The 1092033-nt window shown below is 38.2% G+C and overlaps 5 protein-coding genes, 1 long non-coding RNA gene and 1 pseudogene across 21 annotated transcripts; 3 read left to right on the top strand and 4 right to left on the bottom strand.

Moving 5' to 3' along the window:
• Positions 1 to 151062: 151062 nt before the first annotated feature.
• Positions 151063 to 347533, bottom strand: LMO7 (LIM domain 7). Of its 11 annotated transcripts, XM_047853442.1 has the most exons (32): positions 346666 to 346905; positions 346232 to 346302; positions 278719 to 278789; positions 265021 to 265090; positions 245731 to 245837; positions 210930 to 210960; positions 210025 to 210138; positions 205640 to 205838; positions 202011 to 202263; positions 200798 to 201076; positions 198281 to 199000; positions 197304 to 197333; positions 189830 to 189947; positions 187632 to 187774; positions 185873 to 186305; positions 184128 to 184439; positions 174975 to 175089; positions 173685 to 173846; positions 172719 to 172825; positions 171714 to 171774; positions 169744 to 169800; positions 167826 to 167851; positions 167440 to 167544; positions 166558 to 166650; positions 165815 to 166152; positions 164870 to 164935; positions 162743 to 162795; positions 159624 to 159837; positions 156390 to 156671; positions 154399 to 154507; positions 153176 to 153278; positions 151063 to 151844 (listed from the first exon to the last, which is right to left on the bottom strand). In XM_047853442.1, the coding sequence occupies exons 1-32, from the start codon at positions 346901 to 346903 to the stop codon at positions 151822 to 151824; spliced, it is 5103 nt and encodes a 1700-aa protein (XP_047709398.1). In that variant the 5' UTR covers positions 346904 to 346905; the 3' UTR covers positions 151063 to 151821. The 11 variants fall into 11 exon arrangements, with proteins under 11 accessions (XP_047709398.1, XP_047704706.1, XP_047706312.1 ...); XM_047848750.1 differs by lacking the exons at positions 198281 to 199000; positions 200798 to 201076; positions 346666 to 346905 and adding an exon at positions 347333 to 347533 and having other exon boundaries at positions 172719 to 172906; XM_047850356.1 differs by lacking the exons at positions 198281 to 199000; positions 200798 to 201076; positions 346666 to 346905 and adding an exon at positions 347069 to 347125 and having other exon boundaries at positions 172719 to 172906.
• LOC125163844 (uncharacterized) lies at positions 346851 to 372708 on the top strand. The gene is made up of 4 exons (XR_007151625.1): positions 346851 to 346917; positions 360290 to 360612; positions 366860 to 366944; positions 372630 to 372708. It is a non-coding gene; the product is annotated as an uncharacterized LOC125163844 (long non-coding RNA).
• Positions 367028 to 411331, bottom strand: UCHL3 (ubiquitin C-terminal hydrolase L3). 2 transcript variants are annotated; one of them, XM_047854581.1, is made up of 10 exons: positions 411224 to 411331; positions 411095 to 411106; positions 403440 to 403568; positions 398844 to 399000; positions 398358 to 398443; positions 396485 to 396532; positions 378202 to 378393; positions 373570 to 373645; positions 367805 to 367863; positions 367028 to 367239 (listed from the first exon to the last, which is right to left on the bottom strand). In XM_047854581.1, exons 1-10 carry the CDS (start codon positions 411263 to 411265, stop codon positions 367156 to 367158), a joined length of 885 nt encoding a protein of 294 aa, XP_047710537.1. In that variant the 5' UTR covers positions 411266 to 411331; the 3' UTR covers positions 367028 to 367155. The 2 variants fall into 2 exon arrangements, with proteins under 2 accessions (XP_047710537.1, XP_047711246.1); XM_047855290.1 differs by lacking the exon at positions 378202 to 378393 and having other exon boundaries at positions 411224 to 411280.
• An 11431-nt stretch (positions 411332 to 422762) lies between these two features.
• On the top strand, positions 422763 to 442078 carry COMMD6 (COMM domain containing 6). The gene is made up of 4 exons (XM_047873608.1): positions 422763 to 422884; positions 422974 to 422985; positions 439781 to 439933; positions 441747 to 442078. The coding sequence occupies exons 1-4, from the start codon at positions 422843 to 422845 to the stop codon at positions 441795 to 441797; spliced, it is 258 nt and encodes an 85-aa protein (XP_047729564.1). The 5' UTR covers positions 422763 to 422842; the 3' UTR covers positions 441798 to 442078.
• Positions 442079 to 453508: 11430 nt separating this feature from the next.
• On the bottom strand, positions 453509 to 455750 carry LOC125168933 (V-type proton ATPase subunit E 1-like; annotated as a pseudogene).
• Positions 455751 to 469470: 13720 nt separating this feature from the next.
• TBC1D4 (TBC1 domain family member 4) lies at positions 469471 to 658234 on the top strand. Of its 5 annotated transcripts, none has more exons than XM_047864398.1 (19): positions 469471 to 470496; positions 591534 to 592112; positions 593538 to 593627; positions 597726 to 597830; positions 603383 to 603515; positions 608938 to 609029; positions 609316 to 609426; positions 613133 to 613252; positions 619639 to 619713; positions 621034 to 621260; positions 633571 to 633737; positions 635930 to 636142; positions 638847 to 639005; positions 641728 to 641886; positions 644293 to 644537; positions 648875 to 649034; positions 651553 to 651722; positions 654114 to 654290; positions 656850 to 658234. In XM_047864398.1, the coding sequence occupies exons 1-19, from the start codon at positions 469999 to 470001 to the stop codon at positions 657081 to 657083; spliced, it is 3714 nt and encodes a 1237-aa protein (XP_047720354.1). In that variant the 5' UTR covers positions 469471 to 469998; the 3' UTR covers positions 657084 to 658234. The 5 variants fall into 5 exon arrangements, with proteins under 5 accessions (XP_047720354.1, XP_047720363.1, XP_047720381.1 ...); XM_047864407.1 differs by having other exon boundaries at positions 469472 to 470496; positions 633571 to 633728; XM_047864425.1 differs by lacking the exon at positions 469471 to 470496 and adding an exon at positions 540778 to 540866.
• A 217636-nt stretch (positions 658235 to 875870) lies between these two features.
• LOC125171361 (glutaredoxin-1-like) lies at positions 875871 to 876239 on the bottom strand. Its single transcript, XM_047868675.1, has one exon. The coding sequence runs from the start codon at positions 876237 to 876239 to the stop codon at positions 875871 to 875873; it is 369 nt and encodes a 122-aa protein (XP_047724631.1).
• Positions 876240 to 1092033: the final 215794 nt, after the last annotated feature.

Here is a 1092033-nt window from a genome sequence, read left to right as displayed (position 1 = left end):
ACTTGAACGATTCTTAATGTCCCTTTCCCTTCTGACATTCTGTGATTCCTGATTTGTTGGATTTTCAGAATATAGAAATGTGTAAGAAGTTTTTTATTCCCTAGTAAACCCTAGATAAATAATTAGTCCCTGATTCAAGGATAGCTCAAGAGCATGTGTATGCAACAATGAGGCAATTTCTCTCAAATTAAATTGTGAGCTTTTTGAGAACAAGGACCATATCTTCTATTCCTTTTCTACCTCTCACAGCATATTTCATGCAGCTGGGCTCTCGGATGATCACAATATAATTCTAATTCCCAAGTGGCCAAAGCCTGGGCATTCTACAGGTTCAGCAGAATAGGGTTAAACTTCAAAAGGTAGACCTGTGGATTTTAAAGGTTGTTTTTTCCCATGAAAAAGATAGTATACCATAGAAAGTACTATATAAAAATTCCCTTCTTTTTTGTGACTGATTCAGAAGAAATCTAGGTGAACCCATGAGTGAAGTTCTATTCAATATTTTTAAAGCCCTTTTGATCAGTAGATAAATAACCAGCTTCAGAACAAGTGATTGTTTTATTCATCTGCTTTCCTTACATTTTTCTTCTCACATCATTATTTTCCAACTTTCCATTTTATCCTATTATCTTTTTTTATAATAAAAAAATGATTATAGCTTTCCATGAACACCATTTAAAAGATAGCAATCCCACTAAGAGATGCTTTCAATGGGGAGAAAACATAAGGATTGAGCCAAATTTTGTCACTGTTTGAATGAACCCTTTTTTAAAAAGTGTCTATCATTTCTGCTTCACTTAGTTTTGATTTTCATCCACAATATGTTCCCTTAAGAATGATCACGAGAAAATTTGCACCCTGAATATTCATGATTTTTATACGACATGTAAGAATGTCTCCAGATGACTACGTGAAGCCTGTACTGGTGCTACTTGTATCTGTGGGCCATATGCACACAACTCAATGAACACAATCAGCAATGTTGGTGAGGCCCATTGAAGATTTAGATGCAGACTGTGTCAAGCTACGTGCAAGCTATCTTGACAGGATGTCAGTCAACTCAGTGTGTGTGTGTGTGTGTGTGTGTGTGTGTGTGTGTGTTTACTCAGTATATAAAATTGATTTGGTAATACACACACACACACACACACACACACACACAAGACATATATACATTCCCAAGCCAATTTGTTTCAAGGATCCACAGACTCCAATTTCTAATATGAAGATGATCATTTCAGAAACTTGATGTACATACAGAAATGACATAACCAGGGGCGCCTGGGTGGCTCAGTCGGTTAAGTGTCCGACTTCAGCTCAGGTCATGATCTCGTGGTCTGTGAGTTCGAGCCCCGCGTCGGGCTCTGGGCTGATGGCTCAGAGCCTGGAGCCTGCTTCCGATTCTGTGTCTCCCTCTCTCTCTGCCCCTCCCCCATTCATGCTGTGTCTCTGTCTCAAAAATGAATAAACGTTAAAAAAATTTAAAAAAAAAGAAATGACATAACCAAAAAGCTTTTGTTTCACTTATAAATACCTATGAAGAAAAGTTTTATTTTATTCCAGTCTCACTAGTTAGATTTATCATATGTGGTCACAGGTAACTATTTATGAACTTTTTCATTCTACTGTTGCTAAATCTAGTGTTTGCTAGAAGTTAACAATGGCATCTTCAAATATTCTTAACTTTGTGTGTGTTATTCTTTTAACGAAGACTATACATTCACTCTTAACGACTTTCAAACAAATCAAGATACTTACAAGGAACCTCATGGAGTCCATAAGAATTCTGACGAGAGTACGCCTCAAATTTCTTTTCACTTCATTGTATGCACATAACCAAAGTCAACTGGTAGTCATTTGGGGCATGGCAACAGTTTAAATTATAATGTGCCAATAGAACAGAAGGGAAATGTCAATGTTCAAAGCCACCTAATACCTCACAGCTCTATGTGGATAAGGATAAAGAAAAACAATTTCATGATATGTGTATTTTAGCAAATACTTTCTTTTTTTTTAAGTTTATTTATCTTAAAAAAGAGTGAGCAAGACAGGGGTAGAGAGAGAGACAGTGAATCCCAAGCAGGCTCTGATACAGGGCTCAAACTCACAAACTGCGAGATTGTGACCTGAGCTGAACTCAGATGCTTAACCCCCCCGAGCCACCCAGGTGCCCATAGCAAATACTTCTAAGACTGGGGTACTATCACTATGAGAAGTATACAGCCTAATAATTGTAGTTAATTTTAAACTTTTATTCTATCTCAAACAACTATTTTTTATTTGTTTGTACTTCAATGCTTCCAAAGGTCATAGAATAGCTAAAGAAGACAATCCCACTCTTCTACCTAGCTCACCCCTCACATGCCCTGCAGGTTGAATTAAGTTCCCATCTTAATTAGCCAAGGGAACAAAAAACTTCTCAGAAGTGAGTGGAGCACACAGAGCAGAAAGAACCCAGCTCAGTGGGGTCTTCCCCAGCTACTAGTTCTCCAATGGAAAGTACAGCTGCTGGAGATACCTGTATTGTACTTGTACTATAAAGTAAGGATAATATTATCTATGACAAGGAAGCATGAAAATGACCTGAGAGAACCCATAAACAAGAGAATCAGCTTTGGTTAGCACTCTCAGTCCTACAACTAATCCCACACGAATTCTGATGTATTTCCTCAAATGTTTCCACTTCCCTCAATATGCAATGACACTTGTCTGATCCAAGAATTTGCCCAATTTTACTGTGCCACAGTCTTTTCCAGTCAGAGCTTACATCATTCTGGGAGACTCTCTGCTAATTATCAAGTACGTCCATTAAAGGAAATGTTGTAACTCAGAATCAGCACAGCCACATCCTTATCTGGAGGAAGGAGAATTAGAGTCTGCAAGAGGGTCCCTTAACCACCTCTCTGCCTCTTCCTTGTCAGCCTTCAGGGAAAGCCCACATCCCAGTATGTACCTTGTATAATTCAACTGAAGGAATGTTTGTTAAGAATGTCATCTGTGCTCAGCGCTGGGGCACTGATAGTTAGAGAGAGACATGTCCCCATCCAGGAGTTTGACAATCAAATAGTAATACAATTAATTAGTTACATAGCTACAAAGAATAAGAAGTAATATGAAGGAAATGCAAAGCATGATGAGAAAATGTGTGTGTGCATGTATGTGTACACATGTCCCAAAGACCTAAAGTAGAGTGATGAAGAATCTAAGGAATTTTGGAAAGGATCAATTTGGGCTAAGTATACAAAAAAAAAAAAGAGGGATAAGAATATCCAAGGCAATGATGAGCACTGGGTGTTGTATGTAAGTGTTGAGTCACTAAATTCTACACCTGAAACTCATATTGCACTGTATGCCAGCTGGAATTTAAATAGAAACTTGAAGGAAAGAAAAAAAAAAAAAAAAGAATATCCCAGGCAAAGTCTAGGAAGGCCCTGAAACAGAAGAGCTGCTGTAAGGCAAGTTCAGCACCATGCTAGGTGATGATGGAGACGAGGCAGAGGCAGAGCAGTCAGGGTATTTCTGGCCACATTAAGGATTCTGGAATTTTTCCTGGGAGCCCTAAGAATTGACAGAAGGGTTTTAAGCAGAGAAATGACAAGATTTCATTTATGGCTGAGATAGTATGAAGTGCACTGTAGCTGCAATGTGGAGAATAGGCGGCAGAGGGCGCAAAAGCAGAAGCACAGGTATACCATTAAACCAGGCCACCGAGAGATAGTCACTGCTTGGACTCAGATGGTGACCGTGCACATGGAGGAATGGACAGATCGAGATACTTCATGAAAAGAAAATCAAGTAGTCAGGGTGATGAGAAGACAAAGAAATCAAGGCAATTTTCTAATTTCTGAGATTCCAACTGAATCTTTATAATTGTATGGTATGGATAATGTTATATACTACCTTACAGATTCATGTGTGCAGTTGACAAATACTACTGGAACTCCAGGAACAGTGATTTCGAGTGTTGGTGACCTGATTTTGAATGCTGGTCCTGCCTTTAATTAACTGTGTGACCTTGAGCAAGGTTCTTAACCTAAGTATGAAGAAACTCACACACCATCCTGAGCCACCCCTGAGGTTCCTGAGATCTAGAGACTGTGGGAAATAGGCAGAATTCATACCTCTAAGGCAAATGTGGCTCCTTTAGAGATTTGATCTTGCATCACTGGAATAGAGTGGCTTCAAATTTTATTCCTAAGAAATACCTTTTCTCTTAGTGAAAGTCACCAGATTACTGGGTATGGTGAGATGCATTTCAGAAGGGCTTCTTGGGTTAGTAAATGACAAGGACTACACAAATCAACCACTTTCCAGAGGTAGAGATTGTTATAACAGAGTCTGCAGACTTTGGTTTCTATAAAGTAACAGGTGGAGTGGAATGGAGTGGACCTCGCACGAGGATTCTAACATTGTAATGTCATCATATTCACTCTTCGCCACTGTGAATGAACACTTTAGTCTCCGAGTCAGGAATATAATATGGAGTGATGGAGACGATGGCTGATTGGAAAGAATGTGCCTGAATTAACAGGTCAGTAGATACTCATTTCCAGCTAATTGTTACCTGCGTCCTTATTTTTTTAAATAATCTAGAAATCAGGATTTTATGAGAACTCTCCTAATATTTAAATGCTGGCTCAATTTTTTTAAAAAATTTGATATGTGGGTGAAATAAAACACATCTCAGGGCCAGATGCACTCCCCTCGGCCCCCGGTTTATAATCTCTGGTTTCAACTACTTCAACTAGGCCCCTGTGGGATAGAGTAATGGAATGAATGAACAGGATGGAATGTAGACTGTGACAACAGAGCAGTGTGGGACTGACACGGAAGCCCTGCCTCACCGAGTAAGTGATTTTTAAACACTTGAGCTGGCACAGGACATGAACATAGGAAAAGGGATAGAAATACAGAGCTGAAAGAGATAGAAGTCAATCGTTCCTCTTTATAATCAAATACAAGTTTCTGAAAAGGAAGAATTTCTGCTTTTTACATATATTCTAAACTTATCTAGCCCAACTTAAGTATGTTAGATCAAAAATAAAAAATCAGTTAATTCCATTTCTTTGATCTGCAGAATGAACTCTTCATAAGAAACCAAACCAATTCTCTTACACATTTAAAAAAAAAGTTTTCTCAATAATGTTTCTTCTATTTAGTTCAAGGACTGAGCAAACCCTGCTAGACTAGAAATAACTCTGAATACTCATGTCACACTTAAATAGTTTAGATTGTAACCAGCAAGTTCTCTCTGTCCTAATTTCCTCAACTGTTAATAAAAATTCTGATCTCGGGGCGCCTGGGTGGCGCAGTCGGTTAAGCGTCCGACTTCAGCCAGGTCACGATCTCGCGGTCCGTGAGTTCGAGCCCCGCGTCGGGCTCTGGGCTAATGGCTCAGAGCCTGGAGCCTGTTTCCGGTTCTGTGTCTCCCTCTCTCTCTGCCCCTCCCCCGTTCATGCTCTGTCTCTCTCTGTCCCCAAAATAAATAAATGTTGAAAAAAAATTTTTTTAAAAATCCTGATCTTGCAAGCATGTTTCTAGGATGGAACTCATCGTATTTCTCATGAAGTCAGTGTTCAAGAACAGAAGTTACCATAAATTTCACCATATGCAATAGATAGTGCTGAAAGGTCTGAGGCCTATGTTATGGCAGAAAGATATAAAATATTCGATATATAGATGGCAATGAGATCATATTCTTGTTTCCCAACCCTGGGGGCCTCGCAGCAGAAGAAAGGAAGGAGAGACATGCAGAAAGAAGGCAAGATCCTTGAAAGAACAGGGAAAAGAATGTAAATGGGAGTGGAGAACATGAAGAGAAGGGCAAAGGAGGGGCTTCGAATGAACAGCTGTGAGGAATTTCTCACCTTGGGTACCTCCAGGTTTCAGGAGTGAGGTGTAACACCAAAACAGCTCAGATAGTGTGCATCTCACTATTCTGCTCTCCAGTGGCCCATATCATAGGCCCCTCCACCCTGTGATAGAGAGCCCCTGAGACTAGTGGCACACTTACCACCAGGTGGCGCCCACAGCTTTTCTTTCCCATCTCAATAAACTAAGGCTGTGTGGCAGAACCATTCCACCTCTAACTTAACAATTTATGGCGTTGATATCACTTTATCTAGTTGCAAAGTCATCTAAGATGGCCCACCTCAATTTTTTTGAGCTTCACCCCAAATTCTAAAATGGTCAAACCAAATTACACACCAAAGTCAGGCATTCTACCTCTGAATAATTTGATATCCTGGATTCAAATCCACTCAGCAAATGCTTTTAGAGCACCAACTATGTGCATATCTCTGGGGAAATACATCAGCAAAACAAAAGCTAAAAAATACCACCTATCCTAATGGTGCTTATATTCTAATGGGAAAACAAAGGCTTAGATAAATAGTTACAGATACAAATACATTATACACTAAGAGAAATTCACATTCATTTACATTAAATTAAAAATAGCAAATTAGGAGAGCAGGTGTAAGAACACTTCAGGGTATTTTTTAAGGAGGAGAGAGAGCCTTGATAATGGGGAGAATGTTGTTTTTCAAACAGATCCTTCCAGGGGCACCTGGGTGGCTCAGGTGGTTAAGCATCCGGCTTTAGCTAAGGTCATGATCTCACGGTTTGTGGGTTTGAGCCCCACATGTGGATCTGTGCTGACAGCTCAGAGCCTGGAGCCCGCTTTGGATTCCATGTCTCCCACTTTCTCTGCCCCTACCCTGCTCACATTCTGTCTGTCTCTCTCTCTCTCAAAAATAAACATTAAAAAAATAAAATAAATATATATAAAATATATATCCAATATATAAAAAGAAGTTTGAGATTATCTTATTTATTTTCATTTAGTGTTTATTCATTTTGGAGAAAGAGAGACAGAGCATGAATGGGGGAGGGGCAGAGAGAAAGACACAGAATCTGAAGAAGGCTCCAGCCTCTGAGCTGTTAGCACAGAGTCCAGGACTGGAACCTGTAAACCATACCGCAAGATCATGACCTAAGCTGAAGTCAATGCTTAACTGACTGAGCCACCCAGGCGCCCCTGAGATATTTTTAAATCTTACATTCTCTGCTCCCTAATTTTGCCCAAGGACTGCCCTGTTTATCTTCCACTGTGGTGATAAGTAGATGGTACTTCCTGGGATCCCTTATACAATTTATGACTAAGCACAGGTGCAGCTGAGGAAAAACGTTGCTGGTAAATCACTGTTTTCACCTCATTTTACAGTTATAATTTGCATCCAATCTGTAAGAAACCTCTTCAAAGCACTGCAAGAAACATTCACTTCTAAAAATAAAGTTGGGGCACCTGGGTGGCTCAGTCGGTTAAGCGTCCAACTTCAGCTCAGGTCATGATCTCACAGTCTGTGAGTTCAAGCCCCACGTCGGGCTCTGTGCAGACAGCTCAGAACCTGGAGTCTGTTTCGGATTCTGTGTCTCCCTCTCTCTCTGCCCCTCCCCTGCTCATGCTCTGTCTCTCTTTATCTCAAAAATAAATACAAACATTTTTTTAAAAAATTTTTTAAATAAAATAAAATAAAGTTAATTGTGTTTTTCATACTAGTATTTCAAGTTACCTGAGAATGAAATCAATTACATGGTGATTATCTATTGCTCTCAAAATCCTCATGCAAAATCTAGGAAAGAGCAGACTTTTTTAATTTCACTTTTTCTTTTAGATACTTCATGTTCCACCACAACCAATCACTTTTCAATCTATGAAACTTTCTTTCCTCAAGTCTCACATACATAATGGCTGCTTCTCCACTGAGTTATATCGACCTTGCAGAAATCTGCTGGCTAAGATTAGCAAAGGGTAAGGTTCCCAGAAGTTGATATTCTGGGTCATATAGACTTCTACCAAGGCTAGATGCTTATCTTGACTTATCCCAAATTAACTTTTGCTTTTCCAAAGTTGAATAAGAAATCATTCACAAAATTTCTCCAGAGATACTGCTGCAGGTCAGAGCAATGCTGAAGTGCCTTTCTTTATTATTTCTGTTTGATGTGCTGCAGAAAGTATAAAAGCACAGGAAACATTCCAAACTCAAAAACCATGATGCTTTGTGACTTCAGCAATAATCCTAAAATAGAGAAAAATGTCTCATTTTATGAGGCATGCCTCACTTCCTGAGAATTTTCCAGCATCTTCAATTGAAGCTAAACTATCCACTGAGAGTATAAATAAAGTGTTTAATTCTTAGTAAACAGTTTTGCTTGAAAAACTCAAGTAAAACTCAATGGCCCTTGAAAACACTTTGAGTTTCTCCTAAGGAAGGTTATGTCAAGGCTGAATGGTTTGGTTCAGTAATCTTAAATAGAAATTGATAAAACAAAATAACAACAGAAAACTGATCACTCAGGTTTAGCCTGAGTTTAACCTGACCATGGCCAGGTAGCTTGGATTATTCTCCTAAGATTATTCAGGCAGGACTGACTTCAGCAGTCTGGTCCTATTTGTGCTTAGATTCTTCCTTTAAAGTCACTGGAATGTCTCACAGTGCAGCTATAGAGTATCTTCCCTTTGAATCAAGCATCTGAGTATTTAAAGTATTTCCTTAAAGGAATCCGTCTAACTTTTCTTAAACTTAGAAAAAAATTAGCATTTTCCTGACTAAAACCTGTTTGGTGGTGTCCTCCTTCAGTAGGTGAATCAATAAAGATGAATAGTAACTCCTAAACAAGTGGATGTAAGTAGCATGAATCCCAGTAAGAGCCCTTCGGGGCATTTACAGAGCCAACGTGTCACCATGCCACAGCGTGACTACTTGAGAGTCCTCTACAGGAAAATGCCCACAATTCGTAAAACACCTTGAGGGCAGTGCACCCACAGCTAAGAACCACGGATTTTATCCAAACCTATATTACAGATAAAGACATAGAGACCAAAGAATTCAAGTGACAGTTTCCATCATTTAAAAAAGTGAGTTAAGATCAGAAGCCAAACCTCCTTGACTTCAAATTCATGCTCTTGCCTAAGTTGGGCAGGTTATTCCTATTGTTATGATATGGTATACACACACATTTTTATTATAATATATAAAGAGAATCTATCAGAGTCTCTTAAATTTCTTTAAATATTTTCTTGAATTATTTTCTAGTTCTATACTTGTTATCAGTCACCAGAATGTCTACCTCATGAGTCATGGGAGAAGACTGGACACACATCCCTATATCCAGAATCACACATGCGGTACTTGACCAACTTTGCTTCATCTACTTTAAATTCTCATGTTTATTTGGGATGATTATCTTCATCAATAAATGAAATATATGACAAACAAATCTATAAATTATAAATCAAGATACAGATATTAGGTATGTTATTTTTATATATAATGCAATATTACTATTAAGTATTACTATCATTATCTTCTATTCTTCCTAAGCCATTTCATAAAGTTCAACATTCAAGATGGCTCTCTTCTACCTTTTCCCATTATTTTTCTTTTCTGGAATCTTCTGGAAATAATTATTGATTTATTTTTACCTGAATAATTATTATAGCTTCATAATCCTGAATATTTCTTTCCTTTACCTTTTTCTTTCCTTTACCTTCTTTCCTTTCCTAGATTTGCCTCTTTCCCTAAGACCTATTAAAATGGGAGGCCTGAGTGTATTCTTTGTGTTGTTTTATAGGATTTCTAGTTGTACTGCTCCTTTTTCTATATATAAGGATTTTTAAGGGCACTTATTAGGCGTAAACTTGGGCAAATTTAGTACCTCCCCTGAAAATAGGTTTCCTCCTCTATAAAATGGAAACAAAAAGATCTAGTTAAAGTTGTTTTGAGAATTAAAAATTGTGATTTTTTTTGCCCCTGGTCTTGTTTTCTCAATATTTTTTTTGAGCTTGTAAATAAGTAAAAAATAAATTGGAAAAAAAAAACTAGGGGAAAAGACCTATTTCTAATATGCTAATACTATGCTTATGTTTGCATAAATATAACTTAGGTGCAGAAAACTAAAACACTACTAAAATATTTAGGCTTTTTTACTTCCTACCAACAAGAGGACTTCCTTTGAAGTCCTTTGATCTTATAGACAAACAGCAAAAGTAATAACTGCTCATCTAATAACTAAGAAGATAAAGGGTAAGGAAACTAAAAGTTCATAGTATAAATCTCAAGATTAAAGAGGAGGATTGCTTATTCTATGTTAATAATGTTGATGAACAATAACTTCCATTCAGAGATCACTTTGCAGCTGACATACCACCTTGGCTTACATATTTTATGAGAAGTGTCAGTAGAACCAACAGTATGTGAATGTTTAAGAATGAGGGGTAAAATTAGATGATTATATAAAGCGATCAAAGAGAAAGTTCACAAATAGCTTCAGCATACAAAGCACAAATAGAATACATAGGTGAGAGTTGGAGAGGGCACATTACAGTTACTACTTAGATGTATTTTCAATTATTAATGATAACGTTTTTATAGGACTAGATTAAGGGTGGATATTACTTTTATTATTGTGTAAAGCAGAGGTTGTCAGAGTTGTGCTAGGGCAAAGTCTGCATTTCCTGAGAATCTAGATGGTATGATCATCCAGATAAGATTCCTTCCAACTCCTGTGTTCAATGAATTAATAAGGAAAAGTGGCAAAAGAGTTTAAAAAGAAAAGGAGAAAACATATTTGACCAAGATCATTTATCAAGCAGAGTACTTCATGCTTAGGAAATAAAATTAACCAGAGCACTTTCTTCTGGGATAGAATACTTGAGGGTTTCAGATAGGGTGAATATTGTACAAAGTATACACAACTCCAAGTGCCTTCTAAACACTACTCCAAGAACTCTGTTGTTATAAAATTACTTAAGAAGATAAAGAATTAATAGTTTTTGCAATTGTTCTAGTGACTTAATTATAGCAGCAGCTATGTATCTGCCTAGCAACTAGTGTTTCTTCAAAAACAAAACCACATTTAACCATTTTCCCCCACCCTGGATATCATTCTGCTCTACCAAGCGAGTCTCTGAAATTACATTCTTTGTGCAGAAACCATGTCCTGCAAACACACAAAAGGAGCTCAGATTGTGTGCTTGGGTACGTGTAGCTGAAAATGAGGAGCAAAAATACAGAAGATTGACAGCAATTGGGTAAATATTCTTCACAGTGGAAAATTTGAGACACTTTTCCATTGACACAAAACCAGAAAATAGCAAGACTGTGAACACCCCAGGAATTTTAAAAATGCTTCATGGGTCCCTAATAATTACAAAAACAAAAGTCTTGATTTCTGAGATATGATAAAAGTTCCACAACTGATACTTGGTTCAGCTCTTGGTTCGTCCTCCACTGGCCACAACTTTTTAATGAGGTAACTAAAACTTGTGTTAAAAAAATATCAAAATTTTAAAAAAAAGAAAAAATATCAAAATTATATCAGCATTCTTTTTCTGTGTTTCTTTACTCATTTATTCATACAACTCTAGTTGAACTTTAAAATTTTTTTCTACTTCTCAGAATAGTTCTATTCCTTCAAGATTAAACTTCCCCTTTGAAATTCATTACATTCATAATCAGAACTATAATGACCGAAGATAAGCAAGTAATAGTATAAAAAGATAATTTTGTTATTTAAGAAAAAAGTGTCTTGTACTAATGAATTCCTTCATTTTTAATAATAAGCTTTGTTTTCTTTCAGAAAAGTTTTTCTAATGAGATATTTCTCTAGCTTTTTATTTAACAAACAACTACTGCAAAACTATTGTATGCCAGGCATTGTGACCTTCTGGGGACATGCAGATGAATAAAATATAGCCCATGCCCTCAGAGATGATTCTTCAATTAGGGACAGACTTGTACACAATTACTTTAATAATGCACAAGGTGCTGAGACAATCACAAAAGAGGGGAATCAAATTCCAGCCTCAATATATTAGGTGCACTTATGTACATAATTGAGGAACATTTTTAAATACCAGATATGAAGTTCTATTCATCGTATAGCATTGCTTCTACAGAAAATCAAAGTCCAAATAATTATTCCTAGTGGAATACTTTTCTAGAAATGTCATTTGCCATGAATAAAAGGCCTTTGTTACTAATAAGTACAAAGTGTTTCTGTTATAAATGACTATCCTATTTCTTATTAAAAGTAAAATGAAATATATATTCAATTATTTCAAGAAGCCCCACTAGCCTCAATGGTTTGATCAACATTCACTTAGTAATCATATAACACTGCCCATTACCCAAAATCAATGGGCATGAAGTGAGAAGTGAAAAAAAAAATTGAGTTGTTGTAGCCAGGAAAAAAAAATTAATAGTATCACAAACAAAATGTAATCTTTCTCTTGTGTCTGAACAATTCTACATCTGATTCTGATGCAGTATGATGGCCAGTGAGGTGCTAGAAATTCCTTCCCATCCACAGCAACCAAAGTTTTCCATACTGGAGGAGAGGGGTCTCCCGAAGGACTTCCTCTCCCATTCCTTCAAAAGAGAAAAGAAAAGTGAGCTGCAGTCTGAGTTCTCTCCTAGTGAGTCAATATCCTTGAGGAGGACAAATGCAGGTTGGTGGCCATTTATAATAGCAGGGGCATAAATGGATTAAACAAAAGCTTGAGTCAGGCCCACAGAAGGAATGAGTTAAAAATATTTTTTAAGTTTATTTATTTATTTTGAGACAGAGAGAGAGAGACTGCATGTGCAGGGGAGGGGCACAGAGAGAGAGAGAGAAAGAATCCTAAGCAGAAACCGCACTGTTTGCATAGAGCCAGATGCAGGGCTCAAACTTACAAACCGTGAGATCATGAGCTGAAATCAAGAGTCTGATTCTTAACTTACTGAGCCACACAGATGCCCCAAGGAATGAGTTCACAATTAAAACTAAGGTCACAGTGCAAGCCACTATGAATCACAGTTGACAGAAACAACAAGCAGATCTCCAAGGTCTGCAGAAGGGCTGTGTATGCAATATAAATAAATAAAAGGAACAGTCACAAAAGTGAGCACACAAAAGGAGACTCTCCAGAATAAAAAGCAGATTAAAAAAAAAAAAAAAAAATATATATATATATATATATATATATATATATATATATAACTTTAACAAATATGTTAAAGTTATTTTTTCATCTCTTATCTCATTGTTTAGCTCATTTCTCTTTATGGTGTGTATTTTCAGGCTTTTTTTCTTTAACCATCATTATTGGGTGCAATAAAGAGGGGTTTTGTTTTTTTTCTGGTTTTGTTTTTAAGATATAAAGAGGCAGCTACAACTTTGCAGAGTGTGGGGAATAAGCTTAGGAATCCCCCAGGCTTACACCAATGGGTTAACAAGGCATAAAGAAGTACCAAGCCATAGGATGCTCACACCCGAGTTTGGGTAAACAAGATCAGGACCCCAATGGGGAGGTGGTGCAAAGGCACCCAATACAAAGGTATATGAGGTAAGCAAGATTAGGTGTTCAAGGCAAAAACGCCCCCCAATTTAGTGCTATAGCAGAAAGCTGCTTTCACAGGAGGGAAGGATCAAGTTAGGTCAACAGGTAAATAGACTGGTTGGGCTATAGACTGCTGCACTGCAGTGTACTACAGATGAAACTGCCCTGAGCAGAGATGATTAACAAAAGAAAAGGTGCCTTGTCAACCCTGAGGTCACGTGTCCTACCTGTTGCATCCCCTAGGCTAGCTAAAATAAACAGAGGTGGTGCCTCAAGTTCCCTGTAAACAACCTTCCACTCGACTGTCCAGCACCAGGATTTTGTTTTGTATTAACCCAAACACCTAACCCCAAATATCTTCAAGACTCCCATTCCCTCACATCTCCAAGTTAATGTTCACAGATTCCTTGTCTCTTGGTGCACATCCATCACCATGTTTGTAAGCCTTCTGATCCTATGAAAAATGAGGCAAGGACCCTTATTTGGGGCTCCTGTCTTTTCCCAGACATTAGCCATCTCTTGCTTTTCATCCTACATCCCGCTGTCTTGCTGGCGAAGAGAGAACTTTATTTAGACTTAGAGTCTACAACAGCAGAGCATATTGGATACAGGAAAAAAAATCCCTGAGATTTGATGCTTAAAGATGTTGTTTTGAACAAATGCAGAAGTAAGCCCATGATTTGATAATAAGGGCCCAGAAATAAGAATCTAGCCATCCAGAACAAATAGCTGAAAGGAGGAGCAGAGAAGCATTGGGGATGCACAACTGAAAATCAGATCAAAGACAGTTTTCTCAGCTACACAGATAGTAGTCACTGACTAATTAGTGACACTGAGTTAGAAACTAAATAGAATTACACCACATACCATTTGTAGAGAGTTGTGTATGATTTTGCATTATGGAGCTTGAGCTCAGGCATGTGCAGAAATTTTTTTCTGTTGCATTATCTTCCTGAAATGCTAAGTGAGAATCCCCTTCAGATATCATTATACACTGATACATGGATCTAAAAGAACCATGAGTAACCAGCCTGTTACTTAAGACTCCAGTGAGAGGAAGAAGCCCTAACTGGCCAGCAGCCTCCAATTCCTTTTTATTTCCCATATGTAGGAGGCAGAATTCTAAGAACGATCCCAGTGATCATCATCCTTATATAATCCCTTCCTCTAGTATGTGCAGAATCTATAAATATGATGAAATATCACTCCAGTGATCATGTTTCCAAATTTCACAAAGGGGTCTTGCAGATGTAATTAAGGTTGCTTGCTAATTTGTTAACCTGAAGATAGGGGATTATCTTCATGGGCCTAATTTAACCACATGAACTCTTTAAAAGCAAAAAGATTTTTCTAGTTGGTAGTGGAGGGTGTTCCAGAGAGACTCAAAGCATGAGAAGGATTTGATAGAAGGGAGATTTTCTACTGCTGAGATAAAAGGGACCATGCACCAGGTCTTGAGCTGATACAGGCCCCCTACTGACAGGCAGTAAGAAAATGAGGACCACAGTCCCAACAACCACAAGAAACAGAAGTCAGCCAACAACCCAAAGCTTGGAAGTAGATTTTTCCCTAGGGCCCCCAGGTAAGAAACCAGCCCCATCAACGTCTTCATTTTGGCCTCGTGGGACTCTAGGTGGAGAACCTAACCAGATAGCACATCCAGACTTCTGTCCTACAAAAATGTGTGCTAGTAAATGTATTTTGTTTTAAGCTACTAAGTTTGTGTTACATAGCAATACAAATATATTTTATTTCATTTATTATCAACTTATTTCATTTATTACATAGCAATAAAAACCTAATACACTCTCTTTAAATTTAAATTTAGATTTGTTTAAATCTTTCTAAAATTCTGATTTGATTATATCATTTCCTTGCTTGGAGGCTTCACTGTTTCCCTTGTAGAAGACAGTGAACTATCCTTACCCCTATCATGACACATCAGACCTTTATAACTTGGGTTCATCTGTCTCTCCAGCTTCATCTGTACTGAACTGTTCCCAGAGTCCTAGGCTTCAGCCACAATGGACCACTTGCCTGTCTTGAAACATAATGGTATAGGTACAACAGACTGACTTTCTCAACATCTCTTCCAATCTGTGTATTGCAGAGCCTAGAACACTAAAATCTGCACTAAAAACAACAGTGGGACATGTCTTTGCATCATCTTCTCTTGTTAAGTATAGGGAGAAATTGTGACTTGCTTCTAACCAATAGAGTATGTCAAAGGTCATGGCATGTCACTCTCATGGTTACTTTATATTATGCTAAGACTGTCTTAAAAGACCCAAGACAGACTTTTTTAGTGCTTATCACAGTATATTAAACTGGAATTTTTTAAATGTCTCATTTTTCTACTCTACTATTTCAGCTTAGAAGGGAAAAATGTGTTTTATTTATCTCCATGCCTTGGACTCCAGAATATCTAATAACTCTTGTTGAATGGAATTGTACAATACTATAAATGCCAAATACCAGTTACACACGACAGTGATCAGAGAAGCATCCCATGTTATGTCAACACTGGATTAACAATGCCTGATTATCTTCCTGAAGGCCAACCCAGCCACAGGAATCATTTAATTTTGAAATCACGTGCACGCGCACGCACATGCTCACACACGCGCGCGCGCGCACACACACACACACACACACACACACACACACAAGCATTAAAAGGAAATATCTACTTTCATGCTCTGTAGAACTATCCTAGGAACCCACTCTTTTTTTAGCTCTTCAAAAATATCCCTGGGCTTGCTTAGATAGTCATTATCTCTCCAGGTCAGGCACTTCTCTCATTTCCCTTGGCTATTCCTACACTTAAGCATTTTGATAGATATTAGAATTCTTTACAAAATAAATTTAGAAACTTTAAAAAATGAAAATGATATCAGCCAATTTTGTGTTTATTTTAACCAAACCATAAGACTCAAAGAAAGACAGATGATGTTAACTTTTCAGTAATGCAAATCTAATTTGCCATCCCTTTTACAATTAAAAAACTTAAAAGTAGGCATTTTAAAACTGGGAAAAATACTTCTGAAAATGGTTCAGGCAGGTCCTGAATTAGATATAAATAAACTATTAATTACGGCTGGTCGTGACAGGAAGGATTTTAAAGAGTAGCTTTCAAGGAGTCTGGAGCCAATATTAAAGGCTTAAATAATTGTAAGTCTTATTTGACATTTTATTGCACTTATTTTTCTACCTAGGTAGATTGTAAACTACTAAGGTACAGGGCGTGTGAGATATTTATTTGCATTTACCCCCACTAACAGTTGTGTCTTGAAGAAAAGAGATTTGTTGAAAATCCTAAATTCCCAGATCCTAGCTCAACTACTATTACAGCTGTAAGAAAGCTCCTCTATGTCCCGAAAGAAAATATGGGTAAGTTAGACTTCATCAAAATAAAAAGTGTGCATCAAGGACACCATCAGGAAAGTGAAAAGACAGCCCACACATTAGAGAAAATATTTGCAAACGTGTATCTAACAAGGGACTTGCACTCAGGATACATAAAGAAATTTTACCACTCAATAATAAAAAGACACACATAACCCAATTTAAAAATGGGCAAAGGATCTGAATAGACATTCCTTCAAAGAAGATATGTAAATGCTCAATAAGCACATGAAAACATGTTACACATCCTTAGCCATCAGAAAAATGCTAAACTGGAAAACTGGCAGTTCTCAGAAATGTAAACATAGAATAAACCATATGATCTTGCAATTCCTCCTTTAGGTATATATCCACCGGAAATGAAAACACAAGTCCACATGAAAACTAGTACATAAATGTTCATAACAGCATTATTCATAACAGCTAAAAAATGTAAACAACCCAAATGTCTGGCAAGTGATGAATAAATGGAATATGGTATAATCACACAATGGAATGTTATTTGGCCAAAAAAAAGATGATGAACTAACAATGCTACAACATGGGTGAACCTTGCGATATTATGCTAAGTGAAAGAGATCAGTCTTAAAAGAAAACATATTGTGTTCCATGTATTGCATTTAATTGTCCAAAAAGAAAATTGATAGAGAAAGACAGTAGAATAATTGTTGCTCAAGTGTTGCTAGGGTTGGGGGGACAAGAGCCGTGACAACTGATCAATATGGGATTTCTTTCTAGAGTAATGAAAATAGTTTCAAATTGATTGTGGTGACAGTTGCACAATTCAGTGTTCTATATAAAAACCATTGTACACTTTAAAGAGTGAATTGTATGGTGCATAAGTTATATCTCAATGAAGCTATTTAAAAATGCATGTTAAACTTTGTACTAAAAATCAGAAATAAAGTGATATCCAAACTAGTATTGATGGGAAAAAAGAGAAAAATAAGAAAAAAAAGAAAACTACAAATCTTTCAAGAAAAAGTCAGAAGGAGTAAAAGGAGAACTACAAAAGAAGCACACTAAACAATTATAAATAATAGTTAACACAATGGGGAACCTGGGTGGCTCAGTCAGTTAAGCTACCAACTTTAACTCAGGTCATGATCTCACATTTTGTGAGTTCAAGCCCACATAGGGCTCTGTGATGACAGCTCAGAGCCTGGAGCCTGCTTCGGATTCTGTGTCTCCCTCTCTCTCTCTCTCTCTCTACCCCTCCCAGCTTGTGTGCTCTCTCTCTTACTCTCTCTCAAAAATAAACATTTAAAAAAAATCAAAGAAAATCGTTAACACAATAAACATAAAGATTACAACTAACAAGTAATTCAAATCAGTATAAAGGGATGAAACTCTCAACTTGCCAACCTAAAACATGAAATATTTAAAAATTGAAAACAAACATTTAGAAGATATATGCCAAGCCAGTACTAGTCACACAAAAGCTCGAACTGTATTAAAATCAGACCAAACAGACATCACAAAATATATATATATATTGCTAGAGATTAAAGGAGTTATTATATATTAATAAAATTTTATTCCAAAAAAATATAATCCTAAATTGTATGCATTTAAAAACCTAGCCTCTTTGAAATGTGTATTCATTTCTAGCATTCATTTCTAGGTAGAATGAATGTTACAATGTGTAAACGCAAAGAAAAGTTATCAAGTCCACAGTGAAAGAATATTTTTACATTCTTCATTCAATAATCAATGGATAAAGTAGGAAAAAATATTAAAACTAAAATTAATGAGTTTGGTTCAAGAGACATATGGAGAATCCTGCATTTAAAAACCGGAAAAATCAGAGGTGCCTGGGTTGCTCAGTTGGTTCAGCATCCGACTTCAGCTCAGGTTACGATCTCACAGCTTGTGACTTAGAACCCCATGTCAGGCTCTGTGCTGTCAGCTCGGAGCCTGGAGCCTGCTTCAGATTCTGTGCCTCCCCCTCTCTCTGCCCCACCTCACTCGCATTCTATCTCTGTCTCTCTCAAAAATAAATAAACATTAAAAAGAAAAATTTTTTTAAATAATAAAAACTGGAAAAATCACATACTTTTCATCATACAAGGGACATTAGGAAAATTCCATGTGCCATAAATCAATTCTCAGGAACATTCCAAAAAGTACTAAAGATTGTTTTCTGACCTCCATGTAGTTAATTTAGATACCAACAAGGAAAACACAAACTCACAAACTCAACACCTCCTACACTTAGAAAAGCAAAGTTTTTTTTGTTTGTTTAGTTTTTATTTACTTATTTTGAGAGAGAGAGAGAGCAAGCACGTATGAGTGGAGGAGGGGCAGAGAGAGAGGGAGACAGAATCCCAAACAGGGTCCATGTTTTAAGCACAGAGCCCAACTTGGGACTGGATCCCATGAACCATGAGATCATGACCCGAGCCAAAATCAAGAGTTCAGTTGCTCAACCAACTGAGCCACTCAGGTGGCCCTAGAGCCACACTTCTAAATACTTTATGGGTCAAAAAACAACTAAAATGGCCACTTGAAAATACTTAGAAATAAAAGGAGACAATACGGACTATAAACTTAGAGGATCTATAAACTTAGAAATTTGGAGCCTTAAATATGTAAATTGGAAAGTGTGAAATGCTAGAAATGAATAAACTAAATATCTAGCTTTAGAAAAATACAGAACAAAGACAAAATAAACCCAAATAGACTAGACAAAGTTAAGAAAAATTATAAGGGTCAAAATTAATAAAAACAGAAGAAAAAGATTTAAAGACAGTTTCAACCAGGGTGCCTGAGTTGGCTCAGTCAGCTGAGCATCCGACTTTGGTTCAGTCATGATGTCACAGTTCATGGGCGTGAGCCCCACATGGGGCTCTGTGCTGACAGCTCAGAGCCTGGAGCCTTCTTTGGACTCTGACTCTCCCTCTCTCTCTGCCCCTCTCCTGCTTGTGCTCTGTCTCTCTCTGTCTCTCAAAAATAAATAAATGTTTAAAAAAAAACTTTTTTCATAAAAAAAATAAAGGCTGGTTTAACCATCATAAAATATAAACAAAATTTTCAAATCAATAATATTAGAAATGAGAAAGTAAACAGAACTACAGATTTGTCATATTAACTATAAATATTATTAACAATGTAGGACTGTGAAAACTTAGATAAAATGGACAAATTCCCAGAAAATATTATAAAAATGTTTCTAGAAAAGTTAAACTCACCTGAAAAGTTCCATATTTATTAAAGTAATGTAATCAGCAACTGCATATCCCCCACAAATAAAATGTGGTTTTGCGGGTGAATTCTATTAAACTTCAGTGAAATAAAATCCAATTTATACAAACAATTCCAGAGAAGAGAAAAGAGGAAACATTCTCCATATCCTTCAAAGAAGCTAATAGCCTTGATTTTATATACAGGTAAGAACTGTGTAAGAAAGAAAATTTGTGGGTCAATCTAAACCATGAATATTAATAATTCTAAAACAAAATATGAACAAATCAAATGCAACTAACTCCCTCTCTCTCTCTCTCTCTCTCTCTATATATATATATATATATACACACACATATACATACACACACACACACATACAGGATAACATACCACAGCTGAGTTTATATCAAAACATGGAAGCTTGGTTTGACATTAGAAAATCTCTTAATATAATTCACCAACTTAAGAAATTAAAGGAGTACGATCTTAACTATCTCAATGAATTTTCTGAAGCAACTGCTAAAAGTGACTACATATTTGTGATTATATTTATGAAGCTTTAATAAATTAGGGCACCTGCATGACTCAGTCAGTTAAGTGGTCAACTCTTGATTTTGGCTCAGGTCATGATATCAGGGTTCATGGGTTCGGCCCCCATCAGGTTCTGCGCTCACAGCACGAAGCTGCTTTGGATCCTCTGTCTCCCTCTCTTTTTTTATCTCTATCTTTCTCTCTAAAATAAATGGTTAAAAAATTTTTTAAGCTGTAATACATTTCCAAAAGCAAGTAGCATAGCTATTCTTCATAGGTATATTTGTATATGGTAACATTATTTTTAGAAAAGAATAATCATCAATCCAAAAATAAGACTGAGGCTAGTTTAAAGAATGACAGAGATTGAGGATGAATACAGGGAACTTCAGGTATATAACTACTGTTTTCTATTTTTTAAGCTCCATGGTAGCTATAAGTGTTTGCTGCGTGATCATTCTTTATATTCTTTTATTGGTAAGAGCTATTTCACAAAGAATAACCAAACATACATACAACTTGTAAGTCAATAAAAAAGCAAAGCTTCAATAACTACTAATACATAAGATCACTTACAAAGATAGCAGAGAAAACTATAAACCAAACATTAAAGGATTTTACACTTGCTAGAATGATACCCATGACTTAGGTCTAAGTATCTCAGTCTTCCTGCTTGCTGTCTGAAAGCCCATCCATGGATGTCCCTCATCTGAGTATAGACATGATCATGACTAGAGAGAGTGCAGCTAATAATGAAACTGAAATCCAGGACAAAGATGTAGTAGAGAGACCATTCTGTTTCTCAGCTCTGCACGAGACACACAAAATGTCTAACCTTTGAATGATAAACCTAGGAATTGCTACTAATAATGGAGCACTTACTTTGTGCCAGCTATTTTGCATTTACCACTTTTTTTTTTTTTTAATTTTTTTTCAACGTTTATTTATTTTTGGGACAGAGAGAGACAGAGCATGAACGGGGGAGGGGCAGAGAGAGAGGGAGACACAGAATCGGAAACTGGCTCCAGGCTCCGAGCCATCAGCCCAGAGCCTGATGCGGGGCTCGAACTCACGGACTGCGAGATCGTGACCTGGCTAAAGTCGGACGCTTAACCGACTGCGCCACCCAGGCGACCCTACCACTTTTTTTTTGAGAGAGAGACAGAGAACACAAGCGAGGGAGTGAGGCAGAGGGAGAGAGAGAGAATCCTAAGCAGGCTCCACACTGAGTGTGGAGCCCAATGTGGGCTTAATTCCACCACCATGAGATCATGACCTTAGCTGAAATTAAGAGTTGGACACTTAACCGACTGAGGTACTCAGGCACCCATACATATATACTGATTCTAATTGTGACAGTGATCTTGGGAGGTATGTCTGTTAATTCCCTTTATATTAATGTAGAAAATAAAACTCATGTAAATCAAATAATATACCCATGTTACACAGGTAATAAATTACAGGGTCAGAATTTTAATACAGATGTAACTGAATCCAGAATCTGGGAATCCAGAACCTACTAACCCTTCTATCATTCAGCTACAAAAATTGTTCATATAGTAAACACAAAAATTCTTTTTTTTTTTTTAATTTTTTTTTCAACGTTTATTTATTTTTGGGACAGAGAGAGACAGAGCATGAACGGGGGAGGGGCAGAGAGAGAGGGAGACACAGAGTCGGAAACAGGCTCCAGGCTCTGAGCCATCAGCCCAGAGCCCGACGCGGGGCTCGAACTCACAGACCGCGAGATCGTGACCTGGCTGAAGTCGGACGCTTAACCGACTGCGCCACCCAGGTGCCCCTAGTAAACACAAAAATTCTTAACAACATTGGATAATTAACATCTGTGTAACAGACAACCAGCAATAAGTAAAAAGAGAGCTCATGTGAGTTAATGTTATTGTTTTTAGCAATCATATTGCTTGCTCTTATTTTTAACCAAGTCTAGGTTAGATTTTAAACTGGCTTTCAACAAGACTGAACTGAGTCACTAACAGATTTATTTCCTTTTCTATTCTCCCTGAAAAGTCCATATTGGACTTGATACCGTACTATTCAGATTCTAAGCATTTACAAAGTAAATTTTAAATTTCAGAGGCTTGATAGTCTTTCTCCTTAACTTCTACTAGAAAAGAATCCTCTACACTGAAGGTCAGCAATGAGAAAGCAAGAGACAATTGGCTGTCCACCCTCTGGGAGCCCCACTCTCTCCTCTTTGAATAGACTTCTATTTAGTGACAGAGCAACCATTGGTTTGTGTAGAATATCTTCAGAAATCTCCAGGGCAAACCTGAAATTCAGCAGAACTTAGCACAGCTTCCCTCTCTTCATTTTAAATACCACTGAAAGCATGATTCGCTGGACAGAACCAAGAGTCTGGGAAATAAAAATGAATTGCCTTCACTCAACAGACAATAACACTGCATGATTTAAAGGAAAATATCAGAGGTTAAATGGTGTCGATGATTTTGCTACATTTCCCAACAGTCACCTACAAAAAAAGGACTGTCAGTATTGCTAACAGCTAAAAATCCTTCCAATGGATAGGCAGCTTAAAAGGTCAGGTGTACGCAAAAGCAGTATATAATCCTTTTTGCATTATTCCAATACTTCCTCTACATAATAAATATCACTTGTTATGAAGCCTTATTGTAGTAAGGCTATACAATATCAGAAAATTAGATCTGTTTTTTAATTCATATGAAGCTAAAACAAATACATATATATAACCACTGTCAATCAGGAAAAATAAATTCTTTTCTAATGCAAACATGCTAAGTCGTACAATTTTCTTAAATCTTTAGACCATGTTGAGTTATTCAAAGATTTTAACAGTTTTCTTCCATTCAATAAATAAAAGTGAATTTGACTCTTCAAGCCATTAATGGTAATGATGGGTCTTATTAGCAATGAGCATTTTGCAGCTATTCTTAGGATAAATTTAGCTAAACTCAGCATGTCAAATTAGAGCAAGAATTTGATATGTTTTCTTCTTCTTCTCACATTATAATGACTTCTCTGCTGTTCTTTACTTTGTGAAAGCATTGATCACAGAAAATTGGAAACTATCTTGGGTGCTATCCTTCCCTTTAAAAAGAGTATCGATGTGTTCAAATGAGCACCCAGCTTTAATGCTGGAAAAATGTTAGAATTATATTTTGCATAACACAGTTCTAAATGTCAAAGGAATTCAAAAGAACAGAAGGAAATATATATGCATATACAACATTATTCTATTATTGCTCAGTAACTTAAACAGCAATTACAACAATCATAAATATCTCTTGCACCAGTATTAGCACCCATAATGAAAGTCTTACTCCACATCCTAAATACTACATGAGCTCAGGTCTTACCTGAAAACAAGATGGGGTTGGTATGCAGGTGGATTACTTCATAGGTGATGCCAGGGAGTAGGAGTGAAGGACTAGAGAAGAGGGCATGTGCATGTCCACGTAAATTTTACGTGTTAACTTAATAGAGCTATGGGATGCCCAGATATCTGGTCAACATTTTTCTGGGTGTTTTGGGGGGTGCTTTTGGAGGAGGTTAATATTTAAGTCAGTACACTAAGTAATGCAGTTTGCTCTCTCCAGTGCGAGCTCATCCAATCAGTTGAAGGCCCAAATAAAACAAAATGGTTGACCCTCCACCAGGTAAGCAAGAATTCCTCCTCCTTAACTGCCTTCAAACTGGGATATCAGCTTTTTGCTGCCTTTGCACTCAAACTGAAGCATAGACTTCTATGTCTTGAGCCTGCCAACTCATGCTAAAGGATCATGTGCACTTACTCCTTGTAATAAATGCAATTGGTTCTGTATCTCTGGAGAACTGGACTAATACAGAGAATAAAAAGAAATGGGAGTCAAGACAATGTAAAGGCATGTTATTAAGTTGTAAACCAGTGTGGATAACTGGTGCTTGATCAAATGTGAAACCTGAGGAATGCATCTCAAAATTGACCACCAGTAGTTGAGTTGGTTACTCTGGGTGTCATGTATGCTCCCATAATCATTCCATTCCCTAAGGCAGAGAACCTCCAGGACAGGAAACAAAAGACCAGCATACACACTTGAATTAGCATGCTGTCTGCATAAAGTTGATCAAATCCTGTGTAGAAATATTGACTGGAATCAGAGATAAGGCAGAAAGGACACAGGGCAGTGTGCAAGAGGAATTCGGTATAATGTATGCCTTGAACCACTCTGATCAATTTAAGCCCTTAATTTAGCTGAATTGGTCACAAAGTCTTCAAGGTTGTAGCTAGCCATAATAAATACAGAAGACTTATCACATGAGGGTTAGTGACATATAAAAGTTAATTTTCTATGCACCTACAATACTCAGCTAGAAAACAAAATTTAAAATTGATTACTCTTGCAGTAAAATCTGCAAAGTATCCAGGAACTAACAAGAATTTATAAAGTCTCTATGGAAAAAAATGCTAAAACTGTATCAATCAACACAGAAGATGATCTGAATTAATGGAAAGATACCCCATGCTCTTGAATAGGATGACTCAAATTAATCTATACTATTAAAGAAATCCTAAGCAAAATTCTAACTGATTATTTTGAGAAAATTGATAAACTTACTATAACATGTATTTGGAACAATAAAGGAACACGAATAGTCATTTTTTTTAAGAAAAAGCAATACAGTTTTGGTACAGTAACAGACGGGCAGACCAGTGGAACAAAATACAAGTTACAGACAGACAACACATGAGAAAATGATACACATGAGGCTACAAATACTAGTAGAAGAAAGAATCGTTCAATAAATGGCTTTGGGGGGCACCTGGGTGGTTCAGTCAGTTGACCATCGGACTCTTGATTTTGGTTCAGATCATGATTTCACAGACTGAGCCATGAGTCAGGCCCCAGGCTGAGCATAGAGCCTCCTTAAGATTCTCTCCCTTGGAGCTCCTGGGTGGCTCAGTCGGATGGATGTCTGACCTCAGCTCAGGTCATGATCTCACAGTTTGTGAATTTGAGCCCCACTCTGTGCTGACAGCTTGGAGCCTGGAGCCTGCTTCAGATTCTGTGTCTCCCTCTCTCTCTGCCCCTCCCCTGCTCATGCTCTCACTCTCTCTGTCTCAAAAATAAATAAATATTAAAAAAAAGAAAAGATTCTCTCCTTCCTCTCTCTCTGCCTCTCTCTCAAAAAAGAAGAAAAAAAGATGATATTGGAATAGCTGGCTCACTGGAGAAGATAAAACTGAATACCTGTTTAAAACCATATAAACATTTGAAGTTGGACCCCTGTTGAAATAAATATTGAAATGTATAACGTAAAACTAATAATGTATCTTTGCAAAATTGTCATATATGTAGCTCTCTATAGTTCCAGAACTGTAGGAGTGATTTTGTGACCTAAGAAAAAGTCCCCTTAAAATCTCAATTATATAATCAGTAAGGCAAAACTCAATGATTTGAATATATCAAAATTAAAAGTTTCTATGGGCAAAGTGAGGACATTAAACTAAATGAAATAAGCAAGTCACACACACACACACACACACACACACACAAATACTGTATGACTACACTTATATGAAGTACCAAATTCACAGAGTGGGAAAGTAGAATAATGGTTTCCAGGAACTGGGGGAGGGGAGAATTGAGAACTGTTGTTTATGGGAATAGAATTTCTACTTTTCAAGATGAAAAAGTTCAACAATGTGAATGTGCTTAACACTGCTGAACTATACACCTAAAAATGATTCAGATGGTAAACATTATATGTACTGTACCATAATTTTTTAAATCAAAGTTTCTACTCAATGAAGGAAGTTCATGAAATGGGAGAAAGCATTTGTGATATAAAAGGCTGATGAGAGATTAATATCAAAGTTGTATGAGGAGTTTCCAGCCCAACATATAAGCAGACAGCAAGTTCCCACTCCATCCTAACAAGTAGAAAGTGCAACAAACAGGAAAAGCAACAACTCTTCCTAGATCTGTAGAAGATTACAGAGCAAAGTGCTACCACCAAAATTAAAGATGTATTCACAGGGGAATACAGAGACTCACAAATTACCTGAGCAGAAATCCAGGAACAGCAACTTCCACAGGAACAGTGCAAGGTAAGGAAGCCTGAACTATAACTGATAAATTCCTGGAAGCTCGGAGTGCACAATCTGAGAGATGAAAACTCCAGGGTAACCCAATTATCAGGGATGCTGCATTTTTTGTGAGTTTTAACTCCAGCAGCTCTATCTAACAGTAAACATTGGAGAAAACTGCCCTGTGCCTCTGGTAGGTGAAGTGAAAAAGGAACCATTTTGAAATACCTTAGAACATCTGTTCTTAATAAGGTCTGCCCTCAGGAGAAACTAACCTGCTAGAGTTTCATCAGAGCCTAATAACTGACTCCAGCTGGGTATAGTTTTCCATTAGGTGAAGGGAAATACCCAACTCCAGCTCCCTCCATCATCCTTTCCCACCTAAGTGGGAGGAGGAACTGAGAATCATGTAAAAGGTCCCCATCTAGAGGTACAAGTGCACAAAAAGAGTGGCACCTCATCACAGGACTATGTTTCTCTTACTCTGACATCTTACCACCATATTACTATTTTAAAGCATCTCCTTTTGTGCAGTTTATCATGCCTGGCTATCAAGAAAAAAATTACAAAACATACTGAAAAGCAAAAGATGGTTTGAAGAGACAACACAGTCATCAAAATCAGACACAGATATGGCAAGGATGTTGGAATTACCAAAACTAAAATTTAAAACACACAGCTATGATTAATACGCTAAGTGATCTGTTGGATAAAGTAGAAGACAACATACAAGAAGAGACAGGCAATGTAAGCAGAGACATGGAAATCCCAAGAACCAAACAGAAGTGCTACAGTTCAAAAATACTGTAACAAAAGTGAAAAATACCTTTGATGGGCTTATTACTAGACTAGAAATGGCTGAGGAAAGAAACCCCAGGTCTGAGGATCTCTCACTGGAAACATTCAAAACTAAAAAGTAAAGAGAAAAAAGATGGGAAAAAAAAACACAGAACAGCATATCCAAGAATTGTGGGACAACTACAAAAGATGGAACATACATGTATTGGGAATACCCAAAGGAGAAGAAACAGACAGGAACAGAAGATACATTTGAAGCACTAATGACAGAGAATTTCCCCAAAATTAATGTCTGATACCAAATCTCAGGTCCACAGAGCTCAAGGAAGACCAAGTAAGATATCACACACGCATACACACACACACACACACACACACACACACACACACACACACAAAACTACACTTAAGCATACCATTTTTAACTTCAGAAAATCAAAGATAAAGAAAAAAATCCTGAAAAAAATCAGGGGAAAAACCCTTATCAAAAGAGGAGAAAATATAAGAATTACATCTGACTTCTCATAAATCATGTAGCAAGAAGAAAATGGATTGAAATATTTGAAGTATTAAGAGGGTAAAAACATCAATCTAGAATTCTGTACCCTGTGAAATTATCCTTCAAAAATGAAGGAGAAATAAAGACTTCCGCAGCAAACAAAAAATTAGAGTTTGTTGCCAGTAGACCTTCCTTGAAAGAAATGTTAAAAGAAGTTCTTGGAGCACGTGGGTGGCTCAGTCAGTTAAGTGTTTGAATTCAGTTCAGGTCATGATCTCATGGTTTGTGGGTTCAAGCCCTGCATTGGGCTCTGTGCTGACAGCTCAGAGCCTACTCTGGATTCTTTGTCTCCCTCTCTCTCTGCCCTGTGCACGTGCTCTCTCTCTCAAATAAATAAATAAACATTAAAAAAAGTTCTTCAGAGAGGAGGTAAACAATGTAGATCAATTTCTGTTCTTAAGAAAGGAAGAGCATTAGGGAAGGAACAGGTAAAAATAAAATTAAAACTTTTCTTTTTCTTAATTATTCTAACATAGGACAGTTTGTCCAAAATCATAGCAACAAGTTATTCAATTATGTATATATACATACTGTATATGGTTATCTCATATATATAGTTGACCCTTGAACAACACAGGTTTGAAATGTGCGGGTCCACTTATACACATATTTTTCAATAAATACAGTACAGGGGTGCTTGGGTATGTATCTCAGTAAATGAAGCATCTGACTCTTAATTTCAGCTTAGGTCATGATCTTGCAGTTCATGGGATCAAGCCCTGTGTCTGGCTCTGCACTGACAGCACTGAGTCTGCTTGGGATTCTCTTTCTCCCTCTTCCTCTGCCCCTTCTCCACTTGTGCTTTTTCTCTCTCGCTCTCTTTCAAAATAAACAAATATTTAAAGAACTAAAATAAATACAGTACAGTACTATAAAAACATTTTCTCTTCCTTATGATTTTCTTATAACATTTTTCTCTAGCTTACTTTATTGAAAGAATACAGTATATAATACACATAACATACAAAGCATTGTTAATTGACTGTTTATGTTATCAGTAAGACTTCTGTTCAACAGCAGGATATTAGTAGTTAAGTTTTTAAAGTCAAAAGTTATATGTGGATTTTCAAGTGCAAGGGTAGGTGGCACCTTTAACCATGTGTTGTGCAGGGGTCAACTCTATATATGCAGTAATCTAAGTAAAATGAATGACAGTAATGATACAAGAGACAGGAAAGAGGAATTACTATTATTCTGTTATTATAAAGTACTTGTACTACCCATGTAGCAGTACCATATTATATGAAATTAGACAAGGATTGGTTATGAATGTATATTGTAAACTCTAGGGAAACCATTAAAATAAGTAAAAAAGTAAAACTGATATGCTAAGAAAGGGGAGAAAATGAAATCATACAATATTCTCAATTAAAAGTACAAAAAGCTGAAAAAGTATAGAAGTACAAAACAGATTATTAGAGTGAATCAAAAAATAAGATGCAACCTCTTTACCCAAAAAATACAAAAACACTAATTCAAAGGGATACATGTACCCCTATGTTTATAGCAGCATTATTTACAATAGCCAAATTGTGTACACACACACACACACACACACACATTACTCAGTCATAAAAAAGAATGAAAATCTTGCGAATTGTGACAACATGGATGGAGCTAGAGAGTATAATGCTAAGTGAAATAATTCAGTCAGAGAAAGACAAATACCATAGGATTTCACTCAGATGTGGAATTTAAGAAAGAAAACAAATAAGCAAAGGCAAAAAACAAGAGAGAGAGAGAGAGAGAGAGAGAGAGAAAGAGAAACCAAGAAGCTGAGGCTTAACCATAGAGAACAAACTGATGGTTACCAGAGGGCAGGTGGGTGGCAGGATGGGTGAAATAGGTGATAGGGATTAAGCAATGCACTTGTCTTGATAAGCACTGGGTAATATGTGGAATTGTTGAATCACTATATTGTATACTTGAAAGTAATATAACACTCTATGTTAACTATACTGGAATTAAAATTTTTTAAAAGAGAAAAAACAAAAACAAGACACAACCATATGTTTTCTACAAGAAAAATTAACTTAAATATGAAGACATATATAGAATAAAAGTAAATGGATGAAAAAAAACATATGCCATACTAACACTAATTAAAAGAAAGTGGGAGTAACTATATTACTTTCAGCAAAGCCAACTTTAATGCAAGGAAATTTATCATGGATAAAGAGTAGCATTATATATGATAAAAGGGTCAATTCCCCAAGAAGATATCATGATCCTGTGTATATGCCTAGCAACAGAGCATCAAAAGCTCCAAGGAGAAATACATGAATCCACTGATAGTTGCAGAGTAAATGACCCCTTTCAGATATGGAAAGATCCAGCAGACATAAAATCATTAAGGATATATTTGAACTCAATAATACCATAAATCAATTGGATATAATGGACATCTACAGACTATGTGATACAGCAGTAGCAGGATACACATTCTTCTCAAAATATCATGGAATACTCACCAAGATAGCCCACATTCTGGGCCATAAAATACACATTAATAAAATTAATAGAAATCATACAATGTCTGCTCTCAAATGACAATGGAACTAAACTAGAAATCAGTAACAGATGATAGGTAGAAAACCCCAAAATATTTAGAGCTTAAACAACAGACATCTAAATATTACATGACTCAATGAAAAAATAAGAGAATTTTAAAATATTTTGAATTAAATGAAAATGGAAACATAATTTATCAAAATTTGTGGGATACAGTGAAATCAATACTAAGTATGAAATTTATAGCAATGAATGAATATATTTTTAAAAAGAAGAAAAGATCTAAAATGAATCATCTAAGCTTCCACCTTAGGAAACTAGAAAATAAAGAGAAAATTAAATCCAAAGGAAGCAAAGAAAAGAAATAACATTAAAACACAAATCAATGAAATTGAAAAACAAAAAATCAGTAGAGAAAAACAGCAAAATCAAAATCTGATTCTTTGATAAGATCAACCAAATCAATAAGCCTCTAGCCAGGAAAACAGAGAAAAAAAATGGAGAACACAAATTACTAATTTAAAAATTAAAGAGGGGACATTACTCCAATCCCACTGACATTAAGAGGATAATCAAGGAATACTATGAATACTCAATGCCAATAAATCTGATAACCTAGATACCATTCACCACTTCCTTGAAAGAGACAATCTGCCAAAACTCACACAAGAAGAAAGAGACAATCTCAATAGACCTATATCATTAAAGAATTTAAATCAATAAGTTTACTGTTTACTCTGCCTTGCCTTGCCTTCCTGTGAGAAACCTAATACAGTCTCTGGTCTAGACTCTCCCCTGTCACCTGTCTTTTGTCACCTGACCACTCTCTGGTGCTTCCCCTGTGGCTCTGCATAGCACACGGTGACCACTACCTCTAGAACCTGTGAGTATGGGCTTCCTCTCTTTTTCTTCCTACTGCCATATTGACTTTGCCCTATTATATTCAACATCTACATTTTTAGGACAGTCATACATGTGTTTAATTTATAAAAATTAATCAAATTGCACACTTATAATTTCTGCACTTTTTCAGTTTGCATTTTATAATTCAATGAATAGTTTTATAATTTTTAAAATCCAAACTTCTATACTAAAATTCAAGCTATTAAAACTCCATGAATAATATTTTCTATCAAAGTGTGTGGAGTTAAGACTCTGAGCATACACATCGTTCTCTACAACTACGTAGATTTATAAATCAGGAACTTCATTTCAATATTTTTAAGCCAGATCAGGACTTAAGAAACCTTGTTGTTTCTATGTTAAAACTCATGTGACTCTGTTTTCTTGGTTTGTTTATTCACAGTGACGAGTAATGGAACTGAAGGAAAGAACACCAGTTTTGAAGGCTGCCATAGATGGCTATCTTTATCTCTAAAGTAGAAATAACATATGTTATTGTTCGGGTAGAGATGATGTATAGAAAGCACATGAATACAATACCCAGCACATATTAGAGTAATAATATGCATCAAATTTCCCACTGTATGTTAGTTGTCATCACTGTGTGACATATATCTGCGTTCATCAACCCTACCTCCTCATTTGATAGCCAGTATCTCTTCCTGCATTACAATCAGAATTCTGTCACCCCCCACTAAAACACTCTTCCTACAGCGGCCTTGGCATTGATGTATTCCCTCACTTCTGATGTGCTAACATAAAATTATTTTTGCCATTTTCCTCAGGCTATGTTCTTATGGTCTATCACCTCATTAAAAAAAGAAAAAAAAAGTTCTCTCTACAGATTGCTGTTTGCCCATTCCATCTCCAAAACATTTTTTTAAAGATATTATTTCCTGTGCAGTATATTCTCTATCAGTATTCATTTACTTACACAATTTTTTCATTTAACAATTATAAACTGAGTACCTATTTTGAAACATCCATTGTGCATGCTGAGAAAAGAGTGAACAAGTTTCAGTCTCTCTGCTTTCTAGGAGTTTATTTCTTATGTGAATAACAGAAAAGTAAAAGGGCCGATTCTGACCATATGCAAAGTGCTATTAAAGGCTGAATACAAAGAGTACAGGAACTTATAAAACAACTACCAGATTCAGTCTTAGAACGTCAGCATTGATTTCCACAGAGGAGCTGAAATTTGGTGGGATGCCTGGGGACCAAGTGGAGATAAGTCAGGCACAGGAGAGCAGAGAACATAAGGCATATCAGAGGATACAGCACTGTGCTACAGACCAAAGGAGGGAGAGCAAGTGGCTTATTCAAGAAACTCTGGCAAGCTCAATGCAGCTGAAACCCACAAAGCCGAGTACTGAGAGAAGAAATCATAGTAGGACCCAGAAACCAGGTAAACAGCAGTCCATTTCTCCCAACACTTTGCCCTAAACAGTAGAGTCTATGAACCAGTCATTTCAGTTAATTTTTCAAACTGATTAATGCATCAACAAATATTTCTTTAAAAGTGATTCCATTCCCTATACTGTACTAGTCTGCAAGAATACAATGACGAACAAGCCGAAGTCCCTGCCCTGATCAAGTTTACATTCTAATGAAGGAGATAGGCAATAGGCAAGTCAATAAATTAATGCATTTATTAAAATGTTTATTATTGCCACAAAGGAATTAAACAAGGAACTATGATAAAGATGAAAAGGGGTGGGAGACTTTTTAGAAAGAGCTCAGAGAGGCTTCTAAGGAAATAACAGTTAAGCTATGTTCTGAATGATGAGACACCAGGCATGTAAACATCTAGGGAAAGAGCAACATATACAACGGAAGAGGTCATGCTGCTGAACAGCCAGTTGTGTTCCTAGAATCAGAGATTGCCAGAGTGACATGAAATGTGGGTGGCCAGAGAAGTGGAGTCAAATCATTCAGGAGCCAGTATGGAATTTATTTTAAGGCTAAAGAGAAGCAACCAAAGGGTTTCAAACAAATGGGTGGCATAATCTCATTAATATCCTTAATATAGCCTCTCCTGAGAAATTATTGAATGTTTGGTATATGGCTAGTGCTCAAAAGATATTTGTTGGATGAGTGAATGAATGAATAAATGAATGAAAGTTTGTTCCACATTCTATAAACTGAAACTTTCCATTAATGGTCACAGGTTTTTTAGGAAGCTATAAGAGGATGTTCTCCAACAAAACAAGGATGAAAACCACAAAAGAAAAATACATGAGGTCCAGGAAGTAGTGAAAGGGAATACCAGGGTTCTACTGGCCAAGAGACCCAGAGATTTGCCAACCTTCATAGAGGCAAGAGGAGAGCTGGCTCCAGAAGGAAGCCTTCCAAGAAACGAATGCAGCTAATAATTATGCTTGGCCGTATCAGGTTTGTTGAGCATTTTGAAAATATATTAATAACAGAGAACACTGAAACATGTCCAAATGAAAAATGCAAATATTTATATTAACTCTAAGAAAGAAAAAAAAAGAAAATGGAATATCACAGTGAGTCAATTAGCTCAACAGCATATTGGCTGATCTAGGCATAATTTAAACATTAGCTGCTACTAATTCAACTATATATACATATAATTATATGTATATATGTATATTATATGTATATGTACTATGTATATGTATATATGTATGTACATACGTATGTACATATGTATATGTATTATATATATAATTATATGTATATATAGTTGCTTTGGGGAAGCAGGACTAGTAGTGGAAGGAGGCGAGACAAGGGCCTGTGTCTCTCAGTACTGTATGACATTTGGAAAATCATGTTCATCTGTTGCTTTTCCAGGTCAAATCATTGGCCCTCTTGCCTTGCTTCTTTCTTTACTTACTGCTACCACACTCTAGCTCCAGGCCAATTCCCTTGACTCCTGTGTCCCAATTCTTGGGTCCTGTGTCCAGACCCAATTCTAGAAGTGATACTATAGAAAATCTGATCAAGATTTTTACCCATTTATATGACTTGTGGTCCCAAGCTATCCAAAATGGTTCTAAATTCATTTCACTTATCCACAGGTGTGTTTCATGTCTGTGGCATGCCTTAATTATTTATGTATCTTATAGACCTATGAGTATTACTCTTCATTCATTTTTCTTCCCTAAAGACTGAAAGTACCATATAAGAATATCAGAGTACAACTGGTCTGAAAGAAATGTATTTAAGAAACTTCTGAAAGTTTATGCAAATATTTAAAAAGGGAATGTGTCCACATCACTGTTCCATGTTCAGTATTTTGCCCTGTTATGCCCCCAGTAGCAATTATTCCATATATTCTCCCTATTTCCAATCTATATTAGCTATATTACAGAAAAAATGTTTATGTAAAACTTAGTCGCCTTTTAATTTGAGAATTATATAGGTAAAGTTAAGTTGGCATTAATGATTTGCAAATATAGTACAAATTCCCGCAATCACATCTAAGTATAGACCACCTCACAGGGGCCATTCATAAATTATGTGTAGTATCTAATGTTCAAACATGTAACCAATAATTTCATTTTTAAAATTAAGGTTATGGCATTTCAAATATATTTCTGGAATTCTAATTAACACAAGCTAATGAACTGAGCACTGGGGCCAAGGACACCATTAGAAGAAGCTAATGAAAGTCCAATAGAATGTAATTATCTTTCAAAACAGGAACACTTGAAGGGACCATTACTATTTTACAGCATATAACTATGTGATACAGAAATGGTTACTTCATCTACTTAGAAAGGCACTGTCAAATGAAAGCTCCCTGAGGGCAGATAGTTTTGGTATACTTGTCAGTGCTCTGTCCCCTATGCCTCAAATAGTATCTGACAATAGTAGGTACTCAAAAATTTTTTAAATTAGTGAATAAAAAGATGATATATCACATTTTATTGATTGACACTTTGTAAAACCAGTTGTACTTCTGTTCTATAGAAAAACTAAATTCAGTTATCAAAATTATAACTGGAGCTTCACCAAACACTAAAGTGTTCCGAATCATCAAAGGTAATAGGGAATTCATATTATATTACAATGTAATAATCAACTGTATTTTATTTCAACCCTTTGATCGGTGTCCAGGCCTCAAACCAGATATCAACTATTAATGATGTGGTATTTTTGTAGACATTTATTCTTCCCATTGCTTAAAAGAGGCCCACAAATATGTGTCCCTCCAGCTAGATGCAGTCTGCAGATATATTTTCTTTGGTCTTTGCAGTATTGGTGTATATAAATACTCTTTTAAACAGTTGAAATGGTTGACAAATTTCACAGATCAGATCACTTCATATACATTTTTAAATTTGCAGAATCTCTAGGGGCGCTTGGGTGCTAAGTCAGTTGAATGATCTCAGGTCATGATCTCACGATTGGTGGGTTTGAGTCACATCTTGGGCTCTGCACTCACAGTACAGAGCCTGCTTGGGATTCTCACTTTCTTCTCTCTCTCTCTCTGCCCCTCCCAGACTCATGCTTTCTCTCTCTCTCTCTCTCAAAACAAACATACAAACTTTAAAAAAACAATGAATTAATTTGTGGAATCTCTTGGAAATAAAAAGTATATCTGACAACATTGAAACTCAATTCCCATATGGAATCAACTCAGCAGGAGCAAAGTAACACTGCTGTCTTTCAAAGGAATGCATATTTCTATGTGGCCATATTCCACACCACTCTCCTTTGTCCTCCCAACCAGATGATGTTAATTACAGTGCTCAGACTGTTGATTCTTGGGAGTATAATTTTAAAGAATGTGGCAATGAGAAAGAATGAAATATGGCCCTTTGTAGCAACGTGGATGGAACTGGAGAGTGTTATGCTAAGTGAAATAAGCCATACAGAGAAAGACAGATAACCATATGTGTTCACTCTTATGTGGATCCTGAGAAACTTAACAGGAACCCATGGGGGAGGGGAAGGAAAAAAAAAGAGGTTAGAGTGGGAGAGAGCCAAAGCATAAGAGACTCTTAAAAACTGAGAACAAACTGAGAGCTGATGGGGGGTGGGAGGGAGGGGAAGGTGGGTGATGGGTATTGAGGAGGGCACCTGTTGGGATGAGCCCTGGGTGTTGTACGGAAACCAATTTGACAATAAATTTCATATATTTAATAAATAAATAAATAAATAAATAAATAAATAAATAAATAAATAAAATTCAACTTAAAAAAAAAAAAGAATGTGAAATTCCCGGGGCACCTGGGTGGCTCAGTCGAGCATCTAACTTCAGCTCAGGTCATGATCTCACAGTTTGTGAGTTCCAGCTCTGCATCGGGCTCTGTGCTGACAGCTCAGAGCATGGAGCCTGCTTCAGATTCTGTGTCTCCCTCTCTCTCTGCTCCTTCCTGGCTCACATTCTGTCTCTCTCTCAAAAATAAACATTAAAAAAATTTTTTTAAAAAGAATGTGAAATTCCTTTTGTAACTCTTCACTCTTTAATATTATCCATAGGAATTACAAGTTTGTAAGTTCTGGCCTGAAGGATAAAATACTATTGCTTTAGTATGACAGTACTAAACAGTAGACCTGTTTACTCCAATATTATTTATTTTTCTTAATAAAATTTTATACTTTATTTCAATAACTTCTGCGCATGTCTTATCAGGATTTTTTTAGTTAAGATTTTTCATTGCTATCAGCATAGAAATGTTTACCATTTTATCATGTAGCTGGATATTGCTTCTAAATAGTATAGATGTTGATATTTCTTATATTTCTCTATGTCTTTCTATTATCTCTGGCTCCTTTATTATTGGTAAGAGGTTTTAGTTCATTCTCTTGGAATTTCCAATTACATACAATCATGCCAATTGAAATAATAATTTGAACCTTCCTTTCTAAAAGCTATACCCCTTGGGGCGCCTGGGTGGCGCAGTCGGTTAAGCGTCCGACTTCAGCCAGGTCACGATCTCGCGGTCCGTGAGTTCGAGCCCCGCGTCGGGCTCTGGGCTGATGGCTCAGAGCTTGGAGCCTGTTTCCGATTCTGTGTCTCCCTCTCTCTCTGCCCCTCCCCCGTTCATGCTCTGTCTCTCTCTGTCCCAAAAATAAATAAACGTTGAAAAAAAAATTTTTTTTAATAAAAAAAAAATAAAAATAAAAATAAAATAAAATAAAAGCTATACCCCTTATTTAAATATCTTTGTTTTTAATGGATATATAGATGTGATCAATTACATTAATAGATTTCCTAACAGAAAACTGTCATTGCATTTGGGATAAACCATTTATAGTGAATGATTTTTTAATGTGTCATTAAATTCAGTAGATATTATTTATATGATATCAGTTTAATCTTTCTATTTGGCTAACTTACTCAGTGTCATACTGAACTTGGCTTATATATCACGTCCTTAGAGAAGCCTTCCATGACTATTCTATATAAGTAGATTTCTTATTATTCTACAATACTCCAACCTGTTCACCTCCTTTGAAGTTTTTCAGATAATTAGTAATTATATATCTGCTTCATTATAAGTGTTTCATTGTTTCGTTCTGAGATACACATACTCTGACATAAATACAGTATACTTATCAAAGTCAATAAATTAACATTATAATAATATTACCTAATTAATAGTCTTTATTCAAATGTTACCAATTTGGATACTAAAACCAATGGGTAAAAGTTTGACAAGAGCAGCAGGACATTATATAACTTAATGTATACTCTACAAGATACTTAAATTTACATAGAGAAAAGTGGTAACTTTACAGTGAAGAAACCTGACGGACATCACCTTAATCAAGAGACTGAAGTAACATCGTCAATAGTAGGGCAATTCAACTTCATGTGCCAGTTGATATTCTTCAGTGAGAAAGACAATGTTGTATATTTCTGTATTATCCCTAGCCCCCAGAAAGTACATAACCTAAATCCAATATTGAGGAAATATCAGACAAACCCAATTTTAGGCAAATTCCACAAAATATCTGTCCTCTGTTCAAAATGTCAAGGTCATGGGGGAAAAAAAGACTAAAGAACTATTCCAGATTGAAAAAACTAAAAAGAAAACATGATAACTAAATACAATAGATGACCTTCAATTGGATAGTTGGTTCAGAATTTTTTTGATTAACTTTATTCTTTTGCTCTTATCTGATTTCCCAGTCACTGATGGTCTGCCCAGGGAGGGGTGGGAAGTGCATAAAACAACCTAAAAGTATTTCAATTCAAAAGAAATTTCATATGTTGGCTATCTGAAAGGATCCCTCATAAATGCTTTCCTCTGAAAAATGGTGCATTAAATATGTGGAAAGAAGCTGAAATTTAGATGAGAAGGTGAATGGCAGGTGAATAAAATAATCTTGAAATAACAGTTTAAAGAGTGACAGAAGAAGATTAAAAGGTGTCACTGCATCACCTGTCAATGTCTTGTCATTTCTAGATTAGACAGTGAAAGCAATAAGAAAAAAATAAAGAGTAAATATTGCAAAATACAATAAGCAAGAAAATCTCAGCAAGTTTGTGTGGGTTCTTCCATAAGAAACAGACATTGAGGGGCACCTTGGTGGCTCAGTCAGCTGAGCATCTGACTTCAGCTCGGTCATGATGTCACAGTTTGTGGGTATAAGCCCTGTGTCAGACTTTGTGCTGACCACTCAGAGCCTGGAGCCTGCTTCGGATTCTGTGTCTCCTCTCTCTCTCTCTCTCTCTCTCTCTCTCTGCCCTCCCCCACTTGTGTTCTGTCTCTCTCTCTCTCTCTCTCTCTCTCTCTCTCTCTCAAATAGATAAACATAAAAAAAAGAAGAAGCAGACATTGATTTTCATGACAATTCTGAGCAGTCAGGAAAATGAAGGAGGCTGCTGCTGGGAATCTAACCTGGCCTTGGCTAGACAAGAAACTTGGAATCATGGCCTGTACTCTAGGTCTTATTCAGGAATATCTTATTCTGCATGCTGCTGACAGCCCTCCTATCCAAATTCACCCTCCATCCAAGTTGCTAGAAACCAGGACAGAAGCATGGAATTACGATTTAAAACTTAGTATGACACTATCAAACAAATGCCTTATTTTTCCTGAAAGACTTCCCAACCTTAAAATTTTCAACCCTGTCATTTCTAAGTCAAAAATTTGCAGGCACAGAATTTCAAATTCTGCAATGAAGAAAGGGAGCTGACATTTTCTATATATCCTGGTGTGTCTTTCTTCACATCTTCGCCAGTGAAGACACAGAAGCTCAATAATTTAAATTATGTTTAAAAACCCAATATTTATGGTATTTTTCTTACTAATGAGGAAACAATAGAACAACATTTGTTGAGGTGAATTGAACTGCACACATTTAACAAAGTTTGAAATAAAAATCTTTACAGTAGAATTTGTTTACCAGGAACTTATCAATAACATTAAAACACTGGAAGTTTCCACTTGCAGAAAGAATTAGAATTTGAAAATGAGGGTGGTGGTGGGGAGAGTATGAGGGACCAAGAAATTGGGAGCATTTGGGAGTGAGTGGAGTTGAAGGATTACAAAGAAGCCAGTGAATAAAAAATAGTTTTAAGTTATGTTGATTATAATGTGCTTTGTTCAGAGACTGAGATATAGATGTGTGTCTGTATATATACATATGTGTGTGTATACGTATATATGAATATATTTGAATATGCTTCTATTTGAATATATTTAAATATATTTAAAGACTCATGTAGATATAGATATATAATTTTAAGGTATAGTTTTAGGTATAATTTTAAGATATAAAATATTAAGATGTAAAAATTTCTAGACCACCGTCTTAATGAAGAAAATTCCACAAAAACTGAATGCTGTAAAGAAAGACAAGGTCAGTGGTTACCTATATCAAACATACCACATATCATGAAGCCAATATATTTACAGATGTGCATGCCAGTTTTCCCTGATTTTCCACCATGATCACAAGAGAAAAAAATGGACAGAAGACTGAAGGCCAATCACTACTCACTGTAAACCATTTGGAGAGTTGATGTGAACTGCACTAATCAGAACCACACTATATGCCACGGCACTGAATTGAAGTGAAGTGATTTGGATTAACATCGCTAGGAATTTAGCAATGCTTTTAAACTCTCAATTTATGAGAAAATGATGAGAGATTTTTTTAACAATGTGAAAAGGAAAATGAGATGAGCCAGGGTCACAGCCACCAGTGAGAGAGAACATACTGCTCTGGCTGGTAATTTTCACAGTGGAGTAGTGTAGATGGAAATGCAAGCAGAGTCCAGGAAAGGACAAAAGTTTTGGTGATGCTAGAACATAGTGTAGACACTAACTTTTAAATAAAGACTCTATCCCAAAATATTTATTCTATACCTCTCTCTTTCTCTTAAATTGAACTTCAGAAAAATGAAACTATATTAGATTATCAGCTCACCTATCTAACTTAACCAACAAAATGAGAGCTCAGCCAAGAGTCAATGCCTTATTCAATTTGTAACTACAGTTTCCAACACAGTGTACGTAGCAAGTATGTAGATATGAGATACATATTTACTGACGTGCCTCTTATACAATTATTATGCACAACATGCACCTTAACAGGAGAATCTAAATATCTGAAGTTTTCCAGATAGTTGGCTTCTGGTTGATTAAAATTTTAATACAGTCAAAAACGTCCCTGGAGTTTGTGTGCAAGAACCAATAAACTAATGTGGTTTCTATACTATGAAGCATAGAATTGGCAATAAATATTAAACCCTAGTCTATCCTATAAATATGCATTTATGAAATTTTTGAAAGGTAAATTATGCAAATATGTGTTTAAGGAATTTAGACATCATGGATCACTGACCTGTTGGGCCTTAACAACTTCTTCAAAACCATTAGCATCTATTATGTAAGTTCATATTTATAGAGCTAATAAAATGCACATTAATCACCCAACAGGAGGATAACTTATCTGTGCATTTATATGTCCAGATTTCTTTTGCTTTTAAGAAAAGAAAACAGAGTATTATTAATTTGAGAGCTAAAACTTCAATATAAGCAGGGAGCTTTTGTCTCTTCCATTTTTAATACCTTTAGACTTTTCAATTTGGCTGACACAATTCAGAGAAATTGATGGGTTTTCTTATAATGTAAACAACAAAAAGTCAGAATATCTAATATAACTGTACTGTTCCTGAAATATGACTTTCAATTTTTTTAATATATAGAACTGATGACTTTAAGATGAACTAGAAGTTATGCAACACAAGAGTTCATAGAAACAAATGGAAATGGAGTGAGAATGATCTTACTGTTACAAGCTAACTATAAATTCAATGTCAAATTCAATGCATTTGAATTACATTATCTCTAAATAGTCTATTATTTGCAAAAGAAATTTAGTAGTGGCATCATGTTGTTAAGAGACAGTTTTTATTCTGTTCACATTGTAATGAGCTATTTGATTATTATATATTTAAATACCAAGAAACTTTATTCTTTTTCAATTAAAAAATTCGACTGTGGGGTGCCTGGGTGACTCAGTTAAGCGTCTGACTTCAGCTCAGGTCATGACCTCGTGGTCCATGGGTTCGGGCCCCATGTTGGGTTCTGCACTGACAGCTCAGAGCTCTATATTCTGTGTCTCCCTCTCTCTTTACCCCTCCCCTACTCACGCTCTGTCTCTCTCTCTCTCAAAAATAAATAATAAAACACTAACAATTAATAAAAAATTAGACTGCATTTAAAGTTTGTAAACCATATTAGAACTATCAAAGACAGGAGAGAATTTTTTACAGTTTCTTCAATTTGCAAATTATTGAACTCTTAAATATACTAAATCACTACATTAAATGAAATGAGATACTTAACAATATTTTCTTTCAAATATTAAATTTAGCTTAGTATCCTAAAAACTCCCTCCGGGTTTCTGATTCAACTATCACACCTTCCTCCTAACATCTGTGGCACAACTCTTTTCTCCCTCTTGCTCTCAGATGAAAGTCAGTGCATCCTCCCAGGAGGAGTGTGTTCACTCCAAGGATTCACAAAGCTTAATAATTTTCTTGTAGTCTTAAGTAATCTCTAGGTCCTCTGCATATCTAGCACAGTGGCTGGTACATAATTGGAATTCAGTAAATACGTGTGAAATTAAACCAATAACGGAAAGTAATATGGCTTTAATGGCAGACAATGAGTTTTGGTAGGACAGTGAAAAAGATATTTATTTACAACTGGGGACCCCTCAATTTACAAACATGGGCAATGGCTGTTCATAGGCTAGACATGCCTGAAAAGACTAGTATACAAACCTACATAAATATTTTAGATGATTATTTATTATTAGAATCTCACTGACACTTGAGTAATTTAATATGAAATTTAAACAAGTTGTGTTGACTAAACACTTTTCTAGGGTTCTTTTGAAAGCATTTCTAGCTTCATCCTCAATATCTAGCCTTATTATTTATTTAATAGGGGCTCAAAAATTCTTGTTTAATACATAAACTCTAAGTTACTAGATGACTTTAACTTAAGATAGTCAAAACATTTTGTTTCATTCAGTCAAAACAATTGACCCAAAAGGTTGATGCAATCTATTGTAGGCTTTTTTTGGGGGGGAGAGGGGGGAGGGGGTAATAACATTTCACTTCCCAATGGAAATTCCAAATTATTAGACAAGTCAATCCAAATTATTAAATCAAAAATATGCATTTTGTTTATTATTATGTATTATATTTGAACTATATCCCAAGAAATATATTCAATACAGATATGCTATTTAGGCCTTCTAGAAAAAAAATGAATAAAATGAAAAATTAGTTATATGCAAATCTGTCAGTAATCCTAATTTGAGAGTAAACACATTGAGAGTTGGATTTGTGACACAGCTTCTAGCCATAGCACCTTGTATATGGTGTTCCTCACAAAAAGTTGTTTGGCTAAATGAGGGAAAATGGATTCTATAAAACTTTTTCTCAGGGTCTGATTAATTGCACTAATTTTTTCTCAGTTCATTTAGATTTTTATCTAGCTATCACTTAAGATAAAATTCAGCAAACCATTGTATCTCCATGTATTGAAATATCTTAACACTCTTTGGGGGAGCTTGGGTGGCTCAGTAGGTTAAGCATCTGACTTCAGCTCAGGTCATGATCTCACCACTCATGGGTTCAAGCCCCACATAGGGCTTTGTGCTGACAGCTCAGAGCCTGGAGCCTGCTTCCAATTCTGTGTCTCCCTCTCTCTCTGCCCCTCTCCCACTCACACTCTGTCTCTGCCTCTCAAAAACAAATGTTAAATAAAGTAAAAAAAAAAAAAAAAGAAATATGTAACACTCTCACACACAGCAATATGCTATTCTTGGTGTTTCATTATTGAGTAAAATGAGATGTGTCCATTTTCAAGGTAACTTAAATGGATTTGGAAATGCCCTTTAGCTTATATAAGATTTATTATAAGGTTTATTCTATATGATCTTCTAAAATGCACACCTATTGAAAGATCTACATGTTTATGTCAAAATTCTTGTGCATCATGGACTAAAAGATGAGAAAACTGTTACTATACCTATGTTCCTTATTGGTAAGCATCACAGATTTCAGAATTTGTTAATACCAAATAGCATTTAAAAACAAGAGTATATAATCTACCTATCTTTATTGTGCTTATCGGTAAGAATAAACTTTCAATACTTTACCAAAATAAGCACCTGGGAGAACTGGGCAGCAACAGGCAGAAGAATGAAACTACACAACTTTCTTACACCACACACAAAAATAAACTCAAAATGGATGAAAGACCTAAATGTGAGACAGGAAACCATCAAAACCCTAGAGGAGAAAGCAGGTAACAACCAGCTGCAGCAATTTCTTGCTCAACACATCTCGAAAGGCAAGGGAATTAAAAGCAAAAATAAACTACTGGGACTTCATCAAGATAAACACTTCTGCACTGCAAAGGAAACAATCAACAAAACTAAAAATCAACCAACAGAATGGGAAAAGATATTTGCAAATGACATATCAGATAGAGGATTAGTATCCAAAATCTATAAAGAAATTACCAAACTCAACACCCTAGAAACAAATAATCCAGTGAAGAAATGGCAGAAGACATGAATAGACACTTTTCCAAAGAAGACATCCAGATGGCCAGCAGACACATGAAAAGATGCTCAATGTCACTCCTCATCAGGGAAATACAAATCAAAACCACACTGAGATACTAGTATATCTCAGTGTCACTCATACTGGTCAGAGTGGCTAAAATGAACAACTCAGGAAACAACAGATGTTGGCAAGGATGTGGAGAAACGGGAACATTCTTGCACTGCTGGTGGGAATGCAAACTGGTGCAGCTGCTCTGGAAAGCAGTGTGGAGGTTCCTCAAAAAATTAAAAATAGAACTACCCTACGATACAGCAATAGCACTGCTAGGAATTTATTCAAAGGATACAGGAGTGCTGATGCATAGGGGCACATGTATCCCAATGTTTATAGCAGCACTTTCAACAATAGCCAAATTATGGAAAGAGCCTAAATGTCCATCAGCTGATGAATGGATAAAGAAGATGTGGTTCATATATACAATGGAATACTACTTGGCAATGAGAAAGAATGAAATCATGCCATTCGCAGCAATGTGGATGGAACTGGAAGGTATTGTGCTGAGTGAAGTAAGTCAATCACAGAAAAACAGATATCATATGTTTTCACTCATATATGGATCTTGAAAAACTTAACAGAAGACCATGGAGGAAGGGAAGGGGGAAAAATAGTTACAAACAGAAAGAGAGGGAGGCAAACGATAAAAGACTCTTAAATACAGAGAACAAACTGAGAACAAACTGAGGGTAGATGGGAGGGTGGGGAGAGGGGAAAATGGGTGATGGGGATTGAGGAGGGCACTTGTTGGGATGAGCACTGAGTGTTGTATGTAAATGATGAACCACAGAAATCTAACCCAAAAACTAAGAGCACACTTTACAACTGTATGTTAGCCAATTTGACAATAAATTGTATTAAATAAATAAATAGTATCGTCTATTAAAAAAAATCACCTGAAACATTCTGACTGTAAAAATGGGAACTGGAAAATTCCTATGTTAAAGTAGAGAAAGTTAGATCAGAATTTTATCCTCAGTGTAATATTTTCAAAACTTTTAAATTTAATAATAAAAATTTAACATTGCCGCAGTATTTTCTTATCTCCCACACCCCACTTACCCAAGGTCACAAAGCAAAAAGAGAGAAACGGAAGTGCAATTTCCTTCAGAATATCATATCATTTCCTCTCCAATCTTTTAGTACTCCTCTTTTAATGCTCAAGCTAACTTCTGAGCTCCTTTGGACCCACTCTCAAAGCCCCTCTGTCCTTGCCTGATGTACTTCAAGGTTGACCAATATTAGCCTTGAGGGTCCAGTTGAAATGGGTACAACCATAGAGAAAGTCATGGGAGCTGAAATAGGCCAGTCTCTTGCAGTTCAATCTGGTTTTATTTTTTCTAATCTACTCTTTCTATAAACAAAGGTAGAATGCAGAAAGGTATTAATCCTTTTAAGTTCAGAGGAACATTCTCTTATACGATTGATGCAAAAAAAAAAAAAAAAGGTGGGGTTATCCAACTGTGTTCAAGGCAGACTCCATAGTGCCTGAAATCTTGTAAAAAGACAAAGTCATCCAAAGATCTACTCAGAGCAAACGGTCTGAGGAGATCTAAGTGTGAAATTTTAAGTTACCAATGGAAGAATTTAAAAAGAAAAAGGCTGAAGGATTATTTTGATGATAATTGACATATAAACTGTTCAATTTCAGCACTAATTTACTTCAGCATTTTGTTTTTCACTCAAACTTGGATATTCTCCAAAACATGCTAAGACAAAACTGGTTCTAAAATAACTTTTTGCTTAGGTTTGCATCTACCCTACATAACCCTCCAAACTGATTCACAGTGGTGTCGAATTTATTCTGATCCTAAACTTGTCAGGATTCAAATGTATTAAAGTCTAAAATGATTTTGCATGATTACTGTTAAAAACAAGATTTATTGTATTGCAGCCAATGCCTAAGAATGCCTGAATCTTTCTCCACAAAATCTCTCCTCTCCCTCCTCATGGTTCCTGAGACATGTGGAAACACACACATACACACTGACCAATGTTGGGGAGGGGGAACCCACAATTTTGTCATAATCTGAGTCATAACATAATCCCCTAACACAGAATGACATGGTAAAAAAAAGCTTAGTGGCCACAGTTCTGGCCAGAGCCTAAAGCATGTCTTTTACCTTGTCCTAAATCAGAATCCAAATTACTTGGCCAGTCTCATGATAAATAAACTTAGGATGATGAGCAGCTAAGTCAGGCAGGCTTCAAAAAAGAGAGGAAATTTAAATAATTAGCCTATTGCCAAAAGTTTTGCCTGACTCAATATATACACCTCCAGCTCCCAGAAACAATCACGTTGAAGAGAAGAAGGGCATAGGGTCATGCTTCTGATCACACAGTGACCTCACCCATCAATAAACAGTCTAATCCAAGTCTTAAGTTAGAATTATTCATTCAACAGATTTTGAGCATCTACCATAGACCATGTACTGCTCTAGATGTAGATATATAAATTATCAATTGCTTCCATGGAGAAATGGAGTTAACATGGAGAACATTGAAGTGACGGCTCCTCTGCCTGCTAAGTGCAAGCTATTCTTTCAATGATGAAGAGGACTCATCTACAAATAAGACTTGGACTTATCACCAAGGAGCATACAGTCTACTTGGAAAGAAAATAAAAATACCAAATAAACAAAAGGGTGAAACTACATTATTCTCTTAGATTTAATTATCCTACTTTTAGATTATTTCTTTTTTTAATGTATATTTATTTATTTTGAAAGAGAGAGCAAGCATGAGCAGGGGAGGGACAGAGAGAAGGGGAGAGAGAGAGAGAGAGAGAGAGAGAATCCCAAGGAGGCTCCACACTATCAGCACAGAGCCCAATGTAGGGCTCAAACTCACAGAACTGTGAGATCATGACCTGAGCTGAAATTAAGAGTCAGACATTTAACAAGTTATCACCCATGCACCTGAAGGTTATTTCTCTTTTTTTGAATGTTTATTTATTTTTGAGAGCGAGAGAGAGAGAGAGAGAAATAGCACAAGTGAGGGAGGGGCAGAGAGAGAGAGGAAGACACAGAATCTGAAGTGGGCTCCAGGCTCTGAGTTGTCAGCTCAGAGCCCAATGCAGGGCTAGAACCCACAAACCATGAGATCATGACCTGAGCTGAGGTCGGACACTCAACTGACTTAGCCACCCAGGTGCCCCAAGATTATTTCTTAAAGCAATAATCAAAAATATGGAGAGAGGTGATGTCAGCATCATGGTGGTAGAAGACGTCCTTCATTTTTGTTCCTTCTTTAACATCTAAAACTCAGCATCTAGGCATGAATAAAAAGCTGTGAAAGCTGTGGGATCCAGAACACTAAGGGACCCAGGAGGAGTCCACCTGTGAATTGGGTAATAAGCAGACAGATCCCAGTATGGGCTGGAACTAGGAGCCTGTGAGCTGGCTCTGGACTGTCTCAGCTGTACTCCAGAAGCACTTGGAAACACTGACTTGGGCAGATACCCACAGACAAGAGCATTTGTGGAAGTCCAATTTTCTGGAGAAGTTTCAACACTCCATTGGAGTGGTAAGAGAAACTTTGCCTGTATCATCCCTCCCTACAAAGGTGGCACAGTTTACAGAAAGAGGCCAGGGTTCCCTCCCATGGGGAAAAAAGGGAAGGATGGTGAGTGAGCACCCAGCCATACAGGATGCTACTAAAGAAACTCATGCTGTTCTTGAAAGGCCCAGAGCATTAAAGTAAGAGCTCTATGACTGGAAGGATGGAGGAGATAGGAAAATGGGTAGATAAGATTATCAGATGACACTAACCGGACATGGGTCCTGCTGAAGTGTTCTAGACTCTGGCAGGAAACCTGCCCATGAGCTGCTAGGAAACTCTCCCCCAAGGATCTCCCCATCTGGTCGTGGAGACACCTAAGGCCCTAAGTGCCAAACCCATACCTCCTTCAACTCTGCAGCCAGGTCTTTATGTGGGCCCCTGAGGGTGTGGTGAGAGTAAGCTCAGATAGACAAGGAGTGCACACAGAAAACAAGCCAAGATCTGCAGGCAAGGGAGAAACCACAATCCTGAGCTGTAACACCACTTTTGAGAAAACAAAAGAAGTTACCAACAGCCAGCCTGGTGGCTTGTAAAACCGAAAGAAGCTCTGCAAGCTTTAAAATTCCACTGTAAGAGAGAGCAAGAATAGTGTAGCAGGTGTATCCATACAAGGTCAAAGAAAGCCCCAGCACATAAGCAGGACGGACAAAAGGGATCTTTCAGCTGAAGGCAGATAGTAAAGATCAGAGGAGGTGATTGCCACTTGATTTCACATTGCTAAATGTGAAAACAACAATGTAAAACATCAAAGAACATGAAGAATCAAGGAAACATGACATCAACAAAAGATCATAATAATCCTCCAACAACCAAACCCAAAGAAACAGACATCTGTGATTTACACGATAAAGAACTCAAAATAGCTGTTTTGTGGAAATTCGATGAGCTACAATAAAACATAGAAAGACAATTCAACAAAATCAGGAAAACAATACACAAACAAAATGAGGAATTTAGCAAAGAGATAGAAATAAAGAAAGAACCAAATAGAAATTCTGGAGCTGAAGAATCAATGAATGAAACGAAGAATGTAATAGAAAATGTCAATATCAGAATAGATTAGGCAGAAGACAGAATCAGCAAGTTAGAGAATTGGAACATTGAAATAACCCACTCAGAGGAGAACAGACAAAAAAAAGTGAAAAAGCAAAAACAAAGAAAACAAAACAAAACAAAACCCTGAATAGTCTATGGAACACCATCAAAAGAAGCAATATCAGAATCACTAGAGTTCCAGAAGGAGAAGAGAGAAAAGAAGACACAAAGCTTACTTGAAGAAATGATGGCTCAGAACTTGCCAAACCCGGGAAGAGACTTCGACATCCAAGTTTATGAAGCTACTAGAGCACCCATTATTTCAATTCAAAATGATCTTCTCTAAGACACATTAGAATGAAACTGTCAAAAATCAAAGACAAAGAGAGAATCCTAAAACCAGCAAGAGAAAAAAAAGATTGTAACCTATGAAGAAACTCCCCATAGGCGATCAGCACATTTCTCAGCAGAAACCTTACAGGTCAGGAGAGAATGGGATAATATACTCAAAGTATTGAAGGGAAAAAAAATTGCCAGCCAATATTCTACCCAGAAGTTAGGACAAACAAAAGCTGAGGGACTTCATTGGCAGTAACACTGCCTTACAAGAAATACTGAAAGGAATTCTTCAAACTGAAATGAAAAGGCACTAATTAATAACATGAAAACATACAAAATTATACAACACGCTCGTAAAAGTAAATACATAGTCAGATTCTATAATATGATGGTGTGTTAACACCTAACTATATTACAAAGGTTAAGGTATTAAATATAGCTATCACTAGTATAATTTCTTAATGAATACACAATATAAAAAGAGGTACATTGTGACATTAAATATATAAGAGGGAGGAGCAAAGAGAGTAAAGTTTTTATATGTGATCAATGTTAAATTGCTATCAGTGTAAAATGGACTGATAAGATATTTTATGTAAGCCTCATGGTAACCACAAAGCAAAAAATAAAGAGAAGGGAATCAGAGGGTATAACCACAGAAAACCACCAATTAACAAAAGTAGGCAGCAAGAGAAACAGAAAAGGACAATGGAACTACAAAACAACCAGAAGGTAGTTAATAAGATAGCATATACACCCACCCATGGGGATGCTAGTTTCCTCTTCCACATTCCATAGTCCTCAGGGTAATTCTCTCCTTTACCTACCATATTATATTGATATTGCCTAATTACTGATAAACCATAGGACTTTAAAGAACAAAGAGCAGAGTTTTTAAAAATTGTATCTTCGGGGCGCCTGGGTGGCGCAGTCGGTCAAGCGTCCGACTTCAGCCAGGTCACAATCTCGCGGTCCATGAGTTCGAGCCCTGCGTCAGGCTCTGGGCTGATGGCTCAGAGCCTGGAGCCTGTTTCCGATTCTGTGTCTCCCTCTCTCTCTGCCCCTCCCCCATTCATGCTCTGTCTCTCTCTGTCCCAAAAATAAATAAAAAACGTTGAAAAAAAAATTTTTTTTAATTGTATCTTCAATCTCCTAGCATCTATTTAAATGTATGGCATGTAAAAAGCTGTATATCTAGAGGTCTTGAACTTTGGCTTTGAAGTTTTGCAGATAAGGATTAAAATACCATCTCTATCAGTTACCTATTATATGGCCTTTAGCAATATATTTACTCTCTCTAATGCCACTATCCCCAAAAAAGCGTTGTTACCTATTTTCCTATGATCATGATGTTATTAACGAAAAGACAGGCAGAATATGAGTGAACTTCACACTATTGAACAGAGTAGCTGACATCCATCTAGTTCTAAGAAATCACTTCTTGGGCTTCTGAAAAGACATATAGTCCATGGTATAACACAGTCAATCTAAGCCATTAATGTGAGAATTAATGAGAAAAAAAAATCTTCAAAATGCCAATGGATATTGGACAGATATTGAAGATCCCAGAATAAATATGCTTCCCTGGGATACTAATTAAGGGTCTCTGGGTTGTAGTCAACAGGCAACAGACACTCTTGCTAGATTAAATACAAAAGAGAATTTATGGGAAGAGTGTTGCTATTTATCAAGATGTTACAGAAGCAGTTGAACAAAAAAGGTCAGGAAAGGAAGAAAATAAGGCAGCTCCAAGAATCTCAGCATGGGATTTCAAGGACACATTTATTGCTAGAAAACTACCACTCAAGTGACTCAGCTCTTATCAATCATAAACACTAGGTCTCACTGTTTTTGTATTTCAATTTTTTTAAAAAGAGAATGTGTAGCTCAGTTTGTATTAGTACCCTTGACCAAGGACCAGGGTCTTATATTAGAAAACCTTCCCAAAGAGAGGAGAAAGCATCATGAGCTTTTTTAAAGGGTCTTATACAATTAGGTTCTCAGCACTAAAACAAGTTTCATTTTTTACAACTAATAAAATAGGACCCCGAATAACTGCTCTATTTATTGAGTTAGAGACAACACAAAGAATTAAAAAGAGAAGAGAAATAAAAACATCTTCCTTGGTTCCAGTCAATGAGAAGACTTTTAAAGACAGAAAGAATTCTGAAATAAACATTTTTCGACTAAAGCTGAAATGAAGAAATAGCAAAATAGCCCAGTGTGGCGGATAATTTATCTCTGCTTCCTCACAAATGTGGTAGAGAGAGGCAACTGTCTACCAAAATTTTTCCTTCCCCTTCCACATTACAGAATTGTTGTGAGGAAGCCCATGCATAACCATATACTATGTTTCCCAGGGGCACTTGCAACTATCTAGAGGGGGCCCATGTCTGTAACTTTTCCCAATAGACAGTGAGTAGAATGTATGTGTTACTATCTATACAAACTTTTGAAAGTCTGTATAGCACATGAGCACATAAGCTTCTCCCTGGGCCCTTTCCTTTCTGTTGGCCGGTTCTGGGAAATGGCAGAACCAATGGAAGGAGCCAAGATTTCTGAAACTGCTTATGGAAGAAAGTCTCCCACCAGCCAGGAGCTGTTACATGAATAAGAAATAAGCTTTTGCTTGTGGTAAGCCATTAAATTTGGGCTTTTATTTATCGCAGCAGATAGAACTAATCCAGAATTTGATTGTAGAAGAATTTTAAAAATCCAGAATAAGATATTGTTGGGATAATAAATACTAGATTTAGCAAGACATTATAAGAAAGAGATAAGCTCAGGCAAAAGTTAGCTGGTTTATGAACAAGGCAGAAAAGTTTATAAGGTGTGACCTCATAACAGATGTTTGGTCAAAGACATCACAGCATATCGTCAAAAAGATTTTGACTTTTAATATTTTCAAACAATTCTAAGGGCTCCCCCTTGCAAACTTAAATAAGCAGATGTTTGCTGGAAAACATAAGCAAATACAAAGTATGATATATTCACCAACACCCGCTTCAAGTGTGCCCATGGAAGATAATGGACAAGAAGATAGTGCTGGTGGCTTTGGAAAGCAATGAACAAAAGTTTCTTCCAGAGTTAAATCAAGTTCCTAAATAAGGAAATTTCTCTTTAGACAGAATCCTGTCATCAGGATTCTATCACTGCTCCAAGCCAGTAATTATTGTGTTTATCAGTTCTTCTCTTTCTAGATGGGGTGCCTCTTCTCCATCATTGTACATTGTACATGTGTGTGCATAGAAAGGTGTCAGGAAATAAAGGAATTTGTCTTTTAGTCTGTAAGTTGTTAAACTTTCAAGAGCCATATCTAGATCTGATACAAGTGATTGACATTTTCTGGATACACTGGATTTTGAAATGTTTCAAGGAATAAAATTGGGAATTTAGGCTATCTCTATTGAGGACAGAGTAAAATGGTTCTATATACATAGAAAAATAGAGGGTAGAGGGGCACCTGGGTGGCTCAGTAAGTTTAATGTCCGACTCTTGATTTGGGCGCAGGTCATGATCCCAGGATCATGGGATAAGTCCCAAGTCAGGTTCTGTGCTGAGTACGGAGCCTGTTTAAGATTCTCTTTTTCTCTTTCTCATTCTTGTTCTCATTCTTGTTCTCTTTCTTTCTCTTTCTCTTTCTCCTCTCTCTCTCTCTCTCTCCCCCCCAAAAAAAAAAGAATAAAAAGGGTACAAATGGACATTTGGTAGCCAGACTCTAGCAGAGATGGTTATCTGGAAAACAAAATATTGTGTTTCCCCAGCAGCCAATACCTCCTGTTCCCTCCATTTTATGTGGCCATTTGGCAATTTCTTATTAATGGAATGAGAATGACTTGCAGACCAAGGTTTTGAAGAAGCAGGTATATATTCTCAAAGCTTTCTTTTGGTTTAGCCAGCTTGATTCAAAGACAAAGAGCTCCCAGGGGATAGATGAGTTATAAAATGGGAGCTGCCTGGTCCCTGGATTATCACACGGAAGAAAGATAAACAACCATCAAGAACACACACCTGAGCAATTTACATAAAAGAAAAATCAACTTCTACTGTGTTAATCACTAAAATCTAGAGAATAGAAGGTTAGTTTGTTTTATTATATAGAATTTGCTAACCATAATTTATATTTCTATATGAAAAAATATATACAGATTCACTCTGTTACCCCCAAAAAATAAATACAACTAAAATAACAGGAAAAGGAAAAGTAAACATAAACACATAGAGAACAAAATAAATGGCAGAAGTAAAGTGATATCAGTGATATTTGGAAAACCATAAAATATCTAACTTAGGAAAGCTAATGAATCATCAGGAAAATTAATGCCATAGAACATTAGATAGATTTAGGAATTGGAGACCAAAGATTGTAAATGCAGATGGATATAGAAGACTGATGACAGAAGAGTTTACCGAAATCTATAAAGAGCAGTTGGACCTCTTGAACCCCACACAGTCCACCTGCTGCTCTCTAACTTAGGCAGAAACCATGCATCAACGCTAAGGATTCAGAAGACACACACATCGAGGTATGTGAAGGGGAGATGCCATTCTTAAAACAGAATTAAACAGTGATACCCCCTCCTCCCACCTAAACTCCTTTCTCTGACTCAGTTTCTGAGGAACAAGTGGTGGCCACGTTTGCCTCCAGGTACCTGACCCCATGAGAATTAGAAGTCAAAGAGAGGGAGCTGGTCACTGGTCAAGAGAGGGTCCTCAAATGTACTAACAATTGTGGGTTCCTCAGGGGAATATTCAGGTTTGAAGCAACCACAAAACAACTCTCAATAAGTCCTATCAATAAATGAATAGCTTCCAATTGCTTTTTAAGGCCTCTATCTTAAATATGAGTTGACATCCAAGGTTTACTGGACATTTTAGTGAAGTCTCCAGTATAAATGAGAAGGACCAAGACAAACTAATAGCAATAAGGAACTCAAAAGAAAAGGAAAAGTCAAAGAAAAATCCCAGTAAAACAAAAAATTAAATTATGGTCTCCAGAAAGACAAAAAGGACAGGATAGTCCAAGAGAGAACTTTCATGGAACAAAATAGAACTCTTGGATATGAGCAATTTGATGACAAAAATAAAAAAATTTAATACCATGATTAGAAGAGTTGAGGATAACATCTCATAAAGTAAAACAAACAGAGAAGGAAAATGGGAGACAAAATATAAGAAAATTAGAAAATCAATCATCTAATTGATAGGTATTCTAGAAAGAGAGATTAGGGAGAACAGGGGATAAAAGTTGTAAAGTTCAAAATAAAATAAAAAGAATGGAAGAGAATGAACATCCAGTTCAACAGGTACAATTAAAAAAATAAATCAATAAATGTTTAAAAACACCCCACAGCACATTTTTCAGAACTCTGTAAATAAGGAGAAGATCTCAAAAACTTTCAGAGAGAAAAAAGCTCATACACAAAGACACAACGATCAGAATGGCACTTGGAGTATCAGTAGCACCACAGGCCCTAAAGGACGATAGAAGCCTTGCTTTCAAAATTCTGAGAGACCAATGCATTTCAACCCAGAACTCTGAAACCCGTCGATCAGTTAAGAGTGAGGACACAGAGTCATTTTCATATATGCAGGAACTCAATTGTCACCTCCCCTGCATTTTTTTGTTCATCAGGGCCTCCTGGAGATTATGTTCCAACAAAATGAGGGACTAGGCCAAGGAAAAGAACAACAGAAGAGAATGTGGAGTAAAGGACACAGAGAATCCAATACAAGGGAAAATTAAAGAAGAAAACTAAAATGTCAAGTAGTCCTAGAGAACAATCAATTTTGTTAGTAGTTTGCAGCAAAAATACTTGAAGCCCACCCCCCTAAAATTGGCGTTTAAGGTTGGATGACATTAAAACTGGAAACATGAAGTATTCTTTCTTAAAGAGTTGGAAAGGAATTTAGAGATCTTTTACTTTCTCATTTTATAGATGACAGAACTGAGATTCAAAATGGTTAAGTCACCTACTTTCTTGGCAGACACAGTCCGCTTCTACTCACCACAGAGTAAGTTGGATGCATATAGTTAGGAAGGAATAAGGCTGCAGTCTGGAGTGAAGGAAACTTCTTAAAGCATGCCTTACCCCCCTTTTTTTTATATGTAGTTCAGCTTGGATCGAGGCCAAAACTGATCCCCATTTTTATGAGCAAAATATACTTTGTAGTTTATTTCTGTCCATTTACTCTGGCATCAGATGATTTACTTTTAGCTAAACTACTGTATAATCACATTGCTTTTATTGTATAGCTTTGCAGCAGTAGCTATAAACTTTGGGCAAATTTTTGTTGTCCCTTCAAAAATAATAATTGGCTTCTCTCATTTTACAATGCATCCTATTTTTATCCTGATGAATTGTATCACCCATAACATATATGCAGCTTTGGAGAGAATGCAAAGATTTGTTGCAGACCAATAAACCCTTTCATTTGCCTTTTGTTTGTGATTGTTGAACACGTGCTGCATAAATCTTTCTCTTAAAGGACCATGATTTCAACTTTTTATATTTTAAAACTGATATTTTTCTCATTCTTCAGTTCTACCTGAATTACTGTCTTTGTGAATCTTCCTCCTCAAGAAAGTGCTGGTGATTTATGATAAGACGCCAGTCTGCACGCTGAGATTCTGTGTATGTGACACCTTCCTATATACCGTTGGCCAGATGGAAATTTTAATCTTTTGTTAATAAACTAATTTCATATTTCACCTGCTCAGAAAGACCTATTCAAACAACAGATAAGATGACTGAGTAGTCTGCTACTTCCTTTTGTCAAGTGCTTAAAATTTTGTGTAACTTTTGCTAGTGTTTTTTTTTTAGGTTAAGAGCACACTTAGAATGCATAAGATCATCCAACAAATTATGCCTATTTCTATTTTTTTACTTCTCTTTGTGAAATAATCACATAATTTATTAACATCCTATGGTTTTGCTCTTACTTTGAAAAGATATGTTTCCATTAGTACTTAGTCTCTTAAAAATAATTGACTTGCATTCAAAGGGAAGCATTACTTTTGGGAGAAGATGATAATTAAGACCTAAGGATAAAATATTCAGGATGAAGCAGAAGCGATCTCAACCTAAATTACCACTCACATTCTGTAGCGATTTATAGTTTTCCAGGCATTTTCAGATACATTATTTCTTTTGATCTTCACAACTGCTCCATCAAGTATAAAGAAAAGAGATTGATATCCCCATTTTGCAAACACAAATCCTGATTCAAGTTACCTACCTCATTCATAATCACACAGTGAAAAACTGACAGAGCTGGGTCTTGAAATCAAATCCCTTGATTTTGCATTCTAGTACAAGGTTGTTGCAGTAAAATAGAACTCTTAGGGTAGAAGTCTTTGAGAGCTTATGTATAAATAGCCATTAAAAATATTTGTAAACTCGGGGTGTCTGGGTGGCTCAGTTGGTTGTGTCTGACTCCTGACTTCAGCTCAGGTCATGATCTCACGGTTCATGGGATCAAGCCCTGGGTCCTGCTCTGTGCTGATAGCTCAGAGCCTAGAGCCTGGAGCCTGCCTCGAATTCTGTGTCTCCTTCTCTCTCTCTGCCCCTCCCTGCTCTCTCTCTCTCTCTCAAAAATAAACATTAAAAACCCTTTGTGAACTTAGATAACGAATTGTTTTCACCACTTGATAAAAGCAAATGCCTTCCAGAAAAAAAATGTATAAAAGGATACAGCTATTGTATATATTAAAGAGATGACACTGGGGCACCTGGATGGCTCAGTCCGTTAAGTTTCCAAGTTCGGCTCAGGTCATGATCTCGTGGTTTGTGGGTTCGAGCTTGCATTGGGCTCTGTGTTGCCAGCTCAGAGCCTGGAACCTGCTTCAGATTCTGCCTCCCTCTTTCTTTGCCCTACCCCTGCTTGCACGCTCTCTCCCTGTCTGTCAAAAATGAATAAATGTTCAAAAATTGTTTTAAAAAAGAGGACACTAAATTAAATTTTTTATATTTCCCTTTTATAAATATAAAAATATTTCAAAACAAGAGTTCCAGATCAGGATGGAAGTGCAGAAGTTCTTGAACTCACCTCCTCCCATGGGCACACCCGAGTTCACAGCGACACGTGGAATAATTTCCTCTTACAACAACCTACAGGCCTGCTGGGTGGTGACTACACATCAGAAAATGAGAAGAAAAGCACATGGATCGCTTGGGATACAATCTCACTATAAACCTTACCCCCAGTGTAGCAATCCACAACCAGAAGACTTAGCACCTGGAACTCCTCCCCAAGGAGTGAAGGGCACAACAAGAACCAAGACTTGTAGGACCTGCACCTGAGACACAAGCCTCCAAAACATCTAACTATAAAAACCAAGGAGACCCACAAGATTGTAAAGACCCAGAGGACTGCTCTTACAGGGCCCGGTACTCAGATTCACTTGACCCAGACCAAGATCCAGGGAAGCCAAAGGGGTCCAGACCTAAAGTGACGGAGACTCACCTGGTTATATTAAAGTGTCAGCCCGAGAATCAGGCATCTAATTTAACACACACATCTGAGAGCCTCCTGGAACACTCTCCAGGGATGGAGACTGGTGGGCAACATCTTCACACTCCTCCTTTTCTGTTCTTCAGAGCACCACTGTCTACAGGAAAGGAGCATTTACATGCATCTTATCCCCCAGTTTTTGTGGCTGCCACCCAAGGAACATCTCTTGACTACCTAGCTCTGGAGGCCAAGGAGCTTGAATTCCTGGTCCCATGGGGCTATAATAATTGGTATCACAGAGAAAGGAGCTCATACCCCTGTCTGGTGCCCCAATTTTTGTGACTGCTGTGAGGGAATACCTCTATGTAGCCTGACTCTGGTGGCCAGTGGGGTTTTTGCTCATGGGCCCACAGGACTGTAAGCGATGGAGAAAGAGCTCTTAAATAGCTACCACAGCCAGAGCACAGTAAGAGGCAATATACTTGGGAGCTTAGTCTTTCTGTAAAGGAGACCTACTAGTTAATCACCATGGCAGTGGCACATTTTCGAATTCAACACACATCTAGGAGCTGACTATAATCCTTAGAGAGACTTTGGAGGGAGGGCACTATCTTTTTCCTCTCCTTCTGCCACACCCCAGAACACCAGTGTCTGCGTGAGATTTACATCACGGCTGGTGCCTTGGTTTTTACATCTGATGCCCCTGTTTTGGCAGCTGCTGCCCAGGGGATGCCCCTTGATCACTTGGCTCCGGTAACTAGGCAGCCTTATATTCTTGGGTACCACAGGACTATGGCAATTAGAGAGACAGTTTTTGGCAGACTGCCCCCCTCAACCCAGGGCCCTGTGCAGACAGCAGAAGGAGACACACACTCCAGTCCTTCTGTGAAGGAGGTCTCTTTTCCAGTTCTGCTGCTTCAGCCTGAAGGCTGGCTTTAGGTTTGACACACATCTGGTACACTATAAGGCTACTCTCAAAGAACATAGGCTGTGGACACCATTTTGGCACTCTCTCTCTACCTTGCTCCAGCTTGTATCTCCCAGAAAAAAGTCTATATACTCATCTAGAGCTCCAATTTTTGTGACTACAGCCTGAGGGACAACACCAGAACCTCTAGCCAACAGGGCTAGGTGCTGAGATCCTCCTTTCTGGGACACCAACAGGGCCTGGAACACCTTCACAAACTGGGAGATTTTAAAAAATATGATAGACTACTTGGATGAGCACAATGGTTTGGGAGATGACAAAGAGCTGGGGCAGGGTTCAACAACAAGATTCACCTCCTTCAAGAACTTGGAAAAGTAGTTGTTTCATCTACTATATAGGCACCAACACAAAGATCCAAGCAAAATGAAGAAACTGAGGAATTATGTCCCAAATGAAACAATAAAACTTCAGAAAAAAAAAACTTCAATGAAAGAGAAGTAATTTAGCTGATAAAGAGTTCAATGTAATAAATCATAAAGATGCTTACTGAACTGGGGAGAAGAATGGATGAACATAGTAAGACTCTTCAGCAAACAGATGAAAAATATAATAGATTACCAAATACAAGTAACAGAGCTAAAGAATACAACACTGAACTGAAAAACACACTAGAGGGGTTCATTAGCAGAACAGTGGAAAAAGAAACAACATCTAGATCCAGGAAGCCAAGAGAGTTGCAAACAAAATGAGACCAAGAGACATTATAATTAAAATGTCAAAAGTTAAAGATGAAGAAAGAATGTTAAAAGCAGCAAGTGGAAAACAACTTGTTATGTACAGGTGAAGCCCCATAACACTATCAGCAAATTTTTTGGCAGAAACTTTGCCAGCCAGAAAGAAATGGTACAAATATATACACAAAGTGCTAAAGAAAAAAAAAATGCCAACCAAGAATACTCTATCTGGTAAAGTTGTCATTCATAATTGAAGGAGGAAAAAAAAAGAATTGAAGGAGAGATGGAAACAAGCAAAAGCTAAAGCTCATGATAACCACAATGCAAAAATTTATAGCAAATACACAAAAGATAAAGAGAAAGGAGTGTAAGTATACCACCAAAGAAAGTGATTAAAACACAAAGGAAGGAACCAAGTGAAGAAAGGAATAGAGAGGAACTATAAAAACAGCCAGTAAACAACTAACAAAATGGCAATAAGTACTGCTTGTTGATAATTACTTTAAATATAAATGAACTAAGTTATCCAATCCGGAGATATAGAGTGGCTGAATGGATTTTTTTTTAAAAAAGGAATCCATCTATATGCTGCCTATTATAGACTCACCTTAGATATAGGGACATACACAGGCTTAAAGTGAAATGACAAAAAAATATGCTAACAAATGGAAATTAGAAGAAGATTAGAATAGTTATACTTAGAAAAAATAAATCTTAAAACGTAGACTCCAATAAGAGACCAAAAAAGGTGTTACATAATGATAAAGGGATCAATCCAACAAGAGAATATAACATTTGTAAATATTTATGTGCCCATTATAGAACCACCTATATATACATAAAGCAATTGTTAACAGACCTAAAGGGAGAAACAGATAGCAATACAATATTAGGGAATTTTAATATCCCACTTACACCAATGGATTAGTCATCCAGATAGAAATTCAATTTTAAAAATAAGCCTTCCAAACAGACATATGAAAAGCTGCTCAACGTCACTCTATCAGGGAAATACAAATCAAAACCACGATGAGATACCACCTTACACCATCAGAGTGGCTAAAATTAACTACTCAGGAAGTAACAGATGTTGGCAAGGATGTGGAGAAAAGGGAACCCTCTTGCACTGTTGGTAGAAATGCAAACTTGTGCAGCCACTCTGGAAAACAGTGTGGAAGTTCCTCAAAAAATTAAAAATAAAACTACCCTACAACCCAGCAATTACACTAGTAGGAATTTATCCAAAGGATACAAAAATGTTGATTTGAAGGGGCACATGTACCCCAATGTTTATAGCAGCACCAATAACAATAGCCACATTGTGGGAAGAGCCCAAATATTCATCAACTGACAAATGGATTAAGAAGATGTGGTATGTAGATATGATGGAATATTACTTGGTGATGAAAAAGAATGAAAAGTTGCCATTTGCAACAACATGGATGGAACTGGAGGGTATTGTGCTAAGCAAAATAAGTCATTCAGAGAAAGACAGATATCACATGATTTCACTCATATGTGGAATTTGAGAAACTTAAGAGATGATTATAGGGGAAGGGAAGGAAAAATAAGATATCAGAGAGGGAGGCATACCATAAGAGATTTTTAAATACAGAGAACAAATTGAGGGTTGATGGGGGTAAGGAGCGGGGAAAATGTGTGATGGACATTAGGAGGACACTTGTTGATGAGCACTGGGTGTTATATGTAAGTGATGAATCACTGGATTCTACTCCTGAAGCCAAAACTCCACTGTATGTTAACTATTGAGAATTTTAGATATAAATATTTATACATATATATGTATACATATGCAATATATATAATAAAGATAAAATATAAAAAATAAAAATAAGCCTTCAATAACACATTAGACCAGATGGACTTATTAGATATACACAGAAAAGTCCATCTAAAAGTAGCAGAATATACATTCTTCCCGGGTGCACATGGAAAATTCCAGGAAAAATCATAGGCCACAAACAAGTCATAATAAATTTAAAAGTACTGAAATCATAACAAAGACTAGAGCAGAAATAAATAAAATAGAGACTAAAAAGACAATAAGAAGATCAATGATACTAAGAGCTGGTTCTTTGGAAAGATAAATGAAACTGACATAATTCACCAAGGAGGTGGGGGGAGATGAGAGAGGATTCAAATAAATAAAATTGGAAATGAAGAAGATGTGACAACTGATACCACAGAAATGCAAAGGATCATAAAGATTATAATGATATGCCAACAAATTGAACAACCCATTGAAATGGATAAATTCCTAGAAATAAACAACCTACCAAGACTGAGTCATGTTGAAATAGAAAACCTGAACAGAACCATACTAGTAAGGAGACTGACTAGTAAGTGTCCATCAATGGATGAATGGTTAAAGAATATGATGTATGTATGTAGAGAAGGGACTAGTACAGCCACAAAAAAGAATAAAATGTTGCCATTTGTGACAATGTGGATGGACCTCAAGGGCATAAAGCTAAGTGAAAAAAAAAAGTCAGAGAAAGACAAATTCCATATAATTCCTCTTATATGTGGAAGATTTAAAACAAAAAATAAGAAAAAAAATAAGCTCATAGATATAAGAAACAGATTTGTGATTCCCAGAGGCAGTAGGTAAGGGCAGGGGAATGGATGAAGAGGGTCAAAAGGTAAAAAATAAATAAAAAATAAACAAATAGGAGGGGTTTTGCAAGATGGCGGCTTAGGAGGACGCTGGGCTCACCGCACGTCCTGCTGATCACTTAGATTCCACCTACACCTGCCTAAAAAACCCAGAAAACCGCCAGAGGGTTAGCAGAACGGAGTCTCCGGAGCCAAACGCAGACGAGAGGCCCACAGAAGAGGGTAGGAAGGGCGGCTAGGCGGTGCGCGCTCCACGGACTGGCGGGAGGGAGCCGGGGTGGAGGGGCGGCTCGCCGGCCAAGCAGAGCCCCCGAGTCTGGCTGGCAAAAGCGGGGGGGCCTGACGGACTATGTTCCCACAACAAGCGCGACTTAGCGTCTGGGAGGTCATAAGTTAACAGCTCTGCTCGGAAAGCGGGAAGGCTGGAGGACAAAGGGAGGGAGAGCTGCTGAGCCCCCTGACAACAGAGCTCAGTTTGGTGGGGAACAAAGGCGCTCGCCAGCGCCATCTCCCCCGCCCATCCCCCAGCCAAAATCCCAAAGAGAACCAGTTCCTGTCAGGGAACTTGCTCGCTCCGCGCAAACACCCAACTCTGCGCTTCTGCGGAGCCAAACCTCCGGCAGCGGATCTGACTCCCTCCCGCTGCCACAGGGCCCCTCCTGAAGTGGATCACCTAAGGAGAAGCGATCTAAGCCTGCCCCTCCTGCCCCCGTGCACCTTGCCTACCCACCCCAGCTAATACGCCAGATCCCCAGCATCACAAGCCTGGCAGGGTGCAAGTAGCCCAGACGAGCCACACCACCCCACAGTGAATCCCGCCCCTAGGAGAGGGGAAGAGAAGGCACACACCAGTCTGACTGTGGCCCCAGCGGTGGGCTGGGGGCAGACATCAGGTCTGACTGCGGCCCCGCCCACCAACTCCAGTTATACACCACAGCACAGGGGAAGTGCCCTGCAGGTCCTCACCACGCCAGGGACTATCCAAAATGACCAAGCGGAAGAACTCCCCTCAGAAGAATCTCCAGGAATAACAACAGCTAATGAGCTGATCAAAAAGGACTTAAATAACATAACAGAAAGTGAATTTAGAATAATAGTCATAAAATTAATCGCTGGGCTTGAAAACAGTATACAGGACAGCAGAGAATCTCTTGCTACAGAGATCAAGGGACTAAGGAACAGTCACGAGGAGCTGAAAAACGCTTTAAACGAAATGCATAACAAAATGGAAACCACCACAGCTCGGCTTGAAGAGGCAGAGGAGAGACTAGGTGAACTAGAAGATAAAGTTATGGAAAAAGAGGAAGCTGAGAAAAAGAGAGATAAAAAAAATCCAGGAGTATGAGGGGAAAATTAGAGAACTAAGTGATACACTAAAAAGAAATAATATACGCATAATTGGTATCCCAGAGGAGGAAGAGAGAGGGAAAGGTGCTGAAGGGGTACTTGAAGAAATAATAGCTGAGAACTTCCCTGAACTGGGGAAGGAAAAAGGCACTGAAATCCAAGAGGCACAGAGAACTCCCTTCAGACGTAACTTGAATCGATATTCTGCACGACATTTCATAGTGAAACTGGCAAATACAAGGATAAAGAGAAAATTCTGAAAGCAGCAAGGGGTAAACGTGCCCTCACATATAAAGGGAGACCTATAAGACTCGTGACTGATCTCTCTTTTGAAACTTGGCAGGCCAGAAAGAATTGGCACGAGATTTTCAGGGTGCTAGACAGAAAAAATATGCAGCCAAGAATCCTTTATCCAGCAAGTCTGTCATTTAGAATAGAAGGAGAGATTAAGGTCTTCCCAAACAAACAAAAACTGAAGGAATTTGTCACCACTAAACCAGCCCTACAAGAGATCCTAAGGGGGACCCTGTGAGACAAAGTCCCAGAGACATCACTACAAGCATAAACATACAGACATCACAATGACTCTAAACCCGTATCTTTCTATAATAACACTGAATGTAAATGGATTAAATGCGCCAACCAGAAGACATAGGGTATCAGAATGGATAAAAAAACAAGACCCATCTATTTGCTGTCTACAAGAGACTCATTTTAGACCTGAGGACACCTTTAGATTGAGAGTGAGGGGATGGAGAACTATTTATCATGCGACTGGAAGCCAAAAGAAAGCTGGAGTAGCCATACTTATATCAGACAAACTAGACTTTAAATTAAAGGCTGTAACAAGAGATGAAGAAGGACATTATATAATAGTTACAGGGTCTATCCATCAGGAAGAGCTAACAATTATAAATGTCTATGCGCTGAATACCGGAGCCCCCAAATATATAAAACAATTACTCATAAACATAAGCAACCTTATTGAGAAGAATGTGGTAATTGCAGGGGACTTTAACACCCCACTTACAGAAATGGATAGATCATCTAGACACATGGTCAATAAAGAAACAAGGGCCCTGAATGAGACATTGGATCAGATGGACTTGATAGATATATTTAGAACTCTGCATCCCAAAGCAACAGAATATACTTTCTTCTCGAGTGCACATGGAACATTCTCCAAGATAGATCATATACTGGGTCACAAAACAGCCCTTCATAAGTTTACAAGAATTGAAATTATACCATGCATACTTTCAGACCACAATGCTATGAAGCTTGAAATCAACCACAGAAAAAAGTCTGAAAACCTCCAAAAGCATGGAGGTTAAAGAACACCCTACTAACGAATGAGTGGGTCAACCAGGCAATTAGAGAAGAAATTAAAAAATATATGGAAACAAATGAAAATGAAAATACAACAATCCAAACGCTTTGGGATGCAGCAAAGGCAGTCCTGAGAGGAAAATACATTGCAATCCAGGCCTATCTCAAGAAACAAGAAAAATCCCAAATACAAAATCTAACAGCACACCTAAAGGAACTAGAAGCAGAACAGCAAAGGCAGCCTAAACCCAGCAGAAGAAGAGAAATAATAAAGATCAGAGCAGAAATAAACAATACAGAATCTAAAAAAACTGTAGAGCAGATCAATGAAACCAAGAGTTGGTTTTTTGAAAAAATAAAATTGACAAACCTCTAGCCAGGCTTCTCAAAAAGAAAAGGAAGATGACCCAAATAGATAAAATCATGAATGAAAATGGAATTATTACAACCAATCCCTCAGAGATACAAACAATTATCAGGGAATACTATGAAAAATTATATGCCAACAAATTGGACAACCTGGAAGAAATGGACAAATTCCTGAACACCCACACTCTTCCAAAGCTCAATCAGGAGGAAATAGAAAGCTTGAACAGACCCATAACCAGCGAAGAAATTGAATCGGTTATCAAAAATCTCCCAACAAATAAGAGTCCAGGACCAGATGGCTTCCCAGGGGAGTTCTACCAGACGTTTAAAGCAGAGATAATACCTATCCTTCTCAAGCTATTCCAAGAAATAGAAAGGGAAGGAAAACTTCCAGACTCATTCTATGAAGCCAGTATTACTTTGATTCCTAAACCAGACAGAGACCCAGTAAAAAAAGAGAACTACAGGCCAATATCCCTGATGAATATGGATGCAAAAATTCTCAAGAAGATACTAGCAAATCGAATTCAACGGCATATAAAAAGAATTATTCACCATGATCAAGTGGGATTCATTCCTGGGATGCAGGGCTGGTTCAACATTCACAAATCAATCAACGTGATACATCACATTAACAAAAAAAAAGAGAAGAACCATATGATCCTGTCAATCGATGCAGAAAAGGCCTTCGACAAAATCCAGCACCCTTTCTTAATAAAAACCCTTGAGAAAGTCGGGATAGAAGGAACATACTTAAAGATCATAAAAGCCATTTATGAAAAGCCCACAGCTAACATCATCCTCAACGGGGAAAAACTGAGAGCTTTTTCCCTGAGATCAGGAACATGACAGGGATGCCCACTCTCACCGCTGCTGTTTAACATAGTGCTGGAAGTTCTAGCATCAGCAATCAGACAACAAAAGGAAATCAAAGGCATCCAAATTGGCAAAGATGAAGTCAAGCTTTCGCTTTTTGCAGATGACATGATATTATACATGGAAAATCCGATAGACTCCAGCAAAAGTCTGCTAGAACTGATACAGGAATTCAGCAAAGTTGCAGGATACAAAATCAATGTACAGAAATCAGTTGCATTCTTATACACTAACAATGAAGCAACAGAAAGACAAATAAAGAAACTGATCCCATTCACAATTGCACCAAGAAGCATAAAATACCTAGGAATAAATCTAACCAAAGATGTAAAGGATCTGTATGCTGAAAACTATAGAAAGCTTATGAAGGAAACTGAAGAAGGTTTAAAGAAATGGAAAGACATTCCCCGCTCATGGATTGGAAAAATAAATATTGTCAAAATGTCAATACTACCCAAAGCTATCTACACATTCAATGCAATCCCAATCAAAATTGCACCAGCATTCTTCTCGAAACTAGAACAAGCAATCCTAAAATTCATATGGAACCACAAAAGGCCCCGAATAGCCAAAGGAATTTTGAAGAAGACCAAAGCAGGAGGCATCACAATCCCAGACTTTAGCCTCTACTACAAAGCTGTCATCATCAAGACAGCATGGTATTGGCACAAAAACAGACACATAGACCAATGGAATAGACTAGAAACCCCAAAACTAGACCCACAAACGTATGGCCAACTCATCTTTGACAAAGCAGGAAAGAACATCCAATGGAAAAAAGACAGCCTCTTTAACAAATGGTGCTGGGAGAACTGGACAGCAACATGCAGAAGGTTGAAACTAGACCACTTTCTCACACCATTCACAAAAATAAACTCAAAATGGATAAAGGACCTAAATGTGAGACAGGAAACCATCAAAACCTTAGAGGAGAAAGCAGGAAAAGACCTCTCTGACCTCAGCCGTAGCAATCTCTTACTCGACACATCCCCAAAGGCAAGGGAATTAAAAGCAAAAGTGAATTACTGGGACCTTATGAAGATAAAAAGCTTCTGCACAGCAAAGGAAACAACCAACAAAACTAAAAGGCAACCAACGGAATGGGAAAAGATATTCGCAAATGACATATCGGATAAAGGGCTAGTATCCAAAATCTATAAAGAGCTCACCAAACTCCACACCCGAAAAACAAATAACCCAGTGAAGAAATGGGCAGCAAACATGAATAGACACTTCTCTAAAGAAGACATCCGGATGGCCAACAGACACATGAAAAGATGTTCAGCATCGCTCTTTATCAGGGAAATACAAATCAAAACCACACTCAGGTATCACCTCACGCCAGCCAGAGTGGCCAAAATGAACAAATCAGGAGACTATAGATGCTGGAGAGGATGTGGAGAAACGGGAACCCTCTTGCACTGTTGGTGGGAATGCAAATTGGTGTAGCCGCTCTGGAAAGCAGTGTGGAGGTTCCTCAGAAAATTAAAAATAGACCTACCCTATGACCCAGCAATAGCACTGCTAGGAATTTATCCAAGGGATACAGGAGTACTGATGCATAGGGCCACTTGTACCCCAATGTTCATAGCAGCACTCTCAACAATAGCCAAATTATGGAAAGAGCCTAAATGTCCATCAACTGATGAATGGATAAAGAAATTGTGGTTTATATACACAATGGAATATTATGTGGCAATGAGAAAAAATGAACTATGGCCTTTTGTAGCAACGTGGATGGAACTGGAGAGTGTGATGCTAAGTGAAATAAGCCATACAGAGAAAGACAGATACCATATGGTGTCACTCTTATGTGGATCCTGAGAAACTTAACAGGAACCCATGGGGGAGGGGAAGGAAAAAAAAAAAAAAAGAGGTTAGAATGGGAGAGAGCCAAAGCATAAGAGACTGTTAAAAACTGAGAACAAACTGAGGGTTGATGGGGGGTGGGAGGGAGGAGAGGGTGGGTGATGGGTATTGAGGAGGGCACCTTTTGGGATGAGCACTGGGTGTTGTATGGAAACCAATTTGTCAATAAATTTCATAAAAAAAATAAATAAAAAAAAAAAAAAAAACAAAAAAACAAATAACAGTCTGAACGCCAGTGTGCCAGGGACAAATAAGAAAAAGGAGAGAGTAGGAGTTCAATCTTCAGAGACTGCATCATGTAGGGTCTTATGAACTACTGTAGAGATTCTGGCTTTTACTCTCGGTAAGATGAAAGCTATTTTAGGGTTTTGAGCAGAGGAGTGATGTGATTTGATATTATTTTTAAAGTACCATTGTATAGAGAATAGACTACAGAGAGTCAGAAGCAGGGAGATGAATTTAAAAGGTACCATGGTAATTCAAGCAAGACACGATAGTGACTCGGACAGTAGCAACAGTGAAGGTGATGAGAAATTATTTTAGTAATATTTTTTTTACAAGGGAGAGGCAACAGGATTTGCTGATGGATTACAGGTAAACTGTGACAAAGCAAAATCCTAGGTTACTGGCTTCAACCATTATGAACATACAGAATGCAAACACACACGTCATAAAGACTAAAACAGCCAACTTTGGTCTTAGTTATGAATCTGCCAAATAAGAAACAAAAAGGCAAACAGAAAACAGTAAGAATATTTGAACTTAAAACGAATACCTCATTTTCTCACTGGTCTAGCATAATTAACTGATTTATTACTGGAAATTCTGATTTTGATTTATCCACTTCCATTAATATTATATAGTATTCTATTAGTGAACATATCATATCATGTTTTCACTTAATGTTATATTGTACATATTTTCCATGTTATTTTTGTACCACTGTAAATGATATTATAATAACCATTTTTATATGCAGAGCCTTTTCCTTTTATTGAAAAAATCAAGATAGGACCAGTGGTTCAAAAAGTATGAATATAAAAGGCTTACAAGTTGCCATATGGCTTTTCAAAAAATGAAAATTTTTAGAGTTATTTGTAGTGTAGAAGCCCCCTTCTTTCACCAAACTCCATGCACTCAATTGCTCAAGGCAAAAACCTCGAAGGCATTCTGACTCTCTAATCAACAAATCCTATTGGATCAACCTTCAACATGTATTCAGAATCTGACCACCTCTACTGCTAACTTCTCTTCAGCTTTCCTGCTTTCACACTAGTACCTCACAGAGTCTATTCTCATTTTGTCCACTGTCCACTATGCTGACAAAGTGTATAGGAGGTCTGAATCTGAAAGACCAATTATGAGGCCATTGTGATAATTCAGTAGGAAATAATGGTGACTATACATCAGGGTGACAGTAACAGAATTAATGGTAAGTGATCAGATTCTAAGTATACTGAATATATTTTCAAGATACAGAGACAGTAATACTCTAATGAATGGAAGTGAGGTGTAAGAGAATGGTCTTTGTTGGAGATATAAATTTGGGAGTTGTTGATATATGAGTATTTAGAACCATGAGACTAGGTAAGATCCAAGAAAATGAGTGTCAACAAAACAAAGAAACAAGAGCTAAGCTTCTGGGCACCCCATTATTAGGATGCAGGGAACAGTGAAGGAGTCAGCAAAGGAGTCTGAGGAGGAGCCACAAATAAGGTGAAAAGAAAACCAGGTGAGTCTGGCGTCCTGGAAGCCAGTGAAGAAAAGGAATGAGGGACTGACTGTTAACAAATACTGTCGATAGGCATGCCTGGGTGGTTCAGTGAGTTAAGCTTCCAACTTCGGCTTGGGTCATGATCTCACGGTTTGTGGGTTTGAGCCCCACATCAGGCTCTGTGCTGACAGCTCAAAAACTAAAGCCTACTTCATATTCTGCATCTCCCTCTCTCTCTGTCCCTCCCCCACTCTCTCTCTCCCTCTCTCAAAAATAAATAAACGTTAAAAAAATAAAATAAACAAAAAAACAAATACTGTTGATAGATCAAGTAATGTAAGACTAAGAATTGAGCAGGGGATTTGGAAAGGTGACCTTGAGACCTTGACAACAACAATTTTAGTGGTTATGGTCAAGATGAAACCCTGATGGAGATAAATGTAAGAGAGAATTAAAAGAGAATACAATCAATAAGCAGAGACATTTCTGCAGAATTTTGCTCTATGCAAAGCAAAGAATGGATTGGTGAAGGAACTAGGGTTGAAGGAGATGTTTTCACTGTTCTTTTTTAATTTTTGTTATTGTTGTTTTAATGAAAGGAACACCCACATATTAGTGAGTGTGTTCCAGAAGGGAGTAAAAGAATTGATACTGTGGGATGAAAGGAGTGATGTGTTTAAGTAAACAGTGAAAAATGGGATCCAGTGCACAAGGTAGAGAAATAAGCTTTGGACAGTAGCATTAAAGTTTATTTCTTGTTGCGGGCAAGAAAGCACAAGGTATCAGGCAGATACTGATGATGGGTAGATAGGTGTGAAACTCTGTGGAAGGTTTCTTCTTATTTTCTTTTCTTGTTGTTGTTTATTTATTTACTTTTGAGAGAAAGAGAGAGGAAGAGTGAGCAAGGCAGAGGCAGAGAGAGAGGGAGCAAGAGAATCCCAAGCAGGCTCTGCACTATCAGCGCAGAGCCTGATGTGAGGCTCAAACCTACGAAATGTGGGATCATGACCTAAGCTGAAATCAAGAGTTGGAGGCTTAACCAACTGAGGCACTCAGGCACCCCTCTTCTGATTTTCTAATTATTTCAGTAAGACAGGAAGCAAGATGGGAAAGATGAAGAGAATGTGTTGCAGGTTTCAGGCAGGACAAGGAAGTGATAAATCATCTTGTAGGGTGGGAGTATGAATGGGGATGTAAAGCCTGGCATGATTTCTTGGAGACATTCAGAGTGTATCTGAGGTTTATGGTCTTGAATTCAAAGTAAGACCAGTCCTGGAGATGTGATTTCCCTCCTGCCTCATTTAGCTGCACCAGTTGAGGTGTAAAATATGGGGAGCCAAATTTAACCAGGGTTATGATTTTACCAAACAACTACAAAATAAAGAAAGAAGAGCAAGGGAATTATGGGTGCAGTCAATGGCATGATCATAATGACTGCCTGACCATAGGATTTCACCAGGCTGAGAAGTAGGGAGAAGATATCAAGGGATAAAGGAGAAGAGAAAGGAGCTGTTATCAACGGACTGGAGGTTCTGGCAGGATCAAAGAATTACTGAAGCTGGGTTTCTAGAGAAAGTAAAATGAAAAGATAAGAGGTGGTAATGACAGAGTAGGCTGCACGAAACTGAGTTTGCGGAAGGTTATATAGTTAGCTGGCAATGACAAGATCTTCATCACATCTCACATCTGATCAACAGCCTCCCGTGCTTGCCTCTGCAAATAAAATAAAGGCTACATCCCTAATGTTAGCTTCAGACACTCTACTCCCAGCCTGCTTCTCACTGTTTATCCCTACACCCCACCTCATTACCTTTCCATCCTCATCTCTTAAAACACCCTCTAATTCATTCCACGTGAGCCATCCTGACCTCTGTGCTGCTCTTCGGAATGCATTCATGCCTTGAGGTCTGCAGGCTGATGGTCCCTCCAGATTCTCCCCTCCCGTCCTTTAAAGTCTTTACCTAATTGTCTATTTTTCAATAATACCTTCCCTGGCCATCCTAATGAAATTGATCTAACCAGACCCTAACACTTCCTACCCACCTTTCCTGCTTTCTCTGCTTCACCTCATTTACCATTTTCCAATACTATACAACATACTTATTTTGTTAATTGTCCATCTTTCTTCCACTGGAATATGAGCTTGTAAAGACAGAGATTTGTCTGTTTTAACTGCAACTGTTTTCCCAACATCTAGCATATAATAGAGACTCAATTAATATGCATTGAATGAATGGATTACTTTCATTCATTGTCATTATTTAACTTTTGCTATACTAATAGGTATAAATGTCAAGGTGTTCTTACTTTAATTTTCTGATGGAATTTTAAAGAACTGCTTGTGTATCCTTCGGATTTGAAAAATTACCACTAAATATGAAGTTGGAAAAAAATCAGTCTTGGAGGTTATAAATTGTGCAAATAACCTATAGGAAGGTACCACATTATATATAGAGATATACACACACAGACATAATATGGATTAATATCCACTATTTTGAAATCCTCTGAACAAGCTAAGTTCTGTTCAACAGGACAGCTGCACGGAGCATTTGAGTCTTTTTGATTTGTTAATACCACAACTGAAATCAAAACTTTGTGTGATGGAATGGACTTCCCCTCTTACTTTAATTTAGCATGTTGCTCTGAGACTTCACAGAAATATTGATGTTTGAGCTGATACTAGGAAAATGGTAAAGTTATACCAAAGTGTCTACTTCTAATTATGAAATAAGCAAACTTAGGTGAATTTTTTTTCTTTTAGATTACAAGTATCTCTGTTATCTTCAAACAGTTTGCACATTGCTGTGCACTAGTGATAACCTGTACCACCAAAAATCTATTTGAGTGATAAGTATCTCCCTATAGCTCATATTGAAGAAGGTCACCTTGAAAACTAAATTTAAGGAAATAAAATGTATTACCAAAATAAACCTAGATCCTAAAGACAAAAAAAAAAACCTTATATATAAGTACAGTATTCTAGTCAGTAAATGTGTTTCTCACAGAAGCATGAGTTAGCAATTCTGAAACCACCTTATATGCATACTAGGATTGAACAAATAAATAAATATATTGTCAATAATGGAAGCCAAGGTTCTTACCATTAGGAGAGGCAGTTACAAAAAAGAAAAGACCGAAGGATTTTCTTGTGTTGGATTAGAATGAGAGTAACAGTATAACCTGAATTTTAATATTTTTTCAAATAGGTACAGAAATAATTATAGATGCATATATATATATGCATGAGTGGATACGCATACATATAGTTCCTAGTTTTGTCCACTGAAAGGGCCTGGAAGCAATGACATCATAATAGCAACTAACCTGTCTGGCTCCCAAATGTTGGTTTTTAAATATCATTCTCCAGTAAAGGAAACCAGGACCCCTTACAGAAGCAGTAGATTGGAAAGGGAAAATATAAGCCTAGGTGCAAAACAGAAAATTCTGAGCAATAAAATAAATAATAATAAAACTGGATTAAAACCCATATGATAAAATAAATATCCATAAATCTATATTTATAGCTTACATTTTTAATAAATTAATAAATGGGAAAAAGATACATCTCTTCCTTGCTTCACATACAACCACTGTCACTTTCATTTCTTTCTTTCCTGAGACGGCACGCAATATCTTGAGGTACTGTCAACTCGCAGCATTTCTTAAAATTCTGCTATAGAATTCTGGAGAGGCAACAGAAAAATTTATTTTAGCTCTGCTCCCAGAATCCTGCCTTCTCTCCTTATGATGGGTATGAGCTCTGCTTCTCAAACTGTGCAAGGTCTTCCGGGGAACCACAGGCTGATTTTATCTCTTTATCTCTATCCTATTCAAGCAGCATGAGCAGAATTTAGGGAGATGATCCAGGATGTGGCAGGAATGGGACAAGTTAAAGAAAGAAGAGGAGAAACCTGAGGCTCCCACTGCTAACTGTTTGCATGTTGTCATTCTCTCTCGTGCATTGTTTTCTACCAAAGCTGGAAAAGTGCTTCAGTCTCCATTTGGTTTTCTCTTATGCTTCCCTGTATTCTAGCCATGCCCAATGGACAGTAAAAGATGCCATTTTTCCATTTTTTCACTGTTCCTATAGCAGAATCAAGGATTGCCCTTATTGGATCCCTCCTTTTGCTCCCCACCCCCTCCAGGACCAAAATCTGCCACAGTTTGAGATTCTCACAGAGGTATTCTCTACCCAGATCCCCTCTGAGGGAGCTGTCATTAGAACAGCATGTCATTAGAACAACTCAGGATGCACATAATTTACCAGAACAGACACAGAAAAGAACAGTATGGTGTCCAATCAAGTGGGTTAATGGTATAAAGACAGATGGCTGTAAACTGACTAACGAGCTTGAGCAAGTACAGAGAATATGAGCTGCAGGCCCTAAACTCCCGCAAGGCCAAGGGGCAGAAAGGCAGTCTTTTTTGCTTGTGCTGCAAAAAAATGGCAAGCTGATCACTTGGAAGCAGAAAACCATCATTCCACGTGAATATAGATTTTAGTGAGCATCTGAATAGCTGGCATTAACCCACCCCCAGAGCAATAGCCAGCAATAACAGATTGTCCCAACAGCCAGCCAAGACTTTTAGCCAAAAATGAGAATCAGAGAGGCTCATTTCTCATATTGTCTCTAATCAGGCAGCATATTAAAATACTTCAGCAAAAGTGAGAGGCTCATCTCTGAAAAAAGAATCATTGTTATTAATTTTCATTTTACACCCAATGCCCTGTCAAGTATTATAAAATTTTTCTGCCTTGGGAGGAAGTGTTTTGGAACATGTTTCTGCTTCCCAGTGCCCAGGTTTCCAGAGCATTCCCCATCCGGACACAGGATTCAAACAGCTCACACTTCAGTTCCTGATCCACTGCATTACACTTAACATTAAATTCATGATTTCCCAAGAAAAGAAGCATTGAACTTATTTCAAAACTCAAGAATATAGCATTTTTAAAGTACTGGCCATAGCTAGTGTAACACACCAAACAGCTACATTTTGCCTATTCTGCAATGCCATTATTTTCCTAAGGTAGCTCATAAAATTGCTAATCTGAACATGTAAGCTTGATCCTAAATTTTAAAGATGAAATGCTAAAATGCCATGGCGCTTCCGATTCCTGACAGCTGGTTCGTTTGCCTATTACCTAACGTCTACCCTCTGGATAGACAATGGGGTGGAGCTCTCCCTACTATCAGTCATGTCATAAGGCATCTGGTCTTCAAGAATATAAAGGGATTTGGGTCTTCATTTTATGCTTCTCTGACCATGTTGTACAGAGGTAGGCAGATGGTCTTTTACAGCAAAATGACCGTGTATCTATATGGTGTCTTCTGTTATCAGACATTTTATTCCACATTCTATGATGAAAATAATACAAACTGTTACAGATGGATGTTCTCATGCCTTAAATATGTGGTCAGATCAGAATTACATTGCTTTTTGACAAACTTCCAAATCAGAGAACAGATAACACATAGACTTCCAAATTAGTATGAAGTTAGATTATGTTTCTAAGCATGAAAATGGCATTTCTAGTCCGGTTGCATTTATGGCTTTTTCAGACAAATATACCTCCACGGCAATGCACTGTTGGGTATAAAATGACTTTTTTTTATGTGCTCCTTCAGAGCAGATGCTATGTCCTCCTCTGCATTAAGAGGCCAAGCCCTAGCATCCATAGTGCAAATGTTTGACACATTTTTTGTTCCGTTTGTGCAAAATAAGAAACCACTGCATTTACAAATATAGTTGTGTCAAAAAATATCTTCAAGAATGTTATTTCTTAGCTTCTTTTGGGAAATCTTCTTTTTTCAAAGTGCATTTTCAGGCCATCTCTTTTTTGCCAGGGGTCATTTCTTACATCCACCATTTCACGTTTGTAACAGTAGAATAATCTTGCACATCCCTAGGTACCTTCTGGCAACAGACTTCCAGTTCTTTATCACTATAATCTTCCTCCTGGGACATTAATTATCTGCAAGACATTAAAGTTCACAAATTCTATCTCTGACTCAAGATCCCATCACAATATTCTGACATACTATTTCTCATAAATTATCTAGTAAATATCGAAGTATTGTTCTCATCTTCCAAAATGGCTTCCTTCATACAATTCCTTCCTTTTCCCTACTCCTTACCCTGAAGTACTTCAACAATGATGACCGGCATTCCTCTTTTCCTCTTAGAAAATCAAATTTTAGGGGCGACTGGGTGGCTCAGTTGGTTGAGCGTCTGACTTCAGCTCAGGTCATAATCTTGCTGTTCATGAGTTCAAGCCCTGCACTGGGTTCTCTGCTGTCAGAGTGGAGCCCACTTCAGATCCTCTGTCCGTCCACCTCTCTCTCTGTCCCTCCCCTGTCATGCTCACTCTTTCCTTCTCTCAAAAAAACATTTAAAAATATTTTTAAAAAATGTATAAACAACAAGAGCAAATTTTAGGGAAGTCTCTATCTGAATAATTATTATTGCTGTTGTTGAATGCCAACTATGTGCCAGATAATAAATCATACACTTTTCATATATTATTTAATATAATACAAAGAAAGTCTTAATATTATTCCAACTTTGCTAATAAAGAAACTAAGGCTTACCAAACTGAACTGCTTTGCAAAGAAGCAGTAGCATGGCTCAGATGCGCCTAACTGCAGAGCCCCCCAACACAGCACACTACCGTTCTCTAGCCCTCCTCCTGCCAGTTTCCCTCCTGCTGCTCCTGGCACCCAGGCTATGGTGGCACCAGAAAGCCGCTGTCATGATCTTGGTGAACTCTTCAGTTCTTCCTCCTAAACCTGCCATGATTGTATCATTGTCTGACTTCTTAGTCTCTAGGGTTGAGACTCTGCAAGTTCTAGGCACTTTTTTTTTCTTTTTACCATTCTGGGCTATCTAGTACTAACAGCTTCTTTCTGAGGTGAAAGAAGAGAAATCCCCAATTTTACCTGCAGGTTGACTATAATCATGTAGAGTCCTATATGAACATTGTCTATCACTGGTAATAAAATCAGGATTTGAGAAGATTAGGTATGGGCTCAAGAAAACCAATAGGTTCTTTTACCACATCCCAGAAAGAGTATTTCCTGAATGGACCGCAGTCCCTTGACTCTGCAGATAAGCCATTCCAGTGGTGTTTGGTCACTTGCTGTGACTTCACACTCACTGAAAGACCAAAATGAATGTATAAACAGCTGTGCAATTTCTTTCCAAAAGGACTCTATAAATGTCCTAGTTCATAAAATAATTTTTACCAATATACATTTTACTCAGAAAAAATGGCATCTGTGTAGTAAGAATTACCTACTTCTCTTTGTGAAAATTCTAAATGCCATCCCCCTTCATAAACAACAGCTCATGGATATTAGAGAAACTAGTTTTTGTAGACAGATCAAAATTCACAGTTTAATTGTCTATATTCAACGTATTTTCTGGAGTTAAAGGTAAAGAGTTTTTCAGAAGGATAAATATATTTTTAATATTCTGCACTACAAAGGGCTCAAGCTTCTTTAGCCAGTGTTCAGACATATTCCGAATCACCACTTACTTGGTTTTCAAGACGTCCTGATTTTTCCAAGGATTAATTTCCCCTGGATCTGAATGTCCTCAGGGTTACTTATCTATGTAATACAAATGTCCCTCGTGCTCTGCCTACTCAGAAATCTTCATTAAAGACTCTTAGTAGTCTTAAAAGTGACATTAAGGATTCTCACCTTTTAAATAACAGAATCTCCATCCCCCCTTTTTAACATTTATTTATTTTGAGAGAAAGAGAGCATGAGCCGGGGAGGGGCAGAAAGACGGGGAAAGAGAGAATCCCAAGCAGGCTCTACACCGTCAGCACAGAGCCAGATGCAGGGCTCAATCTCAAGAACCATGAGATCATGACCTGAGCCGAAATCAAGAGTCAGTCCCTTAACCGACTGAGCTACCCAGGCGTCCCCTTCTTTTTAAGTCATACTACGAGTCCTCATGTTAGTTAGTTCTGACTGCTATTACAGAATACCACAGACTGGGTGGCTTATAAACAACCGACACTTATTTCTTACAGTTCTGGAGGCTGGAAGTCTGAGAGCAGGTACCAGCAGGGTTGGGTTCTGGTGTGACCCTCTTCTGGGTTGCAGACTGCTGATTTTTCATTATGTCCTCACAGAGCAGAGAGCAGAGAGAGGATGAAACCTCTCTTGTGACTCTTACAAGGGCACTAATCTCATTCACGAAGGCCCTACCTTCATGAACTTCTATAATCTTAATTACTTCCACAGGCCCCACTTCCTAACACCATCACACTGAGGGTAGAGTTCAACATATAAATTTGGAGGGGCACAAGCACTCACTCTATAACAGTCCCCAACAGTTGAGAAATGAAGTATCTTACATAGAATATAGTCTCTGAACTGTGGTTCTACAGTTCCTCTCTTTTGACTAAAATTATCCCTGTGTATCTGTCCCATTTTCTAACCTTTACTCTACTCAGCAATGCCTCTCTCTGTCAAAGGCTCTGCTCTTCCCTGAACCACTAATGTCCCTCGGGAAATAAATTATCTTCACTCTCCAATGCTAATACGTTGGACTTTCCACCATCTTTTGCCAAGTCTTCAGTTTTCACTTGGTGCTCAGGCATAAAGAACCACCTTTGGCAGATATTCAGCCTTGGGAAGGGAGAATCCCACTGCAGAGAAACATGGATGCCTGTCCACAGATCTTCTTTATCATACTACCATGAGGAATAGCAATCTGGTAGTGCTGCACTACAGGGTGGCCAAAGGACAGCCTTCCACTGCATTTGGAATCAAGTTTGTTCTGGCCCACCGTATTTGGATTCCTTGTACATTCATATGATTTTTCTCTCAAGATCTCAAGAACTAACTGTGTTGGCCATCCTTGCACATGGCTTTTGGTGGACCATCTCAGTCTTTTTTATATATTTCTAAACTCTAATTAAATTCAGGGCCCTAGTAAATCAAGGAATGGCTAGAGCCTTTCCTATGAGAACTTCTTGACAGTTCAAGGTCTTGTCTTCCCAGAGGAAACAGAGATGCTCTGGGGGAGTGTGATAAGAAACTTCATGTGCCTCTATGAGTATCAGCCAAAACACCCTCCTACACCTCCAGTTACTAACAGTGCTTAGGCAGAACATTTTAATTCATAAGTATTACTTTGAGACAAAATGTCGTAACTAATTAAAAATTTTTTGATTAGGATTAGGATTAGAAATATAGTTTTCTCAGGAAAAACATATATAGCAAGAAGAGTACTTAAAAGGCGAAAGATTTATGCGATCTGAAGAGAAACCAGAGTATACAAGAAGAGTACTTAAGAGAATGGAAAAATATAGTAACCCATGTTCATATACACAACTTGCCAAATGGAAAATCAAAATTACTAGTCTAACTCTATAAATTGTTGGCAAATAACTGGATTAAGAGCAGAGCCAGGAATAATCTACATATAGTTCTTTATGGCCCCTCTTCACCAAGAATAAGAGACGTTTGTGTTCTCTACTTTGGAGGATTTGATGTAATTTTCCCAGGGTATTAAAAGTATTAAAATTACTTATTCATACTTCCACTTCTGGTAATCATGGACCAACCACCATATGTTTTATATATATATATTTGAAATCATTAGAGTACTAAGTCAGTAAAGACTATCTAGCAGTAGAAATAAACCCAGGCTGGTGAGACTGGCATTTGAGACCACATTTCCAACAAAAGAGGAGCTGAGAATCAGGTTGCTAAATCCTCCTCTCAGACATACATATATATTATTTCTGGTAGGTAATATCATCCTAGATTTCAAAATTGGTTACATATTTTATATACACCATCCAGTATTCCATCAAAAATAGCATGATCCATGAGTACACACAGTACTGTGGGAAAGGCACATGGACAAGAAACAATCTGGAGTGGGAGTAAACTGCATGCCGAGAGGCATGAGTAGAGCAAGGGATTACAGCAGTGTAAGGCAGGAGACAGTGAAAAGCCAGGATGTGGAAGGCCACGTCTGTACAACAAAAAGACTGCTTTCTACAGGATGTGTAGGTGAATGCCACCTTTAGATATGTGGCCAAATTACTTCAGGCAATGAGAAACCATTAGCTTTGTGTTCCACAAAGATTTCCCAGCAATACAAATGAAGCACTGCAGGGATGTAAGGCTGGAGCTAGATGTATATCAATTAGGAGATATTAGAAGAGTTTCAGTGAGAGATCAGGAAGAACTATGGAGGGAGAGTCCAAACTGCTTTGAATCCTTTGTTGAAAGAGTGGCGCGCGCGCACACACACACACACACACACACACACAGAGTACCACTAAAATATGGGAGCACTAGGGGATTACAACATTTACAGCTCCCAGGAGGTAAGGTGACCATTCACAAAAACCACCACAGGATCTTTAGCCTCGCCTTCAATAGAAATCCACAGGTGGCCCATGAAAACCCCCCAGTTTAACACACAGCATTAACTCTGCAGAGACATCTACAACTTGCAGTTTGCAGCAGTGCTAATAATGAGCTTAGCTCAAATCCCATTTTCATGATACTAATTCTGCATATTTCCACCATTCCATATCAACAAGGTCTTCTACTTCTAGCTCCCCGCTCAGCCCACTTCTACCTTGTTATTGTTTGAAGAGGCTGTTGGCCACCAAACACAATACAGTATGTGATCTAGAATCCAAAGAGCAGAGCCAAGAGGCATCATTTGGGAGACAATCCAAATTAGTGACACCATCTGCCTCTCCTTCTAATAATGTCATACCGCCCACCCTACTTTGAAAAAAAAAATGAAAAAAATACATTTTAAGGCCATTTAAAGACACAGAGCTAATTGGTCCCATTGGATTTCCACTTCCACTTCTCCCATCCAGCAATTCCATCCCATCTACCTTTCACTGGTCCTGCCAGCCCAAGACAGAAACGCATAAACTTTGGCTAGAAATCAAAGTTGATTTCCCAAAACGCATTATCAATTTCCTTCAGCTTTGCTTGTTTCCAACTCACTTGGTCATTAATCCAACAAGATTTAAGCTCTGGGTCAACTCCTATTTCAGTTTCTTTCTCTGACTTCCCCAGTTTTGCTGTTCACGAATTCTGCCTGTGTTCACATCTTTGGGTCCTGGATTTCTAACCTCCTGCCCTACCAAACTCCTTTGGAGAAAAAAAAAATCAACATGACAGAGGCCAAGGGGAGCCTAGCCCACCCATGTTCAGTTTTGGCAGTCATGAATAATAAAGTTTAATAATTTGAGGCAAAACATAATAATTCTACAAGATACATGATTTGGGGGGAATTTTTCCCTTCCTGGGAAGGCAGAAGAATGAAATATCACGTTTGGCTGCAGGTATCAGGTTTCATGGAGTTGGTGGCATATGTCTGGAAGAATAGGAAATGTTATAGACAGAGGTTCCTGGGTGGCTCATTCAGTGAAGCATCCGACTTTGGCTCAGGTCATGATCTCGCGGTTCATGGGTTCGAGCCCCACATCAGGCTCTGTACTGACAGCTCGGAGCCTGGAGCCTGCTTCGGATTCTGTATCTTTCTCTCTCTGCCCCTCCCCTGCTCACACTCTGTCTCCCTCTCTCAAAAATAAATAAACATTAAATTTTTAAAGAAAATATAATAGACAGGTGAGAAAAGAGCTATGTGAACCAAAGCTACTGAGCAAGAGAGTGACTTGATTGAGTTCTGTGCAGCGACGTGTAGGAGGATTCAGGAAGTGACCTGGGAAAGGCAGGAGAGAAGAGCACTTGGACTAGAGTAACGGGGAAATCTGCTACAGTCGTTGGGCTACAGTTACAGACTAGGCATCAATAATTGTATTGCTGAGTGAACACTGATTTCAAAATAAAATACATTATCCTGTTTAAGAATAAGACTATTTAAAAATGTTGCAGATTACAGCCAGGTCACAAACACTATTGGGATACATATATTCAATCAACTTTTTAAAAATTTTGTTTCTAAAGGATCCCTGAAAAGAAAAAGATGGAGTGTGAGATTTGGCAGAAGTGTTTGACTGAATGTCTGAAATTTAATCAGGTGGTTGCTGAAATTGTCTGGAAAACATTCTGTTTCACAGTTTTATGTTGGCATAAAGAAAGCCTAGGGCAAAAAATAATCAGAATAATCCTCCAGGTGTGGTAAATATTATAGAAGATACTAGAAAACCTGGGTACGAGAGGCTCCACTGCCAAAGAAGACAGTATAAAAGATGATGCCAGAAAATTATTTTGAGAAATACGGCACATCAACATGTACAGATCAGTCACCGCAAGCCTGTGACTTAATATGTCCTATAAATTTGGGCACCTTGAGTTTAAATGTAAACATAAATATGCCAAATATAAAATTTTGGTATAAACATAAAAATGACTTAGCTGAGAAGAGTATGACTGGCAGGTTGCTATTTAGTAAATCATTGTATCAGCGTATCGTGTCTGGCGGCATTTATTCTAAGATCTCTCTCTCAGATAAAACTATGCAATATGATAATATCAAGGGAAGCTACCTTTTATGGAGCACTTGCCACTGGACTCCATGCATCTGGTTTTTCATACGCATTATCTCATTTGTTTCTGTCAATAAACTCATGTGGTCCCCATTTAACAATGAAAAAACTGAGGAAAAGAGATGCACAGCTATATAGAAAGCAGAGACCCACACAAGAATATTCCGGAGCCTGTGCTGCTAAGCCTTCCACTACATGGCTTACATTATGTTTATCAGTCTCCTGTGAGATTAATAACAATAGTGAGGAGAGCAAGAAACAGACAGCAGCAGACATGTATTAATCAGGATTAGATCAGAGTCATGTAAGAGAGAACCCAAAACAGTGGTGTTTTCTGAAAGACAGAAATGTTTCTCTCACATGAAAGAAATTCAGAGTTAAGCAGTCCAGACGTGGGAGAGCAGCTTCACACTGGCAGACCCCCATTCTGTTATCCTGATACTCCGCTATGCTTGGTATTGTTGCCTCATGTTTCAAAAGGGCTGCTTGCAGCCCTAGGAAACGATTATGGATCCTTACCTAACACCATGCATAAAAATTAACTCAAAATGGATTGCAGACCTAAATAAGAGCTAAAGCTATAAAAATTCTAGGAAAAATAAACATAAAAAATTTTTGTGACCTTGGTTATCCTGTCTGCAACTAGATAGGACAGCAAAAGAAAAATCCATTAAGAAAAAGAAATGGAAAAATTGACCTTCAAAATTAAAAACTTCTCTTTAAAAGAAAAACAAAGGCTGCCTCAGCTCCAGCCAGGGACCACACAGACAAAAAATAATATGACAAATGCCACACATATTGTCTCTTACGAAGCTAGAAGTTGCTGCACAGCATTACTACCTATCTCGTTTGTCAGGGTAGAGACAGAGAAACACGTTCAGCTGTAAGGAAATACTGGGAGATGTAGTATTTTGCACATCCATTAAAGGCTATTAAAACCTAGAGGTAATAGAAGAGAACACACTTGGGAAAGGCAACATGGCAAGACATAATTGGACCAGTAAGTAGATCTACAGGTAAAAGAAGGGGTGAAGCCAAAAAGGGCCCCAGTATTCAAATTCTTGCTGAGTACAGGAAGGGTGCTGAATGCCTTGATCAGAGACAGGGTAGAAAGTAGGAGGACAAACAGACTGGGAGAAGAGCATACAAAAAAGACGATGAATGACTTCAGGATTATACTGTTGCTGAATTATGAACAGAAATCAAACAAATCATTGTAACAACGGTTTTTTTCACCACCATAAATGTAGAAATATGATAGTAATTCTGAATCTCTTTAAACATGTAAATATTAAGCATGCAGATGAATTTAAGTATTTTTCCCAATGGAGCACATTTTATAAATGTAAGTATTCAAACATCAATATATATTCCCACCATTATTCTTCAGACTTCATGATCACTGCAGTAAAGTAACATTCGAGTTGTTTGGTGAATATGGAGAAAGGGGTAATGAGAGCAAGACTTGAATGATCAGTTAAGTGACATTCCATGTGTTTCGCTCCAGTTTCACCTGGATAGAGAAAACAGCCTTTTGCCGGATGTACCGGATGCTGGTGTCTTCCAACAGATGCAGGAAATATAAAGATATTAAGTCTGATCTTTTTCCACCTTCATCCAAGAAGCTTTTCCAGGGCAGGAGTCATGTCTTTCTCATCTTGTTTCCCCTCTGCTTGGCTCAGCAGCTATTACAGAACAGTTTTCTCAGTATGTGTGTGTTGACAAATACTGTTGGCATGTCCTGCTCCCTTCAGAATTGTGCTTTGTTTTAAGGGCCTGAATAGCATCACATCAGCCTCTGAATTCCTAGACTTGAAAGTAAAGAAGATGTAAAGTTCCTCAGATCTTGCCTGTTCTGACACATCCATCCTTCTGTGCCACCTTTGCATCAAAGGCTTCGGCCTGTATCAATCTCTCCATCTTCCAAATGCCTTAAGATGAATGCAACTTGGATCACACAAGGAATTCTCTCATTCAGTTGCTGCAACCCGGGGTCAGTGACATACTGGCTGAGCAATCCATTGTGAGAAGACAGGGGTTTTCCAGTACCCCAAGAACCAAATGTAGACTGAAGACTACGTGATCTCTGATGATAACATGTCTTTAGTCCCCTGCTAACAATATGGACAGCCACTCCTCTGACAGTTTTGCACTGAGTTCTCTGTTTCCCATTTGTTAGTCTTATTTCATCACTTAAACTGCAAGCTCCCTAAGGCCCAGCATAAGTCTCAATCTTTTGGCTTCCCTCATACAGCACCAAGCCTAGTGTCGTATGCAAGGAAACCTCTGTGAATACAAGAGCTATGGGAGGCAGTCACTCCAGCAGAAATTATCACCGTGGAGTTTCCTAGTAAAGGGCTAAAGATCCGGTGAGTCCCAGAGAGGAAAATGGCCAGACACCAGCCCATCTTCAATTTCTCTTCCCATGTGCATTCAATCCTGGCCAGATTCCTTACCAACAAAGTCCACAAGACAGCACAGAGAATTTAGAGGAAGAGAAAGCTATCTCCATATGATTCCTGGAGCAGTGCTGCCTAGAAGGAGCTGATGAATCACTTAGCCTTCAGAGCCCTTGTTTGTACTCTCCGGTTCCTTTTATTTAAAAAGACAAGGGCAATGCTGATCAAATGACTGAGTTGCACAGCAATGGGTTGCTAATTAAACCCACTTTAAACCTGCCCTAAACCATTAGGTAAATTGTTTCACACTCTTCACAATTACAGTGAACTACAGTCATATTTATACTCTACATTTAGACATTTAGCTTTCCCTGGCCAAAAAGGATCTGCTTTAGGAGGGCTGCCTCACTAATTAATTAATGTTTAAGTCAATAGTGCTTCCAGGCCTTATGGTATTTCAAAAAGGCACATTAGCCTCAATAGCTGGCAGGCAGCTCAAGAAAGAGAAACCTGGCAGAAGGGAAATAGACAAAACCCATGACAGGGAAGGATGGTGTGAAATACCCTGGGAGTAGCCAAAACATCTTGTGAGGTAGGTGGCATAAATATAACCTCTGCAGATACCTGTAGGTTCTCTCCTGCCTACTCTCTCCTTCACAATCCACTCCCAATACCTTTGTTCTGGATCACATCATTCTTGGTGTGAACACACGATACCCTAGGAGCCTCTAGTCTCTTTCTCCAGGTCATCCTTCATCCTGCCATCAAACTTATCGTTCCAGAACACATGTCTGATCTTACTCCATCACTCTTCAAAACCCTTGGCTAGTTCTCTATTGCTTAGTTGTGCTTAGTTGTAGGATACAGTCAAAACTCGTTAGCAAGCAGTATATTGTCCTATACAGCCAAACCTTGGTTTGTGAACATAATTTGTTCTGGAAACATGCTTGCAATCCAAAACACTTGTATATCAAAGCAGATTTCCCTGTAAGAAATAACGGAAACTCAGATGATTCATTCCACAACCCAAAAATATTCATATAAAAATGATTACAATACTGCAATATAATACCAAATAATAAAGAAAATACAAACTATAAGGGAAAATGAACTAATTAACCTGTACTTTCCTTTGAAAACCTTCGTGGGCTGGTGTGAGGGAGATTAGAGACGATTGTGTAGGAAGCCTTTCACTATCAGTAACGGAATCACTGCTATCTATTGGTTCAATGGAATCTTTTTCTTTTTGTGCAACTTTAACAAGGAACCTATCCAATGACACTTGCTTTTGCCTCCTTTTGAGGATTTTGCGAAAATGTGACATTACATTGTCATTAAACAGATACATCCCTCACACTGCTACAGCCTGATTCGGGCGGGGCTCTTCTACAAAATTTTGCACTGTTTCCCACATTTTATACATCTCCCTAACCTCACTTGAAGTGAGGGATTCCTCTGCCTTTGTCTCCTCCTCCTCTGTGGAAGAGATGCAGGCGTAAACTTCTTAAAAAATCATGCAATTTCAGCCACTCACACACCTCATTCACCCTTCTTGACAATTTCCTTCTTAACCTCCATGGTAATCAGCACCTTCCTCTTACCACCTTTCTTTTCAACCTTTTTCTACATGGGGGTCATTGTATACACTCGCACAGATGTTGACTACGGTATTAATACACTCTTTTCATATACTGTATTAAATGCAACTGGCAATAAGGCAGCAGAAGAAAGAGATATTTGCAGGCAGCCTGACCTAGAGAGAAGCCAAGCATTCCTAAGCTTACTCGTGTATGGAAGAGCAAAGTCCATAGGTGCTTTGAAGTGACAAAAATACACCAGTGCCAGTTGTGGGCACCTTCCAAAGTTTTGAAAAATCACTCGTTTTTGCCAAACACTGCAGCCTGAGACTGAGCATCCGAGTATGGGAAGCAATCACCCACAATCCCGCAGAGAGAGAGAGACACAGAGAGAGAGACAGAGAGAAGAACCATTGGCTCAACCGTAATCATGTGACATTCAGTATCATGTACTACTCACTACTCATATTGCAAGACATCACTCATTTATCAAGTTAAAATCTATTAGAAATGTTTGCTCGTCTGAGGAGCACTCGCAGAACAGGTCACTCACAATCCAAGGTTTTAAGTGTTTATTCTAACCCCCTGATTCTTTGATGTGAAAAGGGAGGAACAATAAAATCCTATTCTTTTCAGAATCAAGTCAAATATCCTCTGGGACCCCTTCCCCTATTCTACCTCCCCTAAATTAGAATTAATTGCACCTCCGTGTGGACCTCCATAGTATATTTTCTACCTACTATGTAATACTTACCTCAGTCTGACCAGTGTAGATTATTTTCTGAAAACTTTTAAGCCCTCTTTCCTGGGCTACCCAGAAAGTTTTTTTTGCATCTGGTAGCTCTAGTGTCTCATTTTACCATATGAATATTTTTATTTTTAAAAGCATGTTATAAATAGTTTTAAGTCTTCCAGACTTATTTCTAAGCATATGAAAAATATACATGTTCGAGAAAGAGAGAGAGGGAAATATGCATTTTAAAATTTGGTAATATCCTATATAATAGTTTTTGCTTTATTTATAAATAATTCTGTAAGGCAATTATTTAATTATATTATAAATTTATAAGATGCATGGTATCTATTTACAAGTAATACTCTTTCTTTTTTACTTCAGTGTACATTGAGGGTATTTGCCCATACTGGAACATACAGAGTTACCTCATTGTACTAATGGCTATGTAGTATTTCTGTTATACATGTACATATGTTGTACATATTTTTTTTAATTTTTTTTCAACGTTTATTTATTTTGGGGACAGAGAGAGACAGAGCATGAACGGGGGAGGGGCAGAGAGAGAGGGAGACACAGAATCGGAAACAGGCTCCAGGCTCCGAGCCATCAGCCCAGAGCCTGACGCGGGGCTCGAACTCACGGACCGCAAGATCATGACCTGGCTGAAGTCCGACGCTTAACCGACTGCGCCACCCAGGCGCCCCCATATTTTGTACATATTTTGTTACACATGTACATAAGTATGTGCACATATATACACCCTATATATATGGCATAATTAAACAAATCCACTACAGATAGACATTTGTACTGTTTCCATTTGTAGTGAATTATAAATAGTCCTGCAATTAATCCTTTACATACAAGCACATGTTTATGTAAGGTGGCATTGCCCAGTCAAGGAGTAAACATGTGTCAAGGAGCCTGGGTGGCTCAGTCCACTGGACATCAGATCCCGGGGTTGTTGGGTAGAGCCCTGCCTTGGGCTCCCTGCACTCAGCTTGCAGTCTGCTTAAGATTCTCTCCCTCTCTCCCTCCACCCCTTTCCCCCATATGTCCCTTTCCCCCCTCTTTCTCTCTAAAATAAAAAAAAATAAATTAAAAATTTTTAAAAAGAGGTCAGCATGTTTTAAATTTTTATATGCTTGCCAAATTTCTCACCAAACATATGGCAGCCATCTCTATTCCATTTAATAGTATGGAGAAAGCCTGATGTCTATTCATTCTTAAACTTTGACAGTATGACAGGTAAAAAAAAATCATATCTCAATGTTGTTTTAATTGCATTTTTTTAACTAAAGAAATTGACCATCTACTCATAAGTTGGATAGCCATGGCATTCTTTCTTCTTTGAATTGACCTCTGATATACTCTATTCACTTCCCTACTGAAGCTTTTTTTTTTTAATTAATCTTCAGGAGTTCTTTAAATAGTCCTTTTGTCAATAGGTTACAAAATTCTCCCAGTTGTCATCTATCATTTATTCTCTTTATATTTTTCTTACAGAAAAGTTTCCTTTTTGATGTAGTATTATTTGCTTTATTTTTCTTCATGGCTTCAGAATATTTTACCATTTTTCATAGACTTTTCCAACAAGAAAAAAAAATTAAATGGCCTCCTGAAAAAATCCACTTCTGCCCACTTATTTGAATTGCCATCTTTATCCTATACTAGATTATCGTATATCTGTTTTTGGAGTTGCACTGTTCAACAGAACTCTTTGTGCTAAAGGAAATGTTCTATGTCTGTGCTGTCTGATGCAGTAGCCACATGTGGCTATTGAACACTGGAAATGTGGTATGATTAAAAACTAAATTTTTCATCTTAATTTTTAGTTTTAATTAATTTGTACGTAAATAGCCATGTCTAGTTAACGGCTACCATATTTCATAGTGTACTAGATACCAGCACTAGACCACTTCCATCACTAGAGCTGTATTTTTGTTAGATTTATAGTAAAGCAAACAGCATCATTATTCTCCTTTTATTTTTAATTTGTTTTTTCTTTTCTGGTGCAGTTAGTCTTCCAATAAAAGTTTAAAATGAACTTGCTAAGTTAGGAAAAACGTGCAGAGAGAGTTTATCACACTGGAATTAAGTGTATAAATTAGTTTGGGAAGAATTGACACATCCATAATATTGAATCTCATCTGAGATATAGCATGTCTCTCCATTAGAAGGTTTTTACAGTTTTATGAAACCATCGGGGAGGTTTTATAGTTTCGTAAGGTAGGAAGATAGAATGCACATTCAGGAGAACATGCCTAAATCCTCTGAAACTTGGAGTCTACCCATCTTTGCCATGTAAGCATCTTTCATTTTCCTGTTAACATTTTGGAAATGAAATTCACTTCATTATAACTGTTAAGGCAGGGCCTTAAAGGGGAACTAAGTTCTGTAGGACCACACAGTGGATGATGTCAAGCAGGATACACAGTGATGATCCTAGTGGGAACTCACACTTGTGTGGCAACTATATGTGCCAGATGCTGCTTTATATGTAGTAACTCACTGAATATTCACAACCCTATTACATAGTTATTAGCCCCATTTAACAGATGAAACAATTAGGACCTGTCCTTGCCAGTGATATGCCTATTACATCTTGATGTAGCTGGGTTTCAAATCTAGGCAGCCTCCCTCTGGACTATGTTCTCACCACCAAAGTTGCCTGTCTATGGTTGCACTCTGAAGTGGGATCCTAGAGCTACTGAGGCTTGGTACCAAGGAGCAGCTTCCGCAGCAAGGGGCCTTTATCTGGTCTCAAAGTAAAGGGGGCAGATGACATCAAATTCAAAGCCTGCTGGGTTTTATTATTTATTATTATTTATAATTCCCAAGCTTTTTCTATCATGGGTTAGAATTTTTTATTATATTTTCTAATAAGTTACTTTTGGTATAAGGAAATGCTATTGGTTTTTATACGTTAATCTTACATTTACTAAGATTTACCTTTTATATTTATAAATATATTTATATATTTACTATATTTACTAAGATTTACCTTTTATATTTATAAATATATTTATAAATATGATCTTATATTTACAATATTTACCTTTTTACTTCTAATGGTTTTTATACCATCTGTAATAAAAGTTATTTTATTAACTCATAAAAATAGTTAATTCTCATGTCATTAAAAAGTTCTCTCCTTTGTTACAATACGTATAGCTTATCACTTTTTCTTTTTTTTAATTTTGTTAACATTTATTTATTTTTGAGAAACAGAGTGTGAGCGGGGAGGGGCAGAGAGAGACGGAGACACAGAATCCGAAGCAGGCTCCAGGCTCTGCCCTGTGCTCAAACTCACGAACTGTGAGATCATGACCTGAGCCAAAGTAGGTAGCTTAACTGACTGAGCCACCCAGGCACCCCAGCTTATCACTTTTTCCCCCCATTTTATGTTTACTAGAACTATCAGAAAGATACTGAATACTAGTCATCCTATTTAACAGAGTGGAAGGTAATTTTAAATTTTTCATAGAAATAATTTTGTTCCTTAAGTATGTTTGCTTTGTGAATGTACATACAGTTTCCTTCCAGGAGCCCCAGTGGACAAACTTGGCAGACCCAATACATCACCATCAGCATGCAAAGCTCCACAGATAATGGGGCTTCCAGTCCAGCTCCCACTATGCTTTTCCCCAGAGACTATGATGGAACTTTTCTGCAAGGATCATGCACAAAATAAACAGAGCTCCATCCCAGGAGCCCTTAGCCACCACACAAAATCAGGAAGGAGCATTTCTACCTCTTCCCTGGGAATTCCCAATGGCCATCAATTGTGTGCTTTCCACTGCTTGCAACAAACACACAGGGAGTACTAACGCATGACCCGTGTGTTGGTTGGCGCTGCAGAAAACGGAGCTAAGCTATGACTCTTGTCTTCAAGTGACTCACCATCTACTAATAGCCAACATAATGCCAGGTATACTAACGCTATATTGATAGTACACTATCCTATTTTACAAGCTATTCTCATTTGATTCTCAAAACAGAATGATTTATTATTAAATTTATTCTTCCATGCATTACCTTTCTGTCATTACTGTAAATGGGATTTTTATCCCAGTATAACTTCTAACTAGCTACTCATGTATATGTCTGCTATTGATTTTTGCATATTAATTTTATATCTTGCTCCTAGGCTGAATTTTTTTATTGTTTGAGTTAGCTTTACTTTGATTCTCTAGAATTTTTCAAGTATGCTATTATGTCATCTGCAAATAAAAGACATGTGGAGAAATTCAGATTCATTGCACCACAATATGTACCAGACCCAGAAGACACAAATGTGTGTGGTCTGGACAATTTTCTAGAAACAACAGAGTAGTATTCTGAATGTTATTTAAAACATACACACACACACACACACACACACACACACACACATTTCCTACAGAAAAAGTCATTCTCAAAATAAAAGGCCAATAATAGTGCTGTTAATAGAATTTTAAGGTTAAGAAAGTGATGGTTCACATACTCAATATAGCTTAACATAGAATTCTGCAATAAATTAAAGAATGTCTATTTCAGCAGTGTTCATAGCTATAAAGTGAATAAATCCATAATAAAGAAATGGAAAGAAAGCAACATATGACAATGTTCTGGCTAGTGTTCCAACTGGTGGGAAAATTACCATCACCCAAGAGATAAAATTAAAGATTGTTTGAGTAGCTTCATCAACGCATTTACCACCAAGTCCTTCACAGAAAAGTTGGCAAACTTTATCAAAAGTTGGCTTCTTTATCAAACTGCTCATCCTAATATCAGCAACCAACCAATCATCCACTGTCATAGTCTGGTATCAGTTTATAATGTAAGGATTCATTAACAGTCTAGAAGAAACACACATACATTTCAGTATATTTTCTTCAGTTTTATTTGAGATATTTTATACTTCATTGATATTTATAATTTGAAAGACTCTTGAAAAATCTCAGGATAGATCCCTTAAATGTCAGTTACCTGACATTTTTTCTGTATCTTCTATCTACCATTTCTAAGTTTCACAGAAAAATCTTATATTAGACTTTGGCGATGACCTGTTTTATCTTTACCCTCTTCATATATTTCATGTGCTTTGATTACAATCTCCTCAAGACTTTATTTTCCCAAACTGGACATATCTCCTTTGTAGACCTTCTCAAAAAAATAATAAACTGAAATTAGAAGGGGTCAGAGTTAAGTTACTTGAAAAATTGAAGGATAGTAAGTCAGAGAGAAAAACACAAAGACATAAAGAAAAGTGAGGAAGAGAATCAAAGTGGGAGAATTAGGACAGAAAGGTTTTTTCATTGAAGGAGAGGGGTTTCCCTGCTAGTTTCTTCGTCATCTGTATGACTTTCTTTACTTCCTCCTCATTTCAAGAACTATAGTGCCATTCTCACGCGTGTACTTTAGTATTTACGTTCCTAAAATGTTGACTGAGACAGAGAGAAATTACACATTACTGATGAAAACTCTGGAAGTTTAGCCTCTGGTGAGGTGTTTTGCCAACCTGCCTTACCCCCACGTGTTCTGAACATGGTCACATTATTACATCCCCAACTGGCATTTTTGCAGAAGGACATTTTTTGGCAATTTGACTGATGTATATGTTGTACTGCCATCTCTCCCACCACAATAAAGTTCATAGTACAACCCTCTCAGTTCATTACAACCTGTCACTGAAAATGGATTGCCTCATTGCTATAAAACTCATGTTCCATGCATTAGCATAAGAGTAACAGCAACAGCTGATATAAAACCATCGTGGAAAGTCAGAAACTACATGAAAGTGGGATGGATGGCTGAGGAATCAGTTAGAATAAACTAGGTAGGTTCTTAAACAAGTAATATCCTTTTAGGAAATCTGATGAGTAGTATGAGATGGTTTCAGACCTTCTGAAACAGAAATGACATTCTACTCTAGTTATGCACTCACTCCATGACCAATCTTTGCACATTATCATCACCCATTCTGATCCATTCTGAAACCAAGTGCAAATGGCCAGTCTCTTACAGCCAGGTACCATAACTTAACATCTTTCTGCTTTTTCATTTCTTATTAGGGCACCAATTCCTTCATGTCATGAAGTGTTCTAGGCTTCTAAAACTGACATTTAACTCGCTTCTAATACTATCTAGCTAAAATATAATAAAATTATTTTGCATTATTGAATTTATTTCATAATCACCTTTTGTTTATGACACGGGAAGTGATACTGATTTATATTTAAAATAATGGCAGACAATTTCTAAACAAATTTACATAAGTGAAAAAGTTATTTAAGTAACCACAAAGAAAAGTATTAAGCAAATAATACCAGGGTTTTATGTTTATACGGAAAAATTTTGAAGATCGTATTCAATAACACACATTTTGAAACACCTGTCTATTGGAAAGAGTGCCGTACTGATGTTAGTAAACCTGACATTCTGTCATTTACTATCAGAAAGATATCAGAGAAGTCATGTAATTTCCATATGCTTCAGTTGCTTCATGAAAAAAAAGAAGTTGACCTTCAATAATCTTTCACTGAATAATAATAGCCACCATTATATGACTACTTTTATGGTTCGGACTATGCTAAGTGCACTACATAGGAACTCTCACTTGATTTAATCATCACTACAATCTTGCAAAGGAGATTGTCACCTTCATTTTACAGATCAGGAAAGAGACTCAGAGAGATGAAGTAACTTTCTCAAGACTGCACAGCTTGTTACTGATAGAGTGTAGATGGACTCAGGCCCAGCTTTGTCTGACTCTCAACCTGTGTTTCCAGCTTTCTGAGGGTCGCCCACATCTCGGACCCTATTGCAACACCAATGGCAAATATCATCCTGCAAAATCTCTCCAAAGGACTCAATTCAAAGGTTCCTGGAGCTGGGTTAACAGGAAGAAAAGTTACAAAGGGCAGCATAATTCTATATTATTCCTTAAATGTAAATTTTAGGATTAAAAAAGTAACTCATCTTTATGGTATAAAATGCAGAAAGCACAGAAAAGTATAAGGAAGAAAAAAATAGCACTTCTTATTCTACCACGCATGAAATACCACTTAGCCGTATTTCCTTCCTGTCTTTGTCCCATATATGTATGTTCAACTGCCTAACTCAGTTCCTGGAGCAGTGGAACCTCATTTAAGGACGAATAAAATTTTAGCTGATTATCTTCAGTCTTCCTATTATACCCCTCTGCCCCTTTAGCTACTACAGGAATGACATGAGTACTTTTTCTTGAGCACCTATTATATCAAAGTATATTGCTAGATAATTCCATCCTCATGACCTCTTTACGAAGCAAATACTGTTTTATCATTATTGTTATTTTGTAGATGAGGAGACGGAGGCTTAAAGGGTAAAGCAATCACCTTGCCCAAGGTCACACTAGTTACAGTTACACACATGATCAATATCATGATCAAGCCTCTGCCTGGAGTCACTAGGAAGTATTGTTTGCATGGCAGTGACTCGGTTTAGAGTGAGCATTTGTAGTCCCTAGAAAGCACCGCCAACATTGCATGGACAACAGAGAAGTGTCCAAACTCAGCAATTCGGAGCCTTGACAAAAGTTCCAAACTGTTTTCCTCTAAATTTTCACTAAAAAATACTAAGGCCCTCTGATATATCAATGGTATCTTAAGGAATAACCCTAGGAAACCAAAGATTCTCATGTTAAGCAAGGAAACTAGACTGATAAATGTGACATTGAATTCGCTTTCCATAAAAAAGATTTAGAAAAAAATTACGTAACAGAAAAAAACCTAGGAAATTACACATCATAAAAGGGGTCCCCTGAAAATGTCAGAATATAGTTGCAGTTTTAATGTCAGCATCCTGATTTGCTTTTGGTTATTCTTCAGCTGTAGAATATCACTGCTGAAACAGAAAGGTGTGTCTCTCCATTAAATTGGCCCTCTGTCGAAAGACAGATACCATATGTTTTCACTCTTATGTGGATCCTGAGAAACTTAACAGAAGACCATGGGGGAGGGGAAGGAGGAAAAAAAAAAAGAGGTTAGAGTGGGAGAGAGCCAAAGCATAAGAGACTCTTAAAAACTGAGAACAAACTGAGGGTTGATGGGGGGTGGGAGGGAGGAAGGGTGGGTGATGGGTATTGAGGAGGGCACCTTTTGGAAGGAGCACTGGGTGTTGTATGGAAACCAATTTGACAATAAATTTCATATATTGAAAAAAAAAGGCTTCATAATAAAAATAAATAAATAAATAAAAATAAATTGGCCCTCTGTCTACAAGTAGACTGAATCAAAACCCAGACATAGAAAACCCCTCACAATGGAGTAATGGCTGATAAATCCTTTAGTATAAAGAGGTGCTATGACACTGCATCTGACGGCACTGAAGTTGACTGTTAAAAACAATGTATTAGATATGTTCTGTCAATCCAGCATATGTGGACAGCAGGTTGCTAAAACAACCAATAATATCAACACACATCCTAAAGGTTAAGTCATTAAAATTTTAAAGAAAAAATTATATAGGCTTTTTATATTAGGCTTTTTAACTGCATAAAGTACAAATTAGATTAATCACTTACTCCAATGTTGAATTCATTTTGGGTTTTAGTATGTGTTGAAATTGGGAGGAAAACAGATTTTTGTCAATATCCTGGGAAGTGATTTAATGCTAGCCTGATTCTATAGATGAATAAATTATTTAAGATGACTTGACTGTGGAAAATGAAAAGCCACTCTGAATATTTCATTAGATGGCACATATGAAAGTAAACATAATTCAGATACATTGATATTTGGACACAAACAATTCTCAGTGAATTGATTGTCCTTCCTCATTCAAAATAAAGGCTCTGAATATTTCTGGGGATTAAATTTACTTTAAAGCCCTTCAATGAATAATTTAAAGAAAATCTTCCAATATCCTCCAATCTAAGTATACAAAGAAGTCAATAATTCAATGGTTAGTGTACAAAGATTTTCCATCACACATCTCTTTTAAATAAGAGATTTCTATTTATTTTTTCAAACGAGTCCAAAGAAATTTGCTCAATATAAAACATTCTGATAAAGTTCCTAACCCAGCCTTCTTTCTGAAAAGAAAAAATGTTTGTCTCTAAGATTTAACTGCAAAAAAAAATGTGGTCTGTACATGTAACAATAAAGTGCAGGGGAAAAAAATTGGAGGCTGTTGTGTGTGGGTTTTTTTCCAAACTCTCCCATTATATGTCATTGTGATTCGAAGGTGGGTTTAACTTCTCAAAAGTCTGATCACTGTTAAACCAATTAGATTGTCTGTCAGGTGCTGAAACCTGTCACCTAATAGCACAGAGCCGTCATCACTCAAGGATTTCAACTACACGTCTCATCAGGGTACCTGAGCAAACGCTGACAGGGAAGAAACCCTATGAGTACATGTTTTAAAAGTCAGGTAAATTATTTAAATGCTCTGTCAGAATAGGCAGATGTGATGTGAATTGGGAATCAAGGGAATCTGGACTCCACTGAAGTTTCAATGTAAAAGAAATACATAGCAGTCCCCCGTTATCCACAGATCTGTTCCACCCCCAACCCCCACCATGGATGTCTGAAACCGCGGATAGTACTGAACCCTATATATACTATGCTTTTTTCCTATAGATATGTACATACTTACAATAAACTTAATTTATAAATTAGGCACAGTACGAGATTAATAATAACAACTAATAATAAAATAGAACAATTATAACAATGTACTATAATACTACACTTGATCTTAGCCAAGAGGCCGGGAAGCCATCACAAAAATGTACTGTAATACAAGTTACGTGAATGTAGTCTCTCTCTTTCTCTCTAAATATCTTATTGCACTATACTCACCCCTTTTCTTATGACGATGTGAGACGGTAAAATACCTATGTGATGAGATGAAGCGAAGAAAATGACGCAGGCACTGTGACGCAGCGCTAGGCTACTGTTGACCCTCTGATGATTCGTCAGGAGAATCGTCTGCGTCCTGTCGGAAGTAACGAAACTGCGGATGAGGGAGGACTACTGGATGCCTTTTCATTCAAATTACACTATTCTCCAAGTCGCCTGATTCCAGGCTGGGATTGACCTTCCTGGTGTATCATCACCTTGTAGACCATTCCTTGGTTAACATTAACAAACGTTAATTTTAACATTAACAAATGCTTGCTTTGGGGCCGATGTGCAGTAAAATAGCAAAGGTGTGTGTTTTGTCGTAGGTTCAAATCCTCTGTTGCATTACTCAACCCTCTTAAGCTTCTCTTTTAGGTCTTTGTCCACGGGTTTTTGAAATAGCAATTTTAGGGGCGCCTGGGTGGCGCTGTCGGTTAAGCGTCCGACTTCAGCCAGGTCACGATCTCGCGGTCCGGGAGTTCGAGCCCCGCGTCAGGCTCTGGGCTGATGGCTCAGAGCCTGGAGCCTGTTTCCGATTCTGTGTCTCCCTCTCTCTCTGCCCCTCCCCCGTTCATGCTCTGTCTCTCTCTGTCCCAAAAATAAGTAAACGTTGAAAAAAAAATTAAAAAAAAATAAAAATTTTAGAAATCTACTTTATAATGTGGCTATGAGGATTCTGAGATTAAATATACAATATAGATGTTAATTTTTGTTATTAATTTGCATTGGTTTATGAAAATACAACTGGATGTTAGAAATCACAATCTCTGGGTCTAATACCACTTCCATTTACTGCCTGTATGACCCTAAGCAAAACATGTCATCTCTACATGTCATCTTTAAAATGAGAGTAATAATATCTGTCCTGCTTGTATCTAAAAAATGTTGTGTGAATCAACTGAATAATATAAATGAAAGAGCTTTATGGATAATAAGATAAAACTCTAAGGCATTTTTAGTAACAAATAAGCTAAAAATAAAGTAAATCGAGTAACCAAATGAAAGAGAGAATAGTTACTGGGGCTTCTCCTTTCCAGACTTTTCTCTCAACCATGCCAAAAGGTTTTGGGTCATTTTAGAAGCTTTTCAAAACATTTCCTCAGAGCATGAAGCCAAGGAATCTTTGATTATTGCTCCTTGTTTCAGCCAAGAATAGTTTTTTAACCAAATTATAACGTGAAGGAAAGGCAGACACAGCATATTTGTGTCCTAATAGTTAGACACACATCTCCTTGAATTGCAAGCTTCAGAGAAGTTGTTTTGACCTATACTTTTCCTCAGAGACATAAACAAATAATAATCAAGTTTCTCCTGAGCTGATTCTTTACTTTACTAGTGACTAAAATCTATTTAAAGAAGGAAAGTGAGTAGTAATAATGAGAACAGAGGATGCTAGAAGAATTAGAAATGTAATGGAATATGGGGGGGGGGGGGGGGAGGGAAATAACAATGACTTTATCCTGTTAAAAAATGAAGCTAGAATGCTATATATAGAATATAATCCTCAAATGTTAAATCAGTAAAAGAAAATGATCATACTGCTTCCGTGGATGGCAGAAAAGCATAGTGATTCAAAGCACTGGTTTTGGAGTTGATCCATTTGGATCCATTTCAAGATCCACCTCTTACTAGAATGTATTCAACTTCACCAATACTCAGTCTCTTAATCTGTATATCAGGAAAAATAAATCGAGGGGCTATGAGGATTCAATCAGATATGACATGCTTACACTTAGCCCATTTCCAGGAACACATTGATGCCCAGTATATTGACATTATTACAACTAAGGTGAGGATGATGATAAATCAGGAAATGGTTTAGTCCCTGTATTGGTTTCATAGGCTGCCATAACAAATTACTACAAACCTTGTGGCTTAAAATAACAGAAATTTGTTGTCTCACAGTTCTGGAGACCAAAAGTCTGAAATCGAGGAGTTGGTATGGCCATGCTCTTTCTGAAGGCTCTAGAAGGGAGAATCTATTCCATACCTTCCTCTTAATTTTTGGAGTCGCCATCAATCCCTCCTGCTCCTTGGCTTGTAGACACATCACTCCGATCTCTGTCTCTGTTATCACAGGGCATTCCTGCTACGTGTTTTTCTCTGTGTGTCTTCTCTTCACATAAGAATACCAATCACATTGGATTAAAGGCCTATCCTTATTTAACTATGATATCATGTTAACTTAATTAAATCTGCAAATGCCATATTGCCAAGTAAGGTCACATTTATAGGTACTGAGGGTTAGGACTTTAACAAAGCTTTTTGTGGGACACAATTCATTCACAAAAATCCCTAAAGAAGACGTTAGACATGATGGACTCATACTTAGGCTTTTCCCCCAGGCACATTCTGCATAATTCTGGAAGATACTGCATTTGGTTCTGCAACATTCCTAACCATAAATAATTTAAATGTCAGAAATCATTCAGAATGAAACACAAAACAATTTAAGAAGTGGAAGAGCTGCCTAATAAGGAAATTTAACAAGAGTGAAATAAGTATGTTGGACAAGCAAAATCCACAGGGAAAGAGTGAGAAGTTCGAACCAGTCCAAAAAACAGAATGAGATATTATTCAGAAAGGATTAAGAGTAACAAACGGGGTAAAATTAAATGAAGAGATGATTTAGAATGAGAACCAGGGGATTTGTTAGGCTAACAATAGTTCTAATGAATGATGGTCAGACAGAGGAAGTAGTGAAATTATGATCTTTTTAGTCATTAAAAAAAGGGAACATGGCATAGGAATTAATTATGGCTCAACAAGCTGAAGATGTTTATCAATTCCTTGATTTTACATACACTTACATCAGTCTTCTACATCAGGTATGGGAGCCCTCATCCCATCTCAGGATGAAGAGGAGAGCAGCGGTGATATAACAAGAAGGAGGTGAAGAACACTCTCTCTTTCTGTTCCCTGTCTTCTAGACCTCATCAGAACACCAGCTCCAATTCTATCACTGATGCCTCATGCTATAAGGTCTACCTTTGCAGGTTCTTCTGAGAGTAAGTGAATTCGCCTAGATAAAATCCTTAGCACAGAGACAGGCACATGGTGGGTTCTCCATAAAGGACAACTACCTGCTTAGACTGTGATCTTCATTTTCAAAGCCTATGGTGCCTTTGTGTGTGTGTGTGTGTGTGTGTGTGTGTGACAAAGTACGCCAGCTCTTCTATGCATCAATCATGCAACATGCGTTTGTTCAGTATGTGCTATGTCACCCAACAGACCTACTATGTGCCTGGCACATAGGGATGCCTGGATGGACTGGATAAGGGATTTAAAACTAAGCATAGTGAACATTCTCCATCTCAGAAAATTTCCTACCTCTACATTGTACCTTGCAGCAATTTGAGACATTAGAGGCTAATTTTATGGCTTTTGCATATGCTATAACATAACCTTGAAGGGTTTTTTGTTTTGCTTTGGGTTTTTTTTGTTTGCTTTGTTTGTTTGTTTTGGCAAATTACTCACTTCATCTCAGTAAACAGTGTCAGGAACATTATATAATCCATTTTCCTCACTCAATAAACTCAGCAAAGTACATCTAAAGGGTCTGAACTCATTAGAGCAGGGCTAACAAAGTGTCTACCACCTAGCATATATACAGAGGCTGATTTTCTGTGGGCACTGAATATATACACGTGTATGGTGTCTAGGAAAGGACTCAGGAATTATGTTTCAGGGAGGGAACGTTCTCCCTCTGTCGGTTCAAAACCTTAGGAGCTCCCTGGGTGAAATTGGCAACTGGCCCGCAGACACAGAGCCAAGGAGAGAGAGAAGACAGAAGCCGGCCACCCCAGACTCATGGGCGGCAGTTTTAACAAGCAAGGGAACTCATGAGGCTTTCACCTTTGGTGACTACAAATGAGTAAATCCGCACACCTGCCTGCCAGACTCTTAAAAGTTTATAGAGAGGTTCTAACAGGGTTCAGCCACATATATCCTCCAGATGGTCTCAACAACACATTGCTCTCTCCTTCCTTGGCTCCTAGTGCAAGAACAGTTGGTGGAGCCACATTCCAGAGAACTAAAGTGTTTTTTTTAAAACTCCACTGATAGCTAGAATTTCAAATCAATTATTATTCAATCTTAACACTCTTTTAGTAGGAATAACAAGATTGTAAGCTAAACAGGATAATAAGAGGAAAGGCTTGGGAATGATTTAGAACTCATCAAAGTAGGTGTCTTCACCCATTGCCCTACGTTTAGAAGGACCTCCTACTTTTCTACATGAATGAAGTAGGCTCACATTTCTCACGTGCTCACAAAATCAATCTTAAGAACAGCAAAGGGGAAATGTGATACCAATTTGAATCTGAGCCAAACATTAGTGTTTTATATACTCTAGTTTTGCACAAGAGGTTCTCAGAGAAATGGAAATAGTCTAGAATAAGTTGGGCATCTCATAACAAATCTATGGTGCAAGTACGTATTACTACTTTCTCCATTTTACCAATGAAGAAACTGAGCCATGGAGAGTTTCAGCAGCTAGCCCCGGGTCACAGAACTAGTAAGTGACGTCCTCTGGATTCCAGTGAAGGAGGTCTGACCCCTCTCTGAGGTCTATCAACTCATGTGACTGAATCACATGTGCAGCTGAGCACGCCGGGAGATGTTGAGAAAAGCATTTGGGGACCAAAGTGAAGTGGCCTTGACTATAAGATACAGAGATTATAATGAGAGAATTACCGAGGTAGACATTTTGAACAGGACATACTGAGTCCCCAGTTCTCTGCATCATTAGAAAGATGAACAAGAATATGCTCCTTTGGCTGGGTCAAATGTAGCCTGTTCCTCTGAATTTCTGGAACTCTTGTCTTTCTGCATCTCCTGGCTGGGCTATAGAAGCATACACAATTACCTTCTGATGAAGGCTTCAAAATCAATTCAGCTTCTGCTTAAAATGCATAAAGCTGCAAGAGAACATCGCTCCCCCCTAACAACTAGAAAAAGTCAGATAGTCTACAAAATCATAATTTTTCTTGAGGCCATCAGGGAGTTGAGGTTACAAGGCATCAAACAAAGTACAAATGGTACCAAGCTCCTCAGAGGAGGAAGGTCATATGACTATCACCTTTGGAAAAGCCTGGGAAGAAAAGTTGACCACCATAAAAGCAGGTAAGAAAAAGAAGAAGAAGAAGAAAAAGAAAACAGCTACAATTTTAATGACTTTTCAAAGGCCAGATGTGGTCTACCAGCTACCAGCTTAGAACAAAACTTTGAAGTGGCATGGGAGGGATAGGAAATATTCCTACCCCCAGGGACCATGTAAAATCCGTTTCTCAGAGAGAGGTAGAGGCAGAGTCTCTGAGGGAGAGGGAGGTCCTTCCAGTCCCCACTAAGAGTCTTGCACTGAGTAAGCAGTAGGCATCTTTAGCTAGAGGAGAGGCAGGGCTGAGGAGGAATAAATAGCCTTGAGGGGAGGGAGGGTTACTTGGCTTCAGAGTACTGTACGAATACAAAACACAGGTCTGTTACCAGTCAGAGGTAGGGTCACCTGTTATTGAACTATAATTTAGCCTATCATAACTTAATCATCTGCCTAACCTGAATCAACATTATGGAAAAAAAGGGAACTATAGAGTCAATATTGGGAATCTGTACTAGCTCTTGAAATGTAGATAAGAGCAACTGTTTCTATGATGGATTTGGGGCTGTAACATCAGTTTCCTGACCTCATTTGTATGATCCTAAGAGTATCCTGAAATTTATACTTCCAAGAAAAATGTTCTAAATATACTGCAATCTTTCAGGAATTTTAATGGTCCATTATTCTGTATCTGTTTGTTGTTGTTGTTCACAAAATTCACCCTTCTAAAAGTTTGTTGCATAACATTAAAATATTTTTACTTAATGAAAATTGTTTCATTTGAGAATCTGGGGGAATTCTTAAACATTCCTGGAACAAATCACTCCTTTTTTTCTGGCTGTTGGCTTGCTTTGTGACTTTTTCTTAACCTATGTAGCAGTGAAATAGGGTGTGAGTAAAGCTGAAGAACTACAAGGAAGATTTTCCAAGCCCTCCCAAGCTTCCTGCCTCGAACTCACCAATGAGCACGAGCATGAGAAGCTAAAGCTAACCCAGCCCTTCTCTTTCTTGCCAACATGTCCACAATGTTTAATAACCACCACCAAACATTCTTTGCCCAGTCTTCAAGCAGTTCTTGGCAGTGGAAATTTAGCCAATTTTTGTCCCTTAAAATTTACCCATAGCAAAGTATAATTTCTTTTTTGCTAAGTGAAGGAATCTGAACTCATTTTTTGGCAAAGTATTTTAAAATGTGAATTAAAAAAAAAGACTCAGCAAACATTAATAGAATATCTTCTATATTCAGCTCAACAAGGTATTTTTGAAATGTGAAACCTTTAATAGGTTTAACAGATAATTATGTAGTAGTACAAATGTGCCAGACACTGTTCCAAGCGCTTTATATTTACTCACTTAACCCTCTAACAACTGATGGCAGGAGATAAATCATTCTTTATTTTGCAGATGAGTAAACCAAGTGTCAGAGAAGCAAAGTAATCTGTCCAAGGTCACACAGCTGGTAAGTCAGAGAATAGGATTCAAAACCAGGCCATCTGGCTGCAGACTGTGGAGACCTATGACAAAGTTTATGATTATAGGAAGAAGAGAAATGTGGAGGCTCTGTGGGGAGAAATAACCACAGTTTCATAGCCTTTACAGGAAAACCAATGAGAATTACAGTGATATTAATATATTCAAACATCAAAGCCAAAGGAGTCCCCATTAATTTCTGAAAAGCTCAACTCCAAGGACCTATGGCTTCCCTCAGACCTCAATTACCTGTGATAATTGGTTGAAGAACAGGTATGCAGAAATACAAATGGGAAACAAGTGTTTCTTGCTATCTAGATACAAATGTGCCAAATAAATCTCAGTCTATAATTTATTTCAGCTTAGAATGTATAATTTATTTCAGCTTAGAATGGAGGTGAACTAAGTTATTATTCCTAGAAATAGCCAAGTAGATAAGGCATCCACTTGCAGTGAAAATCTTTTGGTGCATCCAAGTGGCAACATTCAAACTATAGAAGAAAAGAGACTCTATTTTGGGTTTTTACTGGCCACTCCAAGCCAGCATGTCCCCCTGTGTTATGCAAGAGCATTCAGTGATGAATTACACTGTGATACTTCTAAAACTTGAGTTTCCCTATATAGTCTTGTCTCCATACATGTTGTAAATGCAGTTGTCTTCTCTTATCTATGGAAGGTATGTCTCAAGACCCTCACTGGATGCCTGAAACCACACATAGTACCAAATCCTATATATACTGGGTTATATATATATATATGTATGTATATATATATATATATATACACACATATATATATACATACCTATGACAAAATTTAATTTATAAATTAGGTTCAGTAAGACATTAACAATAATAATAATAAAATAGAACAATTATAACAACACACTGTAATAATAGTTACATGAGTGTAGTCTCTCTCTCTCTCTCTCTCTCAAAATATCTCATTGTACTGTACTTATCCTTCTTCTTGTTTTGACGTGAGATGATAAAATGTCTGTGTGATGAAATGACTTGAGGTGAATGACGTAGCCAATGTGATAGAGCATTAGGCTACTACGGATCTGGCAGTTCAGCAGAACTGGGGGATTCTGGCAGAATCCAGAACTGGCAGAAGGGGGATTATCTGCTTCTGGATTGTAAGTAACTGAAACTGCAGGAAGTGAAACCATGGATAAGGAGGGATCACTGTATCAATCCAACAAATCACAAACTGGTATGTAAATGTGAATTCATATAATAGTAAGTACATCTTGGTATGCATAATGAAAACTCACACATAGCGACACTCTCGATGTGCACAAGAAAGTCAAGATTTTTGTGAAATGTAAAAGGAATCAGTTCTAGTCTGCAAAATTATATACAGCTCTGAGTTGAAATCAACAACTATTTCATTGAATAACCTGCAGCTAATATCTGATTAATGACTCTTAATTACCAGGAAGCACTTTAAAAATATGAAGAGCCATATAAATGTTAAGGATATTATCTTCAAAAGTCTCTAGTGCTTTCCTTCAGCCAGGGCAAACAGCTCTTCATTCCCATCTGCCTGTGCATTTATTTTCACTCACCATGAACAATGCCTTCTTTCTTACAATTTTATTTTCTTATTTTTGCAACTCAGAACTAGCTCTCCAGGAGAGTGTATGGCATCTCTGCATGTTTTTTCCTGTGCATACATACCTATAATAAAGCTTAATTTTTAAGTCAGGCACAGTAAGAGATTAATAACAATAATAAAATAGGATAGTTAATAACAATATACTGTAATAAAAGTTATATAGCTGTTGCTCTCTCTCTCTCTCTCTCAAAATATCTTATTGTGTTGTATTCACCTGTCTTCTTGTGACGATATGAGATGGTAAAACGCCCACATGCTGAGCTCATGTGAGGGGAATGACACAGGCATGTAGCATGTGGCTACTCTGGACCTTCTCACGGTTCATCAAAACGAGGACCATCTGCTTCCAGACCATGGGTGACCATCAGTAACTGAGACAGCAGAAAGCAAAACCACACATAAAGGAACTATTATTGTATTCTACAGCTTGCCAAGCCATGGAATGTGCTTGAAAAAAGTCACAAAACATATAATTAATTAGAGAAAGCAACAGATCACCCACAAGTGGCATTATCCGCCAACGGGTAATCGACCACCTTAGCTTTCCTGGAGGGAGCCATATGAAATACTACACAAAAAGGAAAAGATAAAATCATAAGCAAAACAAAATTAAACTAAATGCTCTCTATATAAAATGAGATATTCTCAGTTACAAAAATATGACAGTTGTCATTCAATATAAATTACTATCCTTCATCACTCTGTCATGCACACGTTAGCTGCCCGATGTGTTCCCACCTGCTACCCATTTGCCCCAAACACAGGAAAAGCATCGTCAAGTTTTCTCAAAAGAATCCACTTTTATCCCCCCAAAAAGAGTGAGAAATGTCTATTGCAACGAAGATTATTCTGCTAGGACTTGAAGAACAGAAGCAGAGAAGAGTAACTGCCAGAGCACAGACAAAAACCAACTTAAAAATTCATGGAGCACATTTTTCTTCCCCCCAAATTTCCTAAAGCCATGCTGCTCCCGGAGCTTTCACTCCAGATCATCCCACCACCCCCATTCTTTTGTATCTACCTGTTATGCACATACATTTCCTTTCTTGTCCTATCTTGTGATTAGGGGACTCTCTTTTCCTTCCCCGGCATGCCCTTTGGGTCTTACTCTCCAACCCAAGCAACTTAATGAAGTTCTCCCCGCCACACACAACAAAATTCTCCCTCCCCTGAGAGAAGTCCTGGCGAGGAAACTTTTATCTTGTTACGCTTTCTCTTTCTCTCTCTCTTCGCTCTCTCTTTTTAAACCCAGACTATCTTGGGTATACATTGATCTGCTTTAGTGAAGCTGAAAAGAAATTGAACCACTAGAATAAATGTTTCTAAAAGAGGATGTATTTCTGCTTTGTCCATCCTTCACTCTTCTCCTGCCTTCCACTTCCCAATCAGGAAAAGTTCAGAAAACATGGAAAAACACTAGGCAACGTGGCTAAAGAGCAAAGGAAGCTGGTAACCACTTCCATTGCTGATTCTGACATCAAAAGAGTCTAACTTTAGGGAGGTGGACTTAAAAGAAGATCGTTATAATGTTGGTTTCAGGGAATCGTTCTGGAAAAGTAGGAGTCTGTGAAGCAAGTGTCAGATATTATTATCCATTTGTTACTCCAGCATTGCAGTGGGCAGCACGAATCACTTTTATTTGATAGGTCTTTAGATAGGAAATGACCCCTGAATCCTTTATTTCCACTTGTGCATCACCCCACTTAGCCTCTGTAATGTATCCTCGCTTGGCCCAAATGTGCTTAAAACTACAATCTGGTATTATAAGTACACACGCGTGTGCATGCACGCACACGCACACACACACACACACACACAGTGCCTGGAAAATCCAGTCTGTGGAACACAGTCAGGGCAGGTGCAGAGCCAGCAAGGTCTGCAGAGTTTATCTCCAGTTTCTTCCGTCTCCTCGCCTGGGGTCCTTGCATCCCTCCTGGTGATACCTCCACAGGAGGACTTCTCTCTGACTAGCTACAGCCAAGTTTCTAAATCTCTTTGTGGCTCAATTTTCCCATCCACCTAATGAATGTAGTACCATTGAACTGATAGCGTTGTACTCACCATTTGAAAAGTAACAATATATGTAAAATACTTAACACAGCCCCCAAAACATAGTGGACACTCAATAAACACCGAATATTGTTTTTGTTGTCGGTATCACTTGACTCCTCTTTGACCAAATTATAGAGTAAAAGAGGCCATGGGAGAATCCACCAGCCTCCCTCCAAAACCATATCCCCTGAGAGACAGCAAAGACCTCCCTATCCCAACCAAACTCGCTCCACTTCCTCCCAGAAATGTTAAGGTCTTTGCCAACCTCCGAAGAATTGCTACCGTACCATCAGTCTGAAAGAAGTGCAGATAAACAACATGTGAGAATCAGAACACTGCTTTTACTTCCCCCATCCATAAACTGATGGGCACCACAACAAGCCAGAAAAAAAACAGTTTCAAGATAAATTTCTGTTAAGGACACTAGCTTGCCTCGCTTGGCCCACTCAGAACCTTGCAGGCTGCCATGAGACCCAGGGGTCCGTTTATAACAAAACCAGGAGGGTTTCTTAAATTCAGCTGTTCTAAAAGTTGACTGACAATAACAGTCCACATCTCTGAGATGTATATTTTACTATTCATAATTATAAAACATGAATCTCACAGGGTATGAGGTAGATTTTGATATTAGTTAATAATTTCTCCTCACTCTAAAAGATAATATTAATTTTTTTAAATCTGGCTTTAGGCTGGATTCTCATGTGTGTCTCATATGGTTCTTGTCCTGTGCTATCCACGTTGGAAACTTTGTTTTTGAGTCCCAGGACCTTCTTACTGAATCAGTGCCTTTGTATCAGCTGCAAAGTCATGAGTTTATGAATTTATTTCTATTTGTGAATATAGTAAACTCCTGCAGAGACTTGGACATAAGCGTTGGCACATCTCTGCTGTTGAATAGTGTGTACCAAAGCCAGCTCAAGGTTCTTCTTATCAGGGGAGCAGGAATATTCTTGGAGAGGCTCTCTCCTCCTTGTGAGTAGACTAAGAACTCTGGCAGTCTGCAGGGAAGAGGTCAGTCCAACGTCCGCACTCGTATGTGGAGAGCCAGAAAATCAGTGGGCGACTGCCATTTCTTCCCCCTGACACAGAGGGAGTACCGGTCCCCTGCTGACTCAGAAATCCATGAGGTCATGTGAGTTTTTGAGAGAAAATAATCCACTGCTTTTATTTTCAGCAGAGGGCAATTCCACTGACATGTGCTTTCAACAAATATTCATTGAGCATCTCTAGGTAAGGGAGATACAATGGTGAAAAGGACAGCGTCACCCTTACCTTCCTTGCACTGACACTGATGACAAGCAGAGCATGTTTATGAGGCCCCGACACTCAGACTTCACTCACCAAAAAGCAGTGAGGCCAACACTTGTAGAAAACGTCATCTTTGATCTCATGTTCTCTCTCCTCATGTTCCTCTGGCACTTTTCTTGGATTGCTTTATTTTATTTTATTTTATTTTATTTTATTTTTAAGTTTATTTGTTTTTGAGAGAGAGAGAGAGAGAGCGTGAGCGTGGGAGGGGCAGAGAGAGAGGGAGACACTGAATCTGAAGCAGGCTCCAGGCTCTGAGCTGTCAGCACAGAAACCCAATGCGGGGCTCGAACTCACAAAGTGCAAGATCACGACCTGAGCCGAAGTCAGAAGCTCAACCAACTGAGCCACCCAGGCTTCTCAGATTTTTATTTTATATTTGGTTTTATTATTTTTATTTTATTTTATTTTATTTTATTTTATTTTATTTTATTTTAGTAAAAGCACATGAAATGTGTCCCCTTACCAAGTTTCTAAGTATACAACACACTATGGTAGACTATGGGCACAACGTTGTACAGCAGATCTCTAGAACTTTGTCATCTTGCCAGACTGAAATCTTACAGTTTAAAGCCAGTTGATTTAGCAACTCCCCAGTTTCTCCACCACCACCCCTGCCCCACCCCCAGCTCTGGAAACCACCATTTCACTTTTTGATTCTATGAACTTGACTACTACGGATACCTCATATAAGTGGAATCATGCAATACATAGCACTCTGCACAGATCCAATCTCATCTGATTGATTTTTTTATTTACTTGATTTAATTCATTTCCTTCTTTATCTCTACATTTCTTAAATCACAGCTATTTAAAAACAGGACACATCTGCTTCACCCACACTTACAATACATTCACCGTCACCTGAAAAAGAAATGTTGCCAACTGCACAGAAACATTTGGAAGGGTCCAAGCCCTGCCGGTACCCACTGGCCTCCTCTTACCAAGGTTTTCAAGGTTTTCAGTTTAACCATGACATTGTATTTTAGAGCTTTTCTAACTCAGACTCCAGAAACAACCCTGGAATATCAGTAGCATCTTCCTCGGGTGGCCTGAGGAACAGAGGTGGCAGGGTCTATCTGCAATCCCGTGACCCAGTTAGCACACAATTTCATGCCCATGTGGCTTTAAATTAGGGGTCTCATTTCATCCAAATAGCCAAGCGTCCCTGCTAAACAGCACGGTGGTGCACAGAGTACGGCAAAATGCTGCGCCTCCCTATGGGCTCTGGTGGCACAGGACAGTCTTTTAACAACTCCTCTCCCATCCACTGTCTTAAGGAAAACAGAGGAGCGGAGGCCAGTGGGGGTGGTCATGAGCCTGCATCCCCTTAGTGCCCAGAAGCGGCTGTGCTCCCGTCTGCCTGCACATTTGGGATGCCAGGTGGGGAAGGAACCCCGAATCTTTCCCTTCAGCTGGTCTGGCCTCGCACCCCTGCCGGGTTAGTCTCTGTGAGAGCCAAAGAGCAAAGAGCCTCCTCGCATAAAGCAGGCATTATGAATGCATCTGTTTCGCCAGCTCAGCAAGGCAGCGTGACTGGAGATAAATATTTTTGGCAAATAGTACAACAACTGCTGTCACCGCGTAGGGACACAGTAGTGCCTGAGCAACACAAATAAGTTACTTGGACTTTGGAAATCAAGAGTCGTAACATCAAGAGATGATGGATGGCAGCAGAGAATGAGGCGAAGGGAATGGCTCATGCTCTGCAGGTCTGGAAAAGGCTCTTTTCCTTCTGGGAAGCTTTGAAAAACTGGAGGCACAGGAAGGCCAAGGTCTTTGCTCCCTGCCCACAGCCAGATGGATGTGCCACCAGCAAGCACCTGGGCTCTGGGCTGAGGCAGAGGGAGGGGATTAAAGGGCTCTACCTCCAAAGTCAAAAAGAGGCCTTTGCATTCAAGGTGTGATGCATTTAGTAACTTCCTTTCGTCTGAACATTTGCTTTCCATTTCAAGTCAGCTCCTGTGGTCCCTGCAGAACTTTGCAATCTCTCTTTGAAAGGCAGAATTCACACAGAGAGAAGGAGGTGTCCACTCGGGCAGATCAATGGAGTTTTCACCTCAGACAGAAGTCAATTAAATAGATTGGAGGACTTTGGGACTCACAGCCTGAAAAGGTCATGGGTGTGTGTGTGTGTGTGTGTGTGTAGGTATGCGAGCATGTGAATGTGTATACACGTGTGTGAGCATGAGTTTGTGGGCATACTCCCACTCTTTTTACTGTAGTCAGGGAGCTGGTCTATTCTGCTCACTGATGAAGCACTGAAACTTTCACCTTGAGATCAACGACTGTTAACTGCACTCATTATAGACGAACCGACTGACACCCCTTGAGTTTCCAGAGAGTAACAGAAGCCCTTCAATCCGCCTGGTGCCCCACAAAATGGCTTTACAGACATGCCCCAGGATATCCCAGGCTCCTCCCTCGGAGCCTTTTTCAAGACTGACAACTTCTCTTCTTTAGGAGTAACACTGCTGTTTCCAGGGACAATCTGCTCCAAACTTTCTGCTCGTTGTTCCAGCTTCCAAAGGTGAACTACTACTTATCCAGAATGTCCACTACCCTCCTGTCTCTTCATTTTTCCTGAAATTTCAACTGCTTCTCATGGTGGTTTGAACCCCAACCATGCCCTGACCTGAAACACCGATGAGGCCAGCTCACCTCGGGATCCGTTTTATTCTTTCACACCTACTAACTGTTGTGAGACACACAACACATTTTACCTCTAATCCTGTGGATTCAACAGGCAATAGCACAAAGAGGTTAAGGACACAGGCCTTACAATCAGTCTGCCTCGGCTCATAATCCCAGTTTCTCCATTAGCTAGTTGTGTGGCTTTGAATTAGCAGCTTCACGCTCCCACACAGCAGTTTATCTGTAAAATGGGAATGATAGCAGTACCTGCCTCATCAAATAAGTGTGAGAATTCAATGAGTTAACACAAGGTAAGATGCTTTAAAAATCTTGGCACAAACGTTACTTGTTATTACCTATATGAGAGCTCTGCCAAGTGTATCTTATTCCAATATTCGAAAGGATGAAGCCAAGCTTGGAGAAGTGAGGAGGCTGCACAGAGAGTAAATGGCAAAGCTACATTTTAAATTCAAAAGAACCATTCTCCAGAACCTACGCTCTTGCCTCACTACATGCTGACCCTCCCTTCAGTGACACTCACAGCTAGGCTTTTGTTCTAAGCCTTACCAACTCCTGGGCATAATGAAAGGTAGCCCAAGTAACGGTAACAGTTGATGATGATAGTTATGATTATAAAAGCCTGGGTTTCTCTGCTCCACTACCAGCACATACCCCCGACCATAAGCCTTTTCAAAAGAGAAAAGTGATTTTTTTTCATGTCTTCTGCAGGCAGGAGGTGGAGGGGGAAAAAGAACAAAATGAGACAGGTGAGTCAGGAAGTAAAGAGACCATGACATCTGGAAGAGAAAGAAACATCTCATTGTCTTAAGAAAAAAAGTATATTTTCTTGGGGTGCCCAGAAGGCTCAGTAAGTTAAGCTTCCGACTTTGGCTCAGGTCATGACCTCACAGTTTCTGAGTTCCAGCCCCACGTCCGGCTCTGTGCTGACAGCTCAGAGCCTGGAGCCTGCTTTGGATTCTGTGTCTCCCTCTCTCTCTGCTCCTGCCCCGCTCACACTCTGTCTCTCTCTCAAAAATAAGCCTTTAAAAAAAAAAGTATACTTTCTTTATTTTCCTTTTTAAAAAAGCTTTCCCTGTGTGGCCTTTTTTTTTTTTTTTTGACATTAGTTTTGTATTTGAATTTTTCCAAAAATTTGGAAGAATTTTTTTCTAGTGATTACATTCCTATCTATGACTTTACATAATATATTTAATCCTCTGTTTCTTTTAAGGAGGAGAGGTTTTTTAGAATTATTATAGGTTAAAAATCATTCCTTTATGGTTTGTGCTGCAGGGATCCTTATTTAATAAATCCTTGCCTACTCAAAGTCACAGGGGTGTATTTTTGCAGTACCAATTAACTTTATGCTTTGACCAATGATGAAATTAGCCCATATATTTTTCCTTTCCTTTCACCTCCCTCTACTCTGCTGCCCCATTGAGCTGATGATACTATTTTAGTGTTCGCCTTTGTAACGGAAAGTATACTTGTGCCTTTATCTAGAGGATTACCAAGAACAAGCCTGCGGGAACAGCCTGTGCCCGGTACTAGCAGTAAGAATGCGCATTGTTCACTAGAAAATTTTAAAACAAAAATAAAACCAACTACAAGTCAGTCGGTCACTATTACCCACATTGCACCAGTAATACATGTCAGTGATAAAATATTCTTCCTCATAAGGAGACACCACTCCCACTGCTACATACCCTTTTCCATGTCTCTCAGTTGTTTTATCAGCTTTATAGAATATCTTTTAATGCTTCACTGTAAACGATGAGAAAAACAACAAAATGATCATAAATTATTGTCTCTTCATGCTTTTATTTTTAAGTTACTATAATCAAACAATTATTGAGTGATTTTTTATATGAAATTTATTGACAAATTGGTTTCCATACAACACCCAGTGCTCATCCCAAAAGGTGCCCTCCTCAATACCCATCACCCACCCTCCCCTCCCTCCCACCCCCCATCAACCCTCAGTTCTCAGTTTTTAACAGTCTCTTATGCTTTGGCTGTCTCCCACTCTAACCTCTTTTTTTTTTTTTCCTTCCCCTCCTCCATGGGTTTCTGTTGAGTTTCTCAGGATCCACATAAGAGTGAAACCATATGGTATCTGTCTTTCTCTGTATGGCTTATTTCACTTAGCATCACACTCTCCAGTTCCATCCACGTTGCTACAAAAGGCCATATTTCATTTTTTCTTATTGCCACGTAGTACTCCATTGTGTATATAAACCACAATTTTTTTATCCAAGGGATACAGGAGTACTGATGCATAGGGCCACTTGTACCCCAATGTTCATAGCAGCACTCTCAACAATAGCCAAATTATGGAAAGAGCCTAAATGTCCATCAACTGATGAATGGATAGAGTGATTTTTTTTTAATTTACATCCAGATTAGTTAGCATATAGTGCAACAATGATTTCAGGAGTAGATTCCTTAATGCCCCTTACCTATTTAGCCCATGCCCCCTCCCACAACCCCTCCAGTAACCCTCAGTTTGTTCTCCATGTTTATGAGTCTCTTCTGTTTTGTCCCCCTCCCTGTTTTTATATTATTTTTGCTTCCCTTCCCTTATGTTCATCTGTTCTGTATCTTAAAGTCCTCATATGAGTGAGGTCATATGATTTTTGTCTTTCTCTGACTAATTTCACTTAGCATAATACCGTCCAGTTCCATCCATGAAGTTGCAAATGGCAAGATTTTATTCTTTTTGATTGCCGAGTAATACTCCATTGTATATATACCACATCTTCCCTATCCATTCATCCATCGATGGACATTTGGGCTCTTTCCATACTTTGACTATTGGTGATAGTGCTGCTATAAACATGGGGGTGCATGTGTCCCTTCGAAACAGCACATCTGTATCCCGTGGATAAATGCCTAGTAGTGCAATTGCTGGGTGTAGGGTAGTTCTATTTTTAGATTTTGGAGGAACCTCCATACTGTTTTCCAGAATGGCTGCACCAGCTTGCATTCCCATATTCATGCCTTTCTAATATTTGTCAGGGTTTATACCATTCATGCTGTGTTCTGTGGCCATATTTGTTTTTGTGCAATGAAATAGACTCAGTGCACACCACCATTTTTCTGTATTTGCCATTTATCTCCTGATTAGCTGAGGTTTATCCTCTCATAGTTTTTTAAAGAAGGGGTCAAAAATTCCCTGCATTCTAACATATTACAAAATGTCTGTCATGCTAATACAGGCATAATATTTTGGCTGGGTATGAAATTCTTAAGTGCTGCCCAGTATTTTCTGTGAAGAAGCCTAAGTCTAGATTACTGTGTTTGGCTGGAATTTTTCTCTTTTACTTGAGGTTTGCATGTATCATTCTGGGTAAAAAGTTTCCGGGAAATAGCATGCTCTTTCAAACTGTAAATTTTTCTTTCATCCACAAAATTGCCTATTTTTCTGATTCATTATCTCCATTTTTCCTCTTTAGGACACAACTAATGCATATCATTTTTGACTATTTATTCTTTCTAACTTTTTGCTTCTATTTCAGCATGCTCATTTTTATCATGCCCCTTATTGTATTTTCATCAATGTCTGGTTTCTGTTTTGCTGCTAATAGTTTTGTTTTAGTTCTATAGCAGTTTTTCTTTCTTTTTTATTTCTATTTGGCTTTGACTTTTTCCTGAACTCTGCCAGCTTACAGTCTATCTTTGTACTCTCTAACCAGCTTCCTTGATGCCTTATATTTCTGCTTTGTCTCTTTTCTGTGTTAGAGAAATAGCCTCTTTAATTTTTTTTTTTAATGACTGGTGAGGATCTGGGTATAATATTCATCTGCAATGTATTTCTAGTGAGCATTCACTATCAGCAACTTGTTTTCCTTTTCTTCTTCCATTAATAACTGTATGTATTTATGATTTTTTTCCATCATTTGAATGAGGTAAGTTTTTCATGAACAAATTGTAATGAGGGTCGTGTGGGAAAGGAGCCAGGACGTGGTTCCTCGTGTCCCATGGGAATATCTATGAGCTTTTAGAGAATTTACTTTTCCCTAGCCGTGGAGTTCATCAGTTGTAGAGAGGTTTATAACGTAAAGACTACCAGAGTTCCACCCATGATCACAAGGACAGAAAGCTTCTTGCAAATTGTTTTACCTATGTAATTCTTCCTTCGGTCTTGTCCTTCATTTCACAGAACAATACCAAGCAGAGGGAGGACATCTGTGCCAGCCGTGAACCTTGTTCCCAATTTCCTCCAAGAGCTTTATCCTCTAGGTGAAACTCTACCTTAGAAAAGCACACAGGTTTCTGGGATCTACTCACATGGACATCTCTTTGATTCCACCCCCACCCATGGGTAGATCACCCCCACCGTTATAATACTTCACCTGCTTTGTTGTTCCAAATATATGTTATCTTTCACTTCTACTGGAGACAGATATTAGGTTTCCATTTCTCATTCCTGCCGCTTTTGGACAAGCCAAAAGGGGAAGAGGGACATCCCAATTTGGTATCATCGTCTTCAGAATGGAAATTACTAGATCTTAAGAGAGAACCAATTTTGTAACTAAAAATGACAGAGATCAATAAAAAGAAAGGAAGAAGAAGAAGAAATTTCACTTTCCAGTAGAAAATCTATTCTTCACAAAGAAACCCACAAGAGTCAGTACACACTCTCGGGTATTGGTTGGCTTTTCACTCTAGTTACTATTTTTATCAGGAAATCCATGACTAAATCATCTTGTCTGGCATAACTTGTTAACAAGGAGGTCATGTTACTTCAATCCCAGGTATTTGTCATCTCAATAGATGCTAGCAGTTGACAGAAGTTTTAACTCATAGAAGCAGAAAATAGAATAATAATTTCCAGGTGTTGAGGGGAGGGGGAAATAGGGAATTATTTATCAATGTGTATAAAGTTTCAGTTATACAAAGTGAATAAGCTCCAGATATTTCTGTATAACATGGTACCCATAGTAACAATACAGTATATGCACTGTAAAATATGAGGATCCATTTGATGTTACATATTCTTCCCATCACATTCCCCACCTCACACACACAAGAATACAACACTTTTGGAGGTGAAGGAAATTCCTGGTATCTTGGTTGTGGTGATGGTATCCCAGGTATATGCACAGGTCCAAATTTCTCAAGATGTATACATTACATGTGTGGATTTTTTGTGTATCAATTATACCTCAATAAAGCTAAGAACAACACAAAAAATAAACTAAAGTTTTCTTTTAACTGCAATGAGACTGTGACTTATCCCATGATAGTATTGACTGCATTGATTTTGTTTTATTTAAAAATAAAATTCTAACGTGAGAACAGAGAATTAATTAATAGAGGAGAAGAACTAGTTATATCCACCGACTGTCAGCCTTTTTTATTTGTGGGTGGCAGAAAGACTGGTGAGACAAGAGAATTTTCACTGCTGAAAGCATCATAGAATTAGCTGTCACACTTGACATTAATGTTAATTGTGGACAAACTGAATCTTCTGACAGATTTTCTGCAGCCAGTAATTTAGTAAAAGTGCTCTGCTTTGGAACACCAAGAATGTCAGCTAAAGGTCAGCTTCCAGGGCATTGAAATTTCTGTAACAAGATGTTAAAATTGGACTCTTTATGCCTTAGTCTAAAGCTGGAGAAAGCAAACAATAGGTACTAAGTACCCCTGCTTTACAAAGTGCAGGGCATGATCGGCTCTGCAGAACTTGCAAAGTGAATGATAAGAAATCCGTGTTGCCATGATTTTTCATCAACTCTCTTGAGGTATAAAAAAGATGAAAGTTAAAGGGATTGCAGAGAAAAATTACTCGAAAAAATTACAAGTTCTGGAGGGCTATAATATTTTCTCTGCCCTTCCTAGAGGGGAAAAAGGGCAAGTAACAGAAGCATCTAGCAAACGGCTAAGAGCATCTAACTTTGATTGCTTAGCATATGTGAGGTCCAAAGGCAGATGTCAGACCAATGCTGGAAGAAGTCTGAGGCAAAAAGCTGAAGCTTGTGACTACAGAGTAAAAGCCTACACTGGAAACAAACTACAATTCACGGTGGGATAAGGGTTTGTGAGTGTTTTCGCGGTGAGATATGGGCCACATTGGGAAGGAAACTGACCCGGAGCTGCCTTCCAGTGGAATTTGCTCAGGCGATTCCTGAAGTGTATGATAGAACCCAAAAGAGAGAGTTAGTATGGGATGAGCTGTTGGATACACAGAGGCTTAGACTCAAATTATGAGAATTACAATTAGAGAACCCAACGGGGTATTTCTGTGGAAACCACAAAAGCACCTGAAAGAAAATAATCGGCGTTAGAGACCTGCCATGAACAGAGGGCACCAGTGCCAGGATTTCACCCCTGTGCAGAGACAACTATGGTTCACTGCTACTATAGATTAGTTTTACCTGTCCTAGAATTTCCTGTAAATGGGTTCATATAGTATGTCCTGTTTCATGTCTGGCTTATTTTGCTCAGAATGATGTTTTTGAGACACATCCACGATGTCGCATGTTATCAGTAGGTTATTTTTCTTTCTTATTGCTGAGTATATGCCACTGAATAATTATAGTTCGATGTGCTTATCTAGAAGCTCTATATGTTTTCCTTTTACATTAGAGTCTATCCTCCAATTCAAACTAATGTTTTATGTATGGTATGAAGTATGAATTGAAGTTCCTTTCTTTTTCCATATAGATATCTAGTTGTTCCTGCACCATTTCTTGAAAAGACTCTCATTTGCCCATTAAATTATCCAATTACTGCTGCTACATAACAAACTGCCACAGAAATGAGTGGTTTAGAAAAGGTCTTTTAGTTTGGTCACTATTTGGTGGGTCAGGAATTTGAGAAAGGCTCTGCTGGGCAGCTCTTGGAGTTTCTCATGTGAATAAACTGAGATGCATGGGATTGCAGCAATCTGAGGGCTCAATTAGCTGGGCGTTTTATGGAGCACATTCACATGACTGGCGTGTTGGCGGTCTACTGCAAGCCCCGCTGAGAGTAGCAATTAAAATATCTACATCTGACCTCTCCAGTATGGCAATCATTGGGTAGTCAATCTTACACAATGACTGGCTTCTCCCAAAAGAAATGTCCCAAGAGAAACTGCAGAAGGTGCATAACCTTTCATGACCTACTCTCAGAAATGATACAGTGTCGCTTCCATCATATTCTTCTGGTCAAAGCAGTCACAGGCCCATCCAGATTCCACAGAACCCCACATCCTGATCAGAGAGGTATCTAAGAATTTGTCATCATCTTTAAAACCGTAACATCATATGTGTGGGGTCTATTCACACACTTTTTTTGTTTGTTTGTTTTATTGATATTCACCTATCCTTACATCAATAATAATATTTTGATTATTATAATTTAAAATAAACCTTGAAATTGAGCAGTGTAGGTTCCTTATTTTTTTAATTGTTTTGACCACTCTAAGTCCACATTTCCATACCTGCTTGGATTTTAACTGGCATCATATTGAATCCATGGAACAATTTGGGAAGAGTTGATTTCTTAATACTATTCTTTTTTTTTCTTCAATATATGAAATTTATTGTCAAATTGGTTTCCATACAACACCCAGTGCTCATCCCAAAAGGTGCCCTCCTCTTTTTTTTTTTTTTTAATTTTTTTTTCAACGTTTTATTTTATTTTTGGGACAGAGAGAGACAGAGCATGAACGGGGGAGGGGCAGAGAGAGAGGGAGACACAGAATTGGAAACAGGCTCCAGGCTCCGAGCCATCAGCCCAGAGCCTGACGCGGGGCTCGAACTCACGGACCGCGAGATCATGACCTGGTTGAAGTCGGACACTTAACCGACTGCGCCACCCAGGCGCCCCAGGTGCCCTCCTCTTAATACTATTCTTAATGCTATTGAAAGTGGTAATAGTTTCAATCCATAAGTGGCATATTTCTCCATGTATTTAGGTCTTTCTATATTCTCAGCGTTGTTTTGTCATGTTTCACGTAGAGAATTTACACATCTTTTATCAAACTTATTCCTAGGTATTTTATAATTTTTGATGCTACTGGCAGTGGAATTGACTTTTAATTTCATTTTCCAATTATTTTTTGCTATATTGCATGTGAGAACGCAATGGTTTTTATACATTGATCTTGAATTCTGAAACCTTGCTAGATAGATTTACTTGTTATACGTTAATATACTGTATACCTCCAATACAATGCTGAAAAATAGTTTTAGGATTGCTTGTTCTCAAATTTTGGGGTCAAACTTGAAATTTTTTGGTAATTATTTTTTCCTTGGATTTTGTTGGTTTGTTTGTTTTTGCTTTGATCTCACTGTTCCTTATTTCAGGGACTTCAATTATACACAAGCTACACTGACTGATGTTGCTCCCAAAATCTCTGAAGCCCTTTGTTTTTCTCAGGCTCTTCTTCTCTGATTCTATTTGGATAGTTTACTGATCTTTTCTTCTACAGTATTCAATCTTCTGCTAAACTCATCCAGGTAATTTTCCATTTCATATACATCATGTTTTTCAGTTCCATTTAGTTCTTGTTTTATAATTCTAATTTCTCTGCTGAGATTACCCAACTGTTCACCAATTATGACAATATTTTCTTTAAATAACTGAATATGTTTCCAATAGCTATTTAAGTTCTTTTCTGTTGATTCCAATGTCTCTGTAATCTCTGGGTCTGTTGCCATTGATTATTTTATCTAATGATTGTAGAGCACATTTTGCTACTTCTTTTCATAAGCCAGAGTAGCCAAGTATCTTGAGTTGTGGCCTTTCTGGAGTTTCAATTAAATGCCTGAAGTTTCAGCAAGATCTATTTTGATTGATCTGAATTTTAATGCCACCCTGAACTCTGTGATCTCCAAAATTTCAAGTCAGCTCACAGTTCCCTAAGTAGTTGTTTGCTTCCAGGCCTTGCAGAATTTCTCTCTACACATGAAGCTGAGTATTTGGCCAAAGATTCAAGGGTTGCATGTGCAGATTTATGGAGCTCTTTTTCTGCCCAGCTTTCTCCTTCCAGGTATCCGTCCCTGCAAGTTCTGACCTTAGCAGCCCCAAACTCTGCCACCTCAGTGCAGTGAGATTGTTGTGCTTTGCTTGGATTTCAGATTCCTGTGCCATGGTCTAAACGTGCCTCCAGTCAGCAATCTGGGGTAGTCACTGGCTCATGTGTTTTCCTTCTTGTAGAGATTGCAGTCTATTACTGCCTGTTGTCCGTCATCTGAAAATAGTTGCTCCATATATATTTGCCTAGCTTGATAGTTGTTTATGTTAGGAGAGGTAGTCAAGTACCAGTTATTGTCATGGCTGGAAGGTCAGTTGACACTTTATTATCTAAGATTGCATGGAGGCATCAAAAGCTGGTTAAGATTTCATCCCAGTTATAGGAATAAATATCCACAATGTTTGAAAGGACTATAATGAAAATGGTAAACTGGTTCTCCATTTGTACCCTATAGAGTTCAGTGGATTCAGTATACCAGTTACATTTCCGTATCAGAAATGTATGCATGTGTATGGAATAAGAAAGAGAGTATGTTTGGGGAGCACTAATACTTCCCCTTTAATTAGAGAGTGAGGAAATGGTGATTCATAAAATCTTGATTATAAAAGAATAAAGCTGGAGTGGGTTGGAGCAAGAGAACCTTGAGTTTGGATTCAGTCCCAACTCTATTTCTTATTAGCATTATTGAGCAAGTCATTTAACCTCTCAAAGTCAATGTCCCCTACCATTCCACCTGGATTGCAACACTGGATCCCTCCTTTTTGTCCTGAATAGCAGATTTGAAAATGTGTGCAAACTCTCTACAGATGCTAGTTCTTGTTAGTGGGGAACTTGATTTAGGAGCTATATGATGTAAAAAAAATAATAATAACATAAAAGCTGTATTCTAGAATGTGGGTACAGATTGTATTCCTAAGTCATTCTTTGCTAAGAATATTTAATACTGGCAGCCCCATTTGTTCAGTGATTGCGACATGCCTGACACTGTTTTGCAGATTAGTTTATTTACTGTCTACCACAAATTTGACTGACAGGTATTAACCTTCTGATTTTGCTAATAAGGAACCATGGCTAAGCAAAGTTAAGAAACTCCCTGAAGGTCAAGTGGCCAGTCAAGAAATCAAACTCAGATTCTTGTGCTTACAAAGCCTAGGTTTTTGCCCTTACACCGCATGGACCATGGGCAATCTTCACTTCTCCAGGCTTCAGAGCTCTCCTCCATGATTTGAATCACCAAAACATGCATAATTGCAACATGATTTTCTAATCTTATTAAGCCTCAGGCATAAAGAAGTCTAATCTAATTCTAAGTTAATGTTGAGCTATAGCAGTGTATTTGGTCTGGTTTTCATATTCAGCTTCTGATCTGCTATCAGTAAAGACTTCAATCTGAACAATGATTCTCCTCCTTATTCTAATCAATCACACAGGACTTGGTGCTCAACCTTTTTCTCCTCTATGCTGGTCAAATTCACGGTGAATTTTTAGCTGTATCATCAGTCATTGCTTGTCATGGAGGTAATGAAAATGTAACCTCGGTGGGCATTTTTGAAACAGCCTTCCTATTCTGATGCACCCCTTGTCCACAGAGATAAACTGAAAAACCTTATTGCACACTTATTTGTGCACATCTCCGCTCACACTGCAGGCATATATTATTTCACCCTACACTTATTAGTACTAATCATCATTCTATCTCTCTTTTTTTTTAACCTATACGATCCAAGGCGATAGCATTATCAGCACACAGAGTTGGCCTGAGAAATGAGAAAAGAGAAAACCTTCATCTCTATGTCTGCTTTGACAAGATTTGAAATGGGGACATGACGGAAAAACACACTTCTGCCTCCCGTGCAGAAGCAAAGAGGCCAGCCTTTGCAAGAGGTCGTTCCACAAGCAGCAGTGGACAGAGGGCATATTTGAATAAGCATGTCAAATATATCTGTCAAAGTGATATTTCCCCCACCTCCCTGACAATCACCACACTCAGTGACAGGTAGGACAGTTGGACCTACACTGTGTCTGCGTAAGGCATTGAAGGGAAGAAAGAACTGGCTAGTGAGATTGGCTGTATCACAGCTTCAGAGAGAAGGGAGCTGTTTCCAAATATTCCTGCCATATGTATGGAAATGAAAAGGCACTAACTGACTCATCAGGACAGATGTTCTTCTCCTGGCACAGCCTGGAGATCTCACAGGCACCCAAACCCCCATGTCTTTCTGGTCTTAACAATCCTTGATATTTTTTAGCATTAGGTCTCCCAGGGGAACAGGAAACTGACCAGCAGTGATGCATTAACTCGGCTGTCACCTCCAAATCATTTATTTCTCTCCCTGCATATCAGCCACAAGGGTCATTCACCAATCATCTGGCTGAAATACAGGCTTTCAAGGCATGCTGCCTCTTACAGAAATCCAGTTTGTCTCTAGCTCCAAGTTGACCTCTTTTTCAACCTCTTGAATTTAAAATTAATGCAGCATCTCTGTTTACTGCGTGATTGAAGACTCCAAACTCTAAAATGTAATCACATGCAAAATGTTAGCAGGGCAAAAGATCAAGGACATGTATAAGACAACTTGACACATGCAGAGGCCAAGTCAGAAAGGTCAAGTCGGAAAATAAATTGCAACTAGCAAGGGCATGAAAGAGCAGGTGGGCCACGCTTATAAATATATTAGCAATGTGAACAAAGTGTAGACTCCTTAATTATCATGGTGGTGTGGGAGATAGAATAAAAGATAACAAAATGGTGGAGGAATTAAATATCTCCATCATCCCAAGATATATATCCAGTGCTTGAAAACTATTATTCTGCCTTCAGGTTTGACACCCCCAAAATTCATTTGAAAGACTCCAATAATCAGAAGCCTATTCTACACTTGGAAGAAAAAGGGAAGTTGGCCTGATTGAGAAGAACTTGATCAACTGTTTACTGGATGTTTCTGGGTGTCTCAAAGTCACTGCAACTCAACCTATTCAAAACAAAATTCATCACGTTTCCATGAAAAATGATCCCTCTCCCCAAATATTTCCTGTCACTGCCAGTGACATTAATGTCATTTCCCAAATTTTGGAGCCTCGAAATAACTGAGTTACTTTGACTCATCTCCCTCCCATCCCTAAAGTTAACTGTCACCAGCTTTAGTTGTTTTATTTCCTTCAAAGCTTCTCTTGATCTATCTCTTTCTCTGTATCCACTGATTTAAAAAAAAAAATCTTTCATCTCACAATTTAACTCTCACATCCTGCGCTTGCCTCTCCAGATCCGCTCATTTTCGACACCACATTTCTTGTGGCGGTTCTTTTTCAAAACCACAAAGGTCTCTGTTTTCTGTCTCATCAGCTCTTCCGCTCCAGCATAGTCTATACAAGATATGGAAGCTTATGTCGTGTGATTTGCCACCTCAGCTCCGTCCTCTTTTCTCCAGCTAAGATCAGCCTCTCAGAACTTATAGTTCTCCCTCCCCCATCAAAGACGCACTGTTTCTTCAAGGACCCACACGGACAAACACACTTACTAGGATCTGTAATTCGACGGACACTCAGGAGCTTGTGCCTCAGCTCCTGGTTCTGGTGTCCCTGTTCTGATTATCATTAGCTACTTGGATCCCTTTGAGTTCTGGCTTGAAAAGAAAAGCAGCATCTCTTCAGTCCATATTCTATTAGACAGACCTTGGTCAAATGACCCCAAGTTAACTGCAAAGTTCATAAATGCTTTGGGGATTGCCTAAAATTTTGTCCAAGAGTATAAAAGTCTGAGCTCAGAGTGTCTTTGAATGGGCAGGGAGAAAAATGGATTTACTTCCTGCTCACGGTCTCCACATAAGGTCCAGCTCACTCAATAAATCGGTCACCAGTTCAGTTAACCTGCCCTCCCGACCTCTTCCTTTGACCCTTACTCCTGTCTTAGACCTAGGAGTATGTTGACCTTATATTCACCTGGATATTCACCTTTAGATGTTTACTATATTCATTCTATAAATATTCATTGAGTATCAACTATGTACAAAGTACCACTCTATTGAAAACAAGGAAAAAATACCTGCTTTCATGGAACAAATAAATATACAGCACAATGTTAGGTACTATAGAGACTGTGATGGGTTTGTCATGTGTCTATTTGGCTGGGCTGAACTACATTTCCACTTCTCACATCTTTCCTGTTAGACCAGAGGAGGAGTCTTGGAAGGTGTAGAGAGTTGAAGGGGACCAGCAGCCTTTCCTGTGTAGCTCACACATACTGTTGATGATCTGCTGAGTTAACTCATACCCCTGGCATGAAGCAGTAGCTGGGACTACCTTTCCTGATCCTCCCTCTGCTTCTTTGATACCTGGGCCAGGTTGAGTCCTGGGCTAGGTGTGTGTGTGGCTCCCTGATGAAAGGCTTTGGTTTCTGCAGGATACCCTTCCTTGTCAGCAAGGTCGGAGGCCAAAAATTGGACACAGGTTTCAGTCTGTCCTTGTGGGGTCCCAGGCAGCCCTTGATCTGTCCTCTCCACATCTACCTTCCCCTTTGATGTAGTATGAACATCAAACTCTGGCAACACATGTAGATATCATGTGTATTTCTCTGCTTGAACCCTGATTGATACAGATGCTATGATTGAAAAAAAAAGGTCAGTGGGGCATAGGAGATTTTTTTAATTTTATTTTTTTATTTTTTAAAACTTACATCCAAATTAGTTAGCATACAGTGCAACAATGATTTCAGGAGTAGATTCCTTAGTGCCCCTTACCCATTTAGCCCATCTCCCCCTCCCACAACCCCTCCCATAACCCTCTGTTTGTTCTCCATATTTATGAGTCTCTTCTGTTTTTGTCCCCCTCCCTGTTTTTATATTATTTTTGTTTCCCTTCCCTTATGTTCATCTGTTTTGTCTCTTAAAGTCCTCATATGAGTGAAGTCCTATGATATTTGCCTTTCTCTGACTAATTTCAGTTAGCATAATACCCTCCAGCTCCATCCACGTGGTTGCAAATGGCAAGATTTCATTCTTTTTGATTGCCGAGTAATTCTCCATTGTATATATATACCACATCTTCTTTATCCATTCATCCATCAATGGACATTTGGGCTCTTTCCATACTTTGGCTATTGTTGATAGTGCTGCTATAAACATGGGGGTGCATGTGTCCCTTCGAAACAGCACACCTGTATCCCGTGGATAAATGCCTCGTAGTGCAATTGCTGGGTTGTAGGGTAGTTCTATTTTTAGTTTTTTGAGGAACCTCCATACTGTTTTCCAGAGTGGCTGCACCAGCTTGCCTTCCTAGGAGGAGATTATTTTAAATAGGGTAGTCGGATATGTCTCTGTAAGGACGTAACATTTGAACAGAGATCTGAATGAGGGAGTAAATCAGGCCTCAGAGTATGGAGGGAAATTATTCCAAAAGAGGGAATAATCTCAGCAAATGCAAAGGCCCTGGGCCAGGAATAAGTTAGCCCGTTGGAGAAACAAGAAGCCCACGTGACTAGATCAGAGCAGGAAATTCTCTGGCTACTGGGTGAAGAATTGATTGGAGAGTGTCAAGGTGGAAACAGGGAGTCTGGGAAGGGGCTTAGACTATGTAGTATTTGTAGAAGTGATAAGTGTCCAGATTCAATACATATTTTGCAAGTAGAGCTGACAGGAATTGTTGATGAAATAGGTGTGGGTGTGAGGGAAAACAGAAATCAACAATAATTCTTGGTATTTTCCACTGAAGAACCAGATGCTAGCCCTGGGAGGATCTAAAAATAAGTTTTCATCAACCTCAAGGAAACAGTCTGTTGGGCTGTGTACCTGTCTTCTGCACCCAGAATACTGGATTAATGCTGAATACTCAGCATTTCTTCCTGTCCAAACTCTTCTCAACTCCCCATTTAAATACCTGTGTGTCTTCCATATTCACTCAACTGTGAGCTCTACAGAGGTAAGGATTATTCTTATTTATCTTTTTTTGCCCCAGTCCACTTAGTGCAGTGATTTGTGGAGAATAAGGTTTATTTACATTTTTTGTATTGATTATCTTGAAAAAGATTTGAAACATACAAACTCTTATAAGCTGCCCTAATTCCTTGACATCACATCATAGAGTGTCTTTAAGTTTTCCTTTTTTGGAAAGTCAAAATGTGCATTTGTTTGCATGGGCTGATTTTTTTTTTTTTTTTTTTTGGAAAATTTCAGGGGTAAGCCAGGAATCAAAGATTATAAAAGAGGAACCCCTTTTATTCCTGTCATTTGCTTCTTTTAACAAAGTACATTTATATATTAGGCAGGTTTTATGCAACTAATTTCTAATCAAGCCAGCCAAAGCCAATCCAATATCTTACACATGTTGGGTATTAATTAACACAGTTAATTAAAGCAATTTAAAATCTCCCTCTCCTGATTCCATTAGCACTGGATTTTTCAACTAATAAAGAACCTTTCTTAAGTATTATGAATTGTTATGGAAATCACAAATTGCAGAGGCATTTATGAAGGAGAAATAATTTATTCATTAATTACTAAAATTCACTGACCATAAATTTGTCACTGAAATAAAACTGTGGCACTTATGCCCAGATGCACTCATAAATAACTAAATAATTAAACTCACAGCCTCAGAACAAAAGCCTCACAATGGGCACAATGAAATCCAAATAAGTATCTCACAGGACAAAAATAGAACATGTAATAAAAATTATGCTAATCTGCATGTGACCCCTTCAAGAGCTTTTATGTCAGCCGTTTCCAGAAATTCCACTTTGTTTTTCACAACTTATTTCCTGTTCACTGTCCCTTAAGAGTGACACGATATTTGGAGCATCCCAAGGCAGATATTGTCCCTGTCAACACTGTACTGGTTGTGCCAGTGAGGACTGTGGTCTTTCAGCACTCAGGACACAACTCCCAACTGCTCCTTTTATCAGCATGGCCACAAGCCTCCTCCACTGGGCACGAAGGAGAAACAAAGAGGGAGAGAGGAGAACCGCCCTTTACTGAGCACCTACTATTCAGTAACTGTGCCCTTAATACCTGGCTTAAATATATTTACTTACTTGGTCCTCATAATAATTTTTCTCCATTTTCAAACAACAAAATTGATATTGAGGGTTTAACCAGTTGTTCAAGGTTGCCCAGGAAAAGACATTTTGCATCCAATTCCTTCTGACTCAGAAGCCCATATCTTGGTACTTGAATGTGGCCTAAAGATAGCACCTCAAGTGCTATCTGATTTGTATCCATCCTCTGGAACACCCTACCCAGACAGCCCTGGTGAGGTCTGAATCTCTCTGTTGGGTCCACTGTGGATAGACCAGCCTGCTGGGAAGGCAGCAGCTCCCCTTTGCATCAAGCTATTTTCCTCAGCCACTTCTCATCTTCAGAGAGCCAATCAATGTAATGAAAGCAACTCAGAGACCTCCGACATACCAGAAGCATGTTAACTGTAAGGTATTGCATACACATGCTGCATTCTTTATTGTGCGAAAATATGGGGAGAGTGGCTATCAGAAGCAGAGGAGGAGCCCTTGGATGATGACTTAGATAAAAGAGGAAATACCAAAATTGTTAGCAATTTCTGCCTCTTCCTGACCTACAAGTTTTTAATAAAAACAGCTGGGCATGGGGCCATAGAACTTCAATTTCTTATCCCTGCCCTCCCAGTTTTTAGCTAAGTTACCTTGTCCAAGACTTTCCTCTCACAGAGCTTCTGTCTCTTCATTTGCAATGAAGTCAACTTCAAATCGTTGTTAGAAGCTCAAATAAGAGTTTGTGTATCTGAAAAGGGTGTAGGTAAATACAGCCCAACTATGTATTTCATTTGAACAATAGAGCAGGTTTTTTAATGTGAATTTGAACTTAAGAGGGTAATACATTCCCAGTTGGCCACAGTCTCCACTGTTCCCTAAGGTCTTATAATAGCCCCACACAATGACACGGTCTATGTGGCCCTTAAGGCATTAAATTTGCGTCTGATATATTTATATGTCTTCTGCAAACTCTAATAAATTGTAAAAAAATGTTATAAATATAACATATTTCTTTGAGGACAAAAATCATATCTTTTTTAAAAAAAATTTTTTTTTCAATGTTTATTTATTTTTGGGACAGAGAGAGACAGAGCATGAACGGGGGAGGGGCAGAGAGAGAGGGAGACACAGAATTGGAAACAGGCTCCAGGCTCCGAGCCATCAGCCCAGAGCCCGACGCGGGGCTCGAACTCACGGACCGCGAGATCGTGACCTGGCTGAAGTCGGACGCCCAACCGACTGCGCCACCCAGGCGCCCCAATATCTTCATATCCTCATGTCACGACAGTTTACAACAGAATGCCAAACACATATTGAGCTCTAAATAGAGGTTTCTGGAAATGAAATCATATTGGTGGTATGATGATAGCTGTTGTGGTACACTTGGGGCCCCTGGGTGGCTCAGTCGGTTAAGCATCTGACTCAGACGACTCGGCTCAGGTCATGATCTCACGGTTTGTGAGATCTCTGCCCCTGCTCCTCTCATTCTCTCTCTTTCTTTCTTTCTTTCTTTCTTTCTTTCTTTCTGTCTCTCTCTCTCAAAATAAATAAATAAATTAAAAAAAAAGAAGAAGCTGTGGTACTCTGTATGGAGAATTCATCCTCACAAAGCGGACAAAACTGCAAAACTCTGATTTCCAGGGCCCAAGACACTAACCAGCCTTCTTTTTGCTTTCCAGAAAACCCTCAGATTGTTTTAAAGAAAAAATCTTAATGTTTGGCTTGGGTCAGAAACTTGTATTTGTATTCTGCAGCAATGGTTCAGGTCACGGACGTTTTACAAGGAAACCAAATAAGTAAATCAATAGTACAGAAAAGGTTTACCCCAGGGCCCATCTGCTATCCTGTGGTTCATTATAGTACTTAATATTGCCATGATTAGAGTTTCTCTCTTGTGAGTTCAAGGAATAAACAGTATTTTGAATGTATGAAAAATTATTATGTATTCATCTAAACAACTTCCAAAGAATCTTTACACCGCACTGAGCACTGGGTATTGCTTGGTGTGGGAGGCGGGGTGCATGCGGGGGGGTGGAGGGGGGGCAAGCCACTGCCAGAACGTGCAGTGTGAATAACAGACCGGGCTAGCTACAGGGCAAGGAAACAAGAAGAATAGCTATTTCAGTCCCACTATTCTCAACTTTCTTTTGCAGCTGGGTGCCTTTATTTCTATCTACCAGCAAAAGAATAAAATGTAAGTAAGAAAATTGTATGTTCTAGACCTCTTACCATTAATTTACATAAATGGAAAAAACCCACAAGTTTACATCAGTTCTGCTCCCTTATCCATAATTGGATAGTTTTCTCCAGTGGCTTAAATAATACCTTTCAGCCAGAGCTTTCAGATTGTTCCTTCTTATTAACTTCATTCCTCTTGGTCCCTTGTGAGCTGGGTTAATAACAGGAGCATTACTGTCTTTATGTTGGACCTAAAAAGGGAGACAAAATGATTAACCCCAGGTCCCAATCCAACACTAGAAACTGGGCACTCTCCCCTGGTTCTGTTTTTCTAGTCCCACATCATACTGTTGAATTGCATACTAGACTTGCTAAGGATTGCAATCAACAAGATGCACTCTACCAGATGTAAGTGGTGGTCAACACGGACACAGGTAGGAGAGAATACATTTCGGCCGAGAGACATTTGATAGTGTGTCTCAGGAAAAGGTTAATAAACCATCCACTATTCTTACTTTCACTCTGTAAAGTAGTGATGCCAGATATGTGGACCATGGATCACCTGGAAATTTGGAGATAATATAAAGAGGGTAGAAGAATCCATATTTTCAAAACATACATCCTCATATCTTGTCCATAGATTGTACAAATTTTCTTGCACATAGAGTGGCTACTATTTTTTTTCACATTTATTCATTTTTGAAAGACAGAACAGAGTGTGAGCAGGGGAGGGGTAGAGAGAGAGGGAGACAGAATCTGAAGCAGGCTCCAGGCTCTGAACTATAAGCCCAGAACCCGATGCAGGGCTCGAACTCACAAACCGCAAGATCATGACCTGAGCCGAAGTTGGACACTCAACTGGCCTAGCCACCCAGGTGCCCCTAGTGGCTACTATTTTTAATCATATATAGCTTATCTATACTGCCCGGTTTATCAAACACCAACGATTTGAAATACTATTAAATTAATTGTGGCCTTGTAAATATGCATCACCCCAATTATTATGAGATGAAACTACAAATGCTATTTCACAGAACGTATTGGGGAAAAGTGAAGTTTTAAGCAACTAAGCAGTTGGGATCCACTATCCTAAATAAGAATGCTCAAGTCTATATTAAAAATACAATGGGATACAAGGAACTCGGTCTCTTTTTGAGTAATGAATACCTTGAAGCAAAATTTCACCCTTTCTACATGTTATTATTTCCTTCTATACCTTCACATGCCCAATCTTTAAAATGTTTTGATTCCCAAGAAATATTAATTTATTATTTGGTCTTTTCATAGAAGTCATACGCTTTTTATTAGGATTTAAAATTTTTTAAACAAAAAGTCTCTTTTCCCTACTCATTATTTATTTTGGAGACACCTGATTGGGAATTGTAGCTTTGATTTTTTTTTTTTTAGTTTATTTGTATATATAGCAAATCACAGAATCTCCAACACTGGTTTTCTGCTTTCTCTGATAAACACAATGGGTATTTAATCACCATATTCATTTTTGTCAGGTTCTGGTAATTAAGAACATTCTGCATCCCTTAATTTAGAAATAGAACTATAGCCAGTGACATAGTCCTTTGTTTCAGAACTGGCCCCAAGGCAGGTAAGTATTATTGATTCTTCTGCAGAAAGAGTTCTATTTCCTAGAGTTTATTGAGGTAATCCCCAAGCAAACTTACAGGCACAACTCTGATTTCACTATAGACTTCCCACTGGCCAATCTATTGAGTTGAAAACCACAGCCCTGCAATAGAAAGCCTGAGAAAAGGGAAGTTGTCATTAAGGGCATTGTACTGATCTTGTTCTATTGTTGGGAAGTCTATGAGAGACTAAAAGTTCAGAAGAGAATAAATCATAACTCTCTTGTGGGATTAGGCCAAAGTCTACCTACAGCAGCCATGGACAGGGCAGTGATTCACAGTTGACGCTGTTGGGATGGTTTAAATGTATCATCACTTTTATTATAACCATTATCATATTGCACATAATGAAACCAAGATTTAAAATAGCACATTTTTGTTAGGTTTAATTATGAAGTCATTTCAAATGCATATATGCACGCGTGCACACACACACACACACACAAAGGATGGCATAAATCCTTCTGAATGTTCTATCCACGTATCCTTTTGCTCAGATAATTGATCTTTGTAATCAGAGAAACAATCCTGGATCTCAACCAGGAAATGAGGAAGAAGTGTCAAGAAAAAGTAAAGAACAATAGTGGAATACTTCCTCAAATATGTTATTTCTCAAACTGATGATCAAAATCTCCTGGGGAATTTTTATTTTTTGAATGCAGTTGTTCATCCCTCATGGTTAAAAAGGTTCAACAGTCCTGTGCAGCATCTAGCATTTGTATTTTTAAAAACTTTTTAAATGTTTTTATTTATTTTTGAGAGACAGACAGAGTGAGTGGGGGAGGGGCAGAGAGAGAGAGGGAGACACAGAATTCAAAGCAGGCTCCAGGCTCTGAACTCTCAGCACAGAGCTCAACGCGGGGCTGGAATTCACAAACTGTGAGATTATGACCTGAGCCGAAGTCAGATGCTTAACTGACTGAGCCACCCAGGCGCTCCTAGCGTCTGTATTTTTTTAACCCATAGGATAGCGTCAATAATTAGCCAGATTTGGGTACCACTTACCTGATGTTCTGTTCTTGGATACCACATCCAATTTCATCACCCCCTAGTATGTTCCTGAGCACCCACCAGAATTGCCCATGCAGCACTCAATCCCAGTCTTCCCTACTACCTGAAGCCCAGCTAAAAGCTAATTTCACCACCTCCTCCTTGTTCGCTAGCAGAGAAAGAGTAAAGCACAAGCTTGGACTAACCATATCCAATATTTAGTTGATCCTCTCTAGCCAAGTTGTTTATAATCTTCATCTGATGACCATTATCTGGGCCAGTCCAGTGGTTCAAAGTTTTCAATGTTAACACCAGTACTAACCAAAGAGTAAGAGACTTATGGCCATTTTGAGTGTTAGGCCTCTATTCTGCAGCAGCTACAACAGATTCAAAGAAGCAGACAGAAGGGTAAGGGGGAGCTCCAGCCTTTGCTTTTCCCCTCTTGACTGCACTCCCAATGCTAAGAGCTATCCCCACGGTGACCACACAGCAGTGACAGTATCAAGAGAAGGCTTAGGAGGATCACAAAAGCCTAGTGAATCTCAACTGGGGACCGAGTTTTACTTGGCATTGAATTGAATCATTTTAGTTCAAAGTGATATATGTTTTTTTGCTGTTGGTTTGGGTTTCGTTTTAGAGATTAGTGGCCAAAATAGTAACTTTTGTTCCGAATTAGCTGAGGTACCTATTTCTTTTAGAGATACGTATTCTACCAAGATTTCTGCTCTTCTGGAGCTACTTACCCGCTCCAGAGTCTCTGTAAGAACTCTGGTCTCAAACATTTCATGACTTTGGGTAGAACTTATTCAAAGTGTTCAGGGTTATAGGAAGACTGGAGAATAAGAAGACTTCCACCAGCTACCCCACTCCACTTTTCTCGTTCTTGCCATCGTTACTCTTGTCCTCTCTCCCACATCCCCAGCTCTGAAACCTCAAGACCAAGCAGTACCAAAGTCTGGACATAAGGTCCATAGAGCTCTGGAGTCAGACTCCCCCAATTCAAATCCCACCCTAGTCAGCACTGTACCTCTGGACAAGACTACTTACCATTACATATGTCATTTGCTCACTGGAAATTGTAATGGTATCTTCGTCACTGGGTTACTGAGAAGATGATACCAGACTATGCATTAGAATACAAAACACAGAATGGGGAACATCATAGGTGCTCATGAATGCCACCCAGGGGGCATTCTGATGATCCACTGAGCTAGTGAAATCATGCTCTGGATCTGATCCCTGCTTCATAAATAAGGATCAGTTCAGTGAGTATATATTATTATTAATACTCAATTAAATACTTGGAAAAATCAAATGCCAGTGATTTTAAGAAACTTGCAGTCCAGACAGGAACATATTACAAACATATAAAACCGGTGATCTGAGAACGAATACACAAAGTGACAGAATTAATAAAATAGAAAATAAAAATTAAGCAGACACATTCCAAGTTGAGTAGTGATATCTCAGGAAAGCATTGTAGAGGAGACATTTTGAACTTGACGTGAAAAATGAGAAGTAACAGATAAGTGTGGGGTTAAGAGAAAAGGATGTTTCAAATGCTAGATGTTGTTAGGAAACAAACATTGATTTACATTGGATGGAAATCATGCAAATTAGCAGGTCCATGCAAAACCCTAGCTAAGGTGAGATGGGGTGGGTGGGGAAGATGAAGACCAGTGAGGGCCAGAAGGAAGAATTTGTGATGAATCTTACGGGGCACTTGCAGCTTACAATGGACTCTCCTTTGTGTGCCATGAGGACATACAACAGCAGAGGATCTGGAGAAGGCGGAGGGCCTCTGAGAAGCAGCAGCCTGTATGGGAAAGTTCGGTGTGGACTTCAGACCTGTGTGGGATGAATGGAGACAGAACAGGTGAATCCAGTAATGTTCCAGAAATACTGTCATGACTTAATCTTTTACATACTAGAAATATCTATGGCTTTATGAAATTAGAACCACTCATACAAAGGGAAAAGTGTTTCTGTGACATCATCGTGCCCTTGGGTGACTGCAGTGGTGCAGCGGGCCACACACACATATACAGGAGCCTTTGAGAGGGGGGCACTAGGGGAATAAAAGCAGGGTCTGCCTGGGAGCAACTGGAAAAACATGGGATCCTAGCTTTGCCAGCTGCCAGCTGCCAGCTGCCAGCTGAGTGACATTGGACAAGTCACCTAACCTCGCTGAGCTTCAGGGTCCTTCTAGGAAAAGCGTGGACGTTGCCCACGTTAAACGGTTTGTTGTTCAGATTAAAGGGAACATGTACATCACATACAGTAAGCACTCAGTAAATGCTAGACAGTATTGTAACCTACAGCGCAAGGATCTGAACCCGAACAACATTAAGAGTGCAACCCAGAATCGGGAGTCCTCAAAGACCCGACCAGAAAGTCTACATTTTATCTCATTAAAAAATGTTCTTTGAATTTATTTATATTTGCGTTATTCGTATTAAAACTTTTCATCCGTTGCTCTTGTGTGGCAGCTACGAAGCCCCTCAGGGGTTGTGTTTGTCTGCCCCCTAGTGGTAACACAAGCCCATTTCAGACAGGTGAACTATCCTTTTGTGGATTAGAAACCAGAGGCCTGGAGAGGTAAAATGACTTCCCCAAGGTCACAGTGTTTTAAGAGGCAGAATTGGAATGCAAACCGCATCACTCCTCTTTATGTTTTGTTCTACCAACTGTAGAGAGCAGAGGGAAGTTTGAGCAGGACGTTTAATGGATACCAAGTACAGATATCCCTTTATTTCACCTCTCTTAAGCAACAAGGCCATTTTCCTTGAATAATGAAGGGGATTACGTTGCAAGGCTCTCCACCACCCGGCTAACCTCCCATGGTGCCAGGTACAAATGGTTGTGGGGAAACAAAAGGAAGGCTCTAGATGCTTGTGATCAGGGCTAGGCTCCCATGGGCAGAAAGAGCTAAGTTGAACCATATTAAGAAAATCCTAGGGCCCCTGGGTGGCTCAGTCGGTTAGGCATCTGACTTCGGCTCAGGTCATGATCTCACAGCTCGTGAGTTTGAGCCCGCATCGGGCTCTGTGCTGACAGCTCAGAGCCTGGAGCCTGCTTTTCATTCTGTGTCTCCCTCTCTCTCTGTCCCTCCCCCGCTTCTGCTCTGTCTCTCTCTGTCCCTCAAAAATGAATAAATGTAAAAGACAAATTTAAAAAAAAAAGGAAGAAAATCCTGATGTGGGGGTCACCAAGAATGTTTTCTACCAGGAAACTGGCCACGGTGGGACAGAAGGAATAAAAGTCCTCTCACCTTCACCTGAGTCATGGTGGGCTGGGTACCCTGGGCTTGAGGCCAGATGACCTGGTTGGAATCCCATTTATGTCTCTCACTTGTTCTGTGGTCTTCAACTAATCTTCAGAGACTCAATTTTGTCAACTGGAAAAGCCTAGTTTGAGAACAAATACTTGAGAAAAAAAAAGATATTTGAGTACCAAATGCCAACATTTCAAAAGTAAAAGAATTTTTTACATAACAGAGTTTTATATAAATGCAAGTTGAGACCGATTTCAGTTGCACTAAAAGGTGGGCCTAAGGTCCAGAGCATTTTAAGAAGTGTTTCGAAGTCATGATGGTTCTGTTGTGAGCAAGGATCTTAACTCTCTGAGGCTTACTAGATGCATCTGAAAATACAATGCACACTTTTCAGGTTAATAATGAGAGTTTGTGGCATGATGTTTAGATGTTCAAGAAGTGGTAGTTGAATCTAAAATGAGGACAGCCAGCCCTCAATTTTCTTCCACGTAAAACTATAAAATACACAGGGCAGGACTCAGAGAAGAAACTCAGATCATTCCGACTGACAATTTGGCTAGAAGTTCAGTTGGCATGCAGGATTATGACTCTGTGGATTTGTAGAAGGATAAATTGGGGACAGTACTACAGACGGGGCCCAAATAGGTGGGCTTCTGGACGTCCCATCTCTGATTTAAACTAAGCAGCCACATTTTACATGATTTTATTCGGAGTGAAAAGTTTCTGCCCTAAGACACCTGCTCAAAATATGATGGGAGTGGACCATGGCCCTCATGAGGCCTGGTGGCGAGCCTCATCCTGATTAGCTGGGCCTTCCAACACGTTTCAGAAGTGGCACCATGCACGCCAACAACTTGTCTCTCAGCGAGGATGGATAATAAGTAAAGGGAAGAGGCCGCGTAGGAGTCACACACGGAGACATCATTCAAGTAGCTGACATGACAAATAGCATACGTACTTTGTGCCAGGCGCTGACTCATGCCGAAGATTAATTCAGTTAATGCTCATAATAACTGCATGATTCATGATCCCCATTCTACAGAGGAGGAAACAGAATGGTGAGGCATCCAGAAAGTGAGCAGTGGAGCCCAAGGAAAAGCCACATTTTGGCACCAAAATCTGCACTTGTGGGGCACCTGGGGGACTCAGTCGGTTAAGCATCTGACTTTGGCTCAGGTCATGATCTCACGGTTCAAGCCCTATATCAGGCTCTGTGCTGACAGCAGGGCCTGCTTCAAATCTCTTTAGATCCTCTGTCTCCTTCTCTCTCTGCCCTTCCCCCTTTCACACACTCTCTTTCAGAATAAATAAATAAGCATTACAAAAAAAGACTTCACTCTTAACCTCTATGCCATATTCCTTATCCATACAAAAAGGTTGTGTGAAGAACCACGACTATGAAAAAAACAAATAAAAACCTGTCAGTTCCAGTGACATCAGCAGTGTCACACTGGTGGACAAGAGACCATCGGCCATTATAAGATGGAACTTTTAGTCAATATACACTTCTCTGAATTTCCTACCAAGAAAGCCCTAACTGTGAAAAGGTCATGGCCATGTCCCTAACACAGGCCACTTAAAGGGAAACATTCTTCTGGAAGATTATTTCGACCTAAAAATTCACATGTGATCAATATACTTTATAAGTGGGATTGACATTTTTTAAATATTTCATATGAAAATGGTAACTAACAGTGAAATGGCCTAACCCCCCCTCCCCTTCACCCACCATCATCACCACCCATCCAGTAAAATGACCCTCCCATGTTTACCCCACAGTCTCATGTCCTCTGGGGAGAAGCACAACTGTACAAGATGGGAAATCTGTCTGCCATGGCCTGTTGGGTATGTTCTGGAACTTTGTCATATCACTGTCCTTGACAAATCCCACGCTCTTGGACCTACTCTCCCTTTAATGACCTAACAATGGGGCAGGGGTATCTTCCTACCCTGGAAGAGACAGTTTAACCATGAAATTAATAAAGCATAAGATTCAGGCCCCTTACTGGTATAGTGATGTGTTGACATAGTCCTAAGATTTGGTAAAGTTTAAAAAAGAGAAATATTTTAACCACAATCAGTTAAGACCTCTGTCTCTTTCCAGTCCTATTTTCCCTCCATTAGTGTTCCTCCTCTTATCAGACAGCTGTGGAGTGGCCCTGGGCATTTTGAGGATCTAGCTAAAAAGAAGTTGATTCCAGGATTTCATTTGTGTGATATGTCCCCGTGCCTTGTTACTTCTGCATGTTGTTAGCTATCTTGGCATAGGAAGGACTTCCAGGAAATGGCTGTCCTCCTCCATGCTGACCCATTCTACAATGTCATGATGTGACAGTGAAGACAAAAGTCAAATGAGATGTGAATGTGTTCCCTCAACATCCAGCTTTAGAAATATTTGGTCAGAGATTAAAAAAACAAGGATAGAAATGAATAAAACTGAAAGCCACTTTGTGGAAAAATCTTTCAAATCTTACAGTTCATATTTGAAAGAAATTTGTGAGATTTTCCAATTTTGAGAACTTTGGAAATTCACATGGCAGAAACAAAAAAAGGTGTGAAGCTGAAAGAAATGTATAAACCATCAGTAATATTTTGCTCAATGATGCTAAAGGAAAGACTAAATTATCTATTGTCTCCATAAACATATATTACACCATCAAAGTTGAATGAAGAAGTAATCAAAGAGTGCACAGCCAAAACTGTAAGGGAAAATCATTCTACAGAGTGTCGGGCAGTTAATGGGTAAAATGCCCTAACTAGACTCTGATGCTTGAAAAAACTTGTCAGGTTTTTTCAATTTTGTAATTTCTTGGGATTTTCTTTTGTAAATATTTACTCTTGTATTTATTTTTGCATTCCCTCTTAAAGAGGGTGACTAATTTTCACAAGCTTGAGGCCCCATCAGTTTGTATCTGCCCCTCCTGCCTCAGTGCCTCACCCCCCAATTTCCTCAGACCATTTGTATGCACCTCCCTCTGAAATGTTCTTACCCTAATAAACTACACATTCACTACCTCATTTCATTCATGTCTTAGTCCCCTCAGGCTGTTGTTGTAAGAGAATACCATGTGTTGGTAGATTATATACAGCTTTATTACTCATAGTTTTGGAGGCTGGGAAGTCCTAGATCAGGGCACTGCTTCAGTGTCTGGTGAAATACCCCTTCCTAGTTATTAGATGGATGTCATTTCGCTATGCCCTGACATGGTGGAAAAGACAACTAAGACCTCAATTATAAGAACACTAATCTCATTCTTGAGGGCTCCACTCCCATGACCTAATCACCTCCCCAAAACCCCACCTCCAAATACCACCACAATGAGCATTAGGATTTAACATATGAATGGGGGGTCGTGGACCATTCAGTCTTTAGCAATTCAGGTGTCTGCTTAGACTTCACCATAGCCAAGAATCCTTCCTTGGTCACTCTGTCTAAAATGGAATCCCCTTTATTTCCCATTACTACCCATTTATACCACTTTACTTCACAACACTTACCACCTACCATATTTGTGCATCTCATACCGTGATATAAACTCTGTAAGAGAGGTGTCATCACTTGTTTCGTTCACTGCTTTATCTGCATTTTTGATATCAGTGCCTGGCTCATAGTGGGCACTCAATATTTGTGGTTTGAATGAACAAAAATATGTGTGTGTGCATGGAGAGAGAGAAAGAGATGCTGAAATCCAATGAAGGGTTGATCTGCCTAATGAGAACTCTTTGGGCTCAATTAACACTGTGAACATGCAGTTCAAAGAAGGAGCAAGAGCAGCCCTCACGTCCCTGTGGTCCTCATGCCTTTGCCCACTTGGGCCAGCTGCATATTTCATTTTAACAGGTGATAATTCCAGCAGTCTGCTTACTGTTTTCTTGAAGGAGCCCCGGGTAAACAATCTAAAATGAATAAAAATTTTATTTAAAACACTGGCAGTTTTAAAATCAAGACCCAAGTGTTCTAGCAAATAAAGACTTGCCTCCCCCACAGAGAGAGTCAGCAAGAAATGGCCGCAGCAGAATCCTCACTGCTAAGTGTACGTGGCTCATTAGCAGAAGAAGCATGGAGATTCCTGAAACATGACAGCCTCTCAAAGCTGGCGTACTGGGGGAGAGGCACGGTCTCTCCAGGCCACTGCTTACTGCACTAAAGCCTTCCCTAATCCATTCCTGCACAGTAGAAAAGCCACCTTAACTTTTCCACAATGCTACAAGCCCATAGGAGACAATGATCATTTAAATTTCCTGTTAATCCTTTAGCCGTTCTCTGGTAGGAATCAGCTCTGGGATGTGCTAAGACTACTAATATTGGACTGATCAGAGATTCAAAAGCTGACTAGAAAGTTATAAATCTGGGAGAGGCAAGAGAAGAAAAAAGAAAAAACAAACAAAAACTACTCTGGATTTCCCATCTTGTGCTAACACTGCCACCTAGTGTTATAAATACATAAAAGACATTCTTTTTATAATTGTATGTATTTATACATAAAAGTCAAAATCCTCATCAAGACCAGAATTAGGAACACAGTTGCACTGTATGCTGTCAATCTGATAAGATTATTCCAATCCTCTTTCATCTAAAAGCTGAAATAAAGGTTCTAGAAGATAGTTTCTTTATCCTTTCTTCCAAAACTCAGCTATCACCATTCTATCTGTCAGCCAATTTCTAAGAGCTTTACATGAATTAACTCAGTTCTTGGTCACAAGAAGCTCATGAGATATAGTCTATTGGTAACCCACTTATTACTTCTGTTTTACACATGAGAAAAGCAAGGCATGGAAAGGCCATCAGTCAAGTTTATACCTCTAGTAGACAGCCATACCACAGACCCTGTGACTCTCAACAGTCACTATTTTCTTAACCATTAGACCATCCTGCCCTCATACCCAGTGCTAATCACCATGAAGGCGACACAAAATAATTAGAAAACTTGCATCCAACCATCAAGGAGTTAAGGGACAAAAAAATACAGTTCTTTATGGAAAAAGCCAAACTCAGATTTGAGACCTAGTGTTTTATCCCATCACCCACTGCTTTTCCTATGGAGATGTGTATCTCGGAGAGTTCAGGTTTCTACCACCAGCTGTATCATAACCAAACAAAAGAGTGAGTCCCACTGCTCATGCTCCAATTCTCCAGCAGATGTAAATGTGTTTCAACACAATCCTCTTCACCTAGGGCAATAAAAATACATTAGAAGGGTGTAAGATGGAAAAAAACCCACATAGGAGAAGACAGACCTAAGTTCCAGTTCTGGTCTGAATCAATTCAATTTGCTTCTTTGGGTTTCAGTTGCCAGGACTGTAAACATTTTTAATCCCACCTCTGAAAATCATGTACCACTTTGGTTTAGAAAAAACATCACCCCTTTTATTAATATTTATGTATAATCACACACAAGCACTATAGTAAGTTGTATACAGTCAAATATGCTGAAAATAGAAGGTAAAAAAAGATCAACATAAAAAGCAGAATTTTAAACTATTTATTTATTGGTATAAAACTTTCCTCCTCAAAATTGTTATTTTTCTAGATGTTTTTATAAACACAATTATGAATGAAAATTCCCTAATTTTATAAAATATCTTGGTTGTTGATAAAAAATATATATATTGGAAGAAAACAAAGGATTAGAAGATTTGGGTGTGGGCTTATGTACGGACATCCTTGGTCTGCATGCTGTCACACAGAGGCAGGTGGAAAGTTTGTCCTGGCTGGTCCTAAGTCCTGACACTCATTGCTCAACGCTACCTACCGTTTAGGCAGAAGTTTGGTTAAAAATGAGCTGGTAAACTGGAATTAAAATAAAAACTTAAAAAAATGAGTTGGTAAATTTTCATCCTGCTATATTTACTCACTGAATGTTCCGTTGGTGTAAACTTAAACATATTGCTTCAAACTCTAAAATCTATCATTTGAAAATATTTTTAAACACACTAGTTTCCAATGAAAATTGTTATGCGTGAAATATTTACTTTTTTTTTGCAACAAAACCATATTAACAATGGGAACTTTTCAAACATTAATCTTCAAAATACTCTATGGCCTATGCTTTTTTCAAAAGGAGTTATTTCTTATTCATTTTTTAATTTATCACCTTTATTGTATAAGAAGATTATGGAGTTTGTTTTTGTACTTTAAATATCTACTAGAAAAACTACGGAAAGCCAAGGAAAAGGAAAAGGTCAACAAATTTGGGACACTATTTTGCAAAGGAAAAAATGCACAACATCTTCAAGTTCAACAACTGCCAAAGTAATGAAAACAAAGCCATCGAACATTGTTGCCATCAAGTATAGCAAAGAAAACAACACATGATTTTCATAGTCATTCTCTATTTCATTACAAAGTGGTATTCTAGTCTGGTAAAGATCTTGTTTATAAAGAGTAGAAAAGTGGTTCCCAGGGGCTGGGGGGAAATAGGGACACTTGATAAAAAGGTATAAACTCTGCTACAAGATGAATAAGGTGTGAGGATCTGATGTATAACATGGTGACTTTAGTTGATAACAATGGTGACTTTAGTTGATAACAATGTATTGTATACTTGAAATTTGCTGAAAGTAGAATTTAAATGTTCTCACCCAAAAAAGGGAAGAAATACAGCAGTCTCCCCCTTATCCTCAGGAAATACGTTCTAAGCCCCCTAAGTGGATGCCTGAAACCATGGATAGTATGGAACCCTACGTATACTATGTTTTTTCCTATGCACACATACGTAAGATAATGCTTAATTTATAAATTAGGCACAGTAAGAGATGAGCAGTGATTAATAATAAAATAATTATAATAATATACAGTCATAAAAATTATTTGAATGTGGTCCCTCAAAATACCTTACTGTACTCACCCTTTTACTTGTATTGATGTGAGATGACCAAATGCCTACGTAATGAGAAGAGGTGAATGACATAAACATCGTGAGGTAGTTAGGCTACTATTGATTTCCTAGTGATTTCTTAACCATACATCAGAAGGAGGATCACCTGCTTCTGGATCTTGGTTGAGTGATGGTTGGGCGGGGGGTGGTTGGAAGGGAATGTTAACTGAAACCACAGAAAGCAAAAGCCAGGGTAAGGGGGCACCGCTGTATGTGGGGTGATGGATAGGTTACTCGACTCGATCGCAGGACTCCTTTCACAATGTATATGTGTATCAAATAGCTGAGAAAAGATTTTTATAAACTTGACATTTGTGAATTTCTGGCTACAATTTAAAGCTAAAACTTGCAATAAATGAGGCAAAATAGCATAATCATGATAATATGTGAGACGCTCTGTAACTATGTCCTGGAAGCTCCTTTTTATTCCAAAATACTGTTTCATCAAGGTGTACACATGCACAGTTTTACCATAAATAACTTCTTAAATGTTTGAGAAGTAGAGTGCATGTGAGCAGGTGAGGGGGGAAGGGCAGAGACAGAGGAGGACAGAAGATCTAAAGGGGGCCCTGTGCTGACAGCAGAAAGCCCAACGCAGGGCTCAAACTCCTGAGCACTGAGATCAGATCCTGATCCAGTACCCCCACCATAAATAATTTTTAATACAGAAATCATTTACAGGACTTCCGGGTGGCTCAGTTGGTTAAGTGTCTGACTCTCGGTTTCAGCTCAGGTCATGATCTCACAGCTTCAGGGGCTCGAGCCCCTACATCGGGCGTCGGGCTCCGCACGGGCAGCGCAGAGCCTGCTTGGGATTCTCTCTCTCTCCCTCTCTGTCCCTCCCCCACTTACACTGTGTCCGCCTCTCTCAAAATAAATAAATAAATAAACTGGCTGGCACAGTCGTAGAAAGCGTAACTCTTTAAAAAATAAAAAATAATAATTTATGTTGATTTTGTCTTCCGGAATGTTTTCCCGCTGACGGCTCATAAAGAAATAGTTCTTCTTGTATTTCATCACTGAAACAGAATTTAGCAAATACCACACACTAAGATATGATGGAAATACCTGTACTAGTAGCAAACCTCCTCCAAGGAATTGTTTTCATACTTGTTTCTTCTGGACTTCAGCAATATTTTCTCCCTATAATACCAGTTGCCAAAGGAATACATGCGTGTCAGGTTCCATCCTTTGGCATTATTTCAGCTTTTTTAACCTCAGCAGGAAGAACAAGACTATTTGTCTTTCTACTATCTGCAAGAGACACTTGTAAACATTTATTGTGATATGTGGTATGTGAAAGACAGATTAAATCTTGACTTTAAACAGCACTGAAAAATTTGTAGAGGTTCTGCTTTTTTTTTTTTTTTAATGTGTATTTATTTTTGAGAGAGACAGAGAGTGCGAGCAGGGGAGGGGCAGAAAGAGAGGGAGACACAGAACTCAGAGCAGGCTCCAGGCTCTGAGCACAGAGTCCCGTGCGGGGCTCAAACTCATGAACCAGGAGATCATGACCTGAGCCCAAGTAGGAAGCCTAACCCACTGAGCCACCCAGGCGCCCCTAGAGGTTCTTCTTCATGCTCTTCACGCTTAGTCTTTTTTTAACCTTGCAACATGATGTCACAAGTAAATTGTAATACGTCACAACATGCCAAATGAGGGCACCGTTGTCAACCCCTCCACGGTATGGAATTCCCATTTAGCCTTCAGGGTACCTTGTGTCGTCTGTGCCACAAGTGACTAACACACATAAAGACAGGCATGTGTGTGTCAACTTTTGTATGAAATATGGAGAAAAGCTTAATTTTTTTTGAAACATATGTGCTCTCTCGAAAATAAATACACATTAAAAAAATTGTTTTAAATGGGGGCACCTGGGTGGTTCAGTTGGTTAAGTGTCTGACTTTGGCTCAGGTCATGATCTTGAGGTTTGTGGGTTCAAGCTCCATGTTGGGCTCTGTGCTGACAGCTCGGAGCCTGGAACCTGCTTCAGATTCTGTGTCTCCCTCTCTCTCTGCCCCTCTCCCGCTTGTGCTCTGCCTCTCTCTCTCTCCCCCTCTCTCAAAAATAAACATTAAAGTCTTTTTTAATTTTAACATAAAACATAAATAAATGTAATATATTCTTCCTACAACACAATGGATCATCTTGCTTGCACCTCATTTTGGAGAGCACTCCCACAAGAAATGCGTTGTGAACTGGAAAAGCAGGCAATGTCCAGGTCATTGGAACCACCACCATCCCAGTGAAAATTAAGTCTCCTGGAATTATAAATGCCATTTTACTGCATCTCTTAGCGATGAGCACATATTTATAAATACAATTTGAGAAAAATATTTTTAGTCAGAATCATCCTAATTTACTCCTTTTAAAGAGGCATGAGGGGAGGGTATGAATTCCTGTGCGTGGTTGGTAAATACCAAGGTGACTGTGGAATGCTAACTAAGGGCCCATCCTAATCTCTGGAACCTGTGAAATGTTACGTTCTATGAAAAAGGGGCTTTGCAGATGTGATTAAGGATCTAGGGGTGGATCCCCCTTTCCACAAGAAAGAAAGAATTCAAACTACCAGCAGGCTCTATGCTAAGCTATCCTAAGCTTTGAGGCCAGCTGGCTCCAGTGGAGAGGCAGAGCCCTGAACAGAGGACACCCCCAGTCCTGTCTGGCTCCCCACTGCTCCTGACTGCTGTCTTTTCAACCACAACATGGCTCTGGAAACCTCCTTCCCACCCAAGTTTCTTCCCATGAAGTTAGTTTCCGGCCTGTGTTCCCATTATCTCAGCCTCCTGCCCATCCTTCCCTCCATCTGGCTGGACTGATCCTGACCTCCAGGGCTAACAACTACCTTCCAGTCTGCTTGGGTTTCACACACACACACACACACACACACACACAAACAAGCACACCTCTTGATCCAGGGAGCGGCATATTTGAAGTGAAGGGATGGATGCTGGAGAGGCATCCTAGATAAGTTGTACTGCACAGACCTCCAAGCCATTGATCAGATGGGAAAGGGGACACCCCAGTGGATGCTATCATGTAGGGCTGACCAAGCCGAAAGATCAGAGAGGACAATAGGACTGCAGTGAACATCGGCACAGAAACCGGGGAGAACAAAGTGCTTCCACAGACCCTCCACAGGGCCACGACTCTGCCCGGAGGTGACCAAGGCCAAAGGCCAGGTGCCACCCAAGGGAAAATCCTGATTTGACGGGATCTAAATCTGAAAAAGTTGGAGAGAAGAAATAGACTAGAGTTTTCTGCCTTCAGATGGACCCGGGGCTGTAAGTAGATATTAATTTCAATGACAAAAGTCATTTTCATAGCTGAACTTCATAGTATGAAAATACACTTGCTATCATGCCCCTAATTAACCTGGCACATGGCAAGCAATCAATAAACATTTGTGAAGGTGAACCAGGGAGAGCCTCTTTCCTCTCTCTCTCTCTCCTATCCACTTCACCTGGCCCCCTCTTCGGCTTGGGGCTATACTCCCCAGACTACAATTTACACATATTCAGAATGAAGGCATCAAGGATGTCTGAAACCTCACTATACCTCTGAACTTGAAACTGCCACAAACTGAGCATTTTATGACTTGTGATCAGAGGGAGCTCGTTTGATCTGGAGGAAGAAATGGATTTGAGAGCACCCACAGACGTCCGCTGGCCATCTTTGAGGGCTGTTTTCCTGACACCATAGAACAGGTTGAAAAGGTGAATGAGCCTCTGACAAATGTAAGAGGAACTCTCTATTTAGCCTGAAGTGGCAACTGGCAGATCAATGCCTCACATGCAGGTCTGTGACACCGAATTCATTATGGATCTAATAAGGCATTTTAGCTTAAAAAAAAAAAATGTAGCAGCAAGTGGCACACAAAAATATGTAAGCTAAAAGTCTGAATGTAATCTAGAAAACACTGCTACATTAAATCATTTTCCTGATTTCTGCCAGGCCTCTCCTATGCTCCTATGGGACGTTAAATAAATCCTATTTTTTCTTTAATTTTAATACCAAGAAGTTTTAATAACCTTCCAAAGATTGTATTCTAAAATTGGTGTTGAAATACTATTGAAGAAGAGCTTTGAGGATCTTGATAGCGTAAGCACTAAAGATTTTCACACAGGGGTGCCTGGGTGGCTTAGTCAGTTAAGCATCTGACTTTGGCTCAGGTTACAATTTCATGGTTCATGAGTTTGAGCCCCACATCAGGCTCTGTGCTGACAACGCAGAGCCTGCTTAGGATTCTCTCTCCCCCTCTGTCTCTGCTCTTCCCCCAGGCTCTCTCTCTCAAAACTAAATAAACATTTTTTAAAAAGCTTCACAGAGAGTTGTCAAACAGATCTTTGAGAGTTATGGGGTCAACTGAATGTGTTAAACAATATCATGGGATTATAACATATAAAATCCAAAATCTTAAGAAGTTTAAAATTTAGTCATAAAGAGATGAGTAACCCTTGATATGCTTTTATGAATTTTTATATAAGAAACCTGAAAAAGTATGACTGTTTTGTACATTCATATTCACAAAGTATTCATAAACTATCATTTCCCAATTTTTCCCCTCATCACCACCATGAGTTGATCTTTACTTGCTTGAACATATTAACTATTCTAGCAACTACTCCCTCATATGGTCCTTTCCTTGTTGGATATGATAAAATATTCTCATTCCTTCTCCTGTTCTGTGTTGTTCTTTAAGAAACTCACTGGCAAAGGGGCACCTGGGTGGCTCAGTCGGTTGAGCGTCCGACTTTGGCTCAGGTCATGATCTCACTGTTCATGAGTTCGAGCCCTGCGTTAGGCTCTGTGCTGACAGCTCAGAGCCTGGAGCCTGCTTCACATTGTGTGTCCGCCCCCCCCTCTCTTTGCCCCTCCCCCACTTGCACTGTCTCTCTCAAAAACAAACATTAAAAAAAAAAACCTCACTGACAAGGTGTTGATTATGAAAGGAAGATAGAGTCTTGCACAATGCAAATACTCAATTTTCCAGAGCATTCATAAAGGCTAACAACTATGGTACACGTTGTGGTTGACTCTGCAACATTTACAGATCTGCTCTTAAAGATGCTGTTCAAATAGCAACTCTGCAGTGAAGTCACTTCTACTCCCTTCGTGTAAAGGACACACGGATTCTCACACACTCTATTTCCCTGGCCTCTTACACCATGTACTAGAATCTTGTGGGGGTGTGCCTGTCTCCTCCATACGAGAATAAGGATTGCTTTGTCTTCATCAAATATACTTCCAGCACCTATGTGTTTTATGACAAGAATCTGGAAGTTGGTTTTTCCTGTCCCATACACATGAATTTTAAACACAAATTAGGGTTTTTTTAATGCAATTTTTACTGGCATGAACTGGGACTTGCATGAGCATGCCTTTAATCCTTCTTTCAGATTGCAGGGATGGATGTTAAAGTGCTAAATAAAACAAGTTGAATCCCAACCCTGACATACCCTTTTAGACACATCCCTCAATTGTAACCAGCCGTGCTTATTATTCTGTTTCTCTTCATTGGAATCCAGATAGTTTCTAATTTGTTTGGCTAGTTCTCACCCTGTGATATAAATGAAAATTAGGTAAAATGCCAAGTTTACATTCTTGAATACAACAAACTTTCATCCTACTTTCCTTTCTGAAGTTAGCGCTGTCCTTGGACACCTTCTCTATTTACTCAGAACCCAGATGAGTCTTCCTGGTTCTGGGCTTTAGTTTTAGCTATATACTGATGGGCTCCACATTCATCTCTGAACCCTTGAACTCCAGACGTGCCTAGCCAGCTGCTTACTCGACACTGTCATTTCATGATCTATAGACTGTTCAACCTTCACCCTGTTTAAAAACCAAACCTCTGATCTCCCTGCCCCACTACCACAAATGTGCTTTACCCACAACCTGACCCCTTCCAAGAAATGAAGATTCCATTCTTCAGTTCCTCAAGACAATACTATAGACTTTGACTCTTCCCTTTCTCTCCCGCTCCATCCACTCCATCATCGAATTGTCAGCTTCACCTCCAAGACCCATGCACACGCCATATAATCTGCCTACTCCTCCTTCCCTCCCCTGCCCCTACCCTGTTGAAGAAAACATCTTCTGCTTGGACCATTTCAATAGAATCCAAACTCGTCTCCCTGCTTTTACCTTTGCCCTTCTCCAATCTCTAGTTCACACAGTGGTCTGTAGTCCTTATAAAACGTAATTCATTTCACTCCTCTGCTCAACCCTCCGACATCTCTGTCTCATTCAAAGTAAGGTCCAAAGTCCTATAACAGCCCGCTGACCTGTGCCTTCCCTCTCCACATCTCTTACCGCCCTTTCATTCTGTTCCAACCCCATGGTTGCTTCGTGAACACAGCATGTATTCTCCTACCTCAAGACTTTTGCACTTGCTCTCCTCTATGTCTGGAATGCTTTCCTCTCAAGTACCTGTAAGGTTTGCTCCCTCATTCCTTCAGGGCTTGGCTCAAAGGTCAAAGAGGCAGTGTCTGACAACCCTTACAAAACAAAACAAAACAAAGCAAAGCAAAGCAAAACAAAGCAAAACAAAACAAAACAAAACAAAACAAAAAACAAGCAAATAAACAAAATGCATGGCCAAACTCTCATTTTCACACCTGTCGATCCTCCTTATACCTTGGGTCATTTGTTTTTCGATGTCCTTATTATAAGCTACATTTTCCTGCATTTATCCGTTCTCTTCCCCCACTTGAAATCTAAGCCCAATCAGAAGCAAGACTTTGTATTGATTTGTTGCTCTATCCACAGTGCCCAAAACTACCTGGGACATAAAGTACAATTAAAAAATACTGAATGACTGAACCTTTCCTTGTTCCTAGATGAAGTAACACATACTCATGTGCTTCTACAAAGGTATCTAGAACCAGTGTCTTAGAAGAAAACCTCTGAAAACTGTCTTAACAATTTATACTAACAAAATTGATATCACTAAGCAAGATAATGTGAGAAACATGAGAAAAAATCGTAAGAACATAATGAGATGAAAAGTGAACAGATAAGGTGAAAACACAAGACTGGGGCACCTGGGTGGCTCAGTCGGTTAAGCGTCCCAACTTCGGCTCAGGTCATGATCTCACGGTCCATGAGTTCGAGCCCCGCGTTGGGCTCTGTGCTGACAGCTCAAAGCCTGGAGCCTGTTTCAGATTCTGTGTTTCCCTCTCTCTCTCACCCTCCCCTGCTCATGCTCTGTCTCTCTCTGTCTCAAAAATAAATAAACATTAAAAAAAAAAGATGAAAACACAAGAGACTTAGATGAAAAGGAGTAACAGAAAAAATGTCAGATCAGAAAACTAAAATCATGATGTAAGAACTAAACCTTGTGCTACAGGCAAGAAGCAGCAGAATTAACATGACAAATTGAAGCAGTTTATTAATTTCTGCAGCTACTACATATTGAGGGCTACTGCGTGTCAGGCAGACAACAAGGCAATAGAAACTCATTTTGGCAAGCATGCAGTGAAATGGACAAGCCCATGTGCTGCTCATGGGATCTAAGCTGGTAGCATCTTTCCAGAAACCACTTTGGCAATATATATTGTGACAGTCTTAAAATGCATATTTTAAGCATGCGCTTATATTCTGGGTCAGTAAATTCATATCTATGACAACATAAGGAGATAAAATGGGGGCACTGGGGTGGCTAAATCAGTTAAGCGTCCAACTCTTGATCTTGGCTTAGGCCATGATCTCACAGTTGGTAAGATAAGCCCCATGCTGGGCTCTGCACTGGCAACACAGAACCTGCTTGGGATTCTCTCTCTCCCTCTCTCTGCTCCTCCCTCCCTGTGCTCTTTCTCTCAAAATAAACTTTAAAAAAAGAAAAAAGAAAATGATCAAAGAGTCCATTACAGGATTTAAGCTAGAAATACATTTATATGTAAATATGTAATCATTCCATATGTTAAAATGCTTACTAGAAACAACTGAAATATGCCCATTAGAATCATCAACTAAATATTAACCATTAATAAAGATAAATAGAAACGATTTTAAGAACACAGAAAAATTCACAATCCAGTGTTAACCAAGAATGTAGGGTAAATGTATACAGAATGAATCCAAACAGAGCTCTTGTCATTGGAGTTTGGAAATTGAGAAATTTATGCTTTGAGGCATTTGATAAATTTTCATCAATAAGCACATTTTTTTTAAGATTTTATTTTTAAGTAATCTCTACACCCAACGTGGGGCTTAAACTTACAATTCTGAGATCAAGAATCATGCTCTACCAACTGAGCCAACCAGGTGCCCCAGGAAGCACATTCTTTATTTTAGATTAAATAAAATAAGTACTAAAAAATAAGAGCAAACTAAATTTTAAATTTTCTCCCACATTAGAGCTTATTTCTCACCTATTCCGAATACAGTTCTCATACCCTAGAATTATCTACTCTACTTTGTTACAAAAGATTCGTGCAAGTTGATATTTTTGCTCAAAACATGCTAGTTTTCTATTCTTACATTGCCATTCCAGATTTCTAAAACAAAGTACATGTGTTTTTTTCTACATAGATTTTTTTAATATATAAAATTTATTGTCAAGTTAGGTAACATACTATACAGTGTGCTCTTGGCTTCAGGAGTAGATTCCCGTGATACATCACTTCCATACAATACCCGGAGCTCATTCCAACAAGTGCCCTCCTCAATGCCCATCACCCATTGCCTCCCCCTCCCACCCCTGGCTTCTCCACCCTGATCAACCCTCAGTTTGTTCTCTGTATTTAGGAGTTTCTAATGGTTTGCTTCCCTCTCTGTAACTATCTTTTTTCCTTCTCTTCTCCCATGGTCTTCTGTTAGGTTTCTCAAAATCCACATATGACTGAAAACATACGAAGGTTTTTCTAAACCACTATTTTCTTTTATCATTGGGGAAGCAGAAGAATGAAGATTTTAACCAAATGATTCAACAATGTACTATCCATTTCACCTCTTACTATCGAAGTGGACTGCATTCAGAAATAACCTTCCCTCTAAAATAAAGTTCCTAGTGAAAGTTTTCCACATAAAACAACATCAAGAGTATGGTGATAATTTCATAGGTATTCACACATATTTAACTTGTCATATCGTACAGTTTAAATATATGAAGTTGATTATATGTTAGTTTGTATCTCAGTAAAGACGTTAAATAAAAAAATATCAAGAAAAGCCACATACTGAAATAGGATTAAAAGGTTTGGGAGGTAGACAAACACACACACAGAGAAGAAAAAGGAGAACCATTCCTTAATGCAACAGCAAGTTTATTTACAAATGCAATGAACAGAAAGGCTTGTTAGTTCCTGGAGAAAACTTTTGGTATACAAACCCTGATGATTTTGTATTAATGAAAAACAGCAGCTTTCTATTGAGAACTGCTTAGCGACAATTCTGAAGAAAATAGAGATCTCTTCATCAAGCAAATAAAATGTCACGTATGCTAAAAGTTTTTCTTAAAAAAAAAAAGCACAATATTACATAGATGAAAAGAAGGATACAGAAGGCAAATTTGTGGGTAGATTTTAGTGACATTTTCTATACGGTTCTGTATTAATTTAGTATACATTACAATAAACAGCAAATGCAATCATATATTTATATTAACTATTTCAAATAATGTTTCAGAACCTTTTTAAAAAAGAAACAATAAAATAACCCTCTTCAAAACACCACTAGAAAGTCAAACTAGATCATTATCAGCGCCAAAAATACTTTGAAGTTCTTATTTTTCCCTTGTGCTTTTTAAGATGCTGACTTCAAAAAGTAAATACTGCACTTTTCCCCCCATACAGAATTACCTTCTTATAAATAAACAACAACAACAAAAATACACATTCTACCAAGACTATAATGCTCTGTTGTAATCTAGAGAGGCAAAAAAAAAAAAAAAGTGTTATCCTTTTTAAAAAAGAGAACAAAAGAAATCCAACATGTATTTATAGATCTACATCAGCAGCAACCACCTCTTCTTCTATCTGCAACAGTGCTTTCGCAGGGAGGCTTACATCACATGGCGGTTGGCCGTCCAGCTGATCGGGCAAGGAGAAAAAAAGAAAAGTACTTAGGCCTGAGAAATACTTGAGTATCGCTGCCTGGGATACATAGTGGTAATCACTCAGAGAATGGCCCCGTGAGGTAGAAAGCGTGACCTTGTCACTCACTTAGGGTAAAGCTAGGCAAATCACAGCCTCGTTTCTAAAATTCTTTATTTATAAAAATAAACTGCTAATATAGAAATTACACTCAACTCTCTATTATTTGTACTGGAGGAGAGAAAAGGCATGGGCAATTTTCCCCTGAAGATTCCAAAGATCAAATATATTTGGCTTGGGAATTTGATTAAAGAGAGAAAAGCGCACACACATACACACACTCCCGCCATTACATGCCCAGCCTTGCCACTCTCCAACCTCAGTGGTCGCATCCAAAGGACGGGATGCTGGGGAGAGAAGGTTCACAACCCGCTGACAGATAAGAGAGAGTTGACTGAGCTGAAACCATTTTCAAAGCACTCTTCACATAAAGGGCCATATAAATACCTCAGAGTTCAAAAGCAAATGGTTTTGCTGATACCACTTGTAACACCCTTTCACAATAAGGAAGAAACACATGTTACCAGCATCAAGGTTCAAAATATAAACAGCAATAATAGTTGTCTTTATGTGGCTATAAACAATATACAATCTATTTGTGCTATCTTATGTTTTATTAACACACAAACAAAAACGTGCTTAGACACAAACCAGCATGTGAAGTTTTTAAAAAACTCAGTTTTTCCAAAAATGACACTGAAACACCATATAATCAGAATAAACGTTCTCCTTTTTAAAATATTGTATATACGGATATACGATTGTATAGCAACAAAGCATAAACTATTCTTTATTACTTTTTTTAAATCATAGGTTTTAAAGTTGGTCATGTTCTGAATCACAGAATCAAAGCCCACTGTTAGCTAATAGGAATCAGCTAATGATGAGGGACCAACTCTTTGCCAAAAAACAGCTTACAGTCTACCCAGAAGGATCATTTTAGCTGTCTGTTTTGGTTTGTCGATATCCTCAAGTCATTAGAAGTTTCTCCAAACACTGAGCAGACAGCACAGAATGCTGTCCTGCTTCAGCCATACGTCCCTTTCCAATTCCTCACTCTCCACCCCTGACCCAACAGAGTGTGGCTGGCATTGGAGCACTGACCCAACTCACCGCAGCCTCTTTGAGGGGGACACACTAAGATTCCTAAAGCCTGGCATCTAAGGCAGGGAGGTTGAGGGGAATGTGGATGCAGGTTCAGGGAAATGCACGGGAACCCGTGGTCTCCTTAGAAGACAAGAAATTTTCTCCCTGATTTGCTCTCTTACATTTGTATCTGAGATAGCAGTCATTGCAGTACAGTTGGTGGTTTCTGATTCTGACTTCAGCTCCTGAGGAGGAGCCTCCGAGGTCACGCTCACAGGCAATGCACTGAGGAACGAGAAAGAACCACCACAGTCAGTCAGCTCAGGAAGTCTTGGGGCACTCTTAGGTAAAAACAAGAGAAGACTGAGCAGAATGCAGCTTCTAAGCTCTTAAATACATTTCAGCAAAGTGGGGGGGGGGGGGAGAAAAGCCCAAAAGATAATTAGTAAATGAAAATCAAGCCTGCCAGATGAGACATTAAAGAATTCTTAAGTCCAATTTTAAGAGTCAAAATTATCATTCTAAATATACCAAAAGAGCAAAAATGATTTGCTGATTAGCTTGAAAGAATTCAGTCTTCGTTTCTTGTAGGGGAATGTGAGAGGATAAGGCATTGCATGAACTAGTGAGGTAAATGAGGAGTGGGTTTCTGGCACTTTCCTCTGGGGTGGGCAACATCTAGTGTCCCCACTGCACCAGCCTGGCAAGCGTTTGGACACGGCACTTTCACTTCAAGGCAACATATATCGGTTCCACATGTTCAAACACTAATTACTTGGACTCGTTCTGTTCTGCCCAGGAACCACTCAAGCCAGCAATACACAGGCTTAAACAAGCTGTGGTCTGCGAGACTCCAGGAATAAGAACCAAAGTCTCTTTCTGGCCCAATGAAAGTTCTAGAATCACATAGATGTGTCCCTAAAGATAGATATTGAAGAAAAAAAAAAGTAATTACAGGCTTCGTTCCTATGGGCAGAAACCCACCAGGTGTAAGCAGGCTTTGCAGCTATAAAAATATTTACAATGTTCTCCTTCACATACTCTCTCTAGTAAAGCTAAGCTTTCAGACACTTGGAATTGCATGTCCCCATGCTCTTAATAACACTGGTAAATTTTATTTCAGGTATGCCTATGACAGCATGTTAGATGAAGCATTTATAAGCTGTAAATTTGACTTCTAGAATCTTAACAGATTGGAGGCTGGTAGTACATAGTGTTTCTGGACTTAATTTCTGAAACTAGTTTAAGATTTGAGAACAGGCAATTTGTGATTCAAAGTGCAGCACAGACTGACGCATGTAGCACGGAGTTTTGTTAGTGACACATCCACACCCAGCGCGCAAAGAAGCCATGCGCTCTCCAAGCAAAGCTTTGCGGGCCTACAGGCTGTCTGTCTCCGTCTCACCTTAAAACAATGCAAATGATAACAAAGACCCAGGGACTCGATGATCATGGCGGCTCCTTTGCCCAGAATGTTATTACAGTAGGAGCACATGCGCTTCCCACTGACTGACCTAGACGCGGAACAAGAATGGAAGGGAGGCTTTCATCTGCTCAAATCAAGGTTACTTAAAATCACACTCTGGCATTAACATTAATAACTACTTAAGAAAGTATGTATCTGTGGGAGGAGAGTGGTCACCAGACAATCAAAGTATGCTATGTTGTACCTTGAAGGATCTCCATGGTGGTTCCGAAACCCTTGATACCTATTTGTACAAATGAACAATTTCAGTGTAATTCGTCCATTCTGTACCTCCTGACGTTACTGTCCTTAGATCACATCTCCTCTACCATCTCAACCTTGTTTTCCCAGCCTTTTTCTCACTCACTTGCTATTCTAGTTACCCAGAAGTCCCAGTGTTCCGGACGGTGCCTCTGGCTTCCAGGATGCCTCTGGGTGACAGTTGGCTGACAGCTACCATTTACATAGGTAAGGAGGGGTTCTACTCTCCCCTGGATGTATGTCTCTCCTGTCCCAGGTGGGAAGGTAAAGGTCACTTCTTACCATTGCATCCCATCGTATTAGCACAGTAGTGACACTGACAGTGTATCACTGCCCATGCTGCCTCCTTGAGAGAGACATTTCCAGGGCAAAAAAGTCAACAGCCCGTCTCCTATCTGCTCTTGTAGGGCAGAGCTCTCAGATAAGTAAGTGCACACTCTGTCCTCTGCCTTCCTCCAACTCCATAGCCTTCATCTCTCCCCACATTTACCACAAATTTGTATCCCTTCTTAATTCAAAACTCCATGATACACACTTTAGAGATCCTGGAACAAGTAACATTATTTTAGATGGCTATGTCTTCTTAACAAATCCCTCATTTGATAGCTAAAAAAAAAATTCCAATATTAATCACTGTGTTTTTACTCTTCAGTATTTCATTGCAATGGAAAGTACTATATGCCTAGAACTCCCTTCGGAGTATACACACGGCTTCTTGAAGCCCTGGGTCTGTGCAGAGGCTAACAAACCTCAAAACCCAACACAGGCTGATGTCTGAGTTTTACTCCACATCAGAAGGCAAGCTGAGTCAAGGTCTATGGTTACGACTCTAACCAGTTCCTGCATCATATAACCTACAGAACTGGGTTCTGTAGTCTGAACAAAATATTGGCAAACTACATAAGTAGCCGGCAATGGTTTGAAAATCAAAAACAAAAAAAGCAATATCTAACTACTTATCATTTTTTCTCCAGCTTGTTAAAAGTTGCACAGACAATGGAGCTGGGTTATAATGCTTTCCTTTTACACTCAGTTCCTATTGAAAAAAGAGTTTGCAGGGGCGCCTGGGTGGCGCAGTCGGTTGAGCGTCCGACTTCAGCCAGGTCACGATCTCGCGGTCCGTGAGTCGAGCCCCGCGTCAGGCTCTGGGCGGATGGCTCGGAGCCTGGAGCCTGTTTCCGATTCTGTGTCTCCCTCTCTCTCTGCCCCTCCCCCGTTCATGCTCTGTCTCTCTCTGTCCCAAAAATAAATAAACGTTGAAAAAAAAAATTTTTTTTTAAAAAATTAAAAAAGAGTTTGCATATAGTCTCAATAAAAGTCAAACATTTACAATACTGCTCTTACTCATAAATTTCAAATGCATTCACAAATCACTGTATATTTTTATGCTTCTACGTTGAGAACTACACAAGTACATGTGCACAGACCACAAGCAAACGGGACAGTGGCAATGAAGCACATGTTTCAAAGGTCTCCGATGGCTTCACAAGACATCCGTAAATGCTCTTAGGGCAGCATGGAAAGCTATTAAGAAAACCTTAATTAATTTTGGTAAAGGAACGCTGAATTTGACAGATTCCAAAAGGCTTGGTTTTGGTTTTCACCAGAAAACTTGGACAAGACTCTGGGGAAATTTTAATGAAAAAATACCCCAAGACTAGGGTTCTCACCTGTTGCGTAGCTGGGAGCCCAGCTGTGATGCTGAAGGAGAATGGCTGCATGGTGCGGGAGAAGGCGCGGTGGTGGTCTTCACAGAACCAGTGGAAGGAGGGGGAACGCTGGAGGATGGATTCCGCATGTAGGCACGGTTTGACGTGGACACCAGCTGAGGTGGTGGGCGACTGAAGTCTTGAACGGAGGAGGAAGCATGGACTCCTGAAGACTGATTGAGCCAAGGGGATGGTTTCCAGGAATTGGATCTTGGGGAATCCAGGTTATCTAGAGATTCGCCTCTGAACACAGAAAGGGTTAATTAAGGTTATATAATACATTCAACTAGAATCTATTATTACAGTCACTAAAATATCTACCTTCTGTATTTTGTAAGTAGGTATTAATCTAGCGAGTCCCGTTACATATAAAGTTGCCACTAATAACCAAAGTTTCTTTTCATCAGAATCATGATGTTTCATATTCAATTAATCTTCATTTATTTTTATTTACTTGGTGCTTAGATAAAATAAAAAACACCAAAGTGGAAAATATTAATTTTTTAAAAATAAACTACTACATTCTTCCTTTAAATATTCAGCTGAATAGACATATCTTAATTTTTAAAATTGAACCAAAAAATACCATTTTAGGCACTTATATATATCAGGTGTTAGACTAAACATAGCCAAAATTTTTATTTTTCACACACTATATACAATTTTTTTATATCTCACAGATGCTAACTTCTCCATAGGAAAAAGAGCTAGGTAGAACTGGCTTTCAACAGTGTCTGTCTGATTCCAGGGTAATCCAGACCATTCCTACTATGCAGTCCTCATTCACTCACCACCCCAAACCCTGAAGTTAGTCAACTCTTCAATGTCTATCTTGTGGAAGCATTCACCAGCCACTTCCCTTAAAGGGAATATGCACTTAATATAGAACTTAGCTCACAAACTAAATTAAATACAACTTCTGGAAAACCTCTCTTAAACAAAGTCAAGTGCTTACATAAATTCTGATCTACAAAGGTCGACTCCAAATTATAAATGGTTACTTTCTAACAGGTCAATTTTGTTACTACATTTAAAACTTGATCTTTTATCCCAAGTGTAAAATATGCATTTTTTCTTTTATAATTAGAGAAATACTACATCATCATGATGAAAAGGACCCAAGCGGTATAGAGGGGTGTCTGAGGGATGAATATAGTCCCCCCGACCACCCTCACTTACCACAATTTACCTGCCCTAATTCCCAGAGGTAACCACTGTTAACTTCTAGACTTCTTCTGTTTACAGAGTTACAAACAGATACAAATTTACGTAAGTACAGCCATATCTATACACGTATGTAATGTGTTCATGGTTTTAACTTTCTTAACCAACTGGGATTATTCCACAATGCATACTCTTCATAACTCACTTTATTCCATGGAGTATGTATTATATTAGAACCATCTTCACGCCGGTTCATGTGTAGACCGTACTTGAGAGGCCCCCCGTGACTCATGCTCTTGGCATCCAGGCCATTGCGTGGTCCCCTCCCACTGATTCTCTCCTTGGCCACGTGACATGCATGGTCCCCTCCCACTGATTCTCTGCTTGGCCACGTGACACACCTGCACATGAGGGCTTATCCTCCTGAAAGGCTTCCTCTCTGAATCCAGGTACCATGTCATGAGGCAGCTCAAGCAGCTATGGGAGAGGCCCATGCAGGAGCAGAGGCTCCTCACCAAGAGCTCCAGATGAGCTCTCAGTGCAGCAACTACATCAGAGGTCAGCAAATTACAGCCCACCATCAGGATATGCACAAATCATGAGCTAAGGATATTTTTTATTTTCAAACAGTCATAAAAAAAACAACAAAGAACATGTGACAGACACTGATGTGGCCTACAAAGTCAAAGTGACGTACTATCTCATCCTTTATCAAAAGAGAAAGTAACTTTTTTTTTTGCCAACACCAGCTCAAAAGGGCTGTCCGAGTGCCCCAACCAACATCATCCAAAGTGCTGCCCAGTCAGTTGTGATAAGAATTGTGATAAGGTAGAATATTACACAACTCTGAAAGAACGAAAGAGACATTGCTGTATCATATACCACCTCAAAATTGGGGTTCATCAATGTGCCATTAGTTGTTTAGCAAGAACTGAGTACACTCCTATTCACAGATATTCTGATTCTTTTCTTTTTACCTATTGCCAATAATACTTAAGTATATATCCTTTGGTCTCTCTTTTGCATATTTATCCCAATACATTCAGAAGATAAAGTGCCAGGAACTAGGTAGCTCACATGGGTACAGACATAAAAGCTTCTGCTGAATAAATACTGAAAAACTTTCCACTCAACTGGGAGAAATAATTCCTGTTTCCTTATACCACTGCTAAGACTAGATTGAATTAGTCAATATTTAAGCCTCTACAAATCTTCTAAGGAGATACATCATTGTTGTCTTAGGAGTAGCGTTAACCTTTTATATGTTTACTTTCTTTTTCTGTGAACTATCTGTTCATACCACCTGTCTATGTTCCTATAAAGTTGTCACGGTTTATTTATTGATTTATGAAAGTTCCTTGTATAGTGAGATAATTAGCCCTTGTAACGTGTTCCAAATTTTCCTCAGTTTGTCACCTGGCAAAACACTTAATAAAAGTAGCTTCAGTATTCATTTATCAACATCTTTCAAAATGTTCATCTTCTCATTTTCAATTAACGTATATCTATATGTTTTCCTTAAAGTTATAAAAATTAGGTTTCACACTGTGTAAACACTATTATGATTCCAAATGAACCATTAGCTCATTATAAACAAACAGGCTTAATTTTCTCAGTTCAGCAGCCAAGGAAGGACAAAGAGCAGCATAAATTTTTTAAGCGACTGAATCGTTACTTCAGAATTTCACATCCACCTTTGCAACCTGTTAGCCATGTGTTTTTGTCCAAGTGTATTCCCGGCTTGAGCCACAGTTTCTTTATATGGAAGAACAGAATCACCATCCTTGCCTCGAAACATTTTCCTCAGAGGAAGTCAGATGAGGTAGACAAAGTAACTGGCATATGTCTGGCCCTCAAATAAGCGCTCGAACATGTGCTCAGTCACATTCACTGTGCTGCCCTTTCTCCACTGAATTTTAGATAAGAAAAAATATTACGACAACTCTCCTGTCCAAAGTCACCCACCTGTCCAGAAATTAAATATCTGCCTCACAGTACAGAAGAGGAAATAACTCCTAAAAACTCTCGCACCTTCTCATAATCCCAGGCAGACAAATGGGCTCCTTGTTGACACTGGAACTGCGCTGTCGGATCCAGCTGTTGTCATTGTGAAGAGATGTTCTCTTCCTCATTTCTTGAAGGATTTGCTGTCTCTCTAACTCTGCTTCTGATGGCACCTGTTCCTTCTTGGAGCTCCTCTGTGATGAGCTAGTGCTCCCAATTCGGTCTAAATATTTACTGCTTCCTAAATTAAAAACATATCAAAAACTGCAGGATTAGCTATTATTTAAAAAAAAAAAAAAGGAGGTTGGATAGTGGATAAATTTCCAAATACAATGTAGCAAAAAATATGACATTGTGCACATATGCTAACATCAATTCTCAATAAGACTCCTGCATGGGAACACAGAAGTAAGTCCGCTATTCCTGCGAATTCCAGTTCCACACCCAGAGGCACGTCACAGGTGCACCCTGAAAGACTTAAGCAGGCTTCCCAAAAAGGAAACAACCAGCATTGATTTCAGTGCTAGTAAGCTTCAAAATGATCATCTAGAAATACTTTCTCTTCCGCTTCTCTTTCCTCATGAAATTAAATCAATCAAACACATACTCGTCGAAAGCTTGCTGTGACACGCTTTCAAAAAACATACACTCTCCCTGGGGGGAGGAAGATATATATGCCTGCATCTCCAGCTGACATGACTCAAGTCTTCCTGAGTGTAAGTTCTAGAATAAGTCATGGCCAAATTGTAGGAATAAGAGCACATTCTATCACTGAAATAGCTTTTGTGAAATTGAAAAATAGTCAAGTAACCCAAATGCTAACCAAGGAATGTTATCAGATTTGTTTGTCCTCTAAGAAACTGACAAAGCCAGAATTTGGATGCTGAATATATGAATGACAATTAAGTGAGGTTTTATCCTGAAGGCTTTGTCTCATTGGATAAGCTGATTAATTTCTGATTTGGGTAAAACATCCATAACTTTGAAGTATTTTCCCCCTTTCAACTTGGATTAGGAAATTTCATCTCAGGATTTGTTTCCTTTCACTCTCCACATTTACTGCTGTTGTCATTTTTTTCAAAATTCATGGCGCCTCTCTGCATTAGTGAGAAGTGAAAAAGGCCAAAGTTTTCTCATACATATCTACATTTACATTTGTGTATGCATACAGCTTATCAATTTGGTCAGGTTTTTTTTTTTATTTTTTATTTTTGAAAGAAAGAGAGAGAGAGAGAAAGGGAGGGGCAGAAATAGAAGGAGGCACAGATCCGAAGCAGGCTCCAGGCTCTGAGTTGTTAGCACAGAGCCTGACGTGGGGCTCGAACCCATAAACCTGTGAGACCATGACCTGAGCCAAAGTCAGACTCTTAACTGACTGAGCCACCCAGGCACCCCTGGTCAGATTTTAAATTAAACATTTTCTATTTTAGAAGTGCCTTATTGGCATAACTGAGTCTTTCAATAAAATACTTCATTTCGTTAGTTCCACTGCCTGCTACTCAGGAACTTTACAGTTAGTAAAGGGAAGAAAGCAAACATTGAAGATTGAAGTACTTAAAGTTTGATTTTAATTGTGGCTAGGGCAAATTCAGGGGGGAAAGAAACTCAGAGATCCAAACAAGTAAGACCAGAGGAACAAGATCAGAAAGCATGTGATAAACTGGGAACTGGGAAAGAAAAATTTTGGTTTAAGATAAGCGTTCCTGCCAGAAAAGACAGCATAACAGCTGGAAATTTATACTAGGACCAGATAATGGAAGGTCCTATGTGTTAAGGAGAAGGAGGTGATCATAGAACCTAACAAACTAAATTCTATAAGCTTTAACCAGAGGTTACAAACTAGACCAATTAGGGCTATAGATGTGTTGTTTGGCTCACAGAGGTTTTAAATTTTGTTTATCCTTGTCAGCACTTAAAAGATTTTTTAAAATGTGGATTTTCATTAACTTCTCTTTTTTTTAAAAAATTTTTTTTAACGTTTATTTATTTTTGAGACAGAGAGAGACAGAGCATGAACGGGGCAGGGGCAGAGAGAGAGGGAGACAAAGAACCGGAAGCAGGCTCCAGGCTCTGAGCCATCAGCCCAGAGCCCGACGCGGGGCTCCAACTCACGGACTGTGAGATCGTGACCTGAGCTGAAGTCGGATGCTTAACTGACTGAGCCACCCAGGCGCTCCAATTAACTTCTCTTTTACAACAGAAACAGTTGGCCCTCACAGGCTTGCATTCTCCCACAATGCCGCAGCAGGCTGGAGCTGGAAGCAGCTATCCATCAGTGGGCATATCCACCAAATTCATCTCAATCCTCACCTGGAACTTCGATTCATTCATATAACTGGCCAACACCCTGCTTACCCAAAGACTGATGTACAAACCCTGTTCTAAAATGATGCTTTATGCTTGGGGTTCCCCCCTGCTTAGTTATATAATTTCAGTCACATGCATTCCTTTTATTAATATTTTAGTTAATTTTTTAATGTTTATTTCTTTTTGAGAGAGAGAGAGAGAGCAAGAGCATGAAAGGGGGAGGGCAGAGAGAGGAGACAGAATCTGAAGCAAACCCTGAGCTGTCAGCACAGAGCCTGACACAGGGCTCAAACCCACAAACCATGAGATCATGACCTGAGCCGAAGTCAGATACTCAACTGACTGAGCCACCCAGGTGCCCCACATGCATTTCTAAAAGCACACTTTATACTAATAATATCAGGTTCCAGCTCATTTTTGCCAAGTTAGTGAAATGATTATCATTTCGGACTTTGGGACACTTGGCACTTAAATGTACAATTTCAAGTTTATAAACAATTTTTAAGTCCCCTGGTATTCTGCAGAAAACTTCTCTGTCCCATTTCCTTGGCTGCAAGATGAAATCTATACAAAACCATCAGCAGCACTGAAAAATGCCCATATTTCATTAGCTATTTAAAACCATTTTAATCTCCCAGTACCCCCTCCATTATAAAGTAAAGCCAGAATAACCACAAGATAGTTTTGTTTTTATACACAAATGCTAAAAATACTTGGTATTTTAATTATGTAATCTTAATGAATCTGAAATATATTGACTTTAAAAATACCGATCATAGCGCGTGATAGCATAAACAAGCAACTGTGCTGAGGAATTTGGGGGGAAAATTCACATTTACCATTTTTATTTGTAGGGTAATCATCCAGTTCAGTAGTGGATCTGGATTTATTCCTACAACACAAAACACAACATGTTACAGACGTCTCATTAGGAACATCTTTTTTACATTTGTGATGTAAGAACACCAAAAAGATCGCTTTTTAAAGCAGTTGATTTATTTCCTATGTCTGTTGAGAGCAACATTTATTTTCATACTAAGGAATTTTTCATGTTGTACAAGGTAGCAGAAAACAGCGATGTCTCTAAATGAGAAAACAGCTTGATGCTTGAAGCAGATATAAATGTGAAGATCCTCTCCAGTTTGTAGGATGATTAAGCCTATGATTTTTGACCAATCTGTGTACTTTGATTCTCTTCCAGATCTCGATCTCACAGGCTATACCAGACATCTGTCATCAGATTACCTAACATCATACTGTCCCCCACTTCCTTCATGCTGCCCAAGGGTCAAGAAGTTGACTTTTTGGGCACTAGGGTACTTACTCCGAAACAGCCACTGACCAATGCTATCTTGGCAGTGCAAAGAGGTATTCACCCGTGCTGGCATAGGGAACCTATGAAGTTACCTGACTTTGTAATGGCAACATTTAGGTTTCTGTATCAACCCATGCTGTTCTCATTCTCACTCTTTAAGCATAAGAACTCCAAATGATAGTGGTAATAACGAATAATATATGTTATCATACATACACATAACGTATGCATAGAGCATACATGTGCATATATACAACATATAATAATGTGTAGGACATAATAATGTATCACAACTGTTAGCAACTTTCATGATGGTTTCATTTGTATTAACATAGAAAATACTTTTATTACTAGGTGTCCAGCCACACCTCTTAATGCCTCTCAGCCCATGCTGCATCATAAATGCCTAGCAGTGTTTTATACTTCCAGGAGTTACTGATTTTGCCTCTGCAATCTAATTATTTTCTCAAGGTAATAAGCCACATAAATAAAGATTATTTAAATATATAAGTAAACGCATATCTTTAAAAAAGAGAGATACACATTTTAATGATCCACAATTACCCAGAAACCTTCACTATAAATAAGGTCATCCATCGCTAAAACATTTTCTAGCTTCCTGTCAGCCCATTACTACCTATATATTAATGTTGCCTATCGACTTGGAGTCCTACTCAGTCATCCTCATTGCCCATAGAGATGACTCTTTCCATATATCTAAGGCAAACTTCCTAAAGAAGAAATGTCAGCTCTGAAAACACAAATTAATGGTCATACACTGGGTATTTATAGACAGAGTTCTATCCAGAAGTCCTTAATGGTTTCAGAACTGCAAAGCATTTTAAAGTTACTTTCAAACATTAAATTTAACATTTCAGGGAATTTTAAGACATATATAACATTTACTGGAATTGACTGGTAGTTCTAATCAGCCTAAGAGAAGGCCGCAATTCTCATTTCAGATGTCCACACATGACTTCGAGTAAGCTTAGGCCATTGCTTGTAACCTCTTTAAAACAAAAATTAAGGTAGATTGCCGAAGATGAACACACTTCTACCCAGCAGCGTCCATTCCCCTGGCATTGTGGCTCCTCCTACATGGAAAGAGGTAGAGTTTTTCTCTCTTCTGTGAACTTGGGCTGGCCTGTGACTTTAGGTAATGGACTGTGGCAGAAGTGTTGGCGGGCTCGTTCAGAACCTAGACTGCAAGGAGCCTTGCATGCTTCTTTGCTTTCCCTCTCTCTGCTCAGCCACCACGTACGTAAGACTGCACTGGCTTGCTGGGTCTTGAAAGACACATGGCCTAGTTGTCCTCACCATCCCAGCTGACAGTCAGCCAACTCCCCAAAGCAGAGCTGCCTAGTAAACCAGTAGCAGATGTATGAGGAGCCCAATCAATTAGAAGAACTGCCAGTTAGAATCAGCCCCAAAATACCCACAAAACCATGTTAAATCACTAAGTTTAGGGGTAGCTGGTTACACAGCAAAAGCTAGCCCGTACAAAGATCAACCAGCAAGATCTTTGTATCCACCCCCCCCCCACACACACACAGAAAAAGTTAAAGTAGTCCTACAAAACATCTAGGCAAGCCCTCAAATATTCATTTAAACCAATTATTCCAACCATATTACAATGAGATGTCCTACATACCTGTCACTAGGAAGCAACCCTGGGGATTTTTCCTCTCTCTTTGGTAGATCATAGGAATCAATTGGCCTAAAAAGATAGAGGAGTTTACGGTAAAACTATCAGACTTCAATGCCTTTCCTGAGCTTGAGGAATTGATACCAAAACAATGTTATTCTAGCCTCTTTATGAGACGGCCTCTGGATTAAAAACGAAACACAAGTATTTCAATCAAGCACTGCAGAAAGCAGAACTACTAATAGCATATTTTGCAATTTATTCATCCCACAGATGTATACCTGCTACTGTTCTAGGGCTGGGCTAGAGAAGCAAACAAAACAAAGAAGTATTAAATGTAAATGTAAATGTAAATGTAAATGTAAATGTAAATGTAAATGTTTCAGTGGGCAGGAAGGCCACAAACACTTAACATAAAGCATGGTATGTCAGGAGAAGGGGTGGGGAAAAGACACATATTTTAGATGAGGTATTCCGGAAAGTCTGAGAAGGGGACATCTGAGCAGAGACTTAAAGAAAATGAGTAAGACAAACAAATATGTGAGGGAAGACGTCTCCAAGCACAGGGACTGAGAAATGCAGAAGTCCTGGGGCAGGATGCATCGGAGAGTTTCAAGAAAGGAAAAGGAGGCCAGTGTGTCTGGAACAGACAGAGTGAGGGGAAGAGTAGTAGGAAGCTAGGTAGACCACAGGGTCAAGACCCAGCTCGTGCAAGCCTTCTAGGTTACTACGAGAACTTGGGTGGTCTAACACAATAGAGAGCCATCTGAATAGATGTAAGCAGGGAAGTAAGGTGACAGGATCAGGTATACAATGTAAAGGGTTTCCACTGGGCTGCCTGTGTAGAGAATGGATGATAGGGATCAACATAGTGCCTCTGGAGTGGGGAACGGATACAACTAAGCCAAGCCAATTTAAAATACGACAGTGCCCTTCGGCTGTGGGACAAACCTTCTATACTGGTATATTCTGACTGAAGTTTCCCTCTCTCTCTCTGCCTGGTGCTTGCGCTCCTCGGCCTCCGCTGGATGCCTCTTCTGCTCCTGCCCTTCCTGATACTGTGGCTCCTCCGGTGTCCTCTCTTTCTCAAGAGTTAGTTGTTCCTGCAGCTTCTTTCTCTGGTCCTCGTCCGCACCCTCCTTTTGCTGCTGGCTCCTCTCCTCTTCTCCTGCTCGGGTTCCTTCCCGGTCGGAGGACTTGGACCCCTCACCCCAGGTGGCTTCCCAGCTGGCAACGGCAGGCTCCCGTGCAGTCAGAGAAATGCTGTTTGAGTTCAGGACCATCAGTTCCTAGGTGACCAGGGAGAACAAGAAACCCGTCCAAATCTGTGTCTTTCTATGATGTCATAAAGACAGATCTATAGTCAGTTTTAGAGACTTTATTGCAGTTGGCCTGGAATTCCACTTGGAATGATGGTAAAAGTTTCACTGCCAACAAAGCCACGCATGGGTGACAGAGACAGAAGAAGACAAAGATGCAGTTAGAGTTGATTAACACAATTATTTAATGATACTCTAGAGAAACTAAGAGAAAGGTTGAAACATCAAAGCAAAATTCTGACAAATCAAAGCTCACTGTATTTTCCAAAGAGCTTGTGTTAAGTGAACATGTGGCCAAAGCCAGGTGAAATATAGTATCTTCCGTTTTTCAGCTAATTTCACCAAGACAGAGAACACAGCATACTCCAACACTACCTCATTCAAGTACTTGTAATTCTCTCTCTCAGCTTCCTGCTTAGCCCTTTGCCACTCTTCCCTGAGTTTCTCCTGCTCACGTTGATATTTTTCCTATAAGAAGAGACAGCATGTTAGTTAATTAGTTAATTAACAGGTTAATGATGTTAAACAGAATCTGTTTTACTAGCATTTTTTTCTAGCTCTACCATTCATCTCAATCTTTAAAGGCACTGATATTATTTTAACCAATAGGACTTCCATCCCTAAAGTACAAAATAGCTTATTACATTGGGGTGTCTGGATGGCTCAGTTGGGTAAGCGTCTGACTCTAGATTTTGGCTCAGCTCATGATCTCATGGTTTGTGGGATCGAGCCCCACGTCAAGCTCTGCGCTGACAGCATGGATTCTACTCGGGATTCTCCCTCTGTCTCTCTCTCTCCCCTCGAAATAAATAAACTTAAACAAATAGCTTATATCAAATTAAAACACAGTCTGAGGGAAGGGTAGATACTCAGAATTGAATCTATAGCCACCCTCTACCACAGCTGTAATTGATTAGAGCCCCGTGCTAGCAAGAGGGCTGGATTTCTCTGCAACAGAATAAGCACACAGCGTAAAGGGTGTTAAGTCCTTACAACCCATACACTTCCCACATGTAAGAATTCCACAAAACTGTAGTGCCTCATTCTAAAACATACACGGGGTAAATAATTATTTAAAAAGAGGGCTGGGAAAGTTTCAAAATAGAAATGTAATTAACACAAGATGGGCTACCTATCAAAAGATTTGTTAATTATGAGGTTATTAGCTTTTAACGTTTTTTGTTTTTTTTTTTAATTTGCTTCACGATGTTGGTTGACAGGGACCAGTTCCTGGGAGCCCATATATTTCTGCTCTACCTGCAGAAGGCGGTCCTGCTCCTTCTGCCACCGCTCCTGCCGCTTCCGCTCCTCCTCTTGATCCCATGCCCAGCGACTCGGGGCACTGAGGGTTGGAACTGGAAGCTAGCCAGTCAGAAGAGAAGATGTGCAAACAAGGAAGAACATGTGACATCATTGAGTCGTCTACTGAAGCACTCTCGCTAACATGAATTATTCATACCACCCTTTGCCTAAGCAGTACCAGAGGAGGCTTGGCTTTTCATCTCAAAATAGGTCTTTCCAACTTGGAAAGACTGCTCCTTGATAAACTCTTATGCAACTGAAAATAAGCGATGCTACTCGGTGCTAATTCGGTCCCACCAAGGTCACCTTATTTATTCCAAAAACAAATGAACACTACTTACATCAGGAACCACAGAATCGGAGCTTCCTGTATTGCAGCATGTGGGAAAGGAAAAAGACAATAAGTTTTTTCATTTCTGTGAAATAATTCTTTTCAGAAAGTCTTACCAGCTGTTTGTATGCCAGTATACTAAGGGACGTCAACGATTTTTTTTTTAAACCACAGCAATATCTTAGTTTTTCTCTTTAATTTCATCTGCTTGTTTTTTACCTCCAAAAGTCAAAGTCATGTAAAAAGAGAGAGAGAGAGAGAGAAACTGTGGATGCCAAAGGTGAACCCTAGCTCCCGTTTCTAGAGCTGAACTGATGGTGTGTTCTAAAGAGGTTTCGGGGTTCTTTTATGAATAGACTTGGTAGTATCTCACAGCTCAGCCTAATAGGGGGAAAAAAAAGAATTTCAAGTGTTGCAACATCTACAAATCAAAAATTTTACTTGCCACTGTTCAATTACGATGTGACAGCTCCCAATCACATTTTCCAAGTCTCCTTGCTAATAAGCAACTTTCCTTAAATAAGACCCCACAAAAACATGTTCAAGAAATCTTTCCCTTCCCTCTCCTATTACTTGAAGCACAGATATTCAACTTCATGTGTAAGGCTATGGGCCTAGTATCACTCTTTTTTTCGTAGGAGGACTACATAAATGTGGGTCTGTATGTAGGACAAGGATTATAAACAAGTAAGCAAGTTTCATGAAATGTATTGTCATACAGTATTTATTTAATTTTCCTGAAACCTCAGCTGTCTGGTAAATTTATTCACTCGCACATTTTTTTTAAGAACGCTGCTTTGAGACTTAGGAAAAAGTTCTTCCCTAAAATAGCCTGTTGAAGAAAAGTAAGTGAACATTAGAACAGAGCAAGAAAAGCAATTGTTTCAGTTCAGCCAGTTTGGGCTAGGAGTATCACACTGTTTCAATTAAATTACCACAGAAACTCAGGAATTTAACAAAAATGTCAAAAACACGAAGGATACTGACACAAATAGACCCTGCACATGCATGGCTGATAAGCTATTCTTATTTATGGTCAAAAAGAAACCTTAATTTGCCAAAGGAAGGCTAGCAGATCTAAAAAAAAAAAAAAAAAAAAAAAAAAATCCATGAGTCCAGGAAGTATACTGTAAGACAAGTGTGTAAAGGATTTTTGATCATCTTAAAAGTAAGAAACAACAACATTTAGACACCAACAGCACACTACTCTCCGTGCCATTGCATCTCAAATGTTGGCTATTACTTTTAAGTTCTTGATAGCACAGCACAGCTGGAAATGCATTCGTGAGACAGGGCGTTAGACAGACGTGACAGGGGTAAGAAATGCCACACGCATAGCACATAAGGCAGAGCTGCTCAACTACACCAACACAGTGATTCTCAAGATGCACGTTGTTGGAAGTACAACCAAAATTTACATTTGATTTGCTTTAGAATCCACAGAGCACTCCTAGTAACACTCCAGAGCCATCACCCCAATACCAATAAACAACTCTGCTCTTTATTAAGAGCACGGTCCATAACCAAAAATTAGAGTTTTTATAAATGTTCAACAATTGTATGTTGGTGTAATCTAGTAGTATGCAATTTGTAGGAAGCAGTAAGGCGTAAGTGAAGTTCCTCGTTTCTTACTGTCACCCAGTGGAAAGAAATAAGTGTGTGTTTAACAGCATCTCAATCATTTAATTAGAAAACCAAAAAAAATTCACAGGTATACAAAGACACGCAAAGACCCATTACCACAGAGGTAGACCCATGAACTGTAAGAAAAGCCTGACGACCCTAGGAAAAGAATGGAAATGGGTTATGTTGCTTGGTCATGACAGCCAATTGAAAGGCTCAGTGCCCAGCACCACAGACGACTAGGAAAGAGTGGAGAATGGGAACAAGTCGATGAAAGTGCATGAATTGTTAGTTTGGTAGTTTACCTTGTTCAAAAAATTGTGATCGCCTTTTTAAGTTTTTCAAAGAAATAGGTTCAGATGCTAGTTGAAAAAAAAAAAAAAAAAAAAAATCAATACCATGTCATTCATTTTAATCTCTCACCACTGGAAAACATTTGACTAATGTCTGCAGCACTAGTTTCAAAATGACAAAACTGATGGCGATAGAAGATATGGATTATTTCAATGTACAGAGACACATATTTTTAGAAGTCTATACTACATTCGGATTAGTAGAGGAACTAATTATTTCATTAATAAATTCTAGCAGATAGCATCATAGTTTCACAGAAGCCCCATGCTAGATCACACAGCTTTAGAGAAATGGACATTAATATGTTTTGCTAGGTTAATCAATCCAAAGTCTAGAAGTCCAAGGAGAATTGTTTGCAACTAAGAGTTTTCACAGTATTAAGTAAAAAATGAACTGAAAAATAGTGGGGAGGAAGACAAGAAAATAAATTAATACCCAGAGAAAGACGAAATAAAAACAAATGCCCAAATTAAAATATTCTTGTATTTTGCCCTAGTAACATCCACTAACTTCAAGTAAATGGAGTTCAGTCCAGTTAAAAAAAAAAAAAGAGAGAGAGAGAGAGGATGAAAAGATACATTCTGACTTCTACAGATCTGTTGCAAGGTCATGGCAAATGATCATTACACTTCTGTTTATTCATAAAATGTAAATGAAATTATTACTTGACACTAGTCGGTGCTTACTTCTCTTAACATACCCCTCAAATGACAGGCCAGCATACAGTGCCAGTCACTAATGACAAGTTCAGTGTCTTATTATCTGTTTGCTCTGCCTGAATAACTGGTAGAATAGGACCTGGGCATCTTGGATTTAACATCATAAATCAAAAATAAGTCAGGTTAGGGGCACCTGGGTGGTTCTGTTGGTTAAGCATCCGATTCCCGATTTCGGCTGAGATCATGATCTCACGGTTTGTGGCATGGAGCCCCGTGTCCCTGCAGCGCAGAGCCTACTTGGGATTCTCTCTCCCTGTCTGCCCCTCCCACACTCGTGCTGGCTTGCACGTGTGTGCACGCACCCTCTCTATGTCTCTCAAAATAAATAAACTTAAAAAAATGTTAGGTTTGCTTACAAAACTTCTTTAAGAATGCAGTATCAGACAATTAGAACACAGTCACTTGTAACCATCAGAAATTTAACACCAAAATAAGTCATCAATAAAGGGAAATTTACAAACTTGGTTTGGCTTTGACCATTATGAACTGGCAAATGCAGGTGCAAAGCCATCAAACTGCTATGAAGACCCAGCCCGACCAGAGCTTAGCTTCATGGTAAAAGGAGTTTTATCTCCTTTGGGTCTCTCTCTCCCTGCCTATGTGAACCAGATCTTTCTTACTTATTTTGTATGCTTAAGGAATAGCACATAGCATGTGGTGACAATTACTTATGAACAGACAGAAGGAGGAAGAGAGCAGTAACTAACTCCCTAAAACAAGATCTCCCTAGATACTACGCCTGCCTTGTCATTACAAATGGGTACTTTTCACTAATAACTGTTATTGCCATTGCTCTACTAAGACTAGCTGCCTATGAACTTGTCCTTTTCACCACAATAAAGGGGAGCAGGAAACTTCATTCATCGTTTCAGATTTAACGAAGATTCCCTCTGCCAACATACCATTGCAAGAAGGCTAATGGCCTCGGGAAACCAGTCTTTCTTATTTGGCTTAGACACACAGGCACTCGAAGCTGCTGGGCATGCTGCCAAAGCGTTGTTTGCAGTTCCTGAACTATTCAAACCCTGGAACTGAATGCCTTTCCACCTGGCTGCAACTGGATCTGCGTGCTAACCTTTTAGTTTCAACTTGCATTGGGATCAGTTTTTCTTTGCCTCTATTCTGACATTAATTTTTATAATAGCAAAACTTGAATGCTAGCGCTTCTATATTATAAATATAGTTACAATGGTGATGTTTACCTTTTGATTCAAAAGTATTACTTTCATCACGAATTCCATTTATTTCCTTGGATTCAGTATTCTGGAAAGGATAAAATGCCAGTTAGCATCTATTTCCTCAACTGGACTTTGGGTTTAAATGATGCATATCCCATTGGTGAAAATATCTTAATAAGGTGAGTTTTTCAGGATATTAATGTATTTCTTACAGCCTTTTACATAAATAGAAAAAATTTTTCATTATTCTTTAATATTTGTGGAAGGATTAATGACCATCTATCGATAAGCATGAATGACTTTAAATTCAGTCATTCCTTTTCCAAGAAACATGATATGCCAAATAATTAGTTCACTTAGCTTGTATTTATGACTAAGCAACATAAGCACATAAGACTCTTCAGCATTTAAGCATTTCTTACACAATGTAGCAGGAACTCCTTATTGGCTAAAAGAGTATCTTAGATAACAACAACTATATCTAGGGAGTCGATATAAGCATTTATTTGAAATTTTAAATTTAACTGATACTTAGGAAAATGCCTAGACTGTAATTATTTTTCATCAATTAATGTCACTGAATATCTTTTAACCACACATGAAGTCTAACCATCAAATTCACCTACATAAGAAACTAAACATGCTTCATGAGGTTTTAAAATAAGTATAGTAATTGTGTACAATTTACCTGTAAAGACTAAAGAAAGCATAGACAAATTACAGTGTATAATTCTACATTATTACTACTTCATATCCACAAAGATCTGAGGAATGGGCATAATGATGAAGATTGGTAAGAAATACCCATAAAACAACAGTACAGGATCTTTTGATTTTACCATTATGTAACTATTATTCTATTAATAGTAATGCCATAGGATTTACTCTCATTCCTATAAATTATCTTATTCAACTAATGGTTTTTAAAGTAGCATCAAAATTGTTCAAATAAATCCTTTTCCCCACCCACACAGACTTCCTACAGATACTCTGCTCTACACAAATACTCCCACTTCTCAAAATACTTACAGAATGCTGGAGGCTTTCCGAGAAATCAGTCGTTACTGACAGATTTGAAGATTTGTCTGAGTTGTAAATTCCAGAAGTTGTATCAATCCACTTTGTTTCAGGTGAACCTATAATTTTGGTAGCCATACTGGTGAGATTGAGGGTTTTATGCCGTGTAAATGGCAGGGAAGGTTGGTCTCTGCCCCAGTCTGATTGGCACATGGTGATCAAGAAATGAGTACACATAAATGTTGAAGTGGAAAGAACAAAGTTACTGAATGTACATATACAAAATGAACATGTAGAAGACATACAAACAAATCAGGTAGTGTGTGAAAGAAGTCAAGAGTTCTGTGTTCTGACCAACAGATCACCTTCCAAAAACACAAGGGTTAGATGATGTTAATAATGTAAAGACTAGCAAATTTGCTGAATCTTTCTGTAAGCCAGGATAGAGTACCATATTTTGATATCATACCTTAACAGGCAGGGGGAGGCTTAATGCCCTTCTCCATCTAACCTCAACAGCTAAGAAACACAATAATAGAATATATACTGAAAGTTCCTTGAGAATGAACAACAGCAACATGACCAATGACCTACCATGTTCTCTCTCATACCAGTTAGTTATGGTGCTGTAGAGAAAGCAAAATCATAGCGTAATTCTTAATACTCAGCATTATTATATGACTCCCAAATGCAGATGCAATTACAATAGCTTCCAGTTAATATTTGCATTCAAAGTCAGTCTAGCATGTAAATCAGTCGATAAATAATGTAAATTCAGTAAATTTGCTAGTGAAAAGTCTTCAGACAGAATAGTCAAGGAAGTATCATTCAAGACTTGTGACAGCATAACCGCAAAACATCTTGAAGCCAAAAAATTTTTAAAAACGGAGGAAGACGTTATTGAAGCAAGCTGTTAGAACCACTTGCCAAAAACCAGTTCCCGATTTAGAAAGCCAGACAGTGGTAAAACCAACTTACCAGACTTTCCATAGCGCCTGATATCCATTACTAGGTTTCCAGTTTCTTGAGCATTAGCCATGGTCGCCTCCCACTCTTTTGTGTCCTTATATGAAAACTTGGTATTGTTAACAGCAATAATTTCATCATCTACCTGTAGCTGAGAAAATTCTGCTGGGCTACCTAAGTAAAGCAAAATCAATTAAGGAACCAATAATAAAAAATTCTAAGCAAACAAACAACAACAACAACAACAAAATCCATGTTCTACCAATTGCTTACTTAAAGAAAAAAAATGCCTTCTTAATGTCAACTAACCATCTCTTATATTTTTCAGTTAGGGTAGATCCATGAGGTTTTTTTTTACGTTATCAAATATTTGGGTATCCACAATATACAAAGCAGCAAAGGCATTTTTCACTCCACAGTAAGCATCATCATTAACATGCAAAGGAGAAATAAGCTCATCTATTCAATAAAATTTATTACCTTCCTAGGAACAAAGAAAAATTTTTAATTATTTTTAAATTAAAAATGTGAAATATATTGTACTTGAATTGAGCTTCCAAAACCAAATGTACCCTGGAATGGATTTTTTTTTTTAAAAGAAAAAGGAAAAGGAAAAAAGCAAGGCCACTTAAAACTGCTTACAATTGCCACTTGCCATTATCTAATTAAAGTCTTTTTTAAGAACTTTCTTAAAAAAAAAAAAAAAAACAACAGTGTTAGCATGCACTTTTATATAGCTAAAACATGTAAGTGAGGAACTCCTCTTAACAACAGTAACTTTCATTTGAATTTTAGGCCTTGTGGTGATATTTTGCTGAAGACTGCCTGGGACTGACGTGATATAACCCCAGATGGGGAAGGACTTTTGTAAAAGTCCTGAAGCATCCTGAGGACACTCCACGGACAACAGATATATTAGGATGCTCAGAAAACATCAATTTATTATACAGCACTTAAATATCCACCACAGACACAGCCAATCATGGAAAGTTCTTTTTGAATTTCCAGTGAGGTGTTGTTTGGTAGCATTTCCAAATATCAAACCTAAAATTTTGACAAACGAATTCTGTAAAGGTCACAAAACTAAGACCCCACAAAACTCAAATTAATTAGGCAAAGAGAAAAAACACTATCAGTCTCAGGGAAGTCTCGGGGAAGAGGATGCACCTCCTGGCTTTACTGCTGCACTTTTCACATGTATTTTCTCCTCCTACAGCAAACACACTAATTTCTGGAGGGGCTTGTGAACAGCATAGGATAACAAGGGGAAGAAAGTTCAGTAGAGCTAAATCAATGATTTACCTGCTTCAATTGACGCAACGAAGATCCCAGAAAACACCCATTTTACTGTAAACCCAAAGTCAAGACCGCTCCCAGGCGTCTGGTGTATGCTGATTCTCATATCACTGAACTGATCCTGAAAACAAATATGAACCAGTGGGATCAGGTGTTGCTGGCACCCGCAAGGAGGAAAGTCTATCCATGAAAGGAGGGAGGCTATATTCAAGGTACACTTGAATTATTTCATGATAGACCAGGAGCATCCATCTTTTTAACTTGGGTTTAGTAAAACCTTCATTTATATAAATATCAGTGAGTTAGCTTTTCTGATAAAATAAGGGAAAACTTCACATTAATAGATACTTTTCTTCACACCAATACTTTAAATCAGTTGGACATTAATAAATCTTGGGCATATGCTCACCATACAACTGGGTTTACTTTAAATTTTTTTTCAACGTTTTTTTATTTATTTTTGGGACAGAGAGAGACAGAGCATGAATGGGGGAGGGGCAGAGAGAAAGGGAGACACAGAATCGGAAACAGGCTCCAGGCTCCGAGCCATCAGCCCAGGGCCTGACGCGGGGCTCGAACTCACGGACCGCGAGATCGTGACCTGGCTGAAGTCGGACGCTTAACCGACTGCGCCACCCAGGCGCCCCCAACTGGGTTTACTTTATAGACCATTTGCTATTACCCAAATAGGAAAAGAGTAAGAACATAGACTGTGTGCTGTTTAAGGGTACAAACTGGCAATCAGTAAATGAGCCCTTGAGATGTAATGCACAGAACAGTGAATACAGACAACACTGTATTATGATCAAACTCGCTAAGAGACTATAACTTAATTATTTCAACCACTAAAAAGAAAATTATGTAAGGTGATCGAGGTGCTAATTATCACTACAATGGCAATCATATTACAATATATAAATGTGTCAAATTAATATACTAACTATATACCTTAAATGTATACAATGTTACAGATCATACATTTTAATCAAATGGCATTTTTGAAAATAGCAAAAAAATTGTTAACCATTTTAAAAATGCCACCGTGCTTCTAGAAAAAGTGTCTCTGACATTTAACATAGCTGCATAATTTCAAGGGGTTCATTGACACACAATCAGCTAGCTGTGGGGCGCCTGTGGGACTGACACCACCCCCTAAAGAGCGCCTGAAGCTTTGGCAAGGTGTTGTTTGCCCCACAGCCACGCGAAGATCAGTGATGAGGGCAGAGCCTCCGCACAGCTGTGGGACATGGAGCGATGGCACCTCAGAGGAACCACAGGTCAGATGCCAAGAGGGCCCCTGCTGAGACACGCTGAGCAACAAGTCACAACCTCCTTAAAGTAACAACAGCCAGTGAGCCCAAGAACGACGGCCTCCCGGACAACAGCCAGCCTCCACCACCATACCCCATGGCAGCAAGTTCTCGGGGCCACAGACTCACAGCCATTTCCAAAACAAATGTTTTAAGTTTTAAAATATACAATGTCTGTGAACATTTCAGTTATCTTTCATAATTTATGTGTTTCGTTTTGGGTCAACAGCAGATAAGAATTTTAACTTGCCATTCCCAGACTAATTTCAGTCTTTGATTCCAAATAATTAAGAACTTAGACTAAAAGAAAGTTATTCCTAAAGCCACTTAATTTTCCAGAAAAAAAAAAAAAAAACCTACACATTCTCCAGTACAACGTGGCCGTGAAAACCAAATCTAGGGCCAATTGGGCAATTCATAAAGCTTTATGCCGAAGTTTTTCCATCTCTAAAACAAGTTTAAAATCCATGTGAGTATATTCTGAGAAAAACTGATATTATATAAGAATTGAAATAGAAGGCAAGGAAGACACTGAACCAAGAACTTACTACATTCTATGGACACAGAAGTGCTTTAACATTTACTTATCGTTTGTTCAACATACACTTACTGTACATCTATTCTGTATAAAGCACAGTGCCTAGTTCTTGGGAAATAAAGATGGATGAGGCATGGTCCTGGCTCTTGAAAAATAATTATTGAGTCTTCAAGAGTTGGGTATGGAATTATTTTTTAAAAATCTGTAGCTAATGATATAGAAAAGTCTTCATCAGAAAGCTTGTAAAGCAGTTTAAATACAGGAACCCAGATGTAGGTAGTGAGAACACATTAATAATCAGCCTGATGAACACCAATCTCCAGAATAAAGCTCTGCTATGAATAGAAAAAATTACTGGTTAGTTCCAGTCCTTAACCGAAACTACCATACACTTACATTAGAGATGACTCAGTGAAAACAAGCGGTCATCACCACACTTAACCGTCCAAAAAAAAAAAAAAAAAAAAAAAATTCGACTTACAGCCATCTACAGAATCTATTGCTATAAAAGGGCACAGAGACAAATGATACATTAGATATTCAAGATACTAACTGATGTTTTTTATCTTGAAAAATAAAAGATATGATGGTATTCAAATAAATAGTCTCAAACTACATAAAAAGAATACTTTGTGGGAGACAGCAAGTGAACATTATCCTTTTCTACCAAAAATAGGATAAAAGAGAATGAGCTGAAGCTAAAGATGAAAGAGCCTCACAATTTTATTAGACAAGAAGAACGGTCTCACAAAAGGATATTCTTACCTTGGAAAGAAGCCTCTACCTGAACATATTAAATAAAAGGGCAGATAACCACCTCTCAGAAACAGTTAACAGGGAACAGCCTCACTGCGGCTGCCAGCAGCCTGACAGACTGTAAGTGTGTGGGTCCTTACGACTATATACAGGCAAAGGAGGAAAAGAACCCCGGGAGCAATTACAGGTGTTTTTCTATCAATAACCAGGCGACCTCTGGCCTGCTAGAGTCAGGGACTCTAGCAGGAACTTCTCTCTCATAATGATGTTAATTTGCAAGCTTTTTGTTTTTGCAAAACCCTATTTTCAAATGAAAATCTTATGTAGACCACTTCCCTCCCAAACCAATCCATAAAAGTAGCTATAATTTCAGTTTCAAGCTGTAATTTCAGTGGCATGGCCTGCCCATTATGGCAGTCCCATAGGCATTGCTGTGGAATCCTCGGTCCTTGAATTAGATTAGCAGGGGAACATATCTATAATTATAGTTTAGCATAAACTATTCAGTAGTGATTTCAGTTAGGACTTCTACTTCCCTATTTATCTCTGCAAGACACATGCCATGTGAATATTCCACAAACAGTCCATGCTTTTCATGCTTCAGAAGATGATGATAAGGGAATTATTACTGCTTGAACTAGATAGAACCAGAAATATAAATTCTTAGGGGAAATCTAGATTCTTGATGTCTGATAAAGAACCACGTCAAGTGGTTCCAGTTGTCTATGCAGGAAAAGATATGAGTATGGTTATGAACATATCACCATTTAAAAATAATTTCCCTCAAATTAGACACAATTCAAACAGAAATATACACTGAAAGCTGAGCTTTTTAGACAACAATATGATGATCTATCTAGAGTAGCAATGACCACATTTAATTTTAGGATATCTGATTAATTAAGAGTTTCCTCTCACCAAAGATGAGAAGTGGTAGAAAATAGGGTCAGTCTTACGTACTAACAGGTCAGAAAGCTATTCTCCCCAATTTTTCTTTTTTTTTTTTAATTTTTTTATTGTTTTTATTATTTATTTTTTTTTTTTTTTTTTAAATTTTTTTTTTTTTTAACGTTTATTTATTTTTGGGACAGAGAGAGACAGAGCATGAATGGGGGAGGGGCAGAGAGAGAGGGAGACACAGAATTGGAAACAGGCTCCAGGCTCTGAGCCATCAGCCCAGAGCCTGACGCGGGGCTCGAACTCCCGGACCGCGAGATCGTGACCTGGCTGAAGTCGGACGCTTAACCGACTGCGCCACCCAGGCGCCCCTATTATTTATTTTTTTTAATTTTTTTTTTAATGTTTATTTATTTTTGAGACAGAGAGAGAGCATGAACGGGGGAGGGTCAGAGAGAGGGAGACACAGAATCTGAAACAGCATCCAGGCTCTGGGCTGTCAGCACAGAGCCCGATGTGGGGCTCAAACTCACAGACTGCGAGATCATGACCTGAGCCAAAGTTGGCCGCTCAACCGACTGAGCCACCCAGGCACCCCTCTCCCCAATTTTTCAATTAGATAAATGTGTTGACTTAAGGGAAGCCTTACTGAAACTGACAAAATTAAAACACTCTATAGTGATAAGTAACAGAGGAAATGTATCAACTTTGATTTTTGTACACATGATTCTTTTGCATCATTTTTTCAGGGTCTGAGTAGGGTGAGAACGTAGGTGGGTGGCCCCAAATCGTGGCACCACTCTGGCACCAGAGCCACTCTCCTTTGTCAGAGGCACATCTATACCTACTGGCTCCACTTCTCCATTCCAAGAGGCAGGTGGTGTTTCCAGCTCTATGGCTTTAACTCAACTCATTTCAAGTTTATCTCTTTCCTACCGAATCTGTTTTCAATCCTCCTTCCACCAGGCACTACCACCGATTCCTGCTTTCAGAAACGGTCTTCTCTGTCATCCACTATCCCATTTCCCCCGTCTTGTCCTCCATCTGTCTGGCCGCCTCTCACTTTCACTAGTGTGCTCTTCTGCCTGCTCTCCTACGTTCACTTCTTGTTCTTCCCTAGCCAGCCTCCCATCTTTCTGACTACAAGCTTTCCTGAGTTAACCTCTTTCCCTGCTGTGTCTTCAGCTACTGCCTCAGCCCATGATATCCAAAATTAAATTCACGACCTCTTCCTGAACCTACTCTTTTCCACCTCTTGTTTCTCGACTTTGGTCAGTTACATCACGACCTGACCAGATGCCCAAGTTAGCAACACCAGGGGCTCCTCCTCCTTCCCTTCCCACCCCAGCTGCACACAACAGCCCCCACTCTCCACCACACACATGCCTTCATAAAGAGTGCTCCCAAGTCCTCAGTCCATAAATCTATTCTGAATCATCCCATTCTTTCATTGCTCTTCAGGTTACCATCTTAATTTAGAGGGGAGACCACAGCCCAAACTAATGCAGCCAGCTTATCATTGGCTATCCTGCCCCTGCCGTTCTCTCCCTCCATCTTCTACACAGCTACCAGAATTTCAGTCACAGAATATGCCAATTATTATTACTGTGTGCCATTTAAAATTGCTGGTAGCTACTTACTACCTATTGGGGAGATTTCAAACTCTACCTTTCAGAAATTCTACATTTCAGATAACCATACAGCTTCCCTCAAAAGCAATTTGAAGAATGACTTTATCTTTATGAAACAGATATTTCAGTCCCTGTTGGCTCTAAAATTCTAGAGATACAACAAAGTTAACATGAGTTAACACTTGGAGACTTAACTTCACATAAGGCAGTTCTCAAATTGGAGCTTCTCATATTTCAAAAAAAATTAGAATCAGAGAAATTACATTTGTGGCCTAAGCACTTAACCAACCCAAAGCAAGTTATGTAACTTTCAGATCTCAAGTATTTCATCAGTAAAAGTGGGGATAATATCACCTAATTTGCAGTCATTGGGAGGATTAAGTGAAACATTTAAGAGGTACCGAGGTGCATGGCTGCTGTGCCATAATTATTTTCTGTTCCCCATGGAAACAACGTTATATATGTGTATAAATGCTGGTTAAGCAGTTTCCAGATCAACTAAAGAGAATCCTATTTAATGCTCATGTACTTAGCTCTGAAGCCAATAGAACTCAGTCAGCATTCAACTAATGTAGATCCAGGCACTGTGCTAACAGTGATCAGGACAGGCTTCTTCCTGCCCTCCCAGAGAGAAGAGTCTAGCGAAGGTGACAAGTAAGCACAGTGCATGGGAGGAAGCTATGACACGGTCAGCCCTGGATACTATTCTAAAGGGGCACTATCACAGGCTTGCTGATTAAGAAGCAAACATGAAAAAAGCATCCTTCCTTCCAGGTGTATCATCTGGCTTCTGGGTACAACTTTAAAAAATCTGGGGCAATGGTTCTGAAATGTGGATCTGGGTGGAGTTTGGGAGAAGAGGTCTCTGACAAGAAAGAACAGGAAACAAACCCTATGGATGACCAATCAAGGGGAAAGTTATCAAAGTGAATCTGGGAGTCACACTCTCTCCCCTTGCTTCAGCGTCACCCTCAGGATTGCCCTGGAAGCCTGGGTCAGAAAAAGAGGCAGGAAAAGAAACAATACCATAAAAGAAGTACAGGAGAAAAGGGAGTGGAGACGAATGAAATCCCTGCTTGGCAGTGGAGATGGGAAAGAACCTATAAGGACCTAAATTACCTGCTGGACCAAGTTCATACTTCGGTTTGGTGATCAAGGCCTTGACTGCAATTCGAGTCAGTAAATACAAAAATGCCAACTATGTGTAAAGGCTGTGGAGGGTACAAAGAATACCAGTGAAGGAGAAATGGTGAACACTTAGAACAAGGACAAATTCAGCAAATGACACGTTCAAAGGTGAAAAGTTCAATTCCAACTAGGGGAAGAAGAGGTCCTGATTTACAAAGGAAGTGACCCTCCTGGGCTTTGAAAGAACAGGAGGACTTCACAAGACAAACATGGGTAAAATGAGCATTTTAGAATGTGTGAACAATAAGAACGAATATCTGTGATGTGTTTAAGAAAGCATACTAGGTATTCAAGAAAAAGCAAGTGGTGTGGTATGGCCAGGTCATCTATTTCCAATTCTTTTTTCCACAACATAGTGTGGTACGGGCGACCTTGAGTCAGATTGCCTGGTTTCAAATCCTGACTCTACCGCTCACTACCCTGTATGGCTTTGGACAAGGAACATGACCACTCCACGCCTCAAATTCCACAACAGCATAACAGGGATACAAGGATCACTGAGGACTAAGAAATAGCTTGAGAAGCCTGTCTGGCACATGGTAAGCACTCAATAAACAGCTGTTACAGCACTACAAAGGGAGTTGGGGACCAGTGTTGAGGGACCACAGCGCTCTCCTGAGGTGCTTTGAACTTCACCGAACAGACCACAGAGTGCCACTGGAGGCTTTGCAGCAGAGAAATTACCAAGGGCAGCCTGGCCTCCTGCAAGTCAATCTAACATCAGGCTTGCATAGAATGTACAAATACATGTGACTATTTACAAAATATTTGCACTGATGGCGAAAGGGCCTGAGAATCAGGGTAGTGGAAACAAAGATAGAAAAGAACATCATGGGAGATGCTGGAACAAAGAAATGAAAGGACATTACTAGTGAAAGCATGAGTAAGAAGGAGAAAGAAGCCCTGAAGAACACTTACAAAGCTACCAAAACATCTAGATGTTCACCCACATATTATCTGTGATTTTTCTATTCTCTGAACACCTAGAATTACAGAGTTTGGACAAACATTTGGAAGGGTGTTGCAAACACCTCTGACTTATTAGTCATTGGCTGTCCTATTCCCAAGGCAAGCAAGCTCCTTCTCAGTGACAAGAGCAGGTGACGGTACCCAAGATGCTTTCTTCATAGTGCAAGCAACTCAGAGACAGGTACGTCACCGTATGACATATACATGTGTTCAAGCGTTCTAACTGCTTTATTTGGGAAAGCCTAATTTTGCTTGGTAGGATACCATTTCAAGCTTGGAGACAAAGGAGCATAAATCCATTAATGATGAAACCTGGATCCATGCCATGTTAATTCAGGTTCCTCTGAACTGCAATAACCTGGAACACACCCCCACACCACACTTAGCCTCTTGTTCTTAATCCCTGGATGTAGCTAGGCAGCTGCCACCCCGAGGGAGTGACTACCCCCTCATGCACAATACATTAATGAGGCTGTTCTGTTCGGTTTGCTATTTGAAAAGGTGAAGGCAAACACGCAAGTCCCAAGTCCGTAAAACAAAAGACACCTTTTTTCTGTTTTTATTATTCACCCACCAGTACCTTATGTTCTCCGAGTGTATACCACAGGCGATTGTTCTGATCCACTCAAACTTATGATGCTAATGATATCTTTCCCATTCTTTAAAAATGAAGCAAAAAATTTACAACTCATGATTTTTGTAAGCTGAAGAAATATTTTTAGATCTATGTTTGTAAACATGCATGGGAAAAACAAAGACATATGCCTAAATGTTAACAACAACTACCTCTAAATGATGGGACAACCAGTGGCTTTCATCATGTATACTTTCCTGCATTCCCAAATTTTCTCAAGAACAAAGGACTCCAAAATCAAAAGAAGACATAAACTTGTAAAGCTTTTCTGTAGTAAATATACCAGGCCCAATTATTGCACATAGTTATTTCGTTACTATAACTTAAGCCAAGTTATATACTTGATGCTGTGCCTTGGAAAACACATCTATTCCGGTAAAGCACCAGAGAATGTCTGACAAGTCAAAGAATCACACAAGCTCCTCCATGCCAAGGGGTTCATACAGCTATCAACTGTTTAACAAAGGTGTTGTTTTGTTTTGTTTTTTTAAAGAAAAGCTTTCTGTTCTCTGGACAACCAACAACTTTTAACTTACGTGTAAAACATACTGCATTCATTACCTAGTAATTCTCTTGGTGATTTTAATTAGGAAAAACTATAAATGGCCTCCAGTCATTCTTCATCTGATGGCATATCTTGTTTGGACTCCAAATGTTACAGAACACAACTGTCCTACTGTAACTAAGCCTCAATATTCCCTTTAAGATACAAGAAACGGGACAAAATTGTAGACTTTCTAAATCAGTATTAAGTCACTAGATGGTTTATACCAGGAAAGAAATGCCAAGCCCCTAGCGACCAGCATGTAGCATGTGTACCAATTTCCCCTTGTGGTCAGTTAATTTCCCTGAGAAAGGGCTTTTATTACTCACTTACCTGTTAGGCCTGAATCTATAACCTTCCAAGTGACCCCCACAGCTGAACCAGGGACTGCTGAGTACTAGAAGTATAAGGCAGCAGTTGCTGAAATGAGGAGTAGAGAGTAAAACCAGCCAAACCCTAAAGAGACTCGTCCAGCAAGCCTCGATTCACACACATCATAAGGGTAATCTGGATCCATAAACTCAAAGGTGGAAGAGGCCTCCTTCTTCCCAAGATGTGCTAAAAATAAAATGCAATATTTTTTTCCACATTATCAGCCCAGATAATAGTGCCTAGAGGTCAGAAGCATGGTTTGCAGATTGAAATACTTATGTTTCAGAGCAGTGGGTGACAAGGAACCTCCCCAAATTCACCTGTGAGGATCTGGAGACCTCTGTCTGTGGTGAGCTTCCCCCTTCTCCAAGCTCAGACATTAAGTCAGGGCCAGATGGTGAAGACAGTGTGGCTTTAGAAGTGGCAGCCTCTTCCTGGGAAAGCGATGAGAAGGAGGGGGTAGGGGAGGGCAGCTGCATCACACCTTCTCCCACCGCTACTCCCTCTCTCTCACTGGACTTGCTGGTAGCAAGCTGGCTCGTGTCAGGTTTGTGCACAGAGGTGCTGACCAAACTGCTCTGAGTTCTCTTCACATATTCGACATCTCCGTTATACTTCCAGCCATCATCCATCTAAAAATAAAACATCATATTAAGCTTGGCCTTGTTAGATTTCTGTTTAAAAAATACATACACTAAATACTTTAAAACTATAAAAGTAACGTACCTCCCACAGCAACCAATGCTAAAAGCTTGGAGCATGTTCTTTCATGCTAACGGATAGACACATGATGTTTTGGGAGGAGGACTTGTTTTTACAAAAAACCTAATGTAATATATAAATTATATGTATATATATGTGTGTGTGTGTGTGTGTGTGTGTGTGTGTGTGTGTATATCTTCTCAAAAAATTATAGCAGTGCACTCCTAATGTAATGTACAAGAATGGCTGTGTCTCTACACCCTTGCCAACACCAGACGTTTTCAATGTTTTAAATCTTTGTCGGTCTGATGACTGAAAGCTGTACATTTCATTCTTGCTCTAATGAAGTTGAACATGCTTCAATGTGTTTTATGTCATCAGCCATCTGAATTCCTTCTTCCTTAAACTGGCTACTCATTTCCACATGAGTGCTTATCTTTTTTGTGCTTTTCTAGTGCTTATCTTTTCTTACCCATTTGTAGGAGCATGTTAAATCTTACTGATGTTAACCCTACATCTAGAATTCATCTGACTAACATTTTTCTGACTCTATAAATTGTCTTTTGATATGTTAGTAATGAGTCATATATATTTGATTTTTATGCTACCAAATATATCTCTATTTTACTTAATATAATGATTAGGAGTTCCCTGGCTAGTTTATGCAGGTTTTCCTTACCTTAAATATTTCTTTCAAGCTTTTTCTTAGCTTTTAGGATACAATATTGGCAGAAGTAGAAAGAATTTGAACACTGATCTTAAGACACAGAGTTAAAATTAATACATCCACTTTCAGGTATGCACTCCTGCTTCATTCTCAGGGCAAACAACTTCATTTTCTATATTCTTAAAAATCCCAATATAAATAGAACCATGAAATACATTTTAATAACCACTTTCAAGCATAGTAAATTCTAATAAAGTGGGTACTCAGAGGAAACTAGAAAGCTGTTCATAAGGCACCTGAAAATATTCAGGTTAAATCATATGAAATTGCTGTTTTGTAGGTCAAAAAGAACTATTAGCATCTTCACATAGTTCAACCTAATACTTTACAAAAGCTGTATTTGAGAAAACATAACACTAAAAAAATGCTCTGCCTTAGAAAGAGCTTATTCATTCTTTAAAATGTTATCAGTCTTACTTTCATTGACTTTAAAGTTTAAAATAGTTCCACAGAGTTGTTATATTTTAAGCATTGAATGTCTTTTGAATCTAAACCGGCTGGAATTGCTTTATACATAAGTTATGTACATTTCATACATCAAGTAAATGGAGCTCAAACTTCTGCATAAGTTTACCAGCACTGTGCTCCTGAGAACAGACTAAATGAACTGGGAACACATTTTTTTTTTTTTTTTACCGTGTAGGATCTCGGGAGTGATGAGATTCCCCTTGCCTGAGAGCCAAAAGGTCTAGGCGTGACCACAGATGTTAACCTGGCTGTATCAGTTTTCTGGTAACTTCTGGGGAGAGAGGCTGAAATTCGAGTCGACTCGGTTTGTGTACTCGGTGAATGCTGAGAAGACAAAGCGTCTGGGTGTTGTTCTTCCATGGGGCTCTGAGAAGAAAGCTGAATTTCAGCTGCTGCAGCATCCTCTCTTTTTGCAAAAGTTGTAGAATCTTGCTTAGGAACTTCTGCAGAATACGTTGTTTCCTTCTCTTCTACTCTTTCACTCTGGTAACTTGCTTCTGACGTGGTCAGTCTAGGGGAAAGCTTTTCTTCATGCAAGATATCATCAGAAGAATGCAACCTCCTTCTTGATACAACTGCAGATGTTTGATTTCGGGATTCCCTTAGCAGAAAGAAGCACACCGTAACCATAAAGTTATGCATTTAGCACAAGGAGGTAGAGACACACGGGTTACTTTGGCAAGAACATAAGACAAAGAATAAAAAGGCTACCGACTTCACACAATAACCAATACAATGGTAATAGAATAAATACATGTGATTTTTTTAGTGCCACACTTAAAAATTGTAAGAACTGGACTTTTTTTTTTTTAAGCAGGTTCTCAAATACTTCCAAATACTGGAGAGGGATTTTTTTTTTTTGTAAAGAGTTGTTAATAAGAAAATTAAGATATTTAATAAGAGATTCTTCATAAAGCTTTACCCACAAGTTCATAAATCTTCCCAAATTAGCACACTGTAGACATAACTAACTTACAACCAATCTGAACCTTCCAAAAATGTGGCTTCCTTTACAAGATTATGAGCTTTTTTTTTTCCCTGTACACAATTTTAAACAATTTAGTGAAAATAAAAGATTTCCACAAAGGACTCAGACTTCAGGAAGATCAAGTTAGGATATGATTTCACAAGGCTTGAGAGAACTCACATGGACAATTGTTACAGATTAAAGACACCATTCATATTTATAGAGAACTTCATGAAACATCCTCGTCACTCCTGTTTAGTAGGGAATACCTTTCAAACTGCATTGCCTTTAAGTGAAAGAAACGGTGTTTACCATTTGCTTCCAGGGCACAAAGGAGTTTTGTTTAATTTCGCCTGACAGCACATTTCCTTTTTGACATTATCCATAAAGCATATTTGCCTTCCCCATGACCTAGAAATATTCCAAGGTTTCTCACAGCAACTGCTCTACAGGAAAGTTTAAATTGGACCTTTATCCTGTCACGTTGCAGCGCCAAAAATACACCCCCTCCCATTTACGTTTATATTGTCTTCTTTTAAAATATAATTTTAATCGCACCACTAAAACGTGAAAAGGAACTTTATATTTTACACAATTTGGAAGAGTGGGACCTGGTTTTATTTGGCCACTCCATTCCTAAATTCACTTTAAAAGGAGGAAAAGTAGTTTATTTTCGGCACCAATTATAGCCAACACCATCCAATATCACATGTGAATATACAATGTAAAAATCAGGAAGTAAAGCACACTATATTAAGCGCCCATTTGTTTTGTTAATCCAAGTCACCATTTATTACAGCAATACTTTGCTTTTTCTTTACAGAGCAACATACTGAGACTTGAATGTCTATCTGTTTATGGTTTAATATTGGCATACACCTTCCATCACACTACACTTACATAAAATATGGATTTCTAACACTGGTATCTGCAACCATGAGATGCACTCAGCTTTCTTACCTGTCCTGCAGCATTTCCTTAAATGTCTTAGAGCTTCTCTCAGACTTCTCAAGTGCCTGCTTTTCAATTTCTTCCCTCTCTTCTTTTTTCTTCTGCAGATCTGAAGTGTAGCTTTTTCGACGATCTTTCCATTTTGCAAGGTCCTAACAGAAGAAAATCACATCAGCACAGGCATACCTGAATTCATACACACCCTTTCTAGCAGTGGGAGACTGCCAGAGTATCCCATTACATCGCTGAAACTATTCACTCCAACTTGATGCCAAGGTGCCCTAATTTTGCTTTTTATAGCTGGCGTTTCTGTACCAACCTTTATCTCATGTGTCTGTCTAAAAAACCTGACCTAGTAAGATAGACCCCATTACTGTTTCTCCTGCCTCCCTGACCATTTCACAAAGAACGCTAAGTGCTTGTAATTGGGTGCCAGGTCAGAAAGATCAGGAACTGTTTCAAATTTATTCTCATGTCACTCCAATAATCTGTCATGTGAAATGGCAGATTTCACGAGTACAACTGGGACAGAGCTAGAATTGCAATGGTTAAGCATGACTGCACGCTCTTTCATCTAACGTGCACCCAGCTCAATCCAGAAGACCACAAACATGCAGACGCAGAAGATGTGGGTCCCCTCAAGGAACTCTTGGTCTTGAAGGGAAAGAGACTTGTCAATAAAAGTTCAACAGTGAATGTGATGATTGGATTGCACAGGATGGTGGGGGTATGAAGGAGAGGGAGTGGTCAATTGTACCTGAGGCAGGGGAGGGCAGAGGTTGGAAAGGCTTTCCTGGGGAGGGCAGGCTTGAGTACATGATTTCAAAGCCAGTAAACTCCCCCTACTGACAGGGCAATAAGGAAGACCACACAGGAACAAGTGTATCTGTTTCCCATGTTCCCAGGAATAGAAGTCTAACCTAGCTGGCTGACCCCAGGACAATCAACTTAATTTTCCTTTTAAATTAGCCCTAGCAGCCTAAGCTGGTTGTCACACTCAGGAGTTTGAGACATTTTTCTATGTCTCCAAAATAGAGAAATGCCATGTTAAGAATTACTAGTGGCATTTCAGTCCAAACAGAAGCACAGGTCTCAGACTAAACCAAGTTTGCTTTATACCTTTAAGAGTAGACAGGGCCACTCCTGTTTAAAAACAGCCTGAAGCCAATACAAACTACTTCCAAAAAGAACAAAAGCAGTGTACATTTAGTCCTACAAGATAATCAGCATGAATTTTCATCTGACTTGACTTAATGGATAACCCCTCAATAGTTATTTTCATACCCAAACCACCACCATGTATTTTGGCAAAGTGACATTGAATTACTGTTTCCTGATAATTAAATCGAGTTCCCAACTAAAAGAGACACTGGAATTTAGTGTCAGCCAAGGCAGAGGGTTCTTCTTCATTTCATAGACTCTAATCTCTCTGAAAATGAAGATTTACTATCTCTGGCCCTCTTGTTCATTTTAACACTCTGCCCTTCCCATAAAGTTGCCCTCAAACTCTTTTGAGTTTGCTCTGTTTAAATTATCTATTGTGTATTTCTAGACACTCCTTTGGTTTGTAACAATTACCTCTTTCAAAAAAAAGGTCAAGCTTTCTTCCTGCAGGAACAAAGCTAAATATTACGTCTATATCCATATAAACATCTGGATATAGGTCAGCTCTGTGAAAACATCTGATCTTGATTCATATCAGCTACTTTTCCAACCCAAATAGTACTCCTAGTTACATTTCTTATTTCTCCCCAAATCTCTATTAACTCTCAGAGCCCCCTTCATCTCTCCCTGCTAATGCCAAGACTGTTCTGGACCCCCTACTCTTCTGCTTCCCCTAAACTTTGAGCTAAGTCTCTTCTCTTCACAAGCTTCAATAACAGTCATACTCCAAATTCAACCAACCAAAGCAAGTTAACAAGTTAACCATGCTGTAAGGAAGCAGGTTCACATTTTTTAGAACTCATAGCGAATATGAGAAAATAAACCTCCTATTGTATTTTTCACAGTGACCTTTAAAATAGGCGACAGCAATAGGTCAAAAAGGTAAAATCTTTTACAGGAAGTCGATCACATTTTCTATAGAACTGAATTCTTATCAAGGAAAATCATTTCAAGTATACTGATTTTCATTTAAGAGAAGCAAGGAAGAGTCAAATAAATGCATTCTCCCAGTCTTCCCATCTCCCAGTATAAAACGTACTCACATCTTGCCATTTCTGATCTTGTTCTTTTAATTGTGATTTTATTTTCTGCATCTCCTCGTAACGCAGCTGACGCAAGTTCTGAACATCGTCTGCGCTGACATCACTCATGGACTTGCTCCTACGACAAAAATACCCATGGTAACCAAGGTTCACATGACCGGATTAGGGTTAAAACTGGAAGGTTGGGCTTTTATTTGGAAATTCCATCTAAATTTCTGCTGTACGACCTAGACGTTTTACTGATAATATCACAGAAATAGCACTACAGAGATAAATGGGTGTTTTTCCAAAACGAGAAACAAGAGCCTAACACTCAACTCAAGTGTGAATTCTTTTACAAAATGGCTAAATGAACCCTGCATGAGTCTAAAAAATAATCCAATGTTCATATTTGGAGTTGCCCGTGCATAAAGGGATTACTTTAGAAAGAAATATTTACTACACTCATCTGTAATTTTCTGTCTTCCCCAAAGATAATCTTTTAAGGTTTGGCTGCCTTTTCTGGGCACTTATTAAATAATTTAATGATTACCTGATATTTTCTCCTCAAATTCAATACCTTGAATAAATGTGTTGCTTCTTCTCAAGGATTCTCTAAGATCCACCCTACCACTGCCCTGGACTTGTTCTCAAAGCACCACAGGTAGTTTCTAACAGCCAATTATAATAGAATGACTTCTACAGCCCTGTGTTTTATTTTGGCAGATTTCAGGTCTCCCAATATGGATTCCTGCCATGGGTATGTACTGTGAATTAGCTCTCAGTTCACTCTAGATTGGAAACAATGAACAGAGTGGGGTGTTAGACACAGACATATATGTGTGCTGTCTACACGCACACAGAATGGATGGTAAATTACACTGGAAAGTGGGGTAGTGAGAGGAGTCCAGTATGAATATTGGAGGAATCAAAGACAGAAGACAGAACTTTTGAAGGTGGGATATTCAAAATGTGCTTTCCCATGGGGCGCCTGGGTGGCGCAGTCGGTTAACTGTCCGACCTCAGCCAGGTCACGATCTCAGGGTCCTTGAGTTTGAGCCCCGCGTCAGGCTCTGGGCTGATGGCTCAGAGCCTGGAGCCTGTTTCCAATTCTGTGTCTCCCTCTCTCTCTGCCCCTCCCCCGTTCATGCTCTGTCTCTCTCTGTCCCAAAAATAAATAAACGTTGAAAAAAAAATAAAAAACAAAAAAACAAAAAAACAAAATGTGCTTTCCCACAGATCTTTCATAATGCACTTTGGATTTTATTTCATTAAAACAGACTCTACTTTTAGTTATTTAAGTAACTCCACATCCTCTTGGGCCTTTAAACTTTGCCTTCCCCAAGATTTTGTTATCACCACATTTCTTTTATAACATACTTGCCCTTAGTTAGCTCAGGAATTCAACTAGTTTCTATGCAAATGACTCCCAATCCACAGCCCAGGGCCAGATCCTCCCTTTACTCAATTCCAATTACTTGTTGAATAAGTTACCTACATGGATATCCCCTAGGCACCTCAATTGTAAAAGGACCAATTGAAATAATATCCAGGAAGGATTTTGTAAACTATAACTCACTAAACACATGGTTATTGTTGGTGTAGCCAAACTGAATCTTGTCCCCAAACCTGCTTTTCTGCTTGTGGCTGTTAATGGTGTAACCTGCTTCCAATCATCCACATTTGAAACCTAAGAACTATTTTTCACCTTTGCCTCTCCCTTCTCCCTACTTTCAATTAGTTATCAAGTCCTCTTATTCAGTGTCTTTTTCTTTCCACTTCTATTGCCAACACCCTAGATCAGAACACAGCCAGCTCTTAGCTAGACTTTTAAAGTAGCTTAAATTATCACCCGGCCTCCAGATCCAGTGAGTCTTTCTTTAACTGTTCCAACATGAAAGCCCTTCACCAGTATATATGCCTTTTTTAAATGCCACTCATTCCTCAAGATCCCCGATATACTCCATTTTGGATGGGTGTAAGCAACTTCCTATTCATTCTCCACTTGAAAGTCTAACAGACAACTCAAACTTGACTTGTAACAGGCCAAAACCATGATTATTCACCCCACAATCTACTCATCGGTAAAATTCAACTCCATCCTTCAGATTTTAGGCCAAAATTCTTTCAGTCATCCCAGATTCCTCTCTTTCTCTAATACATCATAACTGATTCCATCATTAAATCCTGTCTACTTTCTAAATATAATGAGGATACAACCACTTCTCACCACCTCCGCCATTACCACCCTGATCCAAGCCATTATATCTCCCACCTGGATTATTACAATAATCAATCTTCCTGTTTCTACACCTTCCTGCCCAAATAGCACATGCTCAATACCACAGCGAGAGGGATGTTCTCAAAATTACACTCAGATCATGACATCCATGTACACTGCACCCATCTGTTTCTTTCCACCTCACACGAGCTAAAAGCAGATTGTTCTAAGATCTAGGACATTGCCTGGATTTTGCCCACCTCTCTGTGCTCATCTCCCACTGTGTTCCCCTTCAATTCACCTTGCTCCAGCCAACTGGTTTCCTTGCTCAACCTCTTGTTTTTCTACTTGCTCTTCAACCCACCCAGAAAGCTCTTCAACCAACCATATGGCTTACCTCTAACTTCCAGTCATGTTTGAATGTTACCTCAGCATTTCCCTCCCTAACCACCCTATAAAAAAGAGCAAATGCCCCTCTCCCTTGGTCACCTTATCCCTCACCATTTCTCCTCATAGTATTTCTCCGCATAGCATTTACTGCCATTTGAAAAGTTTATTTACAAATCACCTGCCTCATCCTGTAAGATTATAAAGCAGGGATTTAGTCTGTCAGCTTCTATATCACCTATACCTAGCAGAATGCCCAGCCCATGGTAGGTGCTCATATATGTGTTATTCTACAGAATATTCTACCACTTTGGTAATGATTCCTACCTCTTCCATGCTAAAAGTGGCCTGTCCCTTCTCTCTACTCCTCTAGTGCTTTAGCTGTACCTTCCTCCTGGCATTAACACTCAGCATTATAGTGCGTATGGTGTGTGTGTGTGTGTGTGTGTGTGTGTGTGTGTGTGTATGCTTAGCTTATCTCCCTCATGAGTCCACATGTTATTTGGAGAAAAACACATTGATGTATAACAAGGCACACAGGATACACGCATTTAACATCGATGGCAAGAATGAGGAAAGTTTTATCATATTTAATCAAGCAAAAAATAAACTCGAAATGTTTCTTATGTGTATAACAAATTAAGATCCCTCCCCAAAGTTTTATAAAGAAAACATTGTAGGATCTACTAAAGAGTATTAAGGAATTACATATAGAATACATATATAATTATATATATTGCATCTTTAAAAATATACCTAACTAGGTATGACTAAATATAAACCAGATTTATGTGAATTTGAAAGTACGAATTAAGTTATAACTGCAAAGAATAAGACTTTTTGTGCTAATACTTTAAAAGACTCACTAAAAAGAGGCAAGAAAAAAATTTTCAGGACCAAGGCATGAGAGGAATCTGGATACCCAACACATAAGGTGATGTATGTTCCAGAAGAAACATGGATATGCTAATACTTTAATAATCTTCCAGTGGGAGGGAAGGCTGGATGGTCTCAGCTGGCCCAGAAATGGCCATGTACGTTCTTTGAGCTTTCATCCTCCTGCACTATAAAACCTTAACAGGTGTCTTTTCAGAAAACACATTCACCATGAGCAGATGCTACATCGTCCTCCTAGGAGCTAAGAGCACAGAGCCTGGCACCCAGGAGGCCCCCAGTATGAACCAAGTGAGCCAAACAGAGTAGAGGAGACTAATCCCTCCGTAAGGCAGAAATGGGAGTTCCCTTTGTTCCCTAGGATGTCAAGTTACCTAAATAAAGCCTGAGCACATTCCATGCAGGCTGAACCAAGCACCGGAGACTGCGGTGAGGGTTCCAGGCCTGGAAGTGGCACCAATTTTCACCCTAACCTAACATCACTTAGTTTCTCTGAGCCTCAGGTCCTCATCACTTAAGCCAGAATGGGATTATTATGAGAAAAGGGGAAGGTTATACTGATCGTATTTTAAAAGCCATCAGGTGCTACACACCAATGATCCTTATTAAGGCAAACATGGCTGCATGGGATCTCTTGAAAACTAACTCCCCAAACAGCTTCAGACTAGAGAGGTCACCCCAGGCCACACTGATAAAATCTAGAACTTTTTGAGTACAGAAGTCTTTCAGCCAGATCATGAAGAATTCTTTCCTTCCTTATCAGAGTTAACAGCATAACATTAAACTTCAGAGGGCTTACTATGTGCCAGCAACACTGGCAAGTGGTCTGCATGGATTATCTTATTAAATGATGCCCTAGTCTGGTTCTACCACTCACTAGCTGTATGTATGCCCTCAGGAAAGCTACAATAGCTGTGTCTCTTCATGTCTCTACAATGCATCCAATACCAACCTCTTTACCTCATAGAATTGAGATTAAGGACCAGAGATAGTCTAAGAAGTAATATCTAAGAAGCAAGGGATCAAAAAGGACTAACATGTAGCAAAATTTACTAAATATAAAATCACTGATTGCCTTAAACAGCAAGTAGAAATTCCACGATACTAAGTTTGGGGTCCCCGGAGTCCTGAACTTTCAAGGAAAGAGAGGAATACACTTACTTATGCACTTTTAAATATATTCCCATTAGGTGCTGTAGGAATTCTCTGAAGCATAATCAGTACTAAAACCTGGATAATAGGTTTTAGAACGGCCACAAACTAGAATGATAACATAAGAAACTTTTCATTTTTAGGTTGATAGTCTAAATCAGGGTTTCCCTATAGCAGCACTATTGATATTTTGGGCTAGAGAATTATTTACTGTAAGAGGCTGTCCTGCATCTGGCAGGACAATTTAGCAGGATCCCAGGATATAAAAGCACTAGGTGCTGGTGGCAAACCTCCATCCCCAACCCATCCGATGTAACTCATCAGAAATGTCTGCAGACACTGCTGAACGTCCCCTAGGGACAAAATCCCCAGAAACTTGCATCAACTTTATTGTCCTTTCCTTTTTGTTTTCTTAGGTGTCCTTACAGTTCTATAGAATCTTTTGGCCAAAGCCCATAGGTGAAATATGTATCTCTCAGTTGCCTTTGATTACAACTTCACCTTGAATCAGTTTTAATTTCCTGTTGATCCTGGCAGAAGATTTAACGGCTCAGTCATATCACAAATTATAGCTATATACCCTTACAATAACTTTGTCATTAACAGCTTTGACCAAGAGGCATCATAACCATGTTTTCAAATGTCATGGAACCATACAGACAAATCCATGCGACACAAAAGCACACGTGAGGAAATGACCGCCACATATAAAGCATCAGAGTAAAAATAAAGTGACAGATGTTAAGCACCAAATAAAAGCAAGCCAAAAGTGAACACTCTAAGACTTCAAAAGGGAATGGACATTTCTCTTTCACCTGGTCCTTACCAAAAGGAAAGCATTCATGCTACAGGCAGGCATTTTTCAATCACAGGATGGTGAGCAATAATGATTTTCCAGGTAAGTATTCTAAGTTCAACCACATACATGTCGTCCAAGAAATATCATGAAGAAATATCCCTAGTTTCCTGTGGATAAACATTTACAAACATGTTTATCCACAGGAAACAAGTTCTAGATTAAATGCCTATACTCAATCCATTTTTTCTTTTCATCGCAGCAAATCAGTTTAAGGAAATTATTGGTAACCGATAGAACATGGGGGAAAAAAATCCCATGTAAAAGATTTTGATTACAAGTGGCATAAAGCACGCTCTAGTTTTCTGAAGACATATTCACATTACTTTCATCAGTCTCAATTTACAGACAATCTTGCTTTATTTGTGTCAACCCTGGCGCTACAATGTAAGAAGAACGGGCTTTTAAAACAAATACTGTACCACACAAGCAACAATCTTGAAATAGTCTACAGAAGGTATTTGCTGCTGCTAGCTACCTCTAGACCAGAAAAATCCTTAGCTTTCTAAACTTGGTATTTGGGTTTCATTTCTTTTTTCTTAACCCAGTCATACAGGGTATCCCTAAGGAGGAACATGTACAGTCATTGAAATAGCTGCACATGTTTATATTCGTATCAAGTTCTTACACTCAGAAAAACAAACTGTTCAGATTATAAAGCCTTATTAGCAATGAAAATTCTGAAAGTTTTCATTCAAAATGCTTGAAGCTGCAGAGATTTTTTATCAGTTAAAACAGCTTTCCCATGGTGAACTGAGATTAGCAGATGCTTAAGCTTCATGCTGACAATTGCCTTGTTCACCCTCACCAGTGAGAAATCTTTAAGCACTTGAGGAGCTGGATAGGGAATAATGTGCCTTTGCATGGCCCATTGAAAGCATGCTGGAAGCCTGATTTTTAAAATCAGTGGCTGAGAAGTACTTGCAATTAGTTGCCCGGGGCTCAATTACACTTTTGACACCTAGAATGGTTATATTGCTCTAAACAGTAATTTTAGCAAGTTCCAAAATTCCTACATTCTAAAAATTATCCAATGCTATCAAAACTGGAGATTTTTAGAGATGACATAAATCCCAGTAGGGGAATATACTTAGTTACTAAGGCTTAGGCAGATTAAAATATTTGACATACTTAAATTTTCTTCTTGTTGGAAAAAACTATTAGCAGTTAGATTCACAAAATTACTGCAAGTCTGATGGAAAATACTGAGATGCAGCCACCTGGTTATCCTGCCCTGAGCACGAATGATTCTCCAGTGTGCAGTAAAAGTATGGCAGCATTTGCTCTTAACTCTCCATTACTCCAGAAAAGGAAAACATTTCCAGAAGAGTTTAAAAGATTTTAATTTTTGCAGATTTGGAAAGCTGATTTGGCGCTGTAACATAGCCATATTATAACTTTTTACCCTAATCAGGAATCATGAAAATACTTCCAAATTCTACTAAGGGAATATTAATGTCATTCACCACCCTGACTAATGAACCTCTCCATAAGCTAGGAGTGTATAGATAATACCACCTGTATGAATTCCAACTTCAAGGTAAATGCTAATATTCCTTTCCATCATAGATTTTTGTAAAATATCTTTATTAGGGCTTCAACATCCAGCAGTGAGAATTTTGGTCTATATGGCAATCAAATACCAAACCAAATATATCTAATCTTAGGCAAGTAATTGTGTTACCTTTAATCGACCCCTTAAATTCAAAAAAAAAAAAAAAAAACAACAACTTGGATTTTAAACTTCTAATAAACACAAAACCTACTGCAGTCATATAGCACTTCATGCACTGCACACTTGGATACAGAATTATCATCATTAAGCTGTAAAATTAAGAAAAAAATTCCCCATTTTAAAAAGTTACATGCACAGCACACAGCATCCGCATTTAGTGACATGCCAGGACAGAAGTGCGACGACATGTTATACAAAGGACAAACAATATGCAAAGATTTTTTCTTTTACGGTAAACTAAAAAACTTACCCATTCTCACCATAAATCTTTTGAAAGAGTCTAAGAAATCAGAAAACCAAAAATTAAAAGTCATTTTTCGGTTATGTTAGTTTCTAAATGTTCAATAACTTTAAGATTCTAACCTGAGATGGACAAAACTCAAAAAGTTTTATCACATTTTAATGTCTCAAATTCTAATTGATCTCATATCTCAAGGAATCAAATTAAGCAAGATAAACAGTCTCCTAATTTACCTTGAACCAACAAATCCATAACAGAAAACTTCCTGTTGCCAAGAATAAAATGTTGCATTTGGATCTTGTGATTTTAATCAGCCTTACATTTGTCCATCCCAAAGTTGAACAAGTTGAACATCAAAATGGCAAGTTGCATAACACATAAATGCAGACACATAATGGCCATAATTACATACATGTAAAATTTAGCACACAGCAAATAACATTCATGCATTTAATAAAGTCTGCACTCAATTTTAAACTAGAAATTTAAAAAGTCACATATTGACAATCCAAGAAACCTAGGTCAAAAACAAAAATTATAATCAAGTTAAATGAAATTTGCAATGCCATATTTCAAGGGACATGGTTACACAGAAATCATACATTCCAAATTATGAGAAACACAGAAAACTAAACTACAACCAGACTGTTTCAGAAATGCCTGGACGTGAGACTATAAATGTAACATTTTCATGAAACATCATGTTGTAAATAGTACCATAGTCTTCCTTAAGGCCAAAGGCAAGGCTTATGTACACACCTTTTTTAAACAGGCCTCAGCTAGCTGATTTAGAGATGTGCAAATATGGAATTGCACTTTTTCCATGAAATCACTACAGGTTCCTCAAAACAACACAACTTTTTGCAGGATGCTTCAAAATGGCTTGTGACATGCAGAGTTGGGCAACACAATGCCACTTTCTCACACAGAAAAGTTATACAAGACCATCCATTACAAGCCACATCCTTGCAGAAACACACTCTGACCTCTCGACCATGAGCCGTTTCTTGTGCCTAAGTCTGCTGGCCTCCCGGATGGCTTCCCACCTCTGCAGGTCTGCCTCACTGCAGGGGCCAGGGATGAAGCTGACGGGAGGCACGGTCGTCCCCAGCTGCCAGGACTGGATCTTGCGAGTCAACAGGTCATCTTTCTTCTGCCGGTAGGAAGGCACTAACACTCTACAGCTCTTTCTTTTTTCTTTGGATGGGCGTGTTCTTTCAAGTACACACAGAAACTTGGCTTGAATTTCTGGAGGAAGAGTCCAGGGTTCAGGGAAAGGAACTGGCTGGTATCTGTCTGGGGCCCCTGACAGAGGCACCTCTTTTTTCTGTGCTGGAAGTCGGCGAACAACCATATCATCTTTTTCTAGATCCGGAAGTACAAGTTCACCTTCTCTACACTGCAGAATTATATCTCGCTCGACAGGATCATCTTGCTCAGAAAACCTTCTAAGATCTTCGAAAGCCCGGAGAACATACGGATTTGCATGGAAAGCACCAGTCTTTCTGACAAAGAAATCATCATTCTCTAAATCAGGGTCTAGGGTTGACATCTCGAGGTCATCTCTTTTATACCCTGGTGCAGAAAAGAGATTCTTTCTGCGTGTTACGAGCCTGGGGCCGGCAGTGGGATCAATTTTGGTATTTGTTTCAGAAGACAAGATGTCATCAGAATATGTTTGGAGGGCCTGAAGTAATAAAAACTGACTGAAGCACAGAAAAGAAAAAGGAAGGGAGAATCTTATTAAGCTCAGGTAGAACAGGTAATTAGGCAGCAGACCAACTAGTCAGTTACCACGGGTGAAATATGTCATGGAGTCACAGGAGGGATTCTTGCTTGGGAGAAAGACTAGCCTTTAATGCCATCACCCGTGACTTTCTTGGATACCATTTAAATAAGCAAATGCAGCGTGCGCTTCTCAAGAAAGGTGGGTGCTTTTCAGGCCAACTGATGGGGCTAAAACGTAGACAGCACACACCTCCCCGATGAATACGTACTTGCTTTTACCCTGCCCATATTCTGCCACCCACAGTGATATAGCCCCCATCCCAGCGAAGCAGCGATCTTGCAGATTTTGAAGAGTTGGTCATTAAGCACTTTATGCAATAGGCACAGGTAGTCAGCAGAATTAAAAAAATAAAATGCTGTGAAGCATTCAAAAAGACCCCAATGGGGGCACCTCGGTGGCTCAGTCGGTTAGGTGTCCGACTATAGATTTCGGCTCAGGTCATGGTCTCATGGTTAGTGAGGTCGAGCCCAGAGTCGGGCTGCACACTGACAGCGTGGACCCTGTTTGGGATTCTCTCTCTCTTTCCCTCTCTTTCTGACTCTCCCCTGCTCGTGCATGCACAGCTCCCTCTCTTTCTCAAAATAAATAAATAAACTTTAAAAAAAAATCCTTTCTCTGCATTTTCCCACTAGACTTGTGCGCCCTGGTGTCTATCTAAAAGTTATTTTCTGGAGCGCCTGGGTGGCTCAGTCGGTTAAGCGTCTGACTTTGGCTCAGGTCATGATCTCACGGTCTGAGTTTGAGCCCCACGTCAGGCTCTGTGCTGACAGCTCAGAGCCTGGAGCCTGTTTCAGATTCTGTTTCTCCCTCTCTCTTTCTGCCCCTCTCCTGTTTGTGCTCTGTCTCTCTCTGTCTCTCAAAAATAAACATTCAAAGAAAATTTTTAAATAAAAACTTTTTTAAAAAAGGTTATTTCCTTTCTCCATATCTCCGTACATAACAAAACCACAGAATTAGGTCAACTTTCACAAAAGCTTTTTAGAAATAATTTTCCAAAAGCACAGACTATGCCACATGTACTATCTTGTACATTACTGTGAAGAATATTTAATTCCATAGACTTCCAAGCTCATATGTTCCCACAGAAAGCAATACGTTATACATTATGCTTTTATGCTAAATGTTACAAGGTTTCATGACCCAGTGCATCATGGTCAGAGATTAAAGTAGCAGCAGAAACTGGCACAGATGTCCCAGGCCCGACTCAAAGCAGGCAGGCTCATGCACACAGGTACACCTGGGCTCGTCCGCGGCACCACTGGCTCTCCTGGCTGCATGGGTGTCCCAGGAGTTCTTGGCCCCTCTGGTAGCCAGTTCCAGCAAGAGTGAACGTCTTTGGCAGTTGCTGTCTAGCCTACGCTTTGCTTTTTGGATTCTACTAAAAATGGAGGAGCTTCTGTGAGAGCCTGAATCCTCATCCTCAGAATCTGAATTCCTCCTACTGTAGAGTGATACAGAGAAAGGAGGGAGGAAAGGAGAAAGAGTTGGAGAAAACTAGAACTACTGAAAATACTGCCATGCAGAAGGCTTTTTAAGATCCAGATCCTAAGGTTTAAACTTAAACAGCATTTTTTTTTTCAGTGATAGAGGTTCTATGGGTATTAAAGGGAAAAGGAACCTTTCTCTTTCCCTCTCGTAAAAAGCACACACGGAACACACCCAGCCAGGGTGCCGAATGAACATTAGAACAACAGAAACATGCACAGAGACAAACCTGAATCCCTGAAATTCTTTATACCATGGTTTGTAAGTTTCTCTTTTTATTCTTTTCCAGTTCACATCTTCTGGGATCCAACATTTGGGAAGAAACTGATCAAAAGCATGCCCTGGGTTTGGCATGATTGGACTTAGCTTTCGTACATAAAGATCATCCTTTACAGTGTTGGGTGTACTTGTCTTTGCTTCTTTCTCTTCCAAGTAACAAGAGGAGTTTGAAGTTTCTTGTACTGTTGGCCAATTCTCCACATTGGTACCCCAAGTTCTCCTCTCATTACTGTTCAAAACATCCAACCAGTTAAGACACTGAATGAGCAGTTTGTGACACAGAACACAAAAGGCATGCTTTCTGGCTCACAAAGTTTATATCACTGAATGAGACAAATTAGTTGCCACTCTATTATGACAGCTCCTAGAACAAAGTTAAGGCATGATAACAGCATCTCATTTTAATCAGAGGATAGCATGATATGCAAGGGCCAAAGATAATTATAAGATGTGTTAAAAAGAGATAAAATTGCAAACAATCTGGGGTGTTATATATTAAAATCAACATAACAGACATTCTGATCTAGGAGAATTTTTCTGACCTCGTCAACGCGTACAGCCCAGTGGCTAATGGGTCAGCAGGAGAAAACCTTTGCGAATAAGAGCTAGGAGAGGTGGTTTTCGAGATGAAACACTCAGGCCTCTTTTTCACTTGGAATCTACGGTTGGCTAAGTCATCCAAAACTACATCAGGCAACCTTCGTTCATCCTCGGAGTCCGAACCACTTTCAGAACCGTATACCTCCTTCTGACAGGAAGCTGCATTGGAAAAATCCCACTCTGCTTTGCTAATTTGATGGGAAATTAAAGGATTCTCTGTGTGTCCACTGAGATCAATCAAACAGGGAAAAAATGGAAGAAAACAACAGCTCACAGTGAAAAGCAGAAGTCATCCAATATGCTGAAAGATGTCAATAAGCTAAAGGCATGTATCTAAAAAAAGAACCAACACACCATAGGCTGACATTCTAAAAGGGAAGAAACAACTTCAGGATATGCATGACTAAAGATAATAGTAAGAAAAAAATGCATTTTCATTAGTAAAATTTTTGGGCTATGAAATACATTTTAAGAACTATTCCTTTTCCCACATTTAAATATCCCTGCAAATTCACAAAGTGCACTGAATTTTAAAACTCCATCATCAGCTCGCATCCCAGTACCTTGGAAATGTTCCATCCGCTTCTGTATAGACCGGGCTTGCCCAACTTCTTCTGTTATCCTCGTATTTGTCCGGCTTTTTCTTCCTCAACGGCGCTGGCACATAGGATGGCTGTCTACTTTTGTTGGGTAAAAAACGATTGAATGGTAAAGCAGATTTTGGTTCAATAGCTGAAATCCTTCGATAGGACATATCGTCTTTATTATAATCCTGCATCTTGGATGGAAATTCAGAATCTGTGTCGCTTTCGCAACCTATAAAAAAAGCACGAGAATTTGCTTTACTCTCCAGATCATTTGTCTAACTGAACCCACACAGCATGCCTGCTTTGTCTTTCCCTTGGAAACCCAGGGCTCTTCTGCTAACTCTGGGGAATATTTTTAGAAATTTGTCATGAAGTTGTGATAAGATCCATTAGGAGGAACTTGCTTTGCATACTGGAGGCACATGCGCTACATTCTTTTACTGTTGAACATTCTAAACAGAAAATGTCCCCATTAACCACTGAACTTCTTTTCTTCCCAATCCTCCTTGACCCTGTGACTGTACATAAAATTTATTGATGGAATACATATGAGTAAAATATAGCAATTGAGTCAAAGACACCGAAAACTAGATCAAAGAGTCATTCAAGGAAAAGTCTGTAATTTAAAAGAAAGCACACCATTGTCTCAAATTTCTGTGAGGGCAAGAGAGATAAGGGAGGACATGGAAAAAGCAGTAGAAAGCATAGTATCAGGAAGGGGTTGGCTACATCATTGTGAGATCCCTATAGGCAAAGGTCACACATTAAACAGGAGGTTGGAACTTCAGTAATCATTTGGTCCAAAGGAATATCAAGCCTCATGTCTAAATGAACACACACAACTCAAGGATTTTTCTCAGGGTGGCCACGAAAATACTGGGAACCTTGTATTTTGATTCCAAAATCAAATCAAATCATTTAAATACAAATTCAAAAGAATACACTGTGATACACCTCAAGGTCAGATAGACACAAATGCTGATCTGTTCTCTTAAATAAATAAGTCTACTCTTGTAAAGACACAGGAAGAAAAGAGACTACAAAATACTACTACAGATCCACGCTGAGTTGTCTCCCTTTTCTACCCTTTTGTTCTTTCTGCCTCCATGTATTTGCAAAGATAGTTTGTAGAGGTTGCCCCCTTCCCGCCAGGGTTCCTTCAGAGGATAGCTGGTACCTGACAGCTGCAGCCTCTGGGCACAGTGAACTCAGGGCAGGTCAACCTGTGCTCAAGGCCATCTGGTCTCCTCCCTCCTGCCTGGCAGAAATCTACAGTAAATAACAATGAGAATGGCCTACAGGAAGTGGTTTCACACACCCTGGGAGACTGTGAGGCTGGAATAGGGTAAAGGAGAAAAGGCAAAAAGGGAGTAAGAATGAGCAGCTACACCAGGAGGGTTAATGGTCAATCATCAGGTGCTTCCATTTTTACCACTTCCTGAATATCCCATTTTGTTGCAAATAAGAAAGGTCTTAGAGGTTCTTGCCTGAATGTGTACATGTGGAATTTTAAACACACAGGGAGATTTTCTACTTTGGAAGTTTTAAAGCTAAAATCTTTTTATTTTTGAGTGCAGTGAAGTTCCCACAGAGTAAGCAAATATTCTTGATATGGAAAGGGAGTTCGTATAAAACTAAGGAATTTGACTTTTCAGTTTGTTAACTTAAAAATATTATCCTAAGGGGCGGGAGGGTGGGGATCAGTTTGGGATCTCAACCAGGCAGGCAGCAGAATTTCAACATGCTGATTGCAAAAAAGTTTGATCATCCGGGTGGCCCTCAGGCTTTTCTCTTCTTCCTCAGTTGTAAGTACCACATCTTCCCTTCCGCACTCTTCACACAAGCTCTGCAACCCCTTTCCCAAGATCAGGAAGCAGTGTGACAGTGGCCATCTGCTTTCTGTCACACATACCAGGCATCCAGTCCACCAAGTATCTGAGGAGAGGACTTTAATTCCACACTCGGGACGACTATACTGAACCGACGGAAGTCTGTATATTCCCACATGCCTTCAGTCTTTGCCCCTGTTATTCTTTGTTGGTCAGATATAAATTTAAACACTGAATGTTTTAGGTTATCCAGTCAGGACAAAGGAATATAGCTCATTAAGAACGTCAGCCTCTGCTTTTACAGTTTTAATCACTCAGATGAACTATAAACTCAGATTCATTTCCTTAACCCTGTACTAGTCATCTGGGCCATGAAAATGTCATACCTGGATAGCAGCCACCAACACATGCAACAATAATCATAAAGGGTAACTCTTTGATAGCTACTCATTTTTTTAAAATTTCAAATGCCACTACTACTCTAAAACCTAGAGATGGGGTTGCGTTTCACTTAATTTGTTGATTATTTTTCAAAACCAAATCCATTGTACATCCATTGCTTTTTTTGTAAATTTACATCAGAACAACAACAACAAAGATTGAATTGTAGTTGAGCACTGCGTGCTAAAGTATTTAGGCAAAGTCTAATGTACTCTGAAGTGCCTCAAACACCAAGATGGATAATTAATGTATATAGAGGGAGGGGAAGATATGTGGTAAAGCAAGCCCAGTAAAATGTTATGGTAAGAACTAGGGCTTGGAACATGAGTATTCACTGTAAAATTCTTTCAACTTCGTTGAGGTTTTAAATGTTTTTTGATAACAACATTAGGAAAAACAAGTAAAAACATAAAAGTAATTATCAAAATAACCAGCAAAGTAAAATCCCTAACAATTTAGCACCAACTCACAACCAGAACTCTCCATTTTTTCATGTCGATGCTAGAAGCACAGAAACTTTACTTGTGGTTTTGATCCATCCGAATTTGAATTGTTAAAGGTACACAGTCGGGAATTTCTGACCCCATCCAATAGCCATTGTTAGAAGACATGCATTTAAGTAACTGATGTGGCCATAATATTAGGATTTTGAAACTCGTAACAAAGTAACTTTCATTTTATGTTCTTTTCTCACTCTGTCCTGGATTCGCTCTGACCCTAATAAAAACAAAAGAGGTTTCCTAACACCATGCTAGTATGGCTACTTAATTTATCAAAGTTTAGCATAATAATATATCCTGGTAGATATCAATCATTTTTTTTGGACAGAATTACAGGGATATGTTTCCTCCTTTTCCTCAAGAGAAATTTTTTTATCTTTTGGAGAGAAAAGTATTCAGAAACTAGAGCAGAATTTTATAGAAGCTTTCTTTTTTATGTTTAGGTACATTGGTAAATAGGCCTCATAGCACAGATTATCAAACCTGCATCTGGACAGAAGAGAATCAGGATAGATCATCATTGATAGAACAGGTCACAGTTAATGGTCTCCTCCCCACTCTTTTCTAACCATGGAATGAAAAACAATGAAACAATGATCACTCTAGTGGTAATACAGTGAGGAAGCAATGAGAAAGGAAAAGAAAGAAAGAAAGAAAAAAAAGAAATGGAAAACGAGAAAGAAACCCCCAATATTTTAGTCTCTATGGAAATCCACATCTTTGTAAAATTTTTGCCCCAAATGTTTTTGCTCCATTTTCCTACTCTCTATTTCCAATTTTCTCTTAATAATGCAAACAAGCACAAAATACACTGACAGTCAAAGATGCAACTCACCCTCACGTCCCCCTCTCAGCGTGATATCAGAGGAGCAGCTTGTGAATGACCTAGACCCCAAAGAGTCCAAGCTTTCAAACGAATCTTCTCTCTTATGGTTGCCTGGAGGAGTAGGAAATTCTCCACGTTCAGCACACCAGATATCACCGTAACCACTGTCCCTGCCACTCCTTTTCAGGCACCTGGAGTCTTCAAGAGCCTAAAGGAAAAGGTTTTAAAGAAGAGTGAGTCAGCATAAACTTCCAAAAATGTAATCAGTCATTACTTGTTTGTATAGCTCAAGTTGTGCTGTATTTGATAGGTGTGGCAATGAGATTTCTCTGTTAAACATTAAAAAAAATCTGACAAAAATCAGAGTATAAATCTGTAAATGTTTTCCCACAGTATTTGGCACTTAGGTAACAATGAGGAGGTATTCAATAGTATTTAATAAACGACTACAGTTTATCTAAAAATAAGTGTGGGGGGGCATTTTAATAAAAGAGAAGCTAATAATAGATTCAAATGCTAAAAATCAGTGACTACAGGTATCTGGCAATAAACATGAAAGGAGTCAAAGCAAAAAGTCAACCTTAATTTCCATGTTCCAAAGGAGGTAAGTTAACAAGACTCTAGTCAGCCTACCCTCCAGGAAATATTTGCAGTGTTTAGAATAAAGTAACTTTAACTACCCTCCAGGAAATATTTGCAGTGTTTAGAATAAAGTAACTTTAACTCACAGTTTCTTAAGAAAAAACTTTAAAAACAGATAAAAGGGCAAGGACAGCAGGCATACACCAGAGTTCATTCATTTCCACTGATCACAACACCTAGATCTGAGCCAAGGAAAGTAGACTTGTCTGCAGACATTCAAAATTTACTTTCCCTCAATCTTAGAAAGTATTTATTTGTTTGGCTCACATGAGAGATAAATAGACAGATAACAAATGTGATTAGCCATAGGTTTGTAAATTATATAGAACTTATTACAAGTATCCTTTTGAGGGTACCTGGCTGGCTTAGTCGGTAGAGCATGCGACTCTTGATCTCAGGGTTATGAGTTCAAGTCCCATGTTGGGTGTAGAGATTAAAGGTAAAATCTTTTAAAATTTATATACATTATACAAATATATATAATACGTATATAAGCATTATTTTGAATAACATTCCTTTATGAAACAGCTAATAGCAAAATAAAACTGGACTTTTTTTTTTTTTTTTGAGAGACAGAAAGAGAGCACGAGCTGGGGTGAAGGGCAGAGGGACAGAAAGAGAAAAATCAAAATCTTAAGCAGTCTCACGCGGGGCTCGACCTCACGATCCTGGCATCGGGACCTGGGCCAAAATCAAGAGTCAGACGTTCAACTGACTGAGCTACCCAGGTGCCCCAAAACTGGACTTTTTAAAATTAGGATTTAAGTAAAATTATAAAGCCCTTAGCCTTGTCCTGATACATAGTAATCAAAGAACATCTAATGACTAATTTTTTCATACAATGTCATTAGTATATAAATCAGAAATGCTAGTCTCAGATGAGCAAACTACAGAGACAGTTTAAAGAACGTAGGAATTCCTAACACCCAGATGTAATATGTGAATCTTGATTACTCAGAACTCAGATAAAATGAGCCATGAAAGAAAGCTGGGAGACAACTGGGAAATTCTGAATACGGACTAGGTAATAGATAGTAGGGAACATTTAATAATTTCCTTCAACATAATAGACATTGTAGCTATATGGAAGAATATGCTTACTCTTTTTTTTTAATTTTTTTTTCAACGTTTATTTATTTTTGGGACAGAGAGAGACAGAGCATGAACGGGGGAGGGGCAGAGAGAGAGGGAGACACAGAATCGGAAACAGGCTCCAGGCTCTGAGCCATCAGCCCAGAGCCTGACGCGGGGCTCGAACTCACGGACCGCGAGATCGTGACCTGGCTGAAGTCGAACGCTTAACCGACTGAGCCACCCAGGCGCCCCTAGAATATGCTTACTCTTAAGAGATGCATGCTGAGTTTTTAGACATAAGAAATCTACAATTTACCTTGAAATGGTTAAGTAAAAACAGATGAATGGATAGACACATGGGTAAAGCCAGTATGGGAAGTTTTTAACAATTGAACCAGACAGTACATATTTGGGTATTTGTTGTAGTATTCTTTCAACTTTTATAATTATGAACATTTTCAACATATGGATAAAGTTGAAAAAAGAATGTTTACAATGCATCATTAGCAGCTGTCCCGGGCACACTTTTGGCTGAGACTCTGTCAACTCATGGTTCAACTGTTGGACAAGTGTATGAAGCACCAATAAGATCTAGTGGATTTACGTGAGCTTTCATATACTTTCGATGCCAGACACCCTGGCATTAGCATTGATATCCTATCGTAAAAATGTCAGCACCTACCTTGTACCTTATTTTCAAGGAGATGGGGAAGCTGGGCCTAGTGCTGGTACCACCCAACTAATTCTCAAAATATAAAAAGATTACAATTTTTTAAAATATATCTTTAGCTCTTTCAGGTTTCTTAGACATGCACTTGTGGAAGTATCAGAGTCCTCAACATACAGTGAGATGATTTTTGACCTCATAAAAAGTTATCTTAAAGTTATTGATGATGGGCCACCTCAGTTATAAAAGAACCTGAGTCTGGCCTTAGTGCCTGGTTTTTACGAGGACTTCCCTCTGACAAGTCATCTAAAATGAGTCATCTCCGATTATATGATGACTCAGGTGCAACAGCTCACGAATTTTTTTTTGTTTTTTAATTGACATTCTGGATTGGCCATTAAGCATTATCTACTTCAGTGGGAAACATCTGAACACAATGACTGAGTGGAACAGAACAGATGCAAAACAGAGATCATACGTATTTACACACTTCTTACTGCTATCCCCACTCCATAATAATGGAATGGCAACAACTGAGGTTTGATCAATTTTTTTTTTTTTACCTATTCTGGTTGTGACACTGGTGACAGGAAACAGCTTTTAATAAAGCATTCCCAGCACAAATGCTGTACTAGGGTTATTCAACCTGAGTCAGACTGCCATAAAAAGAACCAAAGGCTGTGAAGAGAGCACTGATGCAGGAGCCAAAGCCCCACATTATTTTTAACTGGATGTTTTCTTAGCTGACATAACTGTAAGGCAAGGCTCTGCTCATGCCCCAGGCCACCTGCACATTCATCCATCACAGCCTTATCTTCTTCAACTTCTGTGACCTGTTCATCTGTCTCCATCAGACACTCGTGCTCTAGGATGATGGGCCTTTCGTGACTGTTTTTCCAACATCTAGAACAATGCTCTATAACTTGAATTAACTGTTTCAAAGAATTTGGGTGAAGTACCATCCGCTCCCTACAATTCAAAAATAAAAATCAAGAAGGAATACTTTAATCTTCTTTGCTCTATAATCTCATATTTCTACAGTATATGTGGCCAGACTCAAGCAAAAGGATTTCAAGATCAAAGTAGATGTTAGGCAAGGTGCTCATTTTCATCCTGGCCTAAATTTCTATCTTCCAATCATGGTAACTAACATTTATTTCATCCTTACAATGTGCCAGAGACTAATGTTAAATGCCTTATTGGTACAGTACCATTTAATCACCATAAAAACCCATGGAGCAACTACTATGAATCAGATGATGATATATTATTTTAACTACCTATTTTCTTCTGAGCACTGTAAATTCCCCTGGATAAATATCCCCCTAGAGAACTTAATTTCCCCATTTGGATCCTATAAATGAAAATTTGGCAGAACTATGGTCAGTCCTGGCACTTGACCCTCCTCAAGGAATCCTTGAGCATTCAAAAGCTACAACACTGAGTTTAGGACATAAAGGACTGGAAATGTGTTTAAAACAAAAGATTCTAATTTAAGCCCCATATCATGTTTCCTGTAACAGCATTTACTGCTGTCTAGGAAACACAAGCAATATGACAGAATTATGGGGAGGATGGAGTATGGGCATAGAGATCTAATGAAACATGACAACATATTAAGATAGAGAAACTGAGTAACTTCAACACACGGTAGCTATCCTGCAGCACCTCTCTAATACAGGTTGAATTTCCTAATATAGAAAGAGTTAACTTATATCCAGTGCCTTAGAAAGGAAGCAGATATGTCGGTCATTGAATTACCTAAAATTAAGAAATAAATTCCTAGACTCCCTCACTGCTTTGCGGTGGCATACAAAGTCAGCAAATAAATAACAATGCTTTCTACCCAGCACAATCCAGAGTGGAGTAAAGATAATAGGAGCTGCCATATTTGTTAGAAGAGGGGAAGAACGAAAAAGGGAAGTGGAAGGAAAGGAATACAGGGAGTGGGGAAGGACAAAGCAGTAGTATAAGGAACAGTATTCATTGAATCCAGATGTAGTTTCCTTACCTTAGTCAGAGCTTGTCCTAAAAGATTCTCAAATGCTTTCAAATTAAGATAGGGTCCATTATAGTAGGGGTTACTTTGTGCTTTTCTTCCCAACCAGTACAATGTTATCAAAACCTTGAAAAATGCCATGAAACAACATCAGTCTAGTTAGTAACTAGTTGCAAGTTCAAATGCAGCTGAGCACTCCAGACAGAAGATAGTGTATTTATCTATGGTTGAAAAGTAGGTTTTCTTTTAAATTATGTGAAGGAGAAGGGCCATTAAAAATGTTAATTATTCTTAGATTTCTGTCTCCGAGCACATTCTCAGACCAAAAGCTCAGATGTCAATAGGCATTTGTATAATCTACTAGTTCATCTGAAGGAAAACATTTATGAAGAAAGCAAATTAAACTTCCAAAGCAATAAATTTTTCCAACAAATTTACAGCTTAAACTCTTAAAATCAGGAATTCTCAGCTTCCTTAATAAGGATCTTGAGCTCTTATATTTTTTTTAACTAAAGCTGTCACAGTTTTAGAAACTCTTCTAATATGAAGAATGTTAGAAGTGTGCACCGAGCAATTACCCGGAGTTCTTACACATTCAGTGTTTTTCCTTAAAGTCTGATCTTGTGGTTTGACTTACACCTCTAAAGATCCTGAAGTGTGTTTTTTGCCTTTCCCACCCTTACTCACATATAAGATGCCACTTCCCAGGTTTCACCTACCCTCCTACACTCTGATGTCAGAGAACATATGGCTTCACCTTATTTAAACATATTTAGAGTTCCTGACTTGTTGGCTACTGTCAGAAATTCCATTAGAAAAAGGATTCAGAGTGTATCAGATATTTTTAGATACCACTGTCTTATTACAGAACATGTAAGTAAAAAACCATTAATAATGTTCCCTTAAATATAGCTTACATTTTTCACTCTCCTATCAGTCTCTTCTTGCCTGTAAAGAAAAGAGAAAATGCCTATTAAGTAACATCTATGAGCCTTCAATTATTAAGTAGAAAAAGGTCTTTTATTCTAAAAATTCTTTTATTCTAAATGAATGAATATTAATACCACCTGGACATTCAAAAACCTTAGACCGCATATTATCCATCAGAATTTTTCAACATTCGTTGATTTCATGAAATAGAATGGTCCATTATCTATAAGCAAGTTTGTCTTTTTCTCATTTTTTTCATTATAGATTTTTTAAGTGTACTACTGGCATTTTTTGTATTTTCATTTTAAACAATGTTTAAAACCATTCAAAAAGTGGGGAGAGCAGGAAGCAGGAATCAGTGTGCTCATGCAACAAAAATTGAGAAAAAAAAAGAGGGGGAGAAAAAGCATTTTTGCAGAGTTTTCTTTTCTATCGTCCATGGGTTTTTCATCCAAGTTACTCAGAGCAAATGCTTAGAGATCAAGGTCCTACAGATGTTGAGAAGTACAATTTAAAAAATGGCCATGAATCTCTGCTTGAAGTGATTTTACTTTGTCACAAGAATCATGAGTTTTCTCCCTCACCTGTAAAAGGGCATGATATTTATGGGAGAAGTTAAAAGGAGGCAGATGTCAGCACAATGTTGAAGAAGGAACCCTTCATTAACAAAGGGTTACCCTAAACTAATGCACTTCCTGTCATTAGACACACTTATAAGCAGGATTGTTGCTAATTCAGACTGGAGAAGCCAGAACTAGGTGACCTCTAAGGTGGCTTTCTAGCCTAAAGTCTGTAAGTGATGTATATTTGCCAAATAAAATGTATATACATATATATCCTGTGTACATAGGAGATATATAAAACACATATCTAACATAGAAGACATGTATACAGAAAGGAAAAAGGGGAGAGAATGAGCACACAAATATTTAACTTAGCTTTCAAAGAATCAATGAGACAGCTATGGCCATTCCTTTCCGTAAAACAAACATGAAGTGAAATGGACCCTAGAATAACATGCACCTCCCACCCATCCCAGCACAGGACAAAAATAGAATCCACAAGTTCCCACACTATTGCAGAAATATAAACTGATCAACTACTTTTTAATTTTTAATCCATTTGGTAGTAACTATTCAAGCCAAGTCTATGCATATTCTATGGCCCAGAAATTCCACCCCTAGGTGTCTACTGGACAGAAATGCCTACATATATTCACCAAAAGTCATTTATGAGGTTTACGGAAGCACCTTTCATGACAGAATAAACTGGAAGCTGCACATATGTCTTTAACAATAGGATGGACAAATTACAGGATACCCACAATGAAATATTATATGACCACAAGAGCGGGCAATCTGCAACTGCATGCAACCACATGATTCAGTCTAGCAATGAGAAGCAAAAGCAGCCAAACACAAACAGTACAGACTATTCATAGCAAGTACAAAAACACAGATATAATGGGAGAAGTCAAGAGACCAGTTACCCTTGTGGAGAAGGATGGTGGAATGATTAGAAAAAGAAGGGGGACACTGGTATTTCCCTTTATTTTGATCTAGAAGCTGGCTACCTAAGGGTTCTCTTTCTCTGAGGTCTTTGAATTGTACACTTATAATACATATCCCTTTATATATTTCTATTATACTTCAAAAAGGTAAATGAAAAGAATAAATTGTACAGCCTAAGTGTTCAAATCATAGCTTATCTCCTAAGTAAAAGAAAATCATCTTGTAAAAATCAAAAACATTTAGTTTTAGAAGCAGTTAATGGAGGGGGATCACTAAAAGCTGATCATTAAAAAAATAGCACATAGAGTTGTAAAATATAGAGCTTCTTTTTACCATGATCAACATATACACCCCAGAAATTAAGCACAAAAGAACTATTAATATTCAACACAAAGCATAGGCTACACTGAAAACTGCCATCCAATTAAAATGGGATGCTTTGAGTGGAATATTCTCTTAAGCACATTGAGGGCAGAAGGAAGAAAGCTCTCTTGAACCCCTGACCTCCTTTCCACTTCCCCTCATGGAGGCTTCTATTCCAACACACTCCTTTGCCATTTGCTTTTTATTACAATAAAGCAAACGCTATAAATGCGAGGTATGGGTCTATTCTGTAACAAGCATAATAAGCAGTAACCTTGGCACCATAACCTTCCACGCACTTTACATTCTCTTCTATGTATGAGCATTTATAATGCATTCTTGGACACAATGATATGTAGTCCAGTCAAATTAGTATCCTATCACTGAAATGTAATGCCAGGAATTCAAGTAGTCAATGATTTACTGGAGTCAATTGAGGCCACTCTCTGACACATAGCAAACACAATCCACCGCATGGAAGTCAGTAACTAGGTGGCTTCCTTGCCTTCTGTGGCCACCGGGCACAATCCCAAAGCCTTTTAAATAGAACAGGCTCAAAGGGAAGCTCATGGTAACACAGACTTTCCGTGAGCCAGCCAAGTTACTGCCCAACACAACAGAACCAAAAATAAGGCAGCCCTATCTACAAAGTTAGCTAATTCCTCCACAAATACTTCAAGAGTTGACATGGTGTAATACCATGTGTAAGAGGATGGGCTTTGGGTCAGATCTGGATTGTACTATGTCCTTCTGAGCAATTTGACTCTCAAAGCTTCAGTTTCCTTCTTATGAAACTGGAGATAATGGTCCCCAGTTCAGTAGATGAGGAGGAAATGTACGCAGGTACTTAGCAGAATCCCTACTGTCATGGTAAGTGTTCATCAAGGAACATTATCATTAGACTATAAGCTAGAGAGGGCAGAGCCCATTTATTCACCAAGCTCCGTACAAATGCTTCCTATTGAAGCCATGCTGGACCCAGATATTTAAAATTGCAACCAGCCTGTCTGATACTCCCCACCACTCATCCCTGCTTTATTTCTGTACTTCTAACCATCTACTGCATGCATGCATTCATTACGGCTCTCCTGCACCAGATTCCAAAAGGATTTTTGTGGTTTTGTTTATTGTCATATCTCAGGTGTCTTAAGACAGGTTTACCACTTGGCAACCACATAATATTTTATTAACAATGCCTAGCACAGTGCATGGCACACAGATGCTCTCAAATATTGACTGAATGCATTTATTTAGCTTACAAAAATGTAACTTAGCAAGAGAAAGCCTAAAATGATAATAGCTCAGGAGAGTCCTAATAAATATTCATGTCGGAGAACAGTTAAATTGCATTACCTTGCTTAAAACATATCCAATTGATTCAAATTGTATTGATACCCATAATCGGGTTTCTTTTTTAAAATACTATTTCTAAAATTGCAATAAAAGGGAATTCTTTACAACTGTACATCAGTGAGTCCAAAAAGGTAGAGCTTCAAAAACAAAGACCAACTTAAGAGTGCTAAGTACAAAGATAAGGTTTTAGTCCCTGCAATGAAGAGCTTCCCATCAGAGCTCTGAAAGACAAAAGCCAAAAGAATCCAAACTTTCCTTGAAACCCAAATTCACCATCAAAGGGGTTAGAGGTGAAACATTAATAATGTCAATAAATGACTATATTGAATATGTTGCTAGTCTTCTCTGTGTGTCATACACTAATTTTTGAATATTGTGTTTAATATCCAAAAAATCACAAGTAAAACATAGATATAATCCTCCACTGTTATATGAAATAGCTCTGGTAATTTCTTTGCTACCTGACAAAGGGCCAAAAAACATGCCCATCACAGACCTCTGAACCTTCTACTAGAGGTCAGGAAGAAAAGAGGCATAAACTCTCAAGTGAGCCCATCAGTGAACACATCCTCTGTAACTACCTTATCCTAATAGCTTTTAGGTATCCTTTGAACCAGGAAGTCCTAGGTCTGATTCCTCCTTTATAAGAAATACCATCTTTAAACAAAGGGAAATAAATTCCATGCAGATGTTCTAGCTCTCTTCCAGAGATACCCATGCCAGGTTCTTCAGGAAGAGCCAGCATAGCTAAGAGGGTAGGCTCTGAGGTCACACCTCTGGGTGTGAATTCTGGCTCCACTTTTACTAGTTGTGAGAACTTGGCCATATTAATGAACTCTCATAGTCTTACCTAGGAACAACACACCAGGTCTTGCTGGGCTTAAATAAGAAATTTAAGAAGTGCTTAACGGAAGCAGATCAAGTAAAGGAGACATTTCAAAACTATCCTCTAATTATCCATCTCAACCAAATAGTGTGGGGAAGAGAAGTGGCCAGAGGACAGTCAAGTTTCCCTACACACAAAGTCCTTCCTCAGAAAAGACATTTCTGTGAAGCATAATTCAAGACACTCTCACGTTATGGAAAGTTTTGAACAGTTAATGATCTCTAGAATACAGTCAAACAAAGGGCAAAGCAAACTGGTGGGGTATTACCATCACTGGCCAAACATCCATATTTGCATCAAACCCTCATCATCCATCCTTTTTCTACTGTAAACTGCCTTGGCCAACCCTGTAAATTCTCCAAAAGCTCAAAACTGGAGGAAAAAAAACCCTGCTTACATGGCCAAAAATCTGTCTCCCTAATACCTGATAGCACAGTTTGGACACAAAGGATGACATTATAGTTTTATTATAGTTTGGTGTAGCCAGTTGTGTTCTAGGGCTTCATCAAAAGCACAGTAAAACCTTGGTTTGCAAGCATAATTTGTTCCAGAAACATGCTTGTAATCCAAAGCACTTGTATATCAAAGCAAATTTCAAGAACCATTGGCTTAGTTGTAATCATGTGACATTTGGTGTCATGTACTACTCGTGCAAGACATCCCTCGTTTATCAAGTTAAAATTTATTAGAAATGTTTGCTCATCTTGTGGAACACTCACAGAACAAGTTATTCACAATCCAATTTACTATATTTCTAAATACCTTCTATTAATCTGAAGACCTGACCTCAGGTCCACACGCATGCACCCACTACAGCCTATAGCCTCTTCTGGTAGAGTGCAGAGAGCTGGGGCCACACCTGACTCATGGATGTATCTCTGGAATCAGCCACAGGCCTGCACTCAATATGTTCATGTAGAAGTTACCTAAAGCCACTCATAGAGCCAGTCCAGAAAATGAAGGACGAAGAGAGGGAGGGAATTTTCCCCCAAATTAGGTAAAACTTCATAGTTTTAAGCATAAACCTACTTCTCTTTTTCTATTCCTCTCCTATATCTTGATACCCCTTTTCCTCAAGGAATCAACTTCCTCATTTGCAACAGTGAAAGGTTCAATCTTCTCATGCTCTGCCACAATATCATAACCCCCTAAGAAATGAATTCTCCATGCTTCAAAATCATCTTTCCTCCATAAATCTCAGCTCCCATCCTGTCAAACCTTTACCAATCGGTAAAGATCAAATACAGTTGTCTTACTCTACCATCAAGGAAACATGATTAAAAACTCGAGCTGGAACGTCTTCTAGAGTGGCATTATTTTTGCGCCAGTTACCATGGTGGAAGACTTCCCTACATCGTACTAGGAAAGATGAGAAGTGTGGTCCCACCTGCCACTCCCCAAAGCTTCTCTGGCTAACAAGGAATCTGAAATTCTATATGGGGCTCAACTATAGCTTCCTACCCACCCATGTCTGCCCTGCCACATGCACTCATTCTTCTCTTGGCCCCTAATCCTACAGCCCTAAGGTCCCCCTTTCTTGACCCTGAATAAGCTTCCACTTTTGTTCCTCAGAACAACTGCAACTCACTGGGTGATTCTGTCCCCTGGCATTCACTTCCTGAGGTAACTTCCCAGAATGAGTAAGGCGGGGATTCCTCCTAGGGGCTCAACTCTTCTAGAGTTAGTCTGCCCTGCCCTGCATGGCACCAGCTGACCTGGATATTGCCTCTTCAGAAACCAGGCTGATGTTAGAGAAACTGGGCTCACAAGATACTTGGTCCCTCTCCAAGCCACTAAGTAATCTCGGCCCTCCAGTTGTTGCTTATGAAGTCTAGCCACCTGTTCACAACTTTAAAAATATTTCAAGAAATGAGGTCCTGAGTCATGATTTCATAAGCAGTCACAAGTAGAAGTGTGTGGACAGCATCTGCTTTAAATCTGTTAGACCTGTATGGGGTAAGCAGGGAGGCACATTTGTGGTAGTAGGAGACAGTGGAGATAGTTCTGAGCAGATGTCCTTCTCATGACAAGAGTACTATCATTTTTACATGTGAAACAAGACCGTCACCTCCAAATGCGAAGAAAAAAAGGAATTATGAGCAACCCTAAAGATACCAAGTGAAATTTTCAGAAACATAGCAAGAAAATAATTTCTACCACTACTTTCTGAGGAAATGGCTTGCTTTTTTTCCAAATGCAGGAATCAAAGAAGCAACTTAGGAATAGATCAAATAATGACTCCTTTTTTTCTATAAACAGAAGCTCTATTTTTCTATTAATGGAATCTCATCCCATTGCATTATTTAATATAGAGCAAATATCACCACCTGTCTCTAATGACTGTTAGATAGGAGGAAGAGATATGTGAATAACAGTTTCAAGGTGAATTCTTAGAATACAGCACTTATTCTTTCTCTCAAAAGCAAGCTGCATTTAAAAAAATGAAATTCTTCCTTTCCTCCCACCTTCATCCCTAAAAATGAAACTGTATTCCATTGGACAATCTTTCAGTAATGTCAGAAACCCATGACTCATAGATTGTAATCCGCCACTGCTGCAAAATTCAGCTCTACCTGAGTGTGGAAGCTGTAAAAATGACACTTGAGAAAATAACATTAAACCTGGAGGTAATTAGTGAGCACAAATAGATAAACTTGATGATTTCTGAATTTACCTATGTGAGAAAAAACTCTTGGAAATTCAACAGTTTTTGCCCTAGCAACATAAAATGCTTCCTCAATCAAATCAGTACCTCTTGTTAAAAATAATTTATTAAATTTCACACCCTCCCACATACTACTAAGAATAGCCAAGTTTTACTTAAAGAGAAAGGAAGAAAACAACATGCATCCAAAGACGCTGACTGGCACACAGTTGCACTTAAAAACTGAAACAGAAGCTAAAAGATGGGTTTTCGCTCTCTCTCAACCACAGATTCTCTGTAATTCTCTTTTACTTCGTGGAGCAAGTGCTTGCTATTACATGAAACCGATTACGCACTGGAGACTCACACATATATATTCCCTATTATATTGCAACCCCAAACACCAAAACAGGCAACAGGCAATTCTCAACACAAGATTTAGTACCCATTATGTCTGCTGTGTACTAAATGGAATTATACACTCAACTGTATCAAATGTACTGGGGAGAAGCTAGAGAGGATGTCAATGACAGGCTGAGCCGTAGTTTTACTTCCACAGGTAACAATGCTAGGTAGCAGCAGCAATGGAAATAGCGGGTTTTGGTTTCAGACATGTTAAGGTTGAGACAATTAACAGACACAATAGAAATGTGAATTGGTAATTAGACACACAAGTGAGATGGTCAAGCTAGGAATCTAGGTTGGAGATATAATTTGGGGAACTGTCATCATAGAGACGAAATGTAAGGACATAATGCTAAAATAGTATCACCTAGAAAATAAGGCTAAATAGAGAAGAGATGTAGGGACTGAGCTCTGGAAAACCCAACATGTAAGGTTTAAGAGATAGAGAAGAGGGGCGCCTGGGTGGCTCAGTCGGTTGGGCGGCCGACTTCGGCTCAGGTCATGATCTCGCGGTCCGTGAGTTCGAGCCCCGCGTCGGGCTCTGTGCTGACAGCTCAGAGCCTGGAGACTGTTTCAGATTCTGTGTCTCCCTCTCTCTGACCCTCCCCTGTTCATGCTCTGTCTCTCTCTGCCTCAAAAAAAACGTTAAAAAAAATAAAAAAAAAAAAAGAGAGAAGAAACCAGCAAAGCAGACAGAGGACCACCCAGTGTGATGGGAAGAGTGGCACACCAGATGGAAGGGAAGAAAATGGAGGGGTCAACAGGGTCAAAACATGCTGTTAAGAAGAGAGCTGAAGAGTTATTATTGGATTGTTTTTTAAACTCTTATAATATCTTACACATGTACACATAATTATTAAATTACTGGCTGCTTCTCCTCCTCAAAGAAGGAAAAAGAATGAATTATCAACAAAAATCTTGTCAAAACCACTGGTGTCCTAAAGACACAATTTATGAGAATACTGAACTACATAGCTCAGGTGTCCTTCGAGATGCTGTAGCCCATTTTCCAAGTCAGTATGAAGTTCAACTATTAGCCTAAGTCTTCTAGCATCATGATATTGGAACATGCTAAGCGAGGTACTTTCAAAGTCAGTGTTTCTCAAACTATGTGCCACAGAACACGAGAAGCTAGCAAAATTTTAATGGGATTTAAGGTAGAAATTTTTTGTGAAGTGGTGTGTATTTTCTTCTTAAATATACACAATAGCAAATTAAAGTTCTGAGAAGTCCTACAATAAGAAATCCATTTTACTTAGAGTTTGAATTTTTTTTTCATATTTTTGGCACAACTGTTACTAAAATCTTTTTTTTTGTACTTTTTAAAATGTTTTATTTATTATTGTGAGACAGAGCGAGACACAGCATGAGCATGGGAGGGGCAGACAGAGGAGAAGACACAGAATTTGAAGCAGGCTCCACACTCTGAACTGTCAGCACAGAGCCCGACGCAGGGCTCAAACCCACCAACAGCGAGATCATGACCTGAGCTGAAGTCGGACGCCCAACCGACTGAGCCACCCAGGCGCCCCTACTAAACTCTTAAAAGACACTGATAGTATTGAAGTATTTTGCAATTGTGTTCTGTTTTAAGCTCACTTTATGCTTAATTATACAATGCATATTAAAATAATTGCCTTTATAAAGCACTTACTATTAACCATTATATTGACTACTGTGTATTATCTCCTTTAATCACCACAGTCATCTAATGATTACCAATTAGGTAACTCAGACTCCAAAAGCTTAAAACTTTCCCAGAGTCATAAAACTATTAAGACGTGATGTGACCCATACTTTCCATAGACTAAAATCCATACTAAGACTGTGTTTTAGCATTAGTGCAGTCGCACTTTTCACCATCATATCTATTTTTAAATAACTTCTTTTTTGATTCTGAAAAGAACCATTAACTCTCTACATTATCCTGAAATAGGTCGCTCAATATTTTCTCAAAGTGTTGGCTCAAAAACCTACCTATGGCAGTAGCCATGTCTTGTGTAAACCTGTCTCCTAGAGACAATGTCAGAAGCTCCCCATAACCATCTTTTCTGGAAAAGTTTAGACATATGTTCCACTATCTTGAACATACAACCCATTTTGGTATTCCACAGATGAAAAATTGCCAAAACGCGTTTTAGGAGACTTCTACGTAAATGAAATACATCACAATAACTCTCAGAGTGAGAGAACAACTACAAAGTGTAGATTCCCCACTTCACCACTGCTAAGCCTTTATGAGTATGGTTTCTGTAAGACAAGTACCCATCAACTATAAATTAATAAGATTACAAATTAATCACAAGATGAAATGGGAAAATTTTTTAGTTAGTTTCATAAAAGGACATTTTCTTATATATAAAAAAAAGCTATTATCTACATTTAGGTTTGTGAAAATTAAGATATATTTCAGGTGCCTAGCATGTAAAAACTTACCTACTTCCTGATACACATGAAAATTCTTTGCAACAAAGCATAAGAGGATATAAATTGTTATCAGTAAGTTATCACTCTGCTAATTCCTCAGCTATAATTAATATTAAATGTGCCGTGTGTGTGTAGAATATAAATCCCGTATTGTCAAAGTGTTACATACTAAACTGTTCATGTTACACATTCAAAAATCCCCATATTTCTCAGAAGTAAATTATTCTCTCTTGCCTCTAATACTTGTTTCAAAGTTCTAATTTCCACTATGGGAAAAATTAGTACTCCTTCCCCCCCTCAAAAAAATCCCCACCCCAATTTTATCATTTCAGTCCTAAATTTTACCATTCTAGATAAGCCTCACTTTAATATTTACTAGAGAAATTCCAAGGTAGAAAAAAAACCCTAAAGTTTTCACAATTTTATTTAATCCAAAGGTTCACAGAGGCAATATAAATTTAGCCCAGGAAGGGTTTCTCAACCTTGGCAGCATTAATATTTTGTTGGGTTTTTTTGTTTATTCATTTATTTTTGAAGGAGGGAGGGAGGGAGGAAGGGGTAGAGAGAGAAAGAGAGAGGGAGAGGGAGAGAGAAACGCATGAGCAGGGGAGGGGCAGAGAGAGAGAGGGAGATAGAGAATCCCAAGCAGCCTCCGAACCACCAGCGTAGAGCCCAATGCAGGGCTCAAACTCACGAACCATGAGATCATGATCTGAAATGAAATCAAGAGTCAAGACACTCAACTGACTGAACCACCCAGGCACCCCAGCATTAAAATTTTTGAACTGTACAGTTCCTCACTGTGGGGGAGTTATACTGTGCATCGCAGGGGGTCAACAGCATTCCTGGCCTTATCCACTGGCTACCAGAAGCACTCTGTTCACACTTGCTATGACAATCAGAAATGTCTCTAGACATTGCCAAATGCCCCGTGGAGGGCAAAATTGCCCATAGTTGAGAACCACAGTGGTAGAGGATCTAAGAATTTAACTAACTCTTCTTAACCAAATAAAGCATGCCCATCGGCTGAAAATTAGTGGAAAGGGTCATTTAATGATGGCAATCTAGAAAACGAGATCAAATCTGTGAACAAAACAAATAGCCAAGCAGTGACTACACACCTGAAGAGTTCATAGAAAACATACTATTAGGGGCGCCTGGGAGGCTCAGTCGGTTAAGCGTCTGACTTAAGCTCAGGTCACGATCTCACGGTCCGTGAGTTCGAGCCCCGCATCGGGCTCTGGGCTGATGGCTCAGAGCCTGGAGCCTGCTTCTGATTCTGTGTCTCCCTCTCTCTCTCTCTCTGCCCCTCCCCTGTTCATGCTCTGTCTCTCTCTGTCTCAAAAATAAATAAACGTTAAAAAAAAAAATTAAAAAAAAAAAAAAGAAAACATACTATTAGATGAAAGGGCAAGACTTAACTCAGTGCCTGCATCGTCACTTGACACTCAGCAAATATATACTAAATGCTTGAAGAATTACAACAACCTAGTATAAGCCAGGAGTTGTGTTCTCTTTACCTTGGAAAAATGCATTCCAGCTTGCTTATCCTTCATATTTAAAGTGGTAAGAAATAATGCATCAGATCTTCATTTTTTTCTATCACAGTCCTATTAAATTATATCTTATAAAGTCTGATCAACTTAGATGGTCCTCCAATTAAACTCTATTTAAGCCATTATCTAATAATTATATATATGTGTGTGTGTGTGTGTGTGTGTATACATCTGTATACAAAATATATCATATATTGTTATTTCATAGTGTATTATCATGGATTTTCCTAGTTCAAACACAAATATTCCATGTCTAATTCTTTTTGTTCACAATATTGATAATTTGAGTACTATCATAGCCTGAATAACAAACATTCCCTTCCCCCAAAATATTCACATCCTAATCCCTGGAATCTGCAAATGTTATCTTGCATGGCAAAAGGGATTTTGCAGGTGTTGTTGCAATTTGTATAAAGCTACCTGCCTTTTATTAGAAAACCAACATCATGCATTATTTAAAACTTTTCCATTTACATATACCACCTGTGACAGATTTTCCATTTCCTATTTAGCCTTCCATATAACACTTGAAATTTCAGAATATCACCAAAGTATCACCAATAATCCTATATAAACCACTGAGAAAGAATGGACACGCTTCAAAGGAATAACATAATTGGCTTTCAAATGCATATTAACATAACCCTGCCTTTCAATTAACTTTCAAGGTCAATATACATTCAATCTGGATATCCTTCAGACTAGCTGGCATTTATTGCAATCAACTTCAATTTTCCCATTTCATTTCTGAATACTTTTTTGAAACTTCTGAGACTAACGAAATTAATGAGCTCTTTCTTCTTCCCCTCCTTCACCATATTTAGTCCAAACCAAATTCAACTAATATTTCCCAGACAACTTTTCTCAGACTTGCCCTTTACATTCCCACTAGCATTATCCCAGCTTAGAATGCACAATTTAATAAGTTCTTGTCCAGTGCAGGTATCATCTAATCCCCAATCCTGTTCATCCTTCCATGTGTTCTGTCCTGATGAAGGGCTAAGTGTCAGAGCCTGAAAGCTAAAGCCTAATTAACCCAAACAACTTCCTCTCATTCAAACTCACCTCCCTACCAACCAAGTCCTATCAGTTCTAGCTCCTAAATATCTCTTATGTTCACCTCTTCCTTCTCAGACCAATTTCCTGTCTTCAGTCTTTCCCCATACCTCAACCTCGTCCTCCTTCACAGAGGTGACTCAAGAACCTTCCTAAACTGGAGTGCTATGTCTTCTCCCTTAAAATCCTTATATGTTATGGCTTATTTCCCTTGAGTAAAATACAAACGTGGCGTTTACATTCATGCTGTGGTCACTTTTAGTCACCTCATTTCTTGTTCTGCCCCAGCACAAACCCAACATTCTTTCCATAAAGCATCCTTAGATTACTCTCAACAGTCCTACATGGGACTCCCATCTCTACATGGGAAACAACAGGAGGTTTTCTCTTTCTAGAAGTCTCCTGACTGTTCTCCCCTTCCTTTGAGCTACTCATTCTTTCAGATTAAGCTCAGATTTCACCTGGCTCTGAAGACTTCCTATATTCTCCTAGAGGCCTCTCCCATGTAAGCCCATGTATAACCAATGTAGACTGCTTTTAGAGCATTCCATTATACTGTGATGTACCATGGATGTCTCCCGAGTCTCTTCCACTAGACTGTGAATGCCATGAATTCAGAGACAGAATGCTGTTCATCTCTGGCTCAGTATTCAAAAAAGACAAAAAAATATTAGTGGGCAGAACAGATTATTCTTCAGCTTCTTCACTCTAAAAATCTATCCAAGTATACAGAACCATTTTTGAGGGGACATTTTAACTAAATCATTTACTCCCTCTCATCTCCATTAAAATTTATGGTTCCCTAGGCCTTACTATTGAACTTATTTTTAGCTACATGCCCCATTTCCATCTTTCAGCCATTTCCTGTTGTATCCCATACTATACTCCAATTTCAGTCAAGAAAGTCCAACATAAGAGGAGCTGTTAATTCTCACTGCAGAGCCAAATATGCCATTCCTTCAGCCTAAAATGCCAGAATCTGTCACATATTTAATTCTTAAATGTCAATTTCCAGTAAAGTCCCACAAGAAAATGTCATATAACTGAAAATACCATCACTCTAGAGAGCTATTGGGTATATATGGATAGTAGTTACAGGAATATGAAGCCATACCATTATTCTTCCACATGTATATATTACTAATGTTAATACTTGTGTTCTTGTACCACCACCACCAAAGGAACTCTGAGGACTAATCTTTTTCTTGTTATAGACATTATTCATATAACAGGGGTTTTGTTAAGTCTATAAACTTAAGTAGAAAATATGCTTAGGATAACAATTTCACATACCTTCTCTTTAGAGTATTTCCCATTGGTTTATTCCCTATAATTGAAGTTCTCAAGGCATGGTCTCCAGACCAGCAGCATCCACAGTACCTCAGAAATTGTTGGAAATAAAAAAGCTCAGGCCTTACTTCATACCTCTGGAATCAGCAACTGTGGAGTTAGGGGTCTAGTAATGTGGCTTACTGAACCCTCCAAGTGATCCCAATGTGTGCTAATGATGGAGAGCCAGTGCCCTAAAAATATACAAAAGTTAAAACTACATCTTAACTGAAACTACAGCTTCAACTAGTTTAGCTACTTCTCTTGAAAAAGGAAGTTAAAATGAAACCTAATTCCTCTAGACTTACCCAACTAGAATTTAAAACAAAAAGCACAGAGAAACTCAAAATTAAGTGAAAAGCCAGAAACTCCTGCCAACAATTTTCAAGTATGGGCAGAAAAAAAACCTCACATGCTTCACTGTGCTTAGGCATGCTGAAGAGGGCACCATAAAAATGCACTTGATTTGCTGCTGTCACTGCACACTAAGCTGGCTCTCAGGAGGTCTTGGTCCAGGAATCTAAAGGACAGGGAAAGTCATTGAGTTTATTACTTAACACTCCATAAGCACCAACACTCCAAGGGATCCAGAAGAGAACATCTAAGCATAAAAATCATGCATCGAGTCCACAGAACAGAATGTTTCAAGAAGCAAGAACCACAGAAGTGATTTGCTGAAAAGTCAACCACTTCTGGCTTTAAAGGAATACTATTCAGGAGGTTCTAGTTAGTTCCTTTTTGTTGCATTCATCTTATAATTTCCTCATATCATGCATTCCTATTTTAAGTCTGCAAAGAAGAGTAAGTGGTAAGAAGCCAGCCTAGACATGTTTTCCTATTGCCTAATCTCTAATTTGTTTGCCCCAGTAAGGAAGTCTGAATTAAATAATGCTGGAATAATTCATCTGACTGTGATAAAAGATTAAATGAGCATTAGAAAATCCTACACAGAAAGTTACAATACCAAAGTAGTTTGTGTAAAAACAGTCATGAGTAGGTAGAGCTATAAGGTATTAGATTTAAAACATAAAAAGAGAACTTGTTGCAAAGAGGTACAAAACATGGATAAAGAAAAATGAATAGTGGCTGCACCAAAAAAACTAAATTTCCATTGGTAAACTCCCTGCTTTGTATTTTAAAATTTGAAATAATGTGAACATATTCTGGTCTGCTGGTTCAAGTAAGTAGTTTCCTTCAAAACTTCATTCTAGCTCTTATTCAGTTTACTAAATCTAAAATAGAGTAAATAATACATTAAAATGTAGATTAAGTACCAATATGGACAGCCAGTCATTGAAATGAATAAGATTAACACCCCATAAAATGAAATATTACCCTTGTTCAAGTCTTTTGCTTCTGTAGTAAAGCAGGGAGTGAGGCACAGCAGAAATAACTACACCCAAAGCAAGAAGAGGGAATGAAGTCAGGACACTAGTCCTGCAGGTGGCCCTGCAAACGCCAGCTGACTTCTTCTGAGCCACTTTCTTTTTTGTGAAAAAAACCATTAAATGAAGATTCTCTTTAGTACCTTCTCGCTCTGAAATTCTGATTTTTACCTCTTACAAAGGAATATTCATCAAAAGTACAGTTTCTGAAATTAACAATTCCCACTGCAAATTTAAAATTGACATGAAAGGCTGGGGCGCCTGGGTGGCGCAGTCGGTTAAGCGTCCGACTTCAGCCAGGTCATGATCTCGCGGTCCGGGAGTTCGAGCCCCGCGTCAGGCTCTGGGCTGATGGCTCGGAGCCTGGAGCCAGTTTCCGATTCTGTGTCTCCCTCTCTCTCTGCTCCTCCCCCGTTCATGCTCTGTCTCTCTCTGTCCCAAAAATAAATTAACGTTGAAAAAAAAATTTTTTTAATTGACATGAAAGGCAATATAAAGACTTACTGGTCTGGCGAGAGGGCCTTTCTGGTAAGTTCAAATCAGACAAAGAACACTTGTCAACTGTATGACATGACTAAGCATTCCAAACTAATATAAATAGATGTCCTCATATATTACTTTGATTGTAATTGTGGGATAATGTGCTCCAGATTTGAAGGCTGAGAACTCTGAATATTTACCTCCTTGAAAATCTACCTCAATTTTTAAGTCTTATGAAACTAAAAACGCTTTTAAAATCACAATCGAGGTAACTGATAATTAGCAGGTTATCAAAGTCATTCCAAAAAAGCACTCTTCAGACATAAAAAAATAAGCTTTCAAATGATGTAACCCCAAGGTTCTTCCTTTTTTTTTAGAAAGTTTATTTATGAGAGAGAGAGAGAGAAAGAACGTACATGTGAGCAGGGGAGGGGCAGAGAGAGAGGAGAGAGGGAATCCCAAGCAGGCTCAGGCTCAGTGTGTAGCTGGACTTGGAACTCAATCTCACCAATGGAGAGATCATGACCTGAGCCGAAATCAACAGTTGGACGCTTAACCCACTGAGCCACCCAGGCATCCCAAATTTCTTCTTGAAGTTTCAACAGACCATAAGAGAAACATCAAACATCAAACTGTCAAATTATTTACTTAGGAGTGGGGGAGGAGGAAGAGAATCATGACCAATATATTTGGGAGTGGAGGCTGAATATTTAAAAGTCCAAAGTGTACCTAAGATAGGTCCTTCCTGATTCCATAATTCCCATCATTTTATTAATGAATTGATTTTCAAACAAGACTTTAGACACTTAGCCAAGATGATTTGCTACTGACATCTTGGGAAAATAATGCTCTTCCTACTTCTATACTTTAATACCACCGTCACTAAAATTAGGAGGACAAAAGAATCTATTTAAAAGTAAGTAATTAAGGAAATAGTAAAAATAATCATTCCTAATAATATTCTAGATTAAAACAAAAATAAATTGTTAGTGGGCTATCCAATACTTTTAGGCATTTTACATTTAGGATGCAGATACAAACGTTTTCACTTTCACCTTTTTCTTTCGAAGAACACTGTTGAATATTATCAGTTATAATGAAGCCAGACGTTTACAACTATTGTCATGACAATCCAAATATCCAAAGAATATACAGTGATCATCAGATAGTCCTAAATCCTTCCATTCCTTAAGATTTAGATTTAATTGGCTTACAGTTCTTAGTCTACTCTAAATATCAAATAAAAAAATGTTTTTATATATAAGGTCAGAGTATTTAGAGTCCCTTCCTCTCCCATTCTAGTGTGTTGCATAGATGGAGACTGTGGGAACGTCCCCTGGGTCATACCATCTTCTCCAAGCAAAGGAAACTGCTCTAGTCCCTCTACCAGACCTCTCCTTCCTCCACACCTGCCGATGTCTCTCTCCTGGAAAGGTTTTTCCCTCTTCTTTCTCTTCCTATGGATAAATGTCTTACTTTCCTTTCTTATTCTTCCAAGGATGAAATCTAATTGCTTAGTTCATTTAAAATGCACCCTTTCAATCCTTTCTTAAGACTCGGTCAAGCTATTAACCACAAAGTTTTTTTTTTTTACCCGCATCTTTATTAAGAAACTCTAGGGAATCAGAGACTAAGGATTTAAACTGAGGTGGACATACAAAATTAAGAATACTATGAGGCTGAAAAATATTCCATCGTAGGTATACACCACATTCTCTTTATCCACTCATCCATCAGTGGACATTTAGGTTTGCATATTTTTGACTCCTGTGAATAATGCTGCAATAAACATGGGGGTAGAGTTAGCTCTTTGAGATTCTGATTTCAGTTCTTTTGGATATATACCCAGAAGTGGAAATCAGTAGACTAAGTGAAATAAACCAGCCACAAAAGCATTTACAAACACTGCATGATTCCATTTACATGAGGTATCTACCATGTAGATACTGTTCATCACAGAAACAGTATCATGGTAGTTGCCATGGACTGGGGGAAGGGGAAAATGGCCTACTGCCGCTCAGGTATGTAGTTTCAGTTGTGCAAGTTAAATAAGTTCTGGGAAATCTGGTGTACAAGATTGTGCCTAAAGTTAACACTGTATTGTGTGTGCAATTAAAAATTACTTAAGAGGGTAGTTCTCATGCTAAGTATTCAGACCACAATAAAGAATACTACCATGAGAAAATCCATAAATTAATTAATAATAAATTAATCTAAGAGTCAAAACAGAGCAGCAACTGGGTCCATCCCTCCTCTCACATTTCATGCAAGTGGTTAAGATCCATCCCTAAGAATTCTTTGTGCCTGCCAGTGTTCACACTCTTACCTACCCTATCATCATTCATCAAGTATTTTTTAATTCCACCAAGCTCTAGATATACCAGTTTAGTATTTACCATACAGGTAAAAAAACAAGAGAAAGATAAAAGTTGTCATGTAGGGAGCACCTACATGGCTCGGTCAGTTAAGTGACTGCCTCTTGATTTCGGCTCAGGTCATGATCTCATGGTTCAGGAGTTTGAGCCCTGTGTCAAGATTCATATTAACAGTGCAGAGCCTGCTTGGAATCCTCTCCCTCTCCATCTCGCTCTCTCTCTCTGCCCCTCCCCCACTCACTGGCACGTGCACTCTCTCTCTCTAAAAATAAATAAATAAACTTTTAAAAAATGTTAAAAAAAAAAAAAGGTCATCATGTAGATTGTACAAACCACAGAAGTCCAGAGATCAAAGAGCAGTATAAAATTTTACCATAAAAAAAGTATCAATAGTAATAATTAGATAGCTAACATATTTACTAAATGTCAGGCATCTAAATTCTTTACCTCTAATAACAAATTTAATCCTCACAATGGTCCCTGTGCAGCAAGTATTAGTGTTTTTCCCCATTTTACAGGTAAAGAAATTGAAGGACAAAGAGACACAGGAACTGGCCAAAGCCCACACAGGCAGTATTGGCTGAACTGAGACTAGTCACCGTCTGGCTTCTTCTCCTAGTGAGGGTCGGCTTCATGGATGAGGCCAGATGGAGCCTGGCCTCCAAGAATGGCTGTCTACAGGAGGCAAATGAGAGGAAGCTGGCTTAATTGACAAAGCTTGTATGGAAGGGGAATAAATGCAGGTATACAAGCAAAAAGTAATCAGAAGGCAAAACACCTTGAAAGTCTATGGGGTGTGCTTGGAATTGTCATGTTAGATAAGTAGCCATGGTGGGTTCATAGTGAATGCGCAGTTCAAGTTCACACAAGATGTGAGGAAAGCAATGGACAATACCAAATCTCTTTATGAAAATCCATAAGCATGATGCATATCATGAGCATCTAATCATCTGATCAGGGCCAGCAGCAGCTCACCAGGTTGGGAGTACAGGAACAGAGGAGAAAAGGACTCCTGTACACACACAAATGGGCCCCAACCTTCAGAAGTTAGTGTGCCTTTCTGATGTAAAAAAAAAAATGTATCTGAGTATAGTTGAAACATGGTATTAGTTTTAGGTGTACTCCTTTCTGGTTCTTAAAACACACTAAACCATCAATTCCATGAACTTTTCTTAAGAGATAATTTGACAAAAACTATTTACGATACTGTTAAAAATAAAACATTAGTTCCAGTGCTTTTATTGTATTAGTGCTTTCAAATCTAGTGCATGTAAAATTTTATTTCAGCATATACTAAAAACATTCTATCCAAAAGAACCTTCCAGACATGCCCTCTCCTGTTTTTTCATAGCCCTATCACCATCTCACATTATCTTATTTATTCATTATCTGCTCTCTCTATTAGAATATATGCCTAGGAATGATAGGACCTTGTCCTTTTCACCATGAAACAGAATCCCTAATACCTGGAATAGTGCTGGGCACATGGCAGGAGCTCAATAAATGTTTGTTGAACTCATCCATCCATCCATTTATACAGTGATAGAATCAAATACCCTGGTATCACACATGCCTTAAAATATTTTTGTATTTTTTGTTCTTCAACCTCGATAGATAGAAACAGAAGTAGTTTTTTGGTTATAAAAAATTGTGCCAGGCTGAATCAGATATCATTTTGTCAACTTCGTGGGTTTGTTTTCAGTGCTGTTGTTTGGGAGCAGGGTTTCCAAGGAGGGGGAACAGGAAGATAAGTATGTTTTGTTGCATGAATTTAAGTGCAATGTGCCTGAAAATACTCTGTCAGGAGTTGTATATATTCTTTTTTGAATAGTTGTATATGAGAAACATGGAGTTTGGGTTTTAAAAAAGAGGACAGAAAAGAAAAGCAAGCAAGCAACGTTTGCTCATTCTATAGCAGAATCCACAGAGTAAATGAGTGGGGTTAGGTACAGCTGACACTGGCCCATGCTGTGAATACCACACAAACAGTGAGAGTCCCAATTTAAGGACCCCAAAGCCAGGACATACAGGGATATTGGATTCTGTACTGATTTGAACACCCCACTGGGTCAAAAGGACAGGCCCACGGTGCTTCTCTTGAAGGCACCCAGTGCCAGTTTTTCCAAAGCAAAGTAATTCCTAGGACAAGAACTCAGGCCTCACGTTTCCAGAAGGTCTACAGAAAACAATGTTGAACTTTAACAAAAAGAGAAATTTTTATTTGTGTTTAAAAGAAGGAAAGACAATGGTTAAAGCTATAGTTATCAAGACCACAGGCAGTAGAGGCAGGAAGTTAGGTCAGTGGCACAGGGGACTCCAAAATAGATGCACACTTACGCAGATAATGGAGGGCGCAGAGAAGAACACGAAGAGGAGTGCTTAGCCACTACACTTCCTCTCTACCCTCACTTCCTCAAAGCGTGGCTTTTCTTCTCTACAAACGCCTGTTAGCTCTTCACTGAGGACTCTCAAATCGACACATCCAGCCAGAATTTCTGAACAAATACCGTGACGACTCCATTTCCGTGTGGATGCTCTTCTGCCATGTCCAATGCGGTGTGCTGAGGCCTGACTTGCATCTTGCTGCAGAGTCGGCTGCCTTTCCTGTTTCTGCTAATGGTTGCACAGCTCAAAAGCAGATTCTTCTAGCTCCATCATACTAATCAACCCCCCATCCTGCCTTACTTGAAACATCTTTGGCATTTCTCCTCATTTACATTTTCATGGCTTTGAGCACTTGTCGTCCTTATCAAAACAGCCACAAATGGCGACAATCTCCAAACACCTCTCCAAACCTCCAGCCTCGTGGTGCTCAGCTCATTGCGTGTCATATAGGACTTCAGGAGCCCACTGATCTCCATCTCTGCTTTGAACATCAGAACCTTCCGCTCAAAAGCTTTTGGAGATGATCTCATCACCTAGGAGGTAACACTTAAACTCCCCAGCCAGGATACTCACGGTGCCACTCAAGCTGGGCCCAACCTTTCATTCATCCTGCCTCCAATCTGCCAGCCTAGAGATGCATTCATTCCATGTGCTTCCCATTCTCCACCTCCCCAAAAACAAGGGCCTCAAAAGAAGAGATCTTGTTTTTCTTCACTCATTACTTTAAATCCCAAAGGCTCTGGAAAATGTTTGATTAGAACTTTATACCAATGTGCTAGTCTTCTTACAGTTCCCTCCTACCTCTCACTCAAATCCCACTCACCTTTTAGATCCATGCTCAAGCGTTACATCTCCCCCAGGACCTCTGTTAAACCCTCACTCTGGTGCATGACCACCAGCATCTGATGCCAAAATCCTTGTTACTCAAAGTGTGGTCCTCGTTGTCATGACCTGAGAGCTTGGTAGAGATACAAAATCTCAGCCGTGCCTGGACCTCATGAATCAGAATCTGCATTTGAGCCAGTTCCTAAGGTGTTTTACAAGCACATTGAAATTTGAGAAGCACTTGTGTAAAGCACTGTACCTCTAATAAAGTCTAGGTAATTTCTTACCCATAGCTTCTAAAAATTACAAATTCCTCCATAGCTCCAAAACTTCCTTCCTACCCAACCAACTTCACGGAGGTCATGTCTCTGACAGATATATATTAACACATTCAAAGAAATCCTTCATTCAATCTTTATATCTTTCATTAAGGCATACTTGAGAGGCAGAATTTTATAGTGGAAAGAACACTGGGTCAGGAGTTGTAATGAGGGTTCCCATTTGAACTAAGCATGTGACCTTGAGCCAGCCACTGAACTTCTCGGTTTCCATATCTGTAAAATCAGGCAACCACCCTATCTTACAAAGCAGTTATAAGATCACACAAGGCATTAACCAAAACATTCAAATGTTATTTTCTTTCTACTCTACTCCACCTCTTCTCTCACAAGCAGTACTTTTCCTCTTTACATATTTAATAGCCTTAAAAATCAAGTGTTTTCTATTATTGCATCCAACCCATCCTACCATTTATTTAAAAGGAAAATTTTTGGGACACCTGGGGGGCTCAGTTGGTTAAGCATCCGACTTGGGCTCAGGTCATGATCTCAGGGTTCATGGGTTCGAGCTGCACGTCGGCTCTGTGGACAGCTCAGAGCCTGGAGCCTGCTTCAGATTCTGTGTCTCCCTCTCTCTCTGCCCCTCCCCTGCCCATGCTCGCTTGCTCACTCTCTCTCTCTCAAAAAAAAATACACGTTGTAAAAAAATAAAAGGAAAAATTTCTTTGTATTCTTCTGTATTTATCATGAGCTACTAATAGTTTCATCTGTTTCTGGTAGTCTAAAACATTACATTCACAAAATAGGAGTTTAATAAATATTTCTTCCTACTAATGAAAGGCAATTATGCCTGATGTTTTATGTTTAACAACCAGCAAGAAGCAATTTTTAATAACTTGGTAGGAAAAGAAGTGATTACTCCATTTATCGTAAGTCTTGGTAAAGGAATTTTAAAAGTGCTTCTGTCCTTGAGTCATTTCTTGGCCTTTGCTTTTCCAAGTCACTATCTGATCCCGTACTCTTCTCTGCAATGAGAAAGGAGTTTCATCTTACGGGAATTAGACTGTGCTATTTATTGTTACACTTGATGCTCTGTGCTCACCACCTGTTTCTAACCCCCCAATGGCTACACTGGTAGCAGGACTCCGGGCAGTGCTCTGACGTAATCTTCCTTTAATCCATTACACTAGGTGACATGACTATAATTCATCTTTTTGCTTATAGATGGGGCTTTCAAACAAGACTTCAAATTATTTATCATTAGGGCTTTTTATGAGATTCAATATACAATGACCTAAACTATAATAAAAATATTTCATCATATATATATATGTATATATATATATATATATATATATATATATATTTCCATCTTACATATTTTTAATAAGCACTTATTCCCAACTAAGAATGTTTGGAGGAGGGACTCATAATTTAGCTTGGTTTTAACAAGTAAAATACAGCATCAAATATTGGTAAGAAATTATCATAAATAAATTATTTACCAGTTCTATTTTAAAAGATATTTTCCATGCCAGTGTTATAAAGGTCAAAGTGTGGTAGCATGATCTTGAGCAATTTAGATTAGTAAGGTTTTACAATCCACAGCCTTTAACAGGAATGTTGCATTATCATGGCAAATACAACTGAACTTTCATACGTATCTGTGGGTCAGTCATAAAGCTTATAAAAGCATTTATGTGCACATATCAGTAAAATCCAAAGACCCCACCGTTTTCCAACCAGCCAGTGGTAAGACCACACATGTAGCATATTTCTTCCATTCCAAGGCACACATGGGTTCACTCAACACTCCTAAGATTAGGAGGTCTTATGGATGATCTTATATTTGATGGCATATTGTATAGCACTATAGCCACTTGATGTTACATAGCTCACAAAGAAGGAAAAACAATTTCAACCATAATGAAAGGATATTTGCCATGTATCAAATGTGGCAATACCAATCATATACACAAATCTACTTTGGGTATAGCTGGCCTAGTTAAAAAAACAACTCAAAAGACAATTTCAGTCATATAGCACTAGAAATAGTAGGGTTTTTTTTTTTAATTGTTTTGACAATATAGTGGAAGGAGTCCAAGCTATGTAGGCAAAGACAGCCCCTGAATTTAACTTCTAGCTCTGTTATTTGCCCAATGTCATACAGCTAAACAAGTTACTCTTCGGACTCATTTTACTTCACCCATCGGAAGCAAAACAGAAGCAAAATGGTAACACCTAGCTGGGCTGTTACTAGGTTCGGGATAATTAATGTGCCTGAGAGCTCTGATCGGGGTTGTCTAAATCTGATTGAGTATTTGAAATACTCTGGACACTCTAGCACAGTGATTTCCTTACCTAGTTGCTATTCATCCCTCCAAACCCAGTGTTTTCCCTTATATCATGCCAATGCTCCCTGAGACACAAAAGCAAACATTAAGATTTTAGAATGCATTTCATCTTCTCCACTATCGGTCTTAAGATTGAGGTAGAAAAGGAGTAGGATTTGCTTTTCTTCTACCACCCAGGGTCCAGGATCTGTACACAATGAATATGAAACACCTAATGGATGTGGCTGACAAGCCACAAGATAGAAGGCCTGAAGGTGAGAGGACCCAATACCCACCCACCCTCATCAGCCCATCAGGACTATACAGCTTCTAGCTTCCCTAGAGCAGCCTTTGCTGGCTCCAGCCGCCCAAGGCTTATATCCATGGATGTCACAGTCTTTAATAAAGAGATTTGTTTTCACAGTCTTTAATAAAAAGATTTGTTTTCCTGCCTCTTTCTTGCAAGATGAATTCAATGGAGAATGGAAAACATGAGAAAAGATATCAGCTCTATTTCTTTTTTTAATATACTTTATTGTGAAATTGGCTTCCATACAATACCCAGTGCTCATCCTAACAAGTGCCATCCTCAATGCCCATCACCCACTTTCCCCTCTCCCCCACCCCCCCAATCAACCCTCAGTTTGTTCTCTGTATTTAAGAGTCTTATGGTTTGCCTCCCTCCCTCCATGTTTATAACTCCCCCCCTTCCCCTCCCCCATGGTCTTCTGTTAAGTTTCTCAAGATCCATATATGAGTGAAAACATATGGTATGTCTTTCTCTGACTGACTTACTTCACTTAGCATAATACCCTCCAGTTCCACCCACATTGCTGCAAATGGCCAGAGTTCATTCTTTCTCATTGCCAAGTAGTATTCCATTGTATATCAATGGAATACAGCTCTATTTCTTAATCATCTTGCTCCAGATACCCATAAGTCATTGTCGTACTATTGCTGTTTCTCCTCCAAGACAGAGACCAAGCCCCTTTGTAAAATGAATTCATCACCAAAATAAACAAAAATCTGGAGACACTCAGGATCTGGTGTCTCAGTCTTTGAAGCCTCACACAAATTTTCATATATATTCTTATTGTGAGTATGTTCTATTGCACATTTTATAGGTGAATACACACGAGTATACACAAAACAGAGCATGAAATAACTACCCAGTACACATTTTTCCTTCTTGGTATTAAGCCAAAAGTACTCTAGTAACATGTTAGCCAAATTGTTTACCCAGATACAGTGATTCTTTTGAAGATTATTTCCATACCTCAGTCAACTAAAAAGAAAAGATACAGAACAAAAGCATTTCAAAAAATCTACCAGCAATGTTACTGTAATGTAATGAAATAGCAAAATGTAATGACAGTGATACCTGATATTTATTTAGAGATTTCTCCCCCAACCTGCACAAAGCACACAGAGAAAATCCTGGTTAAATTGATATTGGTTAATGCAGTTAATTCACAGCAGGTGCTTCTCCCAGGCCAGCAAAATCCCCTACCTTCCCCCCCTTTTTAGCTTAAAAAAAGCTGGTTGAAGGGTGTCCAGGTGGTCCAGCCAGTAAGCAGCTGACTTCAGCATAGGTCATGATCTCACAGCTCGTAGGTTTGAGCCCCAAATCACAGACCTCCCACTGACAGGATAGAGCCTGCTTGGGATTCTCTCTCTCCCACTCTCTCTGCCTCTCCCCTACTCATGCTTTTTAAGAAGTAAATAATAAAAACTTAAAATAATAATAATAATAACTGGTTTACATGAAGTGTGTTCCAAGCATGTTTTTAATCTTTTTTTTTAATGGAGTTTTATTACACTGTCACTTACGCTTAATGTGGGTTACTTACATTTAGATGGCAAGTATACTTTGTTTCCTTAAAATTCAAGACTTTTCAGTAATCCTTTAGAAACATGCTTTCTTAGGTTTACTGGGATCACTGGTCAGTGGTGTCTGAAGCAATGGCACTAGGCTCTTAAGAAAAAGAGAGAACACCTCACCCTGCCTCACAGTTTAGTTGGGATACTCAGGTCAGGAAGGATCCTCAAAAAGGTAGGTCTCCATTGACCAGCAGCCAAGCCCACCTGGGACAGCTGCTCAGCATGACAAATTATACCTGGGCAGTTACCCTAGAACATCGCTACCCCATTAACCTAAACTCTGAAAAATAACCAATAAGGTCAATAAATAACTTAATACCCACTCTTTTTAACATTTTTGATAGTAAAATCAAGTTATGTTATCTTGTAAAAAATCAAGTTACATTATGTCAAAGAGCATTAACACAAAAGTATGTTTCCTAGTTTCTTGACTTTCTTCCATTGGGTACAAGCGGAAGTAAGCAGCGAGACTTTTGACCACCCACACAGTGCTTACTGCTGTCACTTTTTTAGTGTCTAGAGCAAAAACCATAAATATTTTAGATAATATAATCAAGATTTTATGCTGTTAGTATAGCAGACTTTTGATGGACAAAACAGAGGGGAGATGCCCCAAAGTGGCAGCTAAGTTTTCTGTCTGGTGGAAAACAGGACTAGCATGTTCATTTGAGTTCCCTAAAGATTATGAACACCTTTTCTTTTTTTGTTTTTTAATTTTTTTTTCAACGTTTATTTATTTTGGGGACAGAGAGAGACAGAGCATGAACGGGGGAGGGGCAGAGAGAGAGGGAGACACAGAATCGGAAACAGGCTCCAGGCTCCGAGCCATCAGCCCAGAGCCTGATGCGGGGCTCGAACTCACGGACCGCGAGATCGTGACCTGGCTGAAGTCGGACACTTAACCGACTGCGCCACCCAGGCGCCCCATGAACACCTTTTCAAAAGAAACTCACAAGCCCTGCAAAAGCCTTTTGGAGAATAGTGTCTAGCCCTGCCCATCCAAAGGATAACTTCCTCTCCTCGTGGCCAAAATGACACACTTTTCACAAAAATGAAGGAGGGGAAATGGAACGATTAAAATGAAACAATAAAGTTTTAGATTTGGATTTGTGTGATAGACCGATTCTGGTTTTTATGTACGTTTTGTTTTTAAAATGTGGCAACAAACCTTTTTTAAAAGATTCAAATCAAACTAACATTCACAATTCAGAAAATTTAATAAAAAGTTGGTTGAGGGGAGCCTGGATGCCTCAGTCGGTTGGGCATCTGACTTCAGCTCAGGTCATGATCTCATGGTCCATGAGTTCGAGCCCCGCGTCAGCTCTGTGCTGAGAGCTCAGAGCCTAGAGCCTGCTTCCGATTCTGTGTCTCCCTCTCTCTGACCATCCCCCACTCACACTCTGTCTCACTGTCTCTCTCAAAAAAAAAAAATAAATAAACATTAAAAAAAAAAATTAAAAAAAAAAAGTTGGTTGAGTTCTCATAGAAGGTAACAGAATTGTTTTGGTCCCACATATACAAGGACAAGAGCAAATAGCTATCTGTTGTTCTCTGGTTTCCAGCTTTGCTATTCTAACAAAATAAATTGTAAAAAGTTGACTAGACATAAATGTAAGAAAAACACACCTGTTTTAATATCTGCTCCCAATTGAAAGAAGGGATAAGTCTCAAAAGACCTAAATTCTCATAAGAAAATATAAAGCCTATAGCTAATTGTCACAATTGAAGGACCCAGGGGCCAGATTTGTTTCCTTCATGTTCTTCCACAGGGAACATGTATCTTCAGAGGGTCAAGAAGGGAAAGACAAATTATGAAAATGATCACATTTGTAAGTCAACACCATTTATTGAGCACTAGTATATGCCAAATACTTTATACTTTACATCCCTGATCTGTAATCATTACAACATGTGAGGTAAGGATAGCCCCCAAATGTCTTACTAAGTTCCAAGAGAGCAGCAGTAACATCCATCTTGTTCATGAAGAAGCAAAGTGATCACAGGGAGGAAACTTAACCTAAGGCCGTTCAGCTACCAAGTGACTGAATGGGATGGGATTAAACCCATGCCAGGGGACACCTAAATCCCTGCCCACATCTTTGATGCTCATCTTAGATCTGTCCATGACAACTGAGGCACAATGACTGAACTTGTTCCATCCTGGGGGAAGGTGACAGAAACGCAGCCCAAGGTGTAGTAGAAATAGTTCAAATGAAATATCAAGAAATTTTCAAGTTTCTGTATGCTCATATTCTTCAAATGGTTACATGTCATAGTCAAAGTTATCGTATCAAAGTCAAAGGTAATTTGTGACTTTTTTCTTACTGGCTTTGATGTTTAATGCTAGGCAAAGGTAAGATGTACCAATGCAGCTAGCCTGGCTTTGGAAGGAATGAGGCTTACTTAGAAACTTGCTGGCAACATTTCTTAAAGTAATTTTCAGGACTCCTTTAAGAAGTTACCTCCAATATTGGTCTTCGCTTTCAAAAATTTCTATTTGTTGCCCTTGAACTTCTACAAGCTACTTCAGCACCTATATAGCCACCATATTTTTCCACCAAAAAGATACATACATTCATTAAACATACATACATACATATATACATTAAACATACATTTAGATTTATTTCACAAGATGAAGGGATTTGTGATCATGATATGAAAACATTAAAATTTTTCTAAAACTTCTTATAGGCACAGAATATCCTTCAAATGTCCATTAAACATTAGCGGTTGTCATTTTCACGTTAGCATAAAGATTAAGACTTCCACCAACTACTTTGAAAGGCACATGGTCTAAAGTTCCCATTTTAGTGTATTATACACTGAGGTGAAGACACATTCTTCTTTTCAATTGTATCCATTTAGACTATGTTGTAATATGCCATATTATTATTCCGGAATGATAAGTGAAAGGCAATAGAAACCAAAGGATCAACGGCTGCTTTGCCTGAACTGTTTTGCAATTTTGAAAGAGGGTAATAAAAAGAAAAACTTGACAAAGAGGAAAAAATAAGTTTCCATCTTTAAAGCCATGGCTTTAAAACATCCAGGAAGTCAAAATAACTAAAATTTAATTTTCAAATAAACACTTAACACTTAAGATGTTGGGAACTAAGGAAATAAGGAATAATGTAATTGTTTCTGTCTTCAAATAGTCTCAAGTCTAGGGAAAAATTAGATGTAGATGAAAACAAAAGTGCTTTGAAAGCCCAGATGAAAAATCAGTGTCACCTCCAATTAAGTGTCTTCCTGATTAAAAAGTTGAAATGGCTTCTCATCTCTATATACTCTGAGAACCCTGTGCATTTATCTCAAAAAAATGTACTCTGTGAACTTAAGAAGACATGTCCTTAATTATAACTTGAACCCCACTAAGGGCAGGGCTCTGCACTTTTTGACTGTTAAGAGTGGCATCTGGGGGCGCCTGGGTGGCGCAGTCGGTTAAGCGTCCGACTTCAGCCAGGTCACGATCTCGCGGTCCGTGAGTTCGAGCCCCACGTCAGGCTCTGGGCTGATGGCTCGGAGCCTGGAGCCCGTTTCCAATTCTGTGTCTCCCTCTCTCTCTGCCCCTCCCCCGTTCATGCTCTGTCTCTCTCTGTCCCAAAAAAAAAAAAAAAAAAAAAAAAGAGTGGCATCTGGGAATCTGATACTTAGATGCTACAGAGAAAATGCCCAATCAATGCCTGATGTGTGACAAACAAGTGAGTGACTCCTGCCCCCAAAGTCTCCCCTTACTGAATTAAGTGCTGTTTTCTACTCTAGCTCCAGAAGTAGATGTAAAAACACACACACCCCACACATACACCCTCACACAAATGATCAGGTAAATCATACCACAAGATAGCAAAAAACTCAAAAAAAAGCAATGCTTAACACCTCGAGTTAGTGGTAAAGCTCTCATTTTCAAAAGTGACTGACAGGGCTATCCATACTATGGTGCAAGTCATGTCAAAGGTTTGGTTAATTCAACATATGCAGCCCCACAGGTAATAATTTGAAAGACAGAAGAATCTCTTCAAGAAATATCTATTTCTTTGGTTTAACCCTTTGAAGGATCTCATTATAAAACAAATGCTAGCTGGTCAAGGGAAGTAAATTCTATCACTCCTCCAGGAACTCAAGGTAGCTGCTAAGCAGATGAGCCGCCAAATGAGACTCTGAGGCAATGAGCATCAATGGGTTACTTTTGAATACAAAGACCCCGGCCAGAAAAGTCCACAGCATTCAAGCCCGACCCAGCAAGCCAAGACACAATCAGGCCCTGTGGCTCTGGGGATTTAAGGGGGTGAAGAGCTGAGGATGGAGAACTGGCTTTCAGAAACTTATTTATCTCTCCAAGAACTTACCAGCAACTAGAAACGGAGAGAAACTAATACTAGATAAAACTTCAGGTATTTTATAGCTTGTCCAGAGTCAGACCTACCTCCTATTCCACAACCTTTCTCTGCGACTAAACACGCTCTTCAATAATCTAACCTTGCAATCAAACAACATTTGAAAACTATCCGTACATTTTTGCTGCTGGCCTTAAACAGAGTCTTGGCAACCCAAAAGAATTAATGTCCCCTTTCAGGAATTACCTACCACCAGAGAATAACTGAACAGGACAGAAACGTGTGCAGTGCAAACTTCTTTTCTGTTTCATTCTCTTCTAATTGCTTGGTAGGAAGAGAACATTTTAAAATAGTAACATGAATTGACAGGTGGAAGTCACCATGATCAAGTTACTAATCCAAGTTTGGATATCATTATTAAAAAAAACAAAAACAAACAAAAAAACACAGATTGATGTTGAGAAACTCATTTGAAAGACACTAAAAAAAGGTAAAAGCAGGTTTAAGTCAGCAAATGATGAAAATTACTTCAGAGTAGGTATATTTTTACTTACATGAATTAAAATCTTAAATAAATACTCATATACACATTCATATCCCACGCCCAATTTGGCAGACTGTTTAGAGTGCCATCTGGGAACCAGATTCCAGAGAAATGACTTTACAGTATTGCCATAAAATCAAGCACCCTTTTGAAGCTGTACAGAACAGCTAAATCCTTAAATATCACTTTGAGCCTCCTTTATTTTCATGCGGGAAATATGTTAACACTAATTTTGTTTCTAACTACTGTTCCTTTGGCACCTACCATGTGTAAAAAAATTGATTTCTGCACCCTCCATTTTGATAAGACATTTTTTAAAAACTGAAACATTTGAAGTTACAATTTACACCTAAAATATTAATATCCTAAATGGGAGAGTAAGACTGAATTAGAAAATAATTTTTTTCTTTGCATGACTGAAATACTGTGTTCAAAAGCATGGCCATCCTGTAATTGTATCATGAACAGAATGCATCTAAGGAGGAAGTGCTAAAAATTGGACTGGAATGATAAGGGAGCAGAAAGAAGAAACATGCTTACAATCTGCTCACATTCTCAGCTTAAAAATTTCAATATATAATTCGTTAGAGCAATGGTTAAATATATGACTTTGTTTCTGAGTCAAACTGCTAAATGTATAAAATTAAAACCTTTAATAATTCAACTCTCCCTCTCTGCCAACTTCGATTCCTCTAAAACAGGATAACCTCCGAACCACTCTGCTGAGTTGCTTTCTACAACAAGCACTTGCCCTGTGCCGCTTAATGACCAGACCAGGAGATTTGCTACGGGGGCTCTCCAGTGTGCTGTGACGTGATGTGGTGGTCACTGTGCTTGCTTGGCTCCAGGAGTCACAGCACCTCTTCTCTGTGGGCTGTGGCTCTGAGCTCAGTATGGGCATTTAGCAAATGGTTAATAACAATGGTGTCGTTATTCACTGCTACAGAAGCCAAATTTCATGGCCTGAGTAAACATCTCAAGTAGGGTAAGTTCAACCTCAATCTACCATTCATGAAGGTGAACTCACAAATTTGCTCATTAGCCTTTCAGGGCAAAAAAAAAAAGGGGGGGGGCAAGATGGATCCTACCCATTAAAGTCAGGAATGTCAAAGTTAAAAGTATTAACTGAGGGGTGCCTGGATGGCTCAGTCGATTAAGCGTCTGACTTCGGCTCAGGCCATAATCTCATGGTTTGTGAGTTTGAGCCCCACATCAGGCTCTCTGGTATCAGGGAAAGCCCACTCGGATCTTCTGTCTCCCTCTCTCTCTGCCCCTCCCCCACTCAAAAATACATACCTCTCTCTCAAAAATAAATACATACCTAAAAAGAAATTTTAAATAGTAACTGATAACAATATATGCAGTCCCAAAATAAATGAGTGACTCAAACACACTTGGAAAAATTCAAGCTACTTCCTGCAAGAAGCAATTGTTAGAAAATTTACATAACATATTAATATGTATAATTATAGAATTATAGAGTAACCTAGTTCTGTTTGACCAGTCAAAAGTTATTATTGCAAATTAAATTGTAAATCTGGATGGAACTGCTGGAAGATAAATATTTGTACTTAGGGCCTGGATGATTGAAATATCAACGGCTCTTTAAATCGGCAGCCTCTGCTCCTGCTACTCCTTCCTACCCACACACCACTCTCCTAGGCTCCATGCACCACCCATGTTTTTTACGACTGCTGTCCTCTAACAAAAAATACCTCACATTTGCCAACATGGAGGGCATCCACTGGCCTTTCCTATTAGCTTTCCATGCGTCATGCAAACATGGATCTTAGATCGCACTTGCAGCCCATCTATCAACTGTGCAGTCTTAGCAGCTGAGCTCTGATAGAGCATTTAAAATAATTAAGTATTTTGTCCCATTTTTGCTAGTTTTAATGTATACAGAAGAGCAAAATAATAATGTACTGACACATTACTGCAGACTCAAATTATAATAAGATTTCCTTTTAAAGTGGGCAAACATACTACCACGGAGAAATGTAAGTTATTATACTAAATTATTATATTAATGAGTAGAAAGTTATATTTTAGCAGAAAGTACAGTCTGTTGGTCAGTAGCCTTCATTTCCACATGATTGTCTTGCTGGCACCATTGAAATAAGTAAGGAATTTTACGTCTAGGTCAGGGTTTCTCAACCTCAGGACTACTGATATTTCGGGTTGGAAAATTCTTTGTTATGAGGACCATCCTGTTCATGAAAGGGTTTTTTAGCAGCATTCTTGACCCACTAGATGCCAGAAGCACTCCCAGCCCAGTTATATGGACAAAACTGTCCCTAAACCTTGCCAAATATCCCTTGGAGGGACAAAACTGCCCCCAGGTGAAAACCACTGGTCTAACCAACACCAAGTCCTTCTATCTACAATAAAGAAAGGACAAGATTTGACCTACAGAAATCTCCATGTTATGTAAGAACAAAGACTAAAACCTATGAAATGCATGGATATTTACTAGCCAATAATTTGCTTTCCTATATACCTGCTTCCTTTTATAAAAATGCAATCTCGGGGCAGAAGAGCTGTGGCCAAAATTTTTAAATAAGCCACTTGCCAACTTCCTCAAGTCTCATAACCGGGAGGCTCCCATGCTTCCACTGCAGCAGACCCAGGGTCAAGCCCCGTGTTCTTTGGGCCAACAAGACAGAATTCTCAGGGGAAATGTTCCTGAGCAGAGTTGAGGCTCTCAGGCATTCTCACTAGTACTACCTGGGCACGCCTTTATGGACTTGCGGTCTCCACTGAGACAAGTTGTTCTGCATACTTCCTACTACAGCTGTAACTACGTGACCTCCCAGTTTCAGTTCGTCAGGGATTTAATTTCACTCAAGGCTGTGCCCAGGTACTGACTTTTTTCCTGAACACCGTAGACCCAACATCTCATAAAACAGGCTCCAGGCAAGTTTTGCTCAGAGCATTCTTGGAATTAGAAGCCAACAAACATGTTTTGCCTAATCGGTAGCCTACTCAAACATCTGCTACAGGGTTTCAAAATGGTATGACTGGGGTAGGGTGGGGGGGGGTGTTTTTTCCTTAAGTTGTTGCTGTTCATTAAGAATAAAACACTTTGTAAGTGAAAACTTTCTTTGCCCATCAGATAGGTGTCTGGAGAGACTGCTGATTAGTAAAAATAAATTCATCCATGCAGTAATTTTTCATGGATATCAAGCATGTCCTCGCAATACTGCAGAAGTCAACGTGCCATTTTGGTGATGAAACTTAGGAACAAACTATCTTCCAATTAATCAGAAATGCAGACAGACCCCTCCCTGCTATGCACTTATGAAGGTTGTGTAGTTTAGAAATGCTAATTCAACAGAAGTAGAAGCACGTAAGTTCAAAATGGACTGTTTCTTTAAAAATATGTATTGTGAGGCTTTGAAAAGATGAATTCTATCTGAGATTTTAGGTTTTACTGCTAAAAGACCATGTGTACTATGAAACTTACATAGAGAGTTATTTTTCTTTAGGAAAAAAATATTGGCCATTTTTAAGATTTTATCATCAATTTTAAATAACTTTTAAAGCTACCACAACAGGGAAATCAACCATATAAACTAAATCTTGGTCTAAAACGGTAGAAACTAATTTTCCCATTTCTATCACTCCTACAGCTAGAATAATATTCTCTCCTTTTGAAAAAAAAATGTTAATTAGGTTTAAGAGTCGTGATAAAGAGGTAGTCATTATCACAAAATTAAATCATTTTTCTGTCACCATTATCTGGTAACAAAAGTTTATTCCAATTCACTGAAAGCAAATTAGATTTATAGGAAAAAAAATCTCACAGGAGCTTAAAACCAGATTTCCTAAAACCATATACTCCTACATGACACCATTTTCCACAACGGAGACACCTGTGCACATTTTCACCCCTACTTTCACTTTCTCATCCACACTATTAAGATAGTGAAAAACTGTTCATTTTTAGAAATCCTCCACAACTGACAAGGTCATTAGCATTCCGCCAGGCATTGCTGCCTTCCAGATTACAAAAGAAAGTCTCTTTAACCACTGTCCCAGTCTCATTTTTGTTAGCAAGTCTTAATTCCAAATACATAAAGACCATATGAAAATAATTCTGTTTACTCTATAAATATAACCTCTAATTTTGTTTTATAAGCATAATGGCCATTCTCCCCATTAGAAACCAAACACTACCACGTTGGACAAGCATTAAAATATAAACTACCATTTCAGTTAGTGGAGAGATTTAAAATAACAACATGCCATGATCTCAATTACAGACAGCTTCGATTCACAGTGCCTCAGCTATTTTTTAAATAATCTGTTTTGGAATGAGAACAGAGGAAGACAGAGGAACAATTTTTCAGTCATCATAAAATCTCAGAAATTCTTTGCACTTGAGCCACAAGCCCTAAGCTTAAAAAACATATAACAAACCAGTGAAACTTACCTGACAGTGACTCGGTTTGATAAATCCTGTAGATCCCCAGGATGGAAAAGCTGGGCTTCTTTCAATCCAATCTGTTCACAAGCTTTCAAAAAAACGTTTATATTATCCTGTGAAAAGAAGTGGAAAGTGATTGCTTAGCCGATCTCTCTCTCAAACAAAGGGTACACGTTTTTATGATAGAACTTCTAAGCTTCAAAGTCCAATTACAGCCAGCAAAAAATGAGGCAGCAAGACTAGTGCATACATTTTTTTTTAATTACATGGGCATGTATAGCCTTTCAGTTTCCAGAGCATTCACGGTAGTGCTAGCTTATGCCTGGGCATACGCTGTTCTGTGATCTTTGTGACCGGCACGTTAAACATTACCTGTTACAGGACAAGTGCCTAGCCACTGAGCAGTAATCTACACTTTGATGTCAGCTCTGCTCTGCAAACAAACGCCCTCTTCCCAGCTTTGCACGACAAGCCTCACCTCTCCTCTTTAAAAATAACTCCAGCTACTGACAGTCACCCACCCAGAAACTGTTGGCAGGGAAGAAATAAGAGGAGGAACATTCTGTTTCTATGATTACAAATTACAGAACGACCGTGGAATACCACACCTGGAATCTGGATTTGGTTGCTGAGCTGGCTCTTGACAGACAGGGAAACCATACTACAGGACCCAGGAGAAGCCTAACGTTCATTGGCTAAATCGCATAGTTTAGGTGTGGTACATTATTCACACACGCCCTGCACCTGCTTCAGGAACTGCCGCCAAAAAAAAAAAAAAAAAAAGGAAATCTAGGTTGCCCTCCTGGCTAATTTCACAAACCAAAATCCTCCTTTCACAAACCAATGCTTTCCATTCATGTAAACTGCTGCCCAAACATGGACTACTAAGATACACATTTGGTGGGCAGAATTAGCTGGAGTTTCCCTCTTCTCCTTTATGAGGTTGAGCTTGGGAAGATCGCGTGGGGACTCTACCTTCTCTTGGTTAGGACTCTCAAGGAAGACAACAGCCTGCTAGCATGCCAACACACATTTGTCCACGTGCACATGCCAGTGCTCTCACACCACATCTGTAGTTTAAGAGGGCCTCCCTGAAACCTCACCTCCCTAACAGCTGGCTCTGAGGAACCAGAAGATAGCCTGCTGCTTGGAAAAAGACAATTACTCTTTTCCCATGCTGAGAAGCCAATCCCCACAAGAAAAGGCAGGGTGGCCTAGCAAAGTGGGAAGGAAAGATACAGAAGCAAGGAGGAAGAAGCTAATTTTAGCAGCATGGATTCCTGGAGAGTGAGGGGATTTAGGGAAAAGGTGAGCAAATGCACAGCAAGAGAAAAGCCACACCAACTACTAGGGACTAAGAGACATTCAAAACAAAATATTTGTGTGTGGGGGGAGGGGGGTTATTCTAGTGCACTATCAGTAAAAGGCAGCGTGAACTACCTGGCTGAAAGCTAAAATCCATGCTCACTTTAAGTAAGAGGTCAAAGAGCAAAAGAATTTATAAGTCCAAAGTTGAACGGCTCAATGGAAGATGATAAATCTGACTTGGTGGAAAAAAACAAAAGGGGGAAATCACATATTGGCAATATTCCGGAAGGAGCAACAGTGATCATTTTGTTAAGCTCGCATAATTAAAAAAACCCATACAATCTCATTACCCAATGATTCAAATTAACGGTTCTAAAACTGGCCTTCAGAGAAGCAGACAAGAACGAATGGTTTGGTGTTTCAGTACTCTAAATCCTACAGGAAGAAAAGTACGTTTCAAAAGAGGAAGAAAAAAACCATTAGAAGTCTTCCCGACACACACACACACACACACACACACACACACACACACACACACGAAGTCTTCCCACAAACTCAATTTGGTTGAATGTTTAAAATGTTATAAAACATTATGACACAGTTAAACAGAAAGTAAGTACAGAAAGTAAGCCGATTGCACTGACTGCCAAAATAGTCCTTCATGTGTTTTCTAAAAACATAATAGCAGTCATCCAGTTGACAAATATATATACAGATTGCTAAGAACAAAACTACATATGCCTCAAAACCCACCCAATTATTTAGAAAGAAACCACTTAAAATCAAAGTGATTATAGTTAATTAGAGATGAAGGGAAAAATAGAATATGATTAAATTCTAGTTTTAAATAAAGTCTTTACATGAAAAAGCAGAGTTTCTCTTAAATAGTTCAATGACACTCAAGTTGACTTTACAAACGAGGCTGCACATGGCCTATGCAGCAGGAACAGGTTGTATTAAGATCACAATTGTAACCTAAATCCAGCTTACTGGACTTGAGCCCACGGGTAATTTATTTTTTGCAATTTCAAAGGACCTAGGCAGAGAGTTCCCTCAGGGAAGATACAGAATTATCAAATGAAATTTTAATGTCTGTTGAACCATCGAGAAACCACACCCCACTCAACATATTAAAAGGGAAGCGTTTAGTCTTCATTAATGGAATCATTTTCCCTGGAAACTAGCAAAGATAAAGTAAAAACAAAGGACAAACGTAAAAACATCTTCTCATTGGACTGTTAGCCAGGACAGAGCCCAGTAGCTCTGCCACTAACTTTAGAAATAACGTTTCTTTTTTTTAAAATTTTTTTTCAACGTTTTTATTTATTTTTGGGACAGAGAGAGACAGAGCATGAACGGGGGAGGGGCAGAGAGAGAGGGAGACACAGAACTGGAAACAGGCTCCAGGCTCCGAGCCATCAGCCCAGAGCCTGACGCGGGGCTTGAACTCACGGACTGCGAGATCATGACCTGGCTGAAGTCGGACGCTTAACCGACTGCGCCACCCAGGAGCCCCTAGAAATAACGTTTCTAACATTATTAATGTATCAGCCTTTCTGGCCCTATTGTCCGCCTCTGTGAAATGAGCAGTTTCTGGATCCGTACCCCATTCCCAAGGGCACACACCTCTGTGCCAGCGGAGAGAAGCCCGGCCCTCCCCAGCTCAACCCTTCACACGAGTATTGCATAGCCCAACTTGCAGAAAAGACTTCATGGCAAAAGCCACCACTAAGCATCTGCAATTCCCACACGTTGAGGACAGAAAGTGGCTTCACAAAAACAAAACAAAATGAGGATCCCGGATGATCTGCAATAGCCCCTTTCAGTGTTGTTCTTCTAAGGTAGGAATAAAAGCAGACACTATAAACAGACAAGGTGGGATGGCTCAAGATTTTCACATTCTTCCCCAGAGCCTCTCCATCCCTTTGCCTTGAATCAGTTATAAGGGCAATCATAACAGGGTAAATTAGAGAGAGATTAAGGAGTCAGGAACAGTACCTGCTAACACCTGAAGCAAGATGAGGACTCCATAAAAATTTACCAATATTCCCAGGTTTATAGTAGCGCAGTGCAGTACCTCTACTGATTATCTACCGCTACATAGCTAGTTATCCCAAAACTTAGCAGCTTAAAACAATACAGACTGATACAGTTTCTGAAGGTCAGGAATTCAGGAGTGACCCAAGTTGGATTGTTCTGGCATGGAGGTCCCTGAGCAGGCTGTAGACATCAGGCCAGACTGCAGTCACCTGAAGACCTTCCTGTGGCTTGAAGGAGCCGCTTCCAAAGAGGTGCACTTGTAGGTGGCAAGTTGGGGCTGGTTGTCGGCAGGAAGCCTCAGTTCTGGATCAAATGGACATCTCCATCGGCTGCCTGACAGAGTGAATGATCCAAAGGAAAGCAAGATAGAGGCTGCAGGGTCTCGTGGCCTATCTTTTCAAGTCACACAATATTTCCTCAGTATCCTGCTGATGGACTAGGTCAGCCCCATTCAATGTAGGGAGGACTACGCAAGAACATAAATGGCAGGAGGCGGGATCACTGGGGACCAGTTACCACAGTTCACTCTTGAGCCCTAATGGTTCATGTCCTTCCCATATGCAAAATACACTAATCCCTTCCCAAAGCCCTAGAAATGTTCACCCCTATACAAGGTGAGCTCCAAGTTCATAATTTCATCTAAACCAATTCTGGCTTTACATGAGGCTCCTCAGGTGGATATCCTTAAGGACAGCCCTCGAATACAGTTCCTCTCAACACGAATACCAGTGAGCTAAAGCAACAAGTTACTTGTCCCCACATACCCAACACAGTGGTGTAGGGTAACCTCTAGGTATATTCCAGCTCAAATGTGGAGAAATGAGGGCACACAGGAGTCACTACACCTCAGGGACTCTGAAATCCTGCAAGGCATAGATTGGTAAGTCTTTCATTAGTCTTCAAGGCCAGTGAATTTGTCATGGTTTTTGCTTCCTCCTCCGGATTCTTGATTCCCCCTTAAAGTCATCATTTGCTTACTTAAAAAGTAGTTTGTGTCTGCAGGTATGTAGCTTTCTCAGTCTGCTTTCTGCCTAAAAAAGTTTGGGGGACTAATTTTGTAACCTTCTGTCCTTTTCAGTCTATGTTTACAGCTTCTAAATAGAATTCCCTCAATACCATCTTTTATGAATCCTATTGGCCCTTACTTTCATTAGATAAAAGCCGCACCCACAAATCCCTTCAAGGGGGAACAGCAGCCCTCCTCTTAGTCCACGGAGATGACAGAGGGACATCACCTTTATGCTTCTTAGAAGCCCTGTCATTTGGATGGACTTCCGAGGCACTACTTTGGATCTTTCCAAGATCTTCAAGGATTTTACACCCACACGCTCAGCTTCATCTTCAGACCTTGTCTTCCTGCTAGTGTGCACTTAATTTGATGTTGGCCTGAAAGCCATTTCTCAATGTTAGCCTCCTTTACTGACTAAAGAGGCTGACAATTTTCAAAACCAGCAATTCCTGTGCCCCTCTTGTTTATCATGTTATCTGCTGTCCCACATTTTACTTATGATCAGCAAGAGGATGCCAGGCAGCACTTCAGCACACCACCTGGAGGTCTCGGCTAGAACACCTAATTAGGTACAATGTATAGGTACAAGGGAGAGAATCATCGGGACCACGTTAGAAGATGGCTACGGTACTTGAACACAATCATATATTATACATTTCTATGGAATCTTAAGTCCTCTCTGTCTCCATTATACATCCTGAAGAGTCACAAGAAGGATAACGTGAGGCCAAAATGAATATTCTCACACTAGACGCAGAGGTAACATGGGTCTTTGGCGACATGAACTCTTTCAGAGCCTTTCACCCCACTTTCCTTCTCAAAGCACTTATCCAGTAACACAGACTCATGTCACTTCAGCAGATTACTTTGCTTTCTTATCAGGGATGGGAGTTGAGGAGAGTATCAGGGGACCAGAGTTGAATGAATATATTTTAGCAAGCTGCTATCAGTCAATATAAGGGCTCTCTCAGTACTTTTTTCTCTTCGTCCCAAGCCCCCATTCACTCCCACTCCTCTTCACTAAAAGGTGCTTTCTGGCTTGGTCAACTGAGCATCTGAGTCTTGATTTCAGCTCAGATCATGATCCCAGGGTCATGGGATCAAGGCCCAAGTCAGACTCTGTGCTGACCATGGAACCTGCTTGGGATTCTCTCTAAAAAAAAAAAAAAAAAAAAAAAAAAAAAAAGTTTAAAAGATTTAAAAAAAAAAGAAAAGAAAGAAAGAATATACCCTCAAGAATTAAAGAGTTTCCCAAACAAGTACATGTACATGCACATTAATAGCAGCACTATTCACAATAGTCAAAAGGTAGAAAGAGCTAAAATGTACATTTACAGCAATGGATAAACAAACTGTGATATATTCACACAAAGGCATATTAGTCACCCATTTAAAAAAAATGAACTGATACATTTTACAGCATGGATGGACCACCAAAACATTATGTTAAGTAAAAGCTAAACACACACATTTACATATTCCATTTATATGAAATATCCCGAATAGATAGATCCTTAAGAGAAAGAATGCAGATTGGTTGTTGACAGAGGAGTTTGGTAAGGGACAGTATGAAATAGGAAGTGACCTAATAGGTAAGAGGTTTCACTGGGGAGGGATGGAAATGTTTGGTGACTGCACAACACAGTGAATATACCATATGTCACTGAATTGTCCATCTTGAAATGGCCGTATTTGTTATGTAAATTTCACCTCCATAAATTTTTTGAAGGAGTGTCTTCTCTAACGTGCTTAAAAATATAAATGTCCTTTAAAGTGTTGATTCACTTATGTATCTCATTTACATAAATGGCATTATGGTCCACATTTTTGTCTTAGAGCTTCAACCATTTTGTTACACAAAAGTCTCAATCCTCATTAAAGTCTATACTATACCTCCCTAGGCTCTTACACTGACCAAAGTCATTTTCATTTTCACTTGGAGGAAATTAAAAAAACGTATCTTTCATACATTTCTTTGAAATATATCTTTAATGATATACTTTCAAGACTTCCAACTTCTAGAGGGAATACTTTGTATCAAGAAACCTTAATGTGACAACAAATGGAGAATGTCTATTCATAATGTCAAACCAGTTAGACCCACTTCTGCAAAAGTATAGAGGGTCAGAAGTGTCATTAATAAAAATGGATTCTTTACATAAAGACAAAGAGATTTATTACAGAAGCCCTGAATAAGATCAAGATCCTAATTCTGAAAAAGAGTAAAACAGTCTGTGCTCAGGGCTATAGCCATACAGACAACAAGGGCCATATAGTCAACACCCATAAACAAAACCTAGCTAGAATGACATGACCTGAGAGTGTTCCCTCATCAATGAGCCAAATGCTCCTCGTGTGCTCACCTGTGCCCTGTCACTCCCAGTAAGTTTCTAGGCTTACTTTGAGCAAGATTTTTTTTTTTAATTAAAAAAGAGAGCACATTATCCAATTCCTCTGAACCTGGGAACATGACGGTGTGGATCAATTTATCAGAAGGCCAAGAGACTTGGTGACCTCAACTCCTTTTCCATTTATGATATGGTACCAAAGCCCCTGTCTCCTCTTTCCCTGGCATTGACAGTGACAAAAGTTAGAAAGTATATGCCAGCCATCAAGAGGTTGTATCCACTGTTTGAGGCAGAGAAACTGAACTAAATCTCTACGTTAGAATAACAGTCCCTAGCCAGCCACGTCAGAATCTCTAGAGGGAGCACACAGTCACCACACAGGTGATGCTGATACACATGCTAGACAACAGCCGACCTAGCCTCTGGCCACTCAACACGGGGTCCACACACCAGCACCATCACTTGGGAGCCTGTGAGACATGCAGACTCTAGCTCCACCCTGGACCCACTCAATCAGAATCCACATGCTAAGAGAATCACTCAGGTGATTTGAGTCTTTGTAGACATAAGTTTTCTGGCAAGTAACAAAATAAGGAAAGTCTGAGCACAAGTCACCTAGGGACTGTGGAGCTCACCAATGCACCACCTCCAAAAGTACTCACATTCCATTCTGGTGATGTACTAATTGTGATCAATCGTAAGTATTCGAAAGCAATTCCCAAGCAGCAAAGTGACTACAATATATCCAAGTGTGCATTTTAATTATATAGTTTCCATTAAGAAAGTGGTGTGGTTGCAATTTTCGTCAGGGGCACTAGTTTTATTATTATTTTAGAGACTTCATCCTCTATTTTATGGCTTAGTGAAGAAATGTAAGCTGTGTTACTAATACCTACATGTTATGATTACAATATGTAGGTAAACCTACAGATCCAACTTCGGGACTTATTTGAGGAAAGTAAGCAGTACGTTTTCCTTCGGTTCTTATCTGTCTGCCAAGAGAAAGCCTCAGTCATGTGCTGATAGATAGCAAAGGATTGGGGGACGAGGAGAGTAATAAGGTTTTGTCACATGTGGAGTGGAGATGGGAATAAGAACCAGCTAGGAATGCTTAAAAGGAATGGCCAAGTGACACTGAGGGCCCAGGGGATTATAGATGATAAACCACCAAGCCGCTGGCGTAGTTTTCTCCAGCACTGCTTGGCAGAGGAGGAGCAAAGACCATACCGAGAGGCAGAACCAAGCACTGGCAAGCAGGGGAAGGGCAAGCAGAGGGCTGTGCTCTGGTAAAAGGGTGGTCACTGAAATGTTTCATCAACCCCGGGTGACAATGAACTCCACAGAAGCGGTGACAGGCTGTCACATTGCCCCGTGCATTAAGGTACGGTCTTCCATGGTGTTCAGATGAAATTTACATCAAAAATGAAGGAGTTCTCAAACATACTTACTCTTTTGAAAGCAAGAAAAGAAAATGCTGAAATAGAGGCTTAAGAACTTCTGAGACCAACATGGGGAACAAAAGAAAAATGTTCTGTCATCAAATTATCCATGTTCTACATTCCAAAGTAAAACAGATACGTAATTGCTTAAAGAAACACATCATAATGATGCCAAAACACATTTTGGGAAGCAGTAAAGCACGTTTAACGAAGGAAAACGACACAGTAAAACTTAAGAGCTAGCTGGGAATTCACGCTCCTTCAGTATAACTGCTCCTACCCCCCCTTCCGAGAGTCACTTTTACAGGTGATGTGTCTAGATCATCAGCCCTTGTATTTGCTTTTCCAGCCTCATGGACTCCTTGCTTTATGAGACTGATTCCCTTTTAGTCATTTCTCTGTCAAAAAAAGTCCAAAGACTCCCTCGCTGTAATTGTAAAACACCAATCCTAAATCTGACTACTTAATATGAACTAACTCCCACGAGAGCCCCTTAGCTACTTAGTTCTCCTGCCTCCTACCCTCCACACATTCCCCCAACCTCACATCTTCTCTTCAAATATCCCCAGTTTTCTCAGTGCCCCTTGGCCCTCTGTGACAGTTTTCAGTTCTCATGTCATCCCAACCAGCCCTTCGCTGAATCGCTGATTTTCTCGAGTTAACATCCACTGAACTCTTATCGTATGCCAGGCAGCATTCTGAGGCCCTTTACACAAACTATGTCAAATTCACACTAAAAAAGCTTAGGAAGTCTTATTGTACCCATTTTACACATGAGGAAACTGAGGCTAAGAAGCGTGTGACTTACCCCAGGTCATCCAGTAAGTGGTGGAGTGAGGATTCAAAGCAAACAGTTCAATTCCTGAGTCTGTGCTCTTAACCACTATATTGATTTCCCATTAATGCTATAACAAATCACCGCATCAGTGGCTGAAAACAAGACCAGTTTATTACCCTATAGCTCTGGAGGTCAGAAGTCCAAAATCAGTCTCATTGTGGTAAAAATCAAGGTGTTGGCAGGGCTGCATTTCTTTCGGAAGCTCTAGGAGAAAATCCATTTCTTTTCCTTTTCCATCTTCCAGAGGCCCTCTCCTCCACATTCGAAACCAGCAGCACCAGCCTGAGTCTCTATTGTACCACCATCTAACTAGTTCTTGCTCTCTTCTACTTAATAGGACTCTTGGGATTACCCTGGGCCCACCTAGATGATCCGGGATCCTTTCTTCATCTCAAAGTCAACTGGCTAGCAACTTCAATTCTACCCGGAACCCAATGCTTAACCTCCTCTTACAAGACATTGGCAGGTTCACTGCATTAGAGCATGAACATTATTGGGAGCCATTCTTTCTGTGACAACCATCACTGTTCCTTATAGACAATTTCCTTCTCAAAATTAAGCATATGTAACTCAAAACAGGACTCCAGGTGTGGTTAATTATCAAAGTCATCATTTGATGGGTCAGTAATAACTGTCCTCTTATAAAATGCAAATGACAGTGATTTTGAAGATTTAGTGAGGAAACAGGTGATTGATTGGCAGTTTCTAGGAATATAGTAGTAGCCAATAAATGGACCTTACTTCTCGTTACAGGCCACAGGTGCTTTGCCTTGTGGCATCTATACGATGCTGTTGGCTAACTGAGATGTACACTGGCAGCAACCAGTTCACAGGGACAAGATAATTCACAGGAAGATGACCTGTGGACTTTAATGGACCAGGAGGCTAGTGAAATTTAGCATAAACTAAGGTGGATATAAAGAATCTGAAATGCAAATCATAGGATTCTATCAAGTGAGGTTTTATGGATAAAGGCATAAAGTGCACGATTAAGTTTGCAGATAATACAAAACCACTGCTTTCTTGTGATTTTTTTTCCCCCAAAAAACCAAATCTATTCCTGATAAATATCCTTTTGGAGACTTGCAGCCATCTAGATCACGTTAAATTGCAGATTTTGATATTCAGTACATTAACTATGTCTGATTGTTCCAACATCTACAAACAAGACTAAGCATAATCCCCATGTTTTTATTCCATCCTTTTTTTAAAAAATGAAAATAGCGCAAGTACAAAGCCCTAAGGCAAACTGTAGAAACTTCTCTCCAAGTTTATATGGATTTACATTTAGCTCCTTAAAATTGAGCTTTTTTACTCAACTACTTAAGATTTCACCTACAGATATTATTATCTGGTCTACTTTTCTCCATCTTGACTACAACAAGACCACAACAGACAGGGGAGGGGTGGTAAAATGACTGAATAAACCATAAATGAATAAAATGAGCATCATGTCAGGGAAATGATCAGGCAACAAGGAATGCAGAGACTCCCATCTTTTCCACAGGACACCCCCACACAATTATTGCCACATTCCTTGTGAAGCCAGAGATGAGGATTTTAAATGAAACCTGAGGGTCTGCAAATGTTGGCTCCAATTTTAAAAACAAGCAAAAATGGTTTAAGTCAAACAAAACTCATCATGAGCCATTTCATGACCTCTTGCTGGTCTCCTGAACTCGCCATGGTACCAACCAGGTAATATTTTTCTTTAGAGCATTTGTGGTGGACTAGGCTGGCTTCTAATGTTACTTTCTTGTTAAATAATCACAAACCATCCCTTTAATCATCTTTTCCATCATGTTATCAGGGAACAATATCTAAGACTGACACTGATCACTCTGACATTTGCAAATCTGCAATCTTATGCAAACTGCCTAAGAATAATGTAATACTGTCTAACCAATTATCCGGACACTCCATGGCCAGTCAAGTTGACACACAAAACTAGTCATTACAACTATCAAAACTGTTTTTCAACTGCCCTTCCTGCTTTTCTTCTTAATTTCCTTCAGTCTACTCATCACATACCAATTTGTGATTTTCTTACTTTTACATTTTATTGAGATATAATTCACATACAAGTCATGAATTTAAAGTGTGTGATTCAATGGTTTTCGGTATGTTCACAGATACATGTACATCCTTTACCACAGGCAACCAAAGATCTCTAACAACAAATTAAATTCCTCTCAAAGGTCCCCAGTGGCTTCTCATCACGCTAGAAGTAAAACGTGATCTACCACCAAAGCTGATAGAGCCACATACATCTTTGCTGGCCTACCTCTCCACCTTACTCAGTTCCAGATCCACAGTCCTTGCTGGCCCAGCTTGATCCTGCCTTGATCCCCCCCTCGTTTCCTTCTGTCTGGAAAAGTCTCATGATCCCCATACATTACTCTCCTTCAGTTTATTCAGGTCCCCAATCAAATGTCAACTCCAGAAACAAGATGTCCGTAAGCACTTTCTCTGAAACACTTCTCATACTCAATCATTCGCTATCCATTCACTTTATTTTTCCCAGTGTAATTATTGTCAACTGACGAGGTATTACATATTCTGCATGGTAACTATTAGTACCTGATAAGTTATTACTGACCTGCTGACCATGCTCCATTAGGGAGGAACTTTCTCTGCCTTACTTGTGGCTTTGTTCCAAGTTCCAAGAATAGTGCCTGGCACATAGTAGGTGTTCAATAAATACTTTTAGGAAGGGAGGAATACTCATGGGCCTAAAACCTATCAAATAACTGATGTGTTCATACCAGTCTTAGACCTGGGTTCTATTTCTTATTAACTTCATTTGCTCTACTGTTTCCAATTTCTACATAACAAAAGGTGCTTAAAGAGAGACATTCTGAGCATTTTCATATCTGAATAAAACTGTCCTGTATGACATAATCCTACTATGAATGAATTTTTCTTTAACTTTACAAGTTAATCATGGTGTTGGCTTTAGGAATTCTAATTCATTAATGTTTTTTTAAGATGTTGCCCTCAAGGCTAAAAGTTGGCATACGTTCATCTTAGATTTAAAAACAAGTATGTTTTGGAACTCTAGGGAAATGCTCCTATCTTGTGCCAGTGCCATGACTAACAAATTATGGCCCGAAATAAAACAGGAATTTCCTGATTTACAGTGCTGTATCATTATGAGGGTATTGGAAACAACTTCAATGTTGACACTAAGTTTTTATGTTTTCATTTTTGGTGATGCTTATCTTTAACTGGGAGTTGGAGAAAAGTAAGGAGATAAGGCGATTCTTGACGAAATCACCTAAAATTTCTTTATAAATAACTCAATTATCATGGAGTTATTTATAGGCCATTTATATGGAGGTATTAAGGTGGAGGTATTAAATATCTAATATTTGTTACCTTGAAAACAGCCAATGCACAATCTCCATTCAGTCTGTTTTCTTAGACTTGATTATTGTATAATGCTAAAGTATTTCAAAATACTGATCACAGAAATTCCAGGAAAATATACATTAGAAAAGAATTTAAATTAAAATACAACCACAGAAAATGTCATTTTCAATGCATAAAGTGGCCTTATTTTTAGTAAATGGCCAGCCTTTATGCTATAATATCTTACCTAAGTGTAACAATACATTAAATAACACTGTAAGCAGTAACACTATAGTACTCTCCTATAACTTTATTAAGAAGAAAAAGCACTCCATGTTTTAGTTATTAGTGTTTGTTTTTAAAGAAAATAATCAGATTGACAAGCTAGAAAAATAAAAATAGTTTAAATTTTATTGTTCGAGGCATAATTATACAACTTGTAATAGTGGTTCACCCTCCCTTTGAAATTAAAAGATTTCTTTAGTGTAGTTTTAATCATGAAATCACAATTGAGCAATTTTAATCAAGTTTATTGATATCATTAACCTCCGCGGCCTCTATTGGTTTTATTTGTAAAAGAGCTCAGAAGCTTAGTGTCCCATAAACCTCCCTCTCCCAACCCCCTGGGTCCCCTTCCCCTTGGAAAAAGAGTGGGATACATAGAGTCACTTCCTGAGAGTGGGTTTTAAAAAGTACATGATAAAACCTGGACAAGCATATTTAAATTTTACAGCTGATTCCTCGGGTGCATTTTCTATTACTGCTGAAAGAGAACAAGTAGATGTTTCAATAGTGACCTTGGCACAGACTAGGTTGCACTACCTTGCTGATGTGCCCAAGTATAGAGGAGAGTGAAGATGAATCAGAAATAATTTTACAGACACAAGAACATTAGTCACTAACAACCTTTTGAAAAGTGGCAGTAAGAATGGAGCCATAGACTTGTGTGATTTCTTGAAGTAGCTATTATGAAGAGAAGAGAATCTGACTGACATCCAACAGCTTAAACTAGCTGGCATCTTTTCATTTCCTGCATTCTACAGCATCCCTAAATCAGGAGACAAACTTCCCAGTCTCTATGGTCACACCTTATATATTCCACTCTTGAAAATAATCTGAAAGAGTAACCCTTTAGAGGAAGGATATTCAAATTTGGCCCGTATTTTTCAAGCAAGTGTGGATATAGTGAAGATTTTTAAATTAAGCACACTGACAGACACAAACTTTCAAACAAAAAATGATTCAAACCAAATATTCTTTTTTTTTTTTTTTAAGTAGATTTCATGCCCAGTGCAGAGCCCAATGTGGGGCTTGAACTCACAACTGTGAGATCAAAACCTGAGCTGAGATCAAGAGTCAGTTGCATGCTTAGCCAACTGAGCCACCCAGGGGCCCCTCAAACCAAATTTTCTAGAATACGATTCCTTTTCTCAGAGAAACTGCAATTGAAATAGCAGGCATGAGTAGATCACTCAAATCTATACTCAGTCAACAAACCAGCCCATGCAAAGGGGTAGCGTTTATTTTCTCAACTCTTTATCTCCATGGCTCTCAGCCAGGGATGATTTTACCCCATAGGGGTCATTGGCAATGTCAGAAGACATTTTTAGTGGTCATCCTTTGGGGCTGGGGAGCATGGTGTTACCAGCATGTAGTAAGTAAAACCCAGGGAAGTTGCTAAACATTCTACAATGCACAGGAAAGACCACCCCCTAAACAAAGAATGATCTGGCCCAAAATGTCAATAGTGGTGCCAAGGTTGAGAAACCTTGCTTTAGTAAATACAACTAAATCATCAGGGGTCCAAGACAACTATAAGTCTTGGGATTAATAACTTCCTTGATGTTCTCTGCACATATTGTATTTCAGGCACACTAAGACATCAGATGGTAAACATTATTCTGGTTCAATGACTCTTTTCACCATCAGAATATCTTGCCTGTTTCTCATGGTTTTGTTTTGAGATTGAGTTTTTTAATTCCCAAATAAAGTTTTAGTTTTGAGTTTCAATGACTTGAACATACCCACATTTAACAGCAGCTAATTTTTTGGAAAATTCAGACTGGTTAGATTTTGGGGGGGCATCGCTTTGTGAAGAATATAAAAGAATAGAAAAGATAGGGAAAATCTATTTCTTGAAAAATTAGAACTTAGTATTAAGTGAGAAAAGCCATATCTCTAGATCTAGGAGAACATGGTTAACGTCTCTCCAAAAGGGAAAGAAAAAATCGTAAAATCATATGAATGTTTCAAGCAAAGCATTCAATATATTTCCAAATCAGCTAAACACCTCTCTCCATATTGTCATTGCTCAGAGGATATTCATGTGTTCCACACAGGTCCACCTACAAACAGTAAACACATCGCCTTGGCTTCAAAGCTAAATACACAGAGTAGCTCACATGAAGTGGATGGAAGTTATAGCTGAAGGAAAGAGAATAAGAATGGAATGATAGAAAACAGGGCTTGGAGCACAGAAATTATATAATTTTTACTATATTTAATTTAATACGGTGTATCTACCCCAGAGAAACCTCATTCACAGAATCCTCTTTAACCCACACACCTGAACTCAGTGAGCCAAAGGCTACCAGCACTCCAGACTACAACCCATTTTGCCAAGATGACTCCCTTCTCAAGGAACACATCCGTCAGCTGGCCAGTGACCTATGATATTTGTAGCCTGGAAAGACAAGGTAATTTGATTCATTCAGACTCTTCTCTTGGGACCCTCGACTGAGAGACACCATTTCCTATTTGCAATGGGGTAGAAAAAAGTAATCATGTGGAATGTGGCTGCCATATTTATGACTGAACACTGAATCAATGACAGAGTCCTCTGAAAAATCCTGAAAATAAAACACTTCATCTCACTTAGCTTGAAAGCATCTATGCTCTTTTTATTACTAAAAAAAGCATAACTGCATATAAAATTGGTGAATCAGATTAAGGTCTTTGGACATACCAATGTCAATTTCCTGGCTTTAATACTATATCACAATTATGCAAAATATTACCATGAGAGAAACTGGGTGAAGGTCACAGAGGACCTCTTTGTACTGTTTTTTTTTCCAACTTCCCATGAAACTATATTTATCTCAAAAAGTTTTTTAAAAAGCAAGTATCAGATAAAAAATACTACCTAGCTGTATCAGTTTCCTAGTTTCCTACCCATAAACTGGGTAGCTGAAAAAAACAAAGATTTATTGTCTCACAGTTCTGGAGGCTCAAAGTCCAAAATCAAGGTGTCCACAAAGCCATGGGCTCTATAAAACCTGTAAAGAAATTATTCCTTGCCTCTTCCTAGTTTCTTGTGGTTTGCTGGCAATCTTTAGTGTTCCTTGCCTGTAGATGCATCACTTCAGTCCTCAGTTGTCACATGGCATTCCTCCTGGGTATATCTGTACTCACATAGCCATCTTTTTATAAGGACAACAGTCATATTAGACCAGTCCCCCTCTCCCAATTATGACCCCATCTTCACCAACCTTATTCACAAATAATGTCACACCCTGAGGTACTGGGATTTAGGACTTCAATATGTTATGTTTTGGTGAGTAGGGGTAGAGGGGGAACACAATTCAACCTATAACACTCTTCCTTCAAAGACCTAATTCTGGAGCTTACTATTTTTCACGACTGAACCCTTTTTCATTTATTCATTCAAAAAAAAATTTTGCCTCCCATAAATATCAATCATTATGTTGCTGTGAACAAAAAAAAATTTTCTAGTATAAAAAGTCTGGCTCAGGCTTTTTATCTTTCTTCTATACACATCGAAAATGAAGGCTTCTAACATACGTTTTCTTGAGGAGTTCTTCGAGGTCAAACTTCATAGTCCAACTACGATTCCTCATGTGTGTTCAATAAATGTCAGGCTATTATAATTCATTGCAGCACATTTATATATCTGGTGTTTTCTTGCCCATTTACTAATTTATTTTCCAGATCCTGCTCCACCACTACAACATTAAGCTCTTTGAGGATAAAGTCCTTCTCTGTCTTTATTCTTTCAATATATCCCTACAAACCAGAAACATTCTTGACCTAGTAGGCACTCAACTATTTGTTAAAAAAATGAATGGGGCGCCTGGGTGGCACAGTCGGTTAAGCGTCCGACTTCAGCCAGGTCACGATCTCGCGGTCCGTGAGTTCGAGCCCCGCGTCAGGCTCTGGGCTGATGGCTCAGAGCCTGGAGCCTATTTCCGATGCTGTGTCTCCCTCTCTCTCTGCCCCTCCCCCATTCATGCTCTGTCTCTCTCTGTCCCAAAAATAAATAAAAACGCTGGAAAAAAAATTAAAAAAAAAAAAAATGAATGTGCGACAAAAGGACCTGTATGTCACACTATATAATCCCTTTCTACCCACATATGACAACCCTACCAGACAGATGCTGGAGCTCTAATGCACACTTCAAACTGAGGCTTCGAGAAGTTTTGACATAACCATCCTGACATACAAGTATGGAAAGAAGGAGTCCATGTGGCATGATAACAACTTCAAACCAACTGTAGTCAATTCTACAACTGTGGTGATTCTTATGCTCCTACACCGCACTAAAAATGTTCAGTGTCCTATACTTGGGAAATCATCCCATTTAATATTCTGGAAATACATCTCATTTTAGTTTCTAGAGATAAAATCCAAACTAGATACAATTTTCATGCTTGAAGTAGAAATACTTAGAGAGATTGTTGTATTTAAATATAAAAAACATTTGGCTTATATCTAATCATAGAATCAGAGGATTGAATAAAACCTCTAGTGGCCAGTAACAACAAACCACCACAATTCAAGAATTCCAAATATGCAGGGTGTTTGAAATCAAAGGCTAATTTCATTTAAAATGTGTATAATTGATCCAAGAAATGACAATTCACAATTTAAATATTAAAGTAAGAAAAACTGGAGACACTTAAAAAGATTTTCAATATAATTCAAACTTTTAATTTTCACAGAAATTATTTCATAAAAATGATTTTCATATAAGAGTTATTTTTATTAAACTGAATGTCTCTTCCTAGAAAGACTTCAAAAACCAAATTTCTTCGGGGAATCTGGGTGGCTCAGTTGGTTAAGCATCTGACTTCAGCTCAGGTTATGATCTCGAGGTTCATGGGTTTGAGACCTGCATCAGGCTCTGTGCTGACAGCTCAGAGCCTGGAGCTTGCTTCAGATTCTGTGTCTCCCTCTCTCTCCACCCCTGCCCTGCTCCTGCTCTGTCTCTCTCACTCTCTCTCTCAAAAATAAACATTTAAAAAAAATTTTTAATAAAAAAAACAAATTTCTTTAATTTTATTCCTTAAATAATACCTTCTGACTATGAATTACTGACTATAAATTACTAGAATTCATACATATATGTATATTGCTATACATTCATATACATATCTTCAATATATAGCAATATATGCATGCCTGATAAGTTTTTTACCTAACCAAATTTGAGACCAATAAAAATATCACGTCATGATAGAAATCATGTCATGATAGAAATGGAATAGAATTAACTTGGTAAGAAAGAAGTAATTCATTTTTGAGCCCAGCTGCTCTGAGAACTTTACATATATTCTATGTTTCAAAAGAAAATTATAATTGATCTTTGAAAGAAAAAAGAAAGCTCTAAAACTCTTCTTTCCTTCTCTCCTAGACAGTTATTTTCCAATAATACACAATGTGTGACTAACTTATTCCTATAAAACTGTAATGAGATTTTCATACCAGCTGCAAATCCAGAAATTTTGATGCTGTTACCCTTTAATCCTTCATGCCTCTGACATCTGCAAACACATGGTTGGCCAAACAAAAAGTTCTTGAATATAATAAGCAGCTTGACTATTGCAAAGATGATTTTATCTATCTACCTATCTATCTATCTATCTATCATCTATCTATCTATCTATCTATCTATCTAAATTCCAGGTTATTAGCTGTCTTAAACTTCAGTGTATTATAAAATTAGGTTTTTAAAAATTTTTTTAACGTTTATTTATTTTTGAGAGACAGAGCATGAGCAGGGGAGGAGCAGAGAGAGATGGAGACACAGAATCTGAAGCAGGCTCCAGGCTCTGAGCTGTCAGCATAGAGCCCGATGTGGGGTTCGAACTCACGGACTGCAAGATCATGACCTAAGCTGAAGTCAGATACTTAACTGACTGAGCCACCCAGTGCCCCATAAAATTAGTTATGTTAAACTGACTTCTATGATCAGCCTTGAATCTTAGGAGTTGCTAACATTTTGAAAATAACCCATCATGTGTACTTAATTATAAATTATTTCTTTCAAAGATACAGCCCCACCTTGTTATTGGTCTTTCAATTATTATTGACCCACCAGAGTATCTATGTAATGACAGTGTAGGGTATTTTTCACACACAGAATCTAAATTTAAAGCTAGAAGGAATCTAAAGACTTATCCCATAGTTGTTTCATGGGTAGTATTACTGAGGCAAAGAAGACAGTGACCTACCCAATATCACACAGAACACTAGTAGGAAATCTACTATATAAAGCAAAAGTGTTGGAAATACACTCCAAGATCTAAGTGTGCTAAGTGAGAGTCATCCTTAAGCAGAAGCAACAGATATGTAACAACTGGTGAACATCTACAGTTTCCCTAAACTGTGGTCAACTAGCAAACAAAGTATGCAGGGCTGAACTTCAGAAAGAACATGATCATAAACAATGCAATCTGTGGAAGAGATAAGCCAAGAAAGGGGATATATGAAGTTTGAGGGCACAAAAAGCAAAGCAAACAAAAAGTAAAAAAATAAAAGCCTCCTGGCAGAAGGGAAAGGAAAGAACTGAAGGTATAAGGGGAACGTCACTAAAAACACTTTTCTTGAGCAAAAAACTCCAAACCTAATTTCTATGATAGTTCCAGATAAGAGTACCGGTCTACACCCATCTTTTTACACTTCAAAAACAAAGAAATCTAGTTTTGAAGATAATTTTTTACTTACCAAACCTGCTATTGGTGTGGACAGTCTATTAATCTTCTTAATGACACCAGGTTTAAGTTTATTAATCAAACTGAAAATAAAGAAATAACACATGCAATTACAAGAATGCCGGTATCAGTTTAGTATTAAATCATGTATGTCACTACTCCATCCCCCACGTGTGGTTCAGAGCCAAGAGCCCAATAAAAGGCAAACAACCAAGAAAACAAGTCAAGAAACACAGTAGGAAGAACGGCACAGCAAACAATAGTAAGTATCTTCTTAGACCATACAGACACTATCTTCAAAGCCATGTCCCTAAAAATAGTTCCACATCTATTAAAGGTAACATTTGATTCTGTTCCAAGAGGCAGTGTAAGAATCTCTTTCATTATAATTTAGTTCTCTTGGACCTAAGAATAATTTTTTCTATCAATCATATTATTTTTTTCTCAAACTGATCTTTATTTTGAAAAGTAGATTCGAACCATATAATTTTGCCAGAGTTATAACATAAAATATTAGTTTTAGTGGTGTAACATAGTGATTTGACATTTATATACACTATGAAATGATCACCATTATCAGTCTAGTTACCATCTGTCCTCATACAAAATGTTTATAATATAATTGACTATATTCCCTATGCCATATTTTACACCTCCATGACTTTATTTTATAACCAGAGTTTATACCTCTTAATCCCCTGCACCTACTTCACCCATTTTCCCTATCCCTCTCCTCTGGCAACTACCAGTTTGTTCTCTGTATTTATGAATCGATTTCTGTTTGTTTGCTCTGCTTGGTTTTTTAGATTCTACATGTAAATGAAATCATGCAGCATTTGTCTTTCCGTCTGATTTATTTCACTTAAGCATAAGACCCTCTAAGTCCATCCATGTTGTCACAAATGTATTTTGCCAGATTTAAAGGGTCAGTGGAACTCATCCAAATGGCCAGCAAGTTCTTATTGTTAACTCTTTCAAATATGTGACCAACTGCTTTGTTACCATAGCAGAATGACTGGATAAATATTAAATGTGCCAGAACTCCCACAAACAAGGCAACAGTTACCTCAGAATCTAATACTGAACACATTTAAGTTGCTATGACAGAATCTGCAAAGATACGTATAAGTCGCTACATTCCAGAACAAAAAAAAAGAAGCCATCTTTAAAAACTATAACTTAAGAGTACAATTTTTGGTTCTAAATGTAGTTATCATCAATTGTATGTTATTTGTTGTTGTTGTTTTTCACCAATACAGTGTTAAGCCATGTAGAAATTTAATACTATAGTAATGCTTTTCTACTAATGCTAGCTTGGGTAATTAATCATTAGTCACTGTCAGAAAACAGCAATTTAAAACAGTGATTTTCCTATTCAATAATCTGGGTACAAAAAGCAATTCTTTATTCTGTAAACAGAGCTGCAAAAGGAAAGCAGATATAGGAGAAAGAATCAAACATTCTTAATTTACTGGTCTCCTCTTCACAATGGGCAACAGAAAAAAAAAAAATCTGACACTTGTGGAATGTCACTCCTTCAACATTCCAGAGATTTATATATACACTTGAATGTGCTAAAAATAAAGAAGACAAAAGTCTCAACTTAATAACCTTCAGAATGTTGTTCAACGGGAATCAAAATTACAAAACAATGGCTTATGAAGATTTAGTCTGGTGAGCTGTTTTCTGTTTTCCTAGTTTCTTCACACAAAGATCTTTAGACAATATACATAATAAAATCACCCCCTCAACTTCAAGCATTTTCTAGGACTGTTACTCTTTGATTCCTAATTTCTTATTTGTACAAAGAAAGCTACGTAGGAAGGAAGGCTTTCTCCCTTCATAGCTGAATTATTTTTCTTTAATCACTAGCTGAGGAGCTAGAAAAGAAGTTGAACAGGTTTATAAGAAATGACAGTTCCAAATTAATTCTTCTAGCTGTTCCCTATTAACCAGGTATTTATTAAATTCTATTACCAGTGGCATCTTGCAATGCATAGAAGAACTAATAAATGCAACATTACTTAATAGGAACATTATTCTGGCATAGTATAAATCAAGAAATTCATAGAGTTGTTGGCCATTAACTTGGCAGTGACTTTCCTACAGTAACTTGGATCTTAAAATGCAATCCTATGGTGGTGTAAAAAGTTAAAGACTAAAATGAGCTGGGTCAACTTATCAAATGTCAGGAAAGCCTAGCATCAGTTGTCTTCATTAGCAGAAGAATGTCATAAAGTCTTCCTCCACCCATTTGAGTCACTGATGACTTTGGCCAGATCACTGTATTTACCTGTTTACTTCATTTATCATTCTTATATTACAGTGTTAGTAACATCACAAGCATTTTTTAAAAACAGTTTCTGGAATGAATAATAACATGGCCTACATTCAATTTAGTCAGCAAAAGGAAGTAAGAGATGGAAGTAAAGAAACAGCACAGTTAAATGATGTCTCCCAAAAATGAGTTGACTCCTCCCTCATCAGAAGATTCCACAGCTATTACCTAGAAGCAACACACAGCACAGTGGATTAGTTTCTTTCTTGACTCCTGAGTCTCCTAGCACTTGTAGAAACATGGAAATAGCCACCAGGCAAAACCAACACTCCGCATAACATACAAACGACCTTCTAAAAGTTGAGTCACTAGGAGAAAACATTGTTTTATTTTGTCAAATGTTAAAATGGTATTTGTTCTAAGCACTAGAATATGGAGAAAATGCACATACAGTTTTGGCAAAAACTGAACATCCAATCAGATTGTGAATCATGAATAATTATTTTCATATACAATTAAAGGAAAAACTTTTAGGATATTTCTTCTAGGGAGAAACAGATTTCATTAAATCTAAACTTCTGTCAAATTAAAAAAACAATTTTTTAACGATTCATTTTTGAGAGACGGAGACAAAGCGTGAGCTGGAGTGAGACAGAGAGAAAGGGAGACACAGAATCTGAAGAAGGCTCCAGGTCTGAGGTGTCAGTGCAGAGCCTGGTGCGGGGCTCAAACCAACAAACCATGAGATCATGACCTGAGGTGACGTCAATGCTTAACCAACTGAGCCACTCAGGTGACCCTAAACTTCTGTGAAATTTAAGGATATCTAAAAAAAGAGGGGTAGAGTCTTAACATCAAATCAAATAAAAAAGCCACACTAGGGAGATACTATTCTCTTTTACAAATAGAACTTCTTTGCATAACAAAGTTTCCTCAGGGCACCTGGGTAGTTCCTTGGTTAAGCACCCAACTCTTGGGTTTGGCTCAGGTCATGAACTCAGGATTTGTGAGATCGAGCCCGCATCAGGCTCTGTGCTGACAACACGGAGCCTGCTTGGGATTCTTGCTCTCCCTCTCTCTCTGCCCTCTCTCTCTCTCTCAAAATAAATAAATAAACTTTAAAAAAAAGGTTCTTCAATTACACATGTGAAATTCAAAAAGGCAACACTCACTTCTGGTCACTGGCTGTATTTAAGAATCATATAACATGATAATCTTCCAGATGGCCTCTGTGCACAAGGAACTAAAGGCAGTCAAGGGACCATTTTAACTGCCTGCAAGCAGACCATTCCTCTAATCCTACGCAGAATTATACCTCTACCCCCCCAAGTCTTCCCTCAGGCCATGGCATAAATCTGATTATGTGCTTTTTAGCACATCAGAGGTTTGCTCTTTTGGTTAAGATTAAAACCGGGACAGAAAACACCTAGTCATTTGCTACCTCCTGTGGTAGACCACATTGGCTAAAGCCTGCAACCCCTCTCCCTCAGCTCATCCCTGTACTGTTGTCTAATTCTTTTTCTTCTCTTCTCCAAAACATCCTGCCCACTCCCTCCGAGAGAGCTGAGTTACATAACAGATTCTAGAAAGCTGTCTCTGTTCTGCAACTTTGTCACCAGTGAATGTGACCTGACTTTAAATATAACACCAGGAAAACTGTACATAAAGTTCAATGTAACATCTAGCTTGGTTATAAACAGTTTTAATGAGAGCTAGAACTTGGTGTTCTTAGTCTCCAGAAACTAGTTCTAAATGCCAAACCTTATTTTCCCCTTTACCAGAAAGCCCTTCAGTAGAGGTGGAAAATTTAGAGACATGTTTCAACTTCCTATTTCCAAAGATGTTTTTTTCTAAATGCACTAGAGACACTGACCTCAAACAGCATACCAATACATTGAGAGTGAACTTGCTAACCTATGGTCAGTCAGTCGCACATACATATTTCTATTATCTTTCTGTTGACTACATTTTCTAAATATCTACCCCCACATTAGTGAAATTTTCCTATTGATAAATTTTTAGAAGACAAAATAAAAATATTATATATTTCCTTACAAATTAAAGAACAATGACTTTTGTTTTATCTGCTATTTGGCACATCTTTATTTGCCTAGTTTGTTCTAGATGCAAACTCTGGCAACAAACATTTGAATGCTTACTAAAGACAGAGCACTGTGCTAAGGAGACAGTGAAGATATCAAGTACAAGGACATTCTCTCATTGCCAACATCTGGCACTTAGCAAGGTACCTGGTATTGTGAAGGTGCTTTAAAAATGTCTGCAAAAACCCACTAACTTTTAATACAGATATTTTTCTGTGGTTGAAAACCTCTCTGTTCTTTACAAAAATAAATTTAGAAAAAATTTACCTTTAGTTTCCCTCAAATGTGAGAAATGGTTTTTGGCTTTTCCCAAAAAGGACACCTGCCCTCTGTTAGGTTTTCTGTTGCCAGACAAATCAAACCTTGATGTTGGTTCCCAATTGTCAAATGTTGATCAAGAGAATAAACTATCAGATATATTACTTTGGACAGGTTATCCTAAGTAAATTTCTAACTAATATTTTTCATTAATTACCTCCATCTAAATTCATAAGCTATAATATCTTTAAAATAAAAACCACACTGAGAAGTTAGTGATCACATTTCCTTGGGTAAAGTAATAAGCATATGTAATTTAAAATTTTAAAGTTTAGGGGTGCCTGGGTGGCTCAGCTGGTGTTAGGCATCTGACTTCGGCTCAGGTCATGATTTCACAGTTTGTGTGTTCGAGCCCCATGCCAGGCTTTGTGATGACAGCTCAGAGCCTGCAGCCTGCTTCAAATTCTGTGTGGGATACATAGTGGGATCCCTCACCGTGGGATACACGGTCTCTCTCTCTCTCTCTCTCTCTCTCTCTCTGCCCCACCCCTGCATGCACTCTGTCTCTGTCTCCAAAAATGAATAAACGTCAAACAAAATACATTTAACTTTAAAAGCATGCAATATAAACAGTATGGTCACCTTAATATTTTCAAAGACTGGTAGTAAAATTAATCTCAGTTTAATTTCTAGAATTCCTATGGTAGTAACTTTGAATATGGCTGAGTTAGAATACAACACAAATAGTTAACAATAAATGCAAAGATGGGAAAGTGTAAGAGCAACAAATCAGTATCAATACACCTGATAATTATAATTTTATTATGATAGGACCTTCTTATTTAGCCTCATTGTTATGCGCAAAGGATCTCTGAAGTGAGTCAAGAAAAGCTTGAGTGGTTTGACAGCAGATTTCCCTTATTTTAAGCAGCCTTGACAGTTATAGCACTAACACATAGATATCGCTGGGTGATGAGACATGTCCCAGAGCAAGGGCGCTCTGAGCTCCTGTCCTGGTTCTTGCGTTTACCATTAAGTAACATCTCTAAAGTCCTCTCCACCCCTTCATGTAAATGACAGTGATTCGCTCTTCTCTTGTGGAAGGGACTTGGGTTTGCTCCAATATTCGCCATCGTGAAAATTCTTCCAATGCAGGTCTGTGTGCATACCTTCACCTGTGCTCCTTACCGTTTCTTATGTTCTGTTTCTAAAAATAAACTCATCAACGCTTTTGATACATGTCTGGAAAGGAATTTGACAATGTGAATCAATTTAATTTTGCACCAGAAGGCAGTGCTCCTGTGCTCACCTCGCGGCGGGATACAGCAGCACCTTCCTCTGCCCTGAGTTCAGCTCCCTGCTACGTGATCTTCCACAGAGCTGCATCCTTCACAACCACACTCTTAAGGCATGCACAACATTTCCCCAACTTTATCTATCACATTATAGATATTTAAGTTGTTTTTGATATTTTCCACTATGAAGAAGCTTTATATGTATTTTCCCCATCTTGCAGTCTTTTTCTTTATGATTCCCAAAAGCAAGGATTATTGAGAAAAGTCCTATAATTTGTATGGTAAGTAAATACATGTTCATATTAATTTAAAAACTAGCACATAATTACTTTGATAGATATTGCCACATTGCTTTTTAGAACTGTACCAGTTTATATTCAATTGGGCATTTTGAGTATATACCATTTCACCATAATATGCCAACATTTTGTAAGATTTCAAATTATTTACTGGCTTCAATTAGAAAATAGTATCTTGTGGGGCACCTGGGTGGCTCAGTCAGTTAAGCATCAGACTTCAGCTCAGGTCATGATCTCATGGTTTGGGAGTTCAAGCTCAGCACTGACAGTGCATGGGATTCTTTCTCTCTCCCTCTCTGCCCTTCCCCAACCTGTGCTTTCTCTCTCAAAATAAATGAATAATCTTTAAAACACACACACACACATATAGTATCTTCTTTTAGCACAATTATTTACTAATGAAGGCAGAGATTTTACTATTTATTTCCAGTAGTATTTCTTCATTTGTAAAGTATTTAGTCACATCCTTTGCTTATTTGTCTATTAAGGTTTTCAAATGTATATCTCACCAATTTATTTGATTAATGATTAAGTCATTTTGCTTCATACATTTTTCTCAGAATGTTATTTGTCAGAATAACTATTTACATATAGTTTTAAATCTATTTTTTGTTCTTATTTCCTCATTCCTTCAAAGGTTAGAATTTTAAACTGCCTCCAAAGATTTTAACTCTAAAATTTTATTTTTTCACCTTTTTACTATCTTAATCTAGGATATTCGGTGGGTTAATAAATTCATTCTTAACCAATTATTTATCCCAATACAATGAATTGAGTGGTTCATCTGTTCTCCATTGTTCATATCTCCTTTATCACAAATATCTATGGGTAAGAATGTATTTTGCACCCTGCCCCTATATTAATATATACATTTATATATATTTTTTAACGTTTATTCATTTTTGAGAGACAAAGAGAGATGGAGTGAGCAGGAGAGGGGCAGAGAGAGAGGGAGACACAGAATCTGAAGCAGGCTCCAGGCTCTGCGCTGACAGGCTGACAGCAATGAGCCTGATGTGGGGCTCGAACCCACGAACTGTGAGACCATGACCTGAGCCAAAGTTGGACACTTACCCGACTAAGCCACCCAGGCGCCCCAGTATGTACATTTATAAAGCAACCCATAATTTTTAATTACTTTGCACGTTTGTCACATGTTCCTATGTTGGGACAACCTCATTTCGCAGAAACTTTTACTTTTAGAATTTTTTCTATTCTCACCTGTTTATTCTTCCATGTGAATGTTAAAATAATATTCATTAAGAAATGCCTAACTAGGGCCGTTGGGTGGCTCAGTTGGTTGAGCATCAGACTTCAGCTCAGGTCATAATCTCACAGTTTGTAAGTTTGATCCCTGTGTAGGGCTCCCTGCTGTCAGCATAGAGCCCACTTTGGATCCTTTGTTCCCCCTCTCTCTGCCCCTCCCCTACTCACACTCTGTCTCAAAGATAAACTTTAAAAAATTAAAAAAAAAAAATCCTGGCTAGATTTAATATGAATATTGGACCAAAATTATAAATTAACTGACATCTATTACCCTATGTAGAAATATAATTATCATTTCATTTCTTAAATCTTAGAGTTTACCATTACATTTTCAACATCCAAGATGAAAGTCTCACACATTTCTGTACAGTAAACAGTGTTCTAAACTTTGTCACTATTGCTTTTGTCACCTTAGATCTCACCTAATTTTTTGACCGATGACTGTCAATATATAAAAATTCTAGAGATTCTCTCATATAAGGAAAATGTTCTACTTTTAATTAATGTGACACCATTATATATTTGTTCTTTTTACAATATCCATTATTTAATTTACTTCTCAATACACTGACTAGAATTATTGTACTTTGTATATTTAATGGCCAACACACTGTTTTCCATGTGCCTACCTAAGTACCTTTATTACAATAAAACTGACTTCAGGAATAACTTCTTACTGATCAACTTTAATAAAATTGCTTACATCTCATACATCTAAGCATACATACTACTTCCTTTTATTTTTAGTAAACCATCATTCTCATTTCTTTCCAGAGGTCTTACCACTGAAATGCCGTATGTTCTCCTCTCAGTAATTATGTTTATGGTGGAAAAATCCTGTAGATGATGCATGCTGGTTCATGAAACAGGACTGAAGCTTTCTAACTTCAAGTTTGATGCCACAATACAAAAAACCATCTACAAAATTTGCAGTGAGTCCGTATAATATGACTACTATAACAGAAGTGAATTTTTTTTTAATTTTTTTTTGAGAGAGAGACAGAGAGACAGAGAGACAGAGCGTGAGTAGGGCAGGAGCAGAGAGAGAGGGAGACACAGAATCTGAAGCAGGCTCCAGGCTCCAAGCTATCAGCACAGAACCCAAGGCAGGGCTTGAACCCACGAACCACGAGATCATGACCCGAGCCGAAGTCAGACGCTCAACCAACTGAACCACCCAGGCGCCCCAGAAGTGCATTTTTAAATTGATGTTTAATAAGCTAGCCTTCAACTTAACAAACTATTTTCTTAAAATAATGTTTTGTTATATATAGATAACGAATTACAAAAAAAATGGATTGTGAATCTTAAAAAGAGAACATACAGATTGGCAATCATTAATTACTGCCATGAAGATAAAGCAGTTTAAAATTTTTAAATTGTCTTTATGAACTTGAGTATTTGCATCTTTACCTACTGCTGGATTATCAAACAATATAGAAACTTCAAAAAAGTGAAATGAAGAAAAATCGTTTTATTACTTAAATTATAAATGGCTATAATATGTATGAGAATCAATGGATAGTGTTGGCATGCTAGAGAGCTCTATGGAAGCAAGTGTCCTCTTCAGAAAATTCAAAACCAGAAAGAACTCTAAGAAAAAGTCTTTATTATTAAAGAAGGGCCTCTGGGCTTCACATGGAACACTGCATAGAAGCCCAAAGGCCCACTGATGTCACTGTCATTCAATGTGTTAGGGTCTCCAACCCTCACAAAAGACAGTACTCTCTTGTGTGAATGAGAAGTGACAAAGTTCTTTACCTTGTCCTATGTCTTAGAACAATCAACTGAGTATCCCATAGAAAATTAATAGCATTTTTTTTTAATAAACCTTCTCCTTCTATTGAATGCATCTTTAACAAAACATCATGTTACTTTTAGGTAGACAGTGTAGTGGTCACATGACAGACATAAATAGAAACAAGATGTCTCAAACCAAACGGGTGAACATCTTGATTCACTCTTTCCAAACTGCAAGCCATGGAAAGAAGGCCTGGTAACAATGTGAGAAGAGTTTTCTCAATCATTTGAGCCAAGTTCAAGGAGATATAAACTTCTGGGGCATGCCTGATTTGAGATAGAGCAAAGACTGGCAATATTCCAGGGATGGGAAATAAAACTGACTAACCAGAGACACACCCAATAAAATTATCTTCAAATGATCTTACTTCATAAAGAGAATAAAGAATGTTTTCGTTTTAGTATTTCCAAGATTGCTATCATAAGATGAGTAACTGTGAAATTACTAACTCATATCACTAGCTATATATGCCTCTACCAAATATGTTTAGAGAAGAGAAATAATTCTGCTAGAACCACAGAGCAAGAGAGGCTATGGATATTTATGTAGGTGGGAAATCTCATATTTTTAAAAATATGCAGTAAGGTAGTCCTCATGAACACTAATAAACACTGAAGTTAGGGGACTAAGTATTCCCCTAATGAATACCATCAATAAATAACAAGGAGTTGAAGCCACTTTACAGACTCTTGTCAATCCTTTTACTAATTGGAAAAATTCCCAAATTAGATTTTGTTTCCATCTCACTGTTTAGTAAAGCCAAGAGAGATTACCTGTCTAGGGTATACAGTAAAAGAATTACTACAACAGGCTTTAACCAGGGCAGTACTCTTTAGCCCTCAGCTCAATTAGATCTCACAGTCAGTAAACACTAAATGATACTAAAATGATTAACAGGCGATACTAACTTCAATAGTCAATCAGATTTAGGGGCACATTATCCTCATTACTCAGGTGTCTATCTCGTCTGAAGCCTCAGCACAGAGTTTATGCCCAATTTAGACTATTTGAAATGTCAGAACACTGCCAGTTGGGTGGAAGCTATAAATAAGCTCACTTCCTCTAACTCTTGACTTTGATATTTCAGAATCCAGCTCAAAAAGGATAAACTGCAACTAATTAATAAAAGACTGCTGAAATTAGATGAAGTAATAACAAAACTCTAATGATAACGAACTAGGATGCCTGGAGATTTTTAATAGGCAACAAGCAGATCCTGTATTTCACATGAATCCATTTTTCTGGCAGTGAACCAAGCAGAAGTCAGCCTTCTTCTGTAAGAAAATGAATTAGAATTTTAAAATATCCTAATCATATTTCAGCTAACACTTGAAATCTCTTATGGGTAAAATATTCTCAAAGCTTACTATATTTACCATTAATTTAAGAGTCAGGACTTCTAATACTAGACTCTGAACAGCGGATTTTGCTTTCCTCATAGGCATTATAACTCAGGTGGAGGTGATCAAACAGTGATCCCTGCTTAATCATTTCACAGACCAACCAGCTAGGCTTTTCTTATTTACGGATTTATACAGAATATAGTTACCTAGGCTTTTTTCCCCCCACCAGGATTACACCTTTTAGATTAAATGCTTCATTGACCAGTGGCTGTAAACAATGTGACTCACAATTAAGAGAAAGATTTTTTTTTAACACAAACATGCAATACTTTGATGTCCCTCAATAAACTACAATTGCTGATTACCACAGCTTAATATTTACTTACGCTACTTTTGGAAAACATTCATTTGAAGAATACTGGGCACCAAACACATTGATTAGACTTCTCTGGTAATGCACAAAACCCCCAACTGGTGTTATTCCAGCTAGGAAACAATCTGAGAATGACTTTTGGAAGTTGTGAATTAAAGTGACTTTTTTAAAGCCAATAGATCTCTAAACATGCATCCAAATGTTTGCTGTGTTTAATCTAATAATACCGCTTGTGGTCCAAACAGTTTTTCATCAACTCTGCATATCCTCAGTGGTAACAATATGCTCATCCTCTCAGATTGGGTATAGTTTTTAGAAATCACCTCAAATCATTCAGGGACCAGTTGGTGCATAAACTGCATTTTAAATTAAAAACTCTAAGAGTCTCTCCAGCATGTTTAATGACCTTGTTATGCAGGCAATGCCCCAAAAGGAGGAACCCTAAAAAGGATTTAAGTAATAGCTCATCACTGGTAGTATAAACCCACAAGGTGACTTCTTTGAAAAGATCACCAGAGGGGCGCCTGGGTGGCGCAGTCGGTTAAGCGTCCGACTTCAGCCAGGTCACGATCTCGCGGTCCGTGAGTTCAAGCCCCGCGTCAGGCTCTGGGCTGATGGCTCGGAGCCTGGAGCCTGTTTCCGATTCTGTGTCTCCCTCTCTCTCTGCCCCTCCCCCGTTCATGCTCTGTCTCTCTCTGTCCCAAAAATAAATAAACGTTGAAAAAAAAAATTAAAAAAAAAAAAAAAAAAAAAAAAAAAGAAAAGATCACCAGAGCGCCTGGGTGGCTTAGTCAGTTGAGCGTCCAACTTCAGCTCAGGCCATGGTCTCATGGTTCATGAGTTCTACCCCCACACTGGGATCTGTGCTGATAGCTTGGAGCCTGGAGCCTGCTTTGAATACTGTGTCTCCCTCTCTCCCTGCCCCTCCCCTGCTCACTCCCGCTCTCTTTCTCTCTCTCTCAAAAATAAATAAACATTAAAAACAATTTTTTTTTAAGATCATTTGTTTGGGCTAAATGCTCTCACATCTCTACAAACCATTCAGTACTTCATAGGCACACTTCCTACCTAATGTTTATCCTGACTTGTGGAGCTTACAACGGACAAAGTTATTTCACTGCAAACCTCTAGATAGTCCATACTCCTAGCTTGGGTAGCTTTAAGATCACATACATCTAACCATCATTTCCCCCCTCCATTTTCTGAATGATTTAGAACACATTTAAATTTTACAGTTTTCAAATTAATATAATTTCCTAACATTGGCCAATTAGAGTGACCACATGGTTTACAAGAACTAGTTTAAACATTATTTGGCAATGGCACTTCTAAATGTGACATCAGAAGAGGACAACTAACACCCCTTAAACTTGATTTGGCCCTTCTTCATATGCCTGTTCTGCTGTATATCAGGTAGAACCACATGAAATTGACATTTCTATAAGTCACAAATGCTTGAATATCAATAACTTCAGCTGGTTCAACTTAACATTGCTCTAAGACAAAAAAAAAAAGTGTGAACATCTATCAAAAGAGCTGATGAGATATAGGCTGTTATATACATGGCCATCTTCCTAGCAAGAACTTATATTTATGCAAAGTTTGATAGTTTATAAAAACCTTAATATATATATTATGGAACTTTGCAACCCTGTGAGTTAGGCAGATCAGATATGCCGATTTCCACTTCATGGATGAGAAAATAAGGCTCAGCTGTTAAATCAATTGCTCAAATGTCCAAAAGTAATGGGGCAAGAAATCAAACCTAAGCCCTTTGACTCCTGGTATTTGCTGCAGACAACCTTCCTTTAAAAGGATAATCTAAGTCATCTAAATACAAGTACATATACTCCCAGTGTTTGCTTTGAGACAGATTCCATAAATACCGACGTGGTATCTAGATTGGAGTACTTAAGCCCTTTCAAAAACGTGGGTGCATACTCAAGTACATTCTTATAATTTATTTGCTCACTTCTGCAACATGCACCCTCACCCAAGACTTCATCTTTACATCCCACAGCTCTACCTCTCCCTTACCCCCAAAGGTCACATACCTGGCTAACTGCACTCTCATCCACAGAAGGGCAAAGCAGTATACCAAACATATGATGTACGCCTCATACCATCAATCATGCCAGAAGCCTAGTTTACTTATGATAATCAAAATCTGGGACACGATTTTCAACAATATATTAACTAAATGTGAATGGCCCATGCATAACTCAACGTGATTGCAGTAATGTAATGACTCCACTTAAAGCTTAAAAGAAAAATTTGCTGCTTAAATTTGTTCTACAAGCATCACTCTTTATTGATGAAAAAAAGAAAAAAACTGATATTAACTTCTAAGCCAGGCAATTCCATATGTTAGAATACTCAGAGTAAGGGAGAGCTGGTGCAATGTAATACAGCTTCCTCCTCAACCACCCACCCCTACTGGCCCATCAAGAAATAACAGAATCTTTCTTGTTTACTAATTTAAAATAATATATATTTCACTAATGCTATCTTTAGATGCAGAGACTGATAATCCCTTCCTGCTGTCTGGTACTGTAGGGGTATCAATTTGCAGAGATCAAATCTCACTTGTTACCAAGAAAACAGATCTGTGACTAAGGTGGCCATGATGACAACTCACAACACACACATACACACCTTTGCTTTTGAAGAATGTTTTCAGTGCTTTAAATACTTACTCACACAACAGAACACCATTCTCTAGAGAAGCTCGAAAATCCTTTGTCTCAAAATTCTTCTCTGTTACTGCCTGAAAGACAGATTTAGGTATTAATGTTCTCTCAATCGGGGTTAATACACAAGTCAAATTCAGCACAAGATTAATTAATATGCATCTAATGTTATACTTGAAAGAAGTGCATATATCACCAAAAGTCGTTCCATTTAGGAAATTACATGTAGTTTTAAGTTACAAAGAGAGAGATTAACCATTTTAGTATGAGCAAATATAAAAAGAAAAAAAAAACATAATGAGAGTTTTCTGTAATGTAACTATCTAATGGCTGATCACCAAAAGTTAGAAGCTAAATTTCCAATATGTTTTCTGTAAAAATCCTATGGGCAACCTAGTTTACCAAGAATAAATAAAAATAGATTAAGATATAAGCTTGAAATACCAACTATAGATACATATCACTAATTTCAGTCCCATCCTTAAATTCCTCAAGTTTCATGGCAAAGCAAAACAGCAGAGGGCATGACTCTCCTGAAACAGATTTACGAAATGGTCCTGACTTGCATCATGAGCTCTTTATTGAAACATCGTAGGGAGAAGGCTATTAAATCCCAACACAGAGAGACAAAAGAAAGACATGGAAGATGGTACATATTTTAAACAGACAATTCCTCCCTTAAAGCTATAACATATGAACAGGCCACCTACAGTCACCACAACCAATGTTCCTTAGCGAAACCACCTGGAAAAATGTCTACAGATCTGGTCTCTTGAGGTGGAGTAGTTGGGAGGAAAGTGGATCTTACAGAGGATATAGTAGCAGAGAAAATGGAGGCCACAGTGGGAAAAAGCTGGTCCAAGAACAACTCCCAAAACTGGCTCCCTAGCTAACGGTGCGGGAAGAGTACGCTACAATGGCAGTGATGCCAGCAGCCCTAGAGGTGCACCCGTCACCTGAAAGCAAGGGCCCTCACTCCACCTGCCACTGCAGGGGAAAACGCCATCTTGGAAATCTGACTCGGGAAGTCCCTAACCTTAAACCCTAAGTGAGCTATAAGGCTCCTGTTGTCCTTACTCACCGCTGCTAGGTTTTCAGCCCACCTAGAGCCCCTGTATGCCTTCCGCATCTTTTCCATAATGCCCAACATTGCTATAGCTAGACATATTATCCGTTAAATGCAAAACAAGTTGTTTTTAGAATAAAAGTTAGTTTCTCATAAGCTGGTTCTATAAATATGGATGGGAGCCTGGGCCAGGAGGTAATACGCTCAAACAAAAGAAGTAGATCCTTTCCTATACACAGCATTAATCTACAGAAGGCTACATTGCTGCATGAATTAAACATGTGCTGAGTGTCTCTGTTACAGACACTTACCTGGATACTGGGTCGAGATCTAAAGAAAAAAAAATGCAAGAAGCTCTTCCCTTAAAGACCTCACAGTCACATAAGTAAACACAAAGTATAAAAATGCAATAAAACATATCTAAACAGATTGATACATTCCTTTGGGGGTAAAACCTTAAGTGGCCCATGGATTATCCCAGGTACCCCATGCAGCACAAACTCTCTTGAATTTCCCCCAAATAGATCCAAAACAAACTCAAGATAAGCATTGATCCCAACAAGGAAAAACACAGTAACATCTCATTTACCTGAAAACTCCTCTCCAAAGCCAAAAAGGCATAAAAAAAGTCCCAAGAACATCCAAAACGGATGTCAAAGTCTATTCTGTCTAGTCATAGGACAGCCCCTCAGAGCCACCAATACTTGATTATCCACCACTGACATAATCTGGTGACTGAGGTTCACAAATTAACCCAGATTAGAAGCAGTAAATTACAAGAAAGAAAGGTTGTTCGTACTGACACATCGATAGCAGTGAAGACAGTCAACAGTCCTGGATGGAGCCAATCAAGAGGGCATGGCAGCAAATGATGGAATGGAAAGAGAAAGGGCTCATGTCAGACAAAAGTATGTTCATATCCCACTTTCATTACCTAAGAGCTGTGTGACCTTAAGCAAGTTAAATAACCTTTCTGAACCCGTCTACTCATCTCAAACAAGGAAAATAGCACCTACTTATTAGCTTATAATGGCCAAGAGGCTGTGCAATCAAATACTTGAGGGTAGCTAACAGCCATGAAGCTTAACCTCTTTACAGGCACTGACCTGCAAGTTAGCACTCTGACAACACACTCTGATAATTAACCCTCAAAGGAATATCTCTGCACCATACAGAAAGCTTAGTAACATTCAGAATATTAAGTAGAAATAATAAAATATACAGACATATTCAGAAAACCCAACTATCCAGAATGGTTTATTTCCCCACAAAGACTACAGAAAGGCAAAATTCATGGTATGTAGATTTCAGACCACACCCATCCATGTCAAAATATTAGTGTACTCTTGTATATATATGTGTGTATATCTATAATATTTTCAAAATCTAAATATTGATAATATAAAACCAGACTCCATTTATACTGTATTTGTAAAGAAAACAGAATATAAAAGATAAACAAAGATTTTTAAGTAAGAGTCCATAGATTAAGGACATAGGAATCTGGCATTCTCTGTACATTACTGAAGGTATTATAAAACCATACCACCATTCTAGAAGGCAACTTGGGATATGTATTTGAAGTCTTAAATATGCATACTCTGAGGCACACCAAGTGCAGATCCAGGAATTTATACTACGACAGCAGGACAAGAACACAAAGACATGACAGGATTGTTTCACAGCATTATGTGTAACAGCAACAATTATAAACATCCTAAATGCCCAATAAGAAATTTGTTAAATTAGGATATAACCACAAAACAGAAAACTACATGAAATTTAAACTCATGTCATGAAAGTAGATCACTTGTAAAGAATACTTAATGTAGGGGCACCTGGGTGGCTCAGTTGGTTAAGCTTCCAACTCTTGATTTCAGCTCAGGTCATGGTCCCAGGGTCATGGGATCAAGCCCCACATGAGGCTCTGCACTGAGCATGGAGCCTTAAGATTCATTCTCTCTCTCTGTGTCTCTCTCTGTGTGTCTCTCCTTCCTTCCCTGCCTCCAACCCCTGCCCCACTCACATGCTTTGTCTCTAAAATTAAAAAAAATTTAATTTAATTTAAAAAAGAATACTTAATGTATTAATTACAACTTGCTAGAAAATTACAGAACCATCCACATGCAACCAAAAACCTACAGCATTTTGTAAGTACTCAGCAAGAAAGTATTCCAACTGCATCACACATTAAATGTTCCTAAACTAAAAAAATTAACTTGTCGGGTGATGGGTATTGAGGAGGGCACCTTTTGTGATGAGCACTGGGTGTTGTATGGAAACCAATTTGTCAATAAATTTCATAAAAAAAAAAAAAATTAACTTGTCTTCCAATCTATATTTAGATTTTTTAAAATCTAAATTAGTGTATTTCACCATGTAATATGCCCTTTAAGATAATCCTCCACTCTTCTGGGTGTAATAGGTAACTCTGTAAGTTAAAAATGTTCCATTAATTTTTTTATTATGTTCCTGGATAAAAGAAAACTGAGTCTTAATATATAATGATTATGTGTGCGAGAGAGACAAAGAAAGCAAATACGGTACTTGAAATGAAAAATGAAAAATTATCTTTAAGTGGTTTAAGAGATTCCCTGGATATTTTCATGAACATTAGAAATTATTCATACTACATATGCTAGCTACCCCAACCTCAGTAATTCAAAACATCTGTTTATTGTAAAGTACAAATTTTTAATTAGCAAATTATATATCCATGTAAATATAAAGTCATCTAAGACCCATCGTAGGGGACTAAAACAAAAAAGTTTTTCCTAGTGTTTTAAACCACAAAAAGAAAGCGTAAATTTATAGCAGGGATGTTTGGTCTACAGGACTACCTGGGCCACATTCCTTAAGAAACATATAATACGGTATCTACCGTTCCCAGTGAGGCCAGCTCAGGAATCCCTGCCCTGCCATTTTCTACCTGTAACTCTGGACAAGCCAGATTAACTTTCTTAATGTTCTCGTCTGTGCCATGGAGACACAAAGTACCCTCCCTCATAGGGTGACTGAGAATTAAATGAGATAAAATATATGAAACACTCAACCCTTGCCTCAGGAGGAGCACTGACAAACGTTAGCTAGTGTAATTAGCCATTACCATCCATCTGTAGAATGAAGACAAGAAGTTTCATCTTATCCAACAAACAAAAGTCTGTTTTGCCAGACATGACATCCTTTAATTAAAGGAAGAGACTGATTTACTACATTATAAAAATCCACTAGACTACCTTCTGTATCCTGGATACAGAAATATTGTAAATATTGTAGAAACCTGTAAAGGAACTCAAAATACAGTGAAGGCAGCTTGTTAAAACAATTAAATTGTACTTTAAAATATAAACCCATCCTTATTTTAAGAAAGATTCAGTGCGCAGAAATTCCAGAATTTTGAAAGAACAAACTAGAAGTTCTAATCTAACAATTACTATTGTGTTCAAAAATTTTGAACCTTACTCATTAGTAAATTATTTGAGGTGTGATACATTTTACGTAATGAGGTTGTGATTCATAGGAGCTAAATAAATAAAGACTACGTGTTTCCCTCATAAGCTAACAGAAGTCAACACAAACGAGTAATAATCACTGCGTAGTTAGAGTCACACCTTGCCTTCTATAAAATCTTGGGTTTTTTCTACTTTTTTGTGCCCCTTTCCATATTTCCCTAACGCAGCTAAATAAAACCATTACCTGAACTAAACTGAGAGGTACATCAGACAAAAAGGGCTGGGGTTTAACCCTGGACCCATCTCAATGGACACACTTTTGACAAGCCACTGCTCAGTCCCCTGATTGAAACAAAAACAAAAAACACTGATACTTGCCCTATCTACTTCACAGCACACAAATGATATGTAGAAATACATGAACCCTCTAAAAAACAAACAACAACAACAACAAAAAACCCAAACTAACAAAAAGACTACACACTAGAGTCCAGGCTAGTGCCTCTTCCAGCGTGCGTCCTGTGTGCTGACTGGCCATCCTATTGGAAAGTAGCTAAGAAGAAACAGGACCAAGCAGGAAGCTCTTGGGTGAGAAGCTTCCTATGAAGTTAATTACTCTCCAGAGCATATTAAGGGTGGGGCGACAGGCCAAAAGCAGACTCCGCATAAACACCACTGCCAAACCTGTCTTACCACCCATAGCCTCCAGAGAAGCCCATGATAGGAAGTTTTCAAAGGGCATATTTTGTGAAAGAAAATATCAGCTAAGTATACAGGCAATAAGTACAAATTCACAAATTTCAAAAAAAGCCATTTCTTTTGCTATGAAATGTATTAATTTAATAAACAAATGGGAGCTACCTTCACACCCTCTATTGTCTCCTTTATGGTTTTATTTTAATACTATGGCTGGATGAGATTTCCCACAAAATGTGAGCAACACGCTTCTCTAACGCTCCATCATCTCTCCATTCCAATCCTGACCACATAATCCACATGACTTAAATCCCAAACATTCTGGGAACTTCTCAAAGACCACTTCATACCAGACTGGTTATCAGCAAAACATCCACTAATGCAAGTCAGCAGACACTCATCTCGTTTAAATTTTTCAATTCCTTTCAAGCAGCCATGTAAAAGATGTTTAGAATCCAAAAATGGCTCTCAATCATATTTTTGTGTGAATCACTGAATAAAAACATAGTGCCCATTTAAGTTGTTTTAAAAGAGGGAAAGTGATGTTCGCAACAAAAACTAGGCCATGAGCTTCCGATGGTCTCATAACTGGTTCCAAATAGAGTTACATATTAACTGGTTGATCAACTACTAGATCATATTTAAGACACATATGATTATCATCATGCCAATCATTTCAACCTAAGTAACGCAAAAAAACAAAACAAAACAGAACAAAAACAAAACCCAAGGAACATTTACCACCAGAAGTCACTGTGGAACACAGGACACACATCATGAAACAATTCACAAAAGATGGGTCTGCCCTAATTTTTCCATTCAAGGGAATGACTGAGTGTTCGCCTTCAAATGAGAGAGCCCATATCAGGCATTGTTTCCACAGCCAGAAGCCCCAGGCCAGTGCACATCAAGGACCTGTCCCGCTTTTCGGTCAATTTCTAAAGCTGTCAAAGAATTAAAAACACCTCTCTCTCCTTTCTTCCATTAAAAATCGGGTTTTTAAATTTTTTTAATGTTTATTTTTCAGAGAGAGAGAGACAGAGACAGCGTGAGCAGGAGAGGGGCAGAGAGAGAGAGTCACACACAGAATCCGAAGCAGGCTCCAGGCTCTGAGCTGTCAGCACAGAGCCTGACACGAGACTCGAACCCACGAACCACAAGATCATGACCTGAGCAGAAGTTGGACGCTTAACTGACTGAGCCACCCAGGCACCCCCTTTAAAATTCATTTTTGAAGGGGGGCACCTGGGTGGCTTAGTCGGTTAAGCATCTGACTTCAGCTCAGGTCATGAACTTATGGTTTATGAGTTTGAGCCCCGTGTCGGGCTCTGTGCTGACAGTTCAGAGCCTGGAGCCTGGTTCCAATTCTGTGTCTCCCTCTCTCTCTGCCCCTCCCCTGCCTGTGCTGTGTCTCCCTCTGTCTCAAAAATAAATAAACATAAAAAAATTTTTTTTAATTCATTTTTGAAGCAACTGCTACATGATCCCGACAACTCCACAATACAGGTCCAATTTTTATATCCCATTAGTTGTCTCTATCATGGTTTATGATACAATAACTTTGACAGATCTTACTGGTCACACATGCCAAAAACTTACAAACACAAGGACTGAGGTGCACAATCAAAGCATTAGGTAGAAACTAAACATAATTCAAATAAAACAAATGTCTACCTCCTAGCTCCTGTCCTGGAGTAAAATTATTGAAAAGGTTATTCACATTGTTAGAGAAGCCAGTTCTTCCTAAAAGGATGGGCCCTGTTCTTTTGAAACTACCCTAATACTGTGTCCCAAATAGAAAGGAACTTGGAGACAAAGAAGATGAGACTGGAACCTTAGGCTCCTTTGTATAATCAAGAGTGAGTCTTTGTCCCCAGGCCTCAGTCTTCTCTGCTGTGAATCAGGTACCCGGATTATGACAGCCAACACTTACTCTGCTTACTTCGTGCACAATCACCCTTCATTGGCGCAGTAACCCTATGTGGTAGGAGCTCTTAGTCCATTTTTACATGAGGAAACTAAGTTACAATATGGTTGCTTGGGTTGAGATCTAGGTCAGTAAGTAGCTCCCTACCTAACAGGAGTTGAGAATCAAGTCCCAATGTCTATCATTTATCACAGCATGGAGTGAACTCTACAATGTAATCAGGAACCTATGCCCTGGCCATGCCAGTCTACACTGCACAGTCTCCAGGGCAGAACTGTCTTACCCAACTTCCCATTGGTTGAAATACAGTGTACACATACTAGTCACTTATGTGAAATTTAATTATTACTCTTCATTTGAGTATTTACACTACGAACATTTTAAGCAAAATAGAACAAGACCAAAACAAAACAAAAACAAACAGATGATTACATTTCAAGTGCGTGGGGTAGGGGGTGATGGGAGGGGGGTGGGGAGTGTTTTGGAGGAAGAACCTACCTCAATTCCTGATATCACTTTATTAAAGTAGCCTTCTACTGCATAAGAGCTAACCCATTCTAGTTTTGTCAATAGTTTAAGGATAAACACAAGGATCTATGAAAACATATCACTCTAGTGATACACCTTTTCAAAAGGGAATATTCCTGTACAGGAGTGCTGACTTGAAGGGGCACATGCACCCCAATGTTTATAGCAGTGTTATCAACAATAGCCAAATTATGGGAAGAGCCCAAATGTCCATCAACTGATGAATGGATTAAGAACATGTGGTGTACGTATATAATGGAATACTACTTGGCGATGAAAAAGAATGGGATCTTGCCATTTGCCGTAACATAAATGGAAGTGGAGGATATTACGCTAAGTGAAATAAGTCAATCAGAGAGAGACAGATATCACATGATTTCACTCATATATGGAATTTGAGAAACTTATCAGATGATCATAGGGGAAGGGAAAGAAAAAAACAAGATAAAAGCAGAGAGGGAGGCAAATCATTAGAGATTCTTAAATCCAGGGAACAAACTAGAAGCTTTGATGGGGGTGGCAGAGTAGGTTGGGTGGGGAAAGTGGGCGATAGGCATGAAGGAGGGCGCTTGTTGGGATAAGCATTAGGTGTTATATGTAAGTACTGAATCATTGGATTCTACTCCTGAAGCCAAGATAACACTGTATGTTAACTAACCTGAGAATTAAAAAAAAAAAAAAAAAAATTAAAGGGAATATTCCTGGACAAAATGTTAAAAATTGAGAACTTGTCACCACTATGGATTTGCTACCCGAAATTTTATCCAGACTAAACAATATGTTTTAATTTAACTTTCCATTTAAACTATTTCTTAATTTTAACAGAGATACTAAGAAAGTACCCAGTTATTCACTCAAAAATCACGTAATGACAGTTGCTATGCACATACCTGGCATGGCGCTTGGCACTAGGAATATAAAAAGTTGAGATGAAGCAATTCTCAGAAATCCCTCTTTAAAAATCTAACCCTGTTTTGAAATGCATACCCAAACTGTTATTTTAAGCCGGGGCATCTCTCTAAAATGTGATTAACCCTCTGAATTACCGCATGTTCTTGGTTAACTTATATTGTATATTCAGCAAATAATATTGCTTTAAGCAACATAATTCTCAAGTCACTGGCCTCTCTTATGATTTGGCATCGTACTACATAATATCCTGGAGTATACTAGGACTGTTTTTGCCAATACTAATATCACTTGATAGCCAATCCAAAGCTAACTCTCAGTCTTCCAAAATAGTGGTAATCAGAATTGCACAGATCACCGAATTCTAAATGGAATCCAAAAGTCTCTGAATGGTCAAAAATCTAAACCTTTTTCCTACCCCCATGGTTCCCTTAAGCCCTGAGTCTCAGTGGTTCACATAAGTTACACCTCCCACTTCACCTTCTCTTGGGAAGGACCCACGGGTCCTCATAAAGCCAGGAAGGGAAAAGAGCAAAATGCAAAGCTCCCAGTTGCATTCCCAGATAATTAAGAGCCAACTATCATTATAAACACTCAAAATTCTCACTCAATCATCATCAGGCCAAATGTCAACTATACTCAGATTTAGAAGTGCAAAAAAAATGAGTTTAAACATAATTTCTGTTCCAGAAGTGGCCACTTCCCTATACGATTACTAACTCTTAGCATACAGTCTCAGATAATCTTGGCTTAACCAATTATTAATAAGCCAAAAATGAAAAGCAACTGGAAAGAACTAAATAAAACCAAGGGAAGAGGAAGATTTGCTTCAGGGCTGACCATTTATGTGCCAGGTTTCATCTAGATACCAAATCCAAGAGAACCTGTCAGCAGCTAGTTAAGTTCACTGAAAACATCACACACACATGTGCTCAGGTTTTACAGCTATACTTTGTTCAGTTACCAATCACAAAAACTACTTCCAAAGGGTAAAGTATAAAGTACATTTTGTCTATAGATACAGGTTCATACTCCAATTTATGCTGTTGCAGACAATAAGGAAAATATTCCAAGGAAAAAAAAAGTCTACAAAAAGCCTAGCCTAGTATATAAATTATTAGTTTTTTCCAGATCAAGGAGTTTTCAAATAACTAGCACACAAGGCACACGTAGATGTGAACATCCATTATCAGGATATTTTAAGTATAGTTCAAATGCTTAATATAATCATGGGTTGTCAAGAGTCAAGAGATGTTCTTTTTTCCAGAAATGTCTCACATACACATTAGCAAGTCTCAACAATTATCTGCTTATCTCCCAGAGAATTACTATGAGAGTCATCACTGTGGGAAACATTCATTTGGGGAAATAGTGTGTCTATATTACAGGTAAGAGTCACTACTTATTTTATATGAACTTCAAATTGATAGTTACATCCCCTGGCACCAATGATATGCTTTAGTCGCCTGTGTAAGTTTGGTATTAAGGAATGGAGCTGAGGTGAGCACTAACACAGGAGTTCCCTAAATGATTCTTGATGGATTCCTATTGCAAGCTAACACTTCAGTCCTTCTGACCCACTTGTCAATCTTCCTTCCACTCAGCAATGAATTTCTAGGAAACAAGAGACAATTATAATATATTCCTAAGCATATACCCAAGAGAAATAAAAACATGCCCACACAAAATCTTATATATGAATGTTCACAGCAGCATTACTCATATTAGCCAAAGAATAAAAAAAATCCAAATGTTCACCAATGGATGAATGAAAAAATAGAATACAGCATAACCATACAGTGGAGTATCATTCAGCCATAAAATGGAACAAAGTACTAATACATGATACAACATGGAGAAACCCTGAAAAACACAGAGCTAAAGGAAAAGAGCCAGACACAAAAAAATTACATATTGTGTGATTCCATATTATGTGAAATGTCCAGAATAGGCAAATCCAGAGAGACAGAAAGTAGACTAGCGGTTGCCAGAAGGTTAGGGGAAGAGAAGAATGGGGAGTGACCGTTAATGTGTATAAGGTTTCTTTTGAAGGATGACAATATTCTGAAATTAAACAGTGGTGATGGTTGCACAACTCTGAATACACCAAAAAACAATAACAACAACAATGAATTGTATACTTTAAAAAGTGAATTGTATATGAATTATAGCTCAATAAATACGCTCTTTAAAAAAATTGTACACCTAGAAATTTGTGCGTTTTACTGAAAGTTAATACAGATGACTTTTAAAAAGATGGTTCTAAAAGGCCTTAGACACTATCCATACCCCATACACAAAAGACAATCAATATGAGTTAAGCCAATAAAGTAATTTCTGTACTCTAAATGCCCACCTCCCTTAAAAAGTTACATGTAATTTCAAAGAAATAGGTCTAAGCTTCCAAAGTGGAGTTTCCTCTACCTGACATAGAAATGTTTGAGTATTAAATTATGATTTTTCCTTTTATATAATAGTATCTATCTTTTGGCTTTTAAATGTGTCATCTTTGCATTGTATCTAAATAATGCCACAACCCTAAGTTTTCTTAGGTGCATCTATGCCCTTTTTAGATAATTTGCTTTACTTACATGGTTTCAAAGCAGAACACACACTTAGAGTGCAACGAAGAGGGCCACAGCAAATGAGCTTATACACTTCCACATTAACTCCTGCTGTAAAGTAATTACAGTCCCAACAACAGAATGGTTAGGAAATCAGTTTTCCTCAAACAACCTGCAGGAACAAAGTTTCCCCTAGATTCTCTCCATGGCCTTAACAGATTTTAACAAAGCTTCCAGTTTATTCTTTTGACATGAGTCAAAAGTAAATATGCTGGGGCACCTCAGTTGATTAAGTGCCCAACTCTTGGTTTCTGCTCAGGTTCTGATCTCACAGCTCTGAGATCAGGCCCTGCATCGGGCTCAGTGCTGACAGCTCAGAGCCTGCTTGGGATTCTCTCTCTCCCTCTCTCTCTGCCCATCCCTGCCCCCAAAGTAAATTTTTAAAAAGTAGATATTCTGATGGCTCCATAACATACCTACTTATTAGTTTAAAAAGTCCTTGACTGGAGCGCCTGGGTGGCATAGTCAGTTAAGCGTCCAACTTTGGTTGTCATGATCTCACCGTTCATGAGTTTGAGCCCCACATCAGGCTCTGAGCTCACAGCTGGGAGCCTGGAGCTTGCTTCGGATTCTGTTTCTCCCCCTCTCTCTGCCCCTCCCCTGCTTGTGCACTCTCTCTTTCTCTCTCTCTCTCAAAAATAAATAAACCTTAAAAAAAAAAAAGAAAGTCCTTGACTAATAATTTCATTTCTCTTTATTGGAATTCTGTGTTTCAAGGCTACAAAGGTTGAAGCACTGAGAATAATTTTTAACGCTCTTCTGATATATTGAGACATAAAAAGAGTGGTATGTGTGTTCCCTTTTAGGGAAACAGAGGGAAGACTCTGCCCCAAAGAATGAATGAGATTGTTTTACTCAAAAAAATTATCGGTGATCTTGAGAACTGGACCTCAGGAAGTCAGCATGACTTCCCTCAAGCAGTATGGATGACTCCTTCTGCCCCACTGCCCCGTTTACCTCCTGACATTCACAGCACCTAATGGCAAATGTGTATTCGCATTTATGACTCACCTACTAGCCTAAGTTCCTAAATGAGATTATCACAGCCCATAAGCTGACTCCAACCTGTAGACATGTTTTGTTTGGCTCACACAACATGTTGAAGTTGGGAAACAGAAAACAAAGTTCTGGATTGCTAACTTCTCTTTAAAAAAGAAACCATCTGACCACACTGGGCATGCATTACCTCACAGCCCCAACAGGCTGCCGCTGAGTCCATGACAGGCCGGGGGGAGTACACGCTCTCCAGACAGTGACAACCCTATGCTGCCATATCAGCTGACCCTTGCCCTTTCTCGTTCATATACACAACCTGGCTGGCCCCTGCAGGCATGTCCCTTCGAAACTACGTGAGGTTTTTCATTTTATCCTCAAGGCCTAGGACAACTCCTGCCCTGTAGGAAGGACTCTTGCTTGTGGACTCAGAATTTAGCGTGTAGAAGAATCACCTATGGTGCTTGTAGAACAACCCAGGCCTTTCTCTAAGAGGTCCTGATTCAAACTGCCAGCATCGACACCCAGAAGTTCACCATTTTTAGAAGCACCTTTACTGAGTCTTGCCAAGAATGGTCTCAGATAAACATGGTTTTACTATTAAACCATGGGGTTCTTATGAGTCTTGATTTCCTTATAAGAAAAAGAATGAGGGTGCACTGGGTGGCTCAGTGGGTTAAGCATCCCATTCTTGATTTCAGCTCAGGTCATGATCTCATGGTTCATGAGTTCCAGCCCCACATCAGGCTCTATGCTGATAGCACAGAGTCGGCTTGGGATCCTTTCTCTCCCTCTCTCTCCCTCTGCCACTCCCCACTTGTGTTCTTTCTCTCTCTCAAAATAAATAAATAAATAAACTTTAAAAAAGAAAAGAATAGATAAGAGAAGAAAAAGCATTTGTAATAAATCACCACAGCGTCACCAGCTCCAAATGCTTTGGCTCTTTATTGGAAGTCTAAGGAAAACAAGTGGGAAATTAGTTCCTGTTCTCTGCTACCCCCTGCTGGCATGTTCTTGGTAGGGTAAAGGTATAAACCAGCCCTGGAAATACTGTCCTCTTTTTTTCATTGTTTTAATGGGTTTTTTTTGTTTTTTTGGTTTTTTTTGAGAGACAGAGACGGAGTGCGAGTGGGGTAGGGGCAGAGAGAGAGGGATACACAGAATCCGAAGCAGTCTCCAGGCTTTGAGCTGTCAGCACAGAGCCAACATGGGGTTCAAACCCACAAACTGCAAGTTCATGACCTGAACCAAAGTCAGCCACTTAACCGACTGGACCACCCAGGCGCCCCCAGTGTCCTCTATTTTTAATGGCTAGATCCAAGTACATAAAAAATACAACAAAATAGTTTAACACAAAACCAAGATACATTTGGTGAAAATGAAAAATAAATACCTTGTAATTTTATTTATCAATTATACCTCAATAAAGCTGATTGTTTTTTAAATGTTAATATCACAAGTTTGTCTCCTTTGTTAATTCTATAAGAGCTTCTGGATGTGTTTCTATAAAACTGACTTTGAAACGCACAAATATATGCTGAGACTTTTAGTGGAAATATTTGCACATTAAAGTATGCAGTCTGTATAACTGTAGATTTGGGGCCTACTCATGGAATAAATTTCTACCACAATAAAATGCTCCAGAATGGACTTATCTGCACTTCTGGAGAAAGCAAACCCCAGATACGGAAAATGTTCTAGGCCAAACATATGTAATTCACCTTGATTGGGTGAGATTTCCATGATTCCTCCTCTCAATGGTCAGGATGTCCACTCTCTCATCTGATATCGTACCAAGGAGCACATCGTACCAGGGAGCACAAGAATCTGGGTCCTATGAGACTTCTGGGTTTAGTTTACAGATGGATTCTGCTCTCCAAGCCTAGAACTACACTCCAGAAGGGAGATAATACAGGCTGACAGCCAATCATAACAAACTGAAGATCTCTGCCTGGGTGTTCAGGCAAAACTCAGGAGGATCCATAGCAGAGAGCAGTTGGGTGTGACAGGATGTGTGGGAGGCAGGCAAGCATGGTTAATCTGGAAGCTTTCTCATGATTACTTCACCCTCCTCGAAACTGTGAAGCTTAACCTGCCAACCACTCCCTCCTTCAAATTCTTCTTCAGCTCACCTATTCAGAGCTCTTCCTCCACCTTCTAAACTTTGTTCATTCCAATATAAACTCCAAGCAGGTCGTCCTACGTGTACAACTCAGGTCCTACCTGGGACGTCCCTCCGGCCCCACATTCATGGCTCCCAGTTGAGCATTTCCTCCTGAGCACACTTATATCACCACAGAGCCAGCATGTAAAATAGACCTCACCCTCTCACCCAACACTCAACTGCCACACCTCAATTCACTATTGAAATCACGATACCAACATTCTCCCAGATGCCCAGACTCAAAGCATCAGAATGTACCTTCCCTGTCCATCCAGGTCTGCGTACTTCTCTCCACCAAGGTCTAGCCTTCTTGTCTGGCAGATGTAACATTTCACTATCTCATACTGACTGCACTGCCTAAATTAACCTCCTTTGCATCTACTCTCCTTCAATGCCTGCCTATTGCTCCTTAAAAATCAAAATAAGCTTTTTGTCACAAAAAAATACTGCTCAAAATCTTCCAAAGGTCCATTTGGTCTATAGAATAAGGCCTTCCTATCTGCCTTCAGGCTTTCTCCCCTGGATTCTCACACAGAAATCCTTGATTCTGCCTGAACACAAAAATTCCATGTCCTCCAATATGTTCATCCCTCCATTAAAGTAAAATGTCTTCCCCAAACACTACTGCTCCACAAAGATTCCTTCTACCTCTACATCTTTGTGACACTGATTTTCTGATCCACTAACTCAGAGTTGAGCCATTCTGTCATTATGTAGTTACTTTTCTTCTGTGCTACACAGAAACTTTACTGAAGTGAGCAACTGACATCAAGATTCTACACATCTTCTCTCTCCCTTCCCACTGAACACCAGTACTTGTAAGTAATAAGAAATAATTAACTTCCTCTAAAGCCAAAGGTTAAAAGAAAAGAGAAACTGTTGCTTGAGGTATTATAGAGAACGGTTAATTCAGATTCAGAGACTAAAAGAGCACACCTCAGGGGTGCCTGGGTGGCTTAGTCGGTTAAGTGTCCGACTTCGGCTCAGGTCATGATCTTGCAGCTCTTGAGTTCAAGCCCCACATCAGGCTCTGTGCTGACAGCTCAGAGCCTGGAGCCTGCTTCATATTCTGTGTCTTCCTCTCTCTCTGCCTCTCCCCTGCTCATGCTCTCTCTCTCTCTCTCTCTCTCTCTCTCTCTCTCTCAAAATAAATAAACATTAAATTAAAAAAAAATTTTTTTAAGAGCACAGCTCAGGAAAAAGACTTTGACTTTCTGAAAAAAAAAAAAAAAAAAAAAGTCAGGTATGATGAGACGGGGCAAGACCAGGCTACTGCCTGACATCCACAGAAGGCAGCCAGGAAAAGGAGAAGCTGGGCAAGCCAGCCAGCCTCACTGACTCTCAGGCCACAACTCAGAAAGAAGAGTCCCAGATCAGACAGGTGGTACCTATGATGTGGAAAACACTCAGACTGCCTGAGAGACCTACCCAATATCTTGAGGGAAAAGGGAAAAGCCAAGAGCCAGCATCAACTATCATTTTCCTCCCCTAACAGAGGATGATAGCTAGTCTACAACCTGGAACAGGGAATGGAGTCAGAAGATGGAAAAGCTGGAGGAGAAGGCAAACAGATTCAGTGAAGGTAGTCAGGAGGACTGGCAGTGCTGTATGAAATAATTATCATCCCCCATCAAAAGCAGAGCCAGATGGCAGCCACAGACAATGGGGACACACATAGGCGATATGAAATTTTGATGAATTCCTTAATGGCCACACAATGAAAGCCTCTTTTCCACAAACAAGCTAATAATAGAACAAATGTCAGTACTACACAAAAAAAGACTTAAAATTGCCTTCATTATTTACCCAGCTGTATTTGTACATTTTTCAAAATGTGGTTGTTTAATAAGTGCTTTTGCTGATGAGAATGACCACTGTCTATGGCATGAAAACGAATGTTACTTTTTTGAACCCTAAGCTGATTCTCCAGATGACTGTATTAATAACCACAAAAGACCAGGTAATTCAGCTACCCATGCACTTGACCCAAAATGATAGCTCTGGCTATGAATGAGGAAGACTTGTACATGCCAGTTCCTAGCATCTCTACATGAGAAATTAAGCAAAGTTACAGCTACTATAAAAATGTATGCTTAACCCTCAGAATGAGCAGACCAGATTACACAAGAGTGCCCACAGTGCCTTATTAACTCTAGCTTGTCTGGGAGAAATGCTCTGATCTACTTCACATTTGGTAAAAGGCCCTCTTTAATGATCTAATCAAAGTCTGAAGTCAAAATAAGACTGAAGGTTACCAGTGTTACTTGCCTTCTTTAAGCCTTGACAAAATGCATTCAATCGCCTGGAGAGAGGTTATTCCCCAGGAAGACATTATTTGGAAAGGTACAGCCATTTGATATCTGGGATGAAGTGAAACTCCAGGTCAAAAGAGCTAAAATTGCCTGGCTAACCAGAGGGAACATGAATAGCTATATGCAAGCATGCAGGACCCTAAAGTAACTAGAGAAGAATTAGGTGATTGTAGAACTCCTGCAGGCCATAGGTAAGTAACCTTTTACATAAGAGACACTGAGTGGGCTACTGGTCCACAGTGTATCTATATGGCAGGGTTAGGGTGGAATAAAAATAGTGAGGCAGCAGCTCAAGGCCTCACTGAATAAAGAGGAACAAAAATAAGTCAGCATAGTAATGAGGAGGAGGGTACTGGATAGGTAAGCCCGTGGTATAAGGCATAGATATTTCTATGTACAGTTTTCAGTTCGCCTGGAAGGGGCCACTGCTTCCAGCCCGGGGAGTATGCAGGGTGTGGGAAAGAACAAAGTGTACTGGGGAAGGCTACAGGAGAAAAAGAGGACTAGGTCTCACATGAAAAGGAAGCAAAGAGAAGGCTCAGGAAGGGACAGAAGTTGATACCACAGAATTGTTCCAGAGGGCAGAGTGGAAAGGTCTGGGAGGAAGTATGGGCACCAGTCCAGGAGACCAAGTACTGAGCACCATGACCAAAATTCCTCCATCTTGGGCAGTAACAAAAGCTAACAGGAAGGACATGGAGGTCAGCTGGCTACAAAGATGACCTCTACATGATATTAAACATTTCCTATTACATTTAACAGTGAGTCAGGCCAAGACCGAACAAATCATGCATTTTTTCTTGTGATAAACCATTCCGCATTTTGAAACTAAACTGAACAAACATCCTCTACCCAACACACACCCTGGAGACTGATGGGATGAATAATGCTTCAAACATTGGGTCATTAGGTCATAAACAGTGAGATATTTTGGCTATTTTCACATTACCTGAAGCAAAACTAATTTTTTAAAGCTTCTTAAAAACATTCTTCTCAGTCACAGTTTGGCTTAGAAAAACCTCCTAGTTTCGCTTAAAGAGCACATGTCAAACAGACTTATCAAAACTTTTCATTTACTAAAATTAAACATCCAGTTTTAAGTGTAATTTTAAAGTAAATACTCACAAATGCAACATATAGACAATCCCTTACATATGAAGTATTATCAGAAAAAGTCATCATAGGGGCACCTAGGTGGCTCAGTCAGTTAAGCGTCGGACTTCGGCTCAGGTCATGATCTCACAGTTCGTGAGTTCAAGCCCTGTGTCATGCTCTGTTCTGACAGCTCAGAGTCTGGAGCCTGCTTCAGATTCTGTGTCTCCCTCTCTCTCTGCCCCACCCCCACTCTCACTCACTCTCTCTAAAATAAATAAACATTAAAAACAATTTTAAAAGAAATAAAATATTTTAATTATTATTCAGTCATTAGAAAATAATTGTTTAGCCATCCATTCACCAAATCACTCTGTGCATTTTCTTAGTCCTATCTTAAAGCAATATAGGAGATAAAATAATTTGCAAACCGAATTTTTTGGAAAAATACATCTTAAACTGGGGAAAGGCAAACTAGAGCCTCGTGGCCAAACTGAGACCCACCATCTGTATTTATAAAGTTTTACTGGAACACAGATTCCAATCAGTAGCAATGAGATTTCTCACTACAATGGGCAGAGGAAACTGAGTAGTCCTAACAGAAATGTATGGTCCATAAAGCCTAAAATATTTACTATTCGGCTCATTACAGAAAAAGTTTGCCAACTTTTGTTATTGACAAATGACCAAGGATTTCATTTATTCATTCAAATACATTAGTGCCAAAATGCTGGGACAGATACAAATGTACAGGAAAGACAGCATGCGCTGAGTATATTTCAAATACAGGACAAAATAAACAATAAAATACAGGCTTTGGCTCCTGGTGACAGTTCCAGAGGGCCGGCCAAGAGGCCCAGCATAGGCAGAGTGGGCCATGGAAGCCAGGCCCACACTTTCCACAGAAAGGGTAACTCAGCACCTTCCCAGGACTTTGGTGGGAAAGGGTTGCTCGATCCCAACCCAACCAAAGTGAGAAGAGTAAGGATGCTCCCCACTGTGAAAATGGACCATGTTTACAATCATTCTATTCTGGAAAACACCTACAGTTCAAGGAAGTGTCAACAGGCTAGAAATCACATCTGGGACCTGAGCATTTTGTCCTGTGCCTGGGACCAAAGTGAAAATCTGCCCCTGGAGTTATAGACTTCTAGGTGTAGTAAAGCCACCAGGCAGAGAAAGTATACCTTTCTAGAGCTGTCTTCTTCAAGATTTGAACTTTAAGAGAAGATGTGGCGTGTACTGCTTCCTCTTGGCCTAAGTGAAATGATGTTGCCTTGAACTCTAAAGATGAAGCCTGAACTCACAGGAAGAGAAAGGTTGGGTAATTAGAAAACCAAATCTCAGATTTCTTTATAGACGGAGCAAAAACCAAAACAGAAGAAAATGTAAATGCATATGAAGCATGCCCTTCTGGAATTTCCTTAAATATGTGGAATCAATTTCAAGAATTGCAAAAAAACATTCCAAGCATAAAACCCCAACCTCAAGACTCAGGGGAGGGGAGAAAATACAAGTTGAAGAATGAAGGTCAATCTTTAAGCCAGGGGAAGAAGTGTATTCAAATTTCTGGAGTCAGTGATAGGTTTGAAGAAAAAAAAAGAATTGGTAAATCAGGCCTTCAAAAGCATAGACCAGGCTGTGGACAAGTAGAACAAGGAGAAGACCTCGGAACTCAGCAACCAGCTAGTTACCAGAGAGCTTGGTGTAAAAACTGTCAGAGCAGTTGCTAGCCCCAACTGTGTAAGAGCCAAAAAGGAGGCTGAGAATTCACAGGTTGTTTAAGAAAAGAATAAATGCGTATGGAGATTTGAAGCAAAGAATAGATAGGAAACCAAAGCAAAATGGGATTTGGGACTTTTCAATCTAGCTGGGAGCTCCAAGTGCTCAATTTACTGAAAAGATCTTCTTGCTTATATTTAGTGTGTCATGAAATTCACAGAAGTAGCAAAAAGCAAGCATAAAAACTGGGAGCTAACTATGGAAACTTTTCAGTCTTTTTCTAAGGAGTTTATCCTAGTGAAATGAATGAAATAGTGCTATTATTTGTCAAGAAATATAAGCATACACTAGGATTTTTTTTTAATTTTTTTAACGTTTATTTATTTTTGAGACAGTGAGAGACAAAGCATGAACGGGGGAGGGTCAGAGAGAGGGAGACACAGAATCTGAAACAGGCTCCAGGCTCTGAGCCAACAGCACAGAGCCTGACGCGGGGCTCGAACTCACGGACCGTGAGATCATGACCTGAGCCGAAGTTGGCCGCTTAACCAACTGAGCCACCCAGGCGCCCCATGATTTTTAACACTTATATAGACCTACAGTATAAAATCCATTTCAGTTTTCATCCATTTGGCAGAGCATAGCCCATGAGCCTCCTATACTTTAATTCAGCTTAACAATGCTATCCTGGAATTTTAAGATTAGTGTTTGTTTTGATCAATCAGTCGTAAGTGCCAAGAGGGTCTCAACTGATAATGTCTTTGCAGATGACATAATTATTTTAATGTTATAAAAGTAACCATTAAATCTTTAACTGGGAGGCAGTGGGGTTAATATTTCAGTCATATGGTAAAATAAATAGGAATAGCAATTACATTTTACATTCCTTCACATATATTTCAATTAAAGAAAAATAAAATAAAACGTAAGTGCCACATAGACCTATGCACTAAAAGATGTAGAATAACTCTGCTTGGGGAGAAAGAAAAAGTTCCAGGGGGAAAAAAGGCCATTTTGTTGGAGTTAGGGAGAGAAAAGGGGGAAAGCACATAAAATCAGAACAAAGCTGTGTTCACTCCAGAGGCCATGCTCCTTTCCCACAATTCTCTGTGGTACTCTGAAACATGGAGTTCAACAAGTATTTGTTGAATGAATACTGCCCTCTGGTGGCTCAGAAGCACTATCCCCCATAAGGGCTTTCACCCAAATTACTGAAACTGTTCTGGAACTTTCCCAAGTCCTTTTCCTTCAAAACTTACCCATGCTTTATTCCAGTCACTTAAGACTGATAATAACAATGTGACCTAATATTTCTGACAAAACAGATCCTAACACAGCCAGGTATTAGCCCTCCCATAAAACCAACGGTCACTTTATATAAACATATCCTATAAAGAGTCACTAATAATAAATCCAGAATGGGAACAATACCCTTCATGCTGGCAGAACCTGTAGTATGTCCCTCATTCCCCCCACAGGATAACTAATTGCACATGTACTGCCTTCTCCTAAATGTTCTTCCAGTTCTTTCTCAGTAAGGATTTGTTTTTGATATTGTTTGCACAAATTTTGCCTAGATCCTTCTGTACACATTCTATTAGTCTGTCATATCTAAAACCCCTCACACAAAGCCAACTTCAATGTATTTTATCCCTGGGGGGGTGAGGGGAGGGTTTGATGAAGCCTCATTTTCCCTTCCTCATTTCCTCATTGACAGAACTGAGTCTCCAATTTCTTGTTATTTTTCACCCATTATTTCATACACATAATTATGGCTGATAAAGTTAACGGCCATATCATGACCCACAGAATGGAAGCCACCCCAGTGTTCTGCCCATGTCACAAATGTAAGCCTAAGAAAACCTGCACTTTCAGGAAACACTGATCGAGGAAACCTAACATACACTACTCACAATCCTCCGACTCAACTTTAGTCACCTCACTTTACCCTAGAAAATAAGACCTGCTAGCCTTACCAGGAAATCCTTGACCTCCAAGCCAATCACGCCCTGTTTCCATGTTGTTGCTTCTAATTCTCTATAAAACTCATTCTTAGTCCAAATCCCTCAGGAACGGTGCTCCCCTTCTTGTTAGGCACTGTATTCCCCCAACCCATGGATTGTTTTCCCTTGAAAAAATGATAAACTCATTACTAAATTGTATTATTTTTTGTCATTTGACATGGCTCACATATACTTCCTCTACATCTAAGCTGTAAAAAACTTCCTCTATCTTTTCTCATTCTTCAATGTTTGCATCAGTCAGCCACCAACACAGGCCTCCACAGAGCTATACATTCAAAGGTAAGCCTGAGGGGGGGTGGGGGTTAAGATGGCGGAGACGTAGGGGAACCAGGATTTCTCTTGTCCCTCAAACACAGCTGTATTGAGGACAGAACACTTGGAACACCCAGGAATTCCTTCTGGGGAGTGACAGAAAAATCTCCACACGTGGAGGGAGACAGCTTGGCGGGACAGAGGTGCATGTATGCGAACTGAGGGACATAAAACAGAGTGGGCACGGAGGGGAGGGATCCCCTTCTGTGGAGAGTCAAAGGAAGCCTGAAAGCATGGCTTTCATTTCAACGTGTTCTTCATGAGCCATTTGGCACAAACCATGAACAGCTGAGTACTGAGTTAGTTTCCATAAGATAAATCAAAGTAAATATTCCACAGGCTCTTCTGCTTCCTCTCCTTGACAGGGCCTGGAGGCCACCCAGGACAGGCAGATGAGAAGATTAAAATACACTGCCTGGCTTTCATCTTTTAATTGGTCTCTTTCTTTGGCATTCTTTTGGAAGACAATAGTGTGGGATGAGGCTTTAGTTTCCTTCCACTTTGTACAAACAGGAGTCAACTCTAGCTATACAGTGGAAAGAGGCTCAAATATGTGGTGTGGTGGCCTCGTTCCCAGTGGCCAGCAGGGTTCACAGAAACTGCAAACCCAGGTTGCATCGAGTTCACATCTGCCTTTTACAGGATGTTTACCAAGTCTATGCAAAATGAAATAAAGGCAAATTCCACGGAAAATCGAAACCAAATGATACTCAGAGGCAAAACCTTTTCCCGTTATCTAACAAATTCTGGGGAAATTACCTGTAGGATAAAGGACTGCGAAGTTATGGAAAACATGCTTACAATTTCCACTATTGCTCTTACACAATAATTTAAAAATAGCTGAAGTGGAATTTACCAGAGCTAATCCAATATAGCCCAATGTCCTTGAAGATGAAGCCTTGAAGAGGCCTCTAAGATTTCCTAATAGCTGACATCCAAAGCTCTCTGTAAACTGTAAATCACTATATGCAAGAAGAGAAAACTAAGTCTCTTCACTGAAAGAGATGAAGTAAAATGGTTACTGGAAAACAGACAGTATGTGGCAATGAGCGCAAGCTTTGGCTTAGACACATCTGTTGTCCCCTTCAGGCTCTGCCGCCCATGGCTATGTGAGAGTGTCTAATCCTCTCTTTTCCTCTCATATTGAACCACATTTTCATAAGAAGATTAGCTAATCTCATGCCCTACCCACAAGACTTTCTGCCTTCCATGGTAAAATTTTTTTTAAGGAAAAAAAAAATGGGCAAGAATTTCAAAAGTTTGGATACACGAAAAATACTCTTTTCCACTACTGCGTGCGGCCACTGGATAAATTTAAGATCTTGCTCATGGGTTTAAAAGTACTGGAGAAGAGGGGCGTCTGGGTGGCTCCGTCGGTTGAGCGTCGGACTTCGGCTCAGGTCACGATCTCACAGCTTGTGAGTTTGAGCCCCGCATCAGGCTCTGTGCTGACAGCTCAGAGCCTGGAGCCTGCTTCAGATTCTGTGCCTCCCCCTCTCTCTGCCCCACCCCACTCGCATTCTGTCTCTGTCTCTCTCAAAAATAAATAAACATTAAAAACAAAACAGACAAAAAAAGTACTGGAGAAGAATAGCTGAACAGGAATCTGTTAAGAAAAACAGACTCGTATGACTGCATTAAATGACAATTAGTGCTGGGACACAACTACTCTTTGAAAGACACTGTTAAGAGAGTTAAAAAAAAAAAACAAACTCATGCCACTGAGAAATTTTTTGCAAAACATAACTGATAAAGGACTTCTTTCTAGAATATACAAACTCTAGAAAACAATCCAATTTAACAGATGGGCAAATAATCTCAACACTTCATCAGAGAAGATGTATGGATAACAAGCAAAGACGAGCTCAATATCAGTAGATAGTAAAGAGAAAAACTAAAGTTTTGATGTTTGGTTTCTACAGCTTTCAAGCCCTCAGCCCTCCTCTTTCCCTTCACCCCACATCTGGAAAACCTGATAAGAAAACCCATACGCACGATCTGTCCACTGGGACCAATGGAATTTTCAAACCTGCTGAGAAAATACAAGCCTGGCTGAAAAAAAAGGGGGGGTTCATCCAGGCTCCATCCCTCAACTACAGTAAAAGTCCCAATCTACCAAACTCTTCTTTACCATGTTTCACTCCTGACAAAACTTAAGCTCTTCTCCTTAGTAAGTCCTCTTGCTATTCACTATATGAGTGATAAATTTGATTTCACATCCACTGATGGCTGTGTGTCATTGGTCCCGACATCCACAAATTCCTGGGGGAGAGGGGAGCTACTGCCTAGTGTCCAGCAGAAGATGCTGGGTGCTCAAGGCATTAGGAAAATGCAGATTAAAACCAGTATATGATGCATGCCTACAAACATACTACTACTATATTGTAAAATGGCTAAAATTTTAAGAACTCCCATTAACAAGCATTGACAAGTGTGTCAAAGAACTGGAACTCTCTCACACTGCTGGTGGAAGTGCAAAATGGTACAGCCAAGGTGGAAAACAGCGTTAATTTTTGATAAAGTTAAACACACTTATGGTAAGACCCATCAATCCCATCCTCAGCACTTACTCAAGTGAAATAAAAAGCCTGTCATGAATATTCAGTGACTTGATAACTGCCCCAAACTAGAAAGAACCCAAATGTCCTTCAAATGAAAATCAATAAACCATGGTATATCCACATTCCAGGGCTGCTACTCAACTATAAAAAGGACTTAAGTACTGATACAGCCAACAATACTGATAAGTCTTGAATGCATTATGCTAAGTAGAAAACAGCTGGACTCAAAAGGCTACAAATAGGATAATTCCACTTATAGGACATTACTGAAATGACAAAACCATAATAACCAGCAAGGACAGAAAACCCATCAGCAGTTGCCAGGGACAGGGGATGAGGAGCAAAGGGACTACAAATGGTACACAACAAAATTTGGTGGCGGGTGGGGGATGATATGCTAAATTGTGACTGAGGTGGCACTCATGCCACTGTGTGCATTTCTCAGAAATCAGTATATTAGAAAGGATGAATTTCAGGGTCCTGGGTGACTCCGTCGGTTAAGCGTCTGACCTCGGCTCAGGACATGATCTCACAGACCATGCATTCCAGCCCCGCATCAGGCTCTGTGCTGACAGCTCAGAGCCTGGAGCCTGCTTCGGATTCTGTGTCTTCCTCTCTTTCTGCCCCTCCCTTGCTCACACACTGTCTCTGTCTCTCCCAAAAATAAACATAAAAATTTTTTTTAATAAAAAACATTTAAAAAATAAATTAAAAACAGGATTTCATTGTCAATCATACCTCAATTTAAAAAAAGACAACAATGCAAAATCAGTTGTCAGAAATGTTGCCATTATCCAAGCTAAAACACAATGATTCTTGTACTGAGAATTAGGGATCACAGGACTGTTTACTAATATTACAGATTTCCACCTCTGCCTCCATGCCTGAGTTGGGGGGTGGGAGCTGGGAATCTGCAGCATTAACAAACATCCTAGATTACTTTGATGCAGGTGATCCAAAGACTACACTTTGAGCTTGTTCCACAGTAGTATCAAGGCAAAGGCTGATACAAATACCCTTCCATCATTTCTTCCTCTGAATAAGCCTTGTTAGTTTCCAAAGTTCAGCAACTCCAGCTGTTCTGCATGTGACCCAGGATCTTACAAAGGCAGAAACAACTGTAAATAGAGGGAACAGGGCTTTCTCACTGGAGGGTGTGGGCATAATAAACATAATCAAATACAAAATGCTGTATAGAGTCTTTCCCAAACTTTAAATTCTAAGAGAGTTATGGATTTCAGATAATGACCTGCTTAGTGTTCCTGAGTGGTTTTACCAAGCTGGAAAGACAATAAGGAAATGAAATTGACAGGTGAACATGGAACATGACCACAAAGGTTGGACCTTTGGTCCAAACATGGACCACATGACCAAAGAACATCCAAACCAACAATTTCTCTGTGTTTAAGGTAAGCTTCAAATGGAAAAGATAAGGGTCACCCGGGTGGCTCAGTCGGTTAAGCATCTGACTTCAGCTCAGGTCATGATCTTAGGGTTTGTGAGTTCCAGCCCCACGTCAGGCTCTGTGCTGACAGCTTGGAGCCTGGAGCCTGTTTCGAGGTTCTGTGTCACCCTCTCTCTCTGCCCCTCCCCTGCTCACACTGTCTCTCTCTCTCTTCTCTCTCAAAAATAAATAAACATTAAAAAAAAATTTTAATGGAGAAAATATCTCCATTTTCTAACACTCATCTACTCCATTTATAACCTAAAGTAGAATATTTTTTTTTAGAGAAATACCATGTTAAATTCCCCTGTGTAAACTCACAGGAGTACAGCTGGTCTAATAAAGTGGGAGAAGATTCTGAGCATCACTGAAAAGCTATATACTCTCTAAATCCCATCCCCACCCCATCTCCCAAAAAGTCATCATTGAGAGCTCCGCTCTGTGGAACAACATTAGACAACATCCTCAAAAAATAAGGTTCCAAGAATAAATGCATAGCCTTTTATTAGGACATAAAAGAAATCTGGCTAATTTCTACCAAAAATTTTTCAGCAAATTCAATAAGCCTGGCTGACTTAACACTTATTAAACTTAACACTTATTACTCTGTATGTTTGTCTGGTTTATTCACTATTACATCCCAAACACATAGAAAGTTCTATGACTCATAGTAGGTACTCAAATATTTTTGAATGAATATCAAAACATAAAGTGGCTTATAAACATCAATATAAAACATAACCCCCAGTATACTGAAAATACGATTATACATACTGGTATAATGACATATAATGACATAACCATTAAATGACAATGGTTAAATTTCCCAGAGGATAATTCCAATTTTAAAAAAATCTTTAAGCAAATGCATCTCTAATTAGTCAAAGGTATTAGAGTAGATTTTTGTAGAGAGGACCTTCCATGGTCTCTATCTCCCACCAGTGGCCATGCTGTCACTCTAATTGTGCATCTTTCTTGTGTGGTGTATATATTCTTAGCTATGTCTCTTCTGAATTCAGCAAAATCTTGAAAAACAAATCCAGGAAAAAAAAAATACTTGGGCTCATTCTATCCCATAAATTAGGTCTTAAAAGCTTTTTCTCAATTTTTTTAAATGTTTATTTATTTTTGAGAGAGAGAGCATGAGCAGGGGAGGAGCAGAGAGAGAGGGAGACACAGTCCGAAGGGGGCTCCAGGCTCTGCGCTGTTAGCACAGAGATTGACAGGGGGCTTGAACCCATGGACCACGAGATCATGACCTCAGCCAAAGTTGGCCGCTTAACCAACTGAGCCATCCAGGCGCCCTGGTCTTACAGTTTTTTCTAAAAAAGAAAGATAAGTTGTTCTTCTCTCAGACCTAAAAATAAAAGTTGTACTACCAGAATTTGATCCAAAAGCAAAACTTCACCACTTTTATATTAAAAGCTTCAATTACAGACCTAAAGTAGAAGTCCACACTACAATTTTAAACACTAATAGGTGAAAAGCTTTTTAAGAAAAACTTGTATGCAGCCTTCAAAGAACTACCACCTTGCTATAGAAAAGCACTACCCTTGGAGAGTAGTTTTTCTTTGAAAAACAATGGCAGGGGGTTGTCCTCAGCTTCTTTACCCAGCACCCCTCTAAGTGGCTAAAAGCTTTAATAATGCAATGCCTTCTCATCTTTGTTAGCTAGTGACACAAGGTTTGAGTTTCACATTCAATTGGTAGCTGCTGTGGAATGCATTAAATAAGGAATGTTTTATCCAGAGCAGAACAAAGCTAATCTTCAGGTGTGGATTGATACAAAGAGAAGAACATTCACAGAACTGAAAAGAGAATCAACACCTAACAAATTCTTACTCCCCCACCTGGGTGTTACATTACCTGCTACATTTCTTCCAGGCTCATTTCCCCCTCCAGTCAAAAACACTTAGAAGGTATTCATCCGAATGCAAAGAAGCCAGCTTGGAAGGCTTGGTTTCTTTGTGTGTAATTCAGATAGAAAAAGGCAAGATCTGAAAAATCTTTTTTTTTTTTTGACAACTGTAATTACATTAACAATCATAAAAATTAATGAGTAGCAACAGCCACCATTTCATCAAGTCAGTCAAATATTCAGTCTGGAGAAAGGCACATACTTAAAAATTAATATGCTGTACTTGACAACATAATTTTATTCATCCATTCCACCACTTACTGATGATCATTTACTATGCTCCAGTGGGACGCTAAAGATACTTTCAACAGGAATGTGACTACATCTAACAGTGCATATATATTAGTAACCTGATTTTGTATATGCAGTCTTTCCCAAATGCAGTCTTTACATTTCGCCAAAACTGTATGTGCAGTTTTAGGGAAATGCTGTAAATTTTCCCATGCATTTTTTCAAGTTTATTTGTATATTTTGAGAGAGAGAGAAAGAGAGCACATGTGTCACTAACCAGGGGAGGGGCAGAGAAAAAGGGAGAAAGAGAATTTCAAGCAGTCTCTGCACTGTCAGCACAGAGCCCAACGAGGGGTTTGAACTACCGAACCACGAGATCATGACCTGAGCTAAAATCAAGAGTCAGATACTTAACTGACTGAGCCACCCAGGCACCACTCCCTTGTGCCTGGGTGGCTCAATAATATTTTAATTATTACTTTGCTTCTTCTAGGAAGCACTATGTAAATGACACCCATTTGTGTCTGTGTGTGTTGTACAAGAGGAGACATTTAGGAACAGGGAAGCCAATTTATAAAATGTTCTTCAATTTTTTATGTTACAAGTATCACTTCTCATTGACCACCTTCTTCAACCAAGTTAATAACTCATTCTTTGTCTGTTTAAAGAATAGCATTCCAGCAATGACTGGCGGGGTAACATTTAGATACAGAGCTCTTTCTCAGAAAGCTCACCCACCACTTCAGAGTTTGCCCCTAACAACAAAGATGTCTTCGGATTTGTCTTGCTGGTTCAGGCTTCTAAGACCACAGAAGAGAGAATATCTTCCAAAAGAGAGTGTTTAGTTATTTTGGGGAACAACAAGAAAATGCTAGCAGTAGGATGGGGGAGGGAAAGTGTGTAGATCTGCAAAAATAAAGCCTAATTTCCTAAATAAGCTTATTTAAATATTATTTCATGAAAGTACTTATTTTACAGTCATGGACCTCGCTTATTTTGGCTTACAAAACATTTTATAACTGAAAGGAAATATAGGATACAAATACGTTTGAACATACTTCTGTTATAAAGTATACATAAAATTATAAATAACAGGGAGAGGGAGTTGAAATTAACTCAGGTACCATCTACTCACTACTATTTATTGTTGCTAGCAGATTTAATCCAGTAATATCAACAAATTGTTCCTTACATTTTCTTTACAATGAAATCTCTATTCTTTTTTTTTTTAAATGTTTATTTATTTTTGAGACAGAGAGAGACAGAGCATGAACAGGGGAGGTTCAGAGAGAGAGGGAGACAACAGAATCCGAAGCAGGCTCCAGGCTCTGAGCTGTCAGCACAGAGCCCAACGCGGGGCTTGAACCCACAGACCATAAGATCATGACCCGAGCCAAAGTCAGACGCTCAACCAACTGAGCCACCCAGGTGCCCTTAAATCTCTATTCTTTAAAGAGTACATACTACTTACTCCACTACTCTAATCAAGGTACCGCCCTTATGTTGAAACCCAGTAGGTCATTTTCTTTGAATGGGTTTTCTCTGCCTCTCAAAACCTAGGCTACAGGGTGCTTGGGTGGCTCAGCTAGTTGAACATGTGACTCCTGGTTTCACCTCAGGTCATGATCTCACAGTCATGAGATTGAGCCCCACGTCAGGCTCTGTACTGACCATGCAAAGCCTGCTTGGGATTCTCTCTCCTCCTCTCTCTCTGCCTACACCCTGTGTGTGCGTGCACACATGTGCTCTCTCTTTCTCAAAACAATAAATGAACTTTAAAAACAAAAAAAAAAAAAACCCAGGAAAAAACCCAGTGAGAATACCAACATAGTTGGTCTGAGATGCCATCATATTTCAGAGTAGTTTTGTGTATCCCCCAATTCTCAAATTGAATTTGGGGAAGGCCAACATATTAGGACTAAAAACTAAGAATTCAGTCCTTCGTTCTGTGTAGTTGTCTTTTTCCACTGTTCTTCACCCTCTGCCTTGAGTTTGCCCACGCACACATGCACAGAAGCACTCTGACCTCTACTGCCAGAGAATGGAACTTTTCCCACAAGTGTCTTTATTTCCATTACATTTTTCCGTGATGTTCACAGCATCCATAGGATTCTCTCTCAAAGTGAAATTCACAGTGAATTCCTTAATGGCCCATGAATGCTGGGCATCTGCCCTTTATGCCCTCATTCAAACAGGAAAAGAGAGAAAAGGTAAGACCAAAGGGTTATGCCATCAGTCTGTCCCTCTTTGTCAGCAAGGAGAATGGCTCTCCTGGAAGTCCCACTGCATAGTCCTCCAGGATGCACGGCCACACTAAGCACAAAGATATCCAAGAAGACAAATCTTTTCATCAGGATTTACTAACATTCTTTTTTTTTTTTTTTAATTTTTTTTTCTCAACGTTTTTATTTATTTTTGGGACAGAGAGTGACAGAGCATGAACGGGGGAGGGGCAGAGAGAGAGGGAGAGGATTTACTAACATTCTTACAAACATCAGGGTTCAGATGATGAAGAGGGAAGAATGGCGATCAAGTAGATAACTGGTAATGTCTGCCATAGGTATATCATAGTTTTTAAATGTTTATTTATTTTTGAGAAAGACAGAGAGCGTGAGCAGGGGAGGGGCAGAGAGAGGGGGACAGAGGATCCAAAGCAGGCTCCATGCTACAGCAGTGAGGCGGACAAGGGGCCCGAACTCATGAATCATGAAATCAAGACCTGAGCCAAAGTTGGATGCTCAACTGACTAAGCCACCCATGCACCCCTAGATCATGTTTTTTAAAAAGTGAATTCACCTGAGTAGCCATCTGAGGGGAAAAATAAAGTTAGATCCATAGCTCATGCCTTACATATAAGTTAATTCCAAGTAAATCAATGATTTTAAAGCATACAAGATGAGCCCACAAAATAAGCTAAATAGAACTGGGAGAATTTTTATGCTCCAGAAATGAGAAAGGTTCCTGTGATATAAAACTCAGAAACCATAAAAGAAATGACTAATGAACTCAATTACATATTAAAAAAAAAAGAGCTTTTCATAGAAAACCAAAACACAATCAAAACACAACCACCACCACCCCCCCCACCACCACCACATACACACACAAACATTTGTAGCTCACATGCTAGACAAAGAAACAAATTCCTTAATAAGTAAAGAGCTCCTAAAAAAGGAGGAAGGAGATATCAGGAGTTCATAGAAAAGACACAAATTGCCCTTAAACATATTAAGATGATCAAATTCACTTATCAGATAAATACAAAATCAAAACTACAAGATCTGATCTTCATCTTTCTAAGAATAACAACAGGTGTAACAGACCCTCTCCTACCTAGTTAGTGGGAGTGTAAACGGACCCTCTAGAAAGGAAAACCAACATTCAGCAGCTGGGAACAATCCTACAATTATGCAAAACGACCTAGGCCCAATCTTAGTCACTGAAGCATTGCTTATAATTACAAATATCAGAAGAAACTTCAGTATCTATCAAAAGAGGACAGGCTAAATAAATTCCAGTCAATGGAATACAATAATGACAAATACTAGATTTTGCAACTGTAAAGAATTTTTTTTAACCTTTTGTGCCAATGTACAAGTGTAGCCAAGCTGTGTTGTTAGGCACCAAAAACTGTTGAATGTATATGTTTCCATTTGTATACCTAAAAATTAAGTCATATATGAAATTTGCAGGCTATCTAAAGTACTTCTATTTCTCAGAAGCATTTGGTTTTCTTTTTCATTTACTATGTGTAGTTGAACTGCATGCTCCCACCAAACAGTGGCAACTCAAGGTGAGACAGAGTTTTCACAGAGGTGAGGAAGGCAGGAGGCTGGCTGTGGGACCAGAACACCAAAGCTGATTATGATATATTTCACTCCTTAGAAAGAGTGCCTAAAAAGGGTGAGGTCCAAAATGTTCTTATCACAAATGGAGGCAACTAGAGATTTATTTTTTTAATTTTTTGTGTGTGTTTATTTATTTTTGAGAAAGAGATAGAGTGCGGGTGGGGCAGGGACAGAGAGAGGGAGACACAGAATCTGAAGTAGGCTCCACTCTCTGAGCTGTCAGCACAGAGCCTGACATGGGGCTCAAACTCAGGAACCATGAGATCATGACCAGGGCTGAAGTCGGACGCTTAAACGACTGAATCACCCAGGTGCCCCTAGAGATTTATTTTTTAACAAATTTCTACTATAATTGAATGTTGGTGGAGGATTAGCTTGCATTTAAGAGAAGCAGAATGACACTTGAGAGCTTCATTTGGGCTAGAAGGATAATGGGACACCTGCGTGGCTCAGTAGTTTAAGCATTTGACTCTTGATTTTGGCTCAGGTCATAATCTCACGGTTCATGAGTGAGTCTGAGCCCCCTGTTGGGCTCCAGGCTGAGTGCGGAGCCTGCTTGGGATTCTCTCTCTCCCCTGCTCTCTGCCCTTCCCCCACTCATGCTCACTCATGCTCTCTCTCTTCAAAAATAAATTTTAAAAAAATTTTTTAAGAAAGGAAGAATGGGGTGCCTGGGTGACTCAGTTTGTTAAGCATTCAACTTTGGTTCAGGTCATAAGCTCACAGTTTGTGAGTCTGAGCCCCACATCTGGCTCTCTGCTGTCAGCACAGAGCCTGCTTTGGATCCTCTGTCCCCCTCTCTCTCTCCTCTCCCTGGCTTGCACACACTCTATCTCAAAAATAAACATTTAAAAAAATTAAGACTAAAAAATTTTAAAAAGAAGAAGAATTCATGGTGAATTGGGTGTGGGCAAGACACTGGGAAGCAGGATAGCAGAAAATGAAGTAACAGAAATGAGCCACAGTAGTTATTTTGCAGCTGTCTTTTAACTTAAGGCCATCAGGATGAGTGCAGAAAGCTATTAAATCTCAATTTCCCTACTTCAGGCTACCTTTCTGATTTCCATATTAGTTCAGCCAAGTGTTTCCCCATCTAATCGACACTTCTGTCCTATTAAGAAGTAAGCCCCCAAAAGGGGTGGGCTCTGTATATATTCCATATTTTCCCTACCACTCCTGGACAAAGTGTCAAGGTCTTTCCCTGTTCTAAGGGCCTCTAAATGGGTAAACTTTAGGAAGCCAAGCCTACAATGTACAGCAGTCTGCAATCTCTCCAGGGACCTGAGAATATCCAGGCAGAGCTGTAAGGGAAACCTTGTACCAGAGACATTCTCTACACCCTTGGCACAGACAACCCTTTCCACCAGATCGTGGCCCTATCCCATATCCTGAAACCTGTGCCAGTGAAGCACATTAAGTCTTTAAGCAGAGTATAATAAAAAGTGGTATAGGGAAAGAACACCCAAAATACAGAAAAAATAAGTCCTTGTTGTCATGGAGCTCATAACCTCTTCGGGATCCAAAGCTGTGAACGCATGCATGCCAGCCCACACAAGTGGTCTCTCGTTTTCACAACAGCACAGCTTTCACAAACTAAAGAGCTGAGTACATAAGCACCAAAGGGTTAGTATGGCAAGTGGCCTGTGACAGATGAGGCCAGCCTGGGCACTGCTACGCTTTTCTTAATCTTATTCCCCTCTATCGTGTAATCTCTCCTCACCTTATCATCCAGACTTCCTGAAAGAGAATTCTACACTCCGTATCACCACCTCTGCATCTCCGATTTACTTCGCAGTGTACTCCACTTTGTTTTCCACCTTCACTCTGAAATTGCTATAATGAAGCCACTAGTGGCTTCCACTCATTTTTCTGAACTTTGATACTGTTCATTTCAATGTTTAACTATTTGTGGGTCACAGACCTTTTTGGAAATCTGATGAATGCTATAGAATTTCTCTCCGGAAGATTCATACACACATACACTGTGCAGAGAATCCAGAAACCTCCTGAAACTTCATCGTAAACCAACTCGGTCAACAGATTCCAGGTTAAGAACCGCTGACCACTTGCTCAGTTTTTACAACTTTTCTTTACAAATTACTCCATTTACATTTTTAACCTCCTTCCTGCGGTCCTCTTCCTGCACCTACCTCTTAAACATGGTTATGAATTCAGGTTGAGCCTCTCATTCAAAACACTCCCTCTTGCTCATCTATTCTCATGACCTCAGTCATATCAGTGTGCTTAGAAGTTCTAAATCTGTATCTGCAGACCAAACGACACTTCTAAGATTCATGCCTCCATAACTACCACTTGGTGGATAACTCCACTTTGGCTAACATCATACTCAACATGGCCAAAATTAAATTCAGTGAATTAGGTTGTCTTTCTATAATCTCTCACTAAGAATGCCAACACAATATGATTCCACTTCTGGGATGGCCAAGTAGCTCCTATCAGACCAACTCTCACACATATAAAGAAATATAAATTCAAGACTAATATATATTTAAATTTTTTAATGTTTTTTTTTTTTTTGAGAGAGAGAGAGAGACACAGACAGAAAGAGAGAGTGAGTGGGGAGGGGCAGAGAGAGAGGGAGACACAGAATCTGAAGCAGGCTCCAGGCTCTGAGCTGTTAGGACAGAGCCCGACACGGCTCGAACCAACAAACCTTGAGATCATGACCTGAGCCAAAGCCAGATGCTTAACCGACTGAGCCACCCAAGCGCCCCAAGAATAATAAATATTAAACAAAAAAACAAACAAACAAAAAACAGTTCAGAATACACTGGAGAGCAGATGAAAAAGGCAATCACTGAAGGTGAGTTGACTTCAGTCAACTGAAAGAGGGAGCTGCACTAAATGAATTTTCAGTTTTTAGGATTTATAGCCCGAAGAAAGGCCCAGTACATACCATGCAAGTGCCAAAAATTCTGATACAAAACCCACAGTCACATTGGGCTTCAGAACTAGAGAACAGAGTCCAGGGCAACGGCAGTCACTGGTAAATGAAACAAAATGCCAGGCAAGAGAGGGCTAGAGAGAACAAATATCAAATCTCTACATGGCCTCTGAACCACAGATTACCAGTTGACTCCAAGCACCGCAGCTAAGGCGAGAACAAAGATTTAAGTTGCCATCACTGCGGGAAAACTGAATTTGCAGCCGAATTAGTGCCTGGTTTAACAACAACAACAACAACAACAACAAACATTTTTTGGCAAAATATAACATAATTGAGAGTACCCAAAATCTATTTATAATGTCCAGGATACAATCCAAATTACTTGACATAAAAGAACCATGAAACAGGGGGCTTATTCACAAGGGAAAAGACAGTCAAGGGAGACTCCAAGATGTTCCAGATGTTTTAATTAGCAAGCGAGTATTGTGAAGCAGCTCTCATTCCAACATTCAGGCATAGAAAGCAAAAATGCTCATAATCCTGAAAGAAAAACTCAGCAGAGAAATATAAACTGTGAAACTGAGTAACAATGATGTTAAATGAGCCAAATGAAAATTCAGGGACCGAAAATAAAGTATCTGAGATAAAGATTTCACTGGGTGGGATCTGCAGCAGAGTGGAGATGACAAAGAGAAGTCAGTGAACTCTTTGAAGATACCGAAGACATATTAGAGACACATCAATAAAAGTTACTCAATTTAGAGAACAGAAAGATGAAAGATTGCAAAGTGATTTATAGGCATCCGTGGGGTAACATTAAGATGTCTAACACAACTGGGTAACAATTGCGATTGAGTTCCCAGAAAAAGGGAGAGAGAGAATGGAGCAGAAAAATCATTTGACAAAATAATGGGAATGCCTCAAAAATTGGGAAAGGCATTTAGTAATTGCTGAAGAGTGCATCAGAAAGATGGGACCACCAGGACACCTGGGTGGCTCAGTCAGTTAAGTGTCTGACTTCGGCTCAAGTCATGATCTCAAGGTTTGTGGGTTTGAGCCCCGGGTCAGGCTCTGTGCTTATAGTTGGGAGCCCAGAACCTGCTTAGGATTTTGTTGTCTCCTTCCCTCTCTGCCCCTCCCCTGCGCTCACGCGGTCTCTCCCTCTCTCCCTCCCTCCCTCTCTCTCTCTCTCTCTCTGTCTCTCAAAAGTAAATAAACATCAAAAAAAAGATCTTTTAAAAGACCTGACCACCAAGTGACCCATGAGCTGGACCTGGGCACTCAGAGGCTCCTCAGCCCCTCCCTTGTCCTTGGAATGTGGCTGCTGCTTGCCTTTCCTGCTCCCAGAGACTGCTCCAAGGGTACGGTCTTGAGATTGTGATTTGGTGTTAAGAAAACCTGCACAGTGTACATGGCTGAACCCAGTTAGGGCCTCTGAAGAGGCCTTAACAATTTGGGAGATGGATGCATGGATCCACTCGTCTTGCTGCTGCCCTGTACAAGACTCACATATAAGCTCTCTGTGCTTATTGAGACTACCCCCTACTAACCTGGAGGTGGCCTCTTTCTTTGGCCCCTCCCTGCCCTCTGAGTATAGGGACCAATTTCAGATTACTCCAGGGAAGCTTCCAGGAGGCTTACCAACCAAAGCAATTCAAAAAGATAAGCGAACCCCAAGCAGGATAGGTACAAAGAACATGCCACATGGGCACATCAGAGCCAAACTGCTAAAACTAAATAGAACCAGAACATCTTGAAAGCAGAAAAGAAAGGAGACCTCGCATGGAGGAGTACACTGATTTCAATTACAAGTTACTTCTCATCAGGGGCAATGAAAGCCAGAAGACAGTGGGACATTAGTGCATTCATTTATTTATTCATCTTTGCAAGGTCAGAGGGGTGGGCAGACACACACACGCGTGCGCGCGCGCGCGCACACACACACACACACACACACACACACACACACACACACACATTACCTTTAAAATGCTGAACGAAAATAATGAGTCCACTCAGCTTATAATACCACTGGCTGCCAACATCCCACATCAAAAACCCGGAGTGAGCTGGACTTCTTCCTCATATTCACCTGCTCTCAGGACTACTGATTCTACCTCATTTAGCTATATCTGCACCATACCATATCTATCTTAAAAAAAAAAAAAAAAAAAAAAAAAGTGGCTTGAGCCCTCATGTCTCTCCAGAATTGCAGCAATAGTTGTTTACCTAGTCTCTCTGGCCCCTATACACTGTGTTTCACATCACAAGTCATGCTAAGAATACAGATTATATCAACCTCTTGCAAAAGTCATTCAACGACCCCCTACTACACTCAAGATAAAATCCAAAGTCTTTAGAACAACATTCTAAGAGTTCTGAGTTTCAGGATCCCTGTATACACTTAATTATTGAAGGTCCCAAAAACCTTTGTTTATGTAGGCTTATCCCTCAGTGTTTACTGTTTTACCAATTTAAAGGGAGGGGCACCTGGCTGGCTTAGTAGGTGGGAGTGTGCAACTCTTGACCTCGAGGTTGTGAGTTTGAGCCCCATGTTGGGTGTAGAGATTGTTTAAAAAATAAAATTGGGGCACACCTGGGTGGCTCAGCCAACTGAGCGTCTGACTCTTGATTTTAGCTCAGGTCATGATCTCTCAGTTTGTGGGATCGAGCCCCCAGTCCGGCTCTGCACTGACAGCAGCACAGAGCCTGCTTGGGATTCTCTCTCTCTCTCTCTCTCAAAATAAATAAACTTTAAAACAAATATATAAGTGGGGTGCCTGGGTAGCTCAGTTGGTTAAGCGTCTGACTTCAGCTCAAGTCATGATCTCACAGTCCATGAGTTTGAGCCCTGCGTCAGGGTCTGTGCTGACAGCTCAGAGCCTGGAGCCTGCTTCTGATTCTCTGTCTCCCTCTCTCTCTGCCTCTCCCCTGCTCGTGCTGTGTCTCTGTCTCTCAAAAATCAATAAATGTTTAAAAAACTAGATTTAAAAATACATATAAAATCTTTTTAAAAAGCTTTTTTTAAAAAGGAAAGAAATTTAGAGGCACCTGGGTGGCTCAGTCGGTTAAGCGTCCCACTTCGGCTCAGGTCATGATCTCACAGTCCATGAGTTCGAGTCCCGCGTCGGGCTCTGTGCTGACAGCTCAGACCCTGGAGCCTGCTTCGGATTCTGTGTCTCCCTCTCTCTACTTCTTCCCCACTCACACTCTGTCTCTCTCTGTCTCTCAAAAATAAATAAACATTTAAAAAATTTAAATTAAAAAAAAAGGAAACTTAAAGTGAGAAATTTTTCAGATATAAGAATCCATTAAGTACATATCCCATTAACCATGATAGCAATGATGTCATCATGTATCATGTAGCCTCTAAAATTCTTAGCATGTTCTCAAGAGAATCCAGAGGAAAAGGCAAATGAAATCTTAGTATAATTTTAAAAATAGTTTTGAACTTGTAGACCTTCCAAAAAGGGGCCTCAGGGGCCTACGGGGTTCTCAGAGAGCACACCTTGAGAACTGCTGCTTTACAGGACTCCCTCCGGCGCCCAGCTGCCCGTGAAAGGTTCAGCTAGCCCAAGCTTCTGGCAATTCCCTGAGCACACCACTTTCTTTGTGCTCTGCACCTCTCCTTAGAAGAAAAGTCTTTCAGTTCCAGATTTCCCAGCTAGCACCTACTCATTCCCAAGACTTTGAATATTGCTTCTTCAGAAAGCATTTCCTAAACTTTCTGATACAGTTTGATTTTCATGTCCCTTCTCTCCTCTCCCATAGCTCCCTCTGCCTCCCTGAATCATGGCATTATCAGACAACTAAACCAAGAAATATAACGGGGGTTACTCATCTCTGTAACCCAGAATTAAGGCCCAGAATTTTATGTACACATTCAACACAAATACATGATCCTTAATGGTTACAGATCTAATAAAGAAATAAAGTCCGTCATTCCCCCAAATTGTAAATACAGAAGTAACAACCTGGTCTGTTAGGCTATTAACAAGCTACTCAACTCATTTCTCAACATTAAAATTATTAGGAGGGTCTCCTTTATAAAAGAATTTCAGTTCTAAAGACTGAGCATTTTGGACCTCTTAGGATTCAAATAAAGTGAAGAAAAGGAAGAAAGTGATGAATGACAGGAATCATTTCTGATGATGAAGAAACAGCTACCAAAATACCTAGTAACCACGTTGAGTCACCAGGAACACATTCCTGGATGATATATGAGGAACTACGAAGGCCTAATTCCCACAGAGAAATAAGAGTGCTCCAATTGGCTGTTTTTCACATAAGTTACAAAATAAGTAATGAAAAATATTGAAGTGGGAAGAAAAATTGAGAAACCTGCAGCAGGCTGATAAATGTCACCACTTGTTTGTCAAGGAGGGCAGCTACAGAAAGGTAGCTCACCCAGGAATGGTGAGTAAAATATCTTACATGTGAGTCCTCTCTTAACTCCAGACCACTCACTGAATGAATAGGAAGAGAGGAGAAAAAGCAAGTCTACTTCCTTTCCATCAGCGGGGAATGCTGGCCAGTAAAGTCAGAGGGAAGCATCAACAATTTTATACTTTCTTAGGTCATCAAGAATATTAACCGTCTCACTCTAGAATTAACAGCAGAATTGTGAACACCTTAGGAGGATTTCTACTTTTTGAAGTTTCTAAATCCTGACACATAAAAGAATTAAGACATTGGGGAAATCTCATTTTGAAAAATAAAAATCACAAATTATTCACAGTAATATACATCTTCTAAATATAAACCAGTTTATTGTCAATTTTAAAAATGTATTTCACTGTAAACCATAAGCATGGCTTATATCAATAACAAAAAAATTTCCAACTTTAAAAAAATGTTTTTTAAGTTTTGACTCCAAACTAAGACAGAAACACATTAGAATATTTTTATACCAAACATTATTGGGAAAAAAATTCCAATATTTTATGATTTTTTAATCTAAACATCCTCACTTTTCATTACATAGAAAATAGAATCTTAAAATAAAATCATACATAGGGTTGAGTAACGATCAACACTTACAGAAATCCCTACCATACTGACTTCTGGTTTCTAACTTCCAACACTGAATAGCTATAGAACATATAAAATATAGGCAAAGTAGATACAAATTGCCTCTGAATCAGAACTCTCATCAAGTTATTTAATACATTCAGAATAAAATTTTATTTAATACAGTAATAAAAATATAAAATAAATAAAATAAAATGATTTATAAAAATAATGATCCAAAAGTAAATGTGATCATACTAAGTTTACAAAATATCTAAATGACTACTTCCAGAGGCACCTGGGTGGCTCAGTTAGTTAAGTGTCCGACTTCAGCTCAGGTCATGATCTCAGAGTTCATGAGTTCAAGCCCTGCATCGAGCTCTGTACTGACAGCTCAGAGCCTGGAGCCTTCTTCAGATTCTGTGTCTCCCTCTCTCTCTGCCCCTCCCCCACTCGCTCTGTCTCTGTCTCTCAAAAATGAATAAACAGTAAAAAAAAAAAATGCTTTAAAAAAAATAAATGACTACTTCCAAATATCCAAAATATATAAGGAAAAATTACTATACTATGAAAAAAGACACTATCCTTACAGATTTGTTCCTGAACTTATAACTCGATTTAAAGTTCATATTAAAAAATTTGAAAATTAGAGGTTAGAGCGGGAGAGAGCCAAAGCATAAGAGACTGTTAAAAACTGAGAACAAACTGAGGGTTGATGGGGGGTGGGAGGGAGGGGAGGGTGGGTGATGGGTATTGAGGAGGGCACCTTTTGGGATGAGCACTGGGTGTTGTATGGAAACCAATTTGACAATAAGTTTCATATATTAAAAAAAAAATTTGAAAATTTCTGAAAGCTTTAAATTTCTAAAGAAATTACTAAAAAATCTAATAGCATATTCTACCCAAGAATAAGAGCATGAAAACAAATTTAAAATTATGAAACATTTGTTATAACTCACAATAGCTATTCTATTTCCTCAAAAACAAACAATATTTTAAAATTTTCATTCTACACACATACCTGACCTTGATATTATGCTCATTTAAATGGGGGTAATGCCAGCTGTAGGGCTCCTCAGGTATGATCATATAAACAAGGCTTGCTAAGTTGGCTACAGAAAAATTTTCTTACACTAATTTTATACTATGAACGCAGAATGCATAAAAGATGGGGATTATGAGGTCAATAAGTACATAATCCACTCTAAATGCTTAACTATATTAAGGTGGAATTAAAGTCTAGAAAGCGTTTCTTTGTAATTCTATAGCAAGCAAGAAGTCCAACTTGAGAAGAGGTCACAGTCATTTATTCTCTTAGCCAACCTGAAGAGTAAAATTAAAATCAAAGCAACTTTTTTGATTAAAAAAAAATATTTAAGAATTCATTGACAGACTTCTTACATTCATCTTCTCTATCCCAAAATCCTTTTAACCAAATATAAAAATCAACAGCAACAAAAAAAATCTAAGGCACCACTGGAGAGAGAAAATATCACAGAAAACAGTACTAGAAAAGGATTCTTGGTATAGGGAAGACTATAACAGAATTTCTGTAAAGAAGCTAGTCAGGAAATAGTCAACCCTATATATTTTCAAAGGAGATAAACTTATTTTACTCTACCACTATGTCTAATTTGGAGTGCTCATTTAATACAGCATGCTGAATTCAGTAAGAATTAAAAGTTATACTTTTAAATTTCCAAAATCACTAAACAAAAATGAGACATGTAAGTTCTTTTTTCTAGTTGGAAATATTTCTCAGTGATCAACTTCAACCATGAAACAAATTTTTCCCAAAATCTTATGAGCAAAAACACATATAATCCCTCTATTGTTGCCTTACAAAGATATTTAGAAAGATCCTTTCAAGGACCAGAAGTTATCTAAATTAAAATCAACTTTGTTATTGGATTCTAAATGTATCAAATCATGCAGAGTTAGTAGAAAGAAAGAAAGAAAGAAAGAAAGAAAGAAAGAAAGAAAGAGAAAAAGAAAGAAAGCCCAAACTTTTCATTTGGCAAACATTAAGTTCTAGATGTGAACGCAAAGGGACAAAGATATTAATTTTTCCTTATTCATTATGTTACTTGACTTTGTTTGTTTGTTTATTTATTATTTGAGAGAGAGAGAATGTAAGTGGGGGAGAAGGGCAGAGGGAGAGAGAGAATCTTCAGCAGGCTCCACACTGAGCATGGACTGACATGGGGCTCAATCCCACAACCCTGGGGTCATGATCTTAGCCGAAATCAAGAGTCAAACACCACCAACTCAGCCACCTGGTCATCCCTTGACTTAGCTTATATAAAAAAAATCTCCTACGTGTAAATTTTTCTATTTTTGGAACAAGGGATACAGTAACGTTTTAGATCTTTAAACATTTGACATAAAGACCAGAATTGGCCCCAAAACTAAAATACACCACTATTCATCACTAGTACTGATGCTTCACAAGATTTTGAAACTTAAAAGGTTCTCACTTAAATATTTAGAAGTTCTATTTTGCTTCTTAAAGACAAATCAAGCAGTAATTAAATTTGTAGCACAATAAATTCTGTCACTTTTTTTTCAGCATACCTCAGGAAGAATTGCTGTTGATGCCATCAGTCTTGTTGCTGTTTTTACCTTCCAACAATATGCAGTGTCTTTATCTTGTGTTCCTCAGCATAACATTTTGTAAATGGTTCGTGTAAAGATAATTAAAGGTAAATCTAAACCCATTTGATCTTACAATTAGCGTTTGACTGACAGTTCAAAACATATTAAAGCTCCAAAATTTAAATCCCAAACTGTACTTTAAGTTAAAGAAGCATGTAATATATAAAGAAATAAAAATTATGGCTGAACTCTATTTTACAAATCTGAATTTAAAATACAGGTATCTCAGAGAAAATCCTTCGATAGCTAAGTCTCATATTTAACAATGAGAACAAACTGATGCCATTTGCTCTGATCAAGTAAACGCTACACACGGTCATGAAGGAGATCTCAAAAGCTCCTTAGTAATCATCAATATTCTTGTCCCCTCTATAATAGTCATCTCAGTTACTATCAGCATTGAAAGCAAATGGAAAACTTGGCACACTGGTCACTTTAAAGACACTACTTAACCAGAAGATGCTACAAGCACTCCTTAAAACTCTTAGCATTAATCAAAAGCAGAAAACTTCCAAAAGGAAAAAAAAAGGGGGGGTGGGGGGTAATTAAAGGGATTTAATAAGAGGTTTCCCTTCTTTATAAACAGGGTCAGGGCTTGCTTTTATTCCCCAAAACCAACTTGTTTCCAACAAGGGAAATTTCTTTCTCCTAGGCATATACCAGAAAATCAATCAATACTTAGTTAAAATTGACAATTAAAAAATTCCAGGGGCGCCTGGGTGGCTCAGTTTGTTGGGCGTCCGACTTCAGCTCAGGTCATGATTTTGCCATTTGTGGGTTCGGGCCCTGCATGGGTCTCTGTGCCGACAGCACAGAGCCTGAAGCCTGCTTTGGATTCTGTGTTTCCCTCTCTCTCTACCCCTCCCCCTCTCCCACTCACAGTCTGTCTCTCTCTCTCAAAAATAAATAAACATTAAAAAATAAAAACTTTACTTCTACTTGTAATTAAGAAATAGAATAACCTGGAGGAGGATATATTCAATCCATAAATGACATCAGGATCAAAATCGGAGACCCTCAGCTCCACCATTTGGGAGCTGTGTAGAGGTCCCTTCAGTGGGCTTCAGTTTCCTTATCTGTAAAATGGTAACTTCACCTGGCACTCGTAGTGGAGAGGGGTTCCGGAAGGATCAGATGAGAACACACAGGGCAGTAGAAGCCCAAAAGCACGAACATCAACTTGAGAGATGTGAACTTGGGACACTTAAATCAACATCTTTGCCCACCCAGTCCTCTTCCAACGGTTAATCATTATCTCCTCGCTGGCCTTCACAGGGTAATTGTGAAAATGTTCTAATACTTGAAGAATGTAAAGGTAAATAAGAAAGCAAAGAAACAGCTGAAAATTATATAGTGCTTGTTAAATGATCAGTTTCTAAAAATGCCATGAGTACCACACCAAAGAACTTTTGGAACATTAAGAAATCTAGTTTAACACATGATTAAGGGTGAGTCAAGGTCAGGCATGAGTAGCCATTCAGTTAGACTGTGTCACTTTTACAAACTGGTGGTTAGCAGAGGGGAAGGGGTGGGGGGGAATGGGTGACATGGGGGAAGGGTTGTGGGAGATACAGGCTTCCAGTAACGGAATGAATAAGTCATGCGGTGAAAGGCACAGCATAGGGAACATGGTCAAGGGCACAGTAACAGCATTGTACAGTGACAGAAGGTAGCTACTCTTGTGAGCACAGCATAATGTTTAGACTCGTTGAATCCGTATATTGGACCCTGACACTAATTTAATTTTAAAAACCAAAAAGAAAAAAGAAAAAACTATCACTTTTTACTTAACATTAAAATGGCAAGGAGAAAAGAATTTTTAAAACAAAAGAAAATTTAAAATGGCAGGAGAATAAGAATATGAAGTTATAAATTCCATATACAAAACATTTATGATTTCTAGTGGCAGGAAAGCACACCCATTTGAAGAGGGGGGGAAAAAAGACTATTCACCTATAAAAGTAACCCTATATTATTACAACAATGTTGTTGTGGGGGGATACTTAAGAATTTTCAATAAAGCACAGGATTTTATGAGATGTAAATTATACTCAACAAAATTGTTAAAATATAAATAAAAATAAAGCATAGAAAGAGACGGGAATCATGGGCTTCAAGTGTAGATGCATTCTGAATGTGAGAGTCCTGCACAGGGACATCCCGTTCCTCCTGGATTCACCACCAGGAGAGGCGGCGGCAGTGGTTGGAAGATGGGTCTAGTTACTAGGCACCCTTTGGGCACTCGATGGTGTCTTCTGATCTTTTCTGGAATCTCACCCTTTTCCTTCCTTCTGGTGTCCACACATTCTGCATTCCTCTGTTGTTCTGGTTGAAACAGCTTCTTACATGCCTCATCTCATCCTCCAAACACCATGAAACAGGTTTTACAACCATTGTACAATAAGAAAACTAAAGCACAGAGAGGTTCAGTAACTTGCTTATGGTCACATTCAATAGTTTACAAACCACTTTCATATATACACAGGAGATTTTATTCTTGACTGTCCAATGTTAAGAAGCCACCTTTTCTAAAATTAACATTTGACGATATTTGGTTAACACACCACAAGTTTTGTTTTGTTTTGTTTTGTTTTGTTTTGTTTTGTTTTTTTGGCACCTACTATGTGTACCCAGTACTATGGGAAACACAAAGATGAAAAAGCCAGGGTCTCAGCCCTTTAAGTGTTCCCACATAAGGATGGCAAACAGCGAAGCAAAACTATTTTAAAAGAAAGGGATATATACACCAGAGGTGAAAATCAAGCAGTAGAATAATACATAGAAGAATTGCTCCTAGAAAGAATAATCAAAATTTCTCAGAATAAGTGCACACTGAGGGGGCGCGTGGGTGACTTAATCGATTAAGTGTCCAACTCTTGATTAGGCTCAGGTCATGATCGCACAGTTCATGAGATGGAGCCCCTTGTCGGCCTCTGTGCTGACAATGCAGAGCCTGCTTGGGATCCTCTCTCCCTCTCTCTCTCTGCCCCTTCCCTGCCCATTATAGTAAGAGAAAAGACACTGAGAGGAGAGAAAAGGCAAGATGCAGGGAGTCTCCCAGGGCAGTGACTTAAGGCGCGGCACCCATCAGACACCCCCTGGTGGCTCACCAAAATATAAGTCCCATGAGTCTAGGGACCTTGATCTACCCGTTTGTTGCTGTGTCCTCACTGACTATACTGTCTGGAATACAGTAAGTGCTCAGTGACACTCGATTCATTGTTTTCAATGAATACACAGGCTTTTTTGTTTGTTTACGAGAACATTATAAACTATTAACTACAATTTGAAAATCTAAACAGAATGGATAGATTTCTGAAATCATATGAAGTACCAAAATAAATGCAAGAAGGAATAAATTTTTAATCAGTCCTCCCCTGAAATAAACCCATATATACTTAAATGTTTTTACACATGACAGAATAAGAGAAGAAGCAACACGATTCATTTTTATGAGGCTAATAAAATCTTAATTCCAAATCTTAAGCCGAAAAAAGAAAACTACAGGGCTAATTCCTTAGGAATATAAATGAGAAAAATCTTAGAAAAATATCAAGTAAAAAAGTTAACAAGAGTATTTTTTATAATCATCATCACAAAAAGTTTATTCCAAGAAAGCAAGGTTAGCTTAATATTAGAACATCTATCAGTATATTTCACCACATAAATGAATTGAAGGGGAAAAAAAACACATAAATTTAAAAGATGCCAAAAATGTATGTGATGAAATTCCACATATGATTATGATAAATACTCTCAAAGCCAGAAATAGAAGAGTGAGCTCAATTGATTTTTGATGCTATATGCCCCAAACTAGACTACACAGGATAGTAGAAAGGAGGAAACTTCTATACATTCCTCTAAGACAGGAACGAGTCAAACATACCACATCATGCTGCAGGTCCTGACCAATGTAAAAAGAAAAAAAAATATCCAAGATTGGAGAGAATGAGATAAAGTTGTCGTTATTTGGAGATGATCTGATTATGTGCAGAGAAAAATCAATGGGAGAGATGAGTTTCCAAATTGAAGATAAACTTCTGAGTTGTATTTGTCAACACTAACCATTAAATTAGAAGGAGTCATTGAATCAAATACCATACAGGACAGCAAGAAACTATGAAGTTCCCAGATTTAACCTGATAATAAGGACTTCATCCGTAATTTTAAAAACATATTAAAGGAATATGTTAAAAGACTTGAAAAATAAAGAAATAAGCCTGTTCACAGATGGGATAAAACTATTAAGATGCCAATTCCCCCCCAAACTCATCTAGAAACTCAGGCAATTTCAAGCATATACTGGATTCCTGGAAGAACTCTCTAAACAAATTCCAAAGTTTGTTTGAAAAAAATGCAAGTTTACAAATAAGCTAAGTCAACTTTGAAATACTGCAAAAAGAAGGGATTCATACTATCTAATATTTCACATAGCTCAAAGTCAACTAAAATAAAAAACACAGTGATACTGGTACAGCAACAGACAAACAGTAGAGAATCTCTAAATAAATAAATAAATAAATAAGTAAGTAAGTAAGTAAGTAAGTAAATAAAAATTTTTTAAAGAACATATTGCACCAAAAAATACTTGGGAGAAGAGTCTAGACTCAAGAACAGCGTTGCTCAACTTCTGCACTACTGGCATTTGGGGTCTGATAAATCTTTGATATTGAGGCCATGTGCACTGGAGGATGGTTCCCAAAATCCCTAATCTCTGCCCACTAGGAGTCAGAGGCACTCCCTACTACAGCTGTGACAACCAAAAATGTCTCCAGATATTCTGAAACATCACCTAGGGGACAAAATCACCCCCAGTGAGAACCAATACTCCAGAAAAATAAGACTATCATTTTGGTCCAAAATTCACCCAGAACAATATAATATTAAAGAGTGATGCTAAGGGGTGCCTGGGTGGATCAGTCGGTTAAGCATCCAACTTCAGCTCAGGTCATGATCTCAGAGTTTGTGAGTTCGAGCCCGTCAGGCTCTGTGCTGACAGCTCTGAACCTGGACGGAGCCTGCTTCAGATTCTGGGTCTCCCTCTCTCTCTGCTCGCTCACTTTCTTTCTCTCTCTCTTTCTCTCTCTCTCTAATAAACAAACATTAAAAAAAATCAAGAAAAAAAAAAAAAGACTGATGCTGGGTTCATGTATAGACTGTTGACTCAAGAAGGGAAGAGAAAAGGAGGATCCTGACGTCTAATCTTCACAAGGCAGGTCCTCACACTGCCAGTGTGGCCGTCCTGAACTAAGCTTTTTCACAGCCAACCCAACTGCTGTAACCTTTCCAAGAACCCATATTTTACATCCAAATAAAACTTGTTGGCTGGGGTTTCTCTCCACTGGCTCTAACTATAAATGTTCTATAGTCTACTGACCACAGGCTAAACATGGCCTCTCAGAAACCCTAACTAGGACAATCTCTCAGTATACAAAAGATGCCTACATTTATTCCAAAGTCGTAATATAAGACAAAATGTTACAGTCTAGGTTTTGAAATATAAAAACAGCTTTATGCATTAAATATGCTGAAATTAAAAAAAAATTAAATCTATCCCAAAGGTGAATAATCATTCTGAATTGCTGGAAAGATGGTCAAAAACATTATAAATGTTAATAGTGCATCTAGAGAAAGCCTAAAACATTTTTACATACACCAGGAAGTGGTAGTATATTAAATACAGCCTTCCTTTCTCTCTCAACTTTAAACCCATCTATCTCTCCTGGATTCAGCATTACAAGCAAGAAGACCCCCAGAGAGAAAACAAGAGAGCTGTCACAGGACTATCTCCTTTCAGTAGGAGAGAACTGGGGACCAGCAGTGGAAGAGCCCCAGGTAAGCCTGTGACCACAGTGGCTTCTAGGAAGAAGTGATGCACAAACAGACCTGGATCCCCAAGGGAATAACAGTAGCAGTTTCCATGGCCCCAGGATCAGAGCCAGTAGGGATGTGACCCCTCTATGCAAGGGTACAAGAGCATAAAGAAACCCAGGAGCAGAGGAGTTTCCTGTTGGTGTCTCCATATAGAACAAGAACCTGCCTGCAGACCCACTGCCTGCCACATGGACAGAAACCACTGAGCCTCCCCCGCATAAGGTGGCCCAGAAGTGGGACCTGAGCTGCAACAAGGAGACAAAGAAAAATAACCACATACCTGCAGTTTTTTGTAACTATGTGTATATTGCATGAACTTAAAAAAAAAATAGCACGTGAGCTGAAGAAGCATTGGTACTAACAAGTTTAGACGCCTCAAAAAAATATCAGCCACAGAGCAAAACTACCTAGGGACAGAAAACATGAAAAGATTTGAGGAACAGCAGTAGGAAACCTAAATGCAAACAAAAGGAGGTACAAAGACACGAGATGATAACTAAACAAATTAAGATCACTATACATTAAGTGATCCATGCAATCTCACCTAAGTTTGTACCTGAGTAACATATAAACACCTCACATTTATGGTATCAGGCTGTGAATTATCTGTTGACTAATGATGCCAGAATTACAAACCTAAATTCACAAGAATAACAGAAAACTATTTATTAGCATCTGTTATCAGAGATGTGGACTATACTCCCGGAAGTCACAAAATACCTGAGCCATTACAGACTGCTTCCAGTTGTACTGATGGCTATCCTTGTCTCACTCAGCACTTCTTCCTTCCAGAAGCTACACATCTAAGTCACTATCTAAGGCTCAGGTCTCTTTCAATAAGAATGTATAGTACATAGGGGCACCTGGGTGGCGCAGTCGGTTAAGCGTCCGACTTCAGCCAGGTCACGATCTCGCGGTCCGTGAGTTCGAGCCCCGCGTCGGGCTCTGGGCTGATGGCTCAGAGCCTGGAGCCTGTTTCCGATTCTGTGTCTCCCTCTCTCTCTGCCCCTCCCCCGTTCATGCTCTCTCTCTGTCCCAAAAATAAATAAACGTTGAAAAAAAAAAAAAATTTAAAAAAAAGAATGTATAGTACATATAAAGCACTGGATTCATTCAACCTTTTTCTTTCAGGAAATTTCTATTGAGCCATCATCCAAGCTTCAGGCACGGTCCTGGGTGGTTGGCGCCTGTTCTTAAGAAGCTTGAGGCATAATGTATACAGCATGGTGACTGCAGTTAATAACTATCGTTGGCATAATAATGTATTGGATATTTGAAAGCTTAAGAGAATATATCTTGAAAGTTCTCAACACAAAAAGAAAAGGTTTGTAATTATGTGAGGTGATGGATGTTAACTAAACACTGTGTTCATCATGTTACAATATATACACATATTATTTTATACATTTTCAACTAATAAAGTTATAGGTCAATTATATCTCAACACTGGGAAAACATAAAAGATTACAGTTTTATTAACTAAAATAAGAACCTGGGGGCGCCTGGGTGGCTCAGTGGGTTAAGCGTCAGACTTCAGCTCAGGTCATGATCTCATGGTTCGAGGGCTCAGCCCCACGTCGGGCTCTGTGCTGACAGCTCAGAGCCTGGAGCCTGCTTTGGATTCTGTGTCTCCCTCTCTCTCCAATCACTGGATTGCCATAATAAAGCAAAATGGTACATGAAAGGAACCATCGGCAAACATCTGTAGCAGGGACTTTAGTGTCAACCCAAAATTGTCAACCTGTTCTTCCTTAGTAACAGAAACCCCGTATTATTGGAGACAGTGAGATGTCCAGCTAGAAACATTTTCCAGACTCCCTTGCAGATAATGGTGACCAATGAAAAGTAACTAGAAATATTTAGCTGGGACTCCAAGAAAGTTCTCCTTTGTGCCACTAGCAGAATTTCCTTATGGGTCTTCACCTTGATCTCCTCATGGCCTGGACTAGCCACAAGCACAGATGCTTGACACTTTTTAGTCCCAGGTCATGCCAAATGCAGAGCCGCTGGTCACATCATAAACTTGTGTCCCAAATTAACTCACCCCAAAATGCAATTATACCCCAAATTATTTCAGTTCTGTGAAGGATTTTAACATCACATTGGCTATGATGAGGACAGAGAGGGTTGCTGTTAACTAGAGTGAAAAATGAAACCTGAATTTTAAATGATTTGGTAATAATCAAGGAGCCAGAAACTCATCTGGAATTTATTAAGCCAAAGTAGATTCATTTCCTTACACAAAAAGGATTACTGTAAATTGCAGTGTGACTGTCAACCACATTCTTTTACCAGATCGGAGGCCAAATTTCAAAAATATCAGCTATTTGGCAAGCTATACCTTTTAGGACTTAAATTTTCCACGTCTAAAAATGTTTGCAAATTGGCTTAAAAACAGGCAGTATAAACTTTATCCTTTGAATAAAACACCTAAAACTGTATTTCCTTTCTTCATGGAAACTATAAAAGCTTCTCTTCACCAAAATAGCTCATTAGGCTCATTTTTAGTAAGACATCATAAAATGTCCTTGGAAAGATCTCACAAGTACATCTTCCAAATGGAATACAGCAGGAAAACTAAATTAATCAGATGACTCAAAGACACACACACACACAAAACATGAAAAAGTAAACCATTAAGAATAATTGAGATAACAGAAATGTATGGAGACCTGAAAAAACAATTTATGTACAATACATATGAGAAGCAGCAGCTTAATGCATGGAATCTACATACCCTAGAGTCTAATCTTGAACTTCAAACAGACAGGAGCTAAGTGGAAGGAAGCAGGGAGTATAAGAACATATGGCAGTGTTTTCAACAGAGCAATAAATATGGAATTCTCCAACTTGAAAAGTCTCAGGCAAGTTGACTAGTCTTAGATTTATTAGTCCACTGACAGAATTAATAGCAAAGAGGTGCTAAAATGGCTCACATGCACATGTGGATCCCCAGAGAGAAGACAATGACAGAAGTACCATAAAGAAACAGAACTCTTAAGGCATTTGTTCATTCCAACCTCAAGTTCTCATAAAGCATTATCACAGCTTAAGAACAATATAAAAAGGGCTCAATAAAAACCCATATTCACAAATCAGAGGTTATGAAAAACATCAAGTTATCTAAGTGCATTTTGGGATACACACACACACACACACACACACACACACACACACACACCCTTAAAAATAAGCCATTCTAGGGGTTCCTGTGTGGCTCAGTCGGTTAAGTGTCTGACTTCCGCTCAGGTCATGATCTCACGGTTCGAGGGCTCAGCCCCACGTGGGGCTCTGTGCTGTCAGCTCAGAGCCTGAAGCCTGTTTCAGATTCTGTGTCTCCCTCTTTCTCTGCCCCCCGGCTGCTCGCACTCTGTCTCTGTCTCTCTTAAAAATAAATAAACATTAAAACATAAAAAATAATAAAAAAATAAGCCATTCTAGGAAAGGCAAAAAAAAAGTCATCAATTGGTCCTCATTTCGGATTATATACAAAGTATAATAACAATAATAATAATAATAATAATAATAATATGGGCACCTACCATGTGTTGAGTGCCTACACATATTCCACATCTTTTCTTCTAAACCCATCACCATCTTGCAATCCTCATTTTATAGTTCTGGGAATTTGGGTTTAGAGAAGCTTTATATTCTGTCCACAGTCACACATTTTACTGCAGCAGCCGCTATATGGCAGCTAAACCTAGTCAGTATTGCCCCAAACCCTGCCACTCTTGCCAGTACGCCATGCTGGACTGAAGAGAAGAAACAAAGACACAGCATTCCGAAAACGTTCATCTGCATGATAACTATTTTGTGTGTATATTTAAGAGAAATGCTTTATCTCCTGATCACCTTCTGTTTTCAGATTAACATGATTTTAATTTTCTTAGAGTCACTAAATCGAAACTATGAAGATACTTTTTTCTGAACATTTGAAACAAAATATCTTCCCCAAATTATTGTCAGCTAGAATCCCTGGGGACAGGAGAGACATTTTTCCCAGTTTATGGAAGAGGAAACTAAATTCAGAAGACTAAAGTGAATTCCTGATGATGTTCAACACACTAAGAGTACTTTATATAGCAGACCGCAATGATTCCTTCAGACCCGTTGTCCGACAACATACTTCCCCTAAATATGAAGGCTTTGTACCTCTGACAGATCCAGGGATACCAACTGCGCTTAGGGGATGGTTTTGCTAACACAAGTTAATAGCTTGTTTGACACAATGTTGGTTTCTTGGTAGCTCTTCCTACCTCTTCTCTCATGGTGCTCTTGCCCCTACACTAAGACTTTCCAGAAGGATTTTCTGAAGCTTCATGTGGTTCCCACACTAACACTGTCCAGCTGTACTCTCAACAAGTGAGAGACTAACTACTCTCTTGTCAGATGCAATGGCCTTTGTTCCCACTTTCTTTTCCCACGATCACTTCTTCTAATCCAGAGCACTGTTGATACTCCTCTTCCTTTCTTTCAGGAAAACAATGTTTCCTTAAGATTTCTGACACATTCCTGGTTTTCTGCCTAGCTTTTTGAACATGACCTCCCCTTCCGCTTCCTTTCCACTTAAGAGAAGACATATCCCAAGGCCCAGTCCTTGATCCTCTCTGTGATATGGTCTTTCCCCTCCACTGACCCATTCTGTCCCCAGAATTCCACCATCACCTGATAGAGCATTTCAAGAAAAAATTCAAAGTCTGTATCCACAAACTGGCCTTGTAATTCTCACTACCTTCAGATAAGCACCTTCCACAACCAGTGGACTACTAGTTTCATTGCCCCACCAACAGGGCAATCCAATGGACGCTGGCCAATGATGGTGGTCCTTTGGACCACCATCATCTTCCTGGTCAAGCTCAAGAAGGACTTTCTCTACTAGCTTCCAAATGCTTTTCCTATCCTCAAAATCCCTGCAGATTTGCTGTCTAACATGGTCACATTTATTCCCATGCTGTTCTTGGGCTTATCTCCTCCCTGTCAGGGCAAGCCCCAGAAAGAACCACGACAGCACGTACCCTCACCATTCCCCCCTCTCCACACACACCCTGCCTCTAAACCCATCACATTCCAACAGCAGGAAGTTGTTCACATCTTACTGTGAATTTACACATTTTATACTAAGTCTGAGAACTTTCCTAAGCTTTTTAACTTAGCTCCAATCTTGAAATTAAAAAAAAAAAAAAAAAAAAAGAGAGAGAGAGAGAGAGAGAGAGAGAGAGAGAGAGAGAGAAAGACAGAGGCACACACATGGACTATCTATGGAATAGCTAATAGCACAAAAGGGTATGTATGTGCCAAAACCGCACATACAACTATAACAGAAGGAAACAGAGGAAAGTAAATGAAGCAGTTCAGCTTGAGTTTTTCTGTTAGAAAAAAAATCTAACTTCAGATACTGGTTCTATCAGTATCAGCTGCATGGTGCTGGGAAAGAAACTTCACTTCTTTAATCTTCTCTCATCTGTTAAAAAGTTATATTTATAAATTTTTAATTTATTTTTATTTTTTTAACGTAGGCTTCATACCCAGAACGGAGCCCAATGCAGGGCTTGAACTCACAACCCTGAGATCAAAAGTCGGACAATTAACCGACTAAGCCACCCAGGTGCCCCCCCAGGAAATTATATTTATAAAAAGAACAATATCACATAATTCATATGACACCTAGGAGGAATAATGTTTTTTTTAAAAAACACATTAAGAAAAAGTCAGTTTGCATCAAAACAATTAGTTTCAGCTTCCTTTTTCCCTCATTTCTGAAAAAAAGCTCTTTAGAAAACTTCCACTCCTCAGTTTTATGTGCCATTTCAGAATGATTCCTAAAAAAAAACCAGAAAAAAACAAAAACAAAAAAAAAACCACACAAAATTACAGCATTTTGGAAGCATGAGGTAGGCCTCTGGTGTTTGCGTGGGGCAGAGAAAAACATTCCTATTCTCAAATTCTTTGAATTATTTTCATTTATTTCTAAAAGGGTAAAGTTGTGTTATGCTTCATTGTCTCAAATTAGTCTCTGGGTTCCTACTCAAGCTGGAGGATACTATTCGGTGAGTTGTGAGATCTTTTTCATGACAAATGCCCCAAAGTTGCCTGGTAAAGTACTGTCCCCAGTGCAGGATATTCAGCTAAGGCAGCTCACTTTCAAATGTTCTGTTTTATCTTATGATACTTACTTGCATTTAGGCATCTTTACCATTGGTTGAACAAGGTCAATTTCCCATGCTGCAAACCTGCTTTTTTAAAAACTTGCTTTGAACTTACTCAATATGGAACCGAAGTTTAAGAAAAGCAAACAAACAAACAAAAAACCTAACAGAACAAAACAGCTTGTTTCATTCAGTGAAGCACAGCCAGAGTCAGTCAAGTCACAGGATTAACAACATGTCAGGTAAGACATTTGTTGATTCGTCCATTTATTTATCCAACAAACATTTACTGGCATCTACCAAATACCTGGCACTATTTAAGGCTTGAAAACAAGGTACACCTCTGCACATAAGGCACTTACAGATTCTAGTGACAGTTACAGCCAATCCAAAAAAATATAGCCTATGAAAGCAAACGATAAGTGCTAAAAAATTTGAGTGTGGACTGACAAGAGATTGTTATTCTACAGAGAGGAAGGGGAGGAAAGGGAGGAGGAGGTATCATTTGAGCTGAGACCTGAATAAGTGAAAGAAATGTACTCACGCAGGAGGAACAGCAACACCAAGGCCCTAAAATAAAAACCTCTGCACATCTGAGGAATAGCAGGAGGTCAGTATGACTAGAGCATGGGAAGACACACAGTGACAGCAGATGACATGGGCAAGTGGGACTATTTTATTTAAAAAAAAGTTTTTTAAACAAAAATGCAGATTTTATTCAAAATATAATAGATAGCCATTGTGGGGGGGAGGAGAAGGAAGAGTTGGAAATGCAATCTCTGGTTTACTTTTTTTTATTGAAGTATAATTAACGTGCAGTGTTATATTAGCTTCAGGGGTACAATATAATGATTCAACAATTCTCTGCATTACTCAGTGTTCATCACAGTAAGTGTACTCTTGGTTCCCTTCACCTATTTCACCCATTTCCCCCATCCACCTCCCCCGTGGCATACCCAGTCTGTTCTCTGTATTTAACAGTCGGGTTTTGTTTTGTTTGTCTTTAAGTTTGGTCATTTTATTTCTTAAATTCTGTATGAGTGAAATCATATAGTATATGTCTTTCTCTGATTTGTTTCACTTAACATTATACCTTCTAGGTCCATTCATGTTGTTGCAAATGACAAGATTTCATTCTTTTTATGGCTGTATAATATTCCATTGTATGTATGCCATATCTTCTTTATTAATTCATCTACTGGTGGACATGTGGGTTGCTTCCACAGTTTGGCTATTGTAAATAAGGCTACAATAAACATAGGGGTGCATACATTTTTTCAAATCAGAGTTTTTGTTTTCCTTGGCTAAATACCTAGTAGTGGTATTACTGGATCATATGATAATTCTATTTTTAATTTTTTGAGGAAGCTCCATTTTGTTTTCCACAGTGGCTGCACCAATTTGCATTCCCAGAAACAGTGCATGAGGGTTCCTTTTTCTCCATATCCTCAACAACACTTATTATTTCTTGTCTTTTGAGGTCTAGCCATTTTGACTGGTATAAAGTGATATCTCAGTGCAGTTTTGATTTGCATCTCCCTGATGAATAGTGATGCTAAGCATCTTTTCATGAGTCTGTTGGCCATTTGTATGTCTTATTTCTAGCTTACACTTTTAAAGAGGAATCTGGCTATTATATTTGAAGCAGGGAGGATGGTGGCTATGGTAAGAAGTGGTCAGATTCTGGATATATTTGAAGATACAGCCAACTGAATCTCTTTATAGACGAGATGTGGAGTGTGAAAAAACAACAACAACCAAGAGTCAATAATGACTCAAAGCTGGGGACCTAAGCAAATGGGTTGAGAGTGGTGTCATGTACAAAGATGGGAAACACTGGGAGAGATGAGTAGGCAGGTGATAGGAAGGGGGAGAAACTCAGAGGTTTTTTTGGAACAAAGTGGGATGTGCCTACTTGATCTACAATTGGAAATCTTCAGTGTATGTGTGTATACATGTATGTGTGTCACACACATAGGGCAGGGAGAGAGGAAAAGGGAGACACTGTCAGTGCCAGGAATACAAAAAGGAAGTCATCAGCATATAGAAGGTATATAAAGCTATGGATTTGATAATATCTGCTAGGGAGAGATTATAGACAGAGAAGGCATGGGAAGATGAACCCAGGGATACTCTAATACTTACTGATCAAGTAATCAGGAGGATTAAGCAAAGGAAAATCAGAAACATCAAGTAAAATGGGAGAAAAATCCAGAGAAGAGTTGAAGGAAATGTTTCAAGAAGGAAGATGTGTCTGTGTCTAATGCTTTTGATAGATTGACAATACTTTCTTCGGACACTAAAGTAAGTTCCAAATTGATTGCATACCACTCAAGAAGGCAAAATGTTTGCTTATTTTCTCCTTCCTGTGGTAGAATGAAAGACTTTAAACTCTAGTAAGAAAGAATTCCAGAATCAAAGTTTATAATAAAGAAGGCAATGAGTGTCCTTCCTTGAATATTATGAAATTGTGGTATAATAAAACAAGATCTCTCCTTCCCAGGTCAGACATCTAGATCAAATTTCAACCTTGTCAAGAAGAGAAAATCTTTCATCATGGTCTTTTTTCCAGTACTTACTAGTACTGAATTTCTAGTACTACGAGAAATTTCTAGTATGCCATGGACTACTGAAATGTAGGTCAATAAGAAATTGATACTTTTGGGGGTGCCTGAGTGGCTCAGTTGGTTAAGTGTCTGACTCGATTTCAGTTCAGGTCACGATCTCATGGATCATGAGACTGAGCTCCATGTCAGGCTCTGTGCTGACAGTGAGGAGCCTGCTTAGGATTCCCTCTCTTCCTCTCTCTCTCTCTCTCTCTCTCTCTCTCTCTCTCTCTCTCTCTGTCCCTCCCCGGCTTGTATGCATTCACACACATGTTCCCTTTCTTGCTTTCTCTCTCAAAATAAATAAATATTAAAAAAAACAAAGAAATTGATACTTCTTGTAAACAGTCTTATAGAAGAACCTAATAGATATAATTTATCTCCTGTTGTAGCTCAAAGTAAATTCAATGTCATCATATAAAAATGCTTCCCTTTTACAACACTTTAAATGGTTTACTGAGCATTAATCTGGTCACTTAGATATAGCAGAACACATAAATCTAAAGTGTGCAATTGTTCAGGAATGTCTATCAGCAATTCTATAGTTTATAAAATATTTGATCACCATGTGCTTTCCAGGCACCAACATCACAAGACAGAAGCTACGTTCTAGTGTGAAGGACTTACCATAAACAGAAAATAGTTTATCTTACAGCTTCAGATAGAATGAGCACTGTCTGACCAGTGTTTCTCTGAGACAGTAGAGTGTAGTGATTAAGAGGGCAGGCTGTGGAGTCAAATTGCCTGGGTTCAAGTCCCCAACCACCACTTAGTAGTTTCAGTGTTTCCTGAGAAAATTATTTGACTTCTCAGTCCTCTTTTTTCCTCATTGGAGAGAACACGCCTGGTCCTAACAGTCCTTCATTATTAAGGTATGCAGGGACAATACACTTGCCCCATGTCTTGCACATGTAAAAGGAAGTACTAGTTGCTTTAATTGTCAGTTACTCACCTTCTCGTGTAAAACCTTCACAGCCTATTCAAGTCAGCCTATTCTGGCATAGGACAGCCCTTTGTTTATAGAAACATCTTCAAAATACTTGATACTAAGGTCTCACTGTACCCGAATAGTTATTACTAGTATTGCCCTTTGAACCCACATAGAATTTTTCTAACCTCTGTCCTTATGACAATCCCCACTGTACTTAAAGACAGACATAATGTCTGTGCACCATCACCTAATGCACGCAAGCACCAAACTGATCCTCCTCTACACAGAAATGAGAACCGGTCTTCGAGGACCCTATCAGGGAGGATATTAAAATCTTTGGAAAGACTGTTTATGGGACTGTGTCATGATTCATCTGTAGAATTTGCTAATGCCCGTCTACTTAGAGAAAAGTGGCAGATTGAGTGTATTAAATCTCTGTTCCCAAAGTCGTGCACAGATGACAACTCTTTTCCTTATTAAGAGCTTTGAGTACATCAGAAATGTTTTAAGAAAACACACACACACACCCAATAATTACCTTCCGAAACTGAAGACTAAGTAGAAGTGCACATATTTTATCACTCTCCTCAAGCTCTAATATACTCTTTGACAGTTAACAGTTTTAAGGAGATCTGCAAGCATTAAGTAAATAAGCCAATCTTTTGACAGGACACAAAACAGGCATTCCTTCAACAAGCATTTGAGAACTTTCTGCCAGGAATTATAGGCTACAGAACAACAGAAACAACTCAGTCTACAGAAGGTAATACATGAGATTGTCTTCCCACAACATCCATTTTCTCCAAACTAAAAAGGTTGGACAAAATTTATTAATGTTGCTTTGTTTTTCTTAACTAACATTCTCAAAACGAGTACTTTTAACTCAAATGCCGTTATGTTCGCCAGCAGTTTAAACGTGAAGGAGGAGCTAAAAGGAGCCAGTTGTCTCCACAGGAGTCCCTTACTAGCCAAAGCACTCTTGGCATCCAGACAGCGAGCCTGCTAGAGCCCTACACAGAACAACGAGACCCAAATGAACCAGATGAAGCAACACGCTCCCTGCCACACACTTGGGACGTTATTCCTCTCAGCCTAAGAGAGGATTTCTGTGTTTTATCAAGGGCTGAAGGAATATCGAGGTGCTCCACTCCTCAAAATGGACAAACATTCCATTCTTCATAATTTTGTTGAGAATTCAGAGCATCTATCTCCAAACAGCCCCCAAAAAACCCAAGACAACTCAGGAGGCACTTCCTTAAGGACCCCCACCATGCCCATGACCTTGGAGATGTGCTTTAGCAGGCCAGGGGCCCTCTGAGCCTTTTGTGACTGCATGCAGAGGAGCCAGAACCCTCCGTGTTCCAGGGCCATCCTTTCTCATTGGAGGAAACCCAATGTATTATCTGTTACATAAATGTTTAGCATCACCAGGGATCTGAGAAGAGGGAGAACATCATGCATGTTTCATCCATTTATTTAGAGAAAAAACACAAATGACAATTTCCAATTCTGGCCAGAATTTGGAGAGCATTAATATATTCATTTATATATACCAGAATGTATCAACCTCCACTCATGGTTGCAAACTAGCACAAAGCTTTCACAGGGTAACTTGGTGAGGTGTCAACAGCCAAGAAATCATTCATTTCCTTTGACCCAGTGAGTGCACTTCTCTAACTAGTTTGAGGACACTCCATTTTATTAAAGGTACAAGTTCTTGCATTTCCCCTCATGTTAAGACAAGGCATATTTCTAGCTTTCAGTACACAGGTACGTTGAAAAGATCCAGAATAACACTATACTGGAATCCTCCTAGTTGCCCAGGAAACGCCAAGACATGTGTGTGCTTATACCTCCTAGAGTCAGGCTATTTTAATGGCATCCCTGCCCTGGTTTCTATTGGTATGAATCAGTTCCTTCTCAAGAGGATTTTGTGAGTACACACTCATCTCTTGCCATCCTTCCTGTCATAGAATTTTTTTATTTTCAAATAAAGATAGTGTGTTCAAGTAATAGTAAAATGCTACATGAAGAAAAAAGGAACAACTTGACAATCATGATACTGCTTGGCTGTTCAAAACTACACTAAGAAATCTAAGATGTTAGAAATCAAAAAGGTGGTTGCCTGTAAGAGGGAGAGACTCAAGTGCCCTTCTGGAAGGGAACTTTGTTGAGTGACAAAAATGTTCTATAAGTTGATTAAATTTCTGGGTACACGGGTGTAAAAACATTTGACAAAATTCCCACAACTGTACATTAAAAATCGGTGCACTTCTCTGCATGTAAAGATTACCTGAGTAAAAATAAACTACTCTCAGCAACTTCTAAAAGTTGTGCTGTAGAGAACTTGAAGCTCTTACGCCAAGTTATAAAGTCACAAAGTGGGCAAATGTGTTAGCCCTGCTGCAGCTTGATGCAAATGCTGCCTCTCTGTGAGCTTACCTGACTCCCCAGGCCGACTCAGGCTGCCCCCTCAGTGCCATCACTACAAATTGTGCAAATTTCTACTACTACAGCACTTATCTGACAGTGCTGCTGGGTGTGTTTGTATGTCTGCTCCTTGTGGGGCATGCCTCCATCTGGAGGTCCAGGAAAGAGGCTCAGAAGGTGGCAGTTGAATCAATAAGCCCAGCAAGTGTCCAGTACAGAGTAAGCACGTAATAGGCAATCTCTGGATAACACATTGATTGAATGCAAGTCCCCATGAGGGACAGCATTAATCAGAAGGCAGGAAGAGAGTGCCATGACTCAGGAGCAGGGCTGGAACAGAAGAGAAAATGTGAGGTAAACAGGCAAGTACACACGGCTACTCAGATGAAGGCATATCTTGTAGCTAGCTGGTCCTGACCAAGCAACTAACTGCGCAAGCAATGAACTCAGCTTTAGACCCTGAAGCAAGTTTCTGCTGGGAGAAGAAATAAGTTCTGGTCCTTAAAACCCTACTTTTAAGTTTTGTTAAAGCTGTAGCCTTCAGATTATACTTCCATTCAACAAGCACTTACCAGGAACCATGCCAAATCCCTGAAATAAAGATATTATCCTGGGGGCGCCTGGGTGGCTCCGTCAGTAAGCAACTGACTTCGGCTTGGGTCATGATCTCGCAGTTCGTGCGTTCAAGCCCTGTGTCGTACTCTGTGTCTCCCTCTTTCTGCCCCTCCCCCAACTCGCACTCTATATCTCTCTCAAAAATAAACATAAAAAAAAAAAAAGATATTGTTCCTTCCCTCAGCTTATAATCTAATATGGAAAAAATGGATAGAATTATAGCATGAGTGCAAAAAGAGATCTACACGAGGATAGAGGGGAGGAAGGAATGGGTGCAATACAGGTGTGGTAGTTGAGAAAAGGCCCCACATAAAGGCTAGTTTTAGCCCAAGCATAGAGGACTGAAGAGGAGTAATGGGTATCAGGCACACAAAGACGAGACTAACTGGCTCCTTTTACCTTCTCCTTCCTTTTTAAACAAGGAATAAGGCATATTCCACACATGATAACCTAGAGGTGAGAAAACAGCTTCCTGTGTGTGGGCAAACTCAAGCAAAGATTAGGAACAATAATTGCTTTTTGGTAAGTATGTCACTTAACCAACACAGCCACCATGGGAGGTCAAGGAAGAAAAAAGAGACCTAGTGGGTTTAATTAAGCAGCAGAACCAGGACTTGAACCATGATTTGTTCCCAAACCAGTGAGGGTTTTTTCTTTTCTTTTCTTTTTTTTTTCCCCCAATTTCATTGAGATATAATTGACACAGAGTTCAGTATAAGTTAAAAAGTGTAACACATAATGACTTCACATACATATATTGTAAAATGCTTGCCACAGGAAGTTACAATATAGTTACAAAAATAGTTTTTTCCTTGTGATGAGAAATTTTAGGATCTATATTCTCCCAGCAATTTTCAAATATACCATACAGCAGTGTTAACCATAGTCATCAGGAATTGGATGAAGTGGTCAAAAAGTATGAATTTCCAATTATAAGACAAATAAGTACTGGGTATGTAGTGTACAAAACAGTGCTCTTATGGGGCACCTGGGTGGCTCAGTTGGTTGAGCGTCCGACTTTGGCTCAGGTCACGATCTTGCAGTTCAAGAGTTCAAGCCCTGCCTCGGGCTCAGTACTGACAGCTCAAAGCCTGGAGCCTGCTTCAGATTCTGTATCTCCCTCTCTCTCTCTGCCCTTCCCCAACATATGCGCTCGCTCTCTCTCTCTCTCTCTCTCTCTCTCTCTCTCTCTCTCAAAACTAAATAAATGCTAAAAAAAATTTTCAAAACAGTGCTCTTAATCTCTATGCCACCTGGCACCTAGGCAAACAGTTACAGAGAAAAGATTTAAAAAAATAGATAGATAGGCAGAGATGAGATTGTAAACAGCTGTAAATGTTATGGTATGCTTCACACTGCGAAGATGTGAAGGTGATAGACTTTAAAATCTTGGAGCACCTGGGTGGCCAGCCAGTTAAGCATCTGACTCTTGATTTCAGCTCAGGTCATGATCTCAAGTCAACAGGGAGCCTGCTTGGGATTCTCTCTTTCCTCTCTCTCTGCCCCTCCCCCTGCTGGTACATTCTCTTTCTCTGTCTCTGGCTCGCTCTCTCAAATATAAATAAACACTTTTTAAAAATAAAAAATCAGAAAAAAATAAGTGAAATCTATTCATGACTCCCCAGAAAAGAAGGAACTAACAAAATCAGGTTTTTATTTTGAAAAAATAATTTTGGCTACAACAGCTAGTATAAGAATTGCTTCTTAACAATTAAATTTTTTTTTTTAATTTTAAATGTTTGTTTATTTTTGAGAGAGAGAGAGAAATAGCATGAGTGGGGGAGGGGCAGAGAGAGAGACACACACAGAATCTGAAACAGACTCCAGGCTCTGAGCTGTCAGCAGAGCCAGAAGCGGGACTCAAACTCACAAACTGTGAAATCATAATCTGAGCCGAAGTCGGACACCCAACTGACTGAGCCACCCAGGTGCCCCCAGCATTTAAATTTTTAAATAAATTTTTACCATCATAGTATGTCCAGGTTTAACACTGTTCCTTGAAATTATACGAAATTACCAAAAATTCTTCTATGAATTTAGGGACATTTTCAAGTGAATGTTTACATCATTCCACATACATTTGCAAAGCAACAGTACAAATCCATGAAACCTTCATTTAGTCCACAGATAATGCTGGTGTGCACTGAGGACACATATATCCCAAGCAAACCCTTTCAAACCAGATCACAGGTTGGGAACCATTAGCAGAAAGGATGCAGTTTACAGAGAAAGAGGGAAACCACTTAGAAAGATTTGGAGGTGCATGGAGAAACAGACTAATTGGACGTAACTGAGGAAGGAGTTATATTCTGGTGCCAGGTCTGGCAATGAGCTCAACTTGGCATCCTTAGGTCCTTCTACAGGATGATGGTGATACTGAAAGAATCAAACTCCGAGATAACAGGAAGCACAGGTAAGCAAGGAGGTGGTAAATTAAGTTAGTCTGTTCTCCAGCCATGAAAATTACTACCGTATATAAACTTCAACCTAAAGAGCAACATTAACCCACAGAATGGAAACTGGCCACCAACCAATGCAATGAGTGATATATCCAGTTTTCAATCTCATTGGTATTTTGTCTGTTCACTACAAAGACTTTTTAATGTCCCAAAACAGAGAGACAGAGGCAACTATTAGGTGTAGAAAATTAGAAGGTGCTCCAGAAAAAGTTTAAAATTAGAGGGTCTGGACAGCACTTTCTACTTCATCACCTACTCCATGACCTTGCTGGAATTAAACTTCCTCTCTGCCTTTGCCTTTAAACTACTATGTTATTTGGTTTTAAACCAGTGTTTAATCATAAACCAGCTCTGCTACATTATTAATATTCCAAACAGCATTTCCAACCAGATAATAATCCAATATCATTATGTTGGATTAAAGAGTGCACATTCCTACATTTGCTTTAAATTGAAATGTTAAACTAGCCCCCCAAAAATACATACACTCTTAACCATTTAAGCACAATTTAAAATAGCCATAAAATTTTAGTTGGTAGAATAACAATCACTGGCCCTTGCCCCACCTTTTCACCTTCCCCTCTCAAAATAAAATAAATAAAACTTAACTCTGGTTGTGGGAAATAACGTATTAGCTATCACAAAAGAATGGAAATGACAAAGAACATACTAACATGGACCCTGGCTGTCACTCAAAATTTTACAAGGTTATTGAAGTTCCTCAACCTTGGGTTAGTCAAAGCTGCAGCTGAGAATAAAGGCAGCAAAGTATACCATATAATACATATATGTTTATATATATGAATAACCCACATATGCCTCAATATATGTCGAGAAAAGTACGGTAGAGAAAATGGAGCAGGAGCAAGAATATTAGCATGCAAAAGAAAGACTTACACCATAATCTTCTTCACTTTCCAAAATATGTTATAAGATACACTTTGGAATCAGTATTTTATCTTTAAATTAGGGGTTCTCAGAATTAAGAGGCGATTGTGGCAACAAAGGAGTCATCCATTCTGCTTCTTTTGGCAAGAACAATGTTTTAAAATATGTGCTTTAGTTGTAAAGGCAAAGCTAAGGAGACAAATAAATTTGGACACTAACTGGAGAAATAAAATAAACCTAACAGTAGGCACACTGCTGTCACTCTGAATGCCCAGAGCATGCCCAAAGTGTACATGAATATATAAAGCGTTCACATATCTTCAATGAGCATACTGCCTTGCTCCCAGTGGCAGGAGGGGGAAAAAAATGACTTGAATGTTAATTTCATTAACTATATTATAATGATATGGCAAAGCCTTTAGAAAAATTGTCTCTTGGGGCGCCTGGGTGGCTCAGTCGGTTGAGTGTCCAACTTCGGCTTCAGTCATCATCTCACAGCCTGTGGGTTCAAGCCCTGCATCGGGCTCTGTGCTGACAGCTCAGAGCGTGGAATCTGCCTCGGATTCTGTGTCTCCCTCTCTCTCTGCTCCTCCCCCACTTACAGTCGGTCTCTGTCTCTCAAAAGCAAATAAACATTAAAAAAAAAAAGGTAGACTGGTCCTCATTACTTTTATCAGTGGCAGATCGTTCCCTATTTCAGAGATGACAGCAGCTATGGGTTGTTTCTTTTTTATGAGCTTGTTATTTTCTAGAGTTTTGTTCATTTAGTTTTTTTTTAATACTCCGTTTTTTTTAATGGATTTCAGAAATGACTATACTTATATAGCTTATTGGGATTGTTTTGGGTCCCACCATGTATTACTTATTTTTTTCTTTTTAAAGTTTATTTATTTTTGGGACAGAGAGAGACAGACCATGAACGGGGGAGGGGCAGAGAGAGAGGGAGACACAGAATCGGAAACAGGCTCCAGGCTCTGAGCCATCAGCCCAGAGCCTGACGCGGGGCTCGAACTCGCAGACCGCGAGATCGTGACCTGGCTGAAGTCGGACGCTTAACCGACTGCGCCACCCAGGCGCCCCTGTATTACTTATTTTTGACCCTTATTTACTGATGGCAAGGTAAGCTCTGCTCTTGTACTTGAAGAGACAGGCCTTCTTTGAATGTGTTGGTAGTAGGAAGCAAAACAGTGATGGGTGGTATTGGAAATGATTTTGGAGAAAAGAAGACCAATAGGTTTGGGGCGCCTGGGTGGCTCAGTGGGTTAAACGTCCGACTTCGGCTCAGGTCATGATCTCACGGTCTATGAGTCGAGCCCCAAGTTGGGCTCTGTGCGGACAGCTCAGAGCCTGGAGCCGGCTTCCGATTCTGTGTCTCCCTCTCTCTCTGCCCCTCCCCCACTCGCGCACGCTCTCTCTCATTCACTCTCTCAAAAATAAATAAACACTAAAAAAAATGTAAAGAAAAATGGTCTCTCTGCTAAAGATGAAAAAAACGCGTTTAGAGGGGACGTTTGAGAGTGGGAAGGTGAGCACATATACCCTGCACTATGATATCTTTTACTGCAACACACTTCCCTAGAGTTTGTTAGATGCAAATTTCTCACAGAAAGCCCACACCGTCATGAGCAAGCTAAAACAAACAAGGAATTTTTTAGACTTCAAAAATCTGTATACTAAACGAGGCAAGTGTGAAATCATCCATATTCATAGATTTCCTGAAGCAAATACAGAGCACGCAGATACAAACACCGCATAGGAATCACGTATGACCAAAAGTGTCCCCATAGTTCTTCCCTTCTCTCTCCCTCCGGCCCTAACACTCAAAATCAAAAAGGCAACTTTAATTTCTTTTCTCAAATTATGAAGAACAAATCCTACTAGTGGAAAATTACCTTTGGATGCCCTGGTCTTTCAAAGTTTATGAATGAGGGAAGTCATTTCTCTTAACTGCACTGCTGGAATTTTCCCACTCTCATTTCAATTCAAAATACACTGTTTATTCTTCTCTCAACCTCTGCATACCCTCCCCTCACACCTTCCCCCCAACCTTCTAAATCACCTTCAGACTAGCTCAAAGTTTCAGTCCAAAAAAGGACATCAACAGCTGATTTCTTGACCCCCTACACACATTTCACCTTCCTTTATTTACTGTTAGAAATGGAACACTGAAAGTTTATTCTCTTCTTTCCCCCCATATATACATTTGTTTTCTTAAGGACAAATTAATTCTTCTTACACATTGTGTGCTTTGGGAATTCCTAAATATGCTCGTCCCCCCCCCCCCCCCCCCCGCTGGAATAACCTTTAAACCTAATCTGCATTTTTAAATACCTTGAGTAAGCCAGCACGTGGCATCTATAACTCCTAAATAACTGCAAGGCTGGTGTAGGCAACAATTTTCTAACAAGCGGTTGTTCCTGGCTCACATCTGTTCTGAAGACTGCCTTGGCATCATTTAAAAAGTCACCTTTTTCATCCAGCAGAATAGCGGGTGCAAGTCCTGGTGTTAACTTTTTTACAGATAAGTGCAACCTTAGGTGTTGACGAAGAAACCTCCTAGAGACCATCTCCATTTCGACGGGGGGAAAAGGGAATGGAAGATCTTGTCCCTAAGGCACAACCGGGGTCAGTGAGTGACCCCAGGAGATCTTAGTCTCATCAACGCCGACTTTGAATAAGTAAAAACCTTGACTCCAGATGCCGCGCGCGAGAAAATATCTCTCCGGATGCGACTTTAGCGTCCAACCTCCTCCACTCACCCTCCCACACCACACACACTAAATACCCTGAGCAGGTAAGTGTCGGGCATCCCCACTGTAACCACCGCAAAGAACCGCTCCGGAGGACGCGGGGCCGACTCTGCCCCTGTGCTGACGTGGTCTGGCTCACAAGGATGCGCGGTCCCCGAACCCAAGAGGGCGAACGCTCGGCTCTGCACTGAGCCCTGGCAGAGGAGCTCTGGGGAAGCCAGCGAGGCCGTCGTGGGGAGCGCAGCACTAAGCTCAGCTGGACGTTAAAAGATCAGAGAAGCAGGACTTGCAAAGTCCCCCAAACTGCAAAGCCAACCAGCTGCCACGCGCCGGCGCAGGTCCCGGGAGGAGGCTGGGGCGCAGATCGGCGGGAGCGGCCTCGAGGCCGCAAACTCGTGCGGAAAATGGTAAAGGCACTCACCTCCACCCATCTCTGGGCCTCGGCGAACGCCAGGGCGCAGTCGGCCCCGGCCTCCTCCATCCCTTCCAGGACTAGGGTAAGAGGGAGAGAGAGAGACGCGGTGAGTGCACGGAGGGGCGGGGGGGTCCCGCGCGCGTCTGGCCCCGGCGCCCGGCCTCTGCTCAAGCTGCGAGGCTCCCGGGTTCTCTTTCCCTTTGTTGCGCTCTGCAATTCGCTAAAGTTTCGAACCCACGAGAACCTGAAGACGTGGCTTCCTCTCAACTCCTGAAAACAACCCCGGGGCTCCGGGCAGCCGGACAGGGCGCGGGAGGTGGACGGGGTACTAGAGGCGGCGCGTCTCACCAGCCGGGCAACTGTTTGGACTTCAAAAGTCGCAGCGCCGCAGCCGCCGCCCTCCCCGGAATGGCCCCGCCCCAGCCCACCCCGCCGCCCACCGCGAGCCGCAGAGTCGCCGCTTCCGTCCGCCCCCCCTGCGGCTCCCCGGGGCTCCCGGCCGCAGCCGCCTTTGTGGTCAGACTGTCTGGGCCAGGGGATGCCACCGGCCGCCAGGAGGCCGTGGCCGAGACCACGCTCCCGCTCCCGCGCTGCCCGCCCAGACCGCGGCTCCGCCCCGAGGGACGGCGCCCCCACGCCCGCATCCTTCCAGCCTCTGCCCGCCTGGCCGCCTTCCATGTCCCGGGGCCCCGGTAAGAGGCGTCCCCTCGGCTTTCGGCCGCCCGGCCCGCCTGACATACCAGAAATAGCTGCACACAATTGCACCTTTCCGGGCCAAGAAACTTCCCCGGTGGAGGAGCGCGGCCCTCCGCGACGCGCAGCCGCCCAGCCCGCCGCCCTCACCTGCTGCCGGAGCCCGCCGTCCCGCTGCGCGCAGCCCCGCAGCCAGGTGCGCGGCCTTCCCCACCCCAAGTTCCCCGCCCCCTTGTGCCGCCCGGGCCCTCCTGGCGGCAGGTGGGGGTAGTGGCCCGAGCGCGTGCCGCCCATTTCCCCCCACACTAAGCCGGCCCCGCTCCTCCCCGCTTCCAGGTGGGTGAGGTGGAAGGGACCTGGATCGCGTCGCAAAGGATGCGAGCGGGTGGCCACCTGAGTTTCTCCCGCGCTCACCCCGAGCGTCGGTCGGTAGGGTGACAGGTTATTCAGTGGCCGCAGCGGTCCTGGGTAGGTCCGGGGCTGGAGGCTCGGAGGCTCAAGGCTTACGTTCTCTCTTCACACGAAAGTCAGGTCTTCGGAAAGGAATGTGTTCGTTGGTCTAGTCTCCCTGGGACCTCGCTTGAAACTCCTGAAACCCTGTTTAGGCCACATGTTGATGGCGTCACCTTTGGAGGAAGATAAAGATCGGTTCTTACTCCCGTAAAGTAAATAACCCCTTACTTTCGTTTTTCCGGTTGATTGATGTCGTTTTTCATCATAAAGAGTAAACAAGTAAGGAGCAGGGAGACTAGTGTAATGAAAAGCTAAAACCTAGCGCCTATAGTTAACAATCGTTTGCATTTTGCCTTATTTGCTTATCACCTTCATTTCCTGCTTAAAGATAGATATTATTATACTTCACCCCAAAATAGTACAATATGAATCTCTTTTTTTTTTAAAGGACATTTGTCTACAAAATCATATTACCATTTTCACCTCTAACCAAAGCTAACAATTACCCAGTGTCAATTTATACCCAATCCGGACTCAAATTCCCCCACTAATCCCAAAATGTCTTTTACAGCTGTCTTACTCAGAACAAAATCCAAACAATGACCACACGTTGCATTTGGTTACATCTTTTTTTAACCTAGAATGGCTTCCTCTTTCAATGCCCCCAACCCGCTTTTTTATTTTTTATTACTGAATTTTTTTAAGTTTTTATTTTAATCCCAGTTAGTTAACATACAATGTTATATTAGTTTCAGGTATACAGTGTAGTTTTTCAACACTTCCATGCATCACCCTGTGCTCATCAGGACAAGTGCCCTCCTTAATCCCCAGCACCTATTTAACCCATCCCCACACACCCCTCCCCTCTCATAACCATCAGTTTTCTGTATTGAAGAGTCTGTTTCTTGATTTGCCTCTCTCTCGTTCATTCTTTCCCCCTTTGCTTGTTTGTTTTGTTTCTCAAATTCCTGCTTTTTTTTTAAGAATGGCATTGTCTTGTTAGACAGACTCCTATGTACTTCTAGTCCAGGAGAAGGACAGACATTCCCCAAGCTTCATAAGAGTTATTGTTACTACAGTTACTATGTACATATACTACACTGTTTAAAGCTACTGCTCTGTAACTTGACCTAAAGCTATGGGGGTAACAGCCCAGGTTGGTAAGGAGCACATAGACACGAATATGAATGACTGAAGTTACCAAGTCACCAGACACGCTGAGCTTCAATTTCCTCATCTGAAAATTGTGCTGATAATTACTACTTCAAAGTAAATAAGGTTGTGAAAATTAAATAGGATGGTGTATGTAAAAGCCTAGGGCACTGCTTGGCATAGGAGGACACTAAATAAATAATGGTTATTTCCCATTAGTCTCTCTAACAGTAGTGTGTCAAATATGGATTTTTTCCTTATAAATGGGGATTTCATTTATTTGCTCAAGTATTCCCATTGCCAATTTGGTTTCAAATCAGCTCAGGCAGCAGCCATTTCTGTCTCTTTAATGATGCAAATTTGCAAGTCAGAAAACCCAAATCCAAATCTTTGCCTTCTATCAGGCATGAGAGTGAGTGTTCTAACCTTCTGGAAAGATTGAATCAGCCCTATAAAGAAAAGTAACCTACCTTAGGAGTTTACAATTAAATTCACAACAATAAAACATCAAAAATATTACTCATTTTCCAGGAGAATTGGAGATACTTTCATTATTTAAAAACAGTACAACTGTCATGTGTTATATGTTACCGATGAACTGTTGGTGGGAGAAAGTGGTACAATCTTTCTGGAAGGTAATTGGGCAATAAATATTAAAAAGTTTTTTAACTATCCGTGCTCTGTTGCAGCAATTTCACTTCTGGGAATTTATCCTAAGGATATGAAGGAAGATCTATGTGCAAAATGAGCATGTGTGGTGGACCCAGATACAGTAGCCAAACCTCCCTTTAGAGGAGGACTGTGGTCAGCAGCCAGCCTGCATCTGCCAGCTCCCTGAGGTCGGCCTTAGCTGCAGACCTCTTCTGAGGTCATGGTCCTCCCAGAGTGGCTCTCATCTGGTGATTGGCTGACTGTACTTAGAAAAGCTCAGTCATCTCCACCTAAATGAGTTGAGTACCTCTGATAGGTGTTTCCCATAAACATGAGGCCAGTGTCACAGTTCAGCTTCTCCCTTGCTCTTTCCTCTTCATTGCACAGGGGTCAATCGCTAATAAATACCTGCTCTTCTAATGCCATTTCTGGAGGACTAAACCTTTGATGGCAAGAAGCATTCATTAAAAATGAAAATCCCAAAACAATCTAAGCCAACAACAACAGGGACAGTGGAGTAAATCACGTTTCTTCCATACAGTGAGATATTACACAGTCATTAAAAATGTAAAAGGCAGGGGGCACCTGGGTGGCTCAGTCGGTTAAGGGTACAACTCTTGACTTCAACTCAGGTCATGATCTCACGGTTTGTGAGTTTAAGCCCCACATTGGGCTCTGCACTGACTGTGCAGAGCCTGCTTGGAATTCGCTCTCTCCCCTCTCTCTCTGCCCCAACCACAGTTTCTGTCTCTGTCTCTGTCTCTGTCTCTCTCTCAAAATAAACTTAAAAAAAAATGTAAAAGGCTTGGGCACCTGGGTAGCTCAGTAGGTTGAGTTTTGGACTCTTGGTTTTGGCTCAGGCCATGATCTCACGGCTTTGTGAGTTCGAGCCCTGCCTCTGGCTCTGTGCTGATAGCACAGAACCTGGTTGGGATTCTCTCTCTCTCTCTCTCTCTCTCTCTTCCCCTCCTCCACTCACGCTGTCTCTGTCTCTCTCAAAATAAGTAAATAAACTTTTAAAAAATGTAAAATGCAGGGCACCTGGGTGGCTCAGTCCACCAAGTGTCTGACTTCAGCTCAAGTCATGATCTCACGGTCAGTGGGTTTGAGCCCCGTGTCGGGCTCTGTGCTGACAGCTCAGAGCCTGGAGCCTGCTTCAGATTCTGTGCCTCCCTCTATCTCTGTCCATCCCTCACTCACATTGTGTCTCTCTGTGTCTCTCAAAAGTGAATAAACGTTAAAAAAAAAATTTTTTTAATGTAAAAGCCTATTCAGTGACACAGGGGGATGTTTAAAGGTATATAGTGAAGTGGGTAAAATAGCAATGTATAAAACACCCTAATTTGTGACTATATTTTTAAAATGCTTATTTTCTCACGTAGAACAAACTAGAAAAAAACTCCACTTAAATTTTAATGCCAGCTATTTTTAAATGAAGATATGGTACTTCTCTCTCTTTTACAATTTTTTTTTTAGCAAGAGACATATATGTTACTTTTATAAACGAGAAAGGAGACGTCCAAATATCTTTTTTGACTATCTCATCCCACAAACTTCAGCTTCCTCCTGCCTTCTCTGACTTGGTAAATAGTACCATGCCTAAAATTTGGGAACTGTGCTGGACTTCTTATCTCTCACCCCCATGTCTACCCCAATACCACTCCTTTCCATTTATTTCTTAAATATGTCTCCAATTGGCCCCTCTTCTCCATCCCCATTTCCAGTACCTTAGGTCTGGCCCTCATTAGCTCTCAGCTAGATTTCACAAATCATATGACCTTTCTAAAATGTAAATCTTACCACACTACCAAAACATCCCACCTCCCTTTACTCCTTCAATGACTCCCAGTTGCCTTCAAGGGCCATTTGATGATTTCTAGAACATTAAGTGGCATCCTTCAGAATTTGCGCCTGCCCACATCTCTAACCACCTGTTTGGACCCATATTTCTCCCCTTGTGGGAAATGTGCTTCTCTCTCTCCTTGCCTGGCTTTCTCCTCCTTATTCTACCAGGCTCAATTCAGGTCTCTTGCATCTCAGTTTTAAAACATCTTTGCAGATCATCCTGGGCTAGGTTAGTTATCTCTTCTTTATGTAGTCTTTGCCCCTTTCATGAAGTATTATATTTCTATTGTCTATTTTTCTCATTGAACCATGAGCAATAGGAGTGTGTGACACACATCTGGTGTTCAACAACTGTTTATTGATCGACGTCTATGTGGGTGTGGGTGTGTATATGTATATGTATATGTATAGGTATATGTATAGGTATATATATCTATATATATACATATATATATATAGATATACACACACATATACATATACCTATACATATATACACATATATATAATTAATATACTATCACTTTTTTTAATGTTTATTTCCTTTTGAGAGAGAGAGAGAGCATGAGCAGGGGAGGGGCAGAGAAAGAGGGAGACACAGAATCCAAAGCAGGCTCCAGGCTCTGAGGTGTCAGCACAGAGCCCGACATGGCACTCAAACTCACGAGCAGTGAGATCATGACCTGAGCCGAAGTTGGACACTTAACCGACTGAGCCACCCAGGCGCCCCAATATACTATCACTCTTAATGCACAGAAAAAATAGAACATTGAGAGCAGAGTAGAAAGTACTGCTGATTACTGCAGCTAATACAAGAATTTCTTTACAGCAGGGTTTCTAAACAGAATTACAATTAATGCCTTGGGCTAGATAATTCTTTACTATGGGGAATTGTCCTGTGCATTGTAGGATGTTTAGCAGTATCGCCAGTCTCTAACCACTAGGTACTAGGAGCATCCCTGAAAATTCAACAACCGAAAATGTCTCCAGGGATTGCCAGATATCCCCTCAGTTGAGAACGAGATCACCTCAGGTGAGAACCACTGCTATACAGGAGGTGACTGGCTTTGATAGCTAATGCTTTGGCACTATGAAGTGTAACTCCAGCCCAGGTTTCTTGAAACAAGTGGTAGGGGTAGAGAAGAGATAGCGTGAACCATAGGAAAAAGGCTATTCTGTGTTCTAATGGGGGAAGGGACAAGAGAGAACTGGACTGAATGGTGCCTGGGGCAAAGACTCTAAGAGGAAAGGGATCTGGTGACTGGAAAGGTCTGTGAGAAGAGACAGGCACAGTGGAAATGCTTCTAATAAAAGAACTGAATTTATACTGTGGTTGGTTATGGTTCAAAAAGTACTAGCCTTTATGAGTTCCAAGATAGCCAACATCTGGATTGTATGTATATTTCTCATGCTTATAGAATATCTTTATTAACAGGAAGATTCACCCCTACAAGGTAGATAAATATATATATAAAATATGTGGAAAAAATGTATGTATATGAATATATTTCAAAACATAATATATTTTATAAAATATTTCAATATATTTCATAAATATATAAATACATTCCATTATATAAAACATGAAAATTGTTCCTGTTTGCAGACAATATGGTCTTGCATAGAGAAAATTCCAAAGACTCCACCAAAAAACTTAAAACTAATGAATGATTTCAGTAAAATTGCCACAGAATACAAAATCAACATACAAAAATCAGTTGCATTTCTACATACTAACAACAAACTATCTGAAAAAGAAATAAAGAACAACATTTATAACATCTTCAAAAAGTAAAATAAAATACTTAAATAATAAATTTAACAAAGAAGGTGAAAGATCTGTACCCTGAAAATTACAAGACATTTATGAAGGAAATCAAAGACACAAATTAAATGGAAAGATATTTGTATTAATGGGTTGGAAGAATTAATATTGTTAAAATGTCCATAGTACCCAAAGCCGTCTATGGGTTCAGTACAATCCCTATCAAGAACATTCATTGGGGAGGATATTCTCTTTAATAAATGGTGTTAGGAAAATTGGATAGTCATGCACAAAAGAATGAAATTGGACCCCTATTTTTCACCATTTACAAAAGTTAACCTGAAATGGATTGTGATACCTGAAACTATAAAACTACCAAAGGAAAACATAGGAGAAAAACTCCTTGACATGAGGATTAGCAATGATTTTTTGGATATGACACTAAGCACAAGCAACAAAAGCAAAAATAAAGAAGTGGTTCTACATCAAATTAAATGCTCCTGCACAACAATGGAAACAATCAACAAAATGAGAAGACAACCTAAATAATGGGGAAAAAAAATTGCAACCGCCTATCCGATAAGGAGTTAATATCAGTTATATATATATATATATATATATATATATATAATCCATATAATTCAAAGGCAAAATAGAGAGAAAGAAAGAAAGAAAGAAAGAAAGAAAGAAAGAAAGAAAGAAATATGACTTGAAAATGGGTAGAGGATGGGGCACCTGGGTGGCTCAGTCGGTTAAGCATCCAACTTCTGCTCAGGTCATGATCACATGGCTTATGAATTTGAGCCCAGTATCAGATCTGTGTTGACAGCTCAGAGCCTGGAGCCTGCTTCAGATTCTCTTTGTCCCTCTCTCTCTGCCCTTCCCTGGCTCGTGCTCTGTCTCTCTGTCTCTCAAAAATAAACAAACATTTAAAAAAAATTAAAAAACAAAAAAAGAAAAGAAAATGGGCAGAGGACCTGAATAGTCATTTTTTCCAAAGAAGATATACAAATGGCCAACAGGTACAAGAAAAGATGCTCATCACTAATCATTAGAGAAATGCAAATCAAAACCACAATGACGTGTCACCCTACACCTGTCAGAATGGCTAGTATCAAAAAGACAAAAAAATAACAAGTGTTGGCAAGGATGTGGGGGAAAGGGAGCACTTGTGCACTGTGGTGGCAATGTGTATTGGTGCAGCCACTGTGAAAATCAGCATGGAGTTTCCTCAGAAAATTAAAAATAAAACTGTATGATCCAGCAGTTCTTCTGGGTATATATCCAAAGGAAACATAATCACTAAATCTGCAACCCCATGTTCATTGCAGCATTATTCACAATAGCCAAGTCATGGAAACAACCCAAGTATCCATCAATAGATGAAAACTCTAAACACATGCTTGCACACACATGCACATACAAAATGAAATATTCAGCCATAAAAAAAAAGAATAAGGAAATCCTGCCTTTTGGGACAACATGGATGGACCTTGAGGGTATTATGCTAAGGAAAATAAGTCAGACAGAGAAAGACAAATACTGTATATTCTTACCTAGATGTGGAGTCTAAAGAAACCAAACCCATAGAAATAGAGAAAAGAATGGTGGTTGCCAAGGGCTTGGGGGGGGGGGGAGGTGGGGCATAGAATGAGCAGATTTGGTCAAAAGGTGCAAACTCCCCAGGTATAAGATGAATAAATTCTAGGATGTTAAGGCACAGTATGGGGACTATAGTTAACAATACTGTATTATACACTTGAAAGTTACTAACAGTAAATCTTAAGTGTTATTAACACAATAAAAAGAAAAAAATGTTAATTTTGTGAGGTGATGGAAGTGTTAACCTTATTGTAATCATTTCACAACTATGTGTCTATCAAATCATCATGTTGTACACGCTAAACTTACGTAATGTTGTATGGCAGTTATATCTCAAAACTGGAAAAAATAAAGTTCATGTAAACAAAAAGTACACACATATATAATGATAAAGTCCCAATTATCCCACCTTTACCCACAAAAATATATCCTATAGTGTTAGTAATTAGAAGATTATGATGTCAGTACTTACAGAATGACATTCAGACAAGTAGGTTCGATTCTGTACTTGGAATTGGAAACTAAAGAAAAAAAAAGAAGAAAAACAGATAATAGTTAAGAAATAAAGACAAGGCAGGGGTGCCTGAGTGGTTCAGTGGGCTAAGCGTCCGACTTCGGCTCAGATCATGATCAAATGGCTCGTGGGTTCGAGCCCCGCATCCGGCTCTGTGTTGACAGCTCAGAGCCTGGAGCCTGCTTCAGATTCTGTCTCTCACTCTCTCTCTGCTCCTCCCCCACTCGCGCTCTGTTTCCATCTCAAAAATAAATGAACATTTTTTAGAAATTAAAAAAAAAAAAGAAAGAAATGAAGATAAGGCGGGGGTGGGCGGGGGGAAGGTGGGGGGAGGGGGTGGAGATAGAGATGTGCCAGGAGGCAGAAGGGGAAAATCAAGGTAAACCCATATTTGATCATTCCCCCTAAAATGTAGAAACTTGAGGAGGCTTTCAGCCTTAGGATGAGATGAGGGCTCTGCCCAATGGATGAAGGCAAGGGTCCTACACTAGTCTTCTGAATCTGCTGGATGGTTAACTGAGAAGAGACAGATGAGAAGTCCTTGGTCCTTATCAACGTTCCCCCTGTGTTCACAGACCTCTCATCAAGAGGTCGATGGAGATGGTAACTTTGGTCCATGCGATCAAGCCCATAACATGAAGAACAGTTGATTATTTTCTTCCTACTGTAAAGATCTTAAGGGCTTGAAGTTTGGGCGGGGGGGGGGGGGGGAGAGTTGTTGGGGGTTTTTTGTTTTTTTGTTTTAACATGTAGAACAGTTTCCTATCATTGAACTCAAATTATTTAACATAAAATCTAGGACTTCTTGTTGTTGTTAAGGTCCTGCATCCTCATTCTAGCCAGAATTGCAAAACCACACTATAATTCTCTGAGTGATAGCAGCAAGATCAAAAGAACTTACCCTAGAATTAGCTTTAAAATAAACTATTGGGGCTTCTGGGAAAGGAGAGAATGTGTGTTTACTACACTTCTCTTCTGGAAGCCCAGTAAGATGAGTAAAATAAACTGTATTTTCCTTAAAAGGATATCTTTAATAACTATCATCAGATAAAAATTGTGAAGTCCAGATTTCCTTATATTTATTTTTTTCTTTGTGTTTTTATGTTTTGGTAGAAAAGATTTTCCTGGCCTCTCATTAAGTTTACTAAAAAAAGAGGGGTGCCTGGGTAGCTCTGTTGGTTGAGCATCAGACTTTGGCTCAGGTCATGATCTCGCAGTCTGTGAGTTCGAGCCCACATAGACCTCTGTGCTGAAAGCTCAGAGCCTGGAGCCTGACTCTGATTCTGTGTCTCCCTCTCTCTGACCATCCCCTGCTCACGCTCTGTCTCCCAAAAATAAACATTGAAAAAATTAACTAAAAAAGAGCAACAGCCATACTACCTGTTCAAATTGTTCTGCTAAAAAGCCAGGGGGAAAAAATTAAGCATGGTGTTTACTATATTATTAATACTTTAGAATCGTAATAACCATTGTTTACATTTTGATATTGAACCCACAGAAGAAACAGCTCATCTGTTATAGGAAACTTAATTTTATATAATTATAGGAAAGAATTTTTTAATAACCCTTTCATTCTCCCTATTGTATGAGAACTGGCTGGGTATTGATAATATATTAGCTGCAAAAACGAAAGGATTTGGGGAGCTGAGTGGCTTAAGCGTCTGACTCTGGACTTTGGCTCAGGTCATGATCTGCCAGTTTGTGAGTTGGAGCCCTGTGTTGGGCTCTGTGCTGACAGCAAGGAGCCTGCTTGGGATTCTTTGTCTCCTTCTCTCTCTGCCCCTGCCCCCCTTGTGCGCGGTCTCTCTCTCTCTCTCTCAAAAATAAATAAACTTAAAAAAAAAAAAAAAGGAAAGGAAAGGATTCAAAAACCACAAAATAAACTGGCTTGGGAAACGAGACCCAAGTTGGGCTCCTAGGCTTACCACTAGTACTTAGGCCTCAGTCATAAGATGACAGATTTCTAACAAAGCTCATTCTTACTTTCATGCGATGTAAAGAAACTACAAACAGCAATGAAAAGAAGACTTTGACTGTTCTTCAGAGTTCCAGTATGGCCATGAAATCTGTCTGTGCTGACACAGGTCTGATGCTCCCTCAAGGATTAGAAATAGTCACAGAAGAAGCCAGTCTTGCACTCAGCTCCATCAGAAGCTTCCATAGAGTGGGGCACCTGAGTGGCTCAGTTGGTTAAGCATCCGACTCTTGCTTTCAGCTCAGGTCATGATCTCACTGTTTGTGAGTATGAGCCCCACATTGGGCTCTGCACTGACAGCTGTGGGGCCTGCTTGGGATTCTCTGTCTCTGTCTCTCTCTCAAATAAATAAATAAATAAATAAATAAATAAATAAACATTAAAAAAAGAAGAAGAAGCAGGAGGAGCAGCAGCTTCCATACGAAATGAGGTAAAGGAGTTCCCTTGAAGGTGGACCTCAGTTTAGAATGCTCCTGAGAATCAGCAATGAAAGCAGGTGGCCTCTGAGATAAATCACCCAAGTCCCCTGGAGGAATGCTCCATCCATGAGTCTGTGATAAATTTCTCTGGTTGCTGTGGACAGAAATAGACCAGTCAGGCCAAACTATTTCAATCCTATATAACTCAATTAAAAAATAAAAACAAAAACATGACATTGGGGCTTTCTCAGGACAGAGAAAGAAGACAATTATCTACTCCATTTCTGCTTACCGAGACAATAAATTAGACTTTGATATGGATCAAGGCTACACACACATGTATACACACACATGCACACTCCTCCACAGATTACACACACATATATCTTCTTCTGCTGGTTCTTTGAATAATGAGACGTAGTGATTAGGGCCATATGGCTTTGTTACTTTAGGAAGTATTATAATGGACTGTATTTTATTCTTGCAGAGATAGGCCTCCAGGCACGATCTAGATAAATAGAAGAATATGGGGAGAAAGGCCTAAAACTTTGCTGTGTATAATATAGAGGGCTGTTTGTTGTAGACAGGAAAAATTCTTTGCAAGATATATTGGCAATGTAAAATTAACCTTTTGTTTTAATCTGTACAACAAAATAAATTTACAGTACTATTTCATGCCAGAAAAATTATTTGTCAAAGAGGTGCTTTGTTCATTAAGCCCTTGTGGCCAGGGAAAAATTTATTGTATACTAAACCAAAAGAGCAGGATTTGTTTTTGACCTGTTTTTAATTGACATATCCAGCTAAAACCATGAAGAGAAGATAAACTCTTCTCCCACATAACTAGATTTTTCAGAATCAGACATTAGTAGTGTCTATGTTTATTGTCCTATCAGTTGAATAGATCTAATGTCAGGTTAGGACCGTGACCATAAATCAACATGTCACCTGCCTTAAGTATCCATTTCTAGTTTGGTTCCTTTGAAAGGAGTCTTTGGGCTTATAATTCTTAAAACTCTTAAAAGCATGGCTAGAGTGGGAGCATCAATTATGAAGGTAGCAGTTACAGACAATTACCAGATTTAGAAAAAGGAGAAAAACTTTTCAAAGCTAAGTCCAGAAGGATCTTAATAACACTGGGCCCACAAATCTAAACTAAAACTGGCTTTGAGTAGCTTGGTTGACATTTCTGCATGCCCTTAACACCTTGTATGGGATGGCACCTTACAAACTACAACATGCTTTATGCTACCTTAATATCCTCCACCACCCAGACATACTCTGCCAGTGCAAGAGATCAATAATGATTGTATAAAATTTTTAGGAGGGGGCTAAATATTTGCAGTATTCTTGCTACTGACAATGAAAGTTCAGATTGAATATGCCTGGGGATAGTCTGCAAAATGGACAACTTTATCTCAATTGTAGTATTTACTTCCTAACCTCCTTCTGACTTCCTTTTTTCCATCTGCATGTGTTCTGGAAGAAAGCCAAATGGAGACATACCTTCGAGCTTTCAAAGCAACAATATAGAAGGAGTCAAAGAACTATTACCTTCCATGATGCTGACTCTCTCCATGGGTTATAGCCAACCCACATGTAGCCGGATGTAGGCATTGACCAGTTGCCTCCAAATTTCCAGTGCTCAGAGGTCTGTCCTCAGCATAAGAAGTCCAACTGTAAAAAGTGGAAATATTGAATATCCGAATTTTCTTAACAGCTGTTGTAATAAAAATTAAAATAGGTTTTGTCACAACCATATATATATTGAACTTATCTGCCCTTGTTTTGTCATTCTAGCACCATGTTGGAATTCATCAAAATTCAAATAGCTTATAAACGAAGCATGAACAGTAATACTAACTTGAAATGTTGAATTAATTACTCAGGGTGATTTAGATTCTGTAAACATAGTTGTCAAAAAGAAAAACAGCATTCTTGGCCCTCCAGAGTAAAAGATTCAGATAAAAATGTTTTCCTAATGAGCAGTATGCTCTGGTATAGTATTATTACAGGAAAGACCAAAATTCCAATCGTCCTTGCTAAATTGCATGTTTGCTAACTTCAGCTATTTTGAGATTTTTTTAAAGTTAAACGGTTTCTGAGTTACAGAAGAAGTATGCACAGTTCCCTTGTGCCTGGAAACGAAATGTTATCTATTCATTCCATCTTATTTAAATTCTTTAGAAAATTAGGTGAGTCTGATGATTCATGAAACGAACTTTAAAATTATGTTCAGTATAGCTTGTTGCACTCTTGGGGGTGATTATGATAATAATAGCTATCATTTTTGAGCGCCGGCTTTTATGTACTAGATTTATAATTCTCACAAAAGACCCACATCAGTCATTTATCTAATGTGTTCATTTGCCCAAGACCACACAGAGACAGAAGAACCAAGAATCAAACCATGTCTAACACAAAAGTCTAAGTTGTGTTCCTGAATCAATGACATTTAGATAATTTTTTTGTAGAACCACTGTATTTTATGCCATAACCTCAGTATCATGCCATTAATCAAGCATTGTGAGAATATTGAGATTCTAACCTACCAAGGCCAGAAATTTTCTAGTGAAGCAATTCTCACAAGATATCCATTTAGTGAGAAAGAGTACCAACTGGACATTAGGGGGGGAAATTCCGTTTTAAAAAAGTTCCATCAGCCAGGATCTCCAAATTGAATAGAAGAGGTGTTTAATCCTACAGAGGTGGTTTACCTCTTCAACTGAGTTCTAGAATCTCCCTACTCAAAGTGGGTCCTCAGACCATCAGATTGGGTATAATCTGTATAATCTCAGGCCCTACACCTAATGGCTGAATTGGAATCTGCATTTTGACAAGATCTGGCACCTTGTATGTTCACTAAAGTTTGAAATGCTCTGCTAGATGATGCATTTTCTTATCTCCTACCTCCTTAGATCCCACAATCATCCCCTTTCTTACCTGTGTTTTCAATTTCTCTCTGCTGTTTTTTGTCTTGTTTACCCTCACACAGAAATACTCCTTTAAAAGTCCTCTGCTGTCTCCGTGCATCCCGTGTCATTTCTCTTTTCTCAACCAAGTGCCTTGAAGGAGCTGTCTGTACTCCCGAATCTACATCTTGCCTCTTGTTCACGTCTCAACCCGCTGCAGCATAATCACCCACCGAACATCATCTGGCCCTCTACTCTATGCCAAACACTGTACCAGACTCTGAGGATAAACTGGTTGTGCAAGAGACACAGTTCTTGTCCTCAAATGACTGTCTCTGAAATTGCTTTGACATCGATAACCAACTGACTCTCTAAATTGCCAATTCCACTTTTCCTTCATTATCAGGTAAGAGGATTCAACTGTCTTCCATAAGTCAGAGGTTGAAGAGATTTTGGAAAAATGTAAAATACTGCTACTCTTCTCCCTACCTTTTTAAGGAAAATAGTTATTTTTTAAGTTTATTTATTTTGAGAGAGAGTGTGGGAGAAGGGCAGAGAGAGAGAGAGAGAGAGAGAGAGAGAGAATCCCAAGCAGGCTGCACTCCACCAGTGTGAAGCCCGATGTGGGGCTCAAACCCATGAACCCTGACATCATGACCTGAGCTGAAGTCGAATATTTAACCGAGAGAGCCACCCAGGTACCCCCAAAATAGTTTTTTTTCATAAAATTTTTTTATGTTAACATTATGGGGTTATTTTTAATTTTAAAATGAATTAATAAATATTGTGAAAGTGTTTTAATGTCTAATATTTGTAGGTCAACAGATGTCATCGCTATAAAATCTCTCTCTGGGCTCCTCAATAATTTTTACGAATGTAATGGGGCTCCTGAGACTGAAAAGTTTGAGAACAACTAGATCCCATTTGAAAACCAGCTTAGTTGCTCAACAAATCACTGAACTCTGTAGCTATCAACTATACAAGTAATATCAGAGGGATATGAATAAATTGGCCTAAGCATGTCTACCCTATGTTTTATTAATTTAGCTAAAGATGAAACTTTCTCTAGGCATTTCATGCACAGTCAGGAAACCAACTGAACTAGTTGGAAATAGTTGGCTACTAGCCCTGAAAAACTAAGTCTTCCCTGGAATATTTTTAGCAACTGAGATACATGCTCCTGTCTCCTGAGAATGGACAACAAGGTAAAAACTAAAACAGTTTTTAAATATTCCTTCTGTCTTTATGTTGCCCACAAGCAATATTTTCTAAAGTTCTTAAAAATAAAATCAGTAAGTACAATTATGCTGTTATCTTGAATCCTTCATACGTACTAGATTATCAAGCCATACCGGACTGTGGCTATAAGAGCAATTATATTTACAACATTAAAATGAAGAAACATTTCAGGACTTGTATTTTGTTTCTAAAATAAATCAATTTTTTTAGAAGAATGCATCTTTTAAATTATACCCAGACCATGAAATATCACACTTTGGTCGTGAACAGTGAACAATGTCACATCCCCATTAACTGTGCATGCTATTATCAAATGCGTGTAGTTCTTTAGCGGTGATGAAGGGCAGGAGGAACTTCTGGTTCCAAAGACTTTGTATTCCAGGCAGAATAAAGAAAAAATAACTTCTTACTACTGTTTAGCCCTAAAGGAAAATAGAAATGTAAACTTTCGTCATGCCGTCATCTTCTACTACAGGTAGTTAAACTCTCCGTAGGCAATGCAACTTTTTCACAGACAGGTTTTAGGACACTTTTAAATATAGTCTAATTTGCAACTTTTGCATGTGTTTCAAGTCTTTCATGTTTAGGATACAAATACGGCCTCAAGCAGTTTGTTTCCATCTTGTCCTCCCAGAACATGTGCAGGACATGCTCTAAAAGGATACCCTATTGAACATAACTTATTTAAATCCCCAATAGAAAGTAAAAGTTTTCTTTCAGTTGGTTTTTATGTGGCAATTACTGTTAACTTTAAGCCAAAAGTAAAAATATGCTCATTCCGACTGTAAAAGTACATATACGTGTAGATTAATAGTGCCGCCTATAAGAGCATGGGGCCTTGCTTTCTATTCTTACCACTGCCCTTATTGTATCCTGGCGAGAATATTAGAGAGATGGTGAGGACAGTGTCAGCCTTAGAAACATCTTTGTTAAGTAGACCCAGTTATTCCACTTTTGTTAATACCTCCCAATTATGGTGCCTAGAGTATACAAAATTACATGCACAAAGATATCCTAAGTGGTATTAGTTGTAATGGCCCAAATTATAAACCACTTAAAAGTTTAAGGGAGGGGTCAGCAAACTTTTTCTGTAAATGGCCAGAAAGGAAATATTTTAGGCTTTGCAAGCCATATAGTCTCTCTTAAAACTTCTCAAATGTGGTGTCTGTAGTACAAAAATAACCATAGACAATATGTAAGTAAATGGGCCTGGCAGTGTTCCAATAAAACTTTATTTACAAATGCAGAGCCAAGTTTGCCAACCCCCGGTATAGGGAAATAGTCAATAAACAGATATAGCCATGGTATCCAATGAATGGTACATTATGTACTCATTGAAAATTAGTAATGAATAGAATGGAAAACATAAGGAAGTCTATAAATAATAAAGCAGGATGTGAAAGTGTATGAGTGGGTAGGATCATGGATGTAATAACATGCCAAGCATACAATAAAAGGGTGACATATTACTAACTGTAGTTATAATGGGGTGGCAGAGCAAATAAATGGATGACTTTGTAAAATAAATAAGTAAATAAGTAATAAATACCAACTATGTTTACATGTTGATAAAGGACACATTTTGAATGACACATTTTGACACTAAAATATGTCATTCACATTCTTTGGGATTTATTCTTGACCACATGGATTTTTATTCTAAATAATTCAGTTTATATTCATAGCTGTCTCATAGAGTAGGAAGGCTTTGTTATCTTTTTCCAAGCCATTTAAATAATTGATTTTGCAAAATAGCTTTTAGTATAGGTTATGTCCACTTAATGCCCTAAACCACGGATTCCCATCACTCCAACAGTTACACAATAAGGTAATGCTCACAATATATGGCCTTTATTGTCTACATAACTTCCCATGTATTACCTAGGTGTGGACTATGGAAATGTCATACTGGGGACTCTCACCTATCAAGTAGGTGGAAGGAACAGACAGGTTCAGAACCACTATCCTAAACAAAGAAATCAAGAGAAAGATTTAGAATAACTTTTATTCAAAAGCAAAACAAGTAAAAATATACAGGAAACTAGGCATGGGGATTTGTCTGATCAGCTAGTGCCACTAGCACTTAGACAAATGTTCTTCATGACACTGGATCTTCTACATCACAATAGTTTCTGCAGGCCATATTTTGAAATCAAAAGAAATGACGAAACTTACTTTCGGCTACCTGAAAACTCAATATATTCCACACTTGGATTTTAGTATTAATTTTGTTGACAGCACAAGGAACCTCGTTTTAAGATCTTACCAGAGAATTTTTTTAAAATTTTTTTCTAACGTTTATTTATTTTTGAGAGAGACACAGTGTGAGTGGGGGAGGAGCAGAGAGGGAGACAAAGAATCCAAAGCAGGGTCCAGGCTCTGAGCCATCAGCACAGAGCCCAATGCGGGGCTCAAACCTATGAACCCTGAGATCATGACCTGAGCCAAAGTCCGATGCTTAACCAACTGAGCCACCCAGGCGCCCCATTACCAGAGAATGTTAATAAAGACGTTAACTATTAAACTTTATATGTGCACTTTAAATTAGCTCTAAACCTTCTACAATGATTATATAGTTTTCGGAGTGGTTTTACTTTAATTTCAGCCAAGGATTTAAATAATCCACAGAGAATTTAGACCTGTTATTTGCCTATTCAAAGTATGAATGTGTGAACATGTGTGCATGTGTTTACACATATATGTGCATGAACAAACATATCTGTATATTTGTTAGTTCTCAAATAATGCATATATATAAAAATATATATATAGGTACAAATATATATAGACATATATGTAAGCTTTCTCTAAAAGAAATGAATTTCTATAAATAGAAAAAAATTTTAAGTGATGAAAATATTAATTTTAGCAGTTTTCTTTTACAAGCTCCAGTACAGGAATAAGCTTATAGATGCTACTTTGAAAGATATTATAGTACACAGACAATAGCTGAAAATTTATATTGTTTTCAAAATGAAACAAGCAAGTTATAGGTTATACATAACCCAATACCAAGCTTACCTAATAAGAACTGTATACAAATCTAAGATGGAATGAACTAAATTTAAATTAGGCGTAAACAATTTTTATACAGTATTAAAGATAGTTTTCACTTAAGACATATTAAAATGGATTCACCACAGAATACAGAAAATCCCTATTTTAGTCACAAATGAACATGGAGAATATTAGAGGTTAAATATGGATATCATAAACCATTTCAGTACTTGAAAGCAAACCATTACACCCACAGAAAGGTGATGTTTCGTCAGTTCCCGAAAGTCCAAGCAAAAACATTTAAGGTGTTAGTTCTATTCAGTTCCACTTGTATATCAGTCATTAACGACAATTTCCAGAAGTGACCCATGACTCGACCACCCTTAGTGTGTCTCTCTGGAAGTTTCTACACAAAATTAACCATCAATTTCTTCTCCAAGTGCTAAATTTTAAGAAAGTGACCCAAGTATTGTAGTTAATACAGTAGGACTGAAATTCTAGGCATAAACCTAAGAAAAGAGAAAAGAGTTTCACAAGGGACCAGCATCCTAATGTGTGTGCAAAAGAATGCCAGCCCTAAAATGTTGCTCCATAAAATGTCTATAAAATGACATCCATAATACAGATTATTTTTTAAAAAGCTCTGAGTTCTGCAGTTGCCCCCACCCATATAACTGTAATTAAAAAAAAAAAAAAACTTTAAGCCGATATTTTCAAGATACTTGACTTCAAACCCTTCTTGCATATTAAGTGTCTGAAAAATTAGTACTCCTCACAGCCATCTTTGAGAAATGATGTAAAATTTTAGTAATAAATTCTATGTTAGGAGAAATTCAGCGAAAACTATTGAAGAATACTTAAAATTCTAAGATAATATACAAGATAGACGTGAGTACAAAATGCAACTGATGTAAAAAAAAGAGACACTTGGTTGGTTGTTATTGGCAGGACAGAGGCACCATCTGCTAACACTCTCAGTTGTTTCAGATTATTTCTTCAGCCCTATTGCCATCACTTCATTCAGGCCCTCTTCACCACAAAAAGAATTTAAGATTTTTCCAAAGTGACTCTCCTCATCATAGTCTATCTTTTCTAATCCAGCGTTTCCCAAACTTAATATGCAACTGAATTACCCAGAGATCTTGTGGAAATGTAAGTTCTGATTTGGTAGGTCTAGACTGGGGTCTGAAATTCTTCTTTTTTAACAAGCTCTCAGGTAATACTGATACAACCACACTTTGGATAACATAGATCTAACCCATTCTGTAAGCCATTGCCCCATTACTCTTCCTAAAATACTGATCTCCTGTCACTGCCTCAGGAATCTAGGTGAACTCTGTGGATCGCGTGTACACATTGGCAATCAGTTATTGGTCCAGAACTTCATTCAAGACCAATGTGGTCTTTCTCCTAACTGCTATGCTCATTCCAACCCACCTCTGCATCTTTTTCCCCTGAGGTAAAATGTATATGCAGTGAAGTACAGATTTGATCATTGCATACACCTGTGTAACCAATGCCCTCCCCCCAAAGATATGGGACATTGCCATCACACCAACCCTGTGTTTTGACCCAGGTTTATAAATACCCTTCCACCTTTCCTCTGCCTTTCACCTATCCTTGAGGACTCAGCTGAAGCCCTTCCTTCTTCAAAACACACATCAAATTCACACACATACCTCTATCTAAATTACTACTTCTTTTTAAGACCGAGCCACCACCGTCACCGAACTAATTGCAGCGATCTCCTCACAAACCTCTCTATCTCCATTCTTAGCCCCCCCAATATATTATTCACAGAGGACTCAGAGTGATCTTCAAAAATTATAAATCAAATCTGGTCATTCTCCTGCTTAAAATCTTCCAAGGCTTACCGTCACATTTGCAATAAATCCAAACGCCTTTTTCTGTTGTCCTGTATCACTAAGCCCCTCCTTCTCTAACCTCAGCTCTTGCTAATTTCCCCATTACTTTCTATGCTCTGGTTATTGGCCATATGGACCTTCTTTCTGGCCCTACAACACAGTGAAATTTTCCTACTTCAGGGACTCTGCATTAATTATTCACCTTTCTCTGACTGGCTATTTTTCTGCTGTTCCGATCTCAACTTCAAAGTTACTTCCTCATGGGAGCCTTCCCTGACTACAAAATCTAAAGTACCCACTCAGTCATTTTCTCAAACAAATTCGACTTTGTGTGCATAGTACCTATCGTTGGTATATTTCTTATTGATGTGTTTGTTACTTGTCTCTTCTCACAAGAGCATAAGCCCCATGACTGTGGAACCTGTGGATGGTGTTCACTGCTGTAACTTCTGCACCTAGAACAGTGTCCAGCTCATTCTAAGTAGATGCGCAACAAATGCTCGTTAAAAAAATGTAAAAATTTATGATACAACATATATTCATACTACGCAGATGGAAATTGTGCCTGTGTCCCCGTACAAAATCTCCCGCGAAATTAAAAAGAGAATAAGAAAGCTATTGCCGGTCCGCAAACAAGGTAAGTCTTTCACAAGAAAGAAAGGTAAGAAAAGAACTGCAGCTGTAATGTGGGGCAAAAATAAAACGCAGATTAAGTCAAAGTTTAATTCACATAAAGTTTAATCAGTCAAGTTAATGAAAATATCAAAATTTCTCAGTTAGTGTATGGCAGCAGAAACTTAATTTTTGTTGCAAATAATACAGTATTTGGTGTTTCCATTACTGACAAGCTATGCTGCAGATAGAGCAATTGCATTGAACCTCAATTCATCAGGGTCACGTTCCATAAACTTCTTGCAAACTTCTATGGCATCCTATAGGGACAAAAATGGGTAATTTTTCAGTTTATAAACATGCATTTTATTACTAAATGATAAATAAGTGTTTCATATTTTCCTAATTCGTACTAATTTTATATTGCAGCCCTCTTTTTTCCCAATGCAAAATAACTTTAAGCATACCAGAAGAGTGAATGGTTGGTGGCCTAATTTGCTTAGTACAAAACTATAAGATACATATTTTGTTGAATATCAGCCACACAATTTGTTCATAAATTTAAAAATCTCTAAATGAGGATCAAGACACAAATGATGGTATCTTTGATTCAGTGAAATACGGGATAGGATGTGCACCTCTTTCAATACTGTTCTTGTCTTTTTCAAATTTGATACTTGTTCACACAAAGAGGTCTGAAAACCTCTTCATTTGCTGTAGATTTTTAACACGAATTCAGAGTTTTCTTTTTGGATTTTCTCAAAAAAGAAAGACATGGAAGCACCCAAATACAGAGAAAATGTTATACAAGTGATCTTTAGAGGTATTTTAAGGATAACAAGAACATTAATAACACTTAACGTGGCCAACAAGTTTTGTTGTTACCTCTAATAAAGTTTCATCACTAGTTTCCCCATGGTTAATTGGAAATGGTTTCCGTCCATCTGTGGAAAATGAAGAAACAGTTAAACGTTTAGCTGCTTATACAGGACAATGTACTTCTAGCTTGCATCTTCCTCCTCCCACAGGGAGGCAAAGTTAAAAGATAATGGAAATGATACATCCTATAAAAACGATTTCAAATGTGCTATCAATATTTTTCTACATTAAATGTTATTAGAACCTTGCTTCCATGTTTGAAAGTCTAAATTAGCTTCATAAACAGAAGATTTAGAAACATACACAGTTTTAATTTCCCTAAGAAAAGCAAAACTAGTAAGCCAGTTTTTAAAAAGTTAAAATCCTAGTTTCTACTCTCATAAATATGAAAAATGTATTGCTTCATTTTAAAAGCTGAATCAGAAGGCTCCTAAGTGAGACTGACATGCTTACACCAATAAAAGGGAGCCACCACAAGATTTCTTTATTACCACCAATAATTGTGTACCACCAAGGCAGGAGTACAGAGCAGCAATCTAAACAACTGAGGGTCATTTCACGGATCACCAAAATTAATTAAACACAAATATAAACATCTTGAACAAACTACTCCTTCATGAATGCTATGAAAAAAGGAAAAGGTCCAGTATTATATAAACTCATCCTAACCAAAAGTTAATTGATACTCTATCCAAATCTAAATCTCAGATGTCTTATAAGTGGTACTTCAAGTTCAATTCATAAAACACAATCCCTTTTATAATTCCTGGCTTCCAAATGTAATAAAAATGTTTGAATCCACATGCATATACAATGATAAGAGTTGGACCGATAGAAACCACTTTGGAAGAAAAATATGAGGGAAGATTAACCAAACAAACTGAAAGGCAAAATGAGACAAATACTAAGTCTGGAGAAATAAAAAGTTTTTTAAAAAGTACATTAATTATGGCTCAGCTTAGAATAATATTTCTGTGGTTACAATAATACAAACAACTACAACAGAACTAGAAGAAGAGAAAGGAAATAATCTATTTTGTGATTGGGAGGGTGGGTAAGGAACAAGGGTGACACAGGAGAAGTAAATTCTTTTCCTCATGAGGAGTGAAGAAATAATACTTTGGCCACTTCCACCTCCAGCCAGGATGGAGTAACTGGTACCAGACGAGGCCTCCCACCAGAAACAACTTAAAAAACTCGACAAAATAGCTGAAACAGTTGTTCTTAGACATTAGAAAATAGGTAGCCTGTATGAAAGCCCAAGAGTAATAGTAGCTTCCTGCCAAGTCCATAATGGGAAACCCAAGTAGAGCACAATCGCCTTAATGAGGAGACTGAGCAGAACAAGAGCAGAGTTCAGCAATTTGCACAACATCAGAGAGAAAGTAGCTCCCCACTTTGCAGAGCTGTTGCTCTTTGTCCGGGCCAGGATCAGCGTGCCAGGTGGGGCAGGGAGCAGTGTGTCTGCGTCTGAGTTTTAGGCTTGGGGTGGCCAAGAGCTCATTTATGTACAAGACGATTGGGTAAATCAAGAAATACACAAAGAGTAATGGAGAAGAACACTAGAATAAACTGTATGGTATTAGATTAGATTTAGAAGTATTAATGTAAATGAATGCTTTTAACTATATAAACAGATATAATTGTGGGTACATCTATACTCATATGTACATATACATATGTGAGTGTATTTTTATAATACACACAAATATAGCTTTGTCTGCTGAGAGGGCCTGGTAGCAATGAGCACACTTACCGCCCAGATGTTGGTTCTAAATACTATTTTCTGCTAAAAAGAACCAGGGCTCTATGAAAAAGCAACTGATGAGAGGGCTGGGGCACAGAAAATAAAAGATGAGCCTAGAACATCTTATTCTACGTGATAGGTAGAAAGTGCTTGAAGAATGACAGAAACATATCAAAAGGACAAAAGAGCCAGCTTGAAAGGGTTCCCTTCAAGGCCAAGTCTGGGAAAATCTGAGGATGAAAATAAATTATGGTAATGGACTGTAACCTCCTGAGTAAAATATGAACCCAGGAGTCCATTCTGACATTGAATGAATGAAGGAAAAAAAAAGGAACGTTTCTAATGCTGGAGGAATTTTTTTTTCAAATCACCATTTGGCAACCATCATAGTGATAATTCAGTTAAGAATCATCAATGGATGCTAAATCTGATAAAGGCTTAAAGAGAAACTGTACATTTACATAGGCTTGAAGTATCTCCTGAATATTTATTCATCACTTCCTAACTAATAAGTATAACATATTAACATATTAATGTTTAACATACTTGTTAACTTTATAGTGGAGAAACCAGGCATATACCATCTAAACCAAATGATAAAGGTTATCATCACCAATAATGGGACAAATCAACATCATGAGCCCCCTGAAATGATGCTCCACAGCACCACTTCTACGGTATATGTGCTAAAAATGTACAAATTATGAGGAAATTATCAGACAACCCAAATTGGAAAATAATATCAAAGTAACTGCCCTATATGCTTAAAAATTAATGTGAAAGACATGAGAGTTAAGAATAGATTGAGGAGCCATTCCAGATTAAAGGAGACAAATATGACAACTAAATACAACACACAACCCTGGACTGACTGGACTCTGGACCTACAGAGGATATTGTAAACATCAGAAAAATTTTACTAGGATCCGCGAATTCAATGATAATATGGATCAGTGTTAATTCCTGATTTTGATAGTTACACTGTAGTTATGTAAGGGAGCATCCATCTGTTTTGAAGAAATACATAAATATTACAGAATAATGGGGCACCATGTCTGTACCTTATTTTCAAATAGTTCAGACATACTAACTGAATCTGGGAAATCTAAGAGTTTATGGGAACTCATATAATTTCTATACATTTTTATAGAAAATTAATATGATTTCAAAATTAAAATGTTTTAAATGATCAACTAGTATTCTTGTTACTCTAGGTAGACAATAATTTTCTGGTTAACAGTTTTCAAATCTGCTGGTTCAATCAGTTCTAAATCCACTTTCAAACTTCATTGTTCTAATGTATCCATAAAGACTAATTACATCTATTTAAAAATATGTACTTCTTCCTCACCCTACATATGCAGGAATGACATGAAGCCCTATGGAAAAGGAAGATGTGATAAGAAAAATATGAATAATTCCATTCCTTTCATCAGCTAAACTTACAATTTAGTAGAGAATGATAGTATTCAAGATGACCACTATCCTTTGTTGAATAATTACCATGTAGAAATTAACTTGCACTATGTCTACACTCTGATAGTCTTATTTTTATTTAATTTTTGATTTTTTTTAATGTTTATTTATTTTTTGAGAGACAGACAGAGTGTGAACAGGGAACAGGCAGAGAGAGACAGAGAAACAGAATCTGAAGCAGGCTCCAGGCTCTGAGCTGTCAGCATAAAGCCTAACAGGGGGCTCAAGCTCCTGAACTGTGAGGTCATGACCTGAGCCAAAGTCGGACACTTAACCGACTGAGCCACCCACCCAGGAGTCCCTGATAGCCTAATTTTTAAAAATAAGATTACTTCAAAATGATTTTTTTTCCTTAAAAACCACATGCTGTTCTCTTAATCACTGTTTTCTATTCACTGACTCCATAGTCTTCTCCCTCAACATTCCTTTTACATTTATTAGGAATTCTCAACAGGGTTTTGCTGCCAGTTTCCCTTGCAGTGAATCAGCAACTGCCCATTTTCATTTGTTTTGTACTTATCCTTCTTCTCTATGACATCTAAAAGATTACTGCTATTCTTTAGAACTCTGAAATTCTTTAAACACATTTAAAGAAAGTAATCCCCAGAGGGCTCTAATTCTCTATTAGCCATGATCATTCTTCTTGCTAAAGAACACCTAACCAAACAAGACCTCAGTAGTTGTGCCTTTCTTTTCTGATGTTCTTCCTTTTCTGGTGTTCAAACCGATTTTAAAATCCTTTTGTGCTGATCTTGGCATGCTACAAAAGAAAACCATTCTTCATATGTAGCTTACCCTTTGATACACATCTTTCCTTCTGTCTTTTTTGGCCTTTGAGCTCAGAGAGCTAGCTAACCAAATAGAGTTTTTTAGTCAACTCCTTCCTATTGAGATGATCAGAGATTTCTTTTCACTAAATATTTCTTAGATGTTATTTTTCGTTCTAATGATAATTCTCTCATTAGGAAAGTCATCATCACTTTCATGGTTTTGGTTATGGCTCATAGTTATTATTTCTCTGGCCTTTCCTAAGTCTACTTTCTTGAAGTCAACAAAATGTGTCTGGTAAGTCATAGCACTCTCTTTACTTCCATTTCCACTAGCTATTCTTCATGATTTAAGCTTCAGAGTAGAAACTCAGCTTCCAGCAACCAGACATGTGATCCCCAATCACTGCTACATCTTATCTCTATGCAGACTTGGTAGACTGAGTTAGCAAAGCTTGTCTTCCACGCAGCCATGCGGGTCTGTCACATACTCCCGTGACAATGACTTCCCTTCAGCTTGATTCTAACTCAAAACACTCTACTATTGTAAACAACCCTCAGGGGTACAGGTATCTATACAATTGTGTTCTTTCCTTTCCTCACCCCTTTAATAGAGCCATTCTTTTTAATCAAGTATAGTATTCTGTTACTATTTTCCAAACATAAAATCTACCTAAATTTTATGGACCACATTTACAGTCACAGGAGTTCTTTCAGAACTCTTCCACCTTTAAATAAGTTGCAAGTTAATATGTAGATGGCAAATGAGAAGAAAGATAACTAAAAATTATGGTGTCTAGAAATTGAAAAGACTTCTCTTTTGTATTTGGTCTTTTTTTAGCCCAAGAAGGTCTCATGGCGGAGACAAGAAGGACTCACAATAAGTACTATATACCAACTATTAAAGAATCGTTAAGGGGCGCCTGGGTGGCGCAGTCGGTTAAGCGTCCGACTTCAGCCAGGTCACGATCTCGCGGTCCGTGGGTTCGAGCCCCGCGTCAGGCTCTGGGCTGATGGCTCGGAGCCTGGAGCCTGTTTCCGATTCTGTGTCTCCCTCTCTCTCTGCCCCTCCCCCGTTCATGCTCTGTCTCTCTCTGTCCCAAAAATAAATAAACGTTGGAAAAAAAAAAATTAAAAAAAAAAAAAAAGAATCGTTAAGAGGTGTGTTATGTTTGAATGGATCAATTAACACTATGAGGATCTCCTCCACCACTCCCTGAAGTAGTCCACCTACAGGTAATTTCTAGAAAATAAGTGCAGCTATAGGCCAGAATGCCAAATAATTAATCACAGTTACTTTGACATACGTCTTAAGGAATGGCTGCCAGAAAACACAAACTCCTGTAAAGTTAAAAAATCAGAGGCAACACAAAGAGATAGTACAAAAGCCTGAAACTAGTAATACCCATTACTGAATACAAAAATTAGTCATTATGAATATTACATGGTGTTTTAAAAGTTGTTTCAGGATCAAGATAGTTCATCCAGATGATGATAACTAACTTAGTAATTTAGTTAAGAATGCTGAAGTGATTTACAGGAGTTTCCTATGATTTTTACTTCTGTGTTTTGCTTGAGATGCAAAGGTGGTATGCACACTTTCTTGAATTTTAAGTTGCTTAAACGTCAAAAAAATTTTTTTTTTCTAGTAAAAAATCTTAAATGGAAAACTGTCATTATGCCAACTCAAGTAAATACAGTAAATGTCAACAATCCTGTTAATCATAAATACTTTCCCATTTATCATTTCCTTCCCCAGAATAAATTTAAATAGATCTTACCTAATTCATAGAGATGCCCATCTACATGAACTAATGCAATAAAATGAAGATCTACTTTTTCATCTATACTTGGTGCCTGAAATAGGAGGGAAAAATATATATTATACATGTTAGTAGTCAATCAAGTACATTGTAAACACATACAAATATGAAATGGCATGAGAGAACATTTATCCAACATAATTCAAGGCTTATTAATCTTTGATATGGTGGACAAAGAATGAACATGACCACATTTATGACAATGTGGAAACACTGAAAAACATCCACCAGGAAAACATCGACTAAAGCACATCTTTCTTAAATCTCAACAGATCTAAAAACCTTTAGTATTGTCCAACCCTGGAAGGCCCAGTACCTAGTACAAGCTGGGTGTCTAGTGGATGCACGATGCATACCTGCTGAATGACATGAGTGCGTGAACTGATTTGTCTAATTTTTGAAATTTGAAATAAGAATGTTTTAAAAAATTTTTTTTTTCAACGTTTATTTATTTTTGGGACAGAGAGAGACAGAGCATGAACGGGGGAGGGGCAGAGAGAGAGGGAGACACAGAATCGGAAACAGGCTCCAGGCTCCGAGCCATCAGCCCAGAGCCCGACGCGGGGCTCGAACTCACGGAGCGCGAGATCGTGACCTGGCTGAAGTCGGCCGCTTAACCGACTACGCCACCCAGGCGCCCCAGAAATAAGAATGTTTTAAAAAAAATTAATAATAGCATAAAGTTAAAAGAAACTTTTCAAGCTAAATTTTAAGACATCGAGAAAGTGAATTCTTTCCTTCATGATTTCAATTTGATAATCTCAGTTTTTGAACAATGTAATATAAATAGTCTTAGAATAAAATAACTCTCATTATTCATCACAGATCAAAAGGTTTAAAAATGAATAAATTCAGGAAAATAGCCCAAAAGAGTAAAGGGGGAAAAAAGATAAAAGCAAATTAAAATACAATTAACTATAACCTATGATTTTTCTCCGGCTTTCTTAGTAAACTATTTGAAATTAAAATTACGTCTACTTGTTTCTTATTTTGTTTGTGTGTGTGTGTGTGTGTGTGTGTGTGTGTGTGTGTGTGTGTTTTAGTTCACTGAATTCAATTTTCATTAAGCAATAGCTGCTACATTTCTTAGAAATTTAAATAAATTACCCAAGGTCAATACATGATTAACTGGCACTGTCTATGATACCGAGTAAGCTGTACAGTTTAACACTACTATGTGTTAGCTATATATCAAATCTAAATAGTCTGAAAGAAAATGCAATCACTGTTAAATGCAAGTACAAATTTTAGAGGCAAACGTTTTAAAGAGGCATAAATCAAATTACATCTCATATTAACATCCTGTAAGTAGCACAACACTATCTGAACTGCAAAATTTTTTTTCACCTTCAGGTAATTTTATAATTTTAAATAGTTTTAATAAGAAGTTTTCAGATGCAAAAATTGAAATTTACAGAATAAACATTATTTTGGATTTACTGAATGCTTCTAAAACATTTACAGATAGTGTGACTCATCTAAATTCACATTATTCTTCAGAGATTATTTCCCCCCAATTATGAATGGGAGAACCTCAATGTAACATTAATATGGCAAACTAGTTCTTCTTAATTTCAATTTAGAATGAAGAATTCCACTGTTGGTAGTAATCAGAATTATCTACTTTTACTATTGCTCCAATAGTAGATTCCTCTCAACCCCCGTCTTGCAGTGGCCTCTATGAGAATGGATTAGGAGGGAGTCCATTCCATCTCCAACCATTTGTTGGAGTTATCCTTCATCTGAGGCTAATATATGTCTCCCACTATTTTCCATTATGTTAGAAAAAGTCTAGCCCCTCTTGAACATGGTATTTCTTCGGATATTTAAAGACAGTGATATTGAGTTCCCTTATTTTCCTGGTCAGAGAATCAAAAAATATTAGTGATCACTCAATCCAATATCCTCGTTTTACTAACGACCAAAAGAAAATTCCAATTTTTCAAGGCTACACCTAAGCAATTCTACAAACTATACATTCAGTTCTATAACAACAAATACTAGAAATGATTTTTTATCCAACTAGAAAGTGGTCTTTACTCATTTTAAGACAATTCTCCCAACAGGATATCAAGTATTTTAAATGTTTAGAACTATTGTATTTTCAAAAAGTATAAATTATTTTAACCCCATCTCTTAAGAATAATACATCTTATAGCTTCTATTTTTCATAATCTGTCAGTACGTACAACCATTCTAGAGGTAAAGTAGTACAACTGGAGTTCTAGACCTGAATATGTACCCAATCCCTGTGCGCACTGGGTTTCTTATCTGTTTTAAAGTTGAAGTGAAATGCATGAAAGTACTTTGTAAATTGTTAAGTGCTATAAAAGCATTATGTAATGTTAAAAATATTAATACTCCATTATCACAAATAAAAGAAATCACTCAAGCTAGTGACTCATAATTGTGAGTCATTATACCTTTTATCCAAAAGTGTGTACTAAAAATATAAAACTCCAAAGAGGGTATGAGAAGCCTTCAAATTGTTATAAAAGGTAAGTAAAGCTCAAAATTTCTAAGCCTTCCACAAAACCTCAGTACCTACTAGGAGCCTTTCCCTTTGGTCAACTTCATTAGTCTGAAATTTGCAATTATCCCAAATGCTTAAAAACTATTCCACTAAAAACAAGAACAATAAAAGAAAAGGCAAAGTCTTCAATTTCAAAAAATGACCAAGAAGGCAGAAACCAGAAACTATAGATTGGATCATATTTTGCCTATTTTTTATATATTATTTTTTATAAAGTTCCCTAATTTATAATATAACACTTATTATTATCTCAAACAATTAAAAAGTCACATAATAAATCAATTAGAAATTAAATATTAAATATAAATTTCAAATTGTAGAAAATATAGTTTAAATTTAATTTGTAATTATCTGATACTTAATATATACCAGGCACTGGTATATGTTTATGTACTTAAAAGTACTGACCAATGAATCATCATATAAACTCTATGAGGCAGGTAATACACTCATTTGTTCTCAAGAAAACTGTTATACAGCTAGGAAGTGATGGAATCTGGTTTCAAACTCAGGCAGGGTAGTTCCACGCTATGCTATGAAAATATTTATGAAGCGATAAAGCAACAGAATTAATATGGAAAGCAAAGATCAAACTTATATAAAATCATATAAAACTGGAAACACCAACTTTATGATATGTTCATTTATATTCAGAATATTTTAAAAGTACAAAGGAATATTTAGAATCAATTGTGCCCAAGTTAGAATTTACAAAATTAGGGTTTTACTCTGGTCCTATAATTCACCTTATATCTCCTACTATGCCAAACAATGTGTGGCACAGTAGGGAAGCAAAAAATATTAAACAGGTAAATGAATAAAAATGGCAAATGCATGTTGTGATCCAATGAGGAAAATGAAATAAGAGAGACACCAGTTTGTTGCTTGATACTCAGCACAAATGAAAGGCTATTTTATGACCATACTGATATTTGGGGGATGTATATATTTTAGGAAAACTGTCAAAACTCTGCTTCACAGTTTGAGCATAGCTCTAAAAGAGTACATAAAGGGGAAGAAAGAATTTTTGACATCAACTTTCAATTTATTGAAGCATTAAATGTATGAGGAATGAGACTTCCTCTAGCTTCAAAAGTCATGATGATTTCCAGAAGCATGAAGTTTTTCATAAATGGATGGCATACACCAAATCTTTCAGAGGTAGCATTTCTAGGTAGGCTCTGCCAAATGAAACTCATTGCTATATAAGTCTAAAACAGCAGAAAGATAGAGCTGGAGTTGCCTAACCCTGCAGTTGATGTCAATTATGAGAATTATTAGAATTCCACCATCAACCTCAACATTTAAGATAATTAGCAAGATTAAAAGAAAGAATGTACTTTTTAATAGTTTTCTAATATTATCAACCTAAGAAGGAGAAATCATAAAACTTGTGGGAAGCCTACATCAATTCACAAGGAGAAAATCTTCACCTCCTACTTGGAAAAGATCTTTAGAAACTGAATAGGCAGGGAAGATTGGATCAAGATTAAACCAAGTACCTGAGACACCTCAGGGAATAAAATAGCTTAGATGAAACACCCTACACCATGGAAGGATTAGGTTAAGGATAGAGTAAGTAAAGTGACCCCAGAGCATGACAAGAGACTATAGTCATGTTCAGAAACATGAAAAAACAAAACAAAACAAAACAAAACAAAACAAAGAGACAGCAAAGAACTCAGAAGGTACATAGCATTTGTTGACCTAAGTCAACTAAATGAAATCATAAAGATGAAGGGTAAGAGAATACATATTCACTTTAACAACTGACAGGAACTTAAACATTACCATGAACGTCAATCAGTACTCATCAAAAGGCAGGCATCCTTATGTTGGCGGGATATGGAGCGGGAAGATGAATGTTCACCGAGGCACTGGTGAAAGTCAAGCTAGACTGCAAAGCATAGAGGTATGCTTGCAATCTTATTGGGGGAGAAAAAGCTAATGGTTGAGTGAACCAAGAGAAAAGCACTTTGAAGACTGAAGAAGTGTAGGGAAAAAAAATGGACTATCCTTGTCACTGGAAGAAGAGATGGAAGATTGACTACACTTACAACAGAATGGAGACCCATAGATGGTAGGCGTAAGAAGGGTCGCCAGCGACGAAGACGGAGAGATGGACTGGTAGCCTTTGCAGGGCCTACATGGTTACGTTTGACCCAGGGCAGGGATGCATGGTGACACAATGATGAGGCCTTCGTTCTGCAGTGGCTAGAATGAGGCTGTGATGAGGATGGCGAGGAGGACTACATAATTAAAAAAGAGAACATTATACTTAGACCACGTTACTGGGCGATCATTTATTTTTCAAAGCAACGTATGGTCATATTTGTATTTATATGGTCTAGTACTTTTAACCAACAATAATCCAGAAAGAATTATATATGAATATTGGTTAAAACTAGATAAAGTGGAAATATATAACCAAGTATCAGGTTATATGCCATAGCTTCTGTAAGTACCCATCTAAAATGTTTACCTATCCTCATTTGCATAACAGACTCATGGAATTCTTTAAAAGCCACTAAAATGGAATTATTACATCAAATGGTTTAAAAAACAGGCACATACACACACATACATGGAGAACACACAATATGTTACACATACAAAACAAAAAATAATGTGTAGAAGAAAACTGAATGGTGACAGAGGCACTGGTGAAAAGAATTCCTTAGCGAGAATAAGCTCTAAGGGGGGAAAAACCCCCTTCAGAATATAAAGAGGAGTGAAATTTAACCCCTCTGAAGCTGATGGCTTGCATAAACTACCCTCTTACTTAGGCTGACAAATAGAAACTATCACAGCCTACTAGCCATCTTTTAGTAATCAACAGTGTTAGTTAAAATATGTACCACTTATTTTGTCCTGGGCACTCCTTTAAGCACTTTACATATATGAATTCATTAATCTCCCAGTAACCCATGAGATAGGTACTATATTCCCATTTTACAAATGAGGAATCAGAGCACATAGAGGTTAATGAATACAACCAATATAACCAATATAAAGGCCACAGTCTAGCAAGTGGCAGGGATGGGATTCAAATACAGGAAATCTGGTTCTGGAATGCAATGTGTAGAATCACCTTGATGTATTGCCCAACTGTCCACAAGAAAGATTTTATTACTAATTTATTAGACTAGATTCTAATAACAAGAAGTATAATCCTCTTAAAATTAGATATTTTGAGAGTGGAAACTTTCAAACATAATTATACCACAAACGTTGAATCTGGTCCAACAGTTTTCCACAAAATCCACATTACAATACCTAACTTATTAATGGTAATCCAAATGATAATTTTATGATTGCTACTTCCAATAAATACAACCAGTACATGAAATAAAAAAAATTGATTTAAAGCAGTATGAAAAAACTATAATCATTTATAACCATAGTGAGAAGCAGCAATAAGAATAGTAATATGAGTCCTTGGGAAGCAAGAATTTCACTAACCATGACCTTATTCTCTTCAGGAAAATGAAATGTTTTTCCCTGAATGATTTCTAGGACTCTCTGAACCCTGAAAATTTTATGATCCTACTTAGTACTTTCAATCTATATAAACAATACACTAACCTAAAATAAAGCTATCTCTGTGATGAGGGTTTAAAAAACATGTTTGTGACCACTTCAGTGGCTCTTAGTAAGAACCAGTCAATCAGAAATACATAAATAAGGGTGCCTGGGTGGCTCAGTCAGTTGAATGTCTGACTTGGGTTCAGGTCATGATCTCACAGCTGGTGAGTTTGAGCCTTGCCTTGGGCTCTGTGCAGACAGCTCAGAGCCTGGTGCCTACTTTGGATTCTGTGTCTTCCTCTCTCTCTGTCCCTCTCCTCCTCAGGTTCACGCTGTCTCTCAAAAATAAATAAAACATTAAAAAAAAACTTAAAAAAAAAGAAATACATTAAAAAAACCTATACTTGGCTCTATACAGGAATAAACTGCTCTCACATAGTCTAATCAGAAGTTTGTCATATTCAATCCAATTACATTTCAATAGGAAAAAGAGAGGAGCGAATGGGGAAGAGAAGAAAAATGGATGAAGAGGGAAAAGAAAATGGAGTAAAAAAGGAAAGGGAAGGAAAGATGACTGAGCAGTGGAATAAAACAAAAATCTTCTAAGAATCTGAGAGGGAGTGATCACTAAGCTAGAAGCAGAACTGAAGGGTGTACATTGAAAGAATGTGTAAGGTTTGGGCAGGTGAAATGGGAAAGGGATTCCTGGCAAAGAATTCAGTATGAGAAAAAGAAGAGAAATAGGGACAAGTAGGAAATGTTCACAGCACTAGACCATGAGGTCTGAGATTTGATTTCACCCTTTCAATTGAAAAAGTTGATCCTGGGAGAAGACATGAGACTCCTGGGTCAGAGAAACAGGACTTTACTTATATCACAGCCAGGAGCACGATCATCTATATGTTTGCGTCCACTCACATCAAGGCAACACAGAGGGCCCAGAAGGATGGCTGCACACATGTGAGCTGTGTTACAGGAGAGAAACACTCAGTTTGGCGAAACATGTTTTATAGCACGCAGTAAGCAAGCATACTCTTTCCTACAGGCAGATATTACCTAATCCCTCATGTTTGCTTACTATAATTTCTGACTTGAAGTTTAATGGCCCTCTTTTTTTGCCATTTTTGAAAAAACCCTTTAAAAACTCTTAATTCACATTTATAGAGTTATAAAAGCAGAAAGTACAGGAAACACTGAAATGTATGCCTATGACATCCTACCCCCCATTTGCTTTGTCCTCTGCATTTATGCTCTCTCTATGTAATGTTCTTCCTGAACCATTTGAGGGTTTAAGGTAAGTTACATACTTGGTCCTTTACCCCTAAATACTTCAGTATTTCCTATAACCAAGAGAACTCTCTTCCATAACAGCAGTGTAGTTATCACCTTCATGATTTTATATTGTTATAATATCTTATCTAGACTGCCCATATTTTGCTAGTTGACATTTTTATATAAATAATTTTCTACATAAAAAAACATGCTCACTATGGATACAGACACTTTTATTTCTTCTTTCCTAACCCATATGCCTTTTCTTTCTTCTTGCCTTATTGCATTGGCAAGGACTTCTAATACAATAATGAATTTCATTGATTTCTGCTTTTATCATTTCTTCCTTCTGCTTGATTTCAGTTTAATTTGCTCCTTTTACCACCTTAAGGTAAAACTTTAAATCACTGACTTGAAGCCTCTTTTCTTTTCTATCATAGCATTTAATACTACAATTCTCTAGAATCCCTGCTTTTTCTTTTCTACTTTATGCATTCAATGCTATAGATTTTTCTGTAACTCCTGTTTTTCTTTTCTACTATAAGCATTTAATGTTAGCGACTTCTCTCTAATCCCTGCTTTTGAATTTGGATTTTTTAAATTTTTATTCAAAATATTTTCTAATTTCCTTTGTGACTTCCTCTTTGATCCATGAACTATTTAAAAGTATAGTGTTTCAAGTCTAAATATTTGGTAACTTTCCAGATATTTTTTCTGTTAATGATTTCTTTTTTTTTTTTTTTTAATTTTTTTTTTCAACGTTTATTTATTTTTGGGACAGAGAGAGACAGAGCATGAATGGGCGAGGGGCAGAGAGAGAGGGAGACACAGAATCGGAAACAGGCTCTAGGCTCCGAGCCATCAGCCCAGAGCCTGACGCGGGGCTCGAACTCACGGACCGCGAGATCGTGACCTGGCTGAAGTTGGACGCTTAACCGACTGCGCCACCCAGGCGCCCCTCTGTTAATGATTTCTAATTTAATTCCATTATGGCTAGTAAGCATTCATTGTATGATTTCAACGTTTTAAAAAATTGTTAATTTCCTGGTCCAGGATATGGTACGTCCTGGTGAACATCCCATGTGTACTTGAAAAGAATGTATATTCAGCTGTTTTGGGATGGAATGTTCCACAACTGTTAGTAGGGCCAAGTTGTATAACAATGCTGTTAAGGTCTTCTATATACTTACTAATTTTCTGGGTCTACTTGTTCTACTGATTACTGAGAGGAGTGTTGAAATATCCAACTGTATTTGTGGATTTGTCTATTACTCTCTTCAGTTTTGTCAGTGTTCATCTCATATGTTTAGAGGTTCTATTTTTAGCTACATACACAAACTTTAGGTATGGTGAATTGATCTCTTTATTCTTATAATGTCCTTATCACTGGTAATATTCCTGGTTCTGAAGTCTACTTCACCTAATTTCAATACAGTTATCCCAGCTTTCTTTTGTTTGATGTTTTCATTGTGTATCTTTCCCAATTATTTTAATATTTCCATGTCTTTATATTTAAAGTGACTTTCCTGTAGATACACATAATTGAGTTTTGCTTTTTTACTAATGTGATAATCTTTCTTTCAATTTGTGTGTTCACATTTAGACCATTTATATTTTATTAATTTCATGTAACTATTAACATGGTTGAATTAAAATCTATCATCTTGCCAGTTCTCTACTTTCTCCATTTGTTCTTTGTTCCTTGTCTGCCTTTTTTTGAATTATTTCTATGATTCCATTTAATATGTACTATTGTCTTATTGTTTATACTTCTAACTTTTTCAGTAATTGTGCTTGGGTTTAAAATACCTATCTTTAGTCACAGTGTACCTTCAAGTAATATTATACCACATTGTAAGTCATCTAAAAATCTTACAGCAGTATTCCAAATTCTTTCTTCCATCCTTTGTGCTAATGTCACACATTTTATTTTTATATATGCTATAAATTTACAATACATGGTTATCATTTTTTATTTTGATAGTCAGTTGTCTTCTAAAACAATTTTTAAAAAGAACAATAGGGGCGCCTGGTGGCTCAGTCAGTTGAGCATCTGACTTCAGCTCAGGTCATAATCTCACAGTTTGTGGATTCGAGTCCCGCCCGCATTGGGCTCTGTGCTGACAGCTCAGAGCCTGGATCCTGCTTCGGATTCTGTGTCTGTCTGTCTCTCTAACCCTCCCCTGCTTGCACTCTGTCTCTCTCTCTCAAAAATAAATAATAAACATTAAAAAAAAAGAACAGTATTTATATTTACTTTCACTTGTTCCATTTTCAGCACTCCACAAATCTTTGTGTAGTACCAAATCGTAGTGCAGGTAACCTGCTAATGAATTCTCTGTTTTTGTTTGTTTCAATCTCTTTATGTGTCCTTTAGTTTTAAAAGATATTTTTGTTACATTTTAATTTTTTCATCTTCAAAAATATCATTCCATGGTGTTCTGGCTTGTATAATATCTGAGAGGCTTGACTTAACTCTTATCTTTGTTCCTCTGTATCCAATGTGTCTTTTTCTTCTGGCTGCCTTGAACATTTTCTATTGAGCTTTCATTTTCTGCAGTTTGAATATTATATATCTCCGTGTCTATGTGTGTTTGGTTTTGGGAGCATAGGGGTATTTATCTTAGTGTTGAGATTCTTGAAGCTGTGCTTTGATGTCTTTAATTATTCTTTGAAAAACAGCCATTAGATCTTGAAATATTTTTACTGTCCTATGTCTCCATCTAGCCCCCACCTCTCTCTTTTCCTTCTGGGATTCTACTTTCATGTATCAGATCATTTGAGATTGCTCCACAACTCTGAGATGCCCTGGGTCCCCTAAAACCACTACCACAGTGTATTTTACTTTTGTGGTTCAGTATGAGCAATTTTTAGTGATGTGCCCTCAAATTTACTGATTCTCTCCTCAATTTTGTCAATTCTATTGGTTGGTGAGCCCATTAAGGCCATTCTTCATCTCTGGTACCATATTTTTCATTACTATCATTTCCATTTGATTCTTTCTTGTACTTTCAAACTCTCTGCTGATATTCCCTATTTGTTAGTACATGTCTACCTTTTTCACATGAGCCTTTAATATGTTAATTATAGTTATTTCAAGCTGCATCTGACAGTTCCAATATCCAAATCGTATCTGACTCTGGTTTTTGACTGCTTTGTCTTATAACAGTGTACTGTTATTTTTCTTGTTTCTTGTCTTATAATTTTTGGTTAAAAGCTATACATCTTGTGGAAGAGCAAACTGAGATAAATACTACTTATGCCTGAGAATGGGCATGTCCCTTCTGGTAGGCCTTAATGTGTGGAACTGAATCAATCTAGTCAGGAGTTGAGCTGTTTGGGTTTTATTTGGCGATGGTTAACCTTACCAACCTACCACCTTAAAATTCATCTACCATTACCCTGTGCTTAGGGTAGCAGCTGGGTTGTTCGACGCTTTCTTTTTCAATGTTCTTGTTCCACTGACAGAGGATTTTTCTCAGAGCCTGTGCTCAGAGGTTTTTCTCCTTGTTCTTGCTCACTCTCAAACTTTTGACATTTATTGGTGCATGCTGGTCTTTAATGGTGAGATGATAGAGACATTCTTTATTGTTCTGGTTTAGCCATTGGCTCTACCATTATAGGTAGGCTGTTTGTCCCTGAATATCAAGAATCAGGCTTTCCTCCTCCAGTGATTTGTCTCATAGATTTCTGCCCCTCCCCCAAGGGGTGGTTTTTATCTATTCCCTTCCCCAAAGAAAGTTTTTTTGTCCTAGCATCTTTAGGTTTTGCTCTGTAGAGAAGAATCCAGACTTGGTGCCATAACCAAAGTAGAAACTGCTCCCTTCCCCAGGTTTGCACCTTAGAGCTCTCTCTAGTCTTGTCCCTAGTCTATCTCATAAGCATCAGTGAGGCTGGTGGAGTGAATGAGAGCTTCCCTTTTGGGACTGCTTATGGTGATTTTGTAGTCTTTTAGAATCCAAAATTGCTTAAAAAATTACTTACTTCATTAAAATTATTAAAAATATCAACATGTGCCAGACTTTACCATTGACTCTACATCCCCTCTGCTGTGTAGGCAATGCAGCAGTATAGGGTGACTTCATATAGAACACTTCACATGTAATAACAAATCTATCTCTTCATTATATAATATTCAGGAAAACCTAGAACAGACTTTTCAGAACCCCAGGCATTTCAAAAGCAGCTTAAATGTTTTGCTCTTCACAAAGAACCCTTAGGAATTTAATAAATTATTGTTGCATGAAAGATTTAGGCATAAACACTCATTTTCAGAGATTTTTAAGCATTCTGATTCTAACTTAAATCCTGTCAGAGTCAAAAATAAAAGACAAAAAAATAAAAAATAATAAAATAAAATACAAACACAGAGTGGGTTTATTAGGACAGTGTTTTTTTTGGGGGGGGGGAGCTGGTTTTTTGTTTTTTAATATTTAGAAGCACAAGGACTTAGCTGACTTGCCCAAAGCATTCAACTAGTAACAGTCAAAACCAGAGGCAGAACACATGACTCCTGACTCTAATTTCAGTGTTTTCATTGCATACAGAGCCACTCACCCGTCAACTGTCAATTAATTTAGCTGATTCATAGAGGGAAATCTATTACTATCTCTATTTGTATTCCTCAAACACAATTCAAATGTTTCTGTTTTTAAACACTTATAGCTAGTTCAGAATAAACAAATAAAACAAAAATAAAATACCCAGGTCCTACAAAGCCAAATTATTTTTCCTTCACAGTTAATGTGCATGTCACTTTGTATGTGAGAATATGAGTCAACTACTCTTTAAACTGTTTAATAACAATAAAAAAAAATTAGAAATATCATGAAGGCTACAAAGAAATGATCTAAACCTTTAATTAAAAGGTAGAGGTTGTGTGCCTGTTTAAAAAGGATGTGTGTCTGTTTAAAACCTTCTTTCCATTAATGTACATGTCCCTGTGTGTATGTAAATGACAAGATTACTCTTTAAACTGTTTAACCAATGAATTAAAAATACTGTAAAGGCTAAAAAGAAATGATACACACATTTTTAAAAAGGGGGCCAAGGGTCTGCCTAAAAAATGCTTGTCTATTAAGTGTTTGGAAGGTTGTTGTAAGTGCTTAAATCTGAATTATTCTAAAATGCGAAAATAACTAAGTGATTTTGGCTTACACCCAAAACATTTTCTCATTTTAATAGGCATCCTGTTATTAAGAAAAATATCATTATAACCATGTAATTTTCTGAACATGAAGGGATCATTAGCTGGTAGATACTTAAAATAATTACTGTTTTCTGAAATATACACAATATGATAACCAAAAGACTGTGGTTAGTTTAAGGGGAAGATTTTATGTTTAATATAAGGAAAAATCTACTAAGAGCTAACTTAGATATAAGGGTAACAAAGAATAAAAGTATTCAGTACAACTAAGAATGGTCGCTTGTGATGCATTACATATTTGCATTAAATTATTAGCTGTGTTTAACTTTGCTCTTAGGATAAAAACAAAAATTTTAAGTGAAAAATCCTCCCTTTCTTCTTTTTTTGTTTTAGCAATTTTGAGTTATTTTGTTTTTCTGCCTTGATAGCATGGTCAGTACTTACTAGCTATGTGACCTTGGATGAGTTACTTCTTAGTCTTCCCATCTGTAAAATGGGGTAACATAGATCTTAAGGAATTTAGAAGATTAGAATAGGGGACACCTGTCCTTTAGTATAATGCCCACCATGTAAGATGCATTCAGTAAATGTAACCATCATTAAAGGAAGATGACAAACATGGTTTCAAAAGCAGTGAGGATTAAGATGAGTATATTTGGAAGCTAATAAGCACCTCAATTTCCATTACTTTCAACCGTAAATGACACTAAGAGTACAAAGAAAACTTCCTCAATTGACACTGTGGCACCCAAAGTGACGCCTAATGTCTCCAAGCATCCCCAGTCATCTCAGAGTGAGAGTTTTCTGGCTTGAGAACCTACGATATTTGTGCACCTCTAGTAGAAAACAATGTGCATTTTCTTTATAATATCTCCTTTCCTTCTACAGGGTAGAGTTGGGAATAAAATGCTGTAAAAAATTCAAATTCCACTTTTAAAAATAATTTTAGCTTCTTTATATGATCACTAGAAATCATGACTCCTTTTATTGACCTGTTGATAAAATATGTATTTGATCACAATTAAATTTAACAGTTATTTCCTGAATGTATATGTCCTTTCAGACCTCAGCAATATCGCTGAGTTTAAAATGGCACATGGAAAGAAAAAGTATGAGGAACTTCTCTAGGGCTGCCAAATGCTATGAAAAGAAGTTAAATTGTAAATGTGTGTGCATTCATGTATGAGTATGTATATGCACATGCATGGGAATATGTCCATATACGTAAAACTTGAAAAGTTTAAAATCACAACTATAAATTAATTCTAAATGGATTTCTGTAGATTTTTTTGGAAAGCTCAGTACAATATATCGGATTGCACTAAAGGTAAGGTCCAAATTTAAAATAGGAAAGTAAAACCATATTCATGCAAAAGATACAAACTTTCCTACAGAGTATCCATGTTTAGCTGGCAAAGAAGTCAAAGTGAAACATGGGCTACATATCAAAATACACAAAATATCACTACATATTCCATGGAAAATCTGCACAATGGCAAATGTATTCATTTTGTTCATCTAATAAATCAAGATGCCCACAGATTTCAAGCCATTCTTGAAAGACTTTTCCTCTACTAATTTAACAACTGTGTTTCCTCGCTTCAATTTACAATTCTCCATGTCAGAAATCTCTATCAATATAATGACATATCTGTACATGTTACATTAAATTCAAGCTTACCATTGTTAAGCTGGTCAAGCTAATTCCCAGATTTTTTTTTTAACAACGTGAGAACAGGTTCTCATTTATTACAAATGAAAAAATCTTAAATCCTAGCATCACCCCCTTCATTTTGGAAAGCTATGGTTTTAAACAAAACAAACAAAAACCTCACCATCTTCAAACCTAATCTTGATTCTATGTTTATTACTGAAGACATTTTTACACAGAAGGGTTACATTTAGTCAGATCTAAAAGAGTATACTCATTAATTCAGTCTAAGAATTTTCCTTCAAAATAAGTAATAGTTTAACATTGCTATTTCCAAAACCCTCAGCGTACTGAAAAATAATAAATAAGTTAAAAAGATGACGAAGAAGAAAGATAAGAGTATCTTAATCCATTTTAGGACAAAGCACTTAACCTAAGAAAGGGGGTAAAAAGTATAATCAGGATGGAGTAGTATTTACATTTCTTACCTTTCAACAACTAATTTAATCTATCTATACATTTTTTTCCAGTGATATTAGATAAAGAACTGATTACATGCTTGGAGACATGGTGTCAGTGCTTGAAAATACAGGAACAAAAAGAACCATTCCAATAACATTTTCCCAAATGTGACTAATTCTAATTTGTATTCCCTCCTTCCAACTCAGCTCCCCCATTCAACTTTACATATACTTTCAAAACATGCCTTTCTCTGGGTAATAATATTAAGAAGGAATGACAACAATAAAAAAGAAAAATAAGAGAAACAGAGGCAAAAGTATAAAGAACCAGGAGTTCCAGAGAATTTCTCAATTTTAAGAATGAAATTAAATGAAGCTGTCCAAAAAAAGATTTACCGTAAGTCTTACTGGAATGAAACAAAGAAAATGAGGCATGGAAAGTAAATGGAAAAAAAAAGTCAGAAAGTGCAATTTCAGATTTCCTAACAAAAGCGGGCTATATGGTTTAAAAAGCATACTTTGCATCAGAGTTCCATTTGTTTCCATCTGATTCTTCTAAGAATATTAGAAACTTAAACTTTATGTTGTATAAGAAGTAAGTTTCTTCCTAACAGGTTTAGCTTCTTTCAAACATGGGAAAGAAGAAAATAAATCCTTAAAGAAGAGAAATAAATGTAAGCACTTTAATTTACTCTAACATAATCAAAATCACTCAAAACTGTATTGAAGAGCAAAATGAAGCCATGCAAAGTATATTTATACACTGAATTAAAATGAGACTTGACACTGTTTTCCTCCACTGACAGTCTGCATTGATAGGACCAAGCCAACCAGATACACATACATGCATGCACACGCACACACGCATGAATACACACACACACACACACACACACACACACACACACTTTATCTTTGACTGTGTATACATATATGAACACATACTTAAAATCACAATTTATCTACTTCTTACCTAACAAACTCCCACTTAATGGACAACACTAAGCAAAACACATTATTACGTATTTCATTATAAATAAATTATAATTCAATGTCATGATTTAAATTCCTTCTATAAAGTTTTAGTAAAGAATTCTGAAGTATCTTTAGCAATCAAACATATTCCCTCTATCACACATGGTAAAATTTAAAAACAGAATTCAACACCGGTAAGGGTTACTTTTGAGATTATCTCCACTGAAGTAAGAGATCCTGAAAGACACAAACTACGTATTATTCACCTTTGTACGTACATCTCCTAGCCCAGTGCCTGGTACTACAGGTACTCAAACAGGTTACTTAGTTGATCAAATGAAAGAAAGACAATTTGGGGCGCCTGGGTGGCGCAGTCGGTTAAGCGTCCGACTTCAGCCAGGTCACGATCTCGCGGTCCGTGAGTTCGAGCCCCGTGTCAGGCTCTGGGCTGATGGCTCAGAGCCTGGAGCCTGTTTCCGATTCTGTGTCTCCCTCTCTCTCTGCCCCTCCCCCGCTCATGCTCTGTCTCTCTCCGTCCCAAAAATAAATAAATGTTGAAAAAAAAAATTAAAAAAAAAAAAAAAAGAAAGAAAGACAATTTTATTTTATATAATAAGAAACTTAGAAATATTCAGCCCTTTGATTCAGTAATTCTACATATAGGAAACTATCTTTAAAAAGAGAACGTAGGGGCGCCTGGGTGGCGCAGTCGGTTAAGCGTCCGACTTCAGCCAGGTCACGATCTCACAGTCCGTGAGTTCGAGCCCCGCGTCGGGCTCTGGGCTGATGGCTCGGAGCCTGGAGCCTGCTTCCGATTCTGTGTCTCCCTCTCTCTCTGCCCCTCGCCCGTTCATGCTCTGTCTCTCTCTGTCCCAAAAATAAATAAACGTTGAAAAAAAAAATTAAAAAAATAAATAAATAAAAATAAAAATAAAAAGAGAACGTAGAATAAATACTTGGATAAAGAAAGACATTCAGTAAAGTTACCATTTTAACTTGAAAAACTGAAAACAATACAAACATCAAAAGTTAAAAAAAAAAAACCTGGAAAGTAAATTATGGTTCATTCACATAACAGTAGACAGCCACATAGAATTTTTTATGAAGAGGTCTTGATGAAACAAGAAAATGCTCATGATAAAATGTAAAGAAAAAAATTCCCACAAAATTCTTTGATCTTAACTATTTTAAAGATAAATTTTTTAAAAAAGATTGGAAGTGAATATATGTAAGTCAAAAAGCACTTTCCACTTTGGCATGTTTATTTAAAACCATAAATAAAACAGTAGTGTCATTTCTATTACTTTTCACGGTTGTGATAAACTTGAATGGAAGGCTCTGAAAAGTACGATAAATGTATTATTTTGTAAAAAGTTAAATAAACAATAAATCATCAGGAGAGCTCTACTCCTATCTGGACTAGCTCCTAGACTAACATGGACAAAAGACAAACTTTTAAAATTGCTTTTTTTTTAAAATTTTTCAAATATTTTGGGAGAAACTGCTTTTTAGGTAAGCATCAATGAAGTAAAAGTAGAGTTTAAAGGCAAATTAAACCTTTCTGGATTTTTTTTTCTTTTCTTCACCTTGGACTTGGCAGATTGCTTCCATTACTGACTGTATCACTGACACTTGTTCACAATTTTAACAACACACAATTTAAGTTCCTCATATCCCATTGTTCTTTTATCTTAAGTGAAAAACGAAAGCAATAATTTTCAGTTTGGGTTAATGAAACTTAAGTGAAGTGGGGCTACTGTCCAAATTTCTGGATTAGCCAAAGGCTGCCTGACGATCATGGTGGGATGATGGGATGGGAAAACCACATGAGTAAACAGACAACTGGTCTACAGAAACCTATTAAGTAAGCCAGTCTTCTGAAAATACCACTGTATTTGGGTGACTCAACTTACTGATTTCTCATTCAGGCTATAAATCTCTGCATGCACTAAGGCTCTGGGCTGCTCTACTCCCATGGACATGTTCTGACAGAGTAACAAAGATGTCCCTGACAACTGCCATTGCTATGACACTGTTATTACTGGCTTCTCTTCCCCCTCTACCCACTCTGTAAACACCAACATGCCCCGGGGATTTATTGTGGCCCGCCACCACTCCCCCTCTATAGAATTCTCAAGGCTCTAACTACTATCCAAATACAAAAGATTTCAGCTATCTCCCCATAGCATGAGGCTCCATATCCAACTTCCACACAGATGACCCATGAACTAAACTAAACACACCATCCTTGGTGGCTTCCTGTTGCCTATAAAATCCAGGCCCCCTCCTTGTCTGACTTCACCTTGTTAACTTCCTCCTCTGCTTCATCCTCACCTTCTTATAGCCTCATCCTCTGCCATTCGTATTCATTTTTCTGAATGCTTATAAAATAAAATTACCACCTAAAATTTATTGAAGGTCCATTATATGCCAGGGACTTTATATGATTAGCTCATCAATCTTCACAACAATCCCATAAGGTAGATGCTGCTGTCTCCATTTTACACTGAGGAAAGTATCTTGCCTAAGCTGCTAAGTAGTGGAGTCAGCATACAAACCTACATCCTGTGCTCCTTACCTTTGTATATGTAATTTCTCATAAATTCCTACACATGCCAAGCACTGTCCTGGGGATTCAAGGTGAATGGGACAAAGCTCATGGCACTTACAGTCTAATAAATAAACAGAAGAAACAAACAAGCAAAAAACCTTATTATAAATCATTTAAAAGTGCCAGGAAGAAAATAAACAGGATTTTGTGACAGAAAATTCAGAGGTGGATGTATATGAGAGTGATAAAAGAAACACCTCTGAAAAAATGACTTTTAAGGAGTGACCCCATGGATGAGAGGTCTATGCAAACAGGAGGGGCATTTCCAGGAGAGTACTGAGTCAGGTGGTGGTATACATTGAACTGTGTTCCCCCCAAATTCTAATGTTGAAGCCCTAACCCCCAATGTGACTATATTTGGAGATAGGGTCTTCAAGGAGGTAAATAAGGTTAATAATGGTAATGCTCTACCTTGGATAGGACTGGTGTCTTTAGAAGAAGAAGAGGAGATACAAGATATTGATCGATTGATTGATCCCTCTCTCTGTGTGTGTGTGTGTATATATATATATATATCTTTCTCTCTCTCTCTCTCCCTCTCTCCACATGCACACAGAGAAAAGGCCATGTGAGGACACGGTGAGAAAGCATCCATCTACAAGCCAGGAAGAGAGGCTCACCAGAAACCAACCCTGATGGTACCATATTGACTTCTAGCCTCCAAACTGTGAGAAAATGAATTTCTGTTCTTTAAGTCATCCAGTCTGTGATATTTTGTTATGGCAGCCCAAGCAAACAAAAACAAACTGGAAAGACTTAGGTGTTTCCCAGGAACTGACAAAAACCAGTGTGCTAGAATATAGAGAGCAATGGAGGTAATAATATGTCAAAGACTCTTCAGCCCATAGATGGTAGATGAACCTGAAATAAGATGATTACAAAAACAGTACCTGGTGCAAAAGGTTTAAGCTGGTTCATACTAGATTTGAAAATATATGCTATTAAGTTTTGTTCTCTCAGTGACTGAGAGTCAATAAAATAGTGAGTATAATATAGTAATTTTTTTTTTGAGAGAGAAAGAGAGAGCGTGAACTGAGGAAGGGCAGAGAGAGTGGAAAGAGAATTCCAAGCAGGCTCCACACTCAGCACAGAGCCTGATGTGGGGCTTAATCCTATGACTGTGAGACCACGGCCTGAGCTGAAATCAAGAGTTGGACACTTAATCGACTGAGCCAACCGGGTGCCCCTGGACTATAGTAATATATATTCCACCTTGGAATGCACAAAACAGCCCATACAACAAAGAACTGAACCCTTCCCAAAATGTTAATAGTGCGGTATTGAAGGACAACGGGTAATGGGTATGTCCTGTTTACCTAGGGGACTATGGAAAAAAACATTTTTTTTTTTTTAAGTTCTTACACCACTAAGGATAGTTCTGAGGGAATTTTGGTGAAATAATAAATATGTACTGTGCTCATGTGCAAGGAATAGTGCTGGATATTTTGGAGCATGTCCAAATGAATCAGACACCAATCCTAGGTCTAAGAGCCACAGTAAGGCAGACATGACACCACATTTCGTCAAAGCTAAGGGACCAGTGGCTATAAGATATGTCACTTTAGGGGCGCCTGGGTGGCGCAGTCGGTTAAGCATCCGACTTCAGCCAGGTCACGATCTCGCGGTCCGTGAGTTCGAGCCCCGCGTCAGGCTCTGGGCTGATGGCTTGGAGCCTGGAGCCTGCTTCCGATTCTGTGTCTCCCTCTCTCTCTGCCCCTCCCCCGTTCATGCTCTGTCTCTCTCTGTCCCAAAAATTAATAAAAAACGTTGAAAAAAAAATTAAAAAAAAAAAAAAAAAGATATGTCACTTTATACACAACTAACCAGGGGATACTAAAGAGTAAATTATGACATTAACTGCAAAAATAGACCCTAATTTCAGAGCTGTTAAAAGGTGAAAATATATACATCTTAAATAAATGAAAAAGAATATGAAAATAGCTAAATGCAAATAATAGAAGTCATATAAAGAGTCCATAAAGGGAATGGATTGCTTCATGCAGAAGGTAGTATTTAAGCCAGATCTTGAAGGATGTGTAGAAGTAGGAAGAGCAGAGATGAACAGAAGGAATAATTTTAGAAAAGTAAACTGCAAGAGGTAAAGCCTAGCAACAGTTAAGTGAAGGAAAGCAAGAGAGAAATATTTAACGAGAGAACACTGTTGAAAAGTTAGAAAGACAAGAGTTAGGAAAAGCTTGACTACAGCTAGGCTAAAGAGCCTGAAATTTATTGTATATGCCTGGGAAATGGTTCTCAAACACATTTCTTTTTTTTTTTTTTTACCCTGATACACTTTAGGGCTATAATACACAAAAAAATAGGGTTCACTCTAGCAAGGATTCTCAACTATGAAAGATGCAAAATGAACAAAAGGGATTAATTCTTCTGAAAGTAAATTTAGAAAAAGCTATTCAGAAAATCCTAACTTCTACCTCTACCTTGCCTTGAAAATCACTGTTTTCTATACACTAAAACACTTCAGAAAAATCCGAGTACCCAAATTAATTCAAGTTACATTTCAGGAAAGGTAATCCAGGAGAACTGTGTAAAAATGAATGAGTATTAGAATAAAGATTAAGGATTGACAATCTACATAAGAAGCTGATCTTCCAGGAAGAAGTTAAACAAATTTCTATTAAATTAGTGACAGTGGGGAAAACGTATGATGAAACTATTACAAGAAACAGAAAAAAATAAAGGAAAGAAAAGTTTAAAATACAATATAATAAGCTCAAACAAGGACAAGTGTATTCCAAAATACTGGGGGTCATTCAGGTGACGTCTAAAATACATCCAAGATTAGAAAAAGTGGAGTCAGGTCTGGAAAGAGCTGTGAACATCATCTAAAAAGAGTTATTGAAGGGGCGCCTGGGTGGCTCAGTTGGTTAAGCCTCCAACTTCAGCTCAGGAGGGTTCAAGCCCCATCTCAGGCTCTGTGCTGACAGCTCAAAGCCCAGAGCCTGCTTCAGATTCTGTGTCTCCCTCTCTCTCTGTCCCTCTCCTGCTTGCTCTCTCTCTCTCTCTCTCAAAACTAAATAAACATTAAAAAAAATTTTTTAATAAAAGGAGTTACTGAAGCCATAATATGGATAAAGCCACCAAAAAAAGGCAAGATAAGGTAACGCAAAGACAAATTTTTGAAGTAAACATGTATTAATGTTGCTTTATTACACTTAATTTTGCTTCATTACAAATAGCTATCTTCGTATTTTATAACAATCTCATGCTGATTATCGTCATTGCTAATTCTAACACTATAAATGTACAAACAAAAAAGCAAAGCAGAGTGAAGATTAAGAACATGCTTAGGATCATACAAAGCAATAAAAAAAAGGGAGTGTTTGATTAATCCACAATCTGGTGTTATAGCCATCTGGAGATAGTGTGTGTGTGTGTGTGTGTGTGTGTGTGTATGTGTGTGTGTGTGTGTATGTGTGTATGTGTGTGTGTATGTTTGTGCAAACTTGGTCAAAAAACAATAGTCCACACCTCTGAAAGTAGAACCTGAGACCAACCAAGAAGATATAATTATAGGGGGAATTAGTGTTCAAATTCTTAGATGGCTTTATTATAAACACTCAGTTATCCAGTTCAATCTATGAAAAACTGCAGTCATACCATAGTATCAAATTGTTTTCTCCTTAAATTTTTTTGCAGATAGTGCAAATATTTAAGACCAATATTTTTTTTTTAATTTTTTTTTCAACGTTTATTTATTTTTGAGACAGAGAGAGACAGAGCATGAACGGGGGAGGGGCAGAGAGAGAGGGAGACACAGAATCGGAAGCAGGCTCCAGGCTCTGAGCCATCCATCAGCCCAGAGCCTGATGCGGGGCTCGAACTCACGGACCGCGAGATCGTGACCTGGCTGAAGTCGGAGCTTATCCGACTGCGCCACCCAGGCGCCCCAAGACCAATATTTTTAAATCAGGTATTTTTCAAATGTGTTTTCAAGTACTCTTAATGCATAAAGGTAATATGATCTTTGTACACGAAAAACTATGGTTTCAAGTCCCAGATGGATAAGGAAGAAAATCTATAATTCTCTGGTGTTAACACTCAGATGTGCTATGAATTCACCAAACAACTTCAACTGAACTCTAATTCATCTTGCTGAAACACCTTTTGACACCCCTCCCACGAGCAGAAACATGAGGCTTAGAGGGAAGGAAAAGAAAGGAAGAGGGAATGAAGACAACCAAGAGAAAGAAAAAAAGAGGCAAGAGAAGGAGAGGAGAGGTGAGCCAGGTAAGGAACTAGCTACCCGAGTGAAAATGGTAAAAAACCATCATATTGCCCTGGAACAGATTTACTGAGCAAAGAGAATGACGCAGCTTTTTGCCACAGGTTGGGCATGACAGAGTCTTGGAAATCATACAGGCTCATCTGCTCGTACTATAGCACAGGTATTTTTCTCGAAACACTTGCACAAATCAGAGGACTCTAATAGGGAACGCAAACAGCCCACAACTTGCAATCTGTCTAAATGATCAGACAGACTGAGACAGCTGATATCAAAGTGCCTACTAATAGTTTACCAATATATGTTCTTGTGCTACTTCATGACGACTTTTACATAAGCAGATTCCTTCAAAGGAAAAAAAAGTCCAAGTGGTTTTCTAAAACTACATGCCATATGAGAACACTGTGGTTAGACTTACACATGGCAAGGAAAGTTTTGAAAAATGGGAAATACCTCAGTCTGACCTTCATGGGCACTGGTCTCATGAGTGACTCGGATAGCCTGTAATGAGAACACAAGGAATTAACAGGAAAAAATGACCGTGTCCAACTTTCTAAAAGAAAACAACAATGCTAAGTTTTAACATCGAAAGCTTTGTTAAAAAACAACAAATTAGAAGAAGTTTAGGAACAGTTTAGCATTACTTATTTAAGAATGATTTCTGAGTAACCAAATGAATTGCTGTACTTTCTAACCCACAAATCCCTGAAGACTTAGGAAACTGAATATTTGATTATTTGTAATTTCCAGGTGTTAAGTGGGAGTCATTTAAATTATTTGTTAGAACTAACACTTAACACTTTATTCAACTGGGACTAGAATAAAGTAAGCATCTCACAGATAGAGACTGAAAAAGCTGATCTCATCTGTTTCTCCAGGTTACATGCTCCTCTGCGGCTCTGGCTGTAGTTATGCTTAATCATGCAGCTTCAGTCAGCAGTTTAAAAATGTGGAGCAAAAAGCATGCATTTATCAGAAGCTAGAGATTTCAGTTTTCTGAACTTAAGAAAAAAAAAATGCCCTTACAGTACCCACTATTAGCAAACATGAAGAAAATGGGCAAAAGTAGTCATTTTCGGGTGAAAAGTACAACCTTTATGAATGGCAATTTGGCAATAAGTATCAAAGCCTTAAAAACATGCAAATTGTTTGATCCAGCAATTTCTCTTCTGGGAGTTTATGTATTTACATATAACTGTACATAAGTATATATAATTAAGGACATTTTCAAAGATTTAGCTACAATAATATACCTTGTAGTATTTCTTTAAATAGTGAATAAAGAGGAAAAGTATTAAATTACCAACAATAATTTATTGGTAAAATAAAATACTGTACAATGGAAAGCTATGCAGCCATTAAATGATGATGTCAAATATATACTTACTGGTATGGTATACGTTTGTGATAAGTTAAGTGAAAAAAGCAAGTTATAAAACAATATTACAGTGTGATCAACTTTTTGTTTTAAAAACTTGTGTATATACATATATACTCCCTATAAAAATATTAATAATGGCGGCTACTTCTTATTGGTAGGATTACTGGTGACTTTTATGTTGTTTAATTTACTTTTGTGTAAAATAAAGATGTTTTATGATCTGCAGGTTTTTTAAAGAAAAAACAATTTAAGATAGTCAAAGTAGGTAAGAATGCTAAAACATGATGAAATCAATGAATCTATTGGACACAAACTCTGTATAAGGCATTTTTCTAGTCAAATAATCTGTACATTATACTCCTTCTAATTCCAAAGAACTTAACATCTACCTAGTAGTGTTAATTAAAGTTTAAAAGTCCTTCAAAAGAAAAATAAGAGTCCAAAACCAGTAAGATTTAAATGTCATTCTAAAACAATTCTATGAAATGGTACAAGTAGATTATGTCTTCACACAGGCAAAAACATTACTAAGCTGATAGAATAGCTAACATATGATCTGACATCTAGCCTTAAGCCTTTGTTTTTTCCACTGGTCTTCAGCCTTGTTCCAAATTCCCAGTGAAACACACACAGGGCATTGGCAGGCATCTATTTACTATGGGGAGGGAGTGATAAGGAACAGTCAATCATAAAATATTTTAAAAATTTGTAAATCAAACTTTTTTTCTGTCATTCAGCTCTAGATGTAGAAAAGAAGTGGCAATTCATCAACATTTATGGATATTTCAGGTAATGGTACATGAAGTACAGAAGGTCTTTTTTAACGGACACAATAAAATCTATAATTGCTCAAAACTAAAGTTTCAAGACAAACATCCCAAAAGTATCTACAATCCCACAAAACTTTGCCTGTAAATGAGATCGAGACAGAAAGAAGGTACCGACGTCATAGTTCTCTAGGTATCTGGCTCGTTCTTCAGGGCTCATTGACACAGACTCCTCTAGGAATTTTTTCAAGGTTGATCCAGATTCTGAGAATATTAAAGAAGATAAAATTGAGAAGGTTTGTTATCTCAAAGACACTGATATATGAAAATACTAGAAGCATGCTCTTTTTTTTTTTTTAGATAAAAACCCTTTCACTGCTAAGTTGGGAATATAAGAATACTGGGATAAATGATAGGCTTTAAGGTTTTTGTGAAACCTCTTTTTATCAACATTATAAAAGAATGGGAAAGATTAATATTTCTTCTAACAGTATATACATTCCCACTAGGGGAAAAAAAGAAGAAAAAGAAAGGAAAATGCTTTATTTGATACTTTAAAAGAAAGAACCACAGCACCACCTACTGCTCAATAAGTCAACTCATGACTTCTGGTGGCTGGGGTTGGGGGGAGGTGATGGACAAGCAGTAATAAAAAATTATTTACCAAAGTGCATCTTCTCTTTATTGTTGGCAATAGCATGGATGAGTCCAATTGTTCCGCAGGCATTGCTGATTGTTTGCTTCATGAAATATACTGATGACGTAACATCTTGTCCCTGAGACTTTATTTTTTCCTCCTCCTCCGTTCTGAATACTTCATACTATTAAAAAAAAAGTCAATAGTCTACTTATGAAAACAATACGTTAAAAAGTACTCAAACACAAAACCAGGAAACTTCTAAATACCCATTAATGGGCATTTGGTTAACATACTACAGCATATCTTAATGGAATCCTATAAAGCACTTAAAAAAGAATAAAATAGATTTATATATTCTGACTCAGAAATCTGTCCATGATTATAGGGTGGTTCTAGGTCAATATATATTACCATGGTTCTCATTTATGTTTTTAAAAAATATACTTTATGTATGCATTGAAAAATCTGAAAGAGTATACAAAAATGTAACAGGTTATCTCTGCGACCATAGATTACTGAAGGACTTGTACCTCATCTTTAGAATAAAACACTCTTTTCTTTACATTTCTATATTGTTAAATCATACTGTACTAACAAATTCTTAGCATATTGTATTCATAACAAACGTTCACCATTATCTCTAATAACTGATTTAAAAACAATATGGGAATAATAAATGTCAGAAGTGTGTGCTCTACACCTGACTGCCTAAGCCCACATCCTGGCTCCATTATTACTTGCTGTGTGATTATTATTATTTCACAAGTTACTTAATGACTCTGTGTCTCATTTTCCTAATTGTAAAAAAAAGGTTAAAAAATAATAAAGAGGTTAAAAAATGAGTGATGAGAAGGAGGAGGGAGAGAGTAGAAAGATGATTTTATTGTTTTGTTCTATAATGTTCAGAATCCAATAAAGTAGGAAATCTGCAAACTATAGCCTAGTGGCCAAATCTGGTCCGCTGCCTGTTCTCATAAGAAAAGTTTTATTTTTGTATTGTCTATGGCTGTTTTCACACTAAAAAGCAAAGTACAATAGTTTTACCACAGACTCTGTAGGCCTGCAAAGTTGAAAATCTTCATTATCTGGCCCTCCACAGAAAAAGATGGCTGATCCTTGCAATTAAGGAGACAAATGATGTCTACAGTAAACCCATAATTCAGAAACTGCCTCTAACAACAAATGTATATATGCCTTAAAACATCATTTTTATGGGGGCACTTGAGTGGCTCAGCCAATTAAGCATCTGACTTCAGCTCAGGTCGAGATCTCATGACTCATGAGTTTGAGCCCCGTGTCGGGCTCTGTGCTGACAGTTCCGAGCCTGGAGCCTGCTTTGGATTCTGTGTCTCCCTCTCTCTCCGCCCCTCTCCCACTTGTGCTCTGTCTCTTTCTCTCTCTCTCTCTCTCTCTCTCTCTCTCTCTCTCTCTCTCTCAAAAAAAAAAAATAATAAACATTAATAAAAATAATAATTTTTATGAATTTGCTTCAAAATCAAATTTTTAATTTACATTTTCAGAATAAATTCTGAATCATTAATTCATTCATATGACTTTAACTGATAAAAACTGTAAAAGATTCAATATAGTAAGCTTATGCTGAAATGTTTATATGGTCCTACAGCTTAGTTTACCGTTGTTTAATATCAGTGTTCTTTGCTGACAAAGCAAAATGAGATTTGGCAACTTCTCAAGATTTAATATTTAAGAAGAAAAATCCTAAAATGACACAGAGCAAGCATAGGAGAAAAAGTTATTAACAGCAGACTAAAGTGAAAACACAGGGTCAAGAGACAAAAATATCAGAGAGAAATTTATAGCCTCTTCCCTTGCAATTCATTGGTGAGTATACACTACAATGAGGCACACATTTAAATCACCATAACTGACTTTCTTTAAAGAGTAACGAAGTATCCATGACAGTTCTTTTGGTATTAGTTTGCTTTAGCCATGTGCAATTACATAATCACTTTCTAAATCAGAACACAGAAGACTGAAACACTTTGTATCTCCTAAAACATCCACTAGATACCCTTTGAGTGACTTTAATATGTCCCTTATGAACTGAAATGGAAATATGCCAAATTGTAAGAAACAACCAAACATGGAAGATGCCATTATATTCTTCGCTTTAATATTTTAGAATTGTGGGTTTTTTTCTAACAATGGGTTCAATGACCTTTTCAGTACGGGTTATCCACTAAATGAAGAGTCCTACTGATAAGGACAACATGCTTTTTTAAAAACTGATGACCCACTACATGAAGGAGACCAAATCCAATTTATTCTTTAATAAGGAAAAAAAAAAAAAGGTAGGTCATACATCTCAATGTTTTGGGAAATTTCCAACTTGGACCATAAACTCACATTTGTATAACACCAACTAAGAAAGCCTAAGCTTTAAGCTTTTTTTTTTTCTTTTCTTTTTATTATTTTTTACAGTTGGGGTCCTGGGATAGCTATTGGCCTACTTTAGTAACAACAACAACAACAAAAAATGAGAATAACATTGGACTAAGAGAGTAAACTTAAGTGTCCTAACCCCTCCTCAAATTTCAGAATAATTACAACCTCACCATTAAAAGTAGTTTGGTCTAATAATGGATAATCACTAAGAAATTAAGAACTTTGAATTCTATATTACAAACAGCAAATATGAAGAAATATCCCTTCTTTTTAAAAATTTTTTAAATTTATTTATTTGACAGAGACAGAGATAGTGCGAGAGGGGGAGGGATAGAGAGAGGAAGACAGAGAATCCCAAGCAGGCTCTGTACCACCAACGCAGAGCCTGACGTGGCATGGGGCTTGAACTCATGAAACCATGAGATCATGACATAAGCCAAAATCAAGAGTCAGACGCTTAACGGACTGAGCCGCCCAGGTGCCCCAAGAAATACCCCTTCTTTAATTAAATAATTTGTTTGGTAGAACTTTAACTAGAAAAGAGAACTATTTCAGTATTTTTTGTTTATATTAAACTGAGGCTACTTAGTTATGGCATAAAGAAAATTATCCAGAAATTTCTAGGACTGAACAAAGCCTAATTCTTAATTTCTGTGAGACTTGGCTCCATTTATTCCTGAAAAATACCATGGCCTGAGCATGTATATGAGAAAGTCACCAACACTTCTCCCACATCTTCCCAAACATTCACTTCTTCATCTTTCACAGCTACTAAGTTCATCCTATTGTTAAGTTTAAAAATAGAAATCAGAAGGATATAGTCTCAAAAGCTGTTTCACAATGAACTTAAAAATGTTGGTTTCAAAATGCATATATCTATATGACATTCTAAGAAAAGGCTGAAATATGGAGATTTGAAATTAAATATCAAACTCTAAAAATAGGTAATTATAATCCCCAACACATCCTAAACCTGCCAATTAAGCTGTTTAAACTTAATGATTTCCACATATATCAAGTTTATTCTGAAAATAATGTAACCCCTATCATTAATTATACCTTCCTCCTTAAAGACTTGTTTTTAATTATGGATTGGAAACAATTACACATATACTTAAAATGTGAATATTATTTATTTATACCTTCTCTAAGACAGATTTAAGATTATTCTAGTACTTAACATTCCTAAAGTATATACATCAAAATGTGACTAAATGTGATACCGAAACACACTGAGGCAAACTAATCATATTTTATAAAAGAAGAAAACTACCCAAGTTTAAAAGTCTAGGGGCGCCTGGGTGGCGCAGTCGGTTAAGCGTCCGACTTCAGCCAGGTCACGATCTCGCGGTCCGTGAGTTCGAGCCCCGCGTCGGGCTCTGGGCTGATGGCTCAGAGCCTGGAGCCTGTTTCCAATTCTGTGTCTCCCTCTCTCTCTCTGCCCCTTCCCCGTTCATGCTCTGTCTCGCTCTGTCCCAAAAATAAATAAAAACGTTGAAAAAAAAAAAATTTTTTAAAGTCTAATTCAGGGCTTTATTGTGAATTTATAAATCAAAATCTAAATATCAGCTCTTTAATAAAACTAAGTTTCTAAGATGTCCTTTATGTTTTTAATTTTAGAGAGAGAGAGCATGTGAGTGGGGGGAAGGGAAAGAGGGAGAGGGAGAGGGTGAGGGTGAGGGTGAGGGAGAGGGAGAGGGAGAGGGAGAGAGAGAGAGAGAGAGAGAGAGAGAATCCCAAGCAGGCTCCACACTCAGCCCGATGTAGGGCTTGATCCAAGGACCCTGGGATCATGACCTGAGCTGAAACCAAGAGCTGGACAGTCAACCGAATGAGCCACCCAGGTGCCCCTAAGATGTCTTTTAGATATCCTCATATTTTTTAAAAATTGTAAAAATGTTTATTTACTTTTGAGAGAGAGAGACAGAGCCCAAGCAGGGAAGGGGGAGAGAGATGGAGACACAGAATCCAAAGCAGGCTCCAGGCTCCGAGCTGTTAGCACAGAGCCTGACGCGGGGCCTGAACTCACAAACCATGAGATCATGACCTGAGCCAAAGTTGGACGCTCAACCGACTGAGCCACCCAGGGGCCCCTAGATTTCCTCATTTTATGCAAGAAGGGAGTCATTTATTCTTAAAGCAGACCATGTTTTTAACTCAACATTGAAAGAGAACATTACATTTACCAGAGACTTCATCTCAGTTAACAAGTACCTTTTCTGTAATAGGGAAGAGAAGTAACACTGCACACACTGGTCTTGGTACCATGCTAAGAAGTTCAGGATCCATTCCATATACATCAACAAACTGCCAGTTAGGATGTAGACCTAATTGTTTGAGAAACTGGTAAAAGTTGAAAACAAACAAACATTGCAACATTAACAGGGAAATAACATGTATTACTGCACATCTAATAAATAAAGTGAATGCAAGGTATACTTATTACTAATGTTCAGCAAGAAAAGTAAAGGTTTTCCACGAATAGGGTGAGAAGAGATAGCAATTTATTTATATCAATTAACAAACATTAAAAGTTTATATTAAGCAAAATCCTTTTCAAAATCCATTACTTTGGGATTAAACATAATAAGCCAGGACTTCACCAAACACATACAGCTTAGCTTGGTTGATATGTTAAACTCATTTTCACTACAATGACTTTTAAGAAGACATATTTTAAGTTCTCTCAAATAAACAATTATATTAGATGATCAACACAGTTTATCCTACTTACCAAAAATGACGCCTGAGGTTTAAAGATAGATATCACAAATTACATCAATGAGCAAAAAGTACATAAAGCCAAAATACATCAATAAGCAAAAAGTACATAAAGCCAAAAGAGTCCAAGTGATTATATGAATGCCAGAAAATGCTAGAAGTAAACTGGCTTCCTGACCTCTAGTACACAATGAAACCCACTCGACTTCACTGTCTCTCATACCTGGTAAAACGAGTATAACAGAAGATTAGTATTTTTTTAAACTCTTAAGATTTCACAGGAAAATAAAATGTCAGACCCTAATCTACTGCAGAGGGAAAAAGAAAAAGTAATGTGAATAATGTCAATTTCCCAATAAAGTCTTAATATATGTTTGTGTTGAATGAAGCTGATGATTTACAAAAGTACACCATCACAAAATAAGTTTTAGGTGAGAGGGGAAAAAAAGGAGGAGAGGAAAAAAAAATGTATTAAAAATGCATCATTTGGGGCGCCTGGGTGGCTCAGTCGGTTGGGCGTCCGACTTCAGCTCAGGTCACGATCTCGCGGTCCGTGAGTTCGAGCCCCGCGTCAGGCTCTGGGCTGATGGCTCAGAGCCTGGAGCCTGCTTCCGATTCTGTGTCTCCCTCTCTCTCTGCCCCTCCCCCATTCATGCTCTCTCTCTGTCTCAAAAATAAATAAAACGTTAAAAAAAAATGCATCATTTCTTACCTCAAGAATATATTATAAGTTATCTACCAGTCTAACACTATCTGAAGTTTGAAACTAAGGTGCCTTGAGTATTTCTCCTTGAAGAATGATCACATGTTCCTGGACCATCAATTGAGATCTTATAAAACCAACAGAAAGCATGTTATGTCACATGAACAGTGCCATTAATCTCACACAGTCAGGTTCTGTAAGAAAAGACTTTCCCAGTTAAAGGGCTACTTTCCATCACTCTGCTTCTCGGCCTGGCAAAGAAACTCTAACGATAATATGGTTGGTCAAAAATAAGGTCCTAGATAGGTTTAATAAGAAATATATTGAATTAAAAGACTCTTGGTAGAATGTACTCAACACCTATGAGTTTAAGTCATATGCTTTCCAAAGTCTGAGGCCACAGAAATCAATGGACTCTTCTATAGCATACCTATTCTTCATCTGATTCTACACTTTTAATAAAGGTCACTCAAGTACTCCAAACTACTTCCCTCTCTGTTCTCCACTTTCTCCAAAATCCTTAGTCTATGCCCTTCTCTATATTCAATTTGATCTAGAAACCAGAAAGAATTAAAACCGACCCACAAGTCAAGGGAAGGAACTGTGTCTTAATCATCTTTTTAATCCCATCGCCTAGCACTGTACCTGGCTAACCCAAAGACACTCAAGTTTTATTTGTTGAACTGAAGATCACATCCCTATTTTAACAGATAATCTTGCCATCTGTATGTCTATGGATGTCCATTAAGCTATATTTATCATGAATATTTAAAACATATTCATTTGGTGGCTCAGTCGGTTGAGTGTCCAACTTCTGCTCAGGTCATGATCTCATGGTTCATGAGTTCGAGCCCCGCATCAGGCTCGCTGCTGTCAGCTCGAGCAGGCTTCGGATTCTCTGTCCCCCTCTCTCTCAAAATGTAAATAAATATATTTTTAAAAATTTAAAATATATTCATTTGTATTTATGTCATGTTAAATAAGGAGGAAAGATATATTTGGCTTCTAATCGAAAACCAGGCATTCATTTAATCAACACAGAACACTGCCTGCCCAGTCTATAGCCATACCACCCTGAAGGTGCCCTGGTCTCCTCTGAGCTTGGAAGCTAGGGAGGGTTGAGCCTGGTTAGAACCTGGATAGGAGAATACTATCTGCCTAGGACTGAAAGCTCTAAAGGGAAAAGAATCATAAATCCTGATAAGAGGATTTAAATTTGTTAATTTTATACACCCCAAAAAGTCATACTGTCATAAAATTATAAAACAGCATGGTACACGTAACAGAGAAACACATCTGTGCTGCAAACTGGAAGTAACAGTGAAACATTTTAGGGACAGTCTTACTCCAGGTCAGCCAAAGCTATGAAGGATGAAAAATACTAAGATCCAAGGCAGCCACTGTAGAAAGAATGATTAGTAACTGAGGAATGAATGACTACATTAACATAAAAATGGCTACATTTTAACTGGAATCACACTTAAATTTTTACTCATACTGCTAATCTCAAAGAGATTGACATAAAAAAGCCAATCAATATCTATCAAGTACATTTGTTGCATCCTCTGATTCCGGATTGCTGTAAGATTCACACAGGAAGTCATCTATGAATGAAAAAACAAAAGCAGCTATTAATAGTAACTACCTCTGGGAAGTGGAGAAAGGGTGGGGAAGAAGGTCTTCAACTTTTACTTCTCTCTTTTTTTTTTTAATCATGAAGCTGTCCTACTTTGATAATTAAACAAACGCATCTGTGTTTAAAATTATCCTATGTAAATAGAGAATGATTGGAAGGAAATTCTCTAAAATATTGACTGCTTAAAAATACATACATACATACATACATACATACATACATACATAAAAATATTGACTGCAGTTAGCTTGGGTGATGTGAACTCAACTTCTTATTTTCCAGTTTTAAAAAATGTGTTATTTTTATAATAGTTATATGTAGTTTGTAAGTTATAAAAATCTATAGAACTGATACACATGTTTTAGTTAAATTTACAAAACTGGGAGAAAAACTCAAAGTAATGACCTTAAAACTATTCCAAAAAAATTTCTCCAGACTACCCACAGAGTATTCTGTATATGCATTTCCAAAGCCATCTCGACACAATAGAAGCATGCAGTTTGCATCAAGCAGGATAAAAGGACTTACAACCTAATACCAATCTGGCCTTTCTAAACATTGGGTAATAACAAAATTCTGACCGATTAGCCCACTAAATTTTCACAATGCCACTGTAATTTTGGCCAATCAAGAAAAATGAGTAATTTAGGATATGTGCCCTTAAAATATGAGGCAACTTTTTTTTTTTTTAATTCTATGGTCCAATGATAAATTTTTCCACCAAATAAACACCATTTAAAATTATTTGTAAATATTTTTAAAAAGTGTCATGTATCAGAAAGCATGCTAGAAGCTTTAATATACTTCACCTTTACTGCAAGGAGCAAGGTAGCTTTTATTAGATCCTTTTACCAATGAGAAAACGGAGTCTGGGAGATTATAGCATTGTTCAAATTCACATGGCCAGAACCCATGCGCAAAGCTCCAGGCTGCTCTCATCCCTATTTACTTTTCTTTCACTGAAGTATCTTCTTTTATACGGTGTTCTCTAACTTTAGCCACAATGAACAAAGAGTCTATAACCACCTCTTCCCTCCAGGTCTTTGCACACAAACTAGACTTCTCTACCTGAAAAACTGTTACCCTCTGCCCCTAACTTACAATGAATTCTCCCTCCTTTTTTAGATGACAGTCAAATAACAAAAACTCTGATTTTGTAAATTTAAGAAAACAGAAAAATAACATTCACTTTCCTTTCAAATTTGTTTTAAGCCACTTTTTCTGGTCTTTAATGGCATGCTCAGGGCAGTGACAGACTCCACCTTATTACTCATTTGTTAATGATTTAGATTGTAACAGAAATTATGCTTATTTAGTACTTGATATTACTACTAATAAATATATATAAGCAGTAATTGCTAGAAGAAGTAGAGAGTAACTAGAAGTTAAATGAGAATAATTTTTTTTTATCACCTAACTGATTTTATTCTGGGTAAGTCCTACCTATAACATGATAAAATATCCTTAGAATGGATTGACAGCACATTAATCAACAAGAAAAATCACTGCTTACCACATCTACTGAGACACATGGTTACTAGTTAATGTCTAACAGTTAATAATGATCTCTATATAATAAATATGTCAATCATTTTCCTACAAACTAGGCATCATTAGAACATAAAACTAACAGTATAATAACGTATGCAACTACCAAATTGTAACAAGTAAAATACCTAAGATTCCATTAAGTTGAAGAAATAGAGAGTGTGGGGATGGATATTGTTTGGGTTTATCTGTGGCTTGATTTAGTCTCCAAATTCTAAGTCAGTTATCAAATTTCTGTTCATTTTCTAGTCTCAGTTTTGTCACTAACATATAAAGAATTAAAACCAACCACAAAAATTTTGGTTAAAACCAATCACTTCTAAAATATTTGCTCATTCTGCCCTAAAATCACATTACTTCTTTAATAAATTTAAAACAAACTGAACCCTGCCAAAACAAGCCAGAAATAGTGTCAAATCATACACTAAATAACATCTTTTTCCCTGTTTATGCCACCTCAGACTGGCCTCCTGTCACCAACTAACCTATTATGTTTCTCCTGATGGTTTTGATCACAGTGCCCTATTAATTTTTTTCATTGCACTTAAAACAATTGCTAATTGTTTGCTTACTTGTTTATTGTCTATCTTCCCACTGAAAAGCAGAAAACCATGAATATTTTAATCACCAAAGAATAACCAGCTCCTTCTCAGATACCTGGATTAGAAAAGGTGCTCCGCAAATACCATTTAATCTATGTGAATAAGTAAATGTGCATGTGTGTTTGTTTGTGTCTCTTTAAAGTGAATGTGTTTTATAGTTAATATTAAGATTACCTAGGAACAAGGTCCATTGGCAGCTGGATCACAATATGTATGTTTCCAGTTAAATAAATTTATATCTTATTAACAAATAATATCACCAAAAATAGTTTTGTCTCTTGATATGGCTAATTACATTGATTGACTTTTGAATGGTGAACCCAGCTGTGCGATCCCTGGATAAACTGCTCTTAGTCATGAAATAGTATTCTTTTTATACATTGCTACACTCAACTTGCTAATATTTTGCTAAAGATTTTTAGATCCCATGAAGGATACTGGTCTGCAGTTACTCTTATTATGGCTTGTCTGGTAATGCTGGCCATAAAATGAATTGGTAAGTGTCCCTCCTCTTCTATGTTTATTTACAATTGGTATTATTTCTTAAAAGAGTATCTCAAGGGATGCAGAAAAGCCATTTAAGAAAATTAAACATGGATTCATGATAAAAACTCTCAGTAAACTAGGAAAAGAAAGAAACTTCTTTATCTGACAAAAAGCATTTACCGAAGCCCTACAATTAACATATTTAATGATGAAAGATCAAATGTTTTCCACCGAAGGCGGAAAACTTTGTATTAAAGGTCCCAACGAATGCAAAAAAGAAAAAGAAATAAAAAACACACAGATTGAAAAGGAAGAAGTAAAAAACAGTCTATTCACACAGAATATGATTGTCTATATACAAAAATCCCAAAACATCGACAAAAAAGCCACCAGAATAAGTGCATTTGGCAGGGTAGTAGGATACAAGCCGTCATATAAAAATCAACTATATTTCTACACATAGCAATGGACAATTAGAAATTGTAATTTTAAAACAGTGTCATTTACAATAGTAACAAATATTTAGGTATAAATCTAACAAAATACATGCAAGAACTATACGCCGAAACTACAAAACACTGTTGAGTGAAATCAAAGACCTAAGCAAATGATGAGATATACTATCTTAATGGAATACAAGACTCAATATTGTTAAGATATTAGTTTTCCCCAAACTAAATCTATATATTTAGACACATTTACCATCAAAACCATGATTTTTTTGTACAACTTGACAAGTCGATTCTAAAATTTATATGGGAAGGCAAAGTAACTAAAACAATTTCAAAAATGAACAAAGTGGGAGGATTCATACTATTTGATTTCAAGATTTACTACCAAACTACAATAATCAAAACAATGTGGTATCGGGAAAAGAACAGACACAAAGATCAACGGAAAAGAACAAAGTTCAGATATATGGTAAATTGATTTTTCACAAAGGTATAAAAATAGCTTTGGATTAGGTCTCCCCTATGGACTAAATCAGAAGGTACAAATGATTTCTTCAGCCTAAAGATTTTTCTCTCTTTACAAAGGGGTGAAACTATTTTAAGGAAAAAATGAACAGCAAATTTCAAAAGGGGGAAACAAAAGAAAATTAACATACATATAGAGAATGCCATCTAAAGCACAATATAAAAGATATATGCAGGGTTTTAAGTTTTGTACATCTCAGGATTACTAAAGAGACAAGAGTTCCAGAGTCATTTCAAAAACATAAAATAAACTGCATAAGATGAAAGATTTACTGTCAACATTAAGATAAAGCGTTTCTATCTACTTTCTGTATATAAGGAATTTTTCTACAAGCTTTGAAAACCAAAAATCAAGTATGTGATGAATCATTATTCCTTGATGATGAAAAGGAAAATTATGGGGGGGGGGGGGGGGGGCGGGAACGTACATCAGATGACAAGCTAAAAGGGCCATAAAAAGTAAATGAGCTGATGAGAATTTAAAACAGGTTAAGATAAAATACACCTGAGCAAATCAAAAGTTTATACCTGGTAGCACAATAACTTTTAATGGAGTGGCTGGGAAATGTTCTCGTTTCCCACCCCAAACTTGAACCTTCAATACCCAGACGAACTTGAAGTGTTTGTAGGTGGGCCAAGAATGGCGTGGGAACTATTATACTGAGCTTTCTATGGTATAGAAACAACTAAATTCCAGTTTTAAGGGACTGGAAGAGAAAGGGGGCGTGGCGGGGAAGACAAGTGACTTGATGGAGCAAGAGAAGATGATTGGAAGATGATTTCATAGTGCAGGCGGTGGATGAAATTACAAGGACTGGGTGGGCGAGTTTTCAAAGCTTGGAGTCAGGTAGTGTAGACAAATTAGTCACCCAGAAGGTACAGGAGTTGGGAAATTATGGAATTGGCACTAGCAGGAGGCAAAACGAAGAGGGAAGAGAAATAGGAATACAGGGTCAATGTGCCACAAGCCTCAGACCCAGACCCCAGGATGACAGGGGAATGGCCCCAGAGGAAGGGCTGACACAGCCGGGAGCATCTCCAGGAATTAGGTGGTAGGGATACGGCCGTAAAGGGGGCACACCCGTATGAAGCAGAGCAAGAGGGGCCCTCACTGAATCTAATTCCAGATTCCTAGGAAGATCAGAGGTGCAGGCAGGGAGGGCTCCGGGGTCCCCAGCGACAGACACCTCACTCACCTGGTTGGTGACCTGAAAACGGAACAGAGAACACAATTTATAGAAACAAACTGCTCTGGACTAGCCGCGGCATCCCGCTTCCCTCCGCCCATGCCCGCGGCCTCAAGCCGAGATCCAAGCAGCGCACACCTCGGGATTGGCCTCCAGCGGCAGCCAACGCTGACCCTCCATGGCCGCTCCGCCCGGCCCCTCTCCAGCTCTGACAGCAGCAGCCGCCGCCGCTTCCGCCCCCGCGCGCTCTGACCTGGGACTGTCCAACCCTCCTCCACCCCCCCCAGGGAGGGGTGCTGAAGAACGAAAAACAGCTTGACAAAACACTCTAGTGCTTTTCTCCTTCCCTGAAGAGCCATACTCAAGTCTTACATTTTAAATTAAGATACAATCGGAGAAGAGAAGAGAAGCCACCTCCGTACTGAAAAAGGAAAAAGAATCTGAATCCACAGCTAGCTCCCCTCTCACTTGGACTGTTCTCATCCAAGCCTAGCGCTCGCGTGCTACGCCTGCGCCTTGCGCGGGCCTGGGACCTCATGCTCGCCGGCGCCCTCCCGTTCCTGCAGCTTCAGCTGGAGGCGCTAGGGGGCGCGCCACTGAGTCCTATTCTAAGAGCGAACAACGGGATTGCCATGCATCAGGAGGCCTGAAGGCCAGTGAATGCCCAGTAGTCAAGTCCCAAAAGCTCCTTTGCCACGGTGCAGAGGTGATATGTTAGCCTTATCTGCTATTGCAGAGTGTGTGTGTGTGTGTGTGTGTGTGTGTGTGTGTGTCGGGGGGAGGGGGGAGGGGGGTTGCTTTCTATATACCTATTTAGTTATTTATGAAAGAAATGTCAAGCACCTATTATGAATCAGACACTGCACTCACCGTAGAGTAGAAGAGGTGGGCAGAAGAATGAAAAATCGCAACGAAGTATGATACATATATGATAGTGGTAGCGTGAGATGTAGAACTGAAGAGACGTGCAGCTAAAGAGGGGAGGTGTGTCCAGAGGTTCCCTGCAAAAGGTGTAAAGCTGGAGAGGGCCCTTGAAATGTAATATGCACTCTACCCCAGGTCAAATCTCTGGAGTTACCATTGACAATTTCGGCTCACCAAAGGGATACCCTCTTAAAACGGTTTCTGTTTAATCTGTGCCTCGTTCTCCATCTCCATGGTTATTGCCTTAATTCTCTCATTTCACTCTTGCAATTTCCTACATTATTGACAAATTAAGTTTCTGCATATCTGATTATGCTCAGAAGTGAAGTGTGCACTGTGGCTGCAGAGCCTGCAAGGTTGAAGGGCTTTGGTTGGAGGTGATGCTGGAGGGGTAAGGACGGACAGTCCCATCAAGACATCTGGGCTTCACTCTGTAAACAGCAGGGAACCACTGAAGGCTTTTAAGCAGGATTTTCATATCTCCCTTCCACCAGCCTGTAAATTCCATGAGGCTTGCAGGAGTGTCTTTTTAAATTCTTCACACTGTTTCCCCAAAGCCTACCCTAGTGCCTGATACATAATAGATGCTCGATAAATACTTGAGGAATGAAGAGAATCATCAGATATGCAGAAACTTAATTTGTCAATAATGGAGGATATTTGCAAGGGTGAAATGATGAGAGAATTAAGGCAATAAACCACAGAGATGGAGAAGGAGGCACAAATTAAATAGAAACCATTTTAATAGGATATCCCTTTGGTGAGCCTAAATTGTCAATGATAACTCCAGAGATCTGACTTGGGATAGAGTGCATTTACCACTCTGCTCCCAATAGAAGGCATTCAGGGAGAGGAGCTTTTACGAGTGAAAAAAAGGAATAATTTTATTGCGCTGAGTTTGCCTTTCTCGAAGAACTTCCAACTTTCCCACTCATATTCTGGACACCGATGTTTGACCTCCAAGGAATTTCCAAAACTTTGATTCCTCTTTCTCCTTATCCATCTGACAGATTGCTGTTAAACCCCCCTAGAGTGAGTTGGTAAGTCTGAAATGTCCAGCTCATGATAAGCAGCTATAGTTGCATCATACTTGAGTTTTATGGCCAGGCTTTCAGTGGCATGCCAGGGCTGCTTTTCAAATGGCCTGCTGTTAGTGAATGGCCTTGCTCCAGAGCCCTGAGGTTCTTCCCTGTGATTCTCCTGTTAGGGTTACCTAAGACTCCACATACACCCTTACTCACTCACCATGGACATCTCTAGTACCCCTGGATCTGCTGAGACATAGGGCCAAACAGCAAGGCAGCTGGCCTTTCCGCACGGACTTGCTGCAGAGCACTGTCTTGCTCAGGGACCCCCTCAAACCGTCAGCCGTCCATGTTACCCAATAAATGTGTTATAGCTGTAATTTCCAGGGTCACATATGCTGCTCTCGAAAAGCCAAAGAGGCCTAATTACTCTGCCTCTTTTCCATTATAGGAGTTGCAAGATGAAATAAGTTACTCTTCACCTTGAAAAGGTTGTTCCTGTATGCCCCAAACTCTTAGACTCATAACAATTCTGCACTAGGGCCCTAATTTTTGTAGGGTTTAACTTCCACTCTCTGGCATGAATGTACCTATCATCATATTAAAGGGAAGTACTTTTCAGACTTGAATGTGCATACAAAAACATCTGGAGGTCTGAAATGCAGATTTGATTCAATACATCTGAGATGGATCTCAAGATTAGGCATTATAGGCCCTATTTTTTTTAACTCTCCCTTCATCTACCTCCTTTAAAATTTTTCCACTAAAGGACAAAGTAGCGTTGATCCCCATTATTCATGGATTCTGCACTTTGAATCTGCCTACCTGCTAACATTATTTGTGTCCCCCAAATTAATACTCCCACAGTTATTTGCAGACATGTGTAGTGGCAAAAAACTTGAGTTCCCAGCTGAGAGTGAACAGGCAATATTCTGCCTTCTTGTTTCAGGTCTCATCCTAGAAACAAGTGTCCTTTTTGCAGTCTATTTAGTGCCATATTTTTTTTTGCATTTTTGCACTTTTTATTGATGATTTCAGTGTATATATGGCCCCAAGCATTGTACAGACATTCTGTCTGATGTTCCCAAACACAAGAGGGCTGTGATGTGCCTTATACCAAAAATACATGTGTTAGATTTGTTCCTTCAGGCATGAGTTATGGTGCTGTTGGCCAGGAGTTTGATGTTAATGATTCAACAATGTATATCAGGTGAGGTGTCTTTAAAAAGAAACACATACGGGGTGCCTGGGTGGCGCAGTCGGTTAAGCGTCCGACTTCAGCCAGGTCACGATCTCGCGGTCCGGGAGTTCGAGCCCCGCGTCGGGCTCTGGGCTGATGGCTCAGAGCCTGGAGCCTGTTTCCGATTCTGTGTCTCCCTCTCTCTCTGCCCCTCCCCCGTTCATGCTCTGTCTCTCTCTGTCCCAAAAATAAATAAACGTTGAAAAAATAAATAAATAAAAAGAAACACATTAAACAAGGTTATGTATCGATCTGTTGATGCAAATGTTATCAGAGGCTCACAGGAACCTAACTGATATTTCCCCTGGGAGCAGTGGTTCTGTATTTACTAAAGCAGTATTCATGGTGACTTTACAGACCATAACTACCACAAATAATGAAAATCAGGTGTGTTATTTCTCCACTCCTTGACACCTAGTTCAGCCATGTAACTTGTTTTAGTCAATAAAGTAGGGCAGAAATAATAGCATGCCTGTTCCAAGTCTAGGCCTTAATAAGCTTGTATTTCTGCGTGTTGTCTTGCATTTCTGCCACTGCCTTGAGAAGAATGTGCTTGGGCTAGCCTGCTGGTCCCAGAAACACAGCAAAAGACACTTGGAGCACAGCGGAACCACCTCAGCTGAGCCCAGCCTAGACTGGCCAACCCACCACTAACCCTTGAGAAATGTAAGCTAAATAAATATTTGCTTGTAGTAGGACATTGGGAATTTGTGTGTGTTGGGGAAGGGGTAGTTTGTGAGAACAAACTAATTAGCAGCAACTAATTACTATACCTGCCAAAACTTTAAATAATCAAATTAAAAGGAATATAGGTAATTGATACACTTGCTCAAATTCTAATAGCCAAATAAAGATGTGTAGTTTTACCTCCAGAAATTTTTAAATGTATATGCTAATACAATTTAATTTGTTAGTAAACTGTCCAACTATGTTAACTAAGTGAGATGTTATTATAGCAATGAAACAATAATATATATTCAGACTTAATTCAGGCTTTACTCTTCATAGAAACTTTGACCCTTCTCACGCATTTGTTTGATCCTCACTACAGTCTGACAAGCAGGCAGGTGAGAGAGAGAGAGATGTCACCATATTACAAACACAGTAGCTACCGCTTGGAGAGTTTAAATTGTTTCCCAAGGTTTCACAGGTGGCAGAATGGGACTTCAACCTATATTTCCTGCAGCCAGATCTAGAATTCTTTTCAAAGCCGGAAAGAGACAAGAGCAGTGAACATGCTGACAGTTAGAGAAGGGTACTCAGAAGATAGGCTGGGGATTGGAGGAGGCTACAAACTATTGTTACAACAGCAGGTGCCAGAATTCCTCTGAACTGTCCATCCAGAAAAATTCCACACCACTGATGAACCACTTAGGTTGGAGACTGAGACCCAGGGACATCCAAGTTGGCAGGAAAACAAGCAACAGCATATCGTTACTACACGTCTCTTCCTGAGAGAAGAGTGTGAGGAGGGTTGGAGAAGGAAGGGGACAATGAGAGAGAGACAGAGGATGAGAAGGAGGGGGATAAAAAGAAAAAAAAAGGAGGTAAGTGAGGAGCATGAGAGAGAAGTCTAAAAGAGAGAAAAATCCTAGAACTTAGTGCGTTGTAAAATATCTCATTTTATTTTCATTGTTCATGAATGAGTCTGGACATTTTTCAAGTTGTTTTTGGCTGAAATTTCACATCTTTTCATCCTTGATCCATCCTAAAATTCTTTCTTAAAGCCCCTGTAGAATTTATTATGTATTCCAGTGTTTCCCAACCTTTCTCCCCACGTGATACAGATCAGCAATATCAAATAATCCATGCACTTTTATTGACTTTAACACTTACAGATTGATTTCGATGGTTGTCAAAGAATATCAAGGTTTGTCACCATTTCTTACTTGACTAAACTCACTAATTCGTTTTCTCAGCCACTGATGAAAATTCAGTAACTTCTACTCAAAAATAGCAGGGTGTTTCTGACAAAGTGATGTTTGATGTCTTAACAAAAGTTGTTGTGTCTCAAAACCTGCTCTCTCATCTTTATAGGTTTCATTCTTATATTCTGAGCGATTTGGCAATTATTCCAACCTTAAACCAGAATAAGTTACCTTTTTGTTTTATCTACTCAAGGCCATCTACCTATTTTTAGGAACTGTAAATTATTGGGTTGTTTTGTAAGAAAACATGGATTTTTGGTCATTACTCCAACGAGCCATAATTGCCTTACTGATACCCATTGTTCTATTTCCATACCTAGTAACTTTTGTTAGGCCAAGTCAAAGCATAATCTTTCTAAAGACACTTTACATGGCAGTTCAATATAGTAAGTATACAGCCAACAATACCCATAACTCAGTAGAAGTGCTGATCAGCTGTGACCAAGTTCATGCATGCACTAACAAAAATAACTGGGTCACAGCTGCTGCCTGGCTACCTGTCACTATAAGAAGCCATCTGATGCAATGTGCATTGTGATTGCTGAGATGTCAAATGTGAAAAAATAGGAATCTAACAATGGATAAAATGCAGCATTTGTATAACACCTGCCAATCAAATAAGGTTGTCCTCACAGTGTTAACCAGCCCAGGGAATCTTCTAGGCTCAGGGCCACCCAGTTTTCCCTAGAAAACTATGGGGATCAATTTCTCTGTACACCTGTAACTCATTTGTGGTGTACCACTGTGACTACTCACTGTCTTATATTATCTATCTAAATAGGAATACGTCTAGCTGTCTTCCTACTGTATGGATATGGATCCTGTCATCACCTGCCTTGAACCTGCATCTCATTGCCAAACCACCATTGCAAAACATACGCTTTTTGCAGTACTTAAGAACATATCCTAACCTTACATTATTTGGCCTCATCTGCCTGTGGGACAGCTTAATAATTCTCCCCACTTGATCAGAAGTCATGACTACCATAATCTAGCCATGTTTCTATAAGCCAGGCACTTAACCTACTTCGGTCTTATTTTAAATAACAGACTCTATAAGGTCACTTTCAGCCAAAAGTTGAAACCTGTGTCTTGCAAGTTTCAGATAAATGTGCCAATTGGCCGGGTGAAATGAAAAAGGAATGTGGGGACAATGACACACTGTAACATCTAAAACGTATCTAAATGCATTCTTACTCAGTTTTTGATATAGTTTTGTTTTCCTTGTTTGGTTTTAAATACATGGGTAGACCAGGTTGGCCGAAAGCCTAAGAATTTGTGTAATCTGCTTTAAACTCTAAAACCTCTATGAATCTAGGATCAGTGATCATGGTTTATTCCCAATTCTGCATCTTTGCTTATGTTGACCATTGATGACTACTGCTATCTCCAACCTCCCACCCCCACCACAACACACACACACACACACACACACACACACACACACACACACCATCACTCATATTCTTGAATATCCTGGAGAATAAGTAAATAAGTAGAACATTCAGTTAGCACAAGGCAGCTGAGAAGGATTTCGGCACCTACTCTGGGAGTCCCTCTGGAGTTCTCTGAAATTAGATTGCGGACCGTAAATTAAAAGCGGAATTGGAAGTTTTCCCTATTAGCCAGGTGATGTTGCTTTACATTCTTGAACCTCAGTTTTTTCATCTTTAAAATGGAGATGATGCATGATATAGATAGCTTATAGGTTTCTTTTGAGGACTGAATAGCATGATGGTGATAATAGGAACCAATTATGTGCTTTACATATGTGATCCCATTTAACGTTTAATAAAAACCGTGTAAGTCAAATATGAATAGCCTCGGTTTTACAGATTAGAAAGCTGTTGTTCAGGAAGGCCACCTTCCTGAAGTCACACAGCTGAGTGTGAGAAGACAGATTTAGATTCAGATTCAGGCCTAAGTGACTCTACAGCCTCCAGCACTGTCATGGTTTCCTATTACTGCTGGAACAAATTTCCACAGACTCTGTGACTTGAAAAACAGAAATTTGTTATCTTACAGTCTGAAGGTCAGAAGTCTAAAACTGGTCTCACTGGGCTAAAGTCAAGGTGTTAGCAGGCTCGACTCCTGGATGGGAGAACTCATTTTCATTCCTTTTCCAGCTTCAAGAATCTGCCTGCCTTCCTTGGCTCTTGGCCTCCACCACTGACACTTTCTCTCTGACTCTAACTTCTTTGTCACCATCTTCTACATATAAGGGCCATTGTGATTACACTGGGCACCTCAGTAATCCGGGAACATGTCCTTATTTTAAGATTCTCTGAGGAGCGCCTAGGTGGCTCAGTTGGTTAAGCATCCAACTTTGGTTCAGGTCACAGTCTCATAGTTCAGGGGTTCAAGCCCAACATTGGGCTCTGTCTGTGCTGGCAGCACGGAGCCTGCTTGGAATTCTCCCTCTCACCTCTCTTTCTGCCCCTCTCCCACTTGTGCTTTCTCTCTCTCAAAATAAAGAAACTTAAAAAAATTCTTTTTAAAGATTCTCTGATTAGAAAACTTAATTCCATCTGTAAATTTAATGCTCCCTTGCTATGTAACACAGTATTTTGATAGATTCTGGGAATTTAGAAGTGAATATTTGTTAAAGTAATTAAACATGGAGGCCATCAGACTGGGATGGCTCTGATGCTGTGGTGGCCTACGTCAGCAAACCAAAATCTGCGCCTACAAATGCCTCAAGGTTATGGGATCAAAATACTAAGGGCAACCAAATCATAACTAGACAACTAGGCTTAAGCCACCGCCAATCAATATTTTCCTTACTTTGCTTCTACCATTTCTCTCTGAAATCTCTGTCTGAGCTCCCATCAGTGGAGTGTTCCTAACCGACTTCTGGTATGGCACTGCCCAATTGGAATCGATTTTTGCTCAAATAAACTCTTAAAATTTTTGATTGGCCTCAGTTTATCTTTTAACACATCTTTGGGGGCCCATTATTCTGCCTACCACATCCACTGACTGTGTAGAATAGTATAATACAGTATTAGTAAATGTATTTAGTGGTTATCTGTTGTTTTTGTTCCTTCAGTATCTTTTCATCCAAGTTTTGTGGCATTGTCCTCACCTGCACCTCCTAGGGTGCATCTTCTTATCCCTTTTGCTGCTAGTGACTCTGCCAATTATACAATTCTACCTCTTGTGGCCACAACAGGGGACATAGGGAAAGAATAGTATTGCATCACCCTAAACCCAGTATTGGTCCAAGGGGTAAGCAGATGACCCAAACAAGCAAATTGGTCTCCTTTCTAAGAATTGAGATGGGAGAGCAGCTTTCTCTTTCCCTTTGGATTATAAACCACAGGTTATGACCTCAGAGATGCTAGAAGTCATGTGTCCATAGGCAGATATGGAGAAGCCTAAGAGAATGAAGCCAACAGACAAATTGAAGGTCAGATTACAGTTGAGAAACAGAGTTTGGTCCCTTTGCTATTCAAGTCTCATAATTCTATGAGATTCCTGCAGTTGGCTCTACCCTTACATTTCAGAGGCCATGCCTGTGAGACGATGATTTTGCTATTTTGCTCAGGCTAGTTTGAGCTGGGCTAATACCACTTGGCACACACACACACACACACACACAAAAGCCCTAAAATAAAAGCTTAGATTGAAGTATTACTTGCTTCATGTGTGTCAATTATATTTTCTCCATTACACTGTAACCCTTGTGAGGTCAGAGTTCATGCCATAGTTTTGTGGACATCCTCCTATACATCGGTCAGTGCTCATTTTGTTTGTTTGTTTGTTTGTTTGTTTAAGAGCTCAAAAAAAGGGGGGCTTGGGTGGCTCAGTTGGTTAAGCTTCTGCTTCTGGCTCAGGTCATGATTTCATGGTACATGAGTTTGAGGCCTGTGTCGGGCTCTGTGCTAACAGGTCAGAGTATGGAGACTGCTTTGGATTTTGTGTCTCCCTCTCTCTCTGCCCCTCCCCTGCTTACACACACACACACACACACACACACACACACTCTCTCTCTCTCTCAAAAATAAGTAAAATAATTTTTAAAAAACAGTTCCAAAAAAACATTTTCTTATTTATGTCTTATTTACACATAATCACAAAAAATAAATATAAATAAAGCAGAAGTTATGCCTATACATCTTTAATTTTAGCATTTTTCTTGACTCTATTAATAAAATCTGTGTTTTTCAAGTCTGAAGCTTGCATACATTCTGATCTTTTATAAGATGGAGGTCTTAAAAATAAGCACTTGATCCTATGTGCTGATGAAGTGTCAAGAGCGCAAGAACAAGATTAACGATGGGCCAAGATTGGCCTGAACTCTACTGACATCTTACTCTCCCCAAATTTTATCAATAGATTTTTGAAAAGGGACACTTATGTCTAAAAAAACATACAAAAAAACCTTTTTTGTGTGAAAAACACAAAAATTAACTTCTTTATATCATCTTTTCACCTTTTGGAAGCATTTTTATGTAATTAAGAAGTGTTTGAGTGTGTGTATGTGTGTATGTGTGTGCATGTGTGTGTGCAGGCATGCAGCCCTCCGAGGAGCATAATCTTGACATGGATCATAATCTGATGGCAACCAAGAACTTCAGAGAAATATTCCCTTACAAACAGAATTGATGCACATACCAGTGGGATGCATCACCAGTGTCCTATCCAGGGTTTCTTTCATAGGAAAGAAACCACTGGATTAATTCAGTGCTATGTTCCCAAGCCAGTTAGGACTTTTAATCATGTCCAATAACCTTGAGTCAGTGGCTGTTTGGCACAGATTCTCAGTGTTACATGCCAGGCACAATTCTAGGGGTTTTACATGTGTTAACTAATGTAATTCTCCAACAATCCTATGACTGTTTGCAGTAGGCAGAATTTTAAAGATGCTCCTCCCCCTAAGGGTCCCCTCCCCTGGTTATTCAATCAGGCACTAATCTGGGTACTGCTCTGAAAGGATTGTGTAGGTTATTTAAGGTTGTGGACCTTGAGATGTAGAGATTATCTTGGATTATCTGAGTATGCTCAGTCTAATCATTTGAGACCTTAAAGACAGCTCTCAAGAAAGCTCAAGCTGGAGTCAGAGATTGGTGAAAGAAGACAAGAAAGGAGAGACGATGCAGAAGGGGAGGTCAGAATGATTCAAAGTGTGAGGAGGACTTGACCTGCCATTAATGGCTTTGAAGACAGAGGAAAAGGGCCACAAGCCAAAGAATGCTGATGTCCTTTAGACACTGAGAACCCCCATCCAAAAGCTAGCAAGGAAGTGGGACCTTCATTGAACTGAGTTCTGGCAACAACCAGGAACAGATTCTCCCTCAGAGGGTCCAGCGAAAAACCACTGCAGTACGATGGACCCTTCAATAGTGCAGTTCTAGATTTGAAGAGACGGAGCAGACACAATAACTAAATTCAACAAGTAGTTCTTGATTAGATTCTGGGGGTGGGTAGGGTTGGAAAGTTTTAAAGAATGTCGTTGAGACCACTGGAGAAATTTGAACTTGCCCAACGTGTTAGATCCCAGTATTTTGTCAGTGTTAACTCTGTGTAGTAGTATTGTGGTAGTATTGTGATGACTTAGGAAATGCGCCACGTGCTCAAGTATTTAGAGATGAGATGCCATCATTACCGTGTATGGAGCTAAAGGTAAAGCAAATGGTTAAAATGTTAAGTTGGTGAATCTAGATGAAGGGTATAGAGATGTTCATTGAACGGCTTTTGCAACTTTTCTCCAAAAATTTGCGTTTTTTAAAATAAAAATTTGGCGAGAGGCGCCTGGGTGGCGCAGTCGGTTAAGCGTCCGACTTCAGCCAGGTCACGATCTCACGGTCCGTGAGTTCGAGCCCCGCGTCAGGCTCTGGGCTGATGGCTCAGAGCCTGGAGCCTGTTTCCGATTCTGTGTCTCCCTCTCTCTCTGCCCCTCCCCCGTTCATGCTCTGTCTCTCTCTGTCCCAAAAATAAATAAAACGTTGAAAAAAAAAATAATTAAAAAAAAAATAAAAATTTGGCGAGAAAGAGAAGTCGCTTTAGCTACTGGGTAGAATGGATGTGAGCTGCGTAGGAGGAAAGAAGACCAGATGAGAAGGTTATTCCCGCGGTCACGTTGAGGGCTGGAGTAGGTCAGTGGCAGCGTGATAAAGAATAGCATCCCCATCCCACCGCAGCTGGGCCAGTGCAGTAAATCCGAGTGACAAAAGCTAATCATATAACTATAGTTACCATTGGGATCTCCCAGCCCAACGACTTCTGTGGGAGGAAAGGGTGTGGTGATCCAGCTGTTTTTGAACTTTGTGGAGATACATTAGTCGCGCGCCCGCCAGCTCACGCGCGCAAAAAGCGCTGTGGGCCCAGACCGGAGGAGTCCACGTCTCCAGGTCAGAAGGGGAAGGAGGCATACTGAAGTTAATCTATCCATCACTTCATAAGGTGTCTCCAAAATCTTAGGACCTTTCCCCCATAGAAATTTCCTTGCTGCTGAGTGTCTCCTTGAAACTAATATTTAATTAACACTCAGGGTGAGTTACACAAATATGTTTGTTTCAAGTCCCCCTACTTCCACTGCGTGCGCCAGTCCGCGAGGGGCGGGAGGAGGAAGCGGAAGTGCTGGCTCCCGGGGACAGACCACCTGATCGGTTGGTGGTGTGAGCCCTAGCGGTTTGGTATGGAGGACTGCGGCGAGCCGCAACTGGATGCCAAGTCCAAGGTAAGTCCTGTCCTGAGAGGAGCCGGGGCAGCGGGGCTCTGGAGCTAGAGGGATCTTTCCCTAAATTGTGTTCTCTGCTTCCATTTCAGGTCACCAACCAGGTGAGTGAATGGGCGGCCCCGCCCTCTGCCGGCGTCAGCTGGGCAAGGGGCTGGCGGTAGCACCTGGCCTTCCTCCTGCCTCCGACAGCCTGGGACCAAGCCCCCGTGATCCTTCCTCAGCTGTCCCCCTAGTCCAAGGCCTGTGTCTGCGAGTCTGTGACTTTCGTCCCGACACCTAGAATTGCTCTTTCCACTTTGCCCCGGACGCAGTAGCTGCTGCCATTGTAATTGAACCTGCACCACCCACTCCAGCCCAAAGCGGACAGAGCAATTACTGTTCGTGCTGAGAGTTTATTCAAAGCCAGGTACACAGTATTGTGGCGTGTGCTATATAAAGAGAAGAAATTGTTAAAATATACAAAGGTAGAGCTGCAAACATGTTCGAAGTCTTTAAAAAAGTTACTTTGTAGCTGGAAAGTATACCTCCTTTAGCCTTTCAATGTCTACCTTTTTTATGCCAGAAATAAGAATTTGAATTTTAAAATATTTTTATGCCTCTTTGTTCTAAGTGTTCCTGTCCTGTTCCAGGTAATAAATTATTTTTAGGCAGATACCCTAATAACACATTTCCCAGAGGAACAGTACTAAAACTAGAGCATTTTAGGTCAGGAGTTTCCCAGGCCCAAACAAAATGTAAGAAAGGGATGAGATAAGAAATAAAAGGGCAGAGGGATGTCCATTGACTGCTCTCTGTCATCTGTCTCCAAATGCTATTGCTTCCGAGGATTCCTGGGAAGTAGGGGGCACTCAGAAAGATTAATCAACCCCCTTATCTGGCTTTGCTCTGAGTTATTGGGTTAGTGTACTTTGATTTAGTCTCTTATAAATTATTGTATCCATTCACTTACACCAAATCATATGTTTAGTTGAGTAAGACGTGCTGAAACTGAATTATATTGATTATAGGGCTTTAATAAATTGAACCTCTTTGGGGGGGGGGTAGTGTTTAAAACAACACAGATTTATAATGGTTCTGGAAGGTGGAAGTCTGAAATTAGTTTTGTGGGGCTCAAGTCAAGGTGTTGGCTGGGCTGTGTTCCTTATGGGAGCGCTAGGGAAGATTTTATTTCCTTTTCCGGTTTCTAGAGGCTGTCTGCACTCCTTGGCTTGTGGCTTTTACTTCTGTCTTGAAGGCACAGCATTCCTACCTCTGCTGTCATCACCACAACTCTTTCCTGTGACTCTGAACCTTTTGCCTCCTTATGACTATGTTGGGCCCACCTGGATAATTCAGGAAACTCTCCCAATCTCAAGATCTTTAATTTCGTCCTGTCTGTAAAGTCTGTTTTGTCATATAGGATGACGTATTCACAGGTTTTGGGGATTAGAATGCAGACATTTGGTCAGGGGAGGGGGCTGTTTTCAGCCTACTCCTCATTCCTTTTGTGCAATCATTCACAGGTTATATGATCGTTTACATAGAAAAAGCCAAGATAATGCACAAACATTAGAATTAGTATGAGACTTTAGCAAGATGATTCAATTGTTTAATTCAGACAGAGCTGAAAAATATTTTTATAAGAGACATCATTTACAACATAAATTATAAAGTACTTTGCAATATATCTAACAAAAGATGTTTAAAACCTTTATGAAGAAAATGATGATGAGTGCTAGACTGTCAGCTTCTAGTCTGGCATGTATGGAGCTCGGAATATGGAAGACGTCACTTCATCCTAACCATGAGTAAGAAGCGGAACAAACCGAAGAATGAACAAGTCTTAGATCCGTCAGAGAAGTGAGGTCACAGGACAAACTGCTGCCCCCAAACGAGAGACAGTGAGGTGAATACAGAGAATTACAATTTACCGGAATGGAAATCGCTGTGGAAACCAGTGCCAGGGTGGGAACATCCAAACTATAATTGATAAGTTGCTAGAGGCTCAGTGTGGACAAGTCTGAGAATTAGAATCTCAGGGATCCAGTCATGGGTGGGGGGCACCCTCACACTTCTGTGAGTTTCACCTCCAGGAACTCCTAAATTGAACATTTTAATTCCTAGTTTATGATGTGGTTCTAAATATAATGCTCGGGCAGGGGGGTAGATTATTCAAGAATATTGAAGGAAGAAGAATCCATTACCCAGCTCTCAGTCATTTATGTTTGTAGTATATGCTTTTTAAAATGCACCAGATATAGCTAATATTTAGGCTTGAGCTATAATACCTTTTCTTGTTCTTTAAATATTTCTCACCAATGTATGAATTAGTCAGGTTAATTGGGATCACACCTCCAGTGAGAGTTCACGTACCCCCCCCCCCATACTATCTATCAGCCATCAGCATACTGTTCTCTCCATCTTTAAATATACTCTAAAGGCATCTTCCCCTGCCACCACCTGAGTCCAAGCCTTCATCCTCTTGCCTAGACTACTACAATAGGCTCCTAATTGAGTCTCCTAGCTTTCCTTCTTAAACATAATGCCCTATCCAGCAATTTGGGTGAGCCTTTTGCAATTTAAGTTAGACCAGGTCTTTACCCTGCTCAGCCTTTAAGTGATTCCTGTCACACCAGAAAAAAAGTCTTATATATTGACCATGTTCTGCGGGGCCATTCAAAAACTGATCTCTCATCTCTTGTAGCTCATGCCGCTTGAGCTACCTGGGCCCCATTGTTGTTCCCTAGTTGTGTCAGGCATGCTTCTCCCTCTGTCCAGAATGCTCTGTCTTTCAGAGGTCCATGTGCTTTTTCCTTTCCTTTATTCTGTTCCCTTTCTACTCAAAAGCCACTCCTCAGAGAAGTCTCCCCCACGCTCTACCTAAATAACCTTCCCAGTCATTCTATCCCCTTACTCTGCATTTTTTTAAACACTTTTTATATTTATTTCTTGTTGTTGTTAATATTTATTTGTTTATTGTCTGCCTTCCCCACTGGAAGGTAAGGTCCTGAGGTCAGGAACTTTGTTTTATTCTTTTTTATATCCCCACTGCTTAGAAAATCGTATTCTTCAGTAAATTCTTATTGAATGTTAGAGCATAAAGACATAGTAACTTATCCAAAGCTACATTGTTAGAAGGTAGCAGAGCTGAGATTCAAATTCAGGTCTGTCTGACTTCAGAATCTGTTTGTTAAATCTAACAAGTCATAGTGCTACATATGACCCAGCATCAGAGGTCTCAGATTATCCATTTTTACACATTTTGATAGTGTTTCAAAGTAGTTCATGATTTTCCTTTAGATGTCTAATTAGAACTCTTCCTCACAGATGAATGATTAGTCCTACTGCTGCCACATGTTATCGCTTTCTTTCTTACCAGTTGTATGGTATAAATCAATGTAAGATGTTTTATTGACACATAATATGTTGTGTTCCTTTCCCTCTTCCCATATATGAGACATAGTGACTTAAACTATTGTGCATTTTATAAAGTGGTTCATAAATGTATGACTGTTTTTGTTCTTTTGTGTATTGTGTTGGATGTATGAACTGCCCTTAAGAAGTTTACAGTCTAGTGGATGTAGAGGTGGGAGACAAATCCACAAATGACTCCTGTACGAGGTAGAATGTTCTAAATGGTCGAGTGTAAGAAATGACAGGAAAATTCATAGAAAGGTTGAGTAAACCCAGGGAAGACTTCATGGAGCAGGTAGACTTTGAGAGGAGTTTGAAGTAGATGTTTGAGAATTCTGTTGCAAGAAGGATGAGCAGTATGAGCATAAGTGTAAAGACTGAATGAGAATCTAAAGAAGGGAGGCCGTCCCTTTTGGATATGGGTGGGAAAACTGGGATTGTTTCGGGCAATGACTCAAGTGCCCGGTTGGTAACTAACTCGTGAGACAGTAGACTTTACAGGTTTTGACCTGTGTTATTAGATTTGGTTAATCTATAAACAGTATTTGGAGACTCTAATCTGGATTAGAGCCAACAAAGACTGTAGGCGAGAAACTAATTAGGAGGCCATGGTAAAATTTAAGGCAAGATTAAAAAAAAAACAAAAACAACTTTGTGTAGGTCTATAGCAGTGAGACTCGGAAGAAGGGAATAAATGTTGGCATTCTCTGAAATAAAATTTGAATACCTATCAATTCTTACATATTTTGAGTAAGAGAGAGAAAAATCAGTTTACCACCATTTCAAACCCGTGACACTATGGGAATGGCATTCATCAGTAGACATGAAATGAGGATAAAAAACACTTTTGAGGGAAGATGATGTGTACCTGGTGTTGGAGGGCATATGTACTATGAATTTATTAGTAGTGAACGTGCTTAATGGCAAAGGCTTTGTTCTTCTGTATTATTTTTATTGGAGGTATTAGCATCTCTCAGAGGTAAATAAATTTCACTAACCAAATATGAAATATCTTTTAGCTGTTTTTGTCAACATTTCTAGAAACTAATATATTTCAGATTTATATGATTATGAGAATTTTTTTTTCAAATTTTTATTTAAATTCTAGTTAGTTAACATGAAGTGCAATATTGGTTTCAGGAGAAGTCAGTGATTTATCACTAGCATACAATACCCAGTGCTCATCACAACAGGTGCCCTCCTAATACCCATCACCTATCTAGTCCATCCCACCTCCACCTGCCTCCATCAACTCTCAGTTTGTTCTCTATCTTTAAGAGTCTCTGATGGTTTGTTTCCCACTCTCTTTTCTCCCCCCTCCTATATGTTCATCTGTTTTGTTTCTTTAATTCCACATATGAGTGAAATCACATGCTATTTGTCTTTCTCTGACTTATTTCACTTAGCATAATACACTCTGTCTGCATCCACTTTGTGGCAAATGGCAAGATTTCCTCCTTTTTGATGGCTGAGTAATATTCCATTATACATATATACCACAACTTCTTTATTCATTTATTAGTCATTGGATATTTGGACTCTGCATAGTTTGGCTATTGTTGGTAGTGCTGCTGTAAACATCAGGGTGCATGTACCCCTTTGAATCTTTATTTTTGTATCCTTTGGGTAAATATCCAGTAGTGCAGCTGCTGGATTGTAGGGTAGTTCTATTTTTAACTTTTTGAGTACCCTCCATAGTGTTTTCCAGAGTGGCTGCACCAGTTTGCATTCCCATCAACAGTGCAAAAGGGTTCCCTTTTCTACACTTCCTTACCAACACCTGTTGTTTATTGTGTTGTTAATTTTAGCCATTCTGACAGGTGTGAGGTGGAATCTCCTCATGGTTTTGATTTGTTATTTCCCTGATGGTGAGTGAGCATCTTTTCATGTGTCTGTTAGCCATCTGGATGTCTTTGGAAAAATGCCTGTTCATGTCTTCTGCCCATGAGAATGAATTTTCGATGTCATTAACGAATAAATGTTAAGTTTATTGACAAAGTTATTCTCAGCTGATTATGTTTGCACTGCTTTAGTTACCATTGCTGTGTAACAAACTACCGAAAACTCAGTGACTTGAAACAACAGTTTAATGATCTTCCAAGACTCTGGGGGTTACCTGGACTTAGCTAGCTTCTACTCCCCATCATTTAGGAGTGTGATTGAGCCAGAAACGAAGGGGGCTCACATGGCTAGTGATAACTTCGGCTAAGAGCTCAGCCAGAGCTAATAATTGGAGTGACTTGATTCTTCCTACATGGCTGCTCAAATTAGGGTAGCTGGGTTCCAAGAGGGAGAGTCCCAAGAGCCAGCCTTCCATGAAGAAGGAGGCAGACACTTTCAGTTCTCCTAAGGTCTAGGCTCAAAGATTCCAGAAAGCCTCTTCTGTCATATTCTGTTGCTTAAAGCAATCACAGGGACAACTCAGATGGCTGCAGGGGGAGAATAAGCTCCACTTAATATGAGGAGTGACATGTATGTATAGGGAGGGGTGACACTAATTGTTGGAAGCCATCTTTAGAGACCAGTTACCACATGCCTGAGCAGTTCCAAACATATTAGTTCAACAAATACTTATTTGAACATTCACTTTGTACCACATACTGTTCTAGTAGATTCAGTAGTAAACTAGATGGATAATGTTCTTTCTCTTAGGAAGTTTGCATTTTGGGGGGAGACAGGTGATAAATAAGGAAACGTGATAATTTCAGATAATGATGAGTGCTACTGAGAACATTAAAAAGAGTATGGGTGAAGGTGCCTGTAAACAAGAAGAGGAAGGGGGAGCCTGGGTGGCTTAGTCGGTTAAGCGTCAGACTCTTGATTTCAGCTCATGTCATGACCTCCCAGTTTGTGAGATCCAGCCTCAGTTCAGGTTCAGGCTATGCGCTGTCACTGCAACCAAATTCCCGCTTGGGATTCTCGCTCTCCTCTCTCTGTCTCTCCCCCCACTTGTGTGTATGTCCTCTCTCTCTCTCTCTAAATAAACAAACTTAAAAAAAATCCTTTAAGAAAATGAGGAAGACTAATGACTTGGAAAATGTATACTTGGACTAGAGCAATATGAATTCTTAAGTAGAAATTTGCTAATAACTCCTGCCTTAATCACTTTACACATGTAAACACAGGGTGTGGCATAGCGCTGTCCAATAGAACTTCTATGATGGCAGAAATGTTCTGTGTTGGTTGGCACTGTCCAGTATGGGAGCAGTAGCCATATGTGGCCGTGGAGCACTTGCTATGTGGCTAGCACAACTGAGGAACTGAAAATGATTTTTATTTCATTAATTTAAATAGTCACATTTGGGTAATGCCTGCTGTATTGGACAGCTCAGGTTTAGCATTTAGAAGATGATAAATGTTCTCATGCCACCCTAGACCAATTTACTTTCTTGACCTACTACAACTTAATTTAATTCCAGATAGTAATCATGTTGCAGCTAGGCATAATGAAAACTGGAAAGAATATGGCATCAGACAAATTAGGGTTGGAATAACAGCTGTATTAGTTTGAGATCATTGGATGAGTTGTTTGACCAGTTTTCCTTCCAATACTTTTGAGAGAGATTAATGTGTGCAGAATAGTTAGCATTCCTTCCTTTGGCAAACTTTCACTTAAAAAAGGAGAGGCCATAGAAGTGTGTATTTTATGACTCTGTAAAAATTACATATGAGGACTAGAAATGGGGATACAGGAATAAGAAAATAGTGTCTAGGATGGAGTTGTACATGATTGTTTTTCTAGTATTTTATGTCGTATTTTGACAAAATAAAAATTAAATTTAAACCGAAGTGGTCTTTATCGATATTTTTTCTTTATGGACAATTTTTATATGATGTTTTGTGTAAGTAATTGCAGCTACCATATCAATTTTAAGTGTGACTGACTACAGCTAATGTCTTCGTTTATCTTTCAATATCTGTATTTGTTTTGTGATTTTTTTTTCTTTGTATTCATTTTACTTTGGGATGTTCTCATATTTTTTTCACTACTCATGTACTAGTTTGTACATTTTCATTTTTAATTCACGTTCGTAATTCTACAAGAGTTTTTGGGCTATATTACTTCATTCTTAATATTCTCCCTAATGGAAGCATGTTCTGTTCTGATTTTTCTCTTTTGTTCTTTTCTTATTAAAATCCTTGATACAGTTAATTCCTATTTAAGGCTAAACCACATTTATTAGAAGGTTTGCTTTAAAAATTTTTTTTTTGTTTACATTTATTCATTTTTTGAGAGAGAGAGAGAGAGAGAGAGAGAGAGAGACAGAGCATGAGCAGGGGAGGGGCAGGGAGAGAGGGAAACACAGAATCTAAAGCAGGCTCCAGGCTGCTGTCAGCACAGAGCCCGACACAGGGCCCAAACTCATGAATTGTGAGATCATGACCTGAGCCAAAGTTGGATGCTTAACCAACTGAGCCATCCAAGCGCCCCTATAATTTCCTTTTAATTTGCACTTAAATGTTCAGGTTACGATTTGAAAAATTCTCATCTCATAAACCTAACCCCAGCTTTTTTTTATTTAGGAATACTCATTTTGCACAGTAAGTTCTTCATATTTCCTCACCTGCCCGTTCCACCGTTGCAATGATCAGTGGATTCCAACATTGTATTCCTTAATTGCTTTTTGGTTTGAAATGGTCTAAATAATCCAGAGTTTTATTTCAGACGAAGTCAAATAGGTAATGATTTTCTGTACCATTTTCCTGTATACAGGAAAGCAACAAGGAATTGTACAGGCTGAATAAGTTTAAGAATGAGTATCACCATTGATCTAATATAAAAACTGTATGTCTAATCATGAACTCAGATTCTGTTCCTGGATTTTTAGCCACTTACTGAACATTGCTATTTAAATATCCTCTATCACCACTTGATAATACCTTTGGACTGGATATATAGAGTCCTAATTGATACATGATATCAGAATTCTCATCATCTGCACTCGGATTTTCATAGTTGTCTTGGATCTCTCCCATAATTATGAGGAAAATAATCAAGGCCTACTGATTCATTCTTTAAGGATCAGCTTAACCCTACCTTTACCACCTCAGTTCAGGCACTTAAAATAATCAGGCACCTGGATTATTGTATTCTGCTGCCACCAGATGAATGTTTTTTAATCAATACTTTCATATTATTCCCTTTACTGAAAAGTTTCAGTGAGTCCCCACTGCATACAGGAAACATTTAAATGACTTAATATGATATATTTCCCATGAGATCAAGTATACGAGAATACTTTGAAAACCTCTGAAAACTCAGGATTCGAAAAGACTTCTTTTGTCAGCTTTATATTCCATACTTCCTTATAGGAGCCTTCCCCTTTAAGGAACGTAAATGCTTTATCTCTCTCTCTCTCTTTTTTTTTTTAATTTTTTTTTTATTTTTGAGAGAAAGAGGCAGAGCATGAGAGAGGAAGGGGCAGAGAGGGAGAAATAGAACTTGAAGCAGGCTCTGGGCTCCGAGCTGTCAGCACAGAGCCTGATGTGGGGCTCGAACTCACGAACTGTGAGATCATGACCTGAGCCGGTTAGACGCTTAACCGACTGAGCCACCCAGGCGCCCCAATGCTCTATCTCTTATCCAGATACTGACTATCTCCATCTCTAGTTGGTTCAGCTAAATATTATTAAACATTTATTTTTTTGTTACATGTATATTTATGGAATATATAAAGAAAACAAATTTTCCTCTCATATTCAGTTGTATTTAATCTTCAAAACTGAGCTGAAAGCTTATGCCCTCTGTAAAGCATTCCCTTGGTCACTGTATTGTACAATAAAATTTTCCTTTCAACCAGAAATGTGAAACTCACTGATTTATATTCACTTCCCACACCTGATACCTACAAGATAGCATAGGCAAAAAAAGTGCATTATCGTGGACAGCTTAATGAATAATTTTAAAGTGAACACCTTTGTAACCACAATCAAATTCAAGAAATGGACCATTACCAGTATTCCAGAAGCCCACCACATGCCCTTCCCCAATCAAACCCCTCCCTTCCCTCCTCCCTAGAGGTAATGACGATCCTTTTGTGATAATCATGTTCTGACCTTTATGTATAGTTTTCCCACCTGTGTATGCAACCTTAATATTATACTTCCTATTTCTCAAGTTTAAGTGAATGGAATCACATAACTTTTGACTTTGTTTCTTTCAACATTTTTGGTGTTAAGTGTAGCTGAAGTTCATTGCTGTACATATTTCACTTATCCATCTTACTACTGATGAATATTTGGGTGGTTTCAGTTTAGGGCTATTAGGGATATAGTTGCTCAGAACATACATGTATTCTGTGTACATATGCACAAGTTTTTCTAGGATATATCTCTAGTAATTGAGTTGCTGGATCAGAGGTATACGTAACTTTGGTTTTACTAGATAAAACCAATACTCCAAAACATTAGCCCAATTTAGGCTTCCATCGATAGCATGTGACACATACTTCATTGCCAGTACTTGGAATTGGCAGATTAAAGATTTTGCCATTTTGGTAGGTGTGTGGTGGTATCTTATTGTGGTTCAAATTTGCATTTCTCTGTTTCCTGACGAAGGTGAGTACCTTTCCATAAGTTTATTAACCATTTGTAGTTCTTCTGTTATCTTCTCCTTTATTTTTACATAGAAAACTTTTATTTAGGGGCGCCTGGGTGGCGCAGTCGGTTAAGCGTCCGACTTCAGCCAGGTCACGATCTCGCGGTCTGTGAGTTCGAGCCCCGCGTCAGGCTCTGGGCTGATGGCTCAGAGCCTGGAGCCTGCTTCCGATTCTGTGTCTCCCTCTCTCTCTGCCCCTCCCCCGTTCATGCTCTGTCTCTCTCTGTCCCAAAAATAAATAAAAACGTTGAAAAAAAAATTAAAAAAAAAAAAGAAAACTTTTATTTAAAATGGAATTACACAATCTTTTTACCTATTAAAGATGTTAACCTTCTATAGCACTAGCCTGGCTTTATTATATTAACAGAGTAGCCCAAAGTGCATCTGAGACGGGAGAAAATTTTGGTCTCCACCAATCCCTCCTTTAAATTTAAATTTAAATTTTTAAAAGTTCAGTTTATTTAAACTAATAAAAAAGTTCACCCATTTCTCCCACTCCGCCAACCCCCTCTTGCAACCACCAGCCTGCTCTGTTTTATGTGCTTAGTTTTCTATTTTTTTTTTTAATTTTTTTTTCAACGTTTTTATTTATTTTTGGGACAGAGAAAGACAGAGCATTAACGGGGGAGGGGCAGAGAGAGAGGGAGACACAGAATTGGAAACAGGCTCCAGGCTCTGAGCCATCAGCCCAGAGCCCGACGCGGGGTTTGAACTCACGGACCGCGAGATCGTGACCTGGCTGAAGTCGGACGCTTAACCGACTGTGCCACCCAGGCGCCCCTATGTGCTTAGTTTTCTTTTGTAGATTCCACATGTAAGAGATCATACGGTATTTGTCTTTTTCTGTTCTTTTTCACTTAGCATAATGTTCTCAAGGTCTAGCTATGTTGTTGCATATTCTTTTTTATGGCTGAATAATATTCCGTTGTTTGTATATACTACATTTTCCTTATCCATTCATCCACTGATGGACACTTAGGTTGTTTCCATATCTTGGTTAGTGTAACAATGCTACAATGAACATGGGAATGCAGATATCTTTTTGAATTAGTGTTTTCATTTTCTTCAGATAACTACCCAGAAGCGGGAATGCTAGATCATTTGGCAGTTATATTTTTAATTTTTTGAGGAAGCTTCATACTGTTTTTCATAGTGGCTGCACCAATCTATATTCCTACCAACAGTGCATGAGGGCTCCCTTTTCTCTACATTCTCATAAATGCTTATTTCTTGTTTTTTTTTTTTTTTATAATAGCATTTCTGACAGGTGTGGGGTGATATTATGATTTTGACAGATATTTCCCTGATGATTAATGATGTTGAGCATCTTTTCATGTACCTATTGGAGATTTAGGTGTCTTTTTTTTGGGAGAATGTCTATTTAGTGTTCTCATTTTTTTTTTTTAAGTTTATTTAATGAGAGAGAGAGAGAGAGAGAGAGAGAGAGGAATGAGCAGGCAAGGGGCAGAGAGAGATGGAGAGAGAGAATTCTGAGCAGGCTGTACACTGACAGCAGAGCCCGACGTGGGGCTCAAATCTATAAACTGTGAGATCATGACTTGAACCAAAACCAAGAATCGGTCATTCAATTGACTGAGCCACCCAGGCACCCCCGCTTCTGCTCATTTTTAAGTCCTATTTTTGTTTGTTTGTTTGTATGGAGTTGTATGAGTTCTTTACATTTTTTGGATATTAACCCCTTGTCATTTATGATTTGCAGTTATATTCTCCCATTCAGTAGGTTGCCTTTTTGGTAAGGTTTGTTTGCTAGTTTATTTATTTATTGAGAGAGAGAGAGTGGGAGAGGGGCAGATAGAGAAATCCCAAGCAGGCTCGGCACTGTCAGTGGGGAGCCCAATGCAGGGCTTGAACCGAGGAGCCATGAGATCATAACCTGACCTGATGTCCAGCACTCAAGTGACTGAGCCAGCCAGGCACCCCACCTTTTCATTTTGCCGGTGGTTTCCTTTGCTGTGCGGAAGCTTTTTAATTTAATGTAGTCCCACTTGTATACTTTTGCTTTTGCTGCTTTTGCTTTTGGTGTCAAACTCAAAAAATCATCACCAAGACTTCTGTGTCAGGGAGCTTACTGACTACATTTTCTTCTAGGAATTTTATGGTTTCAGGTCTTACTTTCAAGTCGTTAACCATTTTGAGTAAATTTTTATGTATGGTATAAGATAGTGGTCAAGTTTCCTTCTTTTGCATGTGGCTGTTCAGTTTTCCCAGTATTATTTATTGAAGATACTGTCCTTTCACTGCTGTATATTCTTACCTCCTTTGTCATAAGCTAATTAACCTTATATGCATGGGTTTATTTCTGTGAGCTCTCGATTATGTTGAATGTGACCTGTGTGTCTTTTTTTCATGCCAATACCGTACTTTTAAAACTACTATACCTTGGGGCGCCTGGGTGGCGCAGTCGGTTAAGCGTCCGACTTCAGCCAGGTCACGATCTCGCGGTCCGGGAGTTCGAGCCCCGCGTCGGGCTCTGGGCTGATGGCTCAGAGCCTGGAGCCTGTTTCCGATTCTGTGTCTCCCTCTCTCTCTGCCCCTCCCCTGTTCAAGCTCTGTCTCTCTCTGTCCCAAAAATAAATAAACGTTGAAAAAAAAAAATAAATAAAACTACTATACCTTTGTAATACAGTTTGAAAACAGAAAGCGTGATGCCTCCAGCTTTGTTCTTTCTTTTTTTTTTTTTTTTTTAATTTTTTTTTTTCAACGTTTATTTATTTTTGGGAGAGAGAGAGACAGAGCATGAACGGGGGAGGGGCAGAGAGAGAGGGAGACACAGAATTGGAAACAGGTTCCAGGCTCTGAGCCATCAGCCCAGAGCCCAATGCGGGGCTCGAACTCACGGGCCGGACCGCGAGATCGTGACCTGGCTGAAGTCGGACGCTTAACCGACTGCGCCACCCAGGCGCCCCCAGCTTTGTTCTTTCTAAAATTGCTTTGGCTCTTTGGGGTCTTCTGTGCTTTCATACTTATTTTAGGAGTTTTTTCTATTTCTGTGAAAATTATCATTGGGATTTTGATAGGGATTGCATTGAATCTGTAGATTGCTTTGGGTAGTAAGGACAACATTAATTCTTCCAATCCATGAGCACAGGATATCTTTCCATTTATTTGTGTCTTCAATTTCTTTCATTAATGTCTTGTAGTTTTCAGTGTGTAGGTCTTTCACCTCCTTGGTTAAATTTATTCCTAGGTATTTTATTCTTTTTGATGCAATCATAAATGGTATTATTTTCTAATGAGCTATCAAAGAGAAATTGAGAAAACATTTCTCTTTCAGATAGTTCATTATTAGTGCATAAAAATGCAACAGATTTTTATGTATTCCTTTTATACCCTACAACTTTATTGAATTTACTAGTTCTACCAGTTTTTTTTTAATTTTTATTTTTTATTTATTCTTTCTTAATGAAATCCTTAAGGTTTCCTTTGTACGTCATCTGCAAATAGTGACAGTTTTACTTCTTTCCCTCCAGTTTGGATGCCTTTTACTTGTTTTTCTTGCCTAATTGCTCTGACTAGGACTTCTAATTCTATGTTGAATAAAATTGGTGAGGGTGGACATCATCATCATGTTCCTGATCTGAAAGGAAAAGCTTTTAGCTTTTCATTATTGAGTATCATGTTAGTTGTAAGCTTGTCATATATTTGTCATATATATATACATATATATACGTATATATATATACACACACACATACATACACATATATGTACATATATATGTATACATATGTGTGTGTGTGTGTGTGTGTGTATATATATACACACACACACACATACATATACATATATATAGCCTTTATTATGTTAAGGTATATTCCCTCTATAGCTGCTTTGTTGAGAGGTTGTTGTTTTTTTTTATGTATGGATATTGAAGTTTGTCAGATGCTTTTTTCTGCTTCTATTGAGATGATTATATATGATTTTTATCTTTTATCTTTTTATTTTATTTATTTATTTATTTTTTAAATGTGTATCACATTGACTGATTTATAGATGTTGAACCAACCTTACATCCCTGGAATAACTGATTTGATCATGGTATATGGTCCTATTAATATACTGTTGAATTCAGTTTGCTAATATTTTTTTGAGAATTTTGCATTTATGTGCATCAGGAATATTGGCCTGTAATTTTCTGTTCTTGTGGCTTACCTGTCTCCTTTTAGTATCAGGGTAATGTTGGCTTCATAAGTTTATTTGGAAAAGTTCTCCCTGGTTTTTTGTTTTGTTTTGCTTGTTTTGTGGCAAGTTTGAGAAGGATTCATATTAATTCTTGTTTTAATGTTTGGTAGAATTCATCAGTGAAGCCATCTGGTCTCTGACTTCTGTTCGTTGGGAAGTCTTTGATTACTGATTCACTCTCCTTGCTAGTAGGTGGTCTGTTCATATTTCCTAATTCATCATGATTCATGCTTGGTGGTTTGTATGTTGCTAGGAATTTTTCCATTTCTTCTAGGTTGTTCAATTTGTTGGTATGTAAGTGTTTACAGTGGTATCTTATGATCCTATGTATTTCTGTGGAATCACTTATAACATCTCCTCTTTCATTTTGGATTTTATTTTCCTCTTATTTCTTGGTAAGTCTAGCTAAAGCCTTAATTTTTGTTTAATCTTTAAGTTAAAATGCTCAATTTTGTCTTTTGCAGAACCAGTTTTTAGTTTTCTTCATATTTTCTATTGTCTTTTTAGTCTCTATTTCATTTATTTCTACTCTAATCTTTGTTATATCCTTTCTTCTGCTGACTGTGGGCATCTGTTCCTTTTCTGTTTTCTTGAAGTGTAAAGTTAGCTTATTTATTTGAGATTTTTCTTGTTTCTTGATGTAGGCATTTATCACCATGAACTTCTATTTTAGAACTGCTTTTGCTGCATCCCACACAATTTGGCATGCTACATTTGCATTTTGCTTTGTCTCAAGGTATTTTTTTAGATTTCTCTTTTCATTTCTTCTTTGACCCGTTGATTATTTAGTAGCATGTTGTTATGTCTCCACATATTTGTGGATATTCTAGATTTTTTCTTGTAATTGATATCTAGTTTCATACCATTGTGGTTGGAAGAGATGCCTCAGAGGATATCGATCCTAGCAAATGTTCCATGTGCACTTGAGAAGAATATGTATTCTGTTGCCTTTGGATGGAATGTTCTGTAAATAACTGTTAAGTCCATTTGGGCTAACATGTTATTTAAAGCTGATGTTTCTTTATTGATTTTCCATCTGGATGTTCTATCCATTGATATAAGAAGGGTATTAAAGTCTCCTACTATCATATTGCTGTCTGTTTCTCCTTCTAGGTCTGTTAATATTTGCGTTGTATATCTAGTATTCCTATGTTGGATGCATAAATATTTACACGTTATATCTTCTTGTTGGATTGACTGCTTTATCATTATGTAACTTCCTTTTTGTTTCTTATTACAGTCTTTGTTTTAAAGTCTATTTGGTATTAAGCATAGCTACCACAGCTTTCTTTGGTTTCTATCTGCATGGAAATTCTTTTTCCATCCTTCATTTTCACTCTGTTTGCCTTCTTACCTCTGGAGCATGTCTCGTCTAGGCGGTATACAGATAAATCTTGTTTATAAAAGATCCCAAATTTTATAAAAAGAGATTTATTAACAAGGAAAGCTTTTTGTCCTATCAGCATTAATTTGGTAGCAAAAAGTATCATTCAAGGGTTACCTGGGTGGCTTAGTTGGTTAAGCATCCAACTCTTGATTTCGGCACAGGTCATGATCTCATAGTCATGAGACTGAGCCCCGCATCAGGCTCTGTGCTGTGCGCGGAGCCTGCTGAAGAATCTCTGTTTGCCTCTTCCTTTGCCCCTCCTCCCGCCGACATGAGTGCTTGTTCATGTGCACATGCATACTTGCCTTCTCTCTCTCTCAAAAAAAGTAGTCAACAAGTATTTTTTGTGAGTGCCTGCTGTGTACCATTTACTTGTCTAAGCTTTGAAAACAAGAAACAGAATTCCTCTACTCACAGTCTGCTGTTTTAGAGTCAGTTTTAAGAGCTGCATTTATCCAATCTTGTTTTATGCCACAGCAACACTGAGCAGTCATTGATAGAAAATAGATTAAAAGTAAAGACAGTTAGTAGTCAATAAGCAGTAATCTTTGGAGTCAAACAGACTTTGGTTTCAGTTCTGATCACAGAAATGTGTGACCTTGCACACGTTATCTAAGCTCTCTGAAATTCAGTTTTGTCATCTGCAAAATAGAAATAATAGCCTATGATGTTATGATGATTCAGTGAGGCATTGAATACATGTAAACTACATAGGACCTCACCTGACAAGTGTTCATCATCCTCAGTGATGAAATCTAAAACCACCTTATCACCCAGTGTTTATGTCAGTATAAGGCTTTAGGCTGAGGATCCTCGTGAAGAAGGAAACTGGAATGATTCCCATGTGAGTCTCAGTCACATAAGGAGATGGTATTTAATTCACCTTCCACTTCAGGACTTTTGGGTTGTGGGGTGGGAGAAAGCATATGTGGAACAGGAAAGTGAGGTAAGAGAGGCCACAAGGCATTGGGAGTCCCCTTAAACGCCAGAGCAAAATGAAAGGAAACCTAGGAATACCACATCTTCCTTCTACCTCCATTTTATACCTGGTGAAGATTTGTGTGTGTGTGTGTGCGTGTGTGTGTTTACTGTTGTAATTATGACAGTATTGTTTTCCAGCTCTTTATATCCCTTATTGCCTCTCTCCATTTTCATTTGATTATTGTTCCCATAAGAGTATTAAATGAAGATATTTTCTTTTACTCTGACCAGCATTGAAACTAAAAGTTCAGTGTGAGAGCAGTAAAACTGAATAAATATCTGCATTCATGGCATTGTTATTACCAATGTATTGTTCTGTAATGTTTCATTACAGCTTGTAGATTTTCAGTGGAAACTGGGGATGGCAGTGAGCTCAGACAGTTGCAGATCTCTCAAGTATCCTTACGTTGCAGTGTTGCTGAAGGTGATGGATCATTCAGGCCAAGTGAAGAACAAGTCCTTTGAAATGACAATTCCACAGTTTCAGGTTTGTGATTTCACTCATTCAATTGTAGTTCCTGATTCTGTAATTGCTACTTAAACACACAATCTTTCTTGAGGGAAAATTTTAATTGTTTGTATTTGCAGTTGTTTTGATGTATATTTATTAGTACACACAAAAGATCTAAATTTTTTTTCTTTGGGAACTTGATAAATTTCAGTACTTTCAATATAATGCTGAATTTGTGTACCGTCACATTTGATCACTTTCACAGTGCTCCTCTGTGAATATATTTAGGACGTTTTCGTCTTCTCTGGTAGGATACTTACTTTGCATTTAACTGTTTTATTCTTATTCTTTTTAGGCTTAATTTCAAGAATGATAAGCTAAATGAATCTTAACTTTGAAATAGGCTTCATGCCTGCTTGGGATTCTCTTTCTCCCTCTCTCTCTCTGCCCCTTCCCCACTTGCACTCTCTCTCTTCCTCTCTCAAAATAAATAAATAAACCTAAAAAAAAAATAAAAAGGAAATAGTGACATCCAACTTCTTTCCATAATGAGTTTACATATAAATTAAAACGAAATATATATACTCTTAAGTAGTAAAATAGAGAATTAAGACCAAATAAGAAGGAAAATGAAAATATGTAAGTCATTAGAGAGTATCCTAATTGATGAGGTTAAGTTTCAAATTTGCCTCCTAGCTTCCTGGTGGGTAGAGGAGAAGAAAGGAAAAGAGAATTTGCTTGCTCCCTCTCTTATTGGAGATTTGGGAGATTGGAAAAAAAGATGACTTTTATAGGAGAACAACCATGCCAGCTTAATTTTTAATTTTTTTAAATGTTAATTTATTTTTGAGAGAGACAGAGACAGAACGTGAGTGGGTTAGGTGCAGAGAGAGAGGGAGACACAGAATCTGAAGCAGGCTCCAGGCTCCGAGCTGTCAGCACAGAGCCTGACACGGGGCTCGAACTCGTGAGTGGTGAGATCGTGACCTGAGCCGAAGTTGGACACTCAACTGACTGAGCCACCCAGGCGCCCCACCATCTTAATTTTTAAATGAAAGGGAAATACGCTTCTACCATTTAAACCATTGTCATTGTTGGGTTTCTCTTATTGGAACTAAACCCATATCTTAAACAAGGCAGCTCCTATCATTCTGAAATACAGTCTTTCACTAAATTTAAAGTGGTTTGAAGCCTGGAAACCAAACTATCATTTTTTTCAAAGATTCTATTTTTAAATAATTTCTACACCCAGCATGGGGCTCAGATTCATAACCCCGAGATCAGGAGTTGTATATTGTACTGACTGAGGCAGGCAGCCAGGTGTCCCCCAAACTCATTTTTGTTTTTATCTTCATTGCCTAGTACAATGTTGGGTATTTAATAACGCTTTCTGGTATAATATCAAAAGAAGTTTGTTTTGTGCTTTATTTTTATTATTTATTATTATTTTTTAGAGAGAGAGAGAACATGAGCAGTGGAGGGAGAGAGAGAGAATTGTAAACAGGCTCCATATCCAGCATGGAGCCCAATGGGGGGCTCAATCTCATGACCCTAAGATCATGAACTGAGCTGAAAATCAAGAGTCTGATGCTTACCTGACTGAGCCTTCCAGGTGCTCCTCTGAAAAGTTTAATCATGAGCTAATTATCCAACCCTACAATAGTAATTTTGCTTGCAATTTGCAAATTGCATTTGTTTGTTTTGTATAACTTTCCAATAATAATTGTGATATAGACATTAACATACAAACTTAATATGTCCTATAGCCTCTAGTGGTCAGATATAAGTAAAAGAACTACTTAACCTATCCTCTAAAAGCAAAGTTAATATTTTCCTTTTTTCTCTGCAGAATTTCTACAGACAGTTCAAGGAAATTGCTGCAGTTATTGAAACTGTGTGAAAACTGATTACTTGGTTGATAAGTTATGGCCATCATTCTAAAATCGTGGACTTCACTTTCTGTAACAAACTGTATATGGATCCAATGATATTTATTGACTGAAAATTGTACTTTTGTTTTTCTATTTTTTAATAATAAAAAATCACACAAACAGGAATTAGATAGTGGTGGTCAATGCAAAACTTTGTGAATATACTAAAAGCTACTCAATTGAACACTTTAAAGGGTGAACTCTGTTTTGTAAACTATATCTCAATAAAAAATCAGAGTTAAATGATTGATTTTGAAGGCAACACAAGTTTATGTATTAGACCAATAGTTTTATTATTTATTTATTTATTTATTAAAAAAATTTTTTTTGATATTTTTTTATTTTTGAGACAGAGAGAGACAGAACATGAATGGAGGAGGGTCAGAGAGAGGGAGACACAGAATCTGAAGCAGACACCAGGCTCCAAGCTGTCAGCACAGAGCCCGACGCGGGGCTCGAACTCATGGACTGTGAGATCATGACCTAAGCTGGAGTCGGACACTTAACTGACTGAGCCACCCAGGCACCCCTAGACCAAGAGTTTTAAATTTTATTAATAATGCTACCCATTTTATAAACAAAATCTTTTATGGAGTCCTATATATAAAATATGTATAAATTTTTTAAAAGGTAGTATTTGATTATTATAACATTTCAAATTCAGTTTTTCAGTATTCACTTATAATAACAGCAATTGGTGAGAATAGTGAGCCTGCTCCCTCTCAAGCATTTAGATCAGGTTAGGAATGACCATTGCTGCCTTAAAACAGTCGTTTGTTATTAACATTTATAGGAAGTTCAAGTACATGCTCAGAGATAGAAAAATAAGTTATTTTGAGCCCTCTATATAACTGAGTTAACCTGGTAGCACAAATTACTGTGTTAGATGATTTCTGTTGAATTTAAATTTATAAAGCAGTTGTGAAAATATTTCATAAAGCCAAAGCAATCAGCACTATATGGCATTGCTTAGGAATAAACAACTACACCACTAGAATATACTAGGTGGCCTAGAAATTGATCAAGACATTTGGGACATGGATGGTATTTCAGTTGGATGGGAAAATGTGATATACTTAATAAGTTATACTAGCTGTCACAATGTAGACAAAAGTAAATTCCAGATAGATTAAATGACTTTAAATTATAAAATTTAGAAGTTTTACAAAATATTTATGTTAACTAAGGTAAACAACTCCACAACTATAATGTACAACAGATACATTTAAAATACAAGAAGTAAAAAATTATATGTGGAAAAAAAGGTCATTGAAGACAAAAGACATGCTGGGTTGATGTAGAAGTTACTTCTTGGTCTGGAAAACAAATTACTTTAAATATTTCAAGTAGGAAGAGATTTTATGTAAGAAATGATATGCTCCCTAAACCGTCAGACTAAGGAAACAAGTCAGTAGAAGTTCCTCCTGGCTTCTAGAAATCCAGTGGTGCAGGAATTTCAGGCCAAACCGTTGCCAATAAACTGCACAATGCAGAACATTACTTGGAAGCCGGTGCATGTGCCATTTCTGCTGTCCACATGTGCAATGAAATAAAAGCTGCTTGCTTTCTTTGCCCTTCCTAATGTCACAGCAAGAATGCCTCTCATTGGTGGAAGGTAAACCAGGACCCTGTTGACATAAGAATCTAGTCAATTCAGTTTCTAGTCTGTTAGCACTTCAAGAGGGGAGATTTAGAACAGCAAGAATGGTGCTGAGCATTTTTAATCCGCTGACAGAAATAGGAGTTATTATGGTCTTTTGCAAAGTGATCACGCACAGGATGTAGCAATTGCAATTTCATAGTCCAGAAATGTCAGTCCAGAAATAAACCATTTGAAATAAAGTTACGAGTATGTAAAGGGGTATTTGGCAAAAGTGGTTGAATGCTCATCCATTTCCGCTGTTTGCCCTCACAGGCAGACTGCATTTTCCAGCCTCCCTTTGCAATTAGGTAAGGATCTCATGGTTGGGTTGTAGCCAATGGAATCTGGGCAGAAGCATCCTAAGCCACATCCAGTTTTCCTCATAAATCCTCATCTTCTGGCCAACAGACATATGAAAAATGCTCAAAATCAGTAATCATCAGGGAAATGCAAATCAAAATCACAATGAGATATCACACCTGTCAGAAAGACTAACATCAAAAAGACAATAACAAGTGATGAAGATGTGAAGAAGGAACTCCCACTCACCACTGGTAGGAATATAAACTGGGATGACCACTGTGGAAAACGGTATGGAAATTCCTCAAAAAATTTAAGATAGGAACACCATATGATGCAATAATTCTACTACTGGGTATTTACCCACAGAAAATGAAAACATTAATTTGAAAAGATATACGCACCCCTATGTTTATTGCAGCATGATTTACAATAGTCAAAATATGGAAGCAACCCAAGTGTCTGTCAGTAGACAAATGGATAAAGTGTGTGTGTGTGTGTGTGTGTGTGTGTGTGTGTGTGTGTGTGAATATTATGCAGCCATAAAATAGGAGATTGTGCCATTTGTGACAACATGGATGGTCCTAGAGGGTATTCTGCTAAGTGAAATAAGACTGAAAAAGGCAAATATATGATTTCATTCAGATGTGGAACCTAAAAAGTATAACAGATGAATAAACAGCAGAATCAGACCTGTAAATACGGGGAACTATCTGATGGCTGCTAGAGGAGAGGGAAGGTGGTGATGGGCGAAATGGGGGAAGGGGAGTGGAAGATACAGGCTTCTTGTTACAGAATGATTAAGTCACAGGAATAAAAGGCACAACATAAGGAATAGTCAATGAGATCGTATGGTGACAGATGGTAGCTACACTTGTGAAAATGGCGTAGCATACAGACTTGTCAACTCACTGTGTTCGACGCCTGAAACTAATGTAACATTGTGTCAATACACTGAAATAAAGAATTTTAGTTAAAAAAATCCTTCTCATCTTCCAAGTTCTCTCACATCCTTCCTGCTGGAAATGAAGGACTCTAAGATAGCAAAACCGTAAGATGGATCCCTGAATCACTACTGGAGGCAAATGCCTCATAATAATAGCCCACCTTGAGTTAGGCAGTGGTGGGAACCAGAAGCCAACTTTTATTGTCATAAGCTGTGAGATATTTGGGGTGAGTGAGCATAAACTTGAATAACAGAAAATACATGTATAAAGAATTTTATTGTAGTATTTCCAGTGGCAAAAATGCAAAAGAAAGGAAAAAAGTGAATACCTGTCAATAAATGAATGGTTAAATAAATTTGGCCTCTCTATGCTATATAGCATATCATACATCTACTAAGATTTGCTTTTGTGATATTATTAGTACATATTTTTATGTCATAAAAAATGAATTATTCAAATTCATATGTATTTGAATACTTGGTGGAAAATTACAAACGTACAGAAGGATGTCTACCAGCTTGTAAGCATTAGTGGAGAGGTTGTCTGGAGAGGGGGAAGAAGAGCAAGTTAAAAAATTTATTTTGTTTAAGTTTATGGTTCATGATAAATAAGTATGGTTTAAAAAAAAAACTGGAGGGGCACCTGGGTGGTTCAGTCAGTTAAGTGTCCGACTTGGGCTCAGGTCATGCTATCGCGGTTTGTGAGTTTGAGCCCCACGTGGGGCTCTGTGCTGACAGCTCAGAGCCTGGAGCCTGCTTTGGATTCTGTGTTTCCCTCTCTCTGCCCCTTCCCCACTCATGCTGTCTCTCTCAAAAATAAACATTAAAAAAAATTTTTTAAATACTTGAAAACATAAGATTTTTAAAAAAATGTTTATTTTTGAGAGAGGTGGCGGGGCAGGGCAGAGAGACAAAGAATCCCAAGCAGCCTCCATGCTGTCTGCACAGAGCCTGACGCAGGGCTTGAACTCATGCATGAACTATGAGATTATGACCTGAGCCAAAATCAAGAGTCAGACGCTTAACCGACTGTGCCACCCAGGTGCCCCAAAAATATAGGAGTTTTAAAAATATTTGTTTTAAATATGCTTTTGAAAAATTCTTATAATTCTTTTTATGGTATAATATTTTCTTATTTTAATTTAACAAATGTGTAGTGTTTAGAATGAGGACTACTTGTGAAGTGCCTCCCCAAACCAGGATAGACAAACCTGAAATACATCAAACACAGGCCTAGCCATGTTTTAGAGACGGTGAGCCCAGTTGGGGCTAACGTCGGCTGGTGCCACGCAGGAAACACCTCTTACACTTTTGTCTCCTCTTCTGATCTTCCATGTTGGTTATTTATGTCTTCTTCACACCGTCAGCATTTTCACAGGTCTCCTGTGTGAATCCACGTTGCTTCTCTGCTAGAGATGCCCAGATCCACAGCCTGCGGCTACCCACCTGGGTACTTAGGTACCCCCTGCTTGAAGAGTTAGCCAACTGGTCATTCATGCTTACCAGCAGCCCAGAGACAGTAGCACGTTAATGATTCTAGGATTTTCAGAAGCCAAAATCCCCTTTCCATCCCTTTTACTCTCCTATGGTGTACCAACATCATTGTACTCCCAGAAATCAGAGTAGAAACCACCCCCACCCCAGTCTGGGTAAATACAACGTACTTTCCTTTCCAGACTGTGCATAGGGTCTCTCCAAGGCCCACCCACCTGAGTTCAAAATCTTCCACTTCTCCCTCCCCATTTGCAATGTTTAAGGATATGCAGAAGCCCAAAGTGAGGCCCTGCTCACTGTGTAACATTGGTTATGCTATTTTCAATTTAAATTGCATGTTTAATTTTAACTTTTGAATTTAAAAGGCAAGGTTTCTTTCATAGTAGGGTTTTACACTATTTTTTAACGTTTATTTTTTAAGTGTTCATTTATTTTTTTATATATAATTTATTGTCAAATTGGTTTCCATACAACACCCAGTGCTCATCCCAACAGGTGCCCTCAATGCCCATCACTCACTTTCCCCTTTCCCCCATCCCCCATCAACCCTCAGTTTGTTCTCAGTATTTAAGAGTCCCTTATGGTTTGCCTCCTTCCCTCTCTGTAACTTTTTTTCCCCCCCTTTCACTCCCCCCTGGTCTTCTGTTAAGTTTCTCAGGATCCACATATGAGTGAAAAAATATGGTATCTTTCTCTGCCTGACATATTTCACTTAGCATTAATACTCTCCAGTTCCATCCATGTTGCTACAAATGGTCAGATTTCATTCTTTCTCATTGCCAAGTAGTATTCCATTGTATATATAAACCACATCTTTATCCGTTCATCAGTTGATGGACATTTAGGCTCTTTCCATAATTTGGCTATTGTTGAGAGTGCTGCTATCAACATTGGGGTACAAGTGCCCCTATGCATCAGCACTGCTGTAACCCTTGGGTAAATTCCTAGCGGTGCTATTGCTGGGTCATAGAGTAGATCTATTTTTAATTTTTTGAGGAACCCCCACACTGTTTTCCAGAGTGGCTGCACCAGTTTGCATTCCCACCAACAGTGCAAGAGGGTTCCCGTTTCTCCACATCCTCTCCAGCATCTATGGTCTCCTGATTTGTTCATTTTAGCCACTCTGACTGGGGTGAGGTGGTATCTCAGTGTGGTTTTGACTTGTATTTCCCTGATGAGGAGTGATGTTGAGCATCTTTTCATGTTTACACCATTTTCATCACAAATGTCTACTTTTGTTCTTTATGAGTTTATTGAGTTTACTGGGATGCCTGGGAATTAACCACTATTTGTAATAACATTTCTGTGGAAAAATGTGTTCCAAGTTTCAAACACTTGCTCTTAAATGTATGTAAACTTTTGAGAAAAAGAAAAACGTATTCTTAAGTTGGAATATGTATTAATGAACTTTTAGTTTCCAAAAGGGAATTGCCTTGAGTTCAAGCATAAACCCAAGTGTCTTCATATATTCTGCTGTTGACAAGTTAACATAAGTATCAAATTTATGAGGAAAAAAGGTAAAATAGTCATATTTATTCAAAGGAAATGAAACTTCCAACATGCTGCCTTGATTTTAAAAGTGTTTAATCACTTAGAATTTTCAGTCTTTGGTTCCCACTTTCCAGTGTTAACTGCTTGCCGTTTTTTTCCCACTAATCTTTCTTTGGATGTTTTACAGATTCAGTACTTCTTTTCTCCCTTCCTGTACAGCTTATCTGAAAAGTTCCTTCCTGCATGCCTCATCTGAAAAGTTTTGAAATGTCTGGCAGTAATATAAACAGTAAAAGAGTTAGAAAAATACTGAGGAATTTAGGTCATGTTAAAAATACGAGTCAGAAAACAGGGGCGCCTGGGTGGCTCAGTCGGTTAAGCATCTGACGCTTGGTTTCGGCTCAGGTCATGATGTCATGATTTATGGGTTCGAGTCCCACGTCAGGCTCTGTGCAGGCAGTGTAGAGTCTGCTTGGGATTCTCTCTACCTCTCTCTCTGCCCTTCCCCCACTTGCACTGTCTCTCTCTCTCTTTCTCAAAATAAATAAACTTAAAAAAAATACGAGTCAGAAAATAGTATAGCTGAGTTTAGTGCAGAGAAATATGTATAAGATACTATCTTGTACAGTGGTTTAGACTGGATTGTAATTTGACTATTAGTTTTCTAGTTTAAAAAAAAACAAAAAACCCTCAACCACTCATTAGAGTCACTATATAATAAAAGCAAAACATACAGTTTAAGGTAAGCATAATTTAGTCAAAAGAGATCTGAATTTTGCCCAGGGCTCCCACCTAATAGAGGGCACTCTAGAATGTCAGGATGTCATTTTAGATAACATCCTGACAACAGCAGAAAGAGAATTTCTTACCAATGGTTCATAACATTGGTTACACCACTGTAACCAAACTCTTAAGTTACAATTAAAATCAATTGTGTAGATTTCTTGATTTGTAGTGCTTAGGGAATCCCTACATTTTCATTAGTAATGCCTGTAGAAGTCATTTCCTATATTGAGGTATACACAACTAATCATCAAATTGAATGATTCTTGTAAAAGTAGATTAGGGGATTGTGTTGGGAGTCCTCAAGACCATTCTGAGTTTTGGTAATTCCTTAGGAGAACTCCCAGGACTCAGCGTGTAGTTATACTCATGGTTATGATTTATTATAGTGAAAGGATACAGAGCATAACCAGCAAAGAGAAAAGGGACATGGGGCTAAGTAAACCAGATGTAAACTTTCAAGATTCCTTTTCCACTGGAGTCACACAGGATGTGCTTAATTCTTCAAACAACAAGGTGGGACAAATTGTGGGAAATGTTGCCAATCAGGGAAACTCATTAGAGATTGAACACCCAGGGTTTCTATTGGGTTCTGATCATATTACTCCCTGTCTTGCACATACCTAAATTTCAATCTCTTAGAAGAAAAGCAGAAGATGATCTTGTTTGTACAAACAGTTTGGACACTGAACCACTCATACCAGTTAGTGGTAGGAAGCTTCTTGAAATCCATGTGCCCAGATGCCAACTAAGGGCCAACACTATAAGGAGGATTTTTAATTTTTTAAATGTTTTTATTCTTTATTTTTGGGAGAGAGAAACAGAGCGTGAGTGGGGAAGGGGCAAAGAGAGAGGGAGACACAGAATCTGAAGCAGGCTCCAGGCTCTGAGCTCTCAGCAGAGAGCCTGATGCAGGGCTCAAACTCAAAGATAGTGAGATCATGACCTGAGCCAAAGTCGGACGCTTAACTATGTGACCCAGGTGTCCCCAAGAAGGATTTTTAAAGTATAAGCAGTTAGGACTGCTATGTTAACTTTTTTTCCACACCCAGATAATTAAACTTATCTAAACACTCTGGAAATAACTTATTATAAAGCTCCTTATATATTTGCCTAAAGAAATAATCTACCTGCTTTAGTGCTAGTTCATTAATTTTATTAGTTCTCAAGTAATGAATGATGCTAGTGTAAATTTAGCCTATATACTCTACTATACTGATTAAGAATTCACTGATCAAGAACTTTGGAACTTAAATATTACGTTTTCGAATTTGAATAAGAAACTTCTTACGTGTGAAATAGGTTAAATGGAATTTTATAATTTCATGTGTCATTCTCAAACAAGTACGCTGATTTTACTAGGGTCTTTATTTGATAAGGGGGTATTCCAGCTGTGGATTTAACCACTATTTCATAGCACAAAGAAATACTAAATATAATGGATTGCATAGCTTGATTAACTTGACTTTGATTTATGTTCTTTTGAATTACAAGTGCCCCTAGAAGAAAGTAGCTATTCATCTTTGGCTAGTTACTATTTCAGCACATGAGGAACACTGATGAAAGAAAAGCACTTACATGTCTTATTGTATTTCACATTCCTATGCCAGGGGAAAGGGCAAAGGAATATTTAAGATGTGCCATTTAATTTTTTTTATTTTTTATTATTTTTTTTATTTTTATTTTTTTATATGAAATTTATTGACAAATTGGTTTCCATACAACACCCAGTGCTCATCCCAAAAGGTGCCCTCCTCGATACCCATCACCCACCCTCTCCTCCCTCCCACCCCCCATCAACCCTCAGTTTGTTCTCAGTTTTTAACAGTCTCTTATGCTTTGGCTCTCTCCCATTCTAACCTCTTTTTTTTTTTTTTTCCTTCCCCTCCCCCATGGGTTCCTGTTAAGTTTCTCAGGATCCACATAAGAGTGAAACCATATGGTATCTGTCTTTCTCTGTATGGCTTATTTCACTTAGCATCACACTCTCCAGTTCCATCCACGTTGCTACAAAAGGCCATATTTCATTTGTTCTCATTGCCACGTAATATTCCATTGTGTATATAAACCACAATTTCTTTATCCATTCATCAGTTGATGGACATTTAGGCTCTTTCCATAATTTGGCTATTGTTGAGAGTGCTGCTATGAACATTGGGGTACAAGTGCCCCTATGCATCAGTACTCCTGTATCCCTTGGATAAATTCCTAGCAGTGCTATTGCTGGGTCATAGGGTAGGTCTATATTTAATTTTCTGAGGAACCTCCACACTGCTTTCCAGAGCGGCTGCACCAATGTGCATTCGCACCAACAGTGCAAGAGGGTTCCCGTTTCTCCACATCCTCTCCAGCATCTATAGTCTCCTGATTTGTTCATTTTGGCCACTCTGACTGGCGTGAGGTGATACCTGAGTGTGGTTTTGATTTGTATTTCCCTGATAAGGAGCGACGCTGAACATCTTTTATGTGCCTGTTGGCCATCCGGATGTCTTCTTTAGAGAAGTGTCTATTCATCTTTTCTGCCCATTTCTTCACTGGGTTATTTGTTTTTCGGGTGTGGAGTTTGGTGAGCTCTTTATAGATTTTGGATACTAGCCCTTTGTCCGATATGTCATTTGCGAATATCTTTTCCCATTCCGTTGGTTGCCTTTTAGTTTTGTTGGTTGTTTCCTTTGCTGTCCAGAAGCTTTTTATCTTCATAAGGTCCCAGTAATTCACTTTTGTTTTTAATTCCCTTGCCTTTGGGGATGTGTCGAGTAAGAGATTGCTACGGCTGAGGCCAGAGAGGTCTTTTCCTGCTTTCTCCTCTAAGGTTTTGATGGTTTCCTGTCTCACATTTAGGTCCTTTATCCATTTTGAGTTTATTTTTGTGAATGGTGTGAGAAAGTGGTCTAGTTTCAACCTTCTGCATGTTGCTGTCCAGTTCTCCCAGCACCATTTGTTAAAGAGGCTGTCTCTTTTCCATTGGATGTTCTTTCCTGCTTTGTCAAAGATGAGTTGGCCATACGTTTGTGGGTCTAGTTCTGGAGTTTCTATTCTATTCCATTGGTCTATGTGTCTGTTTTTGTGCCATAAGATGTGCCATTTTAAAAAACTGTTACTATCAAGAAAAGAACTGCAGAAGCTTACCATCTATGTTTTCTTCTAGGGGTGTTAGGTTTATGGTTATGGGTCTTAGGTTCAAATCTTTAATCCATTATGAGTTCATTTTTGTTTATGGTCCAGCTTTATTCTTTGTTCATGTGACTGTCCAGTTTTCCCAGTACCATGTATTGAAGAGATTGTCCCTTTCCCATTTTATATTCTTGCCTCCTTTGTTAATTGACCATATGGATGTGGGTTTATTTCTGGTGTCCCTATTCTGTTCCATTGATCTACATATCTGTTTTTATGCCAATACCATGCTGTTTTGATTACTATAGCTTTGTAGTAGTTTGAAATCAAGGGGCATGATGTGCTCTTTCTCAAGATTGTTTTGACTGTTCAGGGTCTTTTGTGGTTCCATATCAAATTTTAGGATTGTTTGTTGTATTTCTGTGAAAAATGCTGTTGGAATTTCGATAAAAATTGCACCGAATCTGTAGATTGCTTTGGTCAGTATTACATTTTAACAATATTAATTATTCTAATCCCTGAGCATGGAATATCTTCCCATTTATTTATGCTTTCTTCAACTTCTTTCATTAATGTCTTACAGTTTTCAATGTATAAGTTTATCACCTCCTTGGTTAAATTTATCCCTAGGTATTTGATTCTTTTTTGAAGAAACTGCGAATGAGATTGTTTTCTTAATTTCTTTTTCTGATAGTTCATTATTAGTGCATAAAAATGCAACAGAGTTTTGTACATTACTTTTGTATCCTGCAATGTTACTGAATTCTTTTATTAGTTCAAATAGTTTTTTGATGGGGTCTTTAGGATTTTCTGTGTATAATATCATTTAATCTGCAAATAACAGTTTTATTTCTTTCCTTCCAATTTTTGATGGCTTTCATTTCGATTTCTTGCCTAATTGCTCTGGCAAGGGGTCTCATACTGCCATATTATCTTTATATTATATTAATAGATACATATTAAGTGCTCTATACAAATAATCTTTGTTTCCTCTCCCCTTCCATCCCCCCCCCCCCAGCTTTTCTTTTACTGGTAAAATTTTTGGTTTTGCTTGGATGGCTGCTTGTATACTAATACCATTATGTTGTACCCTTAGTAATTTTCTATTATCTACTATGAGAAATAATCAAAATTGGCTGACCACCTTTTCTTCCTTCCTCCTCTTACTCTCTCTCCCAGCATCTTATATGAAGTAATATCTTCTTATTTTCAGGTAATAACTATAAGGCAGTCAGCTTGCCTGTTTTACTTTTCATTTGTTCTCCCCATTTCACACCCCCTCCTCCTATGTTTGATAATTGTACTCTCCACCTCATTAGAGCATGTGACCAATAACATATTATACCCTGTCCTTTGTATCCATTATTTTGTCTCAGTTCCATAAGTCAATATATATGTAATGGTTCCGACCAGTCCTGATGTTGATGTCTGTCTAGTCATTTTGGTTGTTGGAAGCTTATTTTCCAGTAGATATCTTAGGAAGGGGCATGGAAACAATATTTCTTTAGTTCACGAATGTTCATAACAATTTGTCTATGGTCTTTATACTTGAATATAAGTTTGCATGGTACAGGACCCTTAGGTCACATTTTCTTGCCTTGAGTGTGTTAAATATGTCACTCTACTATCTTTAACCCATAAAGGGTTGAGGTAGAAAGATCTGGCAATTGATATCATTTCTCTTATAAGTGATTGCATTTTTGTTTGTGGGGTTTTTTCCTTGATATAAAAAAATATTTAAAGTTATTCTTTAAAATTCATTAGTGGGGTGTATAAGTGGTTCAGTCAGTTAAGCATCTGACTTGATTTTGGCTCAGGTAATGATCTCATGGTTCATGGGATTGAGCCCCGTGTCAGGCTCTTTGCTGACAGTGCAGAGCCTGCTTGGGATTCTCTCTCTCTACCTCTCTGTCTCTGCTCCTCCCCTGCTGGCTCTCTCTCTCTCTCTCTCTTAAAATAAATAAACATTTAAAATTCATTCATCTTACTAGAATAATTCTTGATGTCGGCCATTTTGGGGTCAGTTTTTTCAGGCACATGATTTGCTTTTCAATAGATTTTCCAGGTTTCTTTTTGTTTTTTTTTTTTTTTTTGGTCAGGAAAAGTTTCTTAGATTATTTCCACATTTGTTCTGTTCTATTGCTCTGGTTCTCTTCTTTGGGTATTTCTGGATATTCATATGTAGGAACTTTCTTTGTCTTCTTTATCTGTTACTTTCAAATCCTTTTCACCCTTTCCTTCATTTCTGTTTGATTTTTAGCATTTTTCTTCTCTTATAGTTCTATTTCTGTTAAGATACTATTTGTTGCTTTTATATGCTCTATGTTCCTTCTTGTTTATGCTTTGTTAAGAAATATTTAGTTATGTCCTGAGTTTTTTCATTTTTCTCCTCACATAAACCTGTTTCACATTTACTTATGAGGAAAACTACTAGGCCCAAGTAACAGTGAAGCTACTACTGCAATAATGAATGCTTGCCACATGCATTTTAAACCAAAAAAGCAGAGACTTAAAGGTACTTATGTCACCCACTCAGGACCTTGGGCTCTCCAAGCAATAGAAATTTACTAGAGGCCAAGCTGGAGTTTCCAGGCAAGGCTTTTATTGGGGCTTGGGCTCCCCTGTAAGGGACATAGCACAAACAAAAGGGTCCTTCATGCTGGCTCTCCAAACAAAGGCTGAGGCAAGGTTTTAAAGAGACTGACATGGGAAAGAAGTGACATCTAAGCATGTAGGTACAGCGGACAAAACATGCTTCATCATGTACCACATGTCTCATTAGCGTGTTAAATCCCCACCTCTGGGTATGATTTTTAGTATTGTAATGAGGGAACAAATAGGTGAAAGGGCAGCACTGGAGTCCACCTTCGTGCAGACTGGTTTGCTTGGGTCTTTGCCAGTCTTCCTAGTAGAATCCCTTCTTTGGGAAGCATCCTGCTTCTGCATATCTGCAAACATGCTACTCAACAGGCATAGGGTTTCAGCTGTCCAGGAACACTGGATTTTGTGGTCAGGACTGAGGGGACTCAAGTCTAGTCCCTGGTCTGTCTCACGTAAAATTCTCTGAATTAGATCTCTGCAAGTAGAAAAAGGGCAGAAAACTGGATGAAAGTCATACAACCATTGTCTGATCTCCTCTACCTCATGCTCAGAACCCCTGAAAGTTGCATTACTTCTAGAATTGGAGGCATGTTCCTGTATTTCAAGGGCATCTTTCTCCCCATGTTAATGATTAGAACAAAGGCAATAGCTATGGAAGAGGTATTCCACTAATGAATAGAGAACTATATCAGAACATCAAAAAGGAAGTGACCTAGACAATCCTGTTTTTTTCAAATATCAGATGCTTTATTATTATAGTTACATGCAGTGGAGAAAGCTCCACCTCTCAAAGGCTTAATCCAAAACCTTTCTGTTGCTATTCATGCCAAACAAGGCTCACCATATTTCTGGCATCATTCCTGAACCTAAGAGATCCAGCTGGCTTTTTAGGGTATTGGAAACCTTTATTTTGTGACCTCATCATGGATTTCAACACTGCCAGCTATTTAGTCAGACAAGTAGGCCTCTGATCAATTTAGACCTCAGCATCTTTTTCGTGGGATTTTGTCTACAGGGATAAGTTTTTGCGCTTCAGCCGCCTTTAATGGAAGGAGATCCTGATTCCTGCAGCAAACAGTCATTAGAAGCTATAGCAACTGGTATAAACCCTTGACGACCAGTGTTTCCAGCACTCAGTGCCTGGTTGTATCTTTTACCACCTTACTGAGCATCTACTTTGCTTTTCTTGGGTCAGTAAGAAGGTCACTTCTGGCTCAGAGGACTTTTAAATTTTCTTGATTCAAGTTGGACATTTAAATTTCCTTCTGCTACACAATCTGCATTTTCCCTTTCATAATATTCTGTAATGTTCAGTCTTTTTGTTTGCACAAGATTGCACCTTTCTAATGTTTTACATTGCCTTTGCCTCTTCTCCTTTCTCATTGTCTTCCTGTTCAATGAAGGCTATCATGTGCTTAATCTGCTATGACATATCTATATTGCTGAGGGCCATGGCAAAGGCCAAGCTAGCCCAGAGATGAATGGGTTCCAGTTGGTCTTTGAAGGGACAGATGAAAAGAAGATTAGCAGAAATCTGGGTTTCCCGCTTTAGAACCCCAGGTTCTTGTTTTGCAGTTTTTGAGTTTTTCTAATGCTAATTTATGTGGGTCTGTTTTTAATGGCTGCTATATTTTCTTAAAAATTTTTAGCTTATTTGGAAATATTAGATTTTACAGTTTCACAATGTGTTTGCATATCTTTCTGAAGAGTTTTCATCATTGTGTGTGTGGGTTTTAGTCTCCTTATTTCTTCTTTTCTCATAATATTTTTTTGCATGATATTTGGCCACAATTCTTTTCTACTGCTTGTTTGGAAAATTAAATCAGTTTTCCCACACTTTTATAATGGGGAACTCCAAAAAGATAGATTTTCTAGCATCCCTTATTCCAGGAATCCTGTTATTGCAAAGTAACAAGAAGAAGAAGGAAAAGGAGAAGAAAAAGGAAGATCTCTTTTAGAGATCTGCCTCTCACTGCCTTTTCTTTTTTTTTTTTTTGAGGAAAGCAATGGATCACTTAACAAAGGAGAATTACTTTATTTTATTTTAATCTTTATTTTTGACAAACAGAGAGAAACAGAGCGTGATCAGGGGAGGGGCAGAGAGAGAGAGAGAGAGAGAGGGAGGGAGACACAGAATCTGAAGCAGGCTCCAGGCTCTGAGCTATAAGCACAGAGCCCAACGTGGGGCTCGAGCTCATGGAATGGGAGATGGTGACCTGAGCCAAAGTCAGAAGCTTAACTGACTGAACATCTCCAGGTGTCCCAAGGAGAATTACTTTAACATGGAATATCATAATGGGTAGCTGAGAAGGGAGTGGAATTTTAATAAAAGGTACGTACAGAGTTTAATGATCCAATACAGATTAATAATTCTACTCTAGAGCTGTAGCCATAACCATAAAAAAATATTGCCTCATCTAAATAACCTATTCCACACATATTAGAGCAAATTGACGAGGAAAGTTAGTAACTAATCCAGAAGAAATCCCACTGCTTCCCTGGAGTGTTTTGTTTTTAACTCCTCAGCCATCAGTTTTTATTTCTTTCATCCTGTCCTTCAATCCATATGCTTAAAAATGAATTTTCTAGGCCACCTTTTTCAGTATTTTCTCTTCAGTAATCTCACTGCTAGTTAATCAGCTATTTTGGCCAAGTTTTCTATGAAGCTAAATTTTGAGAACTGATTTAAGATCCCCTAAAATTTGTAAGCAAATGCATTATACACATGTTGTTTATTGGTTAGGTAAGGACTGCAAATTAACATATAGTTTACTGAATCTTCTGTTCCATTTTCATGCTGGGTTATAATATTTATCCTTATATAGATTTGGCAGTTCCTCTGATTGTGTAACAAAACCACTCATCTTATGACTATGTTCTCTTTCAGGGGGCTGTTAGGTTTTCTGTGAATATCCTGATCGGGTTTCCTTTGACGCCATGGGCTAAGGTCATAGTGCTGTAGCTTTTGAGCAGGATCTCTTCTTAGAGAAGTCCTTTCCACCATCAGCCACAGGAAACAGTAGAGAGTTTAAGCCCTTGCGAGGCTAGAGCAGGGACTTATGGGGAGGTTTCTATGGCCCTTATAACTCTGCCCAAAGACGACTCAAGTTCTGTGGGAAGGGACTATGTGGACAATGAAGTGGGCCTACCCTACTTCTTATACGTTATGCTCAGTTTGCTCCTTTGAAGGCTGGTGGGTGCCCTGATGGTTGGGTGGGTATCTGGGTAGGCAGGTCTCAGTACCGTAATGAACTGTAAGAAATGCCCTCAAGGTGGAACGATGTAACACTTTCTGGGGGAGGGGAGGCAGAACTGTGGAAGGCCATGGACTCCCAGGAGCCATCATGTTTCAAATCTGGTGGAGCACTATCAGGAACATAAAGGAGAGAGCAATTATTAAAGTTTGTGGTCTAGAGTTTCAAGTGAGTGAGGAAAAGGTAAAGGTGCCAGATGACTGGATTCAATACCGAGGCCCAGTACCAGGAGTATATGCAGGGCAACCCTTTTCATGAGCCACTATATACTGCAGAGGCTGGCAGGTGCTTAAAGGGGCATTCCTCTGAAGCATCCCTCCAGAACATGAAAGTATTTCACAGACCTTTTTCATTATTCTCAGTGATTCCAATTACTTTTATTTCCCTCGGATGATCCCATCTTTCATTTAATAGAGAAAATAGAAGTCATCTGATGGAAATGTTTTTAGTTTATTTTCCAGAGAGAGAATGCACGAGTAGGGGAGAGGGGCCGAGGGAGAGAGAGAAAATCTTAAGCAGGTTCCACATTCAGTGTGGAGCCCAACACAGGGCTTGATGCCATGATCCTGGGATCATGATCTGAGCCAAAATCAAGAGACACTCAAGAAACTGATGGAAATTTCTCTAGTTCTTCATACCACATCTACCAAAGGACCTGCATCTCCACTTATTTCCTCTTGTTTGCTTTTCTGATGGAAGAGATATCTTACCTCTTGTCTACAGATAAGCCTTTCACCTGGTTTCTGGATTGAATGCCTCCCTGATTCTCAAGGGATTTGTCATTTATTTAATAAACACTGAGCACCCAGTCTGTAACAGACATGATGCTCCATCCATTGATCAGCTCCTCTCTCTGTTGTGGATTCAACTTCTCTCAATAGCATTTAACCATGCTCAACGTTCTCTCCCATCGAAAAACCAACTAAACCAAACCAACCGAAAAAGAAAAAAATCCCTCCTTTCACCATGCCCCCTTCTTCAGCGACTACCTTATCTTCTCTTCAAAGCCAAACATCCCTAAAACACCATCCATACTCAGTGTTTTCATGTCTGCATGTCACATTCATTCTGCGATCTACAGCATTTTAGCTTCTGCTGTTATGGCTCTAGTAAGAGGGCTTTTGCTGTGGTCATCAAAAACCAGCCTGTGGCTACACTGAATGGAACCACTTCAGTTCTCACTTGGTCTGATCTGGATGCCGCATTTAAAAATGTGAACCACTTCTTAAACAGGGCGTCCCTGATACCACATTCCCCCTATGTCTCTGGTGCATCCTTCCCAGGCTTTTTGGTCTGTATTTCCTTTAAGTGTTGATGTTCCTCAGGGTTTCCTCGGCAATCTTGCCTTCTCTTTGTCAGCACACTATGGTTGATGTCATCAGCTCCTGAGACTGTAATTATCATCCAAGTCAAGTAAGAAAGATACTTGACATTGTCTTGACATGAAGCTGCTGGAATCTCAAAGACTGTTTTGTTTAAATAATTCTATAAGGGGAAGGAAAAAATAAATCTGTTAACAAACCCTGATGAACAATCTATTTCATGCCAATTAAATACCAGTGGAGTGACAGAAGAAAGTTACTAGGTTTATAGTAGTATCTTAGTCATCACAATGCTGGGGATATTTTACAACGTAGCTGTGTGGAGTCAACTGTTACAACAATGAAGTTTCAGGCAACACTGATGTGGTGCATTAACACATTATCACAACAAAATGAAAAACAAACTTTGCAGTATTTATTGTCTTGAGTTAATGCTGCATTCCAAAGAAGATGATGATAATCCTTTTGTAATGAAAAAGTAGACTATCACACAAAAAAGGTTCTTTTTGTTGTTCTCAGCAAACTGTCCAGTGATTCATATTTAAATTTTTTTAATGTTCATCCATTTTTGAGAGAGAGAGAGAGAGAGAGAGAGAGCACAAGCGGGGAAGGGGCAGAGAGAAAGGGAGACATAGAATCTGAAGTAGGCTCCAGGCTCCAACCTGTCCGCACCTGACGTGAGGCTTGAACTCATGGACCATGAGATCATGACCTGAGCCAAAGTCTGACACCCAACCGGCTGAGCCACCCAGGTGCCTTCAGTAATTCATATTTATAAGGGACAGAACCTGTATACGTACATTGAACATAGCTGCCTTCCCTCCTGGCTACTGCTACATATCCTTAGCGGGTTGGTGATATGTGATTTATAAGTATTATTAAATCTTCACCTTTACCCTAAATCCTGTGCTTATTATTCTGCATTTGTGTATTGGATACATTGTCCTTCTCTTCCTTGCTTTATGCCCTGGAATGTTGTCCTTTATATCACCTGTGCTCCTTGGGCTTGTCCCATGGGAGGTATACCATCAGGAGATGCAAACCAGGAGGCCAGCAAGGTCAGAGTATTTCTCCTCTGCCCCTTCCCTGCTCAGTGTCATATCTCTAGCAGTAGCTGTGTGGCTCCCCAACTAAAGGCTCTTCTGGGCTATGCCTCCTGTGAGGTTCCATTGACATTTTTTAGTATTGACTTTTTGGTTCTAGGTGTAATAATGGTTTCCCATTGTTGCAAGTCTCTCCATGCCTTGATATTCTGTTTTTTCCATCATATCTGCCCACACCTTTGTTATTCCTTTCATTCACGTCTTAATTTGAACTCACTTTGGGTGATTTTTTTTTCTTTCCAAACACCTGCCTGATAGGACAGTGTTGTGTAACTAAACCAGTGCCATGCATTCTCACTTGTGTCAGCCATTTTCTGCTTCTAGTAGGATTCTCATTGAATAATGTGATATGGGGTCCCAAGATTTCACCTATACTTCAACCAAGGCTGAAAGCTTGGATTTGTACTTTTGTATTTTTATTATGTGCTAATGACTCTCAAATTTATATATGTAGCCCAGATCTGTCTCTCAGGGTTCAGAACTGTATGATTTCTCTGCTCTAATATCCTCTGATTTCTCTGCTCTAAAATCCCACAGTTACTTAAAATCCAAATGCCCAATTCCATTGCATCCCCCCAAATGCCCTTTGAACAACTTTCCTGCTGTTCCTGTCTGTGTAAAGTTAGGGGCCCAGAAACCTCTTTACAATCTGAATAGTCATGGTCTCTATGAGTCTAGGCTGGCAATACTTTTGCTAATACAATTCCCTAAAGAACTTTGGGGGCTTTCTATATATCAGATCAAATCCCACTCCATGCTTTAGAAGCCAAAGCCACAATTGTTTTCAACACAGTTTTCTCCTTTTAGACTGATTTACTGCTACTTTGGGATCAGTCTTCTGTGGGACTACATCTTTAAGCTTTCAAGAAACCGTTTTGTTTAGCTGATAAAGTACCAATTTAAATTCCCTAGAAGCCTTGGGGCGCCTGAGTGGCTCAGTTGGTTAAGTGCCCCACTTCAGCCAGGTCATGATCTCACGGTTTGTGAGTTCAAGCCCCACATGAGGCTCTGTGCTGACAGCCAGAGCCTGGAGCCTGCTTCAGATTTGGTGTCTCCCTCTCTCTCTGCCCCTCCCCGACTCAGGCTCACTCAAAAAATGAGTAAACATTAAAAAAATTTTTTTTTTAATTCCTTAGAAGCCTTTAAAAAGTGTCTTACATCCATACTTTTGATTTGACCTTTATCCTTGGGCCGTGTCTTAATTTGAGAATCTTACTTGCTTGAGAAGCTGTAAATAAGAGATAATTTATATTCCAGTATAGTATAAACTGGCTGATACTCTCAGTTTTCTGCTTAGAAATCTCTGCTCAAACCCCAAAGTCCATCAAGACACTATCTTTCAAGTTACAGCAGGGAATGCCTGCTACATAACATGAGTCACTATTTTTTAAGCTTCTATAACAGTTTTCTCACCATTTCTCCAGTCTCCAGAAATAATTATTTTGGTATTTTTCCAACCTCCACTAACAGTTTCCTTCCTATGTGCCACCTGGTCCTGGAATCAAAGTCACATATTTTAGAGTTTTGTTATGGCATCCTCCCATGGCCCCATTTCGCTCATCTGCAACCTTCACTGGACAAACACCATGGAGCTGGCAAGTATGTTTCCAATGCCTGGACCACAGTAGGTATCCAATAAATATCACCTGTAAGTAAAAAAGTAACTCTTAATAGCTAAAGAGGCTTTTAGGGCATCATTGTAAGTTTTATCAAATCTCTATTAGCATAGAAACTGTTACTCTAGTTCAGCTACTTTCTTCTTTTCTTTTTTTAATGTTTATTTATGTATTTATTTTTGAGATAAAGAGAGAGAGACAGAGAGAGAAGGAGGGGCAGAGAGAGAGGGGGAGAGAGAGAATCCAAGCAGGCTCCGTGCTGTCAGTGCAGAGCCTGATGCAGGGCTCAAACTCACAACCCATGAGATCACGACCTGCCAGCTAGTTTCTTCTTAACTTTGTCTTTATTATACTACCTATAATATAGGTCCTACATACAAAGTGTGACCCTTAAAATGATTCTTAATGCCTGTATGACTATTTTCTCACCTATAAAATGAGAATAGTAGTACTACTTATCTGGGGCTTCTACATAACATGGAAGAAGAGGAGGGTTTTAAGATCACCTCATTCCACAGATACACTTAGATAACATCCGTATCAGTGTAAATAGCCCAGAAAATGACCCAAAGACTGGCAGAATAGACTCTCCACAGCCAATCATAGAGAAGAGGCCACATCAAAAATGGCATACATCTCCTTAGTAAAAAAGGAAAAAAAAATAGTACTGCTTATCCCAGATGATTGTTGTGAAAATCCTTCATGCAGAGTAGGTAAGTATTCAACAAATGGGGACCATTATTATTATCTCATTTTCAGATCCATGCATAGTAACCTGTAAAAATGGCTGCTTCCAGAAAGAAAATGGGTTGCTGGGCAAAGGAGTGGAAGGTAAGCTTGTATTTAGCTGTATTTATATTTCTTGTAACTTTTGAATTTTCTACCATCTACATATATTGCCTATTCCAAAGAATTATAGGTTTTAAAAATACTACTTATATATTTGTTCATTTTAATCTCTATTGTATTAGAAGCTTGAATGATCCATTTTAAAATCTGCAAGGAAATGGGGACACCTGGGTGGCTCAGTCAGTTAAGCGTCTGAGTCTTGGTTTTGGCTCAGGTCATGATCTCACAGTTTGTGGGTTCGAGACCCACATCAGGCTCTGTGCTTGGGATTCTCTCTTTCCCTCTCTCTCTGCCCCTCCTCCGCTTATGCTGTTTCTATCTCTCTCAAAATAAATAAACATTAAAAAGTAAAATCTGCAAGGAAAATACGAACTAGTTCATTCATGGCAGACTTAAAATAGATTTCTTTTTAATCTTGTTAGAGCCCATTAGAAATAGTAATTAAACAAGAAGATTTTCACAGGTGGACAGTTTTTTTCAGTATTAATATGCTTTTGGTTGCAAAAAAAATTCACAAAGTCCAAGAGGAAATAGTCAATTAAATCAATGTAAATCTACATAATTCTGAAGAGCATAAATGTGAAATTTCATTCAGTGATAAAGGAGTGTCTAGTGGGGAAAATGTTTAATCTCACTATACTAATATCATCACTCAAATATATAGTACTTCAAAACCTGTGGTTGATTTCATACCCTTGATTGAGGTGAAGCTGACCTGAAAGCATGCACTAAATAAATGTTCTTTTTAAAATTTTTTTAAATGTTTATTTATTTTTGAGAGAGAGAGAGAGCGAGAGAGAAAGAGAGAGAGAGAGAGAGACAGACTATGAGTAGGGGAGGGGTAGAGAGAGAGGGTGACACAGAATGTGAAAAAGGCTTCAGGCTCTGAGTTGTCAGCACAGAGCCTGACGAGGGGCTTCAACTCACAAACTGCAAGATCATGACCTGAACCAAAATTGGACGCTCAACCGACTGAGCCACCCAGGTGCCCCAATAGATGTTCTTTTTAACTGTTTCCTTTTACCCCTCAAGCAGGTTTTATGACAACAGAATTTTTCAGACCACTTGAGGCACTTCTGAATTACACAGTAAGACAAAAATAGCTATTGTAAAATTATCCCAGCCTTATGGTAGAAGAAAAATCTGTTTCCGTTGTAAAAATTTTTAACTTCTGGAACTAACTGATTCTGTTCTTTGGTATTTGAGAGAGCTGTAAATCCATTCATCCACTAGACATTTATTGATCACCTTCTGTGTGCAAAAGGACTGTGCATTTGATTAGCCATCAGTCGCCATGCGTTCCATTCGTGTTCTACCACGTTACTCACATTACCTACTTAGCTTGTGCTTCAGTTTCCTAACTTAAAAAAAATGGCACTTTTCTATTCTTACCACTCATTTATCTGTCAAGAGTGTTAATAAGTAATGCCTGTATTTGAGGTGTGGGCTGACGTAAATGAATAATTACCTACATTTTTGTCAAGACATCTTAATGTCAAAAGGTAAGGTGTGGTTAATGTCTTTGAATATTCCATGAATGTTTGGAACAAAAAATCTGTATTCTTTCTTTTTGTTATGTTCAAAAGAGATAAATGATAAACGGGGAAAAACATACGAAATATATTTTGGACAAAATGTTATTATCCTTAATGCCCACATACAGAATAATTTTGTAATTCGACCCAGACTTAACCAAAAGTGGTGGGCGGGGTGCCAGGGTGGCTCAGTTGGTTAAGTGTTCAACTTCAGGACATGATCTCATGGTTTGCGGGTTCTTTTGTGAATTCGAGCCCCACATTGGGCTCTGTGCTGACAGTGTGGAGTCTGCTTTGGATTCTCTGTCTCTCTCCCTCTCAATAAATAAATAAATAAATAAATAAATAAAACATTAAGAAAAAAAATGCAAAGATATGAGCACCAAATACTTGAAGGAGAAATACAGATGATTTATAGACATGAAGAGATTGTTATTTGCTATTAATTTCTATTATTTTCCCATTTTTTATTTTCCTAATTTCTAAATTGATCTCTATTACTTTCTCCTTAATTATTTCTTTGGGCTTCCCCATGACAGTTTTTCTACTTTTTTAAGTTGAATTTTTAGTTAATTTACTTTCATTCATTCTTTTTTTTAAATTTTAGTTTTATTATTATTTATTTTATTTATTATTATTTATTATTTTAGTTTTATTATTACTTATTATTATTTATTTATTAATATTTATTATTTATTTATTATTATTTATTTATTATTATTATTTATTGTATTAATCAATACATTTACCTGTATTTGACAAGTTTTGGCATAAAATCATTTTATCACTTAATTCCATATAATAGAATTTTCTTTCACAATTTTCTTTTTGATCAGGATTATCCAACATTATGTTTTTACTCTTCAGACATAATGATTTTTAAAACCTATGTTTTTGTTTTTAATTTTCCTTGAATAATAGTCAGAAAACATGATCTATATGATTGCAATTCTTTGGAATTTATGGGTTTCTTGTGTGACACGGTGCACTGCCAATTTTTGTTTCTTTCACAGGTACTCTATAAAAACTTCACAGGTACTCTCATCAAACTTATAAATTTGATTATTCTTAGTTTATTTAATTTTACTGTATCTGAGAATGATTTGTTAAAGTCATCAACTAAAAGTGTTGATGTATTTATGTTTCCTGTCAGTCTTTTATTTGTTTTATGTATTTGGAATCAATTTCCTTAGTGTCTATGTGTTAAAAAATAGTATCTTCTTAGTACTTTCACTGGCAAAATTTTCTTTGTGACCCCCTTCATTAGTTTACTTTCTATTTAATTTGATATTGAAACCACTACCCTGGCTTTATTTTCACTTATCTATGCCTGATATACTTTCTTCTATTTGTTTATTGCACTGTTTCTATATGATTGTTAATTATTTTTAATGTTTATTTATTATTTATTTTGAGAGAGAGAAAGAAAAGGGGAGAGAAAACCAAGCAGACTCCCAGCAGTCAGCACAGAGCCCCGTAGAGGGGCTTGATCCTTCAGATCACAACCTGAGCCATAATCAAGAATCCCATGCCTAACCAACTGAGTCCCCCAGGTGCCCCTCTGTATGATTGCGTTTTAAGAGTGATTTTGTGGGAATGCAAGCTGGTGCGGCCACTCTGGAAAACAGTATGGAGGTTCCTCAAAAAACTAAAAATAGAACTACCCTATGACCCAGCAATTGCACTACTAGGCATTTATCCACGGGATACAGGTGTGGTGTTTCGAAGGGACACATGCACCCCCATGTTTATGGCAGCACTATCAACAACAGCCAAAGTATGGAAAGAGCCCAAATGTCCATCGATGGATGAATGGATAAAGAAGATGTGGTATATATATACAATTGAGTATTACTCGGCAATCAAAAAGAATGAAATCTTGCCATTTGCAACTACATGGATGGAACTGGAGGGTATTATGCTAAGTGAAATTAGTCAGTCAGAGAAAGAGAGAAATCATATGACTTCACTCATATGAGGACTTTAAGAGACAAAACAGATGAACATAAGGGAAGGGAAACAAAAATAGTATAAAAACAGGGAGGAGGACAAAACAGAAGAGACTCATAAATATGGAGAACAAACTGAGGGTTATGGAGGTGGTGGGAGGGGGGATGGGCTAAATGGGTAAGGGGACTAAGGAATCTACTCCTGAAATCACTGTTGCACTATATGCTACCTAATTTGGATGTAAATTAAAAAAAAAATTCAAAGAACGTTTATAAGTAAATAAACAAATAAAATAAAAAATATCCTTTAAAACAGATAAAAGTGATTTTGTAGGGGTGCCTGGGTGGCTCAGTCAGTTAAGCCTCCAACTCTTGATTTCAGCTCAGGTCATGATCTCATGGTTCCTGAATTTGAGCCCAGGTAGGGCTCTAGGCTGACAGTATGGAGCCTGCTTGGGATTCTCTCTCCCTTTCTCACCTCTCCCCTCGCTCTCTCTCTCAAAATATATAAATAAACAAACAAAAATAAGTAAAACTGATTCTGTAAACAACAGATTCCTGGATAACTTTACGTTGTTACCTTTTTGTGGGTTAGGTGAACTAATTCACATTATAGTTGCTATTTGGAGTTACTGCAGCCATACTGTTTTCAGTTTTCTACTTATCACACTTTATTTTTGTTTCATTGTTGTTTTTTTTTCTTTTTTTTCTCTTCCCTTTTCCACCAAATGGATAAATATTCTACTGGTTTGAAAGTCATACATTGTATTTTGGTTTCCTAGTAGTTACCTCTTATTTATTCCTTCTTCATCTCCATCTTCCAAGTTTGGGGAAACTTTTCTAAGTATCTAGAGCAAGGGAAACTGACTCTGAGCCCATACTCTTTTTTTTTTTTAATTTAAATTCAATTTTTTTTATTTTTTATTATTTATTTATTTATTTATTTATTTATTTATTTTATATGAAATTTATTGACAAATTGGTTTCCATACAACACCCAGTGTCTGAGCCCATACTCTAAATCTTTTGCCTTTGCCAATCTTTAGTTTTTGAAACCTGAAGGCTAAGAATGGACTCTTTTGTTATCTGTATTCTGCTGTGTCATCCTTCCACTGGAGCAGAGGAGATGCAGTGCCCTGGCTGCCCAGGCTGAGGGAAGGTCACAGGGAACAAAGGAACAATAGAGGGAAAACCCTGTTATTATCTCAGAATTTTATTCAGTCACGAATGCTTGCGCTCTATTTGCCACTCCATTCGGAGCTCCATTACAACTGTTGGGAGGCATCCTATTATTTTCTAGTACTTGATAATTAGCTGGTAGATACATTTAGTATGTTTATGAAATTAGCTAACTAAATCACTTGGTACATCACCTCTATGATATTAAAACTCTCATTTGAATCTTCGGGTTCTTAAATTCTAATTTGCTATTCATTTGTTCATTCATTCAACATTTATTAAGAACCTATTACATGTCAGCTACCTTGCTGGAGGAAAATATGGGCCAAAAAAGTAATCCCTCTCAAGATGCCCTCTTTGTGGTGGGGGACACAGACAAATCACTTGAGAATTACAAAGAATGCGTTAAGAGCTATAATAGAGGAATGCATTAAAAGAGAGCAAAGAGAGGCCTGCTAACTCTGGATTGGTGAGAAACATCTTCACAGAAGAGTGACTTTTGAGTTGCGCCTTAATGAATGGACACTCAAGTAGCGAAGGATGAGGGAAGTTCAAGCTGTGGAGCGACAGGAAGAGCAATAGGGAGAGGAAGGCACCTGTGAAGCCCCATGGAGAGTGAGCCTGGTATGTGGTTGGGGATGGAGGTGATGTCTGGTGTCTGGATGTGTGAGTAGGGGAAAAAGTAGATGTTGGGTTGGATGGAAGGTGGATGTCATAGGTGGTGATGCCTATAAGACTATTCAGGAGATATTTCTTGCAGGACAGCTCTCCTCTTTGTGCTGGCTCAGCATTCTGGGCTGCATTGATTACAAGCAGCCTCCATATGCACATGTTTCCATGATGATCCCTGGAGCTGAAAGGGGGCTGGAGTGGAGACTACTGGCAATTAAATCCTTCTGCTTAAGATGCAGCCCAAGTCATCACTGCCAAAACAAGTCTTAAGACCGTGCCCAACTTTAAGGGGCAGAGAAGAGCTGCCTTCTCTTGTATCGGCATGCAGAGAGGATCAGATATTGGTAAGCAGTAATAATACTCAATGCATACTAAGACAAGCATGACAAAAAAGTTACAAAGAAAAGGCTAAAGGCTTTCAGAGCAGGAGGCAATGATTAAAGACAATTCTTCTGTTTTTCTATCAATGAGTGCAAGTTTATTGCTTCACTTTCTTTGACCAGTAGGAAATGGTCTGCTGGGACTTCGAACTCAATCCCAGCTCCCAAGCTGTTTGACTTGGTGGAACGATGCTCTCCCCAGATCTTTGTTCTTTTTTCCCTCTCTTTTATGGATCCCACATATGTAGCCTAGGAAAATGGGATCTGAATAAGAGAGTTACTGGTAAGGTTCTAGAAGGTTTCAATCTACATTCCAAGAACTTTTCACTGCTTCTTGAGGACATGGGTCTATTTTGCACAAAGTGGTAGAGTGGTTAAATCAAATGACTAAACCTAAACAATTAATAAGGTCTCCATCTTGGAATTCGGATGTTTATTTCCAATAAAATCACCAGGATGTACCCAGAAATTGAACACAGGAAAAGTGACAATTGACCATAGCCATTTTACATAAATAGGAGAAAAAATAGTTCCAAGGCTTTACAGAAAGTGAGAATATCATTAAACTGAAAACACTGAGAAACCTTTGGGTTTGGATTTTCATTCTTCCTGTAAGTACTTTGGAGAGAGGTGGGAACTTTCAGTCTTTCCCTTTTATTTTGTTTACCTCTTATCGAATTCATTACAATTCAGTAAGAGTAAAAAGAACGAGAATCTAATTTGCTCAAATGAAAAAAATAATACTTTTCTTTCTGGTTTAAAGTTAGAATGATCAAATTATCCCTTAAATGTCTTTCGAGTTCCGTGGAACTACAGATTACTGCACATAAAAGAGTGAGAAATCTCTACACCTCTGAGCTGGGTATGTAGAATGAATACAATAGGATTCTTTTGGATATTGTTTGGAATAAGATTCAGAACTTATTACGCAGGCTTCAGAAGGAATTGAAGCCACGCAAATAAATGCTGTTCAAAAAAACAGAAATCCCAACGCCCTCTTGAGAGGGGGCCCCCTCTCCAGGGGGCAGCAGAGACGCGCGGGAGGACCGAGACGTCGGGGACCAAGGAGAGGGCGAGTCGATCCCGGCAGTGGCCGGGCCTGCAGCGGGGTCGCTGCCCCAGGGGCGGATTGGAAGAGCGGGCTGGCACAGGGGCCGGAGGAAGAGGCGGAGAGGTGACTTCACCGAAAAGCTTTTAGGGGCCAGGCTCTCTCCGCCCGCTGGACGGGAGGCGGGGTAGCAGCTCGGTTAAAGTAGCAGCCTGGAAGGAAGGAAGGAGCAAGGGAGGGACGGGAGCAGCCGGGAGGAGGAGCAGCGAGCTGGGCCGCGGCGACGGCTGGGGGAGCGGCCCAGCGTGGCCACGTTTGGGTCTGGTTATTTTCCAGTGAACAGTTCTCGCACGCCCTTCCTGAGGCACGGCTGATCGCGCCGAAGCCCGGCGGCCCCGACCTTCCAGGTGACAGCCGGTCACCCTGGTAGGAGTCAGCTCCGCCCCAAGTCACCCCGCCCGCCCAGAGCCCATTCCCCGCCCAGCCAGCCTCCCTCCGCCTGCCCGAGGCGAGCGCGGCGGCCGCAGCGGCTCTGCAGCGCTGGAGCAGGCGGCGGCCGGCGGCGGCGCGGGGCCCTCGGCGGAGGAAGGGGGAAGTTCGGCCCCTCGGCGCTAGCCCGAGGAAGGAGGATAACGATTTAACCCGCCCTCTCCTGCCAGTCCGGCCGCGGGGCGCTCCCGCCGTGCCCGCCGCCCGAGTCTCCGAGCCTCGCCCGGGGAAGTGCCGCATGGGGCAGGGCCGCTGAAGCGCGGAGTTCGGTGTCTCGCCGTGCCAAAAGCGGGCGCGGGCGCCGGTGCGGCAGTTGGCACAGTTTCGGCGGCGCCTTCGGCGCGAGAGTTGGGGGCGCGGCGCGCCTACCCGGCCGCCTCGGTGCCTTCCAGAGGCGCGAGTTATGGAGCCCCCCAGCTGCGTTCAGGATGAGCCGTTCCCGCACCCCCTGGAGCCTGAGCCGGGCGCCCCTGCGCAGCCGGGCCCCGGGAAGCCGGGCGACAAGCGGTTCCGTCTGTGGTACGTGGGGGGGTCGTGCCTGGACCACAGGACCACGCTGCCCATGCTGCCCTGGCTCATGGCCGAGATCCGGCGGCGCAGCCAGAAGCCCGACGCGGGCGGCTGCGGGGCGCCGGCCGCCCGCGAGGTGCTTCTGGTGCTCAGCGCGCCCTTCCTGCGCTGTGTCCCCGCACCCGGCGCCGGGGCCGCGGGGGGCGTCGGCCCCGCGGCCGCGCAGCCCAACCCGGCCGTGTTCATCTTCGAGCACAAGGCACAGCACGTCTCGCGCTTCATTCACAACAGCCACGATCTCACCTACTTTGCCTACCTGATCAAGGCGCAGCCAGACGACCCCGAGTCGCAGATGGCCTGCCACGTTTTCCGTGCTACAGACCCCAACCAGGCAAGACGGCGTCTGGAGGCGCGGGGGCGGGTCTGGCACACCCGGGGGGAGGAGCAGGGCTGGAGGCTTTGGGACCCCTCGGGAAGGACCTGTGGTCAGGGTTCCTGGCGCGCGCCTTCCACGTGGCACGCTCCAGCGTCCACTCCTCCTGCCCCAAGGACCAGGAGTCGGGAGCTTGGGTGCGGGCCAAGCGGGCCGGCTGGACGGCGGGAATGAAACCCTTGCAGGAGCAGGGGAGAGGGGAGGAGGCGGAGAGTGGTCCCTGGGATGGTGGAGAGTGCGCGCCACAGGAGGACGCAGCGAGCTGCGCGCGTCTGAGGAGGAGAGTGGTGTCTGGAGTGTGACTGGAGTTGGCAAACCCGGCCGTGTGTGTGTGTGTGTGTGTGTGTGTGTGTGTGTGTGTGTGTGTAAAACAAGGAAGAGTGTCGGGTTCCCAAAGGCCCTGCACTCGCTCTCGGTCTTGGTCGAGTTCTGCACCTTAACCCACTTGGACCATGGAGTCCTAGTTACCACAGCACCTGCTGGTCTGGGAGCTGGGAGGCTATTTCGGAGCGGGATTTAGGGAGAAGTTAGCGGACTCTTGTCAGATTATCAGCGAGCAGAATAGGAATCTGCGTTTAGATTCGTTGAGTGGAAAGAAAACTTTTTCCTTTTGCAATTTTTTTATGCACTTATTGGAGACAGAATCAGTATCAACTTGGGTGATTTAAACAGCAGTGTCGTAAAAGAGGTCAAAATCTGTTTTCTAAGATTTCCCCAAAGTCTACTAAATCGAGGTGCCTGTTACCAAACAGTGCATTTTTTACTTCCTTAAAAACAGGCGCGCTTTTCTATTGAATGGTGACACGAATCTAAACAAAACCTTATGACAGTGATTATGTCTTTGAAAACTGGTTTTAAAGTAAGTGTAAAGCGTTTTTACTATATGATAAACCCCAAAGTGCTATTCTAAAAATAGTTATTTGATGTTTGCAAAGTACTTTAGATTCTTTAGAAAAGTCATGTTATCTAGATCTAAATATAGTCTCAGTTGCAACACGTGGCAGTTCCTTTGGTAGCTGGGAAATTAACAACAAAGGAGAAAAACATCCTATAAATAAGGCTTTTTCCGCCCTTAATTCATTTTTTTCCACGTTTATTTATTTGAGAGAGAGAAAGTGGGCGGGAGCATGGTAGGGGAGAGGCAGAGAGAGGAGAGAAAATCCCAAGCCAACTCTACACTGTCATTGTGGAGCCTGATGCAGGGCTCCATGCAGGGCTGGATCTCACAAACCCCGGAGGTCATGACCTGAATCGAAATCCAGAGTTGGACTCCCCTTAGTTCATTATTTTAGTGACTGTAATTGAAAGACCAGTAATTTTTCACCAAAGGCCTGTAGCTGAATTGAAGAAAATGAAAGTTTATTGTCTTAGATTTAATCAGTTATTTTATAAACTAGATTAATATCCACATCCAGAGCTCCCATTATGAAGTGAGCAGTTTTAACATATATGACACTGTTAGATGTATGTTGAGATACCTTTTTACAGATAATCTAAACATCCCAACCATGATTAAAGTGAACATCACTTTGTGCTTATGTGTTCCAAGATTATTTTTAGCTTCCACCCCTGTCAAAATGGGAGTGCAGCAGTTCTTTGTGTCTGAAAGTTCTCACCATTTTTATTAAGATTTTTTTGGTTCTGTCAGTAAGGAGGAAGAAGTTGCATTTTCCAGGACTTTGAGGAATGTTTTATGATTTTTGGTACTTTATGTTGAAGTCATTTTGTTCAGATGTGATACATGATACATCATTGCTAATTTCACTGATAGTAGAAATTTATTTATGTTGGGGGGGTTGGGTCATGGCAATTTGAATTCTTCACTGTGGCTTTTGAGTCCCTCCCAGATTCATTGTTAGGGGATCAATTAAAAACATGCCCTTTTATTTACCTTAATTATGTATTTAGGTGTTTGAGGCTGAATGTGCTATTATTTTACAAATAATAACATGCTTAGGCTCATTTCTCCCTTTTGATCCTGTAGGAGCAGTGGAAACCATATGTCCTCTTGATAAAAGAAAAAAAACCAACTTTTCCTGTTTATTGCCATTTCCCAGTTAAGTCTTTGATCTAAAGATATGGATTCCAGTTTACTCTGAACATAGAGAATCCTGGCAGAGGATCCTTAATTTGAAAGGCCAGATGTTGTTCCCTTAAGGATTATCTCCAGCCGTATGTAAGTGGTTGCGAACTCAAATGCCTGGGAATGGTTGAGTGAGGACTGTGGAGGCCTAGACAGTGGCCATCATTTCTTAAGGACTTACTTACACAGCACCAGTTGCAAACTCTATTAAAAAGATGCAGGCCTGGTGTTGTCAGAGCTTCTGATTTCCTAAGAGTGGAAGTCTGGATTTTTATATATGACTTTATGTTTTAAAGGATTAGCGACTATTTTAAACATTTAAGATTTCTGTCTGGACCAAACAAAACACATCTGAGGTTTGGCCTCAGAGATTTAAGGGCTGCCACTTTCTATCTTTTTCATAAACATTTGTTGAATGGACAAGTGCAGTCATCAGACACTGTGCGCTTTTTGCCACATTTCCGTGTGAGCATCTGAATCCATTTGGTATGGCTCTCATAGTAGGGAGAGTTAGGGCCATTTGGGGGGAAGAATTTAGAGGTAAAATTCTCGGAAGTGATGATTCTACAGCTGAACTGGTTAAAGGGATGGATTCCTCACATTATTATCATCTAGTGGTATGCCTCACATAGAGTAGGCTTTGGATGGTTCTGGACACCTTTGAGATCAGAAGGAAAGAGACCTACTGTTTGTTTTGCATCTGAGTTCTACATTTGTAATAATTTTTTTATGTTTATTCATTTTTGAGAGATACAGAGAGACAGAGAATGAGTGGGGGAGGGGAAGAGAGCAAGGGAGACACAGAATCTGAAGCAGGCTCCAGGCTCTGAGCTGTTAGCACAGAGCCTAATGTGGGGCTCGAACTCACAGATGGGGAGATCATGACCTGAGCTGAAGTCGGATGCTTAACCGACTGAGCCACCCATGCACCCCTCTGAGTTCTACATTTGTAGTGGAGAATTATTTAGTTGGGCTTTAAGATCATTGTTAAAAGAGTGTCCAGTCACTGAAACAAAGTATGGAAAGTAGCCTAGAGCGGTAGGCCTGCAAACATCCATGAATAAACTTGCCTCTCATTTGTCTCTCATGCCTGTCCCTTTCCTGAAATAGGCCTGTCTGGAGGAGGCCATAAAATTCATTGTTTAATCTAGAGTGTTTTTTATTGAGAAAGGAGGTACCACTAATAATTACACAAACATAACAAGTATAAACCTGGACCGTGTAGGGAAGACCAGGATATACGGTGACCACAGCTAAATGGCGGTTTGTGTTCAAGCCCAGCCACTGAGATGGAAGATTGTGGTTTCTGTATATAAAATGATAAGGTTTTGCCGAGTATCTGCTCACATATCTTTTGGGGGATGGATCAACATGTGACTTCTGTGATGGGAGTCCTATGCCAGCAGCTTGGGTCTGTTGTGGGGAGTTGCCATAGTGATGTGCCCTCTGTCTCCACACCTTCTTGGTGGGTCGGAGTCAATTTAAGGATGTGGGGTCTGAAGGAGCACTCAGCCAGAATGGCCTAGTGAACTGTTTCTCCCAGGTGCAGAGAGAGGAGGAGGTCAGGAGCAAATGAACCAGTTCTAGATCAAATATATGCCTGTGCAGATTGGTTCCCATTTATTCAAGCCTGTGTGGTCTTGCACAGGAGGAATGTCAGCCGTATTTTGGCCAAATTTCGATATTTCAACTAGTAAAAGTACTTAACTATATGTTAGTTTAAAACTCCCATTGGAATAAATTGAGCTATAGACTTAAAACTGGTTGAAGAACTAAGAATATGTGATTCTCTAAGACCTAGGGTAGGTCCCTAATATTCTTCAAATTTTTATCTTGATCTACTTTCAGAAAGAGACTATATAGCATTATCTTAACTTTCCAATTAAAAAGCAGAAATTGTATCATGTTATATCTATTTTACCGTATAAAAAATCAACAGTTGTTAGTGTTTATATAAATATTGTCAGAGATTAAAGAGGTGAATTATCATTAGCGTGAGACTCTGCATGAAAATTATATTCCCTAAGTATAGACTGAGCAACCATTTAAAAACAAAAACCTTATTACTTTAATTTTTGTTGATTTTTTAATGTACATATTTATCGAAGCTTGAAAGAATGTAATTTCAAAGAGATTTTATAAATTGTGTTCTTAAAATTCTTAAAAATGAACTTGCCAGCAAGGTGCCTGGGTGGCTCAGTCGGTTAAGCCTCTGACTTGAGCTCAGGTCATGATCTCACAGTCTGTGAGTTTGAGCCCCACGTCAGGCTCTGTGCTGACAGCTCAGAGCCTGGAACCTGCTTCAGATTCTGTGTCTCCCTTTCCCTCTGCCTCTTCCCCGCTTGTGCTCTGTCTCTGTCTCTCTCTCTCAAGAATAAATAAACATTAAAAAAAAGAAAGAACTTGCCACCAGTTTTTTCCAGCTCTAAGTCCTTTAAATTTATACTTTTGTTGTTGTTGTTCTTAAACACTTAGCATTTTCTGAGCTTTATTCAGGTAACCGATTTTCAATTTACTTTTGTTGGTATTTTTCAAAAGGTCATTTCTCAGAAATTCTTACTCATAGTTGAGGGATGGGAATATACTAGTCAGGAAACTGGAGGAATAGAAATCTGGAAGTTTTCATATTTTTCTCCTTGCCTCCTGAGTAGACTGTGCCATTCTAGACAGGTAGCTCTCTCTCCTTTCGTGTTTGCTATAGTTTTTTTTTTTGTGTGTGTGTGTGTGCCTTCTCCTCCTCCTGATCTGAGTTGGAGGTTAATTTGCCCTGGCTCCATGGTAGAGTCTTGACTTTGATATCTGGGCGAAAGGTAAAAATGTGTGCCCAGAACCTCCCAGTTGTGAGGGAGTGTTAGTTATAATGAATATTGAGACCGTTCAGTATCAGAACTTGTTTATCATAAGCCGGAGCTCTGGTTCCCAAACGTGAGTATGCATCAGAATTACCTGGAAGGCTTGTTAAAGCACTACATTCACTTTCTTTCTTTTTTTTTCCAATTTAAATTTTTTTTAATGTTTATTTATTTTTGAGGCAGAGAGAACAGAGCATGAACGGGGGAGGGTCAGAGAGGGAGACACAGAATCTGAAGCAGGCTCCAGGCTCTGAGCTGTCAGCACGGAGCCCGAACTCGAACTCACAGAGCAGGGCTCGAACTCATGGACTGTGAGATCATGACCTGAGGCGAAGTCACATGCTTAACCAACTGAGCCACCTAGGCACCCCTGCACTCACTTTCTGATGCTAACGAGTTCCCACGTGATGCTCAGTCTACTGGCCTGGGGACCACAGTTCGAGGATCCACTGCCCTCAAAGATTTTATCCATTTGTTGGGTTATATGACCACTTCTGTTTCCTTGGTTATTTTTGCAGTTGTACTCAGACTTGAAAGTTCAAGATGAGTGTGAGGAGGGATAAAATCTGACTATAGAAGATTTTTAAGGAACTCTTCAATGTCTAGCTTAAAGCTTTGCATATCTGCCCAAGATAAACATTATTCTGCCAGGTATCCTCAGACTATCCATATGTTGAATGAAAACTTTACCTTTCAAGCCAAAGTTTTAAGTTCTGCAGATGGAATAAACAATTAAAAAAGTTTTTTTATATTTATTTATTTTTTGAGAGAGAGAGGCAGAGCACAAGTGGGGGAGGGGCAGAGAGAGAATGAGACACAGAATCCGAAGCAGGCTCGCGACTCTGAGCTGTCAGCACAGAGCCTGATGCGGGGCTCCAATCCATGAATCACGAGATCAAGACCTGAGCTGAAGTCAGACACTTAACCAACTGAGCCACCCAGGTGCTCCTGGAATAGACAGTTTTTTAGGAGTACATCCCAATGTTAAATTATGATAAGATTTTGCAAAAACTAAAGTTTTATTTGTTTGCATCCAGAGAGGTAACAGCATTCAGCATGTTTGATATATTGGCTGTTAAGAAAACCAGGCAAAAAGAAATAGAGTTGACGTTTTGGTGAATAAGATGATGGCTACGCTGAATAATTATTGCAAACAATGTTTACTCGGTTTTGGTTTTCAATCCCAGGGACTTTGTTAAAATCATCAGGGTGATTGTTTTAGAGTCCCATCTCATTTGGGCCATGTTGACATGTCTGAACCAAGTCAACATGCACTTACTTAGACGTAGCCCCCTTGTAAGATGAGGGACAGATCGATTGTAATTTAATTTAATAGTATATTAAGAATTATTGAGCAAGAAAAAGATTTTGCTGGAAATATGGTCTATACAACATTAACTCATTAGGGGGCATCAACTAAGGATGTCATTGGCTTGTTACTTTAAGGTTATAATGTGATACTACATATATCATTCCATGTCTATCTGAGTAGCTTTTCAATGCATTTCCTTAAAAGCTAATGTTTATTGAGCTCTTGCTCGGTGATGGTAGCTACCTTAGTGCTTTTCCCAGGTTATCATATTTCATATTTTTTATTTTTTTAAGTTAATTTGTTTCAACAGAGAGAGAGAGAGTGAGAGCGAGAGCGAGAGCGAGAGAGAGAGAGAGAGAGAGAGAAAACACGTGTGGAAGAGCTTTAGCAGGGGAGGGGCAGAGAAAGAGGGAGAGAGAATCCCAAGCAGCCTCTACACGGTCAGCGTGGAGCCTAATGCAGGTCTGGAACCCACGAACTGTGAGATCATGACCTGAGCTGAAATGAAGAGTCAGGTGCTTAATGGACTGAGCCACCCAGGCACCCCTCACATTTTATCTTTACAGTAACTGTGCCAAGTAGGTACCAGTATTCCTCCTGTTTTACAGATGAGAAAACTGAGGTACAGAAAGGTTACATTGTTACCCCAAGGACACAAGGTTTGTAACAGTCCAGGCAGATTCTAAAGCCTGTTTCCTTTTACTGTAGAATTCGGTTGTTGAAAAATGAGTTTTTAGTTGTTAGTATTATAAACTTTTACAGTCACTTTTTAAAAATACAGTAGTTTTATTTTATTTTGTTCTTCAGCTTTATTGAGGTATAATTAACAAATAAAAATTGTGTATATTTAAAGGGACAATGTGATGTTTTTATATCAAATGAAATGGGTTACCATAATCAAGCTGATTAGTGTATCTTTCACCTCACATGTTAATATAAATGTTACTGGCTTTATACGTGTGTTTATGGGGATTTTGAAAATTGATTTTGATTCTAGAGCTGTTTAAGAACTAGAGCTATAAGCACATGAAGTTTATATTTAGATTTTGTGAACATATTTAAATAAAGTAACAGTAAAATAATGATGTTAGCCTCTTCGTTTACCTTTGAAAGGATACTGAACAACCCTTAAGTTCAGAGAAAACTCTAGGTTTAAGCTTTTGGATGTTATTTAATGTATTCCTGATAATCCATAATCACAAGATAGAAAGGGAAAAAATATGGGATTAAAATTTTGGTAGGTTTAATTTCAGATAATCTAACACAGGTTTTGGCAGCCCTGCCAAAAGGATATGGGGGTTACTATTTTTTAAGTTACTGATCTCTTCCAAGTTTAATTTCTTGTAAGGGGTTGGGTTGGAAAGAGGATCGCCAAGTAATGGGATTTTCCCGGCTAAATATAGAAGCCTAAATTTGCTGCTTCGGTTCTTTTATTTTAGTTAACTAGTTCAATAGTTTCCACTTTGAAACTGTTGTGAATTTTTACATGCATTTCTAAAGTTCTCAAAGTTAGAACCATGGAACTTTGTACTATTAATTTTATGTAACTTTTGAGTAGTTTATTATCAATTTTAGCTTTTAAGTCAAACTGTACTTCTGGTTGAGCAAATGGGGCATTCGTTTGCCTCTCACAGTTGTATCTTCATAAACATTTTCAGTAATAGGTTATATAATTTGGAAAACTACATTTATGACCGAGACCTTTTATAAACCAATAAGCTAATTTGTTTTCAGGCCCTAAATGGCTCCCAGCTTTTTCAATTAACCTCTTGCCCTGGTTTCAGCCATTTAATTCTCAGTAGCTGGGCACCCCGAGAGATTTTCCTGAGTATACCTAAAATTAAACTGATGGCCTTCTTACTTGGTTTCTAAATATTTCTTCCTCTCAGGTCTATAGTAGCATGCTCTGTGCCTGTTGGGGTACCATGTTACTCTGTGCTGGACCTCCCCAATCCTGCTGCTCGCTCTGAACACCAGCCAGTGCCTGTTGCCCAACTCTTTAAATATTGTGCACTGGCTGCTTGATTGAATTGTTTTTCAATTGTGGAATTTAGTTTTCCCTCTTCTGAGAGATGATCTGGTGTCTGGTCCTTGCCCTTCCCTGTTGGCTTCTTCCAAGGCAGTTAACCATTATGTACTAATTTTATTTTAGTTTTCACTTGGGAGTTTGAAAAGCCTGTTGACATGAACATAGCCTAGTGGTGGTAGTGGGCATGGCCCTTCTATGTTCACCAATACTTATATTTTTTTTAAGTTTATTTATTATTTTTTTTAAGTAATCTTTAACCGACATGAAGCTCAAACTCATGACCCTAAGATCAAAAGTTGCATGCTCTACTGACTGAGTGAGATGGGCACCCCTCATCCATAATTCTTTTATCTAATTTGAGGCATGTTCAGTATGCCTCAATATAAGCATATCTCTGGTTATAATGGAAATATTAAAAGCGATATGAAAATGGATGGTGTCATATTCTATTTCTTTTCTTTTCTTTCTTTCTTTCTTTCTTTCTTTCTTTCTTTCTTTCTTTATTTCTTAATTTCTTTCTTTCTTTCAGAGAGAGGGAGAGTGCTTGAACCGTAGAGAGGGGCAGGGAGAGTGAGAGTCTTAAGCGGGCTCCACACTCAGCATGGAGCCTGACACTGGGCTGGATCCCACAACTCTGGGATCATGACCTGAGGCTAAATCATGACCTGAGCTGAAATCAAGAGTCAGATGCTCAACCGACTGAGCCATCCAGGCGCCCCGTATTCTATTTTTTGACACAGCCCTTTATATTTAACTTCCCCATTGATCCTAAACCTTTTTCAAAGGTCAGATTATTCTGTTAAAATAATAAATGGCATTTGATAAATTTTCTATTCTATGTTCATGTAAGTACAGCGTGTTAGTTATAGCAATAAAAACTAATAGCTAGTAATATGCCACTAAGGATCTTGGAGTTAATTAGCATTAAACCCTTTTTTTCCTATTGGAAGTTAGGTTGGAGATATATATTTGCAATTGTATTACTTATTTTGATAAGTGGATTGTGAGCAAGACTAAATTATATGTGCCCTAATTAATATATGAGAAAATGTAGGAGTTCTTTGGAATAAAGAATATATAAAAAGTCTTTGATTTCCCAAGTATTCTTACCTAAGCCAAACTTATATCTTTTAAAAAATTTTTTTAAAAATGTTTATTTATTTTTGAGAGACAGAGAGAGAGAGAGAGAGAGAGAGAACAGGAGAGAGGCAGAGAAAGAAAGAGACACAGAATCTGAAGTAGGCTCCAGTCTCTGGACTGTCAGCACAGAGCCCAATGTGGGGCTTGATCCCATGAACCACGAGATCGTGATGTGAGCTGAATGTGGATGCTTAACCAACTGAGCCACCCAGGTGTCCCAAGCCTACCTTACACCTTAACAGTTTGTTGTCTCTCTTTTGCTTGATCTACCACAATTATCCAGCATTTGGTTCTGTGTCAGGAATTATACTCTAAGCTTCTAGAAGCCAGGTTAATAATAATAATTGATATATATTATCAATAATAATAATAGTGCTAACCAATATATATTTATCTATTTCTTGACCATGGGGTCTCAAACCTTAGCATGTATAACCTGGAAGGTTTGTGAAAATGACAGATTGCTGGATCCCCACCCCCAGAGTTCTGAGTTGTGAGCCTTGGGTGAGGTCCAGAATTTGTGTTTTTGACAAGTTCCCAGGTGATGTTGATACTGCTGGTACAGGATTACCTTTGACAACTACTGTTCTAGACCAAGGGTTGGTAAACTTTGGCCTTAGTTTTGTAAATACAGTTTTATTTTAACACATCTCCACTCATCTGTTTACATATGGTGTGTGGCTGCTTTTGTGCTGCCATGGCAGTATTGAGTATTTTGGACAGAGACTTTATGGCCACCAAACTTAAAATCTTTATTACTTAGCCCTTTGCAAATGAAGTTTGCTGACATCTGCTCTAGGCAATCCTTCTAAACTAGTTTTTTTTTTTAAATCCCCACTTTATAGGTGAGAAAACTAAGTCTGTAATCTTCCTAAGGACACAAGCTAGCAAGTAGCAGGTCTAGGATTCCAAACTTCATGCATTTTCTAAAACCTACTTCATAAATTTTTATGGATGGCCCCCACATTTATCGATATAGCCCAGCTCTTGCTCTGAGCTCCAGCTTTTTTCAGTATCTAAGTGCTTACTTGACATCCACACTTGAATATGTAGATGCTGATGCTGGTAAACCAGGGAATCACATTTGAGTCCTTCTTTTTCACTCCCCAGTTACAGTACTGGAAGGACATCATGTTGATTCTGCCTCTAAAACTTAGTTTTAGTATGTCACCTCTCTCCATCACTACTGCCACCACACAGGTGTGACCCCCGTGATCTCTTGCTGGGACTTTTCTCCTCTCATCTGTTCTCCCTGCTCTGCTCTTTTTCTCTGGTTAGAGGCTTCTTCCATGGAGCTGCAGGAATGGTGCATGTAAAATGCAAACCTGATCAGGTTCCCTTTGCACTCAGAATAATATGCAAATTCCTCCTTAGGTTCAGTTAGTCTTTCCAGCTCAGACTGCTGCTCTCCAGCTCCTGTTCCACACTTTAGCTGTCCTTAAACAAGCTTCACTCCTGGCTCACTTTAAAAGCCTTTGCATGTGTGGTCCCTATTCTTGCTAGATTAGCTTTTTCTCGGGTCTCAGTTCTTTGCCTAAATCACGAATGTCACTAAGTCAGATTGGCCTCTAATGACCCTCTCTCTATCTAAAGTAGATAGGCATCCCAGTTTATCACTTCTGTCTCAGCCCTTTATTTGTTTTCCTTTTGGCACTAACACATCACAGGTTTTTTTAAATAGGCTCCACACCCAATGTGGGGCTTGAACTCACGACCCTGAGATCAAGAGTCACATGCTCTACCGACTGAGCTGGCCAGGCGCCCCTAAATTAATTTTAAAAAACACTTTCTGGAGGTATGTCTCCCTCTCTAGAATGTAAGCTTCATAGGGAGATAGCTCTTGTCTGCTCATGGTTGCGTGCCCGGGACCTAGTTCTATAATAGAGACTCATTTCAACAGATTGAAATTAGGAAATCAGTACCTGCCCTCAAGGAATTCAGATCTGCCACGGAGAGTCTAAAGTCTGTTTGCAAGGATGTGCGTGTGTTCCCATATATGTTGCCTTTAGTTGTTAACTTTAACAAGTATTGATTGTATTGTTTGCACAGTTTTATTTTTTGTTATGATTGTTTATAATTTTAGAGACTTCATACTGCTTATAATATTAAATGGAATTATAAAGAAGGCATTTAAAAAAAAATAAGTAAGTTGTGTAGTTTTTGAAAAAAAATTGGCGACTAATTTCAGATGGACTTTTTTCCCCCCGTATCAAAACAGGGGAAGTTTACTAAAGCTTCCGTCATGAGAACAGGTGTCTCCATGACCTTTTCTTTGAATGACATGAGTCAAACTTTTGGGAAGCTGGAAGATGATTAGCATGAGTGGTATTGTGAATACATCCTTGCAATAATCGGATTATTCTTCAGTTTTGGTTCAGTTCAGTTATTTAGGCTTCTCAGCGGAAGTATGATCTCATTTGGAAAGCTATTTGGTTATACAATACTTTGGATGGCTTCTGTAAGTTTTTACTTCCAAATCTAAAATTAACCAATTCTGAAGGCCCTGATTTTTAAGCCTTCTCCTAGAAAGGACCGGGAAGGCCTAAAAGGTGTTCAAAAAAAATTTTTTTTTTTTTTAAGTCAGAAAGGGAAATGAGGAACTGGAGAGGGGATCCACCAGGGTGAAGCCAGGGATGAGAATGAAAAAACCATGGCCAATGTCCATAGTGAATTATTGACTGATAATAAGATGTAGGATTGTATTCTGGATTTCTTTGCTTAAACAGCATGCCCTTGTGACAGAGTAATTACTTACCTTGTATTCATTTTATGTCATGTTTATAATAAGAGCAACTGATAGGTTGATTATAGTTTTCAGTGGCCACTGGGGCATGAAACAAGCCACCAGTAAGATAGTATTCATGTTCTGCAGTGTTCCCATGGGTTGGCCTTCTAGTTTAAACAACACAAGGAGGGGTGCCTGGGTGGTTCAGTCGGTTAAGCCTCCAACTTTGGCTCAGGTCATGATTTCGCAGTCTGTGAGGTCGAGCCCCGCATCAGGCTCTGTGCTGAAAGCTTGGAGCCTGGAGCCTGCTTCAGATTCTGTGCCTCCTTCTTTCTCTCTGCCCCTTCCCCCGCTTGTTCTCTCTCTCTCTCTCTCTCTCAAAAATAAATTAACATTAAAAAAATTAAAGAAAACAACAAAAGGAAAGATGGCTTTATTTTTCCAGGAAGAATTAAAAGTGCCAGTTATTTGCCTTTATAAGTATCTCCCTCTGCCTCTTCCTCAAAGCGGGTATTTTCTTCTCACTCTTTCATTATCTTTAGGCATAATCTGCCTTTCTTTTGTTTTTTGTTTTTTTTTTTTTCAACGTTTATTTATTTTTGGGACAGAGAGAGACAGAGCATGAAGGGGGGAGGGGCAGAGAGAGAGGGACACACAGAATCGGAAGCAGGCTCCAGGCTCTGAGCCATCAGCCCAGAGCCTGACGCGGGGCTCGAAATCCCGGACCGCGAGATCGTGACCTGGCCGAAGTCGGACGCTTAACCGACTGCGCCACCCAGGCGCCCCATAATCTGCCTTTCTTTGAGCTTTATTTATCTCCAGATTTTTCTTAAACTTTTGGTCCCTTGCATGGGGTAAGAGATTTCATTTTGCTCCAGTGATGAGCCAGCCTGTGTTTTTTAAATGAGCATCTCTGTTTTATCGTTGTCTTTTATTAAAAAATATCTTTGAAAACCTGCTTTCCATCAGTATGTCCATTGAAGATGTGGATGTTGCTAAGTGCACATTATCTGAAACAGTAGTCATAGCTGCTTATTAAGGCAAAAGGTAAACATGTCTGCCCACTTAGGAAGGTGGTTTTCTTTTCTTCTGGAATGGAGGATGAACTGGCAAGTCACTTCTGTAGAGGGGGAAGCTGAACTGTACATGTTGAATATGGGAACTGATATTTGTTAGTGCTGGATTTGAGTCACAATACATTACCCCATTTACCTAGGAACCAGTCAGTGTAACAGCTTTTGTATGCATCTGATTGTACCAATTAATAGTTTCTCTGGAAACCTTGTTTACTCTGATTTTCCTATGATTTCTTTTCTGAGAGCAGAATTACTTCCGGACAGTGGGAACTGACATACATATGCCCTGTAATTTTTTCTTAGCTGCTTATATTTTCCAAATGATTTGTTTTCAAATGTCATGCTGCCATCATGAAAGAGAATCACAGCAACGCTTTACATATCTTTAGATCTCCATTTATCAAGTGATGAGTTATCAAACTGATGAGTTTACTAAAAATTGTTGATGTGAAAAATATTTGTTACATTTCCTCAGTACCTGATGATGTACTGTAAAGGGCTTTGTGCATGTTTTCAGGTTTTGATTCATATCCTCAGTGAACAAAATGTTTGTCTACTGCAGGTAAGGTAAATGCAGGAAAATCCCATTGTTATATGATTCTCTGTTTTGAACATGTTCATGTGTAATCTGTCTCAAAAGAAGCGAGTGGTTCCTGCTTGAGTTTTCATTGCCAAGGAGAAAAGACCATTTATTATTGGCTGTGCAGGTGTGACCAGGTGGAAGAGAGATAAGAGGCATTCAGCTAGAGAAGCCACACTTGACACAGGAAATTGAAGGTCTGGACCCCACTCTTCTGTAATTAATCATACAATATGAACAAGCTGTTAGTCTGGGTCATGGTTTTTCTAGTTGTTCCTTTGTTCATTACCTCAGTCATTCATTCATTCACTCACTCATTCCTTCAACTGCCTATTTATTCATTTGTTCAGTTATTAGATGAATCGAATGTTCCCTGTGCACCTGGTATTGTACTGGACACCGATATGGAGTAGTTTGTAAAACAGATTCATTCCCTGCTTCATGTATCTCACAGTTTTGTGGAGGAGTGAGGCAAAAAGAACTGCACGACGTCATTTCTGAGTGCCTGGGTTCTAGAATCTCACTTCTGGGACCCAAAGCTGTACCACGGGTGGGCTCCACGGTCCAGGGCAAGTTCTTGTACCCCTCTGTACCTTGAACTCCTCATGTGTAATATGGGCCTGATAGCATTGTTGTGAAGATTAAGTGAATCCATTCAAATAAAGCATTTAGAACAGTGCCATATAATAAGTACTCTGTAAATATTGCCTGGAATTGTAATAAGGGCTATGAAGAAAAAGAATGTGGTCATATGAGAGAATAAGAGGAGAAAACTTAACTCTAGATTGGGTTGTGTAATAGATTCTCCAGCTCTCTTTACTTAATAAAATCTTGTATTTTCTTCAGTTATCTCTCCCTCTGCCAGTCAGCCCGTATGCCACAGGAAAGCTGGTCCCAGCCCCAAGGTGGGAAATGCTTCTGATTTGTCCAAGAATCCAGTCTCAAGCCAGTTGATAAGTTTGAACCTGGAGATCTAGTGGTCCCAGGGAACGTGTCAGTTTGTGACAGTGCAAGAGGAGAGAAAGTTGCCTGGGACTCCTAAGAAAGCTTTCTCCTTGGTTGTTGTGTGTAGATTTAAAGCCTGAAACTGTTACAGTTATTTCACTACCAGAGTGATAAAGAAACTGAGGAGGGCAGTCTGGAGACGCCTGGAAAACTGCATCTGAACTCTGGTATGAACAACCTGATTAGCACCTGCCTGCACACTTTATCAGTTTATGTGAGTTGAGTTGAGCTTTTTGCTTCTTACAGCCAAAAGTAAGAGATGAGTCAGAGAAGGCTTCTTGTGGACATGACTATTAAGGACGATTCCTAAGTTTGCTGATTTCCTTCCTTCCTTCCTTCTTTCCTTCCTTCCTTCCTTCCTTCCTTCCTTCCTTCCTTCCTTCCTTTCTTTTACAGATGGGTGGGTTTGATAACATTTGTAGATATGAGGAAGGCTGGTTGGAAGACTGGGGGAGAAGTAGGTTTCAGGGGTAAAAATCAGGAGTTCTCATTTGAGAATGCCGGATGTTAGCAGTGATTTACACACTTTTTCTTACTGAATATACTCAGAGAAATGACTTCCTTCCATCAGTAATTATGATTTCTAAACCATTGCCAGCCAGTTTTACCAGCAACGGGGCCATTGAAACCACAGCTTCAGCAGGGGTGCAGACGGTGCTCTGTGGGTGTTTTCCAACCCGATTGCACATCAGAGCGTCGTGCAGAGTTTAAGAGAAGTGTACATGTTTATCAGATATGTTGACTCAGAGTCTCTAGGGTGAGATGGGGGGATCTGTTGAAGAACTGGGAACCAGCCTGGCACTTACATGCAGCTAATTTGGGAAATCACTGCAATCAGGGATGCAACGCTCCTTCCTGTACCTGACTTTTAATTAGCAACTCCAGGAACCAGTGTCCGTTAACTTAAGCTCAGGACGCCGCGCGAACCATAGGAGTAGCCACAGCATGGTGTTGTTAAAATGCCCCAGCTGCCATGGGGATACCACGGCTTCTTATACTACCTCTGGTCACGTCGTTACATGTTTTCTTTCTACAGTGAGAGCCAAACGCTGCCTGTGACTGGAGGCATATTGGCAATATTGAGAGTGTCTTAACAGTTACACAATGTTTAGGTGTTTGGTGGTTATTAGAACATCTGTTACTTAAACAGCTGTTAAAATATCACTTTACATGTCAGGAGCTGGGTAAATTCCATGAGCAATCAAGTGGTAGATCAGCCTGGAATCATAGGTCATGTTCTCGAGTTACTGCATGGACATTACTACCCATGCTCTGTCAAAGCTAGGTAATAGCCGCAGATGACATCTGTTGTGAGATAGTGAGAAGAAATGGGCCAAGGACATACCGAAGCATAATTAGGAGCAGTGTTATAAGCAGTGCGGAAGTGAGATGTCTGTGTTGGGGCGAGCCAAGGAGGGAGGGGACTGGCTCCAAGGCTGAGACAGGGCCCCCAAATAATGAGATGCTCAGCAGGAAGCAATTGCTCCAATTAATATAATTAAGGCTTTATTTATGGTCATTTGGGGTTGCATTGGCAGCCAGGCAATTTGCCCTAGGTGGTAATGATGCTCTCAGCTTTGGAAAATGATGCTTTAGGCATTTTGAGGGAAACTGAGTTCTGCTTTGCCTCATGTTCCCTCCCTTCCCCAGCCCTGGACCTTCATAGGTTTATGAATGAGGGAAGGAGAACATTAAGTCCTGGAAGGAGGCAACAAATTAACTCTTTTACCTGGGGAGAGATAGGTTTCTGAGTTGACTGCCCCAGAAAGAAAGGAAGGTGTAAATATAGCATTCTTCTTTTTGCGTATTTATTTTGGAGGTATCATATTAAACTTTAGAACACTGGACATATTTGCGTTTGTTCCTTTGATTCAATTTGCTGTCCACAATTGAAGTGGCTTTTCTATTGAAAAATTTGTTCATCTGAGAAAAAAAATAAAATGGTGTCAGAGAGGATTTTTAGAAGACGATTTTTGGTTGTGTGTTAGGCAGTGGAGGAGGCCATGACTATCTTGCAGTTGTCAGAGTGTTTGAATTTCCTTCTCACCACCTTTGTTATCAGCTCCACCACGGCCATTAACAAATATTAGCTGAGGCCAATCAAGTGTAAAATTCTCAAGTTAGCAGCTGGGGAAAAAGAGGTTTAAGTGATTCCTACAAAAAGAGTTAAACAGTGGGAGTAGCAGAAGTTTGCGTTAATTATGAGGGGAAGCTGTTGAGAGAATATACATTTCTGGGGCACTTCATATTACCTGACATGAGATCTGGACTTAGTCTCCAGGAATGTGGAAGCTTCAGGGCCTGGTTCTAGAGTTTAGAGGAAAATAATAGTTAATGGTTTTTGTAGGTTTTGTTCTTTAATGAAGTGTTGCTCAATCTGTTGACTTTTTAAAATCAATACACCTACTTGTATGTAGGAGATAAAGAACTTAGTGATTAGGAGATTTTAATGGTTTTTCTGTCACTCTTAAATTCCTGTAAAGAATATGGCTTTTATGGATTTAGCCAAGTTAATAAAAAAAAAATGGTTCCATGGTGATTTCCGAGTTGCTCAGAAATATAATGCCACTTTGAAGAAACATCTTCGTAGAGCTGGCAGGTTTACAGCACCTAGTGATTTTGGAAGGTGTAGTATTAGAGACATTTACAGCTCCATTATATGTGGAAATGGGAGTTTGAGAACATATAGTAATTGAAATCCACAGATATTCCTTCAGTTGGAGTCCTTTCTGGGATATGGTGAAGAACAAATAAACGTGGTCTTTAAACCTTTTATTCTTTTTAGCCATTATTTGCATTTCTTTATGCCATTATGTATCATAGATTCTAATGGGTGTGGGGAAAAATAGTTTTAAAAAGTGGTAAAATGAGGGGTGCCTGGGTGGCTCAGTCAGTAGAGAGTCTGACTCTTGATCTCAGCTCAGGTCTTGATCTTGGGATTGTGAGTTCAAGCCCCGCATTGGGCTCCACTCTGGGCATGGAGCCTACTTAAAAAAAAAAAAAAGTGGTGAACTGGATATGAGCTCCTGATCACTTTACTGCTTACTTCCTGTGGTACAGACACACACTTGCCCCCAAATATATAGTACGGTATACAAGATGCACGCTTGTAAGCTGGTGGCTTAAGTAATCACGGTGGTATTGAAGATGATGATGAAAAATCATATTGACTATTCATGGGAACATGAATCATTGCAACTTAATATTTCATAATGCTGGTGTCCAGTCTATAAGACGATAGTCACTGAAGGCGTGAATTTGGCTCTACCCCAAACTTTGTAACATGCAGTTCTATCCCTCCTTCCTCCACACCAGCTCTGTCTTCCAGCCTTCTCTGAACTTCTCAGCATTTCTCATGCCCAGTTGGCCTTTCACATCTTTGTGTTCACACTGGTCTTTTTGTTGGGAATATCCTTTTATCCAGTATCCTGCCAGTGTGGTCTCCTAATCTTTACAAACGCCCCTTAAAAGTCACTTCCTTTCCTATAAAATCTTCTCTGTCAATCCCCATCCCCTATTTGAAAGTTGCTTCTGCTCTCCATGTTCCTTATTTATAACTTTATTACAGTGGTTCTCTAGTATGCTTATTGTTTATTTGCAAGCCTCTCTCCACTCCTACTTTGTAAGCTCATGGAAAGTAGAGACGTTGTCATTTTTATATCTTTAGCATCTATCACAATGACTAATATGTATGGGGCATTCATTATGGGCTTTGTTGAAATATTTTCAACCAAATATATGTTTATATATTTGCTGTTGCTGTTGTTACTTTTGAGTATTTTCTTCCTGAGTGGGTCTGTGCTATGTGGCCAGGCATATAAGAAGTGTGACATTTGACCTGGACCTTGAGAGGTTTATATTGCAGTTGTAAGAGAAAAGACACGCAGGGAAAATGTTAAATAATTAAAAACAGGGAATGGTTCTACCACTGTTTTAAGAAAAAGAACACAGAGAAAGGATATAGGTCGTCAATAGAGAATTGGATGAAATATGCTAGATTTATACAGAAGAGAAGAGATATAGGGAAGTGAGATAGAGTGTATGCATGTGTTTCAGAGGAGGAAAAGCAAGAAAAAAAAGAAGCAGGGCCAGACTGTAAAGACTAGATAGAATTGGAAGCACTTGCAAATACCTTACTCTAAGTTTCTCCCCCTCTTCTATAAAGTAGGAATAATGTTAGTACCTATCTCACAGGATTATGAAAAAAGAAGTGAGATAATTCAAAAAAAGCTGAATGCATGCAACAAAGGAAGCACAAGATAATAATTTGTTGCTCTTACTATTATTATTATTAAGTTGTTATCACTCCATTGTGATGGGCAGGCATAAACACACACCTTTATGAGGGAACTGGTAGAGAGTGAAACCAAACAATCAGAAATGCATTTGGAGAAGATAAAGGTAAGGAATCAGACATCAGATTAGCCAAAAGGAAACTGGGAATGAACTGGGATCAGATCAGTGTTGGGGGATGGGAAGGAAAGGCAGAAACATTTACAGTTGAGAACTGGACACAGAGAACTAGCGCAATGAAGATGGCCTTGAAGCTAAGGCAATGCTTACCCTAGGCCGGCGAAAAACTGAATGCGTGAATTTGGCTCTATCCCAAACTTTGTAACATGGCTGCAGTTCTATCCCTCCTTCCCTGCTTCCTGCTGGGCCTGGGGGGAATCACTGAGTGTGACAAACCCAGGGCCTGCTGGTGACAGCAGGTGTGCTGAATGGGTAAGCTGGTAATTAGGGGGAGGTGTGGAAAGTGAGGAATTGCAACAGGGGCAGATTGTGACAGGAGATAGGGTAGCGTGGAGGTCAGTAGGGAGATTGTTGAGGTAAAAGAATGGCAGAAAGTTCATGGGAAACAGGATCACAGTTTAAATTGACATAGTGCTTTCTCTTTGTACTTGTAGGTTTGAAAGGCAAGGTCATGCAATCCAGAGATGGTGTCAAACTCAGAGGCCCTTAGAGGAGTCCACAGCCACTGGCTTGGCCCGTCTTTCTCGAAATATTAGACAGTTCCTATGTCCAGTGTCTCCACTTCAGTAGAGACTGTATTATCTTATCTATCTTACTGTATTATTTTGTAAGCATGAGATAAAAAAAGAAAGCCTTATTTGTTATGCTTGTGAAAACACTGAGGATTTTTGTCATTAATATAGCCAAAAGATTCTTTTATTAAAAATTTTTTGAGAGAGAGAGAGACAGAGCATGAGTGGGGTAGGGGCAGAGAGAGAGAGAGACAGACAGACAATCTGAAGCAGGCTCCAGGCTCTGAGCTGTTAGCACAGAGCCTGACATGGGGTTCAAGTCCACAAGCCGTGAGATCATGACCTGATCCGAAGTCAGAGTCTTAACTGACTGAGCCACCCAGGTGTCCCAAAAGATTTTTTTTTTAAGTTTCTTTATTCTGAGAGAGAGAGAGAGAGAGAGAGAGAGAGCGAGCTCGAGGGAGCACAGGAGTGGGGGAGAGACAGAGGGAGAGAGGGAAAGAGAATCCCAAGCAGGCTCCACACCGTCACCACAGAGCCCAATGTGGGGCTTAGACTCAGGAGACGTGAGATCATGATCTGAGACGAAGTCAGACCCAACCAACTGAGCCACCCAGGCACCCCTAGTCAAAAGATTTGCTACCTGTGTTGTAGACGTTAAATATAGTTGTCTTAGAGTGCTGTTCTCAGACTAACATGTTTATAAAAATTCCCTCAGGTGCTTATTAGACAATAGATTTCTAGACCTCACCCACACTTACTGAATTTCTATGGAAGGCACCTGGCAATTCATGTTTATAAACATCCTAGGTACTTCTTATGATCAGGCAACTTGGTTAAATATTGCTTTTGTCAAATGAAAGACTTCTAAATCTTTCTATCCTTGTAGATCAAGGATTCTAGTATTTAATTTGTAAGTTATGGTCTGATTGTATTTTGATTCAGACTTTGAGATGTCATCAGCAATGTTTACAGTATTCTCCTAGTTAAACCAAGAGTTTAACCCTTGGTTCTCAAATGGTGGGGGCCATGGATTTTTATCTCCAGGGGGCATTTGGCATTATTTGGAGAGCTTTTTGGCTGCCATACTGGGACTGTGGGTATTACAAGCATCTAGGGGATAGAGATGCCAGAATGCTCAATATTCTATAGTGCATAGGACAACATCCCACAAACAGAATTATTCTGGCCCCAATTATCAATAGTGTCAAGGTTTAGAAACTCTGATTAGCCCTTAAGGTATGTCTGTCTGTATTAATTGATAAATAGCTTATTAAGTCTTAAATTGAGATATAATATCTATCCCATGTGACCACCATCCATATTAAGATGTAGAACATTTTTTTAAGTTTATTTTTTGTAGTAATCTCTACACCCAATGTGGGGCTTGAACTCACAACCCCAAAATCAAGAATCACATTCTCTTCTGACTAAGCCAGCCAGGCACCCCAAGATGTAGAACATTTCTAACACTATACAGAAGAGGGTATTTTGTACCCTCTTCCAATAGATACCCATTTCCCCTTTAGAAATCATTCTGATTTCTGTCTCCATTGAAGAGTTTTGTTTGTGCCTAAACTTTATATAAATAGAATCATACAGTATGTATTCCTGTGTCTGGCTTCTTTTGTTCAACATTATTCCTGGGAGATAGGTTCTTGTTGCATAAAGCAGAAGTTTGTCCTTTTTTATGCTGCAGTATGTATGCCACAATTTAGTTATCCATTTTACTGCTGACAGCCACGTGTTGCTTCCAGTTTGGGGCTATTGTGATTAAAGCTTCTGTGGATATGCTTGTATATGTCTTTTGGTGGATATAGGCAATCATTTCTCTCGTGTATATTTCTAGGAATGAATTGTTGGATCTTCCATAGGGTTTGTTTGGCCTTAGTAGATGCTGCCAAACAGGTTTCCAGAGAGTCAGATTCCACCAGCAGTGGGTGTCCTTTCTAGTATTTCTGCTTCCTCCCTAGTGTCTGAGATTGTCAGTTTTTACATTTTAGCCATTTTTGTGGGAGTGTAGTATTATCTCATGGAGGTTTGAATTTGCATTTCCTTTTTATTTAAAAAAATTTTAATGTTTATTCAATTTTGAGAGACAGAGAGAGACAGAGCCTGAGCAAGGGAGGGGCAGAGAGAGAGGGAGACACAGAATCTGAAGCAGCGTCCAGGCTCTGAGCTGTCAGCACTGAGCCTTACGCAGAGCTCCAACTCACAAACCGTGAGATCATGACCTGAGCCAAAGTCGAACACTTAACTGACTGAGCCACCTGAGTGCCCTTGAATTTGCATTTCTAAGATGACTAATGATGTGCACCTTTTTGTGTAACTCAACTGGCTATTTGGGTATTCTGTTTCTAAGTGCATAATATATAATCCAGTTGGTTTAAATTGGATATTCTGTGAAAAGCCTATATGAGTAGCAGGCTAATAATATATATTACATTAATATCAATAAGTATAATAATATTAACAATATAATATTGATTAATACAATATTATGTAATATTAACACATACACACAGATATATATATATTTTACTTGACTAGTTGGGATGGGTAGTTAGGGGGCTAAATTTTTGCTTAAAGCAGACTATCAAAGAGGACCCATTTTGTAAACAATTTGAGGTAGGTTCATGTCAGATGGTATGTTAGAGAGAGTGGAGTCTCTCCACTAAAATCACACTTTAAACTTTTTAAAAACTTTATTAAAAAAGGTTTTTTTTACTGTTTATTTATTTTTGAGAGAGAGGGAGACAGAGCACCAGCAGGGGAGGGCCAGAGAGAGGGAGACACAGAATCCAAAGCAGGCTCCATGCTCTGAGCTGTCATCACAGGGCCTGATGCGGGGTTCGAACTCACGAACTACGAGATCGTGACCTGAAGTTGGATGCTTAACAGATTGAGCCACCCAGGTGCCCCTAAAATCATACTCTTTAAAGGCTTCTTTAATGTGGAGTCGTATGAAAAGATACTTGCAAATTGGTCTGACTACCAAGGCATTTTCAGTTTTTTTTTTCTAACTTTCCAGTATGGCTGTTTCAAATGTACTTGATTTGACAAGCTTTTTGTTTTAGTGCCTCACCTTAGTCTTGTAAGACACATTTTGTTTTTCATTTGGAACTCATATTTTATTGGTTTACATTATATTCAGTTACATGAATATAATTACAATAGCTGTAAAGAGGACTGGGGACAAAACACAATAGACTAATAAGCATAAGATTCAAATAGGGAGACATAAGCCTTCCTGTATGGAGGGTGGGCCCCTAACTACTAGCAGCCAATGGGCTGTGGCATGTGGGACATGCATGTTTTACAGAAGCAGTGGAGAGCAAGGGTTCATTCATTAACTCAGTTAGAGGAAGGTTGATTAAGAAAGCTTCTCTAGTTCTTACTGAGCCATGTAGTTTGAAAGACAGGATGGGAAGGAGGGAAAACTAGGTTATTTTGATCTTTTTACTTAGTTACATAGAAATGGTCTCTTTTTTCTTCAATTTCTCTAAATCACACAATTAAAACTTAAATTTGGATTTTTCACCAATTCATATATTCTGGAAACAATCAGGAGTAGATAAAAGACTAGCCATATGTTGGGGCACCTGGGTGGCTCAGTTGGTTAAGGATCCAACTTCAGCTCAGGTCGTGATCTCACGGCTCATGAGTTCGAGCCCACGTCAGGCTCTTGCTGACAGCTCTGAGCCTGAAGCCTGCTTCAGATTCTGTGTCTCCCTCCCTCTTTGCCCTTCCCCTACTTGTGCTCTGTCTCTCCAAAATGAATAAATGTTAAAATAATAATATAAAAAGAATAGGCATATATTCAATTAAGGAGAACATTTATATGTTCATGTTTGCATTTTTCCTAGAGTACTTGACTTTCAAATTTGAAATAATAGTTCAGGATTAGAGAGAGGAAGCTGACAGCTATAAAAGGTTGTATTTGAGAATTTTTCCAATGGGTATATACCTTTGATCAGATCATTATAAACTCTGAGAACAGAGACTGGGGCTTACAGGCTCTTGTCAGGTCTTGCTTGTCTGTATCGGGTGTTTGCCTTGTCCTAACATGCCAAATTCCACCCCAGAAATTCTTTTCTAAAGCAGTCTGCCAGTTTGAAGTTACCTAGTGCTTAAGAAAAAATAGCGGCTCCTATATGTTTTCTGTAGAAGCTGAACATAGATTCTGTGTTTAATTTTGGAAATGATACTATCTTTTACTTAAAGTCTTTGAGTTAAATTGGAAGCAATTTTTGCATGCAGCTTTTAATGCCACATGAACAATAGTTTTATATACTTTAGGAGAAGTGAGAAAATAGAATATCTATGCTTACATTTGTATCAATCTGTTTTTTTTTTTTAAGCCTGGAAAGAGCCTATTAAATAATTAAAAGTAGATACAAGTAGATAGTTTCAGGTACATTGTGGAATGGTAGACTATACTTCTTTAAAAAATCACAATTGAGATTTATTATATGATACATTGTTAGAAATTATGGTATTTCATAAAATAGTACTTTATTAATTTTTTTTACTGTTTATTTTTGAGAGAGAGAAACACATACCAAGTGTAAGGAGGGAGGGGCAGAGAGAGACACAGAACCTGAAGCAGGCTCCAGGCTCTGAGCGGTCAGCACTGAGCCTGATGCGGGGCTTGAACTCCTGAACCGCGAGAGCATGACCTGAGCTGAAGTTGGAAGTTGAACTGACTGAGCCACCCAGACACCCCAATAGTTCTTTATTTTTATATTTGCTTTATTTGTTGCTGACAGTTTTAGGTACCAGGATCCATGTGTGATTTTTCTTGTTCAACATTATTAAATAAGAATATTTTAAAATAGAAAATATTTTTTCTCCCTGGTGGGAGCGTATGCATTACTGTACTTATAATTTTGTTTTAAAATAATTGAATAACTTGCTTTAAATATGTCTGAATGGAACCCAATTATTTGGCAATACTTGGGGAGGAAAATATGAATTGGTGAAAAATCCAAATTTAATTTTGAATTGTATAATTTAATTCTTGCACTAAAAATAAAGGCTATTATATATGAAATGTAGTGCTTGTTAGAGATCCTTAGAGAATTTGTATTTGAATAGTTAAGAAGACCTTACAATCAGCTTAACTTTTACATATGCTTCTGAATGCTTGAAGATACTTGTAAGCAAAAACGTTCTACCTAAAAATCTTATTTACACTATTTATAAAGCAGTATAATACTAGATTTACTTAATTCAGATGTTGTTTACTATGACTGATTTGTGCCAGCTACATCGGACATAAGAATAAAACTTGTGCAAGTTGGTAAGTGTTTTCATACATTTGGAAATAATGTTCTTGAAATTTTGCTTATTTTTTGGTAGAGAAGAGTGAAATTTACCATGCTAGTACTTTCATAATTGTCATTTTATGGGCTTATTACACCTGTATTTATTGAGCCCCTACTTTACATCATTGTGGTCAGAGATGCCATTCATTTCTTTTGCATTGTTTTCTTTGTTTTTCTTCATTATTACGTACTGTCAGAATTTTCATCTTTCCTCTAGAGGTATACTTCATTTAATGTAATAGCAAAATTCCTGGAAATATATGTGCATCAAATTTTACTATTGCCTATTTATTTACTTTCTAATTTCAGAAAGGAGCGCCAAGCCCTCTAAGGGTTAAGCCTTTTGATAGCATCTTTGATACTTAAAATTTTTTAGCAGACACATATGTTACAAGGTCTCTCCACCCACCCTGCCCCCAAGAAATTACAAATGGGAAGGATGATAAATTTGTAATATTGGTTGGTAAAACTGAATTAAAACTTCAACTAAAAAACAGGAGAAACAGAATTTGAAGTATGTACTAACTGTTGTAGTAAAAACTATAAAAATTAGCATGTGGTTTATAGAAAAATCATTTTTATTTCATAGTTTTCTAAGAATGTGTCAATTTTTTATGATGAAATATTAACCCGCATTTTATTGCATAGCTATTCCATAAAAGTTGTTACAAACAGCCACGAGTAATTTTCACCAGAGAAACTGGTGGAAGTTAAATTATATCTTAAAACACTTTAAATCCTCATATGTGAGTGTAATGGAGGAGGGAAGTAATTATCTGGATCACAGGAGATAAGATAACATTTTAATTGTGGTTGTCTAGTAATGGCATATAAAAAAGTCTTTTCTCTCTTTGTAAAGGGTCTGTTTCCAGCTTTCTAGGTGGCCCGTTGGTGTGCTGGGGAGATCTGAGGGGAATGGGAACCCCAAGGCAATAGTGTCTGCAGGTCTTAGATTTCTCACTCAAGGTCTGCAAGCAGAGCAGCTTGTTGTATCTGATTTATATACTGGGATTCTATGAAAGATGTCTTTTGAAAAAAATAATTCTTTTGAGTCCAAAAATCAGGCTGGTTTAGAAACTGCTGGCCTAAGAGAATATTTAGGATTTTTAACATGAAGCAAACGGTTGAAAATTTTACTAGAACATAGAGAAACAAGGGAGAAACAATACAGATGGTAGAGAACAGATTAGTTTTCTGTCCACACACCACAGTGAAAATGTGGAAAATGTAATAGGATTATTTGACTGCTAAACATATGCTACTTGCTGGGATTATACTGTACTTTTTTTATTGTTGTTGAGGAAAAATTGTAGAACATGAAATTTACTATTTTAAATAAAATGTACAGTTCAGTAGCATTTAGTGTATTCATAATGTTGTGCAACCATCACCTCTGTCCAGTTCAAAAATTTCATCACGTGTTATACTTTAAAATTGTAGTTTCTGAATGTATTTATACTGACTTCTTTCTAAAAAGAGCTTGAAAATGTCTTCTAATAAAGGCTATTAATAAAATAGAAAGGGAAGATCAGAACCAGGGAAGGGAGAAGGAAACGAATATGTAATATACAAGTGTTAATGTCATTTTTAGTTAAGCTCAGGATTGACTCTGGCTTCCCAGCAACCAGAGCATGAAAAAGTTTATCTGATAAGTAATCTAAAAGCAAAGAAGAATACCAGCTCCTCAGAGGAAACGGTTTTTCTTAAGACTCAGTTCTAAATGAAATTTCTCATTTGGGACTTGACATAACATTGAGTGACCACAGTTTTACACTGCAGGGTGTTGGAACATTTTTAATATGGCTGTTTCTGTAGTAACCTTGAATAAAAGCTCAAGGCACATTATTATTCTGTGAGGCAATGATAAGAATTTTAGATATAGCAAAACCACAAATATTTGACTCCTACTTGCTTGATCTCAAAGTAGTCCAGATAATTTTTTTTTTTTTAACTAGAAAGAGGAAGAGTGTGAGGTTGGCAGGAAGTCCTTAAGAAGACCTTTGTCAGCTGGTCCCAAGGGGATGGGAGCCAGTTGGTTAGGCCAGGAGTATATTTTGCAGCTAATAGTGAAATATAGTTTCAAGGCTAAAATCTTTTTTATGTGTTTGTGAAATGAGTTATAGGTGATACAAAGGATAAGCTTCACTATGCACAAAGATACACAACTATTGTACACGATTCCAGAAATTGCTTGGTTTAGTCAATGGATTTGGTGGGTGGCAAACTTAGAAATTGGAGGATATTCGTAGGCAAACCTTTTGTTACTTAGATTTGGTAAAGTTATCATCAATGATGAAGGTATGGAAGGATTAAAGTAGACTTCATTGGTTCTATTACTTACTCTCAAGTTGATTTTCCTAAAGTTTTTGCTAATTTATAGTGAAACTAGCAGTTTAAGAGAGTTCCAGTTTCCTTGCATAATTGTAAGCTCTAGATATAATCGTTTATGCTTGTTTTCCTAATACAATACAAAACAAAGGGATTCTTATTGTTACTTTATTTTTATAGAAGAGGGAACCAAAGGTCATGATGACATGGTGACATCAGACTATAAGCTAATGGGCGTGGTCCATATATTTTTTACTCCAAACTTTATTTCAGAGATTTTTTTCAAATAATTTTAAGACTATAAAAAGTGGAAAATAATACTATGGACGTGGTATTCCCTTCATGTAGATTCACTGGTTGTTAACATTTGGGTAATTTGTATTATCTCTTTTGTTAAAGCTGAAATATTTGAAAGTGAGTTGTAGATATGGTATTTCAGAACTGTGTCTTTTACAAATAAGGACATTTTCATTCATTCCACAACCACCCAGTCATTATCACAGGCGAGATATTTAACATTGATATAGTGAAGTTATCAGATAAAATCTACATTCAGGTTTTTCCTGTTGTCCCAGAGATGTCCTTGGTAACTGTTTTTCTTTTTTTCCCACTCTAGAATTCAGTCAAGGAACATGCCTTTTATCAGTCAAGGAACATTTGGTTGGCATGCCTTTTATCTTTCATAATACTGATAGTTCTAAAGAATACAGACCATTTTCTTATACAGTACCCCACAGTCTCGTTTTGTTTAATCATATTTCCAGTTAGATTCAAGTTAAACATCATGGCAAGAATGTTCTGTAGGTGAGATGGTGTTCTCCCATTTCATTGTAATGTACCAAGAGGCCTGTTTGTCATTTGTTCTGTTTTTGGTGACGTTGTAGGTTAAGGTGGTATTGCCAGATCTTTCCATCTGTAGATAACTTTTCACCTTTGTAATTAATAAAGAGCTTTGGGAAGATACTTTGAGAGTATGTGAATATCCTCTTCAGGGACTATTTTAATCGTTGTTTATTCCCATTACTGGTACAGGGCCTGGCATGCAGTAACTGCATAAGAAAAGTTGATTGAATAAGTGAATGAGTGATCTGGGACACAGGTTTCATTCCTTCAAGTCAGATACAATGTTAGATTTAATTTGTGTGAAAATTTATTTCCTATCTTTTATTTTTTTCCAGCTTTATTGAAGTAAAATTGATAAATAAAATTGTATATATTTGAAGTACACAATGTGATGATTTAATAAATGTATGCATGCATTGTGGAATGAATACCTCAATCAAGTTAATTGATACACTAATCACCTTACACAATTAATTTGTGTGTGTGTGATGAGAATGCTTAAGATCTACTCTTGCCAAGTTCAAGTACTTAGTACAACATTATTAACTATAGTTACCATTCTATACATTAGATCCTCAGAACTTATTAATCAACATTTTCCCATTTCCCCCACCCCCTGGCAACCACCATTCTGTGCTCTTTTTCTATGAATTCAACGTTTTTTTTCAACGTGTTTTTTTTTTTTTTTTGCGACAGAGAGAGACAGAGCATGAACGGGGGAGGGGCAGAGAGAGAGGGAGACACAGAATCAGAAACAGGCTCCAGGCTCCGAGCCATCAGCCCAGAGCCTGACGCGGAGCTCAAACTCACGGACTGTGAGATCGTGACCTGGCTGAAGTCGGACGCTTAACCGACTGCGCCACCCAGGCGCCCCTCAACGTTTTTTTTTAGATCTACATATAAGTGATGCCATAAAGTATTTGTCTTTCTCTGCCTGGCTTATTTCACTTTGCATAATGCCCCCCAGATCCACCCATGTTACGGCAAAGGACAGGATTTCTTTCTGTTTTGTGACTGCATAGCATTTCATTGTGTATGTATATGCCACATTTTCTTTATCTATCTGTTGATGAACACTTAAGTTCTTCCATATCTTGGCTACTGTGAATAATGCCGCAGTGAACACGGCAGTGCAGCTATTTCTTTGAGACCCTGAATTCATTTCCTTTGGACATATACCAAGAAATGGGATTGCTGGATCATATGGTAGCTCAATTTTTAATTTTTGAGGAACCTCCATACTGTTTTCCATAATAGCTGTACCAAGTTATATCCCTATACCTAACAGTGAAAAAGCTTTCCGTTTTCTCCATATTTTTGTCAATATTTGTTATCGCTTGTCTTTTTGATAATAGCCATTCTAACACATATGAGGTGATCTCTCACTGTGGTTTTGATTTGCATTCCCTGATGATTAGTAATATTGAATACCTTACCTGTTGACCATTTTTATGTCTTCTTTGGAAAAATGTCTGTTCATGTTCTCTGCCCATTTTTAAATAAGATGTATTTCTTCTTTTTTCTGTTAGGTTGTCTGAGTTCCTTATGTACTTTAGATATTAACCCCATGTCAAATATATAAATTTTCTCCCATCGTATAGGTTTCCTTTTTATTTTGCTGATGGTTTCCATTGCTGTGCAGAAGCTTTTTTGTTTGACATAGTCTCACTTGTTTATGTTTGCTTCTGTTGCCTATGCTTTTGGTGCTATATGCAAAAAATTGTCACGACCAATGTCAAGGAACTTTACCCCTATGTTTTATTCTAGGAATTTTATAGCTTCAGGTCTTACATTTAAGTCTTTAGTCCATTTTGAATTAATTTTTTGTGAGTGGTGTAAGATAGGAGTCCAGTTTCATTCTTTTGCAGGTGGATATTCAGTTTTCCCAACACCATTTTTTTTAATATTTATATTTTGTTTATTTCATTTTTTTCCTATTTTCTTTTTTTAAGTAGGCACCATGACCCCAAGATCAAGAGTCATGTAGTCTATTTTTTTATTTTATTTTTTTTAATTTTTCATAATTTTTTTAAATTTTAATTTTATTTTTTAAATTTATATCCAAGTTAGTTAGCATACAGTGCAACAATCACTTCAAGAGTAGATTCCTTAATGCCTCTTACCCATTTAGCCCATCCTCCCTCCCACAACCCCTCCAGTAACCCTCTGTTTGTTAAGAGTCATATAGTCTATTGACTGAGCCAGCCAGGTGCCTTTTCCCAACATCATTTATTGAAGAAACTGTCCTTTTCCCATTGTGTATTTTTTACCCTCTTGTCAAAGATTACTTGACTGTATATGTGTGAATTTACTTCTGGGCTCACTCTTCTGTTCCATTGGTCTGTGTGTCTGTTTTTATACCAGTACTGTGCTATTTACTATAGCTTTGTAAAATAGTTTTAAGTTGGAAAGTGTGATGCCTCCAGCTTTGTTTCCTCTTTCTCAGGATTGCTTTGGCTATTTGGGGCCTTCTGTCATTTCATACAAATTTTCAGATTTTTTTTTTCTATTTCCATGAAAAATGCCACTGTAAGTTTGATAGGGTTTGCATTAAATCTGTGGATTGCTTTGGGTGGCATGTACATTATAATAATATTAATTCTTCCAATCTATGATGTTGCTATATTTTCCCATTTATTTATGTCTTCAATTTATGTCATCAGTGTCTTATAGTTTTCATTGTACAAGTTTTTTTCCTCCTTCGTTAAATTTATTTTGAAGTATTTTATTTTATATTTTTTATGTTACTGTAAGTAGGATTTCTTTTGTAGTTTCTTTTTCAGATAGTTCATTGCCAGTGTATAGAAATGTAACTGATTTTGTTTCCTGTGACTTTACTGAATTCATTTATTAGTCCTCTTTCTCATCTTAAAAAATACTTTAAGCTCTATATTGAACATAATTAAAATAAGTATTTTATTTATGGCTTTGGCTGAATAGACAAAGTGCTAAAATGTAAGCCATAAGGCATTTGAAATAAGTAGGATTTCTGAAGAAGAAACAAAACATTTTGGTAATGACAAAATAAGGTAATATACACAGGCATTTTTCTCTAGTGACTCTAAAACTCTTCTCCAGGTCATGTTTAGTAAATAATAAACCTTAGCAAACTATCCCTTTAAAAGCAAACTAAGACAGTCTTTGAATGTAACTGATTATGTGAACTTTTTTGTACGAGGTTCTTCAGTTATGATTTTTTTTAAAGCTTATTTATTTATTTTGAGAGAGGGAGAGACAGAGTCCCAAGCAGGCTCTGTACTGTCAGCTTGATGTAGGGCTCGAAGTCATAAACTGAGATTGTGATCTGAGCCAAGATCAGGAGTTAGATGCTTAACTGATTGAGCCACCCATGCACCCCATGACTTCTGAAATGTGAAAATGACACTCACATAAGAGTTTGTGAAATTCCTATCTTTGATTAGGAATTATGTATATGCATTCACACACTTGAACTACATATATACTTAAAAATAATATCTGATTATTATATGTCAGTGACATTGTTATTTATAATATTAACACAATACAATATTAACACACATATTTATAACATAAGTAATTGAAGACTAAATGGGCAGTCATATAGTGGTGTCCTGTCATTTTGATGGTTCCAAGTAAACCAACTCTGATATATTATGCATTGTTTTGTTTGCATACTTAAACAATGTAAATTGAAGATTGCATTCATTAGGTGTCAGTGCAAGGAGCAGATACCACTTTGGGTGTTTTTTTTTTCAATCAGAATAATAAATAAAGGAAATGTACTATAAAAAATTACAGAACTGTGGAAAGACCTAGAAGAGTAGAAATCGGGCCAGCACAGGATGTTTGTATTTGTTATCTCACCGCCGTGACTGTGATCAAGAGTTCTGGAGGGGTGCCTGGTGGCCCAGTCGGTTACACATCCAACGTTTGTGTTGGATGTTGATTTCAGCTCAGGTCATGATCTTGCAGTTTGTGAGATCAAGCCCCATGTCGGGTTCTGTGCTAACAGTGCAGAGTCTGCTTGGGATTCTTTCCCTCTCTCTTGCCCCTTCCTCTCTCCCTGATCATTCTCTCTCTCTCTGTCTCTCTATCTGTCTCTCAATAAACAAATAAATAAGCTTAAAAAAATAGTTCTAAGAGTTCTGGAAAACTCTGGGTGGGCAAGGAAGGGGCATACGCATTTCTTTGTCCCAAGAGGTCAAGATCCCTGGTGGCAGAGCTGGTAGTATGAGAAGAAAAGGTGAGTGTTGGGGCACCTGGGTGGCTCAGTCAGTTGGGTGTCTGACTTCAGCTCAGGTCATGATCTCCCGCTCTGTGAGTTCCAGCCCCTCGATGGGCTCTGTGCTGACAGGTCAGAGCCTGGAGCCTGCTTCAGATTCTGTGTCTTCCTCTGTCTCCGGCCCTCCCCCGTTCATGCTCTGTCTCTCTCTGTCTCAAAAATAAATAAACGTTAAAAAAATAAATAAAAAAAAGGTGAGTGCCTCCCAGTCAGGGATGCAGCCCAGGATTATAGTAGGAGTGTGTGTGTGTGTGTGTGTGTGTGTGTGTGTGTGTGTGTGTGTTTAGAGGCATAAAGATTCCATGTGATAAACAATGTAGAACAATGACATAGAAACAGAATTTTAAATCTAGAAGGAATTTTTGAAATAATCCACCTCAATCCTTTCTCTTCACAAATGGAACAACAATCACTTAAGTGTGATGACTTCTCTCCAGGTTATATAATGAGGTCTGGGCCAAGAACAATTGGAGTATAGAAAAAATCTTCCAAAGCCCGACCAACTGGTTCTGATATTACAAAGGATTATTTATTTTGGTAACAATTACTATCAGTGCAATCAATGTAATGTAGTGTATTTTTGCAAAAATTGTTACAGCAGCTTCATCTGACTATAAAAATAAAAACAAGATTTTTTAAACTGTGGACCGTTCAGGGGTATATAGTTGCACAGGAATAGCCATAATGCTGCTAAATTTGGTGCCGTCTAGTGTTTGAGTTATCCTAAAATAAAGGCACAGGTTTTCAATTTATATTTCATTAATTCTAAATTACATATTTTTCCCTTTGTAATATCTCTGCAATCTGGATGTGTCTCACAATCTACGACATCTTAGATTTGATGATGACAATAATGGTATGAAGGTGAGACTACAGAAGTGGTTCTCAAACCAACTGAGTCAATTATTTGAAATAATATTTTAAAAACAGAAGTTTTTAAGCTTAAAATTTTTTTTTCAACGTTTATTTATTTTTGGGACAGAGAGAGACAGAGCATGAACGGGGGAGGGGCAGAGAGAGAGGGAGACACAGAATCGGAAACAGGCTCCAGGCTCTGAGCCATCAGCCCAGAGCCCGATGCAGGGCTCGAACTCACGGACTGCGAGATCGTGACCTGGCTGAAGTCGGACGCTTAACCGACTGCGCCACCTAGGCGCCCCAGGAGTTTTTAAGCTTTGAATGAGGCGTATCCAACTAGATTATAAATATGGTAGTAAAACGGCTGCAGTCTTTTACAACTTTCTATGTGTTCACACTTTCTGGGAAGTAGTGGTAAATTCCATTTAGGCTTAAAATTTTTTGAATCATGAGTCAGTGTGCTATTGTGTGGTGCGTGTTCATAAACTATAAGTGTATTAATTCACATTTTTTCTTTCTTTTGTACCAGTCATCGGTCACAAATGAGATGAAATGTATATTACCACTATGAAATGTTACTCTAGGTGCTGACTATGTGAGCAGCTGATTTCAGTATTCATGTTTCAAATTTTTATTTATTTATTTTGAGAGAGAGATAAAGAGCGAGGGGGGGTGGGCAGAGGGAGTGAGGCAGAATCCCAAGCAGGCTCTGCAATGTCAGTGTAGAACCCGACGCAGGGTGTGAACCCGCCAACTGTGAGATCATGACTGAAGTCTAAACCAAGAGTTGGTTGTTTCACTGACTGAGCCACCCAGGCACCCCTTTAGTATTTATGTTTACAGAGGATTTTATGAAAATTAGAAAGCAGTCCCTTAAAAATTTTTTTGTAATGTTTATTTATTTAGTTTTGAGAGTGCGAGTGGGGGAGGGATAGAGAGAGAGGAAGATAGAATTCCAAGCAGGCTAGGCACTGTCAGCAGGGAACCCTACGCGGTCTGTACCCATTAACTGTGAGATCATGGCTGGGCTGAAGCGAGACACTTAACCAACTGAGCCACCCAGGCACCCCTCTTTTTAATTTTTTTTAAGATTTTAATTTTTTTTTATTTAAGTAGTCCCTACACCCAATGTGGGGCTTGAGCTTACAACCCTGAGATCAAGAGTCACAGGGAAAGCAGTTTCTAATATTTTAGTTGAGAAAGCATTTTGCATATTTATTCTCATTGGATCCTCATAGCGGTTTCTGAGGAAAATGGAACAATAGACATTATTATGCCTTTTGGTACAAAAGAGGAAATAATGTGCTCAGGGTCCGTGGCCAGTTCATATTCACATCTTGACAAGAAGTCCCATGGGTCATATAGACAAAGAAGTGTTCTGTTCTACACATTTGCAGATATTAATTATTCAAGAACAAGTTGAGCATTTTCAAGAACAGTGCCGTGCCTTGTTCTATATGCTGTATGAAATAGATGTACAATATCCACCTGTAGATTCTTTCAAATCCTGAAAAGATTGAGAAATTGAGAAATGACAATTATCTTTGTGATTATATTCCTTGGTGTCTGCATAACATTGTTAGAAAATACTAGTTTCAGTATAGCATCAGGAAAAAGCATGGATTTTGAGGTTCACACAATCCTGCTGCCAACACTCAGCTCTTGCGCTGGTTGAGTGTCTGTGACCTTGGGTTGTTTGGAGATAGAGATGATTGTATCTATTCAGAGAGATTTTATGAGGGTACAATGAGATCAAGCCTAGAAAATTGCCTGGCTCATAGTAAGTAATCACTAAATTGTAGTCAGTGATATAATATCCTTCCAATATTGCACATATAGAGAAGTGAAAACCTGTAAATCATAATTAATTCACATTACAAATTAATGTATTGATACAACCCCAAGACAAAAGTTGAAATTAGATTTATAAACAAATATCCAGATTGCAGGGATAAATGATCAACCCTAGAGCCAGAGGTATTTTATTTTATTTATTCTTTCTCTTTTGAGTTGTTTTATAAGTCTTAAGGTGGCTTATAGAAAAGTTCAGGAATGCACCATACTTGATTTAAACCCACATTACAAGTTTCATCAAGGTGTTCAATAAAGAAAACACATAAAACATGAACAAAAATTGATTTCTTATTTACAATGTGAAATTATTCAAGTGTTGACCCATTTTTTTCTTTTCGCTTCCACATTATTATTCTCTTTTCTAAAGTGATGATCACGTTTTTGTTTTTGTTTGTTTGCTTTTTACTGAAGAGCATCATTTGATTTAAACAAATACATTCTTCCACCTTATTCCCAACAACTAAATACGTTTTCTTGAGCACTTGGGAATGTCTGCTATCAATGGTTACTCTGCTTTTGTTCTCAGATACTCCAGCAGCCACTGTCTTTCTCAGGTCTTTGTGTTTTTCCCAGTTTATCTGCTTATAAAATGTTTGAAGCAAACTATGAAAGTTACCTCGGTTGTCATGTCTCTGTGTTCTAATTTCCATTACCTGGATTTCAGAGTTGTTGGTAGTCTGAAGTGCTTGGCGAGGCAGGTGAAGACATGTCATACCTCCATTCTTATTTTTCCTGGTCTCTGTAATTGCTGATGGCTGTGATTCCAGGTAGGGACAGGGCCCCCTGACAAATGCAAATGGTGCTGTTAGGTGTAGAATAGAGGAGGGAATATCTGGTTTTTGCAGGGTGGAGGAAAAAGTCTCCTTGGGGATTCTGATGGACATTCTTTCTTTCCCTTTATGGAGAATCACTAATGTAGAAAAAGGGAAGGTGGAATGAATCCTCCTGCTGCTTTGATTCATACATAATTTGTTTTTGTTTTATGTAATGCTATATTTAAAACTGTCCCATAATTATAATCAAGATATGGAAACACTTCATAGATTCATATGGAACGCTTAAACATTGTCTGGTTAGAAACCAGGTATCTGGCAGATCTAGCTGCCTTTGTGTGGATAATTTTAATTTTTGTGTTCTTTTAGTAAACTTTAGAAACTCTATGACAAATCTTGCCTTTTAATTTCTTTGTGGTTAAATTAATTCAATAGGGAAAAAAGCAGTTACACGGTTATTTGTTAGTGACAGACCTTGGCTTCTTTGCATTCACTTTTCCATCTGCCCACAATCAACTAGGGGCCTCTAAACTCCAGTTACTAATTACCTACATAAGCCCGGAGGAGCTATGATAAACTTCGTAAAATAAACAGAGCAATGATACATGGAGCAGTTTATTGGCAATGATGCTTTTTATCAGGTTGAATGGTGATGCTATTTTTAGCATAGACCAGGACCCAGAGAAGGGCTCTCAGCCTGTGCAGAGTAGGGTACCTATACTGGTTTCTGGTTTTGGTTTTCTTGTTTTCTTACTTTTCAGTATCTTTTCATCATGTTTCCTCCAAATCAGTCACATTCAAATTTAAATGTTAGTTTTAGATTATATTCTAGAATCAAATGTAAGTGATTTTACACTTGTGTTTTATTTTGGAACATTCTAGCATTGCTGTATTTATCACCTTTGATCATTAGGATCTTAATAATAACTGTTGCAACAACTACAATGACTAACATTTATTGAACACCGATTATGTGCTAGATTCTCTACTGAACGTTTCATTTCATGGAGCTCTAAGATGATTCTGTGGATGAGTTCTATTATCAGCCCTGTTTCACAGATGAAGAAACTGAGATTTTTTTTTTTAATTTTTTTTTTCAACGTTTTATTTTATTTTTGGGACAGAGAGAGACAGAGCATGAACGGGGGAGGGGCAGAGAGAGAGGGAGACACAGAATCAGAAACAGGCTCCAGGCTCTGAGCCATCAGCCCAGAGCCCGACGCGGGGCTAGAACTCACGGACTGCGAGATCGTGACCTGGCTGAAGTCGGACGCTTAACCAACTGCGCCACCCAGGCGCCCCAGAAACTGAGATTTTTAAGAGGTTAAATGTAAAATGGCATTTGCTAAAAACTAAATACCACTTCCTCCTTTCTGAGACCTGATATTTTTGTTTTGAGGTTACCCGTTATATAATTGAGGAATTAGGAAAAAGTACATAAATATGATACATATGATGTTTATAAGTTATCCAGGTATTTTCTGAAATCATTTTTTGAATAGACTAAAACAGAATTTATGGTCAGTCATTATTAATTAAGTATATTTAGCTCAGTTCTCTTCAACACATTGATTGAGCTTAAATATTGAGTATAACTACACCATACCATTAAATACAAAGATATGTAGGAGAGGCTAGTTTTCTTATGGGTGAAACAGACATACGCACAGTTAAATCCTACTATATCAGGTAGTGATGTCTGCCATAATTCGGTGGGGAAAGAGCACTGGGAGCAGAAGGAATTCATGATTGGTTTTTACTAGAGGGTTTGGGGAAGGCTACAGAGTTGTCATTCTGTTTGTGGATTTAACTGATCATGTTGAAACTTGCAATTTTAAATTAGTTCAAATTATCATGACTACATACTTTTCTAAAAAAGTAGGTGTTGTATGCCTTCCTAGGCTATGGCAAATTAATTATATTTTTAATCTTCTTACAGATATTAAAAATATAATGCTTTTAAGGTACTTGTGGGAGGGGAGGCTGTTCAGTTTTTTTTGTAAGAACGTAATTTCCTCAATTTTTTTTGAGATCGATTAGATTGCATTTTTGAAAATTACACACGTAACAATTATTTCTTCATGTTAATTTGTGTTTTTTTGTGGTATGAATTTGATGCCTACTCTTGAAAATGTGGTTTCTTGGGCACCTGGGTGTCTCACAGTTGAGTGTCTGACTCTTGATTTTGGCCCAGGTCATGATCCCAAGGTTGTGGGATTGAGCCCCGTGTCGGGCTCTGCTCTGAGCATGGAGCCTCTCCTCCGCTCACTCTGTCTCTCCCTCTAAAATTAAAGTAAAAATTGGGGGCACTTGGGTGGCCCAGTCAGTGAAGCGTTCAACTTCGGCTCAGGTCATGATCTCACGGTTTATGAGTTTGAGCCCCACCTCGGGCTCTGTGCTGAAGGCTTGGAGCCTAGAGCCTGCTTCGGATTCTGTGTCTCCCTCTCTCTCTCTGCCTGTTGCCTGCTCATGCTTTGCCCCTCTCTCTCAAAAATAAATAACAATATTAAAAAAAAAATTTAAATACAAAAAAACTTTTTAAATGTGGTTTCTAGATGGGTACCTCAAAGTAGAGATAGCTACTTTCATTGTATACATTTTGTGTAGTGTTTATATATACAAAGCTCTAGTTTTCTATATCTCAAAGGCACTCATCGTGTCTTATTCTCTTTTTTTATCACCTAGCATTTAGCACAGCACCTGTCTGATAGAAGGTAAATGATCACTAAATGTTTGTGAAGAAATACTGAAATATGTGGCATATAAACATTGGTTTAGTCTTCAATATGTATTTCTTGCTTTCAGTCCAGTCTTCATGCCCTTCACATCACCACGGTGTTTTTTTCCTTCTAAGATTTAACTGTGTCAGTCACTCCACTACTTAAAACCTCCATCTGGTTTCTCATTACTTGAAAGATGAAGTCCAAGTTTGTGCATGGCTGACTGCCCACTTCATGATGTGACCTGGCTCAGCTTAGCCTCAGACTTCTTAAGGGACTTATTCCCCCTTGAAGATTTAGCCATTTCATTTGTCTATCTTCCACCCCCAATTGAAATGACCGTCTCTTTGTTCTCAAAGTGCTGCCACCTTATTGTAAATGTTGTTCATTTATATGACCCTTTGGAACTACTAGAAAATGAGTATTTCTGCCTTGATGTATTTATATTCATCTTTTAAATACCAGTGTCTGACACATACTAAATAAAAAAAAATGCTTTTCTCATGATTGTGCACCATCTTGCATAATTTTCATGCTCATTATATAAGAATCCTTTAGTAAAAGACACAGTTTAAAGTCATGTGAATTTTAATACTTAGTATACCATTTTTGAAGGAGTTTTGAATGTTGTGTATATACCAGTTTATTTTCATAATGGCACAACTTGTACTAATAATTAACATAAATGCCACTGTATTAGTTTCCTACTGCTGCTGTAACAAATTACCACAAACTTAGTGTCTTTAAACAAATCAGATTTACTACCTTACAGTTCTGGAAGTCAGAAGTCTGAAATAGGTCTTATGGGAATAAAGTTAGTGTATCGGCAGGCTGCTTTCCTCCCAGAGGCTCTGGGAGATCCTGGCCAGGCGTTCCTTGCCTTTTTCAGCTTCTGGAGGCTGCATGCATCCTTGGCTTGTGGCTCCTTTCCAGCAATTACATCACTCTGTCATCTGTTTTGGCCTTAGATCTCCTTCTCTGACTCCTCTGCCTTTCTCTTTTCCTTATAAGGACCCTTGTGATTACATTGGGATCCCACTGGGATAATCTAGGATAATCTCTGCTTCTCGAGATCCTTAATTGAATCACACTTCACAAAGCAAAATCACTTTCGCCTTGTAAGGTGTTAGAGATTAGGACATGAACATCTTTGAGAGGGGGCATTACTCTGCCTACCACACTGATTAACTCTCTTAAAAACTTACTTGTTTTCCTAAACTGTGAGCAAAGCAAATATAGTAATTGACAGGAAAAGGAATAGATTAACAGATGTGTTCTAAGTAACCTCAAGTGAAGTATTTATATATTTGTACCAAGATTTCGACATAGTCAGTGGTTTATACTTTTTGTTAAATACTCTCCATACCAGACAACCTTATTATTTTGAATAGTTAATAAAATACTTACAAGCAAGCAGTAGGATTTAAATTGGAGAAAGAACACAAGGTTGAAAGATCAAGCATATTAGGCTTCCAGAATTATAAGTAACATATTCAGGCTGATGGCAAAGTATTACATATGAACTGTTGAAAGTAAAAATTATAAATTTTATCATACTACCTGGCCTTAAGTGAATAAAAATCATCGTAAGTACTGTAAGAGCTAAAATTTATAAAGTTTAGCATAAAGATGTTTAGATGTGGCAAATTTCACTTAAAATCTCCATCAAAAAACTGAAATTACTTCTTGGATGAGGAACAAGGCAATTTTTCTGGAGATTTTCTCTATGGCAAACATATTTATAGAGCTCTTAGAGAAAAGCATTATTCGTCATGTTGCTTGAGCTTATCTTCAGCTGCAGCACCTAAGCTCTTTGCTCTCAAAACATGTGGTGCACATAATACTATAGAGTATTAAACATTTTGCAATAAAAAACTGTAGCTCTCCACTTAAATTCCCTTAAACCATAAATACTTTTATCTCCTATCATACGACTTTTTAACTATATAGGTGCATAGCTGTAGGAAACTTTCTACATTAAAAAAAATATGAGTCTAAGGCAATTGGATCAGCCATTGTTTATGTCGTGGATGAGGTTGACATTAAATTGCTACAGAGAATAAGTGAAGAGACATGCCATGTTTCCGGATGAAAGCCTTAATATCATGAAAGTTTTCTACAATGTTTTACTGGTTGTAACTTAAATTTTTAGTTTTATATGGCCTTGACTGTTCTTGCCTTTACATCTACCATCGTTACAGAATTCAGCTGCAAGTTTGTTGGCTATGCTTCCTAAAATGACAGGTGCTTTGGAGGACATTGGATTTGCTCCTTTTGTACATCTAAGATAGAGGGCTTTCTTTTTTCCTTCTGTAGGCATTTACAGTTGACTGGGCTTTTTTTTACGGTGGGCATTTTAGGAAAGCCAATGTTCAAAGGCATAGTTAATGAAATGTTTCTAGAGAAAACTGAACATAAGCATTACTCAAATGAATTATTTGGATTTTTTTGGCATTGTCAAATTAAAAGAGGTGCTTATTTGCTTTATTCTTTGTCAGCTAAAAAGTTCCTAGTAGGTCCTAGGAAAATCTAATTAATCAAAAAACTTCAAGAAGAAAGCTTCTTTGAAAATTCAAAGGATAAAGTTTGTCTTTTGAAAGAGCCATTTGCCATCTTTTTAATTTTTGGAGAAAACAGAGGGACAAAAAAAAAGTTTATGACCTCGGAAAATTGGGGTGTGATGGGAGAATCTTCAAATTTTCGATTTACCATATTAGTTAATTTAGCTTTTTGAGTATCTTCTAGGCTGACAATATTCTCCCCAAATTGCAATAATTGCAGGTACATTTTCTCTAAAATATTGGAGAACTTTTAAGAACAGGTTTATTAATAATTTCGAGCACAGTCCTACTCTTTAGGCAGCCCCCTACCAAAACCAGAAAGAGTTAAGGCATCTTCAAATACTTCACAGTGAATAGCAGCAATTTCTCACTGAGAAGGTCAGTGCACTTAACAGCCTGCTCAGTTATATAGAGGAATTAGCTGCTGCTGGGAGTTAGCTATTCTCAGTCTGTTATCCACCAGACAGCTGCCAAACTTTTTAAGACATCAGCTACTTTTTAGTGTATCCAGTCTGAAAAGTTGTTTGGTGGTGTTTTGTGGAAGAGCTATAGCAAGGACTCCACATTTTTAATCATCAGTAATGAGAATATCACTTTAAGGAATTTACTCCAAGGGAATAATTTTCCTATTGGACTCAAGGAATGTGTATATTATAGTCAACTGAAGTAGACTTTTACACATTTGTTTTTATTTTGCTTATTTTGAAATCATTTCAGACTTCTAGCAACGGAAAAAATATTATAAAGAACTGTCATATTCCTGTTGCACGGATTTCCCATTTGTTAACAATTTCGCCAAATTTGCCTTATAATTCTCTTTTCATACACTTTTAACATACTTTTGAATTTTTTGAATTATTGGAGAGTAAGCTGCATGTGTGATGCCCCACTACCTCATTAATACTTAATTGTGTTTTTCCTAAAAACACAGACAATGTTGTATATAATGACAGTGCTACCATCAAAACAGGAAATTGACATTGATCTGTTACTACCATTGAATCCACAGACCACATTCAGATGTCATCAGTGATCTCCATAATACCCTTCATAGATACAGGATCCATGTCTAGTGTCTCTAATCTCCTTCAATTGGGAATAGTTACTTCGTCTTTATTTCTCTTCTATTTCCTTGACATTTTTGAAGAGCACCAGTTCCTTTTTGAAGAGGCCAATTACTCTGTAGGAGGTCTCACAATTGTTTGACTGATATTTCCTCATGATTAGGTTCTGGTTATGTTTTTTTCTGGGCGGGTGGTGGGGGAAGGAATAACACAGACATGTGTCCTTCTCTGTTCCTCATTTTAGGAGGCACTCATTACTGGTGATGCTAACTTTCATCACTTGGTTCAGATTGTGTCTGCCAGCTTTCTCCAGTGTAAACTTAATAAGAATTTTGTACTTGTCATTTAGTAAGTATTTTGTGAGGAGATACTTTTCAGACTTTAATCCTTTAGCATTCATTGATGATTTCTTACTTGAATCTGTTATTACTGATGGTTGTGAAATGGTGATTTTTTTTTATTCCACCTTTCTACCTTCATGGATTACCTGGCATTCTGTATAAAGCAGGGCTGTCCCTTTATCTATCTATCTATCTATCTATCTATCTATCTATCTATCTATCGTTCTATCGTTCTATCGTTCTATCTTTTTGTAAGTGTGGACTCATGGATTCCTATTTTGGTCAATGGGCTATAATCTGTTACTTTCACTATTGTTTTGAAGGTTAGATTGTTCAGATTTGACCATTAAAAACTCCTTTACACTGACTTCTGTCTTTTTACATACCCCCATCATTCTCTGAGCACTTTCTTCTGACATAAAAACATTTCAGACTCATTTTTTACTTACCTTGCTCCAGCTTGGGAATCTGTCATTTCTTTAAGGAGACGTAGGATTCTTGTAGTAGAGAATGGTATTTAGAGACCAAGATGTGGACACTTGGTGCGCTCATTGCTTCTGAGTGTCACAGCTTCTAGGATCTCTCAGTGGACAGACTTATGAAATATATGTATGTATGTGTTGTCTTAGTTAATTTGGCTTGCTATAATACAATATCATAGACTATGTTTCTCATAGTTCTGGAGGCTTGCATTGGAATACTTTATTTAATCTCACCTTTAAACATTTTTTAAAATGTTAATTTATTTTTGAGAGAGAGAGAGAGAGACTGATTGTGAGCAGGGGAAGGGCAGAGAGAGATAGAGAGACAGAGAGAGAGAGAGAGAGAGAGAGAGAGAGAGAGAGAGAGAATCTGAAGCAGGCTTCAGGCTCTGAGCTGTCAGCACAGAGGCCAATGCTGGGCTCAAACTCATGAACTGTGAGATCATGACCTGAGCTGAAGTCAGACGCATAACCGACTGAGCCACCCAGGCACCCCTAATCTCACATTTTAAACCTTCAAAATGAGCAGTAGAAACAACACAATGATCTTACAAGAGAGATTATTGCTTGCCTTGGCATTTTACATCTCATATTTAAAGTTTGTAAATATTAAATTAAAAACTCCTATTACAGAGTTACTATTGGTAAAGTCTTCTTGGGGATTTATCATGAAGGAATCACATTATGTCTCTCTTTGAAGATGTTTTGATTATATCACTGATATTGGAGTTTTTTTTTCTTTTAGTTTTTGTAACCATGTATGCTTTAGTTGAAATTTTTTCTCCCTTCCTCTTTGTGTGTTAAATATATAGAAGTAATGAAAGTAATCATTTTTAGCTTTGTGAACTTATCTGAACTTTTTCATTCTAGAGTTTAAAAAATATACAACTTCTCATATTCTTTCTTAGGTTGAATTTGCATTATTGACATATTTGAAAGCATATATATGAAATATCTTTAGCTATCTGTTTGAAGCTTTCCAATTTGCCAATTTCCAATTTCCAATTGAGTCTCTTTTACCTTCTTGTATGAGTTAATGTAATATATAGTATATGAGTATTATATAAGCCATAATATATGAATCAACTATATTAGAAAAAAACCTAGCTCTACTGCAGTCAATTTATTGAGTTGCTTAAAGATTTGTTGCCTTTATCTTATATACCTCAATGTTTGTAAAACGGAAAAGAAATTTTGCATTTTCATTTTCTAACAAGGGAAACTAGATTGTTCTTATTTTATGACTTATATTGTCTGTATCTTCTTGCTTTGGATGAAATATTAAGACAGAGTGGGAACAGATTGTGCAAAGAATCTATAAGATTTTTTTGAAAATCCCACTTCCACACATACCTAAAAGTACTACCCAGTGGGCAGTATGATTCAGAGACTGTTTTGGATAAGTGGATGGGGTAACTTCCTGTGTTCTCTACAGCATATGAGGGGATAGGCTGAGGAATGCCACTGGCACCTGAGGTAGATGCAGTGAATGGGTGGCAAAATGTGGGTCACTGTGTATGACGGGGAAAGCAATTCATGCATAGAAGGTGTTCAGTATTTATTGAATGGCACGGAGTGACAAGTGAGATTTGAGGCAATTAAGTGCAATTATTTGTACTAATCTTTTTTTTTTTTAATTTTTTTTAATGTTTATTTATTTTTGAGACAGAGAGAGACAGAGCATGAACGGGGGAGGGGCAGAGAGAGAGGGAGACACAGAATCGGAAGCAGGCTCCAGGCTCTGAGCCGTCAGCCCAGAGCCCGACGCGGGGCTCGAACTCACGGACCGCGAGATCATGACCTGAGCTGAAGTCGGACGCTTAACCGACTGAGCCACCCAGGCGCCCCTATTTGTACTAATCTTTATGAGAAGCGGCATGCAAAGAATATATGCACTATGATAGACAGGCATGGTTTTTACTACTAACCCTACTTCTTGCTGTGTGTTCTCTACAGGCTGTTTAAGTCTTCAATCTGTTTACTCATCTGTAAAAACAAGAGGACAGTACCAACCCTAGGGTATGGTTATAAGGCTATAGAAAGTATATCAGACTTAAATATTAGTTACCTTTTTTGCTTTTTGACCTGTAAAGAGTTAATTCTGTTTAAGTAGTAAGTACACATTCTAAATTGCTTACTCCATACCATCTTAATTCCCATCAAAAAGGGACCGTAAATGTCCGCATCTCACAGCCAAACTTTAGCCTCCCATGTAGTGCTAGCAGAGCCTTGGTTATCATTCCTCATACTCTTCTCTGCCTCTCTCATGAAGTTTCATTTCTGAGGGTGATTGTTGACATTCATACAGTGTCAGGGCATTACTGCTTTGTCTCTTTGGGCTGCAGTCAGCTGTAGGAAGCCAGTGAGTCAGATCGTGCAGTTTTAGTGAAACTTGTGAGCCTAGCCCCCCCCCCCCCCCCCCCCCCCCGCCCCCGGCCCCTGGGGCTGGAGACCTCTCCAGACAGTTGGTACATTTACACCTTGGCCACAGTGCTTGCTCCAGGGATGGGCCAGACCAGGCAGAGCTTGTCTCTGGGTATTTCATACTTGAGTCCACCGTCTTCTGTGACAGAGCTGGAAGAGTGTTCCTGGAAGAGGGAATGAAGCCACCTCACAGGGAAGCTAAGAGATGGAGAGTCCCTGGTTTCAACTGTTTGTAAAGCCAGTTTTGCACTGGCTTTTTCTGGTTACACACAAAAAAGGAGTTGTCTTTATTTACTTAAGGTAGTTTGAGTTGTGTTTCTGCCACTTTTCACCAGAGAATATGGGGTTTTCCTGGAATCCTCTCTCCCACTCCAGTTGACTAAATTTGATTTATCCTGTGGGCCCAGTTCAATCAAATTCTGTTTTTTTCTAAAAAGGATATTCTTTTTTTAAAAGTTTATTGAGAGAGAGAGAGAGAGAGCAGAGGAGGGACAGAGAGAGAGGAGAGAGAGGATCCTGCACTGACAGCGTGGAGCCTGATACAGGGATTGTTCTCACCAACCATGAGATCCTGACCTGAGCCGAAATCAAGAGTTGGTTGCTTAATTGACTGAACCACCCAGGCACCCCTAAAAAGTATATTCTTAACCCTTAGACTCCACTGAGTTGCCTTTTTGTTTTTCCTGGTTTCTCTCAACACAGCTTACTTGATACTTAACACATTATTTTGAAACTTTCATGTGCAGAAGTCTATGTCTGCTACTATATTTTGTTCCTGGAATAGAAATAGCACCCTTAGGACCAATACAGATTCAGGCACATTGTAGACACTCAATAATTGCTTGTTTAATTTGTGAATGACAAGGCAAGGATTTGTCTACTTCCAACTATATGCAAATAGTTCCTTAATAAAGATTTTCGGTAAAATTCCTTTTATTTATTTTTATCATTATACTTGTTGCCTAACTCTGGTCTTCAGCGTAATGAAGATAATTTGCAAATTGAGAAAATGTACAAAAAACTTTGCTATAATCCTACCACCCATATGTTTGACAGACTCATGACATCTGTTTCCTCAGAGTTCTCGAGGCTGAAAATTGCATAGAAACAAAGCCAGCACTTAGTTACTCATAATAGTTGGTATATATTATTACTAGCTTCTACAAATCAACTAACAAATTCCATCACTCATAACTTGTAGATCATCTTCTATAATTGATTGTTTAGAATATTTAGAAAAGCTGTTGTAAAACCCATTATAACCTTGTTTCCACTTTGTTCCCTGTGGGACACCTCCAGAAATAGTTTCATCTGTGCTTGCTGTGGGTGTTCATTTGCTGGGGTTCCCTCAGGAGCTGAGTTTTCAGTCCAGCCCATTTTAAGCCACAAAGCTTTAGTTCAGTTTGTCTTTGAATGAGAATCAGCAAGGATTTTCTCATTTAAGGTGGCAGGACAGCAGGGAGTCTTGCGGGAAGGCAAGCGTGAGCAAACACAGCCAGGATGGGGCTGCGGTGGCCGTATTAAAGGGGGGGGGTGAAGAGGGAGTGAGGTGCAACGCCAGAGGAGCCCTCATTGCGCGGGAGAAAAGCCTTAGGGGAGCAAGTGTTCACATCCACACAGACCAAATGGGAATTAAAAGAATGGAAGAATCCAAACAGAAACAGCCATCTGCACATATAATAAACATTTGGTAAGTTGTGGTTTCTCCATCTGTCTCCTGATGAGTGGGAGTACTAAGCTGGTGCAAAGCAACAACTCTTCACAAGAGAAGCCCTTGCAACGACCTCTTTCCCATATATGCCAGTTTCTCAGTTGGCTTTCTAAATTCCAGTGGTGACCCTTTGATTATGTGTGGGAAGAAGATGGGGCTATAGGAAAGAAAAGAGATTTTGGAGTGTGTGCTTGGGGTGGAGTGAGGGAGCGGTGTAGACTTTTGAAAAGTGGCCTATGTGATTTCGAATTCCTAAAATTCTACTTACTCCGTTTTGAAGCAATGAAATAATGCTAAACTACACTCCCAGTTTTCAGAGTAGAAAGTTATCATTCTTTAAAATCATGTGTGTTTTATGGGACACCTGGGTGGCTTAGTCGGTTAAGTGGCCGACTTCGGCTCAGGTCATGATCTTGTGGTTTGTGAGTTCAAGCCCCACATCGGGCTCTGTGCTGACATCTCAGAGCCTGGAGCCTGCTTTGGATTCTGTGTCTCCCTCCCTCTCTGCCCCTCCCCTGCTTGTGCACGCGTGCTCTCTCTCTCTGTCAAAAAACAAATAAACGTTAAAAAAAAATTTAAATAAAAATAAAACCATGTGTGACAGTGAGAAGGGAACATCTTTGAATTTAAAGTGTGATTTTTGCCACCTCTTTATCCAGATTACAGAGTAAACTTTGTGATTTCCAATTACAGACTAATGCAATGGTGACATAGAGCTACTGATACTATATTTCACGTAAAAACTTGGATTCTCCACTGTCATATGTGTTTGTCATAATTTTCCATTATGTTCACCAGGGTGCTTGCTCTAGTAAATGAATAAATTGTTCTGTCCAATCTTCGTTTGGAGATTAAGAGAGAAATACTTTTATCCAGTCTTGCTCATTCTGTGTGGACTAACTCTAGTTTTCCTCCTTTTCCACATGGCTATATGTTGGAGCTCTTTGTTATGTAGATTACAAAATTAATCTAAAAGTCTGTTCATTCAATTCAAGTTCTTTAGGACTATGCTATGCTCTGAAGTCCTGTGGGTTCTTGAATTAAGGATTTTCTGAATTGCTCTTTGCATGCCAGTGTTGTCTTGAGCTGTTCCAGTTATAACAAAAACAGGATAGAGTGGTTGTATAAACAATAGAAAATGTTTCCTCACACTCTGGAGGCTGGGAAGTCCAAGATCAAGGCGGTGGTAGATTCATTGTCTGAAGAGAATCAGCTTTCTGGTTCATAGATAGCCTCACTTGGCGTGGACGGCAAGGGATCTCAAAAGTTTCTAAGGCCCTAATCCCATTCATGAGGGTTACACCCTTAGGACCTAATTACCTCCCAAAGGCCCCAACTTCTGATGCCAGCATATTGAGGGAATAAGCTTTCAATATATCAATTTTTGGGGTGGGGGGCACAAATACTTGGTCTATAGCAAGTATCTTTTTTTTTTTTTTTTTAAATTTTCTTACTTGCTCCAGGTGTTTTCTTTTTTCTTAATTTCCTTTCTCTCTCTCTCTCTCTCTCTCTCTCTCTCTCTCTCTCTCCCCCTCTCCCTCTCCCTCTCCCTCTCCCTCTCCCTCTCTCTTTCTCTTTTAATATAATTTGTTGTCAAATTGGCTAACATACAGTGTGTAAAGCATACTCTTGATTTTTGGGGTAGATTCTTATGTTTCATTGCTTACATGCAATACCCAGTGCTCATCACAATAAGTGTCCTACTCAATGCCCACCACTCATTTTCTCGTCTCCCCCACCCTCTATCTCTTTTTTTAAAAAAAATATTTATTTATTTTTTGGGATAGTGTAGGTGGGGGATGGGCAGAGAGAGGGGAGCAGAGGATCTGAAACCTGCTTTGTGCTAACAGGCTGACAGCGGTGAGCCCGTTGTGGGGCTTGAACTTACGAACTGTGAGATCATGACCTGAGCTGAAGTCAGACGCTCAACCGACTGAGCCACCCAGGTGCCCATCTCTCTTTCTCTCTCTCTTTTTTTTAAGTTTATTTATTTTTGAGCGAGAGAATCGGGGGGAAGGGACAGGGAGAAAGGGAATCCCAAGCAGGCTCATTGTGGAGTGCAATGCGGGACTCCATCAAATTCATGAACCGTGAGATCATGATCTGAGCTGAAATCAGGAGTCGGACGCTTAACTGACTGAACAACCCAGGCACCCGTCCATTTTCTTTTGAGTATCACTTTCTACATAAATAAATCTAAAAAGCATTTTGAGATCATCTAAATGAATACCTTTTGTTTTATTTTACCGAGGATTTTTTGGAAGAAAAATTGTGCAGACTCTCTTACCTGAGAGAGTTATAGATGCCTGGGCATGGAGGTCCTGGAAAAGAATACCACATTTGTCAAGACCCTAAGCCTTAGATGCACGTGGTCAAACTAGAAGATCCTGAAAGCGCTGTGTCAGGCCTGGATCCCCCTGTTTTATAATGATGTCCCAGAGGTTCTCGTTCATACGAGGACTTCAGTTTATTGATGGACCATGGAACTGGACTCTTCCTTGTGATTTGATGAAATTAAGATTTACTTTCAGTGGTGGAGGTTTGCTTCATCTTCTCCACGTCGATTTCCACATGGACTTAACTTTGGAGGGTTGGATAAGACATTTTAAACATTTCACATTGTTTGAGATGTTACCTGAAATAAAAGATCATTAAATATAAAGATATCATGGACACGAAATATTGGTGATAAAGAACTTAAAACATCCAGTGTAAAATGTTAAAAAATATTTTTCACGATGATACTTTACTACCTTTTGGATCCTTCAGGAATGTGGTGCTCCTGAATCTATTTGCTCTACTCTTACATGATTTTCTTCTTTTTAAAACATTTTTAATGTTTATATATTTATTTTTGAGAAAGAGAGAGCACGAGCAGGGGAGGGGCAGAGAAAGAGAGAGAGAGAAAATCCCAAGCAGGCTCTGTGCTGTCAGCGCAGAGCCTGATGGGGGATCAAACTCACCAACTGTGAGATCGTGACCTGAGCTGAAATCAAGAGTTGGACACTTAAGTGACTGAGCCACCCAGATGCTCCTATTACATGATTTTCTTTAAGGATGGGTATGGGATGATAATTTAGTATTTACCCAGTCATTATTAAAATTGGAGTATTTCTGTTTGACAATCTGTCTTAATCTGCTTTGACTCCAGAAGGACAAGAAAGTAGTGGCTGGTACAGTTGGGTATGATTTTTTTTTAATGGTTATTTATTTATTTTGAGAGAGGGAGTGAGAGCAGAGGCAGCATGGGCAGGCCAGGGGCAGAGAGAGAGAGGGAGAGAGAGAGAATCCCAAGTAGGCTCCGCCCTGTCAGCGTGGAGCCCAGCACGGGGCCTGATCTCACAAATCATGAAATCATGACCTGAGCTGAGATGAAGAGTTGGACGCTTAACCAACTGAGCCACACAGGTGCCCCTGGCTATGATTTTTAAAGCACTTTCACATAGATCATGTCATTGGAATCTCACAACTGTGCCTGGTAAGTAGTCATGACAAATGTCTTTATCTCAGTTTAACAGATATGAAAATAAGCTCTTGCCAGAGAGTTAAATACTGTGTTGAGGATCACACAGTAGCTGTAGTGATGGAATTGGGATTAGAAAACAGGATTCTTGGTTGGATTGTTTTTCTGTTAGTCAGTGATGTTCCCTCTGTTGATGGAGATATTAATTTTATAGATGGATATTAAACTTCACAATAAATTACAACAGATGACTTCTTTAAATAGCCAACCAATTTCTATAAACATTGACAACTTGATTTATTGACGTTTGATTTTTAAAAGGGTTGTATAATCAATTTTACATTAGAGTTTTGGAAGGCTGCATTGATGGCATCGTCAGTTTTGGGGTTCATAGTGAAAATGTGTTCCCCTTTGCTATGTAGTGCCTGCAAACTTGATATGGCTTTTAAGATTGTTGCTTAACGAAAGCAGGGGCCAGGAGAGAATGGTCAAAAGCTGTTGATGCAGGATGCAGAGTTCTGGTGAGGCATCTGGCACTGCCCTGTAACTTTAGGATTGCATTGTCCCACTTTAAAAGAGCTCTCCCTGAAATTGTTCATTCATTTTTTGATCCCCTTAAAAATCACTTCACTTTTTTCTGATAATACCTCCAATCTATTTAATATTTTCTTTTTAGCTTAGTTTTTTATTTTGATGTGATAATCTCTTGAGATCATCCTTCCCAGTTATCAAATAGTTGCCATTTAAGAGATGAAAAAAACTAATATTTCAGGTTGTTCAAAACACTCTTAGATAACGATTACAGTTAATTAATATTTGCAACTGTGCAAATCATACTTATGGTTAGTGGGACTTCCTGGAAGAGTCAGATAATTCCTCAGTTTTGAGAGTTGCATTTTTTATGACCAAATAAATAATTTAAACAAAAGTAATACTGTATCAAAATTTAATTGTCGCAGACTTCTCAATTTGCTTTGGTTTTGCATTTTTATAGTTTCTGATCTATTTTACATGCTATGCTTTTTACTAAAAGTAAAAATGGGGTTGAAAAGTGAGCATTGGCCATTAAACAAGATAATAAATATTAGATTTTATGTTTTATGTACAGTTTTTGTAGAAACCAGCTTAAGTGCTCGGGCACAGTGAAGTGGAATTGATTCTTTATTGGTCATAAGCTGAAAAAAGCAAAACAGGAAATTTATAGCCAGTAGGAGGAGGGAGCCTTCCATTGGAGAACCTGGCATTTGAAGATGATGGGTCTTTTTTCAGCAGTCTGGAATGCAGGTACCCCTAGTTATCTAAATGTACTTTATCCATACCCAGAAACTGAATAGATTTGGATAGTCAAAGGCATTTGTCTTTCTTTTTTTCTCTTTTTATGAAGATTTTTTAATTTTTATTTTTAAGTAATGTCTACACTCAATGTGGGTCTTGAACTTACAACCCCAAGATCAGGAATTATGCACTCCATTAATTGAGCCAGCCAGGCACCCCCGTATTTGTCTTTCATTCTGTGTGATGGTATGTGATAAAGAATGTAAAGATGCATGCATATCTGCTTTTTTAAAATCGGCCATCATTGGTAATGGACATGACTTCTACTATGAGTAAATGTCATATGCCTGGTTGCATTGTTTACTTCTATGTTTATGAATTCATTTACACAAACATGCCTATAGCTAAGTATGCACCACACATGCAGAGGCATAAAATGTCAAGTTTGAGCAATTGCTATTGTGCTATTTCTTGATACTCATCAACTATGAATAGGGGCCTGGTGTCTGTTATAGGCTTCATTCTTTTTTCTAGCAAGTAACTTTATGATCTAAAAAACATAATGTGATGGTTTTAATTTCTCACTGTTGCTTAAAAATAAAAAACAAAAACTTGTCACCCAAAGCTACGATCGTCACCACTTGTGACTGTGTCATGGTAATCTGGACATGTGGTGATGTGATAGTTGGGTCGTTGTGGCAGTTTCCACAGTTAATTTATTCTTATCTCCAGGATACGTGGGCTTTTAGGCGTCGGGGCTTAGTCACTAAAGACGAAAGCTGTAATACTTGGAAGGTTGTGGAAGGTTGGGGGCCTTAGGAAATGTGTGATGAAGGGGGTCTCAGTGACAACTTGCATTCATCTATTTACCTATCCCCCAGCTCCCTGAAGATGTTTGTGGCAAACTTTATCCAAGAAGGCAAAGACTTTTGTGATGCTACCTCAGACGCAGTGTGATCCCATTTCCTAATGGATAAATCAGCTAGTCCAGGGAATTATATCACCAAAATCCACTTTGGAGGAAAGCTCTTCTTCATTTGTCCATTATATTTTCATTTCTGTTGTGTTTAGTCCCCTGATTTCACACATGGAGATTGTGTAGCTTATAGGAGTATTGTTTTTATTCATAAGAGTGAAATGAAACCATTCCACATTAATTCCTTGTTTTCTAGGAAGGTCTAGTACAGATTCCCATGAACAAACACTATGCCAATTTTCCAATACTTGGGATTATATATATGATGGAAAAAAAGTGAGGGTGGAACAGGGACGTGCTGGAGGGATATGCAAAACATGACAGTTTCCTAGGTGAATTTTCTATTTTTTGTTCCCTTTAAAGTCTGATTTGGAAGTTAACATCAGGCCTTAGTGTAGAACAGTACAAAGCAGAATAGGTTTGAGACCTGTCCCTTGCGATGAAGCGTGTTTACTGAACTCTGCCAGCTTTGCTTACTTCATCACTTACCTTCTTCCCCAGAACTCCTCTCCCACAACCATAATAAACCAACCAACCCCACAGTACTGAAGCACTCCATTAGGAAAAGCTGCGTTTTTAAGTCCCCTGTAAAGGGATTCCCTGGATGGAATACCAGGTATAAAAACTAAGTTTTATATTGTTATTTAATACCAAGCATTAAATACTTGCTTCCGGACATTGTTTTTATGGCTCATACTCTTACAGTTTATTCTTTATTTCAGCCCTTCTTCCTGTTGATAAAATGTTAGAGGAGTGTTTCCCACAGTGCATCAGAAATTGATTAATAATTGTTCACAAAATTAATTATTGTGAGAAAAATAGTTCAACATTTTATTTTTGTTCTCTATGTAACACAGAACAAAGGAGAACGGAAGTGTGTATTTTCTAAAAAATTCACTGAAAGAGTGAGTAAAGCATTGTTGTAAATGCTGTGGCAGGTGCAGTGGCAGGTGCAAAGACCAGGGACACCAGTGGTCCCAGCCCTTACAGGATCTTATACATGTGGGGCGGGAGAGCGGTGTTTATGAATAACTGGAGAGTAAATGGAGGACTGAGGTCCCGATACAGGTGTAGCCAGCCTCCAGCTCCAAGTTGGGGCCATGGTCGTGTGATTAATGAGCTGCTCTGAAGTTCTACTTTAATAATGTTCGTATACATGGTACCTAAAATTCAGCGTTTAGTAGATAGCCACTCTTTCTACTTTTGTTTAAGGATTTTTGATTGAGGGATGTTTTCCTTTCATGTAGCTGTTGGACATCAAAAGCCTTTTGTGGTTATCACCAGACGCTGAGTTCCAAGACTTGTTTCCAAGACTGTAGGTATTTACCCCACTGGGTAAGAAGTTGAGCCAGTGTCTGAGTAGTTCCTAGAATCTCATGCCAATGTTGCCAAGAAATGAATTTAAATTGGAGGTGAGCATGAAAAGAATTATTTGATTTATAAGCATTTATCCTAATATGTCTAGAATCACGGGGTTACAGTGGCCAGTCCTAAAAAAAAGTTTAATCACCTCCAAATTATTAGCTGTATGCATGCTTCCTGTGAAATTACTTAGTAATAGGAATCACTCATAATATCAATTTTGAAAGCATGACTTGACATAAGTAGTATCTAAAATGCATTTTAAAAGGCAGTTAAAGATCCAATATAATTAAAAGTTTTAAAATTTATTTTGTTTATGCTGTCAGCACAGAGCCTGATGCAGGGCTTAAACCCATGAACCGTGAGATTGTGACCTGAGCTGAAATCAAGTGTCAGACTTTAACTGACTGAGCCACCCAAGTGCCCCTAAAATTTGTTAAATGATTGTTTTCTTGCAACATGTCTTCATCTATAACACTTGTAGTATAAGACTAGAGCAGAGAAGACACCCCCCACCCCTGCCCTCGAAAGGAATTAAACTAGAATGGCCTTCTAATGGAGACTAAACAGAAATAGTAACTGTGTAGTTACTGACAGTGTGGAGCCTGCTTGGGATTCTCTCTCTGCCTCAACCCCCTTGCTCTCTCTCTCTCTCTCTCTCTCTCTCTCAAAAAGATGGATTTAAGTATGGTAAAAGATTTATTTTTTTTTAAGAATATTCTCTGATGGTGAAAGATTTATAGTAGAAATTCTCAGTATTTAAAATGGAATTTCCAATTTTTTTCTGATAGCAAAATTAATTAATTTTCCATTTGAAGTGATAAATGAATCTTTGCCTGACAAAATGGTAATGCACTTATCGAAGGGTATTGTAAAGTGGAGGTAAGTGAAATCATATCTAGGGTGGTTTTGTTACAGTGTCTCACCCTGCTTATGAGAAGGAAAGGATATACTGGATACTCTGATGTCATCCCGTGGCTATCACAAAAGCCCTGGCCTTCTAAGAAGTTCAAGCCAAAATTGTTTTGATTTTTTTAAACACTATTTTTCAGACTGCATCCCAGGGAACTCCATGAGGTCAGGTGACATGTGTACTCATCTTTGTTCGGTATTTCACAGTGTGGATCAGCAACATTAATGTCTGGGTATCGGGTCCGTGTATATTACAGCGGGTGACATTACAAACAGTATTTAGTTCACTATGTGTGCATTTTAGTGCACAATCTTTGTACCTCATGTATCTATGGAGGGCAGAGAATACCTTTGGTAGATAGAACATGGGATGAAATGGAAGAACAAAGAACATAAACCATCGATTCATCCCAATGTCACTGATGAAGCTAAGTCACAATCATTAACTTTAATGTCTATTTATTTTTGAGAGAGAGACGGCATGAATGGGGATGGGGCAGACAGAGAGGGAGACACAGAATCTGAGGCAGGCTCTGGGCTCTGAGCTGCCAGCACAGAACCCGACGCGGGGCTGGAACTCACAAACTGTGAGATCATGACTTGAGCTGAAGTTGAACACTTAACCGAATGAGCCATCCAGGCAACTCTCAATCATTCACTTTAGAAAACACAAATATCTTTTATAGAGTTAATTAGTTAATTAGTTATTTGATTTTTGTGGTAATCTGCACTCCCAACATGAGTCTCAAACTCATAACCCCGAGATCAAGAGTCCTATGCTCCTCCAACTGAGCCAGCCAGGAGCCCCTAACAAATACCTTTCATAGAATTTAGAATATGGTTGTCTTTTGCTGAGAAAGTTGTCATTTTCAAAGTATTTCCCTACTTGTTTTTAATATTAAAGGAAATGAAGTGCTGTTTTTTTAAAGCCCCAAATTGTTTTATTGAAAACAAGATTTATTAGAGAAGTTCTCTTTGACTTGTCTATGATATGCTGATTTATATCATGTTTTTCTTGTAGGACTCTACACAGAACCAATAGAGTTACCACTAGGGTTCCTTTGAAGTCTAATTGTTTTTAGCAAAAATAATTATTCTGGAGTTTCTTGTTACAGGACATTTTGTAACAGGAAAGCATGTATAAATATACTCCCAAGAAAAAATTAGCAACAGAGTTTCCAATTCAACAAGAAATCCCTGAGAACTGGATTCCAGGCCCTTGCATGTTGCAGAGATGAGTGTGACTCAACTTCTGTCCTCAAAGACTTTTGTGAACCCAGTTGGGGAATGAGATTACACAGTTAGAGAGATTGCAAATAGGGTAGGAGAGCCCAAAACCAACTACAGCAATGCTCCTGGGGGTGGAGAGGGATGTGGCTGGCCAAAAGGGTCAGAAAAGGCTTTGTGAGAAAAGTGGTTCATTTTATTGTCTCTGTTGTGAGACCTCATTTGTGCCACCGTGAGATTTACAGAAGCAGCTCAAATACCTGTGGTGTGGGGGTATAATCCAGTGGTTCTCCCACTCTGTCATTTTTCTGAAGAAAACTTGGGAAAGCAAACGGCAAAGATTGTCAGGATTGTACTAGTGCTTTGTTTTGCATGTGTGAGTATGGTTTCTGTTAAGTAAATATCTAGATTTTGAATGAAGAGAGAGGTTTTTATTTGTTGACTGTGGGAATGCATAAGGGTGGGCTTTTCATAACCAGGTGTAAGTCTGCTTAAATCATTTCTGATTTTAATAACAACTTTGCATGTTGTATTTACTCAAGGTCCATTTTCTAAAGGCTTTGTTCAACCCTTACATATGCTGCACTTCTTCTCTGGAATTTGTTCTCTCCTTCTTCTGAAAGATTTCCTGCTTTTATGTTTTCTTGGACGGTTGGCTTCCTGTCCCCATGACATCTGCATACTCCACTATACGTGATGTGATTTGTTAAATTATCGTTGGGTAGAATTCACATCGATTTCACAAGGTATAGTTGTATGGGATTATTTCAAAAATCTTTATTATTTATGATGAAATTCCAGGAAGCTTTAGTAGGAATCTGATTATGATTCCAGCTTAACTTCTTGAAAATAGAGGTATCTGCATTTTTAAGATTGCTTTCAGCCCTTGTAAATTTCTTGCTTAGGTGCCTCACCAATTCCCTACTTGAGACCTAGATAGTTTCAAACTACAGAAGGAAGGATGCACATGAGATCTTGATGAGTTCTTACGAAAGTGATACTCCAAAAGAAATTCAGACCTTTTAAAATCTAAAACTTATGCTGACTCCATGTTTATGTTTTACATACTATGAATCAACCTGTGTATGCGACCACTTCTCTCTGAACTTGCAAAGGCCATGTCATTAGAAAGCTAGCTACACCTGGTAAGGAGTGGCACCCTCATTCATTGGAACTTCTCTGGTCTCAAGTGTCTCTCACATAAGAGAAGTTTCCTTTCCATTCTGCTTTCCACTGCTCTGCCCTCCCTTTCCTGAGGAATTTTCTGGATCCAAGCCCTTTGACCTTGCCTGGCCTTTTCTCTGCCCAAATGTGTTACTTGCCATCCTTCACATACATTCTTTCCTCTACCCTTTCTTTCTGTTTGTTAATGCAGTTTTCTTCCCATTTCTGCACGAGATCCTGCTCTTTCTTTAAAATCTAGTTTGAATGCCTCTGCCTCCACGAGGCCTTCCCATCCTTCCAGAAATCTCTACTAGTGGCATAATGTTCTTTTAGTGCTTATTGTATTTAGTATTCTGTGGTTATTTGTATGTATCTTATCACCCCTGAAGAACCAGTATATCATCTTATTTACTTTTATATTCTATAGCATGTAGCCTAGTATCATGTACATGGTAAGCACTCAGTAAAGATTTTTGGATTTGATGAAATTTGTGAAACCCAAATGTATTGACACACATAAGGTGGACTTGGCTGGGAGACCAAGTTCATGTATGATACCTGCTTCCGCCTCATCCTTTGGAAGACTGTCAAGTGTTATAAACCTTTTACTACTATGTGGTTCTCATTCATTTCCTGTTGTAATATGAGAAATACACTTATTAGAGTATTTGGAAGCATATTTTTCCTCAGTAGTCTTTTTAGTAGCTTTTCCCATGTAAATTGGAGGTATGCTTACTCTGAACCAAGATATTTGCCTTCTTTTGATCTGTAGCTGGCAATAGACTAGTAATGCTAAAAAGGTGGTAAAACCTGTGATCTTAACTAGATGAATACATTTTTGGGAAGTATCCAAGGAATAGGGTACAAGAATGTTGTGTAAAACTTCCAACAGCTTTTTTTTTTCTAGTCCTATCAGCACTGTAATGGGAAGAGCTGTAAAGAGGTCAGATGATTGCTTAAAAACACTTCTTAGATTGCAACAGAACTTGACTGGCAAAATAAGCTCCACTGAAACTGTCTTGAGCAATATTAGCTGAGGGAATTGTAAAATTCATTGCATAGGAAAGGGGCTCCTGAGGTAAAAGGTTATATTCAAACAAAGTGCCTTGAGTTATTTACAGTTGTAATATCCCTTCATTCATAAGAGGGAGAGAGGCAGAGAGAGACACACTGAGAGAGAATGAGAAGCTATAAAAAACAGACCTTTAAGTCAGGGATCCCCAGCCCTTTTGGAGATCTGCCCACGTGAAGTGGCTGCTCTCACACTGCCCCCGTCTTCTATCCACCCATGGCTCCACCAGAACTGTTGCTCTAATAGAAACAGGGGAAATGTGTGTTTTCGTGTGTGTGTGTGTGTGTGTGTGTGTGTGTGTGTGTGTGTAAGGAGCATAAAGAATGTAAGCATTCTTACATTGTAAGAATGTAAGTAAACCTGAATACGGCACTTGGAGGTTTTAGAACATCTGTGAGTTCAAAAATGGAGGAAGGACGAGCTTTGGAAAAGAAGGGTTACCCGAAGCTGACCTTTCTGAGAGAAATTTTTAGCAATTTGTATGTAGGACTGTGTATTTGTGTTACTTATGTCTTTCACATCAACATTGCTTGAAATAGTCAAGTAAATATCTATTTAGATACAAGTATTCTATTCTGTTTATTTCTTTGAGGTATAATTGACAGATAACATTATATTAGTTTCAGGTGTACAACACAATGGTTAGATATTTGTGCGTATTGCGAAATGATCACCACAATAAGTCTAGTTAACATCTGGCACCATATGTAGTTATGGGATATTTTTTTCTTGTGATTGGAGCTTTTAAGATTTGCTCTCTTGTCAGCTTTCAAATATGCAATATGGTAATGTTAAGTATGGTTGCCATGTTGTACATTGCATCTCATGGCTTATTTATTTTATAACTGGAAGTTTGTACTTTTTGCCCGCCTTCATCCATTTTGCCCACCTCCCAACCCCCGCCCCTGGCAACCATGCATGCATTCTGTTTAAAAAATACAGATCTCTTTGAAACATTTAAGAGGTCACTTCTTGGATTCATTAACAAGAATTTCGGCCTAAATCCTAAATGTATGTCTTTGATTGCTTCTGAGTTTTCTTTTGCTAGAGATTCAGTTCTCCCCTTGTTCATCTGGTAGATTCCTACTTAGCCTTTAGGACACAGTTCAGATGCCACTTGTTCCCCAGATTGGTCACCTTTCTGTCCTGAGAAGGAATGGCCCCTCCAACCAGATTCTCATTGAGACTGGTCTTTTCACAATTTTATTGCAATTTTTCTCAGATTTTGATTTCCCAATAGACTATAGGGATAAATATTATGGCATCTTCAACATTATATCCTGGGCTCAGTATTGACAGTGATAGAAAGCAAGCACTAAAACATTGATTGAACTTTAAATTTGGAAATTAGATTAATTAATTAAATTCAAATGAATGCTACTAGATGATTTTCAAGTTAGTCCTCACCAGGTCTAACAATTTGTCATTCTGGAAGGAATATGTAATTTTAGTATCTTTAATGGTAATGACGGTGATAATAATAACAAAAATACAGTAGTCAATATATCAAGGCAGTTTATCATATCCCGTATACTGTGATTTATACATACGCCCATTTAATTTTGACCACTGCCCTATGGTGTCGTTAGTATTATTATTACATTGACAGATGTGGAAGAGGTTATGTAACTTTTTTTTTTAATGAAATTTATTGTCAAATTGGTTTCCATACAACACCCAGTGCTCATCCCAAAAGGTGCCCTCCTCAATACCCATCACCCACCCTCTCCTCCCTCCCACCCCCCATCAACCCTCAGTTTGTTCTCAGTTTTTAACAGTCTCTTATGCTTTGGCTCTCTCCCACTCTAACCTCTTTTTTTTTTTTTTTCCTTCCCCTCTCCCATGGGTTCCTGTTAAGTTTCTCAGGATCCACATAAGAGTGAAACCATATGGTATCTGTCTTTCTCTGTATGGCTTATTTCACTTAGCATCACACTCTCCAGTTCTATCCACGTTGCTACAAAAGGCCATATTTCATTTGTTCTCATTGCCACGTAGTATTCCATTGTGTATATAAACCACAATTTCTTTATCCATTCATCAGTTGATGGACATTTAGGCTCTTTCCATAATTTGGCTATTGTTGAGAGTGCTGCTATGAACATTGGGGTACAAGTGGCCCTATGCATCAGTACTCCTGTATCCCTTGGATAAATTCCTAGCAGTGCTATTGCTGGGTCATAGGGTAGGTCTATTTTTAATTTTCTGAGGAACCTCCACACTGCTTTCCAGAGCGGCTGCACCAGTTTGCATTCCCACCAACAGTGCAAGAGGGTTCCCGTTTCTCCACATCCTCCCCAGCATCTATAGTCTCCTGATTTGTTCATTTTGGCCACTCTGACTGGCGTGAGGTGATACCTGAGTGTGGTTTTGATTTGTATTTCCCTGATAAGGAGCGACGCTGAACATCTTTTCATGTGCCTGTTGGCCATCTGGATGTCTTCTTTAGAAAAGTGTCTATTCATGTTTTCTGCCCATTTCTTCCTGGGTTATTTGTTTTTCGGGTGTGGAGTTTGGTGAGCTCTTTATAGATTTTGGATACTAGCCCTTTGTCCGATATGTCATTTGCGAATATCTTTTCCCATTCCGTTGGTTGCCTTTTAGTTTTGTTGGTTGTTTCCTTTGCTGAGAGGTTATGTAACTTATTCAAGGTCACATAACTAGCAATTGGCAAGATTTGAACCTAGATCTGATTTCTGAGCTTATCTGTCAATCAGAGTTGGAACTAACAAGCAGCCTTAAACAAACCAAGCAGCCTTCTGGGGTATTTATTCGTAAGGACTAGTAACACATGAATCACTGGAATAAGAATAAATAGCACCAATTAAAATATGTTTCCATATAATAATTCTTACCTTATGAAACACACACACACACACACACACACACACACACACACATGAGCACTGAAGGAGGCCATATCTTTCATTGGATGTACCCTCTCCTCTGACTCATCTACACCTACTCCTGTTCTGCATAAGTTTAAGGTCTAGGCCTTTGATCAAGGCTAGGCGTTTGATCAAGCCTTTCTTAATTCCCTAAGCTAGAAGCAGCATCCTATTCTGAAACCATACCGTGTTTTTGTTTTTATGGCTCTTGTTTTCTCTCCTAGTGTCCTAGTTTCATCAGGATGATAAAAGGGGACTCAGTTTGAGCTGAGGTCCTATGTGCCCATTACTTTCATGGTTCAAAACTGCACCTTTGAAGCAGGGCTTGCTGTGCAACACAGGTATGGGGATCCTAGCTCAACACCCACCTTCAGCCTATAAATGAAGATTTGGAAGTTGGCTGGTAGAAGATTTGGAAATTAGAGGGGTGATGTGGCTAGTGTGTTCTGAGCTCCACCTCAGCAACAGGGTGAGGGTGGCAAGGAGAGCCTGATATGTATGGCCTGGAGCTTGGGAAGCAGAGGGGACTGTGTGTTAGTCATGCCAGAGAAATCTAAAGGGGAAGCAGCTGGAAGATGCAGCCAGTGGCAGAGCGTGGAGGACAGTGGGTGGGAAGTAACTCTTTCCCCACCATTGGTGGGCAGGGGAGTTTATAGGAGACCATTGGAAGAAAGTGCATTCATGCTTGTCAAGGATGGGGCAGGGGGTCTGCGCATGGGTGGAGCAGGCAGCTTTGAGCATCTGCATAGCAAACCAATACAGATATTGCATGCTAACTATAAATTTACCTTCCCATGGGGGTCACAATCAACTGCTCCTCAGCCAAAGGGAGCTGGGAAGATCTGCTGGCCAAGTGAGAAGCATGAGACATGAGGCAGGGGAGGGTGATGCTCTACTTTTAAATGAAGTCCAGAGTTTGTTTTTGCATCAACTGAGTATTTACTTCCTGAACTGAGACTATTTTAGGGTCTCAGTTATTTTAGCCCCACCTGGCACACAGCTGTGGGGCCCATCAGATTTAATCCAGGGCCCAAGGAAGATTTAGCCTGGTGAAATAGGTTTATAGGGGTGCTGGAGAAGGGGAGAAAGTTGCTTTATGGTCTTTGTGTATTGCTCTTTCAGTGTCCTGGCTCTTATTTCTTCTTTCCTAGACTTTGAACTCCTGTATGTGGGAGCTTGGCAAGTTGGGAGAAGTCATGTCTTAGTCATCTCCGGAAATCAACCAGAGCTGGGCACCCATTCATTTAATACATATGTATTGAATAAATATTTTGTGATGAGATTAAGCAAAATGTGATCTTTAATTAAAAAGTAAGAAAAAAGTACAGTGATTACTTTTTTTTTTAAAGAAACTTTTAATTTTAGTTTTAGATTTACAGAAAAGTGACAGAGAAAGCACAGAGTTCCTACATGGCTTCATGCACAGCTACCCCTATTGTTAACATTTTACTTTAGCTGGTGGTGTATTTGTCACTGCCAATGTACCAGTGATTACTTTTTAATCCGTAGAAAGTCTACTTCCTGCAGTATGAGGTAAGGAAGAAAACCATGCCACAGTATTTATTTCAAAGAATAGCCGTTTTGATTTCTGGATCAAGGTTTTGTAGTATTTGTGAAGCTTCTTCAAGAATTTGCATTCTACAAGTGTTTTGCTTCTCAATTTCAGTTATAAATCAAAGCATATGGCAGAATTCCTAGTGAGCCATAGCACTAAGCCCTTTGACTTTTGAATGTCATAAAGTACTGATGCTTTTCTTTAACATGGTTTAGGAGGAACTTGATATTTATGTGAGCTGTCATCCTTTCTGTTCCATGATGGAGTACTCCATGTTGTTGCCAGAAATAAGGGATTAAAAGTTAAGATTATTTTTGGTTCAGGTCGTTTTGTATAAAACCATACAGTGTTACGAGTTGACCAAGTAAAATTCTTTAATATAAGAAATTTTCTTTCCTGGATAGCCCACCTTTTACATCCTTGATCCAAACAAAGTATGCGGTCTTCCTCACAGAATAATTGCAGAGGAAAAAATTAGTTAACATAAGAAAAATACTTGAAAAGCCAGAAGCTCTAAATAAATTCAAGCAACAGAATAGATTTTGTGTTAATAATGTGATACACACTTTATCATGATTTGCCAGAACCACATTTGGTAATCTCTTATTTCACGTTTATGTATTTACAAGCAGTTTAAAGCATTCAAGTAAATAATGATAGGTTTGAAGTACAGTTGGTCATTGCACAATGTGGGAGTTAAGAGCACTGACCCCCACGCAGTTAAAAATCCACATATGATTTTTGACTCCCCTCAAACGTAACTACGAATCCTCACCAATAACACAGTCAATTAACACATATTTTGTATATTATATGTACTATATACTGTATTCCTTCAATAAAGTAAGCTAGAGAAAAGAAAATGGTATTAAGAAAACCATAGGGGTGCCTGGGTGGCTCAGTCGATTAAGGATCTGACTTCAGCTCAGGTTATGATCTCGCAGTTAGTGCGTTTGAGCCCCGTATTGGGCTCTGTGCTGACAGCTCAGAGCCTGGAGCCTGCTTTGGATTCTGTGTCTCCCTCTCTTTCCGCTCCTCCCCCGCTCATGGTCTGTCTCTCTGAAAAATAAAAGAACAGTAAAAAAAATAAAAAAGAAATGAAACCATAAGGAAGAGAAAATATGTTTGCAGAGAACTGCACTGTAAAGAATCTGTGTAAAGGTAAATCCACACAGTTCAAACCCATGTTGTTCAAGGGTCGTCTGCTCTCAAATGGTACGCCCATGCACAGATGGCTTGATGGCTGTTTTTGCAGATAACTTAATCACCTGTAATGGAAATGTCATCTATTGGATACTTTTTTAAGTGTCGTTCATTCTCAGCAGCACTGTAGTTATTGGGACTCTTTTCATCACACCTGCCTCCAGTGCTGGTGATTGGATGTCTTTTGTGACTCCAAACTCAGTATGTCTAAAACCAGTTCATCTTTTAAAGTCATGATGATTTCTCTGGACATCCCCCTTTCAATTTATGGTAATAATTCAGTGACCTCCCTCAAGTCTGATACTTTGCCTTTGATGTTTTTTCTTTCCACTCAGGTGTTCCTACAGTCTTCATGTTGTTGACCTTGCATGGCCTTTGTATGCATTTATTCCCTTCCACTTGTGAGTTCTTAGTTCAAAGCTGGATCCCTTCATATATGGATTAGGGACATAGCATCCTAACTGGTCTCATTTCTATTTTCTCTTCCCCAGCACACACACAAACACACACACAGCACACTTCCACACCCAACAGACCACACTCATACACCAGTGCCCCCCTATATCCTCCTGCACACGTGCGCACACACACACACACACACACACACACACACACACAAATGTACACATATACAGTTTAGTTGATCCAGCTTGTGGCCACATTAATGTTCCTAAGGTACTTCCATCATTTCAACATACTAAAAAACTTTCAGTGGATAGCTCCTCGTGCTTCTAGATTGTGGTCTGGACCTCTCTGTTTGTAGGCAATTTGCCTTTTAGTTCACTTTGTTGAGAACTCTTCTTCTGCCATGCCCCTGGATTTCTGTATACAGAAGGAGATTTATGTGCCTTTTATTTGTTCTTTCTGCTAGTCTTTGTTTAATAAAGTCACATGTTTTTGTGGCATTATCCAGAACTCAGTTGGGATTGTCCTATTAGCCTAGGCCTAGAATCCTCTGTCTCTCATATAAAAAACAGAATATCCCCAGGCAAGGTGATTGATTCATCTTGGGACTTCTGAAAATTCATAGGATTAAGTAAACTTATTATTGCCACTAGAAGCGATGCTTTTTCAGCCCCAAGGGTCTTAGAAGAAGCCATAAGCATCCTGTGGTCACTTCGCTCAATGAGTAGGGGCGGTTATTGCGGCTTTATACAATTTCACTATTGTTTTTTTGAAATGCTGGCCAAGTGGTCCCTGCCTCTGAAGCATTTTGGAAAACATCCTGTCCCCCAAATGTTTGTGGGTTTGAGGCCTCTCCATGGGGCAGAGGCCTTTTATGGTATATCATTTTATATGGATATATAATTGAATCAACTATAATATTGATAATTGGGTTTTACATAAGACTTCCTATTTCATACTAAGTAGTAATTAGTTACATTGTAAAGGTGGAAAGAATGGTGTTGTATAATTCATTTCATTCTAATTATCTGCATTAGAATTTGAATTGTCGTATTTGCCATATGCTTGCCTTTTAGGCTCAGTAAAACAAAGAACAGTTGTGGAGTAGAGAAGTTAAATCATTTGTTGTAAAATATGTGGCACAGTGTTAGGGTGCTTTGGGCTTCTTTATCTCTATGGCTTGATACAGCTTTTGCTTGGATTCATGGTCTGGTGTGAAGTGTCTGGCATTTGAAACTGGTTAAAATATTTTCTATCTATGCTTAGAATGTAGGACTGTGAATTTTCTCCTTTCAGTATTTCTAAGGCAGTTATCTTCACTTTTAATTTCTGTGTGGCATTTCTGAAAAACAAACAAGCGTGTGTTTAATTTTTGGTAACTAAATATAGATCTGTGCATCATGTAGTGGCGTTTCTTTGTGCAGTGGGCCATTACCCATCTTCTTAGGCAAATACAGCGTGTGTGGAGTTTATTTATAGTTTTGCCCTCTAGTCTTCATTGGCTCTTACTTTATTTGGGGCATAATTCACTAGGGTTATGGGTTGCAATATTTAAGGATCAGCTGAGGAGAAGGAGACAAAAGACACGTGGTCTTGTCTTCTGTATAATACTGAAGCGTGCCCACACCTGGATTACTATTGCATCATGGTGTATGTGGTTTAGACATGAAACGGAAAGATAGGCATAATATAGAAAGCTTTACCGTATGTTAAATATCACTAATTGAAGCTGCCATTTACTGGGTGATTGTCATGAACATGCACTGTGTTAGGAACTTTATGTATATTAGTGTACTTAAACCTCACAGCCGTACTCGGAGTGGGTTGTTGCTTCCTTTGTACAAAGTAGGCAACTGGGTTTGAGGTCTGTGGCAAGTCACGACAGAACAACAAGGATAAGCATGGATAAACATGGATAAGCTTGGATTTGGTGAAGAAATTGAAAAATCCCGAAGCTGAGTAAATTCTTTATAACTTCTGTGAGGTGGGTCAGAACATTTAAGTTTTCCATTAGATTCATTTCCTCCAAAGGTGATACAGCAGGACAAGTATAAATCAACACTAGTATTTAACATCCTAAGATTAGAAGGAACTTTTATAGCTCTCTAGAAAAGCGTTTGCAAAATTTATTAACTGAGATTACATAAACGTCTAAAGGGAAGCTGGGGAGTCAGAGAACATTCATGATCTCTTTGAAGGTCTTTGTAGGTCACAGAAATTTATTAAAGAGATTTGTGGTTTTGCTCCTTGAAATTATATGTAGGATTCTGTTTGTTTTACTGTGAAACTTCTCCACAGATGACTCTGAATCAAACCGCACACTTCAAACTGGAGTGAACTAAACTAGTGAAAATTCAAGAGGGGCCCAAATACTTTAAATGATCTATCAACCACAATATTTGAAGGAAAAAGAACACTTACTGAGTATTTTTGAATAAATCCACACTGGAAAAGAATCAAAATTTGCTAAGACTACTAACTTGGAATAACACCATAACTGTGAACCCAGACATCATGTCCTTAGTCTTAAAATGAGGCAGTTGATGAACTTCCTGGACAGAAATGAAAACACACTCTTTAAACATGAATAACAAATTTAGAGTTAGATAAAAACTGTACATGTTTATTACAGAAAACATTAAAAAAACAAATTGAGTGGGATGCCTGGGTGGCTCAGTTGGTTAAGGGTCCAACTCTTGATCTCAGCTCAGATCATGATCTCACAGTTCATGAGTTCCAGCCCCGCATCCGGCTCTGCACTGATTGCATGGCACCTGATTGGGATTCTGTCTCCCCTTTTCTCTGCCCCTCCCCTGCTTGTGTGTGCACTCTCAAAATAAATAAACTTAAAAGAAAACAAAACAAATTGAGCAAAGAGGAAAAAAATGCCCAAAACCAGTCATCGCTGCAATATGAACAATGGTAAAATTCTGCATGTACATTCCTAGCCTTAAAAAAAAACAACAACAACACATATGTGTATAATTCTATGCACACACACTTATGTATTCAAAGTATAACTTCTCAAAAAGTTTTCTTTTTAAAAAAAATTTTAACATTTATTTATTTATTTATGAGAGTCATAGACAGACATGAGTGGAGGAGGGGCAGAGAGAGAAGGAGACATAATCCAAAGCAGGCTCCAGGCTCTGAGGTGTTAGCACAGATTCTGACGTGGGGATTGAACCCATGAACCATGAGATCATGACCTGAGCCAAAGTCAGATGCTTAACTGATGGAGCCACCCAGGCACCCCCCGAAGAAAGTTTTCTTGAGGGTAAGACTGACAACTGATCTATAGATCTTTCTGAAAAAGTGACATTTTAATGTATTTGTGTGTGTGTGTGTGTGTGTGTGTGTGTGTGTGTGTATAGATTTTGCTCTGGGTGAAATGATTAAGACCTAAAATTTCCATCTGGCAATAAATAAGCCAAAAAGATGTTAAAGAAACAATTAGCACCAAGAAGAATAAAATACTTAGGCATAAATTTAATGTAAGAAGTGTGAGATATGTGCATTGAAAACTACAAAATGCCACTGAAAAACAATAAAAAAGTTGTAACAAATGGCAAGCCATTCATGTTCATGGGCTAGAAGAATTAATGTTGTTGATCTACAGATCAAGTTGGTCTATAGATTCAGTGAAATGCCTGTCAGAATCCTAGCTTCCTTTTTGCAGACATTGACGGGCTGATCCTAAAGTTCGTGTGGAAAGGCAAGAGAAAGAATACTCAAAAAAATCTTGAAAAATACAAAGTTGGAAGACTCACAGTTACCAGTTAAGATTTACTACAAAACTGCAGTAATCAAGACAGTGTGGTACTCACATAAAGATAGACAAATAGATTCATGGAACAGAATTCTGAGTAAAGAAACAAACCCTTACATTTATGGTGAGTTGACTTTTTGACAAGGATGCCAGGACAATTCAGTGGGGAAGTAATTATCTTTCTAATAAGTGGTGTTCAGAAATGAAGTTTGGAAAACTTCTGTATGCAGAAGAATGCATTTGCACTGTTTCACACTATCTCCCAGAATTAAAGTGAATCATGTACCTAAATGTAAGAGTTAAAACTATAAAATTCTTAGAAGAAAACGTAGGAGCAAATCTTAATGGCCTAGTCAATGGGTTTTAGATATGACCCCCAAAATACAAAGGTCAAAGGGGAAGGTTGATTAAGTTGGACTTCATCAGAATTAAAAGCCTTGTATACTTTTACCATCAGGAAAGTGAAAGGATAACCCACAGATGGAGAGAAAATATTTGTAAGTCATGTGGAGAGAAAATATTTGTAAGTCATATATTTAAAGGGACTTGTAATTGGAGTATATAAAGAATTCTTATAACTCTTATGAGTTATAATTCTTATAACTTAATTGGATGATAAAGACAGATCATCTAATTAAAAATGTACAAAGTATTTGAGTGACATTTTCCCCCAAATGATGTGCAAATAGCCAAAAAGCACATTAAAAATGTTCAACATCATTTGCCATTAGAGAACTGCCAATCAAAACCACGAGATACTGTCTGAGACCTACCAGAGAAACAACTATAATAAAAAAGATAGACAATAGCAAGCATTAATAAATAATAAGAGGACTGATTGGAACCCTCATACACTGTTAGTAGGAATGTAGAATGGTGCAGCCACGATCGAAAACAGTGGGGAATTCCTCAAAAGATTAAACAGAGTTGCTATGTGGCTCAACATTTCCACCCTTAGGTATCTACTGAAGAGAAATGAAAACATGCTATATACAAAACTTGCACATGAATGGGATAGCAGCATTATTCATAATAGCCAAAGAAGTAGACAACAACATCCATTAAGTGATGAACAGTTAAAAAAGTGGTCTATCCATGCAGTGGAATCTATTTGGCAATAAAAAGGAATGAAATTTATGAATTACTAATGAGTGCTATGACATAGATGAATCTCAAAAAGTGCAAAGTGAAAGAAGCCGGTCACAAAAGATCACGAAAGAACACCATTTGTATAAACGTGTTCCAAATAGTCAAAAGTATGGAGAGACAATAGATTAAGTGGTTCCTAGAACTGGAGGAGCTGGAGGGAAGGTTGCTGGTGTGGGGGTATGACTGGTAACAGGTGCAAGGTTTCATTGTGGGGTTTTGGAAATGTTCTAAAATTGGGTAGTGGTGATGGTTGCACAACTTTTGAAATATACTAAAAACTAGTCAATGTACACCTTTAAAAAGGTGAATCTAGTAGGTTATATAGTCATAAAGCTGTTAAAATATGCAATAGCTTGTTTACTGAGATTTTCTGCAGGATTCCCTATTTCTCTTTTATCTGGACCTTCTCTTTTCTTTTCCTGTCCTGCTCAAGTTTGATTCCATGTACAGCAGTTCCTTATCAGTGTGGGTTCCTCTCTTGAATGTGGACACCTGTCACACCTGTTTTTGGAGTAGACAGAAACCTCCCAGGATCCACTGCTATTCTCAGATTGGCCAGCCAGGCTTTACAGTGAGTAACTGTTGGCTACTCTTGTTCTCAGTCTCCTTAGTCACCCCATTGCTTCCCTTTTCTTTCCCCAGAGATACAGAGACCATGCAAATCTTGCAGCTCTGTGTGATTTGTACTACACCAGTTGTGTTTGGGATTCACAAGGATACTTTCTCACCTTCTTTTGTTATGGATGTTGTCTACAAGTTTTGGTTTTGTAATTAGTTGTTGATTTGGGAAGATTCAAAAACTATGCTTCCATTGCTGCTGCCATTTTTGTAGAATCCAGAAGTGTAGTCTTTCAGACAGAGATTTGGAAGGTATTAGTCTGGCAAAAACAGAGGATCTCCTCCTGGAGATGTTGATACCTTTGAAGGAAGAGCCCGTGGCCTATTAATCGTACTAAATCCAGCACCCAGCACAGGCCCCGGCATCAGATAACACCCAGATGATCATTGGGTGAAGAAACAGAAGTGCAGAGAGATGAAGGAGAGGCAGCTGGAGTTTAGAGCTAGTCCCTACCTACCAATATTGACATCCAGGGGCCTGGATGGATAGTTTCCCCTCCGTGCATGTGTAGATCAGAAATACTTCTGAAGCTTTGGTCAGCTACTCAATCGTTTTACCTGACTCAGTTTATCAAGAACTTGTACATGACTCATAACTATTATGTTCAGTTTCCTTAGGTCATTGACGATCTGGGTTACTTGAATTCTGCATGTACCTGAGTATGTGTTAGAACCTTTACTGACCTGTGGGTGCTGGGCATATGTCCATGGCTTTAGATTCTTTTTTCCAACTCACCTGCCCTAAACCTTCCTTATAGGCAAGCATATCATATAGATGAGATAGTATCTTGTCATGCAGGACCTTCCAATCTGATATGGAGAAAACTGCCTAATCTTTCCTGAGCTTTCTTGTTTCTCCAATAAATCACTTTTGTTTATTCTACTCTTCTAGGAACCATAAACATGTTAGTAAATAGAACTATATATCTTACAAAAAAAGGAATTCCCTCAAGTCCCTGTATTCTGAAATCGCTTCTCAGTTGCCGTGGGGTAAGCCACTGGGATGTGCTAAATCCTTCCTGATCCTCTTATTCTCATCATCACTTAACCTCCAGTGTTGCATTTCCTTGCTACTCTCTTTTGCCACATTTAGTTTCATAAAACTGTGCTGAGGCAGAAATGAAACTGTGCTGAGGCAGAAATGAAGGACAAAGTCACAAGACAGCATATTTATTTGTGTCTGAACAAAGGCCTGCGGTGCTTTAAGTTAAAGAAGTTGGATAGAAATTTGAATATCTGTGCCATTTTTAAAACCAGGTGATGCCCAATCATCTTGGAAATAAGTAAGGTTTGTAAAGAATAAAATGATAAGGAAGGCTGTGTTCATCCTCTGAGTCTCTGTGGAAGTGATTCGTATTACCTTCCTGGGTTGGACCCTTAGATGGGTTTCTTAACAGATTCTCTTGAAGATTCGTATATCAAATAGCTTGTTAAAAAGGAAAGGAACATGCGGGCACATTGCCCTCATGGTTGGATGCTTTTAGACACTGCAGCTGTTTGAAAGGCCTGAGTGAACTAATTCAGTTATGCCTGAGAAACCTATCTCCCTGATGTTAGCGCTTGTCATGAACACCCTTCTTAAAATGATAGGCAGAGAGAGATGTGCAAGAAACATAGACAGCAACATTTAATTTCAGTTTTACGAAAGGAAAAACACAAATGCGGCATTTACATTCTTTTTTTAAATGTTATTTTTTTTATTTTTTAAAATTTACATCCAAATTAGTTAGCATATAGTGCAACAATGATTTCAGGAGTAGATTCCTTAGTGTCCCTTACCCATTTAGCCCATCCCCCCTCCCACAGCCCCTCCTGTAACCCTCAGTTTGTTCTCCATATTTATGAGTCTCTTCTGTTTTGTCCCCCTCCCTGTTTTTATATTATTTTGCTTCCCTTCCCTTATGTTCATCTATTTTGTCTCTTAAAGTCCTCATATGAGTGAAGTCATATGATTCTTGTCTTTCTCTGCCTAATTTCACTTAGCATAATAGCCTCCAGTTCCATCCACGTAGTTGCAAATGGCAAGATTTCTTTCTTTTTGATTGCCGAGTAATACTCCATTGTATATATATACCACATCTTCTTTATCCATTCATCCATTGATGGATGGATTTGGGCTCTTTCCATACTTTGGCTATTGATGATAGTGCTGCTATAAACATGGGGGTGCACATGTCCCTTCAAAATGGCACACCTGTAGCCCTTTGATAAATACCTTGTTAGGTATTTAGTGCAATTGCTGGGTCATAGGGTAGTTCTATTTTTAATTTTTTGAGGGACTTCCATACTGTTTTCCCAAGTGGTTGCCCCAGTTTGCATTCCCACCAGCAGTGCAAAAGAGATCCTCTTTCTCCGCATCCTTGCCAACATCTGTTGTTGCCTGAGTTGTTAATGTTAGCCATTCTGACAGATGTAAGGTGGTATCTCATTGTGATTTTGATTTGTGTTTCCCTGATGATGAGTGATGTGGAGCATTTTTTAATGTATTGGTTGGCCGTCTGGAAGTCTTCTTTGAAGAAATGTCTATTCATGTCTTTTGCCCATTTCTTCACTGGATTATTTGTTTTTTGGGTGTTGAGTTTGATAAGTTCTTTATAGATTTTGGATAATAACCCTTTTTCTGATATGCCATTTGCAAATATCTTCTCCCATTCTGTCGATTGCCTTTTAGTTTTGCTGATTGTTTCCTTCGCTGTGCAGAGGCTTTTTATTTTGATGAGGTCCCAGTAGTTCATTTTTGCTTTTGTTTCCCTTGCCTCAGGAGACGTGTTGAGTAAGAAGTTGCTGCGGCCGAGATCAAAGAGGTTTTTGCCTGCTTTCTCCTCAAGGATTTTGATGGCTTCCTGTGTAACATTTAGGTCTTTCATCCATTTTAAGTTTATTTTTGTGTATAGTGTAAGAAAGTGGTCCAGGTTCATTCTTCTGCATGTCGCTGTCCAGTTTTCCAAACACCACTTGCTGAGGAGACTGTCTTTATTCCATTAGATATTCTTTCCTGCTTTGTCAAAGATTAGTTGGCCATATGTTTGTAGGTCCATTTCTGGGTTCTCTATTCTGTTCCACTGATCTGAGTGTCTGTTCTTGTGCCAGTACCATACTGTCTTGATGATTACAGCTTTGTAGTATAGCTTGAGGTCTGGGATTGTGATGCCTCCTGTTTTGGTTTTCTTTTTCAAGATTGCTTTGGCTATTCGGGGTCTTTTCTGGTTCCATACAAATTTTAGGATTATTTGTTCTAGCTCTGTGAAGAATGCTGGTGTTATTTTGATAGGGATTGCATTGAATATGTAGATTGCTTTGGGTAGTATTGACATTTTAGCAATATTTGCTCTTCTTATCCAGGAGCATGGAATCTTTTTCCATTTTTTGGTGTCTTCTTCAATTTCTTTCATAAGCTTTCTATAGTTTTCAGCGTATAGATTTTTAACCTATTTGGTTAGATTTATTCTTAGGTATTTTATGTTTTTTTTTTGTGCAACTGTAAATGGGATCGATTCCTCGATTTCTCTTTCTGTCACTTCATTGTTGGTGTATAGGAATGCAACCGATTTCTGTGCGTTGATTTTATATCCTGCAACTTTGCTGAATTCATGAATCGGTTCTAGCAGTTTTTTGGTGGAATCTTTTGGGTTTTCCATATAGAGTATCGTGTCATCTGTGAAGAGTGAAAGTTTGACCTCATCCTGGCTGATTTGGATGCCTTTTATTTCTTTGTGTTGTCTGATTGCAGAGGCTAAATTTCCAATACTATGTTGAATGACAGTGGTGGGAGTGGATATCCCTGTCTTCTTCCTGACCTTAAGGGGAAAGCTCTCAGTTTTTCTCCATTGAGGATGATATTAGCGTTGGGTTGTTCATATATGGCTTTTATGATCTCGAGGTATGCTCCTTCTATCCCTACTTTCTTGAGGGTTTTTATCAAGAAAGGATGCTGTATTTTGTCAAATGCTTTCTTTGCATCTATTGAGAGGATCTTATGGTTCTTGTCTTTTCTTCTATTGATGTGATGAATCACATTAATTGTTTTGTGGATATTGAGCCAGCCCTGCATCCCAGGTATAAATCCCACTTGGTGGTGGGTGAATAATTTTTTTAATGTATTGTTGGATCCGGTTGGCTAATATCTTGTTGAGGATTTTTGCATCCATGTTCATCAGGGAAATTGGTCTATAGTTCTCCTTTTTAGTGTGGTCTCTGTCTGATTTTGGAATCAAGGTAATGCTGGCTTCATAGAAAGAGTTTGGAAGTTTCCCTTCCGTTTCTATTTTTTGGAACAGCTTCAAGAGAATAGGTGTTAACTCTTCCTTAAATGGTTGGTAAAATTTCCCTGGATAGCCATCTGACCCTTGACTCTTGTTTTTTGGCAGATTTTTGATTACTAATTCGATTTCCTTACTGGTATGGGTCTGTTCAAATTTTCCATTTCTTCCTGTTTCAGTTTTGGTAGTGTATATGTTTCTAGGAATTTGTTCACTGCCTCCAGATTGCCTATTTTATTGGCATATAATTGCTCATAATATTCTCTTTTTATTGTTTTTATTTCTGCAGTGTTGGTTGTGATCTCTCCTCTTTCATTCTTGATTTTATTTATTTGGGTCCTTTCCTTTTTCTTTTTGTTCAAAGTGGGTAGTGGTTTATCAATTTTGTTAATTCTTTCAACGAACCAGCTTCTGGTTTCATTGATCTGTTCTACTGTTTTTTTGGTTTTGATAGCATTAATTTCTGCTCTAATCTTTATTATTTCCTGTCTTCTGCTGGTTTGGGATTTTATTTGCTGTTCTTTTTCCAGCTCTTTAAGGTATAAGGTTAGGTTGTGTATCTGTGACCTTTCTTCCTTCTTTAGGAAGGCCTGGATTGCTATATACTTTCCTCTTATCACCACCTTTCCTGCATCCCAGAGGTTTTGGGCTGTAGTGTTATCATTTTCATTGGCTTCCATTTACTTTTTAATTTTCTCTTTAACTTCTTGGTTAGCCCATTCATTCTTTTTTTTTTTTTTAATTTTTTTTTTCAACATTTATTTATTTTTGGGACAGAGAGATAGAGCATGAACGGGGGAGGGGCAGAGAGAGAGGGAGACACAGAATCGGTAACAGGCTCCAGGCTCTGAGCCATCAGCCCAGAGCCTGACGCGGGGCTTGAACTCACGGACCGCGAGATCGTGACCTCGCTGAAGTCGGATGCTTAACCGACTGCACCACCCAGGCGCCCCTAGCCCATTCATTCTTTAGTAGCATGGTCTTTAGTCTCCAAGTATTTGTTATTTTCCAAATTTTTTCTTGTGGTTGATTTCGAGTTTCATAGCGTTGTGGTCTGAAAATATGCATGGTATGATCTCGATCTTTTTCTACTTGTTGAGGGCTGATTTGTGTCCCAGTATGTGGTCTATTCTGGAGAATGTTCCATGTGCACTGGAGAAGAATGTATATTCTGCTGCTTTAGGATGAAATGTTCTGAATATATCGTTAAGTCCATCTGGTCCAGTATGACATTCAAAGCCTTTGTTTCCTTGTTGATTTTTTTTGATTAGATGATCTGTCCATTGCTGTGAGTGGGGTGTTTAAGTCTCCTACTATTATGGTATTACTATCGATGAGTTTCTTTATGTTTGTGATTAATTGATTTATATATTTGGGTGCTCTCACATTTGGTGCATAAATGTTTACAATTGTTAGATCTTCTTGGTGGATAGACCCCTTGATTATGATATAATGCCCTTCTGTGTCTCTTGATATAGTCTTTATTTTAAAGTCTAGATTGTCTGATGTAAGTATAGCTATTCCAGCTTCTTTTGTTGACCATTAGCATGATAGATGGTTCTCCATCCCCTTATTTTCAATCTGAAGGTGTCTTTAGGTCTAAAGTGGGTCTCTTGTAAACAGCATGTAGATGGATCTTGTTTTCTTATCCTTCTGTTACCCTATGTCTTTTGATTGGAGCATTGAATCCATTGACATTTAGAGTGAGTGCTGAAAGATATGAATTTATTGCCGTTATGTTGCTTGTAGAGTTGGAGTTTCTGGTGGTATTCTCTGGTCCTTTCTAATCTTTGTTGCTTTTGGTATTTATCTATTTCCATATATATATACTATAAATATATTATACATATATATATTTGCATATGTATGATATATATTATATATAAATACCAAAATAAATATATATTATATATATGTGTATTTACATATATACATATATATACATATACATATATGTACATATACATATATACATATACATATATATACACACACACACACACACATATATGTATATGTTTTCATCTTTTCTCCCCTAAGAGAGTCCCCCTTAAAATTTCTTGCAGGGCTGGTTTAGTGGTCACAAACTCCTGTAATTTTTGTTTGTCTGGGAAACTTTTCACCTCTCCTTCTATTTTGAATGACAGCCTTGCTGGATAAAGAATCTTGGCGGCATATTTTTCTGATTCAGCACACTGAATATATCCTGCCACTCCTTTCTGGCCTGCCAAGTTTCTGTGGATGGGTCTGCTGCCAACCTGATCTGTCTTCCCTTGTAGGTTAAGGACTTATTTTCCTTTGCTGCTTTCATGATTCTCTCCTTGCCTGAGTATTTTGTGAATTTGACTATGATATGCCTTGTTGATGGTCGGTTTTTGTTGAATCTAATGGCGGTCCTCTGTGCTTCCTGGATTTTGAGGTCTGTGTCTTTCCCCAGGTTAGGAAAGTTTTCCACTATGATTCACTCACATAACCCTTCTACCCCTATTTCTGTCTCTTCCTCTTCTGGGACCTCTATGATTCTGATGTTGTTCCTTTTTAATGAGTCACTGATTTTTCTAATTTTTTAAAATTTTTCATATATTTTTTAATATATGAAATTTATTGTCAAATTGGTTTCCATACAACACCCAGTTCTCATCCCAAAAGATGCCCTCTTCAATATCCATCACCTACCCTCCTCTCCCTCCCACCCCCCATCAACCTTCAGTTTGTTCTCAGTTGATTTCTCTAATTCTTAAATCGTGCTCTTTTGCCTTACTCTCCCTCTTTTTTTCTGCTTCATTATTCTCTGTAAGTTTAACCTCTATATCGCTGATTCTCTGTTCTGCCTCGTCCATCCTTGCCACCGCTGCATCCATCCGTGATAGCAGCTCAGTTATAGTATTTTTAATTTCATTCTGAATATTTTTTACTTCTTTTATCTCTGCAGAAAGGGATTCTGATCTATTTTCGACTCCAGCTAGTATTCTTATTATCGTGATTCTAAATTCTGGTTCAGACATCTTGCTTGTATCTGTGTTGGTTAAATCCCTGGCTGTCGTTTTTTTGTGCTCTTTCTTTTGGGATGAATTCCTTCGTTTTGTCAGTTTGAAGGGAGAAAAGGAATTAATGAGGTAGAAAAATTAAAAGTAAAAAATATTAAAATTTTAAAAAATATTAAAATTAAAAAATGTAACACACACACACACAAATCGTATAAATGATGCTGGAGCCTAGGTGTGTTTTGGTCTGGGTGTTGAAAGTGGTTTGACAGATTAGAGAAAAAAGGGTGGGAGAAAAAAAAGGAAATCGTTTGAGAATTTGGGAAAATGAATACACTGAAGTATACTAAAATGAGATGATGGGAGTAAAATAGAATTTGAAAAAAAATATACAAAAGTAAAGAATATAGTAGAAAAAAATAAAAGAAAATATTTTTAATAAAAATTAAAAATAAAAATGAATTTCTTTTTCTGTATTTAAGAAAAAAGAAACGAAAAAGAGGAAAAAGATTTAAAAAAAGAAAAAAAAGGAAATTGTTTGAAAAAGTGAATACACTGAAGTAGACTAAAATAAACTGATGGAAGTAAGATAGAATTTGAAAAAATTTACACAAATGTAAAAAATAAAAATTAAATTAAAATATTTTAACAAAAATTGAAAATAAAAATAAATGTTTTCTCTTTCTGAATTCAAGAAAAATAAAAGAAATGTAAAAAAAAAAAGAAAGAAAATTGAATAGATGGACCTGCTAACAGATTGAAGTAGGACTGAAATTACTTCATTTTTCCTCTAGAAGTCAGACTGTGAAGCGCTTTGTAGTCCATAAACTAAGCAGGCGGTGAGACTTAGGTTCTTGAAGAGGAAGGTTGACCCACTTGGGTGGGGCTTAGTGTAACGGCTCCCCTCTCCACTAGTTGGCGCTGCTAGCCTATTGAGGTGGATTGTTGCCACGCTTGTAGGTGCGTATGCGCATGTGCGGGAGCAGTGAAACTACGCTACCCAGCTACCCAGTCTATTCTCCTGAATCAGCAATTGTGCACCAGTCCTCTATCTTCAGCTTTTGTCCACTCCCCACTTTTTCACTGTCTGACCAGGCAGGCCCCAGGCAGTACCTCTCTCCTGAGTTTTGTGTCATATGCGGCTATTTTCCCCGGCCCCTTATTTCTGAAGGACTGCGGCTTTGACCCGTATGGCCCCTCTGCGGGAGGGTCTCACTGAGCAATGGCCGAATGAGCAATGGACGAATGTCAGCTGCACCAAGGAACGCTTGCTGGACCCTGCTGCTGCCAGTGCCCCGAGACTGAAGCAAGGTGCCAGCCCGCCCCAGAAAAAGTTCTCAAGACAGTGTAGCAGCAGTGTTTTCAGGAATTAGGGAAAATCACAACACACATCTGGCACCAGACTTCGCCCTTAACGGCCTTGTTCCAGCACCAGCGAATGTGGCGGTTTTCTGGGGTCTGCTGGGACCAAGTGGCTTCAACAGTCTCTACCAAATGTCCTTTCAGCAGTGGAACCGCTTTTCCCCGTGTGGCCTGAGAACCTTTCGGACCCCACTGTGTTCGTGGGCATTCACCCTTCCCACCAGAGCACTGCCAGGTATCAAGCTGGGGAGTTGCAGCCTTTGCACTCCCCTTATTTACAGTCTTAATGGAATTTAAACACTCTCCTTTCTCCTTTCAACATTTTTAGTTTAGTCCCATGGCTGTTTCCAATTTTCCACTTTCTCTCCAGCTGCTTATGGGCAGGGGTGCTTTTCCTGTATTCTCCCCCCATCCAGTCTGCGTCCTCTATCCACTCACAAAAGCACCTCCCTTCCTGCACCTTCCCGCTCCCCAAGTTCACCTTTCTGCGCTGTGTACCTGCTGAATTCTGTGGTTCAGGTTGTGCATATTGTTGTGTTAATCCTCCAGTCAGTTTTCTAGTTGTGTAGGTTGGTTTAGTGTTGGTCTGGCTGTATTTCATGGACAGGAGACACAGAAAAAATTTCCATGCTGTTCCCACCATCTTGGCTCCGCGGCATTTACATTCTTAAAAGATAGATGAAGAGTTGTAGTCTTGGAATGTTATGCTTGAGATTTATTGAAACTTCCTTGTTGTGGTTTGCTCTTTGGACTGTGCCTTATTTTGTATATAGTGGCTAATTTAACTTTTTAAATAGATAAGTTTTTGGTTTAAAGCTTTTCTATATTTTAAAATTCTTTTTGTAATAACAAAAGACGCTTATGGTAAAGTTTATATACTATGAAAGTATAAAAAGTAAAAAAAAATGAAAAGCAAACAACAGCTTCCATTTTAATTCTCCTTTCCCTCAGGATATTATAGACTGATACATACTTTCTAGACTTAAAAAAATACATATGATTTATTGGAGATGTATATATTATATCTTTTCATCGAAATTGCATCATACTATTTATGCTATTCTGTAACTTCATTGCATCACCTAATAGTTTATGATCCTCCCTTCCTCTAGAGGAGAATTTAATGAGCTGAACTTTCCCTTTGCATCCACAAAGATATTAGGTGTTGGCCTATATGTAAGAAAGATATAGGGGTGCCTGGGTGGGTCATTCGGTTAAGCTTCCGACTTTGGCTCAAGTCATGATCTCATGGTTTGAGAGTTCTAGCCCCACATCTGGCTCTTGGCCGACAGCTCATAACCTGGAGCCTGCTTCAGATTCTGTGTCTCCCTCTTTCTCTCTCTGCCCCTCCCCCACTTGTGTGCATGCTCGAGCTCTCTCTCTCTCTCTCTCTCTCTTTCAAAAATAGATAAACATTAACAAAAAAAAAAGATTTAAAAAAAGAAAGATGTCAGGAAGAATGATACCTTCCCAAAGAGTCTCCCTTCTCTAGGTCTAGCCTACATAGATGTGCCAGTACCTAGAAGTCATTCAACAGCTGTCATGCCAATTGCATGGCTGCTTGTGACCAGGGGGAGAAACAGCAGCTGGTAGACAAGTGTAGCCACCCCGTTTCTGAGCATGGGAGGCAGGACAGCACATGGACATATTTCTGCTTTTGTTCCATTTTTAACTGCATGGTTTCTCTTTAGGTGTTTCCCTCTTACAGTCATGAAAATGGTTTTTGTGAAATATTTTAAAAGGTCATTTAGATCATTGCAGAGAAGAAAAAAATTATCCATAGGCTGTCATTACCCAAGTTACTTATTGTTAGCATTTTGTTTCTTTTTTCCATGCTTTCTATTAAATGAATTGTTAGAAATAGCACTTTACTTCTGTGGTCTTCCTCCCCCAAACCCATCATCCCATGTCATCATGAAAAAAACACTAGAAAAATCCCAATTCAGAAACAGTCTATAAAATGCCTGATGAGCATGCCTCAAAACTGTCAAGGTCATCAATAATAGTAAGTCTGAAAATTGTCATAGCCAAGGGGAGCTTAAGGACACAAGATGGCTAAACGTAATGTAGTATCCTGGGTGAGGTCCTGGAACAGAAAAGGACATTTGGGAAAAACTCAGGACATCTGAATAAAGCATGCACTTTAGTGAATAATAATGTATCAATATGGGTTCACTAATTGTGACAAATGCATGCCAAAGAAACATGTTAACAGTAGGAGAAATTGGGTTTGGATTATATAGAAACTCTTTATACTGTCTTCACATCTTTTTGATAAATCTAAAACTATTCTAAATTAAAACAAAAAGTGTTGAAGTGTTATAATAATATGTATACAGTTTTGTATTCTGCTTTTTTAATTGTCATTTAAAAAAAAAGTGATTGTTCATTACTTCTCAGAATGAATATGCTATATAATTCATCTATGCCACCCAGGTGCCCCTAAATAAATTTCCAGGAATTCTTAAAAAAATTTTTCTTTTAAATTTTTTTTAACGTTTATTTTTTGGGGGGACAGAGAGAGACAGAGCATGAACGGGGAGGGGCAGAGAGAGAGAGGGAGACACAGAATCAGAAGCAGGCTCCAGGCTCTGAGCCATCAGCCCAGAGCCCGACGCGGGGCTCGAACTCACGGACCGTGAGATTGTGACCTGAGCCGAAGTCGGATGCCCAACTGACTGAGCCACCCAGGCGCCCCTTAAAAAATTTTTTTTAATCACTTTAAAATAGGGCTACAACTATGGGGCTCCTGGGTGCCTCAGTCGGTTAAGCTCAAACTTCAGCTCAGGTCATGATTTCGCGGTATGTGAGTTTGAGCCCCACATTGGGCTTGGCACCAATAGTGCTGAGCTTGCTTGGGATTCTCTCTCTCCCTCAATCTACACCTCTCCTGTGCTCACAACTGCATGCACGCTCTCTCTTTCAAAGTAAAATAAATAAAATAAAATAAAATAAAATAAAAATTTATTTTTAAGAATAATTTAATAATTTTTAGAAATATATTTATATATTTATTTTGTTGTGGCAGGGGGATAGGTTGGGGTGAGTTGTATGAAGGTATTAAACATTTTGCCCAGTTGTTTTACTGAAAGCCTATTCTGATTTACAATTACACCACCAGTGTCTATAGGTGTGTGGTTTCACTGAACCTTCTCTATCACTGTATATAACCTTTGCTTTATAATCTTTTCCAAAACTGTCATCTTCTTGATTTAATTTGTATTTCTTTTTTTTTTTTTTTTTAAATGTTTATTTATTTTTGAGACAGAGAGAGACAAAGCATGAACGGGGGAGGGTCAGAGAGAGGGAGACACAGAATCTGAAACAGGCTCCAGGCTCTGAGCTGTCAGCACAGAGCCCGACGCGGGGCTCGAACTCACGGACCGCGAGATCATGACCTGGGCCGAAGTGGGACGCTTAACCGACTGAGCCACCCAGGCATCCCAATTTGTATTTCTTTAATTATTTTTGACTTTACATTTCAACCGTGTCTTTATGACTTCTCTTAAGAATTATCTGTTCACATCCTTTGTCCTACTGGAATCTGTTTTTGCTGTCAACTTGCTTGAGCTCTTCAAATAGTAAACTAAAAAATAGTAAACTAAAGTTTAGTAGTAAACTTAAGAAGAGATGAGATATTGGACTTCATAACAATGCTGTAGTGCAACTAAGAACAGGAAAAAGAATTTATGATGAAATCTAGTGTAACTAAAATTTGTATCATAAGAAATATAGAAATAATAGTAAGTAATCAGATCATCGTGTTGTAAACCTAAAACTAATACAACAAAATGTGTCAATTATACCTCAATAAAACTGGAAAAGAAACAAATAGTAGTAGGTAGTAAATCATCTTTTTGGTGTATTTGTTAAGTATTTTGGAGCAGCATGTGAGTTGTGGAAATGTTGGAGTGTTTAGCAAAATTATTTACACTTCTTGCCTGTATTTGTGAAGTTGTCTACCAGGTGAAAATGGGTAAGTTTTATAACTCAATGACAACATGCAAAAAAACCCAAAACCATTTAGAATATAGTTTGAGCAATATAATAGAGCCTGTAGTAACATTTTTGGTAATGAAAAACTAATTGTTAGCAAATGATTTTTTATTATTCCTATGAAATTAGAACCAATAATTATTTTAATGCTTTCTTCCTGACAAAAGAACCCACAGCCTTTTATCTGAAAAGTAAAATGAGTAAGGATTAGGGCGCCTGGGTGGTTAAGCGTCCGACTTCAGCCAGGTCACGATCTCTCGCGGTCCGTGAGTTCGAGCCCCGCGTCGGGCTCTGGGCTGATGGCTCAGAGCCTGGAGCCTGTTTCCGATTCTGTGTCTCCCTCTCTCTGCCCCTCCCCCGTTCATGCTCTGTCTCTCTCTGTCCCAAAAATAAATAAACGTTGAAAAAAAAATTAAAAAAAAAATGAGTAAGGATTTAAAGCTGAGTATGTGGTGGAAGATGTGGAATTCAAAGTGCATTGACCTTGGATCTGTGATACCTGGCCATGTACCAGGAGTGGGTCATCACCCATGGGTGAAAGGCAGCCAGTCAGTTTGGTTTATTTTGGAACTGCATGTTTGAAACAGCCCTTGAGAGAGGGGCCCTGGAGCACGGGGGCTCTGTGTCCTTTCCCCATGACCACAAATTCCACACATACTGTGAAACTAGACTGTGGAGCTCCTTCCCCCAGGGCCCGATGGCTGGCATGCTTCACAGCTTCCTCTTATTTGGGCCAGTGACAGAAGTTCACATGCCTTGTGTGTGTGTAACTCTACTTTCTGTGAGTTCTGTTTTCCTCGTGTGTGTTTACATAGTATATGGGGATTAAAGGGTACAAACTTTATACCAGTTATAAAATAAATAAATCTTGGGGGTGGGGATGAGAAATACAGCATGGAGAATATAATCAATAACACAGTATGGCATGGTGACAGGTGGTAACTACACGTAAGGCTTGGTGAGCATAGTGCAATATGTAGAATTGTCGAATGAATCACTGTGTTATACACTTGAAACTGGTGGAACATTGAGTGTCAACTCTTATTTCAATAAAAAAGTCTCCTGTATCTCTCACTTTTACATTCTTTGTAAATTTTACCCTTTATTCTGTGCTCACCTGAATTAAAATGCACATACCAAATAATTTATTAGAAACCTTTTCATTGCAGGTTATGATACCTTGTGTGTGTGTGTGTGTGTGTGTGTGTGTGTGTGTGTGTGTCTGTCTAAACTAAGGGTGGAAGATTACATGGAAAATAGTTTTTAAAGTACAGGTTTTACATACCAAATAAAATATATGGAGTCAGGGAGGCAAATGACCTTTTAAATGGGTAATGTAATCTGGAAGTTCAACTTTAAATAATATATTTTTTTTCTTTAAAACTCTTGCCTGAGAATGGGAAGCATTTATTATACTACAGTCATTATATAAATGGTTGGTTCTTATGGGGAGAGAGTGGTGTGAAATATTCTATTCAGTTCTTGTGAATTTTTCAATAAAACTTATGGCAGAGAAAAATGAAGGTGCACATCTGGGGAGAATGGAGGTGAAAATTTTGCAGTCTGTCACAAACTCTAAATTGCTTTGAAGGCTTTGCTGTATATTAAGAATTATTGCAGATTTTAGTTTGTCCTGTAGCACATCTTGTTTATTTTGATATAAACATGTTTTAAATTGTTTATTAGTAAAAATTATTGAACTCCATCTTTCCAATCTGTAAGTAAGAATGGTTCTGCTAGAATGCATGCTGTGTATAAATAACCATGACTTTGGGACACCCTTGGCTAACTGTTACACATCCTACAGAGAACACATAGTCTCTTTTAAATAGCTTTGCAATAGAGGAGGAACAGCTCAAGATCTCCATGTTATAGGACATGCTAATCAGAATTTTTATTTGAAGTGTTCGTTTGAGCAGAAGTCCATAGGTTTTCATGATTTGAATAATGCCTCAGGGCTTAATGTTCACTTTTTATTAATTCGTCTATTAATTTGACAGATATTCTAGTCTCCAAGACTGAAAAAGTATCTGTCTTCATGGAGATTACAATGCAGTCTTTCTTATGACTTCTAGTTTGATAGACACATTCTAAAACTAGTTTGAACTTGTTTATTTTTCAGTAGCTAAAAAAATCCAAAAAACAAAAAAACCCTTAAAAGTCCAAACAAAAAAAAAAAAAAAGAAAAATCTTAGTTATCTAGAAAATAACCCTGCTGTGTTCTGTGGGTGAAAAAATGTGTATTAATATGTAAATTCTGTTAATTATTGATAAGAAAATTTCTCATTGCAGAATATTGTAGTGAAAAAAATTTTTTTTAATCTTTACTTTTGAGAGAGAGAGAAAGAGAGAGAGCGAGTGCAAGCAGGTTAGGGACAGAGAGAGAGGGAGATACAGAATCCAAAGCAGGCTCCAGGCTCTGAGCCATCAGCATAGAGCCCAACAACCTGGGGCTCGAACTTACGAACCACGAATGAGATCATGACCTGAGGCAAAGTCGGATGCCCGACTAACTGAGCCACCCAGGCTCCCCAGAATATTGTATTTCTGAAGAGTTGTTTTAACATTTATTTTAGAGAGAGAAAGAGAAAGAGAGCAGGGGAGGGGCAGAAAGAGGGAGACAGAGGATTTAAAGCAGGCTCTGCCCTGTGAGCACAGAGCCCAACGTGGAGCTCAAACTCACAAACCGTGAGATCATGACCTGAGCCTAAATCAAGAGTCAGCTGCTTAACTGACTGAGACACCCAGGGCACCCCATAGTATTGTATTTTTAAATTTTCTACGTAATTATTGATGGAAAAGAATGGATTGTGCCTCTGAAGGTGAAGTACTGTGTTCTTTTTAATCCTACTGTACTTTCAGCTACTGAAAACAGCTGCCTAATGCAGAGGCCATTTAGGATTATATACTGACTGAAAATACATAGAGGGGTAGTCCTTGCCCGTGAAGTACCCGACTCGTCATAGCTCATGCATACAGACTGCCGAGGGTGTCCTCCCCCATGTTGCTCATCCCCACCATGGGAGCCATCATGAGAAGGAAGGTGGGGTTTGTGAAGGTAATGACTCTTGTGAGGAAGTAAAGGGGAAATTGTGAATGGAAGAGGTCTGAAGACAAGCTTCCAAGCTGGCATGAGGGTGGGCTGGGGCCAAGGAGGAGAGCAGTGTGTATCACTCCCCCTTTGAAACATATTTTGCTGCTTTTCTAAGTTTTTTTTTTTTAAGATTATTTATTTTGAGAGAGAGAGAGAGTGAGAGAGTGCACACAAGCTGGGGAGGGGCAGAGAAAGAGGGGGAGTGAGAATCCCAAGCAGGCTGCATGCAGATAGCGCAGAGCCTGATGGGGGCTCGATCTCACAACCGTGAGATCATGACCTGAGCTGAAACCAAGAGTTGGTCGCCTGACTGAGCCACCCATGCACCCCCTGGCTAATTTTTAACAAGAATTTTGAGGATTACAGCCTATTAAAGATGAATGAGAGATCAAGACATTATCTAGTTCTTGTCTAACACAAATGTTATATGGAAAGGAAACCGAAGCCTGTTTAAAGTGACTTGCCCAAGCTCACATGGTTAATTTGTGGCAGCATACATGCATCTAGATTTCAGAACCCAGTCTTGGGTTTTTCATGCTAGACGTATTCTTTTTCTGGAGTCTCCGGTGCCCATGGAAGATGACGGGACATGAAGCTGAAAAGGTGGTCTGAAGCCAGATGGTGGAAGGCTTTGTCTGCCATGCAAAGGGCTTATCCTGTGAGTGATGGGGAGCTAGTGATAGGCTAAGCATGAGCATGATGCTGGATTTGCATTTAGAAACGAGATTTTGTAGTTTGGGGAATGGGTTCTACCTGGAGGGGTGGGGAATGGGTGAAGGGTGAATGGGTATTAGGAAGCTCCTGAAATAGTCCATTCAAAAGAAAAACGATGAAACTGAGTACAAACAAGGGAGTGGGGAGTGGGGTGGGGCTCTGAGAGCACTATTAAGGAGGTAGAGACAGAACTGAATGATTATTTGCATATAGATGGTGGATGGGGGTGAAGGGAGAGTGAGTGGTTTGGTGTTTTGTTTTTCCAGGGTGCAAAACAAATCACCTCACCAGCGGAATGGCTTAAACCAATGGCTGTCTGTTAGCTACTCACCATTCTGTACTCTGGGCAGGGTTTGGTGAGTACTCTCCGCTCTGTGCGGTTTCTGATGGAGCTAGGAGTCTCAGGATGGCTCCTTCACAGACTGCTGCCTCAGGGGAGATTGCCTTGTCATCTGAGGGGCCAGCCAGGAATTTCACCCCTTGTCATGTCTCCACTCAGCTAGCTTTAGCTTCCTCACAGCACTTCAGTCTCAGTCCTCTGACTTCTTTAGTGGTGACTGGTTTCGCCTCAGCATGCAAAAATAGAAGCTGAAGACCCTTCTTAAGGCATGGGTGCAGAAATCCCAGAACATTATTTCTGCTGCATTGGATTGGTCAGAGCAGTCTCAAGGCCAGACCAGGTTCAAAACCAGGTGAAAATGGTCCCCATTGAAGAATGTGTGGACATGTTTAGTCCAGCACAATCTGTCCTCTGCTCACAGGTTATTTACATTCTTTCACATGTGAAGTTCAGTCGGCCCATACCAATGACGGCAGTCTTGTGCCATTACAGCATCAGGCTCATACTCAGATACCAGAATTTCATTTGTTAAATCCTGTACAGGTGCAGATGCGTTATGTTGGGTGTGATGTCTCCAGTGTAGAGACCAGAGAACTAAAAGGACAAGTTATCCGGTTCCCCCCTCCAGTATAAAATGTGAAGGCAGGGACAAGGTAATTATAGTAGATGCTGTTCAAAATGGATGTGCAGGGGTGGTTTATGGAGCTACATAACAGGTACTGGTCTGCAGCAATTCTGAAATCCATTCAGTTCCCCCTGTCCTGGGGGGCAGGGAGTGTACCCTGTGTAGGGTCCCATTCTCACTGGGAGTGGTTTTTTGTAGTTCTCTGTTCCAGTTTCTGTGTCTTTCTTTCTTTCCAATGTCATGTGACTGTGTTTGCAGCCGAATAGCTTTTTCAGCCTGCTTCCCACCCAGAAAAGTTGGGGGGCCCAGAGGCTTCCTTTCATTGTGGAATGTCTCATTTCATTTTAGACCAAGCTGGTATAGCTTCCAAAGTTTTTAAGGGTTTCCTGTATATAAAATTATAGTCTACTCTGTTGGACAAAAGTCACAACCAGAAATATCTTTGAGATGGATTGCCCTTCTGTACTTCAGGCTGGCTGTCAGGTTAAAATCTTTGTCTAGCCAAGAGAATCTAGGAGGCAGGTCCTCAGATCTTTGAGTTTTTTTCTTTTTTACATTTTTATTTTTGAGAGAGAGAGAGACAGAGCACACGTGGGGGAGGGACAGAGAGAGAGGGAGACACAGAACCGGAAGCAGGCTCCAGGCTCTGAGCTATCAGCACAGAGCCCGACGTGGGGCTCGAGCTCACAAACTGCAAGATCATGACCTGAGCTGAAGTCAGACGCTTAACTGATTGAGCCACCCAGGCGCCCCTTAACAGCTTTTTAAAAAATGTTTATTTGAAAGAGGGAGAGAGACAGAGACAGAGAGCAAGCACAAACTAGTGGGGGAGGGATAGAGAGAGAGGAAAGACAGAATCCCAAATAGTCTCTTCGTGGTCAGTGCAGACACCCACACGGAGATCAATCCCATGAACTGTGAGATCATGACCTGAGCTGAAACCAAGAGTCAAACACTTAACTGACTGAGCCACCTCCGCGCCCCAGATGTTTAAGGTTTTAAAAAAGAGTTCGTACTTTCTTGATTTTATTCTGAAGCCAGTTATACTGGAAAACCCCTATTTTGGCCTTTGCCTACAGACTATGAGGCTATTTTTTACTTTGGGAGTCTTTTGCTGCGGAAGGCTGCAGTTGAGAAGCTGTTCACTGTTGGACCCATAAAGTCCTGGACCCCTTAAATTTCCTCTAATTTCTGCTTGAAAATCAAGCAGTTTGTTCTTTGCTTATCTGGTTTCCCCCATATGTTATCACAGGCAGCTAAAAGAAGCCAGTTGCACTGTTAAGGTTCTTCCTGGAATCTCTTCGACCGGACCGACAAGCTGCTGTTTCTACTGTGCGCATTACCACCAACACGTTTCACCCGTTCTGTTGACACACGACTCCTGCCCTCTTTTCTCCACCCTTCAACGGCAGTTTCCTCACTGTCCTTCTACCTCCCATGAGCATTTTGTTCAGTGGCCATAGCATGTCCACTCCTCAAGCCAATGCCACATAATTTAGGTTTTGGTTTTGGCATCACCCCATTTCCAGATACTGATTTTGTATTGCTTAATGCAACACAAACTCACCCTCAGACTTAGTGGCTTCACATAACAACATGTGTCTACTCAGTACCTTGGAGTTTGGGTTCTCCTTGGTGAGAGAATAGATGATCTCCCTTCCACATGGCATCTTTACATGGCTACCTTGGGCTTCCTCACAGCATGGTGTCCCATGGCAGTCCACCTTCTTATATAGCTGCTGCTGCTTCTGCAGCTTCTTTCTTCTTTCTTCTTTCTTTTCAAAGAACGAAAGCAGAAGCAGCCAGCCTTCTTAGTGCCTGGGTTCAGACATCCCAGAGTGCTGTGCCAGTTGCATTCTGTGTGTCAAAGGGCAAGCCCTGATTGAAGCAGAGGCGAATAGCCCCACCTCCCAGTGAGAGAACTAGAAAGAATTTGAGGCAGTCTCAAGTCCACTGCACTAGGGCAGTTTGTAGTTTAGGTAACTGGTAGATTATGATACTATCTACTTGGACTAAGTTTTCTGGGAAAGTTTCATGGTCTACTTATGGGTATGTTTCAAAGAAAGCAAGTCCAGATTTCAAAGAGACCATGTTCAAAACAAACAAGCAAACAAACGAACAAAAAAAAAAAAAATAAAGAAAAAGGAGAAGAAACTGGTCCTGCCAAACACACTGACTTACTCTCCCATTCTTTGCCCCCTACACACACCATAGTCCTGTTACTATTTTCATGTCTTCGACCTGTTGCCACAGTTTTCTATCAGCTATAGACAGCATCTCCGCACATTTTTATGTCTGCCCTGCCACTTTAGCTTTTATCTCCTCCATTTCTGCTTCGTCTACTTTAAAAAAAATTTTTTTTAAGGAGGGTACACACCTACATGGGGCTTGAACTCATGACCCTGAGATTAAGAGTTTCATGCTGCACTGACTGAGCCAGCCAGGTGCTCCTCTACCTTTTTTTTTTTTTAATTTTGTTAAAATCGATCATTACATGAAGTACCTGTAATTAGTTTCATGCTTGTCGATTGATTTTAAAATTTGAACATTTAAAATTATAAGTCTCTACCAATTCTTTTTTTTTTTCCTTCTGTGCTTTAATCCTATCCTTAAATTCTTCTTGTATCTCCAGCACACTAACTCATCTTGAAACCCTTTGTTTCCTAGAAACTCTTCAGCTCGAGTCTCTGTTAACCTGTTTCAGGGGGGACCCATGGTGCTGTTCTCTGTGGCATAGCTCTCCAGCGTGGATTCACTATTCCCTACATCTCATGACTTCCTGTTTCTTATTTTACTCTTGTTTTGCTCAAGTATATCTTTAAATAACTTCTCCAAAATCCTTATATGGGCAAATCTTCTGAATCCTTTCTTATCTGAAAATGTGTCTATTCTGTGACCACAATTTTTAAAAATATTGTAGGAAAAGAAACACTTAAGTACTCAGAACTTTGTCTCCTAATTATGCTATAAATAAATGTAAGGGGTGTGAATACTTATTTTTTGTCCCCCACCTAGACTCCCAAGTCTGTGTTATGAGCTCCCATTTGTCTGTTCTGTCATTGTTGTTTAAGTTTTTATTTTTGGTATTCATAATTTTGAGTTGTAGAAATTGCAATCAGACATTATAGTTATTGGGTGTATTTACTGATAATTAACTACACTAGACAACAGACTAGTAAAATTTTCCCTAAATGGAAATCATTATTGTGAAACAGATAGTCTTTGAGGAAAATAAAAATCCACAAAGATGTTTGGAGTATCCTCTCTTAGTTCTTATTTAAGATTCTCTTTGCTTTGTTACTGGAGAAATGTAGATTGCTAAAACTCTTTTTTCAGGAAGGTTTGTCTCTGCAGGTGAACCTGGGCTTTATCTTTTTAAAACATCGTCAACAAGAGCAGTGGTGCTCTTAGGTCAGTTCTGTCACTCCTCCTTTGAAACCGCTGTTGAGATAATAAAAGGTCGAGCTATAAACTCCATTGACAGCAGTCATGCCTGGAAGAAAAATGTGCTTTATTATTTTAGTATAATGAATGAAATTGTCTGTGAGGCTTTACTGAGTTTTTTTCTGCGCCTCGGAAGGTGTGAGATTTGACATCGGTGATTTTTAATGAAGGAAACTGGATTAAGCATTCACCTTTTACATAAATTATAAACATATGAAATGACCTTGTGGAAAAGATTGCTTCGAAGCAGAAACTAAATTAATAGCCGGTCATGAGACCAATAAGGCACTCTGTCAGAAGTCCAGTCAGTGGGTTGCAAAAACAACCTGATCCTGTATATAAATGAGGAGGTTTACTTAAACCGACCAATTAAAATGGAAGGAGCAAAAATTAACTAGTTCTGGAGCCTCAGTACATACAAAGATACCATTTTTCCCCCTCTAGTGGGTTGTGAACTTCATAAACTGTTTATAGGTTTGCTGTATCTAGTGATATCAAGTGATATAAGAAATCTTCATAAATGGCCTTTGCTAGTATACAGATATTTTACTTTAATGTTGGAAGGATGCTTATTGTGACCTGTAAACCTCGCTACTAATTTTTTTTTTAATTTTTTTTTCAACGTTTATTTATTTTTGGGACAGAGAGAGACAGAGCATGAACGGGGGAGGGGCAGAGAGAGAGGGAGACACAGAATCGGAAACAGGCTCCAGGCTCTGAGCCATCAGCCCAGAGCCTGACGCGGGGCTCGAACTCCCAGACTGCGAGATCGTGACCTGGCTGAAGTCGGACGCTCAACCGACTGCGCCACCCAGGCGCCCCTCTTGCTACTCATTTTTTAAAAAAGTATGTGAGGGGTGCTTGGATGGCTCAGTCAGTTAAGCATCCGACTTCGGCTGAGGTCATGATCTTGTGGTCTGTGGGTTCGAGCCCTGCATTGGGTTCTGTGCTGACAGCTCAGAGTCTGGAGCTGGCTGTGTTCTGTGTCTCCCTCTCTCTGACCCTCCCCCGCTCATGCTCTCTCTCTGTCTCTGTCTCAAAAATAAATAAACATTAAAAAAATTTTTTTTAAGTATGTGTGAAGCGCCTAGATGGTTCAGTCGGTTGAGCGTCCAACTTCAGCTCGGGTCATGATCTCACGGTTTGTGAGTTCAAGCCCGATGTAGGGCTTGCTCCCGCTTCAGATTGGATCCTCTGTCCCCTTCTCTCTCTGCCCCTCCCACACTGATGTGCATGTGTGTACTCTTTCTCTCTCAAAAATAAATAATAAAACAAAAGAAAAAAAAGTATGTGAAAAGTTTTTTTTTTTTTAGTTTGAAGTCAGCTTTTTGCACATCACTGCTGTTGAGGTACTCCACAGTTAAGAGCCACAGTCTCTATGGGGAGGAGTCAGTGGGGAGAAGTAGCAGGAGATATATCCTTTTCAGCTCTAACTTACTGCCAAGTAGATAGAGACAAGTACGTGCACCTGCAGGGTTCCAATTTCTTTGACTTTTAGGGAACTTATACTTTTATCCTTAAGCTTCCCTCACAAAGCTGCTTTAATACTTAAAGAAATAGCAATATTCATTTCAGAAGATACATTGAAATTTGATGAACTTACTTTTTAATTCACACACTTCTACCCACCAACTTTCTGACCATAAACAATTGTTTGCATACTTGGAAACTTCTATACTGGACGTGATCTTTCTGAAGGCAGTGGTTTTTTATCCCCCTACTGCCAAATCTAGCAAGAGTTTTAGACATATAATTGTGCAATAAGTGTCTGTTGAATGAAATTAATTACATGTGGTCCCATTCCTGTTGTTGTTTTCCTTTAATTCAGTAAACTAACTCATCTTCTAGGCAAGCAAATATCTGAATTATTCAAGAAAGACTCTTACTTATACCATTTAAAGACTTTACCCAAGAATGTGTAACCTACAAATTTCTCTGTTGGTCTGTTGTCTCTTTGTATAAAAAGGTTTATTTTAATATTTGACCTAATGGTTCTGAACAATTTTCAGACTTAAAAATTAGCACATCTCCTTCCCCTGCAATTCCTCAAACCACTGCCAGCAACACAACTTGACAACCTTTTCACACCATACATGTGGATAACTTTGGGAGTAAGGACTGGGACAGGGCTGGGTAACCCCCATCTGCCATGCTGTCGCACTGGAAGTCTGCTGTTTGTAGACATGGCCTATGTCTAGAAAGCCAAGTGGCCAGTAGTGGGAATTGTCTGGTAGATCCAGTAGAGCAAAGGATATCCATTGATTCATACTTGTAAAATAGTTGGAACAGGGGGGCATACAATAAGCCCTATATAATATTTATTATATAAATATTAAAGGTTGAGAAAATAGGTGGTTACATGGAACATTCCAGAGACAAACACAGTAGAATGAAGGCCAAAAGCAAGAAGGCAAGTGTTTGAACAGTGTCTAAGAAGTGACTGCCTCATGTTCAGAGCTTGGCAGCAAAGGGAAGTAATAACTGAGTAGTAACATCAAACAAAGGCTCTGTGTGTGTGTGTGTGTGTGTGTGTGTGTGTGTGTGTGTGTATTTTAAATTTAAATTTTCATATGTTTTATGATTACAAAAGAGATGAAGGCCACAGGGAAGAAATGATTGGAAGTCTTAAAGAAGAGGATATATTATACAATTTGGAGTTTGCAGTAAAGTAGAAATGCATTAGGGGCTCAGTAAAAACGAAGGACTAACTCTAGAGAAGGGAAGAGAAATGTCTTCAGTGGCTTGAGGAAAGTATGAGAAGATAAATGGAGGGATGGGGAGATGGTGTAGTGGAATTTAGAAGCACTTTTAAGAATTTATGCCAGGTGGTCTCATAAGTGCCATTAAATTAAAAACGGATTGTCTGCTGCAGGGAGCCTTCTCTTCTGTCTTTGGATTAAGGTTACCAGAGAATAAATGAAACTATAGGAAATGATCATCTGAGGGTTGTAATAGAGAATGACTTGTGGTAATGAAGTAGAAATAAATTGTGAAGTGTGAAGGACGATATGATGATATTTATGGTACTATTTGGAACATACTATTTAAAATTTCAAATATGGCAATTTTGTGGTCATTAGGTGTGTATTTTATTTGTTTGTTTGTTTATTTATTTATTTATTTATTATTTTTTATGTTTATGTATTTTTTTTAAATTTTTTTTTCAACGTTTTTTATTTATTTTTGGGACAGAGAGAAACAGAGCATGAACGGGGGAGGGGCAGAGAGAGAGGGAGACACAGCATCGGAAACAGGCTCCAGGCTCCGAGCCATCAGCCCAGAGCCTGACGCGGGGCTCAAACTCATGGACCGCGAGATCGTGACCTGGCTGAAGTCGGACTCTTAACCGACTGTGCCACCCAGGCGCCCCTATGTTTATGTATTTTGAGAGAGAGAGAAAGGGCGAGCAGGAGAGAGGCAGAGAGAGAGGGAGAGAGAGAATCCGAAGCGGGCTCCGTGCTGTCAGCTTGGAGCCTAACACGGGGCTTGATCTCACAAATTGTGAGATCATGACCTGAGCTGAAATCAAGAGTCAAATGCTTAACTGACTGAGCCACCCTGGTGCCCCAGGTATGTATGCATTTTAAAATAAGGTGTTTTGATTATTATTCAACAAATATCTATTTTTTGAAAATCTTTGGCTTCATTGGACTTGTATTTTAGTGTGGAAAGACAGATGTTGAAAAACTTAGGAGCAAAATATATCGTATGTTAAATAATGATAATTGTTAAGGAGAAAAATTATGTAGGATGGAGGCAGGGAGGAAGGAATGGAGAAAGGATGAGGTAGTATGAGAGAGAGTTAGTTTTAGGGAGGGTGGCCATTGAAGTTCTCACTGAGAAGATGACAGCTGAGGAATGATCTAAAGGAGGTGGGGGAGAGGAGCAGGAGTTTCACGAACCTAAGGAGGAAGCCTACTGGTCTGTTGAAGGTGTCATAATATGGAGGCCATTTGGCTGGAGCCAACCAAGTAGGGGAGAGTGTAGGAGATGAGCTCAGAGGAATCAAGTAGTGTACACTCTTGCAAGCTGCGAGATGAGATGAAATTACTGAGTGGGTCGGGTGTAGGCAGAAAAGAGGGCCAGTCACGAGCCCTCAGTAGCTCCAAGGTTGAGTTCTGGGAGATGATAAGGAACCAGCAAATGAAACTAGGAAAGGAAAGCCAGGATGTGGAGGAAAACTAGGACAGTGTGCTGTCTGGAAGCCAAGGGAAGAAAGCATTCCAAAAAGGGAGACATGACCAGGGCTCTCAAAAGAGGACTGAGAATTAAGTGTTGGATTTAGTAATGTGGCAGCCACAGTGTCTGTTCTGATGGGATGATGGGAGCAATTGTCTAACTGGTGTGAGTTCAAGAAGGAAAGGGAGAAGTGAGGGGTGCCTGAGTGGCTCACTTGGTTAAACGTCTGACTTCAGCTCAGGTCATAATTTTGCAGTTCGTAGGTTTGAGCCCTGTGTCGGACTCTGTGCTGACAGCTCAGAGCCTGGAGCCTGCTTCAGATTCTTTGACTCCTTCTCTCTCTGCCCCTCCCCTGCTTGTGCCCTCTCTGTCTGTCTCTTTCAAAAATAAATAAACATTAAAAAGAAAGAAAGGGAGAAGAGAATATAGAGAGAGTGAGTGCTAGTAACTTTTCCAAGGAGTTTAACTATGACTGGAGGAGAAAGAATTAGCGCTGATAGTTAGAAAACTGGGATTAAGAGAATTTTTTTAGGGGCGCCTGGGTGGCTCAGTCGGTTAAGTGGCCAACTTCGGCTCAGGTCATGATCTCGTGGTCTGTGGGTTCGAGCCCCGCGTCGGGCTCTGTGCTGACAGCTCAGAGCCTGCAGCCTGTTTCAGATTCTGTGTCTCCCTCTTTCTCTGACCCTCCCCTGTTCATGCTCTCTCTCTCTCTGTCTCAAAAATAAATAAATGTTAAAAAAAAAAGAATTCTTTTAGGATGAGAGAAAAAAATAGCATGTTTGTAAACCAATGGAGAAGATAAAGTAGAGAAGGAAAAATTGCTGCAGGAGAGAGGGGGTAGAATTGTTACAGCACTGTCCTTAAGTAAGAGGTGATGGCATCTTGAAGTTCAAGGTGTGTGTGTGGTCAGGGAGTGTGGCCTTAGCTAAGTCTCTCTGAAGTTCACATGTGTCATTCCAAGCCTTGAGGGATTACTGTTGGTAAGTCATAACGTTAGAGTTAGATTCTAGTTTACTTCATTGATTGCATTTTAACTCTGACATTGGTAAATGAGATGCAAATCCCAAAGGTGAATGAAGATTGCTGAAGGTGGCAGGAAGAGAGTCCCCTGGTGTCAGAAGTTAGTGGCATCTTAAAAACACTCTTGATCTCTGGTGCTGGGTTAGTGAGAGAAAGCCCTGTCTCAGTTGATTCCACATCCTGATCTCTCTGGACATAGACTTGATCTCCTGGATATTGAACCGTCTGACCATTAAGACTTGACTTTCCATTTAATCTGTTTTGCCCTTTTCCATTTAAAATTTTTGGCTTAATCACCCATGTTCTGGATTTATTCCTTTTGTGACTTCCGGGACCCCAGACTTCTGATTTGCTGATAATTTTCCATAGTCTTCTGTTTTAACTTGTTAACTTTCAGGCCTTTATCTGCCCACACTTTCTGGTGTCCCTTGTCTCCACTGACTAACACAATTGTCTTGATGCCTAGAATTGATATTCAGTAGCCAACCAGACTATAACAAAATTGACTGGATTATTAAAATTGGATTTATAAATTATAATACTTGCTATTTCTGAATTGATTAAATGATTTCTTAAAATTATAAAATGATTTGATTAGTCTATTTTTTTGTTCTATAGTATTTATTTAGTTTGCTTAACTGTGTCTTATAATCTGTAATATTAAAAAAAAAAGAAACCTAACTCTGGAAATACAACAGTAAAATAAAAGTAAGCTTTTCTACAAACTAGTATGTTACACACAGTGCTTTTTCTGAACAAACAAAAAAGAAAAAACCTAACAGTAGCCTCTGAAATTAACAAAAGTACATAGGGAAGAGATGTGGTTGTGACTTAACTTAAATACGAAACATATATACTATGATTAATGCTTTTGTCTTTTTTTCTGAATCTCTTTCAAGGTTGTTTATGATTCATTTTGGCTGCAGGGTAGATAACTGACAGCAGCAGGTCCCAGCTGTGGTCGGAATATTCCTGGCAAAGTATGGTTCTAGTTGTCATAAAGATAGGATTTAAATAAGCATATTGTTGCCCAGTTTTAAGTATAAGAAGAAGGGTCTGGCATATGCAGTCTGTCAACTAAAAAAAATACTTGAACCCAGACTAGATGGTGAGTAACAATACTACCATTTCGCGAGTGCTCATGGTGTGCCAAGCATATATTACAACAATCATTCTAATAGGTGTCATTAAACCATTTTATACATGAAAAGCCCCTAAAGTTTTAAGAAGTTAATAATAAATTTGCATAAGGCTACACAGCCAGTAAATTGGAGAGCAGGTATTGGAGCCTGTTGGAACAATTTTGGAAGGTATTATATTTTGATTATGACTTCTCTGCCCATAAGTTTAGTAGATAATTGAATGCATCTGAGATTAGGTCAGTGTCAAATACTTTCTTACTGTGGGCTTGGTGGAATGCTGTATTACCACAGTTGTCAAATGTGATTGGAGAACTGTGGGGTTCCCTGAGATACTTTTGGTGGGTCACCAAACTCTTCCTAATGTGAAGATGTTATGTGTTCTTCTCACTGTGTTGACATTTGCATGGCTGGTACATAAACCATGGTAGATAAAACTGCTTGTGCTTTTCTGTGAATCAGTGTAGTGGCACCAAACTCTACTAGTGGTCACTGTATTCTTCACCACCAAGAGTTCACAGTTCAAAAAAATTATACATCTACTAACTATATGTACATATGAGACTAAAATTTCAGTAGTGGTAGTCTCTGCATGAGTATTTTCTTATTTGTACTTATCTTTATGACTTTATTTTTTTAGTGAGGTTATATCATTAATGAAAACAAAGCAATATAAAAACCACATTTGATTATTTTACAGTATGTGTTATTTTTATAAAAACATATGAAACTATAGTAAACATATAATGTGATCATAAAACAGTTGAATCCTTCCTGTTTAAGAAGGTATTACTGGGCAGGGGGTGGGAGTGGTTCTGGGTGGCTGGGTTGGTTAACCATCCAACTTGATCTCAAGTCATGATCTCACAGTTCGTGGGTTCAGGACCCTAGTCAGGCTCTGTGCTGACAGCTCAGAGACTGAAGCCTGCTTCGGATTCTGTGTGTGTGTGTGTGTGTCTCTCTCTCTTCCCCTCTCCAGCTTGTGCTCTCTCTCTGTCTCCCAAAAATGAATAAACATTAAGAAAAATTAAACAAACAAAAAAAAGGTGTTACTGGTAGCTTGACCAAGTAGATACTGGTATTTGACAATGCAGCCATATGTGAACAGCTTTACTAGTCCTTTTGTTTTCTGCCTAGTATTAATGAATAAGCCCTGGAAGATGGAATTATAATGATGTTTATAAAAATACTTTAAATTGTTTCAGATCATAGCAGGACATGGTGACTTTCTGGTGTACACAGTTAATCACAAGTCAGTACTGACACAGATGTGACAGTTTTGATGTCTAGTTTTTAGTATTAATCACACAGCCTTTGATCTCATCCTTTTCTCAATTTGAAAATTGTCATCTTCACTTTCTTGCTTCAGTTAAGATGATTTAGTGAGTGGGTTAAGTAAATCTGCAGAATCTAGGGCAGTGTCTTATCAGTAAAATGAAGATAATAATAGAATTATCTCAAAGGATGGTTCTGAGGATTAAAAGAGATAAAATATACAAAGCATTTAGAACAGTGCCTGGAACATAACAAGTACTTGATAAACATTAGCTATTTTTTACTAGAAAGTGCACAAAGTCCATAGAAAATATTATTTATAAAGGTCTAACTTTGCCGAATACTCACTTACAAATTGTTCATGTGTTTAAATTATCAGTGGTCACACTGATCACTGAGAGCTATCAGTGATAGCCAGCTGTCAGTGGCTCTCATAGCTTTTCTTTTTGAAGTGGGCATCTGCTTTTCAGGTGGCCTTCATAATTTGATTAGTACAGTTTTCCCAAGTGAAAACACTGTGGGTTTAGGCAAGAACCTGGTTAGTACTCTGATTTAGGAAGATGAGCAGAGCCACCATTTTCTCCTTGATTATGTGTTTGCTAATTCATTTGTTCACTCGTTTTGCAAACATATATTGAGTAGGAGCCATATGTGGTAAGCCTGGTGCTGGGGATAGAGTAAAAAGGCATGAGACACATCTGTGGTGGGGGGAGATACCTTTGGGGGGCTAAATATAGCACGCTAAGTGCTCTTGGGGGTGGTGTGGGGTGGGGAAAGCGCTGAGTGCGGTAGGTGATTTGGAGGGAAGTCTTGCTGTTTGCTGCTGGGCGCTAGGGTCAGGCACCAGTTGGAAAGGGCAAGGGAGGGAAGTTTCTCTGATGGGAAACAGTGGCAAAAGGGCTTTCAGGCTGAAGAGCGGCATGGCCCTTTTCTTCTCACTTGTTTCTGGTTCTCTCAGGACATCTTATCATCTGCTGATATGCCCTAGAGGCAGTTTGCATGGAAGATTTATTAGTGATCTTTTAATGTTCTTCATATTCTAAAAACTTTTTTTTTTACATTTATTTATTTTTGAGAAACAGAGTGAGACAAAGCGTGAGCGGGGGAGGGGCAGAGAGAGACAGAGACACAGAATCCGAAGCAGGCTCCAGGCTCTGAGCAAGTGGTCAGCACAGAGCCCTATGAGGGGCTCGAACCCACGGACTGTGAGATCATGACCTGAGCCAAAGTTCGCCACTAAACCGACTGAGCCACCTGGGCGCCCCAATGTTCTTCATATTCTATTCGCTAGGCTCAAAGAGACCTTATGTGTTTATCCAATATTTATAGTCTCCAAAATTTTTAGGTATATTTAATAAAGGCAAGAGGGTTCCTGAAAGATTTTTCCGTAGGTTCTTTTAACCACACTGAAATTTGTTTGTTTTTAGATGTAAGGATTATTTTTATTCGTCTACTTCAGAAATGTTGAAGGAATACTCTTTAAGTTCTTTTTTTTCCTGAATCAACCCATAAACTTGTAGACGAATCATAAGAAAGCTGTTTAACTGGTATTTGTATGAAGAAGTCTTTTATTGTAATTGGATATTCAAATCTTTGGGCTCATTTTTGTGTCTTTTGCAATGAATGGGTTTTTGTTTTTACTGCTTTTTCCTTCATCTTTTCATTTTGCCAAGTTGAAGTTGAGTATTTGAGATACTGTCAAGTTGATTTGGTGTAATGCTGCAGGGCTGTCCAGGAAGGAGTATGTTAGTTCACTGGTGATAAGTTTAGAAATGGTTTAAATGCTGGAGAGCAGTAGATGAAAATGAATAGTTCAGGAAGCCGACAGACTGCAGGAAATACATAATGAGATGAGAGAGACTACTAGGAAAGGAATTTAGAATCTTCTACGAGACACAAGGCAAGAAGATTAATTATATACAAGTGAGAATGTAATAAGTACCATGAGGATGAAAAGAATGTCTTAGAAGTTTATTCAGTGAATATTTATTTAGTGCTTACTGTATGCTGTTTGTGTGTGGGGGGAGAACATTTCTATTTAAAGAATTCAGGATAGCATTTGCATAGAGTTCATGTCACTTAACTTCACCCTTGAAGGATACATAGAGAACAGAAATCTAAAGCATTGCCATTCTGCTGAAATATAATGTGAGCTATATATGTAAATTTAAAACGTTCTAGTAACCATATTAAAAGAAGTAAAAAGAAATAGGTGAGATTAATGTACCTTATTTAAGCCACCATGTCCAAAATGTTATGATTTAGACATGTAATAAAAAAATTACTAATGAAATATATTACATTTTAGTAGTAAGTCCTTGAAATCCAGTAGGTATGTTACATTTCCAGCACCTCTGAATTCAGAATCTAAATTTGCACTGGAAATGCTGGATCTATATTTAGAGTACATTAAACTTAAGAGTTGGAAAAGAAGATTGACATAGCAATTTGTTCCAATCATACTTTAAAGTTTCTAGTAACTGAATAGGGCATCTGTTTTAAAATTTGCATGTAAATTGATTAACATTATTAGAATTTTAAAATTCTTTCTGTGGTTGTACTAGATTCATCCCAGGTGCCCAGTAGCCACTTGTAACTATGAGCTAACCTATTGGACTGGACAGTCCTAAATGATTGAAAAGAAAGCTTTTGTAGGTAGACTAGCACATGCATTGACCTCTTCTTCTGTAGTGTTGGAGAATAAAGCACGAAAGCACGTGGCTATAGCAGTCACCCTTGCAGGGTCCCAGCCCTCACAAATGCTGTATTTCCCAGAGACAATGTGGGGCATATTTGACATTTAGCTGCGTCACCCTGTTTGAAGTTGAAGGTTCTGTTTGAAGTTGAAGGCTCTCCACTCCACCCTGCAAGTAGTTTTTGATATTTGGTAGTTGGCTAGGAAGAGGAGGATTCCACTGTGTTACACGGAAGGTATAATGTTAATACTTTAAACCAGCCACAAACGTTTCTGTTATACCTCCTATATACCACTTATGAAGTCAGGCATCTCTATAATACAGACTCCAAAAGATTAAAATGAAAAGTTACAGACAACATAGTTAACTGTAAGCTGCTCCGTAAATTCTTGTAATGAGACAAATGCTGGTTTAAAAGGTGACTGTTCCCTGTGTTTGTCATGCTGGAATGAATTGACTGTATTTCCCAAGATGAAACATAATGAACAATTTAATTTATCTTAACTGTACTTATTAGTTGGTCTTAGTGCTTTGTGATTACACCAGAATAATATGTGTAGGAGCCCACCACTGTTTGAAATAACTTTTAGGTGGTTATTTGTGGGTTGCTCCACAGACATGTATCTCTCTCTACAGACATGTAAAAGTTTACATAGAGACCACCAGACTAACATGGCTCTATTTGGAAAAAATACTTAAAAATTTCAGTGATGACTGTAGACGCAGCTTACTGATAGTACTATCAGAAGTGCTTTATTATCTTTGACTGAGAAGTTATAGTCCCGTGACTGTCTTTGAGGGTTTTTGACTTCTTCAATTGGGAAAGTTTTGGAACAATTAGATCAGTCTTATATTTAAGGGCATATTTCTTCAGCTTTGACTTGAGCCCTTTCTTTTTAGAATGATTATATGATTTAAATACATCTGACATATGTATCTCTAGTTTGTCTTAATTGGGGGGCTCTGACTGATGCCTTTTCTCTGATAGTTCATTGGGAATCATGGCAGGAATGCACGTTGTTCTTGATTCAGTCTGTTCTTCCTTCTTTAGTGATAGAATTCTATTCTAGGTACATGGCCATTCAGAGTCAGGACTACATTTCTTAGTCTCTCTTCCTGCTAGGAATCCCTCTAGTTTTGACCAGTGGGATGCACACAGGATTTTTATGTGGCAGCTTTTTAAAGAAAGTGTTCATTATGTGCATATGTGTGTGCCTGTGTGCCTGTGTGCGTGTGTGTGTGCGTGTGCGTGTGTGTGTGTGTGTGTGTGTGTGTGTGTTGCGAAGGGCATACCCTTGCTCTCTTTTTCTCATTATTCTTTCCTTCTTTGTGTCCTGCTTCCTGGAATTCACTTGCCACTCTTTTGGACCATGAGTGGTCCCCAAATTAGAACAAGAAGGTAGAAAGTGCCTGCATCTTTGATATTTAATGACATGATGAAGTACCAAAACAAGCTTGTATTGCACACTGGACTTTAATGTGAGAGGCAATTGAACTTGTGTTTTCTGTAACCAGTTGTTATTTTGGATTTCATCATGGCAGATGAACCCAATCCCAGCAATCCACATAGACTTGTATAGTAGTAGGACTCTTAGAGGCGAAGGTGAAAACCACCACCCATATGAAAGGATTCTGCGTGGCCCCTAGAATTGGAGGAGAGCCGGGGCTAATTAGCCACACTTCCAAGGATGTCTACAGCCAGGGACATGACCTCACAGGGCTCTTTCTCTTCATCTCTTGGTTTTAATTTTCTTTTCATTTCACGTTTCATTTCTGTGTTACCCTAGACTAGCTTTCTCCAGCAAAGGGATATGGCCACCAATATCCCTCAATAGCTTGAGGATGTATATTGAAAACAGCTAGTCTTGTTTTCTGTTTGAAAAATATTAGGGAGTGACTCAGATTGACCAGTCTTGTGTCACATACCCACCCCTGTGTCTGTCACTGGTCCAGCTTGGATTACATGCCCTTCATTGTGGCCTACTTTGTGGAAGATAGAGAGATTGGGCCAGTGTGAGGTTGTGTAGAAGGGTTGGCAACATCTTCTTGAACTATTTGTTGTAAATTAAGATTGTTGCCATTTATATAAAACAGTGCCTAATTCAGCTGATAAGTCGTTCATAAAGGATTTATGATAAGAATCATATTCTTCCTTGAAAATAGTCCATATATGAAAAAAATGAGGACTGCTAGTTTACTTTGAATTTACTTTCTGACTCTGAAGTTGTGAATTTGGCAAGATATAGCTCTGATCCCGTTTTTGGATTTTTTATGAAGATGAATTCTGGCCACGTTAACATACTATGCAGGCAAATTATTAGTAGCCATTGAACAGATTTCCTGAATTTCTTTTATCTTCAGTCATGTTGATTGTAATTGACCCCTTGGTGTAATCATGAATTCATTTAATAGATAGGAGGAGGTGTTTTTTCAATGTTTATTTTAATTTTATTTTTTTTGAGAGAGAGAGAGAGAGGCAGAGAGAGAGGGAAACAGCAGATCCAAAGTGATCTCTTCACTGACAGCAGAGAACCTGATGCGGGGTTTGAACTCACCAACTGTGAGATCATGATCTGAGCTGAAGTCGGACGCTTAACCAACTGAGTCACCCAGGTGCCCCTGAAGCATTTTGAGTATTAGAAAATTAAGGCTATTATATAATGAAAAACATTTCAATGTCACATATTCTCTTTAAAATTCTAAAGTGAGAGTTATCCTCAAGGAATTAAAATTTGGCAGTTCAATGTTTGACATACGTGAAATTTGTTAAGTAAAAATACTTTTCTTTTGTGGGAGGTAGGGGAGCTTTCATATGCTGAGTTACCAAAGTTTACTTGAAATCTTAACAGAATCATGGAAGATCAATTAATTGAAAGGTAATGGTGTCATATGATTGAGTTGTGTCAAAGGGGATAGGAGATAGATCTCTGTCTACAGGACATATTCTTGGGTGAATAGGGCCTGGTTTGTAATGGGCAAAGGCTACTTATGACAGTGCCCTCTTTCCAGGTGGCTTTCAAGCAACATGGTGACATTTTAGAGACTTCAAAAATAGAGGTTTATTTCTTTGGAAGTATTATATTTATTAATCTGGTTTCAGTCAAATGTCTATGAGATGCCTAGAAAGGATGTTTTCTTCAGGACTCTTAAAGGCTCGAACTTCCTACTGTTTTCTGCAGTCAATAAGAAACGGGGTTGAGTCACTGAAATCATTATATGCTCTCTTTTGGTATTTAGTCAGACCACACAAGGCACGGGGTGGGGGGAGGTGAGAATGGGGGAAGAGATCTTTGATATTTAATGAACAAAGAGGAATATCTTTGAAAAGCTAGTATCGGTTCTAAAAAAAGTATTTTCTGATCAGAATCTTTTCTAGGTGATGTTCACCATAGTCACAAACAAGAAGAAAGAATGAGGACCAGAAATGAAAGTCTTGCTGTAAGATTTGATTATACATACTAATTTTTCATTGTACTAGGAGCAGCCGTATCAGGCATACTCCATTATGACTTATGTTGTTTGTAGGAGTTTAATTCTACTGTGGGATTGGAGATAGCGTAGTATAGAGCTCCAGCATGCATAGTCACTGTGTGGACACTGCATTTTTTCCTTCACCCACGGAAAATGCCAGCCGAGGTCAGAGATTAGGCATCTGCTTGCTTACTAGTGTCTTTCTTTCCAGCCTAATACTGGAAATAAGTGAACGCACGTTTTCCTTTTTATCCTGGAGTAGCCAGCAGTTAGGACTTTTCTTCTTTGAAGAAGGGAGACCTATGCACATTTAGCAGTTAATGTGTGCACATTAACCCATGTCTCTGAAACAACGTTCAAGAATTTCATATTATTTTCATTTGCAAGGTGAGAATTCCGTTGTAGTGGTATGAATATCTGAAGTAGTAAGGAAGGCCAGGACGAAAATAGGTTTCTGAGAAAGGCATGGTGTTTTTTGCTTCCTGATACTATTCCAGCTTTATCTACTGATCTCAGCCAGAGCCAGTCAAGTCCAGGACCCTCTGGGCTTAGCCTTTGCTCCCTTCCCTTTTTGCCCCAGGCCCAGTCTATTTCCCAATAAGCCTTGCTTAAAAAATCCTCCTCTCATCAGTTCAGACATTTCATAAATTAGAACTACTTACTAAAGTGTCCACTTTTGGCATTTTGTTTAGACGGCTTTGTACTTTCATGGATCATGATAAAGGAGCAAGGCCTAGCTTTCTTACTATGTTTATTATGTCCTATTTGAAACTATCTGACATATTCAAGGTTATCAAGTGCTGATCTTGGTATATTCTAATTTTTTCAGTTTAACTTTATTTGAAGACTTATTAATTTTATTGCCAAACTGTCTAGTCCATTAAAATGTCAGTTAATTTACTTGCTAGTGGTTAATTTTATAAGTCAAAATGGGAGCAGTAGTAATAATGTTTCATAAACAGTGACAGTTTTTCAGCATTACACAAGGCTTTTTTTTTTTTTTTTTTTTTTTTTTTTGCTTAGGTACCCTAGTTCATGTAGGAAAGCTCCCTCTAGTGTTTCTTGGAGCAAATACAAATGGCATTGAACTATTTTCTTTTTTTAGAAGACTTAATTTTTTTAGAGCAATTGAGGGTTCACAATAAAATGAGAGGAATGTACAGAGATTTTTCAGATACCCCTGCTCGCTCACGTATATAGCTACCCTCATTATATGACTCACAAGAATTGTGCATTTGTTACCAAGGATAAACCTACAATGACACATCATGATCACTCAAAGTAAACAGTTTACTTTAGGGTTCGTTCTTGGTATGGTATGTTCTTTGCATTTGGAAAAACTTATAATGACATATATCCATCATTAGAATACTACACAGAGTATTTTCACTTCCTTAAAATTCTCTGTGCTCTGTCCTGTCATTCCCCCCGCCCCTCTTCTCTTCCACCCTTTTTTATTGTCTCCAAAGTTTTGCTTTTTCCAGAATGTCATACAGTTGGAGTCACACAGCATGTAACCTTTTCACACTGGGTTTCTTTCACATATTAATATGCATTTAAGGTTCCTCCATGTCTTTTCATGGCTTGATAGCTCATTTCTTTTTGGCAGTGAATAATGTCCCATTGTCTGGATGGACCACAGTTTACCAATTCACACACTGAGGCACATCTTGGTTGCTTCCAAGTTCAATTATGAATAAAGCTTCTATAAATATCTGTGTGCAGGTTTTTGTGTGAATAGATGTTTTCAACTCCTTTGAAAAAATACCAAGGAGAGTGATTGCTATATCGTCGGATAGGAGTATGTTTCCTTTTATAAGAAATCAGTATTTTTAGTTTTGTAAAAAATCACCAAACTGTCTTCCAAAGTGGCTAAACCATTTTGCATTCTTACAATCAACATATGAGAGTTTCTTTTGGTCTGCATCCTCATCAGCATTTGGTGTTGGCAGTCTTCCAGATTTGGGCCATACTAATAGCTATGTAGTGGTATCTTGCTGTTGTCTTAATTTGCATTTCCTGGTGACATATGTGGAACATCTTTCTGCATGCTTAGTAGCTGTCTATCTTTTTTGGTGGTGTGTCTGTTAAGGTCTTTGGCCAGTTCTTAAATTAGGCTGTTTGTTTCTTATTGTTAAGTTTCTAGTTCTTTGTAAATTTTGGATTATAGTCCCTTAGCAGAAGTGTCTTTGGAAAATATTTTCTCCCAGTCTATTGGTCTCCTGATAATGTCTTTTGTAGAACAGAAGTTTCTAATTTTAATGACATCCAGCTTATCAATTATTTCATTCATGGATCATGTCTTGGATCATGTGTCTAAAAAGGTATCACTATACCCAAGGTCATCTAAATTTTTTCCTATGCTATGTTCTTGGAGTTTCATATATTTTTAAAAATATTTATTTTTGAGAGAGTGCACAAGCAGGGGAGGGGCAGAGAGAGAGAGAGAGAGAGAGAGAGAGAGAGAGAGAGACAGACAGAATCTGAAGCAGGCTCCAGGCTGTCAGTGCAGAGCTGGATGGAGGGCTCGAACCCACGAACCATGAGATCATGACCTGAGCCAAAGTCACATGCTTAACCGACTGAGCCACCCAGGCATCCTTGGAGTTTCATATTTTTTGCAATTTGCATATAGGTATGTAATCCATTTTGAGTTAATAATTGAGTTTGTGAAGGGTGTACTCTATGTCTAGAGTAATTTTCTTTTCTTTTGGCATGGGGATGTCCAGTTGTCCAGCACCATTTGTTAAAGAGACTATCTTTGCTCTATTGTATTGTCTTCACTACTTTGTCAGAGATGAGCTGACATATATTTATGTGGGTTTATTTCTAGGCTGTCTATTCTGTTCCATTGGTCTGTTCTTTCACTAACACCACACTGTCTTTATTACTATAGCTATATAGTAAGTCTTGAAGTTGTGTAGTGTCGGTCTCCAACTTTGCTCTTTTCCTTCAGTATTGTCTTGGCCATTCTGAGTTGTTTGCTTCTCCATATAAACTTTAGAATCAGTTTATCAATATCCATAAAAGAAATTTTGGGGATTTTGATTGGGATTGCATTGAATCTATAGATCAAGTTGGGAAAACCTCTGATCTCTGGACAACATTGAGTCTTCCTAATCACAAATATGGATTATTTCTCCATTTATCTAATTTTTCTTTCATTAGGTTCATCAGAGTTCTGTAGTCTTTCTCCTATAAACCTTGTACATATCTTGTTTGATTTATGCCTAAGTGTTTAATTTTGGGGGGTACTAATGTAGATAGTGTTTTGCTTTTATTTTCAAATTCCCCTTGTTTGTTGCTGACCTTTAGGAAAGCAAATGACTTTTGTATGTTAACCTTGTATCCTGCTACCTTGCTATAATCACTTATTCTGGGAGGTGTTTTTTGTTTGTTTGTTTGTTTGTTTGTTTTTCAAATTCTTTCAAGTTTTCTACATTGACAATTATGTCATCTGAGGATAAAGAGAGTTTTATTTCTTCCTACCCAATATTTAAACCTTTTGTTTCCTTTTCTTGCTTTATTGAATTAGCAAGAACTTCTAGTATGATATTAAAGAAGAGTGGTGAGAGTGGACATCCTTGCCTTGTACCTGATCTTGGTGGGAATGTTTTGAGCTGCTCATCATTAAGTACGTTTTTAGCTTTAATTTTTTGTGGAAAGGCTTTTTCAAGTTGAGAAGGTTCCCCTCTGTTGCTAGTTTTCTGAGGGTTTTTATAATGAATAGATGTTGGATTTTATCAAATGCTTTTTCTGCATCTATTGATATGATCATGTGATTTTTCCTTTTTTATTATTTATTTTTTTAATGTTTATTTTTGAGAGAGAGAGAAAGAGAGAGAGAGAGAGAGAGAGAGAGAGAGAGAGAGAGACAGAGCACCAGTGGGGGAGGGGCAGAGAGGGAGAGGGAGACACAGAATCTGAAACAGGCTTCAGGCTCTGAGCTGTCAGCACAGAGACTGATGCGGGGCTTGAAGCCTGGAACAGTGAGATTGTGACCTGAGCGGAAGTCGGACGCTTAACTGACTGAGCCACCCAGGCACCCCTGATTTTTCCTTTTTTAATCTGTTGATATGATGGATTACATTAATTGATTTTCAAATGTTGAACTACTTTTGCATACTTTAGATAAATCCCACTTGGTCTTGGTGTGTAATTCTTTTTATGATTTACTGGATTTGATTTACTAATATTTTGTTAAGAATTTTTACATCTACGTTCATGAGGGATATTGGTCTGTAGTTTTTCTTTTCTTGTAATATCTTTGTCTGGTTTTGGTATTAGGTTAAAACTGGCTTCATAAAATGACTTAGGAAGTATTTTCTGTTTCTTTCCTCTGAAACAGATTGTAGAGAATTGGTATAAATTTTTTTCTTAAATGTTTTATAGAATTCACCAGCGAACCTATTTCAGCTTGATGTTCTCTGGTTTGGAAAATTATTAATCATTAATACAATTTCTTTCATAGAAATAGACCTATTTAGACCATCTGTTTCTTGTTGTATGAGTTTTATCATTCAGGGATTTGGTCTATTACATTTAAGATATCAAATTTCTGAGAATGAAGTGATTCATAGTATTCTTTTATTATCCTTTTAATTTCCATGGGATCTATAGTGATGTCCCTTCTTTTATTTCTGGTAGTAATTTGTCTTCTCTTTTTCTTAGGCTGGCTAGAGTGTAATCAATTTTGAACTGTTTACTTTTAAAAATGTGTGTATGAAACAATAGCACAAATAAGATGACAGGAAATCATCTAGTTGAGTAAGAAAGTAATAGGTTGATCTCATATTGAAAATGATCTGTGGTTGGGTGAAGGGCTATGCTGCATTTGAAACTGTGGTCTCATGGTGCCAGCTTAAAAAAAATAACCTTTTTTCAGGGGTGCTTCCTAGATGCCCCTATTCTATGTCATTACAGTTAGAAAATAGAAGATTAACTTTCTAGATTAAATATGTGTAAGAAATTTGACTTTCTCTGTTATGACTTTGCTTATTTTACCTTTTTGGTCATACTTATATAAATATTCATATGTAATAAAGAAATATGGAATTATTTTTTACAAGTGATACAAATACTTTATAATCTGTGTTACTCTTATTTAGTAAGGTAAAGAATTATATTTCTTTTTTTTTTTAATGTTTATTTATTTTTGAGACAGAGAGAGACAGATCATGAATGGGGGAGGAGCAGAGAGAGAGAGGGAGACACAGAATCCGAAGCAGGCTCCAGGCTCCGAGCTGTCAGCCCAGAGCCCGACGCGGGGCTCGAACTCACGGACCATGAGATCGTGACCTGGGCTGAAGTCGGACGCTTAACCGACTGAGCCACCCAGGTGCCCCAAGAAATATAATTCTTACAAGAATTATATTTCTTGGGGCACCTGGGTGGCTCAGTCACTTGAGTGTCTGACTTCAGCTCAGGTCATGATCTTGCGGTTTGTGGGTTCGAGCCCTGCATTGGGTTCTGTGCTGACAGCTCGGAGCCTGGAGCCTGCTTCGGATTCTGTGTCTCCTTCTCTCTCTGCCCCTCCCCCACTTATGCTCTGTCTCTCTCTATCAAAAATAAATAAATTTAAAAAAAATTAAAAAAGAATTATATTTCTTTTTTGCCTAACTATATGCAAACTTTTTCCAAAATGTATTCCTTATGTAAATATTACTTATATAGCATAGCTCCCAGTCTCATCCTGGGCAGAAAAAGCAGTTTACCTACATGGTTTCGCTTTGAGGTACAAAATCTCTCTTAATTGCTGGCTGAATCCTGAATTTCACCTGATATGTGAGTTCTCAAGTTCAACTTTAGATTAAAATGTACATTTTCCCATGAAAGGGTTGTAGGGGTCACATTTAACATCATTAGAGCATAGAAAGTGTAGCCTGAGTGATCTAAAGATAACTTTGCCTCACAGTTTTGCCTCTAGTCAGCCTTGAATTACATTGTTCAGTTTTCCATACTCTGATCTTCTTCCCCATCATCGCCTCAGCTGATGGTCATGCTTTCTGTTTTACTGAGGAAATTCAAGGAGTCACAGGAGACCCACCCCATTTTCCTGCATCTGTGCCTTTATACTTTGCCTTTCCCTTTGAGGCGGACTGTGCATGTGCCTGGATCACTTCAAACTTGCCCAGTGTGCCCTAGATGCTATCTCTTCTTGCCTACTTAAGGACATTTTCCACAATTCTACCTTCTTCCTCCAGATCATCAGTTTCCTCTTCACGATTGGATATTGGAGCTGTCATTTCCTTCATTTAGGAGAGAACCCTCTTTTGACTCATTTGTACCTACAGCTGCTGCCCTAATAAGTTTCATGTACCTATTGTTTGGATTTTGTTCCTGGAATTTTCTTTGGAACATACTCCAGTAAGAACTTTGTCCTAAACCCCACCAAAACTTTTATTGTCAAAGTCACCTCTCCTCTCCTGTTGCTTACTCCCTCCTTGGAAACCTTTCTTACTTGGCTTCAGGATACCATTCTTGCCTGGTTTTGCCCCTGGGTCTTGCTGTATTTTCCTTTGGTCACATCTCTGCATCTGCCAGACTATAAGCACTGTGTGCCTCAGGGCTTGGTCCCTGCTGATAATCTCTCTGCCTAGCTGTCTGTGTGTCAGGCTCTCTGTTATTTATACTCTCTTGATGAACTCATCTCCTGGCTTTAAATACCATCCATATACTAATACCTTCCAAGTTTTCTTTCTCAGCTTTGTCTTCTCCCCTGAGCTCTAGACATGTGTATTCATGTCTATATCTCCGTTTGGATGCCTATAAGCGTCTTAAAATGAATGAGTCTAAAACTAAGCTCCTGCTCATTTTATGTATGTATGTATGTGTTTATTTATGTATTTATAAAAGTTTATTTTGAGAGAGAGAGAGAGAGAGAGAGAGAGAGAGAGAGAGAGAGAGAGGAGGGGCAGAGAGAGAGAGAGGGAGAGAGAGAATCCCAAGCAGGCTTCATGCTCAGTGTGCAGAGCCAGATAGGGGGCTCAATCCCACAACCATGAGATCATGACCTGAGCCAAAACCAAGAATCGGATGCTTTAACTGACTAAGCCACCCAGGTGCCCCTATGCTCCTCCTCCCTTAAGCCTCCCCACCCCCAACCTGTTTCACCGCAGCTTTATATTTCTAGTTCCTCTGGTCCAAACCCATAAAATTCATGCGTGCCTCCTTTCCTTCTCTTACACAGCACAATACATCCATCAACAGATCTCCTTGTCCGTGCCTTTAAAATTATATCCAGAAACCTTCAGGTTCTCGCCATTTCCCTGGCTGTGGCTCCTCAGTGAGCCACTGTTAGCTCACCCTGGATGGGTGCCATGGCTCCTGTTCCTTACCCTTACCATCTCTCCTCCATACAGTAGGCAATGGGAGCCCTTAAGCATCTAACTCAGCACTCTACAGTAGCTTTCGCTCTCACCAAGAGTAAAAGCCAAAGTCCTTTCAAGGCCCTGCATGACTGAGATGCCTCCTATTTTCCGCAGTGGCCTCTTTGATAGTCTTTGATATCTCTTTAGTCTCCCATTGTGAGTGATAGTCTCCTCCTGCTCACTCACTCATATCCAGCCACACTGGCTCCTCTTTGTTCCCTGAACACACCAGGCAAATTTCTGCTTCAGGGCCCTTGTACTTGGTGTTCCATCTGCCTGGAATGTTCCTCCCCTAGATATCTATATGGCTCACCACCTTGCTGACTTCTGGTTTTTACTCAAATATTTTACAGAGAGTCCTTTCTCTAAAATCGTGGCTATTCTGCCATTCCCTCCACATTTTTTGTCCCCCTTCCCTGCACTTATTTTCTCTTTGGCAATTTTTACTATCTAGAATTCTTTATATTTTACTTATGTATTATATTCCCCCCACTGCAATTCAAATTTCAGAAAGGCAATACATTTTTTTTTAATTTATCAGCAGCTTCTCACTTCCTCTTTACAGTATAAATCCTACTTACGCTGTAGATTTAATTAAACATTATTAAAAAAAAACTTTTTTAATGTTTATTTTTGAAAGAGTACAAGTGGGGGGAGGGTCAGAGAGAGGAAGAGGAAGACAGAAGGTCTGAAGTAGGTTCTGTGCTGACAGGCAGATAGCAGCAAGCCTGATGTGGGGCTCGAACCCACTAACCGCCAGATCATGACCTGAGCTGAAGTCAGATGCTCAACCGACTGAACTACCCAGGTGCCCCATAATTAAACATTATTAAATACTTTCGCTGTCCCAGCACTGTGTCAGGCACATTTGCACATTTAATTTAATTTTCCCACTTTATTATCTCTGAAATAAACATGGCAATTTCCATGTTACAGATGAATGAAAAACAGAGGCTGAGAAGGATGTGTAGTGTCTTTACCACAGATAATAATAGATATTGGAATGGGGCTTTAAACTCAAGACTTCTAACCTCATGTTATGTGTGTTTCTAATATACCATGCTAGGGATGAATCCACTTTTACAATCGTGATTTTCCTCTTGAAAGGGAATTTGAAAAGGACTGCCTTTGCCAATCCTTCACCATTTTATTCCTTACCCCATCTTCCATCTTGTTATGCTATTTTTCTCTAGCACCAAACTCAGCTGCTACCGAGGGCACTTTTGTAAATTTGCAACAGTCATAAAAGCACAAGTCCAGCAACAGGATTCAATGACAGCAGCAGTGAGACAGAATGGAAGGGGAGAATTTAGCAGAAAGGTTTTAAGAATTTCCCTCTCTGAAGCTTGGGCTAACTCAGAGGCCAGCAAGAAACATCAGTTAGAGAAGAGCTGAGCAAAAAATGAGTTTGGAGCAAAGTGGCTGAGAATATCTAAGAAGTGAAGCCTGGTCTGAGAGGAAAACTGTCTTGACTCAAGTCTGTGTGGATTAAAACCCTCGCAACTTGGTCGATTGTGGTTTTAGTTACGGAGATACTCAGCTTTCTTTGGCTCTAAAGAGTCTCTTTTCTGCAATGTCATCCTTCACACCCCCCCCCCCCCTTTATTGGTTTAACTTTGATGTAAATAGCTTGCTTCCACATCTATAAAACAAGATAGTGGGGATCAGTGATTCCATAAGGGAACCTTTAGTTTTATAATTATGTGAGTTTAAAAACCCTGCATTACTCTAGTAATTTTGAATCTAGACCTAGTGATAGTGAGACCTCTTTTTACCATGCAAAATTTACCTTAAATAATAATATGTATTTTTAATGTTTTTATTTATTTCTGAGAGATAGAGCATGAGCTGGGGAGGAGCAGAAAGAGAGGGAGACAGAGAATCCAAAGCAGGCTCCAGGCTCTGAGCTGTCAGCGCAGAGTCTGACGTGGGGCTGGAATTTGTGAACCACGAGATCATGACCTGAGCCGAAGTCAGATGCTCAACCGACTGAGCCATCCAGGTGCCCCTATAATTTATATTTTTAACCAAATACAAAGAATTGCTTAAGTACTTTCAGGTAAAAGTTAAGATGGTTTAAAAAAATCAATTTTATTTCTTATTGAGATTGTCAGACAGCCTCACCTTAAAAATGACAACACAGGGGCGCCTGGTTGGCGCAGTCGGTTAAGCGTCCGACTTCAGCCAGGTCACGATCTCGCGGTCCGTGAGTTCGAGCCCCACGTCCGGCTCTGGGCTGATGGCTCAGAGCCTGGAGCCTGTTTCCCATTCTGTGTCTCCCTCTCTCTCTGCCCCTCCCCCGTTCATGCTCTGTCTCTCTCTGTCCCAAAAATAAATAAAAAAAGTTGAAAAAAAAAAATTTAAAAAAAAAAAAATGACAACACAGACTATGCTTCCAGAGTGACTGGGGCTGGAAAAACTTCTGCACTTTCAGGTAATGGGTAGTGTTTCCTTAGCATAGGTGAACTATTTCATGGCACATATATGCTGTCTTATCACTTTCCATTGGTTGAAGATAAGCTTTTGAAAGCCAAACAGAAATTATAACATCAAGTGATCAAATCAGTCTTTTCTCCAAATGCTAAACTGATCTTTTTTTTTTTTAATTTTTATTTATTTAAGTAATCTCTATACCCATTGTGGGGCTCGAACTCATGACCCTGAGATCAAGAGCTGCAGGTTCTTCTGACTGAGCCAGCCAGGTGCCACTTAAAAGTTTGAGTAAAACATACTTAGGAGGGAAATCTGCCCTCTCCCTAAAGGCATGTATTACTTCCAAAGCAAATATATTTCTTTTCCATACTGTCTCTCTTTGAGACTAGTTTAAATTTTCAGTTCTTATCATTAGGCAGCTTTATCAGTTTACTTGAAATGTTTCCTAGTGTATTTCCTCAACTTTTGAGAATCCTTTCCCCCGTCTTTTTTGTACTTATCTAAATTTTTCTTTGCCTACTATAAGTATTATAAAATGATTAACAATGAGTCAAGCAGTTAAGCTCATATTGATTGTAAAAGAATTTGCCTAGTTATTTTTTGCTTTAACTATGGTTTAAGTTTATTCTCATACTCATATTTATATCCATTTTAAGTGCTTACTGAGGTTCATCTGTTCACCATTTTCTTGTGTGTAAAAAAGACATTGTACTATAATCTTCTCTTGTCTTCATAATTAATAAGCCTTAGACACTTATGATTATTTAAGCAGCTTAAGAAAGATAATAGTTGTCAAATTTAAAATGTTTCTTTTTAAAGAAAGCTAAAGCTTCTGCTCTTTAGTCCTGAACAATCAGTGTGTTTCCTGATTGCAGAGTCAGGAAATACTTTACTTTTGAAGCAATCACAGTTATTCCTGGGGACTTTTATAATTGGCTGCATAGTGATAACGTGGTCTTTAACAAATATAACGGAATTACCACCGGCTTATTTAAAAAGAGAGAGAACTTTTGAAGTGTGACAAAAGGCTAATTCTGAGGACTACATCACTTTGGCATATCTAGAGCTCTTGGAGAATGACTTTCAACTGGCTTTGTGACCAAAGGTACCTTTCCCTAGTGCTTTTTACTATCCAGATTTTTCTCCAGTGTTTGCCTAGGCCTTTAAATATCGGTTGTGGTTCTTGTAAAATTTGTTTTCTTTTGAAGTCAGGTGGAGTATAATTTTTATAACACCCCTGGATTTCTTGGAGTGTGATAACTAATCATGATAATGAGAAACCACAGCATGGCATCTAGGGATCTAGTGACATTTTTTTGTTTTTCTCTCTAAAGTGAGGAATTGCTATTGTCTGCCTTTTAATACTTGAATCTAAATTCTTTTAGTGAGATCAGTGAAGGTGTAACAACAACATACTGGCTAAAGGTGGCACTGTGCTTTTTCTTGATATTATGAGGCATTTGAAAAAAAGCCCTGCTCATTTATTGTTTGCTGAATTGACTCTTGTGTGTTAATGAAAACGAATCATTTCAATGACTTATACTATTTCTGGTTTAATAGTAGAGTTGATTTTCCATCTCCTTGTTCCTGTGTTGACATTGGTGCAAAAATAAACTCACAGAAATTTGGGTCTGGATGAGGTCTTATTGACCATCTATCTCGCCCCCCCCTCCACCCCCTTTCACTGGTAGGGAAACTCTCGGATGCAGAATATCACAAATTCCTGGCAGAGCTGGGGGTAGACTACAAATCTCTCGATCCCTAGTTTGGCTAGTCTTTTTCATTATCATTGTTTTGTGTTAAAGATTATGTGCTGCTACAGGATAAAACCTTTGCCTTTAGTTGGCATGAAATCCTCATCAGGCTCCATACGACATGGTCAGGTTCTGCACATTGGCACGATTCACAGCTAGGGTATGAGTACCTAGATTTTGCACCTAGACTGTATAGTTTGAGGTGCTCTATGGCATCTGGAGACATTCCTGACCCGTATATTCACTTCCTAGTTGGGTGAGCACTGAGCAGAGTGAAAAGCTTTGGCTTTCCTCTTTTGGGGTACCAGATGTCCAGTTAGCAACAGGAATTTACTAAGCCTGTAGCAGTCCTAGAGAACTTTTATCAGGATTCTAGGTAGTTGTTTGCTACTATTTATTACCTCTGTTTGCTGACGATAGTCACTCAGTTTCTTCTGAGCACAGAATACTTTCCCAGTGGTCACAATGGAAGAATTCTAGTAAGAACAAAATCACCATCACTCAGTCCTCCACTTAGGAGTTTACAGTATAATAATAGTGGGGGGGGGGGGACGGGAAATGATGTTGAAACATTCAGTACCTACAAAGAGTCAAATTCATTAAAAATGTAGAAATGTACATAAAAAATATCAACACTGTCCTAGAGGAGACTGCCGTTTTCCCAAAATATCATGTGTATGTGCAAGTACTAGACTGCGTTTTCTTTCTTTTGTGCTGCTTCTGATTGACCTCTCCAATTAAATGTCTCATAGGTTTTCATGTTTCTCTAATAACTCATTTCCTCACTATTGATATTTTACTGACCTTGCTTTATCAGTGTCTCCCTCCCCATGTGGGCTCTGAGCGTGTTGGCAGGGGCTGTATAATGTTTTATGTGTGTTTTCCATGTAACAATAAGCAAAAACAGAGTCGGGTGTTGCTAGGTCAGTTCAGCAGGTGGGGCCTCTCTGCATCCCAGGTCATGGAAAGCTGTTGATAGTCATGACCTGAGAGAGAATATTAAAGGTAACTAGAATCTGTATTTCATGGTGCAGTTAACAAGTCAGATTATTTCTTCTGCACTCTACAGAGACACTTTGGAAACTTAGGAAACTTAGGAAACTAAGGAAACTTAGGAATTGGATTGCAAAATTAGATGAAAAGTATTTCGTGAAATATGGTTAGTGAGGAAGAAGGCATCCATCTGTATCAGGGTTAGGGCTAATAGCCGCTAGAAACATTTTGCATTTCGTAGGGTTGAATGTCTAGCTCACTCTCCTTAGCTTTGGCCCTTGTCAGATACTAAGGCAAAAAGAAAAGGACAGGGGTCTAAGGTTGCTGGTCATGTGTTAGTACAAAACACCTGACTTATTTCCCAAGATAGGTCAGGTGTTCAGGGTAGTCACTGAAACTATAGCATTTGGACTTTATTCTTTCAAAGGAAGTACTTGACCAGCAAGCTGAAATTCTTATGATTTAAAAAAAAAATTTTTTTTACATTTATTACTTTTGAGAGACAGAGACAGAGCACAAGTGGGGGAGGGGCAGAGAGAGTAAGAGACACAGAATCTGAAGCAGGCTCCAGGCTCTGAGCTGTCAGCACAGAGCCCAACGTGGGGCTCGAACTCACAAACCAGAGATCATGACCTGAGCCAAAGTCGGTTGCCTGACTGAGCCACCCAGGAGCCCCAAAATTCTTATGATTTTAACCTGTGAGTGTTCTGGCAGTATATCCCAAATAATTATGTGAAGAGAAGTTCTGGTTTTAGAATTGGTGCTAGAAAATTTGAAGATCTATTACATATGTCTAAATGTGAAGCAGCCCTGAATATAAAATTATCTTCTTTCCCAAAGGTAAAAATTATCCAGAAAGTTCTTGTTTTTTTTTTGTTTTTTTGTTTTTTTGTTTTTTTTTTCCGTTGGCCAACATAAGTATGTACTTTGTACCAGGAATCATTCTAGGTTCTGGGATACAAGGAAAAAATGAAAGAAAAAAAAAACCACACACAAAAGACAGAAATCACTGCCCTCGTAGGGTCTACATTTCTGGCAGAGAAATTATACAGGATGTTAAAAGAGATAAGTGCTATATAGAGAGAGTAATGAAGTGGGGAAAAATCCAGGGAATGGTGGCTATGTCAGTGTGCGTGCAAGCGCGTGCGTGTGCTTGTGCGTGTGTTTTGGTGTGGGGGTGGGTGCTGCCTCACAAGGTGGTATTAGCATGGATTTAATGAGGTGAGAGAGTGAGCCATGCAGTTAACTAGGGGAGGAGCGTGGAGCTCAGAGCCCTTGAGGGAGGAATGTGGCGGGCATGTCCCAGGAATGGCTCTGAGGAGGCCAGTATGGCTGCTGCAGAGTGCGAGGTTGTTTAGGAGTAAGGTCCTAGGAAATGGGGTTAGGATGACAAGATGAAAATCTAGGTTGACTAAAGGTCATATGGAGGACATGTGGCCACAGGGCATATTTAATCTATGCATTTATCACATGCAAATGGCGAGGGGGCCTTCGGGCATTGTTAGGATCTTGGCTTTTAATGAAATGGGCAGCTTGGAGGATTTGCAGGTGAGTAATGTGAAGTAAGTTTAAAAAGGATTCTACTTCAGTTTAAAAAGGATCTTTTGGCTTTTGAGAGTAGGTTGAAGGGGGCAAGGGAGACCAGTTAAAAGATGTGTACAGTAAACCAAGTGAGAGATGAAGATTTGTATTCTGTTGTATGAATGTACCACATTTTAGCTGCTTGCTTTTTTTTCCTTCAGTTTTATTGAGACATAATTGACATACAAGGTTGTATTAGCTCAAGGTGTATAAGGATTTGATACATGTATATATTGGAAAATGATTGCCAAAATCATTTTAACATCATTCACCACATAGTTACAGGTTTTTTCTTGTGATGAGAGCTTTTAAGATCTACTTCTGTAGCGACTTTCAAATATATAATGTAGTATTATTAACTATGGTCACTATGCTATATATGACATCCCAGAACTTATTTATAACTATAAGTTTGTACCTTTTGACCACCTTCACCCATTCCTAGCAAACCTCCACCCCTTACCTCCTTTGCCTCTGACAGCCACCAATCTGTTTTCTTTGTGAGTTCAGTTTTTAAAAATTCCACATATAATTAAGATCATGTGGTATTTGTCTTTCTCTCTCTGACTTATTTCAATTAGCATAATGCTCTTGAGGTCCATTCATGTTGCTACAAATGGCAGATTTCCTTTTTTTATGGCTTGATAATATTCCACTGTGCATTTATATCTGTATTTTTTTTAAATCTATTAATGATGGACAGACACTGAGGTTGTTTCCATGTCTTGGCTATTGTTAATAATGGGGGTGCAGGTATCTTTTTTGATATAGTGATTTTTGTTTCCTTTAGATATATACCCAGAAGTGAAATTGGTAGATCATATAAAAGTTCCATGAGTTTCCTTGAGGAAACTCCATACTGTTTTCCATACTACCTGCACCAGTTTATGTTCCCACTGACACAACATGGGGATTCCCTTTTCTCCACATTCTTGCCAGTACTTCTCTCTTGCGTTTTTCAATGATAACCATTTGGTGAGATGATATATCTCATTGTGGTTTTGATTTGCATTTCCCTGATGCTTAGTGAGTGTTCACTTGTTGATGAACATTTGGGTTGGTTATTTTGGGTATTGTGAGTAAGGCTTCTATGAATATTTGTGGACTAGCTTTTGTTGTGGACACACGTTTTCAGGACTCTTAGCTCAATTTCTAGGAGTGGAATTACTGGGTCATGAGATAGATCTACACTTAACTCCGGAGAAACTCCCCAAAGATTTTCTAATGTGGTTTTGCCATTTTACATTTCTGCATACAATGTATGAGAGCTCCACACCCCAGCGGGTCCTTCATCTTTTTGTTGTTAGCCATTCTAATGGGTATGTAATGGTATCTTACTATGCTTTTAATATGCAGATGAGAAGTGTCTGGATCTTAATGTCCTTATCCAGAAAGTTTATTTTATCCTCATTGTTGAAGCATTGGTTCCTTTTAGCTGAGACTTATAATAACTTTTTTATTTATTTATTTATTTATTTATTTATTTCATTTATTTTTTCAGTCCTGGTTGATATCTGTTAGTGTATACTTTTGTTTAAATCTTAATTTTTTAAAACTGACCCATCATTGTAACTTTTCAGACTACTCAAAGGATATATTATGATTTATTAAAGGCTGGCGGTGGCCTATTTAATCTCAGTTTTGTTTTTGGGAAACAAATGCATTTAAAATGGGAAAGTATAATACTGATATTAAATTTCTATCCTACTTTTAAGTCATTTATGTCTGACAGTGTAATTTAAGTTTTACCTTGTGTGTGGTCTGACTTCCTTTCTATATGTTATCATTTAGAATGAGAATGCATTCTGTGTGAAAAGAACAAGTCTGGGTAAATGCAAATGATCTCTAAATAAATACTCAACTGAGATGGGGATTTTAAATTCTTTTCCAGGTTCCTGATGTTATAAGCAGCATAAGGCAGTTATCGAAAGCTGCCATGAAAGAGGATGCCAAAGCCAGCAAAGACAACGAGGATGCCTTTTACAACTCTCAGAAGTTCGAGGTCTTGTACTGCGGAAAGGTGACCGTGACCCACAAGAAGGCCCCGTCGAGCCTCATCGACGACTGCATCGAGAAGTTCAGCCTGCACGAGCAGCAGCGCCTGAAGAGCCAGGGCGAGCCGCGCGGCGGCGCGGAGGCGGGCGATGACCCGGTGGTCTTCGAGGCCGCAGCCTCAGAAATCCTGGCGGAGGAAGGAGATGGCCTCCCCAGCATCCAGCCTGCCTTCGCAGCCGCGGCCGGCCAGCCCGGGCTGCCCAGCTCTCGAGTTGGCTTCCCGGAGCGGATTTTGGAAGATTGTGGCTTTGACGAACAGCAGGAGTTCCGGTCTCGGTGCAGCAGTGTCACTGGCGTCTTACAAAGGAAGGTTCAGGAGAACAGCCAAAAACCACAGCCGCGGAGGAGACACGCCAGCGCGCCGAGTCACGTACAGCCCTCGGATTCGGAGAAGAATAGGACGATGCTGTTCCAGGTGCCGCCCCGGAGGGGTTGGGGGGAGGATGCGGGCGGGGCTCCCTCGCGCAGCGCTGACCGGGCGGGCCCCGCCCTGTTCCGCGCTCTGCACTCGCTCCTCCAGTCTCCGCTCTTCCCTGCCAGAAGAGAAGGCTGGTGGAGAAAAGAGCAAAGGCGAGCAGAACAGGGCTGCGAGGAAGACCTGGAATGCGGATTTTAAGAAATGAGGGAACGGGACACGGAGAGACGGAGAAAAAAGCAATGAAGTAGATTCTCCTTCGTGCCCCCAGCGTTTGCCTTAGATTGATCTTAAATAGAAGTTGTTGGCTGTCTCTTATACAGCTGCAGAAAGCCAGTCTTACAGCGGATTTAAAGATGTGAATCTAGGAAAGTGAGATAGGCATGGTGTTAGAGAAAGTTTTCTTTAGAGAAGGAAAAGTCTAGAGACTCACAGGTGTATTTTCAGATGAAAACACACCAATTCCTTCTGTTATACCCAAGAAGAAGGTTAAAGAAACATCATGGGCCTGACTACTTACTGGATCTGTTACTAAAATAATGTGGTACAGACTGTATTATAGATGTAAAAGATACATCTTCATTCTAAAAAGTAGTTTTCGAATTTGTACAGGAGATAGAAAATGCCAAGTTGCACCTAAAAGAAATTCAGTGAAAACAAAGCCCTGGAAAGGTTCTTTAGTCCTCAGCTTGTAAGATCTGACTTTTCCTGAAAAAAAAAAAAAAAAAAAAAAAAAAAAAAAAAGAGTGACTGTCCTTTTATCCTGTAACGAACCCTAGGCAAGGAAATTCCACAGTGTACCTTGGTAAACAATCCCTGTGTGTAATCCTGACCTATCAGAGGTTCATGGGTTCTTTTGTTTTGTCCTCTTTTGTTTTTGATAACTCTAGGCATGTAATGAAAGTGTCCATGGTCTTTTCTTGGGTGATAACTCTGACTGAGCTTCCTCTCTTTTGGGGCTGTCGGATTTATTCGTTTTTTTAACTAGCAATAGGAATTGATGTTAATTTCTCTGGTTGTTGGTTTTCAAAAATTTTAACTAATTTGTCCAATTGCAAATACTATCTTTTGACCATTTGGGAGGAAGTATGATTATCAATTATAATAAAATAATTGGTGCTTTAGAAATCGTGAAGTGAGGAAAGGTTGCATGTTTTTAAAAAGACAATCACTTTTCATATGAAAAAAAAAGGTTTCTTGTATCTCGTAACTTAAGACCTGTTTAATTTTCATGATCTTTGGACAAAAGGAGGAAATGTGGTGAGGCAGCCGATATTTGGAGTTGAAATACTGGTTGGATTGGGTGTTGAAGCACAAGTGAATATGTGAGCAATTGAATCTGTATTACTATTTGGATATTTAATTGTAAAGTAAGATGTTGGGTCCTTGCAAGTTGAAATTAACTGGAATGTTTTTATTTTTAAGGTTGGGCGGTTTGAGATTAACCTTATCAGTCCAGACACTAAATCAGTTGTGCTTGAAAAGAATTTTAAAGATATCTCTTCTTGTTCTCAGGTATGTATTAAGGTACATCTTATGTTTGATGAAGCCAACTTAATCTTGTTTTTATTTTTTTTTATTTAAAAAAAATTTTTTTTTTCAACCTTTATTTATTTTTGGAACAGAGAGAGACAGAGCATGAACAGGGGAGGGGCAGAGAGAGAGGGAGACACAGAATCGGAAACAGGCTCCAGGCTCTGAGCCATCAGCCCAGAGCCTGACGCGGGGCTCGAACTCCTGGACTGCGAGATCGTGACCTGGCTGAAGTCGGACGCTTAACCAACTGCGCCACCCAGGCGCCCCTATCTTGTTTTTATTAAAAAAAAACTTTTTTTTTAATGTTTATTTTTTGAGAGAGAGAGATAGAGCACAAGCAGGGGAGGGGCAGAGAGAGAGGGAGACACAGAATCTGAAGCAGGCTCCAGGCTCTGAGCTGTCAGCACAGAGCCTGACATGGGGCTTGCACCCACAAACCGTGAGATCATGACCTGAGCCGAAGTCTGGCACTTAACCAACTGAGCCACCCAGGCGCCCCACTTAATCTCGTTTTTAAATTAACCATCCAATAACTAGATTTAGACTCCTTCAAATTTTACTGTTTGTTTTGGAATTTTAATTTTTTAAGTGGATTTGTCTTAAATAAGAGCTCTTGTGTTTGTGTCTCTGCTGATAACAAAATCCTGTCCAGGTGCCTCAGTATATTAATAGTTGGTCCTCATTTTTGTCACCACTTTCTCCTTGTAATGTCACTTCATCAGATACCTTCCTCTGGTGGAATTTTTGTGGCGGAGAGTTCTTTTGGACATACCTTCACAGTTAGTGTTCCTCAGAGTCTCGGGCAGTGGGACTTGTGGGTATCACTGAGTCATGTTTGCTCTTTATATCCTAGTAGGTAGTAAAAGGAGAACTAGTACTTTCAACTTCTTTTAATGTAAATGCTAAAGTTGCAAAAACAACGTTTTGGTATATTTTTGTTCTTTGTTTATTTTTAGGTCACAAACTGTGTATTTGAACGTTTTGAAATTATTGACACAGCTAAATGTGCACAAGGTCATAGTAGGCCTACACCAGTGTCCACAGTAATAATTTACAATGTCTGTCTGAAAGTTAGAGCTTCCTAAATATATTGTAAACACAGAAAGAGTTTTTGAAGATGTTGGAGTGGAGAGAGTATCTAAACCTAAATATGGGAAGGTTAAGAATGCAAGGATGCCTCAGTGGAGGTCTCTGGAATAGAAAAGGATTAACTTCTCTCCTAGTGGGGTGACTTAGGTGCACCTTTAGGGACCTAGATCTTGCCAAGGTCCTTTTCTGTATTTTAATGTTGAAAAATCAAGACTACCAAAACAAAACAAAAGAAAACAAAAAAAACCCAAACACACAAGACTACCCATTTATTTTTATTTTATTTTAATTTTTATTTTAGAGAGTGTGTGAGCAGGGGCGAGGGGCAGAGGAAGAGAGACTCTCTGAGACACTCAGTGCAGAGCCCTATGTGGGGCTCCATCCCACTACCCAACCCTAGGACCGTGATCTGAGCTGAAATCAAGAGTCAGATGCTCAAACCGCTCAACTGAGCTATGAAGGCACCCTGGGACTTCCTATTTATTTTTAAATTTCAGAGTTAGCATTGCCATAGGTATGATAGTTAGCCATTCTTCCTTTCAAAAATGACAAGCTTTTGTACATCTTGTTAATTATTCACCTTGGCCTCAGCTAATGCAGTTTTGCTTCTAATATTCTAATATTTGTTATATCACATGGTGACATAAAATAATGTCATGAAGGTAAAAACTTTCTACTTTAATAACAGAGAGAGAGAGAGGCAGCATCTTTATAGGAATGATAAATGGTAATTTTCTAAATTCTACTTAAAGGACCAAAAATGTGGTAGAAAGATTATATTCACTTTTAACTGAAAAAAAACAAAAAAAAAGTTTATTTATTTATTTAGAGCAAGAGCATGAGCAGGGGAGGGGCAGAAAGAGAGGTAGAGAGAGAATCCCACGTGGGCTCTGCACCGTCAGCACAGGGCCTGATCCAGGGCTTGAACCCATGATCCACAAGATCACGACCTGGGCCAGAATCAAGAGTGAGATGCTCAACTGGCCGAGCCACCCAAGCACCCCTGAAAAAAACAGTTATTAAGTCTTGTAATTACCTGCCTACTGGAGAGTCCCTGCAAGATCATAAACTTTGTGAGGGCAGGTGTCTTATTTTGTGGTGTTTCATTCTGTAAGGCATCAGAATAAAATGTTAAGATATAGCTTAATAGTTAAGTGTTCAATAAATGTTGAATGAGCATTTCTACATGTGGGACCTTGTGGCAAGTATAGAGGAAGAAGTGATGTACAAACCAGTGTAGTTTCTGCCCCCCAGAACACCAACAGTCATTCTAAAAAGCTATGCCTCTCACCTGTCCAGTCCTCAGACCTCCCAGTAAGAAAACTAGCAATGATCATTGAACATCCAAAGGGGGGGGGGGGTGGCGGGTGGGTGTAAAAACAAAAGAAAAAAACCCCAACCAAACCAAATATATAAAACTAGCAGTCCAAACATGATTTTTGCTTTTCCCCCTCTTTTTCTAAAGCAAGCTTTGTTTTCTAACCTTCTGGTGCAGAAAAAGAATTAAACATTTGTGGAAAGGCCTTTGATGAGAATAATTGTCAAGTTAACCTCTGCTCCTCCCTGAGTGCCCTGCTCTTATTACTTCTCTCCACACTGAACTGAACTGATACAATGTGGCCACATTCAGCAACAGACCTGCTTTTTAACACATGCACACCTACAAACAGTTTCTTTGTGCAAATCTATAGGACTGTGTCCCTGGCAAGCATAGGGAAGAAGGGAGTGGCTTTTCTTTTCTGGAGACATTGCCACTGCTTGAAGTCTCCCTAAGTTAATGAGGTGCTATGAATTTTTCCCATTTAGTACTAAGCTAGTAAAAGATATTTTTTAATCACTAAGGAGTTGTGCCAGATGGAGCTTACTTTTACCTCATAAATTGTAACCTCATTCCTCCTTATTGACTTTTTTCTTTGGTCAGAATTGATTTCCCTTATTCATATCCATTGGATAGACTGAGCATATTACAAGATATGTAATAGAGGTTACCGTTTATCAAAGTTATGTGCTGGTGACTATTATAGATAATTCTTAGTTGTAAATTTTGAAAATTGCTGGCATAGGTACCATTACTACTACTATTTTATAATGAGAAATGGAGCCTTAGAGATCATTATTAGAAACCCAGCACAATGTCTCATATCTTGTAGATGGGTTGAACTAAGAATGAAGCACAAATCTGTCTGACTCCAAAGCCTATTTTCTTTTCACTGGGATTTAGGTGATTGCACGACAACTTTAAATTTTTTGTCTACCTGGCTTTTTAGAGTACTGTGCTTGCTATTAAAATAACAAGGTGCTGTCTCCTAATTGGTTATGTATGGATTCAGCCTGGCTGAAATTGACAGATGATTCACAATTTTTTTTTATTAAGCATAACTGAGGTTATTTAGCCTGCATTCAGAAAGTACAGTGACTTTTAATTTGGATAATTGATACCTGCAGTAATTTCATTAATATATTATTTTTCTAACCGTTGTGGCTCCTTGAATATCTATGCATATAGACAGGTATTCTAGTATTTTCAGTGCACACTTTGGGTAATTGCATACCATTTAGTTAGAGCATTGTTAGCTGCAGTGTTTCTGATTCTTAGGTTCATATAGACGAGAACAGGGCTTCTGATAAACTATCAGACTGTTCGTTCCAAGAAGACGAATAAATTGAAAACTCCATTACTTGCAAACACCGAGTAGCAGTTTTATTACAAGAGACAATGAATCACGCCATCATAGTTTTCTTCCTGTGCCCAGAGTCACAGCGTGCAGGAGTGTTTGTCTGAAACAAAGCAATCTGAATTGGTCTCTCCCTTTATTTTATGTGTCACAAGACCACCACACAAATTTGCTATGTCATTATGTCCCCTATCCCAGGGTTGAGAAGGAGTAATTCATGGAAGCGTGAAAGCATAGAACTGATGCTAATTTCCGTAGTGTTGATTAAATGGACATATTCCAATGAACGCTGTACTTTTTTCCCCAACTGTAGGGTATAAAGCATGTTGATCACTTTGGCTTTATCTGTCGGGAGTCACCGGAGCCTGGGCTGAGCCAGTATATCTGTTATGTGTTCCAGTGTGCCAGTGAATCCCTGGTAAGTGGTTGATTGTTGTCTGCTAGCTCCTGCCCACTCCGGCTACCAGGGTGCACCCAAGCCTCACGCAGCTGCCACCAGTGGAAAAGAAGAGGGCATCTAGAGACAGGTCTCTGCTGTTTAAAGCAGCACAATAGTAGAAAAACAAAAACATAGTGTCACGGTAATTTTTAAGCCTAGATGCCTTCTGGAGTTGAACAAATCCAGTCATGTGACCAGGAGTATTTGTACAAGGCAGGAAAACACTAATAACAGGAAAAGAGCTGTTCTTTTTCCCATTGCTCAGATAAGACGAAAAGGAAGACCACGGATCTCTTATTCTCTGAATTATTATAACATCTCAGAGGAGGTAATGCTTACATCAGCAGAGAAGGATTTGGCTTTCTTTCTTAATTAGCGACTGTTCTCATTTTTTGAAAACTTTATTTCTTATGGTCTTATTTTAGCCTTTATTTTCTTTCTTTGGAATTTAAAAGTTGATTCTTCTGTCCACCACCCTCCCCTCACTCCCTCTACCTACCCCTTCATGGGGGCAGCTGGAGCTGAAGAAATATTTAAGGCAAACTTAGAAATGCATGTGAGCAACTAAAAATATTTTGATATTTTTCCCCTAACATTTTTTGCTTTTTCTTCCACTTTTATGATCTCTCCTAACCATCTTAACACAAACCTTTAGCTCTGTCACCATACTTTGAAGAAAAAATATGTCTGTAGGTATATAGTCTGCCTGCAAGCATTTCTCCTGGGGAAACACACACCTCTTGGATGTACACAACAAGACAGACAGCATTCTCCTCATTTCTTTGGTGCACATTGCCAGCATTTCTGTTCAACTCTGGCCTCCCATACTCCCCATATAGACACTGAGAGTAGGAAAAATGAAGAAATGGGAGTGAATTGGTACAAAGGCACTTTCTTTCTTTCTTTTTCCTTTTTTTTTTTTTTTGAGTTTTGTTTATTTATTTTGAGAGAGAGAGAGCGCGAGCAGAAGAGGAGCAGAGAGAGAGGGAGAGAGAATTCCGAGCAGGCTCTGCTCAGTGCTGGCTGCACGTGGGGCTCTTTCCCACGACCGTGAGATCACAACCACGAGATCACGACCTGAGTCCATATGGTATCAAGAATCTGGCGATCAACTGCGTCAGCCACCCAGGTGCTCCAACAAGGGCACTTTCTGCCTGGGGCCCTCTGGGATCTCAACCTGTTTCTCTGGAGAATAGAATACTCCCATCACTAACAATTTCTTCCTTAAGAGAGTTCCATTTATGTTTTGTTCTCATGCTAGATAATTAACCATGCCCAGAAAAACTTCCCATGTTGAGATCCAGGTGACCACTGTGTAATGGGTCCAGTTCAGGACTGGAGATAGAAATTTGAGAGTTGCCATCATATAAATGATAGTTGAAGGCATGGGAGCAGATGAGGACGGGGAAGGAGAAAGAGAAAGCCAAAGAGAACAGTGACACAGAACTGGAAAGTGCCAGCCAGGTAAGCATTAGGTAGAAAATAAGGGCAGGAGAATATGCCGTCCTGCTCCCTGCTCACCCCTCCCTCCCTCCTTCCATGGTTCCTCTTCCTTGCTGAGGCTGTCTTCCACCATGTCGGGGATCCCTTACTCTTCTGCCTTTCCAAAACCTGTCCTGTGTTCCGTGTTTTATTTTAGCAGCTCCATTTACCCAGCTTCTGAATTTAGACATCATAAGGCATTCTCCTTCACCTTCTGTATCCCCTTGTTCACCAAATCCTGTTAAGGTAAAGGTAGAAAAGTCCCTTATCCATTTCTCCTCCTTTCCCTCTCTGCCTGCTACCTGAGTCTGGGCATTCCTCTTCCTTGCTTAGGCCATCATCACTCTAGGGTCCTAACTAGTCTCCCTGCCGCTCACTGGCTTAATATGTCATCTGTCCACTTTGTGCATCATGCTCTAGGTTTTTTTTTCCTCACAAAACTTCCAGGAACCAGATTATGCCTCCTTGTTAAAAGACAAGCTCTAGATTGTCTGGCATGGCAAAAGGGCCTTCCTCTTTCTCTGGTCCCCACTGGGTTGCCTCTCCCTTTCGTGACCGTATTCTCACATGGCCCGAGCTGGTCTCTGGGCCAGACAGCAGAGGCTGGTGTGATGATTGGTGTGAGGTTGCTTTCATGTGGTTTGGGACACATGGGATCAAGATGTTCAGTGAGTGGCTGGAGCCCACACAAGTACAGCTGACGTTCTGAGGTCACTGTTGGCTGCGCAGAGTGAGGAGTCTGCTGTGTGAGAAGAAGCCACAGCCAGGGCTCACACTTTTATATTGTCAGGAGGGAGGGTGACCTGGTGGGTCTCCAGGGTCTGTGCTGCTTCCGAACAGGGAGACTGTGCCATTCTTTCATTACCTGTTTTCACATTCTCTTTACTTCTTCATTGGATGTAACCCCAGCCTGGCCTTGCTTTACTGTCACTTACATCCCCTTCTTCTTTTCAGCTTTGTATTTGTGTACATCCTAGTGAAGCTTTTTTTTTTTTTTTTTTTTTTTTTTTAAGGAATTGACTTCTTTTAGTTGCTTTATTGCCAGTGCTCTTGCGACACATTGTTTATAGGTCCCTAACAGTTCCTATCAATGCCCACTCTTACTTGTTCACATAACTTTCTAGTCCACTAGATTGTGACTCATACAAGGCCACGACCACCCTCATTCTTGTTGTATCCCCCCACGTTTCTAGACTAGAGTATCAGGTGGTCTTTCAGTGTATTCTGAGTGAGTGTGTGACTCTTATTTCAGACATTTTCTAGGTGCCAGTTAATCTGATTACTAGTTTACCTGCACTGAAAGGAAAACTACATGAAACCTTATTCTCAATCTCTTGTACAGGTTTGGTTTTGTTTATAGATTTTAGTATTTTTGTTTTGTCCTCATACATGTGTTTGAAACAGGGAGTTAAGAGTAGAAAGTTTGAGAATGTGCTGAATTTTCCACCTGAGGAAGCTCTGTGACTAAGGCCACAGCCCAGACTGGCTGAGAATGTCTTCCTCTTACACTGAAGCTGTGTCCAAATCTCCATTTGGGCATTGCTATTCCTTAGAACAGGGCTTTGCCAGAATCTTTTAAAACTTGTTGATTCTGATTTTATCAGTGGCATCTTAACTGAAATGTGGGGCATCAGAACTCCAAGCTAGAAGAAAAACTAAATGAGATTTCCTGTATTAAATGAGGATAGTTCAAGCAGCTGGTATATAGAACAAAACAGTTAATTAAATATTATAGTCTAAGCAGTGTTACGATTGATGTGGCTTGGCAGTTGTGTAAGACAAAGTATTGCAAAACCACACATACTGAGTTATCTTCTCTGAGTACAAAGAATACACAGCTCACATTTTCTTTTCTTTTTTTGTAGCAGTTGCTGTGAATTGATAAACAATGTAGTGGTTCTCATGACTCCTGGGGTTTTTCACCCCAAGTTTAGATGCTCAGTATGCCTTTCGTCCTTTGTAAATTAGCAGTAGGCAGGTGGCTTCATCTTGTTTGACTAAAACCATGAGATTGATGGAAAACACCACTTTTGCAGTCTCCAAATTAGTCTAATAGGCCTGGAAAAAAATGGAAGTTTCTACCTATAGACCAAGGAAAAGTAAAACCCCACAGATGCAGACAACAGTATCCAGGAAAAGTATGGGGGAAAAAAAAGGCTCATGCTCCCAAGACCCAGAATTTGTATGGAGTTTAATAGTTTACATTTTCCAGAGAATTGAACTAGGTAATCCTGTGAAGTCCTTACACGTTCTGTGATTCTTACATTGATTCTTAAATGCTATGAAATACCTAAGTTTGGTGCATAAATGTTTATGGGCATTATCTTCATTATGGATTTATCCTTGTTAAGTCCTTTACTTTTAACCTCTTAACATGACCTATGACCTTTTGTTGTTATATCTAGACTAAAACAATTAAGTTATTCATACTGCACTTGTTTGAACTTTTAGTTGCTCTGATTCCATGATAGAATTTATAGGCCATCTAAAAAAATGATGGATCTAAACAAGCAAAACATTTAAAATTTTAGAAGTCCGATAAAGTTTTTAGTAATATTTGTGGCTGGAAGAAATTGGTAGCCACATATTAGATACCATTGAAATGGGCTTTTGTTTCATCTAGAAATAAAGAAGAAAACGTGAAAGTTCAGTATTTCCATTGGAGGCCCTTTACAAAGCAGTATTAATAATTACACACAATAATTCCACATGAAAGCTAAGCAGAGGATTCATCCTTTCAGTGCCTTTAATAAATGAGAAACAAGAAAATAAAAACAAACATGTTCTCAAGTCATTGAAATTGCTTTTGAATACACAAGGCAAATGAAATAAAACTGCAAAGGCATTAAACATGTGGTGCTTTTGTTTTCAAGAGTGAGAAATTTTTATTTTTTAGTTATGGTGTAAGAGAGCAGACGTTATGAATAATTCATTATTTATGGAACAATGTGAAATTATTCACAAGCCTTTAAAAAATTGGTCACATAGTCAACTTCATAACGACTGGTTGCTCAGTGTTTGGATCTCTCCTTTTAGTAATATTAGAGGAATAAAGTTATTTCATTGCAGGTTCTTCATACACTCGAATGCAGAAGTAGATGAAATCCTTTCTATAATAGCTTCTTCTTAAACCGGCTGAAGGGGGAGGGGAAAAAGAGACTTGGGTTTTCAATAGCCAAGCTGCCTCTGGTGAGGACCTTGGTACCTCGCAGCTTCATATGGAGGTTTTAGACTTTGATCAGGGTACAGTATATGGGGAAACCACAACTCACATTGATGATTACATCAACAGGGGAGACGGAGCCTGAGGTCAGTGTAGCAGTGGTCGAGGATGACCCCAAAGAAGCAACCAGTAGGCTAGAATGCTAGATTTACACTACTTGACTGAGTCATTGGAAAGGCTGGGGGGAAACCGACTCGAGGTTTTGAAACTGCTGACCTGGTGGTGAGACCCAGCTGTTCACTAACATGATGTCAGAACTTCTTAGTGTCATAAATCAGAAGTGAAATGATAATAAATTAGCAGACACAGAGCAAGCTTCACAGACTTCTCTTGACCTGATTTAAATTGAACTTATTTTCCCCCAGAACTTTGCTTAAACCCATGTTTTATTTGTTTTTACACTAAAAATGATCCAGAAGGATGAAGTAAATAGGATACCTATTACCAGAAGTGAACATTTAACCTCTTTTGTTGCTCCCTATGGATTGCAGACAAAACTTCCCAAGGAGTCTGTTATACTACTTAATTAAAGAAAGATCTGATTGACTGTCAGTGACTGTGGAGCCCTCAGTGGAATTCAAAAACAGCATTCAAGTCATTAGTGTGCTACACCTTCACATGGCCTCACTTTATCCAGCTTCAATGATAGGATAATTGAAGGGCTAAGGTTACACTTGATATTTTCTCTCTACTAGCTCTGTAGTCATCAAATTCCCTCATTTATTATTTAGTCAAGCATCCACAACGTCTCACGTTGCCGTTGGACTTTCAATGTGTGACTGTGAAAGCAAACTTTTAGAGACCTGAGTTCTGTTTCTTCCTGTAGGTGGATGAGGTAATGCTGACTCTGAAGCAGGCTTTCAGCACAGCAGCTGCCCTGCAGAGTGCCAAGACCCAGATCAAGCTGTGCGAGGCCTGCCCCATGCACTCTCTGCATAAGCTCTGTGAGAGGGTTGAAGGTACAGTATAACTTGGCCCCGGGGCAAAAGCAGATTTTCTCTGGCATTTGGGAAAGTGAGAAAGTCACTCCTGTCATTGAATCGTTCTTTGTTTCTAAGTGAAATCAGAGCCCAAAGAGTCCTTTCTTATGTCCAGTCAGATTTGTGTGAGCAGTCTCTCTCCTAGGCGCCTGGCATTTCCCCCCACCCCCTCTTTCGTTCTCTTCTTAATTTTTTATTTTTTTTCTGAAGGCAGACTCGAGGAAGGGAGTTGGATTTCTCACAATTCTTAAGACTGCTGTGGACTTAGTGGGAACTGCCCAAATATTTGTCGAATGAGGGAAGAGAGGCAAAGGCATCCCAGAATGTCGACTGTTTATAGAAGTCTCTTTTTATTCCCCTCTCACTTGATGATATGTTCTTTTCCCTAAAAGTATAGAACTGGAATGAACCTTGCATGGTTTTTGAGGGACATTTGAAGATGACATGGATAATGTGATATCATAAAGCAGATTTTAAAAAAAAGTGTACTTAGGAAGGGGGAGGGGAAATGAGGGAGAGGTGACTCTGTGACTCACATCCCCTTTCTCCTCAGTATCTCTTACTAACAACAAAAAAAAAAACGGTTGAAAACAACTTCACAAGAGAAGAAATGCAAGTCAGTAAACCCTTGTTAAGCATCTGCTATGTGCCAGGCAATGTGCTAGGCACCGGGGATACAGAAATGACTGAGATGCGGCCTGTGCCTTCAGGAGCTTACAATCTATAGTGGAAGACAGGCATGTGAGTCAGTGAATGCAGTTTGGCATGAGAGGTATTATGATAGATGGGGAGAACGCAAGCTCCAGAGCCCGGCAGAGAATGGTCTAGTCATTGTAAATGCAAATTGTGATTTCTGCTCAGTAGACAGCGAGATTATAGGCACATGGCAAAATTGATGATGAACATCAGTGTTGATTGAATATCCATTCAGCTGTGTGATCAAGGACTATTTAAATGTAATATTCAGATTTTAAAATGTATAGTATACCAAATGCATGTTATTTTCACATTTGTACCGTTACAAAAATGGAGTATTCTTTGGTGTATAGTAAAGAGAACATTATAAATTTCTGGAGGAAAGGCTGACTTGCGCAGGAAGAAGTGTTGGACCATTTTGCTATCCAAAGAGAGAAATATTCCTTCCACTTATCCTACTCAAAATACATTCTAGATGGATCAAACTCCTCAATGTAAACAAAATATTAAAATCATTAAAATAAAATAAGAATATTCTTGTGTCCTTAAACAAGAAAGCCTGTATTAAGATACAAAAATGCAGTTAACTGTTAAAAGAAAACATTGATAGATTTGACCTCACAAGGATTTACATTTTTACATATCAACTACTTATTTGAAAGCTAAATAATAAATAAGAGGGGGCTCCTGGGTGGCTCAGTCCGTTGAACGTCCGACTTCGGCTCAGGTCACGATCTCACAGCTTGTGAGTTCAAGCCCCGTGTCGGGCTGTATGCTGACAGCTCGGAGCCTGGAACCTGCTTTGGTTTCTGTGTCTCCCTCTCTCTCTGCCCCTAATCCACTCGCATTCTGTCTCTGTCTCTCCCCAAAATAAGTAAACATTAAAAAAAAAAAAAAAAAGAATAGGGGCGCCTGGGTGGCGCAGTCGGTTAAGCGTCCGACTTCAGCCAGGTCACGATCTCGCGGTCCGTGAGTTCGAGCCCCACGTCGGGCTCTGGGCTGATGGCTCAGAGCCTGGAGCCTGTTTCTGATTCTGTGTCTCCCTCTCTCTCTGCCCCTCGCCCGTTCATGCTCTGTCTCTCTCTGTCCCAAAAATAAATAAACGTTGAAAAAAAAAATTAAAAAAAAAAAAAGAATAATAAACAAGAGGTAAGGAGATAGCAGATTGGTAATCAGAATTTATAAGAACACTTACTGTGTGAAAGAGAAAGATAAAACCACCAGTAGGCAATGACACAATTCATATTAAAAAACACTTGTGTAATAAGGAAATTAAAAGATCCAATAATAAAAATGAGAAGATTCTCAGCCTTATTAGATGTCAGACACATGAAAATGGAAAAAACAGTAAGATACTCATCAGATTAACTGTTGGTGAAATTGTGGGGATATTGATACATTTATGTGATGCTGAATGTCGTATAAATTGGTGTAGCCATTTTGGGGGACAGTTGATAGAAATGTATTAACCTAAAATTGCCCACCAGTTCCTTGTCTTGATAAGAGAAACTCTTATATGGGTTCAGAAGGTGACATTTTCAAGGTTGTATTGTTTTCAAATAAGGGGAAATTGTAAACAACCCAAATGTGTATCAATAGCATAACTGAAATAAGTTCATACAATGAATTAATAGGAATGAATTTCAACTGTATATCAACTTGGATACATTTTAAAATTATATAATTGAGTGAAAATATAATTTGCTGAATAACACATACACTTTGCTTTATCTGGAAAAATACATAATATCCTATATTTCTTTTTTTTTATTTATTTTTTAAATTTATATCCAAGTTAGCATATAGTGCAACAATGATTTCAGGAGTAGATTCCTTGCTGCCCCTTACCCATTTAGCCCATCCCTCCTCCCACAACCCCTCCAGTAACCCTGTGTTTGTTCTCCATGTTTAAGAGTCTCTTATATTTTGTCCCCCTCCCTGTTTTTATGTTATTTTTGCTTCCCTTCCCTTATGTTCATCTGTTTTGTCTCTTAAAGTCCTCATATGAGTGAAGTCATATGATATTTGTCTTTCTCTGACTAATTTCGCTTAGCATAATACCCTCTAGTTCCATACACATAGTTGCAAATGGCAAGATTTCATTCTTTTTGATTGTCAAATAATACTCCATTGTGTTTGTGTATATATATATATATATATATATATATATACATATATATATATATATATGTATACAGACCACATCTTCTTTATCCATTCATCCATTCATCCATCGATGGACATTTGGGCTCTTGCCATACATTGGCTATTGTTGACAGTGCTGCTAGAAACATTGGGATGCATGTGCCCCTTCGAAACAGCATACCTGTATCCCTTGGATAAATACCTAGTAATGCAATTGCTGGATCGTAGGGTAGTTCTATTTTTAATTTTTTGAGGAACGTCCATACTGTTTTCCAGAATGGCTACACCAGTTTGCATTCCCACCAGCAGTGCAAAAGAGATCCTCTTTGCATCCTCGCCAATATCTGTTGTTGCCTGAGTTGTTAATGTTAGCCATTCTGACAGGTGTAAGGTGGTATCTCATTGTGGTTTTGATTTGTATTTCCCTGATGAGTGATGCTGAGCATTTTTTCATGTGTTGGTTGGCCATCTGGATGTCTTCTTTGAGGAAGTGTCTATTCATGTCTTTCCCATTTCTTCACTGGATTATTTGTTTTTTGGGTTTTGAGTTTGATAAGTTCTCTATAGATTTTGGATATTAGCTCTTTATCTGGTATGTCATTTGCAAATATCTTTCTCCCATTCCATCGGTTGGTTGCCTTTTAGTTTTGCTGATTGTTTCTTTCGCTGTGCAGAAGCTTTTTATTTTGATGAGGTCTCAATAGTTCATTTTTCCTATATTTCTTTTTTAAAGAACTTTTAATTTGGTGTACTTTTAGATTAATTGGACAGTTGCAGAGAGTTTCCAAATGTTCACCCCTATCCTTTCCAATTGTTAACATCTTCTATAGCCCACTGCAATGTTTAGCATAGGAAATTAACATTGGGACAATATTATTATCCAAACTAAACATTTAATTTGATCCTTCACCAGTGTTTTCATTCATGTCCTTTTCATTCCAGGATCCCAGTCAGGATTCTACCTTATATGTAGTGGTGACTTCACCCTCCTCCTCAGTCTCCTTGTCTTCTGTGACCTTGACATTCCCAAAAGCATCACTCCATTACTTTGCTGGTTGTCCCTTGGTTCAGCCTGTTTGATATCTTCTCAATTTTGTAATGAGGGCACTCCTCCCTAGCAAGAGCACTGCAGAAATGGTGCAGCCTCCTTCTCAGTGCATCCTGTCATGAGACTCATGATGTTGAGGAGTTTATTACTGGTCATGCTGGCCTTATCACCTGCTCAAGGTGCTCTCAGCAATTTTCCACCATAAAAGTACTATTCTTCACCCTGGAGCCAACAAATATTTTAGGGAAGATACTTTGAATCTGTACAAATCTCTTATGCCTTTGCTCACTGATTCTAGTATCTATCAAAGGCAAATTTATCACTATCTATAATGTTCTAGTATTTTAAAAATGTGGAATTTATACTACTTGGGTAATAAAATATAAAGCAAATACAAACAGCGTTATCTCACTCAGAGGAAAATAACTCTTTTCTCTTTAAAAAAAAATTTATAAAACCAAAAATGTTTTCATGGAAAAATGTTTTGTCCAAGGACTTGATATAAATTATGTGTAAGAGTATGGTAGAAATAAAAATAACATGATATACAGAGGTAAACAATTTCTTGGTAAAATAATAACACTAAAAATGTCACTAAATACTATTGCTATTCTTGAAATTTTGTTCTGTGAAACAAGACCTGCATGATGAGGAGAGATTCTGTTTGTGCTGGAGCTCTGCCTTTTAATATTGTTAATATTAAATTAATATTATGTGACGTTGGGTTACTTGGGTGGCTCAGTGGGTTAAGCGTCCTGCTCTTGATTTCGGCTCAGGTCATGATTTCACCTTCATGAGATCAAGCCCTGTGCCAGGCTCTGCTCTGGGCATGGAGCCTTCTTAAGATTCTCTCTCTCCCTATCCTTCTGACCCTCTGCTCTCTGTCTCTCTCTCAAAAACAATTTTTTTTTTTTTTTGGTCATGTTTAAGCTTAGAGATTTTGGCCAAGGCTAGTGTTCACCCACGAGTTTCTGTGGTGTCAAAGTTTGTTAGTATACTAAACGGTACCTGGTTATGCTGTTGATTTGGTATCATTTAAAAACTTCTTGTTAATAATTCTGACTCCAGAGGGTGCCTGGGTGGCTCAGCTGGTTAAACGTCTGACTTTGGCTCAGGTCATGATCTCATGATTTGTCCGTTCCAGCCCCGCATCAGGCTCTGTGCTGGCAGCTGGAAGCTTCAGATTCTGTGTCTCCCTCTCTCTCTGCCCCTCCCTCACTTGTGTTCTGTCTGTCTCTCTCAAAAATAATAAATAAGCATTAAAAAAGTTAAAAAAATAATTCTGCCTTCAGGATACTGACAGGGGTTTGTTGATTTAGGTAAGGTTTCCATCTAGCTTTAATCATTTCATGGTAGGTTTCCAAAGTTTATTATGGGTGGGAACACATCTCCTTGAGAACATTTAGCTTCAGAGCCTGCTAAAGGGACAGTCTGTAATGCATTATATATACATTTTGATGTATATATACATCAGCTACTGTGTTTAATACTTATCTCCATCATTTTCCATAGGTCTCTACCCTCCACGAGCCAAGCTGGTAATACAGAGGCATCTCTCTTCACTGACAGATAATGAGCAGGCAGACATCTTTGAGCGCGTCCAGGTAACATAATTTATAGTTCTCACAAATAATATTTAAGAAATGAGAATTGGATCCTGTTTTTATAAGTGTTTTTTTTTTCACTTCTCTCTCTGAAGTTAAAGATATATATTCTCTTGAACTGTATATGATAGTATTGAGAATGCCCCTGTTACTTTTGCTTCTAAGGGCAGTGAAACACTTAGCGTTATTTATGTCTGTCTGCCAGACACATAAAACCAAGAGGGAATACAATAAGATGAGAGAAGCTGTGTTGCCATCATGTGCTCTTGGTTTGTCTGTTGGACAGAAAATGAAGCCAGTCAGCGACCAGGAAGAGAATGAACTTGTGATTTTACATTTGAGGCAGCTATGTGAGGCCAAGCAGAGGACACACATTCACATTGGAGAAGGCCCATCGGTGAGATGTTTTCTTTTCCTGGACCTACTTTTGTTTTGTTTATGTATTTACTCAAAATATCACAGAAGATGTGAAAGGAGTTTCTTTTCTTTGTGTTCTCATCATTAGGGCTAAAGTCCTATCAGATTCATTTTTCAGCTATTTATGGGAGGTTTTAACATTGAGATAAAATAATGATGAGTTTTACAATGTGAAAAAAAGGATTATTGTTATAAAAACAGTAATAGTAAGTGTTCATGATTTAGAATGAACATGCAGTTTTAGTTATATTAACCCATTTTATTTCAAATTCATATGAACATTTTATTTCATTAAAAGTTTACACAGGCTTGAAGGGTAAATAGCAAATACCCAAAGAAGCAGTAGTATTTTGGAAACATCCCTTTTAGCTGCAAAGGAAGATATGGTATTTTTGTGCATGTGGTGGAGAATGTGTTTCCAGTTGCATGTAAATAAAGCAAGACACCAACAACGCATGTAGGGAGACGATGACATATTTACTTAGTAACACTAATTCAGATTAGTCTGTATTTCACTCTATTCAGAACAAATCACATATCACTTTATTAGTGATTCCTGAATTGTATGCATTGAATAGTCTCTTCGAGAGAACCTTCTATGAGCTAAGCTGTGTGATAATGGTGAACAAAAAAGAGATGAATGAATCTTCCTTGGAAACAGCTCAAATATTGGAAAGGGGAATGCAGACAGATAAATGGACACATAGAATAGAGGTAACAAAGTGGCTTTTTAGAAGAAGTGCAGTGAGCTCAAAAATAGCTATGTTTTTGCTTTAGAGCCAGAATGGAGAGTAAGGAAAGAGGGAAGAATTAAATAATTCAAGAAGAAGAAATTTGGGGGAGACTGAAGTTTTAGGGGAGATGGTTTGTTCATTGAAAAATTCGAGGGAGTGTTTTTAAAGGAAGGGACATTGAGCACAAAGTTTTGCGGTAGCTGTGAGCACGACATACTTCATGCAGGCCTTCAACATACTTAATGGATTTTTAGGATGTACTTGGGGATTGATGGGGAAATAATGACTAGAAGGATAGGCAGCAGTGAGATGATGAAGAGCCTTAAGTGCTCAGCCTGACTTTGTCATTGAAAGGTTTCAAGTAAGAGTGTGAGATCAGGTTTGTAATTTAAAGAGATAATTCTGCTGTTATAGTGATGGTTGACTTGTGGGACAGGTTGATGGGTGAGGAGGTTGACAGTGTTAGGACTGAAGTCACATTCTCAAATCCGGAGAATTTTATAATAGAAGATGCGAGAAGTAACTCATTTAGTTATTGCACAAACTGTTATCAAGTTGCGTACTAGGTACTAGGCAATGGGGTTGAATAATGACAGCTCTTTTCTGCCATCTAACTGTTGAGGAGGAGAAACTGACATGTAATCAAATAAAGTAAAATATGGAGATACGCGGCAGGATTGGGACAATGATATGAGCATGTACCAGAGAGGGACAACACCTATACAAAAATAGATTGAGTGATTCTGTCTTTAAGAATTTATTTTGGGGGTGTCTGCATGGCACAGTCGATTAAGTGTCCAACTCTTGATCTCAGCTTGGGTCATGAGCTCATAGTTTGTGAGTTCGAGCCCTGCATCAGGCTCTTCGTGGATGATGCGGAGCCTGCTTGGGAGTCTGTCTCTCCTTCTCTCTGCCCCTCCCCCACTTTTGTGCATGGTCTCTCTCTCTCTCTCTCTCTCTCTCTCTCTCTCTTTCTCAAAATAAATAAGTGAACTTAAAAAAAATAATTTATTTTGTCTTGGAGAGAAGCTGAGCTAGAGCACTACTGGAGATATGGGAAAGGGAATGAGGCAAGAACCATTTAGGAGGCGTGATCATTGGGACTTGGTGACTGGGAACATGTGTCAAGGAAGGGAAAGGGGATTGCTAGTAGAGGCCACACAGTTGCAGATTTGGGGGAACTGTATGAAACTAGTCTAGGACATGTAGAAAGAAAACAAGAGTGGGGAAAGGGATGGAAATAAGAAATAAGAGTTCAATTGTAGAAATGTGTTTGAGATTTAATTAGAAAAATGGATTTGGTGCCCACAGAGGAATTTGAGTTCATGGTGTAAATATGGAAGACATTGGGCTCTGGCATAGACTTGAAATCAAAGGGGGAGGTACCGAGGGACACCTGCATGTCAGGCAATGAGGGAATTAAAATGGTGCCAGTGAAAAAGACAGAAAGAGAATGAATGAGATTTGCCATGGTGGGTGACCAAGGTAGGAGAAAAGTTCAAGTTAGAAGATCAGCCATGTCCAGTGATATAGAAAGGTCAAGAAACATAAAGTCTTGGGATTTTAGTAAGTTCTCCCTCACTTTCTCTCTTCCCCCCACCCTTCCTTTCTTCTTTCCATTTATTTACCTGGTATTTACTGAGCATCTACGGTGTCAAGCATCGTGCTAAGCACCATTGCAATTTCTCTATTTTAGTCATGTTCTTTGCCTGAAAGCCTGACAAGAATGCCCTCCTAATCCTTTATATACACCCCAGCCCAGTCCAGCTCACATCCGTATCCATGGCTTTCCTTCCTTTCTTGAGGGGGATCATATATATATATTTTTTTAATCAGTAACTTCTTAACCCCATGGAGCCAATTCTAATGACTGTGCTGAATTTTCCTGTCTGGTCTTTCATTCTCTGATTTCCCTGTCCTTCCCATGATTTTTGAATATTGCTTTCCAATAAATCTTTCCCCCAGACATTACTTTGTGATGCCCCTCTGCTTATAAAATCTGATCCGTGATTCCTCCCATTCAAGGTTTCATATCCAGCCTCACTTTTCCAAGTTAACCTTCCACTACTTTCTTTTGTTTTAACCAAACACCTGCACTGTCTCACTGTCCCATGGGCATTGGTCTTTAGGATTTTGCTGTCATCCCCAGTGCCAGGACCATCTTCATTCCCTTTTTTTTCTGCCTGTCTGAATCTTGCCTATCTTTTTATTCCTGACCACTGAGACCCACAACCAATCTTTTGATTCCTGAGACCCACAACCAGTCTTCACACTTCCAGATTTGATACATGTTGTTTTGTGTTGCTGTTTAATGTGAATATATTTCTTTCTCAAACAAATAATAAAGTTTCTTTCTTGGAAATTTTCTACCACTAGGAACCATAGTAGCTTTTTAGTGCACTAGGATAAAATAGAGAATCTAATATAGTGGACATATTGTAGATTCTCATACAGTTTGTAGTATCTATGAGTATTTGTTGATCTGAAAGAAATGACCCACTCACAAATGAAAATGGGATTTTAACAGAGGCATCAGCAGAATTCAGTTTCACTAGATGCTTTGTTCTTTGAAACTTTTTTTCTATGTTTTCCTTCATAATTTGGGTATAAAATATGTGGCTTGAAGAGGGATGGTTATAGTTGTTAGTCAAAATGGCAGTAAAAATTGACGTGTCAAGTTTAAATTTTTGTTAAATGCAGCAGGAATATATTAGCAGAAAGGAAAGGCGTAAAGGAGAGATCTTCTGTGTTTTTTTATTACTTGCAATATTAAAAAGTAACCCCCTGTCCTTACAATCTGTATGCTCACAGTGTGGGACCTAAATTATTACTCCTTAATAGAACTCCAGAAGAATTCTTATGGTTTTTAATGGCTTAGTCAAGCCTGTATTTAAAGGCTCATTTAACCCTGAATGTTTCCAAACTAAAATTTATCTGTTTTTCTTTCTATAGACAATTTCAAATAGTACCATCCCGGAAAATGCAACAAGCAGTGGAAGGTTCAAACTTGACATTCTGAAAAATAAAGCTAAGAGATCTTTAACTAGCTCCCTGGAAAATATCTTCTCAAGGGTAAGATTAAACAGAGACTCTTAATTAGATATTGATGTCTGTGTTTACTAACTGCTTTACTTCATTCTCAACTGTCTCACCACAGAATATTTCCTTTCAAAAAAATAAACCACAAAGATCGCTTTAACATAGTTAAATTATTTAAAGTAATCTCATGATTTATTCTGGTGCTTCTAATATCTAAGTTTGAGCAAGAGATTTAGTAGTAGAAATATATATATATATATATATATATATATATATATGCATATATATATATATATATATATATATACACACACATATATATATATATATGGGGAAATCTATATCTATATCTATATATATGGGAACTCAAAATACTTCATTTTGCTATTATTAGGAGCTGACAGGAAATGCTGAAAACAGTGTAAATTAATAGAAATCTACATATTCCATTTAATAAATTTGTATATTTTATTTTAAAATCAAAGTGATTTCTCTTCCCTTCCATTATTCTCTTCCTGAATGGTTCAGTCCAAAACTGTCAGATGAGATCAGGCAAGGTAGAGGTGTTAGGGCTGGAGGGTGGGAGAGTTACAGTGGCTCAGAGCAGAGAGATAGAGCCTGTGGGGTGCTGTGTGTGGGATGGCCCAATGCAACCTGTGAAAACCAGAGTGTGGTGAGGAGTGTGTCAACTTAAGAGGGTAACCTGGTTCAGGAAGTCTGAGCCTTAGCCGATGAGGAGGCCAGTCCTGCATAGGGATGGCCCAGTGCAGGATGTCAGAGTGAGAGTGAGTGGAGGGGAGAAGGCATTCAAGGTGCTGCTATGAGGAGTTAGAGTCTGAGCAGGGTGGGGATGGCCTCTGTGGGTGGGCGTGGCAGCCCTGATATGGGGTGTTGGAACCTGAGTAGGATGAGGAGAGTGTCTGTGAGGTGTCAGTTGTGGAGATTTTAACACACAGGGGACTGGTCAAATATGTAAACGTATTAAGGATTTAGTAAAAGGAAATTACAAATATGAAAAGGGAAGAAATTAGAATAAATCCCATGTTGTTGGATACAACTCAGAGGTAACAGTATGGAATCCTGGTTATCTATCTATATATTTTTGAATACTAGAGTTTTATGTATAATATGTAATGCATGTATATGTATTAACACGTGTATGTGTGTGTGTGTGTGTGTGTGTGTAAATCTGTATGTGGTCCCTGGCTCTGTCCACTGATAGGAGCTGGGAACAGCTTTTCTGCAAATAACAGAGAATAAATTAAGCCTGCTTGGGTGACACCAAGCACCCAAGGTTTGGTTTCTGCATATCATTCTACAAGAGGGAACTGGGATCCTGGGAGAAATGGCTGATTCCAGGACTTCAAAAGGAAGTAGACGATAAACAGAGCATGTTGGTATTTTAGATAATAAGGGAATGCTCAAAGAAAGATGGTGGTATGTCATAAAAACCTTGAGGGGCATCTGAATGGCTCAGTCGGTTAAGCGTCCGACCTGATTTCAGCTCAGTTTATGATCTCATGGTACGTGGGTTTGAGCCCCACATCATGCTCTGCGCCGACAGTGTGGATCCTGCTTGGGATTCTCTCTCTCCCCTTCTCTGCCCCTCCCCTATTAGCTCTCTCTCAAAAATAAATAAACACATTTTTTAAAAAGTTTTAAAAAGGCCTTGAAGGGCTCCCACACTTGACATCTGAGGCAATATAAACGTCAAAATAAATGATAGCCAAGGATTGTAACTTGTTGCATGAAGTAGGAAACGACGAGCCCACTCTGATAGGAAACATAAATGAATACCTTGGAAGTTGATCATGATCAGGATATTTACTGGATTTAATTAATACTTTTTAATAACAAAGAGGAAAGTAGTAACTTCACAGTGGAGAAGACTGGCAGACACCACCTCAGTCAAGTGACCCAAGGGAACGTCATCAGCAATGAGACAAATTGAAATCTTGTGCGACTTGATACAGAGAGTACAGAACTTCTGTGGTATTCCTGCCAAAGGAGCAGTACCTGAATCTAATCATGAGGTAGAATCAACAAACCCAAATTGAGGGACGGTCTACAAAAATCACTAGCCTGTTGTCGTCACAAGTATTAGGGTCAGGAAAGTGAAGTGCAGGGGAGCATTAGGACATAGTACCTTCTGATGTAGGGTGTTCTTGTTCTTTCTTCTTTGCCTGAACTCGAAATACTTTATAGATATTTCTCTTAATTAAAGTGATCAGCTACCAACCCTATTACCAGCAGAAGACACAATGTAGGAAAAGAGTATTCTACAAGATTAATCAGAAGTGTGTTAAGGCGCCATTTCATAAAATTGTCCTATCTTTTCTTCCCCGGTATTTATAAGTTACTTGTGTTCCTTCTTTCTCTCTCCTTCCTTTTCTCACTCCCTCCTGCCCTCCTCCCCTCCTCCCCGCCCTCCTTCTCCTATCTCCCATTGTATTTAGTGAGAATTTTAGTAGAAAGGCCATTTAAGTAGGTGGTCTGGGGACCTGAATTCAAGACCTGGCCCTAGTAGGTTTTATATGTATGATCCCAGACAATTTGTTTTCTTCTAAACTAGTTTCCCCATTTGTGAAATGGGCATCCTGATACTGTGCCTATCTCACATCAGTACGAGGATGAAATGTCACTATGTTAGGAAAGTATCGCAGTGTGGATAGGAGATGGTCCAGACAGTGGGAAGCTCTGAAACCCTTGTCATTTTCGGAATGACCCGAGGGTGCTTAGAATATTACTCTCCTCATCCCCATTTAGTACTTTGGCGTTCTGCACAGCACTTGCACGGCTGACTTTGAAGTGCCACGTACATAGCCTTGAGTGGCTGCAACAACTCTGTCGGCAAGGGCACACACAGCCCATCTATTTTGGTCGAGGCGGATGGTGTAGCTTTTGTGCCCCACAGTGCTGCCAAGTGCCATAAATTATGTGACCCAACAAGATCTTGCTTGCACCATGTGCAGCAGAATGGACTTAAGGGGAAGGTTGGCAGCTATCCATGGTGTGTTAAAGGTTACTCAGAAGAGGGGTTTTGTGTACCTCTAAAACTGATCAGTGTATCATTTTCATTCTGAGTTATATGGTAGAAAATTGGCACTCCAGCCACAGATTTTGGCTCATAATTGCTGCCATTTTTAAATGTGAAGACAGTTGATTTAACTAACTATAGCCGTTTATGAAATAGGATATGTTTTTAAAATGCTCAGAAGCTCAGCTCGTTAACAATTAAAAAGTGGGTCCAGGGGAAGAGGCGTGCCACATGTATTACCAAATCATCAGACAGTTAAACTGGAAAAGCTGTCTGCTCAGAGGTGAAAAGACAGAGTCCTGTATTCTGGGTATTTGTTGCTTTTTCATTAGTTGAAGTTTTATAGAAGGGAAATATTCACTAATGTGTTTATGTATAGATAAATATTTCCAAAAGAGGAACATTTATCAATATAAAGTATGCATCATTGGAAAAGAGTTCTCATTTTATGCTTCCCTCAGAGTACTATCCATTGTCCTTCCTTGTTGAAATGTGTGAATTAATGACCACGATAGAGCATAATTTTATTTATTTATTTATTTATTTATTTAAAAATTATTTATTTTTGAGATAGAGAGCGATAGGGGGCAAGTGTGTGCGTACAAACAGAGGAGGGGCAGAGAGGGGGAGAGAGAGACAGAGAATCCCAGGTAAGATCTGCACTGTCAGCACAGAGCCTGACACAGGGCTCAAACTCATGAACCATGAGATCATGACCTGAGCCGGAATCACGAGCTTGATACTTAACCAGCGGAGCCACCCACGTGCCCCTAGAGTATAATTTTAAAGTAAATTTGTTTTTCTGTGTGTCCGCACACACACACACACACACAAAACACATAGATAAAACACTGCTATGACTAAAATGTGTGATTTAAGTGCTTTTCTAATAATGGAAATGACTTGATACCTGTCTGACCAGTCTCCTTATTGTGACCAAATAACCTGTTTAAGATAAGCAGGGAGGTTGGCCTGGAAGTAGCAGCTAAAAAATAATGGGAAAAACAACCTGGTCCTCACAATAGTTTCCTCTTGGCCATGCACATGAACCAAACCATTGATCCGCCACAAATATAGTTTATTACTGGAAGTGTCTGTTGTTAGGCATAGAACTGAAGAACTGAAAGAACCTTGATCAGGTTCTTTGCAGGACATTTGAAAAATTACCAGTGTAGGCTGCTTAGTTTTATTAGCAATTCCACTTTTCACCAAGTTCTGTTTACAGGAGATAACAGTGAATATGAGCTCAAGAGTTCCACTGCTAAGTTGAAATTCTTGGGTTCAAATTGCTGCCCAGTCCTTGAACTAGCAGTGTAAACTTTGGCAACGTAATCAGAACTTCAGTCTCCTTAACTGTAAAGTTGAGCTAAGTAACTATAGCCACCTTGGAGACTCTGTGAGGATTAAATGAGATAATGCACTATAAAATGCTCAACATAGTATATAGAAGGTGATAGGTACTCACTGATATTTTATGTGGCCATCAATTTTACTTTTGATATGATTGTTATTTAGGTGCCAACAGAAATAGAAAACTATAATTGATATACGTAGATAAGAATAAGTATTGTTTCTATGAAACCAGGTGTAGGATACCATACATATAAACGAGTCAGTTGAGAGAGAACAAGAGTCACCTGAGTGAACAATTGAATCAGCAGCCAGTTGGGTGAACAAGAAAGAACTGTTAAAACTTTCTGGTAGTAGACATCCAAAGAAAAATTCAACAGAAGTCTGGGAAGCTACAGTTGGAAAACTTTTCCAAGAAACTCTGTTTCTTGGAAATGGAGAATAGGAGGACAAGGTGAAAAAAGGATCAGTCTGAAGATCCAAACGCCGAGTGGTAGGAGTTACAGAACGAGAAAATACCCCAGTCTCCCTTTCTCAGAAGGCACCTGGAGTATGCACTCCACCAAAATGAGGAAGTAAAAAAGAGGAAGACATAAGATCACAGACACATTTCAACATAGGGTAGTATTAAAAGAAATGTCTAGGTTGATAGTAAAGGAAAATACTGGCAAGTCTAAATTGCAACCTGTCCAGAGTAAGGTAAAAAGGCAGAGGTTTCTATAATGGGTAGCTCAAAGAGAAAGAAAAAAAAAATGGCAGTTGATGGATTATGTGATGTTTGGCCATACTGAGTTCTGTTGTTGACTTTCATAATAAACTAGTAACTGCTGAGGCACTTGTTGACTACATGAAAAACAGATTGTACAAGATAGTAGTTGTAATCACAGTAGAATATGTAATAGATGAGATGATCTCTTCAGTTCCTCTTTCTTAGATCATCTATGAAATCCATACCAAACAACTACAAAAAAACAAAACAAAAACAAAAAACAAAGAAACCCCACAAAAACCAGTTCACCTGTCTTGAAGCAGACTGACGGATAGTCTAGCATTTCTAGAGAGAAATGTTCTAGTGACATAGTTTTCATATGGAAGAATGAATGAAGCTGAATCTATACATTTTACGATGCAGTTGTTTGTAATTTGCATTCCTTAGCTCATTTTTTTAAGAGAAAGAGGGAGAGAGAATCCCAAGCAGGCCCCACACAGTTAGTGGAGAGTCCGATGCGGGGTTTGAACCCATGAACCGTGAGATCATGACCCGAGCTGAAATCAAGAGTTGGACAGTTAGCCAACTGAGCCACCAGGCAGCCCTCCAATGGAGTTTTTAAAAACTTGTTTATGATAATCCTATAATGTGAACTATGTTGTTTGTAATCTAGGTGTTGTGGAGGTTGGATGTTTTGAAACTTTTTTTTTTAATGTTTATTTTTGAAAGAGAGAGCTAGGGAGGGGGGAGGGGCAGAAAGAGAGGGAGACAGAGGATGTGAAGCAGGCTCCATGCTGACAGCTGAGAGCCTGATGTGAGGCTTGAACTCACAAACCATGGGATCATGACCTGAGTAGAAGTCAGATGTTTAACCGATTGAGCCACCTAGGCGCAACACCACCCCCCCCCTTTTTTTTTTTTTTTTTTTTTACCTTTTTCTTTATAACTGTTGAGGTTTGTTGTGTTCTGACTTCCACGGTTATGTTTATCTGTATGAGACATAAAGTGAATGGGGCTGTCTCTCTGATCTTATGGGGTTTTCCTGATCTTATGGATGAAGAATGTTTAACCTTGTAACCAGAGTAACTTTAAAAACCTTGATCAGAGTATCTAGTTATCCAATGACTGATTTAGAAGCAGTGCAAATAGGTTGTGTATAAGTTCTGTTTACTGTGCAGGCAAGGCTGTTAATACTGCCAATGAATCTGAGCGAAACACAAAAGGATCAGTTTAATGCTAGTATAAAGAAGCAACCGCCTTTTATGGTTTTTAAAGTAAAAATTCAAACTTCATGAACAACTGAATTTTATTCTCTTCACTCAGGGAGCTAACAGAATGAGAGGCCGGCTTGGAAGTATGGATAGCTTTGAACGGTCCAACAGTCTTGCTTCAGAGAAGGTATCTCGTCTGAGCTCCTGTTTTTACTGCTGATTGCAACTTGGCAAAAACCAGCGCTGATATGGCAGTATCGCTTAGTTGTTTTGTGATGAGTCGTTTGTGACTTTAACAAATGTTATTGTTACAATTAAGTTTAAAATATTAGATTAATGTTAAAATAAATGAAAAAATACTGTTATTTAAAGTAAGAAGGTTATGGATATTATTACGTTGCTCTCTTCCACTGCAGCTTTCTCATGTTAGTGCAGAACACCTATTCCAGGCTAATGGTGCTCTGTCAGGCTCTTTGCTGTTTTGGAGATGGTACGCTTGGGAACACAGTATTTGAGCAACTTTTGATCCAAAGCCACAGAAAAATAAGTCATCTAATTATTGCACTTGTATGGTGATCTTTTTATCTTTTGTTCTGTCATGTTACTGCTCCCCCCATTTTTTTTTTAACTGTAACATTAGGTTCCTTGTTATCTCCTAGATAGTTCTCAGTAGGTATCAGGCAATATGTCACCCGAGGTATATGCAACCTATTTTAAATGGAAAATATTAAAATATTTTTACTGAACTCTGTGTTGATAGAAGTGGGGATTTGTTTTCACTATGAGCGTCTTAACCCTAACCCATGTTTATCAAGCTAAACATTTCTACAGTGGTGCCTGTTTTGGAAAGTATAAACAGCATACCTGTCTCAATTGAAAGATTTATGATGTCCACCCATGCAATAGGAGAGGCATTCCGGCATAGCTCACTTTTCATTCATTTCCTGTTTTTCGTGTTTTTTAAAAAAATTCTACCTCAGGGAACTTGTCATTGGATAGAAATATCCACAGTGAATGAAGATACTGAACAGGCTTTATTTTATTTTCCTGAAGGCTTTGCTATGAAACTTGGATACTCAGGCATCACGATATTGTTTTGACAGTACAGGAAGCATGCAGGCGATATGTCACGGAAATCAGTAGATATGTAAATCCAGACTCCACCCTTTTTTGGTCATGATCCCTTTTCATCTTTCTGGCAACAATGAGAAAAGTACAGCAGCTATAGCATTTTACCACAAAGTGTTAGGAGAAAGAATACTTTTTCTTATCATTCCTTTCTCTTTCTGCCTATCTTGACGGATGCTGTGTTACAGCTGCTTATCTGAAGAAATGGGTTGTGGTGATACTGATTAGCCTTCAGCATGGATTGAGTGAAAAAAAAAAAAAAGTTTTGTCATGACTCAGGAGGAAGAAGAGGCTCCCTGTCACTTTTGAGCTGTGTGTTGAAGCAGGTCTGCCATGATCCATGTAGGAAAGAAAGACCTCACTTCTGCTTGCTTTGCAGGACTATTCACCGGGAGACTCTCCACCAGGGACACCACCAGCCTCCCCACTGTCCTCAGCTTGGCAGACATTCCCTGAAGAGGATTCTGACTCCCCACAGTTTCGAAGACGGGCACACACGTTCAGCCACCCACCTTCAAGCACAAAGAGAAAGCTGAATTTACAGGATGGGAGAGCTCACGGTGTTCGCTCCCCTCTTCTGAGGCAGAGCTCCAGCGAACAGTGCAGGTGAGTCCAACACTCTTTCCGGAAAGTGAAATGAAATTCTCCTGTCACCTGTTACGGTCACTGTGCAGTTAAGATTTGTTGTGACTTCATGCTGCCAACAGTTCGCTTTTAGAAAGACCAGAAAAATAAATTGAATTGTAAAAAACTTCAGTTACTAAAAGAAACAAGGCAGGATTTAAGGTACACTCCAAGAGAAGAGTTAAAGCATTTTGGACAGAAACAGTTTTTTTGTTTTTTGTTTTTTTTTTCCCAGAAAAATGGAGAATACAAGATATTACACACTTAATTTTGTCTGAAAAACGTGGTGACAACACATTTTACTCAGTATTTTCTTGAGGACCACTCTACTGAAACATAATCAGCAAATTTGAAAATAATGTACATAGAAGTAGAACTTCCTGTTAGCCTATAATAAAATACAAGGGTTAAAAAAATCACCTAAGCTATCTTCCTACATGACATAAAATTTGGCTACACTTTATAATAAATTAAAGCCAAAAATGAAAGTTACTAAAAATTTTATCTAGAATAAAGTGATATCTGTAAAGAAGAATACATATATAATAATTGATAGGAGTGTCCATTAGAAATTATCTTATATGGTATTTAAAAAATAATTCAACAAAATTGTTTGGCATTTGGTAACATATAATAAAGGAGGTAAACTCAGAATTGTAGAGTGCTTTCACATCTTCCTGTGTAGCACATGTCAGAATTTAAATCCTAGAATTAATTTTGTTTCTCTAGTTTGCCTGTGAGTCTGATATAGGAAACAGAGTCTGATAGTGATCCCAGTTGGGAAAAAACAAAACAACAACCCAGAACTCTAAGTAAAAGGAATTTTTATATTAGTTGTTATCAGAGTTATCAGCATTAAGTTTAAGGATACTGTTTTATCTTCAGTGTTGTTTTTTGACTGATTTGATACTTAAAAATAAGGTAGATACTTAGGATATATGAAAATAAAGTAGAGTAATAGAGTTAATTTTTCTCAGATTTTCTTTTCTAAAAAAGATTTACAATTCATGTGTATATCAAGATTTTTTAAAAAATGACTGCTTCATTTATATTTACACAAGGCACGAAGTCTCTTTTTTCCGGGAAAAATGATCAAGAATTTAAAAGATTATTTTAGACTTAAAATAGTTAAGTCTTTGAACTACTGATAATCATTTACAGGAACTTGTTTCCTGTAATTATTTCTGCTTTCCTACTTTTTTTTCCCTTGAAGTATCTTTTGCACATAAAAATAAACTCTGTTTGTCCTAAAACTGTTAAGAATGTTTTAGAGACAAACACGTATGGTCGGACATGCTGCACAGGTGAGGAATTCAGTTTGTGAGGAGTGAGCAAGGTCATGGTCATCTCAACAGACAACTGCATGTTTCCTTTTTTCCATAGAAGATCCAGCCCTGAGCTTTGAAAGGCAAGATTGAATTAATAGCAAGAACCTGTTTATATGCTTTTTCATAGTGAATGAAGATTTTGCCAAAATATAAATTAAGACAAATTTGCTGTGTTTTCTGTACTCAGCATTCTTCCATCAGTTCGGCGCATGCCCAAGGAGAGTAATTCTTCCTCCAGTCTTCCAAGTCTTCACACTTCCTTCTCTGCCCCTTCCTTCACTGCCCCCTCTTTCCTGAAAAGCTTTTACCAGAATTCAGGTAGACTGTCCCCACAGTATGAAAATGAAATCAGGTGAGATCAGTGTCCTCTGTTTGCAAAGCAAAATTTTCTGCAGTGATATGCTGATATGTTACTAAAAAGTGGCTCATTAATTTTGGAGTGACATTTATGCATCCATATGTTGTGCTTGTTCTAATCCATTTCTAATATAGTGGCTTCAATTCCAATGAATTTTATCAAGAAAACTTTTAAAACCAGTGTTTCAAAGCCTTTAATAACATGATCATCTAACTTTTTGAATCATATCTTTTTGTACTGTGTATTTCTTTGCTGTACGCTCCAGAGTCTAAGCTTTGTACTGTTTGCAACAAGACCTGGTGCTAATACATACTAAGCAAATCTCCGATTGTGCTTTTTCTTCTTAGCCTCTTTGGACATATGATACGGAATCCATAAGCCAACTGTACTAACGTGATAGATAAATATATCTTTAGTTTTTAGGTATATAGAATATTTCCTAGGAATTTCTTTGATTTTTCTATGACATAGATTTACTTCTCTAAAACTCAGTGTAAAATACATAATGGGTACAGGATCATGTTGATGTCAACTCTTTCAGATAGCATGAAGGATTTCTTGAGTCTTGTAGTTATCTGATTTTGTTTTGTTCTCAGTATTGAAAATGTATAGCTTTTAAAATATTTGTGCTTTTAAGTACACAAAATTAGATGTAGTGATTTTTGGAGAATTGCCTTTTTAAAAAATTTAAAATTATGACATCTTACTGATTATTCAAATTATTAGTGGGATATCGATAGCCTTTGAAAAGTGTTGCGTTAGCTTGGGAATTCTTCTAAAGGGATTGTTGCTGGCTTAGAAGTTTGTGATATTCATTCCAGTCTTCGGTGTAGCTTGCTTGACTCATTCTTTTTTTTTGCTGTATAGTATTCCATTTAATACACTACAGTTTATCCACTGTCTTGCTGATAGACTTGGGTTGTTCCTAGTCATTTGATATTTGACAATTCTTGCAGTCAAGGAGAGGAATACCTGTTGTAACCAGCCTGTGTGTCACTAAGATTTTCTTTTTGGCCCCATTTCTCTTAGACTAAGGAAATCCCAAAAGTTAGCATTTAACGAGGTAACCTTCGGCAACTGGTTAAATTAGACTAATTTTTGAATGATCTCTGAGTATCTTTTGTCTATGTGTGCCGATTATCTTCACTCTAAGAAAGATAATTAATACTGGATTTAAAAAATTTTGAATCTGAACTTCCTCTGAATTAGTACAAAGTCATGTTCATACATTGAGTTTCTAGTGAAGAAAATGAATGAAGAACTGATTTTAAAGGGCTTTTCGAGGGGGCACTTGGCTGACTCACTTGGTGGAGCATTCAACTCTTAAATCTTGGGGTTGGGAGTTTGAGTCCCACTTTGGGGGTAGAGATTACTTAAAAAATAAATATAAAAAAGTAAATAAGGGATTTTTCAGGGACAACCTTAAAGGAGAAGATTGAAAAGAAATTAGCTACAAAAAACAGTGTAGTATATATGGAATATGCCATGAATTGAGAGAACCAAGAATGTACACATATAAAAATATCAGTTTGCCTTATGTCTATAGTACTACCTATTAATAAGAGTACAGGCACTTTGAATGAAACATACTGGCAGTTTCTTATTGTTATGTTAGTTAAAGTGAGCATCTGGGCAATCCTAGTTTTCTTCTGGAAACAGAACCCTGCCCAAAAGTGACAATTAGGAAAAATCATTGAGAAGGTCAAAGGTTAGCTGTGAACAGAATGCAGAACGCCAAAACAGTGGCTTTTTTTTTTTTAGATTATTTATATTGTAGTGTGTTACATATCTGTCTTCAGTAGTTTTGCTTAAGTGTGTGCATTATTCTTGCTCAAAGCTTCCTAGTCCTCTGTATCTCATTCTAAAGAAGGATATTAAAGTCAGAGGGTAAGTGTATTTAGTTTTGCATTGAAAAATTTCACTTTTTGTAGCTATCTTACTTGAAGTGATATATTTAAACATATGGAGAACTTTTAAATTTGTAGGATCATTAAAAAGAATCCCATTTTCTGTACTTTGTAATATTTTCTTGGCTCTAAGAATAGCGAAAAAATCAGAGAGCACTTTCTTGTACATTTTTCTGTACTTTCTGTACAGTTTTTTGTTTGTTTGTTTTTTGGTAATTTGACCAGCATAGACCCAGCAGGCCAAAAAGAAACTTAAAATTTTTATTTTTATAGAAAAGTATAACAATCAGGGCTGCCTGGGTGGCCCAGTCAGTTAAGTGTCTGACTCCTGATTTCAGCTCAGGTCATGATCTCACAATTAGTGAGTTTGAGCCCCGAGTCAGGCTTTGTTCTGTATCAGCTCAGAGCCTGCTTGGCATTCTCTCTCTCCGCCCCTCCCCAACTCGTGTGTGCACTCTCTCTTTCTCTCTCTTTCTCTTTCGCTCTCTCAAAATAAATAAACTTAAAAAAAAAAAAAGGCAAGTACCCCAGCCCTGAGCATACAGCGCAGTGGATTGTCACGGAGTGAATGCTCCCATGTCACCACCTCTCAATAAATGGAATGCTATCAGTACTCTCACGGTTCTTCTCCTCTTCCCACCCAATCACTTCCCTTCCCCCTAATCACTCATACCATTGTTCATATTTGCCTGGTTTTGAACTCTGTATAAATGGAATGGTACAGCATATGTTCTTTTACTCTGGCTTCTTTCATTGCACATTACTTTATGAGATTCATCCCCATTTTATGTATAGTTCAGTTCATTTATTGTTTATTGCTGTATAGTATTCCCCTTAATATGTGGGTTGTTTCTAGTTTTGGGTCATTAAAAGAGTGCTATCCTGGATATTATTAGTTGTCCTGGATATTAGCATATCTGTCCATTATTGAGGACTATGTACACAGTAGTAAAATTGTTGGACAAAATTCACTATTAATAGGTTTATTTCAACTAGTAAGTCACTTAGACATAAATTACTAGTTACAATCTGGGACAGGGTTTTTTTCTTTCAATTTGTATTTTGAAATAATTTCAGAGTTAAAGAAAATTTGGAAAAATAATATGGAGAACTCCTGAAAACCTTTTATCCAGATTCATCAATTTTTTAAAATTTCCACATTTTCTTTATCATTCCTTCTATTTATTCACATATTATATGTATATGTGTACACACACACGTGCATATATGTATACTTTAATATGTATTTCCTAAGAATGAGGATATTCAAGAGCATGGTTTTAATTCAGTGATTTCTGAATCTACATTTCTCATCACGCCTTTCAGAGAGAACATGAAGCACACACAATTACCGTAATATCTGCAATTATTCAGAATATTGAGAGGAATGAGGTTCAGAATACTATGAATTACAATTTTCTTTTAACTTGAGTACCTCGCATCTTATTAGTTGTATAGAGTGAATCTCTAAATATGCACAGTCAAATAAGGCACAGAGTATGTTAGCATATAGGCTAATATATACTACTTCTTAAAAAGCCTATTAAATTGAAAATTTGAAACTCAGATTAGACATCCTTCTCTAGGACCTCTATTCTGAATTATTAAAAACATGTCAGGTTACTGTTTTTAAGTAGGCTGAGAAAAAGGAATCAAGATATTTTTAATATGGTTTATTGATTAGTAGGTTTATCTGCACAGCCTTGAAATGATAAAGGAAAGGGAATAAGCATATGTTTTGTTTTGCCTTGAATTAGTTTTTAAAAATTTAATGTCATTTCATTGTTTAGTAGCTGAACCATAAATGTGATGATATAGTACATTTATATAATATTTATCAATTATGATACATCCTTTCTATCAATAGGCATCTTTGTCACTCCTTATAATTTTTTCTCAGCATTTAAGCCTTAAACCAAGAAAACATTTATATTGAAGTTAATTGGTCAAAAGTAAAATGATAGTCATTACTTCTATTCACTTATAAGACTTTTCAGTGAGAAAATAAGATTTTTGCTGAAGTACTTTGTAGTACAATTTTGGTTCCACATAGTTCTCTTGTGTTCACTGATAAAAATAGTATTATCATTCACAATTCGCTTTTGAAATAACTTCATGCTTTATTGATGACTAATGGAAATGCCTTTTTATTCTAAAATCCTGATTTTGGTCATATATCTCTCTCTGTATGCTAATGTCATTCCTTCTTTTCCTGTTGGACTAGACAGGACACTGCTTCAGAATCAAGGTGATTAGAGGTCTAAATATGTTCTTATAAAAATTCATAAATTCTTCCACCTGAATATCACTGTCAGTTAAAAAACAGTTTTGGCTGTCTCCTGAATGCATGCCAATATTCTGGTGCTGTGGGGTTCTGTCGTAGGGAAAATGTGATGCCTGGTGTAATCAAAGATCACAAATAATCATATAAAATGTTGATTGCAAACAGAAATCCTGTTTCTACTCTATTCCGTGCTGACAATTCCTTAGTACTGTGCCGTGGCCTTCAAGCAAAGCCTGATTTTAATTTTGCATTAATAGACATGAATTTGCTCATTCGGAGGTATGTATGTACATATAAGGAGTTTATTTCAAGAAGATGCAGAAATGAGCATCCTAAAAGAAACAAGGTCATAAAATTTAATCTAGTTTTCACCCAAAGAGGATTGTTAATCTGTTTCTATTCACCTTAATTCTTGATAAGTTGGTTACTTTGAGACACTGCTGAGGCCTGTCAAACCTCCCACTGGTCTGGACACAGGAAAACACCTACTTCCTTATTATGGAAGTCTGACCACATCTGTAGTGATATCTCTTCCTCTCAACTCGCATGCTTTTTGTGGTAAACATCCAAAATTATTGCTGTACAACTTAACTGGAAATAATTATTCTTGGCTTTGTTTTAGGTTCTATACTTAGTTTGTATCAGGAATCCCGTGAAAAACAGACATGCCCATCTTTCTGTTTGGAGCCACTAACATTTGGACTTCTTTCTAGCTACAGTGAAGACACAGTGTTAAAGATTGGACTAGAATGAAAAAAAAGGAGAAAAGAGAGGAGAAAAAAGGAAATCATTTTGGACACATTGATAAGATAAAAAATGACTTTTTGTTTGAGACTTGTAATTGATTGACACTTTTTAATGGTTGGGTGTAAGACTCTTACCTACTTTTAAAAGCCTAATGGAGGTGTTAGTTTTACTGTGTGTCCTTCTAGGTTCTACAGTCATAAAAACAGGTCTGTTTATTACCTTAGAGATCATTTGGCCTGGACTTTCCTTATTTTGCATATGGTTAGATTGAGCCCTAGGGATGTTTTATATCTTGTTTAGTATTATTTCCTTAATCTTAGGTTTTAGGGATGTGAGTAAGCAAATGAGCTAGCCACCCAGAGATACTTTAAATTCCAGTGTAAAGAACTTAATCTTTTAAAAATGTATATTCAAAGTAGAGCTTAGGAAATAAAACTCCTTGTTTTTCTCATTCTTTCTTTTTGTTTTACACATTGTTCCACTGATTAATCTATGTCCGACTCGTAGCTCACATGCTATGTATTGCTTTCCACTAGAATAGTTCAATATCAGTTTTATTTAATTAGTAAAGATTTTCCAAAGAATGATAGGATTGTACCTAGTTGAAAGTCAGGACTTACATAAACTATTAGTGTACCTGATGTAGTTATGTGTAAATTATACTTTGGATCCTGTGGGAAAAGCTTAAGTTTCATCACTATGTTGTTCCACGAGTCTTTCCTGAGGCATTTACAAAGAGAACACTTTTTCAGATTTCTGTGAAATAGGTGCTATATCACATTAATCAAGTCTTGTTTCTATCTTGAATTGTAAAACATTGTGATTTAGATATAGCTTTAATCAGTATTAGTCATTTATTTGGCCTTTATGATGCTACTCGTTTTAGGTGGGTGCCCAGGGGCTGGAGGATGAGGGGCAGTTTGCTGCTAAGCAGAAAAACACCTTTTGGGGGTTTTTTTTGTTTTTGTTTTTTAGTTTTATTTTGTTAACATACACTGCAATATTGGTTTCAGGAGCATAATTCAGTGATTCAGCATTTATATACAACACCCAGTGCTCATCACAAGTGCCCTCCTTAATACTCATCACCCAACTACCTCCCTCCATCAACCCTCAATTTGTTCTCTATAGCGAAGAGTCTCCTGTGGTTTGTTCCCTCTCTCCTCTCCCCCCCCCCGCCCTGCCCCTTACCCTGTATTCACTTTTGTTGTTTCTTAAATTCCACATATTAGCTTTGTGAACAATGTATCTATGCTGCCTGGTGGTGGGGGTGGGGGGAGGTGGAATAAAACATGACTGCAACCTTAACATTGAGTCCCTATGAGTGATCACTAAAACACCTCCATTTTTTTACAATATCCAGCAAATTAATTGTTACTAAAGCAGACAAGTATCCATTAAAAATTCTGTGTTAACACAAGAAGTATAATGTTAATTTAAAAAGTCAGGGTGGTTGGGGCGCCTGGGTGGCACAGTCGGTTAAGCGTCCGACTTCAGCCAGGTCACGATCTCGCGGTCCGTGAGTTCGAGCCCCGCGTCAGGCTCTGGGCTGATGGCTCGGAGCCTGGAGCCTGTTTCCGATTCTGTGTCTCCCTCTCTCTCTGCCCCTCCCCTGTTCATGCTCTGTCTCTCTCTGTCCCAAAAATAAATAAACGTTGAAAAAAAAATAAAAAGTCAGGGTGGTAAAGGTTCTAACTGCTTGGCCAAAGATGTATTAAAAAGTTATCTTGGAGCTTTGTGGGAGCATTCATATCATATCCATAGCTTTGGATTTGATGCTGTGTCCAGAAGGACTTGGAAGTGCCTCCCAGCGTACAGAATATGATAGAATATTTTCTCTTCTTATAAAGCTCTCATTTGTGCCTTTTGGATTGTGGTTGTTAATTAACTGGTGACTGGTAATAGGAAATATATATAGAATACACCAATATAAAAATAATTGGGAATTCACCACATTGTATTTCCTTCCTAGTTATTCGTTTTTTAATTTCATAAATTTTCAATAGAGGTAATTCTGGCACAAAATACTTTTCCTGAATATGTCACTTTGGAAGCAATTTTATAATATACATGTTGACATTCCAAAATGCAAAAGAAGGAGGGAAAAGACCATGGAAAAATAAGGAAATGGTTCTGATTTGTTTTATCATTTTAAAAAATGTAAAGATAATACAATATATGTATAGTCCACCATATTAATGTGTTTTGTTTTTGATCCTTCCATTTAAAGAAATAGTTGCATTTTGGAATGGAGTTCTTTCAAAAGCAAAGAAGAAGTGAGACATGTACATAAGTGAACACTTAGTACTTTGAAGTTATTTCTCTGCTGAAATAAATGACTTTGTGCCATTAAAAAATGGAAAGAGGAATACTGACCATAAGACTTAAAGCCAGTTAGAGACTGACTTTTTTTTTTTTCCCCACCAGAAATACACATGGCACTGGGGATACTGACAGGTTTAGTTTTATGGTCCAGTAGTGCTTTGTCTGAACTAAGGAGGAGAGGATTTCCATTGGCATGATGAAGTGTAGTGCCTTTGTTGGGATCCTGGACCACCTGGATTTGAATTCTGGCTTCTCCATTTATTATCTGTGGAACTGTGGGCAAGTTGCTTAGACTTTTTCAACCCAGAGAAAGTTTTCTCACTAAAAGTGGAAATAGAAATAACACCTACATAAGGTTGCTGTGAGGATAAAATGAGTTCCTACTTGTAAAATGCTAAATATTAGGACAATGCAGTTACCACCGTAGGAATGTCAGATTGCTGACCAATGGTAGGTAAATCAAAGGGCAAGCTGTGGGAAGTTGCATATATGCACTGACTGCTGGAGCCCTTATCTGGACTCAGACTTCTGGGTACATGGCTTCTGGAATGAAATGAAGCAGGGCAGCCTTTTCCTTATCTCAGCCACCAACCAGCTTTTTAAGGATGTCCTTTTTTAGTACCAAGATAAAGGGGTCAGTGGTCTGTTATGTAAGTGCTTTTCAGTATATTATTATCTTATATCTGACTGCTAATTTTTGGCTTATCAATTCTGACCATTTGATTCCAGACATAGGAAGAAAATGTGTCACTTGGCAATTTATTTAGATTATAGGATATAAAATTTTAGATGTTATGAAACTTTCAAATATGTAGCAGGCTAATGTGAAGGTACTTTATGGACCTGTTTTATAATCCCCCAAAAGCACATATTTTAGACACAATAATGAAATTGTTAGGAGTACTTTAAGTTTTATTTTTAGTACTATCTAGACATTCGACATGTCATTGATGGCGAATTGGAACTTGATTTAAAAAAAACATTTAATGTTTATTTATTTTTGAGAGAGAGGGACAGAGACAGAGCATGAGCAGGGGAGGGGCAGAGAGAGAGGGAGACACAGAATCCGAAGCAGGCTCTGTACTGTCAGCCCCACCGCAGGGCTTGAACCCACGGACTGTGAGTTCATGACCTGAGTTGAAGTTGGATGCCTAACTGACTGAGCCACCTGTGTGCCCCAAGTCTGATTTTTAAAAGATAGTTTAATTCCACCATCAAAATATAAAAGTTTCAGAATCCTTCAGGTTAGTTTATTGTAGTTTTGTTTGTCAGAGCTGCTAAATAGTCAAGAGGAATTATTGAACACTTACCCCATGAGGCATTGAAATAGATAATTTACAGAAGTCTTTCACTTAGTTTTCTAGGCTTAAATTATAAATTTTGACGCCTTTATGAAGGACAGGAACAGCACTTACTCGGAAAAACAATGCCTTACGCTGTTTACTAACACTGCTGCTGTTGTCAGTACCTACCAGTGCCATCAACAGCCCGGTCTGTACTTTTCGGGAAACAGACCTGTTAGAGCTTTTTGCCAAAAAGGACGTAAAAGTCATGCTACCAACATAGGTTTTAAAAAGGTGTTCTTTTAGTTATTCCTGACATGTTAGCCTAGCCCATATGATTTTTTTGTCCATTTCATTTAACCTTCTGAGTTAATGTTTGCTATTGTTTGCCGGTTATTATACCAGAAGCTAGAAAGACGTCCATTACCTGGGCATTTAGCAAATAACTGCTCATGAGATAGTGTTACCAAAGTGAAGATACAGAGTACTTCAAGAGTGTTTATCAGGATATAACTATTATTTGCAGAACATTTGAATCACAGTTTCTAAAAGGGAAATACTTGAGTTAATACTTTCCAAAGCGGAAGTAAAGGTGAACATATTTATTCAGTTTTACAAGGAGTTTTGAACCATGGACACATATTAGGGTTGTAATTTTATCTAACAAAGGGGGGTTGACTGTATTGAGATATATGTGTTGTTGCTTTCTGAAGTATCCTAATCTATCACACTGCCAACTGTGCAACAGCTGAAGGCATGTCTTTTTCTTAACCTTAGTTTAGCTAATCTAGAAGTAATCATTCCAGGAAGATAGGTCAAGATTAGAGATAACGGAATTACCTGATGACCATGGGTACATAAATAAAAATATGATAAGCAGGTGCTGAATTGCTCTCTTCTTGGTGGCCTCAGTACCACTGAGGCAGGTGGTGGATTTTCTAGCTACATTTCCTTTCTGACTTCAGCATTGACTCTTTTGGACTCCATTAAAAGTCCTGGATCTTCACTTGTTGGTGTCACTAGCCATAAATACTGTTACCTTCATCATTTTTTTCCGGAAAGCCCAGAGACTTTGAAATGTACTGTTACCACCACTAACTGTAGCAATTATTGCATGACATTCCAGCTGCTAAAGTGATTCGTCTCAGAAGTGAGTTTGAGTCAGGATGACCTTTTATTGCAGATAGGCCTAGCATGACTTAGAATGTTCTTTCCTAGGAAATGAAAGTTTTAGAGCAGACCCACATTTCCACATGTTCGTTTCACAAAGCACTAATGTATAAAGCTGTCACATGCCCAAAGCCCCCTCCCTGCCTCCAAAATTGGGGAAGGTGATTATGGGGTCAAATGATTGAAATAGATTAGGGCATATCTATACATTACTTCACTCTTCGGAAAGTCATAGTGCATACCAGTATATTACACTCTCTGTGAAATCCTCCTATAGAGAGATGTTGAATATTTTTTATCTTAACCTAGCCAGTCTTATTGATCACAGTTCTTTTCTTAATATATTACCTAATAATAATCCCAAGGTTAAGCATTCCTCCTTTATTCGGGTTACTTTCTGCCATGATCCACATATTGGTGGCTAGCAACTTGTAGACAGATCTCAACAGTCACAGGCAATGAGAAGCTATCTTTATCAGTCTATTCTGTAAGAGTATAAGGAAGGCTCTTTTTGAGCCTCTTACAGAACATTTACATTGTTTAGAATGCACTTTTAATTTTTTAGTAAAGCACGAGTTCCTTACTTAAGCAGCCTCTGTGCCTCTGTATACGTTCATCTTTTCCTCGGGTTAGGACTTGAAATGGTTGGCTACTATGGAATGAGTAGAAACAGGTGAGCTCCTCATGCCTGGGCTGTGGCTTGGATTGCATTTTCCCCAGGCTGCTGTGGCCTGGGTGACCAGTGTGCCTAGTGATGCATCGCTCTTTGTTGCCTGAGGCTTGTGCTTGCCCATGGCAGGACTTGTGAATGGCTTGTGCTACCGTGTGGTTGTGAAGAACCGTGCTGTGCATTTCTCCTTACAAGTTACTTATTTATTTGCTTTCCACAGTGATGGAGAGGGGAGAAAAAGGACCTCGTCTACTTGCAGCAATGAGTCCCTAAACGCTGGAGGAACTCCCGTCACCCCTCGTCGAATCTCCTGGAGGCAGCGCATTTTCCTCAGGGTTGCTTCTCCCATGAACAAATCTCCCTCAGCAATGCAGCAGGGTCTGTGTGGTACACACTAAAGAATTACTCCTTACCGGTATCATAAACTAGGGAATGGAATGCAGTGCTTTGGGTACAAAGAGATTTGAGTGATTTCAGTGGAGAAATAACTTCTGTTTCCATATATGACATGGTGGTGAACTTCTCAGCTATCGTTAGAACGTAGTAGACATTCAGTAAATGCTTGATGAGTGAATGAGTGAACTCCCCAAACTGGGCACTAAGATACTGCTAGAAAAGCATACTTTTTTTTTTTTTTATTATTAGAAAAGTAACCTACTCCTTTACAAGGGTCACTCATAAAACAAAGTGACATCAAAATGTTGAATGATTAAGAAATGGATACAGAGACAGTAGACAAATATCAACCAAAAGATATGAGACCTGTTAGAAATTAAAGCAAAGACAACCAAAGGGGCAAAGTAAATTATAACAATAAACAGAGATACAAAAATGATGATCAATTATGCCAACATGCGTAATTATATAGCCTTGAAAGTTAGAAAATAGAAGTTCACAGAATGTTGGGAAGAAATACATCAGTAGCTCTCATGGGAGATTTTAATATATTTTTCTCTAAAAATTAAATACAAGGAGGGTATATATAGTTAATATTTGAGAAATATAATTTAACAAGCTTGATCTAATATTTATACAGAACCTTGCTCCCCCATAGGCAAAGTTCATTCATTTTTAGTGCACATGGAACATTCCAAAAAATTGTGTACTTGGCCACAAAGGCATTATTTTAATGAAACAATCACATAATCTCTGATTACAGTGCAAAAAAAAAAAGGAATCAAGAATTAGAAGACAACTAAAATGTTTCATGTGTTTGGAAACTGAAAACTACTAGAAACTAGAAGGAAGAAAATATGTTCAGAGCCCTACACATCAACATTGAGTTGTATTTAAAGGGAATTTTTTTTTTTAATTTTTTTTCAACGTTTATTTATTTTTTTGGGGACAGAGAGAGACAGAGCATGAACGGGGGAGGGGCAGAGAGAGAGGGAGACACAGAATCGGAAACAGGCTCCAGGCTCTGAGCCATCAGCCCAGAGCCCGACGCGGGGCTCGAACTCCCGGACCGCGAGATCGTGACCTGGCTGAAGTCGGACGCTTAACCGACTGCGCCACCCAGGCGCCCCTAAAGGGCATTTTTAAAATCAGGAAAGACAAAACTCAAATATACCTAAGTATTTAATTCAAGAAGTTAGAAAAGGAGCTCTTGAGTAAAATTTTTAAAATTATTTATTAAGGAAATAAATAATAAGGGTAAGGGCAGAGGTCAGTTAGTAAAGAAATAAGAAACTGACATTACTAGAGAAAAAATTAACTCTGCCTAGGGTGGCCAGAGAAAGCTTCACAGGAATGTTGGATATTTACATTTAAACTCATTGCTGGGAGAAGCATGTTTTAGGAAGTGAAACTAGCAAAACTCTGACATCATCGGAAAGAACTTTGCAGGTTAGGGAAGAAATTCAGCATGACAGGAGCAGAGGATGGGAGATGGAAACACAGGTTGGGAAGTTTACACGAGGCAGGAGTCTGAAGCTGTCCATATGCTGTTTGCAGTAGTTTGGACTTTGTGCTTTGGGGCATAAGCAACTGTTGAAATATTTTAAGAGACATAGTCATGTTTGTTAATAGGAAACTAATTGGCAAAGGTGCAAAGAATGGCCTGGAACAGAGGGAGAGAGCGAGCTCCAGGAATTGGGTAAGAGAATGTTGCAGGAGTGAGCAGAGGTGCTGAGCCAAGACAGGCCCCACGTTGTTCAGCTGCTATTCTCTTGACTGTGTCTGATGGTAGATGGAGACCTTAGGAGATCACTATTACCTACTCACGTAACCTTTTTGTTTTGCACAATCAGAGAATGTACAAAGATAAATTGCAGAAGTGTTGGGCTCTGGGGATTGCCAGTTCATCTTAGAGCACCTATCTTATAGGTCATTGTGTGCAGAAAGAAGAAGTAGAGAAATTACATGTGCTTTCGTTTCAACTCTAGAGGGAAATCTGGCAGGGGAATTTAGTTTAGTGAATTTACTTAAGCTGTTAGTTCCAGAAATGCAGTTACTGGGAAAGTGGCCCTGTGAAAAGCTTTAAAGGTGGAAGATAGGATGAGAGAACATCAATTCTAGAGAAAGCTTCCGTAGTCTGGGTTACTGCTTAGGAATGCCTCTCACTGTTTTCTTCTCTGCAGATGGACTGGACAGGAACGAGCTGCTGCCACTGTCCCCTCTTGCTCCAACCATGGAGGAGGAACCCCTGGTTATATTCATGTCTGGTGAAGATGATGACCCGGAGAAGGCTGAAGAAAGAAAGAAGTCAGAAGAACTGAGGAGTTTGTGGAGAAAAGCGATACATCAACAAATCTTGTTGCTTCGAATGGAGAAAGAAAACCAGAAACTTGAAGGTTAGCCATTCAATCAGGGCTAAATGATATGATACTATAATTGAAAGCTTTAGGTTAAAACCACCCCCGTCTTCCCCACACTCAGTCAAGGAGTATAAATGCACTTTGACTAGGATTTTACTGATTATAATTGTTTCATTTTATTTTCTGAGGTTGCAATGACATGGGAATGTGCAGCTTAAAATATTTGCATTTTTGTTTAATGGTTAAAACATCAGACACCTTTAGAGTGTATTTGGGTAACAGAAAATGTACATAGTGTGGCATCCATGTATTTGATGTGACTGAAAGTCTAATATTATTGTGCATTACTTAAAAAAAACACTTAAACATGAAAAATATTTCAAAAATTCTTTTTGGAATTGATTTTCACCTTTTAGGCTAATTGCATTTATAATAAGGGAAATGTGCCTATTTCAAATAAATTCTATTTGTATTGTACCCAGTTCAACTATCTAATTACCTGTTATCAAATCAAAGTTCCTAATTTTTGTTATTGCTTTGTATACTTTCTACTTAAAAAATCATATTCAAATCATTAAATTTATAATTGGATAATTTACAATAGCTTCTGTGGTATTACTGGTGCTTTATTGCTTAGTTTATGAATAAGTGTTTTAGAATGTGTTTTCCAGACTTCGAAAGAATGATGTTATTTACCTCCTTATGAACCACACATAAGGAGATGTGCAGACAGGACCAAAACTCAAAAAATGTATTAATGTTACTATGTTTGGCAGTGCACTTAACCTAAAAGGGCCTTGTTTTTCACATGTGTAAAATGAACGATTTAGCTTAAGTGGGTCCTTTGATTTACAAGATTATAGGAAAATGTACAATTTAGGTTTTTCTCTGGCTTGCTTTTATTGTGTTGTCTTCCAAAATGCTTTTTTAAGAACAGGTATTCACATTTCTATGCTCATCACCTATCTTAAGATTCCTCTTACTACACCTAATACTCAATTCTGTTTTTAAATTGAACAATATTTAGTTTGCAAGGGAGTAATTTCCTTTATTGCTGTTTTCTTGGCAGACTGGAAGTGCGTAAAGTTTTAAATATCCTAGGAAGTAAATCTTTTTTTTTTTTCTTTAAAATTAAAAACCCAATTGATTGTTATTGGTACAGCTTTTAAAAGTTTGATGTGATAAATGGTATGCCCACCCAGGCTATTATAGATTTTGAGGGAAATTCAATTCATATTCAGGGTAAGAGAGGAGGTAACATTTAGCAGATATGGTCAGAAACCTTTATGAGTTCTTTTTTTTCTGTATTTAAGTAACAGAGACAAAAAATAGTTGAGCTTATTAAAATTCTAGTCAATGGATAATTATTTATTGATGGTTCTTTATTTTTTGCCTAGTTAACCAGGTGAGGGCAGATGTTGACTGTTCTTAATCAGCATTTTATCCTCAGGGCCTGAAGCTGGCACATAGCTCTTGATTATTCTCTTAAATGAATAAAGATCTAGAGAACGTTGCAGGGGGAAAAAAAGGAAATATGCTTTTTTTCATTCTAAAAAATAGTTAGTAAAGTAACATATAGGATTATATTAATTATTAGCTTTAATGAACCCACTTCTTCAAAAAAATTTGATTACCATAGAGAAATATAAAGCAAGTATTGAGAAGCAAAGCTCCTCTCTGTGAGTTTAGTGGTATCCAAGAGGTAGGCCATCTAGTGGTATCCAGGAGTATTTTCATAGTGAAAGTTTGGTTATATCTGGACTTTCAGTAGAAACTTTTACTCTTTATTTGAATAACTGTATTATAAGATATTTAAATTCTTTGGAATGGTTTCAAACACACTAAGTAAAGGGTAATACTCATTCTGCTGTTGTTTTTTGTGCTGTCGAGGACTTTGGATGCATGACAAAGATTTGTGTTGCAGAAGGTAAGGGGTTGAGCACTGTGAGCTTGAATGAGTACACATTAATCTGTGAGACTCCTGTTCAATGTGATCCTAATGAAAGAGAAAAAAAAATAGCTAAATGTTTTTTCTTCCTTTACTCTTTTGGAATCAAGTATTCAAGATAAAGAACACATCAAGTTAGTAGTTGCTTTTATAGGCCTTTCTTTAATGAGCTCTGGGCTTATATTTTAGACCATCAAACAAGAGAGAATTCTGTACTATTTTTAAAAAAACAGAAGTAGTGTTAATTTCAATAAAATGAATTTTTTTCTTTAAGAAAAAAATGAACACAGAGGCACATGACTTAACATTTTTAAAAGAAGTATTGGTAACTCTGGGAATAATTATAAAAATGTATTGGGTTACCATGGTCAGTATTTCTCTAATCAAGGTTAGCACGAGGTATTGTTTTCTCATATAGGTCATATATAAAATATCATTGGTGTTGAAAATGATGCAAGTTGTCACATCTGAGGCTATCACATTTGTCAAAAAAAAAATTGAAACTTACAGAGTAGGGAACATGCTTAGTTTTTTATGCTTAGTAGAGCTCCCATCTGTAAGATACAGAGTAAAACCTCCTTAGAAAGTTATTCCTGATACTTTTTTACGTGATATGACTCCGTTTGGGAACCTTTCATATATCCTCACTTTTTTTAAGTTTACTTTGTGACTACATGTTAGTGGTTGATTCCTAAAAATCATTTGGTATGATTTTACAAATACAACAAAATGTTTAAAATTCTGTGTTCTAGGAACACATCAGTTTTACATAAATTCTTTTGTTTTTCTTAGCAAGCAGAGATGAACTCCAGTCCAGAAAAGTTAAACTGGACTATGAAGAAGTTGGTGTATGTCAGAAGGAGGTCTTACTAACCTGGGATAAGAAGTTGTTGAACTGCAGAGCTAAAATCAGAAGCGATATGGAAGACATTCATATTTGTCTTAAAGAAGGTATTCTGGATTGCCTTTTTAATTTGAGTAATATTGACACACAATGTTACATTAGTTTCAGGTGGATCATCGTTAATCATCTTTTTTAGAGAAAATCTTTAGAGATTTTTTGATTGTGTAGCTCAGGCATAATTTTGTCCTTGTGCTTTGCCTATAAAAAAAGGGAAGTAATTTGCTTTGACTGCAGTCAGTGACTTTGTTGGGAAGAAAACAGTGCTAATAGAGAGATGGTCCCTGAGGAGTTAGCAGACACCTTTTCTATAGGTTTTCCTGTCTTCTTCAACCAGCTGTTCTCAGCTGTCTTTGTTGTTTATCAAGAAAGGAGTGAATGCATGGGTAGAGACCTTGGATCATATCCATAAAAATAATTTAGACTTACAAACTAGACTCATTTCCATCATTTAGTCAGAAATGTTTATATGTATATGTATATTCACCTACATGTATGTGTGCATGTAAACAGATTTATGTTTTTATTCATCAATCAGTTTTCCTTCCATGTATATATTCCTTTATTTTGGAAAAATTGCTTTTATTTGGCCATTATACTGCATTGCTACTCTGTCACATAAAATGGCTGATAGTTAAACATCTTAAATTTAAAATTAAAACTGCTTAGCATGTGAATATTTGAGGTGCATTTCTGTGACCCAGCTATTAAAATGAGGATCTCATGACCTATATAAGCTGAGTGCAAAATAAAAATCCAAGAATATCCAAAGATATCTGTTAATGAATCTTGTTTTAAAAGCTTATGATTAATGTGTGAAACTGTTGCATAGTTAAGTTTAAATGAAGTTGAGATTAATTTTGTAAGATGCTACATTTATTGGTTTTTTTTCCTTGAAGATATGGAAGTCCTAAACATTTTCATTGATTGCATTATTTGTGAGACAGAATAGTGGGTAATAGAATGTGTGTGGTTGTTGATCACACTATTCTTTGGTATGAGTTTTAAAGATTTTTAGGGGTGCTCAGCTTCCCATTTCTTATAGGATACAGTTTCAACCTCTGAGCACTCTGCCCAGGGCCCACCATAATCTCTGCCTCCTTCATCTCTGATCTCATGTTCTGCTTCCTCCCTCCCTGTATCATGTGTTCCAGAGAGGTTGAACTACACTGGGTCCCAGTATATGTCCCAGGCTGTTTCTTGCATGGAATGTTCCAGTTTTCCCTAACCTCTCATCCTTACCTCTCCACCTGCTGCCTATTTCCCATCATCCTTTTCTTTTCACCCCTCCTCCTCCTCTTCCTTTCTCACCCCATTCCTTGCCTTTCTGAGGGCATTCAAACGTTTCTCTTCCTGAAGGGATTGCTGCCCACACTCCCAGCTTGGAAAATCCTATTATCTTTTTGATCTCAGTTCAAATACCATTTCCTCAGAAATCCCTCTCTTCCACCAAAATCAATTCATTTTGCTTCATTATTTTTTCTCACGATTCTTTTCCTTAATGGTGCTTATCATAATTGTAATTTTGTATTTAGGCATATATTTGCTTAATGTTTTTCTCACCCCGCCACTGCATACCTAGCACCTAAAAAGGATCTTGCACAAGTTATTTACTGAATGAATACATGGATGAATGAATGAATGAGACTAATTCCCAAGAATGGATTTATTCATCTCCCAGGGAGGAAGTATCCTCAGTGCCATTCTCTATACTTTGCTATGTGTTAGATGTTCAACAGATGACTTGTTTAGCTGAAGTGAATTGCCTTCTTGCAAAATTGTTGTTGGACGGATAATAAAACAGCCCACTCATATTATCAGAGATTCATTTAGTGGGCTAATGAAAGTTACCCCCAAATGACATTTTACATGTGGTCATTCATTCATTCATCCTACAGATGTGTAAGTAGCAACGTATATTCTTGGTTTGCCTTATACAGAGACTTAATAATGTCAAGTGCTTAGAATTTATAAGTACTGGCATTTATTACTAGCTTTAAACCAAATAAAAGGTGGGAATAGGCAGGGATACATTTCACGGTTTCAGAATTTGGCCTCTGAAGCCAGACTTGGAGAGTTCTAATCCTAAACTTCCACTTACAAGCTGTGTGAACTTGGGCAAGTTCTTTGCTTCTTTCTTCCTCAGCTTCACCATCTGGAAAGTGGGGATAATAGTAATCACCTGCCTCATTTGGTTGTTTTCTGAGCACAGGTACAATGCTGAGTGGCAATGCACCATTGATGGAATGTTGTATTAGGTGCCCAATCAGTGTTGGCTGATGTTAACATTGCCTTCGTTATTATTTTTTTTTAACATTTATTTATTTTTGAGAGACAAACAAGGACAGAGCTCGAGCTTGGGAGGGGCAGAGAGAGAGGGACACAGAATCTGAAGCAGGCTCTGGGCTTTGAGCTGTCAGCACAGATCCCGACGTAGAGCTCAAGCCCAGGAACCGTGAGATCATGACCTGAGCCGCTTAACCGCTTAACCGACTGAGCCACCCAGGCGCCCCAGCATTGCCTTTATTATTGATACTTGAGGGTTTTCTTTTGCAAGATATCAGCAGCTTCAGGATTAAACTTCAGGATATCTTTTGCAAGATATCAGCAGCTTCAGGATCAAAATATGCTCTCTCAGCACATCATACTGTATGATGGGAGGGAGGGTGGCACACAGGACCTTACAGCTGCCTGTTTTCATGCATTACATAGTTCATCAGTCGTTTAGCAACTTCATTCCAGAGATTAAGACCTTGCCTTTTATCTTCGTAGGTGTTCCAAAAAGTCGACGAGGAGAAATTTGGCAGTTCCTAGCTTTACAATACCGTCTCAGGCACAGATTGCCCAATAAACAACAGCCTCCTGATGTTTCCTATAAGGAACTTTTAAAGCAGCTCACTGCTCAGCAGCATGCCATTCTTGTGGATTTGGGTATGTGTGTCATATTGATTATTGTACAAAAGCAAACGATACGTCCCTTTCCTGAGTATTTCGGGGGGTTTTGCTTGGGGTTTTGTGGTAGTTTGTGTTTTGTTTTGGTTTTGGTGTTGCTAAAGAGGACCTATTGAATTATACAGAGCTGCCGACTTTCCCCTTTCTTGAGGGCAATTGACTTCATGTCTGGTTGAAAATACCATAAATGCCTGAATACAAAATGAAGTTTTCATCCCCAGACTTTGCCCCCGAAAAAGGGTGTTATCTTATATTTGAATCATTATAAAGGTCATATTATCAGAGACTTTCAATTCCTGTATTTTGAAAAACTGACTTTTGTTTGGGTTAGGCATTTATTTTCTCAATCAACACTGGTTTTAAAATAGGATAGAATAGGTTAAAATTTAAACAGGCCTTTGAATATCACTTTAAAAAAGCAGCACAATAAGTGGTTATGCTGTGGAATCATGAATACATCCCTATAGGATGAAAGAAAAATGAGCTGTCCTAATATTATATGAATGGCTACTTGTGACTGGGGAGAATTTCCAGTGATAGCGTCATAAAGCTATCTTTTTAAAGTCTGTATTTCAAATAACTAATGGAAAGTAAAAAAAGGTATGATTTTTAAAATTACATTGTCTCTAGTTTTTCTCTAATTTATCATTTTATAATATATATTTTATTATTTAAAAATGTCTGATTAGTTGGATTAAATATTGTGCATTGGCATTTGACTTTTTTATCTGTATCCCTGAAAGGTGGTATATTTAAAGTGGCCAGATATGTTACTTGAGCCCATTTGGGAAAATAAGGGTTTACCTTATATTTGGGGTCCCCTTATATTAGGGCATATAAAAATCACTGGCCAAAACCTAGTTTTGATCTCTTCCTTTTGGATGATAAACAGCTTTTGTTGGGAAAGGACCCAACTCAGTTAGTATTTTTTGATTTAATATTTTTTTGTAATGGGGAATTTTACAGAGAAGCTAAAGACTTCAGTTCTTGTCTGATTCTACCACTAAACTGTGGTTTTAGGCAAATTATTTTGCTTCTGAGACTCAGTCCTTTCATTTAAATGAGGACCTTGAACTAGGCAATTCCTGTGGATCCCCACAGATCTGTGGTTCTGTGACGAGAAATTGATGACCAGACTAGAAATGGGGATGGTTCATTTAGGGCTAATGAAGATATCCTAATAAAGAGAAGGAGATGATGCGATTAGATTATAAGGCAAGGCTGGTCAGAAAAAAAATGAAGCTAGAATTAATGTCTTGGGTAGAGAGTACATTTATAGTTTTCTTCAGCAAAAAATTTAAGTAATAAAGTAAAATGATGATTAAAAAACTGTTTATTTAACTCTACTTGTAGCCATCTGTGTTTCCTCAGTGTGTTCTTGTTATTTTCTCATATGTTCCCCTTGCTCTGCAGAAATTAATCTTATCAGTTCCTGGGGGGAGGAGGGAAACAAGATCACTTTTAAGCATATGTGGTGGAAAACATTTAAAAATCTGGCATTATAAGTTCTCACTGACATGAGTAGTCACTTTGCAAGGAAACTGATCTCCCCTTCATTTTTGGGCATAAGAAAAGTCCCATGCCAGTGTCTACAGCCTTGGTGATGAAGATGGGTGGGTTTCAGTGTTTAGTACCAGCTTTTCAGTGATCCAGAACTGATTTTGTTTGCTTGTTGGGTATCTCTATGGTAATTTTATCCTCAGAGGTGAATTTTAGAGGGGAATTTATTTGAAATCAGCTTGGCCCTTTGCTTTACTTGCTTTTTGGCTATTTTGAAAAAAGAAAAGAGGTCTGTATGGCTCATGGAGGTGGTTTAAGAAACAGAGAGCAAAGGATATTTGAAAAAAAGAAGTATTTCCTGAACAATAGATTGAATGTAAAACAAAATGACCTCAAAAAGCTCCTCCAGTGTCATATTACATACAGGAAAAGCAGGACTAATTCTGTTTAGGCGCTACTAAAATTTCCTTTTAAATAATGTGATAACTTTGATAGAATTCTGATTTTACTCGGAGGGTAGTCTTTATGTGAACTTGGAATTTGCCTTCATTTATAGCCAGAATAGATTTTGTATTCTGTTTTCCTGGGATCTCTCCTGGACATGTCCATGATTTGTTTGTGAATTTTGTTATTGTTGTTTTCTAGAAAGAAGTGCTATTTTAGCATCAAATGTTTTCTTCACTTTTGTATGTGTAGAGATGGGGTGGTGGTCTGGCAGGTAGGACCTAGGACTTGCTGGAGAGTTTTAGTTAGATGGGTATTCCACACAGCTCTCACTGGTTCAGAAAAGAATGTTTATTTCCTGAAAATCACTGCATTGCAATTTCACTTTTATCTCCAAAGCTCAGGATATCTCAAAAATATTTCTTTTCTCTTCCTCTGCAGGAAGGACATTTCCTACTCACCCTTATTTTTCAGCACAGCTTGGGGCAGGGCAGCTCTCACTCTTTAACCTCTTGAAAGCCTACTCATTGCTGGACAAAGAAGTGGGTTACTGTCAGGGGATCAGCTTTGTGGCTGGAGTCCTGCTTCTGCACATGAGCGAAGAGCAAGCCTTTGAGATGCTGAAATTCCTCATGTATGACCAGGGCTTCCGCAAACAGTACAGACCTGACATGATGTCGCTGCAGGTGAGGCACATGGGAAGCTGTTACCAGAAATCGTAGCATTAGCCCTCTTCTACATTACAGTTAAGATGTAAAGAAATTTGGGAATGCCTGGGTGGCTCAGTTAAGCGTCTGACTTCGGCTCAGTCCATGATCTTGTGATTCAGGGGTTTGAACCCCAGGTCGGGTTCTGTGCTGACATCTTGGAGCCTGGAGCCTGCTTCAGATTCTGTGTGTGTCTCTCTCTTTACCCCTCCCCCACTCGCACTCTCCCTCTCTCTCTTTCTCTCAAAAATAAATAAACAGTAAAACAAATTTTAGAAAAGACTGAAAGAAATTTGGGCCCATTGTCTTGGAATTAGTATAAACGTAGAGACTTCTTTTGACGTTTTAGTATGTGGGATTTGTACTTTTGCTAAACCTGTAAGAGTAGGACATCTATATGCAGAAAACTCTTCCATAAAGTTCCTGAAGTGAATAAATGAGCAATTCTAGAAAAGTAGTGGGTACTTAAGTCTCTCTCCCCTAAGTCTGCAAGTGGAAATAGAGAAAGAATCAAGTCTTCTTTATTCACTTTTCCTCAACCTGTCAATTGAATAGAATCAAATCTTTTTTTTTTTTAATCTAAAAATATGTCCTTATTCTTTTACTGTGAGTGCATCAGCGGCACATATCTGTGTCATGGTTCTTCTTGAACTTACCATGTCTCTCCTCCTTTATCTTTATGTCAGATAGGTCCTTCTAGAGGAAAAGGTGCCCAAAGTCAGTGGTAGTTTTCGGTCCGCTTTTCTTAGCATGCACTGAAGAAGCACCATTAAGATGTTTTAGTCCTTTTTAGCGGGGTACTCACTCCCACTGCGGTCTTCAACCTATTTCGGACTCCCTGTCTACACATTTCTCCTTTCTAGTTAAAATTCCCCTTTCCTTAGTGTATTGGTTTCTAACAAGCAGTTTAAATTTTATCTATAGATATATCACCAACCGCCACTACCTTTCAATTTAAAGCTTTTAGTAGTAAAAATATAAAAGAAGACTTTCAAGAGAGGAATGTCAGAGTTCTCCTCCTTTGAAATGAGGTAGGCAAGATCTGTTAGTCATAATATCATGCTGTAGATAAGAAGTGAAATATTTTAAAAATGCTTTTAAAATATATTCTTTTCCTGGTTCCTAAGGATCAGTTTTTACATTTAATATTTTAGTTACCATTCTACAGGCAAAAAAGGACTCGGTTTTCACCTTGTGAATGTTACAGTAAATGGTATTTTCTTGAGAGGATCAATGGAGAGGAAGCGATTCATTTTCTTTAAAAAAATTTTTTTTATCATTTATTCATTTTTGAGTGAGAGAGAGACAGTATGAACAGGGGAGGGGCAGAGAGAGAGGGAGACACAGAATCTGAAGCAGACTCCAGGCTCTGAGCTGTCAGCACACAGCCCGACATGGGGCTCAAATCCACAAACTGTGAAATCATGACCTGAGCCGAAGTCGGAGGCTTAACCGACTGAGCCACCCAGGTGCCAAGCACCCCTTCTTTACTTTTTTAAGATGAAATTTTTGCTAGGGAGCTAGGGTTTCCCTCTTAACATTGGGTTTTCAGATGTGAGTTCATATAAAGGGTCTTTATCAGGATCCATAAATATAGTGACTTGATTCCTAGTTGATGACTATTCACAGGTGTGTTAACATGCCACAAGTCAAATAACGACAATGGAATGTTTTATTTTTTACTTTATTTCTAAAGTATCTAATACTGGATAGTAAGCATTGGTGCCCTTGTAACGAATTAAGTAGCTCTGATTTCCAGAAATAGGTTTGGATAGCTAATATTAAAAATATTAAAGAATGGGAAGTACCTGTGAGTAGTGTTTGATTTAGGTCCCTGAGTGGAAAGAGAGATGCAGGGGGTGCCTCGGTGGCTCAGTCAGTTGAACTTCTGCCACCTGATTTCCACTCAGGTCATGATTCCAGGGTCGTGGGAACAAGCCCAGCATCAGGCTCTGTGCTGAGTGTGGAGCCTGCTTAGGATTCTCTCTCTCCCTCTCTCTCTCTGTCCCTCTCTCTCTCTCTCTCCCTCTTCTCTCTTTCTCTCTCCCTCTCTCTGACCTTCTTCCCCGCTTGGGCTCTTTCTAATAAATAAATAAGTAAGTAAATAAATAAATGTAGTTCTCAATTTAGAAATGCAGTTGTTTTCAATTAAAAAAAATCATCAGTTTGGTATCATAAGAATTCATGTAAATTGGATTAACACATTTATATGACTTGCAACTGCCAGTAAATATTTTATGTCCATAATTATGACAATGAAGATGTTTTAATCTTTGGTAGCATTTGTAGAACCTGCAAGATTGGGGACCTTATTCCAGGAGAATAGATCTTTTTGCTCTGTAAGTGAGGTACAACACTTTTCCACCTTCGGGAGCAGAAAGTGTTTTTTTATCCAATCAATGTAACTTTCAGAAGTGGAAACAGCAGTGGGCATGGATCACTTGGTAGGATTTCTGGTTACCTGCACAGTGTGAGTGTGGACACTCCAGGTTCTTGGCCTGGGTTCCCTTATCCATAAAATGAGGGAGTTGAGGTCTCTTTTAACTTTGTCTCCTTATGTTCTGTGGCTGCAGTTTTCTGTGTTGAGTGTCAAAGCATTGTGTCTTTTATCTGACGTCTTTGCTCTCCCCTCTCCCCATCTTCTCTACCTTTCTCATCTCTCTCCACATCTCCCTCCTCGGACTCTAAATCTTCCATTGGAAGAGTTGCCATGTTATCTGTATGGTAGAACTGAAGAATTACTTATTCTTAGCAGATAGCATTTTATTATTAAAGTTTCCTTCAAAGGAAGATTGAATTATGTTTTTATTTGCTTTTATCAGAAGAAATTTAATGTAAATATACCTTGATGGAAGAAATGTTCCGATCTCCTGGTTTAGAATGCAGAAAAGAAAAAGGTTCTTAAAAAAAATAACGTTGAAGTATTGCTTCTGTGTCACAATCCTAACAGAACAAGAACAGAATGCTTTTGCCAATATGCTTTCTCTTTATCCTGCTAATTAGACTTCTTTGATTTTTGTGCTGCCAAAATACTAATTCTTCTATTGATGGAACATAGGATGTCTAGTTTCTAAATTATAAATGGCCTCAGGGAAATCTATGATTTTTTTCAACACGACTGAGATAATAATCGCATTCTTGTAAACCTTTATGTTTGACTGCAGCTAAGCTCTGTGTTTCATAGCTATGACTTCCTGTGGCTCTTTCTGTCCTTTTAGTTTGTGTGGGACCTTAGTTTCCACAGATATGTGTTAATTGATAAAGAGCAAACAAATAATTTTCCGTATTTATATATAGTACTTTGATTTTTAGTTTTGCGCTCTGGAAACAACTGTTGAATTCACAATATAATCGGTTATTTTGATGCGTTTTTATAAAGCTAACTACCTGAGGGTAACATTTTGATGATATTGTCTAGTGAAAGAAGTTGTGCTAGACTTAATAAAATAGCATACACATTTCACACTAAAATGTCAAACGGATATAACTGATCAAGGAACCACTACTCAGGATGTTACTGTGTGGATAAAGTGTAAACACTTCACAAATTTGTTGATTATTTGCTACTGCCTTACCTTTAGCGACCACAGACATATGAGTTTAAAGGCTATAATTCTGCCTTTATAATGTTTTTAAAAATACCAATAATAAAACAGTAACCGAATGAAATAATTTCTTCTTTTAATACTAGAGCACTTTTGGCTTTAATCCCCCTTTTCATAAAAAATATGCTGCTGGAATACCTTGGATATTAGAAATCCTATCCCAAACTTCTGCCTCCATAACATTCTAAGCCAGGCAGCATCCTGGCAGCACTCGTTGCCTGGTGGGGTCGAAGCCAGAGCTCCATCGTAACTCAGCTGCTGGGCCCAGCAAACAGAGACAAACTTTGCTTCTGAACTAAATGTAGAGTCTTTAGAATGGAGGCTTTTCTGGAATTGGTCTGAAATTGAAATAGACCTTCCATGAGAGTCCTAAGCCAGGACAATTCTGATTAAATTCCAAAAGCAGTGCCTTCCTACATGAGGAAAAACAACCATTTCCATGTACGTATGTGACACCAAAAAACATATGATAGAGAAACCTGTGTAGTCATCTCAGATGGACTCTCAGTGACTTGCTTTATGACCTCAGCTAAGTGAACTTGGACTTTAATATCAACTTTAACATAATAAAAATAAAATACTAACTACTTTCATGTATTGAATATGTGTGACTTTGTTATTAAATAGTGGGGTAAATAAAATTAAAGTTAGTGTATTTTATGCACAGATAAATGCATAATATTTTATTTTTCTTCTCCAAATTAACTTTAGATTCAAATGTACCAGTTGTCCAGGCTCCTTCATGACTATCACAGAGATCTCTACAATCATCTTGAAGAAAATGAAATCAGCCCCAGTCTTTATGCTGCCCCCTGGTTCCTCACATTGTTTGCCTCTCAGTTTCCACTAGGATTTGTAGCCAGAGTTTTTGGTAAGAGATGCCTATGATCAAATGGTACAATGTTATTAATCCAAGGAATATCCCTCTCCCCAGTGTGGTGCCTGATTGTTTTATCGTGTGTTATACAGAAGAGCAAATTGCTAATGGAATTTAATAAATTTGCCTGGCTCTTTTCTGAGAGTAGTTTGAAATCATATTGGTCTTAAATGAAATTGAAATTAAAGGGAAAGAATTGGATCCTGTATTTGAGTAAACTGTGAAGAAGTTTTTTTTTAATCCAAACTAAGGACTTACGATGTATCATTTTCCAGATTTTTTTATACACATGCTTCTTAGCTCAGTTTTTATTTTTGTTTTTACTTCCCCATTATCTCCTTCAACACTAATTCAAAACAGAGAGAAACATGTTTTCTGGTTGAGTCAATGGACGTAACTTGTATCAGTGTGATTTCTAATGACAGTCTGATTTTGTTAATAGGGTAACTGAAATTCCTGTTTTGTTGCTTAAGTGACTCTCCTTCCATGCCAGTGCAGTGCTGGCATCAGTCTCTGAGACTGGGTGGCTCAGGGTAACAGCACTAAACATGGCCGGTAGGGCATGGGGCTAGTTACTGAGTTCCTTCTGCTTCATCACATTGTTAGGCACCAAGGATAAAAGAGTATGACATGGTTCATGCATCTTTTGGGGGCCCTTAAATCTATTCAAAAGTCTTTAGTTATCTTTATCTAATCCATTATTTAAAAAGCAAACAAATAAAAAAATAAATAAAAACAACTCTTTATTAGAAGTTTGTTCTTAAAGATGTTTAGGACCTCTGTGACCCCAGAAAGAGCTCCTACAGTTTTTACATTCTGCTTATCTTGTATCCATGGTGATATTTGTAACTTTGCCTTTGCTAAATCGGAGCTCTTTGTCAAATTGTATTTGGCCCAATTGTAGATTGTTACCAGTATCAGAAAAAAAAAAAAAATGAGTGAAAATGGAATACAACGAAAATATCAGAGTATATCAAATGGTAAGGAAAATGTTTGGATAAGCTTCAGTTTTGAAGATATATGTGTAATATGTACACATGCACCAGATTACAGTATATAGTTTCTTTCTTATTGGGGGCTGTGGTTTAAAAAGTTAAACAGTGCATTAGTGTAATATGGTCTTTGGACAAAGTGCAGCAAAAGAGAAAAATGAAGATGTGCAGAATCAAATGTTCACCAAATTTCTCTTCTTTATTGAAATACTTGATTGCTTCTCTCCAGTTTAGTTTTTGGGTAGGGGTTGGGTTCCTATTTTTGGGTCTTTTAAAATCCTCTCATTCATTTTATATATATATTCTTCTTAGGATCTATATATTTTTTCTTCTCAGAATAATTTACCAAATCAAAATGATAAAACAATGTTTGAAAGCATCTCTCTTTGATTTACCCTTGGGAATGTGATATCAGAGTTCAAGAAACAAACCTCCCCAGGTCTTTTTTTTTTTTTTTTTTTGCAATGAAAATATGACTGATGCTGACAGCTCTGCCTTTTCTTTGAATTTAGTAGAGAAAGTCAGGAAAGGGAAAGATGCATGAACCAAAGTCACAGTTCCCTGTTTTCTAAGGACTCCCTTGCTTATTACATATTACTGATTCCAGAGTGGCAAAGATTGAAACTTTCATATAGAAATATTTGGTACTTTCAAAACTATTGCCTGTTTGTATTTGTTAGGAAGCAGAGTTCAGAGTTAGGGTAGGTTTTCTTTTTTTTTCTCTTTCACTTCTGATTTAGGTTATATATTACTTTTGATTTTTCTTTAAAAAAATTTTTTTTTAAATTTCCTGCTCTCATATAGGTTAAATTGTATGTGGATGGTTCATTTACTTTTTTATTATGATAATAAGAATTTAAATAGTACTACTTGGTTATGCTGATTTGTTTTTGTATGATTCTTGGGAAGCAAAATTGAAGTATCAGTTGAATAAACATCTTTAGGTTTACCTAGTCTCCACTAAATTTGCCACTAAAAATTATAAATACATAGGGGCACCTGGGTGGCTCAGTTGGTTAAGCATCCAACTTCAGCTTAGGTCATGATCTCACAGTCCGTGGGTTTGAGCCCCGCATTGGGCTCTGTGCTGACATCTTGGAGCCTGGAGGCTGCTTCAGATTCTGTGTCTCCCTCTCTCTCTGCCCCTCCCCACTCATGCTCTGTCTGCCTCTCTCTCAAAAATAAACAAACATTTAAAAATAAATTAAAAAATAATTAAAATTATAAATACATAGACAAAGAGATATATAATTAACCTTTTTCTCTGGCCTTATCTGACATTCCTAAAGAAGTAAGAAGAATAGTTAAACATCTGTTTATTGCTTTCAGTCATATATATTTTTTTAATCTAGGTGATTTTGACCATATTCTTTTGTAGAGTATTCCATGATTCCACTGCATTAAAAACAACACCACCACAAGAAACACAAAAATCCATTAACACATTAACACAAAGAGTGTACTTTTTACAATAGTGGATGCATAATTTTGATCATGAAAATCGTATGTCTTTTTTTTAGATATTATTTTTCTTCAGGGAACTGAAGTTATATTTAAGGTTGCGCTTAGTCTGCTGAGCAGCCAGGAGACACTTATAATGGAATGTGAGAACTTTGAAAGTATTGTCGAGTTTCTTAAAACCACGCTACCTGATATGAATACATCTGAAATGGAAAAAATTATTACCCAGGTATGATTAAAATGATCAAGGCAAGATATAAGATCACTCAGCAGTTTCTCTACTAAATATATATTAAAATGCTTTAGTATAAAGACTTAGATTTGCTTGATAGATTTTTTAATTTCATCAGATTTATTTTATTTGGAAGTGAGATTATTGTGAAGTTTCTGCATTGTGAAACTGCCTGTGTGGCTATGCACAGGAAAAGTGGTTCAGTGGTACATAAGAAGTGTTTGGTGAATCTCAATTTAGACCAATGGTAAGAATGAAGACAGAGCTGACAGAGTTAGGAAGACTGACTAAATAAATAAGTAAATAAAATAAAAATGAGACTTACTTAAATATATAAGGAGTACATGGGGGTGCCTGGGTGGCTCAGTCGGTTGAGCATCCTACTCTTGATTTTGGCTCAGGTCATGATCTTGCAGTCGTGAGATCGAGCCCCATGTAGGGCTCTGCACTGGGCTTGGGGCCTGCTTGGGATTCTTTCTCTCCCTCTTCCTCAGCCCCTCACCCCCTTTCTTTCTCGAAAAAAAAAAAAAGTAAGATACATAAGGAGTACATGTGGCAAGAGCCTAGGCTTTGGAATTAGTATTGGATTTACGTCAGCCTCTAGCTTTTTTATTAGTTGATGGGCTTGTACACATCTCCCTAATCTTCTGAACCCTAGTATTCTTACTTCTCAAATAGGTCAATACTGATCTGAGAGGTTTTACGAAGCTTAAATGAGACTTCATGTATTGATTAGGGTCCCTTGCAGGAAACGGTCTTTAATGATTCAAACAAAGCTACCAACTTACAGAGGTTTAGGCAGGGTTAAGAGAACCAAGTGTGGCTGTCCAGGTGCTCAGGAGCTAGTGACAGAGGGAAGCTGTTGATATTCTGGTGTTGAGGGGGCAGAGGAAGGATCTAATAGTGTTTTTAGGCCCAGTGAGTGCTGGAACTATGCAGGAGGAGTTTCTGGAGCTTTTGTACTTTTGGTGAGCCAGGCAAGGAAGGAGCAAGGAAGAAATACAACCTCTCCTCCTCTTTCTGATTTCCTGCAGCTGCTCTCCTGGGCCATACCCAACCAGAAGCCAGCAGAAAAGGAGGTGTGAAAGGGAGATGCAGGTCCCAAGGGTCTTTCTCCCAGGTCCAGCAGAATAGATGAGGGCAGAGAATTGGATCTGGGAAGCAAATGGAGAGTAATCAGCACACCATGTATCTAGTCTTGGCTCTTCACAGGGACTAGGTTAAGTGGTAGTTGTATATTGATGTTACTCAGATGGCATGACCAAGCTTCTGATTTGTAGATAAAGCAGTAATGCTTTATGAGTATTGATAAAGTTTACCACTTTCCTAGAGGCATTTGGGATGGCCAATAAAAGGGTTTAGAGCAAGAGAAAGGGAGTTTAACATCTTGTTCTTGTGCCCTGCCACCTACTAGCTCTGTCACATTGGGCAAATTACAACCTCTCTTTTTCCATACCAATACATATAGATCCATGCTATCATTTTTAATGGTTGTGCAACAGTCCCTTGTGTCCATGATTTCCCACTAGGTAGGGAAGAACTGATACTTGTTTGAGAGGGATGACCAGGTTGTCTAGACAACCCATTTAAATTCTAATATTTGAGTATCTCTGATCGTGGTAGGATAAATAAATCAGGTTTGTTGTGGTTTCTTTTCTCCCCACAGTGTTAGTGTAGACACCATTGCTTAAATGGCAGCTGCTGCCTCCCTTCCCTTGCAAGTTTAGACTAAGGAGCCATTACCCATCCACTGACTTCTAAGCAAACTGTCTTGCTGCAGGGTGGCGATATGGGAGAGCAGAGGCAGCCCCGATTAAACCCTACAGCTCTGTGCAGTGCTCAGGGAATGCAATTATGAAGATTCTCTGTGTGGTAGAATATGAGATGCATAGAGGCCTACAAGGATTAGCAAATGGATGAAGACATTTAGTGTAAGACCTGTCTACCCCATTCACAAGTAACTAGAAGTATTTTTGGTTTCTTTATTATAGAAATACCCTATGCAATTTTGCATAGATTACCTCTAACAGAGGTAAGAATCAGCAAAGATTATCTCTCACATAGGTAAGAATTACCAAGTAACTAATGTTGTATCTGGTATGCTACATTTTTGGAGAGTAACTGGATTATGTATATTTTAGTTGCAAAATACCCTTAAACATTAACTTATTCTGTCATCTTGGCCTCATTATGAGAATGTTTCAGTTGTGTAGAAATAATCCATTTGTCATTATATAGACAGTCATATCTGTTTTTCTTCCTTTTGATATGCCATATTATTCTTCATTAGTAAGCACTCGGAAATCTATGTGAAGTACCCCAGATACACAGACTGTATTTTGGTATCCATACTAAAAGCCAGATGAACCCATTGTGTTTTCATGGCAGGTTTTTGAGATGGATATTTCTAAACAGTTACATGCATATGAGGTGGAATACCACGTGCTGCAGGATGAGCTTCAGGAATCCTCATATGCCTGTGAGGATAGTGAACCTTTGGAAAAGCTGGAGAGGGCCAATAACCAACTGAAAAGACAAAACATGGACCTCCTAGAAAAGTTGCAGGTAAGGATATAAAGATTTGATCAAAAAAGCACTTGACTGCCTCCTCCATGCACGGAACGATATACCAGGAATGGCAGAGATGTGACATAGAGTGAACCATTGCTGACAGAGGGTCTGTGTGGCAGACTGCGTCCAAGTGTTCCGGGGGCTACAGATGCCCATATAAACTTCAAAATCACTTGGGAGAGAAATTTTACACTCACAAAATATTAAATGACAATTCTAGGCAGAATCTGGTTAAATACCTATAGGGTGTTGCACATATTTGGCTACATTCAGGGGAGGAGGGGTTGAATATGGGGAATTGAGAGAGCTCTGGAGGCCTTGGGGCTTGAGCTGGACCTGAGGGATTGGTGGGATAAATGAATGGGGGGGGGGGGGGTTGGTATGAATGAGGAAGACAGGGCAGAGCAGCAGAGTAATCTTGGGGTCTAAGGTTTATGTTCGGGAGAGATGGGATGAATGTGATGGAGGCAGAACTGTAGATAACTTTCAGCGTCAAACAGAAGAGCATGGTTTTAATCCTGCTGAGAAGGAAATCTCTCAGGGTTTTTGAACTGTACTTTCAAAAGATCAGTGTGGAAACCTTGATGAGGACACATTTGAATGGGGAGAGAAGGTGTGGAGATCAGCTAGAAATCATTTGCAGAAATGATTTGCAGTGGAAATTGTCTAGAGTAAAACTCAGTGAAATGGAAAGAAAAGGAAGCATTTTAGAGAGAATTGAACGAAAACATGTAACACATAGTCCCTGCCATCAAGTTTACAATTATTTGGGAATATAAAATACTATATATGTATTTATAAATGTATATTTACAAATGCAATAAGCAAGTTAGTATAAGCTAATATTCTGCACCTGTAACTTGTATGATAAGTGCTGTATAGCCAAGCCCTGAGGGGCAGGGTTTGAGAGTGATTGGTGGAGGGGAGGTTAGAAGGAGAACCTTCTGAGAGGTGGGGGAAAATGTGTTCAGAGTTGGAGCTTAAGCGTCTCATGGCTCCTTGGTTTCTGTTTACCCCGCATTTTCCAGAATGACACCTGTCCCCAAACTAGAGACCACTAAAACTCTGTTTCTATATGGTGAGTTCCCTGACAAGAATGACTAGGAGAGAAAGCCTTAGAAATGAGGGATCTCTTGGCTATCTGGGTGGCGCAGTCAGTTAAGCATCCAACTTCAGCTCAGGTCATGATCTCGCAGTTCATGGGTTCGAGCCCCACGTTGGACTCTGTGCTGACAGCTCAGAGCCTGGAGCCTGCTTCAGATTCTGTATCCTCCTCTCTCTTTCTGCCCTTCCTCTGCTTGCTCTGTGTGTCTCTCTTTATCTCAAAATTAACATTAAAATTTTTTTAAAAATGAGGAGTCTCTAGAGTAATTGCTCCAAGAATAGGAACACTGACTTCGTTCACTTCATCTTCCATTAGCCTCTGCCTACAGAAAATTATATGCCTATTCAAAGAAAGAGACAACATTGTCTACTTTAAAAAAGAAAATATTATTACTCGATGCTTCAATGGTGATTAATTGAGCACTTCCTTATTAGGGAAAGTGGGTTTGGACCCATTTTATAATGACTCTAAAAAAAAAGTTTATTTATTTATTTTGAGAGAGTGCACATGTGCGAGTGGGGGAAGGGCAGAGGGAGAAAGAGAATCCCAAGCAGGCTCTGTGCTGTCAGTATGGAGCTTGATGCAGGGCTCCATCCCGTACAGTGAGATCATGATTTGAGCCAAAATCCAGAGTCAGATGCTTAAATGGCTGAGCCACCCAGACATTCCTATAATGACTTTTATTAATGGTTACAGATTTTTTCTTTTTTTCTTTTTTTGATGTTTATTTCTGAGAGGGGGAGAGAGAGAGAGAGAGAGAGAGAGAGAGAGAGAGAGAGAGCATGAGCAGGGGAGGGGCAGAGAGAGAGAGTGAGTCACAGAATCTGAAGCAGGCTCCAGGCTCTGAGCTGTCAGCACAGAACCCTACATGGGGCTTGAACTCACGATCCACGAGATCATTACCTAAGCTGAAATTGGATGCTCAACCAACTGAGTCACCCAGGTGGTGCTCCACAGACTTTCTCATTGACAGTTAAATATCATTATCACGTCTTGGTTCCCAAGTTATGTGGGAACCCCTGACACCAATTGAAACTGATAGGATCCAAAGTATGTGTTTAGAAAACCCTATATTTCTAGTCAGAGGGTGAAAAGCCTCTTTTAGCACCTCCAGGGAGCATCAGGAATCTCCTTTTTCTCCTTCATCCAGATCCCACTCACTCCAGTGGCCCCGCCCCCGTAGGATGCTGATTTAATACTGCATTTTGGTGTATTCAGTGAAATGAGATGTATTTTGTTGGTACTACAGTTTTATTTTAGAGCAATTGAAAAATATCCATTTCATGAAGGGTTTCAAAGTATTTGTTTCACATACTATTTTATTCATTAAGTAATATGATATGATTGGTTAATACATGTAAGGTCGGGATGCTGGTCTGATGAGGAACCAGAGTCTTCAGATTTTTGATTTGGGAGAATTTGCATTGTTTTTCCTTTCCCCCAAACAGCTAGCCCATGCTAAAATCCAGACCTTGGAATCCAATCTGGAAAACCTTTTGACCAGAGAGACCAAAATGAAGTCTTTAATCCGGACTCTGGAACAAGAGAAAATGGCTTATCAAAAGACAGTGGAGCAGATCCGGAAGCTGCTGCCCACTGATGCGCTCGCCAATTGTGAATTTCTGCTGAGGGACCTCAACTGCAACCCTAACAACAAAGCCAAGACAGGAAACAAGCCATAACTGAAGAAGTGCCCTCTCAGCAGAACATGCTCTTAGAACGGAGAGGAAGGGAAGAGTCTGTATGCTGCTGGCCCAGCGCTGGACACCAGAGCTGACAGAACCACTTGAGTCTGATGCTGCGCCCGTGTCCTAGCTGGTGGACCTCGGTCTTACTAGAGTACGCCAATCCTAAGCCATTGTACATATGTAGACTGGTTTTTTCTGTTGTTGGTATTGACTATGTACATATATATAAAATGGACACAAACAGTTCATGCTTTCAGATCAAAAGAGTAGATGTATATTTAGTGAATTTTTTTAAATCAGAACTTCATGAAACCCCCACCAAAGGGAAGTTAAAATGAAATTCCCCTTGGACATATGTGAAATCATTTTGTCTTTGTAGTGAAACAAAGCTTAGAGCATCTTTGTATATTGAAATATACTTGAAAAAAATGAATGTATTTTTTTCTCCAAAGAGCAGCATGTTTCACTCAGTGGTGGAGAGGTAGAAACATTTGTGTAACTTTATGTATATCTGTCTTAAAATCTACTGACATTATGTATATCTGATTGCCAATCATGCTCCTATGGATTTTTCAGGAAGGTGGGGGCCTTCCTCCCCTGCCAGCTTTGTGCCAACTAGCATGTTGTGTCTACATGCATTTTGAGTCAGGCGAGGCATTACTTTGGATGTGTGTTAAGGAGAAAGCAAGACATCGTAGTGGAGTCTACCCACCCAGCTCAAGGTGAAAAAGAATGTTGCTAGTTTTCTAGCAAATTAGACCAGCATTATTACTCAAACTAAAAATATCAGGCTTCCAAAATTTAATTTAGGACCTAAATTGTCTAGATCAACTTTCTACTTTTTTAATTTAAATTACTGCTTATAGTTGTGAATGGACTCCCTTTTACTTGGTGCCACAATTGGTGACAAGGATTTGGCATTTTCCCACAATTGGGAACTCCTAATTTAGTTCTCTCTACCTGCAATGAAAGATAGGAAAATGCGATTATAATTGGTTTTCTAAAGATAATATGCTGTATTGGCACTTTTTTTTTTTTAGCGTTTATTTATTTTTGAGACAGAGACAGAGCATGAACGGGGGAGGGTCAGAGAGAGGGAGACACAGAATCCGAAACAGGCTCCAGGCTCTGAGCCGTCAGCACAGAGCCCGACGCGGGGCTCGAACTCACGGACCGCGAGATCATGACCTGAGCCAAAGTCGGCCGCTTAACCGACTGAGCCACCCAGGTGCCCCTATATTGACACATTTTTTTATTGTTGTTGCCAACGGACAGAATCTAATCTCTTGATCATCTTTCCTTTGTATGTGAAAGTTTGGGGGAATTGTGAAATGTTTGACAATAAACTGTTGAAATCCACTGGAGAGAAGTGACAAGTGGCACCAGGCCCTTTCTAAGATCTACAATTCTGCATTTGAACTCCCAGCTTCCTCAGGCTACAGCTTAATAGAGGACATTCATGCATGTTGGGTATATGGAAGGAAAGTAATTTTCAGAGCACACCTGCAGTTCTCCATTTGAGATGAGTCTATGATAGTGCCTCTGAAAGTTGATGCAGCATTTTTGCCTCTCCAAACAATATTTATCATCACTGCTTTTTGCAGTACTTATCACAGATGGATTATCTAGGATAATTTTCTTCAGAGGGTTTTTTTTTTATACACAAGCTACAGTATATTATAGAGTAGAGAAAGAGCAAAGCTCTCGAGGTTTGGGAAAACCTTGAAGAGCAGATGATAAACATCTGAACCCCCTGCCTTTACACCATTACTTAGTATAAATGTAATGATTCCTGTTACAGATCAGCATGCCCTCTAATCCAGGCAGTTTTTCTAAAAAAGAAAATAAAGTTTTATTAGGAAAGTTAACGCAGTTTCTAGTTTTAGGAAATGTTGATTCTAGGTACCCTATTAAGTTGGGGTTTTCAGCTGATTTGTTTCTTGGATTCCCCCAAATTTCTCTATTTGTAGGTGAGGTTTTTCCTGTGAGGAATATGACAGATATCATCTAGTTACTGTCTGGTGATGGAAATTACCTTATGTGTGTTATATACAGGTGGTAGCCAAAGAATCTTTAAATTGGGAAAAGAAACTTTTCCTTTCAGTTCAAAGTTAATTTTACTCTGGATACTCAGAGTGTCATGAGTTGTATTATGTATGGTGTTCAGAGATTTAGGTGTCTTGGATACAGTATTTTTTCTGAAAATGAACTTTCTTTTTCTTTTGTGATTTTTTAAATGTTGCACCAGTTATGCTTTATGTCTTGTTACATCTTCATCCGATTAATGTAATGTCTAGTTCATTTCCAATAAATACATTGCTACAGTTTCCTTGGCTTCTTGGTTTTACCTTTGTTTGTAGTAGGAAAGATGATACTCTTGGTTAGATTTCTTTACAAAATCTGTATAGGCTGGATTATTGCTACTTAAAATTGGTTCCATGATAATTCTTTTCAGACAACAGGGCGCCTGGGTGGCTCAGTTGGTTAAGCATCTGACTTTGACTCAGGTCATGATCTCATGGTTCGGGAGTTCGAGTCCAGCACCAGGTGAGCTCCAGCCCTGCATCGGATGAGCTCAAGACCCACTTCAGGTGAGCATGAGCCCTGCTTTGGGTGAGCACGAGCCTTGCATGAAGTGAACATGAGCCCCACTTCAGGTGAGCCCCACTTCTCTCTCTCTCTCTGCCCCTCATAGAATTCCCTCTCTCTCTCTCTCTCTCTCTCTCCACGCCCCCCACGTTTGCTCACTTTGTCCCCCTCTCTCTTGATTAAAAAAAAAAAGAATCAGATAACAAAGGAATTTATAGAAATATTTATGAAAGTCCATTGTTGGTTACCAATTTTCAACCTCTTTCCCAAAGAAGACTTTTCTTGAAGAATATAAAAAGAAAAAGACAACCACATTGACAGATTTGCATTCTACCCCTTTTGTTTTCTATGCTCTCTCATAGATAGCAAGGGACAGAATGAGGATAAGAAAATACAATTTTTTAAAAATTGGATTAGCTTCCAAATAATTAAGAATACTTATTGATGGATATGATTTGAATGTGGTCACATACAATATATATCTTCAGAATATTCTCAAGTATGTTTGTAATCCAGTACAAAGGACACTGGATCTTCTTGTTAACTTTAGGACTAAAATTTTTAGATGTCTTGGATTACTGTAGCCAACTCTTTGAGTGTCCTGTAGGCTTACATAGTACGGTCTCTTATTGTCCATGTTCACCTACCCATTTTATAATCATTTCATCAATTTGTTTTCACTGTGCTAGATTAGGAAATCTGTCTTCTGAAGGATTTAGTTCTCTGCCACAATATGTCACCCATATTAGCTGTGATATATTGAAAAAGCACTAGATTTAAGGTGAGAAGTTTTAGATCTGTGTCTTGGTTCTGACACTTTTATTTATTCATTTAATAAATAGTTTCTGTAAGCCAAGCTAGATGCTGAGTATTCAGAGGTGGAGAAGATACAGCCCTTGCCCTTGATGTGCTTGCAGTCTAGTGGCAAGGGGACTAATTAAGAAGCAGGAGGGTTTATACAATTACAGATATGCAAAGTAATCGAGATGAGAATCATTTCAATCAGCCTGGACAGGAGTGACCAGCAGCATCGGGAGCATCGGGTAAGTGTTGCTTGACCTGAGTCTAGAAGAGCCAGGCATAGGTGACTAGTTTGTGTTACACGAGAGATGAATGAGAAAGGATGGTGTATTTCTCAAATCACAACACATTCCTTTTTTTTTAAAGTTTATTTTGAGAGAGAGGGAGAAAAAGAGCATGGGGGTGGGGGAGAGAGAGAATCCCAAGTAGGCTCTGTGTTGCCACAGCCTTTTCCCCAATCCATGTTTTGTCTCAGATATCCTGGTAATCTCCATCAACACTGCATCGCACAATTGGTGGCATGAAAGAACAGAGTCAGTGTTGACCCTCCTTGATAAAAACAATATAAAGCAATAAAAAAAAAGTTTGGTTTGAACTAAACATTTTATTTACTATCCTATGGGTAAGGTCTATAAATGTCAATACCTGGGCATTCCAATGAGGTATCTCCTAAAACCTCATAAAAAGGGAAACATGAGATTCCTTAAACAGAAATCAAAATCTTCACTCTGTGATCTAATCAAATATATTTGCATAGCTAAAGTTAGGTTAATCAGAAGAGAATCAATTAGTCTTGGAAAGATAGGAGAAAAACAACGAGGCAATTTTGGTAGGTTCCGTGGAGGGAACCCTACCCAAGACCCTGGCAAGCCTGTCCTCATTGTTAAAATGAATACAGGGCATCCTGGCCTCCAGAATCCAAGTGCTCTGGCCCCTTTGACAAGTCTGTCCCTGTTGTGAGATTGATGTGATATCTGGGTTGGAGAGAGGTCTCAAACATCCAATTCATTAATGTTCCGTGTGTGTGTGTGTGTGTGTGTGTGTGTTTTAATACATGCCTTCAAAGCAGGCTTCCATGTATGATTTAGTTTGTTTCTCTAGAGGCTAGGTGGGTTGTAAAAGTGCAAATATTAAAGTCCCTGTGACAATCGTGTTTTTCTATATAAATTAAAAACAGGGATTCTGAATTTTAAAAATTGTAAAATACACATAACATAAAGTTTACCATTTTAATCATTTTAGATGTACAGTTCAGTGGCATTAAGTATATTCACCTTATGTAACCATCATGAACATCCATCCATGAAATCTTTTCATCTTGCAAAACTGAACCTCCGTACCTATTATAACTCCCCAATCCCCCCCCCCCCCCCTCCCAGCCACTGATAACTACCATTCTGCATTTGGTCTGTATGAATTCAACTACTCTAGTACCTTACATATGTGGAATCATACAGTACTGGTCTTTTTGTGACTGGCTTATTTTGCTTAGCATAATGTCATCAAGGATCATCCATGTTGTAGCATGTATCAGAATTTCCTTTTTAAGGCTGAATAATATTGTACTGTATGTATATTCCAGATTTTGTTTATTCACTCATCTGTCAGTGGACACTTGGGTTGTTTCCACCTTTGGCTTAGGTGAATAATGTAATATGTGTATAAGTATCTCTTTGAGATTCTGATTTTAAACATCAGTCTCAGGAGCTTGGTTTTTGTGAATCCACCCATGAGAAATGAATCTGTGTGGTTTGTGTACTCAAGAAATCAAATTGTTGTTTTCAACGATGGAGCTAGAGCAAACTCACTAAACTAAATGATATCTTTTGGATTTTTTTTTTATTATATGGAAAGAACCCTAGAATGTACAAATGTGATGTTGGGCAAACTGGTTTTCTTAATAATAATGCTGCTGATGCAAACAGAAGAATATTTTTTTTTCCTAAGAGGTACTAAAATGTTGCTAATATTCAAATTTTCTTTTGTAAAGTAAAAGTGTCATGTCTGATATTGTTTCCCTTCTCGAATTGAGTTGAATTGCAAATTCACAAATGCTACTTTCAATAGAACATGATATTGCTTAGGAATAATAATTTTGTTGAACATACAGCTAATGCTTTATGTTGAGGTGTCCCATGGGGCTTTACAAAATGAAATGAGGGCATTTCCTTTGTTGACTTTCACTAACTTGGGCATATTAAATTTTCCTTATACATCTATGTTCTATTTTGTCTGGTCAACAGTTACTCTGAGTACTCCCCATTTCCTAATTTAGCTATTCTGTGGCAAATTTGGTACTTACAGGGAGAGATCACCGTTTACTGTTTAATAAGTCTATTAAGGTTTATGTGATTAGATCATTCATTGGTAATTTAATAGTACTTATATTTAAAGTCACAGGGCAAGGCAGGAAGGGATATACCAGTGACACAAGTGAGTTAATATGCTTGATATTCTTCCCTTTTCTCCTGAAGCTAAGCTTTTTATCAGCCATGTGTGCCCTTGGATAAACTGTCTTAGATATTCAAAGTATCAAAAGAATACATTTTACATGCTGTTTCTCTGAAAGGATTGTGAGGCATAATACTAGTGCAAATTTGGAAAATATACTTGCTTGCAATTGTATCTTTCCATTCCTCTGCTCTTCCTGAGCCCAGAGGAAGCAGGCAAAAGAGTTATTAAGAGCACAATCCCTTGCTTTCAAGATAGTCCCTGTTGCAAACAAAACCCCACTTCCTGAGAGAGTGTACCAATCTTCTGCTTGAAGGACTGTTTGAAGGGATGACAGCTGTGCACTTTTTTTAACCATGCAGGTTAACTTCTCCTGTGACAGGCACAGTCAGAGACAGCATGAGCAAACTCTCATGCTTTTGTTAAGCATTTTATTGAGCTGGGCTGTTACCAACCCAAGCTTATTTGTGTACGTGGCAAGTTACATTGGAAGAACTGGGTTCATCCACTGCATTTTTAAACTGATAACCACATGAAGTGTTTGTAGTATCTGTGAGATCCAGTTTTTATGGCTCTGCTCTGTAGCAGAGATACTCGGACTTACCTCAGAATTCCCTAAAATTTGTTCCTGGAGAATGTCAGAGCTTCCTAAAGGTAAACGGATTCTACAGGCAAATGAGTTTGAGAGACAATAAAGTAAGCAACATTACACACAACAATTTAACCTGCCATGGCTCCTCAGGGGGAGCACTGAGTGGGCAAGGAGACCATGTCCCCCAGTGTTTGGAGCACAGGTTCGTCAACATGTGGACCAGCCTGACTCAGTGAGGGTTCCTCTGCTTACTGCTTGTTGACCTGAGGCCAGGGACCAAAGTCATTAAAGCTGAATTTTCTTATCTTTCAAATGATGAGCTTAAACTAGACCTCTAAGGCTCCATTTAGCTGTATAAGATTTCTGGGGTAATTGATTTTTCCACAGCCCAGATAAATTAAGTAAGGCACATGGAAACAGAATTCTAGTTCTGCTTTTCAGTTTAACTACTGTAATCCATCTTCATCTCATAGTTGGCTTTTGTTTTTTAAAAAATACCATATAACCAATGAGCCAGGTAATATTTTTTACCAACCATTTTCTTCTTTTTCCTTTCCCTCTTTCTCTTTATTTTCTTGCTTGCTTGCTTTCTTCTTTCTTCCTTTCTTTCTCTTTCTTTCTTTCTTTCTTCTTTTGTTCTTTCTTTCTGCTACATAGTATAAGTCAAGTTGAAACTGTGTGGTTAGCCTTGTTTTAAAAAAATAGATGAATAAGCCATTTCCCCTCTCTTCATTATGGGTGTTGGCTGTTCTGTCTTCCTGTCAGTGAGAGGAAGCATGTTTTTCTTCATATAGACGATTATAAACAGCATATACACTCAACAGTTAAGTTGCAAGATTCTTTTTTTTTTTATTCACTCAAAAGACATTTGCAAGATTCTTTTTTTTATTCACTCAAAAGACATTTTTTTTTTCAACGTTTATTTATTTTTGGGACAGAGAGAGACAGAGCATGAACGGGGGAGGGGCAGAGAGAGAGAGGGAGACATAGAATCGGAAACAGGCTCCAGGCTCTGAGCCATCAGCCCAGAGCCTGACGCGGGGCTCGAACTCCCAGACTGCGAGATCGTGACCTGGCTGAAGTCGGACGCTTAACCGACTGCGCCACCCAGGAGCCCCAAAAGACATTTATTAAAAACCACTGTATTCCAGCCAATGTGCTAAGTGCTGAGAACACAGTCTAATGGAAAATACAGAGAAGCAATATAACATTGTGGGATATGTATCATGCTAGATGTGGTAAGACAGTATTATTGAAGTAAATAGGGAGACCATCTAACTCTAACCTAGCCTTCTGAATCTAAGTTTTTATTATCAACCAAGTGAGAGTTTTGGATCTGTGTTGAGGAAGACCACCTAAAACAATGGTATGTTTCCCAAAAGGCCTTGTCTGAGAGAGATCACCTAGAAGGGACTAGTAAGTAGGACAAGCTATAAGGCCTGTCAGTCATTTTAGCTTTCTGATAATTATGCATCAGCGATCACCCTTTATCTCAGAAACAGAAATTTGTACTTGGCTTCAAATCTGGGAAATCCAAGACATGCATTGGGAGTGTGGCTGTAAGAATTTAATTAAAATGTTCCAATTCTGTTGGGCTTAGTCTTTACACTGTGACTATCAAAGTACTTATACTCTGCCAGTTCCCTCTGGAGGGCTTAGTCATCAGTTGGGCTGATGTTGGGCTTGTTTTTCCCATAAGTGTATGTGGCTGAAGCATGAATGGAAAAATATAATCTTGAAACAGGTTTGCATCTAGGTTTTATAATTAGTTTCAATACTTGAAGTATATAGGGATTTATTCAGTCATAGATTCGTATACTGAGTGTTATTACAGAGCTTTCCACTAGATGACACTGTTGTTTCAATTTATTTGCATTGATCTTTTCTTTCTTGGGACTTCATAGGACAGCAAGCTACTTGAATTATGTAGTTCGCCATTCTGCTTCCAGGTAAAATATCTCCAGTATAGGAAAATCTAGCTTATTTAGAAATGCCTTCAGGGAAACGACTTAAATCTCCCTTTGTAAGGTCCCTAAAACTTAATTCTCTTTATTGTCAAGAAATTGTTTTATATAAAACCTGTATTTTTAATACTACTGTTTAAACACATTTCTTCTTCCTCTGTTCTCAATGGAGATGAGGAAAAACAGATCATCCTATATATAAAAGCCTTTCAAATATAGAAGGCCAATATAAAATTGCTTTTCATCTTTTTTTCCTTAAGGCAAAAATAATATAATTTCTTTTAAGTTTCATCATATCTTTTCACCATTCATTTTATCTAGTTTTTGATGAGATCTGGAATCCAAATTAAATTCAAAGTACTCCAAGGACTTTGGGTTTCTGTTCATGGCTGATTCACTTGTTACTGTCCCAAAGTTTCAGCAAGATGAGCTAACAATTGTTTCTTAGGTTCTGAGACAAACACAGAATAGAGCGGATATTGTGGTGCAAGTCACCACACTTCATGCTAATGTTGATAATAGATACTAGAGGACAGGTATTCATCAACTCTGACTTGTCCTGGCCAAAACATCTTTGTGCCACGCTCTTTTTAACTCCCAGACTTTCGTATTCCTTCTACCTGGGATGACTGTAACATCCCACCCTAGGCTCCATTCTCGTGCCCAGTGTATATACACCTTCTGTCACAGGTTGAATATCATTTCCTCAGGAGTCATTCCCTGAGCCCAGCAGTATCTGTTGCTCCTGCAGACCATGCCATGTCTCCTAGGAACTTTTCCTTTATCTTGCATTTCTTGTTTGCAGAATTTTGCACACATGTAGCACTTTAATTATTTGTAAACATCTGTTTAATGTCTGTCCTTTTCCCCTATTAGACTCTATGAAGTTAGGGGTAAAGTTTGTTTGTTTCTTTTTTAACCCACAGAGCCCCAGCATTTTATTGAAGATACAGTGGGCACATGGTAGGAACTCAGCAGGCTTTTGACTAATGTACTAGTTTCTGACTTACTCTGCATCCTTTTCTTTCCCAGAGGTATAATGATTCTTAGTAGAGCAATTATCAGAAATCAGGAGGTAAACAAGAGCATGGCTTATTTAAAAATCTGAAAAAAAGTCAGGGACATTGATGGGGAGGGAGAGAGGTATACACACACCAGGTTGGTGACGAAGGATAGGCCAGAGTTTAGACTTTGTACTTTTTTAATGTTTATTTACTTATTTTGAAAGAGGGAGAAAGAGAGAGAGCAGGGAAGGGGCAGAGAGAGAGGGAGAGAGAGAATCCCAAGCAGGCTCCACACTGTCAGCACAGAGCCTGATGTGGGGCTCGATCTCAGGAACTTTGATATCATGACCTGAGCTGAGATCAAGAGTTGGACACTTAACCGACTGAGCCACCCAGGTGCCCTGATGAGTTTTTAAAGAGGAAAATGATAATGTCAGATGATCACAATTCACCAGGAATGTTGAATGGTTCCTGAGGACAAAGGCCATTTGTGCCGATAACTGTAATAATATTGACATTGAGCCTGCTCTTCCCAGCTGGTTGTAATTTCATTTACAGCAGTTATTTTGGAGGCTATTTTACCATGCTTCTGAAGACTTTGACACAAATGTGGATGACAACAATGATGTAAATAGTAACAACAGATCAAACACTTGTTGAGCACTTCTTGTGCACTAGGCACTGTGTTAGCCACTTTACAAGCATTGTATCAGTGGTCAAACTTTAGCATGCATAACAATCACCTGGGGGACTTCTTGTTATATACTGCTAGGCCCCACTCTCAGAGTGATTTAATAGGTGTGAGTGGGACTGATAATTTTTGTGTTTTGACAATATCCTTGTGCTGCTGGTGCTGCTGGTCCAGGGACCACACTTTACCAACCACTGCATTGTATCATTTAATCACCAGGACAACTGTAAAATATGAGTGCTACTATTACTCTCTTTTATACATGAGGAAAGCGAAGCTTTGAGAAGTTTACTAACTCGTCTAGGGTAAATGCATATCTGTCAAATGCAGGTCCTTCTAATTCAACACTTGAGCTCCTTAACTCTTAAAACCATGGTTCTCAAACTTTGCATGCATCAGAATCACTGGAGAAGCTTTTTGAAAACATCAGATACAGATTTTCATTGGCTTATGATGGGATTATGGCCTGCTAAACCCCACATAAGTTGAAAATACTGTAAGTTGAAAATGCACTTAATACACTTAACCAACCAAACATCATAACTTAGCCTAGCCTACCTTAACTATGCACAGAAAACACTTACATTAGCCTATAGTTGGGCAATATCACCTAACACAAAGCCTATTGTTAAATAAAGTGTTGAATATCTCCTGTAATTTATTGAACACGGTATCAAAAGTGAAAAACAGAATGGCTATATGGGGACAAAATGATCTTAAGCATATTGGTTGTTGACCTCCGTGATCACGTGACTGACTGGGAGTTGCCACTACTGGCCCTGCCCAGCATCTCAAGAGAGAACTGTACCACCTATCTCTAGCCTAAGGAAAGATCTAAATTCAAAATTCAAAGTATGTTTTCTAATGAATGTATATTGCTTTCACATCATTGTAAAGTGGAAAACTCATAAGTTGAACCATCATAAGTCAGGGACTGTAGGCACCTGAGTTCTACCTTTGTTCAATGAATCACCTCTTCCATGGTAGGACGGGCTACCCGTTGTTTGACCAGCTTCTCCAGAGATTCTGAAGCCCAGAGATTTTTGGAAACAGTGCATTTGGTTGCACATTCTAATCTCTTGAGAATTAAAAAAAATATTGACATCTGGTCCCACCTCCAGATATTCTGATGTATTTGGGCTGGGGGTGGCCTAGGAATCAGGATTTTTAAAAGATCCCCAGGGTAATTCTAACGTGCACTTAGAAGCATGAGAACCGCTGCATTAAGATACTGCCTCTTGAACTTGACTGTTCATGGTTTTGAAACACTTCAAAATGAATTCATTATGCAAAAGAGGTTAAAGCAAGAAAACACTCCACAGCAGTCTTTCTCAAAGAGGAGCTCTGGAGGTAGAAGCTCTGGGTTCAGATTGTTCTGTCATTACTATCTCTGCTGTAACCTTGGGTGAGTCACTAAAAATTCCCTAAGACTTGGTTTCCTCCTATGTAAAATGAGTATAATGATGAGCCCACCCGCTCTTCCAATGCACAGCATTATTGTGAAAATTAAGTAAAATTGTATCTCTTGAAGGCTTTAAGAACTCCTGAACAGTAAACAAATGTGAGAGATTACTTTTGTCCTGATTTGAAGAGAGACTTCTCACCGAGGAGATATCATAGCCAGCAATAAATGAGGCTCATTTATTTTTTCCTACCTGCAGCAGTCATAATGCCCAGCTCATATTCAGGTGTTATGTCAGAAACATTTCCTTGGATTTTTTTTTTCTGGCAGGCGTAAACACTGACGAAATCTTTTTTATATCATCTGTATGCTTTCCTGAAAGCACCAAATTATAGGCAGGACTAATGGGTTGAGAATGCTTAAGGCCAGTTTATTGTGGTTTGCTTATGACATATCACCATCTGAAAAGCCATCACAGAGGAAAAAAAATAATTCACAGTCTAATTTAAATAATGGCCGCATCTTTGCAATGATGACAGACTGTGACAGTTTATAGGTTTTTAGATGGCGACTCCTTCACTTTGTAAAAACATATCAGCTGCCAGCGGACCTACAATTATTGCCACATGCATTTGTGAGTTTTTAAAGGGAAATTGAGTGGGCAGCTGCCATTGCAACCAGGTAGATTTAGGTGAGTGAATGTATCCATCGAGTGACATTTTAAAAATACATCATCTGCTTGTAAACCTCTAAGTTCCTGAAGCCCAACTCCCTATTTGTAAGTTTCCATAATGCCTCCTTGGAAAAGAGGTTGAAAATGATGAAGAGGAGCAGAAGGAATACCTCTGGTAAGCATGGAATTGGGAGAATTGCAAATTGTTTTCTCTGCCTCATCCTCAGTACACAAGTACTATATTGAATCTGGGAAGCCAGAGAGGACAGCCTAGATGGTCTGCCTGACAGAAAGAGTTGGGAGTTATAGAATGAATTAAAGAAAAAAAATACCTGTGTCTTTTCCAAAGATGAGCTTCCTTAATCTCTTACCTCCATGGATAGAGCCTTCTTCACGTTTGTGACATACATAAACCAGGGAGGAAGGGGCCAAGGCTGCCCAGGAGGGGTCAAGTGGTATCCTCTGAGTGGGGCATGGCCATTCCTACCTTTGTCCTGAGTAATGAAAGAGGTTTCCAAAAGCAGAGGGTAGGTTATTCTCTGCTCTGAATCCAGACAGAAGGTGACAATGATCCAGAATTGGAATAACAATAGCTACCATTTGCATAATACTCTAAAAGATTAGTAAAATTTCTTTGTCAAATTCTATCAAAAGGCACCTTCATTTTGAGTCCTAACTCACTGAATTTCAAAGATTGCAGTATTTAAAAAAAATTTTATTTTAATAATTCATCTCAGACCTTCTAATGATGTGATCATCTTCATCTGACCTGACCATCCTACTGGGCTTTCTTTCCTTCTGTGGCTTCCCTGTCCACAGCAAAGCAAAAAAGAAGGGAGATTAGATAGTGGTCAGAGAAATAGGAAATAAAACCACTTCTATATGATATTCATTTGGCTTTCCATGATGCTTTGTTCATTTCTCAATGACAGTACTTACCAAGTTGTGTTGTAATTTGTGGTTCTTGCCTATTAAACTGTGAAATCCTCAAGGGCTAGGCAATGTATTTCCAAAAAGTATGAACAGTGCCTGGTACATCTTAGGTGTTTGATAAATGCTTATTGAAAGAATGGATGACTAATTGAATCAACATATAATAAAACTAAGAAAAAAATAGCAATTTATAAGAACTTTTATTTCATATGATGAAAAGATTATCATCATATGAAATAAAGTACGTATCTATTTTTACATGTTACTGGTATGATCATATCACCAGAACGAGTTACAAATACAGTCACATCCCTTTCACCTCAAAGATCTTTGGGGATTCCATAGTTTTATTTTAGGAGAAAGTCCCATGGCCTACTTCAGGATTATTCTACCCCAAATTATTCAAGAACTTCAGGAGCTTATTCAGTCTAAAAGGGTCTGGGCACAATCTGATTGTTTCAGTGGTGGGCCTTGTCTTTAGCAGTCATTGCTTTGATTGATTGGGTCCATATACTTTCTTGCCTGCTTTGCTCCCCTGATCCTTTGAGTTCCTTGAGTTCCTTCTCTGGGTCACACTATTCTAGCAGTAATATGTATCTCTGTTTCCTGCTGCAGTGAGGCAGCAATCTGCTGGCTGCTTCTGATATCCACATAGGCCACGTGGGCTCCATGCTCAGAATCCTAACATTACCTCTTTTGTATTTAATTGTCCTCACGTAATAGGTGAGGAGAGCCTCAAGGCTCTTCTAGGGTCAGCCACACACTGCTGGGACAAGCTCTTCCCTAGACCTCAGGCCTGGATTACCCCAGAATTCCTTTACCCTGTTGGAGACCTCCATTTGGAGCTCTGGGGTCCTTTTCTACCATCAGGTTGTTGTCATGACCATCTGAAAAATTCTACTAACATTGAACTTCAAAAGGGAAAACATCACTCTTACCTTTCTTTCTTCCTGGGAGGCTCCTAGATCCTTATGCAAATTTGCCCATCTTTTCCACACATGCTGACTCTGCCTATCAAGGGATACAGAGAAGGCAAGACTTTGTTAGGCTCCAGAAATTTCTGCTATATCTTTCCTCTAGGCAATAGGTGCCTGCTACCCTTACTTTTGTGTAAGCAGGGTCAGTCAAGTGACGCTTTTCTGAAAAGGAAAATTTGATCCAAGACGCCTTGTTACATTCATATAAAGATGGGAGATTTTTTTGAATAAATGCAATTTTAACATTTCTTCTCACTGTACACATACATGTGCACACACATACATGTAAATAAATACACATATATATTCTTGAAGTCCACAGAGAGTGTTAACTCTGGATAATAGAACTCCTTTTTTTAATTCTCCTCAAGAAATACATAATTTTGAACAATAAAATTCTTAAATTTAGTATAATAAAGAAATAGAAAGCAAAAAATTCCATAACTTTAGAATAAAAGATATTAAGCACATATGCCAGAGCTGGAATATCTTTGACGATAAAACATGACACTGTTGATAGGTTTTATCCTCTGTTTCATTCAAACTCAATTATAGGTGAGTTTATAAAAATATGTAGTCACCTGCACTACTTGCTTACTTTCTGAAATGCAGGTGCTGGCGACAAGCCATGCATACAATTTAGTAACATTTCCTCATATTTTTTGAATGGTACTCTGAATATAAGTTTTAACTATATTTCGTCCTCCAATTGGAATTTATTACTTTTTCATAAAGCATATAAATGGAGAAATGTTTTCAAAACTTCTATTGCAGAAAGAGAACAAAAGCGTTCCCTCCACTTACGTTTACATATCATTTTACCATCAATCTAAAATTTTCTAAGATAGATAGCTCATGCACCGGCATCTTTTCGGGAAGGCTGGCAAAATCTTTCAGGCAATCTCCTAGACATATTATTATTTAGAAATGCAATTTCTAGCAGTTGATTTAATCTTAAAATATATCCTCAAAACGAAATAATCCTAGAGCAATACTTAACTCTTTAAATGCAAAGTAGAATAACAGAACACTTTAAACCACTTATTGGTTGAATTGTCATTCATCAGTTACCCTGTCAGATAGGCTAACTGTTGTCCCAACATTTGAGACAGGCAACGTATGCAGAATGTTCTTTGGTTGACTAAAATTCAAAAACCCCTCTATCTGCTCCATAAGGTGAGAGAGCAGCTCATTTGCCCCTCTGACTTCTGTGAACTGGATGTTCTAACAGTGAGGACTGCACAGCTGGGAGGCTAGAAAAATGATTTCATTTGGAAGAAGATTCCAAATTGGAAGCAAGCTGCTTTTACAAATTTCATAATAAAAACTGATTTTTGTACTTTCCATGTGCTTATCCTGCAAATGTTTAGTGCATTTCTGTCTGCTAGGTTTAATTTTCTAATTTGGCTCTCGTTTGCATGTGAAACTGATTTGAATAAATTAAAGGAAGGGTGTTAAGATTTTTTTTTTTTGTTATTGTTGTTGTTTGGAAGAGGGCATGTGGGAGTGCTCAGTCATAGGAACTTCATTATCGTGGAGAGGCCACTTGCAGTCAGATGTCACAGAATTCAGTGAGTGAGACATGTCTTGTATTATGCTGTATCTATTAGATTATTTCATGATTCAATGAGTCATAGAATCAGGAATTGTTTTAGTGGGCTGGGGACAGTGGTGGGGAATGGGGTGCACAAGTCAAGCAGTGTATGGTACTCAGCCTGGAGTTTTTTCAAAAGCTACATGACAGACCCTTCTTCCTGACCACCCTCAATCTTCCCTCAGTCATGGCAGGGAAGATTCCCCCAGAGATAGGAATGCATATTTAGAAAAACATCTTAGGGGTTTCTGATAGGATCCTCTGGCTGAGAACCAAAATTTTATATTCACATTAAAAAAAAAAAAAAAAAAGGAAAAGCAAAGAAAAATTCCAGAGAGGTAAAGCAACACCCATCTGCAATTGCATCAATGCTGGTACTTAATATAGGCCATTTCTCTTTAAAATCTCTTGAGGATATTAGCCACAGCAATCCTCTTTTATCCATGGGGAATACGAGGGATACTTTCCAAGACCCCAGCAGATGGTTGCAACCATAGATAGTTCCAAACACTATGTATACTATGTTTTTTTGGTAAGCATACGTACTTAAGACGCAGCTTAATTTATAAATTAGGTCCGGTAAGATATTAACACTAATAAGTAATAACAGAACAATTATAACAACATTCTGTAATAAAAGTTATGTAATGTGGCCTCTCAAAATATTTTACCCTACCGCATTCCCTCTTGTGTTGACGTGAGATGATGCAATGCCTAAGTGCTGAGATGACGTAAAGCGAGTGACGGGAGGCACTGGGACCTGGCGTTAGGCTACTATTGACCTTCTGATGATTCGTCAGGAGGAGGATTAGTTCCTTCTGAGTGGTGGTTGATGTGGGTAACGAAAGTGCGGAAAGCAAAACTGCAGATGAGTGGACCTACCGTCTGTGGATATATATTGGTTCGCAGCCTCAGGCTTTTCTCAGGTGAGATTTGAAATTGGCCCGTGAGCGTGGAGGGCGAGGAGAGACTGGAGAAAGGCACGGCAAGCGGCAGGTTTAACAAGCAAGGGAACTTATGAAGGAGGCTTGTCTTGAGCGCCATGAAGACGGAGAACTTCACCCCTGCCTGTCAGGATATTAGGAATTTATATAGAGGCCCTAACGGGTGGGTCCAAATGGTCGCAACAACACACTGCTCTCTCAGAGCTGCATCCGTGAAGTGGCTCCTCGTGCAGGGGCAGACTGTACCCTCCAAGACCAGGGGAGGCAAGGAGCCTCTGATTTCCTCGGTCCGGCACGCTGGTCCACCAGTGGTCACATTCCCTCCATGATGTCTTCTAACAATGCATCTTCCAGGTAATCTCTTTTATGTATTCTTCACAATCAGTATATACAATCCAAGTGTTGACATAATGATGTTGGTTCTTTCCTGATTTGTGAGGGTATTAGGGCAAGCCATGCACATCCAGATGGAAACATGCCTCAAGCTGAATTCTTTAGCAGGGACTGTTAATTCGCTTTTTTCTTGTTGTGATGCCAGCATCTAATCTTGACGGAGAGAGTCCACTCAGCCCCTGTATCTTTCTATATCTTTCTATATATGTCCCTAGATGGGTTGTTTAAAGTAGATTTTTGTGAAAATGGTGAAAAAAAATTAAGTTGTGAATTCAAGATTGCAAATTATTGGGGCCTCCCGGTGACGCAGTAGGTTGAGCGTCTGGTTCTTGATCAGCTCAGGTCCTGATCTCACAGTTGGTGAGATCCAGCGTGCATTAGGCTCTGAGGTTGCAGCAGTGAGCTTGCTTGGAATTCTCGCTCTCTTTCTCTCTCTCTGCCACTCCCCCGCTTGAGCTCTCTCTCAAAATAAAGAAACATTTAAAAAAAAAAAGAACTCAAATTATTGATTGAGACTTCTTTCAATTTAGTTTTTACCTTATAGATTATAAATGCATAAAATATTCACCAACCATAAATAGTTTATAGTTAGCTTTAACATTAGCTTCCAATTCTTTCTTGCTAAATCAGTGCTTGTAATAGTCAGTGTACCAATAGAAAGAATATCTGGTCTGGCCAGCCTCTCTTTCTTTCTGGCTTTATAGATGCTTTCTGCAGATTCACCACTGTCTGTGCTGAGCTGGCTGCTTCAAGACTTGCAAAAGTTGATCTTTGCTCATGCACTTGTTGCGGTATAATATCTACACACTAGATCTACTTCAAGTACATTGATTTCTTTATGAAATGCTTTGTAAAGGCTGGTTGCCTGTTTTACTGTAAAGTATTGGGAATATGCTGTTTGACTCTTTAATCTAAATACTCAGTATCTATGTTCTTTGTCATCTCCAACGTCTCTGCCAAATTTCTCGAGTTTCATGTCAGCAGATGAGTTTGATCTTTTTGGATGGGAAGAACCTTTTTCTGCTTAAGGTCTTAAACAGAAAATGAATGTCTTGTTGGATTTAAAAAAAAGGCACTTCCTATGTAACACCTGTAAAATATACCTAAGATTGGAGGTGTTCCTATTTAGACATTTGCATCCAGTAAGTATTGGCTACATAGCAACATTCTCTCTGACCTGCACCCTCAAATACAGAAGCACATTCACTGCTGCCCTTATCCCAGACTAGTAACTGCCCGTAGAAATAAATGCAGAGCCCAAATGTCCATCGATGGATGAATGGATACAGAAGATGTGGTGTGTGTGTGTGTGTGTAGATATATATATATATATATATCTACACACACACACACACACACACACACATATATCACACATATATATAAATATATCATTGTGGTATATATATACACCCAGACTAGTAACTGCCCATAGAAATAAATGTAGAGCCCAAATGTCCATCAATGGATGAATGGATACAGAAGATGTGGTGTGTGTGTGTATATATATATATATATATATATATATATATATACACATATACATATACACACACACATCATTGTGTGTATATATGTATATGTATATATACATATGTATGTATACATTGTATACACACAAAGGAGTATTAGTCAGCAATCAAAAAGAATGAAGTCTTGCCATTTGCAACTACGTGTATGAAACTAGAGGGTATTATGCTAAGTGAAATTAATCAGAGAAAGACAAATATCAGATGATTTCACTGATATGAGGACTTTAAGATACAAAACAGATGAACATAAGGGAAGGGAAGCAAAAATAATATAAAAATGGCAGGGGGGACAAAACATAAGAGACTCTTAAATATGGATAACAAACAGAGGGTTACTGGAGGGGTTGTGGGAGGGGGATGGGCTAAATGGGTAAGGGGCATTAAGGAATCTACTCCTGAAATCATTGTTGCACTATATGCTAACTAACTTGGATGTAAATTAAAGAAATAAATTAATTAAAAAAATTTGAAAGAAGAAAGAAATGTAGGCCATATATGTTATTTCAAATTTTCTGGTAACCATATTAAAAAAAGAAAAAGATAAAATTAATTTTAATAGTATATTTTATTTAACCCAGTATAGCCAAAATATTATCATTTCAACATGTATTCCATATAGACGGTATTAGTAAAATATTTTACATTCTGTTTTTCTTACCAAGTCTTTTGACATCTGTTTTGTATTTTACATTTAGAGCACATCTCAATTTGGATGTTAACTACAGAATTTTCATTGGGAATACTTGATATGCATTCAGATTTGATAAAATTTATAGTTGAAACATAGATTCACAAATCCAAGCTTTTCTAAATACTTTAAAGAATTCCCAGTAATTAAACTGAGACTGGAAAAGTAATTGATATTTTATATTCACATTCACATTGACAAAATGGGTTTATCTTTTTTAAAAGCATCAATATGACTTTGAAGCCACATATGAGTTTTGAAACTACATATATCCAACTTAAGTAACCTCACTAACTCTTGTGCCAATTCAGTATTGTTAACATTGAATTCAGAGGGGTATGGCATAATTTGGAAAACAATTCTAAATTTACTAATCTCGGAGCACCTGGGTCGTTCATTCAATTAAGCGCCCAACTTTGGTTCAGGCCATAATCTCATGGTTCGTGGGTTTAAGCCCGTCATCCAGCTCTGTGCTGACAGTTCAGAACCTGGTGCCTGCTTTGGATTCTGTGTCTTCCTCTGTCTCTGCCCCTAACCCACTTGCACTCTGACTGTCTCTCAAAAAATAAATGAACATAAAAAAAAATTAAATAAGTTTACCAGTATCAACAAAGTGTTCTTCACATTTTTCTTATAGTTTTCACAGCCAATTTACATAACACATGAATTACAGTTAACATGTTCTGCACATTGATTCTTGTTAGAAAAATATGTACATTACTTACATGTATTATGAAAAATTTCAATTTCAATATAAATTTTTATACTTGTTTAGCTAAGTCACAAATAATGTTTCTTTTTCCTTGGTACTTCAAATTTAGCTCATTCGTATGCAGTGTGATATCTATAAAAAATCACATAGTCCCTTTTGCCTTGGTTTATTGAATATTTGGCAAGTATTCCCTTTGTTTCAAGAAAATCATGAATAGTTCACAGTACAATACATTTTTGTAAAATGCCTCCATGACTTGAATAAACAGCCTTGGTCCAGAACACACATTTATTAAATCTTGCCTACTATTTATTATTATATTTATTTACTTATCTACTATTTAATAATTCTATTAACTGACAATGATTAATCAGTTGCACATAGTTACTGATGATTTTAACAACTGTATCTGTGACCTTTTTTGTAAAGTCTGCTTCAGAAAACTGAGCATATATCTTTTCAATGTGTACTGTACAATGGAACAAAGCAATAATAAAGAAAATGTCAGTCTCTTGTTTTAAAACTTTAATACATATAGGTTTTTGACCTAAAATAGATGGAGTACCATCTATCATGATAGAATTTTTTCATATCCAGCTGAGATCCTTCTTTGACAGATGTGAAAGGTTAAAAAATATCTATTCTATGAGTTTGGATTTTAGGCTGTACATTGGCAACAGTTTTTCATCCATTTGGAAGTCCTTCAAAATAAAAGTACTCTTGGGGAACTCATAAAGAAATATCATCCATAAGCTGATGACTTCCACAAACACAATATGTTCAGCCCTAAACTCTTGAATTCTAGACTTGAATATCCAATGTCTACTTAACATTTCCAACTTATTGATTCTTCTGCCAGTTTATTCCCTAGTCTTCAACAAATGATAACTCTAACTCAAAAAAAATTGGGAGTCTATTTTTTACTCTTTCCTTTATATCCATATATTCAATCTACCAGCAAATTCTGTTTGACTCTACCTTCTAATGTATCCTAAATATGACAGTTTCTTGGGAACTCATCGTCACCACACTAATTCCACCGCATTTCTTGCAAAACCTTCTAGGTATTCTCCTTGTTTCCATTTTATAACGTTTATAGTCCGTATTCAACACAGCAGTAGTTCAGATTATTCCATGCTTCTCCTTAACATCTCTCCAATGCATTCTTATGTCAACAAAGTACCGGCCCAAAGTCCTTGACCTACGTAACCTTGCTTCGACCATCCTTTCTGTCCTTATCTCCTATCATCTTCTGCTTGCTTTTGCTCATTTGTTCCTTCCTCAGTGGCTTCCTTGGTCATCGTCAAACAGTCCAAGCACACCCACACCTCTGGGTTTGCAAACCTATTATTCTCTCTGTCTAGAACACTCTTTTTCTGATAGCCAATAATTTGTTTCTTCACTTTAGTCATGACTCTGTTAAAAAGTCACTTTATGTGGGAAGCCTTCCCTGCATACTCACCTAACATATGTTACTCACTGTATCCCTTTACCTTGTTCTATTTTTATTTATAGTACCTACCACATAATATATTTATTTTGTTTCTGGAGGGTTATGTCTGTCTCTCTCCCTAAAGCATAAACATCAGGAGAGCAGGGAGTTAATTCATTTGTCACTGCTCTGTCTCCAGTGACTGGATCAGCTTTGAGCACATAATATGCTCAATGACCGGTTGTTGAATTTATAAATGATTTGCTCTTCTGATTGAAAATCAATAAATATATTGGAGTCTTGGAATATCTGTTTTCTGTAACTCATTTGTTTGTGATATGGTGGCTAAAATGCATAAGAAAATCTGTGCTATGAAAACAATCAGCTGTTATATAGATTTTATGCTGTAGAAATTTTATAGTAAGTTCACATCCATGTAGTGAGCATAGGCCAGTGCCCCCTACAGTTTTGGAGGCTTATTGAGTTCCTAGTTCCTGGAGAATTTTCTCCATTGGTTATTGTTCATTCTTTTTAGCTCAGTCTTACTTTTTCCACAGCAAGCTCCATGTCTATCTGTAGGAAAATCTCAGGCTCGTTGACAGTCCAGGGACTTTCCTATCCCAGGAGGGGTACATATTTTATAGTCACCAATTTGAGTGTGAAAAAATATAACTTTATTCTCTATAAAACTTTATTTTGGGGCCCTGAACTCCCAATCTGAGCATAGTATAAAATTCAGTTTAGTAACCTTCTGGGAACTTGTGTCAGATTCAGTGATTTCTCAGTCACCTCAGACTTAGTCCAGTCACAGTTAGGACATGTTAGGTTTTGTTCACATATCCCCGTGGACTTGACGCTACACTGTATGGTGGGAATACAGAGCACAGTAGTGGAGGGATAAGGGTTGCCTCTTCCCTGTGTGGACTCTGTCCTGTGCCAGCTTATGACCTGCTCCTCTGGGCCTTCAGCACACGCAGTGTGGGGTGCTTCATTGAATGTATCCTGAGATGGGACAGGTCCTGACTGGGCTCTCCTCAGCTCCCTTCAGCCAACAGCCTTCTGATGTGAACTTGTTCTAGCTGGTCCCCAGGAGGACTCTTCATACTGCATCCTTCTGCAGGAGCCTCCTCTTGTTTTAGCTTTGGTCAAGCCCTGCTGGCTCTATCTCTTTCATTAAACACTAGAACCCACTTAGGTTTTGAATTGCTAGGTCTTATAAAATTCAAAGCATTGTCTCTAACTCTCCCATGCCTAGGTAAGCCTTCTGCTCTTCTCCTCTTCACTATATAGGTGGGGAACTTCTCTGTGGCTTGCTATTTTCCTCAACACTTACCTGAGAACCATAGCTCAGCTTCTCTCTCCTCTTGACTCCTCTTATTTCAAAGAGGTTCCACTGTACTTCTCCCAACCCTGTTGCCCTGGAACTTCACTCGAAAGAGCAGAGGTTCAGATTTTTTCTGGCTTTCTCTAAAAACTCTACTTCTACCCAGTTCAGAGGGTACAGAAGATGTGGTGGTGGTGGTGGTGGGGAATATTGGTTCTGACTTGAGAGCAAACATTGTCTAAGATGTGAAAGTGGGCAAGGGGTACCAGTAAATGTCTTTTCTGTGGCATATGGGGCATTGTCTAGAAGAGTGGTTCTCATTTGGCAATGTCTGGAGACATTTTCCACCATTCCATTAAGATATAGTTGACATCAGCGCTGTATATATAAGTTTAAAGTGTACAAAATAATGACTTGACTTTTACATATTGTGAAATGATGACCACAATAAGTTTAGATCATCTCACATACATACACACACAAAAGAGAAAGAAAAAACATTTTTCCCCTTGAGATTAGAACTCTTAGGATCTACCTGGAGACATTTTTGATTGTCAGAAATGTGTGAGGCATGTGCTACTGTACCTACTGGGTAGAGGTTTAGGATCCTCTTAAACATTCTACAATGCACAGAACAGGCTGTCACAACAAATAATTACCTAGCTCCAAATATCAATGGTGCCAATGTTGAGAAATGATGGTCTAGAGGATCCTAGGAGGATTATATGATTTATAGGTGTGTGCTTCTTTGATTGCCTTTCTATTGACTAGACTATTTTACATCACTGTGGGGGAAGAAGTTAACTTGTTAAAACACTATTAGTAATGCTGATAATTCTTGTCCATAGTAATGCAAATGAATTTTGAGGACTAGAGATACTGTGTTGGTTTTCACTTATAAAAAACAGGACCCCAGATATTATATTTTCTTGTCCTACAAGAGAATAAGCAATTTTGCCTCTATTAGCAAATTTATTTCAGCATTCCTGATTGCCTATAAATATAAATATAAACACACACACACACACACACACACACACACACACACACACCTATTCTTCAAATTCCCTATTAGTCATTAATAAATAAGTTGAATACAATTTTTGACACATGTTAACTTTATTTGGCTTGAAAGTCAAGTCTTTAATATTTTGAAAATTATCATTTGAAACAACATGTGTTGGTGAGAATGTGGAGAAAAAGGAACATTCTTGCACTGTTGGTGGGAATGCAAATTGGTGCAGCCATAATGGAAAATAGTATGGAGTTTCCTCAAAAAATTAAAAATAAGACTACTCTACAGTCCAGGAGTTGCACTACTGGGTATTTGCCCCAAAAATATAAAAACATAAATTCATAAGGTTACATGTACTGCTATGTTTAGCATTACTTACATTAGCCAAACTATAGAAGCAGTCCAAGTGTCCATTGACGTGTGTGTGTGTGTGTGTGTGTGTGTGTGTGTGTATGTATATAATTCAGCCATAAAGGAGAAGAATATCTTGCAATTTGCAACAACATGGATAGAGCTTTTGAGTATAATGCTAAGTGAAAGAAGTTGGTCAGAGAAAGACAAATACCATGTGATCTCACTCATATGTGGAATTTAAGAAACAAAACAAATGAGCAAAGGAGAAAAAAGAGAGAAAGACAAACCAAGAATTAGACTCTTAACTATGGAGAACAAACTCATGATTACCAGAGGGGAGGTGGGTAGAGGGGATGAAGGAAACAATGGATGGGAATTAAAGAGTACACTTATCATGATAAAAAAATAAAATGATAAAAAAAAAGATAACTGCCCTTATACTGGTTGTCTGCTGAGTTTTCATTGTTCTGATAGTTAAAGGTAATTTTTTAAAATCTAAGAATTGGTTGGGGCGACTGGGTGGCTCAGTTGGGTTAAGTGTCTTGACTTTGGCTCAGGTTTCTTGAGTTGGAGCCCTGCGTCGTGCTCTATGCTGATAGCTCAGAGCCTGGAGCCTGCTTCTGATTCTGTGTCTCCCTCTTTCTCCACTCCTCCCCTGCTCATGCTCTCTCTCTCTCAAAAATAAACATTAAAAAAAAATCTAATGAGCTTACACACAAACGCAATTCATCAGTTTATTAGGATCAATAAATAATTCATAAATAATTCATTACAAGAAAGAGTTTCATCTTTTTAAACTAGTCTTTTTGCCATATTCATAAATCATGATTTAAAGAATCCTCTAAGAGGATTGTGAAATAGAGACCTTTCTATGTAATAGGCACTATCATTGGGCTTAAAGGCCTTGAGCACAAATAAAGAGTCCTCAAAACAGAAAAAAAAAATAAAAAGAAAATTATCCTTTGGCTACCTGTTTATATCCCTTTTCAAATATTTGTCTTAAACTGAGATGGTGACATTTGTTCTTTGGGGTTAAGAACTTGTTGCTTTCTTCTTGGGTTCTACACTGATCTCTCTGAACTGTGGGGTCTCACTTTTGGGATTGGGGTGAATTTAGGGGTGTCAGATGAGGCTCAGAGATATTTTATTCAAATGTGACCATAACCCCAATACTCAGCTTTGAAAATTAACAATTACCAATTATCAACAAATACGCAGTTTTCAGATTCCTGAAATTTCTTATTTATTTATTTATTTATTTATTTATTTATTTATTTATTTATTTATTTATTTATTTATTTATGACAGAGCACATGTACACACAAGTGTGGGGAGGGGCAGAGAGAGAGGGAGAGAGAACATCCCAAGCAGGCTCCACACTATCAGGGCAAAACCCACTTGAGTCTGGATCTCATGAAGCATGAGATCATGACCTGAGCCAAAATCAAGAGTTAGATGCTTAATCAACTAAGACACCCAGGTGCCCCTCACATATTTCTAAATAGTTTGTTTGAGTTAGGATCCAAATAAGGCACATAGCTGGCAATTGGTTGAAATGTCTTTCAAGTCTCTTTTAATCTAAAGCTCCTCCCCAACATCTCTTTTGATTTTCCTCCTAATTACATTGTTGACAAAATTGATCATTCATTCTGTGAAGTTGCCCATAGCCTGGATTTTGTTGATTACATCCTTGTGCTGTTGTTGCCCAGGCTTCCTGTAAATAGGCGTTAGATCCAGAGGCTTGACCAGATGCAGGTTTGATTTTTTTTTTTTTCTTTTTACTTGGGCAAGAATACTTCATAGGCTGTGCTGTGTATTTCCAACAACAGTCTTAAGTGTCTGCTTCTTACTGTTTTCATGAGTTTAGCAGCCATATATTATCATCTTTGCAGGTTGATTTTTTATTTTTTAAATAATGGATAAGCCCTGCATTTTAAATAGGTATCAGCCTCATTTTCTCCTAGACTTCCTCTTCACCTGTCCTTTGGTATATTTTATGGCTGTGGGTGGTGGACTAGTAAAGAAGTTTTCCCCAAGGAGGTTAACATCCACATCTCTAAAGGAAGAGGTGGAGTTGGGAGGAGGCGTGGGGAATTCCAAGCGGAGGGAATTCAGAAGGTGCACAGGCAAGACAACATGAACAAGCATGAATCCATTGTGAGTTGTCCATGTGCTTGGGGGAGTAGACTCTGAAGGAAAAGATAGGAAATAATCTTGGAAAGAATGTGGATTGTTCTCATACTATGAAAGGTCCTGTGATAAGGAATTTCTAAAAGTTCTCAATCTAGTTGAGATTTAGTTATAGTACTCTCGAGGTGCCTGCACACAAGTCCTTGAAGGAAACTCCACAGAGGGGAAAGCAGAAGTACCATTAGGCCATCCACCTGCTTCATGCTAACATCTCATAGTGTGCTCCTTCCTTTCCCTTCCCAGGGAATGAGACCTTGAGCTTCAGGTCATTGAAGGAAACATCCAAGTAGAAGTCAAATCCAGCTTTGCTGTTTTCAGAGTCTTTGCTACTTCTGGTGAGAGAATAATCAAGAGCCTTCAGACCCCTCGCCCTTATTGTAGGATGGGAGAAGGAGAAATCAAGCATGCATCCATTATATTATTTTTCTTGTCATTTTAAATTACTGGGTGGCAGTTTTGAAATACTGTACATGGCTGAATATGGCTTGAAGTAAATACCATGTCTGATGTTGGCAGACAATAGATTTCCACAAGACTGAAGCATGCAATTTTTAAAGCTCTCTTTTCCTCCTCTTCTTTTTTGAGGTGGAGGACATTTTTTCACCTAAAAAATAATAAGCTTTAAGAATACAAGCATATAAAATACATTTAAAAATCCCATCTACGTGTAGGGTTTTGCTTTATTTATTTTTTCTTTGGCATCGTTTTGATCACTGTCTTGGCTTTTTCTCTGCCCTACTGATTACTGTTTTTGTCTCCTTTGATGGTTCTATTTCCCCATTTTTTTTTCTTTAAAATATAACTCACTGTTTGAAAAGTGATACTCCATTTTCCATCATTTCTTTTTCTGGATATCAGGACCCCTAATTTTCTCTTCTATATGTAGATTTAGAATGACACAATGTCCTAAGTCCAAAGATTCCATTTTGATTTATTTGCAGCCTTTTTCACAGACTCCATACTAATCCTGGACACAGAAGTCCCAAGTTTTTTCTTACATAGTTTATGAAAGTTTCTTATTGGAATCCTTTTCACTTATTCAGTCACATTAATGGGGAATTTATGTTGTGTCAAACTTTGGGAATTCACAATAGAAAAAGAGAAACAAATTACTGGATATCATGGACATGAAGTGTCTGTATCTGAAATCAAATCTATTACCTTTTCCTTCTGATGTCTCCATTTCTCTCAGCCTTGAAATTACTCTTTTGACTAGAAACCGGATGCTAAAACTTCCTTCCTTTCTTTCACTTGGCATCTTCTTAAATTCAGTTGGTAAACAATTCTGCTAACTCCAGCTAATAATTTCTGTTAATATTCATTCTTCTTTTCCATTCTTATATAAGCCCTGTGGTCTGGATCTGTACACCTTTATCTCAACTCCTGCCAACACCTCTTTATTGATCTCACTCTCCCTTCTCTTCTTCAATACATTCTGAACTTCAACTTGATTGTCCAATTGTATTGGTTTAGTTGTGTCAATTTCTTTTTTCAAGTATCTTCAGTTACTAAACCTAACTTATAACAACATTTCCCCAAACATGGTCCAGTAGAATGTGGTAATTGCCTTTAACCAAAATAAAGGTTTCATAGATTTGAAAGTACTGGGGTAAATAAAGTAAATTAACTATGGGGGTGGTAATTTTAACTGTGGGACTTGTATGTACCTTTAATATGCTTGAAGAGATGTTGGTTATGGTGGTTCCCACTTCCCATACTTATTTAGCTATAAAACACTACTTTTCCCACCCCACAGTGGGTTTCCTGGGATTAATATTTTGGGGCATCAGTTTGAAAACTACTAGTCTGTGATGCATATTATAAACTCCTTGGATTGGCCTTTAAGTCTCAAAAATCTGACCACCATGTCCTTTTCCAGCCTTTTCTTCCTATACTCCCTTGCATGAGTCTCCTTCAGTCTGCAGGACCAATTACACACCTTCTTCCTTCATTTTTGTCTGTGCTGTTTCTTCTTCCTATGGCATCCACTCTGCCTCTACTTCTTGAGAGCATACTCATCATTAAAGGGAACCACATATTCCTGAAATGGGAGAGGCTGGTATCACAGATACCATCTGTGGCATGAATGGAGCTGCCATTCTGGTCAAGGATGAGGGAGAGGAGGAAGACAAAGGCTGCTGCTTAGCCTGGGAAAGTGAAAAGGAATGAAAACCTCCATGCATGAAACGCCCAGGTTTACACCCAAGACCCAAGTGGCTTGGCTTTCTGGGAGAGCTCTCCGCCAACAACCCAGGAGAGGGAAAGGAGCTTAAAGAACCATGTGGGCCGTGGGAGGAGGGGTGGGTGGCTATTCTGTAGGTGCGTTATGAGTCTTTTCTGCAGAGATGGTGGAAGGAACAGTGCTGCAGGGACTATAAGGGCAGTGACTATAACTTGTTGGTAAATGAAAGGACAGTAGGGGCTGGGCAGCAGCAGCAGCAGCAGCAGCAGCAGCAGCAGCAGCAGCAATGGAGATTGTAATGGAGGAAGAGGTGCTCACAGCAGCCTGGACTGTGCTTGGAGCTTCTAGTGGCTGATGCATGCATCTGGGAAGTTTCTGTGCTCAGTGTAGTGGTTAGAGGAAAGTATTGGTGTGAAGTGGTGAAGAGAAGGGGAGTTTGGTCCCTTTAGTTTTTAGAAGTGGACTGTAACTGTTTTGTTACTGATTTACTCCCTAAGTCACCCAGTGGTGCTGGTGTTCTGTGTAAAACATTTGAGCAGTACTTCACAGTTTGTAAAATGCAATTTGTTTACATTACAGGTGATCCCTGCTTTCTGAATGTTTGCTTTATGCCATTTCTGTTTTACGAAAGAACTGCATTACCACCTGTTTTATGCTAACTGAAAGATATCTGAAGAGGATTTTCATTTTTGTGAAAAAAAGGCAAAAAGCCAAAATAGTATTCAGGGTGTTTTACAGGAGACCTTATAGAGGCAATTTGAACACACCCTGAACAGCTAGAGCAGCCCCACCGAGCTCCTTCCCTGGGAACCACACTCAGCATCTCAGCACCAAGCTGCCAGAGCTCTGAGACATGTCTGTCAGCCACGGTGCTCTGTCTCAATTTATTTTGTCCATCTGTGTAGCAAGTGTCCTAAGGTATCAGAAAATCCTAAGAGAGGTTAATTTTTGGGTCTGGGAACACTCAAAATCTTTTTTATATAAATTAATGGCAATCGCTTCTTCACTTTAAGCCTTTTCAGCTTATAGAAGGTTTCAGATCTTGGATAATGGGGGAAACCTGTATCTCCCTTCTTGCCAGATTCCTGGAGATCTCTGAGATTTACAGGGAGGCAGTTAACTAGGGAGCAAAGGAAGGAACCCTGAGCAGAGAGAGGAGCTCTACAGCTGGGATGGCTCTGGAAGGTTGAAGGGTGTTGGGGCAGGGCTTGGACTTGAATGCAGTCTCTCCCTATCAACTGCAAGTTGCTCTCTCCCCATCTCCACACAAGAGCTGTGTCTTTGAGCAACGTAGGACAGTCTCTGGAGTGGAAACTCTGTGTGAGCCGTCAGTCCCCAATTCCCTCAGCTGCTGAGGGAACTAAGGAGTACTTCCGTCTCAGGCGAAGGGGGACAGATGAGGGCAGGGCACCACAACATCTACCACATCATGTTATCCTTGGATTCAACTTTATAAATGACTCTCATTTTATAGAAGAGGACGTGGAGGCCCAGAACTATGAGGAGGAATTTTGCAATTTTACATAGCCATCAAATACCCACTAAAGCCTTCAACTGCTAAGAATTGGAATTCAGGACTTCAGAGTCCAGATCTAGTGCTTATCGCACTGTACCCTGTTACATGGTTCATAGCTCATGTAACTACAAGGCTATCTGTTCCATCATGGACTTGGCCTCTGCATATTGGAAGGGATCTTGTACTTTTGGAGCACTTTCATTTGATACAGTGAACTGGTAACTATATTTATATTTATATTTATATTTTATCTGTAGGGAAGACTGAAACAAAAGAAACATCTCTTGTAAATGGGGCAGTATGATGGGCTTGCCACTTAAGAAGGCCTTAACCTCTGGGGAAAAGTTCTCTTCCTTTGTCTTTAAAAATTAGTCACTTGATTTGTTCATTTTAGCCACTCTGACTGACGTGAGGTGATATCTGGGTATTGAGGAGGGCACCTTTTGGGATGAGCACTGGGTGTTGTATAGAAACCAATTTGACAATAAATTTCATATTTATAAAAAAAATTAGTCACTTGATGAGCCTCTTGTCATTTTTACGTTAAGGAATGTCTTAATTCTCCGTGTTTCTTTATTTATTAAACTGTGCCATTCAGAGATAGCCTTTACCTCAGTTACATATAGGACAAAGATATACATTCCTTACCCTAGCAGAGAGATAGATGCTAGAGACTTGGAAATTTCCCTTTACAGATTGATGTTTCCCTGATGGATTCCGTATTAAAAAAGGAGGCTATGTCATGTCTTTGGAGCTGAGATGTTCAATGTTAGGGGTGCATGCCAAGGGTCATGAGATTCCAAACACTTATAGAGAAAAGGTAGTCAAGGACTGTATAAGACAGTCATTTCTGAATTTTACATTTTAATCCTCCTGCTCTTTTGATAATAGCCTTTCTCCCCAGCAATTACAGTGATGCAGAATGTCCAGAAATTGGGAGAGGAGTGTAAAATATTGTCCTGGGGGATAGGGTTTCTTGTGACCTAAGTAAGTTTTGGTCAGTAAGGTACCCTATGAGCTGGGCTGCCTTCTCTTGAGAAGCATCTTGAGGATAATTAAACTGTCTAAACACCCAGCTTGATCTTTGCTTAAATTACCCCTGGTGACTCTAGAGGCCAAAACTAATGACAGGACATCCAGGACTGGGGACACATTATCTAATATTATTTTATAACCTTCCTGAGGGCAGAGACTGTGTCTTTTGCATTTATATTCTCTACAAATAAATTGTTCTGTAATAGTATTCATAAAAAATTGCTTGATGATCTATTGAAGTGTAGATTCTGGTCTCTCCCTGTACCTGTTTTCTTTGGAATCTACATTTTACTAAACACCCAGGCTATTCTTACATAAAAGTGCCTTGTCACCTAACAGGTACTCCTGAATATATGTAGAGTAAGTACAGTTTTTACTGCTTTCTTTCTCTCTAATTTAAAAAATAGCAGTTTATTTTTTAAATAACACTTTATTGAGATATAATTCACATACCATAAATTCACTCTTTAAAATGTACACTTAAATGCTTTTTAGTAGATTACCAAAGTTGTGCAAACATAACCACTAATTCTAGAATTTTTTTTAAAGATTATCTTTTTTTTTTTTTTAATTTTTTTTTTCAACGTTTATTTATTTTGGGGACAGAGAGACAGAGCATGAACGGGGGAGGGGCAGAGAGAGAGGGAGACACAGAATCGGAAACAGGCTCCAGGCTCTGAGCCATCAGCCCAGAGCCTGACGCGGGGCTCAAACTCCCAGACCGCGAGATCGTGACCTGGCTGAAGTCGGACGCTTAACCGACTGCGCCACCCAGGCGCCCCAAGATTATCTTTTTTAAAGTAATCTCTGTACCCAAAGTGGGGCTCAAACTGACAACTCTGACATCAAGAGTTCCGTGCTCTATCAACTCAACCAACCAGGTACCCCCCAGAATGTTTTCATAAGCCTAAACAGAAACTCCTTATCCATTAGCTTTCATTCCCCATTTCCCCGTTTCTGTTGTTTCCAGTGTGTAAGACTTGCCCTTCATTCCTTGAATTTATTGATAAGCATTTTATTCTTTTGGATGCTATTGTGACTGCAAAACTTAATTTTATTTTGGATTGTTCATGGTTCGTGTTTAAAAGATAATTGATTTTTGTGTATTGATCTTGTATCCTACAACTTTGCTAGAATTGTTTACTACCTCTAATAGTATTTTGTGTACTTCTTAGGGTTTTTTATCATTAAGATCATTTCATTTGTGAATAGTTTTACTTCTTCCTTTACAATTTGGATGCCTCCCCCTCTCTTGCCTAGTTGTCTTGACCAGCACCTTTGGTAAAAATGTTGAATGAAAGTATTAAAGGAGAGTGAGAGTGGGCATCCTTGTCTTTTCCAGATCTTAGGGGGAAAGCATTCAGTTTCTTATAACCAAATATAATCTTAGCTGTGTGTTTTGTTTTGTTTTTAAATAGTATTCTGTATCCAGTTAAAGAAGTTCTCTTCTATTTTTTGTTCTCCAAATGTTTTTATCATGAATGGGTGTTGGATTTTTTGTCAAGTATTTTTTCTACATCTATTGAGATGATGTGATTTTCGTGCTTAATTTTCATTTATATGGTATGTTCTGTTGATTGATTTTCAGGTGTTAAGCCAACCTTGCATTCAACCTCACATTGCATTCCAACTGGTCATGGCCATAGTGCTTTTCAGGTGTTTATGGATTTGGTTTACAAGTACAGTAAAACCTTGGATTGAGAGTAACTTGTTCTGTGAGTGTTTTGCAAGACAAGCAAACATTCCTAATAAAATTTAACTTGATAAATGAACGATGTCTTGCAACAGAGTAGTATGTGATGCTGAATGTCACATGATCACAACTGAGCCAATGGTTCTTGACATTTGCTTTGATATACAAGTGCTTTGGATTACAAGCTTGTTTCTAGAACAAAATATGCTCACAAATCAAGGTTTTACTGTATTTATTTGAAGATTTTGTATCTGTATTCACAAGGGATATTGGTTTATAGTTTTCTTGAGATATCTTCATTTGGTCTTAGTATTAGTTTAATAGAATAAGTTGGCAAAATTTCCTTTCTTTTCTGTTTTTGGAAGGATTTGTGAAGGCTTGGTATTCTTCTTTAAATGTTTGGTGGAATTCACCAATGAAGTAATCTGTTCCTGGGATTTATTCTTTGTGTAAAGTTTTAAATTATTAACTCAAACTCTTTAACTTATTATAGCTTTATTCATATTCCTAATTTCTTCTTAAGTCAGTTTTGGTATTTTATGTTTTTCTTTTTTTATTATATAATTTTTTTAAATGTTTATTATTTATTTTTGAGAGAGAGAGACAGAGTGCAAGTGGGGGAGGTGCAGAGGGAGAGGGAGACACAGAATCCGAAGCAGGCTCCAGGCTCTGAGCTGTCAGCACAGAGCCTGATGTGGGGCTCAAACTCACAGATTGTGAGAGCATGACCTGAGCTGAAGTTGGACGCTTGACTGACTGAGCCACCCAGGCACCCCTGTATTTTATGTTTTTCTAAGAATATGTTTTATTAAGGTTATCTAATTTTTTGGTATACATATTTTCATAGAGTTACCTTATCTGGTTCTTAGAAAGGCAAAAAGGAGGCAGGAGAGACAAAGATGTGGCCACAGAAGTGGAAGTCATGAGCCACGGAATATAGGCAGCCTCTAGAAGACAGAAAAGGAAAGGAAATGGATTTTCCCCTAGAACTTCAAGAAAGAACAAAGCCATGCCAACACTTTCATTTAAGCTCAGTGACACCCATTTGAAATTTCTAGTCTCCAGAAATATTAGATAATTTTTCTTGTTTTAAGCCATGAAGTTTCTGGTAATTTGTTACAGCAGCAACAGAAAACTAATTATAGGATGTCTTCGATGCTCAGCAGTCTCCAGCTCTGCCTTAGCCTTCACTTTCTGCTTGTGCAGAACTTTAAGGCAGCCAGGACACAAGATTAGGGCCTTTTTAAGTCTTTCTGGTGGGCACACAGGCCTACCTGTGTACATGGCTTTCTTGATCTCCAGGAATATATCTGAATGTTGTAAAGCCCCTAATGGATGTCTCATTCTCTAGATTTTCCTTTTAAATTGTTTAGGCAGTCTCTTATTTATGCTAAGTTGTGTCACTGCCTTAGGTAGCTGCAGTTTTAAATAATTGCTTGTTTTCTTTTTAACACCGTAGGGCTAGGACTTCTCTCACTGAGTGAGCCCTGAGTCAGGTCAAATAAACTCTGTTTATGGTACTTTCTTAGGGGACTTTTCACACAGGTCAAATAGTGACAGTTCTTTGGAAATGGGACTTTTGGGAGCCTCTAAATTCTTTTTTTCTTTTTTTAACTAGTGGCTCCTGGGCTGATCATCTTCATAGTTTTCATGGTTGTGGAGCTGCTGTTTTTCAAAGTTATCACACACTTGGGAGGGTGGCATGTTCATAATGAGAGTCAGGTGTGTGTGTGTATATGTGTTTATGTTTTGAATAAATTGCTTTACACCTTTGGTTAATTTCTGGAGTCCTGAAAAAGTTGATTTTGACCAACTTTGCTAGTGTTCTTGCTGCTTTTATGAAGGAGTGAATTTCTGGAGGTCCCCACTTTGACATTTTGGAAGTGTTCTCTTTGTCTCTATTTTGAACTTTTTTGTTTTCTAAACAGTTGTCTTCTGTCATTTGAGTTTAGATTCCCCATCCCAAGGCTTTCTTTCTGGATTCCCTTGTTGGAAAGGAAGTAAGATTGACTCAACATATGTTCACCTAACTTGAGTATAGTTGGCTTTTTTGAAGAACCAGAGGTGATCCCTAGTTTCTTGTATGTTGGAAAGAACAAGCAGCCTTTGTGGAAATAACTCATGTTCAGAGCAGCAAGAATCAAGACCCATAAGCTTGATGTAGGTCAATACTCACTGAGAAGCTATAGCTTCTCATGTGATTTAGTGCTATAGCACAGAGACCAAGGTGGGGTATTTTTTTCTCCAGTTCTGAGAGCTGCATAATGACAGCCCCAGCAAATGCCAGTGTGGGCATTTCAAAAGCAGTAGGGTGGGTGACAAAGGCTCTGGAAGATATTGTGTGCATTTGAGGTGCCCTGGCTTCTTTCAGGGCAGAGACATCCATTACATTTCACCATAAAGAGTTCTACAGAAGGGGGCACCTGGGTGGGTCAGTCAGTTGAGCTCTTGGTTTCTGCTCAGGTCATGATCTCATGGTTCATTTTGTAAATTCAAGCCCAGCCTCGGGCTCTGTGCTGGTGGTGCAGAGCCTGCTTAGGATTCTTTCCTTCTCTCTGCCCCATTGTACGTGTGCAAGCTCTCTCTCTGCTCTCTCTCTCTGAAAACAAACAAATACATACATACATACATACATACATACATACATACATACATAGATACTTAAAAAAAAAAAGAGTTCTAGAAGGAAGAAGACTGAGTTCAAGTTATCCACTAGAATACTTAGAAATAGTTCTGCAAGGGGCAGATAGGGGCCTCTGGAGGAGGTTGGAATTCCTTTAATGGAGGATGGGAGCAGGATAAGAAAAATGCAATTGTACTATTGTGATCATACTGAATTCCCCTAGGCTGGGGAGGTGTGGAGAAGAATGGAGTACACCTAACTCTTCCATTGGTCTTTGGCTCTAGCAGAGAAGGGGATATGGTGGCTTCCTTCTCCAGCCATTGGCAGCCTGCCCCAGGGATATCCAATGCCCAGTGTGGGAAGGAGGCTTGAGTACCCATTTTCTCTAAGTAACCTGAAGTTATTTGCCTCATATGTGACTCTAATTGTTTTGAACCTTAGCCTAATCTGTTTCTTAAATTTAGGAAGAAGATTTGTAAGTATGAGTCACTTAAGTGTTATCAATTAAAAGAAGTTCTTAGTTTCCCTAGAATCTCATGGAATTTCTTGCTGACAGAGGCTTCCTTTAGCTAATGAGTTTCCTCTTAGGCCATGTGTGTGTTCATGCTTTATGTCTACCTCATCTATGCTTTTCACAGCTCATTATTCACTCTCAGGATTTAGATTTGAAACCCTTTCCCTTCCCCCCGCCCCAACTAGTTTACATTGCACAAAGTGTGTGTGCTATAGATTGAATAGTGTCCCCCATCCCCAAATTTATGTATTGGAGCTCTAACCCCCATTGTGGCTGAATTTCAAGATGAGACCTCTAAGGAAGTAGTTAAGGTTCAGTGAGGTCATAAAGGTGGGCCTTGATCCAATAGACTTAGTATCCTCAACGGAAGAGACACCAGAAAGCTCACACTCTCTCTACAAGCACACACAAGGGAGGGGCTGTGAGAACACAGCAAGAATGTAGCCTTCTGCAACCCAAGGGGAGAGGTGACATCAAACATCACTAATTGTCACCTTGATTTTAGACTTCTCAGTCTAAGATCTTCCCAGTCTCACAGAACTGTAAGAACATAAACATTATAAGGAGAGAAACCCACTCACAAAAGGGAGTCAAAATCATGGGAAAAACCACATCCAGAAGGTCAAAATGGTTTTCTTTTGCTCCTGGGTGATTTCTTATGAATTAAGTACCAAGAACCATGGGGACTCAGAACCCTCTGCCAGGCTCTGGGTATTTCTTGCCTCTTAACATCTGTCCTGTTTAGGTCTTACTATCAATTTGATGGAATTTCTTCTTGAACTAATCACAGAGCCTCACAGAGCAGCAGATACCTACCGCCTCTTGACTCTGTGGCTTGTTAGCAGTGTCTGACTTTGGTATGTCCTCACCTGTTCATTTCCAGTGAGTTTTCATGGTTTCCTGGCCCTCTGCTGGGCTGAACGCTGAATCTGATGCTGCACGGCAGAGTGGCTTACTCTCATTCTTTTCAACAAGTAACTGTTAAGCATTACTGTGTGCCAGGCAAGGGAAGATGCTGGTAAAAAGCTGTGAGCAAATTGACAAGAATTCCTGCATTCATGTGGCTCATCTTCTTATGCTTTTTCTTACATTATGCCTGTACTTCCACGTTGAATACTTCATCTTTTTTTTCAAGTGGAGTGTCAGCTCTACTGCTAGATGGAAGGCACTTAAATTTTTTTAATGTTTATTTATTTTTGAGAGTGAGAGGCAGAGTGCGAGAGGGAGAGGGGCAGAGAGAGAGGGAAACACAGAATCTGAAGCAGGCTCCAGGCTCTGAGCTGTCAGCACAAAGCCCAACGCGGGGCTCAAACCCATGAACCATGAGATCATGACCTGAGCCAAAGTCGGATGCCTTAATCGACTGAGCCACCCAGACGCCCCAAGATGGTAAGCCCTTAAAGAAAGGTACTCAAGGTGTCTTGTTCACTGTAGCATTGTACCTGGTACATAGTAGGTACTCAATATACATTTGTACAGTGGATTAGTTTACAGACTGTATTTATCTTCCACAGGCCTTTTGCACCTCAGCTCTTCGTATAGTGACTCAGAATTTCCAAACATGGGGCAGTACTCATTTGTTTAGGATGATTTAAACCAGTAAAAAGATGTGCTGTTCATCCATAAGCCTTTGATAAAACACTGCTGACTTGCCATGAATCTGCAAAGCTGAGGACTCACATGCTCAGAGCATCGTCATCCCCTCCGATAGTATTTTGCCTTTACCTTGGGATCACAGCTCTGTATCCAGTGGTGTACTGGAGCCAGCTCATATTGGCTTATGTGATCTGATTGTTACATTTTCAAGGATTTTGTGAACCGGTTAGCATCATATTGGTAGATTAAAATGAACTATTATGGGAATATTTACACCATGGAAACTGGCAAGTGCTGCAAATCAAAATGCTGCTTATCAGCAGGTACCCCAACCCCAGCCAGTTGTTACAATTTATTAGCACACCACTTGAATGGATAGAAAGAGTGCGTGATGATGTCACTGAGCCAATGAAACAGTCCTGAACTGCCTGCTTCCAGTCCTCTTGTTAAATAAATTACAAATATCTTTGTGGTTTAAGCCCTTGCTAGTTAAAAATGTGGTTGGTGAGTCAGCAGCAGGGACATCAGCAGGGGCCTCACCCCAGGCCCACCCAGTCAGAATCTGTCTTAACAAGCTCTCCAGTTAATGTATATAAACACTAACATTTGCAAGCATGGGTTTATGTCAATAGCTCTCAAATATTGGTGGGTATCATTATCAGCTGAGTGCTTGTTTATACATAGACTACTGGGCCCAGTCCCTGAATTTCAGAGTCAAAAGTCTAAGGTACGTACTGAGAATTTGTATTTTTAACAGGTGCCCAGGTGATGCTGCTGAGGCTAGGCTGGGAGCACATTTTGAGAAGCACTGGTGGTTTATCTATTATTGGTTGCATTTTCTCTTTCTTGTAGCTAAATGTATCCTAGAAGACCTAGGCAGTCCTAGACTGTTAAATATTTAGTAATAAACTTCCCAATTAAAAAAAAAAGTCTTGATTTTTAGGGTGTGCCGATTTATTATGGTGTGAATATTTTTACCGTGACCAGTTTTAAGTTACCAACATCGTCCCCCAGTGCAGACTTGAGAAAAGGCCTGCACAGGTGGCTCTCCTGAGCCTGTGTGAGCTGCCTTCTGCACAGCACTGAGGCACATCACATGGCCTGGACGCAGAGCAAGACTAGGTTGTTAAATAGCTTTAAGCAAAGGGAGTCAATTAGGTTTGGAATTTAGATGGATCTGCACCTCCAGGCTCCCTGTAATAGGGTCAGATAGAGGTGGAGATCCCCCCAGAAGAGTATGGCAGTATTTCAGCTAAGAGGCTGGAGCAGCGCTGCCAAGGGAGAGGGGTGAATTTGAAAGCTAGTTTGGAAGTGGATTTGTGGCCCCGTGAAGGTGGGAGCTAAGGGCAAGGGCAGAGTCTAGGATAGTTCCCAGAATTTCAGAGCAGATGATTGGTAGTGCCATTCATTAAGATCAGGAAAACAGGAAGAGAAGATTCTGGCACAGTTTAAGTAGAGATGATTTCCCAGTCCTTTATAAAATTATATTCAGCAGCAGTTTATTTTTTTTGCCTCTTCTGTGGACTCTTGGACATTGTAGAGATTTTTTCAGCCCCAAAGCTGTCAAAATCCAAACACCAAACAATGTGGAGACCTACTGAGTTAAATATAGGATAAAATAGGTAAAATATAGGATGCCCAGTTACATTTGAATTTCAGATTAACAAGTAATTTTTTGGTACATATATATCTATATACTGTATGGGATGTTCTTAAATGGGAAAAAAATGGTTTATTTGAAATTCAAGTTTAATCCCAGCCTTCCAAATACTTATTAGGGAGACACTTTAGGTCAGCTGTGCTGAAATTAGAATAAACACAGCGTAGGTCCTGCTGACAATGTATTGCAGTGGCCACAGATTGTTTGTAATGGGGATCTTGGTGATCCCTGCACGGAGCTTCCTGGGTGGCTGGTGCAGGGAAGGCAAGAGATGGAATGAGTGCAAAGAATCGACTGCTACTCCACAGATGAGCTGTATATGAAGCATGATACTAAACATGTAAGTGGGTCTGTAGCCTATTGCACTGGCCTGAAATATCTCCTCTAAGAAAGGGATTATCTGACTTGTTCCTCCCCAGAAATTTTCTAATGTTTTTCTAACAATTCATCACTTCCACTGACTGCCAATTGAAGTCTTAAGGGAGCATCCTATGCATTTAATATTAGACCCTGTGATTCCTTTACTCCAGATTCCTTAGTCCTGCTTTAAATCAATTTTTCGTCTCTGTCCTGAGTCCCTCTGAACAGGGCCCAGCTGGCCCAAATCATCCTGGGTGAAGTGCAGACCACATCTGAGCATACTGCCCACACCTGGGGCCTGCCTGGCAGGCATCCCCTTGCCACAGCCCGGTCTCCTGGATCCTCTGGGGGAGATCAGCAGGAGTCTGGATTGCAGATGGGCCTCTGCCTCCTGAACTACCTTGGCCAGAAGAATGGCCTCAACACTGCAGGGATAATCATGTCCATGTGTAAGTTTAAAAATGTGAAATCGTGAAAGAATGCACAATACCGTGCATTCTGTGATATATTTGGTTGATACTGTAAGCAGAACAAAATCAAATTTTAAGTAAATGGAAATCTCTATGAATCTAAAATGTTTTCAGATTGTTTTATAATTTTGTAAGGGTGCTGTCTTTATAGTGTTTGTACTTTTCAGGCAAACCATGCCTTAACGTCTGTGTGTTTTCCAGCTCATACGAGAGTCAGTCATCACCACTCCTGCCTTGTCAAAACTCACTCTTATTTCTATATTCCCAACCTCTATTAATGGTGCCATCCTTACTCAGTTAACAGCACTAAGCATACTGGAGTCATCCTAGGCTCCACTTTCTTAACACGTCCCCCACAAAGATATCACTACCTTTCAATTCTGTTTCTTCTTTTTTTAAATGTTTATTTATTTGAGAGAGAGAGAGAGAGAACTCACCAAAGCACATGCAAGTGGGGAAGGGGCAGAGAGAGAGGGGAAAGGGGGATCTATAGCAGACTCTGTGCTGACAGCAGAGAGCCTCATGGTTGGGGGGGGGCTCAAATTCATGAATCAGGAGATCATGTCATGACTGTGAGATCATGACCTGAGCCAAAGTCGGAAGCTTAACTGACCGAGCTTAACTGACCGAGCCACCCAGGTGCCCCCTTTGAATTTTGCTTTTTAAAGCCAATCTGCCCTTATTCTGGATCTCTACTGCTTTAATCTTACCTCTCAGCTGAAAAATGCCATGGCCTAGTCCCATTTCTGAATTAAATAGTATTTCGTTGGTGCAGAGAATAAAGACCAGTTTGTTTGTTTGTGTGTTTGTTCTGGTGTAAATTTGAGTTTTCTCCTAATTTGACTTGTGTCAAATTATCTTTGTCTTCTTTCTTGATAGGGTGAGTAGAATAGCCACTGGGTGGTCACAGAATGGAGAGTCACTGTGGAGTAGAGAATAAGAATGTGGGCTCTAGAGTCAGCCTGCTGAAGTTCAATGCTTAGCCCCACCACAGTGTGACCTTGGGCAGTTAACATTGTTGTGTCTGTTTTAGGTCTAATGAGATGATAATCATAGAGTTATTATAAGGGTTAAATGGTTGTCTTCCGCAGAGCTGTAAGTACTCTATGAGTGTTGGCAAGATAAAATGGTAGGTCTTAAGGGATGTTAGGTCTGAACATGTGTCTCATCTGTCACAACTCGAAAACTCATCAGAGGTATGGCTGTCTTCTCATGACTGAATGGAACTTCTGAAAGACTCACAAGCTGGTTCAACACCTGCCCATAGGCTCTGGGAAGGCAGACTTGGAACACTAACTTATCTCTAGATTTATACCTACAAGAGTAAGGCAGGGGACAGGAGAGCCTGGCACCAGGGATACAGTGTACTTATTAGGGATGAATTGGGCCTGGAGAACCACCCAAGAGGTGATGTCAATTAGGTAATACTAATATCATCCACTTATTAATTTGTTCATTTGTCTTTCCACATTTACTGTACATGTATCTCTTTTATGTCCCAGGCACTTGGGCATACAAAGATGTGCAAAAAAGAACCACAGCATTATCAGTTGAAATCAGGAAATCATTTACATACACGGAGATCAAGGTGAGATGAAAGTGACCAGCAGTCTGAGTCAGAGAGACAAGAGAATACAATGTTTGGCAGTCCAGGCAACCAGATGGCTGATCATCATTCAAGAACAGAGTTCAGTGATCCAAGAGGACAGGATAACACTTCATGCTCAGGAGCGATTGAGATATAGGCAGGAGTAACTGGCAGAATTTAAGCACAAAGCCCATAGCAAAATCCCATCTATAGCAAGGCCAACATGGGGAGGGTGTTGGTAAGGGGATTCCCGGGCCACAGAGAAGAACTGCCTGGGGATCCAGGTCCTAAATGCAGGCAGTTGTTCTGTGCTTGCTCGTGAGCTACCTTATTCTGAGCCTGAGATGGTCGTTTCAGTGCCTCACGAGCCAGCAGGGTTGTTGTTATGCTTTTTTCCTGAGTATGGATTTGCTTAGAAATTGGGCACTTTGAGCTGGCTAGAATAAGGCATTGCTGAGCTCCTGCCCTCCAGAAAGTACTACTTTAGGGGCCTAAACCATGGGGTAGGAAGAAAAATAAAGTCTTTCTCTCTAGGAGGAGCTGATACTTTAACAAGAGAGGTGTGGTTATCACAAAAATAACACATATGGACACATACATCAGAACACATTTCCCTCCTTCCTGCTGGCCCACATCCCCATTTAGCAACATCACTGCACACACGTCAATATTTAGGTGTTGCTTCATTAAGTGACTCTGCTAGAGATAGCTAAGAATTAGTTTCCTAAAAAATGAGGTTCTTAAATGTTGCAGAGTTTTTGAAAGAAGGAAGGGACACTGTCATATAAGGCATAGGTGTTTTTTATTGTCTTAGTGTCATAGGTGTGCTAGAACTTTCTGTTATAATCACCATTGTAAGAATCATCCCTGCTTGATTCTTTCATATAGAGTTTGTTCCTGGATGACAAGTCATTTGAAAGCCAAACCCAAGCAATTAGATTGTATGGCTCCCTCTCCCAAGTTTTGTAAGGCTGAAAACTACATCTGCAGTGTGCCTCTTTGCTTTATTTCTTGGTATTATTTTAAGAAGATTTGGCAAAATGAAGACAACCTAATACAGTGTCTCTTGTCTCATTTTTAGAGAAACAGTCATCACCTCTTTTAAAAACATGTGGTTTTGGTTCTCTTTGAAAGATTCTCATCTTTTTGAGATAATTATCCTGTCTGGGGAGTTAAAGAAGTACCAGTCTCTGAGATTTATTCTCAGAAAAGCTGGGTGGGAGAGGGGTGCTGGCTTCGGACCAAGGAAGAAGGAGTGTTGGAGAAGAGCAGACTGAGGTCATGGTGTAAACTATCTTGCTTACACCATACTTGCTAACCTGATGCCACTGTGCTTAGTGTGTGTAAGCAAACGCTCCTCATATTGACAGTTCCACATCAGAAACCTCATGGAAGGGATTTATTGTTCTATTCATTTAATACGAGAGCTAAGAAACTGTTCCTAATTTGGGTCTTGTAGTGAATTTTGGCTTTGCTTATACTAAGGGTCCTTTGACGTGGAGAATTTGGTGGTCCTTTGGATTTTTTGGAAGTGGGGACTTCACAAGGGAGCTTAAGCCGAAAGTGGGAAAGGTGTATCAGCTCATGGTGGAAAATTTCCCTGGGTTGGAAATCAAGGAGGGTGGTGAAGATCAAGCTGTTCTGGGCTGGAGATACAGGCCTCTCTATAGAGACGTTCATGGGGACCAGTCAGCTGTGAGTAGTTCCGGGAGACACTAGGGCTGTCCTTCAGCAGAAATCTGGGAGTAGGGGAAGGTGGGGCTTTTGTTACACTTTGGACTGAAAGCATCTCCAGTCCAGGGTTTGACGGGGCTCAAAATACAGCCCCTGGCTGGACTTGCCTGTAGCCCATTTCTATTGTCTCTTCCTTCCATGTCACACCTAATCCCCCAGTTAATCAGCACCCTCATTAGCTAGCTGAGCAGAAGGGGTGGAGGAGATGGAGCCCAGCATGGGTTTAAGTCTCTCTAAAGCCTGGTTTGCAGAAAGAGAAATCAGCCTCATTTTCTCCTCTCCCCCAGACAAACCAAATTCCACCTACTCTGCTTTTCTAAGGGCACATTTCTATTTCTTTTCCTCTGCGTGTACTTCCCGGGGACATTTGGGGAAGGAGAACGAGAGGGAGAGGATGGAAACCGCATGTACTTCGTCATTTGTTTTTGGATCCTAACTTTGGAGCAGCTGGCTTCCAAAAGCCGTATTTGACAAAACGATTCAGGATTTCTTCCCGAGGCTCCGCTCCTGAAGACCGGCAGGGTGCTCCTTGCACCTGTGGTCAGTAGATGGCGCTCCTCCCTCGCTCAGCCGCCCAGGGAGCCCCGGCACCTGGGTTGGGCTCTTCCGTCCAAGCTGAACACCGGTGTTACCCACGCTCAGGGAAGAGACAAATATTAAACCTAGCATTTTATGCATTTTGACCAAAAAAAGCCTTTCTATTTAGGTTCACTCCAGATTCTCTGGAGATGTGTTTGGAAACCCCCTCTGCCACTGAACTCATCACTGTGGCCTTTTATTCACTTACAAAATGCTTCCCCAGAATCCCAGCTCAATTACCTTTTGTCTCCCCTCGGTCCTAATACTCTGGTTGAATGCATGAAAAACAAAGCAGCAAGGTCACACGTTCCCATCTCTCCCACAAGGGTTTGCCTTTCTTGTTTTCCAGAACCAAATGGAATGAGTGGCTCTGTTGCCCAAATATGTATGCATGTTTGTGTGTGTGTGTGTGTGTGTGTGTGTGTGTGTGTGTATGTATACCACAGACATTTACTTTTGCCCCAAGGAAAGAAATACTTATACATAAATAATAATAAATATATATTTCTTTCCTTTGGGCAAAGGCAAATGTTTGTGGACAATGTTTTTACCAGTCCATTCAAAGCATATATTTACATGTCATTTCAGAGGTCCCGAGTCTGAAAACCTATCATGAACGTCTGATAGTTAATCCATTCAACAACTAGTTACTGACTGAGATCATGTGCAGAGTCTGTGTCGTGGGAAGGCCCAGATAAGTAAGTTCTTACCCTCAAGGAATGTATTACCTAGTCCTAAAAAAACAGCCTTTGCGCAGTTAGATCCAAAGCATTGTGCAGATGGATTTGAATACATGCACGTAGGCCGCATGTGCTTGTTAGTGTTTGTGCTGTATTCAGTTAACACTGAGATCTGGGGACTGTTATCAGTTTAGTGCAATCTATCTAGACAAGTGGGGTGGTTTGGTTGCCTCCAAGTGCCATGCCTGGGTTGAGCTGGTACTGTGCTCTATTGATGAATATGTGAATTAGACTAAAAGTAGTCCAAAAAGGGTTACATATACCTTAGGTTGATTAGAACAATTTACCTTTTCTAAAGTACTTCCACAAGTATTATCACAGGAATAATATTTTGTAAATATTTTGTTGTGGCTTCCCTTCAACAGTATGTAAGCAAGAGATGAACAGATACAGATATTAAAGAACAATGCATGACCAGAACTCAGAATGCCAACCATAGCTTCATCTATTTTACTTCCTATTGCCTGTATTTCCCCTCCCCCCATCCACAAAATATCTAACAGATTTAGGTGGAAAGGAGAAATTCCTCTAGTGGGAAAGCAAGTGGACTTGTGTGTATGTGTATGTGTGTGTAGGCACACACTTGTGCTATTAAATGTCTTTCCAGAGGTCTTGGTCTATTGCAATAGCCTTGCCAATCCTTCAATTACTGTTTTCTTTCATGAGCAATTGTAACTGGAATGCACTCACCCTTTTAGGGAGCTGTGAACGTGGTTATAATTGCTTGTTTCTAAGATAATTGGTCTGACTGCATAGCCCTGGAAAAGTTACTTGAACAAATGGAATGGGGAGGAGAGCATGAGCTGTGTTCAGACTCAAATTCTGGCTGCAAGCCTGGCTGCCACCATGGATGACCATTGTCTTTGAGTAACCAAAGTAGATTGGAAGAGGCACGAAACTGGGAAGTTCTACAAACAAAGCCAACTCAAAGTGCAATGACCCTTTGAGTTTTGACATTTCCTCGCAGGAAGAATTTTCTTTTGATGGTGAAGTTACCCATTCTTGCGGTAGCTGTAAAGTACTAGACTCTCCAGTGGAGCCTACTCTTCTCTTTAGAGGATGTTCTGATGACTCAGGATCTGAATGTTATCCAAGTCTGCAAGAGTAATGGAAAGGAAATAGAATGGTGAAAGATTGATTGACTTTAGGCATTAAATCAATGCAAAATTATCTAGATAACATCTATATTGCTAATACTATCAATAGCCTTTGATTTCATTGATCAAAGAGTTGTGCTAATTCATTACTAGGTGACATGAAATGATTATCTTCTTTGCTCCTGGGAAAAAGCTAAAATATACTTTGACTTAAAAGTGTAGGATCCTGAGGTGCCATAGAATGCAGCTATATAGAACACGGTTGTTGTTTTTTCCTTGAACTGCACACTCATTTTACTTCCCTAAAAAAAAAGAGGAAACTACTAGAAAACTCCTCATGATGCATTTCTGCTGCAATGACTGAAATTTGGTTACCAAAAAGGTTAAAGAATCTTTAACTTGTTTAGAGCAAGCAAGTTATAATTCACAAGGGAAAATAGAGACCAATGTTGTAATAAGGTGAGTAACCGAATCAACCCAACATAATTTAATGAAAGATTGCTTAACCACTCCAGAATTTATGGAAAGCAAGTTAGCACTGTCAGGTAAATCAACCTAACAAATCAATGCCGCTCTTCTTCTATTTCTTGTGTCTATTTTGTTCTCTCAACAACCTTCTCTTTCTATTAAAGACTCACAGAGTCAAAGTCGAATACAGTTTATATGTAAAGGGTTATCAGGATTGGAAATTGTTTGCACTTGATCAGTTTCAAGGAAGTATTGCAAAGAGTTGCTACCCAAAGAGCCCCCACCAAAGACCAGCCATATTACAAAGCAGACTCCATACCAGGCTGCCTCTGGGAGCAGTGAGCTCTGTGGTTCATTTTGCTGAGCATGTTTTCAGAGTTTAAGTATGCCTCTGGAAGCTACCATTTAATTTTTTAAAAAATCACTGCAAAACCAGGCAAATCATATATTTCCTTTTCAAAGTTCTTTTCAGCCATGACAACACAGTGATAGTCTTCTACTGTATCAAACCACAACAACTCTGCAGCCATTAAAGAGGATGAAGCCGACCTTTATATACTAACATAGAAGGACCTAAAAGATATACTCTTATGTGAAAAAAAGCAACAGGCAGAAAAATATTTTTGTGAAAAATCTGTTATTCAGCATTTAGAAAAGTGAGTAAAGGCATATACACAAGACGGTAAATTTGGTTACTTACGGGGAGAAAATTGGGAGTGTGTGAGGGGTAAAAAAAGGACTTGTACATTTTACTCTGTATATTTTTATGTTGACTCTTTTTTGCTGAAATAAATTAATAAGCTACTTATGTAATATAGTTTCCAAAGAGTAATTTTAAATGTGATCACAGCGCTTCAAACACAGTGAGCAAATCACCTATTTTATCTTTTGCTCTGTGTCAGAGTATGGCCAGTTTTCGTTGTTTTTGTTCTATCATTTACTGTGTAGCACAGATAAGAAAGGGTTAAGCCATCTAGGTCACTTTTAAATGCCTGGATTCTTGCCATCAAGGTGATCAAAATCCGCTTCCACCTTAGCCCTCTGCCACCATTCATCAAACAGGTCCTGCTCTGCTGAGAAGACAATCTTGCTTCACAAGTAGGGACATACCCAGATGTAAAGGGTTTGCACTGAGCTGGTGGGAAGAAAGCTACTGAGGATTCCACCAAAATGAGGAGAGCGGTGTCTGGCTCCCACGTGGGTCATGGGGTGTGCTTTCTTTCCTTCAGTGAAGCCTTCTCTGAATAGCTGGACGTCCTGGAGATTAGTGAAAAATGTCCTGGCACACAGAGAATTCATTGGAAATGAGTGTTAAACTAATTCGAACACGGACGAAATCAGCATCGGGAATTCTGGAATTCCACAGGAGCCAGCCTGGGCTGACTGCCTTTCTCATTTCATTTGTGTTGTCCGAGCTCCGCTGTCACACCTTGTGATGTCTCACTTTCCTTCAGTGCCTGTTACCAAACCGCGTTTTTACAACGTTGAAGGAGTTTGCTGCTGGCCCCAATGCCTGGGGGTCTTGGTGAGCATAGGAGATGTTTCTTTCCCTTCTTCTTTCCTTTTAGCCCTCCACATCTCTGACTCCCTTCAGCCCAAGCCTTCTGCACTACCTCAAGCAGGCGTATTAGGGATACATCATAAAATGGGACCAGATAGCACCAGAGTCCCTTAATCTTTCTAGGAAAGAGTAAAGTTCATTCCTTTGTCAGTGTCTAACTGAATCTTCTGTTTGTTTGCTTTTCCCTCCCTGAACATCATTCTGGGAATCACAGATTTGATCAGATCATTCCCTGATGCAGGTGGGAATAAGAGCTCATAGAGAAATTTGGGAAGCGGTCAGAGGGAATCACTCCACAAAGCTAGCCTCCTGGGTGAAGGGTTTGCCCATTTTTCCATTTATGGACTCCTGTTGGAGGACCATGAGGTATCAATGTGAAAATGTTTTTAGTTTTTAAGATTTATTTATTTATTTATTTATTTAGAAAATGTATGCCTGATATTAGGAACTGGGAACAGGCATAAACCATGCCAAATTACCAAGTCATTTTCCCACATATACCTTTATCAAAGTGCTTATAAAACTCTTGGTTTCACACTTAAAATGAGACTCTAAACTTGAAAAAGATGCTTATGAAAGTTATAGTTGAAAGAGTTAAGCTATAAAATCCAATGTGGAAAGTTAAAGAGGCAGGGTTGTTTAACTTATATAAAAATTATTATTGCTCTCAAGGCTAGAGAGATACAGTTGTAGATTTCTTGTGGTAAACCTGCCCAGGTCATATTCACTTTCTCTAAGAATAGATACCCTTCTCCGCACCACCAGCAGCCAGCCCTGTTTGCATCATAGAACCTCTCCCTGGCTATGTTGAGTGACCAAAAGATTAGACGCTTGGCTCAGGAATGTTCCATCCAGAGAGAGGCTGGGTTAGGCCAATAGGTTCTGTAACAGGGATTTTATTTGTGAAATACACCCTCTTGTATTTACACTTTCCACCAGTCCTGTTTCATTTTCTCAACTCATTTTGCTGTTTTTGCCCAGAGAAGGGCAGGGGGAATGGAAAAGCTTCTGGCTTTTCCAGGCTAACAGATTCAGGTTCAGGTGTATGTTTTTTGTCTTGTAGAGGAGTTCTTTATTCATGTCACCAGAGCCACAAGGCACTTCTTGGGCAGGAGAGGAGAAATATCTGATCAAGGAGTCAGAGCGGATAGTCCTTAGTAGGGTGCTATAAGCTGGTAAGGTGGCATTGTGAGAATTAGAAAAAGACATCCCCTTTTCTTGGAGGGAGAATGGTAGGTACAACCTGGCCAGTTAACCAGTGCCTTATTGTGAAAGTCAAAGACCCTTTTCCTCCAGACTGAGGCAGCACAAGGCCAGGGCACATGGCTTGGTGAATATAACACAGATTGGATTTTGGGTATCATTTGCTCTCCTGGCCAGAGGTCTTTGTGCAGTACACTTGCCCCTGAACTGTATACAGAAACTGTGTGCATGAGAATCACTTCCCACTGCCTTCACGTTCCACGGTGGGGTTTTGAAAGTGACTGAGATTTCCTAGGCTATTGGAGAGGGTGAGGAGGGCTGAGGGACATGGTGGGGGAGTGCAGGGGCAGCCACTTTGCATAAGGCACTAGGAAGGAACTAGGAAGGACAGATTCTATAGAGAAGTTACACAGATGGCCAGGGCTCCAGGATCACCAGTTTGAGAAACACTTACCTGCAGCTATCACTGGGTTCTTGGGTTTTCATTGTATCTTGGACTTTGGAATTTTCTTGAATTGGAGCTGTGAATTTTCACATAAGGGGTTTCACTAAATAGAAGTTATTTGGCCAACATAGTAGCAACTTTTACTCCCACAATTTGCGCTTCCATTTGGATGCAAGCTTCTCCCATATTTCTCTGTATGGTTACTCTTTCTGCAATGTTCCTTTTATGCAGTGCTATAGTAATCAGCAATCTCATTCACTTACACCAATGTAGTCAAAGTTATACCATGTTTCTACGAGATTCATATATTCTAGTCCTCACCGGATGTCCTGAATTCCTTAATCATCGATACTGATTAATTCATAGTGTTTCTAGTTAAGGATTGGCCATGTTAGACCTGCCAAACTGAAAGAAAAGATGTGACTTGAGGCAAGCTTGAATTTCCAGAAATCAAGTTGATTCGGGAATAGCAGAGGAATTGCAGTTTAGGACACACAAAATGCAGCAAGCTACAGGATACTCCAATGGGATTTTGGGCAGGTTTCTTTTATGGGCAAAGAGTGCAAAAGTGTGTGTGGGGGGAGGGGTCCAGTTGGGTCCATGCAGTGAGTTTATTGGCTAGAAGATGGGGAGAGATTCTTGGAGATGCTCATCGGTCTGAAGAGAAGTTTCAATTTTCCACAAATTAGGCATTGAGAGGAAAGCAATCCCTCAGTCTTTAAGTTTTGTTTTTCTGAGGGCACATGGGTGAGATTCCCTGTTCCATATACTTCAGTGCCATTTAGATTAAAATCCTTTTGCAGTCGTCCTATGACAGGCTTTGAGAAAAAAATAGTTCTCCTGTCAAGTAAGTTTGGAAAGAATGCATAATATACTTTTCTCTTTATAGGATCTTTTATTTCACATTATTAAAATCATGTTAGAGTTTATGAATATTACTCTAATAGCCCTTTAAACTCAGTTTAACTCAGAATGACTGAAACTTACTTGACTCTGAAACTCTTCATTCCTGGGGAACCCTTCCAGAAAAATAATTGGCCAACATTGTTCTATATTTTGGGTTCTTGCACTGATGATAATGAAGCATCATTTTGTTTTGGAGCTTAAAAAATTGTATACTTTCAGAATGGTTTATTTTCTTACTTGGGAAATAATTTCTCTGTGTTTTAAAACAATTGACGTTTTTCTCAGGTGACCATTTTCTCAAGTGACCTGTGCTGGTTTGCTTTTGTTTGTAATACTTTCTCAGTTTGAATAGATTATGATTTACCATCCTTCTATTCTTTCAAATGGAAAATAATTTGGGGGAATATTTTTATCTCTTACTTATGCTTAGGTAGCCATTTGCCATGTACAGAGTATTTTCACATTTATTATATTATTGATCATTACTATGACACAGTCATTTTAAACAACCTTGCAAATAGTATTTAAAAATCATTAGGGCCATTAATATTCTATTTAGTCTGCAAAAATTTGAAATGGCTGACTCCTCCATATCACAGAACTAAGAGAATATAAAATTTTGCCTGTAGCAAAAATGCTCAGAGCTTTTATTTAAACACAGATTGTTAGACTCCAGTGAAAACTAATGAGAAAAGAAGTTAAAGAGTGGGAGACTTGTTTACTACTGTTAATGTTAGAAATAATGCCTTTCAAAAATTGTGCCTCTCCTAATTTATTTTAATTTCTGGTCATAACCATTTTCCAAACCCATTATATAGAATATCTTCTCAAAGATTCTCTAGTAACCTCCCAGTCATGATATTCTCTAGTAACCTCCAGCAAATAAATATGTAAGTAAAAATATCTTGTTTGCTATCTTTAATTTACTCAAAAACTGTGAGAAGGAATATTATTTTTAAAACTGTTTTTTAGTTACAGATTCTAGGATTTCTTGGTTTTATTTTCCTGGTTTCTATGAGAAATAAAACATATTTGTTGAGTGACTCCATAAGTAATAGCAAACTCCTGAAATTTATACCTTTCATACCTCTCCTCTGTTATCTTTTTTAAAAAATGTTTATTTGTTTTTGAGATAGCATGAGCAGAGGAGGGGCGGGGAAGGGGGGGTACAGAGGATCCTAAGCAGTTAATGCTTGACCTTAGCCAGTCCCATGCAGGGCTCGAACTCATGAACCATGTGAGATCATGGCCTGAGCCACAGTCAGATGCTCAACCGACTGAGCCACCCAGGCACCCCTCCTCTGTTATCTTTAATGCATAATATGTTTATGTTAAGTCTGAACCAGTTGCAGTTGGCTCTTAATGATTCCTATTGAATTTAAACAATTTTTACAACTTTATTAAGGTATAATTGACAGACGTGTTTGGTTAAAAGATATAATTGATGGTTTTTGACTATGTATACATATATGAATTGGTCACCATAATGAAGATAACAAATTTTCTTTTAGCCCCCCCCAAAAGTTTTCTTGTACCCCTTTGCAATATCTCTGTCTCTCCCCTGTCCCCGGGCAACCACTGACCTATTTTTTTGTCATTAAAGTTTGGTTTGCATTTTCTAGAACTTTATAAAAGTGGAATCAAACAGCATATACTTTTTTGTGTGTTTGGCTTCTTCACTCAGCATAAAGGTTTTGAGATTCTTTATGTTGTTGGGTGTATCAATAGTTCACTCTTTTTAAAAAGGTCTTTTGAGCATAAAATATATTTTTGAGCATGTATTGTTGCTGAGTAGTATTTTATTATATGGATAGTTCACATTTGTTTATCTGTTTGCCTTTTGTTGGGCAATGGGTGTTTTGGCTATTGTACATGAAGATGCTATGTAAAATATACCTAGCAGTAGAATGCTTGGATAGTGTGGTAGGTGTGTATTTTTTGAAAAGAACTTTTGCAATGTCACTTGTGATAATATCTCAATGAGTTGCAATCAGATATCAATCATAAATTCAAAAAATATCTTTTGCATGTATTATATGCTGGGTACTGTGCCAAAAGCCGAACATACGATGGAATAAAAAACAGACAGCTTGCCTATATTCATATGGCTTGTAATTAACATTACATAACTGTAGTTAATTAAATAGCTACTTTAATAATTGTGTAACTATACATTGACACACATGCTTTGAAGGAACGAAAGTGATTCTGTGAAAGACTATAATACAGTAAACTGACTTCTATATTTGGAGTCAGGGAAGGATTCCTGGGGCAAGTGATAATTAAGGATGAATGGGGCTAAATTAGGCAAAGAGCTGAAGGGTATGGAAGGTGGAAGAGCATTTCAGAAAGAGGGAACATGATGTGTAAAGTCTCTGAAACAGGTGCCCATTTGAGGATCTGAAAAGGTCTGAGTGGCTGGAATAGAAGGAGATAGGAACCAGATAATGCAGGTTCAGGGAAGTCCTATTCATGATTGGACCTTTATTTCAAGATAATGTGAGAGGGTTTTAAGCAGGAAGATGATGTGTTCTGATTTGGATTTTGAAAAGATCGCTCTGGCTGCAATATAAAGAGCAGACCAGAGGGGGAATCAGAATGGATGTGGAAGACCAGCTAGGAGGCTACTGTAGAGGTGCCGGCACAAGCTGAGGTGGTGTGCAATGTAATGCCGTAAATAGACGGACTAGAGAGCTGTTTGGGAGGTAAGATTGACAGATACTGAAGATAGCTAGGATAATGTGTACAGTGCATAAAAGGCTCATGGTTTTCAGTTTTTACAATGGTGCCATTTGCCGACATAGAACAGGGCCAGATTTAGGGGAAGAGACCAAACTTGGTTTGAAAAGTTCAGTTTAAGGTACATTCGAATCATCCTAATGGGCGTGCCATACAAGATGAGTCATGAGCTCAAAGGAAAGGCCTGGGCTAGGAAAGACATTTGTGAATAATCAATACATATATAGAGATGGTACCTAAAACTGTAGATCTGAATGAGATTGGAGTGGGGAGGTTGTATAGAGAAGAGATGAGGACCGTGATAAACTTCGAAGAGCCTATGGGAACCCCAGTATTTAATGGTCAAGTAGGAAAGGAGAAGACATTGGCCACAGACAAAAGAGAAAAGCTAAGAAAGTATAGACCTGGAAGTTCAAGATTGAAGCCCAAACTGGAATAGACAATGAAGCCATTACAAAGCACTTAAGAAACTAGAATGCATCATAGAATTGAAGGAGCACTAGACTGAAGATCAGGTGTCAATAAGGTACTTGTAGTTCTTGAACATGTATTATGTGCCAGGTACTTAGGTTAACTCTTGTCTTTCCCATTATCCCCACCAAGAACATTCTATTGTCCCTACACAAATATGAGAAGATCAGAATCAAAATGATAATATCAAATAAGGAGGACCTGGTGCCATACCCCAGAGAGAGCTAAACACAGAATGATTGCTTTTGAGGATTCATGAATCTGGAAGTAGTGTCTTTCCTTTGATCTTCAAAATTTCATTTTCAAATTGAATCACAAATTATCTTCCATTTACTTCCTCAAAGTAATATAAAATCCATGTGAAAACTGAGGTTAAAACACTCTAATTAGGTAGGGAAAAAACTAAATGTAACATTTCAAGTACTTCTCTTCTCAAAAGTTTAGTGACTGTATCTCACAAATTTAAACTCTCGTCCAGAGTATTGGTGTTAATTCAAAGAACAGATGCTTAAGCTCTGAAGGGCATGGAAATCCACTGGTTTTGCCATGGGCACACAGTAATTAATGGTAAAAGGGGCCATATGTTAAAACCTTCATGGGTAGCGTGTGAAGCTGTTTTGTGGCTTAAATGAAAGGACTTGGACCCACATAACCATTTTTTTTTCTCCCTGTGCATTTTACTATTTCTATGTTCTTGCAGCTAATTACCAGAAGCACTTGCACCGCTCCTTCCAAACAACCTCGGCATCTTTTCCTCCTAGATCCTGCTGTAAAGTTGAAATGCCGAATTTATGGCATTGCAATCATTTTCATGGCAACAGACTGTGGCATCGTAAAAACAAGATTATGATGACTTCACTGCAGGATCAGACAGAAGGAGAAACCGAGTTCTATGCAGGAGAAGCTCTTTTTCAGACACAAACTGCTTTGATGACAGCAGGGGAAAATACAGAAAATTATTGCCAATGTAGGAAAAGACCCCCAAACTTGTCATACAAATGTTTCTATTAACTGTGCCCAAGTTGCAGGTGTATTTGGAAGATCTGAGTCAACGCTTGGATATTTTTGAAAACAGATGTCCAGCCATTGAAACTTTTGTGGATATTGGATATTTTAAGGGCTGATTTTTTAAAAATAGGTTTTCCTTAGCTACTGTTTGTTCAGTGTTTGAAAAGTGAGCAAAAAATATTTTGTCAGGTTTCTGAGGCCTGAAAATTATAGTATATTTGAAAGTTGAACTTCCAACAACGTTTGTTGACATCTTTGTAACTAAGTTTAATTTTTGGTTCAATTAGAAAAAATGCTTCAAATGAATTACCATGAAAATCATGTAGTAGTCTACAGTTATACTTTGAATCAGATTCAAAATCACTGTGTTCATAGTGTTTTATCAGATATATTTCTATTACTACAGCAGTTCTTATTTTTTAATATTTGAGTCCATTTATCTTTTTTTTATACTTAATTTTTTTTCTGTTGAGAGGTGTATTTCACATTCCAACAACACTTTGTGTGTAACAACCTCTCTGTATGTATTGTGGTTGAATTTAACTCACAGTACTGACTGCTTTCTATGAGCCAGGCATTGTCTTTGTCCTTGGTTAGCTCACTGTCCAAGATTGCATAAATTGTAGTGTTATGTTACAGCATTCTGCTGTAAGGGTATATCTGTATGCACAAGAGCTGTAGAGGAATAAAATACTCTTCCCTTCCTTATTCTCATCCAACACACAGCCAAGAGGCCATTGCCTAACTTCTGAGACACTGCCAAAGTGGATTTTTAGGTAGCATGATGCAAAAATTATTGGGAGTTCATATTGGCAACCTGCCTTGGCATAAATGTCCTAATGTCTAACATACCTTGAGATTTTGCCTGAATGTGTAGAAGTAATGGGGCACACATGTAAGAGCTATGTTTATTCTTCTCTCATCTTTGCCTACTTTTGGAAGTTTTATGTGAAGGAGCTTATTACAGAGAGATTCAGGGAATAGATTTGGTGGGCCAATAGATCTGTGTCCTGGTTTTGGGTTATACTTTATATATAACATTAGATAAACATTCTCTTAGATATTAAGATGTTGATCCAGCTTTCTTTTGGTACACATTTCTTTTTTATCTTTTCCAATTTCCTTTTGGAAGAGTTTCTCAGTTTAATCTTCCAGCTCACAAATTTCTACTCTGTTTGCATCCTACTGTTTATCCCATTGCTCTATTTAACAATTCCAGCTGTTATATTTGCTGTTCATAATACTTTCAGTGGGCTCCTTTTCTTATGACTTTCTATTGATGTTTCACATTACTAATAACTTCTCAAAGATATTTAAAGCCTTGCTTATTTTAAATCCTTTGTCATTCCGACAATTCTACTTCAGATATTGTTGTCTTTTTAATAATTGTGCTCCTCAGGTGTCTAGGTATTTTGTCTTTTGAGCTCATGCCCTTGCTGTAGATTCCAGCTAGCTACCATTGATGACATTTTACCTAACACTTGGGTTCAGTTTTCATTGTTAAACACTCAGGGAGAAGTAACAACGGGAGAAGACAGTTTGTGCTCTAGTTAGGGGGGGATTGAGGAGTGAAAGCTCTAGAGCAGCTGGTTAGTCCCCACTTAATTTCATTAACATTCTAGGCACACAAAGCATTGGCCTTAAGCTGATGTTACTATGAGGCCAGGGTTTGGACCACTTCAGTAAATCACCAGGCAAAGACTGTCCCTGGACAAGACTTGGGAGAGATAAAAGCAGAATTTAAGAGCTCTTCTCCAGCTTATCCTCTGGTCACCCACTCCTCCTTTACCATTTCAAGTCAATTTTTAGTGTCCTCCTCCTCACAGTTTTTGATAATGATAGATTAATAATTTCCTTTCTCTACAAGAGTTTTGCTATGGGTGATTTTTGAAAAAGGGAACAAGCACTCTCTTAGTAGCTACTTTCTCTTTTTGACCTCATAATGTTCCCACAAAATAGGAGTTGTGGATTCTGCCTCTAGACTGTATGTCTAGTGGGAAGGACTCACGAAGGCAGGGATTGTGTTTTCCTTGCTGCCTATTTTTCTTCATTTGTGTCTGCTCCCAGCCCTTTCATCTTGATTCTGTGTGTTAGGATGTAGGTTTAAGTGTGACTCTCAAGGTAGAAGTTTATTTTTCTCTCATTCCAAAGGCTGGTAGTAAGTGATTTAGTTCTGATATGGTGGTATTGCTTCACAAAGTCCTCAGGAATCCAGTCTCTTTCCACTTCGCTTCTCTGTCATCCCTAGTCTGAGATGGTGACACCACCGCAGGATGAAGAAGGATTAGCAAATGATAGAATCCAGCTATTTCTTGGGGGAATGTTCCAGGTAGTGGTTCACAAAGCTTGTCTTACATATCAGCCACAACTTAAATGCATGGTCGTTTCTAGTTTAAAGGAAGCTAGAAAACTAGTCTTTACCATGGCCAGCCACATATCAGCTAAAATTTTTATAATTATGGAAGAGGGGAAGAAAGGGTATCAGGAGCAGTTAGTAGTTTCTGTTACATCTTCTTTTCTTTCTGACTTAATTTATCTTGTCTTCCTATTTTCATTTGTTCTTTCCTCTCCTTCATTCCTCCCCCAATATTATTTAGTGCCTAGTGTATACCATAAGCTGTATTAAATATTTTATAACCTCAATATTTTATTCTGCATTGCCACCATTCTTTGGGAGAAGAAAGATACTTTGCTGTATTATGAGGAAATCTCAGAGAGAAAAAGTACAGGTTGGATTCAGAAGTTATGTTTCTTGTATGAAAACAATTTGCTATTTTACAGATAAAGAAATAGACCCAAAGCAACTATGTCAAAGATTCAGGTTGGATTCAACTTCTGCAACGTGCTAAGCTGTTAAAGACATTCAACATTTATTCATTCACCAAATATGTCATACAGTCTGTCCAGTAGTAGGACTTCAACAATAAACAAGTAGTCACAATCCCTGCTCTCAACTAGATGAGATCACAGCCTAGTTGAACAGCCAGGCAATTAAACAAGCAATTAGAGACAGAAGATATACTCTGATGTGGTAGGTTGGGAAACTTCATAGTTTTCCCACTAGGCTACATTATATCTCAAACAAAACAAAGTAAAATCTTTCTTTCACTTATGTAGTACTTCTCAGTATAGCAAATGTTTTCAATATAGTAAGTAAGTAAAAAGAAAGCTCAGGAGATTTGCAGGCAGAGGGAAATCATGACTTGAGTCACAGAGGTAGATTTGGAGGAAAAGAATCAATTTGACCGAAGCCTAGCTATGTTTAAGAGAGTGGAAAGAGGTGAATTTGGAGATATGGATGTCACACCCTGAAGAACTTTTAATGGCAGATGAAGGCAGATTCAGATAACAAGGACCTTTTCCAGGCTGACATCCAGATAAATGACTTATGAACATGGCATTTTAGCAATAAGATGGAGAGGCAGGGGCCTGGAGACATTTAGGTTTGAAGACTCTAATGTTGAAAGGAGAAGTGAAGTGGTAGGTAGGTGGTCGATGTGAAAGCTCTTAGGCAGACTGGTTGGAGTTGAAGAGCAGCTATGGTGTCCATTAGTGAGAGGCTCTGCTATCCTTTTTTTTAAAATGTTTATTTATTTTTGAGAGAGAGAGAGAGAGAGACAGACAGACAGACAGTGTGAGTGGGGGCGGAGCATAGAGAGAGGGAGACACATAATCAGAAGCAGGCTCCAGCCTGATGCGGGGCTTGAACTCATGAACCACGAGATCATGATCTGAGCTGAAGTTGGACGCTTAACCACCTGAGCCACTCAGGTGCCCCGAAGCTCTGCTATTCTTGGGCTAATCAGAAGCAGGCTCCAGCCTGATGCGGGGCTTGAACTCATGAACCACGAGATCATGATCTGAGCTGAAGTTGGACGCTTAACCACCTGAGCCACTCAGGTGCCCCGAAGCTCTGCTATTCTTGGGCATAACATCTGGTACACTCTGTAGGGGAGGAAGTATATATCCTCAGTGAGGATTTTCCAGCAGTTGTATGGACTGTCAGAACCTGGAGTGCATGTTTTCTCATCTTCAGTGGTGGCTATACTTGACTAAAGGGGGAAAAAATAGAGTGATCTTAGAAGAGCACTGTACCATTCTGTGTATTCAGGAAAAATGAGAAGCCAGTGTGGTTTATATTGGGATCAGGTCATGCAAATGTTATGCTATGCTTATTCATGACTTGGGCATTATGTCTAGGAGAGCCCTGACATGGGTTTGCTATAGGAACTCCGTCATTTAACACCTGCGCTTATTGTTCCAACAGTAATTACTAGGTGGCCTAGAGAAAAATCTCTTGAACGTAGTAAATTCTTTTTAATGCTGATGTCCATGACAGAAACACCTATCACTTGGAAAGCATATTTTCTATTTTTATGCAATATTATTGACATATAACATTGTGCTAGTTTTAGGTGTACAAAATAGTTATTTGATACATGTATATATTGTGAAATAATAACCACATGAGTTTAGTTAATGTCCGTTACCATACATGGTTACTTTTTTTTTTTTTTTATGAAAAGAACTTAGAAGATTCACTCTCTTAGCAACTTCCAAATATACAATGCACCATAGTCCCCATGCTATACAATAGATCCCCAGGCCTTATTTATAACTGGAACTTTGTACCTGAAAATACAGTTTTTCAAAATCCATTGTCCTCGGGATAAACAACCAGTTTGAGTACCTTATTCAAATATGAAGCAAGGGACACCTGGCTGGCTCAGCTGGTGGAACATGCAACTCTTGATCTTGGGGTTGTGAGTTTGAACCCCATGTTGGGTGTAAAGACTACTTAAAAATAAAAATCTAGGGGTGCCTGGGTGGCTCAGTTAGTTGAACTTCCAACTTAGGCTCAGGTCATGATCTCTCAATTGACGAGTTTGAGCCCTGTGTCAGGCTGTGTGCTGACAGCTCAGAGCCTGGAACCTGCTTCAGATTCTGTATCTCCCTTTCTCTCTGCCCCTTCCCTGCTCATGCTCTGTCTCTCTCTGTCTCAAAAATAATTATAAACATTAAAAAAATTTATGGAGTGTTATGCTAAGTGAAATAAGCCATACAAAGAAAGACAGATACCATATGTTTTCACTCTTATGTGGATCCTGAGAAACTTAACAGAAGACCATGAGGGAGGGGAAGGAAAAAAAATGGTTAGAGAAGGAGGGAGCCAAAGCATAAGAGACTCTTAAAAACTGAGAACAATCTGAGGGTTGATGGGGGTGGGAGGGAGGGGAGGGTGGGTGATAGGCACTGAGGAGGGCACCTGTTGGGATGAGCACTGGGTGTTGTATGGAAACCAATCTGACGATAAATTTCATATTAAAATAATTTTTAAAAATCTAAACAAAAATTAAAAGTTCAGAATCAACTAAAAGGATGGCAATCCTTGTGGAGAAATATTTTCTATTCCAATTTATTTTGGGGATAGAATTATACATCCTAAATCCCAATAAATGAACAGATTATCAAATTTCAATGTGAGCTTTATAAACTTTGATTTTAACCATTTTGAGGCTGAGGGGAAGGGGAGGAAGAACAAATAGCCAAGGCAGTATTAGTATTTGTGTGGAGAGCATAGTATTAGATAAAGTGAACAGAAAAGTACTTTCCCCTCTGGATATGACTTACTTGATTTTTGCTCTCTATTTTTTTTTATTTGAATCATTCATAAAATATCTTAGCTATAAATGAGATCTGTTTTGTTTTAATGAAATGGAAATCTGTTGAATTCATCTATCTTCCTTACTGCTTAAGAATTGTGTTCAACTGCAAGAAATGGAGACTTGAAACACAGTGGGTTCAAAACCCAAGGAATTTTTTCTCTTTCAGAAAAAAGTTCTGAACCAGGCAGTTTTGTGATGTCCCTGGTGAGTAACTCCTTTTGGTACCATCATATTCAGAAAATGGCTCTCACCCTTGAGTTTACCTCAGAGTCTAAGTTGGCTGCTGAGATCTAGACATTGCCTTCACATTCTAGGGAGGAGGGAAAAATTGGATACCCTGAGTCAGCTTCCTTTATGCTTCTTGAGAGTTGCCTACAGTACTTCCGCTCTTGTCTCATTGACCAAAACTTTGTTATGTGACCACACCTATCTGCAAGGAAAACTGGAGAATCCAATTTTTTTTCCCCTCTGGGACATAGTTCTCAGCCAAAGTATTAGCATCCTATTATTTATAAGGTAGAGCTAAATATCATCATTAAGAAAGAAAGACAATATTGTAAGGTAACTAGCAGTCTCTTCCCCATTTTGGGATAACCTAATTAAGGGAAGTAGGTCCAAAATTGCATGGCTGGCAAAGCAACAAAGCATGACTTTGTGCCAGATTAATTTTATGAGAGGAAAATATGTGGAGTAAGAAAGAAAAAAGACATAGATTTCAGAGGTTGAGTATTAGAATATTTTCAAATTGACCAGTCTGGAAAGCCTTCCATCTACAATGTGGACGACTGAGCATTGGCAATGAAGCAAGTTCATGCTAAGGGAGATTGGTAGGGCTGATGCATGCTACATGCTTCCATGGAGCATCATTCACATAAAATATATGTGTGGTGCTCCTGAAGTCATGTAACACACAACAGCCCTGGGCAGCTGTCGTTAGTGTGTGTGTGTGTGTGTGTGTGTGTGTGTGCGTGTGTGTGTGGTGGGGGGGGGGGGGCTTCTGACACTGCAACCTGAAACTATTCTTTTTCTCTTTTTAGTTTTTTTAATGTTTATTTTTGAGAGACAGAGTCAGAGCATAGATGGGGGAGAGGCAGAGAGAGAGGGAGACACAGAATCCAAAGCAGGCTCCAGGCTCTGAGCTGTCAGCACAGAGCCGGATGTGGAGCTCGAACCCACAAACTGTGAGATCATGACCTGAGCTGAATTCAGACACTTAACTGACTGAGACCCAGGTGCCCCTGGACCTATTCTTTAACTTAAGGTTTTTTAGCAGAAGCTGGTAGTTCAAAGTGGTCTAAGGGCTCACTACATGGTTTCCTCAGTTCATTGTTTCTTCGGCAGGGAAACTTAGAAGTGTAAGAAAAAAGGGTGAGAGGAAGGATAGAGGATAGGATGCCAAGTAGGCTTCTGTTTCAAGAGCCTGTATGGCTAGAGATCTTTGTTGCCTGTAGCTCCATACAGTTTAGAGAAGAAATTAGACATCCTGACGGGAAGCTTTACATTTTCATTAGCAACTTGGACTTCCTATTTGAGAATCTCTGTTACAGGCAATTTTAATCTTAAACTGAGGGGTTTTATATAAGTTTAGAAAGAAGGAAGGAAGGAAGGAAGGAAGGAAGGAAGGAGGGAGAGAAGGTAGGGAAGAAAGAAAAGAAGATGAAAAAAAGGAGAAGTAACAGTGATGTGTGGGAAAAGGTCTGTTGAACTTGGAGTCATACTATATCGGTTTCAATTCCAACTTTGTCACTTGGTAGCTAGGTGATCTTGGTGAAATTATGTAATATCTTTGAGTTTCAATTTTCTTATGTACGTAAAGTAATTATAATGTAACAATCCCAAGGTTGTTGCAGGTAATAAAGGAGGTAGTGTATAATGCACACTGAGGCAGACAGTATAACCGAAAAACTAAAGATGCGCAAAAATCCAACATTTAGGCTAAACTGGATTTAGTACTTCTTGCCAATATCCTCAGTCCCTGCCAATTAACCTTCCATCCCATGTGCCTAATGGAGCCCCCATTTGGCCTTCACTTCTAGATCTGTGTCCTGAGTGGAGCTGGGGAAAAATCCCACAGCTGTGAATATTGTTACCATAAAATTTTATGGTTACCAACCTCACCTGGGTTCTCGTGCTTCTTCCTGTCTTTCTGTGACTTGCTCTCCTTGGTCCTCTGGAATATCATTAAAAAAGTCCTCCATGCTCTCAAAACCACTTCCCTTTTCTTCTCCGTCCTTGTCTTTCTTTTCCCTGGTCCTTCCCAACTGACTTCACTTCCCATTTCACAGAGAAGTTAAATGCCATCTTGACTCTCTGCTGCCTTTTAATCTGCAAACTTAACTCTTTTCACATCCATCCTTTCCTCCTTAATTCTTGTTAATGGGAAAGGTGGCCTTCATCCAATAGGCAAGTTATCTTCATTTGTTTTAGAGGTCAATCCCTTTTTGCCTTCTCAGGATTCTTGCCTCATAATAATCCCATCTCTTTTTCATCTTTAAGCTTTTTTTTTTTTTTTTTTTTCATAGTGGCTCTTTCCTATAAGCACTTAGATAAGCCTCACCTTTCCCCATTTTAAGAAAAAAAAATTTTCCTGGGCAAAATTTTCTATTCCAACTACTGTCCCCCATTCTACTCACTGTTCCATTGCCCAAAGCCAGCCACATGACTAGGCTTAGGGTCAGTAGGATGGAGAAGTCCTCTGTCTTATAAGGATTAGTCAGGAAAGTGAATAATTTAAAACCACAAGGGACTCTTAATGATAGAGAACAAATGGGGTTGATGGAGGGAGGTAGGTGGGAGATGGGCTAGATGGGTGATAGGTATTAAGGAGGGGGCTTATTGTGAGGTTGTTGGATGTAAGTGATGAATCACCAAATTCTAGTCTTGAAACCTATATTGCACTGGGTGTTAACTAACTAAAATTTAAGTTAAAAAAATAAAAATAATAAAATGCAATCTACCACATCCTCTTTCTTGGTAGACTTTTGGGAAGAGTTGTCTACATTCAAGCATCTCTATCTCTAGACTTTTTTTCTTTTCCTAAATCTATCCCTTCAATTTGGTTTCTGTGTCTTCCACTCCAGTTGAACTGCTCTTGCTGAGGCCACTGACTGTTTTCTTGTTGCTAAACCCAAAGGACATTTTCAGTTTATACAATACTTGACTTTTGCCAGCATTTGAGAATGTGGACCATTCCCATGTGGAAATTCTTTCCTTGGCACCCAGGACTGTACTCTCCTGTTTTTCTCCTTTCTCTGCTTATTCTCATTGTCCCTTGTGAGCTCTTTCCTTTGGGCAACAACCCCTTAGACGTTGGTCCTGTTTTGTCTTCTGTGCATCCCTTTCTCACATTATACATCTTTCAATGATCTTGTCTATTTCTAATTTTTCAGTCATGTTCTACATGCTTGTAGTAAGTTATATGTAAAACTTATATGCACGAAAGCATAACTTTTCTTATTTTTAAAAAATTTTTATTTTTGAGAGAGAGATAGAGACAGAGGAGAGAGAGTGGGCAGGTGAGGGGCAGTGAGAGAGGGAGACTGCTGTGCTGACAGCAGAGAGCCAGAACTCATGGCTCAAACTCATGAACTGTGAGATCATGACCTGAGCCAGTGTTGAAAGCTTAACTGACTGAGCCATCCAGATGCCTCTAGGTTTACTTAGCTTAATAACTAATACAGTTGTGCTCAATTTTCTTCCCCCCAGTCCTGGTATTGAAAGGGGGAAAATTAAACTAGATGATTAAATTAACTGATTCTCTTCAAGTTCTAATGTCTCTTTCAGATAAATATTATATCAACTCAGTCTTCCTTTTAATGTTGTCCCTTCCCTCTCAAGCTTCCTTCCTTATCATTGTTCACCTCTCAAGAGGGAGTCTGGATGTATGTGTAGTCTTTTCCTGCTGATGGAAGCATGCAGAGTTTATTGAACAAACTGGGTTCAGTTGGGTGGGAGCTGAAAGCTCTCACTACTATCCCATTCAATTCTACTCTCTTTTCTTGTTATTCTCCACTCATTGGAAGAAATTTTGGGCAGGAGTCAAGATTTTCCCGGTCGTATTTTGATAATAAAAAGTTCAGTCCAATTTATTAATCATATAACACCAAACTCCAACCCAGTTTGTTTTCTCCACCCCTACTGGTTGGTTATGCTTCAATCAAATAAGTATTCATAGTTTTATGATAACACACTTCAAAAGAAATTTTATAAACATGATCACAGGAAATAAAAATTTAAATTTAAATATGTATTTTCATTGAAGAAAAGTATGGGAATATAAGATTGGAATATTTTATTGAATCTCTTTATTGAATCACCCAAATAATTTTTCCTCACATAGTTTTGAACTTTCCACCAGTCTTATTCCCATCATAATTTTCTTCAATAAAAATACAAATATTTTCATTTCCTGTAATCATAAGGTACTATTTAGAAAATTTCTTCTGAAGTGTTTTATCATAACAATTAATACTCAGTTGGTCAATGCATAAGAAATATTACATATTTCGATAAATACATCCTCACCAACCAAGTAAACTTTTATCAGAAATGCACTTTCTAGAGAGATGAGGCCTTTCTTCTTTTCCTTATCTTCCTCTGCCTCCTCTTTCTTCTTCCAATCTTGATAATGGGTGAAGGTTTGGTGGACTAGGGCAGTAAAAGAAAGTATTGGACCATGAGGAAGTATGCGGTTACAAAAGATTCATTATAACCCTTAATGGCATTATTTGCAGTGAAATCTTAATGCCTTCCCATTAAGTAAATCCAAATAAAAGAATTACATGGTAGCAGGGAGTAACAGAGGAGAGAAGAGGTTAATGAATGACAGTAAGCAGTAAAAATCAAATGGATAATTAGAGTACTCAATAATTTCGGGACAAAAGCTAAAAAAATTCTCTTAATCTGAATAAGTATTCAAGAAAATATGATACTCTATCTGTATATTCCTTTTACTCAAAGATATAATACGAATTTGTTATCAGTAAACTTGGAATTTGTCATCCTTTTATTCTTGAAATCATGTAAAATACGCTGCGAGACTCAAACCTGGGGCTTGAGGAACAGCAGCTTAACAGATATGGATATGTGTATCATCTCTTTGGGATCAAGGAGTTGCTCACAACCCAACAATATACCAGAGTTGAGTTAAGGGATGGGTGGGACATTTGCCTTTCCTGTGAAAAAAGGAAAAAGGGATTCTGTGTGTGTGTGTGTGTGTGTGTGTGCGCATCAAATTAATTTCTTAAAACCATATGTGGCCATGTAACCTTTCAGAAGTCTTGGTGTGCTCCCAGGCACTGTTTTAGGGAGTGACCTCTCCGTTTAGGATGTGAGGGGTCCCTGAGGCCGACTGCATACTCATATACAGTATACTCATATATTTTGGCTTCTGCCAAAACTGAGCAACAGGAGCTACCACGTATAACTTCCCATTTCACGCATATATACATTTCCCTGGGAGGGGAATCTCTAGCTCTCATTGGCTTTATTAAACGGTCCACTTTACTCAAAAGAGTTAAGCAGTGCTGACTGGCAAATTGACCTCCTTTTACAATCCTATTATTAGGCAACTGTAGATGCAACATATGACTCTAGATTACATACCGTACATAACATTTCTGCCTCGTTTTGGTTCTGCAGACCAAATGGTCTGCTTCTGTTAAGTTCTCCCCATATCCACTGGGGACTCAGCTGCCATTCCACAGGGCATGGAGTGCAAATTAGTTATTCAGGCTCCATCAGCAAACAGCGAGAGCACTGTGCAATCTGTTACCCGGTCTAAATATCTGTGGCACAAACAATCACTTAAACATGATTATAGTTATTTGATGCTACAACTTAATTTCATGATAAAATTGTATGTATTTATTATCTCTCTGCTGGTTTTTATAAGATTTTGTTGCACAAAGGACTTGGTTTGTTTGAAATCATATATCCATTGTAATTTGCACAACGTGCACACCAAACGTGGGATGTTTTTTTAGGAAGGTAAAAAGACCAATAGCATAACTATGTTTTGTTTTATTTAGAAAAATGCTGCAAAGCCAGGAATGTTTAAGGAATATGCTTCTGGATATGTACAGAAGTAGCTGGAGAGGGGGGAAATACTCATTTGAAAAATTCCTTAACCTTGCCTGAGACCTACACAGGTAAAAAGATGACACAAAGGAAGGGAGAAAGTGCATCCTAATCTAATGGAACTAAGGGAACCACCAAGCTGTCAATTCACTGAGCTGTAGATGTAGAAACAGAATGGAGCCTTTCAATTCTGCTGCCTTCTCCCTGGGGTTAGAGACCGGTTGCCATGGATATTCTGGATTCCAGCAGCTAATGGGAGGGAGATCTGTAGCCTTGGCATCCTGGGGACCCGCCAGGGTGAAACATGAAATGGAGGCCTGTGGGTGTGGTGGTGGAGGGCTGGGAAGCAAGAGGTCATAGGGCTGGTTTCCAGCAGAGTTAAAGCTGATTTTCTTTCAAGTCACATTCATTTTGGCAATCTATATTTTCCTGAAAAACCAGACCTTTTCATCCCTCCCCTACTGAGCAAAGAGAATCTTCATCTCCTTAAAATGGTTACTATCACAGCACTAAGTAGTGTATGCTATAATTAGATGTGCAACCATGGTTTGGAGAAGGATTTTTTTTTTGGTGGGGGGGGAGAGGGAAAATAATTTTATTTTGGTTCAGAGATTAAACTGTTTAAAAATACCCCATATACACAGCAAATAAGGTGAATGAATAAGAAAGTTTCTGATTTATTCTGATTCACCTAAAAATATTATTTGTTATGTGGCCCCTTCTTTCCAATAACTCATTTCAAGGTCAGCCCGTTTGCTTCCTTGTGTCTGCCTTTCATTCTGCCTTGGTTTTTAACCAGGTCACAGCAAAACCACTTTCCCTCTCTATAATCTCTTGGAGAATTTCCCTCTCTGACTGGATAATCGAGCACTTTAAAGTCAAGTTCTTGGACAATAGTTGCTAATTCTGATAAGCTGGAAGTGGCTCTGCCCTGACCTTTTGAGCTGCCTTCTCAGTGGAGCACTGAAACAGTGATACAGTCCTCATTAGATGATTTCAGTGAGCAAAAGATTCAGCAGTAGCTGGCCATGCCTTTCTCTTCACATTCCTTCAGACTTCACTGAAGGAGTTGCTCCAATGCAGATCAAATAAGTCTTAATCACCAATGCTGCCTGACTAGGTGGAGAGGTATAGGTTGAAAAACAGGACTGTTCTTGGTTTTAATGTCTGTCTTGCCTTTGAAAATATCACGTGGTCTTTGCTTGGCACTCACCACGTAGGTGGTTGGCAAGAGCAAGAGAGGAAGGTTGGTCTCTGTTAATCCCTGCATCCCAAGAATAGAACTGCATGTTTAATATTGTCAACCTCATGGAAAGGATGAGGAATTGGAATCATTTCCCTGTAGGCCAAATTTAAGGAAGTGCAGTGGTTTGGAATCTGAGAGAAGTAGTTGCCAGATCCAGTGAGCATGGGTACACATTAGAGTTCTGCCAGTTAACAACAACTACTGTGATCCTTCTTCTACTGACTTCTACTAAGTCCCCTTCTTTCTACTGACCAATCTTTTGCTTTTTCTACCTTTATTGCCTTAACCCATTAGACATTAAGGTAAATGCCTGAAGATCATCTACCAGAAAAGCTTTTTTTTTTCCTTCCAATTTAAGGAAGGTGCATTGGTCATTCACAAAATCCCACATCCATACAACTGTAGCTATTGCCACAGCTCAGAAGGACCCTGTCTTTCTTTATCGTGTGATGTTTCATAGCATGCTCATGTCTCTAAGAATCGGGCAACATCCAGAGAATTGGAAAGCATAGCCTGAATTGCGGTAGAGAGTATGGGAAGTGAGCTTGGAGACTTTCTCTAGTTACTGACAGCCAACGCACCTCATTAACGTTCTCTCAGAAGGAGAAAAGACCATTCTTCTGCTTAATTTTCTAATAGCTGGAGGAATAAAGACTTGGATTCAAGTTCTGGCAATAGTAGATATTAATGATGTGGTCATAAGAAATTAATAAAATATCTCAAGAATCTAACTTTTCTTAACCGCAAAGTAATGGACTATGTGATATCTCAGTGTGGTTTCCAATTTCTGATTTTAGATAGGAGATTATTTACATAACCTAGAAATGAAGAACTTTCCTTATCTAAAAAGAAACCAAAAGAGAGGTTTGATAAACTTGACAGCACAAAATAGAAAACTATCTCTATATCCAATAAATATCCAAATGTTATCAATAAAATTAAAAATTAAATATTCATAACAGGTGACAAAGGATTAATGTCTTTATTATATAAAATTCTTCAAGTCATTAAGAAAAAGTAGTTTAAGGACAGAGAGAGACAAATCACAAAAGTATTAAAAATATAGTCTATGGTAAAAAGAATGTTCAACTTCAGTGATGAAAGAAAATAAAAACAATATACCATTCTTAGCTTGCAAAATGGCAAACACAAAAAGATGTATTTAGTGATAGTAAGAATGCGTTGAAGGTAAGGACAGTTATTCCTTCAATCCTAGCCTTTTGAAAAATCATTGGTGATATTATAAATTGCTACATTCTTTCTGCTAGTTATTTTGTCAGTGTTATACAGCAATGCCACTTTCAGGAATTTATCCTAAGGAAAAAATAATGGTGTGTAAAATATTTGTCTGTAGTTCTGTTACTCATAACAAATATCAAAAAAACCTAAATGTCCAACATTGGGGACTGGCTAAATAAATTATGATACATTAACATAATGGAATATCATACATTAAATTAACAAGATGGTACACAACTGCTTCTATTTGTATGAAAAGATGTTTAAAATGTGTTGTTATTTGAAAACACATTATCAAATAATACACAATATATTATTGAATTATTAAAATAATTATGGATACATGTATATGTAGGCATAAAAACAATCTTGAATGAGACAGGTGTATTACTGGTATTAGTGGTATTAGTGGTGACTATGTATAGGTAGAAAAACTTATGGATTTACTGGCATTTTAATTTTTTAATTTTAATTTCTATATAATTGGCGTGCAATGCTATATTAGTTTCAAGTGTACTCTTAATCCCCTTCACCTATTCTACCCATCTCCCCACCCACCTCCATTTGGGTAACTATCAGTTTGTTCTCTACATTTAAGGGTCTGGGTTTTGTTTGAATCTTCTTCTTTGTTCATTTCTTTTGTTTCTTAAATTTTTTATATGAGTGAAATCATGTGGCATTTGTCTTTCTCTGACTGAATTATTTCACTTAGGATTATACCCTCTAGATCCATCCATGTTGTTGCAAATGACAAGATTTCATTCTTTTTTACGGCTGAATAATATACCATTGTCTGTATCCATGTCTATGGCTATGTCTATGTCTATATATTTATATCTATATCTATATCATTTCACCTCTTCTTTTTTTTGTTTTAGGAAATGTTTAATTTTTAATGTTTAGTTTTTAATCTTTTAATTTCATTTAAATCCAAGTTAGTTAACATGTAGTGTAACAATGATTTCAGGAGTAGAATTTAGTTATTCATCACTTACGTATAACACCCAGTGCTCCTCCTAACAAGTGCCCTCCTTAATGCCCATCACCCATTTAACCCATCTCCTCACCCAACACCCCTGCAACAACCTTCAGTTCTCTGTATTTAAGAGTCTCTTATGGTTTGCGTTCCTCTCTCTTTTTATCTAATTTTTTCCTTCCCTTCCCCTCTGTTCTTTTTCTTATTCCACATATGAGTGAAATAATATATTTGTCTTTCTCTCATCGACTTATTTAGCTTAGCATAATACACTCTAGTTCCATCCACGTTGTTGCAAATGGCAAGATTTCATTCTTTTGGTCACTGAGTCATACTCCATTTTATATATATACCACATCTTCTTTATCCATTTGTCAGTCAATGGACATTTGGACTCTTACCATAATTAGGCTATTGTTGATAGTGCTGCTGTAAACATTGGGGTGCATGTGCCCCTTCAAATAAGCATTTTTGTGTGCTTTGGATAAATACCTAGTAGTGCAATTGCTGGGCCATAGCGTAGTTCTATCTCACCTCATCTTAATCCATTCATCTTATCAATGTACACTTGTGTTTCTTCCATAATTTGACTTTTGTAGATAAAGCTGCAATAAACATAGGGTGCATATTTTTTGAATTAGTGTTTTTGTATTCTTAGGGTAAATAAATACCTAGTGTGGAGTGTGATTACTGGATCATATGGTATTTCTATTTTTCATTTTTTGAGGAACTCCCATACTTTTTCCCACACTGGTTGCACCCGTTTGCATTCCTACCAATGGTATATGAGGGTTCCTTTTTCTCCTCATCCTTGTCAACACTTGTTTCTAGTGTTTTTGAATTTAGCCATTCTGACAGGTGTCAGATGATATCTCCCTGTGGTTTTGATTTGCATTTTCTTGATGATGAGTGATATTGAGCATCTTTTCATGTGTCTGCTGGCCATCTGTATGTCTTCTTTGGCGAAATGTTTGTTCATGTCTTCTGCCCATGACATTGGATTGTTTTCGGGGTGTTGAGTTATATAAGTTCTTTATATATTTTGGATGCTAACCCTTTATCAGATATGTCATTTACAAACATCTCCCATTCTATAGATTGTATTTTAGGTTTGTTGATTGTTTCCTTTGCTGTGCAGAACTTTTATTTTAATGTAATCCCAATAGTTTATTTTTGCTTTTGTTTCCCTAGCCTCAGGAAACATATCTAGAAAAATGTTATTATGGCCAATGTCAGAGAAATTGCCTGTGCTCTCTTCTAGGATTTTTATGGTTTCAGGTTTAACATTTAGGTCTTTCATCCATTTTGGGTTTATTGTAAGAAAGTGGTCCAGTTTCATTCTTTTGCATGCAACTGTTAAGTTTTTCCAACACCATTTGTTGACGAGACTGTCCCCTCCCATCGCATATTTTTGTCTCCTTTGTTGAAGGTTAGTAGTGAGTTTATTTCTGAGCTCTCTATTCTCTTCCATGGATACGTGTATCTATTTTTGTGCCAGTACCATACTTTCAGTTTGATTGTGTCATCTTCAGTTTCTTTCATCAGTGTTTTATAGTTTTCAGAATATAGGTGTTTCACATCTTTGTTTAGACTTATTCTGACGAACTTTATTATTTTTAGTGCAATTGTAAATGGGATTGTTTTCTTCATTTCTCTTTCTGCTACTCCTTCTTTCTGCTTCTTCATTATTGGTGTATTGAAATGCAACAGATTTCCATGTATAGATTTTGTATCTTGCAACCATACTGTATTCATTGATCAGTTCTAGTAGTTTTTTTGATGCAGGTTTTTGGGTTTTTTTTTTTTTTTGTTTTTTGATGCAGGGTTCTCTACATATAGTATCATGTTATCTGCAAATAGTGAAAATTTTACTTCTTCTTTACCAATTTTGATGCCTTTAATTTAATTTTCTTGTCTGATTTCTGTGGCTAGGACTTTCAGTATTATGTTGGATAAAAATGGTGAGAGTGGGCATCCTTGTCTTGTTCTTGACCTTCAGGGCAAAGCTCTCAGGTTTTTTACCATTGACTATGATGTTAGTTATGAGTTTTTCATATACAGTCTTTATTATGTTGAGGTATTATGTTCCCTCTAAAACTGGTGGTTGAGGGTTATTATGAATTATGCTATTACACTTTGTCAAATGCCTTTTCTGCATCTATTGAAATGATCATATGTTTCTTATCCTTTCTCTTATTGATATGATGTATAACATTGATTGATTTGTGAATATTGAACCACACTTGCATTTCAGGAATAAATTCTGCTTGATTGTGGTGATTTTTTTGAATGTGTTGTTGCATTTGGTTTGCTAATATTTTTGTTGAGGATTTTTGCATCTATGTTATTCAGAGATATTGACCAACAGTTCTCTTTTTTTGTGGAGTCTATCTGGTTTTGGTATCAGGGTAATGCTCGCCTCATAGAATGAATTTGGAAGCTTTCCCTCCTTTTCTATTTTTTGGAATAGTTTGAGAAGAATAGGTATTAATTTTTCTTTAAGTGTTTGGTAGAATTCACCTGTGAAAACATCTGTTCCTGGACTTTTGTTTGTTGGGAGTTTTTGTTTAAATTACTAATTCAATTTTATTGCTGGTAATTGGCGTTTTAAAAATTTCTATTTCTCTCTGTTTCAGTTTTGGTAGGTTATATGTTTCTAGGCATTTATCTATTGCTTCTAGGCTGTCCAATTTGTTGGAATATAATTTTTCATAATATTCTCTTATAATCCTTCGTATTTCTGTGCTATCAGTTGTCATAGCTCCTCTTTCATTTATGATTTTATTTGAGTCATCTCTCTGTCTCTCTTTTGTTTTGAGTCTGGATAAAGGTTTATCAATTTTGTTGATCTTTTCAAAGAACTAGGTCCTGGTGCTGGTTTGGGGTTTTGTTTATTCTTCTTTCTCTAGCTCCTTTTGAGGTGTTTTTTTTTTTTCTTCCTGTGTTAGGCCTGTTTGCTGTAAACTGTAGAACTGTTTTTGTATTGTTGTGGTTTTGTACTGTATCAAATTTTGTACTGTTGTGGTTTCATTTTCATTTGTCTCCATGTGTTTTTTTTATTTTCTCTTTGCTTTCTTAGTTGATCCATTCATTGTTTAGTAGCATGTTACTTAACTTCCATGTACTTGTGTTCTTTGCAGACTTTTTCTTATAGTTGATTTCTAGTTTTATAGCGTGGTTAGAAAAGATGCATATATGACTTTTACCTTTTTGAATTTGTTTAGACTTGTTTTGTGGGTTAGCATGGGATCTCTTCTGGAGAATGTTCCATGTACACTTGAAAATAATATGCATTTTGCTGTTTTAGGATGGAATGTTTTGAATATATCTGTTAGATTCATCTGGTCCAATGTGTCATTAAAAGGCACTGTTTCCTTGTTGATTTTCTGTTCGGATGGTCTATCCATTGATGTATGTGGGGTGTTAAAGTCGTCTACTATTATTATATTAGTATCAGTTACTTCCCTTATGTTTTTTATTAGTTGCTTTATATATTTGGATACTTCCACGGTGTGGGTGTGTGCATAAATATTTACAACTGTTATATCTTCTCGTTGAATTGTTTCCTTTATCATTAAATACTGTTCTTATTTGGTTCTTGTTACAATCTTTGTTTTAAAGTCTATTTTGTCTAAGGTAAGTATTGCTACTTAGGTTTTCTTTTCACTTCCATTTGCATGATAAGTGCTTTTCTATTCCTTCGCTTTCAAGATGTAGATGTCTTTAAGTCTAAAATAAGTCTCTTGTAGGCAGCATATATATGTCTTTCCTTTTTTTTTTTTTAATGTTTATTTATTTTGAGGAAGGGAGAGAGTGAGCAGTGGAGGAGCAGAGAGAGAGGGAGAGAGATAATCCCAAGAAGGCTCTGCTCTGTCAGCACAGAGCGCAATGCAGGACTTGATCCCACGAATTCATTACCTGAACTGAAATCAAGAATTGGACACTTAACCAGCTGAGCCACCCAGGCACCCCAAGTGTCTTTCTTTTTTAATCCAGTATATCACTCTGTGTCTTTTGATTGGAGTGTGTAGTCCATTTACATGCAAAGTAATTATTGATAGGTATGTACTTATTACCATTTTGTTACTTGTCTTATGATCATTTTTGTAGTCCTCTCTTCCTTTCTTTGTTTGCTCTTGTCTCTTATGGTTAGTTGGCTTTCTTTAGTGATATAATTGGATTCCTTTCTCTATTTTTTTCATATGCATTACTGGTTTTTTATTTGTGGTTATAATTAAGTTTGTATATGACATCTTAGACATTTAGCAGTCTGTATTAAGTTGATGGTCACTTAAGTTTGAATCCATTCTTTACTCCTCTCCCCCACCACATTTTATGTATATGATGTCACACTTTACATCCTTTTATTTTGTGATTCCTTTGACTGATTTTTATAGATATACTTATTTTTACTGCTTTTGTGCTTCCTACTTTTCTTATTCCTTATGGTCCTTTTTTTCCACTAAGAGTCTCTCTTAACATTTCTTATAGGGCTAGTTTAGTGGTCATGAATTCCTTTAACTTTTGTTTGTCTGAGAAATTCTTGATCTTTCCTTCTATTCTGAATGATAGCCTTTCTGGATAGAATATTCTTGGTTGTAGGTTTTTTTTGTTTGTTTGTCTCCCCCCCCCCCCCCCCCCCCCAGCACCGTGAATGTACCATGCCACTCTCTTGTGGTCTTCATAGTTTCTCCTGAAAAATCTGCTGATAGCTTTATGGGGTTTACCTTGTACGTAACTGTTTTCTTTCCTACTACTTCTTTTAAAATTCTCTATCACTACTTTTTGCCATTTTAATTACTATGTGTCTTGGTGTGGACCTTCTTGGGTTGGTTTTGTCGGTGGTTCTCTGTGCCTCCCTGATCTAGGTTTCTGTTTCCTTCCCCAGATTTGGGAAGGTTTGAGCTATTATTTTTTCAAATACATTTTCTGCCCCCTTTTCTCTCTTTCCTCCTTCTGGGATCCCTATAATGTGAATGTTATTGTGGTTGATGGTGTTGAGATCCTTTAGTCTGTTTTCATTTTTTTAGTATTCTTTCTTCTCTCTCCTGTTCAGTTTGATTGCTTTCCACTGGTCTGTTCTCCAGGTTGCCCATCCATCCTTCTGCTTTGTCTGGCCTACTATTTATTCCCTCTAGTGTATTTTTAATTTCAGTTATTGAGTTCTTCATCTCTGATTGGTTCTTTTCTATGTTCTTTATTTCTTTGTTGAGGATCTTATTGAGGTCCTCCACTCTTTTCTTTATTATGAGTATCTTTATTACCATTACTTTAAATTCTCTGTCAGGCATCTTCTCTCCCTTTCATTTTGTTCTCTTCCTGTGATTTTTTTTTTCCTGTTGTTTCACTTGGGGCATGTTCCTCTGTCTCTTCATTTTGACTAACTTTCTCTGTTTCCATGTGGTAGGAAAGTCAGCTACATCTCCTGCTCTTGAAAGTAGTGGCCTTATGAAGAAGAGGTCCTATAGTTCCCTGCAGTGCAATGTTCTCTGTTCACCAAAACCTGACACTTTAGGGGTGTCTTTTATGTGTGTTGCATGCATCCTATTGTGACCGAGCAGTGTTTGTCTTTGGCCCTGTCATCTGTGGTGGGTTCTCTGCATGTTATGGGCAGGGTTTGGTCCCTATGAGGTTACTGGGCCAGTTTGGGGCCACCTTGGCCTTGAGTTGAGTCAGACCTGGTGTTTGCCAGAATTGTGGTAGCACCAAACTTCAGGGCAGTTTCCTTATGTTGTCCCTTGAGAAGCTTTCATTGATTGTTGGGGTCTGCAGTCAGACCAGCTGCCTGCCCCCTGCCATTGCTGTTGACACAGTTGGATGGTGTGTGTAGTTATCTTCCCCTCTCCCAGGGGCAGGAGTCATTTTGGAATGGTGCTGGCCCTTTTTGCGGCTACTTGCATGCTGCCAGGCTTGTCACACACTTTGTATGGACTCCTGCTGAGGGAGGGTCTACAGGTGATCTTCAGGGTGGGGTGGGGCATGTAGTGCCATCAAGGTCTGCTGGTCTGCTGTGGTAGGGGAGCAATAGCCGCCTAGGAAACTCCTGCCAAGGCTGGGATGCAGGGGGTGTGTCCACAGGAGAACATGGGGACTGGGCATCTTTTGGAAAGGTAAGTGGAGAATGTTTGAGCTGTGATGGTTCCTGCACGTGTCCCTGTATCTAGGCTAGGGGGTGAGGGAAAGAAATGGTACCCACAACTCTTTTGTTCTCAGAGAAGTCTCCTAAAAGATCCCTGCTCCTCTAGTTACAAGATTTGTAAACAAATCTCCCTGCCATGTATCCCAGGTATTTTTCAACCTGCTGCTTCTATGCCATATCTCAGCAGGTCTGATGGTGTGCTGTCTCTTTAAGGGTGGGGATTTAGATTCCTCTCATGCTCCTAGATCTCCCAGAGTTGAACTCACTGATTTAAATTTTTTTTAAGTATTTATTTATTTATTTTTGAAAGAGAGACCGAGAGAGTCAGAGTGGGGCAGAGAGAGAGGGACAGAGAGAGAATCCCAAGCAGGCTCTATACTGTCAGCACAGAGCCCAATGTAGGGCTGAAACCCATGAACTTTGAGATCATGACCTGAGTGGAAACGGAGAGTTCGGTGCTTAACTGACTGAACCACCCAGGTACCCCAAGCCCACTGATTTTTAAAGGTTCACATGTTAAGCCTCGGTAATTATAACAACTTGCAAAATTAGCACCCCCCCTGCCACTTATTTTCCAAGCCAAATGTTATGTGGATTTGTCTTCCCAGTGTGGACCCCCCATGCCTGGGGTGACTGCTGTGGGATCTCTTCCTCTCCTCTCTCTGTGCCCACCATATCTCTCTTTACTGTATGTAGTTCTGTGTCTCTGTTTAACTCTCAACTGTGTCTCTGAATTTCCTACACTCTCCATGTGTCCTCTACATTTATCTTTGGAGAGTCTATTCTGCCAGTCTTTGGGTTGTTTTCTGGGTTATTTACACTGGTGCAGATGTCATTTAGTTGTATCTGTGGGATGAGGTGAGCTTAGTATTCTGCTTTGCCATCTTCTTCAGAAGTTGGCATTTTAATTTTTAATTTGTGTTTTCTGTAATGAAAATTTACTGCTTTTGTATTATAGAGTGAAAACTTCATTTAATAAAAGACTTAAGATGCTATGATTTTAGAGGAATGCATGCTTAAATAATTTCTAAACTGGCACTCATGTATATATAGAATTGTGACAGTAGTTGTGGATTAATTAAGAAATCTGTAGCAATGATGTCAATAAAAGCAGTACGTTTTTTTCACACATATAATTCAAGACACAGACATAATCGATGTTCATTTAATAATTTCAGAAGTATATAAGGGGATATGTGAACAAGTATTCCTCATGTCAAATGTGAAGAGAAATAGATTCCTTAGAGCTGTATGTGTTCTCAGATCTGCAAGAACAATTACACAGGCTGGAGCAATAATGAAAAACATTTATGGAATTTGATTCTAAATAATTACAAAAATCACATAGTAGAGTGAATATACAGTATTAATATTCACATAACAAATGCTATGAAAGTTTGAGAGGAATGTCCTTCACAGTGTTTATTTTAGATTTTCTCGTGTATATTAGAAACGGCTTACTCTTACAGTCTAGTAAAATTTATCTATGTAGATTGACAAATCACTTCAAAACACTCATTCAAGAGTTAGATTACTCAGCAGGGTTTTTTTAATGCAATTTTTTCTTTTTTAAAAAACCTTTTCATTTGAGATTTTCTAAAGTTTGGCCTTTTACCGTATCTAACTCCCTCTTGCCACCTGGGTCCTACAATCCCATCCCTAATCCTTGGAAATCACTCGTCTGTTCTTTATTTCTAAAATTTATCATTTCTGGGGCACCTGGGTGGCTCAGATGGTTGAGCGTCCGACTTTGGCTCAGGTCATGATCTCCTGGCTTGTGGGTTCGAGCTCTGTGTTGGGTTCTGTGCTGACAGCTCAGAGCTTGGAGCCTGCTTTGGACTTTTTGTGTCTCTGTCTCTCTCTGACCATACCCCACTCGTATTCATTTTCTTTCCCTCTGTCTCTGTCTCTCACTCTCTCAAAAATAAACATTAAAAATTATTTTAAAATAAAATTTATTATTTCAAAATGTTATATAAATGAAATTGTATAGTATGTAACTTTTGGGAATTGGCTTTTTCACCTCAGCATAATGCCTGGGAGAGCATTTATGTACAGGTTTTTGTGTAACTTAGGTTTTTATTATTACTTTTTTTGGAATTAGAGTCTAATTGTAGTCAATTGTTGGGTCATATGGTAATTGTATGTTTAGACTGATAAGAAACTGTCCAACCATTTTCTAGAGTGGCTGTATCATTTTAGATTTCCACCAGCAGTGTATGAATGATCTAGTTTCTCCTCATCCTCAGCAGCATTTGGTGCTATCACTATTTTTCATTTTAGTTTTTCTGATACATGTGTGTGATATCTCATTTTTTTCTGTAATTTATTTATTTTTTATAATTTACATCCAAGCTAGTTAGCACGTGGTGCAACACTGATTTCAGTAAATTCCTTAAGCCCCTTACCCGTTTAGCCCATCTCCTCTCCCACAACCCTTCTAGCAACTCTCTGTTCTCTATATTGAAGAGTCTCTTATGTTTTGTCTCCCTCCCTTTTTTTATATTATTTTTGCTTCCTTTCCCTTATGTTCATCTATTTTGTATCTTAAAGTACTCATATGAGTGAAGTCATATAATATTTGTCTTTCTCTGACTGACTCATTTCGCTTAGCATAATACCCTCTAGTTCCATCCATGTAGTTGTGAATGGCAAGATTTCATTCCTTTTGATTGCTGAGTAATACTCCACTGTATATGTATACCACATCTTCTTTATCTATGTATCTATCACTAGATATTTGGGCTCTTTCCATGCTTTGGCTATTATTGATACTGCTGCTATAAACATTGGGGTGCATGTGTCCTTTTGAAATAGCACACCTGTATCCCTTGGATAAATACTTAGTAGTGCAATTGCTGGGTCATAGCGTAGTTCTATTTTTAATTTTTTGAGGAACCTCCCTACTGTTTTCCAGAATGGCTGCACCAGTTGGCATTCCCACCAGCAGTGCAAAAGAGATCCTCTTTCTCCGCATCCTTGCCAACATCTGTTGCTGCCTGGGTTGTTAATGTCAGCCACTGTGACAGGTGTGAGGTGGTCTCTCATTGTGGTTTTGATTTGTATTTCCCTGATGATGAGTGATGTTTAGCATTTTTTCATGTGTCGCTTGGCCATCTGGATGTCTTCCTTGGAGAAGTGTCTATTCATGTCTTTTGCCCATTTCTTCACTGGATTATTTGTTTTTTTGGGTGTTGAGTTTAATAAGTTCTCTATAGATTTTGGATACTAACCCTTTATCTGATATGTCATTTGCAAATATCTTCTCCCATTGCCTTTTAGTTTTGCTGATTGTTTCCTTCGCTGTGCAGAAGCTTTTTATTTTGATAAGGTCCCAATAGTTCATTTTGCTTTTGTTTCCCTTGCCTCTGGAGACATGGTGAGTAAGAAGTTGCTGTGGCTAAGATCAAAGAGGTTTTTGCCTGCTTTCTCCTCGAGGATTTGGATGGCTTCCTGTCTTACCTTTAGGTCTTTCATCCATTTGAGTTTATTTTTGTGTATGGTGTAAGAAAGTCCAGGTTCATCTTTCTGCATGTCACTGTCCAGTTTTCCCATTTCGGGGTTCTCTATTCTGTTCCATTGATCTGAGTGTCTGATCTTGTGCCAGTACCATACTGTCTTGATGATTACAGCTTTGTAATACAGCTTGAAGTCCGGGATTGTGATGCCTCTTGCTTTGGTTTTCTTTTTCAAGATTGCTTTGGTTATTCAGGGTCTCTTCTGGTTCCATACAAATTTTAGGATTGTGTGTTCTAGCTCAGTGAAGAATACTGGTGTTATTTTGATAGGCATTGCATTGAATATGTAGATTGCTATGGGTAGTATTGACTTTTTAACAATATTTGTTCTTCCTATCCAGGAGCATGAAACATTTTTCCATTGTTTTGTGTCTTTTTCAATTTCTTTCATAAACTTTCTGTAGTTTTCAGTGTATAGATTTTTAACCTCTTTGGTTTGATTTATTCCTAGGTATTTTATGGTTTTTGGTGCAATTGTAAATGGGACCGATTCTTTGATTTCTCTTTCTGTTGCTTCATTGTTGGTGTATAGGAATCTACCTGATTTCTGTTCATTGATTTTATACCCTGCAACTTTGCTGAATTCATGGATCAGTTCCAGCAGTTTTTTGGTGGAGTCTTTTGGATTTTCCATATAAAGTATCATGTCCATCTGTGAAGAATGAAATTTTGGCATCCTCTTGGCCAATTTGGATGCCTTTTATTTCTTTGTCTTGTCTGATTGCTGAGGCTAAGACTTCCAATACTATGTTGAATAACAGTGGTGAGAGTGGACATCCCTGTCTTGTTCCTGACCTTAGGGGGAAAGTTCTCAGTTTTTCCCCATTGAGGATGATATTAGCATTGGATCTTTCATCTATGGCTTTTATGATCTTGAGGTATCATCCTTCTATCCCTACTTTCTTGAGGGTTTTTATCAAGAAAGGATGCTGTAGTTTGTCAAATCTTTTCTCTGTGTCTATTGAGAGGATCATGTGGTTCTTGTCCTTTCTTTTATTGATGTGATGAATCATGTTAATTGTTTTGCGGATATTGAGCCAGCCCTGCATACTAGGTATAATTCCCACTTGGTTGTGGGTGAATAATTTTTTTTAATGTATTGTTGGATCTGGTTGGCTAGTATCTTGTTGAGGATTTTTGCATCCATGTTCATCAGGGAAATTGGTCTATAGTTCTCCTTTTTAGTGGGGTCTTTGTCTGGTTTTGGAATCAAGGTAATGCTGGCTTCATAGAAAGAGTTTGGAAGTTTTCTTTCCATTTCTATTTTTTGGAACGGCTTTAAGAAAATAGGTGTCAACTCTTCCTTAAATGTTTGGTAGAATTCCCCTAGAAAGCCATCTGGCCCTGGACTCTTGTTTTGGGGATATTTTTTATTACTACTTCAATTTCTTTACTGGTTATGGGTCTGTTCAAATTTTCTATTTCTTCCTGTTTCAGTTTTGGTAGTGTATATGTTTCTAGGAATTTGTCCATTTCTTCCAGATTGCCCATTTTATTGGTGTATAATTGCTTGTAATATTCTCTTATTATTGTTTTTATTTCTGTTGCATTGGTTGTGGTCTCTCCTCTTTCATTCTTGATCTTATTTATTTGGGTTCTTTCCTTTTTCTTCCTGATCATACTGGCTAGTGGTTTATCAATTTTGTTAATTCTTTTAGGGAACCAGCTTCTGGTTTCATTGATCTGTTCTACTGTTTTTTGTTGTTGTTGTTGTTGTTTCGATAGCATTAATTTCTGCTCTAATCTTTATTATTTCCTGTCTTCTGTTTTTGGGTTTTATTTGCTGTTCTTTTTCCAGCGCTTTAAGGTGTAAGGTTAGGTTGTGTATCTGAGACCTTTCTTCCTTCTTTAGGAAGGCCTGGATTGCTATATACTTCCCTCTTATGACCACCTTTGCTGCATCCCAGAGGTTTTGGGCTGTGGTGTTATCATTTTCATTGGCTTCCATGTACTTTTTAATTTCCTTTTTAACTTCTTGGTTAGCCCATTCGTTCTTTAGTAGGATGGTCTTTAGTCTCCAAGTATTTGTTATCTTTCCAAATTTTTTCTTGTGGTTAATTTCGAGTTTCATAGCGTTGTGTTCTGAAAATATGCACGGTATGATGTCGATCTTTTTCTACTTGTTGAGGGCTGATTTTTGTCCCAGTATGAAGTCTCTTCTGGAGAATGTTCCACATGCACTGGAGAAGAATGTATATTCTGCTGCTTTAGGATGAAATGTTCTGAATATATCTGTTAAGTCCATCTGGTCCAGTGTGTCATTCAAAGCCATTGTTTCCTTGTTAATTTTCTGTTTAGATGAAATGTGCGTTGTTGTAAGTGGGGTGTTGAAGTCCCCTACTATTATGGTATTATTATCAATGAATTTCTTTATGATTGTGTTTCACTGATTTATATATTTGGGTGCTCTCACATTTGGAACATAAATGTTTTTAATTGTTATGTCTTCTTGGTGGATAGACCCCTTAATTATGATATAATGCCCTTCTTCGTCTCTTGTTACATTGTTTATTTTAAAGTCTAGATTGTCTGATATAAGTATGGCTACTCTGGCTTTCTTTTGGTGACGATTAGCATGACAGATGGTTCTCCATCTCCTTACTTTTTTTTTTTTTTTTAATTTTTTTTTTTTTCAACGTTTATTTATTTTTGGGACAGAGAGAGACAGAGCATGAACGGGGGAGGGGCAGAGAGAGAGGGAGACACAGAATCGGAAACAGGCTCCAGGCTCTGAGCTGTCAGCCCAGAGCCCGACGCGGGGCTCAAACTCACGGACCGCGAGATCATGACCTGGCTGAAGTCGGACGCTTAACCGACTGCGCCACCCAGGCGCCCCTCCATCTCCTTACTTTTAATCTGAAGGTGTCTTTAGGTCCAAAGTGGGTCTCTTGTAAACAGCATATCTTGTTTTCTTATCCATTCTGTTATCCTATGCCTTTTGATTGGAGCATTTAGTCCATTGATATTTAGAGTGAGTGCTGAAAGATGAATTTATTGCCATTATGTTGCCAGTAGAGTTGGAATTTCTGGTGGTGTTCTCTGGTTCCTTCTAGTCTTTGTAGCTTTTTTTTTCTTTCTTCTCCTTTTTTTTTTTTGGTCATCTCTTCTCTCTTCAGAGAGTCCCCCTTAAAATTTATTGCAGGGCTGATTTAGTGGTCACGAACTCCTTTAATTTTTGTTTGTCTGGAAAACTTTTAATCTCTCCTTTTGTGTTGAATGACAGCCTTGCTGGATAAAGAGTTCTTGGCTGCATATTTTTCTGACTCAGCACAATGAATATATCCTGCCATTCCTCTCTGGCCTGCCAAGTTTCTGTGGATAGGTCTGTTGCAAACCTGATCTGTTTTCCCTTGTAGGTTAAGGACTTTTTTTCACTTGCTGCTTTCATGATTCTTTCCTTGCCTGAGTATTTTGTGAATTTGACTAGGGTATGTCTTGTTGATGGTTGGTTTTTGTTGAATCTAATGGGGTGGGGGTGCTGTGTGCTTCCTGGATTTTGATGTCTGTGTGGTTCCCCAGGTTAGGAAAGTTTTCCACTATTATTTGCTCACATTACCCTTCTACCCCTTTCCTCTCTCTTCACCTTCTGGGACCCCTATGATTCTGATGTTCTTCTTTTTTAATGAGTCACTCGTTTCTCTAATTCTTATATCATGTTCTTTTGCCTTAGTCTCCCTCTTTTTTTCTGCTTCATTGTTCTCCATTAGTTTGTCCTCTATATCGATGATTTACTGCTTTGCCTCATCCATTCTTGCTGCTGTGGCAACCAGTCGAGATTTCAGCTCAGTTATAGCATTTTTTATTTCATCCTGACTAGGTTTTATCTCTGCAGAAAGGGATTTTAATCTGTTTTCAACCCCAGCTAGTATTCTTATTATCATGATTCTAAATTCTAGTTCATACATCTTGCTTGTCTCTGTGTTGATTAAGTCCCTGGTTGTCATTTCTTCCTGTTCTTTCTTTTAGGGTGAATTCCTTCATTTTGTCATTTTGAAGGAAGAAGAGGAATTAATAAGGTAAAAACAATTAAAATTAAAAACAACCCAAAAAAATTCAAGTAAAGGATGCTAGATCCTAGGTGTGTTCTGGTCTGGTTGTTGAAAGGAGCTTGATAGATTAGAGAAAAAAGCAAAAGATACAAAAAAGAAAAGAAAAGAAAGAGAAAAGGGAAAATATTTGAAAAATTTAAAAGAATGCATACAATGAAATAGAATCAAATGAAATGATGGAAGTTAAAAAATAGAATTTGAAAAATTTACAAAATAAAAATATAGTAAAAAAATTAAAGAAAAATACTTTTAATAGAAATGGAAAATAAAAATAAATTTTTTCTCTTTCTGTATTCAAGAATAATAAAAGAAAAAAAATGAATAGATGGACCAGCAAACAGACTGAAGTATGAGTGAAATTACATCGGTTTCTCCTAGAAGTCAAACTATGAAATACTTTATAGTCCATAATCTAAGCAGGCGGAGAGACTTGTGTTGTTCCTGACAAGTGACATTGACCCCAGTTGGGCGGGCCTTAGTGTAACAACCCTGTTCTTTGCTAGATGGTGCTGCTTAGCTTACTGGGGTGGATTGTTGTGGTGCCTGTAGGTGTGTATGCACATGTGCCGGAGTGGTGAAATTGGCGTCACCCAGCTACCCAGTCTCTAGTATCAGAACTCTGTCCTCTCCTTGACCAGCAGTCATGTTCCCTCCTTTGTCCCCGGCTTCTGTCCACTCCCCACTTTTACACTGTCCATGACCAAGCCATTAGGTTGCCAGGGGGCACCTCCCTCCTGAGTTTTATCTCAGATGTGGCTGTGTTTCCCAACCCCTCTCTTCTGAGGGAGTGTGGCTTTGACCCACTGAAATCTTCTGCGGGGAGGGTATCACTGAACAATGGCCGGGTGCTGGCCCTCCCCCAGGAACGTTGGGGAGATTGCTCTGCTGCTGATGCCCAGAGACTGTGACTGGGCGCCAGCCTGCCCCAGAAAAAGTTCACTCGATTGTGTAGCAGCAGCGTTTCAGGGATTATGGAAAATCACAACACATCTGGCGCCAGACTTCCCCTTTAGCATCCTTGTTCTAGCACCAGTGAATGTGGTTGTTCTCCGGGGTCCGCTGGGACCTTTGGCTGTGGGGTGGCCACAGAGCCTCTACCAAATGTCCTCTCAGCAGGGGAAACTCTTCTCCCTGTGTGGTCTGAGGACCCTGAGGACCTTGCTGTCTGCTCCTAGGGATTTTCCCTTCCCACCAGAGCACCACCAGGTATCCACCTGTGGAGTTTCAGACTCTGCATTCCTCCAGTTTATAGAGTCTTAATGGAATTTAAACCCTCTCCTTTTGTCCTCTCTCCCTTTTTTGTTCTTTCTGGCTACTTTTGGGCAGGGGGGATGCTTTCTGTACTCTCCCCCCGTCTCCATCCTCTCTCTGCAAGCAAAAACATCTCCCTGCCCTCCACAGCTTTCTCCCCCCAGTTCACCTCTCCGTGCCACATACCTGCTGAATTTTGTGGTTCAGGTTGTGCAGATTGTTGTGTTAATCCTCAAATCAGTTTTCTAGCTGTGCAGGATGGTTTAGTGTTGATCTGGCTGTATTTCAGGAATGAGAGATGCAAAAAAAAAAAAAACCTTCCATGCTCTTCTGCCATCTTGGTCCGCCCCTTATTTGTTTTAATTTGTATTTATTTACCTGATTGCTAATAATGTTGACATATTTTCATGTGCTTGTCATCTATATATTCATAAATGTCTGTTATTATTTTTGCCTATTTTCTAATTGGATTTCAAAAAATTATTGAAATTTTAGAATTCTTCAAATATTCTAGATCTAGTCCTTTGTTGGATATGTGGTTTGCAGATATATTGTCTGAGTCTGTAGCTTATCTTTTCATCCTCTTTATGTGAGACATCACAATGAAATGTTTTGCATTTAATGAGATTTATCAATTTATCCTTTTAGAATTGTGTTTTTGGTGTCAAGTCTAAGAATTATTTGCCTAGCCCTAAATCCCATATTTTCTCTTATTTATTTTCCTAAAGTGTTATGATTTACTCTTTATTTTTAAGCACATGATCCATTTTGAGTTCATTTTGTCTATGGTATAAAGCTTAGGTCAATACTTTTGGGTTTTATTTGCTCTAAAGATATCTAATTGATGTAGCACCACTTCTTTCAAAACCTACCCGTCCTCCATTGAATTGCTTTTGCACCTTTGTCAAGAATCAGTTAAGCATATACATAGGATCTATTTCTGTGTTTTCTACGTTCCATTAATTTATAGCTCTACTCCTCTGTCAATATCATACTGTCTTAATTACTTTATGTATACAATAAATTTTTATATTATGTGTTAATTTCAAGGGCCACTGTAACACATTACCGTTAACTTGGTGGTTGAAAACAACAGAAATGTGTTCTCTCACAGTTCTGGAGGCCAGAAGTCTGAAAGCATGGTGTAGGCAGGGCGGTGCTTTCTCTGGAGACTGTAGGAAATAATTCTTCCTTGCTTCTTTCAGCTTCTGGTGGCAGTTGGCAGTCCTTGGCTTCTTGAACTGTGGCTGCATCGTTTCAATCTCTGCCTCTGTCTTTACTTCACCTTTCCTTCTGTGTATACTTTATCTATGTGTCTGTTTCCAAACTCCCCTTTCCTCTTTCTTGTAAGGATATATGTGATTATAATTGACATCCATCCAGATGGATAAGCTCCTCTTCTCAGGATTTTTAACTTAATCACAACTTTTGCCATATGAGGTAATTTTCACTCTTTTGTCATAGAAGATATATTTATTGGTTCCAGAATGTGACATGTATTTTGGACAGCTAATATTCAGCTCCCTACAAATGAATAGTGTAATTCCTCTCAATTTATTCTAAGTCAAGATGCAGATGTTTTAGTTTTTCGAGGTCCTGTACCTTTTTATGTAAATTTTGTTTTATTTTATTTATTTAATTTTTTTAATGTTTATTCATTTGGAGAGACAGAGACACAGTGTGAGTGGGGGAGGGGCAGATAGAGGGAGGCGCAGAATCTGAAGCAGGCTTCAGACTCTGAGCTGTCAGCACAGAGGCTGATGTGGGACTCAAACCCACAAACGGTGAAATCATGACCTGAGCCGAAGTTGGGACGCTCAACTGACTGAGCCACTGAGGCACCCCTGTTTTTATGTAAATTTTAGAATAATTTGTCTATGGCTACAAAAAACCTTGCTGGGATTTTGATAGGCATTGTCTTCTACATGTTCATTGATAATTCATAGAATGAGGATTGACTTTGTATGCCATAAACTTATATTAATTTATTAGTTCCAGAAGGCTTTTTATAGTTTCTTTGGAATTTTCTACGTAAATAGTCATGTTTTTTGCAAATAGAAACAGTTGAATCTCTGCCTTTCTCCTTTGTATGTCTTTTATTTCCTTTTCTTATTGCAGTGAGTAGACCTTCCTGTAGTGGTGAGTAGACCACCACTACATTGAATAAGAGTGGTGAGAATGGATTCTTGCTTTATTCCCAATCTTCTTGAAAAAGCATTCAGTCTTTTACCATTAAATATGATGTAACCTTCCAGGGTTTTTTATATATGGTTTTTACTAAGGTGAAGTAATACTATTGTATTCCCAATTTGCCATATACGTTTTATACATTGTTGGACTTCGGCTGCTATTATTTTATCAAAGATTTTTGCATCTATGTTCATGAGAGCTATTAGTCTGTAGTTTTCTTTTTTCTTACTGTTTTTGTAGTTTACATCTATTTCATCTTGGATGAGTCTTGGTAGTTTTTGATTTTTAAGAAATTGTTCCACTTCTTCAAAGTTCTTGAATTTATGAGCATAAAGTTACTCATAATATTCCCTAATTATCTTTTTAATGACTATAGGATCTTATTACAGATCCTGCAAATCATGGTGATTTGCGTCATTTCTATTTTTATTTTGGTCAGTCCTATGAAGGATTTATTGATTTTGTGTATATGTTAAGAGGAGCTAGTTTTTTGTCTCATTCATTTTCTTTATTGTTTTCTTATTTTGAACTTTGTTAATTTCTTCTGTTTTATTATTTTCTTCCTTCTACTTGTTTTAGGTTTTCTTGCTGTTTGTTTTATTTTATTTTTTTAGGTAGGAACTTACATTATTAGTTTAAAATTTTCCACATCTTTACTGTAAATATTTAATGCCATATAGATTTTCCTCTCAGCATTGCTTTAGCAACAAAATGTTATATTTTTGTTTTCATTTGATTCTATATGTATTTAAAAAAATTCCTTTGAGAGTCCTATTTGATTTATGACTCATTTGTACATGCCTTATTTAATTTCAATTCTTTTTTTTTACCCTGAGTTTGTTTTATGATCTAGGATATGGTCTAAGTTGGTGACTATCCCACAGGTGCTTAAAAAAATATGTATTTTGCTGTTGTTAGGTGGAATGTTCAGTTATGTCCATTAAATTTTGTTGTTGGTTGTGTTGTTCAGATCTCCTATATCTTTGCTGATTTTCTGCCTGTAAGTCTTATCAGTTTCTGGAAGGAAAGTGTTTAAGTTCCCAACTGTAATTGTGAATTTTTCTATTTCTCAATTAAGCTTTATTAGGTTTTGGTTCATGTATTTTGAGGCTCTTTTATTTGTTGAGTACACATTTAGGATTGCTATGTCTTCCTGGTACATTGATGACTTGTATCATTATGTAATGTCCTTCTTTGTCTCCAGTAATTTCCTTCGTTCTGAAATCTACTTTATCAAATAATAATTTGATCCTGATTTTTGTATTTAATGTTTTCATGGTATAAATTTTTGTCCTTTTTAATATTTAAAAAATTGTTTATTTATTTATTTTGAGAGAGAGAACATGCACGTGAATGTGTGAGCAGGGGAGGGGCAGAGAGAGAGAGAGGGAGAGAGAGAATCCCAAGCAGGCCCCACACTCAGAGTCCTATGCTGAGCTCGATCTCATAACCGTAAGACCATGACCTGAGCCAAGACCAAGAGTTAGATGCTTAACCAACTGAGCCACCCAGGAGCTCCCTTTTCATCCTTTTACTTTACGTATACTTTTAATTTTTTTTTATTTTTTAAAATTTACATTGAAATTAGTTAGCATATAGTGCAACAATGATTTCAGGAGTAGATTCCTTAGTGCCCCTTACCAATTTAGCCCATCCCACCTCCCATACTTTACATATACTTAAGTCATTGAATTTGAAATAAGTTTCTTACTAACAGCATGTGTTGAGTCATTTTTTTAAATCCACTCTGTCAATCACTGTGTTTTTTAAAAAATTTTTTTAATGTTTATTTATTTTTGAGAGAGAGAGAGAGAGAGAGAGAGAGAGAGAGAGCGCACATGAGAGGGGGTAGCACAGAGAGAGGGAGACACCAAATCCAAAGCAGGCTCCAGGCTCTGAGCTGTTAGCACAGAGCCCAATGTGGGGCTCAAACTCACAAACCATGAGATAATGACCTGAGCTGAAGTCAGATGCTTAACTGACTGAGCCACCCAGGCTCCCCTGTCAATCACTGTCTTTTGATAAGTGCATTTATATCATTTATATAAAAGGTAATCTTGATATTTTAGTGCTTAAGTCTGCCTTTTAATGTTGTTTTCTCTTCTCTTATTCTTGTTTTTCTATTTCTCTTTTTTTGCCTTCTTGTAAATCACTTGAACTTTTTATTTTCTATTTTGGATATCATCTTGAAAGACTTACAGTGCATCTCTGAATAGTTTTCATAGTGGTTAATGTGGTTATTACAACATACAGATATGCTTATCACAATCTATTGGTATGGAAAACAGAGTGGCTCCTCCTTCAACTACTCCACAAGGTGTCCATGTCCTAATCCTCAAAACCTATGAATATAGTACCTTCCATGACACATGGGGCTGTGGAGATAAGATTAAATCAAGAAACAGATGGGAAGATCATTCTGCATTGTCTGGGTGGGTCCAATACAATACATGTCTTCTTACTAGAGATAGGCAGAGAGTCATAAAAAGGGATATGCTGAGGGGAGTGGAAGTTAGAGAATCAGGTAGAGATTTAAAAATGTTATGCTGCTTGCTGTGAAGATGGAGGAAGGGGCCACAAGCCAAGGAATGCAGTTGGGAGTTGGGAGTTTTATCTGTTGTGTTCTCTCTGGGCCTAATTAATGTTTTCATTTTAGTAGGCTGTTTAGTAGGTCATTCTGTTTAGCATGCAGACCCTAGCCTCCTTTTGGGGGTTATTATTACAATGACAGATTATTTTTTAGACCATTTGCAGTATTGTTTCAGGCTGTTTGATTTAATCTTTTGTTGGTGGGACTCCCACTGGTACCTGCTGCTGCTGGCTAAGGGGAAGGAGAGGTTTTCTTGGGTTGAGCTGGCAGGTGTATCCCAATGAAGAAAAGTCTTAAGTCTGTATGGTTAGAGGGGCTTTCTGGACTGTGCTGCTTGCTGTGCTGGGTCCCTCTTCCAGTCCTCCTGGGTATCTCTGGTATCTTTCAATGGGAGAGGGGAGTCTTAGGACTACTAAGCAAGAAGAAAAATTCCTCAGGCCACTAATTGTTAGTTGGGCTCCTGAAGGATCTCTCTTGCCAGTTCTTATAGGTTTGTCTGATATTATCAGAAGGGCTCCCATTGATTAAGAGCAAGGACGTGAAGCTAGCTAGGCTGGCTTTTGTTGCTGGCTTGGGGGTCTGAAAATGCTGGGTGCAAGTGACTTACAAGTTCTGACGTGGATGAGGGCGGCACAGATCACTCTGCTGCTTTGTTGTTTTTCCAGCCATGGCGTTCCATGCAAGTTTGCCTTCTTACCACATTTCAGAGTTCTTTGCTTGTTCACTGCATTATTTACAGGATGTATAGTGTCTAGTGGGAAGGAATAGGGACAAATGGGTTTGTGCCTTCTTGTCCAGACCAGAAGTCACCTTTCAACTGTTGATACTACTAAATTGCTTTTCTCCTTCCCTGGGAGAGGATCTAGTGTACTTGAAGAACTGGAAGAAAATATTTGAAGTGGAATGAATGGAATATGAAGTGAAGTCAGAGAAGTCGGAGGGGCTAATTATGCAAAACATTATAGATCATGTTAAGGAGTTTACATTTTGTTCTATGTGCAATGGGAAACCATGCTAAGGTTTTAATGGGATGGCTTGATTTTTTTTTTAATTTTAGAAAGATTGTTTCAGTGTCTGTGTGGAAAAGAGATGTTAGGGCTTAAGGGTGGAAATAGTGAGACATGCAACTATTGCTTGTCATACTTGGTTACTTGAACAAAGAGACATGATGATTACTGGAACAAGGATAGAGCTAGAGAGAAGTAGACAGATTAGAAATAGATTTGAAGGTTATTGCCTATAGATTTTGTAATAGATTGACTACAGAAGATGGATGAAAGGGACATGCCACCATTGTTTCTCAAAGTCTTGGCTTAATGAACTGTGTGGGTAAGGAAAGGCAAGATAGGGAATAGATGTGAGAGGTATAGCAAGAATTGACTTTGAGATGGATTTTACATAATTAAATGGAGATGCCAAGGAGATGTCTATAAATATCAGAAAAATAGAATGGACTAGAAATACAAGAGGGAGTTATCAGATCATAGGTGATATGGAAGTTATAGATCACCTAGGGAAAATACAGAGTAAGAAGAGTCAAGTGCTGAGTTCATGAGGCAAACTGGCGTTTAGTTGTTAGAGGAGGAGGCATGTGCCAAAGAAAATAAGAAGCAGCAGCCAGAAATAGACAGGGAGAAAGCCAAGATATATTTACCATCTCTATAAGAATTTATTTCACAATCTCATCACATTAATCACTCATAATGAATGATGATAAACAAAGCACAGAGTCACAAAAACACTCCTTCACATAATATAATGATGTTCCCTAATTATTCAATTACATTATTGCCAATTCATATAAAAAATATCTGTAAGAGAAATTTCTGTATGCATACACTCAAAAATCTGTAAGATAATATAAGAAAATGTTAACAGACATTATATCTAGTGATGGAGTTGTGAGTCGTTTTTACTTTCTTCATTTCACTTTTCTAAATTTTAAATTTTGTCTGTAGTAAGCGTATCAGAAAACATTTTCTAATTTTAATCTATACACTTTCTTTGTGAGGAAATAGTTTTCTATTAGTTAGAACAGGGGTAATTCATCTCAGTGTTATGGCAAGGCATGATTGTATGAAGCATCCCAACTGTTTGTTTGTTTGTTTGTTTGTTTGTTTAGTTAGATATATACCATTTATTTGCTTCTGTTTTCTTCAGGCCTTTTTCATAAGATTAGCATGCGGTTACTTATAAAAAATATTGTGAGACAGTGATGCATAGAGTAAAGAAGGTGAAAACTAAAGTTAAATTGTCTGTATTTGAATTCTAGCTCTGCCACTTCCCAGCTCTGTGACATGACAGATGTTGAAAGTAGGACTATTAGTATATATCTTGAAGTGTTATCTGAAGATCAAAATTAGATAAAATAAATGAGTGGCACAGTCCAGTTCCTGGCAGATGGTAGCTTATTGATATATGATGGTTGGTTAATAGCTCATGCTGTGGAGATAGAGAGTCTGGGTTGGAAATTAACCCATCACTTACCAAATGGGTCACATTCTGTAAATTATTTAACCTCTCTGTGCTTTATTTTCCTTACGTGTCAGGTCTTAAAAGCTACTACTCAAGGGTTATTATGATATAATGTGTGTCCAAAACTTAGAATAGTCCCTGGGAGTATTCACAAATGCCCAACAAATACCATTTTGCATATTTCTTTTGTGATTAAGGGTCTTTCACTTCAGTGACTATATTTTAAATTCCTCATAGGGCAGGAATCAGTCTTGTACTTGTTAAAAAATACATAATGATTCATGTGCTCAAAAATGTTTATAATTTAGGATTATCATTCCAAATATTAATTCTCACGACATAAGGCTAGAGTAGGAGCTTTCTTAACAGATCTGCACTGAACTGTCTCAATAGGTTGATTGATGCTCTCATTCCCATACGGCTCGTAAGTTCTGATGCCCGGATGATACTGAGTATTCCTGGTACACTACAGGCCACTATTGCATGCCTGTCAGCACATTCCTGCTTCTAATAGTTGAGTTGTTTTCTTACCAAGGGACTGATTTATTTCCAAACCGGTTATTCCAGTTGTTGTGTACTACAGTGACATATTTATTTACATATTGGATAAACTGCTAGCTAAACTTTGAGTACAAAAAGAAAAAGTGTTTCTTATGAAAATTAAGTTGAATACTTTGGAAAGATTTGATAAAAATGACTTCCTGAAAATTGCTTTCAAGTTAGGTGTGGGAAATGCAACAGAGATATACTGGGAAAACTATCTCACTCATATTGCCTTATAAATGGGTTTAGGTTCTCTTTTCTCTTGAAGAAATACAAAGTAGAAATCACAGACAATGGATGATGGGTATGTTATGTGTGTGATTTATGAAGGCACATATCTCCATCAGTAAACCTCCATACTGAAAAAAGTGCTCTTGGCCCAACATCTAAAGATTGGTATGTGTATATTTTTTCAAGTTAAAATGAAGTATTTAAGGTTTATATGAAACCGTTTTTTACTGATTCCCTGCTTTAGCCAACAGCCATTCATCTTGAAAAATAAGAGGTCTTCTAAAATACTTAGATGTATTCAGCAGAAATTAAACTGAATATTTACTGATTTTGAATTCCAGTTTAATCACTTGCTAACCTTATGATTTTCAGCAAATTATTTATCCTCCTGAATCTTGGTCATTCATTTGTGGAAGGTATTTTTTTAATTAACGAGGGTTTAAAAAAAAATAAGACCACATATGTAAAGTACCTAGCAGAGTTCCTGGAAAGGGAATGGGAGCTTAATAATGTGGTTATCTCTATTGTAATGACCACTGAGTTTTTTTCTCTACATCCATGACCTTTTCTAAGCTCTTGAGCCATATTTCCAAATGTAAACTGCGCATAGATAACTATATCTCAAGACACCTTCACCATTCTCCTAGACTGAGTCTCAGATTAATTATCAAAACATCATTCTCCTGTCTTTTCACTCATTCTCACACACAAAAAATGGCTACCAAATATACTTGATTTTAACTTTTAGAAATTCACTCTATTTTCTCTTCCTTTTCACTACTAATATTCGTCTCTCCCTTTCTTCCTTCTTAATGGTTCCAGTTTATTTAGTTAAATAAGAGCTATTTTATTTTCATTACTCCAAAGTGGGTGTAAGTAGTTTCTTTCTGTTTACTTAAATAACATTCCCAATTGTTTAGTTGGCTCAAGACTTCATTATTTCTCATAGTACATTCCCATCTCACTTCTTCCCAGTACACCCATTGCCAATATTATCTTCCCAGGAAACAAATCAGATCTGTGCACCACACACACACACACACACACACACACACACATTCATGCCTTGCCATAATATCCCATTTGGGATCCAGCCTCCGTAGTTTCACATGTAAGCCCATCATAATTGTGATGGAACTACTCTGTAGATTCAGCTCCTGTCTTTCTCCAACTAGACTCAACTTCCTGCTGTCCTCAAATATAATTTTGACAATTCTATGTTGTTCTTGTGTTTACTCTTCTATGTGAATTGCTCCATCCTTTGGAGCACTCATTTGGGCAAGTCAACTTTTATTGCCCAGGAATTGTTCCCATTCCCAAATATACAGCTTTGAAGGTACCTAGGGGATTCAGGGGCTAATGCTGTATCTTGATCACTATCTGCACACACATACCTGATGATTTGCACATCTGTGGGCAGAATATAATTCTATCAGAGTTCTCTTGGGTTGACTTAGTGTCTTCTCACTAATTACTCTACATAGGGCCTCAAGTGACAATAACAGCTGGTTATGCAATTAAAACCTTTCGGCTGTGAGTGGAGAGCTCAGTTAGGATGACTGGAGGGGCACAGTGTATAACGTACTCATTGGTTTAATAAGATGGAAAGTATGTGGTTGCTCAGTTATGCAATTCATTTTGACTCGAATGGAGAAATCAAATTAACTGCAGGCAGGGATTATAAGAGCCGACAGGTGTGACATCCTCAGTGTTCCATGAAACCGAAGACTGTCCTTGTAGAGCCACAGGTATTCTTTTTTCCCCTTATTTTTCTTTCAGCATTTCTAAAAGCTAAAATAAATGTTCGAAATATACTCTTTAGCAGCTAAGAGGATATTTTGGTTTTGGCTCTATCAAGTGCAGAATTTGCAAAAAAGTAAGAAGAACCTCAGTGGTGGAGGCTAAAAAAATAACCTACAGGAATATTACTGCACTGATCAGTGTTCTAAATTGCTGCATATCTTGGCACAAGAAGATCAGAGATATACAGACATCTCATTTAGACTCATTCAGATAATTTTGATTCATGTCTCACAGAAAAATAGACTACCCTTGTTTTCTAACATTTTGGTAAAGGCTGGTATGATAAATTTATTTTCGAATGACTCGTAAGGAGAAAATAAAGAACAAATTTAAGTTCTTTTAAAAAATTGCTTATTTTACCTTATTTTAAATATTCCTTATTTAAAAAATTTATTTTAAATATTTTAAGAAATATTCCTTATTTTTGATTTAGGATGTTTTCTTAAAGGCACATGGCCTAAAGATAGAGAATGTAAAAATTAGTAGTATAAGTTAATAATGGCCAGTTTAGCATTCAAAATTCCTTGAAAATGCCAACTGCAAGTTATTATTACATGAAGACACCAACCTTTTAAAAATGTATTTAATGTATAATTTAAGGGAACAAATAAGTGGAAGTGGGAGAAAAACGGTTACAGAAAAATCAAACCACTTGACACTTTCATTTTAATTGTTGAAACGTTTTATGTTGATCTATATTTACTGAAATGCATACATTTTAATGATTGGTTTTCCATACATGTAACTGTTTCTTTGCATTTGTAGCTATGCTGTGTAAAACATATCAGTTTTATCTATCCCCCTACAACTAACTCCCTTTCTTTCACTGTGAGCCCCTTGAGGACAGGGATTATGTATTTGTCATTTGTGTGATCCCATCACATACCAGGATGCAGTTCCTAGTGTCCATCATTTTAATGAAGCAATTTATTTTATAAACACTTAAATAATACCTAGTATGTGGCATGTACTATTTTAAGCACCTTCTATATTACTCAGAATATTAACTAGTTCTGTTCTCATAACAACTGTATTAGTTGCTGTGTAACAAATGACCCAAAAATTTAGGAGATTAACACAACAATAGATATTGATTATCTGACACAGTTTCCAAGGATGAGGAATTTGGGAGCAGCTTCACTGGGTGGTTCTCTTTTCTGGGTCTCTAATGAGACCATAGTCAAGATGTTTGTTGGGGCTACAGTTATCTGACGACAGACCAGGGCTGGAGGGTCAGCTTCTAAGATCATTCTCTCACATTCTTGGTAAGTTAGTGCTGGTTTCTGGTAAGACGCCTCAGTTCTTACCATACTGTTCAAAAGTTTAGGTGATTACCTGTGTTTCTGACCAACTGGCTGTAAATTGGAAGTTCCCACCACCCCACTCCCGAGTTCCATTAATTTGCTAGAGTAACTCACAAACCTCAGGAAAACCGTTTACTTACCAGATTACTGATTTATTATAAAAGCACTTAACTCAGGAACAGTCAGATGGAAGAGATACACAGGGAAAGACATGTGGAAAGGGATGCAGAGCTTCCAGGCCCTCTCTGGCACACCCTCCCAGCACTTCCCCACTCCCCAAACTGGAATATCTCTGAACCTTGTCCTTTTGGATTTTTGTGGAGCTTCATTATGTAGGCATGATTGATTAAATCATTGGCCATTGACCATCTATTCAACCTCCAGCATCTTTCTTCCCTTCCCTGGAGGTGGGAGTGTGGGAGAACCTGAAATTTCCAAACTTCTAATGAAATTGGATTCCCTTGGCAACCAGCTTCCATTCTTAGGAGTTTTCAAAAAATCATTTCATTAACAAAGTCAGGTGTTGTTGAAAGGGGCTTGTTATGAGTAACTAAAGATACCCGTAGTCACCTTTATCACTCTGAAGCTAGGAACTGAGGAAAACACCCAAATATTATTTAAAAAGATGCCTTTATTACTCCAATCATTTAGGAAATTTCAAGTGTTTTGGGAGCTATGTGCCAGGAAAGGGGACAAAGACAAAATATATATTTCATAAATTTATAAATCCCTGTATCACAGTTGATCATTGGGGGCCATTTTGGGGACTGCTCACACAACAGAGTATATGAAATTGGTGCTTCCTCATTGTGTACTTGGGGAAATTAAGGCCTAGAAAGGTTAAATAATATGGGTTATGATGAGGATTAAATGAGATAATGTGCACACACACGTTGCAAAACATTATAAGGCACATACTAAGCAATAAATATTAGCTGGTATTTTCTCTGTAAGCCAAAAATCATTGCCTTTGGCAGTGATTTTCAGTGGGTCCAGATGGAAAGTTGTGGGTTCAGTTCCCATTTGATGGAATCATATTTTGTGACTTTAGCAGAGGGAAAGCTGGCATGTGATGTATATTGGTTTCCTAGTGCTGCTGCAATGAATTATCACAAATTTAGTGGCTTACGGTAACACTGATTTATTATATTACATTTCTGTAGGCCAGAAATTTGACACAAATCTTAATGGGCTAAAGTCAAGATGTTGGTAGTGGTACATTCATTCTGGAGGCTGTCGGGGAGAGTACGTTTTCTTGCCGTTTCCAGCTTCTTGAGGCTGCCTGAATTCCTTGGCTCATGGCCCTCTTCCTCCATCTTTGAGGAGGAGTCAGCAGTGTGGGATCTTCCAATCATTTTTTTCTCTTATATATTTTCAGCCTCTGCTTCTATGATCATATTGTCAACTCTGCTTTCTGTGACCTTTTTACCTCCCTCTTAAAAGGACCCTTGTGATTGGTTCAACTAGACAATCCACTCTCCTCATTTTAAGATTCTTAATCACATCTCCAAAGTCATCTTTGTCAGGTAAGGTATCATTCACAGGTTCCAAGGATTAGGATATGAACATATTTGGGAGGTCATTATTCAGCCTACCATATGATAAATGCTCAGTTTTTATTTGAATCAAAGCTTTTGTTATGGTCACTGAACTCTCTCACACTAAAGAGTGGAAATTAAATCCATCTGCCTGTCTCTCCTGGGGGTGATTTTACTGTATTTTCTGAGAATGGCCTAAGTCTCTTCTTGCTAAAGGATTGTGGGAAGCAAGCAGAAGACACACTAGACCAAGTATCAGAGGCTGAGTTCTTGCACAAACTCTGCCTCTTTCTAGCTGTCGTACTTTGGGCAAATCATTTAGCATTTAAAGAATATGGTGAACAGAATTACTTGTCCTGCCTGGCTTCTGGGATTGCTGTGTTCATGAGCTGAATAATACAAAAAGACGTGCTTTGTAAGTTGCAAGGAGCCAAACAGACATAAAATCCTGTTGGTTATCAGTGTATGCTATTTGAGGGGTTTACCTTAACACAGAACCCTAGGAGTAGAGCAGACACAGCAGGGCCAATACAGTCTTTTTAAAAGAGACCTTCTCACAGTACTCACCCCTTTGTCCTCCTTGACCTGGCCCCATACCCTCTTTACTGCTAGTGAGTTTCCAAGACCCCCACGGATAGAGCCAGCACAGCTGTGAACATGGACAAGGACAAACTTGGACATTCTGAGGGTCTCTGAATGGGCAGGACTGTGAGAGGGGATTATTATTTTATCTCATGCTTTTGGGAATTACATCATTTCCTACTATGTGGAGAGATTTTGTAATCAAAAGATATTTATATCCCTTAGGATCTTCCATGCTCTAATAAAAACAAAGACTTTAATTTGTGAAGCTGAGTTTAAATACTATGTTAATCAAGTTAAAATGTTATTAAGGGGCTTTTGTATGCCAGTTAGGGAGGGAGTTAAGTGTTGAATATTACTCAGATTTTTTTTTTATTCACTTATGTGTATGTCTTGAAAATAGGCATTTGGGGGCTGATAGAGATATGTGAGGTAAGAGATGGTCACAGAGTAGAGAGGGAAAGTCCCTGGTTGTGATTACGCGGTGTTTGTGTTATTCCTTCTTTTGTAAAAATGTCTCTGGTCTGCTTTGTATGTGTCTGTGTCAAGGCCCAGACAGAACCCCAGGACTTCCATTTAGTAATCCTTTCAGGGCCCACAGATACGAATAAAAGATAGCTGGTCCACCCCGTTTGCTTCTCTTCTCTAAGCAATTGTTTATACACTGAAGGCCTGGAGCCCTGTCATCTGAGATAATGAGCTGATAAGGAGCTAGAGAATGGTCACACAGAATCAAAATGCTCAGGTCTGGGAAATCACCCAAGAGGTCCTAAATTTAGCCCTTCCATTGCTGCTTTAAAGCTTTAGAGCTTTAAAAGGTGCTTTTCACCCCTTTTCGGCCAGCATTTAATTTTCTTAAAATCATTATTGATTCGTCTCAACAATCAGTCCGTTTTCAATAGCTGTCGATTTTTTTACCCATGAATCCATCCTGCTCTGAGGCACTGCAGGGCTGGAGCCTCGGGCTTCTCCCCAGCAGCGCGCCTGTCTTCCAGCCCACCAGGCAACACACACCACGGTGACATCAATCACCCAATGGGAGGCAACTGCAGATGACTGCAGCCTCTACCCAGTCACTCTCTTTTAACAAAAGACACAGAACACTTTGAATTTGTGGGAAACAACCTGGATTTTTGCCATGTCTTCCTTGAAATAGAGATTTCACAGAACTAAATCTCTTTCAAAGAGGGGAATTACTACCTGCCCTGAAGGGGGAGTTGGGGAGACTCCCAGTCCTGTTCCTTTGTCTCTCCATATAAAGGACAGCGAGGAAAGACCTGATCTTCATAATCTTGAGCGGTCATATAAAGATGTGTGAGAAAAAAAAATCTGTTCTTTTCAAAGCCTGCCTTTCATATTGCACGTCAACCCTCAATTTTTTAGGGAGCAAAAAATCTTGGTAAGAATTATCCTGATGCTTTGATTTTTTTTTCCTCTTCCTTTTTGTTGCCGGACTTTGTGACATTTCAATACTCATTAACACTTTTCTTTCATATAGACAAAATAGGAGATGTTACTCAAACTAGACGATTTGAGTCTGATTTGAGATAGTTGATGTATGTATAGATATGAGATGTTCATTTATCTGTGTCTCACACATCATTGTTTGCAAACAGATTTTAAAGAAAGACAAACTCGGTTTCTCTGATTTAGCATCCAGCATAATTAATTGGTATACGTTATTTTCAAGAATGCTAGTATACTTGCTAAATAATCCATTTCTAACTGTGACATTCAGAAAACATTAAAGCTTAAGATGCCATCTTTGGTTTAGAGGAACAAAAGTCCCACTTCCTAGCTAAAAGTATGCATCGTTTAATGGTTGAAGTGGTTGCCCTCTCAGGCATCTCTTAGAATAGAGGATATGTTACCTAGGGGACAGTCCCATTGGATATGCAGGATAAGTAACCTCATTATGGATGCAATATGAAGGTGATAACCCGCTATATTAAGATAAAGGAATCTTTAAAGGAAAACTAAGGGAATTAACTACCAGTATGGCAGGCTACCTACCTTATACATTTGCCAGATTGCTTTTATTTTTGTGCTTTACAGTTAGCCAAGTCCATTTTAAGATTTAAGAACCATACATACTGTGTGTGTGTGGGTGTGGGGGGGTGTTGTGCACGTAAGGAGTGTCAGGTCAACTGAGGAGGAGGAGCCATTAACCTGGGCACTGAGCACGTTTGAGTCCCAAAACAGTTCCTTGAGCAAGTTCAGCTCCAGGTAAGAAGATGAGACATACTAGCCAAGATCTGGGGAAAGAAGAGATGCATTTTTGTTTGCTTTTTGTTTATTTTGAGAGAGAAAGAGAGGGAGTGTGAGAAGGGGAGGGGCAGAGAGAGAGAGAGGGAGAGAGAAAATCCCAAGCAGGCTCAGCAGTGCAGAGCCCGATGTGTGCCTTGCACTCATGAGCCACGAGATCATGACCTGAGCCTAAGTTGGACACTTAACTGATTTAGCCACCCAGGCACCCTGGGATACATTTTCGTTATTAACTATGGAATATAGCATGCTACATGCATTTAACTTAGAATTCTACATATATTTGCCAAGATTTCAAATAGTTACCTTGAAATTTGAAACTACAATTGACAAAGTGAGACAGATGTGCTCCATTCACGTAGAACAGAAATGTGAAATAAACTGTTAACTAAGAGGTGGTTTAGAAGAAGTTACAAACACTTAATTGATCAGTGAGTATATGTCTCTCAAAGACTGGGCAATCTTAAGAAGAGTTCAAGGCAATATTTTCCTGAATTTATTTGGGAGCGTGGTATCTTCTGCATGGGTTTATCCTGAGGATTAAATTATGTGATGGGCAGAATTCATTTATCGCCTTTTCCCTCCATTCAACAAATTTTTACCTTGCTTTTACTAGCATAGCACCAGGTACCAGGGTTAGGGAAGTGATTGGAGTAAACTTTGCCACTACCTTCGAGCAGTGCACAAATTAAATAAATGTCTAGATCCTGGCAAATTGCTTGGCATATAGCAGGCTTAACAGATACTATTTTCTTTTACTTTCTTAATTTTTATAATCTGGGCTATATTTACAAAGAAACTTTTGAAAATGGTGAAACTCTGAATGATCCTTCATATGTGAAAATGAGATGTTTCTTTTATTCATCCAATGCCTACTGTGTGACTATGATATTACTAGTACCTATGTGAAATATGGTGTTATTCTTTGTTTAAAATTCATAATGTGGCTCATGTGCCTGGCACAATTGTGTCATTAAGGGGATACAAAAGTTATTTGAAATGGCCTCTGTCCTTCGGATATACCTATGCTAGCATTGTGCAGGATTTTGTTGAGTTGTTAAATGCAGTGGTGGTCTGTCATGAGTTTCCTGTTTTGACTCTAAAAAAGCACTAATGATGCATTCCTTGTCTTTAATCTTTGTTCTCAGTGTTCCTTGCTTTGTCTAGTATTACCATGGGATGAATTTATCTGTTGCCTCGGTGGGCTGGAAGAGGCTTCCTGGGAGGCCTTACCTATTCCCCAGATTAGGTATGCTAATCAATGAACCTTCTAAAGAAAATACCCAGAGGCAAATCCTGCCTCTACCGCACATTGCATTTCATTATGAATACTTTTCAAAAGTGCCTCTTTCTGGTTGGAGTATCAACTGTGGCAATGTTACTTGGATTGCTTCTATATCCCCAGTACCTGGCACTATGTTGTGGCCAGTAGGGGCGTGGTTAACGTTAGGTGAATGGTGGAAAAGAAGAATAAATGAATTCTGCCCATCTCATAAAATATATGCCATATTCTAACAACCACAGAAGATGGAAGCTGTGGAAGACATTTGTCCTCTCTTGTGCAGCCCATACATCTGCCCTGAGGCTACCAAGCTTTTGATGATTCATGGTGACTTGCTGTATTCTGATGATCCCTTTTTTGGGAGCAAGTTACACAATTTACAGATTGTAAAGTAGCTGAATTAAGTTGAAATTCTGTGTTCTCCTAAGTTTGGGAAATACCGAGTTAAGCCGTGTTAAAGTGATTGCTTTTCACTGTACTTCTCAGGGGTATTACTATTTAATGTGTGTGGTGCATCTCTAAGGAGGTGTGATGTAAAGTATTTTCAAACTTACTTGACTCTGAGACCCTTTTTTTCTTGGAGCAGTTTGTGCAGAGTTGAGGTTTATAACATACTCTTTGAGATGCACTGTGTTTGACTGTTTTAAGGAAAAAAAAAGATTTCCTCAATAGTTAGGTGAGATAATTGAGCTCTATTGTACTTTCTGCTAAGTTGCTGCTAAGGAGATCTCAACTACCTTTGTCCTCAAAGAAAGAAAATCTAATCAAATGCTGACTCTGGTTAAATGACAGGAAATGAACTCCCAAGTGTTAAGAAAAGCCAGACAGCCTCCCAGAGGCATCCTCCCCACATGGCTGACCTCACTGCCAACCTGGAGCTGCCAACTAAATGCCTAGGGAGATTCCCATGGAAGCAGATGGTGCTGCCTGGGGACAGTTGTCCATAGCTTGGCATCTGGGCTCATGAGTGCTGTCCAGCTGAGGACTGTTCAGGCAGAATGCTGGGTGATAGGCTTCCTGCTGAAATCCATTAGCACTCCAGCATAGCCCATTCTTCTTTTCCTTAAAAAGGATTTGTACTCCCTGAATCATATCAGAAATAGCTTCCCATAAATAGGTACAAGGCAAATTGTGGCCTTTAAAAAAACCAAAAACAAATACAAGGATAGAAAGATATTAATAAAGATGGGGTCACCTAGTCAGTGAGAGCTGATACTAGGACATAGCATAGTAGATGGGGAGAAGGGTTTTCCATGTTTCTGCCCTATATTCGTTACCTTCTTAGTGACTCAGTCTCTTTCCTTGACCCAAATTTCATTAGGCTCCTCTAAGCCTTCTTCTTGACTGGGTCTTGACCTTCCTTGGACTTCTGTGTCTGTTTTTGCTAAGTTCAGTCTTAGTAGAAATCCTGCAGAGTCCGCAGGAATCCTGCAGAGTAGGTTTAGAGAGAATCACTTCACCCTTGATTTCTAATCACCCTTATATCTGATAAAGCTTCTCATTCTCCATCCCTGACATCTGATCACTCTGGCCTGAAATTAGTAAGAATCCTATTAAGTCGGTGTAGCAAAAACCTCTCTACTCTCTGTGTCTCCTCTTAGGAATTTTCCACCCATTGACTCCTTCCTTCTGCTCTTTGGCTATAAATCCCCACTTGTCGTTATCATATTTGGATTTGAGCCTGATTTCTCTCCTCTATTGCAATAGTCTTGAATAAAGTCTCCCTTACCATTTTAATGGGTGTCAGAATAATTTTTTTCTTTGACACTGAACATGTTTTGTGCTTAGTTTTAATTAGCAAAAGTAAAAAGTGAATGTTTTCAGAAGGCATTCAGAAGGAATGCCTTGAACAGAGATGCTAGTTTTCTCTTTAGCTGATTCAAAAATAGCTAGAATTTAATACAGTGGAAGCTAGGAGGTGAAAGAAGGAATGGTTCCTGAATTATACCCACAGCCAGAAGAGATATTTATGTTGTTCTTAATAAAAGGGCCAAGAATGTCAGTAAATATAGAATATTGTAAATACGGCCCATAATTTCTATAATTTTATGTTCCTAATGACTATTTTTCAAAATTAAGCTTAGTGTTAAATAAAATTTAAAACTTTATAAGGAAAATATAATAAATATGTATTTAAAAATCCTTCCCTATGCTTCATCTAGACAAACATTCAATTTGTTTGTAGTTCTTCTAGCTATACCTAGAGAAATTAGACATTTTGGTTTGTCTGGGACAGTCCTGGTTTATAGCAGCTGTCCCAGGACCCTGTCCAGCCTGTCATTTGTCCTAGACAAAAATGTCCAGTTTGAATTGTGAATTATTTGAATTCTCTAATCCTACCTGATGTTGGATATACCCAGGTGTTTTAGTGCATACACCTGTGTGAACTCTCATTCCTGTCATTGACTACAACAGACTCTTCCTCTGTATCATCTTGTGTTCTATTGGCTTCAATTGTCTTCTGAGCCTCTGGCCACATCTTTTACTGTAGCCTCTGAATGGCCAAATATTTGTAGCTCTACTCAGCCACTCGTGAAATAACTGATTCCATCTCAGTGCAACTTAATGGTGCCTTTTGTCATGCCTGCACCATCCACCTGCCTCCTCCTGCCCTGAGTTTTTGTTGCCCTTGAAGAATTAGACTCTACAAGACCCACTCTTCTACCACGCATGGGCAATGTGGAATGTGGGGAGTTTATGCCCATGTGGCCAATATTGGACCAAAGCCGGAGAGGAGCAAGCACATAAGTTCTACTATTTTTTCCCTCCTGAGACCCAGCAGTTCCTAGGCTCTTTGGAAGAAAATGCCAGGGGATGGAGCACCCAGTTTCACCTGATGCCAACTGGTGGCCAGCTTGATAACATGCTACGATTTACCTCTTTTTGCCTCATTCTGCATTTCCTCACTCTTGTCTTCCTGGGGTTGAATGTTGTAAGAGAATAGCAACACCAGGTTTTGGTTTGGGCTCTGGTTTCTAGCCTTCATGCTAATAAATGTAACCATAAATGTTTTAGCTCCACACCTACCTTTTTACTCCTTCCTCATCCCCCGATTCTGGGGCTGAGATTCTGAAAATTACGTTTCCCAGACTCCTTTGCCAGTGTGCTTACAGGTTCTGCCAATAGGAAGACTAAAGAGCAATTGGAAGTTGGAAGAAAAGAAACAGGAAGAAGAGATTTCTGATCCCCTCCCCACCCCTCCACCCCATTTTTGGGAGTGTGGCCAGAACAGTGGTAGTTAACTCCAGTGGAGGTTAACTCTAGTCTCCATCTGCTTTTGCCATTCCCCAAACCACACTCAGGTCAACAGAGGCAGCTGCACCCAGTGGGGCAGCCCCTTCTGATCACCACTCCACGTGCCCTTCTTCAAGCTCTTAGGTGCCAGGCTCTAGAGATTGCACCTCTTTCTTTATCGATGTTCAGACTTGGGGAAGTAGCTGTTTCCTCCAGTTTTTATGTCACTTGTGTTTCATAGGATTTGTGTGAAGATTAGATGAGTCAGTGCACAAATATCTGATTCTTATAATTTATAGTAATTAGATATCCTGGGAACACTAAATGAGTGAATACCGAACCATCATCTCTAGGGGAAACATGTACACACACACACACACACACACACACACACACACACACACAGGCTCGCGCGTGCACACACACACACACTCTTCTTTTACATAGATTATAATCTTAAATCCTAAAAACAACTCATCCTGGTAGATTCTGTTTATTTTACAAAAGCAAAAATGAGGTATAGATCTAAGTGGTTTGCTTTGACTTACTTGTCAGACATAGTGGCTATGGTTGTGACTCAGTCCCTCTCCCATTGGACCCAAGGTCGAGTTTCTTGCACTATTCCACACCCCCTGCCTCTTTATCCTCTGCTTACCTCTGTATTAGCTGAACAGGAAGGCTGACGGAGCTGCAAATTGCAGGAAATTTCAGGTACTTTACTTTTTTTTTTTTTTTTTTTTGCTGCTCTGTACCTGTCCTGAATGACCTTGAAAGCACCAGGACTAGTGATTTGGGGGTTACAAATGAATGTTATCGAATAGGAGGATTGTAAATATGGAATCCCGCGAATAATGAGGGTTGACTGTACTAAATTTAGAACTCTAATTAGCACCCAGTAAGTGTTCAATTAATGTTCACTGTTAATCCTGTTATTTTCACTTTACATGTGAGAAAAATTTAGTTCACATAATTTGTGCGTGGCAGAGACAGAATTCAATTCTTGTCCTCGTTCATCTGATTTCAATACTTATATTTTCAACCATTATGTTATATTATTTCTACCTTTCTCAAAAATTCCTAATGTTATAACCTTTAGTGACTATATAATATTTTATCATTCTGATATTCTGCAGTGAATCTCTATATGCTTCTACCATTTTGCTTCTACTGAAATTCTCAGGAATAGTATTATGACTCAGATGATATAAGCATCTTCAGGGCTTCTGCTACATGTTGTAATTTTGTTTTTCGCAAAGGGGTTGTTTTAATTCATCTCATGGGCATTGATTCAGTGTATTTATTTTACCAAAATGATACCAGGTGTTCTAAAATTGTTACTACTGTTATCAGCATGAAATGATTTCTCAAAGTCGTCTTAATTTTCATACTTCCTGGAGAAGCATATTCCCCATATATATATTTTTTCTATTTTTTCTATTTGTATTTTTTCTATATTTTTCTATTTGTATTTAAAATATCTGTGATATCTTTTCCTCCTGTAGTGCTTAAAGTCTTGCTGTTTGTCCTATATATTTGTATTTTCTATATATTAAAGAGACACTTTAATATGTTGCATTATAATGCAATTTTTAATATTTTATTACACTTTTCAATTTAGGTTTTTTTTATTGTAAATGTGACTGTCCAGTTTAGTTTTTCACTGATTTTGTGATTTGCTTTGTTCCTTAGAGAAAGGCTTCATCAAAGGTCAGAACATAACTGGTAACAAATCAGCAGCATGACTGAATCATGGGGCCTTGGTGGTGCCATGAAAGTTGATTGCCTACAACCATTTAATTTTATTAAAATTTTTTTTAAATGTTAATATTAGAGAGAGAGAGAGAGAGAGAGAGAGAGAGAAAGAGAGAGAGAGGAGAGAGAGTGCGAGAGAGAACAGGGGAGGAGCAGAGAGAGAGGGAGGAGACACAGAATCCGAAGCAGGCTCCAGGCTCAGCTGTCAGCACAGAGCCTGACATGGGCTCAAACTCACGAACCGTGAGATCATGACCTGAGTCGAAGTTGGGTGCTTAACCAGTGCCCCTTCCTCTTTCTTTAAGGACACTAGTCCTATTGAATTAGGGCCTATGCATATAAACTCATTTAATTTTAGTTACTTCCTTAAAGCTTCTATCTCCAAATAGTCACATTGGGAGTTAGAGCATCAACATAACGAATTTGGGAGGATGCAGTTCAATCCATAATAGTAACCAACTTCATTCAGTAAATGCTGCCATGCCAGTACAGCAATGCTGTTGGAATTCTGATTTCAATGGAGTTGGGGATTGAAGATTACAAAATTTAAGTAACTTTCCAATCTCTTCCCCTAGCTTTCAGACTGTGTTTCGGGTATGCGGATTTCTCTTCCATCTGTCCTCCACGACACCAACTTGTTCCTATCTTGGGCCTTCTATCTGCTCTCCTTCTTGGACTACTCTTTCTCTTGGTGTTTGATGGCCGGCACCTTCATCATTAAGCTTTTAGTTCTGCAGCCCAGCCAAAAGCACTTCCCTCAACTCTCCTCTGCCACAGGACTGATTTTTTCTCTGCATAGCTTTTACTATCTGCTGAAATTGGTTTCCTTATTTATTTACTTGTTTACTGCCTGTCTTCCTATCTGTAGAATATGATCTTTATGAGAACGGGGCCTTTTCTGGTATGTTTCTTCAGCTCCTACTACATTGCCTGTCACATACTAGGCTCTCAAAATTATTTGTTGAATGATGGAAACCGTTACAAAAATTTCAAGTTGTTTCAAAAACAAAATGGAAAGGGGTAACTTTGCAACAAATGTAATAGATATTGAGGTGATCATTTATACCAAAACACAATTTCTCTTTGAGATTTAGTCTGGTTATAGGCATGCCACATGCACTAAAGAAATGCTTGAATTATCCCTGAGGAATGCTCTCTCACTTTCTGAAATGTCAAGGCATCATACTCAATTTGTGTACTGCACAATTTAGTCTATGTTGATTGTTGTTTGGGAAAACAAGAAGGAATTAACTTTCTTAGGTTAAGATTTAAGAAAATAGAACTTTCCTTAAGATCACAGATAATCGCCATGCTAAGACTTAAGATGATTTGAATTCTGTAGCAGGCTTTACTATAAACAACAAAGAGTTCTAGCCTGTAGGTGCCATTCACTGGCAAATTATTCCTGAGGAATTAGTTACTGAGTTCTGTAAATGCACTTGTCCAACATAAACTTAAAGAGACTTGTCTCCATTTGATGGCTGTTTCTTCTAGATGGAAAACATAAAACAATGAAGGTGGAAAAAATACAGCACATGAGAGAAGAAAATTTAAACGCACATGGCTTGTTAGTTGTCATTTATCTTATTTGTACCAAACATTTAAACAATAGACCCTATTTACTTTTTGATACACAGAACTGAATCATCCTTTCTTATAATTTTACCAATATTTCAATGGCTTACTTGGTTATATTTTGAAATCTCTATTATATATATTAAAATAATTATGTTTTGAGGACTAAGCCATATGTTTACATGCAGAGAATCAATAAGGTCTGTTACCAAAATCTTTGGTTTACATTATATTCAATTATGTATATGCATTTTTTAAAGCTTTTATAGGCTAGAAGATGTAAAAATAAAATAAAACATATATGCAGTAATCAGAACCAATATATAGAACCATTCCAGGTAAGATACTTAATTTTATCTTTGTATCTCTTTTGTGTTGGTTATTAGCTTTTACTAATCTAAATTAGGTTCATAGACAAACCAAAATATTTATACCTTATTTTATAAGAATGAATTATAGGAAGCACTAATTCTTTCCTAACAGATTTTTGAGGGGTGATTAAATAAGGACATAAGTTGAACATCTTTATTTTGTTAGCTTTTTATATTGAGAGAGAAAATGGGGTAATAATTATGAAAATTTTTTTTTTTTTAATTTTTTTTCAACGTTTATTTATTTTTGGGACAGAGAGAGACAGAGCATGAACAGGGGAGGGGCAGAGAGAGAGGGAGACACAGAATCGGAAACAGGGTCCAGGCTCCGAGCCATCAGCCCAGAGCCCGACGCGGGGCTCGAACTCCCAGACCGCGAGATCGTGACCTGGCTGAAGTCGGACGCTTAACCGACTGCGCCACCCAGGCGCCCCAATTATGAAAATTTTAAAATACTAATCTTGTAGTTGATTCTAACCAGAATAGTTTCCTTGGATATGGGTTCAGACCTCTCTCTTTGTCACTGACTTGTTGGGAATTCAAAGATAGTCATTTCACCAATTTGCTCTAAATTTGTCTCAATGATAAAAGTATGGCAGCAGAAAGAATTAAGAGCTCAGGTGTGAGGGGCTTAAAAATCTGAGGAGCATGCAAAAGACTAAGAAATTTCTCCTCTTTACAATTCTTGATTCTCACAGGCTGAATTTATATAAAACAGAAAAGAGCTAGCTAATACAGTTTAACTTAAATAAACAATTGGCTAGCTTAACAAGAAAATAAAGGTTAAATTGTAGGTTGACTGAACTGAATTATCTGGTTAAATTGGTCATAATAGCAGTTAAAGTGTTTACTCTCTGATAAGTTCCCCAATGGATGCCTAGTGTTGCTTGGACAGTGATAAGCAACTGTCACTGTTGCTGCTTTTCCTGTGAGGGGGAACCCCTGATCCTGCAATCACTTTGGCTCTGTGTGTGTGTGTGTGTGTGTGTGTGTGTGTGTGTATGTGTGTGTGCACCTTTCTCTTAGAAAGCCCCATCCAAACTGTAAGTTAAGCTCTTCTTTATCTTCTAATGAACAGTAGAGGTCAGGCTGTAACTTTACTTAACCTCCCAAAGTGTGGGGTCATGGGGAGAGGAAGTGTAGATGGAGAATAATTTATAGCCGTTACACAGGTTGAGATCCCCTGTCTGGCTGCCCCCTGCCTGGGTCCAGCATTCCATTTCAACTTGCTTCTCCTACCACAGATACTCCAGGTGTCTTCAGACCTTGGACTTCCCAACCATAATGATTCCCACACCCAGATAATGGGGCATGAAATTCCCTTATTTTAATCCGAGCTCCACCGAGTTCTCATTTCTGTCCTATGATAGATTTCTTCCCAGGAGGACTGACAATAGGATTTTTTTCCCCAAAGAAGATCCTGCCTTCGCCCTTAGAAGGTTAGTTTGGTTTCCAAAAACACAATTTTTCAGTGTATATCAACACATTTTTATAAAATTTGTTTTATTCATATTTGAATGAAACCATGTATGGGATATCATAATCTATACCATCTGGGCTATAGTTACATTTTTTAAAATATCTCATCAAGCTTTCAAAAAAAAGTCTTGGTGTATAATCTCACTCATTTAGTTAAGATTGCTTGAAGTAGCACTGTATATTTGTATATTTTACCTAAGTAAATCTCCATATCTCATCTATACCACTTTCAATTTTTCATTATGCTCTTCATCAAAAAGTTTCCAAAGAACTTTGATATGTTTGTTAGTATTTCTATTATGATTCTTATAAAATGGGCTACTCTTCTATTTCAGTGCAAGTAAGAGAGTGGTTCAGTTGGTAGTGCCTGACTCTTGATCTCAGGGCCATGACTTCAAGCCCCATGTTGGATCTGAAGCCTCCTTAAAAAAAATTCCTCAAATGATTGAGTGCATGATGCCTAAAAAAGTGTGTCTTTTCATTCAGTATGACAGGACAAGGAAGATAATTACTGAAGTAATAGAATCCCAAGATGCTGATTTTAACTTTAGGATTTACAGTGGAATTTACTTTTCACTTTAGAAAATGATGGCAATGAGTCCTTCATATTCAAATATACTAATATTGTTTTATTAAAAGATAATTGGGAAAACAAAGATAATTGGGATGGTTATTGGAACACAAAATGGAACAATAGGACACAAATAGCAAAAGTCTACCAGGAAATGTTGTCACTTTATATCCAGCCAGGTGATTATGCCATACTAATAATCTGAAGCCTGAGCTGAATGCTCTTTGCAGTCTACTAAATAAGATTCTAAAATCAGAATCCATGATTGTGATGGGTAAAAACAATTCGGTTGAATTTGCAATCAAGAAGGTGCCTTGAATGGATTTAGATTCCTTTATTCCAGCATAGAGTAAGGTGATTCACTGTGGCATATCCATCACTTACAAAAACTTACAAGTTGTAAATTTGAATAAAAGCTAAAGAAATAAACATCTCCTCAAGTCCTTTGTCTCTTTACCTTACTCAGTGTTCAATGGGGATACTGCTGATTTAGCTTAGGAAATCATGGATTTAAATATATTCTGAGGTTTAAAGATGTTCTCAAGTATGCCAGATTCAGAAGGAGGACAGGGCAGGGCAGATGCTCATTTGCATTTCTCACATCCAAGGCCAGTGAATGGAAGCCACTTGGAAAGACAAAGAGCCTCCGTTGGAAGGGCAAACCCCAATGTGCAGGCAGTCCCTGAAGTAAAAAAATTGAGCCCTCTGGAGAAGGATGAAGAGGCAAAGATGTGAGCAATCTGTTATGTGTTTAACAGGGATTCCAGGTTTCTTTCTGCCTCTGTCTCTGCTTCCTGCCAACAAGAGAGAGGTGAGGCCTGTTGGAATACAGTGTAAAGTGGGGCAATGTGTCTCCAGAACCTTCTGCATCAATCCCACCTCTGTGCATTGGAATTTAACTCCAATCTTTTCCTACAGCACAGTCTTGGAAGTCAGTTGGAGGACATCAGTTTATGGGATGTGGTTAGGAAATGTTTAGTAGAACAGCTTAAGTAACAATGACAGCTAAAAGTTGAGTGTTTACTGCTGTGTTAAATGTTTTACATACATTATTTCATTTAACTTTCATAACCACATGAGGTTGGTATGATAATCCCCATTTTAAAGATAGAGAAATTTTGGCTTACAGAGGTTAGACCATATATCTTTAATACAATATGGGGTTGAGATTTAAATCTAGATCTGATTCCAAATCCAAAGTTTTTAATAACCATGATCTACTGTCTCATTGTAGCAACTAGGCAAGTTAATGAACTTGACTACTTATCTGATCCCAGTGTATTTCCTCTCCAGAAGACTTTTAGATGCAACGTAGGTTTCTGGGGGCTCATTTTGTTCTTTTGCTTGAATCAGGTGCAAACCTGGGTAATTAAAGACAAATGTAAACAAGGGGAAACTAACTCTTGTCAGTCAGGCTTCCTAGGAAAAGATAAGTTTCAAAATTGGTTACATCGTGAATTTGTAGTATAGTGTTTGAAAAAAATTATTTTAAGGTCATTATGTTGTTCCATAAATATAAACTGAATGACTAAGAAAAGAACCGATGGTACTATTACTATAGTTGCAGAGTTTAGTGAGATTATTAAAAGGTAGATAATGCTTGTGAATGGATAATGATTTTAATCTTAATTTATAACTCTTTTTTTCTGTGAATTAAAAAAAAGTTTATATCCAGTATAGTTAACATACAGTGTTATATTAGTTTCATCTGTACAATATACTGATTTGGCAATTCTAAATGTTACACAGTGCTCATCAAGATAAGTGTACTCTTAATCCCCTTCACCCTTTTCACCCATTCCCCCAGCCACCTCCCCTGTGGTAACTGTCAGTTTGTTTTCTGTAGTTAAGAGGCTGTTTTTTAGTTGTCTCTTTTTTGCTTTGGTTTGTTTCTTAAGTTCCACATATGAATGAAATCATATGGTATTTGTCTTTCTCTGACTGACTTATTTCACTTAGCATTATATCCTCTAGATCCATCCCTGTTGTTGCACATGGCAAGATTTCATTCTTTTTTATGGCTTAATAATATTCCTGTGTGTGTGTGTGTGTGTGTGTGTGTGTGTGTGTGTGTGTACACACTGTATCTTCATCTATTCACCTACTGATGGAAACTTGGGGTTTTAGTCCTACATTCAAAGCAATTATTGATAAAAATGTACTTATTGACATTTTGTTACTTGTTTTATGGCTGTTTTTGTAGTTCTTCCTTGTTGCTTTTTTCTTTTGCTTCTTCTTTCATGGTTAGTTGGCTTTTTTAAGTGATATACTTGAATTCCTTCTTTTTTTCATATCTATTACTGTTTTTTTTTTATATTTGTGGTTACCATTAGGTTTGTATATAACATCTGCATATAACCACCTATATTAAGTTGATGGTCACTTCAGTTGGAACCTGTTCTTTCTCCTCTTCCCCCATGTTTTAGGTATTTAGTGTCATACTTTAAGTCCTTTTATTGTGGGTCCCCTCACTGATTGTTATAGATATATGTACTGCTTTTGTGCTTCCTACTTTTCTTAACCCTACTTGTGGTCTTTTCTTTCTACTTAGAGTCCCCTTTCACATTTCTTGTAGGACTTGTTTAGTGGTCATGAATTCCTTTAACTTTTGTTTGTCTGGGAAAGTCTTTGTCTCTCTATTGTGAATGATAGCCTTGCTAGATAGGTTATTCTTGGTTGCAGGTTTTTTCCTTTAAATAAATCATGCCACTCTCTTCTAGCTTGCAGTGTTTCTGCTGAAAAATCAGCTATTGCCTTATGGAATTTCCCTTGTATGTAACTGTGTTCTTTTCTCTTGCTGCTTTTAAAATTCTCTTTTTATCACTACTTTTTTTTGCCATTTTAGTTACTATGTGTCTTGGTATGGACCTCCTTGCATTGATTTTTGCGGGGTGGGGGGGCTCTCTGTGCCTCCTAGATCTGGATTTCTATTTCTGTCTCCAGATTTGGGAAGTTTTCAGCTATTATTTTTTCAAATACAAAATACAACTGCCTCTCTTTCTCTCTCTTCTTATTCTTAGGATTTCTATAATACACATGTTGATGGTGCCACTGATTTCCCTAAGTCTATTTTCATTTTGTATTTTTTTTTCTCTCACCTGCTCAGCTTGATTCCTTTCCATCTCTCTGTCTTCCAGGTTGCTAATCCATTTTTTCTGCTGCTTCTAGTCTGCTGTTCATTCCATCTGTTATACCTTTAATTTCATTTATTAAGTCCTTTATCTCTGCTTGATTCTTTTTTATGTTTTCTATCTCTTTGTTAAGGGTCTAACTGAAGTCCTCCACTCTTTTCTCAAGTCCAGTGAGTATTTTTATGACCATTACTTTAAATTCTCTATCAGGCATATTACCTATCTCCATTTTGGTTAGGTCTCTTGCTGTGTTTTTGTCCTGTTGTTTCATTTGGAACATATTCCTCTGTATCCTCATTTTGTCAAACTCTCTGTATCTGTTTCTTTGTGGTAGGAAAGTCAGCTATATCTCCTGCTCTTGAAAGTAGTGGCCTTATGGGGCGCCTGGGTAGTGCAGTCGGTTAAGCGTCCAACTTCAGCCAGGTCACGATCTCGCGGTCCATGAGTTCGAGCCCCGCGTCGGGCTCTGGGCTGATGGCTCAGAGCCTGGAGCCTGTTTCCGATTCTGTGTCTTCCTCTCTCTCTGCCCCTCCCCCGTTCATGCTCTGTCTCTCTCTGTCCCAAAAATAAATAAACGTTGAAAAAAAAATTAAAAAAAAAAAAAGAAAGTAGTGGCCTTAGGAAGAAGAGTACCTGTAGTGCCCTGCAGTGCAATGTTCCCTGTTCACTGAAACCTGGTGCTTCAGGTGTGTCTCGTGTGTGTTGCATGCACCCTGCTGTTGTGGCTGAGCATTGTTTTTCTTCAGTCCAGTCGTCTGCAATGGCTCTCTTTGCCTGTTGTGGGCAGGGTTTGGTTCCTGTGGTGTTAGTGAGCCAGTATGGGGCTGCCTTGGACTTGAGTTAAGTCTGATGAGGTATTTATCAGAATTGCACCAAATGTAGCACCAAATGTCAGGGCATTCTCTCTGTGTTGTCCCCTGAGAAGCTTTCTTTGGTTAGTGGGACCTGCAGTCAGATCAGCTGTCTTCCCCCAGCCCTTTGCCAGGCCCACAGTCTAATCGTTGTTGTGCCTTACACTCTGGTAGACTTGTGGCACTGCTTTGGATGGGTTCTGACTAAGTGAGAATTGGGGGTGGGGGCAGGATAGATTTGTAGAAGTGTGCAGGTGCTGAAGGCAGGTGTTAGCAAGGTTTTCACTGGTCACTTACAGGAGGGACCTTGCAGCTACGGGGGCTGAGGCAGTCTGTGTTAGAGAGGGTGAATCCTTAGAAGCATAGAGGTGGGGGGGCAGTCTTAGCAAAGTTTATAGGGGTCTACTGTGAGAGGGGACCTGGAGTGGAGGCTTGGCTAGAGGGGCATGTCCATAGGGGATCATGTGGGGTGGGGTGTGTTGTTAGCAAGTTAGGTAGCAAATGTTGGCATCCTTAGGGGGCCAAATGTTTAAAACGTGTGTTTGTGTGTGTGTGTGTGTGTGTGTGTGTGTGAAGGAAATGGTCCTGGCCAGCTCCTTTGTTCCTGGAGATGTCTCCCAATGATTCCTGCATGTCACGCACATACTCTGAAATTAGTGAACAAATCTCCTTTCTGTATACTCCAGGCATTTTTCAAACTGCTGCTTCTATGTTGTATCTCGATGGGGCTGTTTGTTATACTGTCTCTTTAAGGTGGGACTCTGTTTCCTCTTACCCTCCTGGCTTTCCCAGAGTTAGCCCCTGACTTTTAAAGTTCCAGGTTTTAAGTCTTGCTGATTGTAAGAATTTGCAAAATTAGGCCCCTCTGGTTTTCAAAGCCGAATGTTATGAGGACTTTTCTTTTTGTCTGGGCTCACCAGTGTGAGAGTCTGTTTCTCTCCCCTCTTGGGACTATGGCACCCTCCCCTGCCCACCCCCCTTGGAGGGCCCACAGGTCTGTTTGCTCCCAACAACATCTCCGCCCTTCCTGTCCTCTTCGATGCAGCTTCTTCTCTAAATTTAGTTGTGGAGTTTATTCTGTGAGTCTTTGGGTCATTTTCTGGGTTAGTTATACTGATGTGGGTGTTACCTAGTTGTATCTGTGGGACAAGGTGAGTTTAGGATCTTCATACTCTGCCATCTTCCCCTGAAGTCTCCTAATTTGTAAGTCTTTTATCATGATCCCAAACCACTCAAGGTGACAACATTTGTCTCTTTTTCTGAATTCATATAAGCACATTTTTTTTTGTGATGAATTATGCACCACTTTATATCATCTTCATGGGTGTAAACAACATTTCCTTTCTTCCTTGCTGGTGAAACCCTAGTTTTCTTCAGGCAGCTAGCCCTTCCTTAGCAAGGGTGGTTATCTTAAACCCCTTCTCAGGGTTTCATTTAAAACATGTTATATGATCCAGTTTTGGTCATTTAGATCCAAAGGGAAGTCTGTTAGGTGCTTCTGGGAGTGGTTTCTTTGCTGTTACAAAACAGACCCCCAGGAAGAGATACGCTTTTCTTCCACTGGGTATTCTTATGTCTGATTACTGGAGTAGTGGCAGCCACCTTATAACCATGAGGGAGCTATTCTAAGAAGAACAGAGCAGAGTAGAAAGGAAACTATTGGGTCCTTGATGACCTAATTAAATTTCCAATCCAAAACCAATAGACTTATTAATGTATGAAATAAACATATCCTTGCTATGAATCACAAGTTTCATTTGTCTGCTATTTGTAGCTCAAAGCATCCTGATATATCTATTTCTTTGATCATTTAAACACATTTATATTATAGAAGAAACTTGTATTTGTTGCATATTGCCCTTCAAAAATGAGTCCAAGTTTACTGTCGTTTATCATTCTGTCAACTATGCATTCCCATAGGTAAGTAGATGATAAGATGACATGACCACATTTCTGCTAAGAACACAGGAGGAAATTCAGAGGAGGTAGAGAAATATGAAAAAAATCAAAATATAAGATATGACATTAAAGGATAGTATAAACTTTATATGTAGTTAATACATTTAGAAAAAACTAAGTGATGATATTTACTCTTTGTAACAATTGAGAAAATTGCCTTAGTAAAGTCATGTATTTATTCAGTTACTGCCAATTAGCATTTCCTGCACATTAACATTTTTTGTACATTATCATTTACGTTGGGCACTGTGCTCACACCCAGTTTTGTCATTCACTTTGTGCCTGGCAGAGACTATATAGTTAAGCAGGTGAGGCAAGATAAATGTATTATATTCACTTCTGTGCAACAAATTACCCCCAAACTTAGAAGTTTAAAATAGTTATCTCATCGTTTCTTTAGCTATGGAATCCAGGCATAGTTTAGCTGGGTCTTGTCCTTCAGGGTCTCTTAAAGGGCTGAAATCAAAGTGTCAGTCAAAGCTCAGTCTCATCTGAAGGCTTGATGGGGAAGGTTCTACTTCCAAGCTCATTCACATAGTTGTTGGAAAATTTCAGTTCCTCCAAGCCTGTTGAATTGAAGCCTTCATTTCCTTGCTAGAATTCAGCACATCAAAGTATATGAGCTGAGAAGGCAATAGATAGAGTCTGCTAGAAAGGTGGAAGTCAGTTTTTTATAATGGAATCAATAATGGCATTCCTTTACTTTTACTATATTCTTTTTTTTTTTTATAATTTTCAACGTTTTTATTTATTTTTGGGACAGAGAGAGACAGAGCATGAATGGGGGAGGGGCAGAGAGAGAGGGAGACACAGAATCGGAAACAGGCTCCAGGCTCCGAGCCATCAGCCCAGAGCCTGATGCGGGGCTCGAACTCACGGACCGCGAGATCGTGACCTGGCTGAAGTCGGACGCTTAACCGACTGCGCCACCCAGGCGCCCCTACTTTTACTATATTCTATTATTAGAAGCAAGTCACTATGTCTATACTACACTGAAGGGGGGGGGATTATACAAGATCTTGCATATCAGGAAGTGGGAATCATTGGAGGCCATTTTCTGAATCTACCTACTACAGTGCATATATAAATATTTTCAGTATATGCTAATGGGTGATGTGTTCCAAGTGAGTAAGACAGAATAGGAAAGCACAAAGGAGAGGAAGCAATTCTGGCTGGAGGCACAGAGAGAAGATAGTTTTTGAAGAGCAGAGTTCTAGCTCCAGATTACGTATTTTATTTATGCATCAGCTTGGATGGTACACATATGTGTCACAGTGGAAAAACAATTTGGAAAATTGCTTTTCTTGGCCAGAGGGACTCATTGAATCATGAATAGGGGGTGACCCCTCAGAGAAGATCTGTGTGGGATTCATGAAGCAGAATGGGGGGGAAGTGTAGAGGAAGGAGGGCTGCAGTGTTGAGAATGGGGAATAATAAGTGAAATTGTCTTTGGGTTGTGGAAGTGCAAGAAAAGGGTCTGTGAGAGGGACAATAAGAAGAAAGAACAGGTCTTGATGATAACTGAATTGCACGCTCATTGAAAAGGACAACTTGAAGATAACTCATTTTGACCCTGGAAGCCTGAACTAATGCTAGTCCTATTAATGAAACAGAGAATGGAGAGGTTGATTTTTTGGTGGGGTTGAAGTGGGGAGCTGGGAGTCCATTGGGAGTTTGAGATGCTGTACGAGAAACTACCCCGTTGCTACTCAGATGGGTTTATTTCTTTTTTGTTTTGTTTTGTTTTGTTTTTAAATGTTTATTTAGTTTTGAGAGAGCACAAGTGGGGGAGGGGCACAGAGAAGGGGACAGAGGATCTGAAGCAGAATCTGTGATGACAGGCTGACAGAATCAAGCCCTATGTGGTCTTGAACTCATGGACCGCGAGATCATGACCTGAATGCCGAAGTCAGACACTCATCCGACTGAGCCACCCAGGTGCTCCAGAGTAGGTTTATTTCTTGACCAAACTAAGATTGGTAAAAGTCTTATTTTAGACAAATGGGCAAATGCAAAGCTAATAAACCACACTAATATCTGCTATTCTAGAGGACTGTGAAATGTATTACCATCATCATTGCAGTGCTGAAATTTTGTTTCTCAAATTCCCCAGACTGAATTTCTGCCTAAATAAATAGCCATCAGATGACATTATGGGTCAATTTATCATAGGGTATTATAGATAATCAATTTACAAAGCATTTGGGAAAATTTTCCTGTGGCTGCTTTATTGGCTACTATTAGTGTCACATGTCAACCATCTATTACTTTGGATTTGCAACGGCAGCTACTCTTTTACAAGAAATCTAATCAATTTGATGCATAGAGGTTTATTTTTGAGGTGAAATTCACACAACAGAGGAAAGCTTCTTTTGTTCCAATGAGACTATACCATGGTTTTAGGTTCCATTAGTGTAGCAATATATAGTTACAATTGTATATAAGTGGGCAGAGCGATTCTGATCGATAAACTATGATGGTTTAATTCAGGAGTATGTTACAAAATGAGAAAAATGGAGTTTTGGAAAACTGCATTTTGTCCTTACCGTTGTAATACTATACATGGAAACAATCATCTCAGCCTTTTATAAAAGGCAAAACTGTCAGCCAAACTACACAAACTCCCCAGACTCCAGAGCAGAGCCTATGCCAGGGCTAATGTTGAGAGCAAATGTATCCATCTTGTTCCCAGCCTGGTAACAGAGTCTATGTGTTTATTGGAGCTTTGCCTCAGTCAAAGCCAGGAGTCTCTGGAATCTGTAACATGGGCAGTTCTTAAGAGAAGCTTAACAGAATGAAATGAAATGAAACTAATAGGATGACATCTAATTTATAGTTCTTTTCTTGCTTTTAGTTATGTGAATTAATTGGCATGTAAATAACAAAGAGAGGCCAAAAGCCTAGGAATGGTCTGGAAAAGTCTCAATCAAGACCTTGGATATAGATGCATACATGTCTGAAAACAAAGGTTCTCTTTCAGTGTCTTAGGTAAAGAGCCTACACCACAGCAGGCACTTGGAAGGCTGAAGAAAGACGACTGGAAGCTCTTTGCCTATCAGTTGTGAGGAGACAGGAATTGAGGAGGTGGGTATGGAGGGTTACTCGTTGGGGTGACACAGGGAAGATATGAAACAGTGGAGGGCATTGTGTACACTTGTAGAGTAGATAAGCCTGTGAAGAAGAAGGAAGTGGCTGTGAATACCCATGAGTGTGGGTTGCTGCTTGGCGTCTGGAGCTGACATACTTTTTACATAAAGCAATGCTCTTTATTCACTTTTGTTCTTGGTTCTCATTTGACCATCCTCTCCCCTCCCCTCTGGCTCCACCCAGTTCTTGTGAAATTGTCTCTGAAGATGGAAGGGTTAGTATTCACCATTTTCTAAAACTAAGGAGAGCATCTAACAGAATGTGACAGCTGATATATTTGTATTTTCATCAGAATTTTACTAAAATATTATCTTACAAATAGATCTCACTATTATTTCTTCTTCAGAAATTCTCAATTTTTTCTAGCATTTGAACTGATGAAATAGATGTGGAAACAAATGTGGCTAGTGGGATTGCTGACTATATAGTCTTTATGTGAGGAGAACCACAGCGAGGTGGTTGAGAGGAACCCAGCTGTGAACTTTAGGCCCTATTTTTGTAAATTTCAGTCCCCCCAACTCCCTCCCTGCCATGCCATTACATATGAAAAGTATAGCTTCCAGAAATTAAGGGCATGCTAAGTCCCAATTGTAAATGAAGACAAAATCCTCAATCCGCTAAAGCATATTTATGCATTTTCAAACTAGAAAGAAAGAGAAAAAAAAATAAGCTTTTTTTCTTAGAAGATTATACTTTCATCTTTTAATGATAATTTTTGGTTTATCTTTAATAGTTTTAAAAAATGTAGTCTTTCTATAGGATATTTGGAAACTGTAGAGTGCTGGAAAGATGAAAATTAAATTTAACCATTCCCTTCCTCCTTCAACAGAGATAGAGTGTTAAGGCCTTTATGTGTTTTTTCCCCAGTCCCTTCTCTCTGTTACATCAAATTTGTCAAGAGTTTACAAAGTTAGCTCCATATTTCATAAATATTTTTGTGTCCTACTTGTTTTTATAACATGAAGAAATTCCAGTGTCCTTACAAAGCTGTAGAATAACCTATTGTATAGAGGTAATATAACTTACTTAATTGTTCCCCCTTTGTTGGTCACTAGTTATTATCTGATTTTTGACACTTTTAAATAAAGCTGCTTATTTTCTCCTGTTTCCAGTATTCCTGATCATAAATTGAAGACCACATTCTTTCTTTAAAATTTTTTTTTTTTTAATTTGAGTCTGGTTGACAAACATCAACATGTTAGCTTGTACAACATAGTGATTCAGCTTTTTATACGTTATGATGCGCTCATCACAAGTGTAGTTACTACTTGCCACTATACAGCACAATTACACAGTATCAGTGCCTATATCCCCTAGGCTATGCTTTTTATCCTTGTGACTTTATTCATTCCATAACTGGAAGCCTGTATCTCCCAGTCCTCTTCATCCATTTTGCCCACGCCCTCCCCTCCCCTCTGGCAACCATCAGTTTGTTCTCTGTATTTATAGGTCTGATTCTGCCTTTTGTTTGTTTATTCAATTGTTTTTTTTAGATTTTGCATATGAGTAAAATAATATGGTGTTTATATTTCTCAGTCTGACTTATTTCACTTAGCATAATAGAGCACATTATTTCTTAAGTTAGATTCCAAGAAGTAGATTATTATATCAAAGGATGGAATAATTTTTAAGGTCTTAGATACCTATTGCCATATCACTGTCTAGGTAAGTTGTACGTATTCACTCTTTTTTGTAGTGCATGAACATTCCATCTCACTGCACTTTTCTCAGAATTTATCATTAAATATTAGAAGAAAATTATATTTATTTTGGTTTAAATTGGTGTTTCTTTAATAACAAGTAAAATTGAACATTTTCTTCTCATAAAAATACACCGCTCATATTTCTTCTTTAGCAACTTGTTGATTTTATATGCTTACAGAGGCTCTTTCAATCTCCATTTTACTCTTCTGTTCAGAGTAGTTGGGGAGCTAAAATCTGTGTTTTTCCCTAGTCCCTAAATGTGAATTGGGTTATACTAATTAGATACATGAGCATGAGTTTTGAAAGGTGGAAGTGGAGACCGATGCCACTTTTCTGTAATGTGGTTAGTGGATTAGAGGCCTCCTGGAGGTATGAATGTTGGTGATGCCCAGATTCCACATTCCATTGTCGTCACACCTTCATGAATGTGGAACACTTGTGATGTCAGCAGCAAAGTTCCCAGCAGAGCAAAATTTGCATCCTGGCTGCACTAATGGGATCTTCAAGGCAAAAGCTGTATTGTGGCTCCCTGTTTCCCATTTCCCCAGCCATTTCAAATATTTTGAAAGGATCTAATATCCTCTCTTAAATTTTTCTGCTGGAAATATCTCAAGTGGTTTCTGTTTCCTGTGTTGAAACATGGCTGACACATTGCCTATTCCTTGAGTCTTCAAGATTCTTTCATTGTGGCATGTTTGCATGAGTCTATGTACATATTTTACTGGAGACTTTTAGTGAAGGTCTTTTGCAAAATATATTTTGCATAGCAATGCAAACAAAAGTAAGTATTTCATCAGCCTTTTCATTAAGGATTTTTAGCTACTATATTTTAGTGTTAGTATTAATATATCTATTAGTATTCTTTTTTCATTCAAAATTTATTTCTATTTTCTGGATTCCATTTATTCTCTTTAGTCTATGCATTAATTCCTTTTATTATTTTTCAAAATTGTGAAACTTATTTATTTATTTATTTATTTATTTATTTATTTATTATTTTTTTAACGTTTATTTATTTTTGAGACAGAGAGAGACAGACCATGAACGGGGGAGGGTCATAGAGAGAGGGAGACACAGAATCTGAAACAGGCTCCAGGCTCTGAGCTGTCAGCACTGAGCCTGACGGAGAGCTCCAACTCACAAACCGTGAGATCATGACCTGAGCCGAAGTCGGACACTTAACCGACTGAGCCACCCAGGCGCCCCTGTGAAACATATTTAGCTTGTGACACATTTAGAAAACATAAAGGTTATAGTCATTTAGATCTTAAATATTTTTTACATTTTACTATTGGTGTGTTTTTATACCTGTTAGAAAAAAGCTCCATGGGATGCTTGGGTGGCTCAGTCGGTTAAGTACCTGACTTTAGCTCAGGTCACGATCTCATGGTTTGTGAGTTCGAGCCCCATGTCAGGCTCTGTGCTGACAGCTCAGAGCCTGGAGCCTGCTTCGGATTCTGTGTCTCCCTCTCTCTGTGCCACTCCCCTGCTTGTGCTGTCTCTCCTTCTCTCTCTCAAAAATAAATAAACATTAAAAAAGAAAAATCTCCTTATTTTTGTTTAAAAGTTTGTTTTGGGGGGATACTCATATCATTTATTTTTTTTCAGATGAGCCTGAGAAATATGGTTTTAAGTTCTCAAAAGTAAGTCATAAGGTAGTTTTGGAATTATTGACCTCTTATATTGCTGAATCCTTCCACCGATGAATATGGTTCACTTGCCACCTACTCAAATCTCTTCTTTATGTCTCTCCATAAAGTATCATAGTTCCAATTTTCTTAAGATATTTGCATTTCTAAGGATTCGTTGCAATCTATTTTCCATTATATTTTGAATTAATTTATTTCTGTCATCTGGGAAGGATTGGCTTCAGTGTATTTACTTACATCTGACTACTTTTTTTTTTCCAGTTGATTCTTTTTAATCAAATTACCTTTTTAAAATCTTTAACAAACTTTTTCTGCCTTACTCTGGAAAGGCAATTCTTTACTTCAAGGTATAGGTATTTTTAAATTTTTCCTAAAGAAATAAGAAAGATGAATCTACATTCATTTATAGAAAACTAACGCATTCCTATTAAAGTCTACATGCACATGGTTCTTTCTCTAGTAAATGCTGATGGGAATATAATGAGAATTTTCTCATCTATATGAAGAAGCAGGGCACAAATGCATAGACTTTTGAATGGTAGTGGGATATTTACAAATAGTTGAGGAAGACATTCTGGTAGAGGAAAAAGTATGGAGGTAGTAAAAAGATCAGTGTTTGCCAGGAGTTCAGGAGGAGGGTAGAGAAGGATGAACAGATGAAGCTTAGGGCATTTTTAGGGCAGTAAAGCTGTTCTTTTTTTTTTTTTATTATTTTTTTTTTTTTATTTTTTTTTTTTCTGAAATTTATTGACAAATTGGTTTCCATACAACACCCAGTGCTCATCCCAAAAGGTGCCCTCCTCAATACCCATCACCCACCCTCTCCTCCCTCCCACCCCCCATCAACCCTCAGTTTGTTCTCAGTTTTTAACAGTCTCTTATGCTTTGGCTCTCTCCCTTTCTAACCTCTTTTTTTTTTTTTTTTCCTTCCCCTCCCCCATGGGTTCCTGTTAAGTTTCTCAGGATCCACATAAGAGTGAGACCATATGGTATCTGTCTTTCTCTGTATGGCTTATTTCACTTAGCATCACACTCTCCAGTTCCATCCACGTTGCTACAAAAGGCCATATTTCATTTTTTCTCATTGCCATGTAATATTCCATTGTGTATATAAACCACAATTTCTTTATCCATTCATCAGTTGATGGACATTTAGGCTCTTTCCATAATTTGGCTATTGTTGAGAGTGCTGCTATGAACATTGGGGTACAAGTGGCCCTATGCATCAGTGCTCCTGTATCCCTTGGATAAATTCCTAGCAGTGCTATTGCTGGGTCATAGGGTAGGTCTATTTTTAATTTTCTGAGGAACCTCCACACTGCTTTCCAGAGCGGCTGCACCAATTTGCATTCCCACCAACAGTGCAAGAGGGTTCCCGTTTCTCCACATCCTCTCCAGCATCTATAGTCTCCTGATTTGTTCATTTTGGCCACTCTGACTGGTGTGAGGTGATACCTGAGTGTGGTTTTGATTTGTATTTCCCTGATAAGGAGCGACGCTGAACATCTTTTCATGTGTCTGTTGGCCATCCGGATGTCTTCTTTAGAGAAGTGTCTATTCATGTTTTCTGCCCATTTCCTCACTGGGTTATTTGTTTTTCGGGTGTGGAGTTTGGTGAGCTAGTAAAGCTGTTCTGTATGATAATGTAAGAGTGGATACATGACATTATACATTTGTCAAAACTCATGGAACTGGGTAACACAGAGTGAGTCTTAATGTAATCTATGGACTTTATTTAATAGCTGCAGATCAATATTGCTTTGTGACTTGTAACAAATGTACCACACAAATGTACGATACTAATAATAAGGGAGACTGAAGTCAGAGGAGACAGAGTATATGGCAACTCTCCTTAATTTGTTAATTTTTCTCTTAACTTAAAACTGCTCTAAAATGTAAAGTCTGTTAATTAAAAGTAAAATAGTTGAAGAACACAATAGGAAAGATTTCACAGAATAGTGTTGCCAAATGCATAGTTCAGACAAAACTTGCAATGGGAACTCAGAGGAAGGAGGTATTACTTCAGGTGAATGTGGTAACAAAGGATTGTACAAAATACATAGTCCGAGTGAGATTTTTGGAAGATTGGGTTAGAATGATGGAGATTTGCTGATTTGGCAGTGCTTGGTATGAGAAAACCATGAAAGCAGAAAGGTGTAAAATTTAAGACAGATGGCTAACAATTTGCCTCAAATACAACATTTTTATGGGGTGGAAAGTAGGTCTTATGTGGAGTTTAGGATAATATTTTTGAAGGCCTTGGATGTCAGGCTAAAATGTTTAGACTTGAATCTCTAAGTAACAGGAGTCACGGTAGGGAAATAACATAATCGAGGTGACATTTGAGTATATTTTAAAAACAGAACTCTCTGAGGTAATTGCAAAAGTTCTATGAAGATTCAAAAGGGGAAAATATCCTTGTCCCATGCCATCGTGTCAGGATGGCACTTCTGGAGTTAGAGAGAGAATACCAAGAGCAGACACTATTGATGATTTGCTCAGATCCGTTCAGGTCTCTTTTCCTTCCATGTGCACTGGCCCCCAGCTCCTATGGCTTTGTTCTAACAGCTGGTACCTTCAGACTAGCTCTAGCCAATGGCCTGAGGGCTTCCAGAGCTGCTTTGCCTGCACATGTATAGAGAGCCAGAGGCTGCTGCAAGATTCTGATTCTTCCTGACCCTCACCAGCCAGACCTAAGTCACATACCTCACCAGCTTCTTGGAACATTTCTTTCTCACTTACTTGTGTATGAAACCTTGTGTCAGAATCTGCTTTTGGGGTCCCTGACCCAGGAAAATTCTCTAGTAGCAACTTTTGTGAGAGTTTTCTTTAAAACTCTGAAAAAAATTCTCCACCTTTCTGGGCATCCATCTTATCTACATGACGAGATGGCTGGTCCGTGACTGTGATCTCTAACTTCCCCTTTGGCTTTAACTCTTCTCCTGGGATTCAGGGTGGGGACTGCAGTCCTGAAAAGATAAGTCTCCATCTTTTTCCAGGGATGGCTCTGATTGTGACACCCAGGTTTTTAGGAATCATCGTTATTACCAGCTGAGATGAGAGCAATTAATAATACATTTGCTTTATTAAAACCATTTGCTTAAACAGTAAAGGTAATTTGTGAAAGAGAAAAAAATACATACAAATGAATGGGAGATTGTTACATTAGGGAAGAATAAGGTGAAGGTGGAGAATTTTTATCCTAAGGTGAAGAAAAAGATATCTGAGCAAAATAAATGGAAACTGGACTGAAAGACTAAAAGACACACTTAAAATTTAAGCAATAAACATTTAAATGGGAAAAGGATGATTGGAAGCCAGTTTTAGTAAACAGATATAACCTACCTTATTGTCACTTTATTTTCCTCAAAAAAGGCATTACTAAGTTTCTGAGGATGTAGTTTTTATCAGAACTCAATCTTCTTGGGACTTAATGACAATAGACCTGAGAGGCAAAAAATGGAAGATCAAACTTCTGAGAAGCAGGATGACACTTGAACAAAAGTATGAAGAAAGCTGAGAGTTTCAGGTATTTTCTACCACTTCTTTCAATATTTCTTCTTCACATTCCTTCATGGTATCTGCTCCTCAGATGCCATGGCCAGCCACACTGTCTTTCCAAGTAACAGTTTCTTCTGCATTCCTGAATGTGGCCTCATCCCATTAGGCTTCTTCCTCTCTCCCACACTGTTTTTCCTTCCTCCGGGCCCACTTTCTCATATTAGTGGATAGCAATGGCTTATTAATTACCTTAAGAAATCTCTGTTGATGTGTTAGCTAGGTAACAAATTATCTTCTTGGACAGCAAGTTTTAACCCTTAAACATGAATGCTTAGCAATGTAGTCAATTATAGACCTGGCTACGGGAGGGGAATATTTTTTAACAAAAGTGGTATTTTTTTTCCTGGATTTTTTTCCTAAGAGGGATAATGACACAAATCTGTTCAAATAAATTAATGTTGCCTTTTTGATGACTGCCCCATATGGCAGGGAGACGATTACATGCCAACATGTAGGCTGACTGATGTACCTCACCAATCCCTTAACTGTATATTTGTGTTAACAGGCATAGAATAGAGAAAATTCATTTTTTACGGTTTTTTTAGGGTGACATCCACTGACCTATATACCTGCTAATCTGTGTAATATGTTTGTGTAAGAAATTGCAATTGTAGAAATTTTGCACCATAAGAAAAGGGGAAATTCTAGAGAGGAAATTTTCTTTTTCTTTTTAATTTATTTATTTAAATTCAGGTTAGCTTACATAAAGTGTAGTATTAGTTTCAGAAGTAGAATCCAGTGATTCATCACTTACATGTAATAACCAGTGTTCATCCCAACAGGTGCCCTCCTTAATGCCCATCACCCATTTAGGTCATCCCCCTCCCTGCTCCTCTCCTTCAACCCTCAGTTTGTTCTCTGTATTTAAGGGTCTCTTACGGTTTGCCTCCCTCTCTGTTTTTATCTTATTATTCCTTCCCTTCTCCTATGGTCATCTATTTTGTTTCTTTTAAAAAATGTTTTTTAACGTTTATTTATTTTTGAGAGCAGGCGGGGAGGGGCAGAGAGAAAGGGAGACACGGAATCTGAAGCAGGCTCCAGGCTCTGAGCTGTCTGCACAAAGCCCAACACAGGGCTTCAACCCACAAACTGTGAGATCATGACCTGAGCTGTAGCAACCCACAAACTGTGAGATCATGACCTGAGCTGTAGTCGCATGCTTAACCAACAGAGCCACCCAGGTACCCCTGTCTGTTTTGTTTCTTAAATTCCACCTATGAGTAAAATCATGTGTATGTTTCCTTCTCTGACTTACTTCACTCAGCATAATACACTCTAGTTCTATTCATGTTGTTGCAAATGGCAAGATTTCATTCTTTTTGATCACTGAGTAATATATATATATATATGTATGTGGTATTGTTGTGGGGTATATATATATATATATATATATATACATACATATATATGTATGTATATATATTTATATACAACATCTTCTTTATCCATTCATCAGTCTAAGACATTGAGGCTATTTCCATAATTTTGCTATTATTGATAGTGCTGTTATAAACATTGGGGTGCATGTGTCCCTTCAAATCAGCATTTTTGTATCCTTTGGATAAATACCTAGTAGGCAATTGCTGGGTCATAGTGTAGCTCTATATTTAACTTTCTGAGGAACCTCCATACTGTTTTTCCAGAGTGGCTGCAACAGTTTGCATTCCTACCAACAGTTTGAGAGTTCCCCTTTCTCTGCATCTTTGCCAGCACCTGTTGTTTCCTGAGTTGTTAATTTTAGCCATTCTTACCTGTGTGAGGTGGTATCTCATTAATGTTTTGATTTGTATTTGCCTGATGATGAGTGATGTTGAGCATCTTTTCATGTGTCTGTTAGCCATCTGGATGTCTTCTTTGGAGAAGTATTTATTGATGTCTTCTGCCCATTTCTTCACTGAATTATTTGTTTTTTGGCTGTTGAGTTTGATAAGTTCTTTATAGATTTTGGATACTAACCCTTTATCGTATGTGTTATTTGCAAATATCTTTTCCCATTCTGTCAGTTGGCTTTTAGTTTTGCTGATTGTTTCCTTTGCTATGTAGAAGCTTAGTGAGGTCCTGGGGATAGTTCATTTTTTATATTATTTCCCTTGCTGCCTGAGAAATGTCTAGTAAGAAGTTGCTGTGGCTGAGATCAAAGGGGTTGTTGCCTGTATTCTCCTCTAAGACTTTGATGATTTCCTGTCTTACATTTAGATCTTTCATCATTTTGAATTTATTTTTGTGTATGGTGTAAGAAAGTGGTTCAGTTTCATTCTTCTTCATGTTACTGTTCAGTTTTCCCAACACCATTTGCTGAAGAGACTGTCTTTTTTGTTGAGGATTTGTTGGCCATATTTGTGGGTCCATTTCTGGGTTCTGTATTCTGTTCCATTAATCTATGTGTCTGTTTTTGCACTGGTACCATACTGTCTTGATGATTACAGCTTTGTAATGTATCTTGAAGTCCAGGATTGTGATGCCTCCAACTTTGGTCTTCTTCTTCAACATTACTTTGCCTACTCGGGGTCTTTTCTGGTTGCATAGAAATTTAAGAATTGTTTTTTCTAGCTTTGTGAAGAATGCTGGTGTTACTTTGATAAGGATTGCAGTAAATGTGTAGATTGCTTTGGGTAGTACACATTTTAAAAATATTTGTTCTTCTAATCCATGAGCATGGAATGTTTTTCCATTTTTTTGTGTGTTTTGTTCAATTCCTTTCTTAAGCTTTGTATAATTTTCAGCATACAGATCTTTTACCTCTCTGGTAAGGTTTATTCCTAGGTATCTTATGGTTTTTTGGTGCAATTGTAAATGGGATTGATTCCCTGATTTCTTTTTCTGCTGCTTCATTATTGGTGTATGGAAATGCAACTGATTTCTGTATGTTGATTTTATGTCCTGTGACTTTGCTGAATTCATGTATCAGTTCTAGCAGTTTGTTGGTAGAGTCTTTTGGGTTTTCCAAATAGAGTATCATGTCATCTACAAAGAGTGAAAATTTGACTTCCTCCTTGCCGACTTGGATGCCTTTTATCTCTTTGTGTTGTCTGATTGCTGAAGCTAGGACTTCAGTACTATGTTGAACAACGGTAGTGAGAATGTTCCTGACCTTGGGGAAAAGCTCTCAATTTTTCCCCATTGAGGATGATATTAGTTGTGGGTCTTCCATATACAGCCTTTATGATGTTGAGGTATGTTCCTTCTAGCCCTTCTTTCCTGAGGGTTTTTATCAAGAAAGGATGCTGTATTTTGTCAAATACTTTTTCTTCATGTATTGAGAGAATCATATGGTTCTTATCCTTTCTTCTATTAATGTGGTGTATCATGTTGATTGATTTGCTAATATTGAACCAGCCTTGCATCCCAGGAATGAATACTGTTGATCATGGTGAATATTTTTTTTTAGTGTGCCATTGAATTAGATTTGCTTGTATAATTGAGAATTTTTGCATCTAGATTCATCAGGATATTGGCCTGTAATTCTCCTTTTTAGTGGGGTCTTTGTCTGGTTTTGGAATTAAGGTAATGCTGGCTTTATAGAATGAATTTAGAAGCTTTCCTTCCATTTCTATTTTTTGGAACACTTTAAGAAGAATAGGTATTAACTCTTTTTTAAATGCCTGGTAGAATTCCCCTAGGATGCCATTTGGCCTGAACTCTTGTTTGTTGTAAGATTTTTGATTAGTGATTCAATTTCTTTGTGGTTATGGGTCTGTTCAAAGTTTCTATTTCTTCCTGTTTCAGTTTTGGTAGTTTGTATGTTTCTTGGAATTTGTCAATTTCTTCCAGATTGTCCAGTTTGTTGGCATATAATTTTTCATTGTATTTTTTTATAATTATTTGTATTTATGTGGTGTTGGTTGTGATCTCTCCTCTTTTGTTTGTGATTTTATCTATTTGGGTCCTTTCTCTTCTCTTTTTGATAAGTCTAGCTAGGGGTTTATCAATTTACTTAATTGTTTTAAAGAACCAGAGCTTAGTTTCATTGATCTGTTTTTTTGTTTGTTTGTTTGCTTCTATAATGTTTATTTCTGCTCTAATCTTTATATGTTCCCTTCTTCTTCTGGCTTTAGGCTTTATTTGCTATTCCTTTTCTAGGTCCTTAAGGTGTAATATGAGATTGTTTATTTGGAACCCTTCTTGCTTCATGAGATAGTTCTGAATTGCAATATACTTTACCCTTTGTACTGCCTTTGCTGCATCCCAAAGGTTTTGGACTGTTGTGTTTTCATTTTCATTGGTTTCCATGTATTTTTAAATTTCTTTTTTAATTTTCTAGTTAACCTATTCATTCTTTAGCAGGATGTTCTTTAACATCCATGTTTTTGAGGGCTTTCCAAAGTTTTTCTTGTGGTTGACTTCAAGTTTCATAGTCTTGTGATCTGAAAATATGCATGGTATGAACCTGTTGAGGGCTGATTTGTGATCAAGTATGTGATACACTCTGGAGAATGTTCCATGTGCACTCTAGAAGAATGTGTATGTCTTTGTTGCTTTGATCTTCTTCTTATTTTATTTATTTTTCTCTACTCAAAGAGTCCCCTTTAAAATTTCTTGCAAGGCTGGTTTAGTGGTCACAAACTGCTTTACTTTTTGTCTGGGAAACTCTTTATCTCTTCTATTCTGAATGACAGTCTTGCTGAATAAAGAATTCTTGGCTGCACAATTTTTTCCATTCAGCACAATGAATATTTCCTGACACTCCCTTCTGGTCTGCCAAGTTTCCATGGACAGGTCTGCTGCTAACCTCATATGTCTACTCTTGTAGGTTAAGGACATTTGTCCCTAGATGCTTTTAGAATTCTCTCTTTATCTTGTTATTTTGCAAGTTTTTTACTATGATATATCATGGTGTTGACCTGTTTTTGTTGATTTTGAGGGGAATTATCTATGCCTCTTGGACTTGAATACCTGTTTACTTCCCCAGGTTAGGGAAATTCTCAGCTGCAATTTGTTAAAATAAACTGCCCCCTTTTCCCACTCTTCTTTTTCTGGGACTCCTATGATGGATATTGTTTCATTTTATGGAATCACTAAATTCTCTAAGTCTCCCCTTGTGATCTGACAGTTTCCTTTCCCTCTTATTTTCATCTTCATTATTTTCCATAATTTTATTTTCTATATCACCTATTCCAGAAAGGAAATTTTCAGTTTACCAAGATGGGCAATGGATTTCTTCAGTGTTTCTCAAATCTCACAAATGAGTTATTTATTGGTAAGGATGATCCCCAAAGCTTTGGACAGTGTGATAGAAGACATAGGTGATAGCACTAAGAATAATTATTGTGAAGTTGTGGAAGCAAAGCCCTGATTATAGGAGGCTTATAAGCAAACAGGAGAACTGGAGGAAATGAGTTTGCTTACTTATTGGGGAAGTTCTGCTGTAAATAAGAGGAAAGAAATGCACAGTAGCTGGAGGGTATAGTGGGGTCATGAGAGGATTGTCTTTATTTTACTGTGGGAAAATAATTGTATTTTGTATGTTAGTGGGAAAAATCAGTGAGAATAAGTTGATGATGCAAAATAAAGAGGGAAGAATTGCTGGAGTGCTGATACTGAATAAATGAGAACGAGATCTGGCACATAAGTCATTGGGAGATTGAGTGTCCAATTTTAGGAGCATGGAAAGGGCACAGAAACGGGGGCAAGAACAGAGGATCTGGGCCCACATGCAGGACAGCAAGTAGATGTGATGGAAAGTTGTGGAATTCTCTAAAATTGCTTCTATTAACAAGGAAATCTAGGTTATTACACAGAATAAGGATGCGGGAAGATCTGGGAAGTTTGAGCAGAAGGTAAGGTAGGAAAGGACCATATGTTGATTAGAGTCTTGGGGATGAGGGATGGACTGAGTATCCTGGGACTGCCATGATATGACTGCCCTGACAGTCAGTTAGTGATGTTCAGGCCATTAACTGTGGCCAGACTGTCAGAGTTGGGCGTGAGAGTATTCCAGAATTGGGGGTATCTATCTTGATCTTTGCTGATGGAGTCTGGAGGCTGTCAGACAGATGGATTACATTCAATACACAGACTCCTCCTGACTCGTGACAATATGTTACATACAGTATCATTTCACAATAAATTGAGATTAAGATTAGGTTTGCTGTCCTAATGGTTTTGGTCAGACATGCACTGATTCTAGACTGGTTGTTTTGTGTCTCTGAACGTAGTGATGCAGTTGGAATTAAATTGAACTTTGAAAAAAGACCTCCTGTGTTAAATCTGGAGATAGCCGCTAGACACAACTTAATTTTTATTAATTTCAGAAAATTATAAATATAGGTAAGTATTATAGCTAATAACAAAAATAAACTCTGCCATCCCATTGGGGGCATATTGTGGGTGTCAGAGGCAGTTCTCCAAGTCATAAATATTCATTGATTTATGTCCTTAAACAATGTTTCTGATGAAAATAGTTCAGCAGTTTCTTACCCCCTATTGGAAGTACCTTCAGATGAAGGCTGGGTAGTTTTTTAAGCCATATGCTTGGGGAGTGAGAAGGGTCAGGGGAAGAACATTTTGAGAGCACTCTTAGATCTGAGAGGAGAATTCAAACCAGACACAAATGTAAATATGAACTTTCTCATAGGAGAAGAGTATCATGGTTTTGTCTTTAAACAGTGTTAATTTCAATCAAGGGTGACTTTTTGGTTGGTTGAGGAGTGTCAGTAGCCACTGACTGTCCTGAGGAAACTCAGCCTTTGGCTAGAGTAGACGTGAAAGAATCATGAAAACAAATGCCTTTAGGATGACTTTTTCAACACGTGCAGAATTCTTCAAGTGAAGCTGATGTTATTAAACCATCTGCTGTAGGTCATTTAACACATAATCCATCCGCTAAAGGAAAGTACTGCCTTTCTAAGCCAAAAGCAAGGAGAAAATATGTCTTCATAAGACCATTTCAAATTAATGCTGGCTGCTCCTGTCACTCTAAGACAGGATCTAAAATGAACAAACATGCAAATACCTCAGAGATAAATTTCCTGAGTTCTCCCGAAAGACAGGAAAGGAAGGAAGGAAGGAAGGAAGGAAGGAAGGAAGGAAGGAAGGAAAAGAAAGAAAAAGAGAAAGAAAGAAACAGCATTAAAAAGTAGTAATGAAGTATGTTTACCCCCTTTTGAAACATGTTGAGTCTCTGAGAGCATTTTTGTCCTGTTTGTAGGTGAGGAGACTCTGGCAGTGAACATGGGCTGTGTTTCCAGCTGCCTTGGAGACACACAGCCAGGGACTGGGACATGTCATGAGTCTAAAAAGATTCTATACTTTCGTGGAAGGCTTTCCTCTTTCCATTTTAATGGAGCAGCCAATATTAAACTTTGCCTTTCTGAACTTCTGGAAACAAAGTACTACTAGTTGAAATTTTCCAATGATGTAATAAAATGTTCACGAAACAACTCTTATTAAGAAAATACTGAGTAATTACAACTTAGTCTTCATTTATGGTTCTTTCTGGAGTATATTTTAAAGATTAGATAAGTGGAAAATTTTAGTCTAAAAAGAACTACTCCCATCCAAAGTTAACTTTAAATTGCTAGAACTTTAAGTTGGTATAGAGCAAAGTATTTAAACTATATATAGGCATTTAAACTATATATAGTTTAATATTTAAACTATAGGCATTAAGATTCATTTATCACAGTAATTAGATTAGTGTTTTGTACTTATATAGGCATTAAGATTCATTTATCACAGTAATTAGATTAGTGTTTTATAGTTATTTTACCTGATAGGTAGATGAGATTAACAAATCAACATTTGAGGGATGATCATATCAATTCAGTGGCATACTATGTAATTATATGCCCTCAAAATCAAGTGATTGTAGGAAAGCAAAAATTTGATTCAAGCACCCTGAACATCTGTGATGGTGATCAGCAGATTCATTGTTTGTTTCTTCCTTCCTTCCTTCCCTCCTCCCTCCCTTCTTTCCTTCCTTCTTTCCTTCCTTCCTTCCTTCCTTCCTTCCTTCCTTCCTTCCTTCATCTATCTTTCTTTCTTTCTTTCTTTCTTTCTTTCTTTCTTTCTTTCTTCCACTCACTCATCAAATAGTTTTGCATTTGTGCCATTTGTTAGGAAGAATGTAGCAGCAACCAAGGCAGACATGGTCTCTATGCTAAAAGGTCAGACTAGAATCAGATAGACGAATATTAAACCAGCAATTATAACAAAGTATGATGGGTCCTGTAATAATACAAGTAGAGTTGATAGAGGAACATATAGGAAAAAACATGTAGGAACATGTAAGGAACAATCTAGGGATGGTAGATTGTCAAGGAAACATTTTCTAGGGAAATAAGCATTAGAGACTAGACTCAAGACACTGGCACATACAAAGGGCTGCAATCCACACCCTCTCCTTTTATCTTACTGGAGGCATTTCTACTCAGAGGCCATCAATGAGGAGTATTACCCAGGGACCAAAGATTTATAACTCTCTGTTCTTTAACTTATAGACTTTACCAGAGCTTATTTTTCTTATCTTTGCATATATTGGAGTATGTGGCATTCAGCATACAGGCATCTTGAGATTCTTGTTCTCTGTCTTGCCAAGTAGAGGAGGAGGTTGGGGTCATTATAGCATCAGCTTGTATTAGTGATGTTTTGAGGAAAATGAATCATTATACTGCACTCTATGCATATGAACTCTGGCACCAGATCTTTTGCATATTATAACCATCATAAATTCATATATGAAATCAAGAGTATCTTTATCTGGCTGCAACCTGAGGAATTGAAGTGTATTTTAATTGCTCATATTTTTTTGTTTAGTGTTAGTGCTATCTAGGAAGAGCTGTGTGTGCAAATAAGATGTCTGAAGTAGTGGCTTCCTGAGAATGTGTATGATCATCTTGCAGAGGGGTCAGTGGAAACCTGTGATAATGATGCTGAAAGAGGTAGTTGGAAAATAACTTAAAAGTTTTTTTTTTTTCCTGCAGAAGTGAACAGAACTTGGGAAGAATCAGGAAGAGTTGTTCTGATTGGCAGGATTTGAGCAATAAGCCTATTAGAAAAAAATTCTAAAGCAGGAACAGATGTGTAGTGTTCAAGGGACAAAGTCATGAAATGTGGGAATTTGGCTATGATCCCAGAATAGGGAGGTCAGAGAATTTCATGAGGGGTATCCAGAGAATATTAGAGTTTGGGGGTTTGAATGGCTACAGGAGAAGTTTCAAATTGAATCTCTTGTGTGAATTTGGGCCTGAGTAACAAAGGGCATCAAGTCTCTAGAATGAAAATGGCTGCAAGAAATAGTTCAGCCTTTGACTGATGGTAGAATTTTAAGGGAACTTACAAGTTAGTCCCAGAGATCCAAATGTCACTACAGTTGTTAGTACAGCAATTTTACCAGCTGATGAGAAAAAGAGTGGCTGAACAAGGCTTTTTTTTTTTTTTTAAACTTCTACTAAGCTGAGTAATGATGTGAATTGGGAAGGGCTGGGAATCCTTGGTCTATGGAAGGAAAATTATTTATGAAACTCTAGATGGTGGCACTGAATGGTCATCCATGTAAGCAGTGTCTCTATTATATCTGGGGCTATATTTCATCTCAACCACCAAGTCCAGTCGGTAGCCAGTTATTCTAGTTAGCATGGTGCCATGACAACTATATGGAGTGTGGTAAGTCATCTTGTGCCATGTGAAGAGGCACGTCAAATGGAGACTTACTTATCCACACTTGATCCTCAACTTGTCCATTTCTACCATTAGCTAGCTGGAAAGTGGAAAGTACAACTTTTCAATAGCTGGAGACTTTTTCAGGAAGGGATCAAGAGTGAGGCCCGGAGATGTAAGTTGCTTATGTCTTCCTGAATTTGAAAGAGTGAATCTGTGTCATGCAAATTAAATAAGATATAAACTTCCCACTTAATTGAACTTAATTGGGAGTAAATTCTCAAGAAGATATTTTCAATCCATCAATTCATCTCCGAGGGTAACTGTATAAATTGAGAAGCTCTCTGGGCTCGTGGTGACCTCTTTTTGGAGGTGTATGAGAAGTGCCACCTTGGCTTAGTGGAAGGGGATGCTACCCCATATTCTCAGCCAAAGGAAAGGTTCTTTAAGAGGATCCCCTTTTTGAGCTTTGAAAGCCACACCGCGTGGTTAGGAGACACAAAGGACTATCGGTAGGCCTAGGACTAAGAAAGCTCAAGTAAGATTGCAGCCTTGGATGGGTCTGACTGCAGGAAGCAATCAGAACATAATAATTAGAGGTGCAGCCAAGGTAGCTCTGTAGTCAGGGTCTGTTTGCCCAGAATTGTGAAGTTTCCTCATTCTGGGCACTTTCAGTAACAGAACTGGTGTAGTCATGGGCAAACTAGGATGGTTGGTTACCCTAGATATTGTGTTAAGTTTGATCAGCACTCCCAGTATTTGTGAAGGAAGGGAGGCCTGACTGTTTCCTCTAGTCTAGATATGAAACACATGGGAGAGAGAGCAGGCATTGGGTCATCTTGAGTCTAATCCAGTAGGGCCATCTGGAGAGGTAGGGGAATATCAGTAGAAAGTATTTTGAAGCATAGAAAGAGCTGAGAAAGGAGAGTAAGTGGCCTCTTGGTATAGATATTTATTTTGCCTGGGGCAGTACAACCGTAGGCCAGCAGTATCTAGCAGGGAGCCTCTGAAGGGCCAGTGAAAACATCCTTAGAGAGAAAAAGTCACCTTTATTTGTCTGCCAGGTACCACTTGGGGATGCAGCTTTCACCATCTGGCAGGCCCAGAGCATGGAAAGCCACCTAGTCAGGGAAAAACTGGCCCATCTTTACCCTCCCTCGTTCATCTCTGGCCAAGAATGAAATAGCAGCTGGAAGTCAAGTAGGAGCAGAAGTTTGTTGGATGAAATTGCAGAGAAGTACCGTGTTCCTTTCCCTTGTAAGAAGGGAAAAAGACATAATACTAAGTCAAGTGAAAATATAATATTGAGTCTAGTCTGGTGTTTTGATACCTTAGAGGGTACATTCTTATTTACCGTGTTTTAAAGTAACCAGAATATACCTATTACCCAAGAATCAACAATAATGCCTTATAATAGAGAGTTTTTGTTCAGAGGTGAAGGAGGATTATGTCCACTGGGTGTAGTTAAAAGGGACCTGGGAGACAACAATCAAATTATACAATATTTGTAAAACGAAGCAGCTAGGCTATTGATATCCTAATGAGAACATACACAGTAAATAATACAGAAAATGCCAGGCCTATTCTGAGTTATAAGTCCTAACCTTGTCAGTTAGATATCAAGCATATTTCTACTTTAGTTTTCTGTTTCCATTTTGGAAGAATCCAGAGTTGATGTCTGTGTGCCCTGCCATTTGGGTTCCTTACTTGGGAGAATCTGGTGTTTACAAGACCACACATACCAGCATTCTGTAAGCTTTTAACTTACCATTGAAGCAAATATGTAGGTATCTGGAAGGCCCACACTGCAAGAACAACTGCTAAAAAGCTTTGCTCTTTTCTGAAGAAGAGTCCAGACCATTTATCACAGCCAGAGGCAATGCATGAAATGACGGTAATAAACAAATGAATGAGTGTCCAATAAATCACAGTAGCCTGATTAATCAATAAAGGTATTGATTTTTTTTAGTGGTATTTCCCATCCCCTCCCCCTCTCTCAACCAAGGGATTTACACAGGCCACTGAAAGATAAATTTATCTTCCATTCTTGGGGCTTGTATTTGACCTGGTGTAATAGGAATTGATCAGTATCTAAATGTTGTTTTGGTTGGAATGTTATAATTTGCTGTATTACAATGTCTAAAGTTGCTTGTACGGTGCCATCATCTCTAGTTACATATTTTTATAATACAGACTAATGATTCTTATCAGGAATCCTGTTGGAGCTCTCCTTTCCAATTATATGCCAATAAGGAATGATAATAATAGCAATAATGGTAACTTTCTCAACATGTCAGAGAAGACTATTGTTTACCAGTGGCTGGTGCTGTCTGTCAGAATCTTATGGAATGAAAAGGTCCAGTGCTCTGCTATGATGCCCAGTGCTTTATTTTCTTCCTGAGGAAGAAAGGTTCCCTCTTCCACAGTGAGATGCATGGATTTTTTCTCACACCCCTGGTAGTGGGCATCATGTTGTATACTTCTGTTGGGGCAGAAGAAATGGGAGGACATTTTGCCATCACTGGCACCTTCCTAGCACAATCCTAGCTTCCTTCTGTCTCCATACTGGCCTCTCCATGAGGAGTGCTCAGCCTACCTCATGGGGCTGAGGCAGCCTCCTCATTCTCTCCTTTGTCCATAGCAACCTCCAAGGACTCAGGTTTGGACTTGTCCAAAGTTCGAAGCAGTAAAATGTAAAAGACAAACAACTTAACCACATGATTGTGTGTTTTTTTGTTTTTTTGTTTTTTTGTTTGTTTGTTTTTTTAGTGTGGAAAATAGCATTCGATATTTCCAAATGAATATTGATCCCTTATTGATCCCTTATAATGGTAGTTAACATACTTTGCATTTTTTACTAATTAGTTGATCTTTTACCTTTGGCCGTAGATTTACATTCTGGTGTACCTTTGATTTTAATTTAAATGTTTATTTATTTTGAGAGAGAGAGAATCCCAAGTAGGCTCTGCAATGTCCCCGTGAGATTATGACCTGAACTGAAATCAAGAGTCAGATACTTTGCCTCCTGAGCCACCCAGTTGCCCCTATTTTTAATTTAAGAATTTTTTTGATTTTTGATTTTTAAATTTTTAATTTTTTAAATTTTTTAATACAATTTGTTGTCAAGTTGGCTAACACACAGTGTATACAGCGTGGTCTTGGTTTTGGGGTAGATTCCCGTGATTTATCGCTTACATACAACACCCAGTGCTCATCCCAACAAGTGCTCTCCTCAATGCCCATCACCCATTTTCCCCTCCCCTCCGCCTCCTCTCCCATCCATCCTCAGTTTGTTCTCTGTATTTAAGAGTTTCTTAAATGGTTTTTCTCCCTCCATCTCTGTTTGTAACTATTTTTTCCCCTTCCCTTCCCCATGGTCTTCTGTTAAGTTTTTCAAGTTCCACATATGAGTGAAAACATATAATACCTGTCTTCTCTGACTGACTTACTTCACTTAGCATAATACCCTCCAGTTCCATCCACGTTGCTGCAAATGGTGGGATTTCATCCTTTCTCATTGCCAAGTATATAAACCATATCTTTATCCATTCATCAGTTGGTGGACATTTAGGCTTTAAGAATATATCTTTAAGTTTATTATTTATTTTGAGAGAGAGAGAGACTGCACAAGTGGGGAGGGGCAGAGAGAGAGAATCCCAAACAGGCTCTGTGCTGCCAGTGCAGAGCCCAGTGTGGGGATCAAACCCACAAAGCCATGAGATCATGACCTAAGCCAAAACCAAGAGTCAGATGCTTAATCGACTGAGCCACCCAGGTACCCAAGAATAATTCTTATATCTATTCTCAGTGTATACTCATTCCCTAGATGGGCATATCCAATTGCATGATTTAACTACCATTCACTTGCTGGGGACTCCCAAATGTATATCGTTCTTTTATCTAAGCTCAAGACTCACATATGTAGCTGCGAATGTTGCATCTCCACTTAGATGTCTCATAGGCATCTCTACCTTAACATGAACAAAATGGAACACTTGGCATTCATCTACCCTAAAACCTATTCTCATCCATGCTTCCCCATTTCAGTGAGTGGCATCACTATTGACTCAGTTTTCTAAGCCAAGAATTACCCAAGTAATCTTCATGGAGTTTACAGTGAGACCTTTTACAGGGTATATCTAATTGTATCAAATTTATATTCCTTCAGTGTCTTCCCACAGATCTTAGAAGATAATTAACAGTCTTCATCATGGTAGTCAAAGCTATACATGGCTTAGTGCCTACCTCTTAATTTTACTGCATTTTAGCTATTCTGACCTCCCTTCTTTCCCTGAACACATCATGTCTTTCCTGCCTTAGAACTTTGCCTTTGTGTTCCTTCTGCCTGGAACTAGGTTATCTTATATTTCTTATCTCAGGTTAAATATCACTTCTTCAGAGATGTAGTTTCTAACTCTCTTATCCAAATTAGGTCCTTCCCCTTTTATTCTCAAAATATCTTTATTTCCTGCAGTCTGATAATCTCAATATGTAATTATTTTCTTCATTTATTTATTTAATTTAGTTATTCCCCATTTCTTTCAAAAACTCTTTTTTTGAGGCCAGTGGCCACATCTCTCTTGTTGATCATGGATCCTCAGTGTCTAAGCCTAGCTAGGCTTCTAGAACTTACAGATGTTTAATATACTATTTGTTGAATAATGAAATGCCAAAAATGGTGAGTAAACTTACTGGACAGCTGGCGTTCCTTTTTACCAAACCAAGATCTATTACCAAATGACTACAATATCTTGTGCTGGTGAAGGTGTGAGGCAGTTGCACTCTCCAGCATAGTCAAGAGAACTATAAATAGTGTAACTTTTCTGGAAGGCATTCTGGTAATAGAAAATATAAAATGTGTATGCTATATGATACAGCAACCCTACTTTTAGAAAGTAATCACAAATGGGAAGAGATTTATGCCTGAGGAGTAATAGTATAGAGCTAATCATAATAGCACCAAATTGGAAACAACCCAAACATCCATTAAACTGGTTAAGTAAATTATGGCACATAAGTACAAATGAATAATAGGTGACCATTACAAATGGTATAGATCTATATTATTGACATGGATGAATGTTCATGACATGTTGTTGAATGAAACTCTCAGATTACATGTATTATGTATATATATATATATATATATATATATATATATATATATTATGATTCATTCACATGAAGTTGTTTATATTGAACTATATGTATGTGTGTGTTTCTTCAGAGAGAAAATGGAGGAATGTTTATTTAAATGTTAGTAGTGATCCAATCACCCACATGCCTGGGTGGCCCAGTCGGTTAAGTGTCCAACTCTTGATTTTGGCTCAGGTCATGATCTCATGGTTCCTGAGATTGAGCCCCTTGTCAGGCTCTGTGTTGACAATGCAGAGCCTGCTTGGGATTCTCTCTCTCCCTCTCTCTCTTCCCCTCCCCTGCTCACACACTAACATGCTTTCTTTCTCAAAATAAAATAAATGAACATTTAAACCAAAAACACAAATGTTAGTAGTGGTTATATCTTGGTAGTGGAAATTAGAGTGATTTTTGCTTTTCTTGAGTTGTTTGGTTTTTACAAGGAGAATATATACCTTTTATGCTAGCAATAAAACTAGCTATTTATCAATCAATATACCAAACTTGCTGCCAGACTCAAATGGTAATATTACATCTAGAAATATTTAACATGTATTCACAAATAAGGTTTCTCTGTAGTTCTGTTTTATGGTTTTTTATTTTGTTTTATTTTAACAGCAGGTTTATCTAGTTAAAATGAAAACATGAAATCATCTTTTTTTTTTTTTTTTTTTTTTGGTGTTCCAGGACAGTAATACTACAGGAATGATCACATTTTTAAACCATTAAGATATCCAGGTTAGATGAACAGAAGTGGAGGAGGTGGTATTTCTTTGGCAAATTTTCTAATTTTTAAAAATATTTATTTATTTATTTTGGGAGAGAGAGAAGGAGAGAAAGAGAACATGGGGGAGGAGCAGAGAGAGAATCCCAAGCAGCCTTCTGCACTGATAGGGCAGATCCTGATGTGGGGCTTCTCTCATAAACCATCAGATCATGACCTGAGCTAAAGTCAAGGCAGATTCTTAACCAACTGAGGGGCACTCAGGTGCCACTCTTTGGTAACTTTTAAAATATCTTCTGTGTATATTGGGCTATTCTGTTACCTATTTGATTAGTCAGTTTTGGTGTTTCTTGTTTTTTAGGATATTTCTTATTTTCAGAGATACTGTGATAACATTTAAATGATTTTATTTAAAAAATATCATAATTCTGATTGTATTTCTGTTTTCTCGCTTTTGCTTAATTAGCCTTACCAAGATTTTATCTCTTGTATTGTTTACTACAAAATAATAACTCTTTAATTAGTTGATTTTACTGATTTCCTATTTTCTAACTAATTTGGTTTTGTGTTTAATCTTTATTAATGCCATCATTCTAGTTTTCTTAAGTCCCTTTCCTGAATTTTTGAAGTACATATTTTGTTCATTTATCTTCATTTTTATTTAATAACAAAAGAGCAGACTAATGAATCTAATTTTGGAAAGTAAAAGTCAGTAAATCTCATTTCCCATTTTCCGTTACATGAGCTCCCACTGGTAAGGATGATCAAACAGAGGAAAACCAAGAGGCAAGTTCAGATTTTATGATTTAAAACACAGGGGTCTGATAAAATTTGGATAAATGATGATTTATAAATAAAGAAGTGAGAATAAACATTGACAATACTTTATTTTCTTAGTGAGATTTAAGAGATACAGTTCTTCTAAAACTATAGAGGACAGAAAAAAGGAAGCAATATAACACCAGGAAAGATTTCTTAGTGTGTTTGTCTAATTAGTATATTGTAGATTCCATCATGAAAAGAACACTGCTTTATTAAAAGTTATGCTCAAAAATTTCTATAAAATTCATGAAATAGTATATGGAAATTCAAGAAAAGAGACACGGTGAATTTATATCAACTATTAATATAATAAAATTTATATGAGACATTTGGAAAAATGAAATAGAGGGGCACCTGAGTGGTTCAGTCAGTTAGGCGTACAACTCTTGATTTGGCTCAGGTCATGATCTCATGGTTTGTGGGTTTGAGCCCGGCATTGGGCTCTGTGCTGGCAGTATGGAGTCTGCTTGGGATTCTCTGTCTCCCTCTCTCTCTCTCTGCCCATCCCCTTCTCACACTGTCTCAAACAAATAAATAAACTTAAACACAATTAAATAAAAATTGTTAAATTTAAAAACAGTGCTGAAGATTCAAATATAAAGAGGAATGATGAAACCTAACTTAAATTTAGGTAAAGGCTATTGACATTTTTGGGTGTTAAGGAAAAATAGGAAATCTGTTGATATTTAGGCAGAACAATCAGATGGCCTATGAAGGTAGAGGCAAAAAGGCAAAATTTTCTTTGTATCTCTTATTGGCTGAGGACCCTTCTTCACTCTCTTGAAGGTAACTGCCTTTTCCAATTGGCAAGCACACCCGTATTAGGAATAGTTGTGTTCCCTGCTTGCTCAACTCACCATTTTGATCATGCCACATGGGAGCCAAGGATGTTCAGCAGGATCTGTGTGGATTCTGGAATCTGGCCACTTCCTGATATTAGTGTGACTGATTAAATTATTACTGCCTTCTAGGAGTTGATAACCCTCTTTCTCTTCTGCTTTGAGTTGAGGAGTGGGGAGGGATGTTAATGAATTTACACTGGAAAATTCTTTCAATTACTACTTATTAGCCTTTCTCATCACCTTCAGGGGTTGTAGGTTGTAGGTCTTTGCTTCAGTCTTGTTTAATCTTCAATATACATTATGAAAAGTCTTTAAAACGTTCTAGAATGTGAGTAGCACTCTTGCCCAATTTCCAGTGATAATTACTGATTATATTTCTTGGAATATTTGAATGGGAATCTGTTGAGGAGCTGGAATTAATGATGTGGATTCAGGTTGTTATCTTGGACCAGAAGTCTTCAAGATGACTTGTTGTGAGTCTTGTCTGTGTCCCATGTGTCCTGCCTGGGGGATGTTTGGAGAGAGAAAGGATGGTTTTAGATTTGTCCTTGAGATTTTTTTTTCAGTGAAATTACTTGTGTATTTAGTTTCTACAATAAATGCTATAAAATATAATGTATGTATTTAAGAATTTAGGAAAACTACTTTTGGGAACCTAAAAATTTTTCATTAATCAATGTTTATTTCATTGTGAGCCATTTATGAACTGTTCTTACCTAAGTCAGTGTTTTCCATGTAACCCAAAGTTTGTTCACTGTGTGTGTGTGTGTGTGTGTGTGTGTGTGTGTGTGTGTGCTTGGTACTATTTCCTTTTTGTTAAAAAATTTAAGGGGCGCCTGGGTGGCTCAGTCGGTTAAGCATCCGACTTCAGCTCAGGTCATGATCTCACGGTTTGTGGGTTCGAGCCCTTTGTCAGGCTCTGTGCTGACAGCTCAGGGCCTGGAGCCTGCTTCGGATTCTGTGTCTCCCTCTCTCTCTGCCCCTCCTCCACTCACAATCTGTCTCTCTGTCTCTCAAAAATAAATGTGAAAACATTAAAAAAAAATTTAAGTGAGGTTTATGTAGCAAAGCCGGCAGAAATTTTTATGCTTCTCAATTTTGTCACTGAAACGTCCCTAGATTTCTCGAACTGTTGGGAAGGTTTCTCAATGTGCATGTTAAAGAGCAAGAAAAGAAAATAGCATTTTTTTTTAATGCTAAAGAGCATCTATTCCTCCTTGTATCTTTAGAATACTATTTGTAAAATAACAGCAGGCTAACCTGTAACCTCAATGTGGATTTGGAACTATTTGGGAAGACACAAATTGTTTTCTTTCATACAGTTCTAGCATAAAATCTATCATCATGCTGGATAAATATATATTATGTTTTGGAAGAGAAATATTAGAAACTATAAATAAGAAGAGACATAGACACTATATTTAGTACCCTAAAGGTGTGCTTCAGGTGGTACAATAATTATTTTGAGAGACTGTTCACACACACACACACACACACACACACACACACACACATTCTAGTGATTTTAGAAAAGCAAATATATGACTTTGCAGAAGTGAATGTGGTACATTTTCAGCATCATTATGGCCATTGACTCTGATTGCTCAGTCCACACATCTGTTGCAGTTGCCTTCTATGGCGATATTGCTTCTCTGTGTTAATTCCTTCCAAACTGAAAAATACAGGGCCAGTTAGGTAAAGTCTGAATCGTTGCACAAAGGAGCATTTGCTTATCAGATCTCATTGATTTCTTCCTTGCCTGTATTCTGGGAAAATCTCTGGTTGAAGCTTTATTAATCTGGTTCAAGGTTTTATGAGGAATGAATTAGTATCACTCTGGTTTGATGTATCCATTTCTATTTTCTGTATGAATTTCTTTTGATTTCTAAATTATAGGAATTGATAAATTCCAACAGCTAGTATCTCAAAACCAGCAATAAACATAAGTAAAGATCATTTCTTCATCTAAGTTATTCTTTCTTTCATTAATTGTACCTGATCAACAGTTCCATCAAGTTGCTATCCAAGATAGCATCTTGGAATACATTGCCATTCAAATCTTTGAGCTTAGATTTATGACTAGATCACAGGGTCACCCATCCATGAGCACTAAAGAAGGAAAGGGGACTCACAGTCATCTGTCTATGAAATGGCCCTATCATGTTTATTTTATTTTATTTTTTTAATATGAAATTTATTGTCAAATTGGTTTCCATACAACACCAAGTGCTCATCCTAACAGGTGCTCTACCATGTTTAGATGAAGAATTATGATATTCTGGATATAAAACTGGTGATCCTGAGGCTAATGGAATGAGGCATTTCCTTAACAACAAAATTTCTGTACCCTCTGTGTCAAGTCTATAAGGAACTTCATAATGCCATTCTTTTCTCCTTTTATAATTATGGTGGATGCATCTGCCCTTGTTGAGTCTTTAGATTGCTCAAATGCATCTTCTTCCTTCTTCTGACAAATCTGTGGCTTCATGTTTTTTCACCCTCAGCTTCCTCATTTTTATTACTGAATCTTCCAATTGTTCTTCATCCACTCCAAGATATTGAGCCACTGGCAACTACTTTCGAGGGCCCTGTCTAAGCAAGAGGGTGGCACACAAGACAACCAAGAGTGGCAGATGAAGGTGAGAGAAGAGTCTCATTGTGTGGCCGGTGGAGTGTCCAGTCCCTGTCCAAGTTTTTGGGGTTCTGGCAATGGTAGAAGCATTATACTTCACCTAGGCTTTGGGGTTTTAATTCTCTGTGTAAGAGTTACACTATGATCAACTTGTAAAGAATAAAAATCATGGTCATTTGGGACTCTACTGATTAAAATGCATGTCTTTTGTACCTATAAACCAAATCATTTATACTGCACTCATTTTGTTTTCGGGTACTTTTATGTTAGATTTTTCCACTCTTTTATTCAAAAATATTTTTAAATAACTTCTAAAATGGGAGTGAAGTAAAGTAGTCTTTAGAATTCCTACTCTTCACAATAAATTGCAATTATTTTTCTTCAACATGCAATTCTTTTGTCAGGTACCATTGTGTCACAAAGTTTTTGTTCTTTGGGCTTTGCTCAAGGGTTTGGCACTCTTTGAGTCTTAATATTGTGGCCAGTGAAATAAAAACCACCAAGACCAAACATCCTGAGATTGAAAGCTTTTAGGAGCACAGACTGATTTCTCCACAGAGACTTTGGCCTATAGATGACACTAATTTGGTCTCTGACGTAAGCAAGTTTGATTCCTGGCCATAAAGTCAATGGGATGTCAAAGGTAACCAAGTTTTGCCTTCCCTAATCCCATCTACTTCAGTTACAACCTAAATGTCTCTAGAGAAGAGGCTTCAAACACAATTTTGGCTTTTATGACATCATTAATCTAAACCAAAGTGACATGTGTTAGATTCTTCTCACTCAAAACAAATACATCTTTTTTTGTTTGTTTACTTCATTTTTTAATTAAGTTTTTAAATTTCAATTCCCGTATAAACATACAGTGCTATATTGGTTTCAGGTGCACAATATAGTGAATCAACAATTCGACACATCACCCGGTTCTCATCATTGACAAGTGCACTCCTTAATCCCTATCACCTATTTCCCCCATCTCCCTACCCACTTCCCCACTAGTAACCATTGGTTTTCTATAGTTAAGAGTCTATTTCTTGGTTTGCCTCTTTGACTGTTTTCCCTTTGTTTGCTTTGTTTCTTAAATTCCATATATGAGTTAAACCATATGGTATTTATGTTTCTCTGGCTGATTTAGTTTGCTTAGCATTATACTCTCTGGTTCCATCCATATCATTGCAAATGGCAAGATTTCATCCTTTTTTATGGCTGAACAATATTCCCTTCTATATATACACCACCTTTTCTTTATCCATTCATCTATCAGTAGACAGTTGGGCTGCTTCCATAATTTGGCTATTGTAGATAATGCTGCAATAAACATAGGCATACGTGTATCCCTTTGAATTAGTATTTTTAACAAATTCATTCTTTATTTTCATTTATAAACTGTGAATCTGTAAGTGAAAAACCTCGTTAAGGTTCCAAAATCTTGGAATGAGTCTTGGAGAATTAAAGCCTGGTTGAGTTCCATGAGTGCACAGTGAAATAGCCCTAGAATGATTTCCCAGTCTCCGAGATAAGTCCTTATGGTGGGTCCTGAATTGAACCTTACTTCTCTGAAATCAGACTGCTTGGTTGATTATTTATTTTTAGCCATCGTAATTTGATCCATATTTCTTCAGTCTCTTGTAGAAGTCTTCAGTCCCACACATGGCCTCAGAACTGTTGTCACTTTGCTTCTGGTACCCATTTTTGCTGGCCAGTTTCCATTTGATTCTTGAGGTCCACTGGTCAGCTTTCTCTGCCATCCTCTGAGCTCTAGCATGCTGACCTTTATGGATGAATGGTCTATCCTTCCTTGCACTCTAGTTTCCATTTGAGGTTGGACTATGGAAGGCACTGGCAGAAATTGCAGTGTGGGATGAGAGAGGTAGGGGTACTTATTTCCCAGAATCTCTTCTTGTTTGGTCATCTCTTGGTAGTGGCTGTGTTCTACTACCACATGTGGTAAGTAGTTCTAAACTACATATTCTGGGGGCACCTGGGTGGCTCAGTCAGTTAAGTATCCAACTCTTGATTTTGGCTCAGGTCATGATCTCATAGTTTGTGAGTTTGGGCCCCATGTCCGGCTAACAGTGTGGAACCTGCTTGGGATTTTCTCTCTCCCTCTCTCTCTGCCCCTTCCCCACTCATGTGTGCGCGTGTGTGTGTGCGTGGACACACACACACACACACACTGTCTCTCTCTCCCTCTCTGTCTCTCAAAATTAATAAATAAACATTAAAAAATAAACTGCATATTCTGTCAGATAGTTTTTTCCTATTGCCGTAGGTCTCCCTGGGTTCCAGTTACCACTCCAGACTCTCCTGGTGGCAAGGTGAATAGTGGCACCCAGTGATATCCAGCTTCTAATCCTTGGAACTCATGAATATTATCTCATGTAAAAAGGGTCTTTGCAGATCGATTAAGTTAAGGATCTTGAGATGGAGAGACTATCCTGGGTTATCCAAGTGGGCCCTAAATATAGTTAAAAGTATTCTTTTTTTTTTTAATTTTTTTTCAACGTTTATTTATTTTTGGGACAGAGAGAGACAGAGCATGAACGGGGGAGGGGCAGAGAGAGAGGGAGACACAGAATCGGAAACAGGCTCCAGGCTCTGAGCCATCAGCCCAGAGCCCGACGCAGGGCTCGAACTCACAGACCGTGAGATCGTGACCTGGCTGAAGTCGGACGCTTAACCGACTGCGCCACCCAGGCGCCCCTAAAAGTATTCTTTTTTTAAAAAGCGTTTATTTTATTTTTGAGAGAGAGAGAGTGCAAGCAGGGGAGGTGTAGAGAGAAAGGGGGACAAAGGAGCCAAAGCAGGCTCTGTACTGACAGCAGACAGCCCAATGCGAGGCTCGAACTCATGAACTCATGAACCGCAAGATCATGACCTGAAGTCGGACACTCAACTGATTGAGCCACCCAGTGCCCCTAGTTAAAAGTATTCTTAAAAGAGGAGGATATAGGGAGATTTGGCTACACACGGATGGGGGAAAATGTCATGTGTTAGAAGCAAGTCAGAAAGAGTGGATGCTATACCGTTAACTTTGAAGATTAAAGGACCTCGGAACGCAAGGCATGCAACTCTAGAAGTTGGAAAAGGCGAGGAAATAGAATCTCCCCTACTGGCTCCTGAGGGAGAGTGGTTCTGCCACCACCTTGATTTTAGCCTGGTAAGACTCATTTTGGACTTTTGGACTCCAGAAGCATAAGAGAAAAATTTCTATTGTTTCAAGTCACTAATTTTGTGGTCATTTTTTTTTCCCAGCAACAGTATGAAACTAATATACTCCCCTTGCCATTGTAAACCTGGTGGAACCTGTTCTTGCTGTTGCCAGCTCCAGGTTGCTTCACCACCCATCTTGGTCTCCCTTAACCTGCCCCCATCTCTGTAAGATGTCTCATTTATTACACTCTGTTGACTTACCTTTGAGAGAATGTCACTTATTTCCTGCTGGCTCCCTGACTGATACACCTTGCTTCCTCTGCTAAGGCCAGGAGAGCTAAGGGGAATTCTCATTTAATTTTCTTTCTTTCTTTTTTTTTTTAATGTTTGTTTATTTTTGAGAGAGAGAGGGAAAGAGAGAGAGAGAGCAAGGGAGGGGCAGAGAGACAGGGAGACAGAATCTGAAGTAGGCTATAGGCTCTGAGCTGTCAGCACAGAGCCCAATGAGGGACTCAAACCCATGAAACATGAGATCATGACCTGAGCTGAAGTTGGATGTTTAACTGACTGAGCCACCCAGGTGCTCCTCTCATTTAATTTTCAATGAGTTCCCTGAGAGGGGAAAGACAACGGATTTTTGTTTTGTTTTGTTATGCTTGTTTTAGTAAATGGATTAATTAGTGTAGGACACTGTCAGTCTGTATTTGGTAAAAGTACCAGTGGAGCAAGAAACAAAGGATTCTAAAATGATGTCATATACGTTTATGCAAATATACCATATGATGTAAGCTGCAATTGATGTCGTATGTCTTTCATAAATAGTCTTTATGTTGTCAAACAAGAGTTTACCTTACCAGCCACAATATGAAAATGAAATAATTCCTACTGAAAGAAATCATTTTTAAAATGTTTCCAGTGGTATGTATGCTTTTGAACACAGGCTTTCTGAAAATCTATTCTTTTTTGTTGCTGGCTCATAAGTACCTAGTCTGGAAAGTAAGGATTGTCAGATGTTATTGCATACACACACAAAGTCTAACAGTTTATTTTGTGGTATTTTATTCCCACTAAAGACATTTGAAGTGAGTTTGTGGCTTGCAACTATAGAACATAAATATATTAAGTGATATTAAACTGAGGTCCAGAATTGGTCTGTAAGCTGAAGAACTTTTACACTTATGCCCTTACAGAATAACAAAACATACTATTCTCTAGAGGATTGATTTAATAGCTTTTTATAGATCTGAACCAAGCAATTATTCCAAAACCCCAGCAATTTGACCTTTCTCATCATTGTTGTTACTGCTATAAAAAGCATTATATATGTAGTGCTAGGCACTGAGCAGGAATCTTGAGCATGTACTATCCCTAAACTCTAAGCTTTAATCTATTGCTGTAGCTCTTCTGTTCTGAAGAGAAAGAAGGTTCTCAGAGAACTAAAAGCAGCAGACAGGCCTTTGAAAGCATGTAAAAGGGTGCTTTATAAGTGTTCAGTCAAAAACTTATTTATCTTTCTTTTACTTTGTGGACCCCTGATTGATTGATTTTCTGCAGTTCTCCAAATAACATAATTTCTACTCCTTACATGAACAGTGGACTCCCATTCAACACTCTTCCTGAACATATTTTCTTTTCCTTATAGCATTTATTCCTTGCAAAATTATTCTGTTTAATGTATGTATTTAATGTATTTCATCCTGTTTAATGTATATATCCTGTGTAATGGTTTATGTACTTAATGTATCCTGTTTAATGTAATACGGTAATGTATTAATGTAAAATTATGTTTTGGAAAGCTGCCTTCTCCACAAGAATATAAACCTTATGTGGATTGGTATATACAATATCCCTAGATCTTTGGAAGTACTGGGATGCAAAGAAAAAATAGTTGTGAAGTGAATCACGATGCTATCAGCTTAGGGCCTTTAGATGGTCAAGTTGCTTGTGTCACAGGTTATTTGGTGACAGCTATGTTTATAGCAATATATATTTTCTGTGAAAGGAAATTCACTGGAGAAAAATACCTGACCATGTTGGGCCAGTAAGAGTGTCCCAGACAAATTTCATTATCAAAGTAGACCCAGAATTCAGGTCATGCACTATCCGTTCGGAGATGTTCCATTGCTCAGGAGTCAGGAATAAGCCCTTGTTACCATTGATGCTTTACTTTAAACAATTTAAAAACATGCTGTAACTCCCACCCCTGTATTCCCAGAGTGAGAACAAGGATTAAAAAGCTCCCAGAGTTTCCAATCTCAGTGGAAAATTGGCTGTCACATGGACCGAGATATATACTAACTGATTTTGCCATGCAATTGGGTTCTTAATGAAAGCAGCGTAAAACAAAACTGCACCCCTCTGTATTTCATGTGTGCATCTTGTACCTGGAATAAAATGTAACTTCTGTAAATCTTTAAGTTGGATTCAATAAAGCAATAATACTCTACTGTGCAAACTGACCATTTAGTTTAACGACTGATTTGTTATGCCATTAACTTGTCCCATGCCTTGTCTTAAGGCTCTTTGCTAACTGAGTAGTTGTTAACTACTGTAATGAACAGATTCTTCCAAGGGGAAAAACATCTTAAACTGGGAAGTTAGTGATATCACTGACTGACATCTTAAAGGTGACCATGGAATAATGAATAGATTTTAAGGTTATTAAAGTTTAATCGCAGAGGCATTGTAGGATCTTAAAAAAAATAATTTAGAAATAAAATCAGTGAAAGAAAAAGGCATGTAGAATCTTGTCAAGGTTTTGCAATTTGCACATTACATGTCATGTTTCTTAGCTGCTACTTAAAAAAATCTTAAACCAAAATTACATGGTTTGAAAATGTAGTACTATTATTAGGAGTAGTAGCCATGGCATGCCTTCTCTCTTTTTGACCAGTGTCCTCTCTGATGTAAAAATATCCCTCACAGCCTCTGAAGGAATAGATGAAGCTATGGAGGCAGTCCATTTGGAATTAGAATAAGCTGGTGGGAAGGTGCAGCATCCTCAGAAATAAGTCCTTACAAATGGAGTAGGGAGTGGATATCCTTGTTAGTCATAAGCAGCTCAGCCTGGACATCTAACTGAAGGTATCTACTTGTCTTTATGTAGCACCATTTTATCAACTTTCATAGAAATGTAATGAAATCATTCATTTCACAGAAGAAACTCCAGTGTCTTCTACATTGAGTTTTTTGTAATCCACAAGGGCTCCTTTCTCCTGTGAAGCAGAGTCATCCCAATATTCTTTTACAAAGCAAGCTATCTGACAGTTTTGATATGTGATTTTCCAGGATTGTATTAGTATCAACTCTTTCAAAAACATATTATATGAAAAAAAATGAAGCCATAAAAATGTTATATGAGATCACCCATGAATATATACACATCACAGGAATGGATGGGTATTCTTTATTCTTGAAAAAAAGGCTTTCTCAGCATGGCACTAAAAGCAGAACTCACAATTGAAACTGTCATACACTTCTACATTAAAATTAAAAACTTATTTTTGAATGGAAGCTACTGCAAAGTTAAAAGGCAAACTAGAAATTGGTAACAATATTTCTACATAATAGATTAAATGTTAATTTGCTAAGTGTAAGAAGCAATCTTAAAAATAAATAAGAAAATTTGGAAATAACCTAGAAACCCAACAATGGGGGACTGATGAAGTAAATTATGGGCACCCATAAAATAAAAATATGTAGTCATAAGAAATGTAATTTTATATAGGACATTAAAAGGTACTCATACTATAGCTAAATGAGAGAGGAAGTTACGTAGTAGACTATATTGTATGACAAATATTTTTTTATTTTTACTAAATGTTAAATGACTAGGGCAGAATTCCTGAAGGCTTAAAAATAAAATATTTATAATGATCATCTCTGGTGGTAATATTTTAGGTGATTTTCAGATGATGTTATTCTAAGTTATCTGAAAGCATGAATTGCTTAAGTAAAAGTGAAAAAAATACATCAAAACATATTAAATGCTCTGTAGATATATCATAGATATCAAGCTGCTGTTTAAAAAATTCTTCCACTTTTATTTTATTTTTGGTGAATTATCATTGAAAGCCTTTTTGAGTGAATGACTTTGCAAACCTTACTAAATCTTCCAGATGCTTGAGGGCATAAGTTTATATTTAAAGTTTTTGTAGATAGGTTATATGATGATCTAATACATAGTATTCTGTCATTCTGGAATTTACAAATCAGAGGAAAAATGATGTAGGTACTGCTTGTTTCTGTGCACCACAGAGGACCACAACTCAGAAATAATGCTGGTCATACAGCACCATTGCTCATTTTGGTAATAAAGGCTCTGGCCATAAACCCCGCTCCTGCCATGGCTGTGCTGACATAGCTCCATGCCAAGAGCATAGTCAGGGAAATGATCACTGGAAAAAATGACATTAAAAACGTGCTGCCACAGTTTGACTACTTTTTCTACATGTCTCATTGTGGTCTACCACTGGTATTCTAAATAGGTACTGAATGGGCTAATTCTTGCTTTTACATAGTTTCCTCTATCACCCCCCCCCCCCCCCCGCTCCATGGTAGAAGTATGGTGTTATGTGTAACTAAAATAACTAAAAGTGGGGGCTCCTAAGCCTCTGTTCAAATTCTACTACTACCACTTGCTAATGTGTAACCTTGGACAAGTCACTTCGCTTCCCTATTCTTTGGTTTTCATATCTGTAAAATGGAGTTGATACTACTACCCACCTCATAGGGTTGAGAGGATCAAATGGGATAATAGATGTAAAGAATCAAGAGTGATTGGCCCATAATAAGTACTCAGTATATGTTAGCTATTGTTATTGCCACACTATTGATAACCTGTCAAAAGCTCCCAAGTTAAGAGAATGTCCGTGATCATTGTATGATTCTATGAGTAGCTGAAAGGCCTGGTTCACTCACATCCTTGGTCTTCACACTATGAGCTAACCATCTGTAATTCAATCATTTCAACAACTTTAGAAGCTGACGTTGTTTTCTATTTTCAGATGATGATATTGAGTTTCATTAGGACCAGTTTTTTTCCAATACCCCATAGCGGGATACTCCCTCTATCCATTCTGTCTGGCTTCCTGTTACAGCAGCCCCCAGAATTACAGGTGTGAATTCCGGTTTTTCTCCTGACCACCTTCCCTCCATCAGACCTGGTAGTCTTCAGGTAGGATATGGAGAGTCCTGAGTATGGAGCAGATGAAAGGAATTTCTGGTGGTTCTGCTATGGCCTTTATCTAGTAAATAGATTCTAGTAGTAGATCTTACTCAATTGTGGTGAACAAGTACACTGAGAACTTCTTCTCCTCTTGATTTTAGGTACTGCCTTCTGTTCGGTCATCTCAGGACAGAATTCTTCCTGAACTCCAGTTTCTTCCCCCTCTGCCACACCATATCCATTAAGACTCCCTGCCCAAATATCTACCTATTATGTACCTAATTCCTTCTCCACGCTCTGTTTTGTTCACCGTAGGATATCCATTGACAGAAACCACCTGCTTACTTGAGCCTCTGCCTAATGGCTGTTGGCTCCTTTAGTGTGCTACTGGCCAAGGCAGATTTTGTTCCTGATGGAGAATCATTGGATCAACAGCATGCTGTCTGTATTAGCTCAGTTAGGTCTATGGGTCCTTCCAAATCTATCCATCTTGCCAAAACTAAGCTCCACTTATGGGATCTGTAATCTGTTCATGTCAGAATCCTCTTCTCAGTTCCTTTTGAGGTCGCTGATGCCAGCCAATAGATGAACTCCTCATCCCAATTCTAAGAGGCCAGAGACAGGTGACATTATTGAGCTGACTTACCATTACCATTGGAGGATTTTCACATCTGTCCATGTGGGGATCCTGGGAAATTATTCATACAAAAGACACTTACTGCTTTTGAATAGAGGAGGAGGTCAACTGACCATCTCAACTCATACTGAAAAAGCCAAAGTGAGCTCATTTAACCTAAAATAATAAAATTGTTTATAAAATTGTATTGATATCTTAAGCCTTTAGTGTTTAAACATTTTTCATCAGCTGTCAAGAGAAAGATGTCCACAGAAAATAGAAAAGTCAATCCTCTGACTAAAGTGGAAACTGCATTATTTGAAATTCTCTTGCCTGTCTCCTATAAAACTGAAAACACGTAAAAGTAACCTCTTATTTGCATATAAAATAGCTACATAAAATTGGTCTACAGCTTATCTCATGCTGTAAACACAAGGAAAGGAGAAAATACACATTTGTATGTACAGCTTATGTTGAAAAGTCTTATTAAACCTAAATTATGCATTTCCATTCTGGATAAACTTCACTAATAGAAAGCTGCAGCCATTTTGCTTGGCGAAATATGCCAAAAGTTCACATGGTATGAAGCATTTTGCTATGTTTATACAAGCTGTTGGTTACATTCCAAAGCAAAGTATTTGATTGAAATACCCTTTGTTAGCCTCCTGTGGAATGTGGCTGCACTACTGAGAAAGTGTCATTATTTTTGAGGTTGGTAAATGTGAATCATAGGGTAGAGTGAGCAGGAGTAAGCAGAGAGACTGCATTGCAGACCTGATGCCGCTGAGAGCAGAGGAGGAAGGTAAGAGTAGGATTGGGCAGGAAGAGTCTCAGACCAGTGCAGCTCTGAGATAGGCTCAGCCAGGCTGATAAAGGAGCTGCAGAGTAGAGTGCTCATTAGAAGAGTACCCTGTTGGACAGGCACAGCCTGGAGAATATGCGGCCTCAGCATGAGTGCCTCAGCACATCCCAAAGCGTGGGGCTATTAGCTAAGTGCAATCTTTGCAGCATGTTCTCTCTTGAGTGGAGATTGGAATGTGTGCCTCCCTGCCTGTCTTGCTACCATGGTAGCCATTTGCTGCCTCCAAGCAGAGGTTCTTACATGCTATCCAGCTTTTCTAGCTGGTACTGGTGGGAAGATTAATCTGATACAGTATAATGTGCCATGGCCATTAGCAGACTGTTGAATTTCATTTTGTTTTAATACAATTTTTAAATTAGTTTGGTATCAAGGATTGGTAGTCATGAACCATTCCTCTCTGGAAGTTCTTCACAAAATGACATAAACTTAAAGAAGGAGTAAGGACAGTATTTTGTCTGATAAATTGGGTTTTTTCTCTTCTCCCTTATCAGGATAGAGCATTTTTGGTGCCTGCTACCCAACATGACCTAGTGATTGACTAGAAATGAAACTCCAGAGAGGAGAAATAATTGCTATATCATCAAGTCTTTGGTCCTCAAATATCTTCTCATTAATTTTTCCTAGTTCTAGCCTCCCTATTCTAGTTTGCTTTTTGCCACTGCTGAGGTTAATGATGGCTTTCTAATGACTTGAGGGGGGTTGGGGGAGGGTGGATATAGGAAGGCAGTAGCATGTAAGTAATCTCTTCTCATACTAGATTGAGTCCTGAGGTCAAGAATTAATTTTTAAAGCTATCTTTTTTTATAGGGTGAAATACATAACAGGTACTCAATTCTTGAATGATTGAACAAAGAATTATGTAGATGTTGGATAGGATCCTAGTGCAGTTCATTTGGGATGTATTTAGTAGTGGTAGAAGGATCTTGTGTTGCCCTCTAGATTGTAGTTCTCTTCCTCTCATGAGCTGCTAAGCAGGGGGTGATTTTATGGTGGCTAGATGCTACCTGAAAGATACAGGAAGACTTAATATAAAGAGAAGAAATGGGGAGTGAAGCTTTAACGACAGGGAGCATAATTATAAAAATTAGGGAAAGTCAGTGATGCATTGGGTGATTGGGCAATGGTTAGTGGAATGTGTTAGATGAAGTAAAACAATATAATAAGATTGGAACAGTATGGTCTGGTTGGACAAATGTGGCCCATTGCCTGTTTTTGTAAATAAAGTTTTATTGGAACATACCCATACCTATTTGCTTACACATTGTCTGTGGTTGCTTTGTGTCACAACAGCAGAGATGAGAAGTTGCTAAAGCCAAAAACTTTTATTAGCAGGCCCTTTACAGAAAATACTTTTGATCCCGGGAATATAGGGTAAGAGTGGGCATGATGAAGACCAATGTCATCAATTTTACAATTTTGTCTGGAAGCAGGAAGGCTTTTTTGATTTCCATTAATATATTTTCAACATTTTGGTAGCACTGGATCTTACCTCTTTTACTGATCTCCTAGGTATCTCTCCTCTCTTCAGTCTTCACTTTTCCTTTTTTCCTTCTTCATCTCCCCCTTCTACTGCATCTGCTTTCCTCTTCATCTTCTCATCTCCTTTTACTTTCCCTTCTTTTTCCTTCTTTTGCTACCTCAGGAACCTTAATTCCCCAAATTTTCTGCCAAGTTGTTAATAATATACAAATAGGGTTGAAATTATAGATTCAGTGTACTTAGGCTTTAATTGGTCTTCTGTCAAAGGTAGCATTTCTACTACCATGCTCTCCTAAGGTAGAGCACACCTGTATTCTCCCATGAAGTACAGAATCCCACGGTGCATTTCACACTAAATCCACTCACATCACTTGGTTTAGATGCATCTTGCTATTCCAGTTTATGTGAGTGTCACCACCTGCAGTTTAAATAATGGACAATTTCACTGGCTCAGTATAGCCTCTGGCTCTTATGTCATATTTCTTTGCTGTCTCCTATAAAGAAATACCTATTTTTTTCCTTCCCCAGGTTATTACAAATCAAGTCACTATTACAGAAGCACAGTTTTCTAGTCCCTTCAGTTTTGCTTCTATTGATTTTTAGGTCTATTTTATTTACATTGTTTTTAAAGTAATATGTGAGCATTTTCATTCCTACAGGTGGCTCAGTGAAAGAACACTATGCTCTTTATGTTCAGCAAGCAATCTTTCTCATTTGAGATCCCTTTTTTAAATTAAGTAATACAGTAATTTAAGTAGTAAGTGCTTCCTGTAAGATATTTTATTATTGCATAACTTCTACCATGAATACTATCATTTACCATGAGGAAACCAAAATAAAGAGGATTCGTGTACGATCAATTAAGTTGACCCCAAATCAGTCAGACACAATTTCACATTCCCACATATCTGGACCTACATTCTATTCAATGAACATATAATTTCTGCTTAACAGATTGGAAAGAAATCACACAGTATCACAATTTGTTCCTAAATCGTTTATCAAAGGTTAACTTATGAATAAAGAAAAAGACATAAAAATATAGTGTAAGCAATTAAGATTTTTTTTTGCAGTTAAGAATTTTAATGTGATTTATTTATTTTTTATTATTTATTTTGTTTTATTTTTTTAAATTTACATCCAAATCAGTTAGCATATAGTGCAACAGTGATTTCAGGAGTAGATTCCTTAATGCCCCTTACCCATTTAGCCCATCCCCCCTCCCACATCCCCTCCCGTAACCCTCTGTTCTCCATATTTAAGAGTCTCTTCTGTTTTGTCCTCCTCCCTGTTTTTTTTTTTTAATTTTTTTTAATTTTTTTAATTTTTTTTAATTTTTTTTTTTTAAACGTTTATTTATTTTTGGGACAGAGAGAGACAAAGCATGAACGGGGGAAGGGCAGAGAGAGAGGGAGACACAGAATCAGAAACAGGCTCCAGGCTCTGAGCCATCAGCCCAGAGCCCGATGCGGGGCTCGAACTCACAGACCGCGAGATCGTGACCTGGCTGAAGTCGGACGCTTAACCGACTGCGCCACCCAGGCGCCCCCCTCCTCCCTGTTTTTATATTGTTTTTGCTTCCCTTCCCTTATGTTCATCTGTTCTGTGTCTTAAAGTCTTCATATGAGTGAAGTCCTATGATATTTGTCTTTCTCTAAGTTCGCTTAGCATAATACCCTCTAGTTCCATCCACTTAGTTGCAAATTACAAGATTTCATTCTTTTTGATTGCTGAGTAATACTCCATTGTGTATATACCACATCTTCTTTATCCATTCATCCATCGATGGACATTTGGGCTCTTTCCATACAGATAGTGCTACTGTAAACATTGGGTTGCGTGTATCCCTTCGAAAAAGCACACCTGTATCCTTTGGATAAATGCCTAGTAGTGCAATTTCTGGGTTGTAGGGTAGTTCTGTTTTTAACTTTTTGAGGAACCTCCATGCTATTTTCCAGAGTGGCTGCACGAGCTTGCATTTAAAATTTTTTTTAATGTTTATTTACTTTTGAGAGAGAGAGACAGAGGTGTAAGCAGAGGAGGGGCAGAGAGAAAGGGAGACACAGAATCTAAAGCAGGCTCCAGGCTCTGAGCTGTCAGCACAGAGCCCAACATGGGGCTCCAACTCACACACTGGGAGATCATGACCTGAGCTGAAGTCAGACGCTTAACCACTGAGCCACCCAGGAACCCCAGAATTTTAATGTGATTTAAAGTATTGATAATATAATTATTTATAGTAGCAAGCTCCTGTAAAAATTGCAGAGTAGGCCACATTAGAATGTTAAAGGGGGAATTTCAACTACTTAGGCAACATTGATATGTAAGATGTCATAATTATTTTTTTTTGAAACTGATTTTGAAGATCTTTATGAAGACCCAAGAAATGGTGGCTCTGATGAGTAAGAAGGAGGCATTAGTTTGGGGTTGCTACTATTGTGAAGACTGAGAATTTCATGCAGGTTCCAGTTTGAAGGTGAATGATCCAGAATGGCAGTTCAAGATTTCTTACTTCCTTTTTCTGTGGCTTTTTGGATCTGGTTTGGCTAATTCCATAAAAAGTGATTTCTATGAAAGAGAAGCTGACAGTAGAGCTTCTGGCAGCCAGTGTAAACCACCCTTGACCCTTGAAAACCCTTCGAAGTCCCTTGAATTAAACAAGGTCACAAAAATGTTACTAATATTTATGATTTATAATTTTATATTTAAATTTAAGCTTAATGAACATTCTTAATACATTTTTTTCCTTAGAATAAATTAATAGAAATGGGAGTTTGGTTCAAAAGTAAATATATTTTTAATGCTTTTGATACTCATTGCAAAATGCACATTAAAAATATGTAAAAATTTATACTCCATTGGCATTGTATGTGCGATCCTATTCCCTACTCTTACTCTTCCTCCAGCCCTCTAACATTTATTACTTTTCAAAAATATTTGTCAACTTGGTAGATAAAAATGGCAATGCATTTTATTAATTTGTTTCTTTGATAATAGAAATGTAGGTGATTTTTCATATTTTTATGGCACATAAATATTCCTCACCTCTCTTGTGTTATTTGTTCAATTTGTTTAAATTCTCCATCTTTCTCACATCATTACTCTGTGTCTACCTGGTCTTAATCTATGTTTAGATAGAAGAACTTGTTCCAACAGATAAGAATGACAGAGCTGTTCAGACCAGCAAAGAAATTTCTAACAAGATTACTCATATGTAGAACAGGTTACCTTTTGAGGCAATGGACTTCTTGCTGGAAGCATCTATTTTTAGGATTCCTTCAGTTGCTAGAAGTGTGGAATAGTTGAATTTGGCTGTCTTTTCTACCTCTGAAACCCGGGAATCCCTTGGAATGTTCGCATTATGGTTCATAGTTTTTATACTCTGTAGAAATAAAAATTAACTTTTGTCCTAATAGTTGAGTAGTTAAAACACTTGCTCCTTACAAAAAGTAAGAGACAGTAAGGTAACTTGAAACTTAAGTGAGCCAGAACTCAAGTATCTATCCACAAAGGCCAGGAGAGGTATGTTCTTCTAAAATGAAATCTTGGACAATGACTCAGCATGTGCAAACTAGGCATTCATTATACACTGTTTTGAAGTAATACAGTGAGACAACACCAATAGCAATAATCTTCCTGATACTAAATATGACATTAGTTTTTTCCAGTTACAATGTAAACAGTGCATTTATAGTCCACTTAACACTAAAAGGTAATTTTCTTCTAATGAACAGAAGAGTTGTTAAAAGAAAAAAAAAGTCATGATATACGAAGAGAGGTGACTATTTTTAATGGAATTATGCATGCTTGATTCTTATTACCATAATTAGCTTTTCCTCTGTTATGTGTTTTGTGGGTTTGTATTCTAGGAGAGTACTAAATCAATAGCAGCCTCATCAGCGTCTGAAAAAAAGTTCAAGCCAAATGAACTTTCCCATATGGATGTAAAATAAACTGCCATAAATTAGCATGAGGGTTTTTTTCATGCTCTTGTAGAGGCTGAAAGCACCAAGAATACATCTTTTTAGACATACAATTATATCACAGTTGGGGGGAGGGATGGAGAGGTACCAAAGTAAAAATATGAAAGAACATGCTGTTGTGTCAACTTTCCTTATTTCTTTCCTTATTATTCTTATTTCCTATGAAGTAATTTGGAATCCTTCCTATAGTAAGATGAATTATTTTACAAGTTCAGGCAATAAAAAAAGGAAAAGAAAAGGATACAATATACCAAAATAAAATGTAAGAGCCAGGCTTTGCTTATGTCTCTCATTATGTATAGAGGGCCATTGTGAACTATTTTGCAATTATATTTTTAAGAAATTCTGTTAAGGCATTTTCTCCATTTGGTTGATTCTTGTGGCATCATCATCTTGTATCATTAATATCATCAAATATCACATAAAGGTCCTATTCTGCTTATAACATATTAGCATTACTGTAAGTAATATTAAGCTCACAATTTGATGCTGATGCCAATGTTGGTGATAAATGTTACATTTACAGTTCTGGGCTATCCCCTTTGATGGTGTTATATTACCTCATTTAATTCTCATAACAATTGAAGGAGGCAGATGCTATTATTAGAATCCATTTTATAGATGAGAAAACTACACCTCAGAGAACTTAAATAATTGGACCAAAGTTATTTATCTAATAAAATAAAGATCTGGGAGAGTTCTGACTCCAGAACCTACATTCTTCAGCAATGTGATTTGTTAGTTACCTACCAAACCTCTCAGAGAGGAAAATTTGAAAACTGATGGACATGAAGGAAATTTAGACAACTTAAACTGTATAGGCTTTTAGAAAACCAATGACTAAAATGTAGTGGGGAGCCCTAAGTAGTGAAATGGGGATGATGTTGACTCACATGGAGAAAAAGTCACCATTGGCAGTACTGTAAACGGGCCCAGTTTCAATTTGGAATTCTCCAAAGTTTTTGTTCCCATCTTTTCCCACCTGTTATGCTACTTTGCTCTCTTCCTCTGTTCCCTTCCTCAGTGAAATGGCCATTAGAGTTCAGACTTTGCTGAATTTTAGTGATAAGATTTAAGGTTTGCCCCTGATAAAAATTTTTGTTTGTGTATTATTCTTATGGTATAGATACAAGCCATAAAGGTTTACATACTGTAAAAATAAGCTAGAATTTTTCAAGCAGTCCCTCCAACACTCACGGAAGCTAATTCAAATTTTACAAAATGAGAGAAGTAAGGGACTTGATTGAGCAAGAAGTCTTTAAGAATTCTTTAGAGCTCAAGGCATCAACTTTCATCTCTTTGCAAATAGGTTGTGAACTACACAGGACCCTAAGACTAAGATAGGGGCTGGAGGCTGAAGCTGCAGGGGACGATTGGGGTTAAACTAGGAGACAGGTTATTGGCAGTCATTCTTGCTGTAGAGGGCCTGGAACCGGGACAAGGGAACCCACTTAGGTTCTAACACTGGTTCTGTTAATGACCAGCTGAATTATCTTCAGCAAGGTAATTAAGCTCAGTTTTCTCATTTGTATCATGGAGTTGATAGTGCCTTCTTCATTGTAATTGCTTACAGATTTGATGTCAGAATATCTACAAAACTCTTAGGATTGAACCATAGGAGATGTTCAGTAAATGGTAGTTTCCACCTTCCTTCACTAATCATACCTTTCTGGTGGTGAAAGTAAGATGTTACCCACAACTCAAGAGACTAGTAACAGGTTGGTGCCTCAAAGTTTTAGCCAGTTTGTAAGAGATCATCATTAAAATTATAGCTATTGTGGACTGAACATAATGTATCTTTCCTGAGGGATTCTGTGCTAGCTGTTTTTGTGTTATTTCTCGATTCAATCTTACAATATGCTTGTGAGGTAGGTGCAATTATTCCATGTTTATGGAAGAGGAAGCTGAATGTGCATAACTGTTGTCTAAATCACTAACCACATACCTGGCATTCCCAGGGCTAATATTTATTTATTTATTCATTTTTTTAATGTTTATTTATTTTTGAAAGACAGAAAGAGAGAGAGCGTGAATGTGGGTGGGGCAGAGAGAGAGGGAGACACAGAATCTGAAGCAGGCTCCAGGCTCCAAGCTGTCAGCACAGAGCCTGACGTGGGGCTCGAACCCGTGAACCGTGAGATCATAACCTGAGCCAAATTTGGACACTTAACCAACTGAGCCACCCAGGCACCCCTGAGGGCTAATATTTATATCCAAATATTAAACTCAAAAAATAGTGTTCTTTCCATTCAGTAGTGTGCTTGCATTGAAGGTCATTTTACTGAGATGATTATTGGAAAGTTTAGAGCACAAATCTACATTTTTTTTTACCTTTTTCTTAATTTTTTCCTTAGCTTTTATTCTTTCAGAAATTTGATTTTGTAATATTTGTTTCATATATACTATAGTATTCAAATATACAATATTTTGTAATATTTGATTCTGTATTCATATTCATGATACATGAAGGTTATAAAGCAAGATAACACAAGCACTTTGAATTAATTCCCAATTTAAGAACTAATATGTTTCTGGGATACCTGGGTGGCTCAGTCGGTTAAGCATCGGTCTTCAGCTCAGGTCATGATCTCTCAGTTCATGGGTTCAAACCCTGCTTTGGACTCTGTGCTGACAGCTCAGAGCCTGGAGCCTGCTTTGGATTCTGTGTCTCCCCCTCCCCACTTTCTCTCTCTCTCTCTTAAAAATAAATAAACATTATTTTTTTTTAAAAGAATACATTGCTAAGCATGTTAGACCTTCCTGTATGTTCTCTCCAGATCTTTTCTCCCTCCTGTTTGCTTTTCCCTTATTTTAGTCTCACTGACAAAGACAAATACCATATGATTTCACTCCTATGTGGAATCTAAAAAACAAACCAAAAAATGAATAAACAAGCACAAAGCAGAATCAGAGCTATAAATACGTAGGGTGGACTGATGGGTGCTAGAGGGAAGGATGATGGGGAGATGGACAAAACAAATGAAGAGGAGTGAGGGATATAGTTTCCCAGTTATGGAATGAATAAACCGTGGGAATAAACGTACAGCATAAGGAATATCGTCAATGGTATCGTAGTATTATTGTGTGGTGACAGATGGTAGCTACGCTTGTGGTGAACGTGGCATAACATATAGAGAAGTTGAATCACTGTTGTACACCCAAAACTAATGTAACATTGTATGTCAACTCAAATAAAATAAAAAGAAATTAGTTTCATTACATATGTAAGTATCTTTAGGCAATTCTTAACTTTGCTTGTTTTTTAGTTTTTTCAAAATGATTTCATATCACATTTGGTCTTCTGTTTTTGATGTTTTGACCTGGTATTATGGTTCTAAGATCCTTTCGTGTGATAGCTTGTAGTCATGTTCATTTTCATCATCATATCATATTCCACTGTATTTTTCAAAATTTATTTATACATTTTCTTTTAGATGGATATGGAAGTTATTTTTTTAATTTAAAAAAATTTTACCTGAAAGCACACCATTGTTATTGATATTCATGGGAATGTCTTCTGATGTACATGGGCAAGAGTTTCTTGAGAGTGTATGCTTTAAAGCGGAAATGTGGAGGCAGAGGGTATGCACATATTCATCTCTACTAAAATGTGCCAAATTCATTTTTGAAGAGCCAGTATCAGTTCATACCCTTATCAGCTGTATGTAAGAATACCCTTTGCTTTATGTTGTCTCTAGGCCTTGTCGGTAATGGACTTATAATGTTTTTCCCACTCTAATGAATGTTAAACAGTATCTTATTGTAGTGTTATGTTTATTTCTCTTATTACTAATGAAGTTAGGCCTATTTCACAGTTTAATGGGCTGTTTAAGTTTTTTCTTCCATAAAATTACCTCTTCATAGTTTTTGACCATTTTGTTTTGGTTGCCTGATTTAAAAAAATCATTTGAATGAGTTGTGAATATATTTTGGATAGTAATGTTTGTAAATATGTTCTCATAGGATTTGATTTATTTTTTCATGTTCTTCATGATGGCTTATAATGTATCATTAGTCTTCATTTTTATATAGTAGAATTTATCAACATTTTATTGTATGGTTAGTATTTATTAGTTTGATAAAGTCCAATTTATCACCTTTCCCTTTTATGGATTGTACTTTTGCTGTCAAGTCTAAGGAATCTTTGCCTAGTCCTAGATCTTGAAGATTTTCTAAAAGTTTTATAGTTTTACAGTTACACAAGTGTGATGGGTCATAATTAAGTTTGTGATCCATTTTGAGTTTATTTTTTATAAGTAAAGTTTAGGTTGAGATTCACATTTTGTGAAGGGATGCACCATTATTTTCAGCACCATTTATTGAAAAGGCTCTTCTTCCCATACCTTTGTTAAAATTTAGTTGAACGCATTTGTGTGAGTCTATCTCTGGGTTCTCTGTTTACTTCCATTGATCAATGATTCTATCCCTCCACTGACTATGCTGTCTTGATTATTGTAGCTATATAATAAACATTAATATCAGAGTGGTCTCTTCCCCTGTCTTCTTTGTTGTCAAAATGTTTTAGGTATTCTAAGACCTGTGCCTTTCCATATGAATTTTAGAAGAAACTTGCTATGTCTACAAAAAATTCTCAATAGGATTTTGATAGGCATTGCATTAAATCTATAGATCAATTGGGGAAGGATTGACATCTCTACTATGTTGAGTCTTCCGATTCATGAAGACAGTATATCTCCCCACTTATTTAGGACATTGATTCATTTCATCAGTATTTTGTATTATCAGTATATAGATCCTATACATATTATTCAGTATGTGAAAATGTGATTGATTTTTGTATGTTGATCTGTTATCTTTTGACCTTGATGAACTCATTTGTTAGTTCTAGGGTTATTTTTGTAGATTTATTGGGATTCTCTATGTAGATAACCATGTTACATGCAAGGAGAGAGTTTTATTTCCTCCTTTCCAATTTATATTCCTTTTACTTTTTCCATATTGCAGTGCCTAGATTTCCAGTAGAATATGGAATAAGAATGGGGAGTAGAGGGGCACCTGGGTGGCTCAGTCAGTTAAGCGTCCGACTTTGGCTCAGGTCACGAACTCGCGGTTTGTGGGCTCTGTGCTGACAGCTCGGAGCTTGGAGCCTGCTTCAGATTCTGTGTCTCCCTCTCTCTCTCCCTCAAAAACAAATAAAGCTTAAAAAAATTAAAAAAAAAAAGAATGGAGAGTAGATGTCAAACATCCTGACCTTGCTGATCTTACAGAGAAAGCATTTAGTCTTTCATCATTAAGTATGATGTTAGCAGTAGGTTTTTTGGGGGGTGTTCTTTATCAAGTTGAGGTTAGCAACTCTCTATTCCTAACTTGCTCAGAGTTTCTATTATGAATGGTGTTGGATTTTGTCAGTTTTTTTCTATACCAAATGACATGATTATATAATTTTATTAACATTTAAAAAATTTTTTTGGTGTTAAGAAGCAAAGGAAAAGAAACAGAACCTTCACTGGGTTCTGGGCTTTTTAGAGGCCAATACTAGTAGTTTATTATAGTTTCTGAACATATTAGAAAGTAAATCTGTATTGTAGATAGCCCTGCAAATCCAAAGCTGTAGGAGGTTTAGAAAAATACGGGTTTTAGCAGCAGGTATAAAATGATGACAGCACTAAAAGTCCAATGTTGAATTTTTTAAAGTTCCTTAAACATAACATTGGGCATGAGTCATTCATATGTTTCAGTCTTTAAAGAGATGGAAAATATATTTTGTCCCTAAGTTTTTTCTATTACTTTGTTTGTACTATGGAACCATTGGGTTGGTAGACTGAATAAAAAAGAATAATATAGACTTTTGTTGCCATCAACTGTTTGTAATTCTAATTCACATTTGTAGAATGATGCAATGCAAATGGTTAGCAAAAATTTCCTCAAGTTTGACATAAAATGGACTATTCTTCAGGAATTAGACAAGGCATGCCAAGGCAATGTCTTCCAGATCAACTTCAAGCCATGAAAAAGTTGCACACAAAAGTCTTCATTTACATTTTCTCTGTGTTATTCCTCATTACTCATTCAGGCAATATTCACTGGTCCCTCTTCTGGGCAGGATTTGGCCTGGGAAGGGGAGAGAATGGAAAGGGAAATGGGCAATGGACCTTGTATTAAGGAGGAAAAAAGATTCATAAACAACTCTGAGGTTGTGGCATAAGTGTAGCTAAGATATGGATGAAAAGTGACTTGGAAAAGCATCCAAACGCTTTATTTATGTGACAAGGTAAGCACATATGTTTGAAACAATTGTGACAATCAGAACCTTTCAGTTTCCATCTGGATATTTGTTATATTGTCAACACTGTCCGGTTTTGAAGATAAAGTCTTCATTTGGTTTTGTGACATGATAGGTTCTTTTTAGCTCATTTCTTGCCTTTCTTATAAAATGTGTTGTTGCACTTCCAGTAATACACTTTTGATGACATCACAGATGATGCATCCGTTCGTCTTATATCACTCAACACACTAGGCCACATTGGCAGAAATCCTTCTTGCATTTATGCCACCTAATTTGAAAGCTACTGTCAAATACTTCAAGAAAGAGAAAGAAAGCCCAAGAGAATTAGGTGATAATATTATTCAGTGATATCTATTGAGAGCATTTACTTAATCAAAATAAAAGATGTGACACCTGGTATGTATCTATCACTCCCCAGCTGGCACAGAGGGAGGCAGCTGGCTTGGACTGTGAAATACCTTCCATTGCTGAGTCTTCCCTGAGTGGTGGTTTGAGCAAGAAGGTGAGGGGAGAAGAAAGCTACCCCAGCTTAGTTCAGCAAGATTTCCCGGCTTCCTGGCAAGTCACTTTGATGTGCTGTGCGTTTGAAGTAAGTCCTCTCGTATTTTGCACCCCTCTTCACCCATCTCTTCATTATTAGCCCCCGTAGTTTATCAGAGGGAGAAAAGTCCTCTGATAATTATTTCTTCGAGGGAGTCTGAGAGAGTGAGACATGGAAGGAAGAAAACAAAGACAGGAAGAGAGAGACAGCAAGAATGCTAGAAGGGGAAATGGGTAGTGAGTATAAAGCCATTTGGCGTTAGAATCTACCTCACCCAGATTTTAGTTGAAATATACACCATTAAAATAACCAGGACTTGGCTTTATGAGGATTTTTCTGGCGTATTTTATACTCTTATCTTCAGATTCGTGAAGATAAATAGTCGTCGTGAAGATAAATCTTCGTGAAGATAATATCTTCGTGAAGTTAAATAAACTGTTTATTGCATTTTATTTTTTGCATTTTAAAATGTCATTTTTAGAGAAATCTAGAGTTTTCCCATATTTTTATTTTACCTATTTTAGAAACTCTTTTAGAAACTCAAGCAATGCCACTGCCAATACACTCATACGTAAAATTAAGTTAATAGTAGTATCTATTTCATAAAGTTATAAGGAGGGAATGAACTAACATTTGCAAAGTGCTTAGAAATGCCTGGAAAAGTAAATGCTATTAGACAGGGCAATAAAAAGAATTAAAAAAAATAAAATATAAAAATAATAATGAAATATTGAATAAAATATACCTTAAGTTAGATTGTTGGTCATCATTGTACCTCATCTATGTTGAATTATTTCCAAAATTGGGCTGATAACTCCAGAGAAGTTACTGTTGTTTCTGCCCCTTCTTGCCATAATTGGATGATGCTGAAGTTCCATATTGGTGTTACCTCTTATAGGTAACACAGAAGATACTAGTTTAAATTATTTCTGAAGTCTTCTGTGGTGCTAAGGAGGACACTTGTTCTTGATTACTTAGGTTTTGGCAAGAAAATTATTGTATTGTCTGGTGGTCTGGCTGAGATGTGGCCCAGGGTAGCCAGATGGTGACTGCCTTTATCCAGTTAAAAGTTTCTCTGGCTTGAAGTACAATGAGAAACATCATTTGGCCCCTCTCTCAGGAAGAAATTCAAAGTTGTTTTAGATTCCATGTTTTCTTTCTGTGTTTAAGTCTCTTACCATGTATTTCAGAAGCAGTGCCAGAATAAAGCACTTACTTCCTTGACTGATATATTTTCATTAATCATCACTCTTTCAGCAGAACCTGACCTAGAATGCCTCAGTGACAGATCTCTTGCTGCTGTTTTTGCAATAGGCTCAGAATATTAAGGCTGGAAATCTACCAGGGCCAGGGCTATTGATGACACCACTGCTAGTCCCTGGTTATTACCTGGCATTTTAGTTTATGGCTTGTATTTAGGCTTTAGGGATTGGTGGACTAACCATTCACTGTTGTAGATGGGCACTGGCTGAAAGCCTGACTTCAGGTTTGCAAAATAATCACTATTTCCTGGTTACCAAGCCAACCTATTTTTAAAGTTTCCTGACAAGATGTTTGCAGACTCAATTAGAGCCTCAGTGCTGACGAAACTCAGGTCTGTGAACTCAAAATACCAAGAGTATGTCTAGTCAATCTAAAAAATATCTGTGTCTATTTAAATTCTTTAGACTGTTATCTTAACAGCAAAGACAACAGTTGCTCTTTACTTTGTAATATTGAATGGTTAGACCAACAGTTAAGAGTACCTGGGGACTTGATTCTCTCCTATGTTCCATTAATGTGTTAACACTATATGAATTAAACTGTATTATACCTTTATGGTTTACCTGATATTTCAAGATCCTGTGGCTTAAAATGATCATAAGATGGGTTTCTGGATTTCAAACTTGGCTAGATGGCTGATTCCCCATATATCCCATTGTCTTCTATGAAGGATTAAAAGACAAGTGGAACAATGACTGCAATGTGTTCCGAGATGGCCATGTGTCTGATAGTGTGCTAAGTGCATCAGTAATATGTTCTCTCATTTCACACCCACGTCTCTCCCACAAGGTAGTCATCATTATCTCCATTTTACTGATGAAGATGTCAGCACTTAGGTGACTTACTTAATCATACAGATAGTAAAGAGATAGAGTGAGATTTGAATCAAGGCTAATCCAAAGACAAAGCCCATACTTTTAGTCATTATGCAAAATTTGCTTCTTCAGTAGGAAAATTGCTCATTTTCTTTATTGAAGAGTTACCCAAACCCGTTGGAACATATGACAAGACTAGTGCATCAGTAGGTCTGCTGTGATACTGGCCAAAAAGTTAAAAGGGGTCTAAATTCCATCTATCTAGAACTCTTTTAAAGTATCCACATCAACATACCAACATTTGCACCTCATGCTTTCTCAAGAACTTATTAAAGTCATTGCATTTCTATGTATATGAATATGTCCATTAATGAAGAGAATCTATTCCAATGACATAATGTACACACAGCATTAATTTTTAACAGATGTGAGAGCAAATAGTCCACGCATAAGCTCCTTGGGGCCATCTTCCAGAAACCAAAGCTTGAACATACCTTTATCCCAATTATCCTTAGAAAAGCCACTCATTTTCCCTTATTTTCTCTAGCAGAGTAGGAGGCCATCTGTCATAAATGTGTCATTACAATGAGAAAATTATGGGCACAAAGGATTAAAGACAGCTGAAAAATAAGTCTTTTTATTAATCAACCATTCATAAATATGTAGCTAGAGGGAGTTAAAAATTCACAGAGCAGGTATATTAGAAAAAATGGGAAATATAACAATGGTAATGCAACTACCTATTTAAATGAGGATCTTCTATGTATCTGGGAGAGAATAATAGTAGTAGCAACTATTTAAAAAGGACTTTTATGTACTTTTTTTTGAACAGTGCATTGTTTCTTTAAATTCTTATCACAACCTTTTAAAAAATTTTAATGTTTATTTATTTTGAGAAAGAGAGAGAGAGCGAGAGAGCGAGAGAGAGCATAAGAGGGGGAGGGGCAGAGAGAGAGGGAGACATAGAATCTTAAGCAGGCTCCAGACTCTGAGCTGTCTGCAGAACCCGATGAGGGGCTCAAACTCAAGAACCATGAGATCATGACCTGAGCCAAAGTATGACACTCAACCTGAACTGAGCCACCCAGGTGTCCCTGACCACAGCCTTTTGAGCTGGATATCACTTTGGTCATTTTTCCAAATGGAGGAAATGGAGGTTAAGGGTTATTTGGTATTTTTTCAGTGGTAGCACAGCCAGAATTCAATCTAGGTGTGCCTAAATCATAAGCTCAGGTTCTTTCAGTTAAAGGCTCTGCAGTCATGATTAGCTGAACATATAGTACAGTGGTACAGTGATGGTGTAGGGGAACTTTTGGCTTGATAGAAATTTTCTGTGTGGTCAGTATGACTATAACTTTTAAGAGAGCAGATCAAGGGCATAGGAGACAAGCCAAAATTGTGCCGTTGTCCACATTTTAAAAAATTAACTTATATTTTATATTATTTTAATTTTTCTTCATAATCTCTTTCTCCTTAATCTCTTTCCTTAAGAAAGAGACCATGAAGGAAGACAACTATTAACCTGATGAGAAATGAAGGCTGAAAATTATTTTGTCTAGACATGAATTTTTCCACAATGAATCTGCAATAGGACTTCCCTGGACATAAAGAAAATTCAATATATGGGAGGAATATATTAGAAAGTGGAATTTAATATTTAATAATGAAGAAATTAAATTATATTCTCTTCATTCCTAGCATAAAGCATTATACCCTCAAACACTTTAGTATGTGTTTTGTATTAACAAGAACATTATGCTACATAGGCACAATATAAATATCAAAATCGAGAAAATAAGGTTGGTATTACTATCTAATGTTCAGACCGCATTCACGTTTTGCCAAAATTCCTAATAATGCCCTTTATAGAAAAGGGATCCAGTTAAGAATCACACATCACATTTGGTTGTTATGTCCCTTTAGTCTGGAATAGTTTCTTCTCTTTTTTAAAATAAAATATTATTTTATGTATTCATTATTTTTACTTTTGTGACCCTGACACTTTTGAAGATTACGGAATATCACTTTTTTTTTTTGTAGAATGCCACTCCCTGCAGGATTCACAGATTATACATTATAATCGGATTTTGGTGATGTACCTTCAGCAAGGACATCACTCAGGTGATAACCGTGTTCTACACACCTGTCAGGTGGTGCACAATTTTGTTCACTTTCATCACTTGATTAAGGTGGTATCTGCCAGGCTTCTGCATTCTGAAGTTATTTTCCTCACACTTTTGTAATTAATAAGTATTTTATGGAGAATTACTTTGAAACTATGTAAATATCCCATTTGTTGTGTGTTAAACTTTCAAAAGTTTTTCATTCATCTACTTATATCTGTACCGACTCATGGTTTTCTATTTTATTATTTAATGGATTCTATGTTATTATTAGTAGTCTTATTATTAATCTTTATGCTAAGATATTCCCAGATTTTCCAGGGGCTCCTATGTAATTTTGATATGTCCCTATCATTCTATGAGCATAGCTTTGCTTTCTGGAGAAAATGTTATACATTCAGCTTCACTTTCCCTACCTCACCCTTGTTATCAACCATTTTTCCATGTATTCCTGGTTATTTTGTTGAAAAATAGTATTTAGAAGCCAAGATCTGGGCACCAGGTGTGCTCATTGTTATTGGGATGTCACTGTTCCCAAGACCTCTCAGTGGACACACACATGCGCGCGCGCACACACACACACACACACATATGCATGCATGTATGTTTCTTTTTATGTTTCTGTTTATCTCATTAGATAGTTATTGGAAACCAGACCTGATCCTACCTGTTTTAATTCAACTGTTTGGAGTTCATTCTAGTTTTCTCACATTCGGTATTTGTAACTCTCTTTTCTTATACTGAAAAACTTGGTTCCCATTATCTTTGATTTATTTGTTTGATCACTTCTACTGTATGTAATAAATTCCCAATGGCTCTCTCACCCCTTTCCCCTGCCCATATGTCTTTCTCATTCTGTCTGGGCTCCATGTCCTTGTGCCAGGCTGTTTTCCTATATGGGTGACCTCCATACCCTTCTTGGCCCCATTCCTGGCTAGCTCCATGCCTCATGGCTGTCTTCCTCACATTACCTAAGCTCTGTCACCATCAACCAGGCAGCCATCCTGGCAGATGCCCTCCTCACCCTGGTCAATGTCTAATTTAATGCACTGGACCTCCTTTCTTTCTGCTTCCACTAACCTCATCTTGTTTGAACTCTGACATCCTATACCAGGCCACCCTCAAGCATGGATGCCCTTATCACCCTGCTTATTTCTGACTCCCTAATCTTATCCCTCATCACCATCCTCATCACTCCATACATTCTATCACCTTTCCCCAAGCGGATGTATATCTTGCCTGTCCCATCTAATGCCTTTAAGGCTGCATTATTCAGGATGGCAAAGGAAGAGAATGGGGGACAGAGGAAGTAGAAGAGAAAGTCAAGGAGGAGAATAATGAATACTTTTGAAAGAATATCATTGTCTTAGTTTAGGCTATTATAACAAATCTCTGTAACAAATCACTGGGTGACTTAGACAACAAACACTTATCTCTCACAGTTCTGGACACTGGAATGTCCAAGATCAAGACTCCTGTGGATCTGATGTTTGGTGAGGTACTGCTTGCTGGTCTGCAGATGGCCGTCTTCTTGCTGTATTCTCACATATTGGAGAGCAGAGAGCTCTGGTCTCTGCATATCCCTTTAATGTCATTAATCCTATTCATGCAGAGTCCACCCTCATGACCCAGTCACCTCTAAAAGACCCCTCCTTCAAATACCATGATATTGGAGATTTAGACTTCAGCAAATGGATTTTGAGGGAACACAAACATTCAGTCCATAGAAATCATTAAGAATATGCGCTATTTTCTAGTTAAACTTTATCCTTCTGGGGGTGTTTTACTAGAATAGAATAGCAGGGGCATTTTTGCTCAGTTCTCTTTACTAATTAAAATTCTAAAAGATCACAAATAAGCTACTATTATAATACTTTTAATAATACTTTATAATATAATTGCAAACACATTGTTAGTCTATGAAAATGTTAACTATGTTTAAAAGCCTCAGATTATAATCAAACAGCAACCTATAGCTCTGTTTTCGTGTGTGTGTGTGTGTGTGTGTGTGTGTGTGTGTGTGTGTCTGTGTGTGTCTGTGTGTGTGTATGGTGTTGTAAAATGTTTAAAAGTGAGACATCTTGAAATGGGTATTATATATCTCTAAGCTGATTAGAGTTTTATCTGGAATCCAGTTAAATTCAAGGGAAAACTCTTTGCCAACTAAATGATTTCAAATGTTTCATTGCCTCTTTTGAAAGGAGACTTCAGAGTCTTGCAAAATTTATCTGTGCTCTATATGAATGAATGTATTCACTTTAAACAAAATAAACACAAGGTTCTACTCCATACCTGTTATGATTTCCCCACTATTTGAAGGAACACTTGTACGGGTGACAAAGGTTGTCTAGGGTTATAACCAGCCTTGAAATCTTGCTGCTTTGCACTCAGATAAGTATCTTTTTTCCCTTTAATTTCTGTATTTTCTTTTACATATTTTATGATAACTGGGAAACAAAACATAAAAACGCTCATTTAATTTTCTCTAGAAAAATGTAAAAACACATTCCTAGATATAGAACAGATGCACAGGACATGCATTGGAAATAGTATGAAAACTGTCATCTCAGCCCTCACAATCACATTTTTTCACCTGCTTGGGGAATTGTACATCTCTGGCTTGTTGAACACATTCTTGACTGCAAAATTGAAGACTTCCAGATAAGAAATGCTGCCTTAAGCATGTTATTTCTTAGCTTATATTTTATACTTGGAAGAAAAAAGCATTAAACTACATACTAAAGCATAATGGAATGGTGTTAAAGAATGGAACTGATTTTAAGAAGACATAAGTTGCAGAGATACCTTTGTAGAGCAATCAAGATTAATTTATAGAGTACTATTTAATGTGTAGATTTACTGAACTTGGGCAATCTAAGCCAAACTGCAATACTTAGACCACAAGCCCCTATAATCCTAATATTTCTAAATTTGAGAAAATACCCACATTAAGATGGTGCAGCTTAAATTATTTAATACTCAGCCCCTTGAGAAAAAAATTTGCTAAAAGATATTTTTTATCTTGAAAATTCTGCTTTATTATTACATTAAATGAACCAATAAAATATTTTGTACAATTGAAAATAAATGTTTTATATATGTTCTATCTTCATATACTTATATATATATATACATATATGTATATATAAGTATATATTATATACTTATATACTTGTATATGAAGATAGGCAACTCTAAATTTTTAGATCCTAAAAATGCCCCAAGAACTAAAAATGGCTTTCAAGTAAAGCAACCTATAGCTGGCTTTTGTCAAGTGCTCATCCTATGCCGGTATGCTTTGTATACATTATCTCATTGAACCATCACCTCCATCCTATGAGGTAGACGTTTATATCATCCCTATTTTTCAGATGAGGAAACCAAGGCCTAGAGAAGCTGAGGAGCTTACCTAAGGTTACACAAGTGGCAAATGATGGAGTAGGGATTTGAACTCAGCAGTCTGATACTATGGTCATACTCTTAACCTTCATGCAGTAATATATGAGTGAGGGACCAAAAGAAAATGGAACCCGTATCTTCAAAATTTTGTTATCTTGCTTATGTCTCATTGATTATACTCTATCGGAGCATGATCAAAAAGAAAAAGTGACATTTTCCTGAGTTCATTCTTCTATGGAATCCTAGAAAGCAATTAAAAAGAATGTGAAATTAGGGTTGAGCTATTAAGGGAAAGAGGGGAGAATGCAAGGGAAAACCCAGCCTCTATGGACCCTGTCCCTACCGTGACTCTTGAGCCATGCCTGCACCTCCCACGGGCCAGTTCCAGGCAATGCCCACTATAGTTAAGGGTACACAGTTTGGAGCCAGACACACCTGAATCCTATTCTAGCTGCACCATGGACCACTAAAACATTTTGGAAAAATGACAACCTCTCTGAGTTCCAGTTTTTTATTTGTGAGGAAAAAAAACTACATGATATAATAACACCTTATAGTGTTTGGGGATTAAATGAGCTAAGAGTGGCACTTAATGTGGTCGGTTCTTGTCCCCTCTCAAATTCCTGTTCACGTCGCCCTGTTGCTAACCACTGGCTGTCTGAACTCCTTATTTTCTTAGTCCTCTACAATGAGGTCTTGCTGCTGCAAATCCATTCTCTTCTTTCTACATTCATATTCATGTTTTGTGTGTGAAGGTTGATCTCAGTTTGACTTTGAAACAAAGCAATTGAGTGAGCCTCCTGGGAATGTTGGCGTCTTAAAAGCAAATGTTACTAACTCAGACAGATCTAGCTTGTAAACTGTCAAACTGTATGACAATATGAAAGTGATTTCAGGTAGGTTGGAGAGACATTCTTGGTAAACCTTCTCATACCAAGTGTATTAACCATGGTCTGTTCTTTCAGAGAGAGGGCTGGCCTCCTCCATATCGGCCCCCCACCTCACCTGTGCGTCCTCTTAAAACCTGAACACTTGCTGCTCCAACACTGGAAAAAGAGGGTTTTCTGAAGATAAGATGTCATTTTGAAGATAAGAGAGGCTAAAGGTAAGAGCCCTTAAGAATAGGATCCATTTAGCTCAAGTCATGGAATTTACACGTGACAGGGTATCTTATAGTAGCATGAATGTTGTTACTAGAATCTCAGTATTAGTCATAATATGAAATATATGATATTCTCCTTCTTGATGACTCATCTCTGAAGTACCGCTCACTTCAGTATGCACATGCATATTGATGATTGACAGCTAACAGGGGAGGCTAGAGGGAAAAGAGAATCCATTCACTTCTTCCCACATACCATCCTTTAGAAAGAAAAATTAGCAGAACGGAAGCAGAAACCCTCCCTTTTTTTCTGGCTTGGATTCTATCTGTAGGGCCTGCTTCTTTATATTGTTTTCTGTGGTTCTATAAAAATAATTTAAAGGATAGTTGTCTTAGTTACCAGGCCAGACAGGACTACTTTTAAAAATGCAGTGATCTGTAGCACACCTTGGCCTTCTCATAAATTCAGGACAAGTCCCTTCACGATGTAAATTTTCTTGAAGTTTCAGAATTGACTGGGAAGGACCAGCGCCTTCCTGGCCATGGCTGACAAAGCTGTGACTTCAACCACCAGGTGATGCACCTGATTAGGTCCTTGGAAGAGCAGAGGATAAAGAGGCTTTGGAAACATAAACTCATTGTGGAGAAGGAAGTGCCTCTGTGAGCATGACTGTAGTAAAATAGGGAATAAAGGAATGCAAATACTCCATAAAGTAGCATGAGATCATGCCCTTTTAAAAAGCATTTTAAACCTGAAACTTTCTGTTAATGGACTATGAGATCAACTACCAGCCCATAGCTTCAGTAGGAACAATAGGTCAGCACTCAGAAGCAGAAATGAGGAAGAATCTAGGTACTAGGTAGGGCTAAATGAACTACTTTAAACCTATATAATATTGATTGTCCTAAAGGAATGGAGATGGCAATTCCTGATGAGTGTTGTCGCTTTGGAAAGACTCTTTGGCTTTTGTCTATAGGATATTACTTATTAAAACCTTAGTGAGAGGACTGTTTTTCCACGTATGGTTTCAGATTTTGCTTCTCTTATTCCTGATTTGGTCTCTGCCTTGTATGGTCAGGGATTTTATTATTTAGGATGAAGCGTGTTAGTTTGTAGAATTATCTGTCTAATATCCCCATCATTATTCCCTGCTTAGTATTCCTGGCCTTCCTCCCTGTGTTCTGTGAATCGTTATCTGATTCTGTTTATGTCACTATCATCTGCACCTCATGATTATATTTGTGACCTTGGTCATATCACTCACTCTTTCTGTCTTAGTACCTTCCTTTGATAAAAAAGAATGACAGTTACTTTTAAGCTCTTTAAAGAAAGATGTATGTCCTTAGTTATTTGTGGAATATTTATCAGAGTCTTGGGAAATATAAAACGGAGAAGTTACTTAAACAAAAAAAATATGGCTTTTGGAAAATCTATTTTTTGTTACCATCTCCTTTTCAAAAACTAGGCGGTTAACCCAAGTGTAACACCATGTAAACAGTTGCTGTATGTTTGAACATGTTACTGTGCTAGATAATACTCTAAATAAATCATGGTTCCTTTTCACTAGGACAGTGAACATGATTTGCCCAGAATATTGGTGATTTGTAAACAAATAAGCTAGACAAAATACAAGTATTGTCCTAATCACTCCAAATCCAGGGAAATTAACATATCTTTGAATACAACATATAGTCAGATCCCAAGATCCGTCCAGTAATTTCAACCAATATTTAAGCAAATCCAACCAATATAAATGGGATCAAATATTTGGGTGCTAGACTCTTTGCTGACCACTGGGATTACAAGAAGATTAAGCTCTTATTAATGAGTTTTTAGATTAATGGGGAAGAGAGATATTGTCCTAAAGGAAAAGAAAAGTTATTAAATGTTTTAAAGCAGGTAATGATTTATATAGCCTTGTCTTTTAAAAATATTATTCTGAGTTTTTTTGTGAAGAACAGTTGGCAGGTGGAGAATCAAAGCAAAACAGAAGACAGAAGACCAATTTGTAGGCTATGGCAAATGAAACCCTGACAACAGGCAAGATTCTCTGTTAAGCACTGAAAGTTCTAAAGTAACATATACAACATTTGCCGCTTTGTGGCCAAGGTAGTTAAGAGTATAATTAGAGATATATGGCTTAAAACCAAATGAAATTAGGGGCACCTGGGTGGCTCATTCCGTTGGGCATCCGACTTCAGCTCAGGTCATGATCTTACAATTTGTAGGTTCGAGCCCTGTGTCAGGCTCTGTGCTGACAGCTCAGTGCCTGGAGCCTGCTTCAGATTCTGTGTCTCCCTCTCTCTCTGCCCCTCTCCCACTAACACTCTTTCTCTCTCTGTCCCTCAAAAATGAAAAAACACTAAAATTTTTTTTAAGAAAAACCAAATGAAATTAAATAATAATACTGGCCTCATTTTTCTTAGAAGCATGGGATATTTTTGTCTTTGTATTTCATATCTGGAACAGAGCTGTTGCTCAGTAAATATTTGAAAGAATGAATGAGTTGAAAAGCTGCCTAATAAACATATGACATGCAATTTTAAAAGAGTAAGAATTTTACATAAGGAAATAATTACTGTGTAGTGTGATGAGTTCAGGTATAGGGACAGAGAGCAGGGAAGACAAAGTGATTAACTCTGTTCACATCAGACAAGACATCTGATCTGAAATAGATTTTTAGAGGTAAAATAGTTGTTTTCCAGGAGGGCACAGGGTGAAAGATAATTTACAGAGAACACCATGTGCAAAGGTATGAGAGTTGTGAAAATATTTGCAGTTCTCTGCCTTCCTGTGTATTAATCTGGCTGGAGTATAAAAAGGAGGGGAATAGGGCTGAAAGAGAAGAGGAATTAGGTTGACAGAGACCACAGATGAAAGAACTTCAAATGCCACAGAAAGTAACTTAGATCATACCTTGTAGCCTCTTTTTTTTTTAAAAAAATTAATGTTTATTTTTTTGAGAGACAGAGAGAGAGAGAGAGAGACATAGAGTCAGAAGCAGGCTCCAAGCTGTCAGGACAGAGCCTGACGCGGGGCTCGAACTCACCAACCGTGAGATCATGACCTGAGCGGAAGTTGGATGCTCAACCGACTGAGCCACCCAGGTGCCCCCATACCTTGTAGCCTCTTAAGCAATTTTGGGCCAAGGAGGGAACTGATCAGTTGTCCGGCAGCAATATGGAGGATGCATTGGAGGACAGGAGGCTAAATCAGGAAGGTTAGTTAAATAGTTAGTGGGAAAGTTCCACTGAAGTGGAGTTAAGATGATGTGTTTTTTTTCTTTCTCCTTTCAAAATTTACTTACCTGGGCACCTGGGTGGCTCAGTCGATTAAGTGTCCGACTTTGACTCAGGTCATGATCTCATGGTTTGTGGGTTCGAGCCATGCATCAGGCTGTGTGCTGACAGCTTGGAATCTGGAGCCTGTTTCACATTCTGTGTCTCCCTCTCTCTCTCTGCCCCTCCCCCACTTGTGCATGCATGTGTGCACTCTCTCTCAAAAATAAATAAACATTAAAAATAAAAACAAACCAAAAACCCCAGACAAACAAACAAAAAAACAATGGACCCAAAACAACCTAGATTGTATTGTTAGCAAAGAAATTAGAACGTCTCTGTAACTCTGAACCACCATCTGTGAGGGTGATTGAATACTATTATGGGAAGACACCAAGAAAGCATCCCCTTGACTGAATATTTCAGACAACACAGCAGAGCACTGCCAACTAAGTGAGACACCCTGAGGCAATGTTATAAACCATTACAGTGTGTAGAAACCTAAGTTCTGAGGTCAGGGGAAGGGGAGAGACAGTTTGAATAGTAGTGTAAGTTTGCTATCTGAAGCTAGCTATCTAGATAGCCCTCAAGAAAAAAATTGAGTGTAATCTCTGGTGGTCATTTCACCTCCTCCAGTGTAGAATGAGTAAATGTCCAAGAGATTCTAAGAGTTACACTAATGGGGGTGCCTGGGTGGCTCAGTTGGTTAAGCATCCAACTGTTGATTTTGGCTCAGGTCATGATCTCACGGTTGGTGAGACTGACCTCCTCTCCAGGCTCTGTGCTGACAGTACAGAGCCTGATTGGGATTCTCTCTCTCTCTCCCACTCTGTCTTTGCCCCACCTCCCCCAAGTAAATAAACATTTAAAAAAAGTCACAATAATGGAATTCTTTCCACATGCAAAGGAACATGAGTGGTGGGTAAAATAGTTCTGACAAATACGGATAAAGAAAGACTCCCATTGTACTACAGAATTGTGAAAATTTGTATCATGAGGAAGAAATAAAATTACTCAAAAATTGATATATAACATAAAATTCACCCTTTTATAACCACTATTATCTCATTTCAGAAAGTTTTTGTCAACTTTAGAAGTGCTATGCACATTAGCATTTACTTCACACTCTGCTCTCCAACTCCTAGCTACTACTAGTTAACTTTCTGTCCCTATGGATTGCTCATTCTGGACATTTTATAAACATTGAATCATATAATAAATGGCTTGCTGTGTCTGGCGTCTTTTACTTAACATATTTTCAAGGTTTATCTATGTGTGTATTAGAAATCTATTCCTTTAAGTGGTTGAATATGCTTTTATATGGATATACCAAATTTTTTGTTTGTTTCTGAGTTTGGTCATTTATCAATTAATGGACATTTGGATTATTTCCACTTTCTGGCTATTGTAAAACACGCTGCCATGAACATTCTGCCATGCAATCTTATGTGTGGACATATATTTTTTACTTCTATTCAATATATACTTAATAATAGAAACGCTGGGTTATATGGTAACTGTGTTTAATTTTTGAGTAACTCAAACTTCTTTCAAAGTGGCTGTACTGTTTTTACATTCCTGCTGGTAATGCAGCCGTGTATCATGAGAATTCCAATTTCTCTATCTCTATTTACCCAGTATTTATTTTTTAAAAATTTTTTTTAACGTTTATTATTTTTGAGTCAGAGAGAGACAGAGCATGAGCAGGGGAGGGTCAGAGAGAGAGGGAGACACAGAATCTGAAATGGGCTTCAGGCTCTGAGCTGTCAGCACAGAGCCCGACACGGGGCTCGAACTCATGGACCGTGAGATCATGACCTGAGCCGAAGTCAGCCGCTTACCCGACTGAGCCACCCAGGCGCCCCCTCAGTATTTATTTTTAAATGTTTAGAATGTATCTAGGCAGAGGGAAAATTTGATGGTAAGAAAATTTGAGAGCATAAGGCTTGAGTGTTTTGCAAAGATGTTTCTTTCTCTGAGACCGGAAGGAGGGCTATAAGACTGGGAATGCATGTAAACAGATTTCTATGAAGAGAGATGAGAAGCTGAGGATATGTTTTTCTGGAAAACTTCTAGGCCGAGAACAAATCAGTATCCTCTACTGTGAAATGAATTGATTGGTTCTTGAGGAGAAAGGTGAAGATTTGGAATAGGTGTTTGGGGGATTGGAAATAAGTACTATATAAAATTAACAAGTGGTGCTGAAGAGCCAAACAACATTTAAGTCACTATGAATTATGGTGATGCCCACCATCCCTGAAATCACTATCAGGGAATCCTCCTTTCCAAACAGAACAATAGCACTTAGTGGTCTGGGTGGGAGAGAGGAGAAGAGGGGTATTTATTAGGATCAGTGTTGAGAAGTTTAGAGTTGATTTGGATGAAAGGACCCTGTTGAAGGGTTTGGAAAAAGACTGGCCCACATGGCTATGATTGGAGAGGGAAAGAGACAGGACCAAGAAAATAGTGTTCAAGACACTAAAACACTATCCATGAGGATGAAGAAAAGTTTTAGTGAGATAAAGGGATTTTGAAAATTTACAAATTAACAAAAGCTGACATGTAAATTTTTAGTCAAGCAAATATTGCCTTGTCTAGCTTGTCCAGTCCCTTAAGGTTTGTTGTGAGTATGTTTAGTCTTTATTTAAGTAATTATATGATTTGTAAAGCAAGGTAGAAACCTGTTGTATCGAAAGTTGAAGATGAGGCCAAATGGCCGGTACAGCTTTAAAGGTGAGGGAGAATTTCTTAAGGAAATGTTGGTTTCAGGAGATTTTGAAAAATGGTAAAGGGAGCTCTTTTGAAAAGGTAAGGTAAAGAGGGCATTCCAATTACTCTGCAGGAGGAACTGACTGAAAGTACATGAAGAGAATGGTGGGTTTTAATTCTTAACATCCAGGAGTGTCTTTCCAAGAAAATGAGATCCAGATGGGCCTTAACTCGTTAGTCAGTGTATGTTGAATCTCCCCTTGGGTTGAAGGTCTTTCGTGTCACCTCCCCAAGTAAAGTCTGTGTGGTTATAAGCCCTTGAATGACATACTCATACAGCTAATCAGCTTCATTTCACTCTACTCCTTCCTGCTCAGTTTTCTCAGCCACACCTGCTGCTTTCAGCCACTTCCATTCCCAAGAGGGAGCTAGAGAGTGAGGTGGGGCAGGAAGCAGAAAAAGCATGGCAAGGAAAGGGAAAACTTAAAGGGATGGAAGTTAAACGAACTCTTAAAATAAAAAGTGTTCAAGTGGGAGTGAGGGATATGGAAAGAATGGAGTTTGTGAAAGGAATAAAAATGATGTTACAGGAAGAGGAAGAGGTGAGGGAAAACATGAATAGAAAGGATGGTAATGCCAGAGAGTTTCGTCATTGTGACATTGCTTTTTTGCTGGTTTGTTACGAGGAGTATTAAATATGGGGCCTTTATGAAATCATCAGTTCTTGTCATCTTTTTTTTTTTTTTCCCACTATGAACACATGTGGGCATGGTGGCCACATGCAAGGCACACTCTGGTGGATATACTCAGATATTTGAGCAATTTACAGCACACTAATTCTAATTTAATTCCTTTCTCTTTCATCTAAGAATGTATTTTATAAACAAATAGGTAAATGTGATCTTGTTACAAAAGTAACTAATTTATCTTAAAAATTAAAAACCTTTTAAACATTTACTTGTAATTATTATGAATTACTTTTTAGACTTTTAATAACCAATTAAAGCACCTAGGTGGAGGACAACTGCAAGTTATTTATGAAGTTTTGTATGCCAGTTTTCTGCAAAACAGAGAATAGTAGCTAGGGGAGTGCTATCAATTCAGCATGTAAGTTTTGAGCATCTCTAATGTGCTAGACATACTGATCTTGATCACTTATCATAACTCTCCAAGAGCAATATCCTTTTTGATCTTGTTTCTTCCATCCCTCTTCCTTCTGCTTGTATCTCAGTTTCTATCACCTCAAGATGTATACTAAATGTTCTAAAAATAAATGCATGAATTATGGGTGCTTTGGTGCTTTAAGGATGGAAATGATATAGAGTCTCCCTTTAAGTACCATTTTAAATTGAGGGGAAGAAAACATATACAATTAAAATTGTGGTGTTGTGATTTGTTCATACATGAGTGTTATCAGGTTTTTCATTGCCCCATTCAAATCCTGTGACATTTAAAAGAGCTCTGTCTTGGGGCGCCTGGGTGGCTCAGTCTGCTAAGCATCTGACTTTGGCTCAGGTCATGATCTCACAGTTTATGAGTTCCAAGCCCTCATCTGGCTCTCTGGTGTCAGCTCAGAGCCCACTTTGTCTCCCTCTGTCTGCCCATCCCCTGCTTGCAGGCATGTGTGAGCCCCCCCCCCACCCCCGCCTTTCAAAAATAATAAACATTCAAAAGTGTTCTGTCTTTTCCAGGGAAGTTCCACGTTTTGGGAGACACAGAATTAGGAATATCGGAATATTGATGCAAAAAACAAACAAACAAACAAACAAATAACAGATAAATAAGAGGCTAATTCAATCCAAAAGGTGAAGCAAAAAAAAAAAAAAAAAAATGCCATGGGTCCTAGGTGAATGGGAGAAGGTTTAGCATGTGAATTGTTCTAGAGCAGTTTATTGAAGATAATGAGAAAGAATTGAGAAATGCCAAAAGACCTTTTTGAGAAGCTTTATTGTGGGTTATAAATTGGATAGCATATACAAATGGAGAGGTGAAAAGACAAATTGGAATTATATTATAAATATTTTAATTGTTGGACTGCCTTGAATGTACTTGATATAGAGACTGAGTCACATGAGACCCTGGCTTTTTGACAGGCTACATTATTATTGAAGACATCAGGCAATTAGTTTTAATGGAGGTAACAATGTGCTCAGGAGGCCCAGCACAAAATTCTGATGGGAAGTTGATATTTAAACAGGTTTTGAAGGCTGCAACAAGTCCTTAGAATTATGCAATGTTTAAACCATGTAAATATCCAAATATTTTTTTATTGTTCTGTACTTTCTTTTCTTATAGTAATTTGATTTATACTTATTTATTTATTTTTAAATTTTATTTTGAGAGAGAATGTGAGCTGGGGAGGGGCAGAGAGATAGAGATAGAGGGCGGTGGCGGCGGGGGGGGGTTGGCGCGGAGCGAGAGAATCCTAAGCAGGCTTGACACTGTCAGTGTGGAGCTCCGTGCGGGGCTTGATCTCATGAACCATAAGATCATGACCTAAGCCAAAATCAAGAGTCGGACACTTTAGCAATAAAGCCACCCAGGCGTCCCAGTAATTTGATTTTTAAAATGTTCTTTACAAACACTAATTGAAAAGGATATATGCACCTATATGTTTATTGCCGTATTAGTTACAGTAGCCAAGATAAAGCACCCCAAATGTCCCTTGATAGATGTATAGATGAATGGATAAAAATATGAGATTATATATATATATATATATATATATATATGATACACAGATATCTGTGTATCATATATATATATAAAATCTCATATATATATATAATCTCATATATATATATAATCTCATATATATATATATATATATATATATATATATATATATTACTCAGCCATAAATAAAGAATGAAATCTTGCCATTCAGAACAATATGGATGGGCCTGGAAAGTATTATATACTAAGTGAAATAAATCAGAGAGAGACAGACAAATTTCATATGGTTCCCTTTATATGTAGAATCTAGAAAACAAAACAAATGAAGAAATAAGCGAAAAGCAGAAACAGACCCATAAATGCAGAGAACAAACTGATGGTTGACAGAGGGGAGGAGGATGGGGTGGGCAAAATAGTTGAAGCAAAATAAGAGATACAGGTTTCCAGTAATGGGTGAATAAGTCATGGGGATAAAAGGCAAAACATAGGGAATACAGTCAATGTTATTGTAATAGTGTATGCTGACAGATGGTAGCTACCCCTGTGATAAGCATAGCATAATGTATAGACATTAAAGCACTATGTTGTACATCTGAAACTAATAGTCACATTCTGTGTCACCTATACTTCAATTTAAAAAAGTGCTTTTTACAACACAGCAGAAACTACAACAACAAGTCCTTGGGGGAGGGGGCAAGACATTCCACGATGAAGATAATGTCTGAGATTATACCAATTATCTTTTGAAAGTATCAAATCTTCTGTATACTGAAATGTAGATTTCATAGTAAAGTGTTACAGGAAATGAAGTAAAAAAATGTTATAACTACTGTTATTATTGAATGCTTAGTAAATGCCAGGTATTGAACAATTATCTTAATCTTTGCAACCAAGTTATGACTACCTTCATCATCATAGTCAAAGTGAATAGTTGGAAGACAATTGAGAATAGAATCCTCTATTCTGGAATGGTGAATGCTGATACTTAAATTCTCTGCAGAGAAATAGAAGCTTAAAATATGAATGGTCAGGAAGAGTGGAGACTCAACAGAAATGGTGTCCCCAAACAGGAGACATGTTCGAAGAAGATAGATATGGGCAACAGTGCCAAATTTCAGTTGTTTGAGGGCTGAGAGGAGAGAGTAGGAGCTAATATGTAGGCATTACTGTTGGCATTTTGGGAGAGCATTTTCAGTAGAATATTGAAAGTGGAAATTATATTAAAAAAAATTTTTTTTAATGTTTATTTATTTTTGGGGCACCTGGGTGGCTCAGTCGATTGAGGCTCCGACTTCAGCTCAGGTCATGATCTCACGGCTCATGGGTTCGAGCCCTGCATCGGGCTCTGTGCTGACGGCTTGGAGCCTGGAGCCTGCTTCGGATTCTGTGTCTCCCTCTCTCTCTCTGCCCCTAACCCGTTCACAGTCTGTCTCTGTCTCTCTCAAAAATAAATAAACATTTTTTTAAAAATTTTAAAAATTATATAAATTTTTACCCTCCAGGGAAGGAAACGGGAGACTGACTCACATTATCAACAAGAGCTGAGAATCTTCTTATAGATGAATAGGGAGGAACAATAAAGACAGCAGGCTTGATCTATGGGAGATAAAACATCCCTGATGTTTATTTATTTTTATAGTTAAACATTTTATATTTAAACATTTTTAAAAAATTTTAAAAATGTTTATTTTTGAGAGAGATGGAGACAGAATGTGAGTGGGTTAGGGGCAGAGAGAGAGAGGGAGATACAGAATTCGAAGCAGGCTCCAGGCTCCGAGCCGTCAGCACAGAGCCTGATGCGGGGCTCGAACCCACGAGCCGTGAGATCATGACCTGAGCTGAAGTCGGAGCCTCAATCGACTGAGCCACCCAGGCACCCCGAAAGTGGAAATTATATTAAGGGAGGCTTCAGTGAATGTATGAGGAATTAGAAGCAGCAGAGAACCTGCTGTTCTTGAGGATTGATGACCCTCCAGGGAAGGAAACAGGAGACTGACTCACATTATCAACAAGAGCTGAGAATCTTCTTATAGATGAACAGGGAGGAACAATAAAGACAGCAGGCTTGATCTATGGGAGATAAAACATCCCTCATGCAGGCAAGTCGATGGGAGGGAATGGCTCCCATAGCCAGATGGAAGAGAAGAGTTGTGCTTGGCAGGGAGAGACACCACAGCAAGGCAGAGCTGGATAGAGGGCTTAAATGTTGATCTGACTCTACACTGAGTTTTCATTTACTGTTTTGTACCATCTCCCTATTTCTGTAGGCACAAATAAGCTAAATTTGTTAAGAAGACCACTGTGATCATTCCAGTATAGCCAGGGCACTGTACGATGCTGAGCTAGTTCCCACTGTAGGGCCAGAATCAATGTTTCAGGACTTCTTCATAAAGTAGCTAGAGCTTTTCTGAGTATAGGAAGTGTTGAGAACAATGGAGAAATGGGACCTGTGTATCAGATCAGGTCTATTTACATCTAGGTTCAGCATAGACCAGACAGGGCACAGTGTGAAATATAGGCGATGCAGGGGACTTAGCTCCCAAACTCTCACCCCTCTTAGACCAAAACTTCCTCAGTGGATTCTGTAATTGTAACACAGATTACATCCAATGAGGTATTTAGCCATTCAACTATCCCATAATATTCCTGGGGTGTGCAGTTGCTCACAGCACAGGATCCTTTCCAAGTGCACTCACACTGCAGGCAGCGTTAGCTGAGCACAGTTTATGTTGGATCCTGTTTCGGCATGCTGCATTTAATATTTTTTTGTTTTTTTAGAGCATAATTTTTTCCTTACTTAACTGAAATCTTCTCTTTAGGCAAGGAAAAAAGACCCACTGATTTTCAGAACAGATGCTCTCTTAGGTCTGGCTTCATGAATTGGAAGCCAAATATAATCACATGGCATTATCTGAATGCCTTGCCAAGCAGTAGAGTGTCTTCTCATACTTACCTGTTGAGGTCTAGAGCATCAAAAATTAGATATTTGTAACTTTTTTCTTTGCAGCTTTTATTTTCTTATTTACTCTATGAAACTGTAAACATTTCTGAGGTGGTCATGGTGAGGGAGCCTTAATCAGTTAACTCTATAGAGGGATTCCTTTGCATATGACATTTCTCAAAATATTTTACTTTCTGTAATCAGACCCTCAAAATCTCCAAGGAGCTGGGAAAATAAGATACCCTCTTCATTTTATATATGAAGAGACTGAGGTTCAGAGGTTAAGTGACAAGCCAATCTTAGGACCAGGTTAAACTAGAAGGAGAAGGCAGGTCTTTGCAATACTGAGAGCCATCTTATTGAACCCTTTACTTAACAAAGAGATTAATCGCCTAAGAGGGAATTATGATCCTGGGAACAAAGACTTTTAATCAAGTTTGAAGCCATGTGTCAAATGTGTCACTGTCACATTAAGAGTTACCATTTCTTGAGCACCTACTGTGTGCCAGTCACTTATCAATCATACACATTGCTACAAAGTTGGTAGCAATCATTAATTATTTTAAGTTACTTAATCATTTTAAGTAACAGTTTCATCTCTTAATAAATATGAAACTGTTACTTAAAATGATTAATTGACTGGCGATGGGCCAGATAATATGTGATAGACTCAGGATTTGAACCCTAGTCTGCTTGGTGTACTCCATGCTGCTTCACTGGACTTCACAGCTTACATGCCATGTGACTCTTTCAGTTTCAGTTTCCTTATCTTTAAAAATGGATACATTTGTACTTACTTTGCAGGGTGTTTTGACAATCACATCAGAACACAAGGAGAATATCAAATACAATACCTTTGGCTGCTTCAACAGCAGTGGTGGGTGCTGTTTGGCACTCTAAGTTAATTGGTTACTATTGGAGCTAGAGATGTGCTCTAGATGTAGGTTTTCAGATTACCAGCTCCCCCCATGTGATGCTGAGGGAAGGGTCCTGTGGGGCAGACAAAGAAATAGAAGGAGGAAGAGCAAACAGGGCAGAGAGTGGGGACAGTCAACATTGACAGTCAGAAATATAATGGTAGGCACATGGCCAATCAAGAAGAGACCCTCAGGGAGGATTCAGTCATGTGTGCAGGGGAATGGCTGTGAAGCAAAAATAGCCCAGTGGGAAGGGAGGCATTGATGGATGTGAAAGCAAGCAGAGCCATCTTTTGGCTTAATTTACCATTTATTTGACTTGAGGTAAACTAGGAGAAAAGATCCATTTAAAATGGATTTCAAATTATGAAATTAAAGAAGCTGCAAATTGCAGGTATAGAGGTTACAGATGATCTGACCACATTCAAGTGCAGAAAGGATCAAATAAATACAATTGAGACTTAATTGGCATTTAAGATGGATATAGAAGTTGTAAGAAAGGACCAGGCTATTTTGAATGAGTTGGCCCATCTATTTACTTGTGCATTAAGTACTGCTCAGCTCTGGCCATGTGAAAGGTAATGTGATAGTAGTTAGCAATACAAAGGTGAAGAAAGAATGGCCCTTTCCTCAAGGAATTCAGGTTCTGGTAGGGAAACATATATAAACAAGTAACTAATATGGCATGAAAAGTTCCATTAAAGAGCCGTGAATAGTGTATTATTAGAGAACAGAATAGGGACACTTAATGTAACCTTGAAGTGCAGGTTAGGAACTACTTAACTAATGCATTAAAATGATCATTTTTGTGGAGGATGAATAGCAGGTGTTCTGAAGGAAAAGTGAGGATTGTTCCAGAAAGAAGAAATAAGTACAAAGACACAGAAACATCCTGTGCTCAAGGATATGCACTGTGTTATGGTTGGAGTGTTGGGGCCATGAAATAAGTGGTGGAAGATAACACAGGCTGCAATATGTTAGCTAAGAAGTTTGGAACTATGCTTGTGAGTGATGGGGAGCCTCGAGAGGATTTGAAGCACTGAGAAACATCTTTCTAGGGGCAGTATGGTAAAAGCAACTGGATTCAGAGGTCATTACCTTCATTCAGGTGAGACATGAAAGCCTGAAACAAGGTAGCAGAATGGAGAATGAGGTCAGAATATGCTATCTTCAGATTTTTTTTTTTTTTTTTTTTTTTTTTTTAGTTTCCATGTAACTCATTATTTGAAAGTAGCTAGCAACAACTCAGGTCCTCACCTCTTCCCAGCCAAGTTTGTGACTCCAAAAATAGGGGGAAGGGTTAAAGCGTGGAACTGGAAGGAGAAATCTTTTGACATGCGTGGGTATTTCTGTTGGGGAAAATGTAGACTGAGCCCAGGCCAGACCCCAGGGATTGGTGGGAAGATGGACAGTAATGGCGGTAACGTGGCCCCGCGTTCAGAGCGGACTTAATGCTCTGAGGCTGCACTCCTAAAAACTATTGATGTGGGGCGCCTGGGTGGCTCAGTCAGTTGAGCGTCCGGCTTCGGCTCAGGGCATGATCTCACAGGGTGTGAGTTCGAGCCCCGCATCCGGCTCTGTGCTGACAGCTCAGAGCCTGGAGCCTGCTTCAGATTCTGTGTCTCCCTCTCTCTCTGCCCCTCCCCTGCTCATGCTCTGTCTCTCTCTGTCTCAAAAGTAAATAAAAACATTAAAAAAAAAAAAAACTATTGAGGGAACTGGCTCAGCTCAAGGTCTGAAGCCCATGAACAGAAGACATATATTAGAGGCAGCATCTCCAAGAGCTGCTTGGTTTAGAGGGATGTAGGTAGAGAAAAGCATCAGAGCTGGGAACAGCTAATGATTTTTATATAAAAATTATAATGTATGTTTAACATACAAATTTTATAAATTTATTCTTTTGTCTCATTTCATAACATTTAGATTTTTTTATTTGTAGTAAAGTGCACTAATTAGGTTGTTGATTGTTCAAAAACTGTTCAAAATTCAGAATATTAAATAATTTTCAAAACTTATAATATCAAATAAATCATCTTAAAAATTAAAACACTGATTTTATTTCAGGTATCTTGGTGTTAAATAAAGGATATACCCTAGTGGTTATTTTACTCTGGTATTATAATGACTGAATGAAATGGCTTTCCTGTTTGATCATGGAACCCTTGTACTTTATCATGGAGAATGAGAGATATTCCAGAAAAGTAGGGTATATTCAACTTCCAAAAGAGTAGACAAAAGAAATTTTAAAACTACAGATGGAGGATTCCTAGCCACATTTTAGAATGGGTTATTAAGCAGGAAAATTGCCAATTGAGGAAAAGAAGCAGTAATCACTAGGAGGCTGGGAGTATACCGAGAAAATCTGAACAAAAATAATTTCATTTCCTCTATGAATGATGCTCTAAGAATCTATAGACCAAGAAAATGATATATATATAGTTATTTTCATTTTAGAAAGATGACATTTGAAAATGTTTGCATGACTAAAAAGGGAATGATTATACCATTAGGTCATATCTATACCTCTTTGATCTATCTGTCACTTTAGAGCAAATGTCTGCAAACTTTTGCTGGATAGAGCCAGAGAGCAAATATTTTAGGCTTTGTGGTTCATGGTCCCTGTTGCAACTATGCAAGTCTGCCATTGTAGCATGAAAGCAGCTATAGATATACATAAATGGATGAGTGTGGCAGGAGTTCCAATAAAACTTTCTTTACAAAAGCAGAAGACAAGGTGAATTTTACCCACAGGCTGCAGTGTGTTGATCCCTGGATTATGATGTTGAATAATGTGTTGAGATCAATATGAACTGAAGTCTACAGTGGCATGTTGTAGTATCCCACCTGTGACTATGCTTTGTTCAAAAATGTCTTCAATAATGTCAACTAGGTGGAAGGCAACTTAATCATATTCGTGAATAATAAGAACCAATGAGAACAGCTAACATTTAGAAGATAGTCAGGATTCAAAAAGGTTATTTGATGGATGAGTAATGAAAAAAATAAGAAAGATGAAAATTCAGTAGGACTAAGTATCAAGTTGTATACTAAGTTAAAAAAATTCTAAAAGTGCAGTGGGAGATTTTGTTTGATAGTTATACATGTGAAAAAAAATCTCTGTGCAACAGACCAAAATGTTTATAATTAGCCAGTGATGTAAGGTGGTTAGTAGGGAGGCTGAGGATGCCTTAGGCTGCCATGAACTAAGTAGAGTGTCCATGGCAAGTGAAGTTGTGATCTTACTAGGTTTGGTGTGGACCAGAGTCCACTGGAGGACTATATTGAGTTTTAAGTATCATCTCTTATTAAATATTTTGCTATGTGAACAAGGATAGATACCCTTTGGTTTGGAAAAGGGTATAAATATCTAAGGCATTTATTCCTAGAACTGTTGTAAATATTTTGTGAAAGTGTAGTCAGTTGAAAAACAGTCATTTTCAGAGTTGCAAATAATTTCTGCCTTTTTTGGGGAGTACTGTCTTTTGTTCCAGGAAGAAGCATTCTGATAAAAATCTTTAGTTACATATGACCTGATTTTGGTTTAGAAACTTCTGAATTACTGGATTAACTTAAATGGAGACATTTTAGACAGATTTTAAGAGTATAGGTTAAGAATGTGTTCTTGGCTATATTAGAACTATGCCATTGAAGAATTAGGTGATTTTCTCACAACCCAAGCCCAAACCTGGACTTTGACTGTTCTATGCTTGAAAACTTTTCTTTCTCTCGGGAGATCTGTGTGTGTATGCATTGTGTTTTCTGATGTAAGTAACACTTTGTTTATTGAAGATTTGGAGGCCAGCCTAGAGTAGCAAGGCTGTATTAGTTTGGGAGGTAGATTGTAATTTGAACTTGAGCTGGGCTTAGTTAAACACTACCTGGCCTACCTCCATGTGTGTTCCTCATGGTATTTTATCTGACAGTGTGATATTCTTGTCCTGGTTATGTAGGCTTATAAAGCATCCATAAGGGGGAGGGATGCGATGCATAACCATGGACTATTGTGATATTCTTGTCCTGGTTATGTAGGCTTATATAGCATCCATAAGGGGGAGGGATGGAGTTTCCCCTGAATGCAATGGATAGTTCTTCTGTAAATCATTTCTATTCTCTATTCTTGAGGCTGAAGGATGTTGGGCTATAACTATTCTGGGTGAAGATTCCTAGTTCATTGGTGGGAATTGACCTGAGCTGAGCCTATGAATGCTTCACAGGGAGGAGTCAGGGACTCAGGTTGGGGTTGGCCTTGTGAGCACTAGGATCATCTACTTCTGTTGGCAATTGTTATTTCTCTGTGTTGCTGTTATCCCTGGACCTTCCATAATATCTTGCTAAAATCATAACTTGAACTCAGAAGGACTTTGGGAATTAGAAAAGATAACTATGGAAAGTGGCAAAAAGCTAGAAAGGTTAGTTATGATTTAACAAGAGGTAAATTGCAAGAAGGTAAAGAGCTGTCTGGAGTAAGACAGTTGTTGGAGATGACATACATTAATGAGGATAGATTTGTGGAATGTGAGGTACTTTCCTGAAATTCCCAGAAATATGCTAAAATACCAGGACAGGATTCTCATGAAGAACTGGGCTTCATGTGGTCTTAAAAGCACTGAACCTTGATCTTTTATTTGGTACTAAAAGGAAAAGTAGACATTTGAGTGTGGCAGAGTAAATTTGGTATTTCCCTTTCTCCACTTGGAAACTATTCAAAGAACACAAGGAGAATGAGAAGTCTGCTTTTGACTATACCAGAAAACATCTGGAACACTGACTCATATCACAGGAGGAAGAGCTACCAAAAACAGTGAAAAAGAGTGAAGAGAGAATACTAGTGGTTAGAAGTAAGAGCCAGTAAATTACATTTTTCCAAACTGAGAGGCATTCACCTGTTTGTAAAATTGGGTAGAAGATATAGAACCTGTGGATAGGAGACTTGAGGCATGAAGTGGTTCCTCTCCAGAGGAAGCAGGGCTGAGTAGGGAATCACACAGACAAGCCATATTGGCTTGAGGTGGTCTGATCGTGGAGCAGGAATCTTGGTGGAGGAAGAAGAGCCTTTCCATGGTGAATATTTCTAATGCTGCTTGCCTATCTCAACAGGATAGAAGTACATGCTAAAGAACATAACCAGTGAGAATACAAAGTTTTTCTTAAATAGTTAAACATACACCAACATACGATCCTGTCATTCCACTTCCAGACATTTACCCAAGACTACTGGGTGCCCATGTGCAAATAAAGACTTGGGCAGCTTGTTTTGTGGCAGTCCCAAACCGGAAATAACCCAAATATCTATCAACACATGAATGGAAAAACAAATTGTGGGATACTCTTAAAATGGAGTGCTACCCAGCAGTAAGAAAGATACACAACATGGATAAATCTCATGTTGTCATGTGGTACAGGATATGCAGGGATAGGAAGAAAGGATTATAAGGCAACAAGAGGAAAACTTCTGTGGGATGATTAATATGTTCATTGTCTTTATTTTTAGATATATGTGAAATGTATACATGTGTGGCTACTTATCAAATTATATACTTCAAGTACTTCAGAGGTTCTCTGAAGTACTAAAAATTTGGAAAAAAAATTTGCTAGGTCTGTAGGGATCTTTAAATAAAATTAGAGATAGGCACGTAACAGACCAACCCAGAATAATAAATAGAAGTAAAGATTAACTAGGCAAAAGAAACACCAATGTATTTGTAGTATATTTGGCAGTAAACAATATTTACATAGACACAATACTATAAACTCTGACTACTGATTTAACCAAACCATTGTATTATAAATATATTGGAAAGGAGGAGGGGGGGTGGTGTCTCTGAGATTACTAAATCTTCAACTGTCCTCAATGCTATTTTATTTTTTAAACGATGAATGTAGATTTCCATAATAAAATAAAAATTAATAAGAAAAAAATTATATACTTCAGAAATGCATACTTTACTATATGTAACTTATATCTCAATAAAACTATGAAAAATAATATACAAAAGTGGTGTGATGCCTGAAAACTGTAAAATATGGTGACTGGTTATAATTCAAATGAAAGCAAGTAATCTAATTTCCCACAATGTTTTAGTATACTAACACTCATTAGATCCCTGTAGTAATGAAATTTACATCAAATAAGGAGGCCACTTGTGATAAGCATTGGGTGTTATATGTAAATGATGAATCACTAAATTTTACACCTGAAACTAACTTTACTGTTAACTAATTAGCATTTAAATAAAAACATGAATTAAAAAAGATTAGACAATTAAAATAATGCTATCTTTTCACAAATAATCTCATCTTTTAGTAGGACTCCTGGTATGAGGCCTACTGCAATTTCAGTTTTATTGCTTATTGGGCTGAGGAGAATAAACATTCCTAAGAGGAAAGAGTTTTTGTTTTGGTTTGGTTTGGTTTCTAATTCCCATGCCGAGCCCTGAGCCCTTCAGTGTCCAGAACAATAGGGCCATGATGATAGTGGATGTTTAATAAACATCTTGACTTAATGCATAATTGAAAGGCCTGAACAATGTACTCTCAGCTGCCTAGGAAAACATCTGCGGATGGAGAAAACACCTAAGCCATTTCACGGGTGTAGAATACTTTAAAAATATCAGGTAGAAGACATTGTAAGAATTTTTAGACTTCTAAATAATTATTTCTTCCAAATAAATTTAACTCTCCAGGTGTGAGGACAAAATCTTGTTCTCTTCAGTGTTTGATTAAAAGAAGGCAGGCTTTCATAAGTTTAACCCTAGAAAAACGAGTGGTAGACAATACAGGTTTTGTTGCTAGCAAGATACAAGGAATCTTTGTCTTTATTTTCTGCAACTGTCATTTGATAATAATAGCACTTTCCTTATGTGGTTGTTGCAAGAAATAAATGAAATAATGCATGTAAAGTACTGTAGCGGATGCTGTGGTGGCCCCCTACATCCCTCTTTTGGACGGGCACTCATTCCCCCTGCTGCCGGGAGAGCTTACAGCTGAGGGCCCCTATATATTGAAAAAAGGAATGCTGTTGAGGGACTTCTTTGTCTCATTCCTTGTTGTGGGTTGTGGGGAGAATCTTCTGTTTTACCATGTAATATATTGTCTGTAGATTTTCTGTAGGTAGTCTTTATCATATTAAGGAAAATCATTTCTGTGCCTAGTTTGTGAAGAGTTTGTATCATGAAAAGGAGGCTTTTGTTTTGTTTTTGCAACTATTAAGATGACCATATAACTTTAATTCTTCTTTTCCATTAATGTAGTGAATTTCACTGATTAATTTCACTGATTAAATTGGTGTTATTGGTGATTATGGTGATGTGTGTTAACTGATTGTTTTTGGTGAATAGGATTGGTGTTACTTCCTTTTGAAACGTTTGAATGAAGTTAATGGTAAACGCATCTGATAAAGCCATCCTGATGTTTTCCTTGTGGAAAAAAATATATAGATTTAATTTCTTTAACAGATTGAGAATTACTCATATTTTTTCTTGTCTTAGTTTTAAGTATTATTTTCTAAGAAATTTGATCATGCCAACCAAATTTTCATGTTTATTGTCTTAAGGTTGTTTATCCTCTATGTATTTTATTTTTTTTAATGTTTATTTATTTTTGAGAGAAAGAGAGGGCATGCAGGGGAGGGGCAGATTGAGGCAGACAGGGGATCTGAAGCAGGCTTCTTGCTGACATCAGAGAGCCTGAGGTGGGGCTGGAACTCATGAACCTAAAGGTCATGACCCGAGCAGAAGCCTGATGCTTAATGGACTGAGCAACTTAGGTGCCCCTCTATGTCTTTTAAATATCTTTAGCTTAAGAGTCCATTTTATAACTGTGGATATTGGTAATTAGTGTTTTCTTTTTCTGTCCTCGCCTCTTTTCTCTCCTTCTTCCTCCTCCCATCCTCCCCCCCCTTTTTTTCTATCAGGTAGGGTAAGACTTATTAATTTTTTAATAGTCTTTTTAAAGAAGCAATATTTTAAATATTCTCTGGATTGTACATTTGATATTTATTTCATGAAGTTCTGCTCTTATCTTTATTATTTCCCCCCTACTTTCTTCAGATTTAATATACTGGTTAAAAATTTAAATTATTAATTTTTATTTCTATAGATTCAGTTATCTATGAAGTTTTCTATATTTTATTTTTTAATTTAAATTTTAGTTAACATACAATGTGATATTGGTTTCAGGAATAGAATTCAGTGATTCATCACTTACATACAACACCTAGTGCTCGTCACAAGTACTCTCCTTAGTTCCCATCACCCAACTAGCCCATCTCCTATCCACTTCCCTCCATTATCCCACAGTTTGTTCTCTATCATTAATAATCTTAATGATTAATGAATCTTCATGGTTTGTTTTCCTCTCTTCTCTTTTTACTGCCCCCCCACTTCCCATATGTTCATCTATTTTGTTTCTTAAATTCCACATATGCGTGAAATCATATGGTATTTGTCTTATTTGATTTACTTATTTCGCTTAGCATAAGACATTCTAGCTCCATCCACATCATTGCAAATGGCAAGATTTCATTCTTTTTGATGGCCAAGTAATATTCCATTGTATATATTTAGCACACCTTCTTTATTCATTCATCAGTTCATGGACATTCGGACTATCTCCATACTTTGGATATTATTGATAGTTTTCTATATTTTAAACTATTTTCTTGAACATACATGTCAGTTATTCTAATATTCCCTGTGATCATTCCAATACCTGCATTACTATAGGTCTGTTACTTTTTTGTCATATAGTATTACTTCTAGTTATGCTTGGAAGTTTGAATTTCAATATAAAACTTGGAAAAGATTTTAATAATATCATCTTCCTTCTGAGAGAATTGATTTTTATTCCAGAAGGCAGTTAGAGTAAAGGATGATCCAATCAATGATGAGGTGAATTAAGGCTGATTTTCAGACAGGTCTGTTTCTGGTTTGTTCTTACTACTGATCTGCTATCCTTCTGAGGTCTTATCTGAATGTCTGGATGGTTTACCATAAATAACCCCTGACCTTTGGAAGACCCTGAACTCATATTTTAACATCCAAGCTCTGTGAAAATATTTTTAAAAATCTTAGTTTTTAAAAATCTTAGCAGCTTCAAGGTGACATTTTTACCTCTTGTTCCATTTAGCCAATATATAAGGGCAAGAGCCAAAATGTATGTTGGTTTACTTTCCTATGATTTTATTTTCTCCTGGATTTTGACGCCTCATATCCTGGTTGCCATGATAATTCTGAATTCAAATTTTTATTTCCAAGCCCATTGTTACCACATGGTTGGGACAGTAGCTTTTTGTATGGTTTTTGTGAATCATGCTGGGAATTAGGAAACGAATTGTAGAAAAAAATGGTGGTGGATATGAGGTTTACCTCAATGCACTTCTCTACCCTCCTTGAGATTAATCCCTCAAGTCCAGGCTTCCTTGGTTGCTCTCAGAAGCCTTTCAATAGCTATTGAGTTTTTTTGTTTTTGTTTTGTTGTGTTTTGTTTCTTTTTGTTTGCATTTTATTCATCTTTTATGGTTGTCTGAGACAGAAAATCTGGTTTCATACAAGCTACTCCATTTTGATATGGGTGGAAGATCTCTATTGTATCTTACAGATTAGAGGACATGAGAATCATTTGAAGTGCTTGAAAAATGTACTTCTGGGGCCCATATCTTAAGTTCTAATTTATATCTACATTTTTAACAAAGTACCAGGTAATTTTGACCTAGTTGGTCCTTTAGTCAAACTTACATCTTTTAGATTCTACAGGTCAAAACATACCATCTCCTTTTTTTTTCTTGTGATAAAACAAATTTATTTTTTTATTGACAGCAACATTAAACAGTGAGAAGACAGCTAGCATCATCACAAACTTTTGGTTTCCTTTTTGAGGGGTAAAAGGATATAAAAGCCAAAGAATAGAAACTTAAGAAGGGAAAATTCTATTTTCTGGGGTGCAAAACTCCCTAGGTTGAAAATTAATAAATAACCTATTAGTCATGAACTTTTCAATAGGATGACTTGGTAGGTCCATAGAGGATCCATATTCAGGCTATTGGAATTCATTCTACATCAGCCTGCCTAAATGTAATTATCATTGAATTGATTCACGTTCTATCAAGGCACATTCTCAGATGAATTCTTTTGATGTATAGATCTTGCAACTTCTTTCCTTATTATGATCTATAAGATGAGATTGTTCAAGGTTGGAATGATTCCCATTTGTGTGTTTGTGTGTGTGTGTGTGTGTGTGTGTGTGTGCATGTGTGTATGTTTTTGGTTTGATTTTGTTTTAGAATTATGGCAGTTGTATCTCTGCTGGGCTATTTCTATCAATATGTAATTTCTGTAAGTCTCTACTCTTCTGTTAAATGGAAAGGAAAATGCCTAGTTTACAACTCTATTTAATCCTTAGGGGATCAATTGAGACTATTCTTGTGAAATTGTTTTATAAATAATGAAGCATTAAATTTTTTTATTAGTTATTTAAAGAGACAGAGATACTGTGAGCAACAATATAGAAGAATGAAAGCTCAAGATTTGCCAGAAGTCTGGTTATTCAACATGCCTGGAGTGACGTGAATATAAAAAAAAAAAAATAGTGGAACAGTGGACAATGGGATTAGGGCCAAACCATGGAGGTCTTGATTACCAGGCCAACTTTGGACTTTAGTAATTAGGCAATGCAAATAATTGCCTTGTGAATAGAGGGCTGAATGATAAGAAAAAAAAATTATATGGCATTAAGGGTGAGATATCTTCGAATGGAGCAATGGGGAATTAAGTGGTTACTGAAATATTGTAGGTGAGAGGTAATGAGGCTTTGAAATGGAGAACTGGAAATGAAAATTAAAGGACATTTGAGAGAGAGGAGTTGAGGACAGAATCAGTTCATCTTTGATATGAAGAATGGATGAATAGGAATATTTGTATGATCTTCACTTCTTTTAACTTTGGTAACTGGCAGAATTAATAGAAGTAGGTAACATGGGTAAGCCTCAAATCTGAAGCTTACATCTGGTTCAATATTTGCCTTTTTTACTTTATAGTTCCAAAAGTGTTCTAGGCATTTTTTTTCTCAAATAGCCCCTACATGTGTGCATTCGTTGTTTAAAATTATAGATATTAGTAGTATCCCATGTCTCATACATATGAGCCAACATTCTAACCTCCATGTGTTCACTTTTACATAAAACACATTTACAGAATTTTTTGACACTACATTTTATTATGTGTGTAAAGGCTAAGTCTGGAATAGTTTAGCAGATAAAAATCTATTCTTCCAGTTATGCACAAGGGATTAGTGCAGGCAACTCCCATTAATGTTAATCATGCAACTTCTTGGCCATGAAAGTTTCACGGCATTCAGGGAAAGAGGTCACACATGAAGAGGAAGAAGAGAGACAAGTAAATCATTTCCATATAGTGTTTTGTACAAGTCATTAAAAAAATGTGTAAAAGTCATTTATAAAATTAAGGGATTTTTTTTAACTAAAAATTAAAGAGCATTACTTCCATCTTAAATCTTTTAGATTAGCTTTGGCTGAAATGACCTTCCATCTCGGTTCTCAGTTGACAGGACTTGTGCTGTTGGTTATATCTTCTGTGGATGTTCAATACCTTCCCTGTCATCTAGCATTTCATTAAACCGATTTTTATGCTTCAGAAATAATAATAGCTACTAATTACTGAGTGTCCAATCCATGTTAGTTGCTTTATTTATTTATTTTTTATATATAGAGAGAGAGCGCGCACGAGAGAGAGAGAGGAAGCAAGTGCAAGCAAGGGAGAGGGGCAGAGGGAGAGACAGAATCTTCAGCAGACTCCATATTCAGTGCGAAGCCCAGTGTGGGGCTCAATCCCATGTCCCTGGAATCCTGATCTGAGCCAAAATCAAGAGTTGGTTGCTCAACTAACTGAGCCACCCAGTCACCCCTGTTAGTTGCTTTAGACCAGAAGTACTCAAAGAGTGGCCCCTATGTCCTCAGCATCAGTATCACTTGAGAACTTGTTAGAATTGCAAATTCTTGGCCTCCACTCCTGAACTACAAAATGAGAACATCAAGGGATGGAGGCTGTCACCTCATCTTTTAACAGGCCCTGCAGGTGATTCTAATTTACTTTGACTTTTGGGAATCACTGTTTTAGATGTATCTCCAATCGTATTATGCCTGTCTATTAGGAATTGCCCTCTTTGGTGATGTCAAAACTGTGTCACAGAAGGATAAAGTAACTTTCCCAAAGTCGCACAGGTCTAGGATCTCAAAAGCGGGTCTGTAATATACTTCACACCTCCCCACACTAACTGTGTAATATGTGTTGACTACAGACTAAGTGTTATCATGGCACAGAAGAACAAGGCTCAATTTGTGACTTCTTTTATTATGTTATGAGGCCATGTGCAAAATATTTGGCCTTTTTGTGTCTGTTTGTTCATCATAAAGTAGGCTTGGGGATCATTTACAGCCCAGTGTGTGTGTAATCAGCCAGCCAAAATGCCAGTACCCATGGCTATGTGACAAGGAACTAAGCTGTGCTAGGTGCCTAGAAAGATAAATGACTAGAAAATACATTTCCAACATACAGTCATGTAAATAGTAAAAACAAAACAAAACAAAACACAAAAAAACATGCTTTGATAAATTTATTTATCTTCTTTTTATAGTTTCTAACATGTAAGTTCCTACTGAATAGTATTAATAGCTTTCCATGGTCTTAGGCTAAATTGGAAAATTTGGCCCTACCAGTGAATGCACCATGCATAGAATGAATTTTTAGCCCCTCATTCCCAGCTTGTTCCTCTTTCCCTTCAAGGAATTATATTTACCTCTCTTCATGTAAGATTAGAATAACATGATTACTCTCTGGTAAACCCTGTATATGTCACTAATCCCACTCCTCCAAGGAAATTGGCTTTTCTTAGATTAGTCCTTATTCATTTCATTGATATTTATTGAAAACCTGCTATGTTCCCATTACTGCGCACTGGAAGGAATAATGTAAGTGGTAGGTAACCAAAGATATTACATATTCTCTACCTTATGGCCTTTACTTGGTATAAGTCATATACATACCACAAGTATAAGTCATATACATACCACAAATGGTTAAAGAAAGCAACACTGCAAGAAATCTCACAGAGGAGTGTCATGCTCTTGAAGTTGCTATGCATTCAGGGACCAGAGTGAGTTGTTTCAGTTAGAGTGATCTTGGAAAAATTCATACTGAAAGTTGAAAGCCTAGGGAATATCCAGAGAAAAAGAGAAGACAACAAAGGGGAATGTACATTATGCTTGGGCAGTGCTCATTTCTTCTCACCCTCCTTCTCCCTCCCTGGATCTTCTGTGCTCCTACTCTCAGGGAAACACTGAACTGTCAGTGTGTATCCATGTGGCCCTGTAATTGAGAGCTAGTACCAACTTGCGCAATGGTTATATTTTCTATTCTATTTTCAGTCTACCAAGCTGGGATCTGTATTCTGAGGTAAAGGAAAGAGTCACACATTTTTCTGAGAGCCCTGTTGACTTGTGTAAAATATTAATCTGACTTCACAAGAAAGGAATGAAGTGGGTGAGAAGAAATGCTTATTGGTGAGGAAGAGGTAGAGGCGGGATTCAAAGCTCATGTGGATCTTCCAGCCTTGGGAAAGTCCGCAGTCAGGAGGCCCTCTGGGTGCAGGCCTCATCTGTATGCTGTGGCAGTCTGTGTCCCTGACATAGGTGCACTGAAGAAACTGCAACTTGTGCCAAGAGCTCACCATATGATTTCAATTCTTTGTGGACTGTAAAAGAGATGCCTCACCATTTTTTGAAAAGGATATGAGCAGGAATGTTGGTAGCTTATGCATTATTTAGAGCCTGCCATCCTGCCTCTGTCTCACAAAGGAAAATGACAGCATTGTCACGGTGGTTTCAATATATGTGATGGTGGAAATGGAGATGTTGGATTTTGTAAGTTTCTCTGAATTACCTATACTCTGGTGACCTGTAATTAGCTTGCTGAGGATATTACACCTTCATTTTCTTTCACCCATTACTGAAGATAGGTGTATACTATCTCATTATGTTAAAAAATCATATTACATATACATTTGAGAAATATTATATAATGATGAAATTATTAAGTGTAGCTCATATTTTATCCAAAGTCACGCATATGAAAGAATACAAGTATCACGTGGACACAGCTGATAGCAGGATTTGACTCACTCTTACTTCCAATAGTGCCACATAGAAATATTTTACTTTGTTTTGAGACATTTTCAATGGGGTAGTTGGAGATTTATTTAAGACTGTTCCGTCAAGACGCATAGATAAAAATGCTTGGCAGCAACACCATCTTATAGCTTCTTTGCCTTTCTTTCCTTTGACCATTCATGGATCTCTTTTGATCTATTCATGAAAGAAAGGAAGCTTAGGTTTGAAACCTAAGCGGAGTCAACTCTGCCCTTCCATGCCGAGCAGTTGCTACCTTTTTTCACTTCCATTTGTGCATGCTTCTGGAAACTTCTCCCACTACAATTTCCCCTTCACACTCCTCTAAATCAGCCCCTTCTTACCTCAGTTCCTCTGGGCTTTGTGTTTTCTCCAATACAGTGCTTAAGCTTGTATTAATAAGAATTATCTTATCTGAACACATCTTCGGTCACATTGCTGCCAATTCAAAAATCATCAGTGACATCTATTTGCTCCCCACATAGATTATGAACTCCTTGGTATAATGTTTTGAGTCATCTTGCAAAGAATATTGGTTACTTCTACCTATTCTACACTCTAAGCAACCTGGCCTATAGGTGTTTCTTATTTTTTAAAAGACTTTTATTTGGAACTGTTTTAGGCTTACAATACAATTGAGAGGAAGGTACAGAGATTTTCCATATAGCCCCTACTCACTGCCCTTTCCCCCACATATAGCCTCCCTTATTATCAACACCACTCATCAGAATGGTACATTTGTTGCCAAGGTTGCATCTACAATGGCATGTCAAAATCACTCCAAATCCATAGGATACCTTAGGTTCATTCTTGGTGTTGGATTCTGTATGGTTTTGGACAAATGTATAATGGCATATATTTATCATTATAATATAATAAAGGGTATTTTTACTGGCCTGAAAATCATCTATGCTCTGCCTATTCACCTACCCCCACCCAACCCTGGTCAACCACTTATTTATTTTTTTAATTGCCTCCATAGTTTTGTCTTTTCTGGAATGTTATGTAGTTGGAATCATACAGTTTGGGGCCTTCTCATATTGACGTCTTTACCTTAATAATATGCATTAAAGTATTCTTCATGTTTTTTTTATGGCTTCATCGAAGGTACCACACTGACTTGATTACTGTAGCTTTATAGTAAGTCTTCAAGTTGGATAGGATCAATCCTCTCACTTTGTTCTTTTCCTTCAATATTTTATTGGTTATTTTGGGTCTTTTGCCTCTTTATATAAATATAAGACTCAGTTTGTTGATATCCACAAAATAACTTGTAGGAATTTTTATTAGGATTGCATTAAATCTGTAGATCAAGTTGGGAAGAACTGACTCCTTGAAAATATTGACTCTTCCTATCCACACACATGGGACATCTATCCGTGTATTTAATTCTTATTTGATTTCATTTTTTAGAATTTTGTAGTTTTCTTCATATAGATCTTGTATATATTTTGCTAGATTTATAACTAAGTATTTCAAGGTTTTAGGTGATAATGTAAATGGTATTGTGTTTTTAATTTCAAATTCCACTTGTTCATTGTTAATACATAGAAAAGCAAATGACTTTTGTATATTAATCTTATATCATACAATATTACTATAATTGCTTATTAGTTTCAGGAGTTTTTTGTTGATTGTTTTGGATTTTTTACATAGATGATCAAACCATCTGTGAACAAAGACAGTTATGTCTTCCTTTTTTTTTTTAATGTTTATTTATTTTTGACAGACAGAGTGTGAGTAGGGGAGGGGCAGAGAGAGAGAGAGGGAGACACAGAATCTGAAACAGGCTCCAGGCTCCTAGCTGTCAGCCCAGGGCCCAGTGCGGGGCTGGAACTCACTAACTGTGAGATCGCGACCTGAGCCTAAGTTGGAAGCTCAACTGACTGAGCCACCCAGGTGCCTCATGTCTTCCTTCTTAATCTGCACACCTTTTTTTCTTTTTCTTCTTGTATTACATTAGCAAGTATTTGCCGTCTAGTTTGTGAAGGAGTGGTGAGAGGGGATATCCTTGCTTTGTATCTTAGTGTGAAAGCTTTAAGTTTCTCAGTATTAAATGAGCTGTTTCTTTTTGGCATTTCATGCTTTTATTTTATTTATTTTTCATGCTTTAATTTTTAATTTTCAGACTAAACATGGTAGCTCTCTCAAGAGAGACATTTGTAGTTGCAACAATGATTTCAGGAGTAGATTCCTTAGTGCCCTTACCCATTTAGCCCATCCTCCCCCCCCCCCACAACCCCTCCCGTAACCCTCAGTTTGTTCTCCATATTTATGAGTCTCTTCTGTTTTGTCCCCCTCCCTGTTTTTTGTTTTCCTTCCCTTATGTTCATCTGTTTTGTCTCTTAAAATCCTCATATGAGTGAAGTCATGATTTTTGTCTTTTTCTGGATGTAAATTTAAAAAAATAAAAAATAAAACAGTTAATAAAAAAAAAAAAGAGAGAGACATTTGTTGGGGGGCCTGGGTGGCTCAGTCGGCTAAGCATCCGACTTTAGCTCAAGTCATGATCTCACAGTTCATGGGTTCAAGCCCCGCGTTGGGCTCTGTGCTGACAGCTTGGAACCTGGAGCCTGCTTCAGGTTCTGTGTCTCCCTCTCTCTCTACCCCTCCTCTGCTTGTGCTTTCTCTCTCTCAAAAATAAACATTAAAAAAAGAGAGAGAGACATTTGTTGCCTTAATCTGTAAGTGTTCAAATCATAATCATTCCTTAATATCCATAACATCTGTAAAAATGCTACTTCCTCAATGAAAATTTTCTGGTTGCTTACAATCTGATATTCTTTCATTTGAGCCTCTGCATATAGGCTATCTTTTGCATAACAAAGTAGCCCAAACTTAGTGGCTTAAAACAACGTGTAAATATTATTTTACAGTTTCTGTGGGGAAGGAACTCTGGCACAGCTTACCTGGTCCTTTGCTTAGGCTCTCATAAAGCTGTAATCAAGGTGTCAGCCTGTCTGGATTGGGTTCTCATCTAGAAGCTTAAGTGGGAGGGCATCTGTTTCTAAGCTCCCTCAGGTTGTTGGAAGAATTCATTTCTTTGCCACTGCAGGTTTGGTGGCTTCTTTGAAGCCAGCAATGGAGAGAGAGGGACTCCAGTAAGATGGACTGTATGCTCCTAGGTAATCATGGACACTTAATTGTGCATATCGAATCACCTTTGCCACTTTCTGCTAGTTGGAATCAAGTCACAGGTCTTGCCCACTTTCAAGGGGAAGGAATTACAGAAAGGCATGAACATCTTAAGAATCATGGACACCTCCTTATAATCTGTCTGCCATGTTCTGCATTATATTATCTGCTTCTCTTATGATATATTTTATGCCTCTGCTACCTTTTAAGAACTTTCTCTTTATTAGAAGTTTTAGCTCCATGAGTTCAATGATAGCCTATTTATGCTTTATTATGCCTGCATTCTTTGGTGCAAAGTATTTGTGTGTTAAAATGTTGTGAATTCAGTTGATCGGTGGGTGCTTACACTTTTCTGTAAAGCCTATGTTTTTCTCTGTCTCAGATTTTAAGCTTTTAAAAGGCAAGAGCAATATTCATAACCTAGTTTGTATAGCACCTAATTAGGAACAGATCAGCAATTAACATTATACTCTTATCACTCATTGAATAAACATTTTAGAGTCTGAAATAACAAACACTTAAATTTGTAAGATGAATATAATTTTGCCCTCAAGATGACAGAAGTAACATACCCATGAAATTTGTTACATGAAGAATACCATGATGTCTTTGGTTCTCCAGGAATATTATGCCTCTGATATTAGGGTACTCTGTTTTTCTCCATTCTCTTTTCTTGGATTTGCACAAAGCATTGGCTACTGTGGAGTGCTGCCAAACATCTTGAAATAAGGGAACTAGATAAGGGGTGCATTTCTGGGATGAGAGAGGGGAGTTGGCCATGGTCAGAAGGCATTGGAGAAGTGATTCTGGGAAGGAAGAATAAAGAGGTAAAACAATCCAGCCTTCAGTGAAAGGGTTTTCTATAGAACTGTTGTTCTTTGATATTTTAAAGATGCTGTTTGAAAAAAAAAAAAGAGTGCTATTGTCCAACAACTTAGAATGATGTTAAACAGATTCAGAAGTGTATTCTTCAGACTTCTTGAAATGTTGATGAACATCATATTCTTCCACAGTAACATTTAACATTCAAGTTTTATGAAATTTATTTTTTCTTTTTTTTTTTAATTTTTTTTTTCAACGTTTATTTATTTTTGGGACAGAGAGAGACAGAGCATGAACGGGGGAGGGGCAGAGAGAGAGAGGGAGACACAGAATCGGAAACAGGCTCCAGGCTCCGAACCATCAGCCCAGAGCCCGACGCGGGGCTCGAACTCCCGGACCGTGAGATCGTGACCTGGCTGAAGTCGGACGCTTAACTGACTGCGCCACCCAGGCGCCCCTGAAATTTATTTTTTCTTGGAGACCTGTGCATGTATAAAACTTAGACAGTTTCTTAGTTGGTTAAAAAACAAGTCGAAAGAAAACAACAAAATGGCATCTTAAATCCTGCATTGACTTCGGGGTAGGGGACAGAATATTGATCAGAACTGTGTGGATATGAATGGATGGAAGGATGTGTTAAAGGAATAAAGACATTTTTAAGCATCCATGTTTGCATCTTGAGTTTAAGTAGTGTGAACACAGCTTTTTCATTAGTTAGCAAATATGTGAGGAAAAAGACCCATGATCAATATAGAAACTTGATCACGTTCTACTATCATTTGAACAAGTATCTACTTATCTACTTATCATTTGAACAAGTATCAAAAAACTACATTTTTTGACAGAGACTGAGTAGGTAATAGCCATATGTGCCCATATGGAATTAGAAGTTAAATACGTTATCCAAAAATTTGAGCTAAATATACTTCTGTATCTTGCCATTCTAATGTTGAATTTTTGTCAATCTGTTTACTTAAAAGAGCATAGGGTTTTTCTGTAACAGTCAAAGGTTTGTTTTACTAGTTCTAAGACTTGATGTTTTATAAACTTCAGATTGATTGTTTAAAAAAACCAAAACAACTACATTTGTTAAAATGTTTACTCTAGAGAATTGTGTTTGTTTTCTTAGAAGAGTAAGCTGTGTTTGCCCTAAGAGGCTGAATCTGTTCAACCACCTTTTGAAACTGACCTGGTGAATATAATTTTAATCTAGTTATAATTAGCCAACTGATAAATGAGATATGAAAATTCTGGAATGTTATTTTAAAGCATTCCTCTAAGTCTATATAAATAAATACTAAATGTTTCTAATGGGGCAACTTCAAAAACAAAACAAAATGACACAAAACCCATTCTTTCTAAAAAAAACTATGACACTGAGGTTCTAAGTCACAATGAGATGATCACAATACTCTTAACAGAAAAGATGAAATAAAGCAGAAATATTTGGTTTTGAGGGAAGGTGGAGGAATAGGGTAATATATTTAGTTTTAGAAATGTTAAATTTGAGGGTAAATTGAACGTTAAAGAGACAATATTGTAATGTCACAAGCTCTGGTAATCAAAGCTCTGGGGAAAAGTCTGGGGGAAAGAACTAAACATATTTATTACAGTCAATCCTGGAAATAAATCAATAAGTACTGAGTAAAAGGGTCAGAGAGAATCTGTGGAAGTCTCATTAGAAGAAATTATCTATCTATTGATCAATCGATCAATTGACCTATGCATTCAAATTTTTATTTACATTCCAGTTAGTTAACATACAGTGTAATATTCATTTCAGGTGTAGCATTTAATGATTCAAAACTTACATACAACACCCAGTCCTCATCACAAGTGTCCTTAATTCCCATCACCTATTTAACACAGCCCCCTCCCTGCCCCCCAACCATCAGTCTGGTAACTCTACAATTAAGAGTCTGTTTCTTGGTTTTCCTCTCTTCCCCCACCTCATGTTTGTTTGTTTTGTTTCTTAAATTCTACATGAGTGAACTCATATGGTATTTGTCTTTCTCTGGCTTATTTATTTTGCTTAGCACAGTACTCTGTAGCTCCATCCATGTCATTGCAAATGGCAAGATTTAATTCCTTATGGATAATATTCCATTCTCTCTCTCTCTCTCTCTCTCTGTCTCTCTCTCTCTCTCCATATATACATATATGTATACATATATGTATATATGTGTGTGTGTATAAATGTTATTTTGTTATATGTATACTGCTTTTATGTCTCACATTTAAGTCTTTCACCCTTTTTGAATATATTTTTGTGTATGGTAAAAAAGTTATCCAGTTTCTTTTGCACGCTGCCATCCAGTTTTCCTAACACTATTTGTTGAAGAGTCTGTTTTTTTTTTTCCATTGGATATTCTTTCTTGATTTGTCAAAGATTAGTTGACCATACAGTTGTGGGTTCATTTCTGGGTTTTCTGTTCTGTTCCATTGAAATTTGTGTCTATTTTTGTGCCAGTACCATACTGCCTGGATCACTACAGCTTTGTAATATAGCTTGAAATCTGGAATTAGAAGAAAAATTTAAATAAAGTGAAGCAAGGCAGGCAAACTTGGTCAAATACATATGGGTTCTTAGAAGAATCTTATAAGTAGACAATCTGGGAGGAGGACTTTTTTCCAAGTAATGTTAAAAACAAAACTGGTAAAAAAATTAATTAAATTCCTAAGTGTGTAATGTCAAGATTTTAAAAAATGTTATATGATGTGATGACTTTCAAAAAAATTGAAGACGTGAGTGACTAGAAGTTACAAAATCTGTTTCTGACTCTTCATATAATTTCTCTCTTAAGTGGCTCACTTTCAGCAAGATCTCTGACCACCTGCATTTAAATTGGCATCAGTTTGTCACTCTCTTTGCAATACTTATATCACTTATTTTACATCACCCAAATTATTGTTGGCTGTTTATTAGTCTGTCACTTATTTGTCTGTCTCCCCACCTCTCTGCCTTAACATATGAACTCCATGGGGTCACACCATAGCAGCTCAACAGATACTGAATTAATCTGTCATGAATTAGAAGGATGAGTACATCCTGGATGGTACCACCACCACCCAGTTCTAGGATGTTTGAGAAATCAGAGAAGGTTATTGCATTAAGCCGTAATTCTCCCAGGTCTGGCCTGTCTTTGGAAGGAACACATATGACTTAATCTTATCAGGTCTTTTATTTCTCTTTAACATTCTTGTGAAGTGCTTGCTCAGTTAAGTTCTGAACACCTGTTAGAAAATTCTTCAACAACCATATTATGAATCTAACTTCTCAGGGCAGGCAGAAAGTCCAGGATTTGGGATGTGGATGGTGGCGGGGAGGGCATCACCCAAGTTGAGTTGTTCATTCAGAGAGCCTTCCTGAAAGAGGAATCCTGGGCCTATATAGTTTTCACACTAGCTTGGAACCAGATTGTCCTCTGAATTCCTGGGCAGAATCCTGGTCCTCACCTTCTGGCAGTTACCCTGCTGGAGGACTTCCAATTGCAGCTCTCTACTAATAGTTTAGTAAAATATGCTGAGAACATGTTTTCCTTTTTATCTTGTGTTCTTGCTAAACCAACTGAGTTCAATAGCAGCTTCTGGAAAGCATTCTAATAATCTCCAAAGTGTTTAAGGAGCATTAGTCACATTATCACAGAAACATGTCTTGCTCCAGAAATGTATTTACTGTTCTTTTTAGAAACACAGATGCAGTCTAGGTAAATAATACAAAACAGTTACTTTCTTGCCAAGGGAAAAATGCTGTTTTTGTATTTATCTATTTAAAAAGCAAATGAAATCATTCATACTGGAGGATGATGCATGATAGATCAAGATCTTAGACTTGCTCACTTCTTATTAACCTGTATATTTATGCATCACTATCTTTTCAAGTTTATCTCTATTTGGTTTAACTGTGGAAAGCCTATCTTTTTTTAAGTCAGTCTGGTTATAATAAAATACATTATTTTAACTCCTTCATACTTAGGAGACATGGCTTCTGATAATTTACCATCCTGCAGCATGTTGTAAAAAAGGGAAAATCTTAGAATGAGAAATTTAAAATCATAGCATTTAGAGATGATCTATTTCCATATAAAGTTTTAAACTTGTTTAGAATATCAAATTTAAACTTATTTAGAATGTCAAATTGTCAGTAAGTTTTAAACTTACTTAGAGTGTCAGATACCTACATAACCCTTCGATGAGAGAAAATATGACTGAATGAGCTCTAGGAGCAAAGAGCAATTCTCTTCTGGCTTTTTTCCTTCCAATACATGATGTAAGATCTATACCATTTACAGTTAGATGGTCATTTTCTGAATGGCAATATCTTTTAAGTATGATGACTCTTTTTTATTGTACCTCAACTGCATGTGTACGATTTAACATATATTATGTGGTTGAAGGAATTCAAGTTATTGATGTAAATCTATAAAATACTTAATATGAGCAAAGTGCCTAGCTCTTGGTATATACTCTGTAAATGAATATTGAATGAATATGTCCTTGCTACTTTAATTCCATTTCCAATATTGAAATACCATGTAAATTCTGTGGAAACCCATTGATCATAAGATTGGAAGGGAAAAGCATTTTCAGTCTGGAGCTCCATGGTACATTTGTCAAAGAGCTCTAAGTGCAGCTTAGAATCGGCTGGCTAAGGTAGAAACCCTAGATATTGTTATTGGATTCATCTTGAATATAAGAGGAGAGAAAAATTGTTTAATGTGGAAATTCTGCTGATTCTCTTCCGTGTGTAGATCCAATCTATGGAGACCCAGGTATATGAGCTGAAATGAGTGTGCAGATTTCTGAGCTTCAGGCATTTCTTGTTCTGCCCTATTGTCTCATGGAGAAAATCTTAGAATGCATCAGTGGGAAGTGTTGAGGATGACAGGAGCTCTGCTTTGAGCTCAGCTGCATGGGGGTGGGGAAATAGAGAACTGCTGGCCACCGATGTGGTGCAGGATCTATGTGGCATATATTATCTGACATCACAGTTGAGCTACTGACTGCTTGAAAAATATCAAATCTAATGGAAAAATAGGGGCGCCTTGGCGGCTCAGTCAGTTGAGTGTCTGATGATTTTGACATCAGTCATGATCCCGCGTCATGGGATGGAGCCCCACATGGAGCTCTGCACTGAGCATGGAGCCTGCTTGAGATTTTCTCTCTCTCTCTCTCCTGCTTCTCTCCCTGGCTGTGCTCTCTCTCTCTGTAGAAAAAAAAAAATTAAAAGTCTAATGGAAAAGTAGTGCACAGAACCAGAATGAATCAGGTGTTTATTCCTTCTGTATTAAAATTTATTTTTAAAATTAAAATTAAGCCTTAATTTATAAAATTTAAAAACTCTAAGTTATGAAATGGGAAAACTCTCAAAGGGTCATTAATTTGTCCCTCTTGCATATCTAGTCAGTTTTATAGATTATACAAAGAAATTTGGAATTTAGATGAATCTGTAACTTACATTTTGTCTTTTTTGGGGAGGCTCAACTGTATTTATCTAGGTAGTTCAATGTTTTGTTGACACTCATTCCTATAACATTCCTGTGAATTAGGGAAGTGGAAAAAATTTTCTCCCGTTTCCATAACACAATGTCCTATGATGAACTTCTCTATGAATTTCCACATCTGCCTTATATGCTTCCTCTGGGCATTAACTTCCTAAAAGTTTAAATATCAGTCAGCTGTGCACCCTGCCCGCCAACTGAATCATGGACAGATCACTTTTTATGAAACCTAGTTTTGGCATGGGGTCACATTTCACATATTTTCATGATTATTGCTGGCACACAGCATAGAATGCTGCACTCACCTCTTATGAAAGCCTGGATAATGTAAATGGCATATACTCATAAGACTGAGGGAAGGTTAAACGGGAATTACAGAAAACATCAAACTTCCTGGCACACAAACAAATGTCTCCTATAAATGTTGACCCAAAATTCTGATACTAATTGCACAGAGCTGTGATTTTGAATCTGTTAATTGGCTTTTAAAATTGCATATAGTTTTTAAATTTTGAAAAGAAGAAAATTCTTCATGTAACACATAGGAAACACATCACAACAGCATATGAAGATTCTTTTTTGATATTGTACTGTGTAATTTATCTATTCTCTTTCTCCATTTTACGTGATTGAGGATGTACTTCTTCCCAAAATTCCAACTGAAATAAGTCATTAGTGGACTTTGAGAGTACAGGACAATTAAATATGTAAATGCCCATATTCCATTGCTTCTTTGGGCAGAATCTTCTGGAAGCACTGTACAGTGATGGAGAGAGCATCATGCAGGTAGGCAGATGTTCTCATCCTCATCCCAGCTCTGCTCTGATTCTCTGAGTCAATCACTTATCAGAGTGGAATCTCAAGTTCTTATCTATAAAGGGTAAGCAATTATACTTGCTGTGTAAACCTCATAGGGTCGCTGTAATGCCCAAATGAGATAATGTAAGTGAAGATGCTCTGGAAATTGGAAGGCATTATACAAGTATAAGGTATTAAACTTGCCAAGGGCCTGTTCAGACTTTCCTAATGGTTTCAAAGCTAAAATAATCACTGTGGATGGAGACCATATGTGGATTCTTCCTAAAAAGAGTAGTAGAAAATAAGCAGTTGTTTTATGGAGTTTTCTACATTTAATGACAACAGTTACTACTGTCATTTGAAATTCTAAGAACAGATAATGGTTTCTTGATACATTCAGGAATTTTAATCTTTTCTATGTAAAATCCCTTATTCAGTGCCTTTTTTTTCCCCTCAGAAACCTGCATCATATTATTCTTGGGGAAAGTGAGATATCTATCGATGGACTAAAACCACTATGTAATCATAGCTAAATCTGGAATGCAAAGGTACATGACAGATTTCAGTTTAAGCTGCCCGGTATCTAGCATTAGAAGGAAAATGTTCACTTGAAATCAAGATTCTCGACAGTATGTCAATACTAACATAAAACTTGATCTCTGACAAAAGAATGCATAAGGATATTAGATAACTCAGATACAATGTTAGGATTAGTAAATGACATTGAATTTTCATAGTGCGAAACAAATTGCCGTGGTTTTGGAATCATAAATATTATTTTATACATGTTAGAAATAATGTACATCTAAATTTCATGAGTTCATTTAGCAGACATTTTTCTGGTCCTATGCTGTCTACCAGGCACTGTGTAAGTCTTAGGATACAGGGGTAAATATGTAGTCCCTTTCCTCTGTATTGATGATTTTAACCAAGGTTAAATCTTGGAATAGTTTTAAAAACTTGTACTCCACTCCTAAAGATTCAAGTTCAGAAGCCATGCAGTGGGATCTGAACAAGTAGATTAAGAAACACCATCAATAACAAAAACAACTCCCCTGGGGTTTTGATGTGTCACTCTTGTTAATAACCACTACTCAACATGCTAATAGATAGGGACAGACACAGCATGGTAAGAACAATTTCTGAGTTGTGAGCAGGATATTATGGAATCCCAAAATAGGGACACTTAATCTGTCCTCAGAGGGGGCTGGTTAGGGAAGGATTTCTGGAGAAGGTAATATCTAATCTTCCCAAATATTATGCATTATTTATCTAATCACAAACTTAATTAGGAAACCAGTGAAGCAACACACATGCAAAAACCAAAAAAAAATTATCCTTTATGACTTCGATGTTTTTAAATTTTGCTATAACATGCATAGAGTAGATTTTTCTGTAACTATTAAATTTTGCATTCTCTAGATTTTTCGATTTAAGGTCTTTAATCAATTCTGTAATTCAGGGAAACATATCATTATTACCTTTGAATTTTTCTCCCATCCTTTTCTTTGTCATTTTCTGGGATTTCTATTATCCATATGTTGGTATCTTTTTCTATTCTCCTTCTCTCTTAATTTTCATATCTTTATCCCTTCTTAGACTTTATAGATCCTGTAATTTATTTCATCTATTATATTTTGCTTTTCAGGTATTATATTTTTAGTGTCCAATATTTCTGTTTGATTATTCTTTTTGACTTCTGCTGCCTGTTCCATATAATCTAAAGCCTGCCCTATTTCTTTGAGAATTTTATTCTTGTTTTGTATCCTACTTTATGTAATAAAGCTTTTCTTTGTAACAAATATATTTTGTGTTAGTTATATGTTGCTGCACAACAGACTTATGACAGATTCTCTTAAAACTTAGTGACTTTAGAAAACAGTAATCATTTTTTGTCATTCTTGGTTTCTGTGGTTCCAAAATTCAGACAACATACAGCAGGGCTGGCTTATTTCTGTTCCACGGTATCTGGGGCCTCAGCTGCAACACTTGAAGGCTGGGGACTGGAGTGATAGGAATTGCATTGTCTCACATTTCTGGTGGTGGTTGCAGGTGTTGGCTGGATCTTGGTTGGGGCTGTCTACAGGAAAACCCACATGTGACTTCTCTTCTTGGCTTAAGTTTTTCCACAACATGGTGGCTACATTCCAAAGAGAGAGAGGGAAGGAAAAAGAAGGAACATCAGGCAGAATTGTAATATATTTTGGAAGTCATATAGATCATATAGTCATATAGTCATATAGATCACTTTTCCCTATGCCATTGTTTGAGGCAGGCATGAGTCTCTGCCCAAATTCAAGAGGAAAGAACATAGAACACATTTCTTGGTGAGGGGAGTGTCAGTTACATTGTAAGAAGGACATATGGGAATGAATGAACATATAGGTGTGGGCATCTTTATAAAATATAATTTTTCATATACTTCTTATTATCTAGCTGTTCTTGCCTGTGAGGTCAGTTTCATCTGAGGCTGTAACTATACTATCTGTAATGTGCAAGGAGGGGTGATGAACCAGAGCACTAGCTTATAGACCTTCTGGTGAGTTTAAGGAAAGAATCTGAGACAGGCTCCTCTTAAGCTTGTCTAAATGGAAGATTCCAGAAGATGCTTCTTTGTTTCTCTGCAAGAGGTTCTTGCAGATTAGTTCTTTGTATCTGAGCTCTCCTCTTTTATTCTTATTTACTTCTTAATTTTTTTTAGAGGAATCCTGTAACTCAAGCTAATTCATCATTTGTCAGGAGCTGGAGGTTCTTTAGTATCCTTCTTTTCTAAACAGTCTATAATTAGAGCTTTGATTTCTTCTTTGCCCTAGGAATTATTTAGAACAGTGTGGTTTTGTGTCCTTACATTTACATTTGATTGGGTTTTTAGATGTATACTTTAAAAACTTTTTCCACCTTTATTGAATCCTGGTCCAAGTGGCCTATACTATTATTACTTTTTGGAATTTGAAGTTAAATATACAGTCATTTTTTGTTACTGTTTAAAGGAATCTTGACTAAAATGTATGGTTTTTTTGGGGGGGGGGATGCCATTTTTCCCCCCTGCTTGGATTCCTTTTAAAATTCTCTTCTTATCCTTTAAATTTAGAATATGTTAAAGCCATTTCCAGATAATGGCCTCTTTTCATTGCTATGCATGTTACACAGCAAACCGTTTTGATTTGAAGGTTCAGGTTTATATATACCTCAGGATTTTTTCCTATTTTGTATCTATAATTATTCCTGGTTTCCTGTCTTCCTTAAAAAGCCTTTTCCATCTTTTTTATGTCAAGATTGTTAAGCTGTTTTGAACACAGTTAGATCTTTAATCTTATCTGGAGTAATTTTTTTAATTGATGTAAAGTAAGTAGCTAATAATTATTTTATTTTCTCTAAAATTTACATCTAATTGTTCTAATACCAGTGATTTGAAGTGACATATTTAAAAAATTGTAAATTCTCAGATATATTTAGAAATATTTCTGTACTAGCAAATTGTGCATTGACCTATTTTTCTATTTCTTTTGATATCTCCAGTACTGTTTACTTATAGCAGCTTTGCATGTATTTTCATACTACTTCAGCGTGCATTCCCTGTTTTTTTTCCCTTTTTTTGATGTGTTTTCTGATTCTCATATATATTTTTCCAAATAGACTTTTGAAATTCATCAAGTAAATTTGATGGTTAGTACTTGTGTATTACTACCAATCAGTGCTCTAGGAAAGAAATGTTCTATATTGCATTGTCTAATGTGATAGTCACTAGCCACATATGACAATTGAGCCTTGAAATTTGGCTAGTGCAGCTCAGGAACTGAATTTTTTTTTCATCTTTAGGTATTTCTTTATTAGAAAAGAAATTAACCATTCACACTAGAGACTGAAGAAGGAAATTAACTTAATATTGCAATTCTAGAACAAATGTCACAATAAGAGACCCTAAAGATTTCATAGAGTGGAGGGAAAAAGGAGAGAGAGAATCATTTAGGACTGTGTTTCTCAAATTTGGCCACTTCACAGAGATAGTCTTAGGGGAGGAGGTTGCAAGTTTTCTGTGATAACACTTTAAATTTTATATTTTACTTCTGTTCATATTCTGAACAAGTTAATACAGACTTATTACCTGGACAACCATCTTGCATAACAGAGGTGCCACAGCAGCTACACTTGCACCCTTGATCCCTGTGGCACCAAGTGAAGACCAAACATGTTTAACTTATGTGGTGTTTCTCAAATTGGGTCCTCAGGTCCTTTCACAGAACTGTTGAACATTTCCTATGAGATGTGTCAATTGTTAAGGTTAAGAACACTGGTTCAGAGCAGAGATTCTCAAGATAGGATGGGGTGGGATGGGGATGATGACTGGGGAAACACATGCAGCTTGAAAAAGCATATTGAAAATACATATTGTTTTCGTAATGCAAATTCCAAAAAGTCAGACTCAACAAAATAACTTTCAAGCAGTAGCAGAAAACCAATTATAGATTCATCCCAGAGGGTCTGGGGTAAACTTTGTTGAAAAACACTGGCTTGGAGCTAGAGGAGTCCTGCATATAGAGAACAGTTTGTAAGAAACATGTGTCGAAGAGAGGACATCTTTTGGGTCCCTGACTGAATCCTAAGCTGTAACTTGTCATGGTCTTTTGGAACCTGAAGGGCCAATCGAGAGGAATCTCAGGATGTCCATCACTCTTCTCAGACCCATGGTTTGGGGCAAGTTGGCTCAGTTTTAATACTGAATCAAAAAAAGCAAAAGCTATTTTTCCCCCAAAAATTACACCCCTCTTTTTTTTGGTGAATATATTTCAGAATTTTAAGGAAACAGTTGCTGGAGCTATTAGCCCCACATATATCTGCCAGGAAGTGTGGTATCATCTGCAATGTCATCCAGCTTTCATAGGGGATATCAGCCTGGGGTCTGCTCTATACTTACTGTAGACCTCTAATTTGCTTTAGCTGCTTCAACAGTTCCCCACTGTGATGCATTTCTGTCAGATAAGTGCATCCACTTATACAATCTTTACCAATAAAGACCCAAGGTACCTTTCTGGCTCTTGTGAGCTGTTTCAAATAATTTTGAATCTTGATTGTGTAACTAGTGGCTGTGATTATCAACAAATTCCAAAAACCCTTCTGTGAAGACAATTGACTGAGGAGCTCTTGGATCCTTCTGCGGTAGGAGCAGGTGGGCTTAATGAACACAACCACGTTTCCAGGTTGGATTTTGCTGTTCACAAATTCTTGAGCCCATGCTGACAGGCAGCTGCCTCCTAGGGAGGAATCTTCCATTTTAGGCATTGCTCAGGATATAAATCCATAAATTTTTAATTTAATCTAATTTAATTACATTTAAATTTAAATAACCACATATGGTAGTGGGTACTGTACTGGACAGTGAAGTTCTAAAGCCAGAAATAGGTACAGAGAAAATAGATCATAGATATTCCCATCAAGGGGGGCTTTTATTTTCCTGTATTTTCTTTTCTAATATGCGGTGATGTAAAAGTATGCAGGTAAAGTTCTTTACACAACGTCTCTTCAGCCTAGCTTCATGTCCAGGGACACGGTGTAACTGCAACCAGCTTTCTTTTTGGTGCTACTAAGCACTGCATCAGGGAAGGGACTTGCCATAACCTAGTAAACCTGTGTGTCTTGGATTACTCCGTTGGCCCAACAGGTCTTAAATGATCTATAGTAGTAGAAATAGAGTAGTTTTCATCTTTTCCACTGCCTGCTCTCATCCTCTCAAATTATGGAAACTTAGTTTCTGCCAGGAACTCTTCTGTGACTTCCTGTGTCAGTTCACTATCGTCACAGTAGTGATGGAATGGGTAGTGGAATGTTGTTGGTTTCTTTCTTTCCTTCCTTCCTTCCTTCCTTCCTTCCTTCCTTCCTTCATGTTTAATTATTTATTTTGGTAGAGGAAGGGCAGAGAGAGATGGAGAGAGAGAAAATCCCAAACAGGCTCTGTGCTGTCTGAGCAGAGCCCAGTGTGGGGCTTGATCTCATGAAGTGTGAGATCATGACCTGAGCTGAAATGAAGAGTCAGATGCTTTACCGACTGAGCCACTCAGGTGCTCCTAGTGGTTGGTTTCTTATTTGATTTAGAATTTCTAGTGTTCCAGTTCAGGAATCCATAGCGTCTGCTGCCTAAGTGACCATGTTGTATTGGATAAGCCAATCATCTGAATACCTGTCATGCCAATGCTACATATTTCTAGCTACCTAGATAATTGTATTTTGTACATATGACCTTGGCCTCTTTGCCATAACTGCTTGGACCAGAGGTGTTTGAATATGGCTCACAGATGCATAGAATGAACAACAATCTATATGGTGGCATTAAAAAATGAGTTGAGCCGATTTATTTCTTTTCCAAGTTTGATCTATGAAAATCTAAGTAAATGATTCAGGTAGCCTTGCAATAGTTGGTTAAGAATTCATTAGGAAGAAGCAGAGCCATACCAGTGTTATTTTGGTGCCTCACAGACTAAGTGATGAGAGACCAGAAACTAAGGGTAAGCAGAGGGAGCCATTTGGTCACTAAGGGACATACTGTGGAAGTGACAGCATGCTGCCTATGGAAGAGATAGAACAAGTGCAGGTAATTGAGTTGCCTCAGTTTCTGATGTTATAATTCCAGAGTATAAGAATGCTTAAAATAAGCATTTATTTAAATTTATGTAATTTACTTTAGTGTTTATTTTTAAATCACTTTATTGAGGTATGATTAGCACACACACACACAAAACTGTACATAGTTAATGTAATATAATATTATTTTTAGAGTCCAACAGCTATTAACATTCTCCTAGAGTGATTATTAGAAAAAACAAATCTAGGAAAATATGGGGACTAACCCCTGTTCATCATCTCAGAGCTGCGGTAGGATAAGATATTAAACTATTGGTCTAAAAGAAGATCATTTCAGATTGCCTGTAGGGATCCTTCTATATTGCCACTACAAAGATGACTACCTAAAAATGACTGCTTAAAATTTTTGGTGTATTTTGTAGCTACTATAGTACTATTTTCTAAATTTTTTTTTTCAACGTTTATTTATTTTTGGGACAGAGAGAGACAGAGCATGAACGGGGGAGGGGCAGAGAGAGAGGGAGACACAGAATCGGAAACAGGCTCCAGGCTCTGAGCCATCAGCCCAGAGCCCGACGCGGGGCTCGAACTCACAGACCGTGAGATCGTGACCTGGCTGAAGTCGGACGCTTAACCGACTGCGCCACCCAGGCGCCCCTATAGTACTATTTTCTTTACTCTTCTTCTCCTCCTCCTTTTTCTTCCCCCTCCTCCTTCACTCCTCCACCTCCCTCTCCCTCCCTTCTTTCTCCCTCCACCTCCCTCTCCCTCCCTCTGTCTTCTCTCCATCTGACTTAATTGTAATCACACTGTATGTACTCTTCCCACACTGAATATGGTAAAAATGCTTGTTAGAGTATTATAAAAATTTTTGTTAGCAGTTTCAATGGTTGCATACTATTTTATCATGTGTGTTTGTTAATTATAACGAACAAATACATTTCTTCTGGACCTTTGTTTCACATGCATTCTTATGTAATATGCTGTGATAAATATGCTTACATTGATTTTTTCCTGCATTTTGAAATATTTTCTGGGTGACTTAAAATTTTTAATTTAAAGTGTACATTTTTATAAGCATTCTTGGGACAGTTTTATAATTTTATCTAAAGATTTCCATAATGTGATGGCAGCAATAAAAATCCAGCAGCATTTTTATTAGAAATGATTCTTCTAACGATTAAAAATACTAAGTTAGGACTTGATAAATAAAATAGTGTCTATGTCACTCTCCACAGATTTCTCTTTTTCTGTAATTTTTCCATCATTCCTTTTGTTAGCTTCTCCCATAAAGCCTCCGATCCATCTCCTTTATCCCACTTAAATTTTGTTTTCCCTTTATTCTGCCACTCTGTTTCATACCTTTCCTCACCAAACACCTTGAAAAAAATAGTCCACACTCACTTTCTCACCTTCCAATCAACCATTAACCTCCTGCAATCAAGTGTCTGATGCCATGACTTAAAACACTTGACACATGGTATTATAGTTTATTTTATCTTCTGCTAGACTGTGTGTGCCTTAGACTCAAGGACAGTTTTGGCATCCATAGCAGTGGCACAAAATGTATAGTCAAGAAAATGAATTCATTCAACAAACATGGCATGATAAAGCTTCATCCATTCTGCACTTAGGCATGCATAAGATGAATCCGTGCATAAGATGAATTTCTTTGGCTTTTGGAGTAACAAATCCAATACACCTTTTTAAGGACTTATTCTATGTTGTATTTCCTTTCCCTTAGAATTTACTGGGATGGTCTGTCCTTCTGTTTGTGTCTGTGTACCTACCTACCTAATTGTTTGCTATATATACCTATCATCTGATTATCCATCTATCTTTGTTAAATTCAGAATCTTTATTAAGTTTCTATAAATTGACTTAATAATAATCTGATGGTTGTCAATGCAAGATAATATGTACCATGGATGCAGGTAAATGGCATATTTTCATTAAAATAATGTTCCTCTTAACTGTAGGAATAGAGCTTGGGACCAGAATCACAGAGGCCAATGTGGTTCAGGAAGTCAGGTGAAACGTAGGAGCCACTTGCATAAAGAGTCTGTGTTACATTATTCCATCTTTAAAAAGATGATACCACTAGTTACTTATGTGGTCAGAACCTTGTGCATGGTACCAATACCAGAGGAAGTTAGGAAGGAGTGAGTCCCTTATTTGTAGCAATTTTTCTAATTGAACTAGGCAACATGTATATAAGTATATCACCAGAAAAATGCACACACATGTATTTTTGGGTTGTGTCCACTACCAAGGAATTGCTAAAGTTATTATAAGATTTTGAATGAGATGCAGTTTATCTGGAAAGACTGTGGAAAAATTCAATATTTAAGACATATTAAGAGCTTTCATCTTAAGTCAAGAGAAGGAGAGGGTCACTCTGAAGAAGAGGATATAAAAGCTTTGTCATAGAGAAAGTGCATGTTTCAAGGGTCCATAGTGAAAGTGAGTAAAGTGGTAGACAGTTGTGATGCTGTCTATTCATAGATGTAAGAAGCAGTTACGAATCATTTCTCAGCTGAGCAAAAGGTGCTGAAAATGATTAAACATCATGAAGCAGGAAGTTGTTGCTATTTAACAAAAGAGCTTTTAGTCTTGGCATTCAATTATGGATATGAAGCTGAAAAGGCAAAGCAAGAAGTGTAAGTATATGACATGGCGTATGGCCATGAGGGAGAATAAAGATATGAATGAGATTACAAGGATGCTTATGGAGACATTGGACTTAATCCTATCAAAACCCTTGTTGTCTGAAACAAAGATACCATCCTATAAAACAGAAAGAAGGAGGGAATGGGGCGGGGGGGAAGAGACAGGCAATTTTGGGGATTCATTATTTTTAAAAGTAGTATCAAACCGTGGTAGCTGAATTATTTAAGAGAAAGAGAATGGAAGGGGGAAACGAGCATCTTGCACAATACTAAAGTGACTAGATTCCTTCCTTCCTAGGAGGGTTGGCAAAAGAGCCTCAAATAAATGGTTTTCTTGGAGATTTGAGTGCAAAGGCAGATGGGGCTCCAGAACAATTCAAGAATTACACAGAAGTGGAATTGACCGCTGCTCTTCTCAAAGTGTGAGGCATGCTGAGTTCAAGAAATACTGATTTAGGAGGTGGTGTGTGTTCATTCCTGTTTCAAAACATTGCTAACTACAAGAGACAGTCCATAGGGACAGGAAGTTTGCAGGACAATGTCAACAACTCTGAGAGGATGAATTCGTGAGAGGCAATTGGGAGGACACTTTTGGAGAAGAAATAAAAGAGAATGTTTCTGCCATGAAAAAGACTTCTTTTAACCTTAAGAGGGAGGAAAATATTAAATTACATCAACCGTAGAGTTTAAATTTATTTTGTTGTAATATAGTTGAAGAAAATAATTTGTGAATGGCGTTAACAAGAGGATACAGAGGGGCACCTGGGTGGCTCAGTCGGTTAAGTGTCTGACTTTGCCTCAGGTCATGATCTCATGGTTCGTGGGTTCCAGCCCCCATGTGGGGCTCTGTGCTGACAGCTTGGAGCCTGGATGGAGCCTGCTTCAGAGTCTGTGTCTATTTTGCTCTCTCCCCCCTTCCCCACTCACTCTCTCTCTCTCTCAAAAATAAATAAATGTTAAAAAAAAAAACAAGAGGATACATAAAAACCTTCTTTCCCCTATTTTCCTTAATCAAACATTTCTCAGCAGTGTGGGCAGAAGATTCTTTTTTGTTTGCTTGTTTGTTTGTTTGTTTGTTTCACTATGTTTTAAGAGATTCTTTTTGTAAACTGTAAGGGAGTAGTGATCTCTATCCCTAATACGGCTGCTGCTTCTTAAGGCTTTTCTAAGATTAGAAGATAACAATAGTTGGTGTGTTAATCCTGTGCAAAGGCCATATGTGCAAAGAGAAACATTGGAGTCTGAAGATTTAATTGATCGTCAGGATTTGCCTTTTCTAAAATGTTAAGAAATTACCAGTTTGTGAGCAATAAAGCCAATATTATCAGGAATAATTGTGGCTGACATATTCAATTTAAGAATCTAAGGGGAGATAATCAGAGCATATTGCAACGGGTTAAAAATTATGTTCATATACTTGTTTGTGCTATCTAAAATAAAATCAAGTTTGAGAAGTAAATATTAGGGTTGGTAAGTATTCAGAAGTACCTAATTTTGACCCAGTTTTTAAAATAAATTTTGTTAAAAAATATATAGAAATTAAATGATCAGAACAATTAAGCATAGAGCTCTATGAATTAGTACACATGGAATATGTCTGTGCAACCACCCCTTAGAACAAGCAGAATACAAACAACACCCAGATGTTCTCCTTGTTGTCACTGTCCTCATGCTCCTTCTCAAGAGCAACATCTGCCCTGAAATCTAACATCAGAGACTAGTCTTGCCTACTTAAAAAATATTTAAGGGTGCCTGGTTAGGCATCTGACTTCGGCTCAGGTCATGGTCTGGCAGTTCGTGGGTTTGAACCCCACATCAGGCTCTGTGCTGACAGCTCAGAGCCTGGAGCCTGCTTCAGATTCTGTGTCTTCCTCTCTCTCTCTGCTCCTTACCTGCTTTTGCTCTCTTTCTCGCTCTCAAAAATAAATAAACATTAAAAAATTTTTTAAATGTATATTTAAATCTATCATACAGTGCATATTCTTTTTTCTGTCTTCTTTTGCTCATCATTATGTTTATGAGATTCATCTGTATTATTGAATATAGTGGTGGTTCATGGCTGTGAATTATTTTCATATTTGAAAGAAAATTAGCACATTATTAAAAATTGGGAGTATTAATGTAAAAAACAGTTCTCTATTAATATTCAATTTTGGGTATAATAGTATTTTTTTAATATTTATTTATTTTTGAGAGAGACACACACACACACACACACACACACACACACACACACACACAGCATGAGCGGGGGAGGGGCAGAGAGAGGGAAACAGAATCTGAAGCAGGCTTCAGGCTCCAAGCTGTCAGCACAGAGCCCGATGTGGGGCTCGAACTCACAAACCATGAGATCATGACCTGATCCAAAGTCAGATGCTCAACCAACTGAGCCACCCAGGTGCCCCCATGGCTATAATAGTATTTTCGATAAGCATAATCTCAGGTTGGTTTCCTCAAAGTTCACTGCTGAGACTATGTGAAACAACAGGTGGTTTATTTGGGAGATGATCCCAAGAAATACCAACAGGAGAATGTGGAAAAGAGATGAAGAAGGGAAGGAAGTCAATAGTGGGTGACTAATGAGCTTGCTGCTGCTTTTGGCAATTGAGGCATAATTCCACTGGAGACCTCTGGGAGATGGTATAAAAATCACCAAGAATTGTCCCAGCCAAGAAGCAAGGAAGTTGGGATATCTATCCACCACCTTTCACATTCGTTGGAGGCTGCTTTCCATGATGTAAACTCTGTGGTAATTTCAGTCGGCTGTGCACATAGGCAGAATATGTTCTCACATTTGAGAACTGTCAGGTAGAGTCGCAGTAGTTTGCCAGCAGAACCTGCAACTGGAAAGTCTGAGTGCTAAGAGACTGTAAGTAGCATCTGCTACAATTACAATCTCAACCAAAAGGCAACTCTAAGTAAACACAATAATGAAATACTGGTTGGCAAGTAGCTGTGGTCAAACTCACAATGAAGAAATGTAAGTGTTTGAATAATCATCGTTATATCTTGAGGAATACACTATTTCCAATAGACACATATACATTTCCTTGGGGTTCCAGACTGGGTCTTTGCTTGACTGCATGGCAAAGTTTTGGTTATGGGCTCCTAGGAATGGGGCTATATGATCATAGCTATGGCTCTCTGTTGCAAATTATTGCTTTACTTTGATAATTAGCCATCTGGAGTTGACCTTTAAAAAGCACTGGATTAAAAATCAATCAGGAAGGTTACATGAATAAATGGAATTGTGAAGGCCCAAATATTCCATCAATTTCAGTATTTTAAACTTTGTCTTAGATGAAGAATTAGATTGATGGGGGGCAGGGTGAAGGGGAAAATAGGTGATGGGCACTGAGGAGGGCACTTGTTGGAGTAAGTACTTGGTGTTGTATGTAAGTTATGAATCATGGGAATCTACTCCCAAAGCCAAGAGCAATCTGTATACTCTGTATGTTAGCTAAATTGACAAAAAAATTATATTTTAAAACAATTGACCTTTGATTTTTGATGACAGACCATTGCTACGTTTGCATGAGTTTCAAATTTAGAACTAACAACCCACTTTTGTTATTTGCAGAGCTTGGAAACCTTTGTCGGTTGCAAAAGGAAGGTATATTAAGATGTGCAAAATTATTTATATATTTCAATTTCTTCTTTACTGTCTGGAAAGTACTTGGAAACTACCTCCATGAACATTGCATATTCATGATTATCTAGAAAGGATATTATTCAGAATTTGTTTTAAAACTATTGCTCTTAGGTTACATATTCTTCCAGCTCCCACTTTATTCATCAAAACTGTAGTTCATCAAAACTACAGTTCTAAGAAGCTAGGTAACCTTTTCAGCTCATTTAAAAAATCATAGGCTTTGTTTTAAGTAGCCTATTGTATGTTTGGTACCGTTGAATGGAAATTTCCTTTGTTGTAGTGCTCGCTCATTCTTTTCTATTCTTTACACAAGGGCAGGTCAGAACACTTCTGTTCATTTTTTCCTAGACAGCAGATAGAGATATACAGTGCTCCCACATCTCCTTTCCCATTAAATTACCTGTTTTTAGGCTGATCCTTGAATTGTTTATAAGGACCTGGTGCTGGATCCCTTTTTTCCTGCTTTTCTTTTTTTCCCCAAACTTGAATTTGTTTCAAACAGTATATTGTCCAGAACTGAAACCAATATCCAAGGTACCCTTCTTGTATGAAGAATGGTAGAACTTTTTACCCTTATATTTTTAGAAGCTGTTTCTTTTGATATGGAGTAGGATCAATCAGGAAATCTTTGGTTGGAGATAAACAAAAATAGAATTTGAAAATTTCTATATGTATTAGGAATCATGAGAGATTTTTTTTTTTAATTAAAAAAAGGTTTTTTTTTTTACATTTATTTTTGAGAGACAGAGAGACACAGAGAGAGAGGGAGACACAGAATCTGAAGCAGGCTCCAGCCTCTGAGCAAGCTGTCAGCACAGAGCCTGACACGCGGCTCAAACCCACAAACCATGAGATCATCACCTGAGCTGAAGTCGGACACTTAACCAACTGGGACCCAGGTGTCCCAGGAATCATGAGAGGTTTTAAGGGGGAAATTGTAGAACCAGTTTCAAGATTTTATAAAAGTAACTTTGGTAGCAGGAATGTATAGGTATTATAAGGGGAAATAACCATTTCTGACTGAATTCACTTTATTTTTATATCATCTATAGATTTGATTAATAAAAAATCAATGTCTACATCTAAGACATCATGGTACATGCACTGAGCGGGAATGGGAGAAAGACACAGTCATACAGATTCAAACAAATTCTTTCTTCCAAGTCACTTAAACTTTCTTCATTGTGATCATTCAGACACATCTCCATCCAGGGCATTTTTTATCTTGGATATCAGGTGCTAATAAAAATAATAATGATGATTGAACCATTTTTATTATTTATGATGTATGAACACTGTTTTAAGTGATTTAAATATTAACTTATTTATTTTTCTTCCTAACTCTTTGAGATGGCATTATTTTCATCATCATTTATAAATGAGGAAACTGAGGAACACATGATTTAAGTAGTATGTCCAACATCCCACAACTGGTAAGTGGCAGAGCCACATTCCAGGTCAGAGGTCTGGCTTGAGTACATTCCCTGAACCTACTCACTACACTACCTCAAAAGAGCCAAGATAATGTAGAATGAATGTTACCTAATGTGACCGTATAGAAAGTTACCTCTACTTCATGGGCTGTTGTGATAGACGTCTATACCCCTCTAAGAAACGTCAGTTTATGAGGATAAGGACTGAAAGATAGGAATAGCAAGCCTGAGAGGTTGTTGCCCTTTTGAGAGTAAATATATTTCAGTTGAGAAATGGATTAATTAGACAAAGTCCCCTTCTACCAAAAATAAGTTACAAGTGGAGTTTAATTTCATTTTATTTTTTGGAAAATCACCCAGTTGTTCTTGCGGGGTATATTATTAATAAACTATTTTTGAAAATTCCAGTTAACATCAGATTGAACATAACTAGAGAGTGTTTTAAGTCTAAAAAATGCCCATATGCTCTTGACATTCAATTTTAGTCCGTCCCCCCAAAACTTTTCCATTTATAGTCAATTCTTGTTGTTTATGGTAGTTATGTTGTAGTAAGATAACTACAAATACTGACTTAGTGAATACTGACTCACTCCTCCTCGGAAGCACAGAACTGGGTTCCTGTGAACTTCAATATGTAACCTTGTTTCATGTGCATTTATGTTTAAAGATACTTTATTTAATATATATTGTATGAACACTGAACTCATAGCTAACAGCAGTGAACTCATGCCTGAATGAAGCTTATCTAACACATGTATTTTCTCCATAAGATACATACAGTATAGACTTTAAAAAAAAAAAAAACTTTAATATGAAATTTATTGTCACATTGGTTTCAGTATTGCCTTCTTGCATTAAGGACTTAAACACTATGCATGGAAAACATTTTTATTTTATTTTAATTTATTTTACTTTGTTTTATATTTTATTTTATTTTTAGAAAGAGAGAGAGAGAGAGCATGAGTGGAGGAGGGGCAGAGGGAGAGAGACAATCTTAAGAAAGCTCCACATCCAGTGCAGGGCCTAACTCCAGGCTGGATCTCTCCATGAGATCATGACCTGAGCTGAAATCAAGAGCCCAAAGTTTAACTGACTGTTCCCCTGAAAAACATTTTAAACAGCACAATCATCAATGTAAAGCACAAAAATGCAAAAATTTAGCATTAAATAAACCAAGAAGAGGATACTTGTTTACAGTATCAGAGCTGGAACAAGGTGAAAGTTCAGCTGAAAATTTTTATCTCAAATGGGAATGTGCAGGCTCGGTGACTCAATTTTCTTACTACCTGCACATGTTCACAAGTGACAGTGAAAATATGAATATTTGGGGGTGATACATAAATTCTTGCAAGTCATCAAATTAAAAAATAGAGAATGTGAATAATGAAGATCAACTGTATATATTTGCCCTTGTATTTTATTAAAACACAATTAAGGATGGGATTTAAGATAGCATTGATAATTGAAAGGATTCAGAAATCTCTAGTATTTTTTTATCGAGGGTATTATTTCTCCATGTGTCACAATGTTTTTAGATTGTCTTTTAAAAATGAGAATCAGAATTACTGCTCTAAATGGTTAAGAATTATCTTGCTGAGAAAAGTAATGGGGTTAACTGGGTTTAAAGTCTACATTTTTCTTTCCTTATCTCTTGGGATCATTGAGGATTACAGGTATTACAATTAGATAAACCTTTATAAAATAGTTTTAAATATATTCATATAATGAGCTATTAAAGAAGCTGAATTTGTCAAACTGCTGGAGATCAAAGACAAAGCTGAAAAGTAGGCAGGGAGGAAAAGACATGTTACCCTAAAAAGTGGCAATAGTGAACTTGATGACCAGCTTTACAACACATAATACAAAAGCCAGAAGACAATGGATTGTCATCCTTAAAGAGTTGAAAGGACATAACTGCCAACCTAGAATCATATAAATTGTGGAAATACCCTTCAAAATTGAAGGCTAAATAAAGACTATTTAAGACAAGGAGGATATTAGACAATTTAATATGAGCACACCTGCAGTACAAAAATGTTAGTTCATGCTAAAGAAAAGCAATCCTTGACAGAAATTGTAGGAAGGAATAAAGCAATAAAACAATAAAATGTAATGGAAAGATACATGTGTGGGTAAAGATAACACATTATTGATTCTTTAAAACAACAACAAGAATATTGCCTTGTAGGGTTTATAATGTGTTAGAAGTAAGATATATGAAATCAGTAAAGAAGAGGGGAGAACGCTGTAAGCAGAGTTAAGTACTTGTGAGTGCCTCACTTTATTTGAGAAGTAGTAAAAGTACTTAGTTAAGGTGATATGTAATAAGTGAAGGATATGCATTGTAAGCTAATACAAGAATGTATAACTAAGAGAAGAAAAAGAGAATAAAAGCTAATGATTCATCCAAAAGAATGCAAGAAAAGAAGAATGAAGGAACAAAGAAAATGGAAAACATAGTAAACAGCAAGATCTTAGGCATAAATTTAAATATTTTTAATTACATTAAATGTAAATAAAATAAGCAATCCAATTAAAGGATAAGATTATCAAACTAAATAAAAAAAACAAACAAACCTTGAAACCCAAATGTTTACTCTTTATAAGAAACACTGAGAATAGGTTGACAGAAAAATAGATTAAAGTATGGGGATACCTGCGTAGCTCAGTCAGTTAAGCACCCCATGCTCGATTTCAGCTCAGATCATGATCTTATGGTTCATGGGATCAAGCCTTGTGTTGGGCCCTGAGCTTATAGGGTGGAGCCTGCTTGGGATTCTCTCTCTCCCTCTCTCTCTCTGCTCCTCCCCCACTGTCTATCTCTCTCTCTCTCACTCAAAATAAACTGTAAAAAAAAAGAAAGAATAGAAAAAAAATATGTAATTCTAGCACTAACTCCAAAAAGCTAATGTACCTATATTAACATAAGATAGGATACATTTTGAGGTAAGAGATTACATAATCTTTAATGTCCATTCCACCAGAATATAACAAAATCCTAAATTTGTATGAACCTAGTAACAAAATTAAAAATATATATATATAAAGTAAAAGTTGGCAAAACTAGAAGGATAAATTAACGCTTTTATAACCAGAGGTGGAGATTTAACATGCCACTTTCAGTTATGGAATAAAGAAGAAGACAGAAAAATCAACGAATACAGAATATTTATATATTACAACTAAGAAAATTGACCAAACTGAAAAATATAGAATGTATGTATAGCTCTCTAGATTCAACTAATTCAGAATGCACATTCTTTTCAATTGCCAATGGAACCTTTATAAAAGTAGACCCTATGCTGGACCATAGGTTAAGAAAACAATTTTCAAAGGACTGAAATAACATGGGGCATGTTAATGAAATTAGAAATTGATATTGTAAGCATTATTAGAAAATCTCCCCAGTTTTTAGAAGTTGATTGTTAGTAAATGAAAAAAAATCACAATGGAAATTAAAGTAATGCATGGTCTTGAAAATACATTATGAAAGTAGAACCTATCAAAACTCCCTCAGGTGAGAGTCTTAAAGCTGGGGCACTAGGTGTTTGGTCTAAACCCTTCACTCCCCAAGGAGAAGGTGGGAGTTGTGAGTTCCCTCCTGTTTGTACGTTGCTGTGCCAGGGGTCAGGTTTATGGAGAGTGTGTCTCAGCCTTTTCTGTTTTAATGTGGGTTTTTCCTCATTTGCTAGATGTGTGGGAGTTGCTTAGTTTCTGGATTTCTTTCAGAGAGAATTTTTCCATGTGAACCTTTAGATTTGGCGTGTCCTTAGGAGAAGGAGAGTTCAGGTGCCTCCTATGTTGCCCTCTTAGACTGGAACCCCCTCTGGTGACTTGGGCATCAGACTTGTTTTGTTCCTATTTCAAATAAAACATTCACTATTTCACTGTTAAATATGACATTTTTTTGGTTAAATGCCTTAACATTTTTAAAAAATCATTTGTTATCAGTTTTCTGGGAATTTTTTTAAAAAATCATGAAAATATGTTTAATCTTATCAAATGCTTTCTTTACCATTATGAGAATGATCATATGGGTATTCTCCATTCTCTGAATAAGATGAAGCACATTGATTTTTAATGTTAATTCAATTGCATTACTAGAATAAATAGGACTTGGTCATTGTGTTTTTGTTTTTGTTTTTGTTTTTTTGATATTGTATATTGCTGGATTCAGTTTGCTAGCATTAAGGATATTATGTCTATGTTTGTGAGTGATACTGATCTGTAATTTTTATTTTTTTATTTTTGGTAATGCTTTCTTTCAGGTTTTGGTATTAGGATTATCCTGACTTCGGAAAGCAAATTAAGCAATCTTTACTCCTTCCCTAATTCTTGAAAAAGTTTGCATAATATCAATGCTGTTTCTTTCTTAAATGTTAGGTTTCATCAGTGAAATCATGTAGGCCAGGATCTTCCTTTACAGGAAGCTTAAAAAAAATAAATTCAATTTTTAAAATCAATATGGGGCTATTAAAAGTTTCTTTCATCTTGTGTCAATTTACTTAAATTGCATTTTTCAGAGGACATGTTGAATTTGTTAGCACAAAATTATTCATAGGATCCTCATTTTTTAATGATTGTAGTGTAATGATAACTTCTCCTTTTATTCTGTAATGATAACTTTTATAACTGTAATGATAACTTCTCCTTTTATTCATAATATTGGTGATTTGTGTTCTTTTTTTATGATCAGTGTAACTAAGATTTTTTTTTTTAGAAAATATTTTGTTGATCTTTTCAAAGAACCAGCTTTGGAATTTGTTAATTTTGTCTATTGCATGTCTGTTGTCCATTTCATTGATTTCTGCTCTTATCTTAATTATTTCCATGTTTTTTGCTTTGGGTTTTCTTTGCTATTTTCCAGCTTCTTCAGATAGAATTTTAGGTCATAGATTTTTTTGACTTTTCTGATTTTCTGATATAATCATTTAAAGCTATATATTTTCTTTCAGATACACACATTCTGATATGTTGTATTTTCATCATCATGCTGTTCAAAACTTTTTATGATTTCTATTGTGATTTCTTCTTTAACACATGGATTATTTAGAGGTATACTGTTTCATTTCCAACTTACGTTTTTCTATATATTTTCTTTCTCATAATTTTTAAATTCAAGTATAATTACCATACAGCATCATATCAGTTTCAAGTGTACAATATAATGATACAACTCTTTGCTTTTCTCGGTGCTTATCAACAGAAATGTACTCTTAATCTCCTTTATCTATTTCACCCATACCCCCATCCACCTCCCCTCTGGCAGTCATCAGTTTGTCCTCTCAATTTAAAAATGGATTTTTTATTTTTGTCTCCTTTCTTTCTTTCTTTCTTTCTTTCTTTCTTTCTTTCTTTCTCTTTTCTTTCTCCTTTCCCTTCCTTCCCTTCCCTTCCCTTCCCTTCCCTTCCCTTCCCTTCCCTTTCCTTCCCTTTCTTTCCTTTCCTTCTTTTGTTTTGTTTCTTAAATTCCACATATTAATGAAATCATATGTTATTTGTCTTTCTCTGACTGACTTATTTCACTTAGCATTATGCCTTGTAGGTCCAGCCATGTTGTTGAAAATGGAAAGATTTAATTCTCTTTTATGGCAGGGTAATATTTCATTGTATATGAGTGTTTACACACACACACACACACACACACACACACACACACACACACCATATCTTCTTTATCTGTTGACTGTTGATGGACACTGGGTTGCTTCCATATCTTGGTTACAGCAAGTAACACTGTGATAAACAAAGGAGTGCATATATGTTTCTAATTAGTGTTTTCATTTTCTTTGGGTAAATACCCAGTAGAGAGATTATGGGATGTTATGGTAATTTTATTTTTAATTTTTTGAGGAAACTTCATATTGTTTTCCACAGTGCCTGCGTGAATCTACATTTCCACCAAATAGTGCATGAGGGTTCCTTTTTTTTTTTTTTCACATCCTCGTCAACACTTGTTATGTTTTGTGTTTTTGATGTTAGCCATGTTGGCAGGTATAAAGTGATATCTCATCGTGATTTTAATTTGCATTTCCCTGATGATTACTGATGTGGAACATCTTTACATATGTCTGTTGGTCATCTATATGTCTTCTTTGGAAAAATGTTTATTCAAGTTCTCCACCTATTTGTAATCAGATTATTTGTGGGTTTGTGTTGTTGTTTTGGTGTTATGTAAGTTCTTTATATATTTTGGATATTAACCCCTTATCAGATATATCATTTGCAAATGACTTCTCCCATTCAACAGGTTGCTTTTTGTTTTGTTGATCCTTTCCTTCAGTATGCAAAAGCTTTTTATTTTCGTATAATCCCTGTAGTTTAATTTTGCTTTTGTTTCCCTTGCCTGAGGAAACATAACCAGAAAAAAAGAGTCTATGGCTGATGTCAAAGAAATTAATACCTATGTTTTCTTTTAGGAATTACATGGTTTCAGGTATCATAGTTAGGTCTTTAATCCATTTGAGTTTGTTTTTGTGGATGGTCTACTTTTATTCTTTTGCATGTAGCTGTCCAGTTTTCCCAGCACCATTTGTTGGAGATACTGCCTTTCCCCATTGTATATTCTTGCTTCCTTTGAAGTAGATTAATTGACCATATAATCATGGGTTTATTTAAGGGCTGTCTATTCTGTTCTGTTGATGTGTGTGTCTATTTTTGTGCCAGTACCATACTGTTTTGATTTCTAGAGATTTGTAGTTTATCTTGACATCTGGGTTTGTGATACCTCCAGTTTTGTTCTTCTTTTTCAAGATAGCTTTGGCTGTTCAGAATCTTTTGTGGTTCCATACAAATTTTAGGATTATTTGTACAAGTTCTGTGAAAAATAGTGTTGGTATTTTGATAGGGATTGCATTGAAGCTTTAAATTGCTTTGAAGTAGCATGGTCATTTTAACAAGCATAGAATTTCTTTCTATTTGTTGGTGTGATCTTCAATTCCTTCCATCAGTGTTTTATAGTTTTCAGAGTACAGGTGTTTCACCTTTTTGGTTAAGTTTATCTTTTTGGTGCAGTTGTAAATGGAATATTTTATGGTACACAAAGCTTTATTGAAGTAGAATTGACATACTACAAAATTCACTCATCATAAGTGTACAGGTCATGGATTTTTTTGAGAAGGAGATTGTTTTCTTAATTTTTTTCTGTTACTTCATTGTTAGTGAAATATTAGAAGTATTAGAAACAGATTTATGTATATTAATTTTCTATCCTGTGACCTGACCAAATTCATTTATCAATTCTAGTAGTTTTTTGGTGGAGTTCTTTAGGGTTTTCTCTATATAGTATCATGTTATCTACAAATAGTGAAAATTTTATTTCTTCTTTACCAATTTGAATGGCTTTTATTCCATTTTCTTGTCTAATTTCTATGGCTAGGATTTCTAGTACTATGTTGAATAAAAGTGGTGATAGTGGACATCCTGTCTTGTTCTTTATCTCAAAGGAAAAGCTCTCAGCTTTTCACCATTGATATGATGTTAGCTGTGGATTTTCATATATGGCCTTTACTATATTGATATATGTTCCCTCTAAAGTTACTTTGTTGAGAGTTTCTATCATAAATGGATGTTTCTTATACTTTGTTAAATGCTTTATGTGCATTTATTGAGATGGTTATATGGTTTTTATCCTTTATCTTGTTAATGTGATGTATCTTCCTTTTTATTTTTACTTTAATTCTCTTGTCATGAGAAATATGAATATATGATTATAATCTGCTTAAATTTGAACTTGTTTTATGGCCTAACATATTGTCTAGCTTGGTTAATATACTCTGTACCCTTTAAAATTATGTGTAATTTGGGGTTCCTGGTGGCTCAGTTGGTTAAGCATCTGACTTCAGCTCACTTCATAGTTTCATAGTTCTTGAGTTTGAGCCCTGAATTGGACTGACTGCTGTCAGCAGAGAACCCACTTTGGATCCTGTATCCCTTTCTGTCTGCCTCTCCCTCACTGGCACTCTCTGTCTCTCTCTCTCAAAAATGAATAAACATTAAAAAAATAAAATTATGTGTATTTTGATGTTATTAGGAGTGGTACTCTCTAAGCATCCATTAGGTCCAGCTGTTAATGGTGTTGTTCAGTTATTTATTTATGTATTTATTTATTTACTAACTATTTTAAGAGAGAGAGAGCATGAGTGGGGGAGAGGGGCAGAGAGGGAGGGAGAGAATTTTAAGCAGGCTGCATGCTCAGTGCAGAGCCCAAAGTAGGGCTCAATCCCATGACTTTGGGATCATGACCTGAGCTGAAATCAGGAGTCAGACACTCAACCAACTGAGCCACCCAGGTGCCCAGGTGTTGTTGAGTTTTCTATATCTTAGTGAATTTTTTCAAATTATTTTATTGTTTTATGAGAGAGGGGCATTAAAATTGCCAGCTATGCTTTTGGTCTTGCCTATTTCTCCCCCTTAATTCTGTCAATTTTTTCTTCATATGTTTTGAAGCTCTGTTATTGGGTATACATTCATTTACAATTATTATTTCTTTTTTTAAAATTTACTCTATTATCATTATTAAACTTATCTTTTTGTCTCTACAATCTACTGTATCAGATTTTGATACAATCACCCAGCCTTCTTATACTTACTTTGTGTCAGAGAGATTCCCAAGATGGTCTCCTAAGATTTATTGTCCTGGTCCTTAGGATTGTGAATATGATGAGATATAATTCCCATGAATATGATATATTATATAGAAAAAAGGAGATTATTGGAGTGGGCCTGATATAATAACATGAGCTGATTGATGCAGACAACTTTCTCTGGCTGATCACAGAAATCAGAGAGATTGGGAGTATAAGGGGGTTTTGACGTGAAGAGGTTTCTCCATTGCTGAGATGAAGAGAATCACATGGAAGGATCTGAGGGAGGCCTCATGTTGCTGAAAGTGACCTCCAGTTGACAACCAGAAGGAATATGGGACCTCTGTCATACAGTTGCAAAAAACCGAATGTGGCCAACCACCTGCATAAGCTTGATCACAGATTCCCCTTGGAGCCTCCAAATTAGAGCCTAGCCTGGATAACTTGATTTTGGCCTTGTGAGACCCTGAACAAAGAATCCAGTTGAGCCTGCCTGGACTTATGATTTAAAGAAACCATGAGATAGGAAACGTGCATGGTTTTAAGCTGCTAAGATTGTGGTAATTTGCTATGCAGAAATTTAAAAAGCAAATAAACTAATACACTTTGCATGTATCTTTCTTCCATCCATTTATTTTTATATGGGTTTTCTGTCCCATCTTTCTTTCGTGTTCTGGGACTCTATTTAAACATATATGTTAGATCATTTTATATTATATAATTAATATATAATAAATATATATAAATCATTTATATTATATATGTCTATTCATTTTAAAAACCTAGTTCTTTATTTTTCAGATTGGATCATTGCTACATCTTTATTATCAATTTAACTGAGATTTCTCTCTGTCATCTCAAATATATGAACAAGTCAATCCAGTGCATTTTCAAAATTTTATATATTATGTTTTCAGTTCTAGAATTTTCACTTGATTCATTTTTTATAATTCTTATTTCTTTCTTGAGCTTATTTTTCTTTATGTCATTATGCATACTTCTCATAGCTGCTTTAATATAGTTATCTGCCAAATACAACTTCTGGATCATCTTAGGGTTTATTTCTGTTGAATATCTTTTCTTTTGAGAATGGGTCATATTTTCTTGGTTCTTCGTATGTTAAGTGACTTAGGGTTGTACACTGCACATTATGAATGTTATGTAGTGGGCATTTTAGATTCAGTTAATATACTTTAAATTTTTTTTAATGTTTGTTTATTTTTGAGAGAGAGAGAGAGAGAGAGAGACAGAGAGACAGAGAGACAGAGAGTGGGGGAGTGGGGGCAGAGAGAGAAGGAGATACAGAATCTGAAGGAGGCTCCAGGCTCCAAGCTGTCAGCACAGAGCCCAATGTGGGGCGAGATCATGACCTGAGCTGAAGTTGGATGCTAACCGAGCCACCCAGGAGCCCCAAGATTCATTTACATACTTCTGAAGAGTGCTTTTTTTTAATTAGACATTAAACTTCGCTGGATTCAAACTGGAATACTGTGTCTTTGACAACAGCTTAAGTCTCAGTTAAGTTCTTTTATCTTCATCTGGTTTTCATTGAGTCTTCTCTATATATGCTTTTTTTTATGGTTCAGCCAGATATTTGGATATACCCAGAATTTAGGACTCCCTTTTTTTGAATCGACCTTTCTAGAATTTTCCAGCAAGGAATTCTGTTCTCTGAGTCTTTAGACGAGAGAAGTTATTATTATAATTCCAGTTAGTTAACATAAGGTGTTATATTAGTTTCAGGTGATTTCAGTAATTTCATACATCACCCTGTGCTCATCACAAGTGCACTCTTTAATCCCCATCACCTATTTAACTCATCCCTCAGGTAACCATCAGTTTGCTGTCTATAATTAAGAGACTGTTTCTTGATTTCTCTCTCTCTTATTTTTTTTTCTTTTTGCTTGTTTGTTTTGTTTCTTAAATTCCATATATGAATGAAATCATATGGTATTTGTCTTCCTCTGACTGATTTATTTTGGTAAGCATTATACTCTGTAACTCCATCCCCATTGTTGCAAATGACAAGATTTCATTCCTTTTTATAGGTAAATAATATTTCATTGTGTATATATACCATTTTTTTCTTTATCCTCTCATCAATTGATGGATACTTGCACTGCTTCCATATCTTGGCTATTGTAAACAATACTGCTATAAACATAGGGGTGCTTGTATCTCTTTGAATTAGTGTTCTTGTATTCCTTGGGTAAATATGCGATTGCTGGATAAAAGGTAGTTCTATTTTTTTTTAAGTTTTTATTTATTTTGAGAGAGAGAGAGAGAGAGCACAAGCAGGGAAGGGACAGAGAGAAAGAGAGAGAGAATCCCAAGCAGGCTCTGCACTGTCAGCATGGAACCTGACATGGGCTTGAACTCATGAACCATGAGATTATTCTCTAAGCCTAAGTCAGATGCTTAACCAACAGCCAACCAGGTGCCCCTATTTTTAACTTTTTGAGGAACCTCCACACTGTTTTCCCCAGTGGCTGCACCAGTTTGCATTCCCACTAATAGTGCACAAGGGTTCCTTTTTCTCCACATTTTCACCAACACCTGTTGTGTTGTTGATTTTAACCATTCTGACAGGTGCGTGGTGATATCCTATTGTAATTTTGATTTGCATTTCCCTGATAATAAGTGATGATTGGCATCTTTTCATGTGTTTGTTGGCAATATTTATGTCTTCTTTGGAGAAATGTCTCTCTGCCCATTTTTAATTAGAATATTTGTTTTTTGGGTGTTGAGTTTTATAATTTCTTTATATATGTAGGATACTAACGCTTTATTGGATATGTCATTTGCAAATATCGTCTCCCATTCCATAGGTTGCTTTTTAGTTTTGTTGATTGTTTTCTTCACTGTGCAGAAGCTTTTAATTTTTATGTAGTCCTGATGGTTTATTGTTACCTTGTTTCCCATGCCTCAGGAGACCTATCTAGAAAACAGTTGCTATGGCCAATGTCAAAGAGGTTACTGCCTGTATTCTCCTCTAGAATTTTTATGGTTTCAGGTCTCATATTTAGGTCTTTAATCCACTTTGAATTTATTTTTGTGTATGGTGTAAAAAATAGTCCAGTTTCATTCTTTTGCATATTGCTGTCCAGTTTTCCCAATACTATTTGTTGAAGATACTGCCTTCTTCCCATTGCATATTCTTCCCTGCTTTTCTCAAAGATTAATTGAGCATATAATTGTGAGTTTATTTCTGGATTTTTTATTCTGTTCCATGTATCTATGTCTCTATTTTTGTGTTAGTTCCATTCTGTTTTGATGACTACGGCTTTGTAATACAACTTGAAGTTCAGAATTGTGATGCCTACAGCATTGCTTTTTTTTTTTTTAAGTTTGCTTTGGCTATTTGGGGTCTTTTTTGTTTCCATACAGACTTTAAGATTGTTTATTCTAGTTCTGTGAAAAATGCTGTTGGTATTTTGATAGGGATTGAATTAAATGTGTAGATTGCTTTGGGTCATATGGACATTATACCAATATTTATTCTTCCACTCCATGAGCATGGAATGTCTTTCCATTTATTTATGCCATCTTCAATTCTTTCATCAGTGTTTTATAATTTTCAGAGTACAGGACTTTCACCTCTTTGGTTAGGTTTATTCCTAGGTATCTTATTATTTTGGGTGCAATTGCAAATGGGATTGTTTTCTTAATTTCTCTTTCTGCTACTTCATGATTAGTATATAGAAATGCAACAGATTTCTGCACATTGATTTTGTATCCTGCACTTTATTGAATTCATTTATTAGTTCTAGCAGTTGTTTTGATGGAGTCTTTTGGGTTTTTATAGAGAGTATTATGTCATCTATGAATAGCTAATGTTTTGCTTCTTCTTTACCAATGCCTTTTATTTCCTTTTGTTGTGTGATTGTTGTGGCTAGGATTTCCAGTACTAGGTTGGATAAAAGTGGTGAGAGTGGACATCCCTGTCTTGTTTCTGACCTTGGGGGAAAAGCTCTCAGTTTTTCCCCATTGAGGGTAATGTTAGCTGTGGGTTTTTTATATATGACGTTTATTATGTTGAGGTGTGTTCCCTCTAAACCTGGTGGTTGAGGGTTTTTATCATGTGTAGATGTTGTACTTTGTCAAATGCTTTTTTGCATATATTGAATTGATCATATGGTTCTTATTCTTTATTTATGTGATGTATCACACTGATTAATTTGTGAATATTGAGCCACCCTGTATCCCAGGAATAAATACCACTTGATTGTGGTGAATTATTTTTAATGTGTTGTTGGATTCAGTTTGCTAATAATTTGAGTATTTTTGCATCTGTGTTCATAAAGATAATGGTAAATAGTTTTTTGGTTTTTTTGTTTGGTTTTTGCGTGTGTGTGTGTGTGTGTGTGTGTGTGGTGTCTTTATCTAATTTTGCTATCCGTGTAATGCTGACCTCATAGAATGAATTTGGAACTTTTCACTCCTTTCCTACTTTTTGGAATAGTTTAAGAATAGGTATTAATTATTCTTTAAAAGTTTGGTAGAATTTGTCTATAAAGCCATCTGGTCCTGGACTTTTATTTGTTGGGAGTTCTTTGATTACTGACTCAGTTTCTTTTCTGGTTATCAGTCTGTTCAAATTTTCTAATTCTTCCTGTTTCAGTTTCAGTAGTTTATATGTTTCTAGGAATTTATCTCTTTCTTCTAGATTGTCCAATATGTTGGCAAATAGTTTTTCATAATATTCTCTTATGGTTGTTTTTATTTTCTGTGGTGTCAGTTGCTATTTCACCTCTCTCATTTGTAATTTTATTCGTGTCCTCTCTTTTTTCCTTGATAAGTCTGGCTAAAGGTTTATCAATTTTATTGATTTTTTTCAAAGAACCAGCTCCGAGTGTCATTGATCTGTTATATTGTGGGTTTTTTTGTTTGTTTTTTTGTTTTTGTTTTTGTTTTTTAGTTTCTATATCATTTATTTCTGTTCTAATCTTCATTATTTCCTTCCTTCTGCTAGTTTTTTATTGGAGTTTGGCCACCACCTGGAGTGCCAATTGTAGCCTCCTCTGCATTTTGGCTGTAAAAAAAGTAGTAAATACCATATATTATTCCCATCTTCTAAATATCAACTTTCCTCTTAAATATGCTGCTTTCATTCTGTCTCTAATACTTTTAAGTAATTGTGTTTTTGTTGTATTTTCTCCAGAGGTTAAAATTGTTATCTATAAGAGGGTCAGTCTGATAGGAACTTATATGACAGTTACCAGAAATGGAATTTTTTAAAATGTATTTAAATTTTAGTTAGTCACCATAGAGTGCAGTATTGGTTTCATGAGTAGAATTCAGTGATTCACCACTACACACAACACCTGGTGCTCATCACAAGTGCCCTCCATCATCCGTCTAGCCCATCTCCCACCCACCTTCCTCCATTACCCCTCCCTTTGTTCTGTATTGTTAAGAGTCTCTTGTGGTTTGTTTCCCTCCCCCCATATGTTCATCTGTTTTATTTCTTAAATTCCACATATGAGTGAAATCATATGGTATTTGTCTTTCTCTGATTGGCTTATTTTGCTTAGCATAATACATTCTAGCTGCATCTACACTGTTGCAAATGGCAAAATTTAATTCTTTTTGATGGCTGAATAATATTCCATTGTGTATATAGACCACATCTTCTTTATCCATTCATCAGTTGATGGATGTGTGGGGTCTTTCCATATTTTGGCTATTGTGATAGTGCTGCTATAAACATTGCGTTATATATAAACAAACTGCTGTAAACATTGTGGTGCATGTGCCCCTTCGAATCACTATTTTGTATCCTTGGATAAATACCTAGTAATGCAAACACTGGGTTAGAAATGGAATTTTTCTATTTTTGTTTTTAAAATAACAAATCTCTAGCTTAAAAAATTTTTTGTGAAAGAAACAGCATGAAGAACAACAATAAAAACTCCATGCCCAGGTACTTTCACTGGTGAATGCTTTTAAATATTTGAAAAAGGAAGAGTATAAGTTATGCAAAACTTCTTTCAGAAAAATAGAAAAGGAAGTACTTCACAACTAATTTTGTGTGTCCCATGTAACATTGTAATAAAAGCCTGATGATGACATTACAAATGGAAAATTACTGGATAATTTCTTTTACAAATATAGACACATACAAATAATACTAAAAGACATTAACAAATGAATTCCAATGATATATTAGTAGCAAATTATGCCATGATCTAGTGGGGCTTGTTCCATAAATGTCAATGTTTCATAAAGTTGATTTAAGTGTTACACATCAGTCAATGTAATTTTCCACATTAGTACAAAAATGAAAAACACACGATATGATTGTCTCAATTTATGCAGAAAAAGCATTATTTTAATTTAACATTTATTATTTTTAAAAAGTTTATTAACCTATAAATAAAAAATAACATTCTAAGTCTGATAACATGTATTTGTATAAGTCAGTGTTAAATGGTAAAATATTGATTGCTTGCCTCTTAGTTCAGGAGCAAGACAAGGATGTCCATTGTCTCTAGTTCTGTTGAACAATGTATTAGGGATCCCATCTAATGCAACAAGGCTATAAAGAATAATAAGATGTGTAAAAATTGGGAAGAAAGAACAACACCATCATTATTGGCAGATGACATCATTACATACAAAATGCAGAACATATAAATTCAAAAGACTCTGCAAATTAATAGAACTATTAAGTGAATTTAGCAAGATTGCTGGATACAACATCAATATACAAAAATCAATTTTATTTTTATAACCTAGCATCAAACAATTAAAAATAGCAAGAATGTTTAGTATTTAGGAATAAATCTAATAAAAATGCCAAAATATTTAGAACTTAGGTCTAAGGCAAGAGACACAAGACATCTCTGTTGCAAACTACATTGAGAAGAGGAATTAAGATGATCTGATTAAAAGGAAGAACTTGCCCTGTTTCATGAAGATTCGATGTTGTAAAGATAGCAAGTTTTCCTAAATTGACTTATAGGTTCAATAATACCCATTAGAAATATCAGTGGTTTTTTGCGTGTATATCCTGAACTTAAATAAAAGTATCTAAATTTACAAAATATCCTATTCACAATAGAATATATTGATAAATTGGACTTCATTAATTAAGCATTTTGGTTAATTGAAACACAGAGAGTGACAAGGCAAGTCAAATACTAGAAGACATTAGTAATACATAGTGTTAGATATATCTATTGTTAAATGTCATTTCCCAATATCTACCTATCTATCCATCCATCCTACATCACCTCTAACAAATCAATAAGAAAAATGAGCAAAAAACTTCAACAGTAACTTCACAAAAAAAGATGTTTAAATGAAGCATTGCCAAAAGATCAATATCATAAATTCAAACAAATTCAATTTATATATACCATCTGAAACTAGCACATACCAAGCAGAATGGCTACAATGAGAACTGGCAAGTATTGACAGTCATCCAGGGGGGTGGTAGAAGTGTAAATTGTTAAGTCAACTTTGTAAAACTGTCTCAAGAAAGCTAAACGTGTCCATTACTTCCAACCCTTAGCATCAGTCCTGAGCATATACCCAATAGAAGTTGAGTGTTAATATCCATCAAACTACATGTACAAGAATAGTACTATTATCTATAATACCCCCCAAATGAAAACAATTCAAATTTCCATCAGTGTTAGAGTAGATAAATGCATTTTGATATCCTCAAACAATGCAATGTCTCATAGCAATAAAAAGAACACAATAACCTAATGAATCTCATAGACATACTGTGGAGCAAGAAGAGCCAGACACAAAAAAATACATATTGTATGATTTGATTTATATGAAATTCAATACCAGGCAGAGCTACTCAGTAGTGATGGAAGTTGATATAGTGGTTACCTTTGGGACATAAAGGAGAATTGGCCAGAAATAGCCTATATCTTAATCTAGGTAATGGTTATATGGATGTGTACATATTTGAGAAATTTTACACTCAAGATGTGTATACTTTTCAATACAGAATCTGTCAATTAAGAAGAAAAAGACTTAGGTAAGAATGAGTAGAAATAAGCTGTAATCACCATGTTTCACTCCAGTGCTTATGTGTGCAAATTCAGGTCACTTTTAAAAATGATTGAACAGTGATTTCCCCACATGCAAATATGTGCCAGAGAGTGAATTTATTCTTGATGCTTTCTCACTAAGTAATTTCTGGGGATTCCCCAAGGAATACCTATATGTTCTGTAACCTCTCTGCCTGCTGTTTGTCTTATATGCCTACATCTTGTTTCATCCAGAGGAATATGAGGACCCTTTAGGTCACCTTGGGGTTGTTCTATACCTTTTTTTTTTTTTTTGAAGCTCAACTCTTCTGTAAGGTCCAAGCTGAACAAAGCTGCCTCCTGTAAGTTTTCTCAAAGTACGGGCAAGGCTTACCACAGTGGTCTAGCTAACACAACCCTAATGTTCAGTGGTCCATGTGCTATAGTTTTAGTTATCCAGCACTAGATCTCCTGTCAGAGTCACAGTCTACTCCACATTTAAAGAAAACATCTCTACTTTTTCTAGGGAATAGTCTGGCAAAAGACAAAATGATTCACCCTTACATCCCAGTCCATGGCAGGTATGTTCAGTTTTCTCTAAATACAAAAGAATAAGAATTTGCTGTTCATTTGTGTTCCCAGAGGGTTCATCCTCATGACTTTCCCAATACAGGGCATAACTCCAATCCACAAACAGTTATTCTCCAACTAATATATAAGTAAGAAAGAAAGAAGAGAAAGATGGAGGAAAGGAAGAAGAGAAGGAGGGAAGGGAGGGAGGAAGAGAGGAAGAAATAAAACAAAAGAAGTCTCTCTTTAATGGACTCTACCTCAAATTATAATTTTTTTCAATTCTCATTTTACAGATTAGGCATTCTGTGGGATTTATTTTTCTTCAAATTCAAGAAACATTTATAGATTTTGAAGTGTCATAAGAGCAAACACCTGCAGCCTAGCACTGTAACTATTTTAAACTAAGAGAAGCAGAAAGCATGAAAATCAGAGCAATCAGTTTTAAACCCTAAGACATAGCAGACCATTTCACAACAGTACCCACTGTATATCATTTTATCTATAGTGTCAGGTTTCATCCCGGTGGTGTAAATCATTCTACTTTAGGACAAGGGAAAAACTTTATGAAAGCACATGCTAAGATCGTAACCATAGGAGAATGCCATGATTTTTCCATTGTCCACATATGGATGTGAGTGACACTCTGATATTATCGTGATTCCATGTAGATAACAGCCATCCCTCCTTCCCACACAGGACTCCGCCACCTTCCTTCTCCATTTATTCCTCCTTTAATCTTATAGACATCCTACCACTCTCTGGGACACATCACGAGTATTCACAGAGATCCTAAGATAGGGGAGATTTGTGGCTTATCTCAGAGAACTGCCATTTCCTGTCTGATGTCCTCCTGTAAGAAACAGCAATTACATTTTTCTCCAAGGTCTGGCTGAATGTGACATTTCCATTTGCTTGTGTGATCCTCACCCTGTTCCTCATTAGGGTTGTCACCTTCACTTGAATGTCTATCCCATAACAAATGAGAGAAAGTAAAGGAGGGAGACCAGGGAGGTCCTTGAGGGTGAAGCCAGATTCCTCATGTATTTATAGTTTTGTTTTGTTTTAATTAAAAAAATCCAAGAAATAAATCCTCTGCTGTCTCCACTGATATAACTGTCTAAAGGTCAGTTTAGACAGGCTAGAGCTATTTAACAGCCTTTTAACATGGCCTTTGTCTTGGTTGGCCTCTTTATGCTGTTAAAAGATAAACTGAGGCATATTAAAAATTTTTAAAGTTTATTTGAGCAAAAATCAGTTTGAATGGGGCAGCATCAACCAAAAGTTGTCAGAAACACTCCATAGACAGCAGCTCTGAGAGAGGCTTTTGTAAAGAAAAGGTGGAAGCAAAAGAAGAAAGTTATTGACCAACTGTAGCTTAAAATCTAGCTGGTTGTTTGTGATTGGTTGTCCTTAGTGTTTTGATTTCATAACCTTGAGGTATTTATAGCTTTGGATTTTGCTTTGTTTATGCAGGCTGCCATGGCATTAGGGCCACCTCAGGCTAATGCCCTCCTTGTTTAATTAATTTGTCAATGTCCAGAAAACACAAAGGAAATCAGCTCATTGCAAGGTTGCCTCAGCCCTTTCTCTGAGGCGCAGACAGGATAGACTCTCCTTACCTTGCTTCACTCCTCAAGTGATGGGCTTCTGCTTCCGCTCAGGACTTCCCCTCTGTTTTACTGTTCCCACCCATCCCAAGCCACCTGGAACACAGTAGCCATTTCTTCTCTTGTCAGGGAAGTTAGAGAAGAATTCCATCTTACTATCCTGTATGTGGCACAAAGAGGAACCCTTATAGCGGCTGTCTTCTTGGCAAGGTTAAGATCACTGGCTTGAAGGAAGGAACGAGGTTTCAAGAAGGACAGATGGTAAGAGGCAGGATTCAGGTATTTTGGTGAGTTTTAAAGGCTATCTTTGAATAACCTGCTTTTCTGTCTGTTTACTTCACTACTTACCTACATACACAGATCAAGTGTAGACACTGGGAAACAAGGAAAACTTACTGTTCACAGGGTTACGAAGCAAGGAGGTAAGCAGTTCAGCCTCAGGGTAGGTGGTTTAGGAATCTGGATAAATGATATTGTGATGGTCATGAATCTGGCCAGGACTGGTGATTGGAAACTGATGGTTTGGGGTCTCATAGGGCTAGATTATAAACAGACTGAATCAGAAGATTGTCTATAGCGCCCTAAAAGAAGGAATCCTTGAGCACAATGGTATTTTAATTCATCTTCTAGAATGGCCAGTTTTTGTATGAATGATATGCTATATTTCCCGCTACTTCTGATGAAGCAGTTTTTGTGATAATCAGAATATCTGGCCTGAAAACAGCCTATTCATGGTCGCACTATGAGGTGGGATGTAAGTATAATCTTAGGTCTTTACTTTTGGGAAGACACAATTTGTAATATTATGCTCCTTGAACTAAATATGCATTTATCCTAGCATGATTTTGATTTGTGCATCAGAATGTGTAATCCATATAACATGAAGAAAAATGGTAACAGTATTTCTAAAATCATCATAATAAGAAAGAGGTCCTAGACCCTGTGGGCCCAGTGGAGGGAACAGAATTTCCGGTGTCTGGAAAGCCCGGTCAGGATGCTGTTAGTGTGAGCTAATGTCTTTGTTTGCACGGTGCACATGACATGTCATATCTCCAGTGGCAGAAGGCTTCATACTGGTGGGGTGCTGGCAGGGGCACAGCAGAGTGAAGAAAAGTCCCTTACCAGACAGAACTCTGATTTCAGTGAAGATGACCCAGTTAGCCCTGATTCCAGCATGTGCACAGGTGCTATGGCTTGAAATAAAATAGCAGGTGATACTGTTGAAAGGTGTGTGATACGTATGTGTGTATATGTGTGCGTGTTTGGGTATCTTTTATGGAAAGCAGGCTATCCATCTGACCTTTGCTTAAAATATTTTATTAAAGTTCTGAAATGTGAATCGGTTGTAAGTCTGTTCTAATGAATCAGTACTCTCTTAACAGATGGCCCAATAAACACAATGTTTCCACCTTCCCAGAAATCATCTTAGGCACAAAATTGTTATCGTTTGTGAGAAAAGAGCAATCTTGTTTAAATGCTAGTAAACAAGCACCATGTACCTCTCTTACCTCTGCCTGAACCTCAGAAAGAGGACCCAGGTGGGAGTTCAACTTAATGAAAAATGCATTAGGAGGGGTACTGATGGCTCAGAGGGTCTATTACTCATTTGAATCTCAGCCAACCAGGTAAATAGGCACTGGTCCATGAACCCTGGCCTGAAAGAATCAGGGAAGGCTTAATGGAAACCATGCAGTGGTCCTAAACGCGGGGTTTAAACTTTCTTTTTTTCCACCTTTTAAAACTATCTGTGGGAATCACGTTTGGATTTTACGAGGACCAGAAGGTATTAAAATTTGCATTGGTGGTTGGCATAAGGAAGAGACTAAGAAAAATAGAGCCATCGTGAGTTAACCATACTAGGGAAACTTCTTAAAGGCCTAATGTGTATTATTTATATATATATATATATATATATATATATATATATATATACACACATATATACACACACACACACACACACATATATATATATATGTACATATATAATGATATATATGATTATTATTATATATATAATTATACATAAATTCTTGTTTTTAACAATTATTTTAAATATTTATGTATGCTATAAAAATAAAAGAGAGCCATGGGTGCCTGGGTGGCACAGTTGGTTAAGCTCCCAATCTTGATTTCGGCTCAGGTCATGAGCTCACAGTTCATGGGTTTGAGCCCCACATTGGGCTCTGTGCTGATGGCATGGAGCCTGCTTGGGATTCTGTCTCTCTCTCTGCCCCTCCCCTGCTTGTCTGCATTTTCTGTCTCTCCCAATCTCTCTCTCTCTCTCTCAAAATAAATAAATAAACTCTTTTTTTTAATTTAAAAAGGAAAGAGCCCATTTAACTGTGTGTAGGGTACCATGTTAGCTACCATGGAGGTTTACCAAGGTTACAAAAGAATAGCATCCAACTTAAACAATTTATAATCTATTTCTAGTGAGAAGATTAAGTAACATAAATGGAGGTAGAGTTTATGTGACAAAGAAATGCTACCTTAATCCTTAGGGCTGGTGTAACAAAATACCATAGACTTGGTGGCTTATAAACAGAAGAAAATTATTTCTTATAGTTCTGGAGACTCAGAAGTCCAAGGTCAAGGCATTAGCAGATGTGGTGTTTGATGAGCAACTGTTTCTTGGTTCATAGACAGTTGTCTTCTGGATGTGTCCTCATGAGGGAAAGGGATTGAGGGCACCATCAGGTCTCTTTTATAAGGGCACTTACCCATTTAATACAGTTCTACCCTCAATACAGTTCTACCCTCATGTCTTAATCACCTCTTAAACACCCCACCTCCAAATACCATTGCATTGAATATTAGGTTTTAATACATGAATTTTGAGGGATACAACCATTCAGTCCATAGAAAGTGCATGAAAGCAATTCAGAGGAGGGAGAGAGGAGCTAGGATGCATTCATGAAGCAGGTGGTGCATTAACAGGGCTTGACACATGGCTGAGAAATCAGTTGATAGAATTGACTGTAGGGAAGAGAAGAACTGGTTGGAGGAAACATAGTGATAAAGATAGGAAAATTCAGGACCTATTGGAATAACATATGATCTCATCTTTCTGGGGCAAAGGCTATTTCTTGAATAGGGTTTTTTAACCTCAGTGGTATTGACAGTTCAGATCAGATAATTCTTTGATGCAGTGGGCTATCCTGTGTATTACAGGATATTTAGCATCATCTCTGGCCTCTACTCATTAGATACCAGTAGTACCCCCCCCAATCCTATCCCTCCATGTTGTGGCAAACAATGTCTCAGACATTGCCAAATGTCTCCTGGGGACAATATGACCCGTATATGAGAATCACTGCTCTAGAATTGCCGCTCCAGGGACTGGTAGCATCAGCATCATCTGGGAACTTGTTAGAAATGCAGAACCTCGGACCCCATCCCAGACCTATTAAAATAGAGTCTGTGGTTTAACAAGATCCCCAGGTGATTCATGTGTACATTAAAATATAACTACTCAAATAGAAGAAAGAGCAGGTGAGATTGGTTGGGGTGAATATGGATGCTCATGAAAGCGCTTGAACATTTTGCTACAAGTTTAGATTTAACTTGGAAGGCAATGAGGCCATATTGAATTTTTTTCTTTTTTTATCACAGTCTTTAGAAATACTAGACCGGCAGTCTGATTTTGCCTACTCAACATTCTTCTCACCTTTCTTGCTACCTGTATCTCAATTTTAGGGGAAATGACAAATCCCAGCTAAAAGCTGCATTTTCCAATCTCCCTTATAGAATGACTATGAGAATACATTCTAAGCAGAAGTTATTTCAGGGTTTTCCAGGAAAGCTCCTTAAGAAGGAGGCTGACTCAGATGGCATGTCCTTTTTTCCTTGGTTATTTCTTCTTCTTTCCTGAGAGTAAGCAAGATGGTTTCAATTCTGGAAGCCATCTTGAAGATCTGAGAAGAGGTACTCCCTAAAGAAGGTGGAGCACAAAGCTAGAAGGAACCTAAATCAAAGAGAAAGAAGAATATACCACGATCTTGTTTAAGCCACTGTTTTTTAGCTTATTGCTCACAAGTAAATACAATTCCTAACTGATTAAAATTGCTATTGATGTGATGGATGAATTGGAGGAAAGGAGATCTGTATGGAAACTATTGAAATAGTTTGAGTAGGAGACTGGGAGAAAAACCAAAATGAAAGTGAAGAGGAATTTAGAATCTTTTTACTCTGGAGCTACTAAAATCCTTTAGTTTGTCAGTGGGAAAATGGTGATGTAGTTTATAAACATTTGAAAGTCAAGAAGAGAAGTGGGATTGTGGTAATGTGATGAGCTTGATTTTGTACCTGTCAAACTTGAGGATTAATAAGACAGATGTGTATACCCAACAGACAGTTGCTCAGAAGAGAAGTTCCTGTACAAATATAAGATACTGGTGAGTGGAAGCTGAGCAGGATTGAGGATTGGCAAGTTGAAAGAAGGAGGAGAAGGGGGTGATCATGAGTCTATTGTTGAACTGGAGAGAGGAGCATGAAGGAGAATAATGGGCAGGGAGTTGTTAAGGCATTTTTTGCTGAACAGGTTGCACAGAGGAATTTTTACAATGGTGTTTAAAGGTGGAATCCAGAGGACCTGGAACTATTTTATGAGAAACTCTGCTTGCTCAAGGAGCATTTCCTCCCCAGAAATGACCTCATAAATCATTGAGGTCAAGTGTTTGTTCACTTCCTGCAGTTAGGCTGAGTAACTGAAGCATGGGCCATCTTTCCCAGATTCTTCTGAGTTCGCCATGACTCTTCAGACATCTTTAGCTAATGCTGTTATGGAATCTGTCGATCTATGCTGTGGATGGCATGGCCAAGATTACTGCTTTCTGAGAATATTTTCTCTTTCTTCTACTCAAAATCTTTTATATACCCAAAGAAATTAATCCCACAGAAGTTGATTTATTAAACAGCTGCAAATATAGGCCACATACTAAATGTTTTTCAGGAATGCAAAGATGATGAAGGCATGATCTAGTGACCTTATACCCAGGATGGAAGTAAAACAAGTGTGGGAAGCTACACTTGGATATATTTCAGGGTTCTCTGGTTCTAAGAACTAAAAGCTGAGGGGTACATCTAAAGATAGGACTCATGGGGTGCCTGGCTGGCTCAGTCAGTTGAGCGTCTGACTCATGACTTTGGTTCAGGTCATGGTCCCAGGGTTGTGGGATTGAGCCCCACATCAGGCTCTGTGCTGAATGTGGAACCTGCTTAAGATGATCTTTCTCTTTCCTTCTGTTCCTCTCCACTACTTGAATTCTCTCTCTCTAACATAAATATGAAATTTTTAAAAATAAAATAAATAGAAAAGTAAAGATAAGACAATAGAACTCTCTATTTGTCCAAAATGTGTAAGCTCTGGAGTCCATATGTTTCTGCTTCTTTGGGGGAGACTGCCTCAGTCTTCTCTCCTGTTCGTTTTACTTTATTCCCTCCTCCAGAAATAAACAATCTCAAATCTTATACATTTTGTCCCCAAATAAAAAAATCTCATCTCATCCATTTTGTCCCTTCTCAAAAACGATTTCCATTATAGCCCCTGTTTCTTACTTCATGTTCACAGTCTCTTACCTGCAATTATGAGATTCCAAGCTCTGAAAACAAGAGGTTTTTAAAATTTTTTTATCTTTTATGTAACTCATTTGGCAGCAAAATCTACCCTGGACTGATGTGAGGTGCTATGTAGCCTTTATTCATCTGTAGCACATTCATGGTGAAGAAATATTCACATGTTTGGATAAGGAGTGCTGCCTTCTATCTCACTAAGGGAAACAGTATTACCACTTTTTAAAATTTGAAAGAGTCTGAATTCCAAAACCTGTCTGATTCCAAGGGTTTTGGATGAGGGAATGTGGGCGTGTAGTGTTCCCGGAGTCCTACCCAGTGCAGAGAAGATGAGAATATGGGGTTATAATGATTGGGAAAGTGGAGAGAGTATGATCATCATTTTCAGATGATGCCATACATTAGCTGGAAAACCTGTGAGAATCAACTGAAAAGCAAGAAGATGTAAGTAAGTTGACTGAACCCAAAGTAAGCAGATCAAAATCCAGCCTCGTACTAGCTTCTGGACTCATCTGACAACTAGAATTTAAGGAGCCCCACTTGGTTCATTAGTTTAGATGACTGAGGTCAAATGGCCTGATCTTGTACTCCAAATTTAGTAGCTAGGTTTCTGCCCACACTTGTGGCCGACATCTCACTTTGCCTTCTGGTTTCTCCAAGACTGCCAGGGAGGGCAGACCTGACTGAACAGCAGCTCTGTGATCAGGGAGCCACAGCCTGCTCTGCAAAACTCTTTAGTCAGTCTGCCTGCCTACATCTCTTTTCACACGTCCCTCTGACCTGCTAGGCTCCCAAACTTCTTCCTGGCTGTATTCTACCCCTTGGTTTCACCTGGCCCTTGTTTTCCGGTTGTCTCTAGAATGCTACCCTTTGCATCATTATGGTTGCCAACTTTGGTGTTTTTTTAGGAATGACATGCAGATAGCTTTGTTGAAACATTACCTGCAGTGTGATTGCACAGCACATCATATAAACAAGCTCAAAAAACCCAAAAACCAAGTGGCACAGCTATGACTGTATGCCCAGAAACTGTTGTGCTTGGATGACATTTTAAATCTGAACAGTGACTATTAATGCACCTGGGATGTAAAGTCTGAATCATACAAAACTATTAACTGTCTCTGTACTAGATAAAACTAAAGCAGTAGGTGTTATTCTCTATGGTATATATTTGGGCTTCACCAAGCAGTCACGGAAGGAATCTGTTCAGAGGAGCAACTTCTTTCTTCTGAAATATTATGTTCTTTCTTCTTCCTCCCTACCTCTCCTTCCCTCCCTTTCTTTCTTCCTTACTTCCATTTATAATTCACTTATCAGTTTTTTTCATGTAAAAATGAAGATAATAATAGTGTCTTCCTTATAGGATTGTTGTAACAATTAAACAAGTTGATGTGTGTATAAAGTCCCTTGAGTGCCTGGCCCCAAATAAGAGTTTTTTAACTGTCTGAAATTATGGTAGACGCCAACTCAATGTCAGGCTCTTATCTAGGAGCTGTAGAGACAAAAATGAAAACACTTGCTCTGCTCTTAAGTATTTTCCATATTTGTAGGTACTTTGTATTTGTAGGATGTGCTGTTTTGAAGCATGGACTCTAGTATGAGTGGATTAAATTTGAGACCCACCCAGCTCCATCCCATCACTCATTATCTATGTGACCTTGTGTAAATTACTTAATCTCCAAATCTTAGTCTTCTCCCTGGGAATAATAATAATAATAATAATAATGCCTATTTCACATATTTTTGTGAGGAATGAAGGACATAAGGTAATAAAAACACTTAAAAGGATATCCAGAGGAAGTAATAAATACTCAGATCCTTCATTTGCAGGTGCTACTGATGGCAGGTCCTGAGATAATCCTCAAATAGGACTTTACATTAGGATCCTTATCCTTATGGATGGGATGGGAAAAGCATGGAGTTTGTTGTGCTGCTTTGGATATGGTATCCAGGAAGTTTTAGAATTTGAATACTTTTCCCCTCATGTGTTGGCTCAGTCCAGACAGCTAACGGACCCCTTGGAGGCTCTGCAGTGAGACTGCCTGGTTTCAAATCTTAACTCATGCAATGTCTTGCCCTGTGACTTGGGTATTTACTTAACCTCTCAAATTTGGGTTTCCCATCTGTAATGTGAGTATAATAACCACTCACTCGCAGTCATGATGAAAGTCAACTAAGATAATCTAGGTAAAGAATTGAGTACAGCAAATATACCTGACATGTAGTAATGTTCTACTTAGTTGGCCATTATTGTTGTAATTTATTATGACTACTTGATTCTTTGCATGGAAGAGAGAATGCATAGTGGGACCCTCCCCACTGTAGTGTTACTTTTACTCCCATGACTATTTAACTTTTTAATAACTATTTTCTTTTTTCATTTTAAGAGTAATACATATTCATCTCTGGAAGAAATATCAGAAAATTCTGTTTTGTGTTTGCTAATCCTCTGTCTTTGGGCCGTGTGGGAGTCACAGTGGTTGAGGAGTGGAACAGGGTGGCTGGGCCCTCTTGCCAACCATTTCAATTATTGGGTGGCATTCAGTCTCATAAGAAATGGTCACCAGAAATCATTTGTTACCCCATCATTGATTGTCTCCGAAACAAGTGTAGGCTGGGATAACTAAGTTTATGTTCTCTCCCTGAGGCTGTTTTCTTTCTTTCTTTCTTTCTTTCTTTCTTTCTTTCTTTCTTTCTCTTCTTTTCTTTCTTTCTTTCTTTCTTTCTTTCTTTCTTTCTTTCTTTCTTTCTTTCCTTCTTTTGATAACTAAGTTTATATTCCATCCCTGAGACTGTTTTCTTTCTTTCTTTCTTTCTTTCTTTCTTTCTTTCTTTCTTTCTTCCTCTCTCTTTCTTTCTTTCTTTCTCTTCTTTTCTTTCTTTCTTTCTTTCTTTCTTTCTTTCTTTCTTCCTCTCTCTTTCTTTCTTTCTTTCTCTTCTTTTCTTTCTTTCTTTCTTTCTTTCTTTCTTTCTTTCTTCCTTTCTCTCTCTCTCTCTTTCTTTCTTTCTTTCTCTTCTTTTCTTTCTTTCTTTCTTTCTTTCTTTCTTTCTTTCTTTCTTTTCTTCCTTCCTTCCTTCCTTCCTTCCATTTTTTTGTTTGTTTTTGTGTGGTTTTTTTTTTTTTTTGAGTTTCAGGGAGAAAGTCAGATTCAGTGATGAAATAATATAATCCTGGGGAGTGGGTATATACTGTTTGATGCTGTTCTTATTTCTAGCATGATCCCACGCTAAGCAACAGGTGATGCTGCCAATAGTTACAATTATTAAGCATCAGGCACTTTCTATGCAACATCTCATTTTTTTCAAACAATAACCCTATGAAATAGATACTAGCTTCCCTTTTAACCATGAAAATACTAGCCCCAGATAAAATAACTTGCCCAAAATCACATAACTAGGATCAAAGCTGAACTCAGTATGACTTTAGGACTTTTTAATTTAATTTTTTTGTCTCCCAAATTAGAGTGGATTTAATCAATTTTTTAAATATAATTTATTGTCAAGTTGGCTAACATATAGTATATACAATGTGCTCTTGGTTTTGGGGGTAGATTCCTGTGATTGATTACTTACATACAACACCCAATGCTAAACAATTTAAAAAAAAAGAACAACAACAACAACAAAAAACTTTCATCAATAATCTCTACTGAAGAGCACCTGGGTGGTTCAGTCTGATAAACATCTGACTCTTGATTTTGGCTCAGCTCATGATCTCACAGTTCTTGAGTTAGAGCCCCACATTGGACTCTGCACAGATAGTGCAGAGCCTGCTTGGGATTCTCTCTCTCATTCTCTCTCTCTCTCTCTCTCTCTCTCTCTCTCTCTCCCTCTCCTTCTCTCTCTGTCCCTCCCCCCTCTCTCTCAAGAACAAATAAATAAACTTTAAAAAATCCCTTCTGAAGAGAAAACTTCATAAATACTTCCGAGAAAACAAAAAGAATAAAAATTTAACAATTCAAACATTAAACTATACATAACCATATTTTCCCAACCTCTCTGCCACATCCCAACATACACATCAAGTACTAATATTTTAGAATCTAATACAGTTAGTCAATGGGGTTCATAAAGCTTTGACCTCATTTAAGTTGTCAGATAAAAGAAGCTTATAATAAATAAACAACAGGAGCAATCAAAAATTGTGTACAAAGAGCTTTGGAAACATCTGAATACAAATCACTTTCTAAACACGAGTTTCTCTTATTATTGATTGTATAAGAAACATAACCTTAGACCTTCCTAGCATAACAATAATAATGAAGGAAAGCCCTTATGCTCAAAATGATTAAAGCATTTAACACACAAAGTAAGCACTGGGGAGAAAGTCTTGTCTTCATTATACTAAATGTTATGCAACACAATGAATATAATCTCCCTTAGGTTTTACTAAACATCCAAGCTCTTTAATTTACATTATTTTATTCATTTGAATTCACCTTGGGTTTACTAAAGGAAGAAAAAAAACACCTCACAATAAAGGAGAAGGTTTAGTTAACAAGATACTTTAATAGATCTTAAAATCCAGGTTGGGTAAAGGCAAAATCAACTCACCCTGAAGTCACATTGGTTGGTGGCCAAATACTTTATGAGGTGAAAGCAAGTATTCATCATTAGAAGAGCATAATTAAAATTACTGTCTGCCTATGCCCTTCAGCTTAAGTTATGATCATGAATATCACATAGTATTTTGCTTCATATTCAAAGCATTTTATAAAAAGGGAAACAATCACCCCATAAAGTAGATTGCAGTATTTGCTGTGATACTTTGCATATAAGCATTCAGTGAAGGTAGTTGACTGGCTGAAGGGAGAGAATACCTTTCTTGTTTTTAATCACATTATACTTGTGGACATCTGTGCATCTGCTTATTTAGCATTTATACTTTCTGTATTCTCATGTGATGCTAGTGGCCATGATATGCAGATTTGTAACACTTTGCAGAGAATTGTTTTCAAAATTGGTTTTCTTTCAGTAAAAATGAAGTATCATTATTTTAGCAAGTGTGGCAAAAGGAAGAAAATTAAGTTGTGCAGTTCTATCATCAGAGGATAAGCAATGTGTTTGCCAGTGTGATGTCTGTATATATCTGAAATAAGAAAAAAATTGAATCTTGTCAAACATATACCTTGTTGTTCATATTTTGCATTGTACTTTTTTCTTATCAAAGGTAAACAATTAGATCTGTCTCTGTCACTGATGAGGTCCTGGCACCCAGCAGTGTCAGAAATATACTAGGTGCTCAGTAAACATTTGCTGAATAAATAAATATGTTACTGATACTTTTTTCATTCCATTGCACACCATTCTAGAGTATCTTTTTAATGACTGCATAGTATTCCATTCCATAGGTGTATTATTATTTATTTAGCCAAGTCCTTTCAATGTTACTGATCTTTCACTATTATAAGTGGGAATAAATATTACTGTAGTAAAATCTTTCCTTAGAGTCCATTTGACTTCTTTGGAATTGTGAGTGCAAAGAGTAAGCAAATATTTAAAAAATTCTATCTGTTATCAAAAAAGTCAGCAAACATATTTAAACATTTTACTTTGGTTTGGGGCACCTGGGTGGCTCAGTCTGTTAAGGGTCTATTCCTAGTTTCAGCTCAGGTCATGATCTCACAGTTTGGGAGTTTGAGCCTCGCATCTGGCTCTGGGCTAGTGGTGCAAAGCCTGTTTGAGATTCTCTCTCTCTCTCTCTCTCTCTCTCTCTCTCTCTCTGCCCCTCCCCCGCTTTGAATGCTCTCTTTCTCTCAAAATAAATAAATTAAAAAAAATAATGATAAATATTTTACTTTGGAACATGTAAATGTATAAGTAACCATTTCCCACACTTTTGTGACTTGTCTTTGAGGACAAGAATGGAGAAAAATCTAGCTAGTGAGTAAGGCTAATTGACCAGTATCTATTCCTTAATGAGGTTTTATTTTTCTCAAGAGGACATTCTTTGAAATGATTTAAATTCCCAAATTTAGAAATTGTAAATTATTGGAATGAACCCCTTTTGAATGTCAATAGCCAGTAGTATTTAGTGTCATTTAAAGACCATTCTTTAGGGGCCCCTGGGTGTCTCGGTCGGTTGGGCCTCCAACTTTGGCTCAGGTCATGTTTTCATGGTTCGTGGTTTGAGCCCCACGTCAGGCTCTGTGCTGACAGCTCAGAGCCTGGAGCTTGCTTCTGATTCTGTGTCTCCTTCTCTCTGGCCCTCCCCAGCTCACGCTCTGTCTCACTCTCTCAAAAATTAAATAAATAAATAAATAAATAAATAAATAAATAAATACAAATAAAGACCATTCTTTAGGTAGTGAAGGCCCAACTTTTTATAAGTTGGGGTGAGTGAAATTTCAGTAAATGTGGGCATTTCATTGGATTGTGCAGATCAGTAACTCATCCTAGATTTCATTTTAGAAAGTAAATATAGCTGGAGCACTGATGTATGTCCCAGAGGTGTCAGGTTAGAGAGGATTTAACACTTCATGATAAACTATAAATAAACAGGATCATTTTGAAGAGCTGCTGAACATTCATTAGTGTCAAGGAATTTGGAAGTAAAATGGCCATCAACCAGCAATTGTAGTGCTAGTAATATCTCAGAATTCTTCATTAGCACAGAAAGAAAGAATACATGATCCAGAAATGGCAATGAAGAGATTTTCCAATTATCTTTTGACACAGAAAGGATATAATTCATCCTCTTGAATATGACCCTTTAAATGTGTGAAATAAGAGTGCTCCTTATATAGTCCGAGCATTTCAAAAAGTCTGATAACTCCTTGAAAGTAATTCACTTGAGCTGTCAAGTTGGATATAAAATGGTACTAAACAACTTAATTTTAAAAAGCATGAAAAAGACAAAGCCACAAAAATATAATAAAAAGTCTTATGATAGTGAATTTAAACAGTACCCCCTCCCCAAATTTTATGAAACTGAGAAGATCAACCATGATTTATACTCAGAAATAGTATGAAGAAAGTCTGGCAACAGAGATAATGTTCACAAACTCCTGACAGTGAGGCCCAGTATACCTAAGGAAAAATGACTTTTCAAATGCCTGAAGAAGGAACTCATTATAAAATTATTGATAAATGGATATGAACATTGTGATGGTTAATTTTATGTGTCAACTTGACTGCGTTAAGGGATGCCCAGGTATCGTGAACCAATTTTTTCTGTGTTATCTCCAGAAGAGATTAGCATTTGATTTGATAGACTGAGTAAAGATTATCCTCCCCATTGTGGATGGACATCATTCAATCTGTTATGAGCCTGAATAAAACAAAAAGGTAAGGAAGGGCAAATTAGCTCTCTCTGCTTGAGGTGAGACATCCATATTCTCCTGCCCTCAGACGTTGATGCTCTTGGTTTTCAGGCTTTCAGCCTCAGACAGGGATTTATGCCATCAGCCCCCCAGTTTTCAGATCTTCAGAGTTGGACTGAATTATACTGGCAGCTTTTCTGGATCTCTGGCTTGTAGAGGGCAGATCATGGGATTTCTCAGCCTCCATAATTGTGTAAGTCAATTCTGATAGTAAACACACACACACACACACACACATACACACACACACACACACACTTCTCTGGAGAACCTTGGCTGATACAAAACTACAAACATATAAATTTTCCTTTTATGGTGTTTCTCCCAAGGAACAGAGAAAAAGGATAGCAGTGTTAGGAAAAGTCTATTTTCTGCTATTGCCTCAACTGTCTACATGTTAACTTGTTGTTTCTGTGGTTTCCAACTCTGCTTTTATTTAAAGAGGTGATAGATATGATTCTGTGGGGTATACTCTTCATACACAGTGGTAATTAGAATGTTAGGACAGAGTATAGATTATTTTGCAAGTTAGTATAAGGAACCAACTTACCAGAGTATTTCTTTTTTAAAAAGTTACCTTGATTCCTTTTCTTTCTGCCTACCTCTCCCTCATTCTGATTCTAGAGAATTATTTTGGAGATTTTGTATATTTATACTTTTTTTCCTGTCATGTGCATGAAAAATTTCCACAAGTTGTGTTTTCCAGGGGGAAAACTTTGAGGAGGAATTCTTTTTGAACACAATTAAAGGCAGCTTAAGGGTCTAATAATTCTAGCTTTCACTTATTATTTCAACAAATATTTACTGTGTGCTATATTATACACAGAAGATGCACACCTTACTTTCATGGAGCTCCCATTTTAGTTGGAAAGGTAAGCACGAGTACATGGATGCAGGCAAGACTAAACCAACTGACATGAAACATTTATGACTGATGATAAATGATGTGAAGCACAAGCACAATGCCTGAGATTAAGATAAGAAGGGGCAAAGTGGTGAAGGACGTCTTCCCCAAGGAAGTGAAATTTAAGTTGTGAGCTGAAGGATGTGCAGATTCTGGTCATCCAAAGAGTGGGTAAAGAATGGTCCACATAGAAAAAAGAGCCATGAGGCAGGCTCAGGCCTGTTATGTTTGCAGATTTCAAAGAAAACCAGCATGGATAGGTAATGAATAGTTAAGAGAAAGGACTTGAGTGAAGCCAGCAAGAGAGTCATGGCTAGAACATGCAGGATCCTCGAAACATGTGAGAGAAGTTCAAATTTTATCATAAGTTAGTCCTTTAGGTGTGGAGAAACGGGAACCCTCTTGCACTGTTGGTGGGAATGCAAATTGGTGCAGCCGCTCTGGAAAGCAGTGTGGAGGTTCCTCAGAAAATTAAAAATAGACCTACCCTATGACCCAGCAATAGCACTGCTAGGAATTTACCCAAGGGATACAGGAGTACTGATGCATAGGGCCACTTGTACCCCAATGTTCATAGCAGCACTCTCAATAATAGCCAAATTATGGAAAGAGCCTAAATGTCCATCAACTGATGAATGGATAAAGAAATTGTGGTTTATATACACAATGGAATATTACGTGGCAATGAGAAAAAATGAAATATGGCCTTTTGTAGCAACGTGGATGGAACTGGAGAGTGTGATGCTAAGTGAAATAAGCCATACAGAGAAAGACAGATACCATATGGTTTCACTCTTATGTGGATCCTGAGAAACTTAACGGGAACCCATGAGGGAGGGGAAGGAAAAAAAAAAAAAAGAGGTTAGAATGGGAGAGAGCCAAAGCATAAGAGACTGTTAAAAACTGAGAACAAACTGAGGGTTGATGGGGGGTGGGAGGGAGGAGAGGGTGGGTGATGGGTATTGAGGAGGGCACCTTTTGGGATGAGCACTGGGTGTTGTATGGAAACCAATTTGTCAATAAATTTCATAAAAAAAAAAAAGAAATGAAGGGAAAAAAAATAAGTTAGTCCTTTAAAATACTTAATCAGAACTGTGACATGGCCTTGATAAAAACACATATGATCTTTGTTTTAAGAGGATGACTCTGGCTACTGAATATATAGAGGAAGTGAGAAAGAGTGGAAGCAGAAACATTGTCAAGGCTTGTGCAGGTTTCAGGTAGAAGATGATGGTGATATTAGCAGAGAAGGTGGAGAGAAGTGGGTTCATTTGAGATATAATTTGATAAAAGCATCAAATTCACTGAGGGTAGTAAGGTGTAAATAGGGGTTGAGAGAAAATACAGAATTAAGAACTAAGACTTTGGCTTGTGCATCAGGATAAATAGTGATGATATTTTACTAAAATGTAGATAAGTATATGGGCAGGTTGCAATATAGAGGTTAGACAATAGAACAAGCTTTTCTAAATCTGCTCTGGTGAGCAGATTTGGGTACCAAAATTTGGGTACCTGTTAAAAATATCTGGACCCATCTTTGGCTCATGGAAGCAGAATCTCTCAATGACAGCCTAGGACGCCTTCATTTTGAAAAACACCACGAAAAAAAAATTTTTTTCATCAGGGTAGTTGGGAAAATATTGTACTAGGAAAAGGAATCTCCATGGAAGAGGATTCCTGTGTAATACCATGCAGAATTGGAGGATGGGGAAAGAAGAGGCTTGATTGTAAGGAAGATGAGATCAAAAGGCCATTGGACTTCCGTTGATTAAACCAAAAGCCCTAATCAAAGTACTTAGCATGAAATTTGGCACAGTAGAGAAAAATCAGAGTTTCATGTGCCACATTTAGATATATAAAGGAAACCCCTTTATTCTTCATAACTCATCTAATCTTCCTCATGGAAGCAGTCATGGAATAATAGAGAAAAAACATTTGTCAAATCCAGTAAACCCAATCTGATTTGTTAATTTAAAGAATCTCACTAAGTATATCATTTTTCAAAAATAAAACCTGTCTTCAGAGTTTTCTCTTTGACCCTCCACACCTTTCCAAGAGGGCATCTGACTGCTAAAGGGAGGCTCACGAAACTCCTGAGTGAAGGGAAGAGAGCCATCCCTTTATAATGCCCTTTGACTTTTCTGGCCCAGCTGAGTTGACCTTTGTTTGCTGCTGATGTCTGTGACTAGGGAAATCCTTTATTGTGTTTTAGGTATCAGAGCTAGGGCTTCAGCCAGCCTGGCCATGCCCCACGTCAGCACTGAGGTTTGGCTTTGACTCCTCCCAACAGCTTGAGGCTTCAGGGTCTTTTTGCCACAACAACATCTAGAAAGCTAGTCCTATAAATTCCATTCTGCATTGCTTGAGAGAACACGTGGAAAGTTTGGGATCCTTTTCAGGGTACTTGAACACTAACTAAAAGAGGCTCTGAGATCTTCCCTTTCTCACATGGGCCACTTTACCAATATTCCTCTGCTACAGCCACCCTGGGAATGATGCCAATCTATAGTGCCAGCTCCTGGCACATAGTGCCATATGGGAGGTAGAGCCAAAGTCTGTTCTATTTCTGTTTTACCCCTTAACCTATCCAATATTCTTCTCTCTTCTCAGCCTTTGGCCTAGAGAAGGAGGGTCAACACAGACAAGTATCCTCACTTGTGTCTCCATCTTCTGACTTTTCTCTTCCTTCTACACTTCACTGGGGGCCAGAGGGGGTGGGCTTCCTTCCTCTTATTTTCTTCTTCCAATGGCTTTCCTGTATCATCTCTTCTCTTCCCTGGATGTGGCTTCTGCTGTTTTTTTGTTTTGTTTTGTTTTTACTTTTGCTTTCCCTGGGGCTATAGAGGAATGATCACTAAAGAATGGGATTGAAGGCAGAGTAATAATGACCTATTGTTTTAAAATTTCTAATACATAATCTGAGAACACTATGATATAAAGGTTATTGCTTTTGTTACCCTTGATCTGAATTCCAGAGTTGTTAGCAACTACAGTAATACAGATATAGGTTACTATGGTTGTTAGTAAAATAACAGACTTATTTTCCTGGGTCACATGGAAGAGGAGCCCTAGACATTGGTAGGCACTCTAACCGTGGTGTTGGCTGGATAAGAAATCAAGAAATACAGTAGGTGTACCTACTTTAAGGGGAAAAAAAAGCAATTTGACTCTTGTGAAGCAGTGAGAAGGAAGAAATGGAGGCCAGTTTGAAAAGGCCATAGGAGAGACATGGGAGGCAAAGAGCCAGGGGAGTTTAGATGCCTAGCATGCTGGAGTTAGAGAAGACACTAGAGGTAGACCAGTGCTCCAAAATTACAGGTGTTTAAACAATTCCCAGCAGTGCAAAGTCATGTGTATGGATTGCACAGCTAGTGAGAGATGGGCCTGGGAATCGATGTCACATCTGTGGAGTCTACTTCCCAATCCAGAACTGATTCTCAGCATATGGTCTTTAATCATAGCTTCAACCCAAGGATTGCATTTTAATAGAACTTTATTATATTGTATTAGTTAATTTAACTCATTGTGATAGATGTGGTAGCACTGACTGCTACAGCAATTAAAATCTGAAATAATAAGGGTTTTAGATGGGTTTCTTCTGTCTTATTCCTAAGCCATCCTATAGGGCAGTGGTTTCCAAATTTTTCTGTTCACGGCACCCTCACTGTCCTTACCACTTTTTCAGTGCTCCAAAGGTGAACAAACAGCTAGCAGTTCTGTCGATTAAGTAGGTAACCCCAACAACTTACTAAGTATTTAAGTCCTTACCACCTATCAGCTGTTTGAGAAAACTTGTACACTTAGGTTGAAAGAAGAAAATATTTTTATTCTTAAAAACCAGTTATGTGTAAATTGGGATACATGTGCTCATTGGGTACTGTACAACTTAAACCTTGAGATCAAACTGGAAATCTGGTATGTGTTGATTGTTATGCAGCACTTGCTTTTTATGACAGCAACAACAAAGATAAGCAATTCTGTCAAGAAATGTAGCATGGATCTAATGTTGAAACTGTAGACTACCTTAAGCTAGCAGTTTGTGAAGTATTTGATAGATGTTGCTGTGTTTCCCTTGAAAATTTATAACACACCAGGAAAACCCTGTGATTTTGCTATGGTTCCCTGGGGTGTCCAATATACTGTTTAGAAACTTCCAGCAGAAGGATGGAAAACGAGAATGGGGATCACCCATGGGAGGTTGCTATGGTCTCCATGTGGAAGTGGTACACATCAGTTTTGATTCTCTTCTGTTGATTACAACTCAGTCACGCAGCCATCCCAAACTGCAGACTGGGAAATGTGGTCTAGCTTCTTGCCCAGTAAAAAAGAGGAAAAGGTTTTGGTGAACACAGAATAGTCTCTGCTATATTCTTAATGCTTGGCACTGAATCTTTTTGAACATAATTGTGTCAAATGGTTAGAATAAAATAGAAAAAGCATGACTTTGCAACCAACAGGTTGAAATTCCAACACCATACAAGATGTAAATATTTGCTATCTGCAGCTAGTAAACAAAGCATTGGTTTGGACCAAGGTTTCTCAATCTTGCCACTATTGACCCTTTGGGCCAAACAGTTTCTGTTGTGGGCTCTGCCATGTGCACTGTATGATGTTTAGCTATATCCTGGTGTCTGTCTACTAGATGCCAGTAGCACATGCCTCTAGTTGTGATATCCACAAATGTCTCCAGCCATTTTCAAATGTTTCCTGGGAAGGAGCACAATTACCCAGGTTAAAAGCCACTAATTCATATAGAACTATATTAGAAGGGATTAAAAGAAGTTAGAGTTGCTGCCCAATTAAAGAATCCTCAGGAATGTTTATGTATGCGATTTAAGTTTTTCAAAGTACATCTCACTGAGTTCATTTCAAATGTATCTAAACTCTTTTCAAATAGCCTTTCAATTGTGTATTAATGAGCCTCCACTTTGAGATCAAGTACCCATTTTCCTACCTTCAGGAAGTGTTGGCCCAGTCCCTCCCGGGCATCTGCCCTGATCCCATGGGAGCTGAAGCTCCCAGGTTACACCTCTTCCCCAAGGGACAGTCCTCATCCAGTGACTCGTGGCTGTGGAAGAGAGGGGTGTGTACAAGTCTGCCCCCTCCCCCTCGTTTGGGACCAGCCTGACACTTCTACTACAACAGCATCACATTTCAACTTCTCCCTCTGCACAGTCTGGTTCTTCCCTCACTGCTTATAGGTGTACCTCCCTGAGGCAATCCCCCAGAAACTACCCTGCATAAAAATCTGTCTGAGTCTGTTTCTAGAGAACCTGACCTACAATGTATACCTTCAACTTTTGTTTTAACTTAATACAAATAGTATCATTGTTCCCCCCGTCTTTTGATATTGGCAAACTGCCTTTTCTTTGATTACAGCTCTGCTTAGCAGGGTTCTATTTTTTTTTTTTGCATTAACCATATCTTTTTTTTTTTAAGTTTATTCATTTATTTTGGGAGAGAGAGCTGGAGAGGATCAGAGAGAGAGGGGGCAGAGGATCTGAAGGGAGCTCTGTGCTGACAGCAGAGAGCTTGGAGCTCAAACTCATGAACCATGAGATCATGACCTGAGCCGAAGTCAGATGATTAACAGACTGAGCCACCCAGGCACCCTGACATTAACCATATCTTAATGTATCATCTGCAAGTTCACAGCTTTTTTAAATGTTGTAGGAACCTAAATAAACATATAAGGCTGAGTAAAGAATGTTTTATGATTTTAAAACCTATTTTACACTTGCATTGCCACACCTAATTCAAAAGCAATTTTTGTTGAGACTCATTTTTACCAATTCTCTCCAGATTGTTCTACTTAGTCATAGAAACAATTGTTTTCTTTATATACTCGCATTATCTGTTTATACAGAGTTTATATACTGTTTGTATACTATTTTTTATGTAATTACAACTCTATATAAAACGTGCATAATTAGACTTGGGAACAAGCACAACTAAGGGTGAACTCACTTGGTGAGTTAAACTCACCAGGTATGTAGTAACCTACAAGTGGCAACTGGTCAGAAGCTATAGGTCACACAGCATGACTGTGTTTGACAGCACAAAAGACTAATCCACTGAGTCAGGCAAGTAGAAGTCTCAGAACTCCTAGAAGTACCTAGTTGAAAGACTCAAGGGAGTCCAGGACTCCATCCTTGTCTCACTAATGCTGACTTGGCAAAACAAAATTATAGTGCTTCAGGAGATCTGGTATCTTCCAGGTCCTTTATTTACAGGTAAGAACACTGGGGCTCAGACAGAGAAATTGTTCTGGCAGTAGCCAGTATTAGAAATCTGATTTCTGACCCTTAGATCAATACTCTCTGCTACACTATGCCACAGACCTAGACTAGAGAGATAAATTAGGAATTATAATTTATTCACAAGTCTTAGACTTTTGGTTACTTGGAAGTAGCCCTGAAATATTTATGTCTGATGCTCATCAGGGCATATGGAGGATAATGTGTTCTGGTACTTGTTTAGTATTCAGAACTGTGAACCATCTTCTCTTACACGCTAAAGCTGAAATTAACTAACACTGAGGTAATGAGGATTTAGGTAAACTAGACCACATATACAATTACAAAAACAGCTCTTACCATTAAATAGCAAGCATTTTGGTTTGGGCCACATTATCACTGTATAATGAATGCCTGTTCTATGTACCTTCTCAAGAGATTACAAAGGAGAAATAACCATACTGTTCTTTTTGGTTTTTTTTTTTTGAAAAGAAATTATAGAAAATATTTTTATCCATCACTTACTGGGATCGACAAGTAAAGGGATTTCTAAAAAGGCTTATTTCAACCTACGTATTAACTATAAAAATTCCAATCTGAAACAACTGCTCCTTTATTTTAAAAGTGTCAAGTCAGTAGCTCCTTTGGTTTAAAAATACCATGCTTATTTTTTTATATTTTTATTATATAAAATGGCTGCTTTTTGAATTATTTTTGTACAAAATTGAAATATATTTCCCTTGTTCTCATTCTATGAATTGTGAGTACATACATATATATGTTCAATTACATATATCTGCATATTTTATGCATATGTATATATTACATATATACACACTCACGAATACTAAAGCTTAGACACAATAAATTTCCATTTTAGAAGAGTGAATTTTGTATCATTTGAGAATAAATTGGAGGCAGATCAATAATTCAGGATAAATCAACTGAAGAAATGTTCTAATTAATGATATGCATACTTATAAGTACCTCACAGTGCTTATTACTATGGATCAAATTTTCTGGACATTTAGAAAGTTTTCAATGGGAGGCTGTAACAGATAGCTCTGGTATGATATAAGTGAACATATCTTTTGGTACCCATATGTACACAGACACATTCTTCTCTCATCCATATGGGTAGAATTTCTGGGTCAAAAGACATACCCATCTTCATTTTTAGTAGTTGCTATCAAATGGTTTTCCACAGGGGCTGCAGAATTTGGACTTCCACCAGCAATATTGTTCACTGCTGTGTATCCTCACCCACGCAGTCTTTTTTTTAAATATATATTGGTGATTTTGCTGCATGTAGGATGATATTTCATTGTAGTTTTAATTTTGTAATTCCATGATGAATAATGAATGAATGCTTCTACATATGCTTATTAGCCATTTGTATATTACCTTTTGTAAAGTGCCTGTTCAAATATTTCATCTATTCTTTGACCAAATTGTTTTTTCTTTGTCATACTGATTTGTAGGAGTTCTTCGTAGACGCATAATTTGAGACTTTTATTAGATCTATTTATTGCAAATATTTTCTTCTATTCTGTGGGTATGCAGTCCTTTTCGTAACAACCCTAGAGCTATTGGATTGTTCCTTGGTCAATCAATTCTGAAAGAAAGAAAACAACATTGGCTTTGAGTTGAAACAACAGGGGCCTTGAGTTGAAGGCTTGAAGGACTACTGTGTGATTTGGGACAAGTCTCTTACTAAACTATCAAGAATCTCTTGATTGTTCTTGTTCTTCTTCTTGTAAGATGGAACTAATAATACCATCCACAGTGTGTACTGTGTTGTGTTGTATTGTGTTGTGAGGGTTAAATAAGCCATTTTAAGTGACAGAGCCTAGCAGAGTGCCTAGCCCGAATTAGATGCTTAATACATCTAATAGGATGATAGACAATAAAATATTCTTTATTTACTCTTGAGTATCTGATACTGGCTATGGACTTTTAAAACTCTTCAGCTAAAGTCTCAGTATTATTGCCGAACCTCCCTGAGGCATGCCTTATATGCTATTGTGACTTACTTATCTCTTCTTGTAAACTTCCAGGAAGTTAAAAAGCCTGAAACAGCCATCTTCTGTTCTTGTTTCCTTAGATGGGGGGTCAGAATGTATATTTGTTGTGGAGGTGAAATGAATTCTATTTTATAGGAAAATAAATATGTTAGAAATGTGGAGATTTCCAAAAATTTAAAGATATATATTTGAAAAAGAAATAATTTAAGTGTGTTCAGTAGGAACCAGTTAAATATTTCCCAAGTCTTTTTCTCAGTAGATGTTTTCTTTGTTTTGATGGGTAATTTATAAGCTAAACATACAACTACACTAATGCATGATATTTATTCTGTTAGGATGCTAATGACATTGATTTCTAGTGATAAAAAAAGTGAAATTGTGACCTGTCTGGTGTGACAGTGATTGGTCCAGGAGCAACCAGGGGGTAATGCATATAAATTCTCCTAACGTCATGATCTCAGCCAAATACCCAAGTACAGACTTGAGAAGCCTGTACCATTTCTGGATTTGAAAGTTTTTAAATCATATTATCAAGTGGAAAGTCATTATTATGCTATTTTAAAATTAAACACTCAACATTTCTGTGGTCGCCACTGTTATTTACTTTTGCCAGAGACACCCAGTGCTCAGTATCTTGAAATTGTAGGCAAAGGACCCTCACTTTAGTAGATGCAAATCAGAAAAAGAAGTGAGCAAAATCCGTATTTTCCTTCTAATCAGTGGAGTGAAATTAATTACTGTTTTTATTCTAGAAAGATTTGATCAGGTGAGAAGAGATACAGGATTCTGCCCTTTGCTTTCCAATAAATATCTGCTATAACTGAATGCTCTGGGGGGTCACTGGAGTTGGTATTCTCTCAGGCTATAAAATGGTTTTAAAAATCCTTCACTTCCATTCTATTTATGTATCTTTTTTTTCTTTCCCTCAGGAATTCATTTAGAAGAAGTGGGAAAGTGCTAGATGTAGAATGCTTGCTTTTACAATCTGTTACTATGTAACTAAACTAGTTCCAAGTGGCTTGTTGACTTCCAAAGTTTAATGGGTTAGTGGGTTTGAAAAACTTTAGGAGAGAATTGTGTAAAACCCAAATTGGAACCACATCCTGGTTTTTAATGATGTTATCCTTTGAGAAATTTTCACTAAATTAGCTCTATATTTTCAGTTTTCTGAAGTGTAACAAGTACTTGAGAATGAGCAGAGAGCAGGCATATTGTTTACAATCAGTTATATATGATTTGTTAGCCAGCACTGGAAAGCCGACAACATAATCCCTCCTCCATCCCCCATCAGATCAGCTCCAGGTTTGTGAATATCATTTATGTGCAGGCTTGTTTTATATTTATATTTAATGAGATCCTGAATTCTCAATTTTGGATAGCACCTACCAGTTTGAAACTAAAAATGCTATAACTTTTAGACACTCAAATATTTGAAATTTAAATTTAGACACTTTAAATTTAAATCAATTGAGCAAATAAAATTGGACAGAATCAACGGTTTGGGGTAGAAGATGTGCTAAATAACCAGCTATGCTCTAAGAATTTTGATAGCTATAATATCTTTTTTGACAAATTCCTCAAAGACATTGCTTTGAAGGGCAAATACCCAGGGAAATTGCTCTAGCTAGGTTTGGAGGTCCTAAGAGATGCAAAGAAACATTGAGAGTAAGGGCATTGGGTTCTTTCAGGTCTCCCAGGGGCACAGGGTCTGCAGAAACCCTGGCCTGGAAATTGGAAGGATGAAGTAAGAACACATTTTGTGAATTTCATTCTCAGGCATGGAAGCTGAGGGCAGAAATCCAACGGGGATCTAATTCGTCTTAGCAAATCAATCGATGGACTGTGAATTAGTTAAGAGTCCCTAAGGTTTGTAATTTCTCCTGGTTATGTTTGTCATCTTATATATTTGCTGTAATGATCAGCAGTGAAATCATTGAAATGTAAGGTCTGCAAGTGTTAGTATTGGGAGCAGTGATGAAAGAATTTACTTTTTACTCAGAGCCACTCCTGTGGATAGAATGAGTGGTGTGACAGTCACCAAAAGGAATGTGATAGAAGAAACTGGGCCTGGGCCTTCTCTATGGATATGCCCCAGAGCCTTGTCCCTATTCCTGGAGATTTCACTTGAAGACATTTTCAGAATGTTGTGTTGAAATCTAATCATCTGAAATTTTTAAAAATGCCCACAGGCATGTAAGAACACTGTTATTATCATGTTAATGGTGGCACATGCAGTGTTAGAACTAAACTTTTAAATTTCGGTTATTTTATAAGCAGAAGAAGACAACTGTGATGTCATCCCTCAAAACAATAACAAATGAAAGGTTAAATCATGAAGATTGTAGATATATAGATTCCACTTCTAATTGTAGCTTTTATTTCCCATCTCTATGAAGAAGTTCACATTTTTTGTCATGCAAATTAAAAAAATTTTTTTACATTTATTTATTTTTGAGAGACAGAGTGACACAAAGTGAGAGTCGGGAGGAGCAGAGAGAGAGGGAGACACAGGATTGGAAACAGGCTCCAGGCTCTGAGGTGTCAGCACAGAGCCCTATGCGGGACTCGAACCCACAGACTGTGAGATCATGACCTGAGCCGAAGTTGGAGGCTCAACCAACTGAGCCACCCAGGCGCCCCATCATGCAACTTTTTTAAAACATACAGTAGTCCCTCCTTAGCCATGGTTGCACTTTCTACAGTCTCAGTTACCTGTGGTCAACCAGGGTCCAAAGGCAGAGGAACCTCCTTCTGATGTATTGTCAGAAGGTCAGTAACTAGCCTAATGCTACGTCACAATGCCTACATCATTCCCTTTATTTCATCTCATCATCTCATGTCATCTTCATAAGAAAGGTGAACATGGTACAGTAAGACATTTTGAACAAAAGTCCACATTTACATAACTTTTATTACAGCATGTTATAATTGTTCTATTTTATTATTGTTGTTGGTAGTCTTTTACTGTTCTAAGGTCTAGAGTAAACTTTATTATATGTACGTATATATGGGAAAAAACATAGTATATATAAGAACTGGTACTGTCTGTGCTTTCAGGCATCCATTGGGGATCTTAGAATGTATTCCCTGGGGGTAAGGAAGATTACTGTACACAAAAGTACAGAAAACACTATAATGAACCTCTATCTACCACCTGGATGGATAATCAATATATTTCTTACTTGCTTTATCCCTCTCTTATTTTAAGCTGAAATAGTTTAAAGCACATCTAAACCTCATCTGAGGATTTTTAAGTTTCCAATGAGTTTTAATTTCATTTGTCATTTTACCAATCTCACTGCAAATAATCCTCATCTAAAACCTCATCTAAAAAGCACATCTAAACCTCATCTGAGGATTTTTAAGTTTCCAATGAGTTTTAATTTCATTTGTCATTTTACCAATCTCACTGCAAAAAATCCTCACCTGATAGTGAAGGAAAGCCAAGGCCTGGACTTTCACTTGTCTAAGGTCACCCAAGCAGTCAGTAGCCAAGCTGTGATCACCTCCTTCTTAGCTCCACTAGATTTATTGAGATAACTTTCCAGTTCCCAATGCTCCCTATTCTTGAGAATTGCACCCTGTGTAGGAATGAGTCTTAGCAATTTTGTTGTTTTACTAGGTGACAACCTTGCCATTGCCCTCCAAGGTAAAACTGATAGGACTGGGGTATACACTGAAGCTGTGGTCAGATTCTCTGCTTTTGGAATTTAGTATTGGAGCTAAAAAAACAAGGTATTGAGATGTGTACTGCTTTGGGAATAATGGGTCAGAGAAAGTCTATCTGACTAGGAGAGGATTGAATGGAGTTCTGAAAGAAGAGAGGAAGGGAACAATTCCTGATATCAGTAGTAAGACAGTACATAAAAAACAGCAGAAATAATATAATCCAAAATAATCAGTCTAAGAAGTATTCAGGTTTGTCATTCTTTGTTTAAAAAAAAATTGAGCAGGGGCGCCTGGGTGGCTCAGTTGGTTGAGCGTCCGACTTCAGCTCAGGTTATGATCTCGCAGTTTGTGGGTTCGAGCCCCGCGTAGGGCTCTGTGTTGACAGCTCAGAGCCTGGAGCTTGATTCGGATTCTGCTTCATCTCTCTCTGCCCCTCCCCTGCTCACACTCTCTCTCTCTCTGTCTCTCTGTCTCTGTCAAAAATAAATATTAAAAAAAAATCAAGCAGAGAAACCAAACACTAACCAGATGAAATAAAACAAAACATAACAAACTGATACTCCTGAAAATATTTTTCTCAAATAAAAATTTATTTCTTGGACAACACAGAGAACATAAAAGATCCTAGTATGTGCAAATACTCATTCGAGATTATGTTTCTTGTTGTGTTGCAGCTACTACTTTGTTATGAAAACAAGGACTTTTGAGAAATCTATGAAAATAGGCCCAGCTTTGCCTATAGACATGGCTCAAGGCAATAGTGTAAGTAGGTCAAATATATTTTCTGTTTTTCTCCTACCATTTCCTCTTTTGTCCTTTTTTTCTTCAAGTGATATAGTCTGCTTGATACCTTCCCCTCAATTTAATCTAGCAAATATTTATTGGATTTCTTTAGGAGCATATATGTTATCAGCTGACTTTATTACAATGTGTCGCTCTCATGATGTCATCAATGGAGGGAGACTGGGGGCCAGGGAGCAGGGCATGTGATGGCAAAAGCTACACAAACACATTGAGTGAGAATGGCAGAGGTAGGACTTGGATTTTCCAAGCAGCATCTTGTAGAAAGAAGGACAATTCAGGCCGATGGACCAGCATGAGCAAGGTTATAAGGTGTTTGAGTGCAGAGTTTAGATTACAATGAGTAGTAGGCTATATGCCAGAGAGTATTTCAAGAGAGGCAGAGTAAGGGAGTTTTGAGTAGAATGGAAAGAGAAGGGAGAAAATCCTGAAGGAGCACCTAATCATGGTGTACCAAGTCAGGCATTTTAGATACTATGGTACTTATTCTGCACCCAAATCTGTGAGGGTACTGGAGACCTGGCAACACACACAGGGTTCTGCAAAGGGTCAGAACTCAAACTCAATGTGTAAATTAACTCCAGAGAGGTGTCAGCTCAAGATTTTCATCTCTGATTGAGGCATGGAAGGCTTGGGCTACAGTTAAAGGAATTTCTGCATCAGGGGAAGTAATTTTGAAGAGTGGAAAGTTTTTCATTATGCAGCACATATCACTTTCAGTAACAACCTACGCAGCACAACCCTGCTATCTAATTTCCAGAGAAGTTCACCCCAGCACCCTGTGGGATTTGCTCTATAATAAAAGGCAAGATAGGGTGCCATCCTCGCCCTGAATTGGCTGGAAGAGCAGAGTAACGTCAGGGCAGCAAATCATTATAATGCTTCATTAACAGGGCCGTTTCCTCACCTGCCATGTGGCAGTCACTACTCATCCTGCCTACTTCAAAGGATGTTAGTTCAGATGAATTCAACAACCACTTCGGTGATGATGACGCTTTGTCTTTTATTCTGGACAATTCTACTGAAGATATTCCATTGAATTTTAACATAGTTTTAAACTTTCAATCATTTTTTCAGGGGTTTGTGAATGGGAAGGGGGGGCTGGTTTTTGTTTGTTTGTTTGTTTTGTTTTACTAGAATGGTAACAGTAGAAATGAAACTAAATGGGGAGCCAAAACACCCAAGTTTGGGATCCTGGCTTGCCCATTTACTCACTGATGAGTCTGGGGTGACCCTCTTGATCTTTTGAACCTCAGGGACTTGCCATTCACTCACCATATACTTCATGGGTTCGCTGTAAGGATTTTATGTTTAAATAAAGAAAAAAGTGCCTTGTAAATTATAAAGTACTCTACTGATATTTGGTACAATTTGCAGAGCCATCTTTGTGTGATTACAAGCTGGTACCACCCGCCCATATTTTTGTCATCTCATCTGACTCATTTAATAAGAACAAGTAGTCCATAAGCCAGCACATAGGCTGACCTATAAATCACATTCTGCCCTCCTCTGAAAAATCTGGTGTCTGTCATGTGTTTAGCCTAACAAAACACTAAGAAGCAATATATAAGCCTTCATCCATTTATTCGCACAATATTCTCATTTACTGAGTTCTTGGTATTTTGTATCATACATATGTACTGAAAGATGGAAGTATAAAAGAAACAGTTGAAGTTTTATCAAAATTTGAGTAATGAATTCTTATTAAACTTTGAAAAAATACACCTTCTTCCTCTGCTTCAAGGTATCTGGGAACCAGGGTAAAATATGGCTTCTTTTTTTTCTTGCATGTAAATTTTCCATATGCATTAAAGATAGCACTACTTTAGAGCTTTGAGAATTCTTTAGGTAATGAAAACTGCTCTCATTAACCACAATTCTAGCTTCAGTCAATGATAAAAGGAAATAGGAGGATTGCTATTGGAGGCTATGGATGGACACTAAGAAAAACTCTAGTCCTAGCAGACTTTATTTCATATGATCCACACATTTTTTACTTTCTTTGACATTGAGGTTGATTCTCAAAAGAGACTTTTTGGGAGAAAGACCTTGTTTTATTTTCCAGGACACTGTGTCAGGTAGGTAAGCTGGTAGGCAGACTTTCTTCTTTCCTTATCTGTAACATTTATATAAAGAAGTTCGCAGAGTAAATACCACTTAGGAAAAACATTTCATTTTAATATGCAGAAATGACTTGCCACCCCAAATTTGAAGCCATGTTAGTTACAAGAGTCCAAAGCATAACAAAATAGTTATTTTATCAACTAATCACATGCTACTGAATTTGATTTAAGTGTGCTCTACTGCTCTCATAGCATTTTACAAATCACTGTCTGCACTTCAATAAGTTCCATGCAATGTGCTGGTGGAATCTATTTCTGTCCGTAAAGACCTTCCCATCACGAGAGTGACATTAATGATTATCTCTCCCTTTCGCATGGGCGCCCACCAGCTGAATTGCCTCTGTGACTTCCTGCCCACTTGGAATGATTGAGTTTTGCAACCGACACTGACTTGGGCAGCAGGATCAAATTCCCCACCTCCATGTGGCAGCTCCCTGCTTTGGTCTTGTGCACCCTAAGGACAAAATGAGGGCAGCGCCCTTACTTATCTCTCCCCAAGAATTAGAATTCCTCGTGTAATGAATGTAGTAAAGGCAGCAGGGCGTTGCTTCCTTTTAGGTGCACATTAATATGAAACAATTGTGAGCTGCCACTGCTTGAATTCTAAGCTACTTCACTGAGACTGAAACTGAACAAAAAGTAAAAGGAAATTAAACCCAGAAAAGGGGTTAAAGCAAGGAAGCAGCAGATTTTTAACGATTTGTCAAACCTGAAAGGAATTTAGGAGAATAATTATTTGTCTGGAAAAGATGCTGATTTTCCACTGTTACATATAATGACGTTTTTTAAAATACTGAATTTATGTTAGAAACATGTGTGCCATTTCATGCAGAACCTTAGCATTTTATACTATAATAGGAAATGTATTATTCACATTTGGGTAGTTATATTTGGGGATTTTGGTAGGTTGATTTTTGCCCCAGTTTTTCACACTGTGTCCACAACTTTTGCAATGTGACATTGTGGCTCCTCCCATCCAGAAATGGCATCAGTTTTCTCACTTCTTGAATATGGATTGGCCTTGTGCTGTGCTTTGGCCAACAGGATTTGGAGAAAGTGACTGTGGACCAATCCCAGTCTAAGCCTTGATCATCTCCTCCCTCTCCTGGAACCCTGCCAGAGAATGGCCTGCTGGGGGATGAGATACCATGTGGAAGAGCTTAGTTGTTTTAGGTAAGACCATTTGAGACAAGCCTATAGCCAGCTGAACTCCCAGAACAGGCCCGTGGCTGACCACAGATGCTGGGGTGAACCCAGTTGACACATCAACTCACTGCAATAAGTATTTATTTTAAGATTCTGAGTTTTGGGTGGTCTGTTATGCAGCAAAAGCCAATTGACACAGAAACCAAGAATATATCATATTATTTATTTTTGTTACCATATACTCAGTAATAAAGACAATATTTGTAGAACTTTAATGAAACAACAGGATAAAATGACTCAGGGTTCATTGGTCCCCTTGAAACCAAATCACCTGAGCGACAAGAAGTGAAGCTAGAGATACAATCTGAGGTCAGATCCTTCAAAATCTTAGGACTCATGATGAGGTGATTGGGTTTGTTGTTGTTGTTGTTGTTGTTTTCTTGGGGGCTATTATGATCCTATGTGATGTTTTTTAGAAATATTTTTTATTTTGAAGGAAGTCTCAAGAGTAGTGAATGCAGAGACCCCTGAACCCTTCACTCAGCTTCCTCCAATGGTGACATCTCATATAACTGTAGCATAATATCAAAACCGGGAAGCTAACAATGATATGATGGTGTTACATAGATGACAGTCTTTATTGAGTTTTTACTAGCTTTTATATGCACTCACGTTGTGAGTGTGTGTTCACAGTGTGATCCCCAGTATAGATTCATATAACCACTCCCACAATCTAAATATACAACTGTCCCATCACCACAAAGAAAACCTTTTGTCTGTTTTATAGTTGGACCCATAGACCCCCTTCATCTCTATCCTCAGGTAACCATTAATCTGGTCTCATTCACTTCAGTTTCATAATTTTGAGCATGACATAAGAATAGAATCATATAGCATATAACCGTTTTTGGAAATGCTTCCAAATATTTTAAGCAATGGAGCAATATGATTGATTTCCATTTTAGTCAGAGCATCATGGCTGCACTAAGAAGGCTGTGTTGGGGAGACAGGAGGCTTGAGAAGGGTGGGTGCACAAGGAAAATGGTGTTGGAATAATTTGTTTACAGTGTGCCAGGAACTGTACTAAGCTTTCTACATGTATCAATTCATGTCATGTTCACAACTCTATGAAGTAGAATGCTATTACTTCCATTTTCCAGATGAGGAAATTGAGGTATAGTGAGGATATGTGATTGTGGCCTCATAGCTAGTAAAGGATGGAGTCCTAAATGCTGTCCTATACTTAATACATGAGTACTATACTTATACTTAATACTTTCTACTTAATACATGACTATCACTGGTACTGTACATGTACATGCTTTTAAAAAATTTTATCTAAATTTTTAAAAATTTTTTTTAACGTTTATTTATTTTTGAGACAGAGAGAGACAGAGCATGAACAGGGGAGGGGCAGAGAGAGAGGAAGACACAGAATCAGAAGCAGGCTCCAGGCTCTGAGCCATCAGCCCAGAGCCCGACACGGGGCTCAAACTCACCGACCGTGAGATCGTGACCTGAGCTGAAGTCGGACGCTTAACTGAGCCACCCAAGCGCCCCAATCTAAATTTTTTTAATTTGAATATAGTTGATATGCAATGTTACATTAGTTTCAGGTATACAATATAGTGATTCAACATCTTTACACATTCTGCTATGCTTACTGTGATTTTTATTATTCCTGCATTTGTTACGTTTCTACTTGCCAACATATATAAAGTGATTATACTTCACCTCTCCAGCACCCCTCTAATAGAAGAGAGTCTGCCATGTCCTATAAAATATTTAACTTCCTATCAGAGGAGATCCTGATGTCTAAGGCTCTAACAACCTGCCTTGGGATACTTTTGTAAATGACTCTTAGTACATATAGGCAGATCAGAAGTTTTCTGCAAGGGCCAGGACTAGAATGAGACATCCAGGAAACAAAATGTAAGTAAACCCCCACTCTCAGGTCCTAACCCTACACTTGCACGACAGTTAGTGCCTCTTAACATTTTGGGCCCCAAGCACCTGCCTTGCCTTACCCGAGTCACAGTAGTGTTTTCTATCCTTTTTTACCTGGAGATTAAACACCTTCTCCATGTGCCTCCCACCGCCCACCACCGCCCCCCCGAAGCTCTACTGAGGTGTAATTGATAAATAAAATTGTAATAAATTTAAAGTGTGCAAAGGGATGATTTGATAATATGTATACATTATGAAAGGATTCCCCCTTTGAGTCAATTAACCCATTCATCTCTCCACATATTCACCCCTGCCTTTTAGGGTGAGAACATTTAAGTCCTACACTTTTAGCAAATTTCAATTATATAATACAGTGTTATCACCTTTAGTCACCACGTTGTACATTAGATAGTCAGATTTTATTCATCTTATAGCTGAAAGTCTGTATACTTTCACCAGCTTCTCCCTATCTCCCCACCCTCATGTACCTTTATAGCATCTGAACTTATAGTAGAACAGCATTTTGCCCTTCTGGTCTTTGTTCTTAGCTGCCTGAGAGGGGGAACAAACTCTGTCATCTTCACAATATCTCTAGCACTTAGCACATGGTAGATATTTAATAAAATTTTTCAAATAAATTAAGAGAAGTTCATTGAGAAACATACTCTAGGGAATTGTTTATATTAAGAGAGTAGGACATTTTCTCTACCATGGGAGCTCAAACCCCAAAAAGGGAAAGACATAAATCAGATAGTCACCCAGTGGTGAGCTAAGTTCTGTGATAAAGGCATGGGTAGATGTCTCTGAGACCATAGAGGAAAGAGTAAGAACAATCACGTGGGAGGTGTAGATTGTAGACTCGTAGCTTAAGTCTTTCCTACACATCCCATCAACTTCTTCCCAGCATTCAAGTCTGCAGGGTAGCCATGCTGATTCTCTGATGAACAAACAGGCAGGGGATGGAAAAGTCATTTCTGAACATGAATTACCTAATGAAGCAGTCGGGGAAGGGAGAGAGGGAGGAAGACTGGTTTGTTTTCTATCAAATTAAATTGGGTATGCTGTCAGGACACCTGAGTGGACTATCCTCTGGATAGCTTGAAATCCTGGGTGTGAGGTTCAAGAAAAAAACAATCAGGGATAAAGCTGTAAATTTGGAAGCCATAGCATAAAAGCAATATTTGAAACCGGGAAAAAGTGGTATCACCTGTGTAAAGAATAGAGTAAGAGCAGAAATAAGCAAGGGGGAATGGACAGAAATGTGTGGTGTCTATTATAAACACTATGCTCCCAGAATAATATCTAGCCTTTCTGTGTAGGAACAGTTTGTCTGCAGAAATGCCAAAGCCTGCTTTTGGTCAGGGTTGTCACATGGAATGATAGCTGACACCTTATTCAGTGGGAACACATATGGGGCTATAACATAAAAACAATGGGGGATAAGCCTGGAGAATATTGCTGACAGGGGACACATAGGCTTTTTTTTTTTTTAATGAAGATAAAGTGTTCTTTGGTAGATTTATAAGCAAACACCTATTCTTCGGAGACATTAGTTTTCTGGAAATATTTGTAAAATTCCGTATGAATGAAACTGGTGTTTCTTGCATTTTAGTTTTAATTGTCTTTCTCTCAAACCCCTGTGATAGCAAAATGTTGTTTTTTTTATGAGGTTTTTTTCCAGAGTACTAAATCTTGATATAATCAATACTATATATGTTAACTATCTTCAGGCTGTCTGTGTAAGTTTGAATTATTAGATTCCTCTGAGGTCTAGACTATTTTTCTTTCAGCCATCACTTACCATTTATCTATCCATCTATAGTATGTAGATGTTTTACAGGAATATTTCTAGGTACATAAATAAATTATGTGGCTGGTGGCAAAGATTGGTTGTTATAGCAAGGCTCCAGTGTATTATATTTAATAACCCAAACTGTGATTAAAAAAAGAGAGAGAGCAGAATGAGAAAGGCTGTGTTCTTATGAGTCCACACTGGTACTTCTTCACAGTGCCAGAAAAGACCCCATAATGGGACTGTTATCTGTGATACTTTTACATTGTGGGCACAGCATCTTGGGGAAATAAAGGTACTCCACACATAGAAATTACTGTTAATTAAACACCTCATGGCAGTAGTTTCCAAAAGTTATCAACAACTAGATTCATCATATTCTGTTTTCCTTTTTACAAATGCTTTTTGAGCATTTGTGGGGAAAAAAAATAGTAGGTTCATTCTCCCCAGCCTTCCCCTTTCTCCTTCTTCCTCTCCTGTATCCTTCTCTTGACCTCTGCCATTTTGCTCCACAAGGGACTGGGGAGAGGTGATTTGAAAGCACTCATGTTAAAAAGGTAATGACACTGAAAACTGAGATCAGGAAAAAATTAAATAAAAGTAAAAGGTCACTATGAAGGAAAGGGAAAATACACATTCACAGACTAAAAGGGTCAGCTTAATTGTTACAGTTGAGCTTCAAGATGTGCTGTGAATTTTCTGGAAGATGAAGCAAAATGGAAGACATGAATGGCTACCTATTTCTTGTTATTTAAATAAAAAAGGAAGTAGAGCAGTTTCTCAGGGGAAGCAAAGTTATCCAAGCAGTGATTTTTTGTTTTAATTTTTTTTAATGTTTATTTATTTTTGAGAGAGAGAGAGACAGAATGTGAGTGGGGGAGGGGCAGAGAGAGAGGGAGACACAGAATCCAAAGCAGGCTCCAGGCTCCGAGCTGTCAGCACAAAGCCTGACGTGGGGCTCTAACTCATGAGCTGTGAGATCGTGACCTGAGCTGAAGTCGGTTGCTCAACCAATTGAGCCACCCAGGCGCCCCAGTGATTTTTTTTGTTTCTTACAGGAATACCAAGCACTTAAGATTTTCACTTAATCCTTATAACAAGGCAAATTTTATTGCAAATAGCTCACAGTTGAGAAAACTGGGCACAAAAACATTAGACAGTTTGTTTGAAGCCACACCAGTACTAAATGTTGGTAATCAGGATTCAAACCCAGGTCATCTGATTCTTATTCTGGTTCCAGAATGTCACTGTTATTTTCATAGTTTGCCTTTTCATGAGAAACTCAAGCCCACTTTGTTTTATTTAATGGATGCATTCCTGAAATTCTAAAATCAATCTAGCAAATATTTGTGTGTGTACGTATATACATTTGCACACATATTTATATGTATTTATATATAGATATATTGCAAATCAAATCATACTTTGCATTGAAAAGATTCATGATTCAGGGATATTTTATCTGCTGATTGATAATCATTTGGCATAAGTACCCAACTTTTTTTAATGTTTATTTATTTATTTTTGAGAGAGACTGAGAGAAAGTAGGGGAGGGGAAGAGGGAATGGGAGAGAGAATCCCAAGCAGACTCTACACTGTCAGTGTACCCTGTCAGGGGACTTGAACTCACAAACTGTGAGATCATGACCTGAGCTGAAATCAAGAGTTGGAAGTTTAACTGAGCCACCCAGGTGCCCGTAAACTTATCTGTAATAGACAAATTGAGAGCCATATTTTTCAGTATTTTCTTAAAAAAACCCACTTTTGTCAGGCCTCCATAAGCTTTTTTATGTTCATTTATGTTTTCGAGAGAGAGAGTGTGCACTCAAGTGGGGGAGGGGCAGAAAGAGAGGGGGACAGAGGATTCCAAATAGGCTCTGTGCTGACAGCAGAGAACCTGATGTGGGACTTAAAAAAAAAAGAGAACTCATGAACTGTGAGATTATGAACTTGAGTTGAAGTCAGACGCTTAACCTACGGAACCACCCAAGTGCCCCTCAACATTTTCGTTAGCAACAGCAACCTCTTTTCCATGGAAATTCCCCCCAGAACCCCATAGACAAGAGCTGTTCTGGAGGTGGCCTGGATGGGACGGGGAGAGCACTGTGCTCTCAGAAACCCTAGGGCCCCCTCTATTAAACACAAGTTGAAACAAATGCCTTCAGAATTTACAAATATCCACTACATTCACTGTTTCATTTGTTTAATTTGTGGTTTAAAGTAATCTCGTTGGGGAATAGAATAGAATAGAATAGAATAGAATAGAATAGAATAGAATAGAATAAAGAATCCTGTTGTGAAAAAAAAAAAATAATCCCATTGGGAATATTGGCATGGAATTTCCCTCATTTTAAAATTGTAGAAATGGAGGCTCCAGTTAATCAGGTGCTGGTCACTGTTGGTGCGTAGTCATTTGTGTTCTTTATTGCCCAATTGACTGGGCTTGGAAAGCAGAGAAGACAGTGGACAGTGTGAGAAGCTGAGAGCAAAGAACAAGTTGCTTCCTAGCAATGCATCTTGGGAATCCTGTCTTATTTATCAAGTAGCCCTAAGCAGAGAGTGGGAGAGCCCCTAGACATATGTGATGGCCTAAGAATTAACAAATGTCTTACCATTCTGAAATAATTTTTATAGTGAAATAATTAAAAAGTCAGAATAATAGTCTTTCAAAATGAAGAGGGAACTAAAGAGATTGTGGTCATGTAGAAAAGAGTAAAGTAGAAATTAGAAATTCCTTCATTCCAGAGTAGCCGGAAAGAAGGTTATGCATTTCTGCCTCTCTATTTTACCTGGATTGCCTTTCTCTTTGAAACAAATATTAAAGTCTCTTTCTCTCTCTTTTGAATTTTCTATTACAAAAACAAAAATTTAAACATATACAAAAGTAGAGAGAATAATGTAAAATCCCTTGTGTACTCATCACTCAGCTTCAGTAATTATACACTAATGACCCATTTTTATTTCATCTATATGCACCTCCACCCTAGATTATTCTGAAGCAAATCTCTGACATCATTTTATTTTATCTGTAAATACAACAGGGAAGCCTCGTAATAGAAGCAGTATCATCCTTAAAATGGTCATTGCTCAAAGTGCTTCAAGTTCTACCTTCTGGGTTGAGAGAAGGTATGGCCTGAGGGAATGTTATGCTGCTGTGATCACAAGTGATGATTCTGTAACTGATACTGAGATGCACACTTAGTGAGTCTGCTTCTGTTCTTTAGCATCTGAAAAGAAAATTGGAGACTTGTCTCTCCCAGAATAAATAATGTCTGAACATTCATCATTCAGGAAGTCAGAACTGGTGATTGTGCCTTCAGGGTACTTTTGACTGCTTCCATATGCTCTCTTGTTGCTTCTGATTCCATTAGCTACATATCATTGTTGTAAGAGCAGTTATTTCCATAATCTCGAACAAGATCCTCTAAATGGGGTCCATAGACTCTTAGAAGGTCCATGGACAAGTTTCAAGAGGTCTGTGGACCTTCTGAAATTATGTACAAAATTTTGTATGATGTGTGATGTACGTTTTTAGAAGGTCTATAGCTTTCATCAGCTTCTCAAAAGGGCTTATGAATTCCCCCAAAATATTAAAATTGCAGCACTGTTCTTTGAACCTGTGCACAGAGAGGCATATCAGTTAACATAGTGGATTACAGTAAATGGGTCCATGAATGTCAGTATGATCCAAGCAGAAGAGCATGAAGCCAAATCCTGCAAAATGTCCAAGGAGGGTTAGAATTCTGGTTTCTATGTTGAAGATGCCTTGTAGATATCAGGGAAGGAAGGCATAATAGCTAGCACTTGAGGGACTCCTACATAAACTGCCAAGGTTAGCATTCACCTTTATAGGATGCAGACTCTAATAGGGCACTTGAATGCCATGGTGAACTAGTTAATGCTTCCAAGGACCATAGTGCTCATTAGGCTCCCAAAGGCATTTGTTTTCTGTTTATATATAAAAGGTGGATGTGGTGATCTGGGATGCTGTAAAATGGAGGTGGATGATTTTGAGTTTTTATTCAGAGGTACTCAAGGGGATTTAAATCCGATCATCTTATTAAATGGTGTAGACTGCAAAAATGACCACCCATCCTACACTGTTCTCTGGTCCATAACCTTTATAATTGACTTTTCAACATCTCCCATCAAAAGGTTATCTTTTTTTTTTAATCCATCTCCTTAAATGGCATTGGCTTTGTGACTTGCTTTGGCCAATAAATGCAGTGGAAATAACAGGTTTTCAATTCAAATTGGAGTCCTAAAGAGACCTTGTATACCACACTTTTGTTCTCTTTCTCAGGACTCTGGCCTCCATTTTCCCCCAGTGCTAACTAGCTGGAGGTGGCAGACTATGTGCTTCAGAGTTGTGTCAGCCCTGTTGTCCTTGTTGATGTGCTACATATGAGAAGTAGCCCACCCAATATCAGCAAAGCCACTTACCCTGGCTTTCCCCCAACTGATCGAACATGCATTAGAACATGCATTAGAAAGCGGAGATGAAACCCTACTATATTGGGTCTAGCCTGAGTTCCTGACCCTCAGAATCATGAGCTGCATAAATGGTTATTAATTTAAGTTACTCCATTTTTTTGGTGCTGGGATGGGAGGAAGGTTCTCATACAGCAATAGCTAAGTCAAACAGTAGAAATCATTTCTTTTCAAAATAAATTCACATTCTTATATTTGAACGATATTTCAGTGCCTCTGAATCTCTGACATGTTACCCAAACTTGTTTGTTTCTATATCTTGCATTCAGGTGCACGTTATCTTTTTTTTTTCCTGTTGTTCTTCAATTTCCTTCTTTGAACAAGAAGTGTCACTGTTAGCAAAATACATTGAGTGTTCTAATTTTGCTCCCCCTGGCCCTCTGCACTAGGAATTTTTGTCTGCTGTAGGATAAAAGAAAAATTGCATAGGAAAATATATTGCTTGGGCTAAGAAGCCAGGTTTGAAAAGTCAAACACTGAATATATATGTGTATATATATATATATATATTTTTTTTCTGTATTAGTATGTTTATTTTGCTGAAGCTTCCTCTCCCTGAGGCAGAATTCAAAGTCATTTTATTTGTAGGAGAGCAATTAAGTAAAACTAATGATGGTGAGTGAAAAACATTCCTTCATCTAGTAAAATGTTATCCTAGTATGCACTCATGATTATTATTAGTAAAACACTAACTTGAATGAAAGGATGAGAGGAGAACAAATACCTTAAGCTCTTCATTCAAATAATAGTAGTACTTTTTAATCTAGGGATTGAGTCTATGGCTTTTGTGTTATATTCAAAGATATTTGAAACTCCCAAAGAGACTAAGAACCACTGAGTAAGTGCAACCTTTTTTAAAATCTAATTTATACTAGGTGTTCGAATAAATTTATCTTTTCCTGTGTTAACATAGCTACTACAGCTTTTGCCTGTGCAAAAAAGAAAGAAAATTTGGCTATGTCTTCCTGCTTTTAGCTGTTACATAGTTGAGAAGGGACCTAAAATTGTTTTCATGCACCCACAGAGCCTATGCTGCCTCTCTGAATACAAAGCAGATGAAGAGTGACTTGTGACTATCTGTCCTGTAGTCTAAAAGCACGAGGAATATACACAATGGGAAAAAAGGAAGATAGAAGCAATGAAGTCAAAATGGCAATAGTGACAGAAACACATTGAGGGGTAAAGAATGAAATAGGTCAGCAGGTGGGAGACACATTACCCATCTCTGCTTAATCTCAGATAAATGGGGAAAGTGCTCTGCCCGTCTTGCTTGTATCTTATTCAGGTGTTTTCTTAGCTAGACCACAGTTTGATTCAATGCTTGATTTCCCACTGAGAAAGCCAAAAGCATGGTTTTGCAGTTTCATTCTCCTGTGCCGTTAGGGAAAAGACACTGGGATGAAGCTGGACGTACAGAAGGAGTAAGTAACACCTGTGAAAGGCCAGCCACGAGGGATGCAGAATTGGGCAGGGAAAGCCTTCCCACTGCTGATCAGACACCTGTGAAAGGAAAGGGGGAAGGAAACCGGGTTTGGCGGCAGAGTCTCATACCATGACACGGACCAGAAAGGCCCAGCCAGCTGAATGGAAGCTCTAGAGAAAAGCACCCTCAGGAGCGGAATCCTGAACTGGGCATAAATAGCTAGGTCCCACTCCCCTGCCGTGTTCAGTCACAGAATGGGGGCTGCCTGGGAGGATCGTTGGCTTGAGCTGAAAGCTGAGACAATCCTGAAATCCTGAAGGGCAAGTTCTCTCTTGAGGGGAGATCCCAGTAACACACCTGCACAGCTGCCCCAGCCCCCTTCCATTTACGTGAACGATGAGTGCTTAGCCATGTCTAAAAGGTCTGAAATCATCCAACAAGTTCACTAACAAATAAATTAACTGCCTTTCCCAAGGATTTTTTAAAATGTCAGAAAGGAAGTTTTTTCTTGTGTTTTTAAACTCTCTGCTAGGGAGGCCGGAAAAGGGGACATTTTTAAAGATACAACATGGCATAGTCAAAAAAGAATAGGATTCAGTTGTGTGTTGCAATCCCTTCAGGTTCTTACCGTTCTATCAGCAAATGTTTATTAAGACCTTACTGTATCCTAGGGACCTCAGTGGGAAATGGAAATGTTGATGTGAAAGACAGAATTCTTTCAATGAACCTCAGTCTCACTGAGGTGACTTAAGAATCGGTAGTTAAAAAACGAGGTGTTGAACACTCTTGTCAGCATATAACCTCATTCTTCTTGCCATCGTCCTTGTCAACATTGCCATCATCTTTTGAGTGCTTGCCACATGCTACGTTTTGTACTAAGTCCTTTAAATATATTGTCTCATTTAAACCTCATATAAAATTCATATCAGGTAGGTAGCTCAGCAACATGTGTTGAAAGAATATGGGGCACCTGGGTGGCTCAGTGGGTTAAGCATCTGACTTCAGCTCAGGTCATCATCTCGCAGTTTGTGAGTTCAAGCCCTTCCTTGGGCTCTGTGCTGACAGCTTGGAGCCTGGAGCCTACTTCCGATACTGTGTCTCCCTCTCTTTCTGCCCCTCTCACACACATTCTCGCTCTCTCTCTCAAAAGTAAATAAATATTTAAAAAGAGAGAGAAACATTTGTTGAAAGAATAAGTGAGAGGAAAGAAAAGGAATGGGGTGTGGAGAGGGAATGAAAGCCGGAAGGCACGAGGGTGTGAGAACACTAGCATAGTCAGATTCCATTTACCTGTAATTCCTTGTGGCTGATGCATCAATTCCATATCGATAAGGAGTGTAAAATAAGGACAAACTGGCAAAAATGAGGGGATGAGGTGGATCTTGAGGAATTTTGTGACCTCAGCCATGGCATTTAGCTTTTGTGTTGAAAATGATGAGGAATCACTGGAGGAATTAAAGACTCAGTTTTCTGCCTCTCCTCCTGGGTAATCTTACCATCACCCTGCTCTGGAGATTTTACTGCTTTAGTATAATGGGACGTCCACAGTGAGGGCGTTAGACACACTTGCAATATGGCACATCTAGCTTCTCCAGCATTGCTACTCATACATTGGGAATACCTGTGAGCTTGCTAGAAATCCTAAGTATCCACCCCTAGCCCAGATTTGCTGAATCTGATGCTGAGGGTGGGGCTCAGGTGTCTGCATTTAACAAACTCTCCAAGGGATCTCGATGCTCAATGAGTTTGAGAAGCTCAGTGTTAAACCAGAGCTATTTAATGCAAGGTGGTCTCGTGGTCCATCCTATTTTACTATCTAGGCACTGTGTCTGGTTTGTGAGGAAGTCAGGACAGAAATTGAAGGTAAGTGTCTAAAAGCATTTAAGGAACCAATGTGAAAGATTTTTTTTTTTTGGCTGGTTCTTATTTAAAGTGCCTTTTTAAAAATTTCACTTTCCTAAATATTTTTTGAAAATAATATTTTACAAAACAATCTGTGATGAACTGGTTACATACCCAAGTTGGCTCTTCATCACAGAGGTGTGAGAAGCTTTCTACACTGAGCCATCAGGACTCTTTTGACTTTGTTTCAGTTTGGGTGTCCTGTTTATAGAGGACATTAAATATTTCACTTTGGAAAGGTAAATGTTAACTTATGTTTTGCACCTTGTATATGCCATTCTCATTCCCACAGCGCCCTGATTTCCTGCTTTGGGGCCACTTGACAAATGAAGCCTGTTTCTCCTGAGTGCTGTTGCTAGGAAGCAACTTGCTTTGATACCAGCTTCTCACACTTCCCACTGACTTCGCTGTTTTCCAGATGTGTGCAGACCTAGAGATTAAACAATAGGCGAAAGAGGCCAGAAGGAAGGCATTTTACTGCAATGTGTTTTGTTGGTGTTACTGTAAACAATATTTGAATTGGCCCATTGAAAGAGAGAAAAATATATGAATAATTCTCACATTGTAAAATTACCAGAAGTATTTAATTTTCATGGAAACAAAATACCCTTTAAAAATATCATTAGAATTCTGAAAGTGCAATATAATACTTCAAAGCTTTCTTTGGGGAGCCTTTGTTGTTTATAGTTTTGAGGGGGAGTTTATAGTACTCGTCTGCTTTTGTTTAATAAAACAGACAATGAGCTGTTTTCAAAGAGGAGAAGAATTTTTCTCAATAGAGAATACATGAAATAATGAATCTTTTACTCGTTACACAAAAAATCCATAAGGGTGATCAAAAGATGCTTTAATGATGGAAGCCAACTCAAGTTGTTATGGCAACTAGAATCTGAAAGTACCTGGTTGTGCGTGTGTGTTTTATTTTCCTCCTCTCCCTTTTTTCAAGGAAGGGGGGGGGGGAGTTGTCTTCCATCTGGTTTAATCACAGTGTTAAAATACCAACATCAAGGAAAAGTATCTAATAAGGATAATTTCACATCTGTTTCAAGATGAGTGATATTTCACCTTAACAAGAAATAACTACAATCGTAGGCAAAAGTCTTTTAGGAGAAAAGAATATGATTGTACATTATCATAAATTGCTGAAGAATCTTTTAAATTGTCCTAGACTTTTTTCAACTTGAATTATGTTAGCTGGATTTATCTTTTCTTTCTTTTTTTTCCACCTGAAGATATTCCTTCAGTTATTTAACACTCCCACTCCAGTAGCCTCTGCAAATTGTCTATGTAACCATTTCTCTTTTGTGCTCTAATGCAAAAGAGAAAACGGTGTCTTTCTTTGCGATGGAAACTTTTAAAAACCGAAATCTTTAAACAGTAAGAATTGTATGAAAGAGTTTATTTTGCCCTTCTTGCTGCAGTTGGTAGCTACTTAGATATCACAACATTCTCCTCATCATTCTGTATTTTGAAGGTGAGATTATGAAATCTACATTAGCAACCACACAATGAGGAAGGTTGCGACCAGGGTAGCTCCATGGGAATTCATCTCTTAAACTGGGATAAACATTTAGAAAGTAAAGAAGCACTATTTCAGCTTTCTTTTGAGAGTGAGTCATGGATTCTGAGGAATATTCTCTCCTGGATCCGTAAGGAAGGAGTCCACTGAAGTGATTCCTGCTGCCTAGCCCCAAACAGTAATCAAATGAGATGTTTGAGTACCTTTTTTTTTCTTCATAAAAGAAGTATTGCTCCAATTTAGGCATCTAATAGATTCATTTCATCCGCACTCTATTCTGATTTTTTTATTTGTAAAGCGGTTAACCTATAGAAAAAGTGTCTTTGTGGCTATTTGTTGTTCTACTTGACTATGAGTGTTGGGGAGGATATGCCAATCAGTTTAATACAATAAAATCAGAAGTTGTGAGTTGTGCACATAGTCCTGTGATCTCTATATGCTACCCTGTCCATGACAAAAATGGTGTTGTCTGTTTGAGAAAATGTTGCTACTGATCCGTGATCAATGTGCCTTTTTATTCTGAGTTACTTTTCAGATACTACAATAAAAAGAGGTTAATTAAACAGAAAGCTGAATATATGGAAATAAGGTGGTGAGCAGATGCTGAGGGTTTCCTTTAAAGCTAGTCTCCCTAGGTGAATACCAATATAAGTTACTATTAACACCAAGCATAAATTATACCAAATAGGTGTGTTGTAGCAGGTTATACAAATCAGCCTTAATAAGAATGGGTAACTCTCTACACCTGTATTAGCATTTGAGTCTCTGCTTCCTTGGGAACAGAAAACATTTGCTAAAAAAGCAACTTCATTTATAAAACAGTGCTTAATATATGCAGCAAACTAGTAAGTAAGTAAGTAGTAAGCCGTATAATTAAAAATCTTCAGATTTATAAAATGCCAGCAAACCAAGAGTTACTTAGACCCTAAGTACTAGAATTACTCAAGTTTAACTAGGCACAGTTGCTGGGTTAGAAATACTTTCCAGAAGAAGCAAAGAATGTGTAAAACTCACTGTGGCAGTATATATTTATCAGGAGAAAGATTGTAGATTCACAAAGGTGTTTTTGACCACAATTAAATTAAAAATTACTGTACACAAGAGACCCTAAAAGGCTAATTGACTTAGGTTTACACTGCTAATGGTGGCAAACCTAAAAACCCAAAGCAACGTATCTTAGAAACCAACTCTCAGGAATGCTAGGCTTCTCTGAAACTCCTTATTAAACTAATTTATCTTCATTTGGAGTCCTGTTTGTATGGAAGAAAATTATTTCTGATTTTTAAAGGTAGTAGTAGGTAGATTATTATTCTAAGGAGGTAGATGATTATCCTAAGTAGTAGGTAGATTATTATCCTATTCAGTTTATGTTTTATTGTTATGTTTGTTTTTGTTTTTTACTGGATAAAATAAAGATAGCAATAAAGGTATGTTTTTTGTCTATATCTTCACTTGGAAGTTAATTCCAAAATCCAGAGTGCTTGCTGAGAGAGTCCTCGAGTTCTTTTTATGCCTGGGTATCCTAAAATACTGAAATAGTCATTCCATGAGGAAGTTTAGGACTTCTGTAGGGTCAGATTGCTATACAACAAAGTACCCCAAATCTGTGTAAAAGCAATATATATTTATTACTTTTTTTTTTGGAGGTTGGAAATTCAAAAATTTTTTAAACGTTTATTTATTTTTGAGACAGAGACAGAGCATGAACGGGGGAGGGTCAGAGAGAGAGGAAGACAGAATCTGAAGCAGGCTCCAGGCTCTGAGCTGTCAGCACAGAGCCCAACCCGGGGCTCGAACTCACAGACAGCAAGATCATGACCTGAGCTGAAGTCAGATGCTTAACCGACTAAGCCACCCAGGTGCCCCTGGAGATTGGAAATTCAGAAGTAGCTTACATGGTTTGGGGTTGCTGTCCAGATAGTAGGTGGAGCTGTGTAATGAGGCTTGCCTGGGCCTGGGGCATCCATCTACAGATGGCTCACTCACATGGCTGATGGCAGAAGATTCTGCTCCTCACTGACAACTGGCAGGAAGCTTTAGTTCCTCTCCACAAGGCTGCTTAAATGTTACCATGACGTGGTGACTGGCTTCTTTCCCTCAAAGCAAGAGATCCAAGCCAAAGACAACAAGAAGAAAGCCATGTCTCTTAAAACCTAGTCTCAAACCTCCATCATATATGCCACAATCAAGGGGAGAGGAAGGAATTAATTTCTGTCTCTTAAGAGAGGAGTATACTTAAAATTTCGGTTATACTTTAACATCACCACACATGCTAATAGTTTGGACTGATTACTGTCTTTGAGAAATTGATCCTGAGATGTAGGAAGTACACAGAGATGGACACATGAAGATACCAAGATCTAGAAGCCAAGAGTTAACAAAAAGCTTGAGATAAAAGCTATTATAGCATAGATGGTGAGGTGGTGGGCTGGCAACCACTAGTCTACTTTCTGTCCTAGTTTTGTTTTTGCTAGAATTTCCTATAAATGGAAACATATGGTATGTAGTCTTTGATTTGTCTTCCTTCACTTTGTGTAATGATTTTGGGATTCATCCGTAGTGTTACGTGTATCAGTAATACTTTTCTTTTAAATTGCTGCTTAGTAATCGATTATATAGATAAACTACAATTTGTTTATTTACCAGTTGAACATTCTGGTTATTTTCACTTGGGGGTTATTACCAATTTGCTATGAATAGTTGAATGCGACTCTTATTGAACATAAGTTTTTAGTTCCCTTACATAAATATCTGAGGGTAGAAATGATGGGATTTATGAGAATATATTTAACTTAAAAAAAAAAATCTTAGGGCGCCTGGGTGGCGCAGTCGGTTAAGCGTCCGACTTCAGCCAGGTCACGATCTCGCGGTCCGTGAGTTCGAGCCCCGCATCAGGCTCTGGGCTGATGGCTCAGAGCCTGGAGCCTGCTTCCGATTCTGTGTCTCCCTCTCTCTCTGCCCCTCCCGCGTTCATGCTCTGTCTCTCTCTGTCCCAAAAAAATAAATAAACGTTGAAAAAAAAATTTAAAAAAAAAAATCTTGAAAGCAAACTGTTCTCAAGAGTGGCTGTACCATTTTTCATCCCCAACAATGTATGTGTTGTCCCACATCTGTGTCAATATATGATATTAAAAATCTATTTTAATTTGGCCATTTCAGTATGTTTTAATTTGTGTTTTTCTTTTTTTTTCTTTTTTTTTATTAAATTTTTTTTTAATGTTTTTTATTTATTTTTGAGACAGAGAGAGACAGAGCATGAACGGGGGAGGGGCAGAGAGAGAGGGAGACACAGAATCGGAAGCAGGCTCCAGGCTCTGAGCCATCAGCCCAGAGCCTGACGCGGGGCTCGAAATCACAGACCGCGAGATCGTGACCTGAGCTGAAGTCGGCCGCTTAACCGACTGAGCCACCCAGGCGCCCCAATTTGTGTTTTTCATATAACCAATGATAATGAACATACTCATGTGTGTATTTAGTTTGCTAAGGCTGCCGTAACAAAGTACCACCTACTGGATGGCTTAAATAGCATAAATTTACCTTTTCAAAATTCTGGAGGCTAGAAATGTAATTTATAGGGTTAGTTTCTTCTGAGGGCTCTCTCTTTGGCTTAAAGATGGCCATTTTCTCCTTTCTGTGTCTTCACATGGTCTTCCCTTTATGTTTCTGTCATAATCTCTTCTTACAAGGAAGGAAAAAAGTCAAATTTGATTAGGACCCCCCTAATGACCCTAAAAACCTAATTTTTTCTTAATCATCTGTTTAAAGACACTATCTCCAAATGTAGTCCCCATCTGAGGTACTAGGTATTAGGTTTTCAACATAGAATGGGTGATGGGGCAACACACAATTCAACCTGTAATATTTGTGACTGTTTGCCCTTAATATATAACATTTGATGACGTGTCTATTCAAATTTTTTGTTGATTGAATTTTCTTTCCTTTTTTTAATGCTTGTTTATTTTTTGGAGGGGTTGGGGGAAGGGGCAGAGAGAGAAGGAGAGAAGGAATCCCAATCAGGCTCCATACTGTCAGCACAGAGCCCTTTGTGGGGCTCGATCTCATGAACTGTGGGCTTAAGACGTGAGCTGAAATCAAGAGTCAAATGCTAAAATGACTGAGACGCAAGAAGCCCCTATTTATTGAACTTTCAAAACTTGTAAGAGTTCTTCACATACTCTAGATCCAAGTTCTTTGTTATCTGTAAATATTGTGAATATTTTCTACAAGTCTGTGACTTGGCTCCTCATTTTTATGATAATGCCTTTTATTTTTAAAATTTTTTTTTAAGTTTATTTTTGAAAAGGACAGAGTGTGAGCATGAGCTGGGGGGGGACAGAGAGAGAGAGAGACAGACAGACAGACACAGAATCGGAAGCAGGCTCCAGGCTCTGAGCTGTCAGCACAGAGCCTGATGCGGAGCTCGAACTCGCGAACTGTGAGATCATGACCCAGGCCGAAGTCAGACACTTAACTGACTGAGCCACCCAGGCGCCCCTGATCATGCCTTTTAAAGAACACAGTTTTCAATTGCCGAGTAATACTCCATTGTATATATATACACCACATTTTCTTTATGCATTCATCCATCGATGGACATTTGGGCTCTTTCATACTTAGGCTATTGTTGATAGTGCTGCTATAAACATGGGGGTGAATGTGTCCCTTCGAAACAGCACACCTGTATCCCGTGGATAAATGCCTGGGTACAATTGGTGGGTCATAGGGTGGTTCTATTTTTAGTTGTTTTTTTTTTTTTTTGGAGGAACCTCCATACTGTTTCCAGAGTGGCTGCACCAGCTTGCATTCCCACCAACAATGCAAAAGAGATCCTCTTTCTCTGCATCCTCGCCAACATCTGTTGTTGCCTGAGTTGTTAATGTTAGCCATTCTGACAGGTGTAAGGAGGTATCTCATGGTGGTTTTGATTTGTATTTCCCTGATGATGAATGAAGTTGAGCATTTTTTTCATGTGTCGGTTGGCCACCTGGATGTCTTTGGAGAAGTGTCTATTCATGTCTTTTGCCCATTTCCTCACTGGATTACTTATTTTTTGGGTGTTTGAGAAGTTCTTCATAGATTTTGGATACTAACCCTTTATCTGATATGTCATTTGCAAATATCTTCTCCCATTCTGTCGGTTGCCTTTTAGTTTTGTTGATTGTTTCCTTTGCTGTGCAGAAGTTTTCTATTTTGATGAGGTCCCAGTAGTTGATTTTTGCTTTTGTTTCCCTTGCCTCCGGAGACATGTGGAGTAAGAAGTTGCTGTGGCTAAGATCAAAGAGGCTTTTGCCTACTTTCTCCTCAAGGATTTGGATGGCTTCCTGTCTTACATTTAGGTCTTTCATCCATTTTGAGTTTATTTTTGTTTGAGGTGTAAGAAAGTGGTCCAGGTTCATTCTTCTGCATGTTGCTATCCAGTTTTCCCAGCACTACTTGCTGATGAGACTGTCTTTATTCCATTGGATATTCTTTCTTCCTTTTTTCAAGATTAGTTGGCCATATGTTTGTGGGTCCATTTCTGGGTTCTCTATTCTGTTCCATTGATCTGAGTGTCTGATCTTGTGCCAGTACCATACTGTCTTGATGATTATAGCTTTGAAGTAGTATAGCTTGAAGTCCGTGATTGTGATGCCTCCTGCTTTGGTTTTCTTTTTCAAGATTGCTTTGGCTATTCAGGGTCTTTTCTGGTTACATACAAATTTTAAGATTGTTTTTTCTAGCTCAGTGAAGAATTCTGGTATTATTTTAATAGGTATTGCATTGAACATGTAGATTGCTATGGGTAGTATTGACATTTTAACAGTATTTGTTCTTCCTATCCAGGAGCATGGAACATTTTTCCATTGTTTTGTGTCTTCTTCAATTTCTTTCATAAACTTTCTGTAGTTTTCAGTGTATAGATTTTTCACCTCTTTGGTTAGATTTATTCCTAGGTATTTTATGGTTTTGGGGGCAATTGTAAAAGGGATCGATCCATTGATTTCTCTTTCTGTTGCTTCATTGTTGGTGTATAGGAATTCAATTGATTTCTGTGCATTGATTTTTATATCCTGTGACTTTGCTGAATTCATGGATCAGTTCCAGCAGTTTTTTGGTGGAGTTTTTTGGATTTTCCATATAGAGCATCATGTCATCTGTGCAGAGTGAAAGTTTGGCGTCCTCCTGGCCAATTTGGATGCCTTTTATTTCTTTGTGTTGTCTGATTGCAGAGGCTAAGACTTCCAATACCATGTAGAATAACAGTGGTGAGAGTGGACATCCCTATCTTGTTCCTGACCTTAGGGGGAAAGCTCTCAGTTTTTCCCCATTGAGGATGATATTAGCATTGTATCTTTCATCTATGGCTTTTATGATCTTGAGGTATGATCCTTCTATCCCTACTTTCTTGAGGGTTTTTATCAAGAAAGGATGCTGTAGTTTGTCAAATGGTTTCTCAGTGTCTATTGAGAGGATCATGTGGTTCTTGTCCTTTATTTAATTGATGTGATGAATCAAATTAATTGTTTTGCAGACACTGAGCCAGCCCTGCATACTAGGTATAAATCCCACTTGGTCGTGGGTGAATAATTATTTTAATGTATTGTTGGATCTGGTTGGCTATTATCTTGTTGAGGATTTTTGCATCCATGTTCATCAGGGAAATTGGTCTATACTTCTCCTTTTTAGTGTGATCTCTGTCTGGTTTTGGAATCAGCGTAATGTTGGGTTCATAGAAAGTGTTTGGAAGTTTCCCTTCCATTTCTATTTTTTGGAACAGTTTCAAGAGAATAGGTGTTAACCCTCCTTAAATGTTTGGTAGAATTCCCCTAGAAAGCCATCTGGCCCTGGACTCTTGTTTTTTGGAAGATTTTTGGTTACTAATTTGATTTCCTTACTGGTTATATGTATGTTCAAATTTTCTATTGCTTTCTGTTTCAGTTTTGGTAGTGTATATGTTTCTAGGAATTTCTCCATTTCTTTCAGATTACCCATTTTATTGGCATATAATTGCTGATAATATTCTTTTATTATTTTTATTTCTGTTGCATTGGTTGTGATCTCTCCTCTTTCATTCTTGATCTTATTTATTTGGGTCCTTTCCTTTTTCTTCCTGATCATACTGGCTAGTGGTTTATCAATTTTGTTAATTCTTTCAAAGAACCAGCTTCTGGTTTCATTGATCTGTTCTACTGTTTTTTTTGTTGTTGTTGTTTCAATAGCATTAATTTCTGCTCTAATCTTTATTATTTCCTGTCTTCTGTTTTTGGGTTTTATTTGCTGTTCTTTTTCCAGCTCTTTAAGGTGTAAGGTTAGGTTGTATATCTGAGACCTTTCTTCCTTCTTTAGGAAGACCTGGACTGCTATATACTTCCCTCTTATGACCACCTTTGCTGCGTCCCAGAAGTTTTGGGCTGTGGTGTAATCATTTTCATTGCCTTCCATGTAGTTTTTAATTTCCTCTTTAACTTCTTGATTAGCCCATTCATTCTTTAGTAGAATGCTCTTTGGTTTCCAAGTACTTGTTATCTTTCCAAATTTTTTCTTGTAGTTGTTTTCAAGTTTCATAGCATTATAGTCTGAAAATACACACAGTATGATCTCAATCTTTTTGTACTTGTTGAGGACTGATTTGTGTCCCAGTATGCGATCTATTCTGTAGAACATTCCATGTTCACTGGAGAAGAATGTATATTCTGCTGCTTTAGGATGAAGTGTTCTGAATATATCTGTTAAGTCCATCTGGTCCAGTGTGTCATTCAAAGCCATTGGTTCCTTGTTGATTTTCTGTTTAGATGAAATGTGCATTGCTGGAAGTGGGGTGATTATGGTGTTATTAATGAATTTCTTTGTGATTGATTTTATATATTTAGGTTCTTCCACATTTGGAGCATAAATGTTTTTAGTTGTTAGGTCTTGGTGGATAGACCCCTTAATTATGATATAATGCCCTTCTTCGTCTCTTGCTACATGGTTTATTTTAAAGTCTAGATTTTCTGATATAAGTATGGCTACTCGGGCTTTCTTTTGTTGACCATTAGCATGATAGATGGTCCTCCATCCCCTTATTTTTAATATGAAGGTGTCTTTAGGTCTAAAGTGGGTCTCATGTAAACAGCATATAGATTGATCTTGTTTTCTTATCCATTCTGTTACCCTATGTCTTTTGGTTGGAGCATTTAGTCCATTGACATTTGGAGTGAGTACTGAAAGATATGAGTTTGTTGTCATTAATTTTATTGTAGGGTTGGAGTTTCTGGTGGTGTTCTCTGGTCCTTTCTAGTCTTTGTTGCTTTTGGTCTCTGTCTCTCTGTCTCTCTGTCTCTCTGTCTCTCTGTCTCTCTGTCTCTCTGTCTCTCTGTCTCTCTGTCTCTCTCATCTTGTCTCCCCTCAGAGAGTCCCCCTTAAAATTTCTTGCATGGCTGGTTTAGTAGTCACAACTCCTTTAACTTTTGTTTTTCTGGGAGACTTTTAATCTCTCCTTCTGTTTTGAATGACAGCCTTGCTGGATAAAGAATTCTTGGCTGCATATTTTTATCCAATTCAGCACATTGAATATATCCTTCCACTCCTTTCTAGCCTGCTAAGTTTCTGTGGATAGGTCTGCAGCAAAGTTGATGTATCTTCCCTTGTAGGTTAAGGACTTTTTTTTCCCTTGTTGCTTTCATGGTTCTTTCCTTGCCTGAGTATTTTGTGAATTTGACTACAATATGCCTTGTTGATGGTCGGTTTTTGTTGAATCTAATGGGAGTCCTCTGTACTTGGTGGATTTTGATGTCTGTGTCTTTGCCCAGGTTAGGGAAGTTTTCCACTATGATATGCTTACATAACCCTTCTACCCCTTTTTCTCTCTTTTCATCTTCTGGGACCCCTATGGTTCTGATGTTGTTCCTTTTTAATGAGTCCCTGATTTCTCTAAATCTTAAGTTGTGTTCTTTTGCCTTAGTCTTCCTCTTTTCATCTGCTTCATTGTTCTCTGTAAGTTTGCCCTCTGTAGCGCTGATTAACTGCTCTGTTTCATTCATTCTTGCCACTGGGGCATCCATTTGAGGTTGCAGCTCAGTTATAACATTTTTTTTTTCATCCTGACTAGCTTTTACTTGTATTATCTCCACAGAAGGGGATTCTCATCTATTTTAGACCCCAGCTAGTATTATTATTATCATGATTCTAAATTCTGGTTCAGACATCTTGCTTCTATCTGTGTTGGTTAAGTAAGTTCTTGGCTGTTGTTTCTTCCTGCTCTTTCTTTTGGGGTGAATTCCTTTGTTTCTTCCTTTTGAAGGAAGGAAAGCAATTAATAAGGTAAAAAAAATTAAACAATTAGAAACAACACAAACACACACACACAAATGAAATAAATGATGTTAGATCCTAGGTGTGTTTCGATCTCGCTGTTGAAATAAGCTTGATAGATTAGAGATAAAAGGGGGGGGAGAAAAAAGAGAAAATAAAAAAATGTTTGAAAATTTGAAAAAAATGAATACAATGATATAGAATAAAATGGAATGATGGAAGTAAAACAGCACTTGAATAGTTTACAAAAATGTAAAATATAGTGGAAAAATAAAAATACTTTAATAAAAATTGAAAATTATTTTTTTTCTTTCTGTATTCAAGAAAAGGAAAAAAGAGAAAACAAAGAAAATTGAATAGATGGACTAGTGAACAGACTGAAATACGACTGAAATTACTTCGTTTGCTCCTAGGAGTCAAACTATGAGGTGCTTTATAGTTCATAAACTAAGCAGGCGGAGAGACTTGTGTTCCTGAAGAGCAAGGTTGGCCCAGCTGGGTGGGGCTTAGTGGAATGGCTCTGTTCTCCACTAGATGGCACTGCTTAGCTTACTGGGGTGGATTGTTGTGGTGCCTGTAGGTGTTTTTGCACATGCACAGGAGGGGTAAAAATGGCATTACCCAGCTACCCAGTCTCTAGTATCAGAGCGGTGTTCTCCCTGATCAGCAATCATGCACCTGTCCTTTGTCTCAGGCTTCTGTCCAGTCCCTGCTTTTACACTGCCAGTGACCAAGCCATCAAGTTGCCAGGTGGCACCTCCTTCCTGAGTTTCATCTCAGATGTGTCTGTGTTTCCCGACCCCTCACTTCTGGGGGACTATGGCTTTAACCGACTCAGACCCTCTGGGGGAGGATCTCACTGAGTAATGGCCAGGTGCTGACCACACCCAAGAACATTCACAGGGCCATGCTGCTGCCAATGCCCAGAGACTGCAGCTAGGTGCCAGTCTGCCCCAGAGAAAGTTCATGCAATTATGTAGCAGCACCTTTTCAGGGATTATGGAAAATCACAACACACATCTAGCACCAGGCTTCACGCTTAACAACCTTGTTCCAGCACCAGTAAATGCGGTTGTTCACTGGGGTCTGCTGGGGCTTGGTTGCCACACAGCCTCTACCAGATGTCCTCCCAGCAGGGGAACCACCTTTCTCTGTGTGGCCCAAAGACCCCCAGACTTAACTCTGTTCCTGGAGATTTGTCCTTCTCAGCAGAGCACTGTCAGGTATGGAGCTGCAGAGTTTGACTCTGTGCTCCCCTTGTTTATAGAGCCTTAATGGAATTTAAATCCTCTTTATCCTTTTTCCTTTTTATTTCAGTCTCTGGGGCTGTTTCCACTCTTCCACTTTCTCTCCAGGTGCTTTTGGGGGGGTAATATTCCCGTACTACCCGCCCCCCCCCCCGCATTCTCTCTCCACACACAAAAGTGGCTCCCTGACCCCCACGGCTTCTGTCCCCAAGTTAACCTCTCCATACTGCGTACCTGCTGAATTCTGTGGTTCAGATTGTGCGCGTTGTTGTGTCAATCCTCAGATCAGTTTTCTAGGTGTGCAGGATGGTTTAGTGTTGGTCTGGCTGTATTTCATGGACCTGAGATGCAAAAAAGACATCCATGCTGTACTGCCATCTTGGTTACTCCCCCTTCTGCTCTAATCTTTATTTTCTTCCTTCTACTGGCTTTGGGTTTTGTTTGTTGTTATTTTTCCTAGCTCCTTTAGGTATGAGGGTAGGTTATTTGAGTTTTTTCTTTCTTCTTGAGTTATATTTCTATTGTTAAAATCTTTCCTCTTTGAACAGCCTTTACTGCATTCCAAAGATTTTTGGACTAGTTTTCTCATTTTTATTTGTCTGGATGTGTTTTGTGGTGCACCCATCCATTGCTTTAGCAGCATGTTGTTTAGTTTCCATGTACAGTATTTGTGCTTTTCTCAGATTTTTTTCTTGGGAAAATCAAGATTTTCTTGATTTCTACTTTCATACTGCTGTGGTGGGAGAAGATACATCATGATATGATTTCAATCTTTTTGAATTTATTGAGACTTGTTTTGTGGCCTAACATGATCATTTGGGAGAATGTTCGATATACACTTGAAATGAGTGTATATTCTACTGTTTTTCAACGAAATGTTCTGAGTATCTCATGGCGTCATCTAATACATTGTATCTTTCAAAGCCATTTACTGATTTCAAAGTTTTTTTTTTCCTGTCTGGATGCTCTATTCATTGATAAAAGTGTGTTTAAGTCCTGTACTACTATTGTATTACTATTTTTTCCTCAGTTGTTTTATGTATTGGGGTACTCCCATGTGGGGTGCAATTTACAGTTGTTATATCCTCTTTTTGGATTGCTCCATTTATCCTTACTTAGTGTCCTTCTTTGTTTTTTTGTTATAGTCTTTATTTTAAAGTCTCTTTTGTGTCAGAAGTATTGCTACCCCAGTTTTGTTTCTGATCCCAATTCATGGTAAATGTTTCCATTCTTTCACTTTTAGTCTGCATGTGTCTCTACGTCCGAAGTGAGTTTTTGTAGGCACCATGTCACCTTCAATTTTGAAACACACTTTTGTTGGGTACAGAGTTCTAGATCATTTTTTTCTTCTTAATGTTATTCAGAAAGAACACCCATATAGGACAAAGGGCTAGTATCCAAAATCTATAAAGAGCTCACCAAACTCCACACCCAAAAATCAAATAATCCAGTGAAGAAATGGGCAGAAAACATGAATAGACACTTCTCTAAAGAAGACATCCAGATGGCCAACAGGCACATGAAAAGGTGCTCAACGTCACTCCTCATCAGGGAAATACAAATCAAAACTACACTCAGATAGCACCTCACGCCAGTCAGAGTGGCTAAAATATAGATGCTGGAGAGGATGTGGAGAAACGGGAACCCTCTTGCACTGTTGGTGGGAATGCAAACTGGTGCAGCTGCTCTGGAAAACAGTGTGCAGGTTCCTCAAAAAATTAAAAATAGATCTTCCCTATGACCCAGCAATAACACTGCTAGGAATTTACCCAAGGGATACAGGAGTACTGATGCACAGGGGCACTTGTACCCTAATGTTTATAGCAGCACTTTCAACAAGAGCCAAATTATGGAAAGAGCCTAAATGTCCATCAGCTGATGAATGGATAAAGAAATTGTGGTTTATATATACGATGGAATTCTATGTGGCAATGAGAAAGAATGAAATATGGCTTTTTGTAGCAACATGGATGGAACTGGAGAGTGTTATTTCACTTAGCATAAGTCATACAGAGAAGGACAGATTCCATATGTTTTCACTCCTATGTGGATCCTGAAAAACTTAACAGAAGACCATGGGGGAGGGGAAGAAAAAAAATGGTTAGAGAGGGAAGGAGCCAAAACCTAAGAGACTCCTAAAAACTGAGAACAAACTGAGGGTTTATAGGGGGTTGGAGGGAAGGGTGGATGGGGGATGGGTATCGAGGGCACCTTTTGGGATGAGCACTGGGTGTTGTATGGAAACCAATTTGACAATAAATTTCATAATAATAAAAAAAGAACACCCAGCATGAGATCCACCCTCTTGACAAATTTTTAAATGTGCAATATATTATTTATTGTTGACTGTAGGGACAATGTTGTATCACAGATCTCAAGAGCTTATTCATCTTGTTTAACTGAAACTTTATGCCAATGATTAGTACCTCACCATTTCTCCCTCATCCTAGCCCCTTGTAATCACTATCACTATTCCACTCTTTGATTCTGTTAATTTTATGGTTTTAATAAATCATATGGGGAATCATACAGTACTTGTTGACATCATTCTTTTAAATAATTATTTTAAAGTTTTTATTTATTTTGGGGGAGAGAGCATGAGTGGAGGAGGAGCATAGAGAGAGGGGGAGAGAGGGAATTCCAAGCAGGCTCCACACCATCAGCAAAGAACCCATCAGGGGGGGGTTGAACTCCTGAACTGTGAAATAATGACCTGTGCCTAAATCAAGAGCAGGTGCTCATTGAAATGAGCCACCCATGTGCCTCTGTTTATGTCTGTTCTTATTTCACTTACTGTAAACTCCTCAAGTTCATCTGTGGAGTTACTTATTGGCAATGTTTCTTAGCTGAAGAGTATTCCAATGTATTTTCTTCTGTATCCATTCACTTGTGAATGGACACTTAGCTTGTTTCCATATCTTTTTTTTTTTCAACATTTATTTATTTTTGGGACAGAGAGAGACAGAGCATGAACGGGCGAGGGGCAGAGAGAGAGGGAGACACAGAATCGGAAGCAGGCTCCAGGCTCCGAGCCATCAGCCCAGAGCCCGACGCGGGGCTCGAACTCACGGACCGCGAGATCGTGACCTGGCTGAAGTCGGACGCCTAACCGACTGCGCCACCCAGGCGCCCCAGTTTCCATATCTTGGCTATTGTAAATAGTGCTGCAGTGAACCTGGGAGCGCTAATAGGTTTTCAGATCCCAATTTCAATTCTTTTGGATATATATACCCAGAAGTGGTATTGCCAGATCATATGGCAATTCTAGTTACAAGTTTTTGAAGAATTTCTATACTGCTTTCCATAGTGGCTACACAATTTTGTATTCTACCAACAGTGTGTTGGGGTTCCAATTTCTCCATATCCTTGCTAACACCTGTTGTTTTTACTTATATACTTTAAATGTTTCATTGGCTTATTTATTTTTAGAGAGTACAAGCTGGGGAGGGGCAGAGAAAAGGGGACAGAGGAGCCAAAGCAGGCTCTGTGCTGTCAGCAGCGAACCCAATGTGGGGCTCAAACTCATGAACTGTGAGATCATGACCTGAGCTGAAGTCAGACGCTCAACCAACTGAACCTCCCAGGTGACCCTTTATTTACATACTTTAAAGATGTGTCTCTGCCTTTCGCCTGTTTTCATCGTTTATGACCTGTAGTCCACTGTTGTTTTACTTTTGTTCCTTTGATTTCTTTTAAGATTTTCTTTATTACTGGCTTTCACCAATTTTATTATATAATTGTTAATTGTAAAAATATTATATAATAATTACAAAACTTCTATAATTTACTTTAAGAGTATTCATTTTCAGGAGCACCTGGGTGGCTCAGTCAGTTAAGTGGCCAACTTTGGCTCAGGTTCGAACCCTGCATCGGGTTCTGGTGCTGACAGCTCAGAGCCTGGAGCCTGCTTCAGATTCTGTGTCTCCCTCTCTCTCTGCCCCTAACCCACTCGCATTCTGTCTGTCTCTCTCAAAAATAAATCAATATTAAAAAAATTTAAATATTTTTTTAAAAAAGGTGATTTATTTTCATGTTTGAGCTTTTTGCACCTGTGAATTTTTAAAATCAAACTTGGAGAGGGGCGCCTGGGTGGCTCAGTCGGTTAAGCATCCAACTTCGGCTCAGGTCATGATCTCGCAGTCCGTGAGTTTGAGCCCCGCATCAGGCTCTGTGCTGACAGCTCAGAGCCTGGAACCTGTTTCTGATTCTGTGTCTCCCTCTCTCTCTGACCCTCCCCCGTTCATGCTGTCTCTTCCTGTCTCAAAAATAAATAAACGTTAAAAAAAATTAATTGCTAAAAAAATCAAACTTGGAGATACTTTGGCCCGTATTTCTTCAAATATTTCTGTTGGCAGTTCCCCTTCCCTAGCCCTTTTTCAATTTTGGGGACTCCAATTTCATGTATGATAGACTTGGTGGTGTTCCACAAGCTAACTGATGTTCTGTTCATTTTTTTCTTTCTTGAATAGTTTTTACCACTATATGTTCATGTCACTAAAGATTTCTTCATTGTCTTCCTTTAAAATTTTTTTAGATACTGTGTATCTTCTTTTTTTTATATGTATTTATTTTTGAGAGAGAGAGAGCAAGAGAGCATGAGTGGGGGAGGAGCAGAGAGAGGGAGACAGAATCCGAAGCAGGCTCCAGGCTTTGAGCTTCAACACAGAACCCAACATAGGACTCGAAGTCACGAACTGTGAAATCATGACCTGAGCCGAAGTTGGATGCTTAACTGACTGAGCCATCCAGGTGCCCCTAGATACTGTATATCTTAAGCTATATTTGGATCTTTTTCATTTTACATTCTTAGTTTACTCTAGATCTTAAATATAGGAAGCATATTTACAAAATTGCATTCATTTCTTTGTCTATTAATTTTGTTGTACTACTTTGCACATTGTGATTTTTTTTTTTTTTTTTGGTTATGGTATACAGTTAAGTTACTTGGAAATTAGTTAAGCTTAAAGGCTTAAAAACGACTTTTTGAGGGAAGGAATAAAGACATCTTTTCTTTAGGGCTAACACACTCCCATTTCTAAAGCAGCATTTTGACAACTCTACCCAATACTCCACGCATTTTCACATCTTTCCATTCTGACTTGTGGTATTCCAAAAGTCTTGTGTAAGGAATTCCACTGGTACGTTTCCTAGTCTCAAGATTTCCTCTCACATGTGTAATTCAGTACTAAGCCAAAGATTTGAAAGGATTCCTCTGCAGCTCTCCAGAGCTGTCCTTATATGCAGCTTCTTTTCTGATACTGGATTTCACTCATCAAAAAGTGTGGTTCTTTTGAGTTCCTCCTCACAGCACTACAGCCTGGAAATTGCTTCTGGGTAACTCGGGGCAACTGTATGGTTTAACCTCATCTATTTCCATCTTCTCAGAAATCCCAATCCTGATCTATTATCCAATGTTTAAAATGTATTTTTCATTTATTTCATCCAGTTTTCTAGTTATATAAGGCAGGAAGTTAAATTAAGTCCTTATTTTTCTACCTTGGCCTATAGTAGATGTTCCATATTATTTTAATTGCATTTAAGAAAAGTCTATTATACATGACATAATTTTCTTGATTTCTATTTTTTTCTAATAGTTGGATGTTTAACTGGCTTCCAATTTATCAAAACTTTTTGCTTTTATATAAAGAAAAATCGTTGTACATAAACGTTTGAATTAATGACTATTTTGTTGGCCTAGTTTTCCTAGAGGGAAATTAGTAAATGAAAAACTTAAGTACTCTTTTTACTCTTGATACATATGGAATAAATTATTTCTTAGAAAGCGTGTGCCAATTTATAGAAATTCCTACTTACACTGATAGCTAACATTTATGGAAGCGTTAATATGTCCCAGACACGTTAACACTGTTCTATGCATGTTCACAAATACTAACTGCTTCAGTCCTCAGAATGGTGGGGTAGGACTACTAGGCTCATTTTAGAGGTGAGGAAACTATGTTTTTTTTTAATATAACTTATTGTCAAATTGGTTTCCATACAACACCCAGTGCACCCAGATACCCTCCTCCATGCCCATCATCCTCTTTCCCCTCTCCCCCACCCCCCCCCATCAACCCTCAGTTTTTTCTCAGTCCTTAAGAGTCTCTTATGGTTTGTCTCCCTCCTTCTCTGTAACTTTATTTTCCCCCTTCCCCTCCCCCATGGTCATCTGTTAAGTTTCTCAATCCACATATGACTGAAAACATATGGTATCTGTCTTTCTCTGCCTGACTTATTTCACTTAGCATATTGCCCTCCAGTTCCATTCACATTGCTGCAAATGGCCAGATTTCTTTCTTTCTCATTGCCAAGTATTCCACTGTATATTTAAACCACATCTTTATCCATTCGTCAGTTGATGGACACTTAAGCTCTTTCCATAATTTGGCGATTGTTGAAAGTGCTGCTATAAACATTGGGGTACGTGTGTCCCTATGCATCAGCACTCCTGTATCCCTTGGGTAAATTCCTAGGAGTGCTGTTGTTGGGTCATAGGGCAGATCTATTTTTAATTTTTTGAGGAATCTCCTCACTGCTTTTCAGAGTGGCTGCACCAGTTTGCATTCCCACCAACAGAACAAGAGGGTTCCCATTTCTCCACATCCTCACCAGCATCTATAGTCTCCTGATTTGTTCATTTTAGCCACTCTGACTGGTGTGAGGTGATATCTGAGTGTGGTTTTGATTTGTATTTCCCTGGTGATGAGTGACGTTGAGCATCTTTTCATGTGCCTTTAGGCCATCTGGATGTCTTCTTTGGAGAAATGTCTATTCATGTTTTCTGCTCATTTCTTCACTGGATTATTTGTTTTTTCAGGTGTGGAGTTTGGTGAGCTCTTTATAGATTTTGGATACTAGCCCTTTTTCTGATATGTCATTTGCAAATATCTTTTCCCATTCCATTGGTTGCCTTTTAGTTTTGTTGATTGTTTCCTTTGCAGTGCAGAAGCTTTTTATCTTCACGAGGTCCCAATAGTTCATTTTTGTGTTTAATTCCCTTGCCTTTGGAGATGTGTCAAGTAAGAAATTGCTGTGGCTGAGGTCAGAAAGGTCTTTTCCTGCTTTCTCCTCTAGGGTTTTGATGGTTTCCTTCTCACATTCAGGTCCTTTATCCATTTTGAGTTTATTTGTGTGTATGGTGTAAGAAAGTGGTCTAGTTTCATTCTTCTGCATGTTGCTGTCCAGTTCTCCCAGCACCATTTGTTAAAAGAGACTGTCTTGTTTCCACTGTATATTCTTTCCTGCTTTGTCAAAGATTGGTTCGCCATACATTTGTGGGTCCAGTTCTGGGGTTTCTATTCTATTCCATTGGTCTATGTGTCCATTTTTATGCCAATACCACACTGTCTTGATGATTACAGCTTTGTAGTAGAGGCTAAAGTCTGGGATTGCGGTGCCTCCCAGTTTGGTTTTCTTTTTCAACATTACTTTGGCTATTCAGGGTCTTTTGTGGTTCCATACAAATTTTAGGATTGTTTGTTCTAGCTTTAAGAAGAATGCTGGTGCAATTTTGATTGGGATTGCATTGAATGTGTCGATTGCTTTAGGTAGTATTGACATTTTAACAATACTTATTCTTCCAATCCATGAGTATGGAATATTTTTCCATTTTTTTGTGTGTCTTCTTCAATTTCCTTCAGAAGCTTTCTATAGTTTTCAGCATACAGATCTTTTACCTCTTTGGTTAGGTTTATTCCTAGGTATTTTATGGTTCTTGGTACAATTGTGAATGGGATCAATTTCTTTATTTCTCTTCCTGTTGCTTCATTATTGGTGTACAAAATGCAACTGATTTATATACATTAATTTCATACCCTGTGACTTTGCCAAATTCGTATATCAATTCTCTCAGACTTTTGGTGGAGTCTGTCATGTTTTCCATCTAGAGTATCATGTCGTCTGTGAAAAGTGAAACTTTGACTTCATCTTTGCCAATTTTGATGCCTCTTATTTCATTTTGTTGTCTGATTGCTGATGCTAGAAATTCCAACACTACGTTAAACAACAGTGGTGAGAGTGGACATCCCTGTCATGTTCCTGATCTCAGAGGGAAAGCTCTCAGTTTTTCCCCATTGAGGGTGATATTAGCTGTGGGCTTTTCATAAGTGGCTTCTATGATGCAGAAAAAGCATTTGACATGATACAGCATCCTTTCTTGATGAAAGCCCTCAAAGTCAGGATAGAAAGAACATACTTAAACATCATAGGAAACTAAGATTTAAATACTTAATGATTTTAAATAAAAACTGGCAAATGATGGGTTGAAAATTCAAATACATACCAATAAGGCTACAGAGTCTCCATTCTAACTTCTATATTATTTTGCCTCCTGATAAGCATTGCTATAACTTAAAATTTTGGCCAGTTAAATACTCACAAAATGGTATCTCATTCTTTCAGTTTGATCACTGGTAGGGCAAAAAATTAGGGGAAAAAATTAGGGTATTTCTTAGTCTTATTTCTTTTACAAACTATCTACTTGTGTCTTTTGTCTGTCCTATCTACATTTAAAGATAACATAAAATCTGAAAAAGACATTATGTGACCATGAGCTTGTAGAAGTACACTGAGACAGCATAGTAAAAATGACCAAAGATCCCAGAATTTCGGCTTACTCTGCAGATAGTTGATGAAATGCCATCTTTGGTGACTAGGGTCCTTTATATAGTGAAGAGTACCTAAGAGTTTCTACCCTAGGTGGGCACAAGTTTGCGAAGGGATAGCAAAGAAGAAAATGAAGGGTTTTAAATGCCCTAAGAGTTAGTGGCTTCAACGAGAACTTGAAGTAGTATCAAGGGAGCCAACACCACTCTTCTTTGAATAGGAAAACCTTTGAGTATCATTTGGTCAGTAGGTAACCAACACCATTCTAAAATTTAGTTGAAAGCTGTATTTATAGTTTTATTAAATTATAATTATAAGCAACTAGTTTTAGCTTAAAGATGGTCTTGAAGACAACATTAAAGTCTCTCAGATTCCTTTCAGAATCTTTTCTCAGCATGAATGCCATAGGGAAGACAATCATTGTAAATGCTTTTACATTGCATAGGACTGGTAAAGCTACTCAGTTATAATTCTTAAAAAAATTTTTTTTTTACATTTATTTATTTTTGAGAGACAGAGATAGAGCACCAGTGGGGGAGGGGCAGAGAGAGAAGGAGACACAGAATCTGACACAGGCTCCAGGCTCTGAGCTGTCAGCACAGAGCCCAACGCGGGGCTCGAGCCCACAAACCGCGAGATCATGAACTGAGCCGAAGTCAGACGTTCAACTGACTGAGCCACCCAGGCGCCCCAGATACTCAGTTATAATTCTTAAATCATTTTTATTCTATCATAGCAAATTCTTTTTTGTTGACTGTCAGCAAAGATAAATTGTTTATTTCCTAAAATTCTCACTCATGAGATTATTATCATGCTTTGCAATGTTACCTGTTCAATGATTATTTATTTTTTAATTTTTGTTTTTGTATTCAAAGTAAAATCAAGAATTTTACATATTTCCTTTTTTTAATACATGAAATTTATTGTCAAATTGGTTTCCATACAACACCCAGTGCTCATCCCCAAAGATGCCCTCTTCAATACCCATCACCCACCCTCCCCTCCTGCCTGAAAAACAAATAATCCAGTATCATAGCAAATTCTTATGAACAGTCTTTTAATAATGTATGCACAAAGTCAGTAATTTCATATATGTAATATAAATTTAGTACAGAATACTAGAAAAACAAAATTTTTTTGTGTGTGAATCTGTATATTCAAGATATCTCACTATTGATTAGGATAGACTAACTTACTTGAATATAAATGCCACCTCAGTAGTTTAACCCATCACTTAGAATGTACTCTATGACAGGATGGATGCCAAATATTATTTAGTAAGGAATGTGAGCATGAATTCTGGAACCAGATAACTAGATCTCAAATCGTAACTTTGCTACTATAAGGTATGTGGACCTAGGTCTCTGTGCCTCAGTTTCTATTGGTAAAGTAGTGATGACCAGTGGTGAGGAACTTTGTATCCTGGATGACTTGAAACATCTTCTCTACAGCCTGTTGACTGATTGATTGACTGATTGATTGAGAGAGAGCAAGTGCACAAGTGGCGAAGGGGCAGAGACTGAGAGGGGGAGAGAGAATCTCAAGCAGGGCTCCGCACTGTTCAGCATAGAGCCTGATGCAGGGCTTGAACTCACGAACTGTGAAATCATGACCTGAGTCAAAACCAAGAGTCGGACACTTAACCACTGAGCCACGCTGGCACCCCAAAGCCCTTTTAAACTCACCAGAAATAGAAATAAGGGACATTTCTGTGTAGAAAATAAAGTTAGACTAGTTTCATAGAGTGAATAAGGGAATGGCTCTTTTTCATTTCCCTGGAAGAGTTGTATTTGGGGTTGGCTCAGCATGTTCTTCAAGTTTGTTTGGAACTTTTTTGTAAAAATCTTTAAGCCTTGATGCTTACTTTGAAAAAAAAATTGAATTACTGAATTGATTTCTTGCAGAAGCAGTATCATTGTAAAGTCTGAACAATCACTACTTTGACAACTCATTGAAAAGCCTTATTTTCTGAAATTAGCAACTTTGATGTTTGAACTCGTGTCTGTAAATACATGTAGCTTCACTGTAGGTGGTGGCCCATTTTCCTCTGCTTTCAAGACCTTCTTGTTGTCTTTGGGTGTTAATATTTTGATTATTCGTCTAGATGTGCATCTCTTTGTGTATATTCAGCTTGGAGCAAGTTGATTTTTGGATGTGTAGTTAAATGTTTATCATATTTGGAGAGTTTTCAGTGATTTTCTAAACTTTGTTTTCCTGTGTTTTCTCCTTCTGTTCTACTCATTTATGCAGATACTACTGATCTTAATGGTTTCTCAAAGTTTTCTGAGACTGTGTTCATCTTTTATTACATTTTTTTTTGTCCACATTGGATAATGTCTAGGTTTTTTCCCCTTTGAGTTCTCAGATTCATTATTCTGCATCAAACGTACTTCTGAGTCCACTTTAGTAAACTAAAGTTTCACTTCAGTTATTGTACATTTCAACTCCAGAATGTCTTGTTTTTTGGATAATTCCTGTATGTTTGTTACTGTGTATTTGAATCCTAATTTTCTTTTTTTTCCCTTTCTTTTCTTTCTTTTCTTTCTTTTCTTTCTTTTCCTTCTTTTCCTTCTTTTCTTTCTTTTCCTTCTTTTCCTTCTTTTCCTTCTTTTCTTTCTTTTCTTTCTTTTCTTTCTTTTCTTTCTTTTCTTTTCTTTCTTTCTTTCTTTCTTTCTTTTCTTTTTTTTGGGGGGGAATGATTTCCTTTAGTTCTTTACATATATTTATAGTAGCTCATTTGAAATCTTTGTCTAAGTCCAGTATATGGGATTCCTCAAAATTATTATCTATTGCCTGATTGTTTTTTTCTTATGTATGGGTCATACTGTCTGTTTTTCACATGTCTAATTTTTTTGTAATAAGACATTCTATATAATGTCTGCACTTAATCATTTTTCATCATGGGACTTGTTATTGTTGCTTGGTTCTATTTATTTGTTTAGTAGATTGCTTGAATTGATTCTGCCAAATCTATTTCTTAAGTGTGCAAACTCTTATGTCAGTGCTTAGAATTTTTTTCGCTTCTTAATTTTCAATTTTGGAATTGTAGGAGTTGTTCCTGGGTCAACAAAGGTTAGTCTTCAGCCAGTGACTAATTAAGGATTGTGATTAAGCCTTCTGAGATAGTAAGACTTCTGCCCATTTCAGGAAGATTTCAAATCTGCATGCTTTTATAGCCATGGATTAACAGTTGAATTGCTTCCGAGTGGGTGTACTCTAGTTTATGTGTACAACCTTCCAGACTGCTAGGATTGAGTGTGATCTTATCAGGGCCTTTTTTTGGGTTGTCTTTTTTCCCTTATGTCCTTCTTTGTCAAACTTCTGGTGGGTGGATCTTCTGTTTTGTTTGATGTTACTAGTATCCATTTACTTCTCTAATTGTATATTACTATGATCTCTATTGGACAGAGTATGCTTGAATGCAGGGATTCCTATCCCCTCTGTCCCAAATTAAGTCAGCCCCGTCAGGCAGTCCCGTGGAGTTGCCAGTCTTCAACTCTTGCCTCCTCTCTAGGCAGAAGTTGTGTGTACAGTGCTGGGGAGGGGAATGGAACAGGGTCTGCTTCTCCCAGAGTGACTTTATTGCCCTAAGAGGAAGCTTGGAAGAACGGGAGTCCCCATTTTTTTTGAGTTATTCTAACTGGCATGGAACTTCTGTTTATGAGCAGATGCTGGGGTTGGAGGGGTAAGGCAGAGGCAAAGAAAGCCCTAAGTCTCTTTGTCCTGGCTTACCATGTCTGACCAGGATAGAGCCTTTACCCTAGAAGTGAAGTAGAGTAGGGTTGGGAGATATTATCTCCTTAGTTGTACCCTTCTGGAGTACATCTTTGGAAACCTAGAACTTAGGGTTGGCTACAAGCGAACACTTCAGAGTGAAACTATTGCCTTATAAGTGAAGGAGGGAGAGGGGGAGAAGGGAAAAGGGAGCCAGCCTTTTTGTGGCCCTGCCCAACTAGAATAAACCTTTTGAAAAACTGAGGAGTAAGTGGGGGATGGAGGATGGGAGCAGTTTCTGGCTTAAATGCCATAGATGAACACTGTTCTTACTAATTCTCTGTAAATTTATTTGAATAAATGCTTCTCAATTTATTACCTAACTTAGGTCAATTTCCAGCAGTTTGTAAATAGTTGTATTTTGGTAATTTTCACCAGTTTAATGATTATTTAGCAGAAAGTCTGCAGACTCACTCAGCCCAAGTCTCATCTTTGTGTAATTTTCTATATCTGATACTTGATCCCAAGGCTGGGAATTCATAGATTCATTTCTGACCTCTTTTCTTTAAAAAAAATTATATGTATGTATATACATACATATATGTATATGTGTACATATATTAATACATATAATTTATTTTGAGGGAGAGAGAGAGAGAGAGCAAGGGCATAGAGAGAGGGAGAGAGAGATTCCCAAGCATGGGGCTTTATCCCGTGAACCATGAGATCATGACCTGAGCACAGGGCTTGATACTGCGAACAGTGAGATCATGACCTGAGCCAAAATCAAGAGCTGGATGCCGAACCGACTGAACCCAGGTGCCCCTGACCTCTTTTCAATTTGTTTTGCCTTCTCCCTAACCAAACCCTGCTTCATAACCTGAAGAGTTATTGCAGCCTCTTTTTCTTGTGGCATTCCTCGTAAAAAGAAGCTTAAGAATTAAAAATGGGGGTGCCTGGGTAGCTCAGTTAGTTAAGCATCTAACACTTGATTTGGCTTAGGTCGTGGTCTCATGGTGGTGAGATGGAACCATGCCTCTGGCTGCACTGGGCATGGAGCCTGCTTAAGGTTCTGTCTCTCCCTCTCCCCGTCCCCTGCTTGTGCACACTCTCTCTCAAAAAATATTAAAAACAAAAGCCTTTAAAAACCAAAAGTAAGAATTAAAAAATTTTATAATGAGTTTGTTTTTCAAGGTGACTGCCATAACCTGAACTTAGTCCAAATTGACTTAATCTTAGGAAGGACGTTGTTGGTCTAGTCCAGTATATAACTTTCCTATAAAGCAATAAATTGTTTTTATGTAACAAATGGGGGATCACAGGGCATCATAGTTTAAGGGGAATTAAGTTAAATATTAAATACTGCACAGTAACAATGATATCTGCTTAGATAAAATAATAGGCAGGTTAATTTTAACTGATGGGGAGTGAAAGAGAATTTTGAAATGAACTGTGACAGAAGGGAGTAGATGACTCACTTTTAATGCTCCAGATCTATAAAAAGCCCGGCTCCTGACTCAGCTGGCTGGGCATCAACAGATTGGTGACTAAGAAGCAATCATTAGAGGAAGCTAGTGGTGCAGATTAACTAAAAGAAGTAAAGGCTGACCCATGTCATGAAATAATAGGTCATCTGCTTTTGCTTTTACCACCTCTGTTGTTGGTAGCAAACTAGAATTTTCCCAGCCACCTAAACTTGCAAATCACTTAAATGTTTTCATTATATAATATTTTGAAGCATACTAGAATACATGTATTCATCAAAAAGCATGCTTACAAGATTAACAATCACATTCAAACATCCTCCATCTTTAACAAAAATATTGCCATTAGTTGTGCATATTTTTTGGCCTACCCCCACAACTATACACATTCCTAAATTTAATTTTTTATATTCACTTCCCTTTTTGAATTTTTCATGGTTAAGTTTTACAAAAACAGAAGCTTATTTGTAGTTTGCTCTGTGGCTTAAAAGTGATAAGATTTTATAAGGTTCATCCATGTTGTGGATAGCTGAGTTCATTTTTTTAAAACTTATTTTAGTGTTTTTGAGATGAAATGCACATACCATAAAATTCACTTGTTAAAAGTATACAGTTCACTCACTAATTCCAGAACATTTTTATCAACACAAAAAGAAACTCCTACCTGTTAACAAGCACTAATTTTCTCCTCCCCCAGCCCCTGGAAACCACTGTGTTTTTAAATTTTCGTATTTATACATAGGTATAATTTTAACTGAAGAAAAGCTTTTTAAAGTTCTTATTACAATCACCTGGTGCTCATCATGACAAGTGCACTCCTTAATCCCCATCATGTATTTCACCCATCCCCCTCTAGGCCACACTCTGGCAACCATCAGTCTGTTCTCTATAGCAGGAATCTGTTTCTTGGTTTGTCTCTGTTTCTTTTTCCCTTTTCTGATTTGTTTTGTTTCTCCCATTCCACATATGCATGAAATTTGTCTTTCTCTGACTGACTTACATATATTCATATATATACACACCTCTTTATACATTCATCAATTGGTGAATACTTGCACTGCTTTCATATTTTGGCTATTATAAACAATGTTGCTTTAAACACAGGGGTGCAAGTGTCCCTTTGAATTAGTGTTTTGTATTCTTTGGGTAAATACCCAGTAGTGTGACTTCTGGATCATATTGTAACTTTTTTTAAGGTTTATTTGTTTTTAAGAGAGAGAGAGAAAGAGAGCACACACAAGTCAGGGAGGGGCAGAGAGAGCAGAGGACAGAGGATCTGAAGCAGTCTTTGGGCTCTGAACTGTCAACACAAAGCCTGACGTGGGGCTTGAACTTACGAACTTCGATATCATGACCTGAGCTGAAGTCGGACACTTAACAGAGCCACCCAGGTGCCCCAGTAACTTAAAAAAAAAACCTTTTTGAGTAACCTCTATGCTATTTTCCATAGTGACTATACCAGTTTGCATTCCCACCAACAGTGCAAGAGGATTCCTCTTTCTTTACATCCTCACCAAAACCTGTTGTTTCTTGTGTTGTTGATTTCAGCCATTCTGACAGGTGTGAGGTGATATGTCATTGTAGTTTTGATAAGAGATGGTGACCATCTTTTCATGCGTCTCTTGGCCATCAAATGTCATCTTTGAAGAAAGGTCTGTTCATGACTTCTGCCCATTTTTTACTTGAGTTATTTGGCTTTTGGGTGTTGAGTTTTATAATTTCTTTATATATTTTGGATACTACCTCTTTAGTGGTTATGTCGTTTATAAATATCTTCTTCCATAGGTTGTCTTTTAATTTTGTTGAATGTTTCCTTCACTGTACAGAAGCTTCTAATTTTGATGTAGTCCCAGTAGTTTATTTTTGCTTCTGGTTTCCTTGCCTCAGGGGACATCTCTGGAAAAAAAAGTTGCTACAGCCTGTGTCAGAGAAATTACTGCCTGTCCTGTGCTCTCTTCTAGGATTTTTATGGTTTCACATCTCACATTTAGGTCCCTAATCCATGTCGAATTTATTTTTGTGTATGGTAGAAGAAAGTGGTCTAGTTTCACTCTCTTGCATGTTGCAGTCCAGTTTTCCCAACACCATTTGTTGAAGAGACTGTATTTTTCTTATTGGATATTCTTTACTGCTTTTGTCAGAGATTAATTAACCATATAATTATGGGTTTATTTCTGTTCTCTTCCACAGATACATGTGTTATTTTTGTGCCTGTACCATATCGTTTTGATTACTACAGCTTTGTAATATAACTTGAAGTCCAGAATTGTGATGCCTCCAGCTTTTCATTTATTTTTCCATATTACTTTGGCTATTTGGGGTCTTTTGTGATTCTTAGATACTTTAGGATTGTTTGTTCTAGTTTTGTGAAAAATGCTGTTGATATTTTGATGGAGATTGCATTAAATATATGCATTGCTTTGGGTAGTAAAGACCTTTTAACAATATTTGTTCTTCCAATCCATGAGCATGGGATTTCTTTCCATTTCTTTGTGTCATCTTTAATTTCTTTCATCAGTTTTTTATAGTTTTCATAGTACAGGTATTTCACCTCCTAGGTTTATTCCTAAGTATTATTATTATTTTGGGTGCAGTTGTAAATAGGATTGTTTTCTTAATTTCTCTTTATGCTACTTCGTTATTAGTGTATAGAAATGCAACATGTATTTGTGTATAGAAATGCATTGGTTCTGTATCCTGTGACTTAATTTATCAGTTCTAGTAGGTTTTTTTGTGGAGTCTTTCAGAATTTCTGCATATAGTATCATGTCATCTGCAAATAGTGAAAGTTTGACTTCTTCCCTACCAATTTGGATGCCTTTTATTTCTTTTCTTTGTTTGATTTCTGCAGGTAGGACTTCCAGTACTATGTTGAATAAAAGTGATGAGTGGACATCGTTGTCTTGTTCTTGACCTTAGGGGAAAGGCTCTTCCCCTATGGGGAAAGTTTTCCCCATTGGGGATGATATTAGCTCTGGGTTTTTCATATATGGCCTTTATTATGTTGAGGTATGTTCCCTCTAAACCTACTCATGAGGGTTTGTTGTTTTTTTTTTTTTTATCATGAATGGATGTTGTATTTTGTTAAATGTTCTTTCTCCATCTATTGAAACCTACCCTTTGTCTTATTGATGTTATGTATCATGTTGATTTGTGAATATTGAACCACACTTGATCCCAGGGTTAAATCCCACTTGATTGTAGTGAAGGATGTTTTAAATGTGGTGTTAGATTCAGTTTGCTAACGTTTTGTTGAGGATTTTTGCATGTATGTTCATCACAGATATTGGCCTGTGGTTCTCTCCCTCTCTCTCTCTTTTTGTGGTGTCTTTATCTAGTTTTGGCATCAGGGTAACATTGGCCTCATAGAATGAATTTGGAAGTTTTCCTTCCTTTCCTATTTTTTTGGGGAAATAGTTTGAGAAGAATAGCCATCAACTCTTCTTTAATTGTTTGGTAGAATCACCTGTTAAGCCATCTGGTCAAAACTCCAAACAAGACTTTTGTTTGTTGGAAGTTTTTTGATTACTGATTCAATTTCTTTACTGGTTATCAGTCTGTTCAGGTTTTCTATTTCTTCCTTTTTCAGTTGGTAGTTTGTTTCTAGGAATTTATTTATTCCAGATAGTCCAATTTTTTTGTATAGAGTTTTCCATAATATTTTGTTGGAATTGCATTTCTGTGGTGGTGTTGGTTGTTCTTTCTCTTCATTTGTGATTTTATTTAAGTCCTTTGTCTTATTGATGAATTTGGCCAGAAGTTGACCAATTTTAGTAATTTTTTTAAAGAAATAGTTTGTTATTTCATCAATCTGTTTGTTTATTTATTTATTTATTATTTATTTTTAGTTTCTAGGTCATTCACTTTTGCTCTAATCTTTATTATGTCCTTCCTCCTGCTGGCTTTAGGTTTTTATTGTTCTTTTTCTAGATCCTTTAGGTGCAAGGTTAGGGTTTTCGAGATTTTTCTTGCTTTTTGAGGTAGACCTGTATTACTATATATTTCCCTCTTAGAACAATTTTTGCTGTATCCCAAAGATTCTGAACCATTGTTTTCACTTTCATTTGTTTCCATGTACTGTATTTTTTTTATTTCCTCATTGATGCATTCATTATTTAGTAGCATGTTATTTAATTACCACGTATGTGTGCTCTTCCCAGATTTTTTCTTGTAGTTGATTTCTAGTTTCATAGCATTTTGTTGAGAAAGATGCATGGTTTGACTTAGATCTTGAATTTGTTGAGGTGTGTTTTGTGGCCTAACATAATCTATTCTGGGCAGTGTTTCATGTGCACTTGAAAAGAATGTGTTTTGCTGTCTTAGGATGGAATGTTCTGAATATACATTAAATTCATCTGGTCCATTGTGTCATTCGAAGCCATTATTATTGATTTTTTTTGTTTGTTTGTTTAGGTGATCTGTCCATTGATGTAAGTGGGGTGCTAAAGTCCCTTACTATTAATGTATTATCATCATTTAGAGACTAATCTTTGTTATTAACAGTTTTATGTATTTGGATGCATAAATATTTACAGTTGTGTTCTTGTTGGACTGGAGCCTTGATTATTATATAGTGTCTTTCTTTGTCTCTTTGTTTTAAAGTTTATTTTGTCTGATAGTGTTGCTACTCCAGCTTTCTTTTGACATCTGTTTGCATGAGAAATGTTTCTCCATCTCCTAACTTTAAATCTGCAGGTGTCTTTAGGTTGAAAATGAGTCTCTTACCAGCAGCATATAGATGAATCATTTTTTTAAATCCATTCCATCACACTATGTCTCTTGATTAGAGTGCTTAGTCCATTTACATTTTTAAAAAATGTTTTATTTATTTTTGAAAGTGAAAGAACATGAGCAGGGGAGGGGCAGAGAGAGATGGGAGCAGAAGATCCAAAGCAGACTGTGCTGACAGCAATGAGCCTGATGCAGGACTTGAACTCATAAAACATGAGGTCATGACTTGAGCTGAAGTTGGGTGCTCAACAGGCTGAGCCATCCAGGTGCCCTAGCCCATTTACATTTAAAGTAATTATTGATAATATGTATTTATTGCCATTCTGTTATTTGTTTTATTATTATTTCTGAAGATTTTCTTTGATTCTTTCTTTCGTGATTTGTTGGTTTTCTTTAGTGACATATTTGGATTTCTTTGACTTTTTTTGCATATTTATTAGTGGTTTTTGACTTGTGGTTACCATTAGGTTTATATATAATGTCTTCTGCATATAGCAATCTGTACTAAGCTGATAGTCATTTAAGTTTGAACCCATTCTTTACTCTTCTCCCCACATTTTGGATATATGGTGTCATATTTTGTGTCCTTTTATATTGTAAGTTCCTTTACTGATTTTTTTTTTCAGAAATATTCATTTTTACTGCTTTTGTGTTTCCTATCTTCATGCTGGCATTTTTGGTCTTTCCTTTTCACCCAAAGAATCCTTTCATATTTCTTGTAGGGCTGCTTTAGTGGTTATAAATTCCTCTAGTTTTTGTTTGGGGAAACTCTTTATCTCTCCTATTCTGAATGATAGACTATCTGGATTGAGTATTCTTGGCTACAGGTTTTTCCCATTTATTATTTTGAATATGTCATGCTACTCCTTTCTGGAATGGGAAGCTTTTGCTGAAAAATTTGTTGTAACCTCTGCAAGGTTTCCTTTGTATGTAACTGTCTTTTGTCTTGCTGCTTTAATATTTTTCTTTATCATTATGTTTTGCCATTTATGGTGTGTCTTGGTGTGGATCTTTTTTTGTTGATCTTGTTGGGGTTTATCTGTGCCTGTTGGATTTGGATATCTGTTTTCTTCCCAAGTTTAGGGAAGTTTTCAGCTATTTCTTCAAATAACATTCTCTGCCCCCTTTTCTCTCTTTTCTTCCTCTGGGACTCCTATAAGTGAATGTTATTACGTTTGATAGAGTTACCAAATTCCCTAAGTCTATTCTCTTTTTGCAAAATTCTTTTTTCTCTTTTGTTCAGTTTGATTACTTTCCCCCTTACTTCCTTTTTTAGGTCGTTAATTTGTTCCTTTGCTTCTTCTAGCCGGCTGTTCATTCCATCAAGCATGTTTCTCATTTTGTTTGAGACCTGTATCTGTGCTATCTTCTTTATCTCTGTATTAATGGTCTCACTGATCTCCTCCATTCTTTTCTCAACTCCAATGAGTATCCTTTTGATCGTTGTCTTAAATTTTTCATCAAGCATGTTAATTTTATTTGTTTAGCTTACATCTCCTGCCACGGCTTTGTCCTGTTCTTTCATTTGGGACAGATTCCTCTGTCTTCTCATTTTGTCTAAGTCTCTGTGCCTGTTTCTGTGTGTTATGAAAGTTAGCTATATCTCTTGTTCTTGAGGGTAAAGGCTTTATGAAGATTTCCTATAGTGCCTTGAAATGTAGTGTCCCCTGTTCTCCAGGGACGGGTACTTCTAGAAATGTCTCCAATATGTTGGAGAACATATGTTCTGCTGTTGTGTCTTATCCACTTTATCCATCAGGCCAGTCATCTGCAGAAGTTCTCTTTGCCTTTTGTGGGCAATATTTGATCCTTGGAGTGAATGTGTTGAGTTTTAACTAGGTGTGTGTTCTAGTCTGTGTGTGAAATGAGACTTGTTGCCACCACCAGCAGAACCAAGGCCTTGCAAAACTCCTGGGTAGGGAAGTGTGGTGTTGGTGAGCTGATCTTCTTGGGGAAGAGGCCCTCTGTGCTGGGACTGAAGCAAGTGTGATAGGGAAGGGCAGTTCTTCCAGAGCGTGGGTCGGGGGGTCTTAGTGTAAGCAAGTTAGATAGCCATTCTGGGCACTGTGCTGGTTTATGCAGGTGGCTATGTGTTTATGCTGCCGGTTCCTTTGTTCCCAGAAAGGTCTTTCCATGAATGCTGCTTTCTGGGATACATTCTGTGGTGAACAGCTAACCTTTCTACTTTGTGCCCCAGGTGTTCTTCAGATTCCTATTTCCATGCTGTAAGTCTGCTGGCTATTTGCCCTGCCTTTTCTCCAAGTGTAGCCCCAATGTCCTTTGAGTTCTCCTAGAACCAAGCATTCGGACCTTTAAAACTTCAGGCTTAAAGCCTTGCTGGTTACAAGAACTCAAAAAATTTGGGCTATTTCTTTCTAAGCCCATACTTACGAGGATTCATCTTCCCACGTGGTCTCTTCTGTATGCTTATCTGTCTCTTATTCTTTTTACCACTGTGGCTCCCTCCCTACCATAGCAGCCACCATCCATTTCTTTCCCAAGCCATGTCTCCAAGCTTCCTACCTTCTTTGATGTGGCCTCTTCTCTACCTTTAGTTGTAGAGTTTGTTCTGCCAGTCTTCAAATTGGTCTTCAGATACGCCTGTCTTCAGGAGTATTTAGTTTGATTTGATAGTTATCTAGTTACATTCATGGGATGAGGCAAGCCTAGGGTCCCCCTATTCCACCTCATATTCAATGGAAAAACTAACCATGATATTTTCAAAGTTCAGCCACATTGTAGCATGGGTCAGTACTTCATTTCCTATGGCTGAGTAATATTCTATTTTATGGAATATTATTCATGCAATGAATACCAATACATGTCTTAATCTATTCATCAGTTGACAGATATTTGGGTTGTATTTACTTTTTGGCTATGATGAATAATGCTTTTATAAACATTCATAAGTAAATTTTTGTGTGCGCATACACTTTGAATTCTCCTAGGTATGTATCTAGGAGTAGAATTGATGGGTTCTATGACAACTCTCTAACTTTTTGAGGAACTGGAAAACCACTTTACAAGGTGACTGCATGATTTTCTATCTCATCAGCAATGTATGAAGGTTTCAGTTTTTTGACATCCTTGCCAATGCCTGTTTTTAATTTTTAAAAACTTGCAGCCAACCTAGAGCATGTGAAGGGGTGTCTTGGTTTTTATTTGTACTTGCCTAATGACTGGTGATGGTGACCACCTGTTGATGTGTTTTTGGCCATCTGTGCATCTGCTTTGAAGAAATGTCTATTCAAATACTTTGCCCATTTTAAAATTGGGTTGTTGTCTTTTTGATGGTGGATTATAAATGCTCATCATGTGTGGTGAATACTAGTCCCTTGTCAGATACATCATTTATAAATAAATCCCATTCTGTGTATTGTCTTTTCACTTTCTTGATAGAATCCTTTGACACACAGACATTTTTAGCTTTGAAGAAGTCCAATTTTTTTTTTTTTGGTTGCTTTTGACCTCTTATCTAAGAAATTGTTACCTACTTCAACATTACAAAGATGTATCCTTCTGTTTCCTTCTAGAGTTTTATAGTTTTAGCGCTTAAATTTAGGGCTTTGATCTATTTTGACTTAGCAATTTGTATATGGTATGAGGTAGGGGGACAAATCAGTTCTTTTAAGTGTAGGTATGCAGTATTCTTTTTTTTTTAATTTTTTTTCAACGTTTTTATTTATTTTGGGGACAGAGAGAGACAGAGCATGAACGGGGGAGGGGCAGAGAGAGAGGGAGACACAGAATTAGAAACAGGCTCCAGGCTCTGAGCCATCAGCCCAGAGCCCAACGCGGGGCTCGAACTCACGGACCACGAGATCGTGACCTGGCTGAAGTCGGACGCTTAACCGACTGCGCCACCCAGGCGCCCCAAGGTATGCAGTATTCTCAGCACCATTTGTTGAAAAGACCATTCTTTCCACCATTGAATAGGGTGGTGGGTTGAATGGGAACCCCCCCTCCCCCCAAAAAATCAATGTCCTAATCTTAGAACCAGGGAATGTGTCTTAATTAGAAAAAGGATCTCTGATGAGCTATTAAATTAAGGATCTTGAAATGAAATTATCCTGGATTATTATCAAGGTGGGTCTCATATTCAATGATCAGTATCTTTATAAGAAGAAAAGAAGACAGACACACAGAGGAGGAGGCAGTGTGAAGATGATGGCAGAGATTGAAGTGGTATGGCCATAACCAACAAAACCAGCAGCCACTAGAAACTGGAAGATTCAAAGAATATATTTTACTTGAGAGCATCCAGAGGGAGTGAGACCCTGTTGACACCTTGATTTTGAATTTCTGGCCACCCAAACTATGACAGAATAAATATGTTACTTTAAATTACTCAGTGTGTGGTAATCTGTTACAGCAGCAATGGGAAACAAATACAAATGGTCTTAGCACCCTTCGCAAAATCAACTGACCATAACTGGATGGATTTATTTTTGGATTCTCAATTATAACCCTTTGATTCTATGCAAGTCCCATATTATCTTGACTACTATAGTTTTGCAGTAGCTACAATATAAAGAGTATGAGTCATCTGACTTTGTTCTCCTTTTTAAAAGATCATTAGGACTATCTTTGTATCCTATTCTTGTTCCCTTGAAATGTCACATGAATTTTAGGATCAGTTCATATAAAAAGACGGTTGTAATTTTGAAACATATCACATTGAATCTGTGGATCAATTCATGGAACACTGCAATCACTGCAATATTAATCTTCCCATTCATGAACATGATATGTCTTTCCATTTATTTTGTCTTAATTTGTTTAAACAATATTTTGCAGTTTTCAGTGTGTATGTCTTGTAGTACTTTTGTTAAACTGATCCTTTGGTATTGCTTTGATACTGTCATAAATGATATTTTTGGGGGGTCATTCATTGATAATATAAGGAAATATATTGGGGTGCCTGAGTGGCTGATTTGGTTAAGCATCCGAGTCTTGATTTTAGCTCAGGCCATGATCTCACAGTTCATGGGATGGAACCCTGGGAGCCTGCTTGGGATTCTCTCTTTCCATCTCTCTCTGTCCCTCCTCTGCTCATTCTCATTCATTCATATTCTCTCTCTCCCTCTCTTTCTCTCCCTCCCTGTCTGAAAATAAATAAGCTTTAATATACACATATCACTATATATTTTTTAAATCTTTTCCCTGCAACCTTACTGAACTTTTTCATTTGCTCTAATGTATTAGTGTTTTTGTGGATTCTTTGGGGTTATCTATTTATAAATCAAGTCAACTGCAAGTAGATACATTTTTCTTCCTTTCCAATCAGAGTGTCTTTCTTCCCTTTCCCCTAATTGCCCTGACCAGAACCTCTAGTGCAATGCTGAATACAAGTGGCTAAAGTAGGCATTATTGTGTCAATAATAATTCAATATTAATTCAATAATAATTCAATACTATCAATAATAATTTCAATCTTTAACTATTAAGTGTTAGGTTCTCTGTATCTCTCTCTTTTTTTTAATCTTTATCAGGTGGAAGAAGTTCCTTTCTATTAGTCTGACATTAAAGGATGTTATATTTTGCCAAATGTTTTTTTTTCTATAAAGAAATCACACTTTAAAATCTTTATTCTATTAATATGCTTTATTATGTTAATTTTAAACCAACCTAGCATTCCTGGGATAAATCCTACTTGGTCATGGTGAATATTCTTTACATGCTGCTGGATTTCTTTTCTAGCATTTTGTTGAGGATTTTGCCTATACTCAATGGGAATAAGGTATGTAATTTTGTTTTCTTGTGATGTCTTGATTTGGTTCAGTATCAGGTAATGATGGTCTCATGTAAAGAGTTAGGAAGTATTCCCATGTCTTCTACAGTTGATTTTTTTTTCTTTTACTGTATCCCATAAGTTTTGGTGCAATGTATCTTAGTTTTCATTTACCTCAAAGGATTGTTAAATTTCCCTGTGATTTCTTCTTTTGACCCATTAGATAATTAGGGGGTATGTGGTTTTAGTTCCACATCTGTTAATTTATAAAATATCTTTTATTTCTAATGGCATTCAATTGTGGTTGGAGAAGATACTTTATGATTTTAATTTTTCTATATGTCTTAATAGAATGCATATGTAGGATTTATTTAGGAATATTTTCAAAAATGTTTGACAGGGACCTACAGAAGAAATGTTTTGGGTTACAACTCTGTGTGTGTGTGTGTGTGTGTGTGTGTGTGTGTATGTGTGTGTGTATGTGTGTGTGTGTAACAAACATGGTAACTTAGTCGGAACCTATTTCATGGTCCACTAATGAGTACCAACTATGGATATTTTAGGTCTGTGCTATTCAAAATGCCACTTTAGAATGAGATCTGGAGCTCTTACTCAAATTATGGCATTATAATCCTACCCATTAATTCAGCCAAGTTGCTGTTTTCAGATTTTCTCTCACTCTCTCTCTCTCTCTTTCTCTCTCAAAATAAATAAACATTAATAAAAAAATTTAGGCGATAATTTTCTCTTGCCTCTCACTACCCTTCCCCCACTGCTATCCTACCCCCCTCCACCCATCCATTTAATTACTTATCTATTTATCCTTCATAGATCATTAGGCTTTGTCAGTTGTATATGACACAAATATCTTCCCCAACTTTACTGTCACTTTGTGTGTGTGTGTGTGTGTGTGTGTGTGTGTGTGTGTGTGTGTGTTTGAACAAAATGTATATTTAATGTGGTTGAATTTATCTCCTTGTCATTAGTACTTTTGGGGCAATATAAAATGTTTCTTTATTTTCTGCAAGTTTATATTTTTTCTCTATATCTGGGGTTGACATTTTTGTGTGTATGATGTGACAGAAGTCTTAAGTGTGTGTGTGTGTGTGTGTGTATGTGTGTGTGTGTGTACATATATAATACATCAATATTCCCAGGGAAGTTTGTTGAATAATTATTTCTGTAATGCTTCTTTTTACATATATACCTCTCCATATGAGCATAGATTTACCTCTGGACTCTCTATTCTGTACTGTGGGTCAAATTGTATGCCAATAACACTCATCTTAGTTACCATATTTTAACAATTAATCTTGAGATGTAGTAAGGAAATTTTCCTTACCATATTCTTAGTTGTTTTGGTTACTCTTGGGTTTTTGTAATTATATACAGATTTTAGAGTCAGCTTGTTAATTTCTCACAAACCCTGTTAGGGTTTTCATGTAAATTACTTTGAAGATAGAAGCCAATTAGACATCTTAGACTGTGCAGGCTAGCTCCTCTGCCAAATGAATGCCACCAAAAGATTTTTCTTGATGCTGGGTGAAGAGTCACCTACCTGAGTAGTGTCCAAATTCTTGACCTCTCAAATTGTAAGATACAATCAAATTGTTTTTGCTTTCAACCAAGTTTTAATATATTTGTTAAGAGTAATAGATAAGCTACACCAAATTCTATACATAGAAGTGAAATGCCATAAAATTTAAAACAAAACATTGACTTTGGGACCCGGTGGGAAAGAGTAGTACCTGTTTGTGAAAGCTGAAAGAATCAGGAAAGTGTTATCAGAGTCCGGAATAAAGGAAATTTTGTTATGTATTAGCCAGAAGTTTGGCAACAGTGTCACCTGTGTCATATGTATACAGCTAGATAAAGATATCTATATATTGAGATATAAATTTAAAATCAGTCAATTTGGCAGACCTATTTTGGGAATAATTTTTCAAGTGCCAGTTTTAGTTTTTTTTAGCCATATGTAATAAAGTACAGATGAAGGCATATGAGCTACAAAAGGAAAGATTCAGTTTTTGTACAATATTTAGAGAAAAGGTAGTCATGTCTTGCCATTTGAAAATGAAACTTTATTTTTCCCAGCTTCCCTGAAAAGTTCTCAAATTAAATGCTAATTGGGTAGATATCATTTTAAGGCCCATTATTAAGATGTTATGAAGATTTAAGGATGTGTCTCATAGAAACTCTCAACTAGACAAAATAAATGCCTTATGGGAAACTTAATCACTTTTCTATAGCATCCTGATCTTTATCCCCAGTTGAAGGGAACCTGCCTTGGGAGATTTATTACTTTTATCCAATACAGGACCCTACTAAGATTCATAGAAATCTTACAAAATTTATAAGAGAATTGTAGTAATTCTATCAACTTGGAATAAAAGGGCCAGAAATATTTCAAAAGAAAACAAAATCCACTCCCCAACTAAGAGTAGAGAGAAAGCTAAAAAGATCACCCAAGAGGCAACAAGAGGCAGCATTTGTTGTTTATTATGAAAAATAAAAGATGTCTAAGAGGTGAGTTCCAAGGGCCCAGAGGGTGAAGCCAAAAGCCACAGACAACTATTTGCACAGAATAGGACACAGACTAGAACTGGCCCTTAAGATACTGGCAACATGTGCTTCTGTCATTATCCTGTTTTTTCTAAGCCTTATTGAGATATATGAGATATAAACTTGGTTTAAGATGTACAACATGACGATTTGATAGACAAGTATAATGTGAAATGATTATCACCATAAGGTTAGCTAACATATCCATTACCTTACATAGTTTGCCTTTTCCTTCTTTTCCTTCTTTTCCTTCCTTTCCACTGCAATAAAAGAAATAAATATTTAAGATCTATACATTTTGGAACTTTCCAGGATACAGTACATTATCATTAACTATAGTTATGATGCTATGTACATGATGTGTTCTAGGTGCCCAGAACTTTTTCATCTTAAAACTTAAAAGTTTGTACCCTTGGTGCTAGATGGCTGGACAACCCAAGCAAACCACCCTTGAGTTGACTGGAAAGAAGTGACCCCTTTTGATGCATCATGGCCGGGATATTTATTCTTCTGTTCCAAGGATTTCCAATTCCTGATCGACAAAGTAGATACAGCAATAATTGCTGGTTTAGGCCACTAGGTTTTGAAGTAGTTCATCATACAGCAATGGATGATGGTAACAGAATCCTATAGATTCAACTGTACATGTGCAAGATAAAACCTACGTAAGGGTACTTATTGCAGTACTGAGCCTAATCAATAGGTGACAGATTAAGTTACAGTGTATATTATGTATGGTGTGTGTATACATATGTATGTGTGTGTGCGTATATATATATACACACACACACATATATGTGTGTATATATATATATATATACATAGATGTATATGGTAGTTAAAGAAAGGCTGAAGATGCTTTTGTACTAACACAGAAATAGTGTTGGATTTCTCTGAAATCCCACATTTAGTGAAGAAACAAACTGCAGAACAGTATGTTGAATATGCAACTATTTATGTAAAAAATGGGGCAGGGGAGTATGTAAGGATTTGTGTGTGAATATGTCTGGAAAGATGGGCAGAAGCTAGTTTTATTAACTACCTACAGGTAGAGAGAGACTGGATGGCTCGTGGACAAGGGTGGCTGAAACATGTTGCTGTGTAGCCTTTTATAGTTTATCATGTTTACATTTTGAACTGAGAAAATATATATTTTACAAGTGAAAAAACCCCAGTTAGAGAAATGTTGGTTATACTAGTCCAGAAGCTATACTGTGACTTTTATCACTTCCTTGCCTACAATCAAGCCTTTACTTAATTGCAACTGTTTTGCCTCTTCTCAGTGGCAAAGTGGATGTTATTATTTCTCTGCTAAAAGCTCTTCAGAACTCTACATTTCTCTCAAGATAAAACTCCTAAAGGTAATATTTAAGGTTTGTCTTAATTTGGCCTAAGTCTAATTCTCGCAGATGGAAGTCAAAGACTGCATATATATAACAATTTAACACAGTCTTAAATATTCATTTACATATTTATGTTAAATTTAAAAACCTTATCAGAACTGCTTTTAAGTGGTAGCATCTCTAAGAGTGACCAAAGAGATTTTTTTTCAATGTATATATTTTTTCCCTTTAGACCATCTCCTGTTCCCTTTTGACTAAATAGTTTCCCCAGGCAGACATTTTTTATTTGAGGCAAGACGACAAAGTAACAAAATATAATGCAGTTTTTTGACAGTATAGCTAGAATTCAAAGCAATGATAAAAGAGGTTTATAAAGAAGAAATATGACAAAGTATTTTCTCAATAATTTTCTACCAGAATAATCAATTAAAATGTCCATTTCCTAAGAGTTTGCTTGGCAATACGTCTTAATTTTTTCCCCCTCCGGAAAGAATGTGTAGGTGTCACTGTTGCTGAGTAACTATGAAGCAAGGAAACAGTTTACTTAATTATAGGAAAGATATATTGCACATTTGTATATCACGCCTGGATGAAAAGATTTAGAGGGAAAGTTATCTTCCTGCAAAATCCCTTGATAATCGCCTTACAGTCTCATTTGAAAACTTGAAGTGTGGAAAAGTAGATGTGCTAAACCTGTTCATATTCTTTTAGTGACAAGCGAATGCTTTTTATAGCTTGTACTTGCTGTGAGCTTCATTTGGAGCTTCAACTGTTCCTGATAACCAGTTTTGAATAACAATGGAAACATCAAGCCAGATTGTGCCTGTACTGGGGGGATCCCTACAGAGATCTTCACTTTTTTTCTGAGCATGTTTCAGAGTTTAGGCATGTATGATGTGGAGTCTTTGCTATTTTATGTTAATTTACATGTCATTATACTTTAAGTGTATTTACATAGCATCATTTTGCTTTTATGCATTCAATTAATTAGAGTCATGATTTCACTTAAATACCTGTATGCCTCATAAATTCTGCTTTGCTCAAACTAAAGCAAAATCGTAGAGATTGCAGTTGTGTTCTTATGGAGCCAATTAGCACCTAAAAGTGTTTATTTTTAAGCAAACACTTGGTGGCTTCTTGACAAACATGTCTATCATTCTACTTCTGTTTGGTAGTTTTTGCAAATGGAAGCATACACATATACAGGATTTCCTTTTTATTTTTTTAAAAAAATTTTTTTCAGCGTTTTTTATTTATTTTTGGGACAGAGCGAGACAGAGCATGAACGGGGAAGGGGCAGAGAGAGAGGGAGACACAGAATCGGAAACAGGCTCCAGGCTCCGAGCCATCAGCCCAGAGCCCGACGCGGGGCTCGAACTCACGGACTGCGAGATCGTGACCTGGCTGAAGTCGGACGCCCAACCGACTGCGCCACCCAGGTGCCCCAACAGGATTTCCTTTTTAAATATGTGAACGCACCTGATGACACAGTTGTCATAAGCGTCATTTTTCACTTATACGTCTTGGACTTGTTTCACAATCGATTTTACTTTCTTAGAACAACTACAGAGCATTTCATTATCTGAAGTTAGCAGAATATGATGAATCTTATATAGATGGACACTTAGTAAAGACTTTGAAACAATCTAACAATAATACAAAAAAAATATCCCCATAGGTATCTGCAGAACTTGTTTAGGTATATCTGTGTGATATACCTTTTAGATTCCTCAAAGTGAGTGCTTAGGGTGAAAGGGGTACACGTTTTATTTTGTTGGTTATTGTCCTAAATGCCCTCAGTATAAGCTTAACCAAGATGAAAGTAGAGTTTATATAATATCTTAGGGGCACCTGGGTGTACCAGTCAGTTAAGCATCAGACTCTTGACTGGGGCTCAGGGCGTGATCTCACGTTGTTTTAGTTCAAGCCCTGCATGGGCCTCTGTGCTAGCAGTGCAGAGACTGCTTGAGATTCTCTCTCCCTCTCTCTGTGCCCCTCCCTGATTGTGCTTACGCTCGTGCTCTTTCTCTCTCTTTCAAAACAAATAAATGTAAAAAAAAAGCATAAAACAAAGTTTGTATATCTTAGCTCAAGCTGCTATGGTGCAAGACCATAAACTGGGTGGCTTATCCACAACAGAAATTTATTTCTTTTAATTTGGAGGCTGGAGGTCTGAGATGAGGGTGCCAGTGTGGTTGACTTCTCATGAGGGCTTTCTTCCTGGTTGCCAAGAGCCAGCTTCTCAATGTGTTCTCACGTGGTGGAGAGCACAGAGCCAGAGGAAGCTCTCCTGTCCCTTCCTATAGGGACACCAATTCCATTCCTAAGGGTCAGCCCTCAGGACCTAATCAAATCCCAAAGGCTCCACCTCCTGATATCACATTAGGCGTTGGGATTTCAACATAGGAACTTTGTGGACATAAACATTCAACCCAGAACAATTAATGTACTTAATTCTCCATTTCTACTCAAGTTACCTATTGACTTTTGGTTTCAGAAGTGACACAGTTATATTTCTAATCCTTCCCTCCTTATCCCCATCATTTGATTTTTAGTTAATTCTATTTCTTTTTAATTTTATATCTTTAAATATACTTATATCTTTACTTGGCTTATAAACTCATGGAAACTTAACATTTGTACCCAGCTATTAAATAAAAAGGAAGACTGCATACTACATCTCTCACCTTTACTTCCAACATTTGATGAGTGTATCACACTTATAATCTACCCTGTCCCCATAATTCTGACATTTATTTCGATTTTAGTCCATTTAAAATAATCAGGGGCACCTGCAGGGCTCAGTCGGTTAAGCATCTGACTTCAGCTCAGGTCATGATCTCAGGGTTCATAAGTTGGAGCCCCGCATCTGGCTCTCTGCTGACATTTCAGAGCCTGGAGCCTTCTTCGGATTCTGTGGATTCTGTGTCTCCCTTTCTCTCTCGCTGCCCCTCCCCCACTCATATTCTGTCTCTCTCAAACTAAACATTAAATTAAAAAAATAGAATCAAAGATTCTTAAAAAAAAATAATCACAACACACCATGGCCAGTTTATTTGCAATGGATTTTTTTACCCCCTGGTTAAATGAAATTTGTCATTTATTTATTAAAGAAGAACTTATGGGAACTATATTTTCAATTGCATTTACTCTCAAATGAGAGAAGTTAAAACATTTATTGGGTCATTTTGTTTTCCCCCTTGAGGACTCTGTGGGCATTTTCACAATGCTTTCTGGCACTGAATATTGCTATGAAGTCTGAGGTTAGGCTGGTTTCTTTATCTTTACCTAAAAGGTAACTTGATCTTTCAGTCTAAATGCCTACTTTCCCTTATCTTCTCACCTCAATAACTTTACTGAGGTGTGTTGTAGCATTGAGCCTTCTGTGTCAATCTCCTAGAAAATGTTCTTTCATATCTATAGATTTAAGTTTGTTTTTTCCTGACAAGGTTTCTTGAATTATATCTGTATGTATTTTTATGATGTATTTCAATTCTATTCTTTGTGATACTCAGTGCCTGTATTGGATGTTTTCATATGCCTTTATAGATTTATGTGTATATATATATATATATATGTATATAATTTGTAACTCCTTTTAAAATTTCTTTAATTTTACTTGCTTTTCTGCCCTGTACCTCAGGGCAGATATTTATCGTGCTTCCACAGGGCCTAGTTTCCTTTCTGCTCTGTTTTCAATGTACCAAATTTTCGGTAACCATAACTGAGAAGGTTTCGTCTTTATGAAAGCTAATGCATCTCCGTCACAGCTTTCCTGAGCTGTTATGTCACTACTTTGCACCACTGCCTCTTACCATCTATGTAAATTCTGTGCTTTCAGCTCTTTAGCTGAGAATGGGGTAATAATCATTCTACTTGATAGGAATACAGTGAGGATTAAATGAGCTAATTTGTTCAAAGCACTTAGAATAGTACAGTATACACTGTTAAGTACTTTATAAGCAATTGCTATTATATTTATGGTTGTATTTTATAGAGGCAACTTCCTTCTTTTACGGTTTTTTATTTTTCAAATTCATACAGATATTTGGCCCTAAATTTTATCTGCTTTATGGCAACATTTTTTCCGGTGAATGTATTTTGTTTTCCAATTGAGCAGCTGGCTCTTTAGAAAAATACATACTCCTCTGGGTGTTGTATGGAAACCAATTTGACAATAAATTTCATATTAAAAAGAAAAAGAAAAATATATACTTCTATGCAATAACGTAGATAAATCATTAAGTGGCCTAATTTAGGGAAAATGTGAGTGAAAGTTAAAATGGAATACTAGGAAATAGTCAAAATAAAATGAACTGAAGACTCCTAAAAGTGTACTTTGTTTCCAGTGTGTCTGCATAGACTTTTTCACTCTATGGAATGTGGAATTATCTATGACAAAACCATATCTAAAGCAGAGATGGAAGAGAGAGGAAACCCAAATAGACAAATAGTGATGGAAGAAACTGGTAAAATTAGGCCCCAAATGACTTCACAGGTAAATATTTATAACTCCCAGGGAACAGGTTATTCATTACTCTTCTACCTTTTTAATGGCATAGAGAAGGAAAGAAAGGACTCCTGTTTCATCTTTTTTAATAGAACCAGTATCACTTTGATATCTAAATGTGAAAATAACACACCTATACCCCCCTGCACACCTATACCCCCCTGCACACCTACACCCCCCTGCACACCTACACCCCCCCGCACACCTACACCCCCCGCACACCCCTGCACACGCCATGCCTGCATATGAGCGCACCCCACACCTACACGCACAGACCTGCGCGTGCGCACACACATGTAGTTATGTTACGATAGCAACTTCTCTACTACCACAGAAAAAGTCTTTAAAATTTAAGAATAATTTTTGACAGATAATATCATGTTACTTTTTGATGCATAACATATTGATTTGGCATATGGATATATTGCGAAATGATTATCATAAGTTAACATTACCACACATCACTATCATTTTTTCTTGTGATAACTTAACTATTCTCCTAGCAACTTTCAAATATACATTACAATATTGCTAACCTTAGCCACCGCACTGTACATTATATCCTCAGGACTTCTATATTTGATAACTGGAAGTTTGTGCCTTTAGGCCACCGTCACCCATCTTCCTCTTGCCAGTACCCACCTGTCTGTTCTGTGGGGTGTGTGTGTGTGTGTGTGTGTGTGTGTGTGTGTGTGTGTGTTAACTTCACAAATAAGTCAGATCAGACAGTGTTTGTGTTTCTCTGACTTACTTTACTTAGTATAATGTCCTAAAGGTCCATCTACATTGTTGCAAATGGGAGGATTCCCCTTTTTTATGCTGAAAGATGCAATATATAACACATTTTCTTTATCCATTCATCTTTTGATCGACCCTTAGGTGGTTTCTATGTCTTGGTTATTGTAAATAATGCTGCAATGAACGTGGGAGTGCATATAGCCTTTTGAGATAGTGACTTCATTTTTCACATATATACCCAGAAATAGGATCCTAGATTACATGATAGTTTTAATTTTAATTTTTTTGAAGAACCTCCATTCTCTTTTCCATAGTGGCTGCACTACAGAATAATCCTAAGTATAGAATTTATTATACTTTAAAAGAATAATGCAGCACCAGAAAATGAGGTTTATACCAGGAGTACGACAGTGTTTAATGTTAGAATTTATGCTAATATAATTTACCATATAAATCAGGTAAAAATCCTATCACCTTAATAGACTCTCCCAAAAGCATTTGATGGAACCTTTTCTATCCTGACAAAAACCTGTAGGAATGGTAACATGTATCTCCCCAATGTGTGCATGTTATAAAATGACGGTTACACATAAATATATCCATACCACAAATATACTTACATATCTACATTCGTGTGTGAATGTATGTATACTTTCTTTACAGTTCTAGGTATGTATAGATCAAATAAAAGCCATTATGCTTAATGGCAAATGGTGACATTTCTATGAAATAATGACAAAGTATGCTTTTGTGATTTATATAATCCTATATTTCTCTAGGATCATGCAACTAGATGAGAGAAAGAAGTAAAATTGTTAGAAAACTAAGTTTTTAGAAAGTTAAAAGCATCATCATATGTAAGTAATATGTTGGAATAACTGAAGGGCATCAACTGAATCAATTAGAAACGGAGATCATAATTACAGGCTAGTTACACATACACATTATATAAAGAAAATTGTAAACAAGAATAGTTTAAGTTCTAAATGAAGAGAACCTTTATTTAAGAAAAATGAGGCACCCACAGAAATAATTATAATGCTAAATTAATTAAAACTTTGTTTTTATACTATAGAAAAGATAAACATATACCAAGAAACCAGATTTGGGTTCCATTTCTAGAATACCAAACATAGTTTATGATAAAATTGAATCAGTGAGGGGAGGATTGCTCACACCCCCCCCCCCCCCACCGGATTTACTCTGTGCTCATTCATGTTATACTTCACTTTATTTTTTTTTCACTTACCCATTTTGTCATCTGTTGTGGTCATTGTTTTTTTTAAAGAGTAATGCTCTTTCTAATATGTATTTAAATTCCCTTAGCAATGAACTTTATATATTTTTTTTGTTTTATCATGTTATTAAAACATTAATGTTTTCTACCACACAGAAGCTGAGGTAATTGGGAAGGAGAGAATTGGATTTACGGGAGGCTGGGGAGCCAGCCTGCCCTCTGAAAGGTGGGATGACAGGGCAAAGAGCTTAAGTGGTCGTGTGGTGTTGAATTTGGTTCCTCCTTTGTAGCAAAGTTATAGCATGGCTTATTCTGCTACCCGTGACAGCTCTTACAGAGAAGGGACGGGTCAGGACACCCTGGAACAATGGTAGAAAATGAAAAGTACAGATGGTACATAGGTTTTATTTTTGCTTCTACAATTTCTAAGCTAACTATTTGGAAAGTTTCCTCCTCCTTGGGAATTATTTCTAGAACTAAGGGACCATTTACTCAGAAAAATCCTTATTTTTGTTTTGAGGATGGTTTGTCATTAAATTAAGCTAATGTGCACATACTAAATTTTATATGAAATCTCATTATGTAATCACATGCTAGCTAACTTATTCACTAATTATATAATAAAATTTCTAGAATAATTATCTGACTCATATTTTATTAATGCTTAATTAAAGATATAGCTTAAGTAATTGTGGCATATTGCAGTACTAGTGAACCAGAAAGTTATAATAAACAATACAATGACAGAAAATTACTATGTATAGCAGTTTAGTTTTATGGATCTTTTAGCTGAGTTCATAAACAGATTACATCATCCTTGGATTTTTTTTCCCTCTATATTAACCTTTCTAAATGAGTTTTTGCCATAGGTATAGTGTATTCCTAAAGGTGGCTTTCATCAACAGCCTAAAACAGGTATCAACATGCCCTTTGGGTTTTTTTCCATGAATCTAATTTTTAGATCTAATGTCAATAATGGTTTAGAAATAAATTGAGAGAAAGATTGACAAAAAGTCATAAATTGAATAACTGCAGGGACCTAGGTTTAGGGGCCTCAGGAGGCATTGTGACTCAATGAATTACAACCTTAAGCAGAATTCAACGATTCCTTCTTAAGTATTTTCCTGCCAAGTCAAAAACATGTCCAGTGATCTGAACTGCAGCCTAGAGTAAAATGGTTGTCTTCACTTGCACTGTGATTTTTTTCCCCCTCATCTCTTGACCACCAGTAGGCCCACATACTGTGTGGTAACAAAAAAGTAACATGTTAAGCTGACTTTGTAGATGATGGTGACAAAAGTTAATGTTTTAGCTTTATCCAGCTCATTGCCTTTTTTTATTACAACTTGCATAAACAGATTCTTTAGGAAAGTAAGTGAATCTAATGAACAAAATTTTAGCTGAAGAATTACAAATCAGACCTTGTTATATGGTTTTTCATAAAGAAAACCATTATTGATAAAGTCATTGTGACTGACCTGGAATATCAGGGACATTAATACCTTTCTTTAAGCTGCAATTTAGTGTATGAACTTCGGGAAGGACCAAGTCCTTGTCTGTTTAATTCTTCTGCAGGAGGAGGGCTGTCTCTCCATAAAACCTTCCAGGAATGAGGGAGAAATGACCTCATACAAGAGGTAGCTGGCATTGAACTCCTTGGCGTGTGTTCTATTCCATTCTCTTTTACTTGATGAGGCATGGAGAAAGTATGTCAAAGGAACAGGAGTCTCAGGATGGAAAATATTTAGAAAAGTAAGGTACTTATGTCTTACTGTGTAACTCCACGCATGGATGATTTTCAGCATTAAATTTGATTTACGTGAGGAACTGCTGTCTACAAACGAAAGCTGATGAAGATGTACATTAGTATCCATTGAGCAAGCTGCATATGGCTGGCTTTGGAGCCACAACATCCCCTTTGTAAGGATTTCTTGGCAACTCCTTCACCTAATTAGCACAGCACTTCACGGTTTTATTCATTGCCATAATGTTCACTGTAAACTTCCTTCATTATTCCTTTATCCCCCTGGCTTTTTCCCCAAGGAGTAAATTATGTTTACTGAAATACCTAAGATTTTGTGGGAGATGATACACATACAGACTTACCATCCTCAGGAGCCAGGATTGGTCTGTAAGTTGAAAGTAAAAGTGCAAATGGCAGAAAGAGGTTTGCACACAACAGGTTTGCAGAAAGGTTTGACACAACAGGTTTCTCAGTTTATTGGACCTTTCGGATATTTTCGTAAAGCGATGGGTTGAGAGGTTTATAGAGACCACTAAGACCTGAACCTAGAAAGGTCTCGTATTTCTTGGTTATTTCTAAAAACTAGTCTGATCAGTTTGTGACTCCTACTTATAAGAATCTCTGGCTGAAGTGTATGGTTACTGCTGTGTTTCATTAGGTCCTCGTGTGTGTGTGTGTGTGTGTGTGTGTGTGTGTGTGTGTTTAATTGAAGCTTTTAGTGAAATTATTGTCAACTTAAGAGGTGTTGTAAAGAATACACAGAGAGATCCACTGTGTCTTTTACCAGGTTCTCTGCAATGGTGACATTTTACAAAACTAGGGAACATTATCACAACCAGGATAATGGAATTGATACAACTTACTGCTCTTATTCATATCTCTGGAATTTAGCTTGTACTTGTGTGTGGGTATATATATTTCTGTCTAATTTTATCACATGTGTGGATTCACATATCCACCACCACAAGGATCCCTACACTCACCCCCCCCCCATACTCTGTCCCCTTCAAACTCCTGATAACTACTAAGCTATTCAATAACTTTTAATATTGTGCTTCTTCAAAAGTGTTATGGAAGTGAAACCATACAGTATGTTACTTTTGGGGATTACTTCTTTTCCTCCACCTATCATACTACCCTGGACGTTCATCTAATTGTTGCCTTGACCACTAATCATTAGAATGGCATGGAGGGATCCTTGTTGTGGATGGACTGTTGTTCTCTCTGGGCTTCTGATGGGTCCAGGAGAGTAATGAGCCTTTTTGAGCTGCCTTCTGGGGGTAGAATGGGGGTCAGGTGGCCTTATTCTGTTAGGCTGGAGAAATCACATGCCTGACTACTGTTGTTTGTTCCTCCCGTCTTGGAGTCCTAAGCCTGTTCAAATTTCCATACCAGATTGCAGATCTTTCTTTTGGTAGCCTTTTGCATTGGTTTTAGGTTTATAGTTGGACTAGGTGAGAGGAGCAGGGAGAAATGGGTCTACCTCACCTTTTTAAAATTTTTTTTAATGTTTACTCATTTTTTGAGAGCGAGAGAGAGAGCACACATGCACAAGTGGGGGAGGGGCAGCAAGACTGGGGACACAGAATCCAAAGAAAGCTCTAGGCTCGGAGCTGTCAGCACAGAGCCCAATGTGGGGCTCAAACTCATAAACCACAAGATCATGACCTGAACCAAAGTCCGACGCTCAACCAACTGAGCCACCCAGGTGCCCCGGGTCTACCTCATCTTGTCCAGAGCAGAAGTCCAAGGGGTGATTCACATTTTCCTACTTATCTACTGGCCCTCCAGAGATACACATTCTCAGTCTCATTCTAGGAGTTCTCATATTTACCTCCTATGTGTTTGTAATTTTTGAAGGACACTGTGTTGATTCTGGTTCTCAGGCCTTTTACTTGAATGTAAGAGTTGGGGTATCTTTAACCTGTAAATAATACACCACTAAAATGGACTTAAACAATGAGGAAATTATAAGAAAGTTTATATTTTTGAGGCAAGGGATTACAGATTTGGCTGATTCAATGAGGTTCCAATTTATTTTTTTTTTCAATTTTATTTATTTAGTTTTTTGGCTCACAAGTTCTCTTTATTTCCAATAGGAAACAAACATTTGTGGATCTCACAATTCAGGGTTAATTGGGTCATTTCTTGGAAGATTTCTGATCTGTAACAGAAGACATAGCAGAGTCTTGCTTTTTAGTCCCCACCTCTGTCCCTAGCACAGAACCTTGCATGTGGTAGTTACACAACAAATGCCTTTTTTTCCTTTTATATTCAAATGCACTGAATTTTAGTTTGTATCGTAATTGTTTTTTTAAATATAATTTATTGTCAAGTTGGCTGACAGTGTATACAGTGTGCTCTTGATTTTGGGGGTAGATTCCCATGATTCATCACTTACATACAACACCCAGTACTCATCCCAACAAGTGCTCTCCTCACTGCCTATCACCCATTTTCCCCTCTCCCCCACCTCATCCCCCACCAACCCTCAGTTTGTTCTCTGTATTTGAGAGTCTCTTATGGTTTGCCTCCTTCCCTCTCTGTTTGTAGCTATTATTTCTCCTTGCCTTCCTCCATGGTCTTCTGTTAAGCTTCTCAAGTTCCACATATGAGTGAAAACATATGGTATCTGTCTTTGACTGACTTATTCCACTTAGCATAATACCCTCCAGTTCCATTCACATTGTTGCAAATGGCAGGATTTCATTCTTTCTCATTGCCAAGTAGTATTCCATTGTATATATAAACCACATCTTCTTTATCCATGTATCAGTTGATGGGACATTTGGGCTCTTTGCGTAATTTGGCTATTGTTGAAAGTGCTGCTATAAACATTGGGGTACATGTGCCCCTATGCATCAGCACTCCTATATCCTTTGGATAAATTCCTAGTAGTGCTATTTTTGGGTCGTAGTGTATTTCTGTTTTTAATTTTTTGAGGAACCTCCACACTGTTTTCTAGAGCAGCTGCACCAGTTTGCATTTCCACCAACAGTATAGGAGGGTTCCTGTTTCTCCACATCCTTGCCAGCATCCGTTGTTTCCTGAGTTGTTACTTTTAGCCACTCTGACTGGTGTGAGGTGGTATCACAGAGTGGTTTTACTTTGTATTTCCCTGATGATGAGCAACATTGAGCATCTTTTCATGTGTCTGTTGGCCCTGTGGATGTCTTCTTTGGAGAAGTGTCTATTCATGTCTTCTGCCCATTTCCTCACTGGATTGTTTCTCGAATGTGGAGTTTGGTGAGTTTTTTGTAGATTTTGAATACTAGCCCTTTATCCGATATGTCATTTGCAAATGTCTTTCTCCCATTCTGTCAGTTGCCTTTTAGTTTTGTTGATTGTTTCCTTTGCAGTGCAGAAGCTTTTTATCTTGATGAAGTCACAGTAGTTCATTTTTGCGTTTAATTCCCTTGCTTTGGAGATGTGTCAAGCAGAAAATTACTGCAGCTGAGGTCAAAGAGGTTGTTGCCTGTTTTCTCGTCCAGGGTTTTGATGGTTTCCAGTCTCACATTTAGGTCTAGCGATCTTCTTGGGTTTTTGTTGGCAAGATGGCTGCTGCAGCCTCAAGCATTAGATCCTCTATGACCAACTCCAAAGTTAGGGAGTCATAGGTGCCTGTTTTCTGTCTTGGAAGGGATACTGTCCTTGAAGTCCTCAAATAGATGGTCTCTTCTGTTTCCATGGTGAGGGATGTGTCACATGTGAGCTTACTGCCAGTGGGAATGGAATTACTATAATTGTCTTGGCATAATTAACATTCACTTGTGTGGTTTGAGAAGGATCTCCTAAAGCACATAGATATCTAATTTCTTAATACCATAGTTTCATTTGGAAGGAAGTAGTTGGTAGGCCTTACTAGACTAACTTAATATGTTATTTATTTTAATTATAAAGCCTGATCTGATAGTTGAAATATAAACTGGTAAAGATAGGATAGAAATGAGGACTAAGCAGGATAGGATGCAGAGATAAACTTATATAGTTGTGGAATTGGTTCCTAAGCTATAAAATTCTGTTTATAAGCAAGGAACTGGATTTTAGTCCTGATGGTCCATGTCTCAAGTCAAGGTTTTAGTCACAGCTAATAGCCCGGTTATCAGGATAGTGGGATAGTCCAGGAAAGTGGAAAGAATGACCCAGTGGTCAAACAGGGAACCAGATGTCATCCAAGTCATGGAATGCCCCAGGTGATGAGGAGAGGCTGCTGATGGATTGCTTTAGTCTAACATGGATTGGTTTGAAGACCCGGCATGTCTGAGTCTTCAGCCAAAAGACATCAGGATGCTTGTGCAAAGGAAAAGGCAGGGAATCCCACGGAAACGTATGGGTGTCAAAGATTTCGTGCCATCCTAAACTTAAGTAACTCAGCAATAGACTTTTCAATTCTGGAAGGCTTATATCATTTGGAAATATTTTAAGTCTTTATTTGAATTTTCTTAGAACACTGTTCAATTCAATGGCAGCTGATTATTGAAAACGAAGTTCACCTAGCAAAGCACTATTTGATATTCTTTAGAAGATAATCCAATATCTGGATTAAGGTACTGATGCTGAGATAGAAAACAAAATTAATTGGTTGAATTATTAAATATTAATGCTTGCATTAACTAAAAAAAATATAATGTTAGATCTTATTCAGGTACCGACGGTATAAGTCTATTCCTGAGAGAGAATACATTCAACTGAATATTTGCTAATTAGATGCTAGGCTCCAGATAAACCTAAGCATGCACAGATGAATAAGATATGTTCTCTAACTTCAAGCAGTGTAGTCTAGAAGGCAAAATCAATTCTTTACCTGGTGTGCTTATAATTGAATTCCAAGGAACTAGCAGAGATCGTGGCACATAAGTGATGCTCAAAACTCTTTTGTGCATAAATGAATATGTAAATAACTAACCAAAATATTGCATGGTAATACTAGGTTAAAAATGTGAAGGGAGAATTAGGCAAGTGAGGATAACTTGGAAGGTTAATTATCCTCTCTGTGGAAATGCAGGGCAGGGAAGGGAAAGCCTCAGAAGAAGTGGTATTTGAACTGAAACTTGAAGAATGAGCAAGATTTTTCTAAGTGGAGAAATGCTTAAAAGTATGAACTTACATTAGAGTCTGGGGAAATGGAAGAAATGTGATGTGACAGGAACCTATGGTGGATGGTTATTGGGATGGGTGATGGCTGGAGATGACCTTAGAAAAGTAGACTGGAATAATTTGTGGGAGACCTGAATATATACTTTTAAAAGGCTTACACTTTAATTTACAGGTAATAGAAAAACATCAATTACATTTAAGTGTATAAACTGCAGGATCACGTATAATTCCTAGAAAGGAGACACTGGTAGTACTGAGGATTGGTTGGAGACAACCATGAGTCAGGGGTTAAGTCAACATGCATTTGCAGAGATCCAAATGAAAAATGTTGAGAGCCAGGATTAGGGTACTAACCTCGGGAATGACAAGGCATTTTATGGGCATTGAGAGATATTTTGGAAGTAGAATTAATTAGATTTGATGATTGATTTCAGTATACATGGTGATAAAGGAGATGGGGAGTCAGTTTTTATTCTGTGACTTTTGGTTTGGAGAATTGAGTGGATTGTACTGTGGTTAGCTAGTGAAGGGAAATGTTCTTGGTGAGAAGGTTGAGATGAGCTCTTTCTCACTGGAAATACTGTGACAGACAGAACATTCTGACATATAAGACAAACATTAATAGGGCATATATAAGGGTAAATAATTTTGTTAATACATTTTTATTGAAGTATAGCATAAGTCATAAGGGCTCAGAACAAGGAAATACTCACAAAAGTCGCTTATAAAAGCTATTACCCAGGTAAGGAATAGAACACAATTAGCACCTGCAAATTAATAAATAATTTTTAAATAAATAAATAAATAGAATAAAATAAAATAAAAAAATAAATAAGCTGTGACAGTGTGGTGATAACATACCATTCAGTCCTAAAACAAAAAGATGAAATTTTGACCAAAGAAAAAACATTGAGTTTATCTCATCCTATGAAACAACTAGGTTTTTTTTTCCCTCAATATTTGAGAGCTGTGTTTGACCTGGTTTGAATTAAATGTAGACTCTATGATATACAGCCCGGGAGGCAACTTAAAGAGGTAAGTAGTTAACATCCACAGTAGCTGAACCTGAGATAAAGCAAGAGGCCCATGTGACTATGATAGGAAAGTATGCCATACATACTCAAGCTGAGGACAGGGAGAACAAATAGGTTTTAAGATAAATTAAATAGTGCTTCTTAAATTGAAAGTCATTAGAGTAGAAGCTCTGAATTATACGTATTGATTTTCTGCTTCTTACTTGGGCAATAACTATAGCTAATATTTATTGACCCCTTCCTATGTGCTGGGGACGGTTCTATGGTCTTTATAGGTATTAAATAATTTAAGCCTTACTATTATCATCAGATGAGGTGCCTGAAGCAAAGAGCTGCTGTGTAATTTCCCTTAAGTCACAGCTAGCAGGTTATGGAACTGAACTTTGCACGTGGGCACTTGAATGCAGAACGAGTGCTGAACATTTCCTACACTGATGCTAAACACTCTGGGGTGAACCAGGGGGTGAGAAGCAGCAGCAACCTGCATAATGGTGGTGGATAGTAATGTTTTCAAGCCATTGCTAATTTTGTGGCATAAATGGCAAAGGTTCCGAAGGAATACCTTAATCAAGAGGCAGTATGATGGTATGTAAACATAAGGATATTTAAGCTCTTCTTCGTACATGTTATATTCATTTTATTGAACGCTTAGTACAAGTCAGATAATGTGTTTGCTCAGAATTCTGCCTTTAGAAGCCTTGGAAAAGCATGTATATCAGCAAATGATTACAGTGTGATAAAGGATCTTATAATAGGGTTGATGGCAGCTTGGAACAGGAAGTGTTGCTTCCTGACTGGAAGTTGAACAGCTGTCTAAGGAGAAAACATTCCAATTGCCTCTTTAAAGATAAGTACTCATTTGCCAGATAAGGTAGGGGAAGACTTTTTTTGAATACCAAAGGCACAGGGTGAGAGAACCTGGAGGGACCAAAGAAAGGTTGGAAAGGCAGGCACAAGTCCAATGAACCGGGTTTTGTAAATCAGGCTAAAACTTGATTTTACCTTGATCAGTAGTTTTCAAACTTTCCTGACCCTGACAGTAAGAAATTCTAAATAAATTATAATTTATCATTGTTTAATTGTAATTAAAGCAAGTCACCTGAAACAAGACTTGTGATTAATAAAATACATCTTTCACTTTTCCCCTTCTTTTTCCTATTACCTTTTTTCTACTGTTTAGTCTTTTCTATACTTCATTGGTGAAAAATGTAGTTTGAGATCCACTCAGCTGTTTCACCCAGCAAGAGATCACTTCCTCTAGTGAAAAAGAATATTTGAAATGATGTATCATACTTACCTTTTAGAAAAATCACTTGACTTCAGAGTAAGGATTAGAGCAAGATCCTAATCTGGTAGACAGACTTCAAGTCCAGAGCCAGTTAGGAATTAAAGTATTGGATATTACTCAGCAATCAAAAAGAATGAAAACTTGCCATTTGCAATGATGTGGATAGAGCTAGAATGTACTATGCTAAGTGCAATAAGTCAATCAGAGAAAAGCAAATAACCATATGATTTCACTCCTATGTGGAATATAAGAAACAAAACAGATGAACATGTGGGAAGAGAAGAGAGGGAAACAAACCACAAAAGACTCTTAATGATAGAAAACAGACCATGGGTTGGCAGAGGGAGGTGGTGGCAGATGGGCTAGATGGGTGATGGGTACTAAGAAGGGCACTTGTGCTGAGCACTGGGTGTTGTATATAAGTGATGAATCACTGATTACTACTCCTGAAACCAATATTGCGCTGTATGTTACCTAACTAAAATTTAAATTTAAAAAAAGGGAAAAAATAAATACATATTCTGGAAAAAATTATTCAAAAGACCAGGCAGTAAATGATGAGGGCTTAGACTGAGAAAGTCGAAGAATTGCCATAATAATTATAAGATAAACAGCCTTAGACTGAGTTTAGATATGAGATGTGGAAGGAAAGAAGGAATCCAGAACTAGCCATGGGAGAATTTATAATCTCTATACTTAAATATTAAAGTTTATAAAAACCTAATAAATTATTTTAGCTTCAGGGCACTCCTTCCTGAAATATAACAAAATGATTCATCCTTTACACATCAAATTTTCTTCTATCTGGGATTCTGATTAAATGGTCTTGCTCAAAGGAATGTTCCTTTATCCTTTTATGACCTAATGACAGGGTTTTAATTTTTCCTCAAGCACTTGAAAGAATCTCCTATCTAGCAGGTTATCTACAAAATTCCATTAGGGAGTAATTTGGAGAGAATAAAATGTCTGACCCCTGTAAGATTTTACATGGAAAGAAATGAGAAAATAAGTCTCTGGCATTAATGTACTATAAAGATTAAAAAAAATGTTTAGATGGCTTAGGGAACAAGTGGGTTTGATGTTTTATGAGGACATAGGACAGGATACATTACTGATTAGTGTTGGGGTAGTATGATGAATCAGATGGGATATCCCCATGGAATGAGCCTGTGTGGCCTGCTGGTCCTCACTGGATAAGTGACTGCTCCAAGCCAACAGCAGTTCCTTTGGAGGAGGAATAGATAATACAGAGTCCTTCCCCTCAGTTGTGCTTCATTCCCTTACCCCTTATATCATTCCATCATTTCCTTTTGCCCTTTTAAAAGAATTGAGGTAAAATTCACTTAACATCAGATTCACAATTTTAACTTTTAAGTGTGCAATTCAGGTGGTTTTTAGTATATTCAGTGTTGTGCAGCCATTCACTAATTCCAGAATATTTCATCATCCCAAAAAAGAAACCCCATACTCATTAAGTAGTCATACCACACCCCCCGCCCCTCCAGCCCTGGCATCTAGTAATCTACTTTCTATCTCTCTGTATTTGCCTTTTTGGGGCATTTCATACACATTAAATCAGATAATATGTGGCCTTTAGTGTTGGCTTCTTTCATTTAGCTCAGTGTTTTCAAGGTTCACCCATGTTGTAAGCATGTAACAGTACCTCATTCCTTTTTATGGCTGAACAATAATCCATGGTATGGATAGACCACACTAATGATGTTGCTAGAGGTTCCCTCAGTTTATCCCACATAGGCCACTCCATTGGGCAGTTCAGAGTGCAGCTGGCTGTATCAGTGAGCAAGAAAAGAGTCAATTGTGTTTGACTCTTGATTTCATCTCAGGCCATGATCTCACAGTTAGTGAGTTCAAGCCCTGCATCAGGCTCTACACTGTTACTGTGGAGCCTGCTTGGGACTCTCTGTCTCTGTCTGTCTGTCTCTCTCTCTCCCTCTGTCTGCCCCTCCCCTACTCTATCAAAACAAATAACTTAAAAAGAGGCAAAGACTTTGAGGATAAACCTAGTTTCTCATATTTTTACAAATGTAAGTACTGTTACATGAAAATTTTTGGTGTGTGCTTATTTAAATACCACTAGGGTATTCCTAAAGAAAATAAAAACTACAATTTCAAGGCTTTTGATTACTTGGCGATGTAGAAAAATTTGGCAGAAACTAAAAAATAAATTTGGCATGAATCAGGAGACCTGCATGTTACCTTGAGGCTTGATATTAACAAAAATTCACAGTTGGCTTGTACAAAGTCTATAAAACTCTTGTGCTTCAGTTTCATTGTATATAAAATCAACAGGTACTTTCCATTAGGGGCTCTCAGGCTTTGACTACAAGCCACAATACACCATTCATTTTACATAGGGACCAGCCTGGGACACACACATACAGAACCAGTTCACAAATGACTGAACCAAAGTTCCTAGAAACAATATTTACTTTTACTAAATAAAACCTCTCTGATCTCTTTTTTAAAAATCTATTAAGTTTCACTAAAATACTTTATTGTAGTTAACAAAAAAATTGAGTTGACCCAGCTGAATTTTGTATTGTGTTCTAATAAATTGCAATCCTCAGTCTGAAAACATTGATTTCTATAGCTACTTAGAATACTGCAAAAATAACCTAGGGTTACTTGCTATATCTATGAAGACAGTAAAAAGTATGAAAAGAGAAAGGTGCACACTTCTATTCCTTAAGCAACGAGTTGCCCAGTTAAGAGTTTCTGAGCAAGTCAATGTGTCTTTCTGCTCTCACCAATGTACATACATCACTTTGGTAAAGAAGTCATGGGTAGCTAGTTTAGAAAGCTAATGATTCCATGGGTCAGATAGCCCCTGGCATTGCCTCAGGGTTCAACCCTCCCCCAAATTCTTAATCCCCTGAATCTCCTTTCTTTCCTAATCTACCAGGTTCAAGTGGTTATTGACTGTGACACATGTGTTATGCTTCTTATCATTTATCTGATTTATTAGCATTTATTCTGTCATCCTTGTAGATGTATTATACTTGGTGTGATGTGTAATGGTAACTTCATAAGGACTTTCCACTAAGAAAGAAATTTTACCCAGATAATCAATTGCAGGAAAGAAAATTTCCTTATCTATTAAGTGACAATGCACAAGGCATGCATACATTGCTTCTAAAAATTGTCACCAAAGTATACCATGGAGTAGCATGAAATTTGTGGCAGCTCCCTAAAAGTCAGCTTTCTTTGCAGTTTTTATTTTTTAGCTTATGTATTCATGTGAATCTTGAACTCTATGGTATGTGCTTGTTTTAATACCTAATCAATGTTTTACGTTATTTATGAGTCATTATTTATAAGTTAAATTACTTTAACTTCCCTTACTCCTCAATCTTAGAATAAAATTTATGTTCCAGGAGGTTGCACCATAATTTTTCCTGGCTCAAAGCAAAGTACTCTAAGGAATTTTGAGAAGCATGAGACATGCTGTTTTCAGATAATCCTCATAATCACGTTTTGAATAGGTCTTACTGTCCTGATTTAGCAGATGAGAAATAAGAAGCTTCAGAAATCTATACAATTGGTAAACTGGGTTTTTTAAGTTTTAAAACTTAAAACTGGGTTTGTCTCCATAGTCCTTATTGGCTTTACGATGTCATCCAGCTTTTAAGTCTTTATGGAAATGGGAAGAGTTAAGATCATTGCGAAGTATTCAGTGCAATATTTCAAAGGTTCTGTACACTTCCAGTGTGTGCTTTGTTTTTGTTTTTGTTTTCATCCTGGAGAAGATGTGGGAAGGGTGGAAATTCAAATGCCTATTCCTTCAAGAAGGAATTAGGGCATCTGAAGATCACAATATCTTAGATTCAAGTTCAGGAGAAGTCTAGAAGACCATGATATAGATGAAACATTTGGGCTCCCATGATGTTAATCTTGTTCTAGGAACTAGGTAGAATGGTTCGTTAGGGACAAGGATAGATCCAAATAGCGTTACAGCCAGGGACTCTGGATTTCCACATCGAGGCTTAGTTCTCCTACTCCCTCAGAATCAAATTGTTTGTAGAACCAGAATGTATAGAATGCTCTCAATAAGGGAGAGGAAAAGAGGGAGATCCTACCAAAAGAAACTGACTTTGCCTACCCTTTCAGCTCCTTGCAGCCCTCTCAATTGTTATAAGGGGGTTTAAATTCATTGGATACATGAAGGAAAAAAGTTGGCAATGTGAGAGTAGATAGAAAAATAATCATAGGCGCTAATTTCCTTAAATTTGTTTAATTATTTCCATATCCATCCTAATACTTATAAAAACCAAAATATTTTATTTTCGTATTCATCCCCTTTTCTAAACACCTCTTCCAAAGGAGGAGGATCCAAAGATCTCATCTCATTGTTATTCAGCATGTGTCTTGCATCTTCATGGTAGCAAGATAGCTGCCGCAATACTGGGTACGAACTGAAACAGACTCAAACTATGCTGGCTGTCCTGATTTTACTGCCTAGACTTTGGATGTGATGGCTTGCAATGCAGCAGCCATTATGCTAGCATGAAGACAAAAGTCTTGTAGAGAACAGAAAATCAGGAAAAAACAAGGAGGCTTGTCCTTGATGACACAGAGCCACTGTAACAGCCCTGACTGCTAACCCAAGATTTATTGTATATGATAAACCATTGTTAGTCTTATTTTCTGGTGCTTAGAGACAAATGTAATCCCTAACTGATATAATTTACTTTTTTAAGTGTCCTTCAAATAACTTGTTACTGAGACTTAGAAAATCTTGTATGCTTTTTCATTTATATTTGTTGTGAGTATATATTCTAGTAAATATAGAGGTGAATGCTGTGATTATTTAGGTAGATATCACGTATTAAGCATCACTGTATCAATACCTTATTTTTGAGTTAAAAACCACCCTCTGTGACCTTCACTAGTCACACTTCTCTCCCTTCTGTCTGAAGATGCCATTGAGTGGGGCACCTGACTGACTCAGTCAGTTAAGCATCCAGCTTCAGCTCAGGTCATGATCTTGCGGCTTGTGAGTTTGAGCCCCATGTCGGGCTCTGTGCTGACAGCTCAGAGCCTGGAGCCTGCTTCAGATTCTGCTTCAGACCCTCTCTCTGCCCCTCCCCTGCTCGCTCACTGTCTCTGTCTCTCTCTCAAATAAACATTAAACAAACAAAGATGCCATGGAGTGAATGTTTGTCTCTCAGCCCTACCTCCAAGTTCATATATTGAAGCCTAATCTCTAGTGTGACGGTATTTGGAGAGCGGAGACTTTGGGAAGTAAAGAGATCATGAGGGTAGAAACCTTAAGAATGGGATTAGTGCCCTTCTAAGAAGGGATTTGGGAGAGATGATTTCTTTCTTTGCCATGTGGAGATTCAGGGAGAAGGTGGGAAGATTCAGGGGGAAGGTAAGTCCAAGCCAGGAAGTGGGCTTTCACCAGAAATGAGATCTTTTGGCACCTTGATCTTGGACTTGCCAGCTTCTAAAACTGAGAGATAAAGTTTTGTTGTTTAAGCCGCTAGTCTATGGTAGTTTTGTTATAGCAGCCTGAACTGACCAGGATAAGAGATAACCATTATCCTGATTTGAGGTAACCATTCACTTGTTTTATATCTTTTAGACCCATGTATAGATCTTTAAAATACAGTTTAGTTTTATTCTTGCTTTAGATATAATAATAATAATAATAAATGGGAATGATTTTCTGGGACTTGGATTTTTTCTTAACATCGTTTGTGAAATTGACCCATGTGAGCAAATACAGCATCCCAGGTAAATGAAGAATGCAGTTGGCGTTTATTTTTCAGTCCTATAATGTATTCCATGAAGCATGTAGCTTTCATTTATTTCCATTTCTTTACAGTATTTCCCATAGCATGTAGCAGTAGGTCATTTATTTCCATTTCTATGTAGTTTTCCACATAATGTATCACTGTAGTTCATTTGTTTCCTTTTTGCTATATAGTATTCTATGCGTGAACTTTGAATAATTGGTTCTCCTTTCAGTGGACATTTCACTTGTTGGCAGTTTAGAGTCCTTATGAATGGTGCTGCTAAGAAGATGACTGCATATTAGAGTGCCTGGGTGGCTCAGTTGGGTAAGCGTCTGAGTCTTGGTTTTGGCTCAGGTAATAACCTCATGGTTCATGAGTTCCAGCCCTGAGGCTCTGTGCTGACAGTATACAGTCTGCTTGGGATTCTCTCTCCCTGTCTCTCTCTGCCCTTCCCCTGCTTGCTCGCTATCTCTCTGTCTCAAAATAAATAAATAAACATTAAAAAAAGATGATTGTATCTCCTGGTACTTAGTGGTAAGGGTTTCTCTGGGGCATATACCTAGAGATAGAATTGTTAGGTCACAGGGATACATATTTCTAATTTTAATAGGAAATGCCAAATAGTTTTTCCAAGTAGCTATTGATTTATTCTCCATTTTAAATGAGAATTCATTGTTTCACATTATTTTATGCTTTTATTCTAATTCTTTACAATGAACATTTATTTACTATAAGAAAAAATTTTTTTAAAATTTCAAAACTTATAGGGGAATTAAACGTTGTGTGTGTGTGTGTGTGTGTGTGTGTGTGTGTGTGCATATGTAATGAACCATCAGTCCTCTAAGAAAGATGTCATCGTTTTGATGGTTAATTGTGACTTTAAAATACACTCACAGCTGTTAGCAAAACAAATGGAAAACAATTTCCCCATTCCCAAGTCAAATATTCACTTTGTGTACCTGATATGATACTCACATGAAGTACAGAGTACTTACTGGGAAGTCCCAGATAAATAACAAAGACAAGGAGAAAGATGTGACTCCCATTATCCGATTTGGGGATAGTGAAGAAATTTACTTCCCGTTTTTTTCTGTAATAAAACTGCTATGTGGCAACTGTAGAGAATTCTTGAATTGGAAGATAAACGGCTGTGATTTTTATAGAGTGTTGGTATTTAAACAGAAGCAACAGAGCTATCAGAAGACTTAAGAAAATAAAGGTCTTGCTCTCTCTGGAGATCACAGTCTCATTTTGGGAAATGATCTCTTTCTGAAATGTACACTGCTTTTCTGGTGTTCTGACTGTTCCGTCAGACCAGTGAGGTCCTGGAAACCTTCACAGCAGCAAAAACAATGTGTATCAAAAAGGCACAGCACAACTGGGAGGAATAATATTAGCCTGGGAAATATCTTTTTAACTTTTGACCTTATCCATATAAAAAATAAAAGAATGTAGAAGTGCTTACTTATAATATGAAATAGAACTTTGCCTGCAATTCTCTTACTATGCTTAAAGTTTGAACACCTCTATCATGAAAACCAGTTGAATACATTTTTAAAATTATATATCCTATTAGGTACTTTCATAACTCCAAATAAATAGAAACATAATATTTATATATACTTTTTACTTATGCTATTGAACAATATCATTAGATGGTAGAAATATACATGAAGTAGAAATTTCAGAAGATTGGCAAAAGTTGAAGTAAACATTAATTTTGAATTTTCTTTAACAGTACAAAATACTATTGCACCCACAAAAATTTATTAAAACTGGAGCAATATAACTGATTTTTTCTTTTGGTCTCTGTTGAACACTCCCTGATTTAGCAACTTAAAAACCTGGCTCTAGATGTGTATTTTGATATTCTATTTTAAGGCTTTTACAGCTGAAGAGTATTTTTCACTGAGATACATATATCTAAATGGTTCTGTCTACCAAATAATAAGATGTATTTTTCCATTTCATCTCCAGTTTTCTAAAACATTTGTTGAAAATAAGGTAATAGGCATCCATTTTTCCCTGTAGCACCTACTGGGTTTAATATATTTTAGTATTTTTAACTAGTAGGTATATACTTTATTGAGATTCTTCATTTGGAAGCTCTTAAAGCAGATTTTAGAAGGCCCGTTTTCAAGTTTTTTGATTGTACAAATAAGAATTTTTGGTGGCTTATTTGTATCATTTTCAATGACAAAAATCCCACAAAAGATGGAAATATTTTTAAACACCAGTTTCCAAAATACTCTTAATACCGTGAATTTCCTAAAACAAAAACCTCATCCTTTCACTGGGAATCCTGTTAAGTACTTTGCTGTGAGATAGCCATTGAATCTCTGGATTCTTCAGAAGATTTGTGTGTATTTACTCTCATGCCATTAAATATTGTAAGACTCCTCCACATTTGAGGAAATCCCCTTCTGCAGTGGGAAGCTGGGGCCAGACCTAAAGCAAGGGCTCCTACTGTGGCCCAGCTCCAGGTAGATGCTATATTGCAGGCGGTTGGAGCTGTGCAGCAGGAGCCCTGATTGACTTCTTGTAGCAGTTTATTCTGTTTATTTGCTGCTGGTTTCAGCTCTTGGCTGCAACAGCCGTTCTATGAATGATGCAATGAGTGAATTTCACAGGTGGACCATATTGAGTTCTTACTGCAGATTCCTGTCTTTAGTCCATTCTCAGGCAGTTCTTTGTATCTATTGTTGACTACAACATAGGGGCCCCTGGGTGGCTCAGCTGGTTAAGCCTCTGACTCTTGATATCAGCTCAGGTCGTGATCTCACTGTTTGTAGGTTCGAGCCCCACACTGGGCTCTGTATTGATGGCAGGGAGCCTGCTTGGGATTCTGTCTCTCCCTCTCTCTGTACCCCTCCACCCATGTGCGCGCACTCCCTCGCTCGCTCGCTCTCTCTCTCTGAAAATAAATAATCTTAAAAAAAAAGGCACTGCAAAGAGCAAATACCATAAGCTGAGACACACCATAACCCATAGTTTAATTCAAAAGAATAAATCTTTCATTATGTGATTTGTGACTTGTTTCCTCTAGTCTTTGGCAGTATTTTGTATCTCCTGGCAGTATTTGCTGAAAAAGAAATGATTTTAGACCATGTTTTACACTGTGTCTCTGTTCTCAATATGTCATTGCAGTCCATTTTACTACTGCAGGAAGGAGCTTCCTCATCAGTGCAAGCACGTGGCTTTCACAATGTAGTGAAAGAACCTCAAGAGACTTATTAACACATCCCATAAGGTTTAATAAGAAATTTGATAAAATACTGAACTGCATATGACATGACTTAAACATTCCTTATAATTGTCATGTTTTATCTCTGTCTTGGAAGTTCATGGGTTTTTTTTTTTCCTTTAATTAAAAGAAAGTTTATTTATTTAAAATGTTTATTTATTTTTGAGAGTGAAAACACAAGGGGCAGAGAGAGACACAGAATCTGAAGCAGGCTCCATGTTCTGAGCTGTCAGCACAGAGCCCAACACAGAGCTTGAACTCAAAAACTGAGATCATGACCTGAGCCGAAGTTGGATGCTTAACAAACTGAGCCACCCAGGCGCCCCTTATTTATTTTTGAGAGAGAGAGAGAGTGCACAAGCAGGGGAGTGGCAGAGAGAGAGAGAGAGAGAGAGAGAGACAAAGAATCTGAAGTAGGCTCCAGGCTCCGAGCTGTCAGCAAAGAGCCTGACGTGGGGCTCAAATCCACCAACCGTGAGATCATGACCTGAGCCGAAGTGAGACTCTTAATCAACTGAGTCATCCAAGCACCCCCAAAGTTCAGTTTTTATATGTTGCTAATGTGATGATATAAAACTATCTTCAGGCATGGAATGAACTTGAGATTATTCTCAAATATGTGTATACTCATATACTCCAAACACTCTTATTTTGAATAATCAGGTTGCTGTTGCTTCCAAGGTGTGATGTGGTTGGTGAAGGTCTTCTATAGGAGAGGGAGATGTCAGCTCTGCCATTTAATTATTTGGTTGAGTGTAAATGATTAAGTAGCTTCAAGCTGTAGTTTCTTTAACAAGTGGCTTTAAAAGATTCTTGTAGTCTTGAAAGGTTTATCTTTGTTTAGTTTCACCAAAATTAAATGATATAATTATGAATCCACTTAACTGGTTCCAAGAAAACTACAAGTAATTGTAACACAGTCAGAAAGAAAAGATGATGAAGATACTTCTGTTAACACTCTAGGTCTAAAACAATCTCTCCTTTTCCTTTGTTTTGTCTTTAATGACTATATATCTCTAGTACCTAATTCACTTCCAGTGAGAATCATAATGTACGTATTGTCTTATAATGGTTTACTTTTTTTTTTTTTTAAGATTTTATTAAGTAATTTCTACACCCAACATGGGGCCCAAACTCACCCACCCCAAGATCAAGTGTCTCCTGCTCCACCGACTGAGTCAGCCAGGTGTCCCTGGCTTTTTCCTTTCTTAAAACATTATACATCTAGTAATAAAATTGTTTATAACTTATTCTTCCTATAAGTCTGTCTCCACTTATATAATTTTTTTATAAAGTTCATATTATTTATTATGAGAGAGAGAGAGAGAGAGAGAGAGAGAGAGAGAGAGAGAGATCCAAGTAGGCTCTGTGCTATCAGCACGGAGCCCAACATGGGGCTTGAACTCACAAACCACAATATCATGACCTGAACTGAAATCAAGAGTTGGATGCTTAATTGACTGAGACACCCAGATGCCCCTCAATTTATGTAATTTTTAAGTGACTCTCTTTATTCTTGCTGTGAGTGTGAGTGTAAGACTCCACAAGAATCCAGCTTACTTTTGTGGCTAGTCCAGAGCTTACAGAAAGGCATGCAGAGGCCATATTGTGACAAATTAGCTACAGTTTCTTTATTAAAAATATACATTTTATTAATCTTTGTACATTCTTATGACCTCTGGATACCCATCCATGATTATGAAATGTCTTGTAACTCAGTAAAATACACATTTTTTTAATGTTTATATTTGACAGAAAGGGAGAGACAGAGCATGAGTGGGGGAGGGGCAGAAGAGAGAGGGAGACACAGAATCTGAAGCAGACTCCAGGCTCCAAGCTGTCAGCACAGAACCTGATGCGGTCTCGAACTCACAAACCATGAGATCATGACCTGAGCCGAAGTCAGACACTCAACCGACTGAGCCACCCAGGTGCCCCAGTAAAATATACATTTTTAATAGAGTTATTTTGGGTGAAATTTGGTTGATGTTTTTGGGCAATCAGGCTATAGGGCCTTCCTCACTGCACTCCTTCGGAAAAGTTTTAGACTTATTTTGTAAAGTCATTGTACAAAACGTCTTGGAATGACACGAGAAAGGTGTACATGCCTTAGTAAATGACAAGAGCAAGCAGCCATCTGAAAGGAAAGTATTTACTGGCATATGTAATGACAAGCAATGAACTAATTGTAATAGTGCTGGAGCAGGTATAGTGATTGATAAATTCAGGTCAGCCTGTCGCAAAGATCTGATTGTTAGATTGAAAAATTTACCTGTATTGTACACATGAAATGTCTCTATTTCCAAACCCAACTAATTTCATAGAAGACTAGAGGCAAGTGAGATGAGGACCAGTCTTACTATGAGAACAGAGTTAAATGAGCATAGAAAGCAGTTGAAGGAGAATGCTCTAGAACTGAAGAACTTGACATTTTTTATAATCACTTACCTTATAAAAGTATGTGTTTTGTTTTGCTTTGTTTTGCCCTACAAAAGGGAAACTCTAATATTTTCCAACTGCAGACATACTCAAGAACTAAAAATGACTGTGAGGTATCTTGTAGAGTACTACTTAATTTGTAATGATATGCTTTGTTTTGAAAATGTAATTCTTGATGGAGTGGCATGAAGCAACTATATTTTCCCCCGGCACGATAATTTGAGAGAAGAAATAGAGAATAACATGCCTCATTCACCTTGTAGGAGACTAGGTTCGCATTACCTTACAGTGTGAATGAGCGTGCCAAAAAGAAACTCTAACAGACGGAAACCCAATTCTTGTGAATTTTGGTTGACTTGTTCCTGCAGTCACAAAAAGGTCACTTCAAACCCTCTGCCCTTGAATGCTTAGCTCTCTAACAAGGCACTGGTGGCATGGTGTCATAAACTGTTCCTTTAAATACTTGTATCCAAGGCCAAATTGTCTACTCTCATAAAACCTGTTAGTCAATTGTCCGTTTATAGCGATAATTGCCTTTGCTTTACCAACATTGCCAGAAAAGTGAAGATGTTTCCACCTGATAAGGAAGTGAAATTTGATAGGATGGTGGTAAAGGGAGAAATGCTATTCTTTAACTCCTCCCCAGAAGGAAACTCTAAGTAAAACATGCTCTTCTGCTTCTTCCTGTCACCCATCTTTGTAAATTAAGCACTGACATCACTACCTTCTATCCGGCCAAAGTTTGGGACCAAAGTGAGGAACCTAATGAAATTCCCTGACCTTAGAAGAGCCTCTACTTAGAATAATATTGCTAATAAATTTCCTCTGGATTTCGCTTTATGATAGCAGTAGGCTTTTGATAGCAAGAAGATGTATTCAGTATTGAATTAAGAAGACATTCTGACAAAGTCACCTCCTTTCGCCTCTTTAAATGTTTTACATAAGCAATTACCTCTCAAAACTGAATCAAAATGTAGCTCATGTCAGGGAGGGTCCGCCTGTTTGAAACTATATGTATGTGACAAAGATGGAGATAATTTCACTTAGCGGATTCTTTGCAGTGTGAGTGTGTATGTGACTAGAAGGGATATTGTGATGAGCAGCCTGCAGGAAGGGGATGATTAAGTAACAGGAGACAGTTTCCATGCAAGTTTGGACAATGCATGTGTTATTGATTGTGACACTCTTGGGAAGACTGAGCACTGGATCAGGAAAGATTCTAAAAACACATACCGCTTGTTGATCGCAAAAGCAGTGATACCTGGGTAAAGAGATGTTGAATTAAGAAATTCAGTTCTATAGGATAAATGATGTAAAACCTTCCTAGTTCTTCCACTTAATCTTAGGGAACTAACTGCATTGCTTCTTACTACTTTTGGTGTCCGTTGACCATTTCTGGGGCTTCTGAAAAACTTTGAAGCCCTGTGTATTGAAGGTCAAGGAGAAACAAAGCAGACATGTGTGGAGAGAAGCTCATAGGAGAGGCAGTAAGAAGTGTCCCAGAAATAAGACAGTGAGTCAGGGTGGGAGTCAAGGAACTTGGGACACCCAGCAGTAAGAGAAAACTTCTGGTTTCTTTTTCCTGTATCTTGCATGTCATTCTACTTTTCAGTTTCTCCGTATGCTGACATTTTGGAAACCAAAGCCAAAAGAAATATATCACAGCAGCAGCTCCAAGGCATAAGGCTGTTCAAACCAAAATTGATTTTTCACGTCTTTAATCAAGTAGGAATGACATGTTGTGAATATTTCTAGGGAGTAAATTTACTAGTGCTTTAAGATTAGCCCAACTTAGGTATTTTGTGGAGGTTTGGTTTCATTTTGATCTTGGGTCAAAACAGAATAAAAACAGCACTGTATGCAATTTATAACCAACATGAAGCTGAGAACATAGCAGACATTCATATTAAGGTCTTTTATTAAAATTCCTACTGTTTGGTCCAGATCTGTAATCAGATCCTACATGTGGAGTTTGCCATGACATAGAGGAAGGGGAACTAAAAGCTTTGAAAAACAAACAAAAAAACAGGAGGAAAAAGTAGGATGCTATTATCTTCTTTTCACCAAAAAAAAAAAAAAAAAAAAAAAAAAAAGCTGTGGTATCATGGAACTGATTTCAGATGAAAACTATGAGAAAAAGTTCCTTGGATTGTTCCATGTTTGTCTTGTGTCCTTCAGTGATCCCATCATGCATGCCTCTCCATCAGACTGGGCTCTCCTATATCACCAGTGGTGACCTCTCAGTAGGCATTTCCTAGCAGTTAATGACCGGTTGGTTTAAGGGCCCTGGGCTTTGCCTCAGGCTCTTAACTAGCATCTCGTTAACTGGCAGGAAATGTTTTTCCTTTCTGTTGCTTAATTTTATATATTCTTAATAGAACAGAAAGTACCTTGACTGGGGTAGACAACATTACACTTTCGGCTCCTCATTTGTAAATAACCCTGTTATGAGTAATAGGAAGTGATCCAGCTGGTTGTAAAAAGACACACGCTTAATGGGCAAGTCCTGGTGGACTAATGGTTTTGCTTGAAAAAAACATCACACCTGCAGGACACATTGCTCCGTTTTTGTTTCAAACGTAATGAGCCTACATTCAAGCAGAGATGCACACTGATCTCTCTGGGAGTTAGAAACCTTGAAATATACAAGAGAAAAAAGATTGTTTTAAACCAGTCTAGTTCATTTTTCTCTCTAGAGACTAACATCGTGCTATCTGAGCATCACTCTTTCCAAAGGTTCCATAATTTCCAGATGTAAGGTAGAGCCACATTTATATGCAATGTAACGCCTCTTTAAAATTTTATGCCTGGTCCATAAAACCTATGAATATACTATGGGAATATGGCCATTGTTGGTTTTGGTGACCACTACTGCTTTGCCTTTTTCTGACACAGGAATAGTATAGCATCTAATACAGTAGTTTATATTTACTTCATCAAAACTTGGTTCTTGTTTAACTGGATGGCCTGATGTCATATGCTTTACTGTAGCTAAACAAATATTTATGGGACACTCACTACACTGCTAGATTTATTCCATATGCCTCTGATACCCACTGAAGTGAGATGTCATACCAACCTTACCATTTATCCCCTGGACATAGCTTAGTGCCTGGCTTTGACTATGTTAGTGCCATAGCTAAGGTTATGTGTTCTGATGTCAGAGTGGTAGAATCTCTAGCTCAGTAACTTGAATAAATTACTTATCCTTTCTATGACTCAGTGTCCTCATTTGTATGTCTTGAATTATAGCAGTATCTACCTCACGACTGTATGAGTCTCAAATGGAAAAACCCATTTGTCTGATGTATTTCCTGGCTTATTCTTATCAAAACTATTAAACTTATTAGGGTTATACAGAACCAATATGTGTGTGCATATGTGTATGTTTGTATATATATGTGTGTGTGTATATACATATATATGTGTGCATATACACACATATACACATATATACATATATGTATATATCTTTATATATGTATAAATACATACATACATATATACATATATACACGTACATACATACATACATGTAAAGAGACTTACTTTAAGAAGTTGGCTGACCACAGTTGTGGAGGCTTGGCTAGTCCAAAATCTGATGGGATAGGATAGCAGGTTAGAGAGTCAGAGAAGAGTTCAAGTTCAAAACCAAAGGTAGTCTGATGGCAAAATGCCTTGTTTCTGGAGCTCTACCTTTGGTTTATAAGGCCTTCAAACAATTGGAGGAGGCCTACTATATTCTTGGGTATATGAGGGGATACTTTGCTTTACTCAGAGTCCACGTACTGAAATGTTAATCTCATTCCAAACAATACTCACAGAAACATCCAGAATAATGCTTGTCCACATATCTGGGCACTGTGGCCTGTCCAAATTGACATAAAATTACCCATCACATTTAATTAGTCCAATGACATTAGTGAGCTTCTCAGATACTGTCATGGAATACAGAGCTTCCTGGGACATACCTCCTCTCCAGTGCCACAGGAAATAGGAGAAATATGGATATCCTTTGACTTAATCAACACTTATGCAAGGTCCTATACATCCAAATCCTAATCTTTTGACTTGTGTCCTTTTAGCTTCTGTGACTGAGAATGTGTTCCTCTTTGATGTTCCCATTAGCTTTTGTTTCACTCTTCCCCACACAGCTCTCTTAGCCTTCCCTGGGCCTCCGTTGTACGTATTTCCTCTGCCCTTTCAAGAGCCACAGTACATGTACTGTCTCAGGGGTATGCATTAGTGTAACTGATTCTGTAGACTAATCCGAAAACACCAATAGATATATTCATAGCCCTAGTCAGGCCATTGTAGACAGTTGGGCAATTTGGAAACCTCTACACAACAGTGCCTAGTCCATGGGGCATGTAGGACTGAAGCCCAGTTCATACAGCTTGGCCCTGGAAAGGATAGTGTCCACCATGGAGGAAGGGCTACGTTTTACTTCGAGCTTTACTCACTGCACAGCTGTGTTCCCAGAGGGGGTACATCTTTCTAATTTTCCCAGAGGTACCATAAAGACTAGCTTTAGTGAAACAGGAGGCAAAGTTACATAAAATTAACCCACAGGTAAAATTGTCTTTTCTGTACACAGATCCCTTCCCTGAATGATGTGGCTTTAAGGTGGGATAATATGACTGTCCATCTCCCTTCTTCTGTTCCCAACCCTTTCCTTTCCCATTCCCACCCTACCCCTGCCCTGTCCCATAACAATGCTACCACTACCTCTCAGTGAAAGGCATCGTAACTTCAACAGTTAGCTCTCATTTACCCTCCTCTTTATACACCACCATATATATTTCTTGCTTTCATCTGTATCATGAGATCTTTCCATTTTATAGCTGTTAACAAATTCATGATTATTTAAGCATCTGGCATAACCAAGTAACAGTAGGAGACAAAGACAGGCCCAGACTTCTGACACTTGATGTGTTTCTCAACTTCAGCTGTATGACATCTTAGCCTAGATGATGCTTTGTTGTGAGGACTGTCTTGTATGTTGTAGGATATTTAGCAGTATCCTTGGTCTCTACCCACTAGATTCCAGTAGTACCCATCCCCCCAAGCTGGGGGAACCAAAAATGTTTCCAGATAGTACTAAATATGCCTGGAAAGGAAAACCATCTCTAGTTAAGGAAAACTATCCCTAGTTAAGGAAAACCATTCCTGTTTTATTTGGTGCTTATTCCAATACACCATAAATGTATGTTCTTGTATTAGTTTACTAAGCCAGCTGTAACACAGCACCACATTGGGTGGCTTAATCAACAGAAATGTATAGTTTCACAGTTTTAAAGTCTAGAAGTCCATATCAAAAGGTCAGCAGGGTTGGTTCTTAGGCTGTGAGGGGAGAATTTGTTCTAGGCCTTTCTCCTTAGCTTGTAAGGTGTCTTTGTCTATTTACATTATCTTTCCTCTGTGTGTATCTGAGTGTCCAAATTCCCCCCCCCCCTTTTTTTTTGAGGATACCAATTACAATGGACAAGAGCCTATCCTAATGATGTTTTAACTTGACCACTTCATGTTTGCAAATATTCTCACATTTTAAGTCACTGGGGGTTTGGAGTTCAACATAGGAATATAGTAGGGAGAATACAATTCAATACATGAAAATTCTAAGAAAAAAATAAAAGTGTATTTATTCAAAAAATTCTTTACTCATTTACGTAGCAACTTAGCTGCTTCCAAATAGATACTATGTGGCTGGCTGGAATAATTTTGTATTATACTTGATACTTAAAGGTTCAATGGTACATTTGAATGAATGTACAAAGAAAGTTTCTTCAAATTTAGTTAAGTGAAATAACTATAAGCCAATATAAGTAATATAAAGCAAGCATATATGAGGGCAGTTGATAAGCAAGGAGAAAAACTATAGCTTTTTTGAACCTGAAACTTTTAGCATAATTTAAGGGAGATTATAGATATGCCTATATCTAGACTAGTGCTAAATGGTTTAACCACAATTTTATTTCTAATTCACTGAGCCATTTAAAACAATTTTTTAAACATTTATTTTTGAGAGCGGGAAAGAGAGAGTGAGGGAGCATGATTGGGGGAGGGGCAGAGAGAGAGGGAGACATAGGATCCAGCATAGATCCATAGGACCTGTGCTAACAGCTGAGCCCGATGCGTGGCTGGAACCCACAAACCGTAAGATCATGACCTAAGGTGAAGTCACACACTTAACCCACTGAGCCACCCAGGTGCCCCTCACTCAGCCATTTTGAAATGAAATGAAAATGGAAAACATTTCACATAGTCATGCATTCCACAGTTGTTTGTTTGTTTGTTTGTTTGTTAGATTTTAAAGAGCTTTTCTACCAGAGTAGAAATCACTGGTATAATTGTAACATGGGGCTCCTGGGTTACTCAGTCGGTTAAGTATCTGACTTCTGCTCAGGTCATGATCTTATGGTTGGTGCGTTTGAGCCCCGCATGGGGCTCTCTCCTGTCGGCATGGAACATGTTTTGGATCCTCTGCCTCCCTCTCTCTTTGCTTCTCCCCTGCTTGCTCTCTCTCTCTCTCTCTCAAAATAAATAAAACATTGTAACAAATTAAAGAAAAATAAAAGAAATCACTGATACGAAGGGTTTCCTGGAGTTTCCTATCATGGAAAAGGTTGATGTTAAGCCAAAGACTATCCTGTCAAGATTGGGTATGTATTCGATGTGAACCACAGAAAAAAAAAGGGGGCAGGATAGAGGTTGCAAGAGGACTAATCAGTGATTACATGAGGCACAAAATGGATTTCACGACCTCCTAAAGATTCCTCGAAAATCAACTTCGATTCTAAAGAGGTAGTTGCCATATCAAATGTAGTACAATTTTATGCTGTGGTTCTGCACTGTTTACATGAGCGTGCTGCTTCATGGATTTAGAAGGTGGTACTGAAGTTATGACACTGGATACTCCTCACTTTGATGTAGACCTGTATTAATGGCCTCTTCAAGAAAATACACTAAATGGCATGGGACTTGGGGAGTCTTTATCTTGTTCTTTTTGGAGGTGTTTCTATTGGTGCAGTGATTGTCATTCAAGGATGAATTTTCTATGTGTGGCTCCACCCATACCCTTTTGCCAAAAAATGCTTTTTTAAATATCTTTTTTTTTTAATTTTTTTCAATGTTTATTTATTTTTGGGACAGAGAGAGACAGAGCATGAACGGGCGAGGGGCAGAGAGAGAGGGAGACACAGAATTGGAAACAGGCTCCAGACTCTGAGCAATCAGCCCAGAGCCCGACGCGGGGCTCGAACTCACGGACCGCGAGATCGTGACCTGGCTGAAGTCGGACGCTTAACCGACTGCGCCACCCAGGCGCCCCTAAATATCTTTATTTAAAGTATCATTCAAATGCAAAGGCTAAGAATGGCAGCTATAAGCCACAGCTCTGAGCACCATAGAACTCTAATTTTATTTGCAAATATGCCCAAATATTTTCAGAAAGGAAGTTCTTTGAAATGTATCCAATAGAGGGGCGGCAAGATGGCGGCTTAGGAGGACGCTGTGCTCACCGCACGTCCTGCTGATCACTTAGATTCCACCTACACCTGCCTAAATAACCCAGAAAACCGCCAGAGGATTAGCAGAACGGAGTCGCCGGAGCCAAACGCAGACGAGAGGCCCACGGAAGAGGGTAGGAAGGGCGGCGAGGTGGTGCGCGCTCCACGGACTGGCGGGAGGGAGCCGGGGCGGAGGGGCGGCTCGCTGGCCAAGCAGAGACCCCGAGTCTGGCTTGCAAAAGCGGAGGGGCCTGACGGACTGTGTTCCCACAACAAGCGCGACTGAGCGTCTGGGAGGTCATAAGTTAACAGCTCTGCTCGGAAAGCGGGAAGGCTGGAGGACAAAGGGAGGGAGAGCTGCTGAGCCCCCTGACGACAGAGCTCAGTTTGGTGGGGAACAAAGGCGCTCGCCAGCGCCATCTCCCCCGCCCACCCCCCAGCCAAAATCCCAAAGAGAACCAGTTCCTGCCGGGGAACTTACTCGCTCCGCGCAAACACCCAACTCTGTGCTTCTGCGGAGCCAAACCTCCGGCAGCGGATCTGACTCCCTCCTGCTGCCACAGGGTCCCTCCTGAAGTGGATCACCTAAGGAGAAGCGATCTAAGCCTGCCCCTCCTGCCCCCGTGCACCTTGCCTACCCACCCCAGCTAATACGCCAGATCCCCAGCATCACAAGCCTGGCAGTGTGCAAGTAGCCCAGACGGGCCACACCACCCCACAGTGAATCCCGCCCCTAGGAGAGGGGAAGAGAAGGCACACACCAGTCTGACTGTGGCCCCAGCGGTGGGCTGGGGGCAGACATCAGGTCTGACTGCGGCCCCGCCCACCAACTCCAGTTATACACCACAGCACAGGGGAATGCCCTGCAGGTCCTCACCATGCCAGGGACTATCCAAAATGATAAAACGGAAGATTTCCTCTCAGAAGAATCTCCAGGAAATAACAACAGCTAATGAGCTGATCAAAAAGGATTTAAATAACATAAAAGAAAGTGAATTTAGAATAATAGTCATAAAATTAATCGCTGGGCTTGAAAACAGTATACAGGACAGCAGAGAATCTCTTGCTACAGAGATCAAGGGACTAAGGAACAGTCATGAGGAGCTGAAAAACGCTTTAAACGAAATGCATAACAAAATGGAAACCATCACAGCTCGGCTTGAAGAGGCAGAGGAGAGAATAGGTGAACTAGAAGATAAAGTTATGGAAAAAGAGGAAGCTGAGAAAAAGAGAGATAAAAAAATCCAGGAGTATGAGGGGAAAATTAGAGAACTAAGTGATACACTAAAAAGAAATAATATACGCATAATTGGTATCCCAGAGGAGGAAGAGAGAGGGAAAGGTGCTGAAGGGGTACTTGAAGAAATAATAGCTGAGAACTTCCCTGAACTGGGGAAGGAAAAAGGCATTGAAATCCAAGAGGCACAGAGAACTCCCTTCAGACGTAACTTGAATCGATCTTCTGCACGACATATCATAGTGAAACTGGCAAAATACAAGGATAAAGAGAAAATTCTGAAAGCAGCAAGGGGTAAACGTGCCCTCACATATAAAGGGAGACCTATAAGACTCGTGACTGATCTCTCTTTTGAAACTTGGCAGGCCAGAAAGAATTGGCACGAGATTTTCAGGGTGCTAGACAGAAAAAATATGCAGCCAAGAATCCTTTATCCAGCAAGTCTGTCATTTAGAATAGAAGGAGAGATAAAGGTCTTCCCAAACAAACAAAAACTGAAGGAATTTGTCACCACTAAACCAGCCCTACAAGAGATCCTAAGGGGGACCCTGTGAGACAAAGTCCCAGAGACGTCACTACAAGCATAAAACATACAGACATCACAATGACTCTAAACCTGTATCTTTCTATAATAACACTGAATGTAAATGGATTAAATGCGCCAACCAAAAGACATAGGGTATCAGAATGGATAAAAAAACAAGACCCATCTATTTGCTGTCTACAAGAGACTCATTTTAGACCGGAGGACACCTTTAGATTGAGAGTGAGGGGATGGAGAACTATTTATCATGCGACTGGAAGCCAAAAGAAAGCTGGAGTAGCCATACTTATATCAGACAAACTAGACTTTAAATTAAAGGCTGTAACAAGAGATGAAGAAGGACATTATATAATAGTTACAGGGTCTATCCATCAGGAAGAGCTAACAATTATAAATGTCTTTGTGCTGAATACCGGAGCCCCCAAATATATAAAACAATTACTCATAAACATAAGCAACTTTATCGATAAGAATGTGGTAATTGCAGGGGACTTTAACACCCCACTTACAGAAATGGATAGATCATCTAGACACACGGTCAATAAAGAAACAAGGGCCCTGAATGAGACATTGGATCAGATGGACTTGACAGATATATTTAGAACTCTACATCCCAAAGCAACAGAATATACTTTCTTCTCGAGTGCACATGGAACATTCTCCAAGATAGATCATATACTGGGTCACAAAACAGCCCTTCATAAGTTTACAAGAATTGAAGTTATACCATGCATACTTTCAGACCACAATGCTATGAAGCTTGAAATCAACCACAGAAAAGAGTCTGGAAAACCTCCAAAAGCATGGAGGTTAAAGAACACCCTACTAACGAATGAGTGGGTCAACCAGGCAATTAGAGAAGAAATTAAAAAATATATGGAAACAAACGAAAATGAAAATACAACAATCCAAATGCTTTGGGACGCAGTGAAGGCAGTCCTGAGAGGAAAATACATTGCAATCCAGGCCTATCTCAAGAAACAAGAAAAATCCCAAATACAAAATCTAACAGCACACCTAAAGGAACTAGAAGCAGAACAGCAAAGGCAGCCTAAGCCCAGCAGAAGAAGAGAAATAATAAAGATCAGAGCAGAAATAAACAATATAGAATCTAAAAAAACTGTAGAGCAGATCAATGAAACCAAGAGTTGGTTTTTTGAAAAAATAAACAAAATTGACAAACCTCTAGCCAGGCTTCTCAAAAAGAAAAGGGAGATGACCCAAATAGATAAAATCATGAATGAAAATGGAATTATTACAACCAATCCCTCAGACATACAAACAATTATCAGGGAATACTATGAAAAATTATATGCCAACAAATTGGACAACCTGGAAGAAATGGACAAATTCCTGAACACCCACACTCTTCCAAAACTCAATCAGGAGGAAATAGAAAGTTTGAACAGACCCATAACCAGCGAAGAAATTGAATCGGTTATCAAAAATCTCCCAACAAATAAGAGTCCAGGACCAGATGGCTTCCCAGGGGAGTTCTACCAGACGTTTAAAGCAGAGATAATACCTATCCTTCTCAAGCTATTCCAAGAAATAGAAAGGGAAGGAAAACTTCCAGACTGATTCTATGAAGCCAGTATTACTTTGATTCCTAAACCAGACAGAGACCCAGTAAAAAAAGAGAACTACAGGCCAATATCCCTGATGAATATGGATGCAAAAATTCTCAATAAGATACTAGCAAATCGAATTCAACGGCATATAAAAAGAATTATTCACCATGATCAAGTGGGATTCATTCCTGGGATGCAGGGCTGGTTCAACATTCGCAAATCAATCAACGTGATACATCACATTAACAACAAAAAAAGAGAAGAACCATATGATCCTGTCAATCGATGCAGAAAAGGCCTTCGACAAAATCCAGCACCCTTTCTTAATAAAAACCCTTGAGAAAGTCGGGATAGAAGGAACATACTTAAAGATCATAAAAGCCATTTATGAAAAGCCCACAGCTAACATCATCCTCAACGGGGAAAAACTGAGAGCTTTTTCCCTGAGATCAGGAACACGACAAGGATGCCCACTCTCACCGCTGCTGTTTAACATAGTACTGGAAGTTCTAGCATCAGCAATCAGACAACAAAAGGAAATCAAAGGCATCAAAATTGGCAAAGATGAAGTCAAGCTTTTGCTTTTTGCAGATGACATGATATTATACATGGAAAATCCGATAGACTCCAGCAAAAGTCTGCTAGAACTGATACAGGAATTCAGCAAAGTTGCAGGATACAAAATCAATGTACAGAAATCAATTGCATTCTTATACACTAACAATGAACCAACAGAAAGACAAATAAAGAAACTGATCCCATTCACAATTGCACCAAGAAGCATAAAATACCTAGGAATAAATCTAACCAAAGATGTAAAGGATCTGTATGCTGAAAACTATAGAAAGCTTCTGAAGGAAATTGAAGAAGATTTAAAGAAATGGAAAGACATTCCCTGCTCATGGATTGGAAAAATAAATATTGTCAAAATGTCAATACTACCCAAAGCTATCTACACATTCAATGCAATCCCAATCAAAATTGCACCAGCATTCTTCTCGAAACTAGAACAAGCAATCCTAAAATTCATATGGAACCACAAAAGGCCCCGAATAGCCAAAGGAATTTTGAAGAAGAAGACCAAAGCAGGAGGCATCACAATCCCAGACTTTAGCCTCTACTACAAAGCTGTCATCATCAAGACAGCATGGTATTGGCACCAAAACAGACACATAGACCAATGGAATAGACTAGAAACCCCAGAACTAGACCCACAAACGTATGGCCAACTCATCTTTGACAAAGCAGGAAAGAACATCCAATGGAAAAAAGACAGCCTCTTTAACAAATGGTGCTGGGAGAACTGGACAGCAACATGCAGAAGGTTGAAACTAGACCACTTTCTCACACCATTCACAAAAATAAACTCAAAATGGATAAAGGACCTAAATGTGAGACAGGAAACCATCAAAACCTTAGAGGAGAAAGCAGGAAAAGACCTCTCTGACCTCAGCCGTAGCAATCTCTTACTCGACACATCCCCAAAGGCAAGGGAATTAAAAGCAAAAGTGAATTACTGGGACCTTATGAAGATAAAAAGCTTCTGCACAGCAAAGGAAACAACCAACAAAACTAAAAGGCAACCAACGGAATGGGAAAAGATATTCGCAAATGACATATCGGACAAAGGGCTAGTATCCAAAATCTATAAAGAGCTCACCAAACTCCACACCCAAAAAACAAATAACCCAGTGAAGAAATGGGCAGAAAACATGAATAGACACTTTTCTAAAGAAGACATCCGGATGGCCAACAGGCACATGAAAAGATGTTCAGCGTCACTCCTTATCAGGGAAATACAAATCAAAACCACACTCAGGTATCACCTCACGCCAGTCAGAGTGGCCAAAATGAACAAATCAGGAGACTATAGATGCTGGAGAGGATGTGGAGAAACGGGAACCCTCTTGCACTGTTGGTGGGAATGCAAATTGGTGCAGCCACTCTGGAAAGCAGTGTGGAGGTTCCTCAGAAAATTAAAAATAGACCTACCCTATGACCCAGCAATAGCACTGCTAGGAATTTATCCAAGGGATACAGGAGTACTGATGCATAGGGCCACTTGTACCCCAATGTTCATAGCAGCACTCTCAACAATAGCCAAATTATGGAAAGAGCCTAAATGTCCATCAACTGATGAATGGATAAAGAAAATGTGGTTTATATACACAATGGAATACTACGTGGCAATGAGAAAAAATGAAATATGGCCTTTTGTAGCAACGTGGATGGAACTGGAGAGTGTGATGCTAAGTGAAATAAGCCATACAGAGAAAGACAGATACCATATGGTTTCACTCTTATGTGGATCCTGAGAAACTTAACAGGAACCCATGGGGGAGGGGAAGGAAAAAAAAAAAAAGAGGTTAGAGTGGGAGAGAGCCAAAGCATAAGAGACTTAAAAACTGAGAACAAACTGAGGGTTGATGGGGGGTGGGAGGGAGGAGAGGGTGGGTGATGGGTATTGAGGAGGGCACCTTTTGGGATGAGCACTGGCTGTTGTATGGAAACCAATTTGTCAATAAATTTCATATATTAAAAAAAATAAAAATAAAAATAAAATGTATCCAATATAGAGCAATATCCAAATTTGTCCATGTTTCATACCTGTACTTAATAATCTGCTGGTGCACAATTATTGCTCTTGGAGTTTCTGGGTCTTCCCAAATGTACACTTGTCTGATCCCTTTGGGTAGCATTTTGTCTTCTATGAGGCTGACCAGGGTTACCTGTATGAGGGATGGTGGGATGTGCAGGTGGCCCTAAGACTTCCTCCAGAGCTCCCTGTCTTCACATTGTACCTGGCTCCAGCTTTATTTTCCCGTGATTGTTCTCTGTATCTGTGTGGTCCACCTTTTTCTGGCTTGCCTTCTTATGTCTTACTGTTGGTTCTGTCTCCTGGAGGCTAGTCTGGTCTCTTTGTCTGCAACGAGGAATCTTTGGAAGCATAGAACAAGAAAAAATCCTGTTGGGTCCAGCCCAGAGTCCATGACATTTGTGTGCTGACCTCATGGTCCAAGTTCCTATTAGGCCCCGCCTGCAACAAAATTTGGGCAGTCCTGGCCAAATACCATACATGACTTCTCCATTTTTTCCTAGCAAACAAAAAGACTCATGAAAGCAGAGCATTACATCATCACAAACATTAAAGGTTGAAATGAAAAATAAACATTAATGTGAATATTGCGAGGAAGATATTGCGCCTCAAGAGTTACTCAGTAATTTTAAGTTAAGCATCTGCCTTAGTTTGGGCTGTTATAACAAAAATACTATATCCTGAGTGGCTTAAAGAACCAACTTTATTTCTCACAGTTCTGGAGACTAGAAGTCCAAGATCAGAGTGCTGCTATGGTTGGGCTCTGGTGAAAGCCCTCTGCCTCCTTTACAGATGGCCGGGCCTTCTGTTTTCTCCCATGACAGAGAGAAAGGGCTCTGGTCTTTTCCTCTTCTTATAATTACACTAATCTCATCATGGGGGCTTCACTCTCATAACTTTATCTAAACCTAATTACTTCCCAAAGGCCCCACCTTTAAATATCGTCTCATTGGGATTAGGACTTTCACATGAATTTTGGAGGGATACAAACATTGAGTCCATAGTAGCATCCTTAGAAGGTACATTGTATCCTCAGTAAACTGGTCATATCAGTGCACTTACTGAGTGACATTTGCAGTTTGATTGATTGCCTACCTAGCATTTTTACTCCTTTGCTCCCATGGAATCCTTCTAAATCCAAGGGATAAGCTGGCTTTCTGGGGGCCTAATCCAACCTTGTGTTGTTTGGCCAGAAAACTTTTCAGAAAAGGAAAAAAAAATTTCCAATATATGAAAAATAAGAGATCTCTCATAAAAATCTAAATTCTAAGCATCTCTTGAAAAAATAACAGTGATAGCAGCCCTGGGCAACTATTCTTGTGCCACAGTTGTCTGGAGGCCTTGATAGCTTTGCTCTCCAGGTACGTTCTAGTTCACTTTTCCTCATTGATGCTTCCCTCCTGGCTACTGCAGGGGTCGCATGATGTGCCCCCCACCACAGGAACTACCTGGCCACTCTTGGTAAAAGTTATCACCTGGATTTAATTATAACTGCATTTTTTTCATGTCTGAGGATATCAAATAATGTGTTTAGATGTTTTCTGTAGTTGTTTCTTTTTTTTTTATTTTTTTAACATTTTATTTGAGACAGGGAGAGACACAGCATTTTATTTATTTTTGAGACAGGGAGAGACAGAGCATGAACAGGGGAGGGTCAGAGAGAGGGAGACGCAGAATCTGAAACAGGCTCCAGGCTCTGAGCTGTCAGCACAGAGCCCGTTGCGGGGCTCGAACTCACAGACCGTGAGATCACGACCTGAGCCGAAGTCGGCCGCTTAACCAACTGAGCCACCCCGGCGCCCCAGTAGTTAAATTGTTTCTAAATAAAGGGATCCTAAATTTCCCTCCTCTGATCTCTCAACGTGAAACCTTTTAGGAAGCTTCTCTAGTTACATAATTCCAGTGTAATATTCTGGCCAGGTCTTAGTTTTTAAAAAGTTTCTTGCCTTTTAGTGAAATGAAAATATTAAATTTCTCTCTACCTTAGGCAAAAACAAAAATTTTAAGTCTGTTACAAGATGGTTATTCTCCTACTTTGAGAATTTGAAATTCAGAGCTGTAGAGCGCTGGGCATTTCCAGGTTTATACTAACAGATTTATCCCGTTATATGTGCCTTTATGCCCAAAGAAAATTTTATTTCTATTTAAATTACAATCTCAAATCCTGCAAGATAAACTATTTGCCTATAATGCTCATATAGTAATGATAAACACATAGCTGTGAAGTACCAGGATAGAGAAAAGATTAGTCTTTGTTAAACAATAACTATAAATATGAAAAGGAATAAGGAATATAGAGTCTGTTCCTCCACTTCTTCCTGTGCAATTTGATTTAACACTGGAAAAACACCTCCAAACCAGCCTTCCCTAACCCACATTAATTGATACTAAAATAAAACTTAGGTAGTATGTTTTGATCAAGTCATTTTCAGAAGAAAATATGCCACATTCAGTATTCATCAACTACCATAATCAGTTTTTTTTCTTCTTATCTTTCTAAAGAACTGTTTGTAATAGATGGCTTCAGAAGTGTTGGAAATGGGACAGAGGGTGTGGTCCCAACAGAAAGAGCCCTCCTGGCTCACTGATCCAGGAGCATAGGGGAGCTGGGTAATTGGCTCACTGCCATGCAGTTCTCATGTAGCAGCCACCACTCCCGGTTTCCCCAAACAATTTTTTTTTCCTACTGCACACTATAACAAACTAGAATTTGAAACAGCAGTGAACAGGACCCCTTTCAACCCTGAGGCTTTTCTGAGGCAAAGAGGCCGTGCTTCCCACCATGACTGAGGTCTAGGCTCTGATGTCCCCCAGTTGCCGGATGAAACTGCGCTTTGAAATAACTGCGGAGAGAGGAGCAGGAAGTGTTAGTGCTGGAAATTTAAGAAGTTGGAGTCTCTTTTTTTTTCTCTCCCCATGTGGAATACCTCCAAACTTGTGGAAGAGAACAATGGTAGTTTTGTGCGTGCGTGCGTGCGTGTGCGTGTGTGTGTGTTTTCTTCATTTCTAATTGTTAGCTTCCTTTAAATGTAGCCCTGCCTGGGAAACACTACTGATGGATCACAGTGAAACAAATAGGGGTTTTCATTTTATGCAAGTCATGGTGCTAATTGGGGATCAGGTGGTGTGTTTCCTGAAGTAAGCAAAGGGGAAATAGTATCTATAGGATTTGCCAATGTACAGTGTGCCCACTCTAGCTTTGACCCCGTGTGAGAAGAGCCGACAGCCTATTTCAAGGTATATTAGAAAACTAAGCTCGGGGCGCCTGGGTGGCGCAGTCGGTTAAGCGTCCGACTTCAGCCAGGTCACGATCTCGCGGTCCGGGAGTTCGAGCCCCGCATCAGGCTCTGGGCTGATGGCTCAGAGCCTGGAGCCTGTTTCCGATTCTGTGTCTCCCTCTCTCTCTGCCCCTCCCCTGTTCATGCTCTGTCTCTCTCTGTCCCAAAAATAAATAAACGTTGAAAAAAAAAAAAATTAAAAAAAAAAAAAAAAAGAAAACTAAGCTCTTTGAGGGCTAGTAGCTTGTCAAATCTGATGACTTCAAATATGAAATAAGAAAAGTAGACTTCCTTTACTGATGAACTTCCTCCACCTCACCCCCCACCCCCAGAACATTCTTCCAACTATCTTGCAAACCTAGTTAACGCTCTGGAATGTCGTTCTTACAGTTTATTTTTTGAATTCAATCATAATAGTTGTCTGTACATAGTTAGCTTTTGTTTTCTTAATTGGAATAAATAGCAATCAAACTTCTTAAACTCTATCTAATAATGCATTTAACTCAATATTATGTCTAGATGCAGCTAGCCCAATACTTAAGTCACTTGGGTGTCCCATTGCCTAGGATGAATGCTTTGGCCTTAGTAATTATTGTCTACACTGTCTAAATTTGTTATATAATTACTTGATATTCTACTTCATTTTGACTGTTTAGACTTGGCCTTTGAGCACTTGGCATTTTGCTCACAGGAAGGAATTTACAAACGCATTCCTCGGCTGATAAATGTAATAGCACATGATGGTGTGAATCCTAATTAGAGAATCACACATCTCTAGTACGTTAGGGTCAAGAGCTTTCAAGTATCAGAGTAGTGTGTTTGTCTCATTAGTATATGCAGCTTTAGAATTGATTATTGCAATAATAACAGTTGGGTTTTTTTTTAATTAGGGTAATTAAAATTTGTAGTGTTTCCTTTTTATGTTGGGTAAATGCTAGTTTTTTTTTTTTAACTTTAAGTTTGCTTAAAATTAATCTTTAGGGTCTTGATTTTTCAAAATCTGTGGCTCTTCTTTATAAATAGGCAGTTTTACAAATAGGCAGTTTTATAGGAAAGGCCAGAATGCCTAACACACATGTGACATTATAGAAAGAGAAAAGTCAAGGCTTATGCCAAGTAGGATATAAACAGCTCTTTACCTCTGAGAATTGTCTTGAAGATGTCTTTTTCCTTAAGTGTGCTTATATTGACCTCAATGTCTCTAACATTTTTCCCTCTGAGATCCACAAGATTAAGGCAGAAAATTATCTGGTTGAAATGATTTTCATATAGACTTACCTTGTGAAAGATATGTCTCTCTCTCTCTTTACTTAATATCTATCAGTAGGTGTTTGATGAACCTTTACTCTATTCAGTGCTTTCTGCTGGATCCCAGGGAGGACAACAAAGGAGTTCTGGAAAGCACTGCCTAGATTTGGAGGGTTGGGACTATCTGGATGTTGCAGGAGTGGGAAGGGGGGAAGAAGAACAAACTCATCTGGTGATATGTTAAAAGAACTTTAACTCTGAGCAACAGAATAGTGACTGTGTTTGGTTATAACCCACAGAATAAAATAAGTATCCACCCAGATTTGACACCCAGTCACAGATTCCTCCAAACCACAACTATGAGACCATCCAGAAAGTTGAGATTAATCTGTCTCCCCTTAAGTATGAGCTGGACTTTGTGATTAATTTCCAAACAATAGAGTATGGAAAGGGAAACATAGTGACTTTACAGTGGTAAAACCTGGAAGGTCCCACTTCAATCAGAGGATCAATGTTTATATCATCAGTGATAAGTCATATTGATATCATGTATTCCTGGTATCTTAGGATGAGAGGGTGTCTTAGATCAGGCTGCTATAATATTTACTATAGACTCGTGGCTTAAAAAAACACACACATGTATTTCTTATAGCTCTTAGAGGCTAGGAAGTCCAATATCAAGAATGCCAGCAGATTTGGTGTCCAATGAGGTTCCTCTTCTTGGTTTGCAGACAGCAGCCTTCCTATACATTGTTTGGGTTTGGACAAATGTATAATGATAGGTATCTATCATTAAGTATCTTACAGAGTAGTTTCACTGTCCAGAGAATCCTGTGTCTCACCTCTTCATATAAAGGCACTAATCCCATTCATGAGGGTTCCACTCTCCTGACCTAATTACCTTCTAAAGGCCCTACCTCCAAATACCGTCACACTGGAGGGTTGGGACTTGACCATACTAATTAAAAAAAAAAATTAATGCTGATTTATTTTTAAGAGACAGAGGTGCGGGGAGGGGTGGAGAGAGACAGAGACAGAGAGAGAGAGAGAGACAGCATCTGAAGCAGGCTCCAGCTCTGCTGTCAGCACAGAGCCCAACGCAGGGCTAGAACTTATGAATGTGAGATCATGATCTGAACTGAAGTCAGATGCTTGAACGACTGAGCCACCCAGGCACCCCATCACCACAGAATTTTTGAGAGAGACAACCATTGAGTCTGTGGCGGAAGGACACCTTACTTCTATAGCTTTTTTTTCTCCCCTGTACTTCCACTGTAATTGTGAGAAGGCTACAGACAAATACAAATTAAAGGAAAAAATACCTAGCTGATCATCCTTCCCACTGTCAAGATCATAAAAAGCATAAAGACTGAGACTCTGTCACAAATTAGAGGAGAATAGAGATATGACTAAATGCAACATGGTAAACTATATTGGATCCTGGAACAGAGAAAGATCATGGAGGAAAAACTGGTGAAATCTGAATGCAGTCTATAGTTTAATTATTTTGTCCCAATGTCAAATTTTTATTTTTGACAAAAATACCCCTATTTAACATTATGAAAAATGGGAGAAAGGATATATGCACTTTTTGAACTACCTTTGCAAATTTTCCAAAATTCTGAATTTATTTCAAAATAAAACTTTTGTTAATAAAAAACATCATTAGACAACTATGTTACTAAGAGCTACCGGTTTTAAGAGAAAGAACAGATCAACACAGTAGATAGAGATGGCTTCTGGAAGGAGTGGGCCATATGACAGGCCCCCAAAATTGGATAAGATTTGACACCCAGTCACAGATTCCTTCAAACCACAAGATTTTGTCGGGAATCTCTACTTTTTGACCTTTTATATAAGACAGAATTCTTCTAAACGCTGCCGCAAATAATTCTGATACCAAAGCAAAGTGATTATGTCTCAAATTTGGGAGACCTGGGACTAGCTAATTTCATCCACACTGCCTTTTATCCACAGGACTCAAGCATTGCCCAAAATGAAAACCACCTTGGCCACAGGACAACTTTTCTCCTATTCTTTGGAATAGAGTTTCTGTCTCTCTAGTCCACTGTGCTCTCTGAAAGCAAGATTGCCCATATTTTATATTGACCTCACAATGTTCTTGTCACCTCAAGGAGTTTACTTAAATGAGACTTCCTCCAAAAGCAAAACATTCAATGGTCTCCAGCATGCTGTCTTCTTTTACCTTATTACCAAACAAATTGAGAAGGCAATTAAAGGGATCAAAAACACCCCATTGGTGTTTTTGGACCATTTGGTTTTTAGGCCAGTTTCACATGATTTTAAGGGAAAAGATAATTCTTCTACACTATAATGAAATATCAAATCATGAGAAAATGATGAACTTGAATAACAAAATTTAGTAATGAACAATAACAGTAGCAAAATACTATATGGACTAATTTCACTTAAGAAACAAAAAATGCAAAATAAAATACTAGTAAACGGATGTTGCAGCTTTTAAAGAGCAAAACCATGACCATAAATGCAGACAAGGCTCCTTTTTTGAGGTATAATTGATATATAATATTAGTTTCAAGTGTACAACGTAAGGATTCAATCTTTATTGCACATGATCATGCTGTTTTGTTAAGGCCTGTCACCATACATAGTTGAAATACTTTCTTCTGATAAGGGCTTAACTCTTAGCAACTTTTGAATCCCCAATGTGATATTAACTATAAGCACTGTGCTATACATTAACATCCCTATGACTTGTTCTATAACTGGAAGTTTGTTCCTCTTGACATCCTTTACCCATTTTTCCCCCTCTTCCATCTCCCACCTCCCTGCTTCTCACAACTACTAATCTGTTCTCTTGCATCTAGGAGCTGTTGTTTTCTTTTTTTAAGATTCCACATGTAAGTGAGATCATACAGTATTTCTTTCTTTGTCTGACTTATTTCACTTACCATAATGCTTTCAAGATCCATCTACATTGTCACGTGGCAGGATTTCCTTCTTTTTTTATGGCTGAATAACATTTCATTTCATATTTTCTTTATCTATTCATCTATTGGTGGACACTTAGGTTGTTTCCATATTTTGTTTATTGTAGAGCTGCAATGAACATGGGGGTACATATCTTTTTGTATTAGTATTTGGGATTTTTTTTGGATAAATACCCAGAAGTGGAATTGCTAGGTCATATTTTAAGTTTTTGAGGAATCTCTGTATTGTTTTCCACAGTGGCTACACCACCAGTTTTCATTCCCACCAACAGTGCACAAAGATTTCTTTTCTCCACATCTTTGCCAACACGTGTTATTTCTTGTCTCTTTGATAATAGCCATTTTAACAGGTATGAGGTGATGTCTCATTGTTTTGATTTGCATTTCCCTGATGATCTTTGAGTATCTTTTCATGTACCTGTTGGCAAGGCTCCTTCATTTTAACAGCTGCATACTTCGAGTCCATGTATCTTAGTTTATTTAATCCTCTTTCCACTGGTGACTATTTGGGTATTCCCTTAATTTTGACTGTTATGGAATAGTAAATACTTTTAGCACATACATCCTAATGTACATATTCTGTAGGATGTTGAGGAATGGAATTAGTGGCCAAAACAGATTTGTGAATGAAAACACAATATCCACTTGATAACTTGGTATTCTGAGAATGGAAGAAAGGGGTTTTAATTTGATAGAGTACATTAGATAGATATGTTATATATTAGATATATTAGGGAAGTAAGCCTCAAACTTATATAAACCATGCACAAACACTTTGTTGTACAAAATGTATATATAAGATATGGAAACAGTACTTAGGTCTTGTATTAGTTTAATGTTTACAAAATAACCAGCAATTTGGGTTATATTCCGTGGCACCTGTAACTCATTAAAACATGAATATGTTTCATAGATGACTATATAGATAGATATATATGCCTGTTAAAAATGATGTTATAGGATCCTATTCCAAAATTTGCTCTTTAAATTTTGTTAACATATTAAGTTCCTTCTGTGTAGTATATACAGGTCTACAGTGCTCATTTTTAATAGTTGCATATACCATAGTACTCAATAATTTATTTAATCCTCCTTCTAGTTAGGATGTTTTGGATTTTCTGCAAACTTCATTATTCTAATAATGTTGTTTTGAACACTTCTGTATATCTACCCTGGCGTTCATATTCCTGTAAGATGGATATAAGCAAATAGATAGAAAAGTAAGCAGGGCTGAGGAAGCAGAACTGAGCTAGTATATAACTTTGAGCAGCTTATCTGAGCGGAGAAGGAAAAAGATAAGGCATTGTCTAAAAATGTTAAAAGAGGTGTTTTATATTTGGGGGGAAAATATATGTGTAAGATAACAGCACAAAAATACTAAAGAACTCCCAATAAATGGCTGCAGTTTCATGTACCCCTTCTCCAACCACTCTAATTAGGATTCAGGCTCTTCACTCCTCTGAAAAATTCTCTGGTCTTGGTCACCAAGAGTCCTTCGCGTCATGGGATATTTTCCCTTCATGACATTTGGTTTTACTGGCCACCTTATTTTTCTTGAAATTGGGCTAACGTGGATTCCATGCACCAGTTGTCCCTGAAGTTGCTCTTAGCCGTCTGACTCCTCCATTCTGATTTCTTTCTAGGCCTTCTTAACTCTCCCCACATTATAACTATCGCAGATCCTAGGTTTGTCTTTAGCTCTCTTCTTACTTGATCTGCCCATCTTGCATGGACTTAATCTGCTCCCTTAGCTTTAAGTAGCACTTAGATTTGCACTCAAGCTGTAAAATTTGACATCTCTCCCTCGAGTTCTAGGACCATCTCTGTCCATTTTTTGACACATGGGAATCCCACAGATGTTTCAAACATAGCAGTTCAAAACCAAACTGATAAGCCTCATTTTTGTTCCCAAGTATTTTCCTCCTATTCAATGATCAATTACTGGTATTTAGTTAATTGTCAATGAAAAATACCACTTTGACCAAGTCCCACATCTAAATTTATCAGTCAGGCACCTCAAGTACCAGAGACCTGATTAGTGGCATTTGAGACAAGATAAAAATTTATTGTATATTTAAGGCTGTTTTTCCTCTTAAATTATTTCATGGCTTTCAAAAGTGCAGTTTATTGTCTGTGATAGGACTACTTACATAGAAAACCTATCGTTTTAATGGTGTTTTAGCCAATTTATATCATAATATACTTTATATTTAGTTATTTGAAACAATGGTAAGGATTCTAATCCTCTATCTGGACAAAAGGGCAGTTGTTCAAGTACCAGGTATTAATTTTAACCTCCCTTTTCCACATTAGTTATTGGTAGGGGATTTAGTGTGAAATACCCGGGAAGAAGAATGCACATGTGCAGATTATTCAAATCCTCAGTGTTTAAGAATCCTATTTACTTACATGTATAATGATAGAAGTAGTTCTTGTGCATGGCATTTTCTATTAATCCTAGATTCACATTGGGTTTTGGGGTGGTGATGAGGAAAAAAAATGGAAATATAATTCCAACTTATAAAAGTTCATGTTTTCCTTTAAAAATGTAAAATATCCATGAAATTCTACAATTGACATAGTTTTAGTTTAAGTTAAAGTAAACAGTTATTTGTTATCATTAACATAAAAACATTATATAATCCCTTGGGCACATTGAACATAGTCCTAGACTGCAGGGACTTTAACCTTGGAAGAGATCTTAGAAATGACATAGTTAAAGGTCACTAACCGGTGCCTCTAGGTTGACTATGGCCTGCTAACTCTCTGTGTGTGTGTGTGTGTGTGTGTGTGTGTGTGTGTGTGTGTAATCAGAATGCTTCAAAAATGAAAGTGCAAGCCCTCAGGTGGGGGTGGGGTATCACTCTGGCATGCCACATGCTTCATCTCCCTGTGGTAACTCTGGTCTGCTTCCTCTCACGTACCTGCCTGCGGCTTTGAAGACATCTGAGTTTGTAACTCCAGCCAGTTCGACTTATCTTCCAATTAAGCACATCTGCCAGGTGGTGCTCCAATCTCTGCTTGAACACTCTGAGGGACGGGGAGCAGAGAGCTTATTAAAATTTCAGGCAGCCTTCCTTGTTAGAAAGTTCACTGAGATTGAGCAGCAACTTGATTCCCAGTAACTTCCACCTAATGGTCAAGCTGCATGGAACAAGCCTAATGCTTCTTCCACATGGCAAAACTTCAGATAATTGATGGGATCTATCACATCTCCCCATTTCATTGTAGGGCTTTTCTCCTCAAGGTTAAACACCCTCAATTTCTTTAATGTCCCTCATTTGGCATTCACCATCCTGATAATCCTCTTTTGAACGAATGTAATTCCATTTGTCAATGACCCTTATAAAATGTGTTTTTGAGAATGAGCATAGTGATCTGCATGTGGTCTGCCCAGCCCAGGGTAGAGAGGGGCTATTAACACCTGTGTTCTGGGCATTATGCTTCCATTAATGAAATCAAGGGCTACATTAGCTGTTGTTAAGCAGTTAGCAACAGGGTTGAAAATGATGCTTAAAGCATGAAGTGCAGCTTGACCAGACTCAAAGAAAGGAGGGGGGCAGTTTAGAAGTTAGTGAATAAGTAGTAGAGATCTGTTTTAACACTGAGGAACATCCTCTACTGCTTCAAAGGACAAGGGGTTATATAAGCAAAGATGTATATTTTAAAAATCTGAGAAAAGTGAACAAAAACTAAAACGGATGTATCTGGGTTGGATTGGTCATGATTACTTTTTTTTTTCTTTAATGTGGTTCTAACATAGTTTATAGTTGAAAAAATTATTTAAAAAATTGTTGCTTGGTGCATGTTACTGTTTTATCCTAGCATTTGTCTTTTTTTAAAAAAAAAATTAACGCTTATTTATTTTTGAGAGAGAGAGACAGAGTGCAAGCAGGGGGAGGGGCAGAGAGAGGGGGAGACACAGAATCTGAAGCAGGCTCCAGGCTCCGAGCTGACAGCAGAGAGCCTGACGCAGGGCTGAAACGCACAGACCGCGAGATCACAACTTAAGCCAAAGTCAGACGCTGAACCAATGGATCAACCCAGGCACACCCTGGCATTTGTCGTTTTGGTTCTGCACATTCCTATATACATTTTTCGTAAAAAAAAAAAAAAAAAAAAAAAAAAAAAGAATGCTCAGATATACATACAAGTGTGTGTAATTGTATTTTCTGATACCCAAATCATCTTTTGAAATTTAGCAAGGAAATCACTGTTCTCATCTCACTGTTGCAAATCAGAGATTTCTGTGTAAATTTCTTGCTTCACTTTTCCTAATTCCATTCTTTCCACATTGCCACCGTCAGCCCCTGTAATCCTGGCAGTTGAAGGTGCAGTCCGCTCTGATTCCCAGACCATTCAGATGGGGCAGAAAATACTTTCCTGTAGTAGCTTCAGGAGTGTAGTCAGGGAATTGTAGGTGCTTTAAGGGCAATCACAAAGTTCTCATGATATCCCTTTCAAGCCCCTTCCCTTGCACAGGTAAAGTCAATGGAGTTGAAGCTATAGAACCCTACATGCACAGAGATCTCCCAAGTTTTTGAGAAGAGTCCTAATACTTGCCGCTAATAACATTGTATTCGTTTGCTTAAAGTGGACTCAAATTTATATAAACTTCCGGTCACTGGATTTATCCTGCCTAGCCTTCTCCCCAAATCTCTTTTGACACTTGGAAGCTTTTTCATTTGTATTGGCTTGATTTGGGAGTGTGGGATTCTGCCTTGATTCTCAGTCCCATCCTGTCATTCAGCCCAGGACAGCATTTCCCTGCTTCAGTTAAATTCTTGGGGATATCTCCCCTCCCTTGTACTTGCCACTCTCCTTGCCTAGGGAGACTTTTCCTTTATTCTTAGCCTGATAGGCATCTAAGGAGGGCATGCTCACCCCAGTTCTGTGTTGCCATGCTTCACTCATTGTTCTTCAATTCCCACAAGAGTGACTTTGGTCCCTATCTCTCTTGGGCACTGTGTCTGACCCTTATGCTATACTTCATCATATCCTCCTATCTAGGTTGTTTTCTCCAGTCCAGGTTAGTCCTACGTAAGGCCCTGGGTCATTCTTCCTACCTACATGCCTTGGGTCATCATAAAGAAACCTTTTTTCTTTAATTAAAAAAATTATTTGTTTTTGAGAGTGAGAGCAGGAGCGGGAGTGGGGGAGGGACAGAGAGAGGGGAACAGAACATTCACGGTGGGCTCTGAGCTGACAGTAGCAAGCCTGATGCTCACAGACTGTGAGATCATGACCTCAGCTGGTGATGGACACTCAACCAAGACACCCAGGTGCCCCCATCATAAAAAAAATCTTAAAAATCTTATGCTAAGGAAATGATATATATCATTCTACATATTGAGTATGAGGACACAGTTATAATGAAAGGAAAAATGCTAAAGACATGAATGAAAGCAAGGCCACTCTCAATTCTTGGTTTCCCTAAGATTTTGAACATGACTCCATATTCTTTTCACTTGAATCCTGGCAACATTCCCAGTGACTTCAGTATCATCATTGATAACCTAAAAAATTACTCTGACTTCCTGAGATTATGAGCTCAACTTCAGTTACCTTTACACTCAGCTTTGGAATCACAGGTATAGTCACAAATAGTATCCTCCCTTTTGTTGTATTCTAAATATGAATAACATAAGGTTTAGGCCCTATAATTTATTTCTGTCTAGTTGCAAGGTATGCTTTTTTTTCCCCAATGAGACCATTCTTGTATTTTAAAGCAACACAGTATCATTTAATATTTGAGCAATACCTCATTGCTCAAAAAGGTGGTAAGTTCCAGAAAGCAATTTGGAACATATATAAAATTTCATTGGACAATTAGATAATAGTTTATTTACATTGTTATCTGAATTAGTTATTAAACAGTTATCCAAAGCTGTTCCAATAGACCTAATTCATTATATATGAAATATTTATACGTATATAGCATACATACACATATATAAATAAAATGACACAAAACTAAAGGGAGTTTTCTGGGAATTTTTGTTAGTATTTTACAATGAAGAATGACTTGAAAGTGTCCTACTGTTTTTGAAGGATTGCTAACAGGCTGGCATTATGTCCCATTCTTTCCTTTGAGAGTCATGAGTACACACGTCGTCAACGATCTCACTGGAGATTTTGTCCATAAAAATAACTCTGATGTGGCTTGAAGCACAACTTTTATGAGACTCTTCGATTTGTTTCCCAAAGGTCAAGTTCAATCCTGGTGGCTTGCTGTAGGAATGTTTTAATTTTTATTCAGTAATCCCTACTTCCTCTAACTGCCTTGTACATCCCATCACCCAGCAAATAAAAATCCAAGCAGTAAAGTTGGTTAGCTTAGCTAGGCATACTCTGTAAAACATGATGATTTATTCTTTCAGTGACCTTAATGATAGTTTTAGTGTAGTAAATTTTTTATTACAGTAAATTGTTTATTGCAGGAGAGGCATGTGAGTCAACAAGGAATGCGGAAATAATAGTGAAGAAATTTATGTTGTTTTTCTGAAGTCTTTTTCCCCCTCTTTGTGGTCCTAACAAAAAAACCTTCCATTATATGGAGTAAATTCTGGAAACAGCATGGGATTGTAAAGAGGGGAGACTCCATCTTCAGTTTCTAGGGGTTCTGTGAGAGCGGTTCTTCTCGTTCTTCATACTCTTTCTGGAGCCGACTAGCTAAGTAACTTCCTGTCAGAAAAGCTTTTCAGTTGCTGTGTCTGGTAAAAGTCAAAATTCTAACATTTTCCAGGTTGATATTTATACAAGTGACATAAAAGCCTTCATTCAGTACATTACCAAGAATGTGCCTAACCTAGGGATAGTGGGGCAGATAAATCAGAGATCAGATTCCCTCCCCCACTCTTTGTTAAATCAATCATTTGCAGGACAGAATGTGACCAGTAGTTGTCACTTGAAATTAAAGATCTACATAGATTGTCTGTTACTCAGAATTCTCAAAACAGACATTGTTCCTATCTATTGTACAATGAAAGCACATGCAGAGTACCTCAGGGTTGTAACTATAAGCAATGTTGAAATCTTCTGTGAATCTGAAAATAAAGGTGACAGATGACTTTATAATCAAATATTTTATTTACTTATTTGCTCATTTATTTAGTAATTGGTTGCTCCCACCCATTTAACGTAAGTGGTAAATGACCACGAAGTTTGCATTAACCATGGTATTGGATTAGTCAGAACAGGTCTGTCAGTGACCTTGCCAAATAAAACAGTAAACCATACACCATTTTAATGGTTACTAAATTCCTGTCCTTTAAATGAGAAGTGTTAAATACTAAATAATTTTTTTTAATAATCCATGGTTAGCATTTTAAAGGCCAACATCTATTTGATGAAAAGTGATATCTTTTCTATTGTTCCCCAGAACCCCAAACGCATTGCCTGACAATGACAATGATTCAATATTTATTTAACAAGTAAATATATGAATTCATTCCTCAGTTTAATGAGGTACATCGTCTTTATTTTTTTAAACTAAGTGTGATTTACTAATTTCTTTTTCTTTTTCTTTCTTTTTTTTTTTTTTTGGAGCTCTCAAATATCTGTGGATATCTTTGTTGCTTTCACAAGTGACAGGCAATTTAGCTAGAATAAAAATCTAGCATCACACACATTTTCCTTCAAACTTTGAGATGGCACATTTATTGTCATTTTACATGGTTGCTCTTTAATCTGAGTCTGATCTCTTCCTGAGGTTTTCTGCTCCTCTTCTAATCATTCCTTTTTACATATTATTGAGGATCAAGTAGTTTTCAAAGAAAAAGTTGGTTCTTACACTACATAATATCTGAGGAATTATTTCTCTTTGAATTTTAAAGATACTGTTTCCCTTTTCCTTATCTGTGATATAATTTCTACCAGCTACATGTTTTTTTTTTCAGTTTGTCATCTTGATTGAAGGGAGATTTATGTACTTTTAGGGTTTCCCAATTAGATGAGTACTCTTGATCTCACTCAGGCCAACCATTTGTGTGTAGATAACTCAGTTCTCTAAGACCCCAGGGTATTGGTACAAATATCAAAGCCACTGGTTCCATTGTTACCAAGAAGAGTAGTCGTAAAAGGTGCTCAACATCATTAGTCATTAGAGAAAGGCAAATTAAAATCAAAATGATGAATCACCATATATTTATAAGAATGGCTACAAAGGAAAAAAAAGACTATCACGAGTTGCTAAGGACACGGATGAAATGGAACTCTTATACCCTGCTAATGGTAATGTCGAATGGTACAGTAACCTGGTAAAACAGTTTGTGGATTTCTTACAAAGCTCAACATACATTTGCCATGTGATTGAGCTTTTCCACTCCTCAGTGTTTACCTGTAAAAAATAGAAACATATGTCGGAAGATTTTGTATATGAATGTTCATAGCAACTTTATTTGTGATAGACCCAAACTGGAAGCCAGCCAAATAAATGTCCATCAACAAATGAATGGATAAACAAACTGATACATCCATTCAACTGAATACATCTGCAGTAAAGCAGATGAACTATTTAAATATGCTACAGCATGGGTGAATCACAAAATAATTATGTTGTGTGAAAAAAAGCTAGATACAATAGGATACATACTGTATAAGATTTATGTAAGATTCTAGAAAATGCAAATAAATTGATCATGACTGAAAGCAGGTCAATGGTTGCCTGGCAGTCAGCAAGGCATATGTGGAGGAGTTGGAGGGAAGGATTATAAACAGGCATGAGAGAATTTGGAGGAATGAATGATATCTTCATTATCTTGATGGTGGTGACGGTTTTCATAGATGTACCTATAGGTCCAAACTTATCAAATTGTATGATTTATTTTTTAAGTTTATTCATTGATTTTTAAGAGAGAGACAGGTTAGAGGGAGAGAAAAATTCCAAGCAGGCTCCACACTCAGCATGGAGCCCGATGTGGGGCTCGATCTCACAAGCTTGAGATCATGACTTGAGTGGAAATCAAGAGCTGGATGCTTAAGCTTCACTGACTGAGCCACCCAGGCACCCCATCAAATTGTATGATTTAAAAACAGTTAATTGCATGCCAGTTTGTACCTCAAACTTTTAAAAGGATAAATAATAGTGTAAAAATATTTTTTAAAATGTTTTCAACTTTATAAGTTCCATACAGTTTTTATTCATGAGGCTTAATGATGGCCTGATACCATCATTTAGATGGGGACTAAAAATTTTTTTTAAAATATCACTGTGATGTTAGCCAGCATATCTAATAGCTAAATGTGATGGAGAAAAAGAAGACATAATTACTGAAGGAAAAAAAAATGAATACACGAAAAATATGGTTCTAATCCAGAAATTCCTGGAAAGCAGCACCAGAGAAACCTGGCCAGGGCTTGGGAAAAGATCATATAAATGATGCAGGGCAGCTTTGCCAGGAAAAAGTTATAAATGACTGAAGGACTATGGTATTTGTGATGAGAAAGAAAATTAATCTTTTTTGTAGCTCATACTTTCAAGTTTTTCCAGTTAGAGATGTCTACTTTAAAAAGCAAAAGAAGTGATTAAGGAGTAAAATTTGTCTTTAATTTTTTTTGTAAGAGTAACATGCTCTGAGTGTTTGGATAAAATGTTCAAATTTAGGAAATGGCCATTTTTAAAGCAAAAGTAGAATTTTATTAAACTCAGAATGGACTCAATGTTTCCTTGAAATCTGCTTTGAGCCAATTGAGTTCCTAGCTACAGCTGAGGTTGATGAAACCATTTTGTATTTTATAAACTTCCAAGAGTATTGGGAAAAGTACAATAATGGGGCAGGAGAACTGATTCCCCTCCATATGTGGAGAGAAAAAATAAATCTCAGGTCTGTAGCCAACTCAACTCCTATGAATCTCAAATTCATTCTCTGAAACACTAAGTAGTTTGAACTCTGTTAATTCTACTACAGCTATATAACTTAGAATTCTGTGTACTCAGATTAAAGGATATAAACACTTTCACATCATTTCTTAACTTTCTATGGATAGAATAGAAGAAGAATACTGTATGGGGAATTTAAATGAAGAAAAAGGAAAAGATTGCTATGCTGGCTATGCTAGCACTAAATTCATTTATAAGCAGAATAACCATAATAATAATTATTAATATTCTATTTTTCAGTTATGCTCTAAAACTCATCTTTTTAAATGCATTTTTAATGTATACAAATTATGGTGACATTCCAAGGTAAAATGTGCCTAAATAGTGTTAAATAAGTAATTTCCCTTAACCATAGATCTCTACAGTATTCAAGTATTGATTTGGTTTGAATCTGTAGTTGTAACTACTTTTTCCTCTCAAATTCACTCCTAGAGGGATATATACATTCCTATAGGACTTCCTCATACTGGAAGATCTCAAATAGAATGCTAGAAGTAAATAATTAAAAAGAAATATGAAAATCTAGACCATGGTAAGTTTTAGGAAATGTATTTGGAAAATCATACATATCTACTGGCATAATTCCTGTTAGACATGATTTCTTCTATTGTGGTTGTTTCACCTGTGAAATAAGAAATCCCACAATTACCATTAAAACTCAAAATAAAGGGCCAATGAGCCAACAAAGCTATAAGAAACAAGCCAAACAAACAAACAAACAAGAAGGGGTAGGAAGGTAGTTTACTAATTCTATTTTAGGAGGCATTGGCTTAAAATATAATATAGGTGGGCAGGCAGATCGAAGAGGACAAGAGCAAGAGAGTAAACCTAGTGTAGCCTAGTGTAGTCCATAGGGAGTTTTTTTTTTAAGTTTATTTATTTACTTAGCAAGCTGGGGAGGGGCAAAGAGAAGGAGGGTGAAAGAATCCCAAGGATGCTCCAAACTGCCAGTGTGGAGCCCCATGCAGGGCTCAAACTCAGAAACCAAACTGTGAGATCATGACCTGAGCTAAAATCTAGAGTCGGATGTTTGAGCTGCCCAGGCGTCCCAATTTTTTCATCTTATATAGAAGTGATGCATCCCCCAGATTTGCACAAACTTTGGGGAAAATGGCTCTGTGGACACTGCCTAATCTTGGCCTAAGACATGAGGCAGTCACTTAGCTTGGCACCTGGAGCCATGAAAATGAGTTGGGTATCTGGCATATGCTGGGAAGGTACATTCACTGTGGAGGGCTTGCTTTTTAGACAACTTCAACAGTTGAGTTGCTGATTAAGCTGTGCTGGAGGTACCTCTAAGAGCTCCAGGGACACTAGTATCATTCAAATTAGGAGTAAGTGGAATACCTCTCCAGTCACAAGAAGACACTAAGAAAAGTAGAAATCATGGAAATAGCCATTCACATTCCTCTCCCTTCATGCTTAAGCTAGCAGAAGCTTCTTGAGGAGGTTGGATATTGTGGATATACCCAAGTATTGTGGCCTATGGGCAAGACTGGTTAAATTTATTGCTTGAAATCTTCCTCAAGAGCCCTGGTAGAAAAATCATGTCTCTGTAACCTTTATTTGTAGATGTGGTTCTTCAATGGAATACTTGGAAATTTGTTATATCAATTTCATAGACCTATTTTATGGTTGCAAGTTCATCAATTTTTAAGACACTTTCATGGCAGTAGAATCCCCTTTCTAACATTGCTACCCAGCTTCAACATGTCCAAACAATGAGCAAATCATCATCTCCTGCAGCTGTTCAAAGGAAAGATCTTACCACCGAGAGATTCTTATATTAAAACCAAATCTAAATGCCTGAAACTTGTACTCTTTGGTGCCTGATTGACCCTTAAAAACACACACACATATTTTAAGAAGATGTTTTAAAAGGTCTTGTCTTTACTTAGGTTCAAATATGTGCATTATACTATACTGACTTGACCATGTATAGTGATGGTAAATACACAACTTTCCTAACAGCTATTGGTAATACAACCTGTTGAGGAAATTAATGTGAGATTATCTATCAAAACATTACAAAATGCTTCCATTCAACAGAACAAGACTTTATTTTAAAGTTTATTTATTAATTTTTAAAATTTGAGAGAGAAATCATGAGCAGAGAGAGAGAGGGAGAGGGAGAGAGAGAGAGAGAGAGAGAGAGAGAGAGAATCCCAAACAGGCTCAGCACTGTCAGCACAGAGCCCAATGTGAGGCTTGATCCCATGAACTGCCAGATCATGGCCTAAGCCAAAATCAAGACCCAGTTGCTTAACTGACTGAGCCACCTACGTGCCCCAAGAGTTTCTTTAAAAATAGATGTTGTGAAGGACTGATAGGCTTCCATATTTGGGTGAAACTTCCAAGGATCCTACCACATAACTCTACTATCCTCTCGTGTCTCTTCAACTGTATTTGCCCTTTCTGCAATGGTCATGCCTTGCTCTGATTTTATTGAATAATGTAACACCTGACTCACATTCTTCCTCTCTGTCCCATATGCTGCCTTCATTTTTAGTCATTTCAGTGTCTATAGAAGTTACATTTTCATTATTTTATATTCATAGATCCTTAACTTCCTTCTCATGAATGAGGCTAACAACTGTTAGAGCAACTGAATTCACTGGGCAAATGGTACCAATTACAAACTCATAATTTAAATTTAAGCCATAACATACCCAGAGATCCTTTTCCATTTCCATTTCCATTCCAATTCCCCATCATACAGCTTCTTTGAACACGTCTGGTCCCTATTGTGGTAATCATTTTGCAAAACATACATACATCAAACCATCATGCTGTTATACTTTATATGCACACAATGTTATGTGTCTATTACATCTCAGTAAAGCTGGGGACGAAAAAGACACAGTAGTATATTTGTGTAGTTTAGTAAAATACATACCATTATATAATATATATGTTATATGAAGATGATGTAACCAAAAATGTTTAAGAAGCACATTTTTTTTTAAAAAGCTGGTATAAAAAGGAAATAAAACAGCAAATTTTTCTGGGAAGATACGTATCAATTAAGTTAAACCCAAATATTTTAATCTATTTTCCATAATGCTATTGATGGTTTGTGTTGCCTTGGCTAATTCTCAAAACAAGTTTGACTTATTGTTTGACTATTTCAATCTATTGTACATTTTATATTTTCAATGCATTATCACTTTTGGATGAATTTCAAGAGAGAGAGAGCACTATTCGTTGATCAACATAAAACTTATTAGCAATGCCTTTCTTGTATCTAAACTTTTTACTTTAATCTCAGTAACTTCCAAAACGACTTCAGTGTCTTTGTGGATAACTCAATCCAAGACACTTCTTTTACTAAGATGTTGTAATTGTCTTTATCTCTAAATTCAGAATCTGACCCATCTTGAAATATATTGAAACCTAGCATACTCTATTATATATGAAGTATTCAACTTCAATTTATCACTCTCTTTAACCATAACAAACCTATCCCTCCCAAGTCTGTAACACCAATATGCCTACTCTTGGACCTTTGGAAACTTTCAGGACCCAGACTACTGCATTTCCTTTAATCTGTTTCTTTCTAGATTCACCTTCTTCCCTTTCTAATGTAGATTCTAAATTTTATTGTATTGTACTTTAAATGTTTATTTTTGAGAGAGAACGTGAGCGAGGAAGGGGCAGAGAAGGGGAGGGAATCCTAAGCAGGCTCCGCACTGTCTGCATGGAGCCCAACATGGGCTCAAACTCATGAACTGTGAGATCATGACCAGACCCTAAGTCAGACACTCAACCAACTGAGCCACCCAAGTGCCTGTAACCTAGATTCTAAAATCAGTCACCTCAGTCACTCTTTCACTATGATGCTGCCTCTCTTGCCCTTTGTCCTTCTGATGAAACCCCTTGTAAAACCATAGCTTTGGATTGACTCAACAGTTTTACCTCTTGGCTTTTTCACAAGTTAGGACTATTGAAAAATCACCAACATGAAATTTCTCCCTTCTTCAAAACTCCTGCTTTTGACATCACATTTGCTTTTAGTTATATCCAAGTTCTGAGCTTGTGAAAATTAAGCTGCTTTATACAGGAGTAAATACTTACTGCTACCACTTCAGTACAAATTCATTCCTTGTTTGTTTGTTTTCCAAGATGAACAATGACCTACAACATAGACCTTTTTTTTTTTAAGTATGCTACAGATGTGGGGCTTGAACTCACGACCCCTGAGATCAAGAATTGAGCTGAGATCAAGACTTAGATGCTTAAGCAACTGAGCCACCCCTGCACTGCTACATAGACCCTTTTTATCTTTATTTTACTTGTCATTGTTGACCATTCTCTGCTTTCAGCCAGAAATACCTCCTTAGGTTTTGTGACATTATTTTCTCCTGGATCTCATCCTATTTTTCTGGACTTCTTAGTTTCCTTTGTGGGCTCATGTTTTTCTGTCCATTCTTGAAATATTCACATTCTCGAAGTTGTCTCCATTGGCACTGTGTTCCTTTTACTATTCATACTCATAAGGTTACTTAAACCACATTCATGGTTTCAATTACCACTTACATGTTACATTTTTAGCCCTAAATTCTGCCCTGAACTCAAGACCCATAAATCCAGCTGGTTCCTGGAAATGTCACTTATGCATCTTACAGGAATTTTGAATTGTACATGTTCTAAAAATGACCTAGTAATTTCAACTAAAATCTATTTCTCAACTGTATTCTCTCTAAATGAAGGACATGAAAATCCCCTCATCCATGGATGCTAGAAACATAGGAGTCATCCTTGACTTTTGTCACTCATTCAGACTCCATATCCAATCATTTCTAGGGTTCTGCTGATACAACTATTTTACTTTGTCATAAGTGTTTCTACTGATTCATCTATTGCAATGCTGTTAAATGATAATTGTTGAAGTCCTCATTCTTCCTTTTCAGAAGCATTTGCAAATGGATAGGCTCTCATAAATATCATGTGGTGACCAGGGCTCTAAAACATACAGCAGATGACACTGCTCCCTCCCTTTCCACACTGATGTGAAAATACCAGCAGCCTTGAAAGTAGCCTCCCTCAGAATGGAGCATCTAATGAAGTGTTATAATGCTTAATGAGAGAAAACACATACTGATTCTTATTTTCATGTAGCGTGTTTACAACTAAGATGTCATAGAGTAGGAATCAGAAGTCAAGATGAGACCTTGGGAAATTTACTAAGTGTTCTTTTTTAATTATTTCATAGATGATCTTCCTATAACCCTATGAAATAAATATTAGGCAAGATAATTAATGTGGAGCACATAGGTGCTAAATATGTTTTTCTCATTCCTTTTGTGTTTGTTTTTAATGTTTTCCTGAGTATTTTCTATGTATCAGTCTTGGACTGCTCACTCTGAGTCTGTTTGAAGGGAAGAGAGCTTCTAAAGCATCATGCACATTTATGGAAGTACCATGTCAATGCATATATATATTCTTATTGAGAGCCACCACTTATGACTAGAAACATGAACTCTTACAAGATCCTATACAAAAGCAACATCTAAAACATTAACAGCAATTATTTTTTAGCTGAAAGAAAAAAAACTTAGTAAATTGAAGCCAATATATATTTCATCAAATGGCAGAAGCCTAACTCTTGTTGGAATTGTGTAACAGCAAATATTGGTGAGAAGATTAGTGATGGCAACTACACAGGAAAGAATGATATAAATAAAGTAATAATTGAAGGGATTTGTAGCTTGTCATCCATAAAAAAAGCATTACTTTCTACATAGTTAAAAAGGCAATCAACATAAGCCAGGATATTCTCAAGAGATAGTAAGGCTATGTGCCAATTGACCTAAAGGAAAGTGAACCATTGCTTGAACCTTGAAACACAATCCACAGAATCTTTGGGTATCACCATTCATGAATACATTTGTACTCCCAGAGGGCTGGCTATATTTATAGGTGACCAGCATATAAGTCTTTGTAAAAGTTATGGTCTCTTTTTTTTTTACTATAATAGCTTGAGATTTAAGAATAGAAAAAAAAAATCCTAAGTGAGCGGATACATAAGATAGCCATGATGAAAAGCAAGCAAAATATTGAAATAAGAACTATTTTCATAACAGAGGAAAATTTATTAAATTTTTAGCAACAGTAATGCACGTTCATGAGTATGTCTTAATGTAAAAAAATTCCATGAAAAGAATAGTTTTCCAAATACCAGAATTTTCAGGACCTTGTAGAAGTTCATTAAATACAGCAAGTTTAGTATCAAAATCATGCAGATCTATTTCATACTTAAAAATTTGACAATTTGACAGAATTGGGAAATTACTTGAGTTGTCAATTTTTCATTGAAAAAAGATTAAGACAATTACAACAAATGATTTGTTGAATTGCATAACTGTTCGATAAGTCATCTTTTTTATCATTCTTGTAAATCTGATGATTTATAAGTGGTAAATATGCCTTTAGAGAAAAGAAAATGCTCTAGAGGAAAAAATAATCCTTTTTAGTTATTTTTCAGTGCAAGAGGGAAAGTGAATCATGCTTTAAGAAAAGCTGTAATTTTGGAAAATGTTTGCTTATATAATTGCAAATAAAATTAAGATTCTAGAAGTTCAAACACTTCTGGTAATGCTTTAGTTAGTAATGTAATTAACCCCCTTTGGACTAAAGCTGTTTCTTTTGATTATGCAACCAAGGTAGTAAGTTGATGACAGCTTCATCACCTTCCTTTGAACTTTTATCAATAATTCATCAAAGAAGAATAAGTTTCCATCGCTCATTCTGAGTTTTTAAAATGATACTTTTATTTGACCCCCTATAGATACCAGAAGGGCCATGCTGGGCCTTCAGTGTCTTCTTGACTAGCTCCTCACTCTCCAAACCACATCTAAGAAAAGCCTTCTACACATCAAGTTTCCCAATGGAGGTAAGATTCTCATAGGACCATAGGACCCTCACTTCAGATCGTAAGTTAAACTGGCATCTAAGTATCTTTTGGACTCTAGTCTTTGTGCTCTGTAGTATTTTGTATATTGTGATGATATCTAGGTATAACTAGTTTTTGGAATGATTTTCTTTTTTCCTCTTAGTCTTTATTTTTATATTTTAAAATTACTATAAAACTAATTCTAAATATTTTTATATTTAATAAGTGGACTGAGCTGTCTAATAACAGTTTTTTTTCCACCAAGCATTAGAAGAACAAATATACTCTTGTGCTGACAAGCTAACATGGAATCAACCTCTAACTCATTATTTGACTTGGTTCTATTTTGAGTTATGAAAAAGTTATTTGGAATTGCTGTTCCTCAGCTTTAAATATTACATCGATAATCTGGTATTTCTTAGAATTCATAAACTATTAGAAAATCTCACAAATTGAACATATATGCTTCACGTATCCTTTACCAAATAACTGTTCTTAGAATTTATTTTTGTACTTTATATTTACTTAAATATATCCATATTCATACTGACAAAGTTGGGTGTCCAGATCTTAAAACAATTGAAGTTGGGGAAAATGCCACTTGAGGGATGGTAAATGGTTTCTAAATTTCAGTGCAGATGAGCGAATTTAGGCTGGGGATTAAACCTCTTTTGTTATGGGAGACACCAGTTTTGTGAGCAGTTTTAACAAACTAGACATGAAGCAGGTATTTTACTTTATGCTACTTGGGAGACCCAGAATTGGAGAAGTAGTTCCCATCACAAGCAAAAAAAAAGTATCTATATATGGTGGTGGATGTTAACTACTAGCTAGATTTGTGGTGATCATTTCACAGTATATGCATATGTAGAATTGCTTTGCTGTACACCTGAAACTAATATAATGTTAATAGATCTCAATTTAAAAAATACAGGTGCCATGGACTGAAATGTTAAATTGAGCATATACTTATTAAGAGTATGCCCTCTAGAAGAGCCAAATGTATTTTCTCCTAAACATGGCTTTTGGCTAGACTCTCTGAAAATTAAGTGTCTGTCATTGACAGATGGGTCTTTCTCTCTCATTCTCTCATTCCTTATTTCCTTTACATATTTGTTTCCTGATGATAAGAGGACTCAAAAGATACGCAAACATAATCTCCTCCTTAAAGAAAAATATTGTAAAGACCTGGTTGTGACTTTGATGTGACGCTTTCCAAACTTTGGAAAATACAGCCTTGGCTATTAAGATAGTTCCCCCCCACCAAATGCCTCCACCCTGACTACCACTTGGGCAGGCAGGAAGCAGATCTTGGACTGAGATTTTAGACTGAGGTGGGCAGGGGAATGCTACTCTTCTTTCTATAATCAGGAACATATACATAGATTTTCAAAAGGAAGGACACGGTATAAAAGAATTTCATTTGGGAAGAGGTAAGTGATTTCTATAATATGTTGGCAGGTAAAGTGCTAAGAACTGTTTAAAGGGCTAAAGAGAATAAGTGACTACCTGTGGAAGAACTAGTTTTCTTTTCTTTTCCTGCATTACAATTATCCTCCATTTGCCTGTGGTTTCCACTTAGTCTTAGCTGTGCTTTGGGCGTCCTCAGGCAGGCTGTGTGCATACTGAAGAAGAAGCAACCCAGAGAGTCTAATGGTGTCACTGCATGCAGTCCTCAGTAGTGGGGGCAACTGTGACTTAACATATTGTTACTTATATAAAAAGGAAGAGTGACTCCTGAAGGCTGAAAAAATGGCACCATCTGGATGACATTAAGATTTAAGAAAAGTGTAATCATCATCAATATCACCATTGTCATCAACAATTATAATGCCTGACATTTGTAGAGTACTTTTTTGAAAGTGCTTTGCCATAAAATCATCTTACTTGCTTATTATCTGAGACTTTATGGAATATCATTGGGAAATACCAGTTTCACAAGAAATCAGTTTAATAATAAAAGAGACAACTTAATCACTTTGAGATATTTAAGTGCCCCAAAACTGTGTGTAGTAATAATAATGTACATTTAGTGAATTTTCACTATGGGCAAGTATATTCTTAAATTTTTTCTTTATATTAATTTTCCACATTTATACATATGTATAAAATGCACAAATATACATACATAAAATACATAAGTATATACATACAAAAATACAGAATACGCTGCATTTATTTTTGCATCTAATTTTCCCAGCAACCCTGTGAGACAGGAACTCTGATAACCTTCATTGTCCAGGCCCAGAAGCAGAGGTGCAAGTAGACTAAATAACTTACTCTGTGATGTGAAGGGGGATTTAAATCGAGACTATTGAATTGCAGGGATTTCTTAGCCTCTGCTCATAGGACATCAGTTTACTCATGTTCTCAAGGCAGTTTCAGAAATAGTTCCCATGCTTTAAGAGATGGTTGAAAATATTGAGATAATCTGATTTAAGTTGTATTTCAAGGGAAAATACTTCCCACTTGTTTTATATTCATCATATTTATAGTCAGTAAGTATTTATAATATTTGTAAGTGGGGATACATTTAAATGCAATGTCATACACTTTGAAACTATAACATATTTTTGTTACTTGGTTTAAAATTCATCAGAGAAGTCATTTTTCTCCCAAGAAATGTCTGAGTACATTAGCTTAAAAGATGATATTGGCAAGCTGATAGTATGCATATTTCAAAAAGAATGTTCAGCTGCACTTAATGTGCATTTGTGAGAAATGGCTGTATATTCATGGTCTCTATGAAGGGCTAGGTGTATTTATCATTCTTTTCCTAACCATTCTGTCTTTGCAAACTGTCAGTCACCTTAACTGGAGAATGAAAAAAAAAAAACCCAGCTGTTTTCTAAATTAAGGTTTCTAATATGTAAACACTGCCCTATAAGTGAAAATAGAATTTACCTTAATTGGTAAAGACCAATTGTTTCAAGTGAAATGTTTGAAGAGAATAAAAAATACTACAACTTATTGTACTGTTCTGCCTTGATTACATAATGGAAACCTACATCATGCTTGAAAAGGTCCTAAATGTTAGCAAACATCATTTTACTCTTAACAGTAAACTCTGTTACAAGCTTTGTATAGCTGTGGGGCTGACATGGAAAGAGTTTGTAAATGCACCAGAAGTTTGTGCCAATTTGATAATTAAAGGAACAAGTAGGAAAAACTACAGAAGCATGAAAAGGGGCAAGAGAAAGAGAGGCTAGCTATGTGCATGACATGAGAAGACATTAAAATTAAATAAAAATTGAGGTTTCATGATTTAAATTTATTTAGGGAATCAGAAATAACTACTAGTTGTATGTCGTACTTGACCATGAAAATGTAGTTATTGAAAGCTGCTTATCCATTAAGAATGCAATAAATGATGTGTGTGACTCAAGTGCGTGGCTATAGGAGGAGCCCAGGAATAAATGGGAAAGGTGAGTCAATACTATTTAGGGTGCTGACTGCTGCTCTAAGGAAGGACAACTTATGGCTGTAGGAAGTACTTTGTTGAGCAGTAAGCATATATCTTCCTACAAAAAAGCATTTAAATATTCTGTAGGTTAATACTCAGCAGCCATCAAATGGATAGAAATAAGTAGGTTTAACATGACAATCACCAAGAACCCTTGGGAGCAGACGGTTTTCGAGAACTAGAACCTATTCTAGGAGAAGCAGCTTGAGGAATGATGTTCTAGGTTCTTATAATGGTAAAAGCAATCTTTCTCGATTGTAGTTGGATAAGCATCTCTATTAGCATCAAGTGCGATGTTAGAAATGAGAGTTCCCTGTACCCAGCCTAGACTTTCCAGAATTTCCAGGGGTGGGCCCAGGAACCTGCATGCATTTAAAAAAATTTTCCAAGTGATTCTTATACCCATAGGCAAAAATCAGCTTACTAAAGAGTGTTTGGATGGAAGGAATCCTTACGTAATAGAATTTTGAGTGGGGTAGTAAGTCTGTTGTAAAAGACAAACATGTGGAAGATTCAGAAAAGAAAATACATGGGACATTTTAAAGAGGTAGGGGATTTTTTTCATCAATGGCAACTTAGATCTTCTTGAAGAGGACTTATCACTACCCATCTGGAGGAGAGTTCAGGCAGGAAGGCCCAGGGACTGCAGGCAGAAGAGGTCCTCTCAATTCTACAGGGTCATGGGGGTTGATGATGACATCACATCGGTCCAAGAGGTCACAGAGGTGTTAGGTGGTAGCTTTGTGCAGGGTTACTGTGGTGCCTGCATTCTTGGACTTGATTTCAAAACAATGTGATAGAGTCTTGGTCAATCTCTTACATTTACTGAAGACCACTCCTTTCCATTAAAGCAAGTGGGAATTCATTACCTCAAGGTAAAAATCTCAGATACAGCTCTAGACATTCAATGTTATGAAAGAAAACTCCAGGATTGGCTGGGTATGGGATGTGAGGGGAGTACCAGTGACAGTTTCAATTCTTCCAGTTGGTGTTATGACACTGAAAGAAAATAAAACCATGAAAAGTAAACAGCAGGGCATATAGATGGTAATTAATTAAATAAAGAGTTTCTGGAAGGGGTTTAGCATATACTTACTGAAAAACATGGAAAGCATGTTTGGAAGAAGAACGATAAATTTTTATCACTTGGTTTTAATCTGAATTTTTAGGGGTAGAAAGAAAAACTAATAAAATTGCTATACAAGATTGTAGGTAGAAGACAAAAATAAAAGCCACATGAGGAAGGGCCATGGCAGGAAAAAAAAAATGCCCATAATTTTCAGATGGATAAAAACAGAGAGTAATACTTCTGGTTCCATCCATGTACCTGTGCATTAAAGTCGTTACCAAAGCAAAATGAAACTTTTAATGCAGGAATACAGTGTTATGATAGGCATAGCTGAGACTTTACCTGGAACTCAATATAATATGATATTAGAAAGGAATAATTTAATTTAAAGATACTAAATCTAAAACAAGGAGCAGTTTTGTAGAATAAGGACCAATGACTTGTGATAAAGATCACAAAACTCAGGGAGCCAAACTAAAAATGGGAAATTCAGCTCCCTCAGCAAATCCTGCCAACATTATTCCTTCCAAGTAGAACAATCTTTAAAACAAACTTTTATTTTTCCCTACCATATTCATTGTTAATATTTTGTTGCATTTTTCCCCAGCATTTTTCTTACTTTTACATTGTGTTTTAACAGGAGATATGAGTTTTAGATGGCAAGTTTTGTTAATATTCTATAACAAGCATGTTTTTGTATCATTAGTTTTTAATAGATATTTTAATGATTGCATAATATGGATGACCCATAAATATACTTAATCATCTGTTGTTACACATTTATATTCTTTTGACTATTTTTCCTATCCTAAGGGTATAGTGAAAAGGTTTCATTAAGATAGAATTCTTGAAAAATAATTACGGTCAAAGAATATAAACACTTTCTGGTTTCTGGACACAGTTTGCATAATTCTTTTCCAAAAATGTCATTCCAATAGGCAGTTTCACCAGAAGTTTGTGAGTATGTCTATGTCAGTATACCTCCTTAGTACTAAATATTAATAATTATTTGTAATGTATTATTTTAATGTGCTAAATATTAATTATTTTTTAACTAATTTGAGAAGCAAATTAATACACTTAATGAATTGTGCTGAGGTTGAATTTTTGTTAGCTATTTTATTTCTCTGTGTATATGTTTGTATGTGTGTGTGAAATTAATTCTTATGCCTTGGCAACTATGAGACTTGTATTTTTCCTCCATTTATGTGTACTCATTATACAGCTAATTCTCAGTCTATGATTTATCACCCAGTGTGGTTTGTAGTGTTGTTTGGAATGTCTATGGTTCAGGTATGTGTAGCATCTAACTTTGGTTTTCTATGCTGTTGGAGATTTCCCACTTTTTATCTATGTTGGCCATTTTATGATATTTTTAGACGGTTGCAAGGAGCTAGATGCTTCTGTGTGCACACAGTTGCTCATCCCATGATGACTCTTTTGACACGGTCTTGGGTTTTTATGTATGCGCCCCTACGAATAGGGTTTTCTTTTCTTTTTTATTATTTTTTTCAATTTTAGAGAGAGAGTGAGCAGGGGAGAGGGGCAGAGGGAAAGACAAAGAATCTTAAGCAGACTCCATGCTGAGTGGGACATGGAGTGGAGCTCAATCCCACCACATTAGGATCATGACCTGAGAAGAAATCGAGGGTTGGACCCTCAACTGACTGAGCCACTCAGGCACCCAGGGTTTTCTTTCGGAAAGAAATTTTTCGTCTGAAAAATGGAACAGTTTTGTCTAGGTCTGGCTCCTTGGGGATATTTGTAAGCTTTAACTTGGCATCCTGAAGCACTTCTGGCCCGGAATTTCCCAGGTCGTACTTGGTGCCCTGAAAACAAAGACTGCATCTTGACTACCGAGAGAGCTTTAAACAAACGATTCTTGTAGATCCATCAGAAAATACTAGATAGTTCTCTGGATGTATTGTTATTGCTCTTATCATAGCTTAATAATTTTCAAATTTACACTCTAATTTGGTAATTAAACAGGTATCCTTATTCATTTTTGAATTAACCAGTTGCTACTGAGAATTGAATCTTTTAAGGTTAGATTTGTTACGTATTGGGATTATTTTTTTCAATAAAGCAAATTTTGTTATATACACAACCAGGGTTCTGACCCATTGTACATGCTCCGAATAAGCTTCTAAAAAAGACCCAAAGTGAGTAATCCTAAGAACTGCTTTTTCTCTAACTTTGTATGATGTGTAATAAAGTTTCTTCTTTTTTCTTTTTCTTTCCCTTTTCTTAACTTTCTTTTTATTATTTATCCTTTCTTCCAACTCTTTTTATTATTAAAGGCTAATAATTTTGAGAACAGCTTTGGTTGTCTTTCATAGTTTTTGGTATCAAGTAGTCACTTTTTAATTTTTTCTAGGTAGTTTTTAATTTCTCTGTGAGTTCTTTTTTGCTCTAAGCATCAGCTAGGAATGTATTTGGTTTTCAAGTAATTTTCTTGCCACATTTTTGCTATTCCCATGTTTCATGGATTAAAATCAGAAAGTGTGACCTCTGCCTTTTAGAGTTGTTAAGCGGTGCCTAGGTGGCTTGATTGGCTAAGCGTCTGACTTTGGCTTGGGGCATGATCTCTTGGCTAGGTTTGTGAGTCCGAGCCCCGCTTCGGGCTCTGTACTGACAGCTCAGACCCTGAAGCCTGCTTTGGATTCTGTGTCCCTGTCTCTCTGCCCCTCCCCTACTCATTCTCATTCTCTCTCTCTGTCTCTCTCTCTCAAAAATAAACATTAAAAAAATAAAATTGTTAAAATTTTCTTTATGGACAAGTTCATATTGACTTTCATAAATGTCTCATGTGATATGCAAACTTTTTATATTTATATTTATTGCTATGTGCTATGTTCCATATGGGTTTATGTCTACTGTCTTTTAAATGTTACCTTTTAACATCACAATCTTTTCCTAAATAAGTTATTTTGTTTCAAGAGCTTGCATCATATATTTCTGAGTGGTCTATTATCATTTGTTTAGATTATCTATATAAATATAAAGTTCATGGCTCACCACTGTTGTAGCTCTTATTTATTTTTCCCTCTTGTGAAGTTTTGTTTCTACTTCATTTCTGTTAGGTTAAGTACTTAGTCAGGTATTTCTCTAGGATTTCTAATGGTGGTCAGACCCTCTCAGACTTCTTGTACATTCTCAAGTATCTACTTAGATTCTGATGATGACTATTTTGGCTGAGTATAGGATTGCTAAGTTCTTTTTTCTTAGTGATTCCACACTATCTTTTAGAGTGGCATAAGTGATACCATAATACTTTTTTCTTTGTAGTTGACTTCTGTATCTAATATTGTAGGTTTTTCTCTTAATTCATTAATTTCATAGATTTTATTCTGGTTTTGCTTTTTACCATATATCAGGATTTGATACCTACAGATTGGGTCTGTTTTCAATGTAGTTTTTTTTTTTCTTACTTATTCATTGCCTCTCCTTTATTTATAAGTTACTTTATTTATCTCTAGGACTATAGTAGCCATATTTCAGGATTCTTGGATGCTTTCCTAAAGTCTTTTAAATTTTCTAAGATTTTATCACTTACACATTTTCAGATATTTCTTCCACTTTTTCTTTTAGGCTCTATATCTAGGCTTAGTTGTGGGTATACTTAATCTACAAAATTTCATAGTAGAGAAATTATGTTTTGTCTTTAAAAGTTTTTTTTAATGTTTATTTATTTTTGAGAGAGACAGAGACAGGATGCGAGTGGGTTAGGGGCAAAGAGAGAGGGAGACACAGAATCCGAAGCAGGCTCCAGGCTCCAAGCTGTCGGCACAGAGCCCGACATGGGGCTCGAACTCAGGAGCTGTGAGATCATGACCTGAGCCGAAGTCAGATGCTCAACCGACTGAGCCACCTAGGTGCCCTGTTTTTGTTTTTGTTTGTTTGTTTGTTTGTTTGTTTTTAATGCCACAGAAAATCCTTAGTGTTATTATTACTAATTTACTCTCTTTCTCCTTGAGGTAGGCAAAATCTAACACAGCCTCAAAATCTAAGACAGATTCTGTCCTTCTGGTGTATACACCTAGTATAATTCCCTTGCCTTGAGTGTGGGTAGAATCCATAAACATGATGGGATAATTACCCTCTTAATTAAGTTAATTTATATGAGAAGGGTGATGTGATAGTGACGTCCATGATTATCTTACATTATTCTCCTTCTGGCCTTAAAGAAGTAAGTTACCATGTTAAGAGAGGACTAGGCAGCTCTAAGAGCCAAGAGTGACTCTCAGAAGAAGAAAGAAAATGAGGACCTAAGTCATACAAGGAACTGAATTCTGTAGACAACCCAGGTGAGCTTGGTAAGGGAGCCTGAGATTCAGATGAGAATGAATCTCTCTGGCTAACAGCTCGATTTCAGCCTGTTACGGCCCTGAGGAGAGAACCCAGCCAAGCTGTGCCCAGATTCCAGTGAGATAATAAATTAGTGTTTTAAGCTGCTAATTTTATGATAATTTGCTATACAGTAAAAGAAAATGTATTCAGCTCTCCAGCAGTCAAGTGGGTTGTCTATTTTTGGCTGACAGGACTCCTTAGGTGGGATGTGAGTTTCCCTTTCACTGGATATCTGGTCTGGTAGTTAGAGTGGCTCAGGCAAGGGTTGGATGGCTGGGTGGAGAAGTAGGCAGGGTTCCTGTATCCACAAAGGTACTCAGAGGATACTTTGTTTCCCAGGATTATTTTATCCTTTCCCAGCCTCTGGATGGAGAGGACTAATTTCCTAATTGTGTAACTTCTTGGTTTCGTGGGGCCCAGGGAGTCTAGTCAGATCCTATAAGATTGGTGCCAGCTCTTTCTCAAATAGTCTACAGAACTGTAAAGCCCAACATCTTTCCTAGACCTGAGCCACATTATCACCCCACAGCTTTTTGATTCTAGTCTCCAGCTTCTCACTAGCTCACGAAGGAGAAAGCTCCACACCACCTCTCTCCTACAAGGTCTTGCTTGCATCCATTTTTTCTTTGCCCCACAGCATTTGTCTTAGAAAAGACAGATTAACTTTTGGAGTGGAAGAGCAGAAAGCTTTATTTGTGTTGTCATCTTCCCAGAATTCTCTGCCAGGAGTCTCTTCTCTACGGTCCAAAACAAGAGACTTAATTTTTTGGACATAACACTGCTATTAGTAAAAGAATGAGAGACAGACCAAGCATACTGTATGTATATTTACATATTTATACATCAGTTGCACGTACTGTTGTAATATAGGCGAAACATTGGTGAGGTGGATAGTGCTTAAGATTGTGGTCTCTGGGTTCAGATGGCCTAAGTTCCTCCATCTAATGAGTATATGACCTTGGTAATCACATTATCTTTCAGTGCCTTGGTTTACATATTGATTCACTGGAGAGAATAATAGGATCTACTTTACAGGTTGTTGTGAGGATTAAATGACTTAACATAGGCAAAGTACTTAGAACCAAAATTAGCTCATATATGGGCTCAGTAAGTATCGTAATTTTTATAGTACATACATACACTTAAGATGACAAAAGTTGAATTAATCATCAATCATTAGTTGATCATATTTTATTTGTTAGTGTGCAAAAATCTCATACTCAAGGACTCTTTCAATGTTAGATTTCAGGGAGAGTAATGTGTTGAATATGTTAGGATTATCACTATTGTTTATTTCTTCATGATGTGGCTGATAAAGAGCTAGGATTTGTAATAGAAAAAGTGTCAAGTTTTCTGTCCATTTTCTTGGCGTTTGCCTGTGCATGCATGCATTAGTGTTGCTTCAGTCCTTGCTGTCAGCAGAAGTCTTCCTAGCCACTTGTCTACTTTGTGAAGGCTAATTCGGCTCAACCTAAATAATCTAATCTGTGTATCTACCAAACTGGGGACAAAGAAACTGCGGTGTCGTGCAGACCTCTAAAAGAAGGGCTAGCATGGAGGTGCTACTAGGAAACCTTTCATGTTGGAGAGCTCTCATTTTTCCCTCGTAGACCCGGGATGAGTACCATGGTCATTTGTGCATAGTAACTATTAGTAAACTTTTGCTTCTTGGTTATACATAAAAGTTTATGTAGATTCATGCTCTAATATCTTCTTCTTACTACCCCCAGGGTGTATACACCTTACTTTTGAAATCATTGATCTAAAGAACTTTTAAGATAATAGTTGATGGTAATCAAATATTTTATTAAAGACCTGTCTGTGCTAGAGGATGTACTTATGTGATAAGTAGTATTTCACAGCATAAATACAGAAACTGAAAAGTTATTAAAGGAGTTATTTTTATTCAGAGGAGGTGAAAAGCAACTTAAAATAGTTTTCTTTTGTCGAGTATTCAAACAATGTATTTGCCCTTTTGGGTTGTTACAGAGTTACTATGTGTAATTCTACTTTATTGAGCATTTATACGCAAACCACATTATGAGATGCTTCCAATGCTACCTGATTTAATTCTGTTGGTGATTTTAATAGTTGTTTTGATAGTTGTTTGGGATAGTTTTCTTTCCCCCATGTTAACAGTAAGGACACTGATGAACAGAAATGTGCTGAAGCTCACCGATGGATTAAGTGGCAGAAATGAGATTCAAAGCCATATCTTTGTGGCCTCACATGCTTTCCTTTTAAGCACAACATTATATCAGATGGTTTCCATAGTCTTAATAGCAAGTGGGAAAGGTTAGAATGTAATAATTATCTTTCTGCCTATAGCCTGGTGCAGTGATTGCCTCATAATAAATATTTGTAAAATGAGAACAGAAGTTATAAAAGAGGGGAAACCAAGTGATTAAGCACTGATACGGTGTTGGGTGGAAAGCTCTTAGGGACCCTGGCAACGCATAACAATTACTGATACAGATAATCAGTTGATGGTAATATTAGTAATGCTAAGCCTCCAACTGAAATGCATAAGGTTGCTGACTTTGTCATTTAAACTTGAAAGTATTTTTTTCCTTCATGATAATTTGGCTTTTCAGTCCTTCCCCAAACTTTGTCATTTATGTAAACAGTACATAGAGGTTGTTAAAATATTCTTTTCATTTGTGAAAGGCTTTGTGTTTGAAAGAACTTTCACCTTTACTTAAATATTATTATATGATCTAGACACCTCAAGAATTTGCTAATACCGGGAATAGGGACAAAAATGAATATTTCCACTTTAAAAATGAGGGGTGGTAACCCAAGGGTTTATAAATATTCTTAGTTAACAAACATTTATTAAACAACTACTGTGTGTAGAGCACCTTACTAAGCAGAATGGTTATAGCAGAACCCCTGCTTTCAGCAAGCACACAATCTCCAGGGAGCACAGCTATCAAATAAGCAATCAGAAATGATAGGAAAGTGCACGTATATCAGGAGGGCCAGAAAAAAAAACTAAAGATGGGGTAGAAGAGTATTCCAGCTGATTAAAAAAAAAAGCATATAAAATGATGAAAGAATAAGGAATGATCCAGCAGCCCAAAGAAGGCCAAATGTAAACAGCTAGGGGAGCAATGTCAAGAAATGATGCTGGAGTGGTAACTGGGAGGCTGTTTAGCACCTGACAACATCTATTCAGGGATCTGACTTAATCTCAAGCAATATGGAAGAGCATTGGAAAGTTGGCTTGAAGTTGAGGATTAACATGCGCAGATTGACATCTGCTGGGCAGGAAAGTAGAGAATGAATTACAAGCAGTAAGAGTAAAAGGCAGTGGCATGGGGGTGGGGGGTCAGCTAGAAAACTCTTGCCCTGCACCAGCCAAGAATAAGATCATCTTGAATTAGTATGAGGAAGGGGAGATGAGCATAAACGGATGGCTTCAGGAGGCAGAGATGATTGTTTGGATGTTGTGGAGCAGGAAAGGGAGAAGTTGAGGATGGCTTCCAGTTTCTGGTTTGAGAATGCTGGTAGGGGGGCTAATCTTGGGGTAAAAAATGATGAGGTCAGTTTGAGATGTTTGACAAGAGCTGCCTCTAGAGCATACAAATGGAGAGAAAGTGGACTGTTAGAAATATGGGTGTGGAGCTCAATTTGGGGGTTGTCCACATACAGATATAATTGAGGTTATGGGGATGGACTGAAGAGAAAATGGGTTCAGAAGAGTAGATGTAGAGAGGGTGAGGACTCTAATGAGGTAGAGAACAATGAACCAGAAAAGTGAAGGGACACTAAAATCAAAGAGTATTCTAAAAAGGAATAGGGTTAGTTGTATCAGATTATTTCCAAGCAGTCACAAAGGATGAGGATAGAGCAGTTTCTACTGAGTTTAATAATATGGAAGTCACTGGTGGTCTTAGCAGGAGAAGTTTGGTGGAATTATGGTGCTCACAGATGAGTGTACCATGAGGAAATGGAAGGGATTAAAGTAAAATTATGCTGTGAGGAAGACATGGGGAAAGGTGATTACTACATAAGAATGAGGGGTTATAGGAGGCTTTAAATTACATTTTTACAAATTGCAAAGGGCTTAAGTAAGTCCAATAAGGAGAAATTAGTAGAGGGGAAGGTATTGTTACCTCCATCTTCTCTGAGATCACACAGTTATGGGTTCTAGTCCAGGGATTCTGGTTACTTTTCTGTTCTAGAGTTAAATTACAAAGCTGGATTAAACAGGAAAAATGTCACTTTAGACCATGAGATAGTCTCTTTATATATATTGAATTATGGAAGAGGGAGAAGCTATAGCAAGAGTTGCCAGGTCACTATTGCAGTTGTCAAGTTATTAATGAAGCTACCAGTGTGTTTGTGTGTCAGCTTGTCCCAAAGGATAAAACCATGAACATACTGGGTTATTATTTTGTGAGGAGGGTTGGATGGAGCTGGTGATATGCACAAAGCACATGCATTAGTCAGGCTAAAATTTTGGCAGGAGACCTTGCTTCAAACTATTTTTTTTTTAATTTTTTAATTTTAATTTTAATTTTATTTTATTTTTTTTATTTTATTTTTGGGACAGAGAGAGACAGAGCATGAACGGGGGAGGGGCAGAGAGAGAGGGAGACACAGAATCAGAAACAGGCTCCAGGCTCCGAGCCATCAGCCCAGAGCCTGACGCAGGGCTCGAACTCACGGACCGTGAGATCGTGACCTGGCTGAAGTCGGACGCTTAACCGACTGCGCCACCCAGGCGCCCCATCAAACTATCTTTACTACTGTTATTATTGTCATCAATTTTTGCATCGTGTTAGGATTTGAAGTGATAGAGGCAGGCCAGGCCCACTTCTGACCACCCGTTCCTAGCTACTGATATCCTAAAAAGAGGAACAGTCACCAATATTGATGGTCAGAGGTCTAGAATATTCTCTGAATCAGTTTTCCAAGTGAATAAAGGTTTCTATGTTAAGGTAGCCAATCTCATTTCCACATCTTTTTCTCCATGAGACTTGATGATTGAGAGGTTAGAGATCCACACTCAGCAGCTGTTACTAATGTCCCTACTCCTACAGCTGACCAAGGATTATCAGAACCTTACATCAGTAATCAATGAAATAGTAATTGAATTCCATTTGGCTGTGGTTCTCGTTGTGATGATTCTTTGAAACCACGTAACAGGAGACAAAAGGGGGTATATATGATTTATAGGGCAGAATTTGGACTTTCTCCAGTCTCTGGCAGTAATATTTGTGATGCCTTAACAAGTCCTAGTAACAAGAGGTAGTAGATTCTTAGTAAGTAGCACTTTTAGTAAGTCACCATTTGTGGGAGATTGCAAAAATGGCTGCAAAGCTCTACTCTTACTTTTATGTATCCCTTTTGTCACGGGACCTTGCAGCTCCTCTCTTCATGGGATAAAGTCTGTTTTTCCACCCTTAAATCAGGACTTGCTTAGCCAGTGAAATTCAGTGGAAGTAATGGTATAACAGCTCCACACCCAGGCACCTAAGAGTGCTTAATGACTAAAGTGCTTCTTGCAGCTTTGTTAGGGCCCCTATGATGACTATGTGAACAAACACAGACTAGTCTGCTGCAGGATGAGGGACCAGTTATCAGAGCTGTGTAAGCCCAGGTGTCCCAGCTGAGGCCTCAGAGATAGAGCCCAGCCCAGGTCAGCAAAACCACTGGCCCAGCTTGCATCTGACTCTAAGACATGACTGTGCCATGATCAGAACAGCTCAACTGAGCACACACTAAGTTGACAATACTCAGAATGAGGGGCTAAATAGTTTTTTAAGCAACTAAGTTTTGGTATGGTTTGTTACCTAGTAATAGCTAGTTGATATACCAGTCATCACCCAATAGTTGTCATTGCCAGGGATAGTGGGTAGTTATTAAGTGGCTACGTTCTCATTACACTGTGCTGGCTGTTATACAACACAGTTTACTCAGACATTTTAGCTCGAATTTGGTTTGTATCTCAGAGATTATGATTCAGATAATCAACTATGCTCACTTGAAATTATATTATTTATCACACCAGTTATTTGCATGCAATATGTTTCTAGGCACAATACAGATTGCCTTTATTATAAACCACTGGGTGTGACCTACAGGAAACAGCACATTTTTCCATGTCTTATTTTATACTATAATCAGTACATTTAAATCACAGAGTGAATCCAGAATATCAATCTGTTTAGCATGCCTCTCTGTTTAATTCACTAACAACATAAAATATATGTGCATTTGGCAGTTGAAATGAAAAATAATGAGGCACTTAGAGAAGTTAGATTACTACATTATAATATAATAAGAATTTAATGGTACAAGTAACATATACTCCTCATATATTTTGGTATATGAGAAACTGCACAATTATCAACAGTGTGAATTTTTTCCTTTTGGTTGCCAGAAAGTATTTGTGTGATTTACAATCAGAGGTAATAATGTTGTTCTATTGGAATAAAATCTATTATGACATTATATATGACTTTTATTAATTCTATTCTGTTGGATAATTGGAGACTTCCTATGTTTTTTAAAATGACAGAGTAGAGACCTCAGCTCATATTACACTTTTAATTTCATGCTTGTCTTGGGCTAAATCTTTTCCATAAATTTCAATTCAACAAAACATAGATGTAGCACCAAGTTAAAGTTTAATGAATTGGTTAAAATTCATCTGGAAGTCAAAGAAACTAGATGTTGGTTTTGTTTTGTTTCGTTTTTTTTTTTTGTTTGTTTGTTTTATTCAAACATTTTCTCTCAATTGATGTGACACTTAAATGAAGAGAACCATACCTGAATCACCGTATCACTAATAACACTGGGTGTGTATAGTATCTTTAATGCTAACATGTCAAGACAGATACAAATGGGTTAAGAGTAGTGAACAATTTTAAAATCAAATCTCCTGAAGATATCAAGATCCTTAGTCATTCAATCTCCAACAAATACGTGGCAGAGTGGAAAAATTCTGTGGATGAGTGACTTTTGGTGTATGGCGTATAACACTTTCATCTCTTTTTCCAGAGGGACAGTGACACATACCCATCTGAGTGAATTTGCCAAGCGCTATGACTCAATCTGTTTGAAAAGTTCAAGTTCAGAGAATAGGAAAAAAAAAAGACAACGTAGCAAGCCAACATGCCACAAGATTGGCATGGCATTTCATAATTTATCAAGATAAGATTAACAACACCTTATCTTTCTCCATTAAAAACAATTTAACAGGAGCGCTATCTTGGTATTGCTGAGTGGAGCTATCTATCCAAACACATGGCCACCAAAGACTAATATTTGGTTTTGCTAAGGTCAGCTGATCTCATTTTTCTCTTTGGGAGTCTTTAGTTGAGTTTACTACTTTAGATGGTCATTTAATTTAGAATATTTTTTCTCCCTTTCATAAAAACACACATTTTTTTCAGAATGTGTGTTTTTTGTTAATTTCTACTTAAAAAAACTAAGAGGAAATTAACCACAAAAATGAGCTACCAATAATAACTACCAATAACATTCGTCTTTGGAATCATCCTTGCTCTCTTATCTAACAGCATGTCTTATGAGATCTAAATACAAATAGGAGACTTAGGAATCTCTGCCTTGAATTAGGGTCATCTGACTCATGCAGCTTTGTATCAAAGGGAAAAGTGTGAGTTTTCTAGCTGCTTTTTTGAGGTTGGAGGTACAACACAGAGATGGAAGTGAAGATTAGGGTTGTAGAACCAAAGAGATCTAGGATGGGTCTGGCTTTGGAAGGAGTTTAGTTCTAGAAACTCTTTCAGGTACATAGCAGGAGTCTGAGATTAGCTGTGCTATTTAGTGGCAGCATATACAGAGGAAATTAAAATAAGGTCCTGAACCTCAATCAAACTGGAGCCTCATTCTCTCAGGCTGAAGTTACTGAAGAGTACTACAGAGCAATGAATAAATCTGGTAGGAGGTGCACGGGAGAAGAAATTGTGCCAAAATCTGCAAAAGAAGCTTTCAGAAATCAAGATGAATTTGTATGATTCAGAAACACTGAGGAAATTTAACTACTGGGGTCACTTTCTTTGCCAACTAGGAGAAAGCTGCTAATATATTTCCCACTGAATGGAGACCAAACTCAAATTCAAACACACAAAGCCCCAGACCTAAATGCCAATAAATTATTCGAAGTATGTATATATAACCTAAATGCCAAAAAATTATTCGAAGTATGTATACATATATATATATATATATGTATATTTGTGTGTATAGTGTGTGTGTATATGTGTATATATATACACATACATATATTATGTAACGTCTTCTATTTTTCATGCTACTTCTTGCACAGCATCCTAATTTGATCTTCTAATCACCTTAGGTGCTGTGCAGTCCAGGCACCACTGAGTATAATTTATTAATGTAGAAAGAATCAGAGAGTTCTTGTGATTTGTTTATACTGATCCAGCTAGTAAGATACAGAATTGAAATTAGAATCCAAGACTTCCAACAGCTGGATTTGCCTTCTTTCTCTGTTTCTAGGGACTAACAGACTGTTTCTGCAAATGACCACTGTTCTGGGTTGAATTGTGCCTATACTTCACCCAAATTCACATGTTAAAGTTCCAGCCCCCAGTACCTTGGAATGTGACCTCATTTGGAGACAGGGCCTTTATGCAGATAATGAATTTAAGATGAAATCATTAGGGTATCCCCTAATCTAATATGACTGGTGTCCTTATAAGAAGAGAAAATTGACATAGACAAGAAGCTGAGTTGACATAGGTAGATGGCTATCTACAAAAGGACTGGAACACATTCTTCCCTCACATGACTTTGAAGGAATCAACCCTATGACACCTTAATCTCAAGACTTCTTGCCTACAGAACTGTGAGAAAATAAATTTCTGTTGTTTAAGCTACCCAGTCTGTGCTACTTTAAGGTAGACCTAGCAAATCAATAAGGCCATAAAGTAAACATCTTTGGCTTTATGGGCCACACAGTGTTTGTCACAACTACTCAACTCTGCTGTTGTAGAACAAAAACAACTATAAACAATACATAAATTACTGGGGAGGGATGTGTCCCAGTAAAAACTTTATTTACAAAAACAGTTGACATGGGCTATAGTTTGCCACTGCTGTTCTTTAGTTTGTTGTTCTGACAGATAGGTGCTGAAGGAGTTGTGAATGTCTAGATTTAAATATAGGACCAAAGACCCTATGCTTGGCCAGCAGTGTACAAAACTGGGGGTGGGGGGAGAGCAACAATTGTCTTAAATCATTCTCAATCTCCCTTTCTGAACTACTTTCTTTTTTTTAATGTTTATTTATTTATTTTGAAAGAGAAAGAGAGCACAAGCAGAGGAGGGGCAGAGAGAGAGAGGGAGAGAGAGAGAGAGAGAGAAAGAGAATCCCAAGCAGGCTCTGCATTGTCAGTGCAGAGCCCAATGTGGGGCTCGAACCCACGAACCATGAAATTGTGACATGAGCTGAAACCAAGAGTCTGACATTCAACTGACTGAGCCACCCAGGCTCCCCTGAACTACTTTCTATTTTATTTGGGGTGACGGCCAAATTTTACACGCGGCGATATTATTGTGGATTAAAGATGGTCATTAAAGGTGGGTTTTTTTTTGGTTGTTGTTGCTCCTCCCATCAAGAGGTGGGAATCTCTTTACCCTCCCTTTGAATCAGAACTGGATCTGTGAGATATTTGAACATATAGGAATGCCATTCAGGTAACACTGTACCAGTGCCAGGACTAAGCCTTAAGAAGCCTGGAAATTCTGCTTTCATTCTCTTCGAGCTCTGAGACATCCCATAAAGAGATCCAGCTACCTTGCTGGAAAGACTATATGGAAAGAGAGCTGTTCAGTGGGGTCCTATACATTCCAGCCATCCAGTTAAATCCTCAGACATGAATGTGACACCATCTTGGATATTCTGACACTTTGTCAAGCTTCCACTGAGTATAGCCTTTTGAGCAACCCAGCTGACATTATAAAGAGACAAGCCATTTCTACCCAGCCTGCCCAAATGGCAGAACTGAGAGCAAATTAGTGATTGTGATTTTAAGGTAGCAAAATTGGAATCGTTTGTTATGCAGTGATAACTAACTGATGCAGAAGGCATGCTACTTTTCAGTTGCCCAGGATTTCTACTCTTGGTCCATTGCAGACAATGGTCAGATAACATTCGGTGCTCTTAATGCCTTCTTGTATGCCTTAACACTGGCCTGTCCCAAGAATATTTCAGGCATGGTAATAAGTGGCTGGGGTTGAAACAAGGAACATTGTGGGTAAAAGACCTGTAATAGTATGCCTGAAGTCTTTTACTACATGTCTTGACAACTTCAAGGCTTTTTTGGTGTGAGAAGATATGGTAAGGAGAAATATTTTTATCCTAATGCATACAATCAAATTATCCTTACCATTATTCTACTGTGAAAAACTGCAGAGACACACTATGATCACGAAACTAGTCTAGTTCTCAATCCAGTGAAAGTCTTTGTCTCTTTGACCTTCCTGTAGAGGGCACTCTCACATACCTTTACATGTAACCTTTTTTTTCTAAAACGTGTTCTAAACAAGTTCTGTAGTTGATCATCACTCATGCTTCTTAAGATGCAGACTTAGATTATATGCTATTTTTCAGCAAGAAAATGAGTTACTTTTTCCCACATTGGAGAAACTATGGACTTGAATCATTTTCTGTAGCTGAAAATTTTGAGCTATCATACCAGAAATGATAGAGTTGCCAGGTGGGTAAGGTTTTATGTATGTGTATATATATATATATATATATATATATATATATATATATATATACAAAATCGATCTGTATATCTGTATTTCAAGAAGTAGAAGGGAAAGATAAGGAAAATATTGAGAAATTAAGATGACCTCTGGGACCCTGACTTTGTCAGACTCTGTGGGGCTGGCTGCCTGGATGATCCCTTTGCCAGAGTACCTTTATTCCAAATTATTAACTCTTTGACAAGTGCTTTTAACACTATCTGAAATCTTCCCAATTAGAGATTAATTAGGGTTAGTTATCATTCACTGATTAAAGTATATATAATTTTTAAAATATTAACGGGCTACAAGTCCTTCACACATTTGTGTAAATTAGTTCAATAAGATAATACCTAACATTCAGCTGGCAATTTAGTTAATGCCATGCATTCATGTATTATATATTATTTTTTAAAAATTTATGCTTATTTTTAAGAGAGAGTGAGCCAGCAGGGAAGGGGCATAGAGAGAGGGGGAGACAGAGAATCCCAGGCAGGCTCCACACTGTCAGTGCAGAGCCCGATGTAGGGCTCAAACTCACAAACCATGAGATTGTGACCTGAGCCAAAATCAAGAGTCAGGTGCTTAACTGACTGAGCCTCCCAGGCGCCCCTTTGTATTATATATTTTAAATGTTACTCCTCATTACCATCATGTGATTTGGGCAAAGGTCCGTTGCTGTCTTGCAGCAGAGGAAAATGACACACAGAGGTTTAAGTTAAAATTTTCTTTTTTTTTTCTAACTCCTACCCAAGGACTACTGTACAAAGAAATTGAAATGTGGTTTCAGGAAAATGAAGTAAGTTATCTCTGAGAGTGAGGATTGGGGAGGGGACCTGAACAACAGCAAGCCCTGGGCGCATGGTTGGCAGTAGAGAGACACCAAATACTGAGGAGCAATATAAAAAGCAAGGTGAGGAAACTTCCAAGACACAATTTGCCTGTTTCAAAACTCTTTTTGAGGCTCATCTCTGCTCTAGTGATAAGAAAAGAGGCTTTACTTTGTCATTCTTCTCCCACCCTCTCTGCACGGTTGGGTCTGATCCCAGGACATAGATCTCAGGCTCCATTTCAACTAAATTAATAGTTGGGTCAATTTTGTCCATTGTTTTAGCAACATTATCCCTTATGCATAGAATTATATGGGGAAAAGCAGTTACTTTGAACAACTACTTTACAGACTTTGGGAATAAAGCCCATTTTAAAGTTTATTTTATTTGAGAAAGAGAGAGAGCGTGAGCTTAAATGCAGGAGGGGCAGAGAGAGAGGGAGAGAGAGAATCCCAAGCAGGCTCCGCACTGTCAGCACAGAGCCTGATGCAGAGTTTCATCTCACAAACCATGAGATCATGACCGGAGCTGAAATCAAGAGTTGGGTGCTTACCCAACTGAGCCACCCAGGCACCCCATTTTAATACTAATTCTAATACTAATTCCCCACCTATATTTCAGGGTTGCTTTGTTGTTTTTACTTCTCTAAAGAGAGTGGGCCACATCTTAAAAATTGACTCCCTTTAGAAAAAGCGTCTTATGTCAACTCCATAAAGAGGGGTAGATTGAGGTATTTTCCACCATAACCCCTTGCAATATTTATCTTAAAAGAGAATTAAAAGCCACCTCCTTTGACAAGTGACTTTGTAATTTTTTTTAGTTTCCTGACTGCTCTCTAAATGTAAACAACCTCACTGTACATGAGTGAGGGTTGTAACATGTGCATGGTTATTGCTACACAATAGAAATAACCACGATAACATATTCCCAGTAGGCAGAGGGAAGATAGTCAATTAATGCTCACTGTATAACTTTAATGAAAATGAAATATAGGAGTTCACAAGATAAACACCTCCTAGAGACCCTTTAAGCCAAGGAGCTAAGAGGACAGACTATCAATTTGGTGGCTAGAAAAGTACACATCCCTTTCGCTTTTTTCTCTCTCCCCCTCAACACAGTTGGATGTGAATGTTTAACTGCATGACTCTTCTTACAGGACGAATTTAATAACATTTATACCACTTTGATGCTGCCTGAAAAAGTGATTCTTGATTATTGTTTAAAATTCTTCAGAGATGTTGTAAAACGTGCTTTGCCATTTGGATATTGACATCATTTTTTTGCCATCTTCTGATTGAAGCCGCAGACTCCCTTGGATGACAAGATTTTCCAACTCCTAATCCCTGATCGGTTGCAATTCAGAGCTTTTTGAGGGCATGTGCTATGTCTTCTCGTTTTATAGCTCAACATAGATGGTTGGTAATGAAGAAACTATGAACTAGCTATCCTACTATTTGCACATTTAAATGGTTTGAGAAATCTAAGTGAGAGAGCACATGGTATGGAATCATAGGCAGAGATTTTAGTATATGGGCTACAGCATGGCAGGAAGCACATAGGCTTTGTGTTAAGACAGACATGAGTTTATGTCTTAGCTCTGCTGAATAGGGCTCAAGATGCCTGAATCCTCTTAGATCCAACTTAGGAAATGTGGCCCTAAACCAATGATCTAGGCATAGATTTATTGTAGAATATATATTCTTTCAAGTTGTCTGCCTCTAGAAATGAAGTTAGGATTCTTGACATTGATCATCAGCTACTGTCCGTAAAATGATATAAAAATTACTGCTGTTTTCAAATTTTATTTTTATTCTGTAGAACTTATTAATTTGCCTCCATATTTAGTATCCATTTGCATGAATATAGCATCTTGATTAAATTAAAATGTGTACTATTTCAGCACATAAAATCTACCTTAGCAAAACTTGATAGATCATGTTTTTAATATTTTTCTACTCATGCTCAATAACCTTTTTTTTTAATTTTTTTTTCAACGTTTATTTATTTTTGGGACAGAGAGAGACAGAGCATGAACGGGGGAGGGGCAGAGAGAGAGGGAGACACAGAATCGGAAACAGGCTCCAGGCTCTGAGCCATCAGCCCAGAGCCCGACGCGGGGCTCGAACTCCCGGACCGCGAGATCGTGACCTGGCTGAAGTCGGATGCTCAACCGACTGCGCCACCCAGGCGCCCCAATAACCTTTTTTAAAATTTGTTTATCTGAGAGAGAGAGAGAAAGACTATGAGTAGGGGAGAGGCAGAGAGAGAGGGAAACTTAGAATGAGTAGGGGAGAGGCAGAGAGAGAGGGAAACTTAGAATGCAAAGCAGGCTCCAGGCTCTGAGCTGTCAGCACAGAGTCCCATGCAGGGCCTGAACCCAGATCATGGCCTGAGCCTAAGTCAGACACTTGACCGACTGAGCCACCCAGGCACCCCGCTCAATAATTCTTAATATCTTGATTGTCCCATACATACGCGTGGCCCCTGGGTAGCTGGAGGTATCCTACAGCATGGGGCAGCATCCTGTATTCTGGACTTCCCTCCCCACCCCCCCCACCCCCCGCCCTTTGGCTCCATCAAGCATCAAACCATCAATATGTAATTGTTCTTTGTGACAGTTTTTGAATTATTTCATGTCTGCCTTTTGACAGGAAAAATATTGGTTATAATGATAGATACTCATCATCTCAGTAAGAAAACATGGGAATGCAATGTTTTCCTTTATTTTTAAAGAGTGCATTAATATTAACATTATTTTGACTATTCTTATCAATCATCTTTGATAACCAGACTATTCTTTGGCCACACATCTCCAATTCCCATTGAGAAATCCCTTCTGGGAGGCATCAGTTCAGTTTCTGAGGGGCTTTCCCTTTCCTTATAGAGACAATGACTTTGCATAGGCTGCATGAAGCCTGTTGTAGACATTGGCTCTTAATGTAGGTAATAATGATAATGAATAGTCCACTCGAATATAACATACATATTTCTAAAAGGCTTGCCTTTTCAGATAAATAATGAATAGAAGGCAAGAAGTTCAGCCACGACATGAATATGAGCACATGTAATCTCTGAATGAAGGCATCTTTTCTTTCATTAACAGTCACAGGTGGTCTGAATTCATGCTTTCCGGGCCAGTGACCCTGACTGTACAGGCCACTTTACACTGTCATTTCATGACTTCTGTCTTTCCTATAATGGATTGAAACAACAAAGAAATCAGTTTTGGTGTGTGTGGTTTTGTTTTTTTTTTAAGTGCTGGGGGAAAGCTAGTAGGGGGCAAACTCAATGAGACAGTATAGTGCTTTTCCTGTAGGCTGTGACTCCCTGGGTGAGCAGCATCGTGGGGGCTTCCCATAGAGATAGGGACTGGCCGGCCGAATCCCTCTCTCTACTTGAATGGTTCACAAAGAGCCCGTGTGTAACATGCTGGTGATCCAGGTCATCTGTTTCATATGTCTGCTGTGAGATGGAAAAAAAATATGTTAAGTCCTCTAGAAGAGCTTGAAATGACTGATGATATTGTCATGTGGTATCGCTTGGGCTCGCATATTAAAAATCGTGTTTCTCTCTGCTGTCTCCTACTCATCCTAGGAAAGAATTTAAAGTCAAGCAGGACAGCTTATTAGGTAGAAAGTAGAACTATGTGGAGTACAGCTTAGTTCCAACTTCCTCTCTAGTATACATAAAATAAAACCATGAAAGTGGGAACTCACCATCCAGGCTCTCAACAGGACTGATCTTGAGGCATTCATAGAGTTGTAAAAATTGGTGTCTTAGGTTTTGGATCTGTACTATGTTTTTAATACTACAATACTACTTAAAATATTATGCCTCTATAACATTCAATTATTATGTTCTATGAATTAATCTATTATTCAAAAAAATAATTTTTACTTAGTTTACAAGTAAAATGGGTTTTTAGGAAAAAGAGTAGAGCAACAAATTTACTTGAAAATTAAAAGTTGGGATGATGTCAAACTCTGAATGGGTCTGGAGCACTGGGCATTTCTGAGGATTGATGACCAGCGAGGAGGAGTTGATGGTCCTTGGCTGAAACTCGGGCCATTAACTCCAACCAGTCATTAATTGCCTGGAAATGTCCTGGGCTGAGGTCATTATTGCTATTATAAACTGAATTAATGCCCTGTGCCTTAGCCAATAAGATTATATGAATTATCTTTATTCTTCATTCAATTTATAATTATAAAAATGTACCACAGGCAATCAGAGCAGATTATAGATTAATCGCATGCAAAATTACATTTTAAATGAATTGTTTTTTGATTCATATAGCTACCCAAAGCGCTAGGAGAAGTTGATTTCTCAGTGTTGGCATTTACTGAACTTGACTTGTTATGCTGCACCTCAGATCCCTCAACTGGTTCAAATTCAAGTAAATGAACAAATTGAATGGGATCTTTGGTTCACAATGCACAGAGTCTATCTTCTAAAAGATGTAATATTTTGATTATTTTTTTGCATGGGAATGTGGGATGGATGAGCCTGGGGATGGCAGAGTGGGTAGGTGTGGCAATCGTGTGAATCCAGGAAAAAAGCTGTATGAAACCTAAAGCATATGCCCAGTCACAATCATCTAAGTTTGTGCAGTACTTGGTATTTTACCATTTTTAACACATTCATTATTTAATTTTTCTCTTTGAGTAACACTTTCAGTTAAGCATGGTAGACATTATTATTCCATTTTATGTATGAGAAGACTGAAGTCCAAAGTTAAGTGTCCTGTCTTGTATGGCAAGCTGTCTTCAACCCAAGGTTGCTTCTTCAGTGGTCATTAGTACCAAATGTTGTTATTTTACTCTGGGATATTCTTCTAAATTTTCATACCAGCCATGACTCAGTATGACTAATAATTATTAGAATAGTTTAAAATTCCATTTTTTAAGAGTTAGCAAACGATATAGCACTTTGATGCTTTATGATGAGAGATCACTGGCTTATAGATTCTTAGGTTCTGCTTGATCATTTTTTCCTTTTTTGAGCTATGCATGTTTTTATTAATCTAGAATCTAATTGGATATATTTTGCATCTATGTTATGTTTCTGTATTCTACGTGTGGAAAGTCTCTTACTCAAAGAGTAAGACTGAAGATTTATTGCCATGCTACAGTAGGGGAGAACTAACACAAGGAAAATCCTAAAAAGGCATCTTAACAAAGTTTGAGCTTGTATTGCTTATGGATTGGCCTTGGAAGTTCTCAGGGTATAATATCAGAAGCAGAGTGAGCCTTTGGATTGATTGATTTCTTACGATGGGGGATCAATGCAAAGTGGATGATACTCTGAACTAAGCAATATTATGCAAGTCATATGACATTCTGTGGTTTTAAGTATATAACTGATAAGTGATTGTTCTCAGGCTTGCATGTCTGATGGAGGTGATTGTTCCTATTCTTAGTCTTTTCTGAACCATTCTCCTCTGGCCAGCCTGTAGCCAGGCCAGAGAGGCAGGCAGAGAAGTCTCTCATACCAGATCTATATTACTGTCATAATCTCTAGATGGTATATTACCTGAGAAACCACAAGCAACAGTTTGGACCATGTTTTGCCCTTTTTCTTCCTTTTATCAAGTGAGGAGGAGTTGCTAACTCATGTGATGTGACAGTGGCTATGCAGAAGCATTTAAGACTCTGGAGAGTCCACATTTGGTCATTAACACAAAATGGTGAGAGCAAAATGATGGTTAGAATCCAGAGCAAGAAAACTTACCTCAGAATCTATTTGGGTCTACTATGAAGAGCCAGGTGAGCATCATCTTAGAGTTGACTTGTTCTCTTTCACCAGTAGTTTTTATCCGAGTACAGTTGAAGTGTTAACCGTGACAAAGTTATCACACTGACAAGCTAATAGAAAACCTGAAGTTATTACTATGATTTTTACTACTTGGACTAAAAAGTTTAGGTTGATCTAATGAGCTTTAATAGCTTTGGAAGTATACTTTATAATGTCAGCTAAGATTTAAATTCTTACCATCTTTTCCAATTGTATAAACACTGCTATAGGAGCTATTGCTTGGATGGTATATATACAAAGGTAAATTAGTAATTCTTCTGGGTAATTCTCCAGATTAGAATATGTGGCTTCATTTCCTATGTGCATCCAGGAGACTTACTTACCAAGAGATTGGTTGATTGTGGAAAACAAGCAAATGATTGGTTTTATATAAGTGCCCTAGAGGGCACAGCCCATATATGGCAATGTAAGAATCCTTTAATATGACAGACACACCAATTTGGGGGGGAAAGTAGAGTCCCTGGGGTTGAATAACTCCTATAAATCATTTGAAAAATCAGGAGAAAAAGTACTAAGCAGAAAAAATAACCCCAATATTTGTTCTTAACTCATTGTATTCCTGGTCTCTATAGACATTGCTCTAATGACTTTTTCAGAAACGCTTTGTTCTTTAGAGCTCAGAGTCTATTTTTTTTCCAACATGACTGCAAGTTGGGTTAATAATATGGAGATATATCAGGTATCAGAAGGGGTCAATGGAAGGAAAATGATCACTGGGTCAATAAAACAATGGTAAGGGGTTAATAATGTGGAGATATATTACGTATCAGAAGAAGTCAATGGAAGGAAAATAATTACTGGCTCAATAAAACAATGGCAACAATGCATGATGGGATCCACAATGCATCTAGCCTTTCCCTTCAGCAGGACCTAGGATCCCAGCACTGGCAAGTTTCAGTGTTTGTGCTGAAATTCACAGCTGAACGGCATGACTTCTGAACTATGGAAGAGCTCTTTTCACTTGACATTTTGATTCTCAGCATTTTTGGGGTGGTTTGGGAAATTCTTTTTGCTCTCCATCCTGTCCTTTCTGTGCCTTGGGTGATCTTTTTCATCCCTGTTAACCATTCTTGGCTTTTGGAGGGTGGCTCTGGCTGGCCTACACTCTGAAAACAGGAATTACCCCTGAGATTTCACGTAGCTTTTCTGCCTGTCTCCCAGTCTTCCTTAACTGAAAACCTGGAGTGCCAAAGGCAGTTTCTCCTGCTCCATTTTTCCCTGCCCAATTTTAGGGTATCACCCTCAGTGAAGATGTGGGGGAAAGTGTTGGATGGTAATGTAGTCTTCCTTTGTGTCTTGGGCTCCTCAGGTTATTAATCCAACAGACCAGCTCACACATGACCCTAAAAGGTTTATTAAAAGGTAGGCTGTGGGAGGCTGGGTGGCTCAGTCAGTCAAGCGTCTGACTTCAGCTCAGGTCATGATCTCGTGGTCTATGAGTTGAGCCCCAAGTTGGGCTCTGTGCGGACAGCTCAGAGCCTGGAGACTGCTTTGGATTCTGTGTCTCCCTCTCTCCCTGCCCCACCCCCGTTCATGCTCTGTCTCTCTTGCTCTCAAAAATAAAACATAAAAAAAAAGTTTTAAGAGATTTCATACTAGTTTTATACAGATGTTAAATTTGAGAGTATTGTCTAGTATGTGATAATAGGGAAATTGATCATCTACAACTGCTATTGCATGTGGATTACGATTGTTATTGAGGGTAAAATTCTGTAGAGAATGGGTTTCTGTGAGATAAGAAAGCAATTTGGTTCCAGTTTTTCAAACCTGTATATTGAACAGTAGATGTACTTATTAATGTATTTGGATTTTTTTTTAGAATTTATAACATCAAGGCTTTATTTACTTTTACATTTAAAAAAAAATTTAAATGCAATTAAATCCAAGTGTTTAAAAAATCTAAGCACACAGTATAGTCTTGGCTTCAGGAGTAGAACCCAGTGTCTCATCTCTTACATATGACACCCAGCACTCATCCTGAAGAGTGCCCTCCTTAATGCCCCTCGCCCATCTGGCCTATCCGCCCACCCACCTCCCTCCCCTACATCAACCCTCAATTTGTTCTCTGTATTTAAGAGTCTCCATGGTTTATCTAAGTGTATGCATATAAATGAAGGAAAGCAACACATGTTTCAATGTCAGAAAAGACTAAGTTAGAAGCTTGGAAGACAGAGTTTATATAGATTATTTTAACATGTTCTATGGTTAAACACTTACCAAGGTAGCGATCTTGATACTGTACATCTGCAAAAATTTATATCAAATACCTCATGAATTTGATGGAATGTTTCGAATTTTAGTTTTCATCACAAGAAGATCCTGCATAGGAAATTCATTTCTCTAATAAAATTATATAACAAGTTTAACTATAGCTTTATAGGACAAATTGTCAGAACTGGCTACCCTTGAAGGATTAAGTATGAATTTTGAACATATACTATCACCTAGTCGATTTTAGATAAAAGATAATACCTTGAGCTTGTTGAAAAAGTTTTACACTTCTTTTCTTTCCATCAACATATTTGTGGCTCCGGTTTCTCTACCATGTTTTTATACTAATTTAAAAAAAAGAAACAACTTTAGACATACATTATCTCTTACAAGTAGCATTGCTGTCAATGCAACCTAGATTAGATAAGTTAGCAATCAAGAAACAAGCTCAGGGGCGCCTGGGTGGCGCAGTCGGTTAAGCGTCCGACTTCAGCCAGGTCACGATCTCGCGGTCCGTGAGTTCGAGCCCCGCGTCAGGCTCTGGGCTGATGGCTCAGAGCCTGGGGCCTGTTTCCGATTCTGTGTCTCCCTCTCTCTCTGCCCCTCCCCCGTTCATGCTCTGTCTCTCTCTGTCCCCAAAATAAATAAACATTGAAAAAAAAAAGAATCAAGCTCAACTGTCACATTAAAAACTTTAAATATTGATGTACATGCTGCTCATTGAAAGTGTGCGTATAGGTGCTTAATACGGGGAACCAATTTGAATCATAATTTTTACTTGAGTTATGATTGCAGAATGACAAAAAGGCATCTATAGCATTTCTAAATTAGTTGCCTGTATACACAGTTTCATTGAGCAACTTGTATAATTTTTATAATTCGTTTTTTCTGTCTGTTATGAATTCTCTATATTTACTAAAATGCAATTTTATGTCTACCTAAACTAATGGTAAAAAAAAATGTGGGCATGAATTTTGTGACTTTTTGTCCATTTTATTTTTGTAATTTTGTTATAATTTATAAAAGTATTGTTTTGGGCAGGATTGAAAATTAAAAACAAAACTGGTTCTTTATCACAGATAGTTTTTTTTTTAACATTTATTTATTTTTGAGACAGAGAGAGACAGAGCACGAACGGGGGAGGGTCAGAGAGAGAGGGGGACACAGAATCTGAAACAGGCTCCAGGCTCTGAGCAGTCAGCACAGAGCCTGATGCGAGGCTTGAACTCACGGACCACGAGATCATGACCTGAGCCGAAGTCGGCCGCTTAACCGACTGAGCCACCCAGGCGCCCCTATCACAGATAGTTTTGAAAACACAGTTCTAAAGTACAATTATCAAATTTTAAAATTTAATATTGTACACCATGTCAGCTCTTATTATTCAAGTTGTTCAATTGCTCCCTTGATATTAAGTAATAAATTTTAATGTCTTCCTGTTTGCAAGCTCTGTTTTCAATAATAGCAATTTAATAAATGGTTCAAAAGCTAAAGTATGCTGATAATTCATTCACTGAATACTTTGACTCAAGATTTTTAAATAATTTTGAACAAAAACTGAAATTTTGAGGACTCCTTTGCAAAATGTTCAATATCATTTTAAGATAATTAATTTAAAAAATAGTTCTCTAGATTCTCATATACACTAAAATACAATTGACATTAGTCCAAAAAGAGAGAAAGCATATAGTGCCATGGTGAAGTATTTGATATTCAAGATGAGCTTACTAACAAAAATTATGTAATTGAATTAGTTTTTGTAAATGTAAAAATATAAAATTAGGTAACTACAACTTTTAATTGGCAATTTTTAAAAAATGTTGGATGTAATTTTGTTTCATACATATATGACGACCAATTCCAAATACAGTTTTGCTCCATAGATTTTTTTATTTAATGAAAATGTTTTTATAATAATGCTGTCCTTCACCAAAATTTGTATTTTAATTTTTTTTTTTCAACGTTTATTTATTTTTGGGACAGAGAGAGACAGAGCATGAACGGGGGAGGGGCAGAGAGAGAGGGAGACACAGAATCGGAAACAGGCTCCAGGCTCCGAGCCATCAGCCCAGAACCTGACGCGGGGCTCGAACTCCCGGACCGCGAGATCGTGACCTGGCTGAAGTCGGACGCTTAACCGACTGCGCCACCCAGGTGCCCCCAAAATTTGTATTTTAAATATAACCAAAACACACACACTTTTATGTTTAATGTTGAACTTTATAACTGAATTTACAGCAGCCTTCAGACCCAGGTTGGATGTTCAATTGAAAGAATTAACTTAAAAAGAGTCTTTGATTTTATAAATTGGTTGAGAACAGAGCATTTAAAAAATTAATCTGATTATCTATTTGAGGACTTTGATGACAATAATATAAAGCTGGTTTTATTAACTATTTTAAATGTTTTATTTCAGTTAATGGAACCAATATATTAACAGCTATTGCTTTATTTATATATACATAAAAAAACTTAGAGCTAAAAAATAAGTTAATTTAGAAGAAAAGTCATTTGATCTAATTGAAAAGTTATGCTTCACAAAGTTATATGCAAATACCCCTGTAGCTATGTGTTAAGTCATTTTCTTCAGATGGATTCATTAAATGGTCAATATAACTACTAGCTTTTGAGGTAGATAATAGTAGTTCTTTAGCAGCTTTGTGTCTTCAGGTTTTCAGAATTTTTGCTGTTAGAATTGCCTCCATGTTGGATGGTAAATAGAGACAAAGAAATTACCATCAATTGTCCTGAGAAATGGGAATTCACTAGTTAAGTTTTCATGAAACGTGTACTTTTTGTCTCATTTCTGTTGAAAGGGTTTATTGCAAAAGATTAGTACCAAGCAATAAAATGAATAAATTGTTACATATACACTATGTGATAAATGAGAAACACACATGGGATTTCTTTCTTTCTGTCTACCCCTCCTGCCTTCTCTCTCTCAAAATAAATAAACATTAACAGAAAAAGTAATTCTAGTATTTTCTAGTGCTGCCAGATAAAATACAGGATTCCCAGTTAAATTTTATCTTCAAATATACAACAAGTAATTTTTAAAATATAAGTGTGTCCCATGTTGACAAATTTTCATATAAAGTAAGGGGATTTTCATTTTAGAGATAAGCAGACAGGAAAATAACTGTGTGTCTGCCATGGAAGTACCAATTTTAGCTGCCAAGAGTCAGCCTTAATTTTTGTTTCAAGCAAAAATTCATTCTTGCCATGCAGCCTTTTCTCCATGTCCCATGCAATATTTGGAATATACTTACACTAAAAATTATTTGTGGTGTGTCTGAAATTTGCATTTAACTAGTATTGTGTGTTTAGTTGCTAAATCTTGCAATCTTATTTATACTATCAAATTTGTCGAGTATGATTGCTATGAATTTGATCTCTGGTTTAAGGAGTTATCTATACTTTTAATTAATGAAGCTATTTAAATGTTTTAATAAAAAAAATGAGAATCCAATATGATTGTTCCAAATTCTGAATACTATTTACATCACTAAAGCTTAATTTACACCTTTGCCTGCAACCTTCCTTTTGTACCAAGAATCTTTCTCCCTTATCTACCATATGTATATGTTTATATACACACACACAAATATAATCATATTTGGTGACTTTTCCCACTAAACTCTTAAAGGAATTTTATATACATTAATTTTATATATCAAATGAACGATTACCAAATAGTTTTACCCCATTTGATCTGTCTATTCAATACTTACTTTAATTGAAGCCTCTAATAACTTAAAATATTTTGATTTTTTACATTATCCTTGATGTGTTTTTGTCAATCTTTTTGCTCTAACCACATCACTTTCTTCCTGCTTAATCATAGATATGAATTTCCAATAACCAGGCTCAAATCAACCCCAGTAGAAATAAAGAGAAATGCCACTGTTTCTCCTTAAGAACGGCTGAAGACAAAGAGAAATTTTGTCCATTAGCAACTGAGGTAGGAAACTTAAAATATGAAACAAAAATTCCAGAGAGATTAAATAAAGAGTCTTTTGAAAAGAAGGCAAGGATATTTTTTCTCAGAACAAGAATTAATGGTACCCTGTTGGCAGTTGGAATTTGTACTTAAATGGCAGACACACAATTAATTATTTTCCTGTCCTGCTCATCTTTAAAATGAAAACTCCCTATTTTACATGAGTCTCCATCAGCACTTCTTATTAGTTCAACTTTATTAGTTGAACTTTATTAGTTCAACTAATCTATTAGTTCAACTTTATCTTGATTTTCTTTTTTTCAAAAATTTTTTTAATGTTTATTTAAAAAAAATTTTTTTAGGGGCGCCTGGGTGGCGCAGTCGGTTAAGCGTCCGACTTCAGCCAGGTCACCATCTCGCGGTCTGTGAGTTCGAGCCCCGCGTCGGGCTCTGGGCTGATGGCTCAGAGCCCGGAGCCTGCTTCCGATTCTGTGTCTCCCTCTCTCTCTGCCCCTCCCCCGTTCATGCTCTGTCTCTCTCTGTCCCAAAATAAATAAACATTGAAAAAAAAAATTTAAAAAAAAAAAAAAAAATTTTTTTTAAATGTTTTATTTATTTCTGAGACAGAGACAGAGCATGAGCAGGGGAGGGGCAGAGAGAGAGGGAGACACAGAATCCGAAGCAGGCTTCAGGCTCTGAGCTTTTAGCATAGAGCCCAACGCGGGGCTCGAACTCATGGACCGCGAGATCATGACCTGAGCCGAGGTCGGACGCTCAACCGACTGAGCCACCCAGGCACCCCTATCTTGATTTTCATTTTATGCTATAGTATTTGTGCTCTGGGAAATTCGTTTTGGACAAATGAGGTATTTTAACAATGATAACAACAAACTTACAAAATGAGGCATCTTTTAGTCTCATTTAAGCCCCCAAGTGATTATTTGGTAGTAACTTACCTTCCACTCAACATTTCCATCTTTGGAGACTTAAAGTGAGAAGACTCTGAATTTGGAGAAAAGAGAAGAAATACTTGTGGAGTCCCCCCTCCTTTGTAGAAGGGATCTTACTTCCCTGACTGATTTCTAGCCGTTGACCCTCTGACATTCTTCAAAGGAGGCTGAGAGTAATAGGGCAAAAGACCAAAAACCTATCACTGACCCAAATAGGACCACTTTACATGAACCTATGAGTACAGATCCCTGAAGAACTCTGATTTAGTTAGGGATAAGACACATCTACCTCCCCAGTTCTTAGGTAAATGGTTGGGAAATTTTCAGCTCTCATTTGTATGAGATACCTATACTCTCTGGAGGAGTGAATTGAGTTAGATAAGGAATTGCCCAAATCAACATGCAAATCAAGGAGCCTCAATTTTGCTTTCGGTCTTTTATTTGGAGCAGATAAATTTAGAACTTAGCTGTTATTCTTTTCAATTGGTTTTAGCTTTTAATGTTAGATACATAAATAATTAAAATGTAAATGTGCACCTATGGGTGACTCATATCACAGAGCAGATAATTTAGGTAGTTTTCAACAGTTTCTTTACTATAGTTACATTCAATGACATAGCTATTGAAAATAAACTTAGAATTCACTCAGTAGTAGGAAAGTTCAGAATTAAATGCTTATGTATTTTTATCATATTTAATTATATATTAAAAATGTGTTGCCTTTCAGCCTACAGAATGGGAGAAGATATTTATAAATGACATATCTGATAATGGGAAAAGATATTTGCAATGACATATCTGATAAAGGGTTAGTATCCAAAATCTATAAAGAACTTACCAAACTCAACACCTGAAAAACAAAAAACCCAGTTAAGAAATGAGCAGAAGACATGAGTAGACATTCTTCCAAAGAAGACATCCAGATGGCTAACAGATACATGAAAAGATGCTCAACATCACTCATCATCAGGGAAATACAAATAGAAACCATGATGAAATACCACCTTACACCTGATAGAATGGCTAAAATTAATACCACAAGAAAAAATGGATGTTGGCATGGATGTGGATAAAGGGAACCCTGTTACACTGTTGTGGGAATGCAGACTGGTGCAGTATGGAGAACAGTATGGAGGTTCCTCAAGAAACTAAAAATAGAAATACCCTATGATCCAGCAATTACACTATTGATATTTACCCAAAGAATACAAAAATACAAATTCTAAGGGGTTCATACACCCTAATAGCAGCACTGTCAACAATAGCCAAACTATGGAGAAAGCCCAAATGTCCATCAACTGATAGATGGATAAAGAAGATATGGTGTGTGTGTGTGTGTGTGTGTGTGTGTGTGTGTGTGTGTATACACACACACACACACACATATACATACACATGGTGGAAAGTTACTAGGCCATCAAAAAGAATGAAATCTAGCCATTTACAATGACGTGCAGGGAACTAGAATGTATTCTGTTACATGAAGTAAGTCAATCAGAGAAAAAAATACCATATGATTTCATGCACATGTGGAATTTAAGAAACAAAGCAGATGAATATATGGGAAGTGGGGGGAAAGAGGAGAGAAGGAAACAAACCACAACAGACTCTTGCCAATAGAGAACAAACCGAGGTTGATGGAAGGAGGAGGGTGGGAGATGGGCTAGATGGGTGATGGGTACTAAGGAGGGCACTTATTATGGTGAGCACTGGATGTTGTATGTAAGTGATGAATCACTGAATTCTACTGAAACAAATATTGCACTGTATATTAAATAACTAAAATTTAAATTAAAAAATAGAAATAAAAATGTGTCCCCTTTGACAAAAACAAAGGGAACTCCAGGGGATAAACACACCAGTCCATTGTAATTCTCTTTAATTCTCAAATAGAATTTGAAATTTGATTAGCATCTCAGAGATTGCCATGGTTGTTGGATGATTGGCTAGTTTTTTGGGACTAAAGGTAGTCTTTTCCTGCACAAAAGTAATCATCTGGTAAGGTGCAGAAGACATTAGCATGTTCTAATTTCAAATAGAAGAATATCTAGTGACAGTGAACTATTGAATAAATAATATAAAGTTCCTGAAGCCATGCACTTAGGTAACTTTTCTGTGAGGCCTGAAAACCCAATGACCCAGCAAGTGGGATGCAGAAGAGCAGTGTAATTGGTGATGAATTTGTCCTTTGGTTTTGGGAGGGCACTTGGCAGAGGAGAGGTAACTGTGGTTGGGATGGTTGTGGATGTGCCGTGTTTTGGTGGCACTCACTTCATTGGTCCCACTGATAACCTCTACAGATTTGGAAGGAAAATAGAATTCCAAATGGAGGGTGTATGGGTGTATTAAGGTTCTCCGGAGAAAAAGACCCAATAAGATATAGATAAATATATGTGATATCTCTTTATATATCACATATATAAAGAGATTTATTATAAGGTATTGACTCACATGATTATGGAGGCTGAGAAGTCTCACTATCTGCCTCTGCAAACTGCAAACTGGAGACCTAAGAAGGTTGCCCATGTGTAGTTCGAAGACCTGAGAACTTATGATTTTAATTCTAGTCTGAGTCTAAGGTCTGAGAACCAGGAGCATCAATGGACTGGAAATCTATGTCCTAGCTCAAATGATCAGGCAGGGATAATCAAATTCAAACTTCCTTTGCCTTTTTCCTCTATTCAAGCCTTCCAGGGATTGGGTGATGCCCATCCACATTAGCGAGGTGTCATATCCTTTCTCAGTGTACTGACTCAAATGCTGATCTCTTCCAGAGATACCCTCACAAACAGAAGTAATGTTTAACCAGCTATCTGGGCATCTTGTGGTGTAGCATAGTTGATACATAAAATTGACCATCGCAGAGGTAATTTTATTTCTAGTTAGGCCAGATTCTGAATGCATCCATATACTTTTTCAGTTACACTCAAGCAATTGTGTTCATTTTTTAAAGTAACTATTAGTAATTAAAGTAATTAACTCACTTCACTTTGGAGAGATAATTGTTAAGGCAATGAGTAATAAAGGCAAAGAGTATGTTAAAAGACAAAAGTATTTGTTGAACTTGCCTCTAAGCCCAATGAAAACAAAATCCTGGCCTAGTAGTAGTATGCCTTAAGAAAATAAGTTTACTGGGGCACCTGGGTGGCTCAGTCAGTTAAGTGTATGACTGTATTTTGGCTCAAGTCATGATCTCAATGGTTTGTTGAGTTTGAACCCCACATCAGACTGTGCTGGCAGAGGGTCTCCCACTCTCTCTCTGCCCTTCCCCTACTTGTGCTGTCTCTCAAAATAAATAAATAAACTTAAAAAATAAAAAAAAGAAAGTTTATTTTTCAGTGAAGTGGTTTATACTTTATTCTTTATAGTTATTTTAGAAGTGTCCTGTTATACAGCTGGCTGTCAGGTCAGTGGTCAGGGGCACCATGGACACTTAAATTGTCTATTAACTCAAAGCTCAGTAAGAGCAGAAGTCAGGGTAACTGACACACATTCCATTGAGCCTAACGTTAGTGAGTGTTGGGGAAGGACGGTTATAGTCCTTTCAGGAATGGAGAAGAGGGGGGTTGGTGAATAAAAGACACAGGTGATTTCATTTTTTAAGTGTAGGCAGAGAATCCTTTTATACATGTAAATCCAAGTTCATGATTGTGACAATTATATCTCTCAAAAAGAGAGCTAGCTTCATTAAGTGAGATGATTTTTCTCCTTTACTGATATCTTCAGATGGAAAAAAAAATACCCCTAAAATAAAAATTGTTAATGATGATGAGGTTAACTTAGAGCCCAGTCTTTAGGCAAAACATCTACTTTATTTACTATCAACAAATTTGCATTATTCCTGTGTCATAATTTTAAAAAGCTTTGATACCCTAGTATTTTCATTCCAAATAATTATTTAGTACTGTCCTAATAAATGAGTGAATGCTCTTAGAGACCATACTGAAAAACTCCTGAGAATTGCCATTTCCCTGCAATAAAAAGCATTCAGTGTAGAACTATTCAGTTATGCTGCTAATGGAGTTTATATTTTCTTTTACATTAAGCTTAGTAGTAAAGGGAGGGCACCTTCAGGGAGTATAAACAATAATGATGGTTTCTTTCTAAGACAACAAAATTTTGGTGAGCACTAACTTCTCAGTTCATCTCTTAAGTAAGGACATTTCTTCTTTTAGAGACGTATTTACCATATTGGCCACATAACTTTCTCCTATTTGGGCCTCAGGGCCTCCTGCATTCCTCTAGATTAGAAATGATGAGCTTCAGTTAACCAAGAATCCCAGCAGTAAAGGGATTTCGGTAAGGGCTGTGATCAAAACCCAGCTATCTCACTCTTCACTTATTCTATATTCAGTGTCAGATCCTGGCTAAAAATCTTTGTTACTTTTATGATTGGATCGCATTCTCGAGGGAGATGGTCATCCATGGAAAGAATTAAATGTGCATTAGCAAGTCTGACCATTTAGGGTATGTTTACACTAACACTATTAGTTCTTTGATAAAATCGGTAAGGCTCAGAGCAGGAATTAAGATTTCATGTATAGGCGTCAGTCACTCAGGACATTATAATCATTAAAACAGTCTTGGAGGCATGCTCAGGAGCTGCAGGATTCCTACTAATGCTTTTTATGGGCATAGCTTCAAAGGATATTTTTTTTGTGAATGAGCTGTGATTTTGAGCCAGGGGAAGTGCTTTTTCAATGTGCTAAAAGTAGCAATATGAAGGTGCTTTCAAAGTGGGGTGCCTGGGTGGCTCCAGCAGGTGGGTTGATCGGCCAGCTCTTGATTTCGGCTCAGGTCATGATCTCGCGGTTAGTGGGCTCAAGCCCCTCATTGGGCTCTGCGCTGATGGTGCAGAACCTGCTCCAGATTCTCTCTCTCTCTCTCTCTCTCTCTCTCTCTCTCTCTGCCCCTCCCCCTCTCCCGTGATCTCTCTCTCTCTCTCTCTGCCCCTCCCCCTCTCCCGTGATCTCCCTCTCTCTCAATAAATAAACTTTAAAAAAAAAGAAAAGAAAAAGTGCTGGAATAATATGCTTAGGCTCATATTTATGTATTGTAGATTTGAATTGCTTTCACTTCAAAATTGAGAAAGTAGTCATCATTTGTTCTTATTTTTAAATATTAAAGAAATAGAATTCATTCATAAAATGCTTTTTAAACAAGAAATTTTTAAAAATATTTTATTCAGGAAAGTAATTTTCTGTTTTCTGAGGATTGTACCCAAAGGTTTATAAAAATAACTTGGTAGTTCCTTTTTTAGAAAAACATTAAGTTATATTTCCTTTCATTGGGAGCCTTCAGATCCTGTGAAGATCAGTTGTATAGTCTTCCAGCTCCCAAATATTTCTATCAAGATTATATAAAATTAAATTGTCGTTGAAGAGAAGAAACCAGAGAATGGAATTCAGACTTGGTAGATGTTGTGGCAGGGGTTTATCAATCAAATTTATAGATACATATGAAATTTAAATTCCATCTTTATAAATCTGCAAGTTTGTTTAGTATTATTGGTGGTATTATATTCTTCTTGCCTACTTGTATAGTAGGTCACAAGATCTCTATCTCTACCACCAATTCACAATCACAAGGTGCTATAAACACTGCCATTAGCCAAACCCTGAGGATGAATGAGTAAACTCATGAGTAAATTCATGAAGGTCAATGCATATTCCTTACAGACTGTGCCCTCCTCCCAGACATGTGCATTTGAGAAAAGAGGAATAGCTTCCTCATATAAAGCAATGGGCCATGGCACAAGGAAATTACATGGGGTGGTTCAGAACATTGATGGAATTCCAGTGGACTCTGCCTTTATGTAGAGTTATGATTTATTCTGTTCCCAAATCCGTTTCTTTGTTCCATGCCTGTGACACAATTAAAAGCCAAAGAATGGCTTGTCATATGCATTATAAAGCCACATGGAGTTTGTTCAGTAATGCAATCTATATCTGTCTCAGTCATATGCAGCACTAGTTATGGTTTTGTTTTGTTTTTTTTAGGGCATTAGTATTGTGAGAACAATATTAACACCAGCCAGGTTTAGAACATTGTTTCAGTGCACATATGCAACTTATAAAGGGATTACCATACTAAGGCAAGGAATATTTGGCCCAAACTTCATTGTATCTGTGAAAAACAAAATGTATAGTTCCAGTTTGGGGCTGGGAGCTGATCCAGTATCAGCTGTGTGGAGGAATGTTGAAGAGAATAGATGAAAAGAAATAAAGACCATAGTCCCTCAAAATAAAGCACTAAAGTAGTTAACAGTACCCCAAATAGATTGATGATATCAAGAGTTCTGTTTCTGTTTTTGTTTTAAACAAACAGGTAGTAAAAGGGAGTTTGGTGAGCAAGGGGGAACAAAGGTTAATGATTAAAGTTGATACAGGGACTGGGGGCTGGGCAAACAGGGAAGGAGAAGCCTTTGTATCAGAAAGCTACAGTGAACAAGTAGCTAGAAATTCATTTGCTCTGGGACCGGATAGTGTGCTTTAACCTAAAGAATCCTTCCTGGAGTAGCAGCTAATTTTTCCTGCATTTGCTTTTCTTAAAATGTTTCCCTTCCCAGCTTTGTAAGGGAGTTATATGATCTCTATCCAGCAGACATAAGGATGAACCCAGAGCTCATAGATGCTAAGGTAAATATAATGTATGCTTAGAATGGCGGGCAGAAAAGAAAAAAGGACTCAGTCTTACAGCTACATTTATTATTTTCCCTGTCAGAGCTTGTTCTTATTTTTGTATTCTAGTCTTGTTTTATGTCATCACCATTCATCCAATTATTTAAGTCAAATCCAGAAGTCTCTCCCAAGCACTGTCATCTTGCCCGTACATTCAGTCAATTACCAAATTTAGTCTACTGGTGTCTGAAATATTTCACACATCCTTTTTCTCCATCCAAAGTGTTCTAATTCATTGTTTCGTGATCTCAGCACTATTTCAATATCTTCTTAAGTAATCTAAGAATCCCAACTCAGGCCTTATGTTGCTTCCTAAGTGTTTTCTTTCTTTATAAGATGAACATCTGATCTTCCATACTGCTTGAAGCTATTCACTGGATCTCTTATGACTTTACAAGATAAGGTCCAAGTGAAGATATTAGAAGAAATCAAAATTCAGGGAGAAGAGCTTTAGAATTAGACCTATGCACCTCCAGCATGGAGATGGGGCTTAGAACCATAGGTCTGTGTGAGAATTCCTAAGGAGCTCTCACAGAGAAAGGAAACACAAAAGCAAAGAACAGAACCCAGGAGAAGTTATCATTTAAGGAGAGGCCAAAGAAGAATAGGTAAAAAAATAACAAAAGGGAATATTCTTAGGTTTGGGAGGAACACCGAGTTTCACAAAATGAGGGAAAAAGAATGTTTGGTGGACCAGAAGTAAAATCTAGTTTAATCCACTAGATTTAGCCTTTGGGAACTCAATGGTAGTAACACCTGTGATGAAATTGTCACTAGAATAGCGTGTAAAAGAGGGGGTAAGGCAGTTGACAGTTATGGTGGTTTGCAGGGAAAGGGGGAAAAGATAATTAAGTGGAGGCATTGAGTAAAATTAAGAAAAAATATTGCTTTACAAAGATCGAATGATACAGGTAAAGAGATTATGGGTGTTGGTAAAACTGAAAGATGATCTAGTAGAATGGAAGGGCTTAATGATACTGGTAAAGAAGGGAATGGTCAGTGGATAAGTCCCTGAAGAAGACAAAGGGAGTGGAATAAAGAGTTAAAATGAATGAGTTGGCTGAAAATAAGAAAGTGCCCCTAAATACCAGAGATAATAAAAGAAGCATCTCTAAAGATAGGAGTACAAGTTTGCCAGTGGGCTCTAGGGTGTAGAGATATGTTGTGCAAGTTAATAGTATATGCCCTGGGCCAACCTGCGACTGTTCTTCCACTTAGCTGTGTGGCCTGGACAAATTATTTAACCCCAGTGGGCTTCAGTTTCTTCTAATGTACAAATAATAATAGATCCTACCTCACTGGGCAACGAGGATTAAAATATTAGTAAGTGTAAAGTGTTTAGACTGTAAGCAATAATATGGTAAGCATCCAGTAAGTGTTGGCTGTTAGCTATTATTACATGCAAACTGGGATAATTAATATGCTTTGGGTTCTTAAAGTGGTCATATCTGTGCTACTTTAACTTATTCTGGTAAAAACTCTATCTGCTGGTGGCAGGGGTGGACACATGGCTAAAGTTAAGACCAGCAGACTACTCAAACATTTTGTTTAGAGT

The sequence above is a fragment of the Prionailurus viverrinus genome, chromosome A1, assembly GCF_022837055.1.
Source record: "Prionailurus viverrinus isolate Anna chromosome A1, UM_Priviv_1.0, whole genome shotgun sequence".
NCBI classification, from domain to species: Eukaryota; Metazoa; Chordata; class Mammalia; order Carnivora; family Felidae; genus Prionailurus; species Prionailurus viverrinus.
Note: the sequence above shows the minus strand (reverse complement) of the source record. Positions and strands in the feature narration are given on the sequence as shown.

Bases quoted from the DNA above. Each gene is read 5' to 3' on its own strand.
- COMMD6 (XM_047873608.1), top strand. From the start codon at position 422,843: ATGGAGGACTGCGGCGAGCCGCAACTGGATGCCAAGTCCAAG. The intron at 439,934-441,746 runs GTTTGTGATTTC...TTTTCTCTGCAG, and splicing joins TGACAATTCCACAGTTTCAG to AATTTCTACAGACAGTTCAA.
- TBC1D4 (XM_047864398.1), top strand. From the start codon at position 469,999: ATGGAGCCCCCCAGCTGCGTTCAGGATGAGCCGTTCCCGCACCCCCTG. The intron at 613,253-619,638 runs GTAAGATTAAAC...CTCTTCACTCAG, and splicing joins TGGAAAATATCTTCTCAAGG to GGAGCTAACAGAATGAGAGG. The intron at 633,738-635,929 runs GTACACACTAAA...TCTTCTCTGCAG, and splicing joins AATGCAGCAGGGTCTGTGTG to ATGGACTGGACAGGAACGAG.
- UCHL3 (XM_047854581.1), bottom strand. From the start codon at position 411,265: ATGGAGGGTCAGCGTTGGCTGCCGCTGGAGGCCAATCCCGAG. The intron at 396,533-398,357 runs GTCGGTACCTTC...TTCTCATTACAG, and splicing joins GATACCTAGAGAACTATGAC to GCTATCCGAGTCACTCATGA. The intron at 378,394-396,484 runs GTATTTCCCATT...TTAATTATGTAG, and splicing joins CCCATGAAGGTCAGACTGAG to TCCTCCTCGCCATCCTCATC.
- LOC125171361 (XM_047868675.1), bottom strand. From the start codon at position 876,239: ATGCCTAAAATGGAAGATTCCTCCCTAGGAGGCAGCTGCCTGTCAGCA.
- LMO7 (XM_047853442.1), bottom strand. From the start codon at position 346,903: ATGGAAGGCGGCCAGGCGGGCAGAGGCTGGAAGGATGCGGGCGTGGGG. The intron at 189,948-197,303 runs GTAAGTTTTTTA...TTTTTGTCGTAG, and splicing joins AAGATTTATGGTGAGAATGG to GAGCAAGTCCATGAGTGATG. The intron at 175,090-184,127 runs GTGAATTTGGGG...ATTTGTTTTCAG, and splicing joins AGGTCTCCAGATCCTCACAG to GATCAGTTCAGTGATATGAG.